Below are 962,342 nucleotides of genomic sequence, written 5' to 3'. Positions count from 1 at the left end.
TGTTCAGGCTGCAGTTCAGGCTGTGATCTCGGCTCACTGCAGCCTCCATCTCCTGGGTTCAAGCAATTATCCTGCCTGAGACTCCTAAGAAGCTGAGATTACAAGCACGTGCCAGCACACCCGGCTAATTTTTATATTTTTAGTAGAGACAAGGTTTTGTCATGTTGGCCAGGATGGTCTTGAACCCCTGGCCTCAATAATCCCCCTTCCTCAGCCTCCCAAATGCTAGGATTACAGGCAGCAGCCACCACGCCTAGCTTAAAGTATTTTGTTTACCAAATAATTCTTGCTGTGGAGCTCCCAACACATTGGATCAATCAAGGTCATTCATCCCCTCAGGAGAACATCAGATAAAGCCAAGAGCACAGGAGTCAGGGGACACAAGTGACTAAATGTGTCTTGGCCCCATACAGCCAGGTCAGTTGTAAAGAGGAAAGGTGCCAGGGTGGGTGTGGAATTCCTGAGACCTAAACTGGATCCTGGCTTTCAAACTGGAAAGATTCCAAGGCATCAGACTCTCCAAAAGGGAACTGGTTGGGCAGGAAGGAGCTCTAAGCACTGAATGCGGGATGAGGCAGGGAGTGGGCCAGAGGCAGCCATCTCTCCAGAGTGCCCCTGGACTCCCTGCATCATTGATGGAATCTCAAAATAGCCAAGTGCTCCCAGAAATAACCACAAATTATAATATTTGTTAGGCACCATCCCAGGGAAGGATCTAATAGAAAACTCTAAAGGTCCTTGATCTCATGAAACTTACAAACAGGTGGTATCAGGCAATAAGCAAGTTACTGAATAAACAAACAAGGTCATTTCATATAGGGAAGGTATTAAATACTGGAATATTATTCAATGATATTAATTGAAGCATCATTTATAACAAGCTAAAGTGTCTACAAATATGCAACTGTTATATAAAATTTTCCATTGAATGGAATACTGTGAAAATACTAAATAAATTAGACAAGGAAGAACTGTAAGTGTTCATGGGGAAAGATGTCCAGGATTCACTGTTAGTGAAAAAAGCAGGTTACGGCATCATATGTTTATGATAATCCTATTTGGTTTATATTTTACTGCAGTTGTGTATGCATAATGACTAGAAATATATGTACCAAACTACAGACAATGGTTATTTTAGAGGTGTGAGATTATGGTATGGGTCAATAGCAGGGAAAACTTTTACTTTCTGCATTTTGCACTTCTACATAGTTTTATTTCGAAACGAGAATATGCTATCACCACCTACCTCCAAAATAGGGGTGGAGGAGAATGGCAGCTCAAAGTGGTAGGAAAGAATAACCTGTTTTGCAAATTTCTATTTATTGTTTAACTAATTTGACACTTCAGGTAAATTGAGGAATATTGCAGCTTAAGCTATGTATCAAGATAAGAATGAAAATAGGGAGAGGACTCAAGATGGCACGTTGAGAACAACCCAGGATTGAAGTTCTCGGTGAATGCGCGGAGAGGGTGAGTCAGGGCCGCATTTCCAGACGGATCTTTGTTGCCCACAGAACGGGGAAATTCCCAGGTATAAAAGAGACGCGGGACACCAGGCAGAGGTTTTGGCTGGTGCAGCCGGCAGCCTGCGCTGTAGTGCGGCGGCGCTACACAGCGCTCTGCACAAAGCGCACTGGTCCGGGTGCCCTGTTGAACTGGCAATCTGAGACTTGAGAGGGCTGAACTTGGGACTGAACGGGACTTTGACAGTGAACCAGCCCAGGAGATTCCAGGGAAATAGCGTTTGGGGTAGCGCAGTGGGACAAACGAAATGGCGATTCCAAATGCTCCCGGTGGAGGTTTCCTGAGGGCACAGCTGAACCCAGGATGGTGCAGCTCTGTGGGGGAGGGGCGTCCGCCATTACCGAGGCAATCCGCCCCTACTGAGTCTGGGCAATTACACGCCCATTGCTGACACAGCTTGCCATTGCCGAGGCAACCTGCCACAATAGAGAGACTCCGCCGCAGGGCTTAGCCCGCGGCAGCAGGGCGGAGACCGCAGCAGCAGGGCAGAGCCTGCAGCAACAGGGCGAACCTCACACCAGCAGGGCAGAGCCTTGGCAGGCAAATAGTGATTAGACTGCCTCGTAGCTGGGCAGGACAGCACAACGGACACTCACAAAAAAAGCCCCAACCCCCCGTGACAGAGCATCTGAGAAGAAAATAGTTTTTTTATGAGTTCTGTTGCAGAAGAATTAAACGTAGCAGCCTAACAGCCCTGAATGAACAACAGAGCTCACAGCTCAGCACTTGAGCTTCTATAAAGTACAGACTGTCTCCTCAAGCAGCTCCCTGACCCCTCTATATCCAAACGACAGACATTTGGCAGGCATCATTCTGGGACAAAGATAGCAGAAAAAGAAACTGGTAGCATCCCTCACTGTTCCGCAGCTGCTATAGGTGCACCTGAGACAAGCAGGGCCTGGAGTGGACCTCAGCAGTCATACAGTGGAGGAGCTAGACTGGTAGAAGGAAAACCAAGTAACAGAAATACTTCATCATCAACAATCTGGGTGTCCACTCAGAGACCCAATCGAAAAGTCAGCAACTACGCAGACGACAAGCAGATAAACCCACAAAGATGGGAAGAAACCAGCGAAAAAAGGAGGAAAACACCCGAAACCAGAACACCTCGCCTCCTAGAAAGGACCAAAACTCCTCACCAGCAAGGGAACAAAGCTGGACGGAGAATGACTGTGACAAAATGACAAAATTAGACTTCAGAAGGTGGATAATGAGAAACCTTTGTGAGCTAAAAGAACATGTTTTAAATCAATGCAAAGAAACTAAGAACCTTGAAAAAAGATTTGATAAAAGATTTGAGGAAATGATAACAAGAATGGATAACTTAGAGAGGAATATGAATGAATTAAAGGAGCTGAAAAACACAATACGAGGACTTCGTGAAGCATGCACAAGTTTCAACAGCTGAATTGACCAAGCAGAAGAAAGAATATCAAAAGTCGAAGATCAACTCAATGAAATAAAATGAGAAACCAAGACCAGAGAAAAAAGCGCAAAAAGGAATGAACAAAGTCTCCAAGAAATGTGGGACTATGTGAAGAGACCTAACCTACGTTTGATAGGTGTACCAGAATGTGATGAAGAGAATGAATCCAAGCTGAAAAATACTCTTCAGGACATTATCCAGGAAAATTTCCCCCACCTAGCAAGACAGGCCAACACTCAATTGCAGGAAATACAGAGAACACCACAAACATATTCCACAAGAAGAGCAACCCCAAGGCACATAATCGTCAGATTCAACAAGGTTGAAATAAAGGAGAAAATACTAAGGGCAGCCAGGGAGAAAGGTCGGGTCACCCACAAAGGGAAGCCCATCAGACTCACAGCAGATCTCTTGGCAGAAACACTACAAGCCAGAAGAGAGTGGGGGCCAATATTCAACATCCTTAAAGAAAAGAACTTTCAACCATATCCAGCCAAACTGAGCTTCAGAAGTGAAGGAAAAATAAAATGCTTTGTGAACAAGCAAGTACTCAGAGATTTTGTCACCACCAGGCCTGCTTTACAAGAGCTCCTGCAAGAGGCACTACACATAGAAAGAAACAACCAGTACCAGCCATTCCAAAATCACACTAAATGCTAAAGAGCATCAACATAATGAAGAATCTACAACAACTAACAGGCAAAACAGCCAGCTAGCATCAAAATGGCAGTATCAAATTCACACATAACAATATTAACCCTAAATGTAAATGGACTAAATGCACCAATCAAAAGACACAGACTGGCAAATTGGATAAAAATCCAAAACCCATCAGTGTGCTGTATCCAGGAAACCCATCTCACATGCAAGGATACACAAAGGCTCAAAATAAAGGGATGGAGGAAGATTTACCAAGCAAATGGAGAGCAAAAAAAAAGCAGGAGGTGCAATTCTCGTCTCTGATAAAATAGACTTTAAAGCAACAAAGATCAAAAGAGACAAAGAAGGACACTACATAATGGTAAAAGGATCGATACAACAAGAAGAGCTAACGATCCTAAATATATACACACCCCATACAGTAGCACCCAGACACATAAAGCAAGTTCTTAATGACTTACAAAGAGACTTAGACTCCCACACAATAATAGTGGGAGACTTTAACACTCCACTGTCAATATTAGACAGATCAACCAGACAGAAAATTAACAAGGATATCCAGGACTTGAACTCAGACCTGGAACAAGCAAACCTAATAGACATTTACAGAAATCTCCACCCCAAATCCACAGAATATACATTCTTCTCAGCACCACATCACACCTACTCTAAAATTGACCACATAATTGGAAGTAAATCACTCCTCAGCAAATGCAAAAGAACAGAAATCATAACGAACTGTCTCTCAGACCACAGTGCAATCAAGTTAGAACTCAGAATTCAGAAACTAACTCAGAACCGCACAGCTTCACGGAAACTGAACAACTGGCTCTTGAATGTTGACTGGATAACAATGAAATGAAGGCAGAAATAGAGAAGTTCTTCAAAACCAATGAGAACGAATACACAACATGCCAGAATCTCTGGGACACATTTAAAGCAGTCTCTAGAGGAAAATATATAGCAATAAGTGCCCATATGAGGAGAATGGAGAGATCCAAAATTGACACCCTATCATCAAAATTGAAAGAGCTAGAGGAGCAAGATCAAAAAAACTCAAAACCCAGCAGAAGACAAGAAATAACTAAGATCAGAGCTGAACTGAAGGAGATAGAGACATGAAAAACCCTTCAAAAAAATCAATAAATCCAAGAGCTGGTTTTTTGAAAAGATCAACAAAATAGACAGACCACTAGCCAGATTGATTAAAAAGAAAAGAGAGAACAACCAAATAGATGCAATAAAAAATGATATAGGGGAAATCATCACAGATTCCACAGAAATTCAAACCATCATCACAGAATATTACAAACAACTCTATGCACATAAACTAGTAAACCTGGAAGAAATGGATAAATTCCTGGACTCCTGTGTCCTCCCAAGCCCAAACCAGGAGGAAGCTGAAAATATGAATAGACCAAAAACAAGGTCAGAAGTCGAGGCGGGAATTAAGAGCCTACCACACAAAAGAAGCCCAGGTCCAGAGGGGTTCACAGCCGAATTCTACCAGACACACAAAGAGGAGCTGGTACCATTTCTTCTGAAACTATTCCAAATAATCCAAAAAGAGGGAATCCTTCCCAAATCACTTCATGAAACCAATATCATCCTGATACCAAAACCAGGCAGAGACCCAACAAGAAAAGAAAACTTCAGGCCAATATCCATGATGAACATAGACGCAAAAATCTTCAATAAAATATTGGCAAGCCCATTGCAACAGCAAATCAAAAAACTTATTCATCATGATCAAGTAGGATTCATCCCGGGGATGCAAGGCTGGTTCAACATACGCAAGTCTATAAACGTAATTCACCACATAAACAGAACCAAAAACAAAAACCACATGATTATCTCAATTGACGCAGAGAAGGCATTTGACAAAATTCAACAGCCCTTTATGCTAAAAACCCTCAATAAACTTGGTATCGATGGAATGTATCTCAAAGTAATAAAAGCTATTTATGACAAACCAACAGCCAATATCATACTTAATGGGCAAAAACTGGAAGCATTCGCTTTGAAATCCGGCACTAGACAAGGATGCCCTCTTTCACCACTCCTATTCAATATAGTACTGGAAGTTCTAGCCAGAGCAATCAGGCAAGGAAAGGAAATAAAGGGTATTCAAATAGGAAAGGTGGAAGCCAAATTGTCACTATTTGCAGACGACAATGATAGTATACCTAGAAGACCCCATCGCCTCAGCCCAAAAACTCCTGAAACTGATAAGCAACTTCAGCAAAGTCTCAGATATAAAATCAATGTGCAAAAATCACAAGCAGTCCTCTACACCAATAACAGACTTAAAGAAAGCCAAATAAAGAACGAACTGCCATTCACAATTGCTACAAAAAGAATAAAATACCTAGGAATACAACTCACAAGGAATGTAAGGGACCTCTTCAAGGAAAACTACAAACCACTGCTCAACGAAATAAGAGAGGACAGAAACAAATGGAAAAACATTCCATGTTCATTGTTAGGAAGAATTAATATCGTGAAAATGGCTATACTGCCGAAAGTAATTTACAGAATCAACGCTATGCCTATCAAGCTACCATTGACTTTCTTCACAGAACTGGAAAAAACCACCATGAACTTCATATGGAACCAAAAGAGAGCCCGCAGAGCCAAGTCAATTCTAAGCAAAAAGAACACAGCGGGGCGCATCACACTACCGGATTTCAAACTATGCTACAAGGCAACAGTAATCAAAACAGCATAGTACTAGCACCAAAACAGAGATATAGACCAATGGAACAGAACAGAGGCATCGGAGGCAACACAACATATTTACAACCATACAATCTTTGATAAACCTGACAAAAACAAGCAATGGGGAAAGGATTCCCTGTTTAACAAATGGTGTTGGGAAAACTGGCTAGCCATGTGCAGAAAGCAGAAACTGGACCCCTTCCTGACACCTTACACTAAAATTAACTCCAGATGGATTAAAGACTTAAACATAAGACCTGGCACCATAAAAACCCTAGAAGGAAATCTAGGCAAAACCATCAAGGACATAGGAGTAGGCAAGGACTTCATGACCAAAACACCAAAAGCATTGGCAACAAAAGCCAAAATAGACAAATGGTACCTAATCAAACTCCACAGCTTCTGCACAGCAAAAGAAACAGTCTCTAGTGTGAATCGGCAACCAACAGAATGGGAAAAAATTTTTGCAGTTTACCCATCTGACAAAGGGCTGATATCCAGAATTTACAAAGAACTCAAACAGATTTATAGAAAAAAAACAAACAAGCCCATTCAAAATTGGGCAAAGGATGTGAACAGACACTTCACAAAAGAAGACATATATGAGGCCAACAATCATGAAAAAATGCTCATTATCACTGGTCATCAGAGAGATGCAAATCAAAACCACATTGAGATACCATCTCACGCCAGTTAGAATGGCGATCATTAAAAAATCTAGAGACAACAGATGCTGGAGAGGATGTGGAGAAAAAGGAACACTTTTACACTGTTGGTGGGAGTGTAAATTAGTTCAACCATTGTGGAAGACAGTGTGGTGATTCCTCAAGGCCTTAGAAATAGAAATTCCATTTGACCCAGCAATCCCATTACTGGGTATATATCCAAAGGACTATAAATCATTCTACTATAAGGACACATGCACACAAATGTTCATTGCAGCACTGTTTACAATAGCAAAGACCTGGAATCAACCCAAATGCCCATCGATGATAGACTGGATTGGGAAAATGTGGCACATATACACCCTGGAATATTATGCAGCAATCAGAAATGATGAGTTTGTGTCATTTGTAGGGACATGGATGAAACTGGAAAACATCATTCTCAGCAAACTGACACAAGAACAGAAAATGAAATACCGCATATTCTCACTCATAGGCGGGTGATGAAAAATGAGAACACATGGACACAGGGAGGGGAGTACTAAACACTGGGGTCAATAGGGGGGAAAAGGGGAGGGCAAGTGGGAGGGGGAGTTGGGGAGGGATAGCCTGGGGAGAAATGCCAAATGTGGGTGAAGGGGAGAAAGGAGGCAAAACACACTGCCATGTGTGTACCTACGCAACTGTCTTGCATGTTCTGCTCATGTACCCCAAAACCTAAAATGCAATAAAAAATTTTAAAAAAAGAATGAATATAAGCAATATTATGAATTTCATTATCTTAAATGCTATTCTAGAAGTTTCCAAATTGTTTCTTACTAGATAAACATTTCCTTTCCGTCAATTCTGTACAACATAAAATATGCTTGTTTCTGGAACACAACATGTACAATTTCATTGATTCTATATATGATAGTAATGTATAAAATGCAGAGTTGGTTTTTACCTTCTACTGTAACTTAGTTTAGAACTTAACTCTGATGAGTGTCCTGTGTCTCTGGATAGAGATCTTAGAAGTAGTTGATGTGTTTTAGTCCTATACAGAATTCTAAGTTAAATATTTCAAGATGGCTTTGGTCAGCCAAGCCTGACTGCTGGTATGCAGACATGAACAAATCACTAAGAAAAATAATTAAAACCCTTACTTTGGATATGCAGCTTGGAAACCAGCATATCTGTTGAACGTATTAACAATGACTCATAACCACATGAGTTAAATATACTGAGAAATTAAGTGTTTAGCTCATAGTTCTGGGTGTCCTGAGGTCTGGGAATACTATAACTCCAACAGAAAATAGTGATTGGATTGGATACTGGAACCAACTCCTAACTTCAAGGCCAAGAGTTTGCTAATAATGTACGCTGTAGGACTCAGACAGGAGGGGAACCTCCCTGTCTCCCTCTGCCTTCTGTTTCCCAGTACTCTGTCAGGCAAGAGGGGGATAATATTCTTGCAGCAGCCTGTGGTGTGACTTGGATTATCGCAAAGGCCAAAAATCTCAGAACAAAAGGAGTTCTGGTGACAAGTTTTAAGGAGAAAAAAAGTTATACTTCCTCACCATCTTAGGGGATCCACAGGAGCCCTCAGGACAATGCAACTTGTATCTGGGCCTCCTCCAGCAGTGGAAGCAGCAGATGGGTGTCTGCGGCAATCTGTCATTTCTCTCTGCATGCTTCTGACCTTGGAGTCACAGCTCTGCAGTGGGAACACTCCAGAGCTCTGGGCCTCCAGGGACAAACTACTCTGGAAAGGAGCTGATGTGCTCACTCACTTTAAACTGCAAATGCTGTTGGGGTGTAATCTTCCCAGATACATGGAAAAACAAAATATAGAATTTGTTATGTGAGAAAAAGAAAAAAACTACTAATACATGCAACAATGGATAAATCTCAAAAACCTTACACTGAGCAAAGGAAACCAGACACAATGCACACACAAAAAGCACATCGTCCCGAACTGGGTGAGCGATGGGTTAACCTGCGAAGGGTTATATGGTTGTATAGGCATGTCTATTATCTCTCCATAAAATGTGTAGGCCAATGTCACCTATTTGGGCTTCATCCAAAGTTCTGAGGAAAAAGGACAGTCATCTTTAACATATCTGTGTCCTCAACCAAAAGCTGTCAATCGCCAACTCAATATCTATTCCCCCATCCTTTTTCACTGCAAAACTCCAGTTTACTCAAGTAGCAATTCTATTCTACATGGGGAAATTAGTCCTAGGAATTTCTTCTTGATTTGCCTAAGTCTATTGTGGTTATCTCATTTCTGCAATTAAGGATTATTTTAGGGTTGAGTATGTGGCCTCATTCTGGCCAATGAGATGTGTGTAGGGGAGGGTTCTCCTGAGAAAGATTCTCTTCCTCAAGAAAGAGGTAATGCAAGAGATGGTCCTCTTCTTCCTCTAGACGTTGTTGCACCCATCAGGGACACCTGAGTCAGCTGTCTCCCGGGGAGGATGATAGTGTGAGGACAAAGCCAGAATCTTAAAATGGCAGAACCTACAGATGGAAAAACTTGAATCCTTGATGATGTAGTTGAGCTCTGAATTAACTCATCCCAGAGCAGCCCTCCTTCTGAACTTCTCATTAAAAGAGAAAATAAATTTTCTTATTGATTAAACTATACCGAATTGGAGTTTCTATTACATGCTGCTGAGAGCATCTTAACTGATTTAACAATAAACTTTTTGGGGGGTAATGCATATTTTCGAATACAGCATCTATCACACAAAAGACATTCAGTCAGTGTTTGTAGAAATGTCATATGAAATGTATATGGCTGGGCATGATGGCTCACATGTGTAATCCCAGCACTTTGGGAGGCTGAGGCAGGCAGATCACTTGAGATCAGGTGCTCGAGACAAGCCTGGTCAACATGGTAAAACCCCACCTCTACTAAAAATACAAAAATGAGCCAGGTGTGGTGGCACGCACCTGTAATCCCAGCTATTTGGGAGGCTGAGGCAGAAGAATTGCTTGAACCTGGGAGGCAGAGGGTGCAGTGAGCTGAGATGGCTCAACTGCACTCCAACCTGGATGACAGAGTGAGACACTGTCAAAGGACAAAAAGAAAGGAATGTGTATACCAGACACGTTGATAACTACAGATGCATCGTTCCATCCAAATAAGCCTGAATTGGAGCTTATTTATACTGGAAAATCAGTAGACAAGTAAGAGAAATGTAGGATTTATGTGGAGTGAGGCCATGTGGGAATCACGGATGGTCAAGCTTATCAGGGAGCTGGGCGCAGTGGCTCATGCCTTTAGTATCAGATACTCAGGAGGCTAAAGCAAGAAGATTGTGTGAGCCCAGGAATTTGAGGCTGCACTGAGCTATGATCACGCCATTGCACTCGAACCTGGGTGACAGAGAGAGACTCTGTCTCTAAAAAATAAATGAATAAATACAGGTAGCAGGGAAAGCAACAGTAACCATTTGGCTGGGGAAATGTCATTTACAATTATAGGAACTTCAACCTTTAGTATGAAATCCTTGAAAATTCTGCACTAAACATGAGGAAATGATGGTAAGGCAGGATAAGTGACAAGCTGCAAGCTTTTCCGAATCAGAAGGCTGATGAAGAGTAATCAAACAGATACTGAACCTCTAGAATAAAAGTTTAGAAGCTTTTTGTTACACCCTGAGCTCCTCTACTCTTTGGTACTTAGCTAAATCCTACTCCACACAGATCGGCTTTGCATATTGCCATAGCCAAAGCGATTTTGCAAGGAAGGTGATGGCAATTCCAGTAAGCCTTTGTTCAAAAGATTACCCAGAGCCATGGTTTCATGAGGACCTTAATCAACACTGTACTATTCCACCCAATGATACCCACTGATTTAAAATAGACTTTATTTTTTAGAGCAGTTTTAGGTTGACAGCAAAGTTGAACAGAAGATACAGATAGTTCCCAAATTTTCCCTTCCCCGACCCCACCCAGCCTCCCCCACTGCCAACATCTGCCACCAGATGGGGCAGTGTAGCAAGTGGTGAGCCTATATTGATGCATCATTATCACCCAAAGCCCATAGTTTACATCAGGGTTTACTCTCTTGATATACATTCTATGCCCTTGGGCCAATGTATAATGACATGTATCCACCATTGCAGTATGGTACAGAATAGTTTTGGTGTCTTGTTTATAAGCTTATAAACTATGTATGCATTTCATTTTTACTGGTGTAGTTAACTACAGCAGCAAAATAGAAGAGGGAACGTAAAAATCACCTTACACCTTTTTCAAACAGATAAACTGGTAGAGAACTCTGTACCTGAATAAGATTTATCATAAGAATTGAGACTTCTTTGCCATGGAAGCAAAGAATACACCACTGGAAATAAAGACCAGTGTGGGAACAAACAACCAGTGCACTAAAGTGCAATAATGATTATTATTATAGAGGTATGGTAGCAATCATGAAGAACAATTTGAAATATATGCCTAATAATTGAGTTTCTGCCAAAGAACCAGTACTTCAGGTACCTGAAGACTAAACCACGTCTAGGAAAAGAATCTGAGCATTGTGAGAATCTGAGCCTAAGTTTCATCTGAGGAATTAGCAAGAGATAACAAAATGCTTTGTGGAAATGACTGACCGGGAAATTTAGTGTGTGTCAGTGACATTTTCCAGATATACACAAGGTTTCTTAGTAAGAGGGGCCCCACACATGATCCTCCAAAGAGGAAAAAAAGCACATTCCATCAAGAGTACTGTAGAATCCTGGGAAGGCAGGAAGCAGACATAATACAGACAAGCCACTGAGTAAGTGGGGAAGTTTGCAAAGTTTCTTGGACATTTATAAAAATGTCCATAGAACATTTATAAAAATGGATCTTCTCTGGAACATTCCATTGTAACCACAAATAGGCTAGGGCTACTTACCTAAAAACAAAGCTGGTTTCTGTCATTAACTTTTGTGTGCTAGAAAAACTACTGGTACAAGAAGAGAGTGGATTTCATGGGTTAACATCTATGAAAGGCTCTTGATGATACATCCTTTGAACTTGGGGATTTATTTCCCCTGGCGCTTTATCCTAAGCCCAACTCCTGGAGTCTCCCATTTCCAAAAGATAACTAGAGCTGAAATGACTGGTGGGAGGTTGGGCAAACAAGCCAAAGACTTTCCTGTGGTTGATAGAAAGGGGGAAATGGGAAGAGGGTCACTGCTGAGTGAGACTGTTCTGTGGCAGATACTCTAAGTTGTGTGCTCAGCAGTCAATCACCGCACCACCACTCAGCCTTCTTTTTTGCTACAGAACCCAAATGTCATTCATTATCCTCCATGCGGCCATGTCCTTTATGGGAGACACTGTCTCTTTCTAGCCTCATGGGTTTTAATATCCCTTATCAAGTGACTTGTTTTAGGAAACAGGCAAGTGAGACAATCCTGGCCAGTGAGACAGGAGGAAAGCCTGCAGGGAGGACTCTGGGAATTATTTTCCCACTCTTGAAAGAGAACACACAAAGAACCCTTTCCTGTGTGGGAAAGTCAGGAAGGAGGAAATGCATGCTGTGGACAAAGGCTAACGGCAAGGAGACAGGCAGGAGAAGAACAGCACTAGGGTGCCAAGAAAATCAACAAACCCCAAAGCCCAGGAGATCACTGAAGATTCAGGATGCAGCACCAAAGTCTCAAGCTGAGGAACAAAACCAATAGTCCAAGAATCAGGGAAGACCAACAGGTGTTTCACAGGGTGACACTTCTGATCTCATACTAAGGATATTTGTTCTCTGTCGTGAGTTTAACTCCAATGCACAGGCGTGTGTATGCTCAGCTGTGTGTGTGAGGTAAAGGAGAATCTGAGTTTTTCCCACATGGGTAGATATCGATGACAGCATAGACCAGGGTTCTGCTTCTATGTCAGGGCTCTCTCCCAGTTTTTCTCCTACTTCTCTGGCCTCTTCAATGGAGCTCTTTCCTTCTTCTGCTCATATCATAGTCATTTGTTTTCAAACTATGGTCCAGGAGCCCTTGGGAGTCCCTTAGGCACTTTCAGGGAGAATGTAACAATCAAAACTGTTTTCATAATAATACCAAGGCTTTATTTGATATATTCACTCTCCTCCTCTTATGCATGCAATAGTGGAATTTCCAACAGATATGATGTAATTTTTTTATTTTAAAAATATAACTTTTTAATTAAAACCTGTTATTTATTCTAACATATAATGGGTGAATTACTGCTATATTAAAATGAACTAAAATGAATTTTAAATATCTCAGTTTTAGATTCTATTGCGTGCTTCCTTGACTAGCACCATCAGAGCTTATTAGAGATGTAGAATCTTGAGCCAGGTACAGTGACATGCACTTGCGTCCCAGAGACTGGGGAGGTTGAGGTAAGAGGATCAATTAAGCCCTGGAGTTGGAGGCTGTAGTCTGCTATGGTTACATGTGTGAATAGCCACTGCATTCCAGCCTGAACAACATATCTAGACCCTGTTTCTTAAAATAAAAAATTAAGAAAGAAATGCAGATTTTGGGGCACCTTCCCAGACCTATTAACTCAGAAGCCCTGGAGGTGAGTCCCAGCAATCCTGTTCCACAAGCACAGGCACAGGGAAGTTTAAGAACCTCTGCTGTCATACATCAGTCCCCTACCAATTCCCCAAGGTGGGCAGAAACATTCCCAAGTCTTCTGAACACAAGTTCTCGAGAGACCATGGCTCCCACATGAGTTATGCACCTGTCTTAGGATATTAGGGCTGTCATAATAAAATACCTCAGACTGGGTAGCTTAAACAACAGAAATTTCTTTTCTTCCTGTTCTGGATGCTCAAAGTCTGAGATGAAGGCAGGTTTGTCCGCTGAAGCCTCTCTCCTTGTCTTGCTGGTGGCTGCCTTCTCCCTGGAGTGTCACATTCTCTGCGTGCGTGCATCTCTGGTGTTTCTCTGTATGTCCAAATTTCCTCTTCTTATAAGGACACCAGTCATATTGGATTAGGCCCACCCTCATGACCTCATTTTACATGAATCATCACTTTAAAGTCCCCGTCTCCAAATACAATTGTGCTCTGAGGTTCTGGGGGTTAGAGTTTTAACATACTCACAGTTGAGGAGACACAATTAAGCCTATAATAGCATCTAACTGTTAATAACTTTATTTACTCTAGTGGTGGGAGAGCATTCAAGAAAGCTGGCAGGCTCTAGAAACTGGGGCTTCAGAAATATCCTGCTTGGAAATTGCTCTCCTGAGTACTCTGTGTAGTCACGGAGTACTTAGATTTACTGTTTGCCATGTTAAAATGCAGATATCCCCAGCAAGCATTCGCTGGAACACCAACTGCTTTCCCCACATAATCATGTTGCCTTTCCCCCAGCTGAGATTAGGTCTAAGGAACTAGGAATTCAGGCCTGATGTGAGCTGTAAAGTAGAACAAAGTCAGTAATCAATGATTACAATTTAGAGATGGGTGGAGAGACACAGACGCTAAGGAGGGGATCCATGGGGAAGGTGGGAAAATCTCCGTGGGCCTATTTGGACTCATTGTTTAGATCACTGTGGAGCAGGAGAAAAGGAAGCAATGAAGGGCAGTTGGCTTGGATTTTCTGATTGTTTCTGCGGAAGGGGAAGGAGAGTGAGAGCAGCCATGTAATGAATGGCTACAACAGGCATTCAGACAGAGACATGGAGGGGAAAGAGAGTGTTATATGCAGTGATGGCCCTTACTGCCATGGGGGGGTCAATTAGTCATGCTGCTCCCAGATTCTAAAACCGATGGGAAGAAAAGGTCAGTATTAATGGTAAAGCAGGCTTATAGAATGCACCGTGGACAAAAGCCAGCCTCCTGAAGCACCTGCTGCTCCCAAACATTGCTGTAAACCCAGCCTCAATATGTCAGATAACTGGCCAAACCCACAGAAAATCATGATGACAGGAGCCAGTAAATAGGCCCAGATCTTCACATCTGCTCTGCCGCTTCATCACAGACCTTCCCCGTGGACAGACTACTGGATTTCCTTTTTTGCTCCTCCATCCCCTTCTCCACAAAAGATGCTTGAACCAGGCCCTGCATGTCGCCATGCACCACAGTTCTAGAAAAGAGTTGAACAATGCATGACGTGCATTTCCAGACAAGACTAGGCCTTCAACCCAAAGGTTTTTACCACCCACTCTGAGGTCTCCATACTCATTGCCATTGCATCTGTAAACACATTTCCTAAACTTCCCTCATCCCAGAACTATAACATGATCTGCACATTGGTTTGTATCCATATTAAAAGGGCACACTTCCATACTCAAGTATCTACCCTCTAGGATGAGGCATCTAGTCAGGCTACTTAGCCTCAGTGTACCTCCCGGCCCTGTCTTCCTTAGCCACCCTGCTTGGCTTGATGGTCATCTCTATGTTGGTGAGTCCTCCACCAAGCTTCAGAACTGTCTTTCCAACTGCCTATAGGACAGCACTCTCAGATGTCCCTCAGGTACCTTCAACCCAAAAGGTCCAAGATTGCATTTGTTTATTTATGCCCTGAAAATTGTTCCTTTTGCTATACTTTATATCCCAGTTTCTGATCATAATCCATGGATTGCCCCCTAAGCTAGAAATCCAGAAAGGGGAGGGGAATCATTGTGATTGTCTCACTCTAATTGCATTTCCTAGATTTTTCTCACCACGAAGCTCAGTTTCTTGTTATTTCTAACCTCTACCAGTGGGCCCCAATCTCTTTTCTCCTGAGAAACAAATATTCATGCATCATCACAGCATATATGTGCAGGACACTCTCTGGTCATCAACATGCAGCACTGATAAAACAGGCTTCGGATCCTGGGCAATTTCCAGACCCTGCAGGAACCAGAGACCATCCTCAGACAAATTAGACACAGCACTGTGGCTATGAGCCACTGGCTTGCAATGATAACAATGGCTTTCTAAATCATCTCCCTGGATACAGTGTGGCTCCCTCAAGTCCTGCCTTTCTATGCAGACAAAAGTTTCTGCCTAAACAAATCACCCAAAACTTCCCACAGACTCCAGGACAAAACCAGTCACCTTCTCAGGGAACACAGAGCTCACCATGGTCTAACCCCTGCTAGCCCCTCCAGCCTCATTTGTGGACACTCTGCCTTGCATCATAAGCTGTAGCAACCCGAGATGTATAGCTTCTTGAATATGGGGCTGTTCCCTGCCAGTCCTCTTACTGCCACCTTAACCAAATGCCCTTCCTTTCATTACTCTCTATGTTGATTCCCCCAAGTCCCAGTGTCTGCCCTTTGCATGGCTATCTGTAACCTGCTCTTTATAATGGCCAGGTATCACCTCCTCCAGGAAGCCCTCCATGGCCTCTTTCTCTCTTCAATCTCCCCATTTCAGGCAACCTGTACTCACTTTGACCATGGCACCAATTACCCTGTTCTGCACTCACCACGTTAGAAATCTTTCTAAGCACAGAGCTATTTGAGACAGAGACCATGTGTTTTTCTTATCATCTTTCCTCAGTGTCTAGCATAGGAACCTAATTTATAGTAGCGGCTCCATAAACATTAGCTGAGTGAATAAATGAATGGCTTCCAGGAATAATGGAGAAACCTCATGTGACAGAGTCAACAGAGTACCAGATTTAGAGACAGTCCACAGTGCAGGAGGTGATGACAACGTTGCCAGGTGAGACAGGGCTGGGAGCAGGGGGAGGGGCGTGGGATATCCTCACAATGAAAAGTCTTGCAATAAAATTGAGAGAAAGGTAGAGTGCCTAATCCCTGCTTTTTAAAGCACAGGGGTCTATCCCCACAGCCTTGCCACTCTTAAACTATCTGTGATTCAAGACCGTTTTGAGTTTAGGCATCCAATTTCAGTCCCTGAGACATGTACTACCTACCAAGCTAAGTTTCCTGGAGTTAAACATTGCCCACTCATATCTTATTTCTAGAATGTAATCTTTGTCTTCCAAGATCAATTGTCATATGTGAACTACCCTCAAATAGGGGCCCTCACAGAGGTCCTGCTGCACATTTAGACAGTACCTGTGCTCCTGTGTCCTCACTGCCAGGGCAACTGGACTATTATCACAATGCAAACGTCAGCATGAAAGGCTTGCTTCCACTCTTGGCACTTCCTGGAATGTGGCCAATCATCTCAGGGAAGTTTACACTATCCTCCTAAGCACAATAGAAGCTTTCCTCTCCCTTTTGTGACAACGCTTCGGGTTTTTGCATCTTGCTTCCCTTAGCTAGGCTTCTCCATTTTTTCAACAATTTGAAACCTTTTGAGATGGTTACTAAACCCCTTCACAATCATGCTCACTTTACTTAGAAGCATTCCTGTGTTGTATTCACAAAATGTTGCTCTTAAACTGTGTTGTCTGGAATAGAACCCAGTGCTGGAGAGGTGTTCTTAAGCACGCACAACAGTTGACATCTGTCAGCACACTTATAAGATTGCCTTGGTTTTAGTAGTCATATCAGCCCAGCCTTGATAATTGTAAAATATGGAGCAATCTAATGATGATTAAGCCAGGCACGGGGACACAACTGTCACCCAGCACTTTGGGAGGCCAAGGCCAGCAGATCACCTGAGGTCAGGAATTTGAGACCAGCCTGTCCAACACAGTGAAACCTGTCTCTACTAAAAAAAATAAATACAAAAATTAGTTGGACATGGTAGTGTGCGCCTGTAGTTCCAGCTTTTCAGGAGGCTGAGGCACGAGAATTGCTTGAATCGGGAGGCAGAGGTTGCAGTGAGCTGAGATCGTGCCACTGTACTCCAGCCTGGGTGACAGAGTCAGACTCAGTATCGGAAAAAAGAAAAGAAGATAATTAGAGTAGAAATGCAGGATTTTGTCTTTGTCTACGTACATGAATATGGGGTGGCAAGGCAGGGGGACTGAGGGTAGCCCAGGAATGTAACATCCCAGCCATAACTTTGAAATGTTGTCAGACATTTAATACAGGGTTACCAAGATGCAGAGGTTCCTGGAGACATATTAAGCAGATGCTGAGGATATAGCCTGGCTCTTAGAATAATTCTACCTAACAGAAAAGGTAGAATGGAGCAAGGCAAGGGTGTAAATTTCCTGTGATACCCAAAGGAGCAATCACCTTAACAACTGAGGCCCATGCCAAGCATTCCAGTTACCTGATGAAGAAGTTTTACCATGAAACCATGAAGGGGTAGAGCCCCAGGTTATCCCTTCTTACCCCTAGCATGAGAATCACATACATCTAACCTGGTGGTAACAGCTAACCTGGTGCATTTAAACTCCAAAAGAAAATTTGTATATAGCTTGGATTAGTAGGTGTTTATACTGTTTAATGGATACATGACAATTTTTTTCTCTGTAATTTTCTAATTTCCAGTGATTTCTTCTGTATGGCAATTTATTTATTTTCACTTAGCTAGTGAGTAATTCAATATCTGCATGCTTGCCCCTCCTCTATCCAGCTGATACTTTTCTTGCTTTGGTGCATGCAGCTAGAGCATTACATTAGCTATCTCTTCTAACTTTTGGCCATCTATAAATTTTGAAGCATGATTTTCTATGCAGTCCATAAATTAAGGGGTCAACAGTGTCCACAAAAATAGGAATCACTGGCCGGGTGCCATGGCTCTCACCTGTAATCTCAGCACTTTGGGAGACCAAGGCAGGTGGATCACTTGGGCCCAGGAGTTCAAGACCAGCCTGAGCAACGTGGTGAAACTGTGTCTCTACCAAAAAAAAAAAAAAAACTACAAAATTTAACCAGCATGGTGGTATGCACCTGTGGTCCCAGGTACTTGGATGGCTGAAGTGGGACAATTGCATGAACCCACAGGGTGAAGTTTGCAGTGAGTTGTGATTGTACCTCTGCACTAGGCAACAGAGTGAGACCCTATCTCAAAAAAAAAAAAAAAGAGGGGGAATCATTAATTTAGCCAAGAGTTAGAAGGAAACGGCAATAGAAGGATGCTTCTGATAACTCTGATAATACTACCACAGCATCTGATAATATTGCCACTGGATTATTTTCAAATCCGGTAAAGAACATGGAAAGGGAGTTTGCCTAGACTTAATTTTAATTTTATACACAGTGGTTAGCAAGTCTTAACAACCAGTAATCTCTTTGCCATATTGACAATGAATTATTCCATTATCTCTTGTTTTGTTCTTTCTATACTTTCTTGTTTTGTATGTGGATTAGTCCATTCTCACACCATTACAAATACATGAAACTGGGTAATTTATAAAGAAAAAAAGCTTAATTGGCTCACAGTTCCACAGTCTGTATAGGAAGCATGGCTGGGGAGGCCTCAGGAAACTTTCAATCATGGTAGAAGGGGAACCAGGCACATCTTACGTGGATGGAGCAGGAGGAAGACGGTAAAGGGGGAGGAGCTACATGCTTGTATTAAACAACCAGATCTCTTGGGAACTCACTATCACCAGAACAGCAAGGGGACAATCTGTCCCCATGATCCAATCACCTCCCATGAGGACCCTCCTCCAGAATTGGGGGTTACAATTCAACATGTGGTTTTGGAGGGGGCCCAAATCCAAACCATATCAGTATCCAAACCTCTTAATCTTACTCTCTCCTATCACCCATCAATTGCCTCTTTTTACTTTTTAGCATTCTTTATTGGATAGTTTAGGGAGAGGTGAAACTACATTCAGCTTGCTTTGCCATTTACTACAAGCCCTGTGGAGTGAGGGAAGAGATTAAAATTAGTGACTTATTTCAATTTCCACTGTAATGACCTGACTTTATAGCAACAAATGCAATCACATCTCTAGTAGCCAGAGGAGCTAGAGAAAAACAACAAGAAATCATAGTGCAGCTGATGGAGTTGGAGATTTGTGGAGGGAGACTGCAGAACTGGACATACTTTGTAAACCTAAGTGTTTTGAGATGCAATTTCAGAACTTCTGCTTACTTTGGCTTCCTTTTATCAAAAACAGGTACTTCTTTGTACTTTGAAAGAGACACACAGGCTGCAAAGAGTCATCTGAACTGCCCAGAAATGTCTTTAATCTCCACCATTTTCAAACACAGATCTCCACACTGAACAATTTTCTGAGGAATTCTTACAATGCAGAGTCTGTTCAGAGGATGCTGATTTAAAAACTTCTGTACACAGAGCATAATGAGGAGAGAAAGAAAGTGCATGGTTTCGGGTAACTTAATAAAAAGGCAGAAAAATTGACTGGAAATGAAAGACTACCCGCTTTGAAAGCATATAGCATGCTATGATTCAGAATAAATGAAATGGAATTCTTCCAGGTCTGAGAGGCCAGCGCTTGCCCCCAAGTACTGCAGAGAATATTAGCTTCTAGTTGTATAAATATGCAGAAATAAAAAAGGATGCATGTAGAACATACTTATCATAATTGCAGGCCAGGGAGTTTTGGTCTTCTTTCACCAATAATTTAGGATCTATGATTTACCGTCAACTTGTATACTGTTAGAACTGCAAAAATTCCAGTCACTCATAAACTGATAAGGATGGTATATATTTAATGTCTATCAGTACAGAGTGTGGTTAGGTTAACCATTTAATACCAATATAAACAGCCGGGTAACCTAGGTGTTTAAGAATGTGGGTGAAGCCGCCACACTGCTGGATTTTATGTCTGTTTGTGTGCATGTGAACATGAGCCAGTGTAGAGAAGAATTCAGTAACCTCCTTCTGGGAGTGATTGGTGCTGTTTGCCTTCAGATCCATTCTTCAAGCTTCCCTGGCTCTGCTCCAACCTCTGAAGGCTATTTCCCAGGCTCCTGTTTTATAGACCTCCAGTTGGGCATAGCCAATCAAAGGTTGGAGGATGGAAATAAGAGAGAAGCCAAACTATTGCTCATCTGCCTTCTTTGCCACAGGTGGCTCTTCTGGCAGTGGCTTCCTTTTTCATGGTTCCAGCTTCCAATGGAAAAGCCCAACACGATTGCAACTTTGACTGGACACCTTAAGTCTCTCCATCTTAGGGGTGGTAGAAGTTTACAAGCTACTGCCAATTTGGGGTGGGGTGCCTAACTGTCCTCTGTGTAACTTGTAGTCTGTGTGGATGATCCATTTGTTACATTAAATTAACTCTTCTAAAATAATCAGAGTTGTTTCTGTTTCCCAGATGGACCCTGAATGATAAAACTGCTGTATAGGTTAGGTGTTTTCCACTGAATCATGACTTCCTTAATCTATATGGAATCCCCTAATTATCTAATTAAAATAACAATAACTAATATGTCTTGAGCACTCTCTAAGAACCAGGTACTGTGCTAGGCCAGCATTCTCACAGTTGGTCTTTTTTGTTTTTCAGTTTTTTTTTTTTTTAGATGGAATCTTGCTCTGTCACCCAGCCTGGAGTATAATGGTGCAATCTCAGCTCACTGCAACCTCCATCTCCCGGATTCAAGCGATTCTCCTGCCTTAGCCTTCTGAGTAGCTGGGATTACAGGCACGTGCTGCCGTGCCTGGATAATTTTTGTATTTTTAGTAGAGACAGGGTTTCACCATATTGGTCAGGCTGGTCTCAAGCTCCTGACCTCATGATCTGCCTGCCTCATCCTCCCAAAGTGCTGGGATTACAGGCGTGAGCCACCGCACCCGGCCTCCCAGTTGGTCTTCACATAATCATTGTTTGAAGATTCTCATTTGAGAATATCACTATTCTCATCTGAGGAACTTGAGATTCAATTAGATTTTAAGTAACTTGTCCAGTATCATGCTCATTAAGTGGCTGAATCAGAATTCAGTCATGGTCTGTATAACCACAGTCCAGTGTTCTCACTTTTAACCACTATATTATGTTGCCTTTGAACATACTGTACTTATGAAAAATGTACACAGGCTGGGTGTGTTGGCTCACACCTGTAATCCCAGCACTTTTGGAGGCCAAGGCAGGAGAATCACTTAGGCCAGGAGTTGAGACCAGCCTGGGCAACATAGCCAGACCGGTCTCTACAGAAGTAAAAAATAAAAATGATCCAGGTGTGGTGGTGCATATCTGTCATCCTGGTTACTTGGGAGGCTGAGGTGAAAGGATAGGATTGCTAGATCCCAGGAGTTTGAGGCTGCAGTGAGCTATGATCACACACTACACTCCAGCCTGGGCAACAGAGGAAGGCCCTGTCTCAAAAAAAAAAAAAGAAAAAATGTGGATAAAAGTCAAGTAACTTACAACTAAAACCAACTCATGTTATAGGGGAAAAAAAAAGAACTTACGGAATCACATAACTGAAAAGTAGAAGCTCACTTCAGGACAAGGTCCAAACAATGTTTGGGGTCTTTATGTCTTTCTTTCTATCTCTTGGAAGAGCTCTCTCCAGTGGTAGACAAAGCAGCAATTGGCAGCTCAAACTCATGCTCTGCCAGCTTAGGAAGGCCAGCAGAGAGCCAGCATTTGCTGCAAATGGATTTAAAAATAAAACATACTAGGAAGAGCCCTGATTAGCCTGGTTAAGGTCATCTGCTCGTCTCTGAACCAATTACTGTGGCAAAGCGATTGGGGCCCTGCAGTTGTTGGGGCCTGGGTAACATGCCCCATCTCAGTGCTGGTGGGTCAGAGCCCTACTTGACCTACAGAGAATGGGAATGGGTTCCTTACTCTAGAAGAATTCTGTCACCAGAAGAAATCAAATAAGTGGTTTTAAAACCACAAAGGCAAGTGCTGTTCAGTAGAGCAGAGTTCACATCCCTCCCCGACCTCAGAAATATAATGAATTCCTAGATACTTCCCACTCCTGATAATTTTGAGATGTATTTTCCTCATTTTGCACATGTTCTTTAGGTTTTTATATTGTCATGCCCTGGGTTACTTTTTATTGTTTTCAACTTTAAGCCATCCCTCTATACCATGCTCCGAAATGATAGTTCTAGAGGCTAAAAACTACATCTCCCAGATGTTCTTACCAGCTGGCTTCCTGTTACCGTCTAATGATTAAACAATTGGAGGCACTAGAAAGATATAACAAGGAAAGAAAAAGTAACTCACTTCGTTAGGGATTCCTGCTAGCTCCACACTGATGGCAAAGCCTAGTCAAGCTTCTCTCGACACTTCCCTTGGCAGCTGTGCTTTGCCCCTGTTGAGGGTTCAATGCCCGTGCACTTGGTGCTCCAGGGAGAAGTCTAAGAACCGAGCTGGAGTAGGGGTGGAACTTCCTCTATGTTCCAGCTTCTAGGGCCTCCTCACAGACACTTCCTTCCTTTTGTTTCTCTAGCCCTGCAGGTGGTAGCCGCTTCCATCAGTACCTAATTGGGTTCACCTCAGCATACTGGCTTTCCACCAGCTGGGAAATCAATTTCCTGTATTGCATCTACTCTGGTTGAAATATCCAGCGTGGTTTATGTTACTCCGACTAAACAGGTTCTTCTCATCTTCATTCCAGCGACTGTTCCATTGATGCTAAAAAATTGCCACTTTCAGCCCATTTATATCTCTATTTCGGCTGTACAAAGTTTATGAGCTCTTATAATTAATATCACTACTTTCTAATTGTTTTCTTTTTATAAAATAAGAATGTACAAAATAGTCAAACAGTTACATATACAGCTATAGAAGGATAGGAGTGCTGCGGAAACTGAACTTTTGACTGGCAGACAGTAATCACATCATACTTTGAAATGTTTATCTTTAGCTGATATATGAAAGATATACTTGGCATGAGGTTGACTGAGAAATATGTGACCACTTAACATTTTAAAAGTCGAGAGCTGCTTGTATTTGCTTTCCTGCAAAGGAAATATAAAAACTTTGGTAGCCACCTACTGCCACTAGTATAATTAGAACATTTTTATTGACCATCTTGAACTTCTTGAGCAAGCCTGATACAATTTTGTGCTTTAAGGAGACAAGTGATGAAAATCAAAAACTTCTTTCCATAGCCAATCACCTCATACAGTAGGCAGAGTTCTAAGACGACCCCCAAGATTCCTGCCTTCTTGTAGATACGTCCTATATAATCTCTTCCCTTGAATGTGAATGAACTTGTGACTATGATCTGTGTCACTGCCATGACTATATTACATTATGCAGCAGAAGGATTTTACGGGTATAATTAAGGTCCCCAATAAGTTGACTTTAACTTAAAAGGGAGATTATCCTTGGTGGGACTGACTTAATTGTGTGAGCCCTTAAAGGGGACTACACCGTTCCTGAAGTCAGAGAATTAAGGCATGAGATAGAGCTCCTTTAAGGGGGGCCACATGGCAGGAATCTGAGACCAACTTCTGGTGCCGGAGAATGATTGATCCCTAACCCAAAGAGAACCAAAAAATGGGGACATCAGTCATACAGCCATAAGGAAATAAATCCTTCCAACAACCTGAAGAAGCTTGGAGGGGATTTTTTTCCCCTAGTGGAGCTTTCAGATGAGGATGCACCTGGTGGATGCCTCAACTTCATCCTAGGATAATACTGAACAGAGGACCAGCTAGCCATGCTAAACTCCTGACTCACAAAAATGGTGAGATAGTAAATTTGTGTTATGTTAAGCCACTACATTTGTAGCAACTTGTTACAAGTAATAGAAATGTAATATAATATATTGGGGAGAGGGGATTCCTTTTGTAATAGCAGCAAAATATATAATGGCCACTATAAGAAAAGGGCACAGTGACTCACACCTGTAATCCCAGCGCTTTGGGAGGCTGAGGTGGGCTGACCACTTTAGTTCAGGAGTTGAGACCAGCCTGGGCAACATGATGAGACCTTTAAAAATATACAAGCCAAGCATGGTGGCGTGCGCCTGTAGTACCAGTTATTGAGGTGGGAGGACTGCTTGAGCCTGGGAGGAGAAGGTTGCAGTGAGCCGTGATCATGCCACTGCACTCCAGCCTTGGTGACAAAGTAAGACTCTGTTAAAAAAAAAAAAAAGACAGAAATACACAAGAAGCTAAATTTTAAAAGTTATAGAACTTTACTGATACTTAAAAGGGAATTTAGAAAGATGGAGAGACATGTCCCTGGGAGGAAAGATTAAATGTTTTAAAATATATCAATAATTAAAGAATTTGTATGTTTGGTGATAACAAAAAAATACATTAATAGCTCAAAGTAAAAAACGTTGGAAGACTGGAAATAGCCTATTAACTTGGAAGCGATCAATAAATATGGTCAATTTTTAAGTGGCAAACATTTAAAATGCATATCTAAAGTTGATGAAGGTGTAAGAGATGTGATCCCTCACACTGCAATGGGTGTATTAAGCAGTATAATTTTTATAAAAAGTAATTCTAATTTCATATCGAGAGACTTTAAAAAGTTCATCCTCTTTGAATTGCTTGAACCCAGGAGGCGGAGGTTGCAGTGAGCTGAGATCTCGCCACTGCAGAGCTGCTTGTATTTGCTTTCCTGCAAAGGAAATATAAAAGAAGGAATTTTTCTTTCACCTCAAAAGACAAAAAAAGTTCATTCTGTTTGATTTAGTAATTCCACTCCTAGTATTCTATCCATAGGATATAATGATACGTGTGCAAAATGATTTTGTAGAATGATATTCAGTGCAGTATTTTTTGTAAATTGAAAATAACCCATGATGGCAAAGTGTCCAGCATCTATTTCACTTCAAAGGATTGAACTAAGTCAAATTACACTCATTCCCCTGGGTAATGATTGGTTAGTAAACTGACGTGGTCTAATCCTGGCTGAAGACATGACCAAGTTTAGTAACTGAATATCAGTGGATGATAGCAGCAGCAGCAGCAGCAACAGCGGGCACTGGAATTGGAATTGGCTAAAAGACAGACTCTTTGGTGGTTCCCTGTTCTCCTTTCCAGCCCAGAGACTGCTGCCATCACAGTGGTTTGGCTGCTAAAAGGCATCAGCTGGGACTTCGTTCAGTTTTATACAGAGCCAGTTTCTTTTTTTTTTTTTTCAATTGTAATTGTTGTTGTTGTTGTTACTGTTGTTTTTTGTTTTTGTTTTTTTTAATACAATTTAGGTTTTCAGTTCTAGAATACATATGTAGAATGTGCAGATTTTCTACATTAGGTATTTCTGCTAATGCCATCCCTCCCCTAACACCCCAGCCCCAACAGGCCTTGGTGTGTAATGTTCCCCTTCCCGTGTCCATGTGTTCTCATTGTTCAATGCCCCTTATGACTGAAAACATGTGATGTTTGGTTTTCCATTCTTATGCTACTTTGCTGAGAATGATGGTTTCCAGCCTCATCCATGTCACTGCAAAGGACATGAACTCATATTTTTTATGGCTGCATAGTATTCCATGGCGTATATGTGCCACATTTTCTTTATCCAGTCTATCATTGATGGGCATTTGGGTTGGTTCCAAGTCTTTGCTATTGTGAACAGTGCTGCAATAAACATATGTGTGTATGAGTCTTTATAGTAGAATGATTTATAATCCTTCGGGTATATACCCAGTAATGAGATTGCTGGGTCAAATGGTATTTCTGGTTCTAGATCCTTGAGGAATTGCCACATTGTCTTACACAATGGTTGAACTAATTTATACTCCCACCAATGGTGTAAAAGGATTCCTATTTCTCCACATCCTCTCCAGCATCTGTTATTTCCTGACTTTCTAATCATTGCCATTCTAACTGATGTGAGATGGTATCTCATTGTGATTTTGATTTGCATTTTTCTAATGACCAGCGATGATGAGCTTTTTTTCATGTGTTTGTTGACCCCATAAATGTCTTTTTTTGAGAAGTGGCTGTTCATATCCTTTGCCCACTTTTTGATGGTGTTGCTTGTTTGTTTGTTTTTCTTGTAAATCTGTTTAAGTTCCTTGTAGATTCTGGGTACTAGCCCTTTGTCAGAAGGATAGATTGCAAAAATTTTCTCTGATTCTGTAGGTTGCCTGTTCACTCTGATGATAGTTTCTTTTGCCGTGCAGAAGCTCTTTAGTTTAATTAGATTGCATTTGTCTATTTTGTTTTTGTTGTTATTGCTTTTGGTGTTTTAGTCATAAAGTCTTTGCCCATGGCTATATCCTGAATGGTACTGCCTCGTTTTCTTCTAGGGTTTTTACAGTTTTAGATCTAATGTTCAAGTCTTTAATACATCTTGAGTGAATTTTTGTATAAGTTGTAAGGAAGGGGTCCAGTTTTAGTTTTCTCATATGGCTAGCCACTTTTCCCAACACCATTTATTAAATAGGGAGTCCTTTCCCCATTGCTTGTTTTTGTCAGGTTTGTCAAAGATCAGATGGTTTTAGATATGTGCCATTATTTATGAGGCCTCTGTTCTGTTCCATTGGTGTATATATTTGTTTTGGTACCAGTACCATACTATTTTGGTTACTGTAGCCTTGTAGTATAGTTCAAAGTCAGGTAGCATGATGCCTCTAGTTTTGTTCTTTTTGCTTAGAAATGTCTTGGCAATACGGGCTCTTTTTTGGTTCCATATGAAATTTGAAGTAGTTTTTTCAGAATTCTCCTGTGAAGAAAGTCAAGGGTAGCTTGATGGGGATAGCACTGAATCTATAAATTACTTTGGGCAGTATGGCCATTTTTACAATATTGATTCTTCCTATCCATGAGGATGAAATGTTTTTCCATTTGTTTGTGTCTTCTCTTATTTCCTTGAGCAGTGGTTTGTAGTTCTCCTTGAAGAGGTTCTTCACATCCCTTGTAAGTTGTATTTCTAGGTATTTTATTCTCTTTGTAGCAATTGTGAATGGGAGTTCACTCATGATTTGGCTCTCTCTCTTTCTATTATTGGTGTATAGGAATGCTTGTAATTTTTGCACATTGATTTTGTATCCTAAGACTTTGCTGAAGTTGCTTATCAGCTCAAGGAGATTTTGGGCTGAGACGATGGGGTTTTCTAAATATACAATCATGCCATCTGCAAACAGAGACAATTTGACTTTTATTCTTCCTATTTGAATACCCTTTATTTCTTTCTCTTGCCTGATTGCCCTGGCCAGAACTTCCAATATTACACTGAATAGGAGTGGTGAGAGTGGGCATCCTTGTCTTGTTCCAGTTTTCAAAGGGAATGCTTCCAGCTTTTGCCCATTCAGTATAATATTGGCTGCGGATTTGTCATAAATAGCCCTTATTATTTTGAGATACATTCCATCAATACCCAGTTTGATTGTTTTTAGCATGAAGGGGTTTTGAATTTTATCAAAGGCCTTTTCTGCATCTATTGAGATAATCATATGGTTTTTGTCATTGGTTCTGTTTATGTGATGGATTATGTTTATTGATTTGCATAAGTTGAACCAGCAAATCCCAAGGATGAAGCCAACTTGATTTTGGTGAATAAGCTGTTTGAGGTGCTGCTGGATTCAGTTTGCCAGTATTTAATTGAGGATTTTCGCATAGATGTTCATTAGGCATATTGGCCTGAAATTTTCTTTTTTTGTTGTGTCTCTGCCAGGTGTTGGTATCAGGATGATGCTGGCCTCATAAAATGAGATAAGGAGGAGTCCCTCTTTTTCTATTGTTTGGAATAGTTTCAGAAGAAATGGTACCAGCTCCTCTTTGTACCTCGGGTAGAATTCGGCTAGGAATCTGTCTGGTCCTGGGCTTTTCTTGGTTGGTAGGATATTATTTACTGCCTCAATTTCAGAACTTGTTATTGGTCTATTCAGGGATTCAACTTCTTCCTGGTTTAGTCTTGGAAGGATGTGTGTGTTTAGAAATGTATCAATTTCTTCTAGATTTCCTAGTTTTTTTGAGTAGAGGTGTTTATAGTATTCTCTGACGGTAGTTTGTATTTCTGTGGGATCAGTGGTGATACCCTCTATCATTTTTTGTGTGTGTCTATTTGATTCTTCTATGTTTTATTCTTTATTAGTCTGGCTAGCAGTCTATATATTTTGTTAATCTTTTCAAACAACCAGCTCCTGGATTCATTGATTTTTTTTAAAGGGTTTTTCATGTCTCTATCTCCTTCAGTTTCGCTTTGATCTTCGTTTTTTTCTTGTCTTCTGCTAGCTTTTGAATTTGTTTGCTCTTGCTTCTCTAGTTCTTTTAATTGTGATGTTAGGATGTCAATTTTAGATCTTTCCTGCTTTCTCCTGTGGGTATTTACTGCTATAAATTTCCCTCTAAACACTGGTTCAGCTGTGTTCCAGAGATTCTGGTTCACTGTTTCTTTGTTCTTATTGGTTTCAAAGAACTTATTTATTTCTGCCTTAATTTTGTTATTTACCCAGTAGTCATTCAGGAGCAGGTTGTTCAGTTTCCATGTAGTTGTGCAGTTTTGAGTGAGTTTCTTAACCCTGAGTTCTAATTTGATTGCACTGTGGTCTGAGAGACTGTTACGATTTCCGCTCTTTTGCATTTTTTGCTTCCACTTATGTGGTCAATTTTAGAATAAGTGTGATGTGGTGCTGAGAATAATGTATATTCTGTTCATTTGGGGTGGAGAGTTCTGTAGATGTCTGTTAGGTCTGCTTGGTCCAGAGTTCAGTTCAAGTCCTGAATATCCTTATTAATTTTCTGTCTGGTTGATCTGTCTGATATTGACAGTGGGATGTTAAAGTCTCCCACTCTTATTCTGTGGTAGTCTAAGTCTCTTTGCAGGTCTCTAAGAACTTGCTTCATAAATCTGGGCACTCCTGTATTGGGTGCATATACATTTAGGATAATTAGCTCTTCTTGTTTCTTTGATTCCCTTTTTCATTATGTAATGTCCTTCTTTGTCTTTTTAAAATCTTTGTTGGTTTAAAGTCTGTTTCATCAGACACTAGGACTGCAACCCCACATACAGGGTCAGTTTCATGGGCATATAACCTGTGCTGTCATACAGGGCCAGGCACTTAGAAGGACATATGATTTATTGCTCTGTTGACACCATTTTGCAATTCTGAACAACTTTTTAACAAAATTCCCTGCATTTTCATTTTTCACTGGGCGAGGCAAATTATATAGCCAGCCTTGGCTTTACAGTTCATTTAAATTTTTACTGCTTCTAGAAAAACAAGTGAAATTTACCTGTAGTTAGTTACCAACCCAGGAGTGGACATTCTCGGAACTGCCCCGACCTGCTTCCTTCATCATGTTGTTTTGGGTGTGGCAAGACTTCTGTTACACCTGGTCTAGCCAGTTAAATATTAAAGGATGTCCTGCTCCAACCTGGCCCTACCTAGTGGACAGCCTGGGCTCTGAGAATTCTTACTTCTAGAATGGACAGACCAAAAGAGGACAGAGGGGGTTACGAAAAGATAATATCCATCACAGCCAAGGAATACTCAAAAGTGAACTACCATTTCCACTGGATGTTGATTAACTTCCCTGAGCCTCAGTTTTCTCCTTGATGAAGGAGGGTAAGAGAGGCGGCATCTATCCCTCCCAACCCACCAGAATCTCGGGCAGAGAGGACAGAATAGGCGTGCAAAATTTTGCATTGTCCCAGACCTCAGCAAGTCTTCCCACTTATGAAAACAGCATTTATACTTGGGTCATGCGACTCTTGGAAAACCTGATGTTGGCCGGGCGTGGTGGCTCATGCCTGTAATCCAAGCACTTTGGAGGCCAAGGCGGGTGGATCACCTGAGATCGGGAGTTCAACACCAGCCTGACCAACATGGTGAAACCCTGTCTTTGCAAAAAAAAAAGAAAAAAAAAGAAAGAAAAAAAGAAAACCTGATGTTACCTACGGTTCCTTCCTGCCCCCGCCCCACCCCCACCTTCCAGCCTCCAAAAATGTGACCTCCAAAAAAATAAATAAATAAATAAAAAGGCTTGCAACCTATGCCATGAATTGACGACCCTTGAAGGTGGCTCCTGGATCCAGGTTAAGCCACGTGGCTCTAAAATATTCATTTAGGCGGCCAGCGCTGTCTTCCCTGCTCAAATCCCCGACCTGCGGCTCCTGGCCACTGCCACCCCGCCCGAACCCTGCAGACGGGCTCTTAACCGGGTCTGCGCGCCCCGAGAGGGTCCTGGCTGGCCGAGCGACTGCCGCAAGAGGGGGCGGGCCCGGCTCTCGGTCCGCCCCACGCTGGGCTCGGGGTGGGGGTTCCGGGCCTATTACGAGATGGAAGCTCCGGGTGTTGCAGCGGCGGGAGGGAGAAAGGGAGGGAGAAAGGCACGCTGGTGAAAGGCTCATTGATGCAGCCTGCGGCGGCCTCGGAGCGCGGCGGGGCCAGAGGCTGACCACGTCCAGCTCCTCGGTCTCCTCCTCCGCCTCCTCCAGCTCCGCGCTGCCCGGCCGCCGCTCGCCATGCGCCCCCAGGGCCCCGCAGCCTCCCCACGGCTGCTCCACGGCCTCCTGCTGCTCCTGCTGCTGCAGCTGCCCGCGCCGTCGAGCGCCTCTGAGATCCCCAAGGGGAAGCAGAAGGCGCAGCTTCGGCAGAGGGAGGTAGTGGACCTGGTGAGTTCGGGGGAGCCCAGCCGGGACAGCTGCTCTGGTGGAAGGGACCCGGCCGCTCGCCGCATGGGCAGGCCGTCAGTCCGACTGTTGGGGGTGTCTGTCCGTGCAGCTGTGTGTCTTGTGTCTTGAAGCGCTGAGGGTGTTACGCTTTGTGTCTACAGGCACAGAAGGACCTCAGTTATGCGGGCAGTGAGTCTTGGAACTCAGAGGGGATACTAAAATGAGAGGCCATCGTGGAGCGGACATGTGACAGGGGTCTGGTGGGACTCCCCGAAGTATTGGCGAGTCCCCCAATAATTTCTGGCCTCAGGAGGACCCCTTGCGAAGGGTCGGAGGGGTAGGGAGGCAATGAGAGTAGGATGAGGAGCTTGGGTAGGTCCGAGGTGGACCTGGGAAAGACCCTGGCTTTGCTGATCCCGTGGGCCTGGGCCTGGGCCAGGGCTGTGCTACGTGTCCTTTGTTGAGGCTGGTGGCCACGTCTGCCTGCAGGAGAGAATAACAACCCCCACAAAGTATCCGTCCAACTCTTTGTAACTTGAAGACTATGAGTCATGTTGGGTCATCTTCCTAGGGAGTATGGGCTGCAATTTACTCGTTGGACAACCACAGCAGGGGCCAGGAATGGTTCAGAGGGTTTAAGGCCGGAAAGGGAAATGAAGGAGCCGGCGCTAACCCTCCAAGGACCCGTTTTGCTTGTTTTGTTTAAACCAAATGGGCCGTCAGTCCTTATAGATAACCTGGGTCTTCTGCTGTGGCCACCGCGTAGGAGTATCACAGTCAAGCTAGGGGAGACGACAGTTTCCAGGAACTGGAAACAAGGCCGAGTGCTTTCCAGGGGCTCATCTGTGGGAAGGTATGTTTGCTTAAAATCCTTCCCTCTGAATATCAACAAAACCCACTGGAGGGCGAAGTTCTCTGCCCTGTGGCGTGAGGGAGCCTTTCACAGCTACCGTAGTCCTTGGTGTATCATAAACTTCAGTCTCATTTGCAAACATGATTTACAGGCATTGCAAGACATAAGTTGGGGCATTTTTTATTAAAAAGAAAGTTTTGAATTTGTTAAGCTACCATTTTAAACTGAGCTAATAAACCAAGTTCCTTGGCAGCTAGTTCTACCTTGGATTCAAAAGTGCTAGAAAAAAATTTTCCCCATTTCATACAGTACTTTTTGGTGATAGGCTGTGTAATTTTGCTCCACAAAAGCAGACTATGTGTTCAGGCAACAGTGCTATTTTAAGTGACCAAGTTATTAAAACTGTACCAAATGAGTGTGGTTTATGTGTAGTTGGCATTTTATGAATTTGTAGTCATGATACACAAAATACCCATTTTTTCCTGGGAAGCTTGCAATTTTTCCCCCTTCAAGGACTTACAGTATCTGTGGTTTCCCACAACTCTGGGCAGACCTGGAAAAGATTTTGCAGCCAGGCTCAGGTGCATCCTGTAGGTTGGATTTGGTTTGCTGACAGAAAAAGTCCACAGTCATCAAGTTTTCAACAGATTCTATAAAGCAACTTCTTTGTATAGGATCTTTCAAAGCGTTCCTTTCAAGCTTCCACCAATCTCTGCCCCCTGGTGGCCAGTGAAAGAAACAGGGGAGTAGAAAAGTGCTCTTCCCTTCACATTTTTTTTTCATTCTACAGATATTTATTCAGAGTACTAAGCATGCGTTGGGTTACCATTTTAAAGTAGAATAAGACAGATGTGACACCTGCGGAATCGAATCAAGTAAAGTTATATGGTCTCTGAAATGTGTTTTTTAGATGAAAAGATGAATAAAAATTCCCCATATGGTACGATGGACATGCTGGGCCAGATAATTCGTGTGGGGACCGTCCTGTGCATTCCAGCATGTTTTTGTACAGACTAGATGCCCGCTCCCAAGTCGTGACAACCAAAAACGTCTCTAGACATAGTCAAGTGTCCCCTAGGGGACAAAATTGTCCGCAGTTGAGATCCACTGATATATAAGAAAATAAAATTTAGTCTGTGTATCATCTTGTCCTGAGGGGAATAATAGGGAAAATAATCAAAGAATATAAGGAGCAGTGTTATTCCCACTTGAAATGTATGTCTAAACATTGTATATATCTGCTTGTGAAAGTGAATTAAATTACTAAAATTTAAAAAGTCTAAAACACACCAAACTTTTGAAATATTTTACACTTTTAAAACTTTATTTTGTATGTCTTTGAATACTTTTGTAGTTGTTAAATGCTTTTTTTAAACTATTTCTCTGACGATAAATAAGCAGTAGTGTCTTTTTCTTCTTACAGTCAGGAAAATGGCAATGTCAAAGACTTAAAAAATAATTTATCAAACCAAAAATGAAACTGGTAATGGAGAAGCAAATTGATTGGCAAACATCAGTCTGATTATCTAGGATTTTTCCCAGACAGCGATTGGATTTTGTCATCCAGTCCCAGATACTGTAGTCAAAAGATAAGCTTTGAAGTTACTTTAATATCTAAGAAACTTTTTTTGTTTTTGTTGGAAAGTATACTTATGCAAAATAATACTAGGCAACTTATACAAATAAAGGAAATGTTAGAGTAAAAATTTAAATGGATTGCATTGGGTTTTGGAGTATCTAATAAATGGCACCTTTGTTCCTACCTGTACCAATTCAGATGTAGACACAGAAATTAGACAGGTGGAGTACAAGGTATACCTTTACCATTGATCATACAGCACTGGTGTGTATGGCTTATGTGTGCTAGGCTGGCAGATTTGCTAGTGCTCTCTTCCCTAGGTCTAGACCGTGAAAGGTCCACCCAGGGCAGTGGACACACTTGCCCAGAGTCACTTCCTCGCTTTTGTCTTGGGGGAATCATAGGAATAATAATGACTGACACATGCAGTGTTTACTGTGTTCCAGGCATTGTTCTAAGCACATTTTATATATTATTCACTTGAAGCTTATACAAACCCTACAAGGTAAGACTCTATTATTGTCCCCATTTTATAGATAAGGAAACAGCACCAAAATGTTGAGTAACTTGCCCTATCTCACAGAGCTAATGTAAGGTGGAGCCAGGATAAAATCCAAAGAAACTGGCTCTAGAATCCATGCATTTAAACGCTACAAGATATCCTTCCCAAAAACAAACATAGAGAATGCTAGCTCTTACAGACAGTTTGACAGATTGTGGATGGTCCTCTATTGAGAACTAATGGTCACCTGAAACTAGATCACTTACTGCTTCTCCTTGGGGAGGCGATGTGGGATGAGAGGCCAGAAATGTTATCCAAGTACTGCTTCCCTCACTTAAAAACAGGGAGAAGGAGGGATTTTCATATCCAAGTTGGAGATATCGCCGGTACAAGATAATTATTGACTCTTAAGATTTTATTTTATAATTATGTCCCTAGGAATGTATCTTAGGGAAATAATTCAAAAGAAGAAAAAGGCTATCCGGATAAAGATTTTCATTACAATAATATTCTAATAAGAAAAAAGTAGAAATAAACTAGGTATCCAAGAGGAGTATGTTTGCATCAAACTGTAAAAGTCCAGGTCTCTTTGCAAGATATAGAGCTAGAAGAAAAAAACAGAATATCAAATTATTTCCACCTTGGGCTACAGGTATTTAAAATTATATATGCTTATAATGAACAGTAGAAAGGAGCAGGCAAATGAAATAATTTTGTCCTCCTCTGATGTGTGTGTAAAGTTTGTGCACTAAAAATTATGAAAGAAATCACAATATTTTAGAAATAATTTGAAAATGAATTCTCTATAATAAGTCATCTAGAATATGGGCACGTGGTATTAAGGGATTCTTGACTCCAATGGCTCAAAATAAATGCAATTGTAATCATACTGAGTCTCTGAATTTTGAGCTGTGAGAGTTTTCTTCGCCTTCTCTTTCTCATTATAGTATAACGGAATGTGTTTACAAGGGCCAGCAGGAGTGCCTGGTCGAGACGGGAGCCCTGGGGCCAATGGCATTCCGGGTACCCCTGGGATCCCAGGTCGGGATGGATTCAAAGGAGAAAAGGGGGAATGTTTGAGGGAAACCTTTGAGGAGTCCTGGACACCCAACTACAAGCAGTGTTCATGGAGTTCACTGAATTATGGCATAGATCTTGGGAAAATTGCGGTAAGTAAAGTTTGAATTATTTTAAAAGTGAAGCAAAATATATATGGTTTTCATGTTTCAGTGTTAATTTTTTGGTGACATTTTATTATTTTTTAACCAAAAGACTTAGAGAAGTAGGTAGCATGTGACTTTTAAAACTAATAAAAAGTTTATTAGATTTCAAAGTTAATTTCATAAAGGTATTTCTAAGACAAATGCTTATCATTTTAACCATAGTATCTAAAATAACATACTTTTAAAATACAAACAAAAGAGAGCATAAGTGGTGTGTGTTGGACAGTATGCAACTTTCCAATCTTGACCTAAAGTAAATTTAAATTCAGTCTAAGAAATTCTGCCCTGGCTTCAGACATAAAGGTGGGAAGCAATTTTTCCAAGAAATTACCACATTGGTCTAGAAGCAGAAGTCCATTGGTGTTTGTCTTTATTCAGGTAGCATACCCAGCTTAAAGTTGCTAAGCCAGGAGAAGTGAAATAGATTAGATGTGAGGTACTACAGCGATTATTTTAAGTTTTTCTGCAACATGAAGGCTGAATGGCGGGGAATTACTCAAAATAGCCTGTCTGGTAATGTATTTTGACTAATGTTTCAGTCACTTTGATTAGTGTTTGCCTCAAAAGTAATTGGCATGTCCACTGGGATGGAAGAGAGTTGAAGAAGTTGATGCTATTTGTAAGCCGCTTTCCTCTTGTTGACCAACTCTGTACATGGTTCTATATTTACAGCATGTTACTTCATGATTTTACCGCTACCATCAAGCAATTACAAGAAATTTTCTTTTCATAAAACTCTTAAGATTTTAAGATGCACTCTGTGTATAATCCCTGTTCCTCATCTCAGCTCTTTCTGCTCTGTTATCTGTAAGAGTTTGAGATTGTCTTGATTTAATTGTTTTGTGATAGCATTTCCATGTAGCTTCCATAGTTATGGTGACTATGACCTTTTCTGTGCTCATGTGTGTTTCTAGAAAGCATCTTGTTAAAATGTTCCCTAGTTATTTAAACATCTGACATTGATAGACTGGTTGCTTATTTATAGTTGTTTATCAAAAGTTACTGAGTTCTTTCTAAAAGCTATCTTTGTGAGTTCTGAATTATTAATATGTTTTAAAGTTCCTTTTAGCAGTGGTCAGGATGGGTATGGGAACCTTCTACAAGTAAAAGACAATAGGGCCACAAGCCAATAGACAGACAAATTTGCAAAGACCAATGAGAAAATAAGCAAACAGGAAACCTGGCCCTTATCATTGTGTCATATAGATAAAGACTAAAAACCTTGCCTATCCCTTACTCCCTCATACTGTTTCCTGTTGCTCGAAAAGAAACAGGTCAAGAGTAAATCTGTATGGACAGCACTAGTCTAGAATGTAAGTTCCATGAGGGCAGGGATTCTGGTTTGTTAACTGCTGTATCTGTACCATCTAGCACATAGTTGGGGTTCAGCAAATAGTTTTTGAATGTGAAAAAAAGAGGAAATATATAAATTGGTTTGGTCAAAAGTACTGGAGGCTGGCCTTCTTTGGTAAAACTGAAAGATACCCTCAATGGGGTGAAAAATTCTAAGAAAGCTGTATTTTGATTTTCTTAGAGTTCCTTTATCAAAATCTCTTACCTAGCTTGCAGAAAATCTCCCTCTCTCTATAAAAGTTAAGCTTTTCTTTTTCTTTTCCTTTTTTTTTTTTTTCTTCTATTTTTGAGACAGAGTCTCACTGTCTTGCCCGGGCTAGAGTGCAGTGGCACAATCTTGGCTCACTGCCACCTCCACCTCCTGGGTTCAAGCAATTCTCACATCTCAGCCTCCCGGGTAACTGGGATTACAGGCATGCACCACCACACCGAGCTAATTTTTTGTATTTTTAGTGGAGACGGGTTTCGCCATGTTGGCCAGGCTTGTCTTGAACACCTGGCCTCAAGTAATCCGCCCGCCTTGGCCTCCCAAAGTGCTGGGATTAAAGGCATGAGCCACCACACCTGGCCAAGTTAAACTTTTTAAATACATATTGGGGAAAAGGATCGTTAAGTAAAATTCACCAATCTCAAAATCTCTTTTTAATTAAAATAGAAAATGTTAACTAAATTTCATTTCTCTGTTTGTGACAGGAGTGTACATTTACAAAGATGCGTTCAAACAGTGCTCTAAGAGTTTTATTCAGTGGCTCACTTCGGCTAAAATGCAGAAATGCATGCTGTCAACGTTGGTATTTCACATTCAATGGAGCTGAATGTTCAGGACCTCTTCCTATTGAAGCTATAGTTTATTTGGACCAAGGAAGCCCTGAAATGAATTCAACAATTAATATTCATCGCACTTCTTCTGGTATGTAAAGTTGTGACATTGCAAGATGTGCCTCAGATCTAACTAAGATTAGTTTTGAGTCCCACTATCATGTTGGGTCCTAGCCTGCTGTAAAGGGACCTCTAGCAAGTTTTCAATGCATGATTCTCCACCCTGGTTGTACTTCTGCATTACCTCTAGATCTTTTAAAAATATATAGATGCGTGGGACCTATCTCTGATGAACTGACTCAGAATCTCTAGCGGTAAAACCACAGCGTTTTTGTTTGTTTGTTTGTTTGTTTTTTTGAGCCAGAGTCTCGTTCTGGTGCCAGGCGCCAGGCTGGAGTGCAGTAGCCTAATCTTGGCTCACTGCAGCCTCTGCCTCCCGAGTTCAAGCAATTCTCCTGCCTCAGCCTCCCCAGTAGCTGGGACTATAGACGCGCGCACCACCATGCTCAGCTTCTGCGTTTTTTAAAAGATCCCCTGTTGATTCTGATGTGCCCCAGGCTTGAAAATCAATGAGTTAAATACATGGCAAAATAGCCAATAATGCTATGGAGCAGTGGCTTTTCTACCTTGGCTTCATATTGGGCTCACTTAAGGAATTTTGGGAATCTTACAAAAGAAATACCTACCCACCCCTTTAGGGAGTCAGATTTAATATGTCTGGGTGCAGACTTGACAATGGGACTTTCAAAATATCACTTGGTTGGCTGGGTGTGGTGGCTCACACCTGTAATCCCAAAACTTTGGGAGGCTGAGGTGGGCAATCACTTGAGCCTAGCAGTTTGAGACAATGTGGGCAACATGGCAAAACCCTATCTCTACAAGAAAATTAGTCCCAACTACCAGGGAGACCGAGGTTGGAGGATGGCTTCAGCCCAGGAGGCAGAGGTTGCAGTGAGCTGAGTTCGCACTACTGCACTCCACCCCGAGTGATGACAGAGATCCAGTTAAAAAAAAAATCTTCTGATTATTCTAATGTTCAGCCAAAGTTGAGAACCACTGGCTCAGACTAAAGGAGACTGACTCATTTTTCTGCCTTATTCTTTAAAAGGGTGGATACTGTCTGCTGAATTTGTAAAAGAGAAAACTTTTATACTATTTCTGCATTCTCTGTTTCTACCTAGTATGAGAAAAAAGACATTCAGTGGTCACTTAAACTGTCAGAAAAATATTATTGGGTTATTTCATGTATGTATGTATTTATTTATTTATTTTAGAGACAGGGTCTTTGCTGTTGCTCCGGCTGAAGTACGATGGCGGGATCATAGCTCACTGTCACTTTGAACACTTGGCCTCAAGTTGATCCTCTTGCTCAGCTTCCCAATGTGCTGTCATTACAGGCATGAGCCACCATGCCCAGACTGTTCTATTTTAAGATTCGTTAAAGACTGTTTAGAAAATACCAAAAAGTAGAACAGTTTTTTTTAAAAAATGTTAATCTCATCCCCTAGAGACACCACTATCAGTATCTGCTTGTCAGCCATTTTGGTTTCCTAAGTTGCAGTGGATGGCACAGCCTGGTAGCATCAGGAATTGCAATACGATTATATTCATTTGTCTTTCCATAGAAGAAAAATAAGGAACTGTAGAGATGGTTAGCATCATTTCCTTGACATCCTGAAGAGATTTTCCACTAATGTTATACTTAAAAATGGTCGAGAGGAGGGAGAAGATCATCTCATCTTTCCCTTCCCTCAGAAATAACATTTCAGGATTCTTTGGGGCTCCAAGTCAGATGCTGAACCCCAAAACCAATTTATACCTAAGCAATCAAGGGGATCCCCTCTACATTTTCCCTCAATCCCCACAATATCCTTGAAATATAAAGAAGAGATTTTAACCCCCTCTCTTTGCATATTGAGAAACCCAAGGAAATACAGTATCTTACGTAGGATAGTAGAATTGGTGGAACCAAGGCCCTGTTCTCTTGTCCCAATTCTCTTTGTAATCAGATTAAAAATCCTCTTCACTAAGCCAGATACATGTGCTAGAAGGAAGAAGTGTTTCCCATCTAAGAAACGGTCTTTAAAATAAGAAGAATCTAGATATTTAAAATTTGATTAGGAAGTGATATATTTAGACAGTAGTTGATATAAGCATCTTACGTTCTATTCTGTTATCTTTAAGGTGTGTGTTAATATTTTGCTACAATGTAAGCCCGTAGGCCCAAGAACTGTCACCTATACGTGCATATACTTTACAAATAATTTAACATAGCATTTCCCAACCATGGTGTGCAAACTCATTTGGTGTGATCGATTGGGTGGAATGTCACAAGTAATGTGTTATTAATAAAAGTTTTTGTGTTGTGGATTAAAAGTTACCTCTGCAATAAATCACTTTCTGTGACATGCTGATAATCTCTCCTAAGGGAAAGGAAAAGGGTGCACTTATAGTTAGCAAATCAGAGGATGACTTAAAGCCTTGATATACCCATGGGAGTGTGACAAACTATTTCATCTATTACATGGGTTTAGGAGGAAAATGGGTTGAGAACTCCTAATCCAACATATTGTTTTCACTTAACAAACTATCATACTACATTGTCACAGCAAAAATGTTCATTTACCTACATTATTTCATCTGCTAAAGACCATGAAGTGACCATTTGATTCTCTTCAGATGAGGCTGACACAAGACCCAAGCTTGTCTGATGTCCTTAGGCTGTAGGGAGATGTGAACAAGTTTCTAGGCTATGGATGTCAAGACCTTGGGTAAAGATGAGCATTTCTAGGCATTTCCACTTGGCATGGAACTAAGAATACCAGACTAAATGGAATTGTAGGCCTACTATTTAGTTCCCCCAACTTGGGAAAAGCCTGAACCAGAGGCAGGTCCCTGGATTCTGAGAGACTTGCCCTGGGTTTACTCCTGTGAGAGTTTATGTAAGTTGATTGCTTCAGACCCACATCCCTGGGTCTCAACTGGAATGCACTAACCTCAATCAAATAGGAAGTCACATGAAGTCATCCACTACACTGCTTCTATATCAGGATTCATTTTCTTAAAGAATCTGCCAAGCTACAGTTTCTTCTCCCATTTTACATATTTGTCAAAGGTACTCTTTTTGCCAGCTAAAATGACCACTGAGGGATTTTTTTTTTTTTAAGACAAGACTTTGGTAAGATGGAATGCAACTTGTATGTTAGTAGGTGAAAGTCCAGAGGACATGTGAAAAGTTGCATAATTATAATGCATAAAAACATATAGGAAATGCAAGGTTTTTTTGTTTTATGTTTTTTCACTATGAGAAAATTCTGTGTAAAATGGGATTCCCGATTGAAGGGCTGGTGTAATGATTATGTTAGAATTCCTTTTAATGTTATAAAGTTATTTCTTCTGACTGGGTGCAGTGGCTCACACCTATAATCCCAGCACTTTGGGAGGCCAGGGCGGGCAGATTACCAGGTCAGGAGATTGAGACCGTCCTGGCTAACACAGTGAAACTCCGTCTCTACCAAAAATACAAAAAATGATCCAGGTGTGGTGGCATGTGTCTGTAGACCCAGCTACTCTGGAGGCTGAGGCAGGAGGATCGCTTGAACCTGGGAGGCAGAGGTTGCAGTGAGCTGAGACCACTCCATTGCACTCCAGCCTGAGCAACAGAGCAAGACTCTATCTAAAAAAAAAAAAGTATTTCTTCTACTTTTATAGCATCACATATCAGCAGATAAGTGTTGAAAATGGCTTTCAAAAAAAAAAAAAGATTGCATATCAAATGAAAGTCTTGGCTTTTAAAAGTATATATAGGCTTTCTTTGCTTAGTCAAATACATTGCTTTGTTTAATCAAATAAATTTATCTAGTCAAATAAATTTAAGTTAGCTCTGTAACTATACAAATTCTGGTTTTATGCTTGAAATCTGTAAGAACACTACCTGTTAAACTTATATCATAGAATGGATATTTATACATACTTTAAAAATATTTATGTACCAATTTAGAAAAAGAGAACTTTATTTTGAAAACCTTATCAAGTATTAGAACTTTTAATTAGCATTACATTAAACAGAATTACAATCTAGCTTTATAAAGTTATAAAATTTAACTAAAGGATTTTGCTCTTTGTTCTAAAGAAAGATGTAACTTTCATCTTTGTCTTGCAGTGGAAGGACTTTGTGAAGGAATTGGTGCTGGATTAGTGGATGTTGCTATCTGGGTTGGTACTTGTTCAGATTACCCAAAAGGAGATGCTTCTACTGGATGGAATTCAGTTTCTCGCATCATTATTGAAGAACTACCAAAATAAATGCTTTAGTTTTCATGTACTACCTCTTTTTTTATTGTACCTTAGAATGGTTCATTTAAATGACATTTTAAATAAAACTTTTATATATACATTTGAATGAAAAGCAAAGCTAAACATGTTTACAGACCAAAGTGTGATTTCACACTATTTTTAAATCTAGCATTATTCATTTTACTTCAATTGAAAGTGGTTATAATATTTTTTTTAGCTGATTAGGATACTTCTTCATAGTCACGTTCTCTGAACCTATTTGGAATACTGTTGTGGTCTTTAGTTTTTTTGCTCTTAGCATAGCATTTTTTAAAATATAAAAGCTACCAGTTTTTGTACAATTTGTAAATGTTAAGAATTTTTTTATATCTATTAAATAAAAATTATTTCCAACAACCTTAATATCTTTAAATTAATTGCCACTTAAATTGGAGTTTCTAGTACTTTATATCTGAAAAGTTTAACATAAATCCAATTTGTATTTATTCATTTGATGCTTATTTATTAATTTTTAGTACATGTATAATATGGTTCCATTTTTAAAGGAAGACAAAGAGAAAGTGGTATTTATGTGTCAGGAAATACATGAGCACTTTAGGAATTTTATCTTTATTTAACAAAGAGAAACAAAAGATGGATTGTAGCCTCAAATTCCTTGCCATTTGGTAGAGAAGATCAGACATATATAGAAATAACAATAAATTAAAGATTAATATGTTGATTACTATAAAAGTGTTGAAGTGGGTGATATGGTTCAAAGGAAGAGTGATCATTTCTGGCTGAGGTGATCAGGAAAAAAATCCATGAAGGCACTATACATGTAAGATTGATAAAGTTAAGTAAATTCTAGGCTTGTCTTGGAAGTATCAGTATGAACTCATAAAATACTTTATCTTAAATAAAGCTACAAAACAATAGCAAAATCTACCTTTGTTTACCAAAAAGGCCCAGAAACAATTACCAATCCAGTAATGCCCAGAATGTGATCTCTACATTTCCATTTCCTACTAAAAGAGACTAAAAATCCTTGAAGAAATGGTGATTTCAGCTCTAGGGCAGGAAATGTACAATATGAACATGGAACATTTTGTCATACTGGAAAACCAGGCAACTATGAAAAACAGCTCAACCATCCTCTGCTACCAAAAAAAAAAAAAAAAAAGAAAAGTAAAACAACTCAAAAGGATCCAAAAGCCAACTTGAATTGGTTCTCACTGGCAAAGATGATACAATTTAAATATCAATAAGGAGAATAATTGCAATGGTTTAAAACATGAAATATGTTTAAATACATGAATATGAGTTCAACTTACAGTGAAATAAAAATTATTGGTCAACTTACAGTATGCCAACAAACCAACTTGTTACTTTGAAAATTGGTAAATTGAACCAAACATTTCTTCTGCTTTCTCTATATGTACTGAATGTCTGAGTAACCAAATTGTTCATGAAGGAAAATTTCTCTTTCTAAAACTATATATACACATACACACAATATTATACATCTTATAGTAACATCACATATTAGTGGTATAGCTTGTAAAAGAAGAGTGATACAATTTGAATATTAACTTTTTTCGACTCCTCACGAATTAAGGGATTTAGTAATGAACATCAACAACTGATAACATTCCCAAAAGAGATAGACCAGCTATGAGCCTCCAAGAAAGTACGTAACAGCACACAAGAAGTAGTTTTCCAAGAAACAATCAAGCCAGGATCTGATGTAGCCTCTAGTTCTAACCATTAATTTGCGGGAAATACAGGGGATACAGGAGGATGTTCATTGACACCACCGGGATATAATCAGCAAAATCCAGACTGTGGGAAACTTGAAAGACAATTTGGTTTATTTAACAAATAATTAGTGAGAAAAGTGAGAGAGAAAAAAAACCTTACAGATTAAAAGAAACTTAAGATCTTATCAACCAATTGCAATGTTCGAACTTTATTTGGATACGGATTCAAGCAAACTATAAACACAAAGCAAAACTTCCTTGAGATAGTCGAGGACATTTGAACATTGGCTGGCTAGTTGATATTAAATAATTATTATTTATGTCTGGTAATGATATTGTGGTTCTTTTTAAATAGTACCTTTATCTTTTAGAGATACTGAAATATTTAAGACAAAGTGATATGACATGTTGAGTTTGCTGCAGAATAATCTAGAAATGCGAAGTAGTAGGGGAGTCTGGATGAAATAATATTTCTGATAGGCAGATGTTAACCAAGATACATAAAAATTTTGATACATGCCTTTAGTTCAAACCACCTGTTCTTTGAACATTTTTTATTAATACTCCAGCGTTTTTACTAATGTTCTTGCCTCTGCCAGAGCTGTTCTTAACAACTATCCCCATTTGTCAAAATTAAGTGAAAGAAGCCAAGCACAGAGAGAAACTTCTCATGTTCTCACTCATTTGCAGCAGCTGCAAATTAAAACAATCAAACTCATGGACAGGCAGTAGAATGTTGGCTACCAGAGACTGGGATGGGCAGTGAGGAGTGGGGGAAAGCGAGGATGGTTAATGGGCACACAAAATAGAAAGAATGTATAAAATCTAGTATTTGATAGCACACAGGGTGACTGCAATAAATCATAATTCATAGTACATTTAAAAATAACTAGAAGTCAGGCATGGTGGCTCATGCCTGTAATCCCAGCTCTTAGGGAGGCAGAGGTGGGAGGACAGCTGGAGCCCAGGAGTTTGAGACCTGCCTGGGCAAGATAGTGAGACCTCGTTCTCCACAAAAAGGAAAAAAAAAAAAAAGACAAAAAACAATAAAAATAACTAAAAGAGTATAATTGGAATGTTTGTAACACAAGGAAATGATACATGCTTGAGGTGACAGATGCCCCATTTACCCTAATGTGATTATTACATGTTGAATTCCTATATCAAAATGTCTCATGTACCCCATAAATATATACCTACTATGAACCCATAAAAATTAAAAATTTTTTAAAAGTGGTGCCTCGAGATGCAATCTACTCCTGGTGAAGATGTTGTCAATATTGTTGAAATGACAACAAAGGATTTGGTGTATTACATAAACTTCATTGATAAAGCAGCAGAAGCAGGGATGGAAAGGATGACTCCAATTTCCATCAAAGTTCTACCGTGAGTAAAATACTATCAAACAGCACCACAAGCTACAGAGAAATCGTCCATTAAAGCAAGAGTCAATTGATGTGGTAAACTCCATTGTTATTTTAAGAAATTGCCACGGCCACCCCAACCTTCGGCTACCACCAACCTGATCAGTCAGCCATTAACACTGAGGCAAGATCTCCTAGCAGCGGATTATAACTCACTGAAGGCTGAGATGACTGTCAAAATTTTTTAGCAGTAAAGTATTTTAAATTAAGCTATGTACAAGGTATTTTTAGACATGCTATTGTACACTTAATAGGCTACAGTATATTGTCAACATAATTTTTATATATACTACGAAACCAAAAAAATTCATGACTCATTTTCTTGTGATACTTTGTTGCAGTAGTCTGGAAGTGAACTATAAAAGTATCTCAGGGATCTCAAAGGTATGCCTATGTATTTATAAATCTCTTAATACATGAGCAGAAATTTCTTAGGGGAATTGGCTCCCCCCAATTATGGAGGCTGAGAAGTCTCATAATAGGCCATTTGCAAACTGGAGATCCAGGGAGGCCCATGGTGTAATTCTCAGTTTGAGACCGAAGTCCTGGGAACCCAGGGTAGGGTATGTGCTGTTGCAAGTCCAAGTCCAAAGGCCGGAGAACCTGGAGTTCTGATGTCCAAGGGCAGTTTGAAGAAAGGTGTCCCTGCTCCAGAATAAAGATCACATTCACCTTCCCTCCCTTCCTTTTTGTTTGAATGCTGCTCTCAGCTGACTGGCTGTTGGCAGATCCTCCTTACTCAGTCCACTGATTTAAATGCCAGTATCTTCTGGAAACACTCATAGATATACCCAGAAATAATGTCTTAACAGCTAGCTGAGTACCCCTAGCCCTGTCATGTTGACATCTAAAATTAACCATCATAGATTTATCTCATTATTACACCTAATAACCAACTTACAGACTTTTTGCTTCCTGGCAACTCTGAGTCTGCTGGTTTGGAAGTCTTAGTATCCATGAAGGGAACAAAACAGCGGTTCCACTGAATCATAGGATGAGACAGGTTATCAGTTTTCTGCTGGCTGCATGACAAATGACTACAAATTTAGTAACTTAACACAAATTTATTTATTTCATTGTTACTGTGGGTCAAGGGTCTGGGTACAGGTTAGCTGAGTCCTCTGCTCAGTGTTGCCAGGCTGAAATTAAACCATTAGCTGGGGCTGTGATCTCATCTGAGACTTAGGACCCTATTCCTAGCACATGTGGTTGTTAGCACAATTCAGTTCCTTGCAGTTGTGATTAGAGTTCTAGTTTTTTGTTTTGTTTTGCTTTTTACTGTTAGCTGAGGACTGCTCTCAGTTTCTAGAGGTGACCCTCAGGTCCTTGTGGTCCCTACTCACAATAGGCTGTTTTTCTCCTAGACCAGCAGGATAACTCTTCTGCTTTTAAACAACTTGCCTGATACACAGGATACATAGCTACACAGGATAATCTCCCTTTGGATTATAGTCAACTGATTAGGAACCCTTTGCCATATCGCATAATCATGGAGGTGCTATCCAATTATATTTACAGGTCTCAACCATGCTCAAGAAGAGTTTACATGGGTGTATACAAGAGACGGAAGGAGTCATGGCATTCATCTTAGAATTCTGCTTTTCAGACAGCCACCTGGTCATTTTACACTTCTTGTACCACTTAGCCAACGAAGGAAAAAGAGGGGGTCATTTATTGGCTGTAGTGATTGATCTCAATTTCCAAGGTAAATTGGTTTGCTGCTGCAAATGGAAGCGGGGACTGTCCGGAACCTAGGAGATGTTTTAAGGTGCCTCTTAATACTTCCATGTCGAACAGTAAAGGTTACATGGAAAACCACAAGAATCAGAAAAGGGGCAGGATGACTGAGGATTCAGACCTTTCAAAAAGGAAGGTTTGAAGCACTCTGCCAGGCAAAGAACCCAGAGCATCTGATTCTGACTGTGGGAAAGGGAAATAAAGAGGTAGTTGAAGGTGGAAGCTATGGATATCAACCATAATCTTGTGACCAATTACATAAACAAGGACTGCAGTAGCTCTGCATAATTTCTCTTTGCTTGTATGCATGTGTTTATTTTTATTTTCTGCTTTCCTATTCTCCCTATTTTTATTACACGGGTTATTGAAAGTCAACTTTACAATTCAGTCTAAACAATATTAGGTGGGATGATGAGTGAATTGAGGAGTAATTAATATAGCCAGCAGTGAATCCAATGACTGTTGAGACTTTGTGTCTTATTTTGGGGAACAGCAAGTGCTTCACTTAACAGAAGGGTAACTGTAACTCACCAGGCCAAAATATAGTTAGTTACTCTCTTATTGTGCAAAAGGTCAAATATGTGCAGAAGGGTGCGTATATATGGAAGCTGAGCAAAGGGGTGACTAAGCCCTCTTGTCAATTGATCACTTCTCAACTCCAAATTCACCCTTCAGTATCTACTCTTGTGATAACAATTGAACAATAAGCATTTCTCCTTCAAAATGAGAATAAGAAGTAGAGGATGCTGGAGGGGTGCTGCGGGAGGAAAGGAACTTCTCATCCTAGTGTTGGTATGCTCATTTTTTTCTCTTTTGCTCCCACTGCAAGGTCAGTGGTATACGCATCTGATGGCATTTTGCTCTGCTTGCACACAGAATGTACAGTACACCCTGCGGTCCCAACCTAGGAGGCCTAGGGACCACCTTGCTGTAGCCCTCTTGAGATGCACCCCACATGCTCCTGACCTTGTACCTGCAGCAGTGCCCTGACTCTCTGTACGCCCACCCATCAATCTCAGCTTTCCTTTCTCCTAAAGGTTGGCTTCTGAAGTCTTTCAATGTGTACAAGTTCTGCCCCAGTTTCACACCTGCAGAAATGTCCTAACTTTCTCTGCAATCTGCTCACCAGCCTTGGCTTGCCTGTGTCCCAGAGGACTGTTTCCTGTTTATCAGACAATTTTAAACCAGTTCTGGCCCCAGGCACACAGGCAAGCTTCCACACCACCCAGTGGTTTGCACCCACAACTTCTCCAAAAAAGTCTGAACACCAGAGGGGGACTCTCTTTCAACTTTGTCCTTCTTTGGCTACTCACCCTCAGCCCTAGAATAGTTTAGATTCTCTAAACATATTTCTATTGTTCTATCACCACATAATAATCCTTTAAACTTAGCCTATTTAAATTATGGTGTGGGCCGGGCGTGGTGGCTCAAGCCTGTAATCCCAGCACTTTGGGAGGCCGAGGCGGGTGGATCACGAGGTCAACAGATCGAGACCATCCTGGTCAACATGGTGAAACCCCGTCTCTACTAAAAATTACAAAAAATTAGCTGGGCATGGTGGTGCGTGCCTGTAATCCCAGCTACTCAGGAGGCTGAGGCAGGAGAATTGCCTGAACCCAGGGGGCGGAGGTTGCGGTGAGCCAAGATTGCGCCATTGCACTCCAGCCTGGGTAACAAGAGCGAAACTCCGTCTCAAAAAAAAAAAAAAAAAAAAAAATTATGGTGTGTTCTGTCTCCTGGTTGAACCCAGATTGACAGATGTAATTGACTTGATTATATTAAGTTTGGGACAGGGAAGTGAGCATGAGTGGCACTTTCTTTCCCTCCTCTTTCTTTGGAAATAAGCTGCTTACAGAGAAAATGCATTCTGCCCCATTCCTCCTTGCTGTGACTTCACAAGGGCAGGCCATAAAATAGTCTTAGTCCAGTGTTGTTTGTGGTTGGATGGGTATATGATTCTGGGGCTTGGTACAAAGAAATTTACTTTTACACATATATAAGCTTCATTCTCTAATTTGAGCCTTATCATTAATAAAAGCAATATCCCATGCTCCCTCTACCTCTTGTCTATGCCTGGATTAGTTTGGAACTTGGGTGGGAAAGAGATCAATGTGAATCACTTAAAAATAGCTTGCTGATTTTCCTTTTGATATGTTGAATGTGAACTGGTTTTATAACTTCCTAGCCTTACAGTGGTACAAATCTAATCCTAATTAACATATATTGAAATTTAATACTAAACACAATCCTGGAATATTAGATCTCAGAAATACACCAAGGAGAACTTACACATCATCCAACTTTTGTACAGTTGGGCCTTCCACCAGAAACATATTTTTATTTTTCTAAGTCTACCAATCTTCTTTCTTTGTGCTTTTCATCATAAGCTGAATAATCTCTTTAATTTATATAAATATTAAACCTTTAATGTTTTTCTATAAAACTGAACACATTTTAATGAAACTATGTGGCCACACAAGGGTCCCAAAAGGCTCAATTTTCATAAAGATTACATCAATATCCACAGAAACAAGAGTCCACATAAATCATAACAGCTGATGGGGAAGTAACATACAGAATTCAGGGTATCACAGATTTGTGTCATCCAGGAAGTTTTCAGTTACAGCAAGTGATAGGAAAAGCAAATGGAGACTAGCTTTAAAAATACAGGAAATCAGCCGGGTGCGGTGGCTCATACCTGTAATCCTAGCACTTTGGGAGGCTGAGGTGGGCAGATCACCTGAGGTTAGGAGTTCTAGGACAGCCTGGCCAACATGGTGAAACCTGTCTCTACTAAAAACACAACAATTAGCTGGGTGTGGTAGCACGTGCCTGTAGTTCCAACAACTTGGGAGGCTGAGACAGCAGAATTGCTTGAATCTGGGAGGCAGAGGTTGCAGTGAGTTGAGATCAAACCACTGCAGTCCAGCCTGGGCGAGAGTGAAATTCTGTCTCAAAAAAAAAAAAAAAAAACCCAAAAAACACACAAAAACAGGAAATCTATTGGGTCACCCAGCTGAACTCCAGAGAATACATGCTGCTAGGGGTAAGGACTGATCCAGAATCCCATGTAATACAGCATAATACCTAGTTCCTTTCTTTCAATTTCTTGTTACTTCCTTGGTGCTGACTCCATTTTGGACAAACTCACTCTGCTTAATCTATGATTCTAAATTGGCTTTGAGAAACTCTAACCTCAAAAACTAGCTCTAAGTTCTTTCACCCTGAGTATAGTGACAAATTCTGTAGCAGTGCCCTGTCTCTGTATGCCCACCCATCAATCTCTGCTTGAAGTTCTGCTCCAGTTTCACACCTGCAGAAATGTCCTAACTCTCTCTGTAATCTGCTCACCAGCCTTGGCTTGCTTGTATCCCAGAGGACTATTGCCTGTTTATCAAATTCTGTTTGCAGCAAAGAGAGAATTTACGTCACTATACTCGGGGTGAAAATGTCTTTAAGAGTCACTCTGATAGGGAAAATGTGACACATATACACCATGGAATATTACGCAGCCATAAAAAACGGTGAGTTCGTGTCCTTTGTAGGGATATGGATGAATTTCGAGAACATCATTCTCAGCAAACTGACACAAGAACAGAAAATGAAACACCACATGTTCTCACTCATAGGCAGGTGATGAACAATGAGAACACATGGACACAGGGAGGGGGCACTACACACTGGGGTCTATTGGGGGGAATAGGGGAGGGACAGCGGTGGGGGGAGGTGGGGAGGGGTAGCATGGGGAGAAATGCCTGATGTGGGTGAAGGGGAGGAAGGCAGCAAATCACACTGCCACGTGTGTACCTATGCAACTATCTTGCATGTTCTGCACATGTACCCCAAAACCTAAAATGCAATAAAAAAAAATTAGCTTTTGGAAGCTGCTGCCAGAGCTGTCAATAAGTAGGAAATACCAGTATGTCTTCCAAGAACGAATTCATTCAAACAAGTCATTGAGGCCAGATGTGGTAGCTCATGCCTGTAACCCCAACACTTTAGGAGGCTGAGGCAGGCAGATCACCTGAGGTCAGGAGTTCGAGACCAGCCTGACCAACATGGTGAAACCTCAACTCTACTAAAAATACAAAAATTAGCCAGGCATGGTGTTGATCAACTGTAATCCCAGCTACCTGGGAGGCTGAGGCAGGAGAATTGCTTGAGCCCAGGAGGCAGAGGTTGCAGTGAGCTGATATTCTGCCATTGCACTCCAGCCTGAGCAATAAGAGAGAAACTCTGTCTCAAAAAAACAAAAACAAAACAAAACAAATCCTTGATAGTAAAACGAAGAGACACCTGCATCCCATGTCTATTGCAGCACTATTCTCAATAGCCAAGATATGGAGTCAACCTAGGTGTCCAACAATAGATGAATGAATGAAGAAAATGTGATATATACACACTATGGAGTACTATTCAGCTATAAAAAAGAGTGAAATCTCATCGTTCATAGAATGGGATGAAACTGGAAGATATTATTTTAAGTGAAAAAAGCCAGGAACAGAAAGTTAAACACCGCATGTTCTCACGCATATGTGAAAGCTAAAAAAAGTTAATCTCATAGAAGTAAAAAGTAGGACAGAGGATACTAGAGGCTGGGAAGGGTAGGGAGAAGGGAGAGTGACAGAGATTTGTTAAAAGATACAAAATTACAGCTAGATAGAAGAAATAAGTTCTAGTGTTCTATAGCACTGTAGAATGACTATAGTTAATATAATACATAGTTTCAAATACTAGAAGGCTATTGCACATTCTCAACACAAAGAAACAATAAACATTTGAGATGGTGGGTGTGCTAATTACCCTGATCTGATAACTATACATTATATATATGGAAATATAATTATGTACCCCCAAGAATATGTACAATTGCTATTTGTCAATTTAAAAAATAAATTAAAAAACCCTATCATTGAATCCTTAAGACACTAACATTAATTTACTTATACAACAAAATTAAAAAATTATTTCTTATGCTGTTTTTCAAAGAAATTTTATGACTTTATATAAATATATCTACAATAATAATTGTATATGTTTTTGTAGTCTAATAAAATTTGCACTGAATTCCCCCCCCCAAAAAAGATACCATTTTACAGATTAGGAAACCTAAGACAAAAAGGGCTGAAGTGATCTGCCTAAGGTCAAACAGAAAATGGGAAAGCTGAATTTTGAAGCCAGAGGGTCTGGCTGTCCACCCTCAGCTCTTTCCATACTGTGGCGGCCATTTCTCCAACCTCCTCTCTCTCCTACTCATCCCACCAGCCAGTTAATTCCTGCCTCAGGCCCTTTGTACTTGCTATCGCCTCTGGCTAGAAAGGTGCTTCCTCTCTTATTGTGGTTCGCTTCCTCACTTCTTTCAAAATATTCCAAATATGACCTCAGAGACCTTTCCTGACCCCAACCATACTACCTAAGATAGCAACACTATCCCCCAGTTCTGCTACAGTTTTATTTATAGTATTAAATACCTAAATCATATTATGCATATACTTGGTTTTCTGTCACTTACACCAAGAAGAAAATTCCCTGAGGGCAGGAATGTTGTCTGGCTTATTTATTGGTATATCCTCAGTGCTTGGTGACACACTTGACAAAGAGCAGGAGTTGAGTGACTATTTGTTGTTGAATGATTGAAATTGAGTTCTCTTCTCTCAGAACTCTTACTGGGCTTTGTAACAGATTCCTGACATGTTCTGAATCTATAATTGTAGTTATTTAATGCATATTTATCTGTCAGACAAGCTTATATGTTCTCAGAGGAAGAATGTTGTTTTATTCACTTGGGAGTACAGAGGAGGTATTTAAATAATGGTGCTATCTTAAGCACCAAATATCAACTGCAGTTCATTTTTCCATGAGGGGACTAATACCAGGATTTCATATGAATAACAGTATAAACCAGAAGTATAAAAAAATACATCACATTTAACTTATAAAGCGTTCCTATGCATGTTACAAGATATTACAGTAAATACAATTAGGTACTTATCATTTTATCTTTATTTCAAAAAAATGCCATTTCCAAAATATAAAAAAATAAGCCTATTTTCAAAGAACTATTTAAAGGTGGCTTTGAAAACAACAGTTTTATTTACAACAAATAGATGGCAGTGCAACAGCACTAATAGATGTTTATGATAAATAAAAATACTAGCATCATTCTGGCATCTTTTGGGAACAGGCCCTTTTATATTTATAGATGTCTACAATGACTCATAAAAGTAAAATCAATAATGGCCATTAATGTGATTTGTTTTTCAACCTGAATGTGAGCAACCAATGAAGAGTAATCGTTTATTTGGGATCTAAATCCATATACCTGAAAACTAAGGTATAAAGTTTCTCATTTCCATTCAGTTTGTCAACAAACACATCCCAAACATTTCGGTATCTGTAAAAGGTGATCTAGTTAGCATCTCCAATAAGTGATTTATAGCTACATATGCTAAATAAAGGTTGACACAGCTGGATCCTAGAAGCTCAGGTTTTACAAATTTAAAATAGATTAAGTACTTATGCTAAAACACAAGAACTGGATCTAGGATTTTATTTTAAATTATGGAAGTCTCTGGGGAAAAAAGCAATGGAATGACAACATGTGTCAGCTGTTTCTCCGAGAAGTATGTAATTTCTCAATTTTCACTAGGTAGTGCATCTCAGTTGAATTAAAACTAAAACATAGAGTGGATTTTTCTCTCACTAAAATTTCTCAATTCTAAAATCTTCTGAATTTGGTCAACACCTTATGCAGTAAATCCTTAATTTATCTTGAAACAAAGATATTCTTTTAAAAACCCATTTTCTTGGTATTGCACAAAGGTTAATTTTAAAGCAATCCAGGCAAATAAGTCACACAAAAAAGTACATTCATCTAATCTATTTAGTAAATGTTGCAATCAGCTTCTACCAATAAAATGTAGAAATTTGTGAAACTCTATACTTTGCGCCAGTTTTAATATTTGTGTTGATGGCAGCCATTTTGGGCAGAGGTAGCCAAGGTCCATGTATATGGGGAAGGCAAAAAGCAGAAAAACATTGCAAAGACTTAGCAGTTCTCTGGCCTCTAATGACTACAGACCAATTTCAAATATGAGTCATGTTGCTGTGCAGGATTCTTCTTTTATGTCTTAAACAAAAGGAGCTTGTTGCTGCCGTGGGCAGATATACTGAATTGTCTTCTTTTAGCTTACTTTCTCTTTTCTCTAAGGTCAAGTAAAAAATGTGAGACGTTTTCATATACCACAAAGGTAATACAGCAGGCTGGAGTCACTCTAATTAAATTGGGAGCAATTCCTTTGTAAAATCCACCAATGCCTTCTTTCCTTTAGAGGAAAAAATAGATATATGCTTAATTTTCTACAGAGATAGCATGAAAACATGAAAGTTTTAACTGACAAAAGGCATGGAGCAAGCAGCAGTCAAACCTCACTCTGATTTAAGTCCATGTTTTCAGTGTCCTAAAGTAATGTAGTTTATAAGCCATTTATAGGGGTTTACATTCCTTTTATGGATCTACTGAGGAAGAGAGGGTAAGGACACCTCAAAACTGAATGAAAAGTTCTTTAAGTTAGCTATCTTTCAAATGCTTTTAAATGTATGAACAGGCAGGAGTTTTAACTGACCTAATGTAGGTATTAAAAAAAAAAAAAACGCACAGCTTGGATAAATGCTAGCCAATATTAAATACAGCATATACAAAGATAAAACTTTATTTCCTTAATGCCAAGAATATGGAATATAGCCTAGAACCTTTGTCACATAGGCACTCATTAAATATTTCTTGAATTAAATTAAATATAAACATCCTAAATGTTCTGCTCTGTTCTTTCAGATTAAAGGGATATAGTGATGTCTCCATATAATAACTAGTTTCATACTGAAGAACAAGCATCTCTTTCATATATTTTAACAAGTATTTGCAAAAGTTATTGTGCCAGTAGCAGGTTTGGAGCCTTCTTGAATATATTAAGCCATACTTTGACTTCTTATATTCAATACCCTCAGATATTTTAAAACATTTAAATTTCATTTTCTAAAACATTTTCACACATTTAATTTGACTCTTATAACAACCCATTAGCCTAGACAGTCTAACTTTACAAATGAAGAAATCAAGCCTCAGAGACATGGTCACATACATAATGATAGGGAAAGCAGGGACCACCAATCATGTTTTCACCTCAGCAAACTGGCCTTTGCTATAAAACTACTATCAACAAGATGGTCTAAGATATGCAAGGTACCTTATCAAAGCAATTTTAATATAGCGCATGCTCTCACCTCCAAGTCTTTGAGATTACATCTATTACACCACTGTAAGACATGTGTTGATCCTGAAGACGAGCTCTTATGACTTGATATGGGTATGTTGCTGCGACAGCAAATATTTTGGATAGTGCTGCAACAGATATATATTCTACTGTGCTCTAAAATGGTAACACAAAATAGTTTTTTCTTTAGACAGAATTTCTTTAAAAACACAGAAGTAAAAATTATGTTAAAAAATTTAAATAGATCTTTAAAGAGTTCTATTTTTGACAATTGTGTGGCATTAGCCTATAAATATTTAACTATAAATTAAATCAGTGGCAGAGTCAGTACTCATCATCATAGCACTACCACCAAAGCAAGCATGACAAAAATTTCTATCTACTAAATACCCATAAAAGTAAATGATAACATTTTTACAAGAGTCATCTTACCAACTGAGCTTCTGGTAATCTATTGACATGCTGGTTGTACTTCAACTTCAGCAATTCATATGCCATAAACTGAAGGGCACCGTGTGACGTTCCAAACAGCCCAGGAACAAATCCCTAAAAGGGAATGGTTTTTGAAAAGCAAAACAGTATACTTTCAAAGAACAATATATTTGAGTAAAATACTTTCTCTTCTCTCTCATTATAGCACTTTAAGCAAATTCATTTAAGTTTTGTACAAATAACATTTTTTAAATCTGAGGTTAAAAACTTGTAGTAATATAAAAAACAAAGGGGTACTATTCTACTTTATTTTTAAAGGTTTGGATGTTCATATATTAGTTTTTCTTTAAACAGTATACAAACTGTTTTTCTTGACAGTATACACTGTCAAGACTTGAGGAACAGGAAATTAAATTCTGGAAAGTTAAGAAACTAAGGTGGCTGGGCGAGGTGGCTCATGCCTATAATCCCAAGACTTTGGGAGGCCGAGGCAGGCAGATCACGAGGTCAGGGGTTCAAGAGGAACCTGGCCAACATGTTGAAAACCCATCTCTACTAAAAATACAAAAATAATCCAAGCTACTTGGAAGGCTAAGGCAGGAGAACTGCTTGAACTGGGACCCCAGAGGCGGAGGTTGCAGTGAGCTGAGATTGCACCACTGCGCTCCAGCCGGGGCTACAAAGAAACTAAAGGTAATGATAAATCAATGAACTAAGGATACGTATTCTGAAAGACTATGGCAGAGAGGGATGAAAAAACACAAAATTGAATAATATATTTATAGAATTTTTGTCAATAGCTCAGTAAAATCAATGATTTTAAAAGCTATTACTCAATCCTTAAAAACCAAACTGAAATTCAATGCATCTAATTTTGATTTTAAACTATGTATGCCTAAAAATTTCTTTGCGGGGATAAGCAAGAGATGGGAGTAGAAGGTAGAAAAGGGGAAAATAAAAAGGAGTTATAAAATCAGAAAACAGATCTGACACTAGGAAGAAATTTTTAAAATATTACAACAGGCAAAGGGCTGGGCTTGATTTTTGTTATTTTTAAATTTATGTAAGATTTGAGATTAATAAAAAAAACATTTTAAGATCCTGTTAGAACTGCTAATGTCTTCTCCAGACTACATTATCCCAGGTTCCCAAGAGACCAGAGTTTCCAAGGAATGAAGTAAGGAATAGGTGATCTTGTTGTGTGACTTATTAAAAAGATACTTGACAAAGTTTTAGATAGTTCTCACACCCACCAACGTCATGATGATACATTCCATGTTAATGAGGATAAATAGCTTTAAGTACAATTTCAGTATTATTAACTAGATTTCAGTTTTCATTTAATTGTTTCTTGCCTAAGTTTGGCTTCTTTTTGGGACTTACTACAGGTCACTCAGAACTAAGACAACAGAGCCAATGGAAATTGCAATTTTCAGTTATTTAAAATATATTGATAATTTGTTACCTTATACAATCCACGCACACCTTCATACTTATATATTTTCACAAGTGTATCAAACATTCCTTTATACTGTCGGTGTGGGGAGTTAACAACAGCATCATACTGTAACATAAGGCGAGTTTTTGTTACCCATAATGGGTTTGTAATGCAGAGGGTCATGGCTCCTAAAATGAGATTTCAATTAGATTATTCAGCATACAGATACTTTCACACTTATGACAATCCAAATTAAAAATAGTACATTTATGTTAAAAAGAAAAAAGATAATGCACAGAGACCATATCTGAAACTATATAATGCAGTCTCTGAGGCACAGTTTTAAGGTCAAAGGATTAAGTTCCTCATGCAGTTAGTGAGACGTAAATTAAAAGGTGTAAATGTGAAATGCTTTCCTTTTGAGGTATAAGGATAGCAAAAATGTCCTGACCCCTAAACAACATGGCCAGGTGCAGAGAACAGAAGGTAAGCAGATACAGATCTTAGGTATAGCACTTGGTATAACACAGAGGTGTTGAAGATAGGGGAAAAGGACCAGGAATCTGGCACCCCAAGACCCTGTGCATGCGACACACATATCTACCCCAACTTTATCATAGTCTTCTTCAAATCCATTCAAAGTAACTACTATCCCTCATAAATTAAATAATTATGTAATATAGTAAGTCACATTTTACATCCATTATAGAGACTGATAATTTTATAAAAAAATTAATCTGGTTAAGTTTCTTATTTGCTAGGTTTCGTAAGGAATCCTTTATTCAACAAATATTTAGACTCGTTATGACTCAGGTCTTTGCTAAGTGGCTATGTATTAAAAAGTGAGTAAGTTAGTTTTTGCCTAATCAAACATTAAGAAATCAAGGTATTAAAGTAGGAGTTACAAAGACTGATGACTCTTACTTTGTTTTTTCCTTTTGGATAGTATACATAAATGAGGTGATTAAACAAGGATGCTAAATTGTATAATTTGAAAACTACAATTATACTTTAATTAAAGTAAAATTCTTGAAATCTGAAAAGAGTAATCATAAGAATTCCTGCTAAGAAATTCCATATAACTAATTTAATACAGTTAGGCATATTTAAGCTCAGGTGTTCAAAGAAAAAAAATCAAAAGCAAAAACTGAAAATTAAGTTTGGAAGGTGACATTTTTATATTTCACACACGGCCTTACCAGCTTCAGCAGCTGAGACAAGGTATTCTGTTGCCTCTAACCTCTGTTCAGCTCTTCCTTCTGTCTTATATGACTTGATGGCATTGTAACTAAAAGAATTAAATGCAAGCAGTTTAATTTGAATAGGTGTCATAAAGTCTGTTTTAAAGTGTAACGCAACACCAGTACTTCCAAAGCAAAAGTCAATGCATAATGCAACCACAAAATGAGACCTTTTTCAAGAATGGATTTGCTGGAAGTGCTTTACTGCAAGATTATACCACCCCTTCCTCTTAAATAAATATGGCTATCAATACAAATGTAAAATATTTAAATCAGACACTCATCGATTACTTTCAAAAGACAGGAAAACTGGGAGGAGTGGAGAACATAGTGGTGGTACACAGACTGGCCAGAAAAGACAAAAGATACCAAAGAAGGGGTACCTAACAAATATATACTGAGCACCTATGTTCAGGTACTATAGTTGAGTTTCTGACAGATAAAAAGATAAATGTGATTTTTTTCTTAACAAACTAATAAGGACTATTAAATGATCATAATAAAAGACAACAGACAATAGAAGATATTCAGGAATTATGACTGAGATCACAGAAGGCTTTGTGTAAAAGGTAGTATTGAACTGGGTATTGAGACAGGCACAGTTTCAACAGGGAAAGGATCAGCATGGTGAAAAGGAGTAAGGATGGGTGGGAAGAAAGAGAAAACTGGCCACTCTTGAGTGGCAGATTGAGATTTGGGTTTTATTTAGTAGAAAATCCCCATTAAATGTTTCAGAGTAAGGGAGTCAAATCAGCCTATTTCCTTTAATGCTAATTTCTACTTTTCTCTTGGATGAAGATGTCAAGTGAGCACATTCTTCTTTTCTTTTTTTCAGAGACAGAGTCTCACTCTATCACCCAGACTGGAGTGCAGTGACACAATCACAGCTCACTGTAACCTTGAATTCCTAGCTTCAAGCAATCCTCCTGCCTCAGCCTCCCAGTTAGCTAAGAATACAGGGATGCACATCATGAAGCCAGACTAATTCTTTTAAAATTTTTGGAAGAGATGGGTCTCACTATGTTGCCCAGGCTGGTCTTGAACTCCCAGACTCATGTGATCCTCCTGCCTTGGCCTCCCAAAGTGCTGGGATTACAGGTGTGAGACACTGCACCTGGCCCAAGAAATTCTTATCATGCCAATTTTATATTAATATGACTTATCCTTAGAAACTGTCTTGATGAATCTATACAACTCAAATTCATAAAGCATTATGTATGTATGTGCATGTGTGTCAAGGGGTGTGTGTGTATATAATTTCACACATACCTCTCTAAAGAGAAGAAAAAGAGAAAAAATATTTGAACAATTTTAAGGCTGAATTTTATTTTGCTTTCACTTAAAAAATATTTTAAGATTGGTTTGGATACCACCACAAATTTATGTGAGATCAAGTAAAATATGTGACACAGAGAAGACAAAGGCAAATACACTAGATATGATGTTTTCCTAAAAACAAAACCTGTTGAAGCAAAGAAAAGCTTCACCATTCATGGTTTCAGTTTCACAGATCAGAGGCATGCTCTGAGCAGCACATTATCCCTCAATGCAGTGCCAGGATATGTTGTGACCATGCTCTTGTTCACTAAATAAGCATACGCCTGCCAGAGCATCCTTCTATGACTTCTTCAGGAGGCAGGTGAGAGCGGTTATTTTAAATGATTATGTTATCTGACCGGTGAAGGAGTAAGGAAAGAAATGAGCTGGAAAGATGATGGGGCAGGTCATACAAGAAACAATTTGCCTCAAACCCTTTTGTCCATGCACTGGCTTTTGCTTTCTGTTCCCAACAGGGATTTCCTGTGGTACATATTCATATGAGGACCCCAAGGTCTATCCTCTCCTGCTTTTCTACTTTCATCATAAATCAAATATATCTTTGTAAGCCATCTTAAATATTTTGGGAATCTGGATGAGGATAAACAAGTAACTAATGATACTTCAGTATTTATGAAATTTTCTATTTGGGGTACTCTGGAACTAATCTCTGACACATGGAGAAAATAACTTATTTATTTAAACAATCTTCTTTATCAAAATTGAATACCAAAGAGAACTGAAATCTATAAGATTAATTTTAGACAACAGTTGCAGGCTCCTCTAGTCTCTATGACACTTTCCAAAACCACTAATAAATAACAAACCGACCGATTCAACTTTTTCTAGTCTAGTCATATTTTGACTCTACTAGAAAGGCTTAAGAGTACACACTGATATGGCCAAAACACCTAATAAAACACCGAAGGGGCCCTATAATTTCATTGTGAGTTATCTGGAGTCAGCTGTTTTTCAAATGGCTTTAACTAAAGTGAAAAGCTCCCTTTAATATATATTTAGCTTACAAAAGTAATCAGTCAAACATTTCATCTTCCTGAATTCACCTCACAGAAATGGCTTCTGTAAGAATATTATTCCACCTCATCTCTTCACCTTTTTTCTATTAAGAACTTTCTTCCAGACTAAATAAATGCCTCTAATAATAGCTAATAAGCAATTAGCCATTATCTGAAGCATCTGATAATCAAACTAATAAGCCATTTTGAATCAAACTAATCAAACTAAGTCATTTTGTTCTTTCTGATCCTTCCAATTCAGAGAAACTGATTAAATGACTCATGTTTCATTATGACATGTAAAAAAAAAAAATCACTAAAAACAAAAATTCCTTTTTTTATTTAATACTGTAAAACCTCCCAAATCTACTCACAAGAAAAAGTAGAGTCCCCAGGATAAACCTGCACCCCACACATTTGGGGTGACTCCTTGATAAAGTCCCCGGAGTCCATCGAGTTTCCAGATGGTAGTCAGGCAATGTAAAATCCCTTTATATTTCGGTCTCAGTTCCAATCCATCACTCACTGCATTAAAGGATGCACAAAGTCAGGTAAGAACAAAGTTCTAGCTTCGTATCACATATAAACACAGATATTGCACAATCAGTTATATAAAGGAGATAAACTTAGAAGAAAAACTTTTTTAGGTAGTAGAAAAATTATTTTCCAGGCTTCAGTGTTTTAAAACTACTACATTCCTCAAATTATTCAAGTGTTTATTTAGGGCATACTAAGCACTCAAATAATATTTTAGGAAATATTAGCTTAGCTCAAATAATCTGAAAGTCTCTTAGATAACTAGGTTTCAACACTTAGGTTTTTTTTTTCTCCAAGGTTAAGGATTCTAATGTTAAAAAATAAACTAGCCAGGAGCCTCAATTATATCAAGTACTAGCAAGACCTGAGGAACGGCAGGAAAGAAAATGCAGAGGATGGGGTAAATTTTCTTCCTGGAAATTCTTCCTATCCTCTCCACCAAAACATATTGAAATCCAAGTAGAAAGTAGCAAAGTATTTCACTTGAACATATCCAAAATTGAATAAGTTTTCCCCATCCCTTCTGAAGCCGCTCTTACTGTTGAGCTGTATAGCTCAACAAACGAGGTCATCATCTACATAGATGCCCACACCAGATATCCAGGGACTATCCATGAACCCTCCTCCCCCATCCCTTTTTATCAAATAACAAGTCTTTTTGATTCTGTCTCACAAATATCTTTTGCATCTGTCTACATCTCTCAGTTCACACTGCCATCATCCTACTTTGAGAAACCATCAGTTTTCAACTAGCATTATCAGCATTTAGTCTTCTTGCCAATTTTGTAAAAAATATAATCTAGGTTATAAATGTCTTAGTTTTTCATTTCATTTCTCTGTAGGAAATAGAAAGCACATTCAAAATAGGATAACTCTAGGGCATGAGAAGCAGCTAAAAGGACTATTTACAAAGGTGTGAGTAGGCTGTAGAAAACCACAAGGAATAATACAGTATCAATTATTTATTTGCTATTTTTTTAAAAAATCACTTAATTCTAGGAGTATTAAGTATCTCAGTAATTGGCAATGACATTCCACATTATGCATGCCATTCTATGTTATACTGTAGTATATCCAAAATTATAATTTTACTATAGTTTTGTATATAGTTTTGTTTTCCACTCAAGATTATTTGTGAGCAGTTCTCCTTGTTATTCAATAGATTTCCCAAAAAAAGATTTTTAGTATATAACATCATGGTTTTCCATCTTATAGAAATCACATCATTTACACAGTCATTCCACCATTTGACATGAATTCTCTTTTTCTGGCTATTATAAGAAGTTCTCAAAAGAACATTCTGTACAAGAATCTGCATGAATGATTATTGTCTTGGAATTAGCTATTAGAAAGGGAAACTGTTACAGGTTAATGGGTATACACTTAAGTTACAAATACATACTGAACCTGCCTTCCAGAAAGTTTATACAAATTATACTCTGCTAGCCATAGTGGCATCCCCGGTTCACTGTCCCCTTCACTGTCCTACTTCACTGTGTATAATCCAGTCTGGCGAAGAAGAATGACTGTTTACCATTTGCAGGCAAAGGGGGAAAAGTCAATTTCTTTCATCATTAACCTGCCAATGTTACAGCACGAAGTGAGATTAAAGTACATCAGGTTTTATCAGTACACCTGAGTTTGATATGTAACTTCCCTAATTCGTTACATGGTCTTATCCTTTCTGAGCTTCAGCATCCTCACTTATAAAATGTGGATAAAAGTCATGTACCTCACAGGGATTTTTGAGGTTCATATAAGACAACAAATTTAAAGGCAGGCAGCAGAATGACAGGCTCTTGAGAAATGTTTTCCTGCGTAGTTGGTAATCTTTCTGATGCTTCCCCTGGATTCTCTGCGTCTCATTCTTCTGTATAGATCCCTTTTTCTAAGAACTTTCCATTTTCTTCTCAATAATAAACTCATAATACCACTTCTCTCTTGAGGTAAAAAGCAAAACCAACCATTAAAACACCACCTGTTCTTTTCATAGGTATAAACCAAGGCTGAACTAGGATCTCCCTAACATAAAATTAAAATTATATAGATAAAATACAGTGAATTTTTTTGGTCTAAATCAGGGGTCCCCAACTCCCTATACCAATCAGTTATCTGCTAGGAACTGGGGCACACAGCAGGTGAGTGGTGTTAGCAAAGTTTCACCTGTACTTATGGCCGCTCCCCATCCCCTTGTATTACTGGAACTCTGCCTCCTGTCAGATTAGTGGTGCATTAGATTCTTAACACAATCACAAACCCTACTGTGAACTGCACATGCAAGGGATCTAGGCTGCACGCTCCTTAAGAGAATCTATTGCCTGATGATCTGAAGAGGAAAATTTTCATCGTGAAATCAACCATACCTCCTCTACTCTCATCCATGGAAAAATTGTCTTCCATAAAACCAGTCCCTGGAGCCAAAAAGGTTGGGGACCACTGGCCTAAATGACCTCATGATTGTTCTAAAAATATCTGCCGCTAACCAATTAGTGTGTAGATCTAATCATCTATCACATAATTTACAATGGCTTATCATAGCACTAAAAATTGCCGATAGACACAAGCTGAAGATAAAAAGTTTGGTGTACAGAAAGGAGCCAAGACAGGACACTCATTTTAAATTCATCTTCTAAGAAAGACTTAATATAATGACTTAAAAAATTACCACCTAGCACCATCACCCTAACACAACCTGTTTCATTTCCTGGATATTAGTTTTACCTCTGCTTTGTCTCTTTTCATAAAAGTAATACCCTCTACCTGTGCTCTATATTGGTGATTTTAAAATTCCAGATGAATCAAGAAACTAATTGAGCAGACTGCTAGTATCTTTTCTTCAAAACCAGACTGGAATAGAAAACAAATGTAAATGACATCACAAGTAGTTAGGATAAATATTGTTTCATGAAACGTGTGTTTCAGTAACGTTTGTGTATGTATGTGTATGCACTGGGTAGCAAAGGTGAAAGTTATTTCTGGCCGAAAAGGCTTGTTCTAGATCCTGTTCCTTCAGACAACCCCCCTTAGTTAGATGCCTTATCCTTATCCTCCGGCCTCTATTTCCCAGTCTCTACCCTGCTTTAAGTTCTTTCCCATTAGTATTTAAACAAGCTTAAAGCTCTCCTATTTACTCTTTGATCCCAGTGCCTCCTTATCAGTTAAATGTCTGCAGTGAGAAAACACGTCCCTCCCAGCCCACTCCAGACAATCTCAGCAGGAACTCTCTCACCTCCAAGGCAATCTGGTTTGAGCTTTACCAATTACTTCAAGCACTCTAATTAAGAAACCTTCAAAGGCACTTTGGAGACCTCTTTCTTAGGAACCCTTATCAGCACCTGAAAGTGCTTATCTCCTAAATCCCTCTCCTCTGGCTCATTTAACACCGCACCATCTTCAATGTCCTCTTGCTTCTTTGCCACTAAATTTCCTTCCATCCCTCTTCTCTGCCCATCCTTAGACGCTGATTTTTATATGCACAATTTCCATCAAATAGAGGTGGTCTCTCAACCGGTGGCTTCAACTACCATCCTGGTGCTACATTCTGGATCTTATTCCTAACATCCTGCCCCACTAAGGGTTCTGATCCTACTGCCTGTTTCCATTTTTCACAAAAGACATGCCAGCTTCTTAACTTTCTGGAATCATTCTTTATTTTCATCTCTATCATTTTAATTTACGCTTTAGCTATACAAAACTACCCACTCATGGTTTCAAACTAACAGCATATGTTATGGAAAAAGACTTTCTGAGCTTGAATCCTAGTTCTAGCAATTACTTTGCAACCTTGAGTAAGTCATTGGATTATTCTGTGCCCGAATTTTTCCGTTAAGATAGAAAAAATAATGGCAACTCTAAAAATTACAAAGGATTAAATGAGTTAGTTCATATAAAGCTCTTAGAATTATGCCTGACATATTTCAAGCACTCAATAAGTACTAGTTTATTTATGTCACTGGGTCTTGCAATACCACATACGTATAAAATTTTACTCTGCACTCCTGTTACTGAATTTTACATTTTGGTTCCTTAATGTTTTGGGTATAGTCATACTCTCCATATTCTTCACAAAAGCTCACGCATATCTTTAACTTGCAAATGATCAGGTTTTTGGGTTACTTAGAAAATTACTGTACCTCATTCTCATTCTTTTGTTGGGGCGCTCTCATCATTCTTGAGGGTTTAACATTACATCGTAAAGTTAGAAGGAGTCTCAGTAGTCATCTAATCCAATCTTCCCACCTAGTACAAGAGTATCTTCTAACTTCTGTCATCCAGCTGCTATCTGAACCACTTCTAATCATCATCAGTTTCATTTCTGAGCACTACCACACTACCAAACCAAAATCTGCTTCCCTGTAATTTCCACTCAACTTGTGTCTGACCTTAGGATCAACATAAGGTAGCCCCCTTTCCCCACGTGGAAGTTCTCTAAATATCTTGAGGTTTTTTTCTCTCCTGAGCTAAACTAGTTCCTCCAGTTATTTTTCATATGAATTAATTTCTAATCTTTCTACCACTCTGGACACCTCTGAGTTCCAATTTTTACTTGAACTCACAGAAAAATTCCAGGTTTGGTTTAATAGCACATGCATTCAGAACCTGTCATCATTAGATTTTAATTTTATTAAATGAGTTTGATTACAATGGAAGCATAAGAACTATAGGAAGTTATTCAGCATTGATGCTGTAATCAATAAATTTTTATTTGTTATTCATCTTCCTAAATTTTCCTCCTTTCTATCACCATTTCACAGCTACACTGCGAGCTTTATTATACAAACTCCTGCTTCAATGCCTAGATCTTTAATTTAGACCTCCAACCCAATCCTTTTATCTGCCACCTCAGCCCCACTAGTCTCCAAGTACTCTTCCCAATTCATCAAGACTACTGATTTTCTCAGGTAAGAAGAATACTGTTTCCTCAGGAATGCTATGCTTCACAGCACTGTCTTAAACTCATCAGACCAATCACACTATTCTTCAATGATCACCTCGACTACCATCTCTTCTGCTCCTAAATAAAATGCTGCTGAAGAGAGACACCAAGTTATACAGGCCTGCACCTGCAGCCAAGTCTAAAATTCTTCTAATGTTCAAACTATTACATAACAGGGACTTGAAGAGGCAGGGTGGTGAGGAGTTAAATGCCAGGGGGTTCCAGAGTTAGATTACCTGGGTTTAAATCCCAGATCCATCTTTACAAACTTGTGACTCGGGCAAATTAGTCAACTTCTGTTATCCTCATCAGTATAGCAGGGATCATAAACTCACAGGACTGTTCCTATGTATAGATTTACAGGATAATAAATGAGATAATACATCTAAAACACAGTTCATTGCCTTGCTCCTAGTAAATAAAGATTACTTGTCAATAATTATTTGTGCATGCATCATAAAACTTCATAAAATTATATGCCTTTGTGATGTTTTTTCTAGGGATAATACGCCATAATTTTCGATGAGTTTTCTTCATAGATTGGCTTCTTGCCTCCTCTGCACCTGTCAAAATATTAGCCCTTCTATGGGAAACCCAAGCCCCAATCTTCCATTGAACCTTTAAAGATACATATGATCATCAGCAATGTAGAATTTTCTTGACGGTTTATCTGTATTTGTATTTCCTGATTTTATGTCGTCTAGAATTACCTTTTATCTAAGTCTAACGTCTACAATTAAATTCTAAGTTCCCTGAAGACAAGAACTTTATTAGATACTTCTGTAGCCCATAGAGCAGTCTACGCACATTAAGAGAATATACAGCAAGTGATATGAATTACCTAACGCTAAGATAAACAACTGTAGATTTAATTCTTAAGGCAGAACTTGTATAACTTTATTTGAAAACTATTTTCTGCAATTTCAGTTATCAAAGATCATCTTTAAAACTCTTTCCAGACTTTAGAGTTTAACTTCTAAAATGCTTTTTTTTAATTTCAAATAATTCATCTAATACACTTAAAACAGTATTTCGATTCTAGCTACCTATTCTTTCACAGGACCTTGTACCATTCTATAAACGACAAAAACCAAACATTCAAGAGAATTCTATTCCAAATCTACTCCCAACATTAGCTGAAGATTACGCCGTATCCCAACACTGGTGGAGCTGCCAAACCACGTGGCTAAGATTTCAAAGTTCCTCCAAGAGTGAATGATTTGCACGTGTGAGGAATAAACCCTAAAATGTGACAATCTCTTCTTTATTTTACAAATCAGGAATTGCATCCCATCTCCCCTGCCAATGAGGATGATTTTTTCTCATACTTCTATACATACAGGCCCCATCCCTTAGTCTTGAGGAGCAAGGAAGATCGCACGCCGACCCCTCTACAAAGCACCGTTTCCTCCAATCTATTTCAGGTGAGCCAGGGCGCACAGCATCCCCTTCAACGATCCTCCTTCTCCGAGTGCGGAAAAGGCAGAGGAGACCAAGGCCTCTTTCTGAATCTTTACCACTGAATTCAGGCTGACAGTGACAGGAAGCAGCCCGGTGTCTGGGTGGGCTCTTACCAGCGAAGCGGATCTTCACGAGGTCGAGCGGGTGCAGCGCAAGGTTGGACAACACGCCGCCGCTCACGCCAGCTACCAGGTTCTCATAGCGGACGTGGCGGAATACCGTGCTCCACGCCGACGACCCGGAGGCCGACTGGCCCTGGCCCGTCATAGGCTCGGGGCCCGCCGATACCACGGCGCCCAGGGCCGCGGAGGTGGGACGAGATGCTGTGGCCGCCACCGTAGTAGCGGTCGCCCCTTGTGAGGGCAAGCCCACCTCCGGGACAGGCGAGAGGGCTCTGACGCCCACGGCGCGGGAGCCAAGCCGCGAGAGTCTGGTACTGAGGGGGCGTGAGTGGGGCACAGCCACCAGGTCACGCCGGCGGAAATAGCGTTGGAGGGGAAGCGCCAGCCTCAGCCGAGTCTCCGCCCTGCCTCGCCCACAAATGCTCCAGCTGTCGAACGCGGAAGAGACCGCACGGCTAAAGAACCGGCCGCTGCTAGCGCAGGACGGCGAAACTACGGAGCGTCGCAGGATCCAGCTAAGCCAGCCAGCGTCCGCTCCGCGAGTCACGTGACTGGAAGTAGTCTGAGAGAAGCAGAAGTCGCCTGTGGGAGGAGGCGGCGGTGGGCCGAACTCATATGAAAGCCCTCGTGGAGTTCGGCCGGAAGAGCAAGCAAGATGAAGGTGAAGATGCTGAGTCGGAATCCGGACAATTATGTCCGCGAAACCAAGTTTGACTTACAGAGAGGTAAGATAAGTTGGTAGCGAGAAAGGGAAGCTTCCCGCCAGTCTTTGGGTCTAGCCTGGGCTTACACAGAGTAAAGCCAGGGGAGGCTGGCGCTCCAGTCTGGTTCTTTCCCAGTTCCCTTTTCGCTAAGGCAAACTTTGTGCTTACAGGGTCGATGCGGAACTGGATAGCAAGTAACATCTGTTCAAGCCCTTTTTTCTAAGAATTTCCTCTAGTGGTGAGTGGGAAATAGTTGTCTACAGTGGAGGAAGATTCCAGCTGCTGCTCTAGGTATTGTCTTCAGGTTCCTATTATTGAAAAGTGGGCTTGAGGCCGGGCGCGGTGGCTCACGCCTGTAATACCAGCACTTTGGGAGGCCGAGACGCGTGGATCACGAGGTCAAGAGATCGAGACCATCCTGGTCAACATGGTGAAACCCCGTCTCTACTAAAAATACAAAAAATTACCTGGGCACGGTGGCGTGTGCCTGTAATCCCAGCTACTCAGGAGGCTGAGGCAGGAGAATTGCCTGAACCCAGGAGGTGGAGGTTGCCGTGAGCCGAGATCACGCCATTGAACTCCAGCCTGGGTAACAAGCGAAACTCCGTCTCAAAAAAAAAAAAAAAAAAAAAAAAAAAAAAAGAAAAGAAAAGAAAAGTGGACTTGAATGAGTCAAACTCATGGGTTGAAGGGTTAAGAGTTAAACAGCCTTTTAAAACCTTCCTACTGCTCTTCTTGTCACTTTACTACTTTATGTTCTGGATGTTGGAAGAGACGAAGTTAAATTTAAAAGCATCACTTTTCTCTTACCATCCCTTATGAAGTTTGATGAAAGAATGGTTAAAGTGAAATTAATGAGTTTTCTTTATCCTTACTGGTCTCTTCCTCCATTAATATGCTAACCACTTATTAATTGTGCCTGGTAATACCTAAATGATAAGGGGCTAATCGTGCATGAGCAGATTGTTCTAGTAAAGAGAATAACAGGAGCAAAGGTCTTCAGGCAGGAATGAACCTAAGGCATGAAAAGAAGGACGTTGTCATTAGACTTTTAACGAGGAGTAAGAGAGATGAGATGAGGTGAGAACAGTACTTCACTATTTTGGTTTAACAGTAGTTATTATCAACATGTATGTCAGCATTGGTAAGAGGTCTCTGCTCACAAGATGTTTACAGTTTGTCACAAGGCAGTAATATTTCTAAAATATAAGTTAGATTTATCACTTGGACTTGACATCATTCCCAAACGTTGAATCTCTGGTCCCACTTTCCTTGCCACTTTCGTCAGTCACTATGTTTCCCACAAGTGGTTTATTTAGTATTCACCCTTGCCAATCTCAGTGCATTTCAGTTATCTTTTTTAAGGCTTCCTGTGACACACACCCTTATGCAATTTAGCTGCTTTCTCTGGAAAACTTTCACTGAACAATCTTTTCATACTTAACTCCTGGATGTGCTCAGCTCCCTTCAGCACCGGTCTTCTATGATTCTATCACTTCATCACAGTGTTTATCACATTGTCTCATAATGATTATTTTGATTAATAGGCTTTCCCATCAGACTTCACTTACAAAACGGGGAAGAATCATGTTTGTGTATGAACTGTGTTTAGGCAGCACCTGGAACATAATAGTTGCTTTATAAATGTCAGTTTCTCCATCTATAAAGATTCATTTTTGGCTGGGCGTGGTGGCTCACACCTGTAATCCCAACACTTTGGGAGGCCAAGGTGGGTGGATCATGAGGTCAGGAGTTCAAGACCAGCCTGGCCAACATAGTGAAACCCCATTTCTACTAAAAACACAAAAAATTAGCCAGGCATGGTGGTGGGTTCCTGTAATCCCAGCTACTTGGGAAGCTGAGGCAAAAGAATCGCTTGAACCTGGGGGATGGAGATTGCAGTGAGTCAAGATTGTGCCATTGCACACCAGTTCGGGCGACAGTGCAAGACTTCGACTCAAGAAAAACAAAAAAAGATTCATTTTTGACCACATGAAGAGATTTAGAAACAAAATGTTCTATCTTGTTGGAGTTACTAAACTTTGGTTAAAATTATTAAAATGCTAAATTTAGTTGTAGGAATAGCTGCTGACATCAGAATAGATAGAAATTTTGTAGACTTAAATTTCAAAAATAACCTTTGCATAACTAATGGATGAGACTGAAAATGAAATATATTAAATAAATATAGCCAGCTGTGGACATTATCATTTTGGGTATGCTTGTCTTTGTGAAGTACAGGCATTCTGCACTTTGCACAGTACCATATTAACTGAACCAATCCCACTCTTTGAGAGGTTTACAGTGATTGAAGTAACCACTGTTAACCACAAAACTTTGCAAAGTAAGGAATTGGTTCCAGTATTCATGTCATCCTATTAACACAGTACTGTGTGAAAGTGAGTACTGCCTGAATCTTTTTTATAATAGTAGCCATTAAAACCAAACATTGAATTAAGCAGAAATTAGAACCTTTAAATCTATCACAGTGTCAAATCAAGATTTTTCTTAAAAAAAGAACGTCTTTAATTACACGCTCTCATTAATATTCACATAGGTTGAGGAGAAGGGATATGCTCAGAAACTGTTACTAATGGGACACACAGAAAGTTTGAAGACGTACAGGGAGCCTTTGAAAGTTTTAAGCATGGGAGTGACATGTAAAAAGCTGTTTTAAGATGACTGATAATAGTGTAAACTGCCCCCACCCTCAGTAGGGAAGATATTACAGTAGCCTAAGTATAATGTAATAAAGACCCAAACTGGCTGGGGATGCAGTGGCTCACACTCATAAACCCAACACTTTGGGAGGCAAAGGTGGGAGGATCACTCGAGTCTAGGAGTTTAAGACAAGCCTGGGCATCATAAGGAGACCCCATCTCTGTAAAAAACGTAAAGATTAATGGGGCACAGTGGTGCATGCCTGAGGCCCAAGCTACTTGGAGGCTGAGGTGAGAGGCTAAGTTAGGGGGATCACTTAAACTCCTGGAGGTTGAGGCTACAGTAAGCTGTGGTCACACCACTGCACTCCAGCTTGGGTGACAGAGTGATACCCCATCTCAAAAACAAAAACAAAACACTAACTTCCTAGAAATAGAGAGTTAAAGGGAAAGATGAATAAGCGTTTGAAAGAGAGGATGAGTGGGACTTTGAGTTTTGGTAGTAGGGAATATGGAAGATGGAATACATAAGAACGACCTAAGTAAGAGCTTTGTTGAATGTTAGATATAATACCATTACCAGGGAGTCAGAAAGAAACAGCAAGGTGAAGTCATGAGGTAAGAAGATGCATTTACTTTTTACACAGTGAGTTTTTTAGACATATGAGCTTAAAGTTACTTTCTTTTTTTTTGAGACGGAGTTTTGCTCTTGTTACCCAGGTTGGAGTGCAATGGCGCGATCTCGGCTCACTGCAACCTCCGCCTCCTGGGTTCAGGCAATTCTCCTGCCTCAGCCTCCCGAGTAGCTGGGATTACAGGCATGCGCCACCATGCCCAGCTAACTTTTTTGTATTTTTTTTTAGTAGAGATGGGGTTTCACCATGTTGACCAGGATGGTCTCGATCTCTTGACCTCGTGATCCACCCGCCTTGGCCTCCCAAAGTGCTGAGATTACAGGCTTGAGCCACCTCAAATGCTTTACGCGGCTGGCCCAAAGCATAATTATTAACTGAGACAGTGTGTTTAGCAGCGTATCAGGACAGTTAAAACATTGATTCTGCTTTGGGAGGCCGAGGCGGGTGGATCACGAGGTCAAGAGATCGAGACCATCCTGGTCAACGTTGTGAAACCCCGTCTCTACTAAAAACACAAAAAAATTAGGTGAGCATGGTGGCGCGTGCCTGTAATCCCAGCTACTCAGGAGGCTGAGGCAGGAGAATTGCCTGAACCCGGGAGGCGGAGGTTGTGGTGAGCCGAGATCGCGCCATTGCACTCCAGCCTGGGTAAGGAGCGAAACTCGGTCTCAAAAAAAAAAAAAAAAAAAAAACATAGATTCTGGAGCCATACTGCCTTGGTTTGAATCCTGGCTCCATAATGTCATATCCAAGTTACTTAACCTCTTTATGCCTCAGTTTTCCCATCAATAAAGTGTGAGATAGTAATATAACTTAACACATAGGATGTTGTGGAGATCAAATGATTAAGGTTTTTGGAACAGTGCCTGACACCTGGTGAACTCCTATGTGAGTCTTTTTGAAGTAAGTAAACAAACATAGAAAGTGTTCAGTAAATAATAGCTATATAATAGTATGATAATCACAACCTAGTGTGCCTATCAGTACAGAATTTAGCACCAGAGTTTAATAATGTTCCCTGCCCCACAGGAAGCTTAGAGTTCTGTTGAGCAAACATCTTGCACATGTTTTGTGCCAGCAACTGTGCTAGGCATAAGGAAATACAAAACAAAAATGTATTAGAAGCTCCGACAGTGAACACTTAGAACCCAGTTGAAGAGCATACTAGGAAATAGAGGGAAAGGCTGCGTGTGTGTGTGTGTGTGTGTGTGTATGTATATGTATATGTATGTGTATATATATATATATATATATATATATATGGTCTAATTGTTTTGCAAGATGTATGCATCCCTTGATTTTCCAGTAATTTCAGAAAGGTTTCTGGAAAACAGGTCTTCTACTTTTGTGTTCTTAGTGCTAGGCATAGAATGTCACTAAGTGCTTATTGAATAACAAATAGAGTGATTAGCTGAGGAAGACCGCAGGAAATATTAAGTTTGAATTATTTTATTAAGAGGAATCGCTCTTATTTCAGTTCCAAGAAACTATGATCCTGCCTTACATCCTTTTGAGGTCCCACGAGAATATGTAAGAGCTTTAAACGCTACCAAACTGGAACGGGTATTTGCAAAACCATTCCTTGCTTCGCTGGATGGTCACCGAGATGGAGTCAATTGCTTGGCAAAGCATCCAAAGAACCTGGCTACTGTCCTTTCTGGGGCATGTGATGGAGAGGCAAGTCTCACTCTAAATGTTGATATTTTCAACAAAAAGTACTTACATTTCAGATGTTTTTCCTTTAGTTTTTAGTTACAGTATGTATACTTCATTGGATTTCAATTTACTTCTCAAGACTAAAGTTTGCTGGGAATACTAAGTTTAGTATTTTCTTCTTTAAATCTCAGAAATTATAAATGCAGTAGTTTAAGGATCAATTTGACGGTAAATTAAATCATATTTATAATTAAAGTATTTCTTAGTTTTTTCACAGAAGATGTTGTCAACACCTAATTTCTTACTATGACAAGTGAAAAAGTTTTGCAACACTTTAAACTAGAATCAACAGAGTATTTGCCAGGTTGTATTTTCTGCTTGTTGATGTACTTATCCATATGCATTGCATTGTTTTAATCCAAAGGATTTTTGTTTTAGCTGCCCAGTAGAAAGATTTGTAGCCTTTTCAATGTTGAATTTATCTTGAACATTTTATGTTTATAGTTCACTGAAATTTCCTGATATGCTTTATCATAGGTTAGAATTTGGAACCTGACTCAACGGAAATGTATCCGTACAATACAAGCACATGAAGGCTTTGTACGAGGAATATGTACTCGCTTTTGTGGGACTTCTTTTTTCACTGTAAGTATAATACCATTAGGCGATTAAATTTGATTAACATATATAAGAATAATCTAATCGAATACATTTTTCAAGTTTATTTGTTCCCAGGCCCTTTTGGTGTTTTACAATGTAAAATATCTTACTAAAACCTTGAAAATTACTAGTTTTCTTTATGTAATTCAGCCATCCCCATACTTTTTGACTTTTTATAAATAATTGCTTAACATTATAAACCAATATTCTATTGACCACAGAAGTGGAATTAATGGGAGGTGAGTCTAGAAAGAGTTTGACTTACTCTGGAACATGTTTGGTGCTAAGATGAGTAATTTGTGCTTCCATTAGTCGCATAGTAAGGAATTATCAAAGTTTAGTGCCTATGTGTGGCAACATGTACGGAACATAAAATTTACTATCTGTTTTTAAAAATACAGTTTGGTGGCATCCAGTACATTCATATCATTGTGCAGCCATCACCGCCATCCATCTTCAGAACTTTGTCATCTTCCTCAGCTGAAACTATAGTCATTAAACAGTAACTCCTCATTCCCCTCAGTCCTCAGCACCTGGTAACCATGATTTTACTTTTTGCCTCTGTGATTTTGACTATTCTGGGTACCTTATATAAATAGAATCCTATTTTAAAGAATCCTACTTTGTATATGTGAAATAAGCCTTTAAAAATTTTTTTGGAAATGAGCCTTTCATGTCTGGCTTATTTTACTTAACATAATTGTCTTCAGAGTTTATCCATGTTGTAGCACATGTCAGAATTTCCTTTTTATGGCTAAATAGCATTCTATTATATATGTCACATTTTGTTTATCTGTTCATTCATCAATGAGCATTTGATTTGTTTCCACCTTTTAGCTATGGTGAATAGTATTGTCATGACCATTGGTGTACAGATACGAATTCAAGGTCATTCAGTGTTTTTTTTTTTTAACAAGGGAACCACAAAGTATGAGCTGTGCTTTGGGTTGATTCAATTTGACAGCAGTGAGTGATCAGTTTGAAGGCCGTTTTAATAGTTTGGTAGGAAATAATAAGAGGCTACCTTATGGAGACTGAAACTAGAAAACATTGGTTGGATTTAGAAACACTTTGGAGGATTGACAGGTTTGGCAACTGAGAGGTATCTGGGAAGATGGTAGTTCCTGTTACAGAAATGGGAAAGTCAGGAGTATCAGCAAGTTTGGAAGAGGGTGGGAATGGGAAGGATATGATGTGACAAACTGACTGCTACTGGGCTGTTCAAATGCAGTTGTCTATCATACCTTCACAGATGCAGGTCTGGAGCTTAGGAGGGAGGTCAGAGCTAAACTTGGCATTGTCAACTTAGAAGTAATGATTGAAGCCATTACATAAGGCATCATTGGGAGGAAATGAAGAGGAAAGTATAGAAATACGAAGATGTCAGGGAAGTAACCTTGGGAATTGCCCACCTCTGGGAAGTGGGAAAACTCTGGGAGTAGCCAGAGAGCTCAAAGGTCTGTGAATGAGCATAGCGTTCCAGGAAGAAGGAATAGTTTTGTGAACTACTACAAAGAATAATGAAATGTGAAGACTGAGCAAAACATTTTAGTAATGTAGAGATGTAAAAAAATAGGAAGTTAAAGATATGTAATTCTAGTTTTTCACTTCTAACACTGTTAGTTTGGTGTAGGTCTTTTCAAGTGTTTTGACCTATCTATACAACAGTTTTTGTATATGTGTACTAATCAGTCAAATAGATCTTCCTTATTCTTTATTCACTGCTGACTTTTTAAAAAACAGGTTGAGCTGAGTTAGAAAGTGTAGGTTGCAATACAAGTTAGCTGGGTGCAAAAGTCAGATTACAAGAGAATAATAAGGGAAAAGAAGATTTCTGGGAAACCTGATAGCTACAGTTTGAAAGACTGTCATGTGAAAAAGAAAATAGACTAATTTGTTGCTCCACAGAGAAGCACTGAAAATAGGTGTTAATGTTAAAAGATTTGGTTTTTGTATAAGAAAAACTTATTTGCTGTCAAAAACCAGACTAGGCAACCTTGCAAAACATTCATTTACTTTTCACCAGAGGGGTGCAGATAAGGTACCTGACCCTGCAAGCCCAGTGTTGTGCAAGGAATTGGGTGGCAAGTGGGAGTGGATGGCAGCTAAGGCTTCTTCTACTTGGTTATTCTTTTGGCTATATTGATTAATATCTCAGCCAGAGGATTTAGTGCATTTTTTAAATGCTCAAAATTAATAAAGGCTCATTGCAGCATTATTCACAATATCCAAGATACGGTATCAACCTAAAGTGTTCAGCAGTGGATGAATGAATTTTTTAGAAAGCACACGCACACACACGCTCACGCATACACATGAATACTATTCAGCCTACAGAAAGAAGGGAATCCTGTAACATCCATGAATGAACCTGGAGGACATGATGCTAAATAAGCTAGGCACACAAAGATAAATACCACATGATCTCACTTGTGTGGAATCTAAAAAAGCCAAACTCATAGAAATAGAGTAAAACCGTCATAACTAGATGCTTTGAGGGAGAGAGATTGGGGAGACGTTGGTCAAAAGAGACAAAATTTCAATAGATGGGATGATTATTGTACAACATGGTGATTATAGTTAATAACAATATGCTGTCTTCTTGACAGTTGCTAAGAGAGTAGATTAAATGCTCAAAATAATAAGTATGTGGGGTAATAGAGATGTTAGTTTGCTTTAGTCATTCCACAGTGTCTGCATATATCACAACACAGTGTTGTACATCACAAATATGTATAACTTTTATTTGTAAATTAAAAACATTAACATTTTAAGAAACGGTAAAGACTGGAAATGTTTCATGTTCACCACTTGTTTCCCCCACTTTATTTTTTTAAAGAGACAGGGTCTTGCTGTGTTGCCTAGGCTGGTGTTGAACTCTTGGGCTCAAGGCTGTCTCAGCCTCCCAAAGTGTTGGGATTACAGGCATGAGTCACCATGCCCAGCTCATTGTTTCTCCCTTTTTTTAAAAAAAATATGTTTGAGTAATGTGCGCTTTGTCAGAGATAAGACACATGTGAAAACTACTTGCTTGTTCAACTTTAACACTTAATATGTTTTTAAAAAATTTAGTACACTGTGTTGCAAAAGATAAACTTTTATTATGTAAACTTCACTAAGATATCACAGTTTGTAATACCAACAGTGCCTTCTTCAGCTTAACCAGCCTGGAGATGAGATGTTCTAGCCAGTCATGTATTCTTGTTTGGCTACTCATTTCTATAAAATGAGAATACCTTTCTCAGAATTGGTGGTCTGTTGAGGCTGGTTCTCAATAGACTGTAGAGCAGTTTTGCCATTTATAAGGAAGTTCAGTCTTGAGCTTGCAGACACTGTCAGAAACTTGATAGAGGGATGCTGTCTTCGGGAACCGGATGCTCAGAGACACAGTGTTATTCTGTATTATATACGTGCTAAAATATCTCTTTGGGTCAAGCCAGATCAGTCAAAATCTGGGTACCTAGATTACATCTTACATTCTCCCAATATAATCAGGTTTCTAGAACTGAGTTTCGATATAGTGCCAGTGGCTCAAATTCAGAATTGTTAATAAGATGTAGCCCTATTAAATACTTTTTGTCTATTATAAGGATGTTGTTAAGGATTTTGTTCATTGGCATCCTCAACAAAAGACATCCTTATCTAATCTTAGTACGAAAACCTGTCCTGATCACTTATCTGTTCCCATCTCATGGGCACTGGAAATTGTTTTGCAAGAAGGGTTTTCCTTTTTTAATTTGCTGTAAGAAAAGAGCTATGTTCATACTCTTCCCGTAGATAAATATATCTTTGTTAATGTTTTTTTATCAAAAAGTGGGTCTAGGTAACATCTAATATATAAATGTAAACTTTTCAGTTAAAACTAGCAGTTTGGTATATATGCAGTTATACAGTACCACATAGGTGACTTTGTTTTCAACCTCAGACCACATTATATGTTCTGTTTTGTAGTCTTTTTCACCTGATAGCTGAAACATGTCTCCCAAATACCCATGTCTAAGTTACCCTAGTTTGTTGCTTTGCCTTGATTTGGGCTAACATGCCAACGGTTCTACTTACTGTTGCTTTTTACTCTTTGTGCAGCTGTCAGCACAGTGAAAAGACTATGTCTTTACTAACATTAATGAAAATAGTTTTGACAATGTGGACCCTGAAAAGTTCTAAGGGTCCTCCAGAGGCCCAAAGTTCACAGTTTGAAAACCAGTGACTTAGTGGTAGTCTGCAGTTCATGTAGAAAAGGGCTTTATCTATTTCAATATTGTAAAGGTGCCTTCTCTCTACTATTTTCATTTTGTTTTTTAATTTAAAACTATCTGGAATTTTCATGTAAGGCATCAAATTGGCTTAAACTTTTTAAATGACTAACCTGATATTACAATACCATTTTTTTTGTAATCCATATTTTCTCTAAGTTGAAATGCCATGTTTATCACAATATGCATGACCTAACTTGTTCTTGACTCTTGTTCCTGTTTGGTTCTTTTGCTCTACTTATACTATTATATTTTTAATTTTATATACTTTATATATTTATCACAAATCTTTACTAAAAGTGGGATATAAATGCATCAGTAAGTATAATACTGGAATGATATGGTATGTTACCTTTTTTAAACAAGATACTTATAATTTGATATATGTCTTGGCAAGTTGTAATTTATAACTGTTCATTATCATCATCATAATAAAACAAATATTTCTAGGTTGGTGATGACAAAACTGTGAAGCAGTGGAAAATGGATGGGCCAGGCTATGGAGAGGAGGAAGAGCCATTACATACAATATTAGGAAAGGTACAAAAGTAAATTGACTAATAGCTTGCCTATTAACATTCTTCTCTTTTATTTAAAATTATTTTATAGATAAAATTTTCAATGGGGGAAGAAGACGCAAGTAAGAAATGAAAGACTTTAGGCTGTAATCATTGACCCCATTGACCCATGTAAGCAATATTTAATGCAGTTAAGGTCCTTCGATGCTAAAGAATTTTAACAGCTTTTTGGTATTCATTGTAGTAGAGTTCGATTTCTGTTTTTAGCTAGAGAATACAATGAAATATTTCCTGTAGCAAGACCATAGCGGAAAAGAAAGAAGTTCAGAAAATGCTTCAGCTTGTCTGGTTTATATCATCATAGAACTAACACAAAACTCAGAATTTGTTAGTTTAAAAAAATCCTTTAGGAAATGAAGAAATGTAATAATATAATGCATCATGTATAAATCTTATTAACGTTTCTACCAAATTATTCTGCATATCAGATGATGCGGTTTAGTTTTAGCTTAAGTATAATTTAGAACATTTGGCCTATCCATGTTTTATAATGTTTATATTTTTATATTAAGCAGACAATTCCAAAATTAGATTTAATCTTTAAATTAAATATGCATTTTAAAAATCACTTTGTCATTTCAATATTATGGTTAGTATATAATATTTAGGTTCTTTAGGTTTCAAGAAGTTCTAAATGTTCTTAAAGGGATGGGGAATGGGGTATGAGTATGAGGTAGAGATAATTTGTAGTTGGAAACACATTAGTAATTTCTAAAACAAAATTGGTTTCATTCTTAAAATGTCTTGTATTTTTATGGTATTGTTTCCCCCTTTAAAGATTTCAAAGAAGTTTCTTTGTGAACAGAATTTTTCTTAAAAAAATGATAGTGTGGATAAATATATTTAAAATATTATTCTGCAGATTTGAATTCGTAATGAAAAAACCTCTTCATAACAACCTTTTTGCTTTAAAGACAGTGTATACTGGGATTGATCATCACTGGAAAGAAGCTGTTTTTGCCACATGTGGACAGCAAGTAGACATTTGGGATGAACAAAGAACGAATCCTATATGTTCAATGACCTGGGGATTTGACAGTATAAGTAGTGTTAAATTTAACCCAATTGAGGTAATTTTTTTTTTTAGTATGTTCTGCTTTTCGTTTCCTTGTTATTTCCTAATAATTTCAGTTCTGTGTAGGAACTTTTGAATGTGTGATGGAAACATCTGAATTTTAATGGTGTTTTGGCATTTTGTCAGTTTTCCTGATTGTGTCTGAGTTGTGATACCTTTGCTCAAATCTCAATGTGTTTCCCAGCAATTTAGTCCCTGATACTAGAATTAAGCATTGTTAGAGGAGTGGTGTGTGCATTTGCACATTGGGGTAAAATTCAAGCAAATATAGCTCTCTTTAACTTTCGTTTTATTCATGCCTTCAACCTCATGTTCCATAGATTATGTCATTGTACATTTAGGAAAGTGTTAATTTTTCTAATACCCTTGAAGGTCAGAAGAAAGAGCATTGGGCATCATTTTGTCTGTTTGTAATTGGCAAGGTACCTATGCTTCATAAAAACATTTGTGATTATAATTGAACTGCATGGTAATTAGTTATAGTTATATTTTCTTTGTTCAAAAGTCTGAATTAGGCCGGGCACGGTGGCTCAAGCCTGTAATCCCAGCACTTTGGGAGGCTGAGGCGGGTGGATCATGAGGTCAAGAGATCGAGACCATCCTGGTCAACATGGTGAAACCCTGTCTCTACTAAAAATACAAAAAAATTAGCTGGGCATGGTGGCGCATGCCTGTAATCCCAGCTACTTGGGAGGCTGAGGCGGGGGAATTGCCTGAATCCAGGAGACGGAGGTTGCGGTGAGCCGAGATCGTGCCATTGCAGTCCAGCCTGGGTAACAGCAGCAAAACTCCGTCTTAAAAAAAAAAAAAAAAAGAAAAGGAGATGCTGCAGTGCGATGTGAGCTTGGCCTTGAGGTATTACTGAGAAGTCAGAGGACACTCTTCCTGCAGCTACCACATGCCTACACACACACTTTCTAGAGAGGCCACAGGTCTAGAACAGGTTGGCAAACTACAATTTGTGAGCCACATGTGTCCCACTGCCTGTTTTTGTAAATAAAGCTCTACTAGAAGAGAGCCGTCTTCTCTTGCTTACATATTGTCTGTTGCTGTGTTTGGGCTGTCATGGCAGAATCGAGTAATTGCCACAGAGACCATGTGGCCCACAAAGCCTAAAATACTTACTCTCTGGGCCTTTACAGAAAAAGTTTTCTGGTCCCAGATCTGGTATCTGTCTCTGTCATCTTTCTCACTCTATCCTCCATTTTCCTTCCTTATGTTCCCCTTGGTTGTAGAAGAGAGAGATGGCATGGAAAGGCAGCTGCCTTTGCAGAGTGGGGCCAAGGTGACACTGAACGGAAGCAAGCTACAAACATAAGCAAGTTGTAGGAATATTTTATGTCCTACCTGGTATGAAGCGAAGCCAAACTGTTTCCTGCAAACGTACCTTTTCATTGTTTTACAAGTGAAGATTTTCTTTATTTCTTTATAAAGTGAGATTAATTATATCTCCCAGTGTACTTCATAGGTTTGTTTTGAGTGTAAAAGTTGATAACATGAACATTTTTTTAAAATGTGATCAAATTTAAGATGGTGATGGTATTACTTATTAAACTTGGTTCTTACTATTTAGAGGAACAAAACAGTCTTTTGCTTTTCTACTTTGGTGAACATCTGTGTCAGAAGAGCTAATTACCAATTCTAAAATCATAATTATTAGGGATGACCTAGTGACCGTGTTTTTCAAACTTGCCTGTGTAACAGCTGTATTTGCTCAGCTGTGTTTTAAAAAAATTATTATTAACCTCATGAACTTAGTGGTAAAAGTAAATAGTGTACATATCTCTTATATTATACTTAATGGAAAGGGCATGTTGCTGTGAACAAATGGAGTGTATTTGTATTTGTCTCCTCTAATCATTAATAATTAATTTTCTCTTAAAATATTAAAGCCTAGAATTCTGGTAAAGCCAAAAGTTTATGCTGATCATTGGCACATTTTACAGTGTGAAAGTTGGCAGTCGGTCAAGGTAGATTGTTTTGCTTTGTTCACATCAAAGTCTTTCTTTTGAGAAATGGAACCTGGTCAAACCCTGAGGTGACATAATGAGAATCCAAGAAAAGTTGAGGGACCTCACTAGGCGAAGAAATGCAGCCATTAAGACAACAGGCTTTCAGAAAGGACTGAGGGGAAATCACGATTGTAACATTAACTTTATGATGTGTTATTTGAACTGTGTACACACAGTAGGAGGAGTTAGCTGGCCATGCAGCTATTTAGTAAATAGCTCTTCTTGCTGCCCCCGTACTTGCAATAGGAAATAATTGTAGGCAGATGCTAAGAATTGTGAGTGTCAGGACCATGAGTGAGGGGGAATGATGATACAAAGAGAAGAGTTCAGGGATCCACTGGATAATAGAGGGCTTATTTTTACTTAATGCCGAGGGGTTATGTAAATACCTTGCATGTTTATAACTGACTTACAAGTAAAATAATTAGAAAAATTGTTAAACAGTTGAACAAAAGACAGGCCTAATTTATACAGAGAGTTAACAAACAAGTATTTAACTAATAATAAAACAATAAATTTATATAGCTAGGAAATATTGTCATTCAGATATTAACTTGTAAATGACACTACCACTGCTGCCCAGTTGCATAAAAATAGATGTATTCCCACATAGTAGTGTATACTGATACAACTTTTTGGAAAATAATTAGCCCGAAATATCAAAAACCATAAAATTGTTCATACCTTTTGATTCAGTAATGTCACTCTTGAAATTTTATCATAAGGAAATAGTTCAGAAGAAGAGCTAAATGTTAAGAAATGTTTATTGAAGTATTACTTGTAATAGTAAAAAAACAGGAAACAAGTCTTAAGTTGAAGAATGGATAAGTAAAATATGTTTCATTACAAATCAGAACACAGATGTCTGTGCATTATCACTGACATCTAAAATACATACATGGGGACTGGGCACGGTGGCTCATACCTTTAATCCTAGCATTTTGGGAGGCTGAGGTGAGTGGATCACCTGAGGTTAGGAGTTCAAGACCAGCCTGGGCAATATGACGAAACCATGTCTCTACTAAAAATACAAAATGTTAGCCGGGCATGGTGGTGCACCCCTGTAATCCTAGCTACTCCAGAGGCTGAGGCACGAGAATTACTTGAACTGGGAGGTGGAGGTTGCAGTGAGCCAAGATAACGCTGCTGTACTCCAGCCTGGGCAACAGAGCAAGACTATGTCTCTAAATAAATAAATAAATAAAATGCATGGAGATTTTACAATGAAAGTACTTGGTTTAAGTTGCTGAGATTATGGATGATTTATTGTACCATCTTAAAATTGACTTTGTTTTTTAACATATATATTAAGGGCAATTAAATCATTTGTTCACTGAATGGATGTGGTTTGCTGCCAAGCCTGGCTCTTAACTGGTGATTGTTATACTTCTTTTTAGACATTTCTCTTGGGAAGTTGTGCATCTGACAGGAATATAGTATTATATGATATGAGGCAAGCTACTCCTTTGAAAAAGGTGAGTTTCAGTTTTGACTTTTGGTTTATACAGTTGGCATTATATTCCTCTGTAAATCGAGTGACTAAAAATATGGAGCAAATATTTTCTCAGAATTAAAAATCTTTTTTTCATACAGATGTTCTTAGAACCCTCCATGATAATAGTCATGTTCTTTTAGCTCCCTGTAGCTTTTTAGAGACTTTTACATTTCTACTAGGTATTGTATCCTAGTCATCATCCCTGTGTCTTCCATGATGCCAGTATATTTTAGGCATCTAATTAATACTTACTGAATTGAAAGTTCTTAAAGGTATTACGTCTTATTACTTAACAGTGTAATAATACTTTAAGCCCCATGATTATCCTATAACATGTACAGTATTTTATTCTAGGAAGTTTTAGAACTCATTCACATATCAGCTTTATTTGTTCAGTTACATGCTGATCAATACTAGTTTGACATTTAGGCAAGCACTATCCTGGTCAAAGTAGCAGATTTCCTAATAATTCTAAAGTAGTAATTTCAGGACTTAGATATCAAAGCTAATAATACAACCTTAACCTAACTCTCAGGAGGGAGAGAAATATTGTCTGTAAGTAAGGAAAAAAGTACCATCCTAAGTAAAAAGGTTAAAAAGTTTATTTCAAGTACTAAAATTTTGAGTGACAAAGGGTTGGACATCATTCATATGCCACAAATCTGTTGTCATAGTCCGTATCCAAAAGAAATGCTTTTAATACTTGCTTTTGTTATTCCTAAGTAATTTTTATAACAGGTAGTAAATTCAGAAATATTAGGAGATTACATTCATTGAAGTTTGAAATAAATATGATAATCTTTCCAAAGTACCACTTTTGTCATTTCACTCATTCTTGTGATTTAATGGGAAGATCCTATATGAACTTTGGTCTTAGACTTTAAGCAGGTAACCTAATCTGTGTTTCTCCTGTGAAATGGTGGTATTAATAACTATCTCGCAGCCCTTTGGTGAGAATAAAACATGATACTTTAAGCAGTTAGCAGTGCTAACATGAGGTATTTTAATAAATGATCAGTTATGCCCCCTCCCACCTACCTAACACTCATTCTGTTTTTTTTAAAATTTATTTTTCATTATTATTGCCTCCAGCTTTGTACATTCTCAGTTTTTAATGGTGCTCTATTAATCTTAAGTTAAAAAAAAACTGTAGCCTGACTTTGAAGGTGCTCTGAAATCTGGTTCTAGTTTGCAATTCATTTATTTCTTGTAGTCAGTAAGGTAACATTGAATTGGAGTTTGTCACATGTAGAGATTGTTAGACACTGCTACTTTCAGTTGTTTCTTTGCTCCATCTACTAGTCTATCAATCTTTCTTTTATCCTTTCTCTCATAAATGTAGTAGTTCTCAATCGGGGGTTGTAGGGGGTTGCAGGTACAGTTTTGGGAATGCAAGAGGGACATTTAGTGATAGGTCCCTGAGAGGCAAAACATCCTGCAGTAGATATTCACAACAAAAGATAATCTTGCTTAAAATGCCAATAGTGTTCCCACTGAGAAACACTAAATTACTGGTCCTTCACAGGTCAGTTCAAATCATACTTGTCTTTTGAAACAGTTCTTCTCTGCATTAACCCTAAGCTCACCATTAATTTTGCCCCATCTTGATACTTAGTCATTTGTTACTTTATTGTTTATATTTTAACTTTTATTATGTGTCTCATTTTTCTGACTAAACTATAAGTTGTTTGAGATTAGGGGATCAGCGGTTAAGCATTTCTGTTTTTATATTTACTACTCTGCCTGTGTATTCAGGAAGCAATTACTGATTGATTTCTCTTCCCATTGCACTGAGCTGAGTACTATACACATAATGTGTAAGGTGTTTATGAAATATTTTCTTAAATTAGTGGGGACAAAAAAGGAAAGGAAGTGGGAAATTTATCCATTTTAGGGGTAATTTATTTCATGGTAATGTGATAGCATATGCTTCCTTTCTCAGGTTATCTTAGACATGAGAACAAATACAATTTGTTGGAACCCTATGGAAGCTTTCATTTTTACAGCAGCAAATGAAGATTATAAGTAAGTTTCCCTCTTTTAAAAACTTGTGTATTTCTATCAGAAATGGCTTAATTGAATAAGGCTTACTAATAAAATATGTACCACTAGGTAGCTATACCTTTAAATATAAGTTTGAAAACTGTCATTTGTTTAGCTTTAAAAAGTGTTCCAAATTGGAGAAGAATTTCTTAGAAAAGTATTTATTTTCTCAGTATTTAGAATGATGTAAACCAGGGACAGTAAACAACTAGTAGACCAAATGCTTTCTGTTACCTGTTTTTATAAAGTTCTGTTGAAATACGGCCATACCCATTTACTTATATATTGGATATGACTGCGTTTGTGCTATAATGCCTGAGTTGGAGAGTCGCAGCGGAGACCTTATGGCTCACTCGGCTGAAAATGTTTACTCTTTGGCCCTTTACAAAAGAAGTTGGCTGATAGTTGATGTAGATGCTATAGGTAATGACTGAACCATACTTATTTTAATGGAAGTGAAGATATCTGCCTGCAGTGTTTGTATTGCAGTATCAGGTAGCTGATACTCATGTGGTCATGTTATCAGCTATCACTTTTCAGTAAGATGAAGTAAAAATTATAGTTATCTTTTCAGTATTAATATTAGGTGGGTAGGACATGTTTGTTATCCCCTTCTCAAGATATTAAAGCAGGGAGATTAATCTCTCCGTGAGGAAAGGGTGTCTTATCTTTTTTTATCCAAAGCATTTATTATAGTGCTGTGCCTTTGATAGGTTCTTAATACATGTTTTTTTAAGAAAGGTAGAAGTTTGTTGGTGGATTGAACTTTAGATCTTCCATATTGTCTTATGTTCCACTATATATTAGCTCATGAAAAGATTTCTTTTAGGAAGTTTTAGTAGTTCTAACTAAAAACAGTTTTTTTGACTTTCTGCTAAAAACAAGTTCAGTACAGGAGTTTGAGATTCAGTGAGCTGTGCTTGGGCCACTGCTCTCCAGCCTGGCCAACAGAACAAGACCCTGGTCCATAAATAAATAAATAGAAGCTCACTTAGACTCTCATCAACTAGCAATACCAAACCACAGTAATTGAAACTTTTTTTTTTAACCTTTATTGATGTTTTGAAATTAAGTGGCATTGTTCCAGTTAAAGGCAATAAAAGATGAGAGTAATACAGCATTATTGTGACCAACCTTACTAGGGTTTTTAAAGAGTGTTCTAATAAGCTATTTTAGCAAGATATCTTTTTTCAGAGTATCTTGGAATTTCTCATTTCTTGCCTTGAAAATAATTACATATGCCACCTGAAACAAAGAGCATATCCCTTATAAGTGACTGTTAGAGTAGAACAATTCCTCTTTCTTGAAAAATGATCTTGCTTTTGTATCCCTTTTCTATATTTGTATGTTTTTCTTTTATTGCCTTTTAGCTATTCTAATTATTCTGAATTAGAAACCTAAGTTCAACTCTAGGCCGACCAGTAATTACTATATAAACATGTCATTTAAAATCACTCTGTACCATAGTTTCAACATCTGTAGGAGGGTTAGAATACATAATCCCTAATTAATCCTACAATGTGGAACTTTGTTTATTTAAATATTTTCCATCTAAACAAATTTACATGCTTAGAATTGGAATTCTTATCATTTTTCCCATGTAGAAATAAAGCAACTTACTAAAAAACACTTTGCTGGAACAAAACAATGCTGGTTGAAAACCATTGCTCTCAGGCAGGAACTGTAAAGCAGTTGTCCATAAATACATCTTACTACTGGTAACCTTAACCTTGATCATTTGGTTGGGGTGGTGTCTGCCAGGTTTTTCCACTAAAGATTACTACTTTTCCCTTTTGTAATTGTTATATATCTTTGCTGAGATACTTTGAAACTGTGTAGATACCCTCTTCTCAAACTTCCACTCACTAATCTTAGCATCTTCAAGGTTTTTATATTACGAACTTGGTCACAATAATGTATATTTACTCTTGTCCATTGGTCATGTGGGCTCATTTGAAGCACTCTTCTTTTAGCTGTTAGATTAAGAATTGTTGAATCTTGAAACTCATAAAGTCATTGTTTTTACCAATTGTGCATAAAATATAGTCTTCTCATTTTGATACACCCTTTGAAAGGCCGTGTTTACTCTTACATATCACCAATAGGAATATAAATTAGTGCAACTTTGTTGGCAGTGGTTTGGCAACTCAAATCAAGCCTTAAAAATGCTCATGCCTTTAGACTTAACGATCTTACTTGTAGGAATCTGTCCAGATTTAATTGAATCTGCCTCATTCAGTTAAAGATTGCTAAAAATCCAAACATTGGGATTTTATTAAGCATTATTTATTAAAAAATATTGGAAACTATTAAAATACAGGGAAATAAATTATTTGAATTTATATATGTGGCCATTAAAATCTTTTCAAAGATTGTTTAATAACATGGGTAATGCTCATTAATATGCTGCATGAAGTATCAGAATATAAAGCTTTATGTAGTATTATTTCAATTTTATTAAAAATATGTATTTAAATAGTATGGTGAAAAGGTTTTTAAAAAAATTATGCTGCACTAAATAATTGGCTTCTGGGTAGTAGAATTGAGGTTGATTTTTGTACTCTGTACTATTTTGAAATTTCCACATTTTCTATAATGAGATTTATAAGGAGGAAAATGTGTTGGTGTATATGTAAGTGGAGTCTTAAGGAATCATAAAAAACTGTTGAAATTTTTCCTTATCCTTCATCTGCTTGTGTACAGCATTGAGCTTTTTGTTTAGATGTACATTGTTTTGCTAATGGGTCTTAATTTCACTGGTATTTTTTAGTACTGCATATGGTATCTTTCTAGAAATGTGTGTCAAATATTTAAAATTATTTTACAGTTTATATACTTTTGATATGCGTGCACTGGACACTCCTGTAATGGTCCACATGGATCATGTATCTGCAGTCCTTGATGTGGATTACTCTCCCACTGGGAAAGAGTTTGTGTCTGCTAGTTTTGATAAATCTATTCGAATCTTTCCTATAGACAAAAGTCGAAGCAGGTATGTGCCTACCAGTAAGCCATTTATATTCATATGTCACTTAACAATGGGGATACATTCTGAGAAATGAGTTGTTAGGCTATTTCATCATTGTGTGAACATCATAGAGTGCCCTTAAAACTAGATGGTGTAACTTGCTGCACCCTTAGGGTATGTGGTCATATGGTGTAGCCTGTTGCTCCTGGACTACAAATCTGTTCAGTGTGTTATTGTGCTGGATACTGTGAGTAGTTGTAACACAGTGCTATTTGTTTATGTAAACATATCTCAACATAGGAAAAGTACAGTAAAAATCCATTATTGTAATCTTAATGGACCACTGTTGTAGGCGCAGTCTGTCATTGACCAAAATGTCATAGGACTATTTTTGTTTGATTTTTCTTTGTCCTGATTATTATTTATCTTTTCTGAGAGGGTACCTGAAGTTTAATAAAGTTTTTTGCCCCAATACAGTTTAAGAAAAATTAATCATAGTGCCTTACATTTATTATTTTTTACTTATTCAAATCCAACTCTATATAACAAAACAAAAATTAAAAAAGAAATAAAAGTAAGTTTAAATTGTCAAGACTGTTCTCCTTCCATTTTACTTTAGTAGGTGTATGGCTTGGTTGATCAAGAGGTAGGAGATTTGAATACTCAGCTGTCCCATAGTCTCATGTGTGTGTCTAATTCTGTAAGCACATTGAGTATGATTCTAATGTTTAAGATTTGTATTGTGTTGTTTTGTGCTGTTTGGCTCTTTACTACATATTATATGTTATTAAATACAGTATTGATACATGTATTATGTCATATTTTTGTATAGAGGTAGTTTACAGAAAATGATGGCATTGTTAAGAAGTTGCAAGGGGGATTTTGTTCTTGATTTTTTTGCTTTACAGACTGACTTTAAAACTTAAGTCCTGTATAAGATACAGCCCCCTGTGTAATGAATTATGGTTTACAACGAGCTGTTACACATATTGCCATTGTTTCTTAGTAATGCTTTAGATGTGTTCCTGGAAGCATGCATAAATTAATCCAAATAAATGGAAATAATTTTTCTCAAAAAATTATGAAAATTGGAGGATTATGGTCATAGCCAATCTACTTATCTAACTCTTTGCTGTTTTATTTGTGATATTTGTTTTTTTTCATTGTAATTTGAGGAAGCCATATTAATTTCTAAACCGTGTATTATCATTGATTGTCAGCAGATAATTGTCATCATCACTGTTTATCTGATTATGTAAGTACTTGAGTTAGAAGCATATTGACAGGAGTGTTCTGATGACTTTGATCTTTAATCATGTCTGTTGTAGAACTCCTGCTGTGTGTTCCTATGTGACTGTTGCTTCCTTTCTGCCTTGTTGTTCTCTAAATTGTCATAAATGGTTTTCTGGGATTATTCAGTTAGGCCCAAAGCAAGACTGTTAGCCTCCATTTTTCTCATACCTCTGGAAAATGTTGAGAATAAAGAGAATGTTGTCCTTCATCATTTCTTGGCACCATAACTTCCAAAGGTGGTGGTAGGTTAATATTTTTCTAACATGGTACATAGCAGTCACAAAGAATGAGAAGAGAACAAAGAAAAAAAATGGGACTGTGTAGGTAACTATGATCCCAAGGGCCCGCCACCTGAGTTCAGGCTGTATTATTCCAAAGCTAGCATGGACAGCTAAATGTAGGTCTAGCCAGAAAGCTTACGTTATTTCAAAATTCTATAAAAGTGTTCTTATATTTCATTTCCAAGGAATTATCTCCTGATGTCATTTGGAGATTTTGTAATCACAGTCTTAATATGTGTTACATCCTATTATGTTTCTGTTCCCTCTGATTTTTGCCTTTATCTGTTTGAAACCTAGTTCTAATTTGTTTCTGTGGTTTGTTCTCTGTCCTTATAAACATCAAATAACTCATGCTTGGGTGAATAACCTGTATTTCAAAAATATTTTTCTTTAAAGGCCTTAAAATGGCTGGCGCATAATATTTTTAAAGTAAATTTTGAGTAAAGTTTTTAAAACTACACGTAAGTCAGTGTTTGAAAGTAGGCTTCTGTTGGAATTTCATTCAATATTTACTAAGCAAACAAATTAATAGTGTTCACATGGAAAAAGCAGTGTGACTATGTACATAAAGAATTTAAGCCTTTAAAAATGTATTTATCTCCTTATAGTAGAACTTTTAGCGAGCTCAATAAACCTAGCATGTATTCAGACATAAACATATTTAGAAGTTAAGAACTCAGCATAGTTTACCATTAAGGAGGATTCTCAGTTACTTAAGTGACTAACCATTGGATTTGACTGGTCTACTGCATGAACAGATTAAGTTTGGTGGTTACAGAACCCTGATTGAATTTCCCTACTTTAAACACATTATGCTAATGGAAAAGGGGCCTTTTAAGTATGTAGAAATTATAAGAAATGAGTCTTCAAAAGCAGAGCATTGAGGTGGAGAAGAAAAAGCAGTCTGTCTCATCTAGTTTTCATTTTAATAGGACATTCTTTTTAAAAATAAATTTCTTATGGTTATCAAAGTGCTTAAAACATACCTATCAGAAACAGTGTAAAAGACTAGTTTTGTGAGTATACTTGAGAGTTCTGTTGTTTTTTTTGAAATGGAGTCTCGCTCTGTCACCAAGGCTAGAGTGCAGTGATGCCACAATGGCTCACTGCAGCCCCTATCTACTGGGCTCGAGTGATCCTCCTACCTCAGCCTCCTGAGCAGCGCCACACCTAGCTAATTTTTAAAATGTATCATTAGTAGCAATGGGGTCCCCCTATGTTACTCAGGCTGGTCTCAAACTCCTGGGCTCAAGTAATCCTCCCACCAAAGTGCTGGGATTATAGGCGTGAGCCACTGCACCTTGCCTGCTTGAGAGATTGTTTATAGATATGAATTATAGTTTAGTCATTCTGTTTGAGTTTTCTTTTACTGTGTACAGTTTACTGAGCCTGTTTTGTTCCTCTTTATATGGTCTGCATTTTGAATAATATAATCCAGATACAGAAAATTTATTTCTCCAGAAGTTTCATCTTAGTTTTTCTGACCTTTTATTTTGCTTGCTTTTTAATGCCCTCCTTAACACTTAACCAATATAGTATCACCTGTGAATTCACCTAGCATGTTTCACAGCCTTTCCAAATAGGTATGATATTTTACATCTCCATTTATTAAATGATTCTTACCTCAACTTATCAGACACTTCTGTAGCCCTCCCTTTCTTTTCACACATGGAAATCATCAACTCACTTTAATTAAGCTTTTTTTTTTTTTGAGACAGAGTCTTACTCTGTTGTGCAGGCTGCAGGCTGGAGTGCAGTGGTGCAATCACGGCTCACTACAACCTCTGCCCCTCAGATTCAAGTGAATCTCCTGCCTCAGCCTCCAGAATAGCTGGGATTATAGGTGTGCACCACCATGCCCAGCTAATTTTTGTATTTTTAGTAGAGATGAGATTTCACCATGTTGGCCAGGCTGCTGTAATTAATTAAGTTTTTAAACAATTTAACCAAAACAAAAATCTGTCATTAGAATCAACATACCGGGAGGTACACTTTGAAGATAACTGCATTTCTTTCTTTTCAGCAAAATGAAGGGGGAAAAAAGTGTGGTGACCTGAATTGATTTGGTGGGGAGAAGGGGCCTTTTAAAAGAAAGTCCTTTCTTATTGTTACAAAATTACCTCAGTTGAACATTATATTTTATTTGCATTTTATCCTTTCAGTTATTCTGTGAACTTTTCTGTACATCCGGTTTTGCTTAGTTTGTTCATGTTTATTTCTCTTACTAGATAATAAGTTCTCTGAGAGCGGAAACTTGTTTAATATCCCAGCACTTAACACAGAACCTAGTTGGTTGAGTTCAATAAAAATACATTGACAAGAATTGGAATTTTTATTTTATACTCCTATAGGACTCAGCAATGGTATCCTGATACTTAATAGGCAGTGATTACCAAAGAAAATCTGTACAAAAATCCAAAGGGTTTTAACTTCATTCCTTTTCTATAGGGAGGTGTATCACACAAAGCGAATGCAACATGTTATCTGTGTAAAATGGACTTCTGACAGCAAGTATATTATGTGTGGATCTGATGAAATGAACATTCGCCTATGGAAAGCTAATGCTTCTGAAAAATTGGGTGTGGTAAGATAACTCATTTTGTTTTATTGTCATAAAGCTGATTTCTAATTTTGTTAGATATTTTTACATTGTGAAACTTTATTTGAAGTACTTTTAGATATTTTGATCAATTTGACATAGCTGTGATTAAAAAAATAAGTTAGCAATAAACTGACATGGTTGTGTGATAATCATTTGTTTCACTCTGGTCTATTATTGTAGACACTGTACATTCAAATTGACATTTAAGACCTTCAGAATACCTTTGTTAATTCACATGTTTGAGGGTATTGAGTCTTTTTGGTTCTTTGTGTTTTCTTTGAGGTAGAAACAGAAGATGCAGAAACTAGGAGCCTGGAACTTAGAGCTCATATCTCTTTTGTTAGAGAAATAATCATCCAGCAACTCAAAGGCTGCAAGTTCCCATGAGATCTTTTAATATCACAGACAAAATGCAATGTTTAATAAGTACAGAAAGCTTAGACTTTAAAAAAGATTCCATGAAAAAAAAGCAGGTGTTATCATTGGCTGGTTACCTCTAGGATATGGGGTTATGGTTGATTTTGCTTTGTTCTTGATGTTTTTCTAAATGTCCTGTATTTTCTGTAAGAAACGTACAGAGTGTTCATATCAGAAATAAATATTAAGTGTAAGAAGGAAAGCGTAAGTGTGAATTATTTTCTACTTAGCCCTAGTAGGAAAATCAAAGACAATTCTGTTTTAGGTTTAAAGATTGGTAAATATTGCATTGTGCCTAGGTCCATCATTAAATCTTCCTCTAAATCATATCATCCTTAACATTTGTTAAACAAGGCTAGTTTTTATGAAATTAGATACTTAGTTTTTCTTTTATGTTTCACTATGTTTAACACACCTCCCCTACCCCCAAAATTTGAGTGAGTGATTTAGGGAAGTTCCAACTCAGTGGTCCTTAGGGCCCTACTCCTTTAGCACTGCTGCTTTCTACTAGGTGACATCTATCTACATGGCAGGTGTGTTGCCTAAAAGAGCTAGTGTTACTAATGCAACCTTGTAAAGTGCAGAATTACATTGCAAGTTTTGGTTGCATATCATAAAGGTTTAGGTTTGGGGGAAAAGGGTGCTTTCTAGCTTTGTTATACTGAAGCAAAACAAAGAACACGCTATTCATTAAGATACCAAAATGTGTATTTTCAGCTTACATCACGAGAAAAAGCAGCCAAGGATTATAACCAGAAATTGAAGGAAAAATTTCAGCATCATCCTCATATAAAACGTATAGCTCGTCATCGACATCTACCAAAATCTATCTACAGCCAAATTCAGGAACAGCGCATCATGAAAGAAGCTCGTCGACGAAAGTATGTTTTGAGGCATTTGCTTCTATCTCATTACCCTTTTCTGACTTCTCACATCTCACCACAAACCAACAAACAACTACCATTCAAGGGAGTAGTCTACCTGCTATTATTGTACATGAGTGATGCATTTGAAGACTTCTACAGAAGGCCTTTTTTTTTCTTTTCCCAATAAAGTGGGAAGCAGTGACTCTCTGAGAATGGGAGAATTTTCATTACCCATTTTTAAGAATATGTTTAAAGGACAAACAATGTAAATGAATTACCAAAATAAGAGAACACTTTTGCTCATACTAGAAAACTATTGTAAATAATGTTTTAAAAAATAATTTCTGATGTAGTTGGAATTAAGAGAGTTTGTGTATTTTCCAAGTTAAAGAATGCAAAGAATTAATCTATAGGGCTCTTTTCTTAAGTAAAAAATTTTCTAATGTGCTTTATTAATAACGTGGCATCTGTCATTTTGGGTATAGAGCAGAGCTACTGCCACGAATAGCAGAGCTATTTCACCATTTCTCCTGTGAAATATTCTTCTTTTTGAAATACTTGAAGTCATGCATGAAATTCTAAGAGATTTTTTTCAATTAGACTATACAAATGGCTATCATTTTTCTGTCTTTGAGTAGATGTTGCAGTAGAATAACTTTTAGAAATTTTAGTAACTGTGGCAGGTTTTTTTTTTTTAACTTAGTAAAGGATCCTGTTAGGTAAATAGGATAAGAAGCAATTAAATAAGTAAAGTTGATTTCTTAGTACTAGCTCCCTTTTACCTATTCTCATTGTGAAAATATTTTTTTTTTTAATAGGTGTTTTTCCAGTGAAGGAAAATGCATTGATTTTTCTGAGAAAGTTTTCTTTAAAATGAGTTCTCATAAACTTGCTTATATTTTGTATATTTTGTTTATTTCTAGGGAAATGAATCGTATTAAACACAGCAAGCCTGGATCTGTGCCAGTTGTGTCAGAGAAGAAGAAACACGTAGTGGCAGTTGTAAAATAATTGGTATTTCTGACAATCCTGATGTGTAATTATTTTTTAATTGTGATTTGAGAACTCTACAAATAAAAGTATTGGGACTAGATTAATTGCAAACATTTTAGTTGTATGTGTAAAGCTTTATTATTGCTTCTTTTAGCTACCCTGAAAAATGATCTTTAAAGGTGACCTCATTGATAAGACTTCTGTTTTATCCTTAATCTGAGTTCTTCTTTCATTGGAGAATACAGTATTTGTAACAAACTCATTTTTTCCTGTTTTAATTACAGATGTACTTACCTTCTCTCTGATCTATCATCGTAGACACTGTACATTCAAACTGATATTTAAAATCAAACATCTCGGCTGGGTGTGGTGGCTCACAGCTGTAATCCCAGCACTTTGGGAAGCTGAGGTGGGCAAATCACCAAGTCAGGAGTTTGAGACAAGCCTGATCAACATGGTAAAACCCCATCACTACCAAAAATACAAAAATTAGCTGGATTTGGTGGCCTCTGCCTATAATCCCAGCTACTCAGGAGGCTGAGGCAGGAGAATCGCTTCACCTCAGGAGGCAGAAGTCACAGTGAGCCAAGATCACTCTACTGCACTCCAGCCTTGGTGACGAAGCGAGACTCCATCTAAAAACAAACAAACAAACAAAAAAAACCTCTGTTATCTTTAATGTTACTTTGAATAATGATTGCAATGATTTTTTTCCTATGATTTTACATGACATTTAGAAGAATGATGTCAACTTTTTATAACTGCATTTATGTCTAGTGCTTTACTTACATTTGGCTTTTTGACTCTTAAAACAATCAACCTGCATTTATATAACTTTTATAAATATTTATAATTAGGGTCAAGTTAAAATAATAAAACTTCCTTTCAGCATTGAAACTTTGGCCCATTTTTGGTAAATAATTTTCAATCTCACTAAATCCTAAATAGCTTTATGTGACATAGGATTTTTTTTTTTTTTAATCATCAACTGAGTTAACTTTATTATAAATATGTGTAAACCCAAATTTTAGGAAATTTTAAGAAGATATTTTAAAATACAAAGAAAAAAATGTGTTGTTTAAGAATACAGGCATCATTCTGTATCTGTGGGAGAATGATTTTAAGACCTACCATGGATGCCAAAATCGCAAGAATACCCAACTCCTTGGTATTAAATGGCATAGTGTATGCATATAACCTCTGCATATCCTCCCAAATACTTAAAATCATCTCTAGATTACTTATGATACCTAATACAATGTAAATGCTAAATAAAGTACTTATACTATATTGTTTAGGGAATAATGATGAGGAAAAAAGTGTACATGTTCAGTACAGATGCAGTTTCTTTTTTCCAAATGCTTTTGAGCCACAGTTGGTTGAGTCTGGGTGAGGAACCCACAGATATGGAGTGCTGACTGTATCTATCATTTATAGGAAAAATGTAAAGTGTGCATGGGAATGATAAAGATCAAAATCTGAAGAGTGGGAGGAGGATGCAATCAGGGTTCAGTACACAGGAGATTTCAACTCTTTTGGTAACATTTTATTTCTTAAGTTGTATATTTTTTTCTGTTTTTATAATGCTTTCTTAGATATCTGAAATATATTTTTTCTTAAGGCTGGTAAGGGATCAGCCATAGCTTTTAATTCTGATGATTTTTTTTTAAAAATTTAATTTAATTTTATTTTTTTCCAGAAACTGAATTTCACCTTTGTCGCCCAGGCTAGAGTACACTGGCATAATGTCGACTCACTGCAACCTCCTCCTTCCAGGTTCAGGCAATTCTCCTGCCTCAGCCTCCCAACTAGCTGGGATTACAGGCACCTGCCACCATGCCCAGCTAATACTTGCATTTTTAGTAGAGACTTGGTTTCACCATATTGGCCAGGCTGGTCTCGAACTCCTGGACTCAGGTGATCCACCCACCTTGGCCTCCCCAAAGTGCTGGGATTACAGGTGTGAGCCACCACACTCAGCCTGATGATGTATTGTAGGACTCAAATTACTTGATTTATAGGGTGAACCAAGTTCTTTTGTGCACGTGTATTGCTATATTGGGTGTGGTTTCAAAGAAAATCTGCAAATACTGATCCATAAATGTGAGCTGTCCATTTGAGTCCTTCAGGAAGCAGATGACTAGATGGGATTAGATATGCAGGAGATTTGGCCAGGCACAGTGGCTCACGCCTAGAATCCCAGCATTCTGGGAGGCCAAGGCGGGTAGATCACGAGGTCAAGAGATCGAGACCATCCTGGTCGACAAGGTGAAACCCCGTCTCTACTAAAAATACAAAAATTAGCTGGGCATGGTAGTGCGCGCCTGTAGTCCCAGCTACTCGGGAGGCTGAGGCAGGAGAATTGCTTGAATCCAGGAGGCGGAGGTTGCAGTGAGCCGAGATCGTGCCATTGCATTCCAGTCTGGGTAACAACAGCGAAACTCCGTCTCAGAAAAAAAAAAAAAAAAGATTTATTGGAGGGACTCAGTGTGTAGGATAATGGGGAGGGAGTAGGATAGGCAGGAAGAGTCTTCAGACTTCCGTAACCCTACCACCAGTGATAAGAGGGAAGGAAGGAGGATTGGGTGGGAAGAATCTCAGACTGTTGGTGCAGTCCTACAAAAGGTTGGGCCAAGCTGATGGGGGAGTCCTCGAGCCAGAGTTGCCAGCTGCAGGAGTTCATGTTGTGCAGGAATGGGCCAGCACTCATATTGTCACTTTGCCATCATTGGCTGGGTGCCCTGGGGCCTTGTAGTGAATGTAGTGGTGCATCCAGGGGGGTGGCAGCTAGGACTGCCAGTCACCTGGGCTTCCCGTAGTGAGTTCTCTTGAAGAAATTCTGAGCAGCACATTTCTAGAGCTGCCAAGGTCGACCTTTTTGCACCTTACAGGTTTGTCTCTTCTTACAGGTTTTGGGAGGAACTCCTCCATGGTTCCATGCACATCTCTTGCAAGGTGGAAGTTGGTCATGTGATCAGTAGCCCTTTTCCCTGAAGGACCACAACAGATACTTATCCTCTGTCTTCCACTGCAATTTTTGAGCAGCTTATAATTAATTAAGGGGAAATAATTCCAGGTAGGAAAGCAGTTTCATTAAGCAGCAGTATGTTACCTTTATAGGCACTGAGAAGTAGCCTAACAGGAAAGAGCATCCTCCTCTTACAGCCTTCCCTTGAATAATCGATTCTAGTTACTCAGGCCAGTATTCAAGTGATTTACAAAGTTGGATAGAAGTTCACCTTACTTTTTTTTTTTAAACCTTTCCCTTTCACCACTTCACTTTAATCTTTCTTGTTTTTCTGCTTGTCCTGCTCATGTTTTGGCTCATCTAAAATCTGAGTGTACCTTAGCGCAGTTTATATGTCACCTAAAAAAAAATGAATGGACTGTAGCATGGTATTTGCTTGGCATCTCGTCAGGGCATTTGGTAGTAGTGCCTTGGGTTGTTCCACCTGCTGAGTCACTGGCACTACCTCCTGCTACAACCAGTGGTTTCCATAGTGATGTCTCAGTGACTTTGACACAACAGAACCTGACTGGTTAAAGAATTGAGTTGTTTTCTATATAATTCAAGTTTTTTGCTCCTCTAGAAATGGGAGCATGATTTTGATCATTTGGAATTGCAACTTTACTAGAAAAAAATCTTACGGAATAAAATGCACAGATATGTTTTAAGGACTAAGGTTGTTAGGGTAGAATCCTGGGGAAGAAAATAAGGATGGTGGCAACATGAAACGGTTACTTAAGGAGATAAAGAAATGCATGTAAATACAAACGATGTATAGTGGCCCTTCGGCTAAGAAAAGTTATATCAAATGCCTTGTTAAGTCTTGCCACTTGGTCACTGTTATGACCCTTCTCTTTGGTGGACCCAGAGAAAGCAGGTTGCTGTGCAATCTGTTCTTTTATAATCCCCATTCATCATCGTATTTTTAGAGAAAAGGAAGAGAAAACACTGAAGGATTATCATGGGCAAGAAGAGTTAGGAAATCAAGACATCTTGTTCTTAGTGAACATTGATGGTCAGCTTGAATATTTGAGCAATACCTTCAAGATTGATTGCTACCCAGTGAACATCGGTAATTCATACAGAGTCTGAAAGTCCCATGTTAGAACATACCATATCAGTACTTAATTGGAGTGACAGGGATTTTGAAGCGTGGATCAGTGTTTTCCAGTTTTGGGATGTTGTGACATTCCTAATAGTGCTAATGGTGCATACATTTTAAAGTAAACATTGTTTGCTTTTATTCCCTTCCTTTAAAATTATTTAAACAGATTAAGTCAGGGCCAAGAACTTGAATGAATTAATGATTTATTGAATGAGCATTTTTTCGTTTAGTCAACATGTATTCAGTCCCTGCTAGGTGTGTATGTTTTTTTTAAGTCGAAGGCAATACCAGCTTCGTGGCCAGATGTCTTCACAAGCACCAAAGCCAGTATCCAGAAATGAACTCATTACTTTGCTCCAGTCTCTAAATTTCATCTCCTGTAGTCCCTGTCTCTGCATGACACACCATCCACAGAGATAGCCAAGACAGAAACCTGGGTGTAAGGGTACAAGTTTTATTAAATTAATACTAGTAACAACAGTAGCTAATGTTTATTAGACATCTATAACACTGCAAATGTTTTACATGCACTTAATTTAATTCTCCTAAGAACCGCAAAAGGAAGGTCCTATTATAATCCATATTTAGTCTCAGTACTGTGCACTGAATCTGTAAAAGATAAGAGCTCAGTCTGAAAGGAAATAAACATGAAAACAAATAATTGCAGTACATTATGATGTCTTGGCAGGATACTATAGTAGCACCCAAGAGGAAAGCCTAACTTCCTGCTGAGGAAAGAAGCCCTTCAGAGGTGAACTGCATTTATCAAACACCAGTTGGTTCTGGCATATTGCATGGGTGAGTAGAAATACAGTAGGGCTGTTTTCAAAATCTGTGATCCATCATTCATATATGGCACTATTAATGAAAGAAACTTCCAGCAATCTGTATTAGAAAGTCATTATCTGAGGTCAAATCATACACAATTGTCTCTTGTATACATGGGGAATGGGTTCGAGGACCCCTCAACCCTGTCCTGCACATACCAAAATCCATACATTCTCAAGTCCCCAAAGTCATTTCTGTGGAATCCCTGTGTATGAGAAAGTTGGGCCTTTGTATATGCATGTTTTGCATTCCATGAATACTGTATTTTTTATGTGTTTGAAAAAAAATTCTGCATAAATAGACCTGTGCAGTTCAAACCCATGGCATTCAAGGGTCAACTATAAGATTTGGGCTAATATTCTCCAGAGAGATAAGTGACTTTTATGGGATAGAAATTTCAGTAGGGTATTTAAGATTAATGGATCAGAAAGCACAAAATAAAGATCTAGGGGTCTTAGGGCAGAGGACCAAAAGGGCAAGTGTTAGGTAAAAATGAAGGCGGGTGTGAGAAGTGGAGGCACAGAGCCCGAGCTGAGTGTGCTTCAAATCCTGTGGATTGATGAGTCCATGACAAGATCAGCCAGCAGGGACAGGAAATAAGCTTACACATGCCTGTGCATACCAAAAGGAACAGAGAGCAAACCAGCAGCAAAATACATACACACACACACACACACACACACACACACACACACACACGTATCTTCTGCTCTTTACCCACCACAATTAGTGCACCCAAGGAGAACATCAGTTTTATCTTTAGGGCCAGCTTTAAAAATAGGCCTGGATGATTTTATAATTCCCTCTTCTGCATTCAGTGAAGAAAACATCTTTACTGCAACTGAACACAAAGATTAAAAATACAGTGGTTAGTTGAGTAAATAGTCTTCTTGTAGCCGGGGATGATTTGTTGCAGGAAATGATATTTTCCTCAAGGCATCTCAAGCAGTTTGTTAGCAGGAATCTCACCCCGAGACCCAAGTACAGGACCCTCAATATAGCTGGGCCAGACATCCAGGACTCTGGAGCTAGAAACTAGATAGCCACAAAAATGAGATTTTTGTGCCTCTATTCTGTACATTCTCTACTAATTATCTTGTCCTTGCTCACAATTTCTACTCTTTCTGTCCCAAAATGGCTGCCCCAGCCTGACCTGATTATGACTTTGCAGTTGCAGTGTCTCATCAGTTATCCACTTACCTCTCTGTCTTTCAGTTTCAGTTCCTGGGAGAAGAAAACTTAGCTAGAAACATGTATTAAGGGCAAAGTCTTTTGTAGCAGTGTTCCATTAGAGGCCCTGGTTCGCAGTTATCAGATGTCTGCTCTTGACAGCTGTCTTAGCCTGGGCTAGAAGTAGGGGGTCTTTAGAATGAGCTGTGGGTAGGCAAGCCTATAAAATGCTTAGTACATATCAGTTAATCGTCAAAATAAATAGTAATCCCATATCAGTATTTTCACATCGGGAGGAGGTGAAACTAAGAAGAACATAGCACAGGTGGCTTCTGGGTCAATAAAGGGCACTGGAAGAGGCGGGAAATGTTAACTTTAACTTATTTCTACTGCCTGTTTTCCTAGATCCAGGATGTAAACCCCTCAAAACAGCTCATAGTCTCAGTCTTGCCTCTGTTGCTCCTGAATGAAATGAGAACTATAATGAGGGCTTGGAATCTAGTTAAGCTCCCTAGACCCTCAGTGTCTCCCAGGTCTGGGTGTAGATCACAATTGCCATCTTTTCTCCCAAGTGGCTCCATTCCTGAGCCCCTGGTTGAGGAGTGACATCAAACTCTGACTAGCTCCTACTAAATCTGCTTTCTCATGGCTGCTAGCCATACCTGGCTTACTGGCATAATGGACACTTTGGTACATGTCTTTTCTGTTTCCTAAATTGAACCACCACACAGAAACCCTCCCTCTGTGCTCTGGCCAACCACTGATGAACCCCTAAATTCTGCCCAAACTTGCAAAACTACAGCACTGCTGGGACTAGTGCAGGCATTCCCAGTAAATGCAACCCCTAATTGGCCATGCAAGAGCTGAGGTCCTAGCATGCTTTGCACCCAAGAGGAACACAAATTTTGCAGACTTCATAATTATCTCAAAGGGAATTTTATCTTCAGTTTAGCAGGGATGAAATAGGAGCTTTATATAGAGGTGTTGCTGTCCAGCTAACACATTCAGGAAGGCTTGCTTTGCATCATTTATGAAGGTTTTTGTTGGCTTTAACACCTTAAACTTCCTCATGAAGAAACTTGTTTCCCTCAAGGACTTGTTAATCAAAACATCACACAAAAGTTCCCTTAAGCAGTTAGAATTGGGAGGAATATAAGCCCAAATATGGCGTTTGGCATGACAATACACATTCCTCAAAACTATTTTCAATATTTCTAATTTTAATTTTAAAATTCACTTGGATTTACATGTGTAATCACAGTTTATAGAATCCCAAATATAAGAGTTTCAAGCTCAAATATAAGTACTAAGTAATTAGAACAAATATATTTGAGTTTAGTTTCAATTCTGCAAGAAAATAGGTCAGGAAATTAATTTGTAAAAAGCAATCTTGTTAATTAGATTTCTTTCCAGGTGAAATGTGAAGCTTTGAATAGCATTATCCAATCTGATTTATAATGAATGAATTCAATTTCAGCTGCAACAAATTTCCTATTCATCAATCTGGAACTTTCAAATCACTATTATTCATTTTATGAGGAAAAAATATGAAATATTTTCTAGAGGAAATACATATCTTAAAATACTTTTACTAATTATGTTTTGCTTAAAGTAAATAAAGTAGAAGAAATTAATTGCTCCACATCTGTTGGTACTCTAATAGTCAGTTATACCTCTAATACATGATTTCAAGGCAAAACACCTCTGAGATTCAGTCATGTCTACTTCAAATGGGTGTATGAAGGTGGGCACACCCATACCTTTGGAGCTGAGGATTTCTAATGAGACAGTGCTGTACCCTAGGCAAGTACAATCTTGACAAAGATATCTGCTTCGACATCTAAGAATCAAAGTCAAGTGTAGGCCCTAGTGGTGTTTGTTATTTGAGTTGATCAGTGGAGATAACTCATGGGCAGAGCTCCTTTGCTGCCCTTAAAAACATTTCTGAAATCCTTGGCTGAAATTCTACCCCTTAATTACAATAATACTTTTATAAATTATCATAAGCAGTGTATATGAACATTTTGTCCTTCCCTGGCTGCACAGCATCTGTTTTGATGCAATTCATACTATGTGATTCTTGGAAATGATGGAGCCAGAGACTTTCTCTCCCACTCCCTTAGGGTCACAGCCAATTGGGTGTTCCTGCTCCAGACTTTGTATCTGGGGTTAGTGAAGCCAGTGTGCAAGGACAGCTTTGAAGTGACAGGGAGGTGCATTTAGTTACAGCAGTGACAGTTATGTCCATTGAGACATCCCAAACAGACTATTCCTGCAGTAGGACCTTGGCCTGGTTCCTGCTCCCTAACCTTCCCTGGCTCCTATCAAATTTCTAGCCTTCAAATCCAGACTTCCTGTCCAATCTGTGAGCCATCCTATACCTTTGCAGCAAATTCCTTTTCTACTGAAGTTAGCAAAAGTCAGTTTCTGATGCTGTAACCTAGATATGCAGAGTCCTTGGCCAATGAATTAACTAGAAACCTACCTTTTAGAAGTTACATTAGAGAGGGTTCTAATTTTTTAGCTTTCCTTAAATAAATCTTGCCTTCCTGAGAATTATTTTTCTTAAACAAAAATTAATTGGTGGGAAATGCTACAAAGAAGGTAAGCTCTGTACTGTCTTGATCTGAGTATCTTGCATTGAACTGTTTCTGGTTTGGAGAGGAAATTTTTTTCTCCTATTGGGGTTGTATCTCTTCTTTTCTCCTCTCTTCTCTCCTCTCCCCTCTCCCTCCCCCCCCACTTTTGGTAACTGTTTCATCTTCTTCCCAAGACCATTTTTTTTTCTCATCTCCTGCCCGTTCCTACATTCCTACCACTGATGCACTAGTTAGCCCCAGTTGGCAAAGGAAGGGTAATTCTGCAGAGAGAAGGAGCACGAAGGAAGGGAAAACTTCAGTCAGCATCTGGGAAGTGGAGAAGGGGCAGGAAGGAAAGCCTGTTACATTTCTATTTTAGTAAATTTCATTATTCTACATGCTGTGTCCAGTTTCTGCTTTCCACTTCTTAGGCTAGAGAAATGAGGAAAGATAGAAGAGGAATGGAAACCTTCTTGTCACAACTTCCTACCCTCAGTCCCTTATTTTCACCTAGACTACAGGGGACTGCATTGCTTATTGTTAATTTCTCAGCACATAAACAGTATCTACCACATCATGTGCTCAATTGAGTTTATTCAATAATTGTGATGATCTCTTCAGCATGAAGAGATCCACCAACATTCTTCCCACTGTTATCCCAGGCCGTCAATCCCTGCCTTCTCCAGCTGTCATACAGCCTACCTGCCCTGCAACACAATAGCATTCAGCTTCTCCCACCTGCCCTGCAATATGTAGAAATTCCTATTCTATTGTCTTTGTTAGTTTTAAGAGAAAAAAGAAATTCCTATTCTAACTACATTAAGGCTTAAAATGAGTTATTGTGAGCCGGTTTGGAAATTTATTCACAATGTATATCTTGTTTGTTCATTGGAAAATATAGGGGCCTGGTGCAGTGGCTCATGCCTGTAATCCCAGAGCTTTGGGAGGCTGAGGCCAGAGGATCACATGAAAACCCCCTGGGTATTAGTGTTCCCAATAGCGAGACCTTGTCTCTACAAAAAAATAAATAAATAAAAAATTCCTAGGCATGGTGGTATGCCTGTAGTCCTAGCTGCTACTCAGGAGGCTCAGGTGGGAGGATTGCTTGAGCCCTGGAGTTTGAGGCTGCAGTGAGCTCTGATCATACCACTGCACTCCAGCCTCGGCTGTAGAGCGAGATCCTTTCTCTGGAAAAAAAAAAATATATATATATATATATATATATGCCAGGAGTCAAACAGTGGCTTTACAAATAATATAATGTGATTTCAGGTAGGTTGTGAAAGGAAGTCAAGTAGAAGAGTGCTAATGTCAGCAGTGATGACTTACTAAGTAAAGGAGACTTCAGTTTAAAGTTGATTTGAGTTGATGAAGAAAATATTTTTTATATTTGTATTATAATTTATTGATATCAATTTAATATCTTTGTATTTATAATTGATTAATATATCAATGTACTAATAACTATTCTCCATTCTTCAAATTGTCTGTTCTTTTAAATTCTATCTTGAGCAGTAAATCTGTACCAGATAGCTGAAAGGAATTTTAGTAAAATGTTTAAGAAGTATATTTGAAAGTGCCAGAGAAGCTTTAGGTGCCCCCCCAACCCCCACCAGCATGCAGACTCTGCCCACAACCATCAACATTCTTCCCTCTGTCATTTCATGCCATCGATCCCTGCCTTCTCATTCAGCAACCATACATTTTACCTGCCCTGCAGCACAATAGCATTGTTCTACCAATTCTCTTAGTTATTACCCAGACAGTAGACTTACAGTTTTGGATGTCCTTGGCTGTCCCTTCATCAAGGCACAAGGTCCTAAACATCTTCTAATCATCTTTCAATCTTCTGTCTTTTCATTGCCACTGCCAATACCCAATCTAGCTCACATTATCTCTCATGCACACTATGGCAATGGCCCCCAATCCATCTTTTAAATGTACATTTTGTCCCCTTTTAATTTGTTCTCCACTCTTTAACCAAAGTGATCTTTAAAAAGCAAATTTCTCTCACAACTTTGCTGCTTAAAAAAATATTTCAGTGGCTTGCTAGGGCCATTATAATGAAGTAAAAAGTTCTTAACATGCATTATCAAGGCTCTACCTTCTCCATCAACATCTTGCGTTCCATCTCATGCTACATACACTCCTCCTCTAGGTCTGTGGTGGACTTCCCTTAATTCTTCCATCACATTGTATATTCTCTTGCCTTGAGAACTTCCACAAATTGTCTCCTTTGCCCTCAGGGCTTGTCTCACATTCTTCAGGTCTGCTCATACATCATTTTATCAGAGGAAACTCTCCTGACCCCACAGGGCAGGTACATCTTTGTCTCATAATCCCACAGCACTTCTTTGCTAACTTTGAGCCCTAAGAGGACATGGACTATGCCTGTCTTATCCTCATTTGTATTCTCCAATTTCTGACCTCTCTACTTTGTCACATCCACCAAAAATCCCGCTTTTTCCTATACCCTGAGGAGATATTCTGTTACTACTTTTCTCATTGCAAATTCCCTTAGAGAAAAATATCCCATATTTAACATCCTACAGCCCTGAGAGTCATGAGAGAAGTATCTAACCAACATGTTTCAAGAATCCATTTTGGAGAGGTGGAATGATATAGTGGTCCCTCAGATTAGACTTTGAGTTCAAATCCTGAATTTGCCAATGACAAGGAGTGTGACTTCAGGTAGATTCTCAACCTCTAGTAATGACAGTTTCCTCATTTGTAAGAAAGCAGAAATGTTTACCTTAAAGGGTTGTTAGGAGAACTAAATGAATTAATATATGTCAAACAGAACCAGCACCTGTATATAATGCATACTATGCAAGTATTTGCTATTATGATTTTGAACACAGACTGTGCCACATAGACTACCAAAGTTAATGCTATGAGGGTAGGGCTTATGTTGGTCTTACTTATTTTGGTTTGCTCAATGACTAGTATGGTGCCTTGCATTAAGTAGTTGTACATTAAATATTTGTTGCAGGAATACAAGAATGAGTGAATGAATGGTCACATTCATTAAATATCATTATAATGGATAATAGCAGAAAAGATACCTAACCCTTATTAAGAAATTTCCATAAACCTTCTGTCTTTATCTGAAAAATGAAGATAATAATTTCTTTACAGGACTGTTGTGAGATTTCAGTGACAATAAAGTATGTAAACTACTATCCCAGTGCCCAGCGCACTAAGCTCAACAATCACGGGCTTTTATTTCTCTCTGGAGTCAAAAGTTAGTAGGTCTAACTCTTTCCTTGGGTTCTAATATTAGGTTCTCAGTTTGGCATCCTTGCCTATCCTCTTTATTATGGCATTTGTGACAAGATGATCTGTCTCTTCAACCTCCAATCATTGTTATAAAATCTCTGTGAAAGGCCAGCAGGCTCCTCTGCCTTCCATATTAACCAGCACTTCCCCTGTCTAGAAGTTATTCCATTCTTACGGATATTGAGAAGATAAGTAGAAGTGATTAGAATGTACTTTGCCAACATAAAACCTTGTATTGTAGGAGTTTGTCAAAGGGAACTAATATTACCACATATCTGTAGAACTTTATGAAGACCCTGTGTATCTCTCAACCTTAATGACTAAGATTGTAGGTATGATAGAAATCTGTAAATAACATGGAAAAGGAAATTTATTAAAGTCTAGGACAATTGCATTACCCAGCTGTACACAGTGTGTTCTTTCTTCAAAGGCTGCAATAAATGAAAAAGATGGTTACCATAGAGATAAACTGTGCCCTTTGGCTAGCTGATTAGAAGACCATTTCAACCTAGTATTAGAGAATATATTTTGCCTGTAAGTGATATTTACAGATAATTTCTATCACAGTTGTAACCCAAGTTTTTAAAGCTGAAATGTTAAACCTATAAATGCTGAACTCTGTAAAGGCTTTTGTTCCTTTGCTAAAATTTATTTTAACATTTATATGCTTTTTGCCTTTGAAAATGTGTTTTTAAAGTTCTTCCCCCTAGGATACTATAAAAATCTTCCTTGAAATCTATTCTACCACATAGTTGGCTTCATTTTCTTTAAAGCTCATATTTTATTTTTTGAATCATTTGTCAGAGGCAATATGTAGTATCACAAAAGCTGCACTAGCACGAAATGCTTATGAAACATGGAAAACCCATTTAATAACTCATAGTAATCAGTTAGCACAAAGATCTGTGGATGGTAATATTCAGATCCTTATGTAGTCATTTAATCGGTTCCTCAGTATTCGGAAAGTAATTACAAATACACAGCTGGGAAAATCGGCCAGTTGATGCAAGCATTTGCTGCAGGGAGAAAATTCGTCAAGGTTAAGCTTATTTTGTCTGGTTGGGTAAGATAGGTTCTGTGGATAACAAAGAGGAAGCTGGATTATTTTGTAAATTGAGTGATTTTATGTCATAAATCTGACCACTGTTCCCTGAAATATTGCTGAATAAATCTATTTTTTAGGTGTGATAACTTGAAAGAGATTTTTATTCCCCAGGGAAATAGTTTTTCTGGCATTGGGGATTCAGTCATGACCTTCGTTTGCCCAGGCCAATGTTTAGAAAATTGCTTTCCTCCCCTATGCTGGTGGTGACTTTATTTATATTATTTTGCCTCTATGTGTGTGTGTGTGTGTGTGTGTGTATTTAAATGGGCATTTAAAAGTAGGGAGAACAGTAAAGTGTCTTACCAAATATCCTGGATTCCGAATCATGACCCCTTAAAGTTTTAAATTTAAGTGAGTAAATGATCATATAGCTTGTTTGCCATCTCCCCTAACCCCAACCCTCAATGTCTTTCTCTTAAATGTAGTAAACTATGAGTCAGTATACATCAAGGTATTTTAGGACCTGAAAAGTAAGACCACAAATCATTAAGGGTAGAATGTCGGTTTTCATTTTTCCTGTGATGTAGTGAAACTTAAGCCACTGCGCACTTCCTAGGTTGACAGCTGAAATAAAAATCACAGCATTGTTCATGTTCTTGTTTATTAGGCATAAAATCAGTTATTTCTTCATCTACGAATCTCTTTTACATTTGTACAAGGAAAAGTGGCAAATAGTGAAAGCTGGCTAGCCTAAAACCCATTCCCAGTCCTCTTGTCTATCTGTAGTCTTCCACTGGAGAGGCTGAATATTTGCTTTTTACCTCCCTTGCACCTAGTGGTGGCCATGTGAACCTGTTCTGGCCAATGTGGCATAGGCAGAAGTCTACTCTAAGGTTTCTTTTTCTAGGAAAGCATTTCTTTCTTAATAAAGGAACAGATGTGGTTGGTACTACCTCTTCCCCCGCATCTTGTTTATGCCTTAAATGTGAACCTGATACCTGTTACTATGGTGACCATATTGTGACCATGAGTCCAAAAGAATAAGGTAAAGGATGGTGGAATGAAAAAATAGAAAAGGCCAGGGTCTTTTATGACATCATTCACTAGGAGATTCAACCTGCTGACTCCTGTCTTCTAATTCTTTTTTTTTTTTGAGACGGAGTTTTGCTCTTGTTACCCAGGCTGGAGTGCAATGGCGCAATCTCGGCTCACCACAACCTCCGCCTCCTGGGTTCAGGCAATTCTCCTGCCTCAGCCTCCCAAGTAGCTGGGATTACAGGCACACGCCACCATGCCCCGCTAATTTTTTGTATCTTTAGTAGAGACAGAGTTTCACCATTTCGACCAGGATGGTCTCAATCTCTTGACCTCATGATCCACCTGCCTCGGCCTCCCAAAGTGCTGGGATTACAGGTGTGAGCCACCGCGCCCGGCCTCCTGTCTTCTAATTCTAAGAGACAAATTACTTTCAGCTTAAGCCACTGTTAGTTTGATTTTAACAACCAAGAAAACATCCTAATGACAAGACTTGTTTTAAGTTTCAGTCTAAAAACCACTCCCCACTCCAAAGGGTAAATGAATACTTTCCCTTTCACTTCTTACCTATTTTAGGTGAGATTATTCTATCTGTAATAATCATACCTTTCTTTGATTCAGCAAGTAAGCTGTTCCTTTCGAAAGGATGAAAAAGAAGTGATAATTTGATACTATGCAAACAGTAGTTCATTATCAAGATGTGCATGTAACACAGTTCAAGAATCATCCTCTGGGTGATAACAACTTTTAACCAGTTTGGAAATGAGGCCAATTATGGACCATGAAGGGGCAGGGTCCAGGGGGCTTATCTTATCAAGGCATTTTCTTTGGAAGGTAATGAAACTAACTTCGGTAAAGCAGAAAGAACATCCTCTCTGTAAGGATTCTTAATTCTTCTACTTCAATTTTGTATTGAATAGATACAAAATAGAACTTGCCCTCTTGACAGGCTCCTCTTCTTTTAGTAGAATGAGGTACAGCTGTTCCAAAGCACCTTTTCTGGGGACTCTTCCTGGTCCTAATAAGTACTCCACAGAATAGTAGATGTACTTCTATAGTTTCTAAGCTGTCAGCTGCAATGCTATGTATCTATCAGTTTCGTCATCTGACACTTAAGTTTCCCATGATCTTGCAGTCACTTCAGATAGCTAGTCTAGTTCGTTAATGCCACCTGTTCTGAACCAATTCTCCATCAAAAGTTCGCTCATTCTGGCTTCAAATTTGCACATCAGATCATTCAATAACAACCATCAACTTTTTGTTTTAAATTGAGGTTAAATTCACATAACATAAAACTGTCCCGTTTATACAATTCAGTGACATTTTATATATTCACAGTGTTTCGCAACCACTAACTTGTCAAGTTCCAAAACATTCTCATCACCCCAAAAGGAAACCCTGTATTTATTAAACAGTCACTCAAAATTATTCTCTCCTTTCAGCCTGAGGCAACCACTAATCTGCTTTCTGTCTCTATGGATTTACATATTCTGGGTATCTCAACTAAATGGAATCATATGTAAATATGTGACTTTTGCATTTGGCTTCTTTTACTTAGCATACTGTGTTCGAGGTTCATCCATGTCATAGCATATATCAGTACTTCATTTCTTTTTATGGCTGAATAATATTCCAGTGTATTCATATACCACATTTTGTTTACCCATTATTTCATTCATGGACATCTATATGGCTTTCACCTGTGGGCTATTGTGAATAGTGCTGCTGTAGACATTCATGTACAAGATTTTGTTTGAGTACTTATTTTAAATGTTTTTGTCTGTATACCCAGGAATAGAATTGCTAAGTCATAGGGTGATTTTATGTTTAGCCGTCTGAGGAACAACCACACTGTTTTCCACAGCATCTGCACCATTGTACATACCCACCAGCAACGTACACGTGTTCCAATTTGTTCACATCCTTACCAATGCTTATTTTGCTTTTTAAAGAAAATGATAGCCATCCAAATAAGTATAAAGCTGGATCTCATTGTTGTTTTGACTTGCATTTTCCTGATGACTAACACTGTTGAGCATCTTTTCATGTGCTTGTTGGCCATTTGCATATATTCTTCAGAAATGTCTACACAAGTTCTTTGCCCATTTTTAAATTGGGTTGTTTATCTTTCCATTGTTAGTTTCTGTGTATATTCTGGAACTTATTCCTGTGTCAGATATATGGTTTGCAAATATTCTGTCCTATTACGTGAGCTGTCTTTTCAATTTCTTGATAATATCCCTTAATGCACAAAAGTTTTATTTTGAAAAAGTACAGTTTCGTTTTCTTTTGTTCATGCTTTTGGTGTCATATCTAAGAATTCATTGCCAAATCCAAAGTCCTGAAGGTTTACCATTATGTTTTTTTCTAAGAGTTTTATGACATCAAATACTTATGTGAAGTTTTCAACATGACTAACTGAAATGAAATGTTGAAAAGCAATATAGTTTATGCACTGATCTGCGCCAGAGAGCACTTACCTAATGCCAGAGACTTTTTGTTTTCAGTACTATATAATTAGATGTTGGTCATGAATTCTACTACCTAGACATCACATTGTCCTCTTAGCATCTAATTAACAGAGACTGTTAACTGATGAGCTAAGTGAGACAATTTAACAAGAAGGTCAGCCTATCCCTTGGACTTGGAAGACAGACAGATGGTTCAGGGATAAGGTGACAAGCTTCTTACCAAAGACTTGCAACACAAACCAGTCTTTGCTATGTTGAAAATATTCTACCTACTACATAAGCTCATTTTATTTCTTAAACAGCTCTATTTGTAAATAGCTCTCGTTGAATATCATGCCAGAGCCTCTACCAATAAGATGCAAGTCATAGCTTTGAAATATAGTAGGATGCCCTTATAATGATATCCAATAAATAAGGCCAGTCTTTGGAAAATTAGACTAGAGATTAAGTTTGTCTTTAGTACCTATTGTACTTACTGAAGTTTCAAAGAAAGCAAAGCCCTCTGACTAGATTGGTCCCCAAATATAAGTGATATAAGTTTTCTTGGTGGAGGAACCATTGACCTTTAGCTTTGTGGGTTGAAAAACTAGATTCCTTTTACTTCCTACAAAGTGTACAAGTTTAGGGGGAACACACATTCATCCTAACTTAACTCACAAAAGAATGCTTTGTAAGTCAGGAGACCAATTTCAGAACTTACAGGGGAGAGTTTACATCTGCTCAGATGCCACAACTGTAGTTATTTGCTACAACTTCTTTCTGTTAGTGGTAATCCACTTGAGAGAACAAATTGTTGGTATTGCACTATGGTGAAACAGTAGAAGGGTGTGTGACGGGTCCAGGTAGGAGGGGTATTCACCTGCCTCTCGTGGTATGAGTGTACTTGCATAAATATTAGTTTATTGCCCTCAAAGAGGTCTGTATTTCAATAGGCACATGTTCATTCCCATATAGCTTTTCTCTTTTGTAGGCCTGATATAAGTATATTCAGAGTATCTATCTAGGAGCATCTATCAGGAGACCTACAGTTCTACCCATATCAGAGAAGATCATGCTCTTCTCTTAATCTAAAGCCCTGTTACCAGATTGCTGCTCCTCTGGCTTATACTTCTAGTAATCCAGCAGTTTCAGTAACTTAAAATAAGCCCTGGAGCCATCCATGTAGGAGGAAGTTAGTGATACTTTATTTTGTCTTTTTTTTTTTTATTGCATTTTAGGTTTTGGAGTACATGTGCAGAACATGCAAGATAGTTGCATAGGTACACACGTGGCAGTGTGATTTGCTGTCTTCCTCCCCTTCACCCACATCTGGCATTTCTCCCCATGCTATCCTTCCCCAGCTCCACCCCACTCTGTCCCTCCCCTATTCCCCCCAATAGACCCCAGTGTGTAGTTCTCCCCTCCCTGTGTCCATGTGTTCTCTTTTCTTTCAAAAGAGCAAGATTGAGGGGTTCGGGCGCTGTGGCTCATGCATATAATCCCAACACTTTGGGAGGCCAAGGTGGGTGGATCACCCAAGGTCAGGAGTTTAATAAGACCAGCCTGACCAACATAGTGAAACCCCATCTCTACTAAAAACACAAAAATTAGCTGGGCATGGTAGCACGTGCTTGTAATCCCAACTCCTTGGAAGGCTGAGGCAGGAGAATCTCTTGAACCCGGTAGGTGGAGGTTGCAGTGAAACAAGATCGTGCCTTTGCACTCCAGCCTGGGTGATGAGTGAAACTCTGTCTCAAAAAAAAAAAAAAAAAAACAACAAAAAACCCAAGATCAAGTCTGAAGCAAAAGTGGGTCCTAAGTGCATTTAATAACTTCCCTTCCTGCATTCCAAACTACAACATTACTGTGAACAAACAATATATATATCAGGGTTTCTCAGAATGGGATCTCTGTGTCACCTCTGTATCTACCCAGGTGAAGAGCTTTTATTTTTAAGGTTATGCATTTATGTTAATGTGTGTTAGCAAAAGACTTGATTTATCAAACTCCTGATGTCCTAGATATTATGGCTTAGAATGAAGTCGAAGTGTAAATATTTTTTGAAAATTGTTTTAAAGAATTATATTAGGCAGATAAGAATGGTATGAGAATATGGCAAAGATGATAAAGGTAGAACTCAAAGACTAAAATTTGGGAATTTATTTCTCACCTTATATTAGTAACAAAGTTGTAGCAGCATTTACATAGTATGTCTTGATAGCTGATTGATTTGGCCCATTCAGTGAATCCCATTCTACATCCCATCTCCTACTTTATTTGACTGGTTATACTAACAAATGCTCAGTCACTTGACTCAACGAAGTATCAACTTCATTTGGAAAAATGCTTACTATGGCAACCTTTCCATGGAATATCATCTCTCAATTTTCCTCTTTGCTCAAGCATTTAGATTCAGCATTTATCTACAAATGCACTCCCTGTGATTATGCCTCAGGCTAGCATTCTCTTATCAGTAGGTCACCCTTGCCTTTCTTCAGCCTTTCTGTTCGCCTACTCCTGAGCTGCATCTCTCCTGAAAACTTACATTTGCAATTTATTTATCCATCTTGCACTACATAAATGTACATTATTTTCCTCTCTGTGACATTCCTATGCACTCCTCTTCCTAGTTCTTTCTGCCTACTACAACACTTGATGAAAATAATTACAACAAAAAGTTAGTTGTAATTAGTGACTTTTAATAAAATTAGGTGTAGCTTGCTCCTGGTCTATTTTGGTTGTATTCTTATATAGACATTGACATTGGTCTTCTAAAGTGAAAGTGTCCTTCCATCTGGAAAGGCTGGATAAAACTAGTATCAATATGTTTTCTTGCATTTCTTTTCTTAGGACTGAGGCCAGCTTCCAATCTTCCTGTATGGCAGCACAATAGTAATCTGAGGTATTCGAGAATATCACTGAGTATGCTACAGCTTTTTGAAAAATCCAGTGACTTTCTTAATTGGACTAAGAGACAGTGCCTCTATTTAAGCTTATTTATAAGCCACTAAATGGAGTTATTTCTGTAGGTGCATCTAATTTTTATTATTTTTAATATCAGAAGTTAACTTTTCTTTGACTTTACCCCCAAATTATATATAGGATATATTATTATATATGTTATATAATTATATATAGGATCGTTATATCCCATTTGGACCTTTAATGAATTACTGCATTCTTCTATGCAATTCCTCAGCATCTTTACTCCCTGGCCCTAGTCCATTCCCTGTAATAAGACCTTCTTATCTCAAGTGCTCAATTGTAAGGCAATTGTTGTTGTTAACCAGGTTTTGTTTGATTAAAACTTGTGATTCAAAAAGACAACTCTTCCCCAATGAGAGTGTGGACTTAAGGATATAGTACTCCTTGTCTACATGGAGGTAGTAATAATTGAGATATAAATGGGCTTTATGTTGTACCAAGTGGGATAGGATGAAGGTTCTGAAAATACTGACAGGAGAAGACTAGAGGTATAACTATGACAGAAAAGGATGGATAGAATTAAATCTGAAAGTCACTTAGAGAAACACTTGGGAAAACCTCAGGAAGCAAGGGAGACTGGAGCAGAGACCGGAGGTTGTAAGGATACTTGGAGAGTCCAGTGAGAGAAGGGCATAAGCTTTATACAGATCAGTTATCTAGAAAAGCCTTGAAAAGAAGCAATAGCTTCAATCACTTCATCTAAACAGACTGAAGGGACCTTGAGATGAGAAATGTGTTAAAGAGCTTTAGGATGGAATCCAAATATTAAACACAACTGCCCAAGCCGTATCAAGGTTGTAGAGAGTATTTTATCTTCAGTTGGGAGTGAAAACTACCTGGTGGCTAGGACTAAGCTGAATTAACAGCTGATCTGGTAGTGAATTTTGAGGAACGATCTGTTAAAATTGTGTTTAGTGAGTCAAGAAGCGTCAAGGTAGCCAGACTGTATTCCTGTGACTCTGAACATTCTGAAATTTCCTCACTGCAGAGCAATGTCATGTTAAAACCCAAGTGACTGACTGGGCTGAAATAACAGGAGCCAGAAAGCAGAGGAAGCTAGAGACATACAAGGATAAGAAGAAGAAGCCTCAGTCCATAAGGTGGTGACAGGGAAATTTACTAGTCATGAAATTCTAGGAAGATTCTTTGTACGGGTTGCTCTGATTTGTTTTTTTTTTCTCACCAAAGTATAAAGATAATTATTTTGGAGTATGAGATATTTCTAGTACCCTTCAAATCATGCCCGTGTCTAGTACTGAGGATGAACTTAAGGTCAGAGTGCACTTAAAAAAAATGCACATAGAAATCCCATGTATAACTGAAGTATAAATGAAATACTTTTATATATGTTTTCTTTCAAATCAAATTTACCCAATATTAAAAGATAAATAAAACCACATGGCTAAATTCCCTAGTCTTCATTTTTCTGACACAATTCCTCCATTCTTCCCTGCAGTTAAAGGTTAATGTTGTTTGGATTTGAGGAGCAATACTATGTTTTTGCTTGCTTAAGATCTAAGTTTCTTTTAACTTGTTTTATTTTAGATTTGATAAAACCTCACAAATTTTTCTTAGAGCCTTATTCCTCAAAAGACCAGTTCTGTGATAAAATAGGGTTTGTTTGTTTTCCTAGTTTTAAAAACAAAGCTGCTGATTGACCCCAGTGACTGATATAGGCAACAAAAAAATACTGATTTTTGAATGTGGAAAGTTTATTAAAATGAAGTGGCTTGGGTAGTAGAATCAAAGCTGTACCAACAAAGAAAAACATGGCATATGACACTGTGCTTCCTCAGAAATGGAAGACCCATGTCAAGTGTTAGGCATAGCTTGCATCTGGCACAGAGATAGCCATCAACAAAACCTGGGGATACTCTCCTGGGCTATTTTGTGCTCTGTTCCCATGCACTGCAATGGGGTAAAAACTTAGTGGGGGCCAATCAGTCAATGGGAGAAAGATGATCTATCAAGGATTTGACATTTGCACATGCAACACTGTGGAAGCAGCTAGGATAGATGGCCATGATAGATAAAACTTTCTTTTTTTTTTTTTTTTGAGAAGGGAACAACCACATTAAAAAGCTGCCACAGCTTGTCTTCCTGCTCTACCATTTCTCAGTCTCAATTTCACTCTGCTTCCTCTGTATCCTCCCATTATGGTATTAAAAATTGCTATATCTCATGTTAGATATTGTTGAAGAAGAGTTACACTATGGTTGACCCCTAAAATCCTTCATCTTCAAGGTAAATTAAATGGGCATTCCTGTTCCCCACCAACTTTTTCATGTTCCTTCCCAAACACAAACGCATATGTACCTGATGTTCAAATCATATATCGTCCTGTGTGACATTTTTTCCCCACTAGGGTGTCCCTGGTGTTCATCTGTAAATGTTTCCTGTCCCTGTGAAATGGCTCTGTTTAGATGCCGTGTGCTCTCCACTACACATATTTTGAGCACCTATTTATTATATACCCCAAATGGATATTCATAGAGAAGATCAAGTAGGTATGATTTCCCCCTATGTCTGTAGCTTCCAGGGATTCTAAACTCTCTCACTAGCTCACAATCAGCTTTTAGCAATATCCTTAAAAAATACTTGTATTCTTCTTATCTGCCTGTATGGCACCTGGGGTTTCTTTTTCCTAGGCTGTGCCGCAAGTGAGTCAGTATTCCCACTTATCACTCCTTGGAAGTTTCTGTCTCTCCCTGGATTTCAGTATATTTTGTTGCTCTGTGGTAGCAGATCCTTGGTGGGTTTAAGAAAAGTTATGATTATGTTGATTATCTACTTTTTCTTTTTGTCTTGACTGAGGGCAAGAAAGCAACATTCTTTCCAGCTTTCTACATTCTAGATGGGAGTGGAATTATGTTCACTTTTAAGTATACTTGATTTGGGTTGTTGGCAGGATAAGGAAGGAGATACTTCCAAGAAGTAGTTGCAAATATGACACAACATATGCAAATGCAGAAGTCTTCTTGTTCGTCAACAAGGGTCAAACTCTGTAAAATATTTGAAGTGATTTATTTCAAGCCAAATATGAATGACCATGGCCTATGACATGGCCCTCAGGAGGTACTGAGAACATGTGCCTAAGGTGGTCAGGGTACAGCTTGGTTTTATATATTTTTAGGGAGGCATGAGACATCAATCAAATACATTTTTAAAATACATTGGTTTGGTTTAGAAAGGCTGGACAACTCAAGGTGTAGTGGTGGGGAGGGGGGCTTCCTGGCTATAGGTAAATTTAAACATTTTCTGGTTGACAATTGGTTGAGTTTATTTGAAGACCTGGGATTAATGGAAAGGAATATTCAGGTTAAGATAAAGGATTGTGGAGATCAAATTTTATTGTGCAGAGGAAACGCTCAGATAGCAGACTTCAGAGAGAGAGCAGGTTCTAAAATGTTTCTTATGAGACTTAAAAGAGTGTTTGGCTCCTAGTTGATTATCTCCTGGAAAGAAAGAAAGAGAGAGAGACAGGGAGAGAGAGAGACAGAGACAAGGAAGGGAAGGCAGAAAAGGAAGGAAGGAAGGGAAGGAAGGAAGGCCAGGTGTGGTGGCTTATGCCTGTAATCCCAGCACTTTGGGAGGCCGAGGTGGGAAACAAGGAAAGAAGGAAAGAGAGAGAAAGAAGGAAGAAAAAGAGAAAGGAGGAAGAAATAAAGAAAAAGAAAGAAAAAGGAAAGAAAAAGAGAAAGGCAGGCAAGCCTGGTGTGGTGGCTCATGGTAGCACTTTGGGAGGCTGAGGCAGGTAGATCACTAGGTCAAGAGATTGAGACCATCATGGCCAACATGGTGAACCCCCGTCTTTATTAAAAATACAAAAATTAGCTGGGTGTGGTGGCGCGTGCCCATAGTCCCAGCTACTCAGGAGGCTGAGGCAGGACAATCACTTGAACCCAGGAGGCGAAGGTTGCAGTGAGCTGAGATCATGCCACTGCACTCCAGCCTGGCGACAGAGTGAGACTCTGTCTCAAAAGAAAGAAAACAAACGACAAAGGAGATTTTTCCCACAGGAGACTTTGCAGGGCAATTTCAAGGTATGGCAAGGAAATATATTTTCAGGTAAAACAATTTTTCATTGTCTTGTAATATTATGCCAAACCAGACTGAAAAGTAAGTCTCCCCAAAGGATTGTAAATTATTCTATTATAAAGACACATGCACATATATGTTTATTGCAGCACTGTTCACAACAGCAAAGACTTGGAACCAACCCAAATGCCCATCAGTGATAGACTGGATAAAGAAAAAGTGGCACATATACACCATGGAATACAATGCAGTCATAAAAAAAGACGAGTTCATGTCCTTTGCAGGAACATGGATAAAACTGGAAACCATCATTCTCAACAAACTGACACAAGAACAAAACCAAACACCCCATGTTCTCATAAGCGGGTGTTGAACAAGGAGAACACACTGGCACAGGGAGGGGAACATCATACACTGGGGCCTGGGGGGTGGGGGGCTAGGGGAGGAATAGCAGGGGATGGGGGGATTGGGGAGGGATAGCATTAGGAGAAATACCCAATGTAGATGACGGGGTGATGGATGCAGCAAACTACCATGGCACATGTATACCTATGTAACAAACCTGCACGATCTGCACACACATCCCAGAACGTAAAGATAGATAGATAGATAAATAAATAACTGCCAAAAAAAAGCGTAAGTTACAATGTAAAGGTTCAAATAAAACCCATCTGATGAGAATTTGTGGTTTGTAGGGCATGACTCCCCCTTACATGGGAATTTGGGCAAGATAAAAAATGAGAGCTTAGTCCTCAATATGAAGAAGTGATAAAGCTGATAGAATAGATAATATTTTAGGGAAAAAATGAAAAAAAACCCTGATGATTGGAGACTCAGAATTAAATCACTAAACTTACTGCAAAAGGATAGTATTTGTATGTATTGTGTGTTTGATTGGAAGCAGATGGTTTGACAAAATAATTATACTTTTCTTATATTCCACTCTTATTATTCCAGTTTTATATCTGATTTCCTGCTGTCTATGCCTTTTAGTTAAGCAGAACTGTTCCTAGAGAATCATCTGAAGGTTTTTCCTCTCTTCTTTTTCAGCAAGTTAATATTGATATATTTGGGCTTTATCAACAAAGAAATCAGTATTTCTTTAAATTTTTCCCTTTGAATTCCTTTAATTATTTAAAGTGGTGCTGTTTCAAATAGCTAAAGACTAATTAAAAAAAAAAGATGATTCATTCATTTCTTCCACCAGAGCCACATCTCAGCCTAAGGGCTCAAGGATGGCAGCAGTATGAGGTTAATTCTGGACTCACAGGCTGCTTGCTTGAGAACTGTTAGCTTCACTTCTCATCTCCTTGTGGGTAGGGAGCCACCACTGATTGCATTTACAGAATAACAAATGAGAATTAAGCTTTCTATTTGGGAGATATTTTGAGCAAAATTAAACATGGTATAGGCAACATGGGTTAGGTTGAAATAATCCCCATTCTGACAAAGCCCTTAAAATACACACACATGCACACATGCAGACAAACAAACAAAAAACCCAAAACCATATTCACCCTCAAGAACAAGATAAATCAAACATCCGTAGTGTCCTACCAGTTTTCCAGTAATTGAAGTAGAGTATAATTAAGGTAACTAAGTCTATGGACTCTGTGTTTAAATGCTGGCTGTACCACCCAGTAGCTGTATAACCTTGAAAATATATTTGATCTCCCAAGTTTCATTTTCCTCCGATGTTATATTGGGTTTAATAATGACAGCTAACATTCATTGAGTATATGTCATGCCCAGAGTGTCCATTCACTTATTTATTTCTAATTTAACAAATTGGAACATGGATCAGAAGAAAATACTCAAGACTTAAGCCAAAAGGTATAGAAATCACAGAAAAGATAGTAAAAGATAAATTGATATAGCAAATAGGTATAACACATGTGCAGCTGGAGTCCCAGAAGGAGATGAGAACGAATATAGAAAAGTTTATTTGCCAGCCACTGCTTTAAGTACTTTACAGGTGTATCTTATTTAATCCTCACAAAAACTCTCTGAGGTAGGTACTATTCTTGCCACACAGGAAACCGAGGCACTAAGTTAGGTAACTTGCCCAGGGCCACACACCTATTAAGTGGTAGAGCTGGGATATAAACCCAGGCAGTCTGAGCTTTGTCCACATTGTAAACCAGCTTTATTCTGAGGACTGTACATAGGTCAACTCATTAAATGCTCACCAATAAGTCCTATAAGTACTATCATTATCCCCATTCTATAGGTGAGAGAGGTTAGGCAATTTGGCCAAGATTACTTAATTAGGTAATGATAGAGCTGGGATACAATGCCTGGAAAGTCTTATAATATAGGCAAGTCTGTCTCTAAAGCCCATAATCATAATTTTTGTGCTATATCCTCTGTCAGTAACAGTACCTTCATCATAGAGTTCTTTGACAATTAAATGGGAAAAGTATTTAAAGCACTTAGTTCAGTCCTGGCATAAATTCAGATATTATTATCATTTACTATTACTATTACTGATTGTCCTCTGATGAGTATAGTTCCCTAAGAGTTTAAGTTGCAATTGCAGTGAGGTGAGAGTAGCAGGAATGTATAGAATACTGCCTGAAATATGACACCCTGCTCTGAGCAGGTTCCTAAAATGAGGAAGCTATATTAGAGTTCCGAAAATGAGGTTGTTTCCTAGAGATTCCATGCATTTCAGTTCATTTACCCCCATTGCCTAACTGCAGTATACAAGGTGACTGGATACCAGAAAAATTGTAGCGAAAGAGGAAGGGCCTTTACTCCTTTGCTGGGAGTTTTAAAATTTGATAGAATTCTAATTTGTCTTGACTGAGGGCCAGCTAGCACAGAATACCACATTACACTTCCCAAATGATGCTAAGACATTTATAATAGTAGGGGATTCTTTTTGTTTTTTGAGACAGAGTCTCACCCTGTCACCAAGGCTGGAGTGTAGTGGCATGATCTCAGCTCACTGCAACCTCTGCCTCCTGGGTTCAAGCAATTCTCATGCCTTAACCTCCTGAGTAGTTGTGATTACAGGCACATGCCACCATGCCCAGCTAATTTTTATATTCTTAGTAGAGATGGGGTGCTGTGATTACAGGTGTGAGCCACTGTGCCCAGCCATGTTATAAGCTTTACTCTATGCCAACTACTTTTCGAAGTGCACATGTTGATTTACATGTTCCTAAGAAAAGCCCTAGGAGATGTATAATATTACCCTGCCCACTTTATAGATGAGGAAACTGAGGTCCAGTGTTCAAGGCCACACAGTCATTAAGTGATAGAATTGGAATTTCAACAGTTTTGCCCCAGATCTGATGTTCTTCCCACTTCAATACTAGTTTTTTTTTTTTTTCTGATGGAGTCTCACTCTATCACCCAGGCTGGAGTGCAGTGGCATGATCTCTGCTCACTTCAGTCTTCACCTCCCGGGTTCAAGTAATTCTCCTACCTCAGCCTCCCAAGTAGCTGGGATTACAGATGTGCGTCTTAATGCCTGGCCAATTTTTGTATTTTTTAGTAAAGAATATTTTTGTATTTTTTAGTTTCACCATGTTGGTCAGGCTTGTCTTGAATTCTCAACCTCAGGTGATCTATCCACCTCAGCCTCCCAAAGTGCTTGGGTTAAAGGTGTGAGTCACTACTGCACCCTGCACCCGGCTTCCAATACTAGTTTTAATACTCTTCCCACATTACTGATTACCCCTCTATCTCATGAGTGAAATTAAAGATTAAATATGTAATTGTAAAGTACAAGGTAGGTAATTTTCATGAAGTTGTTTTGAGGTCCTCTTAAATTAAAGATGCTCTCCATCTCTCACCATTATATTGTACTCTGCTTTTTTTTTTTTTTTTTTTTTTTTTGTCCTTTTCTTTTCTGTTTGTTTGTTTGTTTTTGAGACAGGATCTCGTTCTGTCACCCAGGCTGGAATGCAGTGGTACATCTCACCTCACTGCAACCTCTACCTCCTGGGCTCAAGTGTCACTTCTGCCTCCAGAGTAGCCGGGACTATAGGCGTGCACCACCATACCTGGCTAATTTTTGTGTTTTTTTTGTAGAGACGGGTTTTACTACGTTGCCCAGGTTTGTCTCAACCTCCTGGGCTCACACAATCTGCCTGCCTCTGCCTTCCAAAGAACTGGGATTACACGTGTGAGCAACCAAACCTGGCCCATTGTACTTTGATTCTTTTGCCTGCAATTCTTCCAACCCTTCGCTCAAGGTGAGATTTTTGATAATACAAAAGTTCTGAATCAATTTGACAGGACTTACTTGTCAACAAAATGGATAGCGGTATCTTCTTCTTGTCCACAGCCATACCTTGGGATAGTCAGATAGTAGAAGGTGGTGGTGGTGGAGGGTGTCCCCTCTGCCTTCTTGTTTTTCTTAAGGAGATAGGGTCTTGTTATGTCACCCAGGCTGGAGTACAGTGGCATGATCATAGTCCACTGCAGCCTCAAACTTCTGGGCTCAATCAATCCTCTCACCTCAGCCTCCAAGTAGGTGGGATGACTGGTGCATGCTACCATGCCCAGCTAATTTTTTTAATAGTTTTTATAGAGATGGGGGTCATGCTGTGTTGCCCAGATTGGTCTTGAACTCCTGGCCTGAAGGGATCCTCCTGTCTTAGCTTCCCAAGTCACCGTGATTACAGGTGTGAGCCACTGCCCCTGGCTCCCCTCTGCCTTTTGTTACTTTTCCTAGGGCAGGAATTGTTGGCATATACTGGTACCAGTACCCAACTTTGTTTTACTTTATTTGGGATCCTAAACAATTAATTTCTCCTCAATGTATTTATGAAGAAATAAAGCTTATCAAAAAATCAAGTAAGCATGATTTGTAAACAAAGAAGATTTCAGGAATTTGTAGGTTTTACATGTTCTTCTTCCTCAGATAGATAGCTTATTCTTTTTTGGGAAGGGACACAGAAAAATTTATGTATCTTGTTAAATAGCAGTAGGCAATAGTTATGGTCTGCTGATCCCATCTGCTTCTCATGAGAAGAAAAAAGGTCTACAAAGGCACTGTCAGGGAGGTTTTTGGCCTCTTTTAAGAGATTTTCCTGAGGTTTTTCACATGACCGAGTGTTTTGCTTATTTACTACTTTGTGGCACTTGATCAAATAATGTATGTTGATATATAATACACTAATTAATGCATTTTCCAAACACATGACCAGCTTGATATATTTTTATAGATATCTTATAGGCTATAAAATAATTTTTAATATTTTATAATAATTTTAGAGATATTAGTGAAGGATTTAAAAAGTAAGAGACAGATATTATAATGTAAAAATTTTCTCTTGGGATATTTTTTGTTACCAGTGTGAATTTATTGATACTACCATGATTCTAATAGTGAATTCTTTGAATGCAAGGCATTTATTTTTTAGCTCAGAGTGAACCTAATGTAGTGACTTGAATGTAACAGATGCTTTATTAATATTTGTTGAATGTATTAATGATTAAATAAGTAAATTTAGTACCATCACTTTGTAAGTTTCAACAAATTTTAAATCATAACTAAATAACACCATGCTTTTAATTGTATTTGGGCTATGTAATAAATGGAATCGTGAATATAGTGGGACATTAGTAATAAAAATTAAATTATTTTTATATGAATTATCACTGAAAGCATGTCTTCTTTGCATATTTATTTTACATATATTAACAAAACATTAGCAAAAAACAAAAGAGCAAACAAGAGTGAAAGGGAAAAACGTAAACATAAAGAACTGATGATTCTATCCACCATTTCATGTGATAGAAAACGTGAATCTGCTATCTCCGAAAGCCATCTTAGTTTCTTTATGCCTCCGGTAGGGTGTGCATCTATATATGGTGCTTGAAGAGACGTATTTTTGTACAAGGTGATCCTTATCCAAACCAACTGTTCCATTTGGTACTCATCCAAAGAAACACTGGAGGACAACAACTGGCAGTATTGTTCTTATTGAGAGAAGAGATGTTAGTCTCTTACATAGGAGACTTCCAGTACTATGTTGAGGATATCTGCATCTGTGTTCATCAGGGATGTTAGCCAGCCACTTTCTTTTCCAGTAGTGTCCTTGACTGGGTTTGGTATCAGGATAATGCTGGCCTTGTAAAATGAATTTGGGAATATTCCCTCTTCTTCAATTTTGTGGACGAATTTGGAAGAGTTTGAGAAGGACATCCAGTTTGTTGGCATATCATTGTTCATAGCAGTCTCTTATGATCCTTTGTATTTCTTTGGTATCATTGCAATGTTTCCTTTCCAAAATCTACTTTTATTTGAATCTTCTCCCAATTTCCTTAGTCTAGCCAAAGGTTTGTCGATTTTATCTTTTCAAAAACCAACACTTAGTTTTATTGATATTTTCCATTTCTTTTCTAATATCTATCAATATGATGTCTTAATTACATCTGCAAAGATTCTATTTCCAAATAAGACCATATTCTAAAGTTCTTTGTGGGTACAAATTTTTGAAGGACACTTTCCATCATGATAGATTCTGGTTCTACACTAACAGCTGTAGAGGAACAGCTCCATGCTGGCACTTAACGACCTAAGTATCCACATAGGCCAAGTAGGAAAGTTCAACTGCAGCTGACTTGACAGGATGCTTGTGATTTTTCCAGAACACAAGACAATGGAGGCTTGTGAGTTATTGCAAGGCCATTTCCTACTTGCCTTCTACCTATATATCAAGGAGGGTGTCTTGAAACAGTTTCTTATCACCTTCTGGGTTTTGATAAGGCATGAGGTTTCTGCCTTGTTCTTAGCTCCTACTTAGGACACAGCTGAAACTTATATATATTACTTAGCTGCAGTGTTGGCATTGGCTTCTCAGCAACAGGATGTCCCATCATTTGTATGGCAGTCATATGGCTCCTTATGTTTTGGTGTTGCCATGCCCAAGTTCTGCAGGGACCTAGCAACCTTATGATACTCTTCCCTTTGTCTATGTAAGTAATACACTGTCTGAATCTAAAAGTGACTTGTTCTTCTTATTGGCAAAATCTGGTCATTATAATAATAATAATATGGTAATAATAAAAATCTGGTCACAATAATAAAAAAGGCAGTTAATTTATATGTAAATCCTAAATAAGTAAAAAAAATAGTAAATTATTCAATAAATCAATTGAAGAAAACTGGCTAGATACTTAAAAAAATCTGCATTTCTGCCCCATTTTTATTTTTATTAAAAAAAATTTTTAAGGACAAAGTCTCACTTTGTGACCCAGGCTGGAGTGCAGTGATACAATCATAGCTCACTGTAGCCTTGAACTTCTGGGCTCAAGCAATCCTCCCACCTCAGCCTCCTGAGTACCTAGGACTACGGTCACGTGCCACCACACTTGGCTAATTTTATTTTTTCCCACAAATGGCCAGTACACCTTTGTTATTCTTAGTTAATGAATGGAACATTAAAATAGCAATGTTTTTTATCTACTAGATTAGAAAGATTAAATATAATTGTAATATGCATGCCAGTGAGGGTGTGGAAAACAGCACTCTTGCCTGGTTGGTGGGAGTATAAGTTTGTGAAAACTTTGTTGGAAGACAGTATTTGGCACTCATTTAAAATTGTATAATGTAACCTATCATTTGACCTAGTAATTTCTCTTCTAGGATATACTTGCATGAATACATGCAGATATGGAAAAAAATGTTTATTTGATCAACAACTCCCTGTTCACTTCCTCCCCTACCAGATTCTGGTAATCAACATTCTATCTCTACTTATACGAGTTCAACTTTTTTAGATTCAACATATAAGTGAGCTCATGAGGCATTTGTCTTTCTGTGACTGACTCATTTAACTTAGCATAATGTTCTCTAGGTTTATCCATGTTGTCACAAATGACAGGATTTCCTTTTTTTAAAAGGCTGAGTAGTAATTAATTGTGTATATGTACCATATTTTCTTTATCCATTCATCTATTCATGCACATTTAGGTTGATTCCCTATCTTGGCTAGTGTGAGTAATGCTGCAATAAATAGAGAGTGCAGATATCCCTTTGATGTATTGCTTTTAATTTATTTGGATATTCACTGAGAAATGGGATTACTGGATCAATGATATTTCCTTTTTTGGACTTTTAAGAAACTTCTGTACTGTTTTCCATAATGGCCATACTAATTTACTTTCCTGCCAACAATGCACAGAGTTCCCTCTTTTCCACATCTTTGCCAACAGTTATCTTTCATATATGTATATTTTTTGAGACGGAGTTTTGCTCTTGTTACCCAGGCTGGAGTGCAATGGCATGATCTCGGCTCACCGCAACCTCCGCCTCCTGGGTTCAGGCAGTTCTCCTGCCTCAGCCTTCTGAATAGCTGGGATTACAGGCACGTGCCACCATGCCCAGCTAATTTTTTGTATTTGTAGTAGAGATGGGGTTTCACCATGTTGACCAGGTTAGTCTCGATCTCTTGACCTCATGATCCACCCGCCTTGGTATCTTTCATATTTTTGATAAAAGCTGTTCTAACAGGTGTGAAGTGATATATCATGGTTTTAAATTTGCATTTCCCTAATGATTTGTGATGCTGAGTATTTTTTCATATACTTCTTGGCCATTTGTATGTCTTCTTTCCAGAAATACCTGTTTAGGTCCTTTGTCCATATTTTAATTGGGTGTTTTTTCTTGCTATTGAATTATTTGAGTTCTTTCTATAATTTGAATATTAATCTCTTATCATATGTTTGGTTTGCAAATATTTTCTCCCATTCTGTACACTGTCTCTTCACTTTGTTAATTGCTTCTTTTGCTGTACAGAAGCTTTTTAGTTTGATGCCATCCCATCTGTCTGTTTTTGCTTTTGTTGTCTGTGATTTTGGTGTCATAACCAAAACGTCATTGCCCAGATTAATATCATAGAGCGTTTCCTCCATGTTTTCTTTTAGTAGTTTTACAGTTTCAAGTTTTATATTTAAGTATTTAATCCATTTTGAGTTGAGTTTTGTGTATGGTCTGAGGTAAGGATCCAATTTCATTCTTCTGCATGTAGATTTCCCAACATCATTTATTGAGAGAACTTTCTTTTTACTATATGTGTTCTTGGCACTTGTTGAAAATCAATCAACTATAAGTGTGTGGGTTTATTTCTGGGTTTTCTGTCTTGTTCATTTGGTTGATTTGAATGTTTTTATGCCATCGTTGTGCTGTTTTGATTATCATTGCTTTATAATATGTTTCAAAATCAAGGAGTGTGATACCTCCAGCTTTGTTTTTTCACTCAAGGATACAAAGTTTGAGACAGACAGGAGGAATACATTTTTAGATATATTAATGTATTATATATTGCAAACTAACTAAGAGTAAAGTTTGAATGTCTCACCATAACAATGGCATTTTAAAATCAAAGTATGGAAAGTTGATGAATATGTTAATTAGCTTAATAATAGGTAAGGAGATGATGAATATGTTAATTTGCTTAATCTAATTAGCTTTAGCTATAATAAAATCTAATTTGTCTGGATATATCAAAATACTGGGCCATGTGCAGTAATCCCACACATGGGGAGTATTTAAGCCTGTAATCCCAGCACTTTGGGAGGCTGAGATGAGTGGATCACCTGAGGTCCGGATTTCGAGACCAACCTGGCCAACATGGTGAAACCTTGTTTCTATTAAAAATACAAAAATTAGCCAGGCATGCTGGTGGGTGCCTGTAATCCCAGCTACTTGGGATGCTGAGGCAGGAGAGTTGCTGGAACCTGGGAGGCAGAGGTTGCAGTGAGCCAAGATTGTACCACTGCACTCCAGCTGGGTGACAGAGCAAGACTCTATCTCAAAAACAAAACAGAACATTGCATTGTATCCCATAAATGTGTACAATCATGATTTGCCAATGAAAAATAATATAAATAAAAAAGAAAATAGGAAATTACCATGACACAGAATATTCAATGACTTGTGAGAAACCAAGATAGAAAACTAACCCTAATAACACAGACCAGGTGTGCAAGTGATGTTTAATGGGTGTGACATCTAACCCCAGTGATTCTGCAAGTCAACAGGACCTATGTCTGGGTTACTTGGCAGAAATGATGATCACAGGTAAACAAACAAATCAGGTAATAGATCAACTGGTAATGATCTAATTCAGTGGTCTTCTAATATTACCTAGACTTCTTTAGGTAGGTTGTCCAGGAGACATTATTTGCAGATAATTGTGCCTCCAAGAATGTACATATGTTTCTATGATAATAATGCATGATTTGTGATATGATGAAATGATGCAAATCTCGAGAGAAAAGGTCCTGTATTAGCTCTGCATCATTTTTCAAGTGAAACAATATTTATTGAGCACATACTATATACCTGGCCAATTTAGATGCTGGGAATACATCAGTGCATGAGACAAAACTCTGTCATAAAGATTACATTCTGGTAGGTGCGAGATACAAAAACTATAAACAGAAATATATGTACAGGTTGAGCATCCTTAATCCAAAAATCCAAAATCCAAAATGCTCCAAAATGACAGTAAGTAGAAAATTTGACACCTGACCTCATGTGACAGGTTTCATTAAAAACTTTGTTTCATGTTCAAAATAATTTAAAATGGTACAGAAACATTACCTTTAGGGTATGTGTATAACGTATATATGAAACATAAATAAATTTTGTGTTTAGACTAATTTCACCCCCAGGATATTTTATCATGTATATGCAGATATTCCAAAATCCACACAAAATGTGAAGCCCAAAACATTTCTGGTCCCAAGCATTTCAGATAAGGGATACTCAACCTGCAGTATAAATTCGTGTAGTAAGAATTCCATGAAGAAAAATAAAGCAGACAAGGATATTGAGAATGACAAAAGGCAGGTGACCTAATTAGAACACACTGAAAGGGATGGTTTCTCTGAGGAGGTAGCATTGAACAGAGACCTGAGACATATGACTCTACAAGGCAAGAAGCTTCCAGGCAGTGAATGGAGTGCATACAATATCCGTGAGACACAAGTTAGCTTCATACAGTATATATGATGAAGAGTGAGGAAAGGCCAGTTTTCCCGAAGTGGGGAAAGAGACAGAGAGAGTGGTAGTCAGGACCCAAATCATGTGGTATTTTGTATTTCAGATTGTATTCTGCATATTTTGGAAATCTTTTAGATGCCTTGGAGCAGAAAAGCAACATGATTCAGGCTACAGTTTGAAAACATCACTCTGGCATCTATATGAGGAAGAGATCCCATGGGAGACAAGACTGAAAGGAGGTGGACTAGTCAGGAGGTTACTGCTGTCATCCAGGCAAGTGCTGACAATAGCCTGGGCCTATTGTACAAACTGTAGTAGTGAAAAGTGATTGGATTCATAATGTATTTTAAAGGTAGTGTTGGCAGGTCTTGTGGATAGATTGATGAGGATGGGAAAGAAAGAGAGGAATCTCACCTTTCTTATCAATGGGTATCCTAAAATAGTCAGGAAAATTTAGCTGCATAAGAATATGTACTACCAGGATATCCTACACCAATGCTAAGGTGAATGATAGAGTTGAAGTTTCTCAAACTACTTAAACTTAAAGTAATCAATTAATGACTGAATTCAATCATCAGTTTCCAGATAAATGTTTGAATTAGTTCTTAAAGAAATAAAAGACATTAACCAGGTGTGGTGGCTTATATCTATATATAATCCCAGCTCTTTGGGAGGCTGAGGCAGGAAAATCTTTAAGCCAGGAGTTTGTAATCAGCCTGGTCAACACAGCAATACCCTGTCTCTGCAAAAAAATAAAAAGCATTAGCCAGGCCTGGTGGCAGGCGCCTGTGGTCCCAGCTACTCAGGAGACTGAGGTAGGACGATTGCCTGAACTCATCAGTTAAAGGCTGTAGTGAAACAATATTGCCACATTGCACTGTAGCCTCCCCCCACCAAAAAAAAGAAGGATGTGCATTGTAGCATTGTTTGTAATAGCAAGAAAACTGGAAACAACTCTAATGACTATCACTAGGCATCTGGATAAATAAACTGGTACACTGATATAAATGGCAAAGTATGCAAAACATTAAGAATAATATAATTGGCCAAGCGTGCTGGCTCATGCCTGTAACCCCAGCACTTTGGGAGGCCAAGGTGGGCAGATCACCAAAGGTCAGGAATTTGAGACCAGCCTGGCCAACTTGGCAAAACCTCATCTCTACTAACAATACAAAAATTAGCCAGGTATTGTGGTGCATGCCTGTAATCCCAGATACTCGGGTGGCTGAGGCAGGAGAATCCCTCGAACCTGGGAGGCAGAGGTTGTAGTGAGCTGAGATTGTGCCATTGCACTCCAGCCTGGGTGATGAGTGAAACTCTGTCTCAAAAAAAAAAAAAAAAAAAAAGAATATAATTCTACAGTACTAATATAGGAAGGGTTCCAAGATATATTTTAAAGAAAAGTGCAAATTGGTAAAACAGTGTGTATGTTATAAATTAATTTGCCTTAAAAAACATATGTATATGCATAGCAAATTTCTGAATGATTTTAAAAGAAATTATTAACATGGGTCACCTCTGGAGAGCGGGAATGGGAATAGAGTGGCTGGAGATAAAGAAAATTTGACTTTCTTTTTGTGTATATACTATAAGTATAGTGTATATTTCCTTATTTAATTTAATTAATTTATTTAAAGACAGAGTCTTGCTCTGTCGCACAGACTGGCGTATAGTGGCGTCATCCTAACTAACTGCAACCTCAGACTTCTGGGCCCAAGGGATCTTTCCATCTCAACCTCTGGAGAAGCTAGAACCACAGCCATGCACCACTGTACCCGGCTAATGGTTAGTTTTTTTTTTATTGGTATTTTTCTTTTCTTTTTTTTTTTGAGATGGAGTTTCGCTGTTGTTACCCAGACTGGAGTGTGATGGCATGATCTCGGCTCACCACAACCTCTGCCTTCTGGGTTCAAGCAATTCTCCTGCCTCAGCCTCCCGAGTAGCTGGGACTGCAGGCACACACCACCATGCCCAGCTAATTTTTGTATTTTTAGTAGAGACGGGGTTTCACCTTGTTGACCAGGATGGTCTCGATCTCTTGACCTCATGATCCACCCGCCTCGGCCTCCCAAAGTGCTGGAATTATAGGCGTGAGGCACCGCACCCAGCCTTTTTTGTATTTTTCATAGTGATAGAGTCTTACTATGTTGCCCAGGCTAGTCTTGAACTCCTAGGCTAGAATCATCCTCTTGCCTCAGCCTCCCAAAGTGTTGAGATTATAGGCATGAGCCATAGCACCCGGCAAAAATAGTGTATTTTAAAATAATCTATTTAACATAAGTTGTAAAAACTTACACCATGTGAGTACTCTATAAATTTCTAAATTTACACAGATCTCTAAAGATTTTTCCCAAATCACAGTCTTCAAATTTAAAGTTCAGTTTTATCATGGGTCAAAGCATGAAGAATAAATAAAGGCCCAGCACATTTTACATACTATTGGAGAAAAAAGAAGTTAAAAACATGGCACATGTCATCAAGTAGTTTACAATCTTTCTAGCAAAGTGTAAAAGAGCAAGTAGTTGTCTGCACTAACTGTAAGGCCAGAGTGATTTCAGAAATATGAGGCATCTATATTGTTTTAAGAGAATAACTGGAAAAAGTCTCATTCTGGCTGTGGGACTTTAACTGAACTTTGAAGATGAGAGAATTTAGAGGGGAGGGAAGCAGTAAAGTCATTTCAGCAATATGCCAACACTCGGACAGGCATTAAAGCAAGAATGTGCTTGGTATTGTGGGGAAAGTGCTTGGGTAGTTATCTCTGCCTGAAGCAAGTGTATCTAATGGGAAATGAAATTTATACAGCTGGAGTAGAGGTGGCTTACAGAAAATTCTAGCTTCTCAGAAAGAGAAGCTTGGACTTGATACTCTAGGCAATGTAGATTCTCAAGCAGGATAAGTAGTGACATGATGAAATCAGGTCTTTCTTAATTATTAGAATGATTAATCTGGAAGTACATATAAAATAGATTCGAGTAGGATGACCTATGCTAAGGTAATAACAGTGGCGGGGAAAGAAAAAGAGTAAAAGTAGAGAAAATGGTTAAAACAGAAAGACTTAGGAATAGTGTGATTATAGGGGATGAAGTGGAGGACAGAGTCAAAGGTGCATCTTAGTTTTTCTAGCTTACAAGCCTAGAAGAATTGATAAAATTGATAATGCTCTACAAGACAATTTTCTAATTGGTCTAAGCTAATGAGACGCATATTTCTCTATCCTTTATGTAACTCCTAGGTATCATCTTTGCTTCCCTAATATATATAAGGTTTTATATATTAGGGAAAGAAAAAAAAATATATATATATATAAGATTTATATAAGGATTTTCCCCTAGCCATTTATTTTTTTCTCACTTATATTTGTAAATAACCAATTCCAAATTCTCCCTGTTCTCAATGCTATTTCTCTTTTATATTTAACTTTTCAAAACTTTAACTAAATTTTCATATCTTCTTTTTCTATCTCCTATTAATATTTCAACTCTGTTAAATCTCATATTCCCAATTATTACTTGAAGCCATTAGGGAGTTATCTTTGTACTAACCCAGCACAGCACCATGTGGAGTAGAAGTTAATCATCAGGCACCATAGGGATCTATAATTAAATTGATGATGATGATAATAGTCAAAGATGTCCCCACATATTTTGTCTTGTTTTTCTGAGATTTATTAATGCCATCCCCTTCTCTTAGGGAAACCACGTGTTGACATGCTTAAGAGTGATTTTATAAATTTCATAAAACTATTATGTGGTGAGCCACAATGCAATGTCCTTTCCTTATAAAAGTGAAAACACAAAATCTTCTGAGGTTCATTCAGTGAAAGTTCTAGAAGAAAAATTTCTAGGAGGAGAAGCTGACTAAACTGATCTTCATTTTTCCACCTTTATTCAACTTCCCTTGGGAAGATTTGTGCTGTCATAATTTGAATTACGCTGGGTAGTAAACTCTGGTCCAAATGTGAACAATATTTAGGTGGTTATTTTGAAAACTTTACTAGATATTAAAATAGAAGAAAAATTAAAGAAAATAGCAAAGAAAATCTAGCATAAAAGATACAAGTTTTTGATGATAATTATAACCATACAGCAACCCTAAAGGATTAATTCAATTTTGAAAGTGTGGCTTCCTTCTCTTTCAAGTTCCTGCCTCCATATGACTGGGAATCTCATCACAAGAGAGTGGTTTGGTTGACTTACTGACTTATTCTTGGGCCAAGACCTAGGAGCTTGGTTTGAACTTCTCAGAGTAATTAAGATCTTCTGGGGGGCATGGGGTGGGGGGGGCGGTGGCTTAGACCAGTAATCCCAGCACGTTGGGAGGCCAAGGTGGGCAGATCACAAGGTCAGGAGATTGAGACCATCCTGGACAACATGCTGAAACCCCGTCTCTACTAAACTACAAAAAATTAGCTGGGCCTGGTGTTGTGTGCCTGTAGTCCCTGCTACTTGGGAGGCTGAAGTAGGGGAATTGCTTGAACCCAGGAGGCGGAGATCACAGTGAGCTCATATTGAGTCACTGCACTCTGGCTTGGTGACAGAGCGAGGCTGTGTCTCAAAAAAAAAAAAAAAAAAAAAAAAAGAATAAAAAAAAGATCTTTCCACCCAGTTCAGGTTTTTAGCCTTAGTTATACACCTTATCCATAGTGTTTTACTGGAATTATAGTTGACAGTTATTTATTCAAAACTTTCTCACTGAGGTTAACAGATCTGAGCATTTCTCACTGAGGTTAACTTCTTGAGTATTCTGTGAACAGTGATTTAAAGGACTATCATCATCATCACAAAATAATATGAATCATTATCACCATAACACACAGGAACAACAGAGTAGTCCTTTCATAGAAACACATAGGGATGGAAAAAATATCATGGGGTAGAAAGTTATGACCTCCTACTCTGAGTTAGAAAAGTATTTAATCATTTTTCATTTTTTCTAAAAAAAAGAGAAAGTTAAAATGTTCATTTCAGCCAGGCATGATGGCTCATGCCTGTGATCCTAGCACTTTGGGAGGTCAAGGTGGGTGGATTACTTGAGTTCAGCAGTTTGAGACCAGCCTGGACAACATGGTGAAACCTTGTCTCTATTGAAAAAAAAAAAGTTCATTTGCAGGTTAGCTAGAATGTGAAGTAATGTTACATTGACTCTGTTAACCACATATATTTAAATTTTTTCAACATTTATTTTAACAATAAAAGCTAAAAGCAATAGAAAAAATTCCTCAACATTTTAAATGAAAATAATATTCCTATGCCTAGATATTTTTCTTTCAAGTGTCAATATTTTAGAGTCAAAATATTGCCTGTCAGTTTTTGGCTTATTATCAGGGCTTATTGATTTTAAATTAAATTCAATAAGTATTCAGTGGTATAAAAGACACTATGCTAAGATAATAGATGAATATAAAGAAAAATAAGACATTTCATATATTTTCTTTTTCTTTGAATTTTTAAAATTTTTATTTGAGACAGGGTCTCTCTTTGTTGCCCAGGCTGTAGTACAGCCGATCTTGGCTCACTGCAACCTCTGCTGCCTGGGCTCAAACTATACTCCAATCTCAGGATCCCAAGCAGTTAGGACTACAGGCATGTACTTCCATGCTTGGCTAATTTTTGTATTTTTCTGTAGAGACAGGGTTTTGGCATGCCCAGGCCAGTCTTGAACTCTTGGAGTCAAGGGGTCTGTCTGCCTTAGCCTCTCGAAATGCTGTGAGCCACTGTGTCTGGCTGGTATTTCACATGTTTTAAGGAGTTCATAATAATCCACTGGAAGAGACAGAACAACTATTAGAACTAATACCTTGGAATGTATTTTTTAAGGGTTGAGAAAGAGAAATGGGAGTAGTTATTTGAATACTTACGTTTTATTGAATCTACTTTTAGAAAGTAGTTTTAACATATTATTAATTATCCCCTGTATTCTTTGCTGTGGTGAATTTAACTTTACAAAGATCCTTCCATCCCTTCATTATTAGGAGTACATTTAATAGAAAAATCAACAGATGAGTGCCAATGATCTTAATTTATAAATAAAACATTGCATAATAGATAGCTGCTTTTGCTTTCTTATTTTGCAGTGCACCAATTCAAGAAGAATTTTTGTTAATATTTCAAGTCAATCCTATTTGATTTAAAAATTTAAATTAAAAAATTAAAATGCCAGCCAGCTGCAAATCTACAAGCAACAGTTGTACTGTGAAGACTTTATTATTAGAGACATATCAGATTCCCCAATTTCAAGTCATAACATTTCAGTAAAATACATAATATGTGGTTTCCATTAATAAAATATTTTGTATAGAAATAGCAAAATATTTTTACACAAAGCATTGGGTCTGTCGTCACTTCCATTTGCAAGGGATAAAGACTGCCAATATTAAGTCTGGTTTGCAAGATCGTCTTGGGTGATAGTAGTTAGGAAAGCAATAAAGAGGTCAAGGGAACAGTTATAAAAGAAATGTATAGAATATGTTTTCCCATGTGCCTCTTGGGGAAAAACACTTTGATAGATCCAAAGGAAATAAGAAACTTAAATTGACATTGCCAAAGCTAAAAAGCCACTGATGGAGGCATAAATATAATCATCAAATACAGCTATTAGAAAATCATATTGGCCTCAAACTCATTCTGAAAGCAGAAATGGGATTCTGTGGGCTCTTGTTTTAGGGAGCGAAGTTGCTTGAGTGAACCCAGGGATTCATTGCTTAACTTGTTACTCTCTCCTAAGGGCAATTCTAAGAGCTGTAATATTCTCTTCCACCCATCATACTTTTTTCAGTCACGTAGTTCCACTTTCAAAATATATGTCGCTAAATACGTGCTAAAACTATTTTATCCTTCATCGAATGCTCTCTGTATGCAGCTCAGTGCTGACTAAGAATCTCATGTCATTAACTTCAAGGGACTTGTAATATACTGAGGGAGGCAAGACTTATATCTTATATGCATAAAATATACAGTAGGCCAGGCATGGTGGTTCATACCTGCAATCCCAGAGCTTTGGGAGGCTGAGGCCAGAGGAGTACTCGAGGTCAGGAGTTTGAGGCCACCTTGAGGAATATAGTGAGACCTCATCTCTACTAAAAATAAAAAAATAAAAAACTAGGCAGACATCGTGGTGCATGCCTGAAGTCCCAGCTAATTGGGAGGCTGAGGTGGGAGGACTGCTTGAGCCTAGTAGTCCAAGGCTTCAGTGAGCTGTGATTGCACCCCTGCACTCAAGCCTGGGCAACAGATTGAGACCTTGTCTCTAAAAAAACAAAAAACGATATAAAGCAAGTCAAGTCAGTATTTATAGAGACTGGCATTGTGGCCTGGTGCAGTGACCTACACCTTTGGGAGGCTGTGGCAGGTGGATCATTTGAGGTCAGGAGTTCAAGACCAGCCTGGTGAACATGGTGAAACCCTGTCTCTACTAAAACTACAAAAATTAGCCAGGCATGGTGGTATGCTCCCAGCTACCCGGGAGGCTGAGGCAGGAGAATCGCTTGAACCAGGGAGGCAGAGGTTGCAGTGAGCTGAGGTCGTGCCACTACACTCCAGCCTGGGCAACAGAGTGAAACTCTATCTCAATAAACAAACAACAAACAAACAAACAACCTGACATTCATTGTTAAAGAGATTGTCTTTAGTTGGGCCTTTAAGACAATGGAGTGGACATTGTTGGCTCCATAGCTAACATTCATTACCTGCTTTCCTGTTACTAACAGCATCCAGACTTTAACTTGGATAACATATATTGTTTACTGTAAGCTCAGATACTTTGGGGAAAGCTGATTCCACCTTAACCTTCAGTGGGTGGGGAGGAGGGGGCCTCTGGCTTGTTTAAAAACAAACACTGGTACCCCTGCTTACATCATTTTTCGGTTAAGGGTAGGGATGGGGAATGAGCAGGGGAGAACATGACCCAACCAGGGTGTATTTCAGGACTGTTGTTTGAAATGCCAGCTGAGAAATGCCTGGGAAAACACCAAGAAGAGAAATCATCTTTTTTCCTCCAACACCATGTTGCATGGATGTGAAGCCTAGAACCATTAGAGTCATTTTGCTCGATGTAAGCGGAGGGGCAAGGAACTATATGGAGGAAGGTACTGCCAAGATACCTGCAAAGCAACAGAGGTAGAGCCACTGGATCAAGCCAATGTGAAGCCTGTCTTACAGCTAGACCAATATATTTTTTTACTGTTTAATGCAGTTTAAGTTTTGTTTGTTTGTTTTGTTTCATGTAGCTGAAAGCCTTTTGATTTAGATGGGTACATTGCAAGTAAGTAAAGAGGTTAGGGTGTTCCAGAAACAATACTCAAGAAATGCAAGTAAGTTAGAAATCCCTGGAAGATAAGAAAAAAAGTAGACCAATGTTTTGAAGATGGAGGGTGTATACAATGTAATGACAAAGTGTAAAAAGTGTAAGAAAAAAACTGGTTCAGAGGCAGATGTAGAAAAATGTAAAACTTGGGCTATGGATTTTGGACCTTTTGTAGGAAGGTCAGTTCATGGGTTTTGACTGGGGAATGTAAAAGTAGTAAACATTTACTGACTAATTATTATGTGATGGGCATGATACACATATTTTCTCATTTAATTATAGCAATATTTAGCAGAGTCCTATCATTCTTCCTGTTTTGCAATGAGGAACATGCTTAGTTCTAAGGCTCTAAGCTGACATAAAACCCTTGCATCTGACCTCAGCGCAGGCACTTTTAACTAATGCTTTAGTCTGCCTCCTACATGGAATAGTAAAAGTGGTGTTTTTAAAAGATTAATTTGATAGCAGCACACAGGATAATTTGGAGGAGAAGAGTGGAAGAGACTGAAGCAAGGGAAAATAGTTGTGGCATTAAATTTTAGTATATCTGAAATATAAAGAAATAATTGATGTATTGATCTCTGATAATTGATAGTATGTAGGGACTGATTAGAAATAAGAAAAACATAAGGAATAATCAAGAATGTTTTTGACATTCCTGCCTTGGGAGATTTGTGGAAAATCATGACATACATCAATGACAGAAAAATGGAAGTCAGAGAAAGAATTGGTTATTTGTTGTTGGAGGAGGTAGTGTATAAACTCTATTCTAGATATTTCAGTTTGAGGTGATAGTGAAACCTTCAAGTATAGATGCTATATAGACAATTGGGAATGAATAACTGAAACTAGAGATACAATTTTAGATATTAGTTTCATTGAAGTAATAGTTGAAACCATAATTTTATCATTAATCTTAAAGTGAAGGTAAAACCAAGTGAGGGCATCATCATCATTATTTTTTTTTAATTTCCTGCATCCATGTGGGATCCTTTTGCTTATTTGCAAAAACTTTTATCAGTTACTTGGGAGTCTGAGGCTCAAAAATCTCAAAACAAAAAAATACAAAGCAAAAAAATCTTGTAATACTTACAGTGAACTTGGGTAAACATTCTCCAGTATTCTCTCATGAGGGAAGAAATGATAAGAAATAACATGTTTATGTTTGTACCTTATTATGGTCATCAATTCAATACATGCTTATATATTATAATAGGAACTCTATAAAGTTAATTAATTCCTATGCTGTGCATGCATTGTTTTAACAGTGGGGTGGTCAAAGTCCTTCTATTTCACTTTTGCTATTTATTTTTTCAAAGATAGTTTCAGGGTAAAATCTGGGTATATCCCAATCATCTATAACATCATTTAAAAAATTCTATTTCCCCTCATTTTTTGTGACTACACTGAAAATATAAAATTTACTACTTTCATGCTACATTTTTCCCTTATACTGTTCCCTCTGTGTGATTTTCATTGTGAATTTGAAATCAATGTCATTTGCTTACTTTTACACTTCACATTATATATATTATTTTTTTACATATATGTGTATATTATATATATATATATGGAGAGAGAGAGACTTTCACTCTGTCACCCATCTGTCACTGAGGCTGGATCTCTCTCTCTCCCCCCATATAATATATAATATATATAATATGGGTATATTATATCACATATATTATATATATTATATATCACATATAGTATATATCACATATATATGTGATATATACAATATGTGATACATATTATATATGTGATATATATATGTAATATGTATATATATATCTATATATATGGAGAGAGAGAGACTTTCACGCTGTCGCCCATCTGTCACCGAGGCTGGATCTCTCTCTCTCTCTCCCCATATCATATATAATACATATAAAATACACATATATGTAAAAAATATATATAATGTGAAGTATCAATTCAGATTTTCTTTTTTTTTTATGTACCAAGAACCTAGTTTTAGCTGAAATTCTGATTTTCAACTCTGATTAATCAATTATCTATTTCTGAATTTTCTAGTTACATGAGCCAATAATTACCTTATTATTTGTCATTTTATGTTGAATTTCCTTTATATATTACTGGAAGTATCCTAAGAGGTAGAGCTTTCTTTTTCAATTGGTAAGCTAACTGTTGTTTAAGGGAAAGCCCTGTAGATTCCAACTTTACACCTCTATACTCGGTTCTTCCTTCTTGACTAAACTACTCATGGCAGTTGCACAAGACTTTGAAATTGAGCCTTGTTTATCCATTAATTACATGCGAGGAGTGTGTTTGTTATCATTCTCACAGACTTTCTCACAAATGAGCTCATTCCCTCAGGGGTGTTGTGATCTTCTGGGATTTCCAAAGTTGTTTCTTAAGGGAAAGTGATGTTATTGAGCCTGCCATGATTTTCTCACCTTCAATATCCTTTACAAATATTTCCATTTCTTAATTCATTGACCATCACATTAAAAAAATTAATACGTCTTACAATAAGAAAAGTATACATTTTAAAAGAAGTAAACAAAAATTAAAGACAATGGGATGTTTTCCATGTCAACTCCTTGCAATACGGACGCCTAACTGATCCTCTATCAGTGCTATTCTAATAGAAATTTCTTTCAAGGTGGAAATATTTTATATCTACTCTATGAAAAATTGAAGCCACTAGCCACATATAGCTACAAGCACTTTAAATGTGACTAGTGTAACTGAGGAACTGAATCTTTAATGTTACTTAATCTTAATTAACATAATAAATTAACATGTTTAAATTTCAATAGCCACATGTGGTTAGTATGGCTAGGGATACCATATTAGACAACACAGCAGAAGATCAACCCTAGAATAATGCAGGGTTAAGTAAGACAAGTGTCAAAGGAATGCTTTAGCTCAACAAGTGTACTTTTACAGTTTTTTTTTTTTTTGAGACGGAGTTTCACTCTTGTCTCCCAGGCTGAAGTGCAGTGGCACGATCTTGGCTCACTGCAACCTCTGCCTCCTGGGTTCAAGCTATTCTTCTGCCTCAGCCTCCCAAGTAGCTGGAATTATAGGCATCCATCACCACACCAGCCAATTTTTATATATTTTGGTAGAGATGGGGTTTCATTATGTTGGCCAGGATGGTCTCAATCTCTTGATCTTGTGATCCGCCAGCCTCAGCCTCCCAAAGTGCTGGGATTACAGGTGTGACCTACCAGCCACCACACCTGGCCACTTTTACAGTTTTTTCTTATTCTTGAAATGTTTTTCAATGTATATTTAATGAGCTTTTTTTTTTTTTTTTTTTTTTTAAGAGACAGTGTCTCACTATGTTGCCTAGGCTAGAGTTGAACTACTGGGCTCAAGTGATCCTCCTATCTCAACCTGAGTAGCTGGGACTACAGTTGAGAGGCACACCTAGCTTATTTAATAAGATTTTATTCACTTAAATCAAATCGAGACTACTGAATTACTGTGTGGACTCCTCTCTCTTGTTCACCTATCACAACAGTCTGGTCACCAAGTCCTATTCATCTGACATGTTAAATACATCTTAAAGATATCCCCTTCTTTCCGTCTCCATCACCAGTGTTTACTTTCTATTTGACCTTTATTATTACTTCCTAATATTCCTTTTTATGCCACTCTTGCTTCTTTCCATTTCACTTCCTATCTCCTAATAGAATGACTCCCTAAAAACAATCTCACCATAACACGTCCTTGCTGTAGAATACACTTCCTCTACTCAAATATGGCCCACAAACAGCAGGATAGGCATCAGTTGGAGCTGATGAGAAATGCAGAATCTCAGCCTCCACCTCAAGCTAACTGGATCAGAAGCTGCATTTTAACAAGTTCTACAAAGGTGATTAACATGCAGATCCAAGATGTACTGTTGCAGGATGAAGTGCAGACTCCTTAGCATATCTTCAAGGGTCTACATGATCTGGTCCAGCTCAGTTTCCAGCCTCATCTCCAGCAACTTCTTCTTCTGAGCCTCTTAAAACCTACACTTCAAGTCATACAAAATAATTTGCAATTATGTATATCCATCTTTGTTCCTCTGTCGAAATAACTCCTTTTTCCAGGTCAAGACCCACCCAACCGAAACTTTTCTTTCTATATTTCTTCATAAGAATTAGATATGCCTCTCTGTAGTCCCACAGACTTTTACAGATACTGATCTTACAGAACATACCATAATAGATTTAAGTATTTGTGTGTCTCTTTTTTAGGGCAGGCATTATTTCTTATATAGCTGTGGTCTCAATAGTTGTCAGTACATGCTTGCTGGATGAATAATATCTTTCAGAAGTACATATTAAATAATTGTAGTATTTCATAGAATCATTACATTTGAAAGGAAAAAAAAATCTTATTGGGCCAGACACAGTGGCTTACGCTTATAATCTCAGCACTTTGGGAGGCCAAGGAAGGCAGATCAGGAAGTCAGGAGACTGAGACCATCCTGGCCAACATGGTGAAACCCAGTCTCTACCAAAAATACAAAAATTAGCTGGGTGTGGTGGCAGTGTGTGCCTGTAATCCCAGCTACTCGGGAGGCTGAGGCATGAGAAGCACTTGAACCCAAGAGGCGGAGGTTGCAGTGAGCCAAGGTCACACCACTGCACTCCAGACTCACGACAGAGTGAGACTCCATCTTGAAAAACAAGCAAACAAACAAGCAACTTACTGATCGCTTTATAGAGGATTTTTATTGTACAAGGGGAAAACTGAAGCCTTCAAAGTTGAATGACTTTTCCAAAATGACTGGCATGGTAACATTTTCTTGATATATACTAGGCACCCCATAAAATATGCAGCTAATAAACATGATAAACTTACTTTTCTTTCTCTTGTATTGGGATGAACAAATTTCTCTCCACTAGTAAGATAAAGACTCTAATAAAGTTGGGTTATTCTTGATTTCTCCTGCTAATCCTTTCTTTACCTTTCCCTTCTGGGAAATGACAGGGCTTTTTTCTATCGCCCTTTCACTTTAGTGTTATATGATGCTAATCAGAAAGATAGTGAAGTAATTAGGGATGCAGTACCATCAGTATACAGCTGATAGTAAGCTTTGCATCTCCTTTCATCAGATCTAGGATGAGGTTTCTTGAATTTCACAGTGTCTGGCAGAGTAAAGGACACTGAGAAAAGCAGTTGGATCAGGCACTATCTAGATAAGATTAAATCAATCCTTGTAGGCACAGGAAGACATTTGAAACATACAGCAGCCAGTCACACTGTGGAAGATAAACCCACCTTTTGTTTCAGAAAGCTGCAATTTTATAGGAAATCTTGGATTGCAGTCTTTTCCTAATTTCTCAGATTTTGCCCCAGACTTCTACAGTCACTTCCTATATGCTTTTAAATAAACAGTGATTACCTTTTCTTCCTGCTGGGAAGCTTGCTATGACTTTATCTTCTTTCACTGGGTATCAGGCCAATGTTGATTGCTTCTATATCAGTTATAATGCTTGTCTTACAAATCCCAGGGTAGTTTGACCCTTTTTTTTGGCCGTGAATCTTTATTAGAATTGGTGTTCCTATTATTAATGCTTATTTCTGAATTCCAGCTGAGTCAAAATATTTTTCTGGGGAGAATATAACCTAATCAGAGTGCTTTATTCTTTTCTAGTGGGGAATTCAGTAACTTAATTTCAACCAACATTTATTAAATGGCTACATGTAGTATTACAATTACAGGATGGTCATAGCATACACCTTTGCTTTAGGAACATATTTTCTAGAGTTTAAAGATTTTCTATACCTATTACATATTACATATCTGAGTCTAATTCATGTTATGCCAAATTTAGCAACACAGTAATGTGAAGTGCAAACTGGGTACTGTGGGGAGTGAAAGGAGTTGTAATTAATAATCATACCTGATCAACAGGTTAAATAAAGACTGTCTTGGGAAAACTGAGATAGTGTCAGACCAAGTGGAACATATGGTCACCTTAATTAAAAATCAGCTTCTGCTATACTTGTATTTTCACATTTTAAGTATGATAGTTGCTAGAAAGCATGTTGGGCTAAATATAACTACTTTATGATGTCTATTATATGTCAGTCACTGCAATAAAAGTGTGCTCAGATTTTAGTCAGGGAAACAGAATATATGTATACAATCATATTAAGCAAATACATATAGTGGAGTGAATACTGGACAGGGAACCAGGAGACCTAGATTTGAAAACTAGCCTTGAATTTCAGTCGCTTCCTTTGGTCACATCATTTAACCTCTCTGAGGCTCAGTTTTCTTGCCTGTAAAATGGAATGATACTAATTTTTCATAGGATGAGAAGTTTAAAAAACAAGTGAAAGAACTAAACACAGTCTGTGTCAAATAATGAATGCTTGATAAAGTGTTATCTGATTTGGCCGATGTTCTAGTTTAATGAAAGGGAACCAGAAAGGAAGCTAGAAGACTCACCCTCTTTGTAAAAACTTTTATTATGCAGAGATTATTTCTTATCCTTCATTGTCAATCCTGTTAAGTCATATTATTGTGAAGCAAATCTCAGATATCACATCATTTCCACTAGAAGCATTTCAGTTTTTATCACTAAGAATTTCTTATTTTTAATATTATCACAATACCTTTATTATCCTAAAACTAACAATAATTCCTCACTATCCTCAAATACCCACTGTCCAAATTTCCAACTCTTTTATAAAAGTTTATTCCAGTCTTTTAAAAAAATTCAGAGTTCATAGACCAGGCACAGTGGGAGACCGAGACAGGAGAATCACTTGAGACCAGGAGTGAAAGACTGGCTTGGGCAACACAGTGAAACCCTGTCTCTGCAAAAAAAAGTTTAAAAAAATTAGCCAGGTGTGGTGGTACCTGCTTGTGGTCCTAGCTGCTCAGGAGCCTAAGGCAAAGAGGACCTTTTGAGCCAAGGTCCTCAAGTGAAGCAGCTGAGCCAAGTGATGCAGTGAGCTATGACTGTGCCACTGCACTCCAGCTTGGATGACAGACGAAGACCTTGTTTCTAAAAAAAGAAAAGAAAGAAAGCAAAATAAAGCAAAAGCAAAAAAAAATTCAGGTTCCAAATGAAATTTTGTGAATTACTCACACTTGGTTGATGTCTTTTAGTCTTGTTTAAACTATATATCCCCCTTGCAATATGTTTACTGAAAAAACAGGGTTTTGTCATGTAGAATGTTCTCAAGTGTTCCACAGACTACAATTTCTTGGTGCAGTTTACTATGTTCCTCTGTCTCCATTATTTCCTGTAAATTGATAGGTGAAACTAGATGTTAAATTTCAGATGATTTTGTTTGGTTTTTAGCAAGACAGCTTCACCGGTGGTGGTGTGTTCCTCTTTCAGGAAGCACAGGAAGCATATAATACCTGGTTGACTATTTGATATTAACAGCTGTTGTTGTTTAATCAGTATTTAATATCTACATCCTTTCATTCATTAGGAGTTTTAAATTTATTTCTGATATCATAAAGTTCACTTTTATTTACTTCTGTAAACAGTGAGAGTTGTAATTAAGATAAAGAGGTACAAAAGGCATATCCACCACAATCAAGTAGGCTTCATCCTTGAGATGCAAGGTTGGTTCAACACAGTGCAAATCAATAAATGTGATTAATCACATAAACTAAAGACAAAAACCACATGATTATTTCAATAGATACAGAAAAGGCTTTTGGTAAAATTCAACACCCTTTTATGTTAAAAACTCTCAATCAACTAGGTATTGAAGGAACATACCTCAAAGTAGTAAGAATAATCTATGACAAACCCACCGCCAACATCATACTGAACAGGCAAAAGCTGGAAACATTCTCCATGAAAACTGGCACAAGACAAGACCACTCCTATTCAACATACTATTGGAAGTCCTGGCCAGGGCAGTCAGGCAAGAGAAAGAAAGAAACAGTGGAAGAGAGAAAGTCAGACTATCCCTTTTTGCAGATGACATGATCCTATACCAAGAAAATCCCATACTCTTGGCCCAAAAGCTCCTTAAACTGATAAACAACTTCAGCAAAGTCTCAGAATACAGAAACCAATGTTCAAAAATCACTAGCATTCCTATACACCACCAACAGTCTCAATCACAAGTGCCACAAAAAGAATGAAATATCTAGGAATACAGCTAACCAGGGAGGTGAAAGATCTCTACAAAGTGAACTACAAAACACTGCTAAAAGAAATCAGAGATGATACTAACAAATGGGAAAACATTCCATGCTCATGGATAGGAAAAATCAGTATTGTTAAAATGGCCATACTGCCCAAGGCAGTTTAGATTCAATGCTATTCCTATTAAACTACCAATAACATTCTTCACAGAACTAAAAACAACAACAACAACAACAACAACAACAAAAAACAAACTATTTTAAAATACATATGGAACCAAAAAAGAGCCCAATTAGCCAAGGTAATCCTAAGCAAAAAGAACAAAGCTGGAGGTAAAACACTACACCCAACTTTATACTATGGGGCTACAGTAACTAAAACAGCATAGTTCTGGTTCAAGAACAGACACATAGGCCTATGGAACAGAATAGAAAACCCGGAAATAAAGGCGCACATGTACCTGACAAAACCTGACAAAAACATGCAATGGGGAAAGGACTCTATTCAATAAATGGTGCTGGGATAACTGGATAGCCATATGCAGAAGATTGACACTGGATCCCTTCCTTATTCCATATACAAAAATTAATTCAAGATGTATTAAAGACTTAAATGTAAAACTCAAAACTATAAAAACCCTAGAACACAACCTAGGGAATACCCTCTTCCACATAGGAATGGGCAAAGATTTCATGTCAAAGATGCCAAAAGCAATTGCAACAAAGGCAAAAATTGACAAATGGGATCTGATTAAACTAACTTCTTCACAGCAAAAGAAACTATCAACAGAGTGAACAGACAACCTATAGAATGGGAAAAAAATTTTGCAAACTACACATCTTACAAAAGTCTAATCTCCAACATCTATAAGGAACTTTAACAAATTTATTTTAAAAAACCCCAAAGCACCCCATTAAAAAGTGGGCAGAGGACATGAACACATATTTCTCAAAAAGAGACATACATGTGGCTAACAATCATATGAAAAAAAAGCTCGATGTCACTGATCATTAGAGAAATGCAAATCAAAACCACAATAAGATGCCATCACACACCAGTCAGGCTGACTGTCCTTAAAAAGTAAAAAAATAACAGATGCTGCTGAAGTTGCTGAGAAAAAGAAACATTTATACACTGTTGATGGAGTGTAAATTAGTTCCACCATTGTGGAAGACAGCATGATGATTCCTCAAAGACCTAAAAACAGAAATACTGTTTGATCTAGTAATCCCATTACTGGGTATATACTGAAAGGAATAGAAATTGCTCTGTCATAATGACATGGAATCAACCTAAATGCTCACCAATAGTAGTCTGGATTAAAAAAAAAAGTGGTACATATACATCATGAAATACTATGTAGCCAGAAAAAAGAAAGAGATTATGTCTTTTGCAGAAACATAGATGGAGCTGGGGGCCATTATCATTAGGGAACTAACACTGGAACAGAAAACCAAATACTGCATGTTCTCCCTCATAAGGGAGCTAAATGATAAGAACACATGGACACATAGAGGGAAACAACACACACTGGAGCCTATTGAACAGTGGAGAGTGGGAGGAGGGAGAGGATCAGGAAAAATAACTAATGGATACTAGACTGAATACCTGGGTGATGAAACAATCTATAAAACAAACCCTCATCACACAAGTTTACCTATGTAACACACCTGCGTTTCTACCTCAGAACTTAAAATAAAAAATAGGATGAAGATATAATAAAGAAAATAGTAACATCAGTTATGCTATGTCTCTACCTTTAATATAGTCCTATTTCACTTTACAGATTTGCTTATTGATTGCTAGGAGGGAAGCAAAAATTGAAATAACTTTATAATGCTATAAATGAAAGATGAAGGCTGGGTGTGGTGGCTCATGCCTGTAATCCCAGCACTTTTGGATGCCGAGGTGGGCGAATCGCTTGAGATTAGGAGTTTGAGACCAGCCTGGTCTAAATGATGAAAGCTTGTCTGTACTAAAAATACAGAAATTCGCCGGGCATGGTGGTGGACACCTGTAATCTCAGCTACTTGGAAATCTGAGGTGGGCGACATAGCGGGACTTTGTCTCAAAGAAAAAAATATGATTATTATGTTCCCAAGCACTTTTAATTGGAATAGTTCTATGGGTTTTATCACATAATGATAAATAACCTTCTACATTGCTAAATACACAAAAGGTAATTAATAATGCTTACCTACACTAACATCCATTAGGTTTTTCATTACTTTTTGGCCTTGAATCGCAATAATTAAACTTTACTAGTCTCTAGCTTCTTTTCCAGGAACAAACAATATATGTTTCTCTCTGAGGCTGTGCTCTTTGGTCATCACTAATATAATATTATTATTTTCATTAAAATGAAATTATAGTCTTAAAATCAATAGCCATATACTTTGAGTTGCTTCTACAATAATGGTGATTAACTTTGGATGAACCAGTCATATTCTCTCACCCAATTCCTGGTCAAGAAATATAACATGTTGTAACCTGACAACTGGCAAAGATTAATAGTCAGCTGTGGCCACTGCACTGACTGACACACTCAGGGATTTAAACCATGACCTTGGCCTCATTATCATGCTGTTTTAATCAACTGAGCAAAATAGCTACAAAAATAAATTCTGAAAGCAGGAAACAAAAAATTCCGTTGTTTGTGTCTCCAGGCCCAAACTACTATGTATCTGAGTCCACTGAACAATTCTACTAGTAGGCATTTTAGACATGGATGAAGAACTGAAGGCAGGATATCCTCCTGAAAATCAAAGCTGATCATGTCAGTTCTCATTAAAAACCTCCACTGTCTAATGATATAAATTCAAATTCTTCAGCACAGCATATAAGATTGTAGCATAATCTTACTACGACCAATTTCTCCAACTTTATCTTTTGCTACAACTCCTTGCCTCCCTTTCTTCATATGCTAACAACTGTAATTTTCTCATTATTCTGCGACTGCTCATATATTTTTTCATTATATATTTATTGAGTCTCTATAATGTAACTCTGATAAACTCTGGGGAAACTGAAGTTAAAGGCACATTCATTGATCTTAAAGAATTCATGGTTCGTGCTTGCTTCAGCAGCACATATACTAAAATTGGAATGATACAGAGAAGATTAGCGTGGCCCCTGCGCAAGGATGACACGCAAATTCATGAAGCATTCCATATTTAATTTCAAAATATATATATATAAAAGATAAAAATAAAAGAATTCATGGTTCAGTCAAGGAGACAGACAAGGAAATACAACATACTGTGACAAGTGCTATCTATGAGCACAGTAGGTACATTGGTATCACAGTCTAGGGAAAAGAGGTGGAAGAAGAGGAGAGGGAAGGATGAGTATATGGTGAGGATAAAGAAGTTAAGAAAGTTATGAGAGAGGAAGCAGAAAAAGTGATCTAAACTGAGGGAATAGAAAGTCACAGAGATGAGAAAATTCACACATTGAGTAAAGTGCAAGTAGATTGTCATGGCTGAAAAGGAAGATGTGTTTGTAGGCTGTTTTGGAAGCTAGGCTAGAGAGGTAGACAGTGACTGAATCCTAAAGGAATCTGTACACCTTGGCAAAGACGTTAGATCTTATTCACACTGCTTTTCCCTCTTTTGAGAATGCTTTTTCCCATTTGATTCCCAACTCAGACCAGTATAATAATATCAAATCCTCTTCCCAGAAATTCATTGAACAAATATTTGCTGGAATACCTACCATGTGCCATGTATTGTTCTAAGTGTTTGGGATACATTAATAAAATTCATACTCTGCTCTTGTGCTTATATTCAAGTATGAGGAAGTAGATGATAAATATAATAAATGGGTATATATTTAACTTTGTGTAAAAATACAGTTGTCAGAGAGAGTGGTAAGTGCTGTGGGAAAAAGAAAAAGTAGGGTAAGGTAAAGAAGATCATCATAATGACCAGGAAGGGTGTGGGGCAAGTAGGAGTATTAAATAGGATGAACAATTGGGCAAAAATTTGAGGACAAGGGATTTAACCAAGTGAGTATCTTAGTGAAGGGTACTCTAGGCACAGGGAACCGCTCGAGGAAAGCCTAAAAAGTACTAGGAGATGGGGCCAGGTGCGGTGGCTCACACCTATGATCCCAGCACTTTGGGAGGCTGAGGCGGGTGGATCACAAACTCAGGAGTTCTTGAACTCCAGCCTGGGCAACACAGTGAAACCTTATCTCTACTAAAAATACAAAAATTAGCTGGGCGTGGTGGCAGGTGTCTGTATCCCAGCTACTCGGGAGGCTGAGGCAGAGAATTGTTTGAACCTGAGAGGCGGAGGTTGCAGTGAGCCGAGATCACACCATTGCAATCTAGCCTGGGTGACAGAACAAAACTCTGTCTTGAGAAAACACACACAAAAACAAACAAACAAAATAAGTACTAGGAGATGAGGTCAGTGATCATGTGGGACTTGTAAGCCATTTAAGGAACTCTTGTGAATAAAATGGGGAGCCACCTTGGGATTTTGATCAGCAGAGTGTTTTGATCTAATGTTTTAGGAGGTTTTCTCTTTGTGCAGTGTTGAGACTATAGAGCTGCAAGCATAGAAGCAGGGAGACCTGTTATGAGAAACTATAGAAATGCCAACCATCTAAATATATTTGCGTGCAGTAAGGGGTGCTGCAATGATTCTGAGCGTTGTGAAACAACCAGTTTTGTAGCGGAGTACTAGGTTCTTTCAGTAAATTCTAGTGAGGTAAGTATTTTAGTTTGTGACTTTAGATATACCTCCTAATACTTATTTACTAGATTACAAGTAGCCCTTATGCATATGTAAAAATGAAAGTCCACAGACTCATAGGCTTCAAGGGCCTATAGGAACTGCAGAAAGGACTTGCGTTTTTTTTGTTTGCTTTTTATTTTATTTTTTGAGACGGAGTCTTGCTCTGTCACCTAGGGTGGAGTGCAGTGGCCTGATCTCCACACACTGCAACCTCTGCCTCCCAGGCTCAAGCGATTCTCCTGCCTCAACCTCCCAAGTGACTGAGATTACAGGCATCTGTCACCAGGCCTGGCTAATTTTTTGTATTTTAGTAGAGACGGTATTTCACCATGTTGGTCAGGCTGGTCTCAAACTACCGACCTCAGGTGATTCACCTGCCTTGGACTCCCAAAGTGCTGGGATTGCAGATGTGAGCCACTGTGCTGGCCAGCCTATTTTTTAAGACAGGGTCTCACCCTGTCACTCAGGCTGATGTGCAGTGGAGCAATCATAGCTCACTGTATCCTTGAACTCCTGGGCTCAAGAGATCCTTTTGCCTTGGCCTTCCAGAGTACTGGGATTACTGGTGTAAACCACAGGGCCTGGCCAGGACATGTATTTTGGGATTAGTTTATAGCCTGTCAAGACCTTGAAAATTCAATGATGAAGACAGCTGTTACTTATAAAGTTAAACGAGAATATTGCAGTTTTGACTCAACTTTAAATGTGTTCATACACTGAGGGACATGCCAAAGTAGAAGATAATGCTGTAAAAGACAAAGTCATATGTGATGAAGATTTTAAGTAAAACACTGTACCAGAACAAACAAAACACCTCTAAGATCCGTATTGTAGAAAGAACAAAAGACAGAGATCTTGTGAATACATTTTCTTTCTTTAGTTCTGATCCTAGCAATCTTGTCAAACTGGGGCAAGTACTTTGAAAAGTAGTTCATTTATTATGCTAAAGCCAATTTTAAAATTCTATATAATGTATATTCTATGTAGTGATATATAAATACTGTGACAAATTTTTATTTCATCCAAGTGTGTGAATAACAGTGAAAGATAATTTTAAAAGACTTCCACTCCTAAGTAGTCCCTTTAATAGGAAAAACACATCTAGTTGTAGTAAAAACTGTGAAAAGGAAACACAGTAACAGTAACCCCACTCACTTCTGCTTCATTTCAGTAAGAAGTCAGATGTTCCAGTGATACTGGCTCATGCCCATTGTATTTCATAAGCTGGCACTGTCTCCTGGCAGGTGAGGCATGGGTGGGGGTGCAGGGAGACACAGCCTCAGGCACTCAGCATGCTAACCATATGACTGCTAGAAAACAGTGCAGGACCCAGGGGGTGACCCTTTACTGTAAAGGAAGCCAAAATTGTCTAATTTGTACCACAACTTTGAAGTTCACATTTTATAGACTTAAAATAACTAAGCTATTTTAACTTCAAAAAGTTTAAACCTCTGAGCAGTGTGTATATTCTGGCTTCTGGTTCTGCTTGGGTTGATAGTTGGCTGGGGGTGGGAAGCGGTGTTTGTTTTTTCAAATCTGGCATAGAAATAGTTGAATAAGGTAGACTGTTCCAGCCATTCCTTTCGATTATTTTTAGTTCTGCTCTCCTCTCTTTTAAAGGAGCAGTTAGTGTATTTTAGCAGCACTTAGGGTTTCCTAGGTGAAAGTCAAAGATACATGTATTTACTGGTACCTGTCACTGCGTAGTGAAAATATGGATAGTAAAAGTCAATTTCAATTTCCGGTAAAAATATTCTGTTATCCAAAGGGTTGTTTTTAGTTGTCACTTTTTTTTTCTTAGTTTGACACTTTTTTTCCTTCTCCATTATCTATTTTGTGATGCAAATAGTATAGTTCTCAATATTTGCTATACCTTAGTCACTTGGGGAACTTTCAAACAATATCCACAGCCAGGACCCTAACACCAGAGTCTGATTCTTTTGTTACGTGATATTTTAAAAAAGTGACCCAGTGAATCTTCAACTCAGATGACTGGCAAAAAAAAAAAAAAAAAGTAATCCAGGTAATTTTAGTGTGCAGCTAAGGTTGAAAACTGGCATGGTTTCAAAGTGGATTAAAAATATCTAGGTTCTAGTTCCAGCCCTGCTACTTACCAGCTAGCTGTTCTTGGTGGTCTTCTGTTTCCCATAGGATGATGAGGTTGGATTAGAAATTCAGAAAAATTGTTGAACTCTAAAACAAAATTAAATAAACTGGGATTCATATAATTTGATCTGATTTGCTAAGCTCCAAAGAGATGAAAATGGAATTATCTGGAGTGTTGTTTGAAACAAGTGAGTAATAATTTAAAAAACAGCTCTTAAGTAAACTTTTCCCTCTTCCCAATTACAAGGCATGGGAGAAAATAAAAATAGACATTTAAGCTTAGAAATCACAGGAGACTTCCAGGGCTGCTTTGCCTATCCCCAGCTCTCTTAAATGGGGAGCTAGTCAGATGGTGCCTGGGGAACAGAGGGAGGAGGGAGAGCGCTTACTACACACCAAGAAGGTAAATATAATATAAACCTCAAAGGCTTTACGTTACTCATCAGCACACAATCTGACGTGGTACTAAGCAGCGTGCGCGTGTGGAAGGCTGGGTGGGGTGCGCACACACGTTCACCTGGGTACACACACACTGGCACACACACCCCAACTCAGTCACCGGCAGTGCTTGCCCAGGGCGCCCGGAAGAGCCAGCGAGGCTGCCTAGCACCGTCCACCCGGACCCGTGCCCCCCGCCCCGCCCCGTTCCCTCCGGGAGGGCTCTCAGGGCGCCGCCCAGCCCCGCGAAGCGCAAAGGACGGCAGTGGCCACCTCCGTTCTCCAGACGCTGGTTTCTTGTCTTCCCTTGTCCTCTTTCATTGAACCTATCTCCGTGCTACGAAAATCAGACTCTGACTCTAACCCAATCTCGTCGCGTCTCTGCCTCTTCTTTCTAGACTAGCGTGAGCGCTAAAAAGGGCCAGGCAGACAGAAACTTTGGCCTCAGTACCGGCCCAGCCCCTCTCTCGGGACCATTCTAAGTCCTTTCACCTTCCTAGCCTTTACCGGTCGCGTCCGGTTCGCACCCTCCCAGCCAACCCTAACTCTCCCCGTCTCTCCCCGCGTCCTCCCCTCAGGATCCCTCTGCACGTTCTCGTCCGTCAAGCTCGGGTTTTTCCACAACTTCCTCAAGCCCTGCGCCCCTCGACACCACCAGCGTCTGCCACTCGCTGCAACCTCTCTGCCCCGCTGTTACTCCTGGAGGGCCTCCAGCTCTCTCCCCCTTTCCTGGCTCCCACCCCTGACACCCTGGGGACCCTTCTTCCCTACTCACCTCCTCCCTCCTTCCAGGATCCCGCCCCGACACTTCGGGGGCCCTCCAGCCACGCTCGCTCCCTCTTTCTCCTTAGGGCCTGACACCTGGGCGACCCCTCCCGGCACCCGCCTTCAGCTCCAGCCCTGACTCCACCCTCACGCTCCCCGCCCCTCCCGGTCCTTTGGGGGCCCTCACCTCCCCACCAGCCACACCTGGCACCCCAGACCCCACCCCGACTCATACCCTTCTCTCCGCTCCCGACACCTCAGGCGTCCCTCACACGCACGCATTCTCCACACTTCAATCCCCGAACACTCAGTCTCCCCTCCCTCCCCGCCTGGCCGGGGCCCCAGCCCGGAGGTCGCGCTCAGGGAGGGGCGGCTGCCGCCTGCGGGGTGCCCCGGCCTAGGCGGCGAGGAGGTGACGCGGCCCCGCGGGAAGAGCCCGGGAGGCGGAGGGGCGGAGGAGGTGAGCGCGGCGGCGCAGGGAGCGCGGGCCCTCCGCGCCGACTCCCTGGACCCAAGGGGCGGCGGCGGCGGCGGCGGCCGAGCGACCCTGGGCTGGCGCGTGATGAGGAGGGGCTGGCGCCCGGCCCCGCTGCACGTCGGAGCTGCTCGCCTGGATCCGGGCGTTGGCACCCGATGGGCCCTGGCCCCGGGACTCTCCGCCGCTAGCCCCCGTCATTCCTTCTCCGCTTTTGCTTCTCTACTTTAGCTGGCGGGGTGGGGTTGGGGTCTCCGGCCCCACGGCCCCCTTCCGGGCGTGCCTGGAGGAGTCCTCCCTCCGTGGCGCGCGGGAGCCCTGTGACGCGTCAGCCGGCGGGAAGGCTGAGCCCCCGCTTCCTCACTACCCTCTCCGCTCCCGCCTGGGTGCCTCTCGGGCCGGCGGTACTTTGGAGGCTCGCAGCGACTCCCCGGGGGGCTGGTTCGCAGGCACCCTTCCCCTCCGAGGCGGCGCGCGCGCTCCCGACCCCCACCGCGGCCGGACACACTCGCGCCCCGGTCCGTAGTCGCCCTCCCGCCTGCTCCCTCTAGTCACCCCACCCCGAGCCGTCCCCGCCACCTTACTCCACCGCCCTCCCCCACCGCTCCGCTCACTCCGCGTCCCGGCCTCCCGCTCCCCTCTCCTTTGAACCGCTCACTTCACAGTCCTTCCGCCCCCGGGAAGAAGAAACATTTCCCGAAGCGCACTCCTGAGCCCTCCCTCCCCACGCGCTCGCCCTCCCCTCCCCCTGCTCTTTCTTGGGGGAGGGGGGCTGTCGCCTTGGATTGAAGGCCATTGATTTGTATGTATTTGTCCCAGCGCTGGAGGCTGCCCCAGCCGCCGCGCCGGTGTCGCCGCTGCCACCGGAGTTGCCTCACCGCTTCCCTAGGGCGGTTCGGCTCCACCAAACATGTCGGCTCCTGTCGGGCCCCGGGGCCGCCTGGCTCCCACCCCGGCGGCCTCTCAGCCGCCTCTGCAGCCCGAGATGCCTGACCTCAGCCACCTCACGGAGGAGGAGAGGAAAATCATCCTGGCCGTCATGGACAGACAGAAGAAAGAAGAGGAGAAGGAGCAGTCCGTGCTCAAGTAAGGATCTGACTCCATGTTCCCGCCTCTCTCCCTGCCCTCCGCCCCCTCGGCCGCTGCCCTGCGGCCGCCTGCGCGCCGGGGATCGCCGCCCTCCCTCCCGCCCGCGGCGCCCGGGCCACGAGGGCTGCGGCCAGCGCCGGCCGCCCCGGCTGTTTGCTGGGTGTCTGAGAGCGGGGGGTGTGTGTCGGGGAGGGAGGGAACCGAGGCCGGCTGAGGTGAGGGTGGCGGGCCGTAGGGCGGTGTGATTTTCCCCGGCGCCTTTTCGGATTTCCCCGCTGGTCAGCTTGGCTCCGGGGCCCCAGCGGGACCGGGGCCGAACCCGGGCACTGCGCGTCCGCTCTCCTTTCCCGCCGCCTGAGCGCGGAGGCATTGACTGGGGCACGGAATCCAATATGGCCGTGCACAGGTGCTCCCTGGCCGGACCCGGGCGAAGGCGCTCCGGCCGGGGATGCGGACGCCGCCGGGGACCCGTGGTTCCGTCTCCGCGGAGCCGCTCTGCCAGCAACGCGGGACAGAGCAGGGCTGCCCGCGGTGGTTGCGGGCAGCGGGCGGCGGCGTGGGCGAGGGGCCTAAGCTCTGTCGCGTCTCGGGTGGGTGTGCGGCCGCCGCCATCTTCCAGCCCCTCCCCCTTGGCAAGCGCTAACACCCTGCACTCTGCTGCTCTTCCTGTTTGCAACTAGTAAATCTGTTTAATCCTGAAGAGACTCCAGTTCCTACCATCCCTGCGGTTTGGGATGCTGCCTACCTTGTGAAGTTCTACTCTCCGTGCTCACAGTCTTGGCAGCCCGGTTTTCCCCCGAGGGTGGGAGGAGTGAAAACAGCACCCAGGCATCCGTTTACTGGCTCTGGAACTTCAGCACCAGGGAACTGTCCAGACAGGGCTATCTTTAGCTCCGAGACTCCTTTTCTGGTTAGTCTAGCAAAGATAGTGGTTTCTGCAGGACTTGCTTTTAAATGTTTTGTGGTTATTTGATGTGTCAGTTAGTTTGTGAAAGAGGTTGTTCAGAAGGCGTGTAACCTTTTTTATGTTTTCCCAGATGGCTTTTTTCTTTTTACTTGAAATGAGTTACTCACTGAGAGATTAACTTACAGTGTATATACCAAAGGTGGGATGTTCTTTTGCGTCTTGTCAAGTATATGTTTCCCGTATTCTCCACAGACACATACAAGTGAAAGTGTGGAGTTCCTCTATGAAGGAACTAATACACTCACCTCTACTCAGGTAAAATTTAAAAACATGTTGTTGAATTTAGTATTCTTTCATGTACTTACAAAGGAACAAGTTTCGTTGTCAATAGGTATATATTTTCATATTTTAATGAAAAATCCTACTTTAAATAATTTATGGTAACAAACATCAAATATTCATAAATCTAAAGATACTATTTCTCACAAAATATTGAGGGACTAAAACAGCAAATATGTTCCTGACATAACTGAAATTAATAGTTTCTACGTGAAAGTTAATTTCTGGGGTTGAATACTAATTTGGGAATGTTATTTATTAACAGCCTTGGGATGTAAAGAAATTAAGAGACTTAAGCAGTTTACTCCAACTAATAGAAGAATAAAGCATTATTTTTAGAAGCTTTTTTGGGCATACTTCTTACTTTGCTTAACTTTATTTTGTATACTAACAATATCAAGCTTTTGATGACTTGCACTTTGATATTTAAATATATGAACTTATGCCTTTTAGTATAATTGAAAAAAATAAGTGTCTCCAAAATGATGCTCCAATAAAATGTAGTTTTATTTCTTTGACTTACATATTTAATATAAAATGTGTTTTTATTTCTTCATAGTATGCTAAACCTTAGTGTTTATTGGCTAGTTCACTGTAGTTCTATTTATTGTTTAATATAGAAATATAAGTGGACTTTTAAGTATTGAATTAGGATTATTCAAAATCAACAGTATATTAAGAAGAAGATGTAATAGGGTTTTTCAGGTAGCTACATGTATAATATCTATATGTAAACCTACATACTATTCAAATACATATAATATTTACATATTCATATTTCCATAGGTTAGATAGAAACAAATGTTCTCTAAGTACATTTTTCATACAATCTATAAAATTACATTGATGAAAAATATATATATAGATTTATTTGAAATATTTATTTGCATTGCTACCTAACTTAGTCTTAGAAAGGTGTCTTATCTCAAAATGGCTTTCATGGTCTCAGAATTCTTGTTATATTTATTTTAACAAAAAGTTATTTGGAGGTTAAAGCATAATATATTTATTTGGAGATTTAGTTCTAAATGTTCTTAATTTTTTTAATGAAAGAGTAGGCAAGGAAAATGAAATGAATAGACTTTATAATAGAATTATTGTAATGAGAGACAAATTATTTTTAAGAATTTGACAGTTTGTTAAATAACATATTATCAATATTGGGTATTAAATAACAAATATATAAGAAAAATAATACTAACCTTCTTCAATGATTACTGTTTCCCATGAAGTTTTGGGGCCCACTTATTTGGTCATTACTATCCTTTGTTTCTTTTTAGTGCTGCTCATTACGTTGGGTGTTAACATGTATTCTAAGAGTAGAGAGAAAAAGAAACTGAAATTTAAATGCATGTCTGCTGCCTTTTAACAATTATGTTAAAAAATGTTTGATGTGTGAAGATACTGCAATGGTTAGATAAAAATATTTTTGCATGATCTATGAGTTTCAATTTTCATGTTAAGTATTCAGACAAAGTGGAGAAAAGAATGAATCTGAACCTTGTTAATATTTAATATATAGATGGACAATACTTAGATGCATATAATTTATAAGTAAATATGCATGTATTAAAAGATTAATGCTTGAGATATTTTTAATAAGACAGTGAGTATTTAAAACTGAGACTATTATTGTAATCTCTCACCTTAGGAGCTTGAATAATTAAAAATTATACATAATTATTAGTAATTTAATCAAAGTCCAGCTGAACATCCATATAGGAAATGCATCATCATCAAATAATACCGTTTTACATATGAGCGAGTTACTATAATTTTGCAAGCATTTAAAAATCTTAGTAGATCCCTGATCAGTAATTACTTTAAAAAAATCCTTTCATGTATTCCTGTAGCAGTTTTAGTTTGGCTAATTCAGTCCATCAGTAAAATTTATAATGTCTTTTTACTGATTAATGTTTTTTTTCAATCTTCCAAGACATCTGAATAATGTTCTTAAGTCTTGTCTTTCAAGATTGTAAACTTCTTGAGGGCAAGAATCAAAATTTACCCTTTTTTTTAGTTTGTATTTTGCAACATCCTTAACACCTTCACATAATAGATACTTAATAAATTATGTTTATTTGAATTGTGGTAATATTAAGGAGGTAGCTTATCAATTTTGTGGGACAATGAAGAACCATTGTTTGAAATAAATACGTAACTTTTAAAAGTTGAATTTCCAGTGGGATTTTTTGTGTAATTGTGAAAAAATGTATGAGGAAAGCAAACCCATTAAATCAATAGAAAAGTATTCATTCAGTAAATATTGTTTCTAATATGTGCATATCATAGTCTTTCAGATTACACAAATTAGAAATTATGTGTTTCTTAATGTGTATATTTTCTTTTCACTGGCAGTTTAGATTTTCTGTTAAAGAGTTAATTTGCTCCCGAAATAAAGGAGGAAGGCAATAAGTAAAAATTTTCCTGCTAGATTAGGGTAATGATTAGTATATATTTAACATACAAGTGAGCAGTTCTACATTTTAAAAAAATTTCAATTTTAAAAGTAGTTTCCAAAGTTAATTTATAAAATTTTGAAATAAAATTTTTTTTCTTTCTTTCCTTTCTTTCCTTCCTTCTTCTTTCTTTTCTTCTCTTCTCTTCTCTTTTCTTTCTTTCTTTCTTTCTTTCTTTCTTTCCTTCTTTCCTTCTCTCTTTCTTTCTCTCTCTTTCTTTCTTTCTTTCTTTCTTTCTTTCTTTCTTTCTTTCTTTCTTTCTTTCTTTCTTCTTTTCTTTCTTTTCTTTCTTTCTTTCATTTTTGTTGCTCTGAGGTCCAGGCTGAAGTGGAGTGGCGCAGTAACAGCTCACTGCAGCCACGACCTCCTGGGGCTCAAGCAATTCTCTCACCCCAGCCTCTGGAGTTACTGGCACTACAAACAGGTGTCATGACACCCGACTAATTTATTTTTTATTTTTGTAGAGATGAGGTCTCCCTAAACCCAGCCTGGTCTTGAACTCTTGGGTTCAAATGATCCTCTTGCCTTGGCCTCTCAAAGTGTTTGGATTACAGGTGTGAGCCACCCCCCAAATTTCTTAGCTACCTTTTTCCCCCACCCAAAGCCAACTAGTATTACCAGTATTTTATATTGTATACTCTTTCAGTGACAGTCTATGCATAAGAATAAATACATGTATATATATAATATTGTGTGTGTCTGTATATGTGTGTATGTGTGTGCACATACATGTATGTACAGATGGATGTAAAGATAAAAACACAAATGTGACTTGCAGTTGGCTTTTTGGGAGATCAGTTCCACATCTGTGACTGTATAGCTGCCTCATTAATTTTAATGGATATAGGATACATACTATCCCTTTTAATGAATATTCCGTAGTTTCTTTAGTACCATATTTGTGGGTATTTAAGTTTTTTTCTAAGTATTTTGTCATTAGAAATTTTTAGTATTTACCACAGTATTATCTGTGAAAAATATCTTTGTACATACATTTTCTATTTGTATGAATGTATATTTGAGACAGATTCCTAGAAACAAAGTTGTTGGGTCAAAGGGTTAATATATTTTAAATTTAATAAATATCGCAAAATTTACTTTTGTAGAGGGTGTATGTATAAGTGACATGTACTAAGGGGACTTTCTCACATCCTTGCCAACTCAGTGTGTGGTAATTTTTACCGATATTTCAATGAAAAAGGTGCCACTGTAGGCTTATTTGCAATTTTCTTGTCAAAGAGTTTGAGAGCCTTTTTTAAAAAAAAAATTTGGTTAGAGCCATTTGTATTCCCTTTTCTGTTACTGACTTTCAGTGATTTGTAGAGGCTCTTTCACATGTTATTTGTTTTAGGACCTTGTTTATGCCTATTTTACTGGTCGGCATTAAAAAATATATTTGAATTTATTATATTTTTGTTTTATGGAGTTTGGGTTTGTGATCTTCTTAGAATGACCTTCCCTATTCTAATACTTTTAAAAACTACCAATTGAATCATGAATACTTTTAAATAAAAATTGCATATGCAAACCACTCTTGCCATTGCCAAAAAAATTAAAAACTGTAGTTTTTAATGATTCAAAATACATTCTAAAAAATTGATTAACATAAGAAAACAAGCAAACAAAAATTGAACTAATTATATTGTGTGATGAAGAAAGAGGTAGGGGGAGCAAGTGTGATGGACCACATGAATTTTGAGTTGATACCTTACTTTACTAATTAATAGTGGTAATGTTTTGCTTATATTATTAAACTCTGAGTTTCCTCATCTATACTGTTTGAGTAAAAACACTTATTTTGAATGATTGTGATTGTTATAGACTAAATATCTTGCTATTAGTAGTTGTGCTATAAATAATCATTATTGTTAACTAATATAGATAGTACTCTTTAAACCTTAATATTATCATAGCATTGCTGGGTGAAATTTTCTTATCTTCTAAAAATTGAGAGAGTCTTTTCCTTGTCTTTTAGGAAGTCAAAATAAGCTTGGAGAGCTTTTAAGTGACTTTATTATTTGTTTAGGAGACTAGGGATGGTGAGAGGGTTGGTAACAACTTGAAATAGTTTCCTCAGCAAATATCATTCTTAAGGAGTCTGATAACTAAGACATAGCAGTGAAAATAACACTGACATAAAGTTGTTGGTAATTGGCAAGATACTGATAGTCGAAGAGTGAGGGGACTTGTGGAAACTGCTTTGTAGTTGAGTTTAGATTTGCCTGGGTTAAATTTTTTACTCTTATTATTTAACTAAAATCTATATTTACTGGTTTGTCTTATTCATATTTGTCTTATTCATAATACAGCCCTCTGGGGTATTCTGAATTCAGCTAATTCTGAAATATGGTGATTGAGCTTAGAAGGCTCATCTTCACACCGTCCCTCAAATACACTTGAGCTTTGTATGATTGCTGGTTTCTCATCCTTTTGGCTTAGCTTCAAATTTGAATCTTTAGAGAGCTCTTTTCTGACTATCTTTCTTAAGTAGGTTCTCTCCATTATTCTTTATAACAATACCTTTTATATTTCCCTAATTATGCTTATCAAAATTTATAATGATTTGTTCATTTACTCGTTTATGGTTTGTCTACCCTGTTAGATTATGAACTCACAGAGAGCACTCACCATGTCTCTTTTCTTCACCAGTGCAGCCTCAGCTTCTAATTTAATACAATGCCCTACACATAGTGGTACTCAAAAATATTTGGTGAATGAGCGAACATTGGGAATGAAATACTATGTTCATCTAGGTGGTACCATCTCTCAAGGTGAACTCCAATAATCTTAAAAAAAAGATTTGCGTATGTAACAGTGCCCTTATTTTTGAAATCAAATGTGATTTTTAACTTTATGCCCAATTTTGCTTATTTTACATGGAAGCAAGCTTAGCATTTGTGTATGATTGCAACTCATCTTTCTTTTGGACTAAGAGCATACCTTTTTTGACTAGAAACCAGAAGAACATTGTGATAGATATCATTTTTTATTTTAAGGAATATTATGAATTAGGAAAAATTTGGCTGTAAAAGTGATTAAGAGAATTAATACATTTTCATTGTGTTTAGCACAGCTGAGTGATAAGGAGTACACAGAATGCTTTGGATGGAAATAGTTCATGCCCTCCAGGGACAGACAATCTAAGGCCAACCATAATCATATGAACACATAAAAATGTAAAGTGCTATGAAAAAAATACTGTAAAGGTGTTTTTAGTACATTATAACCATGGTAAAAAATATGTCAGACTAATCTTACTAGTAATGTCTTGCCTCTGTGGTATTGTTTGATTATATTGTGTTATATTACATGGTGTCACATAGTTTGTCTTGTAAAATCTCTAAAAGTCTCACTTCTGTATATGAAAAACTTTTGTATTCTCTAGTTAATGAAATGCAGATATCTCTGGGTGTTGAAATAATTTTAACCATTATCAGGTAATTCTCAAGGAGATCATTGTAAGAAACATGATAAACCACAATGAAAATTTTGCATGGTAAGTGCCAGGAGACTACTGTGCACTACAGTGTATCATGGGTATATTTAACATGAGGAGCATCTGATTCAGTCCTTGGAAGATGGCATCTAGGCTGAATCTCAAAGAATGAGGAGATGTTAGCTGGGCAGATTGTTTTCTAAGCAAAAATCCTAAAACTCCCAGTTCCTTCTCTTGCCCAAAACCCTTCATTTGCTAAAAAAAAAAAAAAAAAAAAGCAGGGCATGGTCAAGAAATTTGCTTGAAGTGGTTCAGAAGAGCATAGATTTAAATGGAGATGAGTCAATAGAGAAGACTGGAGAGATGGCAAGTTTCAGAGCCTAAAAAAGCCTTCCGGCAGGTTGTGGTGGCTCACACCTGTAATCCCAGCACTTTGGGAGGCAGGGGCAGGTGGATCACCTGAGATTGGGAGTTCGAGACCAGCCTGACCAACATGGAGAAACCCCGTCTCTACTAAAAGTACAAAATTGGCTGGGCATGGTGGCACATGCCTGTAGTCCCAGCTACTCAGGAAGCTGAGGCAGGAGAATTGCTTGGACCCAGAAGGTGGAGGTTGCGGTGATCCAAGATCGCGCCACTACACTCCAGCCTGGGCAACAAGAGCAAAACTCTGTCTCAAAAAAAAAAAAAAAAAAAAGAAAAAAAAGCCTTCTGTGCTGTTCTTTGGATTTGGCAATAGGGAGTCATGGAGAGCTTTTAAGCAGTGACACAATACAATTAGACTTCTGTTGGAACAAAAACCACTCTCATTTAATAGATTGATTAGAAGGTGTAATACTAGAGATAAGGGCACTGTTTAGGAGTATCTTATAGTAATCCAGGTAATAAATGATGAAGATATGAAATAAGGCAGTAGAGGTGGAGATGGAGAGTCAAGACAGATTTTTGAAAAATTTGGGAGCCAACGTTGCCAAGATTTGACAACTGTGGGTTTAAGGGTCAGTTAAACTCTTATGATTCCAGACTTGCTTAACTGACTACTTTACATAAAATACATCTGCCTGTATCTGCTTATCTCTCTGACTGTGAAGTCATCTGTCTTTAGGGAACAGTTGTGAAGTGTCTTCTTTTATTGTTTTAGTTATTCTAGACAGTTTGTAACATTAATATCAGTACTAGAAGTGACTACAACTTGGAATATAGTGGGATGGGGTGGAAAATAACAGAGTGGTAGTAAAAAGGGCAAAAAGGGAGAAAGAAGAAAAGATAGGACAAAGAACAAAGGGGAGAAAGAAAGATTAGGCTCTTGGAATCCATTCATAACTAGAAGGAACCCTTCTTAATATCTTAACTTATAAAACTTTTTCTATTGGATATATTCATACCATGTAATCTTTTCAGAACTTCAGGACTATCATCCTTTTATTGAATATTCCTTATTCCCATTGATAACTTAGTCTCAATGAATTTGTCACCCTCCTGTTTTGTTTCATTCTTTGTCTATTTTAAACTATCATAGAATCTTTGTTTTATATGTTAGGCTTACCGAGGACAAATTCCTTCCCTGTATATATTTCTATATCACCTCTAAGGGAATGTTGGAAATGTGAGTGTATTTTAGGAAAATATAGAGAGAAGATTAGTTATGAAAATGACATGCTAAAGTTGGTGAAGATTCTATGCCTCTTTTTATTAGCTTACTGAATTATTGCAAATTTCAGAAAGTGCTTGTATTATAAAAGGGAGATAAATTTTATTAGGTTTTGAGATGGGAAGTTCCAGAAGTATGAATTAGGGTGGGGTTATGGAAAGGGAAAAGTTAAGAAAAGATTTAGACACAGGAGTAATATATTATTTTACCTATTTTCTTTCTAATACCGGTAACCTACAAAATTGAAGACAACTAGATAGTATAAGTTAATTGGCCAAGAACTAAAAACTTTAATACAGTTTCTATGTTATGAACATATATCTCACTGTATTATATATACCTGTCAAAGCTCTTTTAATTTTTGTACTACAGAGTTCTAGCTAAATGCTTTTTAAGGCATTTGGAATTAACAACTTTCATATAGTTTATATGTTATAAACATTTAGTATTTTTATATAATACAAGTAATTTGATAGGTTCTGCTAAACAGAGGTACTGGATAAGTGCTCCTTTAGACACAGGAGGAATGCCCTTTAGCATTTTCTTCTTCCAATCAAGCTTATGTTTAGCTTGAAGAGAAAAATAGTCCAGCAGTTTCTTGCCCTGTAATTAGGCTTCTGGGTGGCTAAAACTAGGGAAAAAGGATACATTAAACAATATAACTAGATAGTAGAACAACCACAGCGGTGTTTGGTGCTTTGGTGTTGTTCAGTTCACAGATGGAGGTGGTGCTCACATTCGTCTTGTTTTGTTGGCATATGAGGTATCTATTATCATTTTTATAATCGTTTGCTTCCCAGGCACATAGATGAAAATCTGTTTTATCACACACAATTCCTTTTAACTGAAAGCTGTCTTCAGTCTGATAGAATCAATTAATGCTTTTATTAACATATATTTTTCTCACTGGGCCAAAATCAAGGTGTAGGCAGGGCTGCATTTCTTTCTGGAAACTATCGGAGGATTGTTTTCTTGCTTATTTGAGTTGTTGAAAGAATTGTGTTCTTTAAGTTATAGGACTGAGATTCTCATTTCCTTGTGGGCTATTCAGCTGAGGGTTGTTTTTACCTCCTAGAGGCCTCTTTCTGGTACTTGCACATAGCTTGTTATACTCTTTCATTTTTTTAAACCTTAATATTATCATAGCATTGCTGGGTGAAATTTTCTTATTTTCCAAAAACTGAGAGAGTCTTTTCCTTGTCTGTTAGGAAGTCAAAATATGCCTAGAGGTATTTTGAATCTTTCTCACGATGCCATCTCTCTGACCTCTTCTGTCATTGCATCTCTCTCTGCCTACAACTAGGAAGGGTTTTTTTCTCTTTTAAGACTCATGTAATTAGATTGAATTCACCCAGATATTCCAGAATAATCTTCCTATTTTAATCGTATCTATAGAGTTATTTTTGCAATGTAAGGAAACATATTTATGTGTTCCTGTGATTAGGACGGAACATCTTCAGGGGTCCATTTATTCTCCTTATGACGTTCCTCTAAAGAGTGCCAGTAGATACAAATTTGGCTATATATTCTTTATAAAGTAGATACTGAACTACTCTTATTTTTTAACAGAGATACAAATTTCAGAATATCTCTGAAATAATGTTACTATGTACATTTTGCTATAATTTGTAATACTATGTTGCCCTCAAATTATTGCCAATCTGCATTCCACCTTTTTATGTACTTAACAGTTTCCTCCAGAGTTACAATGTTGGTTTAACTGGGTTTGGAGTGGAGGATTGGGGGAATTGTTCTGTGCTCTGTACATACAGATTAAGTACTGTTCCTAAATAGTAGTCATATTAGTTAATAATTGTATTTATTTTTATAGGGAGAGGAATAAATAATTTTACCATATGACTAACATAGTGAAGAGTCATTTAAATATTTCCATATATAGTATTTACATTATCTGATGGTCATCTTAAAAGACTCAGCATAACTTTATATTGCAATATGAGTAAGTAAATATTTGAATTTAATCTTTCCACAAGAAGTAGTTTCTTTTGACATGTTTGGTTGAATAGCATACTCTATGTGGTATGCCTTCATATATTATTTTTTTGTAATTTTTACCCGAGTCTGGTTTAATGAAACGATGTACAGTAGTGTAGGTTATGAATTAAACTTCATAACAGGGTTTAGGGATATAATCATTTGTTTAACTTAGGTATATAAACATTAAAATTAGCTATGAAATAAAGTAGAAAAAGAAAAATTATTCTATAAAACTACTGATATAAATTTATGTTGCAGTTGACAGTTTTACTTTAGGATAGACTAGGTATCAGAGTTCAGTCAGGAGATAGAAACTATAAAAGTAATTTGAACAGGAACATTTTAACATAAAGGATTATTACCTGTAGCAGGGAGCAACCCTCTTCTAGGGGTAAGGTCGAGTACCTACAACAGAAACAAATTTGAGAGAAGCAAGCCCTTTCTGCATGGCGGAGGGTGAGTTTCAGCCCTCATTGGAGGATGTGATGGTGGCCCACTGTGATGTCTCAGGCTGTGGCAGGCAAGCAGGACATCATCTGTGGAAATGTTGGTAGGACTTGCTGAGAAGCTGGGTGGGGTGCTTAGGAAACTCACTGGGAAGCCATCTCTTGGGGTACCATTGAGACTTCTTGGGAAACTGTCTGCTGCGGTGCCACTGAAACTTGCTAGGAGGTTGATTAACACTGGATGTCTATGAGCTCCTGGCAACCATGCACTGTAGCAGAAACAAAACACACAGAACCTAGAAGTCCTTTCCTCCCTTAATGTCAGTATGGCTCCCTCTACTGACAAAGTTTAACATTTTGCCAAGTGCAAAGGAGAAATTGTGACGGAGTCCAGATTCACTGTCACAAAGCAGGTCAAAGAAGCGTGGATTTGGAGCTGAGAGGCAATAAATTTATCATAAGCTATGCTATCTCCAGTATTCATACCTTAAAACAACGAGGGTTTATTTATTTTTTTGATGTTATGTGTTTTCTCTGGGTCCCTTTGGGTCTCTACTCCATGTCATCTTCATCCTGGGAAACAGGTTAGTGGAGAAAATGCTTTCTGGAACATTGTGAGCAGCTGAAAAGGGAGACTGCAGTGAATCTTAAGTTGTCTCTTAAAATTTCCTCTCAGAAGTATGCATACAACTTCTGTTTGCATTTTGTTGGCCAAAGCAAACTTTATGATCATGCCTACCTAATTCAGGGTAGAGAAGTGCAATCCTATCATGTATGGAGGAAGAACCAGAAGTATTTGTTGAAAAATATAACTATCACAGGATTGATAGACTTAGCATTAGAAAATTGGGGCAATCCTTAGGATAATTATAGTTTCCCCTTTAAAATTTTGTCTTATTTCTTTTGTACTTAAAAAAATAAATTTTAGTGAAAAATAGTGTCAACATAAAAATTGGTGATGGTTTTAACTTCTGAGTCAGTGAACTCAAACTAGATAGCGAGCTTAGTCATTTTTGTAAAATAGTGAAGCTCATAAATGAAATCAACAGGAAATTTTTTTGAAGGCTAGGTACAAATAGACTTTTATTTTTGAATTTTGCATTTTGAAAATGTTGCATTAACTTATTCTTATAAGATATAGAAAGTGGCAGGACTGGAGCCTGCTGTCCAGGTCATGTCATTTCTGGGCGTGCCCATGGGTCCTTGGACTAGATTTCATAGGATGTACCCAGAATGTATGGGCTTAGAGGCTGCCTCCAGTTGGCAAGTGCTCTGGGTGAAGTGGGTTGGGGAATTACAGGTACATGTAATATGAATGCCTCTATATGCCTCTATAAGATTATTTTTCCCCATTTGTGGTTAGTCTTGGATAGGGGATAGAAAATGAGATTTAGATATTCGGATGATAGTCCTGGCTCCATCATTTATAAGCTATGTTATCTTGAAGAAGAAATCAGTTAACTCCTGAATTCTATAAAATGAAGATTGAAAACACAAGTCCACAGTCCTGTAACTGAAACTTGGGGTGGCAGATGTGTTTTGGAATTCAAGTATTTAAGACCGTAAAAATGTAAAGGCGTATACATACCATAATATATGTAATTCTTAGCAGGGTAGGACAGTACCCCCTAATCAAACATTAATATTTCTCTAATGAAACATTTGAATATTTACAAATGGATTAAATAAAGACTATATATAGTCTCACACCAATTTAGGCCAGGAGTTTAGGCCCAGACTTAGAAAAAGAATTTTTGTTTTCAGAGCTTTTTGGATTTGGGAATTGTGGTTAAGGAATTATGAGTATGTGGTATCTTTATCATAGGGTTAAAGTGATACTATTTAAATGACTTGGTTGTGAGCTATAAATTGCTGTAATATGTTAATTATTGTCATCATAATGGCCATTGATGTGATCATTATCACAAGCCATTTAAAATAATATTTAAAGGAAAAATTGAAAATTACATTTTGCTGCAGTAGGATTTTACACAGATCAATATTTGGGTCTTTATTGATCCCAAGTTATTTGAATCTTGATTTAAAACAATTTAAATTTTATTCTTTCCAGAAAGAGCTTTACACATAAAATATGTGATTATATAACTCTTTTGTTTAACATATCAGTGTTTCCCTATTGCCAGCTACATGCAACCTTTAACTGGAGTCCCTTCTCTGAACTATGGAACATGTAAAATAATAAGTAATTCTTTTCTTCTACTAGGGATGGATATATAAATAGTACCATTCTTGAGGCATAAGATAATATGTTGCATACAATGGATGACTTAGAAGATTAGAGCTTACCTCTCTTCCAGACCTCTGGCTGACAAAGGCTAGAAAAACTACAATATTCTTAGCATGGCAAACTAGGACCTTTATGAGTTGTCCTCTATTTACCATTTTTTAGATTTTTCTTTTCCCTTTCCACTGTATATTTTGACTAATTAAATTACTTTAACTTAGTACGTTCTAATCTTTTTCACATCATTCCACACATTTCCCCATTATAGAAAACAATAATGGAGGCATATGTCATGCTGGGATAAAGTGGGAAAATTTGGGGGCATAATCCTGAGAGTTGGAAAAATTGATCACATTTTAAATTATAAAATCCTAAGCAAAACAAAATGCAGGATATTATGTAAGATACAAATGTTGAGTTGTAAAATCTTTAAATGAAATTTTTTTCTTACATCTAAAATGAGACATTTAGCCAGCATACCTTTTTAATATCAGGTTTATTTATTTATTTTTAGACAGAAACACATTATTCCAAGATTGTTTAATGATGATCTTTTCAAATTCCTCTTTGTCATAATTGACAAGAAACTCTTTTTTTTTTTTTTGCCAATCACTTTGAGCTTATGAGGTTGCTCAGGTTAGCCTTGAACTGATGACCTCGCCTTCGCGAGCGCCATGACCTCCGGCGGGAGCCACTTTGGACCCCGACAAGAAACTCTTAAAGTAGTTGGTAGAAAATTGTAGAAAATAACTTCATTTTCTGGCCTGTGTCTGTAATCCTAGCTACTTGGGAGGCTGAGGCAGGAGTATCTCTTGAACTTGGGAGGTGGAGGTTGCAGTGAGTTGTGATCCCGTCACTGCACTCCAGCCTGCATGACAGAGCAAGTCTCTGTCTCAAAAAAAAAGGGGGGGATGGGGGAGTGGATCCAAGATGGCCAAATAGGAACAGCTCTGGAGTGCATTTCCCAGTGAGAACAATGCATAGGGTTAGTGATCACCACATTTCCAAACGAGTTATTACTGCCCACATACCAGGAGTTTCCTCGGCTGAAAAGTACCATGAGTTTCCAACATGGCTGTTTCAGCTGGCACATCAGGTGTCTGCACAAAAACTTAACACAAATCTGGGTGGCTGTTTCAACTGACACTTGGAACACCTGGGAGACAGAGCCACACATTCAATGGAAAAAAAGGAGCTGAAACAGGGAGCCAGCTGATCTGGCTGAGCGGGTCCCACTCCCCGCAAAGACCAGCAATCTGAAACACTCTGGATTGACAGTTTCACAGCAAATGCGGCTGGACCCAGGAGAGTCCAGCTCTGTGAGGGGAAGGGTGTCCACCATTACTGATGCAGTCCGCCACTACCGAAGCAGTCCACCATTACTGAGGCAGTCTGACATTACTGAGGTCCGCCATTACCAAGACAGTCCACCATTGCCGAGGCAGACCACCATTACAGAGGCAGTCCACCTCTGAGGGAGACTGCTATTACTGAGGCAGTTCTAACTATACTTCTAGAAACAAAACCACAAGAATGTTCACACAGCAGCTGGGCAGAGCCCACAGCAGCTTAGCATTGCCTCTGGTGGCACAGTGACTAGGCTACCTCCTAGTTGGGCAGGGCATCTCTGAAAAAAGGCAGCAGCACATCAGGAACTTATAAATAAACCCAACATTCCCAGGACAGAGCACCTGGGGAAAAAGGCAGTTATGTGTTCCACTGCAGCAGATGTAAATGTATCTGCCCAGCAGCTCTGAACAGAACAATGGATCTCACAGCTCAGCACTTGAGCTCCTATAAGGGGCAAACTGTCTCCTCAAGCAGCTCCCTGACCCCTGTGTATCAAAAGAGACACCACATAAAGAAGAGTTCAGGCTGACATCTGGCAGGTATCCTTCTGGGATGAAGATAACAGAAGAAGAAACCAGCAGAAACCCTTACTGTTACGCAGCTGCCACAGGTGATCCCCAGGCAAGCAGGGTATGGAGTGAACCTCCAGCAGTCTTACAGCAGAGGGGCCTGACTGTTAGAAGGAAAACTAAAAAACAGAAAGAAATAACTTCATCATCAACAAAAAGAATGTCCACTCAGAGACCCCATCCAAAAATCACCAACTGCAAAGACCACAGGTAGATAAATCCAAAAAAATGGGAAGAAACCAGCACAAAAAGGATGAAAACACCTAAAACCAGAACGCTCCTCCTTCTTTAAGGGATCACAACTCCTTACCATCAAGGGAACAAAGCTGGATCCAGATGAGTCTGATGAATTGACGGAAACAGGCTTCAGAAAGTGGGTAATAACAAACTTCTCTGAGCTAAAGGAACATGTTCTAACAATGCAAAGAAGCTAAGAACCTTGAAAAAAGGTTTGATGAAATGCTAATGAGAATAAACAGCTTAGAGAAGAATATAAATGAGCTGATGGAACCGAAAAACACAACATGATGACTTCGTGAAGCATACACAAGTTTTAATAGCCAAATTGACCAAGCAGAAGAAAGGATATCAGAGATTGAAGAGCAACTCAATGAAATAAAATGAGAAGGCAAGATTAGAGAAAAAAGAGTGAAAAGAAATGAATAAAGCCTCCAAGAAATATAGGATTATGTGAAAAGACCTAATCTATGCTTGATAGGTGTACCTGAATGTGACAGAGAGAATGAATCCAAGCTGGAAAACACCCTTCAGCATATTATCCAGGAGAAATTCCACAACCTAGCATGGCAGGCTGGTATTCAAGTCCAGGAAATACAGGGAACACCACAAAGATATTCAACAAGAAGAGCAACCCCAAGGCACATAATCATCAGATTCACCAGGGTTGAAATGAATGAAAAAATGCTAAGGGCAGCCAGAGAGGAAGGTCGGGTTACCCACTGAGGGAAGCCCATCAGACTCACAGCAGATCTCTTGGCAGAAACCCTACAAACCAGAAGAGAGTGGGGGCCAAAATTTAACATCCTTAAAGAAAAGAACTTTCAACCCAGAATTTTATATCCAGCCAAACTAAGCTTCATAAGTGAAGGAGAAATAAAATCCTTTATGAACAAGCAATTGCTGAGAAATTTTGTCACCACCAGGCCTGCCTTATAAGAGCTCCTGAAAGAAGCACTAAATATAGAAAGGAGCAACTGGAACCATCCACTGCAAAAACTTATCAAATGTTAAAGAGCATCAACACAATTAAGAAACTCCATCAACTGATGGGCAAAACAACCAGCTAGTATCAAAATGTCAGGATCAAATTCACACATAACAATATTAACCTTAATGTAAATGGGCTACGTGCCCCAATCAAAAGACACAGACTGGCAAACTGGATAAAAAGTCAAAACCCATTGGTGTGCTGTATCCAGGAAACCCATTTCACAGGCAAGGACACACATAGGCTCAAAATAAAAGGATGGAGGAAGATTTACCAGGCAAATAGAGAGCACAAAAAAAAAAAAAAAAAGCAGGACTTGCAACCCTAGTCTTTAAACCAACAAAATAGCCTTTAAACCAGCAAAGATAAAAAGAGACAAAGAAGGGCATTAAATAATGGTAAAATGGTCAGTGCAACAAGAAGAGCTAATGAGCCTGAATATATATGCACCCAATACAGGAGCACCCAGATCCATAAAGCAAGTTCTTAACAACCTACAAAGAGACTTAGATTCCCACACAATAATAGTGGGAGACTTTAACACACCATTGTCAATATTAGACAGATCAACGAGACAGAAAATTAACAAAGATATCCAGGACTTGAACTCAGATCATGACCAAGCAAACCTAATGGACATATACAGAACTCTCCACCCCAAATCCACAGAATACATATTCTTCTCAGCGCCTTATCACACCTACTCTAAAACTGACACATAATTGGAAGTAAATCACTCCTCAGCAAATGAAAAAGAATGGAAATCATAACAAACAATGTCTCAGACCACAGCACAATCAAATTAGAACTCAGGATTAAGAAACTAACTTAGAACTTCACAACTTCATGGAAATTGAACAACTGTCTCTTGAATGTTGACTAGATAAACAATGAAATGAAGGCAGAAATAAAGATGTTCTTCAAAACCAATGAGAATGAACACACAATGTACCAGAATCTCTGGGACACATTTAAAGCAATATCTAGAGGAACATTTATAGCAATATATGCCCACATTAGAAGCAAGGAAAGATCTAAAATGGACACCCTATTATCAAAATTGAGAGAACAAGAGGAACAAAATAAAAAAAACTCAAAAGCTAGCAGAAGACAAGGAATAACTAAGATCAGAGCAGAACTGAAGGAGGCAGAGACACAAAAAACTCTTTCAAAAAACCAAGAAATCCAGGAGCTTGTTTTTTGAAAAGATCAACAAAATAGACCACTAGTCAGATTAATAAAAAAGAAAAGAGAGAAGAATCAAATAGATGCAATAAAAAATGATAAAGGGGTTATCACCAGCAATTCCACAGAAATGCAAACTACTATCAGAGATTATTACAAACAACTCAATGCACATAAATCAGTAAACCTGGAAGAAATAGATAAATTCCTGGACACTTGCACTCTCCCAATCCTAAATCAGGAAGAATCGGAAACCCTGGATAGACCAATAACAAAGGCTGAAGTTGAGGCAGCAATTAATAGGCTACCAACCAAAAAAAGCCCAGGTCCAGATGGGTTCATGGCCAAATTCTACATGACATACAAAGCGGAGCTGGTACCACTCCTTCTGAAAGTATTCCAAACAATACAAAAAGAGGGAATCCTTCCCAAATCATTTTATGAGACCAACATCATCCTGATACCAAAACCTGGCAGAGACTCAACAAAAAAAGAAAACTTCAGGCCAATATCCATGATGAACATAGATGCAAAAATCTTCAATAAAATACTGGCAAACCAATTGCAACAGCACATCAAAAATCTTATCCATCACGATCAAGTAGGCTTCTTCCAGGGGATGCAACATATGCAAGTCTATAAACATAATCCACCACATAAACAGAACCAAAGACAAAAACCATATGACTATCTCAATAGATTCAGAGAAGGCCTTTGACAAAATTTAACAGCTCTTTATGCTAAAAACTCTCAATAAACTAGGTATTGATGGAACGTATCTCAAAATAATAAAAGCTATTTATGACAGTCCTGCAGCCAGTATCATACTGAATGAGCAACAACTGGAAGCATTCCCTTTGAAATCTGGCACTAGACAAGGATGCCCTCTCTCACTACTCCTATTCAATATAGTATTGGTGGTTTCAGCCAGAGCAATCAGGCAAGAAAAAGAAATAAAGGGCATTCAATTAGGAAAGGAGGAAGTCAGATTGTCTCTTTGCAGAAAACATGATTGTATATTTAGAAGATCCATTGTCTCAGCCCAGAATCTACTTAAACTGATAGAAAAAGAAATAAAGGGCATTCAATTAGGAAAGAAGGAAGTCAGATTGTCTCTATTTGCAGACAATATGATTGTATATTTAGAAGACCCATTGTCTTAGCCCAGAATCTACTTAAACTGATAAGCAATTTCAGCAGAGTTTCAGAATACAAAATGAATGTGCAGAAATCACAAGCATTCCTGTACACCAATAACAGACTTAAAGAGAGACAAATCAAGAATGAACTGCCATTCACAGTTGCTACTAAGAGAATAAAATACCTAGGAATACAACTAACAAAGGATGTAAAGGACCTCTTCAAGGAGAATTACAAACCACTGCTCAAGGAAATAAGAGAGGACACAAACAGATGGAAAAACATTCCATACTCATGGTTATGAAGAATAAATACTGTGAAAATGGCCATACTGCCCAAAGTAATTTATAAATTCAGTGCTATCCCCATCAAGCTACCTATGACCCTCTTCACAGAACTGGAAAAAAACACCTTAAACTTTATATGGAACCCAAAGAGAGCCCACATAGCCAAGACAATTCTAAGCAAAAAGAACAAAGTGGGAGGCATCACGCTACATGACTTCAAACTATACTACAAGTCTACAGTAATCAAAACAGCATGGTACTGGTACCAAAACAGAGATATAGACCAATGGAACAGAACAGAGTCATTAGAGGCAATGCCATACATCTACAACCATCTGATCTTTGACAAACCTGTCAAAAACAAGCAATGGGGAAAGGTTTCCCTGTTTAATAAATGGATTGGAAAACTGGCTAGCCATGTGCAGAAAGCAGAAACTAGACCCCTTCCTGACACCTTACACTAAAATTTACTCCAGATGGATTAAAGACTTAAACATAAGACCTAACACCATAAAAACCCTAGAAGAGAACCTAGGCAAAACCATTCATGATATAGGCATAGGCAAGGACTTCATGACTGAAACACCTAAAGCATTGGCAACAAAAGCCAAAATAGACAAATGGGATCTAATTAAACTCCAGAGTTTTTGTACAGCAAAAGAAACAATCATTAGAGTGAACTCGCAACCAACAGAATGGGAAAAAATTTTCCCAATCTACCCATCTGACAAAGGGCTAATATCCAGAATCTACAAAGAACTAATTACAAGAAAAAAACAAACCCATTCAAAAGTGGGCACAGGATATGAACACTTTTCAAAGGAAGACATATATGATGCCAACAAACATGAAATAATGCTCATCATTACTGGTCATTAGAGAAATACAAATCAAGACTGCATTGAGATACCATGTCATGCCTGTTAGAATGGCAATTGTTAAAAAATCTGAAGACAGCAGATGCTGGAGAGGATGTGGAGAAACCGGAGCTCTTTTACACTGTTGGTGGGAATGTAAATTAGTTCAACCATTGTGGAAGACAATGTGGCGATTCCTCAAGGACCTAGAAATGGAAATGCCGTTTGACCCAGCAGTCCTGTTACTGGGTATATATCTAAAGGATTATAAATCGTTCTATTTTAAGGACACATGCACACATATGTTCATTGCGGCACTGTTTACAATAGCAAAGACCTGGAACCAACCCAAATGCCCATCAATGATAGACTGGACAGGGAAAATGTGGCAGATATACACCATGGAATACTATGCAGCCATAAAAAACGATAAGTTTGTGTCCTTTGTAGGGACATGGATGAATCTGGAAACCATCGTTCTAAGCAAACTGACACAAGAACAGAAAATCAAACACTGCATGTTGTTACCCATAGTTGGGTGTTGAATAGTGAGAACACATGGACACAGGGAGGGGAGCATCACACACTGTGGTCAGTTGGTGGGGAATAGGAGAGGGACACTGAGGGGTAGGAAGGTTTCGGAGAGATAACATGAGGAGAAATGCCAGATATAGGTGACGGAGGGATGGAGGCAGCAAACCACATTGTCATGTAGGTACCTATGCAACAATCCTGCATGATCTGCACATGTATCCCAGAACCGAAAATGCAATAAAAAAAATATATATAAACCCTTCATTTTCTCTGATTGATGGAAACTACTTTTATGTGATTAGAATTTTGAATTCATTCTCTTTAAATTTTACTTCAAAGCTAGTAATATTCTTTAACTTGCTTCCTTTTCTTTCAGTGACAATTGTAATGTTGAAATTTCCTCTGATAATGTGAATGGTTTTCTAATTCATTTTAACTTAAAAAAAATCAAATATTTAAAAATAATGTTGGTATTCCACAAACATACGTAATGATCTGCTCATGTTAGTGATTTTTCTTTAGGACTCAGATTGTAACATTGATTATCACTGGCAAGTCATTCTAACATCACTATTCTGAAGCATAACTGTTGCTTTGAATCTATAAATTTTGTCATATTCATTAATATACTTTCACACAGTTTATGATAATTTTGTGTTAAGTTCATTCAGATCTTCAAAACTCAGTTAAATAAGCTATTTTTTGAAGTCAATGACTATCAACAGATCTGTACAATGAGAATCACTTATGATTTCAATGATATTTTTAACCATAAACTTTAAAATAAAAGCTTTTTCTTTCATAGACGACAAATGTAGGTATGGAACAACAGAGAACAGTATTCTGATATCATTTCTTTATATAAATCCAACAATAATTGGGATTGAAACAGCTTGGATTGGATTTTTCATTTTTATAGCATATAATGTGGAATTCATTCCTAAAGGCAACATTTTACATTCAAGAGCTCTGGAAATGAAATGTTACTAGAATTTCAAATTTTTCAGAATGAACTCTGATTATAGAACTTTTCTACTTTCTTGTCATTGCAAATTTAAGTAATATTTCTATAATATTTTATAAATATTAATATTTCAAAATATTCTGTAATATTTTGAAATCTTAATTTACCAACTTGAGTATATTTTGTTTTTGTTACATCTTTGCAGGACAAGTATCTTTTTAGTGATTATAGTGTCAGTTATTAACTTAATACTGTTTGCTAACTATAGATTCATTAATTTGCAGTGAAAACTTCAGTAATTTTGATTAATGTTGTCTCTATATCCTCTCATGTGCCATCAGTACACTTACTGATATCATTGAAAGTGACACGTTTTTTGTCTTTTTTCTTTTTGGTTCGTCGATTTCACATATAGTGTTGACAGTTTGCAGTTTCCATGTAGGCTTCTCAATGAGAGGTTCTGTATTATGCTTTGTTATTTTAAACTTGCAGACATTTAAAAGAGTTAAAATCTTGCTTTGTGGTAAGGGGCTGGAGTTGTATATTGGCCCCATAGCTTTATGTGCTAACTTCTTCATACAAATAGGACATTTAGTTTTAGGAAGAGAAGAATTATAAGACTATGGGAACCCAAATTTGAGTAATGTATTATATTGCTTAAATAATGATTTACTTCAATAATTAAAATTTCAAAAATTTCATACTTGTACTCATATTTTCAAAAAAGTTTGCTGTCCCTTTCAATATATTTAAGTTATTTACATTATTTTTTATTTCTAAAATTAAAACAATCTGTTATAAAATTCTGTCACAAATAACTGTCTTGGTAATTGTTAACATTAAATGTCAATAAGAAAGAAATAAAGAGGGCAAGAAAGAGATGGAATAAAAGAAAGAAAGACAAATTATAAAAAAAATTGACAAAATAATTTATATTCTATTTAGGGACATCTAATACTAGATGTTGCTGCTGACGTCAATGAGCTAATGTTAGTAATGCTACATACTTTATATCCTGAAAAAATGTAGAAATAAGGGAAAATTAAAAATAAATATTTTACATGGGTATAAAAGACAAAGAACTTCAATGATAATATCCCAGTTGGGACAAAAGTAATAATAGACTACCTGAGATGATCCAGAGGTTTTACATGGTGCTGTTTCTACAAAGCCATATACACTGTACTCTCTAAAAGAATAATAAAATGGATATCCCTTTATACACATTTAAGTTTGCATCTAAAAATTTCCAGCAATTCAGTATAGGGAATCAATGATAATGATTGTTTTTGGTTTAAGTATTTTTTCTTCCTTTAAACAAATGCATTTTGAGCATCTATACCAGCTACTGTACTAATTTAGGAAACAGAATAATAGGACACAGTCTCTGCCCTTGAGGTGCTTATAATTTAGTGGGAAAGAGTCATGTAAATAAATTATCCAAATGCATGGTAAGTGCTTTAAAGTATTTATATAGCAAGTGTTGAACAGAGGAAGGGGCTAGTATATGAACATGGAGGATTTAAGGACAGCTTTATAACCAAAGATAACATTCAAACTGGCCTGGCAGGAAAAAGTATGTGGAGAAGAAGAGCATTTTAGACTTATGCAAAGCATGGACTATGGAAAAGTCATAGCGCATAGTGTCTTTGGAGAATAACCAGTATTCCTATATTGCTAGGTGCATGGAAGATGGAAAGAAGGGATGGAGTGATGGAAGGTGAAGCTAGTTGGTGAGAGTCAGTTACAAAGGGCGGCATATGCAGGACTGGTATTTAATTGATATGCACCAGTACAGAGACACTAATTTTTAAAAATTGAATCACTTTCATGCAGACTAGTAAATATTATTGAGAATAAATTATGTAATGATGCTGTCTGGTGCAGTCTTGTAGAATTACGGAACTAGTAACCTTGCTGGTATGTCTTAACGTAGTCCTTGGAAGGCATGTACTGGCTGGAGTATCAATGTCTGCCTGATAACACTGTGTCCTGTTGTTGGTGGAGGCAATGGAAGGCTGCAGCGGAAGTGGTTTCTGTGGTACCTGCATTTTTGGGCACATGTCCGGAGGCACAGGGCTTTCAGTCTCTGTGGAAACACTAGCAGGTAGATGTGGGGTATCTACTCTTTTGGCTTCCCTGGGCCACACTGGAAGAAGGAGAATTGACTGGGACACACATAAAATACACTAATGCTAATGATAGCTGATGAGCTAAAAATAAAATTGCAAAAAAGTCTCATAATGTTTTCAGAAAGTTTACAAATTTATATTGGGCCACATTCAGAGTCGCCCTGGGCCACATGTGGCCCATGGGCTGAGGGTTGGACAGGCTTGATCTAGATGTTTATGTGACTATGACATGCAGGCAGCCTGCCCAGTTGCTTTAAAGTTGTAGTAAATTGCTGGGTCTCAGAGACCTAATGACTCTCATTTTAATGAGAAAGGTATCAGAAAAAGTCTAATATGGTTCTAAATATCCAACCACATGGTTCTGTTAAGAGATTGACGATCTCTAAAATTCAACAAATGATTTGTAAGTTATTTAGAATGACTATATAAATAATCTGTGCTATAACTCCAGTATGTTCAATCGTTTGGCTTCCCTGGGCCACAATGGAAAAAGAGGTCTTGGGCCACACATAGAATACACTAACACTAACGATAGCTGATTAGCTTAAAAAAATCTTGTAATGTTTTAAGAAAGTTTATTGATTTGTGTTGAGCTTCTTTGAAAGCTGTTCTGGGCCATATGTGACCTGTGGGCTGCAGGTTGGACAAGCTTGCTGTGACTCTTGTCATATGGAAAGCAGGTATTTATATATCTACATCTATAGTTTATTTGGAAAAAAGACTATTTTAATGTTAATTTATATATTGATTTTATATTGCTAGGTCAGTTGTTGAATATTTAGAATCACCCATAGTTGTATATCATGCTAAGAAATTTGAATGTATCTTATTGGCATGTTTTATCTGTAGTGAAAGGTTTTGAAATAAGATAGTGATAGGGCCCGTTATAATATGTTAACAATTGACTTCTGTTGACCTAGTGTAAAAAAGTCTCCCTAGCATGAGAATTCTTACCAGTGCTCACTGCCATGAGTATTCTTACCAGTGCACACTAGCTTGAGAATTCTTACCAGTGTATTTTCACTGGTACCGCCTTGTATTCTGGGATCTTAGGTCTCTATTCTGGGTTTGTCCTCTGTGTTGCTGTAGAGTATCTTCTTAAAAATGAAATTTAAATAATTAATTTTTTGGCTTAAGAATCTTTTTAAGCTTTCCTTTGCTTGGAATAAAATTCAAACTCCTTTTTCATTCACAGCTCTTCGCAGTCCCTCTCCAAGTTTTTCCAGCTTTATCTTCCACTCCTCTCTTTTATGTATCTTTACTTTCAGCTATAATAAAATTGTTACTGTTTCTGGAGCTTTGAAGGAGTAAAGGGGATATTTTCATAAGGGAGATATGTATGGAATAAACAATTCAGTGAATTTATGTATCATATGTACTACATATCGTCAAATATTTGAGATTGGGACCAAATCAGTGTTGCATTCATTTTAAAATCACCTTTGTAAGAAATTCAAACACCATTAAAGGCATAAAACTCTCATTATTAATTTTCTTCAACTTCAATAGGAAATTTTATGGAATTGTTTTGGAACACATGCTTCCAATCTGCCACCAGATTTTGCAGCAGGAATTTATATAATCATGCCATAGCTCAAACTGTCTCACAATTTACCATATGTTTCAATATTTCCAATGTTTTCAAACACTCTCCTCTCTTTCCCACCCCTTCCAGTTCACATTTCTCAGCTTTGTCCCAGCTCTTACCCCATGATTCTCATTTATTTCTATGATTCATGGATAATCCTTGTTATAGCCTTCCAGTTTGGAGTGCGTTCTATACTGGTTCTCTTTCCTGGACCTTTTTTTAGTCAGTTAAAATAAGCAGTGCTTAATCCTAAATTTAGAATTGATTTCTGGCTTGGGTTCTGATCTCTCAGATCTCTCAGTAAATGTTTCAGGGCTTTACTATTTAAAAAACAAAAACAAAAACAAAAAAAACCTCTGTTTAAATTTACCAGAGCCAGAAACATTATGGGTTAGACTCAGGCAGGCTCCTGTAACAATATAATATTTTCAGTAAAAATTTTCTTCTTAGAAACCCTGTATTCATCTGGATAGAGCTTAGGGGAATTTCTGTAGTCTGAATCTAATCAATTAAGCTAGCTTCTTATAAGTAGCAGGATTTTTATGACTGCAAATATTGCTTTCCTGCTTACTTTCCTTCTAATCTTGTGTTTACTTAGCTAGTTCAAAGAGTCAAGGCAGTACAGTCTATGTAAGGAAAGGCTTTGGTGTTAGTCAACTCTGGGTCATATCTTAGTTTCCCAGTTACTAATTTTGTGACCTTGAATAAGTCACTTAATCTCTTGGACCCTCTGTCTCTTTATCTATAAATTAAAAACAATAATGACTATTTCATAGGGTTGTGGTGAGATGCAAATGTAATGTGACAGACACACAGAAGACATTCAATAAATGTTAATAAGAAAATAGACACTGCATTTTAGGCTACTTTGTCTGCTGCCATTCTTGTGCTCTACATCCCCAGCTGAAGTTAGATTCATTTGTTTATGTGAAGGTCAGTCTTGAGGGTTAGAAGATGAGCCTAGAGTGAGAGGAAGTGAGAAGAACACAGGTGAAATTCATCTGAGTATTTGTCCTTGAACATTTTCTTTACTAGAGAGTTTTTGAGATTGTTATTAACAGCAAATTGCTCTCTTGGGGTAGGAAGGTGTTTTTTGTTTGTTAAAACATTTTAAAAAATAAACAGTGTGCTCAAAATTGTTAAACAGAGTGTCATCTTTGCTCTTTGCTTACCATTAATAATCTGACAATTATAATTTTAAAGTATTTTCATAACTATTTTAAAATAGTAATAATTTAAACATAGTTTTAAAAATTCTGCAAAACAGCTTATTCACATCTAAGCCCTGCCATGGACTTACCATGTAGTTTAACAAGTATATATTTCAAGGCTGTTCACTACTTTTTTGAATTTTACCCAAATAGTAGTATTCTTAAGTTTATATTAATTCTCTTCTGGCCATTATAAGTACTGAAATCACCATCTTTCATATACTTTCACCTGGAGCTCTGATTACATTATATAAACATAGAAAGTTTAAAGACTATTCATTTTTATCTCAATTTTCATTATAAAAATGTAATAATAACAATAATATTTTTAAAATGAAAAAAGTGTAATCTCACCATCCTATTCAACTGTTCATTTTTATATCTTCCTCTCTATTTCTATCTGTGGGCATCATTTGTTTTACATAGATGCAATTATGGTATATATGCAGTTTTATATTTTGCTTATTAATTTATTATAATTTTTTTCCTTAATAGGATATCATAAATATTTCTTCCATGTATAGATTTTCTTAGCCATCTACCTCAGCATCTGTCACATGCTAGGCATATTCAGTTAAATGGGTTTCACTCCATCCTAGATTTTAGTAATTGCAGAAAATTTCATTGCAGTTAGAACAAAAATATTCAACATTTTACGATACATTTTTGCTGTGTGTTTTGCTTTGATTTCAGCTCTGGTATCATACCAAATGTGGGACATAACCCTATTTCCTAGATTCTAAAATTTTACTCATATCAGGCAGCTGCATTAGTAGCATTTTTCTGGAGATTTGGGGATAAAGATGATGAGATTCCCACACAATAGATAATTCAAAATTGAGTTACGCTTTCCCATTCTTTCTTTCTTTTTTTTTTTTTTTTGATACGGAGTCTTGCTCTGTCACCAGGCAGGAGTGCAGTAGCGCAATCTCGGCTCACTGCAACCTCCGCCTCCTAGGTTCAAGCGATTCTTCCGTCTCAACCTCCCTAGTAGCTGGGACCACAGGTGCGTGCTACTATGCCCGGCTAATTTTTTTGTATTTTTAGTAGAGACGGGGTTTCACCGTGTTGGCCAGGATGGACTCAATCTCTTATTCTCGTGATCCGCCCGCCTTGGCCTCCCAAAAGACTTTCTCATTCTTAGAAATACAAAGCACTTTGAGCATTTCTACCCACTATGTCCATGTTGTTGGCCCCTGCTTCTTCCTGCTCTCCCTTTGTTCTCTCCTTTCTTACCCACTCTCCAATTTCTATTAGTTTTTGTAATATCGGGCTAGTAATGTTTTTTTCTTTCAGTCTATTTTCTGTTGGAGTTCCCCTTCAACTCTGCAGTAGTTTATCAAAGTATTTTCCCAAATGGACAGTTTCTTCCTCAAAGAAAAAATCTTCAATATCATTTGGTAAATTATTTTTTCTTCATTCTGCTGCATAGTCTTTTCTATAAATTGTTGTTCAGTTGAATTTTGTTGGTCTTTAGGGGATTCCTTCAGACTTAGGTTTGCCTAGACCTGATTAATATTAAGATTTCGGTAAGGATTTTACTGTATCTACTCAAAAGAAAGGTGAAGAGCCATTAGGTTGTCATTATAATTAGATTTCAGCAACTTTTTTTTCTTAAGTTCAGATGGAGTAGAGTGATACTTTGATTAGCAAATTCTTTGAGGATATAGCTACTTTAAAATAGCCTCAGTAAAATAGAAGGAAAAATCATTGGTCATGTTAAACAGAGTTGTTCTGATTCTTGTGGCTCTAAGACAATGTTACCAATGGCAGTGCAGTTCTTTTTATCTGCCCAAGTTTGATGATAATAGGGCCTGGGCCAAGGTAAAGTAGTGAGCTTGTTGGAACCTATCTTGTGTTCTTTATGGTTTTTACGTTTGATACCTTTCTTTTCACCATTTACAAATGACTTCTTCATTTGGGTGTCTGATGCTTTCCAACTCTTTAATCTCGCCTCAATCCCTAGTGTATTAGAAAAAGAGTAATCAATTATTTATATTTTTCCAAATGGGAAATAACAGTACAATAACCTTAAAATTTCTGGTTAATAATAAAGTTATAATCTTAAATAATATTTACTTACCGATGAAGCCAGTTGTTGGTAACTTATGTTTTTGTGGAGATTGAGGGCAGAAATTGAGTGTGATATATTGTTCATTTCCTCCTTGAGTTTAGCACAGTACCTGACACATAGTAGGTGTCAGTAATGAATTAATAAAGGAATTAAAGACACTTTGTTTAAAGAGTTTCAAGAGATTAATAGAAGAAATTGAGGGGTAGAAATGACAGGGAATTTCAGAATCATAGTAAGAATACTTTAAAAACTGACCCTGAATGTAAACTGGAATGAATCATTTTGCTGTGATCAGGAATAATGATGGGATGTGTGTGTTTATGTGTGTGTGAATGTGTGTGTGTATGTGCTTGTGTGTGCAGTATGAGAGCTAAAGAGGGAGAGAGAGAAAAATGGGAGAAGCACATGGGGGATTATTTACTCTTTGCATAGAGGATGTCTTGAGTCTTCAGTATCCATTCTGTGTTAATGCATTATTTGCCAAACTGTGCAGATTCACCATTTGATTTCTGATTGAACATCAGTTCACTTGCCACCTCTGATTTGCCTAGGAAAGATGTGATTGATTTTGACTGCAGCTACTTGGGTCTTGCCCACGGACTTAAAGGAATTCTCTCTCTCTCTCTCTCTCTCTCTCTCTCTCTGTGTGTGTGTGTGTGTGTGTGGTGAGTTAGGATTGAGTCGTTCTGAGACTATTAGTTATTTTTAACATATCTGTCTTAAATAAGGAAAATAGGTAAATTGAAGATGGACCAGCAGGTTGGGGCAGGATTAGGCAGTGACTTATATGACATGGCAAGGAATTTGACTTTATTCTAATTATAATGACAATTTAAAGCAGACAGCTTGAGGAATATGGTGTTGGGGACGTGATGATAGTGTTTTAGAGTGAGGACAAAAGAGGTGGCAGATTTCTGGCTCAAATAACAGTTCAGGTTTGAACAAATGTGAAGTTTGGTTTATGATCCCAAGTAAATAGATGAAGTCTTATGTCTCCCAAGATTGTGATGTTTTTTTTTTTCAGTTTTTCAAGTGAGCTAAGATGTCTTGACCTTTATTTCTATCTTTTAAAACATTTACTATAGTTCTCTTTTTGTTTATGAGATAGTGCTGATACATTTGAAGTGATACATGAAGTATAACCTATGGATATGTGTTACAATTTCTATTTTAATTAAAATTGCTGCTTACCTCAAGTCTTCAGGGCTAAGATGATTTTCCTACCCAAGAAATGAATTTTAATATTTGTGGAAAATATTTTCTAACTGCTGAAAACTATAATTATAATTTAATAAATACATAGTTTCAGAGGGACTTTCTGTCTTTGTATTTGAGCTGTTGATTGTTTAAATTGAAAATATTTCAACTTCCTTTGCTCCAAGTGTTATTAAAATACATAATAACATAGGTGTCATTGGTATACTTAAGAAATAGGCTAAGAAGAAAAAAAGGAGTTGAAGAGAGAGTACAGAGAATTGGAATGGATGAATGAGAAAGAGGAAGAGTGGACAAGAAACACAAAATGACAAAGCTTCTCTTTTTGCTCATGGGATAGTGCTGATACATTTGAAATGAAACATTTGAAATGAGGAGATCTGTGCCACTGAAAGCTGTATGATTAAGAAAACAAAAGCCACACTAAATATTTTAAACAAAGAAACTTTAATACATAGGGAATCAATTGCCAAAAATGTTGGTAGGGCTGAAGGAGCAGAAAGTGGACAATGAATTTATCAAAAGATCAGTAACTGCAGAAAGACACTACCACACCTAGGGCTGGGAGAGAAAAAAGGAAAATGGTGTTAAATAGCTCATAAGTACTATGATGCTAAGGTTGTTGGAGTACTGCTGCTACCCTTGAAGCTGCTGTTGCTGCTGCTTTGCAGGATGCCATGAGCCTGCACTTCTATTGATTACGAAAGCCTATAGTCCTGTTGATGATTCTGGACTCACCTCAGAGGATGCTGGAGCCTGCAGTCACCCAGTGCTACCCCTGCCAGAAATACACTGTTGTTGCAGTAGCCAGAATTTGTATTGTAGTTATCTGGTGCTGCTATTGCTGCTAGAACCAGAGACCATGGGCAATCTGCTGAGTTTCCGGGAATACTGCTGCTGCTCCTGCAGGAACTAGAAACAGAAGGAAGAAAATGATTTATCTTCTCCTGTCATCCAATTTTTACCAGTGCTTCCCAGTGGCAGAACATAATTGGAAACCAGCTTTCAAGGCAGTGACAAATGTAATCTTTAGAGAGGACAGTCTGAAAAGAGAGCAGGAATGGGCTGAGAGCCAATATAAAGCCAGCATAGGAAGAAATTATAAAATACTGATTGTTTAATCGAAATAAGAAGAAAGAAGCATTTTTGAAACTTTTCTGAATAATGTCAAGACTCTTCATTTTTTTTTGTGAATAAAATAAATGATTAAGTTATCAGGCTGGTAGAAAAATTTTGAAAGTGAGATAGTTCTTCATGGAGGTATCAAGGTATTTTTGTTTCAGGTAACAAAAATGGCCCCTGTTTTAAACTTAAAGAGAAAATAATTTATTGTAAGCCCTTCTCTAAGAAAAGTCGACTAGTCCCTGGAGAAGACAGAAATTAGCTTAGCTCTGGATAGATGTTTGCAGAAACTAATGGATGGCCTGTCCAATGTGCTACCCAGTGTTTGTATGAATCAGCTTCACTATTTTCTGCTTAAGGTTCACATTACAAGGAAAGAAACAGTCTGGCCTTGCTTGGATTAATTACTTACCCTTGGACAGAGGAGGGTATGGCACCTTGATTGACATCAAGACAACATTCAGTAATTAAGGACTAGTTATCAGAGAAATTTTGAGATATTAGAGGAGAATAGATATTAGGCAAAAATGACAAAATTTCTACTAATTGAAGCTTGTTTTAGATTAGCAGTAGGTAGCTCAAAAGCATACCTGAGAGTTCTTGAGCACTTAATGTGTAATAGGCACACTGATTTTTTTTTTAAATAATATCTTTGAGGAAGTTGTCATTATTATCCTCATTTTACAGATGAGAAAAATTGAGAGGTGCACTTCTGATGATGGTGGATTAGGCAATTTGGACTAACTCTTCCACTGAGAACAACTAGAAAAGCTGGATCAAATATAAAAATCATCTGTTTGAAAGTATCAGAGAGCTAACACATCAGTGAAGACTGTGGGGACAAGATCCTGGAGAATAAGGAAACCCAAAAGGTGAGCTGTGCATTTGAAGCCTCTTTCTACTAGGGGAATCTTCTGTTTCCAGTAGAGGTGGCCAAGAGGCTGAGAAGCTAAGAAGAGTTTTTGACACACTCATGGGGTGGGGCTCGTGGAGCAACAGTTGGAGTTCATGGTCCACTAAACAGGGTGGTTGCCTGCTAAATCCACCGGGGTTTGGGTTGGGACCTGAAGGGTGATTCCTTAGGAGTAAGGATGAGCTACGAATGGAATAGTCCACATGCAGAAGAAAACCAGTTTAGAATCATCTTAGTCTCTTTAATTAGATTGTGGATATCCAGGATTGTTAATGACTCTAGTTACTTGTTAAAGCTAAAGTAAATTCTTTCTGGTGGAAGGTAATACAATCCTAAGCCTCAAATAATTTCTACAGTTTTTACTTTTAATGTCTTACATGGACACAAAAATAATCAGGCATATAGGATATAAGTTATATGATACCATGTGACTGAAACTAAGATAAACAATAGACCATAGTAATAGACCAACAGGATTCAAATAATGGAGTTCTGTCATTGAATTTTAAAAAATGAATCTGTTTAGACTAGCAAAATATAAGAACAAATGCTTTGGCAGAGCAGGGTACATCATGAAAATTAAAAACATAAAATAATAAAAATAAATGAAAAGCAATATATGAAATTAAGAATTCATTGATTGTATTTGTATTTAACAGCATTAGATACAGGTGAAGAGAGAGAAATGGTTAACTTCAACAGCATTAAATACAGGTGAAGAGAGAGATTTAACTAGGAGATAGGAAATATCTGTAATAAAGCACAGAAATATGACAGTATGTAGGAGAAAGAAAAAAGTAATAGAAATCGGGAGTATGTATAGTTGGAGTTTCAGAGGAGAGGAGAAGGAGAATGGAAGAGACCGAATATTTGAAGAGAAATGGTTGAGAATATTTTCAATACTGATGAAAGACACCAAGCCATAAATTCACAAAATGCTGCAAAATTACGAAAGAGAAATAAAGAAAACCATAGCTAGGCATATCACAATAACTGCCAAAACCCCAAAACAACAAAAGTCCTGAAAGTATCCAGAGGAAAAATGTAGCCACTTTCTTTTTTTTTTTTTTTTTTTTTAATTTTTTATTGGATTATAGGTTTTGGGGTACATGAGCAGAGCATGCAAGACAGTTGCGTAGGTACACACATGGCAGTGTGCTTTGCTTTTCTTCTCCCCTTCACTCACATTTGGCATTTCTCCCCAGGCTATCCCTCCCCACCTCCCCCTCCCACTGGCCCTCCCCTTTTCCCCCCAATAGACCCCAGTGTTTAGTACTCCCCTTTCTGTGTCCATGTGTTCTCATTTTTCATCACCCACCTATGAGTGAGAATATGCGGTGTTTCATTTTCTGTTCTTGTGTCAGTTTGCTGAGGATGATGTTTTCCAGATTCATCCATGTCCCTACAAACGACACGAACTCATCATTTCTGATTGCTGCATAATATTCCATGGTGTATATGTGCCACATTTTTCCAATCCAGTCTATTATCAATGGGCATTTGGGTTGATTCCAGGTCTTTGCTATTGTAAACAGTGCTGCAATGAACATTCGTGTACATGTGTCCTTATAGTAGAACGATTTATAGTCTTTTGGATATATACCCAGTAATGGGATTGCTGGGTCAAATGGAATTTCTATTTCTAAGGCCTTGAGGAATCGCCACACTGTCTTCCACAATGGTTGAACTAATTTACACTCCCACCAACAGTGTAAAAGTGTTCCTTTTTCTCCACATCCTCTCCAGCATCTGTTGTCTCCAGATTTTTTAATGATCGCCATTCTAACTGGCGTGAGATGGTATCTCAATGTGGTTTTGATTTGCATCTCTCTGATGACCAGTGACGATGAGCATTTTTTCATATGATTGTTGGCCTCATATATGTCTTCTTTCGTAAAGTATCTGTTCATATCCTTTGCCCACTTTTGAATGGGCTTGTTTGTTTTTTTCCTGTAAATCTGCTTGAGTTGTTTGTAAATTCTGGATATCAGCCCTTTGTCAGATGGGTAGACTGCGAAAATTTTTTCCCATTCTGTTGGTTGCCGATCCGCTCTAGTGACTGTTTCTTTTGCCGTGCAGAAGCTGTGGAGTTTCATTAGGTCCCATTTGTCTATTTTGGCTTTTGTTGCCAATGCTCTTGGTGTTTTGTTCATGAAGTCCTTGCCTACTCCTATGTCCTGGATAGTTTTGCCTAGATTTCCTTCTAGGGTTTTTATGGTGCCAGGTCTTATGTTTAAGTCTTTAATCCATCTGGAGTTAATTTTAGTGTAAGGTGTCAGGAAGGGGTCCAGTTTCTGCTTTCTGCACATGGCTAGCCAGTTTTCCCAACACCATTTGTTAAACATGGAATCCTTGCCCCATTGCTTGTTTTTGTCAGGTTTATCAAAGATTGTATAGTTGTATGTATGTTGTGTTGCCTCCGGTGCCTCCGTTTTGTTCCATTGGTCTATATCTCTGTTTTGGTACCAGTACCATGCTGTTTTGATTACTGTAGCCTTGTAGTATAGCCTGAAATCCGGCAGTGTGATGCCCCCCGCTGTGTTCTTTTTGCTTAGAATTGACTTGGCTATGCGGGCTCTCTTTTGGTTCCATATGAAGTTCATGGTGGTTTTTTCCAGTTCTGTGAAGAAAGTCAATGGTAGCTTGATGGGGATAGCGTTGATTCTGTAAATTACTTTGGGCAGTATAGCCATTTTCACGATATTAATTCTTCCTAACCATGAACATGGAATGTTTCTCCATCTGTTTGTGTCCTCTCTGATTTCGTTGAGCAGTGGTTTGTAGTTCTCCTTGAAGAGGTCCCTTACGTTCCTTGTGAGTTGTATTCCAAGGTATTTTATTCTTTTTGTAGCAATTGCGAATGGCAGTTCGCTCTTGATTTGGCTTTCTTTAAGTCTGTTATTGGTGTAGACGAATGCTTGTGATTTTTGCACATTGATTCTATATCCTGAGACTTTGCTGAAGTTGTTTATCAGTTTCAGGAGTTTTTGGGCTGAGGCGATGGGGTCTTCTAGGTATACTATCATGTCGTCTGCAAATAGAGACAATTTGGCTTCCACCTTTCCTATTTGAATACCCTTTATTTCTTTTTCTTGCCTGATTGCTCTGGCTAGAACTTCCAGTACTATATTGAATAGGAGTGGTGAGAGAGGGCATCCTTGTCTAGTACCAGATTTCAAAGGGAATGCTTCCAGTTTTTGCCCATTCAGTATGATATTGGCTGTTGGTTTGTCATAAATAGCTTTTATTACTTTGAGATACGTTCCATCGATACCGAGTTTATTGAGGGTTTTTAGCATAAAGGGCTGTTGAATTTTGTCAAATGCCTTCTCTGCGTCAATTGAGATAATCATGTGGTTTTTGTTTTTGGTTCTGTTTATGTGGTGAATTACGTTGATAGACTTGCGTATGTTGAACCAGCCTTGCATCCCTGGGATGAATCCTACTTGATCATGATGAATAAGTTTTTTGATTTGCTGTTGCAATCGGCTTGCCAATATTTTATTGAAGATTTTTGCATCTGTGTTCATCATGGATATTGGCCTGAAGTTTTCTTTTCTCGTTGGGTCTCTGCCGGGTTTTGGTATCAGGATGATGTTGGTCTCATAAAATGATTTGGGAAGGATTCCCTCTTTTTGGATTGTTTGAAATAGTTTTAGAAGGAATGGTACCAGCTCCTCCTTGTGTGTCTGGTAGAATTCGGCTGTGAACCCATCTGGACCTGGGCTTTTTTTGTGAGGTAGGCTCTTAATTGCTGCCTCGACTTCAGACCTTGTTATTGGTCTATTCATAGTTTCAGCTTCCTCCTGGTTTAGGCTTGGGAGGACACAGGAGTCCAGGAATTTATCCATTTCTTCCAGGTTTACTAGTTTATGTGCATGGAGTTGTTTGGAATATTCTCTGATGATGGTTTGAATTTCTGTGGAATCTGTGGTGATTTCCCCTTTATCATTTTTTATTGCATCTATTTGGTTGTTCTCTCTTTTATTTTTAATCAATCTGGCTAGTGGTCTGTCTATTTTGTTGATCTTTTCAAAAAACCAGCTCTTGGATTTATTGATTTTTTGAAGGGTTTTTCGTGTCTCAATCTCCTTCAGCTCAGCTCTGATCTTAGTAATTTCTTGTCTTCTGCTGGGTTTTGAGTTTTTTTGATCTTGCTCCTCTAGCTCTTTCAATTTTGACGATAGGGTGTCAATTTTGGATCTCTCCATTCTCCTCATATGGGCACTTATTGCTATATACTTTCCTCTAGAGACTGCTTTAAATGTGTCCCAGAGGTTCTGGCACGTTGTGTCTTCATTCTCATTGGTTTCGAAGAACTTCTTTATTTCTGCCTTCATTTCGTTGTTTACCCAGTCAACATTCAAGAGCCAGTTGTTCAGTTTCCATGAAGCTGTGCGGTTCTGGGTCGGTTTCTGAATTCTGAGTTCTAACTTGATTGCACTATGGTCTGAGAGGCTGTTTGTTATGATTTCAGTTGTTTTGCATTTGTTGAGCAGTGCTTTACTTCCAATTATGTGGTCAATTTTAGAGTAGGTGTGATGTGGTGCCGAGAAGAATGTGTATTCTGTGGATTTGGGGTGGAGAGTTCTGTAAATGTCCACCAGGTTTGCTTGCTCCAGGTCTGAGTTCAAGCCCTGGGTATCCTTGTTGATTTTCTGTCTGGTTGATCTGTCTAGTATTGACAGTGGAGTGTTAAAGTCTCCCACTATTATTGTGTGGGAGTCCAAGTCCTTCTGTAAGTCACTAAGAACTTGCCTTATGTATCTGGGTGCTCCTGTGTTGGGTCCATATATGTTTAGGATCGTTAGCTCTTCTTGTTGTATCGATCCTTTTACCATTATGTAATGGCCTTCTTTGTCTCTTTTGATCTTTGTTGCTTTAAAGTCTATTTTATCAGAGATGAGAATTGCAACTCCTGCTTTTTTTTGCTTTCCATTAGCTTGGTAAATCTTCCTCCATCCCTTTATTTTGAGCCTTTGTGTATCCTTGCATGTGAGATGGGTTTCCTGGATACAGCACACTGATGGGTTTTGGCTTTTTATCCAATTTGCCAGTCTGTGTCTTTTGATTGGTGCATTTAGTCCATTTACATTTAGGGTTAATATTGTTATGTGTGAATTTGATACTGCCATTTTGATTCTAAGTGGCTGTTTTGCCTGTTAGTTGTAGATTCTTCATTATGTTGAAGCTCTTTAGCATTCAGTGTGATTTTGGAATGGCTGGTACTGATTGATCCTTTCTATATGTAGTACCTCTTTTAGGAGCTCTTGTAAAGCAGGCCTGGTGGTGACAAAATCTCTGAGTACTTGCTTGTTCGCAAAGGATTTTATTCTTCCTTCACTTCTGAAGCTCAGTTTGGCTGGATATGAAATTCTGGGTTGAAAGTTCTTTTCTTTAAGAATGTTGAATATTGGCCCCCACTCTCTTCTGGCTTGTAGTGTTTCTGCCGAGAGATCTGCTGTGAGTCTGATGGGCTTCCCTTTGTGGGTGACCCGACCTTTCTCTCTGGCTGCCCTTAGTATTCTCTCCTTTATTTCAACCCTGTTGAATCTGACGATTATGTGCCTTGGGGTTGCTCTTCTTGCGGAATATCTTTGTGGTGTTCTCTGTATTTCCTGCAATTGAGTGTTGGCTTGTCTTGCTAGGTGGGGGAAATTTTCCTGGATGATGTCCTGAAGAGTATTTTCCAGCTTGGATTCATTCTCTTCGTCCCCTTCTGGTACACCTATCAAACGTAGGTTAGGTCTTTTCACATAGTCCCACATTTCTTGGAGACTTTGTTCATTCCTTTTTGCGCTTTTTTCTCTGATCTTGGTTTCTCGTTTTATTTCATTGAGTTGGTCTTCGACTTCAGATATTCTTTCTTCTGCTTGGTCAATTCGGCTATTGAAACTTGCGTTTGCTTCGCGAAGTTCTCGTATTGTGTTTTTCACCTCCTTTAATTCATTCATATTCCTCTCTAAGGTATCCGTTCTTGTTATCATTTTCTCGAATCTTTTTTCAAATCTTTTTTCAAGGTTCTTAGTTTCTTTGCATTGATTTAATACATGATCTTTTAGCTCACAAAAGTTTCTCATTATCCATCTTCTGAAGTCTAATTCCGTCATTTCGTCACAGTCATTCTCCGTCCAGCTTTGTTCCCTTGCTGGTGAGGAGTTTTGGTCCTTTCTAGGAGGCGATGTGTTCTGGTTTCGGGTGTTTTCCTCCTTTTTGCGCTGGTTTCTTCCCATCTTTGTGGATTTGTCCGCTGGTCGTCTGCATAGTTGCTGACTTTTCGTTTCGGTCTCTGAGTGGACACCCAGAATGTTGATGATGAAGTATTTCTGTTGCTTGGTTTTCCTTCTACCAGTCTAGCCCCTTCGCTGTACGACTGTTGAGGTCCGCTCCAGACCCTGCTTGTCTGGGGTGCACCTCTAGTAGCCGTGGCACAGCGAGGGATGCTACCAGTTTCTTTTTCTGCTCTCTTTGTCCCAGGATGATGCCTGCCTAATGACAGTCTTTTGGATATAGAGGGGTCAGGGAGCTGCTTGAGGAGACAGTTTGTACTTTATAGGGGTTTAATTGCTGAACTGTGCACTCTGTTGTTCATTCAGGGCTGTTAGGCTGCTATGTTTGATTCTGCTGCAACACAGCTCATTAAACAACCCTTTTTTTTCCTCAAATGCTCTGTGTTGAGGGGTTTGGGCTTTATTTTTGGATGTCTGATCAGGTGTCCTGCCCAGCTCGAAGGCAGACTAGCCACTGTTTGGCTGCCGAGGCTCCGCCCTGCTGTTGTGTGATTCGCGCTGTTCCTGCCGGCTCTGCTGTGGTCTCCGCCACGCCCTGCGGCGGAGTCTCTTCGTTGTAGCGTGTTGCCTCAGCAACGGCAGGCTGCGTCAGCAGTGGGCGTGTATCTCAGTAGGGACGGGTTGCCTCGGCAACGGCTGGCTGCGTCAGCAGTGGGAGTGTATCTCAGTTGGGGCGGGTTGCCTCGGCAACGGCTGGCTGCCTCAGCAGTGGGCCTGTATATCAGTTGGGGCAGGTTGCCTCCGTAGTGGTGGACGCCCCTCCCCCACAGAGCGTCTCGGACCGTCTTCCCGGGATAGTTTGAAATCGCGGTTTTGTTCGTCCCACTGGGTATCCCAAACGATCTGTCCCTGCAATCCCCTGGGCTGGGCTACTGTGCAAGTCTCGTTCAGTCTCAAGTCCAGCCCTCTCAAGTCTCAGGTTGCCGGTTCAACAAGGCACCCGGACAAGCGCGCCCTGTGGGGATTGCTGGGTAGGGCCGGCCGCCGCCGCCCCGGCTGCTGGCTTCGCCAGGCAGACCTACTGCCTGGCGTCCCGTGTCTTTTTATACTTGGGAGTTTCCCCGTTCTGTGGGCAACAAAGATCAGTCTGGAAATGCAGCACTGACTCACCGTTTGCGAATTCAACGCGGGCTCCAATCCTGGGTTGTTCTCACAGCGCCATCTTGAGTCAGACACTATCATGTAGCCACTTTCAAAGTATCCCCAATAATGTTTACAGCTGATTCTCAACAGAAACAATAAAGGTTATAAGACAATGGATTGATGTCTTCAAAGTGCTGAAGAAAAAAATTGCACAGTTAGCATTTTATGTCCAATGAATATAGCACTCAGAAATGAAGGCAAAATAAAGGATATATCAGACATGCAAAACCAGAGATATGTCACCGGCTTCCCACACTTAAAGTAATGTAGTTATCCCTCAGCATCAGTGGAGAATTGGTTCCAAGACCCCTTGCAGTTACCCAAATCTGTGGATGCTCATGTTTCTAATATAAAATTGCATAGTATTTGCATATAGCCTATGCACATCATCCAGTATACTTTAAATAATCTTTAGATTACTTACAGTATCCAGTACTATGTAGATTCTGTGTAAATAGTTGTTATACTGTATTTTTAAATAAATACTACTTTTTATTTTTTCTCAAATATTTTGATCTGTTGTTGGTTGAATCTGTGGATGCAGAACTCATGGATATGGAAGGCCAACTGTACTAAAGAGTATTCTTAAGGTAGAAGGAAAATGGTCTCAGACAGAAAGCTAGAAGTGGAGAAAGGAATGAGGAAAGATGAAAAGGATAAATATATGGATAAATGGAAATTAATGTTGGCTGTAAAACAAATAAAATATCTTAATAGGTTTAAAATATGTGATAAGAATTAAAAATACATGATAGTGTATACGTTGGGACAGTGTAAATGGTTGATAGGGTATATTTTGGGACAGTGTAAATGGTTTTAAGTTACATTGCCTGAAAGAAGTAAATGTATATATTAGGGTTTGATGATTTGTCGATGCATGTCATAATTGCTGAGTGTATTTTAAAATGTTGGTAACATAATGTATACCTTCCAAACTAATAGAGAAGAAAAATATAATAAAAAAGTATTTAATTAATTAAAAAAGACAAGGAGAGGAAAATAAACAGAAGAGGTGGAGGCAAATAGCAAATAGTGAAACAGTAGATTTGACCACGATTCTGCTAATACATTGAATGTAAATGGGCTAAGTGTTATAATAAAAAAATGGACAGATTGGATAAAAAAATGAATCTATATGCTATTTATGAGATGTATCTAAAGTTTCTTATCGATATTGAAAGTATATGGATATAGAAATTAAACTTTGTAAGCACTAAGCAAAAGAAATCTGATTAAGCTATGTTAATATCAGATAAAGTAGAATTTAAAGTAACAATATCACTAGAGATAAGGAAGGACATTTTGTTTTAAATTTTAATTCACCAGAATTTATAATAAATGTATAATACCTCTAATTTGTATGCACAGCAATATAGGCTAAAATATACAGAAATCAAAATTTTACAGACTTGTAAGTAAAAACAAAAACAGACAAGACAAATCTATGGTGTTAGCTATCATAATGATACTGACTGGGAGGCAAGGCCTAGTATTGTTTTATTTCTTGTTTTGAAGTGTGGATACATGGATGTATATAATGTGAAAATTTAATGATCTTAACTTTTACAGTTTATGTGCCTTTCTGTTGGTATGTTATACTTTCATTAAAAAGTTTAAAAAAATGGACAGAATTGAAAGGTAAATACAAATTATAATGAGAAACATTAACACAGACAAAACAAGATTATTAGTAGATCAAGCAGATAAAAAATTAGTAAAACTATAGAAGATATGAACAAAATAAATAATATGCTGGACTTTACTGGCATATACAGAGCACCTTACCCAGTGACTGCAGAATCCCTTGAATGTGCACACTAAATAAGTGCAGAGTACATATTCTTTTCACGGACACCTGGAATACCAAAATCGACCATCTCCTATATTATAAGGGAGTTCTCAAAAAAATCAGATTGAAATAAACAGACTGCATAATCTGATCACCATGTTGGAAATCAGTAATGAAAAAAATTAGACGATTCTCATATATTTAGAAATCAATAAATCATCTTCTAAATAATCCAAAGATTAAGGAAGAAATCACAAGGAAAATTAAAAAATATTTTTACCTGGGAGTTTCTGGGTTGCTGAACACCTGGAGTTGCTGAGAGGTGTTACACCTGGAGAGGGCATGGGAGCTCTGCATGCCTACACCCTCATACCTCAACCTTTACATGACCGTGCATATCTAATCCACTCTTTGGTTTTGTAGACTTCTGAGTTAAGAATGGCCTTTACATGTTTAAATGATTTTAAAAAATCAAAAGAATATGAAACATAAAATATATGGAGTTCAAATTTCAATTCATATGGCTGTTCATATGAATTGGAATTTTAAGAAACTAGTAAATATTCTAATAAACATTTTAATAAATTAGCAAATGTACCATATATGTAGTGTTATGAGAATGAAGTGAGAAAACTAATGAAGTTTGTAATATGGTTCATAACTATGGTATTTACAGTTGCTAATTATTTTCTCTTATATTCTCACTTTAACACTATCTCAGGAGACTTTATACTTGAGGCTGCATAAAGACAAGAAAAACAGAAATGACACTATACAATGTTAAACTGTAGTCAATTTAGGCATTAATTATATGCAATAAAGTACAATAAAATGCAGATATAACTATTGTGTACTTATAGTGTTAATTTCTAATTCTCCCTCATTAAATTAGGGCAAAATGCTGAACCAGGCATAGCTGAAGGAAGTAGCTTCGTTATGTTCCCCATTAGATCATCTTCTTTCATTTTCTGGCTCTTCATTGTACACAAATATGATCCTCTTTTTTATTCAAACCTACTTCCCACTCATTACACCACAGAATTGTGATTTAGTGGCCCTAAGATGTGGTCCCAGGAGTGAAGGAAAAAGTTTTCTGGAATGTTCTAATTTCTTTATTTCCATTCCATTGATTGGTTTTGGCCAGGAGTCAGCAAATACTGCTCATAGGCCAAATCTGATTGACTTTTGATAAAAAAAAAAATCATAGCAAATTAGGAATTGATAGGAACATATCTAATCTAATAATAAATATTACAGTGCATATCTGATCCACTCTGGTTTTGTTGTCTTGTGAATTAAGAATGGGCTTTGCATGTTTAAATGCTTTCAAAAAGTCAAAATAAGGGTATGACTTGTGAAAAATATGGAGTTCAAGTTCCAATGTTATTGGAGCAAAGCTGTGCTCATTTGTTTATGTATTGTATGTGGCTGCTTTTGTACTATCCTGGCAGAATTGAGTAGCTGGGACTGTGATCATATGTGGCACACTTCACTTTACACTGCTGTTTGGTCCACTGCAAATTGCAGTGATACAGTTACAACTCAACAGCATTTCAAGTGCCATGAATATAGCTGTACTATGACATTTAGTTCTATTTCATTTTTTAATTACTAGTGAATACACGTCATGTCAAACCATAAAAAAGAAAAACAAGAAAAAAAGAGACAAAATAAGAGAAAATGGACTTCAAATGCTGTGATTTCAAAGTACAGTTGAGTATGAGTTATTAGATGACAAAGCATTGGGTTTATTATATATTAGTGCTATAGTTATACTAACGGGATATAATTTGTGTTGACATTACTGGACTAAGCATTGATTACAATATTCTCAAGTAGGGAAAATTAGAAAATTTAAAATGGAATATAAGCAGATTTTCTTTACAAAAGTAATAAATGGAAATGAGGCTGTGACCAAAGTAAGTTTCTAAGTGGTTAACTTGTTAGCCAAGCAAAGAAATCCATTTAAGATGGTTAGTTAATTAAATCATATTTGATTGCAGAAACTGAAAAATATATCTAGTGAAAATAAACAGTAGGCCTTTTGGTAGGAACAGTTTCTCAAAGAGTTGAGGGTATTGGGAGCTACATTTCTAGTCAGTTACAAAACACAGCAAGTGATTTTGAGTGTTTTTTCTTGAATCTTGCTAAATTGACAGATGTTATTAATGCTTTTTGTTTTTTATTTTAGGAGTTAGTATTAAGTTTTAATAAGGCTCTGTGAATAGTAAGTGTGGAACAATTAGTGGCAAGAACATTTTGAAAAATTTGAGAAAATATTAATTTAGTACAACCTGAAGTGGAATCTGCTAAGATGTGTTAAAACTAATAAAAGACGGGAGGCTGAGGCAGTAGAATTGCTTGAACCTGGGAGGTGGAGATGACCCCACTGCACTCCAGCCTGGGCAACAAAGCAAGAATCCATCTCAAAAACAAAAAACAAAAAACAAAAAAATTTTATCAAAGGTGAAAATAATGTATGGAGTAGAAAAAGGCTTAGTTGGACAACTTTACAATGTTTGTAATAAAATAAGGTGTTTAGAGCTTATGGTTATTCACTGTGTTATATATGAGTAGATATTCTGCAGAAAATATTTGAATCGTGTTATTGAGTTACTAGTGTCAACAGTGAACTTCATTCCTTCTTATAGACATAATCATTATGACTTCTCTACATTTTTGTCAGAAATTGAATATTATGACTTGCTCTATTAAACAGAAATATGATGGTCTAGCAGTCATAAAATTTTATTGCAATTTTTTGAGTTCAGGGCCGACATTGAACTGTTTCTGAATGAGAAAAATACACTAAGCCCTTTTATTGAACACTGGATGGTATTGGAAATTTGCTTTTGCTGCAAAATTGATGAATTTCTGTGTTCAACTTATAAGTTCCACATATAAGGTAAAACAATGCTTACATGTGGAATTTGTAAATTATACCATGGAACTTAAAGTCATTTAAATGACAACTGATGTTTTATCACAAATAATTTCAAGCAACTTTATATTTCCTATGTTGTTAATAGTAGTGGTGAGCTCCTCATTCCCACACGAATTTTTGGTTGATATACTTTCCAAGCTCAGACTATAGTTTCAACCTAATTTTTCAGACTTTGAGTCAAGTACAAAGGACATTTACATATTTCAAAATTCACTTAACTGTGTAATTGATGAGTTAATATTCAACTTTAATCTGCAGTGTATAATGTATAATAACATGCCAGATGCTAAAAGAGAAACATCTAGAGAAGTTTGAAATGCTATTAGCATCCTCTAAGTGAAGAATATCATCAACTAAAAACATTCTCATTGTTTGATATCAGTACATATTTGTATTACCTATCTGTGTGAAAATATATTACTAAAATGAAATACATGAAATCATATTATGGGTCAGCATTAATCCCAATAGACATTTGCAATTGATTTGGATCATTTGGAATACTAACTTTGAATCCCAATTAAGTGAAATATTTTCTCCCAAAAAAGAATTCCATTATTCTCATTAGTGAAATATTTTCCCCCAAAAAAGAATTCCATTATTCTCATTATTATTTGAATTTTATCAATAAGGATTTTGTGGAAATTTGTATTTTATTGTTCTTTTAGCACTACATATTATCCTTAATTTTGCCTTTTGACTTACCAATCCTCAAATATTTACTGTGTGGCACTTTCAGAAAGAAAGCTTGCCAACTCTTGATTTAGGCCAGTAAAAAAACACCAGTTGAGACTTATTTGAAATCTGTACATTGTATTGATTTTCTTCTTTGAATAAACAAGAGAAATTTATTTATCTTTAGCTTCAAAATATCTAGTTTACTGTTACCTCTTTCTGGCTAAAAGAATGTTTTTGCCTTTGAATATAAATTGTTATTTACAACTTTAGAAAGTACTTATGTATAGTTAATATCAACAACTACCTTTATCATCAGCTCTGAATGTCAGAACTTTCTCTTCATGAAATTTTATTCTAGTCATGTAAGCATTAGCTGTAGTAGGGATTATGCTGGCAGAAGTAGAGTAAATGTGGAGGAATAGTATAAATGCTTCCTCTTCCCTTGCTGTGTAGCCTATTGATTGCTCTTAATTATTTCTACATAGTTTAGCAATGAGCTCTACTGCTAGAAAAGGCTTCTCTATACCTAGACTTTTGACTCTGATATTAGAAGCTACTGGGAACCTTGATCAGAAATGTCATTATTCATTCCATAAGTGGCAGATCGGGCTTAAATATATCTACAGGATTTTAATAGTATCTTAAAGGCACATCTTCCAAGGCAGGAGCAAGAACAAGAGACAATGAAGAGGGAGGCACTACATACTTTTAAATACCCAGATCTTGCAAGAACTCACTAACCATCATGAGAACAGCACTGGGAAATGGTGCTAAACTATTCATGAGCTCTGCCCTATAATCCAGTCACCTCCCACCAGGTCCCACTCTCCAACATTGGAAATCACAGTTCAACATGAGATTTGGGTTGGGACACAGATCCAAAACATCAGTCACACTGGAGTAATGTCTATTTTTGGATTGCAAATTTAAAAATGAGAAGAAATATAATAAAGGAAAACTGCAAAACTTGACAATGAGTTGTAATACAAAAACCAAACTCAATCCTGATAAATTAATTCTCTTATCTATTCATAGAACTTTCAGTTCACCATATGACAGCATATTTGCCAGGCACTGGGGATACATAGATGAAGAAGACATGGTCTTTGTCTTAATCTCTGTTAAGTCTCAGTTTCTTACCCATAAAATCAGTTCATAATACTTAGCTCAACCAATTTGCATCTGTGTGAAGTTTAAGAAAATACATTACATTCATATAAAGCACTTGGCTACATAGTTAGGAGCTCAATTAACACATTAGTAAAGGAGACACAAATTAACAGTAATTATATTATAATCGGGGTTTCTGCAAATACTATATGGTTAACTTCTCAGAGCAAGTGGCACTGAATCCTGAAGAAATCTGAATGAAATCAGAAAAATTTGATTTTTAGAATTGAAAACTTGGAATATTTCAAAATATATCTCACCAAACACCTACTTTATTCAGAGATATTGTTAAGGATATGACAGTTTGGTAAGATCTAATGTATTTATGAAAGAGTAGTTCTTCAGTCTTTCTGTTCTACCAGTACAGCAATTTGAGATCTTGGGATTTGAGTTCTAAGCCTGATTTTTAAGTATATGACCTTTAACAAATTATTATTATTATTTTTGCCTCAGCCATCTTATATAACATGAGGATAATAGGACTTCCTTCTTAGGGTAGTACTTACCATGTCTGACTTGATAAATGAGTTGTCAGTAAAAGGAAATTGTAATAATTTTTTTAATAATGTCGTAATATTAAGTAATTATGCAGTATTCCCTGATTGCTGCTTGATTATAGTATTTGCCATGGTCTTTTGCTTTAATCTTTCCAACTAAGGTGAAAATTGAAAGGTTAGTTTTCTATGGCAAATTTTTTTTCTGCCAAATGAGAATGGGATATGTTTACCAATATACAGTAACCCTGTGCCTCTCTGTAGGGCTATGTGATATATTTTGGTTACCTGTAAAAAAAGGATAACTTTATGAATTTTATGACCAACACAGTTAATTTCTGTTTTATTGAGAATATATGAAATTATGTTTACTGTAGTAAGAGATATTTAGGATAAACATTAGGAAGAATTTCCTGATATAATCCTAGAATTGATATATAATCTCTCAAATGGCCTTTAAAATGGTGTGTGTGTGTGTGTGTGTGTGTGTGGTGTGTGTGTGTGGTGTGTGTGTGTGTGTGGTGTGTGTGTGTGTGTGTGTGTGGTGTGTGTGTGTGGTGTGTGTGTGTGTGTGTGTGGTGTGTGTGTGTGTGGTGTGTGTGTGTGTGGTGTGTGTGTGTGGTGTGTGTGTGTGTGGTGTGTGTGTGTGTGTGGTGTGTGTGTGTGTGTGGTGTGTGTGTGTGTGTGTGTGGTGTGTGTGTGTGGCGTGTGTGTGTGTGTGTGGCATGTGTGTGTGTGTGGCGTGTGTGTGTGTGTGTGTGGTGTGTGTGTGTGTGTGGTGTGTGTGTGTGTGTGTGGTGTGTGTGTGTGTGTGTGGTGTGTGTGTGTGTGGTGTGTGTGTGTGTGGTGTGTGTGTGTGTGTGGTGTGTGTGTGGTGTGTGTGTGTGTGTGTGGGGTGTGTGTGTGTGTGGTGTGTGTGTGTGTGTGGCGTGTGTGTGTGTGTGTGGCGTGTGTGTGTGTGTGTGGTGTGTGTGTGTGTGGTGTGTGTGTGTGTGTGTGGTGTGTGTGTGGTGTGTGTGTGTGGTGTGTGTGGTGTGTGGTGTGTGTGTGTGTGTGGTGTGTGGTGTGTGTGTGTGTGTGTGTGGTGTGTGTGTGTGTGTGTGTGTGTGTGGCGTAGTTAAGCTTTGATCTATTTGACAGACACCAACCAAGACCCAATTAGATACAAAGTCCTGTTGCTTCCTTGCTTCTTTCTTTGTAATACTGCTTTTCTTTCTGTGTCTTCTGTTAGTATTCTAATAACAGTCTTATCTCATTCTGGAATTATTGCATTGATAAGAGGTTTCCTTATATTCACTTTTTCTTTCTTTTTTTTAAATTTTCTTTTCCATAAGTTATTGGGATGCTGGTGGTATTTGGTTACATGAGTAAGTTCTTTAGTGGAGATTTCTGAGAACTTGGTGCATCCATCACCTGAGCAGTATACACTGCACAATATTTGTTGTCTTTTACCCCTTGCCCCCCACACTCTTCCCCGCAAATCCCCAAGTAAATTGTATCATTCTTATGTCTTTGCATCCTCATAGCTTGGCTCTCATGTATCAGTGAGAACATATGATGTTTCGTTTTCCATCCCTGAGTTACTTCAGTTAGAATAATAGTTTTTAATCTCATCCAGGTCATTCACAGCAAATGCTGTGAATTCATTCTTTTTTATGGCTGAGTAGTATTCACCTTTTATGCTTTGCATATTGTATCTAGGTTAATTTTTCATAAGTTATTTTTTACAAAAATGAGCCAGGAGTAATGGCATGTGCCTTTAATCTCAGCTACTTGAGAGGCTGAGGCAGGGGGATCACTTGACTACAGAAGTTTAGGGCTGTAGTGTGTGATGGTTGCACCTGTGAATAGCCACTGCTCTCCATCCTAAGCAACATAGTGAGACTCTGCCACTGAAAAAAGATGACATTATTCTCCTAATAAAAAATATTTGGGCCGGGCGCGGTGGCTCAAGCCTGTAATCCCAGCACTTTGGGAGGCCGAGGCGGGTGGATCACAAGGTCAACAGATTGAGACCATCCTGGTCAACATGGTGAAACCCCGTCTCTACTAAAAATACAAAAAAATTAGCTGGGCATGGTGGCGTGTGCCTGTAATCCCAGCTACTCAGGAGGCTGAGGTAGGAGAATTGCTTGAACCCAGGAGGCGGAGGTTGCAGTGAGTTGAGATTGCGCCATTGCACTCCAGCCTGGGTAACAAGAGCGAAACTCCATCTCAAAAAAAAAAAAAAAAAATTGATGATTCCTCATTCATTTAGGGAAAGAATGTCCAAATACTTCTGACTGGTATTTAAAGACCTGAAAGATACCATCAAGATGGCAGAATAGGAGATAGCAGCTTTTATTTCACACACACATGCAAACAAGTATAGACAACTATCCATAAACTGAAATAGGGCTGAGAGGGCTCAAGGCCCCAGGAAAGTATCTGAAGCAACAAAATGGAGCAGAAAACATGGAGAATATCCATATAGAAATGATCACCACTGAATTGGCTTACCTGAGATGCTAGGAGATGTCTAGGGGCTGGAAAGAAAGGAAGAGGCTATCAGTATGAGCTATATTATAGAAACCACCACCAGCCCCAAGAGCCTGCTCCACAGAGCATGCAGGCATTTTTTTGCCTCCAAGGTAACCAACAGTCATTCCTTCTGGAGGATCCCAGAGAGGGCTACACAGCTGTATATTCTTCCCCTGCCCAAGAAGCAGCCACTGTTGAGTTGCTTCAGGAAAGGAAATGCCCTCTTTTCTATCCCTGCCTGTGCCCTAACCCTTGAGCTGCAGTTGCCCTGAGAGTGCCCACATTTCAGACTTAGGCTCATTGGCTGCACTGTGCATGCAAACTTCCCAGACATTGGAGCCATTGCCATTGTGAGTTAATTTGCATACTGAGCCTTGGAGTCAGGCTCTTGTTGTGCATGCCAATGCTCCGGGCACCAGCTCAGCCACCTAACAGAGCAAGAATATGACCCAATCCTGGAGCCATAGTAACTCTGTGCACATCTGTATTCCCATTCTTGGTTGCCTGGCTGTTTCACAAGCATCACATACTATTACCAATATGGTGGTGGGGGTGACTGTGCCACAGACAACAGTGCCATTTCTGCCCTGGATCCCAGAGCTATAGGTACTCCACAGATTAGTGCCTTAGGCCTCAGCTTCATGGGTACTTAACAGGTGCCACTCACTGGACATTGTTGCCACCACCAATGTGAGTAGATTCATAAGCCAGACCAACGTGAAGAGGGACCCCTTTAGTCACAGCTTCCTCCATAGGAGAAAAAGAAATTGGGTGGACCTTAGCAGTCATCACCACCAAAGACTCCAATTCTTGTCACCATTGTGGCCATCCACAGTGTTTGCTGCTGAGGATCCTTGCAATCTTCATCAATATCGACCTCAGCTGCCAGAGCTGCACAGACAGCATAGCTGCACCCTCACTGGTGCCAGGACATCTGTATTCCACTCATACAAGCACCCTTGTACCCCCACCATAGTGGAAAGTATTTCTGCAGTGAAACTAGCTCATAAAGTCTGGAAGAGTTGGCTGTGAAACCAGATGTTCAGCCCTCAACAAAAAATGACAAGAAACATGAGAAAGTGATGTATAACATCACCAAAAGAACATTTTAATTTCCCACTAATTCTAAATATATGGAGCTATATAAGCCTGCTTGAGAAAGAATCCAAAGTAATTGTTTTAAGGAAACTTAGTAAATGTCAAGAAATACAAAGAAACTGTTCAAAAACATTAAGAAAACAGCAAATGAACAAAAAACTTTTGACACAGTTGGAAATTGTAAATAAACAAGCAAACAAAAAAAAATAGAAAATATGGACATGAAAACACAATGAATGAAATGAAAAATGCAGTAGACAATGTCAGCAGCAGAACTAATTAAGCAGAAGAAAGAATCAATGAATTCAAAGACAAGTTACTTGAAAATATACAGTGAGAGGAGTAAGAAAAAGAATGAAGAAAGCTTATGGAATTTATTGGGCAACATCAAAAAAGCAAAAGTTATAGGGATTTGAGGAGAAGAGAAAAAGGGGCAGAAAGTTTATTTAAAGAAATAATAGAACACTTTCCAATTTGGGAAAACATAAATATCCAATTATAGGAATGTCAGAGAGTTCCAGTCAGATTCAGTCCATACACGACCACATCAAGACATGAACAAAACGTCAGAGGATCCTGAAAGCAGCAAGAGAAGAGAAGGAAACCACACATAATGGAGTTGCAATAAGGCCAACAGGCTGCTTCTCAGCAGAAACCTTTCAAGCCAGGAGAGAATGGAATACATTCAAAGTGCTGAAGGAAGTATCTGTTAACCAATACTTTACCCACCAAACTGTTCTTCAGAAATGAAGGAGAGGTAAATGCTTTCCCATTTTTTGTAAGACAGGTCTTACCTGACCTGTCTTACAAAAAATGCTAAGGAGAGTTCTTCAAGCTGAAAGAAAAAAAGAAATGCTGAGGAAAGTTATTCAAGCTGAAAGAGAAAAGAAATGCTAAAGTGAGATCTTCAAGTGGAATAAGAAGGGTGCCAACTAGTAGCACAAACACATATTAAAGTATAAAACTCACTGGTAAAAGTAAGTTCACAGTCAGATTCAGAATACTCTAGTCCTGTAATGGTGGGGTGTAAATCACTTACAGCTTTAGTATGAAGGTTAGAAAACTATTAAAAATAATAATAGGTACAGTAATGTGTTAAGGGATATACAATGCAAAAAGATATAAAATGTTGGGGAGGGGTATAGTAAAAGTATAGCTTTAAAAATGCAATCAAAGTTTAGTTATGTTAAAATAGTCTGTTACAGCTATAACATATGGTAACCACAAAATGAAAACCAATAGTAGATATATAAGGCTAAAAAGTAAAGAATCAAAGCACACTACTACAGAAAATAATCTAATCATAAAATAAGACAGCTGGAGAAGGAAAAAGGAATGAAAGATCCACAAAACAACCAAGAGCAAAGTTAGAGGGAAGGAAATAGTATCAGAGTAGAATATAAATGAAATAGAGACAAAAAAATAGAAAAAAAAATCTATGAAATAAGAGTTGGGTTTTTGAAAAGATAAAAAAAAAAACTAACAAATCTTTAGCTAGACTATGAAAGAAAGAAGGCTCCGTTAGATGAAAGACCATAAAGATCATAAAAGACCACTACACCAAAAAACTGGATAAACTAGAAAAATCAGATTAATTCTTTGACACATATAATCTACCAAGACTGATCATGAAAAAATAGAAAATCTATACAGATCAATAATGAATAAGGAGCTAGAATCAGTAATAAAATGTTTCTCTTCAAGGCAAAGCCCAGAACCTGATGGTTTTATGGCTGAATTTTACCAAACATGTAAAGAACTGATACCAATCTTTCTCAAAAAAAAAAAAAAAATCCATGAAGGGTAGTGAATACTTCTAGAGTTATTTTATAAAGCCAGCATTATACTGATATCAAAGCCAGACAGGGACACTAAGAAATTAAAAATTTCTTAAAATTTCTAATTACAAAGAAAATAAATTTACAAGCCAATATTCTTGATGAACATAGATGCAGAAATCCTCAACCAAATATTGGCAAACTGAATTCAACAACATATTAAATGGATTATCCACCATGATCAAGTGGGATTCATCCTAGGATGCAAATATAGTTCAACATACGTAATTCTATAAATGTGCTATACCACATTAATAAAATGAAGGACAAAAACCATTTGACAAAAAAGCATTTGACAAAACTGAACATCATTTTATGATAAATAAACTCCTATCAAATTAGGTAGAGAAAGAATGTACCTCAACACAATATAGATGTTATATCACAAACTCACAGCTAACATCATTCTCAGTGGTGAAAGCTGAAAACTTTCCTCTAAGATCAGAAACAAGACAAGGATGCCCACTCTTACCACTTCTATTCAACATAGTACTGGAAGTTCTTGCCAGAGCGATTGGGCAAAAGAATGAAATAAAGGCATCCAGATTGGAATGGAGGAAGTTAAATTGTCTGTATTTGCAAATAATATGATCATATATACAGAAAACCCTATAGACTCAGCCAAAGAACTACTAAAACTAAGAAATGAATTCACTAAAGTTGCAGGATACAAAATCAATATATAAAAATCAGTAGCATTTTTTGGTGCACTAAGAATGGCATACCTGAGAAAGAAATCAAGAAAATATTCTGTTTACAATAGCTACAAAAATATTTAGGAATAAATGTAACCATGGAAGTGGAAGATAAATACACAGAAAAGTATAAAACATTGAGAAAGAAATTGAAGGTGACACAAATAAATGAAAAGATATATCATGTTAATGAATTAGAAGAATTAATATTGTTTACATATTTATACTACCCAAAGCTATCTACAGATTAAATGCAATCCCTATGAAAATTCCGTGACATTTTTCATAGAAGCAAAAAAAAAAAAATCCTGAAGATACTTATTTAACTACAAAAGACCATGAAGAGCAAAGCAGTTTCAGCAAAAAGAAAAAAGCTGGAGCATAACAATACCTATTTCTAAAATCTCCAAAGCTATAGTACCAAAACTTCATGGTATTATAAACAGACATATAGACCAGTGGAAGACAGTAGAGAGTCCAGAAATAAATCCAGGCATTTCCAGTCAATTGATCCTTGATGGAGATGCCAAGAATACACAATGGGCAAAGGGTAATCTCTTCAATAAATGGTGTTGGGGAAATTGTTACCCACATGTAGTAGAATAAAATTAGACCCTTATGTCACACCATATATAAAAATGAACTCCATATGTATTAAATACTTAAAAATAAGACCTGAAACTCTAAAATTTCTAGAAGACAACATAGTGGAAAGCTCCAATGACATTGGACTGTTGAATGATTTTTTTAGACATCATCCCCAAAGCAAAAGTAGAGAAATGGAATTACATAGAAACTGAAAAGCTTCTTTATAGCAAAGGAAACAACAGGAAGGGAGAAAATATTTGCTGACAATACATCTGATAAGGGGCTAATATCCAGAATATATTAGGAAGTCAAACAACTCAATAGCAAGAAAACATGCAACTCAACGGGCAAAGAGACATGCAGGCAATCTCTGGTAGAGCTTTTGGCCCAGCAGTCCCATTTCTGTGTGAACTCAGCAGGTAGTTGCAGACTCCTGTTGTCCAGGGAAACACCTGACAGAGCAGGTGATTCTGCCTCCCTTGCTGCTGATAGCTAGGTGGGCAACACCTGCTGCAGCATCTGGGCCCCACAATCCCTCTTCTGCCTGAACCCAGCTGGTGAGTGTAGCTTACCTTTGTCCTGGGAAACAACTGTGTTGCAGGGCAGGGCAAGTGGCCCCACCCATCTCCACTGCTGGTAGCCAGGCAGGCAGTGCCTGCCAGAGCTTCTAGCTTTGTGGGCTCATTTCTGTCTGCATTTGTTGAGGGAGCAATGTCCTGTTGCCCTAGAAACACCTACATGGCAGGGCAGGCAACTCCACCCACCCCCACCTCTTGTAGACAGACCATACCTGTTAGAGCTTCCAGCCCAGGGGTCCCACTTCTTCCTGAACTCTGTGGGCAGCCACAATGCCATGTTCTTCTGGGAGACACTCAGACAGCAAATTAGGGCCAAGCTGGCAAAGATATGGCCTGTCTGCCAATCTTGGCTCCTGCTCAAGGGAGCCCAACGTATCAGAGCACCCAAGAAAAGAAATACAGGCATGGAGGTGGTAGGTGGAGGGGGCTTTTACAAGACCCACGAGCAGACTAGAATCAAAGTCAGTTGACAGAACCTAGTTTATACCACAATCAAACCCTCAAGGGCATCAAAGAAGTTACAAGCAAAAAAAAAAAAAAAAAAAAAAAAGACAAAAACCCATACAAAGAACAGCAACTTCAAAGACTGAAGGAACATCAGCCCACACATGAGAAAAAACCAGTGCAAGAAATCTAGCAACTGAAAAAGCCAGCATCTTCTTACCTCCAAGCCACAACCACCCAGCAGTAGTTCTTTTTATTATTATTATTATTTTTTTTAGTGGAGTTTCACTCTTATTTCCCAGGTTGGAGTACAGTGGTGAGATTTTTGGCTAACCAGAACCTCCACCTCCCAGGTTCAAGCAATTCTCCTGCCTTAGCCTCCAGAGTAGCTGGGATTACAAGCATGCACCACCACGCTCAGCTAATTTTGTATTTTTAGTAGAGATGGGGTTTCTCCATGTTGGCCAGGCTGGTCTTGAACTCCCAACCTCAGATGATCTGCCCGCCTCAGCCTCCCAAAGTGTTGGGATTACAGGTGTGAGACACCTGGCCCCAGCAGTGGCTCTTAACTAGGCTTAAATGGCTGAAATATCAGAAATAGAATTCAGAATATGAATAGAAATGAAGGTCATCATCAACATTCAGGAGAAAGATGATACTTAATACAAGGAATCTAGGGAATACAATAAAACAATATAGGAGATAAAGCCAAAATGGCCATTTCAAGAAAGAACCAAACTAAATTGATAGATTGGTTCTATAATGCAGTGACAAGTATTCACAGCAGAATTGGTCAAACTGAGGAAAGAATCTCAGAGGTGAAAGACCAGTTCTCCGAAATAACTTAGATAAGAATTAAAAACAATTCAAAAAAAGAAGAATGAAAAAATCTCTGAGAAATATGAGATTATATATAGAGACTAAATCTACAGCTCATTGCCATTCCTGAAAGCAAGGAAGAGAAAGCAAGGAACTTGGAAAACATATTTGAGGATATTCACAAAATTTTTTTCAACTTTGCTAGAGTGGTTAACATGACATCCAGGAAATGCAGAGAATCCCTGTGAGATACTATACAAGATGACCATCACCAAGACACATAGACATCAGTTTCTCTGAGGTTGAAATGAAAGAAAAAGTGTTAAAGACAGCTAGAGAGAAGGGGCAGATGACCTATAAAGGGAACTGCATCAGGCTAACAGTGAATTTTTCAGCAGAAACTCTACAAGCTAGAAGAGATTGGTGGCTTGTTTTCAGCATTTTTAATGAAAAGAAATTCCAATCCCAAACTTCATATCCAGCCAAACTAAGCTTCATATATGAGGGATAAATAAGATCCTTTTCCAACAAGCAAGTCCTTAGGGTCATTTCCACTGGACCTACCTTACAAGAGGTCCTTAAGAGAGGGCTAAATATGAAATGGAAAGTTACTGGCTACTACAAAATTCACTTAAGTACATAGATCATTGACACTGTAAAGCAACCACACAATCAAGTCTGCATTAATAACCAGAGCACTACACATTGACAGGATTGAATCTGTACATATCAATACTAATCTTGGATGTAAATGAACAACATGCCCCAATTAAAAGGCACAGGGGGGCAAGCTGGATGAAGAAGCAAGACTCAGTTGTATGTTGTCTACAAGAGTCCCAACCTACATGCATTGATACCCATGGGCTCAAAATAAAGGGATGGAGAAAAATCTACCAAACAAATGGAAAACAGCAAAAACAGAAGTTGTTATTGTAATTTTAGAGAAAACAGATTTTAAGCCAACAATCATTTAAGAGACAAAGAAGGGCATTACATAATGGTAAAAGGTTCAAGTTGACAAGAAGAACTATCCTAAATATATATGCACCCAAAACAGGAGCACTCAGACTCATAAAGCACTTTCTTAGAGACCTGTGAGGAGCCTTAGATAACCACATAATAATAGTGGGAGACTTCAATATCTGAAGGACAGCATTTGAGACATCATAGAGGAAGAAAAGTAAAAAAGATCTTTGTGACCTGAACTTGACATTTGATCAAATGTGCCTAACAGCTACAGAACTCTTCACCAAAACCAAAAGACTATACATTCTTCTCATCTGCACATGCCACATACTGTAAAATCAACCACACAATCAGTCATAAAAAATTCCTCAGCAAATTAAAAAACATCTCAGTCATACCAAACACAGTCTTGGACAACAGCTTAATGAAAATAGAAATCAATACTAAGAAAATCGCTCAAAACTATGCAATTACATGGAAATTAAACAATCTGCTCCTGAATGACTTTTGGCTAAACAATGAAATTAAGACAAAAATCAAGAAGTTATTTGAAACTAATGATAACAATGATACAACATACCAGAATCTCTGGGACACAATTTAAGCAGTGTGAAGAGGAATTTGTAGTATGCTAAATGTTGACATAAAAATGTTGAAAAGATTTTAAATTAACAACCTAACTTCATACCTAGAAGAACTAGAGAAACGAGCAAACCAACCCCAAAGCTAGCAGAAGACAAGAAATAACCCAAATCAGAGCTGAAGTGAAGGAAATTGAGATGCATACAAAAATACAGAAGATCATTGAATCCAAGAGTTTTTTTTTGAAATAATAAGAATGATAGATTGCTAGCTAGATTAATAAAAGAAAAAAGAACATCCAAATAAACACAATCAGGGATTACCACTGACCCCACAGAAATACAAAAAAATCTTCAGAGACTATGATGGACACCTCTATACACACGAACTAGAAAACTTAGAAGAAATGGCTAGATTTCTTAAAACATAACACCTCCCAAGATTGAACCAGGAAGGAACTGTATCCTGTAACAGACCAATAAGGAATTCTGAAATTGAATGAATAATAATAACCCTAGCAACCAAAAAAAGCAGGAGCAGATGAATTCACTGTTGGATTCTACCAGATTTATAAAGAAGGTCTGGTGTCATTCCTGCTGAAACGATTCCAAAACAATTAAGGAGAAGGAACTCCTCCCTAACTCATTCTGTGAGGCCAGTATCATCCTGATACTGAAACCTGGCAGGGACACAACAACAACAAAAAACTTCAGGCCAATATTCTTGATGAACATAGATGGAAAAATCTTCAACAAAATACTAGCAGACTGAATCTGACAGCACATCTGATGCACAAAAAGCTGATGCATCACGATAAAGGAGGCTTTACCTTTGGAATACAAGGTTTGTTCAACATATGCCTATCAATAAATGTGATTCACCACATAAACAGAATTTACCACATAAACAGAAACCACATGATCATATCAATAGATGCAGAAAATACTTTCAATAAATTCAACATCTCTCATGTTAAAAACTTGCAACAAACTAGGCATTGAAGGAACATATATCAAAATAATAAAAGCCATCTATGTAAAACCTACAACCGACATTATACTGAATGGGCAAAAGCTGAAAACATTTCCCTGGAGAACAGGAAGAAGACAAGGATGCCCACTCTCATCCTATTCAACATAGTATGGAAGTACTAGGTAGAACAATTAGGCAAGAGAAAGAAATAAAATGCATCTAAACAGGAAGAGATGAAGCCCAACTGTTTCTGTTTGCCAACTGTATGATTGTATACCTAGAAAACCCCATATTCTCTACCCAAAAGCTCTTAGATTTGACAAATGACTTCAGCAAAGTTTTAGGGTAACAAATCAACATACAAAACCCAACAGTTTTTATATACACCAACAATGTCTAAGCTGAGAGCCAAGTCAAGAATGCAGTCCCATTCAGAGAAGCCACAAAAAGAATAAAATGCCTAGGAATACAGCTAAACAGCGAGGTGAAAGATCTCTACAATGAGAATTACAAAACATTGCTCAAAGAAATCAGAGATGGCGCAGACAAATGGAAAAACATTCTGTGCTCATGGATAGGAAGAACCAATATCATTAAAATGGCCATACTGCCCAAAGCAATTTACAGATTCAGTACTATTTCTATCAAATTATTAAAAGGATTCTTCACAGAAATTAGAAAAAGACCTTTAAAATTTATATGGAACTAAAAAAGAGCTGAAATAGCCAAGGCAATCATAAGCAAAAAACAACAACAAAAGAAATGAAGCTGAAGGCCTCATACTACCTGACTTCAAACTATACTACAAGGCTATTGTAACCCAAACAGCATGGTACTAGTACAAAAACAGACACATAGACCAAAGGAACAGAACAGTGAGCCCAGAAATAATGCCACACATTTATAACCAACTGATCTTCAACAGAGTCAACAATGTCTAGCAATGGGGGAAGGACCACCTATTCAATAAATAGTGCTGGGATAACTGGCTAGTGTTTGTGGAATATTGAAGCTGGACTTCTTTCTTATACCATATACAAATAGCAACTCAAGCTAGATTAAAGACCTAAATGTAAAACCTGAAACTATAAAAACCCTGAAGATAACCTAGGAAATATCATTCTGGACATAGGCCCTGGCAAAGATTTAATGGTGATGATGCCAGAGGCAATTGCAACAAAAATGAACATTGACAAATAGGATCTAAAGTGCTTTGTACAGCAAAAGAAACTATCAACAGAGTAAACAGACAACCTACAGCATGGGAGAAAATATTTGCATACTATGCATCCAACCAACGTCTAATATTGAGCATCTGTAAGGTGTGTAAACAAATTTACAAGCAAAAAAAACCAAAAAATCCCATTAAGAAGTAGGCAAGGGCCATGAACAGATGCTTTTCAAAAGATGACATATGCGAAAGAATATTTAAAAATGCTTATCTTATCATTAGAAAAATACAAATCAAAACCATGATGAGATACCATCTCACACCAGTCAGAATAGCTGTTATTAAAAAGTCAAATAATACCAGATGCTGGCAAGGTTGTGTAGAAAAGGGAACGTTTATGGACTGTTGGTGGACATGTAAATTAGTTCAACCATTGTGGATGGCAGTTTGGTGAATTCTCAAATAACTTAAAACAGAAGTATTGTTCGACCCAGCAATCCCATTATTGGGTACCTACCCAAAGGAATATGAATCACTCTACCATAAAGACACATGGAAGTGTATGTCCATTGCAGCACTACTCACAATAGTAAAGTCATAGAATCAGTCTGATGTCTATCAACAGTAGCCTGAATAAAGAAAAGGTGATACATATACTCCATGGAATATATGCAGCCATAAAAAGAAGGAGATCATGTCCTTTGCAGCAACATGGAGAGAGTTGGAGGCCATAATCCCAGGTGAACTAATGTGGGAACATAAAAATAAATACCACATGTTCTTGTGTGTAAGTATGATGTAAACGTTGAGTAAATAAGTAAATATGGACACAAAGAAGCAAACAACAGATATCGGCATTTACTTGAGCATGGAGGGTAGGAGAGGGAGAGAATTTAAAAAACTACCTATCATATACTATGCCTATTACCTGGGTGATGAAATAATCTGTACACAAAAGCCTGAAGATACACAATTTACCAGTATAACAAACCTCCACATGTGCCCCTGAACCTAAAATAAAAATTTTAAAATTGGGCAAAGGACCCAAATAGAAATTTCTCGAAAGAATATCTATCAGTGGTGAATAGGTATATCAAAAAAGATGCTCACCTTCACTAATTATCAGGAAAATGAAAATTAAACCCACAATGATATGTTACCTCACAACTATTAGAATGGCTACTATAAAAAAGGTAAAATATATTATTTCATTGTGTCAAAAAGATATCTATACTACCATGTTCATTGTGGCATTATTTACAATTCCCAAGATAGGGAATCAACCTAAGTGTTCATCAACAGATGAATAAAGACAAAATATGGCTGGATATGGTGGTTAATGCCTGTAATCCCAACACTTTGGGAGGCCAAGATGGAAGGATCACTTGAGCTGAGGAATTCGAGACCAGTGAGGTATGACTGTGTCACTGCTCTGCAGCCTTGATGTCAGAGAGCCTCTCTCAAAAAAAAAAGAAAGAAAAAAAAAGTGCTATAATTGCACAATGAAATATGTTTAACCTTTAAAAAGAAGGAAATCTTATCATATGCAACAATGTGAATGAACTCGGAGGATATTAAGTGAAATAAGCTATGCACAGAAAGATGAATACTGCATGATTTCACTGCCGCATGGAATTTAAAGAGGTTGAATTCATAGAAAGAGCGAATAGAATTGTGTTTACCAGGGACTCTGGGGTGGGGTTGAAATAGGGGGATTTGGGAGATGGTGAAAGGACACAAAATCTCAGTTAGATAGAAGGAATAAGTTCAAGACATCTATTGTATAGCATGGCGACTATAGTTAATAACATATCGTACAGCTGAAAATTTCTAAGAGTAGATTGTAAATGTCACCACCCAACAATGGTATATGAGGTAATACATTTGTTTGATAGCTTGATTTAGTCATTCTACAATGTATACATACATCAAAACTTGTTGTATACCATGAATATATGCAATTTATACTGCTTGTCAGTTAAAAAATGAAGATACAAAATTTATGTAAAGCTTGATCCAAAATAGCTATTCAGATATAAAATGTCATACTTTCTCAAGTTATTTTCAGCTTAAAAGCCCTTTTATTTTCATCTTGTACTTGCAATGATCCCATAATGTAGAGGAAATAATATTATTCTTACCGATATGGTAACTGAAACTTAAGTTAAGTGACGTTCAAAGTTATAGTGGGGTAGCCAGGACGTGATTTAGGTCTTTTGAATTTATGCCTATGATTTCTCCATGGGAAATTTTATGTATTAGTTAAGGCTGGCATAATGCTGTGTCCAGATATATTTACCCATAGAACTCAGAGAATATTTTGTAAGCTATTATATTTTCTTTATAATATTGAGAAGCCACTGCCAGAGTTGAACATATTCTCAATATTTTTGTGTTTTGTTTGTATGCCACATATTTCTACAGGAAAAAAAAATTATTGGTAAAGGTTAGGTTCCCAGGGTCAACCAAGATACCTACCTAACAAATAAGTAGGTTTAATGACAGCATAGTTTGTCATGTGTTGCAACATTATAGTATTTTAGCTATATTAGCTTCTATGGATTGAGTTGGGGACCTAAAACTACTTTTTTGGGATTATGCATTATAGGTTAAAACAACCAACTTAAGAAAGGTAATTTTAGAATATAATCAACTTGGAAATTGGATCTGGATAAATAGAGTTTGGATCTAAATCAAAATCAAAATCTTCTGAGTGTGGAGAATTAAATCAAAAAATATATGTAAAGTACTTAACACGGTAAGAATGTATTAGTAGCTTCTCAAAAAATTAGTAGAAATGCTAGTAGATTCTCAAAAAAGATAGCTCATTTTCTCTGTTCTTTTTACTCATATCTCATTTTCTCTGTTCTTTTTACTCATATCTCATTTTCTCTGTTCTTTTTACTCATATTAATGATCCTTAGTGATTACCGAAATTACAATATAATCTCCATTCTGTCTCCTGGCTAGGATAGAACCACCTTATCTTAACACTGGACTGCTAAGCAGTGTGTTGTCAAAAGCCCTTTCAAGGCTCTTCTGAACTGTGAGCATTAATTATAACTTTTGCAGTTATAATTTAGGCCTAACCAGCCACAATTTTGAAAATGTACATAAATCAAGCATAACAAATAATTTCTAGTACTATAGAAAGAGTACTGAAAATGGATAATCAGTGCTCCAGTTCCAGCTCTCCTCTAACTGAATATGCAACCTTGAGCAGGTTACATAAATTCTCCCAACCATGTGTAAAATTAAAATTTAAGACTGGGTTGTCTCCAAAGTTCCTTCAGTTGTAAAAATTTCTGTGATCCTGAAGTTTTCAAAAAGGTATATAAAGTACCTTTTTTCCCTTTTGTCTTTGAACAAGTCAGCAAACTAAATTTCCAGTTTATTTTTGGACAACATTGCTTTACATCTATATCAAACAGGCCAAAAACAAACAAACAAACAAACAAACAAACAAACAAACAAACAAAACCCCAAAACCCAGCAATTTGAAATTTGATAGACAAAAGAGGAAAAAGAAAAGAAACCTTACATTTATATTATTATATTTAAAATTTTTTTTTATTATACTTTAAGTTCTGGGGTACATGTGCAGAATGTGCAGGTTTGTTATGTAGTTATACATATGCCATGGTGGTTTGCTGCCTCCATCACCCTGTCATCTATACTAGGTATTTCTCCTAATGCTATCCCTCCCCTAGTCCCCCACCCCCTGACAGGTCCCAGTGTGTGATGTTCTCCTCCCTGTGTCCATGTGTTCTCATTGTTCAATACCCACTTATGAATGAGAGTATGTGGTGTTTGGTTTTTTGTTCTTGTGTTAGTTTGCTGAGAATGATGGTTTCCAGATTCATCCATGTCCCTGCAAAGGACATGAACTCATCCTTTTTTTATGGCTGCATAGTATTCCATGGTGTATATGTGCCACATTTTCATTATCCAGTCTATTATTGATGGGCCATTTGGATTGGGTTCCAAGTACTGTTGTGAACAGTGCTGCAATAAACGTACATGTGCATGTGTCTTTATAGTAGAATGATCTCTAATCCTTTGGGTATATACCCAGTAATGGGATTGCTGGGTCAAATGGTATTTCTGGTTCTAGATCTTGGAGGAATCACCACACTGTCTTCCACAATGGTTGAACTAATTAACACTCCCACCAACCGTGTAAAAGCATTGCTGTTTCTCCATATCCTCTTCAGAATCTATTGTCTCCTGATTTTTAATGATCACCATTCTAACTGGCGGTATCTCATTGTGATTTTGATTTGCATTTCTCTAATGACCAGTGATGATTAGCTTTTTTTCATATGTTTCTAGGCTTCATAAAAGTCTCTCTTTGAGAATTGTCTGTTCATACCCTTTGCCCACTTTTTGATGGGGTTGTTTGTTCTTGTAAATTTGTTTAAGTTTTTTGTAGATTCTGGATATTAACTTTTTGTCAGATAGGTAGATTGCAAAAATTTTCTTCCATTCTGTAGGTTTCCTGTTCACTCTATTGATAGTTCCTTTTGCTGGCTTTTAATTTAATTTTATTTTTGAGACAGTCTTGCTCTGCCGCCCAGGCTGGAGTGCAGTGGCACAATCTCAGCTCACTGTAACATTTACCTTCTGTGTTGTTCAAGCAATTCTTGAGCCTCAGCCTCCCGAGTAGCTGGGATTACAGGCATGCACCACTACACCTAGTTAATATTTGTATTTTTTGTAGAGATGGGGTTTTTGCATATTAGCCAGGCTGGTCTCTTAGTCTAGGCCTTAGGTGATCCTCACACCGCAGCCTCCCGAAGGCTTACAGGCGTGGATTACAGGTGTGGACCATGCCTGCCTCAAACCTTTTATCAGTGGCCTTTTTAGCAATTTCATACAAACCAATGACTTATAATATGGCTAAGTACCTAAAAGGAAAAATTTACTGGAATGCTTGGGATGAGATAGTTTTTTTTGTCATCGGTTTTGCTTTTTTTTTAACAAGATTTTTTTCTCTTCTGAGATTATAAATATGAACATGGTCACACCACAAGTAAAGTCAGAAGTAGGACACAGCACAATCTGAAGAGTGGTTTGGTCGTTGACAATCATTAAAAACGACTGACTCAAACAATATGTATAAAAAAATAAAATGTATATGAAAAATACAAACAAATTTCCCTTTTAAAGTACTTTTCAGAAAAGAAGCAGGGCCTTCGAAGTTTTAGTTCTTTTTCTTCCTCTGTTACAAATTCTTGTGGTTTTGGTTGGGTGGTGGAGAGCATGCATCATCTACGGGTGCCACTGCTGGGCCTCTCTCCTCGAAGGTAACCATGTGTTTAGATTCTGAGATGGAAAAGGGAGAGTAAATAGGTCATGGTGGCCTTTTAAATATTTTTTGAACTTTTATTTATTTATTTTTTTTGCTCTCTGATCATCTTTATTAAGGGCTTCTTTTTGGTATCAACATCGTCATCCTCATCAGCTGCCCGTTTGCCTATAGCAGCCTCAGCTTCCTCATCTTCAACTCCATCCTCTTCCTCACATTATTTTCTTCTTTCTCTTCCTTTTCCTCCCCATCTTCTTCTTCTTCTTTGTCCCTCTCATTTCCAGCCTCCTGCTCCTCATTTTCCTAATTCACCTTCCCATTAGCAGGGGAATATCTTCCACTTCCTGCCTCCCCATAACTTCCTTCTCCTTTATGCCCTTGGTGGTGATCTTGGAGCTGGTGTCCACAGCTGCTTCACCGTGGAGCATGCCAGTTATTTGAAGAAGGGGATTAAAAAGAAAGTCAGAGTTCAGGGACTCTGGCGATAAAGCTGCAGAGTTTCTTGAGGTGGAGGTGACTGCTGTGAGCAGGGAGCAGGACTGAGAACAATGTAAACATGGCTTTTAAGGGCAGCCAGTGAGGCAAAAGTATCTTTTCTTTAGAATGTCCTCTTTTCCTAATAACACTGTGAAACTCATGGAGGATCTAGAATTCAAGTCTCATTCTAAGTTAAAACTAGTGTTAGCACACTGAAGACATTCAATAAATACTTAATGAAATTATATCAATATGTGTTAGATTATCAAAAACTGTGAAATATCTGAGATTTTATTCTATTGACAAACTAACAAGTTAGCTTGCCATGGTTTCAGGATGCTGGTAGAAGAAATGAAACTCTGGGTCAGAGATGAAGGACAGCTGATTACTCACAGCAATAATAGTAGCCAGTGTATCATCATTTGTGTCAATTCTCTAAGCGTCTATTCCCACAGGGTGAAATGAAGAGGGCCAGATTATACTTGCACATGCAGTGAGCTGAATAATAGCTGAACTCTAAGGCTGGGGCATCAGATATTTTGTAGCATATAGTAAGTATGCTTTACTGCCCTCTGATCGGGAAGGAGACATTATTTCCCAAAGCTGCCCCAAACCTGTTGCTGAAGTAGAGCTTATCTTGCAAGTGTTTAGAGTGCAAACAAGATAGTTCAGAACAGTGAATCAGTGCATCTTTTCACAGGACATGCAGAAACAGGGGACATACATGAATTGCCTCCCAACACAGAGTATTAGAATTACTGTTATATCAAAGGATAAAATAGCTGGGCATGGTGGCATGTGCCTGTAGTCCCAGGTACTTGGGAGCCTGAGATTGCTTCATTGCACTCCATCCTGGGTGACAAGAGCAAAACTCTGTTTCAAAAAAAAGTATGTTCAGACTTCACCTTATCTATCTCTACCAACTAAAATACTAGAAACTGATAAACGTGTGCCCTTTATATAAACAATCTTTAGAAGGGAGCACACTCTGAAAACAACAGTTAAGTAAATTCTTGAATGTCACTGGATACACAGATCAAACATTTAACTATACTTACTCATTGACTCAAGGAAAGAATGAAAAGGTAAGTCATATAATAATTCAAGTGTTTTACATATAAAGTAATTGGGCTGCATGTCAATGTCTGGGGATTCAGAGGTTGTTAAAAAACACAAGGTAAACATAAATTTCAAAAAAATTTGAAATTTAAGATCTGTTTTTAAACGTCAAGAATAGGTTTATTTCAGAAATTTCTTTCACTTTATGAGATTTCTTAATGAAAAATGAAACCCCAGATACCATATTGATGTTATTTTGAGGTTGTGTTAGTAAATATAGATGTTCTTTTTATGTTAAGTAGAAATTGTTAGCAACTTGACTAGTAGTGCTTGTAAACAGATAACAACAAATCCTGTAAACCAGACATCAGTGAAAACAAACCAGCAACCAAAATTACTTTCTGTACCTTTAAATTCCTAAGCATTTTTTAGAATTTGTTTGACAAACTTAGGTTGGTTTTAAAATTTAGCTCAATGACTCAGTTGCAGCTGTTCCAAATAATTGGTCATGAGCTTTTTATACTAGCTGGCTTAATCTAACAGAGTGCAGCTTCCTGCAGCTTTTTCTTCTCTTTGATCAAGAATCTTATATATCTATATCTATATCTATATCTATATCTATATCTATATCTATATATCTCAAGAGATTATCTCAGTCATTCATATTTAAGAATAACAATCTAGTATAGGCTTAACAAAGAGTGATTTTCATATACTTTTTATATTAGATAATTTTGATCTGGATAGATAAAAATAATAGGAATCTCAAATGACTATGTATTTTAAAAATAAGAAACATACTCAATTTAGAAAATCCAGTCATAAGAAATAAGTATTCCTTTCAGTTACAAATAGCTACTTTAACTCTTGTTATATAGCCTAATCACTATGTCTTGATATCTGATTTATTGCTTCTTTAATGATTAAAATTATTTCTCTGTTATAACACTTGTAGAAGTCAAGAGATACATAAGCATTACTAGTTCTTGCTTATCAAAAGACATTACTTGTTAAAAAAAAAAGCCCAAACCACAGCATCACTTCTTTTCTCACATTAGCAACAACAAAACTAGAGCAACAAAGCAAAAAAGTGTGCTCTTATTGTGTCTTGAGTTAATAAATATTAGCTTCTTGACAGCCATAAAAATGAGTTAATACCTATCTGAATGAGTTACACAAGATTTTTTTTCCCTGCCTTTGTTTTCATGGCCTGTATAAGTTTGTTTTCATGCTGGTAATAAAGACATACCTGAGACTGGGCAATTTACAAAAGAAAGAGGTTTAATGGACTTACAGTTCCACATGGCCAGAGAGGCCTAACAATCATGGCGAAAGGCAAAGGAGCAAGTTACATCTTACTTGGATGGTGGCAGGCAAAGAGAGAGTTTGTGCAGGGAAACTCCTTTTTATAAAACCATCAGATCTTGTGAGACTTATTCACTATCATGAGAACAGCATGAGAAAGACCTGTCACCATATTTCAGTTACGTCCTGTTTGGTCTCTCCAAAAACATGTGGAAATTCAAGATGAGATTTGGGTAGGGAAACAACCAAGCCATATCATTCCAACCCTGGTCACTCCCAAATCTTATTTATGTCTTCACATTTCAAAACCAGTCATGCCTTCCCAACAGTCCCCCAAAGTCTTAACTCATTTCAGCATTAACTCAAAAGTCCACAATCTAAAATCTCATCTGAGAGAAGGCAAGTCCCTTTGATTTTACATGAGCCTGTAAAATCAAAGGCAAATTAGTTACTTCCCAGATACAATAAATATACAGGCATTGGATAAATACAGCTGTTCCAAATGGGAGAAATTGGCCAAAAGTGGGGGTGGCTACAGGCCACATGCAAGTCTGAAATCAAATAGGTCAGTCATTGAACCTTAAAGTTTCAAATGATCTCCTTTGACTCTCTGTCTCACATATAGGTCATGCTGATGCAAGAGATGGGTTACCATAGTCTTGGGAAGCTCCACCCCTATGGCTTTGCAGGATACAGCCTCCCTCCTGGCTGCCTTCATGAGCTGGCATTGAGTGTCAGCAACTTTTTTAGGTGCATGGTGCAAGCTGTCAGTGGGTCTACCATTCTGGGGTCTAGAGGATGGTGACCCTATTCTCATAGCTCCACTAGGTCGTGCTTCAATAGGAACTCTGTGTTGGGACTCTGATTTCATATTTCCTTTCTGCACTGCCCTAACAGAGGTTCTCCATGAGGGCTCTGCCCTTGCAGCAAATTTCTTCCTGGACATCGAGGTGTTTCCATACATCTTCTGAAATCTAGGTGGAGGTTTACAAACTTCAATTTTCGATTTCTGTGCAACCACAGGCTCAACACCATGTGGAAGCTGCCAAGGCTTGGGGAATCCACCCTCTGAAGTAACAGCCTGAGCTGTACCTTGGCCCCTTTTAGTCATGGCTGGAACAGCTGGGACACAGGGTACCAAGTCCCTAGACTACACACAGCAGAGGAATCCTGAGCCAGGCCCACAAAACCATTTTTGCCTCCTAGACATCCAGGTCTGTGATGGCGGAGGGGGCTGCTGCAAAGGTCTCTGACATGCCCTGGAGACATTTTCTCCATTGTCTTGGTGATTAACATTTGGCTCCCTGTTACTTATGCAAATTTCTGTAGCTGGCTTGAATTGCTCCTGAGAAAATGGGGTTTTATTTTCTATTATATTGCCAGGCTGCAGATTTTACACATTTTATGCTGCAGATTTTTTACACTTTTATGCTGTTTCCCTTTTAAAATTTATTTAAAAATTCATTTAAAAATGAATGCCTTTAACAGCACCCAAGTCATCTCTTGAATGCTTTGCTGCTTAGAAATTTTTTCCACCAGATACCCTAAAGCATCTCTCTCAAGTTCAAAGTTTTACAAATCTCTATGGCAGGGGCAAAATGCCACCAGTCTCTTTGTTAAAACATAACAATAGTCACCTTTGCTGTAATTCCCAAAAAGCTCCTTATCTCCATCTGAGACCATTTCAGCCTGGATTTTATTGTCCATATCATTATCACCATTATCACCAAAGCTATTCAACAAGTCACCAGAGAGTTCCAAATATTCTCATATTTTTCTGTCTTCTTTTGAACCCTTCAAACTGTTCCATCCTCTGCTTGTTACCCAGTTCCAAAGTCCTTTTCCACTTTTTTGTGTATCTTTTCAGTAGCATCCCACTCCTGGTACCAATTTACTGTATTAGTTCATCTTCATGCTGGTGATAAAGACATACCCAAGACTAGGCAATGTAGAAAAGAAAGAGGTTTTTAATGGACTTACAGTTCCACATGGCTGGGAAGGCCTCACAATCATGGCAGAAGGCAAGGAAGAACAAGTCACATCTTAGGTCAGTGGTGGCAGGCAAAGAAAGAGCTTGTGCAGGGAAACTCCCTCCTATAAAACCATCAAATCTCATGAGACTTTTTCCACTATCATGAGAAGAGCATAGGAAAGACCTGCCCCATGAATCAATTACCTTTAACTGGGCCCTTCCCACAACATGTGGGAATTCAAGATGAGATTTGACTGGCGACACAAACAATATCATGACTTTAAATCACAGTCCACACTGTTGCACTGCAGTGCCTAAGTCTGTTGCAGTACTCTTGGTCTTAATTCTCCTTCATACGAGAGGAATACAACTTTTGTTAAGGAACACACTAAAGTTAATCTCTTTGTTCAACTTAATCTGAAGTGTGTTTATTTGAAATATGATTACATGGAAAATTTAACTGATTAAGAAAAACCCTTCATTTGATTCTATACCTTTAAATGAGTATTGTGTTCTTCAGTGTCATCATGTTGGGAGACTATGGGTTTATTCCAGCTGTCTGTCACTGCTTGTATTAGTCAGAGTTCTCTAGAGGAACAGAGCTAATAGGATAGATGTATATTTAAAGGGAAGTTTATTAAGGAGTATTGACTCACATGATCACAAGCTGAAGTCCCACAATAGGCTGTCTGCAAGCTGAGGAGCAAGGAAGCCAGTCTGAGTCCCAAAACCTCAAAAGTAGGGAAGCAGACAGTACAGCCTTCAGTATGTGGTTGAAGGTCCAAGAGCTCCTGACAAACCACTGGTGTAAGTCCAAGAGTCCAAAGCTGAAGAACTTGGAGTCTGATGTTGGAGTGCAGGAACCATCTAGCATGGGAGAAAGATGAAGACCAGACGACTTGGCCAGACTAGTTGTTCCACATTTTTCTGCCTGCTTTTATTTTAACTGTGCTGGAAGCTGATTAGATGGTGCCCACCCAGATTGAGGGTGGGTCTGCCTCTCCCAGTCCACTGACACAAATGTTAATCTTTTTTGGCAACACCCTCACAGACACCCAGGAACAATACTTTGCATCCTTCAATCCAATCAAGTTGACCCTCAGTATTAACCATCACACTGCTGTTATCAGTTTTTAGGGAGTAGGCATGGTTATCTTTTTGAAGAATGAGGAGAGAGAGACTGAATGTTATACGACACAGCTCTGTCTTCAGATTTTTAACTACACATGTGGAGAAGCCTCATACTGTAGATTCTTCACTGAGTAAGGAATCTATCAAAACATCAGTGTCTTTTGCTGTTCATGCAATCAGTGCTGTTTAAATCTGAGCATAGTCCTCTGTAGGGTTAGCTGGCTGGTCTTTGTTAATTGCTGTCTGAATATTATTAAAAGAGGCAGGAAGACCACATTGCTGCAACACATCAGTGGCATTACAGAACTGAACTGAAAATGAGTTCATGGTGTCTTATAGCTGCATGAGCTGATCATCATGTTCCTCCTGGTCTTTTCACTTTCTCGATGGTGTCCTTTGCACAAAAGTTTTTAATTTTGCGGTCCAATTTATCTTTTTTTTTGTTTTTCGCTTGTGCTTCAGTGTCATCTCAAGGGAAACTACTACCTAACCCAAGGTCATGAAAATTACTTTTATGCTTTCTTCTAAGAGTTTTATGGTTTTGACTTTGCCATTTAGGTCCTTAATCTCTTTGGAGTTACTTTTATATGATGTGAAATAGGAGACTAACTTCATTCCTTGTATATGGATAAACAGGTTTCTCAGCACTATTTGTTGTAAATACTATTCTTTCCTTATTGAATAGCCTTTGTACCTTTGTCAAAAATCAGTTCATCATTGATATAAGGGCTTATTTCTGGACTTGAGTTCTATTGATCTCTATTATGTCAGTGATCTCTCTTGTTATACCAGTACCACAGTTTTGATTATTGTAGCTTTGTAGTAATTTTAGAATTGGGAGACAAACTGTTTGTTTAAGACTCTCTTGGCAACTCTGAGCATTTTGCATTTTCATTTTAATTTTAGGATCAGCTTCTGAATGTATGCAAAAAAGTTAACTTGGATTTTGATAGTAATTTTATTGAATCTGTAGGTGAATTTAGGAAGTATTGCTGTCTTAAAAATATTAAGTTTCGTGACTTACAGATATGGGGTGTCTTTCCATGTATTTAAATCTTGCTTAATTTTTTCCCAACAATGATTTGTAATTTCAGTATACAAATCTTACACTGCTTTTGTTAAATTTGTACCTAAGTATCTTTTTCTTTTTGATTATTTTCCTATTTTTTTAAAATTTATTTTTTATTATATTTTAAGTTCTGGGGTACATATGCAGAATGTACATGTTAGTTACATAGGTATACATGTGCCATAGTGGTTTGCTGCACCTATCAACCCATCACCTTCATTAGGTGTTTCTCCTGCTACTATCCCTCTCTTAGCCCCTCATCCCCTGACAGGCCCTGGTGTGTGATGTTCCCCTCCCTGTGTCCATGTGTTCTCATTGTTCAACTCTCATTTATGAGTGAGAACATGCAGTGTTTGGCTTTCTGTTCCTCTGATAGTTTGCTGAGAATGATGGTTTCCAGCTTCATCCATTTCCCTGCAAAGGACATGAACTCATTTTTTTTAATGGCTGCATAGTATTCCATGGTGTCTATGTGCCACATTTTCTTTATCCAGTCTATCATTGATGGGCATTTGGGTTGGTTTCAAGTCTTTGCTATTGTGAACAGTGCTGCAATAAACATATGTGTGCATGTGTCTTCATAGTAGAATGATTTATAATCCTTTGGGTATATACCCAGTAATGGGATTGCTAGGTCATATGGTATTTCTCGTTCTAAATCCTGGAGGAATCATCACACTGTCTTCCACCATGGTTGAACTAATTTACATTTCCACCAACATTGTGAAAGCATTCCTGTTTCTCTGTATCCTCTCCAGCATCTGATGTTTCCTGACTTTTTAATGATGACCAATCTAACTTTCATGAGATGATATCTCATTGTGGTTTTGATTTGCATTCCTCTAATGATCAGTGATGATGAGCTTTTATTCATGTTTGTTGGCCACATGAATGTCTTCTTTTGAGAATTTTCTGTTCATATCCTTTACTCACTTTTTGATGGGGTTATTTTTTTCTTGTAAATTTGTTTAAGTTCTTTGTATATTCTGGATATAAGCTCTTTGTCACATGGATAGATTGTAAAAATTTTCTGTCATTCTTTAGGTTGCCTGTTCACTCTGATGATAGTTTCTTTTGCTGTGCAGAAACTCTTTAGTTTAATTGGATCCTATTTGTCAATTTTGGCTTTTGTTGCCATTGCTTTGATGTTTTAGTCATTAAGTCTTTGCCCATCCATGGCTATGTCCTGAATTGTATTGCTTAAGTTTTCTTCTAGGTTTTTTATGGTTGTAGGTCTTATGTTTAAGTCTTTAATGAACCTTGAGTTAATTTTTGTATAAGGTGTAAGGAAGGGGTCCAATTTCAGTTTTCTGCATATGGGTAGCCAGTTTTCCCAACACTATTAAGTAGGGAATCCTTTTCCCATTACTTTTTTTGTCAGGTTTGTCAAAGATCAGATGGCTGTAGATGCATGGTGTTATTTCTGAGGCTTTTCTCCTGTTCCATTGGTCTATATATCTGTTTTGGTATCTGTGCCATGCTGTTTTGGTTACTGTAACCTTGTAGTCTGGTTTGAAGTCAGGTAGCATGATGCTTTGAGCTTTGTTCTTTTTGCTTATGATTGTCTTGGCTGTATGGGCTCTTTTTTTGTTTTCATATGTTATATTGGAGATCACTTGGCTTTCTTAAAGCTGGTATTTTGAATGCCAGAGAGTTCACATATGGCTGTCTCATTAAAGTCAGCCACTGGTTTTTTTCTTTCTCAATTTGAGGAGACCATGGTTCCCTGTTTGTTGTTGGTTCTTCTGAATGTACTTTTATATCCTTGCATTCAAGGATATAAATATAAATAAATATATAAATATAAATATATAAATATATATGAATTATTTATATATATATTTATATTTATGTATTATATTATATATATTTATTTATTTTTTTCTGGTCATAATGAAACAATTTATATAGACAGGAGTAGACACGGGATTTCTGACACACTCATGTTTTGGATGTGTCAGTACAAGACAGTATGCAAGACTGTGATTCTGCCAGGCAGAGAGGAACAGGCATGATTTATCTGCTGGTTATGAGTCTCCACTATACCTAATCATTCTTTTATCTAAGTGCATCTTGATCTTCTTAGTCCTGGACATCAAAATAGTCAATTATTGGCTCCTTGGTTATTTTCTGTAAATTACTGGGAAAAAAATATATAATAAACATATAATTTATATATATATATTTATATATGAATAAATATATTTATATTATATAAATAAATTATTAAATATATATTTAATATATATATTATATAATTAAATATATCATATATTTAATTATATAAAAATATATTTAATATATATTATATAATTAAATATATAATTAATCATTTATATATTTAATTATATAATTAAATATATATTTAATTATATAGTATAGATAAATTAATTTATATGTAATAAATATATAAATTTACATTTTAAAAATATAAATCATTTATATTTTAAAAATATAAATCATTTATGTTTAATAAATATAAATTTATATGTATTTATATATAAATATAAATACAATTATAAATATATATAAATAATATAATTAGTCATTTATTCCAGTCTTTTCTATCTGGTTTATTGTGGTTTTTGTTGGATATGTTTGCTTACAGATGCTTTGTAATTTACCTGTTGATTTTATTTTTCTTATGTTTGTTTGTTTTTTCTACCATATTAATGCCTCCTTTTTGGCACTTGATGGTGTGTTAAACCCATGTTTGCCTTGGTTGTAATAAATATTCAGCATGCCACCCATTCCAAAATGAGTCTGAAAGGGGAGATCCTTGTAATGTAGGAAGGCTGGCTAGGGATTCATGCCCAAGGTACCTGTGGAACAAACCTCCTACAGCATGGTGTCTTGTTTGGCTGATTTACATAGCAGGGTTTTCATGTTGAGGATAGTGGTCCTGCCCTCCCACTCTGTGTCTGGCTGTCCTCAAGGATAATTTTTCCTTCAGGTACTCCTGACATTTCACCTGGGTTCAGGTAGGGACAGCCTTCTGCTAGGGAACTCAAAGGAGAAGGAAAACTAGTTATCCACCATAATCTCACTTTTTCCAGTGTAGAGACTGTAGTTTTGGGGAAATCTTCTGAATATTTTGTGCCAGGCAGACTGTGGGGAGGAGGATCATAGACATTGCATTTTCTTAATCTATTCAATGTTTCTTTACTTCTCTCTAGCCTCACAAACGGTTTCATCCTTTTATGAGTTCTAGGATAATGCTGGTGATAATCTCAGTGCTCTATGTATAGATATGTATGTGTGTGTATATATATATAAAACATATATCTTATGTAAATATATATTTTCTGTGGTGGGGGGAGTGAAGCCAGTTTCACTTCACCCTCTTTGACATCAGTATTTCTGGTAATTTGTTGCAGCAGCAATGGGAAACTAATACAGGAATATTATAAATAATGTTGCAATGAACATTCTTGACTTTTGGTGAGTACATGCAATCATTTCTGTTGAGTATATACCTAGGAGTGGAATTTCTGGTTTGTATATAATATGTTCAGCTTTGGTAGATACTGCCCATTTTCCAAAATGGTTAAATTTAGTTTTCACTGCTAAAAGCAGTTTTTTTTTTTTTTTTTTTTTTTGAGATGGAGTTTCACTCTCGTTACACAAGCTGGAGTGCAATGGCACGATCTCGGCTCACCGCAACCTCCGCCTCCTGGGTTCAGGCAATTCTCCTGCCTCAGCTTCCTAAGTAGCTGGGATTACGGGCATGAGCCACCATGCCCAGCTAATTTTTGTTTATTTTTAGTAGAGACGGGGTTTCACCATGTTGACCAGGATGGTCTTGATCTGTTGACCTCGTGATCCACCCGCCTCGGCCTTTCAGAGTGCTGGGATTACAGGCTTGAGCCACCTCGCCCGGCCCAAAAGTTTATCAGAGTAGCAATTGTTCCATAACATTACAACATCTTGTATTGTCTCTTTTTAAAGCCACTTTAAAGGGTACACAGTAGTGTTTCATTGTGGTTTTATTCTGTATTACCATTGTGACTAATGCAGTTAAACGCTTTTCACATGTTCATTGGCCATTTGTATAACTTCTTTTATCTAGTAATCTCGTGTCTTTAATTTTTTAATTGAGTGATTTGTTCTTTTATTGATTTCTGTGAGTTTTATACATTCTGGATAAGAATCCATTGTTAGCTAAATTAGGACCTTTTTACAGTAAAAAGTGATACATTCTTGTGGCTCTGTCAGGAATCCTCCCTTGTAAAAATTTTTAATAGCTACAATGCTTATTTGTGATTAGTGTCATAAACATTCAATGTAATATGGTTAAAAGTCTAGATTTAAAGTTGCTTCACAGCAAGGGCTAGAAGTATCTCCCATCTCCTTTGTATCTTCTGCAGATCCTAAGTAATTCTAAGATTACTTTCTTTTTTTTTGTATAAAATTTTTTATCAGAGCAATTGTAAAATACAGCCATAAGAAATGCAATATAAAAAGGTTTTCAGGTAATTTGTAACAGTTACAATTGCAGAACTCAAATTTTTTTTTTTTTTGACATCTTGATCATAAGCTGCCTTTTTTTATTGAGTCTTAGGTTTGGGGGTACATGTGAAGAACATGCAAGATAGTTGCATAGGTACACACATGGCAGTGTGATCTGCTGCCTTCCTTCCCTTCACCTATATCTGGCATTTCTCCCTATGCTATCTCTCCCAAACTCCCCACCCCCCACTGTCCCTCCCTTATTCCCCCCAACAGACCTCAGTGTGTAGTGCTCCCCTCCCTGTGTCCATATGTTCTTATTGTTCAAAACCTGCCTATGAGTGAGAACATGCGGTATTTCATTTTCTGTTCTTGTGTCAGTTTGTTGAGAATGATGTTCTCCAGGTTCATCCATGTTTCTACAAAGGACATGAACTCATCGTTTTTAATTGCTGCATAATATTCCATGGTGTATATGTACCACATTTTCCCAGTCCAGTCTATCATCGATGGGCATTTGGGTTGGTTCCAGGTCTTTGCTATCGTAAACAGTGCTGCCATGAACATTCGTGTGCATGTGTCCTTACAGTAGACCGATTTATAGTCCTTTGGATATATACCCAGTAATGGGATTGCTGGGTCAAATGGAATTTCCATTTCTAGGTCCTTGAGGAATCGCCACACTGTCTTCCACAATGGTTGAACTAATTTACACTCCCACCAGCAGTGTAAAAGTGTTCCTTTTTCTCCACATCCTCTCCAGCATCTGTTGTCTCCAGATATTTTAATGAGCGCCATTCTAACTTGCGTGAGATGGTATCTCAATGTGGTTTTGATTTGCGTCTCTCTAATGACCAGTGATGATGAGCATTTTTTCATATGATTGTTGGCCTCATGTATGTCTTCTTTTGTAAAGTGCCTGTTCATATCCTTTGTCCATTTTTGAATGGGTTTGTTTGTTTTTTTCTTGTAAATCCGTTTGAGTTCTTTGTAAATTCTGGATATCAGCCCTTTGTCTGGGTAAACTGCAAAAATTTTTTCCAATTCTGTTAGTTGCCGATTCACTCTAGTGACTGTTTCTTTTGCCGTGCAGAAGCTATGGAGTTTGATTAGGGCCCATTTGTCTATTTTGGCTTTTGTTGCCAATGCTTTTGGTGTTTTGGTCATGAAATCCTTGCCTACTCCTATTTCCTGATTGGTTTTGCCTAGATTTCCTTCTAGGGTTTTTATGGTGCCAGGTCTTATGTTTCAGTCTTTAATCCATCTGGAGTTTATTTTAGTATAAGGTGTCAGAAAGGGGTCCAGTTTCTGCTTTCTGCTGATGGCTAGCCAGTTTTCCCAACACCATTTATAGAACAGGGAATCCTTTCCCCATTGTTTGTTTTTGTCAGATTTATCAAAGATTGTATGGTTTGTAGATATGTTGTGTTGCCTCCTATGTCTCTGTTCTGTTTCATTGGTCTATATCTCTGTTTTGGTACCAGTATCATGCTGTTTTGATTACTGTAGCCTTGTAGTATAGTTTGAAGTCCAGTAGTGTGATGCCTCCCCCTGTGTTCTTTTTACTTAGAATTGACTTGGCTATGCGTGCTCTCTTTTGGTTCCATATGAAGTTTAAGGTGGTTTTATTCCAGTGCTGTGAAAAAGGTCATTGGTAGCTTGATGGGGATAGCGTTGAATCTGTAAATTACTTAGGGCTGTATGGCCATTTTCATGATATTGATTCTTTGTAACCATGAACATGGAATGATTCTTCATCTGTTTGTGTCCTCTCTTATATCATTGAGCAGTGCTTTGTAGTTCTCCTTGAAGAGGTCCTTTACGTTCCTTGTAAGTTGTATTCCTAGGTATTTTATTCTCTTGTAGCAATTGTGAATGGCAGTTCGTTCTTGATTTGGCTCTCTTTATTGGTGTATAGGAATGCTTGTGATTTTTGCACATTGCTTTTGTATCCTGAGACTTTGCTCAAGTTGCTTATCAGTTTCAGGAGATTTTGAGCTGAGACGATGGGGTCTTCTAGATATATTATCATGTCGTCTGCAAATAGAGAAAATTTGACTTCCTCCTTTCCTATTTTAATACCCTTTATTTCTTTTTCTTGCCTGATTGCTCTGGCTAGAACTTCCAGTACTATATTGAATAGGAGTGGTGAGAGAGGGCATCTAGTGCCGGATTTCAAAGGGAATGCTTCCAGTTTTTGCCCATTCAGTATGATATTGGCTGTTGGTTTGTCATAAACAGCTTTTAGTATTTTGAGATACATTCCGTCAATACTAAGTTTATTGAGGGATTTTAGCATAAAGGGCTGTTGAATTTTGTCAAAGGCCTTCTCAGCGTCAACTGAGATAATCATGTGGTTTTTGTTTTTGGTTCTGTTTATGTGGTGAATTACGTTGATAGACTTGCGTATGTTGAACCAGCCTTGCATCCCCGGGATGAATCCTACTTGATCACAGTGGATAAGCTTTTTGATGCGCTGTTGCATTTGACTTGCCAGTATTTTATTGAAGATTTTTGCGTTTATGTTCATCATGCATTTAGGCCTAAGGTTTTCTTTTCTTGTTGAGTCTCTGCCGGGTTTTAGTGTCAGAATGATGTTGGTCTCATAAAATGATTTGGGAAGGATTCCCTCTTTTTAGATTATTTGAAATAGTTTCAAGAGGAATAGTAACAATTCCTCTTTATGTGTCTGGTAGAATTCGGCTGTGAACCCATCTGGACCTGGGCTTTTTTTGTGTGGTAGGCTGTTAGTTGCTGCCTCAGTTGCTGACCAATAATTTCAGATCTTGTTATTGGTCTATTCATGGTTTCGACTTCTTTCTGGTTTAGGCTTGGGAGGACATAAGTGTCCAGGAATTTATCCATTTCTTCCAGGTTTACTAGTTTATGTGCATAGAGTTGTTTGTAATATTCTCTGATGATGGTTTGAATTTCTGTGGGATCTGTGTTGATTTTCCCTTTATCGTTTTTCATTGCATCCATTTGGTTATTCTCTCTTTTCGTTTTTATCAGTCTGGCTAGAGGTCTGTCTTTTTTGTTGATCTTTTCGGAAAACCAGCTCCTGGATTTATTGATTTTTTGAAGGGTTTTTCATGGCTCTATCTCCTTCAGTTCTGCTCTGATCCTAGTTATATCTTGTCTTCTGCTAGGTTTTGAGTTTTTTTGATCTTGCTCCTCTAGTTCTTTCAATTTTGATGATAGGGTGTCAGTTTTGGATCTCTCCACTCTTCTCATGTGGGCACTTATAGCTATATATTTTCCTCTAGAGACTGCTTTAAATGTGTCTCAGAGATTCTGGTATGTTGTGTCTTCATTCTCTTTGGTTTATTTCTTCCTTCATTTCATTGTTTATCCAGTCAACATCCAAGAGCCAGTTGTTCAGTTTCCATGAAGCTGTGCGGTTCTGAGTTAGTTTCTGAATTCTGAGTTCTAACTTGATTGCACTGTGGTCTGAGAGACTGTTATGATTTCCATTCTTTTGCATTTGCTGAGGAGTGATTTACTTCCAATTATGTGGTCAATTTTAGAGTAGGTGTGATGTGGTGTTGAGAAGAATGTATATTCTGTGGATTTGGGGTGATGAGTTTTGTAAATGTCTATCAGCTTTGCTTGTTTCAGTTCTGAGTTCAAGTCCTGGATATCCTTATTAAATTTCGGTCTGGTTGATCTGTCTAATATTGACAGTGGAGTGTTAAAGTCTCCCACTATTATTGTGTGAGAGTCTAAGTCTCTTTGTAAGTCATTAAAAACTTGTCTTATGTATCTAGGTGCTCCTGTATTGGGTCAGTATATATTTAGGATCGTTAGCTCTTTTTGTTGTGTGGATCCTTTTAACATTATGTAGTGTCCTTCTTTGTCTCTTTTGCTCTTTGTTGCTTTAAAGTCTGTTTTATCAGAGATGAGAATTGCAGCTCCTGCTTTCTTTTGCTCTCCATTTGCTTGGTAAATCTTCCTCCATCTTTTTATTTTGAACCTTTGCATGTGAGATGGGTTTCCTGGATACAGCACACCGATGGGTTTTGGCTTTTTATCCAATTTGCCAGTCTGTGTCTTTTGATTGGTGCATTTAGCCCATTTAAATTTAGGGTTAATATTGTTTTGTGTGAATGTGATACTGCCATTTTGATGCTAGCTGGCTGTTTTGCCCATTAGTTGATGCAGATTATTTATTTTGTTGATGCTCTTTAGCATTTGGTATCTTTTTTGAGTGGCTGGGGCTGTTTGTTCCTTTCTATGTGTGGTGCCTCTTTCAGGATCTCTTGTAAAGCAGGTCTGGTGGTAACAAAATCTTTGAGTACTTGCTTGTTTACAAAGGATTTTATTTTTCCTTAACTTATGAAGCTTAGTTTGGCTGGATATGAAATTCTGGGTTGAAAATTCTTTTTTTTAAGGATGTTGAATATTGGCCCCCACTCTCTTCTGGCTTGTAGGGTTTCTGCCGAGAGATTTGCTGTGACTCTGATGGGCTTCTGTGTGTGGGTCACTTTACCTTTCTCTCTGGCTGCCCTTAGCATTTTCTCCTTCATATCAACCCTGGTGAATCTTACAATTATGTGCCTTTGTGTTGCTCTTCTTGAGGAATATCTTTGTGGTGTTCTCTATATTTCGTGGACTTGAATATTGGCCTGCCTTGCTAGGTTGGGGAAACTTTCCTGGATAATATCCTGAAGAGTATTTTCCAGCTTGAATTCATTCTCTTCGTCAGATTCAGGTACACCTATTAAATGTACATTAGGTCTCTTCACATAGTCCCACATTTCTTGGAGACTTTGTTCATTCCCTTTTGAGTTTTTTTCTCTAATCTTGCCTTCTTGTTTTATTTCATTGAGTTGATCTTAGACCTCTGATATCCTTTCTTCTGCTTGGTCAATTTGGCTGTTGAAACTTGTGCATGCTTTGCGAAGTTCTCGTGTTGTGTTTTTCAGCTTCATCAATTTACTCATATTCCTCTCTAAGTTGTCCATTCTTGTTATCATTTAGTCAAATCTTTTTTCAAGGTTCTTAGTTTCTTTGCATTGAGTTAGAACGTGTTCTGTTAGCTCACGGCAGTTTTTCATTACCCACCTTCTGAAGTCTGATTTTGTCATTTCATCACACTCATTCTGCATCCAGCTTTGTTCCTTTTCTGGTGAGGAGTTGTGATCCCTTGTAGGAGGAGAGGTGTTCTGGTTTCGGTTGTTTTTTTTTGCGTTTTGCGCTGGTTTCTTCTTATCTTTGTGGATTTATCCACCTGTCTTCCGTGTAGTTGCTGATTTTCAGATTGGGTCTCTGAGTGGACGTCCAGATTGTTGATGATTAAGTTATTTCTGTTTTTAAGTTTTCCTTCTAACAATCTGGCCCCTCTGCTGTATGACTGCTGAGGTTTACTCCAGGCCCCGCTTGCCTGGGGATCACCTGCAGCAGCTGCAGAACAGTAACGGTTGCTACCAGATTCTTCTCCTGCTATCTTTGTCCCAGAATGATGCCCGCCAAATGTCAGTCTGATCAGTCCTTTGCGAGGTGACTCTTTGGATATACGGGGGTCAGGGAGCTGCTTGAGGAGACAATCTGTTCTTTATAGGAGCTCAAGCACTGAGCTGTGAGCTTTGTTTTTCATTCAGAGCTGCTAGGGTGCAGCAGAACTCATAAACTTCCTTTTTTTCTTCCAGGTGCTCTGTCCCAGGGAGTTAGGGCTTTATTTATGAGTATACGTTAGGCTGCAGCCTTTTTTTATTTATTTTTTTCACGGCTGCTCTGCCTAGCAAGGAGGCAGCCTAGTCACTGTCTGCCTGCAGAGGCTTTGCTGGGCTGCGGTGGGCTCTGCCCTGCTGCCATGTGAGCTTCCCTGCACCTGTTTATATGGGTGTGGTTAGAACTCCCTAGGCTCTGGTGGCCTGCCTCTGTAATGGCAGACTCTCTGTTATGGCAGGTTGCCTTGGCAATGGCAAGCTGCCTCAGCAATGGTGGAGTACCACCGTAGGGGTGGAGTGCCTCATTAATGGCGGACGCCCCTCCCCCACTGAGCTGCACTGTCCCAGGTTCAGCTGTGCCTGCCATGAAACTCTCAACCCTGAGCGTTTTCAATTGCTGTTTTTTTGTTTTTGTTTGTGTGAGGGTGGGACCCACTGAGACTGATCACCTGGCTCCCTGCCTCAGAGCCTTTTTTTTTTTTTTTAAAGTTGAATGATTGACTCTCTCCCAGGTGTTCCAGTCACCTGCTGAAAGGACACCTGGATCTGTGTGATTTCTTGTGCAGCGACCCACTGTGCCAGCTGAAACAACAGCGCTGCCCAGGAATCTGCTGGCTTGGGTCTGTGTTTCAGTCTTGCTTAATCAGATGAATGGGCTAATCTGCCTTCCCAGAGCTTCAATTGTCAGCTTAAAAGGGCAGCCAGACCAGTGTATTTTATACAGAGATCCACCATGCCAAGGCACTGGTAAAACAGCCTGCCAGCTGAAACAGCCAGGCTGGCCAAAACAGCTGTGCTGGTGATCCGTAGGGCTCCTCTGTCCGGGAATTTCTTGGTCTGTGGGCAATAAAGATCCGTCTGGAAATGCGGCATCCACTCATCCTCTGCACTTCCACTGGGAGGTGCAATTCTGAGCTACTCCTAAAGGGCCATCTTGGATCTTCCAGTTAAGATTTCTTTCTTTAGGGAAATATTCTCCTCCATGCCATGTGGTTCTAGTGAGACTGCCTATGGGCCTAGGCACATGACCCAGCTCTGAGTAAACATAGTACCATTATTTCCTTGTGTAGAGTGACTTGTCTGAGAATGGGCATGTGACAGAAGAATCAGAGAGTTCTTCCCTAAGCAGAGTACGGCATAGTGGCAAACACAGAGTCTGCCTGGATTTTAATTCTTGGCTCTATCACTAACTATTTAAATAAGCAAGTAACTTAATTGGTTTTTATCTTAATTTTCTCATCTTTAGCATGTAGCAACTAATAATACCTTCCTCAAAGAGCTATTATGAAGATAAAATACAATATAGCATATGTGAAGCCTTGGCATACTAATTAGCATATAAAAAGCATTAAGGGCTGGGCATAATGACTCATCATTATAGTCCCAGCACTTTGGGAGGCTGAGGTGGGTGAGATCGTGAGGTCAAGAGATCGAGACCATTTTGGCCAACGTGGTGATACCACATCTCTACTAAAAATACAAAAATTAGCTGGGTGTGGTGGTGTGCACCTGTATCCCAGCTACTCAGGAGGCTGAGGCAGAAGAATCGCTTGGATCTGGGAGGTGGAGGTTGCAGTGAGCCGAGATCATGCCCTGCACTCCAGCCTGGTGACAGAGCAAGACTCCATCTCAAAAAAAAGCACTAAATACATTTTAATATTAGTTATTAATATTATTACTATTACCATATTTGTTGCTGTTGCTTTTGTTACTTGCATTATAAATACATGATGGAGCTGTTAAATTTGGACAATGCAGCCTAAATATGGAAGCCGTGTCTTTTCCAGTTGCAGAACAGATAGAAGAAAATTGTTGAAGACCACAAAAAGAAACAGAATGAAGATATCAATAAAGAAAGAGAGTCCTAAAGATGGTGTTTGAGATTTTAAATCTAATTACCTGTTTGACTTTCCAGTTATATGAACCAATAAATTGATTTTTTCTTTCCCTAACCTAATTTAAAGTGACTTTTTCTTACTCAAAGCAAAAAGTATTAATATAACACCTTTTGCCTGTAAATCACAAAAATAATAGAAATGCAACAATATCAAGTTTTGTGACTTAGGGATATGGGGTGTCTTTCCATGTAGTTAAATCTTTCTTAATTGTTTCCCAACAATGATGTGTAGTTCAGTATACAAATTTTATACTGCTTTTGTTAAATTTGTACCTAAGTATTTTTTTATTTTTGATTTTTTTCCATTAAAATTTTTTTTAAATTAAACTTTAAGTTCTGGGATACATGTGCAGATTGTGCAGGTTTGTTACATAGGTATACATGTGCCATGGTGGTTTGCTGCACCCATCAACCCGTCACCTTCATTAGGTATTTATCCTCCTGCTATTCCTCTGTTAGCCCCCAACCCCCCAAAAGGCCCTGGTATGTGATGTTCCCCTCCCTGTGTCCATGTGTTCTCATTGTTCAACTCCCATTTTTGAGTGAGAACATGCAGTGTTTGGTTTTCTGTTATTGTGTTAGTTTGCTGAGAATGATGGTTTCCAGCTTCATCCATGTCCCTGCAAAGGCCTTAAAGGAAAGAACCTGGTCCTAGCAGTATTTATCACCTGCTAATTGAAGAGCCCTTGAGCTGTTAATAATAAGCAGCAATATTTAGGTACTACAGTGAGGACCGTGGGTGAGCCTTTGAGACTTCTTGGTTTCAAATGAGGCTCAGCACATTACCTGCTGTGGTGGCTATGGGGCAAAACTTGTTCTGCTTGAGAAAAGCAGAGGGAAAAGTAAGGGGAACTTTGTCTTGCATCTTAGGTACCAACATAGCCACAGGGTGGCTACCAACGTAGCCATAGCACCAAGTGGGCTCTTTTGGTCCCCAATTCTACATCTAGACTCTTCGATGGCATTTCTGGATGTGTCCTGTGCCAGAGAGGAGTCGACTTCCTGAAAAGGTGAGTCCTAGGCCAGTCAGCATTCACAACAAACGGACTTAGGAGACCTTGGATCTTAAAGGAACATCTGTGTTAGTCTGGCAATACTCCTTGTGGCTGAGGGTAACCATGGCTGCAGGGTGGGGCTCCTCTGCCTTTGGAGAAGAGGGAAGAGTGGAAAGGACTGTTTCTTGTGGTTTGAATGCCAGCTCATCCACAATACAATAGACCAGGTTGACTTCTAAGGTTTTGTGACCCTAGTCCTTGACCCCCCAGATGGCACCTTCCTTCTCTGAAGAGAAGGACACAGGTTTGGCTGGCTCTGCCACCTGCTTATTGTAGCATCCTGGGGCTTTGAGCAAAATAGGCAGTAGCTATGGAGTGGTTGCCGCAGATTTTGGGCAACACCCAGTGCTGTGGTAGCTTCAGGTTTGACCCAGTGCAGTCATAGTGGTGGTGGCCACAGAGGCGCTGGTGTTACTCCACTTCCAGCTTTAGGTGGCTCAGAACAGAGAGACAGAGAGACTCTGTATGTTTTGGAAAAAGACAAGATAATAGAGTCTCTGCTTCATAATCCAGAGAATTCTCATGGTTCTTGTCCAAGATTGTTAAGGTTTGCAAGAACCACAGCATTACTGGGTTTGGAGTACCCCCTAAAACAGCTAAAGCTTAGATCACAACATCAGAGTCTTTTCAAATATCTGGAAAGCCTTCCCAAAAAGGATGTCCACAAATAAGCCTAGATAGTGTACACCACAATAAATACCTAACTCTTCAAAGCCTAGACACTGAAGAACATCTACTAGCATCAACACCATCCATGAAAACAGGACCTAACCAAGTGAACTAAATAAGGCATGAGGGATCAATCCTGGAGAAAGACATGTGACATTTCAGACAGAAATTTCATAATAGCTGTGTTAAGGAAACAGCTATTTTGAAATCAAAGATAATACAGAGAAGAATTTCAGAATTTTATCAGATAAATTTAACCAGATTGCAATAATCAAAAAGAATCAAGGTGAAATTCTGGAGCTGAAAAATGCAATCAGCGTACTGAAGAATGTAACAAGAGTCCTTTTATAGCATAATTGACCCAGCAGAAGAAAGGTTTAGTGACCTTGAAGGCAGTCTATTTGAAAATACACAGTCAGAGGAGAAAAAAGAGAAAATAAAAACAAATAAACAATGAAGCATGCTTACAGGACCTAGAAACAGCCCCAAAGGGGTAAATGTGTTATTGGCCTTAAGGAGGAGAATGGGAGATAGTTGTAGAAAGTTAATTGAAAGGGATAACAATGTCAACATACATCATGTGATTGAAAAGAAAAATCCAATGGGATAATAACAAAGAACTTCCCAAATCTATAGAAATATATTAATATCCAAGTACAAGAAGGTTATAGAACTAAAGCAGTACTTTATTTTTCGTATTTAAACAGATTTAAACTAAATAAGACTATCTCAAGGCATTTAATAATCAAACTCCCAAAGGTCAAGGATAAAGAAAGGATCTGAAAAACAGCAAATAAAAGAAACAAGTAACATAAATAGAGCTCCAGTATATCTGGCTGCAGACTTTTCAGTGGAAACTTTATAGGCCAGGAGCAAGTTGCATGACATATTTAACGTGGTAAAGGAAAAACAAAATTTTATCATAGAATACTATATCTGACTAAAATATCCTTCAAACATGAAAGAGAAGACTCCCAGAAGAACAAAAACTGAGGGATTTAATCAATACTAGACCTGTTGTCAAGAAATGCTAAAGAAAAGGACATTAATAAAAAAAGAAAAGAACATTAATGAGCAATAATTACCTAAACATACCAAACTTACTAGTAATAGTAACAACACAGAAAAACACAGACTTTATTTTTATACTTTAAGTTCATGTATATTTATACATGTGCAGAATGTGCAGGTTTGTTACATGGAATACACGTGCCATGATGGTTTGCTGCATTCATCACACTATCATGTACATTTGGTATTTCTCCTAAAGCCATCCCTCTTCTATCTGCCTATCCCTACTATCCCTCTTCTAGCTCCCCACCCACTGACAGGCTCCAGTGTGTGATGTTTCCTTCCATGTGTCCAAGAAATACAGAACTTTTATTTATTAATTTATTAAAAAAATTTCTTTTTATTGCATTTTAGGTTTTGGGGTACATGTGCAGAACATGCAAGATAGTTGCATAGGTACACACGCGGCAGTGTGATTTGCTGCTTTCCTCCCTTTCACTCACATTTGGCATTTCTCCCCATTCTATCCCTCCCCAACTCCTCCCTCTGCTGTCCCTCCCCTATTTTCCCCAATAGACCCCAGTGTGTAGTGCTCCCTTCCCTGTGTTCATGTGTTCTCATTGTTCATCACTCGCCTATGAGTGAGAATATGCGGTATTTCATTTTCTGTTCTTGTGTCAGTTTGCTGAGAATGATGTTCTCCAGATTCATCCATGTCCCTACAAAGGACACAAACTCATCATTTTTGATTGCTGCATAATATTCCATGGTGTATATGTGCCACATTTTCCCAGTCTATCATCGATGGGCATTTGGGTTGGTTCCAGGTCTTTGCTATTGTAAACAGTGCTGCCATGAACATTCGTGTGCATGTGTCCTTATAGTAGACCGATTTATAGTCCTGTGGATATATACCCAGTAATGGGATTGCTGGGTCAAATGGAATTTCCATTTCTAGGTCCTTGAGGTATCGCCACACTGTCTTCCACAATGGTTGAACTAATTTACACTCCCACCAGCAGTGTAAAAGTGTTCCTATTTCTCCACATTCTCTCCAGCATATGATGTCTCCAGATTTTTTAATGATCGCCATTCTAACTTGCGTGAGATGGTATCTCAATGCGGTTTTGATTTGCATCTCTCTAATGACCAGTGATGATCAGCATTTTTTCATATGTTTGTTGGCCTCATGTATGTCTTCTTTTGTAAAGTGCCTGTTCGTATCCTTTGTCCATTTTTGAATGGGCTTGTTTGTTTTTTTCTTGTAAAACTGTTTGAGTTCTTTGTAAATTCTGGATATCAGCCCTTTGTCAGATGGGTAAACTGCAAAAATTTTTTCCCATTCTGTTGGTTGCCGATTCACTCTAGTGACTGTTTCTTTTGCTGTGCAGAAGCTGTGGAGTTTGATTAGGGCTCATTTGTCTATTTTGGCTTTTGTTGCCAATGCTTTTGGTGTTTTGGTCATGAAATCCTTGCCTACTCCTATGTCCTGAATGGTGTTGCCTAGATTTTCTTCTAGGGTTTTTATGGTGTTAGGTCTTATGTTTAAGTCTTTAATCCATCTGGAGTTAATTTTAGTGTAAGGTGTCAGGAAGGGGTCCAGTTTCTGCTTTCTGCCGATGGCTAGCCAGTTTTCCCAACACCATTTATGGAACAAGGAGTCCTTTCCGCATTCCTTGTTTTTGTCAGGTTTATCAAAGATTGTATGGTTGTAGATATGTTGTGTTGCCTCCTATGTCTCTGTTCTGTTTCATTGGTCTATATCTCTGTTTTGGTACCAGTATCATGCTGTTTTGATTACTGTAGCCTTGTAGTATAATTTGAAGTCCAGTAATTTGATGCTTCCTGCTGTGTTCTTTTTGCTTAGAATTGACTTGGCTATGTGGGCTCTCTTTTGGTTCCATATGAAGTTCAGAACTGAAGGAGATAGAGACACGAAAAACCCTTCAAAAAATCAATAAATCCAAGAGCTGGTTTTTTGAAAAGGTCAACAAAATAGACAGACCACTAGGCAGATTAATAAAAAAGAAAAGAGAGAACAACCAAATACATGCAATAAAAAACGATAAAGGGGAAATCAACATAGATTCCACAGAAATTCAAACCATCATCAGAGAATATTGCAAACAACTCTATGCACATAAACTAGTAAACCTGGAAGAAATGGATAAATTCCTGGACACTTGTGTCCTCCCAAGCCTAAACCAGGAGGAGGCTGAAACCATGAATAGACCAATAACAAGGGCTGAAGTTGAGGCAGCAATTAAGAGCCTACCACACTAAAAAAGCCCATTTCCAGATGGGTTCACAGCCGAATTCTACCAGACACACAAAAGCTGATATCATTCCTTCTGAAACTATTTCAAATAATCCAAAAAGAGGGAATCCTTCCCAAATCATTTTATGAGACCAACATCATCCTGATACCATAACCCGGCAGAGACTCAACAAGAAAAGAAAACTTCAGGCCAATATCCATGATGAACATAGATACAAAAATCTTCAATAAAATACTGGCAAGCTGATTGCAGCAGCACATCAAAAAGCTTATCCACTATGATCAAGTAGGATTCATCCCAGGGATGCAAGGCTGGTTCAACATACGCAAGTCTGTAAATGTAATTCACCAAATAAACAGAACCAAAAACAAAAACCACATGATTATCTCAATTGACACAGAGAAGGCCTTTGACAAAATTCAACAGCCGTTTATGCTAAAAACCCTCAATAAACTTGGTATTGATGGAACTTATCTCAAAATAATAAAAACTATTTATGACAAACCAACAGCCAATATCATACTGAATGGGCAAAAACTGGAAGCATTCCCTTTGAAATCTCGCACTAGACAAGGATGCCCTCTCTCACCTCTCCTATTCAATATAGTACTGGAAGTTCTAGCCAGAGGAATCAGGCAAGAAAAAGAAATAAAGGGTATTCAAATAGAAAGGAAGAAGCCAAATTATTTTTATTTGCAGATGACATGATAGTATATCTAGAAGACCCCATTGTCTCAGCCCCAAACTCCTGAAACTGTGAAGCAATTTCAGCAAACTGTCAGGATATAATGTGCAAAAATCACAAGCATTCCTATACACCAATAACAGACTGAAAGAGAGCCAAATCAAGAACAAACTGCCATTCACAATTGCTACAAAGAGAATAAAATACCTAGGAATACAACTTACAAGGAACGTTAAGGGACCTCTTCAAGGAAAACTACAAACCACTGCTCAATCAAATAAGAGAGGACACAAACAGATGGAGAAACATTCCGTGTTCATGGTTAGGAAGAATGAATATCGTGAAAATGGCCATACTGCCGTAAGTAATTTACAGACTCAACGCTATCCCCATCAAGTTACCATTGACTTTCTTCACAGAACTGGAAAACTTCTGTCATCTTAATTGGAAAGACTAAATAATAAAACAATTATTATCAAATAGCTACAACATTTTAAGATATAGTCAGTACAATAAGATATAAATGGAAACCAGAAAAATTTAAAAAGAGGGAGGATGAAGTTAAGGTATATTAGTTTTCCCTTTGCTCGTTTGGTTATGCAAATAGTGTTAAGTTGTTCTTATATGCAAATAGTGTTAAGGTTAAAATAATGGTTTATAAGACAATATTTGGAATACTTAAGGTGACTTCAAACCAAAACTCATACCATGGATACACAAAAAATAAAAAGCAAGAAACTAAATCATATCACTAGAGAAAATCACCTTCACTGGTGGAAGACAGGAAGGAAAGAAAGAAGGAAGAGAAGATCACAAACAATCAGACAACAAATTTAAAAATGGCAGGAATAAGTCCTTATTAATAATAACAGTGAATATAAATAGACTACATTTTTCAATCAAAAGATATAGACTGATTGAATGAAAAAATAAGACCCATTTATTTGTTGCCTAAAAGAAACACACTTCACTTTTAAAGACACACAGACTGAAAATAAAGGAATGGAAAAAGATATTCCATGCCAATAGAAACTATAAAAAAGCAGGAGTCTGTTGATATGAACAGACAGTTCTCAAAAGAAGACAGTCATGTAGCCAACAAACAAATGAAAAAAAGCTTATCATCACTGGTCATTAGAGAAATGCAAATTAAAACCACAATGAGATATCATCTCATGCCAGTTAGAATGGTGATTATTAAAAAGTTAGGAAACAACTAATGCTGGCAAGGCTGTGGAGGAATAGGAATGCTTTTACACTGTTGGTGGTACCGTAAATTAGCTTAACCATTGTGGAAGATGGTGTGTTGATTTCTCCAGGATATAGAATCAGAAATACCATTTGACCCAGCAATCCCATTACTGGGTATATACCCAAAGGATTAGAAATCATTCTACTATGAAGACACATGAACATATAAGTTTATTGCAGCACATTTACAATAGCAAAGACTTGGAACCAACCCAAATGCCCATCAATGTTAGACTGGATAAAGAAAATGTGGCACACAGACACCATGAAATACTATGCAGCCATAAGAAAGGATGAGTTCATGTCCTTTGGATGAAGGACATGGATGAAGCTGGAAACCATCATTTTCAGCAAACTAATGCAGGAACAGAAACTATACACCACATGTTCTCATACATAAGTGGAAGTTGAACAGTGAGAACACATGGACACAGGGAGGGGAATCACACACCCGGGCCTGTCAGGGGGTGGGTAACAAGGGGAGGGAGAGCATTAAGAGAAATACCTAATCCCTGTGGGGCTTACAAACCTAGATGATGGGTTAATAGGTGCAACATACCACCATGACACATGTATAACTATGTAACAAATCTGCATGTTCTGCACATGTAGTTTTGAACTTAAAGTTAAAAAAAAAGAACAATGCATCAAGTATTATTAATAAAAAGCACAGGAGTCTCTATACATATTTTAGCCAAAATAGATTTTAAGACAAAAGCTATAAAAAGAGACAAAGTTGCTATTTAATGATAAAAGTGGTCAGTTCAGCAAGAGATTATAACTATTATAAATCTATATGCATCAAACACTGGAGCACTTAGATATATAAAGGAAGTGTTATTAGAGCTAAAGAGAGAGATAGGCCCCAATACAGTAGTAGCTGAAGACTTCAGCACTCCACTTTCAGCATTAGACAGATTTTCCCGACAGAATATCAGCAAAGAAGCATCAGACTTAATCTGCACTATAGATCAAATGGATCTAATAGATATTCACAGAGCATTTTATCCAACAGCTGCAGAATACATGTTCTTTCTATCAGCATATGGATCATTCTCAAAGGTAGACTATATATTGGATTGCAAAACAAGCCTTAAAACATTCAAAACATTGAAGTCATATCAACCATCTTCTCTGCCTACAATGGAGTAAAACTAGAAATTTATAACAGGAGGAATTTCGGAAACTAAACACACAGAAATTAAACAATATACTCTGAAATGACCAGTGCGTCAATGAAGAAATTAAGAAGGAAACTGAAAAATTTGTTGAAAGAAATTATAATGGAAACAAAACATACCAAAACCTATGGAATGCAGCAAAAGCAGCCACTAAGAGGGATTTTTATAGCTATAAGTGCCTACATCAAAAAAATAGGAGAAACTCCAAGTGAAAATGTAATGATGCATCTTAAAGAGCACACTGAACCCAAAATTAGTAGAAGAAAAGAAAGAATCAAGATCAGAGCAGAAATCAATGAAATTGAAATGAAATAACCCAAAAGATCAGTGAAAGAAAAAATTGTTTTTTTAATTGTTAAAAAATTGACAAATCTTTAGCCAGAGTAAGAGAAAAAAATAAGATACAAATAAATAGAATCAGATTGAAAAAGGAGACATTACAACAGATACTGCAGGAGTTTAAGGAATCATTGGTGGCTCCTATGAGCAACTATATGCCAATAAAGTGGAAAATCTAGAAGAAATAGACAAATTTTTAGATATACACAACCTACCAATATTGAATCAGGGAGAAATCCAAAACCTGAACAGACCAATAACAAGTATGAGGTCAAAGCCATAATAAAAAGTCTTTCAGTAAAGAAAGGTCTGGGAACCTGATGGCTTCACTGCTGAATTCTATCAAACATTTAAAGAAGAATGGATACCAGTTCTACTCAAATTATTCTGAAAAATAGAAAAGGAAAGAATAGTCCCAGACTTATTTTACAAGTCCAGTAAAATAAGTCTGGAAGTATTTTACTCCAGATACCAAAACCAAAGACACATCAAAAAAGAGAAAGAAAGAAAGAAAGAAAGAAAGAAAGAAAGAAAGAAAGAAAGAAAGAAAGAAGAAGGAAAGAAGGAAGGAAGGAAGGAAGGAAAGAAAGAAAGAAAGAAAGAAAGGGAAAGAAAGAAAGAAAATTATGCACCAGCGTTTCTGATGAATATTGGTACAAAAATTCTCAACAAAATACTTGCAAACTGATTTCAACAATACTTTAGAAGGATCATTCCTCATGACAAAATGAAATTTATCTCTGTAATATAGGGGTGGTTCAACATACACAAATCAATCAATATGATACCTCATATCAAGAGAATGAAGGATAAAAGCCATATGATCATTTGAATTGATGCTGAAAAAACATTTGATAAAATTCAACATTTCTAAATGAAAAATCCTAAGAAAACTGGGGATGAAAGGAGCATACTTCAACATAATAAAAGCCATATGTGACAGATCCACAGCTAATATACTGAATGAGGAACAACTGAAAGCCTTTTCTCTAAGACCTGAAACATGACAAGTATGCCCACTTTCACCACTGTGATTTAACATGGTACTGGAAGTCCTAGCTGTAGCATTCAGACAAGAGAAAGAAATAAAGGATATCTAAATTGGAAAGCAGATATCAAATTATTCTTGTTTACAGATGATATGACCTTATATTTGGCAAAACCTAAAGACTGCACAAGATGACTATTAGAACTGATAGACCAATTCAGTAAAGTTTCAGCATACAAAAGCAACATACAAAAATCAGTAGCATTGCAATATGCCAACAGTGAACAATGTGAAAAAGAAAAGAAAACTTATTTACAATAGTTACAAATAAAATCAAATACCTAGAAATTAACTTAATCAAAGAAGTGAAAGATGTCTGCAATCAAAACTATAAAACACTGAGGAAAGAAAAAGAAGACACCAAAAAATGGAAAGATATTCCATGTTCATGGATTGAATTAATCAATATTGTTAAAAGGTCTAACCAACCAGTACAACCCAAAGCAATGTACAGATTCAAGGCAATCCCTATCAAAATATTAATGACATTCTTCACAAAAATAGAAAATTATCCTAAAATTTATATGGAACCATAAAATAACCAGAATAGCCAAAGCTGTCCTAAAAAAAAAAAAAAGAGCAAAATTGGAGGAATCACATTACCTACTTCAACTTATGGTACAGAGATATAGTAATAAAAACAGCGTGGTACTGGCATAAAAACAGACATGTAGACCAATGGAACACAATAGAGAACCCAGAAACAAATGCATACATTTATAGTGAACTCATTTTTGACAAAAGTGTGAAGAATATAAACTGAGGAAAGGACGGTCTCTTCAAAATGATGCTAGGAAAAGTGGATATCTATATGCAGAAGAATGAAACTAGACCCCTATATCTTACCATATACGAAAATTAAATCAAACTGGATTAAAAACTGAAATCTAAGACCTCAAACTATGAAACTACCACAAGAAAACATTGGAGAAAATATTTAGGACATTGGTCTGGGCCAAAGTTTCTTGAGTGATACCCCACAAACACAGGCAAAGCAAAAATGAATTAATGGGATCACATCAAGTTAAAAAGCTTCTATATGGCAAAGAGCAAAATCAACAAAATTAAGAGACAACCCACAGAATGGGAGAAAATATTTACAAATTATGCAATTTTACCATTGTGATTCAACATATGACTGGAAGTCCTAGCTAGAGCATTTAGACAAGAAAAATAAGGGCACCTAAACAAGGTGGCAAATTTCCTTTTTTATAGATGACACGATCTTATATTTGGAAAAATCCAAAGACTCCATTAGAAAACTATTAGAACTTATAAGGAGTTAATAACCAGAATATATAAGGAGCCCAAATAACTCTAGGAAAAAAAATCTAATAATTTATTTAAAAATGAGCAAACAATTTGAATAGGCACTTCTTGAATGAAGACATACAAATGATAAACAGGCATATGAAAAGGTGCTCTATATCATTGATAATCAGATAAATGTGAATAAAAACTATAATGAGGCATTATCTTACTCCAGTTAAAATGGTTTATATACAAAAGACCGGCAATAGAAAATGCTGGTGAGGATATGGAGAAAAGGGAACACTTGTATGTTGTTGGTGGGAATTTAAATTAGTACAACCATTATGGAGAACAGTTTGTAGTTTCCTCAAAAAACTAAAAACTGAGTCACCATATGATACAGTATGCCCACTGCTGGGCATATAGCCAAAAGAAAGGAAATCAGTATATTGAAGAGGTATCTACACTCCTATCTTTGTTACAGATCTGTTTTTACAATAGCTAAGATTTGGAAGCAATCTAAGTGTTTATACACAGAGAAATAGGTAACTAAATTGTGGTATATATACAAAATGGAATACTATTGAGTCATAAAAAAGAATGAGATTTAGTTATTTGCAATAATTGGATGGAACTGGAGATCATTACGTTAGGTAAAATAAACAAGTCACAGAAAGAGAAACATTATGTATTCTCACTTATTTGTGGGATCTAAAAATCAAAGCAATGGAACTCATGAACATAGAGAGTAGGATGGTTACCAGATGTTGGAAATTGTAGCTGTGGGCTCTGGAGGGAGGTGGGAATGGTTAATGGCTCCAAATAGAAATAATGAATAAGATCTACTATTTTATGTACAACATGGTGACTATAGTTAATTACGTAATTGTACATTTTGAAATAACTTAGAGTGTAATTGGATTGTTTGCAACTCAAAGAATGAATGCTTGAGATGATGGATACCCCATTTTTCATGATGTGCTTATTTCTTGTTGCATTTCTGTATCAAACATCTCATGTACCCTATAAATATGTACACCTACTACATACCCACAAAAATTAAAAAAAAAAAGAGAGTAACCTCAAGGTGCCACCAAAAACCTTTTAGAATTTTTAAATGAATTCGCTAAAGCTTCAGTGTACAAAAATTATTATACAGAAATTAGTAGCAGTACATACACCAATAACAAATAATCTGATAAAAGAAATCCAGAAAGCAATTTTTGCCAGGCATTATGGCTCATGTCTGCCATCCCAGACTTTGAGCAGCTGAGGCAGAAGAATCACGTGAGTCCAGGAGTTCAAGATTATCCTGAGAAAGATGATGAGACCCTGTCTGTACTGTGTATATATGTAATTAGCCAGGTGTTGTGGTGCTTGTTGTAGTTCCAGTTACTCAGGAGGCTTAGATGGGAAGATCCTTTGAACTACAATCATGCCACTACACTCCAGCCTGTGTCAGAGAGTGAGACACTGTCTAAAAAAAAAAAAAAGGAATTTCATTTATAATAGCTAGAAAGAATGTAAGATGCAGAGGAATTAATTTATCCAAAGAAATGAAAGAATTACACAAGGAAAGCCATAAATTTCTGATGATAGAAACTGAAGACAGCACAAAGAAATGGAAAGATATTCCATACTCAGATTGGAAGAATTAATATTGTTAAAATGATAATTCTACCCAAAGCAATTTGCAGATTTAATGTGATCTATATAAAAATAATGCATTCTTTACAGAAGTAGAAAAGACAATTTTCAAATGTGTATGAAACCACAAAAGACCTCAAATAGCCAAAGCAATCCTGGGGCAAAAAAGAACAAAGCTGGTGGTATCACACTACCTGACTTCAAACTGCCACAAAGCTATAGTAAACATATAAGCATGGTACTGGCATAAAAACAAATACACAGACCAAGGAAGCACAATAGAGAACCTGGATATAAATCTATGCATTTATAGCAAACTTGTTTTCAACAAAGTCACCGAGAACATGCAATGGGGAAAGGACAGTCTCTTTAATAAATGGTGCTGGGAAAGCTGGATAACCATAGGCAGAAGAATATAACTAGACTCCTATGTCTCATCATTTACAAAAATCAAATTAGAATGGCACAGAAAGACAAATATTACATGTTCTCACTCGTGGGAGTTAACAAAAGTGGATCTCATGAAGACAGAGTAGATTGGTGGTTACAAGAAGCCAGGAAAGATCAGGTAGGGAATAAAGAGAGGTTGATTAATGGGTGCAAACATACAGTTTGATAGAAGAAATAAAACTTCGTGTTTGATAGATTGGTAGGGTGACTGTAGTTAACAATAATCTGTTGTATATTTCAAAGTAGCTAGAAGAGAATAATTTGAATGTTTCCAGGATACAGAAAAGAGAAATTTTAAGGTGGTGGATATTCCAATTGTAACGATTTTATCTTTACAAATTATATGAATATATTAAATTACCACGTGTACTCTGCTATTATGTACATCTATTATGTTTCAATAAAAAATAAGTTACCACAAAGTTAGTAACTGAAAACATCACGAATTTATTCTCTTAATTCTGGAGGTGAAAATATGAAGTGAGTTTCTATGAGCTAAAATTAAGGTGTCAGCAGGGCTGCTTCCTTTTGGAGGTGCAATAGGAGAATTCATTATTTGGCCTTTTCCAGATTCTAATTTCTTGGCTCATGGCCCTGTATTACATTGCCTTTTCTCCTCTTGCTTCTGTCATCACATGGGCTTCTTTGGCTTTCTTGCATCCCTCTTATAAGAGCTCTTATGATTATATTTGGCCCACTTGGATACTCTAGAATTATCTTCTCATCTTAGTAAATTTAATTACCTCAGTAAATTACCTTTTGCCATGTAAGGTAACATAGTCACAGGTTCTATGGATAAGACATCTTTGAGGGTTATTTTGCCTACCATGATCCCCAAACTGGAAACACCTTTGAAGCTGAAGTCCTTTTGAGTCTACCTCTTTAGTCCCTATTTTTCTTTCACTTTGTTTCTGCTGCCACTGACTTTTCTTTTTCTGGCTTAAATGATTGCAGCTAATTTTTCTGACTTTTAATGCTGTGCTTCTATTCATTTTCTACCAAACTTTCTTACATTTTATAACACAAAGACTTAAATTTGAATTATGTTACTGAATATATAGAAATGCAAATTATAAAAAACTGCTTGTGATTTAAAAAATACAACTATAAAATTAATTACAAACCAAATTGCAAATCCGTTAACATTCAAGTTAATAATTTGTATGTAACAGTAGCACTTGAATATTAATTTGTATGTAACAGTAGCACTTGAAATTTAAGTTGTAAATAGAAAACCATGTATTACATGATTCAGTTCTACTACTTTTTACCTGTTTGGACCAATTTCAAGCCTGTTACTTATTCAACAGACTATCATTTGTATTTCTCTTGATAGAAATGCTGTATATAAACATTTAACTTTGTTCTTTTTTCTTAAGTGTGCTATCATTAATGTGCTATTATTTGGCACCAGTGCAGTCATAAACACAAATGCAAATAAAGTCATGGAAATCTTGTACTTGATTTTGATACAAGTGATCTAAGATATCATTATGTTACTATTTTATTATTATTTTTTTGAGATGGAATTTCACTTTGTTGCTCAGGCTGTAGTGCAGTGGCATGATCCTGGCTCATGGCAGCCCTAGACTCTCAGGTTCAAGCCGTTCTCCTGCCCCAGCCTCCTGAGTAGCTGATATTACAGGTGCCTACCATCACACCCAGCTAATTTTTGTGTTTTTAGTAGAGAGAAGGTTTTGCCATGTTGGCCAGGCTGGCCTCAAACTCCTGACCTCAGGTGATCCACCCATCTTGGCGTCTCAAAGTGCTGTGATTATAGGCATGAGCTACTGTGCCCAGCCATCTTTGTATTATTGTTATTTAGCTGTTTATTAAAATGAAGGTACAAAGTATAAAATTCTCATAGGGCAGCAGTCCCCAACCTTTTTGGCACCAGGTACTGGTTTCGTGGAAGACAAATTTTCCATGGACAGGGGTTGTGGGTGGTGATGATTTCGGGATGAAACTGTTCCATCTCAGATCATCAGGCATTAGGTTTCTCATAAGGAGGATGTAACTTAGATTCCTCCTGTGCACACTTTACAATCGAGTTCATGCTCCCATGAGCATCTAATGCCGCCACTTATCTGACAGGAGGTGGAGCTCAAGACAGTAATGCCCACTGGCTGCACACCTACTGCTCTGTGGCCTGGTTCCTAACAGGCTGCAGACTGGTACACATCTGTGGCTTGGGGATTGAGGACCCTTGTGAGAATTCCTGTATCCTGAGCTATATCCGTGGAGCCCCAGGTGTCTGCAGATCTTTGAGAAAATCTCATGTTTTAATGACTTAATATTGTTCTTTGCATGTTTTCTTCCTGTGAAACTGAACTATTGCTGTTCTTTGCATCTGTCAGAAACTTTTATTTTTTTCCCAACAATTTGTCATGAAAAATATCAAGCATATAGAAAAGTGGAAAGAATTTTACAGTGAACACCAATATACCCACTGCCTAGATGTTACAATTATCATTTTATTATATTTGCTTTATCATGCCCATTTATTTCTTTATACATTTATGAATCTATTGTATGTTTCATCCACTCCCTGGCCCTTAGGAAGACTTCTTTTTTTCTTACCAGGAATTAGTTTTACTTGTGGAGAAACTTCATGTTAATGCTATGTAGACTATACTCTTCTGTTTAAGGCATATTTCACTGAGGATAACGTTTTTGAGGATTTATTTTTGTTGTTGCATGTATTAGATTAAATTTTTAGGATATTTGTCGTTCTTGTTGAAGACTTTTTGTAGACATATGTTTTCATTACTTTTGGATAAATACCTATAAGTGAAATTGCTGGATTGTAGGTGAGGTTTATGTTTATTTTTACAAGAAATTGCCAGGGCTTTTCTCAGAGTGATTTTACTATTTTATACTCCTACCAAAAAAGGTATAAGAGTTCTATTTGTTCTCCATCTTCACCAATATTTTGTGTTGATTTTATAATATGTAGAGGTATCTCACTGTGGTTTTAATTTGCATATCCCTGATGACTAAAGATGGTAAGCTTTTCCTTATGCTTATTGACCCATACATATTCCTTCATAGACTGTCTGTTCAAATGTTTTGCTTATTTTTTTGTATTGGGTTATTTGGATTTTTTTAATCATTGAGTTTTTAAGTTCTCTTTATTCATTCTGGATATGAATTTATGATCTCATCTATGTTTTGCAAGTATTTTCTCCCAGTCTATGACTTGTCTTCTCATATTCTTAGTAATATCTTTTGATGAAAGTTAGTTTGAAATTTTGATAAAATTGGATTCATCACTTTTAAAATTCTATGATTATTGTTTCTGTGTTATTTCTAGGATATCTTTGCTTACCTCTAAATACCACAGATATTCTGTTACTTTCTAAAATCTTTATAGGTTTAGCTTTTATGTTTAGGTCTATACTCCATGTTGAATTAATTATTGTACATGGTATGAAGTGAGGATTGATGTTCCTTTTAAAACTTTTTTTTCATATGGATATCCAGTTGTGCAGTATTAGTTGTTAAACAAAATTGTTTTTCCTCAATGGTGTGTTTTAGTGTCTTTGTAGAAAATCAAATTACTTCATTTTTAGCTCTGTGTTCTGTTCCACAGATCTATTTGTTAATCTTTATGTCAGTACCATACTATCCTAATTACTATGAATTTAGAATAAGTATTGAAGATGAGATGTGTAAATGTCAACTTTTTTTCTCTCTCAGGGTTGAATTAATATTTTATGTGCTGTTGTACTTCCATATAAAGTTAAGAAAGAATCAGCTAGACAATTTCTACAAAAAAGCTTAGTAAAATTATTATTGGGATTGCAATCAATCTTTACATCTATTTGGAAAGAACTGACATTTAACAATATTAGAACTTTCAATTCCTGAATACTATGTATCTCTTGATTTATTTAGATGTTCTTGGAGAATCTTAGGGTATGTTGTCCTTGAATGGTGTGGGAGCAGGCAGTGCTATCAATAAAGCTTAAATCAAAGGAGAATATTTTTAGAAAGTGTTTTAGGTTAGAAATCCTAGTTTCTCACTATAACTTTTTCACAGTTTTCTTTATGTTCATTTACTTTTTTCTCCCTCCATATGCTTCTACCCTTAATTTATTATAATAGCCATTATCCTATGACAAGTAATAACACCTGGAGTAATGATTCTACAAATACAACATTTTTTTTCCGTTTCAGAGATGTTTATTATTGACAGTCCCATTTACTAAGCTTATTTTTATCTTGTAAGCTCTTGGTATCTTGCAAAGTAGAGCACTCATCGCCGTGCACCTAAAATCATTTCGGTAAATACCATTGTCCATGGCATCTTGGCATTGAGTAATTACCTAGATGTAAATATGTTTTCCCTTAATTTTCAACAATATTAGATAAAACAAAGATTCAAAACGATAAAAATTCAATATATTGCATAGAACAGTGGCTCTCAAAATGTAATAAGTGGACCATTGGCAGTTTCTAAGACCATTTTAAGATATATGTGAAGTCAAAACTATTTTCATAATCATACTAAGGCTTTATTTGCCTTTTTTATGGTGTTTGTATTTGCATCTGGTACAGAAGCAATGCCGGTAAAACATAAGAATAAGGTATTAGTATTAAATTTTTTTTACTATGCATTTGTCACCACAAGGCACATGCAGAAAATAAAAGTTACGTTGACTTAAGTTCTTTAATGAAGCAGTCAAAATTATTAATTTTATTAAATCTTGACCTTTGAGTACACATTGTTTTAATATCCTGTGTGATGAAATGGAAAGTACACATAGAACACTTCTACATATTGGAGAATGATTGTCCCACAGAACTTACTCACTTGTTTCAATTTTGAGCCAAACTCGTGGCTTTTTTCATGGAACTCAATTTTTATTTGAAAGAAGTGCCAAACTATTGTTATTTACATTTGGGTATTTGAAGACATTGTCTTGAAATTGAACCGAGTTGAGCCTGTCACTTAAAGGAAGACGCCTGACAGTATTTGTTGCTAATGATAACATTTGAGCTTTCAAGTAAAAATTAGAATTTTGAAAATCTTGTATTCATCACCATGCATGTGACAGTATCTCAAGTTCTGAAGACTTTTCTGATGAGATCAGTGTGATGTTGATGTGATTTTTGATATTGTATGATATAATATGTTAACATTTGGAATATTTGAAGAACTTCTTCCAACTGACCAATGCGTGCTGCTGCAAAATTGCACATGGGTAAAAGATCTATTCAACGTGCAAGAGGGACCAAAAGATTTTAATATAACAAAGTACAGAAAGTTCATTGATATGGTTTTAGTTTTTGCATGTAGTTAACCTTTCTGAAACGACTACCAGTTTATTTTTGGTATAGATATACCAAAAGATGTCTACAATGACCTGAACAGAATTTTAAATATTCTTTACTTTTCCAACCAAATATTTGTGTAAACATAAATTTTAGTCATTTACATCAACCAAAACAATATGTTAGGACAGATAGAATGCAGAAGCAGATATGAAAATCAAGCCACCTTCTACTACTAAGCCAGACCTTAAAAGTTTTGCAAAAATATAAAATAATATTATTTTCTCAGTAAATCTTTTGAGAAATGTAATTACTTTAATTAACTAATTTATGTTAATATAAACAATAAGTAAAACAAGTAACTTATGTTAGCATGCAATGGATTTATTATTACTAATTAAAAATCAATTTAAAAACAAATAGAAAATTTAATTTTAATTTCTAATAAAGTAGACAGAAATATATATATAACTTCTTAAACAAAAGCTCATTGGGATTCTCAATAATTTTTAATAATATGAAGAGGTTCTGAGACAAAAAAGTTGGAGAACTGATGAAATAGAGGAAAGACAAAGTATTTTAGATATATAATTGATTCTCACATTTTTCAGATTCTGTATTTGTGAACTGACTCACTTGCCAAAATATATTTGCAGTCTCAAAATTAATGCTTACAGCACTTTCACAATTATTTTTGGACACGTACATGCACAGAACAGTGAAATATTTGAGTAACTTCATGTGGAAGCTCCCAGCTGAGGTTAAAGTAAAAGACACTGCCTTTTTGTTTCATGTGTGATAACTGTTAACACGTGTCCTTTTTGTGGCCTATTTAGTGTCACATTTTTAAATTTTTATGCTATTTTTTGGTAATTTTGCTATTTAAAATAGCCCTTAAGTGTAATTTAGCATCCTCAAGACAGAAGGAGAAAATACACGTGTGAGTTAAATTTCATTCAGGCATGAATCATAGTGCTGCTGGCTATGAGTTCCATGTTAATCAATCAACAGCATGTATTATATAAGGCATGTTTAAACAGAAACACATATAAAAAAAGCTATGAGTTGATAGGTTGATGAAAATGTGATCAGAGGCTGGTAAGAAGCTAACTCTATGTATCTTGGGAGCAAATAGTTCAGTAAATTCAATGTTTATAGTTATTTTATGCAACACACAAATGGTCTGCAAATAATGAGAATCATTATTTGTATTCTCTGTTAAAAGGGAATGCAGATTGTGACTGGATGACATTTATAAATACGTATGGAAATACAGGATATTAGTAAATTGTAAATGTTTTTAACCTCAAGACAAAGAAAGAAAATACAGACAAAGTAGATTGGTGATTACTTGGCTTCAAATCTTTAGATGTGTTTCCAAGTTGCCTTCATTTATAACTTACCTAAGTGTCTTTCACCTGGCTGCCATCCATATAAGACATGGGAGAAAGTCCATTAAAAGTGAGAACAGTTCAGTGAGATTTGGAAACCAGATAGCTCATGATTACTCATTCTGAGGTAAATTTTTGACAGTATTTATCTGCATTCTTTTCATTTTAAAAAAAATTTTGGTAAGATTATTTTCCATGAGTAGATGACCATGTCATGTAAATATAAAATGGATAATAGATACTTCTATAGAATTCAGTGTTATAATTGCTAAAATTATAAAGGTCTAATATATATAATTCTTATTGTGGAAAATTGCTACAGTAATTTTTATTCTTTATAGATTGTCATAAGTTTTGCAGAATTTCTCTTTTCCCTTTGCCTTTTAATATCAGTATCTATTTCAAGTGTCCGTGTTAGCAGATTTGTGATTATACAATTAATCCTTATCACATAACACATATCCTAGTTTATGTATATTTCCTTGCAAATAAAGTAAAAGGTACAAATTCTCATCTTATTTGCCATAGTTAAATCACGATTTCCAGTAATACAGTTTCTTGTTCCTTACCCTAAAGTTTTTCATAAAGATTCATGAGATGGGAGAAGTCTAATAATAATAATTGGCTGTGGGGTCCTGATATCTGAGCCTTCACAGGGGGAAATAAGAAGGGTTAAAGTTTAGAAAAGAATAGATCTACGCTCAAATCTATGAAGTAAGAAGGGAAGTGTTGGGGCTGTGGAAAATTCCAAGAGAGAGACCTAAGCCGTCATGTGGATTTGTGCTTAGACATGGCAAACTTCAAATTTAGGAACTGCAGTATAAAAAGATGTAATTTTTTGTACTTAGCAGTTGGATCAGTCAGTTCATTCTTCTTGTGGAGGAGTGGAGCATCTCAATGGAAGAGACATAGTTGCTGCTAACCTTAGTGATTTACCTCAACCCTCCAAATAGTATGATATTTCATCATAGTATAATTTCAAGAAGAAATGTGCACTTCCTCTTTGACCCTATCCCACCAGAAAACCTTTCCATTTTTCTTTTCCTATTTTGTGAATAAACAGTGGGAGGTGTTTGTTCTTGTTTTTGGTAACCTATTCACCTATCAAGAAGTTACTTTCAATATTTCTGTCTCTTACAAACCATGTGCTGTGAACACAAGGACTAATTCATGGAATGTAGGGCATTTATACCTTTTACTCTTTTAGATATTTCTTTTTTTAAAAAAAATAACTTTCATGTACCTCTTAAATAATAATTAATTGAATAGGGACAATTTCTAAATTTCACAATTGTTCAGGATATTATCAGTGCTGTGTGTTTTATTTTTTGAAATATTTATTTAAGTTGGTATTTGTTTACATATTAACTTGCGTATTGAAATTATTTAACCATAAATAATACTTTGCCAATTAATTTAGATGATCACTAGTTAAGATGACAGCAAATACTCAAACACCTAAACCTTGGTTGGTTGTTTTGTTTTGGTTGTTTTTTTGTTAAAGGTCGTGCACATTTGCTTAATAATGAACTGAACTGAATTACCATGTGGTGAATTAGCTCTCTTCATAAATATAAATGTCTCAAATATTAATAATTTCTTTGTGTTGGAAACATTCAACATCCTCCTTCTAGCTATTTGAAACTATATATTATTATTAACTATAGTGGATATGCAAATTACTTTCATCTGATCACCATACGTTATATGTATTGAAACACCGCTATGTATTCCTTGTATATGTGCAATTATTACTTGTCAGTAAAAAATAAAAAGTCAGTATCTGATTCTAAAAAATTAAAATTTGACCTGAAATTTAACTTTTTTTGTTATATAATACTGATTCTTGTTTTTTCTAAAAATAAAATAATACAGAAAACAGAATAAAAACCTATCCAGTCATTTTTTAAAAGACACAGCTTAAGCATTTTGCCAAATAGTTGTTACTTTGTAATAATTGCATCACTAATTTGCTGAGCTCTGTTGCAAATAATTAGTGAAACATAAGAAAAAATAAAAAGTTTCCACATAATATGAATCTTCATATTTTTTTCCACCAAAACAGCACAGTTATTTCCATAGCATTGTGTATATGAAATGATTTGGAAATGTACAGGAAATGATTTGGATAACAATATGGTAGAAATTAAATATTAAATTTGATTCTAACACCACATGTTCTCAGTCATAGGTGGGTGTTGAACAGTGAGAACACATGGACACAGGGAGGGGAACATCATGCACCAGGGCCTGTTGGGGGTTGGAGGGGCTAGGGAAGGGATAGTAGGGGGTTCGGGGATTGGGGAGGGATAGCATTAGGAGAAACACCTAATGTAGATGATGGGGTGATGGATGCAGCAAACCACCATGGTACATGTATACCTGTATAACAAGCCTGCACATTCTGCACTTGTACCCCAGAACTTAAAGTATAATAACAACAACAAAAAATAAAAACAAACAAACAAATAAATTAAATTTTACTCTAAATTCTAGTAGTGGAAAACTATCAAACAGATTAAGAACATGTTTATTTTCTCATTGAGCATTCTATTAAAAATAGCTTAAAATTATTGCTTGAAAAGAAGTGCTAATTAATAGAGCATAATAGATAATGACCATATTTTCTTTAACTACAGTGAGTTTTAGCTGCATATAAAGTACTAGTTCTCTAATAGCCTGAGAGAACACACAGAGTAGCACAGTTTCAGGCCTTTCTGCTCTCATGCATGAGATAGCCAAATGCCATCAGCCTTTTTTACTTTCTGGAATGAACAATATTTTCTGTTGGCCTTGTTTCCTCTTGTGTCCCTGTTTCTGCATACCCTTCTGGCTCTGGTTCCATTTAGCCTCCTGCTTCAGGTTCTACTTGTTTTCCTGGCTCTGGCTGTGTTTATCTTCTAGTTTCTGCTTCCTTTGTCAGCCCAGTAGGTCCCACACCTCCTGCCTCTCTGCTTACTTAATGTTCATTTCCTTTTCTCTGTTCAATGTTATGATTTCCTTCTGTCCCTAATAATTATCGCTCTTCTTTGCACTCCTTTATATATAGAACTACAATGATTTGAAACCTATAGGGTGACTAAACAACCTACCACGTCTGCATCAATAATAGGTAACTGTAAAGGTACCTCATGTTATTTGGTTACTTTTTTTGTATTCACCTGCTCTGTAAACTTTAGGAATATTCTGAGAGTTGTGAGGAACTCGCAGAAGACATGGATTTGTTCAGAGGTTATAGGCTATAATCATCTGTATAGAGTTTTTTAAATTATGGGTCATGAAATCAATTCGGTGTGAATAAAACTATTAATTAAGAACAAAGATGTAAATTGAAAAGAATAGGCTATGTCATTGGATATTGCACTTAGTATTGTTTCATAGAATTTTATTTTTAGTTATATACATTTATGTAAATATATATATTATATGTAAATGTCTTTCTTGCTATGGGTCAAGTTCAAAAAATGTTTGAATATCATTGTATGTAAGATAGACTTTTAGTCTAAGCTGCTTTCAAAGTATACTTATTTGGATCAACCACTTTATATGGTTGTGATCAATTTTAGAAACATACATAGAAAGCCTTGAAAGAATGTATCTGAACTAAATCAGATTTACCATAGAAGCCTTTGAATTTTATTACAACTTTTTTATGAGCCCCAGAACAACATTACTGTCTCTGAGATGTGTAGGTCAACTTAATTTAGTAAAATTACTATAAAAACTGGGATTCCAGAGCAATTCCTGATCATATGGACATTTGAAGCCCTGTTGCAGCTCTTTTGGTCTTGTACTACATTTAGAAATGAATATGCTGAAACAGCTAAGATGAATGCATTGAAAGACATCAAGATATTGAAATTTTTATTAATCTTCCTATTCATAATCTCATAAAAATAGAATTCATTGAGATAATAATTTTGTTTGTCAGAAAAATATGCACTAGGAGATTTTGTACTGTGACAGGATCAGAAATTGGGCAGATTCAAGTGGTAGCAAGTGGTTAATGAATTAACAACAAGTAGTGCTAGAAGCAAAACCTTACTCCTACACTCTGTCCTGGCACAAAGACATTATTATTATTTGTTACTTGCCCAACTGGGGAGTATTATTTGACATGATGATATAATGGCTTTCAGCAGCAAGTCTTTATCTCAAAGTCTTCCAGACCAAAAGCATCTCTTCCATAATTTAAAAAATTCTGAGGTTTCAACAAATATTTGTTCCACAAGTAAATAGCAGCTAGAGCTTCTTTTAAATAAAAGTCCTGGCTTTGCTGACAGATAGTTCTATGATCTGCTTCTGTCTCTAAGTGGGATGACCAAGAAAGATAGGATCTTTATTTTTTTTTTACAGTTAAGTTATTATTGTTACCATTGACGTATCTGTTAGCTAAAACATACTGATCTTTCTATTAACCTAGAAGGCCTACTCTTGCTTGCTCAACTTTGAATATTTTCTCCTCTCAATTTTGCCAAGAGCTCGGGAGAGACAGCTGATATGCAAAAGTTGTCTTAAAGGCATGTTAAAACTCTTCTCCTTCCTCTTTTTCTTCTTAAGAAGAACAGTAACCACTACTGCTACTACTTACAATTGTTCAGCACCTAATATATGAACCAGGACCTTTCATCTGTATTTGGATTTTATTGAAATACAAATGAATATTTGTATTTGTGAAATAGATACTCTTTTTATTCTCCATTTTTACACATGAGGAAATTCAGGCTTTGAGAGAGAAGGAGACTGTCCAAGGTATCACAAGTAGTTAATGATGAAATCAGCATACAAACCTACTATGTTTGACTACACAGTTTGTATTGTTTTTATTTATTTTATATATAATGTGTGTGTGTGTGTGTGTGTGTGTATATATATATATATATATTTTTTTTTTTTCCCCTTTGAGATAGGGTCTCACTCTGTTGCCCTGATTGTCATGCAGGGGTATGATCTCTGCTCAATGTACCCTGTCTTCTCCTGGGCTCAGGTGATCGTCCTACCTCAGCCTCCAGAGTAGCTGGGACTATAGGTGTGCACCACCATGACTGGCTAATTATTTAATTATTATTATTATTTGTAGAGATGAGACCTCACTATATTGCCCAGGCTGGTATTGAACTCCTAGGCTCAAGAGATCCTCTGGCCTTGGCCTCTGAAGTGCTGGGATTGCAGGCATGAGCCACTGTACTGGCCATTTAAAAAATTTTTAATGTTTTGCATACATAGTATATATATATATATATACAAAATATCTCATGTACCATATATATATACATATATATGTATATATATATGGTACATGAGATATTTTGATATAGGCATGCAACACATAATAATCACATTATGAAAAATAGGTATCTGTTCCTTCAAGCCTTTATCTTTTGTGTTACGAACAATCCAATTATACTCTTGTAGTTATTTTAAAATGTACAATCAAATTATTTTGCCTATAGTCACCCTGTTGTATTAGCAAATACAATCTTATTCATTCTTGCAAACGTTTTTTCTGTCAATTAATCATCTCCATTTCTGCTAACACTTCACTACCCTTATCATTCTTTGATAACACCCTTCTACTCTCTATCTCCATGTGGTCAATTGTGATTTTTACATCCCGCAAATAAGTGAGGACATGCAATGTTTGTCTTTCTGTGCCTGTCTTATTTTACTTAACATACTGACCTCCAGTTGCATCCATGTTGTTGCACATGACAGAATCTCATTCTTTTAATGGCCGAGTATTACTCCATTGTGTATAAGTACTACATTTCTTACTCTGTTGCCCAGGCTGGAGTATAATGGTGTGATCTTGGCTCACTGCTACCTTGGCCTCCCAGTTTCAAGTGATTATCATGCCTCAAGTTCTCAGCCTCCTGAGTAGCTGGGATCACAGGTGCATGCCACCATGCCTTGCTACTTTTTTTTTATCTTTAGTAGACATGGGGTTTCACCATGTCGGTCAGGCTGGTCTCGAACTCCTGACCTCAAGTGATCCACCTGCCTTGCCCCCTAAAGTGCTGGGATTACAAGCATAAGCCACCATGCCCAGCCTACATTTTCTTTATCCGTTCATCTGTTGAGGGATGCTTAGGTTGCTTGTAAATCTTGGCAATTGTGAACATTACTGCAACAAACATAGGAGTGCAGATATCTCTTCAATATGCTGATTTCTTTCTTTTTTTTTTTTTTTTTGGCTATGTAACCATCAGTGGGAGTGCTGAATCATATGGTAGCTCAATATTTTAGTATTTTTGAGGAACCTCCAAACTGTTTTCCATAGTGGTTGTACTGCTTTACATTCTCACCAACAGTGTATGAGGGTTCCCCTTTTTTCACATCCTCTTCAACATTTGTTATTGCCTGTCTTTTGGATACAAGCCATTTTAACTATGGTGAGATGATATCTCATTGTAGTTTTGATTTGCAATTCTCTGATGAATGAATCAATGAAGCAGTGATGTTGAGCACATTTTCATATGCCTGCTTGCCATTTATATGTCTTCTTTTGAGAAATGTCTATTCTTATCTGTTGCCTATTTTTTAATGGATTATTAGATTCTTTTCCTATATAATTGTTTGAGCTCCTTATATATTCTGGGTATTTACCCCTTGTCAGATGCATAATTTGCAAATATTTTCTGCTCTCCTATGGGTTCTTGCTTCACTTTGTTGATTGTATCCTTCGCTACTCAGAAGCTTTTTAACATGATGTGATCTGATTTGTCCATTTTTGCTTTGGTTGCCCATATTTACGGTGTGTTGTTAAATTCTCCAGCTATTATTTTATTTGGGCCTCTCTCTCTTTTTAGCTCCAATTATATTTCCTTTCTATATTTGGGTGTTCTGGTGTCAGGTGTATATATACTTACAACAATTATGTCCTGTTGCTGGATTGACAGCTTTATCATTATATAGTGACCTTCTTTCTGTTCTTATAGTTTTTATCTTGTCATCTATTTTGTCTGATGTAAGTACAGTGACTTCTCTTTTTTTGATTTCCATTGTCATGGAATATCTTTCTTCATTCCTTTATTTTCAGTCTATATGCATATATATAGATGAAGTATGTTTCTTGTAGGCAACAGATCATGGATTTTTGTATTTTCATCCATTCAGCCACTCTGTCTTTTGATTGGAGAGTTTAATCCATTTATATTGTTATTGGTAAGGACTTACACCTGACATTTTGTTATTTATCTTCTGGTTGTTTAGTGGTCTTCTCTTCCCTGACTTTTTTAGTGAAAGTGATTTTCTCTGGTTGCATGACTTAACTTTCTGCTTTCTATTGTATGTGTATCTGTTGTATGTTTTTAGGTTTGAGGTTACTATGAGGCTTGCAAATACTATTTTAAAACCTATTATTTTAAATTCATGACAGCTTAACACTGATCATATAAAAAAACAAACAACAAAACCTAATAAAAATTCTACCCTTTAACTTCATCTTCATGCTTTTTTAAAGTTATGACTTTTATTTTAGGTTTGGGGTTACATTTATGTAGGTAAACTGCATGTAATGGGGGTTTACAGTACAGATTTTTTCATCACCTAGGTAATAAGCATAGTACCCAATAGGTATTTTTTCTGATCCCATTCCTCCTCCCAACCTTCACCCTTAAGGAGGCTCTAGTGTCATTTGTTCCCCTCCTAGTATCCATGTATTCTTGTTGTTTAGCTCCCACTTATATGTGAGAACATGTGGTATTTGGTTTTCTGTTCCTGCATTATTTGCTTAGGAAAATGGCATTCAGCTCCATCCATGTTGCTGCAAAGGACATGATCTACTCCTTTTTTATGGCTACATTGTATTTCATGGTGTATATGTTCCACACTTTCTTCATATGGTTTATAATTGATGCACATTTGGGTTGAATCCATGTCTTTGCTACTATGAATAGTGCTGCAATGACCATATGCAGTATATATCTCTATGGTAGAGCAATTTGTATTCATTCTTTTGGGTATATACCCAATAATAATATTGCTGGGTCAAATGGTAATCCTGTTTTAGTTTCTTTGAGGAATTGTCACATTGCTTTCCACAGTAGCTGAATTAATTTATAGTCCCATCAACAGTGCATAAGTATTTCTTTTTCTTAGCAACATTGCTAGCATCTTTTACTTTTTGACTTTTTAATAACAGCTATTCTGACTGGTGTGAGATGGTATCACATTGTGGTTTTGATTTGCATTTTTCTAATGATTAGTAATGTTGAGCACTTTTTCATATGCTTGTTGGCCACATGTACGTCTTGTTTGGAGAAGTTTCTGTTCATGTCTTTTGCTCACTTTTTAAATAGAGTTGTTTGGTTTTTGCTTGTAAATTTGTGAAAGTTTTTAATAGATGCTGGGTATTAGACCTTTGTTGGATGCATAGTTTGATTTTCTCTCATTCTGTAGGTTGTCTGTTTACTCTGTTGATAATATCTTTTGCTGTGCAGAACCTCTTTAGTTTAAGTTCTATTTGCCAATGTTTGTTTTTGTTGCAATTGCTGTTGGCATCTTCATCGTGAAATCTTTGCTAGGTACTATATCCACAATGGCATTTCCTAGATTATCTTTCAGAGTTTTTATAGTTTTAGGTTTTACATTTGAGTCTTTAATCCCTCTTGAGTTTCTATTTGAATGTGATATAAGGAAGGGGTCCAGCTTCAATTTTCTTCAAACACTAGTCAGTTATCTCAGCAGTATTTATTAAATAGGGAGTCCTTTATTGCTTGTTTTTGTCAGCCTTGTCCAAGATTAGATGGTTGTAGGTGTGTGGAATTCTCTCTGTCCCATTGGTCTATGTGTATTTGTAACTTTACCATGCTGTTTGGTTACAGTAGCCTTGTATAGCTTGTAGTTGGGTAATTTGTTGCTTTCAGATTTGATCTTTCTGCTTAGGATTGCCTTGGCTATTTCTGCTCTTTTTTGTTTCCATATGAATTTTAAAATAGTTTTTTCCCCTAATTCTGTGAAGCATGTCATTGATAGTTTAATAGGAATAGCAGTGAATCTGTAATTAGCTTTGGGCAGTGTAGCCATTTTAATGATACTGATTCTTCCTATCCATGAGTATGGAATGTCTTTCTATTTGTTTATGTCATCTTTAATTTCTTTGAGTGGTGTTTTGTAATTTTAATTGTAGAGATCTTTCACTTTCTTAGTTAACTGTATTCCTAGGTATTTTCTTCATTTTGTGGCAGTTGTGAATGGGGCTTCATTCTTAATTTGGCTCTCTGGTTGGACGTTGTTGGTGTATAGGAATGCCACTGGATTTTGTATGTTTATTTTGTGTTCTGAAACCTTGTTGAAGTTGTTTGTCAGACCCAGGTGCTTTTGGGGATAGAGTAGGAGGTTTTCTAGCTACAGTACTATGTCATATGCCCAGAGGGATAATTTGACTTTCTATCTTCTTATTTGGATGTCTTTCATTTCTTTCTCATGTCTCATTGCTCTGGCCAGGACTTCCAGTACTACTTGAATGGGAGTGGTAATAGAGCGCATCCCTGTTTTATTTTGGTTTGCAAGGGGAATAAATACCTCCAGCTTTCGCCCATTCAGTATGATGTTGGCTATGGGTTTGTCATAGATGGTTCTTATTATTTTGAGGTATGTTCCTTTAATGCCTACTTTATTGCAGGTTTTTGACGTGAAGGGATGTTGAATTTTATCAAAACCATTCCTGCATCTATTGAGATATTCATGTTCTTTTTGTTTATAGTCCTATTTATGTGATGAAACATATTGATTGATTTGCATTTGTTTAGCCTGCCTTGCATCCCAGGGTTAAAACCAACTTGATTGTGGTGGAGGATATGCTGCTGGATTTGATTTGCTAATATTTTGTTGAATATTTTTGCATCTATGTTCAACAAAGATATTGGCTGGAAATTTTTTTTTTTGGTCATTTGTCTGCCAGGTTTTCATATCAGGATAATGCCAGCCTCTTATAATGAGTTGGGGAGGAGTTCCTTCTCAATTTTCAGGAATAATTTTAATTTTTTCAATAATTTCAATAGGAATGGTATCAGCTCTTCTCTATACATCTTAGACCTCAGGCATGAATATATCTGGGCCTGGGCTTCTTTTAGTTGGTAGGATTTATATTACTGATTCAATTTTTGAACTCATTATTGATCTGTTCATGGATTCAGTTTCTTCCTGGTCCAGTCTTGGGAGGTTGTATGATTTTAGGAATTTATCCATTGCTTCCAGATTTTCTAATTGGTGTTCACAGAGTTGTTTGTAGTAGTAGTTTCTGAGGGTATTTTTTTTCTTTTCTTGTATTTCTATGGGGTCATTTGTCATGTCTCCTTTGTCATTTCTAACTGTGTTTATTTCATTCCCCTGGTTTTTAACTTTTTGTTATTTCTCTTTATGTCTTATTATACTCTCTACGTCTTGATAAATTATTGTTGTGATTATTATTTTGATTGCTTAATCATTTAGTCTTTCTACTTGAGTAGTTTAGATACAGAGTTGCAGTATTTTAATATTTTATGTTTTTCTGTGTGCATAGTGAGTTTTGTATTTTCAGATGATTTCCTCTTGCTCATTAACATTATTTTTTTTCAGATTCAAGAATATCCTCTAGCATTTCTTGTAGGATAGGTCTAGTGTTGATACATCCTTCAGCCTTTGTTTGTGTTGGAAAGTTTTTTTTTTTCTTGCCAGATATTCTATTTTAGGGTAAAAGTAAAAGTTTTTTCCTTTAGCTATTTAAATATGTCATGGCCTGTGAGAAGTCTGCCACCAGACATATTGAAGCTACATTGTATGTAATTTGTTGCTTTTTTTTTTTTTTTGCTGCTTTTAGGATTCTTTCTTTATCCTAGAGCTGTGGGAGTTTGGTTATTTGGCTTTGACATAGTCATTTTTGGGTTAATTCTGCTTTGTGTTCTATAACCTTCTTATACTTGAATGTTGATATCTTTCTCTAGGTTCAGGTAGTTCTCTGATATTATCCCTTTCAATAAACTTTCTATTTGTATCTCTTTCTCTATCTCTTCTTTAAGGCCAGTAATGCTTGGATTTGCCCTTTTCAGGTTATTTTCTAGATCTTGTAGGCATACTTCATTGTTTTTTATTTTTTCTTTTGTCTTCTCTGATCTTGTGTTTTCAAATAGCATGTCTTGAAGGTCAGTAATTCTCTCTTCTGCCTGATCAATTCTGCTTTGAAGAAACTTTGATGCATTCTTTATCATGTCGGTTGCATTTTTTTAACTCTAGAATTTCTGCTTATTCTAATTATTTTAATCTCTTTGTTAAATTTATCTGATATAATTTTTAATTTCTTCTCTGTGTTATTTTGAATTTCTTTGAGTTTTAAAAAAATAGCTATGTTAAATTTTCTGCCTGAAAGGTCATGGGTCTCTCTATTTTCAGGATTGGGCCCTGGTGCCTTATTTACTTTGTTTGGTGAGAGTTATGCTTTTCTGGATGGTTCTGATGCTTATTTGTTGGTGTCTGGGCATTGAAGAGTTAGGTGTTTTATGTAGTCTTCACAGTCTGGACTTGTTTCTGCCTGTCTTTCCTGAGAAGGTGTTTCAGGTAATTGAATGGACATGGGCCTCAAGACCAATACCACTCTGGTTCTTGCAGACTCATACAGGTACCACCTTGATGGTCTTGTATAACATGTGGGAGAATTCTCTGGATACTAGACAGACTCTTGTTCTTTTACCTTACTTTCTTCCAAACAAATGGAGTCTCTCTCTGTGCTGAGCCACCTGGAACTGGGGGTATGTTGATGCAAGCACTCTGTGGCTACCACCACTGAGATGGTATTGGGTCAGACCTGAAGATAGCAGAGCAATGGTTCTTGCTCAAGTCCCACACTGACTGCTACCTCGTTACTACCTATGTGTACCCAAGGCTCTGAGGCTCTACAATTAGCAGATGGTGAAGGCAGACAGGTTTGGGTCCTTCTTCAGGGTGACGAGTTTTCCCAGGCCCTGGTTGAGTCCAGAGATACTTTCTGGGAGCTAGGAATTGGTGTCAAAAATCTTAGAAATTTGTCTGATGTTGTATTCTACTGTGACTAAGGTGAAACTTAAATTATAATATAAAGTCTTTTTCATTCTCCCCTCTTCTTTCTACAGGTAGAGGAGTGTCTCTCTGTGGGTACCACCAGCCCTAGCCCACTGAGGTGGTGGTGGGGATTCTGCCAGGCCATCGCTGATGTTCACTTAAAGACCAAGGGCTCTTCCATAAGATTGTGGTGAATACTTCCAGGTGTCAGAATCACGCTTCAGGGCAGTGGGCTCCCCTCTGGCCTAGAGAAGGTCCAGAAATGCTCTCCAAGAGCCTAAGCCTGGGCTAAGGGACTGTAAGAGCCTGCTTATTGCTCTACCCCACTGTGGCTGGACTGGTACCTAAGATTTAAGACATAGTCCCCTTTAGTTCTCCCTCTGATTTTATCAAACAGATGTATTTCATTGTAGCCACTGCAGCTGAGAATGTCCTGGATTGCAACTATAGTCAGTGCATTTCAGAACCCAAGGCCCATGGTGTACTACCTGGGTATCACTGCTGGTTATTCGGGGCCCAAGGGATCTTTAAGAGTCAGCAGATGATTAATCCTGGCAAGACTAGTACTGGGTTCCGCCTTCAAGACAGGAGGTTCCCTCATGGTTTAGGTGTGTCTAGAAATGTTGCTAGGGTCAGGATTGGGGGCCTCATGATTCTTCTCAGTGCCCTAACCTGCTCTGGTTGAGCAGGTATGTATCCAATATTCAAAACAAATTTCTTTATATATTTCTCTCTCTGCCTATTAAGCCACAGGAGGGAAACCCTTTCAATACTGTGAGTTCCACTGTTGGATGATCAGGAAGGCATTGTGCAAGCACTACTTTAGCCACCCTGGCTGGTGTCTCCCTAGATCATGTGACACCCTAGTCCTCTGGCTCTGAGCCTATTCCAACACTAGAAGTCACCTAGGAATCCTAGACTGCCTTTTCAGTTTATTTAGAATCCCAGAGCCACGTCTGCCTGTGGTAGTAAGTCTTGCCAAGAAACTTGAGTGCTGACCACTGGGATGGGCAAGTTCCACCTGGCTTGGTCTGGTCCAATTGCTTCCTCCATGCCTGGGCACTGACTGAGCCTAGCACAACTTTGCTCTCCACTATGACAGGGCAATACTGAGATCTATGTAATATCCCCCAGTCGGTGTGCTCCCCCTGTCCCAAGTGCACAGACTCCATGCTGCATAGCCTTTGCTAGTGCATTGGAGAGGTGTGGCATCGGCAATTTGACTGTCTCTTTGATCCTTCTCATGCTCCTTTTAATGATATGAAGTTAAAGCCAGGTACTGTGATTGCTCATTAGATTTTTGGTTTTTGAGACAGTGCTTTTCCATGTGCAGATAATTGTTGCAATTTGGTGTTCATGGAGGGTAACGAATGGTGTAGTTTTCTATTCTGCCATCTTGCTCCGCCTTCCTCCAGAGCTTGTATTCTCAAATTCTGGTGATTACAGCAACTCGCTTTTCTACTCAAGTTTCCAGAATTAATCTATATAATGAGAGTTATCATCAGAAAGCAGTATATCTTAGTATATCTCTCTGTCTCCATAAAAAGATTCAATATTATCCTCTAACAGATGTAGAAGTCCCATGAAATTAACAGCTGGATCATATCTCTATTAGTACATGTTTCAGGGTGATGCTGTTAAGGACATTACCTATTATGATGTTCACTGCCCTTTATATGAAGACTTTGTGGCACATTTCTAACAGATACTAAACTTTTGACTTTACAGCTGAGTTGGCATTTATTGGAGAAATTTCTATCTCATTACAGTTTGTTTCACATCCATTGCTAATTAACTCTTAAGTTTTAAATATGTTTATATTATGTTATTTGCTCTTATTGGCTAATAACTAGCATAATAAAGGTCTTTTTAAAACATACCTTTTAATTATCTAAAGTTGACTGCATAATTTGACATAAAACAATCCTCAGCAATTGTAAAAGAACTGAAAAAATACCAAGCACACTGACAGACAGCAGCACAATTAAAATAGAAGCTGAGATTATGAAAATTGCTTGAAACCTACATGGAAATTTGAAAACATGCTCCTCAATGACTTTGGGTAAATAATGAAATTAAGGCAGAAATCAGGAAAATTTTTGAAAATAATGAAAACAAAGATAAACTTACCAGACTGTCTGAAACACAGCTAAGACAGTGTTCAGAGGGAAATTCATAGCACTAAATGGCCACATGAAAAAGTTAGAAAGGTCTCAACAACCTAATTTCAAAACTGAAAGAATTAGAGAAGTAAGGACAAATCAACTCCAAAGCTAGCAGAAGATGAGAAATAACAAAAATAAGAGCTGAAGATGAGAAATAACAAAAATCAAAACTAAATTGAAGGAAAGCAAGACACAAAAATTCGTTCAAAAGATCAACAAATTCAGGAATTGATTTTTTGAATAAACTAACAAAGTAGATAGGCCATTAGCTATACTGATAAAGAAGAAAAGAGAGAACATCCAAATAAACACAATTAGAAATGACGAAGGGAATGTTACTACTGACCCCACAGAAATGAAAACCATCGGAAACTACTACAAACATCTCTAAGCACACAAACTAGAAAATTCAGAAGAAATGGATAATTTCCTGGATACATACAGCCTTCTAAGACTGAGCCAGGAAGAAATTGATTCCCTGAACAGACCAATAATGAGCTCCAAAATTGAATCAGTAATAAATAGCCTGAAACCAAACAACACCCAAGACCTGATGGATTCACAGCCAAATTCTACCAGATGTCTAAAACAGATGTAGTACCATTCCTACAGAAACTATTTGAAAAAATCGAGGATTTAGAACACCTCCCAACTTATTCTGTGAGGCCAGCATCAACTTGATACCAAAACCTGGAAGAGACAAAAGAAAAAAGGAAAACTTCAGGTCAAAATTGTTGATGAACACTGATGTAAAAATCAACAAAATACTTGCAAACTGAATCCAGCAGCACAAAAGAAAGCTAATCCGTCATGATCAGTTGGGCCTCATCCCTGGGATGCAAGTTTGTTTCAACACATAAAAATAAATATGCTGGGTGCAATGGCTCATGCCTGTAATCCCAGCACTTTGGGAGGCCTGGGTGGGTGGATCACCTGAGGTCAGGAGTTCAAGACCAGCCTGACCAACATGGAGAAACCCCATCTCTACTAAAAATAAAAAAATTAGCTGGGCATGGTAGCGTGTGCCTGTAATCTCAGCTACTCAGGAGGCTGAGGCAGAATTGCCTGAACCAAGGAGGTGGAGGTTGTGGTGAGCTGAGATCGTGCCATTGCACTCCAGCCTGGGCAACAGGAGCAAAACTCTGTCTCAAAATAAATAAATAATGAAATAAACCAATAAATGTGATTCATTACATAAGCTGAACTGGAGACAAAAAAACACATGATTGTCTCAGTAGATGCAGAAAAGACTTTTGATAAAATTCAACATTTTTTCATTTTACAAACTGTGATTAAACTAGGAAATGAAGGAACATACCTCAAAATAATAAGGGCCACCTGTGACAAACCCACATCCAACATTATACTGAATGGACAATAGCTGTAATCATTCCCCTTGAAAACTGACACAAGGCAAGGATGCCCTCTCTTACTACTTCCATTCAACATAGTTTTGGAAGTCCTAGCCAGAGCAATCAGGCAAGAGAAGGAAATAAAGGGCATCCAGATAGGAAGAGAGGATGTCAAACTATCTCTATTTGCAGATGACATGATTCTATATGTAGAAAAACCCATAGTCTTGGCCCGAAAGCTCCTTTAGCTGATAAACAGCTTTAACAAAGTTGCAGGATGCAAATCATTGTAAAAAAAAAAAAAAACCACTGGTATTCTATACACCAACAACAACCAAATTGAGATCCCAATCAGAAAGGCAATCCCATTCACAATTGCCACACAAAAAATAAAATACCTAGGAATACAGCTAACCAGGGAAATTAAAGAGCTGTATAAATGAGAATTACAAAACTCTGCTCAAAGAAATCAGAGAAGACAAAAACAAATGGAAAAACATCCCATGCTTGCTTATGCATAGGAAGAATCAGTATCATTAATATGGCTATACTGCCCAAAGCAATTTATAAATTCAGTGCTATTCAAACTACCGATGATATTCTTCACAGAACTAGAAAAATCTATGTTAAAATTCATATGAACCCAAAAAGCCCAAATAGCCAAGGCAATAGTAAGTAAAAAGAACAAAGCTGGTGGCATCACATTATCTGACTTCAAACTATCCTAGAAGGCCACAGTAACCAACCAGCATGTCATAGACCAATGGAACAGAATAGAGAGCCCAGAAATAAAGCCATACAGTTATAACCATCTGATCTTTGACAAAACTGACAAAAACAAGCAATGGGGAAAAGAATCCCTATTCAATAAATGGTACTGGGTTAACTGGCTAGCCATATGCAGAAGATTGAAGCTGACTTCTTCCTTATGCCATGCCCGAAATTCAACTGAAGATGGTTTAAAGACTTAAATGTAAAACCCAAAACTATAAAAACCCTGAAAGACAACCTAGGCAATACCATTCTGGACATAGGAATAGGGGAAGATTTTATGACAAAGACACCAAAAGCAATCTCGAAAAAGCAAAAATTGACTTGTGATCTAATAAAACTGAAGAGCTTCTGCACAGCAAAAGAAACTAGCAACAGAGTAAACAGAAAACATACAGAATAGGAGAAAATATTTGCAAACTATGCATCTGACAAAGGTCTAATATTCAGCATCTACAAGGAACTTAAATTTATAAGAGAAAAACATACAAGCCTATTAAGAAGTGGGCAAAGAGCATGATCAGACACTTCTCAAAAGAAGACATATATGCGGTCAACAGACATATGAAAAAAATTCAGTTATCAGCGATCGTTAGAGAAATGCAAATCAAAACCATGATGGGATGCATCTCACACCAGTCAGAATGGCTATTACTGAAAAGAAAAAAAATAACAGATTCCCACAGAGTTATGGGGAAAATGGAACACTTATAAAGTGTTGGTGGTAGTGTAAATTGGTTCGACCATTGTGGAAAGCAATATGGCGATTCCTCAAAGAGTTAATAGCAGAAATACCATTTGACCCAGCAACCCCATGGGAATATAAATCATTCCACCATAAAGACACATGTATGCAAATGTTCATTGCAGGATTGTTCACAATGACAGAGACATTAAATCAAACTTAATGCTTATCAGTGACCGACTAGATAAACAAAATGTGATATACATACTCCATGGATAATTATGTATCCCCCAAAAATAATAAGATCATATCTTTTGCAGGAACATGGATGGAGCTTGAGGCTATCATAACAGCAAAGTAATGCAGGAACAGAAAACCAAATTCCACATATTCTCATTTATAAGAGGCAGCTAAATTATTACTTAAGAACACAAAGAAGGAGCAAGAGACACTAGGGTCTACTTGAGTAGCGATGGAAGTAGAGAAGATAACTGTTTTAAAAACCCTCAGGAAATGAGTTGGGGAAGAATACAGTGCAGCATGTGATAAATTTTTAAATTGGCAGTACAGCCCATGTATGTTGGAAAAGACACTGGAATAGGGACAGGATGAGAAGAAGTTTCCTAAACCTGGAGAGACCCAGACAGTTCCAAAAAAGGCAGAATCTGGTAGAATGAGAGGAAGGGAATTATTCTGTGAGACTGTTTGCAAGGCCATATTAACTATGACTTTTGTTTGTCTATCCTATCTCCCACCCCTCTTCTTCTCATTCCTTTAGAAAAGCTATTCCCTGGCTACATGTTTCCTTAGGGACCTCTCAATGGTAGTATCCTGCCATCATCACAAAAATGAGTACTTGACCCAGATCATTCAGTTCACATGTATCATCTTCCCTGCTGGGGGACTACTTTAATAATGAACACATGACTCAAGTGGAGCAAATGAGAGTTTTCTCTGAGGGTAATGCAAGGACACTGGAAAGCAAATCTATTTTCACTCATGGTAGCTAAGCTTGAGAATTTGGTTCAAGGATATTGCCACCCAACTTGACTACCAAATAGAGGGAGTTTATCTGTAAAACAGACAGAGAGGCAAAAAGATAGAGAGAGAAAAGTTGCCTGAATGAAATGTTTGCATTTCTAGATCCAGGTGTGCCTGAAGCCAATCCACTTCTGGATATGTTCCCCTGTTAACATGAGTCAATAACTTCACTTTTTGCTGAAAAAAAGAAAAAAAAAAAAAAGAAAAAAACAAAAAACAATATGGAAAACAGTGAGTTCTTGAAAAGAAAAAAGCTCTCAAGTAACAAGAGAATGAAAACCAAGAAATATGGCAAGAAATGTATGGAGTAAGAGTATCTTAGTAAAATTTATTATTATCTGTTTTGTAAAAACTGTCTCTTTGGGAAAAAAAGCAAAGTTGTATTTTTTAAAACTCAGCCACAATTCTAGTTGATATCAACATTGTGGATGAGGGAGAGTAGTTGTACACCAAATTATCTTGAAAATATATTAAAATATTTGTCTTATTAGAGAAATTATGTAGATATTAACATATTTAAGAAGAGATATAAATAAATATTTGTAATATTGGGGAAATTCCCAATATTTGAGTCTTAGATTAAGAAAAAATATTCTAAACAAAATCAAAATCTAACTTTTAAGCAGCAGAAAAAAAAAATCTTCTCCATTCAAGATTGGTAAACAGTGGGGAAGAAAAGAAAGAGCGGTAAAATAAATCAGAACTACAAAAAGGAGGCACGAGAAGAAAACAGATCACATAGAAAAAGACTTCTATTCTCTATATAAGTATAAACATAAATGAAATAACACAGAACAAAGATCAACCAGTTTATCACTTCCTTTGCCTCTACCATCAGTACTCAAAGCTACCACTACTACTGTTTGCCCACAGGATTATCCCTTTAATCTGTGTTTTGGCTACTGTTAGTTTTATAACTGTTCCTAGAAAAGGCCATGTATTTTTCTGCTACAAGATATATGTACATATCTGGAAATACACAAAGGCAAAATAGGAACATTTATATGAAACCAAGACATAATTTTCTTTATAATCTCATATATTTATGGACTTATTTCTTATAACAAACAGACTAGTGTTTTAGATACACTAAACTCTACCTCTAGAAACACTAAACACTAAACTCTTACTCCTAAACTCTAGCTGTCACCACTCTTGCATATTAGAATGAGCCACTACACTTGTGAATAATAAGATAGTATTTGTCAAACTGTTGGTCAATAAAGTGATTGTCAGTGAATGCTGAAATGTTTTCCATATTAAAAGTAGTCAATAAATGTTACAATAGTCAATGCAGGGTGTATATGTGGCAACTTTTCAAGTTAATTTGTTTTTTCTCTGACACCAAAGATGTCCCTTAACTACCAGATGATATTTGCTCAGAGAATACAAGCTTAATTTTTTTCTAAGTTTAACATGTATATGACAATAAACCCATAATGAAAACTCAATACCAAATTACTTTTAATTCTTGTTTTATATGAATATGAACAACTGTTTACTGCATCATTTAAAAACTATAATTAAAAAAAGTATTTTCCCAAATTTCTATGACTACTTACTTAGGTTTATCATTATTAGTTTGGGGTGAAAACCTGTTTTTTAACCATTATCTGAGGGAAAAATGACAATAACCAATAAATGTAAACAGCTGAAATTCCAGAACATTAATTTTGTGTTAGATCGCTGAGTGCAAAGATAATGGGCACAGGAGAATTTAGACAGACATAGTCCCTATTCTTAGTTACATTATTCGGTATTTATGCAATTATCAACAACTTACTTTATTTCATTGAGTTTCTGTTTATAATTAATAAAATTGTGATAATACCAGATAAAGGATATTAAATGGATTAAATAAGATATATAGAAAGTGCCTGGCATATAGTGGTTTCTTAATAAATAAGAATCCTTTTCAAAACTAAATTTTTTTTCAAAATTAAAAAATATATATCCTTTTAAGTATTTACTGTGAACATATTATCCTAAGGGAGAAGAATAGGTAGAACAAAGATGTGGGAAGGAAACTTTTCACTGCATACTTTTTGTAACGTTTAAACTATGTGACTATATTATATATTTGAAACTAAATAAATGAAATTTAAATAAAAATAATGAAAGAGTAAATTGAAAAATATAGTCAAATAAATATTGCTCATGAAGTCTTAATAATTTTATGTGAGTCCCTGAAAGTAAGGATTATGTCTTAGTTTTCTCTGAGATCCCAAAATTTTTGAACAATGCTTCTCACATAGTAATATTCCAAAACATCAGAAGGAACAGATGTTGGAGAAATCATTGTATTTTTGAGACATCTATGTAGAGTTTAATCATATATGAATGGTAGCAAAAATAAGACTGAAATTAACTCTCTATTGTTTCTAAGTATCTAAGTTATATAATAGAATATGAGTACAGCAACTTAATTTACTGGGCTATTAGGGTAACCAAAAATAATTGGTCCCCAAATGATATATTTAATGCTCATATATATAAAAATAATTAAAAAATTGTGATTTACCATAGCATCATTTAAAAAATTATCATTAATTTCTAGAGATTTGTAGTGAAAAGTACATTTCTAAAAAACATACAAATTGTTCCCAAAGAATGAGGTTATTACATTCCATGCTCATGGGATAGGAAGACTCAATATCATGAAAATGGCCATACTGCTCAAAGTAATTTGTAGATTCAATGTTATCCCCATCAAACTACCACTGACTTTCTTCACAGAATTAGAAAGAAACTACTTTAAATATCATATAGAACCAAAAAAGAGCCTGCATAGCCAAGACAATTCTGAGCAAAAAGAACAAAGCTGGAGGCATCACACTACCTGACTTCAAACTATACTACAAGGCTATGGTAACCAAAACAGCATGGTACTGGTACCAATACAGATTTATAGACTAATGGAACAGAACAAAGGCCACAGAAATAACACCACACATCTATAACCATCTGATCTTTGACAAACCTGGCAAAAGCAAGCAATGGGGAAAGGATTCCCCATTTGTTTAATAAATGGTGTTGGGAAAACGGCTAACCATATGCAGAAAGCTGAAACTTCCTTACATCTTATACAAAAATTAACTCAAGATGGATTAAAGACTTAAACAGAAGACCTAAAACCTTAAAAACCCTAGAAGAAAACCTAGGTGATACCATTCAGAACATAGGCATGGTCAAAGACTTCATAACTAAAACGCCAAAAGCAATGGCAGCAAAAGCCAAAGTAAACAAATGGGATCTAATCAAACTAAAGAGCTTCCGCACAGCAAAAGAAACTATCATCAGAGTGAACAGGCAACTTATAGAATGGGAGAAAAATTTTGCCATCTATTCATCTGACAGAGGGCTAGTATCCAGAATCTACAAAGAATTTAAACAAATTTACAAGAAAAAGCAACCCCATCAAAAAGTGGGCAAAGGATATGAACAGACACTTCTCAAAAGAAGACATTTATGCAGCCAACAAACATGAAAAAATGCTCATCATCCCTCGTCATTATGGAAATGCAAATGAAAACCACAATGAGATACCATCTCATGCCAGTTAGAATGGCGATCATTAAAGTCAGGAAACAACAGATGCTAGAGAGGATGTGGAGAAATAGTAATGCTTTTACACTGTTGGTGGGATTGTAACTTAGTTCAACTATGTGGAAGACAATGTAGCCACTCATCAAGGATCTAGAAGTAGAAATACCATTTGACCCAGCAATCTCATTACTGGGTGTATACCCAAAGGATTAGAAATAATTTTACTATAAAGATGCATGCACATGTATGTTTATTGTGGCACTATTCACAATAGCAAAGACTTGGAATCAAAGTCCTCAAGAAAAGGGATTTGCAATTAGCACCACCTCTTCAACAAGTGTGCTATGATTCAGTATATCTACCTTATTTGATAACCTTGTATGCTCTCCTATCTTCTCTTCCCTGCTACCAAATGGAGCATCAGCCACAGGCAGTTGGCTAAACAGCCAGGGAAACTGCTGTAGTCACTCAGGCATTTGCACATGTCTAAAACAGTTTATATCCTTTTATGATAAAATTACTCAAAACATAAAGGAAGTAGCAATAATAAATCATGCTGGCATAGCACAGATTATTTATTCTGAACAGGATGGCTGACAAAGGAACCTGCTGTCACAACATATGAGAGCACTTAAAATAATGAGAATTTCAGAAACAACTTGAAAAGAGTAAAGAAAGACACTAACTGTCTCCATTTTATCCATGAGACAGTCTCAAAGAAAATGAGGGTGATGACAGATTTGATCTGACATATTGAAGGTTAATAAAAAAGCAACATGATCTCTCAATATGATTTTGCCAGTTTTTATATGGAAGAGTATGGGCTTCTGAGTCAAGCAGACTGAGGTTTTATTCTGGCCCTAACATTCATATCTAGCAAGTTATTTAACAATTTTATTACCCACTTGTAAAAATAGGGACAACAATACCTACCTCATAGAATAGTAGTTAGGTTTAAGTAAAATAATAAATGAAAATGCAGAACATATATTATTGCTGTATAAAATTATTTTATGTTTGAAATATTTCCTAATTATAAAAATATGTAGTATGTGTGACAAATAATTGGCTCTCAATAAATGTTGAATCATTTCCTTGGTACGGACATAAAAATTAAACTAGAGTTCCTTAAGTTTAAAAAAAAAAAGAAAGGAAGGACTAGAGGTCATCAAGTATCAAGTTCAGACCTCTACCTCTAGGCAGATCTATCACATTAAATAAATATCCTCTGATGACCTTCAGCACAAGGATACAAGAGAGATTTTTCTCAATGCCAAAGAGAAATGAAATGTAAAAGGGAAAAAATGATCAATTAAATCCAGAGTAGACTAAGTTAATGTTAATTGTAAAAAAGAGACTGACTTCTAAGGATCTCTCTAGTTTAAATGGCTAAAAGCTAGAAAGCCATAGTAAGCAAAACCCATAAACAAAACCCATTATGATAGTTAATTTGATGTGTCAACTAGACTGGCCAAGGGGTTCCCAGATTAAACATTATATTGAGGTATGTCTGTGAATTTGTTTCCAGATGAGATTAGCATTTGAAAGGGTGAACTCAGTAAAGCGAATTGCCCTCCCCAATGTGTGTTGCATTATGCAATCATCTGAGGGCTTGAACAAAATAAAAGACAGAAGAAGGAGGAATTCTCCCTACTTGCTGACTGCCTGCTTGCTTAAGCTAGGACATCTCATCTCATCTTCTCAGGCCCTCAGACTGAGATCTTTATCATCAGCTCCACTAATTCTCAGGGCTTCTGACTCTGACTGAGTCACACCATTGATTTCCTAGCTTGCAAATAGCAGGCTGTGGAACTTCTCAGCCTCCAGAATCATGTGAGCCAATTCCTTGTAATAACTCTCCCTTTATATATATGACAAGGTTTATTATAAGAATTTATTTTGCTTACTGTCACCGTGAAATTCTTAAGGGAATAATCTAACCTTACTATACAGGTGTAGATATATAATATTAATACTGGATATTATTTGCCTGTGGGATTTTATTCTATTTAATAGACAAACATTTTTATATAATGACTTACTATGTATCAGGCACTTTTCTAAGTATTTATAAAATATTAACTTATTCAGTCCTCTTAACTCTATATGGTAGGGACTCTTATTATTCTCAGCTTAAAAGATAGTTCTATGCGTAGTTTTCATCTTTATACATATCTGTCTAATTTTAACCAATGAACATTTATATCTACATACATACACACACACACAAATAAATACAATGGTGCACAGAAAATACTAAGCCCTTTTTCAGCAGAAAAATATGGAAGGGTAAAGGAAATAAAGGAAATATGTAAAAACAGCATTTTTACTTTTTAAATAGAATGAGTTTATATCCTGTCAGATTCTTTAATCTAATTATGTTTCTTACTTCAACTGGCTATCTTTCTTGTTCATCCTGCTACTAACTCCTACAGTGTTTTTAGGGGGCAGGAGATTGGATATGTAAAGGGCTGGGCTAGGGGTGTTTGTTTATTTTGCAGTATGATGCAACTTTATAATTACAAAGCAAAGTTGTCCATCAACAACATTTTCTAAGCACCTACTATATCAGGCACAAAGTCGAGGCACTTTAGGAGTACGAGTAAGATACATACTAAGACTCAAAGTATCCTGCCCACAATGAGTTCACCTTCTGTTTCAAGAGCTGCATTCTAGAACAGAGCACTAAGAAGGGAGAAATAAAACATAGATTTAATAATAGAACATTTTTACTTTTGTCTTTCTTTTTATTCATACAATAGCATAAAATCAAGGATAGGATTCTTTACATTACCTAACACAGTAACTTAAAGTTTATAAAATGCTTTCCCATATGTTAATTTGTTTAGTCCTCACAAAAACATATAATGGGAGAGTTATTTCTAATGATAAAGGCTATTTAACATAGTATGAACTAAAGCTTGAATAGTTTGAATAACATCTTTTTATTTTTTTTTCTGAGACGGAGTTTCCCTCTTGTTAACCAGGCTGGAGTGCAATGGCGTGATCTTGGCTCACAGCAACCTCTGCCTCCTGGGTTCAGGCAATTCTCCTGCCTCAGCCTCCTGAGTAGCTGGGATTACAGGCACGGGCCACCATGTCCAGCTAATTTTTTGTATTTGTAGTAGAGATGGGGTTTCACCATGTTGACCAGGATGGTCTCGATCTCTTGACCTCATGATCCACCCGCCTCGGCCTCCCAAAGTGCTGGGATTGCAGGCTTGAGCCACCGTGCCCGGCCTGAATGACATCTTGAGGTCACAGTGATAAAGGGTACAATGATGAAAAGAAGCAAAATGAGTGAAAATTATCTATGTTAATTCAGTAAGCATTTAACAGATATTTATTGAATGAATGCACACAGGTCTGACAGTTATAGCTGTATATCAATGAACTGTATAGATTGTATTCCTACTGGCTTTGTAACATTATTCTGCTTTTACTATAGATAGTTGCATACATGCATGAGTACATTTATATAATATATATAAAATATAGACATACATTTATTATGTGTATGTGTGTGTGTGTGTGTGTGTGTGTGTATATGTATACTAGTAGAGTTAATTGTTCATATATTTATCCTTCTCGATAAGGTATGAACTCCTTGAGAATAGGGAACATATTTCATTCATCTTTATGACCCCAAAACCTAATACAATACCTGTCACATAATAAATACATGATAAATGTCTGTTAAATGAATGAGTGAATTACAAATTTCTCTATATTTTAACACTTTAGATGGTACATTATCTGAAAAACATAGGGACACAGTTTAAATATATTTGTCAACTCTCATGAGAATGTTTCTTTTAGATATTTGTATTAAGAGAATTGTCGAATGTTGGAAACCTGAGTTTTGATTCATAGATTGAAAATATTCAGTTCTTAATAAGGCATGATTATAAAGCTGGCAACCTCTTCTGTTACCAACAAATTACAGTCATTCTTTACTGTCAGTTTTTCTTTGATGTGTGTAAAAAATGAATAGGCAGTCATTGAAGAAGCAGTATACTAGCAGCAACCAAGAAAGAAAAGAGTAATAATAATAACAAAATATTCCAGACTAACTGCAAAAATATGAACATCAGCAAGCAATTATTACAACAATGTAATATAGCACGCAACATAAAACTACAAACAAGTTAACTTATACCGAACAGCTGTTTCACATAAAAATGATACAACCGAATGTTTTCCAGTAACGCATATATTAATCTAATAACATAAAAAATATTGATGTCTTTTAGCAGTTCATCAAGAAAGTAAAAAGAGGGCATCAGTTTTACAATGGAGAACTACTGACTTCACATGCTAACACCCAATGATTGTCAATCCGAAATAGTAATCAGTTAAGATCATTTTATTTGGTGTGGAAAAAAAAATCATTTATACCTTTTTCATCCTTTAAATTTAGATAAAGCATAGTTTAGGTGCTTTTAATTTATGTTAATCTAGTGTTTTTCAAGACCTAAATGTGCCTACTCCTTTGTATAACTGGGTGCTGAATTTATAACTCTCTTCATGGTGTCTGGCTCCTCAAAGTTACTGTAAGACTGCATGCATACTGATTAGACCACTAACAATTTCACAATCCAGAGCTACCTATAATTAATTCTTTATACTTGATATAATATTAGCAAATTAGGTACTTTATTTAAGGCATTGGGGAAAATAAACAGGTGAGGAAACAAAAGATTAAGAGAACAAAAAAGAAACTATGGCTGGTTCCAGACAAGTTGGGTATGCAGACTTCACTTTATATTCTCTGCTAATTATAATTTTAAAGCTCTAGGCAAAATTCAAAAAGCAACTAATGGAAGACATTACAAGACAAAGAAAATAAATTGGATTGGATAGGAATTTCAGGACTCAAGACAAAACCCCTGGGAGTGAGATTCCTGAGTTATTTATTTATTTATTTATTTGTTTGTTTGTTTGTTTGTTTGTTTGTTTGAGACAGAGTTTCACCCTTGTTGCCCAGGCTTGAGTACGGTGACTCAATCTCGGCTCACCGCAGCCTCCGCCTCCTGGGTTCAAGCGATTTTCCTGCCTTAGCCTCCTGAGTAGCTGAGATTACAGGCATGCCCTACCACGCTTGGCTAATTTTGTATTTTTAGTAGAGATGGGGTTTCTTCATGTTGGTCAGGCTGGTGTTAAACTCCTGACCTCAGGTGATCTGCCGGCCTTGGCCTCTCAAAGTGTTAGGATTATAGACATGAGCCACTGCACCCAGCCCCTGGGGTTGGTTGGTTTGTTTTTCCCTCTCTATATCCCGACATGGGCACTAAAGAGACCCACAGCTCAAAACCATAAACAGACACATACTGAAAAATAAAGAGGTCCCAAGAAAAGCCTGCTGTCTCCAGCCAAAGGGCCAGAAAAAGGACAGCCAGCAGAACAAAACCATTCTGATTATACTTGCCTGCTCCAGGAAAACAGCATGAAAAAATATAGACTCCTTACCCTCCCTGCCGAGCACTGGAGCTACACAGATTGTGAGCAGAGCTCTGTCCACCAACTTTGTCTCCACAGCCTGAAAAACAAAGCAGCACCCTCTCCATACCTGGGGGATTGTGGTAAGAGACCTTTTATCCTTGTCCTGCAATGGTGAGAAAGGCCCGTTCCCAGATGCAGGCTCTCAGCAGAAACTATACTGCATTCTTGCCCTTCAGTAATGAGATAGTTCCCCTTTCCCCTGATTTCCCAGCAACCGGACAGAGCCTCTCGATCTCCATAATGCGGTCATGAGGCAGAATACCGTATCCTCTCAATTAGAGAGTTGAAGGAGCATTACTGAGAGGAGAGTGCTAGAGGAAAGTATTTTTATAATCTGCATATTAAGTCCTGGACAGATCTGTGAGCCAATGATTCATAGATTTGTCCTCTCTGCATAATCACATACTTGGTGGTTTTGTTCATTTGTTTTAATTCTGTATAAATTTTTTTTGTCCAACCGTCTTATTTCAGAGAACCAGTCTTCAAGTTCTGAGATTCATTCCTCAAGTTAGTTTACTCTACTTTTAATACTTGTGATTGCATTGTGAAATTCTTATATTGAGTTATTCAGCTTTTTCAGACCTGTTAGGTTATTTTTTATACTGGTTATTTTGTCGTTCAGCTCCTGTATCACTTTCTTGTGATTCTTATTTTCTTTGGATTGGGTTTTGACATCCTCCTGAATCTTGGTGACCTTTGGTCCTGTCCATTTTCTGAATTCAGTCAGTTCTGCTTGGTTAAGAACTATTGTTGGAGAACTGTTGCAGTCATTGGAAGACATAATGACACTCCGGCCATTTGAGTTACCCGAGTTCTTGTGTTGGTTCTTTCTCATCTCTGCATGTTGGTGTTTCTTTAACTGCAGTGTAGATTGAGTACAGTCAATAGCCTTCTTTTATAAATGTTTCCACCAGATTGAAGCTTTTTGTATGAGTCCTTATTTGAAGCTGATTTCCTGTCTCTGGTTTCACAGGGGGAAATGTTAGTGAGGTATTTTTGGTATCAAAGTTTTGGAATGTGATTTAGCAGTGACACTTAGGCTTATTTGTCCATTGGTAGACTCTTTATTGTTTGTGTCCCTCCCATATGCTTCCTCACAGTTGCAGCTGTGTTCCCTCTCAGTGCTCTGAAAATGTGGGTTCCTCTCCTGCTTGAGTGCTGGCTATAGTTCACGACTTGGTACTCCTGGGCTGCCCACTGCAGCCCTGGGGTGATCTTGGTGTTTTTGTTTCTTTCACAGCTTAGAGGAAGTGGAGAAAAGAACTTAGTAGTGTTTGTTGCCGGGGGTTATTTACTTGGCTACTTGGGGGTCTACTCCAGAGGTATGCACATTCTGGTCAGCAGTCTGTCAGTGCTGTCAGCCCAAGATGGATGGTTTGCACTGTGTGCCCAATCTCAGGGTTCCCTGTCTGTGGACAAGCTGTTGGGGTGGATGTGGGAATCATAGGCTACAGACTGGCCTCCTCTCCCTGGGTTGACTGAAGCTTGTTGGAGGGGTAGATAGGGCACTTAGGGTCTTTGATCCTTCGTCAGTCTGAGTGTGACAAGGGCAGTTCCACTGCAGAGGCAATGGCAAAGAGGCTTTCAGTTGCCCCTGAAGGCTCTCTCCAGGGAGTTGCTGAGTTGGTACTGGATTCATAGCTCTGGTGAGGGGTGGCTGGAGACCCAGGCCTTGATGACAACCCCTGGTGAGGAGATATGGGAATGGGCACCCATGTAGCACTCTGGCCACTTTTCCATAGGACCACTGCAGTATGCTTGGGGCCCTTTCCAGTCCCTATTCACCTTGGATTTTCCAGAACCTGGAAGTGTCACCAGTGAAGGCTGGAAAACAGCAAAGATGACAGCCTGTTCCTCCCTCTGGGAGCTTTGTCACAGGGTGGTATGGACCTCTTACCACCCAAAGGCACCTGCAGGAAGTGGCTGGAGACCCCGGTTAGGAGGTTCTGCCCAGTAAGGAGAAGTAGGATCAGCATCTGCTTAATAAAGAAGTTTGGCCATGTTTTGGCGGAGCAGCTATGCGTGCTGAGGGTCCACCTCAGCCCCCAGTCACCTCACGCATTCTGAAGCCTAAAGGCTGAATGGCTAAGTTCTCTAAATAGCAAAGATGGCAGCCCGCCTCTTCCTCTAGGAGCACTGTACCAGGGGAAATTTAGATCTCAGAGCTAAGGCAGCGGGTAGCTGGAGGCCTCAGTTGAGAGGCCTGCCCAGTGAGGAGAAAGGATCAGATACAACTTTAAAGCAGCAGTCTGGCCTCATTTTGGTAAAGCAGCTGTTCTGTGCCGGTGGATCTCTTCTACCCCAGGTTGGCTGACACTCTCCAAAGCATGAGGGCTGGAATGACTAAGATGCCTTTAACAGCAAAGACAGTGGCCTGCCCACTGCCTGGGAACTCCTTCTTAAGGAGGTAAAATGCTGTTACTGGTAGCTGGCTAGAATTTCAAGCCAGTGGGTTTTATCTTGTGAGCTGCTGTGGAAGTGGGGCCTGCAGGTTGTTTCTGCTCTGTGCCCTGGAATCAGCCTCTTTCCTAGGGGTATGCACAGAAGTTTAACCTCTTCAAGTGGTGGGGCTTAATTACTCTCCCCTTAAATAGGGACTGAAATTAGTGACTCACTTGCGACCAATGGAGAATAGGAACGAAACAATTATAACTTTGCAGTGGAGAAACCTGAGAAACACAACTCTTACTATATGATCAAAATTAACCCCCTGCCATGATATGATACCACTGTTGTATTCCAAAAGCTTCAAAACCCAGTTGAATCAAACAAACCCAGACTGAGGAACAGCTATAAAAATTGAAATTAAGAAACACTCTTTTTCTTTGTTTTCATAACTTTCACCATTTCTCTTCAAAAAGATCAAAATCATGAAAACAAGGAAAGAGCAAGAAACTGTCACAAACTGGAAGAGACTAAGGAGACATGACAAGTAAATGCACTGTAGTATCCTAGATTGCATCTGGAGAACAAAATGAATGTTAGTGAAAAATATGGTAAAATTTGAATAAATCCTACAGTTATTTAATAGTATTTTATCAATGCTGTTTTCTTTGTTTTGATAAATGCAATGTAATTGTGTAAATTATTGACTACAGAAACCTATGTGAACAAGATACAGAAACTCTCTGAACCATATTTGTAGCTCCTCTAAAAATCTAAAATTATTTCAAATTGAGAAGTTAAAACAGACAAACAAACAAAAAAACCCCCAGGGGCCAGGCACAGTGGCTCACACCTGTGCCCAGCACTTTGGGAGGCCAAGGTGGATGGATCACCTGAAGTCGGCAGTTTGAGACCAGCCTGAGTAACATGGAGGAACCTAATACAAAATTAGCTGGGCCTGGTGGCACATGCCTGTAATCCCAGCTACTTGGGAGGCTGAGGCAGGAGAATCACTGAACCCGGGAGGCGGAGGTTGCAGTGAGCCAAGATCCGACCATTGCACTGACACGTGGGCAACAAGAACAAAACCTCATCTCAAACAACAACAACAACAATTAAAAAAAACCTTCCCAAAGAAAACTCCAGGCCCATATGGCTTCAATGGTGAATTCTATAAAACATCTTAAAAATAAGTAACACTTATCTTTCACAAGTACTTATCTTTCATAAAAATTACACTCATGATTCAAAAAATAGAAGAATACATTCCAGCTCAGTTTGTGAAGCCAGTATTATTACTCTGATAACAAAACTAGAAAAAGTAAATTCAAGAAAAGAAAGTTACTAAAGTTACTTATATCTTTAATGAACGCTGATCAAAAATTCTTAACATATTAGTGTGAAATTAAACTGTAAATGAGACTCCAAGCACTCCAGACTAGGTGGACTCACTGTGACTAACAGAAGAAATATCCAAACTGAGATTACAGAACAAAGCTGCCATGGTGGAGTGAAAGAAGAGTGTTTACATGTCTTTTGTTCATAAAAAAAGGCAAATGTGGATAAACATCCCAATTTACGCCCATAAGCCAGAACAGTTCTCATGACCAAAGCCAAGAAAAACTGGTGAGAAACAACTCATCACTAGCTCTTTAAAAGAAACATCTCACAGAGCCTTCTAGTTTGGGTTTTAGGAAGCCACCCAATCAAGGGCTCAACTATCTTGACCAATCAGAACTAAACAAGCTTGAATCCTTCATTTGCATAAATCTGATTGCGAACTTGGGCGAGAACTTTCTTTATGTGAGCCAAACATTTCTTTGGTTCTTTAAAGAGCATGCTTTTATTTTTCTTGAAGGCTGTGTCTTTTCAGTTGTTATTACTTAAAATATTTCTCTTGTTCCTTACTCCTCCATCTGCTATTCCCGTTACACATGTTATAGCTTTTACAGTTGTCCCTCAGTTCTTGAATATAATTTTCCACCTTTTTCACTCTTGTCTTTTGGTCTTATTCTCAAAGAAATATAAGTTTTCTAAATAGAATTCAGTGTCACTATAGTTTGCTTGTGATTGAATGTTTATATGACATTTGGTGTGAAAATAACAATCTTTGAAATATTAATCCATTATGTGACTATATTTAAATACTTAATAATGTGATTTTTATTCTTGCAAATAAGATATTACACTCTGAATTTTATAAAGAGAATAGAATATTTTTGTTAACATAGCAATATATAGTTACCAATTATATTTGTTAGTGTGACACAAATATGTCTAAGAGTATGCCTTTTATTTATTGCTATGTCTTAAAAAAATGAACACAGTGTAAAAGTGAATTGGTTTGATATAAAGAGAATTTAATTTGCAGTGTTAGGTATAGCCTTCTAATGAAAGTCTAGGACTTTGCTGACCAGTTTTCATGAAGAATCCTTCTAGATTTTGCCCATTTAGTATGATATTGGCTGTGGCTTTTTCATGTATAGCTCTTATTATTTTGATGTATGTTTCTTCAATACCTAGTTGATTGAGAGTTTTTAACATGAAGGGATGCTGAATTTTATTGTAGGCCATTTCTGTGTCTATTGAGACAATTATGTGGTTTTTTTTTTGCCTTCAGTCCTGTTTATGTGATTAGTAGCATGTGTTTATTTTTGTATACTGAGCCAAATTTTTATCCTGAGAACGAACCCTACTTTATCATGGTGGATAAGCTTTTTGATGTGCTGCTGGATTTGGTTTGCCAGTATTTTGCATTGATGTTTGACAATCTTTGCATTGATGTTCATCAAGGACATTGACTTAAAGTTTTTGTTGTTGTTGTTGTTGTATCTGTGCCAGGTTTTGGTATCAGTATGATGTTGGCCTCATAGAATGAGTTAGAGAGGAGTCCCTTCTTTTTAATTTTTTGAAATAGTTTCAGTAGAATGGTACCAGCTTTTATTTGTACCTCTGGTAAAATTCAATTGTGAATCCATCTTGTCCTGGGCTTTTTACTTTTGGTTGGTAGGCTATTTATTACTGCCTCAATTTCAGAATTTATTATTGATCTATTAATAGACTCAGTTTATTCCTGATTCAGTCTTGGGTGGGTGTATGTGTCCAGACATTTATTCATGTATGTGTCCAGGTGTATGGGTATATGTGTCCAGGCAGTTATTTATTTATTTATTTTTTTGAGACAGAATCTCACTCTGTTGCCCAGGCTGGAGTGCAGTGGCACAATCTCAGCTCACTGCAACCTCTGCCTCCCAGGTTCAAACAATTCTCTTCTTCTCAGCCTCCTGAGTAGTTGAGACTACAGGCATATGCCACCACGCCTGGCTAATTTTTGTATTTTTTTAAGTAGAAATGGGCTTTCACCACATTGGACAGGCTGGTCTCAAACACCTGACCTCATGATCCACCCACCTCAGCTTTCCAAAGTGCTGTGATTACAAGTGTGAGCTACTGTGCCCAGCATTTATTAATTTCTTATAGATTTTCTAGTTTTTGTGCATAGAGATGTTTGTAGTGTTCTCTGATGGTTGTTTATATTTCTGTGGGGTCAGTGGTGATATTCCTCTTATCATTTCTGATTATGTTTATAATCATAATCATAATCATGATTCTTCCTTTTCTTTTTTATTAGCCTATCTAGCAGTCTATTTTATTATTATTTTTTAAAAACCAGATCTTGGTTTCATTGATTTTTTTTTGAAGTGTTTTTCATCTTTGTATCACCTTCAGTTCAGTTCTGATCTTGGTTATTTCTTGCCTTCTGCTAGCTGTGAAACTTGGGTGTGATGTTAACTTGAGATCTTTCTAGCTTTTTGATATGGGCATTTTAATGCTATAAATTTCTCTCTTAACACTGCTTTAGCTGCATCCTAAAGTTTCTGTTACATTGTCTCTTTGCTCTTATTAGTTTCAAATAACTTTCTCATTTTTGTTTTACTTTTATTATCTTCACAGGAGTCATTCAGGATCTAGTTTTTCAATGTCAATGTAGTTGTGTGTTGAGTGATTTTCTTAATCTTGAGTTCTATTTTGATTGCACTGTGGTCTGAGAAAATGTTTGCTATGATTTCAGTTCTTTTATATTTGCTGAGGAGTGTTTTACTTCAGATTATGTGATAAATTTTAGAGTAAGTGCCATGTGGCAATGAGAAGAATGTATATTCTACTCTTTTGGTGAGGAGTTCTATAGGTACCTCTCAGGTCCACTTGATCCAGAGCTGAGTTCAGGTCTTGAATATTTTTGTTAATTATCTGTCTCGATGATCTGTCTCATATTGACAGTGGTGTTGAAGTCTCCCACTATTATTGCTTGGGAGTCTTAAATTTTTGTATGTTTCTAAGAACTTGCTTTACGGATCTGAATTCTCCTGTGTTGGGTGCATATATATTTAGGACAGTTAGCTTTCTTGTTGAATTGAACCATTTACCATTAAATAATACTCTTCTTTGTCTTTTTTGATCTTTGTTGGTTTAAAGTCTGTTTTTTCAGAAACTGGAATTGCAACCACTGTGTTTTCTGTTTTAAATTTGTTTGGTAAATTTTCTTCCATTCTTTTATTTTGAGCCTATGTGTGTCTTTGCATGTGAGATGGGTTTCTTGAAGACAGCATACCAATGAATCTTGACTTTTTATCCAGCTTAGCATTTTGTATCTTTTAATTGGGGCATTTAGCTCATTTACATTTAAGGTTAGTATTGTTATTTGTGAATTTGATTCTGTCATCATGATGCTAGCTGGTTATTTTGCATACTTGTTTATGTGGTTGCTTCATAATGTCACTGATCTGTGTACTTCCAGTTTCATTTTGTAGTGGCTAGTAATTGTTTTTCCTTTCCATATTAAGTGCTTTGTTCAGGAGCTCTTGCACGGCAGGCATGGTGCTGGCAAATTCCCTAGCATTTGATTGTCTGAAAAGGATCCTTTTTCTCCTTCACTTATGAAATTTAGTTTGGCCAGATATGCAATTCTATGTTGCAATTTCTTTTCTCTAAGAATGTTGACTTTTGGTCCCTAATCTCTTCTGGCTTTTAGGTTTTTACTGAGAGGTCCTCTTTTAGTCTGATGGGCTACTTTTTGTAGGTGACCTGGCCTTTCTATCTGGCTGCCCTTGACATTTTTTCTTTCATTAAATATTGCAGAATCTGATTATTATGTATCTTGGGGTTGATCTTTTCATGGAGTATCTTACTGAGGTTCTCTGCATTTCCTGAATTTGAGTGTTGGCCTACCTTTCTCTTTTGGGGGATTCTCCTGGATGATATATTTAAGCATGTTTCACAACTTTGTTCCATTCTCCCTGTCTCTTTCAGGTACTCTAATCAGTTTTAGGTTTGGTCTTCTTAAATAATATTTTTTGGAGGTTTTGTTCATTCCTTTTTATTCTTTTATTTTTTTCAGTTCTTGTATGCCTGTTTTATTTCAGAAAGATAGTCTTTAACCTCTGAGATTCTTTTCTCTGCTTGGTCTGTTTTGCTACTGATACTTGTGATTGCATTGTGAAGTTCTCATATTGTGTTTTTCAGATCCATCAGGTTGGTTATGCTCCTCTCTAAACTGGCTGTTATGGCTATCAGCTCCTGTATTATTTTACCATGATTTAGCTTCTTTGCATTGGGTTAAAACATGCTCCTTTAGCTCAGCAAAGTTTCTTATTATCCATCTTCTGAAGCCTATTTTTGTCACTTCAGCCATCTTAGCCTCAGCCAGTTTGTGCTTTTGCTGGAGAGGTGCTGTGGTCATTTGGAGGAAAAGAGTCATTCTGGCTTTTGAGTTTTTAGCATTTTTGTGTTGATTCTTTCTTACCTTTATGGGCTTACCTACCTTTGGTCTTTGGGGTTGGTGACCTTTGATGGGGTTTTCATGGGGTCTTTTTTGTTTACATTGCTGTTGTTTCCTATTTATTTTTCTTTTAACAGTGATGGTATTGTTTCATAGGGCTGCTGTGGTTTGCTAGGGGTCCCCTTCAGACTGTAGTTGCCTTCATTTTTCTCCTACCCAGAGTTATCACCAGTGAAAACTGTCAACCAGCAAAGATGGCAGCCTTCCCCTTTTTTCTGGAAGCTTTGTTTCAGTGTGGCACTGACCTTTTGCTGGCCCAAATATGCCTATAAGAGGTGGCTGAGACTCCTTTTGGGAGGTCTCTCCCAGTCATGAGGAACAGGATCAGGGATCTGCCCAAAGAAGCAGTCAGGTGGCCCTTCGGTATAGCAGGTGTGCTATGTTCAGCGGTCTCTTCTTTGTCTGGACTGTTTGGATTCTCCGAAGTTGGCAGGCTGGCACAGCTTAGTGTACTGAACTGCAGAGGTTGAGAACCCCTGGGAGCTTCATCCCTGGGAGAGATCAATGCTCTGTCTGGAGAATCCTTGCAAGAGTGGCTGAAGCCTTTACAGGAAGGTCTTGTCAAGTGAGGCGGAATGAATCAGTTTCTGCTTATGAAGCAGTCTGGCCATGATCTGTCAAGGTAGCTATGCTGTGCTGAGGAGGAGGGGACCCCTTCTCATCCACACTGCTTGTATTCTTCAAAGCTGGCAGGCTGAAATGACCAAGTCTACAGAACTGCAGAGTTGGTGGTTACCAATCCCCCTGGGAACTCAGTCCTGACTCAGGCAGACTCCAGCCTGCTGCTACCAGGAGGCTGGAATTCCAAGCTAGTGGGTCCCAACTTGTGAAGCACCATGGAAGTTGTGCCCACAGAATGAAGCCACTTTGCTCCCTGGAGTCAGCCCCCTTCCTAGGGACATTTACAGATGGATCTCTTGCCTTGCTGCAGATCCCAGGACCAGAGTATGCAAAACTCCTGGGTCTCTGTCTGTGTCTAAGTAGTTGCTCTGCTTAAACTTTACATAACTCAGTGTATTGGACTCAAGGCCCTGGTGATGTGGGCTCACAAGGGATCTCCCGATCCACGGGTTGCAAACATCTGTGGGAGAAGCATGGTTTCCTGGGCAGGGTCACACAATCTTTGACTGCTTCTCTTGGCTTGGGGTGGGGATTCTCTTGGCTCCCTGCTGCTCCCAGGTGGGCTGTCGCCCTATTCTGCTTCTCTTTGTTCTCTGAGGGTCAAGTTGTTTGCTTAGTCAGTTTCAGTGTAAGAACCCAGATATTTCAGTTGAAGGTGCTGAATTCATTTGCTCCTTTTATTCCTCTTCATGAGTGCTTGGGACTGCAGCTGCTTTCAATTGGCTGTCTTAGCTTTCTACAACTGACTGCTTCTAAATCAGTTTCTGACCATGAATTTTTAGATTTTTGTAATATAAAAATATCTTCTCAACTCAGATATTTGGAAAGCAGTTTTTTCTGTATGCTATTTTAGACAAGACTTTATTGAACTCAGCAGAACTAGAAGTGAAGCACTGACTTGATTATTATAGTTATTTATATACTATTTATTTAAGTTTATTTTCAGTCTGGAAGAGTTGTTTGCATAATTAACTTATGAATATTTCTAATTTAACATAGTTAATTTAATAGTTATTTTAATAGCTATTTTAAGAGAGATTGGATACCTTTTCTACCCCACCCCACCATTCCTTTATCTGCTCCTTTAGGTATAAAGAAATTCATTTGTAAGCCTTTTAAAAATACATTCATAAAACCTTATGTTTTATTTAAAATATTTATGTCTTTACTTCAATACTAAAAAAATTTTTAAAAAGGAAATCTATATGCACTTAACTAAATGTAATTGTTTAATATAGTATGTTAAAATAATTATCTTAAAATCTTCAATATCAATAAAAATATTCCAAAATCTTCAGGACCAAATCATTGCTTTAAAACAGTAGTGGAGTTTAATATTAGTCTTCTGTTAAGAACAAGTGATTCAATTTCTCTTTTTTTCTGTGTAAATTTGATTGAAATGTATAATTTCAATATATGGCAAAGTGCTAAATCTTTCTATATAAAATTCTTATTTTTGGTGTCCACTTTATATGAACACAAATTTGTAAATAGAAATCTCTTCATAGTACAGTGCACTCAGTTGTGCAAACTTATCTTTTTAGGGTCAAAGAAGAACACAAACCACAACTGACACAGTAAGTAAATGTATTAAGAGTGTAGTAGGCTTGACTTCTGTACTTTTGTCACATTCTGCTTTCTGGTATTAGTTTATACTAATACTGGATAGGCTGCAGCTAGTGTGTCTTCTGCTTTCTGACTCTTTGGCTTGTAAGAGAGCTGCCTGCAGCTTCTTACTTCACCCACATAGTGACTGGATGTAGTTTTTTGCTGCCTGCTTGTGGACTAGTTAAGTGTTCAAATTTAATTTCCCAACATTTTAACTGCCTTGATGATAATTGGAGCTCATATTACCATTGGCTGTAGCTTTTGTGCCTGTGTATTTTTATTATTATGGATAAGAAAACGTTAACCTACATTGTTATTCATTTGGTTATTCAGTCACATTATTTGCTTATTTAAACAGGTGGTTTCCCTTTAGTGGAATCACTGAACTGGTAAATAACGTTCTTCAGCCCCAGCAAAAACAACAAAATGAAAAGGAGCCCCAGACGTAAGTAAGCTGATCTATATAGACTAAATATTATCTCTGATAGTATAACATACTGAAAAGTATGTATTAAAATACTGTCCTTGGAATAGTATGCCCTCAGAAAGGAAAATTCTTAGGTTAGGGTTTGATACTATTACCCTTAACGGAAATCTAAAAAGAAAGCAAGGATAATTAACAGGATAGTAAAAAAGAAGAGGTAATCCCCACCCCCTGCTATATTTTAGTATAAATAATGTAAGCTATACTTATTCAGTAAAATATCTTTTTCCAACAATGCAATCTATAATTAGATTGTGTTTCTTTCAACAATAGTTCTAGAAGACATTACAAGATTTTACCCCCCAAATTCAATCTGTGGTCAGATAATTTTGGAAAGGTTGTTTTAAAAAAGGTTAAGCAAGTTTCTTTATTATAATAATTTTGAGAACCCAAATATGCTCCAAGGGTATTAGAACATATACTGTTTCATACATTTATTTGACCGCTGAATCCTGTTTTTACTAAACATTTCATTAGGGTACGAAACATAATTAATGAAATGCAGCAATATAGTCTCAAACTGACCTGAAACACTAAAAAAGTATGATTTCACTTTTTGTTGTTATTAGATTAAAAAACACTGTTTCAAAAGTTGTTCACATCTGTATCATTTAGTTTTGTGGAAGCAATATTATGTTGTATAGTCGAGGTAGCTGAGAGTGTGAGAGAGTCTGCATGTATTTAACTTCCATTCTCCTGACAGTTGCCATTATATTCAGATGTGCTCCCACCACTTGGCCTCTGTGCTTCCTTTTGAATTATGACTTTAGAGAAATTGGTTTGGTTGTAGGAATGGACAAGTTGACAAGCACCATGGACTCCAGGAGAGAATGAGCATGACGAGTACGATGAAACACTCAGAAAAACATTCATGTTGTGCCTTTAATGCAAAATAAAAGATAAACATCTTTTTTGTCTTGTTGCTATTGATGAGGATAATCTCCTCAGCCATTTTATGCTACTTTTTATACATTTTATGTTACATTTGTCAGGGTTTTTGTTTCAACTAAAGTAAAAGTATGAAGTGATATGCTCTTCCTAATAGTTAATATGTAGTTCTCAAATTGGAAATTTTGCTGTACTTCAAGTAGCTGAAATCAGGGCCAGTATTTGTCTTGTCTACTGTTTTATTCCTGGAATTTAGCAGAATACCTAATACATAGTAGGAATTCAATAAATGTTTCTTCATAATTGATTTTTTCATATTTAATCATTTTATGATACAGGAATTTTATGACACAAGGAATAAAATTCTAATAATTTCTTTTCTAACTAGGAAGCATTATATTAAAATACCACATAATGTCATTGTTTTATTTTTTCACTATGGCACTGAAGCTTAAAATAAAATAAAATGGAGAAACCAATAACAAAGCATGATTAGATATAATTTTGCCTTGAATTTAAATGACTCCAGTTATGTGTCTTGTGTGTGAGTTTTTTAAAATAATCAAGATTTTGCCATATTATGTATTAGATTACCATGGCCATTAAATAAAGTGACAGATATTTTGTGAGTAACTTTTAAAAAAATGATATTTAGATTATTGTAATAAAGTGGTATTTGGCCTAAACACAAAAAGAAACTGCTTTAGTTTAATAAGAAATATAATCCAATCTGCTTTGATTTTTGGATAGGAAGATGACAGAAAAAAATAGCACTTTCATATGTTTTAAAAATAAATTCTTTACTAATTGGCATTATTTCAATTAAGATTTCTTTGACAACTCATTTATTCTTGCTGTGATTTATCTAGTTTTTAAAATTCAGAATCAATAGATTTTCTTAATAGTTACCTTCTTCATCTTACATTCTTGTTACATTGAAGATTTTTTGTATGTAATTTTCTAAGAGCCTTCCTTTTATCTTTCTGAACCACAGACCAGGGTTACTTCTCAATACCCTTTAATTCACTTACTCTCTATTCGGAGTTGTAAGGCTTCTTCTTTCTGGGTCATCTAATTAGTTTCTTAATATGACTACCATCTGAGTGGGATAACTTCCTATCTACTTACCTTCTGTTTTTCATTTGTAAAATTATTTTTGGGAGCTGAATTCCAGGTATTCAATTTAAATTTTAAATGTTAAAAAGTAAGACTTGGTTTTTCATATTTTGTGCAAATACTTTCAGAGTAGAATAACAAAATATTCTGTCAGATAGCTAGTATTAAAAATATGTTATGTTTCCTAAACAGTAATTCCATTTTAATCAATTTATATAAATTCCATTTTGTGGTTGTTGAAAAAAATGTATTGATGATGTAGGCTTCTCGAGGTCCGTATTTTTGAGGTTTGTTCATTTCATATTCCTTAGCATAACAGAAAGATTTACTATTTTTGATTTTGGTAAGTCATATGAATTATAGATATAAGTAGATTCTTGTTTCCAACTTTGACTTTTCATGAGATTTGAGGCTTAGAAAATTGAATGAGCCATTTGTTTTAGTTGCCAGTTAATTCACCCTTTGAATTTATAAATTCAATAATTTTAATATTACATTCTCTTTTCTTTTGCGTCAGCATTAAAATGAGGGAAAATTTTCTGCAAAAACAATATAACACAGGTTTTATGTGAGGTATAAAATAAGCCTCTGGATAATTAAAAATGGAACTACTAGGAAAAATGATAAAAGCCTTGTAATGCAACTGTAATTCTAATTTTGTATCTGCAATACATAGCAAAATGGTAAAGGTAATTAAGAAAGTTTCTAATGCAAATTAAACTAATCAATTGAATTTGCTTTGAATTTTACATTTTAGTTTATTTATGTTTTGCTATGATTAATTTACTTTTGAAATACTAGGAAAATGTAAAATTTGAGTTATTGGAATTAGATAATTCTAATAATAATTATTAAATAGAAAATCCAAAATCCGAATTATTAGAATTAGATAACAACCTAATATAATCTCTTTAGTTGTGAGTTTTTTTAATAGGAACAAAATGTTAAATAACATGTAAAAATGTTACATGTAAGCATAGGGAACATGATATGTGAAGCTCTTTAACTAGCAAGGGACACAAAGAAGACCAGTGTAGGTGTAGTATAGCAGATGAGAAGGGAGTGTGGAAGGAGATGAGGTTCCAGAGGTAGGGCTCAGATAGGGCAGTGGTTTTACAGAGAATACAGAGAATGATAAGGAGTTTGAATCTGAGTCTCAGTGTACAGGGAAGATATTGAAGAGATTTAAATATGGGAGTGACATGATTTATTTTATGTATAACTGCTCTATGTGTAGCATGAGAATAGAAATGGAGAGAGCAATGGGAGAGGGCTTTTTTGAGGACTCTCCTAGTGACAGAGGTAACTTGGACCACATTGATTACAGTGAAGATAGACAGAAGTAGATTGAGAATATATTTGAAGATTGCAAAGATATGATTTGTCAGAGGAGTAGATTTAGAAGCTGTAAAATAAGAGAAAAGAACCAAAGATGACTCCTGGGTTTCTAGTTGAAAGAACAAATTGGGTCATGATGTTATTACACACGATCAAGAAGGGAGAAGATGAACAATTTGGAGGTATAAACTAAAACTGACATTTTGAACTTTTAAATTAAGATGCTTATAATTGTTCAACATTAAAAGAGAGAGATGGACTGGGCAGAGATACAGTTTTGAGAGTTGTTAGTATGGCACAAAAAGCTAGAAAAATGCATAAAATAACCTAGAGAGAGTGTGTGTGATAAAGAGCAGACATGAAAATCATGGTTAAGCTCTGAAGAATCCTCATACCTATCCTAGGTCCTGAGATAAAAAGACTATGGTTCCTGCTCTCAAATAGTTCACAGTTAAGTAGGAAAAAGTTACAAGATGAGAAGTAATTTAAAGCAATACTGTGGGACTGTTGGCTTGCTTATTTATATGTGAAAGCGCGTGACAGTTGTCACTCCTGTTCTTGCAACAAGAAAAAAGCTGAACTGAAAACCAACAGCTCTTCTCAGATCCATCAGAAATTGAGGTCACAGGGCAAATCAAGCTCTGAGTAATGGAGAGTGAGGCAAATACAAAGAATAAGTTTACTGTGTGAAGAAACCATAGATTCTGTTAGGAAAACTTTAACTATATTTGATGAACTGCTGGAAGCTGAGTGTAGACTAACTTAAAAGTTAAAACTTCCTGGGGGCCTAGCCTTAAGAAAGCCCCCACAATTTTGAGGTTTTACTTTTACGAGTACCATCAAGCTCTCAATGTGAAGATCAGAGAAAAGCCCCCACATGCCTCCAGCTAGGGGAGGGGAAAGTAACCATTTGGAAATAGCCCAGGGGAGGAGTAAGCATTTTGACATACTCCCAGAACGAAAGTTCCCCACCTTACCTGAAGAGAAATAACTTTACCAGAGCTGAATCAATATGAGAGAAGGAAAATAACTCTAGTCTTTAGAGTTTCTTCTGCATCTAAGGGAGACAGGAAGCTAAGAATCATGTTGAAAGTCACAGCCCAGGAGCACAGGTTCACTAATGACTGAAACCTATTCCTAAGAGTAGGTTTCTCTTCCAAGTGGCAACTCAGAGATTTAGGCTGCTATTCTCTCATAAGCTATCTGGAACACATAGCTTCCAGAAGCTATGCTACACCAGTGGGAGAGAACGGAGAACTCACACTTACTCTCAATTTTGTAAGACAGAAGTGTTACAGGTCACTTTTGCTCACAGATTATTGCCTAAAACTTCTCACAAGGCTCTATCCTCTATATGAGTACTAGTAACACCTACAGTTAGTTTACATTTGATTCTCATTTATTGCAATGAGAAATTCTTGGATGCCAAAAGATAAATATTTGCCAAAAGAATAGTTACTGTAGCAAGGATTGCTCTGTCAACAAAATTTTTCTGGAAAGGAATTTTGAAGAAAGAGACTTTGTTTGCAAATGAGGTAGACACAGTTTTCAATGTCAGAGGAAGGTGCATTCTAGAAAGCAAAGGGAGGATCCTGATTTTATAGCAAACATGCCTGCCCATGTTTTTAACTTAGTTTCTTTATGAAAATGAGGCAGACTTCTTCCTTCTCATTGGTTAACACAGCTGAGTTCTGATTGGTTGTTACAGCTGGGTTCTGATTGGTTGATATAGCTGAGCCCTGATTGATTGGTTTAGGTGAGCACAAAGTTCAATAGATGTGTGGATTTTCTGGGAACTCAGAGTATGTGAAAAACGGTGTGTAGCTTTTTAGTTGTGAAACTTGAATTCAAGGATCAACATTTTGGAGGTTTTAACTGAAGTATTAATTATTAGCATGACTTACTACACTCTTTTCACTAAGTGTCCAGGACAGTTTTTCTCCCGTGTCTCCTCCAGAGACAAATGTAGTTAGCAAATGGCAGCATGGCTGTATTTAAAATCTAGGCCTAGTTAGCCACTTGAGATCTATCTCGAAGGATTGGCTCTTTTAGGTTCACATTTGTGCACAACTCCAATACAGTAGTTGCTTCTACTGTAACTGCTATAATGACTGGGATCAAGATCTAATTTTTACAAGACTGAAGGTTCGGGTTAAAATGTGAAGAAAATTCAAATATACAAGTGTCCCCAGGAAGGAACTTTGCTATTTGTAATGTTTTAAGTAACAGCTATTAGGTTGGTGCAAAAGTAAATTACTTTCCATGCCAAAACTGCAATTTCCTTTGCACCAACCTAATATTAAGTTTTGTCGGTGAGATAACAGGGAGATTTTTGCCTTTTCTTAGGTGGTAATGAAAGACTAATGGAGATAAAGAATGTGATAACACTGACAATATGCAAATGTATACATATATTCTGAGAAACCTTTAGTTGATCACTAGGGATACCAAAGCACAGTAAAATAAATAAGATGAAAAGTAAACAAAATAATTTTAGAAAGGAGGAGCAGAGATACCAGAAAACTTATAATCTTCTGTTTTTGGGTGGAAGCTGTATACTTTGGTTTGTCATTTGCTTGATCCAGAGGTCATTAGTTGGTTTTTCCAAAGATCATCTGCTTCTGGAAGCTTAAGACTCTCCTGTTTAAGGACTCCCAATGGAGAAGATGTTCAAGCCCAGGAAAAACGGTGTGTAGCTTTTTAGTTGTGAAACTTGAATTCAAGGATCAACATTTTGGAGGTTTTAACTGAAGTATTAATTATTAGCATGACTTACTACACTCTTCACTAAGTGTCCAGGACAGTTTTTCTCCCATGTCTCCTCCAGAGTACTAATTCTGCAGATTTCAGGTCATAGAGAGTTGCTCAGAAGGACATTTTGGAAAGACTGCTTTTACCTGTTAATGACAAGACTGTATCACATGATTTCTTTGCTGTATCTACTCAAGTTAGCTTGCAATAGCAGAATCTAGGATCAAAGGTGAAATTTAAAAATATATGGGGCAGTCCATTATTCATTCATAAAGAGAGAGCAGATGGATCCCCAGAAATGTTTATCTTTTTGTTTTGAAGGCTAATGGTGATGGAAATTGAAGAGTCCTTGAGGATAATTTTAATTTTAAAATTTCACTTGTTATTTCTACGTTATCTGAAGATTGAGAATGGTATAGACAAAAGATTGTTTTTGTAAGCTCTGTGCTTCTTACAGTGCTTGACTAGGCAAAGAGGTTGATAAGGAGGCAGTCATGTGGCACCCGTGGGGACAGAGGAGGGAATGAATGAAGACAAGCAAGGGGCTGCAGTCTGCCTACTATAGAGCAATTGCTGGCCACCAACCCTGGCAAGACCCCAATCAGCCTTCTGTAGGAGTGTGAGACTAGACTAGGGAAGACAGTTCTGTACCACATTCTCAAAGCCGAGGGCCAAGCCCATCAGCCTAATTCATGTTCTGGGTCACCTTTGGCGACACCAGCTGCACCAGTTCAGGGCCCCAGCAAGAAGGCAGTCAAGAACAAGACAGCTGAGGTGGCCCTCAAACACCTCAAAGTGGGAAGCATGTTGGAGCCAGCCCTGGAGGACAGCAGGGTCCCTAGACTCTTCACTGCCTGAAGATGTTCTCTGGTTTTTACTGCTGCAGCAGCTTCTACCACAGTTTCATCTGTTGTCCTAACCAGGGGCACCCCTCTGGAAAAGCAGCACCCCCGTCTCCCTAACCCCCATTTCCCTTCAGCAGTCTAAGTGCATCCCCGTTGGTGCTCTGCAGGAGCTGGTGGTGCAAAAAGGCTGGTGGTTGTTGCCAGAGTACACAGTGACCCAGGAATGTGGGCCAGACCACCGCAAATAATTCATCATGACCTGCCGAGTGGAGCATTTCATTGATATTGGCAGTGGCATTTCCAAAAAATTGGCAAAGTGTAATGCGGTGGCCAAAATGCTGCTTCAAGTGCACACAGTGTCTCTGAATGCCCCGAATGGCAATGAGGCGGAGCCTGAGGATGACCACTTCTTCATTGCTGTGGTCTCCCACCTGGATGGTCTTTGGAACCTGGACCCAGGATGCACCGGGAATTCTCTACAAAATTCAGTGGAGGGAAGATCCTGTCTTCCTTCAGTTGCTCCTGGGCTCCCTAGGTGCCCTGGGCCCTGCCTGCTGCCGTGTTCTCAGTGAGCTCTCTGAAGAGTGGGTCTTCCACGTCAGCTACCTGGATATTAAAGAGCTGAGCCTGAGTGGACTCTGCCAGTGTCTGGTGGAACTGTCCACCTAGCCAGCCACTGTGTGTCATGGCTCTGCAACCACCAGGGAGACAGCCCATGGTGAGGCTGCTCGCTGTGTCCTGCAGCCTCAAGATCATGGCGGGCAGCAAGTGAAGCCCCAGCTGGACTCAGGGATGTGCACCCTTTGCTCTCTGCAATTCCTGCCTCTGGGTTCATGTATCTGCTCAGCTCTGGTACCCTCTGTAGGTACCATCTCTATCACTGACACAGACTGCCTGCCTCGAGGCTGAGAAGGGACAGGGCAAGGAGCTAAGGACCGCAGGGCCTCAGCCAGCTCAGGATCTGTCTTCATTTTATTGGTGATGATGAGTGGGAATGAAATCAGAGGGCTGTCTACTCAGGCCCAGAATAAATATGCTGCTTCATGGATTTAAAAAAAAAGTTGATATGGAGTTGTAAAATGGTAAAGGCAGTTCCTGAACACAGATGTGTTTCCAGGTCCAAACATAGATTATCTTTAATCTGAATAATGTAAAATTGACAGAATCTTTCTCATAACTTAGAATCATATTGAATGCTCATGGTAGGGATAAGTAAATACATTTTTAAAATGACAAATGATAGGTTTCTCAGAAAAGGATATTTAGAAAAATTGATAAAAGCAGCAAAGTGCTTATTGCTAAGTAATATAAAACAGGTAAGAAAAGTGCACAGATTGAAAGCATAGAAAGTAGCACTGAGATTAAGAAGCAGAACATTAGCAACCCCTCAGGATTTCCTCTTGCTCCCTTTCAGGGAGAGCTAGCTCCCATCTCCAAGGGTAACTTTTATCCTTTTGTCTCGCACCACTATTTTCTGTCTAGCACCATTACTTTGGCTTATTTTTATTCAAAGTTTATAGAAGAATCATACAATGTATTCTACTGGTTCTGTATTATTTTGCTCAACATAATGTTTGGGAGATTCAGCTACATAATTGTATGGAGTTGTATTCTCAGTGCTGTGTGTACTCCAGTATCTGAATATACCACATTTTATTGATCAGTTTTACTATTGATATGCATTTGGGCTTGTTTTTAATTTTTGCCTATTATGAATAGTACTGCTATATACATTCTGATGTCATTAATTTTTTTCTGTTACTTTGGAGGAGAAATTTAGAGTTATGTGTGAAAGCAAAATACTTTGGCTACTTCACAATACTTTAAAATATTAAAGCTAGTTACTCTCCAATTTCCTATTTAGTTATTTGGTAATAATATAGATGCTGTTTTTTTGAGCATGACTTACCACTTGATGTTTTGGTGCCTTTGCATCTGGCCTAGAAAGGGAGAAAAGTCATTTCAAATAGTGGAAAACTACAAAGGAGTGATATGATCTGATTTGTTCTAAAATACAAATTTTACAATTTCACTTGTTTCTACTTTTTCTGAAGACCGAGAATGATGTAGACCTAGGGTGTCCAATCTTTTGGCTTTTTTGGGCCACAATGGAAGAATTGTCTTGGGTTACACATAAAATACACTAACATTAATGATAGCTGATGAGCTAAAACCAATTGCAAAAAATTTTATAATGCTTTAAGAAAGTTTACAAATTTTTGTTGTGTATTCAAGGCTTTCCTGGGCCTCATGCAGCCCATGGGCCACAGGTTAGACAATGAAGTAACACCAACACCATTCACAACTAATGTCTCTTTTCTTTGTGCTCCAGTAACCTTATTCTTATATATTAGTATTTATTTTAGTATATGTTTCAGTTAACTTGTTAGAATAAAAACTTTAGAAAAATTAAAGTTAACATAGAGTACTTGAGGAAAGAATGATTCCTGAATCAAGAAGCCCCTGAACCAGAATAGGTTCAGAGAGACTTTGACACTGGCATGTGGTCAGAGAGGATTTATGGACAGGAAAAGGAGAATGATGTACAGAAAATGAAAATGGAGTACAGGAATAGCTGGTTGTGTTACAGCTCAGCATTTGCTATAGTTGAACAGTTGGCTACCTGTTATTTGCTGAAACTCTGTGATTGTTACAAGAGTAGGTTGCAGTCTGTTTATATATTTAGATTACAGTTCACTATGTACAAAAAGACCTTTAGGCCAAACTTATAATGAGGGCAGTTTTAGGTTAAGCTTAATTTAACAATTCCCTTTATGTGGTCACCCTGAGAGTTTGACCAAAACTTTATGCATTGACATCACTCTTTTGCCGTGATAAATGTACTTATTTGGTCTCAAATCTCATTAGAAAATAACAGAACAGTAAGTTTTGTAAGTCCTTATAAACAGGACTTTAACTTTTTTGTAAAAGATAGCCTAGAGGAGACTTCCTTATTCTGGAGCATCCTGTTTTCAAGACAGAAAATCATATCTGGTCTTTTCTTTGGGACTATCTGTTTCTTTAAAGTTGCAGTTTGATTATGTCACATTTAGCATGAGTTGTGAGATTACAAACTCAAGGTGCACAGTCCCACAGTTTTGTTGCTGTGTGGGTAGCAAGGACAGTCTTTCCTGAATGTTTCCAGAAGATCAAATCTCTCAGTTTTAGATCATCTGGGTTTGATTGTCCTCTGTTGGTGAACCACGACAAGCTTCTTTAACCTGGTGAAAATACACTTTGGCATAATATATTCAAGCCTGGTAGCGTTTAGTCATATTAGAGTTTAGGAGTAGAAGATACATGACGTTCTATTATTAGGAGCATAGGCCTTCCAGTGACTATTTCATAAGGGATCAACTTATATTTTCCTCTGGAACTAGAGCTGATTGTTATCAATCTGCAATATGTTTGACCAAGGCAACCTAGTTGATTCAATTAGCTTTGCCTAATATTACTGTATTTTTAATATCTTATTTAACTATTTGTACTTGCCCAGTGAAACAGGCACCTTTATCGCTAGAGATTTTTCTAGGAATGTCCCATGAGGGAAATATATTTTCTGATAACCTTTTAGCTACTATTATAGGATTGGCCTTCTTATATGAGAAAGCTTCTATATAATCAGAAAATATGCATTGAAACCACAATGAAATGAAATCTTTCTATGTTCAAATGGCTTATCAGGTAGCAGAAATATACCTGAAGTATATTTGTCACAAGTCATTTTGTCAGTTTAGAACAGTCACCACACCAGTGTGTGTGTGTGTGTGTGTGTGTGTGTGTGTGTGTGTGTATTCTATTTGGATCATTTTATCCCTCCTATGATGAGTCATGGTGTATAGACTATTTATTTATTTACAGACATGGGGTCTAGGCTGGAGTGTGTTGGCACGATCACAGCTCAGTATAGCCTTGTTTTCCTAGGCTCAAGCAATTCTTCCACCTAAGCCTCCCGAGAAGCTTAGATTACAGGTGCAAGCCACATTGCCCAGCTAGAGCTTTTAATAATGGAGGTTTAAGGACTTAGGAAGTACCAGCTGGCTCTTTAGCCTCTCTGTGAGTCTACACTTTACATTGGATTTATATCCACTTAAATGCCAATTTTCTTTCCCCAAGTCAAGTGTGTAGCATTGTTTTCTAGATGGATTATCATAGGTTATTAGTCTGTTTTCAAGCTGCTGATAAAGACATACCCAAGACTAGGTAATTTATTAAGGAAAGAAGTTTAATGGACTCATGGTTCTATGTGGCAGGGCAGGCCTCACAATCATGGTGAGAGACAAAAGGTAAATCTTACACGGTGGTAGGCAAAGAATGAATGAGAACCACATGAAAGGGGTTTCCCCTTATAAAACCATCAGATATCATGAGACTTATTCATTACCTTGAGAACTGTATGGGGGAAACCACCCCCATGATTCAGTTATCTTCCACCAGGTCACTCCCAAAACAAATATGTCAAAGGTTTAAAACAATTAAAACAGGATCACTAGTAACTATAAGTAATATTCTTTTAGCCAAAGTGTGAAGTAAAAGGTTTTAAAAAGCAAAAACCTGTTTTCAGTTTTCCAAACAATCTGAAGACCTAATAAAGACAGTATAGGACATTATCTGTATCTGCTTCTCTTTTCTATTGTTTTTTTTTTTTCACAGTTTACTCAAATGTTGAACAGAAATTTATCTATTATCTCTTATTAATATGAAAATCTCGTTCAAAATAGGAAATCAAATGTAACTTATGTATTAATATGTTATCAATTGTATTAGGCCATTCTTGCATTGCTATAAAGAAATACCATTGATTGGGTGATTTATAAAGAAAAGAGGTTTAATTGGCTCACAGTTCTGCAGGCTTTAAAGTAAACATGATGCTGACATCTGCTTGGGCTTCTAGGGAGACTCCAGTAAGCTTACAGTCACAGTGGAAGGTAAAGAGGGAGCAGGCCATGCAGGAGCATGACTAGAGCAGGATTCAGAGAGGGTGATGGGGAGAGGTGCTACACACTTTTAAAGATAACCAGAGTTAGTGAGAACTCACTCACTATAATGAAGATTGCACCAAGCCATGAGGGATCCAGTCTCATGACCCAAACATATTCTACTAGGCCTCACCTCCAGCATTGGGGATTACAATTCTACATGAGATTTAGGTAGGGACAAATATCCAAACTACATCATTCCATCCCTTGTCCCCAAATCTCCTTTTCTTCTCACATCGCAAAATACAATCATGCTTCACAACAGTCACCCAACATTGTAACTTGTTCTGTTGTTAAAAATCCTAAGTCCAAAGTTTCATCTCAAACAAGGCAAGTCCCTTCTATGAGCCTGTAAAATCAAACAAGTTATCTACTCCCACAATACAAGTGGGGTATAGGAATCAGGTAAACATTTTTATCCCAAAAGGGAGGAATTGGCCAAAAGAAGGGGGCTATAGGCTCCATGTAAGTTTGAAACCCAGCAGGGCAGTCATTAACTCTTAAAGCTCCAGAAAAATCTCCTTTGACTCTATGTCCTGCATGCAGGACACTCTGGTGCATAAGGTGAGCTCCTAAGGCCTTGGGCAGCTCCACCCCTGTGGCTTGCAGGGTACTGCCCCTGTAGCTGCTCTCATAGGTTGTTGAGTGTCTACAACTTTTCCACATGCAGGATGCAATCTCCCAGTGGATCTACCATTCTGGAATTTGGAGAGTGGTGATCCCCTTTCACAGCTCTGCTAGGAAGCACGCCAGTGGGGGTCTCTGTATGGAGGCTCCAATGCCACCCTTCTTTGCATTCTCCTAGTAGAGATTCTCTATGAGGGCTCCAGTCTTAGGAGGCTTCTGCCTGGACACCCATGCTTTTCCATACATCTTCTGAAATCTAGGAAGAGGCTGCCAAGATTGCACTCTGTGTTCCTGCAGTCTTAATACTACATGGAAACTGCCAAGGCTCATGGCTTGCATTCTTCAAAGTGGCAGCTCAAGCTGGATCTGGGCCTCTTTGAGTCCTAGCTGGAGCTGTATCTAGAGCAGCCGGGTGCCGGGTGCCATGTCTTTAACATCAATCAAGAAATTAACAGTCGTATGACCTCACAATAGTAAGTGTTGGAAATCCCAGTAAATAAAGCTTTTAAAGATTACTTTAAAAAAAAGTAATATAAGTAATTAACTTTTGGAGAATATGAAAGGACACTTAAAAGATGAATAGGTAAATAACAACAACAAAACTATGTGGCTGGGAAAAAATTTTCAGGAAAAGCAGTAAACGTGAATTGGAAAGTTCCATTATTTTACAGAACTCAGAAGTGAAAAATATTTACTTTAGAAAATACTGAATTCATTGAGTTTCTTTAGTGATGAAGGAGACCTTGATATAGAAGATATACATGAAAAATTTAGATACAATAGCTTCACAAAAGTAAGAAAAAGCAATATTTCTAAATTTATATTTAAATATTTATTTGTAATAAAAGTTTTAAGCTAATTTTATGATTTTATCTTTGCCTCTTTTATCTACATCAAAATCTACAAAATATGGCCTGTGGGCCAAAATCTTGCCTGCCGTCTGCTTTTGCAAATAGCATTTTACTGGAATACAGTCAAACTCATTTGTTTTCATATTGTCAATGGCTGCCTTTGCATCCCAGTGGCAGAGATGAGTAGTGACAGACTGTATGGACCACAAGGCCTAAATTACCTACTATCTGACGCTTTACAGAAAAAGTTTGTTGACTTCTGTTCTACATTACTGGAAAGTTATATATTCAAATTTATATATTTAAGATTTTTTTTGATCTTTAATTTTATTTGGAGTTTTGTTGTTATTGTCTTGTTCTGGAGTAAAAACAGACACAAATACCATTGAAATAGAATGCAGAGTTCATAAACAAACCTATGCATATATAGACACTGAGTATATGATAGATTGACGTCACAACTCAGTGGAAGAAAGGATGAACTAGTTAGTAGATGCTTGGAAAATAGAATCTCCATATGGAGAAGATTAACATTAAATCCCTGCATCACAGCACATATAAAAATAAACTTAAGACTGATTAAAAGTATAAATATGACTGATAAAATTATAAAGCTATTAGAAGAAACTACAGAAATTTTTGGTACCTGACTTAGGGGTGGGTAAGGTTGTTCTGTTCTGTTTTGTTTTATTTTGTTTTATATAGCCTACCACCAAAGCCACAAATGATGAAGGGAGAAATTGATGTGTTTAACCATCTCAAAATTAAAGATTTCTGTTAACAAAATTAACAGATTGAGAGAAGAAATTTCCTATGTTCAACTATGTATACTATAGGCTCCATCGTATACCCGTGCATAGCAAGAAGAAAAATATATGAAGTCCAATCCAGAATAGGCAGTTCATAGGAGGGGCAGTCAAAATTGGCTGGATTTCATTGAAACCAGAAAACTATGAACTAAAAAATAGGATACCAATTAATATCCATCACAGCTGCAAAAATTTAAAAAGTTGAATAATAATCACACATTGGCAAGGATGAGAGTAAACTAGAATCTTCATACTTTGCTTGCATGTTTACTAACAAGGTTAATCCATTTGGAAGAACAGTTTAAAGGCATTTAGTGAACTTTAGTATGTACATCGTACTTCTGCATAAATGCCCTAGAGAAACCTTTATATGGGTTTACAAGTATGTCATAGATATAGTAAAGAGCAGTGAAGTATAAAGAGCCAACTTAAATAAAGAAATGGATGACTGAAATGTGATTATTCAAATAGAAACATTATACAGCCATTAAAATGTATGAACTAGATGCAGCAACTACAGTGGTGAAGAGCATGAACTCTTGGAGCAACACTAAATTTGGATTTGGCTTTTACCATTTACCAGCTCTTTGACTATGAGCCACATGTGCAATAAGGACAATAATATGAATAATGATAATAGTCTCTATTTACCTGATACACAGTAAGCACCATGTCCACTAGCTATGGCTCATCTATTTAGATTTTAATATAAAAATGTAAAATTGAGTAGCAAAAATGGCACCTGCCATACATGTAAAAATACAAAACTGGTTACCTCAGGGAAGGGAAATCAAATTAGGGAAGGGAAAATAGTTAAGTAGAACAGGAACCAAGCATAGACCAGTGCTACCAAGAGTATGATCAATTGTATTATGGACACTTAAGATTTTAAAAAAGAGAAGTAAAAAAAGTGCACATAGCAATCCATTCATTCATTCTCGGCAGAAGCAAGAGCATGTATAAAATACAGACTATAACTTTGGGAGGCCGAGGCAGGTGGATCACGAGGTCAAGAGATCGAGACCATCCTGGTTAACATGGTGAAACCCCGTCTCTACTAAAAACACAAAAAATTAGCTGGGCATGGTGGCGCGTGCCTGTAATCCCAGCTACTCAGGAGGCTGAGGCAGGAGAATTGCCTGAACCCAGGAGGCAGAAGTTGCGGTGAGGCGAGATTGCCCATTGCACTCCAGCCTGGGTAACAAGAGCGAAACTCCGTCTCAAAAAACAAAAACAAAAACAAACAAAAAAAACAGACTATAATGGGATGAAAGAAAAAGGACTGAAAGAAGGAAAGAAAGACTTTAACAGAGTGGAAAAGAAACTGCAAGAAAAAGAGGAAGTTAAAGATTTGTATAGTATGTTGAAGGTTTTGTAAGTTCTCATAAAATTTTTCTTCTCTTTTTTTGAGGGGAACTCCTGCTTTTTCACTCAGACTGGACTGCAGTGGTGTGATCTTGGCTTACAGCACCTCTGCCTCCCAGGTTTAAGCAATTCTCTTGCCCCAGCCTCCCAAGTAGCTGGGACTACAGGTGCACACCACCACACCTGGCTAATTTTTTTTTTTTTGTATTTTTAGTAGAGATAGGGTTTCACTGTGTTAACCAGGGCGGTCTTGTTCTTCTGACCTCGTGATCTGCCTGCCTCAGCCTCCCAAAGTGCTGGAATCACAGGCATGAGCCACTGTGCCTGGCCAGATTTTTCTCCTTCTTAAGAAAATTAGCAGTGAGAGAAGAATAACTTTTTTTAAGGAGAGAGAATTTTTTTCTGTAGTATTCAGGGTAGATTGAAGGAAAAAGCATGGATATGAGTAGCCTAACTAGGAGATTATTCTCTAGATTAGGTGGGAATTTATGTTAGTAATACCTATGGTATTGGCAGCATATAATGGAGATAAGTAGAAGGATTCAAAGCACGTGTAGGATATAAAATTGAAAGGACTTATTGGTAGATAAATTTTGCCTTTGAGGGAGAGACATTTCCAGAATAATTCTATGTTTCAGGCCTGTATAATGGAATGGTGGCCCCATTTACTGATACAGGGAACAATGAAGCGGAATCTGGTTTGCATAGGAAAACTGTGAGTTCAACTTTGCAAATCTTGAATTTGAGGTGACACTGAGAAATTTAAGTAGAAATGTTAAGTAGGCAATTGAATACTGAAGCTCAGAGGAAAAGTCTGAATTAGAGGTATACATTTATAAGTCACTTATATATAGGTGGAAGTTGAAGCCTTGGGTATGGATGAAAATACCTAGGAAGATGCTACATAATGAAAAGAGAAGAGGGCCTGAGTCTTGACCTGCAAAGCAGAAAGAAAATGAAAGGCCCTAGATACAGGAAGAAAACCAAGAGTCTTACAAAAGCTAAGTGGACAGTGAGGACTGTCATACATAGTTTCAAATATTGTTCAGAACTCAAAAAAGATGATGACTGAAACATTTGTCCATGAATTTTAGATATGTGGAAGCACTGATAAACGTTGTGAAGGTTAGGAAGTAGACGCGAATGTGATGAAATAGAGTGGAAGAGTGCCTGGCAGGAGGAAGCAGAGAGTTTTGCTTATGTGTAAATGGGAAGGGAAGATGTGATCTTGGCAAGGAATGTGGTTTAACTCCTTAGTCTGCCTGTATACAACCACCTTTTTGTCTAGCAGTGTCTCATTTTATAGGCATGAAAAAATAAAATTAAAAAAAGATCTTTCTTAGTACCTCAAACTAAAGAAAGGTAAATACTATTTCTTACTACCTCAAACTGTTGTCTTGTCTGGATTGTAGCTTCTGTATATTTGTTCTTCCTACAACTGGGACTGTTTGATTCCATTTTGCAGCCTTGATAGTGCTGCAGCCTCTCGGATAGTGCTACAGTTCTTATTTAAGAGAGTTTAAAATATCTAATCTCACAGCTTGGGATAGATAGTTGCTAACTCTCTGCTAATTTAACTGGCCTACTCTGGTGTGTGAGAAATGGGGCTTCCACTTCCCTTGAGGCATTGCCATTATAGTATAGCACAGTTCACTCACCTGGATTTTTAGTTTCTGTTTCAGTGTTCCTTGGTATCTTAGTCCCTTTTGTGTTATTAAAATGGAATACATGAGGCTGGTAATCTGTAGAGAAAAGCTTATTTAGCTCATGTTTCTGCAGGCTTAGAAGTTCAAGAAGCAGGCACTGGCATCTATTTCGCTTCTGGTGAGGACTTTATGCTGCTTCCATTCATAACAGAAAACTGAAAGCAAGTGGGCAGGTGTAAAGAGATCAAATGGTGAAAGAGGAAGCAAGAGAGTAAAACGAAGGAAGCCAGAGTCTTTTCCACATCTCACTCTTGTCAGGGCTAATACATTTTAGTGCAAGAACTCACTCATTCCCAAGGAACGGCATTAATCTATTCATGAGATATCTGTCCCCATAACCCAAACAACTCTTAGGAGGCCACATCTGCCAATACTGTACTGCCACATTGGCAATCAAGTTCAACATGAGTTTTGGCAGGGACATTCAAACCCAGCACTTGGTTGATTGGCTAGTATTCCAGTGCCTCTGGAACTGAAACAATATTGCTCTTCCTAATTTTTCTGTCTTGTTCTTTCTTCCAATGGGGTTTAGTCATTTACTGAGAAGAATTTCAAAGATAAGAAGTGTATCAACAGTGTTGCAGTGGAAATGTACAGTATGGTACAAATGTACAAATATGTGTCAAATTGCTACACTTGGAAAGATGATTCTTCTAAATGGTGGGAGAAGCTCTGATGCAGAGCTCATTCATTTGTGGGCCTGAACCTCCTGTAGTGTTGCTTGTTTTGAGTTAACAGAGCTTCACTTAAACTTGGTGGGAGATTAATAGGGGAAAATAGGGTATTATCTGAAGTGACAGGAAAAGTTAATAAAACTGATTTTAAAACAGTTTTCATTGATATTAGATATAAAAAAGGAAGAATACTTTTGTGATGAAGTAGATATAAGGACTCCTGGAATTTTGTTTTTTAATTTACTGGCTGACTTTATGTTAGCACTTGGAAATCTAACTTTTCTTAATGTCAGGTTTCTTGAGCTATAGTTTGTTTACAGTAAAATTAATGTCTTTTATGCATATACTGGAGTGAGTTTTGGCAAACATAAAATCTATCACTATAATCAAGACATAGAATATTTCCTTTATCCCAAAAGGTTTCTTGTGCCCATCACTTTACTCCAGCCCCTGGCAACCATTAATCTGATTTTGCTTTTCTAAGAATGTCATATAAGTGAAACTATATCATAGAGAAGTGGGCAGTCTACAGTACACAAGCCAATTCTTTTCCACTGCCTGTTTGTGTATAACTAGTAAGTTAAAAATAATTTTTTACACTTTTAAATGATTGATTAAATTTTTTTAAATTTATGATATTTTGTAATTGTAAAAACAACATAAAATTCAAATTTCAGTGTGCATAAATAAATCTTTACTGGAACACAGCTACACTTACTCATTTATATATTGTTCATGACTACTTTCTAGATCATACTTTTTTTTTTTTGAGATGGAGTCTCACTATGTTGCCCTGGCTGGAGTGCAATGGTGCCATCTCGGCTCACTGCAACCTCCACCTCCTGGGTTCAAGCAATTCTCCTGCTTCAGCTTCCTGAGTAGCTGGAATTACAGGTGCCCACCACCATGACCAGCTAATTTTTGTATTTTTTAGTAGAGATGGGGTTTTACCATGTTGGCCAGGCTGGTCTTGAACTCCTGACCTTAGGTGATCTGCCTGCCTCAGCCTCCCAAAGTGCTGGTGTTACAGGGATGAGCCACTGCACCCGGCCCATATTTTTAAATATTTTATTAAATAAATATTTTCTTAACGTATCTAAGAAGTCTTTGCTTATTCCAAGATCACAAAGATATTCTTGAATGTTTTCTTCTAGAATTTTTATAGTTTTAGCCATTATATTTAGTTTTGTAATTCATTTTGAGTTAATTTTTTTATAAGGTGTGAAGTGCGAGTTGAGGTTTTTGTTTTTTACACATGGATTTTCAATTACTATTTATGTTAGTCTCTTCAACTTGGCTCCGAAGAATAACCTGGGTTATTTATGAAGAAAAGAGTTTTATTTGGCTCATGTTTCTGCAGGCTCCACAAGAAATGAAGTGCTGTCAATGGCTTCTGGTGAGGCCTCAGAAACCTTCCATTCGTGGTGGAAGGCAAAGGGGAAGCAGGCACGTCACATGGCAAGAGAGGGAGCAAGGGCAGGGAGTGGTCCCAGACTTTTAAAAACAACGATTTCTCCTGTGAACTAGCAGAACAAGAACTCACTCTATGAGCATGAGGAGAGCACCAGGGCATTCATGAGGGATCCACCCCCATGACCCAGATACCTCCCACCAGGCCCCACCTCCAACTCTGGAAATTACATTTCAATGTAAGATTTAGAGGGTACAAAACATCCAAATGATATTGCTAGGTTTACATATAAATTTCTAATTGCTTAAAAGACAATTTTTTTCCATCAAATTACTTCAGCACCTTTGTAAAAAGTGTTAATGATCACTAAGTATTGTACTACTTCTGGACTTACCATTGCATCCGTTGATATGTAACTTTATCCTTTGTCAATACCATGTTTACTTGATCACTACAGCTTTCATAGTCTTCAAATCAGGTACTATGAGTCTTTCAGCTTTCTTCGTTTTTAAAAGAAATTTTTGAGCTAGCTGGTCAATTTTTATAAAACAAAATATGCTGGGAGTTTGATTGGGAATCACGTTGATTCAATAGATCTTTTCAAAGAGAATTGTGATCTTAACAATTTGAGTCTTGCCATTGGGTAATGCAGTATATTTTTTCTATTATTTAGGTCTCCCTTGATTCTCTTATCAATGTTTTATAGTTTTCACCATAGGAAGCCTGTTCATATCTTGTTAGATTTATACCTGAATCTTTTTTCTTTATTTCTGGTGCTGTTGCAGACTGTGTATAAAAATATTTCTTTTCAATTGTTTATAGCTACTAAATACATATGTAATTTTTTGGTATATTAATCTTGTATCCTGTGACCTTGCTAAATTCATTTATTTGTTACACGACTTTTTTTTTTTTTTACTAGTTTCTTTGAGATTTTATACATAGACAAGCAGGGCAACTGCACATAGTTTTCTGTTTTCCTTTCCAATCTGTCAGCTTTGTATTTTCATTTTCTTTTGCCTTAATGCAGTGGCTAGGATTTTAAGTTTGATGTGGCTTAGAAGTAGTGAAAGAGGACACCTTGTGTTGTTAACTGATCTTATGGGGAAGTGTTCAGTTTTTTGCCGTAGAGTGTGATGTTAGCTGTAGACTGTTTTACAGATGTTCTTACTGTGCTAAGGAAGTCTCTGTCAATTCTTAGTTTTTTAAGTTGTGTGACATGCTTTCTCAGTGTATTTTTAGGTAATCATATTAATATGACAGATTATATTGCTTGAATTTAAAGTATGGATTTAAACTTGCATTTCTAAGATAAACACCACCTATTTGTGACGTATTATCCTTTAACACATTTTTGGATTTGATTTGCTAATATTTTTGGTGTTGAGAATTTTTACATCTGCTTATGAGAAATAGTGTGTTGGTCTATAATTTCTTCCAGTATCTTCATAATTAAAAACTTTTTTATTATACTTTATGTTCTTGGATACATGTGTAGAACATGCAAGTTTGTTACATAGGTTTACATGTGCCATGGTTTGCTGCACCCTTCAACCCATCGTCAACATTAGTTGTTTCTCCAAATGCTATTCCTTCCATAGCCCCTCACTCCCCAACGGGCCCTGATATTTCCCTCCCTGTGTCCATATGTTCTCATTGTTCAACTCCCACTTATGAGTGAGAACATGTGGTGTTTGGTTTTCTGTTCTTGTGGTAATTTGCTGAGAATAATGGTTTCCAGCTTCATCCAGGTCCCTGCAAAGGACATGAACTCATACTTTTTTATGGCTGCACAGGATTCCATGGCACAAGTGTGTCACATTTTCTTTATCCAGTCTATCATTGATGGGCATTTGGGTTGGTTCCAAGTCATTGCTATTGTGAACAATGCTGCAATAAACAAACGTCTGCATGTGTCTTTATAACAGAATGATTTCTAATCCTTTGGGTATATACCTAGTATTGGGATTGCTGGGTCAAATGGTATTTCTGGTTCTAGATTTTTGAGGAATTGCCACACTCTTCCACAATGGTTGAACTAATTTACACTTCCACCAACAGTGTAAAAGTGTTCCTATTTCCCCACATCCTCTCCAGCATCTGTAGTTTCCTGAGTTTTCAATGATCGCCATTCTAACTGGTGTGAGATGTTATCTCAATGTGGTTTTGATTTGCATTTCTCTAATGACCAGTGATGATGAGATTTTTTTCATATGTTTGTTGTCCACATACATGTCTTCTTTCGAGGAGTGTCTGTTTATATCCTTTTCCCAGTTTTCAACGGGATTTTTTTTTCTGGTAAATTTGTATAAATTCTTTGTAGATTCTGGATATTAGCCGTTTGTCAGATGGATAGATTGCAAAAATTTTCTCTCATTCTGTTCCTCTGATGGTAAGTTTTGTTTATTTGTTTGTTTTTGCTGTGCATAAGCTCTTTAGTTTAATTAGATTCCATTTTTTATTTTTGGCTTTTGTTGCCATTGCTTTTGGCATTTAGTCTTTGCCTATGCCTATGTCCTGAATGGTATTGCCTAGGTTTCCTTCTAGGGTTTTTGTGGTTTTACCTCTTACATTTAAGTCTTGATTTCCATCCTGAGTTAATTTTTTGTATAAGGTTTCCTTCTAAGAGTTTCAGTTTTCTGCATATGGCTAGCCAGTTTCCCCAATACCATTTATTAAATAGGGAATCCTTTCGCTATTGCATGTTTTTGTCAGGTTTGTCAAAGATCAGATGGTTATAGATGTATGGTGTTATTTCTGAGGCTTCTGTTCTGTTCCATTGGTCAATATCTGTTTTGGTACCAGTACCATGCTGTTTTGGTTACTGTAGCCTGTCTTCATGCTTTTTTTTATTAAGTTGATCTTCCATCTCGGACATTCTTCTGCTTGATTGATTTGGCTACTGATACTTGCATATGCTTCACAAAGTTTTCGTGCTGTGTTTTTCAGCTCCATCGGGTCATTTATGTTCTTCTCTAAACTGATTATTCTAGTCAGCAGTTCCTTTTTTCAAGGTTCTTTGCTTTCTTGCATTGGGTTAGAACATGCTTTTTTGGCTTGGAGGAGTTCATTATTACCCACCTTCTGAAGCCTACTTCTTTCAATTTGTGAAACCCACTCTCTGTCCAGTTTTGTTCCCTTGTTGGAGAGGAGTTGTGATCCTTTGAAGAAGAGGTTGTCTGGTTTATGGAATTTTCAGCCTTTTTGCACTATTTTTTTCTCATCTTGGATTTATCTACCTTTGGTCTTTGATGTTGGTGACCTTTGGTAGAGTTTTGGTGTGGACATCCTTTTTGTTGATGTTGATGCTATTCCTTTCTGTTTGTTAGCTTTCCTTCTGACAGGCAGTTCCCTCTGCTGCAGGTCTGCTGGAGTTTGCTGGAGGTCCACTCCAGACCCTGTTTGCCTGGGTAACACCAGCACAGGCTGCAGAACAGCAAAGATTGCTGCCTGTTCCTTTCTCTGGAAGCTTCATCCTAGGGGCGCACCTGCCAGATGCCAGCTGGAGCTCTCCTGTATGAGGTGTCTGTTGACCCCTGCTGGGAGGTTTCTCCTAGTCAGGAGGCATTTGGGTCAGGGACCCACTTGAGGAGGCAGTCTGTCCCTTGGCAGAGCTTGAGGGCTGTGCTGGGAGATTCACTGCTCTTCAGAGCTAGAAAGCAGGAACATTTAATTCTGCTTAAGTTGTACCCTCAGTACCCCTTCCCTCAGGTGCTCTGTCCCAGGGAGATGGGAGTATTATTTATAAGCTCCTGACTGGGGCTGCTGCCTTTCCTTCAGAGATGCCCTGCCCAGAGAGGAGGAATCTAGAGAAGCAGTCTGGCTATAGTGGCTTTGTTGAGCTTCACCCAGTTTGAACTTCCTGGTGGCTTTGTTTACACTGTGGGAGAAAACCCACCTATTCAAGCCTCAATAATGATTGATGCCCCTTTTCCCATGAAGCTCCAGCATCCTAGGTCGACTTCAGACTGGGGTGCTGGCAACCGGAATTTTAAGTAAGTGGATCTTAGCTTCCTGGGTTCCGTGAGGGGTAGAATTCACTGAGCTAGATTACTTGACTTCCTGGCTTAAGCTTGCTTTCCAGGGGAGTGAACAGTTGTGATTCACTGGTGTTCCTGGCACCACTAGGGTATGAGAAGAAACTCCTGCGGCTAGCTCAGTGTCTGCCCAAATGGCCACCCAGTTTTGTGGTTGAAACCCAGGGCTCTGGTGGCATAGGCACTGGAGGGAATCTCCTGGTCTGTGGGTTGTGAAGACTGTGGGAAAAGCGTAGTATCTGGGCTGGAGTGCACCATTCCTCACAGCATTGTCCCTCAGAGCTTCCCTTTGCTAGGGGAGGGAGTTCCTCAACCCTTTGCACTTCCCCTGTGTGGTGACACCCCACCCTGGTTCTGCTGTCCCAGTCAGATGAGCCAGGTATCTCAGTTGAAAATGAAGAAATCACCCACTTTCTGTGTTGATCTCTCTAGAAGCTGCAGCAGACTGGAGCTGTTCCTATTCAGCTATTTTGCCAACCACGAGCCGTAAATTTTTTTGTTTGTTTAAGAGATGGGTTCTTTCAGGCAATCCTCTTGAGTTAGCCTCCTGAGCAGCTGGGACTACAGGGATGTACAACCATGCCCAGATTCTTTGTGTGGTTTAGTGTCAGAGTAATACTGGCATTAATAGATTAGTTGGGAAATGTTCTGTTAGTTGGGAAATCCTCTGTTTTCTGGGAGAGACTATGTAGAATTGGTATTATTATTTCCTTCAGTGTTTGGTAGAATTCACCAATTAAACCATTGAGAACCAGAGTTTTAGATTTGAAAGGGTTTTAAACTATGAATTAAAATTTATTTAATAGATATAAAACTTGCCAGCCTATTTTTTTTGGTGAAAGAAGTGTGCTAGTTTCTGTCTTTTAAAGAAATGATCAGTTCTTATGTAAGTCATAGGATTTATGGGCATTCAGTTTTTTGTAATCCTTTGTAGTCTTTTAAATTTAATTTAGATTAACTGTGAGTTCTGTAATAATCTCTGTCATTCTTGCTGTAGGTAATTTGTGTCTTGTTTTCTTCATCATTCCAATTAGAGGTTTATCAATTTTAGTGATTTTTTTCCTTGAAATTTTTAAATTTTTTGTTTAATTTTTAATTAACAAAAATTGTGTATGCTTAATACAACATGGTGTTTTGAAGTATGTATATATTGTGGAATGACTCAGTCCAGCTAATTGCCATATGTATTACCTCACATACTTATTTTTGTGGTGAGAACACATAAAGTCTACCCTCTTATGATTTTCAAAATACATTATTAATGTTGTACAATAGATCACTTGAATCTCCTATCTAACTGAAATTTTGCATCCTTTGACCAGCATCTCCCTAACCTTCCATACCCCAGTCTCTGGTGATCATAATTCTACCTTCTACATCTATGAGTTCAACTTTTTAATATTTCACATGTAAATGGATCATGCAGTATTTGTCTTTCTGTGCCTGGTCTACTTCACTTAGCATAATGTCCTGTGAGTTCATCTATGTTGTCACAAATGACAGGACTTTTTTCTTTTTTATAGCTGAGTAGTGTTCCATTGCGTATATATACCACATTTTCTTTATTGATTCATTCACTGATGCATACTTAGTTGATTTATATCTTGACTATTGTGAATAATGCTGCAATGAAGATAAGAGTATGAACATCTCTTCAACATACTGGAATCTGTAGGGTTTACCATAGATGAGATTATGTTGTCACAAACAGAGACAATTAAATTTCCTTTTCAATTTGGATGCCTTTTATTTCTTTCTTATTCTTAATGGCTCTTGCTAGGATTTCCATTACTATGTTGAAAATAAGTTGTAATAGTTGGCATCCTTGTCTTCTTACTGATCTTAGAGGAAAGTTTCCAACTTTTCATCATTGAGTATGATGTTAGCTATGAGTTTGTAATGTAACACCTGTATTGTGTTGACATATGTTCGTTCTATACTTAATTTAAGAGTGTATTTATCATGAAAGGATATTGAATTTTATCAAGTGCTTTTTCTGCATCTATTGAAATGATCATATGGTTTGTTCTCTTCATTCTGTCAATGTGGTGTATCACATTTATAGAATTGTGTATGTTGAACTATCTTTGCATTTCTGGAAGGAATCCAACTTACTCAGGGTGGATATTCCTTTTATATGTGATAGTGAAGTCAGTTTGCCAATATTTGGTTGAGGATTTTTGCATCTATGTTCATCAAGAATATTGACCTGTAATTTTATTATTTTTGTAGTTTATTGTCTGGCTTTGGTATCAGGACAATGCTGGCCTCATAAAATTATGAGTTTGGATGTATTCTCTTCTATTCAGTTTTGTGTAAGAGTTTGAGAAGGATTGGTATTAGTTCATTGTAGTGTCTTATGATCCTTTGTATTTCAGGATTTTTCGGGACTCCACCTGATTTTTTTTAGTGGAGTCTCCTTTTTTCTTAGTTTAGCTAAAAGCTTATTGATTTTGTTTATATTTTTTAAAAAACAACTTTTAGTTTTATCTTTTCTATTTTTTAAATTCCTGATTTCACTGATTTCTGCTCTGATACATATTATTTCCTTTTTTCGCTAACTTTGGGCTTAGTTTGTTCTTCTTTTTCTAGTTTCTTTGGTTGTAATTTTAGGTAATTTATTTGGGGTCTCTATTCTTTTTTGATCTACCCATTTATTGTTATAATTGTTCTCTTAGAATTGCCCATGCTGCACCACATATATTTTGGTGTGTGTTGTTTCCATTTTTGTTTGTCTCTAGGTGTTTTTTTAACTTTCATGTTAATTTTTTCTTTGACCAACTAGTCATTCAGGAGCATATTGTTTAATTTCCATGTGTTTGTATAGTTTGCAAAATTTCTCTTATTATTGAATTCTAGTTTTATTTCATTGTGGTCAGAGAAGATACTTGATATAATTTCATTAAAAAATGTATAAAGACTTGTTTTGTAGCCTAACTTATGGTTCCTCCTTGAGGATGATCCATGTGCTGAGGGGAAGAATGTGTATTCTGTAGCCATTGGATGAGATGTTCTTTAAATACCTATTAATTCTGTTTGGTCTATAGTGCAGATTAAGTCTGATGTTTCTTTGTTGGTTTTCTGTCTGGATGATCGGTCCAATGCTGAAAGTGGGGTTTTGAAGTCTCCAGCTATCATTGTATTTAGGTCTATCTCTCTCTTTATTTGCTTTCAATATCTGGGTGCTTCACTGTTTTTATGTATATAGATTTATAATTATTATATACATTTGCTGAATTGATTCCTTTATCATTATATAATGACCTTCTTTGTCTCTTTTTATAATTTTTGTCTTGAAATCTATTTTGTCTGATATAAGTATAGCTACTTCTGCTCTTTTTTGGTTTCCTTTTGTATGGAGTATCTTTTTCCGTTGCTTTATTTTTAGTCTGTGTGTTTGTTTATAGGTGAAGTGTGTTACTTTCAGGCAACAGATCTTTTTTCAAAAATACATTCAACTACTCAATGTGTCTTTTTTTTTTTCTCTGAGATGGAGTCTCACTTTGTCACCCAGGCTAGAGTGTAGGGGGGTGATCTCAGCTCACTGCAACCTCTGCTTCCTGGATTCAAGCGATTCTCCTGCCTCAGCCTCCTGAGTAATTGGTATTCTAGGCATGTGCCACGATGCTCAGCTAATTAAAAAGAAATTTATTTTTAGTAGAGAAAGGGTTTTGCAGTGTTGGCCAGGCTAGTCTCAAACTCCTGACCTCCAGTGATCCTCCTGCCTCAGCCTCCAGAAGTTCTGGGATTACAGCCATGAGCCACTGTGCCTGGCCCCATGTGTCTCTTGATTGGAGAGTTTAGTCAATTTACATTCAATATGAATAAGGTTTTACCCCTGCCATTTTGTTTTTTATGGTTGCTTTGTGGTTCTATCTTCCTGCTTTCCTTCCTTCCTGTCATCTTTGTGGTGAAGGTCAGTTTCTCTTGTGGTGTGCGTGAATAGCTTGTATTTTGTGTGTCTGTTGTATGTTTTTTGATTTAAGGTTGCCATGAAGTTTACAAATAACGTCTTAGAATCTATTATTTCAAACCGATGACAACTTAACACTGACTGCATAACAAACTGATAAGCAAAAAAGCAAACTAACAAAAATACTAAACAACCTTTATTCCCCTTCTTTTTAACTTTATGTTGTTTCTGTTTATATCTTACTATACTGTCTATGTTTTGAAAAGATTTTGTAGTTACTATTTTTGATACAGTCATTGTTTAGTCTTTCTATTCAAGATATCAGTAGTTTATACACCACAATCACAGTGTCATAATATTTTTTTGTTTTTCTGTGCATTTACTATTACTAGTGAGTTTTGTACTTTCAGATGATTTCCCATTGCTCATTAACATTCTCCTTTGCGATGGAAGAAGTTCCTTTAGCATTTCTTGTTGGCAGCTCTGATGTTAATGAAATCCCTCAGCTTTTGTTTGTCTAGCAAAGTCTTTATTCCTTTATGTTTGAAGGATATTTTTACTGGATGTACTATTCTAGGGTGAAAGATTTTTTCCTTCAACACTTTGAATAGCCATGCTACTTTCTCTTGGCCTGTAAGGTTTCCGCTAAGAATTCTGCTGCCAGACATATTGAAGCTTCATTCTATCTTGTGTCTTTCTTTTCTCTTGCTGTTTTTGGGATTCTTTCTTTATCTTTTACCTTTGGGAATTTGATTATTAAATGCCTTGAGGTAGTCTTTTATGGGTTAAATCTGCTTGATGCTCTATAACTTGCTTGTGCTCGAATATTGATATCTTTCTTTAGGTTTGGGAAGTTCTCTGTTTTCCCTTTGAACAAACTTTCTACCCCTATCCCCATCTATACCGTTAAGGCCAATAACTCTTATATTTGCCATTTTGAGGCTATTTTCTAGATCTTCTAGGTGGACTCGTTTCTTATTCTTTTTTTTCCCCTCTTCTGACCATGTATTTTCAAATAGCTTGTCTTCAAGGTCACTAATTATTTCTTCTGCTTTATCAATTCTGCTGTGAAGAGACTCATGCATTCTTCAGTACGTCAGTTGCACTTTTTAAGACTAAAATTTCTGCTTGATTCTTTTAAATTATTTTAATCTCTTTGTTAAATTTATCTGATAGGATTCTGAATTTCTTCTCCATGGTATCTTGAATTTCACTGAGCTTCCTCAAAACAGCTATTTTGAATTCCTCTGTCTTAAAGGACACATATTTCTGTCTCTCTGGGATTGGTCCCTAGTGCCTTATTTAGTTTGTTTGGTGTGGTCATGTTTTCCTGGATGGTCTTGATGTGCATAGATGTTCTTTGGTTTCTGGGCATCAAAGAGTAAAGTATTGTAGTCTTTCAGTCTGGGGTTGTTTCTACCCATCCTTCTTGGTAAACCTTTCCAGGTATTTGAAGGGACTTGGGTATTGCGATCTACGTCTTTGATCAATGTGGCTGTATCTTCACAAGGGCCCATGCCAATCCCAGTAATGTTGCAGACTCATAGAGGTACTGCCTTGGATAAGGTCTTGGGTAAAATCTGGGAAGAATTCTCTGGATTACTAGGCAGAGACTCTGTTCTCTTTCCTTATTTCCTCCCAAACAAATCAAGTCTCTCTCTCTCTCTCTCTCTCTCTCTCTCTCTCTCTCTCTCTCTCTCTCTCTCTCTCTCTCTCTGTCTCTCTGGGGCTGCCTGCGGTTGGGGAAGAGTGACACAAATACCCCTGTGGCCACCACCAATGAGACTGTGCTGGGTCAGACCTGAAATCATCCCAGCCTTGTGCCTCACTGAAGGTTCACAGTAACCACTGCCTAAGTACCACCTGTGTTCGCTCAGGGATCAAGGGCTTTACAATCAGCAGGTGCTGAAGCCAGCCAGGCTTTTGACCTTTTGTTTAGAATGGCGAGGTGCCTCCCCTTCCCAGACAGGCTCATAAATGGTATTTCAGAGCCTGGGTCTGTAGTCAGAAGCCTCAGGAATCTACCTGATACTCCATTCTACTGCGCCTGAGCTGGCACCCAAAACATAAGACAAAGTTCTCTCTTTTTTCCACAAGCAGTGAAGTCTTTTCTTATGGCCACCACAACTGGGAATGTGTTGAAGCCAGCACATCTATGAGTCTCACCCAAGGCCCACGTCGAGTACTGCCTGGGCTTTCCTGCTGACTATTCAGAGCACTAAAGCTTTTTAGTCAGCAGGCGATAAATCCTGCTAGGACTGGGCTTTTTCCTTTAAGGCAGTGGCTTCCTTTCTGGCCCAGGATATGTATATAAATGTTGTCTGGGAGCTAGGGGCCTCACAGCTGTGGCTGATATATTCTGCTGTGGCTGAGATGGTATCCAGGTTGCCAGACAAAGTCCTTTTTACTCTGCCAAGTGAGGGATGGAGTCTCAGAACTGTGGGCTGTGCTACCTGGGGTTGGGGGGTGGGTGTGGTGCAAGCACTCCATTTGCCACCTCAGCTGGTGTCTCACTGGGTTGCATGCTCCCCATATCCACTGACTTTGAGCCCAGCACAGAATCAGGAATTTCCCAGGAATTGTGGTCCTGTGGCCTAGATTACTTTTCAGGATTATTTAGGACCCCAGACCCCTTTAGCTCATGGTGATGGGGCTTGTCTTTGTCTGAAGTCAGGTTCATAGTGCTGGGATGGGCAAGTCCCTTCTGGATAGGGCTGGTCTGAATGCCCCGTCCATGCGGGGTGGCTGAGTTCTGCCTGGTGTCGCTTTCCACTGTGATAGGTCATCACTGAGTTTCAGTGAAAAGTCTCACAATTACTACACTCTCCCTTCCATAAGGTCACAGATTCTCTTCCTGTACCCTGTGGCTGCTGCTGATAGACAAAGAAAGGATGGCATTGAGAATTTAAGACTGTCTTTTCTACCCTCTTCAGTGCCTCTTTTTTATGTACAAAGTTAAAACGAGGTACTGTGATTGCTCATTTGATTGTTGGTTCTTATGACAGCGATTCTTTTGTGTGGAGGTGTTTCTGTGAGGAGGATGATTAATGGAGGCTTCTCTTCCACCATCTTCTTATACTTCCTCTTTTGGTGGTGTTATATATCCTTGCGTTTTCATGATTATTCTTACCTTCTGTTGATGGCTGTGCATGTGAGAAGTAGGGGCTTATTCCAGTGTGTTTAGATTGTCTTTGTCTGGAAAACAGCTTCACCAGTGAGCCCATGTGGTGATTCTGGGCAAGCTGTTTGGCATGGTTGTTAGGTGGGCTTGTTACTGGAATTCTTGAGCAGACTGAACTGGTAACTGGGTCTGCAGATTATGTGTCTCTGGCCCCTGGGTTCATTAGGTTGGGCTTTGATCCTGGAATCTCTGCGTGGACCAATTAACTTGGTCTGTAGGCTTTGTCCTCAAACCTGTTTCTGTGGGAACTGGCCTTAAGCTTGGATCCACAGAGGCTGACTTGGCATTGAAGTTGGCCTTGAGCTTGTGTCAGGAGGGGCTGGCTACGTGTTGGGATAGGGTTGGTGCACAGGTGCATTGTGATGGACCTTGAGTCCATGGGACCTGACCTGGTGCTTGGTTGGTCCTGGAGCCCAAGCTTTTTAGGGTGGAACTTGTTCTTGTGTCTGCAAGAGTGAATTTGGGTACTCTTTCCATGTGGTTTGACTTGGCACTACTGGGTTCTGCTGTCACAGTATTGGTCTGTGGGTCTGCTGGAGTGTGGTTTTGCGGGGCCTGGCCTGGAGGTGGGGCTTCAGGGACCAGCATGGTATTCAGTATGCCTAGATTATGTTTTTGCATGTTCTGACCTCTCGCCGTAAGCCAGGATGCTAACCTGTTGCTGTTTTGGGCCAATGCTTGCAGCAGTATGGGCCTCTGTTGTACTGGGCTGGTCTGAAACCTGAATGAATCCTGGAGGCTAGGGCTGCAGGGGCTGGTTTTGTGTTGAATGGGCCTGGACATTGTATCTGTAGGTGCTATCCTGGAGGCTGGGTCTTTTCATGCTGGCTTGATGACTAGCGCTTTAGGCACTTGTCCTGTGCTGGGACATGCCTTGTAATGTGGGGCCATGCCTTGTAATGTGGGGCCATGTGAGCCAATATAATAATGGGAGTGTTCAGGAGCCCAGGACTGCTGGGGCTGCCCTGGTTCTGTAGTATGCCTGGAAGTTGCATGTAGACCTTGTCCACTGGGCAGGCCTGGAACCTAGAGCTGTGGGATCTCACCTGATGCCAGGGCTTGGAGGCTTGGGCTGCAGGGGCTGGTTTGGTGCTAGGTGGGCCTGGAGCCTATATCTACAGAGGCTGGACTGGAGGCTGTTTCTGAGGGTGCTAGCTTCTAGCTTGATGATTGAGCTGCAGGGGCTGGCCTGCTGGGGTGTGCCTGGTTCCTGGGGTCATGGGGGCCAGCCTGGCACTGAGGGCATTGTAGAAGCCTGGGGTTATCCCGGAGACTGGGCACAGCCAAAGACCAAGTCTGGTGGTCAGGTGTGGAGCCTGGGGATGTGGCATTTGTTCAGGCCCTGGAGTGGGCCTGGAGGCTCAGTCTGTATGTACAGTCCTGATGTCTGTGGCTGTGGGGGTCTGCATAGTACTGCATTTTGTCCGTCAAACAGTAAACAATTGCCTGATATTAGAGTTCAAGGTAGAGTTGAGGGCTCTGTTCTCTCTTTTTTCCCCTAGCAATGAATATCTCTCTTCGTGCTATGCTGTCTGAGGTTGGGGAAGTATGAACAGGAAACCTAAAACTATCCTTACCCTGTTCAATGTGCCTTTTACTTTTTTTGCTACACTCAGTTGCTATAATCTCTCACCTGGTTTCCTCAGGTTTCATGAAGGTGTTTTCGCATGTGGAAAGTTGTTCAAATTGATGTTTCTGTTGAGGAACAAATGTTGGAAAGTCCTATTCCCTTAACTTGCTTATGTCAGTCTCCACTGATTTTTAAAAAATAAAACCAGCATTTGGTTTCATTGATTTCTGTTCTAATTGCTTTTATTTATTTTCTGCTTTCTTTGGGTTTAACTTTCTATTTTCTTAAGTTTTTGAGACACATTTTATTTTTAATATAAGCATGTATTTCTTTGTCTAGGTCTCTTTTTCCATATGGTACTTCCAAGGAGTATCATACTCTTTCTATTTCTAGAACTTCCTTTAAGTTCCTTTCAGTGACGGTCTACTGCCAATGAATTTCTTCTATATGTATTCATCAAAAAAATTTTATTTTTAAAATTTTATTTATTTTTATAATTTTATTTTCTGAAGCCGAGTTTTACTGTGTATGAGATGCTGGGTGGACTTTTTTTGTTTCCCTCTCTTCCAGTACTTTGTAGATATCACTCCAAAGCTTTCCAGCTTGCATGGTTTCTCAAGCGTAATCTTCTGTAATTCCTACCATTGGGTCTCACTACACAATGTGTATTTTCTTTGGCCACTTTCAAAGTTTTTTCTTTATCTTTGGTTTTTAATAGTTTCACTATGAAGGCAAACTAGGGGCATATGTTTATATTTGGTATTTGATTTTATATTTGTACTTCAAGGGATTCTCTGAAGTTCTTGTGTTTAATTTGGTGTCTTCCATTAGTTTTGGAAAATTGTTGGTCATTATCCCTTCAAATATTTCCTCCCTTTCTATTCTTTTTCTGTGAACGATTATACATATAGTAGGTTGGGTTAACTCTTGGGGGATGCACGTTTGTTTTATATTCCCCACTTATTTTTATTCTTTTTATTTAGTTTGGATAAATTTTATTGACTAATTTTTAAGGTTATTTATATTTTCCTCAGCTCTTTCAAGTCTATTCAGGAGCCCCCAAAATGAAGGAATTCTTCATTTTTAATAGCATGTTTTTTATTCCAGAATTTTCTTCCATTTAACTAGAGCATCTATCTAGTGTTTTTTTTTCTCTCTCTTTGGATTCTTCAGATCACTCTGATTGAGACTGTGTCTCAGTGATTTGAAGTTCATAGGCCTTGGCTTCACTGTGTAAGTCAAATTAGCTTTCTGTATTTCTGAATTTAAATGGTAGAAAAATAATATTGTAAATATTTTAGTGCATATGATTGAAAATATACAGCAATTGGTAGATAGAAATTTAGAATTATAGTTTCAAGAAATATTTGTATAAACATGTATTATATTGATTGGTTATTTAATATGTGTATTAGAAGGTGGAGGCCAGGCATGGTGGCTCATGCCTGTAATCTCAGCACTTGGGAGGCTGAAGCAGGGGAATCCTTTGAGGTCAGGAGTTTGAGACCAGCCTGGCCATCATGGCGAAACTCTGTCTCTATTAAAAATATGAAAATTGGCCTGCACAGTGGTGTGTACCTGTAGTTCCAGCTATTTGGAAGGCTGAGGTGGGAGAATCGCTTGAACTTGGGAGGCAGACAATGCAGTAGGCCAAGATTGCGCGGCTGCTGCACTTCAGCCGAGGCAACAGAGGAGTGAGACTTTGTCTCAAATAAAAAACAAACAAACAAACAAACAAACAAAAAGACAAAACTCGAAACTAGTTGCCATACTTTTACAAATAATGTGCCACGAAAGGTGTTATTTTATCATCAGAAAATTAAAATTTCTTTCTTTTTATTCTTATCTTGTATACTTTTTGGTTATAAAACTGTGTCTATAAATTGTGACAAATTTTTCTTTAGAGACCATTAGTAAAGCAATATTTTTCTTATCTGTTTTCTTTGCAGAAAACTGCATCAGCAGTTTGAAATGTATAAGGAGCAGGTAAAGAAGATGGGAGAAGAATCACAGCAACAGCAAGAACAGAAGGGTGATGCCCCAACCTGTGGTATCTGCCACAAAACAAAATTTGCTGATGGATGTGGCCATAACTGTTCATATTGCCAAACAAAGTTCTGTGCTCGTTGTGGAGGCCGAGTGTCATTACGCTCAAACAAGGTACAGAAATGAAAATTAGAGTTCTCTTCTACTGAAGCTTAATTGTGAATAAAGAGGACTGAAATTGATATTCAGAATAACCAAAGAATAAAACTATATTATCTTCATTTTAGATAAAATTGTGGTTTTAAATTTTGTCACGGCATTTAAAAGGTCTTATTGTTTCATGTCAGTTAGCTTATGATTTTGTTTTGAATCATAGCATCTTAGACTTTTAAAGATGAAGATAATTTTGAAATCAACCAGCCTCACTCCTTTATTTTATAGATGCAGAAAATTTAGATCAGAAAAACTAAAGTTTGTTCTTAAAGCCACACAACTGATTAATATCAAAGTTTTGATACAGCTTTCTCCATACTTTACATACTTCTACAAACTTTGTAGATCTCTTTTTTGGCTCTTTACTTTTCTTTTCCAAGAGGCCCTTTCCAGCTTTACGTTTCTGTTTCATAATTGTATAGCTGTATTTCTCTGCTTCACAATTGAAGCTACATTCCTTTGTTCTTGTTTTAACTTATTTAATATAATAAAATAAACATTAGATGACAGAATTTAAAGAAGAAATGTTAAGGATTTATTTCGTACGTACACTAGATTTTTATAGTTTATCTACTCATGTTACTTAGTATGTTAATTTAACCCAAAGAATGCTTTGTTGTAATTAGCAAAAACAATATATAAAAATGATTGTGACCAGGCATGGTGGCTTACACCTGTAATCTTAGCACTTTGGGAGGCCGAGGCAGGCAGATCACTTTAGCCCAGGAATTCTAGCCCAGCCTGGGCAACATGTTGAAACCCGGTCTCTATAAAAAAAAGCCACAAAAATTAGCCAGGCATGGTAGCGAGCCCCTATAGTCCTAGCTTCTCAGGAGGGAGAGGTGGGAGGATGACCTTAGCCAGAGAGGTCAAGACTGCAGTGAGCCATAATTGTGCCACTGCACTCCACTCTGAGTGACAGAGAGAAACTCTGTCTCAAAAAAAAAAAAAAAAAAAAAAGTTTGGGCCCGTCTTGATGGCTCCCTCCTGTAATCCCATCATTTTGGGAGGCCAAGGAGGATGTATCACGAGGTCAGGGGTTTGAGACCAGCCTGGACAATATGGTGAAACCCTGCCTCTACTAAAAAATATAAAAATTAGACAGCGTGGTGGCATGTGCCTATGGTCCCAGCTACTCAGGAGGCTGAAGCAGGAGAATCTCTTGGACCCGGGAGGCAGAGGTTGCAGTGAGTTGAGATCGTGCCACTGTATTCCACCCTGTGTGGCAGAGTGAGACTCCATCTCAAACAAAAAGTTTGTGTCAGTAAATTCTTTAGAATTTGAATTTATCTACTTTCTTCACTGTTGGTAAGAATGTAAATTAGTAGAGCAACTATGGAGAAGAGTATGGAGATTCCTCAAAAAAAAAAAAAAAAAAAAACCTGAAAAACTAAAAATAGAACCCCCATATGATCCAGCAATTCCATTACCACATATAGTACCCAAAAGAAAGGAAATGAACATACCGAAGAGATACCTGTATTCCCCTGTTTATTGCAGCATATTAATAATAGCCAAGATACGGAATCACCCTAAGTGACCATCAACAGATGAAACGATTTTAAAATGTTGTGTATATACACAATGGAATATTATTTAGCCCTAAAAAAAGAATAAAATTCTGTCATTTGCAGCCACATGGATGGAAATGGAGGTCATTATGTTAAGTGAAATAAGCCAGTCCTGGAAAGACAAATACCACATGTTTTCACTCATATGTGGGAGCAAAAAAAAAAAAAAAAGAAAAAAAGATCTTATACAGGTAGTAAATAGAATGGTAATTAATGGAGGCTGGGAAGGGTAGGAGGAAAAGGGAATAAAGGGGTCAGTTAATGGGTAGAAAAATATAGTTAGATAGAAAAAACAAGTTCAGTGCTCAGTTACAACAAGGAGACCATGGTTAACAATAATTCACTGTGTATTTCGAAATAGCTGGGAGAAAAGATTTGGAATGTTCCCAACACAAAGAAATGGTCAGTGTTTGCCATAACAGATATCTCAATTATCCAGATTTAATCATTACACATGGTATGACTGTTAGCATTATCACATATACCACATTAATATGTACAACTATTAAATACCATGTATCCATAATTTTTTTAAATTTAAAAATACTGAAAGTTAAAAACTGTCAATTAAGAATTCCACAAGGAGCAAAAATATTTTTTTAAAGAATGAACACAAAATTTTTAGCATGAAAAAATTGAAAGCATTCATCACCAGCAGACTTGCCCTTAAAGAAATACTGAAGGAAATACTTAAGACAGACAAAATATAATACCAAATATAATTATAGATCTACAAAAAGAAACAAGTAAGGCCAGAAATAACTATGAGGATATAGATATTTTCATAAATTATTTAATATTATTGAAATAATATAATAATAAATTATTTAAATAATATTAATATTTGAAATTCTTTGAAGATAAATGTTTTATACAAAAAGAGTGATAATGTATTGTGGGGTTTATAAAATGAATAAAACTAAAATATGACACCAGAAACATAGAATCCAAAGAGGAGAAATAGAAGTCCATTATTGTAAGTTTCTTATCAGTTGAAAGTTGACAACAATAATTTAAATATGTATTCTACAAATCTTGAATAACTTAATAAAATAACAAAACAGCTACAGCTATTGAGCCAACAAAGAAGAAAATATGAATCATAAAATACTTGAGTAATCTCAAAAAAGGCTAAAAAAGAAAAAACAAAGAACAGATAAGACAAAATCAAAAAGCAAGATGATGTAATCAAATGAGGCCATATCAATAATCACAGTAAATGTAAATTTTCTGAACATGCAATTAAAAGAAAGAGATTGTCAGGTTAATATACAGCAAGATCCAATTCTATGCTGACTACAAGAAAAGTACTTCAAATGTAAGACACAAATACATTTTAAGTAAAAGAATAGAAGAAGATATATTATGTTAATGCCTAACCCAATAGGATGGAATCGTATATATACATATTTGAACATATATAAATAAATATATATGTAAATAAATAAATATAATAAATAAATATATATTTGAACACATATAAATTATATATATTTATTATATATATAATAAATACATATGTATATATATACACACATACACAGAGACAGTGTGAGAGAGAGAGGGAGAGGGGAGAGGGAGAGAGAGAGCCAGAGAGAGAGAGAGAAAGAGAGAGAACACTTGGTCTGTATATTTATTAGACCAAGGGAATTTCAGAGAAAAAATATTACCACTTGGTCTATATATTTATTAGACTAAGCGAATTTCAGAGCCACAAATATTACCAAAAATAAAGAATATCACCTAATAATGATAAAAGCATCTGTTAAATTAGAAGATATAACAATGTTAATATTTATGTCCCTAAAAACAGAGCCTAAAAATACATGAAACTAAACCTAATAGAACTGCAAGGAGAAATAGACAAATCCACATATTGTTATATACTTCAAAATCCCTCTGTTAACAATTTAAAAATCCTTTCATCTGTTGATGGTCACTTAGAGTCATTCCATATCTTGGCTATTGTGAACATGCTGCAATAAACAGGGGAATATAGGTATCTCTTCAATATGTTTATTTCCTTTCTTTTGGATATGTAACTGGTAGAGAAATTGCTGGATCATATGGTGGTTCTACTTTTTTTTTTTTTGAGGAATCTCCATACTCATAGTGGCTCTACTAATTTCCATTTCTACCAAGAGTGTACGAGTGTTCATGTTTCTTTGCATCCTTGTCAACATTTGTTATTTGCTTTTTCATAATTGTGATAATTGTGATTTTGATTAGAGTGAGATGATATCACATTGTGGCTTTAATATGCATGTGTCTGATGATTAGTAATGTTGATCGTTTTTTATATACCTGTTGAATATTTGTTGTTTGTCTTCTTTTGAGAAATATCTATTTAGGTTCTTTGTCCATTTTTACATTGTGTTATTTTTATTTTGCTATTGAGTTGTCGGAGTTTTTGTATATTCCAGTTATTAATCCCTTATTGGACAGATAATTTGTAAATATTTTCTTATATTCTGTGGGCTATCTCTTCACTCTGTTGATTATTTCCTTTGCTGGGCATGATCTTTTAGCTTGATGTAATTTCATTTGTCAATTTTTGCCTTTGTTGCCTGTTTTTGAGGTCTCATTCAAGAAATATTCATGCAGACCAATGCTTAATTATTTTTTTATAGTAGTAGTGACACAGTTTCAGGTCTTAGATTAAGTCTTTATTTTGATTTTATTTTTATATACAGTGTCAGGGTTCTAGTTTCATTTTGCATATGGATATTTAATTTTCTCAGAACCATTTATTAAAGAGACAGTCCTTTACCCAGTGGATATACTTGGAGCCTTTGTTAAAAATGACTTAGCTGTAGCTGCATTGATGTATTTCTGAATTCTCTGTTCTTTACCCTGGGTCTATGTATCTTTTTATACTGTACCATTCTCTTTTGGTTACTCTAGCTGTATAGTATATTTTGAGGTCAGGTGATGTGATGCCTTCAGCTATTTTGTTTTGTTTTGTTTTTGTTTTGTGGCTAAGACTTGCTTTGGGTATCTAGCAACTTTTTGGTTCCATGAGAATTTTAGATTTTTTTTTTTCTGTTTTGTGAAGAACGTCATTTGTTTTTTGTTTTGTTTGTTTGAGACAAGATCTCAGTTTGCCACCCAGGCTGGAGTGTATTGGAGCAGTCATGGCTTTCTTCAGCCTCAATCCCCTGAGCATAAATGATCCTCTTGACTCAGCCTTTTGAGTAGCTGGAACTATAGTGTGCATCACCGTACCTGGCTAATTTTTTGATTTTTTTTTTTTTTGTAGAGATGAGGTCTCACTATATTGTCCAGGCTGATATTACACTTCCATCATTTTGGTTTTTTTTTTTAAGTTTAAGATGAATTCTCATTCTTTTGCACAGGCTGGAGTGCAGTGGCAAAATCTCAGCTCACTGCAACCTCCGTCTCACAGGTTCATGCAATTCTCCTGCCTCAGCCTTCTGAGTAGCATGGATTACAGGCACACACCACCATATCTGGCTAATTTTTGTATTCATAGTAGAGGCAGGGTTTTGCCATATTGGCTAGGCTGGTCACAAACTCCTGACCTCAAGTGATCCACCTGTTTAGACTCCCAAAATGCTGGAATTGCAGACATGAGCCACCACACCTGGCTTGCCATTGGTATTTTTTTTTTTAAATTTGTTCCTTCTCTTCTTGTGTGTTTTTTTTTAATTGTACTTCAGGTTCTGGTTACATGTACAGAACATGCAGGATTGTCGCATAGGTACATACATGACAATGTGGTTTGCTGCCTCCATCCCCCTGTTACCTATATCTGGCATTTCTCCCCATGTTATCCCTCCCCAACCTCCCCCCTTCCCCACTGTCCTTCCCCTATTCCCCCTCAACAGGGAGGGAAGACCCCAGTGTGTGATGCTCCCCTCCTGTGTCCATGTGTTCTCATTGTTCAGCACCCACCTATGAGTAAGAACATGCAGTGTTTGATTTTCTGTTCTTGTGTCAGTTTGCTGTGAATGATGGTTTCCAGATTCATCCATGTCCCTACAAAGGACACAAACTCATTGTTTTGTATGGCTGCATAGTATTCTATAGTGTATATGTGCCACATTTTCCTTGTCCAGTCTGTCATTGATGGGCATTTGGGTTGGTTCCAGGTCTTTGCTATTGTAAACAGTGCCACAATGAACATACGTGTGCATGTGTCTTTATAGTAGAACGATTTATAATCCTTTGGATTGCTGGGTCAAATGGAATTTCTATTTCTAGATCCTTGAGGAATCGCCACATTGTCTTCCACAATGCTTGAACTAATTTGCACTCCCACCAACAGTGTAAAAGTGTTCCTATTTCTCCACAACCTCTCCAGCATCTGTTGTCTCCAGATTTTTTGATGATGGCTATTCTAACTAGCATGAGATGGTATCTCAATGTGGTTTTGATTTGCATCTGTAATGACCAGTGATGATAAGCATTTTTTTCATATGTTTTTTGGCCCCATATATGTCTTCTTTTGAAAAGTGTCTGTTGATATCCCTCACCTACTTTTGAATGGGTTTGTTTTTTCCTTGTAAATCAGCTTTAGTTCTTTGTAGATTCTGGATATTAGCGCTTTGTCAGATGGGTAGATTGCAAAAATTGTTTCCCATTCTATTGGTTGCCAGTTCACTCTAATGATTGTTTCTTCTGCTGTACAGAAACTCTGGATCCCATTTGTCTGTTAATTAGATCCCATTTGCTTATTTTGGCTCATTGGCATTTTAATAGGTATTGCATTGAATCTGTAGATCACTTTTGGTAGTTTTGACATTTTAACAGTAGTAATTCTTTAATCCATGAAAATAGGATGCTTTTCCTTTTATTTTTGGTATTCAATTTATTTCATCAGTGTCTTATAGTTTTCATTGTAGAGATCTTTCTTTTTTTTAGTTCAGTTTATTCATAGGTATTTATTTTATTTTTTATAGCTATTGTAAATAGGTTTGCTTTATTGATTTCGTTTTCAGATTGCTGCTGCCATACAGAAATGCCACTGATTTTTGTATGTTGATTTTGTATTCTGTAACTTTGCTGAATTTGTTTAAGAGTTTTTGGTGTCATCTTTAGGGTTTTAATGTAAGATTGTGTTATCTGTGTAAAAATCTAATCTTACTTCTTCCTTTCCAATATGGATGCTTTTAATTTATTTCTGTTGCTTAATTGCTTTTGCTAGAATTTTCAGTGCTATATTGAATACAAGTGGTGAAAGTGGGTATCATAGACTTGTTCCAGATCTTAGAGGAAAGACTTTTAATTCTTTTTCCCTTCCATATGGTGCTAGCTGTAGGTTTGTCATATATGGCCCTTATTATTTTCAGGCATGTTTCTTTTATATCTAGTATATTTAGATTTAAAAATCATTATTAAATGCATTTGTAGAATGTTAATATGGCTTTATGGTTTTGGTCTTTATTTCTATTATTGTGGTGTGTCATAGTTCTATTATTGTGATGTGTCACATTTATTGAATTGTGAATGTTGAACCATCTTTGCATTCATGGGATGATTATCATAAATGATCTGTATATAATGTGTTGTTCAATTCAGTTTATTAGAATTTTTTTTGAGGATTTTTGCATCTATGTTCATCAGAGACACTGGCCTATAGTTGTCATTGTTGTTTTTGCATCTTTGCCTGTTTTCATTCTCAGGCAAATACTAGCCTCATTGAATGAGTTTGGAGGTAGTTTTTCTTCTTCAATTTGTTGGCAGAATTTGAGTAGAAGTGGTATTAATTCTTCTTTTAAATATTTGATAGAATTCAGCAGTGACTCCTTCAAGTCTTGGGCTTTTCTTTGATGAGAGACTTTTTATTATGGCTTCAATCTTTTTACTTATATTGGTATAAGTTTTCCATTTAATCATGATCCAATCTTGGTAGGTTGTATGCATCTAGAAATGTATCCATTTCTTCTGTGTTTTTCAATTTTTTGCCATATATTTGTTCATAGTAGTCTCTAATGATACTTTGTGTTTTCATGGTATTAGTTTTAATGTCTTTTTTATCTTTGATTTCTTTTATTGTGGTCTCTTCTTAGTTGTGTAGTGACAGGTTTGTTAATTTTGTTTGTTTTCAAAAAGCCAACTTTTCCTTTCATTTTTTTTTGTATTTTTTGTCTCAATTTTAATCATTCCTGCTCTTTTCTTTATTATATTTTTTCTATTAATATTGGGTTTGATTTGTTCTTGCTTTTTTAGTTCTTTAACATGCATTATTAGGTTATTTGAAGTGTTTCTAATTTTTTGATGTAGCCATTTATTGCTATAAACTTCCGTCTGCTTTATAGCACCCCATTAGTTTTGGTAATTTTGTATTTCCATTTGTATTTGTTCCAAGAAAATTTTTAAATTTTCTTTCTAATTTCTTCATTGACCTATTGGTCACTCACAAGCAGGTTGTTTGATTTCCATGTATATGTACAGTTTTTAACATTCCTCTTGTTACTGATTTTGAATTTCTTGCTTATGGTCAGAAAAGATACCTGATATGATTTTTACTTTTTAAAAATCATTGCTTTTTTTGTTTTCTGTTCTAAGATGTGATCTGTTCCAGAGAATGTTCTATATGCTAATTAAAAGAATGTGTAGTGTCACAGTTGGATGAAGTATTTTGTAAATGTCAGTTATGTCCATTTGGTCTAGAGTTTGGTTTAATTCTGATTTTGTTGTTGATTTTTTGTATGCATGCTCTGTTTATTTCTAAGAGTAGGTGTTGCTGTTTCGTAATATTGTTGTGCTGCAATCTTTCTTTTTATTATATATATATAACTTATTTTTTTTATTATTGCATTTTAGGTTTTGGGGTACATGTGCAAAACATGCAAGATAGATACATAGGTACACACGTGGCAGTATGATTTGCTGTCTTCCTCCCCTTCACCCACATCCGGCATTTCTCCGCATGCTATCCCTCCCCAGCTCCCGTCCCCCCTGTGCCTTCCCTATTCCCCCAAATAGACCCCAGTGTGTAGTGCTCCCCTCCCTGTGTCCATGTGTTCTCATTGTTCATCACCCGCCTATGAGTGAGAACATGCAGTATTTCATTTTCTGCTATTGTGTCAGTTTGCTGAGAATGATGTTCTCCAGATTCATCCATGTCCCTACAAAGGACACGAACTCATCGTTTTTGATTGCTGCATAATATTCCATGGTGTATATGTGCCACATTTTCCCAGTCCAGTCTATCATCGATGGGCATTTGGGTTGGTTCCAGGTCTTTGCTATTGTAAACAGTGCTGCAATGAACATTCGTGTGCATGTGTCCTTATACTAGACCAATTTATAGTCCTTTGGATATATACCCAGTAATGGGATTGCTGGGTCAAATGGAATTTCTATTTCTAGGTCCTTGAGGAATCGCCACACTGTCTTCCACAATGGTGGAACTAATTTACACTCCCACCAACAGTGTAAAAGTGTTCCTTTTTCTCCACATCCTCTCCAGCATCTGTTGTCTCCAGATTTTTTAATGATTGACATTCTAACCGGCGTGAGGTGGTATCTCAATGTAGTTTTGATTTGCATTTCTCTGATGACCAGTGATGATGAGCATTTTTTCACATATTTGTTGGCCTCATGTATGTCTTCTTTGTAAAGTGTCAGTTCATATCCTTTGCGCATTTTTGAATGGGCTTGTTTGTTTTTCTCTTGTAAATCTGTTTGAGTTCTTTGTAAATTCTGGATATCAGCCCTTTGTCAGATGGGTAAACTGCAAAAATTTTTTCCCATTCTGTGGGTTGCTGATTCACTCTAATGACTGTTTCTTTTGCCATGCAGAAGCTGTGGAGTATGATTAGGTCCCATTTGTCTATTTTGGCTTTTGTTGCCAATGCTTTTGGTGTTTTGTTCATGAAGTCCTTACCTACTCCTATGTCCTGAATGGTGTTGCCTAGATTTTCTTCTAGGGTTTCTATGGTGCCAGGTCTTATGTTTAAGTCTTTAATCCATCTGGAGTTAATTTTAGTGTAAGGTGTCAGGAAGGGGTCCAGTTTCTGCTTTCTGCTGATGGCTAGCCAGTTTTCCCAACACCATTTATTAAACAGGGAATCCTTTCCCCATTGCTTGTTTTTGTCAGGTTTATCAAAGATTGTATGGTAGTAAATATGTTGTGTTGCCTCTGATACCTCTGTTGTGTTCCATTGCTCTATATTTCTGTTTTGGTACCAGTACCATGCTGTTTTGATTACTGTAGGCTTGTAGTATAGTTTGAAATCCGGTAGTGTGATGCCTTATGCTGTGTTCTTTTTGCTTAGAATTGACTTGGCTATGTGTGCTCTCTTTTGATTCCATATGAAGTTTAAGGTGGTTTTTTCCAGTGCTGTGAAGAAGGTCATTGGAAGCTTGATGGGGATAGCATTGATTCTGTAAATTACTTTGGGCAGTATAGCCATTTTCACGATATTGATTCTTCCTAACCATGAACATGGAATGTTTCTCCATCTGTTTGTGTCCTCTCTTATTTCCTTGAGCAGTGGTTTGTAGTTTTCCTTGAAGAGGTCCTTTACATTCCTTGTTAGTTGTATTCCTAGGTGTTTTATTCTCTTTGTAGCAATTGTGAATGACAGTTTGTTCTTGATTTGGCTCTCTTTCAGTCTGTTATTGGTGTATAGGAAGGCTTGTGATTTTTGCACATTGATTTTATATCCTGAGACTTTGCTGAAGTTGCTTACCAGTTTCAGGAGTTTTTGGGATGAGACAATGGGGTCTTTTAGATATACTATCATGTCATCTGCAAATAGAGACAATTTGGCTTCCTCCTTTCCTATTTGAATACCCTTTACTTCTTTTTCTTGCCTGATTGCTCTGGCTAGAACTTCCAGTACTATATTGAATAGGAGTGGTGAGAGAGGGCATCCTTGTCAAGTGCCAGATTTCCAAGGGAATGCTTCCAGTTTTTGCCCATTCAGTATGATATTGGCTGTTGGTTTGTCATAAATAGCTTTTATTATTTTGAGACACATTCCATCAATACCGATTTTATTGAGGATTTTTAGCATAAAGGGCTGTTGAATTTTGTCAAAGGCCTTCTCTGCGTCAATTGAGATAATCATGTGGTTTTTGTTTTTGGTTCTGTTTATGTGGTGAATTACGTTGATAGACTTGTGTATGTTGAACCAGCGTTGCATCCCTGGGATGAATCCTACTTGATCATGGTGGATAAGCTTTTTGATGTGCTGTTGCAATCTGCTTGCCAGTATTTTATTGAAGAATTTTGCATCTATGTTCATCACGGATATTGGCCTGAAGTTTTCTTTTCTTGTTGAGTCTCTGCCAGGTTTTGGTATCAGGATGACGTTGGCTTCATAAAATGATTTGGGAAGGATTCCCTCTTTTTGGATTACTTGAAATAGTTTCAGAAGGAATGGTATCAGCTTTTGTGTGTCTGGTAGAATTCGGCTGTGAACCCATCTGGAAATGGGTTTTTTAGTGTGGTAGGCTCTTAATTGCTGCCTCAACTTCATACCTTGTTTTTTTTTTTTTTCTTATTTTTTTATTGCATTTTAGGTTTTGGGGTACATGTGCAGAGCATGCAATACAGTTGCATAGGTACAGACATGGCAGTGTGTTCTGTTTGCTTTCACCCCTTCACCCACATTTGGCATTTCTCCCCAGGCTATCCCTCTCCAGCTTCCCCTCCCACTGGCCCTCCCCTTTTCCCCCCTATTGACCCCAGTGTTTAGTACTCCCCTCTCTGTGTCCATGTGTTCTCATTTTTCATCACCCGCCTATGAGTGAGAATATGCGGTGTTTCATTTTCTGTTCTTGTGTCAGTTTGCTGAGAATGATGTTCTCCAGATTCATCCATGTCCCTACAAACGACACGAACTCATCATTTCTGATTGCTGCATAATATTCCATGGTGTATATGTGCCACATTTTCCCAATCCAGTCTATCATCAATGGGCATTTGGGTTGATTCCAGGTCTTTGCTATTGTAAACAGTGCTGCAATGAACATTCGTGTGCATGTGTACTTATAGTAGAATGATTTATAGTCCTTTGGATATATACCCAGTAATGGGATTGCTTGGTCAAATGGAATTTCTATTTCTAAGGCCTTGAGGAATCACCACACTGTCTTCCACAATGGTGGAACTAATTTACACTCCCACCAACAGTGTAAAAGTGTTCCTTTTTCTCCACATCCTCTCCAGCATCTGTTGTCTCCAGATTTTTTAATGATTGCCATTCTAACTGGCGTGAGATGGTATCTCAATGTGGGTTTGATTTGCATCTCTCTGATGACCAGTGACGATGAGCATTTTTTCATATGATTGTTGGCCTCATATATGTCTTCTTTTGTAAAGTGTCTGTTCATATCCTTTGCCCACTTTTGAATGGGCTTGTTTGTTTTTTTCTTGTAAATCTGTTTGAGTTCTTTGTAAATTCTGGATATCAGCCCTTTGTCAGATGTGTAAACTGCAAAAATTTTTTCCCATTTTGTTGGTTGCCGATTCACTCTAGTGACTGTTTCTTTTGCTGTGAAGAAGCTGTGGAGTTTGATTAGGTCTCATTTGTCTATTTTGGCTTTTGTTGCCAATGCTTTTGGTGTTTTGTTCATGAAGTCCTTGCCTACTCCTATGTCCTGGATAGTTTTGCCTAGATTTCCTTCTAGGGTTTTTATGGTGCCAGGTCTTATGTTTAAGTCTTTAATCCATCTGAAGTTAATTTTAGTGTAAGGTGTCAGGAAGGGGTCCAGTTTCTGCCTTCTGCTCATGGCTAGCCAGTTTTCCCAACACCATTTGTTAAATAGGGAATCCTTTCCCCATTGCTTGTTTTTGTCAGGTTTATCAAAGATTGTATAGTTGTAGATATGTTGTGTTGCCTCCGGTGCCTCTGTTTTGTTCCATTGGTCTATATCTCTGTTTTGGTACCAGTACCATGTTGTTTTGATTACTGTAGCCTTGTAGTATAGTTTGAAATCCGGTAGTTTGATTCCCCCGGCTGTGTTCTTTTTGCCTAGAATTGATTTGGCTATGCGGGTTCTCTTTTGGTTCCATATGAAGTTCATGGCGGTTTTTTTCCAGTTCTGTGAAGAAAGTCAATGGTAGCTTGATGGGGATAGCGCTGATTCTGTAAATTACTTTGGGCAGTATTGCCATTTTCACGATATTAATTCTTCCTAACCCTGAACATGGAATGTTTCTCCATCTGTTTGTGTCCTCTCTGATTTCGTTGAGCAGTGGCTTGTAGTTCTCCTTGAAGAGGTCTCTTACGTTCCTTGTGAGTTGTATTCCAAGGTATTTTATTCTTTTTGTAGCAATTGTGAATGGCAGTTCGTTCTTGATTTGGCTTTCTTTAAGTCTGTTATTGGTGTAGACGAATGCTTGTGATTTTTGCACATTGATTTTATATCCTGAGACTTTGCTGAAGTTGCTTATCAGTTTCAGGAGTTTTTGGACTGAGGCGATAGGGTCTTCTAGGTATACTATCATGTCGTCTGCAAATAGAGACAATTTGGCTTCCACCTTTCCTTTTTGAATACCCTTTATTTCTTATTCTTGCCTAATTGCTCTGGCTAGAACTTCCAGTACTATATTGAATAGGAGTTGTGAGAGAGGGCCTCCTTGTCTAGTGCTGGATTTCAAAGGAAATGCTTCTAGTTTTTGCCCATTCAGTATGATATTGGCTGTTGGTTTGTCATAAATAGCTTTTATTACTTTGAGATACATTCCATCGATACCGAGATTATTGAGGGTTTTTAGCATAAAGGGCTGTTGTATTTTGTCAAATGCCTTCTCTGCGTCAATTGAGATAATCATGTGGTATTTGTTTTTGGTTCTGTTTATGTGGTGAATTATGTTTATAGACTTGCGTATGTTGAACCAGCCTTGCATTCCCGGGATGAATCCTACTTGATCGTGATGAATAAGTTTTTTGATTTGCTGTTGCAATCGGCTTGCCAATATTTTATTGAAGATTTTTGCATCTATGTTCATCATGGATATTGGCCTGAAGTTTTCTTTTCTTGTTGGGTCTCTGCCGGGTTTTGGTATCAGGATGATGTTAGTCTCATAAAATGATTTGGGAAGGATTCCCTCTTTTTGGATTATTTGGAATAGTTTTAGAAGGAATGGTACCAGCTCCTCTTTGTGTGTCTGGTAGAATTCAGCTGTGAACTCGTCTGGACCTGGGCTTTTTTTGTGTGGTAGGCTCTTAATTGCTGCCTCGACTTCTGACCTTGTTATTGGTCTATTCATAGTTTCAGCTTCCTCCTGGTTTAGGCTTGGGAGGACACAGGAGTCCAGGAATTTATCCATTTCTTCCAGGTTTACTAGTTTATGTGCATAGAGTTGTTTGTAATATTCTCTGATGATGGTTTGAATTTCTGTGGAGTCTGTGGTGATTTCCCCTTTATCATTTTTTATTGCATCTATTTGGTTGTTCTCTCTTTTATTTTTAATCAATCTGGCTAGTGGTCTGTCTATTTTGTTCATCTTTTCATAAAACCAGCTCTTGGATTTGTTGATTTTTTGAAGGGTTTTTCGTGTCTCAATCTCCTTCAGTTCAGCTCTGATCTTCGTTTCTTGTCTTCTGCTGGGTTTTGAGTTTTTTTGATCTTGCTCCTCTAGCTCTTTCAATTTTGTGTGATGTGGTGCTGAGAAGAATGTATATTCTGTGGATTTGGGGTGGAGAGTTCTGTAAATGTCTATCAGGTGTGCTTGCTCCAGGTCTGAGTTCAAGCCCTGGATATCCTTGTTGATTTTCTGTCTGGTTGATCTGTCTAATATTGACAGTGGAGTGTTAAACTCTCCCACTATTATTGTGTGGGAGTCTAAGTCTCTTTGTAAGTCATTAAGAACTTGCCTTATGTATCTGGGTGCTCCTGTATTGGGTCCATATATGTTTAGGATCGTTAGCTCTTCTTGTTGTATCGATCCTTTTACCATTATGTAATGGCCTTCTTTGTCTCTTTTGATCTTTGTTGCTTTAAAGTCTATTTTATCAGAGATGAGAATTGCAACTCCTGCTTTTTTTTGCTCTCCATTTGCTTGGTAAATCTTCCTCCATTCCTTTATTTTGAATCTTTGTGTATCCTTTTATGTGAGATGGGTGTCCTGGATACAGCACACCAAAGGGTTTTGGATTTTTATCCAATTTGCCAGTCTGTGTCTTTTGATTGGTGCATTTAGACCTTTTACATTTAGGGTTAATATTGTTATGTGTCAATTTGATACTGCCATTTTGATGCTAAGTGGCTGTTTTGCCCGTTAGTTGTTGTAGAATCTTCATTATGTTGATGCTCTTTAGCATTTAGTGTGATTTTGGAATGGCTGGTACTGGTTGTTCCTTTCTATGTGTAGTGCTTCTTTCAGGAGCTCTTGTAAAGCAGGCCTGGTGGTGACAAAATCTCTGAGTACTTGCTTGTTCGCAAAGGATTTTATTTTTCCTTCACTTCTGAAGCTCATTTTGGCTGGATATGAGATTCTGGGTTGAAAGTTCTTTTCTTTAAGAATGTTGAATATTGGCCCCCACTCTCTTCTCACTTGTAGGGTTTATGCTGAGAGATCTGCTGTGAGTATGATGGTCTTCCTTTGTGGGTGACCCGACCTTTCTCTCTGGCTGCCCTTAGTATTTTCTCCTTCATTTCAACCCTGGTGAATCTGACGATTATGTTCCTTGGGGTTGTTCTTCTTGTGGAATATCTTTGTGGTGTTCTCTGTATTTCCTGCATTTGAGTGTTGACCTGTCTTGCTAGGTGGGGGAAATTTTCCTGGATAATGTCCTGAAGAGTATTTTTTAGTTTGAATTCATTCTCTTCGTCCCCTTCTGGTACACCTATCAAACGTAGGTTAGGTCTCTTCACATAGTCTCACATTTCTTGGAGACTTTGTTCATTCCTTTTTGCACTTTTTTCTCTGATCTTGGTTTCTCGTTTTATTTCATTGAGTTAATCTTTGACTTCAGATATTCTTTCTTCTGCTTGGTCAATTCGGCTATTGAAACTTGTGCATGCTTCACGAAGTTCTCATATTGTGTTTTTTAGCTCCTTTAATTCATTCATATTCCTCTCTAAGTTGTCCATTCTTGTCTTCATTTCCTCAAAAATCTTTTTACAAGGTTCTTAGTTTCTTTGCGTTGATTTAGAACATGTTCTTTTATCTCATGGAAGTTTCTCATTATCCATCTTCTGAAGTCTAATTCCGTCATTTCGTCACAGTCATTCTCCGTCCAGCTTTGTTCCCTTGCTTGTGAGGAGTTTTGGTCCTTTGTAGGAGGCGAAGTGTTCTGGTTTTGGGTGTTTTCCTCGTTTTTGCACTGGTTTCTTCCTATCTTTGTGGATTTATCCACTTGTCATCTGCATAGTTGCTGACTTTTCGATTGGGTCTCTTAGTGGACACCCAGATTGTTTGTGATGAAGTATTTCTGTTACCTGGTTTTCCTTCTACCAATCTAGCCCCTTCGCTGTATGACTGCTGAGGTCCACTCCAGGCCCTGCTTTTCTGGGGTACACCTATAGTAGCTGCGGAACAGTGAGGGATGCTACCAGTTTCTTTTTCTGCTATCTTTGTCCCAGGATGATGCCTGCCAAATGTCAGTCTTTTGAATATAGAAGGGTCAGGGAGCTGCTTGAGGAGACAGTCTGTACTTTATAGGAGCTCAATTTCTGAGCTGTGAGCTCTGTTGTTCATTCAGGGCTGTTAGGCTGCTATGTTTGATTCTGCTGCAACAGAGCTCATTAAAAAACCCTTTTTTTCTCAAATGCTCTGTTTTGGGGGGTTGGGGCTTTGTTTTTGGATGTCTGTTGAAGTGTCCTACCCAGCTAGGAGGCAGTCTAGTCACTATTTGACTGCCGAGGCTCCGCCCTGCTGTTGTGAGGCTCGCCCTGTTGCTGCAGGTTCTTCCTCTTCTACTGCGTTCTCCACCACGGGCTACACCCTGCAGGGGAGTCTCTCTGTTGTAGCGGGTTGCCTCGGCAACAGCAGGCTGCGTCAGCAGTGGGCGTGTATCTCAGTAGGGGCGGGTTGCCTCGGCAACTGCAGGCTGTGTCAGCAGTGGGCGTGTGTCTCAGTCGGGGTGGGTTGCCTCGGTAATGGTGGACCCCCCTCCCCCACGGAGCGCCTCAGGGACGGACTCCACGGCGAGCATTTGGAATCGCTGTTTTGTCTGTCCCACTGCGCTATCTCACACGCTGTGTCCCTGCAATCCCCTGGGCTGGCCCACTGCCCAAGTCCCTTTCAGTCTCGAGTTCAGCCTTCTCAAGTCTCAGGTTGCCGTTTCAACAGGGCACCCGGACAAGCGCGCCCTGTGGGGATCGCTGGGTAGGGCCGGACGCTGCCACCCCGGCTGCCGGCTTCTCCAGGCAGAGCCTCTGCCTGGTGTCCCGCGTCTCCTTTATACTTGGGAAATTCCCCGTTCTGTGGGCAACAAAGATCAGTCTGAAAATGCAGCTTTGACTCACCTCTCCGCGGATTAACCGAGATCTTAAATCCTGGGTTGTTGTCACAGTGCCATCTTGAGTTTCAAACCTTGTTATTGGCCTATTCATAGTTTCGGCTTCCTCCTGGTTTAGGCTTGGGAGGACACAAGTGTCCAGTAATTTATCAATTTCTTCCAGGTTTACTAGTTTATGTGCATAGAGTTGTTTGTAATATTCTCTGATGATGGTTTGAATTTCGGTGGAATCTGTGGTGATTTCCCCTTTATCGTTTTTTTTTGCATCTATTTGGTTATTCTCTCTTTTCTTTTTTATCAATCTAGCTAGTGGTCTGTCTATTGTGTTGATCTTTTCAAAAAACCAACTCTTGGATTTACTGATATTTTTTGAAGGGTTTCTCGTGTCTCTATCTCCTTAAGTTCTGCTCTGATCTTAGTTATATCTTGTCTTCTACTAGGTTTTCAGTTTTTTTGATTTTGCTCCTCTAGCTCTTTCAATTTTGACGATAGGATGTCAATTTTGGATCTCTCCACTCTTCTCATGTGGGCACTTATTGCTATATATTTTCCTCTAGAGACTCCTTTAAATATGTCCCAGAGATTCTGGTATGTTGTGTCTTCATTCTTGTTGGTTTTGAAGAACTTCTTTATTTCTGCCTTCATTTCATTGTTTATCCAGTCAACATTCAAGAGCCAGTTGTTCAGTTTCCATGAAGCTGTGTAGTTCTGAGTTAGTTTCTGAATTCTGAGTTCTTACTTGATTGCACTATGGTCTGAGATACTGTTTGTTATGATTTCCGTTGTTTTGCATTTGCTGAGGAGTGATTTACTTTCAATTATGTGGTCAATTTTGGAGTAGGTGTGATGTGGTGCTGAGAAGAATGTATATTCTGTGGATTTGGGGTGGAGAGTTCTGTAAATGTCTATCAGGTGTGCTAGTTCCAGGTCTGAGTTCAAGTCCTGGATATCCTTGTTGATTTTCTGTCTGGTTGATCTGTCTAATATTGATAGTGGAGTGTTAAAGTCTCCCACTATTATTGTGTGGGAGTCTAAGTCTCTTTGTAAGTCATTATGAACTTGCCTTATATATCTGGGTGCTCGTGTATTGGGTCTGTATATATTTAGGATCGTTAGCTCTTCTTGTTGTATTGATCCTTTTACCATTATGTAATGTCCTTCTTTGTCTCTTTTGATCTTTCTTGCTTTAAAGTCTATTTTATCAGAGATGAGAATTGCAAATCCTGCTTTTTTTTCTCTCCATTTGCTTGGTAATTCTTCCTCCATTCCTATATTTTAATACTTTGTGTATCCTTGCATGTGAGATGGGTTTCCTGGATACAGCACACCATTGGGTTTTGGCTTTTTATCCAATTTGCCAGTCTGTGTCTTTTGATTGGTGCATTTAGCCCATTTACATTTAGGGTTAATATTGTTATGTGTAAATTTGATACTGCCATTTTGATTCTAGCTGGCTGTTTTGCTCGTTAGTTGATGCAGATTCTTCATTTTGTTGATGCTCTTTAGCATTTGGTATGTTTTTGGAATGGCTGGTACTGGATGTTCCTTTCTATGTGTGGTGCCTCTTTCAGGAGCTCTTGTAAAGCAGACCTGGTGGTGACAAAATCTCTGAGTACTTGCTTGTTTGCAAAGGATTTTATTTTTTCTTAACTTATGAAGCTTAGTTTGGCTGGATATGAAATTCTGGGTTGAAATTTCTTTTCTTTAAGGATGTTGAATATTGGCCCCCACTCTCTTCTCACTTGTAGGGTTTATGCTGAGAGATCTGCTGTGAGTATGATGGTCTTCCTTTGTGGGTGACCCGACCTTTCTCTCTGGCTGTGCTTAGCATTTTCTCCTTCCTTTCAACCTTGGTGAATCTGACGATTATGTGCCTTGGGGTTGCTCTTCTTGTGGAATATCTTTGTGGTGTTCTCTGTATTTCCTGGACTTGAATATTGGCCTGCCTTGCTAGGTTGGGGAAATTTTCCTGGATAATATCCTGAAGAGTATTTTCCAGCTTGAATTCATTCTCTTTGTCACATTCAGGTACACCTATCAAATGTAGATTAGGTCTCTTCACATAGTCCCACATTTCTTGGAGACTTTGTTCATTCCTTTTTGCACTTTTTTCTCTAATCTTGGCTTCTCATTTTATTTCATTGAGTTGATCTTTGACTTCTGATATCCTTTCTCCTGCTTGGTCAATTTGGCTGTTGAAACTTGTGCATGCTTCGCGAAGTTCTCGTGTTGTGTTTTTCAGCTTCATCAATTTACTCTTATTCCTCTTTAAGTTGTCCATTCTTGATATCATTTAGTCAAATCTTTTTTCAAGGTTCTTAGTTTCTTTGTATTGATTTAGAACATGTTCTTTTAGCTCATGGATGTTTCTCATTACCCACCTTCTGAAGTCTGATTCTGTCATTTCGTCACACTCATTCTGCATCCAGCTTTGTTCCCTTGCTGGTGAGGGGTTGTGGTCCCTTGTAGGAGGCGCGGTGTTCTGGTTTCGGGTGTTTTCTTCCTTTTTGCGCTGGTTTCTTTTCACCTTTGTGGATTTATCCACCTGTCATCTGAGTAGTTGATGACTTTCTGATTGGGTCTCTGAGTGGATGTCCAGATTGTTGATGATGAAGTATTTCTGTTTCTTAGTTTTCCTTCTAATAGTCTAGCCTCTCTACTGTATGAATGCTGAGGTCCACTCCAGGCCCTGCTTGCCTGGGTAATAGCTGTAGCAGCTGCGGAACATTAAGGGTTGCCACCGGTTTCTTCTTCTCCTCTCTTTGTCCCAGAATGGTGCCTGCCAAATGTCAGTCTGATCAGACCTTTGTGAGGTGGCTCTTTGTATATATGGGGTCAGGGAGCTACTTGAGGAGCCAGTCTGTACTTTATGGGAGCTCAAGTACTGAGCTGTGATCTCTGTTGGTCATTCAGGGCTGCTAGGCAGGTATGTTTCAGTCTGCTGCAGCAGAACTCATAAAGCCCCCTTTTTTCCTTAGGTGCTCTGTCCTGGGGAGTTAGTGCTTTATCTATGAGTATACGTTTCACTGTCCTGCCCAGCAAGGAGGCTGCAGAGGTTATGCTGAGCTGCTCTGGGCTCCACCCTGCTGTCATGGGCTTCGCCCTTCTGCCATGTGTAATTCCCTGTAGTCCTGTTTATATGTGTGTGGTTAGAACTGCTGTGGTGATGGTGGCCTGCCTCTGTAATGGTGGACTCTCTCTGTTATGGTGGATTGCCTCGGCAACGGTGGGTTGCCTCAGCAACAGTAGGCTGCGTCAGCAATGGCAGAATACCTCTGTAGGGGTGGAGTGCCTCAGTAATGGTGGACGCCCCTCCCCCACTGAGCTGCACCATCCTGGGTTCAGCTGTACTTGCAGTGAAACTCTCAACCCCGACTGTTTCCAATTGCTGTTTTGTTTGTTTTTGTTTGGGGTGGGACATGCCAAGCCTGATCACCTGGCTCCCTGTCTCAGAGCCCTTTTCTTTTTAAGTTGAATGGTTGACTCTCTCCCAGGTGTTCCAGTAGCCTGCTGAAAGGGCTCCTGGATTTGTGTGATTTCCCGTGCGGCGACCCACTGCCCCAGCTGAAACAACGTCACTTCCCGGGAATCTCCTGGCCTGGCTTACTGTTTAGGTCCCATTTAATCAGATCAATGTGCTAATATGCCTTCCCAAATCTCAAATTGCCGGTTTAACAAGGCAACCAGACCAGTGTATTTTGTATGGAGTGTTGCTGCGCTGCGGCGCCAGCTGAAACAGCCACACTGGGCAAAACAGCCACGCTGGCAGCCCGTGGGCCTCCTACACCTGGGAATCTCCTGGTCTGTGGGCAATAAAGATCCGTCTGGAAATGTGGTGTCCACTCACCCTCTGTGCTTTCACTGGGAGCTGCAATTCTGAGTTGCTACTATAGAACCATCTTACTCTCTTTCCTCTATCTCTTTCTTTAAATGTAATAATATTTGACCTATATATTTGGGTTCTTTGACATTAGTTGCATATAGATTTACAGTTTTTATATCTCTTGAGTTAACCACTTTATCATTAAATAATGCCCTTTTTACAGCTTTTACTTGAAATCTCATTGCTTCTGTTGATCTGTTTTGGTTTCTACTTACATGGAATATCTTTTCCGTGTATGTATGTCTTTAAATGCCAAGTGAGTTTCCTGTAGGCAGCATATAGTTGGATCCTTAAAAAAAATTCATTTCACCTCTCTGTCTTTTAATTGGGGGATTTAGGCAATTTACATTTGATAGTATTATTGATGAGTAACCCCTTACGACTATCATTTTAAAAGTTGTTTTCTGGTTGTTTTGTAAGTTCTTTCTTTTCTACTGTCTTCTTTTGTGGGTTATTTTTTTCCCTGGTCTTATATTTTAATTTCTTGCTTTTTATTTTTAGTGAACCTATGATAGTATCTTTTTGTGGTTTCTATTAGCTTACAAAATATGTCTTATAGTTATCGAAAGTTATTTTAAACTGATGACAGCTTCCTTTGATGTCAACAAAGGAATCAATCAAGCAAAGTGAAAACTACACTTTAGCTTCATTTCCCCATTTAGTTTTTGTCACCTCAAATTTTATCTTTTAAATATGCCTTTCTCTCAACAGATTGTTGTAGTTTTTATATTTGGTAGACTTTTAGTCTTCATACTAAAGATACTGCATGCCTCAATTATTGTTTTAATGTGGTCTGAATTTGTCTGTGTAGTTACTTATAACAGTGAATTTTATACCTTACAGGATTTTTTGCACGATTGTTTCTTTTTTAAAAAAAATTGATCAACTTCCTTTTGCATTTCTTGTAAAATAGGTCTGGTGGTAATGAATTCCCTCATGGTTTGTTTGAAAACCTTTCTCCTTCATGTTTGAAGGATTGCTGTGTTGAGTACAGAGTTCTCTACTGCAAGTTTTTCCACCAGCACTTTGAATATGTCACCTCAGTTCCTCTTGGCCTATACAGTTTCTGTTGCTACGTCTGCTGTGAGATGTATTGGAGTTTCTTTATATGTTATTTGCTTCTTTTCTCTTGTGGCTTTTAAGATCCTTTCTTTGTTCTTGATGTTTGACAGTTTGATTATTATATGTCATGGAGTAGTCTTATTTGAGTTGAATCTGCTTGGTATTCTTTAACCTTCTTGTACCTGGATATCTATGTTTCTCTAGGTTTGGAAAGTTCTCTTATTATTTTTTCAAATGCAGTTTTTACCCAGTCTCTTTGTCAGCCTTGTCTCTACAGCCAATAACTCATATATGTGTCCCTTTTGGCCTATTTTTCTAGAACGTGTAAGTATACTTCATGTTTTTCATTTTTCTTTTTTATCCTATGTGCATTTTCAAATAGTCTGTCTTTGAGTTACTGATTTTTTCTTCTGCTTGATCAATTCCATACTGAGACATTCTAATGCATTTTTTTTTCTTTTTTTTATTGCATTTTAGGTTTGGGGGTACATGTGCAGAACATGCAAGACAGTTGCATAGGTACACACATGGCAGTGTGTTTTGCTTCTAATGCATTTTTAATTAATCATTGATGTTTCCAGCTGCAGGATTTGTTTGGTTGTGTGTCTCATGAGTCCAGTTTCCATGCTGCCGTTATTTTCTGAGAAATATCTGAATTCCTGCTCTGTGCTTTCTTGAAGTTTATTGGGCATCTTCAAAATAGCTATTTTGAATTCCTTGCTTGAGACGTTACATATCTCTATCACTCCAGGGTTAATTACTGGGACCTTATTTAGTATATTTGGTGAGGTCATATTTTCCTGAATGTTCTTGACGCTTGTGTATATTTGTTGATGCCTAGGAATTGACAAATTAAGCATTTATTCCAGTCTTTTTAGTCTGACCTTGTTTGTTCATCTTGCAGCAGGTCTTCCAGGAATTCGAAGAATACAGAGTATTTACTTAAGCCTCTGGTAACTGTAGCCATTTCAGCACTAGATGGCACTCTAAGCCCATTTGTGCTGCAACTCCTAGCTATCCAGCCCTGATGGACAGGGAATTTAAGGTTCTCAGGCAAAGTCCTTAGCTCTCTTCTTTTCCTTTTCCCCAAGTGAAAGGGGTCTCTCTCAGTTGGGGGATACGTGACTTGGCACTCCTGTGACCATTGCAAGTGGTACCATGCTTGATTATATTAGAGTGCCATAGCAACTCAGATTAGCACAGTACAGGGTCCCTGACCACTATTGCCTTTCTGCAACTGATGTTTGCTTCAGGCTAAGGCCATTGTAGTTAACAGGTGGTTAAGCCTTCTGGGACTTGGGTTTGTACTGCCAGGGTGACATATTTCTTTTGGCCTAGAGTGCGTCTAGAAGGGCCATGCAGAAGCAATGGCCTATTGGGAGTTTTGGGATTCTGCCTGGTGGTTTATTTTACTGTAGCTGAGCTGGCACCTAGTTGTAAGGAAAAGTTTCCTCTGTTTCCTCCAAGAGAAAGGAATCTCTGCACTATATTGCTTAAAGTTGGGGAGGAGTGATGCAGGCATTCTCTAATGGATACTACCAGTGGTTTCATGCTGGGTTGCACTTGGAGTATACAGTCTTTGAGGGCAGTGCAGTAGCAGGGTTCACCCAAGGAGTGCAATTGCTATGGTCTCGATGCCACTGAAATTTATTCGCAGCTCAAGGCCACTTTTGTTAGCCTGAAGTGAAGTGGGCCGGGATTTGGGTTCTTCCTGCTGGGATGGCAGATTTTCCTCTGCTCCAGGGCTTGTTCTAAATGCTCCCTTTATGGGCACTTACGGAATTATGCCTGGTGTTAGTGTTCCACTCTAAGTATATATTCTTTCTTCTGGCTCTGCTCTCTAGGATTAAATGAGGAGTGGTGTAGACAGTGCTGTTCTTCATCCTCTTCAATGCATCTGTTCTTGTTATTATGGTAAAACTGGGTATTGTGATCTCTCACATGATGTATTAGTTTTCATGAAGGTGCTTTCTTGTGTAGATAGTTGTTCAAGTTGGTGTTCCTGCCAGGGACATGATCACAGGAGATTCTATTTTACCATCTTGCTCTGCCTTCCCTAAATCAATATTTCTTTCAAATAGAATACTTCTTTCAATATTTTAAAGGTACTGCTTTTCTGCCTCCTCTTTTTCACTGTTTTCATTGAAAAATATATCATTCTTGTCCTTGGTTTTCTGTGCATAATGTATCCTTTTCCACTTGCTGCTTAAGTATTTTTAAACACTAGTTATGTGCAATTAAATTATGATTTTTTGGTGGATTTTTCTTCATGTCTGTTTCATTTGAGGTTTGTTGAGCTGTTTCGGTCTTTATAGTTTTCAAAGGGCCTGGAGGAGTTTTGGCCATGATTTTTCAAACATTTTTACTGTTTCCTGCTTTCTCTAGACAGCTTCAAGAACTCTTATTCCATATATATTAGGCAACTTGAAATTGTCCTACAGCTCACTTATGGTCTTACCTTTAATCTTAATTTTATTTTTTCTCTATGTTTTATTTTGCATTCTTTATATTATTATGCATTCGAGTTTACTGGTTTTATTCTTCTGCAGTGTCAAATCTGCTCTTTATAGAATTCAGTGTATTTTTTAATAATTCCAGACATTGTAGTTTTTATGATTAGAATTTCAATTTGAGACTTAGCAAGGTATATTCTATGCTCTATGTAACTTTTAAAACATATAGAATACAATTATAATTACTGTTTTGATATCCTCTTTTGCTAATTGTAACTCACCTTGAGTCTGGGTTAGTTTTGATTGATTACTCTTATTATGGTACGTGGGGTTTTTTTTTTTTGTTTTTGTTTTTTGGTACTTCTTTCACGTGTGGTATCTTAGGTTGGTTGACAGGTGTTGTATATTTTACTTTGTTGGATGTTGGCTATTTTTGTGTTTCTATAATTGTTCTTGTGCTTTCAGATATAGTTAATTTGTTAGGTGTATTTGGAGCAATGCTCAGTTTAGCATTAATTATTTTCCTCTGTGGAGGAAAGACTGCGTCTTTAGCCAATATCCCATATCCAATGAATTATGAGTTTTTTCAGTCTTGCTGGTAGGAACAACTATTATTCTTTTTAATCATTTTAGATGTTCTTCTTTTTTACCTTATTCCCTTGAGTATTTTTCTCACATGCATGTTCAGCGATCATTACAGAGCTGAAGACCTGAAGAAACCCACTGGAGTTCTCTTGAGTTCTATCTCTGTGAAGCTTTCTATATCAACTCTTAGTCTCTTTATATGTTGAGGGTTAGGCTGATGAGGATGGTTTATGGATGAAGGATGGAGCCAGAGGCAATGCTCCCCACTTGTCTCATATTTTCTTTAAATCTAAGGATTTGTAAAGATAATAAAATATAATCTAGATTTTAGCTCAAGAAAGACATCCCTGGATTCATTTCATTAGCTTTTCTACATTTTTATTTAAGCAAGAAGACTTGTCAGGTATAAATTTTGTCTATATTCTAAATAAAAAGACTATTTTTTTTTCAAATTTGATTTTCATGCTTAGTTGCCTTACATAGAAGGCTTTTGTTCTCAACAGATACTAAATATATTTCTTTGATTTATCACAGCCCCAAAGGATTAATCTTAGTGAAAGTTGGTCTTTCTAAGCTTATGGAATAGAATAATGAGAACACAAATATTACATAGCTTACAATTTAATCATAAAGCTATTTAAAAATTCTCTTAGTAATCTTTTAAGAGAACACCATAACATAACCTTTAGTTTTAATTTTGAGGCTCTTTCATGTGGAGCCATCCTTAACACTTAATTAATTCTCTTGTGGTACATTTAGGATATAGAGAATAAATGAATGGCAGGACATATGGAAGTACCAACAAAATAACATTTTATGAAATATTGGTTCTGTTTATTTCCTTTTAAGAAACCCTTTTAATAAATAAAAGCCATATACAGTCAAGTGAAAAAGTAATGACTTTATAAAGAAAAACTATTTTGTAATCATTGGATGGTGATATTAGAAAGACGTTAAAGTAATTTACAATGAGGATTGTTTTAAGCATCAAAGTGTGGCAACTTTAACTTTTCTTTTTCTTCTTGGTAAGAAAAATAGATTACCGCCTGCTTAATCACTAATTTTGAAAATAATAGTAACATATATTTTCCATAATTGTACTGTTTAACTTAAAATGTAACCTGAATTTTTCACTTTATAAATAGATTTGAAGCATAATGACATAAGTTTATAATGGCTATAAAGAACAGCGATTAAAAATTTTTAATTTTATTTTTAGAATGTGATTCTTAAGCAGGTTCTTTGAAATATGTTGGTATAAGTGGCAATTTGGGGGTTGTTTCTCTTCAGCAATCTCTGGGTGAGTTCACGAGTTCTTTGTATTCCGAAGCATATTACAGTAGTCTTGAACGTAAGATAGTATATCACTAATGTGGAAGGAATGCTTTTTGGGGATAAATGGTGTCAGTAACTTCAAGGGCAAAGATTTTAGCCCTTTGTAAAAGCCCTTAGTATTCTTAAAACTGATCTACCTGAGAACACTTTCTGTTTTGTGAATCTTTCTTTTTCAACTCACTTTTATAATTGTTCTATTTTTCAGAAGAAAGGTACATTCCTCAACCTTACCTGTTCCCAATCTATTTTTATATAGTACATTGGCTTTTGGTGTAGAAGTCTCTGGAGCACCACACGAGGTGACAATTCCAGAATACATTGTCCTTGGAGAAAGTTCAGAAGCAAAGCAATAAGAGGGTTTGTAAGAAATATAGAAGGGGGTAACAACTTATTTGATTCAGCAAACAGACTTTTGGGGAGATTCTATTGCCTCATTTATTGTTTTTAGAATTATAATTTGGATGTGAGATTGCCATTTGTGAATCACTATAATAGCTATTTTAATTTAAAATTAAGTTGGACTCTTTTTGATAGAAAGCCAGATTTGATGGTTTGACACTGTGGAGTGGTTTGCCACATGAGTTGTATAGTAGACATTTTCCATATATTCCATGTATAAGCTAAATACGCAGTTCCAAGATCTGATGAAAATATATCAGGCAGGCAAGGTGGCTCAAGCCTGTAATCACAGCACTTTCGGAGGCCTAGGGTGGGTCGGATCGCTTGAGCAGGAGTTTGAGATAAGCCTGGGCAACATGGTGAAACCTCATCTCTGCCAAAAATACAAAAAATTAGCCAGGCATGATGGTGAGTGCCTGTGGTTCCAGCTACTTGGGAGGCTGAGGTGGGAGGATCTCTTGAGCCTGGGAGGTGGAGGTTGGAGTAAGCCAAGATCTGCCACTGCACTCCAGCCTCGACAACAAAGCCAGACCCCATCTCAAATATATATGTACATATATATACATCTATATGCATATATATTTATTTCACTTTTAAAATGTACATGTACAATACACAATATATCTGAAGATGCATCCTAACCATTTAAACTTTATTTTATTTTAATTTTCAATTTTTGTTTTGTAGACATGTGGTCTTGCTCTGCCATGCAGGTTAGAGTGCAGTGGCACAATCACAGCTTACTGGAGCCTTGAACTCATGGGCTCAAGGGATCCTCCTGCTTGAGCCTTCTGAGTAGCTGGGACTACAGGTGCATACCACCTCACCCATTTAATTAAAAAAAAAATTCATTTTTTTGTAGAGATAGGGTCTTACCACCTTGCCCAGGATAGTCTCAAACCCCTGGGCTCAAACAATCCTCTTGCCTTGGCCTCCCAAAGTGCTGGGATTACAGGCATGAGCCACCATGCCTGGGTCAAAACTTAAATGTTAATTTAAAAATGTATGAGAAGTATGTGATTTTAGAGATTTATTTTAGATTAGAGAAAAAATACTTGTAGCTCTCTGGATATATGGCAAAGACAAGTATACTTGGTTATTGGTATATCTACATTTGAAAGCTGCTTCTGGTATCCACTTATTGCTAATCTCTTGGGGTCAAGGATACTGCTTAGCACATGATGTGCTCATCAGTAGTTAAGCTTCTTATTAGTAGATAAGGTGAGTACCAAGTTAAATAGATTTCCTTTGGTGTATATAAGGAATATTAATAATAGCATCTATAATGAATTCTAATCATAATAGGAGACTATACAACAGTTTAACATATGAAAAATTCATGATATCACCAAAACTGTAGGATGGTAAAACAGACTGTAGGAGCACAAAGGAAATGGAATGCAGGCAAGACATGTAAGATTGGTTAGACATTGGTCATTAATTTCTTTATCCCTTTAAAATGGAATACCCAGTTAAAACGTCATCCAATTCCTTTTCAAGGATTCCTAACATGAAACTTTAATTTCAATCATAAGCAAAAAGTAAATGAACAATGAAAGAATGTTCTTTGAAGTTAAAATAAAAGTGTAATAATACTACTTGTTTTAAGTTAAAATCCATTAAATAGGACATTGGATTTTTTTCATTTATTTTTGGGGGGAGTATCACTCTGTTGCTCAGGTTGGAGTGAAGTGGTATGATCTTGGCTCATTGCAACTTCCACCTCCTGGGTTCAAGAGATTCTTCTGCCTCAGACTCCTGAGTAATTGGGATTATAGCTGCACGCCACCATGCTCAGCTAATTTTTTTATTTTTAGTAGAAACAAGGTTTTGCCTTGTTGGCAGCTGGTCTCAAACTTCTAACCTCAGGTGATCTGCCCACCTCAGCCTCCCAAAGTGCTGGGTTTACAAGCATGAGCCACCACTCCTGGCCAAATGTCTTCTGTTTCTAAGTCCTTTGCAGTAAGTATATTAGAATACTGCTGAATCTCACTTAGTCCAAACAGACTTTCTATGTATTTCCTATTGCTAGAAGAAGCCCCAGATCTATACTTCCTATAGCTTTCAGCTTTTTAATTGGCCCCACTATCCACTTTGTCATCTAAACCAGAAAGGTAGGAATAATTTCAAGTTTCTTTCCTTTGCCAAATTTTTTCATTTCCTCTCTATCTGTGTAAACTACTGATGCTGTCTTTTTTAGGTCCTTATCTTCCGTCACCTAGACTAAGGCCAATCTTCTAATTGATCTCTGCTTCAGTTTTGGCCTGTGAATCACATCCTTCATACATCTCCTTTATGATGCTTTCTTTGGGTGTCTCGTGAATTGACCACTCACGTTTTTGTGCCACACTGGATTCTTTAGACTTTCAGTCTAGTACTCTTAAAAGTTTATTATTACTAATTTATAGATCTGTTTAATTCATCTCAACTGTAGGTTTCTGTGTTTTTGGCACATAATAAGTCAGTGAATTAATGGAGTAAAGAAGTCTCGTGTACTTGCCATGGGCATGTTATTCTGGGATAAGTATTGCATTTTATTCCAGCTCTTTGTTGTAGCTCAGCACTGTGATAATGTTTTCTGGAAGATGGCAATCTGAACTTGTGGATGAATTAAAAAGATAAACTATACAAACAGAATTTAGTTGTTGTTATTCTAGGAAAAAAGTAGATAATCCTTGGAGAGAATATTGTAGTGGTGTGAAAGAGAGATATTTTTGGATTGATTAGAGAAGGTAGTCAAGAAGAGAGAGGCAAGTAATGGTGGTTTAACTACACAGAATATAGAGCACTGGTATAGATGGAGGGATCTATAGTAAGAGAAAGATTGAATACCGCTATCTAGAGAAGGATTCTGAGGGGAAACTAACATTAGTTTCCTAGGAGCCCGAGGAGCTAATCATGGAAAGTTATACACAGAATAGTTATTGACAGATAATTTTGCCTTGTGTAATCTGAAATGGTGCCATGAAAATCAAGAGGAAATATCAGAGGGGGAAAATAATGATAGAATCAATGGTAAAAGTGATAATGAGAAGGTAGATTTGGGAGTAATACTTAAAGTAAATTGACCTTGTGGAGAGGTAGGGTGACTGGATATTAGAACTGGTAAGATAGTCAGGATGGCCATAAGGATGGATGACTATGAGGAAAAAGTAGTTAGTATAAAATTATTTTAGAAAATAAAATAGGATAAAATGTTAATAACTATTTAAAAGAAATTTTAACATGTGATTATATTACTAAATTATTGATGAATATTTCTAGGCATACTTCAAGTTACCATTGGAATTCCCAGGTCTAGTAATTATGACCTAAATAATTAACTGATCATTGAAATTTTAGAGAAAAGAGATATAAAATCAGCAAAGACACTGACGTTATATAGAGGCAGCACTATCAAATGGCCATAGTGCAAGATCCGAAGTCAATCAAGATGCTATTTTTATTTTTCATTTAATTTTATTTTAAGTTTCAGGATACATGTACGGGATGTGCAGGTTTGTTACATAGGTAAATGTGTGCCACAGTGGTTTGCTGCACTTATCAGCCTATCACCTAGGTATTAAGCCCAGAAAGCATAATCTATTTATCCTGATGTGTTACATCCCTACCCCTTACCCTGCCCCCCACCAACAGGCCTCAGTATGTGTTCCCATCCCTATGTCCATATGTTCTCGTTGTTCAGTTCCGAAAGATATGGAATTTTAAGATGGGACTGAGGGACTGAGTAATTTTCTTTCCTCTGAGTCAAAAATGTTGTACTGTCACCCATATTTCAAAGAAACAGTGGTATTTCAAAACACATGATTTTGGTTTTTAATTCTTGTAGGTTCTTGTAACATATCAGCCATTATTACTGCATTATCACTTTTAATGTTATCATTAAACGATGAATTTACTTTGTAGTTTATTTAAATGTCCTTTTGACCAAAATATGTATTTTCCACACTTAACATATTGGGAAACAGTGACCCCAAATTACCAATGGTAATCAATAATATTTTATCTTTGATGACTTTAAATAGTTTTGCTTTTTAGTTATATAAAATTTAAAAGACTTCTAAATAATTGAAAAGAGATAAGCTTCAGAAGCAATATGTATACTTCATTTAAAATTATATTTTATCTACTTTTGATAGTATATGATGAAATGGATAAACATTGATATTATGTTTTTTTTTGTTTTTGTATATAAAAGCTTTTTTCTTAAACCTTTTTCAGTTTTTGAGTTCAGTATTTAGCTGATTTTGTTTGTAGAAAGGGTATTTTTTTTCCTGATGTTTGGATATTTGCTTTTATGGAAATTATTTTGTTTATATATCTTAATATAGTCTATTATGTAGCATGCTTTTCCTTGAATTGAATAAAATGTATGAAAAAAATTTCCCCCCTGAAATTTTTTGTTTAAAATCTAAAATTTTAGATTTCAGTCAAAATGTAATTTAGACATTTTCAGAATTTTAATTTCACTTAAAAAACTTTTAAAACTCTTATTTGTTTTAAGAGTGGAATTAATTATTTCTTTTTTGTTTTGTCTTTTCTAACTTGCTTTCGTGGATATTCACTCCAGGAGGACAAAGTGGTTAGAGTTCTTTTTTCTGTCTAATATTAGTTTTTCCTTACTGTTGTTATTGCCAGTTTTAATTTTATAGCTACATTTAATTTATATACTTCTCAGTGTTTTGTTGTAGGTATGATGCATGATAATTGCTAAGCATTATGGCATATTTAAGCATGCTATCTGCTTTTACTGAAAAACTTACATTAAATTATTTATACTTTATATATTATAGATGAAAAATTGATAATTTGATTTTTAAAGAGGCTTGCCTTTTTAGAATTTAGCATTTTTCTCAAGGAGACTTCATAGCATTCCTCACTGTGATAAAATTTCTATAATCTTCTGTTATGCTAAAGTCATCATTGTACTGATAAGGTTTTAAAATCTTATTTTTGTGACTTAGTATAAAGATTTAACTGTTGTAATAATGAAGTAATAACACTGAATATGAATATTCTGAAGTATGTATTTGGCAGTTGATATAAGTATTTAATGTATTTTATTTTTCTTAGATGTTTAGAATTTGGTAAAACATCTATCTTATTATCTTCATGTTAAATATTGGATGTGTTTATAATTTAAAAATTCTCAGGTGGATAGAAATAAACTACAGACTAGGTTTTAATCATCTGCTAGTGTGTGCCCTTAGTGGTTTGATTTGAATTCGGGTCTGCCATGGAGACTGATGACTCCCTGCAAATATAGATAAAAATCCTTTTATCTGATTCTTTAGATGAGTCAGATTTAAACTTGAGGACTTTTCAAGTTTTCCAATTTCCAATTGGCATAAAATTCAAAGAGAATATCATTCAACTGATAGTTTCTAAATAGTGCCTTTTTCTTTCTTTTCTTTTTTTAACCAGTCGGAGCCTTTTTCTTCTTCTCCAAGTCTTTAGTTACTCAGTGGGGGATGATGTAGATGGTGACAAATGTTGGATATGGGTTTAGAATAAAATTTCTGAGTAGAAGAAAGGTTACTGCTAGTTCTTTCTTTTTCTTGCCTTAAAAAAAAAAGTACCTATAGGAATTCTACCAAACTTTAGATGCAGTTTTGAAGATATGGGTGAATTTATGTAGTTGTGTCCCAGACTGTGTGTCATCCTTGATCTGGGACAGGTTCCCTAGAGAACCTATAAGCTATCTACTAGCCCACCTGGTTTACTGACTCACAAGTAGCATAACTCAGGCAATTTATAACCTTTAGAATCTGTGGTGCTACTTTTGTGTCCAGAGTGAATGCAGGATGCATAATGGTCTAATTATTGTTTGTGGTTTCCACAGTGAATTCTGACACCTGTCCCAGAAATGAGACACTTAATGATGATAACTCAGCTTTAGAAATGACTTTTATGCACTGATAAGGTTCAAGATTTAACAGTCTATATTTTAAAGTAAAGATTAACTATAAGATAAAAGTATAATTTTGTGTGGGTTTGGAACATTGCAAATAAAATTCAACAGGCCTTTTTATAACACTTTTTTTGCATCACTGTTCAATAGAACTTTCATCAATGATGAAAATGTTTTATATCTTCACTATCCAATTAAGTAAATTCTAGTCAAATATAGCTATTGAACACTTGAAAAGTGGCTAGTTGACTAAAAAATGGAATTTTGATTTATTTAATTTTAATTTAAATAACCACATGTGGCTAATGGTTAAAGTAACCCTTAAGTCTAGATAGCAAATTCTATGAGTTTTCAACTTCTAAGGCAATATTCAAACCCTTGAACTCATACTAGCAATATGGTGTATATTCTAGCAGTGGATGTGAAAGCCATACAGACTCTAAGAAGTGTATACTTACTAGTGCTAATCATATCTAATGCCAAGGAGGAGAATGGGCAAGGGACATCCTCCCAAGGTAGAATCAATTGATATGAAAGACGGTCATCAAAGGAAAATATCTAGATAGCTCAATCAGGGGCAGCCAGATAGGCTAACCAATGAAACTAAGCTATTGTTCATATAGGGATTGCTGTGTTCTATGGACAGTTGTCACTGTTTATTTATTATTGTTCATATTTCTGAGTGAGAGTTCTTATTACATTTTCCCTGTTTTTTTCTCAATCATTGTGTAATTGGGAACCGGTATAATTTACCTTCTATTGTATAGGTGAGTGGTTCACAGTGATGTACACTGGGCCATGATGAGAAAATTTATTTTTCCTCAGAGATCCTGGATTTGGAATCAGATTTTATGACTAGATGAAACTTTGGGATTACCTCTTTTAGGGAGAAGGTGAATGTATTACATGTAAAATATACGTATGGAATGTTAAGTAGTTGAAAAAGGAGACTGTTGTCAACTCCGCCCAATGGCTCAACAGACCTTTTTTGTTTTGGTGGTGGGAGTCTCACTTGCTTTGTTGTCCTGGTTGGAGTGCTGTGGTGCGATCTCAGCTCACTGCAACCTCCAACTCCTGTGTTCAAGCAATTCGCCTGTCTCAGCCTCCTGGATAGCTGGGATTACAGGCGTCCGCCACCACCTCCCTGGGTACTTTTTTTTTTTTTTATATTTTTAGAAGAGACAAGTTTCACCATGGTGGCCTGGCTGATCTCAAATGCCTTGGCCTCTCAAAGTGCTGGGATTAAAGGCGTGAGCCACCGCACCCCTCCTCCAACAGATTTTTTTAACTTCCTTCTCTCTTGCAATCTCCACTAGATAGACTGGAAAAATATAAAACATTTGTAGCTTTCCTTGTAACTGGGAATGGCTGTGTGACACAGTTCTAGCAAGTGAGTTTTAAGAAAGTATTTGAGAGCTGCTAGGAGGTCATGATTTAAAAAAAAAGATGTAGCTGGCACAGCCTTTTAGTGCAAAAGTAATGTTTTGACTTCACCAGCCATTCGTGATAATGAAGGAAAGGCCAAGAGCACTGGAGTCATTTTCATGACATTGTTGAGCCACTGAGTTAATGTCATCAGATATTTCCCCAATGTGAGAAAAATATTCCCTTCCCAAATTTGTTTCTGTCACCAGTAGTCAATTTTTTTTTGCCTCTTATACCCAAAAACACTCCTAATGGAAACACTAGTAAGATATACAGTGCAGCAGGGAAACCATACAAACATCTAGAGTTGATTTTCTTCAGAAATGCAGAAGTACAATAAAGGAAGTGCCTGTGATCATTGCCCAGTACGCATCTGTGTATTTTTGCCTCTATAAATGTTTTAAGAAGTAGGATCATTTAACACATTTTCTCATTTATTACATATAAATAACCCCAGGTTGTTAGTAGTAAATTACTATGAATCTGTTGGTCTTTGAGATTAAATTTTTCCTCAGTTATAAATTTATTCTCTTTTACATGGGATCAAAATAAAAAGAATTGAAAAATTTTAGACATAATTTTATGTTTCCTAGACCTTTTGGGATGCATAGAGCAAATAAGTAAACTTACGCTCTATTGTAAATTATTGTCTCGCAGGCCAGAATATATATCTAACTGTTTATCTATTAATCAACCCTGACATAGGCATGTCTAGTGAGAACAACATGAAATTAAAGTTTTGGAACAAAAGTAAGCTCATTGCACTTCTAGAGGCAGTATATCATCTGTTTACAGAAAGACTACTTTAATGTGGGTATTAAATTATTCATTTTTCTTTTTACAACAGTTATTAGTTTTCTTGGATATTATATCTCTTGAAACCATATTAGATAAAAATTTCACTTGTTATTAACAGGTCATTAACTTTAGAATAATGTTACTAATGGTCATTGTTACTGAAATGAAGGATGTGGAAGGGAAGCATACAGTTTATCTCTTGGTTTGCACCTGCAGCGATGATATTCAGAGGAAAGTGCTCTGTGTTTTCAGTATAATCTGATACTTTTTCTAATTTAAGCACATTATACCTTCCTAATTTAAGCACCTGGGCCTTCATAACCTATATAGTCTTCTAGCTGCTCATTGTTATATTCTCATACAGAGTTGCAGTTTAGCATATACTTAAAAGTGTTTTTCAAATTGCATCATTTTTGATTATTCCATTTTATATGAGCAGTGGCTGTGTGGAGCCTCATTGTAGTAAATACTGACTTAACAGTGGTAGAGTAATTTATTTGCATTTGCACTTCTATTTATTAATGCAGTAACATGTAAACTACCTTAACAAAATCGTTCTAGAAACTGAATATAACAGTCTGTCATAGCAAATTCTTATAATAAAATCACAAGTTTATATATTACTACTACCATTAGACCTATTGTATTGTAAAACTGACAAAGACTAGCATTCTTACATTGTTTAACTGGGAAACGAGACAAACATCCAGGGTATTTTTGTCAGCAACATAGAAGTATTTTGGACTGTGTTATTTAGACATCATACTATCAATAAGAATATAGGACAAAATGAGTCTAGATGGCTGGAAGAGTTTTGAGTAATTTAAAAGGCAGAGAGAGGCTACTGACTATTTGTTTGAATATATTATACATTCTAAGTTTAGAAAAAATATTCATAATTTAAAAAATCATCTGATTGCATATTTAGAATAAATGCACACATGAACTTAGAAAATCTGATTTAGGTTTGATATGGTTCAGATTTGCACCTTTGCACAAATCTTATGTTCAGTTGTAATTCCCAGTGTTGGAGATGGGCCCTGGTGAGAGGTGATTGGATCACAGGGGTGGATCCTTTATGAAGAGTTTAGCACTATCCCTTTGGTGCTGTTCTCCAGATAGAGTTCGTACAAGATCTGATTATTTATAAATGTGTAAAACCTCCCCACCCCTCCCTTTTGCTCCTGCTCTGGCCATGTAGGATATGCTGGCTTCCCCTTCGCCTTCCACCATAATTGCATATTTCCTGAGACCTCCTTAGAAGCCAAGCAGATGTCAGACTCATGCTTCCTGTACAGCCTGAGAAACTCTAAGCCAATTAAACCTCTTTTCTTAATAAATTCTGCAATCTCAGGTATTTCTTTATAGCAATGTGAGAATGGACGAACACAGGTCTCCTATAAAAACAGATTAAAAATTCACACTGTGAAAATTCTGTGAATTAAAATATCCTATAGGGCAATTATAAAAAATGTGTATGACAGCTGAAACTGTTAATAAAGAGCATATGTTGAAGTTTTATAAAATATGATATTAGTAGGAAGTGATTTAAAATGGCTTTCAGTTTGGCTGTGATATAGTTCACAGGAAGTTGGAGAGATGACAAAGCATACTTATAATTGCAGTGTAACTAACTTTTTGTGAGTAGGCACAGGTCATACATTTTTATTATACATTTTCCTACTTTTTAACCTTTTAGATAACTTTGCTTTGAGCAGGTTATTTCAATCGTGAATACCATTTCATACAATCTATAACTGAAAATGAAATCTGTTTTCTTATCCTGCATGGGATTCCCATAACTATAAAATACCATCAGTGAGAGTTTATGAGCTCCTAAAGTGGGAGAAAATGTCAGTGGCTATCAAGGTTGGTGTGTTTGAGAGTTGAGAAGAGAATAAAAAGATAGAGGAGTCAAGGATGACAACTACCTTTTTGCATTGAATGAGGATATTTGTGTTGAAACCAGTATATGGAAGATGGAGGAGCCTTTTTAGGGTAGCAGGGGTCAGGGGGTGAGGTTAGAGAAGGCAATGATTTTGTGAATTTACTGAATTTGAAGAGCTTTTGGGAAACTGGGAAGATAAGTTTATTAATAGTATTATTTAACATTTCTTGATCAGATGTGATGGCTCACACCTATAATCCTAGCACTTTGGGAGGCCAACTTGGGCAGATCACTTGAGGCCAGGAGCTTGAGACTAGCCAGCATGGTCAAACTTCATCTCTACTAAAAAAAAAAAAAAAAAAAAAAAAAATATATATATATATATATATATATATATATAAAATTAGCCCAACATGATGGTGCACACCAGTAGTCCCAGCTACTTGGGAGGCTGAGGAACAAGAGTCGCTTGAACCCAGAAGGTGGAGGTTGCAGTGAGCCGAGATCATGCCACAGCACTCCAGCCTGGGGACAGAGTGAGAGTCTGTTTCAATTAAAAAAAATTATTTAACCATATTAAACAATTATTAGTAAAGAGCACTGTAATAGACTTTTGAATGTTTGTCATTTTATTTCATTCTCATGAATACTTTTATGCAACTCAACTGTGGAGAAGCCCTAAAAGAGGCCGAGGTAGGATCCAACATAAAATGATTAAGAACACAAATTCTAATCGCAGAATTCCTGGGTTTAAAGTCAGGCTCTATTATTTTGCTAACTATATTAGGTTATCACTGTAGGCCTTACTTTCTTTATCTCTAAATGGAGTTAATAATTAACTGTATATTAACAGTGCCTAATTCATCAGATTGTTGTATTTGATTATTGATTCCTTCCCTGGAACTCTGAGGAACCGCTTTCCTAATTGACAATAAGGAAAGTAAAACCCACCACCTTGTTTAAAATGGACAGGAGAATTTGTTATGTTTCAAGAGAAAAGATAAAATAGAGCATTCTTAGTCATTGAGTCCAGTGATGATCTAACACAACAGTCCCCAACCTTTTTGGCACCCGGGACCAGTTTCATGGAAGACAATTTTTCCGTGAATCAGGGGTGAGGGGATGGTTTCGAGATGATTTAAGAACATCACAGTTATTATGCATTTTATTTCTGTTATTATTACATCGTAATATATAATAAAATAATTATACAATTCATCATAGTATAGAATCAGTGGGAACCCTGAGCCTGTTTCCCTGCAACTAGACGGTTCCATCAGGGGTTGTTGGGAGACAGTGAAAGATCATCAGGCATTAGATTCTGATAAGCAGCGTGCAACCTAGATCCCTCCCATGTGCAGTTCACGATAGGGCTTGTGTTCCTGTGAGACTCTAATGCTGACGCTGATCTGACAGGAGGCAGAGCTCAGGCAGTAATGTAAGTGATAGGGAGATGCTGTAAATACAGATGAAGCTTTGCTTATTCGCTCTACCACTGCTCACCCCTGCTGTGCAGCCCTGCTCCTTACAGTTTACGGACTGGTACTGCTGATCTGTTAGGAGTATTCCTGATCTCACAGGTTCTGCATAGATTCTTCCGTTAGCTTTGCTGGGTCTTTCCAGGGCCTTGATTTAATCTATCTGCCAAGGACAGAGTCAGAAGAGAACTCCTTTTTGGCCAGGCCTTTTTTTGTATGTAACTGCATGTGATTTCTTATCTCTGGCAGAATAAACTGATTTATTTCATTTCCCCCCACTCATTTCTCTTCTTTCTTAATTGCAATCTTAGCTTTCAGTGCTCCTGTAATTGAAATGACGTTTTTAGTTCCTTTAACTCCTTCCTCTGGGCCTATCCTACCTCTAATTCCTATGGCTCTCTGTAATACAAGTCTTCATTACTCCTATGTTATAGTATATAACAATATTTATGCTTATTTTAAAGAAGATTATTGTGTATTTGGGTAGATAATATAAGGACATGGCACAGAATTCAGAATGTGCAAAAGTATATATAGCAAAAACTAAAACTCAGTCTCTTTCCCATCTCCGGTCCTCAGTTCCTCAATTTCCCAGTTCCACAGTTCTTTACCCCACATAAAAGTTATAATTTTAAAAATATATTCTGAAAGATATTAGGTAGACATAATTTTTACTCAGATGATGTGCATCTTAATTGTATCTCTTACTCGAATATCTTGGAAATTTTTCTATATTGGTACTCATAGAGTTAACATGTTCATCTTAGTGAATTCATTATTATTTTGTATGGATGTGCCACAGTGTATACAGCCAGATTATATCTAATCTTTGGCTACTATGAACAGTACTTCAGTAAATATTTTTGTACCTATGTTACACTGCATATGTGCAGATGTGCCTGTAGGATAAATTCCTTGATGTGGAATAGCAGGGCTTTTCAAATTTTGATTATTATGCCAGATTTTTCTCTCCAAAAGTTGTGTTTATTTATACCTCCACTAACAGCATGTGAGAGTGCATGTTCTCCACATCCTAATAACAGATATCCAACTTTTTAATCTTTACTAGTTTCATTGTGGTATTTTTTGTTTTGTTTTGAGATGAAATATCCCTCCTGTTGCCCAGGATGGAGTGCAGTGGTGCAATCGCGGCTCACTGCAACCTCCAACTCATGAGTTCAAATGATTGTCCTGCCTCAGCCTCCCAAGTAGCTGGGATTACAGGCATGCGCCACCACACCCTGCTAATTTTGTATTTTTAGTAGAGATAGGGTTTCTCCATGTTGGTCAGGCTGGTCTCAAACTCCCGACCTCAGGTGATCCGCCCGCTTCAGCCTCCCAGAGTGCTGAGATTACAAGTGTGAGCCACTGCACCTGGCCTTCATTGTGATTTTAATTTGTGTTTATCTTACTATGAGTGATGTTGAACATCTTTTCTTGTTTACAACCCATTTGTGTTTCATTTTCTTAGTACTGTCTATTCATGTCTTCAAAAAAGAGCAAAGCTCTACATTGTGTTTAGATTCTGAAATCATCAAAAGTACTTTTATTAATATATATAAGAAGATGCTGTACCAAACACCAGAAGTTTCACTACGTTTTTAGTGTTTGAGATTAAAGGGGCTAGAATAATGTAAAAAAGGAATTTAAAAAATTTAATGGTTTTATCCTCTTTCCAAAAGTTTAATGATAATTTTACATGTATATTTTTCTGCTTCTAAAGACCATTTAGAAGCAGTTTGATAAGCAAGTTCATTTCAAAGTAATTTATATATAAATTATTAACAAACATAATCTATAAATCATCACTTAGCCATACAAATTATATTTATAACTTTATGCATGCCATTTAAAAATATTGTTTCAAATATTTTCAAAACCTTAATAGTATGTACAAATGTAGAAATGAGATTTATATTTTTAAAGATAAAGACATTCTGTAGTATATTTGGGTGAGATTTTATATATATATATATAATATATACATTATATATATATATATATAATATATATATATATATACATTTATTGTACTTTAGGTTCTGGGGTACATGTGCAGATCATGCAGGATTGTTGCATAGGTACATACATGGCAATGTGGTTTTCTACCTCCATCCCCCTCACCTATAGCTGGCATTTCTCCCCTGTTATCCCTCCCCAACCTCCTTATCCCCTGGTGTCCCTCCCCTAGTCCCCCCAGATTTTTTTTCTTGAATATTAAGTGTTAGAAAACAGGAAGGATGAAACTCATGATGCAAGTAGGATATAGGAAAATTGAGACATTTGATTTTAGTCTTGTGAGTTCAAATAATGGATCTTTGTAACTAATGAGGAGTTTACTGAAAGTCCAAATGACTGCTTCATAGATTCCCTTTAATCAAAATTTCATTTTTTTTTTGTTCTCTAAATCTTTTTTTATTTTATTGGTTAATTAAATTAATTTTATTATTTCAATAGGTTTTGGGGGTGTTTGGTTACCTGGATAAGTTCTTTAGTGGCGATTTCTGATATTTTGGTGTACCCATCACCTGAGCGGTGTACATTGGACCCAACATGTAGTCTTTTTTTTCATGTATTTCAGAATTTTTATTTTTAAACAAAGAATAGGAGTAACATTAACAATAGAAAATCCATATGGAAATAGTCACAATCTGCTCAGTGAGAAATGGAAAAACAACTTCCCTGTGTTACTGCCAGCCTACTGTTAGAGGAGCCAGAAGTTTACATGTAGTTGGAAGGTTACCTTTACAGCTAAACCCCACTCCATAGCTATGTGCATTTTTATTCAGAGGCTCCACGACCAGAGGGAACAGTGAGAAGTGAGAACCAAAATACTGTTATCGGCAAGGGTTTGGCCATAGGGTCAATATCCCAGATATATAGCTTGCAAAGAATTTTTTCCCACTCTGTGGGTTGTCTGTTTATTCTGCTAATTATTTGTTTTGCTGTGCAGAAGAAGTTCAATGAAATCTATTTTATTTATTTTTATTTTTGTTGGATTTGCTTTTGGGTTCTTGGTCATGAAGTCGTTGCCTAAGCCAATGTATAGAAGAGGTTTTCTGATGTTATCTTCCAGAATCTTTATGGTTTCCGATCTTAGATTTAAGTCTTTGATACATCTTGAGTTGATTTATATAAGGTAAGAGATGAGGACCCAGTTTCATTCCTCTGCATGTGACTTGCCAGTTATCTCAACACCATTTGTTGAATAGGGTATTCTTTCCCCACTTTATGGTTTTGTTTGCTTCGTCAGAGATTAGTTAGCTGGCTGTATTTGGCTTTATGTTTTGGTTCTCTATTCTTTGCGCCTATTTTTATATCAGCACCATGCTGTTTTGGTGATTATAACTTTATAGTATAGTTTGAAGTCAGGTGATGCCTCCAGATTTGTTCTTTTTGCTTAGTTTGGCATTGGCTATGTGGGCTCTCTCTGGTTCCATATGAATATTGGGATTGTTTTTTCTAGCTCTGTGAAGAATGATGATGATATTTTAATGGAAATTACATTGAATGTATAGATTGCTTTTGGCAGTGTAGTCATTTTCACAGTATTGATTCTACCCATTCATAAGGATGGGATGTGTTTCCATTTGTTGGTGTCATCTATTATTTATTTCAGCAGCACTTTGTAGTTTTCCTTAGAGGTCTTTTACCTCCTTCGTTAGGTATATTCCTAAGGTTTTCTTGTGTTGTTGTTGCTGTTTAGCTAATCGGCAGACAATGGTAAAGGGGTTGAGTTCTTGATTTGATTCTCAGCTTGATTGCTGTTGGTGTATAGCAGTGCTACTGATTTCTGTACGTTGACTTTGTATCCTGAAACTTTACTGAATCCGTGTATCAAATCTAGGAGCTTTTTGAATGAGTCTATACGATTTTCTAGGTATTTGATCATGTCATTGGTGAACAATGACAGTTTGACTTCCTCTTTACCTATTTTGAAGCCCTTTATTTCTTTCTCTTACCTGATTTCTCTGGCTAGGACTTCCAGTGCCAGAATAGAAGTGGTGAAAATGGGCATCCTTGTCTTGTCCCAGTTCTCAGGGGTAATGCATTTAACTTCTCCCCATTAGGTATAATGTTGGCTGTGGTTTTGTCATAGATGGTTTTTTATTACTTTAAGACATGTCCCTTCTATGCTAATTTTGTTGAGGGTTTTATTCCTAAAGCAATGCTAGATTTTGTCAAATGCTTTTTCTGGGTCTATTGAGATGATCATGTGATTTTTGTTTTTAATTCTGTTTATGTAGTTTATTACACTTATTGATTTGCATTTGTTAAGTCCCTATATCCCTGGAATAAAACCCACTTGATCATGGTGCATTATCTTTCATATGTGCTGTTGCATTTGGTTAGCTAGTATTTTATTGAGCATTTTTACATCTGTATTCATCAGGGATATTGGTCTGTAGTTTTTGTTGTTGTTGTTGTTATGTCTTTTCTTGGTTTTGATATTAGGGTGATACTGGCTTCATAGAATGATTTAGGGAGGGTTCCCTTTTTGTCTTTTGGAATAGTTTCAGTAGGATTGATACCAATTTTTCTTTGAATGTCTGATAGAATTCAGCTGTGAATCTGGTCCTGGACTTTTGTTGTTGTTGTTGGCAGTTTTTTTTTGTTACTGTTTCAATCTCGCTGCTTGTTATTGGTCTGTTCAGAGTTTCTATTTCTTCCTGTTTTAATCTAGGAGGGTTGTGTATTTCCAGGAATTTATCCGTCTCCTCCAGGTTTTCCAGTTTGTAAGCATAAAGGTGTTCATAGTCTTGAATGGTCTTTCGTATTTTTGTATTATTGGCTGTAATAGCTCCCATTTTGTTACTAATTGAGTTAATTTGGATCTTCTCTCTTCTTTTCTTGGATAATATCACTAATAAGATATAATTTTTGTTTGTCTTTTTAAGGAACCAGGTTTTTATTTCATTTAATTTTTGCATTATTTCTTTGGTTTTAATTTTATTTAGTTTGCTCTGATCTTGGTTACTTATTTTCTTCTGCTGAATTTGGGTTTGGTTTGTTCTGTTTCTCTAGTTCTGTGGGGTGTGATCTTTGATTGTCTATTTGTGTTCTTTCAGGCTTTTTGATGTAGGCTTTTAATGCTATGAACTTTCTTCTTAGCACCTCTTTTGCTATATCCCAGAGTTTTTAAAAATAGGTTTGTCACTATAATCATTCAGTTCAAAGAATTTTTAAATTTTCATCTTGATTTCATTGTTGGATCAAAAATCATTCAGGAGCAGATTACATGATCCATGTATTTTCATAGCTTTGAGAGTTCCTCTTTTTGGCTTTTTATTTTCTTTTCAATTCACGGGAATCTCACTTTTGAATGAGATTTTGCATCTCATTCAATTCATGGGAATTCATTTTTGCCTTTTTATTTCCAACTCATGGGATTTTTTTTGCAGCCATTGTTGATGGTGTGTCCCTTAAGAAGTTTTAATTTTTCTTCTAAGTATTTTCCTGGAATATTTGGCCTGGGATTAGCATTCTTGATGATTTCAGGTTTCTGGGTTCATGGACATTCTGCAAATTATAAACCTGTGTTTGAAGGTACAGGACAATGTTCTAAATTACTGGGAGAGACGTTTTCCTTAGCCCAGAGGATAAGCGGAAACATACTTTCTTGTGCTTTCTTTTGTCAGTAGATGAACTGTTATAGTTTATCTTTTCATTAAAGGTACTGAGTTTTAAATACCCTGGCTTTGTGCACCATCTTAGATTCAGCTCTTCAGCCTGTGTCGTACTTAGGATTTATTTTTAAATTCTGTGTTGTTCCTCCGTAGGTACTGAAATCTAAATCACACAGTGTCCGTTTATAAGCATAATATTCTGGTTTGTAACTCCTTCTTCCTTTTTGGCACCTTGGCTTTTCTTTCTTTGTAGCTCAGCTTTTCATTTAATATAATTTGGTTTTTAGAGCCACAGTAATTGTCAGATTATTTTAATGTGCAATCATGTTGGTTTTAAACTGAGTCAAACTCAAGTCAAAATTAGAGTTCCTTGAAGCAACCCATGGCAATGAGAGTATTTTTAGAATTTAATATTTATTATATTGAGTTAAGATTGAATTCTACACAACAATGGATAACACAGGTTTTTGACTTTAAAGACCCATAGGGCTACATTTTAAAGAGGAGAATAGTACAACAACAAATAGCTGGTTCCATCTTGTCACCTGTATGAACATACTTAGCCAGTTTACTAGCTTGATCTTCTTCTTGTCTTGAGTCTACTCATTACGAGAAGTAACTTATTCACATTTTTACCTAAGTGAAGGGACATAAAATTATATTCTGGTATTAGTAAAAATATGGCGTTGATTTCTTTTACCCTTACCTTAGACTAATTTTGGTCTAGTCCAGTTATGAATTGGCTGGCATGAATTTAAAATACTGATTTCTCTTCATAGTTACTCAAGTTTTGCTCAAGTTTAGTTCTCAACTGATTTTAATTTGAGAATTGGATTTTGTGAGGAAACAAAATATTGGTTTGTTTTTGGGAGGAATTTGGTGCTTCTTGAAGCATAATATAATGGCCTATAATTGAGTTTTGTCACTAAAAATGACTCCTTTTCTATGAAGAGTTTTTCTTTCTTTTATTTTATACTAGGGTTGATATTAAGATAGAACAGAATCTTATAGACCTTTGTGAGCAGGAAGGAATTGTGAATTATTGGGCTTGTTTCCCTCAGATCAGCCATCTATTTTATCTGCAGTATCAAGTGAAATTCCAAGAGTGAGAGAATAGAAGACGGGAATAGAAGATGGGTTTAAATATAATCTGTGTACCAATATTTTCTAAATGTATATTCTATGACATGTTTCCTTAGATATGTAATATGCATCTCAAACTTAATATGCATTCCCCTCAAAGCATGATTGGATTTTTTTTCCTTTAACCAAGAACGTCTAGGCATAATTTTTCCCTTTCTTCTTCTTTTTTTTTTTTTTTGAGACAGAGTCTCACTCTGCCACCCAGGTTGGAGTGCAGTGGCATGATCTCTGCTTACTGCAACCACTGCCTCCCGTGTTCAAGTGAGTCTCCTGCCTCGGACTCTTAAGTATCTGGGATTACAGGCACATGCCACCATGCCTGGCTAACTTTTTTGTATTTTTAGTAGAGACAGGGTTTCACCATGTTGGCCAGGCTTGTCTCAAACTCCCCACTTTTGTTAATCCTCCTGCCTCAGCCCCCCACGATCTGGGATTACAGGTGTGAGCCACTGCGCCCAGCCTGGAATAACTTCTTAATTGGTCTCTTTGCTTCTTTTCTCCAACATTTTATACATCTACTAGGATGCTCTTTTTCAAAATGCAATCAGTTTGTGTCATTTTGCTTCTCATGTGCTTACTCATGTAACTTCCTATTGGGGCATACAAGGGAAGGTGAAATGCAATCTGGCTTCTAACTGCCTTTCTAACATCTCACACCATTCTTCACCTCAGGTATTTCTGTTCCTGAAGCAACCAAGCCCTTTTCTACCTAAAGGCATTTACATATGTCTCTTATACCTGGGATGCACTTCACCAGATTTTTACATGGCAAGCTGATTGTCATCTTTGATATCAGTTCTCCTGTCATCATTTTATAGGGTTCTTCTCTAACTATCCTCTGTATGGTGTTACTTCCATCAGCATCACCTACTCTCTTCATATCACTCTGCTTTTTATTGAAAGCACATTTGCATAATTATTATGTTTATATGTTTGTTTACTTATTGATTGTGTATCTTCTCCACTAGACTGTAAGTTCCTTGAGAACAAGAACATGTCTGTCTTCTTTAGTACTGTGTCTCTAGAAAGTAGCATAAGGCTTGGTACACAATAATATGTGTTCAATAATTGTTTATTAATATATAAATAATTCAGTGATTGAATGAAATAGAGATATTTCCTGATATCACTATTTTATTTCTTGCCCTCTATTTCTTTTCTTTCCAAAATGAGCAGATGAAATAAGAAAAAAGACATAAAATGAGATCATTATTTTACTAAGTTATTTTCTAATACTTTATACACCCCAAATTGAAGTGGAAAAATTTTAATTTCAGTCACTTTAATTTAAACTTCAATATTATTTAAAATTTAAAAAGTTGTGTCAGGCATATCACTGGAACTTAGCTAACACGGGCTGCAACAGACCTGGTGATTCTTTTCTCTGTTTACATTAGCTTTCTAACCTTTGATCAGTCATTTGAAATTAAGACAACATAGAAAATAAAAATGAATACTTCAATTAGATATTGTGGCAATTCTCTTTATTATGCATTGCCTGCTCCTCAGTGTGCATCCAAGGCATTACTTTCTCTGCTTCTCAGAAAAAGAAAAGTCTAGGAGCAAAAAATAGCACCGAAATCTAATCAAGTGCTCACTGGCTAGTCTATTTCTTTGTGTCATAGACTGAGTCTTTAAGCGTCAGGGTCTGTTTCACTTTTGAGGGTCATTCTTATTATATTGGATGATGGAAGTAGATTAAAATGCACATTTATAAATATGAATATTTTCCTAGGCCCAGAGAGAATATCCAACCTTTGTACTTTAATTTACAGTGGATGGGAAATGATTGGTTTAGATAAGTATTGTTTTATGCCAACATAGGGAGTTAAAATTCTGTTAGTGTTCAGTAATATGTAGCTTTTCATCTGTTGTTAGAACAGTCACTACTATTAAGATTGTGGGGCAGTGAAGAGAAAGGAGGGGGAGAATATACATTGTTAACATGCCAAGTGGGAACTTGAAATTTATTTTCCCACAGAAACAATTTTATAAATGGTGATTAAATAGAATATTAGTGGGTATTACTGCATAAAACATGCTGACTTAACCTTGAGACCTGCTGACTTCTTGGCAGTCAGGTGGTAGAGAAGGGAAGAAATGCCTCAGTAGCCAATGCCTGGCTTATAGGGCTTCTTGTAGAGGATGTCAATTTATGAATTTGCTCAAAAAATATTTTACACTTTAGTTCAATGGAAAGTGGTTATGGATTGGGGAATTTACCTAGTCTGGGGTTGGGGGATAAAGGGAGGAGGCTGAATGTCACAAGCTGTAGCTGAGATTGCAATTTGGACATTGATTTTGAAGTATGTTTACTTTGAACCCTTAATTTAATTTTGAAAAACTTGTTACTTCCTCACATATTTTTAAGATGACATTTAACATTTTCATTGTATGTTTAAGTGGTTGCGAAGGATAAAAAATCTAGCATATTATCAATACTGACCTTTTATAGTGAAACCATTATAGCCCCTTAAAAATGTTCCAGTAGAATATAAATAGCATAGCAGTTGGATAAATTAGCCTTAAAAATAAAACAAACACATGAGCAAACCATTTTTTTTAACAATTTAAAATTTTCTTTCCTTGTTTTTTATTGAATTTTGATTTACATTTCACCTTCTCCATAGCAGTTTATCCACATCTAATATATATTTTGCCAGAATTTTTTAAAGATAACGTTTTTAGGCCGGGTGCAGTGGCTCATGCCTATAATCCAAGCACTTTGGGAGGCCAAGGAGGGTGGATCACGAGGTCAAGAGATCAAGACCATCCTGGTCAACATGGTGAAACCCCGTCTCTACTAAAAATAGAAAAATTAGCTGGGCCTGGTGGCGCATGCCTGTAGTCCCAGCTACTCGGGAGGCTGAGGCAGGAGAATTGCCTGAACCCAGGAGGCAGAGGTTGTGGTGAGTCGAGATCGCGCCATTGCACTCCAGTTTGGGTAACAAGAGTGAAACTCTGTCTCAAAAAAAAAAAAAAAAGATAACCTTTTTATATTTTTTCAACAAAACATGTATAAAAGTTGAAATGAAACCTTTTAAGAATTTCAGTTACTGTAAATCTTAAAGTTTTGAAAAATTTTGATTGGATTGAGCTGAATTATAATAATACGCAATTGATTAAAATAAATGCACATTTTGCTTACAAATTATTAAATATAAGATGTAAAATTTTACTGGAAATTCATTTCTTACTGAGACAAAGGGACTGGTTTTATTTCAAAATTATTCATAAATCCATGGACAAATATTACTTATTGCAGTCTCAGATAGAATTCAGCATCAATTGTATTTCTATTTTCTTCATTTTGTTAGATGCAAATGCTGAAGAAATTTGTTCACATTAATGACTAGATGTGAATAGATGGAGTTTGGTTAGAACAATTCACTCAATTCTTTGAACTCTTTCCAAGTTATGTGAGCAAAATTATAGTAATCTATCATTACAAATTATTTTTAATTATATATCAGCCGACTATTAATTTAGGGTTTTCCTCAACTTGTTAAAAGCAGAGAATTGAAAACACCAGCCTTGCAAAATGATTTGTTACCCAGTTGGTGATTCATTCAGTCTGTTTCTGGGAGTTATACCAAAAAAGCTGTACCAAGACTTACCAAATGGCAATTTAAACTTAACTACCCTTTCACTTAGAGGCACCTTGTTTAAGCCGATATACTAAAAAGGATTTGGAAAATGCTAATTTTAGTGTCCCTGCCAATTACAATTAATATTGATAAAGTTATTTTGCCTTTACACATGCTTTAAGTTATTTTTATAAGTATCTTAGAGCTGTATATTTAGCTTTGAGCTTATAGAAAATTTGAAACATATGAGCTAATTGCCAAAGCCAGTCCTGTTGGCAAATCCATCACTACATGAAACTTTATGTCAGAGAAAGTCTCACTTTACTTTGCAATTTGAATAAGTATGTAAATACAAATCATCTGATAATGCAATTACATAATGTGACAAAAGCGATGCATGAGTGCACCCTGTTTACTTACTCACCACTTGAGAAAATTTAATATTATATGTATTAATGCTGTATTAATAATAATTCCCATGTTAATGGTAGCCTCTGACCAATCAGCACTCAACTTTTTAAGAACAGTTTCTTTATGAATATGAGTGTTTTCAATGTAGGCTTTAAAGTATAGGTGTTATCCATTAGGCTATTTCTTATGATTACCCACTGAGTCAACTCCATTCTTGAGATAGATATAAAGATTCTGAAGATTTTTATATATTTAGCCAACTAAAACCAAAACAACCCAAATGTGAATATTCACAGTTTTTTGAATTCTCTTCACTAGTGAATTTCTGGGCAACCCTCTTGTATTGTAACAACCCAGTGGGTTAGAAGGAAATGCGCCATGCTCTGAGTTCCAAGTTAAGAGTCCTTTATTAATTAGCCGGCAACCAAGAGTCAGTTCACCCTCAAAATCTCTCAGCCCTGAGGAAGGGGCTTGATTTCCCTTTATGCCTTGATTTAAGTAGGGGAGGGGGAGCCTAGCTGAAGCGGAATTTTACAGAAGCAGAACAGGCAAGTTAGCTAGTAACCGGGGATGGGGGAGGAGGTTCCCAGGATTTTTGGTTGCTAAGGGTATTTCCAAACAAATCACCAAGGGGGGTTCAAAGAGAGTTATACACAATAGCAGGTGTGCTTGCCAAGCAGGATATAGTTACATTGGTTATATGGTAGTATAAGCACAGAGTCAGTGTGATATAAGCACAGTGTCAGAGTGGCCCAGTTATGCACCCAAAGGGGCTGTGGTAGGCAGGAGGAAGCTAGGTTGGAGTTTGCAGCTAAGATGGAGTCAGTGATAGGTTATTACATTATGTGCCATCATTAACCAGATATGTTATTTTCATGATGATTGCAAATGACTGGAACCAGATATACATAATGAGTCTGTAAGTAATACCTTCTGTCTGCTATTACTTTTGCCACACTCTGAACAATGCCTCCTGCAGCTTTATAAACTCTACAAAGTATAGTGATATCTGTAAGGGTTTAATATAATTACGCTGATGGACTTATCAGACAACATCTTTTTAGCTTTTCACTTTTGGAGCAAACACAATAACCCTTTTAGCCATATAAGATTTCCTAGCTTGAATAGTGAGAAATATTAATTTATAAAGGCTTTCCAAAGCCAGTCTTAATTAACTGCTTGCAAGTTTCTAATATTCTCTGTTTTCTTAGAATGTGAATAGTTTTCTTTAGGGTTTAAATGTTTGCAAATAAGTGATGCTTCAAGAGAGACGATTTCATACTGTTTTCTTTGAAAACAATGTCTCAAGAGCAGAATCTTTCAGGGGCTCTTGAGAGCAGTGCATTCTTTCATAATTAGGAGTCACTTTCCCAGGAGGATTATATGTCTGAGGACATTATCATGCATGTACTCAGACCTTTCTTTTGACACTTTATGAATTCTAACAATTTTCAAGTTATTAAATAGCAGTAGTTTATTATAAGATAGCATACCATGAACAAGCTTTTTAAGGTCTGATCTATGTTATTAGCAATTAAGATATTTTTATAAAGAATGTCAGTTAAAAATAATCTCAACTGCTCCTTACTATCAAATTATATTTTCCAATATTAGTGCAAATAGAATTAAGTTCTTTTTATGCCCTCTTTTAAAATTTGATTTGTAAGGACCTTGTTTTAGTCATGGGAATATAACTGGTATCACTAATATTCTCTGGACACAGAAAAAACTCTGCACCTTTAATAAGCAAGTACTTTTGTTAGCTGTTGACACAACTCCATTTATAGCAATATCTAATCTACAAATGTATTCTATATTTGATGTATATAACAGGAATCAACCACATATTTCTATCTTTTTGTGTTATTTGCCAATTTGTCTACAATGAATAATTTGGAGATCTATTGCGAAACTAAATTAAAAAATTATGATGATGGTAGAATTATTGCCAGATAAAATTGTTTATGTACAGTTTCTATTTCATTGAGTTAATAGTGTCTGATTTGAAAATGTTTTTTAAAAATTGATAATTCTGGATTATTAGGATGAAAAAACCCACATTATAGTTTACCCAGCTATCAAGACCATTTACACATGATGTAACCGAGTTGAAGTTACTTTGTTGTCATCTTCTATAAATAACATCTAAATTTCTTTATTACTTGTCTTATGATTTTATTAATGTCTCATTCTTTTGTTTACATTTATATTGTAAACATATATTACTTTATACTCAAAGGAAGTATTTGAGAAAACGTGGTTTTATTTGGTCAGATACTAAGCAAATTTAAAGGGAATGAATCTAAAGCAAATGGTTCCTGAACGTAACAATAGCATCCTGTACCTCTATGCCTGGGTTGTTCTGAGACGTTCTCATCGTGGCCAAGCTTTGCCCCTAGAAATATCTACTCTTTAATTGACATCTATTGACTTTCTTCCCTTTCATGTTTCACTTCTATACTATGACTATACTTTTGGGGATTGCAAATCAAATAAACTTTGCATCCAAATGTTGGGCTCAGGTTCTATTTGCTTGTGGAAAAGCCGGAAATAATACAACAGCCATCGGGGCCTCATAGTTTCTGTAGAAGAGGTACATTAGAACTTTTTTTTTCAAGTTGAGGTATGTATATAGTAAAATTAACTCTTTTAAAGTATACAAGTTAGTGGTTTTTAGTACATTAACAGTGTCGTGCAATCGTCAGAATGCCCAGTTCCAGAACATTCTCACCACCTTCCCAAAATCCACTGTATCCATTAGTAGTCACTTGCTTACTTCCCTATACCCCTGCAAGCACTAACCTACTTTCTTCTTCTATGGATGTATCTATACTGGACATTTTGTATAAACGGATTTTTATGTTTCCTTTTGTGTCTGTGTTTTTTTCATTTAGCCTTATGCTTTTAGGGCTCATCTGTGTTGTAGTAAGAATTAGTACTTTGTTCCTTTTTATGGCTGAGTTATATTCCGTATGGATATACTATATTTTGTTTATTCATTCGTCAATTGAAAGACATTTTTGTTGTTTATGCTTTTTGGCTATTGTGAATAATGCTGCTGTGCACATTCATTTGCAAGTTGTGTAAACATTAATTTTCAGTTATCTTGAATATTACCTATGAGTGGAATTTCTGGTTTATATGGTAATTCTGTGTTTAAGTTTTTCAGGAACTACCAAGTTGTTTTTCATAGTGACTGTATCATTTTACATTCATACTAACAAGGTACAAGAGTTACAGTATCCTCGCATCTTTACCAACACTTATTTTCTGTTCTTTTTAAAAAATGATATATATTTCAGTAGGTATGAAGTGGTATCTGATTGTGACTTTTGATTTGCATTTTCCAGTTATTAATGACACTAAGCATTACTTCTTGTGCTTCTTGGCCATTTGGATATGTTTTGTGGAGGAGTATTCAAGCCTTTTGCCCATTTAAAATTGAGTTGTTTGTCTTTTTATTGTTGGGTTGTAAGAGTTCTTTATATATTTTCAATGCTAGACCCTTATCAGATATATAATTTACAAACATTTTTTTCTTATTCTATGGGTTGTCTTTTCATTTTCTTGAAAATGTCCTTTGATGCCTAAAAGTTTTTTTTTTTTTAATGAAGCCCAATTTATCTATTTTTTCTTTGGTTGGTTGTTCTTTTGGCATAATAACTAAGGAACTGTTGCCTAAAACAAGGTCATGAAGACTTACTCCTATTTTTCCTTTAAGAATTACATAGTTTTAGTTCTTACATTGAATACTTTGGTCCATTTTGAGTTAATTTTTGTATATGGTATGAGTTAGGGGTCCAACTTCATTGTGTTGCATGTGGATATCAAGTTGTTCCATTGCCACTTGTTGAAAAGACTATTGCCATTGAATGATCTTGGCTCCATTGTTGAAAAACAGCTGACCATAGATGTATGGGTTTATTTCTGAACTCTCAATTCTATTCCATTGATCCGTTTGTCTATCCTTATGCCAATATCTCACTGTCATTATAACTGTGGCTTTGTAGTAAGTTTGAAATCAGGAAAACCGAATTGTATATGAGGTCTCTGATCACCATAAATATCCCATTATTTCCTATTGGTATATTTTAAAAACCAGCTGTATTTATTTTATTCTGTTTTATTTTCGCTTTTATCTTTAACTTCAGGGGTACATGTGCAGGTTTGTTACATAGGTAAACTTGTGTCATGGGGATTCCTTGTGGAGATTATTTCATCACCCAGGTATTAAGCCTAGTATCCATTCGTTGTTTTCCTGATTCTCTCCCTCTTCCCACCCACCAGCCTCTGAAAGGCCCCAGTGTATGTTGTTCTGCTCTATGTGTCCATGTGTACTCATCATTTAGTTCCCACTTTTAAGTGAGAACATTTGGTATTTGGTTTTCTGTATCTGTGTTAGTTTGCTAAGGATAATGGCCTCCAGTTCCATCTATGTCTCTGAAAAGGATATTATCTTGTTTGTTTTTATAGCCGCATATTATTCAATGGAGTATGTGTACCACATTTTCTTTATTCAGTCTATTATTGATGGACATTTAGGTTGATTCCACATCTTTGTTATTGTGAATAGTGCTTCAGTGAACACGTGTGCATGTGTCTTTATAACAGAATGATTTATATCCCATTGGGTATATACCCAGTAATGGGGTTGCTAGGTTGAATAGCATTTCTGACTGCAGGACTTTGAGAAATCACCACACTGTCTTCTACATTGGTTGAACTAATTTACACTCCCATCAGCAGTATATTTTCTCTAGAACCTCAAAAACTAGTTATATTTGAAGTCTTTGTCTGAAATGTAATTGTGTGTTGTTAAGAGTATTATACATAGAAGTGGCTGTTTATCTAGAATAAATAAATATGTCCACTTCCCAATAAAGGACGTAGTAAGGTTCTAAAATCAATTGGGATGAATCAAAAACATACCTCAGTTGAACAAATCTGGAAACTTCTAAGATAAGCAATACTGATATTTTCATTAAAATATTTAATAAATTTTAATGCACATAAACTAATCTTAAATATTTTGTTTCTGCATTTTGAAATTTATTAAAAATATTTTTATTAGAAATATATATTTTAGGGCTGGACACAGTGACTCATGCTTATAATCCCAGCACTTTGGGAGGCTGAGTTGGGTGGATAACGAAGTCAGGAATTCGAGACAAGCCTGACCAACATGGTGAAACCCTGTCTCTACTAAAAATACAAAAATTGGGCATGGTGGCGTGTGCCTAAAATCTCAGCTACCAAGGAAGCCGAGGCAGAAAAATTGCTTGAACCTGGGAGGCAGAGGTTGCAGTGAGCTGAGATTGCGCCATTGCACTCCAGCCTGAGCCACAGAGTGAGACTCCATCTCAAAAAAAAAGAAATATATATTTTACAATAATATTTGCATTTTGAAACTTCTTACACGTTCTTTTATTTTTTTCTTAAAGACAGTTTTATGAAAGCACATAGCATTTAGATTTTAGATTGTAGAAATTTTCTAAGTAAACATATCTTAAAGACCGTAATGTATAACTGTTATATACCTATAGTTAATATATTAATTCACTAATTCTTTGAACACATTTTGGTGTATTTTTTAGGAACTTGGGAGATTGTAGTGAACTAAAACAGACAAACATTTCTTATCTTCCAGAGAATATATTCTAATTAGGAGGTACAGACAACAAATGAGATAAATAGTATTAGAAGTTGTAAGTGACTTTGAGAAAGTGAAAATGAAGGTATTTTTAATTTGTGTGGCCATAAAAAGTGATAGTTGAGCTTGAAAGGGATGAGGGAATTAGTGTTGCATATATTTAGAGGAAAGGCAGTCTATACTGACATAATAGTAATTACAGTATGGTACAAATAATAAGTCCTTATGGTGGAAACATGCTTGAAATGTTGCAAGAAGAGTGATGAATCCAGTGTGTGGCTAGGGCACAGCAAGTGAGCATGGAGCAGAGAAGTCAAGAATGGTAAGAGACAGGGTTGAGAAGTGAGATTGTAGAGAACTTTTTGGGTCATTATAAAGACTTTGGCATTTATTTGAGGCAAAACAGGGAATATTAAAATGTTCTGAGCCGGGTGCAGTGGCTTGCGCCTGTAATCCCAGCACTTTGGGAGGCCGAGACTGATGGATCATGAGCTCAGGAGTTCAAGACCAGCCTGGCCAATATGGTGAAACCCTGTCTCTACTAAAAATACAAAAATTAGTTGGGTGTGGTGGCAGGCACCTGTAATCCCAGCTACTTGGGAGGCTGAGGCAGAGAATTGCTTGAACCCAGGAGACAGAGATTGCAGTAAGCTAAGATCACACCACTACACTCTAGCCTGTGTGGCAGCATGAGATTTCATCTTAAAATAAATAAATAAAATGTTCTGACCAAAAAAGAAAAAAAAGACAAGATCACTCATATTTTAACATATTTTAAAAGGCTTACTTTGATAGTTTTGTTGAGATAGATTGGTGGAGGTATGAAAAGAATGGAAGCTGGAAGACTAGTTTTATGTGAGAGATATGTGAAGACTTAGGCTAAGGTAATTGTGGTGGAGGTAATGAGATGTCATCTCTGTAGAAATATCTTACAAATGGGATAAAAGAGATTTTCTGATAGAATATATGTAGGATATGAGAGAAAAATATTACTCCAAGATTTTTGGCCTGAGACAAACTGGAAGAATGATAAATCACCATTAGCTGCCATGGATAAGACTGCAGATGCAGCAATTTCAGAGTGAAGGTCTGAAATTCACTCTTGGACTTGTTAAATTTGAGATGAATCAAAATACAAGTATACTGAAGCGTAGATATAAGTAAGGCTGTGGTTTTCATTTTGTACTGTGGTAGTGTTGTGATACAGTTTATCTTAGAATAGTAAATCTTCCTTGGGTGGGCCATGTTGGACTTGCCTTACGTTTGGAGCACTATATCTGATTAGTGATGCTATTGGTTTTTAGCAGTACAGGAGAAAGAAGCACACTTTGCATAGGAAAGTTCATATATTAGTCTGTGGCTTCTGGAAATTTATTTGCAAGAAACCATGGAAAATTTCAAAGAGTTTTGTTTGTTAATCTTAAAGTTTTCAAGAATTGGCTGGGTGTGATGGCGCACACCTATAATCCCAGTACTTCGGGAGGCTGAGGCAGGTAGATTCCTTGAGTCTAGGACTTCAAGACCAACCTAGGAAACATGGCAAAGCCCTGTCTCTCCAAAAAAAAAAAAAAAAAAAAAAAGTAGCTGGATGTGGCGGTGTGTGCCTGTAGTCCCAGCTACTTGAGAGGCTGATGTGGGAGAATCCCTTGAACCTGGTAAGTTGAGGCTCCAGAGAGCTGAGATCAATCGCACCACTGCACTCCAGCCTGAGCAACAGAGTGAGACCCTGTCTTATACATACATACGTACATACATACATACATACATACATACATACATACATATATACATGTGGGAATCTGAGAAACAGGTGAATGAAGCTTTATACCCTCAGCTTTTTTTCTCTGAATTAACATTTCTACTTTAAAATTTTCTTCTCCCCAAGAGTGTTCTGGTGATTTCCATATCACGAAATTTCATTGGTATTTGACCATCATTGGCTGTAGTGTACATCTTTAATTCTCTTCAATTTGTATAAAGCATTGTCTTCTTTACCATCGGTTAATCTTTATATAATTATGTCTGGTCCTTTGTCTTTTATAATGTATCCTTTTTAGAAATTTTCATGTTCCTATCACTATTTTAAGTGAAACCTTCTATGTTAACATGCTTTCTATTTTTATTTTCTTTTGAGACAGGGTTTCACTCTTGTTGCCCAAGCTAAAGTGCCATCTTGGCTCACCACAACCTCTGCCTCCTGGGTTCAAGTGATTCTCCTGCTTCAGCCTCCTGAGTAGCTGGGATTAGAGGCATGTGCCACCATGCCCAGCTAATTTTGTATTTTTAGAAGAGACAGGGTTTCTCAACGTTGGTCAGGCTGGTCTTGAACTCCTGACCTCAGGTGATCTTCCCACCTTAGCCTCCCAAAGTGCTGGGATTACAGGCGTGAACCACTGTGCCTGGCCATATGCTCTCTATTTTAAGAAAAACTAAACTCACTTTCTCTTCTTTTTTTTTATTTTTTGAGGTGGAGTCTTGCTCTGTTGCCCAGGCTGGAGTGCAGTGGTACAGTCTCGGCCCACTGCAACCTCCACCTCCCAGGTTCAAGCAGCTCTCTGCCTCAGCCTCCCAAGTAGCTGGAATTATAGGCGCCCACCACCATGCCTGACTAATTTTTGTATTTTTAGTAAAGACAGCGTTTCACTATCTTGGCCAGGCTGGTCTTGAACTCCTGACCTTGTGATCCACCCACCTTGGCTTCCCAAAGTGTTAGGATTACAGGTGTGAGCCACTGCACCTGGCCTTCCCTTCATTTTTTTAAATCATAATTTTACTTTAATATTTTTTAATTTTTAATTTTTTGAGTATGTAGTAAGTGTATATATTTACGGGGTACATGAGGTGCTTTGATAGAGGCATGCAATGTGAAATAAGCTGTATTAGTCCATTTTCATGCTGCTATGAAGAAATACCTGAGACTGGGTGTATTAGTCTGTTTTCATGCTGCTAATGAAGACATACCTGAGATGGGTCAATCTATAAAAGAAAGAGGTTAATTGGACTGACAGTTCCATGTGGCTGGGGAGGCTTCACAATCATGGCAGAAGGTGAAAGGCTCATCTCACGTGGTGGTAGACAAGAGAAGAGAGCTTATGTAGGGAAGCTCCCCTTTTTAAAACCATCAGATCTCATGAGACTTATTCACTATCACAAGAATAGCACAGGAAATACCTGCCCCCATGATTCAGTTACCTCTTACTGAGTCCCTCCCACAACACGTAGGAATTCAAGATGAGATTTGGCGGGGGGCACAGCCTAACCATATCCCTGGGTAATTTATAAAGACAAGTGGTTTAATGACTCACAACTCCACATGGCTGGTGAGGCCTCAGGAAACTTACAATCATGGTGGAAGGCATCTCTTCACAGGGCAGCAGGAGAGAGAATGAGTACCAGTAGGGGAAATGCCTGCCACTCATTCTGTTACAAAACACACACTTATAGAACAATCAGATATCCTGAGATTCATTATCATGGAAATAGCATGGGGTAAACCACTCCCATGATCCAATTATTTCCACCTGGTTCCACCCTTGATATGTGGGGATTATTAAAATTCAAGGTGGGGACAAAGAGCCAAACCATATCATAAACACATCATAATGAATGAGGTCTCCATATGCTCAAATATTTATCCATTGAGTTGAAAATAATCCAATTACACTATTTATTTTTAAATGAAATGATTTAGAGTTCTATAATTTAAGCATCATAACTGGTAAATTCTTCTATACAGTAGAAAAGAAAACTGTCAACTGATAATATATGTATTTATGCCTTGTTTAATCTTTGAATCAGTAAAAATGTGATGGAAAATAATTCTTCTAATTAGTATCACTACATTTTGTAATGGGGAATTATGAAACTGTTTCAGCTGGGTGTGATGGCTCATGCCTTTAATCCTAGCACTTTGGGAGGCTGAGGTGGGTGGATCACCTGAGGTCAGGAGTTCAAGACCAGCCTGACAATCAGGGTGAAACCGCATCTTAAAAATAAATAAATAAATAAATAAAAAGAAACTGTTTCAACTGATTCTTTTTATTTTACTAAAGTTACTATATTTTTAATGAAAATGTTTTGTTACTTATGGGAAACAGTAGGTTAACAATGTAATGCCAACACACAGTGAATCCAGTTGGGACAGACTGAACCAAGTGCTATAGCACAGACTAGTGGGAAAACTTAATAACTGCAGAAATCTTCCATTTTCTTAATCCTGTAGGATGTACCCACTGTTTTAACAGCTGTCTTAAAAAAAAATTACTTGGAGGAATCTAAGTTTAAGACACAATTCTAAATTAAAATAAGATTTAAAAACTGTATATTTATTTGAAGACAACAATGACCTGTTCTGATAATAATCAATAAACAATTAAATACTTCTCAATGTCTAATTGACTTTGGAAACCACTTCCTAGTTTTTTGATAAAATTTCATTTAGAAAACAACATTTATAAAATGAATTGGGTAACATTTATGTAGTTGCCTGAAGCCTTTACTCCCACTACTTCACAGAATAAAAGCCCTGAAAATAAGCTATATTGTATTTTTAAAATTATATTTGTGTGAAAATTTAGTAATTAGTTCTCAATTAACTAATATATTTATGTCAAATGCACATTTACTTCCAGTGATTATGAGTATTAATAAATATTTCCATTAGGTTCAATTAACTTCCAGTGGTTCCTAGTTGGACATTTCTAGTTATACGTACCTATCTTCTCCTACTGTTTTTCCTTGCCCCCTTTTTAAAATTTTGCAATATTTCAAATATATCAAAAACTTTATAGAGTAATAATAACCAGTTATACGTATCTTAACATTTTGCTATAGTATTTGTTTTGTATTGTTATTTGTTAGAAATACAGCAATTATTTTGAATACTTATTCCATGCATGTTTTTCTCCGTATAGTTTATACTTACAGACTAGTAAACCATATACAGTAGTATTTTATAAGGTGTTTAGTTTTATATTATGGTATCATACTGTATATGTTTTTCCGAAACTTGCTTTCTTTGTTTATCTCTATATTTTTAGAGTTGTCTCAAAATTTACATTTGTCTAAATCTAATTGCTTTTGACTGTTGAATATAATTCTGTTGCATGAATATGCTACAGTTTATGCATTGTCATGTTGATTTAGGTTATCTATTTTTTTCCCTTAAAATTAACAATGCTCAATGAACATCTCTGTTAATGGCTTCTAGTGCTTCCTTGAGAATTTCTCTAGGGTAGAAGTAAAATTTCTAGATCCTAAAATTTAGATAACCATTTTCCGTTTCACTAGCTGCTGCAGAATGGCTTTCTAAACTGGTAGAAATCATTTACATTCCTGAGGGAAATGTTTACATTGGTTACTTTACTTCTCCAGTTTTTGGTATTGTCAGAGTTACAAATGTTGCTAAACTGATAAGTGTGAAATGGTAAATCGTTGATTTAATTTTGCATTTTCTGACTGATGACATTAAGCACGTGTTTATAGTCCAGTTGGACTTCTCTGTGGAATTACATATTCATTCCTTGACCTGTTTAGTCTTTTCCCCGTTAAACTATGGGAATTCTTCATATGCTCAAAATGAATATCTTTTGTGAACTCTATGTTGCAATGAAACTACTCCCAGATTGTAGAAGAAGTTTTTTACTCTTATTGTTTTACTATTCACAAGTGTTAAAAAATCTTAATATAATCAAATATTTTAGTTCATTATAGTTTGTGCCTTTTTTAACTGGGTCAAGAAATCTTCTGTGTTCTTTATTTGATAATGATTTTCTGGACCTTTTTTCTAAAAGTTTTGAAGTTTTTCATTTCGTGTTTCAGTGTTTAATACCTTTGAAATGGATTTTTATGTATGCTGTGAGGTCGGAATCTCCTTTTTTCCTAAAATGGGACAACAAGTTGTTCCAGCCATATTTATTTGATAGTGTGTTTTTTCTCCACTGATTTTAAGGTTAGCACTTATGTATATGAGAGTCTGTTTCTGGAGCTTTTATTATGTTGCATGTTCTAGTTAGCATCTCTCAACTAATCCAACACCACGTTAATTTCTGTCGCTTTGCAATAAGAAGAGCAAGTCTACCTTAAACTGTTGTTTCTCTTGAGAATTATCATGATTCTTCTTCATCTTTGGTTCTTTCATATTTATTTTAGAATCAGCTTGATAAAATCCGTGGAAAACCCTATGGGAATTTTGCATTGAATTAAAATTGCATTGAATTTTATATATTTAATTTGGGCAGACTGACATTCTTTTGCTATTTGTTCTACTCATCCCAAAATAGTAAATCCCTCCACGTATGTAAGTCCTCTTTTAGGGCTTTTAATGAAGTTTTATAGTTTTAATGGGAGGGTTTTTTTTAAACTTGCTGGATTCTTGTATATTATTTCCTTCCTCCCTTCCTTCCTTCCTTCCTTCCTTCCTTCCTTCCTTCCTTCCTTCCTTCCTTCCTTCCTTCCTTCCTTCCTTCTTTCCTTTCTTTCCTTCCTTCTTGATACGTATCTCACTTTGTCACCCAGGCTGGAGTGCAGTCGCACATCTTGGCTCACTGTAGCCTGGACCTCCTGGGCTCAAGTGATCCTTCTGCTTCAGCCCCACAAGTAGCTGGGGTGGGGCATGCCACTAAAATTAGCCCAGCTAATTTTTAAATTTTTTGTAGAGATGGGGTTTTACCATGTTGCCCAGGCTGGTCTTGAACTCCTGAGCTCAAGTGATCTGCCCGCCTCAGCCTCCCAAAGTGCTAGGACTATAGGTGTGAGCCACCGTGCCCAGCCTATTGTTTTTCTTTCCAATAGGTATCTTTAAAAATTGTATTTAATGTTTTATAATTGGTTATAGGTGGTGTATAGAAATGCTGTTTATTTTGCTTAATCAGCTTTGATCCAGGAAACTCACTGAGCTCTTTTACTAGTTTTAATGTTTGGCTGTAGAATTTTTGATTTTCTGTCATAATCAAATGGCATTCTCAATCAAATAGTGTTCAAATAAGAACAGTTTTATTTCATCCTTTCACGTGTATGTGTGTGTGTGTGTGTGTGTGTGTGTGTGTGTGAGAGAGAGAGAGAGAGAGAGAGAGAGAGAGAGAGAGAGAGAGAGAGATTGAGATTGAGGAGAAATTTATTTACCTGGCTAGCATCTTGAAAACAATGTTAAACCATACTGGTGATACTGGGAATCCTTAGCTCATTTCTTACTTTAAAAGGAATGCTCTTACCTTTGATTCTTAAATATGAAATAAGATATAGAGTTTTTGTAGATATCCTTTATCGGGTTAAAGCATTGCTGATATCTTTAATATTTCTTGTTTGCTAGATTTTATATTGTTTTCACACAAATGGATCTTGCATTTTATGAATTCTGAATGGTTTCACTGTATGTATCGATAAGGTCATTTTATTTCTATTTTAATTAATTTGGTGGATTTCATTAATATATTTTCCAAAATTGAACTCTTCTTTCATCTTTGGTATAATCTCCCCTTTGTCATGGTAGTTTCTTCTTTGTTCATTTCTTTCTCATATATATTTGCTATATTAAATTAAGGATTTGGTTCAAGATTTTAAGTTGTATGCATTCATTCCCACTTGTGCTGTTGGCCTATAATTTTACTTTTATTTTGTCTATGTTAGGCAGAAAAATGGTCCCTCAAAAAATATCCATGTCTTAATTCCTGAAACCTATGAATGTTGCCTTATATGGCCCCCAACTCCTCTTCCTTCTCCAAAAAGTGGCAGATGTGATAGTAAAGACCTTGATTATGCAGGTGGGCCCTAAATGCAATCCCTTGTATCATCATAAGGTGGGGGTGGTGCATATGTATCTGTACACAAACATAGAGGAGAAGGCAATGTGAAGATTTCACAGAGAGAGTTTGAAGATGCTGTTCTTGAATATTGGATTGATGAAGCCGCAAGCCAAGGAATGATGATACTCACCATAAGCTGATTGCCAGAGGAGACAAGGAACTGGTTTTCCCTAGAGCCTTCTGAAGGAGCCTGGCCCTGTTGACATCTTGATTTTGGTCAGGTGATTCTGAAATTGGACTTCTGTTTCCAGAGCTGTGAGGGAATACATTTCTGTTGTTTTAAGCTACCAGTTTGGGGTTATTTGTAACAGCCAATTCAGGAAATGGATCCACTGCTATTTTCTCATTTTGCCATTAAAAATTTCTCACAAATTTAGTCATGGAAGTTTCTGTTTTACCCCCTTCTATGATATTTTGAATAAGTTTTAGATAGCTATTCTTTCAGTGTTCGGGAGGAGTCAACTATGAAACCATCTAGGACCTCTTTCTCTCTCCTCCTCTTTCTTTCTTCTTCTTTCCTCTTAACTTACTTCTTCCTTATTAATAATTTCATGAGTGCCTTCATTCAGTCTCTGGGATCCCCAATTCAGAACCAGATATTCATTAATGAGCTGGGGTCTTGCCTCAATCTTGGTACTTAGTGATGTTGCAAATTAATATATCAGTGATATTTTACATTAGTGATCTTATAAATTCATATATAAAAACCAAGTCTGTGGAGGTTTTATTCAGTGTCAGAGTTACAAATGTGACCCACTTGCCTAAGCTTATAGCTTCTACGAAGCTGTAGGTTGAGAAGATTTCCACAGCATTTTTTTTTAGCTTTTTTTTTTTTTTTTAAATTAACGAAGAAGGCACCAGGCATCAAGAAGTGAACATGCATTCCAGTTTCTCATTTCACATGGAGCACTTCCAGTTCTGTTAAACCACAAGAGCTGTGCTCTCATTCACTGGTACCTGCCTTTTGGCTGGGGACATGGTAGGCTTGAGGCTTTAGCTCTGCTAATTTCCTTTCATTTCTTTTTTATTTTTACTTATTCATTTATAAGTTAAAATTCTGGGTGTAGAAACAACAGTCTTTCTATTGAAAGACATGTCTGCTTTTAGCAGAAAAAAATGTTAAAGTTTAGATTTATATCATGGCATAAAACAAATTGCTTACATATGTAGAGATTAAAAATAGAGTTTGGGGAAAGTATAGAGAGGGTCAAAAGTTTAAGTTTAGGGAAAGTGGTAAAAGTCACTATGATTTTAATTATTTATAATTTATCAGAGGCTTTAAGTGCAAGTTACATTGCATTTCTTTGCAATTTTGTCTTTTGTTTTGATAAACAATAATGCAGATATCTAAAATTTTTAGTAATATGAACTACATGGCATACTGTATGATTGTTTTTTAGCTTGTCTTGTTTTTATTATAATTTCTTGTCTTTTATTTAATATTTGGCATTTACAATTGTCAAAACCTGAAAGATGGACTCATATTAATTATAAAGCTGTTAAAATTTCTACATAATTATCTGATTGTTTCAGTTTTCTGATTTCACCAGTTATTTATGGTAAGCTTATGGAAATTAATGCTTAGTAATTGTATCAATGAGTTCTCTAATTTAATTTGTTGAGTTTTATTTGCTATTTCTTTGGAGCATACCACATAGTGAATGAATCCCTCAATAATTCTGATACTGCCATCTGTTTCTGTTTCTTTTTAAAGGAACTAGCTTAATACTAACGTACTTGAAATAGTGTGTTAAAGTTCAACCATAGTAGCAGTTGCATGTTTTCAGCAATCCCATGCTTAGCTCCTGATGACTCACTAAACCATCTGTTTTCTAGTTTCGGGTATTTACCCCAAGCCCTTCTATCTTTGATCTGTTATACTATTTCTTTTGAGTACTATCGTCAGTTGATTTTGCTGTATTCAAAACTTGGCACTTTTAACATTCTTTTTATTTTTATTTTTGAGATGGAATCTCACTGTTCCCTGTGTTCCCCAGGCTGGAGTACAGTGGTCCAATCTCAGCTCACTGCAACTTCACCTCCTGGGTTCAAGCGATTCTCCTGCCTCAGCCTCCTGAGTAGCTAATTTTTGTATTTTCAGTAGAGATGGAGTTTCACCATGTTGGCTAGGATGGTTTCAATTTCTTGACCTTGTGATCTGCTCGCCTCAGCCTCCCAAAGTGCTAGGATTGCATGCCTGAACCACCACGGCCACCCACTTTTAACATTCTTTAAGTATCAGCCCAGGTTTCCTTTTCTGTCTTCTTCAGCCTTCCTCCTTTCACCCCGCAACTCCTGCCTAAAGCTGGGAAATCAACCATTTTAACAGAAACCAGAAGCTCCCGGGACTTCTTTCTCTGGAGATGTGTCTGGTACATACTTTGTACTTAGGCAAATATTAACCTCTGAACAGAGCTGACAATGTTCAAAACGCAGTGTAATACATGTATTGTAGTTGCCTTCCTACTTACATTATTTTTTCAGTTAGCTGGCGTCTTTTTTCTTCTTTGTCATTAAGGCAATGGATGGCTTAAAGGATGCTATGTAATCGATGAAATGGGAAGACTGAAGTTCATTACTTCAAGCCTGAGAGTAATTGGGGAAAGTATTAGGTATACAAAAAAGAACAGTAAAGAAAAAGCTTGCTGCTTCAATTCTTGTACATTGTTAGGGAGGAGAAAGAAGACAGAGGCAAGGCCAGTAGATGAATAGAGATACATTCCAGTCTCTTCTTTCCAGACTTTGACCCAGGACAAGGATGCATTTTGGTTAAATTGAAGGGATTCTTTCACCCCTCTTAATATTTGAGACCTGTGAAAGAGAATCACCCTTTGGGATGCCCTAGCACCCATAAGGGGCATAGGTACTTCGGAATGAACTTGGCAGCGCATCATGATTAAGAAAGACCAAGAAAAGGCCAGACGTGACTTCCAGAACTATATTTTGTTCTAATGTGGCATGAACATAACTACATGTCCCAGACATGACACCCATGTATAGTGAGGGATGAGATGACTTTGCAGAAGAAACTGCAGAACAGACAGCTGTGTGATAGCGGAGTAAAGGATCATTCAGGGACTAAGAGAAATTAGCAGTGCTGGTGGGCACTAAAGTGAGATCAGGTTAATTGAGAAGTACAAGTCTGTCTAAGTTTAGAAGAATCAGACTGTTAGATGAGCTGCAGGTTGTGTAGCAGCAGAAGCCTCACAGAACACCTGAATACTTTCTTGGAGAACAGCCAGAAAAGGGGTAGAGATATCAGAAACTGAGAATTTGTCCAATGGAGCTATTTATCAGACTAAAATTTGGTGGGTAGCTTTAAAGAAATATCTGTCAAGTGTGCTGTTGATGAAAATCATATCAAAAATAGATAAATAAATAAGCTACCTTTCTTTCTGAGTCATTTTTCAAAGCTTCAACAATAGCTAACACAGAAGAGCTTGTAACAACTAAGACTGGGAAATGCTTAAGGTTAAAGCTTTCAAGAGGCTGTGTTGTTACCCCTTGAGAGATTTATGGAAGACCCATCAGACTTTCCTGCTTCAGCCTATAAGTATGACTGTTGCTAGAAATGCTGTGATTACAGTTCTTGGGAAATCTGGGAGTATTGCTGCTTGTCTCAGGGGCATCAGATGAAGAAACTTTCTGATTTTTGTGTTATAATCCAGAATCCTAGTATTTAAAGACAACAATATATCTTAAGTGCCTAAGGAATCTTATTAGAAAATGTTAACCTAGGATATGAACCAATGTGTCTACTTTCAAAATCCATTATGGTAGTGCTGGATGAGGGCTTGTAGTTTAGTAGCTCGGGCTGCACTTGAATTCTGCCTTTTTAAAGACACAGGCATCATGGATCTGATGATGGGAATGCTTTAGGGTAATGCTCTGGTTGAGCCTCTGGATTTCCAGACCTCTTGTAGATCTCTGCATCCTTATTTTTTCCCAAACACAGTGTGGGTCAGAGGGAAAGATCTATGGTGGGAATGCATTCCTTTTATAGCATTTATCATAATTGCAATAATATTTGTGAAATTATTTGTTGCTTAATGTCTCTTAATTATTTGTTTGCTTAATACTTTATGCACTGTAGCAAAACCTGTATTTGTTGAGTTTTATTCACCAGCTCTTAGCATAATGCTTGGCATACACTAGCCATTTAGTAAATATTGTATAAATAAATAAATAAATAAAGATTGGTGTCAATAGTTACTTGCCCATCTATAAAGAAATTGGAATTTTATGGTTTCAATTAATTTTCATGGTAAACTACAGCTTCATCTAAGTTTATCTGCTAAACTAAATGTAATATTATTCTTCTAGTAGAAGGTAGTGTGCTAGTACTGGTGTGCTTGTACGTGCTAACAACCAGCTCTCTTTTAGAAAAATCTCTGACTTTTGGCATTTTCTAGTTTATTTAGTCTAAATACATCCACCATGGCTGATTTCAAGCTAACCCACATTACTATATGGAATGTGGAGTTGAAAAGAAAGCGCAGAATTGGTTCTCGTGAGTCAGTGAACACCACCAAAGCTCTTTAGCGTTCATGCCCTAGTAATGTATTGTTCTTCACATACAAGATTGTGCCAGTGATACACATTCAGTAAGCCTGTACTTTAAAAAGACTGTGAATTAATCAGGGTAATGCTATTAATTATAAAAGATAAACTCAAAAAATCTTTGAAGCTTTCCATAGTAGAAGTTTAGTTTTCACATATGTGAAGTCCACACTGGTGTAGCTGATCAGCTGAGCGCTCTCCTTCTAGTGCTTATTTGGGTTCCCAGGCACCTTTTTTCCTGTGGCTTCCTTATCTCCAAGGTCTTGGGTGAATAGCAAGAAGATAGCCCATGAGAATTTTTAAAAGTTCATAAAAGTGGTGCACCTATTCCACTTAAAATCCATTGGCTAGACTATAATTGTATGGCCGTGGCTGCCCCGATAACATGGAAAATGTAGTTTTCTAAGAGGAAAAGGAAATAAGTTGTTGAATAGCTAGCCAGAAACTTCCACAGTTTTCTGTTTATGTAATGGTCACTTGATCAATTTATAGTCTCATACCTTATTTCTTCTCTGACAAATGCACGCACATTTGTAAGCAGGTTGGCAATGATTAGAGGTAGAGCCTAGTGAATTCCTTTTTCCATGCAGTTAGCTGGATCATAGGAGCTTGGCTTATAGTCTTGTTAGCATCAGTCTTTAACCTATAATCCCTCCCTTCTTTGAATTACTCTATTTTTTTGTCCCTGTTTAGGAGAAAATCACAGTATTTTGCAGATCTTTAGGTTACTCTCAGTTGAATGTACCTAATGTAAATTTGATATTTTTGCTTTCTTTTACTATTCACTGCAGCCCTTATGATTATTAGTTTTGTGGTTAAAAAAAGATATTTGTATTTTCCTTACTTTTTCCCCTTCTTTCAACCCTACTAAGAATGTTTATGGAATAAAACATATGGTAAAAAGTGACAAATTTGGGTCATTAGAGATTATTCCATCTCTTAATATTGCTATATTATTTTTAAAATTTTGTTATATTTAGGACTGAAGGTAATAATAACATAATTTTGAATATTGTATGTTTTGTATTCTCAGGTTCTAGATGTTTTTGATAACTATGAGAATCAGTTGATAGGCTGTAACCAGGGAGCTTTGGAGGCATATGTATTTCTAAGATATTTAGACAGCATTCATTATGTGGTTAACTTAATTGGTAAAAGCGTTCTGTTAGCAAAAGCCCTGTGATTTTGTTGCCAAATTAGATAAATTTTGTTCCCTGGTCACAGAATTTATCTCTAATAGACATTAATCATTTCATAGCCAATTAATGAACACTCATTTCACAGCACGTATGTATTTGTGAGAGGTATTTGTGATTGTGAGATGTAGTTTAATACTGTCATCAATTTATAGCTAAGCTGCTATCGGTGTGTCAGTTTTTCTGTACTACAATAGTGTTGCTAATGATGGGGTTACAATCCGAGAAGTGTTTTCTTAGGCAGTTTTGTCATGGGAACATCATGGAGAGTACTTAAACAAATCTACGTGGTATAGTCTACCACACACCTAGGCTAGATGATATAGTCTGTTGCTCCTAGGCTGCAAACGTGTACAGCATGTTACTGTACTGAATCCTGCAGGAGGAAAAGTGTTTGTGTATTTGAACATATTTAAATATAGAAAAGGCATGGTACAAAGGCAGTATCATAATATTAGGAGACCACCCTTGTATATGTGATCTGTTGTTGACTGAACTATTTCTTCTCTGAACTATTTCTTCTTGTTATGCAGCACATGACAGTACTTGATGCGAGTAGATTTGGAATTCTTGAGCTTTAAGGATTAATAAATTATTAATCCAAGAGTAGGAGGAAATGATAGAAGAAGAAAAGAAAGGTAACCAGTGTGTCAAAATATGAATGAGAAAATACGAGGAGGGCAGGTGTGGGGCTCACGTCTATAATCCTAGCACTTTGGGAGGCTGAAGTGGGCAGACTGCTTGAACTCAGGAGTTCAAGACCAGCCTGGGCAACATAATGAAACCCTGTCTCTACAAAAAATACAAAAGTTAACTGGCATGGTGGCACATGCCCATAGTCCCAGCTACTTGGGGTCTGAGGCAGGAGGATCATTTTAACCCGGGAGGTTGAGGCTACAGTGAACTGAGATTGTGCCACTGAACTCCAGCCTGGGTGATGAAGTAAGACCCTGTTTCAAGGAAGGAAGGAAAGAAGGAAGGAAGGAAAGAAGGAAGGAAGGAAGGAAGGAAGGAAGGAAGGAAGGAAGGAAGGAAGGAAGGAAGGGAGGAAGGAAGGAAGGAAACAAGCAAGCTAGTGATTTAGGAAGGAACAAATGATCTAGTCAGAAAAGGAGCAAGCAGTGTGCATAGCCCAGGCAATGTGAGAAGGATATTAACACATGAAGAGTCTTTAATAGGAATCAGCCTTTATACCTTATGCTTATTTGTTTTATATTAATATACACTGGATATTAACAGATTACGAAAATTGAGCTGATAGTGTTTCCAATTCTTTTTCTCATTTTGGGCTCCTCAGAAACAATATGATTTGTACAATCAGCAGTTCACACTAAGGTAAATTGACAAGGCTGAATATGAACTCCTTTGGTCTTAGCCAGTCTGAGGAGCATACTTGTAACTCATTTAACATATTGAACTAGGAATCTCTGCCATAGACCAGGGATTCTCAAATGTTAGAAAACATCAAAATTACCTGGAGGATTTTGGGGAAAAAAATATTGTTGGGCACTGCGCCAGAGTTTCCTTTTCAGTAAGTCTGGGTTGGGACCTTGGAATTTGCACTTCTGGTGATTTCCCCAGGTGATACTGATGCTATTCTCCCAGGGATAGTATTTTATAATCTCCGCTTTAAAATACATTAAGTAGTAACCTGCTTACCTTGCAAAAAATCGTTATTTTTCAGGTGTTTCAAAGCAGCAAAATGTAGTTTCTGTAGATGATAGTGATTGGATAATTATCTGTCTCACAATCTCTTATTTCTGTTTAATTGTTAATTACCAGGCACAAAAGGATGCCTTTCTTCAGTATTCTGAGTACTTATAATCATCCAGCATAGATTATCACTGAAGCATGAATAACAACTTGTTTAAAACAGAAAAGTTGAAATTCAGACTTCATTTATTTTTACATTATTTTGTGGTTTAAAAGAGATCTGCAGTACCTGCGTTTGTCACAAGATGGCAGCAAAAGGCTGAAGATGCCTACTGAAATTTGATTTTTGAGACTGTTGATGGGTTAGATTTCATGTTTATTCAGACCAAGTGTAGCAAAAGAAATTTGAGCTATGAGGTTTTAATTTCAGTGAGATAGTGGTGTTTTCATGTCAAAATACTTAACTTATAAAAATAAAATGCGTACATATATTGATGTCATTTATGACAAATTCTTTTGGAAATTAGTGAACATACCTCTTAGCATAATAATATCAAATATCTTATTACCATATTTTCCCCAGAAGAATTTTAAACAAGTTAAACTTAGCAAACATTTATTATGTCATACTATTCTATAATTTATAAGGTTTTATTATGCTAGTACAAGATATAGTTTCTGCCTTCAATAAGCTTCGAATTTCACTGGGGAGAAAAGAAATGTATATACAATTCAATGACAGAACAAAATAATAAAAGCGATCAAGTACAATGTTGTGTGATAAGACCTGTACAAACTATAAACTGGAATAATGGAAAATAAAGTAAAAAATCTACATGGTATTTTACAAAAACATTTTGGCGTCCGTTGAAAACACCATGTTAAACCTTTTACTGTGATTATCTATTCTGTTGTTATTTATTTTATGTGAGAAAATGTTATTAACCTGGAGAGCTATGTAAGCATAGGTATTTGACATAAACAAAACATTAGCACTCACACACTAGAACTATGAATTCTTATTTTATGATAATATGACTTTTTAAATGATTAACTGAAAAAGATTTTTCAGAAAAGAGTGAAGGGTTTTCTGGTCACACAGACACTAATTACAATATGTTTAGATTTCTGGAATCTGAAAAATATATCTATTGAAAAATCAAGTATAGAATAGTTGTTGCTGGGGTATGGGGAGAGGAAAAGGGGTGTTGCTGTTTAATGAGTGTTAGAGTTTCAATTTTGCAAGAATGGTTTTGAAGATCTGTTTCACAGTGTGAATATACTTACCGCTACTGAGGTGTACAATTAAAAATGGTTAAAATGATGAATTTTATGTTGTGTTTTGCCATAATAAAAACATCAAGTGCATTACCATAAATTATTAGCAACTAATAGATTTTTTTATAGAGAATCAACAAAGCTGCTAACTTTATTTAAGCCATTAGGAGCTACTCGAAAAAAATAAAAACCCCCTAAAGAAGTGTGTAATTGCTGATAGAATATTAACCTAATATTAACAGCTAATTATCTGGAAGTCTAATATATAACAGATAATATTCTAGAGATTTTAAATAAATTGTTATTATTATTATTGAGATGGAGTCTCACTCTGTCACCCAGGCTGGAGTGCAGTGGAGTGATCTTGGCTCACTGCAACCTCCGCCTTCTGGGTTCAAGTGATTCTCCTGCCTCAGCCTCTTGAGTAGCTGGGATTATGGGCATGTGCCACCATGCCCAGTTAATTTTTATGTTTTTAATAGATATGGGTTTCACCATGTTGATCAGGCTGGGCTTTACTGCTGACCTTGTGATTGCCTGCTCCAGCCTTCAAAAGTGCTGGGATTACAGGTGGAGCCACCACGCCTGGCCATTAAATAAATTATTTCTAATCTTCAACTTCAAAATAATACAGGGAAATTGTCATCTTTATTTTCCTACTTTATCATTAGGGAAACTAAGTTTTCTAGATATGAAGGTTAATTCCTTATTGAAAGTTGCAAATTTTCTAATTTTGGAGTTAGTATTTAAACCCAACTGTCAAAACAAAACAAAACAAATAAACCCAAATGTCTACCTTCAAAATCTATTTCTGTGTATTACACAATGCCTATAATTTAAATAAAACTAATAATACAAATGAACAGTCAGCAGTTTGGCACTCTAGTTTTGCTATCTCCGTGGTTAATAAATGTTGTCTATCTCATTAGAATTACTCTGAAAAATTAAAAGAACATATATATTATTTAATTGACAGTAGTAATTAGGATTATGTTTAACTTCAGAAGGGTAACCATATAATTTTTTGTTTGCTTGAATTTTTGTCTCTTTTTGTTTGCTTTTAACTTTTGGGAACACTAATTTCTTTTCCCCTGTGTCTTCATGTGCAGGTTATGTGGGTATGTAATTTGTGCCGAAAACAACAAGAAATCCTCACTAAATCAGGAGCATGGTTTTATAATAGTGGATCTAACACACCGCAGCAACCGGATCAAAAGGTTCTTCGAGGGCTAAGAAATGAGGAGGCACCTCAGGAGAAGAAAGCAAAACTACATGAACAGCCCCAGTTCCAAGGACCCTCAGGTGACTTATCTGTACCTGCAGTGGAGAAAAGTCGATCTCATGGGCTCACAAGACAGGATTCTATTAAAAATGGGTCAGGCGTGAAGCACCACATTGCCAGTGACATAGCTTCAGACAGGTAAACATTTTGTTTAATCTTTAGGTAAATGTATTACTTTTATTCTTCATTCCAAACAGAGATAACAATATGTGAAATTTTTAGGCAACACTGAGTTGTCTAAGTAATGTAAACATTCATATGTTTCACAAAAATACTATATGTGATGTTCAGCACTTGACTTATCATAGGTCTGAGCTATCTTAGGTTTGATGTGGGAGTTTTAGGTTGTCAGATAGATTTCCCAGAATAAAGACGTGAAATTAAACAGAAGACTTAGAAGTTTTTGTCACAGACTGGCATTGGACTAATGGGAATGAAGAAGAGATGGCTATAAGATACTTTATAGAGGTTGGAATGAAGGGTCTAGTTGGAAGTGGGAGTTAGGATAAAGGGGTAGGTTAACAATAAAATAGTATATACGGCTCTTATATTTTCCACCTTTGGAAGGAGAAGAATGAAGGATTTTGATGGGAAGATTTTTTTTTTTTTGAGACTGAGTCTCACTCTGTTGCCAGGCTGGAGTGCAGTGGCATGATCTTGACTCACTGCAACCTCAGCCTCCCGGGTTCAAGTGATTACCCTGCTTCAGCCTCCCAAGTTGCTGGGACTACAGGCGAGCACCACAATGCCTGGCTAATTATTTGTATTTTAGTAGAGAAGGGGTTTCACCATGTTGGCGGGGATGGTATTGATCTTCTGACCTCGTGATCCACACGCCTCAGCCTCCCAAACTGCTGGGATTACAGGTGTGAGCCACCGCACCCAGCCTATTTTTAGATACCTTATTTTTCTGTTTGAATGAAGATAATTTATATCTTGTTTATACTATTTCTGTGGCCAAGGAGTAGCAGGTACATTTCTGTGTTGAAAAAGTACTAAGTCCTGCAAGAAAGCCCTTAAAGAAGGTAAGAAACCTAGGACCAAAGCACCCAAGATTTAGTGTCTTGTTACTCCACGGACCCTGCAGCACGAATGGTGGTGTATTGCTCTGGAGAAGCAGACTACTAGGAAAAATTAGGAAGAGGCTGCAGTACATGCTACACTTTTGGCTAAGAGAATGGAGGAGGCTAAAGAGAAACGCTGGGTACTCATTGCTGAGACACAGACTTTCCTCTCCGTGAGCTTCTACTTCTAAGTCTGAATCCAGTCAGAAATAAGATTTTTTGAGTAACAAATCGGTAAGAACAGACTTAAAAAAAAAGGATAATGGGAATATAGACTCCATTTAATTAAAAGTTAGCCACATGAGGGTAGCTTTTTCTGGAACTTAGAGAGTCAGGTTTAGGAAGAATAAAAGAAAATACTAAAGTACTAGGTCACATAATAGAATATTAAGTTTTGGAATGCATTTTATCAGGAAGTTGTGTGTATTACAAGTAAATTCAATACATTTATGAGTAATTAATTCATCATAGACATATTCATCATATTCATTACAGATAAGCTAAAGCCTATCTGTAATCTTTGAAGAAGGTGGTAATGAGAACAAATAAAAATCTTACATTCCTTGATGCCTCTTTCATTCACAAGTACTGGCCTGAATAAACAATTGAATCTGACCTATTGTGGGGAGGCAATAAGCTATAGTTCCTTTTATTATTTTCTCTTTTGCCTTGTGCTTTGGCTACTATTACTAATAAATTCATGCTTCATGACTCGAAACATACTGGATATCTTCTTTCCAAGCCTTACAAATGCCCTTTTGGTCACAAAAATTACTTTTCGTAGGGCAGAAGTTAGAGTTTATTATCAGATTTGGTAGTTATGACTAGAAAATGGAACTCATTATAGTTTACATAAACTTTTATTTGGGAAACACTTTAAAGAGTATTTGTTTTATTTTTAAATGCAGATTATACAGTAGTTAATTAGGCATTTATCTGTAGCGAGTATTGAATCCTTTGAATATTTTCCCCTACGGCAGGTGGTCAGTGAACTATGAACCTCGGCCAAATTTAACTTGCCACTTGGTTTTTGTAAACAAAGTTCTATTGGAACACAGCCCCTCCTGTTCATTTACTTATTGTCTATGGCTGCTCTCAACTACAATTCCATAGTTGAGTAGTTGTGAAAGACCATATGGGCATCAAAACTGCAAATATAGGTCAGGCACAGTGGCCCATGCCTGTGATACCAGCACTTTGAGAGGCCAAGGAGGGCGATCACCTGAGGTCAGGAGTTCGAGACCAGCCTGGCCAATATGGCGAAACCGTGTCTCTACTAAAAATACAAAAATTAGCCAGATGTGGTGGTACATGCCTGTAATCCTAGTTACTTGAGAGGCTGAGGTAGGAGAATCGCTTGAACCTGGGAGGTGGAGGTTGCAGTGAGCCAGCATGCTGCCATTGCATTCCAGCCCGGGGAACAAGAGTGAAACTCTGCCTCAAAACAAACAAACTACAAACAAACAAACTGCAAATATTTGCTCTCTGATCTTTTACAGAAAAATTTGCCAATCCCCACCCTAGAGAGTAGTTCTCATAGTGTTGTAGAAATTTCTCTCCCTTTGCCCATTTTCTTTTGTCACCATCTAATTTTTTTTCAACTAAACCTGTTTTATTTTTGTTCCTTTATCTCCCACCTGCCTCCCAGCTTCTATCCTTCTCTCTGTCTGTCTCCATTTCTTCTTTCTTATCAGATTGAGTTTTCTTGCAGTATTTGAATTGGACAGAGAAATGGAGGTAATGCTAAGGAATATAATTTTAGTTTAAAGCATTGGTAATTTGTTTTTTCAATACCGTTCAGAAACCAGTGGCTTTAGAAAGAGAAGTGTCAGTTCAACTTAATTTAAATCTCTATGGACCTATAACTATATCTGAGACATAGAAAAGTATGTTACTCTTTTAAAGACTTTTATAACATGATATTTTGACCTTTTTAAATGAGTTATTTCTCTCACAGGTTTTGGTACAGTGTTTTACAGATAGACCATTATTTATTGAATGAATGAATATCAAGTTGACCCTAGACCTTAGTTTTGAGTAGGTGAATACTTACTTACCATATACTCATAAAATTACAATTCTTTACCAACTTAGATGCAAAATACTGTTGAGTTTCAAGTGTGTTTTTATTTTAAAAGAACTTGCAAAATACATTTAAAACTGGATTTTTTTCTGGTTAACAAAATAAATTTAGTGAAAATCTAAAGTAAAACTTTAAAAACATTTTGTTGATATTTCTTACATTTGAAATTATTTAATAGTTGGATGCTTCATAGTTTTCATAGTTGAAAATTAGTGAACTGTAGGAAAGTTTTTTTATTTGCAAAATTTTACTATTTAATAAGTAGCAGTTTCTACAACATTTAGAGAGGTTAAAAAGTAAGAAATATCATGGATAATTTGTATGGTGGAAGAGAAAGAACGAGGTGTCAGAAAACCCAGGCCCTGTTCTCACCTTTTCGCCATAGTGTCATCATTTCTTTGTGTCTCTGTTTTCTCATCTCTGGAATGGGAAAAGACAATCTCAATCCGGATAAGACTTCCAGTTCTAACATGTTTTATTTTAAGGTCCTCTGTCATGACAAAAACTGGAAGCCATTCTCTTTCACTGTTTTTTTCTTTCTATAACTGGTAGTTGTATGACAAATTAATGCAGGATTATCTTCATTCATATTATAATTCATTGTTATAATTCATTCATTCAACAGATATTTACTGAATTTCAGTGTAGTATTTGTTTCTACCTTTTCCTGTTTAAATGATGACAGTTAATGAAAATGCCAATGGTAAGACAAATATAAAACAATTATCTTGGATCTAAACTATGAATTTTAGGGCAGGTTCAGTATGATGAATATTTAGCAGTTTGGTTATCACCATTTCCTTATTGTTTAATACTTAGGACTTTCCAAATATCTCTGTGACATTGATTATTTAAAAATAGTTCAACCATTGTGGAGGAGAGTGTGGCAATTTCTCAAGGACCTAGAAATAGAAATACCATTTGACCCAGCAATCCCATAACTGTGCATATACCAGAGGATTATAAACTGTTCTATTATAAAGACACGTGCACACATATGTTTGTTGTGGCACTGTTTACAATAGCAAAGACTTGGAACCAATCCAAATGCCCATCAATGACAGACTGGATAAAGAAAATGTGGCACATATACACCATGGAATACTATGCAGCCATAAAAAGGATGAGTTCATGTCCTTTGCAGGGACTTGGATGAAGCTGGAAACCATCATTCTCAGCAAACTGACACAAGAACAGAAAACCAAACACTGCATGTTCTCACTCATAAGTGGGTGTTGAACAATGAGAACACATGGACACATGGACACATGGAGGGGAACATCACACACTGGGGCCTGTTGTGGGGTGAGAGGGCCTAGGGGAGGAATAGCAGGGGGTGGGAGGATTGGGGAGGGATAACATTAGGAGAAATTCCTAATATAGGTGACAGGGGGATGGATGCAGGAAACCATCATGGCATGTGTATACCTATGTAACAATCTTACACGACCTGCACATGTACCCCAGAAATTAAAGTATAATAATAAAAAAAAGAAGATACCCATGTGGCCAATAAGCTTAGGAAAAAATGTTTAACATTACTAACATTAGAGGAATGAAAATCAAAACCCCAGAACTTAAAGTATAATTAAAAATATAAATAAATAAAATGTTATATCCTAAAAAATTAATATCCAAAATATGTGCTTAACACTTCTGCTTCCAGTACAGATGGAATAATAATGCCTGGATTTACTCTTATGCAATAGGCATAATAAAATAAAATAAAACAAAAGGCATCTAGATTGAAAAGAAAGAACTAATATTTTATTTATAGAGAACATGATTATTTATCTAGAATATTAAAGGTATCTATAAAATCATTACTAGAACTAGTAGGTGAGTTTAGCAGGACTGTAGAATCAGTCAATATTTGATAACCATTTATATTTCTAAATTCTAGCAAGGAAAAACTTATAATTGAAATTTTTAAAAAATTAAGACCATTAAAAATACAAAATACATTTACACTAGCACCAAAAAATGAAATACTTAGATATAATTCTGACAAAATATGCACAAGGTCTGTATGATGAAAACACTGAAAAACTGTTGAAAGAAATAAAGTCTGAACAAATGGAAAGATAAACTGTGTTCATAGATCATGAGACTCAATATTGCTGAGATGTTATTTCTCCCCAATTTGATCTATATATAGAGGTAGATTCTAAAATTAAAACAGAAATGTTTGAAATCACCCAAATGGCTTTTAGGAAAAACAAAGTTAGAGTCCCAGCATTACTTGATTTGAATACATTGTAAGTCTACAGTAATGAAAACATTGTGGCATTGGCATAAAGACAACTAGATCAGTGAAACATAATGGAGAGTCTATATATAAAGCCACTCATGTATTGACAAGTAATTTTTGACAGAGAGACAAAGGCAATTCAGTAGAGAAAAGATAATGAATGGTGGTGGAAAAACTGAATATCCATATGCAAAAAAGTTTGAAGCCTATTTTTTTACTGTACAAAATTAACTGAAAGTGGATCATAGAGATAAATGTAAAACCTAAAAGTATAAAACTTCTGGAAGAAAATGTAGAAGAATATTATCTGATCTTGGTTTAGGCTAAAACTGTAAAGCTTCTAGGAGGAACTAGAGGAGAACTTCTTCCAGATTTTAGGGTGGGCAATAATTTCTTAGACAAAACACAAAAGCACTAATTCTATAAAATGAAAAAAAAACCCACAAAAAATTAGACTTCATCAAAATAAAAACTTTCATTTGAGACACCATTAAGAAACTGTATAACCACATTGTATTCCAAGAAATTTCAAGAGAAAATATTTGCTTATTGCTTAAAAAGGTATATAAGGCACTCTTAAAATTCATTATCTTAAAATAACCCTAAAGTACAAAAGAATTGGAATACACTATTGAAACAAGAAAATATATAAATTCCTAATAAGCACAAGAAGAAGTGTCCTTTGTGTTTAGTTATTTGAGAAATGCAAATCAAATCAAGACTATAAAGAGATACTTCGATATACCCACTAGGAATGCTACAATTTAAAACAACAAAAATCCTGACAACACTTGCCTTTTTTGAGAATTCAGAGGAATTTGACCTCTAATACCTTGCTAGTGAAAGTATAAAACATTAAAAAATGGTATAAACATGGGAGGCTGAGGTGGGCAGATCACTTGAGGTCAGGAGTTTGAAATTAGCTTGGCCAACATGGTGAAACCCCATCTCTACTAAAAATATGAAAATTAGCTGGGCATGCTGGCATGAGACTGTAATCTCAGCTACTCAGGAGGCTGAGGTGTGAGAATAGCTTGAATCTGGGAGGCAGAGGTTGCAGTGAGCAGAGATTGCACCACTGCACTCCAGCCTGGGCAACTGAGTGAGACTCTGTCTCTAAATAAATAAATAAATAGTCTAAACATTAGAAAAGCATTTGACAGTTTCTTATAAAATTAAATATACACTCTTTCATGACTTAGCAGTTCTACTCCTAGATATTTACTTGAGAGATGAAATAATATATCCACAAAATACTTGTATGATATAATGTTTATAGCAGCCTTATTCATAGTATCCCCAAAATGGAAACTTCCCATATATTCATCAAGAGGAGAATGGGTAAACAAACTCTGGTATATTCAAATAAATGTATTATTTATCAATAAAGTGAGGGAACTATTTACGTGCACAGAAACATGGATCAATCGCAAAATCATTATGATGAATGGAAGAAGCTGGACACAAAAGAGTACATATGATATGATTCTATTTATATGAAGGTAAAGAAGAGACAAAACAAATCTATAGAAATCATAATGATGCTTTCCTTGAGGGAACTTTCTGGAGTGATGAATATCTTCTGTATCTTCATAGGGATATGGATTACTAGGTGATGTATTTGTCAATGGCTATTATAGTGGTAACACTTAAGATTAGTGTACTTTTAACTGCATGTAAATTATATTTAGTAATAAATTAAAGGGGGATTATGTCTATAATTACTGTATTTTAAAATTACTGGTTTTATTTAAATTTAATAGATTTTTTCAGTAGATTCAGAGATGCTTATATTTATAGAATGCTGTTAATATACCTAAAACTGAATCAATTTATTTAGAATTTACTAAGTGTGCATTACATATGGTTTAAGGACTATCTAGGTAGTCTGCTTCCATGAAATCATGACCATGATTCCCATGACTCTTATTTAAAGTGGTCATCTGAGCTATGTGGTAAGAAAAAATAGCGTAACCATGAGAGAAATAAGAGAAAATGTTGTAAAGGGAAATAATTTGTAAAAGGAAATCAAAGTATGGTTAAGAAAGAGGTTAAACTAGTGAGCTAAGGAACTAGAAAGAATAAATCATCAATGTTTCAGGAGAAAAAAAGAATCTAATAACCTGGAAGCAAATGATCTCATAACCTTTATTCCTAGATATTTTTTCTTATACTTTTTATAATACAGGTAAAACAAAAAGGCAACAAAGATGGATATGTCTTTGGTGCCACTTTCTGTGAATTATGCACATTCAGTAAATGCTTGGTGCATATAATGAATGAGAGAAAGCTGTAATAGTTAAAGAATATCTTTAACATGACTGATGTCCTTTCTGTTGCATTTATCTTTTATTGACAGGATGATTAATCAATAGACTTGAAGACAAATAATGATCTGTTCTCATATGGCCAATGCTTAATAGACATTTTTATTTTCAAGATTATGATATGAGCTCTGAAAGACAAAGAATCTCTTTTAAAAAGGATGTTTAACATAGTATAATAATTGGTTTTGCTGCATAGAAGTCAGTTTGTTTTCTTGGAACATGTAACAAATATTTTTAATGTCAATTTTTATGTGAAAAAAGGAATATTTTCATTTTCAACTGAATTAAACTTGAACCATTCTCAAGTTTCCTTCATTTAAGTGACCTATAAATAGAGTTGCAACGTGTGCCAGCTTGCCTAGGACAGGCCCAGTTTACACATGCTGTCCCAGCATTCTGCATAGATTGACATTTGTCCTGGATTTTATATTAAGTATTTTATTAAGAGTTGCATTAAAATAAGCTGGGGTGAGTTTAGAAGGTCTCCATTTTGTACTTACATGCTGCTCCTACCATAATTTCATCCTGTGTGGGATGCATGTAGGGTGAAGAATTCTCAACTGAAATATAATCAGCAATAATCCATCTTTTCCCTAACTTTTCAGACACAAGATAGCTAACATTTCTTTTTTAAGGATGGGATGCAAGGCATCACTACTAAAATGAAGTATGATAGAAAAATCTTTGGTGGTGGTGGTGGTAGAAGTATTTGACGTTGCTGTGCCATTTGTCTTTTGATGTATTGGTCAGTTTAGTCATGATACATTCTTTGGCATTTGAGATGGGAGACTATAAGGTTGTTGAAGATTATAAATTAGGGTAGGAAATAGAGGCTGAACAGTCTTGTCATAGAATGTACAGAAGATAGTCTGGATGTTTTTTCTGCAGTGTTTTTGTCATTTATTGTAGACTATAAATTTATAACTATTTGTGTTTTATTACTTGGTAATTTAAAAAATTTGCAATAAATATTTCAGCAGCAAGGTGCCAAAAATGAAAATGCATTTTTTACTCATGAGTGTGTAACTTGTACAAAATTTTTGTTGACATTTGCCATCCACTAGGGGGCTAGCAGTCACTGAAGACATGCTTGCAAAAAGAAACAAACCTATTAAAGAAGCAACAACATCAATTTCAAATGTTAGTAAAATTATTTTAGGAAAACCCAACAATGACAAAGATGCGGAAGGTGCATTTTGTAAGTTAGCTGTGAAGCATGATTTTTTTTTAGGTTAAATAGCTGTTTTTAAAATTTTAGTCAATTTCAATTGCGTGTGTGCGCGCGCGCGCACGCATAATCAAAAAGTAAATGGCTCCATTAACAGAACTTTAGTATACTAGTAAGTTGTTAACATTTTAAAAGGCATTTTAAAACCAATGCTTTTCAACACTAAAACATTTAAATTTTCTCTACAAAAGGGAAGAATGGCACTAATTAAAAATATTTTATTATGCAAGAGTCACATGTATCTTCCTCATCAGTGTATTCCTGGCATCTCGCACAGTAGTTGATACATAGTTTTGGTCATTAAATAGTTGTTAAAGACTGAATGAATAGATAATTAAGCTTAATAAAAAAGGAGGAAAAATTATAAGTATTTTAGAGTGTCTGACAAAACCCCAGGAAAAGAATGAAGATAGACCTTACAATTAGAGTTTGCTGGGCGCGGTGGCTTGTGCCTGTAATCCCAGCACTTTGGGAGGACGAGGTAGACAGGTCACCTGAGGTCGGCAGTTCAAGACTAGCCTGACCAACACAGAGAAACCCCCATCTCTACTAACAATACAAAATTAATTGGTCATGGTGGTCCATGCCTGTAATCCCAGCTACTCGGGAGAGGCTGAGGTAGGAGAATCTCTTGAATCTGTGGAGGTTGCTGTGAGCTAAGATTGCTCCATTGCTCTCCAGCCTAAGCAACAAGAGTGAAACTCCATTTCAAAACAAACAAACAAAAAACCAATTAGAGTTATGGACTCAAATACTATGAACTCTATCCCAGTATCTTGCCTCTGTTTTTCAGTGTATCTGTTCTTTTGTGTCTCTCCAAAACGTTTTCACTGGTCAGCTGTTCTACATGGAATGAAAAATTATCATCAATAGAAATTTGTCAAATGAATGAATGAAAGGAGGTTTGTACTGGCCTTTATATTGAAAATCAGTACATTATTGCCATCTGTATTATACATCCTGCTTGGGAATTGATATGATAACTTAAATACTATTTTATTTAAGTAAAAAGCTATTTTATTTATTTTGACAGTTGACAGCTTCAATCATCAAAACATTGTGACGAAATACAGTTAAGGTCTGAGACAGCACATAGTTAAACAGTGCTTTATGCTAATTAAGGATGATGTAGATAGAAAATAAATATAAACTTGGCCATTTGAAAGCTGTTAAAATATTTCCTCATTTGATTACATCATGATACACATATAAAAGATTTTAAAATGGGCTATATGCATTTGGATCTGACATTGGTTATCAAAATTGATCTGTGGACCATAAAAAGATCATCCTTTCTTAAAAGGATACAAATAGAATTTTGTTTCATGCCTCTTAAACTTGGTACAAAGACAAGAGCAACAACTTCTGAATTTAAATCATAGCATATAGAGTTATCTTTTCTTTGCTGACATTTAAAAATGTCAAAGCTTGCCATGACTTTGACATTTTTAAAAGTTCATAGGTTGGAAGTAAAAAAGTGAAATAACATGAAAAGTACATATTTTTATTTATATGTTTTTGATTGATATTTTGATACATTTATATAATATGTAAAGGTAAAATCAAGGTAGTTGGGTTATCCATTACCTAAATATTTATCTTACCTTTTTGCCGAGAATATTCAAATTATTCTCTTCTGGCTATTTTGAAATGTACAGTAGATTATTTTAAACTAGTATCATCCTACTGATCTATCAAACATTAGGCTTTATTTATATCTAATTGTATGTTTATATCCATTGATCAGCCTCCTAATGCTCCTTCCCTCTGCCCTTTTTGGCCAGTGGTAACCATCAGTCTACTTTCTAGAGATCTTCATGATATCCATTTTTGTAGCTCCCACAAGTGAAAACATGTAGTATTTGGCCTTCTGTGCTTGGCTTATTTCAGTTAACATAATGACCTCCAGTTCCATCCATGCTGCTGCAAATGACAGGATTTCATTCTTTTTAGGACAAATAATATTCCATTCTATATGTCTGCCACATTATCTGTTTATCCATTGATGGGCACTTAGGTTGATTTTATATTTTGGCTATTATGAATAGTGCTGCAGTAAACATGGGAGTGCGGATATCTCTTTAATGTATTAACTTCATTTCTTTTGAATGTATACTCAGTAGTGTACAGTTGCTGGATCATATGATAGTTCTAATTTTAGTTTTTTGAGGAGCCTCCAAACTGTTCTTTATAGTGGCTCTACTAATTTATATCCCCACCAACACTGTACAAGAGTTCCCCTTTTTCCACATCCTCACTAGCATCACTTTATCCTTGTCTTTTTTGAAGAAGTCATTTTAACTGGGGTGAGATGATATCTCATTTTGATTTGATTTGAATTTCTCTGATTGTTAGTGATGTTGAACATTTTTCATATACCTGTTGGTCATTTGTATGTTTTCTTTTGAGAAATGTCTGTTTAGATCTTTTGCCCACTTTTAAATTGCATTTTTTGTTTTTTTGGCTATTGAGTTGTTTGAACTCCTTATATATTCTGGTTATCAATTCATTGCCACATGGATAGTTTGCAAATATTTTCTGCCATTATGTGGGTTGGCTCTTCATTTTGTTTATTGTTTTCTTTTCTGTGCAGAAGCTTTTACACTTGATTTAATCCCATTTGTCTAATTTTTCTTTGGCTGCTGTGATTTTGAGGTCTTATTCAAAATCTTCACCCAGACCAATGTCCTGGAAGATTTTCCCAATGTTTTCTTTTAGTAGTTTCACAGTTTCAGGTCTTAGATATAAGTTTTTAATTCATTTTGATTTGATTTTTTATGGTGAAAGATAGGGTTCTGGTTTGATTCTTTTGTATATGGATATTGTGTTCCCAGCACAATTTATTAAAAAGATTATCCTTTCACCCTTTGAATGCTCTTGGTGCCTTTGTTGAAAATGAGTTGGCTATAAATGCATGGATTTATGTCTGGGTTCTCTATTCTGTTTCATTTGTCTATGTGTCTGTTTTTATGCCAGTACCATACTGATTTGGTTACTATAGCTTTGTAGTACATTTTGAAGTTTGGTAGTGTGATGCCTCCAGCTGTGGCTATTTGGACTCTTTTGTGGTTCCATATACATTTTAGGATTTTAAAATTATTTCTGTAAAAAATTTCATTGAGATTTTGATAGGAATTGCATTGAATCTGTAAATTACTTTGGATAGTATTGACATTTTAAATTCTTTCAATCCGCAAGCATGGAATATCTTCATTTTTTAATGTTCTTTTCAATTTCATTCATTAATGTTTTATACTTTATTGATATTTCACTTCTTTAGTTGTATTGTTAGGTATTTGATATTTTTGTACTTATTGTAAATGAGACTGCTTTCTTCATTTCTAAGATTGTTTCCTGTTTGTATACAGAAATGCTACTGATTTTTGCATGTTGATTTTGTATTCTGCAACTTTACTGAATTTGTTGATCAGGTCTAACCGTTTTTTGGTGGAGTCTTCAGAGTTTTGTCATCTGTGAACAAGGCTAATTTATTTATCTATTTTTTCCAGTTTGGATGCCTTTTTTTTTTTCTCTTGTCTAATTGTTATGGCCAGGACTTCCAGTATTATGTTGAATAAACGTAGTGTAGTGAAAGTGGAGATCCTTGTCCTGTTCCAGATCTTAGAGGAAAGACAATTTTTCTCCATTCAGTATAACGTTCACTGTGGGTTTGTCATATATGGCCTTTATTATTTTGGCATATGTTCCTTTCATAGTCTGTTGAGGGTTTTTTTTTTTTTCATAAAGCGATGTTGAATTTTATCAAATGCTTTTTTGGCATCTCTTGAAATTATCAGATGACTTGGAGTTCCCTTATATGTTATTTTTTTCTTTCCTCTTTGCTGCTTTCAGGATCCTCTCTTTGTCCTTTACCTTTGAGGATTCAATTGCTATATGACTTGAGTTAATGTTATTTGGGTTGAATCTCTTTGATATTCTCTGACCTTCCTCCACCTGGATATTTATATATTTCTCCAGTTTGGGAAAAATTTCAACATTATTTCTTTGAATAAGCTTTTATTCAAAAAGCTTTTTGCTCTTGCTCAACTCTCTCTTAGACACAAATAATTCTTAAATTTGGTCTTTTCAGGTAATTTTCTATTTCATGCTAACCAACTTTATCATTTTTCCTTTTTTCTTATTTCTCCACTGATTGTATTTTCAAATGCTTGTCTTCCAGCTCTCTGATTCTTTGAGAATCTGCTTGATCCATTCTGTTTTTGAGAGTCTAATGATTTTTTTCAGTTTAGTCAATGTATTTCTCAGTTGCAAGATTTCTGGTTTTTAAAAATTATTTCAATATCTTCGATAAATTTCACAGATGAATATCTGAATTGCTTTTCTGTGTTAACTTGAGGATCACTGAGTTTCCTTAAAACTGCTATTTTTATATGTGAGAGAGCTCACGTATCACTCTTTCAGTGGCATCAGTAACTGGTTACTTGGTTCATTCATTTAGAGAGATAATGGTTTCCTGTTTCCTATTGCTTCTTGTGGATGTCTGTCTGTGTCTTTGCACTGAAAGATTATTTATTTTAATCTTCCTTATCTGGCTTGTTTTGTTTTTTATTTGACTTGTTTTCTTAGAGCTTCTTTGTAATTTACCTGCTTTTTTTTTTTTTGGCTAGATGCTGCCTTCTTTTTGGTGCTAGATGGTACCTTAAACCAAAGTTTGCCTGGCTGTAATAAATAATTGGGTTGCTGCACATCCTGAATGGGACAAGTCCAAAGTGGATATTCTGGCTATGGGTTCTTGCTCAGGAGATCTGTGGAACATACCTTCTATAGCATGGTGCTGCTGAATACCCCCCTAATTTGGCATCTCCTTTGACTGAGTTAAGTAATAGTTGCCAGGACTGGGATCCAGTTTGGAAATTGTGAGTTGAAGGAAGTTTTTCACAAACTTTGTGCTGGGCAGATTGTGGGGAGAGGTATCAAATATCTTACAGTTTGCTTGAAATTTTTTTCACTTCTTTGTGGCCCTAGGAGCTGTCTCTTCCTCACCTTTGAGTTCTGGGATATTGCTAATGATAAATTGGTGCTATATATTTGTTGTTCATTTTCCGTGGGGGGTGGAGGGAGTGAAGCCAGCTTGCTTCTTTGTCATTTTGGAACTGGAACAAAAAGTATATATTTTTGGTAAAGTTAAAATTATTTTTTCATCAGCAAGTGTTAAAAGTTGTTTTGTTCAAAATGACTTAGTAGTGTTGCCATAGAGATGGCTTTGATAGGTACTTGAAAAAGTTGCTATGCTTATTTTAAAAATGGTTTAAAATTTTGTTTCCATAATTACTCAAATTTTTTGATTTGCATGTTCTCTTTGAATGTGTTTTGGAGAAAATTTTAAGACTTCTCAGTTCTTGGAGAGGGATTTTCTTATGCTTCCATATATTATCTCCCTTATTATTATTATTTTATTTTATTTTTTGAGATGGGGTTTCACTTTTGTCACCCAGGCTGGAGTGCAATGGCATGATCTCAGCTCACTGCCACCTCTGCTTCCTAGGTTCCAGTGATTCTCCTGCCTCAGCCTCCCAAGTATCTGCGATTACAGGTGTGTGCCACCCCACCTGTCTAATTTTTGTATTTGTAGAAAAGATGGGGTTTCACCATATTGTTCAGGTTGGTGTCGAACTCCTGACCTCCAGTGATCCACCCACCTTGGCCTCCCAAAGTGATGGGATTACAGGCGGGAGCCATGGCACCCAGCCTTAACTCCCCTATTCTATACATTTGCTGCATACTCCAGCCATTCAGTTTCACTCAGTTTCTGTTTCCTTGTTCTTTTCTGTAACACGGTTACTATTTTTGTTTGAGTGTGTATTTTTATAGACATTCTCTGCAAATATAAGAATATATATGTACACTATATATATCTATTTCTTTGAAGTGATACCATACTATATATAGTATTTCCTTATCTTTCTTTTTTAATTTAGTAGCATATGTTGGAAATCTTTCTTTACCCGTACATAGTGAGTGTGCTTCTTCATACATTTTAGTGGATGCGTCATATTTATTTAGTCTGTAATGAACAGTTAGCTTATTATTCCATTTTTTGCTATTACAAATGCAATGATGATATATAAATCTCATGTGTGTGTACTTAGAGTTTTGCATAATAGTAAATCTATAAGCTAAACTGAAATTCCTAGAAGTAGAATCACTTGGTTAAAGAATGTATGTAGTTTTAAAGTCATTGCGACATTGCCCACTAGAAAGAGAGTTCAAATTTATACTTCTGTCAACAGGCATTAACGTTTAGTTTCTAACTCATTAGCCAATACAGTATTATGTATCTTTTTATCTTTACCAGTGTAATAGGAGAAAAATTATACTGCATTATAGTTTTAAGTTTTCTTTTTTATATCATAAGTGAGTTAAACAGCATTTCTGCATATGTTTAAGAATAGCTTTTTCTTTTAAAAGTCTGTTTATATCTTCTGACATTCTATTGAGTTTGGTCTTTATTTACATGGATTTTTAGCATCTGCATTTACATTATAGAAAATAACTTTGTGGAATGGACTGCATATTAGTTTTCTATGTGTATATAACAAATGGCCATAAACTTAGTGGCTTATAGAAACAAGTTTTTTCTTATTTCACTTTGCATAGGTCAAGATTAGGCTGAAATCAAGTTGTTGCCTCAGGCTGAGATCTCATCTTATGCTCAGGGTCCTCTTCCAAGCTCCCTGGTCATTGACAGAATTCACTGCCTAGCAACTGTATGACATGCCCTCAGCTCTTAGGGGCTATCCTTTCCCACCATGTGGCTTTCTCCATAGCATAGCAGTTTTTTTTTTTTTGTCTTTTTCAAAACCAGTGTAGAGTGTCTGTGCTGCTTGGCATCTCTCTGAATTCTGTCTCTGACCTCTAAACTCTCTTTTAAAGGGCTAACATGATTTATCACGCCCACCTAGGGTATGATAAAATTAATCTCCATTTTGATTAGTTTAAAGTCAACCAAGGAGGGACCTTAATCACATCTGCAAAATCACCTCACTTTGTCACATAATGTAACCTAATCATGGGATTGATATCCCATCATATTCACAGATCCTGCCAACAATCAAGGGAAGGGATTATGACCAGGGTATGTACACCAGGTAATGAGAATTGTGGGAGCCAGCTTAGAATTCTGCTCACCTCAGATTGCAAATACTTTTTCCAAGTTTACTATGTTTTGACTTTACTCTCATTATTCTTTTTACCAATGCATAAACATAAGCATATTATGATGGAATGCATTCTTTTTCTGTTTTTGAGACAGGGTCTGGCTTTGTCACCCAGGCTGGAGTGCAGTAGTACAGTCGTGCTCACTGCAGCCTCGACCTCCCAGGCTCAAGCTATTCTTCCACCTCACCCTCCCAAATAGCTGGGACTACAAGTGCGTGCCTCCACATCCAGCTATTTTTAAAATTTTTTCTAGAGACAACATTTATCCAGCCTGTTTAGGCTGGTCTCAAACTCCTGGGCTCAAGTGATCCTCCTACCTTGGCTTCCCAAAGTGGTGGGATTACAGGGTGTGAGCCACCCTGCTCAGCCTATGTTTTTCTTTTATGATTCTGGATTTATTTATTTTTAATGGAGATATCATTCATGTGTCATAAAATTAACCTTTTAAAAATATGCACCTCAGTGGTTTTTAGTATATTTTTGAAGTTGTCCAATTATTACCACTATCTAATTCCAGAATATTTCCATAAACCCCAGAAAACTTGTGCCCATTAGCAGTCACTTGTCATTCTTCTCTTCTCTCAGTCCTCTGGCAACCACTAATCTGCTTTATGTCTCTGAATTTGCCTATTCTGGATATTTCATAAAAAATAGTATCATGCAATATGTAGCCTTTTGTTACTGGCTCTCTTGGTTAGCATATGTTCTCAAAGTTCATTTATTATGTAGCATGAATCAGTAATTCATTCCTTTTTATGATGGAATAATATTTCATTGTATGTATATGCTGCATTTCTTTTATTCATCAGTTGATGGAATTTGAGTTTCTCCTTTTTAGCTATTATGCATAATGCTATAATAGACAATTGTGTGTAAATTTTTGTGTGGACATATGTTTTTAATCCTCTTGTCTGTATTTTTATTATAATCATTCCAGGGAGTATGAAGTGGTTTTTATTTGTATTTCCCAAATGGCCAGTGATGTTGAGCATCTTTTCTTGTGCTCATTGACTATTTATATATCTTCTTTGGAGAAATATCAAATCAAATCCTTTGTTTGGGTTATATTTAAAAGGCCCTTTCTTCACTAAAATTAATATATATTTCTATTATTCTGATAGTTATGATTTTATCTTTACATTGTAAAAAATGGATCTGTCTGAAATGTATTAAAGTATGGTGTTAGGTGCAGATCCAGCCTTTTTTTTTTTCTTAGCTGTGCCATCCAGTCAGACAATCTTATTTGTTCACATGACTATTCCTTTGTCCCACAATCATTTATCAAGTGATCAATTTTTCCATTAATTTGAGATGTCGTATTTATCACATATCGAATTATTATATTTTATGGTGTATTTATAGATGTCTTGTTACATTCCATTGATCAATCCATCTAAAGAATATATCTAGTTAAAAATGTTTTCATTACTTACGATATCTGTATTATAGTTATTAAAAGCAAGAAACTTGGCAACATCAGCTTTAGTAATACTTAAAATGCATAGATATGTAAATAACCTTGTAGTTTATACTGGATTATACAGTGAATTATGAAGACGTGGGAAGATCCTGGGAGAGCAGGAAGGTTATGTTTTTACCAATATTACTTTTTGCAGTTATACAGTTTGAATGTTTAGCCTGAGTAAAGAGTAAGAAGAGAAATATAAATTGATAGAATTGAATGAAAGCCTTCCCTTGTAGTATATTCATAGCGATAACATTGATAAGCAGAATGACAAACAGGATCATTTCAGCTTTTGAATGATTAAGAATAAGACTGTATCGGCCAAGCATGGTGGCTCACACCTGTGATACCAGTGCTTTGGGAGGCAGGAGGATCGCTGGAGGCCAGGAATTTGAGAGCAGTCTGGGCAACCTAGTGAGACACCACCTCTACAAAACTTTTTTTAAAAAATTAGCTGGTCATGGTAGTCCATATCTGTCGTTCCGGCAACTCTGGAGGCTGAGGAAGGAGGATCACTTGAGCCCAGGCTGCAGTGGGCTATGGTTGCTCCACTGCACTCCAGCCTGGGTGACAGAGCAAGATCTTGTTTTTTATTCTTTTTTTTTGAGACGAAGTCTTGCTCTGTCGCCAGGCTGGAGTGAGTGCAGTGGAGCAATCTCAGCTCACTGCAACCTCCGCCTCCTGGGTTCAAGCGATTCTTCCTCCTCAGCCTCCCGAGTAGCTGGGACAACTGGCGTGTGCCACCACGCCCGGATAATTTTTGTGTTTTTAGTAGAGAGGGGGTTTCACCATGGCCAGAATGGTCTCGATCTCTTGACTTCATGATCCGCCCGCCTCGGCCTCCCAAAGTGCTGTCTTATTCTAAAAAAAAGAAAAAGCCTGTATTTATCGTTCTTCCCACCAGATGGCGAACGTGCATCCTAAAAGCAAAAGATTTGCAATTCTGTGTTCCACCCGAACTAGCTGCAGAGATTGTTTAGTTGACATTTCGAGATTGTAGAAAACAAGTCTTCACATGTATCACTGCCTTTCATATTCAAATATGATATTTATTCTCAAATGTTTATCTCTAGTTCTGAGATTTCCAAGTACTAGACTTGTATTTACAACTGCAAGTTTTATAGCCTTAACTTTTGTTCTACAAATATTTCCAAATCAAGATGTTAAAAATGTAAGTATATACTTCCTCCCGAAGTAGCAGCTTCTTAGTCATCCCCTAGCTCATCCGATAGCACCATCAATCATTCTTCCCCCTCAACTCCCCACAATATATATTTCTTCCTTTCTGGCTTCCTGCTTTTCAGCTTTATTTACTTCTCTCCCTTTTCTACCTCATTTTCTGAACTGTGATATTAAAGTGCAGTTATGATGAAGTCATTATTTGCTCACTTTTGATGCCTTCCCATTTTGTACTTACAGTTCAAATTGTTAGCTTTCTAAGGGAAATAAAAATTTACTCAGTACATACAATGTTCTAGGCTTTGTGAGAAAAATTAATTCATGTAATTTAATACCCATAAAATGTTGTAAAGTGGTATTTAAGATATCCTTTTATATTAAAATAATTTTTAACATGCCAAAATTAGAGATAGAGTTTCCACTGAAACATAGGTTTTTCTAACTCAAAAGCCTATTATTCCCCTTTCTCACCTCACCTTTTTTCCTTTCCCATGTAATCTAGCCTCAGCAGATCACTAATGAATTTTTAAAAATCTTTCATACTTAAAATTTTAAGTATTTTCTCATGCTTTTTCTTATCTGGAATTCGATTCTAGTTATGTATGTATTAATTCAACAAATATTTATTGAGTATTGATTGTGTGTCAGATTTCTAGATGCTTAAAGTATAGCTCTGAACAAATAGACAAAACTACTTTTTAGTTGGGAAAGACAAAGAAATAAGAAATAACTAGTATGTTGGATAGGAGTGTAATTTCAGGCCTGTGCATTTGACTGTCCAGGCTGTTCACAGCAGAACTCCAGGGGGCACAATTCACTCAGATGTGAGTGGCACAACTTGGAGTTCCGCACCTCTGTGGTCCTAGTGACAAGTGCTGTGGAGGAAGATAGTATAATAATACATGGGAGAAGGGAAAGGGATTTTTAATGGGGAGACAGTTTACAATTTTAAATAGGGTGTTAGGGAAGGCCTTGCTTAAGACTGAGTTAAGACTTGAAGGAAGTGAAGAAGTAAGACATGTGGATATTTGAGGGAAGGGTCCTCTAGGCAGAGAAATAGCAAGTGCGGAGTTTGTTAAGTGAGGGTGTGCCTTGGCATATTGGCCTAAATCTTACCTTTTTCTTCAAAGCCTAACTCAAGTATTTCTAGTTACATGAACCCTGTCTGTATTTTTTCTAGCAAGAATTATATTTTTGCTTATAAAGGATGCCTTTATTAATGTACTTACTGTTGTCTGACCTTTAGTATTCTTGTCAATGTTTCTTTTTTCTCTTCCTCAATTTCGAACAACTTGAGGGCATACTATCTTCTACATCTTTCGGTCTATACATACCTAGTTAAGGCTCTAGAAATTGAATATTAGTTGAATTAGAATGAATTGAAATGAACTAAATCACTGAAGAAGCTAGTAATTAACCAGTTATCCTCTTCATATCTTTTACTTGTTACAATTATCCTGTGTTTACAAAAACAGAATTTACTTAAAGAATCTGGTAATTTTTTCCTGCCCCTTAGCCTCATTTTGCCCCCAATGTCTTTGCAAACCATACATAAAGGAATTAAACTACTTGTTGCTACACATAAGATTGATCTTCAGTATTCTTTCTTAGAAACCTGCAATAATGCTAGAGCATTTTAAGTGTATTAGTGTATTTTCAAAGAAATTCTTACGCCTATTTGCTTTGACCTGTCACATTTTAGCTTCATTTTAAATAATTTGCTTAAATGTCTTGCTTTTTTTTCCATGTTTTTCTATCTATTTTTGGGTAACATGACCTATGTCCCAGTTTGTCACTGCTAGTCCTGGCTTATACATGTTGTTTTGGCATAATTATTAAGAGCACCCTTTTCACACTCAAAAATGTCCTGGAGTTGACAATAAATTACATGATCTCCCTATTCTTCTTGGAGGCTTTCTATGTGGTATCTCATATACAATGCTGCCCAATACTTGTTAGATTTACTGAAAGTTCCCATTGGAATCATAGTGCAGCAAATATTACTGCAGGTACTTAGTCTACAATATTTATTGAGCATATACTTTATTTATAACAGATTATATGGAGAAATAGACAGAAGAGTCTCTGTGTCATAATTTATAATCTAATAAGTCAGAATTAATGATATAGTTACATAAACATAAATATGTGAAATGGGCAAATATAAATGTAAGAAAATATAATTTGGAAATACATATAGAAATATGTAAGAAGATAATTTAGAAATACATAAAATAGAAAATACAATTTAGAAATACATAGAGAACTATTTTTGTACATTAACAAATTTAAATTATGGAACCAAATAGGGAAGTTTGGGAGAAATTTTACAGATTTGTTAAAACCAACAAGATTTTAATAAAGGAACTTTAAAAGATAGAAGATACAGCATTGTGTAAAAATAGCAGGAAAGCAAGTTTGTGTGGTATAGACATACCTATATTATCAGTTTTTCTTCTGTCACTCTTATTTTATTTTGGTTCTCAGATACAGTGAAGTTTGTTAATCATTTGTCAGTTTATGGCACTTCAGTGATTTGTGTTTTTTCCCCCACTTAAATATGTATTTTTGCATAATACACAATGCTGCTTTGTGTATGTATGTGCTTTAAATTACATAAAGGATATGGTGCTTTAGATCTTACATTTTAAAAGATTCATTCATGCAGGAATATCAGTTTGTTGTTCCAGACTACTGCATTATAATCTGGTAGACAGAATAATGGCCTCCAAAAATGTCCATACCCTGATCTCTGGAACCCCTGTATGTTACCTTACCTTACCTGGTAAAAGAGACTTTGCAGACATAATTAAGGTTAGGGACCTTGAGAAAATTTAGATTGTCTATGTGAACCTAATATAAACACATGAAGCCTTAAAGATAGAAAACTGTTTTTTTTGTTTTTTGCTTTTTTTTGGCTGAGTCAGTGAAATGAGATACAAGTAAGAGGAGAGATTCAAGGCAGGAAAGGGACTAAAATGCCTATTGTTGAGTTGCAGGTTGGGGGAAGGGGACCATGAGTCAAAGAATTTGACATCCTCTGGAAGCTAGGAATCTCCCTCAATTTATAGCCAATAAGAAAATGGGGACCTTGGTCTTAGAACCACAAGGAAGTGAATTTTGCCAGTAGTTTAAATGAGCAAAAAATAGATCTGCCCTCTCTCTCTGGCCCACTCAGAACCTCCAATGAGAAACTTGGCTGGCATCTTAATTTTAGTCCAATGAAACTTCTACCAGATCTTCTGACCTATGGAAGTGTAAGACAACAAACTCGTGTTTTGAAACATTACATTGGTGGTATTTTTTTTTTACCTCAACAATTGAAAATTAATAGATACTCCCTTGTGTTTATATATTATAATTTATTTTATTTGACGTTCCATTAGTGATGGCCAATCTAGGCTATGTCAGAACTCATTACTACAAGCAATGAGTCAGTGAACATCCTTGTACATGTCTCCTTATGGATCTCTGTAGGACTTTCTCTGTAGTCTGCTTATGTAGGTGTATAATTAATGTGGCATAGGGTATGTGTATTTTATTTCACTAGTTTTGTTCTCAAGAATGCCTCTTTCTATTTAAAGTGCTTAGGGGTTTGTGATTTCCCATATCGTTACTAATATTTGATATTACTAAGAGTTTTATGTGTTTGTAATCTGGTGGATATGAGGGAGTATTTTTGTTTTAATTTGCAGTTTCCTCATTACCTTGAAACTGAGGATACCCTTGTATACATATTGGATTACCATTACTATTTTTATCTACTCAAGGATATAGCTTATGGAATTCTCTGAAATACAGTATGAGATTGGGTGGGGAATATTTATAAAAATAATATAGTTCAAATTTTCATGCTAAATGATATGGAATAACTGAATAACGAATAATTTTCATAATTTAAAATTTCTTTTATATTGGGGATTTGACGTCTGCTTATTTTGTTTAATACTAGTCATCATATGTCAGATGTAAGAGGTAACTTAGATTAAAGTGGTGGTTCTCAAACTTTTTGGTCTTGGGGCCTCTTTACAGTCTTAAAAATACTTGAAGACCTCAAAGAGCTTTTGTTTATGTGGATTATATTTGCTGATTTTTGCCATATTAGAAATAACAACTGATGACAATTTTTAAAATATGTATTTTTTCACATTTTGTTTTATTTTTATTTAAAATAGCAATAAACCCACTGTATAACAACTAACTGTATGCAGTAGACAGAATTCTAAGTTGATGTACAATGAGTCTTGCTCTTCCCTTGAGTATGCATAAAACCTGTGCCTTGCTTCTAGCTAGTAGAGTTTGGCAAAGATACTGGGAGAGTCAGTTATATAGTTATATTACATTATATGAGATTATGTCTTCAACTGAAGCAAGAGATTCTTCTGCTGGTTTAGAAGTAAACTGCCATGTTGCAAAAGGACTGTGAGAGAGCCATATGTCAGGGATCTATGGAGGGCTTCTAGTACCTGACTAGCACGTCTCTGATGGCAAGCAAAAAAGTGAAGACCTAAATCCTTGAGCCACAAGGAATTGAGTCATGGCAACAATCACGTGGGCTTGCAAAAGGATCCTGAGCTCTAGAAATAAGTGTGGTCCAGTGGACATTTTGATGACAGCCTTCTGAGACCCTGAGCCAAAGGATCATTTAAACTGTACTTGGACTCCTGACCTATGGAAACTGTAAGATAATAAATATATGCCTTTTTAAGCTATTAAACATATGGTTATTTGTTTTGCAGCAATGGAAAACAGTATAGCATATTTCAAAAAAAAAAAGAAAAATCTAGTGAGAAAAGTGATATTATTTTACATTTTAGAGAAATTCCATTGATGTCTAAGTTAGTGGAATACAGCTTCTGTATTCAATATATCACACATAATTTAGCCTCTGGAAAACTCCACTGTACACCCGGAGAGAATGAGAATTAAAAGGCCAATAACATTTTAGTATCATGCATATAGATCTGACCCTGCAGCTCTTCTGAAAGGGATTTTGTGATCTTACTGAGGGCACAGGATTATACTTTTGAGAACTGCTAAATTTTGGAATAAATTTTCAGTAATCTCCTCCTCCACCACCAACAGAGTATTTAATTGTATGTGGACAAGATTATATAAGGTAACGTAAAGTATATGGAACACTGAGCTTCCTTGACTGTTTTCACTTGATTTCTACTTTTGTCCTTGAGTTTGTCTATATGGTTTATGTTCTCTGCTCCTCATGGTAAAAAAATGCAGTAGATTCTTACTGGCTCTCATTTCTAGGAAGAATAGATAGGAATACATTTAATACATAGTGAATTGAGACAGAGTTTTTGTAAATCGTCCTGGTATATTTTGACTGTAGTATTTACCTGCAAAGGTGCTGTAGCCATTGAGAGATTTGGTTTAAAATCCAAGAGGAGTTTTTAAACTGCATTTTTTTACTTATAAAGAAATTTATAGAAATAGTCTTTTTTTTTCGTTGAGAGTCTTGCTCTGTCACGCAGGCTGAAGTGTAGAAGTGCAGTTATAGATCACTGCAGCCTCTAACTCCTGGGATCAAGCAGTCTTCCTACCTCAGCCTCCTGGGTAGCTAGGTCTACTGGTGAATGCCACCATGCCCAGCTAATTTTGAATTTTTATTAAGATGGGGTCTCACTACATTGCCCAGGCTAGCCTTGAACTCCTGGCCTCAACCAATCTTCCTGCCTTGGCCTCCTAAAGGGCTGGCATTATAGGATGGACCACCATACCCAGCCTCATTTTAAAAAAATTGTGTGTATCTATTTTTATGTATGTTTTTTCTGTATGTATAATACTTAATAATGGTACTAATTGTTATTTCTCTTGAGTGTTTTTAATTTTGCCTGACCTTTTTTTATCCCTAGGAATCTTGAAGAGTGATTAGTCCTGTGCATCTCTAGATGCAAATTTATCAATACATGATAAATTTGCTATTATCATAAGATTTGGGATGCAGCTTAGTGTTACTAACATTAATATATTGTGTGGATTTCTTCTTTAGTAATCTGCAGCTACTCTTGTTTTTTTTAAACAACTAAGCAAAAAAAGTTAGTACAGAGAATCAAAATTGTTGTTACCTATAATCAACTATTCTTATTTCTGTGATACGTACCTGATAGTTGCTGATATCTATTATTTGACACAGCTGGAAATTTTAAGGTATGATTTGGAACTCTTTGTCTGGAAATAAGGTCTCTCAAGGTTGGTTTGAAGGTTATTGGTAGAACAGTTCTCACTTTGCTTACCTAATTACACAGTGCTTGAACTGGAAAATTAAACTTTATGTTGACTTACTTCCCTGTCCCTACTAATTCATCTCTCTTCCAGTTTTTCTTTTCATTTCTTCTTTTATTATATTTCCACCTGAACCTTTTTGTCTATTTCTTAGTTAGTTTTCACCTTATTTTTTCTCATTGATATTTTCAAATTCCTACTGAGTTTTCTGTTTATTCAATCTCTTTAATCACTTTAGTCTTCCTTTTCTGCGTGTCAGACTTAATTAGTTGTGATGAAGCAGGATTAATAAATTTTAGTTACATACCTCAGAAAAAATCATAGTATTTTTCATACAACCAAGATGGCAAGACTACAGTGTGTAGGGAATCAAAAGTGTTGCAAAGCAAAATAACTTTTTATTTATGTGATATATATATATCTGAAACTCACTTATATGAAATATTTAACATAAAATTTTGAAGTATGACTTAAAACCCCTGTCTGGAAAGTGGTAAGACAGCAGATTCTCTTCTATTTGATTTTGCTTAATAAGAATTAGAGTCACAAGGGTGGGAGGTTTACGAAGATTTGATTTTTGCCCTTGCAATATTTCTTTTTTCTACTTAAACATGTTTGAATCTATGCTTTAGAGTTTATTCTCTCAGAAAACATAAAGTTTAAGAGTTTTGTTTATCTTCAAGACTTAAAGTCTTGGTCTTTTAGTTTGTAATTTTACATCACCTTTGGATTTTAAATGCCAAGGGCACTTAAAAACTATAACAGTAACTTGCATTTTAAATAAGAGTTCCATAAGAAGTTGCTGAATGATAGAGATAGAATAGTACCAAGGATCACTAGACTATGAGTCAGAAGATCTGGGTACCAGTTCAAACTAGTAACCTTTTTAGAACAATGATTTAGACCAAAAACATGAAACAAGGCATCTCATCTCTTTTCTGTAGAAGAAAGAGGTTTAGGTACTGTTCTAAATGTGATAGGATGCTATTGTATGTTTTAAACATGGAAGGAGCATGATATTATTTTTTTTTGTGTGTATGGATAATCTTTGGTGGAGAATGGTTTGTAGGGGACAAGATTAATGCACAGAGAATTTAGGAGATTACTGAAGTCATCCGTTAGAGAGGTGTTGGTAGATTGAACTAGAATTTTAGTAGTGAGATGGAAAATGTTAATGGATTTGTGTTCCATTTTGAAGATAGCATTGATAGAACCTACTGATAGATTGGATTTGTGTGATAGAGTGTGAAATAAAAAGATATCAAGGATAATTCATAAATAAGTCATGGTGTTCTAAGACAGAAAAAAACTGGGGAGGAACAGGTTTGGGTGAAGAAATCAGGAATTCTGTTTGGCAGTGTTATGTCTGAGATGCTCTTTTGACTTCTGTTTGGGGATTCCAAATTGACAGATGGTTAAATGAGTCTGGAGTTTTAGGGGAATGTAAGGGCAAAGATATCCAGAAGATATTTAAAGCCATGGGAACTGAGTCACCGGGAAGGAGGAGCTGTAAATAAAAAGAGCAGAAAGGGTTCACAACATAGCCACAAAGCCTTGGACAGTCCACACATTTAAAGATCTAAGAGGGGAATAAGAGCCAACAAAACACACTAATAAAAAATTACCACTGAGAAAGAAAATCAGAGGAATGTGTTCAGGAATGAAGAGTAAAAATGGTTTAAAAGTCATGGATAGCATAGCATTAGTGTCAAATGCTATAAAAAAAAGTCATGGCAAGAAAGGAAGAGAGAAGTATCTGTTTAGTTTGATAACATGGAAGTAATTGGTAAGAACAATCTCAATAGAACATTAGCACTAGAAACTTGATTAGTATAGATTTAAAAGAGGATGTGAATTGAAAACGTGGCCATAGCAACTAAAGACAACTTCTTCAAGAAATTTTGCTGTGAAGAGGAGCAAAAAAATGAGATAGTACCTGGAAGGGAATATAGGGTCAAGGGAAGTTCTGTTAAGATAGAAAATATAGTAATATAGTAATTATAGTAATAAAAACTCTGATAACTTGATTCACACATAAAATTAATATTATTTGTTTATAATTACAAGTATAATTAGAACCAAGGGACTTCTAAAATAGACTAAAGAGTAAATAAACTAGGTATTTTATGGAGGAGCTGGTAAGAAAAAGGGTAAGCTAGATAGAAAATTGATAGAATAGATCTTGTTTATATTATATTTTCCTTTCTTTTATGTTTTCAAATTTGGTGCTTAAACACCTTTACTTTTAAGAAGCTAGGATCTCTGATTAATCCTGCTCTCTGTCCACATCAAAGGGTCAGACAAATTCTATTTTTTAAGTTGATAAGCTTAGATTGAAATACATTTAGATTCCATCAGTTTGTTTGGATCAGATTTTCTGTTTTGGCTGAACAAAGACTGAAAATTTTATTTGCTTACCTTTCACCAAATGAGGAAAGACGGATGATGGAAGAAGCTAAGAAGATGTCTTTTCTGGATTAAGTGATTTCAGGCCAAAAGAGCTGTTTTCCAGAGAGTTATTTTGAAGCACAGATAACAAGCAGCAATTCTTCAGTTTCCGCATGACAGAATATATAACACAGAGTTGATCATAATGTTTTTCTTAAAATACTGTCTTTTGTGATCTTCTGGGCTACTACATTCTCTCTTCACTTTTCTCTTACCTCTGTGGCTACTCGTTCTTTGTTTCCTTTACTGGCTTTTCCTTCTTTACCTGATGAGTTAATGTGGAACTTAGCTTCCTGATGCTCTGTCTTAAACCTCTTGTTCGCCTTTTTTTCCTTTTTAATTTTACCTCTGGGTGATCTCATCTACGTGCTTGGTTGAAATCATTACTAACACTCTGATGCTTCCTAAAGTTATATATTCAGTTGAGAACTTTTTTCTAAACTTCAGAGTGACATATTTCATTGCTTACTTCTCTTGTTAGCTGTTTTACATGTACCTCAAATTAAGCAATTCATCATCTTCCCCATCTCCCCCAGCATTCTCTGTCTCAGCAAATTTTAAGACTATCTACTAGGTTACTTAAGAAAGAAATTTGAGAGTTACTTTTTACTCCTATGTTGACTGTGACCAATGACTAAGTCCTGTTGATTCAACATCCATCTTTTTAGTTTATTCTTTTTTCTCTGTCTTATTATGATCACTTTAACCCAGGCCAACTAAAATCTTGCCTGGACTATTTCGTTAGTTTTCTAACTGATCTCTCTCTGCATCCACATATAGCGAGATAATATTTTGGTGTATTTATGGTTATATTTCTCCTATCTGTTTCTTGTTAACTCCTGAATCTTCTCCATTGTGACTGCTAGGACTTGATGTATTTATTGCCTCAAAAAGGGTTGTTAGAGCAAAATACATAATTATTCATGGACTGATTAAATATCAGAATCTCAACAGTTTTTCATGCCCTGTAGGATGTGGCTACTGTTTCTTCTTCAGCTATTTGATTTCTCCCTGAATTGGCCTCTTGTGGTTTTTTTGTGCCATAATCAGTGTCATTTCTTGATTTTCATATATCTTTGTCATTCCAGATATGGAATACTCCTTTGTCCCACTTTTGGCTTGGCCATTGTGTGTCATTCCATGTTTCTCATCTTGAATCTATTTTTTTTAGGAAAACTTCTTAGGAACTTCTGAACTCTTAACACTATTTCAAGGCAACCTATTATTACAAGTTTTCTTAACATTTCTAATTTGAATTCTCAATAACACATATAATTTCTTATCTGTCTTCTCTGCTGTACTACAGATAAAAACTCCTATAAGGGCTAGATGGTGTCCTCCCTACTTCTCCTTCCTTTTCTTTTTTTCTCCCTTCCTCCTTTCTCCACTCATTTTTCTCTTTCCTGTGAGCTCTTTAGTACTTAGAAAAGTACCTATGATACTTTAGTCAATACTTAAATACTTTTTGAGCGAATAAGTAAATTTTGAACTGTGATTTATTCTCTCAATACCTGCATAAAACACAGTATGTTGAATTACTGTAACCTTGGGATTTGCCACCTTTGGCTGAGGACTGGAATTCAGACTGAGGGCGCCATCAAGTGGAGAGGCTTCATCCTCAAGTGGATTTATAATCAGCACATATTACTGGTGGAGAGGATGTGAGTAGAGTTAGAGGACTGTGGAGGCATATTTGATATGCCTGGGTACTTGCACATTTATAGGAGGTCATTTAGCAGGATGCTGATGTCCTGCTACATACAGGTAGGGTAAAAATTCCAGGGAAATTTGAGATATTAGTCTTGATGTAATATCTTTTGTAACTAAAGCACAATGGCATTTGGGATTCAGCATACAATTTTGAAGGAACTTTTTAAGTCAGATAATCTTAGCTTCTGCATAATTCAGTCTTCCTTTACACAAATCCCCTATGTCCTCTTCTTGAATACATTAAAGGGCAGGCAAGGTAGAACCTAACAGCAATTGCTTGAGCCTTTGTCACGGGACGAATTCTAACCAGTTCACCCTTCAGTAGCTCTCCAAAGACTTCTGCCATATTGGAATAAAAAAAAAGTTCCTGTTGAAATCACCATTAATATTGCCTCTAAGTTGAGCCTTCTTAGAGGCAATTATATTAATTCTAGTGGTCTCTTGGGCTATGCTGACAGACAAGGAAGGTGGGCAGTGAAAAATGAAAAAGAAAGAAAGGAGAAGGTAGGCAATGGAAGAGAGTCAGCCAAGTACCTTCCAACTCACTGTTTCCCATTTACAGTCAGTTAGTAGCAAGCAGCATATTTAATTGAATGTATTATGTAGCAGGCATTGACAATATATTCTAGTTTATGAGAAGTGTTCTGTCATGTACAAGTTCTGATGAAAACAAAGTACTTTAAACTTTATTGGTATACCTTTTGTAGATACTTTTTCTTTAGTATTGAACCTAATGATGTCCTTTAAAATTTTTTTATTGTAAATATTTAAGGTCTACAACATGTTTTAATGTATATGTAGATACTGAAAAGGTTACTATAGTCAAGCAAATCAACATATCCTGATATTCCTAAAATTTCTAAGGCGCTTTTTTTCTGACAGCCAATGTCAAAGTGAAACAAATATTTGCATTTATAGAATAGGAAGCCTTTGGGAGAAAAGACCCCTTACCCCCTTTTTTCACAGTGTAATGAGCAGAGAGAGGCATTACATGAAAAAAGGAAATTATGAATGAGCACTCTTGGAGGCCAATATTATTGCATAATTTCATTTATTCATATATTTTGCTGAAACACATTTGTAATTGTGCCAATGATTATTATTTCTAATATCTTATATAATAACAATGTGTAATCAACATTTATATCTAGAGGAAGCTTGGTGCACTTGGAAGTTACTGCGTAGCAGAGGTGACTGTAGAGGCAGTTTGCAGGCTTAGGTGTGAGTCTTTGAAATCCCAGGGCTATAAACATTTTTTATGTTTTGGCTCTTGGTGAATGTAACTGTTGGAGATGGAGCTGAAGCTTATTCATGTTGATATAGCTCCCTGAAATTGTAATGTTGCTTTCAGTGGTTCTCTTGATAGTTACCAAGGAAACATATTCTTGGAACTAGCAGTCCTAACTCTAAAAGCATTTTCCAAATTGTTTTTTCAGGGATCTTAGTTTTCTTTCTTCTAATTGGTAGAATCTCTAGGTGTCACTTTGAACATTCTCATTGTGGTGTTTATTTAAATCTAGGTTTGGTTTAAATAAACTCTATAACTAACTCTTGCATTCAACAAGATAGGTATTTCTGCTGTTGCCAGCTTTTATTTTTATTAAATTAATTAATTAATTAATTAATCTTCGAGTTGGAATCTCGCTTTGTCACCCAGGCTGGAGTGCAGTGGCAAGATCTTGGCTTACTGCAAACTCTGTCTCCTGAGTTCAAGTGATTCTCCTGCCTCAGCCTCCCAAGTAGCTGAGATTGGGACAGGTGCCCGAGTCACCACACCCAGCTAATTTTTTATATTTTTAGTAGAGATGGGGTTTCACCATGTTGGCTAGGCTGGTCTTGAACTCCTGGCCTCAGGTGATCCATGCGCCTTGGCCTCCCAGAGTGCTAGGATTACAGGTGTAGGCCACCATACCTGGCTGTTGGCCAGCTTTTAGGTGTGGGAAAATCTCTTGCAAAAGCTGCTTTTGCACTGGACTATTAAAACAACCTGAGAATAATGCCACTCAAACCAAAGCACAATAGGATTAGTCCTTATACTGCTGGTCTACAAAAAAGAGTGAAAGGAATGACAATTACAATAGGGTTTCACACATTTGTGGTGGCCTTCACCATGCTTTCCCTTTGTTTTTTGAATTAGATGGCAGACCAAACTGTTCTGCAGCAATGGTCAGAATTAGGGATAGATACAGGGTTCAGTTCCTAAGAAATGCTATAAAATGTTTATGTACATTAGAAAATATGTTTCTTTTTCAAATGGGCATCAACAGTTTTTTGTAACTTATGAAAACTGATGTAAGATTTTTGAACTGTTTTCTGATTTTTATCTGAAATTTTATGGGTAGAAATGTATTAGTCATCTTTAGATAAGCAGTGTGGTTATTTAGGCCTGGGCTATTTTTCCTTTCTTTCATTCCTGAATGTACGGTATGGTTCATCCTAAGTTGAAGCATAGGCCAGTTTTTGTTTTTGAGATGGAGTCTTGCTCTTGTTGCCCAGACTTGAGTGCAATGGCACTGTGCGATCTCAGCACACATATCTGCCTCTTGGGTTCAAGTGATTCTCCTGCCTCAGCCTCCTGAGTAGCTGGGATTACAGGCCTGCACCATTACACGGGGCCAATTTTTGTATTTTTAGTAGAGACGGGGGTTTACTATGTTGGCCAGGCTGGTCTCGAACTCCTGACCTCAGGTGATCCACCTGCCTCACCTCCCAAAGTGCTGTGATTACAGGTGTGAGCCACTGTGTCTGGCCCAAATTACCTTTTTTGAATGCCTTCTTCCTCCTTTTGTCAGGAATTCCATCATCTGTCTTTTATTTCTTTGCTTATATGTTATCCCTGAGGTGAATTGTTCTATGATCCGTGCCTCAGGGAAATACAGAATACTTTATGACAGAGTACTTGAATTTGCAAAATATATGAAGATACTATTTTCAAAATGTTTGTTCTCTGGACTATCTTTCTTACAACTCTTAGATTTTTATCAGTCAGATGCTTCAAGTAGTCAGTGGAACAAGAATAATGCAATGGAAGAGATAATGCAGTTATTTCAATTATATAGATAGTACTACAGATATAAATTTTAAGAAAAGAAAAAATTCCTTTAGCATTTCAGATATTTTTGTTATGGATTATACATATTGTATATCATATGATTCTAATGATTTATTAGCTATGTTTAGTTATATGCTTATTTTTACATATGGAATATTTTAATAGAAATACTGTGGTATTCTTAAAAATTAAAACTAAACCCAGCCTGTAAAATCTAAGTATGTCATGAATTATCATGCCTTATTAGGTAAGAAACTTGTATTGTTATTAATTTAGAAGAGCATAAGTTTTCAATTTTGATTCTTTCATTTAATTTTTGAGTTTATGTTGATTTTCTTAAGATATTTAGCTCAGCCACTAGGCATTTGTAAACCAAGATTCTTAAATAATTTTAATTTTAGAATTTATGCTTCAAATATTTTTGAGGATAATGTAAAGAAATTAGTGCTATTTTGGTCCCTCTTATCATTTGGATGTTTCATAGTACTAATTAAACAATTTGAGTTATTACAGAATTTTAGAAACTTACTGTTTAAGAAGGAAAAGCCAGGCACAGTGGTGGCTCATCCCTGGAATCCTAGCACTTTGGAAGGCTGAGGAGGGAGGATTGATTGAGGCCAGAGGTTCAAGACTAGTCTGGGCAACATAGTGAGACCCCTATCTCTACAAAAAACCCAAAAATTATTCAGACATCATGGTGCATACCGATAGTTCTAGCTACATGGGAGGCTGAAGCAAGAGGATCACTTGAATCCAGGAGTTCAGGATTATATTCAGGTGTCAGAGCAAGACTCTGTCTCAAAAAAAAAAATTATATATATATATATATACACACACACACACACACACACACACACACTCACACACACACACATATATATATATATGGAGAGACAGAGAGAAGGAGAGAACCATTGCTAATGATATAGCTAATCACATGAAAGCTCATAATCTACTATTTTATTTACTTGAGCATTGCTACGGAAAAGGTCATGGGCTAACATCATAAATAATATGTGAGGGTTAATGATTGTATTACAATTATAGAGTTCTCCATTGTTTGTAAATTAAATTTTGAACTTTACTTGTGGCTAATGTATCAAAAAGTATAAATGAAAAACAATTTGTGATGTTCTCACCCAGATATAATCAATATTATCATCTTGGTTTATATTGTTCTAGTGTTCTCTCAGATTTTGAACATTTAAAAACCTTCTGAGATATACTACTAAATATTTCTCAAAATGTTGTACCAAAGTATACTCCTACCAATAAACATGGTATGAGACTGTGCATTTTTTAATCCTCTGGTCAATATTTTGCCAATTTAATAGGCAAAATACATCATCTTATTATTTTTATTTGCATTCTTTTGATTACTTTTAGATGGAATTTTTTCAAGTGTTGATTAGTTTTTTTAGATATCTTCTTTCACAAAACCCTTTGCTTCCAAAAGTTTCTTAACACATTTTCTGTTAGAACTCTTGTTATCACTCTCATTTCCAGTGAGAGGCTAAATATTCTAATAAAACATACATAGATAAACTAGTTGCCATAATCTATACCATTTGTAAGAGTTAACGTCTCTCTGCTGGACTCAATGTAAATATGGAACTGATCTTGCTTGGAAGTCGTTTTGAGTTTATCTAATTTTTCTGGAAAAGGATAATCATAAGCCCTACTTCCTATCAGCACTAATAGAAGGATCGTGACGTGGGCAAAGAAAATATAAATATTTGACAAATGAATAAGTGTGATAATTAAAACATACCTGAACATAATTGTTAGAATTCAGGTACCAGTAATTTGATTCCTTAAATGGATCATAGTGAGTTTACTTTCAAACACTGTATACTTTATAAAATACATTTGTACATATGAGATTTTAATACAATAATTTTCGTATGAGGTGATATAGCTTATTTTACATTTGATAAAATCATAGCTCAGATATATAACATAAATATGCTGAGGTAATATAGCTAGTTTGGGTTGGAGTCAGTACTTAAAACCAGGCTGCCTGATGGCAAGTACCACGTTGTTTTCTGTTCTCACGGAAGTCTTCAATATTTATGTTACCTGTGAACCTGCACTATGTTGACAATTTGAAACAAATATTATCTATAAGCATTCTTTATAATATTTGGGATATCATAACAAATTACAAAGTTAATTCAAAGCACAATGTTTCAGTTTGCAAATATTGGTTACTCTTACATTTATGACCCTTAGAAGATGACGTGGCAGGCTAAAACTAAACAAGAAAAAAAATCTTAAAAACCCTGTAGAACCTTAGAACCAGTTGAAGCCCTGCGGTGGTTTCCTATCCTGTCTATGTATGTGATTGAGAAGTAACTTTCTGATAACGTGTAGGCATCCATTTATTCAACAAATGTTTAATGAATCGTCTACTCTGTACTAGGCACTATGCCAGATGAATGAGACAAGGATGCAGGACTTAACCTCATGGAATTGAGGGTGAAAGATATTAAACATTTTTTTCAAGTAAATATATAGTCCCATGTATATCAAATGCTCTGAAGAATAAGCACAAGGTATAAAGAAAATGCATAATAGGGGACCTAATTTAGGTCAGAGAAAGTATTTCTTAAGGAGGGACATTTGAGCCCTTAAGGATGAGTAGAAGCAGGTTAAAGGGTGGTAATGGAGAGGGAAGGTGGATGAAATCATTTCTGGGGTACTGAGGGAACTAGTAGAAAGCTGCTCAGTAGTATGGGTGTTGTACAGTGAGAGTTGGAAAAATAAGTCTCTGAGGAAGGCAGTTGATAGATTGTTGAATCTTTCAAAGGAGTCATTTTTAGGTCTCATTTTAGTGTTTCCATTGCTTAGACCATTTTGATGCTTTTTTAATGACCTGTCTTCATGTCCAATTTTGAAATATAAAAGAAACATTTTTAACAACAAATATCATTTTGCAGTATAATCACCTTCTTACTTAATAGACTTGTTTCTAAAAGGCCTCTGATTATATATAAAAATTAAATCTAACCAAAAGGGGAAAATTTACATTTTTTCCCATCACAGATAGTATGAGCTGTGAAATTGACTTGAAAATAAGAATTTTTAAAATATTTGTTTACATTTGTAGAAATTGACCTTTCATAGATGTGAAAAAGCAACTTATAATCAGAAGCTTAAAAATGAAAGCACATGAGGTTGCTTCTGCTTAAGGTAAATGGAAGAAATCTATTTAAAGTTACTTGTGAGTTAAAACATTTGAGATATTTGCACCAATTAAAATACCCTTCATTAGGCCACTGGCAGGCAGTTTTCCTATTCATCTATTGAAATTGGCCTTTTTACAATAGGTGGGCATTTGTGTGTGTGTGCATGTGCACATTTGCACATACTTAAAAAACAGAATAAGGAAGGAGCATAGAAAATGGAGTCCAAAGCAAAGCTTTTTATTCAAAATATTTTTTCCATTGTCATAAATTGTGTGATGTTTAATTCAATAAAGCTTCAGGCCAGGTGCAGTGGCTCACACCTGTAATCCCAGCACTTTGGAAGGCCAAGGCGGGTGGATCACTTGAAGTCAGGAGTTTGCGACCAGCCTGAGCAACAGGGTAAAACCCTGTCTCTACTAAAATTCCAAAAATTAGCCAGGCAAGGTAGCACACTCCTGTAATCCCAGCTACTCAGGAGGCTGAGACAGAACTGCTTAAACCTGGGAGGAGGATGTTACAGTGAGCTGGGAGATCGCACCACTGCACTCCAGCCTGCGTGACAATGAGTGAGACTCTGTCTCCAAAAAAATTAATTAATTAATTAAAAGAGAAATAAAGCCTCCATTTCTTTTCATCACAAAATGGTAGTGGCATTAGCACATACAATGTTTTCTGGATATTAAAAAATAAATTTAGAAGTGCTTTATAAACTGAAAATACTTTATGATTTTTGTGTATGTGTGTGTGTTTAACAGATAGATTGGTATGCACCTATAAAAATCTGAAATTCTAATAATGGTGAAATAATAAAATAACTGAAATGACAAAATGGGGGCACTGTTAGTTGAGAAGAAACCCGTAATTGAACATCTTATTTAAAAAATCATTAAGAAATTTACGTTATTACATGTTTAATTTGTGTTGTTCTTTTGTGACATGATTATGCCAAAAATGAATTCATAGCTTTAAAAACGTAGTATATTTAAATGCCTATTTATTGACAGTGTGTGGAACGGGATAAAGAGGCAAACAGTTGAGGTAAAAAGGGCAAAAAGGACTGAGTCTATTAAATGTCAAAGGTTAGGAGCAATTAAAGGTCAATAAAAATACTAAGCATCTCTGTAAGTGAGTTGATACTTAAAATTTGGCTTACACACTAATTTTAGAGATCTGTTATAGAAAGATGGATGCACTTAGGTATAGAATAACCTAAATGTTTACATGGAGCAGAATTATTCACTGAGAATAGATGGTGATGGGGTGGTTTTCCAAGACTGTAGGAACCTTCAGGAGACATTCTCTTCTACATAATGCTATGGCCACCATTATTGAAATAAGTTAGTAATAGTTGATAAAGTATCTCTGGCCTTGACTGTGGGGTTTCCTGCCCTCCCTGCCAGATTTGGAGGGAAGTTTTAATTTAATGTGTGCTATTTAGGTGAATTTTGCTATATTTTTAAGATACAGTTTTTTTCTAAAATTACATGAATAACCATATAGTCACTATGTATAGCCTTTAGAAGGGTGATTGAACATTATCCACTTTTCTTTAAAAATAAACAAATGGAGAAATTTAAAGTTAAATAAGAAATTAAAACACCTAAGAACATGTTTTCCAAATGTGCTTCTCTTAGAAGCATGGCATTATAAATGCAGATGATAAAAGCTCTATTGTCTATCGTTATTTTTATTGCTTCATGACATCAAAAGGGTATACCACGTATTTTTAGAGTGTTCTTGTCCTTTGCAGCAGCTTGCACGTTGAAGAGATATACTCTGTTGCTGGAGTTACTTGTTTTTCAGGAAAAGAGAAAAGGGTTAGGGAAATGCATAATTTCTCTTACTCGCACCCAGTAGTAGCATTGAGAAGATACCTTGTCCCCATTTTATTACTTCTGATATTTTATTGCTGGTAGCCAGATGTGCTAAAACTCCTGACGACAGCATCTATTCATTGCGTGTTTTTAATAGGCTTAGAGAAATATGAGTAGAGTACATGAAAGCAGCTCAGCTTCACACTTCAGCTGGGAATGCCCAAAAAGCTTACTGCTGTTTAGAATTCTTGCTACAGTCAGGAGAAAGCCGAAAGCTGCACGGGTACTGAATCTTCTACGACTGAATTAGAAGAATAATGACTGTACAATTAACTATCAAGCTCTGTTCATTTAAGCACAGTTTTTACAGAGCTCAGGAGAAATATGGAACTTGATTGGCATGTTTTTATTTGATGGTGTCAGAAAATAGATGACTTTAAAGACAGGTGGTAGGGAAAAATAAGAGAAGGGGGGAAAAAAAAGGAAAGAAAATGCAATTTGAGACATTGCGCCAGGTCTGCAATTCTGTTTTATCTCATTTTCATGGGGTTTTTTCATCCCCACCAAATATCTTACAAAATGAGCTTTTTGGACAAACACTGAACAATGCAAGGTGAGTAGAGCTAAACTATATTTTCTTTTAATATTGTTATTTTCAGAATGATCTTATATGTCTGTAAAATTGTTTTCTATTGAAGTATTAGTATAATAAAGGTGTTCTCTTTTTACCATAAATATAAAATTTTGTGTAGCACTCTTAATTTGATTTTAAGAAGGAAAATAAGCTTACTTAAAAGCAGAGAAAGCATCTTAAATTTAACTACCTTGACCTCTGAAACATAATACAGATATCAGGCTGTTTCATTATTTTGTTTTCTAAATGTATAAAATGACTAACTTAAAAATGCCCGATAGATGTTTTCTTTGTGTTCATGGCAGTGATTACATTGCATATATAAGGACGAGGCTGTATAATCATATGTGATTTGTTTGAAAATGTGAATTAGCAATTGTGCATGCTCCTGTAAAACATGTGGAGATGTTTTCTAGGTTTAAGACATTTCTCTATGTAGGGTAGCTCAATAATCACTTTTAAATAAGCTATATTGTGGAACTGCTAATAATGCTTTTCATTAGGTCGGCTAATTTGGCAGGATTCTTTGTTATAAATTCCTACTGCTTTTTCAGCCTGATCATTTTTCTGTGGTGAAGCTTGTTAAATTATGAACATATGTTTCAGATGGTTTCTCTAGCTTACACTAAAAGATATTCTATTAAAGAATGCTTTTAAAATGCAGTTTTATTGTCCAGCCCAGTTCTTTGCTGATTTAAGTTATTCAGCTTTTGAGAATTCTTCATGTTACATATCTAGTATAAAAAAGATCCCATGTTAACTAAATGTATGTGGAGAAGATTGAGAAAGAAATTCTGTGAACATGGCAATGCATTGAAACCTTCTGGAAACTGACGGGGAACTAATAGTGCATAAAATATTGAATGGCTTTGCTCGTCTCTTCTTTTTAGTATCTCTGAACAATGTGAGGCAACCTATTTTGGAGATTAAAAAATACCTGTTATACAATATGTATCTTAATTTAGAAAATGAAGAGAAGGCTGTTAAAATTTGTTGGCATTTAAAGTATTTACTGATGATAAGTATATTTATAACCTTTGCTTTGAATATGGGATAACATATCTATTTCTTATAAAATTTCACATTGTTTCCTCAATGCAGTTCTATTCAATAAACTAATTGGATTTTGTTCATATTTTATCTTGAGACTAATTAAAAACATTATAACACTATATAAAATGTTAGGATATTCTAATTGGATATCTATATTTTAAGATGCTGTTTTCTTTTTTTAAATAATGCATCACTTTAGTGTTTATAGTTTATGATAAAAATATGTATTTTATGTTATATTTAAATTAAAAAGGCAAGTGTGGATTTCTAAAAATTTCCATGACCTGAAGCTACCAGAGTTTTAGGTTATGTATTTATCCTGTATAAACCTTTTCCTTGTTTTAGTTCCATCTCTTTTTTTTAATGCTAAGAATTTGTGTGTAAACGTATTAATATTAGGGTTTAGGTATACGTCCACTGTAAAAATTATGCTAGTAACGCAGAGTAAGGAATTAGTTTTAAAGTAAGTATAATTCATTTAAAAATCTGAAAATAACTGTTTTTTTGAGGGAATTGTGTGCATCCCTATCACTGTGTACTTGCTTTGGCTTCAAGTTTCTTTTATTGTTGGCATACCTAATAATTTCAGTGAGAGCCTATTAAGCTCTCATTAAAATCTGGACTTTTATGCTGCTGCAATTAAATATTAGATTATGAAGTTTTTAATGCTTCTATTTGACCAATATGGTTTAACTTTTATGATTTTTATCTAAAATTATTCCAAACTACTAATTAATCAATAAAGAATATATCTTGCTTTAGGGGGAAAAGTCTCTGCCTTTATGTTCTTATTAGTCTTTAAAAATTATGTGACCTTATATCACAAATACATCTGTGTATCTTCATAAATAATGAGCTAGTTGATTTACTTTTAAGATCAATCCAGAAGTTCTACAAATAGTTGTTTTAGAAGTATAGAGTTAAAAATTGGCATATGAATTTTATGCTTCACGTATTTTAATTTTGTTTTGTGATCAGTTTAGATACAAGGGTCTTTTAAATGTTTTATTCTGCTTCTATTCTTTTAAATAATATAAATGCCTAGGTATTAACATTTTAGTTAACACTGAAGTGGAAAGTAAAGATATAAACTAAAAAATTATTCTTGAAGAAAAAAATCATGGAAGAAGAATGGCCTGAGTATGTCATCAAAATACATCATATACGATAATTTAAACTTTTTTTGAAAAATGGACCTTTCACTTGGACATCGATGGTCTTCTTAAGCATCAATTTAAGCATCAATTATATACCTATCACCTCTGGAAAGAACAGTTTTTGTTGTTAGCACATGAATAGTAATCATTTAATTGTTTGGACTAGTTAACATGGAATATTCAGTATTTGTATTGTGACATTAACTGTGATATTTAAATTGATAGAAAAATAGCCATCGATTTGGACATTTAGATATTTTATTCTCCATTGCTTTCTGGTAGAGATTGCTAGAATAGTACTATGCATCAGTTGTAGACAACGTATTATTAAAAGGGGACCCTTTCAAGTAGTTTTTAAACGAAGAGTTTGTTTGGTAGCTAATGTTATCCTCAAATCTGCAACTCAACTTTCATTAGGATTTCAGTTGGTGGGGTAGTTGACTTCTATGTCATACTAGCAATAAAACGTTAAAGGATGAAAATCTTCCATAATAACTGCTCCAGAAAGATTTCCATGTTGAACTTGTCAAAAGAGGAAAAATTTTTAAATCCACCAATAATACTGTATGTGTCATAAGTCCCCAAACTGGAGATTAATATAGATTGTTAAGTGGATTAACTAATGATTAAATGAAATTTATCTTTGAGTATGAATTACTAGAATATTTTAGACTAACTTTTTGTTGGAAACCATGTAGCACAACCCTTATATTTCATACTGAAAGTGTTTAGCTTATTCTCTTACTGTGTGGTTTTTGAGTACCATTTTAGTACATGAAGGAGGCAGCAGGATTCTCTGATCTTTTACAGCTAAAATGAAACAACTGGAAATCTAGCAAGAAACAAAAACGTTTCTGCATCCTGTATAAACTCACTTGACTCATTTGATAGGTTTTGATGAAGTGCCACTTCACTTTAATTTTTTGTTATCAGGTCTTCTCATTGTAAACTCTATCTCAAATGAAATGATTTAATCAGGACACAAAAATAATTGCTTTTTTCATTAGTAAAAATGTCAAGTACTGAGTTCAGTATGAAATCTGATTTTTGTGATCTTGTCTTTGGAATCAAACAGAAATAATGAGATGCTAGAAGATATATCTTTTTAGCAGAGTTCATTGCATTGAGTTATCAATTGGTTTGGACAATATTCAAATAAACATGCTAATGATGGCTATTTAAAAATTCATCCGCTAAGCTTTTCCATTTGCTAATTTTTGCCATCTATATTATACAATGAAGAGATCTGTATTTTCCTCTAGATATGATTATTTCTTTCCCATTGAATGTGTGACAGTGAATTTGCTGTGCCTTCTGACCACACAGGGGCATAATACACTGCAATTTATTTAGAGTAGATAAAAAACAGTCTTTCTCCCTTTATAAATATAATGAGATATGCAGACTTTCATATTTAAAAGTAAGAAAAGAAAAATGTTAGTAGAGAGAAGAATATTTAGATTTGTTTTTTTTTTTCCATTACAAGCAAGATAACCATATGATCCAGTTCGTCTGGAGTACTCCCAGTGTATGCCTGCAGTCATCCAGCGATTATTATTAGTGCTATTCTCTCTCAAAAGTGTTGTGATTTGAAAGTAAATTACAGGGCTACTCTAATTATAAAAGTGAAATATAAAGCTTAAATTCACTTAGTTTAAGTGGATTCTTTTCCATTGAAACATTGCCACTGTTCTAAAACATTAATATTTTAAGTAAAATCTGATTTGTTAAATAAATGTTTATTTAGTATTATCTTTGGTCAGAAGTTTTTAGTTATTCCTATAGCATTTATTATTGCTTTGGTTTATGATCAAACCAGTAATTCATGTTCAGGAATTCTGGCAAAGATAATTATTTTTTTATCATCACATGTTAATGACTACTTTGACATTGAAAGAACAACATGCTTAATTTTCATAGTTCTCAGGGTGCAATCTACACAGTGTGCATTATTTGGACTTGGTATGATTCCAGCACAATTGAATTTTCATATTGCATAAAAAGTCTCTGTTGTGAGGTATAAAGCACCCAGTCATTTAATATATATATACATTGTAGGTACATATATATACTTTGTTAAACATATATAATAATTGTTATTATAAAATACTTTTACAACTATAACATTATTATTCATTATAGGCTTAATTCCTTTAACACAATTCTCTATTTAGATTTCTGATCAAAATAGCTTGTGATTTAGATATGTGTGTTATTAGTATTTTCACAAGAATATTTCTGCGGACCTTAGCAATATACTACAATTACTAGTATTGATCCTTAATCTGATACTGGTCTACAGTCTTTAAGTATTTTCTTTATTGAAAGAAGTTTTATAAAGCTACTGCTTTTGGTGATGCCTAACAGGTAAATGTTAACTATACTTTTTAATTACCAACTTATACATGATCATAAAAGATTTTAAAAGCCGAAAATAATTACGAGTAAACTTTTTAAATTCTGGCACTACTCACTAAATAGGAAAATGAATTTATTTCATATGAGTATAGGCTTTCTTCTTATCCATTATCACAAAAAATTCATGGCCCCAGCAAAAGAATTCCTAAGACTCATCCACAATTTTAGTTTCACTTCCAAGTTTGAGAAAATGTAAGTATTTTAGAAATATGTGTGAACATTTCTTATAGGGCAAAATGGAAAAACCCATTGCAAGTTAAAATTATAGTATCTTAAAATGTGAGGGCTCTTTATTTTGCCTGGTGTTTTTTAAACTATGCTTTTTGTTTTGGACAGAGAACACTTTCAAGGTCTAAGTCAATATGTAAAACAGACAGAAGTAGAGCAGCTCTGGTTTAGAAAGTGGGACATGGGACCCATGTTTGGTTCTAAGAAACACATTTGGAGACTTTTTTATTCTACTGCTGTCATTTTACTCTTGAATAAACTAAAGTTCAGCTGCTTACTTAAATCAAACTCAGGACTTATGTTTACTTATATGGCTTTAAACTTTTCATTTCATTGTAAGTCCTTCAAAATGTCAGACATAGAGGTAGTGGAAAACGGCAAGGAAAACTGCTGTGTTTAAGGATTTATTTTTGCCTGACTTTTTTACTACACATTGTAGTTTTATGTTGGGTAGTATTGAACATCGCAGTTGTGCTCATATCTAGGGTCTGCTGTGTACTGGCTGTGTGTTACTGGTAAAATTGCTGTCCTGTGAGCTCCTTGAGTTAGGGGCTATATATTTATTAATCTCTGAATTCCCACAGTTAAATCCTTCACACAACTTCCCAGTAAATACCCAATCCCCTCAGCATCCAGAACCAAATACTGTACTGCTTTTCCCACCTAGTGTAAATTAGTTTTCCTTGTTCTAAAACTTCATATAAGGAAATTTTATAGAATGTACTTTTTTTGTTAAGGCATTTTACTCAACTTTATTTATTTATATTTTAGGCATGGTCTTACTCCGTCACCCAGGCTGGAGTGCAGTGGCATGATCTTGGCTCATTACAGCCTCCCCCAAGCTCAAGAGATCCTCCCACTGCAGCCTTTTGAGAAGCTGGGACCACAGGCATGTGCCACCATCCCCGGCTGTTTTATTTTTTTGGTAGAGACGGGGTTTCACCATGTGCCCAGGCTGGTCTTGAGCTGCTGAGCTCAGGTGATTCACCTGCTTCACCTTCCAAAGTGCAGGCATTACAGGCATGAGCCACTGCTCCCAGCCCACTTAGGATAATTTTAAAATATTCGTTCATATTGTGACATATGTGAGTAGTGTTTTCCTTTTCATTGCTGAATAGTATTTCTGTATATGAATATATCACATTTTCACATAAGTCTTTTTGTGGCCATATACTTTTATTTCTCATTGGTAAATAAAAGAGAAACTTGTGGATCATAGTGTGGGCATATGTTTAGTTTTATAACACCACATCACTTTAAAAAACACATTTAAATGATACCGATCTGCAGTTTTGAAGTATTTTTTTTTAATTGAAAGAAGTGTTAAACCCCCACCAACAATGACTGAGGATTTTGATGATGCCACATGCTTTCCCATATTTGGTAATATAAGTTTTTGACTTTTGTCATTCTCATGAGTTTATAATGGCATCTTCTTAGGATATGATTTTATTATATTTGCCTCATGACTAACACACCAAGAACTTTTTCATAGGCTTGTTGGCTTTTTGTGTATCTTCCTTTATAAAGTGTCCAATATTTTAAAAATTAGGTTGTGTTTTTATTAATGAGTTGTAGAAGTTCTTCATCTAACTTGGATATCCGTCCATTGTCAGGTATATATATATATATATATGTATATTTGATGTATATTTTCTCTCATTCTGTGGTTTGCCTGTTTATTTTCTTAACGATGCTTTTCAATTAGCAGAAATTTTAATTCTGATAAAATGTAATTTACTAATTGTTATTTGTTGTGGTTTTCATTTTCTGTTTGCTCTCTGAAAATCCTTGTTAAGGCTTAAGTCAGGAAACTGTCTTTCTATATATCTTCCAGAAACTTGAGTTTTAGCTTTTTGGTTAACATATATGATCCATCATAAATTAATTTTTGTGAGGTAGGGGTCAAAAAATTTTTTGAGATGGTTATCTAGTTATTTCATCACCATTTGCTGGAAAGGTTTAAAGGTTTCTGTTCCCCGTTGAATGGGTTTGTCACCTTTGTAGAAAATTGAATAGTTGTACAAGTGTGGTTCTATTTCTGATCTGTACAATACTTCAGTGCTACTTTATAGCAATCTTGATGTCAGGCAGTGTAAATCCTCCACCTTTGTTCTTTTTTTCTAGTAGGTTAGATAGTCCAGGTCTGCTGCATATATGTATTTCAAATATATATATATATTTGAGACAAAGTCTCTCTTTGTCACCGAGTGATGTGATCATAGCTCACTGCAGCCCCCAACTCCTGAGTTCAAGTGATTCTTCTGCCTCAGACTCTCAGGTAGCTAGAATTATTTTTGTAGAGATAAAACTTTTTTTTGTCTTGCTCTGTTTCCAGAATGTTCTTGAACTTCTTGCTTCAGACTATCTGCTATACTTCTGCCTCAGCCTCCCAAAGCACTGGGATTAAAGATATGAACCACTATGCCCAGCTTCATATATATTTTATAATCACTGTTGATTTCTATTTGAAACATTTACTGGGATTAAATATCGGATTGATTTATGTTTTTGTAGATTGATTTGGGGAGAAACAACATGTTAACATTGAGTCTTCCAATTGTGTATCTATCTCTTCATTTATTTAGGTCTTCTTAAATTTATCCAAACAGCGTTTCATAGTTTTAGGGTAGAAATCTTGTATAACTTTTATGAAAATGTCCATAGGTGTTTTAAGTTTTTGATCTCATTATAAATGGAATTCCTTGAAAACGTTCAATACCCAGTTGTTTGTTGCTGGTATATTAAAATACAACTTAATTTTAATATTAATGTTGTATCTTTTAACCTTTTCAAAGTCACTTACTAGTTCTAATAGTTATTTTGTAGATTTATTTATGCTGTTCTGTATAAATAATCATGTCATTTGCAGAGACAGTTTTATTTATTTATTTTCCAGTATTTATGCTTTTTATTGCCTTGTTATAATGCTTAGAACCAACAGTATAATGTTAAACAGAAGTTGTGAGAGTCTTTTAGTCAAATAATAGTTTTAAAAACAAAATCATGAATGGGTGTGCATTTTGTGAAGTGCTTTTTCTTCAGTCATCACTATTATTTTCCAATTCTTATTCCTGATTCTACTAATAATGCCAGTATTAGTTTAGTTTTTAAATATAAAACTAACTTTGCATTTCTGGGTTAAATACCACCTCATGAGATGTATTCCATTTTATATATTGCTGGTTGAGATTTTCTGTGATTTTGATAAGGTTTTTTTTGCATCTGTGGAGAGATTTTCATTTTCTTATGTTGAAATGTCTATGACAGGTTTTGGCATTAGGGTTATTTTGACCTCATGAAATGAGTTTGGCATTTGCTTTTCCTCTATTGCATGAACAGTTGGTATAAGATTGGTGTTATTCATCCCTTAAATATTCTATGGAATTCACCAACAAAACCATCTGGAAAGTTTTCTCTGTGTGAAAATTTTGATAAAGTATTCAATTTCTTTTGCTGCATGTGTCTTCTTTTGAGATGTGTCTGCTCATGTGCTTTGCCTATATTTTAATGGGGTTGTTGGGTTTTTGCTTGTTAATTTGTTTAAGTTCCTTATAGATTCCAGATATTAGACCTTTGCCAGCTGCATAGTTTGCAAATATTTTCTCCCTTTCCATAGGTGTCTGTTGATAATTTATTTTGCTGTGCAGAGCTTCTTTAGTTTAGTTAGGTACCACTTGTCAATTTTTGTTTTTGTTGCATTGCTTTTGGAGCCTTTGTCATGAAATCTTTGCCAGGTCCTAGTCCGGAATGGTATTTCCTAGGTTTTTTATAGTTTTGGGTTTTACCTTTATGTATTTAATCCATCTTAAGTTGATTTTTGTAAATGATGAGAGGTAGGAGTTCAGAGTCAATCTTCTGCATATGGCTAGCAAGTTATATCAGCATTGTTTATTGAATAGGCAGTCCTCTTTCCCCATTGCCTGTTTTTGTCAACTTTGTTGAAGATCAGATGGTTGTGGTTGTATGGCTTTATTTCGGGGTTCTGTAATCTGTTCTGTTGGTCTTTATGTCTGTTTTTGTACCAGTTCCATGTTGTTTGGTTTACTGTAGTCTTGTAGTATAGTTTGAAGTTGGATAGTGTGATGATGCCTCTAGCTTTGTTCTTTTTGCTTAAGATTGCTTTGGTTATTTGGGCTCTTTTTTGGTTCTATATGAATTTAAGAATAGTTTTTTTTATTTTGCTAATTTTGTGCAAAATATCTTTGACAGTTAAAAAATGTTCAACAGCTCTAATCATTAGAGAAATGCAAATCAAAACCAGAATGAGATACCATCTCACACTAGTCAGAATGGCCATCATTAAAAAGTCAAAACAGTTGGGTGTGGTGGCTCACACCTGTAATCCCAGCATTTTGGGAGGCCGAGGCAGGAAAATTACAAGGTTAAGACCATCCTGGCTAACACAGAGAAATCCCGTCTTTACTAGAAATACAAAAAATTAGCCCAGCATGGTGGCACGTGCCTGTAGTCTCAGCTACTAAGAAGGCTGGGGCAGGAGAATTGCTTGAACCTGGGACATGGAGGTTGCAGTGGGTCAAGATCACACCACTGCACTCCAGCCTGGGTGACAGAGTGAGACTCCTCTCAAAAAAAAAAAGTCAAACAATAACAGATGCTGGCAAGGTGGTAGGGACAAGCGAACGTTTATACACTGTTGTTGGAAATGTCAATTTGTTGAGCCATTGTGGAAAGCAGTTTGGAGATTTCTCAAAGAGCTTAGAACAGGACTACCATTCAATCCAGTAATCCTGTTACTGGGTATATACCCAAAGGAATATAATTGTTCTACCATAAAGGCACCTGCATGCATATGTTAATTGCAGCACTATTCACAATAGAAAAGGGATAGAATCAACCTAGATGTCTATCAATATTGGACTGGATGAAGAAAGTATACATATATATCATGGAATATTATACGGCCATGTATATATCTCATAGAAGTATGAGATTATCTCTTTTGCAGCAAAATAGATGGAGTTGGAGACCGTTATCCTAAGCTATTTACTACAGGAACACAAAACCAAATACCACATGTTTTCACTTACAAGTGGGAGCTAAGCTTGAACACAAAGAAGGAAGAGTAGACACTGGAGCCTACTTGAGGGTAGACGGTAGGAGGAGAGTGAGCATGCAAAAATTACCTACCAGGAACTATGCTCATTATCTGGGTGATGAAATACTCTGTATGCCAGATCCCCATGACATGCAATTTACTTGTGTAACAAAGCTGCACATGTAACCCAAGCCTAAAAGTTAGAAAGAAAAAGATAATAACAGTATGACAACAAAAAATCATACAAATTTTAAAAAGAATTCAATTTAAGATAAATAGGATTGATTAAGTTTTCTGTTTCTTAATATGGTTGGTTATGTTTTCCAATAAAATATTCATTTTATTTAAGTTGACTAATTTGTTGTTATAAATTTCATATTTCTTTATTATCTTTTTCATATCTCTGGATCCAATAGTGATGACTCTTATTTCATTCTGATATTGGTATTTTGTAATGTGTGAACTTTCTCTCATTTGCTTATCAGTTTACCTAGGAGTATACCATCTTTTTTCTTTTGATGTTGTTAATTTTTCTCTCTTGTTTGTCTACCATTTCAATGATTACTTTTCCTGTCTAATTACTCCTTTTATTCTATTTATCATGGGTTTAATTTCCTCTTCTTTTTAAAGCTTCTGAAGGTGGAACTGTATGATTTCTTCTGATTCATGGATTGTTTAAAAGTGTGGTAATTTCTAAACAATTAATTAAAAATATCTTATTATATGATGGCATTTTATTCTGGTGAGAGAACATATGTGTATAATCTCAATCAGTTTAGATTTATTGAGATTTGTTCTACTGCCTCACTGTAAGGACTATCTTGAACATTCCACATGTATTTGAAAGGAATGTGTATTCTGTACTTGCTGGATGTTGTGGTCTATAAATATCAATTATGTCATGATGTTTAATAGTGTTATTCAGATCTTTTGCAATGATTTCTTTTATTTTTTATTTTTTTATTTTTCATAACAATATTTTGAGAGTTTTTTATTGTGTATAGTGGGGTACAAACAGGGTATGTATATATTTTATAACTGAGTACAAATAGAATTTGAATATATTTTATAAGAGAGTACATATAGATGGTGTATATATTTTTTAACAGAGTATAAAAGGACATTGTATGTTATAGAAAATTGTATATTTTCTATAACCAAGTACAAATAGAATTTGAATATATTTTATAAGAGAGTACATCTAGACCGTGTAGATATTTTCTAACAGAATACAAAAGGACATTGTATATTTTTTATAACAGAGCATTTTGGGAGTTTTCATATTTTGTATAGTGGGATACAAACAGGGTATGTATATTTTTTATAACAGAGTTCAAATAGAATTTGAATATATTTTATAAGAGAGTATACTTTTTCTCTCAGTTGCTGAGAGAAATGAGTTAAAATTTTAACTATGATTATAGATTTTATCTTTTTACTTCTGTCAGCTTTTGCTCTGTGTGTCTTAAAGCTCTGTTACTGAATATGTACACATTTATGATTTTTATGTTTTTTTTTTTTTTTTCTTGAGATAGAATCTTGCTCTGTTGCCCAGGCTGCAGTACGGTGGTATGATCTTGGCTCATCACAGCCTCATTCTCTTATGCTCAAGCAATCCTCCCACCTCAGCCTCCTGAGTAGCTGGGTCTACAGGTGCAAGCCACCACAATTGGCTAATTTTGTTTACATTTTATTAGAGATGAGGTCTCACTATGTTACTCAGTCTGGTCTCAAATTCCTGGGCTCAAGTGATCCTCCTGCCTTGGATTCCCAAAGTACTGGCATTACAGGCATGACCCACCGCCTGGCCTATGTTTTCTTGATTAATTGACATTATAGGAAAAGCTTTGTGACATGTTCCTCTTTTCCTTGGTATTACTGTTTGCATATAAGTCTTATTATTAATATTAATGTTTTTTGTACTTGTTCTATGTTTATTCTTGGTCTACAGCATTTACTCCCCCTTCCAAACATTAATAGTCAATGATTTTTTAAAAGGCATATATCAAAGTAAAGAGAAAAGGGGTAAGAAGCCTCATCTTTGACCTGAAAGAGGGCTTTTCTTTTTTTTTTTTTTTTCTGCCTGGCTAATAACACACAGTTTCAGGGAACACTCGTTGTAGAAAAACCAGTCTCAGAGTGACTTGAGGTCAGTGTTCCTTTCTAATTGTGTAACTCTGAATAGTCCAAGCCAGATCCTAGGCTTCACTGAGCACTGACCTCAGCCAATTGGTCTACTCCGAACACAGAGGCGCTCCAGAGAAGTTTCACACCTTGCTTTGCTTTCTTTGCTTTTTGCTTTTATACTATTAACTACCATTTTGGGGACATCTATCCTGTGCTTTGTCCTTTATGTTAATTGCCATTTTTTCTTTATAAATCTTGCAAAGTGATATTACAAGATTCATTATACCATTAAGGAAAAGTGAGGTTCAGGCAGCGTCCTGACAAGTGATTTTTTCTTTTTCCGAAATGGAAAACCCAACTTAAAATGGCTTTTAAAAAAAGAGTATTTATCGGTTCACATAACTGAAATAAAACAAAACTGATAGTACTAGTTTCAGCCTCAGCTGGATCTATGTGCTCACAAAGGGCCTCCGAGTCCTGTTTTTGTTTCAAGGGTCTAATCCTTAGTTGAAAGGTGGTCAGGGAGGTCACTTAGGATAGCTCAGCACCCTATGTCTTTTCCTTTTTTGTCCCAAAGGTGAAAAATGCTCCTGTTTGGGTTTTTCTACCCATTCCAAATTACAAAAACATCTTATTTGATATTAATATAGCCATGTATGCATACTGTTTCACTAGTGTGTCTTTTTCTAGTCATTTATTTTCAATATATCTGTGGTTCTAATATAAAATACATCTTTTATCACTTTAAGAGCATAATTGGCTCTTACTTTTTTATCCATTTTGACAATTTTTTGCCTTTTACATAGAGTATTTTATTCATTAACATTTAATATAATTATTGATTTATTTGAATTTAGATATTTGTCTTATGGATTTTGTTCCACGTTTATTTTTGTTTCTTCCTGCCTTATTTTTTGAATTATATGAATACTTAGTGGAATTCATGGTTTTTTTTACTTTTATTTTAAGTACAGGGGTACATGTGTGGATTTGTTACATAGGTAAGCTTGTGTCATGGGGGTTTGTTGTACAGATTATTTAATCACCTGGGTATTAAGCCTAGTACCCACTAGTTATTTTTTCTGATCTTCTTCCTCCTCCCACCCTCCACTCTCTACCTTCCAAAAGGCTCTAGTGTGTGTTATTCCCCTCTATGTGTCCATGTGTTCTCATCATTTAGCCCCCACTTTTAAGTGAGACCATGTGGTATTTGGTTTTCTATTCCTGTGTTAGTTTGCTAAGGATAATGGCTTACAGTTCATCCATGTCTCTGCAAAAAGCATGATCTCGTTCTTTTTTTATGGCTGCAATTTTTAATTTATTTGCTTATTAGCTGTATGTATTCTTTACCATTAGTTCTTATTGGTTGCACTTTCACAATGTATTTATAATCCTTCACAATCTATTTAGTGTTTATATCGTGCCATTTTATGTGAAATGCTTTAAACAGTCTTACATATTTTAAACAAATCAAGAGAAATGAATAGTCTCTTACATTTAATCACATATTCCTCATTTTAAGTTTCTTTTCTGAAGATCCAGATTTCCATCTGATAGACTTTTTCTTCAGCCTAGAGAACTCCCTTTAGTATTACTTGAAATGCATATATTCACATCTTCATTTGCTTTTACCTGAAAAAAAATCTTTACTTAGTCTTCATTATTTGTGAATATTTTTGGTGGAAATAGAATTCTATGTTGACAGTCTTTTTGTTTGTTTCTTAATTTACTTTTCTGTAGTTTAAACTGGGCTTCATAGTCTTTTGATGAGAAGTAAGTGGTTCTTGAGACAAGTCATTGGCACTTGATTGTTCTTTTTGTATTTAATGTGTTTTCTTTGGTTTCTTTAAAAAAATTCTCTTTATCTTCTGTTTATAGTGACTTTATTATGCTATGTTTACATGTGTGTTTTTGCTGCATTTATTTTGCTTGTATTGGCTGTGCTTTGTATGTGTATAAAGTTGTGTTCTTTTGTTAAGCCAAATTTTAATTTTTTAACTTAATTTAATAAGTTTGGCCATTGTTGTAGCATTTGTTCTACCTTATTTTCTATTTTTCTTTTGATTTCTCAGTTATTTGTATGTTAGACTTTTTATAGATTATCCTATCGGTTCTTGGAGTTTTTTCAACTTTTTTCTGTGTTCTTCAGATTGAATAATTTTAAATTTTATATCTTTCAGAATCTCTTATCAGATATAAAGCTCATCTAGTGAATTTTTAATTTCCAATATTTTATATTTTGTTCTAAAATTTCCATTTGTTTCTTTTTTTGTAATCACTATATCTCTGTTGAGATAACCTATCTCTTCACTCATTTTGAGAATCTTACCTTTATTTCCTCAAACATAATTGTTATATTGGCTTTAAAATCTTTTCCTGATGATTTTAACATATGGGTTTATTATCTCACAGTCTTCATTGATTGCTTTTTATCTTGAGTATGGATCTTGTTTTCCTTTTTTAAAATATATCAGGTAAGTTTGAAGTGTATTTTGAACATAACTAATAATGCTTTATAGAGACTCTGAAATTAATTTGTCCTTCTGAAGAATGCTGATTTTTATTGATTGATTGATTGATTGAGACAGTCTTACTCTATTGCCCAGGCTGAAGTACAGTCTATTGATCAGAGCTTACTGCAGCCTCAGTTCTCTGGGCTCAAGTGATCCTCCCACCTCAGCTTCCTGAGTAGCTGGAACTACAGATGTGCACCTTTTAAAAAATTTTTTTTGTAGAGACAGGGTTGATTATTTTTAAAAGAAGTTAGTTTGAGCTTTAGCTATTAACTGTTTCCCCTGAGATGACAGTAACTTAAAATGTAATTTAATCATTTTAATTTCATCTGATCTTTTTTTAATTAAAAATCCTTTCCTTCTTTCTTTCTTTCTTTCTTTCTTTCTTTCTTTCTTTCTTTCTTTTTCTTTCTTTCTTTCTTTCCCTTCCTTCCTTCCTTCCTTCCTTCCTTCCTTCCTTCCTTCCTTCCTTCCTTCCTTCCTTCCTTCCTTCCTTCCTTCCCTCCCTTTCTCCCTTCCTTCCCTTCCTTTCCTCCCTTCCCTCCCTTCCATTCCCCTTCCCCTTCCCCTTCCCCCCTTCCATTCCCCTTCCTCTTCCCCTTCCCTTCCTCTTCCCCTTCCCTTCCTCTTCCCCTTCCCTTCCTCTTCCCCTTCCCTTCCTCTTCCCTTCCCCTTCCCCTTCCCTTTCCCCTTCCCCTTCCTCTTCCCTTCCCTTCTTCCTTCTTTTTTTCTTGGGTCTCACTCTGTCACCTAGGCTGGAGTGCAGTGGCACAATTATTGCTAATTCCAACTTCAAAATCTTGGGTTCAAGGAACTCCCCTGCCACACCTCTCAAAGTGCTGGGATTGTAGGAGCATACCACTGTGTTCAACAGAGCTTCTTGAAGTCTTCCTATGTATGCATGAGATTTTGGCATTGTTTTGTATACACATAATTTTATTTTTCATTTTTTTAGCTTTCTTTTTGTCATATCTCCCTCAATTTCCACCCTGTTTTTGCTCAAACTCCCTCCTCTGGTTTTTCAAGCCAGTAAGCCTGAGTTTTCTTTTTTCTTTTTTTTTTTTTTGAAACATGGTCTCATTCTGTTGTCCAGACTGGATTACAGTGATGCTGACAGGGTCTGTCACCGAGACTGGAGTGCAGTGATGCTGTCTCAGCTTACTGCCACCACCTGCTCCAGGTTCAAGTGATCCTCTCACCTCACCTCCAGAGTAGATGGGACTATAGGCATGCACCACTCTGCCCAGCTAATTTTTGTATATTTGGTGGACACAATGTCTCGCCATGTTGTCCAGGCTGGTCTTGAATTCCTGGACTCAAGTGATCTGTCCATCTCGGCCTCCTAAAGTGCTGGGATTACAGGCACTTGGCCAAGACTAAGTTTTCTAACATATATTTAGCCTCCAGGCATTGGTTGAATTTGGTTAAAATCATAAAAATGGGAAATTCACTTGGTGTCAGCTTCCTCCAAGAATCAATTTCTCTCCAGTATCTTTTTCCTTGTTGTTACTGGGTCCCCAAATAGTTGTTTGTTCATACTTTGTCAAGAATTTATACTTACTATCTCTGGCAAGGTTAGTTTGAATGAAGCCGGTTGGTCATTATCAAAAAAGGAATCTGTTCTTTTATATTTTAAGTTGTATTGTTCATATACTTGCTGGTAGGACTTACATATCTAGCTTCTTCTGTAATTCTCAGCTTCATTCTTTTTTTAAAAAATTATACTGTAAGTTCTGTGTTTTTCTAAATATCATTGGTTAGCCTGTTTTCCAGTGGCTGATTGGGAACCTTATGTCCTAATTAAATAATCATTGTAGTATTAGAATATATTGAGGATATATAACTTTTAAATATTCTTTCTTTACTACTTTACTTCAACTAGATTCTAATGATTACTTCTAATCACAAAACATGAGCAAGATGTGCAGAGGCTTTCTTCACAGAAAATGCAAGATTGAGATGACTGATCTAATTTTAAAAGAAAACTTCTGATCAGATAAAACGAAGAGATAAAAGCCATCATACTTTTTCTTTTCCTTCTAATTGGTTGGGTATCCATTTCAAAGACAATTTCCACAGGGAATTTTTAAAGGAAATTTGATTTATGTTGGTAATGAGAATGAGTATGTTAAAGATGAAATTAATTGATCAATTGATTCTTTAACTAGTGTCAGTTACAGAATAAGAAATGAAAAGTGTGTGCTGAAGAATTTTATGATAATTATTTGTAATCATGGCTGATTTTTTAAATTAGTAAGTTTTCCAGCTGGGTGTGGTGTTTGTAATCCCGGCCCTTTGGGAGACTCAGGCAGCAGGATCTTTGAGGCTGGGAGTTTGAGACCAGCCTGGGCAATATCGTGAGACCCCCTCTTCTTCACAAAAACAGAAAAAGAAAGAAAAAAAAATAGCTGGCATGGTGGTGTGCACCTGTTGTTCCAGCTACTTGGGAAGCTGATACAGGAGAATCACTGAGCCCAGGAGTTGAATGCTGCAGTGAGCCATGACATGATTGCACCACTGCACTTTAGCTTGAGTGACAGATGGAGACCCCCATCTCTAAATGAATAAATAAATAAATAAATAAAATTTTCATGCCCCACAATATATTTTTTGAAATAAGTTTCTCAACAATAGTTTTTTGGGTCTTTCTGAGTTATGTCTTAATTTTGGAACAAAACATGATGAATATAAAAATAGGACACACTACCTTTTCTAGAGAAGTTGAACAGCTTGTTATAAAAACTATTTGCACAAAATGTAAATCTGATGAATATACACAGAGAAATGTGTACTTTAAAAAATATTACCATATTCCCCATGAAACACATACAGCTAAGGAAATTCTTATTTGTATTTGTTAGTGTTGGCATTACAACAAATGTATAGATGAGCAATTTCAATGAGTAAAAAGTGGTACCACAGTTTGATAGTACAGTGTAAAGATTATATGGAATTGTTCACCTGCGTGAGCATATGAATCTTTTTATTTTCTGTATTTATTTTTTTAATGATGGTTAATGCAAAGAAGATTTAATTTATAAAACACTTAACAAAAATGCATTATATATTAGTTTTCTATTGTTGTTAGTAAATTACCAAAGCTTAGTGGGTTAAAACACTCTGCTTGTTTACTGTCTTGCAGTTCTGTAGGTCAGAAGTTCAGGTGGTCTTGGTTGAGTTCTCTGCTGATGGTCTCACAAAGTTGAAATCAAGACATGGACTAGCATTGGCACTTATCTGAAAGCTCTTGGGAAGTATTTACTTCCAAACAATTCAGATTGCTGCCAGAACCCAGTTCTTTGCAGTTATGCCCTGATGTCACTGTTTCCTTTCTCGCTTTTAGCTGGGGACAGCTCTCAGCTTCTAGAGGCCTCTTAATATTACTGGCCTTATAGTACTCCCATTTTCTTTCTTTCTTTTTTTTTTTCTGAGACAGGGTCTCCCCCTCCCTGGATCTGGCCAGTCTGGTGGGCAGTGGTAGCTTCAACCTTACTGCAGCTTCGACCTCCCTGGCTCAAGTTATTCTACTGCCTCAGGCCACCAAGTAGTTGGGACTATAGGTACAAGCCACTATGCCTGGCTAATTTTTGTATTTTTTATAGAAGTGGGTTTCACAATGTTGCCCAGGGTGGTTTCAAACTCCAGAGCTTAAGCCATCCTCCCACCTCTGCCCCCCGCAGAGTGCTGGGATTACAGGTGTGAACCACTGTGCCAGGCCTTCTTCCCTCAATTTTCAAAGCCAGCAATAGCATATCAAATCCTTCACCGGCTTGGACTCTTTCTCACTTCCTTTTCTGATAGCAAGATTTAAACTACATGTAAGCAAAAATCATTAGAAATTGTGATTTAGAATTAATACAGCTATTTTCCTGAGGCATGTGGCCCAGCATTATAGCAAAAGGAGAAGCCAAAGAAAATAGGCCCAATTTTAAAGTAACATTTCCTGCCTGTCAACATAATTTATTTTCCATATTGGTTTCAACAAGGCTAGACTATTTGGTAGCTTTTATTTTCATTATGTGATTTGTGAGAACACAGTTACCAGTCTCAACATCTCTCACTCTATTATCTAATAATGTCAGAGTGTCTACCATTATATTACTTCTCAAAAGTTACATATATTTTGGATAAGCAGAAGGTGTAGGATAGGACACCTCTGATATTATTCCATTCTACTGTTAATCATGTGCAGTGTATTCTACACTTCTGTTATTGCATGTTTCAGTTCTAGAATTGCCATTTTTTTAAAGCTCCTATTAATCTGCTGAAATTCCCCCATCTGTTTTCCTTCTTTATCCACTTTTCCACTAAATCCTTTTACATATTCATTGTAGTTATTTTAAAGTTCTTCTCTGCCAGTTGCAACATTCTTCTCTGCCAGTCATCTGTAGGACTGTTTCTAATGTTTATTTTGACTTTTTGTTCATTCTCTAAATGAATCCAATGGTTATAGATTCATTTTCTTGCTTCTTTGGATGTCTTGTAACATTTCTTTGTAGGCTAAACACCTGAATGATGTATTATAGAGTTTCTATATTATGTTTTAATCTGAAGAATGCTAATTTTTATTAGGTCAGGCAGTCAAATTAAGGAGGTTCACCTTGTTCTTGTCAGTGGTTGGTTTTAGACTTTATTTGGACAGTACTCTTTTTTCCTCTTTATCATAGAGCACAACCCTTACTTCTAGGATATGGGTTTCTTACTCTTAATGCATAGCATTTGTGAGACCTCAATTGAATGCCCTGGGATTTTCTTGAATATATCTACAAGCTTGCTTGATCAGAGAGTTTTATAGTAGGGTGTGACTTCTGAAATTTCTCTTCAACTTTTAGCCCTCAGCAGGTGCAATCTACAGGCTCCAGATAGCCTGCTTATGTACTGCTTAGAGTTTGAACAGAAGCAAGAGCAAAACTTCTATTCCTATTTCTGGAGCTTATTTACTTAGCTCTCTGCTGTCCTAATACCTTGCATCAAAAATCCTAGCTGCCAAGACTATACTTTCAGGGATTATTTCTGCAGTTTGTTACTAAAGAAGTTTTTATGAATCTGTAGAGAAAAACAAAAACACAAGCAAAATTTGTGCTGCCTTAACAAGCCTGAATTTTAATCTATATTTTTGACACCAGACTGTGTTTCTTATGCTCAGTGAAACCAATGCTTTCTACTTGGACTCCAGTTCCTGATACTACAGTTGGAAAGATTGTTATCAGGCAGAAAACTAATGTGAAGCTTACCGGTTTCTTAAGAATCTCAGTCTTATATTCTGTCTTGTCCAACACATTAAAGTGGTTCCTTCGCATTCTACCCAGTTTTATAGTTGTTTTTAGAAAGAAGGCAAACCTAACACCAGCTACTCAGGGACCTGTTAACTATTTCATAGTAATGTAATAAACATCCATGAAACTACTCTATCAGGCAAGAGCTAGAACCCTGGCAATCATTTACATGGAGCCATTCGTTTATTACCTCATTCCATTTCCTTGACTCCTCCCGTTTGTGGCTATCATGATATTCAGCCCGAGTTCATCATTCCTGTTTTTTCTCTTATACAGATTTCTTATATGTATTTCTAAAAACATTGGTTATTTCTTCTTTATAAAAAGGCATTGGTGTAATCCCAGCTTATTCAGGAGGCTGAGGCAGGAGAATCACTTGACCCTGGGAGGCAGAGGTTGCAGTGGGCCAAGATTGCGCCACTGTGTTCCAGCCTGGGCAACAGAGCAAGACTCCATCTCAAAAAAAAAAAAAAAAAAAGAAAGCAATAACTTTATTTCCTATACTTATTCAGCACTAACATTACTCCTAATGCAACTATAATTGAAGTGAAAAATAAACAAAAACAACCAAATATATGTGAGATTGTCGGTAATCAAAAGAGTAGAGCTTAACCTCATTTTAGGTATGTTCATAAAATCTGGCACGTAAAGCAAAATCTTAGTTTTCTATTGACTCCTCTTATAATTTCAGTTATTTGATATTAGGATAATGCCTTTTGACTACTTTCATCTATGTCAAGTGAGAAAAATACAGATGTAGTTTTTGTTTTTGTTTTATATAAGAAATAAACCAGCATAGAAAGAAGAATTAAAGAAATTGAAGAAAATGTATCAAAATATTAACAGCAATTGCTTAGGCTTTATAATTTTAAATATAACTAAAAAACAATGTGGCAATGAATTTTATGAAGATTAAATGAGCTAAAGTAGGTGAAGCATTTAGAACATGGTCAGGCAAATAAGAAGCTAAGTAAATAGTAACATTATAATTAATTAATTATTGTTCATTATTACTGCTTCTTACAGATTAGGCCTTTTCTTCCATTCAAGATTTCACTCTGAAAGATTCCCTGATGTTTAATTACTAGGTCAAAATGTATCAACTTTCCTAAGACTTATTGTGTAACTGCTTTCCCAAAGGTAATTACATTTCTACCATGAATACATAGAATTGCTTTCCATCATTGTCATTGATTGCTTTCATATTGTTCTATTTGTAATTTCATTGGTTGTTATAGAGGTTTTCTTTAAAAATGTAAACATGTACTCATCTGTTTTAGTCTGTTAGGGCTGCCAAAACAGTGTGTGTGGCTTAGACAACAGCAGTTAGTTTCTCGCCAGGCCGGAGGCTGGAAGTAGAAGACAGGGCATTAGGAGGTTTGGTGTTTTCTGAAACCTAGCTCCATGGCTTGCAGATAGCTGCCTTCTTGCTGTGTCTTCACAGGGTCTTTCCTTTTTGTACACAATGCTTAGTGTCTCTATGCAAATTTCCTGTTCTTATAAGTACACTAGTTAGATTGGATTAGGACCCACCCTAATGGTGTTCTTTTAATGAATCACCTCTTTAAAAGCCCTATCTCCAAATGTAGTCACATTCTGAGATATTGGGAGTTAGCGCTTCAACATGAATTTTGAGTGGATACAATTCAATCCACAAGATCATTTAATTATCAATCAAGGACAAATCAATATATTTTCATGATAAAATTTAGTGCTTCTGTTTCTGTGCCTGCTTTCTCTAATTCTTAACCCTAACAATTTCATTGTTCTTGAGTAACTTTTTGGTTTTAAAGAGACAGGATGTTGCTATCTTGCTCTGGTTGGATTTTGAACTCCTGAGTTTGAGCAATCCCCCTGCCTCAGCCTTGCTGATATGCATTCCATGCATATTATGCACTCCAGGCATGCACCACTCTGCCTGGCTATTTTTGATTTCTTAAATGTAATTTATTTTTCAGCAGACAATGAATGCTTTCAGTAACTTTTAAAGGAAGGATATTGATGATATTTTCTGAGAATGTGTCTATTTGAGACTTTTCCCTCATATTCTTCTTATTTCTAGGCATATATAATTTTTGAGTTAGTGGTTTTATTCAAAGCTTTCTAGGGGCCTAAGTGATTATTTCTTCTTTTGAAGGCAAACTACAGAGTAGTGCATATTGCCCATCTATAATATTTTCTCATAACTATGGGGAAGCCTACCTTATTATTTCTCTTATAGCAATGAGTTTTTACCATATGATACTATGGCATATCTATTAATAATTATTTGTCTTTTTATAATCTTTCAGAATCTTATAAAAATTCATAATTGTTGTAATTAAAATAACTTTTTTGGCATGATTTGAATTTCCTTTCTGATATGGTTTAGCTGTGTCCCCACCCAAATCTCATCTTAAATTCCCAAGTGTTGTGGGAGAGACCCAGTAGGAGGTAATTCAGTCATAGGGTCAGGTCTTTTTCATGTTATTCTCATGATAGCAAATTAGTCTCACGAAATCAGATGATTTTATAAAAGGGAGTCCCTGCACAAGCTTTATTTGCCTGCTGCCATTCATATAAGATGCGACTTGCTCCTCTTTGCCTTCCGCCATGATTGCGAGGCTTCCCCAGCCACATGGAACTGTGAGTTCTTCATTAAACCTCTTTCTTTTGTAAATTGCCCAGTCCCAGGTGTGTCTTTATCAGCAGCATGAAAATGGACTAACACATTTTCCTTTTAAGACACCCTTGTTTGTGTGTCTTTGGTAACTTTCACCAGTTTTTATGAGATAATATCTATTAAAAGTATGCTGTATTTTTATTGTGCTAAGCAGCCTCTAGTCCCATGTATTTTTAAAAGAGAAAAATATTGTAGTCAGTTTAGACTTTTTCTATTTCCATATTTCATGAAAGGTTTTAAGAGATTTACTTCAGCTGTACTCAAACAGAACCATCAGTCCCAGATATGGTTCATCCCTCTTGAAGGTTGATTATGATTCTTTTCTTGAACTACATTTAGTTTTCAAGTCCTCTCTTTTTAAAAAAATCTTTCTAAGTTTTATCTCAAGCTCAGTCCTCTTCTTTGATAATGTCATTGGCTCTGAAAGCCATCATGTAGCAATAAAACCACTTTGTTAGTAACTTTTCTTTGTAGCTTTTATAAATTTATTTTTTCCTCAAAATAGTAAACCTGCAAGTACTTTCACCTTTTATTTTCTTTGAACATTTTTTTCAGTGATTTTTGGTTAAAAAGAGACAGAGAGAAAATGAGAGATTAGTCTCTAGTCTTTATTCATTCATATTACTGAAATGATCTACCTTTTTTTCTGCTTCTCCCTATTTTTCTTCTACCTTAGCTGTTCTTTCTCTTTGCCAAACACTCAGTAAAATATTCAGTTTTTAAGAGACTATTACTTTATTGACTTGGTTGCATTCAAAAATCCCTTTCAATGTACTTAGGTATTTCAGCATTTTCCAGCTCTTAATAGAATAGACTTCTTGCTTCGTGATAATCTTTTCTACTTTTAAATTTAATTTTTTTTTTTTTTGCAAAAAGATAGATTTTCTTAGTTTCTGTATTTCTCTGTCAAGTCTTTGTTTTTTAACAAAATAAAATCTTATATTCTCAAAATTATACCATTTTATTGTTGCTGGTGAAAGTTAAACCTACAATCACTTCAATATTAAGCAAGTTTTGAAGAGAATAGTCAAAGACCATTTTTCAAAACATTTTTGACACATTCAAAATCTCTTATTGTACATAACTTTTTTTATATCACCTTGTACCATTCTTCTTTTTTATGGGTATACTTGATTTCTGTAGCCTATAGTGGTAGGAAAAGCCAAAATATGGAGACATGATCTATAATTCTTTCCTTATTAGGCAACTGCCCCATTAATTCCTACTATCACTACCTGCTATTACTAGTGAAAATGATTTTAAAACAATCAAAAGGAATGCTTGCTAATATTTTGATACCTTACAGTTAATCAGTACTTTCACTTATCTTAGGTAATCGTTAATATGACTCTCTAAATCATGTAGTATTAGTATAATATCATAATTTTACAGGTTTTAGAAATTATGTTCAGATAAGTAACATGCCCATGATTTCACAACTGGCAGAAACTGGAACCAAAAACCAGGTGCTTTGAATTAAAATGACATAATTTTTTAAAGCTGGATACATTGTTACTGCATGTGAGATATGCTTTTTGCTAGGTAGATGAAAAAGGGCTTGAAAGTTTCCACACTCTAGGAATATAGCATATGTGGGGCAAAGATTTGTAGGAGTAACAGCCTAAGACAACATCTCCAGTTTTTTATGATAGACTCTACTCAAACTTGAGTAGAATAGGAAGATCATGAGGTCCACAGGTCTTAATCCCAAATGCCAACATGGATTCCAGTTAATACCTTACTATAGCAGATTCTTCTCTGAGACACAGAATAGGGGAAAAGGAAATAGATTTATTTGGGCATCTTTCCATGCAATTTTGCTGATCATGTAGCTTCCTATTAAAGAGGTAGAATATCATTTAAATGAAGAGCATGAAATTTGAAGTTGGAGAGAGACATGGATTTTTAAAATAGCTTGTTGAGGTATAATTGATATGCAATAAACTGAACATATGTAAAACACACAAATACACACAATATATCCCTGTGGAAACATCTCCATAGTAAAGATAATATAACATCAGTATAACTGCTAAAAGTTTCCTGTTTAACCCCTTGCTAATCCCTGCTTCCTATCCACCTCTGCTCTGCTCTATCCCTGAGCAACCACTGATGTGCTTTCTGTTCTATATTAGTATGAGTTTTATAGAATTTTATACAAATGGAATGATATTATGTACTCTTAAAAATCTGACTGCTTTCACTTAGTATGATGAGTTTCAGATCATCCATGTTATTATATGTATAATTTATTTATTCTTCATTTATTTTTAAATCCATTACCGAGCATTGGTATTCCCTTGTATAGATATACCAAAATTTGTATAGCTGTTCACCTGTTCATGGGCATCTTGTTTTTTCCTACATTTTTGGTGTTACATATAAAGATGCTGTGAATATTTATTTAAAAATCTTTATATAGACATAAGCTTTCTGCTGTAAAGATGGGGAGGCAAAATTTTCTTTGAAGAACTTTGTTTTTTGTGAGGGCCATATACTTTATAATCTAATTTTCTTTCTTTCATATGTCAATTCATTTGTCATATATAATCATAGGTGGAATTGCTAGCTTTCATATTTCTTTATAGCTCTGTATTGATTAAACAAGAACCCCTTTCTGAGAGTAAATTCTAACGAGCTATAGGATAAGCCTGACATTCCATAGTTTATCCCAAGGCATGAGGTTTTTGCATTCAGTTTAGTCTTTTATTAAGTTTATACCTTGTCCGTAGTCTATTTCTTGTGAGGTATGCAGTGTTGATTTTATATATCCCTAGTTTGCTGTGAGTTGTCTGTAAGGAAATATAATGTCACATTTTAAAGTTTTATGTAAGTTACCTTTCCTAACACATCTCTTTTTTTCTTATTCTGTATTCTTGTTTGCCAGCTTTGCCTCTCTTTATAGTTCCTAACTGGATCTTGAGTGCTTTCTCTAGTTGCAGTACTGTCCTTATTTTCTTTATCTTGACTCTTTTAGTTTCTCTTGAAATGCTTTCCTTCATCTTTTTCATCTATTCCTAATTCAGACTTTTCTACTATGGTAGGCGCTCTGTGCTAGCGTGTTGGAATAATACTGTTCAGAAGGAACTGTAATGGTTAGTTAAGTGAAAGAGGAGTAAGTAGAAGCTGTGGATTTGAATATGCAGACTACTAACTAAAATATCAAAAATGCAAGAAAGAGCAAGCAGGGTGATAGAAAATTTGAAAAGAATTTTAGCCTTTTCATGAATGTTTGGTAACTGTTTTCCTGATTTTTTTTAAAATTTTCTATTGCATTTTAGGTTTTGGGGTACATGTGCAGAACATGCAAGACAGTTGCATAGGTACATACATAGCAGTGTGTTTTGCTTCCTTTCTCCCCTTCACCCACATTTGGCATTTCTCCCCAGGCTATCCCTCCCCACCGCCCCTCCCGCTGGCCCTCCCCTTTTCCCCCCAATAGACCCCAGTGTTTAGTACTCCCCTCCCTGTGTCCATGTGTTCTCATTTTCCATCACCCGCCTATGAGTGAGAATATGCAGTATTTCATTTTCTGTTCTTGTGTCAGTTTGCTGAGACTGATGTTCTCCAGATTCATCCATGTCCCTACAAACGACACAAACTCATCATTTCTGATTGCTGCATAATATTCCATGGTGCATATGTGCCACATTTTCCCAATCCAGTCTATCATCAATGGGCATTTGGGTTGATTCCAGGTCTTTGCTATTGTAAACAGTGCTGCAATGAACATTCGTGTGCATGTGTCCTTATAGTAGAACGATTTATAGTCCTTTGGATATATACCCAGTAATGGGATTGCTGGGTCAAATGGAATTTCTATTTCTAAAGCCTTGAGGAATCGCCACACTGTCTTCCACAATGGTTGAACTAATTTACACTACCACCAACAGTGTAAAAGTGTTCCTTTTTCTCCACATCATCTCCAGCATCTGTTGTCTCCAGATTAATGATTGCCATTCTAACTGGCGTGAGATGGTATCTCAATGTGGTTTTGATTTGCATCTCTCTGATGACCAGTGATGATGAGCATTTTTTCATATGATTGTTGGCCTCGTATATGTCTTCTTTCGTAAAGTGTCTGTTCATATCCTTTGCCCATTTTTGAATGGGCTTGTTTGTTTTTTTCCTGTAAATCTGTTTGAGTTCTTTGTAAATTCTGGATATCAACCCTTTGTCAGATAGGTAAACTGCAAAAATATTTTCCCATTCTGTTGGTTGCCAATTCACACTAGAGACTGTTTCTTTTGCTGTGCATACGCTGTGGAGTTTCATTAGGTCCCATTTGTCTATTTTGGCTTTTGTTGCCAATGCTTTTGGTGTTTTGTTCATGAAGTCCTTGCCTACTCCTATGTCCTGGATGGTTTTGCCTAGATTTCCTTCTAGGGTTTTTATGGTGCTAGGTCTTATGTTTAAGTCTTTAATCCATCTGGAGTTAATTTTAGTGTAAGGTGTCAGGAAGGGGTCCAGTTTCTGCTTTCTGCACATGGCTAGCCAGTTTTCCCAGCACCATTTGTTAAACAGGGAATCCTTTCCCCATTGCTTGTTTTTGTCGGGTTTATCAAAGATCGTATGGTTGTAGATATGTTGTGTTGCCTCTGATGCCTCTCTTCTGTTCCATTGGTCTATATCTCTGTTTTGGTACCAGTACCATGCTGTTTTGATTACTGTAGCCTTGTAGTATAGTTTGAAATCTGGTAGTGTGATGCCCCTCGCTGTGTTCTTTTTGCTTAGAATTGAATTGGCTATGCGGGCTCTCTTTTGGTTTTATATGAAGTTCATGGTGGTTTTTTCCAGTTCTGTGAAGAAAGTCAATGGTAGCTTGATGGGTATAGCATTGATTCTGTATATTACTTTGGGCAGTATAGCCATTTTCATGATATTTATTCTTCCTAACCATGAACATGGATTGTTTCTCCATCTGTTTGTGTCCTCTCTGATTTCGATGAGCAGTGGTTTGTAGTTTTCCCTGAAGAGGTCCCTTACGTTCCTTGTGAGTTGTATTCCTAGGTATTTTATTCTCTTTGTAGCAATTGTGAATGGCAGTTCATTCTTGATTTGGCTCTCTTTAAGTCTGTTATTGGTGTAGAGGAAGGCTTGTGATTTTTGCACATTGATTTTATATCCTGAGACTTTGCTGAAGTTGCTTATCAGTTTCAGGAGTTTTTGGGCTGAGGCGATGTGGTCTTCTAGGTATACTATCATGTCGTCTGCAAAGAGAGACAATTTCGCTTCCACCTTTCCTATTTGAATACCCTGTATTTCTTTTTCTTGCCTGATTGCTCTGGCTAGAACTTCCAGTACTATATTGAATAGGAGTGGTGAAAGAGGGCATCCTTGTATAGTGCCGGATTTCAAAGGGAATGCTTTCAGTTTTTGCCCATTAAGTATGATATTGGCTGTTGGTTTGTCATAAATAGCTTTTATTACTTTGAGATACGTTCCATCAATACCGAGTTTATTGAGGGTTTTTAGCATAAAGGGCTGTTGAATTTTGTCAAATGCCGTCTCTGCATCAATTGAGATAATCATGTGGTTTTTGTTTTGGTTCTGTTTATGTGGTGAATTACGTTTATAGACTTGCGTATGTTGAACCAGCCTTGCATCCCCGGGATGAATCCTACTTGATCATGATGAATAAGTTTTTTGATTTGCTGTTGCAATCGGCTTGCCAATATTTTATTGAAGATTTTTGCATCTATGTTCATCATGGATATTGGCCTGAAGTTTCGTTTTCTTGTTGGGTCTCTGCCGGGTTTTGGTATCAGGATGATATTGGTCTCATAGAATGATTTGGGAAGGATTTCTTCTTTTTGGATTATTTGGAATAGTTTCAGAAGAAATGGTACCAGCTCCTCTTTGTGTGTCTGGTAGAATTCGGCTGTGAACCCATCTGGACCTGGGCTTTTTTTGTCTGGTAGGTTCTTAATTGCTGCCTCGACTTCTGCCCTTGTTATTGGTCTATTCATAGTTTCAGCTTCCTCCTGGTTTAGGCTTTGGAGGACACAGGAGTCCAGGAATTTATCCATTTCTTCCAGGTTTACTAGTTTATGTGCATAGAGTTGTTTGTAATATTCTCTGATGATGGTTTGAATTTCTGTGGAATCTGTGGTGATTTCCCCTTTATAATTTTTTATTGCGTCTATTTGGTTGTGCTCTCTTTTATTTTTAATCAATCTGGCTAGTGGTCTGTCTATTTTGTTGATCTTTTCAAAAAACCAGCTCTTGGATTTATTGATTTTTTGAAGGGTTTTTCGTGTCTCAATCTCCTTCAGTTCAGCTCTGATCTTAGTTATTTCTTGTCTTCTGCTGGGTTTTGAGTTTTTTTGATTTTGCTCCTCTAGCTCCTTCAATTTTGATGATAGGGTGTCAATTTTGGATCTCTCCATTCTTCTCATATGGGCACTTATTGCTATATACTTTCCTCTAGAGACTGCTTTAAATGTGTCCCAGAGATTCTGGCATGTTGTGTCTTCGTTCTCATTGGTTTCGAAGAACTTCTTTTTTTCTGCCTTCATTTCGTTGTTTATCCAGTCAACATTCAAGAGCCAGTTGCTCAGTTTCCATGAAGCTGTGCGGTTCTGGGTTGGTTTCTGAATTCTGAGTTCTAACTTGATTGCACTATGGTCTGAGAGGCTGTTTGTTATGATTTCAGTTGTTTTGCATTTGCTGAGCAGTGCTTTACTTCCAATTATGTGTTCAATTTTAGAGTAGGTGTGATGTGGTGCTGAGAAGAATGTATATTCTGTTGATTTGGGGTGGAGAGTTCTGTAAATGTCTATCAGGTTTGCTTGCTTCAGGTCTGAGTTCAAGCCCTGGATATCCTTGTTGATTTTCTGTCTGGTTGATCTGTCTAATATTGACAGTGGAGTGTTAAAGTCTCCCCCTTTTATTGTGTGGGAGTCTAAGTCTCTTTGTAAGTCATTAAGAACTTGCCTTATGTATCTGGGTGCTTCTGTATTGGGTCCATATATGTTTAGGATCATTAGCTCTTCTTGTTGTATCGATCCTTTTACCATTATGTAATGGCCTTCTTTGTCTCTTTTGATCTTTGTTGCTTTAAAGTCTATTTTATCAGAGATGAGAATTGCAACTCCCGCTTTATTTTGCTCTCCATTTGCTTGGTAAATCTTCCTCCATCCCTTTATTTTGAGCCTTTGTGTATCCTTGCATGTGAGATGGGTTTCCTGGATACAGCACACTGATGGGTTTTGGATTTTTATCCAATTTGCCAGTCTGTGTCTTTTGATTGGTGCATTTAGTCCATTTACATTTAGGGTTAATATTGTTATGTGTGAATTTGCTACTGCCATTTTGATGCTAGCTGTCTGTTTTGCCCGTTAGTTGTAGATTCTTCATTATTTTGATGCTCTTTAGCATTTAGTGTGATTTTGGAATGGCTGGTACTGGTTGTTTCTTTCTATGTTTAGTGCCTCTTTCAGGAGCTCTTGTAAAGTAGGCCTGGTGGTGACAAAATCTCTGAGTACTGGCGTGTTCGCAAAGGATTTTATTTTTCCTTCACTTCTGAAGCTCAGTTTGGCTGGATATGAAATTCTGGGTTGAAAGTTCTTTTCTTTAAGGATGTTGAATATTGGCCCCCACTCTCTTCTGGCTTGTAGAGTTTCTGCCGAGAGATCTGCTGTGAGTCTGATGGGCTTCCCTTTGTGGGTGACCCGACCTTTCTCCCTGGCTGCCCTTAGTATTTTTTCCTTTATTTCAACCTTGTTGAATCTGACGATTATGTGCCTTTGGGTTGCTCTTCTTGCGGAATATCTTTGTGGTGTTCTCTGTATTTCCTGCAATTGAGTGTTGGCCTGTCTTGCTAGGTGGGGGATATTTTCCTGGATAATGTCCTGAAGAGTATTTTCCAGCTTTGATTCATTGTCTTTGTCACATTCTGGTATGCCTATCAAACGTAGGTTAGGTCTCTTCACATAGTCCCACATTTCTTGGAGACTTTATTCATTCCTTTTTGCGCTTTTTTCTCTGATCTTGGTTTCTCCTTCTATTTCATTGAGTTGATCTTCGACTTCTGATAATCTTTCTTCTGCTTGGTCAATTCGGCTATTGAAACTTGTGCATGCTTCGCGAAGTTCTCGTATTGTGTTTTTCAGCTCCTTTAATTCATTCATATTCCTTTCTAAGGTATCCATTCTTGTTATCATTTCCTCAAATCTTTTTTTAAGGTTCTTAGTTTGTTTGCATTGATTTAAAACATGTTCTTTTAGCTCACAAAAGTTTCTCATTATCCACCTTCTGAAGTCTAATTGTGTCATTTTATCACAGTCATTCTCCATCCAGCTTTGTTCCCTTGCTGGTGATGAGTTTCGGTCCTTTCTAGGAGGCAAGGTGTTCTGGTTTTGGGTGTTTTCCTCCTTTTTGTGCTGATTTCTTCCCATCTTTGTGGATTTATCCACCTGTCGTCTGTGTAGTTGCTGACTTTTTGATTGGGTCTCTGAGTGGATGCCCAGATTGTTGATGATGGAGTATTTCTGTTACTTGGTTTTTTTTCTACCAGTCTAGCCTCTTCGCTGTACGACTGCTGAGGTCCACTCCAGGCCCTGCTTGTCTGGGGTGCACCTATAGTAGCTGCGGAACAGCGAGGGTTGCTACCAGTTTCTTTTTCTGCTATCTTTGTCCCAGAATGATGCCTGCCAAATGTCAGTCTTTTGGATATCGAGGGGTCAGGGAGCTATTTGAGGAGACAGTCTGTACTTTGTAGGACCTCAAGTGCTGAGCTGTGAGCTCTGTTGTTCATTCAGGGCTGTTAGGCTGCTATGTTTGATTCTGCTGCAACATAACTCATAAGAAAACCCTTTTTTTCTCAGATGCTCTGTCTGGTGGGGGGGTTGGGGCTTTCCTTGTGAGTGTCCGCCTCACCGTCCTGCCCAGCTAGGAGGCAGTCTAGTCACTATTTGCCTGCCGAGGCTCCGCCCTGCTGGTGTGAGGTTCACCCTGTTGCTGCAGGCTCTGTCCTTCTGCTGCGGTCTCTGTTCTGTTGCCATGGACTACGCCCTGTGGCGGAGTCTCTCTGTTGTACTGTGTTGCCTCGGCAACAGCAGGCTGCGTCAGCAATGGGCGTGTACCTCAGTAGGGGCTGGTTGCCTCAGTAATGGCGGACGCCCCTCCTCTACGGAGCTGTGCTTTAAGCAAACCTCCTTACAAGGAGCGTTTGGAATTGCCGTTTTGTTTGTTGCACTGTGCTACCCCAAACACTGTGTCCTTGGGATTTCCTGGGCTGACTCACTGTCCAAGTCCCATTCAGTCTCAAGTTCAGCCCTCTCAGGTCTCAGTTTGCCGGTTCAACAGGGCACCCGTAACAGTGCGCTTTTGTATGGAGCGCTGTGGAGCGCCTCTGCGCTCCGGCGTGGGCCGCAGCCGCACCAGCTGCCAGCTACACCAGCGAAGACCTCTGCCTTGCATCCCGCTTCTCTTTTATACCTGGGAATTTCCCCGTTCTGTGGGCAACTAAGATCCGTCTGGAAATGCATCCCCGACTCACCCTCTCCGCACATCCAGCAAGAGCTTCAATCCTGGGTTGTTCTCACAGCGCCATCTTGAGTCCTCCCCGATGAGCATTTTTTCATATGATTGTTGGCCTCATATATGTCTTCTTTCGTAAAGTGTCTGTTCATATTCTTTGCCCAATTTTGAATGGGCTTGTTTTTTTCCTGTAAAACTGTTTGAGTTCTTGCTCTGTCGCCCAGGCTAGAGTGCAGTGGCATGATCTGGGCTCACTACAACCTCCACCCCATGGGTTCAGGGTATTCTTTTGCCTCAGCTTCCTGAGTAGCTGGGATTACAGGTGCCCACCACCATGTCCTGCTAAATTTTGTATTTTTTTGAGTAGAAACGGAATTTCAGCATGTTCGCCAGGCTGGTCTCAAACTCCTGACCCCATGTGATCTACCCACTCAGCCTCCCAAAGTGCTGGGAATACAGGTGTGAGCCTTAGTGCCTGACCTGTTTTCCTAATTTTTAACTGCATTGAGGCACTCCTGGGCCCTAGGTATGTGTTCATTATGGCAAGGGCAATAGAGGGATTTGATCAAATCAAGTGACATAAATGTTACTTGCACTTCACCTCAAAGTTTTTATGTTTTTGAAATTTTCCTTCAATTTGTCTTACTCCTTTGATCCTTTTCCTGTTTTTCCTATATGTTTTGTGTTATACACCATTTGAAGTGCTACCTGTTTTTTTCTTCTACAACTGATTTCATGCAGATTGTCTCTTCTCTGCTTTTCCCCTTTTGGAGAGACTTGCACAACCTGAGAAAAACAAACCATTCTGAAACTAGGCCGTTTGTCTTACCTTGATTCTGCCCAATTGAAAAGTCATTTCCAGATGACTGGCTGTGTTACTTCTTTTTTATTAAGTCTGTGTGAAATCTGGGACCTGAGGGCTAGAAGTCAGAATCTTGACATGAATTAATACTAATCTTGAAATCTATTTTCTTTTTACTGCTTTGTGCTTGAAAATTCCAGTTCATTTGAATTTATCCTGAGACTTAGGAAATGAAAGAAAAAGAGGAGTATTGCCTAGAAGCAGAGCCTAAGACAAGAATTCAGGTGCATATGCTTTATAGCAGGAATGCTCTTCAGGAATTAACTGTAAGGGAATAAGTGAAGCAGGATAGGAAAAGAAAAACTAGTCAAGAGCATGATTTCAGGTTAAGCCTAGCCATGGAGGTGAAGGACTCTGAGCATAAATCATTACTAAGTTTTTTTTTTCTCTTGTCTGTATACCTCTATCAGAGCTGTCTTTGGGATGAGGGTAGGAGGCTACATGAGATGGCTATCATTTGAGTGTATTTCTTTGGAGAACAGGGATACTATGTGCAATTAGCAGCCAATATTCACAGCAACTGGAAAGTGAATGCATTATCCAGATAAAAGGGATTTGGATAAGCCACCAGCAATGTGTACATTAGCGTACCCTTTGTCAGAGCCAGTTGCCTCTAATAATTAAGTTGACTCTATTCAGGCACAGGTCCTCCAGGATTCTGTGCTCACGATTTCTGTAAAAACGTATCTCTTATCCTGTGACCATAACTGCCACTTTCTTTGTTTTTTTTTTCCCCCCACTTATACTGATCTACGTGACTTACCTGGTAGATTGACTCATATCCTCATCCCTGCAGAGTCTGATCTCCTTGTCATCACGCACTTAAGGTTTCCCATTTATAGTTGCAATGTGACTTGTAAATAACAAGTCACTCCAGTGGATAACGTGAATGTCAAACATATCCTCCCATACCCATTTTGTAGTAGCTGTGTTACTTGCTCGCAGTGATTAGGGTCAAGTACTGCTGCCAGTGTGGATATTCATTTATTTTTCTGGCACAAGGATCACACAGTGACCAGGCAGTAGTCATAGCTTTACGTGTCCCCGGTTGAAGCATCCCTTACTTGAGGAACCAGGATTTCTTGATTCACAGAGCCTGCAATAACAGTATGATACAGATTTCCCAAGTGGATAACTGGCAGTAATGGTTAGTGGTGCCACTCCTACTTCTATCCCTTCATTCTTAGATCTGTGGATTCTATGTATTGGAGGCATAGCAGCATATGACAGCTGTTGAATTAAGGAATATACTATATTCTGAAGGATAGTGTCCCATCCTCGCAAGGTGTCTACTGTAAGTAGTCTTAGCTACATGTTTAATGGAGGATTTTACTGCTCTGTCAGACTGAAGAGTTCTGGATGGCACAGTAGGTGGTAGGATCATTGGATCTCATAGTTAGTGTTTTTACTGTATGAACATTACAAAGAAACATATTTCCTTTGCTTTCTCTTAAATATGTTATGTGATATCCCATGTAGGTAAAGCAGGCAGTCTATGAGCACATGTATAAAGAAAGGTACTTGCTGTGGTGTCTGCGCGGGAAAGGCAAACTCATACTTGGAATGCCCCTTTATGTGTGTGTGAATGAATTACTGGCACTTACAAGGTGGAAGGTGTCTGGTGCAGTCAACTTATCACCAGATGTCTCGTTGTCTCATTGAAGGGTGGAATCATGTTGAGGTTGGGGAGGGTCTGTGATTGACAGATGAGGCATTCAGCAGAAGCAGGGGTTATATACATCATGTTAGAAGTTGAATATGCTGTTGGGCACGTGCATTGTCTACATATCTGTCAGTGTGGCTTTATTCCACTTGGAGGTGGGTGGAGTTGGTGAGGACAGAGACCAGCAGATGTCTCATGATGGAATCACTGGTTTTCTTGGTTATTTAATACCCCTTGTGTAGTAGATCTTCTCTGGTACACATAAATATGTAATGCAAGGATCCAAACACCCTCAGCCCTCTCCCAAATGCCCGTGTACATGCCTCTTTATTAGAGCTCCTTGTCCTCAATCTTTCAACAGCCCCTGATCAATCAGCTAAACATTCACCGCTATTTGAGTTCTTACGTATCATTACCTCAGGCTTTTCTTTTTACACAATGGGTAACCAGTTTGCTAACTTAAACTTTGTCTATTGGGAGGATTTCTTCTCATTATTTTATTTGAAGGTCAACACTGAATGGAGCTGAAGTGAAGAAGCACTCGATTTTTGGTTACACTTAAATACTGAGCTGACCCATTTATTATCCAAGCATGGCCCTTTTCTTTTTTCTTCAAGTGATATGAACTTCAGAGGTGGCACTGATGCAGTAGTGTTAAGTAACTTGGTTGTCTGAGCCACCTGCTTGGGCAGCTCCATTGTCCGGTCTGGACCTGCTCAACCCTAGGCCCAGATCTGTGACTTCCATTTTATTAGAAATAGAATGTTGCTGAGTCTATCTGGCCTTATGATTTGGTGGGTTTCATGATAGGTACTTCTGGATTCATGGTCACTAGATGTCTTGAGATCAGATGCTCCATTTCTACCAGGACTACATGATATGAATGGTTTTCTGCTTTGACAGTATGCTCTATTCTAGAGCCCTGTGTGTTTACGTTGCAGTTCTACCACAGACATCTCTGGTACCATGGGTTGTATGGGATTGTGTCATGTTCTGGACCAACTGTGGATCTCTTTTTTTGCTCTGGGCCCTACTCTGACATGACCCTCACTTGAGCATGGAAGATTTGCTTAGAGTGAGAATTTAGCCTTCTCTGAAGTTCTCTCACTCTTATAATTAAAGGGAGCGGTGGCTCAAGCCTGTAATCCCAGCACTTTGGGAGGCCGAGGCGGGTGGATCACAAGGTCAAGAGATCGACACCATTCTGATCAACATGGTGAAACCCCGTCTCTACTAAAAATACAAAAAATTAGCTGGGCATGGTGGCACGTGCCTGTATTCCCAGCTACTCGGGAGGCTGAGGCAGGAGAATGCCTGAACCCAGGAGGCGGAGGTTGCGGTGAGCCGAGATCGCGCCATTGCACTCCAGCCTGGGTAACAACAGTGAAACTCCGTCTCAAAAAAAAAAAAAAAAAAATTCTGTGGCTAGTCGTCTAGAATATTCTCTCTTCTTTCTAACTTTCTAACTTTAAGAGATGATGAACCCTTTAAACAATGCTAGAGAGTCCTTTTGACTGTCATACTATGCTTTATATTAGTGACTGACTTCTCTGATCTTGTCATTCTTGATTTTTAATGTGTCAATTTGGCATTCAGCAATGACCATCTAATTCTAGTCTTTCCCATACCTTTGAAATGATAGAGATACTGCATAATCCAATGCACCCCTTGCTACCTATAATCTATTCCAATTAATTATAGGTGAAAATATTAACAGTTGCATTACCACTGTGTGGCAGGGACCATGGATATATTCATTCCACTTACAGCAGTGATGGGGTGTTCATTTCTAGTTGGCCAGCAAGTAATCCAACTCCAGAATTTCCTTCTTAGTGTCTGCCTCTAGACTCACTCCTGGCGTTAATTATCTTAGGTCAAGTTCATTAGAAACAGAGCTTAAGACAGGGATTTCTGTACACATGATTTAATGAAGGAACGTTCTTCAGGAAAAATCTTTAAGGAGGTGATGGAAGCAAGATAGGAATGGGAAAAGAGCTGAGGAAGCATGTGGTCTCAGGTAAAGCCTTTCCTTGGTTAATCCTGGCTGTGTGTGTATGGGGAAGTGTGTGTTTTTGAGAGTTGTTTTTGAGTATACATTGCAAGGTACTGTTTTTTCTTTTTTCTTTTGAAGCAAAGGTGGCCAACTTTGGTATCTCCATATGTAGGTCGTTAGCTCTAAACCATACCCGGGGAGGGAATGGCAGTGCTACTTTCTAGCAGTGACTTCTGTTAGTTGATGGGGGGCAGTTCTCTGGAGAAGGGAAAATGTTTGCCATTCTTGTAGCCAGAACTCACAGCAGCTGCAGGACGGATTTATAAGACTGGTAAAGGGTATCTGTAAAGGACATTAACAGTCTCTGCCATAGGGAGAAACAAAAATTATGTATGTCTTCCTGAAATACTGTGACTTAGGAACTCTACAAATTTCAGTGTTTTATCATGTCATAATAATTAACTGTTTTGTCTAAAGAGGAAGGTGTATATATAGTCATAGAGTAAGTTGGTGAGGAAAAATGTCAAAAAGAAAAATGGTCCTAATATAGCTGTTTACATGTAACTTTTTTAAAAAGGATGGACGTAGAAAAAAACAATTACTGAATGGATTCCATACTAGAAGAAAAACAATATTGAATATTGGAAAATTGCCAATATCTTATTTAACAAGGTATTAACATTTTCTTTTCACTCTCTTTTATTTCACTCCAGAAATCATTCCTAATAAATGAAGGTAACATTCCTAATCTAGTCTTTACTGTTTAAATATAGTTATTTAATTACATATTACTATATATTGCACAAATAGAAAATTTTCCAAGATTTATATCTGTAACTTCTATTTGTGGAACAAAAGAATGAAATATGATTCCATTTTAATAAAACATTATTCTTATGCAATGAGTATTTAATTTCAAAATATAATATACACTTGGTATTGATAATAAATTGTCAAAATTCTTACTCTATCATGATCAGGGTCCCTAAGTCATTGACAGCTCAGTAGATTTCCTCTGGTGCCTGTGCTATTTGGAGTCCTGTTACAGAGGCTGCTAAGTACACTGTCTGATAGGAAGGATCATTTTCCAGTGTAGCTCCCTGGTTCCTGCTTAGTTCTCCAATGAATGCCAAAGACCAAATGCTGTGGTTTTGGCTGAGGGTGAAGAGACTGGAGGCATCCTAGTTCTAATCTTTTTATCTTTTGCGGCCACCTATTCTTTTTAGATGACTATTACTTCGTACTTTTACCTTATACGTATATTTCCGGTAACAACTATTAAATGAACAGAGCTAAGAAATAGTCTTGGAGTTTAGTAGGTAAGTCATATATTTTTAATGTGAATGATTGAAATGTACTAGATCTGCTCTGTTTCACATGATCTTCTTTATCTGAAAGTACATTTAGAATCCTATATGTTTCTTATCCAGTATTAACTACTAAATAAGACAACTAATTATTGAGTATAAGGTGCATTAAATATGCTTCCCTATGTTAAATCTATTCTGTCCTTGAGTGGGGAAAGCTTTTTATAACTTTTAGATAAATGTTAAAGAATGCCCTAATTATTAACTTTCTTGGAGTTTTGAAAAAATAACTTACAAACTGATAGTTTCACATTATAAATTATTTTTGTCAAATCTGATGTGAATTTTTATATTCAGGCATAATGGGAAAGGTGCTTAGAAAACAACTTTTAATATTCATTTAAACTTTTCTTCCTCATGAAGTAATATCGAAGATGAAAAGGGAAATGAAGTGACCAGCTGTAGTCAAACAGTTATATATCTAATTTTCTTTTTGTTAATTCTTAGAGTCAAGGAATTTGGTTTTAAAATGGTTGTAATAGTCTATTGGTATGTGATAATATGTTTCTAATAAGGATTGTAGACTATATGTTTTGCCAATTATCTATAAAGTTGCCTTATAATTTTGATAATTCAGAAATATTTATACTGTCAATGAAACATGAAAAAAATCGGATCATGTTGTGGGAATGATGCCTTAAAATAAGAATAGAATAAATAAGAAAAATAATATCAATGAAAAAATATATTCTATATAGTTAGAAAATGAGATTTCAAATATAAGACTAAGAGTAGAGTATATTTTCTTCCTTGTCTTTATGTACCGAAAATAGTTTGATTTGAGTATTCTTACAGCTGCTAGTTGCAAACCAATTGTGTATGTATAGATGTGTATGCCTGTGTCTATACGAATGCTATGTACACACACACACATGCGCACACACACATAAACACAAAGGCAACTCGAAAGTTCAAGATTAAAAGAATGACACTTTTGGACTGAAATGATTTAAACCAAATAAATTATGTGCACTAATATGCAAAATGGGACTTTATTCATATTATGATTTAATTTGCTGCATATACTTTTGATTGCAGTGCAAGGACATGTACAATAGGAAAACACAGCACTTTCAGAAAAATCATTATTTTATGGTTCAGCACTGTGAAGAACCAAAAAAAAAAAAAATTTAGAGCCAGCTAGATTGCACCTTGCTGTATCTCTGTGTGTAGATGCTGCAAATCGTATTCAGGCAGATGAGCATTTAGACCAATCCTCTACTGCAGTTTCTGTATTCTTCTCCCTTATTCCAAGATGGGATAGACACTAATGACTTTCCCCCTGAAAACATTATCTTAGAGAGTGAAAAAGCTATTTTGACAGTAGGATTGTGATTGCAACCTCCAGCAAGATTGAATCCTGTTTTTTCTTTTATGTCATAATAGCTGGTTTGCCTGAGGGGAATTAGCATTAATTGAACTAAGAAACAAGCTAGTGACAAAAGAAAATAGTATGGATATAATAGCAATGGACTCACATAGGGACCTGGGGGCTAATTTTAGCAATTTAATCATGAATTAATTAAATACATTTTAAAATGATTTCCTTTATTTGAAGTCTGAAACTAACATCATAGGTAGTATTACAGTGGAATTAAATTTTGTAGGTTACAAAGCACTTTCTTTTATTTAAAAAAATTTTTTAGAGACAAGATGAACATGTGCAAATTTGTGCTCAATTGCGGTATACCTCAATGGGTTCATTCCAACCAGGTTGCAAGCATGGTACATAGGTAGTTTTTTGACCAATACCTCACTCTCTCCCTCCTGTATCAAGTACAGCACAGTGTCTATTGTTCCCATGTTTATGTCCATGAGTGCTCAATATTTGGCTCTCACTTATAAGTAAGAACATATAGTATGTGATTTTCTGTTCCTGCATTAATTTGCTTAGGATTATGGCCTCCAGCTTAATCCATGTTGCTGCAAAGGACATGATTGTTTTCTTTCTTTCTTTTTTCTTTTCTTTCTTTCTTTCTTTCTTTCTTTCTTTCTTTCTTTCTTTCTTTCTTTCTTTCTTTCTTTCTTTCTTTCTTTCTTTCTTTCTTTCTTTCTTTCTTTTTTCTTTCATTAATGGAATCTCACTGTTGTTGCCCAAGCTGGAGTGCAATGGCACAATCTTGGCTCACGAAAACCTCTGTCTCCCGGGTTCAATTGATTCTCCTGTCCCAGCCTTCTGAGTAGCTGGGATTACAGGCATGTGCCACCACACCTGGCTAATTTTGTACTATTAATAGAGACTGAGTTTCTCCGTGTTGGTCAGGCTGGTCTTGATCTCCTGACCTCAGTTGATCTGCCTGCCTCTGCCTCCCAAAGTGCTGGGAATACAGGTGTGAGCAACTGCACCTGGCTGATTTCCTTCTTTTTTATGGCTATGTAGTATTCTATGATGTATATGTACCACAATTTTTTATCCAATCTGTCGTTGATGGACAATGGTTAATTCTCTGTGTTTGCTCTTGTGAACTGCACTGCCGTGAACGTACAAATGAATGTGTCTTTTTGGTGTAACGATCTATTTTCCTTTGAGTGTATACCCAGTAATCAGATTGCTGAGTGAAAGTGTAGCTCTGTCTTAAGTTCTTTAAGAAATCTCCAAACTGCTTTCCACAGTGGGTGAACTAGTTTACATTTCTACTAACAGTGTATAAATGTTCCCTTTTTCCACAGTCTCACCAAAAAAACCTGGGTTTTTCTTTTTTGACTTTTTAATAATAACCATTCTGACTGGCATGGGAGAGTAAGTATCTCATTGTGATTTTGAACTGCATTTCTCTAATAATTAGTGATGCTGAGCATTTTTTCATATATTTGCTGGCTGCTTGTGTGTCTTCTTTTGAGAAGTGTCTGTTCATGCCCTTTGCCAATTGTTTAATGATTGTTTTTTGCTTGTTGAATTATTCCTGATGCATAGTTTGTGAATTTTTTCTTCCATTCTGTATGTAGTCTGTTTACTCTGTTAATAGTTTCTTTTGCTTTGCAGAAACTCTTTAGTTTAATTAGGTTCCACTCGTCAATTTTTGTTTCTGTTGCAATTGCTCCTGGGGACTCAGCCAAAAATTATTTGCTAAGGCTGAGTCAAGAAGGGTATTTTCTAACTTTCTTCTAGGATTTCAATAGTTTGAGGTCATACATTGAACTCTTAAATCCATCTTGAGTTAATTTTTGTATATGGTGAAGGGTCAGGGTCTGGTTTTATTCCTCTGCATGTGACTAGCCAGTTATCCCAGCACCATTTATTGAGTACGGAGTTCATTACCCATTGCTTATTTCTGTCAGTCTTGTCAAAGAACAGATGGTTCTAAGTGTGAAGCTTTATTTCTGAGTTTATTTTCTGTTCCATTGGTCTATGTGTTTGTTTTTGCACCAGTACCATACTGTTTTGGTTATTGTAGACTTACAGCATAGTTTGAAGTTCAGATAGTGTGATGCCTTCAGCTTGTGTGTGTGTGTGTGTGTGTGTGTGTGTGTGTGTGTGTGTAGGGTGGCTTTGGCTATTCAGGCTCTTTTTTGGTTCCATATGAATTTTAGAACAGTTTTTTTCTTCTTTTTCTGTGAAGAAAGACATTAGTGGTTTGGTAGAAATTATCACTGAATCTGTAAATTGCCTTGGCCAGTATGGACATTTTAATAATATTGATTCTTCCAATCCATGAGCATGGGATATTTTTTCATTTATTTGTGTAGACCCTGATTTGTTCTTATCAGTGTTTCAGAGTTCTCCTTGGTTAGCTGTATTCTTAGGTATTTCATTTTCTTTGTGGCTATTGTAAATGGTATTATGTTTCTTGATCTGGCACTAAGCTTGGACATGATTGGTGTATAAAAACATGACAGATTTTTTTACATTAATTTCGTAATCTTTATCAATTCTAGTAGACTTTGGCAGAATCCTTCGGGTTTCCTAGGTATAGGAATACATCATCAGTGAGAGAGATAGTTTGACTTCTTCTTTTCCTATTTTGAATTTTTTTTCCCTCTTGCTTGATTGCTCTTGCTAGGACTTCAGTAACATGTTGAATAGGAGTCATAAGAGTGGACATCCTTGTCTTGTTGCATTTCTCAAGAAGAATGGTTCCAGCTTTTGCCTATTCAGTATGATCCTGGTTGTGGGTTTGTAATAGATGGTTCTTATTATTTTGAGACATGTTTTGTTGCCTAATTTGTTGAGGATTTTTTTTTAATCATGAAGAAATGTTGGATTTCATCCTAAGTTTACTTTGCATCTATTGAGATGATGGTATGCTTTTTGCTTTGAATTCTGTTTATGGTAAATCACATTTATTGATTTGTGTATGTTGAACCACCCTTGTATCACAGGAAAAAGCCTACTTGACTTTTTGATGTGCTGTTGGATTTGGTTTGCTAGTATTTTGTTGAGGACTTTTGCATTTCTGTTTATTAAGGATATTGGCCTGACGTTTTCTTTTCTTGTGGTTTATCACTCAGATTTTGGTGTTAGTCTGATGCTGGCTTCATAGATAAGTTAGGAAGGAGCCTCTCCTCTTCAGTTTTTTGTAACGTTTTCATTAGGATTTGTATTAGTTCTTTGTATAACTGGTAGAATTCAGCTGTGAATCTATGTGGTCCAGGGCTTTTTTTGGTTGGTAGGTTTTTTTAATTATGAATTCAATTTTAGAGCTCAATACTGGTTTATTCAGGGTTTCAATCTATTCCTGATTCAATCTTGGGAGATTGTGTGTTTCCAGGAATTTATCTATTTCCTCTGTATTTTCTAGTTTGTGTGCATAGAGATGTTCATACTATTCTCTGAGGAACTTTTGTATTGCTGTGAGATCAGTTCTAATGTCATCTTTATCATTTCTGATGATATTTATTTGGATTTTCTCTCTTTTTTCTTTATTAATCTAGTTATCTATCAATCTTGTTTATTTTTCCAAATAACAAACTCTTGGTTTCATTGATTTTTCTAGTGATTTTTGCATCTCAATTTCATTGGAGTCCTTTCTAATTTTAGTTATTTATTTTCTTCTGCTAGCTTTGGGATCGGTTCATTCTTTTTGTTCTAGTTCCTTTAATTGCAAAGTTAAATTGTTAACTTGAGATCTTTCTAACTTCTTGATAAAGGCATTTGCTACTTTTAACTTTCCTCTTATAACACTATGCTAGCTTCATCTCAGAGATTTTGGTAAGTTGTGACTTTATGTTCATAAATTTCAAAGAATTTTTTTTATTTCTGCCTTAATTTCCGTTTTTACCCATGAGTTATTGAGGAGCAAGTTGTTCCATTTCCATGAATTTGTGTAGTTTTGAGAGGTCATCTTGATATTGATTTTTATTTTCATTGCACTGTGTGATCCAAGAGTGTCTATGGTAAATTATCTTTTAAAATTTATTAAAAGACTTGCTTTATGACCAAGCTGTGGTCAATGTTAGAATATGCTCTATATGTAGATGGGAACAGCATATATTTTGTGGTTGCTGGGTGGAGTGTTCTGTAGATGTCTATTAGTTCCAATTGGTCAAGTATGAAGTTTAAATCCAGAATTTGCTTGTTAGTTTTTTGCCTCGACTATCGGTTTAATATTGTCACTGGTGTGTTGAAGCTCCCCACTATTATTGTGTGCTTGTCTAAGTCTTTTCGTAGGCCAAGAAGAACTTGTTTTATGAATCTGGTTTCTCCAAAATTGAACCCGATGTTGCATGCATATGTATGGAATACTTATTTCTTCTTGTTGGATTGTACCCTTTTTCATATTGTAATGTCTTTCCTTGTCCTTCTTACTTTGTAGTAGTTTAAAGTCTGTGTTATCTGATGCAAGAATAACAATCCTTCTCATTTTTGTTTTCCATTTTGGTGGTAAATCTTACTACAGCCTTTTACTTTGAGCCTGTGAGTGCTGTTACTTGTGAGCTGGGTCTCTTGAAGACAGAGATGGTTGGAGCTTGTCTTTTTATCCAACTTGCTATGTCACAAAGCACTTTTATGTAAAGTTTTAACTTACTAACATGTCACAGAGAATACAAAACTTCTGTGTTTCATATATGACTTTTATATAGGAATGGCATCACAGAACATTTTTATTCAGAAGAAGCTGTCCTGTCTGCTACACTAAATTGATTTTCAATTATAATTGATTAATTTGTCAAGAATAAGTTCACATGGCAATTTGAAAAGAAGGAAAGAGGAAAGTTGGTGGCCCTTCATAGTTTATGCATATAGTTTATGCCTAAAAGCATTCATTTGTTAAACAATCAAATCACTGATTCTTCTTATGATAAATATGGCATAGATCTAATACTAGTCATCATGAACATTAATTCAGTATTTTAATTAATAGTTTGTTGGATTTGCCATCTTTCAGTCCTGGTGAGATAATACAGATAACTCAGGGTTTTTTGTTTGTTTGTTTGTTTGTTTTTTCCTTTAAGAAGGAGACTAGCTCTGTCACCCAGGCTGGAGTGCAGTGGTGCAATCTCGGCTCACTGCAACCTCCGCCTCCTGGGTTCAAGCAGTTCTCCTGCCTCAGCCTCCCGAGTAGCTGAGACTACAGGTGCACAACTCAGTTATTTTTAAAAATATTTTCAAGAAATTTAAGTTTTCTTTTAGTTATTTATGTATAGGTAGAGACATTCAATGTCATTACTTTGAACTTTGAGTTTTTCCGCTCCAAATCTGCAGTCTGTCTTCTCAAATGTTTGATAATAGCTGAGAGAGTATAGACTATTACATACGATTTTACTCAGAATGATTCATGAGTTACCAAAGTTGAAGGATAAGAAATCAAATAAGGGGTTAGTTATTAATATACAAATCTAGGATTACAAATATATGTCACATTTAATGAAGACTCTAAGGACATGGCTAGTGCCTCAGAATCTTTTGTTGAACTATTTTCTCATTTTGTAATGAATAAGACAGTTGAAGTTTATGGAAATTATTTTTCAAATAAGTTGCACAGTATAATGCTCACTTGTTTTTATTTTTGTCCTTAATCTTAAGCAGCTATTTGTTCATATATATTATAAAAAACTGTTACTCAATATTTAACTCAGTATTTAATATTGTTCTTATTTTAAAGGTCCTCATTTATCAACTTTTTTTGGGAGTTGTGAAGCTTCCATTTTGCTTTGGAACATTTTTGTTTATTTTAGGATATATATTTATATGCAATTGTGCTTAGTCTGGCCGTTAGTTTAATCTCAGAGTAGTTGTTGATCATTAATTTCCCATGAAATGCCCAATATTTAATACTTTTAGTTTTATCATACAATTGTTATTATATTCTAATTAGTTTATTGTTTTTAGAATTACACTTAATTGGAAAATCAAAATAATAGTCACCAGATCATGAAATGTGTCTATGTGATCTCACTATGTCCATTATCACTTTTTTCTCACTTTATTCCTCTACTATCCATTCTCCTCTACTATAGCAGCTGCAAAGCAAAAAGCTCATCTTTTCTTTGTAGCTTCAGCCTTGTGACTCCATCTGTACAAAGAGACTGTGTCAGTGCAACTTCTCTGGCTTTGACCTTTCTCCTTTCTAGCACATGTAAGAAACGTCTGAAGTGTAATATCCAAAGTCCAGAATTATAGTGCAATAAGTTAGAGAGAATCTGGTGCCTTTTGGTCATCATTTAGTGCTGCAAGAGGCTTAGACTGACTTCTTGTTGCACAGAGTAATAAATACCTCTTCTGTTTAAAATGTTTTATAGATTTTCTAGGACTTGCAGCCAAATGTAGTCTTAACTGATAATTGAAGTTCATTTGAGATGAAACTTCAAAAACATTTGCACATTATTGCTAAAACAGGCATTAGACATTGGCCTGGCTAGGCCTGTGTAACTATTTTATCTATCTCCTCAGAAAACATTTAAGGACACAGTAAATACTGTTGTAACATTTTAAATCCCAATGATGTCTAGCATAATGCTTTGTAGCTAGTAGGAAATTAAAATATACATGAAAGAATAAAAACTACATAAAACAGAATTTATAAATTATTGGGTACTGCTAGGCAACTTTCCAATTTTATTTTAATATTAGCAGACAGAAGGCATTGGATTATCATCTAAAATCAGAAAAATTAAGTTAAGGAGAACCTTAGAAAAGAGATTAGCTGAGCTCATCTAATTCAGAACCTAGCTACCTAAAGTGATTTTTATTTCTCCTAGCTGAGTAGTATAGAAGAACTTTACAACCGTATGTGTGTGTGTGTGTGTGTGTGTGTGTGTGTAAGTGGGATTATAATATACAAAATATATTATATAGAATTATAAGATTATATGGAATAGAACCAGAGGGATCTTCATTCTCTAGTCTGAACCATGAATTTTACAAAGAAGGGGAAATAGAAGCCCCCTGGAATACATTCATTGAGCTTGTCATTCATTTATTTGTGTGAATGGGTTCAATTTGAAGTAGTTCTTTATAGCATAACAATAGAAATAGATCATTGTGGTTTGAATAAATTTTCAGAATCAAATAAACTTAAGTTCTACAAGATAGGTCATGAGACACTAAATTATTTTAAGTGGATATCGAGAGGGTCTTTTTCTGTTGCCTTGGAATTACAAACAAATCTAATGTGGGCAAAAAAAGCATTAAGTATCTCATTAAAGAAAGTTCTGTCAACAACTGGGTTCCAATACTTTTCTCAGGGTTTTCTAAAAGGAAAGAAAACTATTACCTTCAGTTGTTAAACACACTGGAACCTTCACTTTCCGTAATATAAATGAGGACTGGGGAAAGGAAACGGGTAAGAGAGCAATCTGAGTGATAAATCTGGAGCCTAGTGGAGAATGAAGAGGCTTTCTCCTCCCTTCCCACCACTTTGGGAAAGGATGTACTATTCCCATTCCCACTGAAAGAAAAATGAAGGGAATCTCCAACAGAATTTTTTATAGCAATTAGAGGAGTTAACAGAAAGGGGATGATAGCATTCTAATCCCTGGTTTGCCATCTACTTAAGCAGTAAAGTGACTGATTTATCTATCCCTATTCCTATTTCAACACAGAAAAAGATCCTTGAAAAGAGGGTAGGTGGCTGGGTGGCAGAGAGCAGCCTGTATTTCCGTTTGTGGGTGGAAAGGAATGTTTATCTAGTATTCATAATTGGCAAGGTTATATAGCAGAAACAAGCAACTCTAATATGTCAGTGCTTAACATACAGAAGAGGTTTGCTTCTTGTTCTTGTATGGTTCACTATGAGTAAGGGGTACTCTCCAGGGTAAATAATTCTTATATGGTCTAGCAGTCTGGGGTCCAACATCTTGAAACTGCACTGTCTAGTCCATATGGGCATGGGAAGAGACTGGAGAATACAACATGGGCTTTTTACTGCCTCAGCACAGAAATGATACATTCTCTTTAGGAACTCAGTGGACAGGATCCATCATTTGGCCTTTCCCTAATGGATGGAAATAAGACGTGCATTCCTCTGTGTGCCAGAAGGGGAGGAAAATTTCATGTCACAAGACTCCAGTAATATCTACCTTAATGAATTTTCTGCAGGTCTAATCAGCATCATTGAAGATCGCTATGCTTGAGCTATACTAGATATCATTATGGGATGGGAAAGGGAAATTCAACAGAACATAGTTGAATGCCCTGATTGGAGAAAAATAATAACATTCTCAGATTTATTCCCTATTGAACTGAGATAGCTCACTGATCTGCACATATAAGGGAATGGCATGTTTTGAGAGTATAGGTTCTAGAGTAAAACAAACTGGGCCCAAATTTAGGTTTAATCACTCCTTAGTTGTTCATATTTTACTTGAGTTTTCTGTTTCACTTTTCTTATTTGTACAGATGGTATTGTAATAGAACCATCTTGATAGAATTGTTTATGAGAATTAAATGAGATAGTGCAGTAAATCACCATGCACAGTATTTAGCAAGTAGTACATATTCAGTAAATATTAACAGCCATTGTTATTGTTAGGCATTTGGGGGCTTAGGGAAAGGAGCATACACTAGGAAGTAATTTAGAGATTAACCAAAGTGTGTGGGAAAATATAACAAATTTTTCTTAATTCAACTTTTCTTCTAGGGTCGAGTAAGGGAAACTCTACATCTCCCAGTGAGCAGAAATATTGTAAAATAATGGTTTTTTCCCCCAACAAAATAATTTTAATACTTTGTGCCTGGGTTAGCAACATCTTGCACTGTGACATTCCTATACACACATAAGCATTTTATTCAAGTACACATGTTAAAAGCAGGGTAATTTAAGCAATTGTCGATACAAAGGTAAGTAGACACAGTAGGTTATATTGCTTCTTTTTAAATTTTGTTTTTATGTTAGATTCAGGAATTACATCTACAGGTTTGTTATATAGATATATTGTATAATGGTGAGGTTTGGATTCTTGCCCATTACCCAAATAGTGACCATCGTACAGAACAAGTAATTTCCAAGCCTTACCCCCCACTTCTAACCCTCTCACTTTTAGGGTCCCCAGTGTTTTTTTTTCCATTTTTATTTTTATGTGTATTTGTTGTTTAGCTCCCACTTATAAATGAGGACATGTGGTATTCTGTTTTCTGTTTCTGAGTTATTTCACTTAGGCTGATGGCCTCCAGCTCCACCCATACTGTTGCAAAGGACATGATTTCATTCTTTTCATGTTTGTATAGTGTTCATTGGTGTATATATACACTATATTTTCTTTATGCAATCAACTGTTGATGAAAACTTAGGTTGATCCCATGACTTGGCTATGCTATTGCAAATAGTGCTACAAAAAACATATGATTGCATGTGTCTTTTTGATATAATAATTTATTTTCCTTTGGGTAGAAACCCAGTAGTGGGATTGCTGGGTTGAATGCTAGTTCTTTTTCAGTTCTTTGGGAAATCTCCATACGGTTTTCCACATAGGTTGTACCAATAAACATACTCACCAACACTATATAAATGTACCCTTTTCTCTGCATCCTTGCCAACATCTGTTGTTTTTTCACTTTTTAATTATAGCCATTCTGACTGGTATGAGAAGGTATCTCACTGTGGTTTTAATTTGCATTTCTCTGATGACTGGTGATGTTGAGTATCTGTCCATGTTTGTTGGCTGCTTATATGTTTCCCTTTGATAAATGTCTGTTCATATCCTTCATGCCTACTTTTTAATGGGGTAGTTTGCTTTTCTTGAGTTGAGGTGTTTGAGTTCCACGTAGATTCTAGACATTAGTACTTTGTCAGAGGCATAATTTACAAATATTTTCTCCCATTCTGTATGTCGTCTATTTATTCGGTTGATTATTTCTTTTGCTGTGCTGCAGTTTTTTAGTTTAATTGTTGTATTTGTTTTTGATTCTGTTGCATTTGCTTTTGGGCTCTTAGTCACAAATTCTTTGCTGAGGCCAATGTCTAGAAGAGTTTTTCCTAGGCTTTCCTCTAGGACTTCTACAGTTTCAGATCTTACATTTAATTCTTTAATCCGTCTTGAGTTAGTTTTTATATATAGTGAGAGAGTGGGATTCAGTTTTATTTTTCTGTATGTGGTTATCCAATTTTCTCAATACCGGTTATTTAATATAATTTCCTTTCCCCATTGTTTATTTTTATTGATTCTGTTAATGATCAGTTGGTTGTAGATACTCTGTTAAATTGCTGGCTTCTCCATTCTCTTCCATTGATCTATGTGTTTATTTTTATATGAATACCTGCTGTTTTATTTACCCTAGCCTTGTAGTATAATTTGAAATCAGGTAATGTGATGCCTCCAGCTTTCTTTTTCCTTGGATTGCTTTGGCTATTCAGGCTCTTTTTTGTTTCCATATGATCTTTAGATTTTTCTTTTTTAATTTTGTGAAAAATGATGTTGATATTTTGATAAGAATTACGTTGAATCTGTAGATTGATTTGAGAAGTATGGTCATCTCAATGATATTACCTCCTACAATCCATGAGCATGGATGTTTTTTTATTTATTAATGTCATCTGTGATTTCTTTTATCAGTGTTCTGCAGTTCTCCTCGTAGAGATCTTTCACCTTCTTTGTTAAATTTTCCTAGGTATTTTATTTCGTTGTGTCTATTGTAAATGGGATTGAGTTCTTTATTTGATTCTCAGCGTGAGGTAATATTTGTGTATAGAAATGCTACTGATTTTGTGTATGTTGATTTTACATCCTGAAACTTTACTGAAGTCATTTATTAAGTCTAGGTATCTTTTGAGTTTTCTATGTGTAAAATTGGTGATCAGAGATAATTTGGCTTCCCCTTTTCCTTATTTATCTTTCCCTTGCCTGATTGCTCTGGCTGAGACTTCCAGTATTGTATTGAATATAAATGGTGATAGTGGACATCTTTATCTTGTTCTGGTTCTTAGGGAGACTGCTTTCAACTTTTTCCCATTCACTATGATATTGGCTGTGGGCTTGTCATAGATGGCTCTTATTATTTTGAGGTATGTTTCTTTGATGACTAGTTTGTTGAGGATTCTTATTATAATGGGATGTTGGATTTTGTTAGACGATTTTTTTTTAGCATCTGTTGAGATAATCATATGATTTTTGATTTTAATTCTCTTTACGTGGTGAATCACATTGATTTGCTTATGTTGAACCATTCTTGCATCCTAGGAATAAAGCCTACCTGATTGTGGTGTATTAATTTTTTTATATGCTGTTGGATTTGGTTTGCTAGTATTTTGTTGAAAATTTTTGCCTCTATATTCTTCAAGAATATTGGTCTGAAGTTTTCTTTTCTCATGGTATGTCTGCCAGATTTTGGTATTAGGCTTCTGCTGGTTTCATAGAATGAGTTAGGGAGGAGCCCCTCTGCAATTTTTTGGAATATATACGGTAGGAAAGATGTAAGTTCTTTCTTGTATGATTGGTAGAATTCGGGGATGAATCCATCTGGTCCTGGGCTTTTTTTTATTGTTGGAAGGATTTTTTTTTTTTTTTTTTGTTAAACATTCAATTTCATTATTCATTACTGGTCTGTTCAAGATTTAATTTCATCTTGGTTCTTAGGAGATTGTACGTTTCCAGAAATATATCCTAGGTTTTCAAATTTGTTTGCATAGAGATGTTCACAGTAGTCTTTGAGGATCTTTTCTGGTTCTTTAGTATCAGTTGTAATGTCACCTTTATTGTTTCTGATTCTTCTTATTTGAATATTTGAATTTTCTCTTTTATCCTGGTTAATCCAACTAGCAATGTATCAGTTTTGTTCATCTTTTCAAAGAACCAAGTTGTTTTTTTTTTTTTGAGATGGAGCCTAGCTCTGCAATCCAGGCTAGAGTACAGTGGCACGATCTTGGCTCACTGCAACCTATGCCTCCTGGGTTCAAGCCACTACCCTGCCTTAGCCTCTCAAGTAGCTGGGACTGCAGGTGCCAGGCAAATTTTTGTGTTTTTTAGTAGAGACAGGATTTCACCATGTCGGCCAGGCTGAGAACCAACTTTTCATATCACTGATTACTTGTATGATTTTTTGGGTTTCAGTTTTATTTAGTTCTTTATTATTAGTATTTTTTCTTCTGCTACCTTTGGGTTTGGTTTATTCTTGTTTCGCAAGTTGTCTCGGGTGTCACATTAGGTTGTCAGTTTGAGATCTTTCTTTTTGATGTAGGCATTTAATGCTATATACTTTACTCTTAATATACTTTTCGCTGTGTCACAGAGGTTTTGGTATGTTGTGTCTTTGTTTTCATTTCTTTGAACAAATTGTTTGATTTCTCTGTTAATTTTATTGTTTACCCAAAAGTCATTTAGGAGCAAGTTGATTAGTTTCCAGGTATTTGTGTGGTTTTGAGAGTTCTTCTATGTATTGATTTCTAATTTTATCCCACTGTGGTTTGAGGAAGTGCTTGTTATTATTTTGATTTTTAAAAGTTTCCTGAAATATACTTTATGCTAAATTTATGACCTGGCATATGGTGAAAAATGGTTCTCATTATTGAGCACTTGCTATGTGCTAGACATTGTGTTAAGCACTGGACATATATTATCGTATTTAATTTTATTGATTAAGAAATAATTAAGAGGATCTGGTATCATTCCTTCTGAAACTATTCCAAACAATACAAAAAGAGTGAATCTTTCCCAAATCATTTTATGAGACCAACATCATCCTGATACCAAAGCTCAGCAGAGACAAAACAAAGAAAACTTCAGGCCAATATCCCCGATGAACATAGATGCAAAAATCTTCAATAAAATACTGGCAAACCTATTGCAACAGCATGTCAAAAAGCTCATCCATAATGATCAAGTAGGCTTCATTCTGGGGATGCAAGGCTGGTTTAACATACACAAGTCTATAAACGTAATCCACCACATAAACAGAACCAAAGACAAAAACCATGTTTATCTCAATAGATACAGAGAAAGCCTTTGACAAAATTCAACAGCTCTTTATGCTAAAAATTCTCAATAAACTAGGTATTGAAGGAACATATTAATGGACCATATCTCAAAATAATAAAAGCTATTTACGACAGACCTACAGCAAATAGCATACTGAATGGGCAAAAACTGGAAGCATTCCCTTTGAAATCTGGCACTAGACAAGGATGCCCTCTGTTACCACTCCTATTCAATATAGTATTGGAAGTTCTAGCCAGAGCATTAGGCAAGGAAAAAAAAGGGTATTCAATTAGAAAAAGAGGAAGTCAAATTGTCTATTATCAGATGACATGATTGTATATTTAGAAGACCCTATCATCTCAGCCCCAAATCTCCTTAAACTGATAAGCAACTTCAACAAAGTCTCAGGATACAAAATCAATATGCAGAAATCACAAGCATTTCTATACACCAATAACAGACTAACAGAGAGCCAAATTATGAGCGAACTCCCATTCACAATTGCTACAAAGAGAATAAAATACCTAGGAATATAACTAACAAAGGATGTAAAGGACCTCTTCAAGGAGAACTACAAACCATTGCTCAAGGAAATAAGACAGGACACAAACAGATGGAGAAACATTCTGTGCTTATGGTTAGGAATAATCAGTATCATGAAAATGGCCATACTGCCCAAAGTAATTTATAGAGTCAACACTATCCCCATCAAGCTATCAATGACCTTCTTCACAGAACTGGAAAAAAACACCTTAAACTTCATATGGAACCAAAAGAGAGCCCACATAGCCAAGACAATCCTAAGCAAAAAGAACAAAGCCAGAGGCATCACGCTACCTGATTTCAAACTACACTACAATGCTACAGTAATCAAAACAGCATAGTACTGGTACCAAAACAGAGATACAGACCAATGGAACAGAACAGAGGCCTTGGAGGCAATGCCACACATTTATAACCATCTAACCTTTGACAAACCTGACAAAAGCAAGCAATGGGGAAAGGATTCCCTGTTTAAGAAATGGTGTTGGGATAACTGGCTGGCCATGTGCAGAAAGCAGATACTGGACCCCTTCCTGTCACCTTACACTAAAATTAATGCCAGATGGATTAAAGACTTAGACATAAGACCTAACACCATATAAATCCTAGAAGAAAACCTAGGCAAAACCATTCAGGACATAGGTGTAGGCAAGGACTTCATGACTAAAACACCTATAGTATTGGCAACAAAAGCCAAAATAGACAAATGGGACCTAATTAAACTACAGAGCTTCTGTGTAGCAAAAGAAACAATCATTAGAGTGAACCAGCAACCAACAGAATGGGAAAAAATGTCTGCAATCTACCCATTTGACAAAGGGCTAATATCCAGAATCTATAAAGAACTAAAACAGATTTACAAGAAAAAAATGAAAAAAAAAATCCAAAAGTGGGAGAAGATATGAACAGCCACTTTTCAAAAGAAGACATATATGAGGCCAACAAACACATGACAAAATGCTCATCATCATCGATTGTTAGAGAAATGGAAAGCAAAACCACATTGAGATACCACCTCATGCCAGATAGAATGGCGATCATTAAAAAATCTGGAGACAACAGATGCTGGGAGGATATGGAGAAATAGGAACACTTTTACACTGTTGGTGGGAGTGTAAACTAGTTCGACCATTGTGGAAGACAGTGTGGCGCTTCTTCAAGGACCTAGAAATAGAAATTTCATTTGACCCAGCAATCCCATTGCTGGGTGTGTGACCAAAGGATTATAAATCATTCTGTTATAAAGACACATGCACATGTATGTTCATAGCGGCACTGTTTACAATAGTAAAGACCTGGAACCAACCCAAATGTCCATCGAGGATAGACTGGACAAGGAAAATGTGGCATATATACACCATGGAATACTATGCAGCCATAAAAAATGATGAGTTCATGTCCTCTTTTGGGACATGGATGAATCTGGAAACCATAATTCTCAGCAAACTGACACAAGAACAGAAAATCAAATACTGCATGTTCTCACTCATAGGTGGGTGTTGAACAATGAGAACACATGGACACAGGGAGGGGAGCATCACACACTGGGGTCTGTTGGAGGGGGGCCAAGGGAGGGACAGTGGTGTGATGGGGAGGTCAGGGAGGGATAACATGCGGAGAAATGCCAGATTAGGTGATGGGGGGATAGAGGTGGCAAGCCACATAGCCATGTGTGTACCTATGCAACAATCCTGCATGATCTGCACATGTACCCCAGAACCTAAAGTACAATTTAAAAAAAAAAGAATAATAAAATTAATTTCTTATTCCTACTAATAGATCAGTAAACTGAAATCTTACAACTAACAATCAGAGTTAGAGCACTGACAATCACAGAGCACCAAGCTGCCTGACTCTAGAGCTTGTGGCTTGTGTACTGAAGTATTCTGTCACGCTGTTTATTATTTAAAAGTTATTTTGGAAAAGCAAAATAAACTCCTAAGAGAACTTAATTAAATTATATTGTCTCTCATCATCAGTAAGGCAAATGAGTTGAGCTTTATTTTCAGAATGGATTGATGCCAATCATATTATACTTTCTTAACAAAACCATATAACTTAGTGCTTCTCAAACTATTTCTCTTCATAGCACACATAGAATATGTTAATATACATTGTATACTAGAGTAAACAAAATGGATTTGGAGATGTTTATATGAGGCTTGGTAATAATTTTATTTATCCCATAATTATAAAGATAAAAATGCAAAGTCTCATGAATTATTAGAGCTTTCCAACTTGTTTTTAAAATTTTTAATGAGAAATTTGAGTTTCTCTGTGAATATAACTTTTCAGTTTCACAGTTTTTTTGTTTTTTGTTTTTTTGTTTTCTTAGATGGAGTCTTGCTCTGTCTCCCAGGCTGGAGTGCAGTGGCGCAGTCTTGGCTCATTGCAACCTCTGCCTCCCAGGTTCAAGCAATTCTACCTCAGCCTCCCAAGTAGCTGGGATTACAGGCGCATGCCACCACACCCAGCTAATTTTTGCATTTTTAGTAGAGATGGGGTTTTACCATGTTGGCCAGGCTGATCTTGAACTCCTCACCCCAGGTGATCCACCCACTTCAGCCTTACTAAGTGCTGGGATTATAGGTGTTAGCCACTGTGCCCAGCATCAATATCAGTTTTTATGTTTCAAATGACTACCTTCATTTCTTCATGACTCAAGGTATTTAAATATGATGTCTTTAAATTCTTTATGTTCATTATCAGAAAAAAACTTTCCTTAAAACGTGACAGAAGTAGAGGATTACTGCCTTTTCTCTCAGAAGCACCATTTTTTTTTATTATTTAGAATTTAGATAGTATTTTTAAAAAATTGATTAAAGTATAATATTTTAGTCTTTAAATCTAATACCTCTTCATTTTCTAAAATTGGAAAATTGTATTATTGTGATAATACAATTGGATTTAGTATCATTTCAACTTTTTCTACACGTGTTTCAAGTATTTCACTTGCTTTTCAGGGCATATGAATGTTCTTTAGGACTCAGATGACAAATTACATAACTTTAGTTTTACTTTTCCAAATTAAGTTTTTTATTCTAAATTTATAAACTTTCTTAGAAAACAGTACATTTAAAAAATGTAGTCCTTAAGCCTGTCTAAGAAGTCCATTTCTGGTGCTCCAAAATGCCATGTAAATGTGCGTAGTCAACAAAATATTTTCAGATTGCTTGTTTTATCTCCTAAACTCTTCATAGCACTTTTTATGAACAGGGACCACATTCATAATGTAGCAGGAGAAAGTGAGTGGTATGCTGATTCTCTTTCTTTGCATAAGGCCAACAATAACAGGACTACAATGTCTAAGATTTTATTAAGGCAATATTTTGATAGTATCATTTGGTGTGGAATTTATATCTACACATAATAGCTTTTCTGAGAATAAAAGTTACTTAAACCTCAGGGTCCTCAGAATGAATGTTTGTCTTTACACCGCCTATCATTGCACAGTATACAGAGTTGTGCTGTAATTGGATAACAGTTAATTTTTTCAAAGTGTTTATCACTTTGGATTTTTCCTTTTTTGATAATTTATTTTGGTATTTCTTTGCATAACAAACTATATTTGAACAGTCATTTCTTTTCAGAGACTCCAATTTTGCTACTTAACGAAGCACAGGTACCAACGTCAGTAGATCCACCGACTGTCAAAGATGTTTACTTTCATAAACTTTTGGATTAATGTTGTCTTTGTATAGTCTGACATGGTAATATGTTCACTAATGCTATTCAAAAGAGAGACCTCTTGACATTGAGTATTATTGAATAAGATGACCAGTCAATCTGTAATTGTAGGAAGTATTTTTGCTTTTACTATTAATTATACAACCTTATAACCATATTTTTTTAATGTAATCTGACACATTTTTGACTCTTATTTTATTTTTTTTGCATTTTCAGGTGTTTAAAAATACTTAGAATGGCAGCGCTAGTTTCCTATAGGATGAATATCTTGTCATAAGGTTCTGTGTCATTTACTTAGCACCACCGATTAATTGGAAATACATTTAGGTTAAAGAAAGGAAGAATTATTGCATATACATTTTAAAAACGTGATATAATCCTTACTAAATGTTTAATATAAAAATTTGAAATTATAGTTTAAAAAGTTTTTACTTAACTAAACTTTAAAATTTCAGTTTAATAAAAATTAAATCTGTTTTAAAAGAAAGTATTTAAGGAGATTTTAGCCAGTTATAGTTTCAGAAAATCAAATTTTCTAAATATCATTAAGATTGTCTATGTATGTTCTTAAGGTTTTATAAATTGTGTCAACTGAAAAATAAGCCTGTGGTTAGCAAAATTAACAATTCTGAAATAACATTCATTTAATTTAATAATTAACATTCTAAAATATTCACAGAATACAAATATTATGTGTTATCATGATATACATACTTCAAAAATCTATTTTCAAAACAAAATATTTATAATCCATTTTAAAAATTGGCTTAAATAAATTATATTCAGTTACTCTTTGTCATCACAAATAACCTTTGAAATTTTCTAAAGCAAATAACTCATTTTTATAAATTGTTTTATAGTAAAACAATTTAAGGAGTTAGTCTTTGATTAATAGTTATGGCAAAAGGCTAATAATGAATGCATAAATGCAATAATAAATGCAAAAGTAGCAATTGAAAGAATTACAAAATTAGTTGTTCTAGTTAATGCTTCTGTGATGTGAGATGATAATAATTATGATAATAACCTCAACAAATATAGCATGTACTTCTAATGTTAGAAAAATCTGTGAAAAAATCAAATTAAAGAAAAAATAAAATTCAAGTTTTATGCAAAACACAGGACTTTAATAATTAGAGTTAGACTATGAAGTAAAGAGACTGAGATGATTCACTGGGAAGGTCAGAGGTGCCTGCTACTTAATTTAGTCATTGTAAACACTTTCTGGGGGTGCCTGCTACCCAAATTCTAATTACCATTAGTATTATGTCTTTCTAATAATTTTGAAAATGAAGATTATAATTTTAAGCACATCATGTAGAATAATGTTCTGTCAAATGTATTTTCACTTCATTTGTTTATTTATTATTTGTTCGCCATAGAGCCAATTTATTAGACATCTTTTTTAGTGCTAGGGATAATTTTCAACAGTTGCGATCACAGAAATTGTAACAACTAAGTAATTCTTAATTTTTTTAGCAGTCTTGGTTGAATACATATACATAAATCAGTTAACTAGATAAGGTTCTATATTATAAATTTTTACTTGAAATATTGTCTGAACTCATTAGTGATGATGAAAACTACAAGGTGGAAAACTAGAAATCATCCTAATTTTCCTTGAATTTGGATTATTTTGGCTATCCCAGAATGAACATAAGTCAATACATTCTTGTCTCTGCCCCTGTTTTATCATAAAAAAATATATAATATAGACTGTTTGCTCTCTGGATTTTTTCCTTGATGGTTCCTGAATCGTAAAACTTTTTTTTTTAATTTAAGTTCTAAAAAGTTTATGAATCTGTGTAGTATCTTTTTAAATAATCTCCTTTGAATTAGGAATGTTTTTAGTAGTCATTATAAATGACAATAGCATGAGTATATTCCCATGTGTTAAGATTAAACATACCTTTTAAAACAAGTTTGATTAAATTTTTTTATGGTTTTTCAGGCAATATTATCCAAATAAGGTAAAAAAAAATTATGGTTTTATGTGAATTAGTTTTTTCTCTGTAAAACTTTTATCTCTTACTAGAATATCAAAAACATTTATTTGAACCTATTAAATATGTTCACTTGATATAATTCATGAGGAAATTAGGACCATGTTTTTCTGTTTTGTTGAAGTGATGATCTATAAGCAGCTACAAACGTAGTACTATAGTGGAATAAGACACCAAAAAACTAATGTAAATATAAACATTATCATTCATTTGGCATATAGGTTAAGTAAATGAAAATACTTGTTTTATCAAAAAATCCATCTTAAGTATTTAACTGCAAGTACTTATTTTATGACAAAATTTGTTATCTTTTAGTTTTCTCTTTTTGTATTATTTTTCCAGCTCTTTAACTGGCTTTAAGATTGATAGTTTCCCTGTTATGTGCATTTCATGTATAAGGAGTGTTCACATTGTATTTAAGAACATAAGCTTTGGAAGGCGCCTGAAGAGCTACGGTTGATGTCCACCAGCCAAAGACAACCAGGAAAACATTTTTTTTGTTTTGTTTTTGATACGGAGTTTCGCTCTTGTTGCCCATGCTCGAGTGCAATGGCACAATCTTGGCTCACTGCAACCTCTGCCTCCTGGGTTCAAGCTATCCTCCTGTCTCATCCTCCCGCATAGCTGGGATTATAGGTGCCCCCACCATGCCCAGCTAATTTTTGAATTTTTAGTAGAGACAGGATTTTACCACATTGGCTAAGCTGGTCTTGAACTCATGACCTCAAGTGATCCGCCCGCCTCAGCTTCCCAAAGTGCTCGGACTACAGGTGCCCGCCACCATGCCAAGCTAATTTTTGTAGAGACAGGGTTTCACCATTATGGCCAGGCTGGTCTCCAACTCCTGACCTCAGATGATCTGCCCACCTCAGCCTCTGAAAGTGCTGGGATCACAGGCGTGAGCCACTGTACCTGGCCAAGGAACACATTTTGAATTAAAAAAAAAAAAGTTGGCTACAGCAAGGCAGGACACAAACCTTGTGAAACTGTGGGTTATCTCAATAAGGAGTTAGACAGTTATACAAGTTGGGCTTGTATTAGGTGATTTGAGAGGATTTTAAAAATGGAGTCTTTGTTGAATTTGATGCTGTTAGAAAATGGGGGCAGTCTGAGGATCTTACTTTTTAATCTAAGAGATGAGAGAAACAGAACAGTGGTAGAGTTGTTACTAGAGAAGAAGTAATAATCACTTGTGGCAGTTAGGGAAGGGGACTGTTTGGTTATTTTTTGTTACACGGCATCTTTGCCTTATCTCTGTTCAGACATGATGGTGGAGTAGTATTGTTCTTGCTTTGTTCTATAATAGTTAGAGTGAGTCTTTGGCTGATGTTGATATTTTATAAAATTGTTTATGTGTACTAGGGGGATCAGAGCCAACTGATAGCAACTAGGTCAGCTAACAGCTGGTAGCTATAAGAACAGCTTTCCCCCCCTCCCCCACTACTTTTAAATTCCTTTTCTACTATTTACCAACTGTGTGATTTTAGGCAAGGTGTATAATTTTGGGCTCAATTTACACATCTGAAAAATGGGGGTGATAATAATAGTACTTCACAGGATTATTTTGAAAAATAAATTAGTGGATACCTGTAAAGTGCCCACAACTCAGTGCTAAGTTTAGCTAAACCTCTCTTACCACCACCACCACCACCACCGCCGCCACCATACCACTGCAATAATAATAGAAAAGTATAATATTCTTTATCACACACATTAACTAATGGCATCATGTCTTCAAGCCCTCATACCCATTATAGAAATAGAATCTGCCACATAGACTTTTATTAGTGATGGAAAAACACTGTCAAATTCTTTCTGTTCAATGTTGTAGATGAAATATATTTATTTATTGGTTAATAGAACTTATTTTTTCTATAAACTTTCTTTTTTATTTTTATTTTATTTTTTAAATATATATTTTATCGCATTTTAGGTTTTGGGGTACATGTGAAGAACATGCAAAATTGTTGAATAGGTACATACATGGCAATGTGGTTTGCTGCCTTCCTCCCCATCACCTGTATCTGGCATTTCTCCCCATGCTATCCTTTTTCCTCTATTCTAAATCGTATTCATTTTTGTCCCTCAAGAAAAAAAAGTCAACTTCTATTTATTTATTTATTTATTTTACCTCCTGCATCTAAAGGTCCACAGAATTAAGCTCCTAAGTGTATTTTGTTCTATTCTTTTCCACTGCCTTAATTCAGAACCTCGTAATTTCCTACTGGGATTATTGGAATAATCCAGTTATCTTTATGACACTAGATTTGTTCCTGGTTCCTAGGTTTAACTATAGGATTACAACCAGAACATCTGCTAATACAAAATATCTGATGATATCCCTTTTGTCTACATGATAAAATTTCAAAATGCTTATTATGTTTTATAAACCTTTTTCAATTTTTACCCAACTTTCATTTATGGCCTCTGCTGCCACTTCTGAGTTTGATTCCAATTTCAGTTTCTACTTAACTGTTTTCTGTATCTTATTTTTGTGTCATTTCAAATTGTGCAAAGAAGTATGATATAGAAAATATCCGAGGCGGGCGGATCACAAGGTCAAGAGATCGAGACTATCCTGGCTAACATGGTAACCCCATCTCTACTAAACCCCATCTCTACTAAAAGTGCAAAAAAATTAGCTGGGCATGGTGGATGGTGCCTGTAGTCCCAGCTACTCGGGAGGCTGAGGCAGGAGAATTGCTTGAACCCGGAAGGCGGAGATTGCAGTGAGCCGAGGTTGCATCACTGCACTTCAGCCTGGCACCTGGTGACAGAATGAGACTCTGTCTTAAAAAAAAATACAAAAATTAGCTGGGCATGGTGGAGAGCACCTGTAATCCCAGCTACTTGGGAGGTTGAGGCAAGAGAATTTCTTGGACCTGGGAGGCAGAGGTTGCAGTGAGCCGAGATTACACCACTGCACTCCAGCCTGGGTGACAGGCTGAGACTCCATCTCAATCAATCAATAAAAGTAAAAGAGATTTTTATAGTATCTCTTTTTAGTATCTCTAGATTTTTAAAATCTAGAATAATTTTTTATGTGTGGCTACAAATGTGTGGATTCAGTTATATATTTTACTGCCATCTAGTGGTAACTACATTCAGGGTATTTTTTTTTTTTTTAAGTAACGATCCACTGCTTTACACGCAGTCTGACACTCTTCCTGCTTACTGCCATTACACTGACAATATGATCTTCGGAAATCATATTTACAAAGGTTTTCTTATGCTCTGACATGTTCTTATTTCATAAACACACCTAAACTGTCACAACATGCAACTCAAACAAAAGACTGTAGGATCAGGGGTAGAATGACATATTCAAAGAATTGCACTGATTTTTGGGTGTCTAAATTAAAACCAAAGGCGTTCTGTTTTGTTTTGTTTTCTTTACATTTAGTTCTTTTGGAAAGTAAAATTAACTTTATAATTATAATATCAAGAAAGAATTCTTTCTTTCTCTCAAATAGTGACTGAGTTATTGCTAAACGTCAGGCCCTATATTAGGTATTCTTTACACTGATAAAGACTCTGGATGAAGAGCATTAGCAGTTTGGGTAACCATTGGACATTTTTTTAGACTCTTGCTTAACTGTACAGTGGGGTGTAAGCAGTGATGTACTGGTGCATATTTGACAACTAGCTCACCAAAATAAAAACATCTGATTCATTAGCCTGTTTCTGTGGTGTGAGTATCCATGGCTTAGTTTAAGCTACTAGTCTGACATCACTGAACACAGAATTGGGAGGAGATGTTCATGAGAGACTCTTGGCTCCAACAACCACTGAATAAAGAATTATGGCTTTTGTCATACTGTTCTGTCTCTTATATTTGAAATCACTCTCTCCTTGGCTTATACATATGTATATATATGTACATATATATATATATATATTTTTTTTTTTTTTTGAGATGGAGTTTCGCTCTTGTTACCCAGGCTGGAGTGCAATGGCGCGATCTCGGCTCACCGCAACCTCCACCTCCTGGGTTCAGGCAATTCTCCTGCCTCAGCCTCATGAGTAGCTGGGATTACAGGCACGCGCCACCATGCCCAGCTAATTTTTTGTATTTTTAGTAGAGATGGGGTTTCACCATGTTGACCTGGCTTATATTTTATTAGACAACCTGAACATATTTTTTGTCCCTAGACCACTTGTATCTATTGTAGCCTTTTATTTACTTATTTTTAACAAGTTTGTTGTTTATTTTCCAATGAGCCTAGATGTCCTAGAGAGTCCTCATTTGAGACAAGTCTCTCTCTGGCTTTAGTTGACATTATGTTTAACCATGTGCAACATAGATATCATAACCACATGCTTAAATAAAGAAGTTTATGTTTTTGTCATGTAAAAGAATTATGGAGGTAGGCAGCTCAAGGATGATACTACTGCTCAAGGAACTTAACAGAGACCTATGTTCCTCTTGCTTCATGCCCTGCTACGACAACCTGTGGCTCTCAAGCTCAAGGTTAAAAGAAGGCTATTGTGTCATAGGCAGCAGGACCACGTTACAGTTAAGAAGTTGGAAGAACAAAGTATGAAAGGTATAGGCCAGTTGGGCCTATGTCTTTTCATTAAGAATAAGTAGCTTTGTAGAAGCTGTACCTAATAAACTTCTATCAAAATCTTACTGGCCTCAATCATAGCCATAAGAGAACCTAGAAAATAAATTTGATAGAGCAGGCACACTGCTGCCCTGAATGAAATTCGGATTCTATTTATAAGAAAGTAGAGAGATAAGATATTCAGTAGGCAATCAACTATATTTGTCACATTCTCTTTGCCTTTGGTCCTACTTCAACCTCATGGGTTTTATAAAGCTATTAATTCTTATTGCTATCTTGCCAACTTTCAGTTTAAGAAAAGTATTATTTGAACCTTAAAGCATGAAGTTCTGGGTTTACTAGAGCTGCTTTAAATGAACATAATTCTAGACTTAAAATGTTTTGGTAGATAGGATGTCCTCCGTTTTTAACCCCTATATTTCCTCCCTCATGGTTGGGGCCACTTTAAAAAATATTCCTGGCTTCCTCTTACTCCCTCTTCTATTCTACCCCTTGAGATAAGGAAGTGAGCATAAGAAGCAATTTCTTTGTCTTTCCTCTTTCTCTTGGGAACAAGCTGCTCACAGAGAGCACACATTCTCTCCTGCCCCTGCCACAAGTTTTATACAAACAGGCTGTAAAATAATCTCAGACCAATATGTCTGTGCTTGGATGGGTGTGTCTGTATGATTCTGAATTTTTGTATTAGGAATCCCACTTTTTACATGGAGACGAATTCTACAATTTCTCTTTTGTCAGTAATAGAGGTAATATTTCATGTGTCACCTACCTCTTTTTTCTGTTTCTGAATTAGGTTAATAGTTAGCTAAGGAATAGTTTACTGAGAATTACTTTTAAAAAGCAGCTTGTTGCTGTTGCTTGAAACATGTTGAATGTGGTTTGTTGTTATCTCTTTCTAGCCTTAAAGAGACCAAGCCCAACATCAGAATTGTCATGTAAAATTTAATATTAAATATGCAATTTTTTGATTTTTAATTTCAGGAACGATTTTCATCTCATTGACTATTTTTACTGTAAAACTGGGAATACTTTAAATAAACTGTATGACTACAGCATATATAAAGGTGCCAGAGTGCCTACATTTCACAAAGAAAAAAATGATTCTCATAGAAACAGAGCTCAGAAGCATCATGACAGCTGATGAGGAAGCTACAAACAGATTTTAGGGTCTGTCTATATCATGGATTCTGTGTTAGCAAAGAAAAGTTTAGTTTCGAGTAATAGAAACCCCAGATGAGGCTGGCTTTAAAATTAAAGATCAATTTTTTTGTTTACCTCATTGAAACTTCAGAAGTACAAGAGGTGATTCAAGTGGGGATTGATTCTGAATCTCTTATAAAGTGACTCAGAACCTAATTTCTTTATTTGTATTTTTAATTGTCACTTTGTGGATATTGACTCCATTTGGGGAAGGCTCTTGACTTATGCCCTTAAATTGTCTTCTAGTAGCTGTGAGAGTTAAGTGAATTCTGAATCATGAAATAATAAGTCTGTGTCTCAGTACTGTCAGACCAATGTCCTTAAGGGGCACTGTGATTGGACCACCTTAGGTCATTGTGCTAGTCATGCTGAACAGGAATGGTAAATTCTGATTAGCTCGGCTAATCACGGCTCACCCCTGCAGCAGTTGAGGCCAGTTCAATCAAAACCACAAAGCTTAGAATGTATGAGACATTCCTTCCATTTCAAGAAGAAAGAAAAATAGATGACAGAAAGCCAATAACAGATATTCATTACAGTTGCTTCAAGACTACATTTCCCATTTTCTTCATCCAGAAAACTCTAAGTAACCCTAAAATTCACCTACTTTTAGCTTGTAATCTAACATATTTGTAGAGAGTAGACGTAAATTAAAGTTTACACAAGTTATTTCACAGTGTGAAATGATTTTCTATCTGTTACTTTTAAAATTGCTAACGAAACTTTTCTATGGAAGTTTTAGCATACTTCCATAGAAAAGTTAGCATACTTCTCCATTTGTCTGGAGAAATTTTGTTAAAAACATGTCCACATTTAAAAGAAAATTCTGTGTTGTCTAATCTAGTGACTCATCATCCTCATGGTCTCAGACACGCCTTTTAGTTGATATCCCTCTTTTAATGTGGTGTTTTAAAAAGAACACCATGTTTAAAATATGATCAGATTGCATAGAAACACTTCTTGAAATTTAATGACCTTCTTTTTTTGTTGTTTTTTAGGGGTCAAAGAAAGAAAAGGAGGGATGTAAAAATGAAAAAGAATATGAGGGAGGATGTTGCAAAGAGAGATAGACAGATAACAACCTTCTTTCACAAGGCTCAGCCTCACCAGAGTCTTTGGTTATATCTGCCTCCTCATCTTATTTGGGGCCTAGCTCCAGAAAGCACCACACTGTTTTCTGTTTGTTTGTTATTTTGTTTTTTTGCTGGCTCTAATGCATCACTGGCCCAGGAAATTTCTTTTTTTTTTTTGAGACAGAGTCTCGCTTTTGTCGCCAGGCACCAGGCTGGAGTGCAATGGCGCAATCTCGGCTCACTGCAGCCTCCACCTCCTGGGTTCAAGCAATTCTCCTGCCTCAGCCTCCTGAGTAGCTGGGATTACAGGCACGTGCTACCATGCCCAGCTAATTTTTTTTGTATTTTTAGTAGAGACAGGGTTTCACCATGTTGGCCAGGATGGTCTCGATCTCCTGACCTTGTGATCCTCCCGCCTCGACCTCCCAAAGTGCTGGGAAATTTCTATAGAGTGTTGGGAAAGACGCTGGCAAGAAGATCTGAGAGCTTTATTGAAGAGAGATTTACTTCAGGTAAAGAGCAGAATTATTTAAAAGAGGTTTCATTTTTTAAAAAATTTCTGTAGCATTAGGGGTACAAGTGGTTTTTGGTAACATGGATGAATTGGGTAGTAATGAAGACTGAGCTTTTAGTGTACCTTTCCCCCAGATAGTATATATTGTACCCTATCATTGTAAATAAGTGATTTTTTTATCTCTCACTCCCAACTTACTCTACCTTATTCTGAGTCTCCAACATTCATTATACCACTCTGTGTGGTATAATATACCTTTTATGCCCATGGCTTAGTTCCCACTTATGAGTAAGAACTTACAATATTTGTTTTGTTATTTCTGAGTTACTTCATGTAGGATAATGGCCTCCAGTTCCATCCAAGTTGCTGCAAAGGAGATGATTTCATTATTTTTTATTGCTGAATAGTATTCCATGGTATATATGTACAACATTTTCTTTATACACTCATAAGATGATGGACACTTAGGTTGATTTCTCATCTTTGCCATTGTAAATTGTGCTGTGATAAACAAACATGTGCAGGTGTCTTTTCAATGTAATGACTTCTTTTCCTTTGGATGGATACTCTCAGTAGTGGGTAATTGAATAGTAGATCTACTTTTAGTTCTTTGAGAAATCTCTATACTGTTTTCCATAGAAGCTGTACTAGTTTACATTTCCACCAGTGGTGTATAAGCATTCCATTTTCAGCACATTCATACCAATATCTATTGTTTTATGTCTTTTTAATAATGGCCATTCTTGATTGGGGTAAGGTAGTATCTCACTGTGATTTTAATTTGCATTTTCCTTATAATTAGAGATGTTAAGCACTTTTTCCACATTTATTGGCAAGTTGTATATTTTCTTTTGAGAAATGTCTGTTTGTCTACTAATTTTAGTGGGGTTGTTTTTGTTTTTTGGGTTTTTTTTTTTTTTGCTGATTTAACTTCCTTATAGAATCTGGATATTCGTCCTTTGTTGATGTACAGTTTGTGAATATTTTCTCTAGTTCTCCAGGTTGTCTATTTGCTCTGTCGATTATTTCTTTTGCTGTGCAGAAGCTTTTTAGTTTAATTAAGTCTTATTTATTTTTGCTTCTGTTGCATTTGCTTTTGGGATCTTAGTCATAAATTATTTGCCAAGTCTATGTCCAGAAGAGTTTTTCATAAGTTTTCTTCTAGAATTTTTACGGTTTTAGATCATATATTTAAGTCTTTGATCCACCTTGAGTTAATTTTTGACAATGGTGAGAGATAGGGATCCAGTTTTGTTATTCTGAATGTGGCTATCCAATTTTCCAAGTACCATTTATTGAACAGGGTGTCCATTCTCCAGTGTAGGTTTTTTTCTTTTAATCCAGACTTATATTTTTAAAAACACCCTATGAAAAAGTAGAGTGGTCCACTTTTAAAAAAAATTTTTTTGTTTCCATAGGTTTCTGGGGAACAGGTGGTGTTTGGTTCCATAAGTAAGTTGTTTAGTGGTGATTTGTGAGATTTTGGTGCACCCATCACCCAAGCAGGATACACTGAACCCAATTCGTAACTTTTTATCCCTCACCCTCTTCCCACCCTTTCCCCATGAGTCCTCAAAGTGGGATCTAAGCTATGAGGATAAAAGGCATAAGAATTCTTATGCCTTTTATCCTCATAGCTTAGATCCCACTTATGAGTGAAAACATACAATGTTTGATTTTTCATTCCTGAGTTCCTTCACTTAGAATAAGGGTCTCCATTCCCATTCAGGTTGCCACAAATGCCAATGTTATGTTCCTTTTTACATATGAGTAGTATTCATACACACACACACACACACACACACACACACACGTCTCTCTCACAGTTCCATCATCCACTTATTGATTGATGGGCATTTGGGCTGGTTCCATATTTTTGCAGTTGTGAATTATGCTGCTATAAATATGCAAACATACATGTGCAAGTATCTTTTACGTATCTTGACTTCTTTTCCCTTGAGTAGATACCCAGTAGTGAGATTGCCAGATGAAATGGTAGCTCTACTTTTAGTCCTGTAAGGAATCTCCTGTTTTCCATAGTGATTGTACTAGTTTACATTCCCACCAGCAGTGTAAAAGTGTTCTCTTTTCACTGTATTCATGCTAACATCTATTATTTTTTTATTTTTTGATTATGGCCATTTTTGCAGGAGTAAGGTGGCATCACATTGTGGTTTTGATTTGCATTTCCCTGATAATTAGTGATACTGAGCATTTTTTCATATGTTTGTTTGCCATTCCTATATCTTCTTTTGAGAATTGTCTATTCATGTTTTTGGCCCACTTTTTGATGGGATTGGTTTTTGTTTGTTTGTTTGTTTTTTTCTAATTTGTTTGAGTTCCTTGTAGATTCTGGATATTAGTCATTTGTCAGATGCATAGATTGTAAAGATTTTCTCCCACTTTGTCAGTTTTCTGTTTACTCTGCTGTTCAGTGCATGTTTTGTTAGTTATAGGTATATGGCTTTATTTCTAGGTTATCTATTCTGTTGCATTGGTCTGTATGTCTGCATTTATATAAATACCATTCTGTTTTATTTACTGTAGCCTTAAATTTGAAGTCAGGCGATGTGATGCCTGTAGTTTTGTTCATGTTGCTTAGAATTACTTTGGCTATTCTGGCTCATTTTTTGGTTCTATATGAACGTTAGAATTACCTTTTTTAATTCTGCAAAAAATGATGCTGATTACTTTAATAAAAATTGTGTTGAGTCTGTAGATTGCTTTTAACAGTGTGATCATTTTAATATTTATTCTTCCAATTCATGAGCATGAGATGTTTTTCCATTTGTTTGTGTCATCTACAATTTCTTTCATCATTGTTTTGTTGTTCTCCTTGCAGAGATCTTTCACCTCTGATACAGTTAGACTTTGTGTCCCCACCCAAATGTCATCTTGAATTGTAATCCCTGAGTGTTTAGGGAGAGACCTGTTGGAAAGTGATTGGATTTATGGGGATAGTTTCTCCTATGCTGTTCTCTTGATAGTGAGTTAATTCTTACAAGAATTTATGGTTTTATAAATGGTAGTTTTTTTCCTGTACTGACACACATTCACTCTTGCATGCTGCCATGTAAGACCTATCTCTCCTTCTCCTTCTGCCATGACTGTAAATTTCCTGAGGCTTCCCAGCCATACAGAACTGTAAGCCTCCTTCCTTTTGAAATTACCCATTGTTGGGTAGTTCTTTATAGCAGTGTGAGAACAAACTGATGCATTCTTCTTGGTGAAGCATATTCCTAGGTATTTTATGTGTGGTGAATCACAGTTGTTGACTTTTGTATGTTGAATCATCCTTGGATGCCTGGAATAAAACCCACTTGATTGTGGTGAATTATCTTTTTGAAAGGTTATTGGATTTGATTTGCTAGTATTTTTGAGGATTTTTGCATCTCAGTTCATCAGAGATATTGATCTCTGGCTGACTCTTTTTATTGTGTTTTCCTGGCTCTGATATCAGAGTGATACTGGTTTCATAACATGAGTCAGGGAGGATTCCCTCCTTCTTAATCTTTTGATGGTTTCAGTAGTATTGGTACCAGATCTTCTTTGAATGTTTAGTAGATTTCATGTGTTAATTCATCTGGTCTTGAGCTTTTTTTTGTTTGTTTGAAGATTTTTTCTTTTTTTTTTTTTGAGATGGCGTTTCACTCTTGTTGCCCAGGCTGGAGTGCAATGGCATGATCTCAGCTCACTGCAACTTTCACCTACTGGATCAAGTGATTCTCCTCCTTCAGCTTCCCAAGTAGCTGGGATTACAGGCATGCACTACCATGCCTGGCTAATTTTGTGTTTTTAATAGAGATGGGGTTTCTCCATGTTGGTCAAGCTGGCCTCGAACTCCCCACCTCAGGTGATCTGCCAGCCTCAGCCTCCCAAAGTGCTGGGATTGCAGACATGCGCCACCACACCCTGTCCTGTTTAAAGATTTTTTTATTGCTGATTCAATCTCACTACTCATTATTGATCCCCTGTAGGGGGTCATCAATTGTGCACCATTTTCTAGAGATTTGAATATTTAAGACCTTCATCTTTTAAATACAAGTTGAAAATATTAAAGATTCTATGAATCAGATGCCAGTTAAATTAATTTTTGTTTTATTTTATTTACGACAATATTTTCAACTTATATTTAAAAGGTGACAGTCTTAAATATTTTCAACAATCTTAATTGGATATTAAGATTACATGAAAATCTTTTAGATCCCAATTTGAGTCCTCAAAAAATTGAATGCCTGGGAAGTAGTTACAAAAGGAATAAACAAAAGAAAACATGTAAGATTAAAGAGTTTAAAGTGGGGAAAATGGGCCTAAAAGGAGAATAAACATTCTGAAGAGAAAGGGAGAAGGAAATTGGAGCCCCAGAAATATCAGTAGAGAATGAAGGGAAGGTAGTAGTGATATTAAAGGTGATACAAATGAAAATCTGGGGTATATGAATAAGAGTAGCTAGAAACAAGATGATTGATAGAGAAGGGCACTGGCAGCAGAGTGTGCCTTACAGTTGGAGGAACACCACCAAGAGAACTCACTGAGGAGGTAAAAGTGAATGGAAGGAAAAGTAAGATGGAAGAAGAATTGCTATTAACTGTAATGTTTCTGAAATTTTCTCATCAGCTTGAAAGAATAAAAATAGGCCAGGCATAGTGGCTCTCACTTGTAATCTCAGCACTTTGGGAGGCCAAGGTGGGCAGATCATGAGGTTAGGAGATTGAGGCCATCTGGCTAACATGGTGAAACGCTGTCTCACTAAAAATACAAAAAATTAGCCAGACGCGGTGATGCGCATCTGAATTGCCCGCTACTCAGGAGGCTGAGGCAGGAGAATTGCTTGAACCCAGCAGGCGGAGATTGCAGTGAGCCAAGATTGTACCATTGCACTCCAGCCTGGGTGACAAAGCGAGACTCTAATTAAAAAAAAAAAAGAGACGAACAAAAGGAAAGGAAAAAAGAATAAAAATAAGCTGTGAAAAAATGCATTTTTTTCAGTTTGATGTGAACTGTGGGGTCTGTATTGTTGAAATTTATTATTGAATTCATTCCTATGAAAATGAATTATTTTGAATTTTTGTTGCCTTTCTCTTTTAATAATCTACCAGTCTTTATGAGAGATCTGAGAGGTAAAAAATCACGTTCTTTGTCCACATTTTCCCCATAATCTTTTCAAGATCTACACTCAATTTTAAAATAAAATTATAGAGGCGAATACCTATACAAATGGTTAAATGGTGCTACCATATATTCCTAGACCGTCATTTAAACTTGCTATGTGTGAGACCCAAAAGCAGGACAGTACTTTTTAATCTTTTTCTACTCATCTAACACTGGCCTTTTTTCAGTTTTATATAAAATAATTTGGAGTCATTTAACTATGACTCTCAAAGTTGTCATACTAATATACAGATAATTGGCTTTTGCTAGGAAGGAAGCTATGGCGTTATTTTTAATTTTTTTAAATCACTGAATGAGCATTGCGATGTTAATTGATAAATTAAAATGAGCAAAATTGGATTTAAATTTAGTGTCTAACCAACTTCTTAGTTCATAGAGCACATTACTTTTTATTAAATTTCTACAAAAACTGCTGCTTCCTGCACCTTTGGGAAAACATTGCCTTTTTATTGAAGATTAAGACCCCTGTTATTGAATAATTGAAACGAAGTCACAGAATAGGCCTGTTAAACCATTACTATACATTTTGTGGTGAAAGTTTAAGCAGCACAATTATCAATAACAAGCACATAAACTTGTTATTCTAGAAATACTGCAATTCATATAGGAGAATGTGATTTATAAATGTCTAAATCCACCAGTTTTAAGCATAGTGCCCAGAAATGCCTTGGATGTAGTTTGCATTTTGTGTTCAGTATTGTGAGGCACTAATCAGCTAAGTACCATAATCCTCCTTACAGGGTACGTGCTTACTTGACCTGGAGCTATATACAGCCACATAGTAACAGCATTAAAGAATAACCTTTTTCTTAACAGATCCGTCACTAGAGGATTCTAGTGATTCTGTTTCTGTGTAAGTTTTCAGTAACTGAGTTTTGAAATAAAATGATTATAAGCAAGTAGAGACTTTCAAATCATCTGATTAAGGATGGCTCCTATGATTTTGCCAGAGCTACAAGGATTAAATGAAAGCACTGCCTGGCATACTGTTGATGTATTTTTGTCAACATGATGATTCATGCTCGACAGATGTGCATTGGTTGAACAAAAGGTAAAATAATTAAAATACATTATATATTAATTGTGATATGTAAAAATTTATATATTTTATGTTTTTGATAAATAGAAATTATTTATTAAAAGGTTTTTGTAGGAATTATAGAAATGGACCTTTGTTTTTCATGTTTTACAGGATCATATACTTATGTTAAATCCTTGATTTAATGTGTTTTAACAGCTTCAAATTTTAGCAATGTTATGTTTAAACTATATGGTTAGTTAGCATTGTGTAATTGTATTCATGAAGTATTATATTAGTTTATTTAGCAATATCTATGCTTTATAAAGATTTTTTAAAATGTAGGTTTTTTCTTTCAGATTATCGATTTTTCAAGTGTGATTTACATCCTTTTGTTTATAAAGTAACAATTTTTTAATGATCTCTACTAATGCTTATGAGTCAGAAATTTTCATATAGGTGGTACTTAACATCATAATATAAAATTTGAATTTACAAAAATTAGTAAATCTTCAAATTTTGCACTGTATATCCACTTTTGTCATAATTTTTAAAAATTATATATTTCTTCAGTTGAGTTAAAATATGTGAATATTACAATGTAGGTTTCCATGTAATCTTTCACTGTTTATGTTTTCAAATGTTCATTAGACCATATTTTCAGAGATTTGATTATTATTTTATCAATATGGTCAGTATTACAGGTGATATTAGTAACACAAATCACATAAGATGGTAAAGCCTATAAATATTAAAATGGAAGTTATGGGAAAAACATGATTAATTAATTTCTGGCATGTAAACCCTGGATGCCTTTGGAAAATCTGGAAGTGATTTTAATTGGGAAAGAAGCTTCTTTGGAGTTTTCCCATCAGTCAGTATGATTTTTGGACATGGAATTTTAAGGAGTCTAATTGGTAGGATTTCCTATGCAAACTATTTTGGGAAATTAGAATAACATTTATAATGGAATATCAGATGTGTTATACAAGCTACAATATTTAGAAATAGATTAAATAGTCCACATGACAAACAATTGTAAGCAAGGAATAGAAATAATATTTATTATGGTATATTTAGGATGTTTAAAATGTAATTTTCTATAAACCAGTTCTAATTAAGAACAGAATACTACGGTGACAGAAAAACCAATTCTAACACCACAGGTGGCAATATAGAGAACTAAAGTGAATTGATACTAGGTAAATATAACGTGAATATAAATATATACTCATATTGTTATAACAGAAATAGGGATTAATAGAATGCATAAGAGTAAAGATTTAAGGTACGATATGATGTCACAAATACATTTTATTCTAAAGAAAGGCCTACTTTTGGATTCTGCCTCTTACTTTCTCAAGATCTTTGAAGGATTAATTGAAATGAAAAAATCTAAGATGAATCATTCTTTTTCCTTTGAATTATAACAGATGAATTACATAGTGCTAAATGCCTTATGGTTCTTTAGAGAAGGGTATAAACTGTCAATGATATTTTTTTCCCTATTAAATACTTTCTACCTGGTGGTAATGAATGCTAAGGCTTGTTTATAAAGGCCAGTAGCAAAGATATGGACTAGAGACACAGTACTTGAATTTTCAGCGATTTTCTTTAGTTCTTTAAAGGAATATAATATCTATGAAATATAGTAATTTAAAATTTAAAGAACAATGTATCTGAAGTAATTCATTTTATAGTTGGTAAAGATTGTTTGATAGAATATTGATTATTTTGAAGTAATTGATTTCAGGTTCTTCATTGTTTGATATGTGTACTGTTAGAATGAAATCTTGCCTTGTTTCTGGCATAGTGTTAACGTACTGTAAGGTACTATACCTTAAAGTGCATTTCCAAAAACCTCAGTTGTGTAACAGTGAGAATAGTCATCCCAATTTCAGATTATAACCACTGTTCTATTTTTATAGTGGTTATAGTCTTAAATCCAGTATAAATCAACATCTACAGTATGATTAACCTGTTTCTGGCAAATTTCGTAATCTCTAGAACAATATGATCACTGAATTTAATACTGAATTCTACTTTCCTAAGATATGATTTTTAGAAAGCACTTAGATGGCTTCCTAGGGACTAATTATTAATAGTGTTTCTCTTGGAACTGAATTCCATAATAGGAAGTAACTATTCCTATTTATCAGTAAGATAAAATATAATCCCTTATTATAAAGACTTACTGTATTCACTTTATACGCTACTTACCTTCAAAACTTCATGTTAATTCCTTAAGATAGGAATGAAGTGTTCCTTTTTTTTCTTACTTCTTTCCTATAATACTCAGTTTGACATGAAATATATTATGGGAAATCCTTAATGCATTAAGCTTTCATGTAGGCGTATTAACTTGATGAACTTGTGGTATCAATATTATAAGATCATACTACCCAAGAAATGGAAGAGGGTTTTAGAATCATTCACCCAGAATAAGGGATGTGTCTTAATCATTTTTGTATTTCTAGTTTATATGATAGTGTGTGACATTTTTTTCTTACCTGATATATGTTTGTGATAGTAACGTATAAGTTACTATTGTAAAATCCGTGTTTCTCCATTTAAAGCACAAACTCCTAAGGATTTAATGGTTAGTTTGAAATAACTGGCTAACTGCAAAAGTAGGATTAAGAACTGCAGATGCCTTAAATCTAGTGTTCTTTTCATGATAGACTACTATCATGCTAGAGTGTTTTTTTTTGTCACATGTATAAAAATAATGACAAAAATAAAATGAATGATGCATAGTGCACACACGCATATACACAAAAGCATAGGGTGTTGTGTAGGTTAATACTATAAATTTTTTGAATGCTTTGTAAATTTTAAACTGTAGGAGTCTGTGGTTTTATGTAACAACTGTAATCTAAAGGATTTGTAATTAAGTCTTAAATGTTTTATATATAAATGTAAACACTAAAAATATATCCACTTCCTTTATTATAAAACATTTAAGGAATAAACTTATTTCTTCACTGTCTACAGTACTCATTCCTCTATAGCTAGCTCCTGGTTAGAGTTTATCCTGGCTTTCTACTTAGGTGAGATTTGAAAGGTGGAGAAGATACAGAAGCCATTCTTGTCAAGCATTAGTTATTGGCTAGCAGGTGGGCAGATGTAAAAGTCTTAGTGGCTCCTGGGCAAACTCCTGTTAATTGGCCACCCTGATGCTGTATGCAGCTGTGATAATTGCTGGCAGATTTCCATATACTCTTGACGTTCACAGCAGCTTTCTAATGTACTTTTAAAATTTTTTTTGGAGATGGAGTTTCGCTCTTGTTACCCAGGCTGGAGTGCAATGGCACGATCTCGGCTCACCGCAACCTCTGCCTCCTGGGTTCAGGCAATTCTCCTGCCTCAGCCTCCTGAGTGGCTGGGATTACAGGCACGTGGCACCATGCCCAGCTAATTTTTTGTATTTTTAGTAGAGACGGGGTTTCACCATGTTGACCAGGATGGTCTCGATCTCTTGACCTCATGATCCACCCGCCTCAGCCTCCCAAAGTGCTGGGATTACAGGCGTGAGCCCCAGCGCCCGGCCCTCTAATGTCCATTTTAAGAACCGTTGTCTTTGCATCTGCAGGCTAGAGTCATCGGCATTAACTTTCCTGGCCTTTATTCCTGTAGTCCATTCAACAGTTGTGTAGCTTCTGGTTCCTATATTAAAACCCTTCCTACCTGGAAAACCTAGAGTAACTTCTATTTTCATTAGGGAACCTAATTTATAGATTGGTACGGTGTATTCCAAATATAAGGGAAAAGGGGATTCTGTGACCCAGGGGAGATATTAGAGAAGAGTGCTGATTTTGCCAGGTTGGGTCTTTCAACTCTATCCTTTCTCTGCTCTTGCCTTTGGGCCAAGAAAACGTCAACTAAGAAATTCACAACTGAACTGTTGAATCTTAGTCACCTTTAACTTCAACTGACTTCGCTCTTTCATTATCTTCTGTTCATCTCCTGGCAAAATCCCCATAATAGTTTTCTAAACCTTTTCTGTTTTCTTCAGGATTCTAATCCTATTGCTTTTTATGACTAATGGTTGATATTACCTAAGTTTATTCCAGTGAAAAGGTTAGTGTGAATATTTTGTTAACAGAGTATTATGTGTGATTGCAATGTCCCCTAGGCTTACCAGTGTTAGAAGGGTGGGTTGAGAAGGTGATAAGCAGTTTCTTCCTTTGAGACTACAAGGAAACAATGAGGAGTCAGATGTGAAGACTGTGTAGATTAGTATCACCAAACTGGCCTTAATCTAAATGCAGATGGAACAAAAATAGCAGTTTTTTTCTGATTTCTAGGATTTTTTAAAATAAATTATTGTTTATCTATTTAAATTGCTTATCTTAAGGTAGCTCAGTAAAAAAGGGTTGGAGACATGATGATAAAATGAAAATTTAAGTGAACCAATTCTAGGAATGATCTAGACAGATGATGAGTGAAAAATGATTTTTAAGAGCCAGCACTTAGTTTTAGTCAGAAAGTTTTTCAACTCTTGAGCCAAATCAGTTTGGCTTCATTACATTTTCAGATAACTTTCATGTCAACATGTTAGGTGTAGAGAGGATGGAAGGAAATATTTTTCTAAGCTTCTGAATAATAGTTGGCAGATAATAGCAAGCCAAGCAAGGAAATTAGAATAAAGGTTATTTTATAGCAGCAGAATATCCTATTATCTAATTTTGGAGCATAAGCATATTCCAGATATAGTGTTTCAGGCACTTAATAACCACAACAAAGTACTTATTTGAACTGACTAAAATGAATACTACTAAAATCATTGTTATGGTATGCCTTTAAAATGAAATTTTAAAGAGGCAAAAGGACAGCTTAGTTATCCATCAACCTGCCCGCAAATCAATGAAATGTAAAATTGTTAAACTTTTTCTCCTCATTGTTCTTTTCCTTTGGTTACTTAGGAAAAGAAGTCCATCTGTGTCCAGAGATCAGAATAGAAGATACGACCAAAGGGAAGAAAGAGAGGAATATTCACACTATGCTACTTCCGATAGCGCAATGCCTAGATCTCCATCAGATTATGCTGATAGGCGATCTCAACATGAACCTCAGTTTTATGAAGACTCTGATCATTTAAGTTATAGGGACTCCAACAGGAGAAGTCATAGGCATTCCAAAGAATATATTGTAGATGATGAGGATGTGGAAATCAGAGACGAATATGAAAGACAAAGGAGAGAGGAAGAGTATCAGGCACGCTACCGAAGTGATCCGAATTTGGCCCGTTACCCAGTAAAGCCACAACCCTATGAAGAACAAATGCGGATCCATGCTGAAGTGTCCCGAGCACGGCATGAGAGAAGGCATAGTGATGTTTCTTTGGCAAATGCTGACCTAGACGATTCCAGGATTTCTATGCTAAGGATGGACCGACCATCAAGGCAAAGATCTGTATCTGAACGTAGAGCTGCCATGGAAAATCAGCGATCTTATTCAATGGAAAGAACTCGAGAGGCTCAGGGATCAAGTTCTTATGCACAAAGGACCACAAACCATAGTCCTCCTACCCCACGGAGGAGTCCACTACCTATAGACAGACCAGACTTGAGGCGTACTGACTCACTAAGGAAACAGCACCACTTAGAGCCTAGCTCTGCTGTAAGAAAAACAAAACGGGAAAAAATGGAAACAATGTTAAGGAATGATTCTCTCAGTTCAGACCAGTCAGAGTCAGTGAGACCTCCACCGCCAAAGCCTCATAAATCAAAGAAAGGAGGTAAAATGCGCCAGGTTTCGTTGAGCAGTTCAGAGGAGGAATTGGCTTCCACACCTGAATATACAAGTTGTGATGATGTTGAGATTGAAAGTGAGAGTGTAAGTGAAAAAGGTAAGCGTTCTAATCATACAATTTGCTGTAATTGATTAGGTAAATATTTTTTAATAGGCTGTATTTCTGAATGAAAATTTAATAGGCATTACTAGCTTTATTTTAAGTCTTTTAATTGTATTGAATGTGTCAAGAAATTTCAAGTTACGAAAAGTATCTTCTGTTGTTCATGTATAAGAACAACAGAATGATGTTCTATTGATTTTTAAAACTTGCTTTCTTGCTTTGTTTCTGAAAGTTTTCTTTTATCTCTTGACAGCGTATTTCAAAAATATTCATTAACTAGTTTTTAAAATGAGATATATATTTTGTCTCCTTATGAAAGTAACATGTTCATTATAAAACATCTGAAAAAGTTTTCAAAGCATGTAAATGAAATGCAAGTTATCCCTATTTCTTTTCCCCCATATAACCATTGTTAACCTTTTATTGTATTTCCTTATTTTTTTCCTATACATGTATGGTTTATAGATTTATAAAATTGATATGCTATGCATAATTTTATATACTGATGTTTTCAATTGATGTCCCATTATAAGTGTTTTTTTCAAGCCATTAGGTGTTTTTTAGAAATACATTTTAAATAGCTACACTAATATTCTGTTGTAAGATTATACCACAAACTGAATATTTCTTTATTTGGATCATTGCCCTAAAGAAATATTCAATTTACCAATGTAAGTAATATTATTATGGTTATTTTTATACAATTTTTGGCCTACATCTCTTATTTCAAAAATATATATTTGTACTTGGGATCATTTTAAACTTTAATTCAGATGACCAAATTGCTTCCCAAAAAGGTTGTAACATGCTTTACTCTTGTCTGATGTACTTGAGCTTTCAGTCTCAATGCACCAAATATTTGCTCATTGAATAACCACAAAAATGCCATCTGATTCTCATTTTAATTTGAATTTGATTGTAAAGTTGAATGTTTTATATGTTTATCTCCATTTAGTATCTTCTGTGAATTATCTATTTATTCCTTTAATTCCTTCCGACTATCTTTCTCTGTGTATTAGTTTTTCTCTTATTGATTTATAAGAGCTTTTTGTATATTAGGATTTCCCCCCATTTAACTGTACTTTGCCAAATACATTTCTCATTTGACGTTTAGTATTTTTTTTCTTTGGTTATTTGAAACCGTATCTTGTATCTTTGGTAATTTTTTTCCCATTATTTCTGTAAAGAGCAACTATAGATCTTAATTAGTTTTATTATGGAGTATATAGAAATATTATTTTCCCTAAGCTACAATACTTCCTTAAGTATATTTAATAATCTTTGGTTTGGTCATATTTCACATTTGCCAGAGTATATGATGATACTAAAAAATAAGAAAAGGATAGTTATCTTATCTTTGGTGGTTTGGTTTACACTGATTCTATCTAGTAGGTATTTCTGTTATGCTTTGCTAAAGTAATACCTTCACTTGTACAATATAAAAATGTAAAAATCCCAGAAATGTATCAATTCAGTGCTTTAAAGATTTTTTCGTATGTGATAGATATCCTTATCAGGACTTATGCCTTGGTTTAGTATTCTAAAATACCACTTATAAAAATCTCATATAAATAAAAAGCTATGTATTAGTTAAATTAAAATCCTATTTGAAACAAATTAGCAAAAGTAAAACATTTATCAAATATAGAAAAAAAATGCCTCTCCCATCTTTATTCTTCCTGAACTTGAACTTCTAAAAAAAACTCTTAAAGATAGTCCTCTTTCTCATTTATTTAATTATTTGTTTCACAGAGGACAGTTTCTGTCAACAGGTATTTGGCAGAAAACCACACTTTAATTTGAATTTGTAGGAATAAATTTGAGTGAAGTCATCTCTTTCTGTTTGACATTTCCCCAATAACTGAATTTAGCGAGGAGAAATTATAGCTGTTGAGACATTGGGATATTGTGGGAAAGAGATTGATTCATATGATGTCTTCACTTTTCATCATTAAAGTAGCATTTTTTATTATTTATAGAAAGTTGACAATTTGATTTGGGAATAAATTACCTTTAGAAGTATCTAATAATGTGATTCATCCTTGATAGTTAACTAATGTTTGAAACTTTTTCCTAATAGTTAAAGAAAGTTCGTTAATGAATTTTAAACATTTTTTCTGTATTTTTATATATAGTGACATCATTCTGATGAGAACCAACTGGAGGGATAGCATTAGGAGAAATACCTAATGTAGGTGAAGGGGGGATGGAGGCAGCAAACCACCATGGCATGTGTATACCTATGTAACAATCCTACAAGATCTGCACATGTACCCCAGAACTTAAAGTTTAATTTTAAAAAATCAAATTAAAAAATTAATTACCACTTTGCTTTGTTATCCCTACGCTAAACCACTCCAGAGAAGGTTTTTTTACAATTCAGGTATCTTTCTCGTTGTCTTTACTTTTCTGTTTCTTTTCAGTTTTGTGCATAATCTTTCAAAAATATGCAAGGCAAATTTGCATCAAGTTATCCAATTTCAAAATGTTAACCAATAATGTGTAGATAGCACCAGGCAACATTATCATTGCAGAATAATTTTTTTCAAGATTCTAGTATATCATAGCTTCTACTACGTAGCAGAATCTTTTCTGGTCTATAAATAATAAAATTCCTTGGCAATCAGCAGCAAGTTTATAATTTACTTTACCTAAATTTTTTTTTTCTCTGCTGTCTTTTTGGATCGTCTGATTTTCTCCTTCTTCTATCTTTAGCTTTATTGGTGTGTTACTGGCTTTGGATCATGTCTTACTCACTTGTCACTTCAGATGGATTTAATTATTTTAAATATACAGAATTTCACTCCAATTTATCATAGATGTCATTTCATCCAGTTTGTTCTGCTAAATGATGCTGCTAATTATAATTCATGAGTGACTGAGCCATTATTTGTGTAACAAAACCAGAGAGGTTTAATGGGAAGAGTATCGATTTTGAAGTAAAAGAGGATGATCAAACCCTGGTTGTGTTCTTCACTATGTGATTCTGTTCTATCTTTTTAATGACTCTAGTTCAGTTTCTTTACTTATAAATCTGTAAATCAGGATAATAGTGTCTTTATTGTTCAGTCATTGTAAGGATTAAATGAGACTATATACACAATACTCATCATACAGTATTCAAATCACTTTTGGATTACTTAATGTTCTGTGTTAGTTAAGACTTCTATAGGACAACTCTCAAAGAGTTTTGAATGAAAGTATAATTGTGTACATGTAGATGTGGTTTTGTTGGTTTCACCTCTTCCAAGATCTCTCCTACATTGAATGAGGCTTGTTTTCAGACTAAGAAGAATATGCTTATCTTGTTGAGATGTAATTCAGTGTCTCACTAAATACTGAACACCTATTTACTTATTTTTCTGCCAAGAACTCTTTCAGTGCCTAGAATTTGCAAGGTGTTGGATTGTATCTAGTGGAAAATGTAGAAATGAGTAACACATTTTTTTCTATCCTAGAAATTGAGAATCTAAAATAACTAGCAATATAAGGTAATTGTACTAAACAGGTACGCAGGACTTCAGAGGAATGAAGCATTAGCCATATTTACTGATTTTTCATGCTCTGTATTCTTATAACACCCATCATCTTTTAACTCAATGTGATATAGTTTGCTTTTTACAACACTAAATTAATCACTTTCCTGTACTTTGTATTGGGTTAGGAAATTGCAAATTGATATTTTTTCTTTTCCCTTTTTGCCTTTGGGTTATAGAAGGAGGTAAGTCTTAGATTGCAAATATCATAGTATTTCTGAATTTAAATATTTTAAACCTTCTTCCCAAGGTTTAAAATATATTTTTTCATAACCTTAAAAAACAACATTGAATTTGTAATTTTACCTACTATTTTCTTACTGAGTAGTCTGTACCAGGTTTCTCAACCTCAGCACTATTAACATTTGAGCCTGGATAATTGTTTTGTTGCGCTATCTCATGCATTGTAAGGTATTTAACAGCATCTCTGACCTCGACCCCACTAGATGCCAGTAGCACACATAATCACAGTTATGAAAGCCAAAAATATCCCCAGACATTGCCAGATATCTCTTGTGAGGCAAAGTTCGCCATCTCCAACCCTTGCCCTCATCCTTATCCCCTTCATTGGGTCTCCTCCCACTTCACTTTTAGAGCCAATTGAGAGGATCATAACCATTTTTTTTATTGCATTTTAGGTTTTGGGGTACATGAGCAGAACATGCAAGACAGTTGCCTAGGTACACACATGGCAGTGTGTTTTGCTTCCTTTCTCCCCTTCACCCACATTTGGCATTTCTCCCCAGGCCATCCCTCCCCAACTCCCCCTCCCACTGGCCCTCCCCTTTTCCCCCCAATAGACCCCAGTGTTTAGTACTCCCCTCCCTGTGTCCATGTGTTCTCATTTTTCATCACCCGCCTATGAGTGGGAATATGCGGTGTTTCATTTTCTGTTCTTGTGTCAGTTTGCTGAGGATGATGTTCTCCAGATTCATCCATGTCCCTACAAATGACACAAACTCATCATTTCTGATTGCTGCATAATATTCCATGGTGTATATGTGCCACATTTTCCCAATCCAGTCTATCATCAATGGGCATTTGGGTTGATTCCAGGTCTTTGCTACTGTAAACAGTGCTGCAATGAACATTCGTGTACATGTGTCCTTATAGTAGAACGATTTATAGTCCTTTGGATATATACCCAGTAATGGGATTGCTGGGTCAAATGGAATTTCTATTTCTAAGGCCTTGAGGAATCGTCACACTGTCTTCCACAATGGTTGAACTAATTTACATTCCCACCAACAGTGTAAAAGTGTTCCTTTTTCTCCACATCCTCTCCAGCATCTGTTGTCTCCAGATTTTTTAATGATCGCCATTCTAACTGGCGTGAGATGGTATCTCAATGTGGTTTTGATTTGCATCTCTCTGATGACCAGTGATGATGAGCATTTTTTCATATGATTGTTGGCCTCATATATGTCTTCTTTCGTAAAGTGTCTGTTCATATCCTTTGCCCACTTTTGAATGGGCTTGTTTGTTTTTTTCCTGTAAATCAGTTTGAGTTCTTTGTAAATTCTGGATATCAGCCCTTTGTCAGATGGGTAAACTGCAAAAGTTTTTTCCCATTCTGTTGGTTGCCGATTCACTCTAGTTACTGTTTCTTTTGCCGTGCAGAAGCTGTGGAGTTTCATTAGGTCCCATTTGTCTATTTTGGCTTTTGTTGCCAATGCTTTTGGCGTTTTGTTCATGAAGTCCTTGCCTACTCCTATGTCCTGGATAGTTTTGCCTAGATATCCTTCTAGGGTTTTTATGGTGCCAGGTCTTATGTTTAAGTCTTTAATCCATCTGGAGTTAATTTTAGTGTAAGGTGTCAGGAAGGGGTCCAGTTTCTGCTTTCTGCACATGTCTAGACCATTATTTTTTTTTAAAGAAAGATTAGAGTAAAAATATCAAAGTCAAGTGCACAGAGTAAAGGTAATTGTGTCCTATAAACTTTTGTTTTGTTACAATGTAAATATATATTTCTTTCTGTAGATGATGGCCAAAAATGTTTTAAAGCTAATCATTTAACATTAGAATGTTGTGACTCACTTGATGCTGGTGTTTCATGTTTAGATCCAGAGAAAGGTCTAGAAATTAGTTCAGTGGTGAATTAATATCTTGTATAATGTAGATTCTGAACTTTTCATTAAGCTATATCTTAATCTTAATATTATAATCCTGTGTAATTTTTCACTTTAATTAAATAGCCATGCTGTCAACTATTTGCCCAACTGCACAAAAGATATCCCATTTCATCTTCTTTAACTTAATGTCTGTTGTGGAGAGATTTAGTTTCTTCTGTGTTCCATGGCTTAATCTGACTAATTTTACCTGGTAGTTGCAGGCCTTTTATGTTTCCATATAAAATTTTGTGTAAAAAGTGTCCTAGAAAATGCAAGAATACATGTGTATGATAGTTTTCTAGCTATAAATTATAAAATGTTTGATGTTCAATTCTTATAGTCTTGAAAGTAGCACAACACAATTTTACTTATTTTGCAGAAGGAGAGGGTGAATGGAGATGGGGGTGGAGTAATTTGGAAAAAAGATGTAGCATAGGAGGAAGGAAAAATAGACTACACCTTTTAGATAGAAGCATGATCTTTTAAACTTTAAAAACAAACCCTAAAGATGTCAGCTTTGTAGTTGTCTGAGTTTAGATGTTGTCAGTATCATTAGTGAAATTTACTGCTTTACATAATCTCATAATTTTTTATAATTTTAAGTAATGAATTTACTCTATGTTTGTAAGGAAATTAGGCTGTTGAAGATAATGTACATTAGCAGTGTGAGAAAAATATTAATTTATAGTATTTAAGACTATAAACATCTAAGGAATTCTAAACCAATTGGACTAAAAAATTTTAGGGCAAGTTGTAATAATGAGAATATGTTAAAAATTCTGAGATAGCTAGATAACTTTTTTTTTTTTTAATTTGAGACAGGGTCTCACTCTGTTATCTAGACTGGAGTGCAGTGGCGTAATCATAGCTCACTGCAGCCTTGACCTCTTTGGCTCAAGCAATCTTTCTGTCTCAGCTCCCCAAGTAGCTGGGACCACAGGCTTGTGCCACCATGCTCAGCGAATTTTTAAATTTTTATTAGAGATGAGGTCTTATATTACTATGTTGCCCATGCTGATCTTGAACACCTGGGCTCTGACAGTCCTTCTCCCTCAGCTTCCCAATGTGCTGGGATTACAGTTGTGAGCGGGAATAAAATTTACTAAGATTTTCACAAGTAAAGTTTTTAAAAGTCAAAGATTGATTACTCTCATATATTCACACCACCTATGGGTAAAACAATCTTATGCTAAATAATTATTCCAATTTTAATGTGATTCTTAGGACTTTACCCTTAAATAAAAAGGAGTCAATGACATTGATGTTAATGAATATAATTAATTACTCTGTTGCTATATTAGGCAATATTATAAAATTATTTCATCATAGTTTTCCTAAAATTAAAATAATTTTTACTTGAGAAATCAAGTTGCAAATACATATTATGATTTGAGACTTGAAATTATATAACATAAATATAAGCAGATTAAGAGGCTAAACTAATTCAAAATTAACTTGTCAAGTGCACAACCAGAAGGTAAACTTACAAATAGGAACAAAGGAGAATTTTTTGTTTCCTAACAAATTGTGGGATTTAACATTTTAAAGATGGTAATGCTTTCCCTTTTCGTAAATATTTTCTTATTAAAAATGAATGAAATACCACATGAAACATTTGCCTACAGAAAAATTACTGTTTTTAATGGAAAACTTATTACCCAAGTATATACTAAGAAAAATAAACTTATAGATTTCAGTGTGTGGGATATATGGCAGGGTCCTTAGCTAATTAAATGAAAAACTAAAAGCAAAATTAACCTATAGACCAGTTATCAAAGTTAGTTTGTAATATAAAAATGTCAATTTTTAATTGAAAGTGAAGTCTGTTATGCTGGATTCGAATTTGGTACAGGATGCCTAGATTTTAATATTTAGTAGAGCTTTAAAAATTGATGATTAAATTTGTTCAATGGATAGAAAAATGTATACTTTTGTGAAGAATATATTATTATTATATTATTAATTGATGAGAGACATAAAAGAGAAAATGCCTTAATGGTGTATAGGCCATTTATATTTGAGTTTAAAAAGCATTGAAATATCAGACAAGTTGGGTCTAAGAATAATTCAGTATTTCAAGAGGTTTAGAGTAGATTAATTGATTTATTTATTCATTATTTCTTTCAACTAAAATATATCAAATACCAATAATCTTTGGTACTAGAATATGAAACATGAAATAAGATTGCATTTTTTCTTGCCCTGGAATTCCAGCTTTGGGGTACAAGAGTGAGATCTTGAACTTGAAATTTGATTGCATATATGGTAGTTGAGTCCTCCTAGAAAATTGTGTCTGGGATAGCCTTTTATTTTTGTTTGCCTGTGCTAGAAATACTACATAAGTGAAAGGATTTTAGAGTTTGTTTAGCAGCAAAACAATTTGACTTCTTATTTAAGCCTCAACGTTTTGGATGTACAGTGTAATTTTACTGCATGTGGGAGATCATCTATTTATTAGGAAGTTTCACTTGAGAAAATGATCAAATAATACAGTTTAGATCAGGTATAAATAAAATATGGTTTGTATGCTCAATTCAGCTCATCACCTTTTCTGTATATCTCTTTTTTGAGCTGGGAATGTTTTTTACATTTTTTTAAAATTGGACTTTAGGTTCTGGGGTACATGTGCAGATCATGCAGGATTGTTGTATAGGTACACACATGGCAATGTGGTTTGCTGCCACCATCCCCCCATCACCTACATCTGGCATTTCTCCCCATGTTATCCCTCCCCAACCTCCTCACCCCGCTGCTGTCTCTCCCTTGGCCCCCCTCCAACAGACCACAGTGTGTGATGCTCCCCTCCATGTGTTCTCATTGTTGAACACCCAGCTATGAGTGAGAACATGCGGTGTTTGATTTTCTGTTCTTGTGTCAGTTTGCTGAGAATTATGGTTTCCAGATTCATCCATGTCTCTACAGAGGACATAAACTCATCATCTTTTCATGGCTGCATAGTATTTCACGGTGTATATGTGCCACATTTTCCTTGTCCAGTCTATCCTTGATGGGCATTTGGGTTGGTTCCAGGTCTTCGCTATTGTAAATAGTGCCACTATGAACATATGTGTGCATGTCTTTATAACAGAATGATTTATAATCCTAAGGGAATATACCCGGCAATGGAATTGCTGGGTCAAATGGAATTTCTATTTCTAGGTTCTTGAAGAAGCGCCACACTGTCTTCCACAATGGTTGAACTAGTTTACACTCCCACCAACAGCGTAAAAGTGTTCCTATTTCTCCACATCCTCTCCAGCATCTGTTGTCTCCAGATTTTTTAATGATCGCCATTCTAACTGGTGTGAGATGGTACCTCAATGTAGTTTTGATAATATGATCTTTAGAGAAAAAGTTCACTGATCTCTGGATTATAGTATAGTATGCATTGTTCATTTTAGATAAAGTTACATTGAGATCAGTTGATATTTTCTAAAAAAGAGCAAATCAGTAATACTTTTTTAACTTTTAAAAACTTTAAAAAATATTAACTCAAAAATTAAACATTCTTATAATTTATTATGCCTGTATCTGTTGGACATTTATTTTCTTCAGAACTTAAATTACATTGCTTCACTTTTTATGCAATATAATTTATTTTAAGAAATAAAAATTGTGTATACTCTCAATATAGAATTTAGTTGTTTTTAGCAATTTTGCTGTCAGTGATGAGACAGAGTAGAGTGAAACAGGTCTCTGGTTTTAAATGTCTGTTCAGATATTTACTAGCTATGTGACCTGGATCACTTTCTTTGTCTTTATAATATTTACTTTTCTCACCTGTAAAATGGAGATAATAGTACTTGTATGAGAAGCTTATAGCAAGGACTAAATGGCATAAGTAAGGGAGAGGGACAACTGGATACGAGGAAAATTGGGAGTGAGTGGTATTGTTGCAAGTAAGAGGAGAGTACTTTATTCAGGGAATATGATAAAATATGATACATTCTGAAAGATTTAGTAATTTCAGGATAGTAAAATATGTATTGGATTGACAACATGGTGGTGATCTTGACAGGATCTGATTCAATTTGATGATTAGGATGGATGCCAGACTGGCTGAAGGCAAAGAGTATATAAGATGTAAGGAAGTGAACATGGCACATTGACACTGCATGGGAATGGATTTTGAGGATCTAAGACAAAAGGACATGCCTAGGTAGCATAACTCTCCCAAAGGGGAGAATTAGGGTTAATGCGTAGCTGGGATCACAAATTTGTACTCATTGGCCAGAAAGTGGTTCTTTTTGGCTGTTTTTCTTTTTAGGATACATCTCCTGGAAAGGCTTTTTGAGAAAATAATTTGGAGCATGGGGGAAGTGTATTTTAGAGCAGAAGCGCAGCTCAGTATATTGCCATACACAATTCCATTCTCCATGGAACTGCTTATCTGTCTTTTTTTGCAGAGGGTGCATAGTACTTTGAATAACTCTTTCAGGAGCAAATAAAGTGAGATTGACATAGAAAGTTCAAGCATGGACTCTTATAGTACAAGACTAATATTAATTCTTTTAACAAAAGACCTAAGGAAATAAAGGAAAGGTTTAATTTTATAGAAATCTAATATGCTCCTGACACTTACCTTTTGTCCAAATCTTGAGATATATAAATGTATCTGTTTATTAGTGGAGTGGGCTATTGAATAAAATATAGGGATCCTTGACAATTATGAACTTAAGTGAATGAATTATCAAGATTGATTATTCTCTTTTAGTGAGTATCTTTCAAAAAATATACTAAATAAAAGGATGTTAAAATTCTACATTCATAACAAATGGGCAAGAATGGAATATTTTGCAGTCTCTTCAAACCAAATGCATTTTAGATATGATTAAATCTTATAAAATGGTACATGTATTTAGAAGTATGCATGTGCGCACACACAATGTTGAATCAACAGATTAATTTTCTATTTTATTCTGACAGATGATTGTACAAGCCATTTTATTACAGCACATCCTGTTCTGCATATGATTGTAATTTTTAAAAGAAAAAATTATATCCCATGTAATTTTTGTTTCCTGTGGGGCTACTGACCTTTGGTTTGCAATTGAGGATATCTAGTGTTTGAATTAACCTAGAGTTTGGGTCTCACAATGTATTCTTGAGATAGAAAAAGAGGGGGAGCTCTCATAATTTTATTGAGGAAACAGGAAATACAGTGGACCCTTGACCAATACAGGGATTAGGGATGCCGACCTCCTACACTATTGAAAAATCTGCATATAATATTGACTATCCAGTAGTTTAACTACCAATAACCAGCCTGCTGTTGACTGGAAGCCTTACTGATAACACATATTTTGTCCATTTTATTTATTCTAGACTGTATTCTTACAAGAAAGTAATCTAGAGAAAAGAAAATGTTATTAAGAAAGTCAAAAGGGGCCGGGCGCGGTGGCTCAAGGCTGTAATCCCAGCACTTTGGGAGGCCGAGGCGGGTGGATCACGAGGTCAAGAGATCAAGACCATCCTGGTCAACAACATGGTGAAGCCCCGTCTCTACTAAAGATACAAAAAATTAGCTGGGCGTGGTGGTGCGTGCCTGTAATCCCAGCTACTCAGGAAGCTGAGGCAGGAGAATTGCCTGAACCCAGGAGGCGGAGGTTGTGGTGAGGCGAGATCGCGCCATTGCACTCCAGCCTGGGTAACAAGAGCGAAACTCCATCTCAAAAAAAAAAAAAAAAAAAAAGAAAAAAGAAAAAAAGAAAGTCAAAAGGAAGAGAAAATATATTTACTACTCATTAAGTGGAAGTGGATCATCACAAAGGGCTTCATCCTTGTCATCTTTACATTAGTAGGCTGAGGAGGAGGAGGAGGGACTGGTCTTTTTTTCTCAGGGGTGTAAGAGATGGAAAAGATGGAGGAGGTGGAAGTGGAGGTAGAAGAGGCAGGCATACCCAGTGTAACTTTTATTGAAAAAAATTGCATATAAATAGACCCATGCAGTTCAAATCTGTGCTATTCAAAGGTCAGCTGAGCTGTGTGTTTTTCTAATTTTGAACTTTTGACATTTCCCCAAAGTCATCATGATACAAATTGCAGCAAATTATACCTTTATATTTATTTGATTCCACAAATTTAAGGGGCCAGTTCTAGTTACTAAGCCATGTACTTAAATCCTGTGGTGTAGAAGACATAATGTCTTTTTTTTTTTAATCTGGGAAATTTTATTTATCTTTATTTTTGGTAAGTAATTTTTTGGATATAGAGTTCTTGGTTGACAGGATTTTTATTTTGTTTCTTTTTCAGATCTTTGATATGTCATTTCATTTTTTTTTCTGGCCTCTATTTTTTCTGTTGAGAAGTCAGTTGTTTATAGTATTTGTTGTTCCTCTTTCATGATGACTCTATCTCTTGCTATTTTCACTATTTTCTCTTTGTCTTTTGATTTTAGCAAACTATAAGTTGTCTAGATGTGAATCTTTTGTGTATTTCATACTTTGTGATCATTTAGCTTCTTGAGTTTGAATAGCCCTTTTTTAAATTTGGAAAGTTTTCTGCCATTACTTCAACTGCTTTTTCTTCCCATATTACCTCCTAGGAATTTTATTACGTGTATTTCATATGCTTGATATGTTTCTAAGGCTAAGGTTCTTTTTTTTCCTTTTTCAATATTCTTTTCCTCTTTAGAGTGTGTAATTTCTATTGATCTATGTTAGAGTATACTAATTGTTTTGTCTGCCTCTCAAATCTGCTGTTGAGCTCATGTAGTAAATACTTCATTTTGACTGTTGTATTTTTAAACTCTAGAGTTTTTGTTTGTTTCTTTTTATTTTCTATCTGTTGAGAACCAGTACTTACTGAGTTATTGTTATCAGATTTTCCTGTAATTCCATGACAAGGATCTTTTCATTTTTGAACATATTTTAATAGTTCATTTTTGAACATATTTTAAAGCATTTTAATAGCTGCTTTAAAATCTTTTGTCTGCTAAATCCAACATCTGTTCCACTGAGAGTCAGTGTCTTAGTCATCTCAGGCTTATACCAAATTACCATAGAATGGGTAGCTTAAAAAGCAGATATTTATTTTTTACAGTTCTGGAGTTTGGGAAGTTTGAGATTAAAGTGCTGGCAGATTCAGTGTCTAGTAAAGGCCATCTTCCCAAGTTGCAAATGGCTCTTTATGCTGTATTCTTACATGATGTGGGAGAGATAATCTCTCTTGTGTTTCTTCGTATAAAATACTAATTCCATCCTGAGGGCTTCACTCACATGACCTCCCAAAGGCTTCACTTCACAAACTGTTATACTGGGGATTAAGGCTTCAACACATGAATTTGGGAGGGAAGCATGCAAACATTTAGTCCATAGCAGTCAGTTTCTTTGACTGATTTTTTTCCTAGTTATGAGTAATGTTTTCCTATTTCTTGGAATGTCTTATAATTTTTGGTTGAAAATTGGGCATTTTAATTGATGGTTATGTAATAACTCTGGAATCTTATAGATTTTCCTGGGGATTATGTTTTCTCTTTCTTTTTTTAGTAACTTCCTTGGACTTAAAATGTAGAATTTGTCTCCCCATGGTATGTGTCTACTGAAGTCTCTACTCTTTGGGTCATGACTCATATTGTTAGTGAAAGATTTGGACAGAAGTTGTGCTCAAATATCTTGAATTTGAAAGATTCCAGCTTATTCCAGCCATTTAATCTGTGTGTGATATACTGATACATTTAAAGTTCAGCCAGTTTTCAAGTAACCCTTGGGTTTTACTTTCTACCATGCTCTCTCAGGATATCCCCTGTGACTAAGAAATGGCATAATTTCTTAGCCTGATACGTGTGGAAAGTGTATTTCACTTTTCTGAGGGTCTCTTATTTCCATGGTCTTCCTGTCTAATTTCTGGCTGGTCTACTTCGCGCTTTGTTTGAATATAGCCTATGGCTAGGAAAAGTGCTGTTTTTCTGTTTCTTACTGGCTTTGCCTCTTTTGGCTGACAAAATCTGGGGGTTTCAGCTTCCTTCCAAATCAAGTTTATGTCTTCTGGTAGCAAAGCTGCTGGTTTTCCCAGCCATCCTCATAGTGACAGATTTATTGATCCTTTCAGTAGACCCCTCCCATGTATGTCCTATGGTAGAAGAAAGTTATGCAGGCCACCCTAGGTAAGAAGGTAACATATGTCTGTTGTTATTATCTGAAGCTCTAGAAGTTTTTCCCAATTTGGTATCTGCTTTTGTTTGGTTTTCACAGCCATACAAATTGTTGTTACCAAATTTTCCAGACTTATGCTTGATTTTTGTGAAGAGAACTCAACACTTTGTGCCACTACCTACAAGTACTACCTTTTGCATGATTTTGTGAGTCTGGAATTCAGTCAATGTTCAACTAGGTAGTTTTTCTTCATATGATGCTACAAAAGTTAACACTGGTGGAGTTTAGCTGGTGGTATGAGCTCATCTAAAGGCTCCAAAATGACTTCTTTTGCACATCTGGCACCTTAGCAGGTATGGTTAGCTGGGATTCTGAACCAGTTGGTCTCTCTCTAACATAGCAGTTTCCAGTTAGTAGGACTTCTTATATGATGCCTCAGGGCTCAGAGAGATATAATTCTGTGACACCACTTATTCTGTCCTAGCTTTGGACTCATGTGGCATCATTCCTGCCGTATTCTATTTGTTATTAAAAAAAAAGCTCACAGAAAATACAGGGAGAAGAGTCTTCAGAAGGACATGAGAGATGGTTTGTATAAGGACCATCCAAAGAACCCAGCTATCCCAAGGGCTTCAAAGCATGATACAAACATCTTTTTTTCCCTTATTCCCATGGATATTTTCACAAACCACTTTTCCAGACCTCTTTTTTGTCAATCTTGTCAGTTTTTTATCTTGTTGGCCTATTATTAGTCAAGCTATTTACCCTTGCCTATGTGTTTGTATATATTCTTACTTCATAGCACCTTTTTTTTTTTTTAACACAAAATGGATGGCCATCTGAAGCCCTGCCCTATTTTCTTCATTGCTTTCTTTCAGGGCCACTCTTAAATAGGGCTGTGGTGCAGCAACAGTCCACTTTTGGCTTTTATACACATGCCAAGCTATCCCATCAGTGAACCGGACATGATGTTTCCAAGCTGGAAAATATTCTTCAGGATATTATTCAAGAAAACTTTCCTAACCTAGTAAGGCAGGACAATGCTCAACTCCATGTAATACAGAGAACACCACAAAGATATTCCTCAAGTAGAGCAACCCCAAGACATATAATCGTTAGATTCACCAGGGTTGAAATAAAGGAGAAAATTCTAAGGGCAGCTAGAGAGAAAGGTCAGGTTACCCATAAAGGGAAGCCTATCGGACTCAAAGCAGATCTCTCAGCAGAAACTCTACAAACTAGAAGAGAGTGGGGGTCAATATTCAATATCCTCAAAGAAAAGAATTTTCAATCCAGAATCTCATATCCAGCCAAACTAAGTTTCATAAATGAAGGAAAATAAAATTTTTTGTGAACAAGCAAGTACTCAGAGATTTCATCACCACCAGGCCTGTTTTACAAGAGCTTCTGAAAGAAACACTATATGCAGAAAGGAACAACCAGTATCAGGCATCCCAAATACTAACCAAAAGATAAAGAGTATCTCCATAATGAAGAATATATATCAATTAATGGGTAAAATAGCCAGCTAGCATTAAATGACAATATTAAACTCACAAATATCAATATTAATCCTAAATTTAAATGGATTAAATGCCCCAGTCAAAGACACAGACAGGCAAATTGAATAAAAAGTCAAAACCCATCATTATGCTGTTTCCAGGTCCATCTCATAAGCAGGGGCACACAAAGACTCAAAACAAAGTGTTGGTGGAAGACTTACCAATCAAATGGAGAGGAAAAAAAAAACAACAAAAAACAGGAGTTGTAACTTTCCTCTCTGACAAAATAGACTTTAATAGTAACAAAGACTAAAAGAAACAAAGAAGGACATTACATAATGGTAAAAGGATCAATGCAACAAGGGGAGTCAATGATCGTAAATATATATGCACCCAATATAAGAACACCCAGATACATAGGACAAGTTCTTAATGACTTATGAAGAGACTTGGACTCCCGCACAATAATAGCAGGAGACTTTGACACCATATTGTTAATATTCGATGGATCAACAAGATAGAAAATTAACAGGACATCTATGATTTGAACTCAGACCTGGAACAAGTAAGCTCAGTGAATATTTATAGAATTCTTCACCCCAGGTCCACAGAATATACATCTTTCTCAGTATCACATTATACCAATTTTGAAAGCGACCACATAATTGGAAGTAAATCACTCTTCAGCATTTGCATAGCATTTCACAGATTTAAATGAAATATTGGTTGGCTTTTTGTTTGTTATTTTCTTCCTTCATTTCTTCCTGTCTCTGCTGTTAAGCACAATTATTGGCATAAAAGAGGTTTTTAATACCTATTTTTAGATTGCATTTCAGCCTGGGCAATAGAGCAAGACTCCTGTTCTCTCTCCCCCTTTCTCTTTCTTTCTAATAATAATAATAATAATGTCACTAACTATGCATTTGATTGCTATTAGCTGTCACCTGGACTCTATTTGATGCTCCTCTTTATCCTTTTGTTTTTGGGGAGGCCAGATAAGAGCATCTCTTACTGTCAGAGGAAAGTCAACACTGGTATTCTCACTGATGCTGGTGTCTGCCTCAGCAGTGTGTTTCTTATTTTTTTTGCAAATGGAGGGACATCTGGATGTCTCTTAGAACCTGCTGACTTGCTTTTTGGTTTGTGTGTTATCTCCACTTTAGCATACCTGATTCTCTGAGTCTTTGAATCCTTTCTTCTACTTTCTTCCATGGCCTTTCTGACTTTTCTGTCTCTCTTGGTTTTGGCCACCACTTTTTCCAAGCTTCCAAGAACGATTACATTTTAACATAATTTTCTAGAGTTTTTTCCAGAATGTTAAATCTTCCTTCACAGAAGAGTGCTCCTATATCTACAAACTGTGTCTTACCAAACTCTATCCATCAACATTCCTCCCAATCCAAGATTGTCAAGATGCATTCTCATATGTAACTTCCTGGGTATTCCTTCTGCATTTTGTTGAGGATCTATAGTGTTTTTTTTTTGTTTTGTTTGTTTGTTTGTTTTGTGGAGGTGGGGTGGAATGGGGCATAGTCTCTTTCTTCCCCTATAAGGCCCCATATTTCTCTCATTGGGTTATGTTGTAACTTAACCCTTATGGTTAGGAAAGGAAGTGGAAATAGATACTGAGAGAATCATTTATTGTTTTGCAAAGAAATAGCCTCTACATCTTCATCAAACAGGTGGAAGTGCTAGCTTTTAAAAAGAAGGAATGCCTACTTATGCATGTTCAGGCTTTGGCAGATTTTCCCTTGGAATTCAGAGGGTTCAGGGGATCTAGTTTTAGAAATTTCAAGTACACGGAGCTAAGATGTCCCCATCCCATGCCTCAGGTTTCCCTACTATCAGGATTCTACCCTTAGCATAGCAAACTTGCTGACATTAAGAATTTTACTTTGTTTAGAGCATTGCTACTTTTATAATTAACACTTGGGCTTGATACTTAGCTGTTTATGCCCACTAGTTGCAGGAAATGAGACTATATGCTTCCAAGAAAATCTATATATATATTTAAATTATATATTTTACCTTCCTATATTTCTAGAATGTGAATATCTTTATTTTTTATTTATTTATTTATTTTTAATTGCATTTTAGGTTTTGCGGTACATGTGCAGAGCATGCAAGATAGTGGCATAGGTACACACGTGGCAGTGTGTTTTGCTGCCTTCCTCCCCTTCACCCACATTTGGCATTTCTCCCCATGCTATCCCTCCCCAGCTCCCCCACCGCTGCCCCTCCCCTATTCCCCCTAATAGACCCCAGTGTGTAGTGCTCCCTTCCCTGTGTTCATTTCTTAAGCTCCTATTTGTACCTGTGTAACCTAAAAGTTTCAAATTGTGTATTCAAAGATGAATTCTAATGTATGCCACATATGCAATCATTTCATCAATTACATGTTATTAGAGAAGAATATGTTAGTAATACTGAAAGAGCAAGACATTAAAAACTAATTATGGATAATGTTTATCACCCTACTTCAAATACTACTGTACTTTAGCCATGCTTTTGTATTGGAGCTTAAGACTTGGTCTAAACATATGGGACCCTCTAGATCTACTGACATTTTGGTTTGGTTTCTACTCTAACATCTCCTGCTTTCAGAGCTGGCAATGAATTAAGAGCCAATTACCAGGAACTTAGCAGCTTAAAACACATGTTTATTATCTCACATTTTCTGTTGGTTAGGAGTCTTAATGTGACTAAGCTAGGTTTCCCTCAGCTGCGATCAAGTTGTCATCTGTGCTGCATTTCTATCTAGACACTTGATTCCGGGAAGAATCTGATTCCAAATTTGATAAGATTGTTGGCAGAATTTATTTATTTTTTTGACAAGAAGCTGCCGTCATCTCCCTCACAGCTCCTAAAGGCTGTTAGCAGTTCCTAGAAGGTATCCATAGTTCCTAAAGGCTGCCTGCAGTTCCTTTGTAACATGGGCTTTACATCATGGCTGATTTCTTCATTAAGCCAGCAAAGAGAGTATCTGAAACAAGCTAACTAGCAAGGCAAAAATTTTATAAAACTTAACAGTATCATGGGAGTAAGATCCCATCACCTTACTATCTCCCTACCTTGTTTATGAGAAAGTCACAGGTTCCACAAAGTCATGAATACCAGGAGATGGGGATTATGGGCTACAACCTCAGAATCAGTCCTCTGCACAGTGTCCAACAGTTAGTTGTCTCTGAAGCAACTCCATCGAACATAGTTTGCAAACCATTGCCTTAGATAATATTCTCTATATATGACCTTTTCTTGGTTGGACTTTGTGTTTAATAGTTTATAGAACATTTTCTTTGGAGTGGGAAAATCTGAAGACTTATTATTCATTTTAGTGACTATTTTATAAGGGTAAATGACCCTCCAGGAAGTTTTCAGTATTATATCTCAAAATATAGTTCCTAGGACGCTTGTCCTCTGATAAAGCTTCTGTGTTTTAATTAAGTTTATGGAAACAATATAATATAATCCTCTTAGTGAAGCATATTGTCCTTACTGTTTGAAAAAACATCCAACACTCAAGGGATCTATTTAATTGGACTTCATCCAGACTCTTCCAAAGTTATTTGATTAGAGCTTTTAAATTACTCAATGCCCTTTAACATTTTGCAGAACCAGTATTCCATGGGGTACACATTGGGAAATGCCCCCATATATAGCTTGACAAGTTTGAAAGGAGGAAAAAATACCAAAAATGGAAATAAAAAACATAAAAGGGTCATAGTTGAATTTTCCTTACCTAATTAGAAAGTTAATATTTTTTAAAATGATGATGATATCGTGAACTTGGAATGACTCTATACTTTACAAAGAGCTTCATGAGTATCTTAAGACTCTCAGCTGTCTGTTAATTATCACAACTAATTTTTTTCAAAACAGATGAGAAAATGAGGCCCCTGACTTGCATAAACCATAAAATTGATAAGGGATAAAGTCAGTATTTTAGTACAGGTTTTCTAGCTTCAACTATAGAACTCTTTCTGTTACGACATGCTATTACTTTATAAACATGATGAAGTTGAAAATGAGATTGTTAAAGAATGCCTTTATGTACTACATGATTTAATTATTAAGCCTTTATTAAATCAAAGTAATGAAAAACAATGACATAAAAGAGTTAATAAACTGTTGTCTTAATATAATGACTGTAGAAAAAGTTAAAAATAGAATATCTGAACATTTTTTCTCTGTGTATAGAACACAAACACACATAATTAGGTTAGTTTGCATTTTACAATAGAGATACGTGAATGGAAATTTTAGTCAAAGGTTCAAATCTTTTGATTATTTTTAGTCAGGCCTCATATTTAAGTATGTTTAATTTGTGCCAGTAGAATAACTGAATACCAGAGTTGGATAGGATTTAGTGTGCTTTTTGTGTAACTTCCTATCTGAAGCACTGACCTTGTCTACATCGTGCTGACAAGTGGTACTCTAGCCTTTTATTTGAACATGTCTTCTGATGGGGTGGTGATGGTCTATGAAGGCAGCAAAACATTATTTTTAGATTTTTACTCTGAAATATTCATAGATTTGCAGGAAGTTGGAAAGATAGTTCAGTGAGATCCTATATGTGCTTCACCCAGTTTCCTCAATGGTTATACCTTGCAGAACTATAATTAAGAAATTAATACTGGAACAATGTTTTTATAGTTCTAGGACATCTTATCACATGTATGAATTCATATAACCACCAATTCTATAAAGATGAAGAACTACTGTATTACCATAAAGATCGTCCTTATGCTTCCTCTTTCTAATAACATCCTTCTCCTCCACTATCCCTAATGTCTGTCAACCACCAATTTGTTCTTTATGTCTATATTTTTATCAGTCATACAGTATGTGACATTTTAAGTTTTTTCCATTTCATATAATGCCCTCGAGGTCTATCCTTGTTGTGTGTATAGGTTTTCCCTTATTTCCAAGTAGCATTCCATGGTATGGATATACCACAGTTATTAATGGATATTTTGGTTGTTTCTACTCTTTGGCTCTTATAAATGAAGATATCCTCTTTGGTGAAATTTCTATTTATATAAAGTATTCAGTCTTTTGTCATTAAGTATAATCTTAGCTGTTGGATTTTTATTGTTGTTCTGTGTTAGTTTGAGCCAATTCCCCTCTATATTTTTAGAGTTCTTTCAAAATCATTAATGCTTTTTATGCATCAGTGGTCACTGGATAAGATCATGTAATTTTTTTCCTTTAACTTGTTAATATGTGGATACATTGATTTTCAAATATTCAACCAATCTTGCCTTCCAGGAATAAACCTCATTTGGTCATAGAGTATAATTCTTTTTTGTTTTTCTATTTTGCCATCAGCCTTTCCATTTTTGTCTGAGGACATTGCATATAATTCTTTTTACTGAATTCTGTTTGCTAATATTTTGTTAAGGATTTCTGTTTTATAATCATAAGGAATATTGACCTGCAGCTCATTTATAGTTCGGCATTTTCTTTTTTGTTCCTTTTTGTTTCTGTTTGTTCCTTCTGTTTTCATTGCATTATTTTCTTTACCTTGCCTTCCTATGGGTTATTTGAGCATATTTTTAGAATTGTAAATTGTGTCTCAATTGCCTATAGTGTTTAAGTGTATTTCTTTTTGTAGGTTTTTTGTGTGGTTGCTCTAGGTAATATATTACATTGGTGTTGACATTTAACTAGAGTGAAATGTAGAAACCTTAAATCATTTAAATTCCTTTATTTTCTCCTTTATCTCCTAATGGACTTGTCTTAAATATTTTCTCTATATATATTGAAAACCACGCCAGACAATGTATGCTCTGTACTTTAAGCATCAAAAACGGAGTTTAGAAAACTCAAGAGGAGAAAGAAAACCCATATTTTTGCTTACTATGTTCTTTATTTCTTCTTGATACTTTCAGGTTCCTTCTTTTTTGTTTCTCTTTTGTTTCCAGAACTTCCTTTAGTTATTTTTTTTAGGGTAGATCTGCTGGTTACAGATTCTCTTTGTTTTCTTTTGTCTAAGAATGTATTTCTCATTCTTTTCTGAGAGATAATTTTATCATATTTCGAATTCAGGTTGACATTTCTTTTATTTTAGCATTGAAAAATATTGTGCCACTTCCTTCTGACCTCTAAGGTTTCTGATGAGAAATCTGCCATTCAAATTGTGTTTCCCTTTAGGTAAAGTGGTTTTTTCTTGCTACTTTTAAGACAGTTCATTTTTAGTTTTAGTTTGATTATGGTGTATCTTGTAACAGATATCTTTGGGTATTTCTTGTCTAGGATTTTACATAGTTTCTTGATTCTTTAAGCTTCTACCTTTGGCCAAATTTTGGACATTTTCAGTCTCTTTTTCTTTGAATACCTTTTTTTTTTTTTTTTTTTTAAAGATTTATTCACTTTCTTTTCTTCTGGACTTAACAATAATATGAGTGTTAGCCTTTTTACTGTAGTTTTTTTTTGGCCCTTTTGGCTGTGTCCATTTTCTTTTTTTTTCTTTAGTCTGTTTCCTGTATGTTTTTCAGACTGGGTCATTTTCCTTGTTCTGTCTTCAAGTTCACTGCATCATTCCTCTGTCCTCGCCATTCTATGGTTGAACCTGTCAATTTGCTTTTTCTATTTCAGTTATTTTTTAGTTCTAAAATTTCCATATGGTTCTTTATGTGTTTTCTAGTTCTTGTTCTAGAACTGGAAAGCCCAGCAATACATTTTTGCACTGTTACTAAAGAAAGATATTTTATTTTCTTAGTTCTGTACTTTTAAGATGCAAAAAATAAAAATATCAAGTGATAAATATTATCAATAGTCTTAATAGTTTTAGGACTATTTTCTATATGATCTACCATTAATTATCTTATTCTTACAGGGACACTAATTTTTAGTCATTCAGCAAGCATTTATTTAGTACTTATATTTGACAGTTCTGTTTTGCTTGGTTTTGGTTTTGGTTTTTGGAGATGAAGTCTTGCTCTGTTGCACAGGCTGGAGTGCAGTGGTGCCATCTCAGCTCACTGCAACTTATGCCTTCTGGGTTCAAGTGATTCTCTTGTTTCAGCTTCCCAGGTACTGGGACTGAGAGCTACATGCCACCATGCCTGGCTAATTTTTGTATTTTTAATAGAGACAGAGTTTCACCATGTTATCCAGGCTGGTCTCAAACTCCTGACCTCAGATGATCCACCCATTTCAGCCTCCCAAAGTGCTGAGATTACAGGCACGAGTCACTGCATCCAACCTATATGACAGATTTTTGCCAATCAGATGTTTTGCTTTAGTTTCAAATGGTTAAACAGCTTATTATATGTTTTTATTTTCAGAGAAGAAGAATTACATTTCTGCCTTTTTGGTAGAGAGGCAAGCGCAGAAGGAGAAGAGAAATTTTGAGCTGACTTTTCTTACTGTCACTTAAAAGTGTTAAGAATTTTTATTTACAGGCTTCATACTATTTTTTCTCTAATGTACAGATTTGTCAATGCTTTGTTATGGGACAATACTGTATTTTGAAACGGCTACCAGTTTTCTGAGACTCAGATACACTTAGCCTTTTGAGTAGCCATCCAGACATGGGCATAATTATCCCCTGTACTGGTCATCTCTACGTACTCAAGTGTGTTTTAACAATACTGTAATTATTTGTGCCATGAAAAGGCTTGGGAAGCACTTCTCTAGTGCACGGGTTAAAGAATGGGGTTCTTTTCTACAAATTGCATATTGTGTGTGTTAGATAATAAAGCCTCATTCTCTTTTATAAGTAAGTTTTTTCAAAGAATTGTCTCCAGTAATTTTCAAATCTCTGATCATAATTATCTGGAAGCCTTGTTAAATAGATTGTTAAGCCCACCAACAGTTTCTGATTCATGAAGTCTAGAGCAGCACCCAAGAATTTACATTTCTAGCATGTTCCCAGTTGTTGCTGATGATGCAATTTGAGGATTGCAATTTAAGAACCATTCATTTACACACAACTTTTTCTACTTTTCCACTTCCCTTTGTTCTTCAGTTTCTTCAGTCTTATTTTAATTGTTATCATTCTATCCAATTGTTCTTCCTGTTATCTTTTCTAATCTTCATGTTGCCAAATCCAATGCATACTTTTCACCTCCTGATCTCATTTGATATGTAAAAATCATTCAGTATAGTTGATTTCTTCTATGTTTTAGGAAACTATTTGATTTGGAGACCTCCCTCTATCTCCCTCCTTCCTTCCTTTTATTCTCTGCATGCTGTTTCTCAATCTTTTCTCTTTTTTTTCTCAAATCAAACACTAAATGTTAGAAATCACTTTCGGTTCTCTTCATACCTTATTTTGCCCTCTATTCCTAAATGATCTCACTTACTCCTGTCTGTATGTTAATAATTACCAATTTGTGTCTCCAGATCAAAACTTTAAGTTTTATTACACCCTGACCAGTTTCTTTCTTATATGTCCACTTGGTTCAAATGATATATCAAAAATCAACCACTATATTTAATACATTTTAAGCTGTACATTTTTATCACTTTCATATCCTGAAATTTATGAGTCCTATAGTCAGTGGCGTCATATATTTTATAAAATAGAGTAATTCCCTCTTACCCTTCTCTAACAAGAAGTGTTCTTCTACTAGTCTATCTCATAAATGTTTTCTTTCATTCAGTTGTTAATGCCAGAAATCAGGGAGTTAACTTTGACTCTTTAGTCTTTCTTAACACTGTTATTTCTATCTCAGAAACATCTCTCAGTCCCTTTTTTCTTACCGTGTCTACTGCTATTATCTTTTTTCAAGCCATAGTTACCTTTCCCAAGGGTTATTGTAAATGCCTTTTAACTTTTGGTCATACAACCTAGTCTCTACATAGTACTTAGATTCATCATTTAAAAATGTTCATCAGATCTTGTCACCATTTCACGTAAAATCCTTCAATGGTTGAAATTTAAAATCTTTAATATGACATAGATAGACCTATCTAAGTTGGTCTGTGCTGCCTCACCAGTCTCTCTTAGTATTATATTCTTCCTCATTCTTTTTGCTTCAGAAACCATGGTATTCCTTCAGTTCTTTCACAGCACCATGTTGTCACATCCTTCAGTTCTCATCTTAAACATTATTACTTTATGGGTGTTTGCTGACCCCAAAGTCTAAATTAGATCTTATTGTACTCTTCCATAGTGTATTGTATTTTCCTGTATAACACTGATTTGTTCTGTTTCTCTATCCCTACTCTGTTGTAAGCATATTTCATTGTTTTACCCTTTACAGTAGAGATTGGCATAATACATAGCAAATGGAAGGTGTTCCATAAGTATTTTTAGAAAAATAAAATATAAATTGAATTTTTAAAGACATATGTGCACATATAGACTAAAAAGATATTTAAGGTAAAAAATTTTATATTTTGAAATACCGAGCAAATAAGTAGCATGCAAGTTTGGGAAATGGTAGATATGCATTCCTAGTTGCCAATTACATAAATTGACAAAATCATTTTTTTAATTTACTTTTTATAAGAATAATTTCTGAAAAAGTTGAAATATTATTTCAAATTATTAAGTAATTCATGATGTTTAAGTAAAGTTTATATTTACTAATATATATTGAATGAATCTGCTTTTTAATTTTCATGCAAAGTTAATATTTTATGGAAATAATTTTTTTAACCACCTGAATCCCTTAGGAGGTTTTAGCATGATGAAAAATATCATACTGCATTTCAGAAGTGATATTTAATTATTTGGCTTTTTAAAATAGTAGTTATTGACAAACCAATGTAAAATTTTAAAATGTCCCTTAATCTCTGGAGAACAAACTCATGTCTTTAGAGCAGCATGAGAGGAAAAAAAATTAGCATGAATAACAGACATAGCTGATAGTCTTTTTATTTTTCAGTATATACATTTTTTTTGGTTTCTATTTCTGTTTATTATTAGCTTTTTCTCTTTTTGCAGGACTTTTGTTCTGTAGGGTCGGTCTAGAGTACCTAAACCTGATATTATACATTCTATAAATTTTACTCATTTTGAATATTAGCTTTATTTTGGCGCATATATATATATATATATACACACACACACACATACACACAGTGAGTGCTACAGACAAAGTTCTTGAGACCAGACAGGATCACACAGTTTAAAATGTTTATAATGTCTCTGTCTGTCCTTTTTTTCACCATCTCCTTTACTGCGCTCTTTTGTCTGACTCTCACAGGAGACATGGATTACAACTGGTTGGATCATACGTCTTGGCATAGCAGTGAGGTATCCCCAATGTCTTTGGTGAGACATGTGGAGCCTTACTATTTAATTTTCGTTATCATTTCACTTTTCCTTTTTTTATTTACACCTTTGCATGTTTCTTTTTGTATCTTTTTTTTTTTTTATCCCACACCTGTAGGGGACAGTCAAAAGGGAAAAAGAAAAACTAGTGAGCAGGCAGTTTTGTCGGACTCTAACACCAGGTCTGAGAGACAAAAGAAAATGATGTACTTTGGTGGCCACTCTTTGGAAGAGGATTTGGAATGGTCTGAGCCTCAGATTAAGGACTCTGGGGTAGATACGTGTAGTAGCACAACCCTTAACGAGGAGCATAGTCATAGTGATAAGGTACTGAGATTGTGGAGCCTGCCTTTTAACCTGCTCATTTGGTCTTCGTTTGCTCTCTGTCACTCATTAAAACAGAACATAATAAAAGGACAGGGCATCTCAAGGGTCACTGTAGCATTTCTTAAGGTGCAGAAAAGAAAAACAAAACAAAACAAAACAAACAAACCAAAAAAACCTCTTGCTTGCTTTGCTGTTTTTATTGTTTGACAGCATACCAAAAAATAAATATATGAAAATAAAACTTAGGAACAAAGGAATGTTTTTGTCTTTTGTCACATGAGAGAACTTCGTAATGTTATTAAAAACCACAAATAAATAATTTTTGGATTGGCTTATTTGATTGCTTGCATATATTTTCCTTGGGATGAAAATTAAATTATCAATAGTTTGAATCCCAGGCAAAAGGGAGATAATTGGGTCTGTTTGCACAGAAAAAGTTGTTTTTCTTTTTTCCCTTTCACTGTCATTTTGGTCTTTTGTTTTCTGTCATAGCGTTTTAATGTAGTATTAATTAGTAGTAGAGCCCTTGCCATCTGCTTTTATATTTATTATTTTTGCTTTTAGAATAGTGGGACTTCTAAAATCTTTTTGCCATATAGATGTGATTGACTGGAACTTGTGTTTTGCCTGCGAAATTTTGCATGAAGATATGCCTGTTACTTTTTGAGAACCGTGAAGCTATGATTACACAAATCATTTACTTTCCTATTTAGCGTATCATTCATAATAGAATACTGTTTTTATTTACAGAGGCCTTGGTTCAGCCCTGAGAAAGAAGTAAACTACTAATGTTTTCAAGGTTATTAAATGATGAATATCACTGAATTATCTAGTAAAGATAATTTACTAAATAGATCAAAGACCTGAAAGAATCATGTAAGAAACTCTGAAAAGTGAGAAACATAATCTGTTCTCTGTAAATGAAGTCTTTTTCTCCCATGCAGATTCATTTGAGAAATATTTGGGGGCTTGTATACATTTTACTATTTTAATCTAGAAACCTATTCAAAAAAGCCCTTATCATGTGCTCCAATTTAATGTTTTAATATGATTTGAGTTTTTAATTTTTACTGTAAGACAGGTTTTCAAAATCTTCCAAAAGTGTTTGAAGAGAAAATTTTCATTTTAAAATGAATTTAGTTGGATAGACTTTCACTGTATCTTTTCTGCCTGTGCATTTTTATTTTTCGGCATGTAGATAATTAGAGTCGCATGTATTTTCAAAATTTCTCAGATTTTGTAGAGCTATATAACTTAAGTATTGTGTCAGAGAACTGTAATAATTGGAAGTAATTGGATTTTGGAAAAAAAAAACCTTGAGATTATATTGAGGTTATAAGCATAATGTAGTACATCCTTATGATCAGTGCTTTGAAATGAAAGCTGGTTTGTGTAATCATAATATTGGAATTCTGAAGTTTAGAGAGGTTGTACAATCAGAGATCATTTGTCATAAAATGATAAATAAAATCATTTATTTATTTTGTTTGTCGATGCAAAATGTCAGCACCCTGTAACCTGGCAGCCATCTAAAGATGGAGATCGTTTAATTGGTCGCATTTTATTAAATAAGCGTCTAAAAGATGGAAGTGTACCTCGAGATTCAGGAGCAATGCTTGGCTTGAAGGTATGTAATAAAATATATGAGATTTTGGCTCTGTACTCTTTTATAGATTTATCAGAAAAGCAAAGGATAACCCTTTCAACTTGTACCAATTTAGTAGCATATTTTTCCATTTTCAGTAATTTGAGAAGATTTGCACTCATCATATGAAACATTTCATTTTCCCACTGTTATTTAAGAAGTTGCCATAATTCCACAGTAATACTTGTATATATAAATTTGGAAGGCATTAAATGTAACCTCATTAGGATCAATTTGAATTTGAAATACAGTAGTCAAGTGTATTTTAACTATACAATTTATTCTTTAAGTCTAAATCTATGTTTATATTTTATTAAAGTGATAGTTTTTTTATAATTATTCAAAAACTTGGGAAAGGCACTATGTATATTACAGATGAATATATGTATATAATTTTGTATAAATGCAGTAAAATGTGTGTATGTGCATATGTGCACTTAAGAGAGAGCACTGTTTGAAGTCTAAAAACAAAAAGAATTATGTTGGGAGATTAAATACAAATATTGATTTATGTTTTACTGTAAAATGCCAGAAAATTATTTGGTAAATACATTAAATAGAGCTTTGTTTGTTTTTTGTGAATCTAGTAAAACCAATTAAAACCTGAAATGTAAAAAGAGGCTGGGATTGTTGACTCACGCCTGTAATCCCAACGTTTTGGGAAGCTGAGGCGGGTGGATCACAAGGTTAGGAGTCCAAGATCAGCCTTGCCAAGATGGTAAAACCCTGTCTCTACTAAAAAAATACAAAAAATTACTGAGCAAGGTGATGGGTGCCTGTAATCCCAGCTACTCGGGAGGCTGATGCAAAGAATTGCTTGAACCTGGGAGGCAGAGGTTGCAGTAAGCCGAGATCATGCCACTGCACTCCAGTCTGGACAACAGAGTGAGACTCCCTCTTAAATTAAAAAAAAAAAAGAAGGCTGGGCGCGGTGGCTCACCCCTGTAATCCCAGCATTTTGGGAGGCCAAGGTGGGTCAAGAGATCGAGACCATCCTGGTCAATATGGTGAAACCCCGTCTCTACTAAAAATACAAAAAATTAGCTGGGCATGGTGCCACGTGCCTGTAATCCCAGCTACTCAGGAGGCTTAGGCAGGAGAATTGCCTGAACCCAGGAGTTGGAGGTTGCAGCAAGTCGAGATCGTGCCATTGCACGCCAGCCTGGGTAACAAGAGCGAAACTCTGTCTCAATTTAAAAAAGAAAGAAAGAAAAAAAAATATGCCAGGTGCCGTGACTCATGCCTGTAATCCCAACACTTTGGAAGGCCCAGGTGGGAAAATCACTTTAGGCCAGGAGTTTGAGTCCATCCTAGACAGCATAATGAAACCCTGTCTCTACCTAAAAGTTTTAAATTAGCTGGGCGTAGCAGCGCATACCTGGAGTCCTAGCTACTGAGGAGGCTAAGGTAGGAAGATTGCTTAAGCCCAGGAGTTCAAGGTTACAGTGGGCTATGATCACACCACTGCACTTCAGTCTGGGCAACAGAGTGAGACCCTGTCTCTCGATAAGAAAAGTAAATGTTGGCCGGGCACGGTGGCTCACGCCTATAATCCCAGCACTTTGGGAGGCCGAGGTGGGTGGATCACAAAGTCAAGAGATTGAGACCATCCTGGTCAAAAAGGTGAAACCCCATCTCTACTAAAAATACAAAAATTAGCTGGGCATGGTGGTGTGCACCTGTAGTCCCAGCTACTCGGGAGACTGAGGCAGCAGAATTGCTTGAACCCAGGAGACGGAGGTTGCCGTGAGCCGAGATTGTGCCATTGCACTCCAGTCTGGGTAACAATAGTGAAACTCCATCTAAACAACAACAACAAAAAAGAAAAGTAAATGTTTTAGAGCTAAGCTATTGCTATAAACATTGTCTTGTAGAATATAGTAAGAGATATTAGGAAACTGGATGTAGGTGGAATTGGGCCATGTATTAGGTTATTCTTAGAGTGCTATAGAGAAATATCTGATACTGGATAATTTATAAAGAAAAGAGGTTCAGTCAGCTTATAATTTCCAAGGCTTTATAGGAAGCACGGTGCCAACATCTGCTTGGCTTCTGGGGAGGCCTCAGGAAGCTTACAATTATGGTCAAAGGTGGAGGGAGAGTACTCATGTCACATGGCAAAAGCAGGAGCAAGAGAGTGAGAGTGGGAAGCAAGGTGCCACATACTTTTAAATGACCAGATCTTGCAAGAACTATCACAAAGACAGCAGCAAGCCATGAGAGATCTGCCGCATGATCCAAACACCTGCCCTCAGGACCCACCTCCAGCATTGGAGATTACAATTCAACGTGAGATTTGCACAGGGACAAACATCCAAACTATATTAGACAACTAACATTGGGTGGCATCCACGTGGCTTGCACTCACCTGCGCATTTTGTATCTGTTTTGTTAGTTAACACTCACAATAGACGAGAAATAGGCTTAGAGAGGTGTTGTAACATCCCCATGGTCACAAGATGGTGACGATGGTGGGATTTAATTCAGATGTGGCCATTTCCAGGGACAGTGGCACATGCCTATAGTTCCAGCTACTTTGAAAGCTAAGGCAGGAGGATTGTTTGAGCCCAGGGGTTCAAGTCCAGCCTGAGCAATATAGTGGGACCCTTCATCTCAAAAAAATTTTTAATCTAGATATGCCTATTATAGTGTTAGAATAAATGTTAGGAAGTCTTGGCTTCAATTCCAAATACAGGAGTTACTAGTTACAGGAAACTGGACAAATAAACTTCTTTAGCTTTCGATTCTTATCTGTTCAATGAGGATAATTGAATTGTTGTAATATGATTAAATAAATCAACATGCAAACATTTAGTACAGTGCCTGGCAAGCTTTAAATATCAATAATCATTATAGCCAGTATAATTAATTAATTAATTATTAATGTTTGTTAAGCCAAGAAAGTTTTTAAATATTTACATAAGGATATAGGCACTTAAGAGCTATACATTTAATTTTCAGAATCAAACATAGGACTAATTAGTTTATCAACTGAATTGCAGCTATGTGTAATTCACTGTAATTATGGAAAAAATGCATGGAATAAGATACACCCCATGATTTTTAAATTCAAATAACTTTCACTCCATTTAGAAGAGAACAAGCAATTCATTTCAGTCAGTGAAGTTGGTTGCTATCATTTGCTTCGCTTGCCATCAAGTTGAAATACTGTCTGAATGACAGTTGATTAGAATCAAAGCATTAATTTTGTAAGATGCTAATATCTTACAAGTATACGTATGACTCCACAGCATTATTCCTAACATTTTTATTCATTTTCTAAAAGATATATTTTAATAGAAACATGAAAATGAAAGATTGGGATGCAGATGGTCTGAAGTTTATATTACTCCTGACGCAACTAAGTAAATTTTGTGATTTTTCTCAAGAAAGATCCATCATCATTGTGCACATTATCAATGTTCCTAAAAGATTACTAATGAAAATTTGGTGGTATATCTTAATTATAGTAAAATAAACCAAAATTTTGTATTAAAACATTTACATCTATAACTAGATACGTTTATATAATTAATATGATACTGTAAAATACGTTTTCGGAAATGACAAAAGCAAGAATTCTGAAATAAGGTGGAAAATTACCAAGCGTTATGTTGTTTCTAAGTTATGCAACATGTCAGCAAATAATGGATTAAATGGCAAAACAGTTGAAATATGTGAAAAAGACTTAGCTCTTAGGGCACATACTAACCTAATAGAGACAATAAATTATTTAGGAAATCATTTCTGTACATTAAATTAGTATTTTAGATGTGGTAAATTGTTCTAGGTATTTTTTACGAGAATCTTCAACTATGCTTATATTAACAGTATTCCCATCTTAATACTTTCCTCTTTTAAACAGGTCGTAGGAGGAAAGATGACTGAATCAGGTCGGCTTTGTGCATTCATTACTAAAGTAAAAAAAGGAAGTTTAGCTGATACTGTAGGACATCTTAGACCAGGTAGAGTTTTACCTTTGATTGTACATTTACACCATTCAATTTGAGTAGTTATGAGATATTTTCATTTATTTAGAAGTGATTTGACAATAACAGATAGTTCATTTAACTTAAATATAAGTCTCTTCATTATTGGAAAGTCATAATTATTATTTCTTGAGTCACAGTAGATAAAATCATTTTTATATTTACGTTGCCTTATTTTTTCTGATGGATATTCTAATCTGTGTTTGATACTAACCATTTTGTTTCCCATAAGACCTTTTCGTTTTGAGAAAATTCCAACATAGTTTAGAACAAACTTTATGGATAAATGTATATTTCCTACTATGTGTTACTCCTTATCTCTTTGGTAATGGCTATTATTGGAGAAATCCTTGAGTACCTTAAAGAGGATTTGATAAGATACTAATTATTAAGGTTTTTACAAGAGAGTTTAGACAGTGGAAAACAAGGTGCTCAGTTGTACATGTGTTGGGGAACCTACAGTACAGAGTCATAAAATCTTTACAGAGGCAACTGATTTTGATAGTTGCTTAGAACTAGAATTTCTATTAAGAAATTGCACAGAAATAATATTTATGTAATTTTTCCCTCTGACCATTGTCCTTTTCTGTGAAATATACTATCACCCTGGTCATCAAATTTTGGGTCACTGGAACTGTTCTCAGTATGTTTCGTATTGTATAATGGTTATTTTATCCTATGGAGTTTATTGAAGTTTAAGATTGATGTTAAGTGTATTTTATGGGATCAAATTTTCTTTATAAGACTGTTATTACTGACACACACTATAGGTGATGAAGTGTTAGAATGGAATGGAAGGCTATTGCAAGGAGCCACCTTTGAGGAAGTATACAACATTATTCTAGAATCCAAACCTGAACCACAAGTGGAGCTTGTAGTTTCCAGGCCTATTGGGTAAGTTGGTTTCAGTATTTTATATGTGTATGAAGTTGAATACTGTTAAACAATTTGTAATGTGCTATCTAATAATTTCTGATTGCTTTATGGAGATAAATTATTTTATAGACAATAACTCTTTATCTTTTCTTAGCAAAAGCACCTCACCAAAAATCATGATATCTCTCTATCTGATAATGCAGATGGTAGAATATACAGTTAGTTACAAAAGAAGAAGAAATATTTAGGTGTTTATTCATTTTATTGTTGCAACACCTTAGAAGGTGGTTATACGATTTAGTAGGGGACAGAGACTATAAATCAACTATAGTCTAGAAATTTTACATTTTTCAAAATGGAGATTTCAACATCAGAAAGAAAGAGCCAAAGGACATACAATTCCTAGTAATAGTTTATAGATAGAGGCAACAGTTTATGGAAAATGTGACATCTTTTTTAACAGGGTGGACAAATAGACCAAAAATAAGCAAACACCAAAGTACTCTTTAGCTTTGTTATTTATACCTCTGTTTTATAATGCCTATGCATTAAATATAATGTCTATAGATTAAAATTGACAATTTCCAAACATTGGCAATAAATATTAAAGAGGTAACTGAATTATATTATATGCCAAGGTAATATATATACCTATATCAGAGTAAAAGCAACAGAAAAATATTACTGATAATGCATTAATAAATGCAGATTTAGGGCAAGAGCATTCAAGGCTGAAGCCAACAGAATTCCTTTGTTGTAGCAATAGTAATGTCCAGTTTTAATTCATTTAGGAAATGATGGGCCTATATTATTTTTATCTCTTTTTAAAAAAAATGCTGAAAAAACAACCTAGGTTGGTGGCTTAGTTTTATGGAAATGTTCCTTTTAAAGTATTAAATCTGGCCCTTGAAGTTGTATTCATTTTTATTTTGTCTTTTCGCAGTTTTGTATTATGGTATAACTGCAGCGTATAAGATTAGTGTATTAATCAAATATATTTCCTGGTATTAAAGGATCGTCAAGTCATTTTTGTTTAATATATTAAAGAATTGATTTATGTAATTTACTGAATGGCTGTAACCATTAATATTTACCCCTTGTGTCAAATCTCAAATAAAAATATACACTTATTTTTGGTGTAAATACAGTTCCAAGGTAATGTTGAGATTCCCTGTGGAAACATGTTTACCTCTTTCTCAATTATAGTACTACATTTTAAAAGTTTCTGGTGGATCATGCCTGTAATCTCAGCACTTTGGGAGGCCGAGGAGGGCAGATCAGTTGAGGTCAGGAGTTCGAGACCCTTCTGGCCCGCATGGCTAAACCCCGTGTCTACTAAAAATATAAAAATTAGCCGGGTGTGGTGACAAGTGCCTGTAGTCCTAGCTTCTTGGGAGGCTGAGTCAGGACAATTGCTTGAATCCATAAAGTGGAGATTGCAGTGAGGTAAGATCATGCCCCTGCACTCCAGCCTGGGTGACAGAGCAAGACTCAGTCTTGAAAAAATAAAAATAAATAAAATAAAAGTATCAATAACAATCCAAATATTTTTATTTTTATTTTGGTGATATTTTATTTACACTTTAATGTTACTTATTTAGAATAGCAGGTAAAAGCAAAGAGCAGAATAGAATAAAAATATATCTTTAAAACTTATCTTGTTGAATACAAATTTTTTCTAATGGATAATTGTATAGTGAAGCACATAGAAAATAAAGTCTGTTTTTTATAAATATTCTATGAATGCATATGAATTTTAATTCCTTTTCAATAGTTGGGGCTAGCCCAGAATAATTTATTAGTAATAAGTACTAATGCTTGTTTTATATTTATATGAAATGCCACTATTATACACAGTTTTCTTCATTTTACACTGTCCTATTAATAGTTTGATAATGCTAAAAAATATGAGTTGCATTAAGTGTTGAAACAGTTTCTTGCTTTCTTTTTTTTTATCATTTCAGTGATATACCTAGAATACCTGATAGCACATATGCACAACTGGAGTCCAGTAAGTTTTATTTATTCTAGAAGAAAATGTTATTTATAATTGCATTCATCAGAGGTCAGATGAATTATTTATCTAGTAATGTCAAGTAAGAAATATGATAACCTCGTTATCAAGTATATAAGCATATAAAGATGGAAAATTTAGTGTTATTTCATGTCACTGTGGGAAAAAATACAAAGTGTAGAATATTTTAAGATTTTTAACCAGATTGTCTTATTACATATTTTTAGATAGCATTATTAAGGTATACTACAATAAACTGCAGATACTTAAAGAACACAATTAGGTAAGTTTCAACATACATATATATCTGTGAAACCATCATCCCAACAAAAAATCATGAATTTACCCACTACTCCCAAAAATTCATCCCCAAAACTTCCCCAGTTTTAAAATTTACTATTTGTGACTTCATTCCCATTAAGTGGGGGGAAATGCTTGGAATAAACTAGTGAATAATTACATTTATTCTAATTTCTATTTTTGGAAAGTGGGATAATAGTTCTGATTTAATATCAGAGCAGTAATGGAACAATAAATACATAAGTTCAGTATCAAATTTATCTATAATCTTAAAAATTATTTTAAGTTCTAATTCAAATGTTAATTAATTTTTCCAATGAAGTAAGTTTCTTGATTGATTGAGGGTACCATAAGAGATATTAGGAGAGAGGAAGAAAAGGGTTTCAGTTTGAAATATGTTGGTCAGGATAGAACATATTGAGAAGGAAGGATTGGAGGGAAAATTTGGAGTGGCTGCCTAGGGAGGAAATCTTTCCAAGTACAGGATAGGCAGATATAATGGCTTTAAGGCAAGAAAGCCTAAGTTGCATTTGAGGAAATTCAAGTAGGGCAGTGTAGCTGAATGGAGTAAGCAAGGGAAAGAATGGTATGAATGAGGATAGAGGAATAATGGGCAAATTGCATATGTTATATAAGCCACTGTAAGGACTTTGGCTTTTATTTTCAGGAAAATTGGAAGCTGTCTAGGATGGTTTTTAGGAGATATTTAGTTTTAAAAATGACTACTAGGTTGCAAATAGCTTAAATAGAGTCAAGGTAAAAGCAAAGAGAACTAGTGTGAAGGTTAATCTGGTGGCAAGACAGTGGTGACTTAAACCATGGTGATAGCAATAAGGATGGTCAGATTATCTATGTACCACAATAATTGGGAATATACTATTAAAATAGATGTTTTTTACATTCATATTTGCAATTACAAGTTTCTTGGAAGTCTTCATCAGAGTAGTCCTTTGAATGCCATAGCTCTATACTTCAAAATATGGTTGATTTAGTATCTTTGACTAAGTGCTAAATGACTGTCCAAAATAATATAATATATAATAATCACATAAAACTGTAACATAAATAAATAATAAAATTATAAGTATTATAAAGTGATATTATCATTATCCTTATTGTTCCCATTTTATTTAGTACTTGCAACTGTGCTTGCTGTTGTACCTATACTATCACATTTAATCTTTACAACAATCCTATGGGGTAGGTTAAAATTTGTATTTACCTTTATTACATCTCTCAGATACCGTGTGAGCAACATGGAAACATTTATTTTATTTTAGCCATTAAAAAAGTCTCTAGGCTATAATTCCAGAATTGTTTCTGAGGAGACAGGGGTGCTTTCTCAAATTAGATCCAGTATTTTATTCTTTAAACACTGATGTTTTTCCAAGCCCCTATCCTTAACCTTTCTGGTCCCTTAATAAATTCTTTTCTTCCTATGGTTGTAATTGCCAGCTGTTTGACTTCTAAGTTTACATTATCAAAAGACGCTATCATTGTCCCTACCTGCCTGGATGGTCAAAGAATACATACATTCTGTTCTGTCTTCCTGCTACCTGAAGCTTAACAACCTTTATTGTAAAAACAAAACAAAACAAAAAAACCCAGCTTATTTCTTACTAGAAAGCCTTCATTCTTTCTACTTGCTAGTAATATAAAACGTATCATCATTACTTCAAATCCCAAGGCTTGCAATTTACCCTTCATTTTACTCTGTACTCTCTCTAGAGGTGAGTTTTATCCACCTTTATTTCCAGTTAGACATACAACTCTACAAGTTAATTTCCAACACTAGTCTCTACTTTGACATTTGTTCCCATTTGTACTTCCACCTAGCTGCTTTACATCTCCCTTTGGATGTCTCAGCGATGTTGTAGGTTCACTGTGTTTCAAATTAAGTTCTTATACGTCCATTCCCTTAAACACAGGTCTTCCCCAGTGTTCTGAATCCCAATGAATGTCATCAGTATTTTGTCTGGAGAACACAACAGACATACAGGGAATATTCTTGACCCCAAGAATCAAAATAGTGACAGTAAATATTTAATATTTTATTTCCTTTTTTCATGCCCTCACTTTTTTATGCCAGTTTAATTTGTTATATTCTTCCAGACATTGTTTTAAAAATTAATGATTTTGGACTTACTTTTTAGCATTTGCAAATGTAGTTTGTCTTCCAGTTGTTTTATTGATTTATGTTTTAATTACTTCTTGTTTCTATTTTTAACATTTTCTTACTATGTTATTGTAAGATATGAATATAGTACACCTAACAGACAGTAACTAAGTCCTGAGGTAGAGGTCTGAGGTCTGTCTCTACTATAATTGGCACAAAAAATGGTTCACTGTTGGTCTTAAGAGAATCCCTGTACTGCACTTTTGCTTCCAAACAAAACCCTTTAAGAATATTTGGAATGTTGTGTCTAAGAAAATGGTCTATATAATGACATTTTATGGACATCGAAAAACAATTTAAAAGATTTATGGCAAAATTTACTAAGTACTTGTGAAGATCCATTGTTATTATTTGTTATGTATAATTATCGTTTCAGGTTCTAGCTCCTTTGAGTCTCAAAAAATGGATCGTCCTTCTATTTCTGTTACCTCGCCTATGAGTCCTGGAATGTTGCGGGATGTTCCACAGTTCTTATCAGGACAACTTTCAGTATGTAGTCACTACATTTACTTTTCTTTTTAGAATATCAAATAGTGTTTTTAAAAGATGATGCTAGTTTTTTACAAACCAAGTTATTCCTAGAACATAATTGTGCTTTTAACCTCCAACTTTCTCATTCTTAAAATTGTAATTTTTGAAATCCAATTTTGATTATTTATCATACTTCTTCATTTTGTAGAGTTAGATTTTCTGGAATTTAATAAAGATTTTGTGAAGATATTTAGACCCTTTTTTACCTTAGTAATTATACCAAAATTCAAGCTCATAATTTTTACTCTGTGCCTTAAGATGACTATAAATTGTCGTAGATTTTTAAGAAAAATAAAAATGTTACATTATATAAAGATGGCATTTCAGATAAATGTAAATATTTATGTATTCTTCAATGCTTTTCAATTTTAAGGATATTTGGTATAAGTTCATAGTATTCATTGGAGTTGAATATTGCTATGAAATATAATGGTACTTGATGTTTTTGTCAATAGACAAAATAAATAGGGAAGGATAATAGATTGATGAATACTTCAGATAACTTTGCACATTAAGTGATCTCTGATTTGAACATTTTAAAATAAAAGTTAAATGTTCATTTATGCATTTTATATTGTGTTGATATCAGAGGCGCTTTGCAAATGCCTTTACTTTTTATTCATTTGTTCTGTTGTCATTTTCTTACTTAACCATTTCAAAATATTAACATAGTTTAATTTATTGTTATAGATTAGAAAAATGCAGGTTAATATTACGAGTATTATTAGTGATTACTAAACTTGAAATTTTGTATTAAAAAGCTATTTAGGTTGTCAAAATTTAGACATTGAATTTTGGATTTAAAAAATGTTACAGTTAAAAACTAATTAGTTATGAAATTTTTCCTTTTTTTTGAGGGGAAAGGGTAGTATTTGATTTTTGTGAAGTTTTTTATTAATTTAAGGAGTTATAGTACTATAGTATATGCAAAAAGGAAAAAAGTTTATTTGAAGTTATTTAAAAAGTCATTAGACATGTCTTTTTTTTAGAACCATTTTGACCATAAAGGTGACAATAACAGAAAAGTTATGTAAAAAAGAATATCAGATGCTATTAGGAGATTGTAAATGTTTCACTAAAATAATTTTTTCTCTTTATTATTTTCTTTTCCTTTCTTTTTGATAAACAGAGTGAACTCTTTCATTTGAGACCAGTGGTCTTTTTTTTGAGCCTACGCAATAAGTAGCATATTTCTACTTATTCTCTTACATATATTGACAGCACATGTGTTGTCATCTATATTTACAAATGTATATTTTATTCTACCATCCTATAAAATGCTAATAAATGTTATTTCTTATTATGGATCCATTTCAATAGTTCATTGTTAAATAATGTTCTTGGGACTGGATGATGCCAGTCCATAAATAAATCTGTGTGTGTGTGTGTGTGTGTGTGTGTGTGTGTGTGTCTATGTTTGTGTCTATGTGTACATATAGTTTGCTTGAGTTGGTAAAGAAGGAGTGGAAGTTAGATTTCTGTAATAAATAAATATCACTTTATTATCTCATTTGAATCCCAAGGTTTTATTACGGATTGGACTAGGAGGGGAGGAGGAGAAGTGCAGTTCAGGGATTTAGACAAATTTCAAATTCAACTATTTTTCTTCATGGTTAAAAAAATCATATGGTAATAGGTAAAACTGTTAAATATTTGGGAGAAATATAAACTTAAAAGTTTCACTTCTGAATTTTTGTATAATCATGTAAAGTTATAGTCTTTAGATTTATAAGTGATGTTGTAATTTAAAATGTGTATTGTTTTCTCCTTATCTTATGACTTGGAGGGATTATGTTCAGCTATGATATTAGTAGTAAAACTTTTAGCTGCATATGTTTTGAAATTGTCCACACATATACACATGCCCCACCCACATATATAAAAAATATTGGTTATAAATATACTACATATTCATTGTGGGAAATCTGGAAAGTACCAAAAAATTAATAAAACATAAAAATCACCTATAATCCAGGCACTGAAATATAACCATTCATATACATCTAAATTTTTAAACAAAACTAAAATAAATATATACTATTTTGAATCCTGATTTTCATTTAGTAACATTGTAGATGTTTTTCTGTCTTTAAAGATTCCTCTTAAAATTGTTTCAATAGCTATTTTAATACTTCATTGTAACTTAAATCATTATTATAGGGTATCTTTCTTGTTTCTAACTTATTATGAATAATGATACCATGGAAATTCTTGAATATAAATCTTGAATATTTTTGTTAGGACAAAATCCTTTTGTCAGGATAACTTTCTAGAAATAAAATTACAATATAAAGGGCAAAGGAAAATTTTAGGATTCTTGAAATCTGTTTTCAAATTTTTCCTTCAGAAATGATTTTATGGCCGGGCGCGGTGGCTCACGCCTGTAATCCCAGCACTTTGGGAGGCCGAGGCGGGTGGATCACGAGGTCAAGAGATCAAGACCATCCTGGTCAACATGGTGAAACCCCGTCTCTACTAAAAATACAAAATAATTAGCTGGGTATGGTGGTGCGTGCTTGTAATCCCAGCTACTCAGGAGGCTGAGGCAAGAGAATTGCCTGAACCCAGGAGGTGGAGGTTGTGGTGAGCCGAGATCGCGCCATTGCACTCCAGCCTGGGAAACAAGAGCAAAACTCCATCTCAAAAAAAAAAAAAAAAAAAAAAAAAAGATTTTACCTAATTAACTCCAATCATCTCCTTAAGAAATATCTGTTAAGTTCTGACCCCACATCTAGTGTAGTGCTAGTTAGTGGGAATACAAATGAACGTGATGGAATGGTTTTTACCTTCATGTAACTTATGAATTTTATTCTTATATTTTGCAGCCAGGAAAACATAAGTAAGATGCTATCTTGTATATAATTGTTCCCTTTATATTTAATCCTGTCTCTATCAGCCTGGAGACAATTTGGTTTGCTCTAATGATGTAGAGGTTGGAAAAATCTATCTACATATATCAACATTAAGGAAAACTAGGACGTTATAAACCAACATTGCAATTCCTTTTCCTCCTATTCTACCTTTGGACGTTTTTGCTTTTGGTGAATTTTCACTTGGGCCCATACCTCACTTACAAAATTATGATATTGCTAACGCCTGAGAACAATGATAATGTTTATACTATGTGAGCTGACCTTCCTAATATTCTGCCAGTTCACGTCTCAAACAGAAAATATATACATATAATAGCATTCTCAAAGGAGGTGATTATAAAATATACATATAATGTAAATTTGTTGTTTACATTTTCATGCTCAAGCTGATAATTATTTTTTAAATATATGCGATTTATTTTCCCTCTATGCTTGAATTGTCCTGCTGCTTATTATTCTGGGGCATAACAGTGAAAATGCCATTTATGTTTTGGTGAGGAAAATCAGCATGAACTCAGGTTTATGCCATGTAGGCTGTATGTTAGCCTTTTCACTGACAGCACTCCCTTATTGTGACTTCATTTTTAAAATGTGTTCTTCCAGAATTTAGCAGTTTTTTCCTTCAGTGGATTTCTTTTATAGTTCTTAATATTTTTAATTCTTTTGTAGTCTTTGGCTAGTTTTATAATAGGGTGTTAAAAGAAAATATAGCTTCAGTTAGTTTCAAAGTGAGAAAAGACTCAGAATTATTTTCCTGTGGGAATATATTATACAATTGATTTTATTGATAATCATATTTCACTCACTTCATGATCTGTGGTTGATTTATGGTTGCAGTATTTTTCCAAGTTACTTTTAAACAATATTTTTGACTCCATTTTAAGTAAATATTATACATATTTATTTTATATGTCCATTTAAAAGCAGTACATAATTTAAGAAGAGGTATGTGTCCTTTCTATCTCCTTAGAAACTCCATAGCCTTTTAAAAAATTTCTATAAATGAAATACTTTTTTAAAATCTTTTATACTTCATTGTCATAACTTTGTTATTCTGAAAGTATTGCATGAAAAGAATGTTCTAAAGCTGGTAGTGCAATTAATAGTAGAAAGCGACATTAAAATGGAAAATAAATTTTGGTGTACAAATTCAAATTCTTCATTTTTATGAAGCCTGAATCATATCTCTCATGCTTATAATATAAATGAATTAATAGTAATTACAAATTACAATGAGGCACATAGTAGTTTGCCATCCCTATCTGAAATATCCATAGAGACAGAAAGCAGTGGTTACCAGTGGACAGTGAGATGGAAAAATAGGGAGTGATTATGTAAAGTAAAGTATGGAGTGTTCTGGGGTGATGAAATATTTTGAAACTGGAAGGAGGTGGTGAATCCACACAATTCTAAACGCAGTAATTGTCACTGAATTGTACACTTTAAAATAGTCAGTTGTGGCTGGGCGCGGTGGCTCATGCCTGTAATTCCAGCACTTTGGGAGGCTGAGGCAGGCAGATCACCTGAGGTTGGGTGTTCAAGACCAGCCTGACCAACTTGTAAAAACCCTGTCTCTACTAAAAATACAAAATTAGCTAGGCGTGGTGTCACATGCCTGTAATCCCAGCTATTTAGGAGGCTGAGGCAGGAGAATCACTTGAACACGAAAGGTGGAGGTTGCAGTGAGCAGAGATTGCGCCATTGCTCTCCAGCCTGGGCAACAAGAGTGAGACTCCATCTCAAAAAAAAAAAAAAAGTCAGTTGCATGTTTTGTGAATTTTACCTTAATTTAAAAAATATCAACACAAAAATATATTTTAGAACCATATTTAAAATATAAACTCATGGGTGAAGATTAGGTGTAAATTGCCACAGGTTTCAAAAGGTTGATTTCAGAAGTCTATGAGATGTATGTATGAGTTCATTTTAGAACATAGAAAAATGTTTTAAAGGATTAATTTAATTGAAAGTATTATTTCTTTTTATGTGACTCTTTTCTTTTATGACATATTTACTTGTAAAAGTATTCTGTAACATTAATATTTTTGGTCTAAAACAAAACAGGTAGGAGGACAGGGGACATAAAATGCATTTCTAAAGTACCTTGTTTAGTCCCCTTCTTCAGCATGCTGAGTTTCTCTATGAATTTCATGTATCCCCTCTGTCATTTGCTAAAGCATTATAACAGCCTGTGGTAATGCAAATAGACATTAGTAACATACTCCATATCTGAATATTTCTTCCCTTGGGAATATATGCACACAAAAAGGAAGACAGCTTAGATTTGAAACTGCCTTGGTTTTGAAAGAGAGAGAGAGAGAGATTGAGAGAGAGAGAGGAGGATGACTTATGAGTGAATGACAGGCTGCTTTTAAGTCTTCTTTCTTTTGGGTTTTAGATTTATGTCTTAAATAAACCATGTCTGTTCAATGCCAACTGAATTGGCCAAAAGTCCTCTTAGTACACATTATCTGTTTCCAGTTAGCAGTGGAAAGAGAAACACCTTTAACTGTTTATGATTTTGAAGTAGACAAGAGAGACATCCATTAGAAATCTGAGGAATGGGATGGAATCTTGGTGATAGAAGCAGAATTAAATGCCTTGAAATCCATTCCCACACCTGGATTATGTTCTGTTTTTAACTGTTGGAATGTTGGAATGCCTAATAAAGGTAGCATTCTGATTATTGTGGTGTCTTTTGGGAATTGTTTCAAAATGAAAACAAAAGTCACTAAGAGAAAGGAAATTTGATTTGATTCTGAGAACCTGATTTAGAGATTTAACAAGAACTGGGCTCTATTTTCTGCCTTTACACTATCTTGCTTTTTGAGTATGGGCAAGTGTTTTTAGCACTTTTCTGTGTTTCCTTGTCTACAAATTGGGGGTAGAAGCCACTACCTCATAAGGTTATTGGAAATACCATGAGGCTATAAACTTAAACTGTCAATAAAGGTTAAGAAAAATATAACAAACTGTATAAGAAAGAAATAAGATATTGTCATTAATAGGTATGATTAGCAATAAACATATTATATTGAGTGGTACGTAATAAATGTCCACTGATGGTGTTTCAGTGCTAGAACCTGATATGAATTCATCAAGTATGAATCAACTAATTCAATACGTTTCCACACTCTTTAATTTTAATGTGTTTATCCTTTTAAGAAATTCTAAAGCTAATTTGAGTAATAGTTTTTTGACTTTGGTTAGACATACTTTGGAGAAGTCACACAATTACTTTCACAGATGGCTTTTCACTAATAACTCGGTAACACATTTTCAATTAACTTTTTGCAGTATCCTATTATGTATGTAATGTGTTTAAGGATAAAAATCTGAAATTTGTTGATTCTTGGGTTATACTTATAATCATTCTTCAAAATATATGAGCCCAAATATGTTATTTTATATCTAGTCTTTATTCCTGTTATGTGAACTACATTTGAAAAATTGGATTATACAAATTCTAATATTTTATATAGTTTGTAATGGATTTTGGCATTGGGCAAAATTTATTCATTACATGAAGAACTTAATTTTGATAAATATTGTCATGGAAAAATTGTATTTAAGGGATAGTTGTTGTGTTTGTTTTTACTTTTGGTCTTTTAGTTCCAGTGTGTTGTCCTTTTTGGTTTTGTTTTATTGCTTTTTTCTTTAATTTTGCTTACCAGAGCCAAAGCCTTAGTAGAAGAACAACGCCTTTTGTTCCTAGGGTTCAGGTAAAGGCCTTGTCTGCCTGATAGAAACTAAAGTTGTGTTTTAACCCTTATTTGTATGTTTTTGGAAAATGCGTTAGTAGGAAAACTTTTTTTGGTATGTTGCTCCAAACCATATTATTGACTTTCAAATCATTTTATTAGCCAGCTTGTAAAATTCTGCATGGAGATTAGAATACTGAATAAAAATTTAAAGAGACAATCTTTGTTAGTGACTTTATATGAAAAACTAAATGCTAAACCTTATAGATGTCAAAGTGGCATTTAAATTAGATTTAATGTAGATTCTGCTCATATATGTAACATTGATGGAAATAGCTAATTTTATACTATTGATATTTTCCTTTATTATACTAGGGTTACTGTCTCTTTAAATCACTCATTATATCACTTAACATCTATCTATACTCTCTTGCATTTTCCAAGTAATAAATCCTTGAGGAGACTGGCAAATAAATTTGTACCTTATTTAAAATATGAATTTAATGCATATTATATATAAGGTTCAGTTTTTGGAAAGTATTTTACTTTGAAAGAACAGAATTACAGTCCAAATAAAAATAAGTTGAGTTTATTTTGTTAATATTTTGTCATTGCAATTTTATTTAATGTTACTGTAATACTTGGGTACAAGTTGTTTGCCTCTTTTCTTTAGGAAACCCTTATATGGTAAAGTAATGTCAATATAGCTTTTTAAAGTAGTAGTATGCTTTCCCTGCTTTGCTGCATGTTTTTTTTTAAATTTGTTGTTTCTGAGTAATACTTATTTTGTTTAAATTTTAAAAATTACTCTAGTTAATATTATGCAATAGACAATATTTACCTATGCTGCTTAGGTCCTACTTAGGAAAATTAAAAAATGGTTACATGCTAAAGCTGGAATGATAATTATTTTAAAACAGTTTAAGTTATACTCATAATTTTATTAATGAAATTGGGGCTAAACACAGTCTATGTCAGGACCAGAATTGTGAAATATGTTTGTTATATTTTGGGGGATCAACAGCTATATTTTAACCTCTTGTTTAAAAAGCACAGATAAGAAATTAAGAATGTTATAAGGTGATGTACCTAATAAAATCTGTTTTGATTATGTGAAGTGGATATCTATTAAAAACTTCAATGCAAATCCTATAATATAAATAAAAATTAGAGCTATTATCAAATACCCAGTTTAAGGCAGTCTATTAAAAGGTATAACTTTTATCAAGTAATTAGTAAAGTTAAAATGTGCCCATCTGCTATCCAAATTATTTTAATATCTGTACATTTGTAATTTATAATTTAGAAAACTATAAAATATAGCAAAAATATGAAAGCCATATGTTTACTGTCTGTATGAGAAATGGATATTAGTGCTAATATTTTGATTTTCTATGGCATAGGAAATCTAAAAAGAATACTCTCTGTCAGACTTTTGAAGTATGTATCCCAAATGCTAGTTTTAATGATTTTAAAGGAGCAAAAATATTGCTGGTGGAGATGGCAACAAGTACTTAGTTTGACCCCTCAAAACGTGCTCACAGAAATCAATAATTTGCCCTAATCATTTTTAGCTTGCTTAGTCTCATAATAATTATTATTTCTTTGTTTCTTAAATGTAAGATTTATTGCAAAGGAATTTGTTAACCTTGCACAATCTTTATTTTTTCTTTGAGGTGCTTAATATTCATGTCATGATCCTCAGAGAAAGCTGGTTAATGTCTTAGAAAAAAATTAAGCCATACACTCTTTATAACTGGTGAAAATAGAGAATACCATAGAAATCAATTGGGTTTTGGTCACACATTTAGAACCATGAAACTATCTGTAACACCTCTTTCATCTCATGTACAATTAAACATTCTTGTATTTCTTTCTTTTGTTGTTTTCCCCTCATGTCTTTTGCCAGAAGAATAGTCTCTTTTATGCCCCCTTTTCTTATCTGTATCTATGTTCTAATATTATTGGACAAGCAAGTATTTGAACTGTTGTCTGTTCATATATTGGAGACTTTTTTTCTTCAAGTTGTTGTACTCTTAATCTAAGGCAGTGGTTCTCAAATTTTAATGCACTTGAGGATCACCTAGAGGACTTGTTAAAATTCTGATTCAGTAGGTGAGAGGTGGGCCCCAGGAATTTGAAACTTTTTAATAAATTAGTGAGATAGTACTGACACAGGTTCATTAACCACAATTTGATAAATATTTGTCTAAGGTCTGTTTTTGTATTTAGCAGCTTCGTTAGAAAAACTTCTTGTTATACAGTAGCAAGATAATACCTACATTAATTAAAAAGACAACATAAAAATTAATAATTATAGTTTAAAAAATTGGATATTTCTTACTCATTTCTATAAAAGGGTTGATTCCATTTGGCAAAGAAAAAATGATATAAATAATTTTATATACTTTTTTGGGCGTCAGTTTACCTTTTCTGACTCAAAAGTAACTCAGTGTCTCATTCCCTAGGATATTAAGTGAGGGACTCAACAAAGTCATGTTGGAATTGGAACTGAACTGCCAGTGTTTCATGTATAACCAGCACTGAATTTTAACTGTTATTTTCAAGTTCCAAATTTCTGATTCCTTTTCAGTTTCAATACAGTGGTTAGAGATGTGCTGAGTTCTGGGCCAAGATGTGGATCAGAGCCATAATTATCATAGATCTTGACATAGTAGAATCAGCTAGCTAGGTGTGCAGGTGTGAGGTATGTGTGTGGGAGGTGATAACTGTTAAATCAAGCGAATTCAGCAGCTGGATGTGAAGTTCTGTTCCCTAATTATGGCACAGAAAAATTATTCTCATTTTCTTACCTCAAAAAATAAAATGTACTTTTATTATTCTAAGGATGTTATTCATAGGCTTCACAAAAGAATGAGACTTTCTGTCTGAATAAGGACAATTTTTAAAGATGAATTCATTATCGTTTCAAGTTCCAACTGAAAGAATCAATTGACTAAAGCTACTAGTAAATCCCTTTTGCTTATAATATTTTAAATGTTTTTAACTGTGAAATAACATAAAACATTTACTTGAAAATTCCCTGTGAATGTTATGTAAACAGGATACTATCTACTCAGTTCATTTTGAGCAGTTATTCTGAATTCGGTATCGTAGGGGAACCAAAATGAACTGGTGATTCTTGCATAAGTAAAGATACAGAGTAGTCATTGTATATAAAGTCCTTAATTATGATAATGTAAGTATGTGCAGATTAAGATAATAAAAAGTCCACATGCTCTATCAGTCAAACTGAAATGTCTGAATCATTCTTTTATTCATTGAAGTTATTATAGTATATCCTTTTATTTTAACTAGCCACAATTTACTAAGTAAAATTTATATTCTGTGCTAATGTTGCTCTAAGAGAATGGGGTGAAGATTGGAAAAGTAAACATTGTGTTTGTGTAATAAATGTTTGAATTGATAAATGAATATATTTGGCTTTCAGATAAAACTATGGTTTGACAAGGTTGGTCACCAATTAATAGTTACAATTTTGGGAGCAAAGGATCTCCCTTCCAGGGAAGATGGGAGGCCAAGGAATCCTTATGTTAAAATCTACTTTCTTCCAGACAGAAGGTAAGGATATAAAACAAACATAAATGTTCTGGAAAATAAATGAGAAAATGTTAATAGCAATGGGTATTTAAATTCTATATCATTTATTAGTATTATATGTGAAGTTTAACATAAATGTGATGGTTCTTAGGAATCAAAATAGTGACAGTAAATATTTAGGATTTTTAAAAACATAAACATTGTATATGTGATTTTGAATATTAATTTTAGGCATGTGTGCATTATTTCTTGTATATATGTTCATTTTTCAAAATCCTTGAAGATTATGCTTTCAAAAATCAAATTTTTAACACAAATTGGAGTCAAAAAGCTAAAATACTAAAATTTTTAGTTTAAAATGCTAGCTTTCTTAGTCAAAAAGCTAAAAATACTATGAAAGAGTATTCATATTTCTCTACAATTTCTACCTCCCCTTACCAAGATATTATTTCTCTCTATTCTATAAATTTAACAAGTATGTTTTGTATTCATCACCTCATTTCATCAAGAAAACTTACTACGGGGCCTAGAATCACTTTCTTCAAGCATTATTTGTTTTGTATCTATTCTAATCAATAAAAATGGTGTTGTTCTACCCTTAATTTTTTTTTCTTTTTGTTATACCCTGGTTTAAATGGAGAAATTAGGATTGGAGAAATATTTTATCCAAAAAAAAAACTAATCACTCTAAATTTCAGGCATATAAAAAATAAAAGAGACCATTCAATAGGCATAATGAAAAAAGAAAGAAGGAATGATACCAATTACCTTTCCCCAACTCTATGTCTGCATCCCTGCCTCCCAAGACAGAGTGCTCTCAAGATCTGGGTATTTTTTCTCAGGTTGGAAGTGAATTGGCACAGATGTGATCTTAAACATGTTTATACACTTTTGGATTCTGATTGATTTTGTTATTTAGTTCAAGTAGAAAGTGATCAAGGTTTAGTTGGGTGCCAGTGTCACCTGACTAAAATCTCAGCAAAGAAAAGGACAATAGAATAGACAATTAATAAAGACTTTGCATTTTATTTGATACATATTTTGAAGTCAAAATATGGATACATCAAGATGCCACAACATCTAAAGTTATTAGAAACTATTTGCTAAATAATTTTATCTTATAAAGTTTGATTAAGATAGCTGTTTTTAACAATTTGGGTTGTCTTTGAGATACACGTGGAACTGTAGGAGAAGAGGACAGCCATAATCATCTATGCTTTTGTGCACGTTAAGTCTCTACTTACTCAAAACTTTGAAGGGAAACACATTTTTAAGGCAATTTAAGTTTTGCAAGTTACTCAATTTCTTTCATGACTGTTTTTGCTTAGTTTTATTTTTATGTAACCCCTCTTCCTGAGCAGATAGTGCTAAAAGGGAAGCTCTTCTAGGCTGGGTGCAGTGGCTTATGCCTGTAATCACAAGATCACTTGAGGTGAGGAGTTCAAGACCAGCCTGACCACCATAACGTGACCCTATCTCTGTGGCTGTCGCAGTGGCTTGCACCTGTAATCCCAGCACTCTAGGAGGCCGAGGTGGGTGGATCACCTGAGGTCAGGAGATTGAGACCAGCCTGACCAACATGGTGAAACACCATCTCTACTAAAAATACAAAAATTAGCCAGGTGTGGTAGCAGGTGCCTGTAATCCTAGCTAATTCGGGAGGCTGAGATAGGAGAATTGCTTTAACCAGGAAGGCAGAAGTTGCAGTGAGCTGAGATTGCACATGCCATTGCACTCCAGCCTGCATGACAGAGCAAGACTCTGTCTCAAAAAACAAAACAAAGAAAAAGAAAAAACAAAAAGTGAAAGATAAAATGGAAGCTGTTCTTAACCAGACCTTTATATTCCAGATGTAGTATTATTTCTCTTTTCTCAATGCCAAGGAATGTGAGAGGCATTTGAATGTTTCCTTCTCATTTCTCAGCTGAGTTCCTTGTTAATTATCAGGAATTTGAAGATTCTTTACATAAATTTTATAACTTTATTGATTAGGTTGTGTCAAGCTTTCATCTGTAATAGTGAAAAAAATTATCTGCCTAACTCAGTAACATTGTCATCTCAACAATTTTTTATTTGTGGTTGACACTAGTTTTTACTCATTAATAAAGGATTATTTGTGCTTTTGTTATAAATTCTTTAATTTTTCTTGACAATTTTTCTGAAAGAAATACTTGAACAAGTAAATAGAAAACAACTGATGCGTTTTTATTGATGAGACTTTTTAGAGGGGCAAGGGAGACTGCATAGTAGAATCTAGTCTAGAATGTCAGTTAAGCCATTTGAAAATTATTTTCTAGATAATGGACTGTGTACTCTAAAAATTAAGTAGGATTATTTTATATGCTTTTTTTTTTTTGAGACAGAGTCTTGCTGTATCACCCAGCTGAAGTGCAGTGGCACGATCTTGGGTCTCTGCAACCTCTGCCTCCTAGTTTCAAGTGATTCTCCTACCTCAGCCTCCTGAGTAGCTGGGACTACAATTGCATGCCACCACACCCAGCTATTTTTTTTTTGTACTTTAGTAGAGATGGGTTTTCACCATGTTGGCCAGGATGGTCTCAATCTCCTGATCTCGTGATCCACCTGTCTTGGCCTTCCCAAGTGCTGGGATTACAGGCGTGAGCCACTGCGCCTAGCCTATACTCTTTTTTATATCTTGAAGCAAAGTTGGTTACTGGTTAAAATATATTTCTTCTTCTAATTTTAAGTAAAAACATCAAGTATTTTCATGCTGTTACTAAATTAAATGGAAATCAAAGTCCTAGTAACATGAAAATAAATTTTTTTGTGTGTGTTTCTTTTTTTTTTTTTTTTGTGATGGAGTTTCGCTCTTGTTATCCAGGCTGGAGTGCAATGGAGCAATCTCGGCTCACTGCAACCTCCGCCTCCTGGGTTCAGGCAATTCTCCTGCCTCAGCCTCCCGAGTAGCTGGGATTACAGGCACGCGCCACCATGCCCAGCTAATTTTTTTGTATTTTAGTAGAGACGGGGTTTCACCATGTTGACCAGGATGGTCTCTATCTCATGACCTCGTGATCCACCCGCCTCGGCCTCCTAAAGTGCTGGGATTACAGGCGTGAGCCACCGCGCCTGGCCGAAAATAAATTTTTTAAAAAGAATTAGGTTGGATTTTATTTTATATAAAAGTTAACTACCTTTTCAGCAATTTGATGATTCATTTAAAGATCATTATTTATTTTATTATAATTAGGCTTTTATTTTAAAATAATCTCTATAACATGCTTATTAATCTTAGTTTTTAAATATTTTAGCACCTTTTCAGTGTTTGACTTATGCAGCATGCTTTGATTCTGAGGGCTTTATTTATATTTATAGAGAAAGTAAAACTCATTTTTTTTAACTTGATGAAGGTAAGGTTACTTTTCATGGTTCTTTTTATGAATTGGTGCTTGGGGACATACTATATTGCCTTATTAAATTGCAATCATATATGTTAGGTTTATAAGGAACTTCAGAGATCGTCTAGTCCTCTTCCGATTCAATATAGAAATCTTGTCTAAAATTGTCATTCTGTTTTTGTTTTGTTTTGTTTTTGAGATGGAGTCTCATTCTGTCACCTAGGCTTGAGTGCAATGGCATGATCGGGGCTCACTGCAACCTCGGCCTCCCAGGTTCAAGCGATTCTCCTGCCTCAGGCTCTCGAGTAGCTGGGTTTGCAGGTGTGTGCCACTACACCCAGCTGATTTTTGTATTTTTAATAGAAACGGGGTTTTACCATGTTGATCAGGCTGGTCTCATACTCCTGACCTCATGATCCACCCGCCTCAGCCTCCTAAGGTGCTATGATTACAAGCATGAGCCATGTCAGCCAGCCAAATTGTCATTCTCTATCTGAGAGCTTTTTTCTGTTCTTAAGAGGTAGTTCACGACTTACTCCTCTCCTTTTGCCTTTCAGATTTTTATATGAACTATTCTTGAATTCGATAGTAAGGCTTCTGTTAAATACTTTCATCCTGGCCTTTGTGGAAGGAACTTTATCTCTTGACAGGGTCTCAATATTCATTCCTCATCAATGAAATATGAATAGATGTTAAATAAATATTTGTTAAAGCTTTAAAAGAAGGGAGGGAGAAAAAGATCATACATCACAACCCTTGTTTCAGATCATTCATTCCCATACACATTATTACTTCTTTCCACGTATAGTGATAAAATCTCCTACATGGGTTTGCAATGTCATTTTTCTGCCAGTGCCTTCATGGTTAATAAAGCTACATTACATGTTATCTTTTCCATGTGTATTAGCAAAATTTATTATCAATTAATGTATTTAAAGGCAGCTTTCTGTCACATTATATATGTGTGCTCTGGAAACATACAATAACTCTTCACTATTCAAGTAAAATCTATATTAAACATTGAAATTCCCAACGAGAAGAAGTTGCATAACTTTCCAATTTCAGAGACAGTCATACACCTTCTTTGTGCTCTCTCCTCCCTATTTCTCAAAACTCTTAGAACTGTGTTGTGCTAAGATAATTTGTAATCATTGATGCTGTTCTAATTGGAGCTTGTCTGTCATTTTAAATAGATTTCTTAGGTAGCTTAAATTGTATTTTCTAGGAAATTTTATTCTTTCCAGCCAGTGATCCTAATAAGCAAGAGTAGTGATCTTCAAATAGGTTGGATGTACCCTAGGCGATGTATAGGATAATCCTTCATGTTCAGAAAGAAATATTTGAATGTTTAAAAATTTTTATTTTATTATTTTAAAGTTCTGTTTTAGTATATTTCCCAACACAACAGTATGGTAATACCGTACAGAGATATACAACCAAAAAGAACAGGGAAACCTCTCACTTTTTCTGTTCTTAAGAGGTAGTTTATTGGGATGGCTATCTTGCATTTTCATCCCACGTTATGGTGACTACCTCACATAGAAATAAATTTACAATGTTTTAAAGTACCAAATATATGTCAAATAAACAAATCTGAATTTCTTGTATTTACAAAAATACCTTTATAAATACAAATTATAATTGGTCATTAGCTAGAACTTTATAGATAAGAAATTGTGAATATCACAATTACTCATCTTTTTTGTACAGTGAAACTTCTGTAATTTAAGTGAGTAGTATATGCAATGTTACTGGTTAATTATCATTAGAAAGTTTTCAATAGGGCAATATGTTAAAAAATTATAGAGCCAAGATTCTCAAGTCTGGTTTTATTTAGATTTTGAGAAAGATTAAGTTTTCAATAATCTGTTATTGAAAAAATTTAAGATTTATTGAAACATGGCTATTATTGTCATACCTATAAAATGTGATATAGTATGTAGCTTAAATTTTTCATAATTTTAAAGATCATAACATTTGTAATGTATGATAAATTTATGGTCTTGTCTCCAGAGAAATTTTACATCAATAAATTTTCGGACAAAACTTATAATTCTATGTAAGTTTATACTTTTTTTTCCATAGTGATAAAAACAAGAGAAGAACTAAAACAGTAAAGAAAACTTTGGAACCCAAATGGAACCAAACATTTATTTATTCTCCAGTCCACCGAAGAGAATTTCGGGAACGGATGCTAGAGATTACCCTTTGGGATCAAGCTCGAGTTCGAGAGGAAGAAAGTGAATTCTTAGGCGAGGTATCTGGAGTTGTTTTAAAGTTTATACTATTCATGTTATCCTGATTACCTCAGTACATATATATATATATATATATATATATAGAATATCTGCAAAAGTAGGCACAGTTTCTTTAATGGAATATATTTCTGCTGCTGCTTTGGGACAAAACTTGATACTATAGAAAACAGTGGTTCTACATATTCTGACAATTTTTACATATTTGTTCTTATTTTAGAACTCTGTATTGAATGATAAAAGGTTTGTATTTTACAAATATATTCCTTTGTTTTATACTGACATGTGTATCTTGGTAGTTTACTGAACAGACTATACCACTAATAAGTAGTTAAACCATTTGTTTATGGATTATTTTCAAGCCCTGCAATGTAACCGATCCTTCAAAGGTAAACAAGGAAAGTTACTTACTTCAAGGAATTTACAATTCATTGGTGATACAGACACATGAATAGCAGTTAGACTATAGCATCCCAATTGCTATGAAGGGGAAAATGCAATAGGAATACATAATTGCTCTGCACAGTAGGTCAGGTGGTCAAAGGAAGTCTTCACCAAGAGAGAGAAATTTTACAAATTCAAGGGGAGTGAAATTCCTGCAGAGGGAATAAGAAGACATCAGGTGTGAGAAGATCTTGGTCAACTGCATTGAAATTGGAAGGGAATGTGGTAAGAAATGAAGTTTGAGGCATAAACTGAGACCAGAGCATGTCTCTTAATATATAAACAAATTTGGAGTTATCCAGTGGATAATGGGAGCCAATGACCAATAACCAATTCTCTGTTTCCCAATGCTGTGGAGTCTCGCTTTGTCACAGTGGCATAGTCATAGCTCACTGCTGCTTCAACTCCTGGGCTCAAGTAAGTCTTCTGCCTCAGCTTCCCAAGTAGCTGGGACTATAGACACCTACCACCACACCTGGCTAATTTTATTTTTCTATAGGGATGGGGTCTCATCATCTCGCACAGTTTCATATTCTCTTTAAAAAGAAAATGGTTGAATTGTACTTGAGAAAAATATTTCCAGCTGTAATGTAGAGAATTATTGGAGAGGGGAGAGATGGGAAGAAATTATCCAGCTATTAGCATGCAATTCACTTTCAGTCTTTTTCAGTGTGGTTGGTATATTAGTTCACTTTTACGCTGCAGATAAAGATATACCGAAGGCTGGGAAGAAAAAGGGGTTTAGTGTACTTACAGTTTCACATGGCTAGGGAGGCCTTACAATCATGGAGGATGGCAAGGAGGAGCAAGCCACTTATGCAGATTTCTGCAGCTGGCTTGAATTTCTCCTCAGAAAATGGAATTTTTTTTCTATCACATTGTCAGGCTGCAAGTTTTCCAAACTTTTATGCTCTGCTTCCCTTAGAAAACTGAATGCTGGCTCAGTGTGGTGGCTCATGCCTATAATCCTAACACTTCAGGAGGCCGAGGTGGGTGGATCACAAGGTCAAGAGATCAAGACCATCCTGGCCAACATGGTGAAACCCTGTCTCTACTAAAAAATACAAAAATTAGCTGGGCATGGTGGCGCACACCTGTAGTCCCAGCTACTCAGGAAGCTGAGGCAGGAGAATCACTTGAACCCTGGAGGCAGAGGTTGCAGTGAGCCGAGATCATGCCTCTGTGCTCCAGCCTGGCTACAGAGTGAGACTTCATCTCTAAATAAATAAATGAGGCCGGGCGTGGTGGCTCAAGCCTGTAATCCCAGCACTTTGGGAGGCCAAGGCGGGTGGATCACGAGGTCAAGAGATCGAGACCATTCTGGTCAACATGTTGAAACCCCGTCTCTACTCAAAATACAAAAACATTAGCTGGGCATGGTGGCGTGTGCCTGTAATCCCAGCTACTCAGGAGGCTGAGGCAGGAGAATTGCCTGAACCCAGGAGGCGGAGGTTGCAGTGAGCCAAGATCGCGCCATTGCACTCCAGCCTGGGTAACAAGAGTAAAACCCCATCTCAAAAAAAAATAAACAAATAAATAAATAGATAGATAGATAGATAGATAGATGATAGATAGATAAATTAAAAAAAAACAAATGCCTTTAACAGAACCTAAGTCACCTCTTGACTGTTTTGCTGCTTCAACATTTGTTCTACCAGATATCCTAAATCATCTCCCTCAAGTTTAAATCGAGACAAATTGAAATTTGTCTCGCTCCACAAATCTCTGGGGCAGGGGCAAGATGCCACCAGTCTCTGCCATAGCATGACAAGAATCACTGTTGCTCCAGTTCCCAACAAATTCCTCCTTTCCATATGAGACCAACTCAGCCTGGACTTTATTGTGCATATAGCTATCAGCATTTTGGGCAAAGCCATTCAACAAGTTTCTAGGAAGTTCCAAACTTTCCCTTATTTTCCTGTCTTCTTTTGAGCCCTCCAAAGTGTTCCAACCCCTGCCTGTTACCCAGTTCCAAAGTCGCTTACACATTTTTGGATATCTTTTCAGCAGTATCCCACTCTACTGGTACCAACTTACTGTATTAATTCGTTTTCATGCTGCTGGTAAAGACATACTTGAGACTGGGAAGCAAAAGATTTACAGTTCCACATGGCTGGGGAGACCTCACAATCATGGTAGAAGGCAAGAAGGAGCAAGTTATGTCTTACATGGATGGCAGCAGACAAAGTGAGAGAGCTTGGGCAGGAGAACTCCTCTTTATAAAATCATCAGATCTCATGAGACTTACTCACTATGAGGAGAACAGCACAAGAAAGACCCACCCCCATTCTTCAATTACTTCCCACTCGGTCTCTCCCACAACACAAAGATATTATGGAAGTTAAAATTCAAGATGAGATTTGGGTGGGAACACAGCCAAACCATGTCAGTTGGTTTATCTGAGTAAATTAAATGGCAATCTCATGGGAAAAACAACAATCTATAGAGATATTGAAGTGAGTGTTGTCAGCTAAGGAACCAAAGAATGATACAACCAAAAAGCCTTCTATGACCCTTGGGAAGAAGGGTCACACAGTTGTTAGGAGCAGATACTCTGGAGCTCGCTGCCTGGGTTTATGTTCCTGGCACTACCACTTCTTAGCCTTATGTCTTTGAACAAGTTATTTAACCCATCCTTGCATCAGGTTTTTCTTTAGCCAAGTGGAAATAATACTAGTATGCAACTTAGGGTTAATGTGGGGATTAAAAAAGTGCGTTGTATTGTGTGTTTGTAATTCTTTGGAACATAGTACCTATAATTTTGAAACTGGCTAGGGAAAATTTAGGAAGAGTGAAATAAGTCCAGGCATGGTGGCTCACACTTGTAATACCAACTCTTTGGAAAGCGGAGACAGGAGGATAGCTTAAGACCAGGAGTTCATGACCAGCCTGGTAACACAGCAAGACCCCCATGTATAAAAATACCAAAAAAGTTATTAGCCAGGCATCGTGGTACATGCAGTAGTCCCAGCTACTCAGGAAGCTGAGATGGGAGAATTGCCTTACCCCAGGTGTTTGAGGCTGCAGTTAACTATGATTGTACCCCTGCACTCCAGGCTGGGTGACAGAGCAAGACCCTGTCTCAAAAACAAAAAAGAAAAATGGAAATATTAACTTGGCTGTGTTGCTTCTTTACCTCCCTTAGGCAAATAGTAATTTATCTTTATGTGGCAGTTCTACAGACTGATATTTTGGGTAAATTTTTAAGATATTCCTGTAATAAAATTTATAATATGGTTCATATTTTAAATCCATTCTTGTTTTAAATCTTTGCCAGGTGGTGTGGTAAATACAGAATTTTAAATAAGACATGCTGATTCAGATTATACCTCTTTCACTTACAAGCTGGTGTGCCCTTAGACAAGTTCTTTTAACCTTTTTTTGCCTTTGTATTTTTGTTTATGAAAATTAAACACTAAGACAAAGCTAGTAGTTTTTTAATAATTATGACAAATAATAGGCACATCCTTATAACACGATAAGGACTTCAAATTTGTTTTCTCTTCCCATTTAAGAGTTCTTGTAAAAGTTATTTTTTTTAACTTTAATTTTAAATTCAGGGATACATGTGCAGGTTTGTTACATAGGTAAACATATATCATCTTCATTGTGCAGTTGTTAGTTGTGCAGATTATTTCATTACCCAGGTATTATGCCTAGTACCAATTAGTATTTTTCCTGATCCTCTTCCTCCTCCCACCCTCTACTCTCCACTAGGCCCCAGTATGTGTTATTTGCCTCTGTGGGTCCATGTGTTCTCATCTCACTTAAAAGTGAGAACGTGCAGTATTTGGTTTTCTGTTCCTGCATTAGTTTGTTAAGGATAATGGCCTCCAGCTCCACCCATATCCCTGTGAAGGGCATGATCTTGTTCTTTTCTATGGCTGCATAGTATTCCATGGTGTATATGTACCATAATTTTCTCCAGTCTATCACTGATGGGCACTTAGGTTGATGCTAAATAAAAATGCTTTTTAACTTCTAAAATGATATACAAATATTAGTTATTATTACTTATAATGAAAAGTGTTATTTTTGTAATGGTAAATCTAATAGCCTCTAGTAATGGGTAGTCAAGGGTCAACAAAATAAATGTCTTAGATATTTAAAACTATTAAGTTACTAAGAAGTTATAAAAGTTTATTTATTGTCAAAAACATAATTGACAATTTTGCAACATCTAAATGACCTTGCTTTTTATACAATAGCATTACTATTATAATTATTACTATAAAAGTTATAGGACCATTAAATGTAATTTCTTTATTATTGGTATATTATAACCCTCCTTTTCTCTTGGGTTTGTAGATTTTAATTGAATTAGAAACAGCATTATTAGATGATGAGCCACATTGGTACAAACTTCAAACGCATGATATCTCTTCATTGCCACTTCCCCACCCTTCTCCTTATATGCCACGAAGACAGCTCCATGGAGAGAGCCCAACAAGGAGGTTACAAAGTAAGTTTTAGTAAACTTTTTCATGTTTTTATTGACTTTTCCTAATCTTGAGTAATATATTTGATACAGAACTAGAAGATATCATTGTGGGTATTAATAGGAGTTTGTTCATGTTTCCATAGCTATTACTATGAAAATAAGGTTGTACCCATAGTATTCACCTATCACAATGTTAAAAACCTTTATATTTGTATTTTGGATGATATGACACCGAATAAGCACATTTACATTTAAATCTTAGTGCTTAGAATCCTAAGTATAAGAATAAAATAGCTATTATGAGTTTAGTCACATAGCGATATACACAAAATTATTATTTCCTCCTTTAGTATTCTAGATATTTTATGAATATGAAGTATACCAAGTATAGCATAGTGGATGAAAATGTGAACTTTAACTTCAGACTACTCTGAGTTTAAATATTAATTCTTACACTTCAGAACTGTATGTCTTGTGGCAGATCATCTCTATTCCTCACTTTCTTCTTTTATAAAAGGGAAATAGTAATCTGCATTACAGGGTAGTTATAAGGTTTAATTCATCTCAAGAATATAAACTGATGTTATATTATCATTATGTACCTTTTCCCCTGGATTGTACAGCCTGAAATATGAAAAAGAATTACATTATTACAGAGATGCTTAAACTCAGAAATATTTTTCATATTGAACGATGACATTTTAGGCTCTTTGCCCCTAAATCTCAGGTCATTATTTTTCTAATGAATCTATTATTGGAAACTAAGGTGTATGCATACTGTTTTGCATAGTATTCATGGGGTAGTTATATTTTTATGGAGACAGTATGCTCCAGTTTTAGTAAAATTGTTGTCAAGTTCTGCAGAACTGATTGACATTAACCAAATTTTAGAAGTATAAATTTATAAGCACAACTGCTATGTCATTTATTAATCATGGGAAGTATAGCTGGCAAATTTAACAAATGAGTTTCATCTATATGGATCATACCCTTCTGCTGAATAGAAGAATATATTATATATATATATATATATATATATATTAGAAGGCTGTTTTATTATTAGAGATGTAGAGCTAAGGATTGATCTTATGGTATGCTTAGTAGTCATAGGAAAGCCTAGAGACTTATCTTCACTCCTTTTTAAGATAACCTCTCTTTACTGGAATTTTATTTTCACTTAATACTGTATTGTACCTTTGAATGGCATTAACTGAACACTAATTCTACAGCATTAACTTCTTTCAGCCTCCCCACACAGTAAACACTCACCCACTTCTATTTTCAAATGCCATTACAACATCTTTTGTTGTAATAATCATGTTACAATGAATTGTATGTGAACTAATTCTATTCTTTGTGACCATTGTATCTCTTCAGTATATTCTCTCTAAATTACAGTGTAGGGTGATGGGTTACCACATGATGATTATTAATATATATAGTAACCTAATATAATTTATTACATACTGATTCTTAAAGTTTATAGGCTGCTAACACTAGCCAGCATTTCCTTTTCTTTTGGGGTTGGCCTTTTCTTCAGTTTTTATTGTAATAACTAGTAGATTTGAGGACTCTCAATATCTGAAATGCTTAAATCTACCAACGTTTTTCATTTTTTCCCCTTGCTAATTAGGAATAGTAGTTGTGAGAAACAATGAGATCAGAGTACTGGTTAGCTGTATGTGACATGAATTTTCATGTAATTATTATAATTTATATTGTAGCTTTTAATATTTTTACATCCCCAAATGATCTTTCTGGTACTTAGTAATAGGATTAAATTTATCCATGGGCAATATAATGGCACCAAGTTTTACCATGCCAGTCCTGACACTGTCAGCTAACCTCTAATAAATAATGTATTAATGATGCATAAACCTGAAGGTAAGTAAAAACATGTACATACACATGAAAAAAGAAACAAAAACTAGGAAATAACATTTAAGAATAGGTAGATAGAAAAAAAGAGAAAAAGAATAGATAGTAAGCTAAAAACAACATTATGTTTGGCTAATTAGGCTAACAGGATATATTAATCATAATAGAAGGTACACGTCAGGATATGAATAAATAAATCTACTAATATTTTATAAACTTCGTTGATGACAAGAACCTCTTTAAGGGTTTTTCTTCCATCTAGCAGATAAATAATTATATTTATTTTTAAATATGTATCATATATAGATAAACAGTTATCATTAAAAGTATGTAATTCCCATTTGGGGAATTACATTGGAATACAATGAACAACTCTGTGCCAAAATGGTAAACAGCATGGATGACATAGATAAATTCCTGGAGAGCCACAAATTAGAGAAACTGACCCATAAAAAGTTACAAATCTGAATAAATCTATAATAAGTAAAGAAATTGAATTAATGAATTAATAATGAAAAATCTTTGAAAAAAGAAAAGTCTACACTCTTTAATTTTATTAAACCTAAGAAAAATAACACTAATGTTTCTCAAATACCTTCATAAGAAAGAGAAGGGAGCACCCACCAATTCATAAAAAGCATCCAAATAGGAAAAGAGGAAGTCAAACTCTCCCTGATTGCAGATGACATGATTCTTTATCTAAAAACCCCATAGTCTCTGACCAAAAGCACCTTGAGCTGGAAAACAACTGCAGCAAAGTTTCAGGATACAAAATCAGTGTATAAAAATCAGTAGCACCTCTATGCACCAACAGAAGCCAAGCTAGACCTAAATCAGGGATGCCATTCCATTCTCACTTGCCATGAAAAGAATAAAATACTTAGGAATGCAGTTAACTAGGGAGATGAAAGATCTCTACCATGAGAATTGCAAAACATTGCTTCAAGAAATCAGAGATGACACAAGAAAATGGAAAAACATTCCATGCTCATGGATAGCAAGAATTAATATCATTAAAATGGCCATACTTCTCAAAACAATTGACAGATTATATGCTATTCCTATCAAACTTCCTATCAAACTACTATTGACATTCTTCATTGAATTAAAAAAAAGCTATTTTAAAATGTATATGGAACCAATAAAAAGCCAAAATAGCCAAGTCACTCCTAAGCAAAAACAACAAAGCTGTAGACATCACATTACCCAACTTGAAACTATACTAATGGGCTATTGTAACCAAAACAGCACAGTATTTTTACAAAAAACAAACAAACAAACAAAGGGACACACGGACCAATGAAACAGAATGAGGAGCTCAGAAATACTGGCACACACCTACAGCCATTAAATCTTTGACTGAGCTGACAAAAAGAAGCAGTGGAAAAGGACTCCCTGTTCACAAGATCGTGCTGGGATAACTGTCTAGCTATATCCAAAAGATTGAAGCTGGACCCCTTCCTTACACCGTATACAAAAAGTCAACTCAAGATAGATTAAAGACTTAATGTAAAAACTGTAAAGACCCTGAAAGACAACCTAGAAATTATCATTCTGGAGATAGGAGTTGGCAAAGATTTCATGATAGAAAAACCGAAAGCAATTACAACTAAAGTAAAAATATTGACAAATGGGGTCTAGTTAAACTAAAGAGCTTCTGTGCAGAAAAGGAAACTATCAACAGAGGAAACAGACAACCTGCAGAATGGAAGAAGATATTTGCAAACTATGCATCTGACACAGGTCTAATATCAAGAATCTATAAGGAACTTAAACAAATTTATAAGCATAAAAAACAACCTCACTAAAAGGTGAACAAGGGACATGAACAAATGGTTTTCATAGGAACAGCTCTGGAGTGCACACAGAGAGTGAGAGCAGAAGGCAAGTGATCTCCACATTTCCAGCTGAGGTACCAGGTTCATCTCAATGGGACTAGTTGGACAGTGGTTGTAGCCCAAGGAGGGCAAACCAAGGAGGGTGGGGCACTACCTCACCCAAGAACGGCAAGGTGCTGGAGGACCCCCCCACACACAAGCGTGGCCATTGGGTACTTTTCTGGACACTCCGGCACTCCAGCTCAGATACGGCACTTTTCCCACAGTCTTTATAGCCCACAGACCAGGAGATTCCCAATGGTGCCAACAACTCCAGCACTGCAGGTTTCCAGCACAAAACTGGGTGGCTGTTTTAGCCCATACTTGGAATGCCTGCGAGACAGACCACTCATTCTCTTGAAGAAAAGGGGGCTGAAGGCAAGGAGCCAAGTGATCTGGCTCAGTGAGTCTGACCCCCACAAAGAACAGCAAACTGAAACCACTGGCTTGGGATTTATGCAGCCAGCACAGCAGTTTGAGCTTGATCTAGGACGGTTGAACTAAGTGGCAAGAGGGACATCCGCCAGTACTAAGGCAGTTTTAATCTTGCTTATGTAAACCAAATTGCAAGGAAGTTTACACAGCAGCAGGGCAGAGCCCGTGGCAGCTCAGCAACACCTCTGTAGGCAGACTGTGACTAGGCTTCCTCCTTGCTGAGCAGGGCGTCTTGGAAAAAAGGTAGCTGATCATCAGGGACTTATAAATAAAGCTCCACCTTTGCAGGATGGAACACCAGGGAAAAGGCGGGTTGTGAGTTCCACTGCAGCATACTTAAACGTCCCTGCCCAGCAGCTCTGAAGGGAGAAAGGGAGCTCCCAGCATAGCACTTGAGCTCTGATAAGGGACAGACTGCCTCCTCAAGTGGCTCCCTGGCCCCCTTATATCCAAAGAGGCACCTCTTAATGGAGAGTTCTGGCTGACATCTGGCGAGTACTCTTCTGGGACAAAGCTGCCAGAGGAAGGAACAGGCAGCAATCCTTGCTGTTCTGCAGCCCCTGTGGTTGTTTCCCAGGCAAGCAGAGTCTGGAGTACATCTCCAGCAGTCCCGTGCAGAAGGGCCTGACTGTTAGAAGGTAAACTAAAAAACAAAGAAGTAGCTTCAACATCAACAGAAAGGACGTCGACTCAGAGACCCCATCTGAAAGTCACCAAGTTCAAAGACCAAAGGTAGATAAATCTATGAAGATGGGAGGAAACCAGCTCAAAATAGCTGAAATTACCAAAAAACCGCCTCTCCTCCTCCAAGGGACCACAACTCCTTACCAGCAAGGAAACAAAACTGGATCGAGAATGAGTTTGACAAATTGGCAGAAGAAGGCTTCAGAAGGTGGGTAATAACAAACTTCTCTGAGCTAAAGGAACATGTTCTAACCCAATGAAAAGAAACTAAGAACCTTGAAAAAAGGTTAGACGAAATGCTAACTAGAATAACCAGCTTAGAGAAGAATATAAATGACTTGATGGAGCTGAAAAACACAGCCTAAGAACTTCACAAAGCATACACAAGTTTCAATAGCCAAATTGATCAAGCAGAAGAAAGGATATCAGAGATTGAAGATCAACTCAGTGAAATAAAATGAGAAGGCAAGCTAAGAGAAAAAAGGGGAAAAGATATGAACAAAACCTCCAAGAAATATGGGATTATGTGAAAAGACCTAATCTATGTTTGATTGGTGTACCTGAATGTGCCAGAGAGAATGAATCCAAGCTGGAAAACACTCTTCAGGATATTATCCAGGAGAACTTTACCAACCTAGCAAGGCAGGCCAGCATTCAAATCCAGAGAACACCACAAAGATATTCCTCAAGAAGAGAATCCTCAAGGCACGTAATCATCAGATTCACCAGGGTTAAGGAAAAAATGCTAAAGGAAGCCAGAGAGACAGGTTGGATCACCCACAAAGGGAAGCCCATCAGACTCACAGCAGATCTCTTGGCAGAAATCCTACAGGCCAGAGAGAGTGGGAGCCAATATTCAACATCCTTAAAGAAAAGAACTTTTAACCCAGAATTCATATCTAGCTAAAGTAAGTTTCTTAAGTGAAGGAGAAAAAAAATCCTTACTGACAAGCAATTGCTGATTTTACCAGGCCTGCCTTACAAGATATCCTGAAGGAAGCACTAAACATGGATTGGAACAGCCAGTACCAGCAACTGCAAAAACATAACAAGTGGTAAAGACCACCGACACAATGAAGAAACTGTGTCAACTGATGGTCAAAACAACTAGCTAGTATCAAAATGGCAGGATCAAATTCACATATAACAATATTAAGCTTAAATATAAATAGACTAAATGCCCCAATCAAAAGACAAAGACTTGCAAATTGGAAAAAGAGTCAAGACCCATTGGTGTGCTGTATTCACGAGACCCATCTCATGTGCAAAGACATGTATAGACTCAAAATAATGGGATGGAGGATTTACCAAGCAAATTGAGATCATAAAAATAGCAAGGGTTGCAATCCTAGTCTCCTATAAAATGGACTTTAAACCAACAAAGATCAAAAGAGACAAAGAAAGTCATTACATAATGGTATAGAGATCAGTGCAACAAAAAGAGCTAAGTATCCTAAATATATATGCACCAAATACAGGAGCACCCAGCTACATAAAGCAAGTTCCTAACGACCTACAAAGAAACTTGGACTCCCACACAATAATAATGGGAAACTTTAACACTCCACTGTCAATATTAGACAGATCAATGAGACAGAAAATTAACAAGGGTATCCAAGACTTGAACTCAAGCAGACCTAATAGACACCTACAGAACTCTCCACCCCAAATCCACAGAATATATTCTTCTAAGCACCACATCATACTTACTCTAAAATTGATCACGTAATTGGAAGTAAATCACTCCTGAGCAAATGCGGTTATAAAAACCAGTCTCTCAGACTGCAGTGCAATCAAATTACAACTCAAGATTAGGAAATTCACTCAAAACTACACAACTACATTGAAACTGAACAAGCTGCTCCTGACCAACTACTGGATAAATAATGGAAAGAAGGGAATAAAGATGTTCTTTGGAACCAATGAGAATGAAGATACAATGTATCAGATTCTCTGGGACACATTTAAAGGAGTGTCTAGAGGGAAATTTATAGCAATAAATGCCCACATGAGAAGCAAGGAAAGATCTAAAATCAACACCCTATCATCAAAATTGAAAGAACTAGAGGAGCGAGATAAGAAAAACTCAAAACCTAGCAGAAGACAAGAAATAGCTAAGATCAGAACAGAACTAACGGAGATAGAGACAAAAAACCTTCAAAAAAATCAATGAATCCAGAGCTGGTTTTTTGAAAAGATCAACAAAATAGACCACTAGCAAGACTGATAAAAAAGAGAGAAGAATCAAATAGATGTCATAGAAAATGATAAAGGGGATATCACCACCGATTCCACAGAAATAAAAACTACCATCAGAGATTACTACAAACTCCTTTGTGTACATAAACCAGTAAATCTAGAAGAAATGGATAAATTCCTGGACACTTACACCCTCCCAAGACTAAAGCAAAAAGAAGTTGAATCCCTGAATAGATGAATAACAAAGTCTGAAGTTGAGGCAGCAATAATAGCCTACCAACCAAAAAAAGTCCAGGTCCAGATGGGTTCATAGCCAAATTCTACCAGACATATGAAGAGGAGCTGGTACCATTCCTACTGAAACTATTCCAAACAATACAAAAAGAGGGAATCCTCCCTTACTCACTTTGTGAGACCAACATCATCCTGATACTAAAACCCAGCAGAGACTCAACAAAAAAAGAAAACTTCAGGCCAATATCCATGATGAACATAAATGCAAAAATCTTCAATAAAATACTGGCAAACCAATTGCAACAGCACATCAAACAGCTTATCCATCATGATCAAGTAGGCTTCATCCCGGGGATGCATGGCTGGTTCAACATATGCAAGTCTATAAATGTAATCCACCACATAAACAGAACCAAAGACAAAAACCACATGACTATCTCAATATATCCAGAGTAGACCTTCAACAAAATTCAACAGCCCTTTAGGCTAAAAACCCTCAATAAGCTAAGTATTGATAGAATGTATCTTAAAATAATAAAAGCTGTTTATGACAAACCCACAGCCCATATCATAATGAATGGGCAAAAACTGGAAGCTTTCCCTTTGAAAAAAACTGGCACTAGACAAAGGTGCCCTGTCTCATCACTCCTATTCAACTTTAGTATTGGAAGTTCTGGCTAGAGCAATCAGGCAAGAAAAAGAAAGTGTATTTAGTTTGGAAAAGAGGAAGTCAAATTGTCTCTATTTGCAGATGACATGATTGTATATCTGGAAGACCCCATTGTCTCAGCCCAAAATCTTAAGATGATAAGCAACTTCAACAAAGTCTCAGGATACAAAACCAATGTGCAAAAATCTCAAGCATTCCTATAAACCAATAACAGACAAGCAGAGAGCCAAACATGAGTGAACTCCCATTCACAATTGCTACCAAGAGAATAAAATATCTAAGAATACAACTAACAAGGAACGTGAAGGACCTCTTCAAGGAGAGCTACAAACCACTTCTCAAGGAAGTAAGAGAAGATGCAAACAGATGGAAAAACATTCCATGCTCATGGATAGGAAGAATCAGTATCATGAAAATGGTCATACTGCCCAAAGTAATTTATAGATTCAATGCTTATCCCATCAAGCTATCATTGACCTTCACAGAACTGGAAAAAAACACCTTAAACTTCCTATGGAACCAAAAAAGAGCCCGTATCGCTAATACAATCCTAAGCAGAAAGAACAAATGCTAGAGGCATCACACTACCTGATGTCAAACTATACTACAAGGCTACAAAATCAAAACAGCATGGTACTAGTACCAAACAGAGATATAGACAATTGGACCAGAACAGAGGCCTTGGAAGTAACACCACACATCTACAACTATCTCATCTTTGACAAACCTGACAAAAACAAGCAATGGGGAAAAGATCCCCTGTTTAATAAATTGTGTTGGGAAAATTGGCTAGCTGTGTGTAGAAAGCTAAAACTGGACCCCTTCCTTACACCTTATACAAAAATTATCTCTAGATGGATTAAAGATTTAAACATAAGACCTAATATCATAAAATCCTAGAAGAAAACCTAGGAAATACCATTCAGGACATAGGCATTGGCAAGGACTTCTTAACACCAAAAGCATTGTCAACAAAAGCCAAAATTGACAAATGTGATCTGATTAAACTATAGCTTCTGTACTGCAAAAGAAATAATCATTATAGTGAACCAGCACCCAACAGAATGGGAAAAAAATTTTGCAATCTACCCATCTGACAAAGGGCTGATAACCGGAATCTACAAGGAACTAAAACAAATTTGCAAGAAAAAAAACAACCCCATCAAAAAGTGGGTGAAGGATATGAACAGACACTTTTCCAAAAAGACATTTATGCAGCCAACAAACATGAAAAAATGCCTATCATCACTGGTCATTAGAGAAATGCAAATCAAAACCACATTGAGATATCATCTCATGCTAGTTAGAATGGCGATCATTAAAAAATCTGGAGGCAACAGGTGCTGGAGAGGATGTGTAGAATAGGAACACTTTTACACTGTTGGCGGGAGTGTAAATTAGTTCAACCACTGTGGAAGACAGTGTGACAATTCCTCAAGGATCTAGAAATAGAAATGCCATTTTACCGAGCAATCTCATTACTGGATATATACCCAAAAGATTATAAATCATCCTATTTTTAAAGACACATGCACACGTATGTTCATTGTGGCACTGTTAACAATAGCAAATACTTGGAACCACAAAACGCCCATCAGTGATAGCTGGATAAAAAAAATATGGCAAATATACACTGTGCAATACTATGCAGCCATAAAAAGGATGAGTTCATGTCCTTCGCAGGGACATAGATGAAGCTGGAAACCATCAATCTCAGCAAACTGACACAAGAATAGAAAACCAAACACCACATGTTCTCACTCATAAGTGGGTGTTGAACAATGAGAACACATGGACACATGGGGGGGAACATCACACTCTGGGGCCTGTTGGATTAGGGGAGGAATAGCAGGGGGTGGGAGTATTGGGGAGGGATAACATTAGGAGAAATACCTAATATAGCTGACGGAGGATGGATGCATCAAACCATCATGGCATATGTATACCTATGTAACAATCTTACTTGACCTGCACATGTATCCAGAACTTAAAGTATAATAATAATAATAAAAGAAGATATCTATGTATCCAATAAGCTTATGAAAAAATGTTCAACATTACTAATAATTAGGGAAATGCAAATCCAAACCGCAATGAGATAACTTCTCACACCAGCCAGTCAGAATGGCTATTACTAAAAAGTCAAACAATTACAGATGCCGGCAAGGTTGCAGAAAAAAGGGAATGAATGCTTATTAGCTGCTGGTGGGAGAGTAAATTAGTTCAACCATTGTAGAAAGTAGTGTGATGATTCCTCAAAAACTAAAAATGCAATTACCATTCACCATAGCAATTCTGTTATTTGGTATGTACCCAAAGGAATATAAATCTTTCTACCATAAAGATGCATGCATGCATATGTTCATCACAGCACCCTTCACAATAGCAAAGACATGAAATCAGACTAAATAGTCAGCAGTGGTAAGGTGGATAAAGACAATGTAGTGTATATACACCATGAAATATCATCAGCTATGAGAATGAACAAAATCATGTTAATTGCAGCAACATGGATGGAGATGGAGGCCATTATCCTAAGCAAGCTAACACAGGAACAGAAAACCAAATACCACATGTTCTCGCTTATAAGTAGGAGCTAAACGATGAGAACATGTAGATATAAACAGGGAACCAACAGACATTGGAGCCTCCTTGATGACGGAAGGGGAGAGAATAAAGGGGATCAGAAACAATACCTATCTGGTACTATGCTTAGTAACTGGGTAACATAATAATCTCTACACCAAACTCCCCTGACACAAGTTTACTTCTATTAACAAATCTGCACATATACCCCTGAATCTAAAGTAAAATTTAAAAAAGAGCAACACGGTGCCACTTAAGACAGAGTCAAAAATATGAAATACTTAGGTGTAAATCTGGCAAAAGATGCAAAATATTTTTAAACTGAAAACTACAGAACACTGTCAAGAGAAATTTTAGAAGAACTAAATAAATGGAGTAATATGAGCACACTGTGTTCATGAGTCAGAAGTGTCAGCTCTCCGCAAATTGTTCAGTAGGCTCAGTGCACATTTTAAAATCTGTGCAGGATATTATGTATAAATTGACCAATAATTCTATTATTACTAAAAATTAAAGTACCTAGATTTGCTTAAAAAAATCTGAAGAAAGATCAAATTTGAAAGCCTTTTACTATGTGAATCAAAATGTGTAACTGCAGTATTCAAGACATTAAATAAAAAATAGACATGCACCAATAGAACAGAATCAAGAATACCCACTTGTATAAGACCAGTGATTTTTGGCAAAGCTGCAAAGACAATCAGTGATAGATGGATAGTCTTTTCAACAATTGATAATAGAGGCTTTATATGTCCCTGCTCAAAGAAAATGAACTACCACACCCATACTGTATACAAAAGTTAACTCAAAATGGATCATACAGTTAAATGTAAATCCTAAAATTATAAAACTCCTAGGAGAATATTTTTACACCTTTGGCTAGGCAAAGATTTCTTACACAAGATACCGCAACCATGATTCATTAAACCGCAGATTAATAAATTGGATTTTCTCAAAACGAAGATGTGATTTTTCTTTGAAGGACAAAGTTAACATAACAAATAGCCAAGTCACAGACTGAAAGAAATATTTGCAAATCCTGTATCTGATAACGGACTTTAATCAAGATACATAAGGCATTTTTATCTAGTTCCTTTATATTTTGATATTTTAAATATATAGAACACTGTCAAAACTCATGAATTAATATAAATTAAAAATGGGCATAAGATTTAAGACTCTTAAGGGAGATATAAGGGTGCTAAATAAGTACATAAGAAGATGCTCAACAATAGTTTTTAGGGAAATGCAAACAAGATACCATTACATAATAAAATGAGTAAAGCAAAAGATTGTCCATACTAGACATTGCAGAGGATTTTCACACATTGCTAAGTTTCTCATACACTGAAACTTAAATTTCTATGTTACTAAGATTCTCAAACACTGCTGGTGGGAAAGTAATTTGTTACAGCCTTTTTGGAGACATTTTGGAAGGTTTTTAAAAAGTTAAACATGGATCTATCATATAGCTCAGCAATTCCATTCCTAGGTGTTTACCAAAAATAAGTAAAAGCATGTGTCCATACAGTACTTGTACGTGAATACTAATTGCATTTTTGCTTGTATTAATAATAGTCAAAGAACACAAATGCTTGTCAACTGGGAAATACATCAGCACACTGGTATACCCATATAATGGAATATTACTCAGCAATAAAAAAGAGTGAACTATTGATCTATAACACAACATGGATGAAACTCAATGTAATTATACTAACTGAAATAAGATAGACAAAATGGTTATATATCATATATTACATTTAGGTTTATATACAATTTTAAGAAATATAAACCAATTAATGAAATGCAAAGCTAACAAAAGAGAAAAATAACCAAGTAGATAAAATTCTTAAAACTGAAATGATAAAGAAGACATTAGACATAAATAAATAATATGAGTGTAAAAGGGGAGGTAACTTCAGATAAAGTATATATTCAAGTAAGTTCAGGCCAGGCATGGTGGCTCAAACCTGTAATCCCAACACTAAAGTGAGGCTGAGGTGGGCAAATCACTTGAGGTCGGTATTCATGAACAGCCTGACCAACATGATGAAACCCCATGTCTACTGAAAATACAAAACTTAGCTAGGCATGGTGGCATGTGCCTGTATCCCTGGCTACTTTTGAGGCTGAGCCATGAGAAGCACTTGAACCTAGTAGCCAGAGGTTGCAATGAGCATAGATCATGCCACTGCACTCCTTCATGGGTGGCAGAGGGAGACTCTGTTTGAAAAAAATATATAATAATAATATAATAAAATAAGTTCAATTTAGGCAACAGAACTCTTAGTATGTGCCAGACACACTGAAAATATACATCATGTGGACAAATTATTTAAAAAATAATATTTATGAAACTGACTCAATAAGAAATAAAAAGCTCCAACATTCCTGTATCTGTAGATATTATTAATATGTTGAAAGAGGAAGCAAAACTTTTTTAAAAAAGAAAACACTTGTCCCAGACAATTTTTACAGGTTATTTATACTGAATCTTAAAGAACTAATTATCCCAATCAAATAAAACTCTTGCAGAATATACATGAAATATGAATATTTCCAAGCTCATTTACAAGGGGAACATAACTTTTATGCAAGAAGTTTACAAAGCCATTCCAAGAAGGGGAACTTACAGGCTCATTTTACTCCTGTATATAGATGACCACCAAAAAAGCTATATAAAATATTAGCAAACTAAATACAATAGTTTTATGAGAATCTATAAATATGTTTTTTAAGTATAATATGTTTTTTTTATTTTATATAGATATATTTTATTGCATTTTAGGTTCTGGGGCACATGTAAAGAACATGCAGGATTGTTGCATAGGTACACATGTGGCAATGTGGTTTGCTGCCTCCCTTCCAATCACCTGTATCTGGCATTTCTGCCCGTGTTATCCCTCCCCAACTCCCCACCTCCCAGTCTCCCTCCCCTGGTCCTCCCCCACAGACCTAAGTGTGTGATGCTCCCCTCCCTATGTCCATGTGTTCTCATTGTTCAACACCCGCCTATGAGTGAGAACATGTGGTGTTTGATTTTCTGTTCCTGTGTCAGTTTGCTGAGAATGATAGTTTCCGGGTTCATCCATGTCCCTACACGAACTCATTCTTTTTTATGGCTGCATAGTATTCCATTGTATATGTGCCACATTTTCCCTGTCCAGTGTATCATTGATGGGCATTTGGGTTGGTTCCAAGTCTTTGCTATTGTAAACAGTGCCACAATGAACATACGTGTGCATGTGTCTTTATAATAGAATGATTTATCATCCTTTGGATATATACCCAGTAATGGAATTGCTGGGTCAAATGGAATTTCTATTTCTAGGTCCTTGAGGAATTCCCACACAATCCTTGAGGAATTGCCACCAATACCATTACCAAGTATATACATTCTACCATAATGACACAGACAAATCAGACAAATATAAATCATTCTACCATAATGAAACAGAGAAATCAGACAAATATAAATCATTCTACCATAATGACACATGCATGTAAATGTTCATTGCAGCACTATTCACAATAGCAAAGACATGGAATAAACCTAAATGCCTCTCAATGACAGATTAGATAAAGAAAATGTGATATATATACGCCATAGAATACTATGAAACCATAAAAAAGAATGACATCATGTCTTTTGCAGGAATATGTATGGAATTGGAAGCCATTATACTTAGCAAACTAATGCAGAGAATAGAAAATCAAATACATGTTCTCAATTGGGGAGGCTAAATAATGAGAACTCATGAACAATGAACAAATAATACACTGGGGTCTACTTGAGGGTAGAGGGTGGGAGGATGGGAAGGAGCAGAAAAGATAACTGTTGGAAACAGGGCTTAATACCTGGGTGATAAATAATCTGTACAATAAACTCTTGTGACATGAGTTCATCTGTGTAACAAACCTTCACATATATACCTTCAAACCTAAAATGAAAGTTTAAAAAGGAATGAATGAACTGGAAAAAATGTTATTCATAAAGAAAAGAAAATAGAAGAAACTGATCTTTTTCTTGCACCATATGCAAAAAGGTTAACTCTAGATGGATTAAGGACTGAAATATAATTTAAGGCTCAGTAAGGAAACTAAAGCATTTAGTGCTGGAACACTATCAAATAAGATATTTATTATGAAGATTAAACTTTGCAAAATGGTGGGAGAAGCTGGGAATTCTTTCGAGAAGGTTCTAAGACATTGGTTTAGTAATCTGAGAAAAGTCACTTGCCAAAGGCTACAAAGAGGACCTAGTGAAAAAGTCTGTGGAAGTTTGTTGCCTCTTCATTTAGTAGTGGTTCTGGAAGTGTTTGTGGGACAAAATGATAGACTGGTTAGGAAAAAATGCATTCACAAAGGAAAATCAAGGAAAACTAGAACCCGTGAAGACAAACTGGAACCTGGGTTTATTTCTTATCCCCTCTAACCCTGATGTTGTGGGCCATGTGCAGAAGTAACTGCAACTGATGTCCTTTGTCATGAATCTCCAGATGGGCTTAGCTCAGGTCTAGTATAAGATTCCAAAAGGGGATTTATCAGGATCTGAAAAGCATCTAAAATCCTCGGTTTTGGTTTTATCACACCTATTTTAAAAACCAGAAGGAAGTGAAAGGAAAAATTGCAAAATTACAATCATAGTGACAATCTCTTAAAAAGGTGAACTACACATTTGATATTAGAGTATGCTCCCAACCAATAGGCAATATATGTTCTTTTTATCTACAAATGAAACATTTATAAAATTTTGCTATTATTTTTGAAATAATGCATTTATATGGTATAAACTTAAAAGCATAAATTGTGGTGTCTCTCATCCTCTTTTCTCAAACATCTGGTTCTCTTTTCATGAAAGAATCGCTGTTACCAATTTCTGTGTTTTTGCAGATATTTTAGGCACACACAGACAAATGCATATGGATTATTATTTTTTCTTTTTTCTAACAAATAGGGACATGTTATTACTATTTTGTGCACTCTGCTTTTTGTTTTTAATTTCTATTGTTTTAGTGATTACTTTTGTAATATTAACAAGCTTAACTAAAAAAGTAATGTTAATTAATATCTGTACCTTTTTTCCAAACCATATAAAATTTTGCAATTTGATAAGCACCTACTTCCCTATCATCTAACATATTTCTAACAGAATTTTACCTTTGCATCCAGATTAATCATTATTTTAATTGTCACTTTAGGATGTGTTAGCTTTACCTGAATTTTTACCACTTCTTTTTTTTTTTTTTTTTGCATTTTACCCCTTCATTTTGGGATAAGTTTCTTTATTTTTGAAGTACTTTTTAAAGATATTGTTTCACTGAAGAATTGGAAAGAGGCTTTGTTTTTCTGAACATTTTCTTTGGGTTTTTTGTTTTGCTTTGATTTGTTTTTTTTTGGTTGGGGGACAGAGTTTTGCTCTTACCGACTATGCTGGAGTGCAATTGTGCGATCTTGGCTCACAGCAACCTCCCCTCCCGGGAACCTCCACCTCCCGGGTTCAAGCAATTCTTGTGTCTCAGCCTCTTGAGTAGCTAGGATTACAGGTGCACACCACCACGTCCAGCTAATTTTTGTATTTTTAGTAGAGAAATGGTTTCACCACGTTGGTCAGGCTGGTCTTCAACTGCCTGCCTCAGCCTTCCAAAGTGCTGGAATTATAGGCGTGACCCACTGCACCTGGGCTCTTAGTTGTTTTTTTTTTTTTTTTTTCCCCTAATAGAAAGGTTAGCTATATATAAAATGCTACAATGACTTTTATTTTCTCTCAGCATCCTGATAATATTATTTTAACATTTCTGGCTTTCGATTGTGCAGAAAAGGATCTCCATTTACTTATGTCTTCTTTAACTTCTTAGCAGTTGTTTGGGTTGGATTGTGATCCCCAGAAACACATAATCCTCAATACCTCATGGTGTGAATCTATTTGTAAATAGCATCTTTACAGAAGTAACCAAGGTAAAACAAGGTCATTAGGGTGGGTCCTAATCCAGTATGACTGGTGTCCTTAGAAAAAGAGGAATTTGGACACAGAGACAGACATGCACAGAGAGAAGACAATATTAAGATATACAGAGAGAAGATGTCCATGTGACTAGAGTGATACATCTACAAGCAAAGGAACATCGAAGTTACTTGCCAAATACCAGAAGCAAAGAGAGACAGGGAAGGATTCTGTCCAGAGCCATCAAAGTGCATGGCCCTGCAAGACCTTGATTTTGGACTTCTATCCTCCAGAGATATGAGACAATATATTTCTGAGGTTTTAAGTATTCAGTATTTGATATCTTGTTATAACAGCCCTAGTAAACTAATATAGCAGTATTTTGTGGTTTGAAGTATACATATTTTGCACATTTTATATTAAATTTATTTCTAAGTATTTCCTGATTTTGAAAATTCTTGTAAAGGATATGGTTGTAAATTAATGTCCTGTTTGTATATTGCTTTTCTGTAGGAAATATAATTTATTTTTATATTGACTATCCTGCAATCTTGCCAAATTTACTTACTAGTCTTAATAAATTTTGTGTAGTTTCTTTAGGACCTTTTATTTACATGATCATGTTCTTTCTTGCTTTCTAATCTGTATACCTTTTATTTCTTTTCCTGCCTGTATTGCTCTTTTTAGGACTTGCAGTATAATGTTGAATAGAAGGACTGTACTTTGAGTGAACATTCTTTACATGTTCTTTGTTTTAGGAACATTCAATATTTCATAATTGTGATGTTAGCTGTAGTTTTCTTTTGTAGTTACCCTTTATCAATTTATGAACATTCTTTTCTTACTAATTTGTGGTGACATTTTTCATGATTGGGTGTTAAACATTTTCAAATTATTTTTCTAAATCTAGTGAAGTATTTTTCAACTTGCATGAAATACATGGAATAACTGCAATATGCAAAAAGTAGCACTAGAGAGAAAATTTAAATTTACCACCACTTAGGGAGATTTCAATATAATTTCCTTTCCATCATTGTCAGGTCAAGAAAACAAAAATTTAGGCAAGTTACAAAAGAATCAAGCAATGCAATTAATGAGTTTAATCTGATGGCCAAATGAAGAACTCTGCACTTAATAATTAATGAATTCACATTCCTCTGTCATAACAATGAAATATTTGAGTTATTAATATACTATTCTATAATTCCTTTGACAAATTTTAAAGATTAATGTAATCTTTTCTAATACTGTTATTATATCAATTGTATAAAGAAAGATAAATTATACCCATACTTTTGAAGATTAAAAAAAATAGAAACTTGTAATCAGCATTTTTTCAAGCTCTAGCCTCTCTGAAATCATTAGTCATCAATTAATTGACAGTGTCTTAGATTTAAGAACTATGGTAAATATCTTATAGTCCTAAGAAGAAAATACTGAGAATAGAACTTTAATTAATACACTACATATAAAATTTTGAGTAATACAGGGAAGTGCTAACAGGGGAATGCTCATGTTAGTAAATATTAAAAGGCAGAAAATTATAATGTACTCATCGAGTGTAAGAGTTTGGGAAAAAATAGTGAAATAAATTTAAAGCGAAGGAAGTAAATCATAAAAATAAGAACAAAATTAATAAAATATGAAATTTCTAATTGACAGAATAATGGGGCCCAAAATTTACCCCTCGAAACAAATAGCAAGATAAACCTTTAGTAAAATTTATTAATAGAATAAAAAGAAGTTACAGGATGCAAATGGAAACAATTAATACGCCAGAAAATAAATAGATAAAATTGTGATAATTATAGCAAACACTTTGAAAAGTTAGACAAAATGAATAAATAAAAATGCAAAAATTGCCTTCAATCCCAGTGCTTTGGTAGGCTAAGGTGGGATGACTGAGGCCAGGAATTTGAGACCAATCTGGGCAATATAGCAAGAGCCCCATCTCTGCAAAGAAATTTAGAAATTAGCCAGGCATGGTGGTGTACACCTATAGTCCTAGCTACTCAGAAAGCTGAGGCTGGAGGACTGCTTCAGTCCAGGAGTTTGAAGTTACAGTGAGCTATGATTGTGCCATCGTATCCCAACCTGCATAACACATCAAGACCTAGTGTCTAAAAAAATAGTTAAGAGGTAAAGATGCTTAAATCCTTAATAAATATTACTGAACTTAAACTCAGTAATGCAAGAATAGTTTATCATGTATACCTATATTTACTTATTTGGAAAATTATATATACATATAAATTATATATACAAATAAATATACATATAAATACATATATACAAAAATATATATAAATAAATTATATATACATATACATTATATATACAAATAAATTAGATTATAGAATCTGCATAGTCAATTCAATAGATGCAGAAACACATTTAATAAAAATGAAATCTCACTCTGCAAACTGACAATATAGAGACCTTCCCCAATGTGTGATAAAGTGTAACTTTAGCAAATAACAATCTAAGGGAAAATTATTAGAAAAATAGTATTTAAAATAACAATTTTACAAAGAATGTAAGATTTTCCTCTTTCTTTCCAGCTCTGTAGTTATCAGCATAGCAAGGCAGGAAAAAGAAAGGAAACACACAATGAATGGGGATAATGATTATCTACATGGAAAAATTTAAATTAAACCAGAATCACATGAATAGAAGTAAAAAGAGAGAGAAAAAGACTTTAACAATGTGGTTTGTTAACATTTACAATGAAATTGCATTTCTGTGTCTGAGTAACTAATTTAGAAAACATAGTTCTTAACTGTATATCTAATAGCAATTGAAATTATAAGATAGAAAATATATATCCAACAAATGGGGACAATGTGAGTAGGCAAAATTAAAAGTTTTACAGAAAAACCCAAACTTAGATGGAGAAAATGCCATGTACATGACTACTAAATAATGCTGTAAAATATGGCAGTTCTTTCTAAATTAATGTATTGGCTCAGTGCAATTCAAAATCAAAATCCTTATAGGATATTTTTGTTGAAGATGATAACTTGAATCCAAAATTCATATGAAAGAACAAAGGGACATGATCCAAGATGTGAATAATAATAAGATGGATGTATTTGCTCTTCAATATATAACATTATAGTAACAAACAGTGAGTTACTGATTTGTAGATAGACACCCTGTACAAGGGGCAAAAATTAGAATACAGACCATCCTATAGGGACTTTGATTTGAATTGCATTAGATCCTTGCAGATAGAATGCATTTATTGATGACAGGGGTGACATCACAAATCATTTGGGAAAGGCAGAAATATTAAATAAATGATACTGAGATATGGGTTATCCATATGGGAAAGGTGAAACTGCATTTATATCTCACACTATACACCATGTCAGTTCAAGATAAATGAGGATGTAAGTGCAAAAAGCAAAATTTTTAAATTTCAAAAGAAAATGTGGGAGACTCTCTCTTTGCTCATAAATCAAGAAATACTTACAGGACATGAAAAACACTAATTTTGGCCGGAAATGGTGGCTCACACCTGTAATCTTACCACTTTGGGAGGCCAAGCAGGGGCAGGTGGATCACTTGAGGTCAGGAGTTCCATACTAAAAACACTAATTTTGGCCGGGTGTGGTGGCTCATGCTTGTAATCCCAGCACTTTGGGAGGCCAAGGTAGGTGGATCATTTGAGGTCAGGAGTTCAAGACCAGTTTGACTAACATGGTAAAACCCTGTTTCTACTGAAAATACAAAATTAGCTTGGGATAGTGTCGAGTGCGTAATCCCAGCTATTTGGGAGGCTGAGGCAGGAGATCACTTGAACTTGGGAGGTGAAAGTTGCTATGAGCCGAGATAGCTCCATTGCACTCCAGCCTGGGCAACAAAAATGAAACTCAGACTCAAAAACAACAACAACAAACAGGCCCATTAATTTTAAAAGAAAATATTGAACCTAATAACTTGTTTTTATCAGAATGTCAGAAGACAAGACAATTAGAGGGAACTGAATTGCAATATATTTAACTTATATAAGGTTAATATAAAACAGATACAATCTCAATTTAGAAAGGAATCAGTAAGATTTTGAAGGAAGTGGCATTTATAAACCAAATATGCCACTTCACCCATGTACCCCCACATGGTACAGCTTACAAAGGCTGATAAAATAAACATCTTTTGCTGGTGTCATTTTTTATCTGATTTTTTTACAAATACCAAATACTTGTAATCCTTCTGTTCTGAAGTGCACCTGGCATAGTAAACTAATCATTACCCTATCCTTGCCCATTGACAGATAAGCTGGGTGCAGTTCTCCTTAAGTCTCTCCTCAATAGCCCTTCCTTGTGATACTCCTTCTGTCCCAAGTGCTTTTAGAATGTATGTCTGAATTCTCTAACTCCTTTTGTGACCAGCCTGTTGCAATATTGTCAGATAATTGTAGTTTTAATATCTGTTAAACGATTTGTCTTCTATTCTTGCAGATTCAGTAGTTGCTCCACAAGTCACAAAATAGTAAAAATAAACACAATAAAATTTTTTCTAAACTACATTAAACTCTTTCTTTCTGTAATCCTCTCATCTGTCTAAGTTAGGCTTTTATTCTATGCATATCTATTGGGGCTATGAAAGATTCAGATTTGATTACATCTAAAGCTTTATGAACATCAGCATTTGGAATGAAAATAATAGTAAGAGTTTATTCAGTAGGGAAACATGATAAAAACAGGTAGGTGTGTTCTTCCTCATCATTGTGAGGAGAAAATGAGAATTTCATTTTCTGGTAATAGAGACTTTCTCTGCCGGCAAAGTGCAGGGCTTAAAACAAACAAATGGAAAAATTTATCAGGTGCTTTTAAGAGTATGCTGCAAATATTGGAGGATGATTCTGGGACATTTTAATGATCTCTGCCTTAGACAGCTTATGCAATGTGAGTTCTCAGTGTTTTATAAACCATACACATAATAACTTATTTTCTGATAAAACTGAGGTCTGTGGAAAGAATAACGTGTACTGGAAGAAGATAGACAATATCTTTTTGAAATTGCGACAGTGTCTTCATTCATTAGATGTTTTCTGATACCAAGGAAGGAAAAATGCTTTAATAAAGAATTATGTTGTGTTGGTTGTGTCTGTTCCTGAAACACGTGAAGGTGAAGATATTTAAAAACAAATAACAACATGTTTGTTTTTGTGTGCAATAATTTCATATTTAAGTGTGTAGTCATAATCTGCTTTAGCCCTCAACGCTCTGGTTCATTCTTATTTTTGCCATAATAAGACTCCTATTTTAAAAGTTTGCTGTAGAATTGTTTTGTGAGGAAAAACACAAACATGGTGCTATCGAATTGTAATAACTATGAGTGCCTTTCCTAGGCGATTTCTTGGAAAACATACCAATGTTCACAATTTAGATGTATTAGTATTGTAGATGACTTTTTTCCTATTGTTTTCTCAAAGCAATAAATAGCTTTTAGCTAGTTTTTTAAAAGGATATTTAAGATGTCTTGAGTGTACTTCTCTGAATTATGCTTTCTCTCCATGAACATGAGAAGTAAGGAACTGACTATATTCAATGTATTAGCCATGCACATTCAAAAAATATGCATTAATGCATTGGAATATAACGCATTGTGTTTTGAAATTTATCTGGTCTTAAGTGCCTTTGTAAGCATCTAAAATTAACTTATCTATTTTCTAGTAGATTTTATCAATCAGTATTGGATAACATAACCACATTATTTAGTATTTAATGTTATTTTAATTTTTAAACCATTTAGGAACTTTATCTTATACCTTTACAGAATAATAATTGTACAAATTGTTAACTCTTTCTTCATCACCCATATCCTCACATCATGAAATATGTGTGGAAATAAGTGATGACAAGCTCATAATGACTTTTCTTCTGTACATATTTTTTGTTATTAACTGATTCGTTCAGAATTCTCTCATTTGTTTTTCAGGTGTGTGAGAGATTTGCTTCTATAAATAATCAGCATTTTAATTATTGTTGTTGTTTACCTCATAGGGTCAAAGAGAATAAGTGATAGTGAAGTCTCTGACTATGATTGTGATGATGGAATTGGTGTAGTATCAGGTAAGAATTTTACAATTATTTTATAGTATTAAAAAGACAGTGTAATTTATCATTATTTGCTATAAAAATAAATAAATAATAGAGAAATAAATAACTTGCCTCCTCACCCTTCAAAACAGCCTATGGCAACCTATGACAACTTAAACCCCTGAGTAATACCAATTCCTGGAACACCTGTACCAATTAGGCTGAATAGTCTTGAAAGGTGCCAGATAAGTAGACGTTATTAAATTTTCTATTTTAAGACAATAATAAGGATTTTACAATAAATTAGAGGAGTTATTGCAAAATTCAGACTTCTTTATACTGCACTAATTATGTGAAAAAAAGATGAAATCTTTTTAAGTAATTACCATATCTAAATATGTCAAATATTTAAATGGGAGTTTTTGAAACTTTAAGATTGTTTTTGTATGTAGTATCATTTACAGCTACATTTTGAAATTATAGTATTGTAGTTTAAATTATTTGCCTCATTTTACAGTTAGAAACTTATCCAATGATTTAGTATTTTAGGTAATTATGTATAATTTTCTTGCAAGTACTGATGACAATGTTTATGTGTAATACCCTTAATATTCTAAAAATAAATGTCTTCTATTCCTTTTGAAGGTTAAATAACCTAATAGATTTTATAATCATGACAAAATTTACTCTCAAAAAATATGTGTTAGACATGCAACAATTGAATTAGTGATTGATAACAATATTTTGTTTGTCAATTTTTGTTAATGTATGAGTCAGTTAGCATGCCTGTATCAGTTTGTCACTTAAAAAAAACTCACTGACTACTTTTCCCCTTTTTTTGTATTAAGGGTGAACAATATATTAACTTACTAAGACTACAAAAATATTTTTCATGTGTTATGGTTTATAAAAGTTAAAACTCATAGCATAGTTTTAAGAAATATTTCCTATGATTGCTTTCTTGGAGATTGTTAAATTTTTTTTATTTGTGTTCTATTCCTTTGTTATGTGACTATTCCACTTTTTATCTTTTGTAAATATCTAGTCCATCAGGTTTTCTTCATCCAAATTATTTCCATTCGAATCGTTCATCTTGACATCAGTTTTTTGGATGTTTCTATCCTTTCATTTTCTATTTTCAAGATGAAAAAAATTATTTATTTAATATTATTTTTAAGTTTTCCCTTTCAATCAAAGGAGTCATAGCTTTTGAAAAAATTGTATATTCTTTCATGATTTGGGTTACTGCTCTCTGGAATAATTTTTTGGTACTACAGAATAGTGTTTAGAAACCCCCAACTCAAAGTGCTTACTCTGGAGTCATTATGTTTCTTCATCATGAAAAACACATTCTTTTCTGACTTGACGTTATTGTTGTTATTATTTTGCCAGTCAGAAACTGTCTGGTGAATCATTTAATAAGACACTGAAAAGGCTGCCCTGAAATATACTATATTTTGCGATTTTGAAATCCAATGTGATTTTGAGACAGATTTTTTATGATATACTATACTTCATTATTTATTTATTTATTTTTGAGACAATGTCTCAATCTATCTCCCAGGCTGGAGTGCAGTAGTGCAATCACAGATCACTGGATCCTCAACTTCCCCAGGCTCATGTGACCCTCTCACCTCAGCCTCCCGAGTACCTGGGACTACAGGTGCACACTACCATGCCCAGCTAAATTTTGAATATACTAAACTTTAACAATACTTTTAGTACTCCAAAATTAGGATGATGGTATTGTAGTTTCTGAAATTATGATATATGTCATTTTTTTTGTAACTGGTCACTTTACCAAATGCTGTAGAAATTACATTTACATGATACTTGTGATAACCAAGATTTAAACATATATTAGTTCTGTTAAATATTTTTCTTACATTTCTTCTTTATGGCCTTTTCATTTTACAGTTCCAATACTAAAACTAGTTTTAATAGAGAATAAATGCTTTAATCAATAGATTATCAAATAATGTAAGGACCACCAAATAAATTAAATAATATATTTTCTGGGTAAAGCAATTCAGATGTGAATTGCAATGTACACATATACAAAATGCATACCCCCACCTCTTTTAATAATATTTAAACACATAGTATGCTTCAATAAGCCAGGAAAATCTATTGATATTTTGTTGCTTATATGCTGAGATTTCTTTCCAATTGCACATTGAATAAGGTCAAATTCAGAGCATCAGTTACAATCATTCATAACCCTTTTAAACCTGAGCTATCAAACTGTTCTTAAGTAGAAACTATTCCCACTAACTTATTCAGTTTTTCTAAGCTGGCAAGCCAGATGTCTTGAATATTAATGACTGCCAGAAGTAATATTTTCGCTGTGTTTTTTTCTTAATTTTAGAGCAGCATTAGGTTTATAGCAAAATTGAGAGAAAAGTATACAGATTTCCCATATGTCTTCCTACACCCACACATTGACAGCCTTTCCAATTATCAACCTTCTCCACCAAACTGGTATGTTTGTTACAACTGATGAACCTACTTTGATACATAATCACTCATGGTCTGCAGTTTTCATTAAGGCTCACTCTTGGTGTCAAACATGTGTTGGGTTCAGGAAAATTGATAATGACTTATATTCATTATTACAGTACCATACAGAATATTTTCACTTCCCTAAAAATTCACCTTTCCCTTTCTCCTAACCACTGGCAATTATTTATCTTTTTACCATCTCCATTGTTTTGCCTTTTCCAGAGTTCACATAGTTGGAATCATATAGTTTGTAGTCTTTTAGACAGGCATCTTTCACTTAGTAAAATGCTTTTAAGGTTCTTCTTTTTGTTTTTGTGGTTTGATAGCTCATTTTCCTTTAGTGCTGAATAATATTCCATTGTGTGGATGTACCACAGTTTGTTTCTCAATTCACCTACTGAAGGACATCTTGGTTGCTTACAAATTTTGGCAATTATGAATAAAGCTGCTATAATCATCTGTGTGCAGGTTTTTTTGTGTGGACATGTTTTCAACTCCTTTGGGCAAATGCCAAACCAGCACAATTGCTGAATTGTATGGTAGGAATATAGTTTTGTAAGAAACTGCCAAAATGTCTGCACCATTTTGCATTTTCACCAGCAGTGAATGAGAGTTCCGGTTGTTCCACATCTTGCCAGCATTTGATGTTTCAGTGTTCTGAATTTTGACCATTCCAGTAGGTGTATAGTGGTATCTCATTGTTGTTTTTATTTGCATTTCCCTGATGACATATGAGGTTGAACATCTTTTCATCTTTCTGTTTGCCGTCTGTTTAATTTCTTCAGTGAGGTGTCTGTTCAGGTCTTTGGCCCATTTTTAAAAATTGGGCTGTTTGTTTTCTTATTGTTGAGTTTTAAGGTTCTCTTTATATTTTGGACAATAGTCCTTTATATGATGCGTCTTTTACAAATATTTTCTCACAGTCTGTGAATTCTCTTATTTTCTTGGCATTGTCTTTTGCAGAACAGACCGTTTTAATTTCAGTGAAATTCAAGTTATTAATCATTTCTTTCATCAATCATGCCTTTGGTGCTGTATCTAAAAATTTATTACCATACCCAAGGTTATTTATGTTTTCTTTTATGTTACCTTCTAAGAGTTTATTATTTTGCATTTTATACTTACATATATGATGCATTTTGAGTTAAATTTTTGAAGACTATAATGTCAGTGTCTAGATTCTCTTTTTTGCATGTGAACATCCAGTTGTTCCAGCACCATTTGTTGAAAAGACCATCATTGTATTGCCTTTGCTTTTTTGTTGCCCGAGATCAGTTCCATATATTTTTATCAGTTTATTTCTAGGCTGTCTATATGTTCCATTGATTTATTTGTCTATTCATTGATCAATCAGTACCACAGTGTTTTAATTACTGAAGTTTTATACTAAGTATTGAAAAGTCAGATATTGTCAATTCTTTAACTTTGTTCTTCTCCTTCAATACTATGTTGAATCTTCTGTCTTTTGATTCTCTATATTTACTCTGGAATCTGGTTTCAGTTTCCACAAAATGATATGCTGAGATTTTGATTGAGATTGCTTTAAATCTGTAGGTCAAGTGGGGGAGATTGGATATCTTGACAATATTGAGTATTCCTATATATGGAATATCTCTTCATTTATTTAGTTCTTTTTTATTTCATTCATCAGCGTTTTTTTGTTTTTCTCATATGGATCTCACACATATTTTGTTTGATTATACCTAAGATTTCATTGTTGGAGGTTTCTAATGGAAATGGTATTGCACTTTTAATTTTACTTTATCATTGCTGATATATAGGAAAGTTATTGAATTTGAAATATTAACCTTATATCCTACAACATTTCTACAATAACTTATTAGTTCCTGGAGTTTTTTGTTTGTTTTAATTGTTTTGTGTTTTTACATAGACAATCATGGCATCACAAAGAGAGTTTTATTTATTCCTCCCTAATCTGTATATGTGTGTTCTCTTTTCTTTGTTACAGAATTATCTAAGTACTTCCAGTAGAGTGTTGAATACATGTGGTGAGAGTGGACATCCTTGCCTTGTTTCTGATCTCAGTGTGAAAGTTTTGAGGTTTTTTTTTTTCTGTTAAATATGATGTTAGCTGTAGGTTTTGTGTAGGCATTTTACATCAATTTGAGGAAGTTTCTCCATTTTCCTAGTGTACTGAGAGTTTTTAGTAAATTCAGAATGTTAGATTTTGTCAAATTGTCTTTTCTACCTCTATTGATATAGTCATATGATTTTCTTTCATAGCCTGTTGATGCGGTGGATTACATTAATTGATTTTTGAATGTGGAACCAGCTTTGCGTATCCAAGATTAATCCTACTTGTTTAATTCTTTTTATACATTGTTTGATTCAGTGTAAAATTACATTGAGAATTTTTGCATTGATGTTCATGAGAGATATATTCTTTTCTTGCTATGTCTGGTTTTGATATTGAGGTAATACTGGCCTTACAAAATGACGTAAGGAATATTTCTTCTGGTTATGTTCTCTGAAAGAAATTGTAAAGAATGGAAAAATTTGTTTCTTAAATGTTTGGTAGAATTCATCAGTGAACCCATCTGGACTTGTTGCTTTCCATTTTAGAAGGATATTAATTATTGATTTAATTTATTTAATAGATGTAGGCCTGTTCAGGTTGTCTATTCTTGTGTGAGTTTGAGATGATTGTGTCTTTCAAGGAATGGTCCAGTTTCATCTACATTATCAAATTTGTGGCATTAAGTTTTCTTAATATTCCTTTATTAGCCTTTTAATGTCTGTGAGATCTGTAGGGATGCCCCCTTTTTCATTTCTGATACTGGTATTTTTTTGTACCCTCTTTTTCTTACTTAGCCTGGTCAGAGAGAGGCTAATTGATTCTACGAATCTTTTTAAAGAACCAGCTTTTGGTTTTGTTGATTTTCTCTATTGATTTTTGGTTTTCAATTTTATTGACTCTAATTCTACTATTTATTTTCCATCTGCTTGTTTTGTGTTTTATTTGCTCTTCTTCTAGATTCCTGAGGTAGAAATTTACATTATTGATTTTAGGTATTTTATTTCTAATGCATACATTCAGTACTATAAATTTTCTTCTAAGTACTACTTTTACTGCATCCCACAAATTTTGATAAATTGTTTTCAATTTTATTTATTTAAAGGTATTTTTCATTTCTCTTGAGATTTCTTTTTTGAAATAACCCATATGTTATTTCATAGTATATTGTTTAAATTGCACATACTTGGGGATTTTGCAGTTATCTTTCTGTTACTGCTTTCTAATTTAATTTCATTGTGGTCTCAGAGCAGCATTGTATGATTTCTGGGTTTTTAAAAATTAATCTGCTAAAGTGTGTTTTATGGTCCACAATATGCTCTATTTTGGGGAATGTTCCAGGTGAACTTGAAGAGAATTTATATGCTGCTAATTTTTGATGAAGTAGTCTATAAATATTGATTATATCCAGTTGATGATGTTTTTGAGTTCATTTATCTTCTTGCTAATTTTCTGCCTGCTAGATCTGTTCTTGTTTTTTTGGTTTTGTTTGTTTTGTTTTTCGAGACAGGGAGCTGGGATGCAGTGGTGCAATCTCTGCTCACTGCAACCTTTGCATCCCAGGCTCAAGGGCTTCTCCCACCTCAGCCCCCTGAGTAGCTGGGACTACAGCCACGTGCCACCATACCTGGCTAAGTTTTGAATTTTTAGTAGGATGGGGTTTCACTATGTTAACCAGGTTGGTCTTGAACTGACCTGAGGTGATTTGACTGTCTCAACCTCCCAAAGTACTGGGATTACAGATATGGTTAGCCACTGTTCCCAGCCTACTCCTGCCTTCTTTTGATTAGCATTACCATAGTGCATTGTTTCCATCCATTTACTTTTAATTTATATGATTGTTTACATAAAGTTTCTTACATAGTTGAGTCTTATTTTTTAAATCCACTCTGACAATCTCTTTTAGTTAGTGCATTTAGAGGAGTGACATTCAAAATGATTATTGATATAGTTAGATTAATATGTACTATTTTTGTTACCCTTATTCTTTGTGTTTATTTTTGTCTTCTAGTCTTTTTCAAGTGCTTTCTTTTTTTTTAACTGAGCATTTTATATGATTCTGTTGGTTAGGCTTTGGTTAATTAGTTTTCTCTGAGGGAAAGTCTTGTTAAGAAAAGCAGAGCATTCTGGAGTATTTCAAAAGGTTCCTGTTTCCCTCTCCCTCCCAAAGTATGAGGAGATTTTTCTCCAATGTTTACTGTGGGAACCTGGTGGAGCTCCTGGAAGTAAGTCTCACAATATTGTAGGAGACCCCAATGACTGGGCTTCCCTCGAGTTTTTAACTCTCAGACTTGTTCTTACTGATCCTCTAACAATTTGTCAGTTGATGGTAAAGTTTTCCTACTTTGACACTCATTCCCACACTGCTTTACACTCATGAATATTTTCTCCGTAAGCTGTAACTCCCTGTTTTCACCTGTCTGTCTCTTCAGTCTTCAGGACAGTTGTTTGCCCTGTGTCATCACTCTTACAGATCCAAGAAAATCTGTTGCTTTTTCAGTCTGTTCAGCTTTTTATTTGTGGTTAGGACAGAGTGATAACATTACATGAAGAAACAGAAACTAAAAGTTACTCCATGTGTTCTTTATTTGGCTTATTCTAATACCAAGTCATTAAGTCAGAGTTAACTTTGACATTTGCATTGTTAATGTTCTTTAAAGTAAGTTGAAACTTTGATATGGAAATTTTTCCCAAGTAAGCAATTCTAGGCAGTGATTTTGCCCCAGATAGTATACTGAGCAATGGGATAGGAATGGTTATAAATCATCCCTTTTAACCTATTGATGTACTTCACAACTTGAATAAATGGACTTCTGAATGGTCGTTCCTAAACTTTTTTTTCCCAGAAGCTCTGCTTTTTCTCAATAGTATCTCTTAAACTCAATAATTAGACTTATTTTCTATCTATATATGTAATCTTTCCTTGGGTTACAATGAAGATCTTTTTATAAATGACTTTCAAATGTTTATCAGCAGTCCTAACATCTGTCTCAAGATTCTTTTCCACATATTTCATATTTGGCCTATGCGACTGAAACTACTCTCATTTCCCCTTCTCCAAACTAGTCAACCTCAATAAACTCTTAGTCTTATCTTAGTAGTACACTTTTTTGTTTTTTTGAGACAGAGTCTTGCTCGGCCTCAGCCCCCCAAGTAGTTGTGCCACCATTCCCAGCTAATGTTTGTATTTTTAGTAGAGATGAGTTTTTACCTCCTGACCTCAAGTGATTGTCCAGCCTCGGCCTCGCAAAGTGCTGAGATTACAGGCATGAGCCACCACACCTGGCCAGTAAAATACTCTTGTCTTCCTAATAGACTAACTTAAAAAGTTAAGGTGCATTAATTGTTGCCCTTTTTTAATCTTATATCCAGTCACAAAGTATTATTAATTCATGTTAGCATGCCCTGAACTCTATTTTTGGATCTTTTCTCTATATTCCTTCTCCTAGTGATCTTGTGTCTATTTAAAGTCCCTTGCCTTTAAATAGTTATCTATATGCTAAAACTCCCAAATGTATGTCTCCAGTCAAATCTACTTATCTTTTTAAATTCTTATTGTTTACTGCTCACCTGACATCTTCACTTGGAAATGTAGTGGATATCTCCAGCTTAACATGTCCAAACTTTTGATCTTTTCCACCAAACCATGTGATTTGATAACTTCATCCTTTTATTTACTTGAGTCAGAATTTTAGATTTGTTATTGTTTCTTCTCTTTCTTTCACTCCCATCATCATATCTTTCACAAAAATTTTCTTGATTGCTGTGCCTTCAAAATATATTCACTTCCCATGATATTTATTATCATCTTATTTCAAACTACTGTTATCTCCTATATGACTTACTACTTTGTCTAGCTTTAAGCAAAAGTTAAATTATGCACAATTTCTGCTTAAAACCCATTAGTGGGTCAAAATCACTCAAGACGAAATGCCAAAAGTGTTTGCAATAATGTACAAACTTCTACATAATCTTCCTTCTTCCTCCAAATGTCTCCAACATCTGCTTTTTATCAGTTGCTCCAATCTAAGCACCCTATCCTTCTTGCTGTTGTGTGAACATGTGAGATCCACTGCTACCTTGGGACCTTTTCATTTGTCTTGGAACCCTCCTTTCTGTGTTTATCCGCTTGAAAAAACATCTTATTCAATTCTCTCTGAAATGCCACCTTCTCTTTTTTTTTTTTAATTAAAGAAAGAAAGAGAAAGAGAAAAGGGGGAGAGAGAACAGGAGTCTTGCTCTATTTATTGCACAGGCTGGAATGCAATCTAAAAGTAGGTATTAAAAACCTCTTGTATGCCAATGATTGTGCTTAACAGTGAAGACAGGAAGGAATAAGGAAAGAAAATAACAAGCAAACAGCCAACCAATATTTCACTTAAATCTGTGAAATGCTGTGCAAATGCTGAAGAGTGATTTGCCTCCATTTATGTGGTCACTTTCAAAATAGGTGTCATGTGATACTAAAAAAAATGTATGTTCTGTGGACCTGGGGTGAAGAATTCTTTAAATATTCACTGAGTTTACTTGTTCCAGGTCTGAGTTCAAATCATAAATGTCCCTGTTAATTTTCTATCTCATTGATCTGTCGAATATTAACAATGTGATGTCAAAGTCTCCCGCTATTACTGTGCGGGAGTCCAAGTCTCTTTATAAGTCACTGAAAACTTGTCTTATGTATCTGGGTGCTCCTATATTGGGTGCATATATATTTATGATCATTGACTCCTATTGTTGCACTGATCCTTTTATCATTATGTAATGTCCTTCTTTGTTTCTTTTAGTCTTTGTTACTATTAAAGTCTATTTTGTCAGAGATGAAAGTTACAAATCCTGTTTTTTTTCTCTCCATTTGATTGGTGAGTCTTCCTCCAACCTTTTGTTTTGAGTCTTTGTGTGTCCTTGCTTATGAGATGGATCTGGATCTTATGAGATGGATCTGGATACAGAGTATCTAGATTCTCATTAATACCATCCAGATTTCAAATGCTCAATAATCATGTGTGTCTAGTGGCTACCAAGTTGGACAGCACTGATAGAAGAATATTTCATCATTTTAAAGTTCTATTGGACAATACTGTTTTAAGTTTTATAACAACAATTCATCTTCTTGCTGTAATCTCTCTAACCTTCAGTACCAATTGTTTACTGCTATCAGCTTCATCTTCCTAAATTATTACTTCCATCATGAGAGCAGAATGTAGTATTGGGACATAGTGACAGCACTGGAGTCAGAAATATTTTCAGTCTCAACCCTGGTATTTGGCACTTAATTTGGATTTTTTTACCTCTGTTTTCTCAAAATGAAAATGGAGATATTATCTTCTTGGCAGAGTTGTTTAGCCAGTATATGTGTTCCTGAGAAAAACTCATCCTCTGAAAAATCATGGACTAAAACAGCAGGGCTTCTGGAAAAACAAGGTTAGGAAAGACCATTCAAAACCCATGAAGCCTGGAAACAGAAGAGTAAAAATCAAAATAACAACACAATTAAAAAGTCATGTAAAAGTTTAAGCAATAAAACTATTTAATGTGCATTTATTATGTAATAGTAGTCTAAAATAAAATAAAGATATCTATATGAAAGGAGTATATCTAGATGAAAAGAAGGATAAGTCTGCAAAGTTATGGCCTCAAGGGGACTATCCACAAACACCAGTAAAGACCCAGGCAGTACATATATCTAAGACAGAGTTTGTGACCAAAGAGCCAAGAGGAAGAACATGGGATGAATGAGCATTGTGTCCAGGTCTGTATTTCTCTGGTTTGCTGCATCCTGCTGTGTTAGTGTACTTTACATTCAACTGTAGTTATTTGCAAGTTGTAGTGGACACTGCTGATGTTCCACCCATATCCCCTTTACCAGCTGGATTACTCATCCCCAGTCATGGGGACTTTTGGTTGTTAACACCTCACAGCTGTCACTCTCTGCAGAATTGCCTAGTCAAATGGAAACCACGCATCTATAAGGTTAAACACCTTGCTGACTCTCTACTGGCAGTCTTCAGCCAATGAGTGGCTAACACAGGAGTACTAAAGTCCAGCCGTCTTACCTCAAACCCCGGGCAATTATTCATGTTTCAGCACATACAGTTGGATCAGGCTGAGAATACATCATTGCTTAGTTTCTTCCCTTTTTTCTTGCCCTATTGTGCTCTTCCCCTTTCTCCTGAGGACACTACTTCACTTATTCATGTGTATGTGAATCCTTGTTTCTAGGAAATCTAATCTAGGGAGATAATATTGTAAAACATTATCATGATAGGAAAAATCACATATGATCAGGTTGTTTTTCTGAGTTATTTCTAAAAGAAATGTTCTAACAGAACACTTTTTTAAAGTGCATAGCAGAGTTCCCAGCACATAGTAAAAGGTCAACTGCTAATATCTACAAAAAGTATGATGAAGATAATGATATTACTTCCTGCTCAGAAATTTTCAGGCTCTTTCCATTACCAACCTCAGGATGTTTTAGATATCTACAACTTGAGTCAAACTTACTTTTCCTACTTATTTCCGTACTGTTGCCCCACACTGAACTGTTGTTTTTCTACCAACTTAGAAGTCCTTCTACTTGGCCGGGCGCGGTGGCTCAAGCCTGTAATCCCAGCACTTTGGGAGGCCGAGGCGGGTGGATCACGAGGTCAAGAGATTGAGACCATCCTGGTCAACAAGGTGAAACCCCGTCTCTACTAAAAATACAAAAATTAGCTGGGCACGGTGGTGCGTGCCTGTAATTCCAACTGCTCAGGAGGCTGAGGCAGGAGAATTGCCTGAACCCCGGAGGCGGAGATTGCGGTGAGCCGAGATCACGTCATTGCACTCCAGCCTGGGGAACAAGAGCAAAACTCCATCTCAAAAAAAAAAAAAAAAAAAAAAGAAGTCCTTCTAGTTTCCTCCCATCTGACCTCATACCAATTGCTTTTTAGTACTCGTTTAGATAGTATCCCTTCTAATATACTTTGTATAAATGTGTGAAATCATTGGGCTGGTACTCTCCTCTGATTGGTCGTATTTTTATTCTCAGACTTGTACTGTATCTCAGCCCCGTCAAATACTGTAAGAAAAATGGCAGCCAGATGCAGTGGCACGAGCTTGTAGTTCCAGCTTCTTTGGAGGCTTAGGTGGGAGGGTCATTTGAGGCCAGCCTAAGCAGCATAGTAAGACCCCCATCTCTTACAAAAAAGCCATTTATACAAGTACTACATATACTTGTAGTAAGAGATGGCTGTTTTCTAAAACTTTTTATCACTTAAAGAAATGATCTTAATGTTTAGCAGTTTTTTATGAGCTTAATAATTTTAAATAATAGAATTATTTGAAGCTTTTCTAGGTCATTGAAGAGATGAAAATATTTTTAGAATAAATTTAAGTCTTTTATTGAAGATAATTAATTGTATGTAAAATTTTACTCTAAGTATATATAAAAGTTTTACCTAGCACAATGCCTCAGATATAGTAACTATCTAAATATTTGAATATCTGTCATTCCTTTTTAATGAATGCTTATAAAATATTTTGTCTTAATAGTATGGTTTATTCATTATACTTTATATTTAATATATTAAAAGTCTTTCAACTTGACCAACATTTTATGTTTTGGAGTAAAGTACAAAATACACAAAAGGACTTAGTATATGCACAACTATAATATTTATAAATTTTTTACCTTTAGATTATCGACATGATGGTCGAGATCTTCAAAGCTCAACATTATCAGTGCCAGAGCAAGTAATGTCATCAAACCATTGTTCACCATCAGGGTCTCCTCATCGAGTAGATGTTATAGGAAGGACTAGATCCTGGTCACCCAGTGTCCCTCCACCACAAAGGTAAGATAGAATACTCATTATATTTGTAGGGTGGCAGTATTAGTCAGCATTCTCCAGAGGCACATAACTAATAGGATATATGTATATATGAAAAGGAGTTTATTAGGGAGAATTGGCTCACATGATTACAAGACAAAGTCCCACCATAGGACTTCTGCAAACTGGTGAAGGAAGAAGCCAGTAGTGGCTCAGTCCCAATGTGAGTCCATTTTTAAAGCCTCAAAACCAGAGAAGCCTACAGCACAGCCTTCAGTCTGTGGTCAAAGGCCTGAGAGCCACCAGTAAGCCACTGGTGCAAGTTCCAGAGTCCAAAGCCCATAGAACCCGGAGTTGGATGTCCTAGGGCAGGAGGAGTGGAAGGCATCATTCAGCACAGGAAAAAGAAAGAAACGAGAAAACTTAGCAAGTAAGGTTATCCCACGTTCTTTACCTGCTTTGTTCTATCTGCATCGCCAGCCACCTGGATGGTGGATTGGGTGGGTCTTTCTTTCCCAGTCCACAGACTCAAATGTCAGTCTCCTCTGGCAACACCCTCACAGACACACCCAGAAACAATACTTTACCAGCCATCTAGGCCTTCTTCATTTCATTCAAGTTGACACCTAATATTAACCATCACAATGGCACTACAGACCTATTTATCATCACATGTCTTTAATAATCTCTAAAGATAAGAGATTCTTATAGAAACATAATTTAAGGGAAAACAAGATGGTTTTATTTATTTAAGGAAAAACCAAATGCTAGTCAAGGAAAAATAAGATGCTATTCAATAACCTACATAATGAGACTAAAATGAAATATGACTTATTTTGTAATTTTAGACAACCTATATGTTATTTTATTGTAATAGCTCAAAATAATTCAGAAGAACCAGTTTTCAATTACATATTGATATATCTAGGTAGAACCAACTAATTATACTCATTAATGATATAGATAATTGGAAATTTAATATATAGGAAAAAATTAAAATCTGACTGATTTTTAAAATTAGGAAGAAATAATCAGAATAATAGTTGTTTAAAGCATGTACAGTGGGAAAAATGGCTAGGAAAATCTGCAGTTCCAGGTGTTAAGCTTACTGAAAATCTCTGATCAAACTGGTAAGTATAGGCAGGCTTCATGGAATAAGAATCATGGAAATAATCGTTGAAGCTATGAAGAAATTTGCACATGATTTATATTGTACATACTTGGAATGTTTAAGAAATTTTGACCAGTTAGAATATGACATACTTATGCATTCTATTTTAAATAAATAACTGAGTATTTGACTTAGAATTATAATTGAGAATTTTACACAGATACTGGATTTTCTAAGAGAGCTTTAGGTTTTTTATGTTTGAAGGATATAAGCACATACTAGGCCAAAAGGGAAGTTGCTGCCCTGAAGGGAAGGACCCAGTCCTGCAGGATTAATCACCTGCTGACTAAAGATTTCCTGGGCCCTGAATAACCAGCAGTGATACCTGGGAACTATGCTGTGGGGATTGGGCTCTGAGACGTGCAGGCTTCATGGGTGACCCGGCACATTCCCACCTATGGTGGCTATGATGAAAGACTGCTTCTGTTTGAGAAAACAGAGGGAAAACTAAGGTGACTTTGTCTTGTAGCTTAGATGTCAGCTCAGCCGCAGTGGGTTAGGAGTAACAAGCAGGCTCTTGGGGTCCCTGAGTCTAAGCTTAGTCTCTTAGCATTTCTATATCTGCCCTGCGCCAGAGGGGAGCCTATTGCCCTGAAGGGTCAGTCCCAGGCCTGGCTGCATTCACCACAGCTGACAGAAGAAACCTTGGCTTTTCAGTGAACATAGCAGTGGTCTGACAGAACCTCCTTGTGGGCTACTGGTGGTAGATCACACAGGGAGAGGCTCTTCTACCTGTGGAAAAGGGAGGGAAGAGCAGGAAGGACTTTGTATTATGGTTTGAGTGCCAGCTTAACCACAGTAGAATATAACATCATGCAAATTTCTAGGGTGTTTGCTCCAGTCCCTGGCTCCCTGATAACATCTGTGGATCTGATAAGGGCCTACCACCCTGAAGTGAAAGACCCAAAGTTGGCTGGCTTTGCCGCCTGGTGATTGTAGAGCCCTAGGACCTTGAGTGAACATAGGTAGTGGTTACAGTGGACCATGGGCAAGACTTAGCGCTGTTCTGGCTTCAGGTCCTACCCTGTGCAGTCCCAGTGGTAGTAGCCACAGGGGTGCTTGCATCACAGAGCGCCCCTCAGCAGAGAGAGAGAGAAAGAGACTCCATTTGTTTGGGAGAAAGTAAGGGAAAAGAATAAGAGTCTCTGGTAATCCAGAGAATTCTTCTGGATCTTATCAAAGACCACCAAGGCAGTACTTCTGTGAGTCTACAAAAAAAAGCATTATTGGGCTTGGTGCCCAAGTCTCTTGGAATACCCAGAAAGCCTTCCCATGAAGAATGGGCATGTACAAGCCAAGACTGCAATAAATACCTAACTCTTCAATGCCAAGACACCAAAGACCATCTGCAAGCATCAAGATTATCTAGGAAAACATGACTTCACCAAATGAACTAAATAGGCACCAGGGACCAATCCTTGAGAAACAGAGATGTGACCGATGTGAACTTTCAGATAGCAAATTCAAAACTGCTGTTTTGAGGAAACTCAATGAAATTCAATATAACACAGAGAAGGAATTCCAAGTTCTATAAGTTTAACAAAGAGATTGAAATAATTAAAAATAGGCAGAAATTCTAGTGTTGAAAAATGCAATTGAAATACTGAAGAACACATCAGTGTCACTTAATAGCAGAATAGATCAAGCAGGAGAAAGAATTAGTGACCTTCAAGAGACCATTTGAAAATACATAGAGCAGAAAAAGAAAAACAATAAACAATGAAGCATACCTGTAAGATCTAGAAAATAGCCATTTTTAAGTACTTGGAACTCTTCAGATTCTCCTTATTTTACAGTTTCTTTTTAAATTTATGAAGTAGAAAGCATTGTTTTGTAAACTGCTTTTTAAATAAATAGCCTAGTCTCTTATCCTCTTTAACGTGGATTAAAAGCGAAGTTCTGCAAATGGGAGAGTGTTCACAGTAGATAGCTCGGATTGATTGAACACCTTTGAGGAAGAGACTCCCGCATGAGATACCAGCATTCTTATGAATATTTCCTATGTATGTTCTTTATTTTGTCATTTTTCTCAACCCTGTCCCCAAGCACATCTTCTTTCCTTTTTACTATATCTATGTAGGGAAAAAAAATAAACAAAAAATTGCACTTATGTTCCACTCCCAAAAGGTGATTGTTTGTTTCAAAAACCATTTCTGTTTTGGTTTTGTTTTGGTCAGTTTATTGCATAAGTGACAAGTTTGGGTGCTTTTGACACTTACTTATGAGGGGGAGGGAGATGAGAATTACCTGTCCTTCAGTAGGCTGTCAAAGTAATTTATGTGTAAGTAAAAAGGGAAAATTGAATAGATGCCAAAGTCATTTATTCAGTCCTTAGTTTTCTTATGTGGCATTACTGCATCTGCTAGTTAGTGAGAAAGCAACCTCAGCTTTTGCTGCTTCCTTCCCTGCCTGCTAACACACTTGATGTGTGGAAACAGCCCTCAAGTATCTGTCAGATTGCCTATATGAAGTATTGATAAGGTATTCTTGTCAGTTTAGAAATGGACTGGATAAAACATACTTTGTTGTCATTATTTTATTTTTCTTAACATACCCTATGTTATGAAAATTATATTGCCATTAATAACCAAGATGCTAAATGAGTATTACAACTGGCTAATATCATTTTTTGCATATAAGGGTGTGTATATTTGGAATTGATATGAGAAATTCATTTGTAACCATTTGACTGATACTGCACAACAAACACAGATACCTACAGACTCCATTTTCATTTTCTTCTGTTCTTTATGATAATGATATTTGTAGACTGGTTAAATAAACTTACCTTAACTTATCTAAATGAAATTACCTTATCTGTAATAAACTTTGTAGATCTGTGGGAGAGAAGAAGAAAGTAGCCTGAAAAGAGCAAAGCTACGAGTTATTGACTCTAAAAAAGATAGAAAACAATACAAAAGATCAGCGAAACAGAAAAGTTGTTTTTTCGAAAGATAAACAAAATTGACAAACCTTTAGCCAGACTAACAAAGGAAAAAAGAGAGAAGACCCAAATAAACCAAATCAGAGGTGAAGAGGGACACCTTAAAACTGATACCACAGAAATTCAAAGGATAATTAGTGGCTGCTGTGAGCAACTATATGCCAATACATTGGAAAATATAGAGGAAATGCATAAATTCCTAGACACTTACAAGATTGAGCCATGAAGAAATCCAATAGCTAAACAGATAAGTAACAAATAACAAATAAAAACCATAATGAACAGTCTCCCAGTAAAGAAAACCCTGAACCCAATGGCTTCACTGCTGAATTCTAACAAACATTTAAAGAACCAGTACCAATTCTACTCAAACTATTTCAAAAAGTAAAGGAGGAGAGAATACTTCCAAACTCATTCTACCAGGCCATTATTACTTTGATATCAAAACCAAAGACACATCAAAAAAAGAAAACTAGAGCCCAATATCTCTGATGAATATTGATGCAGAAATCCTTAAAAAAATACTAACAAACTGAATTCAGTAATACATGAGAAAGGTCATTCATCATGACCACGTGAAATTTATTTTTGAGATGCAAGGATGATTTGGATACAAATCGTTTAACATGATATATCATGAAGTACTAAAACCACATGATTATTTTAATTGATGCTGAAAAAGCATTTGAAAAAATTCAACATCTCTTCAAGATAAAAACCGTCAAAAAACTGGGGATACAGGGAACATACCTCAACATGATAAAAGCCATATACAACAGACTCACAACTAGTATCATACTGAATGTAGAAAAGCTGAACGCCTTTCCTCTAAGATCTAGAACACAGTAAGGATGCCCGGTTTTGCCACTTTTATTGAGCATAGTACTGGAAGTCCTAGCTAGTGCAATCAGACAAGAGAAGTAAATAAAGGTCATCTACATTGTAAAGTTAGAAGTCAAAGTTATTCTTGTTTGCAGATGACATGATCTTATATTTGGAAAAACCTAAAGACTCCACTAAAAAACTATTCAAATTGATAAATTCAGTAAAATTTCAGGATACAAGATCAACATACAAAAATCAGTAGCATTTCTATATAGCAACAGTGAACCACCTGAAAAAATCAAGAAAGTAATTTCATTTATAACAATCACAAATAAAATTAAATGCCTAGAAATTTACTTAATGAAAGAAATGAAAGATCTCTACAATGAAAACTATAAAACACTGGTACAGGAAATTGAAGATGACACACACAAGAGTATTTCATTTCATGGACTGATGTAATCAATATTGCTAAACTTCCTATATGACCCAAAGCAATCCACAGATTCAATGCAATCCCTATCAGAATACCAACGACATTCTTCATAGAAATTGAAGAAATAATTCTAAAATTTATGTGGAGCCAAAAAAGACCTAGAATAGCCAAAGCTATTGTGAGCAAAAATAACAAAACTGAAGGAATCACATTATCTTTCTTCAAATTATACTACAGAGTTATAATAACTGAAACAGCACAGTATGGCATAAAAACAGACATGTAGACCAATGGAACACAATAGAGAACCCAGAAACAAATCTACCCACCTACAGGGAACTCATTTTTGATAAAGGTGCCAAGAGCATACAATGGAGAAAGAAAAGTCTCTTCAATAAATGGTGCTGGGAAAACTGAATGTCTATATGCAGAATAATGAAACTTGACCTCTATCTCTTACTATATGCAAAAATAAAATTAAAATGGATTAAAGATCTAAATCTATGGATTAAAATGGAATGGATTAAAGACCTCAAACTATGAAACTGCTACAAGAAAACATTCAAGAAATTCTCCGGGACATCAGTCTGAGCAAATTCCTTGAGTAATACCCCACACACAAGCAAACAAAGCAAAAGTGGACAAAAGGGATCATATCAAGTTAAAAAGCTTCAACACAGCAAAGGAAATAACAAAATGAAGAGACAACCCACAGAATGGGAGGAAATATTTGCAAAGAAACTATCCACCTGTAAAGGGATTTATAACCAGAATGTGTTAGGAACTCAAACAACTCTATAGCAAAAAAATATTCAATAAGCCAATTTAAAAATGTGTAAAAGATTTAATAGAAATTTCTCAAAAGAAGACATACAAATAGCAAACAGGCATATCAGAAGGTTCTCAACATCACTGATCATCAAAGAAATGCAAATCAAAGCTACAATGACATGTTAACTTATCCCAGTTAAAATGGCTTATATTAAAAAACAAAAATAACAAATGCTGACAAGTATGTGAAGAAAAGGGAACCCTTGTATGCTGTTGTTTGGAATGTAAATTAGTATAATCACTATGGAGAACAGTTTGGAGGTTCCTCAAGAAGCTAGAATTAGAGCTACCATATGATCCATCATCCCACTGCTTGGTAAATACCAAAAAGAAGGGAAATCAATATATCAGAGACATATTTGCACTATCATGTTTGTTGCAATACTGTTCACAATAGCCAAGATTTGGAAGCAACCTACATGTCCACTAGCATATGAATGAATACAGAAAATGTATTTATGCATGATGGAGTACTATTCAGCTAGAAAGAAATAAGATTCTGTCATTTGCAAAGACATGGATGGAACTGGAGGTCATTACATCAAGAGAAATAAGACAGACACAGAAACAGAAACATTTCATGCTCTCACTTATTTGTGGGATCTAAAAATCAAAACAATTTAACATATGGAGATGGAGAGCAGAAGGACAGTTACTAGAAGCTGGGATGGGTGGCAGGGGGTGAAGGGGATGTGGAGATGGTTAATGGGTACAAAGAATGGAAAGAATAAATAGAACCTAGTGTTTGATAGCAGAACAGGGTGACTGTAGTCAAAATAATTTAATTGTACACTTTAAGATAACTAAAAGAGTATAATTCAATTCTGTGTAAGACAAAGGATAAATGCTTGAAGGGATGGATTTCCTATTTTCCATGTTGGAATTATTACGTAGTTTGTGCCCTTAACACTGTATTCATAAAAGTGCAGATATCTTTTTTATTTCAATTTTTAAATTTTGTGAGTACGTAGTAGGTGTATATATTTATGGAATTAATAAAGATTAGGGAAAACTCAGTGACACTGAGACAAAATGAAACACAGACAGTAAGAAAAACAAGTGAAAGATAAGAGAGAACGTATGTTAACCCAAAAGTTAGTTATTTGAAAACATCGATGACATCAGTACAATAAAAGGACTGTCTATGAAAAATGAGAGGTATAAATAAATAAAACTTTGAAAAAGGGAAACAACTACAGGTAAGAAAAATACTTAAAAATAATCATTATGAAATTGTTATTAAATTTCTCAATGTAGGCAAAATTGTTACATTTCTGAAATAGGTATAAAGTATTTAAATTGACAGGAGAAGAAATGAAAGTAAAATAGCAACCAGCAAATAGGTTGAAATGGTACTCAGAGACAAACTACTCTTTTCCAACCATCCACTCATAAAAAGAATTTCAGACTAAAAAAGATATTACAGGTAGGTTTGAACCAAGTTTTTGAGAACTAATTGCTGTTCTAAACAGATGACTCTAGAAACAGATAAAGAAGGAAAGTTGCCTAATTCTTTTTCTGGAACTAACATAACCTTAACTCTAATTCTTACAGAATGATGAAATATTATAATCCATTTTCTTTTTTTTTTTTTTTTTTCCAAAGTCAGTCTCACTATGTTGCCCAGGCTAGAGTGGAAATCCTGGGCTCAAGCAATCCTCTAGGACCAGATACTGTGTCTATGTGCCTCTGTGTTCAGCTTAAGAAAACCATTTTAGTTACAAACAGATGTAAGAAATCTTACTTTAAGTAAATCTAACCATGGATTTAAATCATAATGGTGAGACACCAGAAAAATGGTTATGGTAATTTATATATTAGTGGACAAATGGGGAAATAAATCTTACTAGCAGCAGAAAAAAATTAATTGTTCAACTTCTATTCACATAAAATAGTAAACTAGAAGAGAACCACCTACACTTCATAAAGGCTAAATAAAGAAAGCATTATATTTAATGGAAAAACTTTAGAGGAATTTACATTAATAGCAGAAATAAGAGTCAGATGTTTATTAATATTGTCATTGCTTAAAATAGTACTTCAGGTCCTGAAAAAATGTTAAGAAAAGGAAATGAAAGGAAGTAAGTAAGAGGTTTTAGGATTGGAAGAGATTGGAAAAGAAGAGATGAAAACCATCATCATTTGTTGATAATAGGATTATCTACATAGGAAACTCAATATAATCAAAATATTAAAACTGATATAAAAGTTCTGCCAAATAGCTGGCCATAGATCAACTTATAATATGGGTAATAATTAGTTGGAAAATATAGTAAAATGTAAGTACTATTCTCAAAAGTAACCCAAAGTAGCTAACAATTCATGTACTAAGAATTCACAGGACCTTTTTAAGTAACAACTTCAGGTAAGGAACTAATGAGAGAGATGTCCTATGCATGGGTAGAATAACTTCATATAATAAAGATATCAATTGTCCATAAAGTAATTTATGAATGTAATGCCATAAGAAACACAATTTTATGTGCAATTTTTATAAACTTGTTCTAGGCATTATATGAAAATATAAAGACATGCCAATAAATCTATTTCAAAAAAAGAAGAGAAAAATTTACCAGCAGGCATGAGGAATTAAAAATAGGATGGAACTTGAATAACAGCAGCAAAATAGACATACTGAAGGGAATCAATAGTAAAAGAATAATATATATACATTTATACTGATATTTATATGTGAACTTGACACATGAGAAAGTGGCACCACAATTAATATGGAAAGGGTGGGTCAGACAGGATGGGAAAATTAGCTCACCAATGGAATATATTAAAAAGCTGGACTCATATCTTTCACCCTACAATGTGATGTGCCATATCTTAATTGTGCTTTAAAGGGCTGTTGTGTGTCATTACGGATGAGGTGAGAGTTGAATCAAGAGTTTACTTAGATAGCTATTGTTATGGTATATCCACAAAGAAGGTAATTTGGACTAGGGTGGTATCAAGGGAGATGGTGCAAAATGCAAAGTGTGTAAATTTTGACTTGTTCTCCTAAGCTCTGAACTCATGTTCAGCCACCTATGAGGCATCACTATCTCCATTCGTATAGGTCATGTATACAGATGTGTCTAACACTGAACATATTTTCTCCAAATAAATCTACTCCTCTTGAGTACATTATTGAATATCAGCACTAGAGACCTGGTAGCCATCCATTAACAACTTTGATGGTCCTTATCGTATCCCCACTGTTATTAGCTTAATTTGAGCTTCTTATGCTACATCTGTTGTAGCAGTAATATTACTTACCTGTCAACCTTCAACTGAAACTTAGACCTTTAGCTGGGGATGCAATTAGTTAAAACAAAATTTGGACTTCACGATATAGTAAATTTTTCTTTTTCTATTGTTTTTTAAAATAATCCTTGTTTCTTAGTATTTAAAATTATTTACTAAAATATTTAATGGACCTTGTTGTTTTAGTCGGAATGTGGAACAGGGGCTTCGAGGGACACGCGCTACTACTGGACATTATAATACAATTAGCCGAATGGATAGACATCGTGTCATGGATGACCATTATTCTCCAGATAGAGACAGGTAAATATGATTAAATACTATTAGACCTTATTATTAATATAATCACTGCTTCCAGGAAGGGGTTACCGTAAAATATTTTCACCTACTCCTTTATCTTAGTTTCTAAACCAACATTTTTCTGTTACAATACTTACATTATTTCTTATGACTGCCACATTGTTAAAAATAAATAAATACAAACCACCTTTTCTCTGGTAAGAAAAAAGAAAATCATGTTTCTTTTGCCATTTTGGTTTTTTGTTTGATCAAAACAGTTAAGTTAGTGAATCTGTACAAGTGATTATAATATTAATTAGAATGAAACCAAGATGTTTTATTATTTTTGCCTTGTCATAAACAAATATATATATCTATATATTTGTGTGTGTGTGTGTGTGTATATATATATATATATATATATATATATATACATACTTTAATGAGGCAAAAGATTTTAAGGTCTTTTACATTCATCAGAGAAATTGGTGTGACTTTTCACATATGGAAGTATTGAGACAGAGTCTGATTTGTTGAGGAAACATTTTATCATGATTCATGAAGAGGTTTTTCCTCATGGCTTTCAGTAAACCTTATAAGCATCTTAAAGATTGATTGCTGTATTTGGAAGAACTCTCTGAATTTGCTCCATTTAATGTGACAAACTTGGAAGTAATATGGTATGTTACAATGCTTACATTAACTACTGTTAACATTTTTAAGTTAAGCAAATTGATAAACTTTCTAATTCATGCTTTGGTTATACATGAAGTAAATGCTATCATATTTTTCCCAAACTATTCAAAGGATATGATAAAATAATGAAGGAACTCAGAAGTCCTTTTGTATGCATCCTAAACCGATTTTAGGAAGAATATTTGCGGTTGTCTAAATTAAGATTATACTTAATTCATGCTTATAATTTCACTGTGATTTAGGATACTTTTCCAGGAGTAAAGAGGGGATATTGCAGTCTTCAATAGTGTCTAACAAGTATTGGCTTTTGTGCCTGAGTTCTAAGAAGACATTATATCTAAGAAATTATTAAATTAATAGTGCTATTAGTGATAAATGAAAGTTAATGTAGTATTTTATTTTATTTTAATTTGCTTAACTTTTTATAGTAATCTGTATCTTTAGAGGTAATTATAGTTATGCTACCTATAGAAGTTGATGCCTATCAAGTATAACTGTAATAGAAAGAAGGATAACTATGTTGGCATGGTTAGGAGTTGAAAGGAGTCATATTAGAATGAATGAAGAGGTATTTTAGTTGCCTAATGGCATTTTAATGAGCTTGATCATTTCTGGAAATTATTTATATACCAAATCACAAACTCCTTGTTCATTGAAGGTTTGTTAATGGAAATGATGAGAGAGAAAAGTCTCAAATGAATTTAAACTTCCTTCAATTTTATGTAAACTTTTATTTTAATGAAAAAGGACTTGATGTTTTCTTTAAGACAAGTAATTACGTTCTAAATCTTGCAGAAAAAAATAAAATTAACATCTATAATAAATACTTATAAACAAAAATGATTGCTATCATGACAAATGCATAACATTTTATAAATATTTAAAGGCAAATGACCCTAGGTTTAATGGCAACAAAACTTCCTATTAAAACAATCCTTGGTATTGGTTAATATAGTCATATTAGGTAATTATCATGTCAGAGATATCCTACAGTTTTTATGTCTATCCCAATTTATCTCTACAGCTGAAATGTCATTATATTTTTAATTTTTATTTTTAAAATTTATAAGTCTTTTAGTCAAGCAGAAATGTTCCTACAGTTATTTTCTGAAGTTTTGGAGAAAATTGATCCACGTGGCTTTTATTTTTCTTTTAGAGCACTGTAGATCCCAGATCACAATTACTCTTAATTGTGAGCCGCCTTAAAGCTTTTTCTTCAAATAAGTAAAATATAATTTTATTTAAATAGGAATAGAAAACCAATTCTAACATTATTTGGATTATTTGTGTAATCAATATTCATTAACATGAGGAATAAAAAAATCAAAAAGTTCAATATTATTCATGTACATAGTCTATAACATTATTAAACAACAAGTTCTTAATTTCTGTTTTATCTTAATATTCTAAGAGTTTTGGTAATAAAATGCATATGGGTGCATTGTGATTTTTAGAAGGTAAGAATACTCTAGAAGTTCTACAGTGAATTTTCATGAATAGCATTTTAATCAATAATACTGTTGATCAAAAAGCCTAAGAGAGAATTTCCTTTGAGATAATAAGAATGATTTAGGTATTTTGAGAGGTACAATAACCTTTCGTGTCAGAAAGAATCGTTGCACTGGACTAGAATAGTATGAATAGTATTTTATTGAATGTAATATGTAATATTATTTTACTGAATCTTTTATAGGATTTCAAACAAAATGGCCTTGATTTTGAATATAGAATTTTACCTCTTGCTACCTGTGGGTTTTTTTTTTTTTTTTTGAAAATTAATGTCTTTGACTCTTGGTTTTCTTACCTGTAAACTTAGAATATGATATCAACTTTACTGAGTTGTATAGATTAAATGACACTGCCTCCAATTTATAGTATGTACTGAAAATACAAGCCTTAACCATACCATTTTAAAAGGATATATTCACTTGAAAATAATTTACATTTAGTGTGCTTAGTAATTAAGGAAAAAAAAAGAGCTAGAGAGAGAACTCAGCCAGTTAATGTAGTGTTGTTTTTGTTTTTTTGTTTTGTTTTGTTTTGAGACAGTCTTGCTCCCTCACCCAGGCTGGAGTGCAATGGTGCAATCTCGGCTCACTGCAACCTCTGCCTCCTGGGCTCAAGCAATTCTCCTGCCTCAGCATCCCAAGTAGCTGGGATTACAGGTGCCTGCCACTATACCCAGCTAATACTTAGTTTTAGTTTTTTGTATTATTAGTAGAGATGGGGTTTTGCCATTTTGGCCAGCCTGATCTCAAACTCCTGACCTCACATGATCGACCCATCTTGGCCTCCAAAGTGCTGGGATTACAGGAGTGAGCCACTGCACCCTGCTTATGTAGAATTTTTTTTTTAGTTTCATATAGAATGAATATAGTGCATGAATTGGACCTTGAAAAATGGTCACATTTATCCAGGCAAAAGTAGACTATATTGAGTAAGAAATGATGTTATTTGCCATTCATTGATAGTATTTAAACTTGGGTGGTGTATGGAGAAGATACAGTATTTATATCCTTTCTATAGGTAATAAAATAATTTATATATGTATTTATAAATATATAATATAATTTATATATGTATATATACACACACACATACATACATCCTTTTTTTATATATATACACACACACACATACATACATACATACATACATACATACATACATACATACATACATTTTCTTTTTGAGACACAGTTTCACTCTTGTTGCCCAAGCTGGAGTACAGTGGTGCGATCTTGGCTCCCTGCAACCTCTAACTCTTGGGTTCAAGTAATTCTTCTTCCTCAGCCTCCCAAGTAGCTGGAATTACAGGCGCTTGCCACTGGCTATTTTTTTCTATATTTTAGTAGAGATGGGGTTTCACCATGTTGGCCAGGCTGCTCTTGAACTTTTTAAAATTAGGTCTTTGTATCTCACTGTATTATCATTAGTCAAAATCCTATTCTGCTTTGAAAAGTAAATAGATTCTTTACAAGTAATTTAGAAACCTGGATACAAGGACTCAGCTAAAACAGGGATTATTAAGCATATCTTTCATCTTCTACCTCCCTTCTCCCACTTTTTATACCATTGTTTTCCTGATACGTCCTGGTAACTACTACAACTAGGAATGTAATTATTCCTGAGGCAGACTATGTGGCCTTAGTATTAGAAATCAGTACAAAAATTAGCCAGGCACGGTGGCTGGCACCAGTAATCCCAGCTACTCAGGAAGCTGAGGTGGGAGGACTACATAAACCCAGGGAAATCAAGGCTGCAGTGAGCCATGATCATATCACTGTACTCCAGCCAGGGTGACAGAGCAAGACCCTGTCTCAAAAAAAAAAAAAAAAAATTAAATAATGGTTGTTGGAAACTATAGTTTTACTTAATAATGGAATATTTTATCTCCCATTTTTGCAGTTCTTTTTTGTATGTACTGAAGTGATTCCTAAAGGGAGCATCCAGCTAATTTAATATAGTAGAAGTATAATTCATTATGAATATAATTTTGTGTTGTCTTGAAGGGTTATATTGCTTAAGAATCAGTGTCTAGAAATTGGATTAGTAATCTAGTTTAATTCTTTGAATAGTAATTTTTTATCATGAGCCTTAGAATCTACAACTTCTTTATTTTGTTTTGGCTCTGTAAAATTTAGTAAGTGTATTTTTTTAAATTTACTCCTCAAATAGATTGGACTAACTGCAGTTTTAATGTAACTTACTTTATTTGTTTAATTCACTATGCATATTTAAGACACTATGCATATCTATTGCTCAAATTTTATAATGTCTATTAATTTTGGAGAAAAAGTAAGCATGGTTCAGTGGAGAAGTGTAATACATTTTACAATCATACCAAGTGGATGCAGCAAAGGACTTTGAGTGTGGTTATGGACCTTAGGTGGATTTTAGAGGGCTTAGTAAAACACAATGATAAATTTTGTGTAATGTTCATGCATGAGTTTTCATAGTTTTCAACAGAATCTCAAGGAGGGTCATGACCAGATAAAGTTAAAAACAATATAACTAGAGACAGAAATGAGAAACAAAATAAATTGATGCTTGATAATGGTGATTGTTGCTTAATGGCTTCTTTGGCTTTATAGGGACAAAGTTAATTATAAGTCTCTTCAAGGAAACTATTAGAATTGGATTACTTTATATGTAAACTATATTTTTTGTTATTCTTAAGTAATTTTGAAGAAAACCTATTCCTTTTAAAGCAATAAAGCCCAACATCACAACTGTTGGGTATTATTTCTCTTCTTCATAAAGCTATGAATGCTTTTTAAATATTTTTTTATTTTCTTATACTACATAGGCTTGTAATCTTCTGTTTGCATTTCTAGAATGTTTCTATGATTCTATGAACCTCTTTTTTGAGAGAAGGCTCATCATGAAAACAGTGTAATTTTGATTTTACTTTTTAGTACAATCCAAAATATATTTATCAAGTAGATCAGCTATTGTGCACAAAGATTTAAAACAGACATTATCCTGGTCTAGCCAGACAAATTATCAAATATCAACTAATTTTAAAATGTTGAAGACTATATGGAAGAAGGATAATAATATTGGAACAGATTGGAGAGACTTGATTGGGGAAACTGGAAAAGGCATCCAAAATAAATTAGGCTTTAAAGATTGAATAAGATTGTGAAAGGTGAAGCAGTGGATTTGGAGAAGGATGGGCATTCTTGACAGAATGATGAACATGAGCAAAGTCTTGGAATCAGGAAAACACATGATATAATTAGAGATTCTTAGGTGTCTGTTGTACCTAGTTAAGAGGTGGTGGTATGGGGAATGGATAGTAATAGAAAATGAAGATTGAAAGTAGTTTAGAAATTTTAGGGAATTTATACTTGCTTTTTGATATCAGGAACCAGTGAAGAATTTTTGGTAAGGTATCTACATGATCAGAAAGTATAATATGCAAATATACTTCTGTAGACAGGATGAAGATTGGATTGGGTCAGGAGAAGTCTGGGCTCTGAAGGTAGGAAGACCTAAGAGAGGGTCTTAGGTTTCAATAGATAGAGTAAACCTGATTTAAGGTGGTGGCAGAAAAGGAAAAAGAGAGAGATGTGAGTTATTTAGGCATCAGAACAAGCAAGGCTTGTAAATGAATTGAATGTGAAAAATGAGGAAATAGAGGAGTTAAATTCTGAGATTGTAAAACTTGGTTTATTAAATATTATTGTAATACTTAGTTGAAGCTAGGAATGCAAGAGATTACAAGAAGAGGAATGGCTGAAGTATTATATTAAGTTCCAAAAGGGAATTAAAGGATTATGTTAGAAAGGACTTTAGAGATGATGGAGTCCTATGTTTTGTAGAGGTGCCTGAGAAACTGCTATGACAGGTTATGATGAGGCCAAATGGGTAGGGATCTAGGCTTCTTACTCTCTTTAGCTAGCATCATTCTGATTTTAATTGATTACTGTATGTTGATTCTATATCCAATTTTGTTTGGGGGGAAAAAAGTGATCTGCTAAAAAAAAAAAGTTTGAAAACCACTGCTTGAACCTCATTTCAAAAATCAACACCAGTGGGCAAATAGGCAAAGGGTTATTGTTCTAGTCTCACAATAAACATGTTTTTCTGAGTTGTCTACATGTCACTCAAGTATTATGTGGAAAACCCAGAAGCAGATGGAAGAGTGCTGTGCAACCCAAAGAAAAATCAATACTAAAGCAGAGTTACTGTTTACACCATAAAAATAATTGCATTGTTTAGAAAGAATGTGTTGCAATATAAGGTCAGGAAATAAATATTGGAAAACCACTGCTTCTCTGCAGAGAAAAGAAATCCACTACATTAAATGGATGAAGAAGCAGTCATCTGTCAGAGACCAGGCTGTATGTGCAAATGTGTTTAGAGCCTGAGTGTTGAATTAAGAAAGCCTTGAGGTTGAAACCCAGTCCTGCCACTTACTGTATGGCTCTGGGCAAGCACTCACAGCCTCAGTTTCTCTGTCTGTGCAAATGTGGGAATAGTAGAACCTACCTCATAGAGTTGTTAGAAGAAGTAAATGAGATCATGTAGGCAAAACTTTTAATGGAGTACTTGGCACATAGTTCAGTGTTACATACTATGTTTAATAGCCAGAGAGAATAGTGTTTCAGAAACCAAAAAAGGAGAGAGTATTAAGAAATAGGGAGTTGAATATCAATGTCTAATACCAAAGATAAGTGCAGTATTATGAAGATTAAGAGGAGACAAAAGGATTTTTAACGGATTTCACAGATAGCATTCACAGGATAGCTTCAAAAGAATGGTAGAGGCAGAAGTCAAATTACAGTAAGCTTAAAGCATGAAAGCAAAGTCTGGCAGAGGTGGCAAGAATTGTAGGTATGTATTTTAAGATGTTCTATGTTGAGAGGAAAATGAGTGAGATGCAATGGCTTGAGAAGAAGGAAAGGTTAGAGGGTTTTATTTTTAGGATTAAGTGCAGTTGAGGAAGGGAAGGCAGGAGAAGGTAATAAATGAAGTAAGGTCGTGTGGGAAGCAAGATTACAGGTAGAGGCACCTCTTTCAGTGCAGAAGACAAGGACAAGTGAAGATTTAAATGTATGTTATTTTCTATTTAGAGATAGAATTGTGCAAGTTGAGCAAGTTCAAGGTTCATTTCCATTGTTTATGGAAACATAATGATAACATGCTAAGATTAATTGTTTTAGTATTAAAGGTTCTAAGAAAGTAGGAAATTTTAAATTAGTGCCGTGGAAAGAAGAGTTGGGTAAAAGATCAGTGTACTGCTTATGGTAGTTATAAGGTATGAAAGGTAGCAAAGCCAATAGCATGTAATATATAATAAACATAGTGAATGGAAAAATGACTAAAACCCAATAAATTTAATAAATACAATTAATAATCAAATAAAAGTAATTTGGATCAGTTTGCTTTTTATTAACTGGAATTGTTAAAGCCCTTTGTAGTTATTTTTAATTATTAATAATTAAAAGTAAAATAGTTACCTTATAAATTTCTCAACTTTTATAAGCATTTGAAATTACCTCTTTTATTATTTCCTTCTTAAACTTTCTGGTTATTTTATTTTTCTCATCTCATCTTTCCTCCTAAAAAATGGTAAAGCATCTCTATCATATAACCTATTCTAGATGGTGCTAAAGATGTTTGAGTAATAATTGATAATGTTATATTTTTGTTGCCTTTTATTTTAAAATATTTAGAAATATTTTAACCTTCGGCACTGTCATATTACAATGAACATTGGGAGGAGGGAGCAAGCTTTCCAATAATAGTTTCCATTTGATTTGCTTACTGTCTGCCTATCTTTTTGAATCTCACTTTTAAAATTAAACTATAATTTTTTCACTTCTTTCTTGAGTCTTATTTATATTCTTGTTTCTGCCACGCTTGCAGTCATTTTCTTACTCTACCTCGCTCCAGATACAGTCAGAGCATTGACCATCATCACAGGGATGGCAGGTATATTTTTCTTACAATTGAGTCTGTTTGTGGAATTGCTTGTGCCTGTGTATTGATATGATATAGTTCACTTTTATTTATGTTTTACTATATATACATATATGGTTGTTAATGAAATACAGAAATATCACCCATATAAAATAACATGAAATAAAACATATGTTAACTAATTGTAGTAGAACATCAATACAGTGTCCCTTTCATAAATTAAGATCATCTCTTTGATGATTCTAAAAATTTAGTTCATCAAGAATTACACTTAATTCTCTATTACCTATAAAGGTAGAATAACAGTATTCATTTTAAATTAACTCCAGTTGACTGCTCACTGTCGTCTGCAGAGTTCATAATTAGGTATTTAGATGGCATATGTCTTAAAAACTCATTTTCCCACCTCACTGTCCCAGAGTAGTGGGCCTGTCTTTGAAATGTTTAAGTTGAACTTATTTGTTTGTGGTTACTTTGTCAGAGGAGGCTTTGATCCACCCCTGGTCATAGTAGATAATCCTTATCTACAGAGAATACTGAGTTTGTGAGAAAACACTTGTTCGTTTCTACCCTACCATGATTTCTCTTTCCAAAGTGAGAATTTGCAGTGAATCATAGATAGTACAGCTACAATTACTTAAGGAAAAATAATTTACATGGGAGGAAATCTCAATTACGTGGCTTATAACAGCAAGAGGAGTTAACTTGAGAGGTTAATTAGAAAAAGAAGGGAGAGAAGATCCCTAAAATTTGAAAAATTCTCAAGGCTGTATGAAGATTTAGAGATTTGAACCAGTGACATTTGAGATCCTTTAGGTAAAGAAAATAATGTGGTAGAAGGCTTAGCTAGTCTAAATTAGGAATTACGTGCCATGGTTAGTCACCTTGACTATTGTTTCTAAGTGATTTGGAGTGCTGTGTGACTCCTTTCATCCCTATGAAATTAACTAAGGGTTGATAATAAAAGAGTTTATAAAAATGATTAAAAACTAATGAGTAAATGTATTAGAATTGAATTTATGTGAGTATATGTGAAAGGAAACATAGGTAATAGCAAAAGTAAGTTGCTAATAATTTTTGTAATATTTTTCAGCAAATATAATTGAAATTTAGTGCCTTCCAGTTTAATTATATGACAATAGTTATTGCTATATTTAATTTTGCATTTTTTCACTCTGGTTTTTGTTGTTCTACTTCATTCCTAAATAATTGTCTTTTGTTGTTTTTTGTTTTTACTGCTGCTATATATTACATTCTTTTTTTTAGTTTTAGTAATTATACACTTACCTTACAAAAATATGGAAAAGTAGTTATATAACTGTATGTTGATAATTGGCTAAACATTTTTTAAAGGTGGGTGACATACATGAGTGAGACATTACTGATTATAAACTTATTGTATATACTCTGGTGTCTCTTCATTTCATTCTAAGTTAAAATCCTGTATCACATTACTTTTTCAATACTTTGTATTTTCTCAGTCACAGTTATCAACAAATAGGTTGTCTGCTTCACGTTACTTAGTTTTTCCATTCACCAATATAGCTAGAATTAGTTCTTGATCATCTCTAGGTGGTGATTAGTTTTGTACCTTTACCCAAATTCTCAACTTTAGCCTAACTGGTCCATTTTGAAGAAGACATTTATGAATTGTCTTTCTGTGCCACAATTTGGTTTGTGCCGAGGAAACAGAGATCATTAATGTTTATATTAAAATATAACATGGAAAAATCTGTTTCTACAAGCAAGTTATCAAATACCTGATGTAGGATTACTACATATATTTGCAGGTATTAAGGTATTTGCCTTGCTCTAGGACAAAAGAGACTCTTGAGGGCCTGATCTAAGTCTAGTGGCCTACTCCTAGACAATATGGGTAGAAGTGGTAAGAATGAAGTTCCTTAGTTTTTAAAAAATATATTTTAATCATTTTCAACCCCTTTTCATCTCCTTCTCTCTACTGCCCTTCCCAGTCTTTGGTAACTACCATTTTATTCACTGCCTCTATGAGATCAATTTTTTTGGCTCCCACATATGAGTGAAAACATTCAATGTTTGTCTTTCTGTGTTTAGCTTATTTCATTTACTATAAATGTCCTTTGTTTTCATTCATGTTGCTATAAATGGCATGACTTTATTCTTTCTTTTTTGGCTAACTGATATTCCATTGTGTGTGTCCATATCATGGCTATTGTAAATAGTGCTTCAGTAAACACAGGAGTGCAGATATCTCTTCAATATACTGATTTCACTTCTCATGAATATATACTCAGAAAATGGATTGCTAGATCATACAGTAGTCCCATGTTTAGATCTTTGAGGAACATCCATACTGTTTTCTGGCTGTACTAATTTATAATTCTACCAGCAGTGTACAAGCACTCCTCTTTCTCCTCATCTTCTCTAGCACTTGTTATTTTCTGATTTTTTTCATAATAGCCATTTTAACTTGAGTGAGATAATATCTCACTGTGGTTTTGATTTTCATTTCTCTGATGATTAGTGATGTTGAGCATTTTTTATATACCTGTTGGCCATTGTATGCCTTCTTTTGAGAAATGTCTATTCAAATATTTTATCAATTAAAAAAATCAGATTATTATTGTTAATTGGTGCTATTGAGTTGAGTTCCTTATATATTCTGGTTATTAATCCCTTGTTGGATGAAGAGCTTGCAAATAGTTTGACCCCTTTATTTTCTTCCATTCTATAGGTGTCACTTCACTTTGTTTAATGTTTTCTAAGCTGCATAGAAGCTTTTTATCTTAATAGAATCTCATTTGTTAATTTTTGCTTTGGTTGCCTGTGTTTTTGAGGTCTTACTCAAGAAATCTTTGCTAGATAGAAGGAATAAGATCTAGTGTTCAATAGCACAATCAGGCAACTATAGTTAACAGTAACTTACTGTATATTTTTAAATATCTGGAAGAAGATTTGAAATGTTCCCAACACAATGAAATGGGAAATGTTTAAAGTGATGGATACCTCAGTTGCCCAAATTTGATCATTGCATATTATATGCTTGTATCAAAATGTAACACATACCCAATAAATGTGTACAACTAATATGTATCCATAAATTTAAAAAATATATTAGCTTTCAATCTAATTTTGCTACATACAAAAGAATGTGTGTTAGTTACAACATATAGTAATAACATGAAAAACCTTGAATCTACTACCCAAACAGAGAACCAGAACATCTATTTATTTATTTTTTACTGAAGGATCCATATGCAGAACCAGAACATCCAACTATGTGTTTTGCATTTCCTTGCACTCTCCTTGCCTGTTATACCCCTGTGTCTCTTTTACAGAATTAATAAATGCTATGCCGAGTTTGCAGTGTAACTTTCTCTTTACCTTTTTTAAGGGACTTTGATCATTTGTTATTTGCTCTACTAATTTTTTAAGGTCCTCATCCTTCTGACTCCATCCCAATCCACTCTGAGATTCTTGGACTGGCTTTTTTTTTTTTTTTTTTTTTTTTTTACGTTTGTTGAATGTGTGAACCCTGATCTAGTAATCTATCCATTTTCTTGTATTTACTTCTGTAATGTTTTGTGCTTGTTATTTTTATATCCGGTACCTTTTATGTTTGGAACTAAACACAACCACCCACTATGCTTTGTTGTTTCTACCATTTGTTGACCTCTTAATTATACCATTTTATTCACTGATGATTTTACAACCTGGCTTTAGTCTTCCTCAACATCACAATTCCTGCCATCAAGCCTGAGTAATGTCAGCATTTACCTGAATAATCTATTTAGCACCCACTCACTTCCTTAACTTTCTCTAATGTAGTGAGCTTTACCTCCAATTCTGCTTTGGTCAGTCACTCTCATGATCATACTTTATATTTATTTATTTATTTATTTATTTTTTTGAGACGGGGTTTTGCTCGTTACCCAGGCTGGAGTGCAATGGCATGATCTCGGCTCACCGCAACCTCCGCCTCCTCGGTTCAGGCAATTCTCCTGCCTCAGCCTCCTGAGTAGCTGGGATTACAGGCACGTGCCACCATGCCCAGCTAATTTTTTGTATTTTTAGTAGAGATGGGGTTTCACCGTGTTGACCAGGATGGTCTCGATCTCTTGACCTCGGTATCCACCCGCCTCGGCCTCCCTAAGTGCTGGGATTACAGGTGTGAGCCACCGCGCCCAGCCCATACTTTATATTTAATTATCAGTAGAAATTGTTCTAGCTCTGAAATATTAATTTGAATACTATACTCTTGGACTCCATGATTACACTTTTTTCTTATTGTTTCATTAAGTTATTTCTACTTCACTTGTTCTGTTGTGTCAGTAGAGATTGCTACTTTCTTGACCCCTTTATTTTTTTTATGTTAGCCTCTACCTTTCTTTGTCATATCCAGCAGCTGAATCCATTCTCAGAAATGCCCTCATTTCTCTTGCTACATTGTTCTTATTTTACCTATTTATCAAAGTTCAAATCTGGATCACTCTCTTTCTCTTGTAGAATGGTTTTTGGACCAGATTGTACTTGAGTCAAAATAATTAACCACTTAAAAGTGAACAATAAAAAGTTACTTTTTTATTGAGAGCTGTGGAAAAAGAAAGTGATGTCAGTATCTAAGTATTCAGTTACCTAACCTAGGTTTCAAGGTAACATATCAGTTACCTAGCCTAGGTGTCAAGGTAACATATGCTTTCAACTGGGAATTGTCATCTAGTAATAAATGTGTGTTAATAGCTTCAAGTGGGCCATAGTTTGGCTGTGTGATAGCTGGAATTTTCTAAATGAATGGCACGAATGTAGTAAATTCAACATGGCATCTGCAGTTATGCCCAGTTTATTGGAAGAAGCTGGGCTTTCACTGGTCTCTCTACATAGTGTATACCCTAGTCTATAACATGAAAAATTATGAGTACTACCCCTTTGTCAGAGAAGAATAGAGATTTAAATAATGTTCACTAAGCTTTTTTATATTACTTCAAGAGACAATATTAACTAACAGTAGAAATCAAAGTGTGTCTTCTGGCCAGGTTATGCTAACTAGCATAAAATAATCTTTGATTCATTGTGCATTTTAAAATGCACTCATTATTTAAATGAACATGTTTAGAATGGATATGTTACCCTTAATTAATATCACTTTATTAAAATATACCCTTTTTAAAAATAAATCTAACCTTTATTTTTTAAAAATTTACCTTTATATCCCAGTTATTTTTCTAGTACTTATCTCTGCTTAGAACTGTATACAACATATTAAGGAACTACTGACATCTGTGGTAGGCAGCTAGATTTTTATGTAAAATATCATGGAAGAGACAACAACTCAGCTGTATCTTAAAGAATAAATAGGAATTATTTAGATTTATGTGGAGGTAAGGTAGGATGTTGCTGACATTTTGAATAAATGTATGAGCAAAGTCACAGAAACAATAAATACGATGTATTAGAATTGTTGTAACATTATTCGCAAGGCAGGAAATAGCAAGAAATGAATCTGGAATGATAAAGAGTGTTCCAGTTATGAGGAATCTTTTTTCTTTTTTTTTTCTGTGAGAGGAAATCATGCTCTGTCACCGACTGGAGTGCCAATGGCGTGATCTCGGCTCACTGCAACCTCCGCCTCGCGGGTTCAAGTGATTCTCCTGCCTCAGCCTCTAGAGTAGCTGGGATTACAGGCACACATCACTGCATCTGGCTAATTTTGTATTTTTAGTAGAGCCAGGGTTTTACCATGTTGGCCAGACTGGTCTTAAACTCCTGACCTCAGGCGATCTGCCCACCTTGGGCTCCCCAAGTGCTGGGATTACACGTGTGAACTACCACACCCAGCCTGAAGAACTGAAGAATCTTATGTACTCTTCATATATGTTAAGGACCTAGATCAAAGACCGTAGGTGCTAGAGGTGCATTTAAGGGGTTTAATTAGGAATGGTGATAATAAGCTCATTCACCTTAGAGTACCTACCCTACAGACTATGTGAATGATTGATTTGAAGAGAAAAAGAGAAGGAAAAGAGAGACATGTAGTGGATGGAAGAAGAGAGAGAAAATAGTGGTTTTAATAAATTAAAATCAGCAATACTTGATCAACAATGGAATTTGGATTTTGAGAGAGTGTAAAAAGTCATGAAAAATTCCCAGTCTTATGGCTCAGATAACTAGATTCATAGGGTACCTTAACAGGGTCCAAGTGGGTTCTTAGGGGAGGAATCAGTTTAGGTGTGAGACAAGTTCAGTTTTGGAATTACTAAAAAAGCTAAGAGGAAACATCTAGAAAGGAATAAAGTAAATAATTTTAAAACTTGAAGTCGTCTAAGCTATAGAGTAATTTCAGAGTAAATTCACTACTAATGATAAGCAGTTGTAAAAATAAGGTGAAACCAATCAAAGAAACAACCCATAAATTGAGGCTTAGAAGTTTTTCCCTGCCCGAGGAACATTAACATTAAGTGGCAGATGGAGGAAGAGGAGCTTCTGATGCACATAAAGAATGAGAAAAGTGGGAATTTCAAGAAGAAAGTAATAATATCACAGCAAACATCATGAATGAAAAATGCCTGTTGGATCTGTCAAGTGAGGAGTCATGGATGACTTTAGCTAGGGTAATTTTAGAAGGATGATGAAGGAGAAAAAAGACAGATTGCAGTAGTTTAAGTATGACCACAAGATAAGTAAATGAACTTATCAAGAAAGTGTGAAGGAGAAAAATTAGATAAGGATATCAAAAGATGTTTCTTTCCCATTGAGTAGGAAATATGCCCATGTAGTCATCACACACTGGAACAAAGGATTTTTTTTGTTTTTTGTTTTTCCTTTGAGACGAAGTTTCACTCTTGTTACCAAGGCTGGAGTGCAATGGCGCAATCTCGGCTCACCGCAACCTCTGTCTCCTGGGTTCAGGCAACTCTCCTGCCTCAGCCTCCCAAGTAGCTGGGATTACAGGCACGCGCCACCATGCCCAGTTAATTTTTTGTAGTTTGAGTAGAGACAGGGTTTCACCATGTTGACCAAGATGGTCTCGATCTCTTGATCTCGTGATCCACCCGCCTTGGCCTCCCAAAGTGCTGGGATTACAGGCTTGAGCCACCACGCCCGGCCAACAAAGGATGTTTTAAAGAAAGATAAGTCAAAAATGCCGAAAAAAGAGAATGATTGGAAGAAGAGTCTTAGGGGAGGTAGGAGGTAATCAGACTAAACACACAGATGGATTTTGTGAACAGAAAGAAACTGCTATTTACCATTGAGACAAGAGGAAAATAGATGGGAGAAGTGAAGCTAAGTAAAAGGATGCTAGTAGAGAGAAATCAAGTTTGGTATTAAACCAGTGTTAGTGTTTTAAGGCCTATGAGCAGAAAGATTGGTTACAAGGGGATCTGAGTGCTGTACGGGAGTGGTTCAGACGATCAATCACAGAGTCCAGGGTGGATAAGGAAAGAAGAAAGGCAGACAGGGTGATGTATACTAGTAGGAATTTATGGGACTGATGCCAGAATAAAGGATTATTGAAGTCTTGAAAATATAGAGATAGAGGTTCATGATTGATTGTTCAATGATTTTCTGCCTGTGCATTGAACTCTTCTAGCATTACCATGGTCAATTCCTAAAATTATCAATGACTAAGGGATAGTGATTAGAAGTTGGATAGATAACAGCAAACTGTATTAATAATAAATGTTACTGCCAAGTGAAATGCTTAAGAGAAGTAAGGACTATGTCCATTATGATTGGGAAAGTAGTTGTCAGAAGTGTCTCTAGGGAGCCAACCTCCCCTCCTTGATTCCTGGACTGTGAAATGTGAAAGAGTAAATCGCTTCTGCAGATGAAGTCTTCAGTGAAAGCAGAGGCTACACAGTTGAGCTAAATGTTAAGGCAGGAATATGCAGAAACCATCCTGCAGGAAGACTGATGTTTAAAGAAGTTTATTACTAATGGAATAAGGATTCTCAAAAATATCAGGGGGCAGTGGGGATTGCCTTTTATTTGATAGCCAAGAATCACAGAGATAAGATACTTAAATTGAACTGATTAAATTAAAAAATTCTAAGTTAATTGTCAGTTGTTTTGGTGCCAGACAGGCTGAAGGTCGCTGGAAAGGTTTGACCTGTATCCAGATTAATGATGAGGACTGCTATGGATTTCGAAGAGAGGGCAATGTTGGTCTTATCTCAAGATGGGTACTATAACTAGAACCCTGATTAAAGAAAGGATGCTGACAAAGCTAGTGGAGTCATGGTAAAGAATAAAAACAGTCTCTGTTCCAGATTCTCTACATGAAAGGTAGTACTGAAGAGTCCTTAGTCAATGTGATCTAAGCCTATAACACACTTTCCCAACTACCATAATCATTTTTAACCTTAATTTCTCTGCATTGCCAATCATCTTCTGTCCTCTTACAACTGTTTTGTTCTCCATCAAAACTAACTTCTATTTATTTCTAACTCTGGCCTATCTTAGTTTCTCTGGAATTTTCCTGCATTTATTATTTCTTGTTTCTGTTGTATTTTAATCTTTCTTCCTTTACTGATTTTATTTCTCCACAAATTACTGTTGAATTTGTCTTAATAATACCTTCTTTCTGTTCTACTACCCCTTCAAGCTGACCTGAGAGTGGTATATTTCTCTCTCTTTTCCCTTAGGTCAGATATCTCCAGTATGTATTTTTACATACGCTTCCTTCAAGCCATTAACTCGTAAGCCTTAACCTTCCGCAGTGTAACCTCTGCCTCCAGTGCTTTATTGATATATATGGGTTTTTGTATGTGTCTTTTTTTTTTTAAATGGAGTCTCGCTCTGCCACACAGCCTGGAAAGCAGTGGCGTGATCTCAGCTCACTGCTGCCTCCTGCCTCAGCCTCACAAGTAGCTGGGATTACAGGCACCTGCCACCATGCCTGACTAATTTTTGTATTTTTAGTAGAAATGGGGATTTCGCATTTTAGCCAGGCTGATCTCAAACTCCTGACCTTAGATGATCTACCCAAAGTGCTGGGATTACAGACGTGAGCCACTACTCCTGGCTCATATGTGCCATTATTACTCATCTTTTCTTTGTTGTTGTTTATTTAGCTTCTCTAATGCAATATTATCCTGGTTCTCATTCTGCCCCTTTGCTGCTCATTTATCTCCTTCACATCATTCCTGTTTCTCAAATCCTCATCTTTTGCACCATATGTTTTCTTATATTATTTTGTACCTATGACTTTGAACAAAACTTCTGGTATTCAGTATGATGCCTCGCATATAATTTGAATTCAATAAATATGTATCGAAATAATGAATGTATCTCTAATACGCATTCCTCCTTTGAAGGCCAGATTTTTCTGTCTTATTGACATCTGAACAAGAACATTTTTTTATACCTCAAAAATTTAAGTCCAAACCCAAATTTCCTAACTTTGGCCCAAAGAATTATTTGATTTCTGTTAATATAGATCATCATTTCATTTCTGAGGCTACACATTTAAAAGGTTTTCTAAAATTTTTATATTTAATTCATATGGTGATTTGTCAAACATTATTGAGAGAAAAAAAAACACCTCTACTATCAAGAAAACACAGTTCAGTGAAATTAACAGACTTACAATAAAGAAAACCCAGTTCAATTCCAGCCCAGAAAATATGAAATTATGGGAATTCCTCCAAATTTCTATAAGCCTTAGTTTGCTCATTTCTAAAGTGTAAGGGTTTGGATTATGTAGCTCTTGAGATTCTATCACCAACATTGTTTGTATGCTTCTGTACATTACGTATGTTCTCTACATTTTATACATTTTGTAAACTGCGATTTGTAATGTTTGTCATTCATACCTTCTTCTCAATTTATACCCTCATTACTAAAACACAGAGCCTTTTCCTAATCTAGCTCATTCTCTGTGCTGCTGCTGAATTATTCTTCTTATTACTTGGAAATTACCGTCGTTCAGAAGTTTTTTTATTATTCTCATTGAAAATTAAGCTGTGTTTAAACTTTTTAACTCGGCATTAAAAATTGTCATAAACTGACTCTGATCTAATTTTTTAACTAACTTTTTATCATATCTACTTTCTGTTATTTCTGGTATTTCCATTTGACTCTATTTTATCTTCCATCATCTATCTGTTTGCTGTAATTTTCTCATCTGTTTATGCATGTTGTTCATCTTTTTTATTACAGTCTATAACATATCAAGCAGACTTGTTTCAAACTCCCCATTTGATAGTTTCAACATCTATAACATCTCTGAGTCTGCCTCCGTTGGTGGCTTTGTTCTTGACAGTAGGTATTATTTATCTTGGTTTTTTGTTTTCTAATAATTATTTTATTGAATGTTCACATCCTTATCATCAGTAATAACTGAGGCAGATAGCATTTATGCTTGAAAATGAGCACAACTTTTTTTCCGTTAGTTGGGGGATGGGAAGCATTAAGCAATATTGAGACTGCTACAACTGAGTATGAGATTTGGACTGGTATTATAAAGTAGCTACTGGCAGAAGGCTACAGTGCATATGAGGAATTTTGTTTTGCTGTTTTTACGTGGATAGTAAAATTTAATACCCATTTTACTATCCACGTAAAAACAGCAAAACAAAAAGAACGCTGGTGAATTGTTCAAAATTGATCAGTGAAACTGTTGAATCTGTAGGCTAGTTTGAGAGCCGTACCTCATCAGATATACAGATATAATACAATAGCAATTCATTATTCTGTCGTGTAGAGATAAACTTTTTAAAATGCGTGCTATTTTATGGAATCTGGGAAGTAATAATGTAGGTCCAATACCTTGGTGGAATAACTAATTTCTTGCAATTGACAAATCATTATTAAACTCGAACATTCACTGAAAATGGGAACTACCTATTTCATAAAAATAAGAATTTTACAGGCATCATGTCAAATTATCTCTCACTATTCTTAAAATTTATATTTTAAAAATGTATGAATTTGTTCTGTATTAATTATGCTGGGTAAATAATCCTGCATATTTGTGGGGTTTTTTGTTTTTTTTAAAACAAAAATTGACAATTAAAATTATAAACATTCAATACAATACTCAAAATATCTTCAAGATATTTACATCTTATATGTTTTGTGTGTGTGTTTATTAATACAGTGTATGTTATTTTTCAGTATTGTATTTGTCCCTAATTTTCTTGAGGAAATTGGGACACTTGATCATTTCTTTGTGCAATTTTCAATGAATATGTTTTTTAAATACCTCTGTAGATGGGAGAATTCTTCTCTTTTTGATAATAAAATAATAGGCTAGTGAGTAACAGTAATTTTTTTCTAGATGAATGATGTCTTTCTTTGTCTCATCAATATATATATAACACCTTTTCACATTTTAGATTGTTATTAACTTAGCTGACTCTAAATATTGTTGTTATTTTTGAATAAGCTTATTTACTTTTAATATAGTCTTTACATCTAAATCAACAGAAATATTTTGTAGAATAATGCTATTATGCCCAAGGATGAATTAATCTTTCTCCAAAATAATATAATATTCCTATTTGTGAGCAATACCTATTTGCTTATTTACCATGATTTCTATGGCAAAAATTTTGTATCTTGCACTCCTCTTAACATTAGAAACAATGCTGAAATAATAAACTAGAGTTTTTAAAAAGTTAATCTTGCACATTAGTGATGAACATGAAAATTATAATTTTTAAGTTGTCATATAATTATTTGTTATATTATACAAATATGTATATACACTATATTAATTGCCCTAAAATGTTTTATTTTTAATGTTTCCTAGTATATTTTATTATGTATTTATACTTCAGTTATGCAGTTAATGCCCAGAAAATCTCTAGACATTCAAGATATTTGAACAAAGGTATGTTTCTGCTGTTTTTTTTTTAACCTTTTTTGAGACAGGGTATTACTCTGTCATCCAGACTGGAGTGCAATGGTATGTTTATAGCTCACTGCAGCCTCGACCTCTTAGGCTCAAGCGATCCTTTCACTTTAACCTCCCAAACAACTAGGACTGTAGGATCATGCCACCACACCCACTACTTTTTTAATAGACACAGGTTTCACCATATTGCCAGGCTGGTCTCAAATGCCTAAGATCAAGCAATCTGTCTGCTTTAGCCTCCCAAAGTGCTGGGATTACAGACATGAGCCACTGTGCCTGGCACTTCTGCTGTTAATCAGCTTATTCTATACAGTATGGATATAGAGAAGTCATTGCTTGACCCAAACCTGAGACTATACTTGTCCTTTAGAGAGATATTCAATTTTTTAAAATTTAAGATGTGAGCTTTATAAAGTAAAAGAATAATTCCTAAGTAGCTTTATTTTTTACAAGTTTACTTTTCAAGAAAACCTGTTGTGTTTACTTATGACATTTTTACAATATAAACACTAAATAAGTCTGATTTAATACAGACTAGGTTCTGGGTTACATATGGGGAAAATTTTCATTGATTTCTGAGTTTTAGTATTCTTCGTATTTATCATACCTATAGAGATACCCTACATTGAGCTTACTTTATCTGGAATTGTATCACTGTGAAAGATATGGATGGATGGATGGATGGATGGATGGATGGATGGATGGATGGCAATAACACTGGGCTATAGACAAGAGTGCCCACTGATCTCTTCTTCCATAGTACCTTTCATACAAATTCTTTGTCCTTTCATTGAATTAGGAAACCTAAGGTACATAACAAAACTGATAAAATAGTAGGAAGTTGCATCAAATACTTGGAAATTTTTAAAAATATTTATATTGACCCAAAAAATGATTCAAAACTGACAACTTCATTGGATAATTATAAAATTCTTTTTCCCTTAGAAATGACTGAAAATAAATACTAAATAATTCTCTTTCAGTTTTAGTTTTCATTATGCATAAACATCGCTATTTAAAATGAAGGCCTTCCAGATTGTTTTCTTTATTATTGTGGCCTATTGTCAGTTCATCCTCATCTCAAAATCTGCATATGCTAATAATTTGTTTTTAAGGCTGGGTTGTTAACAATAGCATGACAATAGCATGTCAGTCAACAAATTAGTGGAGGGGCTGATACACAGTATCCTTTGTGAATGCATGCAGTTTAGAATAGCAGCTACTAGCTAATGCTGGACAGTAGCCTAGATCCATTCAAGTACAAAGAAAATGAACTATAAATATAGATTAGAAAATATAAGCTATTCAAAAAGATGTAACAATGATAGACATTAAATCACGTTTGAAAGACAATGGAATTATTTACCTAAGAAAGATTTAAACTTACAGGTGAGGGGGCCCTCACTCTTTCAGTGGCTTACCCTTTGCTAATCTGATAAAACCATGGCCACTCTTCTTTGAATAATATTTTATATGCATAACATAAGGTACAGAGGAAACGGCTTATATTGAAATAGACTTCAAGTTAAGAACCCCAAGTAGGCCCTCAAATATTTTAAACCCTGCAAATGTTTATTTCCCACTTTTCAGCTGCTGCTATTCAAAATTAATTATTTATAAATTATCTTAAAATTAAAACTAATTCAGAATTTTGGTGCGAGTTTGTGAGTGTTATATCTCAATCCCTTTAAGGTACCTGACATAAAACTGGGTAATTTAGGCACTGCTACTTTAAATTTTTATAGGAACAACATTGTGTCTAATAGTCAGACCTATTTTTATCCAATTGTGGGGGCAGAAGCCTGTGTCAGCCTTCTCTATGTGCTATCCAAGTTTCAAATGCAGTAGCCTTCTGTTTCCCTTAACTGTATTGGGAAATTTGGGGAAATTTCTACCTTCTACTGTGGTTCTTTTCATTTTTCATTTCTTAAGCTATTTTCATTTCACACTATGGCATTTATTTAATATATACTTTGTATTATGGAGAGGAAATATATAAATAAAATGTAAAAGATGGGTTAATTTTCAAACAACTTTTTTATAAAGAGATTTTTTTGTAAGGGCTACTTCCTAAGGAGTGACCTCTGTTTTACACATAATGGTTTCCTTTTGAGGACATAGGACATAGCACCACATTTAAAATAACTCTCTAGATTTCACTCATAATCATATTTTTCAGTTATTAAAAATAATTCTTCACAAAAAAGTGAAACTGCATATCCTAACATTTACTTTACTTTCCACCTGGAAACATTTCTTGATGGAATCAGAATAAACGAAATTGTAGATGAATAAATGAAGTATTAGTCTAACTTTCTGTTAGGGGTAATTGTAGCTATTTCCCAAAGTTTTGTTATGTAATAACATGTTTATTATTAATGTAAAATAAGAACTTTTTAAAATAAATGTAAAGACAGTACTCTTAAAAATGGGTTTTCCACAATTTAGGTAATAATATATATAGAGATTCTTTTTATTTTGTTTTTTGTGATGTTTATTTTTTGTTTTTGTTTATTGTGATGAAGATATATAAGGATGTTAGACTAAAGACATGCAGCAAACTACTGAACACACTTATTTCTAAAGAAAAGCGTTCCTTTAAAATAGCTTTTCAGAAACGAAAAGACAACTATGATATTTGCACTAATTAAATATTTTATATGTATTTACATTTAATGTCAGTTATTTTGACACGTTCTGGATGGACTTATATGAAAATACTAAACTTATCTTAGAAAGTCAATCACATGATAGTATATGGGCTTAAAAGTATTTAGAAATGCTCTGACTTCTATGTTACCCTAGACTTTAAAATGTAAAATACTCACAAGATATGGTGTACAACAAAGCCAATGTTCACTTTCTAAAGTCACCTAATCTAATGTCAACTAGTACAAAATTTTTTGCCATATAATTCATGACATTTGGGAAATTATGTCCTTTTTTCTCCTTATTTTTCTTTAATTGCTTGCATTTTTCATGATCTAAAATAAGGTCGAGATAACTTATAGGTAAAGTGGATGTCATTGAAACATTAGTTTTGAGGGAGACTAATGCTCTCTTGACTGTCTATAGTATATAAGCATTTCCATTTTTGTGGTTACAACAGGATGGCGAGGTAATAGCTTTATTTGAAATATGATTTTGCATATGTTTTACTTTTGAATTCTGGAGCCAAAGCTAGTGCTTTTAAAGTTGTCTCCCAAATTGTAGGGCTGGTGTTAGAAAACATTTATTGATCATGTTAGACGTAAAAGTCTTATGCTAGGTTCCAAGGATAGAAAGGTCAACAATGAGAGGTTGCTCAAATTTAAGGATACTTCCTTCAACAAGGATTAAGTTTTGGTGTTAGATTTATTTGTGGTCAAAGAGATCATGTCGTTCCAAAATTATTTCAATCAGTACCCATTCTGAATTGAATCAGTTGGCATAACTAATGTGCGCCGAGATCGACAGCCAATTAACCAGTTCTCTACAGAGTGATTTTTCTTGTAGATTAAGGTTTAAATATGGCTACAGACTTCAAAGTCACCCTATTTTCTTATAACTTCATCTTGATTCCTCTGTTTAAATGTTCAGATATATAGTGTTTTCTGAAAGCCTTTTTATATCTTAGTTGGTATAGTAATGAACAGCTTCAGGTGCTACAGAATTAATGCTTATATGGTTTTCTTCACTCTTGAAAATGTTAGGAAAGTCATTGAATTCTTTTAAAATAGAATAATTCACATATTTCACATATTCCATTTAGGGAATTCATTTTAGAAAGCAGGCAGTTTTGTTTGTTGTTTATTATAACTGAGCAACTGTTATCTTCACTGAGAATTGCTTTGAAAGGCAGATTTTGGTTTTTTTAGAAATTCTTTAGTTTGAAATTGCTCAGAATATGTTGGGGAAAAGAAAAAATTTACATACTCCAAAATTTTAAACAATTACCTTTTTCAAAGTCAGTTTGATGCATCATAACCAAATAGCAGAAGGGCACTAAAGATCAACTGAGCTGCTTTTTGACTAACATTTCAGGGATTGTGAAGCAGCAGATAGACAGCCATATCACAGATCCAGATCAACAGAACAACAGCCTCTCCTTGAGCGGACCACCACCCGCTCCAGATCCACTGAACGTCCTGATACAAACCTCATGAGGTCGATGCCTTCATTAATGACTGGAAGATCTGCCCCTCCTTCACCTGCCTTATCGAGGTGAAAGATAAATCAATCAGACTAACTTCCCCTTTGCTCCATTAGCACACCATTTTATTTTCCCAGCAGCTAACTGGTCTCTTCTGTCATCTTTGGCTGATCACTAGTAACAGTCGATACTAACCTTGTCAATGTAAACACACTAATTATATTCAGTGGATATAATAGTGTGTGGCTACCATTGTAATCTGTTTATTGACTGTCCTGACTGCATTTGTTTTGTGATTTCTCATTAATCAGGAGTCATGGGTAAATTCCCTCATTAACTGTCATTCTTCTCCTACAGAATGAGAAACTATCTGTGTCCATTACACATTACTTTTCAAATCATCATAATGATTATAAGTAAAACTAGATTTTTTAGTTTCTTTCTATCAATACTAATATCATGTATTAACCAGTATTTTGTTTAGTTGAATCTTGAATTGTTCAGTTTTATTTGTACTTTCATGAGATGTTTTCTAATGAAGAGATATTTAATATAAGCCTGAGTAAAAATCTCTGGATCAAGGGAGAAAGGTTAGTGTTAAAAGTTTGAAATCTGGGAGAAAGAAAAGTAGTACCTTTTCTTCCTTGAGCTGCAAAATTCTCTTCTTGCTTTCATATGGAGAGAATACTAATTTACATTAATAATTCCATGGATTTTACTATAGGGTTTTGTGTGCATGTATGTGTATGTATGCATATTACACCAAAAATAAACATCTTTTGCTATTTAGTCATTCAAATGTCCGTATTTTGTCCAGTTTTCCTAACCTTTTAATCTGCAGCTAAACTTCTTTTTAAATTGTACTTATACAGCTATCATATGAACCAAATGTCGTTATTAAAAATATATAACTCATTGTACTGAAAATGAATATTGATGGTGTGTCTTTAGGTCTCATCCTCGTACTGGGTCTGTCCAGACAAGCCCATCAAGTACTCCATTGGCAGGACGAAGGGGCCGACAGCTTCCACAGCTTCCACCAAAGGGAACATTGGAGAGAAGTAAGTTTTATTTCTAATTATGTCATTTAGGAAATACACATGGAAGCTAAGGTGAATCAAGATTTTCTTACTACCTTTGTGTTAGTTTTCTTCTTTTGTTAATTGTATGCCTTGTCTGTATTTGATAATAGTTATATTTATAAATATTATGATTTTTGGATAAAAATTTGTAATAGTTCCAGGTAAAATAAGGTATCTTTATTGCTCTTGCACATTTTAAAATTTAAATAAATGCATCTTAAAAAGTAAACATAATACTCTTAAATAAGCAATTGGATAATATTTCTTTGCTACAACTAAGTTTATGTAATTGTTGATAGTTATATAAAGTTTATTAGTAACTAGCGAAATCAATTTTCACACACTGCAAAGGACTGGTTAGCTGATGCACAACAATGGTGATCCTTCTCAAAACTGGAGAACAAGAAAAAGGTAATCACAAATATACAATGAAAGATGCATGTTGTACTGATGTTTTTATTAATTTTACATTTTTGTATAAGAAGCACTATTTGATGACACACACATGAACATACTTCCCAAACATCTATAAATTTTGGGATAAAGAACCTCTTAAAGCATAGATAACTGAATATAATGATTTTTAAGATCATTTTTAAAATGATCCCTTTATTTGGTAATTGGATGTGCTTTGCAAATATACATATATATTTAAATCATTTAACTTTTCTCTAGTAGATAATACATTCTGTACCTTTGGAAATTTCTGTTGTTTTTAACCCTGTGCTTTGGTTCCCTTTTTTGTTTTGTTTTTTGTTTTTGTTTTTATTTTGTTTTCCCTAGACAATGGAGTCAAGGAGATAGAACCTTATGAAGGTCTGTACATAAAGGAGGGTTTGTTTTATGCTAACAGCCTTTTGGGGGGCTAGTAAGCAAAAATAAACCCAACTGCAATTGATGTCCCTTCATTGTATAGACATATACAGTAAAATTATTTTGTTTTATGATATCCGACAAAGTATTCAACTTTTTTTTAACTTGGAAATTATACCAACGAGTTAAATTTCTTTGATTCATCAAGTAAGAATGCAGAGTTTAACTTCTTTTAAATGATTAGATAAAATGTTCTCTTTCATAAAATTTTTGTGTACCTTGCAACCAGAATACTAGATTTGGAGTGAGACTTTAATCAAAGATGTCAATTGCAGTCTGCGTTTACATCATTGAGGATGTACACATAGTGTAGTTATATTTATCATCATATCTTTCATTTTGTATTTATGATGATATTTTTAATTATTAAATTTGGCTTTCTAGAAAAGAAAGTTTTTGAATTAGATAGTGATTGTTGTTTGTGTTTTCAACATCATTTTTCATGTTGTAGTGAGACTCCTTACAGTATGTCAGAATTAAATATAATATAGTTTTATCATCGAACACTGTGACTCAGAAGAAAATATTGAATGGTGATATATGGAGTGTCATACATTTGCTAGATGAATACAAAATCCTCTACCAATTATGGAAATCTGAAATTAACTTTGTGTCTACAAAAACTTTGGATTGATTACTGATGAATCTCCAGCACATAGAATACTGCCTGGCACATTATAGACCCTCAATAAATCTTTGTTGAATGAATGCATGAAATATTTATTTAAAAAGGGAAAAGCTATCTCAAATAGTATACAAAGTATCACTAAAATAATCTTGTCATTTTATATATGTTTATATTAAAATTCATATTTCTGTAACCTATTTGTTACAAATTTGTAAGTGTGCTGCATTTGAGCAGCAATACTTTTATAGTCTTATATAATTTGTTGATATAAGTCGTGTTCTTATTAACTGGATGATGGTCAACTTCTGTTTTGTGGCTCTTTTTTATTTATAAGTACCATAATTTTGAACAATCCAATGCTATTGTGACTGATGATCTGTTACACTGCCTGATAAAAAGCATTCACAGCATTTGTATAGCTCTTAATTATTTGCCTAAGATTGCAGGCATATAATTTTAAATTACTTTTCCTTAGGAAAGTTTAATAGTATTTATGGAACTTTTTGTCTCTTCAATATTCTTAAAGATAGAGTTTCAACATCATTTATTGGCATACAAAGTCAGAAACCATAGTTTATGCATATTTTTTAATTGAATTTTTAATGTCTTTTGTAGCAATGGTCTATTGAAATATAAGTAGCTCTATTTTTGTAATAATAAATATACCAGGAAACAGAGCCTGTTGTTAATACCAAAAGTCGGGGTTGTTGAAGTTTCTGATGGGCTTCTCAACAAAGATTCTCTTTTCATTGTTTTTTCCTCTGTAAAATTAATTAAAACCACAATTTTCCTTTAAAGCCCCCAAATGTGAGTTTTCCATTTTTTTAATTTCATAAAAAAGGAGCCAAAACCTCCCTTATCCTTTTTAGTATGAAATAAAAGGGTTTTGTTTTTTCCTTTTGTTTTGCATAAAAGTATGGATGATTTTTTAAAGTGTTTTCATAAATGTTGATATCAAAACTTTGGTAGATTATGTGATTTTTTAGTTTTAAAGGAGATATAGAATATCTCTTTTACAAATCTTCAAGTTCAGTTAATCTTTAGTAACACAAAATAGACTATCAGTAGATGGTCTAGATCAAATTAGATGGTCTAGATCAAATTATGTTTGGATTACCTCCTGAAAAGTTAATTGTGAGAAGTTGTAATTTAATGGCATTATTTTAGAATTAAAGTTTTGAAATATTTATTTTCAAATTCTTTCCAATAGCCAAAATATGAGCAAGTCATGATTTAACTCTTTATGATTTTGATTATTTTATATTTTAGTCTGTTATATATTTAGCCATTTCTCTTTGCTTAGAACCAGAGAAATAAAATAAGAACAATATAGAAAGTACAATGTACTAAACAACTATAAGGCATTATCTTATTTTTCTCTAACTTTTATGTACTGCCATTTTGTAAAAAGAACATTTATAATGTTGTTTTCTGTTTTTCTAGAAGAAAAGTTATATAACATTATATTTTAATAATAAACCAAGTTTATAGTTATTTTGCCTACTTTACCCAGTTATCTACATATTACAGATATTTTAAAAGTCACATTTCTCTTTTACAAATCAAAGTCATCATAAAAGCAATGTGAGAATTAACCAGTAAATTTATTAACTTTTCTATAGCATGTCAAAAACTTATTAAAAGTAATTTATTGGGCTAGGTTCAGTGGCTTACCTGGCACACACCTGTAATCCTGTTACTTTGGGAGGCTGAGGTGGGTGGATCTCTTGAGCTCAGGAGTTCAAGACCAGGCTAGGCATCATGGTGAAACCTCATCTCTACAAAAAATACAAAATTAGCCAGGCATGGTGGTGCACACCCATAGTCCCAGCTACTCTGGAGGCTGAGGTGGGAGGAACACTTGAGACCAGGAGTTGCAGGTTGCAGTGAGCCGGGACTGTTCCACTGCAATCTAGCCTGGGCAACAGAGACTTTGTTTCTAAATAAATAAATAAATATTGTCTCCTTATCATTATGAATAATTTAGAAACTTTTATTTGTTTAGTTTCATTGAAGAGTAACGTATTTGGTCTTAATATTTCCCTTTACTCTTGTTTGTGCAAGAGCAGAAGTTAATGAAGAAACTGAGCATGTGGAAGAGCAGGGGGGAGAAAAGCAGGGACAAGAGGTCAAGGCAGGTCTGTGTACCTAAAATAAATAAGTGAATGTTTTCAAGTATGACCTTTCAATTTTACATAAGACCTTAGGCTCCAAATTTATAAATGTACAATGAAGAATAGATTGTTTTTCAGCACTAACTTTAAGATAAATTACCTAATTTTATTAATGAACAGGTATTACTTAAGCTGTCTAGGCAATGTGTCAAAATATTTAATTTACCCAACTGGCTGAATATTTTCTCTGATGTTTAAATCAAACTAGAATTATAGATAGTGCCCTTGACCAAGATATACACCTAACCTTTACCCAGCTTTGTATGCACTTTTTTTGTTTATTCAAAAAGATTTAATGAGTACCTACTAGAAAACTGTATTTTTTCATGTGTTATTCTAAGTAAAGGTTTGTTGAAGCTTTAGCTCCTTCTGCCATGGATTTTGAATCTAGTAGAAGCAAATTATAAAGAAATACCACCATGGCATGTACGTACCTATGCAACAATCCTGCAGGATGCAGGACGTGTGCATGTACTCCAGAGCCCAAATACAATTAAAAAAAAAAAAAAGAAAAGAAACATAGAACAGAATATAAATTCCATTAAAATGTTTATAGACCATGATCATTTTTTCATTAAAATTTTTTTCTAAAATAAAGCAATTAACTATAGATTTATCTTCTTAATCCCACTTCAGTATTACTCTAACTTTTATTGTCAGTCATAATTTCTCCCCATCTTTCTAAATGAAATGCATACCTTTTATTGTTGTTTTTAAAGTCCCTATTATGTTTATGTATCATAATGTTTAATGCTCTTGAAAGGATTTTAAAACTTTAAAGATTCTGGCCTGGCCAACATGGCAATACCCAGCCTCTACTAAAAATACAAAAATTAGCTGGGCGTGGTGGTGCGCACCTGTAGTCTCAGCTACTTGGGAGACTGAAGCAGAGGAATCACTTGAACCCAGGAGGCAGAGGTTGCAGTGAGCCAAGATCATGCCACTGCACTCCAGCCTAGGTGACAGAGTGAGAGTCCATCTCAAAAAAGTTAAAACACTATATAAGCAGTAAATCAGTATATTTGTGTATATTTTATTTGAAACTCAGAACTGAATCCTAATCTTATCCAGTTGTCAAGTTTTTAAAATTGTAACTTTCTTTGAACAATGCAAAATATCTTTAATTTTATCAAGTGTTTAACTGACTGCTTTTTATTTATGAATAATAGAGTGTACTTTTTGTGCCTTTTTTTCTCTGCTTACTATGGTGTGAAAGCAATTCTATTATGTATATTGTAAATGAGACATGTTTTCATGGAAGCATTCTCTCAGTGGAGTTTTTAGTTTTACAACTGAAAACATATTAAGCTACTAGAATTGCTCATTATCAGTAACTTTTTAATGTCATAAAGGTGACAGATATCATCAAAGTACATCTGATAATGGAAACAGGCAAGTTTAATTGCATATTTCACGACATGTAGAATTGCTTTCATTCTGAATAGCTAGTATTTAACTTCTGGAATGTCATCCGTCTTCCATTTTCCTGGAATAATTTAGGAATCACATTTTAATGGAATTCTATAAGAATGAATTTCACTTTAGCTGAGCTAAGTTAATGTTTTTCTATTAGTTCATTCCTCTGTATCTCATATAGTCCATACAAACACTGAAGCCTTTCACACCATTAATTGTCTTCCACATTGAAGTCACCTTTTAGGATAGCATTAGTTTGGGGACTTCAAGAATAGTTAATACCACTTTTATTTATTTTAAATTAATTAAGATAAAGAAGCCCATGTGCTGAACCAGTTTGTTGCTGGTGTTTTATTCTCAAAAGTAATTAGTAAATTGCATCAATTTTTTAATTAGCATAAAAACATAACTATACTATAAAAATAATTTTTCATTTATGTTTGTTTTTGTTACATTTCCTGTGAGATAGGAAATGTATACATTTCTCTTATACTTATTATTATGGGGTGTCATGTGTAATGCATGGATTTGTTTCCCTATTGTGTGATTTCATCTTTTTTGATGTGCTTGATTTTTATTTTGGTTGTTAATGACCTTAATCATTAATCACTATTGTCTATTTTCAATGTTATAAAGACAATGAGGGAGAAACACCAACCCCACCTAATAATGGGAAAAAAGGCAAGTGTTAAAATGAAGTTTATGGTACCTTTCTAGATCTTAGACACACCGTATTGACATTTGTAATATATTCGAATATGTATTTTTAAATAAGCACAAATATTTGTCTCAATTTAAGTTATTCAGTATTTAAAATGTCTATATTCTTTTTTATTTCCGGATATGAAATTAGTCTTTAAAATACTTACCTTTAATGATTATGGTACAACTCTATTTTACTGCAATGTAATGGCATTAAAATGGTAATATTTACTTTGTTGAGGGATAGGATTCTGAGGAAGATTCTAGTGGTAATGTTATACATTTACAAAATCACAGCATGGATATTTTTTAATCCTGAAATTGTTTTAAAATTGAATTATTTAAAAATATTTTAATGTAGAAGTTTAAAGGAGAAAATGAGACAAATTTAATCATAAGTTTAGCAATAATATTAAATGAGGATTTATAATATTTGTAGGTATTTCCATAGTTCTATACACATGAATTAATATTTCCTGGAAAGTAAAATGATGATTGATTTTAATACTTAGATTTGATTTTTCTGTAATTATTGCTGACTTAATTCTGTAATCTACCACAACCCATTTCTATCCAAATAGGACTGTGCATGTTTTATAGTAATTGATAATCAACTATGACTACATATGTTGAATTAGAACATCAGCCTTTAAAATGGTTAGATCAAAAAAGTAACATCCCTTTCTATATCATAAAATTTGGCCCATTAGTGGACCACTAAAATATAGTTTTGTTAATTATTAACATACATGCTAGAATATTATTTAAAAGATAATGTAACAAAATACATAAAGTTAAATCATATAAATATGAATAATGTTCATAAGGCAATAAACATTTAAATGAGTCCTCAGTGTGTATTTACATATTTGTCATTGTTATCTATTCAGGATCTCCTTGGTTTTTGATTAGTAACTATGAAAGGAAATGTTGATATATACTTAAATATATGCCAGTGATCTGAGATAATAAATATATCTTCCTAAATATTCAACAAGCTTTGAGAACTTTTAATACCATTTTGTATTTAAGTGCATTTAAATGTGTCAAGAGTATATCTTTCCACATGAAGTCACTAGGCTAAAGAATATAACTAACTGAGGAAGTATTATCATAGTTATTTTTTTTTGTCTTCTTGACCTCTAGTTGTCCCTTAATACTTTCATATCTTGTACCTTCAGACTGTTCTGCTTTCTTGTTATAGCCTGTGGTCTTGCATGTGCAATCACCCCCACACATTCTTCATGCCCCCTGCCCAGACAAACCAGTTTACTAAAACAGCTGTACTGCAGGCAGAATGACTAGGGTTTATCACTCATATCAGTCTCCCTGAAGGCTCAGAGGTTAAGGTTTTTCAAAGATAGTTTGGTGGGCATGGAGTGGGGAATGGGGAATGTTAATTAGTTGCAGATGGAAATCATAAGGGTAGGGAAAATGGTTCTTATATGCTGAGTTAGCCTCTGGGTAGGGGCAACAGGATGTGGATTTAGTCATCAGTCACAGGTCTGGGTGGAATCAGTCAATCTGCAGGAGTAATTGGGGAAGTTACAAATCTTGTGACCTCTGGAACAATGGCTAGTTATTATATAAGTCTGCATTTAGGCGTAAGTCAGACCCATCTCACAATCCTAACCTTATGGCCTTTCATTGGTTTTACAAAAGCAGTTTTGTTTTGAGGAAAGGCTGTTTTATCCTTGTTTTAAAGTTAAACTATAAATTAAATTTGTCCCACAAGCAGGAATGACTAAAGAAAATTGGAGGTTAGAAGCAAGATGGGATCAACTATGTCAGATTTCTCCCTCTTTCTCTCTCTCTTTTTTTTTTTTTTCTGAGACAGGGTATTCTTTTCCAGGGCTGGAATGCAGTGGTGCAGTCTCAGCTCACTGCAACCTCTACCTCCCAGCTCAAGCAATTCTCCTGCCTCAGTCTCCTGAGTAGCTGGGATTATAGGCACCTGCCACCACACCCAGCTAAGTTTTGTATTTCTAGTAAAGATGGGTTTCACCATGTTCGTCAGGCTGGTCTCAAATTCCTGACTTCATGATCCACCCATCTTGACTCGGCCTCCAAAAGTGCTGAGATTACAGGTGTGAGCTACTGCCTCAGATTTCTCTTAATGTCTTGATTTTGCAAAAGCAGTTTCACATGTAAAGTTTTCTAGTGATGGATCATTGGAACCTCAGTTATACATTTGTTTTTTTTGTTTGTTTGTTTTTCTTTTTGCTCCCCCCCCATATATTTGTTTTTATACACACACTTATAAATTTGTTTTTTATCATTTATATGAAATCCTCTCTACTGAAAAACATCGCTATTGCTCTGTAAATCAATCCAACACATGATAGAGTTGAATCTAGAAATTAATAAATTTGTAAGCTCAGAGCTCTGTACATATTTTACATATGCTAACTTGGTTTTACTTGGCTTAATCTTTTGATTATTTACCTGTAATTAAGATTTAGTTATTCAGTTTGTCCTTTTGCTATCTTCTTCTGAGAGAATGGCTTTTTATTTACAGTTTGTTTTATATATCACAATAAAGTTCATGAGTAAGTTTAAGGGAAGACATTGTTTTCTTAATTGATTAAAGCATATTGTGGATATGTTAAGGTATATTGTTTTAGTAGGTGCAGTCAGAAAGATAATTGGGGCTAGAAGGGTGACATATATGTGGACTTATAGATCATAGTTAGGATTTTGGTTTTTAAAAATGTAAAATGGGTAGGTTTTGATTAAAGTGACATATTATTTCTTTAGTAAGATTATTTAAATTGCTACATTGAGAATAGCCTAAAGAATTAAGATTGCAAACAGGAAGCATTCTTAGAAGGTTTTGCACTAACCCAGCAAAAAGATGACAGTGGCTTAGACCAGAGTGACAATCGTATAAGCAGTTGGATTCTGAAAAGATATTGAAGATAGAGCCAATAAAATTTCCCAACAAGGTAAGAGAGAAAGGAAGATTCAATAACAACATTCACATTTTCAGCCTGAGTGGAAAAATAATGGAGTTTCTATTAACTGATACTGGGAAATACTTGAGAAGATAGATTGAGTGGGAATATCAGCTGCTCAGTTTTGGATATGATAAGTTAGAGATTCTGTTAGACATCCAAGTGAAGATGCCAAATTGGCCATTTTAAATATGGTCTGCATTTCATATTAGAGGTGTGGACTGTGGCTATCAGTCTGGGACTCATCCTTATAAAGAGGTATTTACCACTGTAAGACTGGTTATCAAGAGGGCAAGTGGTTACGTGTAGGTAGATAAAGAAGAGATCCAAGGAGTATAAGCTGGACCACTTTGGTATTTTGAAGTTGGGAAGATGAAGCAGCCAGACATGGAGAAAGTGGGAGAAGAGGAACAAGTTAAGAAATTACTTGAAGTAGGCCGGGCACGGTGGCTCACGCCTGTAATCCCAGCAATTTCGGAGGCTGAGGCGGGTGGATCATGAGGTCAAGTGATCGAGACCATTCTGGTCAACATGGTGAAACCCCGTCTCTACTAAAAATACAAAAAATTAGCTGGGCATGGTGGTACCTGCCTGTAATCCCAGCTACTCGGGAGGCTGAGGCAGGAGAATTGCCTGAACCCAGGAGGCGGAGGTTGCGGTGAGCCGATATCGCGCCATTGCACTCCAGCCTGGGTAACAAAAGTGAAATTCTGTCTCAAAAAGGAAAAAGAAGTTACTTGAAGGAGAGAATTATCAAGAATATGAAATGATCACCAGACTTAGCAAGTAAGAAGTCAGCATGTTGACCTTCATTAAAAGCAGTTTCAGTGGAGTGATAAGGGCTAAAGGACTGATTAGAGTGGATTCAAAAGAATGGAAACAGCAAGTGCAAACACCTTTGAAAGAGTTTGGCTGAAAAGGGAAGAAAGGAAAAAATATCTAGATCTGTGAGGATAGGTAGAAGAAACAGGATACATGAAGGAAATGTGGGAAACTGTTCACTTGGCTTCTTCTGAATACAGGTCTGCCACTTTACTATGTAATGCCTGAACCATTTGCCTGTAGTTTACCAAGATATCTATCAGTGTTCTGTGACTTAGCTCCTTGATTTTGAGTCGAAGATTTTTAGATTTGGAAGGTACATTATAAATCTTTTGGTAAAACTACTTTCCCTTATAAATAAAGGAGGATAATTCTGGAGGATAACTACCTTTCTTCATTCCACATTGTAGCAGATCTCTAGTCTAGACTGTTAATCTCATGTGTTGATATACCATGCCTCTTCACAGTGTTCTACAACACTGTTCTAGATTGTGTTTTCTTTGCATGGGCTTCAGCTATTTTTTTTAATTTTCATGTTAGCTAAAGATTCAAAAGAGTTTGAATTTTAGACATTAGTTAAAATTTTAGACGTTAGCTAAAGTTCAACCAATATCTGCTATTTCGTGTTGTACTAGATGGCCATTGAGGATGCAAAGATGAACAAGACATATTTCTTGCCTTGGGGAGCTCCCAAGGGGAAAAAATAATACAATGATAAGAAATAAAACATAGCTGGCAACACTATTCTGTAATGTATAACTTATATAAAGTGTCTTAAGATTTTGGTACATATTCAGGGTCAATTTTGTAAGGAGAAAGTAAGTTTTGAGAGGTTCTTCTGGGTTGGTTTTCAGTCCCAAATGTTTTTCCTGTTACCTGTCATAGTATTTCATATTCCACTATTAACTAATGGCTTATTTTCATAATACAAAGCTTTTAGCCTTTCTAGAACACTGAAATGTAAATATTCCTGAGGGCACTATTCCAAGCTATTATCACATGCAAATCTTCACAGAAAGTAAGTGGATGGAGAAAATCAAGTGGGGAAAAAGGATGCTGAAAGATGTGGTAGAGTACTAGCTGTCTTGAAAGGATTATAATGGCAAATTCTTTCCATTCTAAATAATATTTGCTGTGTAGTTGTGCTATAAATTTACTTTTTAAAGTAACTTGGTATATTTAAATTGCTTAAATTACTTGTCACATAATAGGCTAGGTGCAGTGGCTCACAGCTATAATCCCAGAGCTTTAGGAGGCTGAGGCAGAAGAATTGCTTGAGGGCAGGAGTTTGAAACCAGCCTGGACAACCTAATGAGACCCTGCCTCTACTAATAACAAAACCATTTAAAAATTAGCCAGGTGTAGTGGTGCACACCTATAGTCCCAGCTACTTGGGAGCTTGAGGCAGGAAGATCACTGAGCCCAGGAGTCTGAGGCTGCAGTTAGCTCTAATTGCATCACCACACTCCAGCTTGGGTGACAGAGGGTGACTCTGTCTCTCAAGCAAATATACAAACAAATAAAATAAGAACCCTACTTGTCACATAATAATTACTATATAAATGTTAGTTATTATTTATAATTTCTTAGTAATGTCTCACTATAATTTTGTATTTTCAGCACAAAATATGAAAATTTTAGTTTTATATTTAATGTCAAATTAAGTCTTATTATGATCACCCTCAAGCAGTTTTTCAACATATATGTATATATACACACATAGTAATGCACTACATAATGCTGTTTTGGTCAATAACAGACTCCATATACAACAATAGTCTCATAAGATTATCATGCTATATTTTTCCTGTACCTTTTCTATATTTAGACATGTTTGAATACATATATACATATCTTTGTGTTTTAATTGCCCACAGTATTTAGTACAGTAACATTCTGTACAGATTTGTAGCCTAGGAGCAATAGGCTATAGCATATACCCTAGGTACATAGTAGACTACCCTATCTAGGTTTGTGTAAGTACACTCTATGATCTTTGCACAATGATGAAATCACCTAATAATGCATTTCTCAGAGCATAGCGCTTTCATTAAGCAATGCATGTCTGCATATACTTTAGCAGATTTTTGGAAATTAGTAATCATAATGCTATTCTTAATCAAATGACTTGCATAAGAAACAATACCAGGGTGGAAATAAATAGAATTGGATTGCAGCATAAGTTATTTCATAATGTGTTAATACATTTGTACATGTTTCAATGCAAGAATATTAGCACCCATATCTTAATTTTCAAATTTGATATCTAGCTAGGAATTGATTTTATAGTAGAATTGGTGGATATTTCCAAATTATATCATTCCCTCCTAACTTAGATAAATTACCATGTGTCCAAAATTAATATGAGAGAGAGTCAGGGACACTTTAAAATACCAAGGGATTTATCACATGTATTTGAGCAGTATGGATATTCAATCACATCTGTATTATGAAAAGTAACTTTACAGTGAGCAAGATGGAATTGAAAGAGAAGAAACTGAGGGGATAGGACTATTTAGGGCAATTTGGTCATCAAATATTTGATGACCTGAACTACAGCAGTAGTTTGAATAAAGAGAAAGGAATGTGCTTAATATTTCCTCTCCTCACTTATATTTCATAAGCTTAAGTGTACCTGTTGTTGAAGTGAAGTACTTATAAATGAATATTTCTAATTTCTTTTCCTAAGCTTTCCTTTCATTATGGGAGATCTTTCCCCTTTAATTTACTTTTCTTTCCCTTTTTCTCATCTTATTTCTTCTATACTTCCAAAATCTCAACTGACTAATCAGATTAAGAATGATACGATACAAGAGAAAGAGCATAGTTCTTGGAAATTTGCCTCAGGGTTTGCTTTACAATGTACTAACTGTGTGACTCTAGACCCTTGAATCAAGTTAGTTCATCTGAGAAAAGGAAATCGTAACATACTTCTCCGATTCCCAGTATGCTACTTGGAAAATCAAGTGATGTAATGAGTATGGAATTGTTTGTAAACTACAATAATTTTTCAGTGCTTATTCTAATCAGTTAGCTCTATTTTCTCACTTGTAAAAACCACCTGGTAGAAGGTCCCTTTTGTGTTTTGTAGGGTCAAATTTGATGCCATTTGTGAAAACACATTAGAATATAAAGTATTATACAGATATAATCTCACTAATATAGGAATTTATGCTACTATTTTATTTTATTTTATTTTAAGAAAGGGTCTCACTGTCATTTAGGCTGGAGTGCAATAGTATGGTAATAGCTCACTGCAGCCTTGATCTCCTGGGCTCAAGTGATCCTCCCACCTTAGCCTTCCACATAGCTGAACTACAGGCACAGGCCACTATGCCCGGCTGATTTTCAAAAGGTTTTAAATAGATAGGATCTCTAAAAAAAAAAATAGATCTAAAAAAAGATCCTATGTTGCCCAGTCTGGTCTCAAACTCTTTAAATTATAGTGTTCGTATAGAATTTAACTACATAGTGTGATGAAGACTAGCTGGAATATAATTACTTTGCAGATATGTGTTTCTTAAATATTACTTACTAAAAAATTACCTCATAGTTAAGTCTCCAGGAATATAATCACTCTTCAAATTATCTAATATTTATTAAATCAAGCTTTAATCTACAAATTAAAGATGGGATACATATAATGATCATTTAAGAATTTTAAATCTTAAAGCTTGTTCCTCTGTATTTTATTGAATTTTAAAAATAAATAAACTTTTAATTGCATGTCGTTTTAATTAATTCTGTTCTTTTTATGACTTTAATTCTGTTTTAAAATAGATGCTCGAGTTTCAATGTGGAGCTTAATAGTAGCCACATTTGGAACTTCTGCAAAACCTTCTAAACTCTCAGTGCCTCAATTTCACCATCTCAATTATAGGTACTCTTCTATAAAATCCAATTTGAATAATCAGTTATCATAGGATGCAAGAGTAACTGTAATTTTAGAGGTGGAAATAACCTTAGAGATTTTCAAGACTAGCTTTCTCACATCAAATATAACAAATCTAGCTATCAGAGATGTTAGGAAGATGTTGCTGGAAGGGGGTCCTGTTCCAGACTCCAAGAAAGGATTCTTGTATCTCAAGCAAGAAAGAATTCAAGGTGAGTCCATAAAGTGAAAGCAAGGCTATTAAGAAAGTGAAGGAATAGAGTATGGGTTCTCCACAGGCAGAGCAGCCTGCTGCTGGTTACCCGTTTTTATGGTTATTTTTGATTATATGCTAAACAAGGGTGGATTATTCATGAATTTTCCAAGAAAGTGGTGGGCAATTCCCAGAACTGAGGGATTCTCCCCATTTTAGGTTATATAGGGTAACTTTCTGACATCGCCATGCCATTTGTAAACTGTCATGGTAGTGGTGGAAGTGTCTTTTAGCATACATGCTAATGTGTTATCTTTGTCCTCACTGGCAAAGAGGTCACTGTCATCGCCGTGTTAGTTTTGTTGGGATTTGACTGGCTTCTTTACTGCATGCTGTTTTATTAGCAAGGTCTTCATGATCTCTTATCCCATCCTGTGACTTAGAATGCCTAACATCCTGGGAATGTAGCCCAGAAGGTCTCAGCCTTATTTAACCCAACCCCTATTCAAGATGGAGTTACTCTGGTTCAAATGCCTCTGACAAAACTTGCCTAAAGTTACAGACCTAGTTAATGGCAGAGATGTTGCACCTTTCCTGGCCCAGTATGGTGATATATCTATTGCCCTTTCTATCAGTCACTGATAGCCTTGATCTAGTTCTTTCATTGTCTTAAGCTGATATTCACAAATTTATGGTTATCACAACGTTTCTATTGCCAGCATATAATACTTTTCAACAAATATTTGCTGATTTCAAAGTTTATTTTTCCTCCACATTTCAGAAAATGCTGTCTGCCAATTTACAGATAGGCTGTTTTTAAAACAACCTATTTCTTCTTCTGTACACTTCATCTTCCTTCAAAAGGTAGCATGTCTTCTTTTTTTGGAGCATCACAAATTTATGAAATGGCAAAAGGTGAAACAACTTTTAAAAATGATAACCCTGTAGCATTTGATTTTTGGACCAACTCGCTAACACTTCTAAAATCTTTTTTAATTATTGGAGAATAAGAAAAAGGGTAGGTCATTCAGAATCAACAAATACTTTAATATTAATGAGATTATTCTTCCCAACATGGGGAAATTTTTCTCTTGTTTTTTGCATTACCACAGAGTAATGTTGATCAGGGAGCAGATGATTCCCTTATTCTTCTGAGTAGAGAAAGCCTAACTAGAATCTTGGAATATATTAGAAAAATTTTAACCTTTAGCATTTTAAGATTTCTGTTTCTACTGGTAGGTAGTTCATTGAAATTTAGCGTCTTTATTCAGATTGTGTGTCATTTGGGAATTCTATATTACATCTTTATTAAATTATTTACAAGTTGGAAAATGAGGGTTTAAACTACACACCAAAGTGTAACTTTAATACTCCTAAAGCAAGAAGTTTATTTCATTGCAGTAGCTGATTTATCTTGGACCAGAATAACGAGTCATATCATTAATAGCACTTATTTCAGGTCTAGAAACTGGGAAATGCTATCACTTAATGCAGTAAATTCTAATAGTATAAGTAATCAAAATTAGTTGTGTAACCAAAATCATCTATATTTTTCCATTTTTGGCAGTGGTTTCCTCTTTCCAGTTATGTTTTGCTTAGCTTGATATTATAAAATATGTTGGTATTCCACCATTTGTGGCCAAAGGTAGATAGGATATCAAAGTATTGTGTATGGCATGGTGAAACTTGATAGGGATTAAAACGCACATGGGCCAGGCAAGGTGGCTCATGCTATAATACCAGCTACTCAGGAAGCTGAAGCTGGAGGATCACTTGAGATCAGGAGTTAAAGACCAGCCTGAATAACATAGCAGGATCGTGGGTGTGTCTAAAATATTTCTTAAATAAAAATAAAATGTACATAAGTAGTAACTATCGAATCGATTTATAGCTTTAGAAATATACAAATAAAAAGAAAGACAAGTTATAAGATATATAATTATTTGTGAATGCTGCTATGAGAATAAGATTAAATGGTAGCCAGTGAATCTTCTGATTCATGGCCTGTAAGGCCCTACATGATCTGTGCTTCCTCACTTTCCATCTCCATTACTACTTTAACCTCGTCTATTACTTTTTTCTTTGTTTCTTATGTTCCAGCCACAGTGACCTCCATGCTTTTCTGGAACATACTAGACATACTTCTAACTCAGGGCATTTGCACATGCTGTTCCTCTGCCTGGAATTTCTTCTCTTCAAATAACTATATGGCTAACCTTTACTATCTTAAGTTCTATACTCAAAAGTTACCTTCTTAGAGGAGACTTCCCTTCCTACCTTATGTAAAATTTCATTACTCTCTGATATTTTTTTCCTTCTTACCTACTTTGTTTGTCTTTTTAGCATCAATCAATATTTAGGTCACACTGTATTTTACTTATCTTGTTTATAATCACTTTCTCCCATCAAAATATAAACTTTATGAATGTATGGGTTTTTGCCTGTTTTGTTTGCTATTATATCCCCTGTACACAGACATGCCTGGATTATAGTAGGTGCTAAATATATGTTTATTAAATGAATGAATGTTAACCACATGAGAAATAATTATAGATAATCTTAGATGAGCCAAGTAAATCATATTCAATAATACAAAGCTGTTGCTACTAAATATATTTGTCTTCCTTTATCAAGATTTTTATTGAAATAATATCTCGTAGCATATAAATGTTTGTCATTTTATGAAGGTACTAAATATGGTGAAAAAAATAGTCATTTTATCTCATGTATTGAAATGTATTTATGAACTTTCTCTTGATATGTTTCAAAGTTTCTACATTGTAATTCCACATAAACATTTCATTTCATCACAATAAAGCAATGTTTGGTAAAATGCTTATTCTAAAATAAGCTAGTATGTATTATTTAATATCAACTAAGAGGAGACTTTTGTCAACCCATTTTAATACTTTCTTCATATCTTAGCTGCATTCATTTTATTGAAAATAAATTTGGGGATATACTGGAAGTAAATTTTAGTGCTTTGGAATTTGAAATCTATTAAGCAAAATTGTAATGTCACATTTCCTTATTTAAAATGTTAACTATTACATAGTTTATATGAGAATTTAGGAAAAATATCCAAAAATCCCATAAACCCTAAAGTATATATAGATTCTTGTTATGGACATTATCTAATATTTCTGATAAGCTCTGATTGTTATTTTTTGATTTATACTAGAAGTTACATGGGAAGACCAGCAGAAAAAGGTGAATGGTACAATAAGTGATGACAAACCATTGCCGAAAAAGCAACACCAATCTGAGCCAGGTTTGTCAGGGTTTGGAAACCACATGAAAGCATGAGACTACAAACATGGCATTTCATGCTTTTTAAAATGCGTGTGTGCTTGTTGTACCTCATTTTTCTCATTTTGGTGTGAACTCGATAGTGTGTAGATTCCACTTAGATTAGAGTGGTAAATACTTTATTTCAAAATTTTTTAGAAAACCAATTATACATATTTGGGGAAAAATATAATTATTTTATTAAGATGAGTCCTTTAAGGAAAAATGACTACTTTAAGCACAGATGGTCATCTGCTTTACACATTTGATTATGTTGAATAAAATTGAAGTACCTTAATGCAGAGGCACTTGCTTCCCTAAAAAGTACAATAGAAGCTCAATATACTATCTCAAGTTTGTCTTTGTATGATATTTCTATTATTTAGTTGCAAATGCTGTTGAGATATTTATGCCATATATTGGTAATGATTTATTTATAATCTCTGGAGTTAAAAAATATTGACAACAACAAGGATGAGGGTTAGCATAGTATTTGAATTCAATAAGGAGTCTCTTCAAACTGTTAATTCTACCAGTGAATTGAAATGAAGTATTTTTGTTTTCCTCTCCCTTTCTTCTTTTTTTTGTGGAGAGATATGGTTAACCCATTTATGCGGGAGGTCGCAATTTTACGTGTGTGAAAAATTAGACCTTGGCAATGACCTTGAGCAGTAGAATATAAATAACTACCAAAAGTTTAGCATTCCAATAATGGAACACTAGGCATAAATGGGTTAAGTAGAAGACAAAAACTTGAACTGACAGTAAAATGAAAAAAGGCAAAGTGCAGAGATAATCGATGAACTTAAAAAATACTACTTTTAATTAGTAATTGAATGAGAATATATTGAAATGTTCATCAAAATTTAAAAATTCAAATAGAGTTTGACTAATGGTATTATAATTAAAAATAGTTTTGTCTGTGGTAATAGTGTTATATATGCTGATTCATTATTTCATGTTATAGCTCTAAGACCTATATATTAAAATATAAAAATTAGTCAATTATATTAGTCAATATAAAAATTAGTCTTTAACCGGTATTTGTTGTCATCCTGCTGTATTCCAAGCATTATAGTTGGCACTGTCTTATTAATGTAGACAAGACAGACACAGCAATTGCCCTCACACAGCAGATTACGTCTGCAAAAATACATCATTTAAAAATAATTATACTAATGATTAAGCAATTACAATTGTGGTAAGTTCTCTTAAGGAGAAGAATAGTATGCTTTGGAAAATGTATTATGTGACTAAGTCTGAAGAGCAAGAAAGATGTCATAGTGCAAAGAAATTAATCTATGAATTATCTTTTAGTAAAACAGGACATACTGAAAATGTAATAAAATAAACTGGAATTCAGATTGGGAATTTAAATTTATTCACAACGTTGTAAGAAAATATAGATTTTTTCAAATCTTCAGTTAATAGCAGTTTATGAGAAAAATAGTGATTAGCTTAATATATTGAAGGAGATTTTTTAGGTAAACAAGATTAAATATAAAAGTAATGTTTTATGTTATGATTTATATATCAAAAATTATTACTGTAAACATCTCTTCTTGCTATATTGTGTGACACGGGTTATCCTTAGACATAAACTATTATTTATTTGTTTATCCACTTTGTCATCATGTCCAATACGTGACTATGTTTGTGGCCATATATATGTATATATCTATGTAAATAAGTTACATTGTATATTAAAATCACAAAACAATGCAATGTTTAATGAAAAATATTTTGACATGTCATAAATACAACATTTAGAGGATCTACTTGAAATATTTTTTTAGTTTAATTTAACTATAGTCCCTTAATGTCATAGTTTAAAATGATTATAGTTTTTTTGTTTTTTGTTTTTTGGAAATTGTGTATTTTTCTGTATACTAGGAAAATTGGTCCTGGAAATTGAAACCCTAAATGTTGTGAGTAAGTATGCAATATGCTAAAACAGTATAAACAATGTTAAATTTCAGTACTTCATAAATATTCTTATCTGTTTGCTTCTAAAAGGAAAGTAGGGTATTTAAAGAATATGTTTAATTATCAAAACTTTGGAGTGATAAAACGAGAGGAAAGTAGTAGGATATAGATATAGCAGATTATATTTCAACAACATGTTTATATGAACCTATGCTTTACAGAATACATGTTTGGAGTTATTTCTTTTATGTTTAAGTACATGTATGATATTAATAATCTATTGACTAAAAACAATGTTCATACATAATTTTTATGTGCTGAAATAGAAGAAACTCACTTCAAAAAATTGTCAAAGATTTCTCATCAAAGGGTTATTGTGGCAAACTCGTGGCATCAGAAAAGCTTTGTATGGGATTGAGCCCAAACTTGAGATGGAAAGTTGGCCATGTATCAATAGATATATTGTTTTCTTTTCATTGATTTTCAGTTGCCGTTTTATGAAAATCAATACCAGAATAATTTATAATACCTGGGAATTTGCCATTTCTGGAATGTTTACTAGCAATAAAAATAACACTTGAAATTTTTATTTTAAATGTGAGACTATAGAACCAAACAGCTAAATGGCATGATGTGGACTAGAAAATGAGTTAACAAGTATTTGGATGAATTTTCAGTACTATGACTAGTATCTGCCTTTTTAAAAGAATAAACTTGGTATTTCTGAACTGAGATGTCTTGAGAGGATTATCAGCAAACGAAGTGATTTCCTGTTGCCCAGGCTGGAGTGTAATGGTGCAATCTTGGCTCACTGCAACCTCCACCTCCTGGGTTCACGCAATTCTCCTGCCTCAGCCTATTGTGTAGCTGGGATTATGAGTACCTGCCACCACGCCTGGTTAATTTTTGTATTTTCAACAGAGATGGGGGTTCACCATGTTGGCCATGCTGGTCTTGAACTCCTGACCTCAAGTGATCTCCTTGCCTTGGCCTCCCAAAGTGGTGGAATTACAGGCCTGAACCACTGCGCCTGGCCATACTTACAGTATCTTTAACTTAATTGACATCAATATATATATAAAGATCCTGGGGGAGTATCATATTTATCATATTAATATCTTTTATGTGAACATAAAATATGTAAATCCTATGCATTATTTTAAGCCCCAGGTTTTTAGAATAATTTTTAGAGTAAATCATTTAATGTCTTCTTCCCGTAGAATGTGGATTAGAATGTTTTTAGAACTTAAATATTTCTAATTCAAATCAAGTAACAAATAATCTGTTGTTTATTTTTTCAAAAAAAAATCTGATTCCAGAAAAGAATATTGTGGTCTTTAATAATTCAGTAATATAAATATTGAAAAAAACTTTAAGCAATTGAATTTTATAATTTTTATCTTGTGAGTTTATGTTTTCTTATAGTAATTAGAAATGTTTATGAGAAAAGAGGCTGTTTCCACATAAAATATTTTAGACTGATATTTTACTTAACTTACCACACAAAAAAGTAGTGGGAAAGCTACCTTAAGTTAGAAGTTCTTCAGTCTTACTGAATGTTTCCGAACTGGTACAATTTCACATATTCTCCAAAATTAGTCTTAGAAACTCATCTTGGACTTACATAGTTCAGAATTTATTTACCTGGACATATAACTTTAAAATAATTATGAGTTTTGATTTGTTATTTTCTAAGTGTAAGTTATGCTACATCTAGGAAAATCTTGAATTGACACAGCTATTGTTATTGTAACTGAAACCATAACGTGCTCTTATCTGGTTGTATCTTATATGGAAAATAACTGTCTTCTTGTAAAAGTGAAGGCAACTAAACCTTTTGCTGATGTACCGTATGATTATACAGCATTTTTTTTAAATTGAAAATATTCTGAGTAACAAATTGTGTTTCACTACTTACTATAATATTTTAATGTGCACATAAGCCCCTAGTTTTAGCATTATTTGATTTTATTAATGTGTTAACCTTTAATTTTTTTCTAACATGGCCATTTCAATATTATGTTCTTTATGGAATTTATAATTATAGTGTAGGTAGGGTTGTTTGTTTTTTACTTAATTTTACTTTTGGAATTTTGTTTTATAAAATGTATCTTTAGGAAAAGTAAATATTTAATAAAATTTCATTAGTGAATTTTTATAGTGTAAAATTTTTTCTTGAGTGTTTTGATATTTTGTACTTTTGTTTCTTTTTATTCATGAATGTTTATGATTTCTTAAAAGTAATATATATATATATATATTATATATATTATTAAAAGTAATATATATATATATATATATATATATATATATTTTAGTCTAAAGCAGTATTCCAAATCAGTCTTCTTATTAAATGCTTGTTCAAGTCATCCAGTCTGGAAAAAGGAATTAGGGCTCTGTTCTTGGTCATTATCAACAGCTTGATAACTTATGAATTGTTGTAAAATAAGTATATTTTATTCTTAATAGAAAAAAATTAATATAAGACAAATGTTTTATATGACAAATCAAGTGATAGAATTTGGAATTAAATACTACTAACATCGTGAGAAGTAAATATCACATTCTTTCATAATATGCCTGAAGTGAAATTTCATGATTTATGAAGTTATTTGCTCATTTAAAATGAGTTCAGGTTTCTCTGCATATACAGATAAGCTTGTATGCCAAGTCTGTTCTTCAGTAACCATCCTTCCTATGATAAACAGCATACTATAGTTTGGAAATAAATTATTTTAAACTCCCTCAGTACATACTCTCTTTTTTTCTGCATTTAAAAGTGTATTATATGTTGGATTTCAAAGATAAAATCAGAGATAAACAGCACTGCCCCAAATAAGAAGGCATTTAAAAGATAACCTTTTTAGGCCAGGCATGACGGCTCACACCTGTAATTCCAGCACTTTGAGAGGCCAAGGCGGGCAGATCACAAGGTCGGGAGTTTGAGACCAGACTGACCAACATGGTGAAACCCCATCTCTACTAAAAATACAAAAATTAGCCGGGTGTACTGACGTGCACCTGAATCCCAGCTACTCATGAGGCTGAGGCAGGAGAATTGCTTGAACCCGGTTGGTGGAGGTTGCAGTGAGCTGAGATCACGCCACTGCACTCCAGCCTGGGTGACAGAGCAAGAGTCCATCTCAAAAAAAAAATCCTTTTTATGTAAGTATAGTGAATTTTTAATAATAGCAAAGTATTTGAAAATACTGCACCTAATCTAATAAATGGTCATTTAATAGGTTGAAATTATTGTAAATGTTCAATGATTTTATGGTTGTAGACAAAATTATAGGAAATAATTGGTTTAGGAATGATTAGTTCACATCATTTGGATTGAGAAATTTTTCAAAAAGGTTTTGTCAGTGTGGAGATGTTCTGGTTTGTCATCTGTAAACTTGGTAAGCATTGTTATCACTGAGGTCCTCCTACTAGGTGCTTACTTAAGCTTTTTTTTAAAAAAGGTATCTCTTCTTCACCCAAAGGAAACATTTTAAGACTCCATGAACTGTAATGAGCCCTCACACTATGCTTAGCTTCTAATTATGTGCAAATTCTAATATACAGTTAGAATTTTCATGCTTCTGTTTCATTGTGTCAGGAACCTTGTGTACATGTTTGTTCCTATAAGACATAGACAATATGTTATTCAACTACAGTTAAATCTGGTAACAGTACCAAGTGTATGCCTGTTGTAAACGGTGGTAAGCGAGAACATTAATCAGTCAACAAAATTTCAGATAGATATCAAACACTGTGGGCGAAAACTGCATTTGTGGATAAACAAGCCCCACCTGTTTGTCTTTTTTAAGTTGATTGCAGATAATCATTTCTGTTTGAGCTTGAGATATGTGTTCAGTTGAAACATAGTAACAGTTAAAACATTATTACATTGGCAAGGGAAGAATTCTTAGCTTGCACAAAATTGTACATAAAAGCTGACATCATAGTTTCATGAGCTTGTCATATTACCAAATATGCTTAATGAAAATGATTTTGTATATGCGTTAATATCTGTACATGTAGATATGTAGATATACAGTCATATAGCACCTAATGATGGTTCAGTCAAATAAGGATGCATATATGACAATAGTCCCATAAGATTATAATACTGTATTTTATTGTATCTTTTCTACATTTGGATATACAAAATACAATTGTGTTACAGTTGCCTTTAGTATTGAACATAAACGTGCTGTATAGGTTTGTAGCCTAGGCGCACTATGACTGTGTCATAGCCTGGATATGTAGTAGGCTATACCATGTAGGTTTGTGTAAGCACACTCTATAATACACAATAATGAAATCACTCCCATCTTGCTTTTTATGTTCAATAGTTTTCAACTTAATAGTATCTTAAATTTTAAAATATTTATTGTAAAATAATTTATCATAAGTGATTAAATGGTGCTTATGAGTTTATTCATTGTATTTTATAAATATCTTTTATTTCACTCTAATTTTGAAAATACTTTATTTTGTATGATGGAATGAACAAAAAATACTGCACCTGTTTTTGTTTCTACAAAGAAACTCTTCATTATTTTCTGTGTAAAACAAAGATCCAGCCATAATTGTGACAGTACCTGGGCACCTAAAAGAGGGAATACTTTTACTATCCTTAATCAGTCTTACCTGGTTATTGATTAGATGAAAAGATGGGTTTATTAGTTGTAGAAGAGTCTTGTAAGTGATTATTGGATAAATGAAAAAGAAAGAGTTCTCATTAGAACCCTTCATTAATTGCACTAAAAAGTAGAATATTTGACTATGGCATGGTAATGAGAAGTATGGGAGAAGTAGAGGGGATACTCTTAGCTTCTTTCAATGTCCACCAAAGTCTGCTATTTATTATAATACTATATGCCAAATAAGTACTTATAGCATGCTACCATTTGCCTAAGACAGAGCTGCTTAAGCAAGGTAGCTGACTATAAATTTCTCTTTTTAAATGAGGCTGTTTAAATGCAAAAATACATAATAAAACTATAACAGGAAGTCCAAAAAGCCAAAAATATTTAAAATATATTTGAAACAAATATAGTTGTGTTTTGAGATATACTTTACATGAATTTTTATTTACTAAAGTTATATTTTTATGTAAGCTTAATTATGAACAAATTATTAATGGATCATATTCAGATAAACTATGGCAAGTGACTTAATTGATACTTTCAGATAGCGGTGAGATCATTTTCAAATATTTCATTTTCATCCCCTTATTAGTCAAATACATTTTGCACTTCCTGAAAAAAAAGTTTTTTATTATTGATTCTAAGATAAGTGTTGCCATATTCCTTACAAATGAAAGCATTGGTCAATTACCTGACAGTTGTAGAATGTGCCACTTAAAAATTTTTTTAATTAAATACTGTATAATAAAATGTCCAGTTTAGGCATCACCATGAGAGAATTTTTTATCTTCTTTGTTTGACTTTTAATTTTACATGTTTTTATTGGGTCATATAGCATCTAGTACAAAGAAAATTGACCTGGTAATCAGGAGACCCCTGTTCTATTTCTGGCTCTGCCACTGAACTTGTTTTGTATCATTGGGTAAGTCACTGGAACTATGTGTGCCTCTGTTATTCACTGAAATTAATTGAGTGAATTGAGAATAATTTTTCATGTTTGGATATATAATATGAAAGCCATTGCATTGATGCCATGTAAAGTAATTCAAACAATAGGAAAATACTAGGTGAAGAAAGAAGCTTCATTTATTTATGCAGTTTTTATACTTTCTGCAAAATATAAAATATTTTCTTAGAGATGGAATATATGGAAACCATATTTCATCCACTTCATACCAATTTCATTGTAATATGTGAGGAAACTATTTTAATAGTCTGGAAAATGTGTATCTAGGGAAATTTTGAGTATAAAAACACAATGCAACATGTGAAAGTCGGCATTAACATAGGTTATGAATAAACTGTGATTGTCCTACCTTATCTTCATTGAGAAGTAGGTGGATTGAAGGTGGAAACAAAAACATAGCATGTATAATTTTAATGTGTATTAATAAATTTCTGGAGAATATGAAGATTTTTTTTTCTAGTGGCTAATCCTGTTAGCAGTATGATTTGTAGTGTCATTGTGATGAGATTTAATGTCTGATTTTCAACAGGTGAAAAAATGTGTTCATATAATAATAAAATGGTATTAAGTTTCAAAATGTCATTTTTTTCCAGTTTTCTATAATTCGTACTAAGATTTCTGGTTTTTCTCTAAGAAAAATTGTTTTGGTCATCTTAGCACTAATGGACTTAACTGAATGGAAAGTTTTCATTTATCACTATTCATATAAAAATATAAATTTGTTACAGGAAATAATTCTCTAAAGAGCTATAATTTTAATATGTTGGTATTGCAAGTATATTTTGATACAATATGCTTTGCTATATAAATCACTCAATAATCATGATGCAGCAATTGCAAGAACTTAGATGTGGTGTTTGATTTTAGAATTTGTGATCTCTGATTCAAAGCTAAGTGTATAAATTAAAATAGAAGATTTTAGCTTTTTGGCATATCGTTCATCTGTGTCAGTCATACTAACTCACTAATATCTTTGGAAGAAATTTTTTCTTAGAACACTGAGTTTAGCAGACATTTTTCTGTTTTCGTCACTGTTTAAAATGTTACCTGAACTTCTTCACTAGCACTAGGGAAAAAAGTCTTTCCAAAACATGTGTCGTATCTGTTATAGTTGATAGATTTGGATGGATACCTTTTAGCATAAATTTTAATAACCTATAAAGTGGCATTTGTAAGAATCTGTTGAATAAATAGGCATTAAAAAGGAATATGATCAAACAAAATTTGTCTACATTGAAGGTTAATTTGGACTTTTTAATGCTGAAATGAAGCCATATATTTCAGCTACTCTTCAAATAAAAACTTGTACTATATTTATCACTTCATAACATTTTAATAATATTTTGTTGTATTGAAATAATTCAATGAAATATTGGCCTGATGACCATTCTTTGTTTTTGTGTGTGCACTGGTTTACTAAGGAGCCATAAAAGGAATAGAAATCTGTTGCAACTATTTCATTGCTCTTTTTGAAGATGACTTAATTAAATCTTTTTCTGCAGATAATTAAAAGTTTGAAAGCATTGTGATAGATTTTTAAATTGACTCAGTAATATCTGGAACAATGTGGTCATACAACTAACATTGTTTTTACTAATGGTATCTTTCTTCAGCATTGGTGTTCAGGATTTGCTGTATATAAATAATTGTTAACTTTTGGATCCTCTTTATTTCTGTGCTAACTTTATTTTTCTGAATCTACTAACCTATAGTAGCATAATCATCTTGCCATCAGTTCTTAAGTATTTTTTGTGGAATGCATTGGATTATATCTTCCCTAAAACTGTACACAGGATTCTTTCTCAAAATGATTTGAGGTCCTTTCCTTCAGTGTCACTTTTTACCTTTTGAGTACATCCACTCACTCCCATCTCCTTTGTCTATGTCTGTCCATTACACGATGTGCTCACAGAAGAACTGGACTCTACAAGGAGAAGATATGCAGGTCTGTCTCTTCTACTGCTTTTTTTGTTACTATTTTATTTATCTAACTTGTCCCGGAAATGTTTAATCATTTTTTTACTCATTTCATAGTTATTCATTCCTTTGTAATATTAAAAAAAATTAAATCTATGATCATTTTAATTTAGGTATTTGCATATTCAACTATCAACAATGACTGCTCCAATTAGATGGATAAAAGTAAAATAATTAATTTTTATGTAATATGTATATATATGTAATTTTTTCATAAACTGAATAACTAAAGGCTAATGGGATGTGTGTGTATGTGTATGTATGTATAGTTACCCCCCAATATACACACACATATATATATTTGGTTCCAAACATTTTAGATGTAAAACTAGCTTTCAATTTTTTAAAAATAATTCCAAATTTTGATTTCTAACATGAGTTCATCAGTGTTCTACACTGTGGAGAATACCAAAGACCTAATACCCTAAAAAAGCTGTCAATATCACTAAAGAGTTAAGACATGTGGATAACATCCTCTGTTAATGTGTCAGTGCAGATTATTCTGACAATATATTCTACAAAGACATAAACTGAAATAACGTTTATTTCAACTAGATGGTCAGAAAAAGTGTCTTGGAAGAGGTAACACTTGAGCTGAAACTTGAACATTCATTAAACACATGTGGTACTGTTCTAGGTGCTGGAACTAACAGGACACACAAAATAGCTCCCTATTCTTGCAGGCTTTTTTTAGTGTGAATATGTGTACACACACCCACACACATACACGTAAAATGTATGTACATATGTATACACACATGTATATAAAATGTAATGGAATCAGAAAAGATGGTATGATTCCCTTCCCCTGGGAAGGATACATATTAAATACAAGGAAGACTTCATGGAGGAATTTAGTTGAATATTAAAAGCTAGAACACTGTTGGCCTCTTGTGTAGAGAGCATTTCAGGTAGAGGAAGGGGTATGGCCATGGTTTCACACAAGTTTAGGCAAAAGTAGGAAGAGACTAGATTTATAAAAATTATGTAAGTTATTGAACATACAAAGCAACAGAGTAAGTCAGATATTTGTTTCTAGAAACATTACTTTGGTGGTTATGTAAAAGATGGACTGGAGTAATATAAGCAGAAATACTAGATATGGGGATAGTGTGATGAATCACTTAAGAAATGATTATGGTCTGAATTAAGGTATTAGTAGAGGCAAACAATACATGAGAAGTTACACAAAGATTTAGATCCTACAAGTCTTGGTCACTGATCAGACTGGATATTATTGATGCAGGAAGATGAGGCATAGGATAATTTCAGGTGACTAAAGTGTTTGGTGGTACATTTTATCAGGATAGGGAATATAATTTTTACAAGTTTTAGGGGAAAGATAAAGTTCACTTTTAGGATAGGTAAAATGTAAGCCTCATTTGAAATATTCAAGTATAAATATCTAATAGAGGTGATTGGTGGTCTGGAACTCAGGAGAGAAGTCTGGACTAGGGACATAGACTAGGGTAGCATATCAGCATTCAAGTGATGCCATTGGAATTAACGGAACTGTCAGTAGCATATGAAAAATAAGAAGAGAGCCAAGAATCAAAATTTGGGGATCACCAGCAGTTATTTACATACATTAAAGGGGTGGATGGAAGAACAAAAGCCAGAAAACTATGTTGAAAATGATTAAAGGCAGTAGGATATCCATGAAAGAAGAGAATTTTTTTAAAAATCTATGAAAGGCTGGGCGCGGTGGCTCAAGTCTGTAATCCCAGCACTTTGGGAGGCTGAGGCAGGGGGATCACGAGGTCAAGAGATCGAGACCATCCTGGTCAACATGGTGAAACCCCATCTCTACTAAAAATACAAAAAATTAGCTGTGCATGGTGGCACGTGCCTGTAATCCCAGCTACTCAGGAGGCTGAGGCAAGAGAATTGCTTGAACCCAGGAAGTGGAGGTTGTGGTGAGCCGAGATCGTGCCATTGCACTCCAGCCTGGGTAACAAGAGTGAAACTCTATGTTAAAAAAAAAAAAAAAAAAAAAAAACCTATGAAAGAAGTGAATCTCAATAAAGGGGTATAATCAGCAGTGACAAATTCCAGAGAAGACAAATATATTGTTAAATGATAGGACTAGTCAATAATGATATTTTTCTTATTGATTCGATAAAGTTGTTGTGGATAGAAACCAAATAGAAGAGAAGGGAAAGGAGATGGAAAAGAAAAAAAACTGAAGGTAGTTAATGTAAAATAGGCTTCTTGATGGCTTGGTGAATTAAAAGTTAAGAATACCCTGGGGAATGAGACAAGGAGCTCACCGAGGATATCCTGAAAAATGGCTATAGTTTAGCGGAGTGGAGACCCTACATTTGTGATGGCATTGGTTCTCAAAGAATGTGTAATGATTGGCTCAATAGCACACTTCGGATATAGTCATTAATCATTTGGATCACAGTTGGAACTTTCTGGGCAATTATATAGAAAGAAGAGGAAGATGGCAAGGAAAGTAGTTGAAGTAATGTTTGAATGGATTGGGAAGGATTAATTGTGTTAAATCATGTTGACATGTGAAATCAATCAGAATTTTTGATGAACTGGGAGAGAAGGTCTCAAAGAACTGAACTTTATGGTGATAGCTAAGGCAATAGAAGCAAATTGAGCAGATTATTATCAGAGGGAATCTAATAATCTACAGAATTTTCAGATGTTGAACAATTTCAGATAATGTGAAGATACAATGTTTCTTTCTGGGAGTGATTTTCCAAGATAGAACATATATTACAGCTTGGGAATGCAAATAAGGCCATAAATTTTATTTTATTTTTATTTCTTTTTAATTGTACATTAGGTTCTGGGGTACATGTGCTTATCATGCAGGATTGTTGCATGGGTACATACTTGGCAAGGTGGTTTGCTTCCTCCATCCCCCCGTCACCTGTAACTGGCATTTCTCCCCATGTCATCCCTCCCAGCTTCCCCACCTTCCACTGTCCCTCCCTTAGTCCCCTTAACAACGATCCCAGTGTGTAATGCTCCCCTCCTGTGTCCATGTGTTCTCATTGTTCAACACCCGCCTATGAGTACATGCAGTGTTTGCTTTTCTGTTCTTACGTCAGTTTGCTGAGAATGATGGCTTCCAGATTCATCCATGTCCCTACAAAGGACATGAACTCATCATTTATAATGGCTACATAGTATTCCATGGTGTTTATGTGCCACATTTTCTTTGTCGAGTCTATCATTGATGGGCTTTTGGGTTGGTTCCAGGTCTTTGCTATTGTAAACAGTGCTGCAATTAACATACTTGTGCATGTGTCTTTATAATAGAACGATTTATAATCCTTTGGGTATATACCCAGTAATGGGATTGCTGGGTCAAATGGAATTTCTATTTCTAGATCCTTGAGGTATTGCCACACTATCTTCCACAATGGTTGAACTTACACACTCCCACCAACAGTGTGTAAGTGTTCCTTTTGCTCCATATCCTTTCCACTATCTGTTGTCTCCTGATTTTTTAATGATCACCATTCTAACTGCGGGAAAGCAACAAATTTTAATGCTAACATTTTTATACACACATTTAAATTATTGAGGGCCTCAGCTTGATATATATGTGAAGGAAATTGCCTGGACTATAGATGGTAGCAACAAGGAGGAATAATGGTATGAACATAAAAGACATAGACTTCACATAAGATTAGAAAAGTAAACATGTGGAAGCAGCAATGCATACCAAGAAGAATGCTTCTGGGCTTCTATGGTATATATGTAAATTCAAGGATTTTGAGCAGCTTCCCCTCAGAATATTTCTGAGGGAGATAGTATTCTTGAAGGGTCAACATTCCATTCATGATAAAAAGGGAAATGAACATTCTCTGATGAAGCTGAGGGATATATTGTATTCAAGTAAAAGGAATAAGGTTTCAGGCCACAGTGGAAAAGATTAGGAGGTCTCTAAGGAATGCAGAAAGGATTAGAGAAAGAAGCTCAGAGTAGTAGGGTTTTGATAGTACTGAATGGACAATGTTAAGAAAGGAATGAGTGCTGGGGAAAGGAAGGAATGAACCATGTAATTTAGTAGTGGCAAAACAAGGAGAAAAATAAGGAATTTAAGCTTAGAGGGGGAGAAAATTCAGAGGTACAACTTGGAGGTTGAGCAAAGGAATCTTCATGATATGGATAAAGGCAGAGGAAAAGGACTTGGTTGAGAGAATTTGAAGACTCCAAAGAAGAGAGGATTAATAATGGAAGCAACTTTTCTTACCAAAAAAAAAAAATGTATCTAGGATAGCTGTTGAATGTTTAAATTTATGGAGGCAAGAATGTTTATTGTCCTTAAAGATTAAGTTCTAAATTAGTTATCATAGTTAGCTAAACATAATTGGAAGTCTTTCTTAACATACACTTTTAAAATTATGATGGTAGCTATAGATCTATAACACCCTTTTTCCTCCTGGTATGAGGAAGTTGAATATTGAGCCTTCTGGATGTCTGTTACAGATCCCTAATATGTGAGTTTGGGATACTACAAACTCAAATGAGCCTAGAGATAAATAAAGACTAATGCATTCTGTTCCAAAGTAAGTAAGAGTAAAGAGATAATAATACAAAGGATAAGAAAACATTCACAGAAAAAGGAAATCATTTAAGAAAAAAAAGCAGTAAATTTTGTGACAAGCAATTCAGTATTTCACCTGTTTAATAAAAGCAAGCTAAAGTTAAGTCTTTTCAAAATCTGACTGTAGTATATGACCAAAGGTAATATATTTATTAGCCTGTCACTCACATCTCTAATGAATATGCAAGTTGGTTGTTTGTCCTTATAAACACCACTTTAGCCCAATATATGATGGAGAAATAATTTCACAAGCCCAATTACTTGGCTAACATATATGGTCAAAGTGTGTGTTTTATATTTTAAACCACAATTATAAGACCTTCAGTTGTGCTACAAGGTCCAACTACATCATCATTCTACATAATTAATGGAGGAATTGATTTTGAAGCAGCAAAAAATGTTAACTTAGCACTTGCAAATCATAATCAAGTTTCTTTTAAATGAGAAGTAGCATGCATTATTAGGGTATATTATACTTTTTCTTCTTACTCATGAAATTTCATATGACAGTTTTTTTAAATAATTATTAAACAAGTCTAACACAAAGTAAATTTTTAAGATACTATTTGTTAAGTTATATAAAACAACATCTTAAGTTTCAACTACATAAAGTTTTAGAATTACCTTCAGACCTGATTTACAGCATCTGACAAGATAAGTACTTGTGTAATATATCAGTTATACTCATAAGATCTCAACATAAAAAAAATCTTTTGTCAGCTATGTTTCTCACCAGTCTCTTAGATCAATTATTATGATATTTGTATTTGTTATGATATTATCTTAATAATTATTAAATTATTATAGTTGGGTCTGTGCTACCTTAAGAGTTTGAGAAAATGTTAAAAATTACTATTTCAGAATGATCCATTTGTCTTCCAGATACTAATGTTAATTTGAAAAGCTTAACAATTCAAGTTGAATAGGTTTCAAATATTTCTTAATAAAAATATGGTTGGGAATGAGTAACATATATTTTATGTTATAGTTATAATGTTTAGTAAAATAATCACTTTCTGTTAGGGTTAGATAAGTGAAACTTCTTAAAATTAATACAATTACAATATTATTTTTTGTTTGGGTTTTCTGATTATTCTGAATGTTGCCCATTGATATGTATTATCTAGTTCATCCAGACTGCTGTAACAAAATGTCATAAGCTAAGCTTATAATTCACAAAATTTATTTTTTACAGTCCTGGGGACTGGAAAGTCTAAGACCAAGGCAAGGACAAGTTTATTGTCTGGTTAGGACCTGCTTTCTGATTCATGGACCGCCATCTGTTTTCCCTTTTTCTTCATATGGCAGAAGAGGCAATGGGACTCCGTTCGCCTCTTTTATTATGGCCCTAATCCCACAACAGTCTCATGGCCTAATTACCTGCCAAAGGCTCCATCTCCTAATATGCTCACTTTAGCGGGTGGGGTTTCTACATGAATTTTGGGGGGACACAAATATTTGGACTATAGCATGTAGCATTTCAAAGTTGTATTTCAATTCTTGTTGGATTTGAGTGGCATATGTGACATATTTTGAATGCTCTGTGCTTTTGTGTGGCGTTTTGTTATACTTATGTCCTAAACAGTAAAGAGAAGTAACATTGATTATAGTAGTAATTTAACATATGTGTATGTATGGACACATATAAATACACATATAAGCTGTTCTTAAAATTTTCCTAAATCTTAATTATTGTGTTTCACATTCTATTTATTTTATTGATACTCTGTGTGCATTGATTGCATCCTTTATTTGATGAACTCAGTATTATTGATGAAAGTAAAAAACTGAGATACTCAAGATGGCTCAGTCATGAAAACCTTATATAACCCTAGTACCCTGAAATCTTGAAAATGTAAACCACTCAGTCTATAAGCAGGCACAAAGTGTCGATGCTATGATCAATACTGGGCTAGATACTTTAAATATTGGTATATAGGAATATTTTATATAAGCTTAAGCTTACATATTTTGTTAAATAATATGATACATCTAAACAAAAGTCTCAAATAAAATATATATGTGCGTATAATATAAAAATATATCACATATATGACAGCTTCTATTGATAAAGTGTAATACTTAAGCCCAATTTACTAAAGCTTATAAATATTCTAATAAGAGATAGGAGTTAATGCTCTTGGAACTCAGAAGAGTAATGATACCCCAACATGGAACAAATAACTATGAAATAAATAGCTATTTGATAATAAATACATCATTTAAAATGAAGTTTGGAATGCATTGTTTTTTAGTTCTTTTTAGATATAAAATTTCATTTACATTGGAAATTGAATCCTGAATTTAAGATATTACTGCTAATTTATTAATATATTACTCATCCATTCTGAATACTATAACATTCTGTTTTACCTAGGCCTATCACCCACCTTAATTCTGTGCCGTAAAAATTTCAGCTGTTAAAGAAAATATTTGTTCCTGTAAGAAATGCTGGTCTGAGAAGCAGTATGAAAGCGGATTCTGGAACTAGACTTTTTAATCAGCTCCACCGCTTACTTGCTCTGTGATCTTGTGAGAGTTACTTTATGCTTCAGATTCCTCATCTGTAAAATGGGGATAATAATAGTAGTACCTCAAATGGATATTGCAAAATTCAGTTAGCCAAAATATAATATGCAAAACACATGAAAACTGTGTCCAATACAGAGTAAGCAATATAAATGAAGAATTTTATTTTTTTATGAAAACTGAGTTTTTATTTCAAATCATCTGCATTTTGATGTGTATGCATTCTTTTCATGATCTAGAATTAATTATTTGTTGCATGCCTTGCCAATATGCTAGTTTGTGACTACTGACTACTAGTTTAGGAGATAGTAGGCAAGCAAATCTAGGCATCAAGCTTATGGCACCTGTACTCTTAAACTTTATCATTTCTGAAAAATGTAGTTGGGTGGAAGGAGCAAGAGCATTGAAATCAGACATGAGGGAATTATAATTCAAGTTCTGCCAGTTAGTAGGGATATGACTTTGGGCTGGTTGCTTAACACTTCTTATGAATCTTAGTAAACTCCGGCTAGTTTAGTAAGGGGTTAATTATGTTTTAATGAAAGCGTAAAATATTTATTTCTGTTGAAAAAGAAAGCCTTCCTAAAAATAAAAGCAATGAAATAAATTTTAAAAGATGGAGACCTTGACTGCAGTGTGGGATGTATAAACTTCAGAATATCAAAATCGTCATAAATTAAAAGGCACGCAAGTTGGGAAGATACTTGCTGCAACTCAGATAAAATATTAGAAGGCTTAACATCTGAATAACTTCTATAAAGTATATATTCAGTAAAACTCTAATAGAAGAAGTGGGCAAAGGATATATACAGACATTTCTCTAAACAAGAAATGCAGTGGTAATTAAATATATGAAAAAATTATATTTCAATCATAACCCAACCAATACTATTTTAAATTAGATATTATGTTTCACTTGCTTAAAACACTATGGTGATGCCTGTATGTGGAGATAAAAAATTAAAAAATAAAACAAAACAAAACGTGGTGAGACTGTGGTAACAGAGTAGCAGTGATATTTAGCATAACCTTTCTATAAAGCACTTCTGCAATATAAATAAAGATCTTTAAAAATTCTCATAGACTTTTGACTTGGTAGAAATAGAAATTCAAATAAAAACATATGTATGAAATGTTCACTAAGCATTATTTGTAACAATAAAAACAATGTTACGGCGAATATTAAATAATGGAGCAATGGCTAAATAAATTATATGCATATACAATCATTTAAATGAAAAAAATTTTACCATATAAATTAGAAACACTTATTTCTTTTTTTGTAATTTGAAAGAAATTGAAAGTAATATGTGTAAAGAACTTGTTTCAAAGTTTTATCCATAATAAATAATCAAAGAATGACAGCGCTTATTATTACACAACTCAAATTATGCCAAGAGGTTTTTTAGATAAATATCATTATTAACTCTACTTATAATTTATGTTTATTATATGGAAAATCGGTAGGATTTTGAATCCAGATTTCATACATCAGTAACCTGTATTGATGAATTAGTAAGGCCTTTGAATAATACCCACTTCCAGGATTATTTTTTTAAAAAGAAAATTTATTTTAATAGCAGAACTGGGCATTAGACGACACTTTGAACACTTAAGTTCATCTGTAGCACCAGAAGCAAGACAAATTACTTAATTCTAGAATTTTCTTTTAAAAAAAACATGTTTTTGTTAAAGAACAATAAAACAGGTAATGTTTTATTCTCTGTTGCCCTGTTTAGAGGCATGTTGGTATAAGCAATAAAGTATGAAATTTGAAGGCCAATGTGATCTTAGACAAGTTTCCTAATTTCTCCAGTCTCAGTTTCATCATTGTTAAAAAACAAGGTTGAGGGTTGATAATTTGTGTGTGTGTGTGTGTGTGTGTGTGTGTGCCTGTGTGTATGCTTTCAACCAATAGAAAAACAAAAATAAATGACTAGCCAAAATGAAAAATTTGCCACTTCAAGAGCAAGCAAACAAATTTCAAAAAGGAAAACAAACAAAAAACCATGGTCAATCTACCACTTTTCTCATGTAGGATTGAAGAGTTGTGTTTAAAATTGGAGACATATTTCATTAAATGTCTAGCAGGTGGCCAAAATCATATTATTAATACAAATCATTTTAAACTATTCAAATTCCTTCTTTAGATATTTTTCTAATGCCCAAATGTACATTCTGTACTCAGAATTATAGTCAACTCTAGATTGCAGGTGTTAGTGAAAATATGAGTATTAAGATAGGAGTAAAATTGCAAGACAGACTATTAAAATCTCCTTATAAAACAGCCAAATAACAAGCAAATTTGGCTATGCTAGACTAAAATCATTCCTGGTTATTATATGGTATATTAAACTATAATACAATATAATTGCTCTGCATGAAGAAAAGGTTATTTCTGAAATTCTTATTCTCCTATAAAGATATTTTATATTCCAAAAATGTATTTGTTCAACAAATATGTACTAAATATGTATGTATCAAGCCTTATTCTAGGTGCTGGGGACATAACAATGACAGACGTTCAAGATCTTTCTTCATGGAAATTATCTTTTTCAGAGAAAGTATTCCCTAAAAAGTTAAACTTAGATAGTTTTAAGTGCTCTTATTTAAAATTCTTATGTAACCTAGTGGGATTGGGGTGGGGAAGGAACTATTTTTGATGGAATAATGCAGGAAGTCTTATCTAAGGAAGTGATATTTGAACTAAAACAGAAGAGTAAGAAGAAACCAGCTATGTAAGGGAGCCAGGAAATACATCATAATTAAGACCATTAAAGAAGATAAAGAAAGGGCAATTGAAGTTTAGAAAAGCAGAATAATTTATGCTATAAAGTTTTTTTTGAGCAGACATTTAAGCATCAGTGAAGGATAAGGGAGTTTTTAAACTTTAAGTTTTTCAGGGAGATGAATGAGTAAAGTATAGCGCTGGATGGTAGTTATAATTAAAATATATTTGTTAAGTTTTCTGAGTTGAAATGAAAGAGCACATTTCTAATAAGTCAAGTTTGTGATCAAGTATTTAGGGAATATTAACATGTACACAATACTTAGTATTCATTAGAACATAGTGAATTTGTTATGATTTTTTTGGATCCTTTTCTTCCTCTTTACCCATTTAAAGCTCTATACTTCTGTATCTGTGATGAAACCCTAATATATATGAAGGTAAATGGTGGTCCAGGCCTGTAATCCCAACACTTTAGGAGTCCAAGGCAGGAAGGATCACTTGAGGCCGGGAGTTTGAGGCCTGGGCAACATAGCAAGACTCCATCTCTACAAAAATTTTAAAATGAGCTGGGCATGGTGGCACATGCCTGTAGTTCCTGCTACTTGGGAGGCTGAGGTGGGAGGATGTCTTGAGCCTAGGTGTTGGAGGCATCAGTGAGCCATAATTGCACCACTGCACTCCAGCTTGGACAACACAGCAAGACCCTGTCTCAAAAACAGTGTGTATAGATACACACGCACACACACACACATTTCAAAATAAGGTAAGTTGACATGAAGAAAGCTATGTAAGGTAATTTGATTAATAAATTATGCTGCATAACTTATGTGAATAACATAGTTATATAGTTATAGATTATCGATCATGCTGAGTACGAAGCGGGTTGATAGGCTTGTTTAGAGTAAAGGAGAGATAATTATCTGTAGATAGGAATCTGTAAAACGATTTTAAAATGGCTATATTACAGCCCAAGGTTGGGTTCATAGGGAAATCAGATAAAATATTACCATAAAAAAATGGACGGAGGAGAAGCTGCTCAGAAAGAAAAAGGAGAAGATGTCAAAAGGAAGGAGAGGTGCTGGAAAAAGAGAAAATAATGAAATAAAATTTGGCTCTGTGTGTGTGTGTGTGTGTGTGTGTGTGTGTGTGTGTGTGAGAGAGAGAGAGAGAGAGAGAGAGAGTCATTTCATGACAACATTTTGACAACATTTTAGATCATAAGTTTTGGAGAAGGGCAGCTCAATCTCTGCCACCTACTAGTTATATGACCTTGTGTAAATTTTCTAATAAGTAAAACTGAGAAAAATAAGTCCTAGCACATATAGTTGTGTTGATTAAGTGACAAACTCACAATACATTGCAAAGCTCTTGGCACAATTCCTGGGATATTTAGAGTATTATTATTTTTAAGAATTTAATTTTGCAGAGAACAGTAGCACTAAGCTCTAAAATAGCATATTTTAACTGTGTAGTCTCTACAGCTTTGTTACATTTCATTTTCTTTGCCTTCAGCAAGTAAAATTTTAGACTAAAAACATTACTGAAGAAAAAGAAAAAGCTAGACATAAACATGATCAGTGGTTACCTGGACAAGCAGGAAGAGGATTGACATCAAAGCAGCAACAGGGAATTTTTAGGGTGATAGAAATATTCTGTATATTGATTGTGGTGATTTTACATAACTTAATCCATTTGTCAAATGTCACAGAACTTTGCACTAAGTTGTGTGAATTTTGATTTATGTAAATTATGCCTCAATATATCTGACTTTTAAAATTATTGAAAACATAGAAAATTAAAATGGATTTTATATATTACTAAAATAGTTCAAATATGCTAATAAAAAATAATTTACCTAATTTAACACATCCCAAGCAACTAAGATTCCCTTCCAAGATAAGAGTCCACAGGGGTGTGGCCATGGGTGGGGTTAGTCTGCAGCTTCAGAATTCAAAGTGAAAGAAACAACACGACTGAGGGCTTTAGCTAGAAAGCAAAGATGGGACTAAAGCTTTGAATCTAAAGCAGTCGGCAAGAAACCGAAAAAGACCCAGAGAGATATTTAGGGCTAACATGATGACCAAGAACAGGCAAGACAGTTAACAAAGAAATAGATTCTGGATATAGTAGATATTCATTGATAATGATTATAGGAGAACAGATATCAGCTATAATTGTAACTTGTTTGGGACAAGCTGAGTTTAAGGTGCTAATGGGGCAATCACTTGGGGATGACTAGGACATAACTGGAAATGTAAATCTTGGAGCTTACAGGACAGAGCCTCCAGCATTGATGGGACATTGAAGATTTGAAATTAAATAAAAACCACTCAGGGATAGAATGAAAAAGGAAAGCTATAACAACACTTTGGGAAATGCATAAATTTGAAAAATGAGCTGAGAAAGATGAGCCGGCAAAGTAGTTTGATAAAGAGTGAACTAAAAGGTAAGTACAGGGCCAAACAGTTGAAGAAAACGTCAAGGACAATGTAATAATTTTAGCAAATGCTGAAGTAAGATCCAAAAAAAAATGGTGCTGAGGAATGATCATTTGATTTGGCAAATAGGATTTTTCTAGCAACCTTCGAGAGATAAGTTTTACAATATCCAGTTAACTACAGTAATCAATGATTAGGTTTTTCTTTAAGTAAAGTCACCACAAAATAAGTAGAGGGAGTTCTTGCTAATAAGCCACCAGTAAACCACGTAACATATTGCATTTAACTCAGTATTGGAGATACAGTAAGAAGTAATATTTGAATATTGCTTTATAGCTCAAATATGTAAGGCACAGTTGAATGAAACCAGATGCTCAAATTGTGTAAAAATTCACTGTTTTTATTCTAGATGCAGTAAGTCCCACTTAGAAAACTTGGAATGATAATGAATAATTGATGGCTAGATTGTTGATTCCAGATATTGCAGATCATCTCTTGGGAGATTCAGTATAAGAACTAGTTCTGACAAGGAGATTGGGAAAGTTTTAGAGTAGTTGAGGAAGAAGGACTCGGTGTTAAAAACCAGTTTTTTAGTGTGCATTTTCTTAATCAAATTTCTTTAACTCTTCTTTTAAAATGCTGTTGATATTTTGGAAAATTAAATCACTTAGTATAAATTGTTTCAGTACGTGATTGAGTTTAACACTCTATGCAGGTACTACTTTTATTTTTAGCTTACAGATTGAAAAATTGACCTATAGATTAGTTAAATAAATTATCCAAGCTGTTTGAAGGTGGAATTTTAACCAAAGCAATGACTTTGTGCCAGAACTCATGTCCTTAACCTTAGGAAATGGTGGCCTTACAGTGACAAAGCAAAAGATATAGAAATTTTAAAACCAAGAAGGCCAAACCAATAACGGGGACATTGTGCAGGGAATATTATGAGACAACAATACTAGAGGTCTGGGAAGAGGAGAGCAAGAGAGAGGAATTCAGAGAAGGGATATTTCACATCAGTGGAGACCAGCTCACTCTAGAATACAATTTTATTTTGGATCGTTAATGTATCTAGTTTTCACGCAGGGCATTTGAAAGGTTAAAAGTCATTAGAACCAACATTCCATTTAGAAAAAAGAAAAAAAATTACATTAAAAACTCAGTCCAGCTTAAACGAGTCTGTCCTGATGTCTCTTCATCTAATTCTCATCCTTCTTGATCTGAGAGTGACTCCATCTAATTGTTAATTCCTCTTTGTTCTCAGTATTGAATGGAAACATTTTATGAGATTTCCCTATTCATGAAACATTTAGGCTGCATTCCTTTGAATTCTAAGGTAATGTTATTATACTACATGACATTAGCTGCTCTGTGTAATCATCATTCTTGTACACTTGACCAATAACAATCATCAGAACCATCTTGGGAAAAAGTAATACAATTTGGTGTCCAAGCATGAGTACTATTTAAAATCCATGTATCTAAATATTTATTTTTCTCATTAAATATAATTATTTCAATTTAATGGTGATCCTAATTTGACTTAAAATGTTAACATCACTTTGTAAAAAAAAAAAAAAATTAGCCAAATGGATAAAACGTAATGAAAGTTAAAAAGTGCTTCTTTTATTTTAATCATAATATTGCTACATAAGCTTCACTGATTTTATTCCAGTTCATAACCCAAGTGTATAATCATTTTCCAGGATGATCACCATGGATATAAGGAGGAACTTACTTTTACAAATCTTTCTTATCTGTTCTTATATTAGAATCTTATATCACATTTGCAGTTTAGAATTACAGTTTATTTTAGTGGTGTTTCTTTAAATATAAACAATTTTATTTTTCTCTTTAGATTTTCACAATTTAATTTTCCAGGCAGAGTTTAATCATCTTATTTGACATGTGTATGGTTTGCAACGTGGTATTAACCTAAACAAGATGTAAATATTTTATAACATCATTGAAAATATGAAGTGATAAATCTAACAACTAATATTTTTCATTTAGTAATTTTGCCCTATTTCACTCCTCTTTCTGTATAGGAATCCATTTATGATTCCACTCTTTTTGAAGGAGGAGAAAAGCAAGGTTCATTATTTCACACTTCCATTAAGGTTTGGGGACATGATTGTATGTGTTGTGTTTGGATCCTTTTAAGAATATACATATTATCATATGTTTCTATTGTGAATTATTTCTCATTTTTTATGTGCCTGTTTGCCTGTCTGACTTGGAAAGTAAAAGATATCTTTAATACTTTCAAAAATATTTTATATCATCATTTTAATGCCATAGCTAGTATAATTTAAATTTAGTTCACGAATTTTATTTAGTTCATGAATTTACATGCCATTTTATTTAGTTCATGAATTTACAGTGGTATTTGATGATTATGTCATATTGAAACATAAAAGATGAGGGTAAGACCTATGTAAAGACAGGGTGATAATACATGCTACTCTGTTAATCATATCTCCTTTAATGTGGGTATTTAGCTAATTATGTAAAAGGTAGAATATTCTAAAGCACATAACACAAATAGGGAGAAGTTTATTAACCCAATGAATCTGACTGATATTTGTATCTTTTATAAACAATTATTGTACCTTTTCTTAGAAGCAATTACAATAACCATTGTATTTTTTCTCTGAGGGACTTTTCATCTTAAAATTCAGTTTGCCCTCAAAATATATCTTGTTTTTTCAAAGATACAGTAATTGTGACTAACAATTTAAACATAACTAAGTTCTAAAAGGTTAGTAACATTTTCTCCTGTACTTGTCACTCTGTATTATGAAAAAAAAAATGTGTATAGTGAAGCAATTGTGTTTTAGCCTAAAAGATTAGATCACTCTTATGACTCATTTTCCCGGACAAAGTTCCTGGTTTAATGAATGTTTCAATATAGTCAGGGTCTCTTGTGTGTCCTGTTTATCTCTCTCTCCCAGGCTCTGGCTCATCCTCTCTTCCTCTTTCTTTATCTCTGTCTTTCACTCACTTCTTCCTTTATTTCATTTTCTTCTCTTCCTCTGCAAACATACAAACATTTTGTAAAGGGAAATGTAATGAAGGCAGTACCAGGACAGATATTTAAAATGTCTACGGCACTTTAAATTATGTGTATTAATGAAATACATATGATAATATAAAACAAAAAACAATTAAACATCATTTGACTTCAAAATCAACCAACTGGCCGGGTGCCATGGCTCATGTCTGTAATTCCAGCACTTTGGGAGGCTGACACAGGCAGATCACAAGGTCAGGAGATGGAGACCATCCTGGCTAACACGGCCTGTCTCTACTAAAAATACAAAAAAATTAGCTGGGCATGGTGGCATGCACCTGTAATCCCATCTACTCAGGAGGCAAAGGCAGGAGAATCACCTGAACCCGGGAGGCAGAGATTGCAGTGAGTTGAGATCGTACCACTGCGCTCCAGCCTGGGCAACAGAAGAGACTCTGTCTCAAAATATATATGTATCAATCAACCAAATATTTGTATAGCAGATGGAATTGTAAAGAATATCTATTACAATTAATAGATATTTATTAGTCCAAAAATTTATTAGTCCAAGAACTTATAGTCCAAAACTATTCATTTCATAAATGAAGAATTTTATGCTCAGAAAGTGATGTGTTTGTAGGTACAGGACTTGTGAAGCCAGGATTCAAACCTAAATCTCTTATCTTTTCAACCATGCTGTTTTTTAATGTTTTCTTTTATTTTTATTATTATTATTGTATTTGGGCTCTGGGGTACATGTGTACATACTGCATCCTGCAGGATTGTTGCATAGATACATACATGACATGGTGGTTTGCTGTCTCCATCCCCCCCGCCACCGTCGCCTACATCAGGCATTTCTCCCAGTAGCTAGGCACAGTGGCTCATGCCTGTAATCCCAACACTTTGGGAAACCAAGGTAGGAGGATTGCTTGAGACCAGGAGTTCAAGACCAGCCAGTAAAACGTAGGGATACTTCATCTCTACTAAAAATAAAAACAGCTGAGCGTGGTATGCACACCTATGGTCTCAGCTACTTGGAAGGCTGAGGCAGGAAGCTCACTTAAGCCTGGAAGGTCAGAACTCTATAATGAGCTATGATTGAGCCACAGCATTTCAGCCTGGCTGACTGAGCAAGACCCTGTCTCAAAAATAAAAAAGATTTTATTTAATCTTATGTAGTGTAAATGTACCCATTACCCAAAATCTGGGCAGTTTCAAGGACCCATCAACTCTGTGGTAGTTACTTCCACTGTATTCTGCAGGCATAAAACCCTGATCTTCCCCCATGGACCAAGTACATCCTTATTTCTTTTTTCTTTTTCTTTCTTTCTTTCTTTTTTTTTTTTTTTTTTTTTTTTTGAGACAAAGTATCACTCTGTCACCCAGGCTGGAGTACATGGAGCACAGTGGCACAAACATGGCTCACTGCAGCCTCGACCTCTTAAGCTCAAGTGATCCTCCTTCCTCAGCCTACCATGTAGCTGGGACCACAGGCACATACTACCACCCTCCTCAGCCTCCCATGTAGCTGGGACCACAGGCACATACTACCACCCCTGGCTAAAATTTTGAATTGTTGATGAGAGGGGGTTCTCACTTTGTTGCCCACCTTGCTCCCAAATTCCTGAGTTCAAGCAGTCCTCCCGCCTCAGCTTCTCAAGTGTTGGAATTATAGGTGTAAGCCATCGTGCATGGCTATGCCCTGATTTTTAATATCAAAATAATGCTAAAATCTAAGTCCTCTGAATAATAAAATTCCAGTCTGTTCACTGAATTTAGAGATCAAAAGCAAACATATGCTAGATTATTAGATCCCTCCTAATCAACTTATATCCCAAAATAGTTTAGATACCACTTTATTTTTACCATAGGGAAAAGAGTCTGAAATTTGTCTATAGTACCTCCTTTGAAGTATTTTTTAATGAATATGGTAGGGAGTTAACAGAGTAACACAAGACAAGAACACAGAGTAACAGGTAATCTAAACATTTAAAATAGGTTATTAAGATTTAGAACCCAGTTTAAAAGACTAGCATTCATAACTGTGAGCCGGGAGGTAATACAATTTTGTAAGTTTCTTTCCTTTTTCATTTCATTCCCTTTTTTCATTAAAGCACATATGGAGTTCAGGTTTCTTAACAACATTCCTAAGAGCAAAGGAAATATTATTTTTAAACAAATGTGTTATAAGCAAAATCAAATTAATATTCTTTCATTCATGTCATGTCCTAGTGAAAACAATAGAGGAAGGGTCACCATTGATTGATTTGGAAATAAACATTCCTCAAAACTAGTGTATCTTAGTTCAACAATTAAGTTGTTTACTCTTTAAAATAAAATACCTCTGTTCTCACTAGTACAATACTAATGTAATTTGGTACATAATTCATGTTTTTTATAAAGTATTTATTTCCATTCTTTTTCTCAATTTGTCCTGGCTTTGTTATTTCTTGCATTACATCTACTTTTAAGAAATAATTTATCTAATGAAAAACAATGTTGTCTAGGTATGATGGCTCACAAGAGTAATCCCAGCACTTTGGAAGGCCAGGGTGGGCAGAACTTTTGAGCCCAGGAGTTTGAGACCAGCCTGGGCAACATGGCAAAACCTTGTCTCTAAAAAATTTTAAAAATTAGCCAGATGTGGTAACATACACCTGCTACTCAGGAGGCCAATGTGGGAGGATCATTTGAGCATGGGAGGTTGAGACAGCAGTGATCAGTGACAATTACCAAACAATGGTACAATTGATATGCTTGTGTACACATCTGCACACTGACATTTCTTTAAGAAAGCTCCTGGGAGGTGGAATTTCAGGATCAAAAATATGATCAGTTTTAAGTTTTTTCATATATAATGCCAATATGTTATATTTTAAGTAATTTTTTCAGTTTTTAGCTATTGAAAGAACAGTTAAAATATTCATGAAAATCATTTACAGATATTGAAAGAACAGTTAAAATATTCATTAAAATCAAGTAATTTATTTTCTTTTTGAGTTGCACTGCCCTTTAAAATAAAGCTATGACATAAAATATACATTTTTATCTCGAGACATATTAGCAGCTTTTATACTTAGTCCTCTGACAGTATAAAGAAATTTTTGTTTTTATAGTATATCTTGTTGAATCTAGAAAATAAATATATGGAGCCATGCTTTCTCATCTGTAATTGCCACCTTGAAGCGAGCCAAGAGCTGTACACTGATGATACCTTTTTTTTTCATTGCACTTCATTTGGTACATACTTAAATGGTGAATTTAGCATTGAGGGCACACAATTTGGCGCTTTGAGTTTTGTTCATTTTAAATATGTTATTTCTGTCATTCTCTAATGACAGAAATATTGTCTGTATCTTCTTTTGTGTCTATTCCACATTGTTTGTACTTTCTTAAAAGTTCATAAAATGTAATTTAATAAGATAGTCATCAAAATTTTTTTTTCTTCTCAATAGTTTAACTTTAAATTTAAATTAAAAAAATATGTCTCTTCTATATAAGTAATATACTTTTTTAGCATCAATTAGAAAAAAGCCTCAGATAATATTTTGATTTATGTTCAGATTACATTTATTTACATTTTTTATATCACTCTGTATTTTTTAAAAAACAATTAGATTTATTAAAGCTATCCTGTGTGTATTTTGTTATCAATTATTTGGATACTTTCAACAGAAAACAGTTTGCATTTGGAAATCCTTCACTATTGACTACAACTTCATATTTACACCAGTACTTTTAATTCTTAAATTTAACTGAAAAACAAACATATGTACTTTTAAAAGGAATACTATTTAGAATAAATTTAATTACAAAGTGCAGATGTTTAGTGATCATCCCACAAGTTCTTGATATGTTATGTTAAAAAATATAAACTACGATCGATGATGAGTTCCCCCAAAGAAAATTTTTTTGGAAAAAATATAAACTATAAAATTTGTTTTCTAACCTCAAATTATTTCAAGGCAGAGCTTAGTTTTGCCAAGACATACAATAATCAAAAAGAACTCCACATAATCAGAAACCTTCATGAAATAGCCAGTTAGTGCAATTCTTTATCTCACTTAAAGGAAATTTTTTTTAACCTGAGGTTGAATATTTACATACAAATAGAGGAGATGGGGAAAGGAGTAGAGGGAATGTTTTTAAATCATTGAATTATCCATAAGAATTTGAAATACTAACCAATGCAATTTCTGGATTTAAATAAGATAGTCTTAGACTTCCATGATGTCTGTAATTGCATATTTTTAATTTTTTTCTGAAGTTTAGTGTTCTTTCTTGAGTTTCCATATTGGGCTTAAGAGTTTTCCTTCTTAAGATCCTCAGATTTGAACATTTTGTTTATGATTACAAGATAAATGACTGAATCAATAATCCTGCCATAGTCTAGTCGCCATTCAGCTTCCTTCTGAATTGCATCACTGCTAAATCTGTACCCCTACTTCAAAGAAGTTTGGGGTATGAAATTGCTCTCAGACTCCAGGGGCATGCTCATGCTCTTTCACTCTCTCTTTCTTTCTGTGTGTGGGGCAGTGTGTGTGTGTGTGTGTGTGTGTGTGTGTGTGTGTGTGTGTTTGGAAAAGCAAACTTAAAATGATTGCTGTTTTGCACACTACAGAAATCACTGAAAGTATGCTGATGATCTTTGTAGGGCAACTATATAGTAAAACCTAAACAACCACTAGCTGGCTACCAGCTAATGTTGCCATATTCAACTATATCTCTGGTTAAACAATCCATGTATAAGTTAACCTTTTTAATATTAGATGCCATGGCCAACTTCAACTATCTGGGCACATTACATCAGCTTTTTTTAAGTTCAAAATAACCATAAAATTAATTTTTATTTATATCAAAATAAATAGGTACAGAATATGTGATATGATTTAAGAAAATAAGCTTAAATCAAGAACAACAAATATTGGATTTTTTTTTTTTAGTCAGTGGCTGAAAATGGGCCAGAAGCTTCCAGTTTGAAAAAAAAATGATTATTTTGAGATATTTATTAATTCCAGAACATCCACATATGATGTCTTTTTTGTGCTCTGCCTTAAAATTTATAAAGTGAAATAAAGGTATTGTATAGTGTAAGGAAGGGACTTAATATAATTTAAGGAAAAGGAAGAAGATAAGTTTTGTTTAAAATGTCGTTTATTGAGTGGATATGCTAACATATATGGAATTCAGGAGTATTTGCGTATATATACATATCAAAAAACAGAGGGCCATTTCCAGCATAATTTAAATCAACTCTAATATTTATGAAACAATATATTTTTTTCTATTTAGTTAATAATTTACGTATACCAAAAAGAATTTGAGGTAACTTGAATATCAGTTTACTACATTAAACATTAACATATTTTTACATTAATATGTATTTGCAAACATGTAGTAACTTTCATTGTAAATGCATTTGTCCAAGAAATTGGATTGTCCCATTACCATCTCAATCAAATTTTTTTATAATTTGAAAATGTTTTGATAATTGATTTCACAGATATTATGACTATAATTTTTAAGCATACTTGAATTACAAAACCATATCAAACCACTAGGAGGTCTTCTGAAATAAGCATAGTTCATCACATATAAGAAAATGAATCTTAGAGATTCCTAGATAAATTTACCCTCTAAACCTAGAATCCAGCATTTTTCAAAATTTTAATTTGGAAAGTATGAAAGTATTTCAGCAAGATATTAACAGATGGAGAAAAAAGGTAAGTATTCTGTGGTCAAGTGGTTATTCTTCATTGCAGGTTTTTGAGGGCCTTAAATATGCAGATTCTTACTATGAATCTGAGAGATAGAGGAAATTGAGCAAAATTTATTCACTTTATCACTTTAATTTATTTTCCTTTTATAAAATGTACATAGGACATCAGAGCTGAAACAAAGTTTAGAAATTATGTGATTCTTTCCTCAACCAGTGAACAGCCCTCTGTTTTATTGATTTCTCTAAATTGTTTTTCATTTCAAGGAAAAAAAAAAGACTAACTTTGGTTGAAATCAAAATATTATTACTGGATTATTTTCCTCAGAGCAAAGGACTAGCAAAGAAAAATCACCTTGCTGGTGAAGAATCCTCTATGCTGGATCACTTTATCAATAGGAGACTTTTCTCTCTAAGGATATTATTCTACATGGAGTGTTTTCTTTTTGGAAATAGCTTCTACAAATATAGAAAAGAAACAAAAGACTTCATATGAGCCAAACAATTTTTGGGTAGGGAGGTCTGTTTGTTTACAGTTTGCATCAAGGGTTATTCTCCTAGGAAGTTTCAAAATTATAAGGTAAAAGGATATTTACTCAGGTTTGCTGACTAACGTGGTCCATTGAGATTTCATTGGTTAAGACTCTAATAGAGAATTTTCCCATTTGGGAACTGTCTGTAGATGGTGATTGGGTCTGGAGATGAGAGATTTGTTTGAGAGTGTAATTTAATTGATAACATATTTAAATGGTTAGAAAGCTCTGTTCGCACCTTTTTTGCTTATACGGCAAATACAGATTCTTATTCTCCTTAGATCTGCCAGTGATCTGTTAAATATGAGTTGTGTTGCGTAAATCGGATTCTACCTAATTTTTAAACAATTTCTAAAGAGAAAGACACTTTTGCAAGCGCTGTTAAACCAATATGCCAGAGACCAAATCTAACTCACTGCCTGTTTTGTAAACAAAGTTTTATTGTAATAAAGCCACACTTATTATGTATGCATTGTCTTCAGTTGCTTTCATGCTATGGTGGCAGAGTTGTGGCAGAGTAACAGTTTCCATATGGCCTACAAAGTCTGCAATATTTGTTAATGGGCCTTTTACAGAAAAAGTTTGTCAACTACTGCCAGTGTTGACAACTTCACATTACTACCTAGTAATCAGAAGGAATTTAATGTAGCTTTCCTAGGATGTTGCCATTCAGAAAATAGTCTAAATATTGGAAAAAATATATGTTTCTATGTATATGTTTATCACTACATATTATTACCTCTATAGGTATGTGTGTTTAAGCTTATCAATTAGTGCTATTTATATCAACATGAATGAAACTTTTGCAGAAACTTTGCAAACTTTTAGATAATACTGTTTTAGGACCCATAATTTTGTAATGCCGGGCTCATTTTTTTATCGGTTGGCCTTTGGAGAAAATATGTTTACCAGAAAATATCTCTTGAAATACAAACAATTCCAAAGCTGTATTTTAACAGACTAATAGATATTTATACTTGACTATATTTCATATTTGCATCATGGAGGCACTCACCTGGTTTTATATGTCATTCAAATTATATTAATATAGCATTAATATTCCTCACTTTCAAATTTGACTCAGACTCCATCAAATCATTATTAACATGTGACTATTACAAGGAACAAATTATCTCACTTTATTGAATAGTTGATTTAAATTTGCTGGTATGTAGAAGTAACATAGTATAAGTTTTTTTTTTGTATTTATCTTAGATTTTCTTTTTGAAACATTTTCTTCCCTTTTCATATTATTTTAATTAACCAATTTTTCTTTAAAATTTGTTACTAACAAATTTTAACTATCTGATATGCAATGAGATTTTTATGGGGCAGAGAGTAATACTAAAAAATTAAAACATTAAAAATTTAAAAATATTGGCTCAGGAGAGGATACCATAACGTCTAGTTATACTGGTACCTTTTTAATCCCCTTTTCCTTTACTCCATTTTAAAAATCAGGTAAGTATTAAAATACCTTTTTTTAAATAGGCACACTTCTTTACTAAAATTTTAAAGTCATGATCTTAAGCAAGGCGTATGTATGTGTATGTTGGCCTTCCTACCTAAACACACTCTGTGAATTTACTGACATTTTATTGTAGCTACCCAGTTGAGTCTACTAAGTTCATTTTTCCTAATATGTAGATTTGTAGTACATGATCAAGATTTTAAATTATATATGTTTATGAGAAATTGGATATTCCCATGAGTCTTTTAAAAATCATAAATGTAATTTTTTTTGAGATAGGGTCTCACTGTGTTGGCCAACCTGGAGTGCAGTGGTGTGATCATAGCTCACTGCAGCCTCCAAACTCCTGATTTCAAATAATCCTCCACCCTCACCCTTTCAGGTTGCTGGGACTACAGGCATGCGTCACCATACCTGGCAAGTTTGTTGTTGTTTTTATTGTTGTCGTAGAGATGGGGTCATGCTATGTTGCCCAGGTTGGTCTCGAACTCCTGGTCTCAAGCAATCCTCCTGCCTCAGCCTCCCAGAGTGTTGGGATTAGAGGCATAAGCCATTGTGCCTGCCCCATCAATATACTTCCAAAATGCTTTTTCATGTTTTCTAGGATTTGCTGACTGAATGTACTTCTCATTCTAACCAAAATTTTTGAAGACCCTCTGAATATTTACAACTAATGTGTTTTGAGGTTGCATATGTTATAGAGGGCATTAATGTCTTTTCATAATAGGCTTACTGTCTCACTTTCTTAATGATTTATATTCTAATTTTTTAATAAAATTGATATCAGTCATACTTTGTGCCTTTACTGGCATTGTGTGTCATCAGTAGTATTATTACAATGACCTGTTTGTTGATCCTAGTTCTAGAAAATTCAAATTGAAAAATTTCTTATAATTGGATTCACACATATGCTGGGGCAAAGTCCTTTAATATATAGCCTAATTTTATGATAATAGTTTCTAACTGCAATTCTAAAATTGTATTTGAAAGCAACTTATAGCTTTAATACTTATAAATAATGATGAATTACAAGTGAAAGTTCTCATAATATTACTATTGTTAAATTTCTGTGCAGTCAAATATATTCTGGATGTACATGTACCAGAAATTGTTCTCTATCTAATGAAGATTTGTTATCTTCTCTTTAAACTTATTTATATTTTATACAGATTGAAATTATTTTACATATTTAATATCTGGTTTTTACTTACCAAATTGTATACTTTAAAGAAATCTTTTAAATTATATGACATTTAATTTGTATATGCTACATTGAGTGAAAGTAGTATACCAGCCTAGCATTTCTTCTTTTATACATCCTTTAAGTCGGACTCAAAAATAAGAACTGAACATTAATTTTATGGGTTTTTTTCTACTCGATAGGTACTATGGATATAGAGGAGAGAAATCGCCAAATGAAAATTAACAAATACAAACAGGTAGCCGGATCAGATCCCAGACTGGAACAAGATTACCATTCGAAGGCAAGACATTTTTCTTTTTAAAAGTTGTAAAATAATCAATCATTTGAAACAGATTTTTTAAAACTACTAAATGCAGATTAGTCAGACACAAGCATATAATACCATGGCCCCATATTACTAAGCACTAAGATGTATGTGTTTGTATACAGCTGTTAGCAGTAGAATTTGCCTTACTTTAAAAAAGTATTGTAAAATACAGAAGATTAAACATCTAATGACAAATCCTTTAGAATTTTTTATTTGGAAAATCTATAGCCCCTCAAAAACGTTTAAGAAATAGTTAAATGATCTTATGGTTTTCTTTCATATAGATTTTTCCCACTTTAAAGTATTTTAATTGAATCTGGTTTATTACTGAATTATTGGAACAAATTACAAATGGTGCCTGGCTTTTAATGGATCACTGACAAGTTTTCGACTTTAGGATAGTGTGAAAGCAATACACATTCAGTGGAAGTTGTGTATCAAGTACTCACAACAATTCTGTTTTTCCCTTTCAGTAAAGCATTCAATAAATTACATGAGCTATTCAATACTTTATTATGAAATAGGCTTTCAGTTAAATGATTTTGCCCAACTATAGGCAAATGTCTAGTATTCTAAACATGTTTGAGGTAAGTTATACTAAGCTGTGATGTTTGGAAGATGTATTAAATGCACTTTCAACTTACACTCGGTTCAATAGGAACATGACCCCATCATGAAGCAAAGAGCATCTGTACATATTCATGAAGTCCTGTTAAGGGTTCAAAAGTCTTTTAGTATGAATCTTTTTAAACTACTCTTTGGGAATATTTTGAAGTATGAGATCTACCAAGGGCAGAAATAAAGTATTTTTTTTTTCTTGAAACAGAGTCTCACTTTGTCACCCAGGCTGGAGTGCAGTGGTGCAATCTTGGTTGACTGTAACCTTCACCTCCTGGGTTAAAGTGATTTTCCTGCTTCAGCCTCCCAAGTACGTGAGACCACAGGGGTGCGCCACCATGCCTGGCAAATTTTTATATTTTTAGTAAACACAGGGTTTCACTATATTGGCCAGGCTGGGATCGAACTCCTGACCTTGTGATCTGCCCTCCTTGGCCTCCCAAAGTGCTGGGATTACAGGCATAAGCCACTGCGCCCAGCCTATTCCATTGTTCTTGTACTCCATTACCTTTTTTTATTAAACACGTTTTTAGTTGCTCTATACTATTCATGGCCAAAGTCACGAAAATACTTTGTTCTGATATAGCTATTGAAGATTTAATAAAAGAATTAAAATAGCAAAATTTACTCATAACTGTAGCTATTATATGCTCTATGACTTAGTAATTAAATCATTATAGTTGTAATATTCGTGGTCTTTGTGTAATAGAGAAAAGCAGTTTGTATTTTTTAAAACTTAGGCCTGTTTTATCCTTACATACTTAATCTTCCGTTTCTATTACATTACATTCTTTTGTAACGTCAAGAACTAGTTAAGTAAAGCATAAGTGGCTATGGTGGGTATACATATGTAGCAGGTACATACATATGTACCAGTTTCTAGCTTCCCCAATAAGACAACATAGAAAAGGCAGAGATTCTTACATCAGCACCTACTCCTAAACTACCAGTCTCTTCCACAGATTACATTATTACCATACAAAATCATTTATCACAAATTCCGATATACTGGCAGTGTCACAGGCCTAAAGCCAGACAAAAGTAAATTTAAGACAAATAAAAATAGCCTTGCGCTTTACTTAGTAGGTTCTAAATTTCTGGAAAATTTTCACTAAAATGAAAATATGAATAACTTCAAACAGGTACAGTGAATTTTATAGAAAATAGTTCTATAATGCTATATTTTAGATATATTCCCATTTTAGTTAGATAGCAGAAATTATGTTTGTTTTTTGTTAGTTTGTTTTGTGTTTCTTCCTGGAACTAAATAGACACCCCTGACCTTTTGTGGTTTTTTTTATGCTGTAGTCTCTCATCTGTTCACCTTACATAATCCAGAGACCAAAGCATAAAGTCCTAATAAAATAAGATATTAAATTTTTTGTAAATATGTCTTCAGATAACACAAATTTGTTTGTTGGTTTATATTTTACTATACGTGAGGAAGGAATGTAGATTATTTTTTAAAATACTTATAATATTCTAATTAATATTGTCAATGGAGAAGAAATCAAGAGAAAATAAAGTCAGGATAAAACAAGGTAACTCCAAAAGTAAAGTCTGTGAAGAAAATGCATAGTGTCAGATCCTGCATACCCACTACATGTGGGCCATATGTGTTAACCCTGAGCTTTCTAACAAGCAGCAAAGGCAGAAAGGGAAACTTGATTAGTTTTATGATTTACATTGCTCATACAATAAACACAAGTTCCTTAGAAGCAATATCAGTGATTCTTGTTATACAAACCTGAGAGAAATTTATTACAGAAGGATGGACCAAAGGAATACTATATAGGTATACCTGGGGTTCTTTTTTTTAATTTTGATTTTACTTCAATTCATGAATAAATCAATGTTTAAGGCTTGAAAGTTTTATAACTTTGACAGCAATCATTTTAAGTTGGGAAAAAATAAATATTGGTAAAGATTAATTGTACGAAGTATTATAATTTCCTAGATATTCTCTAAGGGTGTAGATCAGCAGTATCAGCATCAATTGGAGACTTTTAGAAATGCAATTGTCTGGAGCCCCTTCAGACCAATGGAATAAAAACTCTGGAGTTGGGGTTCCTGTGTTTTAACAAGTCTATCAGATGATTCTGATGTAGACTAATTTGAGAATTACTGCTCTAAGGTGAAGAACCATTGTAAAAATTATCCTTTAGATAACTGAGTTGACTTCCTTAATTGGAGTTTTAGCTAGAAGCCAGAGGTGAATGATGTGATCAAAAAAATGGAAACATTATTTTGAGAATAAATGATCTGACATCTTTATAAGGCCTCTAATAACGTCTGACAAATCCTATCACTGAATGGAGAACACTTATCACTCTGTTTTCTATTGCCAGAATTATACAGCGAGCTTACCTCAAAATATAATCAAGTCTCTTAAGCACAACTTTTTAAGGGGGTCCAAAATACAACCCTATTTTGTACCACAACAAGGTATTTCTTGATGTGGAACTATCTTTGCTGGATCATCTATCTCCCCATCATCTGAGATTCATCTTCCTGTGATATGGGTCAAAGAGAAAATTACAGAGGAATCTTCTTCAGACATATATACAATAAGTTACATTCGTTTTCAATTCCTTAGATTAAAATTTGCAACATCATTTCTCTCTTTTTTGATGAGGTTTATTTAGCTTCTGTTTACATTCTTTACTTTTTATTTTTGTGACAAATGCTAATTATAGAGCCTCCTATTGAGCGATATGTTTTAACATTAGATCCAGTTGCTGAAGATAATCATTTAACAAATAAGGGAACTAAGATATAGAAAGGTTAAGTAATCTATCCAGGATCACGTAGCCACTAAGTCATGGAAAGTATTATTTGTGGCTAATTTAGTTTTTCAAATTTGACATAACTGTGATGAAATTCAAAGCCTCAGACATATGAAGCATATGCTCTCTCCTGAGCTGTATTCCTGAAATTCCAGCAGCACTATTCTGAAGCCCTGTGTGGAATCTAATTGTTAGCCTAGGTTTTTAAAAAAAAAAAAACAAAAAACTGTACAGTTCACATTCTAAATGGCATTGCTCCCTGAATTTCTCAAGACTTCTGAATTGATAGTTTTAAATAACTTATACTAAATTTAAAGAACTCTTAGTAACTCACTTTGAAAGCATCTATAGAGCAATACCTACTAAATTACTGTTTTTCTAAGAATATTTTAAGTATACAAGAAAACTTGAAAGCAGAGAGTCTGTTTTTTTTTTTTTTTTTTTTTTTTTGAGACGGAGTTTCGCTCTTGTTACCCAGGCTGGAGTGCAATGGCGCAATCTCGGCTCACCGCAACTTCCGCCTCCTGGATTCAGGCAATTCTCCTGCCTCAGCCTCCTGAGTAGCTGGGATTACAGGCACGCGCCACCATGCCCAGCTAATTTCTTGTATTGAGAGTCTGTTTTTAATAAGAGTAGCAAAGACATATACAGACATGATTCCTAGTTAATCAGTGGATGACTTCTCAGGGAGTTTCCCTCAACTTAATATACTCTTTCATGCCTCTTGAACTCTCTTTATCCCAGCTTGAATATGATTCATCTATTCTTGGCAATAATTTAAGAATCAACATATTTTTTCTATAAAATCAATTTTCTTTCCTCTTTATTTGCTCAGAAAAATGTGATTTATTATGTTTCACAGTGCAAATTATGGTTCACCATAGGTCAACTACCCTTCTGTGAGTTATATAATGATAAACCAGCATAATCATCAGTAATTAAAAGTCAAACAATGTATTTATACATGGAAATTAATATGGATGATTTGATAATGTTCATTTAAACATATGAGCTTTAGTTTTAAAATCACTGTATTTAATGTTTTTAAATGTTCCCCAAAACAATATTGCTATGAAGATATTCTTTGAAAGAGAGACCCCATAGCATTTCAACAAATAATCCTCATTCAACAAATAATGTTTATTGACACAGTATTTATTGGAACTCAAAGCTTATTTCTCTGGAAAAACAATGCTCTTTTTTAAGGAGTATGTTGTGGTAATGCTTCTACAAAATTGTCACAAAAATGTCTTATTCCTGTTAAAGCAGTTATATCATACTTTTCCATTCTCTTATTTGTCTCCCTGGAATTAAGAAACAGTGTAATCTATGAGTTGCCCAGATCTCTTCAAAGGGAGGCCAGAAGTCTGTGATAATCTGTTTAACCCGGAATATAATACACTGGGTTAGAACAGAGGACGAAGTAGTAAAAGAAAGGAAAAGAAAGTCTGTTTCCATTTATTGTGCATGCCTGACCTTAGGCACTTCTCACCTACATCCTGTCACTTTTTTCCCCAGGCTTTTAGCCCTTTAGGCTCTCATTCACAGATCTCAAAGAGGTATTGGGGAAAAGCAATTTGGTTAAACTAGTTTACATTAAAATATGAATAACAACACAAGGCTACATTTTTTAAAAAGCCCTTATGAACACAAAATAAACTGAAATTGGTGGACTTATAGGCAATATTAATAGAAAATATTTCAGATAGTTAAAGTATGTCTGGCAAGTAAAATGCCACTGTTATCTAAACAGTTTCATTTGATTAGCACTTATGCTCTTCTCAACACTGAGAAGACACATTCTGTGCTACCTTAAGTGTTTTACATTGACTTTCAAGGCACAGGCAATGAGGGCAGAAAAGTGGAGGCTTGTTAGAAGTGGCCATATATGGACTCTAAAAATTTAATGTTTGTGAGTCAGAAATACTTTAAGTCTCAAATATCATGAGAACATGGCAGCAGTGGGTAAGTAGTGTAGTAGAAAGAGCACAGCCTGGAGTCAAGTAGACTCTGCCTGGGTGGCTGGGGGTAGTTTAACCTCACTGCCTTTTTTATCTATTAAACAAAGCTTTGGTATCTATTTTATATGGTAGTGATGAGGATTAAATGAGATGATGCATATAAATTGTTTAGCACCTAGTAAATGCTCAATAAATGCAGCTAATATTAGTTATTATTTTATAGTAACAATAGCAAATATAATCATAGGTACCAGATATGAATCTGATGAGACCAAAAAGAAATCATAAAGGAATGAGTAAGATAAGGAAAAGGATTTTAGTGTGGCTCAGACATCATTGCATGTTCCCTTTACTCTCAAATAAGGAGATTCAAGCAGCAGAAATCTAAAAGGAAAATGAAATTTAGAGGAAAAGAATTAATGAATCTTAAAGGGATATGAAGATTTTTAAAATTAAAAGAGACTGGAACATAATGTGTGATGAAAAATTACAAACCAAATTACTGAAATTAAGAAATTATGCTATCATGGTTGACAGTAAAGGTGACCAGTCCTTGATGAAGTGATTAACAGGCATGCGTATGGATGGGGGTGTTTTAAAGAACTACTCATTAATAGTGATGATGTAAATGGACCTGAAAACTAAGATTAAGTTTATAAAAGGCCAATTTTAAACGTAGATTAGATAGCCTTTTACATAATAAGAATAAACATGAAAATACATGAATTTTGATATAATGTAGATGTAAAGAAATAAGGGTTATGTTTTAATTTTACAGCAGTGATAGAAATAAAATACTTGAGAAAAGTATTTTTCTTAAGGAGAAAAATTGAGTTGCTGTTAGTATGTAACGCAGCCCAGTAACATAATGAGGTAGGTAGAGCCAGGCCTTGTGCCTGCTACAGGAAGAGCTGCTGTGGCCTGAGTTCTCAAGCTACCAAGAGAACCTACCATTCATGTAAACCAGACATCATTGTGCAGGTGTTAGATGGAATCCGCTGAGAAACAGAACAAGAAGATTCTAATAGGCGTGATCTCGTTAACCCAGTCTCTACTCTGCAAAGGTCCTCAGGGAGTACGATAAGATGTTTTAAATAGGAAGTAATGAAGCATTCTTCTGTGGAATAAGCAATCTACTGTTTGATAAACAGTAGTTGGGTTCAGATTTCCAAAGAAAATCCCTGTTAGGCATAGTCTAACCAGATACCCAGCAGAATAGTTTTCTATTTTTGAATTAGAATTAAAATCACTTACTCATGATTTTCAACCAAGCCCAGTCGAGTAATCTTATCTTGTACTGATGAAGATGTCAGAGACTATGCCAGTGACTGTACCTGGATTTCCTCAATGAAACACATCACTTCTGTAAAACTCTTATTTTACTTTTTCATATTTTCATATTTTGTTTACTTCTTCATGCCTCAGCAAGCAGACAGCTTCAGGTTCTATAGCAGAATCCCAAGAGAAATTTCTGGAAATCAGTGAAACTCCTGATATGGGAGCATAAGAGAAAAAAGCATAACCTACATTACTTAGAAGTATTCTTAAATTCCAGACTAACCTACGAAACTATGAGAGAGTATGCTGAGTCCTGGATGTTACTGCCACCTAGTACTCTCCCCACCTCTCACCTGCTGAGGATACATTTGACCAATGATTGCGCACTTTTGACTGCTCCCTGGCCCCAAAGCAGGCTACAGTCTTCTAAGCTAAGTTGCTTGTCCAACCCAGACATCCTCCAGGATTTTAATTAGTCACTTGCTGTGTATGTTTTACTTTTAGCTCACCCTGTGGTACTTCATTTACCAAGTATATTTATGAAGATACATAAACTTAGATTTGAAATCTAGGATATTAAACTAGCAAATAAGAGCAGCATTATATAATATGGCTGTAGAAGTGCACGAGATGCTAGTAGTGATCTTACCAAGGCCTGATTAAAGGCTTCAGTCCCACTTACAAAATCGACAAATGGTTATATAGCCTAATTAAGAGTCATAGTTCAAAATGAAAAATGATTAAGTTACATTTTAAAATCATTTATGTCCTATTTTCTGCCTCTATAGCTTTTTAAATTCATGTTTGTGAGGATAGATTTCTCATCTGTGTAATATTAAAAATCCATCAAACTAGCATTCAGTAGTAACTAAAAATTTCTTTATGTTTATATCATTTCTTTTGTGAGATAAATAAAAGAAGAGGTGATGTCAAGTGAGAAGGAGCCATTGGAAGCATAACTTCTTACTATTGGTACACAATACTATTAATTACTATAACAGCCACATTTATGGCAGAAATTCTAAAGTCTTCTTTATGGTAATAGAGATATATGGGCAGTTTGTTAATCACCCTTTAATTTATTTTTAGTGATAATGGTTAAATGAATACTATAGAGCAGTATTAAAAGTGTAGACTCCATAACCTAACTGTCTAGATTAAAACCCTACCTCTTTTACTCTCTGTATGACCTAGGGCAAGTTACTTAACATCCTTGTGCCTCAGTTTCTTATTCTATAAGGTGTGTTAATAATAGTACCTAACTCAGAGGATTATTTTCTTCCTTTTTTTTTTTTTTTTTTTTTTGAGACAGAGTCTTGCTTTGTTGCCTAGGCTGGAGTGCAGTGGCGTGATCTCAGGTCACTGAAACCTCCACCTCCCAGGTTCAAGTGATTCTCCTACCTCAGCCTCCCGAGTAACTGGGATTACAGGCATGTGCCTGTAATTAACCACGCCTGGCTAATTTTTTTGTATTTTTGGTAGAGACAGGGTTTCACCATTTTGGCCAGGCTGATTTTGAACTCCTGACCTCAAGTGATCTGCCCTCCTCGGCCTCCCAAAGTGCTAGGATTACAGGCATAGATTGTTCTCAAGATTGTCTCTATATATATATGACTCCTAAAGTAGAGCTTGATATGTAATAGCAATCAGTAAATGTTAGCTGTGAAATGATAACGATGGTTGTGGTCATGGTGGTGGTGATGATGATAATGATGATGATGATGGGAAAGAAGGATAAAAGGAAGAATCATTGTTTCCAACAGATAACTTCCTCTTAGCAGAGCCCTTCAGGGTTCAGGTTTATATTTGTTGTCCTCAGGAATCTTGTTGAGATAGATAAGTATATCTTTAAGGTAATCTTAAAAACAGGTGGGGAGAAAAGGATGAAAACTTTTTCTTTTTTAATGATACTTTAAAAGCCTAAAGTTATTTGAGTTGTCTTTTTTGCCAATCTATTCAAATTTTTGTCTACCCAAAATTCTAATCATGTAGTTTCTATTCTCTAGCAAGCTGATTTTATTTAAACTTTAAATATCTATCTATTGGTATAGATATACCTGCAGGCAGATATAAAATTATATCATATTTACACATAATTTATACATCTGCATCTACACATACACTTACTCGTACCCTAAAGCTCTGAACTCCTCCATTATTTAGCTAGCAAGTATTTACTTATTCCTTGCCTCATTGGAAGAAATTCTCCTTTATTTCTCATCTCTCATGTTATATAAAATATCTACATTTAAAAATTTGATGGTGGCTGGAAGCAGTGGATCACACCTGTAATCCCAGCACTTTAGGTAGCCGAGGCAGGTGGATCACCTGAGGTCAGGATTTTGAGACTAGCCCGGCCGACATGATGAAACCCTTTGCTACTAATACAAAAAATTAGCCAGGCCTGGTGGCAGTTGCCTGTAATCCCAGCTACTCAGGAGGTTGAGGCAGGAGAGTCGCTTGAACCCAGGAGGCAGAGGTTGCAGTAAGCCAAGATCGCTACACTCCAGCCCGGACAACAGGACAACAAGAGTAAAACTCTGTCTCAAAAAAAAAAAAAAAAAAACTTAATGGTAACTAATTTTAATGACATTTTAGAGATTTTATATATTTACTTGTGATTAATCTTCGATTTAAAAAGTTTTTGGTTGAGGTTTATTTTTCCTTAACATCCCATATTAGTTGATTAGGGCTGCTATAACAGAATACCATAGAAGGAGTGGCTTAAAGAACAGAAATGTATTTTCCCAGTTTTGGAGGCTAGAACTTTAAGGTCACCGTTGTCTGGGCTGGCTCCTTCTGAGGCCTCTCCTTGGTTTTCAGATGGCTGCCTTCTTGCTGTGTCTTCACTTTGTGTGTGTCTGTGTCCTAATCTCTTCTTATAAGGATGCCAATCATATTGGATTAGGAACTATGTGACCCCATTTTACCTTAATAATCCTTAAAAAGTCCTAGCTTCAAGTACAGTCACATTCTGAGGTACTGAAGACAAGGATTTTAGCATAGGAATTTGGAAGGAATACAATTCAACCTATAACACATCTCTACAAAATAGCTAATGATATTTTAAATAAAAGCTTTACTGCATTGTGGAAGCATATTTAATTACAACGTGAATAGGGATTTTAAAGCAACTAAGTATAACTGTTTTGCTTTGAACTTTTGATTTATTTTTTCATTTTATTACTTTTCCCTATTCCGATTTTTACAACTGCCTTCTCAAATCCTAAGAGATAAAATATTTTGGTTTTGTGTTTGCAAATGCATCTTAAAAATTATATGTCTTCACCATAAAAACCACATTTAGGGCCGGGCGCGGTGGCTCACGCCTGTAATCCCAGCACTTTGGGAGGCTGAGGTGGGTGGATCACGAGGTCAAGAGATCGAGACCATCCTGGTCAACATGGTGAAACCCCGTCTCTACTAAAAATACAAAAAAATTAGCTGGGCACGGTGGCACATGCTTGTAATCCCAGCTACTCAGGAGACTGAGGCAAGAGAATTGCCTGAACTCAGGAGGCAGAGGTTGCAGTGAGCCGAGATCGTTCCATTGCACTCCAGCCTGGGTAACAAGAGCAAAACTCTGTCTCAAAAACAAAAACAAAAAAAAAACATTTAAATAGGATTCACAAAGCCATAATTTTATGCTGATGTTCAAGCATAGGTCCCTTTCCTTTATATGTATTTGTGAATTGCTACCTTTTACCATATAGTCACATTTTAAGCCAGGAAATATAAAAAGACTATTTTTAATTATGAAAAAGTCATCCAGTGTTGCAGTGTTATGTAAAAAGAAAAAGTCATTTGTTGAAACAGCAACTTGTATATTATAGAGCACTGTAGAATTATAGCAGAAAATAATTTATTCCTTTTTACTAAACATAAAGTTTCTAAAAACTGACAAAAGAAAAAATTGTAGATAAATTGCATGCAGCTACCTGCAGATAAGAGGATAAATCTATGGAAAATAGCTACAATTTTATGTAATCACTTTTTTCAGGAGCACAAACTTTAGTTGTAGTTTTCTTTAGTTGGAAGGGTTACAGATATTATTCATTAGCAAAATAAATCATTGTTGTATTAAACATTTGGAAATTTGATTACTTCTATTGCATCAGTTTTGAAGACTGTAAAATAATACTCCAGTCTGAAAACAATACAGCTAGCCTTGGAATGTATTTTATATGAAGGAAGGGACTTTGCTGCTAACTTCAGAGGATGGAAACATCTCTATAGCACTAGGGCTAGCACATGGGAGTGTCTATTAATCATAGTGGTTTTTTTTTTTTAGTATTATTATAACATGGGAGGTGGGAGTAATAAAAAAATATAGTTGAGTTACATTCTGATAGATGAATCAAAACTTACTATCTAGTATAATTTCCTGAGTAACAAAGAAATGGCTGTGATTTTATTATTGGCCATTTTTAGGTCATTTTCATGAGCTGGAATACTTACAAACAAGGCTAACAGTCTCCAGGGTCCAGTCACATAAGAACACGTTACTTCTTAAGCCCTTTTCTATTTTCTGCAAAAAAAAAAAAAAAATTGCCTAAATTTTAAATGGGGTTATTTCAATACAACATAAAACATGTTTTTATTCAAGTTAGTTTATATAATATTGTTGTTAATTAAAGTTTTACTGTGTTAAAATCCACCCAGTTATACTTGCAAGTAGTGTTATTTTAATGCTATTTTGTATTCTGATTATTTAGGTCATCTTAGATAGATTTTTCAAAATTTCAGAAAGGGATGAAAATCTTTATTTTAAATATATACCTAAAGTAGAAAACAATATGAGTATTTTCAAAAGAAATCAGTTCTAAACTTGCTTGTCCAGTGTCCCATTAAAAGGAATACAAATTATCACTTTTAATTAAAAATAAAAACAAATTTGATAATAAAATTTTTTTAAAAAGTTTAATGCAATAGACCTTTATAGTAGCAAGTTGTATAATCTTAGTCACTTCTCTATTTCTCAATTTTCTCATCCATAGAATCAGAAAACTATATTACATTCTCTCTGAGAACTCTTTTAGCTTTAAAATGTGGCAAATTTGTGAATGTTTCAGTGATAAACGAATAAGCAAATGTGTGGTTTGGCACTAGGTAAATTTTCTTGGCTGTTCTCTTCAACGTAAAAACGGGGGGGGGGGCGGTTATATGAGTCTTCTTTCCCTCTCTCTTTGAATAGTTTTTTCAAAATTTAATAGTCATTCAGTGGTCATTCCTTATCTTTCTCTTCCCTGCAAGTCAGAACTCCGTATGTGGAGTACTGCTGAAGTTCATCAGCTATAATTCTGGTTTTGAAACATTAAAGAAAAGAAAATGCCAGAGAAATAACCAAACGAATAACAATAAAATGAAGGAAATAATGAGTAAAGAAGGACTAAAGGAAGGAAGGGAAAGGGGATGACGAGAGGAGGAAAAGAAAAGGAGAAAGAACAAAAGGAAGGAGAAAAGGAAAGAATGGAGGAAGGCAGGCTAGCATATCCTTTCAGTCTAAGAGTTCAGCATCAAATCAGAGAAATGCATGTACATAAGTCATGATGGTACAAAATAGGCTGTGTTGAGTGATACAGTTTTCAAACATACACACACAGAGGAAGAATAGCAAAAGAATATTCATTTGACTGGGAGAAATCTGGGAATAGAATAGAATACATCAAGTAAAGGACACGTCGGGCTGAAGAGAGCACTTAAAGCTATAGCATGGCACAAGCCATGTTTAAGAAACAGCTAATAGTTCTTTAGTGTGGAAATATACAACAAATGGGGATATGTATTAGGAGAAAAGAATGGAAAAGTTGGCTGAGACAAGACTGTGGAGAACTTTGAATCTCTCAGTTAAAAATATAGAATGTTTACATTTTTAATTTTATGTTTATATTATTCTATAGTATCTTTATATTATTTTAAATGCCTACTTTTTTCATGTCTATATATTATGTGTTAACATTTATAAATCAATATTCTTTTAATATCTATATTATTTATATTTTATATTATTTTTCTATATTTTATACAACCCATATAGAATGATTGGTTTTGAAGATTTTCAAGGAAGTTGCTGATATGAACAAATTTGTGCTTTTAGAAGATAACTCTAATGATAAAATGCATTTGAAAAGGATATTACAGACAACGAGTCCCATTAGGAGGCTATTGTAATAGTCTTAGCAAGAAGTAATTGTCAGTCTGTCCCTGCTTTGACTGTTGGCTCCATCCCAAATGATCTTTCAGTAAGCCCAGTTGATACTGCTCTGTCTTCTTATACAGGGAACAAGAGTAGTGGACCTCTTCAGATTTCTAAAGAATGTAACTATATTTGCTCTATCCCTGAGTTTGATAAATTCAGAGTGATTCTCAGGCCCCTTTATAACGTTACATAGTTATTCAAGCTATTATTTAGCTTTGATTCTCTTCAACAAAAGTACCTTGAGTTATGCTATGCTATTGCCTTCTAAAATACTAATAATTGAAAGGCAACTTTATTTCCTATCTCCAACTCATATATTTTTGCCATGTTTCTGTCTGATTCAGATTCCCAGGGCATTGGACCTACTGCTATTTTCTCATGTCTTATTTCTGTTGCAACTTTTGGGATACTAGCTTGCCACATGATATCTGTAATATCTATACCCTATATCCTATAATATGATATAAATATTCTATAAATATTCATAAAAATCATATCAATAAGCCATATAATGTTTAAAGATGGTCACAAAGGGCCAAGTGCCAGGAATTCTTATGGCTAGTGAGAGTCTTATGACTTTTCTTAATTCTAGCTAGATATTATGTTAGATCTGAGGGCTTGGAGAAGCATTTACTCGTAACAACAACATAAGTGCTTTAAACTGGGAACACTCGTTTAGATTAGCAGCAGGCATTTTGTTCCACCCTCTGGGGCTTGGATAGACATGAAATTGTATGTATGTATCAGAATATTATTATTAACATATGTAAGGGTCTGAGAAAAATGAACTTCGAGAACATGTCTTGACTGAGGCAGATATTTCAGATGACATGAGCTTTAGTTATTACTGAATAATAAAGGGTTGACAAATAAATCTAAGACTAAAGCTATTGAAAAAAATTATTTATCTTATATAGTTACATCTAAATCAATACATAGCTAAGTGTTAATGTTATATTACATATTATCTATAAAATGTTAAAAAGCTGTTTTATCAGATGTGAAAAAGAAAACTATATATAAAATATTTGAAAGTTGTTTGTAAACCATAAAAAGTATTTAAATTGTAATTATTATTAGTGTCACGATGATTGATTTTTGCCATCCTCAGTTTAACTTTCCTTAGTATCAAGTGTAAATATAATTACAAAAACTAACTTGGGCCAGGCATGGTGGCTCACACTTGTAATCGCAGCACTTTGGGAGGGCAAAGCAGGCAGATCACTTGAGGTCAGGAATTCAAGACCAGCCTGCCCATTGTGGTGAAACCCCATCTCTACTAAAAATTCAAAAATTAGCCAGGCATGGTGGTGGGCATCTATAATTCCATCTACTCGGGAGGCTGAGGCAGGAGAATGGCTTTACCTGGGAGATGGATGTTGCAGTGATCCAAGATTGTGTCACTGCACTCCAGCCTGGGCAACTGAGCGAGACTCTGTCTCAAAAAGAAAACAGAACAAAATAAAACAAAAAACCTAATTCAAGTAGAACAATTTCAAGAATGAATAAACCTGAATTTCCAAGGTGGATTTGCTATTATCCTACTCTAAATAAATAAACCAATCTAGTGTCAAAGGACAATGCCCTATTGATTTTTTGTTTGCTTTTTTTGTGAGACATGCAATTAGGAACCTATTTATAAAGTAGTCATAGTCATATTCATGTTTTTTTCAAGTCAAGGTAAAATTTTGGGGCTTATGGCTTAATGATATTGAAAGTTTAGTATCATAATCTACAGCTTCTTTCATTTCATCATGGACTATGCCTAATTATTATCATGGTAAATATTTACTATGTATCAAGACCTGTGATCTCATATAAAGCTCATATTGGTCCTATTAAGAAGGTATTATGTCCACAATATGGATCTAGAAACAGAAACTTGCCTAAGATTGTGTAGCTCCTAGTAAGTAGAAGAGCAGTTACCCTCCCATATCTTTCAACTCTTAATCCCTTGGTCATTATGGTATACTGCCTCTTACCATCAAACTTAGATGACTATTAACGATTTTCATCAATATTGTTGCTTACAGAATATATTTATACCATAAAGTCAGAAATTTTTTCCGACACAGACCAGGAAGAGTTTGCATTCCGGAAAGTGTAACAGTCATGTTTGCACTGAGCTGTTTATAACAAAACACCTGACGAAGTTATCTGAATAAACAAGGAATTTTACATCACACAACAAGAAATCCAAACAGCCTAGGGCTGGTACTATTAAGACCCGAGCACTCTGTCTTCCTATTCTCCTTTCATTATTTATCTTATATAATTGAAACATCCATCCCCATCATCACAGAATGGCCACTGTAGCTGTAGGCTCAGGTTTGAACTCCAATAAGAAAGAAAAAAGAAAAACTATGGTCATGCCAGCTGTGTCAGCTCACTGTCATCAGAAATGTAGTAGTTCTCCCCAAACCCTGCCCTTAGATTCCTGCTTATATTTCAGAGGTCACATTCATATCAAATGATCACCTTAGATACAAGGTAGAAAACGAAGTTGTTTTGTTTTGTTGTTAGTAAAATCACTATGGATTCTTTTAATAAAACCAAAGGGGAAAGGGAATATTTAGTAGGCTTTCACCAAAACTGCCACAAATAAACAGGTATTAAATACTTCAGTTATTGAAAGGAAAGACCAAGGACCCATTCATAACCCCCAGATAGCTAAATATTTAGATATTTGTTTCCATTAAATGATAAGTCGTATTTATTGACTGATTAGAATGGAGGTTACTGGGAAAGGAGGAGTCAAAGATAATTCACAACTTTTCTAGGTTTCAGTTGGATATTAAACCTAGCTTATGTGCAGGGAACATAAGCTGGTTTGGGGTGAAAGAATAAATTTGGTTTGGGCTACATTGAATTTCATGTGCCTACAAAACAATATACAGGAGATGTCCTGTCAGCATCTAGGTCTGAAGCTTGGGAGAGGTGAGAATAAGAATTTTATTAGTCATTAGTTGGTAATTAAAATGGGTGGATAATGGATTATATAATCCTGGTATAATATATTATGGTTAAAAGAAGGGGTAAAGATAGAAACTTTGAGAAAATATAATTTAAAACCAGGTTAGGGGAAAAAGCTGAGAAAGGAACTTTAAAAGTTATAGTCAGGACACTATCTAAGAAGCCATTACGGGAAATTTTCAAAACGGGAGGGAAAAGAAGAAAATTAAAAAGATACCAGTGGCTGGTAAATTAGGATGTCATTGGAGGTTTTTGTTCTGGTGGATTTTTTTGAGAACTGTTTTAGTACATGATAGAATGGGTTAAGAGTTGTTGATTCTCTTGAAGAGGATGGTAAATTCATTTGTTGAGGGCAAAAGCAAAGGCTTTGCAGCTACCTAAGATCTCTAAACCTGGGGTTTCCTTGCAGCACTGGCATTTCTATCTCTAAAAACTGTGAGAAATCGATAGAAGTAAATTAAGGTTGTTTCTCAAGGAGAAGCTGATTACTAATGGACATTGAGTTCCCACAAAGCCAAGCCTTGGGGAAAGTCATAATTGACTACTGGCAGTAATTCTTCCTCTGTAAATTCTCCAGGAAAAATTATTCACCTCATAAATTTCCTTCACATCAAGCAACAGCTGGTTTGTTAGTAAGTCTTTGTATACATGCTAATGGCTACCCTTTCTTTAACTGCAGCTTTTTACCTTAAGCTGTTCTTGCTGTTTCATGTTTCGAGACTTCCCTGGATGAGTCTGTTTCTAGATCTGAAGAATGGAGAAAATGCCTTCTTCACAGGTTCAATGTGAGCTTTAAATGAAATCACAGGTCTTGATAGATAGTAAATATTTATTGTCCCTTACTCATTGTCTCCTAAGGAGTCTTAGTGAGCCCTATAAACAAAGCCTGTATTCCTAAACCCCACAATCAGTGATGTGCCCAACTGTCTGTTCAGTGACCACTTGGTAACTTTAAATCAGCCATAATGGGAGTATTTATATTACAGAAATCAGAAAACTCAATAAATTGGAATGTTTTCCCCCAGAAAACTAGTTTTTAAACATTTACTGTAACGCCACTGCCTATATTCACCAAAGAGAATGAAATGATTAGGTGACTAAACTCTATACAGCTATCAATGCAATATCTTATACTGTGATTTGATACTTAATAATGGAAAAATACTTCAGTATATAGCCCAGATAAAGCTAAATCATTCCAATCGTTTCGATCATTAAACATTCATTGAGTTCCTTCTAAGTGCCAGGCCCAGATATAGATAATAAGATTACTAAAATCAACAAAAGTCATTATCCTCTGGGAGTTTATAATCTAGTGGGGGTGGGCAGATTGCAAATAGATGGATAGATAGATGATTGATATGTGGATGGATGGATGGATGGATGGATGGACAAGGGATAAGTACACATAAGATGACATGATAAAATTATAATAAAGGCATGAGTAAAGTAGTTGAGAAACATTTGAGGCAGTGATTAATCCTCTTTGAAGGAGTTAAGGAAGACTTCACAAAGGAGGTGACATCTTACACTGTGCCTCAGAGGATGACTAGACCTATTTTATGGAGAGGGTGTTGAATATGGATCATCCTACCTAACTACTTCCTTCTGACTTCAGCCATCACAAAGGCCACTTCATAAGGTTTGGGGGAATTAAATAAAATAATCCACATACATTATTTACAACAGTACATTTCACAGGGTATACAAATGACAATTGTAGCTAGTTTAATTACTATATCAAACTGAAGATGCCATCAGGCCTGAAGACCATCAAGAGAGAAAATTCAATGCGTCAGTGTCCAGTGAAAACTTTATATCCTGGTCTCCTTCCCAGACTGAGGCATGATGTTCATTAGGCTCAGCTTTACTGTGGACTCCTTCCCTTTGAGCTTCACAGCTATCAGAAATCTTTGAAGCTGGGTTTCATTTGCAGAATATTGTTTACAAGACTAAATCTTAAATTTAAATCCTCAACTCTCTGCAGCCTTTTCTCTCTGCCTCTCCCTCCCAAGTTTAGACCATTATCATACAATATCCTCTTTAGAAGTCATAGCTAAACAGAATTATCTTTGACAAATACATTTTTTGTGCAATTCAGCATTCAGATCGGCACTGATAAAGAGCCTTGGGTAGGACAGAGAAAAACATCATCTGGAAGTAGCTCATCAAAGAAAAAGTACCCGCAATTGTGTTACTGTTAAAGAGCAACAGCTATTTTCTTTAAATTATGATATAAAATAAAAACACGACGATGAAAGTGAACATGATTATTTAATTGACTGAAGTGCCAGAATTCCCTCTGCCCTGTTTTTCCTCTACCTCCCAAAGAGTGATACCAAGAGCCCTGCCCAGAACTTCAGCCTAACTTTTATCTGCCTTAGTTTATTTTCCCCCTATCTTTTGAATAACTCAGCATTTCCTTCCTGAATATGATATTCAGGTATCCAAGTATTTCTTGATAGCATAAGACTTGTTTTTCTTCAAAATCGGGCCTCTATATTGTCCAGTATTTTGCAATAATTAGCATTTTGATTCGTGTTTTATACAATAAATTGTAGTTATACGGTGAGATTTATAAAATCGAAGACAAGTGATAGTTAAGGAAATTCATAATCCTAACCTCCATCTTTTGTCTAAAGATCAAACAACCAGAGTTCTTGAGGTGCTTTGGAGAAATCATACTAGAAAATTGCCTAACCTAAGAACTTCAGATGAGTACTGGAGAAAGTGAAACTGATTTTAGAAATTTTAATTCTTTTAAGTGTATCATTTTAACACTTTAATAATAGCCTTCTCTTCAATAGAGCTCTGCAGATATGCTGTTACTTTCCACTAATGTTAGATATATAGAAAGAATCTTAACTTTTCCAGGCCATTTAGGAACTCTTTAGAGTCTGGAACATCCTGAACAATAATAATTTCCTGTAAATTATTCTAGTTCGTGATCTTCTTAATAATAATGTACAAAACATTAAAGTGTTGTTCAGAAAAACTTCTTTACTCTCTTCCAAGATTTTAATCATCTCTAATCGAAGCACAGTTTTCAGCTGAGATCATGTTATCCTAGGTAGTAAATCTTCTTTGTTTTTGTCCGTTGAAGAGAGTGGTTAACAGACCATTGTTCATCTATTAACTGTATTCTAATACATGCTAATTATTTAAAACATTATGTATCATATAGTGCCAAGATAACCCCAGTCATTTCCCAAATAAATATATTTATTTATTCACATTTATAGCTCATTACCTTGGTATAATAATGATTCAGCTGCTTCCCTCTCATTGTTGAAGTATATAACTTCTGTCTGTCATATTTTAGGAAAAGCAAAACTACATTTATCCATTTTAAGTGTTGACTCTAGTATTAAGTCATTTAGTCCTTAGATTTCTAGGGGTGGGGGTTGACCTGTATATGTGAATATGTTATACTCTAAGTATGCTCAAAATGTATTCTTCTGAAATTTTATTTATAAAAAGTATTTTTCATATTCTTTCTCATTGTCCAGATTTCTCATTTTTAAAAGCATATGTCTATTTGTAATGGAAACCTGAGCTAATCCCAATGGTAAACACACTCAGTTGTTTAGAAGTCAATAGAGAAATCCACTTGGTGCAAGCCTCGAGTAGATAGCAGAATCATAATTAATCATCATTAGACTAGAGCCTGTAGCTAATTTCTCTTCTTTCTTTACACAGACTATTCCATTCAGTGTCCTTCTATTTATGACCTTCTGCTTTAAGCATTGGAAATAAGCCTTTGCCATTTGCTAAGCATACTATTATATATTTTGAATATATTTTTCTCAAAAATCCTTAAAATGGAGTTTATCCTTACCTTTCTGGTAAGAAAGCTAAACCTGAGAGCTTAAATTAATTAAGTTAAATATTTGACTCTTAGGTGCTAAGAGACACACACAGATGAGGAAGATACTGTGCTGGCCTTTAGGAGTTTGTAGTGTAATAGGGGGCTTGAAAATTAAACATGAGCACATTTACATATATATGCACACATACACATATATATACACACAGAAGCCCTATGACAGGTCATATATGATGAATTACACACACACTGTCTCTTGTCATTGGGTTGTACGTGAATAAAGGCATAAAACCTTTATGCTATTTTAAAGATGTGAAAAAAGACATACAACTACAGTATGGAGAATCTTATTTTTCCTTAAAATTTGCATATCTAAAATTTTAGCTCAGCAAACTGGATGATTTGAGAAGTCTTCCAATAAAGATATGTACAGTGCACACCATGCTAACCTGTGTTTTAAAAATTAAAAAATGAAAGCCTTATTCTCGCCTTTATGCAATTATGAATCATAGCAACAAGACTAGACATCATGACAGACCTAAAAAGACAAAGACTAGAGTAGACAAAATCAAAATCCTAACTATTTAAATTGAAAGTCAAGTAAGCAGTTAGGTTTCAGAAATGAAAGAAAAGCAAATCGGACAGAAACCAATCAGGAAAGCATGGGATACAAGAGTACCAGGTGGCTTTGGATATCAGGATAAGGTTCTAAGACAAATATTAAAAATGAGGCATGTTCTGTGTCGCCAAGAAATGTCATCTATTTCGTGCTGAGATAAAGATATTCTTCATCCTGCATTTGGGAATCAGTATTTCCCTATTAGGTGATGGGATATGGATGAACCCGGCCAAATGGGGAAGGTGGTGCCTGAGGACATACTAGGAGTAAGTGGTAAAATTGGGTTTAATATTTTTCTGAAACAGATCTCTTGGATCTATGTAAAAATAATTATGTTTTTATAGCACAGTCTTAATATATTTATTGTTAAGTATTTCTACTTAATATTCTTTAGTCAGAGATATTCCTGAAATTTATATAAGCCAGTTTTTGGCTACTATTTAATCATTATCATCATCATTATCATTGTCATCATTTGTCATCACTTGTCATGTGTGAGATATTGTACTAAGTGCTTTACACGCATTATCATGTTTAATCCTTGCAGCAAGCCTTGGAGAGAGGCACAATTATTATTCATGTTTTAACAGATGAAAACTGAGACTCATAGAAGTAATTGATCCAAGATCACAAACCTAATAATTCACATACCCAGAATTCAAACCAATGATTCAGTCCAACTCCAGAGCATTGGCTCTTAATGATTACATTATTGCCCTTACTACTGCTGAAGTTAAAACTTACAGTTTTCCATTTGATTTTAGATGATATAATAATCCCATGATCAAAAATAAATGAGAAATATATTATCAAAACTGCTTTCATATTCGATAATAAATTACTTTAAAAGAAAGAATAGCAGATGGCTTTTCTTCTGTATTATAAATTGTAAGAATCAGAGAAAAGTCCCCTATATGAGTATAATATCTATCGAACAATTTTAAAGCTTTGAAAAATTTCTTAAAACTTTGATTTTTGTATCAATAAATGCCCAAAAAAACACATAAATAAAATGAAAGCCTTTCATATATGCCTTACCTTGAGATCACATTTAATTTAAATACATTTTGTGAAAACATATATAGATCATTTATTATTTTATTATATAGTATACACTATATTATTATATAGTGTACATATTGTATATATTATATAGACAGATATAGCATAGATAATGTTGACACCCTTCATTTAAATGCTATTCTGGGCAATGGCTTTAAACATTTCCATTTAAGGTAAAATGTTGGGTATTTTAAAATGACTTGATTTGAAAAATAATATTTTATCTAAATTGCCTTTGAATAAATTCGCTGTAAATTGATAATGTTCCTTTTAAAATCCAACCCCGTAGTTTTATTTAAATAAATATTTTCTGGGAAAAGGCAGCAATTTTTAGAAGAATTTAATTGTATGCTTTTTGATAATTGAGAGTTTATCTAAACAAAATAGAAAGTTAAAGTGGACTAAGAAAGGCTAATTCTCACCTAAATTGGATATATGTTACTAGGTTAATGGAGTTGACTAAAATTTTATAGAGCCTTAGAAATAATTCCTTTACTTTACATTTGAAGGAGTCAATTATTATTATTATTATTATTATTATTTTTGAGACAGAGTTTTGCTCTTGTTACCTAGGCTGGAGTGCAATGGCGTGAACTCGGCTCACCGCAACCTCCGCCTCCTGGGTTCAGGCCATTCTCCCGCCTCAGCCTCCTGAGTAGCTGGGATTACAGGCATGCGCCACCATGCCCAGCTAATTTTTTGTATCTTTAGTAGAGACGGGGTTTCACCATGTTGACCAGGATGGTCTCGATCTCTTGACCTCGTGATCCACCCGCCTCGGCCTCCCAAAGTGCTGGGGATTACTTAGGCTTGAGCCACCGTGCCTGGCGGGAAGAGTCAATTATTAACTTAAAAATGGATAGCTAGATACTGAGAGGTTTTGGAAAAAAAGCAACAGATCACTTGTATTGGATCTATTGTTTAAACTATGCTCTGTTGCCACTCAGTTTCTGTTGGCCAAAATGATTATATCTATCTAATATTTGTAATTAATTGTTATTCATGGAGGATTGTTTAGGTAATTATTCTTTAAAACATAGCAAGTGGTTGATATAAAATAATCACCTTTCTAAGGCTTTTTGAAATTTTCTAGTATCTATGATTAGAAAATTCTCCTTTGCAAAATTAACTAGATAAGAATGTTTCAGCATTAGGATTGAAGTGCATCTAAACATATAAAAATCAATTAACAAATAATCTCTTAACCCAATAATAGTCATATTCAGTGTTTATAGCAAGAATACTGTTGTGTGACCAAGTTGTAGTAATGCAGTAATAACGCATGCTACATTATGCCGGATACCACATATGTCTTAGTTCTAATTTTCAAAACTTGAAAAAAAAGATATTGTCGATTTTTTAAAAAGAAGCCATTTACAGATTAAATGATTTGCTCAAATTTATTCAACTGGTGAGAGTTTTTCTTACTCCGGGTTTCCAGACACCAAGGTCTATCCTTTTTACGTGTTAACAGGAGGACTCTTAGCAAATAATTTTTTGTCAAAATTAAGTTAAATTTTGTACATTAGTTTTACATTAAATGTATTTTATGAGACTAGGTCATTAACATAATGCATTTATGATGGTTTTTAATTTACCAGAATATTTGAAAACCCCAGAATACTCTGCAACCCTGGCTGTGTCAGTTAACTGTGATTATTTTAATTCCAGGAAGTTTGAACTATTGTAAATAATAATGACTTTTTCTAGTATTTCTAGGATTCATCAAAGTCCAGCAACCACTCTGAAATTAAACTTTCTCTTTTTTCTTGACTCGTCTAAAAAGAGTTAATGGTTTAATAATTAGATTTTATATTGTCTCTAGGTTTTCAGTGAAGCATAATGGATTAATTGATGGCTACTAGAATTGGTTTTCTTAAAGTTATAACAGCAGCTTTATTATACATGGGTTTTATTTTTCAAATTTTATTAAAAAATAAAAAATTCTACTTCCTAATATTAAGCCAAATGTTTATTTCCCAGATTTTACCCAAATGTTCTTTCCTGAGGCCAGTGCTGTTTTGAAACTATTTTAATGGCCTTCATTGGGGTGTGGCAAAAACATTCTAATTACTTGGCTAAAAACAAAGGTTTCATATAAATTGAATTTTTCTTTTAGGATAATTGCCATTCACTTTTGTTTTATATGCAACTGAGTGGGATTTTGCAGTTTCCTCTGTGGACAATTAAAGTGCTGAAATAGGAGAAAGCTAATAATTGCTTTGTGTGGTAATACTGACAACTTCTGCGTATTTGTCAATCTGTGTTAACAGTATCGATCAGGATGGGATCCTCATAGAGGGGCAGATAATGTTTCTACTAAATCTTCGGACAGTGATGTAAGTGATATATCTGCGGTTTCAAGGACTAGTAGTGCTTCTCGTTTCAGCAGCACAAGCTACATGTCTGTCCAATCAGAACGGCCAAGAGGAAACAAGAAAATAAGGTGAGTAAGGGGATTTCAACAGTAAATTTCTCTGAATATGATTTAGAAGGTCTTTATGTTTCTTGGATGAACATAAAATTATTTCTAATATGTTAATATATATTTTAAAGGTACATACTACTTTTTAATATATTTTAATACATATTTCAGACTTCTTAACACAGAAGAAATTTTTATGGAACTATTGATAACTTTGCTTACTAAGTTACAGGAAATAATATCTTTTTTCATTTTATATAATTTAAAAATTTATGCCTTTATTATATCTTTACTGAAATAAAAGTGATCGCTGAGACAAAGTTTTAATGTTCCAAGGAATATGAAAAATAATACTTTTGTTATTAGAAAATTTAAGAATATTACTTTTTCAGTGGGATGCTTTTCCATCCTCTTGAAATTTTTATATATGCATAAAAAGTCCTCATCTTCTCAAGAAAACTTATACATGTAGTATATAAGTTAGTATAATTTGCATTTCCTATAGATTTTATAGATGCCTAAGCTAAATTTCTTTTACTCTTATTGGATTAAAAATTTATAATAGGGAGATCACAGCTTTTACCTCTTTTCATGTAATTTTGTAAAAGGAAAATACTATTTAAAAACTATTACAATTAAGTACGACTTATGCAGTGCTTCTCTAGTATACACTGAAGTAAGTTTTCCACATTTAAAAGATACAATCTTTACTTATGTTTTGATAGTTTTTATTACCTTTCTGTTTAATTTTGTATGTGTTTGTTCTTGACTTTCTTTTTTTGTGTGTTTATTTGCATGCCTTCAATTTGTGTTGCTTTCAAAAGACCCAAGGGAATAGAAGAGGGAGGGAAAGAAGGGGATAAGCACGAAGAGATAGTTCATGAGAAGGAAGAGGTAAAGGAAGAAAGAATTAATGAGAATGAGAAAGGGAAAGAGATTTCCAAAACGTGTAATAAGGAGAAAAACAGAGAATCAGGAGACGAGAAAAAAACACAAGATATACCCGAGCAAGGGAAAGAAAAAGAACAGTGGAATAAAGAGGATTTGCAAAGGAGATTCTCACAAGATGATTCCAGGTAAAATATGTTATTTTTAGGCATTTCCCATTAGTAGTGTAGTCTTTTTTACTATTCCTAAAAATTATTTTGTAATTTACATTTGCTTTATTTTCTTGTGTTTTATCTATTTAGTTTCTCATATTACTAGTTAATATGTTGGCAAACTATTATCAAATAGATTGGTTTATTAAACATTCTTGAATTTGTATCCACTAGCTCTGATAGTCTGATTTATTTGGTTTCCAAGTTTGTTATGAACAGCTGAATCAAATGTAAATTTCCCTGTATATCTTTTAACATGAATCACTATATATCTTCTTTGCTTCTAAGATCTAATAAAGATCATTGAAAAGAGAAACTTAAAAATTCTTTACCAGTATTGAAGACTGCTTTAGACAAAAATAAGGCAAAGTTCTTTAAAATGAACTTCTGAAGTGGCTGAAAAAAATTGAGTTTATTTTATAAGAAATACTATGTATTTGAAACAAACTTCAAAAATGAGTGAGAATATAGGTAGCAAACAGTAGAGTTTATTCTGGCTCTGGTTCCCTTGCTTCTTCTTAGTTTTCTAGTAGGTTCTAGTGCAGTTTGAGTCCTGCAGAAGATTACATAGCAGGGGCAGTGTTTTTTTATACTCTGAAAAGAAAGAGTAGGTGCCTCAGGGTTTATTAAAAGGCAAATGTGGGTTTATGCTTTTCTTAAAGTCATTCCATTAGATACATTTCTGGAGAGGTAACTTTGAACAGGGAGAAAGGCGGGGAAAAAATACAGGCAGCATGGCATAAAAACAACTATATTTAAATATCATAGAGCAAGCCAATAAGTATGAAGTTATCTTTACAAGATTATATATATTACATACAGTCAAATCAGCACAAGTGTGTAGTAAGACTTTATCCTCTGCTTGAGGATATGAAGTTGTTCTAATTATATTTATATGAGCTAAAAATTGTAAATTATGTACATTTTGGAGGGATTGAGTTTTTCAGTAGTTCAGAATTTGATTTTGTGTTAAGCCTCCTCAATTAAGCACATCCTAATTATAAGCAAGATTTCGTCACATTATATCTAAGCCCAATCTAAATTTGTGGTTTTCTTACAGTTAGTGAGACAGATAATTGGGATAGATCTCTACCCATTGAGTGTACAATTCAGTGACTTAGCTGATGTCACATCACTTTTCGTCCTAGATATATTTAACTATATTAGTGCTCTATGAAAGTTTCTGTATGACAGGCATTAAACATAAAAATGAATCTTAAGGCATATTTTATTATTTGAGTCTAAATTAGTAATTTCAAATCTGTCTTTGATAATTACATTAGTTTGCTAATAAAGATGACCATTTTTTCTGATTTATTGGGCATAAGATTATTTCATCACTAATTCACAGAGAAAAACTTTCTAAGATGTCCTTGGAAAGAGACATAGAGTTTCTTTCTTCCAAGAGCAAAAAAAGAATGAGTCTCTAATGTGTTTTCTACATACTGTATAGATGAGAACTCATGAGCCCATTGGTGTTTGCCTGGAGCCCAGAACCCACACTGGCATACGTGGCGTGCTGGGCAGAGATTCAGAGAAGACTACAACCTTAAATTTCTGATTTTTAAATAGAACTCACTTCATCATTTCTTCAAAAAAAAGAGCACATTATTTTTCAAGGAAAAGGGAAAGACGGAATATTCTAGAAATGTGGTTCATCAAAGCCCTGCACTTAACTTAAGTAACTGTGTAATTCTTCTAGAACTCTAAACTAGAGAAGGCCAGGTTGATCTCTGTAGGAAACATATATCCTGGAACATGGCAAGAAGTATCAACTGCAATTGTTTATAAGAAAATGTAGGTAGCACTCATTAATCATTGCAACACAGGCTCTTGAATTTGCCTTTACTTCTTAGAATAAATCTAACAGTCTTTATTGTGAGGGAAAATATGTTTGAGTATTCCAAAGCATCATTTTGTTTTGGTAGTCGATTAACACAATCATAGACTGTTTAAACATTAATAACAACTTATGTTCTTATACAACATTCTTGGAAAAATCTTATTCCATAATACAGGTTGAATATTTCATCTATGAAATGCTTGGGACAAGAAGTGTTTCAGAGTTTGGAATGTTTTCAGGTTTTGGAATACTTGCATGTATGTAATGAGATATACTGAGGATAGGACCCAAGTGTAAACACTAAATTCATTTATGTTTCATAAATACCTTATACACAAAATACTTTTGTGCATGAAACAAAGCTTGTTTGCATTGAATGATCAGGAGCAAGCAAAGACATCTATCTCAGTCACTCTTGTGGACAATCTGTGGTTGTTTGGCATCATCACCATTTCTTATTCTGAATTTCTATGCTCCCAACAAGTAGTCACTTTCTTGAGCTTATTAACACATAAGTACTTAACATTAAAAAATATGACAAACTATTAATACAGTGAAAAGGTAATGTGTTCAGGAAATTAAGCAGCATAGTAGCATCACCAGAACTCCTGTATCAGCTGTTAAGCAATAGCAACAAAAAACAATGGCAGGCTTTTTGTCTCTCCCTACAATATTGTATTTTGATTTAAAGGTTACTGTGCATTGTGGCATGCAGCAAGTTTCAGCATTTAGCATCTCAGATTTTCAATTAGGGAATGCTCAACCTGTATATGACTGATATTTTATACTTTTCGCTTGGAATCTAAGTTTTATTAAGGGTGGTGCAAAACTAATTGCAGCTTTTGCCATTACTTTTAATGGCCATTACTTTTAATGCCATTACTTTTAATGGCAAAAGCTGCAACCACTTTTGTACCAAACTAATATAAAGGAAAAAAAATTACTTCAGAATTTACATATTTATAGCAATGCTAGTACTTTAATTAACACAGTAACTACCATAAACAGAATCCATTATAATTGCTATTTTCATTAATTAGATCTAATTGTATGATACAGATCTTATTGCATGGTTATGTTCATTTTATAGTAAGTCACATTATAGTAAGTCGACTGAATGTACAAGGAGAAATGAATAGCAAAAAGTAAGTTTAAAAATAATTTGTTAAATGTTTGAATATATTTTTCCTAATGAGTAATATATTCATACTTAGCTGTCTATATTTACACACATCAAAAATAAACATTTTTTAAAGTTTAATGAAATTCAGCATGTTAAAATTTCTAAGCCTGAGGGTTATGCAATGTTTTTAGCCATTTGTGGATGGGCGTTTGAGGATAGTTCTATATCCAACAAATGTCAGCAGGACGGCCTCAACAAATTCATAAGAATATTTGATGAAATAATTTGATGCAGGAAGAGGTAATCTTAAGTAATTTCCCATGTAAGATAGAAAAAACAAATACTGAAAAGCATAGTATTGTCAAAAGCAACAATATCAGTAACTTTGTGTTCAAATTAAGAATCAAGAAATTGTTTCTCTGTACACTTATAGTACTCGGGCATATCTATAAATGCTATGGAATTATCATTTCTCTTTTTTAAGAGAATTGCTGTTTTTGAGATAGAGAATTTTTAAGGAAAAATATAGCATCAGTTCAAATTTTCATGAATAACTGATTTTAAAAGACAATGCCATTTCAATTTTCTGGCAAAACATCTCATAATCTTTAGAAAGGCAGGCAGACTAATTGTTAATGAAATATTTATCCAAAGTCATTGCTGTTAACATATTCTAGATCAGAGTTAGTGTGAAAACAGATTATATAGCTATGTGATGTAACTTTATATATACAGCCTATTTATGCCTATGTTATAGAATTTTAAAGGGGATGCAGAGGTCTCTTGAAAATAGTTGTGATTAGGACTCTAAAATACCTGGATTGTCGTCCTGTCATGTACACTTATCCATTTTGTCTATCTGGGCTTCTAAGCTTGTTAAATAGAGGAATCGATCTTTCAGTGATTCACAATCCTTTCCATAGCTTAGACGAACACGGTACACAGCAAACAGGAAAGTGAGCATTGCCTATTATACTGATGATTTGCCTTTATTATCATGAATTCAAGAGGTAATTGGTTAGTCACAACAAACAACTGAATGTAAGTTTCTACTATTTGGCAGATGTTTTCAGGCAGTATTTAATATTCTACTGATCATGCTTATTTATTTATTATTTTCTGGAAGTGTGTTTTAGTGCCAACTCATCCCAAAGGGCATGATGGGCTATGCTCCTCCACCAAGTATTACCTGTGGCTTGTGCTTTCTTTTTTGTTGTTATTTTTTCTTCTGTATCACTAAGGCTATCTTCTATTTATTACCAATGAAAATCTTGTAATCCCAAATACCTTCTACTCTGTTTTATATTCGTGCATAATACTCAACTGGGAACTTTTTAGAAGTACTTGAACATCACTCCTAAAGTTGTGATTCTGTATTTGTAAAACACCACAGGTGATTATATTACACGTAATGTGTAGGTGCTATCCCACCTCTCTTTTGGGTTGCTTGTATTTACTAATGAAATTTCAGATCAGCTTGTCAATTCAGGAGGGAAAATTTCTGGGATTTTGATAGAGACTGTGTTCAGTTAGATCAATTTGAGGATTGTCGCTGTTACAAGAATAAGTCTTCTAATCCATGAGCATGAAATGTTGTTCCATTTATTTTTTTTCTGCCCCATATGATCTGCAGTAAACATTTATTTTTTTTCTTTACTTTCTTTTTTTTTTTTTTTTGAGACAGGATCTCTGTGACTCAGGCTGAAGTGCAGTGGTGCAATCATGGCTTACTGCAGCCTCAGCCTCCCCTGGTTCAGATGATCCTCCCACCTAGACTCCTGAATAGTTGTGACTACAGGGGCATGCCACTACACCCAGCAATTTTTTTTCACTTTTTTTGTAGAGTTGGGGTTTGGCCATGTTGCCTAGGCTGGTTTTGAACTCCTGGGCTCAAGCAATCCTCCCACCCCAGCCTCCCAAGGGGCTGGGATTACGGGTGTGATCCACTATAACTGACTTCTTTACTTTCTTGCAATGATGTTTTGTAGTTTTCAGTATATACATCCTATACTTCTTTTGTTAAATTTATTCTAAGTATTTTGCTTAGATGCTATTGTAAATGGAATTGTTTTATTACTTTCATTTTTCATTGTTCATTGCTAGTGTATAGAAATATAATTAATTTTTGTATGTTGATCTTGTATCCTGTGATTTTGCTGTACTCATTAGCTCCAATAGCTTTTTGTTGATTCCTTAGAATTTTCTACATAGGATATCATATTACCCGAATTTAAAGATTTTTTCTTTTCTTTATTTTAAATTATACTTGAAGTTCTAGGATGCATGTGCAAAATGTGCCAGCTTGTTACATAGGTATACACATAGCCTGGTGGTTTGCTGCACCCATCAACCCATCATCTACATTAGGTATTTCTCCTAATGTTATCTTTCTCCTAGTCCCCCACACCCTACAGGCCCCAATGTGTGATGTTCCCCTCCCTGTGTCCATGTGTTCCATTGTTCAACTCCCATCTATGAGTGAGAACATGCAGTGTTTGGTTTTCTGTTCTTGTATCAGTTTGCTGAGTATGATGGTTTCTGGCTTCATCCATGTCCCTGCAAAGGACATGAACTCATCCTTTTTATGGCTGTATTGAATTCCATGCTGTATATGTGCCACATTTTCTTTAACTAGTCTATCATTGACAGGCATTTGGGTTGGTTTCAAGTCTTTGCTACTGTGAACGTGCCACAATAAACATACATGTGCTTGTGTCTTTATAATAGAATGATTTATAATCTTGGGTATATAACAGTAATGGGATTGCTGAGTCAAATGGTATTTCTAGTTCTAGATCCTTGAGGAATGACCACACTGTCTTCCTCAGTGGTTGAACTAATTTACACTCCCACCAACAGCATGAAAGCCTTCCTATTTCTCCACATTGTCTCTGGCATCCATTGTTTCCTGACTTTTTAATGATCGTGATTCTAACTGGCATGGGATGGTATTTCAACGTGGTTTTGATTTGCATTTCTATAATGACCAGTGATGATGAGCTTTTTTTTCATATGTTTGTTGGCTGCATAAATGTCTTCTTTTGAGAAGTGTATGTTCATGTCCTTTGCCCACTTTTGATGGGGTTGTTTTTTTCGTGTAAATTTAAGTGCTTTGCAGATTCTAGATATTAGCCCTTTGTCAGATGAATAGATTGCAAAAATTTTCTCCCATTCTGCAGGTTGCCTGTTCACTCTGATGATAGTTTCTTTTGCTGTGCAGAAGCTCTTTAGTTTAATTAGAGGCCATTTGTCAATTTTTGTTTTGTTGCCATTGCTTTTGTTGTTTTAGTCATGAAGTCTTTGCCCATGCCTATGTCCTGAATGGTATTGCCTAGGTTTTCTTCTAGGGTTTGTAGGGTTTTAGGTCTTATGTTTAAGTCTTTAATCCATCTTGAGTTAATTACTGTATAAGGTGTGAGGAAATGGTCCAACTTTAGTTTTCTGCATATGGCTAGCCAGTTTTCCCAACACCATTTATTAAATATGGAATCCTTTCCCCATTACTTGTTTTTGCCAGGTTTGTCAGAGATCAGATGGTTGTAGATGTGTGGCATTATTTCTGAAGCCTTTGTTCTGTTCCGCTGATCTACATACCTGTTTTGATACTAGTACCATGCTGTTTCGGTTATGGTAGCCTTGTAGTATAGTTTGAAGTCAGGTAGCGTGATGCTTCCAGCTTTGTTCTTTTTGCTTAGGATTGCCTTGGCTATACGGGCTCTTTTTTATTTCCATATGCATATATATGCACCCAATACAGGAGCACCCAGATTCATAAAGCAAGTTCTTAGAGACCTACAAAGAGACTAAGACTCCCACACAATAATAGTGGGAGACTTTAACACCCCACTGTCAATATTAGACAGATCAATGAAACAGAAAATTAACAAAGATATTCAGAACTTGAACTCAACTCTGGACCAAGCCAACCTAACAGAGGTATGCAGAACTCTCCACCCTAAATCAATAGAATATACATTCTTCTAGGTACCACATCGCATTTATTCTAAAATTGACCACATAATTGGAAATGAAACACTCCTCAGCAAACACAAAAGAATGGAAATCATAATAGTCTCTCATACCACAGTGCAATCAAATTAGAACTCAGGATTAAGAAACTCACTTAAAACCACACAACTACATGGAAACTGAACAACCTGCTATTGAATGACTACTGGATAATGAAATTAAGGCAGAAACAAACAAGTTCGTTGAAACCAGTGAGAAGAAAGACACAATGTACCAGAGTCTCTGGGACACAGCTGCTTTCTCTTTTTTAATCTGAATCTGTTTTATTTCTTGTTCTTGCCTAATGAATCTCCTCTACTGTGTTGGTTAACTTATGGCTAGAACCTCCTCTGCTTTATTGAGTAGAAGAGGCTCATGGAAAGTTGTTAAATAGTGATAGCCATGTATAATTACTTTTATATTAGCTATCCAAGCATTTTGATACTGTTTCTTAGACCACTCATCCATTTTAGAATAGTATAAGTAAAACTTTAAGATTTTATTATTATCTCTCTTAAAGAACTGATATAGCTGCCTTACTGATAAGAAAATAATGTAGCCCATTGTATCTTCTTTTTTATCTAGTCTGTCAGCAAGTTCAAGTGAAATGCCAAAAACCAATGGCCAAGAAATGCCATTCAATTTCTTGGAGAGAGAGAGAAAGATATAATATATAAATATATATATGTATATTCTATGGAATTGAATATATATATTTTATACACACACACACACACACACACACACACACACATATGTTGAGACAGGATCTCACTCTGTTGCCCAGACTGGAGTACAGTGGCACAACCTCAGCTCACTGTAACTTCTGTCTCCCAGGTTCAAACAATTTTCCTGCCTCAGCCTCTCAAGTAGCTGGGATTACAGGCATGCACCGCCATGCCTAGCTAATTTTTGTATTTTTAGTAGAGACAGGGTTTTGCCATTTAAGCCAGGCTGGTCTCAAACCCCTGACCTCAAGTGATCCCCCCACCTCAGCCTCCCAAACTGCTAGAATTACAGATGTGAGCCAACGTGCTTGGTCTTCTTGGACTATATTAATACTACCATATTAGATATAATAATTGACATTTTTCACTATCATCTTTTTTTATTGTACACATTAAATGTGTAAAACATGATGTTTTGATATGCTCGAGAGACAAACACATACACACACACTCACACAGCATTTACTTTAGTCAAGCAACTTAACACACCCATTATCTCATATAGTTACCTTTTTGTCTTTCCTTTATTTAGGATGTGTTAGGAGTACCTAAAATCTACTCCCTTGTTGCTTCCTTTTTGAGGGTTTGTTTTTCTACTTCTATTTTATTACAATTATGAGTTACGTAACTTTTTGTTACATATCTGAAATTATGTATGCCGCTAAATTTAGTTAGCAGTTTTTATAGTTTATCAGACTATCAGGCAAACTTTATTTACAATTTGATCTCATTACGAGTCTCTTGAAACATTTTGTTTGCATTCTTGGCTTCTATGATTGTCTCTTAGTTCTCCATACATCTCTCTGGCCACTCCTATCTTTTCTGTAAGCGTTCTGTACGTCCTCCATGTTGACATTTTCTGGGATCCCATCCTGGGCCCTCTTTTCTTCATTATCTACTTATATCTTGATAGCGCATTTGGCTTCATGGCTTCAAGTAGCATGTATGTATTGATAACTTCCAAATCTGTATTTCCATCCCAGATCTTCTTCCTAATTATCTGCAAGAACTGTCCACTTGGGTTTTGGACATCTTCCTGTATGTCCCAGGGCATACTAACCTCAGCATGTAAAATAAAATTCATTATACCCCTCACCAAACCAGCAGTCGAAATAAATAACTTACTCCTTCTTCTTTCTATACACTGAATCTCAGTGCATGGCCTGGTATCTTTGCACTGCTCAAACCAGAAACCTGGGCATCACTCTTTACTAGTTCTTCGCCAGTGGACACAATTCCTTCCCTCCATTTACCACATCTTGTTGACTCTAATGCTTAATTGCCTCTGAAATACATTTATTTCTCTGTAATCTTACCTCTGTAACCCCATTTCTTCTTCCATAATTTGAGATGTTATCTCTCATGGAGATTAGTTTAATAGTTAATTCTTATCTTAAAAAAAATCTCATAAATCCAAACTGTATTAGTCAGTCCATTTTCATACTGCTATGAAGAAATGTCCGATACTGGGTAATTTATAAAGAAAAAGAGGTTTAGTTGACTCATATTTCCACATGGCTGGGGAGGCCTCACAATCATGGAGGAAGGTGAAAGAGGAGCAAGGCACATCTTGCATAGCAACAGGCAAGAGACCCTTTATAAAACCATCAGATCTCATGAGATGTATTCACTATCATGAGAACAGCACTGGAAAAACCCACCCCCATGATTCAATTATCTCCCACCCAATCCCTCCCACGAAGGTGGGGATTATGAGCTACAATTCAAGATGAAGTTTGGATGGGGACGCAGCCAAACCATAGCACAAGCTCATTAGGATAATAGCATAAAATAAGAGTAGTCAGTTTCTCTGAAGAGTTAATTTGTAAAAACATGAGAGAAAAAGATCTCTGCATTGGTAAATAGATAAACAATGTGGTATATTCATACAATGAAGTATTATTCAACTATAAAAAGGATTGAACCACTGATTCATACTACACCATGGATGAAGCTTGCAAAACTTATGCTAGGTAAAAGAAGAAAGGCACAAAAGGCTATATATTGTATTACTCCATTTATATGAAATGTCCAGAATAGGAAAATCCTTAGAGAAAAGTAAAAGCAGATTACTGGTTGCCAAAGAGAAAGGAGACTGGAGAGTGACTGCTAATAGATAGAGTTCATTTTGGGGATGATGAAGTGTTGTCAAAATAGACAGTGGTGACAGTCACACAACTTTGTGAGTGTTCTGAAAGCTACTGAATCATATACTTTAAAAGGTTGTATTTTATCACCTATGAATTATATCTTCTTTAAATGCTGAAAAGAAAGTCTCTGAAAAAAAGTGGGGAAGGAGAATCTCGAGTCCATGTTGCTTCTTCAGTAAATATGTCTTTAGTGGTGATAATATGCAAACAATATTTTGTTTAGGGTTTAGTTTGTCAGGCATCTTTTCTTTTATTCTAACACTTTTTCAGAGCCACCTTTCCCTAAAATATTCATTCATCTCTTTTTTTCTATTTTTTCATCCTTGCATACATTTTCAAATTTCCAGAGTGCTGAAGATGAATAAAACACAGACCTCATTCTCAAGAGAAGGTGATTTTTTTTTCTTTTTTGTTACTGTCCAAAATTGATTCTTTGGGCATAAATATAATCATTGGCCTAAAACTGTGAACTGTCTACATATTGAAGATTCTCAATTAATAAATACATTAATCTCAAAAATTTAGGAAAATTACTAAGTTAAATGTTGATATGCCATCATGTTATTTTCCATGTGTGGTAAACTTGAGTGTACTCATGACTTCACAGTCACTATACAGGATCCCTGCAAGTGACTAATTTGAGAATAGGTCCCATGCATGGTCTGGAGAGATCTGAAGACAGAGGACTGAGAAGGCACATCTACTAGAGTAAGAACCTGAAGATGGAGGAGGACATGGGATCAGGAACAGCTGGATAAACTGGCTTTAACCAAAGGAAAAACAAATATGGAAATAGATAAGTTTTCGATAAGGAGTTGGGAAGTTGGTTATTACTGCCTGATGGCCTTAATTTTCTCAATCACATAAGAGGTAAGAATATAAGAGTTTAAAAGTTGAGTTGGGGGGTTGAAGATTTGGAATAGTCACTGAAGAAAATATGAGAAGTAGTGGACCTTGGACAAATTAAAGGGTTGATGAATAGTTCTGCAGGTTGGAGACAGTTTTAAGAGAAACCAATATGAGAGAGCAGTGTGATCTTTCCCGGTAGCGTTGAGACAGGTAAAGCAGAGAAACAGTTAAGTCACGCTATAGCATTTATTGAGGAGTGGGAGTTTTGATGGATGGATTTGTTGGAAAAATAGCAGTAGAAGGAAACTGAGAGTGTTTGTGTAAATGTCAGTGCTAAATAAGAAAGAAGAAAAGTTCATGTGGGAACTGATGAAGTAGAATAAAATAGATGAAATCCAAGAATTGGAAAATTATATGATATAGTAAAAATAGGGTTCTGGGAGGTAAGAGGTTTTAGTCATATGTCTTGGAGGCTCTTGAGATGGCTCATGCCTGTAATCCCAGCACTTTGGAGGCCAAGGCAGGTAGATAGCTTGACTCCAGGAGTTTGAGACCAGCCTCTACAAAAAATGCAAAAATTAGCCAGACATGGTGGTACACACCTGTGGTCTCAGCTACTTGGGAGGCTGAGATCGGAGGAACCCTTAAACCAGTGAAGTCAAGGCTGCAGTGAGCTGAGATCACACCACTGCACTCCAACCTGGATGACAGAGTGAGACCCTTTCTCAAGAAAAAAGAGAGAAAGAGAATATGTCTTTGAAATGTAAGATTTTATGTAGATGCTATTATTCCATTAGTTGAAAAACTCTGTAATGCAGCATTGGAGTGAATACAGTGTAATGGAAGAGAAGATACTTATGAAGGTAACTGAAGTTATGTAAGTCTGGGATTATGAGGCAGTTGGTTAGGTTTTTGTAATGACTATTTGAGTCCTTTAGGACAGTGTTAAAATTGAGAATTGAAGAAAACTCTCAGCCAGCTCTCAAGGACTTCAATAAATGAAGGAGTGACCCTTAGATGCCAGAAAGGAAATAAAAGGTGTTGGGTGTCGAGAGGGGCAGAGGTACAAGTTAGAATAGCCAGTTATTATAAACTGCAAAGAAAGTTAAACTTTCAAATAAAAGGGAAGATAGTCAAGATAAAGTAGCAACTGCCAGAAATATTACAACCTAGAAGAAGGTTAAGTATTTGTCACTAGAAAGAACTTCAGGGGAAACAGCGTGTTTAAGGAAACACCAGGTTTTAGTTAAGACATGATAAAGGTTGATACTGCATTCTGCATAGTGGAAAGGGTTTCCCTTGCTGTTGGTGTTGCCACACTTTCGGGGTAGTCATTTCTAGTAACTGATAGTATTTCTAATTCGAAACCACATCACTCAATCAATTTGATATGAAATTGGAGATCAGTGTTAATTTTTTAAAAAAAAGTTTTAAGACAGAGTCTCATTCTCCATGGTGCCATCACAGCTTACTTCAACCTCGATCTTCCGGACTCAAACAATCCTCCTACCTCAGCCTCCTAAGTAACTATACAGGTACATGCCACCATCCCTGGCTAATTTGAAAAAAAAATTAGATGGGGTCTCGCTATGTAACCTACCCAGGCTTGTCTTGAACTCCTAGCTTTTTTTTTTTTTTTCAGGACAAAGTTGGCTTTTTATTTTAAAAAGTCACCATAGTAATAAAAATGCTACAAAACCCAGAATAAATATCTTCAAGTTACAAAAGCAAAGCAGGTCTAGAAAAGCTGGCTGTAAAAAGGCAACAGAGAGGACAGGCCCAAAAGATAAATGTCTGCTTGCTTGGGTGGGGCTGGTGCTCAAGGAGGGACAGTTGTCCCTCTCCCCCCGCCCCATCCCTGAGAAGCATCTCCACCAGGCCATAGTGAATCAGGCCGAGGTGATACGGGAAAAGTGCCGTGCCTGCAGGTACGGTTCTGCCATCACTCCCCAATCCTCCTTCAGATGATCCTCCCACTGAAGCCTCCCAGAGTTCTGGGATTATAGGCATCAGCTCCACAGCCTAAAATTTATTCCCATATCTTATATAAATTTTAAGAGACTTTTACAGTTTTACCTTGTAATATAGTTAGTAACTTCTATTAATTTGTATTTCTGTGATAACTGATTATTCTATCCTTATTCAGAGATGCCTGAACAGATTAATTTTTACTGATTAACTCTATTATAGATAAAATAGCAGTTTAGAGTTATATACATTAAAATTGTTTCTTATCTTTGATTAATATATTCAACTTTTGTTTTATGGCATTACCACTATTGATTAATCTACAGGTAAATAGCATTTCTATTAACTTGTCTGCTACAGGGATAAAATGCATTTTTATGCTCTTTTCACATTTAATTCCCAACATTTTTCCCACTGATGGTACATTAATGAGTAAAATGAATTTAGTATGTAAGTAGAGAAATCATGAAATTGGAATGAATTCTACCGTATAAAATAATTATAATAGAAAAAACTGCTACTGTAGCTTCCATCATATTCAATATTTATTTTTAAAAGCAAATAAGGACAATTAATCTATAGTTGTTATTCTTAACTAAATGCAATATTCTGACCAGTTATTCCCTCATAATCATGTTTATCCCTCATGGTATATAAATTTAGCATACAGAATTTTCAATTTTATAGATATAGTAAAATGAAAATTTTGAAATAGAACTTTCATGCATGAATATTATTTTGTTAGATGCCATGACATTATAGTCTGGTACTATAGTATGACTTTATTTTCAAATTTTGGTTCTCCATAGAGAAAAATGAGATCTAATATTCAGGATACAAAAGTGGGAAAAAAAATCCAAGAACACCTGGCCTGAGACTTCAGTATTTTAAGGAAGAAACAATTTCAGTCTTTATTTTGTAGCCAGATCTTGACTTCAACCCTTTGTACTTCTCCTTGACTCTTCTCCTTCCAGGATCTTGCCTTTGTTCCTTGTGTGTATGTTCACTTTGATTATTCTACCTGAAATGTGGCTTCTGGTTTCTTTATGAGTAAAGTATCTACTCATCCTTCACCACTCAACTCACATGTGAATTCTTCCATGATGCACCTTCTCTTCTCTTCTTCGCAGCTTATATATAATATTCTTTTAAAATAGTAGTTTCTCTTGGGGCACTCATTTTCTTTCCTGTCATACAGTTATTTAAGTATATATTTAGTTTATCATTGTTGATTAGTTGAGTATAGTATGTCTGTCATCTTTTTACTGTTCTCCCTTCCAGTATCTACAATATTTCATACATAGTAGGGACTCAGTAAAACTTTGTATATGAATAAATTTGATTATAATAAAACAGTGAACGTTTACAGGTGTGAAGAAAGTTTACAGTGAAAGTTTACGTAGGAATGGAGCTTCCAACATAGTACTTCTGACATAATGCAATAACCAGTAGGCTCATCACAGTCTTCTTTGACAAAAATTTTTAAATAGTCCAGGACAGGCTGGTATTGGTGGCCCACACATGTAATCCTAGCACTTTGGGAAGACAAGGCAAGAGGATTATTTGAGCCCAGCAGTTCAAGACCCCCCTAGGCAACATGCAAGACTTCATCTCTAGAAAAACTAAAAAGAAATTACCTTGCGATGGCACATGCCAAGGCTGAGGCAGGAGGATGGCTTCAGCTCAGGAGGTCAAGGGTATAGTGAGCCATGATCACACCATTGCATTCCAGTCTGGGCAACAGAGAGAGATCCTGTCTCAATAAATAACAAATAAATAAATAGTCCAGGCAGTCTTTCTTCTCTCCTCCAATGGAAATAAATTTCTATTTCAGAAATCAGTAGAAATTACTTCATAGTTGTGTATTTCATGGCTCATATGTATTCCATTTAGGAAAAAGTTGGTCGGCTGGTTGGTTGGTTGGTTGGTTTACTGATTTGATATATGATGAATAGTCATTTCTCTCATTTTTAAATCTTTCAACAGAATTCTCTTTACACTATTCTTTTGGGGCATATTCCAAGATTGAGTTTGCCTAATGTTTGAATTCCAATTATCTCTTTTGCTCATTTTTATTTTCTTTTTTATTTAAAAGACAAGGGTCTTGTTTTGTCACCCAGGCTGTAGTACAATGGCACAATCGTAGCACACTGCAGCCTTCAATTCCTTGGCTCAAGCGATCTTCCTGCCTCAGCCTCCCAAGTAGCTAGGACTATAGGCATGCACCGCTATGCCTGGCTAATTTTTTTTTTTTTAATTTTCATTTCTGTAGAGATGGGATTTTGCTGTGTGCCCAGGTTGGTCATGAACTCCTGTTCTCAAATGAGCCTCCCTCCTTGGCCTCACAAAGTGCTGGGATTACAGGCATAAGCCACCATGCCCAGCCTTTTGTTATCTTTTCTTAAGGCTCCCACTCTTGTTAGATTTCATACAGGATTTTTAGATACAATATAATGATTATCATTTAGAGATGGCAGAAATAAGAAAATGTCTAGAATTAGTCTTCTGGGACTTTCTATGAAAATATTTTGAGAAGATACATAGTTGTGTGAAAACAACTGTATATTTTCTAGATAGTCTATTATTTACTCAGCTTTCTTTTACTATTTCTGTATCTCACAGTATGAATTGCTACCTTATATGGTATATCTGTCATATATAGAGACTTATAGTTTCAATCTGGCACCTTGAGGATTAGACTGGCATGCTTTGCTAAGCTGTAAATGAGAACTTCATGCTTGTTACACTGACTCATAGTAAGCATACAATGAGTCTTCATCACGTTCATTATCCAAATTTTTAGTATTATAAGAAATAATGCCTTAAGTTCTCTAAAAACATGCATAAAAGGTAATATAGAATAATGATTAAAAGTTAATTCTGGATTCAGACCGAGCTCTATTGAGTCCTAGCTTTGCCAGTTTCTAACAATATAAACTTAGGAAAATAATACTCTTCATGTACTAGAGAGAATGATAGTAATTTTCTTAGAGGGTTGTCATGAGAACTCAATGAAATAATGCCCTTAAGGCATTGAACACTGTTTCTGGCACATGACAAGCATTTCATAAATAGTAGCGATTGGTTTTAAAAAAAGGAATCGAAAGAGGAAAAATAAATTTATAAAATTCTCACATATTTTAGCTTTTTAGAACTGCATATTACATACAAACTTTCCTCACACTTTGCCAGATGACAATTCAGAATAGGATAGATCCATCTTGCATTTCACACAAGAGAAAATATTTTCTGAAGTACCAAAAGATTTCATTATGATTTCACAAAGTAATATAGCAGAGATTGTGGACAATGTTTATAAGGTTTGTTTCATAGTTTTATATGGTTGACCTTTAGTGGTTATGGAATTAAAATTATTTTATTTCTTAAAGTGTCTTCATTTTATTCAGCAAATAATGTTTTACATCTATGTGCTAGGCCCTGTGCTAAAATAGGGAAAATAGTTTTTAACAAGACCTATTCCTTTCCTCAAAGAGCTTAAAGTCTAGAGGGGAGTTAAATAAGTGAACAAATAATTACAATATAGAACAAAAGGTATAAAAAGTAATTAGATTTATTTGATAACAAAACTTCCCGTTGGTAAAACATTTTAATAAGCCACTTAAGTATTTCACTTAAAGCTCTTTTTGAAGATCAGATTGATGGAAAATTGATGTTATAAGAGGTTATCTAAATTGCCCATTATTAGATAAGTGTCACGATAGTGATAAAAATCATATCGTTTGTAATCAAAGTTCAAGGTTCCTTCTATTTCACTACAGAATACCTTTTGAAGGCATAAACTGTGAGAAGAAAAATAAGCGAAACTCTTTCAGCATTATATAAGGTAGAAAAACATTCTCAAAAGAAAAATCTATGATTTCTTGCTGCCTCTAACCATTAAAAAGTCTTTTTCTGAATTAATAGCTTAAGAACATATTTGAGAAGCTTAAACAGTTGTTCTTATCCTTCATCCAAACCAAGCATCAGGTTTTTAAAATATAAAAAATACAGTAACTAAAACATTACATATTATTTTGCACATGAGTCTCATGGCTTCTCTCGTTTAGTCTTTTTAAAATACTCCTGCTATGTGAATCTGAGAAGGCCTCTAGCTAAAATCATTCAACAAAGTAAGAATATGAGATATTAATACTTAGAAATATAAAACTGAATCTTTTAAATCAGTGCTTTCCAAGTGTATTTCCAGAAAGTTAATCCCATGCATTGATGCTTTAAAAAAATGATTTCGCTAAATAAATTTGGGGCCTTCTACACATACTGCCCTTCCCATCAGAGTCATAGCATGCATGAACACTCCGAGAAGTGCTATAATAAAGTTGTATTTAAACTAGAATATTCCACACTGTGTTTATGATGGAACTATTTTAGTGTAATATTTTCAAAATTATTCAGGGAATGTGCTTGAAACTCATTGGCATGCTTTAATTTTCCATTTCAAACTTCGGCCTCTATTCTTTCAGTAAAATAAATATTTTTATTCTTGCTGAGTTTAAGCGTAAAATTATGGTGCAAAATATGGGATTGTCTGGAAGAGATCCTTGGAACGAAAAAAATTTACTGTAGGGATTGATATTATCTCTAAAGAGGCTGACAGATGGAACTAGGAAATGAATTGTAAAATCAAGTAAGGATTAACAAATCCAGCAAAAATGAAAAATGGTATCCAAGGAATATAAAATGAGATTTATCTCTCAAGCAATGACACTAATAGTGGGAATATAAAAATAATTTATATACTTCAACAAATATGAGAATTGATCTTTTTTCTGACTTTTCATATATGTTTTAAAAATTCAGTCTGTTGTTTAGGGAATCACTTCAAACAAACAAGCCACAGTATAAAGAGATGGAATTGACAAGTGGCCCATTTTCTATTTGTCTTTCTATGCTTCCAACAATACATTGGTTTGGAACCATAAGCTGTAATGAAGGAGAGTACAGCTCCAGGGCTCCCTTTATGTCATATATGCATGTGTGCATGAATGCATGTGTGTGTCTATGTATACATGTGTATATACCATGCTCTAATCTAGCACATGCTTAAAGGACTCGCTCCCAGTTCCCCTCTTTATGAATCGCTTTAACCTATTCTTGCCCTAGTGTCTGTTTATTTTTTTCTTTCTCATTTTTTAGAGAAAAAAAATGAGAAAGGGTGGTTTTAGATTTTTGTTTAATGATTATGAGTCCATTATTCTCATATCTAATATTTCAACACATTATTAAATTTCTCATTTCTACTATTAATTGGAATATATCCTCTTCATTAAAAGAATTAATTTTAGATATTACACAAAATAAGCAAATTTTCTTACATTTGTCAAATAAAATATTCAAGATTGGTCAATGTAATAATGAGTGAATATTATAAGAAGATATTTATAGACTTCTGTTAAGATAAAATATTACTACCTCATTGTCCTGTTATACTTTCAGAGTCTTCACCATTTTTTTTAGTCATGATTTTAACAAATAATTATGTTAATATCTCATTTGTAGGGTGCTTTCCTGGCTAAAAATTGATTTTATATCTCACACATGTATAATATATGTATATATATATATATATAACATGATATTATTATACTATATAGATGTATTTCTATGTAATACCTACATACATATATGATATATGTAAATATCATGGGATTTTAACAGTAAACTTAAGAGATGGACAGACCAGATTTTATTATTTACATTCTGAGATGGGGATTCTTCTGGTTTAAATTTCTGTTGCTGCTCTAACTAAATAAATTTAGAATTTACATTCGATGTGTATAAATGATTATAATTACAAAAGGAAAAGAACCTGTGTTTCAGGCATGCTTCTTTCAGAGAACAGTATTTAGGGCATACTAAAATTTTAGCTCCATGGGAGCAGAGTCTTCATCTGTTCTGAGTACTGCTGTATCCCCAGTACCTAGAACACTGCCTAGCATACATAACATAGGTCCTCAACAAATACGTGTTGAAGAATGAATTAGTGCCTATTCAGTCATTTTTCAAAATGCAGTTTTTCATTAAAACTACTAAACTCAGCAATACATTAAAAAGATAATTCTAAAAATCAAGATATTAAATACCAAAGTATCAGGTAAAATTTAGTGCCTTTTACTTTAATCCTTTAACTATTATGAAATATAATCATCATATTCCTTTTGATCACACTTTTCTGCTAATGATTTATTCTTAAAATTGTAAAGTAGTACTTCTCTTTCATAGTTAGCCTATATATCCAGAAAACCACAGGCCATTATTGGAAAGGACTTTAGAAGTTAACTATCTAGTACTCTGAACTAAACTAGGACTCTTCCTGTATCACTGGTTCTCAAATCAGGATCATAAAGAAAACACTGGGGAAGCCTTTTAAAAACATAAATTTTCTGGCCTTGACATGAGAATTCTATTCCAGTATGAACCTAAATATGATGAATGCTCTAAAGCTATAGAGGTGTCACTAATAGTTCATCGTCCAATCTGCTTGAACAGTTCAGAGCCCTCTACTTTATGAGACAGTTCATATTCTTGAACATTTGAAATTATTATAAAGATTTTTCCCAATTGAGCTAAATCTTACTTGTCTGTAACTTCTTCAAAGAAGACTTGGGAGGTGATTATAAAGGTATTAATTTTTAAATTATCTTTTAATTGAGCATATATCTTATGCATTTCTGTATTTATGAAATGTTTTACAGTTTTTAAAACACAATTGGAAGAAAGAACTGTATCAAGGACTATCGTTTTGGAATTGGCCCAAGTGATGCTTTAACCCACTGACCATATATATATATATATGTCACTAGTAGATTAAATACATATACACACACAAGCATATATATATATGTATGTATATATATTTTATACATATATATGTATGTATATATATTTTATACATATGTATGTATGTATATATATTTTATACATACATATAATATATACATAATCGTTCTACTTTTATTAGTATAATCCTTGATTTTTTTATAGAGCTTTTATGCTCCAACCCTAGACTGCTGATGCCAAATTATGGTTTTTTTTTCAAATAGAACAGACTACTCTCACTATCAAATTTTATTGAGAGCCACAAGAAGATATGTAAGCAATTTAGTTATTTTTTAATCCAGTTTTCAGCCTTTCTACCACAATATAAGGTTAAATAATGGATTAATAGCATTAAAAGATAAAATTAACCACAAATAAGGAAAATGTCTTTTTGTAATCTATTTTGTAGATATTTTCTTTTAATGTGGCTTGAAAAGTCAAAATAAATAAATCTAGATAATTAAAGACCTGAATTCTCTGACAAATAAATCATTCTGATATTAGAATTTCTAGTTTATGTCAATGTTATTTGAACTAAAGACATTTTCATGTTCTCCAAATGTGTTTAAAATATTTTTACTGTTATTTTAAAATTATTATTTACCTTTTAGATAAAAGCAACACCTAAGCAAAAATAGAATAGAAAAATTCTATTTGTCATTTTAAATAATATTTATTTCTTCTTTAAGGATTTGTTTTGTTCCATTTATATCTGCATTTCACATGCTATATACTGGTTATTTCTCGATTTGTGGTTATTACACAATTTGGTATTAAATCAATACATTATGCATTCATCTTGTATTGAAAGGTTGCTTTGCCTTTAGTGCAATTTAAAAACATTGTCAGTTTGTAGTTACTATATGGAAACACAGAAAAGAGGAAGATGACAGATGAAGAAGAGAACAAAAAGATGTTGAGAGAATTAGGTATTATTATTATTTTCCTTAAGGAATATATAAATTATACCATAAAGCATTTTGTTATTCTTTTCATTATATTAAATAACATCATTGGTAGTATTTAAACCCATTAGAAATTTGTCCATAAATATTAATAGTTAATATTTCTGTTAGCCAAAGTAAGATTCTATGACTACAGTATTTACTTTGAAAAATCTGGCAATTCCCTTTTTTTTGTATTGATGGATTAAATTATTATCATAGTTTCTGCAGAAATGACAGATTAAAATCTCAATATGCTTACAGTATTTTTATTAATTTTTATAATCATTTAAATTTTTCATTTACATTAACGTATAAGCTTTAATTTATATGTTAATGAATTTTTATTTTTTTAATTTTTAAACTTTAATAACTTTTCAAGCTTATATTGAAGGATTGGAAATTTTTAACTCTAATAAGTATAAGAACACCTGCAAGTCAGTATTTCTTTGTGAATTGAAAATAACTCAATGTATTTTCTCAGAATATTACTGCATACTAGTTTATAATTATTCTGTAGTAACAAAATGTAGAAGTACTGATCTGAAGCTAAGATTATAAATGTATTTCAATTTGCATTCAATTTATCATAAACCCTAAAATAAAATGTTAATAATGGTGATTAAATTCTTAAACTTTCAGCAAAATAAATTGCATAGGAATAACACCTACCTTTCATTTTTTTTAATTTCAGAAATAGTTGTTTTGTTCATTAAGTCACATATAGTTTCTTCAGTGCTAGCTTGACAATAGCATGCTTGGTGTCTTTACTGAATCACTAAATATTCATGGTTAAGGTATTTGCATACTTATAATGAAAATTACATGCAATAAAATGATCTTTCAAATGGTTCAGTGAGGAGGCAAGGCCTTTTTTTACCTTATTATAAACAAAATCTTTAATTATTCTTAACAATATGGAAACAGTTGCTCAGTGAATCTGGTATTAGCCAACTAGAAGTAAACCAAGTAGAATTTTTATTAACCATTGTTTTACCAGAAAAAGGAAAACAATCATAAAAACTGCCTACATCAAGATAACAGATTTCTTCTAAAGGCAACTTTCACAGAATTTTCTCCAGATCATATTACATTTAGTTTCCTGGGACTCCTACAGTTACAGTGATATAATGGTGGTCTGGGGAACTCAAACTTAAAGACCTAAAGGGGCCAAGCAGGTAATATAAGTGATTGAAGTAAGTCAGGCTTAAGAACTTGGTAGTGTTGGGAGTGGTGGCGAGCTGGAGAATGTATGCTCCCATTAAAAGGGGAAAGTGCTGTTCTCCTTAAACTAGTTATTGACATACAGCTGTATTGACAGATCTGCTGTTTCAGGAGACCAAAACCCCTAATTCTTATTTTAACTTTGTAAACAACTCTTTTGGCCAAAGTAAATATATCAGTGAGTCAGATCCAATGGGTGGCCACCAGTTTGCAGCAAAAGTAGTCATGATTATTGGAGTAAGAATCCTGAAAGGCAAAGATTTCCAAACAATCAAAAAGGGAATAAATAATGTTCTTCATTTTGTTATTTCTGAGTCAGAAAACTGCTCATATGTTTTAGAACAGACTTTAGTAATATGAATAAAAATAAACCAGAAGATTCCATTTCTAAAGCATTCCTGTTAATGAATGTTTGGTGGTTATAATTTCACTGTACTCATGTGTGTACATGTATGTGGTAGAAGCAAATTAAACGTTGGCTCTGTATCATCTTTCTCAGAAAACCAGCAAAATAATAAGATGTTATATAAATTGTGTAGAATACTATTAATCCATAGTATTTCACAGGTATGGAAATAAATGTTGTAATGAATTTTAAGTCTCTAGAAGCAGAGCTAATTATAGAAATGGTAAATATGTATAAATAAATAATCTTGCCCTATATAGAATTTATGTTTTCTATTTTTTATAATATGACCACCTGAATTAAGGAGAAATTAAATTAAGCTTTATTGATATTGCTAGAAAATGAAAAACAGTTAAATCTGTTCTGAAATGGTTTTAATAAAAGCAACCCTTTAAAATGCAAAATTATATGCTTAATTGGTTTAGGATTTACATTTGTCTACAGTGAGTTAGACTAAGTTTTGTACCTTTAGCTAGTAGCTTTAAAATTTGGGAGACACTAAAATTTATCATGAAAGATGATGATTTCAATTTTGTTTTTAACCCTGATAAAATGTGTCAGAAACCAAAAGCGTATGACATGATTACATTTATAAGAATAATAGATAAACAAGGTGCCTTAAAAGAAATATATTTCTTTATCAGTCTAACTTAAGTATAAATGGTGTTATAATATACTTCTCAGATTTGTTTTTTCAATGACGAAGAGCTTTTCTTATATCACTCTATATATAAGTATATATTGTGTGAATTTGGAATAATTCTGTATACAATAAGTTACCTCAATAACTATTCATTGGAAACCTGCCGACAACTTTGTCATTCTTTTTTCTGATCTAGTAGCTTATAAAATAATTTGTATAAGATTAATTCAGTTTTGTTTAAAATTCACCTATAATCCCAGCCAATCAGGAAACTGAGGCGGGAGGATCACCGGAACCCAAGAGTTTGAGTCCAGTGTTGGCAACACAGCAAAATCCTCATCTCAACATGAAATAAAACAAAATTTACCACTTTGCATATATTAATATTTTTAATTATATCACTAATATAGCTGAGCACAGTCTGTATTTTAACATTGGATATCTTATAATCTAATGTATTCACACAGGGTTATCGTTTTAAAGTAATGGACTTTAAAATTTATATAAGACTATATATCTTTGAAATAAGTTTTCTTTTTTTTTTTTTAATAGAAGCAAGGTCTTGCTTTGTCAGCGAGGCTGTAGCACAGTAGCAACACCAGAGCTCACTGCAGCTTCAAACTCCTGTGCTTGCCCCACCATGCCTGGCTAACTTTTAAACATATTGTAGAGATAGTATCTCTCTGTGTTTTCCAGGCTGGTCTTCAAATTCTGGCCTCAAGAAATCCCCCCTAACTGGGCCTCCCAAAGTGCTGGGGTTACAGGCATGACCCACCACACCTAGGCAAAAAATTTGTCTTTAAAATTTTTCAGGGAATGTAATTGTGGGCAAAGTAATCTTTACATTTTCTATTGATTGTTCAGATTGAGTATTGTCTTCTGCTTTATTTTATCAAAGAAACTCGAATATCTTAATATATGTATTTGGGCAATTTTGTCTTATTTCTTTTAGTACTTAGTTCTAACATTGTATGTATAGCCTTATCAAAAATATAATTGTCCTTGGGCTGCCCAATATTTGTATATATTTAAGTATTTAAATGAATAATTTCAGGAAATCCTTAGGCATTCAACTGATTTATTAGTAGTAAGATTTATGTTATGAATGCAGAGATTGTTTAGAATTATATCAAGAACTTAAATGGAACTGGGCAGCAGTTCTGGACAGAATATAAACTTCTATTGGCATTGACAACTGAAAATTTCAGCATAGCAAACAAATTATGAGAAGGAAGTAACAATACTTCCAACAAGTAAGAAAGTTCCTTGTCCTGATAAAAGAGTTTTCTTTTTTAACCCTATTTTACCTGTTTATTATCATAGAAAAAATTTGAAAATTTTAGAATATTTTATATATTATGGGATATTCTTATTACATAAAGGAAGAACTTATAAGACGTATATAAGAATTTCTTAGGCAAAAACTCAATACCAAATATTCTCTTAACTTCCAGTTGATAATTATCAAAATTTTTGGTTTATTTTATATTTATTTATTTATTTTGAGACAGGGTCTCACTCTCTTGCCCAGGCTGGAGTGTAGTGGGCCAGTCTCAGCTTGCTTCAGCCTTTGCCTCCCAGGTTCAAGCAATTCTCCTACCTCCCAGGATTACAGGCATGTAATTCTCCTGCCTCCCAGGATTACAAGTCCAAGTGATTCAGCCTCCTGGGATTACAGACATGTGCCAGCATACCTGGCCAGTTTTTGTATTTTTAGTAGAGACAGGGTTTCACCATGTTGGCCAGGCTGGTCTCGAACTCCTAGCCTCAGGTGATCCACCCACCTCTGCCTCCCAAATTGCTGGAATTATAGGCATGAGCCACTGGGCCCAGCCAAAATTCTTATGTTTAAATTTGATGGTGTTTTAGTCACCTCAGTCTGCTATAACAAATTGACTGGGTGGTTTAAAAAAGAGAAATTTATTTGTCATGGTTCTGGGAGGCTTGTGCCAGTATCATAGGATTCTGCTGAAAGCACTCTTCCTAGTTTGCAGATGGCTGTCTTTTTGTTGTGTCTTTGCATGGCAGAAATCATAGAGAAAGCAAGATCTTTCTCATTGCTTCTAATAGGAGTAGTAATCCCATCATGAGGGCTCCACCCTTATGATCTAATTACTTCCCAGATACCTCATCTCCAGATACTATCACACTGGGGATTTATGGTATCAACAGGTATTTTCAAGGGACACAAATGTTCAGCATATAGTGTACATAATACATAGTCCTTTAATTACTGTATAGAACCAGAATTCATTGTACTTTAGGCATGCCATAAATCTGGAGAGATATATATATGCCATATATATGGCAGTAAAAGAAAAATGCTTAGCAAAATATGCTTTGCCTATAAGATTGAAGAGTAAACATTTTCAAATAAGCCTAAAATGTCCCCATGTTCTCTTATTCATAAGAAAAAAGTAAGATTTTCTAAGTGTTAATAATGTTATTTTTAACTTTAAAAATATGGTATATTTTTTACTTTTGTTTACTTTTAAATTTAGTTTCTCAGTATTCTCTCTGAAATAAAATTATAGTACAAATAAAGCCTCTCTTCTTTAGTAGTATATTGTCAAATTGTACCCAGTGGGGTCTATGAATCAAGTACTACCAGGCTGATGCTCCATAAAGGCAATTTTACTATTCTTGCATGTCATATTGCTGCAGTCATTCGAAATAACAGCCATGGTAATTGAAAAATTACACTAGAAACTTCAAAAGGGGCACAACTTTGTTGCTTGAACAGCAAAAGCAAATGCATATAGGGACAAAACTGAATGCTACCATATTTAATAAAAGATTATTTTAGAGCTCTATTTGTACTTAAGGACAGTACAGCTCCTATATTTTTAGACAAATGTAGGGCAATTGTGAAAACACAGAGTTACTGTCCAATTTTTTTAGCATTTTCCTTATGATATAATAAAGACAGAACTGAATTGCATAGATTCTAATTTCATCTTGACTCTTAGGACTCTGTGAAATCTGGGACAAGTATTTTCATTTTTTCAGGCTTCAGTTTTCTCACTCATGTAGAGAGCAAACCAGATCATCTTCAAGTCTCTTCACTTACAAAACATTCAAGTCTCTTCACTTATAAAACATTTAAATAATGTTAACATTTAATTAGCATTTAATGTAAACATTTAACATTTAAAATCCAAAGAATATGAGCTAGATTATAATTCGTCACGTAGAAAAGTGAGTGCTCAATGCTTTTTACCCAAAAGTGATATTATTATTTGAATTATATTATATTTGAATAATCTGTTTGATTCCTAAAGTTGATCACTGGCAATTTCTTGAAATAATGTCTAGTAACCTCTTCCTCCATTTTTCTTTCACCATTGAATAGTTTTGAGGTATATTTCTAGCTGTTTGTGACTGTATGTTAGTAATTTCAGTATCCATTAACCACAAATAGTAATTGATTCCCCTCGGAAGTGTGTTTTGCCTTAGATTAAGTAAGTAACCTGTTAGCTAAAAAAGTTAATGGATATTCTTATTCATTATTTTGGTTGAGTTTATAATATACAGCATGTAATCAAATTAAGTGATGATTTTTATTTAAAACTTTTTAGGCAAGTTTTCTGGGAAAAATGTGATCTTAACAACAGGCAGCAACTTAGAGTATTATGAATTAAGATACAAAGGAGGGTAAAAAAGGAAAAAAAATAGAAATATTACATTCTTCCCTGTCAAGACATAGTCAATTAATTTCATTGTCTTTGGGGTAAGAGCATTGTCTATAGGAATTTTTCTAAAAGATCCAGTTCTCTCCCTATAGTCACCAATGAAATCCTGAAAGAAATAAACATGGAGGTTAGCTAACTACTCTCTCTGCTTACAGTATTTTACAAGAAAATGAGCTAATTAACCTCCTTTTTTCTTCCCACACCATCTCTTCTCTTTCTGTCTTTCTCTCTTTTTTTTCCTCTAACCATTTTTCTAGCTGCTACACATTGGCAATTACGGTACCTCATGGCGAGATACTGGAATACATGAAAACCAGTTATTGCCTTAAGAAGGTCAAGGCTAGTGGAGAACATGGACATTTAAATAATTATAATACAATTATAATCATGGCATATTCAATTGTTGAATATTTCAAAGTTATATATATTAAATGCTACATAATTACATATAATAAATAACTGCTAATTTCGTATTTTCATTGAGTAAGGAAGTATAAATAAATAGGGAAGAATCTGGAGAGATACAATTTAAACCACAGTAGAACGGAGGATTTTTAAATACGTTAAGGCAGAAGTTCTGAGACACAAATTTACATCCCTAAATCTCCCATATCCTAGCATTGGCATATCATCTCAGACCTTTACCTTTTTCTTAATGGCAATATTTTGTCATGATCAGACTAAAATTATTTAACTAATCTAAAAATTATTTTAATTTGGTTTTAATAAGGTTCCAATCTAAAGAAAAAACAAGAAAGGATAAGAAAGGGAAAAATACAAGACTGTTACAAAGTACGTGTAAATAGGTTTTGGCATTTGATTAAATTACTTCATTCATTTATTTAATAAATGTCTATTGAGTGCTTATTAAGTGCCAGGCTCTATTCTCCAGGATTTTAATAAAATAATGAACTAACACAAAAAATTACTTCATCGTGGAGTTTATATTCTGATGGGGGGACTGACAAAGAGGTGCAAAATATTGGGTGTAAGATGATAATAGTAGAGAAGGGTGTAGTTTGTGTCAGAGGAGATAGAAGCATTGCCTCACTTCCCAGAAAGGAAAATGTGGATTTAAATCCCAGAAGTGGAGATTCAAGAGTTCTGAGTTTTGTGGGTGATTGGAATTAACAGGGATAAAGAGGATAGGATGTATAATGAGATTTGTACTGGTAGTCTGAAAGCTGATATTGAATGTGAAGCTATAAGTGCTAGTGTTAGGGTGGGAGTTAGTTTTTACCTGGAGCATGCAGAGTTCTAGGGCTTATTTCCCTCACACATATAGGGCTGGAGGGGTGATCTTACACAAAGCAGTTCAAGCTCAGGGTTCCTTCTTGACCTGAATATAGGAAGCAAAGGGAAAGAAAGAAATAGCAATGACATCAGTGCTCCTGTTTTGGGTAACTGTGACTATTGAAATAAAATTTAGCATGTTAAGAGGATTAGGAGTTTGGTGGATGAAGAGTAAAAGATTCTAGAAATTTTGAATTTTTTTTAAGGCCTGAAATTGGCCTGAAGCTAATTGAAGAGAGGGTCTGCTATTGCTGTTTAGATTCATACTTAATCTGGTGAAAGGAAGTAAGAACAATATATGTTATTATTACTGAAATAGGTATTAACTTCATGTTCAACTTCAGCTTTTAAAGTAATGGTAATTTTAAAAGACATTAATTATTCCACCTTCAGATTATTTTAAACTATTTACTCTGCAGATGTTTACATTTTCTATTACACTATGTACTTTCTGAGTAGAGAACTTGACAATCAACAAGTTACCTTTCTTCTCAGAATCTCAAGAAACATGATTCTAAAGAAAGTTGTATTGTACTGCTGAATAAAGAATATATGATTTACCAAATGATGCTATATTTTAATATCTTAGTTTTCAATTTGCTAAAGTCATTGCATTCTTGCCATATTATTTTTAAATAATATAATTTCAAAAAATGCTTAATACATTAGAGTGAAGTTGAATGACATTTTTAGACAAAGGAAAATTTGCATTTGAATATAGAAGTGTGTAGATTTTTGCCATTTTAAGGAAGATATTTAATTATAATTTATAAAATACGTTATAATGCTAACTTTCACTCAATTTGTATATATTTTTTATTTTACATAATGTAGGTGTAGAGGAAATGATCTTATGATATTTAAACAACTCTAAAAAGCATTTCTAATTATTATAGGCAATAATTCTGAAAAGTCTGGGACACAGAAAACTTATCTCTATCTTTTATTGTATAGAATGCACTAGCTCATTCTACATAGGCATGAGTTTCCTCCATTAAAAAAATTAAAACATTTAAGAATGAAATTTTATAGTAGTTGTAACAATCAATGAGTATGACAGGTATTATTTACACTAAATTTTTTATTATGTGCATCAGTGGGGACAGTATGCTGATACAACAGTAAACCTTTTTTAGAAATAGCATTTGATATGCAAAGTAGATCTTTCTGCTATTTCTTAAATACGTTCTATGTAGTAATAAGACATGGCCAAATGTAAACATTGGTAAATTACCAAAAAAAAAAATACAAATGGTGATTAGTATTTTTAAACCAATTTAAACACATAAGTTCAAGAATCCTTTAAATTATTTTCAAAGCTCACAATGCAAAGGGCAAATGTTTAAAATGTACCATAGTACAAAATTACTTCAAATCTTATAGGAAAGAATAGTAAAGTCGGAAAGATGGAGAATAAAGTTAAATCAGCTAATTTTCAAATAAAACTTCTATACATCAACACATGAAAACAAAAATCTAAAATGGATTTTTTATTGCTATGTGCAATAAAGCAAAGTTCAATAAAATAAAGTGCGCTTATATGTGGAATCAACAACAAAAGTGGACCTGTGCAATTATACCAGTTGCTATACAGAAAATAACATTGTTTTTTCATTTAAAAACAGCTAGTGCAAACTTTTTTTTTAACTGAAAAATATTCGGCTGGTAGAGGTGGCTCACACCTGTAATCCTAACACTTTGAGAGGTGAGGCGAGTGGATCATGAGGTCAGGAGTTCAAGACCAGCCTGGCCAAGATGGTGAAACTCCATCTCTACTAAAAATACAAAAAAAAAAAAAAAAAAAATTAGCTGGGCGTGGTGGTATGTGCCTGTAGTTCCAGCTACTCAGGAGTCTGAGTCAGAGGAATCACCTGAACCTGGGAGGTGGAGGTTGCAGTGAGCTGAGATCACACCGCTGCACTCCAGCCTGGGCGACAGAGCGAGATTCTACTTAAAAAAATATTTTAAAAATGCAATTATGTATATAAGAGAAAAACAAAACTTTTTTCTTAAATACTTCTTAAGTGTATGCTAATCAGAAAGACACAACGAAGCTAATATGGTTCTAGATATACTAAGAACTAACTAAAGATAATGCAGAACACCTTTAACCAAAAGGGAAAATGTGGATAGCTGGGGCTGCAGAAATGCAGTATTATCTATTTTCTGCTTTCTGCTTGCCAGGTCTTAGAAACTTAACCATAAAATCTAAAGGCAAAACTAACAAAGTGAGATTAAAAATATATCTTGGTTAGATGAGTTAGAGAATTCTTTCTGCCTTTACTCACTCAGTGTCACTTTTCTTTAGCCTATACTAGAGTTCCCAGATGGTTTTTGTTTGTCACTTGCAGTGGAATCACCAGAGAAATCTCAAAATGAAATATTTGGCCCTCAGATGCCAGAATTATCTTATTAGAATTCCTGAGGCTAAGACCACAGACTGTATTCTTGAAAAGCTCTTCAAGTGGTCGTGGTGAATACTAAAATTTGAGAACTATTTTTTTAATTCATTTAGAAATTGAGTACTTCATATGCTTTCCAGTTGGACAGTATAATTCAAGGGCAAAATTTAGTGCTTGGCTTTTTGCCCCGATGCCTTGGAGAATGTTCAACTTTATGGAATTTTTACCAAAAGCTTTGCCAAAAGAGAAGCAGATCTGCCCAACCTGCAGTAAAAGGAGCTGAAGACCAATGATGACAGTCAGCATCTGTGATTTGTCATTTGCCCTACAGAGAACGAGGGGCACTTCTACTTAATGGTCGTGTCTATAAATGTCTTATCATTAAATATGAAAAACAAGAAGACAAAACAGAAAAAATTAGATCAAATCATAGTGAGTGGGGAGTAGCTGCAGCAGCAAAGTGGAGGCAATGGAGATGGTAAGCAGCAGACTATGACCCAGAAAAGAGAATCAGCAGTAGAGGAAAGACTAAAATTCAAACAGTATATAGAATTGTGTCGTACTACCTGTGGTAAAGGACTGTGTCTGCATGTGTATAAATCAGGATGTCTAGACCATGTTCTCTCTGAGTTATTGTAGCTGAATAGAAAGTAAATGTCTCTATGTTCTGGTTAAGTTAAAAGTCTAAACACATTTAAATGACAGTTGAGCAATGTGTATTTTAGGAAAGTGAGCTTCTTTACTTCAAGAGAGGCAGCACAAATGCTGGAGCCATATTGCTTTTGTTGCAGCCCTGATTCCAACACCTTCCTCAAATTTTATGACTTCTCAGTTTTTTTATCTTTAATCTGGATAATAATAGTACTTATATTAGACTTTATGTGTTTTAAATTAGTTAGTACATGTAAACTACTTATAGTAATGCCTAGCACATAATAAATGGTTGTTATCATTGTTACTATTCAAACTGAGAGACAAAATTAAAGAACTTGAGTATAATGTCAGCAAATCATAAAGCTTTAGAAGAATGTTGTGGCATTGCAGATAACATATCTGTTACCACAGGAGATATCTTAGAGAATTAATGATCTTAGAGAATTAATTTTAAAAAATTAATATGTTAATGATGACCAACTTACACCATGATGTGTCTCAGTAAATCAGGTGTCTCTAGTTTGAAAACAAATAAGAATTGACTACCTGTTCGTAAATGTACTGTGTTCTTAGTGATAAAAAATTTTAATCCTAAAACCTTTCAAAAGGCCACACATATTAACTACTTGAAAACTGCAAGCTAAATCTGATTTTTACATTTGTAGGGAAAGCATTCAGAGCCCCCAAAATAACTGATGAATAAATGAATAGCTGTTGATTCCTGAAAGTCTCCTCCAATTTTATGAGAAGTGAAGTTGTAATAAGAGGCTTATCTTTGCTGGCTGCCTTTGTGTTTACAAAGTTTCTCCTCAGAAGCAAAGGTTAGTGTTGGCTGACTTAGGTATCCTGTGATCGAGGCTAGCAGGTGGACTAGATCAGTGGTCCCAACCTTTTTTGGGACCAGGGACTGGTTTCATGGGAGAAACCCATTTCATGTCTTGCTGTGGTTGAGAAAAAGCAAGTCTACTCTAATTTTATTTAATTAATGAAAAGTAATAAAAGTATTGAAGCTGAGAGACTATGGTTAAAATGCAAAATAAAAGGTTGGTCAATCCAAAAACAAGCAAACATGTATAAATGGAAAAAAATAGTTTTTGTTTTGTTTTGTTTTGTTTTTTATTGTTGTTTCTTTGGTTGTTTGTTTTTTACTGGATTCTCTTACCTTTTTTGCAACTTTAGTGATACATAATTTTCAAAGTCACTTGGGGATATCAAACTTTTCAATGGCTGGATAAAAAATAGTGCCCACCCATATACACCATGGAATAATATGCAGCCATAGAAAAGGATGAGTTCGTGTCCTTTGCAGGGATATGGATGAAACTGGAAACCATCACTCTCAGCAAACTGACACTAGAACAGAAAACCAAACAACACATGCTCTCATTCATAAGTGGATGTTGAACAATGAGAACACACGGACACAGGGAGGGGAACAGCACACACTGGGGCCTGGGGGGTGGGGGGCTAGCTAGGGGAGGAATAGTGGGGAGGCAGAGGGGAGATATAGCATTAGGAGAAATACCTAATGTAGATGACGGGGCGATGGATGCAGCAAACCACCACCATGGCATGTGTATACCTATATAACAAATCTGCATGATCTGTACATGTACCCAAGAACTTAATAAAAAAAAGATTGAAAAACAAAAATAGTGCCCACCAAATCAAGTGGTAGGTAGAATCTGATTTTAAATATAACCTATGGGGTAATAAAATGCCATTGGGGTTTTGCTGATGAGGCCTAAGTCCTCCAATGTAGTGCAATGCTCAAGCAAATGGTGTCTCAAACCAGGTTAAATTGTCTTTATGTTAGAAAGACACATCAGCTTGTGACCTTCCCAAATATTCAGTTTCTTCAACAGCAAAGTAGGAATAATTACCTAACTTAAAGAATGTTAGAAATGTGGAATGAGATTTTTAAAATATTTGAGTGCTTGTAACAATGCCTACTATGGGGTAAGCTTTCAATGCATGTTAGACAAAGTTAGAAGCTGTTGTTTTTATGTAGTGGGATCAAGATACTTTGAAAGAAATTGAAAACTTAAAGCACATTGATGGCATTAGTAAAAATTATTTTTTTAAAAGGCAAGAAATAAACTTTTATAAAACTGCTTCGGTCATTTATTTTCTTAGTACTTTTCAAGATAGAAAAATCCTTGCAAGTACACTTGCCTCAAGAGCTAAGGAATTAAAGAGGAAGTGCTAGTTTTCATCAATGCTACTTTGTGGCTAGTGCTGATTCAGCTCAAACTTCTGATTTATCTGAAACTCAGAATAATAAATAATATTTATAATTATCCTTTTATCAAGAAAAAGTTAAATTATTTCTGTGGCTTTTGTAAAATGCAGGAAAATATATAATACCCTACTTACTTTTAAATTTTAGTTAAGTATCAACTGTCTAGAATATTCACTTTTTCAGGTTAACTTTTTCCATAAGTGTGTCTGCTTTTGGTTATTCTAAAATAAAATATCCTAAATTGTCTTATTCTAAAAGAAAATCTTGGCCACTTACAGCTGTACTTGTTTTAAGTTATAATTATATCAGAAGTGACCTAAGGATTCACAAAGAGGATAAAACTTGAAGTCATACCATTAATTCAACAAACATCTCTTGAGTCTTACCCATTTGTGCTCAATGCCAATCAATGTTCTGCCCAAAGTTGCTTCCTAGTAAGAGTTCACTGTATTGGAAGAGGTGAATGAATAGCATGTGTTGTATATAGCATTTTGTTAAGAGTGTAGACTCTGGATCCAGACAGTTGAGTTTGAATCCTGGCTCTCCCACTTACTATCTTGTGTGAACATGTAACCTTGGATGAGTTACTTAGCTTCACTGTGCCCACTTTTCTCATCTATGTAATTATGATGATAATAATAGTTTCTCATTGGATTGAGGATTAAGTAAGTTAAAACTAGAAAAGCACTTACAACCATAGCACATAAACAGTGATAAATTTTTGCAAAAATAAACAATAAAAAAGAAATAGAAATATAACTTTTGCCCTCAAAGACAAAACTTATACATGAAATGCCAGTACTTACAAAATCATGTACTACTAATTTAACATTACTAGGAATAAATACTGGCTTGGTAACTCATCTGTTACCAACTGATACTGACTCTGCCCAAAAGCAGCATCTCATTTCCCAAATGCAGTCATAGGGGATTTGGATCTAGTTTGGAATAACACTCAGGAATTGCTACATCAGAGTATATCTTAACCCATGTAGCCCAAGGTTCTATAAACAACAAATAACAAATTTTCATCTTCTTCGATGATATTAAGCCACTCATTTAAAACAGATGAAACAGGGAGGTTCTTCTGAGCCTATTTGAAATGATAGCTAATTCATTGTACCTAGGGAGATTGCCAGATCTGCTAATTTTAGAAGTGGGAATGATCTAGCCCTAAATTTAAATTCTTCCCAGTCACCATCTGATCCACAGGGTCATACAGCCAATATGGGCAGAATGTGTATGTCCAGTTTTGGGGTGGTGGGTATTTATAAATTCCTCTGTGCTGATGAGTTGGATATTTGATCAAACAATTGCCAAAGACCTTTACAAGAGTAATGGCTTTTCAAAAATGTCACCAAAAGATACGTTTTGAATAAATAATAATTTTTACATTCTAAACATTGAGGAATTAAGATACATAAAAATAATTATCTCTTACTTAACAAAATAAATAGTAATATTTGTTTAACTCCCAGCTGTGCCCCATTTCATTAGATTTTTGGTTTCTTCAGTATGCTAGCCTGAATTTAAATTAAAAAAAAAAAATAGTTACACCTGTTTTCAGTAGAGAGGCTAAGTATCTTTTACATGTGTAAGAGGAACAAAATGTATTTGTTGTTTACAGAATTTTGGGCTCAATGGGCTAAGATGCGACCTAATTTGCAGTTTCTGAATGTTACTCTAGACTAGATGTAAAAATAATTTCTTCCTTCAATTATGTCTTACATCTTAACGTTAAACCTGGCTGAAGAATAAAGTGGTACATTCTAGACTAAATTGTATGGAGAGACAAAAGTGAGACTTAAGAATAAGATTTTATGGCCAGGCACAATGGCTTATGGCTATAATCCCAACATTTTGGGAGGCTGAGGCAGGAGGATCCCTTAAGCCCGAGAGTTCCAGACCAGCCTGGGCAACATAACAAGACCTTGTCTCTATTAAAAATAAAGATAAATAGCCAAGTGTGGCAGTGCATGACTGCAGGCCTAGCTACATAGGAGGCTGAGGCAGAAGGATCACTTGAGGAAAGGAGTTTGAGGTTATACAGTGAGCCCTGATAATGCATCCACACTCCAGCCTGGGCAAGAACAAGACTGTCTCAAATAAATAAGATTTTATAACAAATCAATAAAAACATTTATTCACATCCCACTGTAGTCTTTAATTGTCTGCACGTTGTTGAGAGTATAATCTAAATATAATCTGTGGTTCCTGGAAGATGGAAGGATTAGCTTAAGTGGAAGAAGGAGGAAGCTGTGCCTGATAGGATAATACGTTCTGTGTCATAGAAGCCAAATTGGGTTCATCATCGGGCAACAGCTTGGCCTACATAGAACTGAGTTCTGCTATGAAACATACAGATGGGCAGAGGATATTTGTGTTATTTCTTCATTTCTTATTGGAAATTCTGTATTATTTGATGTCATTACCATTCTCTTAGCATTTGCCATGTCTTGCCTCGGGATTGTTTTGTCTTCGTGCTTCATCTAGCAATCTGTAAGTGACTTTAAAAAAAAAGTTGTCTTGTATTTCTTTTTAATTAGCATAGCATTGACGCCAGTGCCTTATACGTGGTAGATGTACAAATAATATGTGTTAATTGACTGACATCTATATTTTTGTAAAATATTTATTAGGAAGGTTTATCATCGGCAAATATTTATTGAATACCTAGATGATTTACAAGACTTTCTAAATGCAGCTTGAATATTAGTATTTAACTATCCTTACATTACTAGGAGTTTTCATTCAAATGGTAAACTTATTGAATTAATTTATTCAATAAATTCTTTCTTTAGAGCTATCGAGAGCACTGACAAAATATCCAGATGCCATGAGAGCAAACAATTGCAATAGAAGAATTTTCATAATGGATATATAGTAAAGGAAAACACTATAATTGATATCCAAAAATTTATTATGTCAGGTGCAATGTTGAAATACTAGGTTCACATAATAATCTGGGTGCAGTCTGGCTGCATGCCCGCTGTCCAGATTCCAGCTACAATTTGACGCCACGTCGTGGCGTTTTTTCACTCTAGTAAAAATACCCAAAATGAGAATGGTTCTGAATCCTGTAGCTGACTGAAACTCTCAGCATAGTACAGAAGTCTAGCTACCCCTTTGTTGGTTTTCTAAGCCTATGGAAGAGGATTGGGGGACCTACTTTCCATCTCTCTGTTTCTCAAAATGGGCTTGGGAGCCTTACCATCCCCCTTTTAAGAGATGAGAATTTTAACCCACCCATTTGCCAACAGGTGCTTAGGAGAAAATGAGAGCAAATTGGCAAAATTGTTATCTAATTTCACATTACTGTGGCAAATGTTATTGCAAAGTTTTCCTCTATATACAATTGACATAAAAGAAAGCGCATCAAAGTTATCCTAGCTGGGGGATGGAGATTAGGTAAGACTCCACAGAGGAACTCTTATTCAAGCGGAGACTTAGTAACCAAGTGGCCATGTGCAAGAATGGGAATTATTAAAGAGAAAAAGTCAGATGTCAAGGCACATGAAACTGATATTATGCAGGCATTTCAGATAACTACTTATAGTAATATATTTCTAGAGCATTTAGTTTGAGAGGAAAAAGAGAAGGAGGTTAGGCACAGGTCAGAGAATTATTCGTTTTGTAGGACATGCAATGGAGTTTCTATCTCATTCTATAGATAAAGCATCCATTAAATAAATTCTCGAAAGAATTTTACCTATAAAATATTACTATAAAAGTAGTAGGAAAACACATGTTTCTCATCCATAAAATAGAAATCATAGTATAATAGTGCCTACTTCACAGGGTGTCTAGGTTAAAAAGAAAATGTGTGAAGTATTTTGCATAGAGTCCAGCATAGAGTAAGTATTATGTAAGTGTTAGCTATTAGTGTTATTATTAATATTACTATAATTAGTGATTGGAGTGGGTAAGGCTAGAGGCAGAGATAAGAAGCTAAACCAACCTAAACTTGCTGATTGGTTGGATAGAGAGAAAAGGATAAGAGAACACATATCTTGGATAAATTTCTTGGATTCTAATCTGGGCAGTTACATGGATGATGATGTCCCTCAGATAATCTGAGGAGGAAATATATATGAATGCATGCATCTGTTAATTAATACATTTTTAAAAGTAAATGCGTCTTATTTGATGATATGTAGACAATATGGAATAATTGACTAATCATGCATTCGCATGTATATGAAAATGAAATTGAGTTGGATTTCTTTACTCGTAGAAAAGATGGTAAGTGGTTTGAAACAATCACACAGTTATTGCTCTGAGAGGTGCATGCTACATTAAGCTAAAATCTAAACAATGTTTTAAATTTGTGGAGGAGAGAAAATTCAATCTTTCAAAAAAGTAAAATAATGGTGAAAAGGGGAAAGGCAAGAGAGAAAAACATATGCATAGTGGATGGCAACTAAATTTGACCAAGGCAGGAACTGAGGATTGGGGTTTATTGGGGAATATTTCTGGCAGATACCATTATGTAAATTGGATTGATTTAAAACCAAAGAGAGTGATTTACATTTAATAATACAAGCAGTATAGAATTTTGAAAATAAGTAAATAATGGGACCCAATTGCCATTTTTATGTTATTATTGTGATTATAAAAATGTATGGAAGAGGAGAGGATAAAAGTAAAGATGCTAATTCTTAATTAAAATTCATATGTATTTTATGAATTTGGTATTTTTCTCAATTCATAAAATACATATTTTTTGTTTCAGTTACAATCAAATGCATATACACATTCAAATAATTTTGAAAGTTATTCATTTTCCTTTTCTTATTTTGTATGTTAATGTAATTAGAACTAAGATAAATGCATTTTAGAGTATTTGTTATTTTCTTGGATGGAATATTCATGTTCTTTAGTACTCTAAGTGTATTAATCTTTATTTTAAAATTCTGCTTTGCAGACTTTCTTTTTGGGTCATTTTAGAATTTTTCTTTTGTAACAGAATTAGATTATGATTTAAAATATCTATTTCCTTAAATTTACAGTTGAAAAACTGAAGTCAGATATATCAGTATCATATGTCTCAGGGTATACACTATCTAAAACTAACACTGGAACTCCAGTCTCATGAGCCTAGGTACTTATTACCTAAATTTGCTAATCATTTAAAAGCATACAACTACCATTTAATAGTCCAAATACTTGAATTTCCACCCTTTTTTCTGACCTGCTATTGTAGGAGGGAATGGAAGCAACAATGTTGACTGGGTAGACAGAGATCAAATAAATCTCTGACGGTGTAGGTGTTATAAAATTCCTGACTAAGGGATATAGGAGGATAGAAATACTTCACACATTTTCTCTTTAACCTACACATATGCACCATTATCACAGTGTAACATGCCTGTATGTAAGATAGAATAACAGCTACATGCAGACAGTTTTTACAGGTCTGAAAGAACTGAGCAAAACAAAAGGAGTGATGTTTACTAAACATCAAATGAAGACTTACTAACTTTTCACATGGCATGTAGTTTGCATTATTATGTTAAGTCTCTGCCAGCAATTCTCAAAAAATGTGCTCGCTGGATCTGTACAATCAGCATCACCTGGAAATTGGTTAGAAATTCAGTTTTCAGGTGTCACCCCAGACCTAATGAACCAAAACCGTTTAACAAGCCCTCCAGGTGATTCTGATTCAGGCTAAAGTGTGGCAACTCTTGCTCTAAGCTAAGGGGAATTCGTATTCATCTTCTTCTTCTACTGGTAAAGTTAGTAACTAAAAGCCTAAGTTCTGAAGTCGGACTGCTGGGTTCAAATACTAGCAAGGAAACCTTCAGCAAACTTTGTAACCTTTCTGCCCTTCACATTCTGCATCTGTGATACATATCATATGAGGAGACCTCAAAAGGTTTGTGGAAAAATGGACTTAATAGAGAAAAATTTTAAAAAGTAAATGTTATTTCTCAGCATAAGCCTCAGCAAATTCAAGACACTTTGAGGGCAAACATGGTGGCTCACACCTATAATCCCAGCACTTTGGGAGGCCAAGGCAGGTGGATCATTTGAGATCAGGTGTTCACGACCAGCTTGGCCAACATTGTGAGACTCCCATCTCTACTAAAAATACGAAAATTAGCCAGGCGTGGTGGTGGATGCCTGTAATCCCAGCTACTCGGGAGGCTGAGGTAGGAGAATAGCTTGAACCCGGGAGGTGGAGGTTGCCGTCAGCCAAGATTGTGCCACTATACTCCAGGTGGATGACAGAGTGAAGCTTCATCTCAAAAAAAAAAAAAAAAAAAAAGGCACTGGAAGTGATAATACCAGCGAGTTAGTTTATCCCTAAGAAATTTAACCATGTCACAGCAGTCTTGTTTATGTTATTAACTGAAAAGAAATAGGCAACTTTTAAAGATTTTTTTCAAAGATTAGGAAATAAAAAGAACTCAGAAGGAGCCAAATCAGCACTGTAAGGTGAATGGCTAATGATTTCCCATCAAAACTCTTGAAAAATTCCTCTTATTTGATGAGAGGAATGAGCAAGAACATTGTTGTGGAGACCTCTGGTGAAGCATTTCTAGGCATTTTTCTGTCCAGAAAAAAAGTTTAGCTAACCTCAAAACACTTTCATAATATGCAGATATTACTCTTTGACCCTCCAGAAAATTAACAAGCAAAATGCCTTGAGAATCCCCCAAAAACCATTACCATGACTTTTGCTCTTGACCAGTCTGCTTTGCTTTGAGTGGACCTCTTCTGTCTCTCAGAAGTTATTGTTTTGATTGTGCTTTGTCTTCAGTATCATAGTGCTTAAGCCGTGTTCTGTCTCCTATTACAGTTCATCAAAGAAATTCTCCAAGATCTTGATCTCACTTGTTTAAAATTTCTGTTGAGCCAGGCGTGGTGGCTAATGCCTATAATCCCAGTGCTTACAGTGGGTGGATTGCTTGAGCCTAACAGTTTGAAACCAGCCTGGGCAACATGGCAAAAGGCCATCATTACCAAAAATACAAAATCAGCTAGGCATGGTGGCATGCACTTGTAATCCTAGCTACTTGGGAGGCTAATGTGAGAGAATTACCTGAACCCAGGAAATCAAGGCTGTAGTGAGCCATGATAATGCCACTGCACTCCAGCCTGGGCAACAGAGTAAGACCCAGTATCCAAAAAAAAACAAAATCAATCGAAAGCTTTGCTTTTGTCTGCAGCGAATCTGACCAACAGGTTTGGCACCCATCGAGTGGAGAGTTTACTTGACTTTAATTTTTAAGTCAGAATTTTGTAAGCTGAACCAATTGAGATTATATTTTGGTGCTAGCTATTGTCTGTGCTATTAATTGTTGGTCCTCTTTAATTAGGGTGCAAATAAGATTTATTTTTTCCTCACAAATTGATATGGATGGTCTACTATTGAGGGCTTCATCTTGAACATATCATCCCATCTCTTCTTAAAACAAGTCACCCATTTGTAAACTGCTGATTTCTTTGGGGCATTGTCCCCATAAACTTTTCATAAAAAACCAGTGATTTCACCATTTTCCACCCAAAAGTCATCCTAAATTTGTTGTTCTTGCCTTAATTTAAGCAGGATTAATGCTGTCTGATAGGGGATCTTTTCAAATGAATGTCTTATCCTTCTTAGTACCTCAAAATAGATCCTGTTCAAATATGTTATATCAAGTTAGTATGAGCTTATTTTTGTTGCAAAAATATTTTGAAATTCATAGTTTTTTTCATAATGTGAATTTTCCATGAACTTTTAAAACCTTGTATATATGGTATAAGAGAATTTCGTCTGATAGCTTCTATTTTCTCTCTGAAATGTAAGGAAAAGCTTGCAGAGAGAAAAGCAGAAGGTGGGAGGTTTTAAAAGCATAAAGAAGGTAGGTAGGCACTTCTTACTGTATGAGAGGGGAGTACATGTATGCTGTAATTTTGAGGCCAGTGATAGTGAAATATAGTTGGAGCAACTGTGCTATACTGAATTATTTTCAAGAATGCTGATATGGGCCAGGCATAGTGGCTTATGCCTGTAATCCCAGCACTTTGGGAGGCGAAGGCAGGCAGATGGCTCACGCCAAGGAGTAGTCAAGACCAGCCTGAGGAACATGGCAAAACTTCATCTCTAAAAAAAAAAAAAGGAAAAGAAAAAATTAGGTGGGGTGGCACATGTCTGTAGTCCCAGCTACCAGGGAGGCTGAGGTGGGAAGATTACTTGAGCCTGAGAGGCCAAGGTTTTAGTGGGTTGTGATCACACCACTGCATTCCAACCTGGGTGACAGAGTAAGTCCCTGTCTCCCCCTAAAAAAAAAAAAAAAGCTAAAATGCTGAGATGTACACAGAGAAGCAGCATGTGATAGGATTTATTAAGCAGTTCAGCCAGTTGGATGTCTTATGAGGCGAGATATTCAAAAAGTTGAAGATATTTGCAAAAGACTGATTGAAATGATGGACTGTGGGATCGAAGCTGGTTAAGTATAAATGAAGAGGAAGAGGCTGATACTTGGAGAAAAAGTGGAGAGCTTAAGCTTTTCATAATGTTAAAGAGTAAAGATAACTAATTAATTGAGCTAGAAGAAAAGGAGACAGAAAGCCTTGTAGCAACCTTCTGGATACTACTGGGGTAACTTTCTGGATAATGTTATCCCCATTTTACACGATATGGAAATTGAGGCACAAAGACTACTTTGATTATTCAGTTACAACTTGATTAAGGGACTTGTGTCTTGAATGTGAGTTTTCTAATTAAATTCAGCTGGCTTACCAGTAGATAATTACTCTGCTTACTAAATATATAAATTATCCATATACTTTGTTCAATACTTTCGCCATAAATGTGTTAAGGTTACAGTGGTGACTTTTTTGATGGCCCATTTATTGTCTATCTTATGTCTCTCACTGAGCATTTTTATCCAATTTTAATTAACATTAGCTAAAAGCAATAATACAGCACTGAAATTGTCATTCTTAACAGACAAAAAGGAGTGTATGGAGTTTTGAAATGTTTTCTAGGGATAATATAAGGAATAAAGGGAATTTCCAATTTTAATCATTATTTACCAGTAAAACTGAAGGGTAAATTTGTTCACAAGGATTGTGTATAGCATTTCATTTATGCCAAAAGTGTATAACGTTTTATTTAGTGCCAACCATAATATTTGACATTTTGTAGATAATAAATTAGTCTATTCCTGGAATCCACCTAAATGCCCATCAGTGATAGACTAGATAAAGAAAATGTGGTACATATACACCATGGTACATATGCACCATACACTATGCAGCTATAAAAACAAATGAGATCATGTCCTTTGCAGGGATATGGATAGAACTGGAGGCCATTATCCTTAGCAAACTAACACAGGAACAGAAATCCAAATACCACATGATTTTACTTATAAGTGGGAGCTAAATTATGAGAACGTATGGACACAGAGAGGGGAACAACACACACTGGAGCTTTTTGGAGGGTGGAAGGTGGGAGAAGGGATAGGAACAAGAAAAATAACTAATGAGTATTAGGCTTAATACCTTGGTAATGAAATAATCTGTGCAACAAACCCCTATGACATGAGTTTACTTATGTAACAAAACTGCATTTGTACCCCTGAATTTAAAAGTTAAAATAAATTCAGTTGTACTCATATATTGAAAAATATGAGTTGTACTCATATATTAAAAAATAAATTGATCTATGAAATTAAGTTTACCTGTATATGCACTATTATTATGAATCTACATTCTAAGATTATTTAATAAGTGGTTTGTATTGAATTACATCTTTTCAAATTTGAAATTACCAAAGGTATAGGGATTATTCATCTATATGAAATCTGAGGTACTGTTTCTTCAGGGCCACAGATCATGTCTGTTTATGTAAAATAGCTGCTTCTTCTAATAAATCTAACCAGTTTGTTTCTATTTTTAGTACAGCCTAATGCCTCCATGAAATTGTAAATATACATAATAATTATAGCCAGTATATCTTAACCATGTTTTAGACATTGTGCTAATTACTATATTTATATATGTTACTTCATTGGAGTTACTTCATTAATTCATGAGGATTCATCACAACCTCGAGAAAGTTACATTTGTTTTAAAGATTAACTCATTTATTCAACAAATATTTGTTGAACACTTACCATGCAGCAAACATTTTAAAACCTACAGTTAGGCTGGGCGTGGTGGCTAACACCTATAATCCCAGCACTTTGGGAGGCTGAGGCGGGCAGATCACAAGGTCAGGAGTTCAAGACCAGTCTGACCAACATGGTGAAACCCTGTCTCTACTAAAAATACAAAAATTAGCCAGGCATGATGGCCCACAACTGTAATCCCAGCTACTCGGGAGGCTGAGGCAGTAAAATTGCTTGAACCCAGGAGGTAGAGGTTGCCATGAGCCCAGATTGTGCCATTGCACTCCAACCTGGACGACAGAGCAAGGCTCCATCTCAATAAAAAATAATAAATTAAAATAAATTAAAAATCCTACAATTTACCAATGAGCAAAAGAGGAAAAGTATTTGCCCCATTTAGCTTACAATCAGATATACAATAAATAGATGTCATATGATAAATAGTAGAAACGTATATAATCTATAGAAGATACTTCGGGTAAAGTATAGCTTTATTCTTAACATCCTCACTGAATAGATTGCCTTGTTTATTCATTTATAGGTTTGTTTAATGAGATCACAGATGTAACAATGCCTCACATTTATGTTAGAAATTCTGCATGTTAGAAAAAAAAGATTCACCATTTCTGTTTTCTAGGCTGTTTTGGTTAATATAGATCTGTAGTACAATTTGAAACCAAATAATGTAATTCCTCCTGTTTTGTTCTTTTTGCTTAGGATAGCTTTGGCTATTCTGGGTCTTTTATGGTTCCATATAAATTTTAGGATTATTGTTTCTGGTTCTGTGAAGAATATCATTGGTATTGTGATAGAGATTACATGAATCTGTAGATTGCTTTGGGTAGTATGGACATTTTAATAATACTGATTCTTCCAGACCGTGAACATGGAATATCTTTCTTGAACTCCTGACCTCAGGTGATCCACCCACCTTGGCCTCCCAAAGTGCTAGGATTACAGGCATGAGCCACCATGCCCAGCAGAATATCTTTCTGTTTTTTTATGTCCTCTTCAATTTCTTCCATCAGTGTTTTATAGTTTTATTATAGAGATCTTTTACTTCTTTGGTTAAGTTCATTCTGTGTATTTTATTTGTAGCGATTATACACAAGATTAGTTTCTTGATTTCTGTTTTAGGTTGTTTACTGTTGCCATATAGAAATGTTACTGATTTTTGTACGTCAATTTTGTGTCCAGCAACTTTCCTGAATTTGTTTATCAATTCTAATCGTTTTTTGGTAGAGTCTTTTGGTTTTTCCAAATACAGTATCCTATCAACTGAAAACGAAGATAACTGGAGTTCTTTCTTTCCAATTCGGATGCCCTTTATTTATTTCTCTTGCCTGCTTGATCTAGCTAGGACTTCCAGTACAATGTTGAATAATAGTGGTGAAAATGGGCATCCTTGCCATGTTTCAGATCTTGCAAGAAAGTCTTTCCAGCTTTTCCCCATTCAGTAAGATATTAGCTGTGGGCCTATTGTGTATGATTTTTATTAAGTTTAGGTATGTTCCTTCTATATCCAGTTTTTTGAGGGTTTTCATCATGAACAGATATTTAATTTTTATCAAAAGCCTTCTCAACATCAATTGAAATTATCATATGGTTTTGGTCCTTCATTCTGTTGTTATAATGTATCACATTGATTGATTTACATATGTCAAACCACCTTTGCATCCCTGGGATCAATACCACTTGGTGATGATAAAAGATCTTTTCAATGTATTGTTGAATTCAGTTTGCTAGTATTGAAGATTTTTGCATCAATGTTCATCAGGGATATTGGCCTGTAGTTTTCTTTTTTGTGATGTGTCTTTTTCTGGCTTTGGTATCAGGGTAATACTGGCCTCAGAATGAATTTGGAAGCATTTCTTCCTATTTCATTTTTTGAACTAGTTTTAATACAGTTGGTATTATTTCTTTAAATGTTTGGTAAAATACAGCAGTGGAGCCATCAGGTCCTGGGCTTTTATTTTCTGGGGCCTTTATATTATGGCTTTGATCTCATTACTTGTTATTGGTCTCTTCAGGTCTTGGATTTCTTCATGGTTTAACCGTGGTAGCCTATATGTGTCTAGGAATTTATGCGCTTTTTCTGGGTTTTCCAGTTTATTGGCACATAACTGCCCATAGTAACCTCTAATTAGCCTTAGGATTCTGTGATATCAGTTGTAATACCTCCTTTTTAATCTCTTATTTTATTTATTTGGAGTCTCTCTTTTTTTTTTTCTTAGTCTGGGTAAAGTTTATTGATTTTATCTTTTTCAAAAAACCAGTTTTTCCCTTTATTGATCTTTCATAATATTTTTATTTTGACTTCATTTATTTCTGCTCTGATCTTTATTATTTATTCTAATATTTGGTTTACTTTGCTTCTGCTTTTCAAGTTCTTTAGGTGTATCATTATTTTTCTTCTTTTTGATGTAGGCTCCTGTTTCTATAAACTTTCCTCTCAGTGCTGCTTTCATTGTATCCTATAGGTTTTGATATGTTGTGTATTCATTTTCATTTGTTTCAAGATATTTGTAATTTCTTTCTTAATTTTTTTATTGGCCTACTGGTCATTTGGGAGCATATTGTTTAATTTCCTTCTGTTTATATAGTTTGCAAAATTCCTCTTATTATTTATTTCTGGTTTTATTTCATTGTGGTCAGAGAAGATACATAAAATATTTTCTCTTTTTTTTTTTTTTTTTGAGTTTTTAAAGACATGTTTTGGACCTAACTTATGGTCTGTCCTTGAGAATGATCCATGTGCTGATCAGAAGAATGTGTTTTCTTTAGCCACCAGATGAAATGTTCTGTAAATAGCTATTAAGCTCATTTGTTCTATAGAGCAGATTAAGTTAGATGTTTTTTTTGTTGATCTTTCTGCAAGATCTGTCCAGTACTGAAAGCGCAGTGTTGAAGTCTCCATCTGTTATTGTGTTGGAGTCCCTATTTAGCTCTACTAATATTTGCTTTCTAAATCTGGCGCTCCACTGTTGGGTGCATGTATATTTGCAATCCCTATGTCCTTTTGCTGAATTGACCAGTTTATCATGACCTTCTTTGTCTCTTTTTATAGTCTTTGTCTTGAAACCTATGTTGTCTCCTATTAGTATAGTTTCTCCTGCTCTTTTTTGGCTTCCATTTGCATAGAATATTTTTTTTCCATACCTTTATTTTTAGCCTTTATAGATGTCTTTATAGATGAAATGTGTTTCTTGTAGGCAACATATCACTGGATTTTTAAAAAATCCATTCAGTCACTCTGTGTGTCTGTCTACTTTGTGAGTTTTGTCTATTTACATTCAATGTTATTACTGATAAATACGGACTTACTCCTGCCATTTTGTTTTTGGTTTCCTGGTTGTTTTTTGGTGTAATCTTCCTTGTTTTCTTCCTTTCTGTCTTCCTTTTAGTAAGGGTAATTTTCTCTGGTGATGTGTTTTAATTCCTTGCTTTTTTATTTTTTGAGTATCTGCTATATTTTTTTTATTTGCGATTACCACGAGGCTTGCAAATAATCTTGTAACCCATTGTTTTAAACTGATCAGAACAACGCATATTGCATAAGCAACAAACTAATAAGAGGAAACTAATAAAAACTCTACACTCTAACTTTTTATCTTTTTGATGTTTTTATTTATGTAAAAACATATTTAAAATTCACAAGGAGTGAATCATTTTTTTTCTAACATGTAGAATTTCTAACATAAATGTGAAGCATTGTTACATCTGTGATCTCATTAACAAACCTACAAATGAATAAACAAAGCAATCTATTCAGTGACGATGTCAAGAATAAAGCTATACTTCTACTCTAAGTATCTTCTATTGATTATATACCTCTCTATCATTTATCATATGACATTCCCTGCTTTTTACCTTTTTGTTGTTTCTAATTATGTATTATTGTACTGTTTTGTTGATAGTTGTTGTTCTTGATAGGTTCATTTTTTAGTCTTTCTACTCAACATATGAATAGTTGACACACCACAGTTAGTGTTATAATATTCTGTGTTTTCTATGTTCCTCTGTTGCCAGTGAGTTTTGTACCTTCAGATGATTTGTTTCTCATTAACATGCTTTTATTTCATATTAAAGACTTGTCTTTAGTATTTTTTGTAAGACAGGCCTCATCCTTTATTTGTCTGGGAAAGTTTTTATTTCTCCTTCATGTTTGAAGGATACTTTCATTGGATATGCTATTCTAGAATAAAAGATTTTTCCTTCAGCACTTGAAATATGTCATGCCACTCTTTTCTGGCCTGTAAGGTTTCCATTGAGAAGTCTGCTGCCAGAGGTATTGGAATTTCATTGTATGTTATTTGTTTCTTTTCTATTGCTGCTTTTAGGATCTTTTCTTTATTCTTGACCTTTGGAATTTGATTATTAAATGTCTTAAGGTTGTCTTTTTTTGGGTTAAATCTGCTTGGTGTATATAACTTTCTTGTACTTGAATGTTATTATCCTTCTCTAGGTTTAGGAATTTCTCTGTTATTATCCCTTTGAATAATCTTTCCACCCTGAGGTCTCTCTCTACTTCCTTTTTATAACTCTTAGATTTGCCCTTTTGAGGCTATTTTCTAGATCTTTCAGGCATGCTTCTTTTTTATTATTCTTGTTTTTCTGGTCTCTGTGTATTTTCAACTAGCCTTTCTTCAAGCTCACTACTAATTCTTCTGCTTGATCAGTTCTGCTGTTTAGAGATTCTGCCCCATTCTTAAGTATGCCAGTAGTATTTTCAGCTACAGAATTTCTGCTCAATTTTTTAAAAAGTATTTCAATAAGTTAATTTTAAATTTATCTAATGGGATTTAGATACATTTATCTTTTTTAAATTTATCTAATGGGATTCTGAATTCCTTCTCTTTGTTACCTTGAATTTTATTGAGCTTCCTCAAAGCAGCTGTTTTGAATTCTCTGAAAGGTCACAGATGTCTGTCTCTCTGAAAATTTTCACTATTTGTTTATTTACTTCATTTGGTGAGGTCATGGTTTCTTGGGTGGTCTTGTTGCTTGTAGATGTTCATGAGCCTCTGGACATTGAAGAGTTAGATATTTATTGTAGCCTTCACAGTCTGGGCTTGCGTACCCATCCTTCTTGGGAAGGCTCTCCAAGTAATTTAAGAGATTTGGCTGTTGTGATCTAATTCTTTGGTCACAGCAGCCATATTTGCATTAGGGGGCACTCTAAGGCCAGTAATGCTGTGGCTCTTGTAGACTAGTAAAAGTACTGCTTTGGTTTTCTCAGGTAAGATCTGGGAGAATTCCCTGAATTAACAGGTAGAGACTCTTGTTTACTCCCTTATTTTCTCCCAAACAAGTAAGAGTCTCCTTCTCTGTAATGAGCTGCCTGGAGCTGGGGAAGAGGTGATACAAGCACGCCTGTGTCCACCACCGCTAAGACTGCCCTGGGTCAGACCCAAAGCCAACACTGCACTGGGTAAATATGCAAGTCTTAATCTAGATACCATACTATAATTCACAAAGTAATTCACACATTAAAGTTCCATGGGACTTTTGTTTCATTTCCCCTCTAATCTATTATTTTGTTTTTCCAAATTTATGTACTAGAGCTATAAACTATTGTCCTTGACAAGATGTATAGTCATTTTATAATAAACATGCACATATATGTGCATACCCATACATATTCTTTAGATGTCATTTTTTAATATCCACTGTAATTGAATTAAGATGTATAAAAAGAGGCTAGGCATGGTGGTTCACGCCTGTAATCCCAGCACTTTGGGAGGCCGAGGTGAGTGGATCATGAGGTCAAGAAATCAAGACCATCCTGGTCAATATGGTGAAACCGCGTCTCTACTAAAAATACAAAAAATTAGCTGGGCGTGGTGGCACATGCCTGTAATCCCAGCTACTCAGGAGGCTGAGGCAGGAGAATTGCTTGAACCCAGGAGGCGGAGGTTGCGGTGAGCCAAGATCGCGCCATTGCACTCCAGCCTGGTTAACAAGAGCAAAACTCCGACTCAAAAAAAGAAAAAAAAAAAAAAGATGTATAAAAAGAGTTCTCACTTGGAGCTTTGTTTGGATATTTTTTAATTTTGTATTTTGTATTATTGGCCAATCAGTATGGTCTGTCCTCTTGTTTTGTGTGTGTGGTTTTTAGTTTTATTTGGTTTTGTTTCCTGAGCCCAGTACCCTTATTTGTTCCCAAGCAAACACGGCACCTAGTAACAACACTGTCTTGGAAAACACAGTGTGGTCCTCTCCTCCACTAACACTTCCAAATCCTATGGCCCAGTCTCTTGAGACCTACTATATGATAAGGAAGATAGATGCTAATAATAGCTATATTTTCTGATAAGAAAGACTTTACTAGAGGAGTAATCCAAAGCTAAGAAGAATAATGTTCCATGTTTCACATATTTTTTATATGTGGCATAATGCCACAAATTCCAGGAACCTGCAGAAACACTAGGAGTTATTTCTGGTGCCCTGTAAATCATTTTCTCTGACCGTAACATATGCTAAGAAACATAGAAATGCAAGAAACCACTTCTGTTTGCTCAGTTATTATCTGGCAAATATAAGGAAAACATAGACAACATTCATAAAAACATCTTTGTTCCAAAAATAAAGAAACAATATATGAATTATATATATTTGGCTTTAGAAAAAATCTAGATTGAGTAATTTTTTTTTAATCGCATGGGAATCTAGTAGATTCTGGTAGACTTAATTAGACTCTGGTAGATTCTCCTATGTGAGTTTGAAAATTTGATTTTAAATAGATATGGGAGTTGTATAGATAATAATCAGATTTCATTTAAGATATTTAACTTTAAAGCATGTTCTTGGTCTATGAAATAATGCAGTCTAATTCCACAAAGAAGAATTTTTTAGCAGTGCAGTGGCTCATGCCTGTAATCACAATACTTTGGGAGGCTGAGGCAGGCAGATCACCTGAGGTCAGGAGTTCGAGACCAGGCTGGCCAACATGGTGAAACTCTGTCTTTACAAAAAATACAAAAGTTAGCCAGGTGTGGCAGTGGGTGACTGTAATCCCAGCTACTCAGGAGGCTGAGGCAGGAGAATAGCTTGAACCCAGGAGGCGTAGGTTGCAGTGAGCAGAGATCGTGCCACTGTACTCCAGCCTAGATGACAGAGTAAGACCCTGTCTCAAAAAATAAAAGAATTTATTAAATTAAATTCACTCCATAATCCTGTTTTCAGGAAAAGCAGAATATATATTATTTTCAAAATGTGAGACTAATGTATTTTTTACTTTATAACCTGAGATATTATTAATATTCTTAATATATGCTCTTTTACACATATTAAAACATAACATTTTGTAGATTTTATGGCAAAAAAAGTTATAGTCCAAGAACATTTTCATATGGTTTAGCTTTCAGTATTAGTTTTGGTGATATAACGTGAATTTTTATTTAGTGTAATTATTTTAATACTGCAGAATATTAATTATTTTCTAATCTAACAACTTGATACACTGATACAACTTGATACATTGTAGAGTTGGATGATTAGCAAGAATAAATCAAAGCTTTCTATTTTTTATTTTCACAAAATGTTAACTATTAATAGTTCTTCGATAATAAGAGTGGCTGAAAAATCTAAAATGATGCTTGAAATTATAGGCCAATGAGTGTACCTTCTGATAATTTGTCATGAATCTTTTTACATTGTTGGAAATATTATGTATTCTTGTGGTAAAGTCAGAGAAAAAGCTCAAATAAAATGAGTTGGAAGGAAGTCTTTTGCTGCCTAAAATATTTACATACAGAAATGATCAGATTCAATTGAAAAGTACAGATTAAATGATAGAAAAATATAAGGCAATTATGTATACATTATATTGCTGGGTTAGAATTATGGAGTTTATTTTGGAAAATTGTGAAAGGAAAGATGTTGTTGCTTGAATATTATAATCCTAGGAAAATGAGTGGGGAACAATTAGTCAAGAGGTGAGTAGGCTAAGAAGAAAGAACCAACTATGAAAGTTTCAGAGGAAGCCAGGCATAGTGGCTCATGCCTGTAAGCCCAACACTTTGGTAGCCAAGGTGGGTAGATTATTTGAGCCCAGGACTTTGAAGACAGCTTTAGGCAACATGGTGAAATCCCAACTCTACAAAAATATGACAGTTAGGCAGGCATGGTTGTGCATGCCTTTGATCCCAGCTACTCAAGAGGCTAAGGTGGGAAGATTGCTTGAGCTTAGGAGGTGGAGGTTACAGTGAGCCATGATTGCACCACAGCACTCCAGCCTATGCAACAACAGGGCAAGACCCTGTCTCAAAAAAACAAAAAAAAAGTTTGAGAAGAATTAACCTTAAAAAAATTGATAAACAGAGGAATTATAGTTATAAAAAGAAGTTGAAAGGACCTTAACAATGATCTCTAACCTCCTCATATGCTAGGTTAGGAAAATGAGGCCCAGTGAATAAAAGCAACATTTGTTAAACCATTAGCAATGTAGTTTTGAATCTGCAAGTTGTGATGATGACACACCCATTAAACAAATATACAGGTGAGTTCCTTCTATACCTTGTTAATAAAATCCCTCACAGCATGAGTTTAATGTTCTAAATCACAAGTCATCAAACTATGACTCGTGCACCAAATCTGCTTCATCGCCTGATTTTTTAATATGAAGCTCATAAGCTGAGAATGGGTTTTATATATTTAAATGGTTGAAGCCAATCAAAATAAGAATATTTCATGACATGTGAGAGTTGTGTGAAATTCAAATTTCAGTATATATAAAGTTTTATTGCTACATAGTGACTCTCATTTGTTTACATATTACTTATGGCTGCTTAGGCACTACAATAGCAGAGACCAGTAGCTGCAGCAAAGACCATATGGAGTACAAAGCCTAAAATATTTACGGTCTGCCTTTTCTGGAAAAATTTACCAACTCTGTTTTAAACAAATTAATGAATGAATCAAACTCAGAAAGATTAAATTAGTTCTTATGTACTTAGAATAATACCTGGCACATTGTACATATATATTTTTAAAATTACCTTAGCATCTCCTCAAAATGAGATAGTTTGATATTTTCATTTGGAGTTCTTAGTCATCTCTTTCTCCATCTTAAAATAACTTTTTGTATCAATTTTTAACTTTGTTTTTAATTTTTCTCTTGCCTTAAGTTCCTCCAATTTTGTCTAAAAGTAAGTAATGTAACAGTAATCCTTATCTTAGTAACTATTCTCTCCATTCGATACCTTCATGAGTTTGCCATCTCATTACTTCTCTTCAACATTAAATCTCTTCAGAAAGTTCACCACCATCATAGCTTCCATGTCTTTTCATAAAATTCCTTGGTTAACTGCTTGGAAACTGACTTATAACTCTAATTCAGTAGCTGTAACAGTCAGTTAGTTATGCTCTCTAAACATCCAAATCTATAGCTTTTAAAAAATGTTTATGTTAATTAACCTCTTTGCTTGAGGTTAAGTTTGATAAGCAAACTTGACCGTCCCAACTTTCAGGAACTTTATTCTTCTCTTATCTTCTATGGAATCTAATTCGATTATATTTTTTCTATTTCTGATAACATCTCTCTATTCCTGTGGTTTTTTTTTTCTTAACCTTTGCATATTGATATTCCTTGATATGTCTTCTTAACCTTTTTCATTCCTCTCACTTTACACTCTTGGCTTATCTACTTCAGCCATTCTTCTAACTTTGTCCCCTTTCCTGTTCAGATATTTATTGACTTTATTATTTTAGCTCTGACTATTCTCTTGAGCACTCAACCTAAGTGTACAGCTTCCTTTGAGCCTCTCCATCAGGAAATTTCGTTGGTTCCGATGTTGATTATCTCCTAAAACCAGCACTCCTTGGGCAAACCTTTTGCTCTCTAAAGGCCTCAGTTTCATCTTCCATAAAAGTTATTGTAGGGATTACATGAGTTAATTCATATAAAGTACTTACAGTAGTGTCTGGCATATGATAAGTGCTTACTAATTTGAGTTCTTTTTATATCTTATTCCCAGATCCTAAACTGTGTAGATGGTTTCTTTCAAATAACTTTTACATAAATCTTTGATTTCTATTAATGGTAGCCATTCACTAGCCTAAGTTCTTATTTCTTCCCCCAGTATGTTGCTCTAAACTCCCCCAGTTGGTTTTTCTGTAGCCAGTCTCTCCTACTCCAATTTATGTTTCTTAGTCAGGACAGGCTACATTGTGCTACTGTGATAAGCAAACTTGAATTCTTAGTGGCATAACCAACGAAAGCTTATTTCTGATTCATGCAGCATGAATAGTGCAAGTGGGCAAGGATCTTCTGCTGACTACAGTTACTCAGGGGCTCTGGTCTGGTAGAAGTGTTTTGCAGTCCCAATAGCAGGGGAAAAGGGAGGCTGGAATTGAACCCCTCCAATTAAATGCTTCTGCCCAGACATGACATGATGCATTTCCACTGACATTTCATTAGTGAAAACAAGTCAAAAGGCCATTTCCATCTTCAAGGGGGTAAGTATAATCCAACCTACAAGGAGAACAGAAGAGTGTAAATGACTATCCACTATTTTACGTAATGTTCCTTTTTTTTTTTTTTTTTTCTTTTTTTAAGATGGAGTTTTACTCTGTCACTCAGACTGGAGTGCAATGGCCCGATCTTGGCTCATTGCAACCTCCACCTCCTGGATTCAAGTGATTCTCCTGCCTCAGCCTCCCAAGTAGCTGGGATTACATGGGTGCACCACCACACCCAGATGATTTTGTATTTTTCTTTTTCTTTTTTTTATTTTTTGAAATGGAGTTTCGTTCTTGTTACCCAGGCTGGAGTGCAATGGCGCGATCTCGGCTAACCGCAACCTCCGCCTCCTGGGTTCAGGCAACTCTCCTGCCTCAGCCTCCTGAGTAGCTGGGATTACAGGCACGCATCACCATGCCCAGCTAATTTTTTGTATTTTTAGTAGAGATGGGGTTTCACCATGTTGACCAGGATGGTCTCAAGCTCTTGACCTCATGATCCACCTGCCTCGGCCTCCCAAAGTGCTGGGATTACAGGTGTGAACCACTGCGCCTGGCCCGATTTTGTATTTTTAGTAGAGACAAGGTTTCACCATGTTGGTCAGGCTGGTCTTAAACTCCTGACCTCTGGTGATCCACCTGCCTCAGCCCCCCAAAGTGCTGGGATTACAGGTGTGAGCCACTGCACCCAGCCATAATGTTCCTTATTTACAGTTTTTATGTTATTGTCCAACTCTATTGCCTTAATGACACCTTTTATCTATAAGCCCCCCTATAATGTGGGTCTAATTGATTTTCTGAATTTGTCTTTACTCTTCTTAGCCTGTAACACTTTGCAATTTGGCCAAACTGCATTACTCATCTTAAAACCATGACGTGCTTTCTAACCACCGTATTCTTATTTATAATATTCTCTTTTCCATAAAGTTTTTCTTTCTCTCTACAAGTCATAATTTTTACCCACCATTCAAGATCCAGGTTCATAAAGCTTTTCTCATCTCTGATTCTCAATAGCATCCTTCCCTCCAGTGAAATTTTATAACACTGGGTTTATGTTCCTTTTCTCTGTACTTATAACTTTTTTTGCTAATTTTTATAAATACTTTCACTCATATTTGTACCCATAAACCATATACTTACCCCCTTGAAGACAGAAATGGCCTTAGTTTCTATTTAAAGCCTTAGTTTAAAGCCTTAGTTTCTATTAAACTTTGGCCCTTTTAAGTTATAACAAGCCTTTTCTTTGTACTTTTTATCAAAATCAAACAAGCTCGAAAATTTTAAGTTCAGGATATTATAGAAACATATACGGTTTCTCTCTCTCTCTCTCTCTCTCTCTAGCTTCTCTTTCTCTCTAGCCTCTCTCTGTCTCTTTCCTTGCCTTCTCTCTCTCTCTCTCTCTCTCTCTCTCTCACACACACACACACACACACACACACACTTTCTCTCTCTCTCTGTCTCTCTCTCTCTTTCTCTCTCTCTCTCTCTCTCTCTCTCTTGTTTCTGCCTATGTATGCCTCATTTTTTCTTAAAATGGGTGTGAGGGATATAACAGTATACTTCACTATATATTTTTTAAAATTTCACACTGGGTCTACTCCTTCTTAAATATTTGGAGAAGATAGTTCATAGGTTAATAAAATTGATATGTGGTCCTAGCCTTCAACCAGATTTTACTCTAGGATAGAAAACACATTTTTTTCCCTGAAAGACCAAGATATTGAATTAGATGTGATGTAAGAGTTCACCTCAATAGGTTAGTTTTCTAATTCTCATCCTTTAAATAGTGTTTAAAGATATTTGTTTCTTTATTTTTATTCTTTTTTTTATTACTTTATCTGTTAAACATTCATTATCAGAACCAAAATGAAGCAGCAACTATGACTTTCTAATACTGAAACAAAACTTGACATGTAAATAAGTCTTTGCATTCCTGCAAAACAGACTGCTTGCCTCATCCTAGGTTTATGGTGCCTCACTGGATAGCCTGATTCCAGATTCTTCACTTTCTAATCTACCTCCCACCACACCCCAGAAATCATGGAAACATCCAGAGTAATTTCTTTAATTACTCCCAGTTGCAGTATTAGTCTTGTAGTAGACAATTAATCAGCTCACATGCCTCAGTGATTTATTGACTGCTTTCTGGTACACTGTCTGGAAAACTGATAATGATTTTTCTTTCTTTCAAAAGAAGGCAAGAAGGAAATCTTTCTTCTTCATTTTTGTAATATAGATTTGTATCAGTAAGATTAAATTAAGTGAAATAAAGTATTTTTAATTCAAAGCTAATGAAAATAGCAAGCCTTTTTGAGAACATTTAACCATTATTAGACAAACCATTTGAAAAAACTTACAGGGCCACTCTTGCAATGGGTATTATATTCTTGGCCTTTATTTATTTATTTATTTATTGGTAAAGTTTTCCCACTTGTCTAATTTCTTTTGAAGGCAACAATAAAGTAAATAAGAATGTTTTTATAAACTTCTCCCTAATGTTGTATGGCTCCCTAAAAGCGTATTTCCACTTACAGGATGGCATAGTCTCTTAAATGAACCCACTGATTTTTCATGAATTTTTTTTCCTGTGATCATACGAATTTGTACCTTGTCTTCGACAGCAGAAATGAAATTGTAAGTCTAATTTTGCGTATTTGCTCTAAGGTTGGCCCAGAATAGCAAAGCGCAAGCAAGACCACGGTATTTGAAAGTTTTCAAACCCTAAAAATCTGTTTCATAGATAATATAATTTAATTATACTCCAAATGTTCCATCTAAAATGCATTTTCTGTCTTTTCCTTTTTACTCTTGTCCTTACTTTTAATGATCCATCGGCTGACAGTGTCTTTACATCCAAAATGCAAAGCAGACAAATGGGCATATCAGGGAAGAACATGACAAAAAGCACCAGCATCAGTGGAGACATGTGCTCGCTGGAGAAGAATGATGGCAGCCAGTCTGACACTGCAGTGGGCGCCCTGGGCACCAGCAGCAAAAAGCGGCGCTCTAGCATTGGGGCCAAAATGGTAGCTATTGTTGGTCTCTCACGGAAAAGTCGCAGCGCTTCTCAGCTCAGCCAAACGGGTAGGAATTTTAATGTTACTTTTAACTTCATAGTTTGAGTTGTTATTACAAGATATTTTTCTTTTGTCTTACTCATTTTATTGCAGTAATATGTGGATGGTGACATGTTCCAGAAGGAAAGGGCGTTTTAAACTAGTTAACCTTTCTGAAATCAACAATGATGTTTTTTCCAGTGATCAATGAGCCTGCTTCAAAGGGAACCTCGACTACTGTTCTTAAAATATAGATAATGTCTTTCCTCCTCAGTGGGGAGTTACACTGTGACACACAATTGCCAGTTGCTGATCCTTTGTAAAGATACTCTGAAATGTGGGATATTTACTTTTCTTTAGGTTCCTCAAGTTGGAACCAGCTACATTAATTTCCATTCCCAGCAAGTTACTGTGAAGATGACTCTTCATATTTTGTGTGAATAATGCAGTTCTCGTATTGCTGACAACCCAACTTCCTTTTCAGTCTGTAAGCCACATTTACCAGTAGTTATCCGTTTTCTCACTGCAATTTTTATTTCCATATTAAAACTTCAAACAGCAATATTCTCCAGCAGCAGGGATGGAGGAATTTTCTGCTGACAGCGAAGACATTCAAAGCTTTGCTACTTTAAAATTCAGTTGCTAAATCACATCTGCAAAAATAAATTACATACAACACTCCTACTGAGAAAAGCCACTGTTAGCAATTAAGAAATTTGTGAATCAAAGCAATGTCTTTTTTCGAATGGATGTTGATAATTAAACATTAAATCCTTGGTATCTTGGAAATAATAGCATATCTTCTACTTAACAAACAAAAGCATGTAATATGGTGTTTCTTTTATACCAAAATGAATTATAGGCAGCTGGATTAAATCTAATTTAAGTTTGACTACTAGGGTTTTGTACATAGAATTCAGATATAAATCTACAGCACAAAATAATTTAAGGTTACGTTAATTCCTGGACCCGGCTAATCTGGATTTTTGTAAATTGTAACTGTGATTCTGGGAATTTAGTCTTATTTAATAATATTATATTGAAATAATTCTCTGATATATATTCTGGTTGTAAAGATATTTAATCTGATTTCTGTTATAGAATTTTTCATTTGATGTTTTAAAATATTATTTTACATTTTAATGTATAAATGAAGTTTAATTCTTGGACAGTGGACATACCGATCATATTTTAATGATTTTTAAAATTGTTAATATGTATACATAATTAACTTTGCTGTGCTAATATGATATATGTTGGCCTTTTGAAATTGAGGGGTTTTCTATACTTCTCTAATAGAACTTTATTGCAGTTTTTTCTTTAAAACTTAGAAACATCTGTAAATCTAAAACTTCTCTAAAAAATATAAAGTCTAATTTTTTAAAAATCAGGAATCTAAAATGTGCATTAATAAGACTACAAGTTAGAAAATATATGAAACTAATTCCACTCACTCAGGGTTTTTTTTAAATAAATATTGAGCACTTATCATGTGTCAGACACATGAAGAAAAAATGAATAAGAAATCATTTATAACCGAAGTTGCTTATAGTATAATGGAAGACATATACTTAAACAGATTGCTTCAAGGTCATACATCAGTGGTGAAGCTAGATTTATGTAGAAGGTACACTGGATGCTCAGAGGAAGGCCATTCGACTCAACCTGGAATTCCAGGAATGAATTCGTGGAGATGATACCTAATCACTGGTATCATCGAATGACTTGAGTGGCTGATACCTAGGTAAAAGACAATTAGGAAGGTGTTCTAGATAGAAACTATAAGAAACAAGGCATGGATCCATGATATGTGCAGGAATGAGAAGCAGTTACATAATTTTAACATAAAATATTGGACTGAATAGCTAGAGATGAGGCCAGTAGATAAATAGGGACCAGGTCATAGTGCAACTCAGATCATAATTATAGATAGGAAGTTTCAAAAGGTTCTCAGTAGAGGATTGATATGGTCATATTTGTATATACTTTATGTATAGCTTTTAGGCATTTCAGGCCTTTCAGGATGCCATTTGTTTATGTAACAATTTTTGAGTACCTATCATTTGCTAGGGACTATCCTAAAGAAAATAGAAGACAGAAATCCTTCTTCTCTTGGAGCTTATATTCTAGTGGGGCTACAATAAAGAAGTATACTTAAGTCCACACCTGGTAAAGAGCATTTAAGGATGAATTAACAGAGAAGTACAATAATTCAGATAACAGATAAGACCCTGAACTAAGCCAATTGTAATATAGAGAGGGGATAATAGATTAAGGAAATTTTTAAAGAGCAAAATTAGTAGTTAGTTACCTGATTAAGTGACTGATTGGATATGAGGAGGTGAAGGAGAGAAAATTCTAAAATGACACCCATATTTCTGACTTGAATCACTGGGTGGTTGGTAGTGCCATTAATGGATATTGGAAGTATAAGAGGAGTGGTTTGGGCACAGTGACTGATGCCTGTAATCCCAGTACTTTTGGAGGCCAAGGCAGTCAGATCACTTGAGGTCAGGAGTTCAAGACCAGCCTGGGCAACATGGCGAAACCCCATCTCACCAAAAATACAAAAGAGAGTCCCGCATGATGACTCATGCCTGTAGTCCTAGCTACTCTGGAGGCTGAGGCATGAGAATCGCTTGAACCCAGGAGGTGAAGGTTACAGTGAGCTGAGATCAGCTGCTGCCCTCAGCCTGGGTGACAGAGTGAGACTCTGTTCCGCCCCCCCCAAAAAAAGAGGAGTGGTGGGGAAAGAAGGAAAGAAGAGGGATGAGTCTTTGAATTAGGACATTTTGAGTTAGTGATATCTGTGAAAATTTCCAAGTGGAAATATCTAGAACATTTAAATAAACACTTTTGAAGCTAACGTTAGGACCAGGGACATAAATGTGAGGAATCATAAAGTTTAGGTAATACTTAAACCCATGAACATAGCTGAAATTGCCCAAGAAGAATGCTGCAGATAAAAGAGCAGATTAGCATTTTAGAATGGAGCGCAGAGGAAGAACCCAAGAAGAAGATAAAGAACAATCACAAAGAAAAATGCGAAATACTGAGAGGATCGTATCACAGAAGTTAAGAGTGTAGAATAATTCAAAAATAGAAGGGTCAGTATTTCTCAATGATCAATTTCATGTCTTTACATTTTTGGCATAACTATTCCATATATCTTTCTCTGACAGCATTTGTATTACAGATCTGTTTTACAGATCTATAATTGTAATATAATTGTAATAATCTACATTACAAAATTATAGATTCCAAAAAAATGGAATTATAAGCTCCAAAAACATTTGAAACAAATCTTCAAATTTAAATATTTCAGCATGATCTAGTAGATTAGTTATTAAATTACCAAAAGTAATTATAATAATGAACTAGTTTTCTAATGCTGGATCTTTTAATAGCTTCTTTCTTCAGACATAAATATATAAGATGTATAGAGTAACATATATTACTCACAAAGATATTCTATGTGTGTTTTCAGCTAGTATGTTTCTTTTAGTATTCCCTTGATTTTCCTGGTCTCTATGTGAAGATCGATATGTAATTAAGTTAAAGAGTTACCATGTGATGAATGATATATCATAATGATTTCTTTTTTTGAGATGGCATTTACTATTGTAAAAATAAATATCATTGTACCACCATGGATTTCAAGATCGGACAAGACCACTTACCTGCCTTCTGAGGAGTAGCAACTCGGCAAAATGGGGTCTTCCTAAAGAATAGTGAAATGATTTTGGATGGTATTGCTAATTATATGTTAATAATAATTGGTAAAGAAGAAACCTCTATAAAGATATGTCGACCAACACACACAGTGGCTAAGTTATATCTCTCTTCTGTCACACTATTTGTACATTCCATTCCCTGTTAATTGGAAACTCATCTTTTAAATCGCCATTTCTAAAGAATTAAGTATGACTTGATAGGCATCATAACCAAGTAGAGAGCATGTAGAGGGAATAAGGAGACTTTAAATCTGTTGCTTACTCTGGGTTATATGTTAAATATGGACTCTTTAAAAAGGTACTCAGCAGATCTGAGTTGTAGTATGCTTGTCTGCTGGAACTGAAACATGCAATTCTAACAGCATTTCTATAAAATATTTTTTTATTGCATTTTAGGTTTTGGGGTACATGTGCAGAACATGCAAGACATTTACATAGGTACACACATGGCAGTGTGTTTTGCTGCCTTCCTCCACTTAACCCACATTTGGCATTTCTCCCCAGGCTATCCCTCCCCAGCTCCCCCCACCACTGTCCCTCCCCTCTTGCCCCCAATAGACCCCAGTGTTTGGTACTCCCTTCCCTGTGTCAATGTGTTCTCATTTTTCATCACCCACCTATGAGTGAGAATATGCGGTATTTCATTTTCTGTTCTTGTGTCAGTTTGCTGAGAATGATGTTCTCCAGATTCATCCATGTCCCTACAAAGGATACGAACTCATTGTTTTTGATTGCTGCATAATATTCCATGGTGCATATGTGCCATATTTTCCCAATCCAGTGTATCATCGATGGGCATTTGGGTTGGTTCCAGGTCTTTGCTAATGTAAACAGTACTGCAATGAACATTTGTGTGCATGTGTCCTTATAGTAGAACGATTTATAGTCCTTTGGATATATACCCAGTAATGGGATTGCTGGGTCAATTGGAATTTCTATTTCTAAGGCCTTGAGGAATCGCCACACTGTCTTCCACGATGAACTAGTTTACACTCCCACCAACAGTGTAAAAGTGTTCCTATTTCTCCACATCCTCTCCAGCATCTGTTGTCTCCAGATTTTTTAATGATCGCCATTCTAACTGGCATGAGATATTAACTCAATGTGGTTTTGATTGGCATCTCTCTAATGACCAGTGACGATGAGCATTTTTTCATATGTTTGTTGGCCTCATGTATATCTTCTTTTGTAAAGTGTCTGTTCATATCCTTTGCCCATTTTTGAATGGGCTTGTTTGTTTTTTTTTCCTGTAAATCTGTTTGAGTTCTTTGTAAATTCTGGATATCAGCCCTTTGTCAGATGGGTAGACTGCAAAAATTTTTTCCCATTCTGTTGGTTGCCGATTCAATCTAGTGACTGTTTGTTTTGCCATGCAGAAGCTGTGGAGTTTCATTAGGTCCCATTTGTCTATTTTGGCTTTTGTTGCCAATGCTTTTGGTGTTTTGTTCATGAAGTCCTTGCCTACTCCTATGTCCTGAATGATTTTGCCTAGATTTTCTTCTAGGGTTTTTATGGTGCCAGGTCTTATGTTTAAGTCTTTAATCCATCTGGAGTTAATTTTAGTGTAAGGTGTCAGGAAGGGGTCCAGTTTCTGCTTTCTGCACATGGCTAGCCAGTATTTCCAACACCATTTATTAAACAGGGAATCCTTTCCCCATTGCTTGTTTTTGTCAGGTTTAGCAAAGATTGTATGGTTGTAGATATGTGGTGTTGCCTCCGATGCCTCTGTTCTCTTTCATTGGTCTATATCTCTGTTTTGGTACCAGTACCATGCTGTTTTGATTACTGTAGCCTTGTAGTATAGTTCGAAATCCGGTAGTGTGATGCCCCCCGCTGTGTTCTTTTTGCTTAGAATTGACTTTGCTATGCGGGCTCTCTTTTGGTTCCATATGAAGTTCATGGTGGTTTTTTCCAGTTCTGTGAAGAAAGTCAATGGTAGCTTGATGGGGATAGAGTTGATTCTGTAAATTACTTTGGGCAGTATAGCCATTTTCATGATATTAATTCTTCCTAACCATGAACATGGAATGTTTCTCCATCTGTTTGTGTCCTCTCTTATTTCATTGAGCAGTGTTTTGTAGTTTTCCTTGAAGAGGTCTCTTATGTTCCTTGTGAATTGTATTCCTAGGTATTTTATTGTTTTTGTAGCAATTGTGAATGGCAGTTCGTTCTTGATTTGGCCCTCTTTAAGTCTGTTATTGGTGTATAGGAATGCTTGTGATTTTTGCACATTGATTTTATATCCTGAGACTTTGCTGAAGTTGCTTATCAATTTCACGAGTTTTTGGGCTGAGGTGATGGGGTCTTCTAGATATACTATCATGTCATCTGCAAATAGTGACAATTTGGCTTTCACCTTTTCTATTTGAATACTCTTTATTTCTTTTTCTTGCCTGACTGCTCTGGCTAGAACTTCCAGTACTATATTGAATAGGAGTGGTGAAAGAGGGCATCCTTGTCTAGTACTGGATTTCAAAGGGAATGCTTCCAGTTTTTGCCCATTCAGTATGATATTGGCTGTTGGTTTGTCGTAAATAGCTTTTATTACTTTGAGATATGTTCCACCGATACCGAGTTTATTGAGGGTTTTTAGCATAAAGGGCCGTTGAATTTTGTCAAATACCTTCTCTGCGTCAATTGAGATCATCATGTGGATTTTGTTTTTGGTTCTGTTTATGGGGTGAATTACGTTGATAGACTTGCGTATGTTGAACCAGCCTTGCATCCCCGGGATGAATCCTACTTGATCATGATGGATAAGTTTTTTGATGTGCTGTTGCAATTGGCTTGACAATATTTTGTTGAAGATTTTTGCATCTATGTTCATCATGGATATTGGCCCGAAGTTTTCTTTTCTTGTTGGGTCTCTGCTGGGTTTTGGTAACAGGATGATGTTGGTCTCATAAGATGATTTGGGAAGGATTCCCTCTTTTTGGATTATTTGGAATAGTTTCAGAAGGAATGGTCCCAGCTCCTCTTTGTGTGTCTGGTAGAATTCGGCTGTGAACCCATCTGGACCTGGACTTTTTTTGTGTGGTAGGCTCTTAATTGCTGCCTCGACTTCAGACCTTGTTATTGGTCTATTCATAGTTTCAGCTTCCTCCTAGTTTAGGCTTGGGAGGACACAGGAGTCCAGGAATTTATCCATTTCTTCCAGGTTTACTAGTTTATGTGCATAGAGTTGTTTGTAATATTCTTTGATGATGGTTTGAATTTCTGTGGAATCTGTGCTGATTTCCCCTTTATTGTTTTTTATTGCATCTATTTGGTTGTTCTTTTTTTTCTTTTTTATCAGTCTGGCTAGTGGTCTATTTTGTTGATCTTTTCAAAAACTAGCTCTTGGATTTATTGATTTTTTGAAGAGTTTTTCGTGTCTCTATCTCCTTTAGCTCTGCTCTGATCTTAGTTATTTATTGTCTTCTGCTAGGTTTTGAGTTTTTTTGATCTTGCTCCTCTAGCTCTTTCAATTCTGATGATAGGGTGTCAGTTTTGGATTTCTCCACTCTTCTCATATGGGCACTTACTGCTATATATTTTCCTCTGAAGACTGCTTTAAATGTGTCCCAGAGATTCTGGTATGTTGTGTCTTTGTTCTCGTTGGTTTCGAAGAACTTCTTTGTTTCTGCCTTCATTTCATTGTTTATCCAGTCAACATTCAAGAGCCAGTTGTTCAGTTTCCATGAAGCTGTGCGATTCTGGGTTAGTTTCTGAATTCTGAGTTCTAACTTGATTGCACTATGGTCTGAGAGACTGTTTGTTATGATTTCCGTTGTTTTGCATTTGCTGAGGAGTGCTTTACTTCCAATTATGTGGTCAATTTTAGAGTAGGTGTGATGTGGTACTGAGAAGATTGTATATTCTGTGGATTTGGGGTGGAGAGTTCTGTAAATGTCTATCAGGTTTGCTTTCTCCAGGTCTGAGTTCAAGCCCTGGATATCCTTGTTGATTTTCTGTCTGGTTGATCTGTCTAATTGACAGCGGAGTGTTAAAGTCTCCCACTATTATTGTGTGGGAGTCTAAGTCTCTTTGTAAGTCATTAAGAACTTGCCTTATATATCTGGGTGCTCCTGTATTGGGTCCATATATATTTAGGATCATTAGCTCTTCTTGTTGTATTGATCCTTTTACCATTATGTAATGACGTTCTTTGTCTCTTTTGATCTTTGTTGCTTTAAAGTTTATTTTATCAGAGATGAGAATTGCAACTCCTGCTCTTTTTTTTTTTTGCTCTCCATTTGCTTAGTAAATCTTCCTTCATCCCTTTATTTTGAGCCTTTGTATATCCTTGCATGTGAGATGGGTTTCCTGGATACAGCACACTGATGGGTTTTGGTTTTTTATCCAATTTGCCAGTCTGTGTCTTTTGATTGGTGCATTTAGCCCATTTACATTTAGGGTTAATATTGTTATGTGTGAATTTGATACTGCCATTTTGATGCTAAGTGGCTGTTTTGCCCGTTAGTTGTTGTAGATTCTTCATTATGTTGATGCTCTTTAGCATTTAGTGTAATTTTGGAATGGCTGGTACTGGTTGTTCCTTTCTATGTGTAGTGCCTCTTTCAGGAGCTCTTGTAAAGCAGGCCTGGTGGTGACAAAATCTCTGAGTACTTGCTTGTTCTCAAAGGATTTTATTTTTCCTTCACTTATGAAGCTCAGTTTGGCTGGATATGTAATTCTGGGTTGAAAGTTCTTTTTTTTAAGGATGTTGAATATTGGCCCCCACTCTCTTCTGGCTTGTAGAGTTTCTGCCGAGAGATCTGCTGTGAGTCTGATGGGCTTCCCTTTGTGGGTGACCCGACCTTTCTCCCTGCTGCCCTTAGTATTTTCTCCTTTATTTCAACCTTGTTGAATCTGACGATTATGTGCCTTGGGGTTGCTCTTCTTGCAGAATATCTTTGTGGTGTGCTCTCTATTTCCTGGATTTGAGTGTTGGCCTGCCTTGCTAGGTTCAGGAAATTGTCCTGGATAATATCCAGGAAGAGTATTTTCCAGCTTGAATTCATTCTCTTCGTCCCCTTCTGGTACACCTATCAAATGTAGGTTAGGTCTCTTCACATAGTCCCACATTTCTTGGAGACTTTGTTCATTCCTTTTTTGCGTTTTTTTCTCTAATCTTGATTTCTTGTTTTATTTCAGTGAGTTGATCTTCGACTTCTGATATTCGGCTGTTGAAACTTGTGCATGCTTCGCGAAGTTCTCGTGTTGTGTTTTCCAGCTCCTTCAATTCATTCATATTCCTCTCTAAGTTATCCATTCTTGTTATCATTTCCTCTGATCTTTTTTCAAATCTTTTTTCAAGGTTCTCAGTTTCTTTGCATTGATTTAGAACATGTTCTTTTAGCTCACCGAAGTTTCTCATTATCCACCTTCTGAAGGCCGATTTCGTCATTTCGTCACAGTCATTCTTTTTCCAGCTTTGTTCCCTTGCTGGTGAGGAGTTTTGGTCCTTTGTGGGAGGTGAGGTGTTCTGGTTTCGGGTGTTTTCCTCCTTTTTGCACTGGTTTCTTCCCATCTTTGTGGATTTATCCACCTGTCGTCTGAGTAATTGCTGACTTTTCAATTGGGTCTCTGAGTGGACACCCAGATTCTTGATGATGAGGTATTTCTGTTGCTTGGTTTTCCTTCTACCAGTCTAGCCCCTTCGCTGTACGACTGCTGAGGTCCACTCCAGGCCCTGCTTGTCTGGGGTACACCTGTAGCAGCTGCGGAACAGTGAGGGATGCTACCAGTTTCTTTTTCTGCTATCTTTGTCCCAGAATGATGCCCGCCTAATGTCAGTCTGATCAGTCCTTTTTCAGGTGACTCTGGATATACAGGGGTCAGGGAGCTGCTTGAGGAGACTGTCTGTACTTTATAGGAGCTCAAGTGCTGAGCTGTGAGCTCCATTGTTCATTCAGGGCTATTAGGCTGCTACATTTATGTCTACTGCAGCAAAACTCTTAAAACCCCTTTTTTTCCTCAGATGCTCTGTCTCGGGGAGTTGTGGCTTTATTTATAAGTGTCCATTGCACTATCCTGCCCAACTAGGAGGCAGTCTAGTCACTATTTGCCAGCCAAGGCTCTGCCCTGCTGATGTGGGGTCCACTCTGTTGCTGTGGGCTCTGCCCTGCAGCCACGGGCTCCACTGCGGGCTTCGCCCTGCTGCCATGGGCTCCACCCTGCAGCGGAGTCTCTCTGTTATGGCAGGTTGCCTCAGCAACAGCCGGCTGTGTCAGCAATGCGAGTGTACCTCAGTAGGGGCAGATTGCCTCGGTAAAGGCGGACACCCCTCCCCCACCAAGCTGCACCATCCTGGGTTCAGTTGTGCCCGCAGTGAAACTCTCCACCCAGAGCATTTCGAATTGCTGTTTTGTTTGTCCCTGTGGGAGTGAAACCCACCGAGCCTGCTCACCTGGCTCCCTCCCTCAAAGCGCCTTTCTTTTTTTTTTTTTTTTTTAAGTTGAACAGATGGCTCTCTTCCAGGTGTTTCAGTCACCCGCTGTTAGGGCACCGGGATCTGTCTGATTTCGCGTGCAGCGAGCCACTGCGCTGCCTCAAATGCCACTTCCCAGGAATCTCCTGGTCTGGCTCACTGTCCAAGTCCCGTTTAATCAGATGGATATGCTAATCTGCCCTTTCAAATCTCACATTGCCGGTTTAGCAGGGCACCCAGGCCGTGTGTTTTGTGCGGATTGTTGTGGAGTGCTGCTGTGCTGAGGCACCAGTCGAAGCCACCGCAACAGCCAAAACAGCTGCGCTTGCATCCCGTGTCTTTCCTACACCTGGGAATTTCCCCGTTCTGTGGGTAACAAAGATCCGTCTGGAAATGCGGCTTTGACTCACCCTCTGAGCGTTCACTGAGAGCTGCGATCCTGAGTTGTTCTTACCACACCATCTTGAATCCCCCCCCAGCAAAAATATTTTTAAATGTATGAAAAGTGCATTGAAAACTTAAAAATCACATGGTAGATATATCAGTAGCCAATTCAGCCTCATGGGGGAATTAAGAGTTCTGTTTTAGACATGATTTTGATTTTGAGATGTCCATTAGACATCCAAGTCCTGTTGTTACATGATTAATTGCAAGGATTAATCAAGAGCCCACTATATCAATGCTAAGAATGTAATTGGGCCGGGCGCGGTGGCTCAAGCCTGTAATCCCAGCACTTTGGGAGGCCGAGGCGGGTGGATCACGAGGTCAACAGATCGAGACCATCCTGGTCAACATGGTGAAACCCCGTCTCTACTAAAAATACAAAAAAATTAGCTGGGCATGGTGGCGCGTGCCTGTAATCCCAGCTACTAGGGAGGCTGAGGCAGGAGAATTGCCTGAACCCAGGAGGCGGAGGTTGCAGTGAGCCGAGATCGTGCCATTGCACTCCAGCCTGGGTAACAAGAGCGAAACTCCAACTCAAAAAAAAAAAAAAAAAAAAAAAAAAAAGAATGTAATTTAGGAGTAATCTGCAGGTAGCATTTGAAGCCATGGAACTGGATTAGATTATTTATGGTAACTTGGATCAAGAAGAAAGCTAATGACTGAGCCTTAAAACATTCTACCATTTAGAAGTCAGGAAGAAGAAGAAAATTGATCAGAGACTTAAGAGAAAGCAACCATTAAAGGAAAAATTTAAAGAAGATATCTTAGAAATCAAATGAAGAAAATATTTTAAGAAGCGAGGCATGATCTACTATGTCAGGGGCTTTGGCAGATCAAGTAAGATGAAAACTGATAATTTGCCAGTGGATTTGGCAAAACGGAGAAATTTGTTAAACCTTGACTAACCTTGCAGTGGTGGACAAAGGCTGATGGGAGCATGTAAAGAAAATGAAGAGGTGAGTTAGAGTCAGTGACAATAAAAATAAGAACACCTAATACTTTTTGAACACTTATGATGCGCTAGGCACAGTTCAGAGCATTTACATGCAAATCATTTAAACCTCACAACCAAGTTATGGGGGAGGAGTGAGTTATTACCCCCATTTGATACATAGGAAAAAGAAAAAAGTAGCGAGACAAGAAATAAATTCCCCAAATTTACCCAGCTAATGTCATGGGTAGACGTTGGAATTTGAATCCAGACAATCTGGATCTGGAGACTTCACTTTTAATTTTCCTATTACAGTCCAGTGCTGTTCAATAGAACTTTTGGCAGTGATGGCAATGTCCTATATCTGCACTGTCCTGTTCAGGATGGTAGCACTAGTTACACGTGGCCATTGAACACTTGAAATGTGGTTAGTGTAACTCAGTTAACTGGATTTTTTAATTATTTTGTTTTTAATTAAATTATTTTAAATTTAAAAAGGCACATTTGACTAGTGATTACTGTACTGGACAGCACAGATAAAGACAATTCTTTCTAGGATCTTTAAAAATAAATAAGAAATAGAAATTTTAAAATAGGATTATAACTGGGGGAGAGAGAATCAAAGAAGAGCTTTATTTTTTAATAAGAGGAACTCGCTTGTGGGAAAAATTGAGTAGTTGAGAGAGCTTTGGATCCAGAATTTAGTGGGGATCATTTGTTGTGATCTGTGGTCACTCAGGCATCTATGCTGTTTTCATCTTGTAATGATTTATAAGCTCACACACTACTTAAGTAATTCTTGTTTTAACATTTAGCAACTGTAATCATTTATTCGTCTATCTCTTGCCTAAACTGTTTTTCTTTAGTTTATCCTTCTCATTGTCTGGTATCATATCATATGTGATGATTCTTAGTGAAAGGCCCCTGAACTCCATGAGGCTACATGATTCACTTCCGTGGGGAATGGAAAGAAATGGTATAACTTACTTTTATTTGTTTAATCTAAAAAACAAAAAAGAAATTAAACTTTACAAATATTTAATATATGGCTTTCCCTGGTATTCTCAGTCTTAATGTTAGATGGCCTCATGCCTTTCTGGAGGTGTTGGTTTTAACTAAACTAATAATGAGAAAATAGGGAAGTGGCTGAAAAAGATTCTTTGATGAAACTGTGGTTTGAATATAATACCAAGTTCACAACTTTTACTCCTAATCAAGCTTTCTGTCAGCCCCCAATAAAGACAATCTGACACTTCAAGATCTGACATGAAGTTTACCAAAACACTCTAAGTTATCAAAAAGATTAATAAAATATGGATTTACACCTGCTATTATTAACATTAAACCTTACCTTTTTATACTTTATACTTTACATATCCTATGGTGTGTCTTGTGAAGTTTCATTTTCGACTATGACATAATTAAAACCAAATATGAGAAAACTGAATTTGGAAGTAAATCTTCAAAATGCTGTATTTATTACCTAACATACATTACCTGATGTAATATGTACAAACCCAGAAAACTTAATCCAAAAGTTTATTTACTGATCAAATATTAGTCCAATATAGATATTCCCGGTAGGCAGTGGCCTTTCTTATAGTCATCCAGGGCTCAAGACTTTTTTCAACTTGTGGGTTTTCCCTCTTCTAAGGCTTTAGAGGCCTCTCTCTTCAACCAGTACATGGGAAGTTTTTATGGACTAGAATTGGAAATGCTAACATCACTTCTGCTCCTGTTGCATTGGCTGCTCAGTCACAGGGCTGATGCTGGAAAATGGGACATTGGGAAATGTAGTCTTAGAGAGTGCCCAGGAAAAAGTGCAAACAGGTCTGATCAGCAAACTATATTCTAATATTGCCATACAGCATTAAACCACTGTTTTCAGAAATTATAAAGCATTTTATTTCAAACATTTTTTCTGAGAGCATAAGACTTATTTTATTATTTAAAATAATTATTTGCAAATGTTTATTGAATTTTAATCATCTTTTAAAATATTTATATGTTTTATATATTATAAAAGTGTAGTCAAATATGTGTACCATTTATGCACAACTTTTTACAGAAACGGAAGTGACATTTTTAGAGATTTAAAACTACTGACCTAGTATATAATAGCTCTAAGTGCATGTTTGCTAAAGAAACATAGCGAAACATAATTGCTAGCCAACTCTCCATAATCCTGGATCCATCTTTCTAATGCTTATTTCTTTGGACAGCATTCAGACCAGGCATACAGAAAATGACTTGATGTATACACCATTAAAAATACACAAGCATACATTAAATACAATAACGTATATGGAAACAACTAAGTAATGATAAAAGAGATATTAAGTAATAGTAGTATCTTTTCACATCATCACAAATCTCAAACTACCCTTATAAGCTATGGCATGTTAACATAGGATTGTAACAAACAATGTGCCTTTACCACTAAATTTAGGCATATTTGTTGCCTTAAAATTATAATAATGTTTAATCCCTTATAATACTATCACTCATTATTTTAAAATATTGAGTCATGCTACTACCTGTTATTTACAAATTTCAAGTGATTCAAGTATTGTAGATGAGGTAAACAAAACATTTCCTGTAAGTGAAAGCTGGTGTTAATATATCATGAATTGTGTTAAGGTACTTATATAGCAAGGTAGGCTCAGCCTGTAGCTAAGAAAGATAGCAGTTTTATTGTTCATTGAAACTAATTTAGCATTTCTTAAATTTGAATTGAATTTTATATTTTTTCTTCTAAAACACATATTTTAAAAATACTTTTAATTGTGGTAAAATACACATCACGTAAAGTCTATCTGTTAACTATCTTAAACGTACAGTTAAGTGTTATTAAATGTGTTCAATATGGTGTACAACCATCACCACTGTTATCTCCACAACTTTTTCCATTGCAAAACTTAAATTATGTATCCATTAAGCAATAACTCTTCATTCTCCCCTCTTCCCAGCCCTTAGTAACCACGATTTTACTTTGTCTTTGTAAATTTGACTGCTCTAGATATTTCTACTTACCCGAATGTGCTTCTTTTTTTAATGCTGAATAATATTCCATTGTGTATATATATGTGTATAAACACCACATTTGGTTTATCCATTCCTCTGTCATTAGGCACTTGGGTTCCTTCACCTTCTGACTACTGTGAATAATGCTGCTATGAATATGGATGTACAGATATTTCTGACAGGCCATCTTTCCAATTATTTTGGGGATATGCCCAGAAGTGGAATTGCTAGATCATATGATAATTCCATTTTTGTTTTTGAGGAACTGCCATACTAGTTTTTTTTTTTTAATTTTTTATTGGATTTTAGGTTTTGGGGTACATGAGCAGAGCATGTAAGACAGTTGCATAGGAACACACATGGCAGTGTGCTTTTCTTTCCTTCTCCCCTTCACCCACATTTGGCATTTCTCCCCACGCTATCCCTCCCCTCCTCCCCCTCCCACTGGCCCTTCCCTTTTCCCCCCAATAGACCCCAGTGTTTAGTACTCCCCTTTCTGTGTCCATGTGTTCTCATTTTTCATCACCCACCTATGAGTGAGAATATGCGGTGTTTCATTTTCTGTTCTTGTGTCAGTTTGCTGAGGATGACGTTCTCCAGATTCATCCATGTCCCTACAAACAACACAAACTCATCATTTCTGATTGCTGCATAATATTCCATGGTGTATATGTGCCACATTGGTTTTAATAGCAGCTGTACAAGTTTATATTCCCACCAGTAGTGCACAAGAGTTCCAGTTTCTTCACATCCTTGTCAACACTTACTTTTTTTTGTTTTTGGGGGGTGGTTCTGATAATAGCAATTCTAATGAGTATGAGGGTGGGATGTGAGGCTGGTATCTCATTGTGGTTTGGATTTGCATTTTCTAATGATTAGTGATATTGAGTATCTATTTATATGCTTATAGGTCATCTGTATATTTTCTGTAGACAACTGTTTATTGGAGAACTTTGTCCATTTCTTAATCAGGTTTCAGGGATTTTTTTGTTGAGTTAAAAAAAACCTTTTTAAAAAATAAAATACTCTAAGCAGGTTTTTTCAGTCTTAAGAGTCATCTGGCTGGGCGCGGTGGCTCACACCTGTAATTCCATTACTTTGGGAGGCCAAGGCAGGAGGATCACCTGAGGTCAGGAATTTGAGACCAGCATGGACAACATGGTGAAACCCCATCTCTACCAAAAATATAAAAATTAGCTGGGCATGGTGGCAGGCACCTGTAGTCTCAGCTACTCGGGAGGCTGGGGCAGGAGGATTGCTTGAACCTGATAGGCAGAGGTGCAGTGAGCCGAGATCATGCCACTGTAGTCCAGCCTAGACAACAGTGAGATTCCATCTAAAAAAAACAAGAGTCATCTGTGTGTTAATAACATGCGTTATAACTTATTTGTATTTGTCTGAATCCCATCAGGCTATAAATTTCTTGAGGAAAGAGCTATATCTCATTCACTTTTACATCTCTGGTACCTAAGATAATAGTTGATACCTACAAAATACTCAGTATTTGTTAGAATGCATGTATGAATAAATGAATGAACAAATGAATAACAATTGAATCTCTTATAGAGAAATAACTTAAAACTGCACTCCTCAAGGTATTAAACTGATACATTGACATTTTGAAGCTATAAATGATCATATGAATGTATGTCAAATGTTCCTTATTTATCATCTCATATTCTAGTGTTTCATTATTGTTTATGGAAAAAGTAGAACTCTTGGAAGCTTTTGTTAAGGAATATTTACATCTACAACTACAAATGCAAACTATCTTGCATTATCCCTTTCCAAACATGAAGGTCGCAGTCATGATCAAATTATTAATAATTTGCTAATGAATTATTATGGTATTTTGATCATTTCCCTAAGTCACAAAAACTATTCATACATTTATTCATTAAATAAACATTTTTTATCAACTGTGCTATTTGTAGGAATCATTTTAGTGGATACTTTGAAAGACATAACTTGACAAAACATTGTCCCCACTATCTCATAGCTTCTATATTCAAGGATCTTAAAATCTAGAGGAAATGAGTTGTCAGCTTGAGCAAACATAAAAAAAGGTGGAACGTGATGAGGATTAGCAAGATTCTGTAAAGGAGTGTGGCAGAATGGAGAAAATATAAATTTTAGAGTTCAAGCAGGCCTGAATTCAGGTCCCAATTCTGCCACATGGGCAAGTTACTTAACTTCTCTGAACCTCCGTTTCCTCAGAGGTAAAAATTATGGACTCTATCCTCCTACTCTATGAGGTTGTTATGAGCACTTATACTAAGCAATTAAAACAGTGCCCAACATATACTAAGTTTCTAATATATGGCAGCTCTTATTATTATTGTTAACATAAGTTTAGCCATTAATATTAATGTAGTAGTGAAAATGATTCCTTCCAGCATTGTTGCCAGGGTACAAGTTAATCTGAGCCTCGAAATATGAGTAATGTTTAAATTGTGAAGATGCTGAGAATATGGCCTGAACATTTTGGATATGGAAAATATTAGACTCAGATATGGAAATGTGTCTTATGTATGAGCAGACAGAGTATTTGACACATAGTGATAAATGAGACTAGCAGTAGAGATTGGGGCCAGATTTAATGTTGGTTGAAATAGTTAGGATTGGCAATAGGGAGCTATTGTAGAATTTGAAGCAGGGTCATGACGATATAAATTAGAAAGATTTTGTCAATAAGAAAGACTAGAGATTCAGAAAAAGACAATTTTTTTATTAGAGTAGAAATGAAGACATCATATCTATGGTGTATTAGTTTTCTATTGAGTCCTTAACAGATTATCATTAACTTAGCAACTTAAAACAATGCAAACTTACCATGCCATCCTAACACTAGGTGAGCTCTACTGGCTTCTCTGCTCTGTGTCTCACAAGACCAAAATCAAGGTGTCAGCCAGGCTCAGATTTTATCTTAAGACTCAAGCAAGACTCCATTTCCAAGGTCATTCAGTTGTTGGCAGAGCTCAGTTCCTTGTGGTTGTGGACCTTAGGTTCTCATTTTCCTTGATACATGACCTCCTTCATCTTCAGGTTAACAAAGGCACGTTGAATCCTTCTTGTGCGTTTAATCTTTCTGACTGTCCATTCTGCCTTATCCCTTCTGCCTTCCAGTCGGAGTAGATTCCCTGCTTTTAAAGGCTTACATAATTAGATTGGGCCCACTCAGATATTCTAGGAAAATTTCTCTATTTAAAAGTTCATAACCTTAATTATGTCTGAAAAGGTCCTTTTGCCATGTAATGTAGCATATTCCCAGAGTGCAGTGCATGGACAGCTTTGGGGGACAATTCTTTCCACCAGAAATGGCAGTAATAGATGGAAAGAAGGGGAGATACAAGAAATAATGTAGACATATTTTTGAAGTTGTTATTTACATCCTATATACTTTCTGGAAGTCAATGAAAATAAAAATAAACGTCAATTTTCGTAATTTTACCTTATTTTACCAAAGAACACCCACCTGTTATCAAGATTTAAGCTTTTTAAAATACAAAATTTAGAAAGAAATGTATCAGTCATTAAAAAACATGATTAGCAATAGCATGAATTTGTTGTTTAAGTTTCACAACTTGAGGTGTAAGTATCTTCATTATACTTTACACATCAGAAAAATAAAATGCAGACAGATACATCTCTGAAGCTGGTATTCTTTATATGATCTCATTATGGCTAACAATATATTTTTTGATTAACAATATATTTTATAATTTATTTTGAAAAGAAGAATGTTTTCAAAATAAAAATTCCTCAGGGAAGTACTTTTAATTTAGTATAGGCTTTATTTTATTTAACTGGACATATTTTAAGATGTAAGTAGCTGACAGCATTCTTCATGTTAGTAATCAGTAAAGGCCTGGTAACTATAAAAAACCATAAAGAATTTAATTCTGAGCTGAAAAATATATACAAGAAAAAGAAGTCTTTAAGTCCATTAGAATTTGTAAGTGCCTTAAGGTTTCTGAGCAGCGAAGTATAAACAGAAATGAAATTTTAAGGCCATTTTAAATGAAATCCCCATATACTCCAAATAGGTATATGGGGCTGCTAAATGCTCTTTACTCAATTGAGTCCTGTTTGTGTTACCTAATAGAAAGACATCCAAAGAGACAGTTGCAATTATTTGCTAGAAATGTAATAATATTCCAGCTAAGCAGTCATGATACTAGTAGCAATGATATCAGGAATATGGGAAAAGATAAAGACTGTTGGCTCATTGCCCCCTTGGGCTTTGAAAACTATCTGGCATTGCAGACTTTATAGAATGAAAAATGCTAAGGTGAGTCCATCTTCTCTTTTTGATGCTGCTCTAAGTGGACAAATTCTTATTCTAGGATGAAGTTTCTTTTTGTTAACTGACACTATATTATTAACTATCATATCAACTTTTAATTTAATATATTATTATTCAATAAATATTTATTGAAGTTCCACTAAGTGACAAACAACCTGGTATATGCCAGCTGGGGTCCTCCTCATACAGTATCTCTGTTCCAGTGGGAAAGACAGGCCTTAACAAATAAGTACAGTAATAATTAGTCAACATTACAAAGCTTGCCTTGATGAAAAGTACCAATGGTATATGAGTATATTGTAGAGGATGCTAAGCTACTATGGCTCATCTTCCTATCCACAAAGACAAATGAACTTTTGATTTAAATTTAACTGTGTAGGATCTGAATTTGTAGACTGTACATACAATGAGGAAGAGAGGCAATAGTTTCTAACGTAACCTAGGATATGCTTGGGACTGATACAGTGGAAAAGTGGAATCTAGTGTATTTCTCCTAGGCATTAAAGCTTTGTGCTGACATAAGAATGTAATTTCTGTAGCTTTTCATCTAAGATTTCAAAGGGTGGTTTTGGTTTGATATTGTAATGTAAGGAATTTATTGCTTTTTACTTGAAACCTCGTAATTGCTTACAAAGTGAGAGTAGGATTAGCGCTGATACAGAGTATGAGTTGAGATGGGGAAATGTTCTGACGAGGAAACTGATCGTGAGGCGACATGTAATACAGAAATACAAGAAAGAATAGAATGAATACCACAGAGAGCCTCCAGGAAAGGCACTATGCTCATAACTGAGGTACTAAGGAATTCTACTCCACCACCTTTCAGCCAAATCCTCCTTTCCCAAGGATATGTAGTGGCCCAAAGGTAGGGGAATAATGGTCACCCACCTTTTATCAAATCCTTTCCAATCCCATTGACATTCGAAGTATCTCAATTTCTTTTCTCTTTGTGTCTTCATCTTCCTACTGCCAGCAGGCATTTTATCCTTGAATTAGAGCTATCTGTGTGAAAGGAAAGATAAATGATCCAAGTTTTTTGACTTGCTATCAGCCAGAATTCCTCTTCATTTAACCAGTCAGTTGTGAAATTATCTTACTGGAAGCACTAGTTTGATAAAGTTCTGCTTCAATATGTTAAAATAGATTCCTGTTTGAAAAAAACCAGAGAGACTATTTAAGAAATCTGCCCCAGCACTTTGGTAGGTGAAAGCAGACAGATAATGAGTTCGAGACCAGCCTGATCAACATGGTGAAACCCCGTCTCTATTAAAAATACAAAAAGTTAGCTGGGCGAGGTTAGCATGCACCTGTAATACCAGCTACTCAGGAGGCTGAGGCAGGAGAATCGCTTGAACCAGGGAGGTGGCAGTTGCAATGAGCCAAGATTGTGCCACTGCACTCCAGCCTGGGCAACAGAGTAAGACTGCCTTAAAAAAAAAAAATGAAAGAAAGAAATTTGCATTCATTTGATTTATTTCATTTGATTTATTTCATTTGGAAAGTTTTTTTCCAAAAATAAGGACAAAAATGTTTTTTCACAAGTGAAAATACATGCATTTTAAAAATAAAATCTTAAGTTTAATTAACAAGCAATGAAAGATATGCCACTTCAACTATTCACAATAGCAAACACATGAAATCAACCCAAATGCCTATCAATAGGCTAGATAAAGAAAATGAGGTACATGTACACCATCGAATACTATGCAGCCACAAAGAGGAACAAGATCATGTTCTTTTCAGGGATGTGGATGGATCTGGAGGCCATTATCCTTAGCAAACAAACACAGGAACAGAAAACCAGATACCACATGTTCCCATTTATAAGTGGAAGATAAATAATAAGAACACATGGACACACAGAGAGGAACACCACACACTGGAGTCTGTCTGAGGGCAGAGGTTGGAGGAGGAAGAGAAGCAGGAAATGTAACTAATACATGCTAGGTTTAATACCTGGGTGATGAAATAATCTGTGCAACCAACCCCCAGGACACACGTTTACCTATGTAACAATCCTGCAAAACCTGCACGTGTACCCCTGAAGTTAAAATGAAAGTTAAAGAAAAGATATGGCATTTCATACAACCAAATACATATGACTGTATGTCTGAAAGTTCACTTCTTATTTCTAACTGAAGTGGTAAGCTTGAGTTTATTTCCTTTCTCAAGGAAGTATAATATTCTTTCCTTCCAAATTATACAGTACAGTATATTTGGAATTTTAAAGCAATACAGGATTCTATCTTTAAATTGTGTTCTAGAATTAATCCAACTAACTGTCAAATCTTTTTGTTTTATGTTTTATTGTGATGAAGACCACCCGGTTTGCAGTATTATATATTTGAATACACTTTATTTAAATAGGAATTAGCCTTCTTATTCTGAGTTATCCAGTCTCAGTCACAATAAAATTTCCTCACAGATTTTACATACTGGATTATTTGTTTTTAACCATTTCAATTACATTTATTATTCTTTAGATTTACTCCTTAGATGTGTATTTATTTTGCATTTAATTTATCTTAATGTGTAGAACCTTAAGCTGGAAAACATTGTAAATTGTCATATAAAAAGAATATTTGTGTGTGTCAATGAAATCTTATGCTCTCTCTGTACCTCATTTTGAATAAGAGGACAATGTAAATTCATTTAGTTTTAACCTTTTTTATCTTCTTGGTCCTTTGTGATTGTTCCATCAGTCTTTATCTGTCCTTGGTTATTATAAACTGCTTTTTCCCTTAAAATAGTCCCCATTAAGTTTTAAACATTTAAACACACTAAGGTTAGTTTAGATTCCACTTTACCAAAAGTATTGTTTAAAATTTTAAGCAGCATGCCAAATTAGCACTAAGCACTTTGATTTTTTTAAGTATTACACATTTCTAAATATCTATTCAATTATTATTAACTGTGTTTCTAATGTTTCTAATAAAGAAAAATGGTGTTGTACAGGTACTATGGAATACTTTACAAAATTACATAAAAGTCAAACAAATCATAGACCTACTCTCAGAAAGCTTAAAATCTATTAGGGAAGAGGTGTCAGGTAGCCTATCGGTAGCACAAAATGCTGTATGATTTCAGAAAAATTACAAGATTACTTCTCACTAGAATAGGATTTTGATGGCTTCTTGAAGGTTTTTAATTTGAGCCAGACTTCAAAGAATAAGTCACATTTCAATGAAATGAGATAGGAGTGCATGTCAAGCATAGGGAACTTCGAAAATGTGAAATAAATTCAGAAAAACATAGAGTATGCAGCAGAGAAAGACAAATGATCTAATTTGACTAAAGTATTGGTTTACAAACTTTTTATTTAAGCAATTGAAACCCATTTAATTTTTAAAAGCACAGGACAATACAATCAGTAAGGGTGTCCAGAGGGAAGAAGAGATGGTATAGCATACTCAAGAAACTAAAACTGTGTTCAAGACCTGAAGCATGGAGTACAAGAGAAAGAGTTACAAATATAAGGTAGCGTTATACAGTTTTATATCTGTAACTCTATAAATATTTACATTTATATATAAATATACTCCATAAATATATCCCAACCTTTTTCATGAGTCCCCAAAGTCCATTTTATCATTCTTATGCCTTTGCATCCTAATAGCTTAGCTCCCACTCATAAGTGAGAACATACAATATTAGGTTTTCCATTCTTGAGTTACTTCACTTGGAATGATGGCCTCCAGCCCCATTCAAGTTACCACAAAAGACATTATTTCATTCTTTTTTATGGCTGAGCAGTATTCCATGGTGTGTATATGCCACATTAATCTACTTTGGTTGATGGGCACTTAGGTTGGTTTTGTGTCTTTGCGATTGCAATTTGTGCTGATGTGAACACATGTGCATATGACTTTTTCTTGTAATGACTTATTTTCCTTTGGGTGGATACCCAGTAGTGGGATTGCTGGATCAAATGCTAATTCTACTTTTATTTCTTTAAGTAATCTCCATACTGTTTTCTGTAGTGGTTGTGAGAAAACAATTTACATTCCCACCAGCAGTGTAAAAGTGTTCTCCTTTCACCACATCTATGCCAACATATATTGGTTATTGGCTTTTTAATTATGGCCATTTTTGAAGGAGTAAGTGGGTATCTCATTGTGGTTTTCATTTGCATTTCTCTGATAATTAGTGCTGTTGAGCACTTTTTCATATGCTTGTTGGCTATTTGTATATCCTTTTTTAAGAATTGTCGGCCGGGCGCGGTGGCTCAAGCCTGTAATCCCAGCACTTTGGGAGGCCGAGGCGGGTGGATCACGAGGTCAAGAGATCGAGACCATCCTGGTCAACATGGTGAAACCCCGTCTCTACTAAAAATATAAAAAAGATTAGCTGGGCATGGTGGCACGTGCTTGTAATCCCAGCTACTCGGGAGGCTGAGGCAGGAGAATTGCCTGAACCCAGGAGGCAGAGGTTGCAGTGAGCCGAGATCGCGCCATTGCACTCCAGCCGGGTAACAAGAGCGAAACTTCGTCTCAAAAAAAAGAATTGTCTATTTATATTTTCTGACCACTTTTTGATGGGATTATTTGCTTTTGTCTTGCTGATTTGTTTGAGCTCCTTTGGATTCTGGATATGAGTCCTTTGTCAGATGCATGGTTTGCAAATATTTTTCTCCCACTCTGTAGGTTGTTACTTACTCTGCTGATTATTTCTTTGGCTGTGCAGAAGCTTTTTAGTTTAACTAGGTCCCACCTATTTATCTTTGTTTTTGTTGCATTTGCTTTTTGAGTTTTAGTCATGAATTCTTTGCCTAAGCCAATGTGTGGAAGAATTTTTCCAATGTTGTCTTCTAGAGTTTTTATGGTTTCAGACCTTAGATTTAAGTATTTGTTTCATCTTGCACTGAGTTTTGTATAAGTTAAGAGGACCCAGTATTATTCTTCTACATGTGGCTTGTCAGTTCTTCCAGCATCATTTACTGAATAGGGTTTTTTCCCCCAAAATTTATGTTTTTGCTTGCTTTGTTGAAGATCAGTTGGTTTTAAGTATTTGGCTGTATTTCTGGGTTCTCTATTCTGTTCCATTGGTTTATGTGCCTATTTTTATACCAATACCGTGCTGTTTTGGTAAATGCAGCATTGTACTATAATTTGAAATTGCATAATGTGATGCCTCCAGATTTGTTCTTTTTGCTTAGTATTGCTTTGGCTATGCAGTCTCTTTTTTGTGTCCATATGAATTTTAGAATTTTTTTCTAGCTCTGTGAAGAATGATGATGGTATTTTGATGAGAATTGCATTGAATCTGTACATTGCTTTGGGCAGTATGGTCATTTTCACAATATTGATTCTACCCATTCATGAGCATGGGATGTGTTTTAATTTGTTTGTGTCATCTATGATTCCTTTCAGCACTGTTTTGTAATTTTCCTTCACCTCCTTGGTTAAGTATATTTCTAGTATTTTATTTCCTTTCTGCAGCTCTTATAAAAGGGATTGAGTTGTTTATTTGATTTTCAGCTTGGTTGTCATTGGTGTGTAGCAGTCTTACTAATTTGTGTACATTGATTTTGTATCTTGAAACTTTCTTGAATTGCTTATCAGATCTAGGAGCTTTTAGGATGAGTCTTTAAGTTTTTCTGGGTATACAAACATATTAGCGACAGTTTGACTTCCTCTTTTCTGGTTTTAATGCCCTTTCTTTCTTTCTTTTGTCTGCTCTGGCCAGCACTTCCAATACTATGTTGAATAAAAGTGATGAAAGTGGTCCAGTTCTCAAAGGGAATGCTTTCAACTTCTCCTCATTCAGTATGACATTGGCTGTGGGTTTGTCATAGATGGCTTTTATTACTTTGAGATATGTCCCTTTTATACCAACATTGTTGGGGTTTTTATCATAAAGAGAGGCTGGATTTTATCAAATGACTTTTCTGCATCTATTGAGATGATCATATGGTTTTTTGTTTTTAATTATTTTTATGTGATCTTTCACATTTATTGACTTGTGTGTGTTAAAGCATCCCTGTATCCACGGCATGAAACCCACTCAATCATGGTGTGTTGTCTTTTTGATATGCTGTTGGATTTGGTTAGCTAATACTTTGTTGATGATTTTTGCATCTGTTAAATATGTTCATCAGGGATATTAGTCTGTAGTTTTCTTTTGTTTTGTTAAGTCCTTTCCTGGTTTTGGTGTTAGGGTAATCCTGGCTTCATAGAATAACTTTCTCTCTCTTTTGGAATAGTTTTAGTAGGATTGGTACCAATTCATCTTTGAATGTCTGATAGAATTCAGCTGTGAATCCATCAGTCCTGGACTTTTTTCTTGTTGTTGGCTATATATATATTTTTTTTACTGATTCAATCTCATTACTTGTTATTGGTCTGTTTAGAATTTCTTTTTCTTCCTGGTTTAACCTAGGAGTGTTGTATATTTCCGGGAATTTACCTGTCTCCAGATTTTCTAGTTTGTGTGTGTAAAGGTGTTCATAGTAGCCGTGAGTAATCTTTAGTATTTTTGTGATATTAGCTGTAATATCTCCAGTTTCATTTATAATTGAACTTATTTGGATCTTCTCTCTTCTTTTCTTGGTTAATCTCACTAATGGTCTTATCAATTTTGTTTTTCTTTTCAGAGGACCAGGTTTTTGTCTTATTTATCTTTAGTATTTTTTGGTTTCAGTTTCATTTAGGTCTGCTCTGAATTTTGTTATTTATTTTCTTCAACTGGGTTTGGGTTTAGTTTTTTCTTGTTTCTCTAGTTCCTTGAGGTGTGACATTAGGTTGTCCATTTGTACTCTTTCAGACTTTTTGATGTAAGCATTTTTTTTTTTTGATGGAGTCTCACTCTGTCTCCCAGGCTGGAGTGCAGTGGTGCAATCTTGGCTCACTGTAACCTCCACCTCCCAGGATCAAGCAATTCCCTGCCTCAGCCTCCCAAGTAGCTGGACTACAGGTGCCTGCCGCCATGCCTGGCTAATTTTTGTATTTTCAGTAGAGACAGGGTTTAATGATGTTGGCCAGGCTGGTGTTGAACTCCTGACCTTGTGATCCACCTGCCTCGGCTTCCCAAAGTGCTGGGATTACAGGTTTGAGCCATCATACCAGGCCAAACTTTCCTCTTAACACAGCTTTTGCCAGAGGTTTTGATAAGTTGTGTCATTATTATAAATTATTTAAGAGAATTTTTAAATTTACTTCTTGATTTTATTGTTAACGTAAATATTATTCAAGAGCAGATTATTTAATTTCCATGTAATCGTATAGTTTTGAGGGTTCCTTTGGAGTTGATTTCCAGTTTTATTCCACTGTGGTCTGAGAAGATACTTGATATGATATCAGTTTTCATAAATGTATTGAGCTTTGTTTTGTGGCCTATTATATGGTCTGTCTTAGAGAATGTTCTGTGTACTGATGAGAAGAATGTATGTTCTACAATTGTTAGGAAGAATTTTCTATAAATACTGTTAAGTCCATTTGTTCTGTGGTTTAGTTTAACTCCATTTTTTTGTTGTTGACTTTCTGTCCTGAGGATCTGTCTAGTGCTGTCACTGGAGTATTAGAGTGATTCCACTATTATTGTGTTGCTGTCTCTCTCATTTCATAGGTCTAGTAGTAATTGTTTTATAAATTTGGGATCTCCAGCATTAAATGCATACAAATTTAGGATTATAATATCTTACTGTTGAACTAATCCTTTTATTAGTATGTAATATCCTTCTTTGTCTTTTTTTTTACTGTTTTTGCTTTAAAGTATGATTTGTCTGATATAAGAACAGCTACTTCTGCTCACTTTTGGTTTCTGTTCTTGTGGAATATATTTTTTCACCCCTTTATTTTAAATTTGTGAGAGTCCTTATGTTAGGTGAGTTTCTTAAAGATAGCAAGTATTTGGTTGGTGGTTTTTTTATCCATTCTACCATTCTATATCTTTTCAGTGGAGCCCTTAGACCATTTGCATTCAACATTAATATGGAGATATGATGTACTATTCTATTTATCATATTAGCTGTACCTAGATACTTTGGTTTTTCTTTCACTGTGATACTGTTTTATAGGTCCTGTGAAATTTATGCTTTAAGAAATTTCTTTCATATATATTAAGCTTTTATTTCAATATTTGGAAATCTTTTTAGCCATTCTTGTAGTGCTAGTTTGACAGAAGCAAATTCCCTCAGCATTTATTTGTCTAAAAAAGACTTTATCGCTTCTTCATTTATGAACCTCAGTTTTGCTGGATAGAAAATTTTTGGCTGACAGTTATTTTGTTTAAGGATGCCAAAGATAGGACCCCGATCCCTTCTGGCTTGTAAATTTTCTGTGGAGAAATCTGCTATTAGTCTGATAGGTTTTCTTTTATAGGTTACATAATGCTTTAGTCTTAGCTCTTAAATGTTTTTCTTCATCCTGACTTCACGTAGCCTAATGACTGTGTACCTTGGAGATGACATTTTGTAATAAATTTCCCAGAAGTTCTCAGAGCTTTTTTATTTAGATGTCCAGATCCCTAGCAAGGCCAAGGAAATTTTCCTCAACTATTCCCTCAAATAAGTTTTCCAAACTTTTAGACCTCTCTTCTCCCTCAGGAATACTAATTATTCTTAGGCTCAGCTGTTTTACATAATCCCATATTTTTTGGAGACTTTGTTCGTATTTTTACTCTTTTTTCTTTGTCTGATTGGATTAATTCAAAAGCCTTGCCTTTGAACTCTGAAATTCTTGCTTCTACCTGTTCTATTGTTGAAACTTTCCGCTGCATTTTGTATTGCCCTAAGTGTGTCTTTTATTTCCAGAAGTTCGGATTGATTTTTCTTTATGCTATATATCTCTCTGGAAAAATTTTCATTTGTATACTGGATTGTTTTTTAGTTTCTTTAATTTGGTTTTCACCTTCCTCTGTTATCTCCTTGTGTAGCTTAATAATCAACCTTCTGAATTTTTTATCTGGCATTTCAGAGATTCCATTTTAGCTTGGATCCATTACAGGGGAGCCAGTGTGATCTTTTGGGGGTGTCATAAAACTGCTTTGTCATATTACCAGAATTATTTTTATGGTTCCTGTTCATTTATGTAGACTATTTCTTCAAATTTTCTTGAATTTATTTTCTATTGCAGTGTGTTTTTTGAATTTATTTTATTCCCCTTTTAAGGATCAGGCTTTATTGTTTTTTATAGCCTAATTTGATTCTTGGTTATTTTATGTAAAGACTCTATATGAGTTCCTCAGTTACAGAGAGTTTTTGTGTGTTTGCTTTCCCAAATGCTGCTTGTTGTAGTTAGGTGCTTATGTGGGCAAGATCACTGTCTCCCATGGTGTTAGAATGGCAAGGATCTCTTGAAGCTTATCTCATTTTCTCATGGTGTGTACTTTATGTATTTAGTTTTTCTTCAGTGTTTTATTTACCTAGTTGATAATTCAGGCTTCAGGCCAATAGGGGAGATATCCATTGGGTATGCACTCATTGTAGCTAAAGTACGTGGGTAGATGTCATACTCAATGGTAGTAGACAGAGGTCCCAGCCCTGATAAAGGTAACTGGAGGAGCTTTCAGTTAGGGTATCATCTAATTTAATTCTTAATAAATGTTAGCTTTTAAGATGTGAAGAGGTCTGGGTCATCAGGACTTAAACAGGAAGTTCATGGTAGAAATTGTAGGTACCAACTGTAGGGAAACAAAGGAAAAAAGTTCTAGTTTGAGGGCTGGCAAAGTATGGGCCACAAGCCAAATGTAACCTCCTGCTTTCATGTTTTTTGGGGTTTTTTTGCTTGATAAATAATTTTCATTTGATAAAATTTGCTAGAACACATCCAAGTTCATTTGTTAATATATATTGTCTGTGTTTATGTTTGTGCTGCAGTGGCTCAGATGAGTAGTATCTGAGCATCTGTGGATCAAGGAAACCACATGATCCACAAAAATCCTAAAATATTTTCCATATGGCCCTTTGCAGAAAAGGTTTGCCTACCTATTCTAGTTGATGCTTTTGGATATTCAAACATTTATACTCAAAAATCAAAGAATTTTTTTGTGTGTTTGAACATAAAGGGAAAGGAATATTGAAGATGTAGGAGGGGAAATGACTAAGTATGGAAATAGATTCCCAAACATCATCTTGCATAATTTTAAAAACTCAAAATATAAGAAAGAACTTTAAATGTCACTTTGTCCAGCCAGCCTTCCACCTCATACTTAATTTTCAGTTCTTTCCAAAGTTGAAAATGAGTTCTCTACTCTAGCACCATGGATTATATCAAGATAGCCCAATCAAGAGGTTTGGCTTCATTGTTGTAAGAGAGTGGCGTTTTCCACTAAAATAACCTTGAAAAGTTACCAGTGTCCATACATTTACTATCTAGCATATTTTTTGTACTCTCTGCATAAAATTACAACTTTCCTGCTTACTATGTTTGCTTTTGGTGCACTTAACAATGCCTCCTCTCATTTTTGGTCCTTTGTTTTCTGATCAATGTGTTTAAGACTATAAAAGAAGTGTAACAAATTTAATACTCATACATTAAAAAAAAAGTCTTAAATGAGTATTCATTAACATTTGTCTACTTAATTCAGAATGCTATTGGAAGATTCTTGTGTCATAACTGTTACCTAGAATTAATCTTTCTAGGTTTTGGCATTCTTCAAGAAAAATGACATGAGCAGGCCGTTAGGCTGTGCTGCTTCTTGATCTGTGCAGTTTGGGAAGTTCTGCCCTTTGTGGATAATTATAGGTTAACAATGATGCTATTACTTATTTTAGTAAACACCAGATTACTTTACTGAAGTAATATTTAATTTTTTACTGTGGTTTTGATCATGGGAGTTTTTTTATAATGTTACAGAAACATTTTACAGAACACAGAAAAAAGTTAAAAGCTATTGCTTTCTTAAAATCTTTACTGCCTTAGCCCTTCTTATTTTTTAAATTAAAACTGATTCTAGGACTTAGGGTCTCATGGTCTAGAAGTAATAAGTAACATTAAACTATCATTTTATTTATTTATTTATTTATATTTATTCGTTTATTTTGAGACAGAGTTTTGCTCTTGTCACCCAGGCTGGAGTGCAATGTCATGATGTCGGCTCACTGCAATCTCTGCCTCCTGGGTTCAAGCAATTCTCCTACCCCAGCCTCTTGAGTAGCTGGGATTACAGGCACCCGCCATCATATCCAGCTAATTTTTGTATTTTTAGTAGAGACAAGGTTTCACCATGTTGGCCAGGCTGGTCTCAAACTCTTGACCTCAGGTGACCCACCCGCCTAGGCCTCCCAGAGTACTGTGATTACAGGCATGAGCCACTGTGCCTGTTCCTAAAGGATCATTTTAACCATTAAAGAAGTTTAGGAAAAGGAAATAAAAGTGAAATTTAAATCAGGCTCTTAGACTAGTTGATAATAGGCTTCTTGACATATTTTGTTGCAGAGAGTGGAGGTTAAATGGCAAGCTGAAAGATTCTGCCCTTAAAAAGTCACAAAGAGCTGAAAAACATCAGGAGTAATGACAATATATTACCTTCTTAATATTGGTTTACTGCTATAGTCATTTAGAAGAAAATGCATTATTTCTTAAGCAAATAACAAAGAGACAGGAGAAGTAACAGTCATTTATTTGAATACCAGCTGGGTTCTTGGTACTTTGCAAAGTACTCTCTAGTTTAACTTTATAAAACCCCACAGTTGCTCTTTAAAGTAAGGATTACAATTCCCAATTTTACTTCTTATATGAGGAGACTAAAGAAGCAACAGAAAAAAAGGTGTTGCGGGGAAGAAGGAAGGAAGAGAAATAATAAATGATTTGAGTTAAGTCCTGCTCAAAATTGTGAAGCTGGAGAATTTTCTCTGATATTCTCAACTTTTTGTTCTCTTGAATGGGGCTCCCTTCCTTCCTTTCTATACCTAATCTCTGTTAGGTGTTTTCAGATTCTTTCACCTTTTTATTTTCTCAGAAACTAATTGACTAATACATTTCCATTAAGATACAGAATGGTTAAAATGCTTAAGTACTCTCTACAAGTATTTGGAAAGTCTTAAGCCAAAATAGTGAATTTGAAATGGAGATTTTAGTCATTAACAAGTCGAAAAGTCTGGAGATACAATGAGTTTTCCTGTAACTCCAAAATCTCCTGTATGACAAATATGCACTCTCCTTTCTTGTACATACACCAAGTGCACCTTTGAAAAGCTGCCATTTTCAGGAAACCAAAAGATGTGTTATCTGCTAAAATATAATTGTTTTAGCACAATGACTCTTCAATAAGTTTTTTTCCAGAAATATCTGCGATTTATTTCCTTCACCTCAGGATCTTTACCTTTTTTTTTTAATTTCCTGTTAACTTTAAAAAACTTGTATGTGTACATATTATTACTCTAGGTATATATATTATGGGATACCAGAGGTATTTATTTTGATACAGGCATATAATGTGTAGCAATTACATTGGGTAATTGGGGTTTCCATCCCCTCAAGCATTTATCCTTTTATTGTGTTACAATCAAATTATACTGAGTTATTTTTAAATGTATACTAAATTATTGCTGGCCATAATCACCCTGTTGTGTTGTCAAATACTAGATCTTACTCATGCATGGTCTATGTGTTTTTGTACCCATTAACCATCCCCACTTCCGTTTTTAACAGCTTTTAAGTTGGAATAAGAAAAACAAAGACTTCACTAGTTACATTATTAAAAAATGAAACCCCAAACCACATTGAAACTTAACTTATAACGGTGGATTTTGGAGAACAGAGGCTAAAAGAGAAAGAACAAGTAAAGAAAAGTGTATCATGATTCATACAAAACTTTCACACCTTGGAGGAATTCTGTCTGTAAAGGCTGAAGAAGCATTACCTAACAAGCCCAGTAATCTCTATAGATTCAGGTTGTCACAGTTTCTAGAGGTGGCCAGTCACTGATGTATGTTATCTTCTTTCATTTTTCTTTTCCTCAAAGACTGAGGCAAGTTGCATACTTTTCTTAGGACATACTATAGCAGGATGTGGCTATGTCCGAAACTAATTCGACTCAACTTCTCAGGATAGCATATTAATATTTTCTCTTTCTGTTTCTCTATCTACATCTCTGTCTGAAGCAGGAATTATAACAATCTCGAGTTCCTCATAACAGTTTTACAGTTTTATAACTGTAATTCCAACTTGCTTATACCTGTGCTACCTTGCATTGACTCCTGGCAATATGTGCTCCCTCACTTCTTGTTTCTTGGCCAATACTGATACAGCTTTGCTTATTTCTACAACTCTGGCTTTTTCTCCTGTCTTCCATTCAGACCTCATCAGAATAACCAAGATAATTGGGACAGTCCCTAAGCATTTCTCTTCTGGTTGTAATAACAAGCTGAATCAGGAACAACCTAGAAAACTTCTCTGATTGTATTATAAGCTGGACCACCTACCACTATCAACATCGTCATACTCCCCAGACTATTTCTGAACAGCATTACTGGCCTGGCATCAAATCATAGTAGGCATGGTTACATTCTCTCAGGCTTTAATCCTGGTCTTTTCAACTATTGGTTTATTTATTCTGTCCTTGCTGTGAAGTTATAGTAACCATAGTAACAGTATGGTATCTTCATAGCTTTGGAGAGTTAAGCTAAGCCCTTTTACAATGAAGAAAAGATATTTAAACATTATTTGCTAATGAAAATGATTCACATAGTTATATTCATATCAGTATATATGATAGTGAAAGAATAAAATGAAACATAAATAACTGAATTACAGCCATATTATTTTCACGAGGCTTTCTCAGTATTTCTGTAGGCTATAAAAGTTATGAACTTATACCTGAAGGATATAAACAGCACATGGTTTTATGTACTACTCCTAATTTATCATTAGCAGCCTTTCAAAATATTTGCTGACTACAAGCAGTATGGTTATCTGACATATGTAAGAAAGTGATCAACTCAACTAGTGACTTTGTATTGAAATACAGAAGGTCAGTAGGCACTTGTATAGATCACATCAATGGGTTAATGAACTCACAGATTGTTTAAATATAGTATGTTTCATATGTTTAAATGTAATTAACTATAATTATGGTTAATAATATAGTGCATTTCATCTACATCTAAATGAGATAACTACATTTTTTGGCGGGGGGAAAGAGTCTCACTCTTGGCCCAGGCTGGAGTGCAGTGGCATGATCTTGGCTTACTGTAACCTCTTCCTCCCAGGTTCAAGCAGTTCTCCTGTCACAGCCTCCTGAGTAGCTGGGCTTACAGGCACATGTCACCACACCCGGCTAATTTTTGTATTTTTAGTAGAGATGTGATTTCACCATGTTTGTCAGGCTGGTCTCAAATTCCTGATCTCGTGATCCGCCCACCTCAGCCTCCCAAAGTGTTGGGATTACAGGCGTGAGCCACCGCACCCAGTGGCATGCTCATTTTTCATTTTGAAAAATATTGCAAATTACCCTCCAAAAGTGTTATACAATTTACATCCTCTCAGAGAGAATCTGAGAAAACTTATTTTGCCCACTCTTAGCCATGCTAGTGTAATATTTTCTTAGTGACTTTTTTTTTTTTAATCTTTGCCAGTCTGGTACAATTTTTTATTTTCATGCTATTCAGTACTCAATAACAGATTATTAATTGGAGCAGTTGCTTGAGATATTTTCAGAAAAGATACTGCATTTGTTCCCAGCTACTCCAAAAATGGATCAATATGGATCAATATGACTAGCTGCTTTCTAAAAACGCGAAGGAGAAAAAGAAGCAATTTTTTTTTACTTCCCAACCCCAAATCTGCATTATATATGTTGTCAAATAAGAAAGCAAAGTTAAGCATTCATTTGTTCTATTGCTTTGTAGTTCTTTGAACTATAAACTTTAATCTATGACTCATTGCTTTTTAAGGTCATTGTACTATTTAATGTATTAATAGACAATGGATCTTGACAATCTAAAGTCTATTTCCAGCTATCAATATTTTCAAAGGAATGAGAAGTAAATTTTTTAAATGTATTAAAGTAACTAGAACAAGGGCAAAAAAGTAATCAGAAGCAATATTTATTAAGGGCTTTTATGCCTGTAGCATTCTAACTCTTCTCATTTAAATGCGCTGCTGATTAAAAGTGGACAATATGAAGCATTATGAAAATAGAAAACTTTTATGTAAAGCAGACTTTCCCAAAGTGTATCCCACAAAACAATAAGTCTTTGGAAGCTATTAGGTATTAAGCAGGAAAATAAAGCTTCATAATCAAATAAATATACAAGAAAATGTGAGTTAAACAGTTTTCATTTGTGTGTTTTTTAATTGCAGGACTTCATATAGTCCTTTATTATGTGTATGTGCTTTGTGACACTCCAAAAGAAAAATAAAATAGGTGACTTTTTCCTGACTCACTTCGACCAAATAACACTTTGTCTTCTGATGGATATCTTGGAATTAATATTCCTTAGAGTATTTTGGAAAACATCTAAGCATACTTAAATTTAAATTGCAGCATGTATCTTTTAAAAAAGATACACTTAGAAGTAGGTTAAAAATCATGATTGATTCAGCATTCTAACATATTGCTTGTTATCATTGTAGAGTCATAGAGAAAATAAGACTTTTCACGGTTAAGAATACCATAACCAAATAAGCAGGTAAACCTTTTGGTCTGAGCCATCAACCCTTTCTCTTACAATTTATATTATGTACTCCAAATTTAAACTGTACTCCTAAGTCCATTAAAGGAGCTATAATTATGGTAAAATTTTGGGAAAAATATGATAACAGAAAAATTTCACGTGTTAGTTTAATTTCACAATTAATTTTTCTCTTAAAATTAATTTTATTTTAGAGAATTTTATTATTATTGCTTTTGAACTATAAGGGGAAAAGAGTATAACCCAGGATTTTATGAAAATAATGACACATTTTTCTAAATTTACCAAATCAAAGCTGAAAAAAAATTTTCTGCATTAATCTTTGAGTAACATTTGTTGAATATAATTCTTTCTGTGCTTTGACATTTATAATCATTTTTTCTGAAGGAATATTTATATGTTTACATAACCTTTTATTTCCCCTTAGAAGTTAATGATGCATTTTTTATAAATTAAAGTTTCTGCTACTCAAGGCAAATGTTAGACGTAGTTTGAGAGTGGTAAAATATCCTTTCCGTGAATCTGATCTTAACTGGTAGACTTTTGCTTTTATGTTAGATCCATTTAGCACTTTTTTCTTTATGGAAATATTCTACATGATTTGGAGAATGTCATATTTAAAAGTTATAATATTTGCCATAAGGGATAGATATTTTAATGTACCATTATTTCAGAAAATTTAAATCCCACAAACTACTGTTAATATTGGGAATATTTTCTTCTCATTCATTAACATGTTTTTATATGATGGGTTCTGTGTATATTCTAAATAATATTATGACACAAGTATATCTTATGTTATCACAGATATTTTGGCTACAAAAAAAATGTGTCATAAAATATAATTTAAATAACATTGTACTTTTAAAAACTTACTGAATTTGGAAAAATAATCTTTTTAACAGCTTTATTGAGATTAATTCATATGGCACATACTTGCATATTTAAAATGTACAATCCAGTAGTTTTTAGTGTATTCAAAGATATGTACAACCATCTCCACAATTTTGGAACACTTTTATTACTTCAAAAAACACCCCATACCCTTTAGCTATTCCTCCCCCTCCTCACTTCACCCATTCCTACCTCTGCCTCTCACCTTAATCAACCACTAATCTACTTTCTTCTCTATAGCTTTCCCTATTCTAGACTTTCCTACAAATGGAGTCATATAGTGTGTGGTCCTTATGACTGGCTTCTCTCACTTACCATAATTATTGTGCATGTCAATTCACACCAGCCACATTTCAAGTGTTCAGTTGCCATGTGTGGCTTTTGGTTGCCATGTTGGACAGTGCAGGTTTAGGCTCCACTGCTTTTGCAGGTGTGCATTTTCTTCAGCCTTGCTTTTCTCCTCTGTGAAGATAATATCCATTTCAATAGGCTAAGATCACGTTATATAATTATAACAGTGAAAGTATTTTGTACGCTGTTTACAAATATTGGTGATTATTTACCTTTAATATAAGCCATGGAACAGCTGCAGCTATTCCAGAGATACAGCTAAAAGCACACTCTCCCTCTGAGACTTAAGGGGGAAAAAAAGAAATAAATGAAAGCATTAAAAAATGAATCCAGAAAGATATAGAAGTGACTAAAACTGTTCCCCATATTAAATGTTATTTGCAGCTCTGTATTCTGCTCTGCCTGATAGAGTACAACTAAACAAAATAAATCCAATCACTTAGCCCACTAGCTTTAAATTAAATTATCAACAGGATTGCTTTCTATGGCAGAATTGATATGTTTTTTCTAATTATTTAGTTCTATGCTTTAACTTTGACTGTCAAGAAGTCCAAAGTTAAATTTGGAATTCAACTACAGCAGTTAAGTAGGACTTTATAATCTGTGTGTTTCTATTAATTTACATAATTAGTTTTATTATGTTTTCTACTTTGTTTTATGATTATTTTTTCCATTTTTCTTTATTATGTGAATTCATACATTTTGTAAAACCAGGAATGTAAGTAAACAGAGACAGAGATCATGCTAATTTGCAGATGCTTAAGATTAATAAGATTGACATTAAAATTAGACAATTTTGAATACTAAAATACCAGTAACAACGGAATGCAGAAGTTCTAGAATACCATGGGAGAAAAAAATGAACATTATTTTGCAAATAAACTTTGACTTTTTGGGCGAAGAAAAATCGGAGTTATTAAGGAATATGGAGATAAAATTGTTGGGAAATGCTACAGGTATTCATTTTTAAAAACTGAATTCTGAACAGCTCATCAGAGTATAAAATGACATGATTTTATCTCCTAAGATCTATAACTTTTGCCATAACTGTTTGAGATGAAATAAAATGAACTTTGTAGTTTATTTTTGAAAGCCTTGTTAATTTACATATTTTCACCATTAGAAAACTTTGGGAAAGTGGTAAATAGTCCAAGTTTACCAATATAGATATGTTCTAAATTCTGGACTAGAGTTAAAGACTGTGAAAGCAACATATTTTGGTAAAACTTCCTGTAACAGGCAGTAGCAGCTTTAGATTATGGAGGTTTTGGAGGAAAATCTTTTGTTCCTTCAATTGGTACTGAAATGTTGTATTTTTTCTGATGGGCATGGTCTATAAACATGAAAGCATGTGAGGTGTCCACACACCTCACAAAAAGAACAGAACAATGTGCTCTCTATCTATGTCAAACTTTTACTCTACCTCAGTTATGTTGGAAATGTATATAATGTGATTTTTGTCTTAAACACGTCATCTATATGACCAGAGACAGATGAGGTAACAATGTTAGTACATGAAATGCAGACCTAAGTATCTCTGAGACTGTGTTTTCTCAAGTCATCATATCCACAGTCTACTTAGTTTGCTTATACTAACTTGGCTAACATGCCGCTAAAGAACAAAGACTTTGTCTTCTGTGTCAGCTACTATTATTGTTAAGGCTTCTACACTCAAATTCATGTGTAAACATGCTTCATGTAATTTTAATTACTTGTTACCCAACTAGATTAAAAACTACTAGAAAAAACACCATTTATCATAACTATTTTACCTACTTCATGATATCCATACAATGTTTTTACTGGAAAGCATAAAAAAATATTTCTTGCTTCATTCGCCATAATATCCTTTCTGGTAGTATCGATGTGAAATATTTCACTAACTATAGACCTCAGTCTCTAGGATTTCTCTTTTAATATCAGGGTTTAGAACTGTTTCCAAATAGATTAAAGAAATTTTCTATGGTAATTGGTAGTTGTTAGTGAATGACTTTTATTTTCTTTTGTTTTAATACAAAAAGATACAGTAAAAAATCAAAATAACGTGATGTACTTCCTAGAAATCTTAGAAAATCAAAGACTGATTTTTAAAAGTAATAAAGATCAAGTCAGTTGACTCTCATTCACCTCCATTGAAAAGTATTGTGTTTAGGAAACCTTTTAATATATATGTACATATATATCATGATAAGTCAGATTCTAGCAAAAGTTTATAATAGGGAAGAAGAAGACAGAAATTTATGGTCTATGACATGCTTTTTTGTTTTACTTATATTATTTTGGGTGTACCAATGGTGCTAGCTAGCATCTGTTCTGACTGGCAGGTTATAAAATATTTTCAGAGTTAACCCTAGTTTATGTAAAGCATAATTGCCTTGCTTATATTTTTTTATTCTTAAACTGTGTTTAAATTTACAGTTACATTTTCATTTCACGCTAGGAACCTAATTTCAACCCAATAGCCCTGAGAATAAGGCATACAATCTTGCTTACGCCAATTATTAATTACATTTCATAGTAAACAAAAATGATTCTTTAAACTTGTATGCTTTTCCTTCCTGGTAATAGTGAGTTATGTGAAGGTTTTTAACTACCCAGATCTCTGTAACCTTTCAAAGCTGTCGAAGAATGAAGAGCTGTTTAACATGCCAAATGATATATAAGTGTTGCCTCCAAAGGGCCAAAAGCATTCATCTTTTCTAGATTTGCCTGGATCAATGGTATCTGTAGCCAGAAATTCTGACAAGAGGCACTAATGCAGATAGTAAACATGTTATATTAAAAGAGGGCCTTTGGCTATGGAGATATAAATAGAAATTAAGTAAATTTGTCATTAAAACTTCAAACGATAAAGTGGGCAAAGGATGTGCGTACACATTTTTTGAAAGAAGACATATAAATGGCTAACAGGCATATGAGACAATGCTCATTACCACTAACCATCAGAGAAAAGCAAATTAAAACCACAATGAGATATTACATACACCAAGCAGAATGTCATTCAAAAGACAAAAATAAGGGATGTGGGCAGGATGTGGAGAAAAGGGAACCCTTATACACTGTTTGTGGGACTGTAAATTAGTACAGTCACTGTGGAAAACAGCATGTAGATTTCTGAAATAACTTAAAATAGAATTACCATTCAATCCAGGAATCTCACTTCTGGGTGTCTACCCAAAGGAAAAGAAATTTAAAAAGATATCTGCACCCATATTTTTAGCATGGCACTGTTTACAGTAGAAAAGATACAGAATTAGCCTAAGTGTTTATCAATGAATGATAAGATAAAGAAAATGTGGTATATTTATAGAATGGAACATGATACAGCCATAAAAAAGAATGAAATCAATTCTTTTGCAGCAACATGAATGTGACTGCAGGCCATTATGTTAAGTTAAAGGAATCAGATACAGAAAGACAAATACCACATATTCTCACTTATAAATGGGAGCTAATTAATATATATACATGGATGTACATTGTGGAATTATAGATAATGGAGATTTGGAAGAGTGAGGGGATGGATGATAAGAAAATTACTTAATGGTTACGATGTACATTATTTGGGTGTTGGATACCCTAAAAGCCATGACTTCACTACCGTACAACCTATACATGTAGCAAAATTACATTTGTACCCCATAAATTTATACAGTAGAAACCTCTGAATGATGTAATAAGCATTTATCAATACAAATTTATTGTTTTCTTCCTCACTAAATTATTTTCTTAGGTATAATATTTCTACTGCTCTTTACTGGGAGGGGTTTCACTTCTAGCAATGCCAGGGTAGAGGATACAGTGTGCAGAAACGGTTGGGGAGAATTTGTACCTCCCTTTGTTTGTAGCGTTAACTTCCATGTCACTTCTTCTCAGAACTCTAGGGGCTGTCTGTAGCCCTTCACGTTAATATCCAAGCCTGTGGCTTCCATATTAATGCCTTCACCCATTAAATCCTTTTATCCTTTAAGGCCTTACCTGCTAATAGATGGCTGAGTTCCAGTCCAGAGAGGGTCTCCTTATGTAAGGCCAGAATTTTTACTTATCTACACTAGAGAATATTCAATATTCCATCTCCTTGGCCTTTTGCCTGTTCTAGGACCAAGTCGGGATCCAGAAAGAACATTTTTAACCTAAGAAGGCCAGACCTCTACCATGACTACCACAATTTTCTAGGTTTCCTAAAGTGGAGGAAGAGATATTGTTCAAAAGAAAATAGGTCTTGCAGGAAAATAGAGGAATAAAACCTATTTGCACAAATAACAAATAAGATGGAAAAAAATAACAAATAAGATGGGAAAAAAACAAATAAGATGGGGAATAAAAAGTACTGACAGACTGAGAAATGAAACAAAGCCATGGTACTAGTCTCAAATTTCAAATTACATGATTTTAACATACTTTCTCCTAGAGGCAGTCAACTGGTTGCCTTTGCAGAAAAGGTAATCTATGCAAAAGTCATTGTATGGTTCTTGCCTTTTCCTTCATAGATTTCGTGAGGTAAACTCTTTGTAGACATATAAATATGGTAACTGTATGTTCTTATAAATTCCAAAATAATTCAGTGTAGGCACTTGGTTTGTTGTTTGGGGTTAGTTCCTCTTCACTGTGAGAATTTCAATTCAGTACTTATAATATGAACAATATAATGATGATAATAGCGTATTTGAGAGTAAATCTCAAGCAACATAGTGATGTGACTGGCAAGTAGTCTCCAGCTGCTAGTGAAATATCAATGCAGAATTAAAATAGGCTTAGGAAATAAATCTGTAGGTGGAACTAAAACATTTCAAAGCTGACATCTTTTATCCTAGTAGATCTATACCTTCTTAAAAACTAAATGTCTTACTTTCAACATTAAAAACAACACACTTGTATTTTTTAAGGTTTTACTTGGAAGCATGAAATCCATCTTGTCTAACTGAAGGTCTTCCTCATTTATATTTTTATTTAATTATTTAAATGATTTTGTGATTAAGAGAATGAAATATATTTTAGATACATTGTTTATTGCTTAGAAATCATGAGATTCTATAGAGGTAAGACCTGTTAAACTCTTGAAGACTTCACCTTGATAAAATTTATCAGGCTTAGTATAAAAAATGTTCCTCTTAACAATGGATACTTTTCAAGATCACACATATTCCCTAGTAATTTTTTCAAGAGAAAAGTTTTTTAAAAAAGTATTTATTGTGAAATAATTTATGGACTAACATTAAGTTGCAAAATTCACAGTGAGAATCTCATGAACCCTTCACCTAGCTTCCCTGAGGGAGGTGGGCTGCAGACATAACATAGGAGATGTAGAAGAATCACAGATGATAGTAAATATGGGATGAGAATGGATGTAGCCTAACACTTGATTCAATAGGACAATACCTAAATGATTGGCACTAAAGTTATAAAGAGTTCAGCATAAGGGTCACTTTTATTAGGGAAGGTGAAGTGGGAATGAAGAAATGGGACTTTGATTGGTTTGTTTAGATAGAGCTAGAGAGCTAGAGAGAGAGCGCATAAAATTATCTAAGTATAATGTTGATCTTTCTAATTATTTTATCTAGAGATAGCCAAGAGCTTTAAAATGTCTCAATATTCCCAGTATCCATTTCAATAGTGTTTTTCTTTTAATCAGTAGTTCAATTTTAATTACTATGTATAATTCAAAAATAGTATAATAAACATATCTAGTATCCATTATATGCTAGGCTGTAGAAGTTCCTAGATACCCAAACATGAATACGATTTGTACATTTCCTGTGGGTGAACCATTCAAAATTTTTCAAATGACAGTTTAATCTAAGTGCGTGGGAAATGGTTCACAATATGTAAGCTTAAAAATAGGACACAAACTTATAGAGTATGATTCAATTTTTATTATATTTAATTACAGGTAGTAAACATAACAAAATGTCATTTCCTTCATTCGGGTTTAGCATGTGGGGATTTATTTCACTAGACTCCAGTATTTTCTAGGCTTTCTACAATAAACATACATTACTTTTAAAATTATACATTTGTTTCTATTCTGAAAAGAAAGAAGCAGCAGTTGTATGAACTGGGACTGCCAGTGAGCGTAACGAGTCTAGTGAATTACAAATATTAGCCTTTCATAAGGCTCACCCTCATCTATAAATTGTTCATCCTTCCATAACTTTAATTGCTCTTCATAAGATAAATCACTTTTTTTGTATTTCAAAAAATAGTGAATTTATTTTGTATTTCAAATTATTTTGTGTATTTCAAAAAGTAAATTGTGAATTTTAAATAATTATTTAAGAATAATAAGCAACCAGTTATTCTAAATAATAATTATTTATTTTAAGAATAATACGCAGCCAGTTATTTATTTTTAATAATAATAAGCAGTAAGTTATCCTGCAAGATGGCTGTTTCTATGGAAATCAAAGAACGAAAAAAAAAGCCTCCAAAAAGTTTCAAAACAAGCAATGGGAAGAAGATGCCGGAAAAGAGCACCTGTTCTCTTCTTAAATCATTTATAGCTTTTGTCACTAGAGACACCTTCCAGCACCTGTAAACACAGGTTTCTGATAGAGAATAAATCCTTAGCCCTTTGTCATCAGGACATTGATCTGTCTTCCTGATCCAGGAATGGCACAGAACTGCACTCACTTAGGTGTGTCCCTTTATTTCTGTTACTCTCTTACTTTGGAACTGAACCTAATATTTCTCTAGAGATCCAAAAGAGTGAAATCACCAAACGATCCTGGTGTAAACTCTGGAAAGTTTATCTAAACCAGACAGAGAGAGAGAACGAGATAAATTTCAAATACATACATTCCATACACACACACACACACACACACACACACACACATTTTCAATACATTTCAAATATATGTATACAATTCCAAATATATATTCCAAGTGTATATATAGTCTCTCTATGTATGCACATTTAAATTATACATATTTTCCACAAAATGCAGAATAATGGCTATAAAATCATAATTTGAGGTAGTATATATTTTAATTATTAAATTATGAGATAAACCAGTTTTTAATCTGAATCTCTGAAGACAAAGAAAAGACTCAACAATTACTTCGCTTCAGAGACCATAATAGAATATCAGAGCTGGAAAGGACCATCTAATCCAACTATCCCACTGATTGCTTGAATCTTTTCACATCATATTTAGGGGTTGTAGGCCTCTACTAACTACCTCCAGTGACAGAGAATTCACTACCTAAAGATAAGAGTGACAGATATAGATTACAGCATGGTGGCTCATGTCTGTAATCCCAACACTTTGGGAGGCTGAGGGGGAAGATTACTTGAGGCCAGCAGTTCAAGACCAGCCTGACAGTATAACAAAACCTTCTCTCTACAGAAAATGAGAAAATTAGCTTGATGTGGTGGCACATGGCTGTAGATCTAGCTTCTAAGGAGACTGAGGCGGGAGGATCATCTGGGCGGAAGAGTTCGAGGCTGCAATAGACCATGATCATGCCATTGTGCCCCAACCTGTGACAGAGTGGGACCCTGTCTTTAAAAATATAAATTAATTAATTAAAAATAAAAAGATAAGGATCCTTACTCCATTTTTCTGGGAGCCTTTAATATGATTTGGATCTGGCTCTCTGTGACTTTCATCCAATGGTCTAGTTCTACTCTTTGGACTCATTTAGCTCCTATATGATACTTATTTTAAAAGAAAGTTCTGGTGTCTTCCTAAATATCCTTTTTAGGCTTTGTTCTTCTTGTGTTTATGATGCAAGTCTCCAAATATTTTGATTTGTCTCCTCCAAATGTATTCAAAATTTCCTGTGTTTCTCCTTAAGTTTAGAACTGAAAAGTGAGTGAGGCTCTGGGTGTGCAATGACCGCACTGATGAAGTGGGCTATCGCCACTTTTCCCGTAGATAGGAGAGCATGCATTTCTTTTGGCAGCCTATGAGCACATTGGCCTTTTGGGTAACTACTTAAGAACCTCACCATTTCAGAGACCATTTCAAGCCTTCAAAAATAAGAAAGATGCGGTTGCTACTGGCAGACTCAATTGTCGATAATGGGTTGCAGATATTTTATAGGCTCATTCCTCCAATCTCACTTTCTCAAACATTTGAAGAATGAGAAATTTAATTCTTCTCTTTTTTTGTTTGTTTGTTTCAATCTCTTCTTCTGAGGTGAGAAGCATTAGACAGAGGTAATAAAGACAGAATCAAGCAAATATATGTGGTCATTTCATAAGAAGGGCCAGAGGAGGCAAAGATTTGTTTCCTAAATCATTCTTCATTTTTGGAGTCTTAACAGGATCTGGTATCTCTTATTTCCAACAAAAAAAATTTTATTTTATTATAAGCTGTCATTTTCAACATAGTCTCTATATTCTGAGGGTATTTATGGTGGGTTTCTCAGCACAGTGAAAATCAAGCCTATCATTTTAAGTCTTAGTTTTGTAAAGATTATGCCATGGATTCTGCTTCCGAAATGGAGAGTCTTGCACAAAATATAGCTGCTTTAAATTCCCATGTTTATGAATCAGCATACTCTACCTAATAGGTATTTTTGTGGTGAAAATCATCTTCTAATTCACCAGTTTCATATATGAGTCTCAGAATTCTGATTTATCAGATCTAATTTAGTAAAGACACTAATCATGCATATATAGAGTTCTGATTTTTATACTTTAAATTTTATTTTCAAAATAATATTCCTTGTTATTTAGCAGTAGTGTTTCTTTATCATTGTGATACAATAAGCTGGCGATAAAAATTTTACATGGGGAGCTCTAATAAGGAAACGAAGACCCAAAGAAGCAGGTAAAGCCAGTGACTTATATACTGAATTCGACAAAGAATAGTAAACTGTGAAGAAGCAACTAAATTATGGAGAGAGGCTTAAAATAGAACTGTTATTTTAACAAGATCTATAGGATTTTCTTGGTTTAAATTTTTCATTCTTTATGACAAGATGTAAAAGGAGAACATCTGTCACATAGGAATTTCATCTTCTACTTTTAAGAAACAACACTGTTGTTGTTTCTTAACATTCAAGTGTCTTTAACTGAAATTGTCAGTATACCAGAGCAGTACATTTGTACCTACTTCAGCAGACAGTCTGCAGAAGTAATTTCAGAGTAGGAAGGCATGCCTGTGGTCCAGGGGATTCAGAGAGCTGGTGGAACTAAACAGAATCTTGGAGGATGGGCAGTATATCAATAAGCAGAGATGTAGGAGAACATTCTGCATCCTGTGAGTGGCATACAGTAATGTCTTTAGCAGGTTCCATTTATGCAAGGCTGCTGGGACCATAAGCCTAGGGTTGGGAGGAAAGAAACTTGAACTGGATGGTGTTGGAAATGCTGTGGAGTTGGGCTCTTTTCCTGAGGACCCTGACGTGTAGTCTAAAGTGTGCTTTAAAGAGCAAGATGATGAACCTGGGTCCTCCTTGGAGAAAGGAAGTAGGGAATGGCATGACAAGAGAAATTGCCTAGAAATGGCATTATTCAGAGTCAGAAGCCCTATCATGATTCTGAAGGTCCAGAGGCTAAAAGCATGAGGAATCAGATAGCTTTCGACCCCAGGATAAAAGAATGGTCAGGGCAGGGCTTAACTCTGGCAAGATGAGGCTTTAGACAGGAAGATGCATTCTACACCCTAATAATAGATCCAGATGAAGATAAATAAGAAATGAGAGGCAAAGAGGTATTCTGGATGGGGAGGGGGGCAGTGAATAGAGAGACTTAGTTAAAACTATGTTGAAAAGTAGGAGTAAAATTGGAAAGATCTTTGGTTTGAAACCCTGAATTCCAAGATTCGTAGATTAGATTTTGTTCTATCAACTCACGTAAGAGATTTTTGTTGTTGTTGTTGTTTTCCTTAGAAAGAAACTTATTTTTTTTAAAAAATCTATTCTGGGAAAATAAATCTGGCAGAGATGTCTATGAAGGATTGAAAGGGAGAAACTGGAGGCAGGAATGCCAGTGAGCAGACTGTGAAGGAGTCTAAACACAAGGTAGTAAGGTCTAGGGCCAGGCACGAGGATTGGAAATTGAAAAGAAGAAATACTTAACATATGTATTTTTAAATCTGAGTTGGTTCCAGGGTCAACAGTCATTTTTACCTTAAAATTGTGTCAATATGAAGCTGGGCATGGTGACTTATGCTGTAACCCCAGCACTTTTGGAGGCCTCGCTTCTCTGGTGGGCATTTAGTGCTATAAATTTCCCTCAAGAGACTGCTTTAAATGTGTCTCAGAGATTCTGGTACATTGTGTCTGTGTTCTCAGTCAAAAGACAGAGACTGGCAAATTGGATAAAAAGTCAAGACCCATTGGTGTGCTGTATTGAGGAAACTGATCTCACATGCAAAGACACACTTAGGCTCAGAATAAAGGGATAGAAGAAGACTGACCAAGCAAATGGAGAGAAAAAAAAAAAAAAAGCAGGAGTTGCAATCCTAGTCTCTGATAAAATACTTTAAACCAACAAAGCTCAAAAGAGACAAAGAAGGACATTACATAATGATAAAGTGATTAATGCAACAAGAAGAGCTTACCATCCTAAATATATATGCACCCAATACGGGAGCACCCAGATACATGAAGCAAGTTCTTAATGACCTACAAAGAGACTTAGACTCCCACACAATAATAGTGGGAGATTTAACACCCCACTGTCAATACTACACAGATCAACGAGACAGAAAATCACCAAAGATATCCAGGACTTGAACTCAGATCTAGACCAAGTGGACCTAACAGACATCTACAGAACTCTCCATCCCAAAACCATAGAATATTATACATTCTTCTCAGCACCACATCACACTTATTCTAAAATTGGCCACATAATCAGAAGCAAAACACTCCTCAGCAAATGCAAAAGAATGGAAATTATAACAAACAGTCTGAGACCACCGTGCAATCAAATTAGAACTCAGAATTAAGAAACTCAATTAACCTCACAACTACATGGAAACTAAACAACCTGCTTCTCTCACCTTTTTTTTAGGTTCAGAAGGTACATGTGGAGGTTTGTTACAGGGGTAAATTGCGTTACTGGGATTTGGTGTAGAAAAGATTTGGTTACCCAGATGGTGAGCATTGTACCTGATAGTTTTTTAAAACCTCTCCCTCCTCCCACCCTCTCCCCTCAAGTAGGCCCTGATGTCTCATGTTCCCATCTTTGTGCCCATGTGTACTCAATGCTGAAACAAAGTTTTAAACCTAACATAAGAATTGATTCAGGAGGTTACTTTTAAAACATAATTAGGTATATGCACTTTGTCTTATTCTTTTTGTGGGAAATTTTTAATTGCTGCATAGAATTCAGGACTTTCCAAGCTAATTTAGTAACAACTTAGGGTTTCTATATTTTTTGCACAATTGAGGAGTATAAGAAATTCAGCGTCATATATTTAAATGATATTGGGTTAAGATATTTTAGAAATTCAAGCTTTTATGTTTCCATTTTATTTAATTAAGTAGCTAGAAAATGACAGTTAATTTTTAGTGTATTAAGGCTTAAAAAATTATCCAGGCTTTTAGTACTGAACTTTTTAAATTATGAAATGAGAAACATGTTCACTTTTGATTTGCTTCCTAAGCAATTGGTTCAGGGTATCTACTTTATTTGGTGATCTGAATGAGTTATAATTGCATTTTGTAGAGCTGTTTAAATATCAAAAATAGAATTTGTAATGATTTAGAATGCTAATGTAGAAAAATTAATTTCAAAAGCTACAATCCACAGTAATAGTATTCAGATGACTCATTCAGCTCTATTGCAGAAGCTAGTATTAACAGTTTTCATTTTAAAGTATTTTCTTTAGAAGAATAATGAAATAAGCTTTGAAGTATGCCTGTTGGTAATACACGGTTTCTTCTTTAGAATTTGCTCAGATACAATAGTGTCCTTAGAAGCAAATCACTGAGCTGACCATTGTGTAGGCCCTGGGAATTAGAATAACATAATTAATAAAATAGAATTTTAGACTTTAGGAAACTTGAAGTCTTATGTATATAAAAATGTAGTAAGTGTGTTTTTTAAAGAGATTGTATGAATAATTTACCTTTTTTAAACTGAAAGCATGATACAATTGGTGTAGACATACCAATTTTTAAAACAGCAGAAGTACTTAGGAAATATCACATAACTTATGGAAATTCACTTTACAGCTGAATTTTATCATGCAAAGAGACATGGTATATTGGGACAGCAAAATTGTGCAAGGTGTGTTTTAATATCTTAGACTAGATCTAAATAATCCTGAGTAAATTTCTTAAAGTTTTTAAAAGAGAATGATGATAGCTTTTGAAAGCTAAAGATTACAGGACACTTTATCTTGAAGCATACTATACAAAAAATGTACCACAGAGTAGGTAGCTTAAACAACAGAAATTTAATTTTCTCCTAGTTCCTGAGGCTCACTGGAAGTCCAAGATCAAGGGGCCAGCAGGATTGGTTTCCTCTGAGACCCGCTCCTCGGCTTCAAATGGCCACTGTCTTGCTGTCTCTTCACACGGCCTTCCTCTGTTCAGTGCATCCCTGCTGTCTCTTCTTACAAGGACACCTACCAGTCATATTGGGTTAAGGCCCCATTCTAATGCCCCATTAACCTAATCACCTCTTTAAAGACTATCTCTAAATATGATTATACTCTGAAGTACTAGGGGTTAGGACTTCAACAGATGAATTTTGGGGGATATAAATCACAATAAATGAATTTTGAGGGAACACAATTTAGTCTCATAACACATATGAAGAGATACAAATCACAATAAATTTTCTCCAGTTTAGTAGGAATAAGTATGGAATGAAATGTAAGGGATAGTGTTTCCACTTAAAGACTCTTGTGACCCTGGAAGTACAAGATGTTAGGAAGTATGTTTCCCAAATATTTAGAAGAGAAGTTTAATTGATTGCCTCCACATGAAGTTGTATTCATAGACAGATTATACCAGTGCTTTCTCAAGACACTTTCAAATCTAAGATATTGTCATTCTTTTCAGTCCCTCAAATACAAAATGCTTTAGCAAGCCTAGAAACATGAAAACATTTATAGTAATAATACATTTAGTTTAAAATAAATATCAAGTTATTTTATCAGAAATAATTTCAGGAAAATAAAATTAATATATTCTTATACCAAAAATTTTATCATGTAATGTATTATGTGCAGAAAAGAATTAAACTGGAAAAGATGTGTGAAAAAGTTTTTAAAATAGTAAATTTCTTAAACTGCTAGTTATGTCATGTGTCATAAATATATTATGGCCCAATAACAGAAACCTATTAAAATGGTCTCTAAGTGAAGACACTGAGTGAAGAGAACAACTTAGGATCATTTAAAACCAATCGAATATTTAATACAAGTTTTAGGAGTTATTAGACATGCAACTAGACACTGTACTTTTTTTTTTTTTTTTTTGAGATGGAGTCTTGCTCTATCACCCAGGCTGGAGTTCAGTGGTTCAGTGGCACGACTCAGCTCACTGCAACCTCTGACTCCTCGGTTCTAGTAATTCTCCTGCCTCAGCCTCCCAAGTAGCTGAAATTACATGGACCCACCACCACAGCCAGCTAATTTTTATATTTTTAGTAGAGACAGGTTTTTGCCATGTTGGCGGTCTGGTGTCGAACTACTGACCTCAAGTGATCTGCCTGCCTTGGCCTCTCAGTGCTGGGATTACAGGCGTGAGCCACAGCACCTGGCCTACTTTTTATTTTAATTACACTAAATAAAACAGTTGAAGCAGTAAATCCATTAAAATCTATTTCTAAAGCATTCGGTTTTTGCTTTGTTGACTTTTATAAAGAATGGCTACAGCTACTTCTCAATTGAGTAAAGGGACAAGGCAAAGCCAATAGTTTCAATATTTTTAATTGACAGTTCCTAAGTCTACAAAGTTGCTCCTTGTGGCTATGGCAGAATTAGTTGATGCAGAAGGACTCTCTGCCTGCTATTCCTCCCACACTAAAAACGCTAGATAAAACACAGCAAAATAATTTTGGAACATAAATTTTTCCTGAGTACACTTGGCCATAAAACCTGTGGGTAGTTAACATATGGACTTACATTAAAATATACATATACGTAGTGTACAGTATTCTATATTGTGAACCTATATATGCAGTAGTAGGGGAGAATTAAGAACTCTGTAAGTACATGTTACTTGTTAACAATCTTTGTGATATTTACATCATAATCATGAATTATAATGCGAACTAGGAATAAACCATTAGTCCTGAATGTGGGATGAACTTGAGATGGCTGCTTTACCAAGGTTGGTTTACTTAAAAACCTGTCTTAACATGGTGCTGTTATTTAGTGTGTAGCATTTGCATATGGTGTTCTTCCTCTGCCTCATAGGGGTATGTACAGAAGCTGGTGTTAAATTTCTATGCACAGTATTAATTAAATGCGAATACATTCAAAAATTTGCATACAGAGTTCTCATAAAAATATTAAATACTTGTCTGAAAAACTGACCTCAATTCCTCAACCTCAACCTCTAGAGTGCCTGATTTTAAATATATATATATATTACTTGACCTATTTAGCAAACCTATGAGTATGATTTATTTGAGAAAAGAGAGAAGCTATAGCAAAGCTGGAACTTAGGAGAACTGAGCCCAGAGAAGAATCCTATAAGAGGCTTGTTTGTAACGAAATTAACCAGCTCCAAATTACAATTCCTCTATAAGTTTGCCTATACATTTTTTAAATGCACTTTAAATTTTACCAGATAAGGTTATTGTTTGAAAATAAGAATATCTCTGAAAGATGAATCCACTTCACCAGTTTGTTTTAATACCAACAAGCCTAAAATTAGCAGTATTTTTGGAGTAGAAGTCTTAAGTGAAGGAGGGAGGATATGGAACTAATGGTTTTAGAATTTCTGAAGGCTTTCGGCATCAGCCTTGGTGACATACTAAAGAGAGACACAGTGTTTACCTTTCAGATCTCGACATCTGGAAATGCTTGGAGATGTAAGGAGATAAGAAAGCAAAGAAATTAGTTAGGAATGTGAAAACTATACGTATGCACGTATGCACCTATCTCTCAACTCATTGTAACTTAAGTTGTGAGTTCTTAGAGATCAGAAGCCTTCTATACCAGTGTTTATCAGTGTGCGTTTTTAGGTCTACCTGTATTAAAATCACTTAAAGTGATAGTTAAGAATACAGATTTTCTGATAGTTCGATTAAAGTCTCTGTAACAGAAGCAGCTCTCTAGGTGATTATTAGGCACACTTATCATTGAGAACTGCTTACTTATTTGTTGTTTCTTTGTTTGTTTTTGAGACAAAGTCTCACTGTGTGGCCAGGGCTGGATAAGTTTAGTGGCATGATCTCAGCTCACTGCAACCTCAGCCTCCCAGGTTCAAGCAATTCTCCTGCCTCAACCTCCCAAGTAGCTGGGATTACAGGCATGTGCCGTGATGCCTGGCTAATTTTTGGATTTTTAGTAGAGAGGGGGTTTCACCATTTTGACTAGGTTAGTCTCAAACTCCTGACCTCAAGTGATCCACCTGCCTTGGCCTCCCAAAGTGCTAGGATTATAGGCGTGAGCCACCATGCCCAGCCAAAAACTGCTTATTTATATTATGAAGAGGAAAAGGAGGTCCTATATAATAAAGAGCCTGTAATTTTCCACAACATAAAATTTTAGGTTGCATCATGATTCACTGGTTTCCGTAATTGTCAAAGTTTGTTTTATCAAAAATCATGGAAAAGGGTTATTGAATTATTTTTATTCTTGTGTTTGGAAATCATATTAGCACTTCATATTGAGAGTTGAAAAGGGTTATTAATTTTTGCCTGGTCTCAATTCTAGTTAATATAAATTCTTATCCCTCAGAACTTCAGAAACAAAAAATGCAAACTGTAAGCAAGGCTTTGTTCAGTAATATGCTGGCTGCATTAAAAGGAAATAAATTCTTTGCAATTTTATAGGTGTGCATTATGGGAGATGTTGCCTTAGGTCAGTTTCAGAAGAACGTACCACTAAATTACCCATTTAAAATAATATAAAAGTAATGCTGGCAATAATAATAATACTTTCTGAATCTCATTATGTACCAGGCATTGTACTGGGAGCTTCATTTCACTATTAAATGAAGTAATTCTCACAACAACCCATTAGGTTATTACTATTATTAACTCCTGTTTACAAGTATAGAGAGTTTAAGCAATTGCCCAAGTGTGCCTTACAGCTAGGATGTGTAAAGGCTGGGATATATATGCAAGCCTATCTGGTTCCTGAGTTTACACCGTTAACCACTGTGCCATAATGTCCCCTTGAGTAAGATTAAGTAAACATCTGACCAGACTGTTTGGAGTATGTTCCAAGGAGTAAGGAGGACTAGCTTCCAGACAGTTTGATGTATTTTCTGTCTCTTACAAGGGAGGGATAGAAGGTAGTTCTCTAGGGAAGAAAACAGAAAGTTTAAAACTGCAAACTATTGAAGCTGGATGGGAGCTCAGTGATCATCTTTATAGATAGGATAGAGAAGTTATCTGACCTCTTTAAGAAAGCAAGGGACAGAGAGATTAAATTTGCCTAATATCACACATGTGTTAAAGAGATACCTAGTTAATGATAAACTAGGATTTTTAAAAATGCAGACTTCTTTTTTAACACAGAAGATTTGAAATGTCTTCCAAAGACCCAAAAGTATGTATGAAGTTTCATAATTTGTTTTGTTTTTAGATGAATAATATCTCTGGGCCTACCTGACTATTTCTGCTAGGCCCAGACTATTTTTCCATCATGGATAACAAATGTCTTTGTCCAGTTGCAGAGCTAGCAAATAGAGACTAGAAGATTTTATTAGAGAGAACATGAGAGGTGACATTTAAAATAAATTTTTTAAAAATTTAAATCCAGTTTAATATACTCTTAATGACTTTATAGATGGAGTAGAATAAAAATATCCAGTTGTCTGTGTCATGGACCTCAGTTTCCTGATCCTACCCTGCTTCTTTTCATCCAGGGAATATCATAATATTCCCTGGAATGAAATATACCTGTGCATAATATTGTCCATAAGATATATTTGTGGGTCCAGCATGGTGGCTCACACCTGTAATCCCAGCACTGTGGGAGGCCAAGGCGGGCGGATCACCTGAGGTCAGGTGTTCGAGACCAGCCTGGCCAACATGGTGAAACCCCATCTCTACAAAAAAATTAGCTGGACATGGTGGCAGGCACCTGTAATCCCAGCTATTTGGGAGGCTGAGGCAGGAGAATCACTTGAACTCGGGAGGCAGAGATTACAGTGAGCCGATATCATGCCACTGTACTCCAGCCCAGGCAACAAGAGCAAAACTCTGTCTCAAGGAAAAAAAATTTGTGAATAATATTCAGTAATAGTGGCTCACTGCATAAATGAGACATAGGTTCTTCATGGAGTCAAGTATAGGTTTTTATTTATTTTATTTTTGTTTAAGGCAGCATCTTGCTGTGTTGTCCAGGCTGGTCTCAAACTCCTAGGCTCAAACAGTCCTCTTGCCTCAGCCTCCCAAAGTACTTGGATTATAGCTATAAGCCACCATGACCAGCTGGCAAATGTTAGTGTAAGTTTTAAAGTCATCTTCTAACAAATGGTTGCTGTGTTAAACAAGTGCTGGTTTATGATGCTGTTATGAAATATTCCTGGCCAGAGATATAGTACATTTCATGCGACCTTGAAAAATATGTCTGGTAGGAATTGACTGACCTTTCCATAGTTCTTGAAACTGAAATATGAGAGGAAGAAAAGGTCTGTTTAAAATTGAAGAATACTAGACCAGGTGTGGTGGCTCACACCTGTAATCCTAGCACTTTGGGAGGCTGAGGTGGGCAAATCACCTGAAGTCAGGAGTTCAAGACCAGCCTGGCCAACATGGTGAAACTCCATCTCTACTAAAAATACAAAAAAGCCAGGCATGGTGGTGTGTGCCTGTAATCCCAGCTACTTGGGAGGCTGAGGCAGATGAACTGCTTGAACCCGGAAGGCAGAGGTTATGGTGAGCTGAGATCAAGCCACTGAGCTCCAGCCTGGGTAACAGAGGGAGATGCCATCTAAAAAAAAAAAAAAAAGAAAAAAGAAAAATTGAAGAATACTTTATGTAAAGGGTATCAGTGTGACATAGCAAGAGAAACTACAATGGACAAAAGTGCTTAGTGATTTCCTTAAAGTAAGTAGCAGAAACCAAATACTATAGGGATGTCCTGTGGGATAATAAAGAAGGAAAACCTGAAATTTGACGACAAAGATGTAAATATAATTTTAGAAATAAAACTGAGGCTTGAAAAGCCTACCAAAGTGCTGGGATTACAGGCGTGAGCCACCATGTGTGGCCTTATAGAGACTTTTAAATGGACCCAAAATTCCATGAACTTGACAAGGGAAGCCAAGTGAAGCTAAAAAGCATTTAAGTAAAGCTGAAAAGAAAAATTATGTAACTTTAAGATTTAATACAGTCTAGAAGATAAAATACTTTCTTAAAATCAGGTAATAAAACTACTACAGAAGCAAAATGGGGTGGTTAGAAAGCTTTAAATATCTAAACATTTGCAGAAGTCTTTTGAGGATAATCAGGATAGCTGTCCCAGACTCAGAGGACCAGCAAAGAACTGATAGAGAAGAGCAAGTGTTAGAAATCTTGGGAGAAAGAGATCATATTTCCTTAGATTTCAAAAGTAATCAAAATATAGCAGGCAGAGTTAATTACTTCCAGTTCTGTAATTTATATTCGCCATTTTATTATAACACTTAACATGTAGGGATATTTGGTTTATGGTTCTGCTTTTACTAGCTGTGGCTAATAATGGAAATAGACTCTCTCATGGATCTCCTTTGAATCTCTAGGACCTATTATATTGCCTCACACATTGTAGGAGCTTAAAAAAAAATCTATAGGAAGAAGATGGTAATAAAATAAAGGAAGAGAAGGCACTAGGCTCAGAGGAACAGGAGAACTATCTTCAAGACTTTGCTTAAACATCTCCTTCTTGGTGAGGAGCACCCTGACTGTCCCCTCCCACCACCCCCTTACTGTGCTATACTGTTGTTGTATTCAGTCACACTCATCTTTCATCTTACTATAATTCACTGGCTTATTATGTTTGTTGTTTGTTATCTGTTTCCCCTTGCTATAATGTGAGCTTTGAGGGGGCAAGGATCTTTCTTTTGCAAACTTGTTTTCCTGAAGTACTTAAGAGAGTAGGAACCTAAAAATTTTGTTAAATAAATGAAATATCTGAAAGACTATCTTGCAGAAGAAGAATTAAACTTCTTGCACGTGTGTCTTAAGGACACAAACTGGAGATGTGTTAAAGTGGCAATTATACTGATTTGACTTAATAATTAGACTTGAGTAGTGGGAGAAGCTTAAAAATACAATTCTGACATATATAATAAAAAATCTATTCTAATCTTTAAAAAATAAAGGAAAATGATGTAGAAGAAATCATTTTAGGCTGAGCAGGGAGCTTCCCATTACTACATATTTTTAAATACTGAGGAAGGAAAGAGAAATAGAGGGACATACAATGAAAGATTCAGACAAATTATGAAGGGAAATGATGTAGAACTATAAGTATAATACCACAAAGGCTAAATGATCTGCAAACTTCTTTTATAGGTAGAAACATCAAAAACAAGGCAGAAGGAAAAGATAGGAACACTGAAAGCTGTGGAGAAAGTAAAATGATGTCTTTTAAATATTTCAAAGCTCCCCCAAGAAAGAGGACTTTTTTCCAATTATAGAAAGCCCAGCTAGAACCAATTTCTGGATTTTATAGTGAGATAATTTTTGACATCATAGTAAGAATATTTACTAATTAAAACCACAAATCTTCATCACTGAAAATGTTCAAGAAGAGTTTACAAGTAGAAATATTATACTGCATAAAATATTAAGTGTCTGTTACCTCTTCTATACCTTGGAATCTCACTGGCTCTTTGTTTGGAGTGAGGGCCCCATACTCTGAGTGAGAATGTTCTCAAGGAAAATTAAAGGGGATTCTTTAAAATTGAAAAATGTATTTATGCAAAGGATTTATTCCGCTCCTGATTTCTAAATACACATACCTCTTTTTTTAAATGTTGATCTGGGACCTTTTTGGGAGGGCCATAAATCTACATAAAATTTTGTTTTATGTAGATTTTTTTGCCCTTGGACCTCTGGATTGTTGTGTGGAAATGCAGCATCACAGGGCCTTACCATCTGATCTTTGCACAGTGGCAGGCTGCTCATTTCTTTTTCTAATCCAAGTTATATTTCTTTCACTGAAATTGACCTGTCAAGAACAGTGTTACATGGTACAACCTAAGCAATATGTCTTAATATTCTAAATAACTTGTAAGGAGCTCGGTTCAATTATGTAGGAACAAAATGCAGCTCTGACATAGACATTCTTGGGGCTAGGAGTAAGTTGACTGTCTGCAATCTCATGTCTGCTGAAATAAAACTTACATTTATAGGCTTAAAACTTAAGAAATCTTTCCTCTGCATGTTTGACATTGTGCTACTTAAGATGAGGGCCTAGATTTTAACATCATTCGAAACTAGCGACACACAGCCAAATTCTAACTTATTTTATTGCATTAACTCGCCAAGATAATGTGTTCTGTATATTAGGCACTGGATGGGGGGGAAGTGTGCAGTAGGAAATAAGAGTCTTTTTTTTCTAATAAAGGTTACAGTTGAGTAGAGGAGGGAAGAGAATAAAATGTAAACAAAGACATTTATAAATATACCTTTGGAATAAGATTCATGAGAAAAAGAATAAGATACCACATGAGAAAATAAAATGACCTTCTACTTTAGATTGGATTGCCAGGAAGGGCCTTATAGGAATGAAAAGTAAGCCAATAACAAAAGATCATGAAGCAGAAAAGAATTGGGCCTGTTTGAGGAACAAACCAGTGTGATTTCAGTCTTGTGATAAAATTAGATGTGCAGGTCCTCTGAGGTTATGCTACGTGTTTGTATTTTATTTTGATGACAGAGAGAAGACATTGAAGGGTTTTTAAGAGGTTCAGATTTTTTTTTTTTTTTTTGAGACAGAGTCTTGCTCTGTTGCCCTGGCTGGAGTGCAGTGGCACTATCTTGGCTCACTAAAACCTCAGCCTCCCGGGCAAGCAGTTTCTTGCTAATTTTTTATATTTTTAGTACAGATGGAGTTTCACCATGTTGACCAGGCTAGTCTTAAACTCCTGACCTCAAGTGGTCCATCGACCTCAGCCTCTCAAAGTGCTAGGATTACAGGCATGAGCCACCCTACCCAGATGGATTATTTTTTAAGGATAGTCCTAGCTGCTTTATAAGAAATGTCTTGAGTACAAGAGCAAAAGTGTCTTGGAATAGAATTAAGAGAAATGGTTAGTAATGAAATCTATTTTAGAAATAGGATCTACAGAATTTTACAATGATGATTGGATGAGAGGAGGCACACAGTAAGGAAAAGTAGGGAATAAAAGAGGATGTCCAAATTTTTTGGTTTGAGCTACTATTTGGCTGCTGATGTCATTTGTTTAGAGAGGGAAAATTTAAAAAAGTAAATTTCTGTGGGAAAGAAATCAAGAGAGTAGATTGAGAAGTCTGTGAGTTGTTCTAGTGGTGATGCCAAGTAGACCGCTCTGAGACTCAGATGAGATGTCTAAGCTAGATAATTACATTTGAGCAAATGGTTTTGGTTTTTAAAACTGGAAATGAAATTATATCCTCTGGAGGGAATGTATAATAAAAGAAGAGGGCCCAGGATTGAACATGAAGGATGTGTTACAACAGATGTTGGAGGTGTAAATTTGATAGAAGAGGTGAAGTCAGACAAGGGATTTTTAAAGACGAGGCCACAGAGAGAGGAGAAAAACTTACAAGAATGTGATCTTATGGAAGTCGAGAGAAGAAAATACTTTCAGATTAAAGAGTGTTCAACTCTGTAGAATGCTGCTCCGAGAGCCAATAAGATAAGGACCTGAAAGTCCCATTGAACGTGACAACAAGCTGGTCACTCAAACCTTCTAAAGAGCAGTTTTATTTTTATTATTTTTGCTGTTGTTTTACTCCTTCCTGAGTCATTTTATGCCTGTGTAATTGATTTTTTATGATAACCAAAGTAATTTATTTTCAGATTATCTCTTTAGTGCCCTTTTCCTGTTGAATACTGTGCTTTCCCAAAATTGTGTTAGAATGTGATAGTCCTACAATTTGTAAAATTTAATGTCTCATGATCTTGAACGTGTGGCATTATTATGTTCAAAACAGGAATACTTAAACTGTCTTCTTTTTGCTTTGGTGCTGGTATTTTAAATGCTTTTGAACTGCCTGCAAAATGTTCCAAATATGTGTTGGTCCATTATTATCTCTATTTTTAATTACCGCTACTTGATAAATATTTAATATTATTTAATAATGAATGGTTGAGTGGTCAATAAGTTTTACTAAGCTAGCAATCAGTTGTCTTTCTTAAACGCTTTCAATAGCTTGCCTTTTGATGGGAATGTATTCACTGGCACTTCATGTATATTTTTCTAATAAATTATTCAATATGCAGAAATGTAAGAAGTTTTTAAATGCACAGTTTAACTGTCTAGACTTCACCCAGATCTACATTAATGGATGTGTAGCCTTTTATCTTCTTTATACCTCAGCACTTGTGAAATGGGACTACTAGTGACTAGTTTCATGGATATGTTTTAGAGATGAATGTATAGGTTTTTTTAAAAAATACTTGAGAGAAGTCATTGTATAAAAAAAATTATTGGCTGGGTGCAGTGGCTCATGCCTGTAATCCCAGAACTTTGAGAGGCCAAGGTGGGTGGATCACCTGAGGTCAGGAGTTCAAGAACAGCCTGGCCAACATGGTGAAATTCTGTCTCTAAAAATACAAAAACGCCACGCGTGGTGGCATGTGCCTGTAATCCCAGCTACTTGGGAGGATGAGGTAGAAGAACCACTTGAACCTGGGAGGTGGAGGTTGCAGTGAGCCGAGATTGCACCAGTGCACTCTAGCTTGGGCTACAGAGAGCCTCCATCACAAAAAAAAAAACAAAAACAAAACAAAACAAAATTATTATAGCCGGGCATGGTGGCTCGTGCCTATAATTCCAAACACTTTGGGAAGTTGAGGTGGGCAGATTGCTTTGAGCTCAGGAGTTGGAGACCAGCCTGGGCAACATGGCAAAATTCTATCTCTAGTAAAAATACAAAAATTAGCTGGGTGTGGTGGTGCGCACCTATAATCCCAGCTACTTGGGAATCTGAGGCATGAGAATCGCTTGAACCCGGGAGGCAGAGGTTGCAGCCAGCCGAGATCGTGCCACTGCATTCCATCCTGGGCAATAGAGTGAGACTTGAGAGTAATGTTGACATGGACTATGGATGGAAGTAGGATACAGATCTAAGAATATGGAAGTGGGTGGAGCTCAAACTCATCAAAGGATTGGGGCAAACTGTCTTAGAAGAGTGACAAAGGAGTATTCATCTTCATTCCCTTCTATGATAATTTTATTTATTTTAGAATGTTCTGGTTCTATGAAAAGCAGCTTCTAAGTGACTATAGAAGGTAGAAAACTAACTCTTTGTCAGCTAATCTTAACCTGTAATCTGAAGTTGAGTATAAAAAGGAATCATTTTTAATACATGAAATTTAAAATAATAAGTCCTTCATTACTGTTTTAAAGTTGCAGTTACCTTGAATTGTGATAAAATGTGTAACAAGTAACAACTACATTATTTAAGATCATTGTCCTTGAAAAGTCTTCTATTGTCTATTTAGATACAACATAAGATTCATTGAGATATAAATATTTTTTGCCTCACCCAGAGAACATATAAAATGCTGCCCTCATAATATGAAATATAGTGTTATTTGAAATGAAATTAATATAACAGCATATTGCAAAGCAAAGACTTTTTTTCAGATGTTAGATCAATGCCAAATATCACAAAAAGTGCATAATAGAAAATAAAGGAACTCAAATTTTACACCACAGATTTTCTGTGCTGATAAATGGTGGTGGCTAGATAATAAATAAACATTTTTGGAGGAAAGCTGTTTGGATGGTGTTACCAATTTTAAAATTTAATATGCAACATTTATATATATTTACATATTACGTATGCAATCTGGTTTAGAATATTAAACTTCTTTCTTTTCCTATATTTAAGGATTGAATGTCATGATATACTTAATGGTATACCTTTTAAATTTTGTAAGGAAAGGAATGTAAGCTTCACTTTGCTATTTTTATTTTGATAAACCCATTTTTATATGATTAGCCCCCAAAAAGTTGAGTCTCTGTATTTTCTCCTAACATCAAAATAAAATTGATGACCGAAATTATTGAGAATCATTGTATGATAAACCACAGCGTGTACCAGCCACTCCCAAAGTTAACTCACTGTCCCAGAAAAGCATGCTTTTCTCAGGTGAGAATTTTCGCTCTTTCTCTCTCTCTCTCACACACACGCACGCATGCACGCACACACACATGCACGTTCTTTCTTAACTAAAACTAAATCAATCATGATTTCTGTGCTCAAGAGTATCGTATACTCTGTTCCTCTGATATTTGCATACTTCGTTATTAGTAAGCTGGGTTTTAAAAGGTCTTATAAAGCACTTCAGGCATTCTGTGCTATAATAACTCAGACTGAGTGACCTGAAAAAGTGAGCACATACTCCTTACAAGAGAGGATCATTTCACTATGCTACCCAGACACATTGAGAGCTATGTTGAGATTTATGAGAAATGGTTGAGTATGGAGGGGTATTATAATTCTCCTTCATATATGCTGTCCCTGCTACCTGAAAAATCTATAACTCAATTCTTTCTTTACCTGTAAACCCCTATTTATCCTTCAAGTCTCACAATCAAAGAAACTTTCTCAGAAAAGTCTTCTTCAGCTGGGTGAGGTGGCACACAGCTGTAATCCCAGCTACTCAGGAGACTGAGGCAGGAGAATCGCCCAAACCTGAAGGTGGAGGTTGCAGTTGAGCCAGTATGTGCCCCTGAACTCCAGTTTGTGCTACAGAGCAAGACTCCATCTCAAAATAAATAAATAAATAAATAAAAGTCTTCTTCCTTCTGTGACTTCCCCAAATTCTGATGTAAATTAAGTCCTCACTCTCATTACACTTAGCAGTTTCTTTCATGGTGTGTAACAATAATTATGAGTTAATTTTTATGATTATTTGTTAATGTCTGCCTACTCATTATGTTGTCGACTTTATGAGGAAAAGCACTCATTCCTGTTTGCTCATCATTTTGCTTTCAAGCTTAAGAAAGTGACTGGGAAATAGTAGTGGTCAACTAATATTTGTTGAATAGATAGAAGAGAAATGAATGGATGGATTAACAAATACTTATGTGAAAGACAGCAAATAGAATGGCTTTTGGATTTGTTAATCTGGTTACATTGTAGGCTGTAAATCATGTATCAAGACTTGTGGCTCCTTTGCAAATGTCTTTTCAGTTTGTTGTGAAGTATGAGAAAGGAGATTGGGGTTTGAAATGTTATTCCATTAGAAAGTTGAGTTGCAGAAGGAGTTGCCAAGCAGAGGAATCCCAATTATAATGCAGTGGTCAAGGAGAAGCATTACAGCATTCTCCCTCAATTAGAATACATACTGATTTGCCTCTTCTTGTAATTACTTGTATTTATTAGAAAGTTTCTGTTTTATACCACAAATTTACCTCTTACTAGGACTATTTTTCCCAGGTGATAGTCCTCTGTCTTGTTAGACACGAGCCACTCACTTTACTGTGTCCACAATTATTGTATAAATGGAACAGATTATAGGGAACCATTTTGAATTGGATTTTAGGAGGAAAACATGTTTAATCTGTGTTATTATTTCCTACTAAAAAGTTTCATAACAACAAGATAGACAAACCATTATTGAAAGGTTTTTTTGTTTTTTGTTTTTTTGAGACAGAGCCTCACTCCAGTGCAGTGGTACAATCTTGGCTCACTGCAACCTCCACCTCTCGGGTTCAAGCAATTCTCCTGCCTCAGCCTCCCAAGTAGCTGGGATTACAGACACCCACCACCACACCCAGCTAATTTTTGTATTTTTAGTAGAGACAGCATTTTGCCAGGTTAGCCAGACAAGTGGTCTGCCCACCTCAGCCTCCCAAAGTGCTGAGATTACAAGTGTGAGCCACCACACCCAGCCTGAAAGACATCTTTAACAGAGTACCTTAAATGGGAGTCAGCTGATGATGAGTTGCTTAGATTGGTTCCTGAGTTGGCTATTTTGCACACAGTTTTAACTGTTTACCGAATATACTGAGCTATAAATAGAACTACCTTCAGGCAACAGTTCACTTATACCCAATCTAGGTGACGTTTGACCTGGATCTGTATAACATGAATGTTTTTCATGGGCTCTTTTTTTTTCCAGTATGCTATTTAAAATCTTGCAATGTATAAAGCTTTGACAGACCCCTCACTCTTCTCTACTGCCTTTGATCTTTAATAACTTCAGATTACTTTATTACACATTTTATGTCTTCATATATAATAAAAATAAGGTGTCTGCAATTTCAAAACTCAACTGGAAAGTTAAGCGAAAACATCTGTGAAAAATGGCAAATTTTCTGTTTTTATGTCAGCATAATATCAAGTAGTATAAGGACATTAGAACCATTTATATCCAAGTAATATGTGACTTAGTTGAACAAAGTGGTAATCAAAAGAAGTCTTTATTGCCATAAATGTTGCAATGAATATGTGAAGCTTAGCTAGTAATGAAAAATGGAACAGGAAGAAGTAGGAACTAGACTTTAACTGTGGTAAAGGGAATGTTTTATTTTTCCATTCATACCTAATATTGGTCTAGTTACACTGCGGTATAAGGAGTAAATGAATAGTAAATGAATAAGGAAAAGTGTAAATACACACACTTTTTACAAGTATTGCATGAAGTTATTGGCATTGGCATCTGAAACTTAGATAAAATTATTACATCTTACCATATATTTGTGTAGAATGCTTACACCCACAAAATTTCAAAGTGCTGTTCATCTCATCATGATATGAGAAGTTGCTAGGTGGTGTTCACCTGGAATTTCAAGGAAATTATAATAGTCAAAAAACATGTTTCTTATTTTCTCAAGTGTTTGAGTATATTCTTCTAACATTGCCATGAGAACTTTGTGTGAATTTATCACAAAGCTGGAGCATTGCTTAGAGTAGTAGAACAGAATGCATAAGCCAGGAGTTTCTTAGACTTGGAAACCATCCTTGCCACTACCACTGCCCTAGAGAGAGTGGGAAAAAGAGAAGACCTCTGAGAAGCCCAAACTCTCGCCCATTTTCAAAGATCAAAAATCGGCATATATAATAGTTATCATAGGCAGGGTAGAGAAACTTCTATTTCCAATTCTCTTTGTTCCTATTTTCTGCCTACCAAACGTCCTTCAAAATGTTTGGTTTATGATTTATATTTCATTTTTGGAAATATACTTTCATGGGTGGACAAATAGCAAGATTGCAAATCCCATGAATATATATTTCGTATCTTCTCTGGATGCTGAGTTGTTCATGTGATTCCGGCTGATATATCCATACACTGATTCTTAACTGAAGATATTCAGTGAGAGTTTGAGATTCCTGGTGATAGCTAAATAAAGATTTACATAAATATGCCATATAATAAAACAGAACAAATCATGTTAAAAGTTCCTTGTTGTAATTCCAGCACTTTAGGAGGCTAAGGCAGGAGGATCACTTGAGGCCAGGAGTTTGAGACCAGCCTGGGCAGCATGGTGAGACCTTGTGTCTAAAAACAGTTTTTACTAGTAGTTTCCTTGTCTAATTGTTGATCTCAGCAGATTCTCTTCAGCTGTGTCACTTAGCAATGAAAGATTATGGATTATGGAGTCATAAAGCCTGCATTCAAATCTTGGGTTTGCTACTTGTGACATTGGATAAAGTTTCTTATAACACTGTGCCTGAAGCTTCATGGGCTTAGTCCTGATCTCATTTCTTAATAAGCTGTGTAACCTTGAGCCAAAGACAGCCTCAATGCGCCTTGGTTTCCTCTTGTATATAATGAGTATACTACCACTAGTATCTCTCTCATAGAATTCTGTATGTATTACATGAGTGTATGTGCTGATAAGTAAAGTTGCTGAGAAAAAGGCCTGGCTTATAGTAAGTGGGATATAAATGGAAAAAGCCAGACCTGTTTTCACTAGGCTTTTTTCCACTTCCTATTCCACTAGAGTGTGAGTTTCATGAAGGTAGTGGAGGATTCTGTCCATATTTGTTCACTGCTCTGTCCCCAGTGACTAGAATAGTGCCTGGCATGTGACAGGCACTCAGCAAATATTTATTGAAGATATATGCATCAGGGCTGGGCGCGGTGGCTCACGCTTGTAATCCCAGCACTTTGGGAGGCTGAGATGGGCGGATCACCTGAGGTGAGAAGTTTGAGACCAGCCTGACCAACACGGTGAAACGCCATCTCTACTAAAAAAAAAAAAAAAGAAAATACAAAAATTAGCTGGGCATGGTGGCAGATGTCTGTAATCCCAGTAACTTGGTAGGCGGAGGCAAGATAATCACTTGAACCCAGGAGGTGGAGGTTGCAGTGAGCCAAGATTGCACCTTTGGACTCCAACCTGTACGATAGAGCAAGACTCCGTCTCAAATTTAAAAAAGCAAAAAAAGATATGCATCAATTTTCTTGTCTGTGAAATGCGAATAATGAGATTAATGGCCTTATATAGTGTTTGTGAAAATTAAATGAAGTAATACATATGAAGAACATAAAATTACCTATTATCATCATCATTATAAAGGGCCATAATCAATATTAGAGTCTAGATATTTGTTCTTCCCTTCCATGATGTAGCTACTCTGCTTTTATAACTCATGATTTTGATCTGCAGAGTTTTTTCCCCTTAATTCCTGAGTCAAATCTTGACCATTAGTTTTTAGCCTAGTCAATGAATTTATTTCCTTACGTCCATAGATATATTATCATAAATCTCACTGCAGAAATAATGAAAATACTAATCATTTAATCTTTCTTTTCATACTAGAAATACCTCTTTTTTTTTTTTGAAACAGGGTCTTGCTTTGTTAACCAAGCTGGAGTGCAGTGGCATGAACATGGCTCACTGCAACCTTGACTTCTCGAGCCTAAGCGATTCTCCCACCTCAGCCCCCCAAGTAGCTGGAACCATAGCCATGCACTGCCACGCCTGGCTAATTTTTGTATTTTTTGTAGAGAAAGGGTTTCACCATGTTGCCCAGACTGGTCTTGAGCTCCTGAGCTCAGGCAGTCCACACACCTCAGCCTCCCAAAGTCCTGGGACTACAGGCCTGAGCTGACACATCCAGCTTATAAATGTTTTTTGACCTCATTAACTTTTATGAAAGCTTTTAGTTGACCACCTGCTGAAGTATAACATCTGCTTTTCACTCTTGAAAACTACTGAGTAAAAACAAAAAAACACTTTTGAAAATGGAAATCACAAAAGCTTAAAATTTATTTGAACAAATATTGATGTAAAACTGGGGATGGAAGAAAAGATTATATATTTTGGATTTCACATTCATGTCAAAGGTAACATCCCAAGACTGTTAAATACCTTTATCAATTTGAAATCAGTTTAAAAATATCAACTTCGTGGATTTATCTCTCATAACTTAAATGCAAAGATACTATATTACAGCAAAAAATAAAAATAAAGTAAAATAATTTAGGATTCTGAGAGTTGGTTTTAAATAAACCAAACCAAAATATATCCACAAATATTCCTATTTAGCATAAAGACACTTGTATGCAAGGGATTAAGTCATGGGTAATTGATGTCAGTTGTGAAAACTAATGTCGTATCAGTCTTCACAACTGATAAATCCTGCTATTACCAAGAACAAGTACATATCAAAAGGAAAGAGGTGAGTTCAGTCTGCCGCATGATTTATAACTTTTCCTGAGAAATTCCTGTCTCTCCCAGCAACTAGCCTTTTCTGAGTTGACTGGAAAACACTTAGATAGTAATGGAAGTAGCCATTTGTTTTTCTATTTTCTTTTAGCATACCCACCTCTGGGCCTTACTGCTTTTTTTCCCATTACTTCCCAGAGGGACTTACTTTCTCTTCCCTTCCCTTGGTTTTAGCCAGCAGTTTGCATTCTCCTCATCATTAGCTACGTCTGTGGTCCCCAACATTTTTGGCAACAGGAAACAGTTTTGTGGAAGACAATTTTCCACAGACCAGGAGCAGGGGAGGTTTCAGGATGATTCAAGGGCATCACATGTACTATGCACTTTATTTCTATTATTATTACATTGTTATATATAATGAAATAATTTTACAACTCACCATAATGTAGAATCAGTGGGAGCCCGCAGCTTGTTTTTCTGTAACTAGACAATCCCAATCTGGGGGTGATGGGAGACAGTGACAGATCATCAGGCATTAGATTCTCATGAGGAGTGCGCAACCTAGATCCCTCACATGTGCCGTTTAAAATAAGGTTCTGCCTGTGAGGCAGAACTCATGTGGTAATGTGAGCAGTGAGGAGCAGCTGTAAATACAGATGAAGCTTTGCTCACTCACCTTCCACTGCTCACCTCCTACTGTGTAGCCTGGGGTAGGTTGGAGATCCCTGGCTTACATCACTTGTAGCATAAAAAAGGGGAAGGCTGCTGCAGGTGTAACCATGTTCCTGATAGAACTAACCCATGATCTAGACACGATAGAGCTACTTCATGTAGCAACGTTTTTTAGTATTTACTTAAGTAACCAAACCTCTATTTTGGAAATAAACTATTTCACATAATTAAAAATTTTGGTGATTTTTTTTAAAAACAATTACAAAAAGTGATACATAAATGACACATAACTTTCTAGCCCTGTTAGAATTGACAGGACTTAAATACACATGTGGTTATTTAATATTAATGTTTTTATTTTTAAAAACAATATGGATTTAACATTGGTATATAGTTAGAATAATCACTATGGTTTTATAAATGTACTGTCGATATTTGTGTTGGACAAACTACTGTACAGTTAAAATCAAATTTACAATCTAGTTTTATATAAGTTTATGCAGTATAAGAGATCTGTGATATGATGTACAGGGTACTGAACCTGAAATCAGGAAATCTGAGTTTGAGTCTTGCTCTTCAGCTTTCTAGTTAAGCAAGTAATCTAGTATTGTTGAGTCTTTATTGACTTAGCTATAAAGAAGGGATAATTATGACATTCTGTCAGGATTGATATAAGAATTAAGTGGCATAATTACTATAATATGTTTTACAAAAAGGTGATTTTTATGTTTAATAGTGCCATGTTTTTTCAAGGCCATATTTTACTTTTAGATGACTATTTATTGTGTATATTTGTGACTTACTTTTTCTCTGTCTTTGAATTAATGAGAAAGTTCTAAATAATTTGAAATACTGGATAATAATGATTCTGGAATTATACTTAGTTTTATGTAACAAAACTATGTAGTGGCCCATTACTTGAGAACTACATCCGAAACTACATATACTATTTGTATATTCTGATGTGGAAGAAGGACATTTTCAATCCCTTTTCAGTAATTTATTTTTATGTAAATTTTTAAATTCCATAGGGGGTTACAGTACTTAGAATGGAACTAAGGAATAATAAATCAACCTATTAAAACATTTAAGCTAGAAATATTATTTCAATAATGTTATACATAGGAAAACAATTGAACATAAAAATATTTTCAGAAGTAGAATTCTAAATTTTCTCAATTACTTAAGTATATTCCACAAGTTATTCAAGACTAGAAGTTTCTGGCCAGTATTATGGGTCTGTCTCTCTGGTACCTCTGTGCCAACACTTTGTCCTTAAAGCTTTCTTCCCCTAAATAACATTATTTTCTTCCTTCTCTTTCATTCTTTCTACTCCACCTTGTGCCATTCTTCTATCACTCATCTGTATCTGTAAGATCCTAGGAAAAAAATATCAAAAAGCTTCCCAGGACAACTTTGTTCTGAAACTGCAAGAGAGAAGCGGTGGTCATGTAGAAGTAGACACATCTAGACTAGTCCAGACTAACTTTTTCTTGGTCATGAAACCAGGTTATTAACACAGACAGGGCAGGGCCCAGGCAACTCAGGCATATCCACCGATTCTGTTCTCAGACTCCCTATCCCCATGCAGTCTCTAGCAGAAACCCAAGAAATCTTTTTCCAAAATGACTTTCAGCCATCATTGTGATGTCCCTGCATGCCAAAAATGAAAGTTTTCATGCATCCGCAGTCAATTTTTTATTTTATTTTACTTATGAGACACAGTCCCACTCTGTCACCAAGGCCTGTACAGTGGGACCATCACTGCTCACTACGGCCTCAACCTCACAGGCATATGCCTTCATCATGCCTCAGCCTCTTGAGTAGCTGGGACTACAGGTGTGTACCACCATGCCTGGCTGATTTTTTATTTTTAATTTTTTCTAGAGATGAGGTCCCACTATGTTGCCCAGGCTAATCTCAAATTCCTAAGCTCAACTGATTCTCCCACCTCAGCTTCCTAAAGTGCTGGGATTGCAGGCATGAGCCACCAAGCTCAGCTTGCCAATTTATTTCTTTAAGATTCTCTGCTCAATCCTTCTTCCTTGATACTTTCCTCCTGATCTAAAGTTAGGGATGTCTAATCAAAAACACTCAAATTTTTCTAACCAAGTAATTTAATCATTAGGATAATCTGGTAAACTTCCCCATTTCTCCAATTATATTTAGATTTGTATGGTAACAGCTGTTTCCTCTTAAATATAAATATATTTCTATATTTTTTACCCTTTAATCTAAATTTTCTCTTAAAGTATTTTATTACATTAGATTTATGTTTTTCAAACTTTTTCAAAAGTGAGAAACACATTTTACATTATAGTTCAATACATACATGTGCACACACATATAAACATACATATTCATAAAACAATAATGCAATTGATGCACTAACCATATGGGCTGAACTCTGATACTGCATTTTATTTTTAAAAACCTTAATCAAAAGTTATTAATTATTTTCATGACTCACATTTAACCCACAGTCCAAAAAAAATTAGATGACTTTTAGTAAAATCCATGCAGTTTCTAAAATTCTATGATTCTGTTTATTCTTATAATGGAAATCTCATTTAATGAAAGTTCTAGTCTCTAAATAAAAGTAATAGGGTTTGAAAAAGTACTCCTAGAATTCTCTGGTTTTATCAACGTCATTTTGAAATGCTGATATTTGAGGAAGATAAATAAGGAAAAGGAAATAGGACTATCAGAGAGTGTAGGAACATTAATGAGAAAGGCCAAGTCTATCCGAAAAGCAAAAGCAATAAATCTGGATGAACCCAAGTCGAAACAACCAAAGTTGTTACTTTTTCTTACATGGAACTCTTATTTACACTGAAAGTTTCCTAATTTTAAGTGGGTTTAAAAGGAGTATTACTTGTATGCATTGTTCATACCTTCTAAATTGTGATGTGCAGTGGACAAGTCCTTTCCATACCTAGAAGGCTCTGCATAACCTGTGTCTTTCTCTGACTCTCATCTCTCTGTCCTTCATTCCTTCCCACTTATTCCAACTGCCCTGGCCTCTTTGCTGTTCCGTGGTCACACCAGGACATCACACCTCAGGGCCTTTGCACTAGAGGTTCTCTGCCTCAAACTTACTCTCTTCCTGGAATATCTGATCAGCCACTACCTCAGGTTCTTCAAAGCTCTGTTGAAATGTTGTATTGTTGGTGAGAGCCACCCTGACAACTCTTTTTGAATTGCAGAGTATCCCATACCCCTTAAGTTTATTTTTTGTATTTGCATTCATCTCCTTTTTAGCACTATATAATTTACTGAGTTGTTGTGTCTCTCCCATGCAACTAAAATGTAAACTCCATGAGAGCAGGGATTTTTTAGCTGCTTTGGTCACTGCTACGTCATATAAACCTCTACCTTCGTACCTGGCATGTACTAGGAGCTCAATGAATATTAACTGAATGGGTATTTGAATCTTTCAACATATCAAGCAACTAACTTGTACAGAAATACTATCTAGGAAGTATTTATTGAATAAATGAACCATTTTAGATTGTATAATTTACATTTTACATTGAAATCCCGTTACACGTGCCCAGCGATCATGTTTGACAGGGTTAGGACTGCTTAGTACCCTGCCTTCCCACCTCCCTAGGTTGGGAAACAGAGGTGGGATGACTTGCCTCAGGTTACAAAAAGTAGGACAGTCATCTGACTCCTGGGGAAAAAAAAAGAGTTAAAGTTGCTTTAGGCTCCCGGAGAGAGATGTGCAGTTTGCACAATGCATCATGTAATGCTGCTTATAAACTACTTTGCTCTAGTATGTTTGTGTTGTTTCCAAATTTATGTTAGGAGTATGTTACCTTTTGCTTAGATGTTAAGTCTTACAGTGTTGTCATTCTTAGCCACACTGGGTAGATGATTTAATTTAGAGAAAGAAGACAGTAAAAATTCCTAAAATTGAAGTAGATAGACATCATTATGCTTTTCAGTGTTGGTGTTCATCAGTTTTCGATTTCTTTAGTTCACTTTTTATCTTTTTAACAAAGAGTAAAAGAGAAAGCTTTAATTGTAGATTTTCGTGGAAGTTGGTAAAAATTGAGGAGGCTTTGTGTCATGACTTGAAGAAAATTTCAATCTTTTTTGCCTTTGCTTGAGGAGCGTTAAAAAAAAAAAATGTGAACCTGAGGAAAGGGAAAGTGACTACCAAAAATTTACCTGTTCTGTTACTCATCTGAGATGATGCCCAACTCGCTGCATTTAATTAGTCACCACTCCTGGCCTTAACCACGAGGAGGGAGGAGGAAGCAGCGGGAGCTACTTGGAGCAGCTGCCCGGGACCTGAGGCGCGCGCCCAGAGCCCCCAGCCCGCCGAGCTGCAGCCGCGCCGCCACCTCCCCCTCCGGTCGCTGATTGGCGGGTACCGCAGCATCAGCGGCATCTCCCTGCGCGGGGAGGGCAGCGAGACTCCAGCAGCTCCATCCTCCAGGATTCTCGGCTCCCTCCCGGGCGAGACCTCCGACGTTCACAGCCAGCAGCCGCTCTGCCCGCCACCGCCTCCATCTCCTCCTCTTGACCCCTCTCCAATAACGTGGAGGTCCCGGCGGTCAAGAGAGCCACGTCTCCTCCGGGCCGGGTCAGGGAGGCAGCGGCCAGAGCCTCAGGGTCCCGCGCCAACAACCTCGCTCCTGGCCCGCTGGTCCCGGAACCGCTGCGGTCGCCGCGCCCTAGCCGCCAAGACGCCGCGTATCTTGTACCGCGGGAAAAGCGGGTCCTCGTCCAAGATGGGCCGGCAGGGCTTGGGGGGTGCCGGCGCTGCGGGACGCTCCATGCAGCGTTCCCAGAGCCGGAGCAGCCTCTCCGCCTCCTTCGAGGCTCTAGCCGGCTACTTTCCCTGCATGAACTCCCTGGAGGAGGAAGAAGGAGGTGAGACACCCCTTCCCCCGTAGTTGGTGTCTCCATCTGTTTAGAAAGTCGTTGGCTGAAGGGTTGGCAGGGGCAGAGGGAACTCCGCGTACCAGGGTCCCAGCTCCTCCGCTGTCCGGGACTGTGCCGGGGGGAGAGCCCCAGAGCGCGTCAGCTGAGCTGAGAAGTTGTTTCTTGGTTATTTGGCGAGCTCCACAGGCGCCGACTTGGGCAAAGGCTCTGCTAGTGAAGTTGTATGAGAATGTAGACTGGTGGGAGGCAAAGCGGCGCCTCTTGGGTGCACCTCGCTCTGTTTTTGTTTACTCTTCGCAGTCTGGTTGTTAGCATTTGGCCTGGAGGACAGAAATACTCGAAAACTCAACGGGAATGCAGCAGCAAAACTTTGAAACAGGAATTTCAGCCTATGAAAACCCCAAGATCCGGATGAGGGGAAGGGGGTTCACAGTGGACAGACAGGTGGAGGGTTGATGGCACCGAATGTGAGTTTGTGCTCAAGGCACAATCTCTGGTGTTTCAGCAATGCCATTGTCATTGAGCTAATGGAAAACACGAGGAGGACTCGCTGTTTTAAACTTTTCACCAGTTGGAGTCCATAAAGTTTTGAATAAGAGAACATGTATTTTCTTCATGAAGAACTTTCCAATAAGATTTAACAACTGACACTGAAATACAATTTATAAATAAAAATGAGAAATGACTGGTAAATAGTAAGTAGTGTCCCAACATTTGAAATATTTATTAATTTACTGATACACTAGTGGCAAACTGTGTTCATTTTTAGATGTATATCCAGAGTAGGTTAGTTATCATGATGTTAACTCTATTATTGTAAAACACAGGGTTGGTTTTGCTTCTGTCCCATGACAATTAGTGACCTCTTATTAGGACATCTGTAGTAAGCCCTGATTTAAAAGAAATTGCCTACTCTAAAAACGAATTGAAATAATTTTTTTCTGCTATTTTCCCTGATAAGGGTAGGGGGAAAGTAGAAGATGGAGGATTGGCAATATGTCTGCAAAGTTGTCTTCAGACTAATTTATTAGCTGGAGCTGTCTAAATTTCTTCTAACTTATTGTTACAATATCGGTTGGATATAAATCAATACAGATTTAACAGTAGGGTACTTCCCTATACAAACATGACTAAATTTTCATACTAGTCCTTTTCTGTTTTTGTTTGTACATTTGCATTTCACTTGCTTTCTATAATTATTTAAAATCCTAGAAAATATAAACAAGTCAAGAAATGAGTAAATTAAATTGAGTAAATGAATAATCGCAATTGTAGCTAAAACTTTTAGTACTTATTATCAGTCGGGCACTGTTCTAAGGACTTGATGTGTATTCTTTTAGGTCCACAACCACCTTATGAAGCAGTACTTTTATTATCCTCATTTCCCAGATGAGAAGACTGAGACAGGGAAAGGTTCAGAAATTCGTCCAGGGTCACCAAGATGGTAGGTAATAGAGCCAGCGTTTGAACCCAGGCAGTCAGCAACACAATCTATTCATTCAGCTTCCAAGCTATACTAGATTATTATTTTCTTATATTTGGCCACATTCACATACCTAGTAAGTGATGAGGCTAGAATTTAAACACTTGTGCCTGAAAATACATATTTAAATAAAACATAGGTTATTATGGATTCATTTCCCAAATTTTTATTTTTGCACCAAGTCTGTAGTCTTGAGTTTGCTTCAGATAAGGTATCATCCTTTTCCTTTAAATTATAACAAGGATTATTGGGTTTACAAAGTATCATTTCAAAACCTTTTTGAGACAAGAAACACGTATGTAAATGTGAAATTATTTCAAAATTTAAAGTACGTTTGCTTAACCATGGCTCACACAGACTAATCCCAAAGGAAATTCCTACATATACACATGGAAATTGGAACCGATTTCTGTTCCATAGTATGGCTTCTTAAATTGCCAAGACAAAATGTTTTATATGGGAAGCAGCGTTTTTAAAGTTAACCATCCAGTTCTCTGCTCATAACTAGAGAGGAGACACTGTCCATAAATTAGAAGTTTTTCCATTGGCTTACAGTCATTTGTACAGCCACAAGAAGAAATCTTAACTTTCTTCTTTGATTTTGCAATTCTCTTAACACCTTTGAAAGTCCTGGGATTTTTGAAGATATTTTAACATATTCTGCAGGATTGTAAAAGTTAGAAATCATTGGCCTAAAGCAGTGCTTCTGTTTTCTTTTTTTTTTTTTTTTTCTTTTGAGACACCCACACAGGATTCATGAAGGTCATGTGGATAACATACTAGGATTATGTTACTATTATCATAACTGTGAGACTCATTCTCATTTGTAAAGAAAGTAAATCCATCTCACCATATGATTTTCACACTGGTTAAGAGCAACTTTTCTAAAGATCACTGATCTACTAACCAGTGTGGTTTGATTAAATTAACCAATCAGTTCAGTAGGCCAGTCTGATTTTAAAGCTAGTCTTTTTTCTAAATTGTCTTTTCAGAAAGAGTGCAATAGCAAAATAATTTCAAATGTACCCTTTGAGTTTCATATTTACATTTTCTTCTTGTACAGCATATCTTGGCATTCCATTCTAAACAAAAAGTGCTGAGAAGTCTACAGAGAGATCATATTCTTTTCATTCATCCACTCATTCATTCATTCATTCAGAAATATTTATTGAGGATATTTGATAGGTTAGAAGCAATGAGTCTCTGAATTAGGTAGATATGCTCCCTTCCCTCTTAGAACTTACAGCCTAATGGCGATAAAGACATTAATAGAAATAATTAGGTAATTATAACTGTGACAGGTGTCAGGAAGGTAAAGTACAGAGAGCAACAAGAGATTATAAGAAAGCCTAATTTAGGAGTTAGAGAAGGGTGCCCTCAGAAAGTGAGGGTTGAACATTGATTCAGGAGTCAATGATAACCCTTAATTTTTCATGAACCAAGCCGATATCAGCAGCCTCCCACACACCTTAGAGAAGAATTTTCCTGCAGCCCACAACTAGTAAGTGATAGAGTTAAGATATAAAGCCAAAATCAGTCTTTGAAATTTCTAATCTAACTACTCTATGTGTTGCTTCTTCATTGTTATATGACATTTCCTCTTAATATGCTATGGTCTTGAAGACCAAGTACAATAATAAAAGTTACCACTTATTGGCTGGGCACAGTGGCTCATGCCTGTAACCCCAGCACTTTGGGAGGCCAAGGCAGATAGATCACAAGGTCAGGAGATTGAGACCATCCTGGCCAACATGGTGAAACTCTGTCTCTATTAAAATATAAAAAATTAGCTGGGTGTGGTGGTGCACACCTGTAGCCCCAGCTACTCGGGAGGCTGAGGCAGAGGCTTGAACCTGAGAGGCAGAAGCTGCAGTGAGCCGAGATCATGCCACTGCACTCTAGCCTGGTGACAGAGCAAGACTATGCCTGAAAAAAAAAAAAAAAAAAAAGAAAGAAAGTTACCATTTATTGTGCACTTTATATGTGCCACATTGGTTTAATTTCATGATAATTCTTCAAGGATGTTACTTTTTTCCTCATTTCACACATGTGAAAAGTAAAACTAAGGGAAGCTAAGCAACTTGTCTACAGATCATAAATCTCAATGAAGCTGACTTCAGTGAGGATGAAAGGCACATTCCCATAAACAAAATAAAGATTGCTGAAGGTCTTTGTGGGTTTGTTTTTTTTTCATCCTTTTCTCTGGGTATATTCCAGATAACTGTTCTCCTAATCTCTCTGGTTGTTGCTTTTTTTGTTTTTTTGTTTTTTTTTTTTTTTTGAGACGGAGTTTCACTCTTGTTACGCAGGCTGGAGTGCAATGGTGCAATCTCGGCTCACCGCAACCTCCGCCTCCTGGGTTCAGGCAATTCTCCTGCCTCAGCCTCCCGAGTAGCTGGGATTACAGGCGCGTGCCACAACACCCAGCTAATTTTTTGTATTTTTTAGTAGAGACGGGGTTTCACCATGTTGACCAGGATGGTCTCGATCTTTTGACCTCGTGATCCACCCGCCTGTTGTTTTTTTTTTAAGTGAAAGTACTAATAGTACCTTACATGTTATAAATTATGCTTACTTATCATTGAACCCTTTGAGATAAGAATTATTTTCACTATATAAACTACTTGGCCTCAACACTGAGTCCACCTCCCTACGTAGGATATTACTATGTGTAGAGTTTTCAAACATTAGAGACAATTATAAGAAAGAAGGAACTATTTCAAGGAAATGTTACCATTCCTAACAAGAGAAGAAACCCCACAACTTCTCACCTGTAGATCCAAGGTCAAATGATTATGGCCCTGTAATGTAGAAAAATGGCACATTTTTTAATACCTGGGGAATCTGGTTTCTCAGAACCTATCTTAATGTTACACGTGGCTCTGGGTTAGTGATTCTTGTTCGATTATGTCCATATGTGATGAATTTGGCCTGCCTGATTTTATGGTCTGCCACCTTTGGTTAAAATATAGTTTGGCAATCATACGGAAGAGATCCTATCAACTTAATACTGTAAAACTGAACTCATTAACTCATCAAACTTACTTTACATGTCACTAGCTTAAAAATAAATTATAGGAAAACCATCAAAGAAACAAGAACAGCTTTAAAATAACCAGAAAAGTGAGGAAAGAGTCTTTGCATGTGATAGTGAAGCTATAAGGAATTAAAATAAAATTGACTAAATAGACTGGAATAAAAAGACCTATTTAACTCTGCATCGCTCTTTAAGAGGTTATTCACCCAGCAAGAAGAGTATAAAGAGACATATCTTGTTCTAATATTTGTGTATAGTAAATAATATACTTCATTCTTAATAATCAGTCCCATTTGATTAAAATAGTTTAGAACTTTGCCCTTACTGCATTAGAATAAAAAAAGTCTTCATACATTTAAATGTAATCCTCTTAAAGCACAAACAGCATACCTGGCACAGTGGTATTCAGTGTCTATTAATAATTAACAGCATATAGTTCTACCGTTCTTTTCACACTAAACATCAGTATAACTGACTGTCATCCATCCATTATATTTATTCTGTTTAAAAATATAACATATGATAGAGACTTTTTTAAATGCAATGATCATACCTTTCGCACATCTTCATGAAGCCAGCCTTGGAAGCAGGACTTGGATAGACAGTTATAGGTTACTATGGATCTTTTTACAGGAAATATTATTTTTTTCTAGATTGTGATTATGTCTAATAAATCATTCCATAAATGAGTTCATGCCATTTTTAATAATAGCACAATATTTTTATATTAGATTTACATTATCACAGACAACATGAAGCAAAAGATTTTGGAATTAAGAAAAGTCAATTGAGTAAGAGTTCTACTCAATGCTTATCAAATATTACCTTTTTAATATAAGATTTAGAATCTTTCCCCACCATATGTTCAAATAGTATCTTTAAAGTAATTTAAAACTTTAACAGACTTAAGTTCTACAAAGAAAAAAAAACCCTTTAATATAAAAGTAAAATTAAACCCCAGTTTGCTTCTGTCCTTTAGCAGGTTCACTCAATTCAAAACCAGTAATGGAAACAAGTTTCTCTGTGGAGACATCTTATATATAGTGACTTATGAAGGAAACCCAATAGAAAGTTATAATAATAACATCCCATTTCTTCCAAGGACTATGTTTTAATGTAAATGTTCTGTTTTGTTATTAAGTAGGCCCCCATTTATGGATCAGACAAGGTTATTCTGTATATTTGTTCTCTCTCATATTGTAATGTTTTCTGATTGGATAGGAGGGAGATTTACCTAATGCTATGTATATATAATATTATTTGAACAAGTACAAAACAAATTAACACAAAAATTATAATATCATTCTAGTTTGGAAGTATCACTCTTTATTTCTTTTCACCTAAAAGTGAAAACAGGGTATTTATTTTAGTGTAAATCATGCCTTATGCAAAGATAATTTACCAAACCCATGAGCAGAATTCCCACCAGGCCTCACATGGACCTAAACTGGAAGCCAGAAGGCTGTTGCGAATCTATGAGCATTCCTTTCCCATTTCTTGCCATTGATTTCTTGCCATGATTCTTTGCATGGCTGTTTTTCCCTTTCTCAGCAGCTAGCCCTCTCCCTTGCTCTATTACCTAGACCATGTGGCCTGTGGAAAATGGCAGCCAGTGGCACCCAAGTTCACCTGTCACAGTTCCACCCACAATGCATGTTTCTGTCTTTCTCAGTCCCACTCCCAAATTCCCAAAGAAGAGTTTTCACTTATCCAATTTGGTCCAATCCAATACAGCCAGAAGGCAAGGCCACATACATAAACTTAGTCACCAAAAATGCATTTCTGTGGGCAACTAAGAAGAGAAGAGGTTATTGTGAGCTTTGTAGACATCACCAAAGGTGTCTGCTTTTGTCTGGATCATCAAGAACAAAGGAGTTGAAGAATCATTTTTTAAAATTTAGATTTTGTTTAAATTAGACCAAAAGGAAAGGAAATTTTATTTTAGCTACTTAAATATAAAATTATCAGCCGGGCATGGTGGCTCACACCTGTAATACCAACACTTTGGGAGACTGAGCCAGGTGGATCACCAGAGGTCAGGAGTTTGCGACCAGCCTGGGCAACATGGTGAAACCCTGTCTCTACTAAAAATACAAAAATTAACTGGGTGTGGTGGTGCATGCCTGTCATCCCAGGTACTCAAGAGGCTGAGGAGTGAGAATAGCTTGAACCTGGGAGGCAGAGGTTGCAGTGAGCCAAGATTTCACCGCTGCACTCCAGCCTGGGCGACAAAGTGAGATTCTGTCTCAAAAAAAGAAAAATAAAATAAAATTATCGGTTGTTCCCTTATTATTCCTGTAAATCACAGGCCAGGAAAGTAACATGCATCAGCGAAGTAGGACAGGAATAAAACAAAAGGGAAAAGACAGGGACTCAAAATGCTGGGGAAAGCTTACCTATCTATAAAAGTAAGATGAGTCGACCATTCTAGCTAATTGATGCCAAATGGAATGTCAGTCCAAGGTTGGAAAATTTACTTACTCTTTATATTTTCCTGAAGAAAACCTATAAATCTGATTGTTTACTTAAAACGTTTCAATTTTAAAATGTTGGCACATGAATAAAAACTTTCAAACATTATTTGGGCCAAACAAAACATATTTATTGGCCAAATGTGGCCTGACATTTAAGACTAACATTTCGCAACTTCTACCAAGGATATGCTTCATTCCCAACTTTTCTCAGTTGTCTTTCTTCTTTCCCATTCTTGTTGTCACCTTGATAGTTTGGGACACATTAGCTCACCTTTGAAGTGATCCGATAACCTCCCAAACTGCTCTCTCCCCCTTTTGGACCTCTCTACTCCAACCCAATGTCACTGACCCTATACCAGTTCTCTTAAACATCATCTTCATCTTAACACTACCCATCGTTCAAAAACGTGAGTAGATTTTCATCTCCTACTGAATGAAGCCTTTAGCCTGACATTCAAATTCTTTAACAATATGAAGGATTTGGTTTTTTTTGTGGTTTAGCATCCCCACCTCCCAAGGCTAGTAATTCTATAAAACTGAGGCTTCTTGCTCTTTGTCTCCAAAGTTTTGTTCATGCCTTGCTTTCTATTCTTCCTTTGCAACTGTATATGTATCCTGTCTACTTGTCCTTCAAGGCCCAGCTCATATCCCATCTACTATATGAAGTCTTCAGAAGCCATAAGAGCTTCTGTAGGCAGAGGAAAAGCTGTGTAGCTGAATTGAAAATATTGGCTCCACCTCTTCATAATTGTATGGACTAAGAGGATAATTTCAGCTTTAGTTTCCTCATTTTTATGCAAAGTGTACATAATAATATCTATCTTGGATCAATGTTGTGAACTAGTATTATGCTTACTATTCCCTTACAATCCCATTTCAAAATGTTTTCCCTTTTTCTGAGCATCTAAATGTGTGCTATCTAATACATGAGGTATTAGCCATATATGACTATTTAAATTTAAATAAATTTAAATTTTTATTCCTCAGTCCCACTAGCCACCTTTGTTCAGTGGTGATTACCTTATATCTAGTGATATATGTCTAGTGATCACCTTATCAGGCAGTGCAGAATTATAGAACATTTCCATTCACAGTAAGTTCTACCAGACAATGCAGCTCTAGAAACTTACTACCACTCATAAAGCCCTTAGTGCGTATTGCCTTGCACTGTCATTATTTGTGTACTATCTTACTTACTAAATTTAAAAATCATATAGTTGGGAATTATGTGACCATGGGTTACATATTTGTTATCTCTCACAGTACCTTACATCTAGGGAGTATTTAACAAATAGGTAGCGGATGAATAAATGAACAAGTACCTGGTCGGTTTCTATGTTCTTATCACGGAATGGAAAGAAGCTAGTAGAGCTGAAAGGGACTATATGATTAAGTGATTGTTTGCATTCTTGCAGGTACAAGAATACTTGATTGTTATGCATTCTTTGGGCTACACTTAGAAGCTGTATATACTTAATATAAACTAGCAGCATATTTTTCTATCATACATTACAAAAACATGCATATGAAACATGTTTCCTTTCAGGTGCCCAGTTGCAATCAACAGAAATCAATTCTGACAATTTAGGCAGAAAAGAAAGGTATTTGCTAAGAGATACGGGATAGATCATAGACTCTCTAGAAAGGCTGGAGATTCTGGGCTATAGTTTAGGAGTGATACCAAAAACCATACTGCAGGTTCATCCTGTTCAACTTCCACTGCTTCTTGGCACAGACATCACAGCTTTGCATCATTGTCAGGACTCATGTGACTCACTGCATGATGCTACAGGATCACTTCAGAAAAATATGTTCTGGCCACCACCCTCATTAGAATGAAGGCCTATGGTATCCCTGATTCTTTGCTTTAGTAACTTCAGATTCAGAGTTTGGAAAACTAGTGCCTCAACCATGTGCTTATGCCCTAATTGCGGAGCAGGCTGGAAAGTGACCCTGACTATTTTAACTTATACAGTTGAAGGATGGGCTGTTTTTCAAACATAGAAGGAAGATTCAAATGCTGGTAAGCCAAAAATATTAACAAATGTCAACTTTGTAATATAAAATAATTATCAGTGGTTTTTAAAAAACTAAGCTCAATATGATTTGCTATTTTTAATTTTTTAAATAAGAATTTGTCGTATTGTTATTTTCCTCTTTGTTCATTGAACATAAGCAGACAAGAATGGGGGGAAATCTATAGAAAAAAATCTAAGGTAAGAATATGGCGTTCTCAATTTTAACTTTTTCTGCAGATTTGACCACTGAAATATCCATGCACTCTCCTATTTTTTCCTTTAGAGTGTGACAAATACCTCCGCAGAAGAACAATCTTAAAATCATATTCATTTATGACATGCTGGTTGAAATCTAGGAACTTTTGAGCAATGTGTATTTCTCTCATATCTAAATGTGGCTTTTCATGTTATGGTGACCCATAAGCCTAAAGACAAGTTATCTGCCTCTTAAAAAAATCTAATTTAAATGCATGATAGCCACAGAATAACTGAAAGAAAAATTCCCATTTAGAAAAGACAGAATAGGAAACACAAAACAATCAATCATCTATAGGAATGATCAAATCCCACTCAGTAGGAATGGCAGAGATTGACGGTAGAGTATGTTTCTTGGTTTACTCATCTGGCAACCCCGGTTCTGTTTTCAGGGAGAGGTTTCTTTGTTGTTTATTCTCTATGGCCATGAAGGTTTGTATTGAAGAGGTGGCTCCATAGCTGTCATAGCCTGCTTCTTTCTAATACACTAGATTTGGAAACTCAGTTGTTGTCTTATGGGCTCAACAGAATTTTATAAGGTAAAGTAGTAATTTTATCAGTAGTGCAGAAATTCAGTAGGGTTACATTCTGTTTGCTTCAAATCAGTTTCAAGTGTGAGTCTCTTCAGCTAAATCCTTCATTAGATACAAATTTTCAGTCTAAAGATTCCGGTGCCCTACTCACTTCCCTTGCTTTCAGCTTAATGGCAACAACCTTGATACCATCTGGAAAAAAGGATTTGGGCAGGAAGGCAACCCCTTAATTCAGTTTGGCCAGTAGGCTCTCTCCCCTTACATGGCAGGGCCTGTTATTTATACATAGTTTTTTTCTGCAGATTTATGATAATTTTATACGTCATTCAGTTTCCAAAACTCTTTTATGCAGAATATAGGATCTGATCCTTTTTCAACCCTATTTATCAAACACCACTACATGTTGTTTATGCTATGGCATAAGGTAATTATGATTCCAGGTTTGCACAAAAGAACTCTGACCTACAGAAAAATAAGTTACCTGCCCAAAATTTGCAAATAGTTAAATAGGAACTTGAACTCATATTATCTGGTTCTAAAATGGCATGTTCATTTGATTATAAAATACTGTCTCAAAATATCTAACTTCAGAGTTATGAAGAGGTTGGCTATATTTCACATCCATTCTTGAGAGAGAAACAGGCACAGGTATCAGTAGACTGATGCATGATCAAGTACAGATCTGAAAGTTGAAAAAAAAAAGCCAAGGACTAGGGTAGTGGATATGCAGCGCTATCTAAGTAGTTCAACTGTGGATCAGGAAGGATTATTTTCTAATTGGCTTTTACTCAATCCCCCTTAGTGCAGTAGTAGTAGCAACCTCAGACAAGAAGAACAAGAAGGTACCAAAAAATGCCAAATGCCAAAAGAATAGCAATAACAACTTCTTATATTTAAATGTGTTAAGAATACCAAAATGATATGCGTTACTTTTATGGAAAAAAATATATCTTACTGCAGAAGAATCATAAGCTTTATTTCTTCATAGGGTTTTATTTCTCATTAAAAGTCAGTATTCACAATTACAAGATGCCATAATGGTAAATGTGCCTGTCAGTCCTCTGGCTTGATCCCTCTCTTTTGCAGATGAGGATTAAAACACACAAGAGGTCAAGATCCTTTTCAAATCCACATGTTGGCAAATCTGCAGTTTTTCACGATGTATTCAGTCCTATTGACAGCTGTGGTATCATTTGATGAAATCTCCAATTTTTGATATGGGTTGGTCCAAAGTGACATGCTGAGAGATTGAAATGCATATGTATATTGTAGGAAGTAACAGTTTCTAGCACAGTTGTTTCCATTTTTATTAAAAATACTGTTACCATCATGTTCTCGAAGTTGGAATTTAGCAAGGAAAGTGACCTTTCCCCATTTTTCATGAGAGAACCAAAAAAAAAAAGAGAAGAATGATCTGAGTCTCAACACTATCCACAAAACAATGTATTTTAAGTTTGTTTGGACATGGAAGGAGAACCTGAGATGAGGTTTCAAGTCACTGATTATGCTGGAATTATAAATTTGTGTTCAAAATACTAAGTGAAGATGCAAGTCAGCATGCTTTGAGAAACAAGGATCGGTTTTGACACTGCCAAAATTTGAGTTCAAATCTCATCTATATCATTAGTCAACTGTGTGAATTGGTCACTTTCCTCATATGCAAAATGGTAGTAATCATCACTGCCATGCAATCTTCTTATGAGGACTAGAGATAGGTAGACTTTACATCCAAAGTAGCCCCACATAGTTGCAAGTCATGAAACAATAGCTCTTTCCTTCCTTTGTTCTGAATTGAGTAGTTGAGTTTTTTTCCTGGCTTTTATTTTGAAATATTTCAAATATACAAAAAGGAATGATACAATGAGAATCCACTACATACCTTGATAGATCCCACTGACTTTATCTTCTCTTTCTCTCTTTTCACTCATAAACACACATGGATACACACATATGGATTCACAACATACACCACATACACATGGTATGTATTTTTGCTGAACATTTGAGCATAAGATAAGTTGAAGACATCATGATAAATAATTAAGTACTTTTAGCATACATCTCAAATTAAATATATATGTAAACATAAAATTAACCCAAAAAACCTTTTATTATCTCATATTCATTCTGTATCTAATTTTCTTCAGTTCAGTTATCCCCCAAAAAACTGTTTCTTATAACTTTTTATTGTTTTTCTCCTTAATGCAGGATTCAGTCAAAGTTCATTCATTGCATTTGGTTGTTATGCTTAATATAAAACAGTACTTTCCCTTTTGTTTTTCATGGTATTGACTTTTGAAGAATCCAAACAAAACTGTCTGTACAATGTCCAACATCCTAGATATTTTTTATTATTTTCTCCAGTCCCTGTATTTCTGGTAAACTGGAGGTTAGACTAGAGATGTGATTACATTGAGGTTAAATGTCATTAAGTGATGTAACTTTATATAGTCCATCGATAGACACATATTGTCAAGATTTCTTACTCCTGGGCATGCTACATTTCATCACTTGATTAAGAGGTGACTGCCAGTTTCTCTCTATGGAAAAGATATATTTTTCCCTTTATACTTACTAAGCAATATCTGGAGTAATACTTTGGTACCATGTGAATATTCTGTTCTCCAAAAATTATCCAATAATTTTAATATCCAGTGCTGACTCTTGACTGAATCAATTATTACACTGGGACTGTGAATTTTAATTGAATTTTTTGAACCGTAATCAAACTTATTTAATTCACTTAAAATGTGTATTAATCCTGTCCTTTTACATTATGTCATACAGTCTGTATTAATATAGTATTAATAACTTATTTTCTTACATACAGCATTTTCACATATGACGTGACATTTTCTACTTTTTATAGACAAATATTTTCGACTTATGTTTTTTTTTAGTGAAAATAAGTGGTTCTATTAATGGGTATGTGAATACTATTATAAGTCATACTGCATGTTAATTTTATATACAAAGGTCAGATGAAAAGTAGTTACAAATGTAAAAGAAGATCAGGAATTAGAGAAATAAAAAGTTTCTTTCCAAGAAGAGTGTGAGGAGACATGATGACTAAATGTAATGTGGTATCCTGGATCAGAAAAAAGCACTTTAGGTAAAAACTAAGGAAATCAGAATAAAGTATAGACTTTAGTCAATAGTCATATATCAATATTAGTTCATTAATTGTCGCAAATTTACCATACCATGTAAAATGTTGATAATAGGGAAAATTGGGTGTAGAAAATGTCACGTCATATGTGAAAATGCTGTATGTAAGAAAATAAGTTATTAATACTATATTAATACAGACTGTATAACATAATGTAAAAGGACAGGATTAATACACATTTTAAGTGAATTAAATAAGTTTGATTATGGTTCAAAAAATTCAATTAAAATTCACAGTCCCAGTGTAATAATTGATTCAGTCAAGAGTCAGCACTGGATATTAAAATTATTGGCTAATTTTTGGAGAACAGAATATTCACATGGTACCAAAGTATTACTCCAGATATTGCTTAGTAAGTATAAGGGAAAATATATCTTTTCCATAGAGAGAAACTGGCAGTCTGTACTATCTTTGGCAATTTTCCTGTAAATCCGAAACTATTCTAAAATCAAATATTTATGTAAAATTATTTTACTGTTTTAACTGTGAATCTGAATTTTAAGAACAGTGATTAAAATTTCTTTAAATATAGTATAAAACAAAAGCCATGAAAACAGTTATAAAATAGAATATCAAATTCAGAGTTTTTAACAAAGCTGTATTTAAAATTGCTAATTTTAAAATTATATTAAAAACAAAAACAGACCAATTAAGACCTTATTTGCAAGAAAATGGAATACTGTCTATGTATGGGTATCTGTCAGAATAGGTTAGGTTGTAATAACAAACAATTAAAAGTATTAATAATTTAACACAAAAAAATTATGTCTCACTCCTGCTACATGTCCATTAAGAGTCATATATATGACTATACTCAGGCTGATGGAAGGAAAACTAGTGAGACATATCAGCTGCTGAATCTTCTACCTGAAAGTTACATGGGTTAGTTTTGCTCACAGTTCATTGGAAAAGCAAGTCACATGACCACACCTAACTTTAGAGGTGGGAAGGTGAATATACATGAATAGCCCTAATGTCTACCATAATCCCATAATTGTGACCCCTGCTTGAAGCTCACCATTCTGTCGCTCTTAGCTATATAACTTTTATAACATGAAATAGTTGTGACAAAGCTTTTGGAATGAATGCATTCATGTTAAACTCTGAAACAATTTTGAGTGTCAATTGTTAGTTTTTAATTTCAATTTTATTTTAATTGTAAATGCAGAGCCTGGATTAGCCCAAACAAAATTGTTGGCTATTTGTCTTTTTTTTTAGACTTTTAGAGATTTGAATTATATTTATGATAGTAGCAAGACCTGAGAAACTTAAGGGTATGAGCTTTTACACGCAGTTATAATAATCCTTGATGGTGTCCCCATATTGAGGTCTTACAGGGCCAAACAGATAAATAAATCAACATCTTTCATGTCTTGATATAAAATGGGACAGAAGTTATAAAATCTGCTAATGGCACTATTTACAATAGCAAAGACTTGGAACCAATTCAAATACCCATCAGTGACACTGGATAAAGACAATGTGGTACATATGCACCATGGAATACTACGCAGCCATAAAAAAGAATGAGTTCATGTCCTTTTCAGGGACATGGATGAAGCTGGAAGCCATCATTCTCAGCAAACTAACACAGGAACAGAAGACCAAATACCACATGTTCTCACTCATAAGTGGGAATTGAACAATAAGAACACATGGACACAGGAAGGGGAACATCACACATTGGGGCCTGTCAGTGGGTGGGGGTAAGGAGAGGGAGAGCATTAGGACAAATACCTAATGCATACAGGGCTTAAAACCTAGATGATGAGTTGATAGGTGCAGAAAACCACCATGGCACATGTATCCCTATGTAACAAACCTGCACGTTCTGCACCTGTATCCAAGAACTTAAAAGTAAAATTTTAAGAAAATCTGCTGATGGGAGGGAAGTCATGTTCCACAGAGTCTACCACAGAGATTGATGAAGGTGCTGGAGACAACAATTGTTATATTTAAATTTTAGGCATTAAAGAAGCAAGGTGGAAGAGAGTAAAAATTTATCGTTGTTAATAATTCTTAAAGATGAAAAAGTCTTCTACCAAAGACAAACTAGCTACTCAGGACCTCAACTTTCTCATTGCTGCAGTAAGGAAGTGCATAAACTACACAGATATACTGAACACCCAAGATTGCTTCCTAAAATCTGTGATTCAATAATTTTAGAAATTCTCCTTGTAATGCATTTTTAATATTCTTTAAATGTAAGGCAAATGGTTTTCTAAATTATACTCACTCTGAGAAATGGTAATTTTGAATAAAATGCAAAAATAGCAACTTGTTAAAGCATATAAATTGTGGTCTAAACTAAACTGTAAAGTCAGTTTTCATAATCTGCCAACTATTCTTCATCCTGTTTCCATAAATCATTTTGCATATTGACATTGAGAAAACCCTGAATCCAAAGTAATCCACCTGCAGTAGCTGAGACCTTGCAGGTGGGAGCAAGCAGGAATGAGTTATGTGAATCCAAGATTTGAAAGGAGGTCACCATGACATTAAGTTTGACAATGCATTGTAAGCCTGGCCTTGGGTGGGACTTAGAATAGTTTCCAAGTCAGTAGCAGAGAGGACCTTTTAGTTTTTGTTGTCAAGTCACTCAAAAGGTTTTCTGGTTTCCACTTATTATTAGGGGAAACTGACCCTTTGGTCTTTTGTTTAATCAAATGGCTTTACTGAGGGTGCCAAGTAAATGAGTCATCAGACTAAGCAGAGCAGAATAACAAGGACACCTCCTGTGTTCTGCTTTCTGCCTGTGATGTTTTACAGTTCATGATCTCAGTTTTTTACCTGCAGGCATCTTCTCCAAATGTACTTTGGCTTAAAATACCTAATACCAAAATGAGTGGTTTAAGGGCTCAGCAACAACACCATCTGGGCCTTACCTGAGTGTTTTTTAATGTCTCAATACACACACACACACACGCACGCACACACATTATACATATATGTTTATCTATGCATGTGTATATTTATGTGTATGTATGTATATGCTTTTTGAAAATGTACACTTTTTAAAATAATGGCTAAGTTTTTACAGTTTTGGTAGTCTATCCCTAAATCACAATAGGATATTTTAATAAGCCTCCTCATTTAAAAAACTTATTTACAAGGGATTCAGAACTTACCTTGTTAGTTTTATATTACAGTGTAACAATTATCACAAATTTAACAGCTGAAAACACCACCCAGTTAATAATTCACAGTTCTGTAGGTCACAAATCTGGCATGGTTAGCTGGGTTTTCTCTCTAGAGCATCAGAGGGCTGAAATGAAGAGGTTGCCTGGGCTGAGTTCTTGCCTGGAGGTTCTGGGGGAGAAAATGAGCTTTTAAGGTCATTTAGGTGGTGGACAGAATTCCTTAAAGGTGTAGGCCCGAAGCCCTCATTGTCTTGCTGACTGTCAGCCAGGCAGCACTCTCAGCAGCTAGAGGCTGCTCTCTCATCTTTTCCATGTGGCCCCTTCCATCTTCCAGCATACAGAGGTACATTGAATTTTCTAGTGATCCACATCTCTCTGATTTCCTCTTCAGGAACCAGCCAGAGAAAGCACTCTGCTTTAAAAGGGCTAGTGTGGTTCAGTTAGGCCCATTCAGATAATCTCCCTATCTTTAGGTCAACTGATTAGTAACCTTAATTGCATCTGTAAAATCCCTTTTACCATGTAAAGTAAAGTAACATAATCATGGGCATCATCTTAGAATTCTTCCTGCCACGTTTACTTTATATAAATCTTCACTGTTATATAGATAGATTCAGTTTTTAGGTTGAATAACATAACAAATCATTTGAAACATTAAGTGTGATTCATGGTAATGAATGACATTCAAGTTAAATTAGTTTTATTGTGAATGTAACTAAAGAGTTTGTGGTGTTGAAAAATAAATTACTTTTAAAATAAGCCTATAAATGTATTTGATAAGGAACATTGAAAAAGACATGTATCAAAGAGCTACTATAAATGTTCAATATATTAGTTGGATTTATTTGATTCTGTCAGATGATAGTGAGTAGCATATCTCCTCAGGGTATGCTGTTAATCATGGTCTTGGTTATGCATTAATACACAAACTCCTGGACATTAGAATTCAAAAACATCAGAAATCATCTGCCTTCCTCCCCCTCCCTTTTTCATAAATGAGGAGCCGGAGACTCAGAGAGGGGATATAACTCAGAGAAGACAGCAGATTAGTGGTAGAGTCGGGCCTAGAATACATATGATGCATTTTCTATGTATCAGGCACTATATTAAGTGCTTTAGATGCATTGTTTTCCTTAATACAAAAATTCCTACCTCAGTCCTAATGAGGTAGCCATTATTATCGTTGTTGTCTTTCCAGTTTGAGGACACTGAGTCACAGAGAGGGTATGTAAATTGCTCAGTGTCATTCACCTTGTAAATTGTAGAGTGGAAACTAAAAGAGATGGAGTTTGACACCAGGACCTGACTGTGCTCTGCTTTTTCTACCCCAAAAGCTGCTTCTAATAGGGCCTTCCATATGCAGTTACAGCATTAGCATAGTATAATCTCCATAGACAGCTGCACAAGCTCCCCATTTAGTTCTATTCTGACAATGAAGTACTTTATAGCAGAAAATTTGGAGTCTGGAAACTGTCTACAAATGCTGGTTCTGTCACTTACTATGTGGTTTCAGGAAATTATGTAATCTTCTGGGGTCCTTAGATGCTATATCTGTAAACTTGGGATTTTTAGCATTGTTATGAAGGGGATACAGCTAAGAAGTGGTCTGTAAACAAAAGAATTACATGCTCATTGGTTCATTCTCTGACAAATGGTGCTGATTCTCATGACCCTGTAATGGCAGATTTTCAAGTGGCTTTAACTGTGATAGAGTCAGACCTTATATTAAAAACTGTAGATCTTTGACATTGCAGAGGCTGTGTTCTGAGATCTTTAAGAATCTCATTTCCTTTCTAAGTCATGTTTCTTGTATATATCCTCATTCCACATGCTCAAATTTCACTGAAGTTGTATGTCTCACTTGATGGCAATTTTTTCACAAGGGCACTGTTTACAGGAAACTAACATTAAAGCTACGTGGAGAGACATGCTTGTTCAAAATTGCATTATTTCTTGTTTGGGGTGTTTTTTTTTGTTTTGTTTTTTGAGACAGAGTCTTACTCTGTCACCCAGGCTGGAGTGCAGTGGTGCAATTCCAGCTCACTGCAACCTCTCCTTCCTGAGTTCAAGTGATTCTCCTGCCTCAGCCTCTTAAGTAGATGGGATTGCAGGTATGTGCCACTATGCCCAGATAATTTTTGTATTTTTATTGGAGACAGGGTTTCACCATGTTGGTCAGGCTGATCTCAAACTCCGGGCCTCAGCCTCCCAAAGTGCTGGGATTACAATTGTGAGCCATTGCACCCAGCCTACTTTTTGATGTAGTTATTTGAGGCCCACTCAAATGAAATCATAAATATTAACTTCATGAATACCAGGATGCACTCTGAATCCCCATTCTTTCATTTCTCCTTAACATTCTCCCTCATTTTTAAAAACATATATGTGCAGTTTGGAGTTGGGGTGGGGGCTGGGTTGTTGTTTGTTTTGTTTTGTCTACACCATTTGAAAGTAAATAACAGATAATATAACATTTCAGGTCTAAATAATTTAGCATGTATCTCCTAATAAGAAAATTCTTTATAATACATGCCATCCATTATCCACCTTAAACAATAACAATTTTCTAACCTCATCTAATGTCAAATGCATATTCAGATTTTCCTTAACTTGTCCTAAAATTACTTTTATACTGTTTTGCATATAGGGTTTCTTGTTTTGCTTTCCCAAACAAGAAGTTCAAATACACTCGTAGTATTTGATGGTTAAATTTCCTTGATGCATTTTAACCCAGAACAATTCCTTACCTTATTTCTTTGTTTTCATGATGTTAACCTCTTTTTAGAGACTAGGTCAACTCTCTTGACCAATATTCCATGTTCTGGATTTCTCTGATCATTTTGTGTATGTGTCTGTCACATATCTTGTTACTCCATCACCTGTTTTCCACAGCTGGAAATTGGTTTCAGAGATGTGATTAGAAACAGATTGCATGTTTTTGTCTAGAACAACTTGACAAGTGATACAGTATATTTTATAGCCAGAGGTGCATGATTGTCCCCTCTTAGTGCTGCTAACTTTGATCACTTGATTAAGATGGTGGCAGCCTGGTCTCCCAGTGTTAAAGTACTCTTTCTTTCCTTTAACAATTAGAATAATTTATGGAACAATTATTTAGCTCATATGAGTATCCTTTCCACAGTGTTTCATCTAATGGTGTTAGCCTCCATTGATGAGCCTTGCTTATACCATTTATTCCAATGGTGGTTGCAAATTGGTAATTTTAAAATTGTATTCCTTTGACATTTACTAATATTCTGCTGTAAAGATCTTTCCCTCATTAATAGGGGATGCTTTGTATCTTCTTACAGTTCATATCAGTAAAACAGGTTTACTCTCAGTTATCTAAAATATCACCCTTACATTATAGAACTGAGTTATAGATCAGTCATAATTTATATTTCATATGTACTTAAAGCATTTTGGTGTACATTAATGTTGGAAGTAGAAAATTGATGAAATTTAAAGCAGCATTTCAGAATGCTAAGTGCCTATAAGAGACTTGGTGAAAAGAGATTTCAACAAATCATTGGCAATATCAGCAAATATTTGTAGACCTAAAAAGAACTTATTAATACTAAGCACTAATAGAGCTAACTATGGTTGTATCCCAAAAAAAACTGTTAATACGCACAGTGTGGATAAATATTTAAGCCTGACAAGAAGTAATCAAGTACAAATCATTTGGGCTATCACCCTCTTGTTCCAGCTTTGGTAGTCTCTCAGCTTCACATCTCAACACTCATAGCTTTTGTAATTTGGGCTCAGTTTTTTGTGGAACCCGCTTCCCCGTAACTTTACATGTGCTTTGGTCATTGCACCTCCCTTAAATGCACGTGGTAATCCTTATCTTTGCACTTTGCCCATGCTGTTTCTCTTGCTTAAGCAGCTCTCTTCTCACCTCTCCGTAAGTCCCAATCTGCCTATTTTTCATGCCCAGCTCAAATCCCACACCCTCTATGAAGTGCCTTCTTCCCTGACCTCTCTAGATAGTACTTCCTGTCTATGTCACATCTGTAGTACTTGACTTAGTTTCATGTTGGGTCTTCTAATTGACTTCTTCACATCACCCAACTATTAAAGATCCTTGAGGACATGACTATCCATGAACAGAAAATGAAAATCTCTTTTCACATGATTTTGCTGGGTTTTTGCATTCCCCTTTAAAAATCTTTCTCAAAGTTACCAATAGATGTGAAACTGTTGGCAAAGTAGGCTCTCTCCTTTGTATAGATTCTTTTTCCTTCTAATATCTATCACCCTACAAAAACAGACTTTCTAGTGAAAGTTAAGGCTGGAATTTGAGGATTACTTTGTAAATTGTGTGAAGGCCTGGTTCTTTCACTATGATTAAAAGAAAGGTTAAAATGCGGTAAGCAGAAATTAATCTGGCATTTAAATATTACAATGAAAACAAAAAGGCATAAATTAACATGGCATTTAAGTATTACAATGAAAATAAAGCTTATTTTATTTTCCTTAGGTTGATTCTTTTCGTTTCTATGTTAACAATTTCAACACTGTTTTAAATGGAAATAAAACAATGGTGTTTTGTGCTTCTTACAGATTTTTTAGAAAATCTACATCCCACTCAACATGACATTGTTTAAAATTGTTCTACACACCTTTTCTTACTCTCTCCTTAATGAGCACTTTGTATTTACACAGATCTTTGCATCTGATGATCTCAGAGCCTTGGCTGATATTTCTTGTTACCAGATAGTGACGACAAAGCTGTTACACTTTTTGTTTCTGTCTCTGCAGAAGCAGGAGGTAAAAAACTAAGGAGCACTGTCCAGAGAAGTACAGAAACAGGGCTGGCCGTGGAGATGAGGAACTGGATGACTCGACAGGCAAGCCGAGAGTCTACAGATGGCAGCATGAACAGCTACAGCTCAGAAGGAAAGTGAGTGAGGCGCATATGATGTATGTCTCCTCCATGCCTTACCTATCTCACTCTCTGTGCTTCACAGAGATTTTCTAACTCTCATGCTCTTCAAAGCCATTTTAATTTTTGCTAGCTGATTTCCCATGAAGAAAACTTTACTCACCTGCCACTGAGCAATGCGATGTATCTGGCTTTTTATACCAAATAAAATAAGTTTGGGGTGTTTTGCCTTAATGGCAAGATGCTAAAATGTGACTCTTCAAATACAATACAAATAAAATATTTTGCTGTAGCTTGAAATAATATATAAAAGCCCAAAAATAATAAGCACGCATGTCATACACACCATGTGAACAATGCTAGTGTCAAGAACTTCCATCCTAAGAGTTATTGCTAAAAAATATGGAATGCTGGCAAATACTTAGTTCTATGTTGTAACAAACAATTATAGTTAATTATATTAAATATAACAGCCAAAAAGAAATGCCACCAAAAATGTCAGGGAGCCTTTTACATGATTATCATATAGCTTTCTTTTGAATCAACTGTCTCAATATTTTTAAAGCATTTGTAGCTTGTGTAATCCTGTCACCAAAAAATTAATAGTACTTAGCAACTAAGTACTGGAAGTGGGGCTGTAAAGGACATTAATAGAGGCAAATGGGTTTTACTGACCTCACTGTCATCACCATGGAAGCATTAGATGTTTAGATAACCTGTGTGTGACCAGTTCACAGATGTGAGGCCATAGGAACTGTTAGCACAGCATGAATGGTATGTCTAAGGATAATTTGTCTAGCACATCCATTTACTAATGGTTTCCATACATTTATAAGTAGGATTATATGGGATACTTACAGAAACAGACTAAAACATTTGTATTAACTGAATATTTGAGAGTTGAGGTCGGGGAGAGAAATAGATTTGCTATTCATTAAGGAAGTCTAAAAGGAGAGGGAAAATCAACTGAAAAGTAAATGTGCACTGACCACTAACCTTTGCAAAGAACTACGCCAGATACCGTTAGGGATATAAAAATGTTTAAACTATAACTCCTGCTCCAGATGTTTATCGCCATATTGGAAAAAGAGGATGAGTATCGTAAATTCATTCAACAAATATTACCCTACCTTCCAGTGGGCCAGTCACTGTGCTGTAACATTGGGGATATAAGTCATAGGAGGGAGGAGTGAGGGAGTAAATATCCATGGCTAAGACCATGGGCTTTGCAGTCTGCATGAGCCTGGTTCTCTCAAGTCCTTTCTTTTCTTTCTTTTTTCTTTTCCATTTGCCTTTTTTTTTTTTTTTTTGCCTTTCCTTTTGCCTTTCCTTTCCTTTCTCCTTTCCTTTCTCCTTTCCTTTTCTTTCACCTTTCCTTTCTTTTTGCCTTTCCTCCCTCTGCCCTCCCCTTCCCTCCTCTCCTTCTATACAATATTCCAGGCATGGTTCTAGGTACTAGAGATACGGTGATGAACAAAGGAGACCCCTCCCCCGCCCAACAAAACTACTCTTAGCACATTTACACTCTAATAAAGAAGATAAACAATAAATAAGAAAAATTGTTAAAATGTATGTAAAAGAAAAACTCATAAAATGTATAGTAGATTAGATAGTATACATGCTAAGGAGAAAAATAAAACAAGGAAGAGAGATGATCAAGAGGGTGGAGATAGGATTTGATGCAGGCTAGATGTGGAAAGGAGGCATTTGAGTGAAGATCTGAAGGAAGTTAGTGAGCAGAGGGACATCGGAAGGAAGAACTTTCTAGGATGAAGATTGCTTCAGACACCCTGAGGCAGGAGCTGACCTGGGGGTCAGCAGTGAGGAGGGAAGCACTGGGGCGGAAGGATAAGAGCAGTGATGGATGAGGAATAAGGGCATGTGGCTGGGTAGGGGGCACACCTCTTATAGGCTTTATGTATTGTAAGGACTTCCCTTTTACTGAGTAAGATGAGAAGCTGCTGGATGGTTTTGAGCAGGGGAGTGACAGGATCTGACTTTTGTTTTGACAGATCAGTCTGAGTGCTGAGGGGGCAGGGGGCTAGGATAGCAAGGACAGCAACAGGGAGACCATTCACAAGGCCGAACACAGAAGCTAGAGAATGGTGGCTTGGACCAGAGTACGGCATTAGTGAGGTCAGATTCTTAATGTATTTTGACAGTAGAGCAAGTAAGATTTATTGAAGCATTTGATGTGGGTAATAAGAGAAAAGAGAGTATATTTGTTTGCCAGGGTTTCCATAACCAAATGCCACGGACTGGGTGCCTTAAACAACAGGAATTTGTTTTCTCACAGATTAGTAGGCTAGAAGTCCAAGATCAACCTGTCAGCAGGATTGAGTTCCTCTGAGGCTTTTCTCCTTGGCCTGCAGATGGACACCTTCTTGTGGTGTCTTCTTGCGGCTTTTTCTCTGTGCGTACCTATTCCTGGTGTCTCTTCCTCTTCTTAGAAGGACATGAGTCATATTGGATTAGTGCTCTGTGCTGATGGCCTCATTTAACCTTCTCTCTTTAAAGGCCCTATGGCCAAATACAAACATATTGAGGGTTAGGGCTTCAACATAAGAATTTTGGGGTGACATGATTCCGTTCATAACAGAGAGGAAGGAAGAAGGATGGCTCCAAGGTCAAGCAGTTGGAAGAATGAAGAATGAAGTTGCCATTTATCAAGATGGGAATCTTTTAACAGGATCAGAGTTGGGATTTTTTGTTAATATGTTTGCAGGAGGCGGGGGACAGGAGCATGGGGAGAGTCAGTTTTAGACAGTTTGAGTTCCAGGTGCCTATTACCTATCCAAGAAGATACATAGACTAAGCAGTTGGAACATAGGTCTGTGGCCCAAGGGAGAGATCCAAGCTGGAGATGCCAATACAGGCAATAGCATCGTAGATGGCATTTGAAACCATGCAACTGGATGAGATTACCAAGGGAATTCAGACATAGAAAAAAGATAAAAGGTGAAAGGATCAAGCTCCAGTGTTTAGTGCCAGAACTAGCAGAGTAGGTTAAGCCTGAGTGGCAGAGAGAAGAGAGGGAAACTAGGGGACTGGAAGCCAGGAGACGGGTGCATGCAGAAGGTGGTATGGAGACAGTGTTTCAAGGAAGAGAGGACAAGGTCAGTTGTGTCAAATGGTCAGAGAATTTTCATGGAGTGGTGACAATGAAAACATGATTAGACTTTCAAGAGTGAATAAGAGGAAAGAAATTGAAGACAGCACACAGAGACAAGTGTTTCCAGGAGATAAATGAGGTAGTAGCTGGAGAGGGAAATGGGGTCAGGAAAGGGATTTCTTTAATATGGTAAAAGAAATAACAGCATATTTGTATGCAGATGAGAATGATCCAGAAACATTTCTTCAACTATGAAACGGGAGAAATAATAGACTCTATCATAGTGCAACTAAGAGGATTAGTGTGATAAATAAAGCCTGTGATGGAGCAAGTGCTCGATATGTGCTCAGTGCTACTCATAGAAATCACAGCCTGACCTTCAGACCGAGGAAGAGAAAGACTCACCAGCAGGAGCCTGCAGCACAGTGACAGGTGCTTCTGGTGTCATACATGGGCTGCTGAGAATATGGAGGAAGAGCCCTGGGAGGTGGAGCAGCGTGTTTGGATCCAGTAAATATAAGTGGCAAAATAATAGGACTGACTCTCTTGCCACAGTAACAAGGCCAGACTGATACTTGAGCTTACCTGAAAATAAGTAGGGGTTGGTGATTTAATGTCTTATGTTATTTTGCTCTCAGTCTGATCTTCCCTGGTGTCCGCTTGGCCTCTGATAGCCAGTTCAGCGATTTTCTGGATGGCCTTGGCCCTGCTCAGCTAGTGGGACGCCAGACTCTGGCTACTCCCGCAATGGGTAAGAATTTCTGTCCTATGATTTCACTATTTTATTTTAGATCATTGAAAATGAAATTCTTTAAATTTCATAGAATGTTTTCTTCTCTCTCTCCCTCCCTCCCTCTTTTTTTTTTTATTATTTTTTTTAATTTTTTTGAGACAGAGTTTCTCTCTGTTGCCCAGGCTGGAGTGCAGTGGTATGATTACAGTTCACTGCAGCCTGGACCCCCCTGGCTCAAGAAATCCTCCCACCTTGTCTTCCCAAGTAGCTGGGACTGCAGCCACACGCCACCACACCCAGCAAATATTTTGACTTTCTTTTTGTAGAGACAAGGCCTTACTATTCTGACCAAGCCGGTCTCAAACTCCTGGCCTCAAGCAATCCTCCTGCCTCTCTGTCCCCAGGTGCTAGGATCACAGGCAGCAGCCACCGGGCTCGGCTCAGTGGAATCTTTAACAGTATTATCAGCAGGAATCAAGAGCTTAGATTTTTAACAATAAAAAATATCTAACCATTATTTCTCTTTTAATTTTAACGCTTTTTAAAGGAAGATATCATTGATAGAATCTTAAGTATATTTGAATTTAAGAAAATATGTGGGAAATGATGAAATGATGTTAAACCAAGGTCTTTGACTCAAGCATTTTCCTTAGTGCCTTTGTATATTACAGCACATTTGTTTCCTCCTCCTTCCATTAGGTGACATTCAGGTAGGAATGATGGACAAAAAGGGACAGTTGGAGGTGGAAATCATCCGGGCCCGTGGCCTTGTTGTAAAACCAGGTTCCAAGACACTGCCAGGTAAAAACAAAAGAGATTTTTCTGTTATTGTACATAATCCATATTGTTTCAGTTTAGAGACCTTTGGATTGGTTTGACCTTTGACTTAGTTAATCAAGGTTACTAATGGATGAGTCCATTATGACTGGTTTGGGGCAGCAGTCATTTTTGTGTTTATCCTGAATGAGTGTTCAGTGAGGATGATCTGGTGGGGATAATGTAAGTTCTTAAATAAGTACAGATGTACTAGAAACCACTGCAAAATAAAAAGCACCACACTTAGATAATTCATTTTGTCACACCATGTATGCAAGGAATTCTTTTTTCTTATTAGCTAGCGTTTTGTGTTATTTTTCAGTTTCTCTAGAGCTTCAAAATTCTCCTCAGGAATTCATAAGACTCTGGAATTAGAATAAAAATAAATACAGCCTCCAAGAGTAGCATAAGCTCTGTATGCTGGATATTCTAATTATAAGACTTCTACTTCCTATAATCTGAGGAAAGAATGGCACTATTATAACTTCTTATGCTCCATGTTTCATACTGAAGTGTCATTATAATCTAAGGTGCTTGAAGCCATGGAAAGTGCCACAGTGCTCCAAATGCATTGTGGAGTGGTTGTTTTGACAAGCTAGCCTCAGCATCTCTACTGATTGACTTGTAATTTTGACTCTTAACTTTTCTATCCTTGTAGAAATTTTTAATTATAATATATAATCTATTGTGTAACCTTGCACTGGTGATTAAGATAGTTGGGTTTATACATGTCTTAGAGCTAGTCAATCCATTCTGCTATATATCATGATTTGTACATGCATGAAAAGGGTTTTTATGAAGTGTCTGTTGGATAAATTTTAAGCCATAGATTTTCTATTAGTTGCCTCTTAGCTAATATGATCATATCACATGAAATTCCACTACTGTAATACCCACACCACCACCTATAAATAAATACTTTTGAGTGATAATCACTATTTGTGGGGATGGGTGAGTGAAACAATATAGCTTCAAGCATGTTACATGGATTTAAGTAGTGATAAATTAAAGACCGAGTAGGGCATCTCTCTTGAATATTGTTAAGGACTGGAAGCACTTCACTTATTTAATGCATGTGTAAATCTATATAACAAGTTGATGAAAAAAATAATAATAAACTCAGAGGCTATGTCAACATCCCATAAAACTTTCTGAAAGACACAGTGAACCACTGTTTATTTAATGATTTTGACAGAATGCGGCTCGGCCAGTGGCGTGATTGCTAGCTTTTTCAGCTGAAGATATTAAATATCACCATGAGTTTGGTATTTCATGTCCGTAACTCATCGCTTATTCTCCTCTATGTTTTCTTTCCCAAGCACCATATGTAAAGGTGTATCTATTAGACAATGGAGTCTGCATAGCCAAAAAAAAAACAAAAGTGGCAAGAAAGACGCTGGAACCCCTTTACCAGCAGCTGTTATCTTTCGAAGAGAGTCCACAAGGAAAAGTTTTACAGGTATCAACTTGTTTATCCCTTACCTAAGAAAGTGTTTTTCATGGAATCAGACATGATACCCCAAATCTTTTCTGTTGTATTCTTTTATGTTCCTCACAAGTGAAATTCTTTGGAAACTTTTCAAAGCAGTGGCCAGTGCTATAAAGCAATATATATTGTCATTTTCTTTAAAGTGATTTATAGACGTGCAAATCCCCACCACACATAAATTCCAGTCTCTCTGGATTTCTTATGACCTTAATGCTTCAGTACAATTTTCCCAATGTACCTTTAGATTCCACTAGTTAAAGGCAACTATTCCATTAATCAAATACAGATTTTAACTTGATCTTTGATGTCAGAAAATTAACTGAATGTACTTTAGTATTTAAATATGTTTTACAAGTTCTTCTTATGTACACAGTTACACTAAAATCACTCTACTTTTTATTTTGCCAACAGATCATTGTCTGGGGAGATTATGGCCGCATGGATCACAAATCTTTTATGGGAGTGGCCCAGATACTTTTAGATGAACTAGAGCTATCCAATATGGTGATCGGATGGTTCAAACTTTTCCCTCCGTCCTCCCTAGTAGATCCAACCTTGGCCCCTCTGACAAGAAGAGCTTCCCAATCATCTCTGGAAAGTTCAACCGGACCTTCTTACTCTCGTTCATAGCAGCTGTAAAACTGTTGTCACAGCAACCAGCGTTACAAAAAAAAAAAAAAAAATCACAGGTTGCAAACCCTGGTAACACTGCATGCTTAATGTTGTGTCTTCTGAGCCTGTTTCTAGGGATACAAAGCGATCCTGTGTTCTCAGAGGAAGTTGCACACATTGTGCCCTAAAGAAGGTCCTCAGGTGAAAGAGCAGAGCTATGAAGAACTATCAGGTTTGGAATTCAATGATGCTCGAGTTCTGGTCCAATCTGAAGCCATGGATTAATCTCAAAGAATCAGTCAGTTTCATGCAACAGAAGCCCTTTTCAATGGCACCTTTATATTTTTATCGTTCCTTTTTCTTCATTTATCTGATCCCAAAGCCCTGATATGCCACAGAAATGGAGCTATACAACCATGAAGCCGTGTTACAGGTCAAGGAGTGAAATCCTAGGAAGTATCAGGTGAAAAGCTGGAGACCAAAGAAGTGGTCAGGAATAACTGTCAGCCCTCCTCTGGCCGGGGGTCGGAGCAGTCAGTCCAGCCGGAAGAGCGGTAGACTCTGTAGCTCCATGGGCACATAATTTACTAATGCCAATACGTGTTGGACTCTGAAAAACAAAATTCTGTGGCTACACTGTACTGAATGAAATTAAAGAAACTTTTTTGCATGGACACAGATTAGCTGAATACTTAAATTATTTTCTTGGGGCTGCAACTTGCAAAAAAAAAAGAATAAAAATCAGCCATTTTCAACAATTTATATTATTTTTAAAAATAAATTTCACTAGTGCATGGTTTTAAAAAGGAGAGAGAATGCAACAGGGTGATACGAAGATACACCATGTCATAGTCTGTGTTTTGGCAGACATTACAAATGGAAATACTTTCTAGAAGATACTTAAAATTCTCTTTATGTGACAAATAAGTATAATATATTCCATTTATTTCCATGTTAAATATACAAATCTTATGAAGTTCAATATGTGCAAATTTTTCACCTCTTTCTTCCTTCAGTTTTCTTCTTCTTCTCCTCCTCCCCCTTTTAATCTTTTCTTTCTCCCTGCCAGAGTGAATCTTATACTAAAAAATTACAAGTTTTGATCTGATCCTCTCTTAAACCCCATGTTTGATTCAGAGCTGTAGATGCCTCTGAATTTGTGAATTTCTCAAGGGAAAAATAACTTTAAGAGCTTTCTTTATTTCAAGCATGTTGAAAAGGATTTTGCAACATGACTTGGGAATCCGTAAAAGTAAGTCAGCATGTATTTGACAAAGAAGATATTTGAACTTTTGCCGTTTATTGTACAGTGCATGGTAATGTTTTTTTCACCTTCAAAATTCAATTCACAGGAAAATTCTAAAGTCATGTGGCCATTGTAATGTCTAATAAATTTGTTTTTAGCACCAGCATTATTCATACAGGGGTTAAAGTATTATTTGTAGAGGTCTTAGGTTTTGTTTGTTTTTTACTTAAAGCAGTTTCTTTAGTCAGTTCCCATTTCCTATGTGAATAGAAACACTGCTAAAAATTGGAAACCCTGAAACACAGGGCTGTTTATTAATTCATTTTTTCTGTAGTAAAATTCAGTTTTTCACAAATTATATTTCTAAAGAAATATAGTAAACATAAATTTGCAACAAACAACTTTAAAGCTCCAATTTTTAGGTGACTCAAAGAAAGTCAGTATGCCTATTAATAGTTATTTGATGCCATCACCAAAACTCTACATGAAAATCTCCTAAAGTCAAAACCCCTGCCTTTGGTTTTACAGACAGTTATTACCATTGGGTGGTGCTGCAAGGTCAAATTTCTACTAAGTTCCCCTATTTAGAGGAAGAGTCACTAGTTATTGTAATAAACCACCCATGGTTCTTTATGTAAATTTGATAATACATTATAATAGTGTGATTTTGATTTTTTGCATTAATTTTTGAAATCCACATACATCTCATTTGTTTAAATTAAGGCCATGCACAAATTTTTTTTTTTAATTCAGTGCTGACCATTAAAAATTATCATGCTTGATACGGTGCAAAAGTTAAAATGAGTATCACTAAAAATGCCTTCTCTTTACATGGTGCAATATGAAATACACCAAGACCGTGTCTTGACATTCTGATGGACCCAGGTAACGTTGTCAAAAGGACAAATAAAACTTTATTAAAATAATTTAGACACCTGTGTACCAGCAACAATTGATTTAATAGACCTATAGTGTCTATACTATCCCTTAGAATAAACATTTATGATTTTCCTGATACTAAGATGCAGTCACATAATCTTTTGTGCATATTCCTATACAAATTATTTCTAATTTTAATAAGAAGGACATGACCATATGGAATATTTGTACATACTTGTCATTATGCCGTATTTATTTAAAAGTTGGTGTTTTTTTTTTTTAAATTTTCACGTCTGCACCTCAACTTGTGGTTTAGTCATGTAACTAGCACTACGCCAGTGACCGTTGTTGGCCTGCGCGTAGTATGTCTGAAAGTAAAGGGAATTCCAGTTGGAAAAGAAGGGCAGATTAGTCCTGTAATGAACACCAACTAATGTAAATCGAATTCATTCTGGTGATGGTATTTAACACTTTAAATAAAACATTTTCTTTACAGACGTCTGCAGTGCTTTCCCTGACATTTCTTCCCACTAAGCCCTGAGCCTGCTGCAGCTCATTCCCTGAACTCGTGTATCATTTAAAGACAACAAAACCACTGTCTCCTACTTCTCGATAACATAGGTGGACTGCTGGTCTTAGCAATAGGCCTCAGTAGAGCATTCCTTTAAATGCCGAAGGATTTCTACTCACAGCATTAAAAGGTGATGTTTTTTAAAAGGTTGTTATTTTGGATTGAGTTGCTTTCTGATTAAATGACTCAGCAACTCACAGATCTTATGAGTGAATGAGTGAAATTTCTAACTTAGTCATGGCTGTCACTGACAGCAGAGTCACAAATATCCAGGCACAGGCTCTGCTAGTCCCTGGGTGAAGATGACGAAGGCATAGCTGGCTTTGTGCAGCATATGTGTTTCTGCTAGTGTCAATTTGCTTTGTGGGGGGTACAGGATGTGTTTTCGGGGTGGGGAGACTCGTGTGGTAACCTGACATATAACATCCTGTCCAGAGACTGGCTTCTATGTGTGGATATGAATGGGCGAGAGGATTTCTCCATATCCTTCTAGGGCAGTTTCTCAACTGGGATAAGGTGAACCCCTGCGGAATTCTCATGGGAGTCTGCTTAGGGTTCTAAATGTAAGAGCTAGTTTGTTTGGATTCACATTTACTTAGTACTCTAACTGAAAACTAAGTCTAGCTGTCTTTCCATTCTTGGAAACAATCATTTCCTCCATTTCCAAAGACTCCATTCCAGTCCATTTTCCCATACCTATCCCATGTTTTTTCCCTTTATTCCATATATACCCCCTACTGTAGTGAATTGTTTCTTTGCTGTTTATACAGTCCTGTAATAAAAATTTCCTTCCCTGTCTTATGTGCCCTCTCATGAAAAGCCCTTCTACTTTTCTCAGTCATGATCCATGCAAGTCCCCTCTTGCACCTCCCAACTCATGACTGAGCTCTTGACTAAACCCTAACAACATGGCTGCCATTGACGCCAACACCTTCACTTTCCCAGGGACTTGAGATGCCAAAGCTCCATAGGCGACGATAAAGGATATGATGGTCTTGTAGGGGCTATGATGGAATTAGGCAAGAGATCACGGAAGTTGTCTGCCTACTATTGATGTAACACTTGACACTCTGTGCACATAAAAATCATGTGCTCAACGTGTTTGTCTCAACTCAGCTTGTGTTGCCTCAGTGTTCTGTGGGCATTTATGCACTGAAGAAACAAGTTCACATACCCACCTCTGTATTGTGACATGTGTATTGAGAAATATCATGCAAGGGGGAATTTTTTTAAGTGAACAAACAAAAAATCTGTGCCACTCAAGTCTTCCCATATGCCCTTACTCAGGCCACTTAATCTCTAGGGCATTCATTTCCTCACCTGGAAAATATGGAGCTTGAGGCAGATTCTCATCTATCATTAAATCTACACTTTAAAATGTAAGCTCCTTCAGGGCAGAGACCATATCTTCAGTATCAGAGACAATGTTTGAGAGATAGATGCTCAATAAATATCTGTCCAATGAAGGTTTATTTAGTCCTTGCTTTATATCAGGCACTATTTCAGGCATAGTAGTGAACAAAACAAACGTTAGCCTTGTCCCCATGGGGTTTTCATTCTTCTAAAGACACACTGGGTAAATAATTACAGGTGTGATGACTTTCCTAAAGTGAAGCCCCCAGAATGCTACAGGAGTATACAGCAAAGTGTTTCAACCCAGTCTACACATTTAGGGAAAGCTTATGTCTAAAAAAAAAAAAAATGAACGGGAGTTAAATAGGAGATGGCAATGGGAAGAAAGGGTAAGATGAAGACTGTCAGGCAGAGAGAACAACAGGAAAGAAATCTGAGGAAAGGGAATCATTACCACTTGTATTATCTTTTAGTGTCTAAAACAGTGATGAGCACATGAAGAATGAGTTGAATGAATGAATCTTTAGATTTCTGCATCTGGGGCTGTAAAGCACTAAGTTTTATTGGGAAGCTAGTTGTGATTTAAACTTGATGTGCAATCTATTTCTAAATGAGATAATTGATAAGGTCTAATCTTCTGTTTCATTATGTTTAAAATGGTTCTCAGAATGCTGCTTAGTCCTTAATCCCATTAAATTGTTAGGTCTTTGAACACAGGAATCAAAAGCTACAATTCCATACCCAGCATAGCACCTACCTCAATGCCAAGCACATTATAGGTGCCAGATACCCAGCATTAACAGTGAATGTCTCTCTCAAATATTCTCAGATAGATTATTGTCGGCCAGGCACAGTGGCTTATACCTGTAATCTCAGCACTTTGGGAGGCTGAGGCAGGCAGATCATGTGAGGCCAGGAGTTTGAGCCCAGCCTGTAACATGGTGAAACCTTGTCTCTACTGAAAATACAAAAATTAGCCAGGCATGGTGGCGGGTGCCTGGAGGAGGCTAAGGCACAAAAATCACTTGAACCCAGGAAGCCAAGGTTGCAGTGGGCCAAGATCACACCACTGTACTCCAGCCTGGACAACAGAGCAAGACTGTGTCTCAAAAAAAGAAAAAAGATTATTGTCATAAACATGGAAGATTCCTGAGTCCTGAACTTTATGTACATAGTTTGTATGTGGTTAAATCAAAAAGACTTTAAACCTGTGGTCCTTAATGCCTTTTTAGTACCAGCTTCCTGTCATCCTGCCTTGGGGTAGGGGACACTATTGCTTAGTATCAGCTTTCTTTTCTGGTCCATCAAGATTGTTCCTCTGAGACCTGCCATTCCCCTGGCCCCATATGATGGTGGTATAGAGGGGGCAGACTCCTAAACTGGGTCAATCTTTACCTTGCCTATGAAAATATGTTATATTTTTATTTTATTTTGTTTTGCCTTGATAACAAAGAGGGAGTCCATCTCCAGTGGCAAAAACTATCCCATTGGTGGGAGGGAGGCAGGAGCTTCCAGTGACAATGTTTTCTGACATATGATGTAAGTTGGTTTACAATAAAAAGTCAACAAAACCAAGTGGAGGCAAGAACTGAAGAGAGAGTCCTGCAGAGTCCATGGTCCTAGATCCATTATGACTAAGGATTAGTGGCATCCCTTTTCTTCCAAGAAAGTTCACACATTCTAGCTGTAATTAGTTGAATTCCGGCTGCTTGAGGTCATATGTATTTGGCTAAAGATGAGTCTAATAAAACTAGAATCTCAAAGGAGCCATTGGGGGCACCTAGGGCAACCTCATAACATGAAGGGAAACCCTAAGGGATGGCCAGTAAACCTCTACTTGACGAGTGGATGGAGAAATAAATGCTGTAATCCACTTCATTCTATGACATTTAGCCTAAATTTCATTCCTTATCACTTAGCCTAAATCTCCCTTCCAGTGTTTTATACTTACTGGGATAGCACTACCTTGTAGAAATGTACAGCAAATGGCTGATCACTCTTGCATAGATAGTTCTTGAAATATTTAAGTGAGCTATCTTATTATCCCCACCTCTTAGAAAGCAGAATAGCATGTTGACTAAAACTTTCTGTTCTATGTAAGAATGCCTGAGTTCAAATATTGCTCTCTCATTTGCTGCATAATAACTATGTAATAGCTATATAACCTTGAATGAGCCACTTATTGTGTCTATTTTCTTACCTATTAAATGGGGAAGCAGAGATAATAACAGTATCTGACTCACAAGGTTGTTGAGAAGATTAAACAATGTAACATAGGCAAGGGACTAGCACAATACCAGACACACAATTACTCAATAAGTATTAGCTCTTGCTGTGGTGGTGGTGATTGTAATTATTACTACCATTAGTACTGCTTTTTTCTCTTCTGAACACTTCTATTGCCTTCAAACACTTGTCACTTACTAGAAACCTCATCGTCTTGTCTGTCCTCTAAATATACCCTCCCCAGAATTAAGCAAATGACTCCCGATGAGTACTGGCTCAAGAACAGTACTATAGACACTGCGTTGCAAACACAACCTGTGATTCTGCTGCTGTTGTCTGCAACTACCTCCCGTAGCCCTTTCAGACTAGGTTGGTGGTCAAACGAATCTCTCAGATCCTCCATGTGAATTATTTTCCTACCCGTGCTTGTGGAATTTCACTTTTAGCCAAGCATAGATATAAAAGTTTTTTTGCTAAATTTTTTTCTTACTTGTTTTGTCCAATATTTCAGCCTATCAAAATCATTACAACTGCCCTAAACCTGTCATTCACTCTGAATTTTGCTGAAGGCTTAAGACTTCAATTCACTGCCAGCTCTGTGTCACATGCAGATCTGATAAGGACATTTTCTCTATCTTGATTCTCATATTTGATAAAATGTTGACTAAAATAAGGCCAAGATCAAAGTTTTGTAACTCTTTTCTGGTAATATTAATTGATATCAATAGTAGTTATTGTCATCCAACACATTATAATCTACAAAATGACTTTAGTACATGTGATCCAAATCAGCAGTCCCCAACGTTTTTGGCACCAGAGACTGGTTTGGGAAAACAATTTTTCCAGACTAGGGTGATTGGGGGATGGTTTCAGGATGGTTCAAGCACATTACATCTATTGTGCATTTTATTTCTATTATTATTACGTTGTAACATACAATGAAATAATTATACAACACACCATAATGTAGAATCAGTGGGAGCCCTCAGCTTGTTTTCCTGCAACTAGATGGTCCCATGGAGGGTGATGACAGTGACAGATCAACAGACATTAGATTCTCATAAGGAGCACACAACCACCAAGATCCCTCACATGTGCAGTTCACAGTAGGGTTTGCACTTATATGAGAATGTGATGCCACTGCTGCTCTGACAGGAGGCAGAGCTCAGGCAGCAATGCGAGACCTGGGGAGCAGCTGTGGATACAGATGAAGCTTCACTCGCTTGCCCACTGCTCATCTCCTGCTGTGTAACCCAGTTCCTAACAGGCTATGAGCTGGTACCACTCCATAGCCCAGAGGTTGGGGACCCTGATCTAAATTAATCCTTATGACTATTTTATGAGTTGAGTAGTAACATCAACTTTATTTTGCAGATAAGAAAACTATAGTTCATATAGTTTAAATAATGTGACCAAAGTCCCCCATCTGAGAAGGGCCATATCCAGATGCAAATGTGGGTCTCCTGACAATAAATTGATTGGGTCAATCAATTGTAGGGCCACTTCACTTGACTGTAATCCACCACACATTTCCCCACTGTATCCACAGAGAATTCATTATGGCTTTCTCAAGTGATTTGCAGAAATACAGATATGTTTTCCTCATAGAGCAATCTTGGTGCCAGCAGAAAGCATGTCAGGCAGGGCAGGTTGGGGAGGGAGAAGGAGAAGGAGATTACTGGTTATATGCCAACTTTTCTGAGTTACTATTGGGACTTGACTAGAACATGTATGTAGGCTTGGCATAAAATGGGCACCCACGAATGGCAGCTCTTTTTCTTATCACGAGCTTCAACTCCTGTTTTGTTTCTGGTTAAAGACTATGCTAATTGCAGGCAAGAGAAGCAAGAGAGAACTGAAATGCTTTAGCATTTTCCCTTTATTATATTTGAGTAACAGAAGGGATCTGCCCCTCCCTTGAAACCAAGGGAACTAAAAGAGACATTTTTACCACTTTCAGCGTTTTTATGAGCCATTCTGGATTCTAACCCTCAGCTTCTGGCCACTCTTCCTGCAGGTGTGTGCCCTGGTTCTATTTGCCCTCATTATGGGTCCAACCTTCTCCTTTTATATTTTTTTGTTAAAATCTGAGTTTAGCAGTGGTGCCTGTCTATAATTAGACTGACATTGGCTTTGGTTTTGTTTATATATTCATTATATATGTGCAGATACTTATATATGCCTACTTTTTCCCATTCTTTCTCATTGGAATTTTAGAATAATTTTATGTTTCTCTAGATTTTTCCGTGCATCTTTGGCTATTACCACTCCTGCCAAGGAATCATTCTGATGTCCTCTGAATTTTTTCACACATCAATTAAAAACTCTAGGACATGTGTCTGATAATGACCAGCATCCATTTTACTCACTGTCATGACTATAAAATGAAATACTGACTTATTCCCAAGTGTGTAAGTGACAAATTTCTACATCACAAACCATTATTTTGTTTTGATTTCTTTTAGAATTATACTCTATTGGCTTGTTCCTTGACTGACACTTACTGGCTGTTCAGCCCTGACAATGTCATTTATATTCTCTTAGCCTCACTACCCCCATCTGCAAAATTGGAATCATAAAACTACCCAATTCACTGGGTTGGTAAGGAGATTAAATCAGATTCTGCATATAGAACACATAGTACCATGAGTGTAAGATTAGTTTACAAATGCCAATTATTAGCATAAGTAATTGATTAGAATGTCTTGAAAACCATTTCATTATTTTCTGGACTGTCCCATCTAAGGCACAAGTGTTCTAAGAGAAGCAAGAGTTCCCTCTGAACACTGGGGACCAAGCTGGGGCATCCCCTGCTGGATTTGGAGCTGATTCTGCGGAGCCCTCTCATAGCAGACCTTTTCTGGAGAGGAAGGAACCCCCAATAGGCTCAGCAGTCCACTGCCCACGACTACTTAAAAGAGAGACCCCAGTGAGGAATCCCACACAGCAAGGTGGCTCCAGGCCTTCTCAGAAAGGAGCAGCTGGGCAGACAAGTCTGGCAGTCATCCAAAGTATAGGGCTTTAAAAATTCCCCTACAGAGTTTCACACCCTTGGGCTGGATCTCAGGGTCCTGGAGAGTCAGGGATGGCAGAGGATAGCTCAGCCCTTGGAAGACACTACATAGGAGAATGGCAACCCCAGAATCCTCATGGATGGATCCTTATACTCCTTATCACACAGGTTCTCTGTTGACTTCCTAAGCAAGAAAGAGGTCAGGCTCTTTTCTAGTTCTCACCTCCAGAGGCTGGACTCCCCGTGTCATAAGTCTGGCTGCTGGGCTGCTGGGAACAGCAGGCTCCTTGGGTGGGCCTCACAGTCACCCAAGGACTACAGAGCCCCTACAGACTACAATGGAAGTCTGACAGTACGTTAGGATTACCCAAACCCTGACCCTGTGACAACTCAGTTCCTGAGTAGTGGTGAGGGGCATAGCAGCAGGGACCTGGGTCTGATGAACAATCCTGAGCTTCCTTGGCAAAACTTATGCTGTTGCCAGAGGAATGTTGAAGTTATGGGGAAAGAGAAGTATTGCCTGGGATATTCTTGATTTCTTTTAAAATTTCATGTGCTAACATCCATGGAGTTTATACAAGTTGTTTGTGACATAGTAAAAAACACACAAAAAAACCTAGAACTTTGGTGGTGGAGGGAGAGGCATCCTGAATGTCCTGAGATGCGATGAGTGCTGTGCACTTAAAGTTGACAATTCAAATTGTCAATACAAGCCTGGTTAAGGGGAAAATCCCAAACTCATGAAGCCAGAAACCCAGATCTGCTGGGCTTTCTCTGAGAGCAGAAGTGATAGGGTTCCACAAACAGAGCCACAAGTCTTTGAATCCACCAAGAGACTTGCTCTTAAAAACATCCAGGAATCATCGTTCTTCTAAAAGGACCGACTTCTTTCAATCACCACTTCTAAATATTCAGAAGCACACCTTTTCCGTCTCACATACTTTGTGTTGTCACAACAAATCCCATTTTGGTACTCAGGTATCGTGGACTCTTCATTCAACGCTGAACCTCAAACCCTGTCCCTCTTTTTCATAGAAACAAAAAGGAAATGAGGGCAGGAAAAGGGAGAGGGAAGAAGAGTGTAGAAAAAGAAGGAACCAAGGAAGAAAATGTCTCAAAACCACATACCTTTTAACTGGAATTTGGTCTGTTTTCTCTGTCTAGATTTGTAATTCTTGTTTTCTCAGATATAGCTCAGAGTGAGGCAGGAGGGTAGGTGAATATGAGGGAGAACCGGAAGCAAAATGGAAACAGAAATAAACACATGGAGGCTTCATTTAATTTAACAGTTATATCCAGGGTCTTCCCAAAAAGCTGAGTGTGCCTTGAAGGGGTCAAGGAGAGGGGTCATGGCTTTAAGAGGATACTTAAAGCTTAGGGCCAAATAAGCTTGGGAATGGACAAACCGCACTCACAGAGAGTGAGTGGCCATGGAACGATGGCCATAGAAAGATCTTCCTTTGAACACGATGTGTGGCCAACCCTGCGGTTGTTGCTATCATTCACTACAAAATCATGTGTCCATGATTTTTCCTTTCTCTGCTTTTACTAGGGATATTTTTCTCATCTATTGGGCAGAGTGATTTATCAGCTGGATTTCAAACACACTACATTGCACCTGGGAAATGGGATCTGGGGGCATAAAACACAGAATAGGCCCCAAGGATTCAAGGAACACATGAGTAGGCGCCCCAAGCAGTCGTCCTGGGAGGAGCCGGCATAATGCGAGAGCTTTTCAACCCTTAGTGTCTAAGTGGTGAAACTCTTTACCGATAACCATTTGCTCTTGTATTCTTGATAATGACGATTCTGAATAACAGTGCATGACAGTCTATTTCCTGAATTGTATTTTTAAAACATATTCTGTTCAAGCACTAGCAATGACATGGTCAATAAGATGTCGTTCCAGACCTCAAATGGCTACCCAAATATGACCAAATTGTACACTTCTATACCTAAAATATCTAGCATGTGTCAGTTACTAGGTAAGATCTGCTAGACAGGAGCTAGAATTGGTTAATTTTCTTTAGGAAAACTGCCCAGAGGAGGTAACCTTTTTTTGTCTAATGTTTACTCATCTGTCAATAGGGGTGCACAATGCCACTACAAAGGCCTTTGAGAATTTAAATGGTAAAAGAAATGGCTGAATCCAACACAGCCCATCATATAATAAGGACTCAACTAAACTTATTTCTTCTATCAATCAGGCTTTGCATTCAGCCATGGGTAACAGAGTCCTCAGTAAAAGTAACCTAAAATTATAGAAGCCTAATTTTTCTTCAAGGTTACTTTCTGGTTAAAAGATGGTAGCTGCAGCTCCTGCCATCTACATTCTAGGGAAAGGAGAGAAAGGAGAGAGAGGAGAGAGAGAGAGAGAGAGAGAGAGAGAAAGGGATCAGCCAGTTGGACAGCTCCTTTGAAGATTTCCTGGAAGACCTGCCTAAGACTTTCAGTCTAAGAGGAAAATATTATTGGTTCAATATTTAACCATTAAAAAGGATGCTCTTTTGTCTTGTTGAGGATGTTGTTGCCTCTTACTCTTAATTTGTTGAGAGGTTTTGTTTTGTTTTGTTTTATTATGAATGGGTGTTAAATGTTGTCAAATGCTTTTTCTGCTTCTATTAAGATGATTGTATGTTTTTCTTTTCTCCTGTACTCTGTTAATATGACAAATTACGTTGATTGATTTTCCAGCATTAAGACATTTGAAAACTTGGAAAGAAAGCCAACTTGACCATGATGTATTAGCTCTTTCTATACTGCTGGATTCAATTTGATATTTTGTTAAGGATTTCTGCACCTGTATTTATGACAGATATTTATTTTCCATTTTCTTTCCTCTAATGTGTTGGTCTCATGAAAAAAACTAGTGGGGAAGTGTTTCCATGCTCTGTTTACTGAACAAACTTGTTTAATAGTGATATTACTTCTTTCTTAAATATTTGATAAAAGTCAACAGTGAAAACATCTAAACTTGAAATTTGTTTTCTTTGTGGAAACATTTTGACTATAAATTAAATGTGTTCAGTAAATAAAATGCTAATAGAATATCTGTCCATTTGGGCTGTATTTTCCAAGGAATTTGTCAATTTTATATGTTTCCAAATTTTTCATTATAAAGGTATGTATAAAGTTATTATCCTTTTAATGTCTGTAGAATCTGAAATGAAGACCTCTCTTTCAGTTTTGATATCGATAATTTTCTCGTTCTTGAGCAGTCTTACTATGAGTTTATCTATTTTGTTAATCTTTTCAACATATCTATTTTGGGATTTGTCATACTTCTCTATTTTTTTCCAATTCATTGATTTCTGTTCTTTATTATTTCCTACCTTCTAATTACTTTGGGTTTGATTTGTTTTTTCCTAGTTTCTTAAGATGGAAGCCTAGATCATTGATTTAAAATCGTTCTTCTTTTCACATATAATATTTATAATTATACATTTCCTTCCAAACATAGCTTTAATTGCTTCTACCAAACATTGTTATTTTCATTATCATTCAGCTAAAATGTTTTATCATGCCTGTGACTGCTATTTGAATCCATGGGCTGCATAGAAATGTACTAATTCCAAATATCTGGGCATTTTCTAGCTATCTTATTATTATCAATTTCTAAGTAATTCTGTTTTGGCCAGAAAATGAACTCTTCAAGATTTTGATCTTTTGACAGTTGATACTTATTTTATTGTTGAGCATAGTGTTTATCTTGGCTAACATTCCAAGTGTACTTGAAAAGAATGTTCATTTTGCAGTTGTTGGATATGGTGTTATTGTTCTATGAATATTAATTAGGTCAAGTTAATTAATATTGTTGTTATAATCGTCTATATGCTGATTGTCTAATTTAGTCAGTGAGAGAGCAGTATTAAAATCTTTAACTATATTTGTGGGCATGTCTATTTCTTCCTTTAGGTCTGTCAGTCTTTTTCTTCATGTATCCTGAACCTTTGTTATTAACTGCATATGATATACAATTGCTGTATCTTCCTATTGAATTAAATTGTTTATCATTATATGCAGTATCTTATTATTTTTTTTTTTTTTTGAGGCACCCTGTTGCCCAGGCTGGAGTGTAATGGCACCATCTTGGCTCACTGCAACCTCCACCTCCCAGGTTCAAGCAATTCTCCTGCCTCGGCCTCCCAAGCAGCTGGCACTACAGGTGCATGGCACCATACCCAGCTGATTATTGTATTTTTAGTAGAGACCAGGTTTCACCATGTTGGCCAGGCTGGTCTTAAACTCCTGACCTCGTGATCCACCAGCCTCAGCCTCCCAAAGTGGTGGGATTACAGGTTAAGCCACCACACCCAGCCTTGCAATACCCTTTTATTATTGGTAATATTCCTTGTCTGGAAGATTATTTTCTGTTGGTATACCTATACCATCCTTCTTATGCTTACTGCTTCCATCCTTTTACTCTTAACTGTTTGAAGCAGTTCATTTAAATTGTTTCTCTGTCTCCTTTAGGATTATATGGCTGCCTTGTGCTGTTCTTTTTTTTTTTTTAATTTTTTATTGGATTTTAGGTTTTGGGGTACATGAGCAGAGCATGCAAGACAGTTGCGTAGGTACGCACATGGCAGTGTGCTTTGCTTTGCTTCTCCCCTTCACCCACATTTGGCATTTCTCCCCAGGCTATCCCTCCCCACCTCCCCCTCCCACTGGCCCTCCCCTTTTCCCCCCAATAGACCCCAGTGTTTAGTACTCCCCTCCCTGTGTCCATGTGTTCTCATTTTTCATCACCCGCCTATGAGTGAGAATATGCGGTGTTTCATTTTCTGTTCTTGTGTCAGTTTGCTGAGAATGATGTTCTCCAGATTCATCCATGTCCCTACAAACGACACAAACTCATCATTTCTGATTGCTGCATAATATTCCATGGTGTATACGTGCCACATTTTTCCAATCCAGTCTATTATCAATGGGCATTTGGGTTGATTCCAGGTCTTTGCTGTTGTAAACAGTGCTGCAATGAACATTCGTGTACATGTGTCCTTATAGTAGAACAATTTATAGTCTTTTGGATATATACCCAGTAATGGGATTGCTGGGTCAAATGGAATTTCTATTTCTAAGGCCTTGAGGAATGGTCACACTGTCTTCCACAATGGTTGAACTAATTTACACTCCCACCAACAGTGTAAAAGTGTTCCTTTTTCTCCACATCCTCTCCAGCATCTGTTGTCTCCAGATTTTTTAATGATCGCCATTCTAACTGGCGTGAGATGGTATCTCAGTGTGGTTTTGATTTGCATCTCTCTGATGACCAGTGACGATGAGCATTTTTTCATATGATTGTTGGCCTCATATATGTCTTCTTTCGTAAAGTGTCTGTTCATATCCTTTGCCCACTTTTGAATGGGCTTGTTTGTTTTTTTCCTGTAAATCTGTTTTAGTTCTTTGTAAATTCTGGATATCAGCCCTTTGTCAGATGGGTAAACTGCAAAAATTTTTTCCCATTCTGTTGGTTGCCGATCCACTCTGGTGACTGTTTCTTTTGCCATGCAGAAGCTGTGGAGTTTCATTAGGTCCCATTTGTCTATTTTGGCTTTTGTTGCCAATGCTTTTGGTGTTTTGTTCATGAAGTCCTTGCCTACTCCTATGTCCTGGATAGTTTTGCCTAGATTTCCTTCTAGGGTTTTTATGGTGCCAGGTCTTATGTTTAAGTCTTTAATCCATCTGGAGTTAATTTTAGTGTAAGGTGTCAGGAAGGGGTCCAGTTTCTGCTTTCTGCACATGGCTAGCCAGTTTTCCCAACACCATTTGTTAAACAGGGAATCCTTTCCCCGTCGCTTGTTTTTGTCAGGTTTATCAAAGATTGTATGGTTGTAGATATGTTGTGTTGCCTCCAGTGCCTCTGTTTTGTTCCATTGATCTATATCTCTGTTTTGGTACCAGTACCATGCTGTTTTGATTACTGTAGCCTTGTAGCATAGTTTGAAATCCAGTAGTGTGATGCCCCCCGCTGTGTTCTTTTTGCTTAGAATTGACTTGGCTATGTGTGCTCTCTTTTGGTTCCATATGAAGTTCATGGTGGTTTTTTCCAGTTCTGTGAAGAAAGTCAATGGTAGCTTGATGGGGATAGTGTTGATTCTGTAAATTACTTTGGGCAGTATAGCCATTTTCATGATATTAATTCTTCCTAACCATGAACATGGAATGTTTCTCCATCTGTTTGTGTCCTCTCTGATTTCGTTGAGCAGTGGTTTGTAGTTCTTCTTGAAGAGGTCCCTTACGTTTCTTGTGAGTTGTATTCCAAGGTATTTTATTCTTTTTGTAGCAATTGTGAATGGCAGTTCGTTCTTGATTTGGCTTTCTTTATGTCTGTTATTGGTGTAGACGAATGCTTGTGATTTTTGCACATTGATTTTATATCTGAGACTTTGCTGAAGTTGCTTATCAGTTTCAGGAGTTTTTGGGCTGAGGCGATGGGGTCCTCTAGGTATACTATCATGTCGTCTGCAAATAGAGACAATTTGGCTTCCACCTTTCCTATTTGAATACCCTTTATTTCTTTTTCTTGCCTGATTGCTCTGGCTAGAACTTCCAGTACTATATTGAATAGGAGTGGTGAAAGAGGGCATCCTTGTCTAGTGCCAGATTTCAAAGGGAATGCTTCCAGTTTTTGCCTATTCAGTATGATATTGGCTGTTGGTTTGTCATGAATAGCTTTTATTACTTTGAGATACGTTTCATCAATACCGAGTTTATTGAGGGTTTTTAGCATAAAGGGCTGTTGAATTTTGTCAAGTGCCTTCTCTGCGTCAATTGAGATAATCATGTGGATTTTGTTTTTGGTTCTGTTTATGTGGTGAATTACGTTTATAGACTTGCGTATGTTGAACCAGCCTTGCATCCCCGGGATGAATCCTACTTGATCATGATGAATAAGTTTTTTGATCTGCTGTTGCAATCGGCTTGCCAATATTTTATTGAAGATTTTTGCATCTATGTTCATCATGGATATTGGCCTGAAGTTTTCTTTTCTTGTTGGGTCTCTGCCGGGTTTTGGTATCAGAATGATGTTGGTCTCATAAAATGATTTGGGAAGGATTCCCTCTTTTTGGATTGTTTGAAATAGTTTTAGAAGGAATGGTACCAGCTCCTCTTTGTGTGTCTGGTAGAATTCGGCTGTGAACCTGTCTTGACCTGGGCTTTTTTTGAGTGGTAGGCTCTTAATTGCTGCCTCGACTTCTGACCTTGTTATTGGTCTATTCATAGTTTCAGCTTCCTCCTGGTTTAGGCTTGGGAAGACACAGGAGTCCAGGAATTTATCCATTTCTTCCAGGTTTACTAGTTTATGTGCATAGAGTTGTTTGTAATATTCTCTGATGATGGTTTGAATTTCTGTGGAATCTGTGGTGGTTTCCCCTTTATCATTTTTTTATTGCATCTATTTGGTTGTTCTCTCTTTTCTTTTTAATCAGTCTGGCTAGTGGTCTGTCTATTTTGTTGATCTTTTCAAAAAACCAGCTCTTGGATTTATTGATTTTTTGAAGGGTTTTTCGTGTCTCAATCTCCTTCAGTTCAGCTCTGATCTTAGTTATTTCTTGTCTTCTGCTGGGTTTTGAGTTTTTTTGATCTTGCTCCTCTAACTCTTTCAATTTTGACGATAGGGTGTCAATTTTGGATCTCTCCATTCTCCTCATATGGGCACTTATTGCTATATACTTTCCTCTAGAGACTGCTTTAAATGTGTCCCAGAGGTTCTGGCATGTTGTGTCTTCATTCTCATTGGTTTCAAAGAACTTCTTTATTTCTGTCTTCATTTCATTGTTTACCCAGTCAACATTCAAGAGCCAGTTGTTCAGTTTCCATGAAGCTGTGTGGTTCTGGGTTAGTTTCTGTATTCTGAGTTCTAACTTGATTGCACTATGGTCTGAGAGGCTGTTTGTTATGATTTCAGTTGTTTTGCATTTGTTGAGCAGTGCTTTACTTCCAATTATGTGGTCAATTTTAGAGTAGGTGTGATGTGGTGCTGAGAAGAATGTATATTCTGTGGATTTGGGGTGGAGAGTTCTGTAAATGTCTATCAGGTTTGCTTGCTCCAGGTCTAAGTTCAAGCCCTGGATGTCCTTGTTGATTTTCTGTCTGGTTGATCTGTCTAATATTGACAGTGGAGTGTTAAAGTCTCCCACTATTATTGTGTGGGAGTCTAAGTCTCTTTGTAAGTCATTAAGAACTTGCCTTATGTATCTGGGTGCTCCTGTATTGGGTCCATATATGTTTAGGATCGTTAGCTCTTCTTGTTGTATCGATCCTTTTACCATTATGTAATGGCCTTCTTTGTCTCTTTTGATCTTTGTTGCTTTAAAGTCTATTATATCAGAGATGAGAATTGAAACTCCTGCTTTTTTTGCTCTCCATTTGCTTGGTAAATCTTCCTCCATCCCTTTATTTTGAGCCTTTGTGTATCCTTGCATGTGAGATGGGTTTCCTGGATACAGCACACTGAAGGGTTTTGGATTTTTATCCAATTTGCCAGTCTGTGTCTTCTGATTGGTGCATTTAGTCCATTTACATTTAGGGTTAATATTGTTATGTGTGAATTTGATACTGCCATTTTGATGCTAGCTGGCTGTTTTGCCTGTTAGTTGTTGTAGATTCTTCATTATGTTGATGCTCTGTAGCATTTAGTGTGATTTTGGAATGGCTGGTACTGGTTGTTCCTTTCTATGTGTAGTGCCTCTTTTAGGAGCTCTTGTAAAGCAGGCCTGGTGGTGACAAAATCTCTGAGTACTTGCTTGTTCGCAAAGGATTTTATTTTTCCTTCACTTCTGAAGCTCAGTTTGGCTGGATATGTAATTCTGGGTTGAAAGTTCTTTTCTTTAAGGATGTTGAATATTGGCCCCCACTCTCTTCTGGCTTGTAGTGTTTCTGCCGAGAGATCTGCTGTGAGTCTGATAGGCTTCCCTTTGTGGGTGACCCGACCTTTCTCTCTGGCTGCCCTTAGTATTTTCTCCTTTATTTCAACCTTGTTGAATCTGATGATTATGTGCCTTGGGGTTGCTCTTATTGCGGAATATCTTTGTGGTGTTCTCTGTATTTCCTGCAATTGAGTGTTAGCCTGCCTTGCTAGGTGGGGGAAGTTTTCCTGGATGATGTCCTGAAGAGTATTTTCCAGCTTGGATTCATTCTCTTCATCCCCTTCTGGTACACCTATCAAACGTAGATTAGGTCTCTTCACATAGTCCCACATTTCTTGGAGACTTTGTTCATTCCTTTTTGCGCTTTTTTCTCTAATATTGGTTTCTTGTTTTATTTCATTGAGCTGGTCTTCGACTTCAGATATTCTTTCTTCTGCTTGGTCAATTCGGCTATTGAAAGTTGTGCATGCTTCGCGAAGTTCTCCTATTGCGTTTTTCAGCTCCTTTAATTCATTCATATTCCTCTCTAAGTTATCCATTCTTGTTATCATTTCCTCATATCTTTTTTCAAGTTCCTTAGTTTCTTTGCATTGATTTAATACATGATCTTTTAGCTCACCAAAGTTTCTCATTATCCACCTTCTGAAGTCTAATTCCGTCATTTCCTCACAGTCATTCTCCGTCCAGCTTTGTGCCCTTGCTGGTGAGGAATTTTGGTCCTTTCTAGGAGGCGAGGTGTTCTGGTTTCGGGTGTTTTCCTCCTTTTTTCGCTGGTTTCTTCCCATCTTTGTGGATTTATCCGCTTGTCGTCTGCGTAGTTGCTGGCTTTTCAATTGGGTCTCTGAGTGGACACCCAGATTGTTGATGATGAAGTATTTCTGTTGCTTGGTTTTCTTTCTACCAGTCTAGCCCCTTCGCTGTATGACTGCTGAGGTCCACTCCAGGCCCTGCTTGTCTGGGGTGCACCTCTAGCAGCTGTGGCACAGTGAGGGATGCTACCAGTTTCTTTTTCTGCTATCTTTGTCCCAGGATGATGCCTGCCAAATGTCAGTCTTTTGGATATATAGGGGTCAGGGAGCTGCTTGAGGAGACAGTCTGTACTTTATAGGAGCTCAATTTCTGAGCTGTGAGCTCTGTTGTTCATTCAGGACTGTTAGGCTGCTATGTTTGATTCTGCTGCAACAGAGCTCATTAAAAAAAACCCTTTTTTTCTCAAATGCTCTGTGTTGGGGTGTTCGGGCTTTATTTTTTGGATGTTCGTTGAGGTGTCCTGCCCAGCTAGGAGGCAGACTAGCCACTGTTTTCCTGCCGAGGCTCTGCCCTGCTGTTGTGAGGCTCGCCCTGTTGGGGCAGGCTCTGCTGTTCTGCTGTGGTCTCTGCCACGCCCTGCAGTGGAGTCTCTCTGTTGTAGCGGGTTGCCTCGGCAACGGCAGGCTGCGTCAGCAGTGGGCGTGTATCTCAGTAGGGGTGGACTGCCTCGGCAATGGCTGGCCGCGTCAGCAGTGGGCGTATATCTCAGTTGGGGTGGACTGCCTCGGTAATGGTGGGCGCTCCTCCCCCACAGAGCATCTTGGACCAACTGCACAGGGATCGTTTGAAATTGCGGTTTTGTTTGTCCCACTGGGCTAGCCCAAACGCTCTGTCCCTGCAATCCCCTGGGCTGGCCCACTGTCCAAGTCTCTTTCAGTCTCAAGTCCAGCCCTCTCAAGTCTCAGGTTGCCGGTTCAACAGGGCACCTGGACAAGTGCGTCCTGTGGGGAGCGATGGATAGGGCCGGCCGCCGCCACCCCGGCTGCCGGCTTCGCCAGGCAGCGGTACTGCCAGGCGTCCCACGTCTCCTTTATGCTTGGGAATTTCCCCGTTCTGTAGGCAACAAAGATCAGTCTGGAAATGCAGCTCCAACTCACCTCTCCACGGATTCAAGGAGAGCTCCAATCCTGGGTTGTTCTCACAGCGCCATCTTGAGTCCTCGTGCCTTGTGCTTTTCAATCTAGTCTGATTGTTTCTGCCTCTTAAATGGAAATTCATTTGCATTTAATATGATTAATAATATGGTTGGATGTAAGTGTACCCTCTTGTTATTTATTTCCAAGTTATCTTATGTAGTTTTGCTTATCTGTTTCTTCTCTTCCTGTCTTTTGAATTAATATTTTTATATTCCATTTTCATTCCTCTATTTGCTTTGCATTAATTTTTTATGATTGCTTCTAGATAGAGTACAAAATGGATCCTTAGCTTATTACTGTCAATTTAGAGTTAATATTTTACTGGTTCACACAAAATGTATAAGACCCTTACAACAGCAAAATTCTATTTACTCTGCCTATCGTTTTTGTTATTGTTGTCCTTTGGTTTGTCTATGTAAGTAATAAAATTCTATGGTGCAATGTATTATTTTTCCTTTAAATAATTGGTTACATTTCAAAAAATTCTGAGAAAAACAATATTTCTTTTTATTTCTAATAACATTTACTTTTTCTGGTTCTCTCATTCTTTCCTGTAGATCTAAGTTTCCATATGGTGCCATTTCCTTTCAGACTGAAAAATTTTCTTAAGCATTTCTTATAATACAGATCTGCTGGCAATAAATTCTATAGGCTTGTTGTTCTGAAAATATCTTTATTTCATTCTTTGAAGTATAATTTCAATGGATAAAGAATTTTGCATTGAGTGTTTTTACCCCATATTATATTGTTAATGGTGGGTTCTTTTGGTCCTGTTAGATTTGTTTCATTCTTTGTTAGGGCAAGTCTATTTCAGTTTTGAACTTAGAGCACAGCTCTCGTTCCTAAGGCCTAGTCTTTCTGGAGTCACAACTGAATGTCTGAAGTACCCACTGAGGTGCCTCCACTCTGGCTTGTCTGGAATACCAACATCTCCCAGCACCACCTTTTAGTTTGCATCCTCAAAATGTTAGCTCTGGAATTTAGCCCTTTCATGTACCATCCAGCTCTTGCCAAGGAATTGAGGGCAATTCTTGTGCCGACTTCTGAGATCACTACTCTCAACAGCACCCTCTTCTCAGGTACTCTGGCCCACAAATTCAAGCCGTTCCCATAGCCCAGAAAGCTTCCTTCCGACTTACTAGCTCAGCAGGATCACAACTTTGCTAGGTTTGTACCTCCCTAGGTTGTGCCAGGTAAGTGTTCCCAGACAGAAAGCCAGAGTCCCAAGGCTCATCCCCAGAATGTCCTTTTTTCAAGATCACAGTCCTGCACTGTGTGTGGTTTTATGCCCCAAAACAATTGCTTCATATATATTATTTGGTCGTATAGTGGTTTTCAGAAGAAAGATAAGTCCAGTATTTTTATTGTTAGATGCAGAAATACACCACCAGAATCGTTACCTATTAATTTATTTATATTGGTAATGCTACTAATAAGAGAATAATAACATCAACTCTTACCTGGTTTATAAAAACTAATTAAAAATTTTTTTAATTTTAAAAATTTAAAACCATATAAAAATTATACTTCATAGTTAAATCTTTGTCCAACTATTCCTTGTACCCCCAGAGGCAACTGCTGTTGTGTATTTAAATTTATCACTTTTATGTGTGAGTATAATTTTCCTATTCACGAATTTATCCTTAAACAGGAAAATGGGTAACTGGAATACTTAAATCTGGTATTAGAGAGATGCTTTGGAGACAGAGTTGTATTAGAAAAAGAGGCTGGATGCAGTGGCTCACGCCTGTAATCTCAGCACCTTGGGAGGCTAAGGCGGGTGGATCACCTGAGGTCAGGAGTTCGAGACCAGCGTGGCCAACATGGTGAAACCCCATCTCTACCAAAAGACAAAAAAAAAAAAAAAAAAAAACTTAGCTGGACATGGTGGCAGATGCCTGTAATTCCAACTACTTGGGAGGCTGAGGCAGGAGAATCACTTGAACCCAGGAGGCAGAGGTTTCAGTGGGCAGAGCTAGTGCCATTGTACTCCAGCCTGGGCAACAAGCACGAATCTTCATCTTAAAAAAATAAAATAAAATAAAAAATAAAGAGATTCTAGAGATAGGAAGATTAATTAGAAGATTGTTGAAATCCACATCATGAATGTTGGTGAGGAGAAAGTAAGGGCAAAAAAAAAAAAAAAGATAAGGAGGCTGAAAGGCCATTTACAAGAAAGGAATAACTTTAAATTTGATTTAAAGCTTGAATTTTAAATATGTTTATTAGTATTATTTAAATATTGAGAAATATTTTAAAAACTTTTCCAAAATATGTTCTGTTAAAACATTTAATATGTGTCTCTTATGTGCCATGCAATGTGGATGTGATATTAAGCAAAAATAAAATGATAATTTCTGCCTATACAAACCTTTCTGCTGTAAGACTCTCTTCTGAAGGGACAAATCTACATAGTCACCCTCTCAGCCCAATATTTAGCAGGTATGCATTTGTACAGCCAAGCCAGGTTTATATAGTCAGTGCCTATTCTAATTGGTTGACACCGTGTTCTAAAAAGTTGGTTCTCCATTCCGATTGGCTGATATCTGTTATGTATCAAGTGTTAAATATTTGACTATCAACATGAATGACCAATAGCATGACACTTCAAAGATAAGTTCAAACTACCATATTCTTTCCTTCATTGAAGTAATTAACCCTACAACCCCAAATTATGGAGGATCAGAAATGTGATTAAACAGAGGAAGCTAATTGATAGCAGGATAAAAGAAGCAGACATATGAAATGTAATTGTTGTAATCCCAGCACTTTGGGAGGCCGAGACGGGTGGATCACGAGGTCAAGAGATCGAGACCATCCAGGTCAACATGATGAAACCCGTCTCTACTAAAAATACAAAAAAATTAGCTGGGCATGGTGGCGCGTGCCTGTAATTCCAGCTACTCAGGAGGCTGGGCAGTAGAATTGCCTGAACCCAGGAGGCGGAGGTTGCAGTGAGCCGAGATCGTGCCATTGCACTCCAGCCTGGGTAACAAGAGCGAAAACTCTGTCTCAAAAAAAAAAAAAAAAAAAAGAGAAATGTAATTGTATCACAACCATGGTGTATCACTAACACTCTGCCAAGATGTTTAGCCCCATCTTGAATCTGAATTGTGTGAGGTTCAGCCCTATTTTAGATCTTCTCTTCTTAGATATCCAAGAGATTCTCTAATCACTTCATGTAATTCCTCACAATAAATACCCACTTTTCTTAAGCTAGCTTGCTTGAATCAATCTCTGTTTATTTCACCAAGATACAAGCTAAACTGTAACATCATCTATAATTCAGATAATTTGTCATACCATGACACCAATACATTCATCAAATCTGAGCACTGTGTGAGTACAGGAGGGGACATAATATATTAGGAACAAATGAGCAGCTGGAAGTCTGGAGACATTTTCTGACCATACTGGGTAAAGGAATTTATTCTAGTTCTCTTAACTTTGGGACTTAAGAGATGATATCAAACAATAGTTCTCAATCTTCAATGTGCATCAGAATCTCCAAGAAAAATTTGTTAAAATATAAGTGTCTGGGCTCCATTGCCAGAGATTCTGATTCAGTATGTCTGAGGAAAGCCCCCAGAATATGAATTTCCAACAAGTGCCCAGTGGTACTAATGTGTGGGGAATGCTCCCGTGTGAGGCCCCTAGGAAATGGGCCTCGCCATATGGTGAGCTTGAGCCCAGACACAGATCCTCGGTTGGGGGAAGTCGAGCTGAGGGAAAGCAGGAACCGAGAGAGGGACTATGCTATTCAAAATAATTATCAGACATTACTTTATGGATATGAGGACTTGGGAGGCGTTGTGTCCACTTTCAGTTCCTTATGGTTTATTGCTTCATTGTGTTCATTTTTTGATCCTTGCTACATTAGTTGTAAAATACTAACTTCAGTATTTACAATTGTTAAGTATTTACTGGGCGTAACTTACTTACCTTGTGACTTAACTTCAGTATTTACAATTGTTAAGTGTTTACTGGGCGTAACTTACTTACCTTGTGATGTAAGGAGACTTGTGATTTTATTGGTAAAACTTTGTGTTCCCCTTTATCTCATGGAAATAACTTTTGTGTTTTATGTAAGCAACTCTACTTGCAATGTATATAATCAGACCCTGAGCACAATAAAGTTGACTGATGAAGCATAGCTTCTCATCCCTCCAGACCCCTTCTGTCTGTCTGTCATCTTTTATCTCCCGCGCACCCCCCTATCCATGTTGGGACCCTCTTGCTGGCCAAGAGCCCCCGGCAGACGTGCTGCTCTTGTCACTAATGCTGCTGGTCTGGGGAACCCACTTTAAGAACCACTGGCATGGAGAATTCTCAGACTAAGTTCATGTTAATGTTTGTCTGTTTATGGTTCCCATTTTTACTGAGTCACCAGCTCCATGCTATCTTATTACTTTACAAAATTCTGCCATCCATATTCCAAGGGTTAGATGGTGTTATGGTTAATATTGACTGTCAATCTGATTGGATGGAAGGATGAAAATTATTGTTCCTGTGTGTGTCTGTGAAGGTGTTGCCAAGGAGATTAACATTTGAATCACTGAACTTAGAGAGGCAGACCCACCCTCAGTCTGGGTGGGCACCATCTAATCAGCTGCCATAGCTGGAATAAAGCCGGCAGAAGAATTTGGAAAGAGCAAACTTGCTGAGTCTTCTGGCCCTCTTTCTCCCATGCTGGGTGCTCCCTGCCCTAGAACATCATACTCTCAATTCCTCAGGTTTTGGACTCTTGGACTCACACCAGTGGTTTCCCAGGGGCTCTTGGGCCTTTAGCCACAAACTGAAGGCTGCACTGTTAGCTTCTTTATTTTTGAGGTTTTGGAACTCACACTGATCCTCCATTGGTTTCCTTGCTCCTCAACTTGCAGACAGCCTATCATGGGACTTTACCTTGTGGTCATGAGAGTCAATTCCCCTTACCAAACGCCCTCTCATATACACATATACCCTATTAGTTCTGTTCCTGTAGAGAATCCTGACTGATACAGAAGGATAGGGCTGGAAGATAATATCCAAGAAGAAGGAGAAAGTCATAAAGAAGCCATTACATTAATAATTATTTTCTTTCTCTGGAAGAAATGACAGCAGAGAGATTTGAGGGTTTCCAGAATTCGCAGTGCTGTCAATAAAGAGCCATAAGTAAACAATTGGGGTCTGGCAGTATTTATCTAATATACTACCCTGGAAAGGCTAATGATGGAGAATTACAGATGTTTCTAATATTTAGGTGGTTTATTATCACCAGCAGTACATCTCTAACTCAAATAAAATGAAATTTCATAACCCAAGGGTGAACCATTTTTATTAGTTGCAAAACTAAAAAACAACACTAATTATTACCTAACCTTGATATAGCCCTCTGTTTTGTCAAAATGTAAAATTCTCAGATGAATTCTCTTTGCTTAGCCACACAACTTTTCTGTGAATTGAGGTCATGTCCTGGTGCTTCTTCACTCAACTAATGTTTATGAAAAACAATGAAGGTTGGCCACTGTATTCTGGGGGAGAAGGGAAGCCAGGATATGGTACCTTCATCTAAAAAACTCACTGTGAGTAGGAGAGATGAGACTTCTGGAGAAATTACTCCAACAACAAGAAATAGAACAGAGCAGGTGTCTTAGGGGTCCCAGGAGAGTGGAGTCACTTTTGGTTGGAATGATTAAAGATGTTCCGATGAAGGAAGTGGCATCTCAGCAGGGTTTTAAAAGTGAACTTGGATTTTGACAGGAGTATGTGGGAAGAAAAGGATTTCAAAGGCAGAAAATTAATTCTAAGAGCACTGAGGCAAATAAACTCAGATTATATATTAGTCAGGGTTTTCCAGTGAAACAGAACCAATAAGAGTACATATTCATCTGTTTTTACACTATTAATAATGACATACCAGAGACTGGGTAATTTATAAAGGAAAGAGGTTTAATTAACTCACAGTTTCACATGGCTGGGGAGGCCTCACAATCATGGCAGAAGACAAAGGAAGAGCAAAGAAACAGCTTACATGGTGGCAGGCAAAGAGAGAATGAGAGTCAAGTGAAAGAGGAAACGCCTTATAAAACCATCAGGTCTCATGAGACTTGTTCACTACCACAGAAAGAGTATGAGGGAAACTGCTCCTGTGATTCAATTATCCCACAATGGGTCCCTCCCACATGTGGGAATTGTGGGAGCTACAATTCAAGATGAGATTTGTGTGGGGACATAGCCAAACCATATTAGAGTATATACTCATTCTATATAGAGAGAATTATTTTGTATAAGGAATAAGCTCACGTGACTATGAAAATAGAGAAGTCCCACAATCCTTTAGGTGCAAGCTGGAGACCCAGGAATGTTGGTAATGGAAATTCCAGTCCAAGCCTGCAGGGCTGAGATCCGGGGAAGCTGTTGGTATAATCCTCAGTCTGAGAGCAAGAGAAGACTAATGACCTAGCTTAAGTAGTCAGGCAGAGAGAGAGAATTCATCTTCCTCTGACTTTTTGTTCAGAGCCATCAAAGTTTGGATGATTCTTACTAACACAGGGAAAGGCAATTCACTTTACTCAGTCCACCAACTCAAACAAATTTCTTCCTGAAACATCCTTACAGACATATCTAGAAATAATGTTTAACCAGGTGGGGTGCAGCAGCTCACACCTATAATCCCAGTATTTTGGGAGGCTGAAGTGGGAGGATCAGTTGAGGTCAGGAGTTCAAGACCAGCTTGGCCAACATGGTAAAACCCTGTCTCTACTAAAAATACAAAAATTAATTGGGCATAACAGCATAAGCCTATAATTCCAGCTATTTGGGAGACTGAGGCAGGAGAATTACTTGAGCCCAGGAGGTGGTGGTTGCAGCAAGCAGAGATCACACCATTGCCTGGGTGACAGAGCAAGACTCCATCTCAAAAAAAACACAAAACATTTAACCAGATATCTGGGTATCCTATGTCCCAGTCAAACTGATACATAAAATTAACCATTACAGGATATATTCCATTTATAGTGGGCTATGTGATTTTGCGCTCATGTAAGATGCATGCAAAGGAGTAGGGGAGATGAGATTAGAGGTGAGAGAATGCAGGGACTTAAATGCCAGATCAAGGATTGAGAGTTTATTCAGTAGACAGTGGGACACACTGGAGTTTTGATCAAAGGCATAATATGATCTAGATACATACTTTTATCACATTCATGAAGGGCTAATGACAAAGGAAGAATAATTGATCATAAAAGGGAAGAGAATGAAAGCAGCAAAATGACTCAAGAGGTATAGCAGTGCAAGAATTAAGGGACCAAAGCTAGAACCAAGGAGGCACCTGTGGGAACTATAAGGCAGACTTGCAAATAAAGTGGGGACAAAATGTGATATAGTCACGCATCACTTAACAATAGGGATACGTTCTGAAAAATGCATCATTAGGCAATTTTTCACTACTGCACACATCATAGAGTATACTTTCACAAACCTAGATCATTTATATATGAAAAACAAATTTACCAGCAGCATTAATGAATATCAATAACTTCCCCTACTTGATCTACAATGCCAATATCAAGTACCATATATCAGGCTTCTCTATGTGCTCCATTATAATCTCATGGGACCACCGTTGTATATGTGGTCTGTCATTGACCAAAGCATCATTTAACATAATTATCATAATTATTACCGATAACATAGTAAGATAAATCAGGATTTTAGGAATCTCATAAAATTTTGGAATACATTTATATAAATATAACCCAAAGAAAGCAAAACACCACTTTACATTTAACAAACCTTCCTGTGTAATTTTAACATGTCAAATGAACCTAGTATGTCTCTCTTGGACTTCAGGGAACCCTAGTATCTAAAAAGTTAGTTTCAGGTCAAAAGACTGAATTTAGAACTTGAAGTTTTGATTTTGGAAAGTCTGTCAAATAAGTCTGTCAAATATCAAAGGTTTAAAACATTTAGTATCACAAAATAAGATCACAGGTCACTACAAAATAGGCATTCATTTAGCTAAAAGGATAATTACCAAATAATAAGGCCTAATAAAGATAGCATGTGGTCAAAAAAATATGTCTTTCCCTCTTTCCTCTTTCTTTCTGCAGTTTACTCAAAAGATAAAAGAAAACCTTCTATTATCTTTAATATTATATGAAAATTATATTCAAAATATAAACACAAATTTTACCTTGGTATGAGGTATCATTAATGTGAACGCTAATTTTAATAAATCTTTATAGAAAATTCTATCTTAATTTAATAAATTTGACCACAGGTAAGATTTCATAAGCCTTTTATAACCTTTCACAATTTTCTGTGAAAGAGCAGATACTCTAGGAGAATCCTATGATTCTGACATGGGGCCCAGACACTGGCCTTGAAAAAATGTGCTTTTGATATTGTTTAATTTCTAGAAAAACTCTGAACAAATCTTGCCCTTCAAAATCAGCCTGTACAATCTCAGATGCCCACCTCTCCCGCAATAGTCCCTGGACCAAGGGGGGATCAAACAGTTTTAACTTTCGGCCACATGTTTTATGAAAGCAGTTCATTTTGATTGTCATTTTCTCTCAGGTTTGAAGATGAGGCTTTGACTGGTGTCAGTGTTCAAGATTTAGCAGAAGTCAGAACCTTTTTCAAACCCAAGTCAAAGCTCTGTAACTTAACAGCACAACTTTTAAGCAATACAGAAAGTTACATGGATGTAAAAGTCTTAATTCCTCTAAGTCTCAGTATTCCTAAGCAATCAAAAACTTAATAATGATGACACAGGAACTAACTCAATAAAATGTAAACTTTGTTATTGGAGGCATATACCAAAAGGCAAAGAAAGAACTTCTTCAGTGTGACTGCTTCTCTTTTTTTTTTTTTTGATATGGAGTCTCAGTCTGTCACCCCCAGGCTGGAGTGCAGTGGCACAATGTCACTGCAACCTCTGTCTCCTGGGTTCAAGTGGTTCTCCTGCTTCAGCCTCCTAAGTAGTTGGGATTACAGGCGCCCTCCAGCATGCCTGGCTAATTTGTGTATTTTTGGAAGAGACAGGCTTTCACCGCGTTGGCCAGGCTGGTCTTGATCCTGGTGGCGACTGCTTCCCTTTATGAAAAGCTTCATTAGATAACCTGAAAGTCAAACCTCTTGAACAATCTCAACACAGCAAAAGAAGCCAAGAGTATAGAATCAAGTTATACTAGTGGAAAACATCGCTTTTCTAGATCTTCAAAATAAACATTCAAGCATCAGGCCACAACAGCAGTTAGAATAGGAGGAACTGACAAATAAATAAAGTTACAGGAACTGACAAAAAGGTTAAAGGAGAGAGTGATCTCAGACCTTTACAATAAGAGAGAAAGGCTGAAAACAGCAAGACAACAAAGTTGCACTTCAGAGACAGAACTCTGAGAAGTTTTCAAAACGAAACAGATGATAGAATTAAAATCAAAGCCTCTTACACAAGATCCTTTCTCATACAAAATCATTTTCTTTTCCTTATAACCTTTCTTACCAAAAATACACCTTCATATCCAGACGTTTTTACATGTCTTTCCCCTACTTACTGGTTCCTTCTTTCCCTTGTTTTATAAATAACATTTCCAAGTCCATAATTTGAATCAACCTTTAGATAACTTCTGAATTTAGGCAAAATTATTCTTTTTCTCAATAAGGACACATCTTATTTGGCATGCTTTATGTACAGAATTATATATTAACTAGAATTCTTATTTTTAGTAACTTTACATTTTAGTGAAAACCTAGGATGTAAGAAATCCTGAACTAGCTATCAGAATTTAGCATTTTGCAGATGAGAACTTTCCACAATTTTTAAAAACATGTTTCTCTAGGTCATAACCTTTTCTTATTTGGACATGACCCAGACATCTAATGAGCTTCAAAATAATTTTAAGATTTTTTAATCCACAATGATTCCCCTACAGTATTTACCCCATTTATACTTCATTCATCTTTAGCAGTTTATCTAGATGACTTATGAGAAGAGAGCTAACAGAAAAAGCTAGTAATGATTTCATCGTTAACCATTCTTATAACCTGTGCCTATTATGCATTCATCTAGGTAAGAATCTTAAAGGCAAACACATAGGTATTTTCACCCATAACCCAGAAGATTGACCTGTTTTTATTAAATCAACAACATTAAATTAGTTTCATTTATTTTAAAAAATCACAGAAAGATCATTTTGTTCTTGGCTGGCTTTGCAGTATTACAACCTTTTGTGCCAAAACCTGACACCTTAAAGTTTCTATCAGATGCAAATATAAAACTCAGACAAAATGTATGCTGATAATTCTGAAGTTCTGAAGACATTTTTATTTTTATTTTACTAATAATTTTTTTTTTTTTTTTTTGGAGATGGAGTTTCGCTCTTGTTATCCAGGCTGGAGTGCAATGGCATGATCTCGGCTCACCACAACCTCCGCCTCCTGGGTTCAAGCAATTCTCCTGCCTCAGCCTCCTGAGTAGCTGGGACTACAGGCGTGCGCCACCATGCCCAGCTATTTTTTGTATTTTTAGTAGAGACGGGGTTTCACCATGTTGACCAGGATGGTCTCGATCTCTTGACCTCGTGATCCACCTGCCTTGGCCTCCCAAATTGCTGGGATCACAGGCTTGAGCCACAGCTCCCGGCCTATTTTACTAATAATCTTAAAGCCAGCTTGCTTATTAGAGATTTACTTTAGTCATGTGAATTTGAAAAATGCTTGGACTTATTTACTTAACTTATGAGTACTTTTTTAGTTATAAGCCAATTTGGTGCTGTGTGAAAACAATACATAACATTCAGACACATGTACACACATATAAAGAGCCAATAGCTTTTACCTTGGAATTCTAGCCCTGAGATAGCAATACAAACTCACTAGTCTGTAAAAGATAGCTGGATCCAAATGCTTTCTGACAAAACTGGGACCTGTCCACATGGCTACACTTTATTTGCTCTAATATGTAATCAAATGAAGGCTGTGAGCCAAAATTTAGGGTAAAGCAGTTTCCATGGTAGTAAGACTTCTTTTTAGAGGCCAAACTCTCCCAAACTCCAAAAACAACTGGAGCCAGACACGCTACAAAGAACAATATGTACTAACCAGGCCCAACGCTGCTTAGAACAGCAACATAAAATCCTGGATACTTGGAAGTCCATCCTGCTTCCCCATTCAATAGCAAAATGAAGACAGCACTATAATTCAAAGACCTTCCGAGATGAGATGAGACTTGGCACCTTTCAGGTGGGATAGCCATAGCCACAACTATATTCAGACAAGCCTTGAAGGATGCATCAAAGTGGGCTGTGCTGTGGGAACAAACCCCAACCTCCCACAACTACAACACACACACAAAACAATCAACAAAATATAATACAACTGTTGCCACAGCATACAAATGCCAAAAGCGCCCAAACTGAAACAGTTGCCTCTCTGAATTCCTCCAGAATTTCCCAAATTGAAAGGAGCTGATCCTGCTGTCAGAGCCCACAAAAGACACTCACCTATCCAGATACTGGATGCCAAGTTTCAAAAGCTGTTCTTCTTAGGCAATCAAGAATGCAGTTGGAGCTGGCAATGGTGGGGCCAGAGAGAGAGAGAGAGACTGAAACCAACCTCTGGCCAAAAAAGGTGGGCAGCTGCTGAGGAGGGCTTCTGAAACTCTGCCAGCCCACAGTGGTCAAGGCATAAGCAGCATATTCTCAGTTAGGGAACAAAAATCTGTTACTGAAATATCAAGGGTTTGGTCTAGGTCCTTGTATTAGTCTGCTCTCACATTGCTATAAATAACTACCTAAGACTGGATAATTTATGAAGAAAATAGATTTAATTGACTCAGTTCTGCACACTGTAGAGGAAGTAAAGCATGGCTGAAAGGCCTCAGGAAACTTACAATCATGGTAGAAGCTGAAGGGGAAGCAGGCATGTCTTAACACAGCAGAGCAGGAGAAAGAAAGAGAGCAAAGGGGGAGGTGCCACACACTATTAAACAACCAGATCACATGAGAACTCACTCACTATCACTGTGGGATTCCACAGCAAGGGGGATTCCACTCCTATGATCCAATCACCTCCCACCAGGTGCCTCCCCTAACATTGGGAATTACAACTAGACATGAAATTTGGGTGGGGACACAGAGTCAAACACTATCAGTCCTGCTGCTTACTGTATAGAAAGCCAATCACTATGTGGAGTACTGCCAGGGAAGAAGGCTTTCATCGGGTGCTGCAGACAAGGAGAACAGGAGAGTATCAAATCTGTCTTCCCAAGTGGCTAAAATTGCGAGGTTTATGTAGCAGGCAAGGTGGGAAAACAGGAATTAGGGAAGAGTAAGGAAGCGATTACAATGGATGAGGGGTGTGGCATCTCACTGGTTGTGGTGGTCTGGTGAGTTTCAGTTCCTTGCCTGAAGGTAAGTTTTCTGAGGAAGAAACTCAGATGAGACGAATGTTAAGTTTCAAATTTTAAGACTAGGGAGCCTCGACTTCTAAGTTGATTTTAAAAAAATCATAAATAATTGTTCTAATGGACAATCAAGTCAGTTTTATCCATATGTTCTCAATGATTACAGAGAAAGGGAAAAGATTCAAGCACTGTCTTAAAAATTTCTACCCAGAAGTGACATATGACATTTTTTTCTTACATTTCACTGGCAAAGTGAATCACATTATCATTCCTGAGATAAGATGAATGCAGAGAAATTGTTCTACATGTGCCTATGGCAAAAGACTGCCATTTGTGAACTGCTGTACTGACTTCTATAGGTGCCATTCATGTAAGAGTCGACGCTGACAGAGCAGGAGGTGCCATCTTTGATGTAAAGAGGAGAGATAGAGAAGCAAAATCTAAAAACATAACTTTGAAGAATATTCTTATTTATATGACAGTAGGAGGAACATAAACTCTAGAAGACAAAATGCAAACACATAGACAGGCAAAGGGCTCAGTTTCGTCTAGGGTCACATCTGTGAGAAGCATGTCAAGAAGTTTCCTCAGTGCCCAATCTGGAGATAAGTCAATGAGGCAAAGCTGAGAAAGACCACTGGGTCTAACCTTGTAGGAGACATGGTTGACCTCCAGAAGAGCTGCTTCAGGGAGGCAAGGGGCTGAATAAGAAGCCAGTCTGAAAAGGGAGCCATCAAAACTAGGAGCAGAGCACTGAACTATGGGAAAAAGGAATGAAAACGAGATGGTTGCTTAAGGTAGCAGCAAAATCAAAGCTGTTTTGTTAAATCAAACCTGACATGGTTTTGATTCATCCATTCAGCAATTATTTATTGAGCATTCACTCTTGCCAAACACTGTTTTAGGAGCTGGGAGAGAGAAAGCAAGGTCAGTTTCCTGTTCCCATGGAACTTATAACTTATCTTCTAGTGCAGCATTCCCCAACCTTTTTGGCACAAGGAGCTGGTTTTATGGAAAACAATTTTTCCACAGACTGGGGCGGGGTTGATTTCAGAATGAAACTGTTCCACCTCAGATCATCATCAGGCATCAGATTCTCATAAGAAGCACACAACCTAGATCCCTCACATGTGCAGTTCACAATAGGGTTTGTGTTCCGATATGGTGTGGCTGTGTCCTCACCCAAATCTCGCCTTGAATTGTAATAATCCCCATATGTTAAGGGCGGGGTCAGGTGGAGATAACTGAATCGTGGGGGAGGTTCCCCCATATTGTTCTCATGGTAGTGAATAAGCTTCACAGGATCTGATGGTTTTATAAGTGGGAGTTTATGCAAATATAAATCTCTCTTGCCTGCTGCCATGTATGACATGACTTTGGTCCTCATTTACCTCTGCCATGATTGTGAGGACTCCCCAGCCCTGTGGAACTGTGAGTCAATTAAACGTCTTTCCTTTATAAATTACCCAGTCTCAGGTATGAATTTATTAACAGCATGAAAACAGACTAATACACTCTCCTGTGAGAATCCAATGCCACTGCTGATCTAACAGGAGACAGACCTCAGGTGGTAATGCCTATCTCCCCACAGCTTGCGACTGCTGTATGGTACTGAGTCTATGGTCCAGGGGTTGGGGACCCCTGTTCTAGTGGAGGCATCATACAATAAACAAGTAAGAAAAGAAATGAATGAGTGAAGAGATAATTTCCCATTGTATCTAGTTCAGGTAAGATAAATTATGTTTAGTTCTTCCTTCCCTTCTGAAAGGAAGTAGCCATGTAGGTGGGAGGTATGAGCTGAAGAGTGTATTCACACTAATCAGGAAAAGTCTCTCAGGATGTGGTGTCAGTTGACACCCAGAGGGCAAGAAGCATCAGGCAAGCAGAGGTTTTGAACTGGAGTGTTCCATGGCATGCAAAATCTGCAGTGGCAATGCCACAGGGCAAACCCCCAAACTGGGGTTCACCCCAGGAGGCCACATGAGTTCTTGGCTTTGAGCAAGAAGGGATTCAAAACCCAGAGTAAAGCGAGAACAAGTTTAGTAAAAGAGTAAAGGAATGAAAGGGTGGCTACTGCATAGGCAGAGCAGCCTTAGGAGCTTCTAGTTGGCTATTTTTATGGTTATTTCTTGATCAGATGCTAAATAAGGGGTAGATTATTCATGGCTTTTCTAGGAAAGGGGCAGGGAATTCCTGTAACCGAGGGTTCCTCCCCATTTCAGGCCATATAGGGTAACTTCCAGACATTGCAATGGCATCTATAAACTGCCATGGTGCTGGTTAGGGTTCTCTTAGCATGCGAATGTGTTATAATTACTGTATAATGAGCAGTGAGGACAACCAGAGATCACTTTTGTCACCATCTTGGTTTTGGTGGGGTTTGGCTGGATTCTTTCCCTTATCCTCCTTTATCAGTGGGGTTTTTGTGACCTGTATCTTGTGAAACCAGTCCTGCCGAACTCCTATCTCAAGATCAAGTTCTCACGGAAAATAGAAAATAGATGGAGATTTTAAATTTCTGGGTATGTATACTTGTGTCCATTCGTGTGTGAATACCTACAGTAAATGAAGTTTCTAGAAGACATTTACTTCTCAATACATAAGATTCAATAATTGAGAGGCATATGCCTTCTCCCTTAGGCAACTCTGCCACAGAGTCACCTTCAGCTGTGTTGGAGCTCAGAAACCGTTCTCCAAAACATGGTGCTTTGACATATTGAACTGCAAAAGAAGCTTTAAGGTCTCTCTGACATTTCCCCCTCTGCCCGCCATCTCTCTCAAAGCATGGGATAAAGTTGTTAAGTTCTATTACCTCCCTGAAGTCTGGACACTCCCCACCATGAAGGAGAAGAATTATTTTTTCTTCCTGTCACTGAGACCAAGAATGTAATCACACCTAAACAGACCCTTTCACAAGGTAGTGTCTGCCTCTCAGGCTCAGTTTAATCTCTATTCCAGGATCCATGGTTCTTCTTAGCAAGGCTCTATTGCTCCTCAAAAGAATTCCTCTTCTCCCCTTCCCATGACCTGTTTTGCCAGGATGCTATAGAAGTGTCCAAACCCCCCTAGCAGGGGGTAATCACTCTGTGATTCTCCTCATGTACTTGTTAAAATTCATATGCCTTTTCACCAATGAATCTGCCTATTGTCAGATGATTTTTCAGTGAACATTTCAGAGGGTGAACAGGAAGTGTCCCTTGGCCCCAACAGTTGTTTGGGAAAGATGGCTGCAAGGAAGCGATCTGCTGAGGCGGATTCTATGTGTTTTCAGTAATGTAGACTTTCTTTTTACAGCTTTTGAACCAGCCCTTACTGGTTTAACGTGCAATGTGTCTTCTTTCTTTTTCTAAACTAGTTTGCCCTAGTCTCAGACATACAGAATGTAGTCATATACCTGTATAATGTTGACCTTTATCAAATATTACTGTGGGACTTAGGAAGGATTTTCCTGTGCCTGTTCTATCCATGTGGGTTTTTGAAAGAGAAGATTAAACAGATATCTGCAGAACTCTATGACTAGCCTCTGTAGCCTTAAGAGATGAAACTATAAACCGAAAAGTATCTGAGACAAGTCTCAACTTAGAAGTTTATTTTGCCAAGGTTAAGGGACATGCCCATGGTACAGCCTCAGGAGCTTCTGACATGTGCCCAAGGTAGTTTTGATACAGGAGCTAGAAATAAATTATTTAGGCAGTTAGTGGGGTAAGAGAATCTTCAGCAAGGTTTACCTTTTAATAAAAAGCAGCCCACAAATCATTTTTTTAACAAAGAGAAGCCTGAAAAATCAAGTTGCAGACATAAAAAAGCAAAGTAGAAGCTTGCACGGGTGAATACTGGCAGCTGTGCCAATAGAAAAAGGCTGTCTGCAGGCCAGGCATGTTCAACAGAGAGGCTCCATCTTCCCTTTTCTTTGTCAACCACGTGTACAGTGAAGAAGCAGGCAACATAGCGCCAGCCAGGTAGAGAACCCATCTGCATAATAAATTATTAGGGTGATGTGGCCAGCTTCTCCGTGTGCTATGCAAATGGCACACCTGGTCCAACCAATCTCTCATCCCCTATGTAAATCAGACATCACTTCCTCAAGCTCATCTATAAAACCCTGTGCATTTCACCACAGAAATGGAAGACTCACTCCAGATCCCCTCTCTCTGGAGGAGAGAGATCTTTTCTTTCTCCGGCCTATTAAACATCCACTCTTAAACGCACTCCTTGTGTGTTTTGTGTCTTTGATTTCCTTGGCCATGAGGCAACAAACCTAGGGTATTAGCCCAGACAAATGATGCTGCTTCAGTTTGGCTACAGCTTGAATTTATAAATTTTAGAGAGACATAAGACATCCATCAATGCATGTAAGATGTACATTGGTTCAGTCTGGAAAGGCAGGACAACTTGAATAGAGCAGGGAGTAGGGCTTCCAGGTAGAAGGTGGATTCAAAGATTTTCTGGTTGACAATTGGTTGAAAGAGTGTATCTGCCAACCTGGAATCCATAGAAGAAAGTGTCTGGGTTAAGGTATGGAGTTGTGGAGACCAAGGTTCTTATTAGGCAGATGAAGCCTCCAGGTAGCAGGCTTCAGAGACAACAGATTGTAAATGTTTGTTATCAGACTCAAAAAGGTGCTAGACTCTTAGTTAATTCTCTCCTGGATCAGAAAAAAAGAACTGGAAAGGGAAAGGAAGTCTCTACAAAATGTAGCTTTTTCACTACAAGAGACAGCTTTGCAGGGCCATTTCAAAATATGTCAAAGAAATACATTTTAGGGGAAAATACTTCAACTTCTTTCAGGGCCTGCTGTTTGTCATGAGATGTTATACTAGAGCCAGGCTGGAACTTGAAGTCTTATTGCTACAAAAAGTCTTAAGATCTCTGTGTTGATGTTAATCCTGGTCAGCTGTGCCTGAATTCCGAAAGGTAGAGGGTATAATGAGTCATGGCCAATACCCCTCACCCCCACTTCCCATCATGACCTGAACTAGGTTTTCGGCTTATCTTTGGAATGCCCTTAGCTGAGAGGAGGGGTCCATTCAAAGGGGTTGAAGGCTTAGAATTTTATTTTTACTTTACAAAAGCAATCATTTTGGCCATTATGGTCTGAATAAAATTTTCACTAGAAAAAACTATATATATTTTAAAGTTGAGATGATGCCTCTGTGGTCAATAATCTGGAAGAAGATTAATTTGTGTTTAATTATTTCCATTTATTCATAATACTTGCCTACTTTCCCCCTGCTATAACATAGCTCCATGAAGACAGGAATACTTGTCTGTTTTGTTCCTGGATATTTCTCCAGTTCCTAGAAAGTGCCTGACAAGAGAAGGTATTCATGAAGCATCCAGTGAAGCCGTGTTTCTTCTACTTGTTGTGGGAGTGTCCTACCAGCCCCCTCTTGACTGTAATAGGGATGTACAATGTCTGAGAGGCCAAAGGAAAGACCTGGAGACAGAAAATGAGTCACAGGTTTTATTGGGGTGGGGTGGAGCGGGGCAGAAGCTTACATACAGGGATGACCAAGTGCAGGCAGGCTGGACAGGAGAACTGCTATCGTTTGTAAGAAGCATGTTGCATATAAAACATTTTCACTTAGCACCTTCCACCTGGCAACCTCCATTTAACCCAAAACAAAGGGCCTCAACTCCCTGTATGGCCTGTGTTCCAAAGAATGGGCTAGGGTTTCGGATGTCCATCATAGATAATGAGTGAATCTCTGCATTGGCCCCGCTTAGAGTCCGTGAAAGAAAAATCTTGGGGCCCCAGAATTACTAAGCTAAAGGGAAAAGTCAAACTGGGAACAGCTCAGGTCAAACTTCCCTCCCATCTATTTAAAGTCATCCCTCTGCTCCTTCAATAGATGCATATCTGATTGCCGCCATCAGAAAGGCTTATCAGAAACTCAATATTCAACCATCTGTCTCTCACCTACCTATGACCTGGAAGCTCCCTCTCTGCTTCAAGTTGCCCTCACCTTTCTGGATGGAACCAATGTACTTCTTATGTATATTGATGAATGTCTCATGTCTCCCAAAAATGTATAAAACCAAGCTGTGGCCTGACCACCTCTGGCACATATCATCAAGACTCCCTGAGGCTGTCACGAGTGCACATTCTCAACCTTGGCAGAATAAACTTTTTAAATTAACTGAGACCATCTCAGATACTTAAGCTTCCTTAGCTTGGAACCCTGAACACACGTTCTTCTTAGACCATAGGGTCCTTCTCAGGTGTGCTTGTTATTGCTGCAGGATACACCTGCTGCACAGGCACTGCCACCTTCCTCCTTGTGCTAGTGCCCTCATGTCCCAGGGAATGCACCAGACGGATCCAGGCATCTCTGACTGAGGTTGCAGGTTCAGGTCCATTTTTGATCCATTTTCTTTTCTTTTTTGTTTTTAGAGACAGAGTCTTGCTCTGTCACCCAGGCTGGAGTACTATGGCGTGATCTTGGCTCACTGCAACCTCCACCTCCCGGGTTAATGTGATTCTCCTGTCTCAGCCTCCCAAGTAGCTGGGATTACAGGCATGTGCCACCACACCCAGCTAGTTTTTTGTATTTTTAGTAGAGATGGGGTTTCACTGCGTTAGCCAGGATGGTCTCGATCTCCTGACCTCGTGATCCACCAACCTCAGCATCCCAAAGTGCTGGGATTACAGACGTGAGCCACCACACCCTGCCCCATGACATCTTTGTGTCAGTGCTGACTTGAAGGGTCAGCTCACTCAGGGTCAGCAATGTCACTTTTCTGCATGATCAGAGAACTTCCTGCTGTTTTGTGCCTGTTGCTAGACTTGGCTCTGAGAGGAGAGGTCAGGCCCAGGTTTGTGCTGAGACTTAAGGGATATAATTGCTAAGAATTTTTCCCTTGATGAGCACCTTAGGCTCTCATGGAGCTAATGTCCTGGGGAAAATGGGTTCCAGCAGTACAGAGTCAGTCAGGAAGTGGCTCCCAGAGCATTGATTTTCATGTAACTGAAAACCTACTAGGCTCCAAGAGCATTTGAATAAGAATGATTTAGGGCAATCTACATAATGTTTGTAGCTTTGCTATGCCCTCCCAGACAACTTGAAGTAATGTGTGAGAGCAGAGAAAGTTGATTCCCAGAAAGCCAACCCTTAAGGCTTGAACCCGGCAGGCCCACCCTTCCATTTTTAATCTCTCCAAATCCTCAGGACTAGCACAATCCCAGCTCTGGGAAATATCCTCTGACCTTTATTAATCACATGAATTTCACTCTCTCTAAATTCCCACACTACCTATTATTTCATCTGTTCAATTAACATCGACCAAGCTCTAAGCTCCTACTTTATTCCAAGCAAATGAAAATGACAATGCCATCATCCTCCCTTCGTGGGGAGTTGGCGGGAGACACGCACTTACCAGAGCATGTATCACACATTAATATTAATGTGTACTGCCTTAGGATCCTTTTCACCTCATCCGCATGTATACATCTATGTTTTAATTACATATGTATGAACTGGTTTTCTCAAGACTATAAGTATCTGAGACATTTTGAGATTGGGGCTGTAGCTCATGTTAAACGGTAATTCTCGGGGTGCAGAGTATAAAGCAAATCTAAGATCGTTCCTTTGGAAGTGGAAAGCAAAGGGATTTGGGGAGGTAGAGTGCTGCAGTCAGTAGAGGAGCTTCTGGAAGAAAAGCAGCAAGTCACTCGTGTGTAATAATGAAGTATTCGTGGTTGGTTTCACTTGCACTTTTTCCACTTGAAAAAATCCCTACAAGTCATGAAGCTAGAACAGAACAGAATCCTACTGCCGACCTCAGAATACATTGCGGACTGATGATTTCCAGGTGTATCTTTCCAGGGCAGCCAAACAGGTCATTAAGAAGCAATGAAGGATTTTCCTAAAAGGAAAAGTTAAATTGGATTTCTATTTTATACCATATACAGATATAAATTCCAAATGAATTAAAGATCAAGATGCAAAAAGAAAACCCACATAGCTAATAGAACATCTCTTTATGTTCTTGAGAAAAGACCTTCCTAATAAACAAAAAATGCCATAAAGAAACATATTGACAAATTTGAGCATATAAAATAAAAAACTTCAATAAGGAAAATGTATTTTTTTAAAAAGCCACCAAAGGGGAGAATATTATGCATACCATGTAATGACCAATGAGAAAGGTATATTTTTAAAAGCAATTTGTGAAAAAGGATAAATAAAATGACATAGGCTGGGCACAGTGGCTCACACCTGTAATCTCAGCACTTTGGAAGGCTGAAGCAGGTGGATAATCTGAGCTAAGGAGTTCAAGACCTTTTTGGGCAACATGACAAAATCCTGTCTCTACCAAAAATATGAAAAATTACCTGGGCATGTTGGTGCATGCATAGAAGGCTGAGGTGAGAGAAGCACTTGAGCCCACGGTAGAGGTTTCAGTGAGCCAAGGTCGTGCCACTGCACCCTGCCTGGATACAGTGAGACCCTGTATCAGAAAAAAATAATAAAAGAAAAGAAAAGAAACAAAATGACATAAACAGAAAAGTTACAGAATACAAATGGCTAATAAACGTGAAAAAATACTAACACTTACAAGTCTTCATGGACAAATCAATTCTTTGTTGATGGGTTTGACAGAGTTTAAAATGATTGACAATGTTAACTCTTGGTGAAGTTGTGAAGATTTCCTCACACACTACTGGAGAAAGTGTAAACTGCCCTTTCCTTTTGGGAGGACAATCATGTAACATCTAACACAATTGTAAATGTGCATATCTTTTCATCCAGGGTTTCCCTTCTTGGTATTTACCCTCAGATGGGGTCCAAGAAGACTAGACCCAGAAAAAATAAGCTTCATAAGGTGGAACCATATGTGTAATATATACCATTGATATAAATTTGTCAAATAAAACATGATTGTTACATATGTTTTACATATATGTAAACAATGATGCTTACTGCAGCTTTTTTTTTAAGAGTGAAAAACTGAAAACAACCTCATAGGAGAATGGTTAAATTAGTGATGATCTATTCATAACCAGACAACTAGGCAGAGCTTTAAACAGTGACAAGGAAATCTCTTTTAAGGCATGTCATTACATGAGAAAAGCAAGACAGAACAATGCAAGGTCTCTTTTATATATATATTTTAAAAAGACATATTGCATTGATTGTACGATGCTTTTCCCCCCACTTTGAGCATCAAAAATCGGAATACACCTTAACATCAATGCCATCACACATTAATTGGCAATGTTCTTTCTTAGTGGTACATGAAATCATTGCAAGCCTTACAAATAAAAGGATCATTTGCTGGGAATCATTTGTTAGGAATATGGTATATATACATAAAATTATTATGCAAATGAGCTTTTTCAAAGTCAGGAAGGATGCCTACTACAATGTCCATAGGAGATAATCTGTGGGATGTGTCTGATTAAATAAGGTAAGAGGATGGGAATGTTTTACTATATATGTTTCTATGTTTGAATTTTAAGTACATGTGAAACAGAATCCCACTTAAACAGTTAAAAATATATGTGCCTAGAAAAAAAAAATCTAGTGGAATGTAAGCCAAAATATTATCAGTAGTTTTCTCTGGATAGAAAAGTCATAATTGACTTTTATTTTACTTTTGTGGTTTATTGGTATTTCTGAATTTTCTTCTACGGTTAATACGTATCAGTTGTATATATTTTTTAAAAGACAGCATGACATTCCAAGACCTGATGCATTAACTCCATCAGTAGGAACAGGCATACCAGGAAACCCTGGTTTACATCGTCGATATACAAACACACTTGCATCCCTGCTCACCTACACAGAAAGCTAGTTAGGTACTCATGGGCAGAGATGCCTAGACTTGTCCTCACCTGAGTGTGTTTATCATGTCATGGGTACCAAAGACAAGTGAAATAGGGCCCTGCTTTCTGGGGGCTTCTAGCCTAACTTCAGGTATAGGTCAGAGAGGATGTATACGATGTGGAGAGCCCCGCCCCAGCCAGTTGACTTACTGTTGAGATAATCTTGTTTTGCTATAATTTCAAAAATGGTAAACCACCTGTCTGGTGACTTGTGATTCCTTAGGCAAGCTAGCAGGATGACTGGGATGAAAAACACTCAACTTCATTAATCCTGGGATCTTCAATTGTGTGTCTTAAGGTAAACCTGTGTTTTTGTTGCCATTAGTCTACTTTTGTCTTTATCATAGTAAAATCCATTTTATGTGATTTCATAAAACCTTCATAACTTTCTCTGATAAAATCTTTTAGAAAGAAAGAAAGAATTTTATTATTTTGAGATAATTGTACCTCTTTGAAGTCATCTGGACTATGTTTCCTCATTTTGACTAAAAACTAGAGGGCAAGTTCATCAGGGTCTCTGCTTTGAAATGGCAGCAGTGAAAGAGAGAAGCCAGGAATGGTTGCCACCATGGCAGAGCCTCCTGTTCCCTGACAAGGGTGAAGCTTCCTTAGTTATCACATGGCTCCGGTGTTCTCAGCAATGATGAGCTGTATGTGTATTTCTTGGTTGCTTAGAGTAAACAAATAATTTATTTTGGCTCCAGTGATGTTTCAGACCTTCTCCTATTCAAAAATCAAGCCGAATTCAAATCACATGTCTTCATTTCCACACATAAAGATAGGATGCCATTGTATCCCCAGATGTTAGAGACCTAAACACACTCACTTATCCTGTCAGCAGTTTTTTCCTTATTTGGTTTCATTTGGGGAATAGGTATTCACTACCTCTTTCCAGAGAGAATGTCAGCAGACCATAGCCACAAGCTGCATGGCTTAGCTGGACTCACAGACCCAAGGAAGAACAAGAAGTCTGAAAGAGATTCTGAGGATGAGAGGGTGGCTGAGTGGAGCGGGAGCAATGGTAACTAAGACAATTATCTGCAAAGGTAATCAGAGGCAAAAATATCTTTAATACAGTGAGAAGCAAAAGGTAACTACAAACAAGTGACAATTAGGCTGACAGCTGACTTAGCAGCAATGATAGAAGTCAGAAAACACTAAGGGTATCTTCAAAATGCTGATATAAAATAACTGTCAACCTAGATTCAAACATTTAGTAGAAATATTTCTCAAGAACAAGAGCAAAATAAACACATTTTTCAGATGAATACTGACAAAGTTAAACTCCAAATTCTCATTAATGGAAAATCTATGTCATACTATAAAAAGTAAGGGAAAAGAAGAAAAACTGGATTCCAGAATCTAGTTCTGAGATACAGAAAGAAATTGTAATTGAAAATTAAGAAATAAATTATTTTAAATTACAAATTTGGAAAAATTCTAAAACATTTTATACAAAATAATATCTAACTTGTGGGGTCAAAAGAGTTAACACAACAGATAATTTGTTGTTGAAGTTTTCCTAAGGTCCTTGTATTATTTGAAAGGTGAATTAAAGGCACTGATGAACTTTTCATTCTTTAGAATGCATTTTGTAGTTTTTAGAATAATCATTAGAAAAAGGGAGAAAAAGAATAGAATACAGGAAAAAATGCAGTCTGTTTCAAAAAATGACAGAAAATCTAACTTTAAAAATTGGGACAAATGAAAGCATATAATAAAATGTTGGAAGTAAGTTCAAATATGTCAGTAACCTCAAAACATGAAAATGGGCTGAATTATTTACTTAATAGTTAGGACTTGTCAAAAAATATTCTGCTATAGTCTAAAACATGACACACATAAAACATAAGAACATAGAAAGGCTTAAAATAAAAGGACAAAAGCAGTAATATTTCAGGCAAATACTAACCCAAATAAAGTCACCGTACCCTATTATATCAGTAAAAATTTTGAGGCAAATAGCAGAAGGCCAGCACATAATAGAAAAAGTTGATTTCAGCAGAATATACAATTCTAAATTTGCATAGACTTATTAGTGAATATGTAATATTCTAATATGTAAATCTGTACATATTAGAATATGTAAAGAACATTTGATGAAACCACAATGAGTAATTGACAAGCAAAACCATTTAATACACTTGATCCAATAACCATGTATTGAACCCTGAAGCCAAAAGAAAGCTGGTTCTTTGTAAAGCTTGATACAACCAACAAACCTCTGGTGGGTTTGACTTAGGGAAAAAAAGCTAACAAAACAGATTTAGGGATAAATCTAACAAAAGATGTGAAAGATCTTCATGGATAAAATTATAAAGCTTTACTAAAAGGTATTAAAGCTTTGCAGTAATGTAGAAAGATACTATGTTCATGAATAGGGTGACTTAAATACAAAAAGATATTTCTTCTCTAACTGACCAATAAACAATTGTGACTCCAGTCAATCCCAACAGGTGATTTCATGGGCCTTGCTAAACTGATTCTACATTTGTATAAAGACTACAGTGAAGACACTCTTGAGTAAGAACAAAAGTGGGGCGACATTGGTCTAAAAAATGTAAAAAGTTATTTTGAGGTGATAGTAATTAAAAGAGTGATGTCGGTGCAAAAACAGAAAAATAGACCAACAGAACAGGAACTAGGACTCAGAAATAGAACGTATAGGAAAACTCGACACAGACCTGACGTGGTATTGTAGACCTAGAGAAAAAGATGCACATATGAATGTGTTAGCATTATACACAACTAATTATTCATATGAGAAAAAAGAAAATGTATCCCTACTTCACAACATACATAAAGATACTTCCAGTTGTAACAAAGACTTAAATATGAAATATGAATCATTAAAAGTTTTGTAGTAGGATATTTTTTTGACCCCAAGATAAACAAGAATGTTTTAAGCAAGTCACAGAAAGTTTTAAACTTAAGGGAAAACATACACAATAACAATTACATTAAAATTAAGAGTTTCTGTTCATAGAAAACCATCTAGCTTACAAAAAATCTATTTTTAGGAAAGATATTTGTAGCACATCAAATGACAAAAGATTAGTATCCATAATTTAAAATGAAATTCTACAAATTAATAAGAAAATGATAAACAAGTAAACAAAAAAAGGGCAAAGGTAATGAATATGCCTATGCCAGAGGAGAGTATAAATAGCCAATGGCCGCATGAAAAGATGATCAACCTTATTAGTACTCAGAAAACTGAAAATAAAATGTCAAATAGATAAAATTTCTCACCCACTAAATTTGCAAAAGTTAAAGTCTGGCAATATAAAGTATTGTTGAAAAGATTAAAAGGAATCCATTTAATTAGTCTTAGTCATCCGTTGTCTAAGGTCAGCACAGGGGACACTGATGACTTTGAGAACAGTTTTGGTGGTGGGTGTGGGTAAAGGCCCAACCAGAGAAGATTTTAAGAGATTCTGGGAGGAGAGGAACTGAAGGCAGTGAGTGTAGATGATTCTGTAAAGAAGAGCAACGAAATAGGGTAGTGCCTGATGAAAGAACTCAGGTCAAAAGCAGTTAGTTTGTTTTTTATTTCTCCACCCTCCTCATGCCTTCATATGGGAGAAATGGCAGAAAGGAAATTTTGATACAGGAGAGAGATTGACGGAGTGACACCCTCTAGTAGGTAAGAGAGGATGGGATGAAGGCAGTAGTGGAGGAATTGATTTTGGATAGCAGCATGGATGGTTCACCTGCAGGAAGTGAGAAACACCAGAGGCTGCAGGTACAGGTGCTTGCAGGTGGGTGGATGTGGTGGTAGCAGTGGGTAGAAGCCCTCTGGTGCTTCTATTTCCTTGGTGAAGTAGGAGTCAAGATTGTCAGCTAAGAGGATCAAGGAGAAGGTGCTGGAGGTCTGGGAAAAGAGAAGCTTGAAATTCTCATCCAGAAAAGTACAAGGTCCAGTGGGTTAGGAAAGTATGGTAAGATTGCCCAGCGGCACTAAAACCCATTTGAGACTGTGGTCATTAATTTAAGGTGAGACCAGCCAGCAAGATTGTGTTTTTTTGTTTTGGTTTTGTTTTTATTTTTGTTTTCCAGCCACATTCAACCACGTGAGAGCAGGCACATTGGAAACAGAGATTTTCACTTAACCATTTAACCTGCTTTGCTGAGCTAGCATGACAAATGGAGAAGGGGAGAGACTTGAGGATGCACCAAGGAAGTGATTATAATGATTAACCATGGAATTCTTGCAGGGGAAGATGAGGGAAGAGGATATCAAGTGGGTGAGCAGTGGTGAAAAGTGATAGGATCAATAGCTTTAACGTTCTGATAGACTCGAAGCATGATTGGAACTGGGGGACCAAAGGGAGTGTATAGGAAAGATTAAATGTGGTGGTGAGGGAAGGATACATGGAAATGAGATGAGAAAGAGTTTTGATTATTGGTAATAAACATTTTTGTATTTTTAGTAGAGACCAGATTTATCATATTGGCCAGGCTGGTCTTGAACTTCTGACCTCACGATCCACCCAACTTGGCCTCCCAAAGTGCTGGGATTACAGGTGTGAGCCACCGTGCCTGGCCAGTAATAAAGGTATCTTGGAAATAGAAGTGAGGCAAAATGGAAGAGGGCTTTTAAAGGAGAGGAATTCAAGGAATGAAGAGTCTAGGGTGATGGAAGTATCATTTTTATGTAAATCTGTACAAATTAACAGGGGTATATGTGGTACAGAGCGATGGTGTACTAGGAGTTACAGTCAACAAATAAGTAGGGGTCCTTCTCTACTTCTAGGTCAAGTGGTGTGATGGCTATTGAGAAAAAGCATCCGCCACTTAAAAGGGTTGCAGGGGAAGCAATAAATTCAGAGGAATATACAAGAAAACTTTATTTTAAACCATATCCGATCATTTTTAAAATGAGATTGCCTATATTCTGAAATGCCACCAGTTCATTTTGAATAGCTCAAGTTCTTGCTTTACTGATTATTGAGACCTGTTCAGAATATATACTTGTCTTTTCAATTATCAATCATTATTCATTCAGCACATTTTTATTGAATGCATACTTAACAAATATTTGCTCTAGGTACTTAAAATCCAACAATGGAAACAAAACAAAGATTCCTACACTTGTAGAGCTTATTGTTAAAGTCTAATTATTTTCTTTTCAATTTTGCGCAGAAATCAGAGGTGTGAGTCATCTTGCTTTTATGGTAAGCTATTTTGCTCCAAGTGCAGTGAACAAAGTGGAGTCAGTAAAAAGAAAATTCAAACTAAGGCCCCCAAGCTGGAGACTGAGTGGGAACACTTACCTGCCAAGCAAGGAACCCAGTACAGTACAGGGTGTCGGTAGGTTCCCAGGGATGAGAAGCGAATAAGATCTTTCACAGCCTGTCTTAGTCCATTCTGTATTGCTACAACAGAATGCCTGAGACTGGATAATTTATAAAGAACAGAAATTATTTCTCACAGTTCTGAAGGCTGGGAAGTCCGAGGTTGAGGAGCCAGCATCTCTAAGGGCCTTCTTGGTGCATCATCCTATGGCACAAGGCAGAAGAAGAGCCAGGGAGCATGCAAGACAGAGAGAGAGGGAGGGGCCAAACATCTCTTACGTTAGGGGCCCACTCTGGTGATAACTAACTCATTCCCACAATAACAGTGTTAATTCATTCAGGAAGGCAGAGCCTTCATGACTTGACTAAACTCTTAAAGATCCCACCTATTAATACCATCACAATGGCAGTTAAATTTCACCATGAGTTTTGGAGGAGACATTCAAACTGCAGCAGAGCCCAAAGATCAGGAATGATTTCTGTCTCATATTACAAAGCAAAGTCTCCATGTGCTGTTGACTGACTGATGAGGTCTGGGTTTATCAGGTGGCCAACCACAGACTGTGTTACCAGCAGAGGGGATCCAAGTCACAAGGCACCAAAATATGGTAGTGGTAGAAGGTATCTGAGTTACTGGTGGCACATTCATATGAGCCTGCAGGAACCTAAGTTTTTGCCTCTTCAGACGAAAAGAACTTGACTGAAAGGCATAAGGCTGAAAAGGAGACTGAGGCAAGTTTCAGATCATGAGTAGAAGTTTATTAAAAAGCTTTAGAGCAGAAAAGAATGGGAAGTATATTTGGAAGAGACCCAATCTGACATCTTGGAGGTCCAGTGCAGGGTGTAATTTAGAATTTCAGATGCTGGCCTACTTCTGGTGTCTCGTGTCCCTTTTCCTTCATTCTTTCCTTAGGGTGAGCCGCCTGCATGTACAGTGTCCAGCTTGTGCTTGGGAAGTGAGCAGGTGCACTGTGTCTACTGGAGTTGTGTGCATGCTCACTTGAGGCTTTCTTCCATTTTCTGGTGGAATGCCCTGGAAGGTCATACTCTGCCATTTTTCCTCTTAATTTGCATGCTTGAGCACACTCGCCCAATTCCTGAGATCTTACTGGAGCCTGCAGATTACCAGTTTCAGGTATTTGTATCTATTGGGAAGCTACCTCTCCCTGGCACCAGCTGTGACCAATGATCATTTTAGAGAGGCAGTGTGACAACTGTTGGACCACCACCTGATGGTTGTCTGGCATTCCCAGTGGGTCGGGGGGAGTCCTCTCCTGCCCAGCTCATGCCTGACTAGCTACCTACTGTAACAGCTGGAGGTGGTCAGCTGTGGATGTGGGCCACCCACCCAGGAGCATGATGTCCAGCTGCCTCTGCTCCATGTGTGATCTGCTCAAGTTGGCTCTGTTTAGGTGTTGGCAGGCTGATGGCCAGACTAGGGGTGGTTGGTGCAAGGTCTCAGACACAATCTGTGCTAGTTGCCGAGGGCTGGCAAAACAAAGCACCACACATGACATGGCTTAGAATACCAGGAATGTTTTGTCCCACAGTTCTGAAGGCTGAAAAGTCTGGGGCCAAGGTGTTGCCGGGTCATGATCCCTCTGAAACCTGCAGGGGAATGCCTCCTGACTTCTTCCCACCTTGGTGGTTCACTGGCAATCTCTGGCATTCTTTGACTTGTACATGTATCCATCTAGTGTTCCATCTTCACATAGCATCCTCCCTGTGTGTCTTCCCTCTGTGTGTGTCTATCTCTATGTTTAGATTTCCTCCTTTCAATAAAGATACCAGTCATATTGGACTAGAGCCACCCCCCCCCTCTAGTGACCTCGTCTTAATCTGATTACCTCTGTAAAAACTCTATTTTCAGTTCTGAGGTGCTAGGAGTTAGGACTTCAACAAATCTTTTTTTACTTTTTTGAGATGGAGTCTCACCCTGTCTCCCAGACTGGATGCAGTGGCACAATCTCGGCTCGCTGCAACCTCTGCCTCCCAGGTTCAAGTGATTCTTGTGATTCAGCCTCCTGAGTAGCTAGGACCACCACCATGCCTGGTTTATTTTATTTTATTTTATTTTTTGGTATTTTTAGTAGATGTGGGGTTTCGTCATGTTGGCCAGGCTGGTCTCGAACTCCTAACCTCAGGTGATACACTTGCCTCAGCTTCCCAAAGTGCTGAGATTACAGGCAAGAGCCACTGCACCCTGCCATTTTTTTAAAACACAATTCAACTAATAGCTTTGAAGGAAATAAAAACATTTTACCCCAAATTTTATTTTTTCATATTTAAAGAAACATAAATGGCTGCCACAAAGCTAGCAAACAGAAGTGACCTTGCAAAGCTATATTTTGTGGGGAAAATTTTGCATCCGTAGAGCATCCCCATTAAGTGTAGTCAGGCCCTTTTCATGCCTGATCTAGATGAGATTGAGAGCCTGACATTGCTAAAAGTTTAAAAAGAATCATTTGCCATCTGTCTGTCAGAGGGAGGCTTCATCTACATAACAAAGCCACCTTTTCCAGCCAAACCTCTTTCTTTACTACAATGCTATGGTCTTAATGAATTGAGGTTTTTTGTGCAGAGGGCAGGAAGAATCCATCAGATGCAGTTACACTATCATTTCAACCTCCCTGTATTAGTCCATTCTCATGCTGCTAATAAGGACATACCCAAGACTGGGTAATTTATAAAGGAAAGAGGTTTAATCGGCTCACAGTGCCACAATGCTGGGGAGGCCTCACAATCATGGTGGAAGGTGAAGGAGGAGCAAAGCCATATCCAACATGGCAACAGGCAAGAGAGAGTTGTGCAGGGGAACTCCCATTTATAAAATGATCAGATTACATGAGACTTATTCACTACCATAAGAACAGTATGGGGGAAACCGCCCCCATGATTCAATTATCTCCACTTGGCCCTGCCCTTGACATGTGGGGATAATTACAATTTGAGGTGAGATTTGGGTGGGGACACAGCCACACCACACACCCAGGGCCAACATCACTTGCAGCTCCATACTTTTATACAGCTTGTTATAAACTGAATTGTCCTCCACAAAAACTCATCCATTGAAGCCCTAACCCCGAAACCTCAGAATGTGACCGTATTTGGAGATGGGGTCTTGAAAGAGGTGATTATAAGCTAACATAATGTCATGAGAGTGGCCCCTAATCTAATCTAACTGACGTCCATATTAGAAGATGACTTTGGACACACAGAGGCACCGGGAATGTGCACAGAGGAGAGACCATGTGAGGACACAGCAGGAAGGCAGCTATCTACAGGCCAAGAAGAGAGGCTCAGTAGAAACCAAACCTGCCCATACCTAACTTGGACATCTGGCCTCTAGAACAATAAGAAGATACATTTTTGTTGTTTAAGCAGCTGAGTCTGTGGCATTCTATTTTGGCAGCCGGAGCTGACTAATACATTGCTCCATTTGACAGTGCTCCCAGGCACCGCCCCCACCCAAATCTCATCTTGAATTGTAGCTCCCATAATTCCCATGTGTCATGGCAGAGACCTGGTGGGAGTAAACTGAATCACGGGGGCCAGTTTTTCCCATGCTGTTCTCATAATAGTGAATAAGTAGAAAACCATCACAAGATCTGATGGTTTTATAAAGGGGAGTTTCCCTACACAAGCTCTCTTGCCTGCTACCATGTAAGATGTGACTTTGTTCCTTCTTCCCCTTCCACCATAATTGTGAGGCCTCCTCACCCATGTGGAACTGTGAGTCAATTAAACCTTTCCTTTATAAATTACCCAGTCTTTGGTGTGTCTTTATTAGCAGCGTGAGAACAGACTAATACAGTAGGCATCATTTGTTACGCTTCTATCAGCCAGTTGGTATGGCCTTTGATTGCATGGCATGGTGCAGCTATGTAAGGGGTTGATGCAAGCAGAGGGAGAAATGGATTCCAGCAGCTGGTTTGAGCCATGGGTGCAGAGAATGGGAAAAAGGATCATGTGGACATTAGGCAGCTCTCCTGAGAAGCAGCTTGGTGGAAAAGCTCAGTTCATTCTTGAAATTCTTACTGATATCAGTAGGTCCAGAAATGGAGAAAGGGGGAAGCCACCCTTCCTAATTCTCCTCTATCCTCCACATCATCCCTGGCCTTTCTTTGATTTTTCTCTCCTTGGCTTTCTCCTGGATACAGCTTCCTTTCCTTAATGGATACACCTATTCCCTCTCTCCCACGGTACTTCGTACTTTCCTTCCTCTTCTGGCTCTCCACTGACTTCCTGATCTTGCCTAGATAACAAGAGATAAAGCTGCAAAGAGACCAAGGTGTTATTGACTTAGGAGTTTACATTCTTGTGTTCTGGAGGCAGACGATAAATGAACAAGGAGACCATCAGAGAGTAATGTGCTGAGAATTAAAATGAGATTGCAACTGCATGCTCCATCAGGCAAGGGCTTTAGATTGTACGGCTTTTGCTGCAGCTCTTGTTGTGTTGAGGTGGGGGGGAGAATTGACAATTTATGATCCACAACACCATTAATCAGGTTGAGAAAGTATCAGGTACACTTCAGAGTTCTGCAATTTTGGCTCTAAGTTATAAAAAAAGTAAATACGTTTTCTTATCTATACCAGACAGAGGGTGTAACCAGGCCTGGTTAGAAAATGAATAAACAGTGATTCCAAGTCCCATTTCCTTTGTCTATTTAGAGAGTTTTTAGTTATCATAAAGCTTTCTTATGAGGTCTTTGATAAGGCAATGGGATGTTATTAAAAGCTATTATCTAAGAAAATAAAAACCAATAGATGCATATTTTACTCTGATGCTATCTTTAAATCGCAGACATCCAGGGACATTGGAAAGTAACTTGGGATATTAAAGCCTGCACTGTCCCTTGAGTCTCAGCCCTAAGTCCACATTGTCCCTTCAGGTGGCGCACCTTTGTAGAAACATCCTCTTGCCCCAGGGGCAAGTTGCTGAGGGCCAGGAGGATTCAGTCCTCCAGGTTTTGGAGAAGCTCCAAGCTCTTGACGTTGGAGGTGCTCAGAGGCAGCCCTTGGTGTGGAGCTCTCCCTGGATAGGAACAGGGGTGGATGCTGGGGAGAGACATGGGTGGGGAGTACAGGTGGTGCAGGAGCAGTTGGAGCCTCCAGACCCCCCTCCAAATGTGACTGGACAGAAGGTTTGGATCTTGTTGCCAATGTGCAATCCAGGACCAGCAAAATGACCTCAGGCTCAGGAAGGGACTTACTGGTCAATTGCTTCTTTTGTGGGGCCTGCCAGGATTTGAAATGAAGCAGAAGCTCTTATAACATTCAGCCATAAATGTAAATCTTTTTTTTTAACTCAAGCAAAATAGTGAGACAACTTGACATTTTGCATGCTTAAATTTAGAGCAGATGACAGAAATTGAATACACACGTCATAAGCTGCTTCATTTAAACAAACACACAGAACCAGACTCTGCTTCATGTGACTTGGATCTTGAAAATGCTTTATCCTGTGCCAAAATTTAAAACCCTTAAGGCAGCTAATAAATATGTGCCTAAGAATTAGGTCACCGGACCTCCAGGCCTGGCTCTTGCTTGGCTGACAAAGCCGCCCCTCTGTGCCTCAGTAAATCCTTCTCTGAGATGGCCTGGTGTGGTGTGCAACACCTGGATCTTGTGCCCAGAAGGCACAGACAATCCCAAATGAGCACACACAGTGGTGAGGACATGCCTCAGGGTCTGGGAGCATGTAAGCAGGGGAATATATGAGATTGCCCTGCAGTCTATGCCTATTACGACTAACGATGGTTATTAATAACTGGAAGCATGCTTTGTTTGTCTTTTTTCTTTCTTTTTTTTGCGACAGGATCTCAGTCCTTCATTACCCAGGCTGGAGTGCTGTGGCAGGCAGGGATCACAGCTCACTGCAGCCTCTAGTATAATCATTCAGTGAGTTCTCCCTGCCTACTACACAGACAAAACCAGTTTACTGAGACTGTGATATTGCAATTAAGAAAGAGTTTTAAGTGATAGGTGGCTGGTCATGTGGGAGATGAAGTTATCACTCTAATCAGTCTTCTCAAGAACTCAGAGGCTGGAGATTTTAAGGACAATTTGGTGGGCAAGGGGTTAGGGAATGGTGCTGCTGATTGGCTGGGGATGAAATCACAGGGGTGTGAGAAACGGTCTTTTTGCCTTGAGTTTGTCTCTGAGCAGGGGCCACAGGATTGGTTGAGTCATGAGTCAGAAGGCTGGGTGGGGTCCATCTGTTGTCAGAATGCAAAAAGTCTGGGAAAAAAATCTCAAAAGACCAATCTTAGTTTCTACAATAGTGATGTTATATATAGGTGCAATTGGGAAAGTCACACATCTTGTGCCCTCTGGTCATATGACTCCTGAGCAGTTAGGGATTATAGAAACTATGCCTATATTTTAGCAGAATTCAGGTCTCTCCCATAATCCTAATCTCATAGCCTTTCATAAGTTTTTGGTCCCAGAGCAAGGAGGGGGTTAGTTTTAGGGAAGGACTATTATCATCCTTGCTTCAAGGTTAATTTTTTTCCATGATTAGCTTGGCCTATAGCCAGAAATGAGCAAAGCCAGCCAGCCAGCCTGCAAGGCTAGAAGCAAGATGGAGTCAGCCATGCCATATTTCTCTCACTGTCATCTTTGCAAAGTCAGTTTCACCAACTTCTGGGCTCAAGAGACTTCTTGCCTCAGCCTCCTGAGAAGCTAAGACTACAGACATGCTCCACCATTCTGGCTAATTAAAAAAAAAAATTATAGAGACAGGATCTTGCTATGTTGTCCAGGCTGGTCTCAAACTCTTGGCCTCAAGTGATCCTCCCACCTTGGCCCCCCGAAGTGCTGGGATTATAGCCCTGAGCCACAGCACCTGGTTTACTCTGCCTGTCTTAAATGCCTGAGTCTCCTGATTACCTTATGAGGTATTACCATTTTACCAATAAGAAATATGAAGCTCAGAGAGGTTAAGTAACTCATCCAAGCTCACACAGCTATAGGTGAGGACCCAGGCATCTGAGTACACACACCCGCCTCGTAAGCTCTGCGCACTTTCCACCATCACTGAATGGAATGATGGGAATGGAGTGGAGCTAGTGATTCTGATCCACATATACTCCCCACTCGGAGTGGTCATCTCTGGTTCTATGTCAGCATTACAGAGACCAACTTGTCAGAGGGCAGGAGAAGGCATGAATAGAAAATGAAATGATTAATTTCATTTAGAAAAAAATTATTGTTCCACCACCATAAGCAAGGTACAGTGTTTTAAAATTTCCCTTTTGAGAACATTGAGGTATATCCTAGAAAAATGAATTTAATGGAAGAAAAAAAGAGAGGCAAAGGGAACCCAATAATTTGGGTATAAACATTCCAGTTTAAAGAATATTTTCTTCTTCAAATACCACCTTTTCTCACCTTTGTGGGAAGACCCTATAATTTTAGCTTTATCTCAACTATTGCTCCAAAGGCTGGCTGGGGTTGTCAGGCAGGGCCATCTGTGCTGGAATGAGGTTTCCTGCGAAGACACGATTTTCACTTACTAAGAGCTATACATGACATCATGCACTTTCAACAGGAACTTCTTTACTTTTGCATGTCTCTTCCTTTCCTGCCTAAACAGATGCCTGCCTGTTATTCTACAAGCAAAACAGTGGTGAGGCCCATTATTGAATAAGCCTCATGGGGCACAGCTGGAGGAGCCATATGTAGAGATTTGGCCAGAGTTCATTACTGGCTTTGCCTGAGGACAGAACATCCAGACCAACATCAAACGTTTATTCAAAGCCAGTGGTTCTAGTCTTTCCAGCCCTTTCTTCATGATCTGTACTCAGAAGTTGTTAGAATGAATTCATTTAGATTTTTGTGAGTTTTCTTCTGGATATTAATTTTTTTCTGACTGCTTTGATACACATGTACATCAAGCCTTTTGCCACCTAATTTAAATCCAATTGGTAGACATGTACAAGAGAGGTGCCCTGGAGATAAGGAAGGAGAAAGAGATTGGGTATCACAGAGAATGACAGTCGTTGAACTCTATCTCTTTTTTTTTTTTGAGATAGAGTTTTGCTTTTGTTGCCCAGGCCAGAGTGCAATGGCACGATCTTGGTTCACCACAACCTTCGCCTCCTGGGTTCAAGAGGTTCTGCTGCCTCACCTGCTGAGTAGCTGGGATTAAAGGCATGTGCCGCACCCAGCTAACTTTTTGTATTTTTAGTAGAGATGGGTTTTCACCATATTGGTCAGGCTGGTCCGCCTTAGGTGACTCATCCACCTGGGCATCCCAAAGTGCTGGAATTACAGGCATTAGCCACCTCACCCAGCCCCTATCTAATGTTTAAATAAATCAATTCAAATAAATGCACACATAAAGTACCAGAGGGTCATCCTTGTTGTTGGTGTCACACTGTTAAGTAATACTGACCTAGAGAATATTATTAAGATAATAGTACACAACAGCATTTATTGAGCATTTGTGCCTGGCAGTTCTAAGGTGGGGATTATCCCCATTTTGTTGACAGAACAACAAACTGGCGGGTGTTACTCCATTCTTGTGTTACTATAAAGGAATACCTGAGGCTGGGGAATTTATAATGAAAAGAGGTTTAATTGGCTGATGCTTCTGCAGGCTGTACAAGCACAGTGCCAGCATCTGCTTGGCTTCCCGTGGGACCTAAGGAAGGTCACAATCATGGTGGAAGGTGAAGTGAGAGCAGCAAAGGGGGAGCAGTCACATGGGGAGAGAGGGAGCAAGAGAGGCCGTGGGGGAGGGGACCACACTCATTTGTTATTTGTTTGTTTGTTGTGTTTACTGAGGTGGAGTCTCATCCTGTGGCCCAGGCTAGTGTGCAGTGGCGTGATCTCGGCTCACTGCAACCTCTGCCTCCTGGGTTCAAGCGATTCTCCTGCCTCAGCCTCCCAAGTAGCTGGGATTAAAGGCATGTGCCACCACACACAGCTAAGATTTGTTTTTTGTTTTTGTTTTCTGTTTTTTTTCTTTTGAGACAGAGTTTCACTCTTATTACCCAGGCTGGAGTGCAATGGCGCGATCTCGGCTCACCGCAACCTCTGCCTCCTTGTTCAAGCAATTCTCCTACCTCAGCCTCCCAAGTAGCTGGGATTACAGGCTGTGCCACCATGTCCAGCTAAGTTTTGTATTTTTAGTAGAGTCAGGGTTTCACCATGTTGGCCAGGATAGTCTCCATCTCCTCACCTCGTGATCTGCCTGCCTCAGCCTCCCAAAGTGCTGGGATTACAGGTGTGAGCCACCACGTCCTGCCAACCACATGCTTTTAGACCAGATCTCACATGAACTCAGAGGGAGAATTCACTCATCACCAAGGGGTTGGCTCTAAGCCATTAATGAGAGATCTGCCTCCATGATTTGGAGTGAACAAATCTCCAATCTGTATCACTCTGCAAAGTGCTAAGGTCACAGAGCTGTAATGGCAAAGCTGCAGGTCTAAATCCAGATCCTATATTCTGAGCCACGAGGCTGTGCTGCCCTGACGAGGAAGTCAAGGCACAGATTGGCAATGTGACACCATGCATGGGCGCAAAACCTGCTGATGAATTAAGCAAAATTGCATTGTGAAAAAGAGCTGAGTCTGAGGACCTGAGTTTGAGCTCTTCCTGCACTTTCTACTTGTGACGTTAGGAAAATTGCATAATAATTCTTCATACCTCAGTTTCTTCATTTCTCCAATTATCAGACCATTAGCAAACTCTTCGGCTGTTGAATAGGAAAATACATGTGCAAAGTCCTCACTAACTACTGTTAACAGTTCAGATGAGTATGTGCAGAGCAAACGTGGGTAAAACAAGACCTGTATTAACTACTGGTAAATCAAGAAATAATGCTTCTAGGAGGGACATAAAATAGCATTAGCTTCAACCTTCGTGTACTGCAAACAGTATCTGTGTCTGGTCCCTGGGCTGGTGGTTCCTTGGTCCTCCCATACCCCAGTCTGGCGGGGTGCAGAGTCAACCTATAAACTCCCAGTGGATATCAATTCACAGAAGCACCAGGAATGAAGACACTATTTGTGGATATACGGGGCAGAGCTCTGTCTTCCCTAATATTTTATTCCTTAAATCACAAACAACAACTGTGAAATTTACCTGACCCAATAGAATCAAGGGAGTGTGTGTGAAAAAACTCACACGGAAATTGTAAAACATTTTGCTTTCTTGCTTCCCTTCGCCCACAAAGGCCCCAGACCCTTTTAGGAAGATTCATAACGTGAATTTCTGGTGCTTCCGAGGGGGCATAGCCCCTGGCAATCCCTGTTGCCATCAGACTCGCTTCCTGTGCCATTGCAGGACCCAAGGGCAGGGCTGGTGTGACCGCCTGTGTCCATTCCTCTTTGCTTTAATTGTCCATGACTATGGTTGACCCCAAGTGCTGTGGTGCTGTCATGTTTCATCAACAGAGGTCCTGTCAAAGAATTCCAACGAAATCTCTAAGTTGCCTTTCAGAAATGATACCAAGCACGTCTGTGCCCCACGCCATGTCTGGCATAGCCCAGCAGCACCGACGAAGTTTCCAGTAGTAACAACAGCAATGATCCATTGAGTACTTCCTCTGTGCCTGGCTCTGGGCTTGGGGGTTTTCCAGGGCTGTCTCCAGTCCTCCCAGGTAGCCAGCCAGGAAGTCTCTACCTCATTGAGAAGATACAAATTCAGACTCAAAGAGGCAAAAAGGCAGCCCAACCGGACTGGGCTGGCATTTGAAACCAGGCGGACACCTCTGCTGAACTTCCTTCCAGCTCAGCAATGTTAACACTGGGATTGATTCGTACCTGAAGGAAGGAATTCACACTGGAGGAGTTCACATCTCTCACATTAACAATTACTCAGTCAAACTTTCCCTAGATGTCTGACTCCATGTTTTACAAGCAGTATTGGATTACTCTGCACAAGAACTAATGAGATTCCACTTTAGGGAGAGACGATTCTGGGAATTTGAGTGACTTCCCCATGGGCCACAGCTGTAAGGAGCTGAAGTAGGATTCAACTTCAGGCCCATCTGAGCACGAAGTCCTTGCTCTGAAACAGTGTCCTCTACTGCCTCATTCTGTGGTTCTCCAACATTCGTCTTAGAAACTCATCGAGCCAGGGCTGCTCCACATGGCAAGCAGAGAGCAGGAAGACAGCCAAGAAAAGGGCAAGGGGCGTGGAGAAGTCCTGCTCTGTTCTTTGGCTGCCAGCTGTCTCTGTTAAGTCTGATTGGGTTAAGCCGTAGGACATGCGCCAGGCATTGGCCTGGTGCTCTCACATGGATTAGATTGTTTCCGTTTCAGAACAAGCTTGTTGAGCAGCTGCTTTTACCTCCACTTTACAAACGAGGACATTGAGACTTCACAGATTAGGTGACCCTCCAGGTCACATAGCTAGTAAGTGGCAGAGTGTGGGTGGGAATTGTGGCTCTAGACAGTGTTTGAGAAGTGGCTCCTCTGGCAGACACGTTTTGTTGATTGACTCAATGGATAATCCCACTCCCTTACCCTGGGCATCTCTTTACAAAAGGCAATTGCTTTCTTCCTCAGTCCCTGGGTCTGATCACATGACAGTTCTCACCAATGGGATGTCAGCAGAAGTCCATTAGGAGTTTCTGAGAAGGCTGGCGCTTTTTCTGAGGAAAGGGATAGATGCCATTAACTCCACCTCTTCCGGCCTTTTTCTTGGTTTAATGGGGTCACGTTCCTTGAGTAGCACCAGCCATCTTGCAAACATGTAAGAAAGGCTGAGAGCAGCTGGCCCTGACATCACTAAACCACTGGATCAATACCATCAGCTGCCTAGCTGAAGGCTTCTTGGTATGTGCAACAAATACTCCACATTTTTTTAAGCCCCTGAAAGTCTGGCTTTCTACACCTTGCAGCCAAGCAAACTCTTGACTAATGCAGGCCCTCATGGGGCAGAATAAAGCACTATACCTTGTGATACCCTGGTCAGGTGGCTTCTATTGATTAGTAAGCACCAAGATAGGAACCCATTCATTCACCAGGTAAGAAGCTCTTAGATGTGATAATAAAACTCTTGGAATGATGAGAGTTATGTAAAATTGGTATTTTATTTCTCCAAACTAAAATGGTAGATCCATGATCAGGCATGGAACATGAAGAAAAACTGATAGACTTTCATGGGCAAAGTTGTCAAGGGCTGTGGTCCTCTCTGAGACCCCTTTACAGCCCAGCAAAGCCTGGTGAAAATCTTTCTGAGAAGAGCAGAAAGGAGAGCAGTCAAGGAGGACAGAAGTCAAAGTTGGAGACCCCGAGATGTTTCCCAGGGAGTGGCAGTAATGTGGGGATGTGGATGACTCTGCTCACCTCTCTCCTTGCTCCTGCACTCTCTCTCTCCCCATCACTGGGTGCAAAATTGGCAATTTCATGCAGGAGCTAACAGTGTAGGCGTCAGATTGTCTGAGTTCAAATCTCAGTTATGAGTACAACCCAATTATGACAGTTATATCCAAATAGCACTGGACAAGTTAACTTAAACGCTCTAAGTTTGTCCTCCATCTATAAAACAGGCTAATGATAGTGCCTAATTCACAGGGTTTTCATGGGACTTAAATTAGATAAGCCATGCCATGTATTTAACTCAGGGCCTGGCATGGTCATTGGGTATGTTAGTTATTGTCAGGGTCTCCAGCAAGAGTAGATGGCTATTTATCCAAGGTGCTATCACCACACAAAAAGGCCTTCTTGCCTCCAACTCTCCTGTTCTCTGCTTGAGTCCTGCTGTGCTGGCTGTTATGCTCTCACACTGTTAACACCCATTGAGGTTAGAAAAGCCAGTGTTGGGGATGGTGGACAGTCAGCGCCCTGGCTACATTCCAGCTAAAGGCCTTGGCCAGTGGCCTTGACTTTCCCAGCACTAACCTGTTTATATTCAACAAAGCAAACTACCAGAGGGCAGGTCAAGACAAGAGCAGGGGTGCCAGGAAAAAGCTAGCCCATGAAATAGAAACAGGGGGTCGACCAGATACCCTCTGGGGGCCCCATTTGGTTTTACAGTTTGAAACTGGGATAAAATTGAATGTAATAAATATAACTCTGAGTGAGACAACATGGGATTTTTCCCCCCTTCATAGGAAGTCTGGGCAGTCTTCCTATTAGTCAAGAGAACAAGCCATAAATCTTGCCATGGACACGAGTGCTGGGCACACAGTGCACTGCGCTGCCTCCCCTGTTTCCAGAAAGAGTAGATGGATCCTTCCCTTCACATTTATTTCAGCCATTAACGCGGCACAGTAGAATTTCAACAAGACAGAAATAGAAGACAGAAAGGTTGGTCCTGTCAAAAGCTCTCAATATAATTATGAGTCCAACTTCTCCACGCATCCCCCAACCTCCAGGAATAATTAGATTGCAAGACTCTGGGAACCAAACTGAGGTCTGGGAGGAAAGAGACAGGCAGGCTGAGGACAGGCTGATTAGCGCAGTGGCTGCTGCTGTTCTGCAGGAGGAGGACGCTGAGCTGCCGCAGCCCTGCGGGCTCCCTGGGAATTCTGCTGGTTCATAAAAGCCCCAGTTAGAGCTTGGCTCATCCCAGGCAGCAATTAGTGGCTCTAATAATTTCAGCTGATGCATTAGGGCTGCCTCCTCCCCTAACCCCAAACACTTCATTGTGCACAGAGTCTTTGCTGCAGATTAGTTCTGTGAAATGTGCCCTCATTGCACCTTTCCACCCACAGTGTCCACAGAATGGGGATGAGGACTCTAGGCTTCAGGCCTGATGGGGGCCTCAGAGGAAGCCCCAGCCCAGAACATCCAGGCTACCAGCAGGAAAGCAAATTCCCTTTTCCCTTGGACATTTGCTTTGTTTATTGTTTAATTTTCTCTTTGAAAGGCAGTCTACAGAATGAGGAAAAGCAGTCCCCAAGGTCCATTCTGAGCTGTCTCTTCTCCAACTTAATTTCCATTCTAATGTTTTTGAGGCCCCCACCTGCATCTGGCATTTGTGATTCCATTTTGCAGCTATTCTCCCCAGGATCTGCTGTTTTGTCAGGGGCTTATACTGTACCATTTCAGGGTTTGGAGCAGGATTGCAGAGCTCAGGTGTTGATGGGGGCAGCTCAGGAGTGGCCCAGCACCCTGGGAATGAGCTCCCCCAGCTTCATTCTCTCCAGCCCCAAAGACAGGCTGCCCTTTTGCTCTCCTCATTGCCACCAGGACTGCAGAGCACCCATTCTGGGTTAGCAGCCAAGACACAGCTCTCTGTACACAGAACAGACTTGGGTCTCTGGAACATGCTTCTCCATAATTCTGCACCTGTCTTCTGTCAACAGTGGTGCTGACTGTGTCTTCAAGGGGCACTGTGGTTTAGCCTTGTAAAATCCTCTCTTAAGCCAAACTGGATTGCCTTCAGTTTGAATCTCAGAACTGCCACTTAGCAGCTATGTAAACTTGAACAATTTTTCTAACTTCTCTGTGCCTCAGTTTACTCACATATAAAATTGAGTATCAACAGTACAGAGTTTTTTTAGCATTAAGTGAAAATTTCCTGCAAGAGTGCCAGGTTGGCAGTGGCGGCTTATGCCTGTAATCTCAGCACTTTGGGAGGCCAAGGTGGGAGGATTGCTTGAACCCAGGAGTTTGAGACCAGCTTGAGCAATAAACTGAGACCCTTTCTGTACAAAAAAGTACAAAAATTGCCAGAATTAACCAGGTGTGGTGGCATGCACCTCTAGTCACTGCTACTCAGGAGGCAAAGGCAGGAGCATTGCTTGTGCCTAGGAGTTTGAGACTGCAGTGAGCTATGATTGTGCCACTGCACTCCAGTTTGGGGTCACATAACGAGACCCTGTCTCAAAAAAAAAAAAAGTAATGTCAGGCACATGTAGCATCAGTAAGGGTTGGCTGTAATTATTAGTACTATTAGCAGACCTTCTGTGAGGATGGAGTTGCAGTCCCCAGCATGTCCAGCAGGGTTCGCCCTGCAGTTCAGAGGCGCAGAGTGTGCAGAAGGAGGCCTCACTGTGGGCTCCCCTGCATGCTGGATAAGCGCTTACTAAATCCCATTGGACCAATGGGTGCTTCCATCCCTTCAAAGGTTCCATCTTTATCTTTCTAAACCACCCTGCCTGAAGACTCCTGTTAGGTGACTTGTTTATGAGGAAGGCAAGAAGGCAGGCAGGAAGACAGGGAGGAAATCACCTGGATTCTGATTCTTATCCTCGGAAGGGCTCAGTCACTGGGCAAAGCCCTCACAACTGATAAGCGGCATACCAGGCATTTTCATCCACACAGACTGGTTCTGAGGGCTCCCCCGCCCAGTAGTGTAAGCCTTCTGGGGGAGTGGTCCTTTCGCCAGGGGCTGCTCTGTGCCATCCAGGCTTTGGAGGGGCGGCTGGTGTGGATGATTCCACAAACAAATCTCTGAAATCAGAAATGAGGCTGTTTCATAATCTCCAAAGGTTGGAGATGTTCCAGGCAGTGGAGAGAGAAGCTGGCCTACTTTAAAGAGCTTGAGAAAAGGAAATTCCCAACCCTCTGCAGACATGGGAGGAGCTGCCACCTTCAGGCCAAGTGTAGATGACAGGCCTCTTCCTAAAACGCTCAGCCACCTGTTCAACCCCTGTGGGACCCAACAGCTCACAAACCTGTCTCCTGCCTGCTGGCAGGGACTTCCTAGGATCTAACCAGAGACTGTGCCCTGCTCACTGTCTATCTAAGTGGCCTCGTTTCTGGGTACGTGTGGATAAGACTCTCTGTGACCCCACTTAATTAGGTCCCCAGGTAGGAGGACACACAGCTGTCTCTGGAAGCAACTCTGAATTTGCCTAACTTGCTTTGTGGCACACTGCCAGCTCCTATGTTTGTGGCTGCTCCACAGAGCAAATGCAGATTAGAAGTCTGTGGGCTCTGTAGCAGTCCCGGCTGCACTGACCTCTTGCAAGCTGGGTGGGGCAGGGTGAACTCCAGGACCATGTGTCTCCTGAAGGCTGGGCTTGGGCCCTGGAGGTGGGCAGACCTCCATGTTTGCAACGTGCCACCCAACCCCTCCTTGGGCCTTCAATACCCTGGAGTCACCCAGCAAGAAGGCCAGGCCTCTTGATTGCCTGTGATGATGTATTTAGGCTCTGTTGATATCACCTGCTCTAGGCTGAGTTTCCCTGGATCAAGAGCACACCAGTGGTGTTTTAAATAGACAAGGCAGCCCTAGGTCGATTTGAGAAGCTGCTGGTCTTTGGGGCCAGTCACTCCCTAGCTGCAATCTCCTCATTAGTTTTATAAGGGCAGTTTCATTTGGGGGAAGGACTATTATGATTTAAACTATAAATTAAAGTTCTTCCAGAGTTCGCTTGGTCTATACCCAGGAATGTGCAAAGACAGCCAGCCTGTGAAGCTAGAAGCAGGATGGAGTCAGTCACGTTGGATTTCTCTTACTGTCATAATTTTGTAAAGGTGGTTTCAACTTGCTGAATTATTACACTAAACCCATGACACCCAGGCTGTTTGGTGAGCATGGCTGTTGGCTGGATGTGAGGCCTTGTTGAAGGAGGCTGGGTTAGTTTGGTCTGGGAGAAAGAATAGAAAGTTGCCCTGAGCCCAGATACTGCCTAAAAAAAGCAACAATAACAAATCCAGAACTCCCCAAAGCAGAAGAGGGAGGCATTGAAGGGCATTTGGGATAGGAAGTAGGGAGGATGGTGAAGGAACCACAAATGATTTGCCTGTGTTGTCATTCTGCCTAAAGACGGCTCATCAGGCTGAATCCAGATTCTGAGGTTTTCTACTCACCCAGCCTCCCCTGCTCTAGCCCGACCTTGCAGTCCACTCATGTCGAATCAACACAGCCTTGCTCTTTGCAGAGGCAGCAGATCCCCTAGGATATCCCTGAGAATGCAAACACAGGTCCTTCTGCATGTCAGGGGAAAGGTTGGGCAGAAAGAGGAGGTTTTCAAGGCATTCTGGAGGATTTTAGTGGGGGAATTCTATGGAAGAATGGGAGGGGACAAGCAGAACTTTCATCTAACAAGGCTCCTAGGGCACCCAGGGAATCAGCTGGTACAGCTTGACCAGCCAAAATAACAAAGAGGGACAGAGATGTGTGTGCCTCAAAGATCAGGCTGTTGGATGCACAATGCCTCGCTCTTGGATCTGGGAAGGTCTGTTGGCTGGAAGAGAGGTTAGTCCCACAGAAGAGCCTACTTCACCAACTATGCATCTGGCTGTGAGGACCATGCTGCCTATCCCAGGACTTCCTACAGAGGGACAGGGAACAAAATGCAGGAGCTGGGCAGGCGTGCAAGGCAGCTGGGCAAGGCTGCAATGGAGGCAGAGCCAGCTGTCTGCCTGGGCTCCTTCCTGTCTCCAGTCAGCCCCACAAGGATCCTGCACCCCCTACCCCAATTCTGCCCCAAGAGAACATCACAAATAAAATTACCGAAGAGGCACACTTGTGCATCTTCAACACTGCAGACATACATAAGGCAATTTCCCCGATCCCTGAGCTCCCCGGCACGCCATTTGATCTAATTATTCATAACCGCCACCGATAACTGCTGATCGTCAAAGCAATGAATGAAGCTACTGGAGTTTTTGCTGGAGGTGAACGGACATGCACTGTCCCAGCCAGAGTCTGTTCTAAGCTGTCAGGCGCCTCTTCCCCCATTAGTCCCCGAAGCACGAAGCCCTCTCATCAGTCATTTCTTGCCTTATCTTATCGATCCTTTTAATAGCAGGCAGTAACAATTTATTAGCAATTCTCCAGAATTCCTGCCTCTTGGCTAGATGTTTTTCCATGTTGAGTGCTGAAGTCATATTTCTTCTAAATCTGGCTCTCTTCGAGGTACTCAGGGAGGCCAGGCTGAGAGAGCCCTGATGCCCACAGAGGAGAAACGATTAAATTAGAACAGTAATATTATTTTAATTTTTTCACTAATTTTGTGGTTTCAAATGAACAACTGGGCATGGGGGGAGGGGGATGAGGGGACCCTACAGAGACCAGATGAAAAAACAAGTTTTATTTCAATTTCTATTGAAATCTTTCTTTCCATTATTTGACTGCCCCCCGCCCCCCGTTTATTGAATTTGATTTTTGAAAGTGAGGCCCAAGGAAGAAGGGCCTAGGCTGCAGGTCAGGGGCTGGGTGGGGGCCGGAGCTCCAGGAAACTCAGAGCCTGGCCACCCTCTAAGCCCCTGCACCTATGACTCACGCTTTTTGGCGCCTCATTGTCACCCAGAAGGAAAAAAAAAAAGCCTAGGGGAGGGAGAAGAAGAAGCCACTTCCCTATTCCATGACCCATGAGCTGATTCATGAGCCCTTCTCATCCCTAGAATGAGGAACTGCAAGAGTGCCTGGTAACGCCGCCAACCCCGCGGCCGCCAGACAGCGGGAAGGAAGAGGAGAAATCCGGCCGCGGGGGGCGCTAGAGAGGCCCCCTCGGGCTTCCCGGCAGCAGGCCCAGCCACAGCCTGGGGGGCTCGGCCGGGGCGGGTGTCTGGGGCTGCGTGAATGCAGCATTCACCCTGCTCATGGCCTAAGGAACAGAAGCCACGAAGACAGCCCTCAGCATGACTAACTCGTCAGGCTTCCGGGCCAGAGTCACAAAACCGCCGCGGGAACAGCTGCTTCCCCAGGGAAAGACTCGCGTGTCCTAAGGACACTTCCCTCGCTTCGGAGGCTTTGTCGCCTCTACCCCTCTCTGCCCCAGCGTCCCTGGGGTCCTTGGACCACCTGCCCCCACAACGGTGGGTCCAGGGCTGACATCTGCAACAGCCACAGTGTGCTGTGCCGGCCAGTTCACCGTCCTCTCCTTTAATTTGTGCAGCAATAATAGGTATTATTTAGTGCAGAACAAAAAACTGATGCTCCAAAAAAAACGACTTGTCCAAAACCACCCAGCTAGTAACTGGCTTCAAATGCAAGTCCATCTGCTTTGTAATTGATTATTCCAGTATTTACATGATAGTAAGTTATCGACATCTATAGTTATATAAATATGTACATATAATTAACATATACTTGCAATTTATTAATTTAATTATACAACGGTAACATAATTTTTTAGTTAATATGGTTTAGCTGCGTGTCCCCAACCAAATCTCATCTCAAATTGTAATCCCCAAGAGTGGAGGGAGGGACCTGGTGGGAGGTGATTGGTTGGATCATGGGCAGTTTTTCCCTATGCTGTTCTTCTTATGGTTGGCGAGTTCCCCCGAGACTTTGATGGCTTAAAAGTGGCTATTTCCGGCCGGGCGCGGTGGCTGGAGCCTGTAATCCCAGCACTTTGGGAGGCCGAGGCGGGTGGATTGCAAGGTCAAGAGATCGAGACCATCCTGGTCAACATGGTGAAACCCCGTCTCTACTAAAAATACAAAAAATTAGCTGGGCATGGTGGCGCATGCCTGTAATCCCAGCTACTCAGGAGGCCGAGGCAGGAGAATTGCCTGAACCCAGGAGGCGGAGGTTGCGGTGAGCCGAGATCGCGCCATTACACTCCAGCCTGGGTAACAAGAGCGAAACTCTGTCTCAAAAAAAAAAAAAAAAAAAAAAAAGTGGCGATTTCCGCTGCTGTCTCTCTGCCCTGCCGCGTGTAAGACATGCCTTGCTTCCCCTTTGCTTTCTGCCAGATTCTGCTTCCTGAGGCCTCCCCAGCCATGCGGAACTGTGAGCCAGTTAAACCTTTCTTGTTTATAAATTACCCAGTCTCAAGTAGTTCTTTACAGCAGTGTGAAACAGACTAACTCAGTAGTTAATTTTAATTTCAATTACTGTTGCTGGAGTTTTTTTATTTTTCAAATTGGCAATAGTTTATGTGATTCAAAATTCAAAGTATACCAACAGGAATTCAATAAGAAGTCCCCTCCTCAGTCTATGTTCTTCAGCTACCCAGGTCCCTATTCAGAGGTGACCACAGTTAATTAGTTTAATGGCTATTCTTTCAGAGACGGAAACAGAGAAAAATAAAAGCAATATGCCTATATATTCGTTTTTACCTTTTTTATACACATGTTGTGTACAATATACATCATTCTACTCCTCATTTTTCTTCCCCACTTAGTGTTTTTTCACACTTAGTATTTCTTGAGATCATTCCATTTCAGTGTATAAAGAACTGCCTAATTTTTATTTATGGCTCCATACTATGAAGGTATCACATTAAATCATGTTTCAATTTTGAGGTAAATACTTTCCCGACTCCCTTCTTGTCTTACACATTTATTGTAAAAGTTCCATCTTCTATCTAACAGAACTTTCCATTTTGAATCTGGATCCCCACTACTGTTGGTTGGCAGTGTCTCTACCCAGCCTTGGTCTGGGCCCTTCTACAAATCGGAGTCTTAGCTTCCGCAGCAACAGCTCCTCCCCTGCATGCTGTGGAATTGGGTCCACCTCTGCCCTGCAGCTGTGATCAAGAAGTATTTCAGATGTTATCCCACAATGGGCAGAGCCCATGTTTTCAGGAGTCAAATGAGGTTCATTTTGTGAATTTAAGAGAGGATGTTGGGGGAGGCTATAACTCTTGATGTCACTCTGACCCCCACATTTAATAATGTTTAGTAATAGGGATTATGGTATAATGAAATTGTAATGTTAGAAATGGCTCACCTGGTTATACCCAGCAACACTGCAATGGACAAATAGAAACACAGAGCAGTTTAAATGCGTTGCTTGAGAACACACCACTCAACAGTGAGAGAGGAGTCTGCTATGACTAGAAAAATGATTATAGCATTTCCTACCCTGGTTGCTGGATATGATGCCAATAGGCAGCTGATGTGGCCTGGGAAGCAATTACCAGACAGCCTCTTAAGGTGAGCTCAGGTTGTTTACAGTAAGTTTACCAAGGACCACTGTGAGAGATATCATTACAGATATCCAAATGCTGATAAGGACACTAAACTTCCGAACATATGTCATAAATGTTTTAACAACTTTTTGATAAAATTAATAACATGGTGGTTCTTAATGAATGCTCACATAATGGAAACATCAAGAAAGATGAACAAGAATGCAACTCTGGTGGGTGAGCTAAAACATGCCTCTATTACATATTACATCGCTATACTAAAACTCTCATTTTACATATTTGAATAAGTCATCAGACTGGGAATTCCTCCAAGCCAGGGATGGTGGCTTGTTTGTTCTATAGCCCTAGTGACTAGCTCATCACATGCAAGTTAGACAGGACACTGTATCACCGAACTCCTAGGCCTGGCAGGAGCGCACCAAGCTCATCAGGTATGGTAGGCAGTGAAGCTGAAAAGAGAGGCAGGAGAGATGTTAGGTAGGTCACAAGAGTCATGGGAAGGAGTTTGAACTGAAAACTGTAGCAATGGGGACCAGGCGTTCATATTGGAAAGCTGATTCTACTGAAGCCAGGTGCCGTGGCTCACATCTGTAGTCCCAGAACCTTGGGAGGCAGAGGCAGGTGTATCGCTTGAGCCCAGGAGTTTGAGACCAGCTTGGGCAACATGGCAAAAGCCCATCTCTACTAAAAAAGACAAAAATTAGCTGGGTGTGGTGGCGTGTGCCTGTAATCCCAGCTACTTAGGAGGCTGAGGCATGAGAATTGCTTGAATGGGAGGCAGAGGTTGAAGTGAGTCACACCACTGCACTCTTACCTGAGCAGCAGAGAGAGATACTGTCTCAAAAAAACAAGCAAGTAAGCAAACAAAAAAAGTTGATTCTACTGAGCAGAGGAGCAGAATAGAAAGTTCTGAAAAAATTATACCAACTATTGAACCATTTGGATAAAAAGCAGTGTTAGACAGTGATACAGTGTCCTGTCTAACTTGCATGTGATGAGCTAGTCACTAGGGCTATAGAACAAACAAGCCACCATCCCTGGCTTGGAGGAATTCCCAGTCTGATGACTTATTCAAATATGTAAAATGAGAGTTTTAGTATAGCGATGTAATATGTAATAGAGGCATGTTTTAGCTCACCCACCAGAGTTGCATTCTTGTTCATCTTTCTTGATGTTTCCATTATGTGAGCATTCATTAAGAACCACCATGTTATTAATTTTATCAAAAAGTTGTTAAAACATTTATGACATATGTTCGGAAGTTTAGTGTCCTTATCAGCATTTGGATATCTGTAATGATATCTCTGTCTGTGATATCTCTGTCTGTGATTTTGTCTGTGGTAGACAGAATCATGGTCCCCCAAAGCGACCCATGTCCTAATCCCCAAAACCTGTAAACATGTTACTTTGCATGCCAAACAGATATGACTGAATTAAAGATTTTGAGACTGGGAGATTATCCTGAGTCTGGGTTCTAGGTGGGCCCAATGTAATCACCAGGGTTCATACAAGAGGAAGGTGGGGGAGGGGGGCTCATATTCAGAGAAACGGAAATGATGGAAGTAGAAGTTAGAGTGATGCAATTGCAGGCTTTGAAGCTCAGAGGAGGACACTAGCCAAGGTATGTGGGAGGCCTTTCAGAAGCTGCAAAAGACAAGAACACATTCTTCCCTAGAGCTCCAGAAAGAAAACCAGCCCTGTGGACACCTTTATTTTAGCCCTGTAAGACCCATGTCAGACTTTTGACCTCCAAAACTGTAAGATAATAAATTTGTGTTGTTTTAAGCCACTGTTTTTGCCAATTCATTACAGTATCAATAGGAAAGGAATTCAGATCCCAAGTGTCTATCAACATATTGATGAATAAACAAACTGTAGTATATTTTACAATGGACTACTATTCAGCAATAAAAAGGAGCAAATTATTGATAATTACAGTGCATGGAAAAAAAGCCAGGTCAAAAAGAGAAAAAAGAAGACATACTGTTTATAGTTAGTTAGTTTATAAGTTTATGTGTAACCCTAGTTTATATTTATCCCTAATTTATAATCTATCAGCTATGTACTGGATAGATTAAATGTTTAAATGAGATCCCCCCCAAAACATAACAAACAAACAAAACTTGTGGAAAGAGGAGAATTTTATAACTCTAATTTTAAAGACAAAGAATGATAGCATTTTTTAAAACCTCTATATTTAAAAAAAACAAAATCAAATTACAAACTAGAAAAATCTTTGAATTATATTAAATTGATAGAACTTTATCCTTGCATGGTAGACTTGAGGATGCTTTTCTGTAATGAATGTGCATTACTTTTTGTAAAGAATACAAATTTTAACAGAAATTCTGTTACTGTGGCAGTTGTATCAAAAATGAATTAGAGACCAGTATGGACATTTTACCAAAGAAGATACAAGGATAATAAATAACTACATAAAAAGATGCTCTACACCATTACTCACTGACAAATGCAAATAAAAGCTACAACAATACAGCACTACACATCTGTTAGAGTGGCTAAAGTGAAAAAGACTAAGCATACCAAGTGTTGGTGAGGACATGAAGCAACTGCAATTCTCGCACTGCTGAAGGGACTATAAAATGGTACAACCACTTTAGAAAACTTTGGCTATTTCTTAAAAGTTGAGCATACACCTGCCATTTGATTCAACTATTCTACTCTTAGATGTGTCCCCGAAAAGAATGGAAGCATAGGCCCATACAAAGACGTATAGTCAAATTTTTCATGGCAACTTTACTTTTAATAGATCCAAAGTGGAAACAACCCAAATGCCATCAACAGATCTATGAATAAAACAATTGTAGTATATTCAGACAAAAGAATACTACTCAGCATTAAGAAGGAATAAATTACTGACACATGCAACAACATAGATAAATCTCAAAATAGTATCAGTGCATTAAAAAAGAAAACTTTTTCTTTTTTTGAGACAGAGTTTCACTCTTGTTACCCAGGCTGGAGTGCAATGATGTGATCTCGGCTCACCGCAACCTCCGCCCCCTGGGTTCAGGCAATTCTCCTGCCTCAGCTTCCTGAGTAGCTGGGATTACAGGCACGCGCCACCATGCCCAGCTAATTTTTTGTAATTTTTAGTAGAGACGGGGTTTCACCATGTTGACCAGGATGGTCTCGATCTGTTGACCTCGTGATCCACCCGCCTCGGCCTCCCAAAGTGAAAAGCAAACATTTTTTTAAAAAGATGTACTATATTATTCCATTTATAAAATTCTAGAAAACGCAAACTAATCTATAGTGACAGAAGACAGATGCGTGGTGGCTGGAGATAGAGTGGAGTGGGGAGGGGCAAGAGGAAGAGATCACCAGGAACTTCAGGGGATGATAGATACATTCTCTGTGTTGATTGTGATGATGTTTTCATGGGTGTACACATATGTAAAAACTTACCAAATTATACACAAATTAAACATGTGTAGTTTGTGGTATGCCAATCATACTTTTAATAAATTGGTATTTTAAAGTGGCTGGACTGTAAGAAGACATGGAGAAAACTTAAATACAGGGCTGGGCTTATGCCTGTAATACCAGCACTTTGGGAGGCTAAGGCAGGCGGATCATGAGGAGTTCAAGGAGTTCAAGACCAACCTGGCCAATATGGTGAAATCCTGTCACTACTAAAAATACAAAGATTAGCTGGATGTGTGGTGTGTACCTGTAGCCCCAGCCACTCGGGAGGCTGAGGCAGGAGAACCTCTTGAAGCCAGGAGGCAGAGGTTGTGGTGAGCCAAGATTGTGCCACTGCACTCCAGTCTGGGCAACAGAGCAAGACTCTGTTTCAAAAAAGAAAGAAAGAAAAAGAAAACTTAAATGCACAATACTATGAGAAAAAAGCCAATCTGAAAGGACTATATACTGTGTGATTCCAATTATATGGCATTCTGGAAAAGGCAAAACTGTGGATACAGTAAAAACATCTGTGGTTGCCAGGGGTTAGTGAAGAGGGAGGGATGACTAGATCTAGCATAGAAGATTTTTAGGACAGTGAGAATTCCCTCTATGATTCCATAACAATGGGAACATGTCCTTATGCATTTGTCCAAAGCCATAGAATGTATAATACCAACAGTGAAGCCTAATGTAAATGATGGCTTTTGGGTGACAAGTGCCAATGTAGGTTCATTGATTATAACAAATATGCCACCCCGGTTGGGGGTGTTAATAGTGGGGGAGGCTGTACATGTGTGATGATGAGGGTACATGGGAAATCTCTGTACTTCTGCTCAACTTTTCTGTGAACCAAAAACTTCTCTAAAAAATAGTCTGTTTTTTAAAGTGGTTTAAACAATTAGGATACTTATTGTGTCCCAAATCACGGGTCTGGCAGGCAGAGAGGATTGAGGGTTGGTTCAACGGCTAAAGGTGCCATCAAGGACACAGATGCTTCCCATATTCTGGCTCTTTCTCTCTTTATGTTATAAAAAGTATTGCAGTTGTTGTAGAAGTCACACATGCTGGCACAACCACATCCAGTAAAAATGAACATATTCCTTCCTATGTATCTTGTTTTAAGAGAAAGGAACGCTCTCCTGCAAGCTCCTCGCAGACTCCCTTTTGGGTCCCATTGGTCAGTGTTGAGTCTCATATCCATAATCTGATCGCAAGGAAGGGAGAGGCTGCAGGGCAGGCACTCGCCGAGGTCACACAGGCACTTGCAGAATTCTGTGCCTTTACTCATGCTCCGTCCCTCTCACTTATCTTGGCTTTCTCTTGGCCCACCTTTTATCCCTAAGAGCATTCAGGAATCCTCTGTGCAGGTTCCTCAGGCCTTTCTATGTAGCTTCGTCATCCCTCTATGTAGACTTTTCTGTGTGTGCATCCGTCTTAACAGCCAGATATGAGCAAACTCTCCTCTTTCATCAGGGGATCCCAGGGAACTTGCACAGGGCTTGGTGCACAGCCATGCTTAAAATGTGGTCTTGGATGGCAGAGAAAAGCAGATGGAGCTTTTCCCAACCTGGGGAGGACACAAAGGCCAAGGTGTGGAGGCAGGCTTCAGTACAAAAGCAAGTACAAAACACTAAAAGGTTTCATGACAGAAATAGCAGAAATGGTCAAAATCTATCATTGTAAAGGATATAACTGATGATCTCAGAAGAACACAGCTAGGAACATCACTCTGAAATGAAAAGGAGAGCACTTTAGAGCAGAGACAGCACAGCTGGACTCACAGAACAGAATTATCACATTCTTCATTTAACATGTGAAACTTACTAGCTCTAGTAGGTTATTCAAGAAAGACTACAACATTTATTTTTACAACAGAGATGTGTTCTCACTCTGTTGCCCAGGCTGGTCTTGAACTCCTGGGCTCAAGGGTTCATCTTACCTTGGCCCCCTAAAGTGCTGGGAATACAAGTGTGAATCACCACACCAGGCCAGAGCAACTTTTAAGGGGTTAAAAGCTACTAAATGGACAAAGTGACAAGTCTTGCCTATGTCAGGCTTTGCAGCTTCACAAAACACCTTCTCTCTATGTTGGTTTTCTAGAGGAGTTCCTGGGCTAGGTGCATCATGGATCTGAAGTGAGCCTGGTGTTGTCTATGCTTCTGTGACTCATCAAATCTAAAACCACCTCTGGAGGGCAGAGATTCCTTAATAGCAGGAGGAAGAACAGAAGATGCTCCTGACCTTAGGGTCATACAGTAATTTCAGCAGTGACTACTCCTTGCTGACCCCCTGAGGCAGAATCCCAGAGATGTCCTGGACTTTCAGGCCCTCACTGCAGCTGGTCAATGGCCCTGGTGTGAAAATCAGGATGGTTTCTGCTTCTGAGGCCCTCTTAACCAATCATGCTGTTCCGAGGCTATTCTTCTGAGAAGTGAATACTCAAAGAGTCCAGCTCACTAACTGCAAACTTTCAAAATTATTAAACAACATTTCAGTTGATCCAGTTAAAATTTCCAGTTGAGCATAGCTTTTCCACTCTCTAAGTTCTCCAGGAGTGCAGTAAAAAAATCTTGCTGCACCAGCTGAATTTCATCTACCTGTATCACAGCCCGTCCACCTTAAGTTGCACACATTTGTAGGGGTCTCTGAGTTTTAAACCCAATTGGCCTCTCTTTCTCTCTCTTTATTTCTTTCTCTTTACTTTCCTTTTCTCTCTCTTTTCTGTCTTTCTGTCTTTCTCCCTTCCTCCCTTCCTCCCTCCCTTCCTTCTTTCTCTTTCTCCTTCCTTCCTCTTTCTCTTTCCTCCCTCCCTCCCTTCCTCCCTCCCTACCTTCCTCCCTTCCTCCCTCCCTCCCTTCCTTCTTCCTCTTTCTCCTTCCTTCCTCTTTCTTTCTCTTTCCTCCCCCCTCCCTTCCTCCCTCCCTCCTTTCCTCCCTTCCTCCCTCCCTTCCTTCCTTCTTCCTCTTTCTTTCTCTTTCCTTCCTCCCTCCCTTCCCCCATCCCTCCCTTCCTCCCTCCCTTCCTTCTTCCTTTCTCCTTCCTTCCTCTTTCTTTCCTCCCTCCCTTCTTTCTTTTCCTCCCTCCTTCCATCCCTCCCTCCCTTCCTTCCTTCCTCCCTCCCTCCCTCTCTCCCTCCCTCCCTTCTCTCTCTCTCTCTCTGTTTTCTTGTATGTATCAAGTTTTCTACTTTTATCCTGACCAAACCAGGCCACATGATGAAGCCCAGATTCAAATTGGGTGGGAACTACAGGGTTATAAGGCAAAGGGCATGCATACAGAGAAGTCATTAATTGGGATCTACTACTACAAGGTGGTAAGAGAGAATGAAAATTGGTATGGTGGGGAATACCTTAGCATCTACTAAAGAAGTCATCAAGAAGAAACAAGATATCCAACGAAGGCTTTCCAAAGGAAGGAAATGAAGGGAAGACCATTTCAGTTGGAAGAAAGATACATTGTGAGAATAAGTCATTTTGCTGGAGATGTAACCAATTCCCAGTTGATGCACATGTGGGTTATTCTACATACTCTCTATTACAATCAATGTTGATGTGGGTACCTAGCTATCCAGCTTGCGTAGAAAGACATATGGTACCTTCGTACACACACATACACATACATATATACACTGCACACACACGCAAATATAAGATAAATTCTTAGAAATGGAATGACTGATTCCAGTAGCTTATAAATTTGTTTAGGTATTGTGAAATTGGACTTTTTCTTTCACTCCCAAGCTTGGGAATTGCTGGGGACTCTCCAAACCATGTCTCTGACTCTAGTTTTGGTTGTGGGGTCTGGGAGCCCATTCATTTCCTCTTCTTAGTGCTTTCTTCTAGCAGCTGCCCCCAGGTTTGCCTCCATGATCCAGCAACCTCTGTCTCCATTCCCCTTTCTCAGAAGGTTCCATCTCCTCCTTCCCCAAGAGGGCTGCAACCACCCTCAGCTTTCTTCCCTCCCTCCTCAGAGAATACCAACATCTTCTCTCCCATGTCTTTATTCTTCTTTGTGAGGCTGATATGCTAAAGTTTGTCTAGTCTTCCCCAAACTCAAACCACTACATCCCTACTGCTGCCTTCTCCCTCTCCATTTCCATCCCCAGCACGACTACAAAGGAACCCCGTCCAGCCCAACCTGTTTGCTTACTCCTTCCCACCTTCCCTCCAGTTCATGCTCCAGCCCACTGAAAAGTGGTGCCCACCCCCAGACCCCTGCCTAAATGGCTATTCCAGAAACACCGGTGACTTCCCACTCACCAAAGTCTGGGATCATTTCCCCAAGATCCTGCCCACCTCTTCTTCTCCACTCTCTGCTCCCTTCCTTGGGGCCACCATGGCTGCTTCTGGATTTCTCAATCAGACACCCACATTGCAGTCCCATCCTTGTTCAAATAAAGCGTCTCACTTCAACAGCTTTCTTTATCTCCAGGACTAAGCTGGCTCCATACACGAAGGACTCATGAGGGGCATGCAATCTGTGTTCCCAACCTGAGCCCAAGGGTCTGTTCTGATCCTTTTTTAAAAGATAAAAGTTCTTGCAGGTATAATAGGGGTGTCCATCAAAAAGTAAAAAATAATTTTGTAGAAAGGTTTGGAGGCTTTCCTAACTCTCTGAAATGACACAAGCTGGTCCTTTTGACTCGGAAGCTAAGTTTCTAAGATGGAAAGTCCCATGTAGGAATGGGACACATGAAACCAATTATTCAACCTGTCTGGGGTCATAAGTGCAGAAGTGGCTCCTACGTGCCATCTGCCTCTTTGAGTGTGGATGGCGGATGCTTGTCATTTTCCACTGGCTCCAGTGGATGTGGGGAGTATGGGAATGAGGAGAAGAGAGGAAAGAGGGAGAGAGGACGTGACATCCAGTCTTTCACAACTCATTGTCTTGTGTTTGAAAATATCTAATTTCATTATTTTCTATAATTGATTTCTAGCACATCTATTCTGAGGAAAGTGCTGGAAAAAAATACGCTATTCCTGTGTATCAGAGTTACTCTGTTGATAGTAAACGACTTAGTCACTTTGTGGGGGAAATAAAGAGGTTGATTCATAGCGATGTGACCCTCTCGCCACTTCTGGTTCCTTTTTTCCTGCTGTATATCAAGACCCACAGCTCTTGGGAAGCATATTTCTGCATTCGAAGAAGAACCTGAGAGAAACCTGTAAGTAAACTTTCAGCATAATCTTATTTCTCAAATTGCTTTCTAAAAGGTACTAGTAAATTGGAATAAGTAATTGTAACCAGAGCATACTTCAAGGCCCCCTCTGCCCCAACAGTCTCCCTATGTATGGAATTATCAGAAAGTCTTTTCATGTTGGTATCTGAACATCCTCTGCTCAGGGAAGACTGCGGCACGAATATTCTCTTACTTGCGTAGCTTGCGTATACTCGAGCCACCCCTGCTTTTGAAGAATGAATCCACTCAGCTAAGCCTCCTGGCCATTATGAGGAGCCCTAGGCTGGCTCAGTCCTGCCTCACTGGCGATGCAGCTCCCAGAACCTGGCACATGCAGCAATGGGCTGGATTGTTCCATAAATGCTATTCTGTTCACCTAGTAGCATTCATTAATCTTTCCTTTCTTGTGTGAAGGCAGATTTCACAGAGGAAGGCATTTGCTGGTTTTCCCAAGGCAAGAGCGATTGAAACAAAGTCATGAGGAGTTCTTTCTACCTCAAAGGAAGGCCTCAGCTCCTGCCTAAGCTATTTTGGCAGTCTGAGAGAACAGTACATTCTGAACCACATTGTAGGTTTGCAAGAGCTTATTAAAAAAAAGAAAGAGAAAAAAGGAAAAGGAGAAGAAATCCTCCATTCTTCTTTTGTTCCGCTCCCAGGTGCTGGGCTTTGATGTTCTGTCTCAGAAGTGACTTCAGAACGCCAGCTCCAAGAACCAGCTCTCTGCACCTTTCTTATCCGAGAGCATGGGGCTAGCGGGGACCTTAGAACTCAGCTGGCCTGTGGGAGCTGAGGTCCAGGAGGTGATGTGACCTATCCAAGGTCACACAGCCTGGCTTGGGTAGAGGCAGACTGGAGCACAGGTCTTCCTGTCCGGCGCTGTTTTCCTATTCTGCTCTGCCCTTTGTTCAAATTCCTTTTAAAATGAGATTCACATCAAGCCAGTGAGGGAGGCTGATGGGCTGAGACTCGGTTCCCGCAGGGGACCGGCAGTACTGGTTGAGGCGTTCAGAAAGAACACAGCGCTTGTCTGTTTGGGTTTATTGTCCCCTGGGGTGTCTGCAGACTGTATCTGGGCTTGCTGAGCATAAGCCATTGGCCTTTGCCCAGGTGCAGAGTCAGAATGAACTGGTATCACTTCACTGGAATTGCAGGACACCAGATGAGGCAGGAGCTTTGGAAATGGGGAAATTTCCAAATTTCCCACTTTCAATAGCAGCCAGCCTGTGGGTTTCTGTTTGCCAGCTCTGGAGCCACATTAGCGATGTGCAGCTTAAACACTCCTCAGTCTAGAATGCACCTACGGTGGGCCATTCATGTGGAGGGTCTCATTATTATTTCATGGCTCCATTTTTTATGGCTGCTAACCGGATCCTGTATCTGAAGCAAGTACACATTCATCTGCACCTTGAAAATTGATCTGTGCTCAAAAGACAGTGCTCAGAATTGCCTGTCTCCTTGACTCATCAAAAAGGTGGGCAAACCAGAGCTCTATGGGTGGGGGCTGTGAGCCCTGTGCCCTCCATGCTGAGCTCTCAATGCTCCCACTGACATTGAGATCCTCTGCAGGGAAAATGATAGAAGTGTATGCACATTGCAGAGGGGTTGGCTAGCTAGCATGGGCAGGGCTGATGTGGAAGTCTGGCTGTTTCTGTTTCCCATGGCAACAGCTTGGCCCTGCATGAAAGCAGGTAGATGCGGGCTCAGGCCGGATGCACAGACAGCATATGGCTCTGTAGGGCCCTCAGCTCAAACCAGGCCTCTTCCTCCCTAACCCTGTTCTGCTATTTTCATGTTCCCTTCCACCCAGCCGCACAAAAAGGGCTTTAACCCCATAAAAGAGAGGTGGGGCCCTTGGTGGCACTCTGCTGTGGACTCCAGCTAAGGCTTCCCCGCCTGAGGTATGGTAGAAGCTGCAGTCCTTAGATAAAAGCAAGAAAGTGGCCATTACTCCAGGGACTGTGCTGTTGGTAAAAGCCAGAAACAGGTATTGTATCCTGGGGACATGGGACATGCTTATGTCCCCAGGATATGATAGATATTATTGATAGGAATAGATATTATTGATAATGGATGCAAAATAAAGAGAAATTACAGGTTAAAAGAATCAGGTAAACTTTTAGAAGCTGCCAGAAAAAAAAATGATGGAGAGGCAGAAGGAGGGACTCTTTAAGTACAAGAGAGGGGAATAAAACAGAAATCTTTGGGCAAAAGTAAACATTTCCAAGGCATAGAGAAAAACCTTTATGTGTGAGACTGGAACTTGGTTTGAGCATGGTTTTTAAATGTTTCCAGAGATAAAAGGGGAAAAGGTAATTCAGAGGAATGGAGACGAGGAGGGCTAGGATGAAAAGCACACCAGAGAGGAGAGAAGAGAGCCATGTGAGCATCATCTGATGATCCGTGGCCACACTCACAATCCGTGGCCAAAATCAGCCAGTCAGTGTTTAAAAATAATTTGAGCCAACAGTTTTTTAAAAACCAGAAGATGTCACCCAAAGAAATCTAGATTTCTGACTTGAAAAAAAGAAGTCAGAAAATCTGCTGACTGCCTCTATAGAGAGCTTTGAAGAAATTCTGCTGGGTTGGTGGCTGCTGTCCCTGCAACTGAAACAGGGGCGTGGGCTCTCCAGCCCCTTAGAGACGCATGACCCAATGTCCCACACCCCAGTCCCCCAAGGAGCATCTGTATCTCCGTAATTCCTTCACTGTTTCTGGTGCTTATCTGACCGCTGTAGGCATCTGAAATGCTGAGTGCTGCCTGCATGGGTTACCATGAGCCCCCATTCCTGACCCTTGCTCAACAGGGAAGGTGAGACCAACACCGAATGCGCTTTTCTTCTCTGTCCCTGGGAAAGACGGCTCAGCTGGGAGAGAGACCTTAGACCTGGATGGGTCCAATCTGGACCTTAGACTAGGATGGGCCTGAGTTTAAGGGGTGAGCAAGGTGAGCCTAACGCTGGCTGTAAACAGTCTCTAAGTAAAGATAGGTATTCGTGAGCTGCACGATGCCATGGAGCAAGTGTTCACCTGGGGAAGGGAGAGCTGCAGTCAGCTTTAGAAAGCTCAATAAAGCTGTGCTGGCAAGTGCGGGGAGGACTCTGGGTGTAGTTGACAACACAGGACGGCTCATCCTGGCATGGCGAACCTGCATTTCAGGATGCGTGTTTGATTGGGATTCTGGGAACATATTTCAACCAAATTCAGAAGCTGCTCTATGAAGATCATGTCAAAGAGGGGCTGAGCAGTTGTCCATCCTGACCCCTCAGGGTCATTTAAACATGGGTTAAAATCCTGCCTCTTGCACTTATTAGCTGTGTGACCTTGACCAAGTTATTTAACCTCTCTGAGTCCCAGTTTCCCATCTGAAAAGGTATAGTGACAATAGCACAGGGTTAGAAAGCATGTATATCAGATCAGATGCTGTAACAGTAGACAGGCATAAAGCAACACATTAATAACTATTGTCTGTTCTTAGGAATATTTCACTAAGTCTCAGACATTGACATAAGCTATAGTTTGTCCACTTCTCTAATTATGTATCCTGTGGTGACTTAGGGCCAAGTGGGTATTGTTATGGACAAAATGTTTGTGTCCTCTGCCAATCTGTTTGACCTCCGATGTGGCTGTATTTGTAAATAGGGTCTCAATGGAAGTAATTAAGGTTAAATGAAGTCTTACGTGTGGAGCCGTCATCGAGAGCATAGTGTCCCTATAAGAAGAAGAAAATGTAACTGCCTCTCCATTGTGGAAGAGAGACAAGAGGCTGGCAGCCAAACAGAGCAGTGGGTGGAACGATCTCTGGGTGCCATGTTGGAAAGGTCTTTGTATTTAATTGAAGGTAACACAATGTGAAGAGGTACTAGAGATCTCACTCTCCTTCTCTCCCCTCCATGTGAGGACACAGAGAGGAGGGAGTTGCCGGTAAGCCGGGGAGGAACCCCCACCAGAACCCAACCCTTCCAGACCTTGATCTGGAACTTCCAGCTTCCACCACCGTGAAAAATCAATTTCTGCTGTTTAAGCCACCCAGCCTGTGGGGTTCTGCTAAGGCAGCACTGGCAGATGATGACAGGTACACAGGAAATTGTAATTCCATTACCCAGGAACCGTAGTGGAATTTTAAAATAGGACTCGTGAAAAGTTAGAGATGAGATATTGATGTAATGGGAAATAAGTCACCAAGTGGTGGAAAACTGGGAGTCTCACTCCTAGCTTAGAGTCCTTTAGCCTATTTGGATTTTATTTTCCCCTACAGTAACTATCAAAATCATCTGTACTTGTGCTATCCAATTCATAGACTCCAGTTATTTATTTAACTTTAATTTAAATGTAAATGAACTGAATTATTAAAATTAAATATCATAATTAAATAAATTCACACTAAAATTAATTAAATTTATTAATTAAAATTAAAGAAAATTTAAAATTCAATTCTTCAGTGGCATAAGCCTATATCAAGTGCTCAATAGTCACACATGGCCAGTGCCACCTATGCTGGACAGCACATATCTAGAGCACGCCCAGCATCACAGACAGTTCTATCAGACAGTGCTGAATTCTAGAGCTTGCTACCCGAAACCTGGTCTTCAGGAGAGCAGCTTTGGCAGCACCTGGGAACTTGTTAGGAATGCCAACTCTCAGGGGCCACCCTAGACCTTCTGAATCAAGATCTGCATTTTCACAAGATTCCCTCCAGGGATCACATACTCAAGTCTAGGAAGCTCTGAACTATGATTCCCTCCAGCTCAAAAAAGAAAATGTATGAATCTGGGTATCGCTTGACAAAGTCTTTGAGAAAGAAACTATCTGTTAGCTTATCAAAATTCCAGTTTACCGATTTGCCTAAGAGGAAAAAATTGGAATATCTGAAGGAAGATCAGCAGAATGGCTGCCCCTCCACAGGAGCAAAAAGAAATCAGCAAATGTCTAAAGGAGGCATGGATGGTGTCATCGTGCCTGGAGGGTGGTACACCTTGGAGGGTGGTATAATTCAGCTCCCATCTCTCTCTCTCTCTCTCTTTTTTTTTTTTTTTTTTGTTAAGAGAGACGGAGTCTCTCTATGTTGCCCAGGCTGGTCTCAAACTCTTGGGCTCAATCAAGCAAATCCCCCAACCTCAGCATCCCAAAGTGCTGGGTTTATAAGCATAAGCCACCAGTCTCAGCCTCCAGTTTCTATCTCTAAACCTCGCATCAGCTTGGGCATTCAATCTGTGCCTGAAGAGCAGAGAAAGGACATTCTTCATATTCTGTGGCAGCAAAGAAACAACAAGGAATGAGTAGCATTTTCTGGGGACCTTTTATCCAGAGAATCTTAAGGTGCTTGCTAAGGTTCCCCTTGTTAAACCCAAAGGAACAGGTAGGTCATATATTCAATTAGGGAAAATGAGGAACAGAGAAGACATCAATGCTGCAGTCAGCGATGCCAAAGGGCAGACTGAAACATCAGCCTCTGGGCCCATGGGCCTAAATTCTGCTCTGGGGCATAAGCTGTGAAATAGGAGAAGATACCTTCAGTCCTCTTACGCAGAAAGTTTTGGTGTCTTGGTGACGTGCTGTCCTCAACACAAAACTAAGGATAATATTAGAGCTTTTGTCTGTGAAGAAAGCATGTTTCTCTTACAAGACAAAATTGCAGTCGTATATCTTATTTAATTGATACTAGATTTTATTGCAGAATGTTAAAATGTTAATGTGTCCATAAATCTGTTTCATACTTTCAGAAAAATGTCTGTATTAAGAATGCACTGTACAAGGATAAAGGCAAGAGAAAGGAAAAAATGAATCCAGAATATACATTATTAATTTTTTAGGAAGGAAGCAAAATAGTGCTTCATAAAGGAAATTAGGAAAAAGTTAAGCAGCTGGGATGTCTGATTTGCTTTAAAGAAGAATCTGCTAGTTTGAGACATATCCTTACAGAGTCAACTATTTTGATTCAGGGAACAAAAAGTGAGCAGATAATGGAAATGGGCTTGTGATATACAGGTCAGCTCTTAACAGCCACTGGCAGAAGGTGTGATGTCTCCAGCAGGGACAAACAGTGAGCTGAGGATCTTGTCACATCATGCAGAGCTGTGGAACTGGGGCATGATACAGAGGATAGAGCCTGCCCAGGAGTCAGGGAAGCCTGGCATGAATCCTGCTGTGCCGTCTCCACTTTGTGATTGCTGACAAATTCCAGCAAGCACTCAAAGCCTCAGTTTCCACTGTGTCATATGCAAAGAGCACCTGCAGGCGTGGGGTAGGAGCAGAGAGATGCTTTATAAAATGTTAGGCAATTAACGTCTTTTAGGGTATCAATCAAATCATGGTTTGAGGTCAAACTCAAAGGAATGACAGAGCAAAGAGTCATGCCTGGGAGGAGAGGCAGCAGCACCTGACTTGCTCTGGTGCTGGATGTCCTGCCCTCTACCCCCACCTGCCTGCAGAGTCCTCCTGCCTGTGCTGTGGGGCTAGTCTGACTCGGTCTGCAATGCTAGGGAAGGTTCAGGAGCACAGGATCCCATCTCTGTCTTCAACCTTCAGTCCAAACTCTGCTTCCAAAAGGAAGCAAGCTTGTAGGCAAAAGGAACTATGGCCCTTCCTGGCCCCTATTTTAATCATCTTTCGAATTCCCTTTCCTCCTGATGCTGTCAGAACATCCTCATATGTGGGATCTGGACTCTGCTAAGGCCAGTCCCACATGGCAGTGACCCCTTTTCAACACTCAAGTTCGCCTCATGTCTCTTTTCTGCTCTGAGCATTTCCATTCAGATTATATAGCAGGAACTGCAAGCCCTCTCTATTCTTCGTGGAGAAATTTACATATGTTTACTCCTAACCTGCCTATTCCCCCCACTTTATTTCTGCCCTTTATTAACCTCATTTGGCCTGAACTCAGAAGAATAATTTCCTTACCTATGATTGCTCAGTTCACAATCTCTAGCCAATGCCTAGATTCATCTTACATGACAAACGTAATTCACTGGCTCTCACTGTATTCAGCTTCTCTGTAAATTCAGACCCACCCTATTTAACATGAGAAGGAATTTATTTGAGATTGTTTAAAAATTAACCAATGTCTGCATTAAAATCCCATACATGTGATATAATGCTTATTAGATATTTTCATGTCAATCAAAAGGGAATATCAAATGTATTTTATGTGTATTACTCCAAATGAATCCAAGTCTCTCTGAGAGCCTCACAGACCTAAATCTGTGTGACTGATGGCGTGTTAGCATCTCCATAGTGCGTTCATTTTAATTATTCCAGATCTAGGTAAAAAGAAAAGATGATTAACTCAGTGGCAACAAATATTCTTCTTTTCTTTGTAAGAGTCTCAGGAGGAAAGTGTTCTCAGAGGGTAGGGGCATAAGAGGGAAGAAGCCGTGATTACAGAGTGGAGACACAATGGCCTCTGTCCAAGTCTGCATTTAAGTCTGGATGCCCTTGGTGTGCTTTCTGGCCTGCAAAATTAGAGCACAAGAAAACAGATGACTGTTAAAGAGTAAGTTTGCATAATGCAGCTTATTGACATTTCAGCCTATTAGCCTGGGGTTCAACTATTAAGGCTTATGATATAGGGCTGTTGCCTTTATCAATAGACGATGACTCTCTAACAGACAAGTACAGAATTCAGTGACTTAAAATAAATCAGCATTTATGATGACTCATAAGTCTATGGTCAGCTGGTGGGTTGGCTGAGGACTGGCTGGTCTAGGATGGCCTCTATCACATGTCTGGCAGTGGGATGGCTTTTGGCTGAGCTGATAGAATTGCCGGGTCAGGTGCCTTTCATCATTCAGCAGTCTAACCTGTTGTGACAGGCTCAATAAGAGCTCCTCAGAGAAGTCCATGCCCTACTGCTCAGAACCCATGGATATGTTATCTCACATGGTAAAAGGGACCCTGCAAATGTGATTTAGTCTCTTGAGATGGGGAGATTATCCTGGATTATCTGAATGGGCCCAGCGTATTCACAAGGGTTCTTCTACAAGAAGTGCAGGAGGATCATAGTCTAGAGAGAAGATGTAAGGATTAAAGTCTAGAGGGAAGATGCAACGTTGCTGGCTTTGAGATGGTGGAACAAGGGTCCATGAGCCAGGAAATGTAGGTGGCCTCTAACGCCGAAAGAGGCAAGGAATCAAGTTCTCCCTCAGTGCCTCCAGAAGGACCACAGCATTGCAGACCCATTTGAGACTCTGACTTCCAGAACAGTGAGAGAATAAATATGTGCTTCTTTAAAACACCGAGTGGTTATTTGTTACAGCAGCAACAGGAAGGGAATGCAGCTGACTTAACACAGGAACAGGGTTCTGTG

At 36.3% G+C, this 962,342-nt stretch overlaps 4 protein-coding genes, 2 long non-coding RNA genes, 1 other non-coding gene and 3 pseudogenes across 56 annotated transcripts; 7 read left to right on the top strand and 3 right to left on the bottom strand.

Annotated features, from left to right (window-relative positions):
- Positions 1-30,945: 30,945 nt before the first annotated feature.
- CTHRC1 (collagen triple helix repeat containing 1) lies at positions 30,946-42,229 on the top strand. The gene is made up of 4 exons (XM_002759350.6): positions 30,946-31,208; positions 35,090-35,311; positions 37,412-37,628; positions 41,700-42,229. Exons 1-4 carry the CDS (start codon positions 31,059-31,061, stop codon positions 41,840-41,842), a joined length of 732 nt encoding a protein of 243 aa, XP_002759396.1. The 5' UTR covers positions 30,946-31,058; the 3' UTR covers positions 41,843-42,229.
- A 10,489-nt stretch (positions 42,230-52,718) lies between these two features.
- SLC25A32 (solute carrier family 25 member 32) lies at positions 52,719-67,963 on the bottom strand. The gene is made up of 7 exons (XM_002759330.5): positions 67,498-67,963; positions 60,825-60,975; positions 58,076-58,164; positions 56,904-57,064; positions 55,439-55,552; positions 55,017-55,162; positions 52,719-54,058 (listed from the first exon to the last, which is right to left on the bottom strand). Exons 1-7 carry the CDS (start codon positions 67,649-67,651, stop codon positions 53,923-53,925), a joined length of 951 nt encoding a protein of 316 aa, XP_002759376.1. The 5' UTR covers positions 67,652-67,963; the 3' UTR covers positions 52,719-53,922.
- Positions 67,647-94,808, top strand: DCAF13 (DDB1 and CUL4 associated factor 13). Its single transcript, XM_008983387.2, is given in 12 exon segments — positions 67,647-67,809; positions 67,811-68,231; positions 72,983-73,182; positions 73,699-73,806; positions 78,525-78,614; positions 79,567-79,722; positions 83,137-83,214; positions 85,177-85,259; positions 88,105-88,269; positions 92,268-92,403; positions 93,556-93,719; positions 94,628-94,808. Coding segments are annotated over 12 exon segments (1,794 nt in total). The 5' UTR covers positions 67,647-67,704; the 3' UTR covers positions 94,716-94,808.
- A 2,798-nt stretch (positions 94,809-97,606) lies between these two features.
- LOC144579782 (uncharacterized) lies at positions 97,607-122,397 on the top strand. Its single transcript, XR_013528170.1, has 3 exons — positions 97,607-97,773; positions 99,498-99,607; positions 122,260-122,397. It is a non-coding gene; the product is annotated as an uncharacterized LOC144579782 (long non-coding RNA).
- Positions 98,999-156,060, bottom strand: LOC144579781 (uncharacterized). Its single transcript, XR_013528169.1, has 4 exons — positions 155,948-156,060; positions 152,444-152,522; positions 100,359-100,478; positions 98,999-99,242 (listed from the first exon to the last, which is right to left on the bottom strand). It is a non-coding gene; the product is annotated as an uncharacterized LOC144579781 (long non-coding RNA).
- Positions 148,658-148,764, top strand: LOC118148643 (U6 spliceosomal RNA). The gene has a single exon (XR_004735564.1). It is a non-coding gene; the product is annotated as a U6 spliceosomal RNA (small nuclear RNA).
- RIMS2 (regulating synaptic membrane exocytosis 2) lies at positions 154,874-879,688 on the top strand. 50 transcript variants are annotated; one of them, XM_078353391.1, is made up of 31 exons: positions 154,874-155,199; positions 295,168-295,200; positions 295,590-295,676; positions 329,726-329,936; positions 402,169-402,479; positions 517,057-517,982; positions 543,391-543,458; positions 545,293-545,412; positions 549,296-549,395; positions 550,190-550,313; positions 552,260-552,306; positions 555,162-555,274; positions 565,342-565,472; positions 570,896-571,067; positions 575,818-575,971; positions 598,472-598,540; positions 610,720-610,876; positions 620,498-620,614; positions 628,664-628,729; positions 644,577-644,756; positions 645,637-645,746; positions 672,152-672,184; positions 696,607-696,707; positions 720,330-720,502; positions 721,306-721,557; positions 777,994-778,235; positions 870,181-870,322; positions 874,055-874,167; positions 874,849-874,950; positions 876,285-876,424; positions 876,866-879,688. In XM_078353391.1, the coding sequence occupies exons 1-31, from the start codon at positions 155,024-155,026 to the stop codon at positions 877,082-877,084; spliced, it is 4,989 nt and encodes a 1,662-aa protein (XP_078209517.1). In that variant the 5' UTR covers positions 154,874-155,023; the 3' UTR covers positions 877,085-879,688. The 50 variants fall into 50 exon arrangements, with proteins under 50 accessions (XP_078209517.1, XP_078209522.1, XP_078209518.1 ...); XM_078353396.1 differs by lacking the exon at positions 721,306-721,557 and adding an exon at positions 561,864-561,911; XM_078353392.1 differs by lacking the exons at positions 295,168-295,200; positions 295,590-295,676 and adding an exon at positions 561,864-561,911.
- Positions 225,235-285,017, bottom strand: LOC144579822 (mediator of RNA polymerase II transcription subunit 21 pseudogene; annotated as a pseudogene).
- On the top strand, positions 298,970-303,564 carry LOC108588554 (RISC-loading complex subunit TARBP2 pseudogene; annotated as a pseudogene).
- Positions 459,747-459,842, top strand: LOC118148744 (small nucleolar RNA U3; annotated as a pseudogene).
- Positions 879,689-962,342: the final 82,654 nt, after the last annotated feature.

The sequence above is a fragment of the Callithrix jacchus genome, chromosome 16, assembly GCF_049354715.1.
Source record: "Callithrix jacchus isolate 240 chromosome 16, calJac240_pri, whole genome shotgun sequence".
Classification (NCBI taxonomy): Eukaryota; Metazoa; Chordata; class Mammalia; order Primates; family Cebidae; genus Callithrix; species Callithrix jacchus.
This window is presented reverse-complemented; position numbering and strand designations above follow the sequence as displayed.

Excerpts from the sequence above, each read along its gene's own strand:
- CTHRC1 (XM_002759350.6), top strand. The coding sequence starts at position 31,059 with ATGCGCCCCCAGGGCCCCGCAGCCTCCCCACGGCTGCTCCACGGCCTC. Across the intron at positions 31,209-35,089 it reads AGAGGGAGGTAGTGGACCTG|TATAACGGAATGTGTTTACA; the intron begins GTGAGTTCGGGG and ends TTCTCATTATAG. Across the intron at positions 35,312-37,411 it reads TAGATCTTGGGAAAATTGCG|GAGTGTACATTTACAAAGAT; the intron begins GTAAGTAAAGTT and ends TGTTTGTGACAG.
- SLC25A32 (XM_002759330.5), bottom strand. The coding sequence starts at position 67,651 with ATGACGGGCCAGGGCCAGTCGGCCTCCGGGTCGTCGGCGTGGAGCACG. Across the intron at positions 60,976-67,497 it reads CGTGAAGATCCGCTTCGCTG|TGAGTGATGGATTGGAACTG; the intron begins GTAAGAGCCCAC and ends CCTTTAATGCAG. Across the intron at positions 55,163-55,438 it reads GATTACCAGAAGCTCAGTTG|AGCACAGTAGAATATATATC; the intron begins GTAAGATGACTC and ends TTACCATTTTAG.
- RIMS2 (XM_078353391.1), top strand. The coding sequence starts at position 155,024 with ATGTCGGCTCCTGTCGGGCCCCGGGGCCGCCTGGCTCCCACCCCGGCG. Across the intron at positions 155,200-295,167 it reads AAGGAGCAGTCCGTGCTCAA|GGTCAAAGAAGAACACAAAC; the intron begins GTAAGGATCTGA and ends TTATCTTTTTAG. Across the intron at positions 295,677-329,725 it reads AATGAAAAGGAGCCCCAGAC|AAAACTGCATCAGCAGTTTG; the intron begins GTAAGTAAGCTG and ends TTTTCTTTGCAG.